The sequence below is a fragment of the Aristolochia californica genome, unplaced genomic scaffold (assembly GCF_029961685.1).
Source record: "Aristolochia californica isolate CCGP_79_NKW_82.1479 unplaced genomic scaffold, dmAriCali1.0.hap1 SCAF_9, whole genome shotgun sequence".
In the NCBI taxonomy this organism is placed as follows: Eukaryota; Viridiplantae; Streptophyta; class Magnoliopsida; order Piperales; family Aristolochiaceae; genus Aristolochia; species Aristolochia californica.
In genome coordinates, this window is record NW_027182290.1 from 21,007,211 (window position 1) to 22,160,643 (window position 1,153,433).

A 1,153,433-nucleotide genomic window follows, 5' to 3' on the forward strand; every position below is an offset into this window, starting at 1 on the left:
TCTCAAGTGAATGTGCGGTGGGATATTTACCCGAATCAAACAAGCCATTTTTTTGCCCATTTACAAAAAGCTGACTTAACGATCATAGATGATTGTAAAGTGATTTATCATGCGTAACCGGAAATATTTTTGTATGGAATGACTTATGGATTGTTAGTCAATCCTCAGTTAAAAATCCCAGCCTACCCCTTTTCTCGACGATTGCAAAACCTAATATATAAAAACTTAAAAGTGTTTAGAATCCCTAAAATTTACAAACACTTTTTGGAATCATTTCTCTCTACATTTGTGCATTGTGCATTTCCATTTAGATATATAATTTTTTCTTAATTCAAAACTTGAGTTTTAACTTTGCCCTTCATCTCGTAAACAAAAAAGAGATAAAAGGCAAAGAGATCACAACAAAAATGACAATTTTAGCGTTTATGTGTGGAAATTTAAGTAAAAAAAATTTATTCACACACCACAAATAAACAGAAAAGTTTTGTTATCCAAGTCTGGGAAATTCCACAAGTTCAACCCAAATAGCTTGGAAATTTATAAGAAAGTGATTTTTCTACTCATGTTTTAAAAAATGGATATGCATGCTTGAAACATGTTAAAGATGCAAATGACCTCTAGATCCAAACCTTTTGAAGAGAATAAAAAACGCTCATTAAATTCTCAAGTGAACGTATGGTGGGATATTTACCCGAGTCAAACAAGCCATTATTTTACCCATTTACAAAAAACTGACCAAATTATCATAGATGATTGTGAAGTGATTTATCATGCGTAACGGGCTATATTTTTGTAAGGAATGACATATGGATTGGGAGTCAATACTCATTTAAAAATAGCCCACCTCCCCCCGTTTCACGACGATTGCAAAACCTAATATATAAAAGCTAAGAAGAGTTTACAATCCCTAAATATTACAGACACTTTTTGGAATTATCTCTCTCTACATTTGTGCATTGTGCATTTCCATGTTAGATGTATACTTTTTTCTTAACTCAAAACTTGAGTTTTCACTTTTCCTTTCATCTTGTAAACAAAAAAGAGATAAAAGGAAAATTGATCACAATAAAATGAAAATTTTAGAGTTTATGTATGCAAAAAAATTTAAAGCAATAAAAAATTTAAGTAAAGAAAATTTATTCACACACCACAAATAAACACAAAGGTTTTGTTATCCAAGTTTAGGAAATTCCACTAGTTCAACTACAATAACTTGGAATTTTATAAGAATGGGATTTTTCTACACATATTTTAAAAAATGGATATGCATGCTTAAAACATGTTAAAGATGCAAATGACCTATAGATCAAAACCTTTTAAAGAGAATAACAAATGCTTATTAAATTCTCAAGCTAACGTTCCATGGGATATTTACCCGAGTCAAACAAGACATTATTTTGCCCATTTAATAAATAATGACCTAACGATCATAGATGATAGTCAAGTGATTTATCTTGCATAACGGGCAATATTTTTTTGGTAAGGAATCACTTATGGATTGGGTGTCAACACTCAATTAAAAATCCCCCATCTCCCCCTTTTCACGATGTTCACAAAACCTAATATATAAAAATTAGAAAGAGTTTACAATCCCCAAAAATTATAGACACTTTTGGAATTATCTCTCTCTACATTTGTGCATTGTGCAGTTCCATTTTAGATGTATACTTTTTCTTAAATCAAAACATGATTTTTCACTTTTCCCTTCCTCTCGTTAAAAAAAAGAAATAAAAGGCAAATAGATCACAACAAAAAGAAAATATTTGAGTTTCTTTGTGGAAAAAATTTAAAGCAATAGAAAATGTAAGTAAAGTAAATTTATTCGCACACCACAAATGAACAAAAAAGTTTTGTTATCCAAGTTTGGGAAATTCCACTAGTTCAACCCCAATAGCTTGGAATTTTATAAGAAAGTGATTTTTCTACACATGTTTTAAAAAATGTATATGCATGCTTGAAACATGTTAAAGATGCAAATGGCATATTGATCCAAACCTTTTAAAGAGAATAACAAACGCTCATTAATGTCTCAAGTGAACGTAGATGATATTTACCCCAGTCAAACAAGCCATTATTTTGCCCATTTATAAAAAGCTGACCTAAAGATCATAGATGATTGTAAAGTGATTTATGATGTGTAACAGGCTATATTTTTTGTAAGAAATGACTTATAGATTGGGAGTCAACACTCAGTTAAAAATCTGTCGCCTCCCCTTTTCATGATGATTGCAAACCCTAATATATAAAAACTTAAAAGAGTTTACAATCTCTAAAAATTATAGACATTTTTTGGAATTATATCTCTCTACATTTGTGCATTTTGCATTTCCATTTTAGATGTATAATTTTTTCTAAAATCAAAACTTGAATTTTCACTTTTCCCTTCATCTCGTAAAAAAAACAGAGATAAAAGTCAAATAGATCACTACAAAATGAAAATTTGAGAGTTTATGTATGGAAAAAATTTAAAGCAATAACAAATGTAAGTAAGAAAATTTATTCACACACCACAAACGAACACAAAATTTTTGTTATCCAAGTTTGGAAAAGGTCCACTAGTTCAACCCCTATTGAATAGAATTATTTAAGAGAGATTTTTCTACACATGTTTTTAAAAATGGATATGCATGCTTGAAATATTTTAAATGTACAAATGATCTATGGACCCAAACCTTTTAAAGAGAATGACAAACGCTAATTAAATTCTCAAGTGAACATGCAGTGGGATATTGACCCGAGTCAAACAAACCATTATTTTGCCCATTTACAAAAAGTTGACCTAACAATCATAGATGATTGTAAAGTGATTTATCATGTGTAACGGGCTATATTTTTGTAACTAATGACTTATGGATTGGGAATCAACACTTTGTTAAAAATCCCCCACTTCCCCCCTTTTCACGACTATTGCAAAACCTAATATATAAAAATTAAAAGAGTTTACAATCCCTAAAAATTACAGACACTTTTTGGAATTATTTCTCTCTATATTTGTGCATTGTACATTTCCATGTTTGATGTATACTTTTTTCTTATATCAAAACTTGAGTTTTCACTTTTCCCTTCATCTCGTAAACAAAAAAGAGATTAAAGGCAAATAGATCACAAAAAAATGAAAACTTTATAGTTTATGTATGAAAAAAATTAAAGCAATAACAAATTAATGTAAGAAAATTTATTCACACAGCACAAAAGTTTTGTTATCTAAGTTTGGGAAATTCCAACAGTTCCACCTCAATAACTTGGAATTTTATAAGAAAGAGATTTTTTTATACATATTTTAAAAAATGGATATGCATGCTTGAAACATGTTCAAGATGCAAATGACCTATGGATCCAAAACTTTTAAAGAGAATAACAAACACTTATTAAATTCTCAAGTGAACGTTCTGTGGGACATTTACTTGAGTCAAACAAGACTCGATTTTGCCCATTTACAGAATGGTGACCCAACGATCGTAGATGGTTCTAATGTGATTTATCAAGAGTAATGGGCTATATTTTTGTAATGAATGACTTATGGATTGGGAGTCAACACTCAGTTAAAAATCCCCCACCTCCCTCTTTTCATGACGTTTGAAAACCTCATATATAAAAATTAAAATGAGTTTACAATCCCAAAAAATTACAGACGCTTTTGGAGTTATCTCTTTCTATATTTGTGAATTGTGCATTTCCATTTTAGATGTATACTTTTTTCTTAAATCAAAACTTGAGTTTTCACTTTTCCCTTCATCTCGTAAACAAAAAAGATATAAAAGGCAAATAGATCACAACAAAATGAAAATTTTAGAGTTTATGTATGGGAAAAATTAAAGCAATAACAAATGTAAGTAAAGAAATTTTATTCACACACCTCAAATTAACACAAAAGTTTTGTTATCCAAGTTTGGGAAATTGCACTAGTTCAACCCCTATAGCTTGGAATTTTATAAGAAATAGATTTTTCTACACATGTTTTAAAAAATGGAAATGCATGCTTGAAATAGGTTAAATATGCAAATGACCTATGGATCCAAACCTTTTTAAGAGAATAAAAAACTGTTCATAAAATTCTCAAGTGAAGGTGGGATATTTACACGAGTCAAACAAGCCATTTTTTTGCCTATTTACAAAAAGCTGACCTAACGATAATAGATGATTGTAAATTGATTTATCTTGCGTAACCGACTAAATTTTTGAAAGGAATGACTTATAGATTGGGAGTCAACACTCAGTTAAAAATCCCCCGGCAACCCCTTTTCACGACGATTGCAAAACCAAATATATAAAAACTAAAAAGAGTTTAGAATCCCTAAAAATTACAGAAATTTTTTGGAATTATCTCTTTCTACTTTTGTTCATTGTGCACTTCCATTTTAGAGGTATAATTTTTTGTTAAATCAAAACTTGAATTTTCACTTTTCCCTTCATCTCATAAATAAAAAGGGATAAAAGTCAAATATATCACTACAAAATGAAAATTTGAGAGTTTATGTATGGAAAAAATTTAAAGCAATAACAAATGTAAGTAAAGAAAATTTATTCAGACACCACAAACAAACACAAAAGTTTTCTTATCCTAGTTTAGGAAATCCCACTAGTTCAACCCCTATAGCTTAGAATTTTTTAAGAGAGATTTTTCTACACATGTTTTAAAAAATGGATAAGAATGCTTGAAATATGTTAAATGTGCACATGACCTATGGACCCAAACATTTTCAAGAGAATAAAAAATGCCTATTAAATTCTCAAGTGAACGTGCGCAAGGATATTTACCCGAGTCAAACAAGCCATTATTTTGCCCATTTACAAAAAGTTGACCTAACGATCATAGATGATTGTAAAGTGATTTATCATGCGTAACGGGCTATATTTTTGTAAGGAATGACTTATGGATTGGGAGTCAACACTTAGTTAAAAATCCCCAGGCTACCCCTTTTCCCAACGATTGCAAAACCTAATATATAAAAACTAAAAAGAGTTTAGAATCCCTAAAAATCACAAACACTTTTTGGAATTATCTCTCTCTCCATTTGTGCATTGTGCATTTCCATTTTAGATGTGCACTTTTTTCTAAAATCAAAACTTGAGTTCTCACTTTTCCCGTCATCTCATAAATAAAAAAGAGATAAAAGGCAAATTGATCACAACAAAATGAAAATTTTAGAGTTTATGGATGGAAAAAATTTTAAGAAATAACAAATATAAGTATAGAAAATTTATTCACACACCACAAATAAACACAAAATTTTTGTTATCCAAGTTTGGGAAATTCCTCAAGTTCAACCCCAATAGCCTTGATATTTATAAGAAAGAGATTTTTCTACTCATATTATAAAAAATGGATATGCATTCTTGAAACATCTTAAAGATGCAAATGACCTAAGGATCCATATCTTTTGAAGAGAATAAAAATCGCTCATTAAATTCTAAAGTGAACATGTGGTGGGATATTTACGCGAGTCAAACAAGCCATTATTTTTTACCATTTACAAAAAGTTGACCAAACAGTCATATATGATTGTAAAGTTATTTATCATGTGTAACGGGCTATATTTTTTTTAGGAATGACATATGGATTGGGAGTCAACACTCATTTAAAAATCCCCCACCTCTCCCCTTTTCACAATATTTTCAAAACCTAATATTTAAAAACTAAAAAGTGTTTACAATCCCTCAAAATTACAGACACTTTTAGGAATTATTTCTCTTTGCATTTGTGAATTGGGCATTTCCTAGTTTGATGTATACTTTTTTTCTTATAGAAAAACTCGAGTTTTCACTTTTCCCTTCATCTCGTAAACAAAAAAGAGATAAAAGGCAAATAGATCACAACAAAATGAAAATTTTAGAGTTTATGTATGAAAAAATTTAACGCAATAACAAATTTAAGTAAAGAAATTTTATTCACACAACACAAGAGTTTTTTTATCCAAGTTTGGGAAATTTTAATAGTCAAACCCCAATAACTTGGAATTTTATAAGAAAAAGATTTTTATACACATATTTTAAAAAATGGATATGCATGCTTCAAACATGTTATAGATGCAAATGACCTACGGATCCAAACCTTCTAAAGAGAATAACAAACGCTTATTAGATTCTCAAATGAACGTTTTGTGGGATATTTACCCAAGTCAAACAAGACACGATTTTGCCCATTTACAAAAAGCTGATCCAACGTTCGTAGATGATTGTAAAGTGATTTATCATCAGTAATGGGCTAAATTTTTTTAAGGAATGACTTATGGATTGGGATTCAACACTCAGTTAAAAATCCCCACCTCCCCCTTTTCACTACGTTTGCAAATCCTAATATATAAAAATTAAAAAGAGTTTACAATGCCTAAAAATTACAGACACTTTTTGAAATTATTTCTCACTACATTTGTGCATTGTGCATTTTCATTTTAGATGTATACTTTTTTCTTAAATCAAAACTTGAGTTTTCACATTTCCCTTCATCTCATAAAAAAAAAGATATAAAAGGCAAATAGATCACAACAAAATAAAAATTTTAGAGTTTATGTACGGAAAAAATTTAAAGCAATAACAAATGTAAGTAACGAAATTTATTCATACACCACAAATTAACCCAAAAGTTTTGTGATCCAAGTTTGGGAAATTCCACTAGTTGAACCCCAATAGCTTGGAATTTTATAAGAAAGAGATTTTTCTACACATGTTTTAAAAAATGGAAATGGATGCTTGAAAGAGGTTAAATATGAAAATGACCTATGGATCCAAACATTTTTAAGAGAATAAAAAATGCTCATAAAATTTTCAATTGAAGGTGGGATATTTACCCGAGTCAAAAAAGCCTTTTTTTTGCCAATTTACAAAAACCTAACCTAACGATCATAGACGATTGTAAAGTGATTTATCATGCGTAACCGACTATATTTTTTGAAGGAATGACTTATGGATTGGGAGTCAACACTCAGTTAAAAATCCCCAGCCTACCCCTTTTCCCGACGATTGCAAAACCTTATATATAAAAACTAAAAAGAGTTTAGAATCCCTAAAAATTACAAACACTTTTTTTATATCATCTCTCTCTACATTTGTGCATTGTGCATTTCCAATTTTAGATGTATACTTTTTTCTTAAATCAAAACTTGAGTTCTCACTTTTCCCTTCTTCTCGTAAACAAAAAACATATAAAAGGCAAATATATCACAACAAAATGAAAATTTTAGAGTATACGTATGGAAAAAATTTAAAGCAATAACAAATGTAAGTAAGGAAAATTTATTCACACACTACAAATGAACGTAAACGTTTTGTTATCCAAGTTTGAGAAATTCCACTAGTTCAACCCCAATAGCTTGGAATTTTATAAGAAATAGATTTTTCTACACATGTTTTAAAAAATGGATATGCATGCTTGAAACATGTTAAAGATGCACATGACTTATGGATCCAAACCTTTTGAAGAGAATAACAAACGCTCATTAAATTCTCAAGTGAATGTGCGGTGGGATATTTACCCGAATCAAACAAGCCATTATTTTTCCCATTTACCAAAAAGCTGACCTAACGATCATAGCTGATTGTAAAGTGATTTATCATGTGTAAGGGGCTATATTTTTGTAAGGAATTACTTATGGATTGGGACTCAACACTTAATTAAAAATCCCCCGCCTCCCCCTTTTCCTGATGATTGCAAAATCTAATATATAAAAACTAAAAAGAGTTTACAATCCCTAAAAATTATAGACACTTTTTGGAATTATCTCTCTCTACATTTGTGCATTGTGCATTTCCTTTTTAGATGTATACTTTTTTCTTAAATCAAACTTGTGTTTTCACTTTTCCCTTCATCTCGTAAACAAAAAAGTGATAGAAGGCTAACAGATCACAACAAAATGAAGATTTTAGAGTTTATGTATGGAAAAATTTTAAAAAAATAACAAATGAAAGTAAAGGACATTTATTCACACACCACAAATGAACACAAAAGTTTTGTTATCCAAGTTTGGGAGATTCCACTAGTTCAACCCCAATAGGTTTGAATTTTATAAGAAAGGGATTTTCCTACACATGTTTTAAAAAATGTATGTGCATGCTTGAAACATGTTAAAATGCAAATGATCTATGGAGCCAAACCTTTTAAAGGGAATAAAAAATGCTCATTAAATTCTTAAGAGAACGTGCGGTGGGATTTTTTCCCGAGTCAAACAAGCCATTATTTTTCTCATTTACAAAAACCTTACCTAACGATTATAGATGATTGTAAAATGATTTATCATGTGTAACTGGCTATATGTTTTTATGGAATGACTTATGGTTGGGAGTCAACACTCAGTCAAAAATCCCCCGCCTCCACCATTTCCCGACGATAGCAAAACCTAATAGATAAAAACTAAAAAGAGTTTAAAACCCCTAAAAATTACAGACACTTTTGGAAATTATCTCTCTCTACATTTGTGCATTGTGCATTTCACATTTAGATGTATACTATTTTCTTAAATCAAAACTTGAGATTTCACTTTTCCCTTAATCTAGTAAACGAAAAAGATAAAAAAAGGCAAATAGATCAGAACAAAATGAAAATTTTAGAGTTTATGTATGGAAAAAATTTAAAGCAATAACAAATGTAAATAAATAAAATTTACTCACACACCACAAATGAACACAAAAGTTTTGTTATCCAAGTTTGGAAAATTCCACTAGTTCAACCCCAATAGCTTGGAATTTTATAAGAAAGAGATTTTTCTACACATGTTTTAAAGAATAGATATGCTTGAAACATGTAACCGATCCAAATGACTTATGGATCCAAACCTTTTAAAGAGAATAACAAACGCTCATTAAATTTTCAAGTGAACATGCGGTGGGATTATTACCCAAGTCAAACAAGCCATAATTTTGCCCATTTACAAAAAAGTTGACTTAAGGATCATAGATGATTGTAGAGTGATTTATCATGCGTAACGGGTTATATTTTTGTAAGGATTAACTTATGGATTGGGTGTCAACACTCAGCTAAAAATGCCCTGCCTCCCCCTTTTCTTGAGGATTGAAAAACCTAATATATAAAAACTAAAAAGTATTTACAATCCCTAAAAATTATCTCTCTCTACATTTGTGCGTTGTGCATTTCCATTTTAGATGTATACTTTTTTATTAAATCAAAACTTGAGTTTTCACTTTTCCAATCATCTCGTCAACAAAAAAGAGATAAAAGGCAAATAGATCACTACAAAATGAAAATTTTACAGTTTATGTATGGGCAAAATTTAAAGCAATAAAAAATTTAAGTAAAGAAATTTTATTCACACACCACAAATGAACACATAAGTTTTGTTATCCAAGTTTGGGAAATTCCACTAGTTCAACACCAGTAACTTGGAACTTTATATGAAAAAGATTTTTTCAACACATGTTTTAAAAAAATGGATATGCATGCTTGAAACATGTTAAAGATTTAAATGAGCTATGGATCAAAACCTTTTATTGAGAATAACAAACGCTCATTAAATTCACAAGTGAAAGTGCGGTGGGATATTTACTTGCGTCAAACAAGCTATTATTTTGCCCATTTACAAAAAGCTGACCTGACGATCAAAGAAGATTGTAGAGTGATTAATCATGCATAACAGGCAATATTTTTGCAAGGAAAGACTTATGGATTGGGAGTCAACACTCCGTTTAAAATCCCCTGCGTCACCCTTTTCCTATCGATTGCAAAACCTAATATATGAAAAACTAAAAAGAGTTTACAATCCCTAAAAATTACAGACACTTTTTGCAATTATCTCTCTCAACATTTGTGCATTGTGCATTTCCATTTTAGATGAATACTTTTTTCATAAATAAAAACTTGAGTTTTCACTTTTCCCTTCCTCTCATAAACAAAAAAGAGAACAAACGCAAATAGATCACAACAAAATGAAAATTTTAGAGATTTTGTATGGAAAAAATTTAAGCAATAAAAAATATAAGTAAAGAAAATTTATTCACACACCACAAATGAACACAAAAGTTTTGTTATCCAAGTTTTGGAAATTCCACTATTTTAACCCCAATAGCTCTGAATTTTATAAGAAAGAGATTTTTCTACACATGTTTTAAAAATGGTTATGCATGCTTGAAACATGTTAAAGATGCAAATGACCTATGGATCCAAACCTTTTAAAGAGAATAAAAAATGCTCATTAAATTCTCAAGTGAACGTGCAGTAGGATATTTACCGGAGTCCAACAAGCCATTATTTTGGCCGTTTACAAAATGCTGGCCTAACAATCATAGATGATTGTAGAGTGATTTGTGATGCATATCGAGCTATATTTTTGTGAGGAATAACGTATGGATTGGGAGTCAACACTCAGTTAAAAATCCCCCGCCTCCCTCTTTTCTCGACGATTGCATAACCTAATATATAAAAACTAAAAAGAGTTTATAATCCCTAAAAATTATAGACACCTTTTGGAATTATCTCTCTCCACATTTGTGCATTGTGCATTTCCATTTTAGATGTATACTTTTTTCTGAAATCAAAACTTGATTTTTCACTTTTCCCTTCATCTCGTTAACAAAAAAGAGATAAAAGGGAAATAGATCACAACAAAATGAAAATTTTAGAGTTTATGTATGGAAAAAATTTAAAGCAATAAAAAATGTATGTGAAGAAAATTTATGCACATACGATAAATGAACACAAAAGTTTTGTTATCCAATTTTTGGAAATTCCACTAGTTCAACCCCAATAGCTTGGAATTTTAAAGGAAAAAGATTTTTCTTCACTTGTTTTAAAAAATGGAGATGCATGCTTGAAACATGTTAAAGATGCGAATGACCTATGGATCCAAACCTTTTAAAGAGAATAAGAAACACTCATTAAATTCTCAAGTGAACGTGCGGTGGGATATTTACCCGAGTCAAACAAGGTATTATTTTGCCTATTGACAAAAAGCTGACCTAACGATCATAGATGATTGTTGAGTGATTTATCATGTGTAACGGGTTATATTTTTTCAAGGAATGACTTATGGATTGGGTGTCAACACTCAGTTAAAAATGCATCGCCTCCCCCTTTTCCCGAGGATTGCGAAACCTAATATATTAAAACTAAAAAGAGTTTACAATCCTTAAAATCTACAAACACTTTTTGGAATTATCTCTCTCTACATTTGTGAATTGTGCATTTCCATTTTAGATAAATAATTTTTAATAAATAAAAAATTGAATTTTCAATTTTTTCCATCATGTCGTAAACAAAAAAGAGATAAAAGGCTAATAGATCACTACAAAATGAAAATATTAGAGTTTATGTAAGGAGAAAATTTAAAGCAATAACAAATATAAGTAAAGAAAATTTATTCACACACCACAAATGAACACAAAAGTTTTGTTATGCAAGTTTGGGAAATTCCACTAGTTCAACCCCGGTAACTCTGAATTTTATAAGAAAAAGATTTTGCAACAAATGTTTTATAAAATGGATATGCATGCTTGAAACATATTAAAGATGAAAATGACCTATGGATCCAAACCTTTTATAGAGAATAACAAACGCTTATTAAATTCTCAAGTGAACGTGCGGTGGGATATTTACAAGAGTCCAACAAGCCATTATTTCGCCTATTTAAAAAAAGTTGACCTAACAATCATAGATGATTTTAAAGTGATTTACGATGTGTAAGGGGCTATATTTTTTTTAGGAATGACTTACCGATTGGGAGTCAACACTCATTTAAAAATCTCCAGCCTCCCCCTTTTCCCAACGATAGAAAAGCCTTGCATATGAAAACTAAAAAAAATTAAAATTCTTTAAAAATTACAGACACTTTTTGGAATTATCTCTCTCTACATCTATGCATTGTACATTTGAATTTTAGATGTATACTTGTTTTTTAAATCAAAACTTGAGTTTTCACTTTTCCCTTCATCTTCAACAAAAAAGAGATAAAAGGCAAATAGATCACAACAAAATGAAAATTTTAGAGTTTATGTATGGAAAAAATTTAAAGCAAAAACAAATGTAAGAAAAGAAAATTTATTCACTCACCACAAATGAACACAAAAGTTTTGTTATCATAGTTTTGGAAATTCCACTAGTTCAACCACAATAGCTTGGAATTTTATAAGAAAGAGATTTTTCTACACATGGTTTAAAAAATGGATATGCATGCTTGAAACATGTTAAAGATGCAAATATCACATGGATCCAAACCTTTTAAAAAGAATAACAAACACTCATTAAATTCTCAAGTGAACGTGCGGTGGGATATTTACCCAAGTCAAACAAGCCACTATTTTGGCAATTTACAAAAAGCTGACCTAATGACCATGGATGATTGTAGAGCGATTTATCATACTTAACGAGCCCTATTTTGTAATTAATGACTTATGGATTGGGAGTCAAAACATAGTTAAAAATCCCCCGCCTCCCCCTTTTCAAGATGATTGCAAAACCTAATATATAAAAACTAGAAAAGTTTACAATTCTTAAAAATTAGAGACACTTTTGGAATTATCTCTCTCTACATTTGTACCTTGTGCATTTCAATTTTAGAAGTATACATTTTTCTTAAATCAAAATTTTAGTTTTCCTTTTTCCTTTATCTCGTAAATGAAAAAGAGATAAAAGGCAAATAGATCACAACAAAATGAAAAGTTTTAGAATTTTTGTATGGAAAAAATTTAAAGAAATAATAAATGTAAGTAAAGAAAATTTATTCACAGATCTCAAATGAACACAAAAGTTTTGTTATCGATGTTTGGGAAATTGAACCCCAATAGCTAGGAATTTTATAAGAAAGAGATTTTTCCACACATGTTTTAAAAAATGGATATGTACGCTTGAAACATGTTAAAGATGCAAATGACCTATGGATCCAAAACTTTTAAAGAGAATAACAAATGCTAATTAAATTCTCAAGCGAATATGCAGTGGGATATTTACCCGTGTCAAAAGAGCCACTCTTTTGCCCATTTACTAAAAAGCTGACCTAAATATCATAGATGATTGTAGAGTGATTTATCATGCATAAGGAGCTATATTTTTGTAAGGAATGACCTATGGATTGGGAGTCAACACTAAGTTAAAAATCCCTCACCACACCCTTTTCCCGACCATTGCAAAACCTAATATATAAAAACTAAAAAGAGTTTACAATCCCTAAAATTTACAGACACCTTTTGGAATTATCTCTCTCTACAATTGTGCATTGTGCATTTCCATTTTAGCTATATACTTTTTTTGTTATATCAAAACTTGAGTTTTCACTTTTCCCTTCTTCTCGTAAACAAAAAAGAGATCAAATGCAAATAGATCGCAACAAAATAAAAATTTTATAGTTTATGTATGGAAAAAATTTAAAGCAATAACAAATGCAAGTAAAGAAAATTTATTCACTCACGATTAATGAACACAAAAGTTTTATTTTCCAAGTTTGGGAAATTCCACTAGTTTAACCCCAATAGCTTGGAATTTTATAAGAAAGAGATTTTTCTTCACATGTTATAAAACATGGAGACGCATGCTTGAAACATGTTAAATATGCAAATGACCTATGGATCCATACTTTTTAAAGAGAATAAGAAACGCTCATTAAATTCTCAAGTGAACGTGCTGTGGGATATTGCCCATTGACAAAAAGATGACCTAACGATCATAGATGATTGCATAGTGATTTATCATGCGTAATGGGCTATATTTTTGTAAGGAATGACTTATGGATTGAGTGTCAACACTCAGTTAAAAATTGTCCCGCCTCTCCCTTTTCCCAAGGATTTCAAAACCGAATATGTAAAAACTAAAAAGAGTTTACAATCCCTTAAAATTACAGACACTTTTTGGAATTATCTCACTCTATATTTTTGCATTGTGCATTTCCATTTAAGATTTATAGTTTTTAATTAAATCAAAACTTGATTTTTCACTTTTCCCATCATCTCGTAAACAAAAAAGAGATAAAAGGCAAATAAATCACTACAAAATCAAAATTTTAGAGTTTAAGTATGGAAAAAATTTAAAGCAATAAAAAATGTAAGTAAAGAAAATTTATTCACATGCCACAAAAGAACACAAAACATTCGGTATCCAAGTTTGGGAAATTCCACTAGTTCAACCCCAGTAACTTGGAATTTTATAAGAAAAAGTTTTTTCAACAAATGTTTTAAAAAATGGATATGCATGCTCGAAACATGTTAAAGATGCAAATGGCCTATGGATAAATACATTTTAAAGAGAATAAAAAATACTAATTGAATTCTGAAGTGAAAGTGTGATGGGATATTTACCTGAGTCAAATAAAGTATTATTTTGCCCATTTACAAAAAACTGATCTAGCGATCAAAGATGAATGTAGAGTGATTTATTATGCGTAACGGGCTATATTTTTGTAAGGAAAGACTTATGGATTCGGAGTCAACACTCAGTTCAAAATTCCCCGCCTCACCCTTCTCCCGACGATTGCAAAACCTAATATATAAAAAATAAAAAGAGTTTACAATCCCTAAAAATTACAGACACTTTTTGGAATTATCTCTCTCTGCATTTGTGCATTGTGCATTTCCATTTTACATGTATACTTTTTTCTTAATTCAAAACTTGAGTTTTCACTTTTTCTTTCATCTCATAAACAAAAAAAAAGATAAAAGGCAAAAAGATCACAACAAAATGAAAATTATAGAGTTTAAGTATGGGAAAAATTTAAAACTTTAAAAAATGTAAGTAAATAAAGTTAATTGATACACCACAAATGAACACAAAAGTTTTGTTATCTAAGTTTAGGAAATTCAACCCCAATAGCATGAAATTTTATTAGAAAGTGATTTTTCTACACATTTTTTTAAAAATGGATATGCATGCTTGAAACATGTTAAAGATGCAAATGACCTATTGATCCAAACCTTATAAAGAGAATAAAAAATGCTCATTAGATTGTCAAGTGAACATGCGATGGGATATTTATCCGAGTCAAACAAGCCAATATTTTTCCCATTTACGAAAAGCTGACCTAACGATCATAGATGATTGTAGAGTGATAATGATGCGTAATTGGCTATATTTTTGGAAAGAATGACTTATGGATTGGGAGTCAACACACAGTTAAAAATGCCCCGACTCCCCCTTTTCCCAACAATTACAAAACCAAAAAAGTAAAAAATAAAAAGAGGTTAAAGTCCCTTTATCTCGTAATCAAAACTTGAGTTTTCACTTTTCCCTTTATCTTGTAAACAAAAAAGGAATAAATGTCAGATAGATCACGACAAAATGAAAATTTTAGAGTTTATGTATTGAAAAATTTTAAAGCAATAACTAATGTAAGTAAAGAAAATTTATTTACACACCACAAATGAACAAAAAATTTTTATTTTCCAAGTTTGGGAAATTCCACTAGTTCAACCCCAATAGCTTGGAATTTTATAAGAAAGTGATTTTTATACACATGTTTTAAAAAATGTATATGCATACTTGAAACATGTTAAAGATACAAATGACCAATGGATCCAAACCTTTCAAAGAGAATAACAAACGCTCATTTAATTCTCAAGTGAACGCACGAAGGGATATTTACCCCGAGTCCAACAAGCCATTATTTTGCCCTTTTCCTAACAATTGCAAAACCTAATGTATAAAAACTAAAAAGATTTTACAATCCCTTAAAATTACTGGCACTTTTTGGAATTATTTCTCTCTACATTTGTGCGTTGTGCATTTCAATTTTAGATGTACACTTTGTTCATAAATCAATACTTAAGTTTTCACTTTTCCCTTCATCTCGTAAACAAAAAAAGATATAAAAGGCAAATGCATCACAACAAAATGAAAATATTAGAGTTTATGTATGGAAAAATTTTTAAGCAATAAAAAATATAAGTAAAGTAAATTTATTCACACACCACAAATGAACACAAAAGTTTTGTTATCAGAGTTTGGGAAATTCCACTAGTTCAACCCCAATAGCTTGGAATTTTATGAGAAAGAGATTTTTAAACACATGTTTTAAAAAATGGATATGCGTGCTTGAAACATATTAACGATGCAAATGACCTGTGGATCCAAACATTTTAAAGAGACTAACTTACGCTCATTAGATTCCAAGTGAACGTGTGGTGGGATATTTACCCGAGTCAAACAAGCCATTATTTTGCCCATTCAGAAAAAGGTAACCTAACGATCATAGATGATTGTATACTGATTTATCATACGTTATGGGATTTATTTTTTTAAGGAAGAAGTTATGGATTTGGAGTCAACACTCAGCTAATAAATCCCTCGCCTCCCCCTATTCCCGACAATGGAAAAACCTAATATATAAAAACTAAAAAAAGTTAACAATCCCTAAAAATTACAGTCACTTTTTGGAATTGTCTCTCTCTACATTTGTACATTGTGCATTTCCTTTTAGATGTATACTTTGTTCTTAAATCAAAACTTGAGTTTTCACTTTTCCCTTCATCTCGTAAACAAAAAAGAGATAAAAGGCAAATAGATCACAACAAAATGAAAATTTTAGAGTTTAAGTATGGAAAAAATTTAAAGCAAAAAAAAATTTAAGAAAGAAAATTTATTTACACACCACAAATGAACACAAAAGTTTTCTTATCCATATTTTGGAAATTCCACTAGTTCAACCCACATGTGTTAAAAAATGGATATGCGTGCTTGAAACATGTTTAAGATGCAAATGACCAATGGATCCAAACCTTTTAAAGAGAATAACAAACGGTCATTAAATTCTCAATTGAACGTGTGGAGGGATATTTACCCGTGTCCAAGGAGCCATTATTTTTCCCATCTACAAAAAGCGGATTGAACGATCATAGATGATTGTAGAGTGATTTATGATGTGTAAAGGGCTATGCTTTTGTAAGGAATGACTTTTGGATTGGGAGTCAACACTCATTTAAAAATTCCCCGCCTCCCCCTTTTCCCGACGACTGCAAAACCTAATATATGAAAACAAAATAGAGTTTAGAATCCCTAAAAATTACAGACACTTTTTGGAATTATCTCTCTCTACATTTGTGCCTTGTGCTTTTCCATTTTAGATGTATACTTGTTTCTTAAATCAAAACTTGATTTTGCCCTTTTGCCTTCATCTCGTAGTAAAAAAAGAGATATAAGGCAAATAGATCACAACAAAATGAAAATTTTAGAGTTTAAGTATGGACAAACTTTAAGAAATATCAAATTTAAGTAAAGAAAATTTATTCACACACCACAAATGAACACAAAAGTTTTGTTATCCAAGTTTGGGAAATTCCACTAGCTCAACCCAAATAGTTTGGAATTTTATAAGAAAGATATTTTCTACACATGTTTTAAAAAATAATATGCATGCTTGAAACTTTTTAAAGATGCAAATGACCTATGGATCCAAAACTTTTCAAGAGAATAACAAACGCTAATTAAATTCACAAGTAAATGTGCGGTGGGATATTTACCCGAGTCAAACAAGCCACTATTTTGCCCATTTACAAAAAAGCTGACCTAATAATCAAAGATGAATGTAGAGTGATTTATCATGCATAAAGAGCTATATTTTTGTAACTAATGACTTATGGATTGGGAGTCAACACTATTAAGTATCCCCCGCCTCCCTCTTTTCTCGACGATTGCAAAACCTAATATATAAAAACTAAATAGAGTTTAGAATCCCTAAAAATTACAGACACTTTTTGGAATTATCTCTCTCTACATTTGTGCCTTGCGCATTTTCATTTTAGATGTAAACTTGTTTCTTAAATCAAAACTTGCGTTTTCACTTTTTCCTTCATCTCGTAAACAAAAAAGAGATAAAAGGCAAAGATCACAACAAAACGAAAATTTTAGAGTTTACATATGGAAAAAATTTAAAGCAATAACAAATGTAAGTAAGGAAAATTTATTCACACACCACAAATTAACACAAAAGTTTTGTTATCCAAGTTTAGGAAATTCCATTTCTTCAATCCCAATAGCTTGAAATTTTATAACAAAGTGATTTTTTGACACATGTTTTAAAAAATGGATATTCATGATTGAAACATGTGAAAGATGCAAATGACCAATGGATCCAAACCTTTTAAAGAGAATAACAAACGCTCATTCAATTCTCAAGTGAACGTGCGGTGGGATATTTACCCGAGTCAAACAAGCCATTATTTTGCCCATTCACAAAAAGCTAACCTATTGATCATAGATAATTTTAGAGTTATTTATCCTGGGTAACGGGCTATAATTTTGTAAGGAATGACATATGGTTTGGGAGTCAACACTCTTTTAAAAATCCCTCGCCTCCCCCATTTCCCGATAATTGCAAAACCTAATATATAAAAACTAAAAAGAGTTTACAATCCCTAAGAATTACATGCACTTTTTGGAATTCTCTTTCTACATTTGTGCATTGTGCATTTCCATTTTAGATGTAAACTTTTTTATTAAATCAAAACTTGAGTTTTCACTTTTCCCTCCATCTCGTAAACAAAAAAGAGATAAAAGGCAAATAGATCACAGCAAAATGAAAATTTTAGAGTTTATGTTTGGAAAAAATTTAAAGAATTAACAAATGTAAGTGAAGAAAATTTATTCACACACCATAGATGAAGACAAAAGTTTTGTTATCCAAGTTTGGGAAATTCCACTAGTTCAACCCCAATAGCTTGGAATTTTATGAGAAAGAGATTTTTCTACACACGTTTTAAAAAATGGATATGTGTGCTTCAAACATGTTAAAGATGCAATTGGCCTATTGATTCAAACCTTTTAAAGAGAATAACAAAGGCTCATTAAAGTCTCAAATGAATGTGCAACGGGATATTTACCTGTGTCCAATAAGACATTATTTTGCCCATTTTGAAAAAGCGGATTGAACGGTCATAGATGATTGTAGAGTGATTTATGAGGAGTAACGGGATGTGTTTTTTTAAGGAATGTCTTCTGGATTGGGCGTCAATACTCATTTAAAAAATCCCCCGCCTCCCACTTTTCCCAACGATTGCAAAACCTAATATATAAAAACTAAAAACAGTTTAAAATCCCTAAAAATTACAGACACTTTTTGGAATTATCTCTCTCTACATTTGTGCATTATGCATTTCCATTTTAGATGTATACTTTTTTCTTAAATCAAAACTTGAGTTCTCACTTTTCCCTTCATCTCGTAAACAAAAAAGAGATAAAAGGCAAATAGGTCACAACAAAATGAAAATCTCAGAGTTTATGTATGGAAAAAAAATTAAAGAAATAACAATGTAAGTAAAGAAAAGTTTTTCATACACCACAAATGAACACAAATTTTTTTTATCCAAGTTTTGGAAATTCCACTAGATCTACCCAATTAGCTTGGAATGTTAGAAAGAGATTTTTCTACACATGTTTTTAAAAAATGATATCAATGCTTGAAACAAGTTAAAGATGCAAATGACCTATGGATCCAAACCTTTTAAAGAGAATACCAAACGCTCATTAAATTCTCAAGTGAACGTGCGATGGGATTTTTACCCATGTCCAATAAGACTTTTTTATGCCCATTTTTAAAAAGCGGATCTAACGATCATAGATGATTGTAGAGTGATTTATGATGGGTAATGGGCTGTGTTTTTCTGAGGAATTTCTTCTGGATTGGGAGTCAACACACATTTAAAAATCCCCCACCTCCCCCTTTTCCCGACAATTGCAAAACCTAATATATAAAAACTAAAAAAAATTCACAATCCCTAAAAATTACAGACACTTTTTAGAATTATCTCTCTCTACATTTGTGCATTGTGCATTTCCATTTTAGATGTATACCTTTTTCTTAAATCAAAACTTTAGTTTTCACTTTTCCCTTCATCTCGTAAACAAAAAAGAGATAAAAGGCAAATAGATCACAACAAAATGAAAATTTTAAATTTTAAATATGGAAAAAATTTAAAGAAATAACAATGTAAGTAAAGAAAATTTATTCATATACCACAAATGAACGCAAAAATTTTTTTATCCAAGTTTTGGAAATTCCACTTGATCTACCCAAATAGCTTGGAATGTTATAAGAAAGAGATTTTTCTACACATATTTTTAAAAATGGATATCAATGCTTGAAACATCTTAAAGATGCAAATGACCTACGGATCCAAAACTCTTAAAGAGAATAACAAACGCTAATTAAATTCTCAAGTGAACGTGCGGTGGGATATTTACCCGAGTCAGACATGCCACATTTTTTACCCTTTTACAAAAAAGCTTACCTAACGATCAAAGATGATTGTAAAGTGATTTATCATGGGTAAAGGGCTATATTTTTGTAAGTAATGACTTATGAATTTCTTAGTTAAAAGTCCCTCGCCTTCCCCTTTTCCCTCGCCTTCCCCTTTTCCCGACAATTACAAAACCTCATATATAAAAACTAAAAAAAGTTTATAATCCCTAAAAATTATAGGCACTTTTTGGAATTATCTCTCTCTACATTTCAGCATTGTGCATTTCCATTTTAGATGTATACTTTTTTCTTAAATCAAAACTTGAGTTTTCACTTGTCCCTTCATCTCGTAAACAAAAAATTGAGAAAAACCAAATAGATCATAACAAAATGAAATTTTAGAGTTTAAGTGTGGAAAAAATTTAAAGCAATAACAAATGTAAGTAAATAAAATTTATTAACACAAAAAAATGAACACAAAAAGTTTTGTTATCCAACTTTGGGAAATTCCACTAGTTCAACCAAAATAGCTTGGAAATTTGTGAGACAGATATTTTTTACGCATGTTTTAAAAAATGGATATGTGTGCTTGAAACTTGTTAAAGATGCAAATGACCTATGGATCCAAACCTTTTAAAGAGAATTTACAAACGCACATTAAATTCTCAAGTGAACATACGGTGGGATATTTACCAGAGTCCAACAAGCCATTATTGTGTCCATTTTCAAAAAGTGAACCAAACGATCATATATGATTGTAGAGTGATTTATGATGTGTAACGGGCTATATTTTTGTAAGGAATGACTTCTAGATTTGGAAATCAACACTCATTTAAAAATCCCCCGCCTCCCCCTTTTTTTCGACGATTGCAAAACCTAATAGATAAAAACAAAAAAGAGTTTAAAATCCCCAAAAATTACAACAAAATTTTGGAATTATCTCTCTCTACATTTGTGCATTGTGCATTTCCATTTTAGATGTATAATTGTTTCTTAAATCAAAACTTGAGTTTTCACTTTTTCCTTCATCTCGTAAATAAAAAAGAGATAAAAGGCAAATAGATTTCAACAAAATCAAAATTTTAGAGTTTATGTATGGAAAAATTAATAGCAATAACAAATGTAAGTCAAGAAAATTTATTCAGACACCACAAATGAACACAAAAGTTTTGTTATCCAAGTTTGGGAAATTCATCTAATTCAACCCTAATAGCTTGAAATTTTATGAGAAAAAGTTTTTTCTACACATGTTTTAAAAAATGGATATGCGTGCTTGAAACATGTTAAAGATACAAATGACCTATGGATCCAAACCTTTTAAAGAGAATGACAAACACTCCTTAAATTCTCAAGTGAACGTGCGGTGGGATATTTACCCATGTCGAACAAGCCATTTTTTGCCCATTTTCAAAAATCGGATCGAACGATCATAGATGATTGTAAAGTGATTTATGATGTGTAACGTGCTATGTTTTTGTAAGGAATGACTTCTGGATTGGAGTAAACACTCATTTAAAAATCCCCCACCTCCCCTTTTTCCTGACGATTGCAAAACCTAATATAATAAAACTAAAAACAGTTTATAATCTCTAAAAATTACAGACACTTTTTGGAATGATCTCTCTCTACATTGTGCATTGTTCATTTCCATTTTAGATGTTTACTTGTTTCTTAAATTAAAACTTGAGTTTTCATTTTTCCCTTAATCTCGTAAACAAAAAAGAGATAAAAGGCAAATAGATCACAACAAAATGAAAATTTCAGAATTTATGTATGGAAAAAATTAAAGCAATAACAAATGTAAGTAAAAAAAATTTATTCACACACCACAAATGAACACAAAAGTTTTGTTATCCAATTTTGGGAAATTCCACTAGTTCTATCCCAATAGCTTGGAATTTTATGAGAAAGATATTTTTCTACTCATATTTTAAAAACTGGATATGCGTGCTTGAAACTTGTTAAATATGCAAATGACCTATGGATCCAAACCTTTTAAAGAAAATAAGAAACGCTCATTAAATTCCCAAGTGAATATGCGGTGGGATATTTACCCATGTCCAACAAGCCATTATTTTGCCCATTTACAAAAAGTGGACCGAACGACATAGATGATTGTAGAGTGATTTATGATGCGTAACAGGCTATGTTTTTGTAAGGAACAACTTCTGACTGGGAATCAACACTCATTTAAAAATCCCCCGCCTCCCCCTTTTCCCAACGATTGCAAAACCTAATATATAAAAACTAAAAAGAGTTTACAATCCCAAAAAATTACAAACACTTTTTGGTATTATCTCTCTCTAAATTTTTGCATTGTGCATTTCCATTTTAGATGTATTCTTGTTTCTTAAATCAAAACTTGAGTTGTCACTTTTCCCTTCATCTCGTAAACAAAAAAGAGATAAAAGGCAGATAGATCACAACAAAATGAAAATTTTAGAGTTTATGTATGGAAAAAATTTAAGAAATAACAAATGTAAGTAAAGAAAATTTATTCACACACCACAAATGAACACAAAAGTTTTGTTATCCAAGTTTGGGAAATTCCACTAGATCCACCCAAATAGCTTGTAATTTTATAAGAAAGAGATTTTTCTACACATGTTTTAAAAAAAGGATATGCATGCTTGAAACATGCTAAATTTTCAAATGACCTATGGATCCAAAACTTTTAAAGAGAATAACAAACGCTAATTAAATTCTCAAGTGAACGTGCAGTGGGATATTTACTCGAGTCAAACAACCCACTATTTTGCCCATTTACAAAAAAGTTGACCTAACGATCATAGATGATTGTAGTGTGATTTATCATACATTAAAGGGCTATATTTTTGTAAGTAATGACTTATGGATTGGGAGTCAACACTCAGTTAAATATCCCCCGCTTCCTTCTTTTCGCGACGATTGCAAAACCTAATATATAAAAACTAAATAGAGTTTAGAATCCCTAAAAATTACAGACACTTTCTCGAATTATCTCTCTCTACTTTTGTGCCTTGTGCATTTCCATTTTAGATGTATACATGTTTCTTAAATCAAAACTTGAGTTTTCACTTTTCCCTTCATCTCGTAAACCAAAAAGAAATAAAAGGCAAATAGATCACAACAAAATGATAATTTTAGAGTTTACGTATAGAAAAAATTATATTCAATAGCAAATGTAAGTAAAGAAAATTATTTCACACACCACAAATGAACACAAAAGTTTTGTTATCCAAGTTTAGGAAATTCCACTAGTTCAACCCCAATAGCTTGAAATTTTATAAGAAAGTGATTTTTCTACACATGTTTTAAAAAAGGGATATGCATGCTTGAAACATATAAAGGATGCAAATGACCTATGGATCCAATCCTTTTAAAGAGAGTAACAAACGCTCATTCAATTCTCGACTGAATGTGCGGTGGGATATTTTCCCGAGTCAAACAGGCCATTATTTTGCCCATTCATGAAAAGCTGACCTATTGATCATAGATTATTTTAGAGTGATTGATCATTCGTTATGGGCTATATTTTTTAAGGAATTACTTATGGATTGGGAGTCAACACTCAGTAAAAAATCCCTTGCCTCCCCCTTTTCCCGACATTTGCAAAAGCTAATATATAAAAACTAAAAAGAGTTTACTATCCCTAAAAGTTACAGGCACTTTTTGGAATTATCTCTAGCTAAATTTGTGAATTGTGCATTTCCATTTTAGATGTAAACTTTTTTCTTAAATCTACACTTAAGTTTTCATTTTTTTGTTCATCTCGTAAACTAAAAAGTGATAAAAGGCAAATAGATCACAAAAAAATGAAAATTTTAGAGTTTATGTATGGAAAGAATTTAAAGCAACACAAATCTAAGTAAAGAAATTTTTTCAAGTTTTGTTATCCAAGTTTGAGAAATTCCACTAGTTCAAACCCAACAACTTGGAGTTTTAAGAGAAAGAGATTTTTCTACACATGTTTTAAAAAATGGATATAAGTGCTTGAAACATGTTAAACATGCAAATGACCTATGGATCCAAAACTTTTAAAGAGAATAAAAAATGCTCATTAAATTATTAAGTGAATGTGCGGTCGGATATTTACCTGAGTCCAACAAGCCATTATTGTGCCCATTTACAAAAAGCGGACTGAACGGTCATAGATGATTGCAGAGTGATTTATGATGCGTAATGGCCTATGTTTTTGTAAGAAATGACTTCTGGATTCGGAGTCAATACTCATTTAAAAATCCTCCGCCTCCTCCTTTTCCCGACGAATGCAAAACCTTAAATATAAAAACTAAAAAGAGTTTACAATCCCTAAAAATTACAGACACTCTTTGGAATTACCTCTCTCTACATTTGTGCATCGTGCATTTCCATTTTAGATGTATACTTGTTTCTTAAATCCAAACTTGAGTTTTCACTTTTCCTTAATCTCATAAACAAAAATGAAATAAAAGGCAAATTGTTCACAACAAAATGAAAATTTTAAAGTTTATGTATGGAAAAAATTTAACGCAATAACAAATGTAAGTAAAGAAAATTTATCCACACATGATAAATGAACACAAAAGTTTTGTTATACATGTTTGGGAAATTCCACTAGTTCAACCCCAACAGCTTGGAATTTTATAAGAAAGAGATTTTTCTTCACATGTTTTAAAAAATGGCTATGCATGCTTGAAACATGTTAAAGATGCAAATGACCTATGGATCCAAACCTTTTAAAGAGAATAACAAACGTTCATTAAATTCTCAAGTGAATGTGTGGTGGGATATTTACTCGAGTCAACAAGCCATTATTTTTCCCATTTACAAAAAGTTGACCTAACGATCAGAGATGATTGTAGTGTGATTTATCATGCGTAATGGGCTATAATTTTATAAGGAATGACTTGTGGATTGGGTGTCAACGCTCAGTTAAAAATCCCCCGCCTCCTCCTTTACCCGAGGATGGAAAAACCTAATATATAAAAACTAAAATGAGTGTTGAAACCCTAAAAATTACAAACACTTTTTGGAATTATCTTTCTCAATGTTTGTGCATTATGCATTTCCAATTTAGAAGTATACTTTTTTCTTAAATCAAAACTTGAGTTTTCACTTTTCTCTTCATCTCGTAAACAAAAAAGAGATAAAACGCAAATAGAACACAACAAAATGAAAATTATAGAGTTTACGTATGGAAAAAATTTAAAGCAATAACTAATGTAATTAAAGAAAATTTATTCACCCACCAAAAATGAACACAAAATTTTTTTTATCCAAGTTTAGGAAATTCCACTAGTTCAACCCCAATAGTTTGAAATTCTATAAGAAAGTAATTTTTCTACACATGTTTTAAAAAATGGATATGCATGCTTGAAACATGTAAAAGATTCAAATTACCTATTTATCCAAACCTTTTAAAGAGAATAAAAAACGCTCATTCAATTCTAGAGTGAACGTGTGGGGGGATATTTACCTGAGTCAAACAAGCCATTATTTTGCCCATTCACAAAAAGCTGACCTAACGATCATAGATGATTGTAGAGTCATTTATCTTGCGTAACGGGCTACATTTTTGTATAGAATAACTTATGGATTGGGAGTCAACACTCAATTAAAAATCCCTCGCCTCCCCCTTTTCCCGACAATTGCAAAACCTAATATATAAAAACTAAAAAGAGTTTATATTCCCAAAAAATTACAGGCACTTTTTAGAATTATCTATTTCTACATTTGTGCATTATGCATTTCCATTTTAGATGTATACTTTTTAATTAAATCAAAACTCGAATTTTCACTTTTCCGTTCATTTCGTAAGCAAAAAAGAGATAAAGGCAAATAGATCACAACAAAATGAAAATTTTAGAGTTTATGTATGGAAAAAATTTAAAGCAATAACAAATTTAAGTAAAGAAAATGTATTCACATACCACAAATGCACACAAAAGTTTTGTTAACCAAGTTTGGGAAATTCCCCAACTTCAACCCCTATAGCTTGGAAATTTATGAGAAAGAGATTTTTCTACACATGTTTTAAAAAATGGATATGCGTGCTTGAAACATGTTAAAGATGCAAATGACATATGGATCCAAACCTTTTAAAGAGAATATCAAACGCTCATTAAATTCTCAAGTGAACGTGCAGTGGGATATTTACCCAAGTCCAACAAGCCATTATTTTGTTCATTTTCAAAAAGTGGACCGAACGATCATAGATGAATTTAGAGTGATTTATGATGCGTAACGGGCTATATTTTTGTAAGGAATGACTTCTGGATTCGGAGTCAACACTCAGTTAAAAATCCCCCGCCTCCCCCTTTTCCCGACGCTTGTAAAACCAAATATATAAAAACAAAAAAGAGTTTACAATCCCTAAAAATTACAGACACATTTTGGAATTATCTCGCTCTATATTTGTGCATTTCCCTTTTAGATGTATACTTGTTTCTTAAATCAAAACTTGAGTTTTTACTTTTCCCTTAATCTTGTCAACAAAAAAGAGATAAAAGACAAATAGATCACAACAAAATGAAAATTTTAGATTTTATTGAATGGAAAAATTTTAAAGCAATAACAAATGTAAGTAAAGAAAATTTATTCACACACGATAAATGAACACAAAATTTTTGTTATCCAAGTTTGGAAAATTCCACTCGTTCAACCCCAATTGCCAGGAATTTTATAAGAAAGAGATTTTTCTTCACATGTTTAAAAAAAATGGAAATGCATGCTCTAAACATGATAAAGATGCAAATGATCATTGGATCCAAACCTTTTAAAGAGAATAACAAACATTCATTAAATTCTCAAGTGAACCTGCGATGGGATATTTACCCGAGTCAAACAAGCCATTATTTTGCCTATTTACAAAAAGCTAACCTAACGATCATAGATGATTGTAGTGTGATTTATCATGCGTAACGGGCTATAGTTTTTTAAGGAATCACTTATGGATTGGGTGACAACGCTCATTTAAAAATCCCTCGCCTCCCCCTCTTCTCGAAGATGGCAAAACCTACTATATAAAAACTAAAAAGGGTATAGAAACCCTAAAAATTACAGGCACTTTTGGAATTATCTCTCTCTACATTTGTACATTCTGTATTTCCATTTTAGATGTATTCTTTTTTCTTAAATCAAAACTTGAGTTTTCACTTTTCCATCTTCTCGTGAACAAAAAAGAGATAAAACGCAAAAAGATCACAACAAAATGAAACTTTTAGTGTTACGTATGGAAAAAAATTAAAGCAATAACAAATGTAAGTAAATAAAATTTATTCACACACCACATATGAACACAACATTTTTGTTATCCAAGTTTAGGAAATTCCACTAGTTCAACCCCAATAGCTTGAAATTTTATAAGAAAGTGATTTTTCTACACATGTTTTAAAAAATGGATATGCATGCTTGAAACATGTAAAAGATGCAAATGACCTATGGATCTAACCTCTTGAAGAGAATAAAAAACGCTCATTCAATTCTCAAATGAACCTGCGGAGGGATATTTACCCGAGTCAAAGAAGCATATAGTTTACCCATTCACAAAAAGTTGACCTAACGACCATAGATGATTGTACTGTAATTTATCAAGCATAACGGGTTATATTTTTGTACGGAATGACTTATGGATTGAGAGTCAACTCTCAGTTAAAAAACCCTCGCCGCCCCCTTTTCCCGACAACTGCAAAGCCTAATATATAAAAACTAAAAAGAGTTTACTATCCCTAAAATTTACATGAACTTTTTGGAATTATCTCTCTCTGCATTTGTGCATTTTGCATTTCCATTTTAGATGTATACTTTTTTCTTCAATCAAATCTTGAGTTTTTACTTTTCCCTTCATCTCATAAACCAAAAAGAGATAAAAGGCAAATAGGTCACAACAAACTGAAAATTTTAGAGTATATGTATGCAAAAAATTTAAAGCAACAACAAATGTAAGTAAAGAAAATTTATTCAAAACACCACATATGAACACAAAAGTTTTGTTTTCCAAGTTTGGGAAATTCCACTAGTTCAACCCCAATAGCTTGGAATTTTATGAGAAAGAGATTTTTCTACACATGTTTTAAAAAATAGATATGCATGCTTGAAATATTTAAAACTAGTAAATTACCTATGGATCCAAACCTTTTAAAGAGAATAAAAAAAGCTCCTTCAATTCTCAAGTGAACGTGCGGTGGGATATTTACCCGAGTCAAACAAGCCATTATTTTGCCCATTCCCATAAAGCTGACCAATTGATCATAGATGATTTTAGAGTGAGTTAATCATGAGTAACGGTTTATATTTTTGTAAGGAATGACTTATTGAATGGGAGTCAACACTCAGTTAAAAATTCCTCGCCTCCCCCTTTTCCTGACATTTGCAAAACATAATATATAAAAACTAAAAGGAGTTTACAATCCCTAAAAATTGTAGACACTTTTTGGAATTATCTCTCTCTACATTTTTGCATTGTGAATTTCCATTTTAGATGTATACTTTTTTATTAAATCAAAACTTGAGTTTTCACTTTTCCCTTCATCTCGTAAACAAAAAAGAGATAAAAGGCAAATAGATCACAACAAAATGCAAAATTTTAGAGTTTATGTATGGAAAAAATTTAAAGCAATAACAAATATAAGTAAATAAAATATATTCACAACCCACAAATGAACACAAAAGTTTTGTTATCCAAGTTTGGGAAATTCCACTAGTTCAATCCCAATAGCTCGGAATTTTATCAGAAAGAGATTTTTCTTAACATGTTTTAAAAAAATGGATATGCGTGCTTGTAACATGTTAAAGAAGCAAATAACCTATTGATCCAATCCATTTAAAGAGAATAAAAAATGCACATTAAATTCTCAAGTGAATGTGCGGTGGGATATTTACCCGAGTCCAACAAACCATTAGTCTGCCCATTTACAAAAAGTGGACCGAACGAGCATAGATGATTGTAGAGTGATTTATGATGCATAATGGAACGAGTTCTGGCATGGGAGTCAACTCTCAATTAAAAATCCCCCGCCTCCCCCTTTTCCCGACGATTGCAAAACCTAATATATAAAAACTAAAAAGAGTTTACAATCCCTAAAAATTATAGACACTTATTGGAATTATCTCTCTATACATTTGTGCATTGTGCATTTCAATTTTAGATGTATACTTTTTTCTTAAATCAAAACTTGAGTTTTCACTATTCCCTTAATCTCGTAAACAAAAAAGAGATAAAAGGCAAATTGATCATAACAAAATGAAAATTTTAGATTTAATGTATTGGAAAAAATTTAAAGCAATAAAAAATATAAGTAAAGAAAATTTATTGCACAATGCATAAATGAGCACAAAAGTCTTGTTATCCAAGTTTGGGAAATTCCACTAGTTCAATCCCAATAGCTTGGAATTTTAATCGAAAGCAATTTTTCTTCACATGTTTTAAAAAATGGATATGCATGCTTGAAACATGTTAAAGATGTAAATGACCTATGAATCCAAACCTTTTAAAGTGAATAACAAATGTTCATTAAATTCTCAAGTGAACATCCGTTGGGATATTTACCCGAGTCAAACAAGCCATTATTTTGCCCATTTACAAAAAGCTGACCTAACGATCATAGATGATTGTAGAGTGATTTATCATGCCTAATGGGCTATATTTTTGTAAGGGATGACTTATGGATTGGGTGTCAACGTTCAGTTAAAAATCCCTCACCTCCCCTTTTCCCGAGGGTGGCAAAACATAATATATAAATACTAAAAAGAGTTTAGAAACCCATAAAATTACAGACACTTTTTGGCATTCTCTCTGTCTAGATTTGTGCATTATGCATTTTCATTTTAGATGTATACTTTTTTCTTAAATGAAAAGTTGAGTTTTCACTTTTCGTTCATCTCGTAAACAAAAAAGAGATATAACGAAAAAAGATCACAACAAAATGAAAGTTTTAGAGTTTACGTATGGTAAAAAGCAATAACTAATGGAAGTAATGAAAATTTGTTTACACACCACAAATGAACACAACAGTTTTGTTATCCAAGTTTAGGAAATTCCACTAGTTCAACCCCTATAGCTTGAAATTTTAAAAGAAAGTGATTTTTCTACACATGTTTTAAAAAATGGATATGCATGCTTAAAATATGTAATAGAAGCAAATGACCTATGGATCTAAACCTTTTAAAGAGAATAAAAAACACTCATTCAATTCTCAAGTGAACGTGCGGTGGGATATTTACCTGAGTCAAACAAGCGACTATTTTGCCCATTTAAAAAAATCTGACCTAACGATCATAGATGATTTATCCAGTGTAATGGGAAATACTTTTTTAAGGAATGACTTATGGATTGGGAGTCAACAATAACTTAAAAATCCCCTGCCTCCCCTTTTTCCTGACCATTACAAAACCTAATATACAAAAAACTAAAAAGAGTTTACAATCCCTAAAAATTAAAGGCACCTTTTGGAATTATCTCTCTCTACATTTGTGCATTGTGCATTTCCATTTTAGATGTAAACAATTTTCTGAAATCAAAACTTCAGTTTTCATTTTTCCCTTAATCTAGTAAATAAAAAAGAGATAAAAGCAAATAGATCACAACAAAATAAAAAATTTAGAGTTTATGTATGGAAAAAATTTAATGAATTAACAAATATAAGTAAAGAAAATTTATTCGCACACCACAAATGAACACAGAAGTTTTGTTATCCAAGTTTGGGAAATTCCACTAGATCAACCCAAATATCTTTGAATTTTATAAGAAAGAGATTTTTCTACACAAGTTTTAAAAAAAGGATATGCATGCTCAAAACATGTTAAAGATGCAAATGACCTATGGATCCAAAACTTTTAAAGAGAATAACAAACGCTAATTAAATTCTCAAGTGAACGTGCGGTGGGATTTAGCCAGTGTAACGGGAAATACTTTTGTAAGGAATGACTTATGGATTGGGAGTCAACAATGACTTAAAAATCCTCTGCCTCCCCTTTTTCCAGACCATTGTAAAACCTAATATATAAAAACTAAAAAGAGTTTACAATCCCTAAAAATTAAAGGCACCTTTTGGAATTATCTCTCTCTACATTTGTGCATTGTGCATTTCCATTTTAGATGTAAACAATTTTCTGAAATCAAAACTTTAGTTTTCACTTTTCCCTTAATCTAGTAAACAAAAAAGAGATAAAACGCAAAAAGATCACAACAAAATAAAAATTTTAGAGTTTATGTATGGAAAAAATTTAATGAATTAACAAATGTACGTAAAGAAAATTTATTCACACACCACAAATGAACACAAAAGGTTTGTTATCCAAGTTTGGGAAATTCCACTAGATCAACCCAAATATCTTTGAATTTTATAAGAAAGAGATTTTGCTACACAAGTTTTAAAAAAAGGATATGCATGCTTGAAACATGTTAAAGATGCAAATGACCTATGGATCCAAAACTTTTAAAGAGAATAACAAACACTAATTAAATTCTCAAGTGAACGTGCGGTGGGATATTTACCCGATTCAAACAAGCCACTATTTTGCCCATTTACAAAAAAACTGAATTAATGATCAATGATGATTGTAAAATGATTTATCATGCGTAAAGGGCTATATTTTTGTAAGTAATGACTTATAGATTGGAAGTCAACACTCAGGTAAAAATACCTCACCTCTCCTTTTCCCGACAATGGCAAAACCTAATATATAAAAACTAAAAAGAGTTTACAATCCCTAAAAATTACAAGCACTTTTTGGAATTAACTCCCTCTACATTTGTGCATTGTGCATTTCCATTTTAGATGTATACTTTTTTCTTCAATCAAAACTTGAGTTTTCTCTTTTCCCTACATCTCGTAAACAAAAAATTGAAAAGGGAATAAAATTTCAACAAAATGAAAATTTTAAAGTTTATGTATGGAAAAAATTTCAAGTCATAACAAATGTAAGTAAAGAAAATTTATTCAGACACCACAAATGAACACAAAAGTTTTGTTATCCAACTTTGTGAAATTCATCTAATTCAACCCCCAATAGCTTGGAATTTTATGGGAAAGAGTGTTTTCTACACATGTTTTCAAAAATGGATATGCGTGCTTGAAACATGTTAAAGATGCAAATGCCCTATGGATTCAAACCTTTTAAAGAGAATAAAAAATGCTCATTAAATTCCCAAGTGAACGTGAAATGGGATATTTACCCGAGTCTAACAAGCCATTATTTTGCCCATTTTCAAAAAGCGGTCCTAACAATCATAGAAGATTGTAGAGTGATTTATGATGCGTAACGTGCTATGTTTTTGTAAGGAATGACTTTTAGATTGGAGTCAACACTCATTTTAAAGTCCCCCGCCTCCCCCATTTCTCCACGATTGTAAAAACTAATATATAAAAACAAAAAAGAGTTTACAATCCCTAAAAATTACATACACTTTTTGGAACGATATCTCTCTACAGTGTGCATTGTGCATTTCCATTTTAGATGTTTACTTGTTTCTTAAATCAAAACTTGAGTTTTCACTTTTCCCATACTCTCGTAAACAAAAAAGAGACAAAAGGCAAATAGATCACAACGAAATGAAAATTTTAGAGTTTATGTATGAAATTTTTTTTTATCAATAACAAATGCAAGTAAACAAAATTTATTCATACACGATAAATAAAAACAAAAGTATTGTTATCCAAGCCATTATTTTGCTCATTTACAAAAATCTGACCTAACGATCATAGATGGTTGTAGAGTGATTTATCATGCGTAATGGGCTATATTTTTGTAAGGAATGACTTATGAATTAGGTGTCAACGCTGAATTAAAAATCCCTCACCTTCCCCTTTTCCTGAGGATGACAAAACCTAATATGTAAAAAATAAAAAGAGTTTAGAATTCCTAAAAATTATAGACCCTTTTTTGAATTATCTCTCTTTACATTTGTGCATTGTGCATTTCCATTTATATGTATACTTTTTTCTAAAATCAAAACATGAGTTTTCACTTTTCCCTTCATCTGGCAGACAAAAAAGAGATAAAAGACAAATAGATCACAACAAAATGAAAATTTTTGAGTTTACATATGGAAAAAATTTAACACAATAACAAATGTAAGTAAAGAAAATTTATTCACACACCACAAATGAACACAAAATTTTTGTTATCCATGTTTAGAAAATTCCACTAGCTCAACCCCAATAGCTTGAAATTTTATACGAAAGTGAGTTTTGATCACATGTTTTAAAAAATGGATATGCATGTTTGAAACATATGAAAGATACAAATGACCTATGGATCCAGACCTTTTAAAGAGAATTACAAACGCTCATTCAATTCTCAAGTGAACAAGTGGTGGGATATTTACACACGTCAAACAAGCCAATATTTTACCCATTCTCAAAAAGCTGACCTAACGATCATAGATGATTGTATAGTGATTTGTCATGCGTAATGGGCTATATTTTTTGTAAGGAATGACTTAAGGATAGGGATTCAACACTCAATTAAAAATCCCTCGCCTCCCCCTATTCCCGACAATTGCAAAACAAAAAATATAAAAACTAAAAAGAGTTTACAATCCCTAAAAATTGCAGGCACATTTTTGGATTACCTCTTTCTACATTTGTGCATTATGCATTTCCATTTTAAATGTATACTTTTTTCTTAAATCAAAACTTGAGTTTTTACTTTTCCCTTCATCTCGTAAACAAAAAAGAGAGAAGGGAGGTAGATTTCAACAAAATTAAAATTTTAGAGTTTATAGATGAAAAAAATCTAAAGCAATAACAAATGTAAGTAAAGAAAATTTATTTACACACCACAAATGAACCCAAAAGTTTTTGTTATCCAAGTTTGGGAAATTCCATTAGTTCAACCCCAATAGCTTGGAATTTCATGAGAAAGAGATTTTTCTACACATGTTTTAAAAAATGGATATGTGGCTTGAAACATGTTAAAGATGCAAATGAACTATGGATCCAAACCTTTTAAAGAGATAATAAACGCTCATTAAATTCTCAAGTGAACGTGCAATGGGATATCTACCCATGTCCAAGAAGCCATTATTTTGCCTATTTTCAAAAAGTGGATTGCACGATCATAGATTATTGTAGAGTGATTTATGATGCATAACGCGCTATGTTTTTGTAAGGAATGTCTTCTGGATTGGGAGTCAATACTCATATTAAAATCCCCCGCCTCCCAATTTTCCCGACGATTGTAAAACCTAATATATAAAAACTAAAAAGAGTTTACAATCCCCAAAAATAATAGACACTTTTTGGAATAATCTCTCTCTTCATTTGTGCATTGTGCATTTCTATTTAAGATGTATACTTTTTTTTTAAATCAAAACAAGAGTTTTCACTTTTCCCTTCATCTTGTAAACAAAAAAGAGATAAAGGGCAAATAGATCAAACCAAAATGAAAATTTTAGAGTTTATGTATGGAAAAAATTTAAATAATTATCAAATGTAAGTAAAGAAAATTTATTCACACACCACAAATGAACACAAAAGTTTTGTTATCTAAGTTTGGGAAATTCCACTAGATCAACCCAAATATCTTTGAATTTTATAAGAAAGAGATTTTTCTACACATGTTTTAAAAAAAGGATATGCATGCTTGAATCATGTTAAAGATGCAAATGACGTCAGGATCCAAAACTTTTAAAGAGAATAACAAACGCTAATTAAAGTTTCAAGTGAACGTGTGATGGGATATTTACCCGAGTCAAACAAGCCACTATTTTACCTATTTACAAAAAAACTGACCTAATGCTCAGTAATGATTGTAGAGTGATTTATCATGCGTAAAGGGCTATATTTTTGTAAGTAATGACTTATAGATTGGGAGTCAACACTCTGTCAAAAATACCTCACCTCCCCTTTTCCTGACAATTGCTAAACCTAATATATAAAAACTAAAAAGAGTTTACACTGCCTAAAAATTATGGGCACTTTTCGGAATTATCTCCCTCTACATTTGTGCATTGTGCATTTCCATTTTAGATGTATACTTTTTTCTTAAATCAAAACATGAGTTTTCACTTTTCCCTACATCTCGTAAACAAAAAACTGAAAAGGGAAAAAAATTTCAACAAAATGAAAATTTTAAAGTTTATGTATGAAAAAAATTTCAAGCAATAACAAATGTAACTAAAGAAAATTTATTCAGACACCACAAATGAACACAAAAGTTTTATTATCCAACTTTGTGAAATTCATCTAATTCAACCCCCAATAGCTTGGAATTTTGTGGGAAAGAGTTTTTTTCTACAGATGTTTTGAAAAATGGATATGCGTGCTCGAAACTTGTTAAAGATGCAAATGACCTATGGATCCAAACCTTTTAAAGAGAATAACAAACACTCATTAAATCCCAAGTCAACGTGCGGTGGGATGTTTACCCGAGTCCAACAAGCCATTATTTTGCCCATTTTCAAAAAGCGGTCCTAACAATCATAGAAGATTGTAGAGTGATTTATGATGCGTAACGTGCTATGTTTTTGTAAGGAATGACTTTTAGATTGGAGTCAAGACTCATTTAAAAGTCCCCCGCCTCCCCCATTTCCCCACGATTGTAAAAACTAATATATAAAAACAAAAAAGAGTTTACAATCCCAAAAAATTACAGACACTTTTTGGAATGATATCTCTGTACATTGTGCATTATGCATTTCCATTTTAGATGTTTACTTGTTTCTTAAATCAAAACTTGAGTTTTCACTTTTCCCATACTCTCGTAAACAAAAAAAGAGATAAAAGGCAAATAGATCACAACAAAATGAAAATTTTAGAGTTTATGTATGGAATTTTTTTTATTAATAACAATTGTAAGTAAAGAAAATTTATTCATACACGATAAATGAAAACAAAACTATTGTTATCCAAGCCATTACTTTGCTCATTTACAAAAATCTGAACTAACGATCATAGATAATTGTAGAGTGATTTATTATGCGTAATGGGCTATATTTTTGAAAGGAAGGACTTATGAATTGGGTGTCAACGCTCAATTAAAAATCCCCCACCTCCCCCTTTTCCTGAGGATGACAAAACCTAATATATAAAAAATAAAAAGAGTTTAGAATTCCTAAAAATTATAGACCCTTTTTTGAATTATCTCTCTTTACATTTGTGCACTGTGCATTTCCATTTTATATGTGTACTTTTTTCTAAAATCAAAAAATGAGTTTTCTCTTTTCCCTTCATCTGGCAGACAAAAAAGAGATAAAGAACATTAGATCACAACAAAATGAAATTTTTTGAGTTTACATATGGAAAAAATTTAATGCTATAACAAATGTAAGTAAAGAAAATTTATTCACACACCACAAATGAACACAAAATTTTTGTTATCCATGTTTAGAAAATTCCACTAGTTCAACCCCAATAGCTTGAAATTTTATAAGAAAGTGAGTGTTCATCACATGTTTTATAAAATGGATATGCATGTTTGAAACATGTGAAAGATGCAAATGACGTATGGATCCAAACCTTTTAAAGAGAATTACAAACGCTCATTCAATTCTCAAGTGAACGTACGGTGGGATATTTACACAAGTCAAACAAGCCAATATTTTGCCCATTCTCAAAAAGCTGACCTAACGATCATAGATGATTGTATAGTGATTTGTCATGCGTAATGGGCTATATTTTTTTTAAGGAATCACTTAAGAATTGGGATTCAATACTCAATTAAACATCCCTCGTCTCCCCCTATTCCCGACAATTGCAAAACAAAATATATAAAAACTAAAAAGAGTTTACAATCCCTAAAAGTTGCAGGCACATTTTTGAATTATCTCTTTCTACATTTGTGCATTGTTCATTTCCATTTTAAATGTATAATTTTTTTTAAATAAAAACTAGAGTTTTTACTTTCCCCTTCATCTCGTAAACAAAAAAGAGAAAAGGGAAGTAGATTTCAACAAAATTAAAATTTTAGAGTTTATAGATGAAAAAAATCTAAAGCAATAACAAACGTAAGTAAAGAAAATTTATTTACACACCACAAATGAACCCAAAAGTTTTCGTTATCCAAGTTTGGCAAATTCCACTAGTTCAACCTCAATAGCTTGGAATTTCATGATAAAGAGATTTTTCTACACATGTTTTAAAAAATGGATATGTGGCTTGAAACATGTTAAAGATGCAAATGAAATATGGATCCAAACCTTTTAAAGATATAATAAATGCTCATTAAATTCTCAAGTGAACGTGCAATGGGATATCTAACCATGTCCAAGAAGCTATTATTTTGCCTATTTTCAAAAAGAGGATTCCACGATCATAGATTATTGTAGAGTGATTTATGTTGCATAACGGGCTCTGTTTTTGTAAGGAATGTCTTCTGGATTGGGAGTTACTACTCATATTAAAATCCCCCGCCTCCCCCTTTTCCCGACAATTGTAAAACCTAATATATAAAAACTAAAAAGAGTTTACAATCCCCAAAAATTAAAGACACTTTTTGGAATTATCTCTCTTCATTTGTGCATTATGCATTTCTATTTTAGATGTATACTTTTTTTTAAAATCAAAACTAGAGTTTTCACTTTTCCCTTCATCTCGTAAACAAAAAAGAGATAAAAGGCAAATAGATCACAACAAAATGAAAATTTTAGAGTTTATGTATGGAAAAAATTTAAATAAATAAAAACTGTGAGTAAAGAAAATTTATTCACACACCACAAATGAACACAAAAGTTTTGTTATCCAAGTTTGGGAAATTCCACTAGATCAACCCAAATATCTTTGAATTTTATAAGAAAGAGATTTTTCTACACATGTTTTAAAAAAAGGATATGCATGCTTGAAACATGTTAAAGATGCAAATGACCTCAGGATCCAAAACTTTTAAAGAGAATAAAAAATGCTAATTGAAGTTTCAAGTGAACGTGCGATGAGATATTTACCCGAGTCAAATAAGCCACAATTTTACCCATTTAAAAAACAACTGACCTAATGCTCAATAATGATTGTAGAGTGATTTATCATGCGTAAAGGGATATATTTTTTTAAGTAATGACTTATAGATTGGGAGTCAACACCCTGTCAAACATACCTCACCTCCCTTTTTCCTGACAATTGCAAAACCTAATATATAAAAACTAAAAAGAGTTTACACTCCCTAATAATTATAGGCACTTTTTGGAATTATCTCCCTCTACATTTGTGGATTGTGCATTTCCATTTTAGATGTATACTTTTTTCTTAAATCAAAACATGAGTTTTCACTTTTCCCTACATCTCGTAAACAAAAAACTGAAAAGGGAAAAATATTTCAACAAAATGAAAATTTTAAATTTTATGTATGGAAAAAATTTCAAGCAATAACAAATGTAAGTAAAGAAAATTTATTCAGACACCACAAATGAACACAAAAGTTTTGTTGTCCAACTTTGTGAAATTCATCTAATTCAACCCCCAATAGCTTGGAATTTTATGGGAAAGAGTTTTTTCTACACATGCTTTAAAAAATGGATATGCGTGCTCGAAACATGTTAAAGATGCAAATGACCTATGGATCCAAACCTTTTAAAGAGAATAAAAAACTCTCATTAAATTCCCAACTGAACGTGCGGTGGGATGTTTACCTGAGTCCAACAAGCCATTATTTTGCCCATTTTCAAAAAGCGGTCCTAACAATCATAGAAGATTGTAGAGTGATTTATGATGCGTAACGTGCTATGTTTTTGTAAGGAATGACTTTTAGATTGGAGTCAACACTCATTTAAAACTCCCCCGCTTCCCCCATTTCCCCGCGATTTTAAAAACTAATATATAAAAACAAAAAAGAGTTTACAATCCCTAAAAATTACAGACACTTTTTGGAATGATATCTCTCTACATTGTGCATTGTGCATTTCCATTTTAGATGTTTACTTGTTTCCTATATCAAAATATGAGTTTTCACTTTTCCCATACTCTCGTAAAAAAAAAAAGAGATAAAAGGCAAATAGATCACAACAAAATGAAAATTTTAGAGTTTATGTATGGAAATTTTTTTTATCAATAAAAAATGTAAGTAAAGAAAATTTATTCATACACGATAAATGAAAACAAAAGTATTGTTATCCAAGCCATTATTTTGCTCATTTACAAAAATCTGACCTAACGATCATACATGATTGTAGAGTGATTTATCATGCGTAATGGGCTATATTTATGTAAGGAATGACTTATTAATTGGGTGTACATGCTCAATTAAAAATCCCCCACCTCCCCCTTTTCCTGAGGATAACAAAACCTAATATATAAAAAATAAAAAGAGTTCAGAATTCCTAAAAATTATAGACCCTTTTTTGAATTATCTCTCTTTACATTTGTGCATTGTGCATTTCCATTTTATATGTATACTTTTTTCTAAAATCAAAACATGAGTTTTCTCTTTTTCCTTCATCTGGCAGACAAAAAAGAGATAAAAGACAAATAGATCACAACAAAATGAAAATTTTTGAGTTTACATATGGAAAATATTTAACGTAATAACAAATTTAAGTAAAGAAAATTTATTCACCACCACAAATGAACACAAAAATTTTGTTATCCATGTTTAGAAAATTCCACTAGTTCAACCCCAATAGCTTGAAATTTTATACGAAAGTGAGTTTTCATCACATGTTTTAAAAAATGGATATGCATGTTTGAAACATGTGAAAGATGCAAATGACCTATGGATCCATACCTTTTAAAGAGAATTACAAACGCTCATTCAATTCTCAAGTGAACGTACGGTGGGATATTTACACAAGTCAAACAAGCCAATATTTTGCCCATTCTAAAAAAGCAGACCTAACGATCATAGATGATTGTAAAGTGATTTGTCATGCGTAATGGACTATATTTTTTGTAAGGAATGACTTAAGGATTGGGATTCAACACTCAATTAAAAATCCCTCGCCTCCCCCTATTCCCGACAATTGCAAAACAAAATATATAAAAACTAAAAAGAGTTTGCAATCCCTAAAAATTGCAGGAACATTTTTGAATTATCTCTTTCTACATTTGTGCATTGTGCATTTCCATTTTAAATGTATACTTTTTTCTTAAATCAAAACTTGAGTTTTTACTTTTCCCTTCATCTCGTAAACAAAAAAGAGAAAAGGGAAGTAGATTTCAACAAAATTAAAATTTTAGAGTTTATAGATGAAAAAAATCTAAAGCATTAAAGAAATGTAAGTAAAGAAAATTTATTTACACACCACAAATGAACCCAAAAGTTTTCGTTATCCAAGTTTGGGAAATTCCACTAGTTCAACCCCAATAGCTTGGAATTTCATGAGAATGAGATTTTTCTACACATGTTTTACAAAATGGATATGTGGCTTGAAACATGTTAAAGATGCAAATGAACTATGGATCCAAACCTTTTAAAGAGATAATAAACGCTCATTAAATTCTCAAGTGAACGTGCAATGGGATATCTAACCATGTCCAAGAAGCCATTATTTTGCCTATTTTCAAAAAGTGGAATGCACGATCATAGATTATTGTAGAGTGATTTATGATGCATAACGGGCTATGTTTTCGTAAGGAATGTCTTCTTGATTGGGAGTCAATACTCATATTAAAATCCCCCGCCTCCCCCTTTTCTCGACGATTGCAAAACCTAATATATAAAAACTAAAAAGAGTTTACAATCCCCAAAAATTATAGACACTTTTTGGAATTATCTCTCTCTTCATTTGTGCATTGTGCATTTCTATTTTAGATGTATACTTTTTTTTTAAATCAAAACTAGAGTTTTCACTTTTCCCTTCATCTCGTAAACAAAAAAGAGATAAAAGGCAAATAGATCACAACAAAATGATAATTTTAGAGTTTAGGTATGGAAAAAATTTAAATAAATAACAAATGTAAGTAAATAAAATTTATTCACACACCACAAATGAACACAAAAGTTTTGTTATCCAAATTTGGGAAATTCCACTAGATCAACCCAAATAACTTTGAAATTTATAAGAAAGAGATTTTTCTACACATGTTTTAAAAAAAGGATATGCAAGCTTGAAACATGTTAAAGATGCAAATGACCTCAGGATCCAAAACTTTTAAAGAGAATAACAAACTCTAATTAAAGTTTCAAGTGAACGTGCGATGGGATATTTAACCGAGTCAAACAAGCCACTATTTTACCCATTTACAAAAAAATTGACCTAATGCTCAATAATGATTGTAGAGTGATTTATCATGCGTAAAGGGCTATATTTTTGTAAGTAATGACTTATAGATTGGGAGTCAACACCCTGTCAAAAATACCTCACCTCCCCTTTTCTTCACAATTGCAAAACCTAATATATAAAAACTAAAAAGAGTTTACACTCCCTAAAAAATATAGGCACTTTTTGTAATTATCTCCCTCTACATTTGTGCATTGTCCATTTCTATTTTAGATGTATACTTTTTTCTTCAATCAAAACATGAGTTTTCACTTTTCCCTAAATCTCGTAAACAAAAAAGTGAAAAGGGAAAATTTTTTTAACAAAATGAAAATTTTAAAGTTTATGTATGGAAAAAATTTTAAGCAATAACAAATGTAAGTAAAGAAAATTTATTCAGACACCACAAATGAACACAAAAGTTTTTTTATCCAACTTTGTGAAATTCATCTAATTCAACCCCCAATAGCTTGGAATTTTATGGGAATGAGTTTTTTCTACACATGTTTTAAAAAATGGATATGCGTGCTTGAAACATGTTAAAGATGCAAATGACCTATGGATCCAAACCTTTTAAAGAGAATAACAAACGCTCATTAAATTCCCAAGTGAACGTGCGGCGGGATATTTACCCGAGTCCAACAAGCCATTATTTTGCCCATTTTCAAAAAGCGGTCCTAACAATCATAGATGATTGTAGAGTGATTTATGATGCGTAACATGCTATGTTTTTGTAAGGAATGACTTTTAGATTGGAGTCAACACTCATTTAAAAGTCCCCCGCCTCCCCCATTTCCCCACGATTGTATAAACTAATATACAAAAATAAAGAAAGTGTTTACAATCTCTAAAAATTACAGACACTTTTTGGAATGATATCTCTCTACATTATGCATTATGTATTTCCATTTTAGATGTTTACTTGTTTCTTAAATCCAAACTTGAGTTTTCACTTTTCTCATACTCTCGTAAACAAAAAAGAGATAAAAGGCAAATAGATCACAACAAAATGAAAATTTTGGAGTTTATGTATGGAAATTTTTTTATCAATAACAAATGTAAGTAAAGAAAATTTATTCATTCACGACAAATGAAAACAAAAGTATTGTTATCGAAGCCATTATTTTGCTCATTTACAAAAATCTGACCTAACGATCATTGATGATTGTAGAGTGATTTATCATGCGTAATGGGCTATATTTTTGAAAGGAATGACTTATGAATTGGGTGTCAACGCTCAATTAAAAATCCCCCACCTCCCTCTTTTCCTGAGGATGACAAAACCTAATATATAAAAAATAAAAAGAGTTTAGAAGTCCTAAAAATTATAGACCCATTTTTGAATTATCTCTCTTTACATTTGTGCATTGTGCATTTCCATTTTATATGTATATTTTTTTCGAAAATCAAAACATGAGTTTTCACTTTTCCCTTCATCTAGCAGACAAAAATGAGATAAAAGAACATTAGATCACAACAAAATGAAAATTTTTGAGTTTACATATGGAAAAAATTTAACGCAATAACAAATGTAAGTAAAGAAAATTTATTCACACACCAAAAATGAACACAAAATTTTTGTTATCCATGTTTAGAAAATTCCATTAGTTCAACCCCAATAGCTTGAAATTTTATACGAAAGTGAGTTTTCATCACATGTTTTAAAAAATGGATATGCATGTTTGAAATATGTGAAATATGCAAATGACCTATGGATCTAGACCTTTTAAAGAGAATTAAAAACGTTCATTCAATTCTCAAGTGAACGTACGGTGGGATATTTACACAAGTCAAACAAGCCAATATTTTGCCCATTCTCAAAAACCAGACCTAACGACCATAGATGATTGTATAGTGATTCGTCATGAGTAATGGGCTATATTTTTTGTAAGGAATCACCTAAGGATTGGGATTTAACACTCAATTAAAAATCTCTCGCCTCCCCCTATTCCCGACAATTGCAAAACAAAATATATAAAAACTAAAAAGAGTTTACAATCCCTAAAAATTGCAGGCACATTTTTGAATTATCTCTTTCTACATTTGTGCATTGTGCATTTCCATTTTAAATGTATACTATTGTTTTAAATCAAAACTTGAGTTTTTACTTTTCCCTTCATCTCGTAAACAAAAAAGAGAAAAGGGAAGTAGATTGCAACAAAATTAAAATTTTAGAGTTTATAGATGAAAAAAATCTAAAGCAATAACTAATGTAAGTAAAGAAAATTTATTTACACACCACAGATGAACCCAAAATTTTTCGTTATCCAAGTTTGGGAAATTCCACTAGTTCAACCCCAATAGCTTGGAATTTCATGAGAAAGAGATTTTTCTACACATGTTTTAAAAAATGGATATGTGGCTTGAAACATGTTAAAGATGCAAATGAACTATGGATCCAAACCTTTTAAAGAGATAATAAACGCTCATTAAATTCTCAAGTGAACGTGCAATGGGATATCTAACCATGTCCAAGAAGCCATTATTTTTCCTATTTTCAAAAAGTGGATTGCACGATCATAGATTATTGTAGAGTGATTTCTGATGCATAACAGGCTATGTTTTTGTAGGGAATGTATTCTTGATTGGGAGTCAATACTCATATGAAAATCCCCCGCCTCCCCCTTTTCCCGACGATTGCAAAACCTAATATAAAAAAACTAAAAAGAGTTTACAATCCCCAAAAATTATAGGCACTTTTTGGAATTATCTCTCTCTTCACTTGTGCATTGTGCATTTCTATTTTAGATGTATAATTTTTTTTTAAATCAAAACTAGAGTTTTCACATTTCCCTTCATCTCGTAAACAAAAAAGAGATAAAAGGCAAATAGATCACAACAAAATGAAAATTTTAGAGTTTATGTATGGAAAAAATTTAAAAAAATAACAAATGTAAGTAAAGAAAATTTATTCACACACCACAAATGAACACAAAAGTTTTGTTATCCAAGTTTGGGAAATTCCACTAGATCAACCCAAATATCTTTGAATTTTAGAAGAAAGAGATTTTTCTACACATGTTTTAAAAAAAGGATATGCATGCTTGAAACATGTTAAAGATGGAAATGACCTCAGGATCCAAAAATTTTAAAGAGAATAACAATCGCTAATTAAAGTTTCAAGTGAACGTGCGATGGGATATTTACCCGAGTCAAACAAGCCACTATTTTACCCACTTACAAAAAAACTGACCTAATGCTCAATAATGATTGTAGAGTGATTTATCATGCATAAAGGGCTATATTTTTGTAAGTAATGACTTATAGATTCGGAGTCAACACCCTGTCTAAAATACCTCACCTCCTCTTTTCATGACAATTGCCAAACCTAATATATAAAAACTAAAACGAGTTTACACTCCCTAAAAATTATAGGCACTTTTTGGAATTATCTCCCTCTACATTTGTGCAATGTGCATTTCCATTTTAGATGTATACTTTTTCTTCAATCAAAACTTGAGTTTTCACTTTTCCCTACATCTCGTAAACAAAAAAGTGAAAAGGGAAAAAAATTTCAACAAAATGAAAATTTTAAAGTTTATGTATGGAAAAAATTTCAAGCAATTACAAATGTAAGTAAAGAAAATTTATTCAGACACCACAAATGAACACAAAAGTTTTGTTATCCAACTTTGTGAAATTCATCTAATTCAACTCCCAATAGCTTGGAATTTTATGGGAAAAAGTTTTTTCTACACATGTTTTAAAAAATGGATATGCGTGCTTGAAACATGTTAAAGATGCAAATGACCTATGGATCCAAACCTTTTAAAGAGAATAACAAACGCTCATTAAATTCCCAAGTGAACGTGCGGCGGGATATTTTCCCGAGTCCAACAAGCCATTATTTTGCCCATTTTCAAAAAGCGGTCCTAACAATCATAGATGATTGTAGAGTGATTTATGATGCGTAACGTGCTATGTTTTTGTAAGGAATGACTTTTAGATTGGAGTCAACACTCATTTAAAAGGCCCCCGCCTCCCCCATTTCCCCACGATTGTATAAACTAATATATAAAAACAAAAAAGAGTTTACAATCCCTAAAATTTACAGACACTTTTTGGAATGATATCTCTCTACATTGTGCATTATGCATTTCCATTTTAGATGTTTACTTGTTTATTAAATCAAAACTTGAGTTTTCACTTTTCCCATACTCTCGTAAACAAAAAAGAGATAAAAGGCAAATAGATCTCAAGAAAATGAAAATTTTAGAGTTTATTGATGGAAATTTTTTTTATCAATAACAAATTTAAGTGAAGAAAATTTATTCATACACTATAAATGAAAACAAAAGTATTGTTATCCAAGTCATTATTTTGCTCATTTACAAAAATCTGACCTAAGGATCATAGATGATTGTAGAGTGATTTATCATGCGTAATGGGCTATATTTTTGAAAGGAATGACTTATGAATTGGGTGACAACGCTCAATTAAAAATCCCCCACCTCCCCCTTTTCTTGAGGATGACAAAACCTAATATATAAAAAATAAAAAGAGTTTAGAATTCCTAAAAATTATAGACCTTTTCTGAATTATCTCTCTTTACATTTGTGCATTGTACGTTTCCATTTTATATGTATATTTTTTTCGAAAATCAAAACATGAGTTTTCACTTTTCCCTTCATCTGGCAGACAAAAACAGATAAAAGACAAATAGATCACAACAAAATGAAAATTTTTGAGTTTACATATGGAAAAAATTTAACGCAATAACAAATGTAAGTAAAGAAAATTTATTCACACACCACAAATGAACACAAAATTTTTGTTATCCATGTTTAGAAAATTCCACTAGTTCAACCCCAATAGCTTGAAATTTTATACGAAAGTGAGTTTTCTTCACATGTTTTAAAAAATGGATATGCATGTTTGAAACATGTGAAAGATGCAAATGACCTATGGATCTAGACCTGTTAAAGAGAATTACAAACGCTCATTCAATTCTCAAGTGAACGTACGGTGGGATATTTACACAAGTCAAACAAGCCAATATTTTGCCCATTCTAAAAAAGCAGACCTAACGACCATAGATGATTGTAAAGTGATTTGTCAAGCGTAATGGGCTATATTTTTTGTAAGGAATGACTTAAGCATTGGGATTCAACACTCAATTAAAAATCCCTCGCCTCCCCCTATTCCCGACAATTGCAAAACAAAATATATAAAAACTAAAAAGAGTTTACAATCCCTAAAAATTGCAGGCACATTTTTGAATTTTCTCTTTCTACATTTGTGCATTGTGCATTTCCATTTGAAATGTATACTTTTTTCTTTAATCAAAACTTGAGTTTTTACTTTTCCCTTCATCTCGTAAACAAAAAAGAGAAATGGGAAGTAGATTTGAACAAAATTAAAATTTTAGAGTTTATAGATGAAAAAAATCTAAAGCAATAACAAATGTAAGTAAAGAAAATTTATTTACACACCAAAAATGAACCAAAAAGTTTTCGTTATCCAAGTTTGGGAAATTCCACTAGTTCAACCCCAATAGCTTTGAATTTCATGGGAAAGATATTTTTCTACACATGTTTTAAAAAATGGATATGTGGCTTGAAACATGTTAAAGATGCAAATGAACTATGGATCCAAACCTTTTAAAGAGATAATAAACGCTCATTAAATTCTCAAGTGAACGTGCAATGGGATATCTACCCATGTCCAAGAAGCCATTATTTTGCTTTTTTTCAAAAAGTGGATTGCACGATCATAGATTGTAGAGTGATTTGTGATGCATAACGGGTTATGTTTTTGTAAGGAATGTCTTCTGGATTGGGAGTCAATACTCATTTTAAAATCCCCCGCCTCCCCCTTTTCCCGACGATTGTAAAACCTAATATATAAAAACTAAAAAGAGTTTACAATCCCCAAAAATTATAGACACTTTTTGGAATTATCTCTCTCTTCATTTGTGCATTGTGCATTTCTATTTTAGATGTATAATTTTTTTTTAAATCAAAACTAGAGTTTTCACTTTTCCCTTCATCTCGTAAACAAAAAAGAGATAAAAGGCAAATAGATCACAACAAAATGAAAATTTTAGAGTTTATTTATGGAAAAAATTTAAATAAATAAAAAATGTAGGTAAAGAAAATTTATTCACACACCACAAATGAACACAAAAGTTTTGTTATCCAAGTTTGGGAAATTCCACTAGATCAACCCTAATATCTTTAAATTTTTTATGAAAGAGATTTTTCTACTCATGTTTTAAAAAAAGGATATGCATGCTTGAAACATGTTAAAGATGCAAATGACCTCAGGATCCAAAACTTTTAAAGAGAATAACAAACGCTAATTAAAGTTTCAAGTGAACGTGCGATGGTTATTTACTCGAGTCAAACAAGCCACTATTTTATCCATTTACAAAAAAACTGACCTAATGCTCAATAATGATTGTAGAGTGATTTATCATGCGTAAAGGGCTATATTTTTGAAAGTCATAACTTATAGATTGGGAGTCAACACCCTGTCAAAAAATACCTCACCTCCCCTTTTCCTGACTATTGAAAAACCTAATATATAAAAACTAAAAAGAGTTTACACTCCCTAAAAATTATAGGCACTTTTTGGAATTATCTCCCTCTACATTTGTACATTGCACATTTCCATTTTAGATGTATACTTTTTCTTAAATCAAGACGTGAGTTTTCACTTTTCCCTACATCTCGTAAACAAAAAACTGAAAAGGGAAAAATATTTCAACAAAATGAAAATTTTAAAGTTTATGTATGGAAAAAATTTCAAGCAATAACAAATGTAAGTAAAGAAAATTTATTCAGACACCACAAATGAACACAAAAGTTTTGTTATCCAACTTTGTGAAATTCATCTAATTCAACCCCCAATAGCTTGGAATTTTATGGGAAAGAGTTATTTTCTACACATGTTTTAAAAAATGGATATGTGTGCTCGAAACATGTTAAAGATGCAAATGACCTATGGATCCAAACCTTTTAAAGAGAATAACAAACGCTCAATAAATTCCCAAGTGAACGTTCGGCGGGATATTTACCGAGTCCAACAAGCCATTATTTTGCCCATTTTCAAAAAGCGGTCCTAACAATCATAGAAGATTGTAGAGTGATTTATGATGCGTAACGTGCTATGTTTTTGTAAGGAATGACTTTTAGATTGGAGTCAACACTCATTTAAAACTCCCCCGCTTCCCCCATTTCCCCACAATTGTAAAAACAAATATATAAAAAGAAAAAAAGAGTTTACAATCCCTAAAAATTACAGACACTTTTTGGAATGATATCTCTCTACATTGTGCATTGTGCATTTCCATTTTAGATGTTTACTTGTTTCTTAAATCAAAACATGAGTTTTCACTTTTCCCATACTCTCGTAAACAAAAAAGAGATAAAAGGCAAATAGATCACAACAAAATGAAAATTTTAGTGTTTATGTATGGAATTTTTTTTATCAATAACAAATGTAGGTAAAGAAAATTTATTCATACACGATAAATGAAAACAAAAGTATTGTTATCCAAGCCATTATTTTGCTCATTTACAAAAATCTGACCTAACGATCAAAGCTGATTGTAGAGTGATTTATCATGCGTAAAGGGCTATATTTTTGTAAGGAATGACTTATCAATTGGGTGTCGACCCACAATTAAAAATCCCCCACCTCCCCCTTTTCCTGAGGATGACAAAACCTAATATATAAAAAATAAAAAGAGTTTAGAATTCCTAAAAATTATAGACCCTTTTTTGAATTATCTCTCTTTACATTTGTGCATTGTGCATTTCCATTTTATATGTATACATTTTTTTAAAATGAAAACATGAGTTTTCACTTTTCCCTTCATCTGGCAGACAAAAAAGAGATAAAAGACAAATAGATCACAACAAAATGAAAATTTTTGAGTTTACATATGGAAAAAATTTAACGCAATAACAAATGTAAGTAAAGAAAATTTATTAACACACCACAAATGAACACAAAATTTTTTTTATCCATGTTTAGAAAATTCCACTAGTTCAACCCCAATAGCTTGAAATTTTATACGAAAGTGAGTTTTCATCACATGTTTTAAAAAATGGATATGCATGTTTGAAACATGTGAAAGATGCAAATGACCTATGGATCCAGACCTTTTAAAGAGAATTACAAACGCTCATTCAATCCTCAAGTGAACGTACAGTGGGATATTTACACAAGTCAAACAAGCCAATATTTTGCCCATTCTCAAAAAGCAGACCTAACGACCATTGATGATTGTAAAGTGATTTGTCATGCGTAATGGGCTATATTTTTTGTAAGGAATGACTTAAGGATTGGGATTCAACACTCAATTAAAAATCCCTCGCCTCCCCCTATTGCCGACAATTGCAAACTAAAATATATAAAAACTAAAAAGAGTTTACAATCCCTAAAACTTTCAGGCACATTTTTGAATTATCTCTTTTTACATTTGTGCATTGTGCATTTCGATTTTAAATGTATAACTTTTTCTTAAATCAAAACTTGAGTTTTTACTTTTCCCTTCATCTCGTAAACAAAAAAGAGAAAAGGGAAGTAGATTTCAACAAAATTAAAATTTTAGAGTTTATAGATGAAAAAAGTCTAAAGCAATAACAAATTTAAGTAAAGAAAATTTATTTACACACCACAAATGAACCCAAAAGTTTTCGTTATCCAAGTTGGGAAAATTCCACTAGTTCAACCCCAATAGCTTGTAATTTCATGAGAAAGGGATTTTTCTACACATGTTTTAAAAAATAGATATGTGGCCTGAAACATGTTAAAGATGCAAATGAACTATGGATCCAAACCTTTTAAAGAGATAATAAACGCTCATTAACTTCTCAAGTGAACGTGCAATGGTATATCTACCCATGTCCAAGAAGCCATTATTTTGCCTTTTTTTAAAAAGCGGATTGCACGATCATAGATTGTAGAGTGATTTGTGATGCATAACGGGCTATGTTTTTGTAAGGAATGTCTTCTGGATTGGGAGTCAATACTCATATTAAAATCCCCGGCCTCCCCCTTTTCCTGACGATTACAAAACCTAATATAAAAAAACTAAAAAGAGTTTACAATCCCCAAAAATTATAGACACTTTTTGGAATTATCTCTCTCTTCATTTGTGCATTGTGCATTTCTATTTGAGATGTATACTTTTTTTTTTTAAATCAAAACTAGAGTTTTCACTTTTCCCTTCATCTCGTAAACAAAAAAGAGATAAAAGGCAAATAGATCACAACAAAATGAAAATTTTAGAGTTTATGTATGGAAAAAATTTAAATAAATAAAAAATGTAAGTAAAGAAAATTTATTCACACACCACAAATGAACACAATTTTTTTTATCCAAGTTTGGGAAATTCCACTAGATCGACCCAAATATCTTTGAATTTTATAAGAAAGAGATTTTTCTACACAATTTTTTAAAAAAGTATATGCATGCTTGAAACATGTTAAAGATGCAAATGACCTATGGATCCAAAAATTTTAAAGAGAATAACAAACGCTAATTAAATTCTTAAGTGAACGTGTGGTGGGATATTTACCCGATTCAAATAAGCCACTAGTTTGCCCATTTTCAAAAAAATTGAATTAACGATCAATGATGATTGTACAGTGGATTATGATGCGTAAAGGGCTATATTTTTGTAAGTAATGACTTATAGACTAGGAGTCTACAGTCATGTAAAAATACCTCGCCTCCCCTTCTCCCGATATTGCAAAACCTAATATATAAAAACTAAAAAAAGTTTACAATCTCTAAAAATTACAGGCACTTTTTGGAGTTATCTCCCTCTACATTTGTGCATTGTGCATTTCTATTTTAGATGTCTACTTTTTTCTTAAATCAAAACTTGAGTTTTCACTTTTCCCTTCATCTCGTAAACAAAAAAGAGAAAAGGGAAAAAGATTTCAATGCAGTGAAAATTTTAAAGTTTATATATGGAAAAAATATAAAGCAATAACAAATGTAAGTAAATAAAATTTATTCAGAAACCACAAATGAACACAAAAGTTTTGTTATCCAAGTTTGGGAAATTCATCTACTTCAACCCCAATAGCTTGGAATTTTGTGCGAAAGAGATTTTTCTACACATGTTTTAAAAAATGGATATCCGTGCTTGAAACATGTTAAATATTCAAATGACTTATGGATCCTAACCTTTTAAAGAGATAACAAACGCCCATTAAATTCTCAAGTGAACGTGCAATGGGATATTTACCCGTGTCAGAGAAGCCTTTATTTTGCCTATTTTCAAAAAGCGGATCACACGATCATAGATGATTGTAGAGTGATTTATGATGCGTAACGGGCTATGTTTAAGTAAGGAATGTGTTCTGGATTGGGAGTCAACACTCATATTAAAATCCCCCGTCTCCCCCTTTTCCCGATGATTGCAAAACCTAATATATAAAAAGTAAATAGAGTTTACAATCCCCAAAAATTACAGACACTTTTTGGAATTATCTCTCTCTACATTTGTGCATTGCAAATTTCCATTTTAGATCTATACTTTTTTCTTAAATCCAAACTAGAGTTTTCACTTTTCCCTTCATCTCGTAAACAAAAAAGAAATAAAAGGCAAATAGATCACAACAAAATGAAAATTTTAGAGTTTATGCATGGAAAAAATTTAAAGAAATAACAAATGTAAGTAAAGAAAATTTATTCACACACCACAAATGAACACAAAATTTTGTTATCCAAGTTTGGGAAATTCCACTTGATCCACCCAAATATCTTTGAATTTTATAAGAAAGAGATTTTTCTACACTTGTTTTGAAAACAGGATATGCATGCTTGAAACATGTTAAAGATGCAAATGACCTATGGATTAAAAACTTTTAAAGAGAATAAAAGAAGCTAATTAAATTCTCAAGTGAACGTGCGATGGGATATTTACCCGAGTCAAACAAGCCACTATTTTGCCCATTGACAAAAAAACTGACCTAACGCTCAATGATGATTGTAGAGTGATTTACCATGCGTAATGGGCTATATTTTTGTTGGTACTTATAGATTGGGAGTCAACACTCTGTCAAAAATACCTCACCTCCCCTTTTCCAGACAATTGCAAAACCTAATATATAAAACTAAAAAGATTTTACACTCCCTAAAAATTATAGCAACTTTTTGGAGTTATCTCCTTCTACATTTGTGTATTGTGCATTTCCATTTAAGATGTATACTTTTTTCTCAAATCAAAACTTGAGTTTTCACTTTTCCCTACATCTTGTAAACAAAAAAGTGAAAAGGGAAAAAAATTTCAACAAAATGAAAATTTTAAAGTTTATGTATGGAAAAAATTTCACGCAATAAAAAATGTAAGTAAAGAAAATTTATTCAGACACCACAAATGAACACAAAAGTTTTGTTATCCAACTTTGTGAAATTCATCGAATTCAACCCCAATAGCTTCGAATTTTATGGGAAAGAGTTTTTTCTACACATGTTTTAAAAAATGGATATGCGTGCTTGAAACATGTTAAAGAAGCAAATGACCTAAGGATATAAACCTTTTAAAGAGAACAAACGCTCATTAAATTCCCAAGTGAATGTGTGGTGGGATATTTACCCGAGTCCAACAAGCCATTATTTTGCCCATTTTCAAAAAGCGGTCCTAACAATCATAGAAGATTGTAGAGTGATTTATGATGCGTAACGTGCTATGTTTTTGTAAGGAATGACTTTTAGATTGGATTCAACACTCATTTAAAAATCCCCGGCCTCCCCCATTTCCCGACGATTGTAAAAACTAATATATAAAAACAAAAAAGAGTTTACAATCCCTAAAAATTACAGACACTTTTTGGAATGATATCTCTCTATATTGTGCATTGTGCGTTTCCATTTTAAATGTTTACTTGTTTCTTAAATCAAAACTTGAGTTTTCACTTTTCCCATAATCTCGTAAACAAAAAAGAGATAAAAGGCAAATAGATCACAACAAAATGAAAATTATAGAGTTTATGTATGGAAAAAATTTATAGCAATAACAAATGTAAGTAATGAAAATTTATTCATACACGATAAATGAACACAAAAGTATTGTTATCCAAGTTCGGGGAATTCCCCTAGTTCAACCCCCTCTAGCTTGGAATTTTATAAGAAATAGATTATTCTTCACATGTTTTAAAATATGGATGTGCATGCTTGAAACATGTTAAAAATGTAAATGACCTATGGATCCAAATATTTTAAAGAGAATAACAAAATTCATTAAATTCTCAAGTGAACGAGCGGTGGGATATTTACACGAGTCAAACAAGCCATTATTTTTCTCATTTACAAAAATCTGACCAAACGATCATAGATAAATGTAGAGCAATTTATCATGCGTAATGGGCTATATTTTTGTAAGGAATGACTTATGAATTGGGTGTCAACGCTCAGTTAAAAATCCCCCACCTTCCCCTTTTTCTGAGGATGACAAAACCTAAAATATAAAAAATAAAAAGAGTTTAGAATTCCTAAAAATTATAGACCCTTTTTTGAATTATCTTTCTTTACATTTGTGCATTGTGCATTTCCATTTTAGATGTATACTTTTTTCTAAAATCAAAACTTGAGTTTTCACTTTTCCCTTCATCTCGCAGACAAAAAAGAGATAAAAGGCAAACAGATCACAACAAAATGAAAATTTTTGAGTTTATATATGGAAAAAATTTAAACCAATAACAAATGTAAGTAAAGAAAATTTATTCACACACCACAAATGAACACAAAATTTTTTTTATCAAAGTTTAGGGAATTCCACTAGTTCAACCCCAATAGCTTTAAATTTATACGAAAGTGAGTTTTCATCACATGTTTTAAAAAAATGGATATGCATGTTTGAAACATGTAAAAGATGCAAAATGACCTATGGATCCAAACCTTTTAAGGAGAATTACAAACGCTCATTCAATTCTCAAGTGAACGTGTAGTGGATATTTACCCAAGTCAAACAAGCCATTATTTTCCCATTCTCAAAAACTGACCTAACGATCATAGATAATTGTATAGTGATTTGTCATGCGTAACGGGCTATATTTTTGCAAGGAATGACTTATGGATTGGGAGTCTACACTCAGTTAAAAATCCCTCGCCACCCCCTATTCCCAAAAATTGCAAAACAAAATATATAAAAACTAAAAAGAGTTTACAATCCCTAAAAATTACAGGCTATTTTTGGAATTATCTCTCTCTACATTTGTGCATTGTGCTTTTCCATTTTAGATGTATACTTTTTTCTTAAATCAAAACTTGAGTTTTCACTTTTCCCTTCATCTCGTAAACAAAAAAGAGAAAAGGGAAGTAGATTTTAACAAAATGAAAATTTTAGAGTTTATGTACGGAAAAATTTAAAGCAATAAAAAATGTAAGAAAAGAAAATTTATTCACACACCACAAATGAACACAAAAGTTTTTGTTATCCAAGTTTGGGAAATTCAACTAGTTCAACCCGAATAGCTTGGAATTTTATGAGAAAGAGATTTTTCTACACATGTTTTAAAAAATGGATATACGTGCTTGAAACTTGTTAAAGATGCAAATGACCTTTGGATCCATAGCTTTTAAAGACAGTAACAAACGCTCATTAAATTCTCAAGTGAACGTGCTGTTGGATATTTACCCGTGTCCAACAAGCCATTATTTTTGCCATTTACAAAAAGCGGATCGAACGGTCATAAATGATTGTAGAGTGATTTATGATGCGTAATGGGCTATGTTTTTGTAATGAATGACTTTTGGATTGGGAGTCAACACTCATTTAAAAATCCTCTGCCTCCCCCTTTTCCCAAAAATTACAAAACCTAATAACTAGAAACTAATAGGAGTTTACAATCGCAAAAAATTATAGAAACTTTTTGGAATTATCTCTCTATACATTTGTGCATTGCGCATTTCCATTTTAAGATGTATACTTGTTTCTTAAATCAACACTCGAGTTTTCACTTTTCCCTTCATCTCGTAAACAAAAAAGAGATAAAAGGCAAATCGATCATAACAAAAAGAAAATTTTAGAGTTTATGTATGGAAAAAAATTAAGAAATAACAAATGTAAGTAAAGAAAATTTATTCACACACCACAAATGAACACAAAAGTTTTGTTATCCAAGTTTGGGAAATTCCACTAGATCAACCCAAATAGCTTGTAATTTTATAATAAAGTGATTTTTCTACACATGTTTTAAAAAAATGATAAGCATGCTTGAAACATGTTGAAGATGCAAATGACCTATGGATCCAAAAAATTTAAAGAGAATAAAAAAAGCTAATTAAATTCTCAAGTGAACGTGCGGTGGGATATTTACCCGAGTCAAACAACCCACTATTTTGCCCATTTACAAAAAAGCAGACCTAACGATCAAAGATGATTGTAGAGTGATTTATCATGCATAAAGGGTTATATTTTTGTAAGTAATGACTCAGTTAAATATACCCCGCCTCCCCCTTTTCCTGAGAACTGCAAAACCTAATATATGAAAAATAAGAAGAGTTTAGAATCCCTAAAAATTACAAACACTTTTTTGAATTATCTCTCTCTACATTTGTGCCTTGTGCATTTCCATTTTAGATGTATACTTGTTTCTTCAATAAAAACTTGAGTTTTCACTTTTCCCTTCATCTCGTAAACAAAAAAGAGATAAAAATCAAAAGGAACACAACAAAATAAAAAATTTAGAGTTTACGTATGGAAATTTTTTTACGAAATAACAAATGTAAGGAAATAAAATTTATTCACATACGACTAATGAACACAAAAGTGATTTTATAACAAAGTGATTTTTTTACATGTGTTTTAAAAATGGATATGCATGCATCAAACATGTAAAAGAAGCAAATGACCTATGGATCCAAACCTTTTAAAGAGAAAAAAAAACGCTCATTCAATTCTCAAGTGAACGTGCGGTGGGATATTTACTCGAGTCAAACAAGCCATTATTTTGACGTTTCTCAAAAAGCTGACCTAACGATCATAGATGATTGTAGAGTGATTTATCATGCGTAATGGGCTATGTTTTTGTAAGGAATGACTTATGGAATGGGAGTCAACCCTCAGTTAAAAATCCCTCGCCTCCCCCTTTTCCCCACAATTGCAAAACCTAATATGTAAAAACTAAAAAGGGTTTACTTTCCCAAAAAATTACTAGCACTTTTCGGAATTTTTTTTCACACCACAAATGAACACAAAATTTTTGTTATCCAAGTTTGGGAAATTCCACTTGTTCAACCCCAACAGCTTGAAGTTTTATGAGAAAGAGATTTTTCTACAGATGTTTTAAAAAATGGATATGCGTGCTCAAAACATGTTAAAGATGCAAATGACCTATGGTTCCAAAAGATTTAAAGAGAATAACAAACACCCATTAAATTCTCTAGTGAACGTGCAGGGGGATATTTACCTGAGTCCAACAAGCCATTATTGTGTCCATTTACAAAAAACGGACTGAATGGCCATAGATGATTGTAGAGAGATTGATGATGTGTAAGGGGCTATATTTTTGTAAGGAATGACTTCTGGATTGGGAATCAGCACTCATTTAAAAATCCCCTGTCTCTCCCTTTTCCTGACGAATGCAAAACCTAAAATATAAAGACTAAAAAGAGTTTAAAATCCCTAAAAATTCCAGACACTTTTCGGAATTATCTCTCTCCACATTTGTGCATCGTGCATTTCCATTTTAGATGTATACTTGTTTCTTTAATCCAAACTTGAGTTTTCACTTTTCCCTTAATCTCGTAAACAAAAAAGACATAAAAGGCAAATTGATCACAACAAAATGAAAATTTTAGAGTTTATGTATAGAAAAATTTTAATGCAATAGCAAATGTAATTAAAGAAAATTGATTCACACACGAAAAATGAACACAAAAGTTTTGTGATCCAAGTTTGGGAAATTCCACTAGTTCAACCCCAATAGCTTGGAATTTTATAAGAAAGAGATTTTTCTTCACATGTTTTAAAAAATGGATATGCATGCTTGAAACATGTTTAAGATGCAAATGACCTATGGATCCAAACCTTTTAAAAAGAATAATAACCATTCATTAAATTCCCAAGTGAACGTGCCGTGCGATATTTACCCGAGTCAAACAAGCCATTATTTTGCCCATTAACAAAAAATTGAACTAACGATCATAGATGATTGTAGAGTGATTTATCATGCATAACGGGCTACATTTTTGTAGGAATGACTTGTGGATTGGGTGTCAATGATTAGTTAAAAATCCCCTACCTCCCCCTTTTAGCAAGGATGGCAAAACCTAATATATAAAAACTAAAAAGAGTGTGAAAATCCTAAAAATTACAGACACTTTTTGGAATTATCTCTCTACATTTCTACATTCTGCATTTCCATTTTAGATGTATACTTTTTTCTTAAATCAAAACTTGCGTTTTCACTTTTCTCTTCATCTCGTAAACAAAAAAGAGTTAAAACTCAAATAGAACACAACAAAATGAAAATTTTAGAGTTTACGTATGGAAAAAATTTAAAGCAATAACTAATGTATGTAAAGAAAATTTATTCACACACCAAAAATGAACCCAAAATTTTTGTTATCCAAGTTTAGGAAATTCGACTAGTTCAACCCCAACAAATTGAAATTCTATAAGAAAGTAAGTTTTCTACACATGTTTTAAAAAATGGATATGCATGCTTGAAACATGCAAAAGATGCAAATGAGCTATTGATCCAAACCTTTTAAAGAGAATAAAACGCGTTCATTCAATTCTCAAGTGAACATGAGGGGGGATATTTACCCGGGTCAAACAAGCCATTATTTTGCCCATTTACAAAAACTGACCTAAAGATCATAGATGATTGTCGAGTGATTTATCATGCATAACGGGCTATATTTTTGTATGGAATGACTTGGATTGGGAGTCAACACTCAATTAAAAATCCCTCGCCTCCTCCTTTTTTCTGAAAATTTCAAAACCTAATATATAAAAACTAAAAAGAGTTTACAATCCCTAAAAAATACAGGCACTTTTTAGAATTATCTTTTTCTACATTTTTGCTTTCTGCATTCCCATTTTAGATGTATACTTTTTATTAAATCAAAACTTGAGTTTTCACTTTTCCCTTCATCTAGTAAACAAAAAAGAGATAAAAGGCAAATAGATCACAATAAAATGAAGACAACAGCTTTGTTATCCAAGTTTAGGAAATTCCACTAGTTCAACCACAATATCTTGAAATTTTATGAGAAAGATATTTTTCTACACAAGTTTTAAAAAATGGATATGCGTGCTTATAAAATGTTAAAGATGCAAATGACCGATGGATCAAACCTTTTAAAGAGAATAACAAACGCTCATTAAATTCTCTAGTGAACGTGTAGTGGGATATTTACCTGAGTCCAACAAGCCATTATTTTGCTCATTTACAAAGAGAGGACTGAACGATCATAGATGAATTTTGAGTGATTTATGATGCGTAATGGGTTATGTTTTTGTAGGGAATGACTTCTGGATTGGGCGTCAACACTCATATAAAAATCCCCCAGCTCCCCCTTTTCCCAACGATTGCAAAACCTAATATATAAAAACTAAAAAGAGTTTACAATCCCAAAAAATTACAAACACTTTATGGAATTATCTCTCTCTACATTTGTGCATTGTGCATTTCTATTTTAGATGTATACTTGTTTCTTAAATAAAAACTTGAGTTTTCACTTTTCCCTTAATCTCGCAAACAAAAAAGAGATAAAAAGCAAATGGCTCACAACAAAATGAAAATTTTACACTTTATGAATGGAAAAACATTAAAGCAATAACAAATGTAAGTAAAGAAAATTTATTCACACACGATAAATGAACACAAAAGTTTTGTTATCCAAGTTTGGGAAATTCCACTAATTCAACCCTAATTGCTTGGAATTTTACAAGAAAGAGATTTTTCTTCACATGTTTTAAAAAATGGATATGCACGCTTGAAACTTGTTAAAGATGCAAATGACCTATGGATCCAAACCTTTTAAAGAGAATAAAAAACGTTCATTAAATTCTCAAGTGAACGTGCGGTGGGATATTTACCCGAGTCAAACCAACCATTATTTTGCCCATTTACAAAAAGCTGACCTAACGATCATAGATGATTGTAGAGTGATTTATCATGCGTAACGGGCTATATTTTTGTAGAGAATGACTTATGGATTGGGTGTCAATGCTCAGCTAACAATCCCACTCCTCCCCCTTCTTCTGAGGATGACAAAATCTAATATATAAAAACTAAAATGAGTTTGGAAACCGTAAAAATTAAAGACACTTTTGGAATTATCTCTCTACATTTGTGGATTCTGCATTTCCATTTTAGATGTATTTTTTTCTTAAATAAAAACTTGAGTTTTCGCTTTTCCATCATCTCGTAAACAAAAAAGAGATTAAACGCAAAAAGATCTCAACAAAATGAAAATTTAAGAGTTTACGTATGGAAAAAATTTAAAGCAATAACTAATGTGAGTAAAGAAAATTTATTCACACACCACAAATGAACACTACAATTTTGTTATCCAAGTTTAGGAAATTCCACTAGTTCAACCCCAATAGCTTGAAATTTTATAAGAAAGTAATTTTTCTACACATGTTTTAAAAAATGGATATGCATGCTTGAAACATGTAAAAGATGCAAATTATCTATGGATCTAAACCTTTTAAATAAAACAAAAAATGCTCATTAAATTCTCAAGTGAACATGCGGTGGGATATTTATCCGAGTCAAATATGCCACTATTTTTCCCATTTACAAAAAAGCTGACCTAACGATCAAAGATGATTGTAGTGTGATTTATCATGAATAAAGGGCTATATTTTTGTAGGTAATGACTTATGGATTGGGAGTCAACACTCAGTTAAATATCCCTGCCTCCCCCTTTTCCCGACGATTGCAAAACCTAATATATAAAAACTAAAGAGAGTTTAGAATCCCTGAAAATTATAGACACTTTTTAAAATTATCTCTTTCTTCATTTGTGCCTTGTGCATTTCCATTTTAGATGTATACTTGTTTCTTAAATCAAAACTTGAGTTATCACTTTCCCTTCGTCTCGTAAACAAAAAAGAGATAAAAGGCAAATAGATCACAACAAAATGAAAATTTTGGAGTTTACGTATGGAAAAAATTTAAAGCAATAAAAATGTAAGTAAAAAAAATTTATTCTCACACCACAAATGAACACAAAATTTTTGTTATCCAAGTTTAGGAAATTCCACTAGTTCAACCCCAATAGCTTGAACTTTTATATGAAAGTGATTTTTCTACACACATTTTAAATAATGGTTATGCATGCTTGAAACATGTAAAAGATGCAAATGAGCTATGGATCCAAATCTTTTAAAGAGAATAACAAACACTCATTCAATTTTTAAGTGAACAAGTGGTCGGATATTTACCCGAGTCGAACAAGCCATTATTTTGCCCATTCACATAAATCTGACCTATTGATCATAGATGATTTTAAAGTGATTTATCATGCGTAATGGTTTATATTTTTGTAAGGAATGACTTATGGATTGGGTGTCAACACTCAAGTAAATATTCCTCGCCTCCCCCTTTTCCTGATGATTGTAAAACCTAATATATAAACACTAAAAAAGTTTACTATCCCTAAAAATTATAGAAACTTTTTGGAATTATCTCTCTCTACATTTGTGCAGTGTGCATTTCCATTTTAGATGTAAACTTTTTTCTTAAATCAAAACTTGAGTTTTCACTTTTCCCTTCATCTCGTAAACTAAAAAGTGATAAAAGGCAAATAGATCACAACAAAATGAAAATTTTAGAGTTTAAGTATGGAAAAAATTTAAAGCAATAATAAATGTAACTAAAGAAAATTTTTTCACACACCACAAATGAACACAAAAGTTTTGTTATCCAAGTTTGGGAAATTCCACTAGTTCAACCCTAATAGCTTGGAATTTTATGAGAAAGATATTTTTCTGCACATATTTTAAAAAATGGATATGCGTGCTTGAAAAATGTTAAAGATACAAATGCCCTTTGGATCCAAACCTCTTAAAGAGAATAACAAACGCCCATTAAATTCTCAAGTGAACGTGCGGTGGGATATTTACCCAAGTCCAACAAGCCATTATTTTGCCCATTTACAAAAACCGGACTGAACGATCATAAATGATTGTAGAGTGATTTATGATGCGTAACATACTATGTTTTTGTAAGGAATGACTTTTGGATTGGGATTCAACACTCATTTAAAAATCCTCCACCTCCCCCTTTTGTCGACGATCGCAAAACCTAATATACAAAAACTAAAAAGAGATTACAATCCCAAAAAATTACAGACACTTTTCGGAATTCTCTCTCTCTTCATTTATGCATTGTGCATTTCCATTTTAGATGTATACTTGTTTCTTAAATAAAAACTTGAGTTTTCACTTTTCCCTTAATCTCGTTAACAAAAAAGAGATAAAAGGCAAATTGATCACAACAAAATGAATTTTTAGAGTTGATGTTTCGAAAAATTTTAAAGTAACAAGAAATGAAAGTAAAGAAAATTTATTCACACACAATAAATGAACACAAAAGTTTTGTTATCCAAGTTTGGGAAATTCCACTAGTTCAACCCCATTTAGCTTGGAATTTTATAAGAAAGAAATTTTTCTTCACATGTTTTACAAAATAGATATGCATGGTTGAAACATGTTCAAGATGCAAATGACCTATGGATCCAAACCTTTTAAAAAGAATAACAAACGTTCATTAAATTCTCAAGTGAATGTGCGGTGGGATATTTACCCAAGTCAAACAAGCCATTATTTTGCCCATTTACGAAAAGCTCTCCTAACAATCATACATGATTCTTGAGTGATTTATCATCCATAATGGGCTATATTTTTGTAAGGAATGACTTATGAATTTGGTGTCAACACTCAGTTAAATATCCCCCGCCTCCCCCGTTTCCCGAGGATGGCAAAACCTAATATATAAAAATTAAAAAGAGTTTAGAAACCCTAAAAATTACCAACACTTTTTGGAATTATCTCTCTCTACCTTTGTGCATTCTGCATTTCCATTTTAGATATATACTTTTTTCTTATATCAATACTTGAGTTTTCGCTTTTTCACCATCTCGTAAACAAAAAAGAGATAAAACGCAAATAGATCACAGGAAAATGAAAATTTTAGAGTTTATGTATGCAAAAAAATTTAAAGAAATAACCAATGTAAGTAAAGAAAATTTATTCACACACCACAAATGAACTCAAAATTTTTGTTATCCAAGTTTAGGAAATTCCACTTGTTTAACCCCAACAGCATGAAATTGTATAAGAAAGTAATTTTTCTACACAAGTTTTAAAAAATTGGATATGCATGCTTGAAACATGTAAAAGAAGCAAATGACCTATGGATCCAAACCTTTTAAAGAGAATAAAAAATGCTCATTCAATTCTCAAGTGAACGTGTGGTGGGATATTTACCCAAGTAAAAAAAACCATTATTTTGCCTATTCACAAAAAGCTGACCTAACGATCATAGATGATTGTAGTGTGATTTATCATGCGTAACAGGCTATATTTTTTTATGGAACGACCTAAGGAATTGGAGTCAACACTCAGTTGAAAATCCCTCACCTCCTCCTTTTCCTGACAATTTCAAAACCTAATATATAAAAACTAAAAGGAGTTTACAAATCCCTGAAAATTACTGGTACTTTTAGAAATTATCTCTCTCAAAATTTGTGCATTGTGCATTTCCATTTTAGATGTATACTTTTTTATGAAGTTGAAACACGAGTTTTCACTTTTCCCTTCATCTCGTAAACAAAAAAAAAAGATAAAACGCAAATAGATCACAACAAAATGAAAATTATAGAGTTTATGGATGGAAAAAAATTACCTCAATAACAAATGTAAGTAAAGAAAATTTATTCACACAACACAATGAGCACAAAAGTTTTGTTATCCAAGTTTGGGAAATTCGACAGTTCAATCCCAATAGCTTGGAATTTTATGAGAAAGAGATTTTTCTACACACGTTTTAAAAAATGGATATGCATGCTTGAAACATGTTAAAGATGCAAATGACCTATGGATCCAAACCTTTTAACGTGAATAACAAACGCTCATTAAATTCTCAAGTGAACGTGTAGTGGGATATTTAGCCGATTCCAACAAGCCATTATTTTACCCATTTACAAAAAGCTGACCTAACAATCATAGATGATTGTAGAGTGATATATCGTGCGTAATAGGCTATATATTTTTAAGGAATGACTAATGGATTGGGTGTCAACGCTTAGTTAAAAATTCCTTGCCTCCCCCTTTTCCTGAGGATGGCAAAACCTAATATGTAAAAACAAAAAAATAGTTTAGAAACCCAAAAAATTATAGACTCTTTTTGGAATTATCTCTCTCTACATTTGTACAATGTGCATTTCTATTTTAGATGTATACTTTTTTCTTAAATCAAAACTAGATTTTTCACGTTTCCCTTCATCTCGTAAACAAAAAAGAGATAAAAGGCAAATAGATCACAACAAATTGAAAATTTTAGAGTTTATGTATGGAAAAAATTTAATTCAATAACAAATGTAAGTAAAGAAAATTTATTCACACACTAGAATGAACACAGAAGTTTTGTTATCCAAGTTTGGGAAATTTGACTGGTTCAACCCCAATTGCTTGGAATTTTATGAGAAAGAAATTTTTCTACACATGTTTTAAAAAATTGATATGCGTGTTTGAAACATGTTAAAGATGCAAATGACCTATGGATCCAAACCTTTTAACGTGAATAACACACGCTCATTAAATTCAAAAGTGAACGTGCGATGGGATATTTACCTGAGTTCAACAAGCCATTATTTTGCGCATTTACAAAAAGCGGACTGAACAATCATAGATGATTGTAGAATGCTTTATGATGTGCAACGGGCAAAGTTTTTGTAAGGAATGACTTCTGGATTGGGAGTCAACACTCATTAAAAAATACCCTGCCTCCCCCTTTTCCCGACGATTGCAAAACCTAATATATAAAAACTAAAAAGAGTTTACAATCCCTAAAAATTACAGACACTTTTTGGAATTATCTCTCTCTACATTTATGCAGTGTGCATTTCCATTTTAGATGTATACTTGTTTCTTAAAACAAAACTTGAGTTTTCACTTTTCCCTGCATCGCGTAAACAAAAAAGAGATAAAAGGCAAATAGATCACAACAAAATGAAAATTTTAGAGTTTATGTATGGAAAAAATTTAATTCAATAACAAATGTAAGTAAGGAAAATTTATTCACACACTAGAATGAACACAAAAGTTTTGTTATCCAAGTTTGGGAAATTTGACTAGTTCAACCCCAATAGCTTGGAATTTTATAAGAAAGAGATTTTTCAACACATGTTTTAAAAAACTGATATGAGTGCTTGAAACATGTTCAACACACAAATGACTTATGGTTCCTAACATTTTAACATGAATAACAAATGGTCATTAAATTCTCAAGTGAACGTGCGGTGGGATATTTACTCGAGTCCAACAAGCCATTATTTTGCACATTTACAAAAAGCGGACCGAACGATCATAGATGATTGTAGAATGCTTTATGATGTGTAACGGGCAAAGTTTTTGTAAGGAATGACTTCAGGATTGGGAGTCAACCCTCATTTAAAAATCCCCTGGCTCCCCCTTTTCTCGATGTTTGCAAGACCTAATATACAAAAACTAAAAACAATTTACAATCTTTAAAAATTACAGAAACTTTTTGGAATTATCTCTCTCTACATTTATGCACTGTGCATTTCCATTTGAGATGTAAACCTTTTTCTTAAAACAAAACTTGAGTTTTCACTTTTCCCTTAATCTTGTAAACAAAAAAGAGATAAAAGGCAAATAGATCACAACAAAATGAAAATTTTACAGTTTATGTATTCAAAAAATTAAAAGCAATAAAAAATGTAAGTAAAGAAAATTTATGCACACACGATAAATGAACACAAAAGTTTTGTTATCCAAGTTTAGGAAATTCCACTAGCTCAACCCAATTGGTTGGAATTTTATAAGAAAGATATTTTTCTTCACTTGTTTTAAAAAATGGATATGGATGCTTGAAACATGTTAAAGATGAAAATGACCTATGGATCCAAACCATTTCAAGAGAATAACAAACGTTCATTAAATTATAAAGTGAATGTGCAGTGGGATATTTACCCGAGTCAGAAAAGCCATTATTTTGCCCATTTACAAAAAGCTGACCTAACGATCATTGATGATTGTACGGTAATATATCATGCGTAATGGGCTATATTTTTGTTAGGAATACCTAATGGATTGTGTCAACACTTAGTTAAAAATTCCTCGCCTCCCCCTTTTTCCAAGGTATAAAAACTAAAAACAGTTTAGAAACCCTAAAAGTTACAAACACTTTTTGGAATTATCTCTCTCTACATTTGTGCATTCTGCATTTTCATTTTAGATGTTAACTTTTTTCTTAAATCAAAACTTGATTTTTCATTTTTCCTTTAATCTCGCAAACAAAAAAGAGATTAAACGCAAAGAGATCACAACAAAATGATAATTTTAGAGTTTATGTAAGGAAAAAATTGACAGGAATAACTAATGTAAGTAAAGAAAATTTATTCACTCACCACAAATGAACACAACAGTTTCGTTATCCAAGTTTAGGAAATTTCACTAGTTCCACCCTAATAGCTTGAAATTTTATAAGTGATTTTTCTACACATGTTTTAAAAAATGGATATGCATGCTTGAAACTTGTAAAACATGCAAATAACCTATGGATCAAAACCTTGTAAAAAAAATAACAAACGCACATTCAATTCTCAAGTGAACGTGCAGTGGGATATTTACCCGAGTCAAACACGCCATTATTTTGCCTATTCCCAAAAAGCTGACTTAACGATCATAGATGATTGTAGTGTGATTTATCATGCGTAATTCACTATATTTTTGTAAGGAATGACTTATGGATTCGGAGTCAACACACAGTTAAAAATCCCTCACCTCCTCCTTTTCCTGACAATTGCAAAACCTAATATATAAAAACTAAAAGAAGTTTAAAATCCCTAAAAATTACTGGTACTTTTTGGAATTATCTCTCTCAAAATTTGTGCATTGCGCATTTCAATTTTAGATGTATACTTTTTTATTAAATTGAAACTTGAGTTTTCACTTTTCCCATCATCTTGTAAACAAAAAAGAGATCAAAAGCAAATAGATCACAACAAAATGAAAATTTTAGAGTTTATGTATGGAAAAAATTTACCTGAATAACAAATGTAAGTAAAGAATATTTATTCACACACCACAATGAACACAAAAGTACGAAAAAAATTTAAAGCAATAACAAATGTAAGTAAAAAAATTTATTCACACACGATAAATGAACACAAGAGTTTTGTAATCCAAGTTTGGGAAATTCCACTAGCTCAACCCCAATTGCTTGGAATTTTATAAGAAAGAGATTTTTCTTCACATGTTTTAAAAAATGGATATGGATGCTTGAAACATGTTAAAGATGAAAATAACCTATGGATCCAAACCTTTTAAAGAGAATAAAAAACGTTCATTAAATTCTCAAGTGAATGTGCGGTGGGATATTTACCCGAGTCAAACAAGCCATTATTTTGCCCATTTACAAAAAGCAGACTTAACAATCATAGATTACTATAGAGTGATAAATCACGCGTAATGGCCTATATTTTTGTAAGGAATGACTAATGGATAGGGTGTCAATGCTTAGTTAAAAATTCCTCACCTCCCGCTTTTCCCGAGGATGGCAAAACCTAATATATAAAAACAAAAAACAGTTTGGAAACCCTAATAATTATAGACACTTTTTGGAATTATCTCTCTCTACATTTGTCCATTACGCATTTCTATTTTACATGTATACTTTTTTCTTAATTCAAGACTAGAGTTTTCACTTTTCCCTTCATCTTGTAAACAAAAAAGAGATAAAAGGAAAATAGATCACAAAAAAATGAAAATTTTAGAGTTTATGTATGGAAAAAATTTAATTCAATAACAGCTAGAAGTAAAGAAAATTTATTCAGACACCAGAATGAACACAAAAGTTTTGTTATCCAAGTTTTGGAAATTTGACTACTTCAACCCCAATAGCTTGGAATTTTATGAGATAGAGATTTTTCTACACATGTTTTAAAAAATGGATATGCGTGCTTGACACATGTTAAAGATGCAAATGACATGTGGATCCTAACCTTTTAACGTGAATAACAAACGCTCATGAAATTCTCAAGTGAACGTTTGTGGGATATTTACCCGAGTCCAACAAGCCATTATTTTGTAGATTGCTTTATGATGCATAACGGGCAAAGTTTTTGTAAGGAATGACTTCAGGATTGGGAATCAACACTCATTTTAAAATCCCCCGCCTCCCATTTTTCCCGACGATTGTAAAACATAATATATAAAAACTGAAAAGAGTTTACGATATCTAAAAATTACAGACACTTTTTGGAATTATCTCTCTCTACATTTATGCATTGTCCATTTCTATTTTAGATGTATACTTGTTTCTTAAAACAAAACTTGAGTTTTCACTTTTCCTTTAATCTCGTAAACAAAAAAGATATAAAAGACAAATAGATCACAAAAAAATGAAAATTTTAAAGTTTATGTATGAAAAAAATCTAATGCAATAACAAATGTAAGTAAAGAAAATTTATTCAGACACGATAAATGAACACAAAAGTTTTGTTATCCAAGTTTGGGAAATTCCACTAGCTCAACCACAACTGCTTGAAATTTTATAAGAAAGAGATTTTTCTTCACATGTTTTAAAAAATGGATATGGATGCTTGAAACATGTTAAAGATGAAAATGACCTATGGATCCAAACCATTTAAAGAGAATAACAAACGTTCATTAAATTCTCAAGTGAACGTGCAGTGGGATATTTACTCAAATCAAACAAACCATCATTTTTCCCATTTACAAAAAGCTCACCTAACGATCACAGATGATTGTAGAGTGATATATCATGTGTAATGGACTATATTTTTGTAAGGAATGACTAATGGATTGGGTGTCAACGCTTAGTCAAAAATTCCTCGCCTCCCCCTGTTCCTGAGGATGGCAAAACCTAATATATAAAAACAAAAAACAGTTTAGAAACCCTAGAAATTACAGACACTTTTTGGAATTATCTCTCTCTACATTTGTGCATTGTGCATTTCTATTTTAGATGTATACTTTTTTCTTAAATCAAAACTAGAAAATTTCCCTTCATCTCATAAACAAAAAAGAGATAAAAGGCAAATAGATCACAACAAAATGAAAATTTAAGAGTTTATGTATGGAAAAAATTTAAAGCAATAACAAATGTAAGTAAATAAAATTTATTCACACACAATAAATGAACACAAAAGTTTTGTTATGCAAGTTTGGGAAATTCCACTAGCTCAACCCCAATTGCTTTTAATTTTATAAGAAAGAGATTTTTCTTCACATGTTTTAAAAAATGGATATGGATGCTTGAAACATGTTAAAGATGAAAATGACCTATGGATCCAAAAATTTTAAAGACAATAACAAACGTTCATTAAATTCTCAAGTGAACATGCGGTGGGATATTTACCCGAGTCAAACAAGCCATTATTTTTCTCATTTACAAAAAGCTGACCTAACGATCATAGATGATTGTAGACTGATATATCATGCGTAATGGGCTATATTTTTGTAAGGAATTACTAATGGATAGGGTGTCAACACTTAGTTAAAAATTCATCGCCTCCCCCTTTTCCCGAGGAAGGTAAAACCTAATATATAAAAACTAAAAACGGTTTAGAAACCCTAAAAATTACACACACTTTTTGGAATTATCTCTCTCTATATTTGTGCATTCTGCATTTCCATTTTAGATCTTAACTTTTTTCTTAAATCAAAACTTGAGTTTTCACTTTTCCCTTCATCTCGCAAACAAAAAAGAAATTAAATGCAAATAGATCACAACAAAATGATAATTTTAGAGTTTACGTAAGGAAAAAATTTAAAGGAATAACAAATGTAAGTAAAGAAAATTTATTCACTCACCACAAATGAACACAACAGTTTCGTTATCCAAGTTTAGGAAATTCCACTAGTTCAACCCCAATAGCTTGAAATTTTATATGAAAGTGATTTTTCTACACATGTTTTAAAAAATAGATATGCATGCTTGAAACATGTAAAATAGACAAATAACCTATGGATCAAAACCTTTAAAAAAATAAAAAACGCACATTCAATTCTCGAGTGAAAGTGCGGTGGGGTATTTACCCGTGTCAAACAAGCCATTATTTTGCCCATTCCCAAGAAGCTGACTTATCGATCATAGAAGATTGTAGTCGAATTTATCATGCGTAATGGGCTATATTTTTGTAAGGAATGGCTTATGGATTGGGAGTCAACACTCAGTTAAAAATCCCTCGTCTCCTCCTTTCCCGACAATTGCAAAACCTAATATATAAAATCTAAAAATTGTTTACAATCCCTAAATATTACAAGAACTTTTGGGAATTATCTCTCTCTACATTTGTGCATTTTTTATTTCAGTTTTAAATGTATACTTTTTTCTTAAATCAAAATTTGAGTTTTCACTTTTTCGTTTATCTTGTAAACAAAAAAGAGATAAAAGGCAAATAGATCACAACGAAATGAAAATTTATAGTTTAGTTATGGAAATAATTATAAGCAATAAGAAATGTAAGTAAAGAAAATTTATTCACAATCTACAAATGAACACAAAAGTTTTGTTATCCAAGTTTGGGAAATTCTACTTGTTCAACCCCAATAGCTTGAAATTTGATAAGAAAGTGATTTTTCTGCACATGTTTTAAAAAATGGATATGCATGCTTGAAATATGTAAAAGATGCAAATGACCTATGGATCCAAAGCTTTGAAAGAGAATAAAAAATGCTCATTCAATTCTCAAGTGAACGTGCGGTGGGATATTTACCTAAGTCAAATAAGCCATTACTTTGCCCATTCACAAAAAGTTGACCTAACAATCATAGATGATTTTAGAGTGATTTATCATGCGTAACGGGCTATATTTATGTAAGGAATGATTTATGGATTGGGAGTCAACACTCAGTTAAAAATCCCTCGCTTCTTCCTTTTCCTAAATTTTGCAAAACCTAATATATAAAAACTAAAAGGAGTTTCCAATCCCTAAAAATTACGTGCACTTTTTGGAATTATTTCTCTCTACATTTGTACATTGTGCATTTCCATTTTAGTTGTATACTCTTTTCAAAATCAAAGCTTGAGTTTTCACTTTTCCCTTCATCTCGTAAACAAAAAAGAGATAAAAGGAAAATAGATCACAACGAAATGAAAATTTTAGAGTTTATCAATGGAAAAAATTTAAAGCAATAAAAAATGTAAGTAAAGAAAATTTATTCACGCACCACAAATGAACACAAAAGATTTGTTATCCAAGTTTGGGAAATTCCACTAGTTCAACCCCAATAGCTTGAAATTTGATAAGAAAGTGATTTTTCTGCACATGTTCTAAAAAATGGATATGCATGCTTGAAATATGTAAAAGATGCAAATGACCTATGGATCCAAAGGTTTTAAAGAGAATAAAAAATGCTCATTCAATTCTCAAGTGAACGTGAGGTGGGATATTTACCTGAGTCAAATAAGCCATTAATTTGCCCATTCACAAAAAGTTGACCTAACGATCATAGATGATTGTAGAGTGATTTATCATGCGTAACGGGCTATATTTATGTAAGGAATGACTTATGGATTGGGAGTGAACACTCAGTTAAAAATCCCTCGCTTCTTCCTTTTCATGACTTTTGCAAAACCTAATATATAAAAACTAAAAAGAGTTTACAATCCCTAAAAATTACATGCACTTTTTGGAATTATCTCTCTCTACATTTGTACATTGTGCATTTCCATTTTAGTTGTATACTTTTTTCAAAATCAAAGCTTGAGTTTTCACTTTTCCCTTCATCTCCTAAACAAAAAAGAGATAAAAGGAAAATAGGTCACAACGAAATGAAAATTTTAGAGCTTATCAATGGAAAAATTTAAAGCAATAAAAAATGTAAGTAAAGAAAATTTATTCACGCGCCACAAATGAACACAAAAGATTTGTTATCCAAGTTTGGGAAATTCCACTAGTTCAACCCCAATAGCTTGGAATTTTATGAGAAAGAGATTTTTCTACACATGTTTTAAGAAATGGATATGTGTGCTCGAAACATGTTAAATATGCAAATGACCTATGGATTCAAACCTTTTAAAGAGAATAACAAACTCTCATTAAACTCTCAAGTGAACGTGCAGTGGGATATTTACCGACGCCAACAAGCAATTATTTCTCCCATTGACAAAAAGCTGACTAAACGATCATAAATGATTGAAGAGTGATTTATGATGCGTAATGGGCAATGTTTTGTAAGGAATGACTTCTCGATTGGGAGTCAACACTCATTTAAAAATCCCCCGTCTCTCCCTTTTCCCGACGATTGCAAAACCTAATATATAAAAACTAAAAAGAGTTTACAATCCCTAAAAATTATAGAGACTTTTTGGAATTATCTCTCTCTACATTTTTGCATTTTTCATTTCCATTTTAGATTTATACTTGTATCTTAAATCAAAACTTGAGTTTTCACTTTTCCCTTAATCTCGTAAAAAAAAAGAGATAAAAGGCAAACAGATCACAACAAAATAAAAATGTTAGAGTTTATGTATGGAAAAAAATTTAAAGCAATAACAAATGTAAGTAAACAAAATTTATTCACACAGAATAAATGAACACAAAAGTTTTTTTATCCAAGTTTGGGAAATTCCACTAGATCAACCCTAATAGCTTGGAATTCTTTTTAAAAAATGGATATGCATGATTGAAACATGTTAAAGATCAAAATGACCTATGGATCCAAACCTTTTAAAGAGAATAAAAAACGTTCATTAAATTCTCAAGTGAATGTGCGGTGCAATATTTACCCGAGTCAAACAAACCATTATTCTGCCCATTCACAAAAAGATGACCCAGCGATCTGAGATGATTGTAGAGAGATTTATCATGCGTAATGGGCTATACTTTTGTATGGAATTACTTATGGATTGGGTGTCAATGCTCAGTTAATAATCCCCCGCCTCCCCCTTTTCCCGAGGATGGCAAAACCTAATACATAAAAACTAAAAATAGTTTAGAAACCCTAAAAATTACAGACAGTTTTTGGAATTATCTCTCTCTACATTTGTGCATTCTACATTTCCATTTTAGATGTTTACTTTTTTCTTAAATCAAAACTTGAGTTTTCACTTTTCCCTTCATCTCGTAAACAAAAAAGAGATAAAACGCAAATAGATCACAACAAAATGAAAATTTTAGAGTTTACGTATGGAAAATATTTAAAGCAATAATTAATGTAAGGAAAGAAAATTTATTCACACACCACAAATGACCACTACAGTTTTGTTATCCAAGTTTAGGAAATTCCAGTAGTTCAACCCCAATAGCTTGACATTTTATAAGAAAGTGATTTTTTTACACATGTTTTAAAAAATTGATATGCATGCTTGAAACATGTAAAAGATGCAAATGACCAATGGATATAAATCTTTTAAATAAAATAACAAACGCTCATTCAATTCACATGTGAACGTGCGGTGGGATATTTACCCGAGTCAAACAAGCCATTATTTTGCCCATTCACAAAAAGTTGACCTAACGATCATAGATGATTGTAGTGTGATTTATCGTGCGTAACGGGCTATATTTTTGTATGGAATGACTTCTGGATTGGGAGTCAACACTATTTAAAAATCCGTCGCCTCCCCCTTTTTTTCCCGACGATTGCAATACCTAATATATAAAAACTAAAAAGAGTTTACAATCCCTAAAAATTACAGACCCTTTTGGAATTATTTCTCTCTACATTTGTGCATTTCCATTTTAGATGTATACTTGTTTCTTAAATCAAAACTTAAGTTTTCACTTTTCCCTTCATCTCGTAAACAAAAAAGGGATAAAAGGCAAATAGATCACAACAAAATGAAAATTTTAGAGTTTATGTATGGAAAATATTTAAGAAATAAAAAATGTAAGTAAAGAAAATTTATTCACACACCAAAAATTAGCACAAAGTTTTGTTATCCAAGTTTGGGAAATTTCACTAGATCAACCCAAATAACTTCAAATTTAATAGGAAGGAGATTTTTCAACACATGTTTTAAAAAAAGGATATGCATGCTTGAAACATGTTAAAGATGCAAATGACCTATGTATCCATAACTTTTAAAGAGAATAAAAAACCTTAATTAAATTCTCAAGTGAACGTGTGGTGGGATATTTTCCCGAGTCAAAAAAGCTAACCTAACGATGAAAGATGATTGTAGAGTGATTTATCATGCATAAAGGGCTATATTTTTGTAAGTAATGACTTATGGATTGGGAGTCAACACTCAGTTAAATATCCACCGCCTCCCCCTTTTCTAGACGATTGCAAAACCTAATATATAAAAAGTAAATAGAGTTTAGAATCCCTAAAAATTACCAAAACTTTTTTGAATTATCTCTCTCTACATTTGTGCCTTGTGCATTTCCATTTTAGATGTACACTAGTTTCTTAAATCAAAACTTGATTTTTCACTATTCCCCTCTTTTCGTAAACAAAAAAGAGATAAAAGGGAAATAGATCACAACAAAATGAAAATTTTAGAGTTTATGTATGAAATTTTTTTTAAGAAATAACTAATGTAAGTAAAGAAAATTTATTCACACACCACAAATGGACACAAAATTTTTGTTATCCAAGTATAGGAAATTCCACTAGTTGAACCCCAATAGCTTGAAATTTTATTAGAAAGTGATTTTTCTACACATGTTTTAAAAAATAGATAAGCATGCTTGAAACATGTAAAAGAAGCATATGACCTATGGATCCAAACCTTTTAAAGAGAATAACAAACGCTCATTCAATTCTCAATTGAACGTGTGGATGGATATTTACCCGAGTCAAACAAGCCAATTTTTTGCCCATTCATAAAAAGTTGTCCTATTGATCATAGATGATTTTAGAGTGATTTATCATGCGTAACGAGCTATATTTTAGTAAGGAATGACTTATGGATTGGGAGTCAACACTTAGTTAAAAATTCATCGCCTCCCCCTTTCCTCGACAATTGCAAAACCTAATATATAAAAACTAAAAAGAGTTTACTATCCCTAAAAATTACAGGCACTTTTTGGAATTATCACTCTCTACATTTGTGCATTGTGCATTTCCATTCTAGATGTAAACTTTTTCCTTATATAAATACTTGAGTTTTCACTTTTCCCTTCATCTCCTAAACTAAAAAGTGATAAATGGCAAAGAAATCACTACAAAATGAAAATTTAAGAGCTTTTGTATGGAAACAATTTAAAGCAATAAGAAATATAAGTAAAGAAATTTTTTTCACACTCCACAAATGAACACAAAAGTTTTGTTATCCAAGTTTGGAAAATTCCACTAGTTCAACCCCAATAGCTTGGAATTTTATGAGAAAGAGATTTTTCTACACATGTTTTAAAAAATGGATATGCGTGCTTGAAACATGTTAAAGATGCAAATGACCTACGGATCCAAACCTTTTAAAGAGAATAACAAACGCTCATTAAATTCTGAAGTGAACGTGTGGTGGGATATTTCCTCGAGTCCAACAAGCCATTATTTTGCCCATTAACAAAAGGAGACTGAACTATCATAGATGATTGTAGAGTGATTTATGATGCGTAATAGGCTATGTTTTTATAAGGAATTACTTCTGGATTGGGAGTCAACTGTCATTTGAAAATCCCTTGCCTCCCTCTTTTCCCAACGATTGCAAAACCTAATATATAAAAAATAAAAAGAGTTTACAATCCCTAAAAATTACAGACACTTTTTGGAATTATCTCTCTCTACATTTGTGCATTGTGCATTTCCATTTTAGATGTATACTCATTTCTTAAATCAAAACTTGACTTTTCACTTTTCCCTTCATCTCGTAAACAAAAAAGAGATAAACAAACGCAAGTAGTTCACAACAAAATGAAAATTTTAGAGTTTACGTATGGAAAATATTCCAAGTTTGGGAAATTCCACTAGTTCAACCCCAATAGCTTGGAATTTATAAGAAAGAGATTTTTCTTCATATGTTTTAAAAAATGGATATGCATGCTTGAAACATGTTCTAGATCCAAATCACCTATGGATCCAAACCTTTTAAAGAGAATAACAAACGTTCAATAAATTCTCAAGTGAACGTGCGAGTGAACGTGCGGTGGGATATTTACCCGAGTCAAATAGCAATTATTTTGCCCATTTACAAAAAGCTGACCTAACGATCATAGATGATTGTAGAGTTATTTATCATGGGTAATGGGCTATATTTTTGTAAGGAATGACTTATGGATTGGGTATCAACGCTTAGTTAAAAATCCCCCGCCTCCCCCATTTCCCGAGGATGGTAAAACCTAATATATAAAAACAAGAAAGGGTTTAGAAACCCTAAAAATTTTCACTTTTCCCTTCATCTCGTAAACAAAAAAGAGATAAAACACAATTAGATCACAACAAAATGAAAATTTTAGAGTTTACGTATGGAAAAAATTTAAAGCAATCACTAATGTAAGTAAAGAAAATTTATTGACACTGACAAATGAACGCAAAATTTTTGTTATCCAAGTTTAATAAATTCCACTAGTTCAACCCCAATAGCTTGAAATTGTATAAGAAAGTAATTTTTCTACACCTGTTTTAAAAAATGGATATGCATGTTTGAAACAAGTAAAAGATGCAAATGACCTATGGATCCAAACCTTTTAAAGAGAATATAAAACACTCATTCAATTCTCAAGTGAATGTGCGGTGGGACATTTACCCGAGTCAAACAAGACATTATTTTGCCCATTCACAAAAATTGACCTAACGATCATAGATGATTGTAGAGTGATTTATCATGCGTAACGGGCTATATTTTTGTATGGAATGACTTATGGATGGGGAGTCAACACTCAGTTAAAAATCCCTCGACTCCCCCTTTTCCCGACAATTACAAAACCTAATATATAAAAACTAAAAAGAGTTTACAATCCCTAAAAATTGCATGCACTTTTTTTAATTACCTCTCTCAACATTTGTGCATTGTTCATTTCCATTTTAGATGTATGCTTTTTTATTCAATCTAAACTTGAGCTTTCGCTTTTCCCTTCCTCTTGTAAACAAAAAACAGAGAAAAGGGAAATAGTTCTCATCAAAATGAAAATTTTAGAATTTACGTATGGAAAAAATTTAAAGGAATAACAAATGTAAGTAAGGAAAACTTATTCACACACCACAAATGAGCACGAAAGTTTTGTTATCCAAGTTTGGGAAATTCCACTAGTTCAACCCAACCAGCATGGAATTTTATGAGAAAGATATTTTTCTTCACATGTTTTAAAAAATAGATATGCGTGCTTGAAACATGTTAAAGATGCAAATGACCTATGGATGCAAACCTTTTAAAGAGAATAACAAACGCTCATTAAATTCTCAAGTGAACGTGCGGTGGGATATTTACCCGAGTCCAACAAGCCATTATTTTCCCCATTTAAAAAAAGCAGACCGAACGATCATAGATGATTGTAGAGTGATTTATGATGCGTTACGAGCTATGTTTTTGTAATGAATGACTTCTGGATTTGGAGTCCATACTGATTTAAAAATCCCCCGCCTCCCCCTTTTCCTGACGATTGTAAAACCTAATATATAAAAACAAAAAAGAGTTTACAATCCCTAAAAATTAGAGACACTATTTGGAATTATCTCTCTCTACATTTGTGCATTGTGCATTTCCATTTTAGATGTATACTTAAATCAACACTTGAGTTTTAACTGTTCCCTTCATCTCCTAAACAAAAAGGAGATAAAAGGCAAATTGATCTCAACAAAATGAAAATTTTAGAGTTTATGTATGAAAAATTTAAAGCAATAAAAAATGTAAGTAAAGAAAATTTATTCACACACGATAAATGAAGACAAAAGTTTTGTTATCCAAGTTTGGGAAATTCCACGAATTCAACCCTTATAGCATGGAATTTTATAAGAAAGAAATTTTTCTTCACATGTTTTAAATATTGGATATGCATGCTTGAAACATGTTAAAGATGAAAATGATGTATGGATCCAAACCTTTTAAAGAGAATAACAAATGTTCATCAAATTCTCTAGTGAACGTGCAGTGGGATATTTACCCGAGTCAAACAAGCCATTATTTTGCCAATTTACAAAAAGCTGACCTAACGATCATAGATGATTGTAGAGTGATTTATCACGTAATGGGCAATAATTTTGTAAGGAATGACTTATGGATTGGGTGTCAACACTCAATTAGAAATCCCTCGCGTCCCCCTTTTCCCGAGGATGGCAAAACCTAATATATAAAAAATAAAAAGAGTTTAGAAACCCAAAAAATTACAGACACTTTTTGGAATTATCTCTTTTTACATTTGTCCATTATGTATTTTCATTTTAGATACCTTTTTCTTAAATGAAAACTTGAGTTTTCACTTTCCTTCATCTAGTAAACAAAAAAGAGATAAAACGCAAAAAATACAACAAAATAAAAATCTTAGAGTTTACGTATAAGATGGAAAAAAATGAAAGCAATAACTAATGTAAGTAAAGAAAATTTATTCACACACCACAAATGAACACAACACTTTTTTTATCCAAGTTTAGGAAATTCCACTAGTTAGACCCTAATAGCTTGAAATTTTATAAGAAAGTGATTTTTCAACAGATGTTTTAAAAAATGGATATGTATGCTTGAAACATGTAAAAGATCCAAATGACTTATGGATCTAAACCATTTAAAGAGAATAAAAAATGATCGTTCAATTCTCAAGTGAACGTGTACTGGGATATTTACTCGAGTCAAACAAGCCAATATTTTGCCAATTCACAAAAAGCTTACCTAACGATCATAGATGATTGTAGAGTTATTTATCATGAGTGATGGGCTATATTTTTGTAAGGAATGACTTATGGATTGGGTATCAACGCTCAGTTAAAAATCCCCCGCCTCCCCCATTTCCCGAGGATGGTAAAACCTAATATATAAAAACAAGAAAGGGTTTAGAAACCCTAAAAATTTTCACTTTTCCCTTCATCTCGTAAACAAAAAAGAGATAAAACACAAGTAGATCACAACAAAATGAAAATTTTAGAGATTATGTATGAAAAAAATTTAAAGCAATAACTTATGTAAGTAACGAAAATTTATTCACACACCACAAATGAACACAACAGCTTTGTTATCCAAGTTTAGGAAATTCCACTAGTTCAACCCCATTAGCTTGAAATTTTATAAGAAAGTGATTTTTCTACACATGTTTAAAAAAATGGATATGCATGCTTGAAACAAGTAAAATATGCAAATTACCTATTGATCTAAACCTTTTAAAGAGAATAAAAAACACTCATTTAATTCTCAAGTGAACATGCGGTGGGATATTTACCCGAGTCAAACAAGCCAATATTTTGCCCTTTCAGAAAAAGTTGATCTAACGATCATAGATGATTGCAAAGTGATTTATCATGCGTAACGGGCTATATTTTTTGTAAGGAATGACTTATGGATTGGGAGTCAACACTCAGTTAAAAATCCCTCGCCTCCTCCTTTTCCCGAGGATAGCAAAACATAATTTATAAATACTAAAAAGAGCTTACAATCCCTAAAAATTACAGGCACTTTTTGGAATTATATCTCTCTAAATTTGTGCATTGTGCATTTCCTTTTTAGATGTCTACATTTTTCCTAAATCAAAACTTGAGTTTTCACTTTTCCCTTCATCTCGTAAACAAAAAAGAGTTAAATGGAAAAAGAACACAACAAAACGAAAAATTTAAGAGTTTACACATGGAAAAAATTTTAAGCAATAACTAATGTAAGTAAAAAAAATTTATTCACACACCACAAATGAACACAAAAGTTTTGTTATCCAAGTTTGGGAAATTCCACTAGTTCAACCCCAATAGCTTGGAATTTTATGAGAAAGATATTTTTCTACACAAGTTTTAAAAAATGGATATGCGTGCTCGAAACATGTTAAAGATGCAAATGACCGATGGATCCAACCTTTTAAATAGAATAACAAACGCTCATTAAATTCTCAAGTGAACGTGCGGTGGGATATTTTCCCAAGTCCAATAAGCCAATATTTTGCCCTTTTATAAAAAGCGGACCGAATGATCATAGATGATTATAGAGTGATTTATGATGTGTAACGGGCTATGTTTTTGTAAGGAATGACTTCTGGATTGGCAGTCAACACTCATTTAAAAATCTCCCGCTTCCCCCTTTTGCAGACAATTCCAAAACCTAATATATAGAAACTAAAAAGAGTTTACAATCCTTAAAAATTACAGACACTTATTGGAATTATCTCTCTCTACATTTGTGCATTGTGCATTTCCATTTTAGATGTATACTTGTTTTTTAAATCAAAACTTGAGTTTTCACTTTCCCTTAATCTCGTAAACAAAAAAGTGATAAAAGGCAAAAATATTACTACAAAATGAAACTTTTAGATTTTATGTATGGAAAAAAATTTAAAGCAATAACCAAAGCAAGTAAATAAAATTTATTCACACACGACAAATGAACACAAAAGTTTTGTTATCCAAGTTTGGGAAATTCCACGAGTTCAACCCCTATAGCTTGGAATTTTATAAGAAAGTGATTTTTCTTCACATGTTTTAAATATTGGATATGCATGCTTGAAACATGTTAAAGATTAAAATGATGTAGGGATGCAAAGCCTTTAAAGAGAATAACAAATGCTCATTAAATTCTCTAGTGAACGTGCGGTGGGACATTTACCTGAGTCAAAAAAGCCATTATTTTGCCCATTTACAAAAAGCTGACCTAACGATCATAGTTGATTGTAGAGTGATTTATCATGCTTAATTGGATATATTTTTGTATGAAATGACTTTTGGATTGGGTGTCAACGCTCAGTTAAAAATCCACTGCCCCCTTTTCCCATGGATGGCAAAACCAAATATATAAAAACTAAAAAGAGTTTAGAAACCCTTAAAATTACAAACACTTTTTGGAATTATCTCTCTCTACATTTGTGCATTCTCCATTTCCATTTTAGATGTAAACTTTTTCTTAAATCAAAACTTGCGTTTTCACTTTTCCCTTCATCTCATAGACAAAAAAGAGATGAAAGGCAAATAGATCACAACGAAATGAAAATTTTAGAGTTTGTGTATGGAAAAAATTTAAAGTAATAACAAATGTAACTGAAGAAAATTTATTCACACACCACAAATGAACTCAAAAGTTTTGTTATCCAAGTTTGGGAAATTCCACTAGTTCAACAACCCCAATAGCTTGGAATTTGATAAGAAAGAGATTTTTCTACACATGCTTTAAAAAATGGATATACATGCTTGAAACATGTTAACGATCAAAATGACCTATGGATCCAAACCTTTAAAAGAGAATAACAAACGTTCATTAAATTCTCATGTGAACGTGCAGTGGGATATTTACCCGAGTCCAACAAGCCATTATTGTGCCCATTTATAAAAAGCAGACCGAATGATTGTAGATGATTGTAGAGTGATTTATGATACGTAACAAGCTATGTTTTCGTACGGAATGACTTGTGGATTGGGAGTCAACCCTCATTTAAAAATCCCCCGCCTCCCCCTTTTCCCGACGATTGCAAAACCTAATATATAAAAAATAAAAAGAGTTTACAATCTCTAAAAATTGCAAACATGTTTTGGAATTGTCTCTCTCTACTTTTTGTGCATTGTGCATTTCCATTTTAGATGTATACTTGTTTCTTAAATCAAAACTTTGAGTTTTCTCTCTCCCTTCATCCCTTAAACAAAAAAGAGATAAAAGACAAATAGATCACAACAAAATGAAAATTCTAGAGTTTATGTTTGGAAAAACTTTAAAGCAATAACTAATGTAAGTAAAGAAAATTTATTCACACACGATAAATGAACTCAAAAGTTTTGATCTCCAAGTTTAGGAAATTCCACTAGTTCAACCCCAATAACTTGGAATTTTATAAGAAAGAGATTTTTCTTCACACGTTTGAAAAAATGGATATGCCTACTTGAAACATGTTAAAGAGGTAAATGAGCTATGGATCCAAACCTTTTTAAGAGAATAACAAAAACTCATTAAATTTTCAAGGGAACGTGCGGTGGGATATTTACAAGAGTCCAGAAAACCATTATTTTGCCCATTTACAAAAGGCTAACCTAACGAAAATAGATAATCGTAGAGTCATTTATGATGCGTAAGAGGCTATATTTTTTTAAGGAATGACTTATGGATTGGGAGTCAACACTCAGTTAAAAATCTCACGCCTCCCCCTTTTCCTAATGATTGCAAAACCTAATATATAAAAACTAAAAAGAGTTTACAATCCCTAAAAATTACAGACACTTTTTGGAATTATCTCTCTCTACATTTGTGCATTATAAATTTCCATTTTAGATGTATGATTTTTTCTTAAATCAAAACTTGAGTTTTAACTTTTCCGTTCATCTTGTAAACAAAAAAGAGATAAAAGGCAAATAGATCACAAGAAAATGAAAATTTTAGAGTTTATGTATGGAAAGAATTTTAAGCAATAACAAATGTAAGTAAAGAAAATTTATTCACACACCACAAATGAACACAAAAGTTTTGTTATCCAAGTTTGGAAATTCCACTAGCTCAACCCCAACAGCTTGGAATATTATGAGAAAGAGATTTTTCTACACATGTTTTTAAAAATAGATATGCGTGCTTGAAACATGTTAAAGATGCAAATGACCTATGGATCCAAACCTTTTAAAGAGAATAACAAACGCTCATTAAATTCTGAAGTGAACGTGTGGTGGGATATTTCCTCGAGTCCAACAAGCCATTATTTTGCCCATTAACAAAAGGAGACTGAACTATCATACATGACTATAGAGTGATTTATTATGCGTAACGAGCTATGTTTTTGTAAGGAACGACTTCTGGATTGGGAGTCAACACTCATTTAAAAATCCTCCGCCTCCCCCTTTTCCCACGATTGCAAAACCTAATATATAAAAACTAAAAAGAGTTTACAATTCCTAAAAATTAAAGACACTTTTGGAATTATCTCTCTCTACATTTGTGCATTGTGCATTTCCATTTTAGATGTATACTTGTTTCTTAAATCAAAACTTGAGTTTTCACTTTTCCCTGAATCTTGTGAAGAAAAAAAAGATAAAAGGCAAATAGATTACAATAAAATGAAAATTTTAGAGTTTATGTATGGAAAATATTTAAAGCAATAACAAATGTAAGTATAGAAAATTTATTCACATCCCGATAAATGAACTCAAAAGTTTTGTTATCCAAGTTTGGGAAAATCCAATAGTTCAACCCCAATAGCTTGGAATTTTATAAGAAAGAGATTTTTCTTCACATGTTTTAAAAAATGGATATGCATGCTTGAAACATGTTAAAAATGCAAATTACTTGTGGATCCAAACCTATTAACCTGAGTCAAACAAGCCATTATTTTGCCCATTTACAAACAGCTGACCTAACGATCATAGAAGATTGTAGAGTGATTTATCATGCGTAACGGGATATATTTTTGTAAGAAATGACTTTTGGATTAGGTGTCAATGCTCAGTTAAATATCCCTCCCCTCCCCCTTTTCCCGAGGATAGCAAAACCTAATATATAAAAACTAAAATGAGTTTAGAAATCCTAAAAATTACAGACACTTTTTGGAATTATGTCTCTCTACATTTTTGCATTGTGCATTTCCATTTTAGATGTATACTTTTTTCTTAAATCAAAAATTATGTTTTCTTTTTTCCCTTAATCACGTAAACAAAAAAGAGATAAAAGGCAAATAGATTACAACAAAATGAAAATTTTAGAGTTTATGTATAGAAAAATTTTAAAGCAATAACAAATGTATGTAAAGAAAATTTATTCACACCCGATAAATGAACACAAAAGTATTGTTATCCAAGTTTGGGAAAATCCAATAATTCATCCCCAATAGCTTGGAATTTTATAAGAAAGAGATTTTTCTTCACATGTTTTAAAAAATGGATATGCTTGCTTGAAAAATGTTAAAGATGCAAATTACCTATGGATCCTAACCTATTAAAGAGAATAACAAACGTTCATTAAATTCACAAGTGAACGTGCGTTTGGATATTTACCTGAGTCAAACAAGCCATTATTTTGCCCATTTACAAAAAGTTGACCTAACGATCATGACAGATTGTAGAGTGATTTATCATGCATAGTGGGCTATATTTTTTTAAGGAATGACTTACGGATTAGGTGTCAATGCTCAGTTAAAAATCCCTCGCCTCCCGCTTTTCCCAACGATTGCAAAACCTAATATATAAAAACTAAAAAGAATTTAGAAATCCTAAAAATTACAGACACTTTTTGGAATTGTCTCTCTCTACATTTGTGCATTCTACATTTCAATTTTATATGTATACTTTTTTCTTTAATCAAAATTTGTGTTTTCACTTTTCCTTCATCTCGTAAACAAAAAAGAGATAAAACGCAAAAAGACCACAACAAAACAAAAATTTTAGAGTTTTCGTAGGGAATAAATTTAAAGCAATAACTAATGTAAGTAAAGAAAATTTATTCACACACCACAAATGAACAGACAGTTTTGTTATCCAAGTTTAGGAAATTCCAATAGTTCAACCCCTATAGCAAGAAATTTTATAAGAAAGAGATTTTTCTACACATGTTTTAAAAAATGGATGTGCATGCTTGAACATGTTAAAGATGAAAATGACCTATGGATCCCAACCTATTAAAGAGAATAACACATGCTCATTAAATTGTGAAGTGAACGTGCGGTGGGATATTTAACCGAGTCAAACAAACCGTTATTTTTCCCACTAACAAATAGCTGACCACGATCATAGATGATTTTAAAGTGATTTATGATGCATAACGGCCTATAATTTTGTAAGGAATGACTTATGGGTTGGGAGTCAACACTCTGTTAAAAATCCTCCGCCTCCCCCTTTTCTCGACGATTGCAAAACCTGATATATAAAAACTAAAAAGAGTTTACAATTTGTGCATTGTGCATTGTACATTTCTATTTTAGATGTATACTCCTTTCTTAAATCAAAACTTGAGTTTTCACTTTTCCCTTCATCTCGTAAACAAAAAAGATATAAAAGGCAAATAGATCACAACAAAATGAAAATTCAAGAGTTTATGTATGGAAAAAATTTAAAACAATGACAAATGTAAGTAAAGAAAATTTATTCACACAAGATAAATGAACACAAAAGTTTTTTTACCCAAGTTTGGGAAATTCCACTAGTTCAATCCCAATAGCTTGGAATTTTATAAGAAAGAGATTTCTCTTCACAGGTTTGAAAAAATGGATATGCATGCTTGAAACATGTTATAGAGGCAAGTGACCTATGGATCCAAACCTTTTAAAGAGAATAACAAACGCTCATTAAATTCTCAAGTGAACGTGCGGTGGGATATTAACAAGAGTCCGACAAACCATTATTTTTCCCATTTACAAAAAGCTGACCTAACGATCATAAATGATTGTAGAATGATTATGATGCCTATGGGCCTATATTTTTGTAAGGAATGACTTATGGATTAGGAGTCAACACTCAATTAAAAATCCCATGCCTCCCCCTTTTCCTGACGATAGCAAAAACTAATATATAAAAACTAAAAAGAGTTTACAATCCCTAAAGATTATAGACACCTTTTGGGATTATCTCTCTCTCTATTTGTGCATTGTGCATTTCCATTTTAGATGTATACTTTTTTCTTAAATCAAAACTTGAGTTTTCACTTTTCCCTTCATCTCGTAAACAAAAAAGAGATAAAAGGCAAATAGATCACAACAAAATGAAAATTTTAGATTTTAAGTATGGAAAAAATTTAAAGCGATAGCAAATGTAAATAAAGAAAATTTATTCGCACTCCACAAATGAACATAAAAGTTTTGTTAACCAAGTTTGGGAAATTCCACTTCTTCAACCCCAATAGCTTGGAATTTTATAAGAAAAAGATTTTTCTTCACTTGTTTTAAAAAAGGGATAAGCATGCTTGAAACATGTTAAATATGCAAATTACCTATGGATCCAAACCTTTTAAAGAGAACAACAAACGCTCATTAAATTCTCAAGTAAACGTGTTGTGTGATATTTACCCGAATCAAAAAGGCCATTATTTTGCCCATTTACAAAAAGCGGACCTAACGATCATAGATGATTGTAAAGTGATTTATCATGTGTAACGGGCTATATTTTTGTGAGGAATGACTTATGGAATGGGCGTCAACACTTAGTGAAAAATCCCCTGCCTCCCTCTTTTCCCTGCGATAGTAAAACCTCATATATAAAAACTAAAAAGAGTTTACAATCCCTAAACATTATAGACACTTTTTGGAATTATCTCTTTCTACATTTGTGCATTGTGCATTTCTAGTTTAGATGTATACTTTTTTGTTAAATTAGATCTTGAGTTTTCACTTTTGCCTTCATCTCGAAAAAAAAAAAAGATAAAAGGCAAATAGACCGCAAGAAAATGAGAAATTTAGAGTTTATGTATTGAAAAAATTTAAAGCAATAAAAATGTGACTAAATAATATTTATTCACACACCACAAATTAACCCAAAAGTTTTGTTATCCAAGTTTGGGAAATTCCACTAGTTCAACCCCAATAGCTTGGAATTTTACAATAAAGAGATTTTTCTACACATGTTTTAAAAAATGGATATGCATGCTTAAAACATGATAAAGATGCAAATGACCTATGGATCCAAACCTTTTAAAGAGAATAACAATCGCTCATTAAATTCTTATGCGAACATGCAGTGGGATATTTACCCGAGTTAAAGAAGCCATTATTTTGCACATTTACAAAAAGTTGACCTAACGATCACCTATGATTTTAATGTGATTTATCATGCATAACCGGCAATATTTTTTTAGTAATGACTTATGGATACAGAGTCAACACTCAGTTAAATATCCCCCACCTCCCCCTTTTCCCGATGATTGAAAAAACTAGTATATAAAAACTAAAAAGAATTTACAATTCCTAAAAGATACAAACACTTTTTTAAATTATCTCTCTCTACATTTGTGCGTTGTGCATTTCCATTTTAGATGTATACTTTTTTCTTAAATAAAAACTTGAGTTTAGAACTATCCCTTCATAACGTAAAAAAAAAAGTGATAAAAGGGAAATAGATCACAACAAAATGAAAATTTTAGCATTTATGTATGGAAAAAATATAAAGCAATAACAAATTTAAGTAAAGAAAACTTATCCACACCACAAACGACCACAAAAGTTTTGTTATCCTAGTTTAGGAAATTCCACTAATTCAACCTCAATAGCATGTAGTTTTATAAGAAAGAGAGTTTTCTACACATGATTTAAAAAATGGATATGCATGCTTGAAACATGTTAAAGATGCAAATGACCTATGGATCCAAACCTTTTAAAGAGAATAACAAATTCTCATTAAATTCTCAAGTGAACGTGCGGTGGGATACTTACCCGAGTTAAATAAGCCATTAGTTTGCCCATTTACAAAAGAAGGACCGAACGATCATACAAGATTGTAAAGTGATTCATCATGCATAACAGGCTATTTTTTTTTAAGGAATGACTTATGGAGTGGGCATCAACATTCAGTTAAAAATCTCCCACCTCCTCTTTTCCCGACGATTGCAAAACCTAATATATAAAAACTAAAAAGTGTTTACAATCGCTAAAAATTACAGACCCATTTTGGAATTATTTCTCTCTACATTTGTGCATTGTGCATTTCTATTTTTTATGTATACTTTTTTCTTAAATCAAAACTTGAGTTTTCACTTTTCCCTTCATCTCGTAAACATAAAAAAAATAAAAGGCAAATAGACCACAAGAAAATGAAACTTTTAGAGTTTATGTATGGAAAAAAATTAAAGAAATAACAAATGTCAGTAAATAAAATTTATTCACACACCACAAATTAACGCACAATTTTTGTTATCCAAGTTTAGGAAATTCCACTAGTTCAACCCCAATAGCCTGGAATTTTATAAAAAAGAGATTTTTCTACAAATATTTTAAAATTGGATATGTATGCTTGAAACATGTTAAAGATGCAAATGACCTATGGATCCAAACCTTTTAAAGAGAATAACAAACGCTCATTAAATTCTCAAGTGAACGTGCGGTGGGATATTTACCCGAGTCAATCAAGCTATTATTTTGCACAATTACAAAAGCCGGACCTAACTATCATATATGATTGTAAAGTGATTAATCATGCATAACGGGCTATTTTTTTGTAAGGAATAACTTATGGAATTGGCGTCAACACTCAGTTAAAAATCCCCCACCTCCCTCTTTTCCCTACGATTGCAAAACCTAATATATAAAAACTAAAAAGAGTTTACAATCCCTAAAAATTACAAATACTCTTTGGAATTACCTCTGTCTACATTTGTCCATTGTGCATTTCTATTTTAGATGTATACTTTTTCTTAAATCAAAACATGAGTTTTCACATTTCGTTTCATCTCATAAACAAAAAAGAGATAAAAGGCAAATAGACCACAAGAAAATGAAAATTTTAGAGTTTATGTATGGAAAAAATTAAAGCAATAAGAAATGTAAGTAAAGAAAATTTATTCACACACCACAAATGAACACACAAGTTTAGTTATCATAGTTTGGGAAATTCCACTAGTTCAACCCCAATAGCCTGGAATTTTATAAGAAAGAGATTTTTCTACACATGTTTTAAAAAATGGATACACATGCTTGAAACAAGTTAAAGATGAAAATGACCAATGGATCCAAACCTTTTAAAGAGAATAACAATCGCTCATTAATTTTTCATGTGAACATGTGGTGGGATATTTACCCGAGTTAAAGAAGCCATTATTTTGCACATTTACAAAAAGTTGACCTAACGATCACCTATGATTGTAATGTGATTTATCATGCATAACCGGCAATATTTTTTTAGTAATGACTTATGGATAGAGAGTCAACACTCAGTTAAATATCCCCCACCTCCCCCTTTTCCCGATGATTGAAAAAACTAATATATAAAAACTAAAAAGAATTTACAATTCCTAAAAGATACAAACACTTTTTTAAATTATCTCTCTCTACATTTGTGCGTTGTGCATTTCCATTTTAGATGTATACTTTTTTCTTAAATAAAAACTTGAGTTCAGAACTATCCCTTCATCACGTAAAAAAAAAGAGATAAAAGGGAAATAGATCACAACAAAATGAAAATTTTAGCATTTATGTATGGAAAAAATATAAAGCAATAACAAATTTAAGTAAAGAAAACTTATCCACACCACAAACGACCACAAAAGTTTTGTTATCCTAGTTTAGGAAATTCCACTAGTTCAACCCCAATAGCATGTAGTTTTATAAGAAAGAGAGTTTTCTACACATGATTTAAAAAATGGATATGCATGCTTGAAACATGTTAAAGATGCAAATGACCTATGGATCCAAACCTTTTAAAGAGAATAACAAATTCTCATTAAATTCTCAAGTGCACGTGCGGTGGGATACTTACCCGAGTTAAATAAGCCATTAGTTTGCCCATTTACAAAAGAAGGACCGAACGATCATACAAGATTGTAAAGTGATTCATCATGCATAACAGGCTATTTTTTTTTAAGGAATGACTTATGGAGTGGGCATCAACATTCAGTTAAAAATCTCCCACCTCCCTCTTTTCCCGACGATTGCAAAACCTAATGTATAAAAACTAAAAAGTGTTTACAATCGCTAAAAATTACAGACCCATTTTTGAATTATCTCTCTCTACATTTGTGCATTGTGCATTTCTATTTTTTATGTACACTTTTTTCTTAAATCAAAACTTGAGTTTTTACTTTTCCCTTCATCTCGTAAACATAAAAAAAATAAAAGGCAAATAGACCACAAGAAAATGAAACTTTTAGAGTTTATGTATGGAAAAAAATTAAAGCAATAACAAATGTCAGTAAATAAAATTTATTCACACACCACAAATTAACGCACAAGTTTTGTTATCCAAGTTTAGGAAATTCCACTAGTTCAACCCCAATAGCCTGGAATTTTATAAAAAAGAAATTTTTCTACAAATATTTTAAAATTGGATATGTATGCTTGAAACATGTTAAAGATGCAAATGACCTATGGATCCAAACCTTTTAAAGAGAATAACAAACGCTCATTAAATTCTCAAGTGAACATGCGGTGGGATATTTACCCGAGTCAATCAAGCTATTATTTTGCACAATTACAAAAGCCGGACCTAACTATCATATATGATTGTAAAGTGATTAATCATGCATAACGGGCTATTTTTTTGTAAGGAATAACTTATGGAATGGGCGTCAACACTCAGTTAAAAATCCCCCACCTCCCTCTTTTCCCTACGATTGCAAAACCTAATATATAAAAACTAAAAAGAGTTTACAATCCCTAAAAATTACAAATACTTTTTGGAATTACCTCTGTCTACATTTGTCCATTGTGCATTTCTATTTTAGATGTATACTTTTTCTTTAATCAAAACATGAGTTTTCACATTTCGTTTCATCTCGTAAACAAAAAAGAGATAAAAGGCAAATAGACCACAAGAAAATGAAAATTTTAGAGTTTATGTATGGAAAAAATTAAAGCAATAAGAAATGTAAGTAAAGAAAATTTATTCACACACCACAAATGAACACACAAGTTTAGTTATCATAGTTTGGGAAATTCCACTTGTTCAACCCCAATAGCCTGGAATTTTATAAGAAAGAGATTTTTCTACACATGTTTTAAAAAATGGATACACATGCTTGAAACAAGTTAAAGATGAAAATGACCAATGGATCCAAACCTTTTAAAGAGAATAAAAATCACTCATTAATTTGTCATGTGAACATGTGGTGGGATATTTACCTGAGTTAAACTAGCTATTATTTTGCCCATTTACATAAAGCGGACCTAACGATCATAGATGATTGTAAAGTGATTTATCATGCGTAACGGGCTATATGTTTGCAAGGAATGACTTATGGAGTGGGCGTCAACTCTCTGTTAAAAATCCACCCGCTCCCTCTTTTCCCTACTATTGCAAAAATTAAAATATAAAAAGTAAAAAGAGTTTAGAATCCCAAAAAATTACAGACACTTTTTGACATTATCTCTCTCTACATTTGTGCACTGTGCATTTCTATTTTAGATGTATACTTTTTTCTTAAATCAAAACTTGAGTTTTCACTTTTCCCTTCGTCTCATAAACAAAAAAGAGAGAAAACGCAAATAGATCACAAGAAAAATAAAATTTTAGAGTTTATGTATTTAAAAAGTTTTAAGAAATAACAAATTCAAGTATAGAAAATTTATTCACACACTACAAATGACCTCAAAAGTTTTGTTATCTAAGTTTGGGAAATTCCAAAAGTTCAACCCCAATTGCTTGGAATTTTATAAGAAAGAGACTTTTCTACAGATGTTTTAAAAAATGGATATTCATGCTTGAAACATGTTAAAGATGCAAATGACCTATGATTCCAAACCTTTTAAAAAGATTAATAATCGCTCATTAAATTGTCATGTGAACGTGCGGAGGGATATTTACACAAGTCAAACAAGCCATTATTTTGCCCATTTAAAAAAAGTGGACCTAATGATCATATATGATTGTAAAGTGATTTATCATGCATAACGGGCAATATTTTTGTAAGGAATGACTTATGGAGTGTCCGTCAACACTCAGTTAAAAATCCCCCGCCTCCCCCTTTTCTCGACGATTGCAAAACCTAATATATAAAAACTAAAAAGAGTTTACAATCCCTTAAAATTACAGACACTTTTTGGAATTATCTCTCTCCACATTTGTGCATTGTACATTTCTTTTTTAGATGTAAACTTTTTTCTTAAATTAAAACTTGAGTTTTCACTTTTCCCTTCTTAACGTAAACAAAAAAGAGATAAAAGGTAAATAGATCACAAGAAAATGAAAATTTTAGAGTATATGTATTGACAAAATTTAAAGCAATAAAAAATATGACTAAATAATATTTATTCACATAAAAGTTTTGTTATCCAAGTCTTGGAAATTCCACTAGTTCAACCCCAATAGCTTGGAATTTTATAAGAAAGAGATTTTTCTACACATGTTTTAAAAAGTGGATATGCATGCTTGAATCATGTTAAAGATGCAAATGACCTATGGATCAAAATATTTTACAAAGAATAACAATCGCTCATTAAATTCTCTTGTGAACTTGCGGTGGGATATTTACACTAGTCAAACAAGCCATTATTTTCCACATTTACAAAAAGGTGTCCTAACGATCACAGATGATTGTAATATGATTTGTCATGGTTAATGGGTGTCCACACTCAGCTAAATATCCCCCCGCCTCCCCCTTTTCCTGATGTTTGCAAAACCTAATATATAAAAACTAAAAAGAGTTTACAATCCCTAAAAATTATTGACACTTTTTGAAATTATCTCTCTCCACATGTGTACACTGTGTATTTCCATTTTAGATGAATACTTTTTTCTTGAATCAAAACATGAGTTTTCAATTATCCCTTCATCTCGTCAACAAAAAAGAGATAAAAGGCAAATAGAGGACAACAAAATGAAAATTTTAGAGTTCATGTATAGAAAAAGTTTAAAGCAATAAAAAATGTAAGTAAAGAAAATTTATCCACACACAACAAATGACTACAAAAGTTTTGTTATCCAAGTTTGGGAAATTCCACTAGTTCAATCCCAATAGCTCGGAGTTTTATAAGAAAGAGAGTTTTCTACACATGTTCTTAAAAATGGATATGCATGCTTGAAACATGTTAAAGATGCAAATGACCTGTGGATCCAAATATTTTAAAGAGAATAACAAACGCTCATTAAATTATCAAGTGAACGTGCGGTGAGATATTTACTCGAGTAAAAAATGTCAATATTTTGCCCATTTACAAAAAGCGGACCTAACGATCATAGATGATTGAAAAGTGATTTATCATGCATAACGGGCTATTTTTTTGTGAGGAATGACTTATTGAGTGAGCATCAACAACACTCAGTTAAAAATCCCCCTACTCCCTCTTTTCCCGCCGATTGCAAAACCTAATATATTAAAACTAAAAAGAGTTTACAATCCCTAAAAATTACACATGTTTTAAATAATTGATATGCATGCTTGAAACATGTTAAAGTTTCAAATGACCTATGGATCCAAACCTTTTAAAGAGAATAACAAATGCTCATTAAATTCTCAAGTGAACGCGCAGTGGGATATTTACCCGAGTCAAACAAGCCGTTATTTTGCCCATTTACAAATAGGTGACCAAACAATCATAGATGAATGCAAAGTGATTTATCATGTGTAATGGGCTACATTTTTTTAAGGAATGAATTATGTATTAGGAGTCAAAACTCAGTTAAAAACCCCTCGCCTTCCCCTTTTCCCTACGATTGCAAAACCTAATATATAAAAACTAAAAGAAATTTACATTCCCTAAAAATTGCAGACACTTTTTGGAATTATCTTTCTCTACATTTGTGCATTGTGCATTTCCATTTTAGATGTATACTTTTTTCTGAAATCAAAACTTGAGTTTTCACTTTTCTTTCATCTCGTAGACAAAAAAGAGAAAAAAGGCAAATAGATCATAACAAAATGAAAATTTTAGAGTTTATGTATGGAAAAAATTTAAAGAAATAACGAATGTAAGTAAAGAAAATTTATTCACACACCACAAATGAACACAAAAATTTTGCTATCTAAGTTTGGGAAATTTCACTAATTCAACCCCAATAGCTTGGAATTTTTTAAGAAAGAGATTTTTCTACACATGTTTTAAAAAATGGATATGCATGCTAGAAACATGTTAAAGATGCAAATAACCTATGGATCCAAACCTTTTAAATTGAATAACAATCGCTCATTAAATTCTCAAGTGAACGTGTGGTGGGATATTTACCCGAGTCAAAGAAGCCGTTATTTTGCCCATTTACAAAAGGATGACCTAACGATCACAAATGATTGTAATGTGATTTATCAAGCATAACGGGCAATCTTTTTGTAAGTAATGGATTATAGATTGGGAATCAACACTCAATTAAATATCCCCCGCCTCCCCCTTTTCCCAAAGATTGCAAAACCTTATATATAAAAGCAAAAAAGAGTTTACCATCCCGAAAAATTACAGACAATTTTTGGAATTATCTCTCTATAAATTTGTGCATTGTGCACTTCAATTTTAGATGTATAATTTTTTCTTAAATCAAAACTTGAGTTTTCAATTATCCCTTCATCTCATAAACAAAAAAGAGATAACAGGCAAATAGATCACAATAAAATGAAAAGTGTAGAGTTTAAGTATGGAAAACATTTAAAGCATTAACAAATCTATGTAAAGAAAATTTATTCACACACCACAAATGACCACAACAGTTTTGTTATCCAAGTTTGGGAAATTGTACTAGTTCAACCCCCATAGCTTGGAATTTTATAAGAAAGAGAGTTATCAAGACATGTTTGAATAAATGGATATGCATGCTTGAAAAATGTTAAAGATGCAAATGACGTATGGATCCAAACCTTTTAAAGAGAATAACAAATGCTCATTAAATTCTCAAGTGAACGTGCTGTGGGATATTTACCCGAGTCAAACAAGCCATTATTTTGCCCATTTACAAAAAGCGGACCTAACGATCATAGATGATTGGAAAGTGATTTATCATGTGTAACGGGCTATATTTTTTTAAGGAATGACATATGGAGTGGGCATCAACACTCATTTAAAAATCCCCCGCCTCCCCATTTTTCCGGCGATTGCAAAAGTTAATATATAAAAACTTAAAAGAGTTTACATTCCCTAAAAATTATAGACATTTTTAGGAATTATCTCTCTCTACATTTGAGCATTACGAATTTTAATTTTAGATATGTACTTTTTTCTTAAATCAAAACTTGAGTTTTCACTTTTCCCTTTATTTTGTAAACAAAAAAGAGATAAAAGGCAATTAGATTACAAAAAAATGAAAATTTTAGATTTTATGTATGGAAAAAATTTAAAACAATAACAAATGTAAGTAAAGAAAATTTATTCACACACCACAAATGAACACAAAAGTTATGTTATCCAAGTTTGGGAAATTCCACTAGTTCAACCCCAATAGCTTGGAATTTTATTAGAAAGAGATTTATCTAAAAATGTTATAAAAAATGGATATGAATGCTTGAAACATGTTAAAGATTCAAATGACCTATGGATCCAAATATTTTAAAGAGAATAACAATCGATCATTAAATTCTCATGTGAACATGCGATGGGATATTTACCTGAGTCAAACAAGCTATTAATTTGCCCATTTACAAAAAAGATGACCTAACGATCACAAATGTTTGTAATGTGATTTGTCATGCATAACAAGCAACATTTTTTTAAGTAATGACTTATGGATTGGGAGTCAACACTCAGTTAAATATCCCCTCGCCTACCCCTTTTCCCGACGATTGCAAAACCTAATTTATAAAAACTATAAAGAGTTTGCAATCCCTAAAAATTACAGACACTTTTCTGAATTAACTTTCTCTACCTTTGTGCATTGTGCACTTCCGTTTTAGATGTATATTTTTTTCCTAAATAAAATCTTGAGTTTTCACTTTTACCATCAACTCATCAACAAAAAAGAGATAAAAGGCAAATAGATCACACCAAAATGAAAATTTTAGAGTTTATGTTTGGTAAAAATTTTAACCAATAACAAATGTAAGTAAAGAAAATTTATTCACACACCACAAATGAACACAAAAGTTTTGTTATCCTAGTTTGGGAAATTCTTAAAGAAAGAGATTTTTCTACACAAGTTTTAAAAAATGGATATGTATGCTTGAAACATGTTAAAGATGCAAATGACCTCTGGATCCAAACATTTTAAAGAGAATAACAATCGCTCAATAAATTCTCAACTGAACGTGCGGTGGGATATTTACCCTAGTCAAACAACCCTTTATTTTGCCCATTTACAAAAAGATGACCTAACGATCACAGATGATTGTAATGTGATTTGTCATGCGTAATGGGCTATATTTTTGTAAGTAATGACTTATGGATTGGGAGTCTACACTCAGTTAAATATCCCCCGCCTCATGTTTTTCCCGAAAATTGAAAAACCTAATATATAAAAACTAAAAAGAGTTTAAAATCCATAAAAGTGGAAGTCACTTTTTGGAATTATCTTTCTCTACATTTCTACATTGTGCATTTCTATTTTAGATGTATTCTTTTTTAATAAATCAAAACTTGAGTTTTCAATTATCCCTTCATCTCGTAAACAAAAAAGAGGTAAAACGCAAATACATCACAACAAAATGAAAATTTTAAAGTTTGTGTATGGAAACAATTTAATACAACAACAAATGTAAGTAAAGAAAATTTATTCACCCACCACAAATGACCACAAAAGTTTTGTTATCCAAGTTTGGGAAATTCCACTAGTTAAACCCCAATAGCTTGAAATTTTATAAGAAAGAGAGTTTTCCACACATGTTTTCAAAAATGGCTATGCATGCTTGAAACAAGTTACAGATCCAAATGACCTATGGATCCAAACCATTTAAAGAGAATAACAAACGCTCAATAAATTCTCAAGTGAACGTGCGGTGGGATGTTTACCCGAGTCGAACTAGCCATTATTTTGCCCATTTACAAAAAGTAGACCTAACAATTATAGATGATTCTAAACTGATTTATCCAGGGTAACGGGCTATATTTTTTTAAGGAGTGACTTATAGAATGGGAGTCAACACTCAGTTAAAAATCTCCCGCCTCCCCCTTTTCCTGACTATTGCAAAACCTAATATATAAAACTAAAAAGAGTTTACAATCCTTAAAAATTACAGAACCTTTTTGGAATTATCTCTCTCTACATTTGTGCATTGTGCATTTCCCTTTTAGATGTATACTTTTTTCTTAAATTGAAACTTGAGCTTTCACTTTTCCCTTCATCTCGTAAACAAAAAACAGATAAAAGGCAAATTGATTACTACAAAATGAAAATTTTAGAGCTTATGTTTGGATAAAATTTAAAGCAATAATAAATGTAACAAAGAAAATTTATTCATACATCACAAATGAACACAAAAGTTTTGTTATCCTAGTTTGGGAAATTCCACTAGTTCAACCCCAATTGCTTGGAATTTTATAAGAAAGAGATTTTTCTAAAAATGTTTTAAAAAATGGATATGCATGCTTGAAACATGTTAAACATGTAAATGACCTATGGATCCAAACCTTTTAAAAAGATTAAAAAACACTCATTAAATTCTCTAGTGATCGTGCAGTGGGATATTTACTTTAGTCAAACAAGCCATTATTTCGCCCATTTACAAAAAGCTGACCTAATGATCATAGATGATTGTAAAGTAATTTATCCTGCATAACGGGCAATATTTTTGTAAGGATTACTTATGGATTGGGAGTCACCACTCAGTTAAAAATCCCACACTTCCCCCTTTTCCCGACGATTGCAAAACCTTATATAGAAAATCTTAAAAGAGTTTACAATCCCAAAAAAATACTGAAAATTTTTAGCATTATTTCTCTCTACATTTGTGCACTGTGAATTTCCATTTTTGATATAATCTTTTTTCTTACATCAAAACTTGAGTTTTCACTTTTCCCTTCATCTAGTAAACAAAAAAGAGACAAAAGGCAAATAGATCACACCAAAATGAAAATTTTAGATTTTATGTATGGAAAAAAATTAAAGCAATAACAAATTTAAGTAAAGAAAATTTATTCACACACCACAAATGAACACAAAATTTTTGTTATCTAAGTTCGGGAAATTCCACTAGTTTAACCCCAATAGCTTAGAATTTTATATGAAATAGATTTTTCTACACATGTTTTAGAAAAAGGACATATATGCTTGAAACATGTTAAAGATGAAAATGATCTATGGATCCAAACCTTTTAGAGAGAATAACAGACGCTCATTGAATTCTCAAGTGAACGTGCGGTGCGATTTTTACCCGAGTCAAACAAACCATTATTTTTCCCATTTACAAAAAGCTGACCTAATGATCATAGATGATTCTAAAGTGATTTATCCAGTGTAATGGGCTATATTTTTTTAAGGGATGACTTATGGATTTAGAGTCACCACTCAGTTAAAAATCCCACGCCTCCCCCTTTTCCCGACGATTGCAAAACCTTATATATAAAATCTAAAGAGAGTTTACAATCGCAAAAAATTACAGAAAATTTTTGGAATTATTTCTCTCTACATTTGTGTACTGTGCATTTCCATTTTAGATATAATATTTTTTCCTAAATCAAAACTTGAGTTTTCACTTTTCCCTTCAACTCATAAACAAAAAAGAGATAAAACGCAAATAGATCACAACAAAATGAAAATTTTAGATTTTATGTATGGAAAAAATTTTAAGCAATAAAAAATTTAAGTAAATAAATTATATTCTTATACCACAAATGAACACAAAATTTTTGTTATCTAAGTTTTGGAAATTCCACTAGTTTAACCCCGATAGCTTAGAATTTTATAAGAAATAGATTTTCTACACATGTTTTAAAAAATGGACATGCATACTTGGAACATGTTAAAGATACAAATGACCTATGGATCCAAATCTTTTAAAGAGAATAACAAATGCTCATTGAATTCTCATGTGAACATGCAGTGAGATATTTATCCGAGTCAAAAAAATCATTCTTTTTCCCATTTAAAAAAAGTTTACCTAACAATCATAGATGATTCTAAAGTGATTTATCCAGCGTAACGGGCTATATTCTTGTAAGGAATGACATATGGATTGGGAGTCAACACTCTGTTTAAAATCTCGCGCCTCCTTGCAAAACCCAATATATAAAAACTAAAAAGAGTTTACAATCCCTAAAAATTACAAAAAAATTTTGGAATTATCTCTCTCTACAATTGTGCAGTGTGCATTTCCCTTTTAGATGTATAATTTTTTCTAAAATTGAAGCTTGAGTTTTCACTTTTCACTTCATCTAGTAAACAAAAAAGAGATAAAAGGCAAATAGATCACAACAAAATGAAAATTTTAGATTTTATATATGGAAAAAATTTAAAGAAATAACAAATCTAAGTAAAGAAAATTTATTCACACACCACGAATGAACACAAAATTTTTGTTATCTAAGTTTGGGAAATTCCACTAGTTTAACCCCAATAGCTTAGAATTTTATATGAAAAAGATTTTTCTACACATGTTTTAGAAAAAGGACATGTATGCTTGAAACATGTTAAAGATGCAAATGATATATGGATCCAAACCTTTTAAAGAGAATAACAAACGCTCATTGAATTCTCAAGTGAACATGCGGTGGGATTTTTACCCGAGTCAAACAAACCATTATTTTGCCCATTTACAAAAAGCTGACCTAACGATCATAGATGATTCTAAAGTGATTTATCCAGCATAATGGGCTATATTTTTTTTAAAGGATGACTTATGGATTTAGAGTCACCACTCAGTAAAAAATCCCACGCCTCCCCCTTTTCCCGACGATTGCAAAACGTTATATATAAAATCTAAAGAGAGTTTACAATCGCAAAAAATTACAGATAATTTTTGGAATTATTTCTCTCTACATTTGTGTACTGTGCATTTCCATTTTAGATATGATCTTTTTTCCTAAATCAAAACTTGAGTTTTCACTTTTCGCTTCATCTCATAAACAAAAAAGAGATAAAAGTCAAATAGATCACAACAAAAAGAAAATTTTAGATTTTATGTATGGAAAAAATTTTAAGCAATAAAAAATTTAAGTAAATAAATTTTATTCTTATACCACAAATGAACACAAAATTTTTGTTATCTAAGTTTTGGAAATTCCACTAGTTTAACCCCAATAGCTTAGAATTTTATAAGAAATAGATTTTCTACACATGTTTTAAAAAATGGACATGCATGCTTGAAACATGTTAAAGATGCAAATGACCTATGGATCCAAACCTTTTAAAGAGAATAACAAATGCTCATTGAATTCTCATGTGAACGTGCAGTGGGATATTTACTCGAGTCAAACAAATCATTATTTTTCCCATTTAAAAAAAGTTTACCTAACAATCATAGATGATTCTAAAGTGATTTATCCAGCGTAACGGGCTATATTCTTGTAAGGAATGACATATGGATTGGGAGTAAACACTCTGTTAAAAATCTCGCGCCTCCTTGCAAAACCTAATATATAAAAACTAAAAAGAGTTTACAATCCCTAAAAATTACAGAAAATTTTTGGAATTATCTCTCTCTACATTTGTGCATTGTTCATTTCCCTTTTAGATGTATAGTTTTTTCTAAAATCGAAGCTTGAGTTTTCACTTTTCCCTTCATCTCGTAAACAAAAAAGAGATAAAAGGCAAATAGATCACAACAAAATGAAAATTTTAGATTTTATGTATGGAAAATTTTTAAAGAAATAACAAATTTAAGTAAAGAAAATTTATTCACACACCACAAATGAACACAAAATTTTTGTTATCTAAGTTTGGGAAATTCCACTAGTTTAACCCCAATTGCTCAGAATTTTATATGAAATAGATTTTTCTACACATGTTTTAGAAAAAGGACATGTATGCTTGAAACATGTTAAAGATGCAAATGATCTATGGATCCAAACCTTTTAAAGAGAATAAAAAATGCTCATTGAATTCTCAAGTGAACGTGCGGTGGGATTTTTACCCGAGTCAAACAAACCATTATTTTGCCCATTTACAAAAAGCTGACCTAACGATCATAGATGATTCTAAAGTGATTTATCCAGCGTAATGGGCTTTAATGTTTTAAGGGATGACTTAAGGATTTAGAGTCACCACTCAGTTAAAAATCCCACACCTCCCCCTTTTCCCGCAATTGCAAAACCTTATATATAAAATCTAAAGAGAGTTTAGAATCGCACAAAATTACAGACAATTTTTAGAATTATTTCTCTCTACATTTGTGTATTGTGCATTTCCATTTTAGATATAATCTTTTTTCCTAAATCAAAACTTGAGTTTTCACTTTTCCCTTCATCTCATAAACAAAAAAGAGATAAAAGGCAAATAGATCACAACAAAATGAAAATTTTAGATTTTATGTATGGAAAAAATTTTAAGCAATAAAAAATTTAAGTAAATAAATTTTATTTTTATACCACAAATGAACACAAAATTTTTGTTATCTAAGTTTTGGAAATTCCACTAGTTTAACCCCAATAGCTTAGAATTTTATAAGAAATAGATTTTCTACACATGTTTTAAAAAATAGACATACATGCTTGAAACATGTTAAAGATGCAAATGACCTATGGATCCAAACCTTTTAAAGAGAATAACAAATGCTCATTGAATTCTCATGTGAACTTGCAGAGGGATATTTACCCGAGTCAAACAAATCATTATTTTTCCCATTTAAAAAAAGTTTACCTAACAATCATAGATGATTCTAAAGTGATTTATCCAGCGTAACGGGCTATATTCTTGTAAGGAATGACATATGGATTGGGAGTAAACACTCTGTTAAAAATCTCGCGCCTCCTTGCAAAACCCAATATATAAAAACTAAAAAGAGTTTACAATCCCTAAAAATTAAAAAAAAAATTTGGAATTATCTCTCTCTACATTTGTGCATTGTGCATTTCCCTTTTAGATGTATAGTTTTTTCTAAAATTGAAGCTTGAGTTTTCACTTTTCTCTTCATCTCGTAAACAAAAAACCGATAAAAGGCAAATAGATTACAACCACATGAAAATTTTAGAGCTTATGTTTGGAAAAAATTTAAAGCAATAACAAATTTAAGTAAAGAAAATTTATTCACACACCACAAATGAACACAAAAGTTTCGTCATCCAATTTTGGGAAATTCCACAAGTTTCACCCTAATAGCTTGGAATTTTATAAGAAAGAGATTGTACTATAGATGTTTTGAAAAATGGATATGTATGCTTGAAACATGTTAAAGATGGAAATGACCTTTGGATCCAAACCTTTTAAAAAGAATAACAAACACTCATTAAATTCTCTAGTGAATGTGCAGTGGGATATTTACCCGAGTCAAACAAGCCATTATTTCGCCCATTTACAAAAAGCTCACCTAACGATCATAGATGATTGTAAAGGGATTTATCCTGTGTAATGGGCTAAATTTTTTTAAGAAATTACTTATGGATTGAGAGTCACCACTCAGTTAAAAATCCCACAACTCCCCCTTTCCCAACGATTGCAAAACCTTATATATAAAATCTAAAAAGAGTTTACAATCCCAAAAAATTATAGACAATTTTTGAAATTATTTCTCTCTACATTTGTACACTGTGCATTTCCATTTTAGATATGTACTTTTTTCTTAAATCGAAACTTGAGTTTTCACTTTTCCCTTTATTTTGTAAACAAAAAAGATATAAAAGGCAAATAGATCACAACAAAATGAAAATTTTAAAGCTTTTGTTTGGAAAAAATTTAAAGCAATAACAAATGTAAGTAAAGAAAATTTATTCACACACCACAAATGAACACAAAATTTTTGTTATCCTAGTTTGGAAAATTCCACTAGTTCAACCCCAATAGCTTGGAATTTTATAAGAAAGAGATTTCTCTATAGATGTTTTTAAAAAATATATATGCATGCTTGAAACATGTTTAAGATGGAAATGACCTATGGATCCAAACCTTTTAAAAACAATAACAAACACTCATTAAATTCTCTAGTGAATGTGCAGTGGGATATTTACCCGAGTCAAACAAGCCATTATTTTGCCCATTTACAAAAAGCTTATCTAACAATCAAAGATGATTGTAAAGTGATTTATCCTGCGTAACACGCTATATTATTGTAAGGAATTACTTATGGATTGGGAGTCACCACTCAGTTAAAAATCCCACTCTTCCCCCTTTTCCCGACGATTGCAAAACCTTATATATAAACTTTAAAAAGAGTTTACAATCCCAAAAAATTACAGATAATTTTTGGAATTATTTCTCTATACATTTGTGCACTGTGCATTTCCATTTTAGATATAAACTTTTTCTTAAATCAAAACTTGAGTTTTCACTTTTCCCTTCATCTCATAAACAAAAAAGATATAAAAGGCACATAGATCACAACAAAATGAAAATTTTAGAGTTTATGTATGGAAAAAATTTAAAGCAATAACAAATGTAAGTAAAGAAAATTTATTCACACACCACAAATGAACACAAAATTTTTGTTATCTAAGTTTGGGAAATTCCACTAGTTTCACCCCAATAGCTTTGAATTTTATAAGAAATAGATTTTTCTACACATCTTTTAAAAAATGGAAATGCAAGCTTGAAACATGTTAAAGATGCAAATGACCTATGGATCCAAACTTTTTATAGAGAATAATAAACGCTCATTAAATTCTCAAGTGAACGTGTTGTGGGATATTTCCATTTTAGATGTTTTAAAAAATGGATATGCATGTTTGAAACATATTAAATATGCAAATGACCTATGGATCCAAAACTTTTAAAGAGAATAACAATCGCTGATGAAATTCTCAGGTGAACGTGCGGTGGGATATTTTCATTTGAGCATTGTGCATTTCCTTTTTAGATGTATACTTTTTTCTTAAATCAAAACTTGAATTTTAATTTTTCCCTTCTACTAGTAAACAAAAAAGAGATAAAAGGCAAATAGATCACAACAAAATGAAAAGTTTAAATTTTTGTATGGAAAAATTTATAGCAATAACGAAAGTAAGTAAAAAAAATTTATTTACACACCACAAATGAACTCAAGAGTTTTGTTATCCAAGTTTTGGAAATTCCACTTGTTCAACCCCAATAGCTTGGAATTTTATAAGAAAGGGATTTTTGTACACATGTTTTAAAAAATGGATATGCTTGCTTGAAACATGTTAAAGATGCAAATGACCTATGGATCCAAACCTTTTAAAGAGAATAACAATCGCTCATTAAACTCTCAGGTGAACGTGCCGTGGGATATTTACCCGAATCAAACAAACCATTATTTTGCCGATTTGAAAAAAGAAGACCTAACGATCACGGATGATTGTAATGTGATTTATCATGCGTAACGGGAAATATTTTTGTAAGTAATGATTTATGGATTGGGAGTATACACTCAGTTCAATATCCCCCGCCTGCCCCTTTTCCCGACGATTGCAAAACCTAATATATAAAAACTAAAAAGAGTTTACAATCCCTAAAAATTACAGACACTTTTTGGAATTATCTATTTGTACATTTCTGCATAGTGCATTTCCATTTTAGATGTATACATTTTTCTTAAATCAAAACTTATGTATTCAATTATCCCTTCATCTCATAAACATAAAAGAGATAAAAGGCAAATAGATCACAACAAAAAGAAAATTTTAGAGTTTATGTATGGAAAAAAATTAAAGCAATAACAAATGTCAGTAAAAAAAATTATTCAGACATCACAAATGACCACAAAAGTTTTGTTATCCAAGTTTGGGAAATTCCACTAGTTCAACCCCAATAACTTAGAATTTTATAAGAAAGAGAGTTTTCTACACACGTTTTAAAAAATGGATTTGTATGCTTGAAACATGTTAAAGATGCAAATGACCTATGGATCCAAACCTTTTAAAGACAAGAACAATGCTCATTAAATTCTTAAGTGAACGTGCGATGGGATATTTACCCGAGTCAAACAAGCCATTATTTTGCCCATTTACAAAAAGCGGTCCTAACAATCATAGATGATTGTAAAGTGATTGCAAGGAATGACTTATGGAGTGGGTGTCAACACTCAGTTAAAAATCCCCCGCCTCTCCCTTTTCTCGACGATTACAAAACCTAATATATAAAAACTAAAAATAGTTTACAATCCCTAAAATTTACAGACACTTTGTGGAATTATTTCTCTCCACATTTGTGCATTGTGCATTTTCTTTTTAAATGTATACTTTTTTCTTGAATCAAAACATGAGTTTTCACTTATCCATTCTTCTAGAAAAAAAAAAGAGATAAAAGGCAATTAGATCACGACAAAATGAAAATTTTAGAGTTGATGTTTAGAAAAAATTTAAAGAAATAAAAAATGTTAATAAATAAGATTTATTCACACACCACAAATTAACAAAAAAGTTTGTTATCCAAGTTTGAGAAATTCCACTAGTTCAACCCCAATAGCTCTGATTTTTATAAGAAAGAAATTTTTCTACACATGTTTTTAGAAATGGATATGCATGCTTAAAACATGTTAAATATGCAAATGATCTATGGATCCAAATCTTTTAAAGTGAATACTAAACGCTCATTAAATTCCCAAGTGAACGTGCGGTGGGATATTTACCCGAGTCAAACAAGCCATTATTTTGCCCATTTATAAAAAGCTGACCTAACGATCATAGATGATTGTAAAGTGATTTATCATGTGTAACGGGCAATATTTTTGTAAGGAATGACTTATGGATTAGGAGTCAACACACAGTTAAAAATATCCCGCCTCCCCCTTTTCCCCACGATTACAAAACCTAATATATAAAAACTAAAAAGAGTTTACAATCCCTAAAAGTTATTGACACTTTTTGGAATTATCTCTCTCTACGTTTGTTCATTGTGCATTTTCATATAGGATGTATACTTTTTTCTTGAATCAAAACATGAGTTTTTACTTTTCCATTCTTCTCGTAAACAAAAAAGAGATAAAAGGCAATTAGATCACGACAAAATGAAAATTTAGGAGTTCATGTTCGGAAAAAATTTAAAACAATAAAAAATGTAAGTAAAGAAAATTTATTCACACACCACAAATGAACACAAATGTTTTGTTATCCAAGTTTGGTAAATTCCACTAGTTCAACCCCAATAGCTTGAAATTTTATAAGAAAGAGATTTTACTGCACATGTTTTAAAAAAATGGATATGCATGACTGAAACATGTTAGAGATTCAAATGACCTACGGATCCAAACCTTTTAAATAAAATAACAAACACTCATTAAAATCTCAAGTGAAAGTGCAGTGGGATATTTAGCCGAGTCAAACAAGCCATTATTTTCCCCATTTACAAAAAATTGACATAACGATAATAGATGATTGTAAAGTGATTTATCATGTGTAACGGGCTATATTTTTTTAACGAATGACTTATGGATTGGGAGTCAACACTCAGTTAAAAATGCCCCACCTCCCCCTTTTCCAGAAGATTGCAAAAACTAATATAAAAAAATAAAAACATTTTACAATCCGTAAAATTACAGACACTTTTTAGAATTATCTCTCTCTACAATTGTGCATTGTGCATTTCCGTTTTAGATTTATACTTTTTACTTAAATCAAAACTTGAGTTTTCAATTTTCCCTTCATCTTGAAAAAAAAAAGAGATAAAAGGTAAATGGTATACAACAAAATGAAAAGTTTAGATTTTATGTATGGAAAAAAATTTAAGCAATAACAAATGTAAGTAAATAAAATTTTTTAACACACTTCAAATGAACACAAAAGTTTTGTTATCCAAGTTTAGGAAATTCCACTAGTTTATCGCCAATAACTTGGAATTTTATAAGAAAGAGATTTTTTTGCACATGTTTTAAAAAATGGGTATGCATGCATGAAACATGTTAAAGATGGAAATGACCAATGGATCCAAACCCATTAAAGAGAATAAAAAACGCTCATTAAATTATCAAGTGAATGTGCAGTGGGATATTTACCTGATTCAAACAAGCCATTATTTTGACCAATTACAAAAGGCTGACGTAACGATCATAGATGATTCTAAAGTAATTTATCATACGTAACAGGCTATATTTGTGCAAGGAAAGACTTATCGATTGGGAATCAACACTCAGTTAAAAATCCCCCGCCTCCGCCTTTTCCCGACGATTGCAAAACCTAATATATAAAAACTAAAAAGAGTTTACAATCCCTAAAAATTATAGACAATTTTTGTAATTATCTCTCTCTACATTTGTGCATTGTGAATTTCCATTTTAGATGTATACTTTTTTCTTAAATCAAAACTCGAGTTTTCACTTTTTCCTTCATATCGTAAACAAAAATAGATAAAAGACAAATGGATCACAACAAAATAAAAATTTTAGAGTTTGAGTATGGAAAAAATTTAAAGCAATAACAAATGTAAGTAAAAAAAATTAATTCACACACCACAAATGAACACAAAAGTTTTGTTAATCATGTTTGGGAAATTCCACTAGTTCAACCCCATTAGCTTTGAAGTTGATAAGAAAGAGATTTTTCTACACATGTTTCAAAAAGTGGATATGCATGCTTGAAACATGTTAAAGATGCAAATGACCTATGGATCCAAACCTTTTAAAGAGAATAACAAACACTCATTAAATTCACAAGTGAATGTGCGGTGGGATATTTACCTGAGTCAAACAAGCCATTATTTTGCCCATTTACAAAAATCTGACCTAACGATCATTGATGGTTGTAAAGTGATTTATCATGTGTAACAACTTTTATTTCTTTAAGGAATGACTTATGGCTTTGGAGTCAACTCTCAGTTAAAAATCTCCTGCCTCCCCCTTTTCCCAACGATTGCAAAACCTTATATATAAAAACTAAAACGAGTTTACAATCCCTAAAAATTACAGATAGTTTTTGGATATATCTCTCTTTACATTTGTGCATTGTGCATTTCCATTTTAGATGTATACTTTTTCCTTAAATCAAAATTTGAGTTTTCACTTTTCCCTTCATCTCGTAAACAAAAAAGAGGTAAAAGGCAAATGGATCACAACAAAATGAAAATTTTAGAATTTATGTATGGAAAAAAGTTTAAGCAATAAAAAATGTAAGTAAAGAAAATTTATTCACACACTAAAAATGAACACAAAAGTTTTGTTATCCAATTTTGGGAAATTCCACTAGTTCGACCCCAATAGCTTGGAATTTTATAAGAAAGTGATTTTTCTACACATGTTTTAAAAAATGGATATGCACACTTCAAACATGTTAGAGATGCAAATGACCTATGGATCCAAACCTTTTAAAGAGAACAACAAACACTTATTAAATTCTCAAGTGAACGTGCGGTGGGAGATTTACCTGAGTCAAACATGCCATTATTTTGCCCATTTACCAAAAGTTGACCTAACGATCCTAGATGATTGTAAAGTGATTTATCATGCATAACGGGCTATATTTTTTAAGGAATGACTTATGGATATGGAGTCAACACTCAGTTATAAATCCGCCGCCTCCCCATTTTCCCAAAGATTGCAAAACCCAATATATAAAAACTAAAAAGAGTTTACAATCCCTAAAAATTACAGACACTTTTTGGAATTATCTCTCTCTACATTTGTGCATTGTGCATTGTGCATTTCCATTTTAGATGTATACTCTTTTCTTAAATCAAAATTTGAGTTTTCACTTTTCCCTTCGTCTCGTAATAAAAAAAGAGATAAAAGGCAAATAGATCACAACAAAATGAAAATTTTAGATTTTATGTATGGAAAAATTTTAGAGCAATAAAAAAATGTAAGTAAATAAAATTTATTCACACCCCACAAATGAATAGAAAAAGTTTTGTCATTCAAGTTTGGGAAATTCCACTTGTTCAACCCCAATAGCTTGGATTTTTATAAGAAAGAAATATTTCTTCACATGTTTTAAAAAATGCATATGCATGCTTGAAACATGTTAAAGATGCAAATGACCTATGGATCCTAACCTTTTAAAGAGAATCACAAACTGTCATTAAATTCTCAATTGAACGTGCGGTGGGATATTTACCCGAGTCAAACAAGCCATTATTTTACCCATTTATAAAAAGCTGACCTAACAATCATAGATGATTGTAAAATGATTTATCATGCATAACGGGCTATATTTTTTTAAGGAATGACTTATAGAATGGGGGTCAACACTCAATTAAAAATCCCCCACTTTCACCTTTTCTCGACGAATGGAAAACCTAATATATAAAAACTAAAAAGAGTTTACAATCCCTAAAAATTACAGACACTTTCTAGAATTATCTCTCTCGACATTTGTGGAATGTCAATTTCTATTTGAGATTTATACTTTTTTCTTAAATCAAAACTTGAGTTTTTACTATTTCCCTTCATCTCATAAACAAAAAAGAGATAAAAGGCAAATGGATCACACAAAAAAGAAAATTTTAGAGTTAAAGTATGGAAATTTTTTTAAGAAATAACATATGTAAGTAAACCTAATTAATTCACACAGCACAAATGAACACAAAAGTTTGGTTATCCATGTTTGGGAAATTCCACTAGTTCAACCCCTATAGCTTTGAATTTGATAAGAAAGAGATTTTTCTACACATGTTTTAAAAAGTGGATATGCATGCTTGAAACATGTTCAAGATGAAAATGACCTATGGATCCAAACCTTTTAAAGATAATAAAAAACGCTCATTAAATTCTCAAATGAAGGTACGGTGGGATATTTACTTGCATCAAACAAGCCATTATTTTGCCCATTTACAAAAAGCTGACCTAACGATCGTTGATGATTGTAAAGTGATTTATCATGTGTAACAACCTATATTTTTGTAAGGAATGACTTATGGATTGGGTGTCAACACTACGTTAAAATCCTCGACCTCCCCCTTTTCCTGATGATTCTAAAACCTAATATATAAAAACTATAAAGAGTTCTTAATCCCTAAAAATTACAAAAACTTTTTGGAATTATGTCTTCCTACATTTGTGCATTGTGCATTTCCATTTAAGATGAATATTTTTTTCAAAAATCAAAACTTCTGTTTTCACTTTTCCCTTCATCTTGTAAACAAAAAAGAGATAAAAGGCAAATGGATTACTACAAAATGAAAATTTTAGAGTTGATGTATAGAAAAAATTCAATGCAATAACAAATGTAAGTAAAAAAAAAATTATTCACACACCACAAATGAACACAAAATTTTTGTTACCCAAGTTTGGGAAATTCCACTTGTTCAACCCACATAGCTTGGAAAAGTGATTTGTCTATACATGATTTAAAAAATGGATATCCATGCTAGAAACATGTTAAAGATGCAAATGACATATGGATCCAAACCTTTTAAAGAGAATAAAAAACACTCATTGAATTCACAACTGAATGTGCAGTAGGATATTTCCCAAGTCAAACAAGCCATTATTTTGCCCATTAACAAAAAGCTAACCGAACGACCATAGGTTATTGTAAGGTGATTTATCATGCGTGGCGGGCTATATTTTTGTCAGGAACGACTTATGGATTGGGAGTCAACAGTCAGTTAAAAATCCTAATCTATAAAAATTGAAAAGAGTTTATGATTGCAAAACCTAATATATAAAAACTGAAAAGAGTTTACAATCCCTAAAAATTAAAGACACTTTTTGAAATTATCTCTCTCTACATTTGAGCATTGTGCATTTCCATTTTAGATGTATACTTTTTTCTTAAATCAAAACTTGCGTTTTCACTTTTTTCTTTTTTCTCGTAAACAAAAAAGAGATAAAAGGTAAATAGATCACAGCAAAATGAAAATTTTAGAGTTTATGTATGGAAAAAATTTAAAGCAATAAAAAATGTAAGTAAAGGAAATTTATTCACACACCACAAATGAACACAAAAGTTTTGTTATCCAAGTTTGGGAAATTCCACTAGTTCAACCCCAATAGCTTGGAATTTTATAGGAAAGAGATTTGTCCTGACAATTTTTAAAAAATGGATATGCATGTTGAAACATGTTAGAGATGGAAATGACCTATGAATCCAAAACTTTTAAAGACAATAACAAACGCTCTTTAAATTCTCAAGTGAACGTGCGGTGGGATATTATCCGAGTCAAACAAGCCATTATTTTGCCAATTTACAAAAAGCTTACCTAACGATCATAAATGATTGTGAAGTGATTTATCATGCGTAACGGGCTATATTTTCGTAAGGAATGACTTCTGGATTGGGAGTCAACACTCAGTTTAAAATCCCCTACCTCCCCTTTTCTTGACGATTGCAAAAGCCTAATATATAAAAGCTAAAAAGAGTTTACAACCCCTAAAAATTACAAACACTTTTTGGAATTATCTCTCTCTACATTTGTGCATTGTGCATTTCCATTTTAGAAGTATATTTTTTCTTATATATAAACTTGAATTTTCACTTTTCCCTTCATCTTGAAAACAAAAAACAGATAAAAGGTAAATTGATCACAACAAACTGAAAATTTTACAGTTTCTATACGGAAAAAATTTTAAGCAATAACAAATGTAAGTAAAGAAAATTTATTCACGCACCACAAATGAACACAAAAGTTTTGTTATCCAAGTTTTGGATATTCCACTAGTTCAACCCCAATAGCTTGGAATTTTATAAGAAAGAGATTTTTCTTCACATGTTTTAAAAATGGATATGCATGCTTAAAGATGCAAATGACCTATGGATCCAAAAATTTGAAAGAGAATAACAAAGGCTCATTATATTCTCAAGTGAACTTGTAGTGTAATATTTACCGGAGTCAAACAAGCCATTATTTTACCCATTTAGAAAAAGTTGACCTAACGATCATAGATGATTGTAAAGTGAGTTATCATGCGTAACAGGCCTTGGTTTTGTATGGAATGACTTATGGATTAGGAATCAACACTCAGATAAATATCCTCTGCCTCCCTCTTTTCTTGTCGATTTCAAAACCTAATATATAAAAACTATAAATAGTTTACAATCCATAAAAATTACAGACACTTTTTTGAATTATCTCTCTATACATTTGTGCATTGTGCATTTCAATATTAGATGTATACTTTTTTCTAAAGTCAAAACTTGAGTTTTCAGTTGGCCCTTCATCTTGTAACCAAAAAAGAGATAAAAGACAAATGGATCACAACAAAATGAAAATTTAAGAGTTTATGTATGGAAAAAATTTGAAGCAATAACAAATGTAAGTAAAGAAAATTTATTCGCACACCACCAATGAACACAAAATTTTAGTTATCTAAGTTTGGGAAATTCCAGTAGTTCAACCCCAATAGCTTGGAATTTTATAAGAAAGAGATTTTTCTACCCATGTTTAAAAAAAAAAAATATGCATGCTTGAAACATGGTAAAGATGCAAATGACCTATGGATCCAAACCTTTAAAGAGAATCACAAACACTCATCAAATTGTCAAGAGAACCTTTAAACGACCATAGATGATTGTAAAGTGATTATTATGCCCATTTACAAAAAGCTGACCTAACGACCATAGATGATTGTAAAGTGATTTATCATGCGTAGAGGGTAATATTTTTTTAAGGAATGACTTCAATATTAGGAGTCAACACTCAGTTAAAAATCCCATGCCTCTCCCTTTTCCGGACTATTGCAAAACTTAATATAAAAAAACTAAAAAAAGTTTACAATCCCTAAAAATTACAAACACTCTTTGAAATTATCTCTCTCTACATTTGTACATTTGCATTTCCATTTTAGATTTATACTTTTGTCTTAAATCAAAACTTGAGTTTTCACGTTTCCTTTCATCTTGTAAACAAAAAAGAGATAAAACGCAAATACATCACAACAAAATGAAAATTTTAGAGTTTATGTATGGAAAAATTTTAAAGCAATAACAAATGTAAGTAAAGAAAATTTATTTAAACACCACAAATGAATACAAAAGTTTTGTCATCCAAGTTTTGGAAATTCCACTAGTTCAACCCCCATAGCTTGAAATTTTAGAAAAAAGATATTTTTCTACCCATGTTTTAAAAAATGGATATGCATGCTTGAAACATGTTAAAAATGCAAATGGCGTATGGATCCAAACCTTTTAATGAGAATAACAAACGCTCGTTAAATTCTCAAGTGAACGTGCGTGGGGATATTTACCTGAGTCAAGCAAGGCATTATTTTACCCATTTAAAAAAGCTGACCTAATGATCATAGATGATTTTAAAGTGATTTAACATGTGTAACGGGATATATTTTTGTACGGAATGACTTATGGCTTGGGAGTCAACACATAGTTAAAAATCCACCGCCTCCCCTTTTCCTGACAATTGCTAAACCTAATATAAAAAAACTAAATAGAGTTTTCAATCCCTAAAAATTACATAAACTTTTTGGAATTATCTCTCTCTACATTTGTGCATTGTGCATTACCATTTTATATGTATACTTTTTTCTTAAATCAAAATTTGAGTTTTCACTTTACGCTTTATCTCGTAAACAAAAGAGAGATAATTTAAAAGTTTATGTATAGAAAAAATTTTAAGCAATAACAAATGTAAGTAAAGAAAATTTATTCACACACCACAAATGATTACAAAAGTTTTTTTATCCAAGTTTGGGAAATTCCACAAGTTCAACCTCAATAGCTTGGAATTTTTTAAGAAAGAGATTTTTCTACACATGTTTTAAAAAATGTATATGCATGCTTGAAACTTGTTAAAGATGCAAATAACCTATGGATCCAAACAACACTCATTAAATTTTTAAGTGAACGTGCGGTGGGATATTTACCCTAGTCAAACAACCCATTATATTTCCCATTAAGAAAAAGCTGACCTAATGATCATAGATGATTGTAAAGTGATTTATTATGCGTAACGGGCTATTAGTTTGTAAGGAATAACTTATGGATTGGGAGTAACCACTCAGTTAAAAATCCCCTGCCTCCCCCTTTTCCTTCGATTGCAAAACCTAATATATAAAAAATAAAAAGAGTTTACAGTTCATAAAAATTATAGACATTTTTCGGAATTATCTCCCTATACATTTGTGCACTGTGCATTTCAATTTTAGATGTATACTTTTTTATTAAATAAAAATGTGAGTTTTCACATTTCCCTTCATCTCGTAAAGAAAAAGAGATTAAAGTGAAATAGATCACAACAAAATGAAAATTTAAGAGTTTATGTATGGAAAAAATTTAAAGCAATAACAAATGTAAGTAAAGAAAATTTATTCACACACCAAAAATGAACACAAAAGTTTTGTTATCCAAGTTTGGTAAATTCCACTAGTTCAACCCCAATAGCTTGAAATTTTAAAAGGAAGAGATTTTTCTACGCATGTTTTAAAAAATGGATATGCATGCTTGAAACATGTTCAAGATGCAATTGACCTATGGATCCAAACCTTTTAAAGAGAATAACAAACGCTCATTAAATTCTCAAGTGAACGTGCGACTGGATATTTACCCGAGTCAAACAATCCATTGTTTTGCCCATTTACCAAAATCTGACCTAACGATCATAGATGGTTGTAAAGTAACGGGATATATTTTTGTAAGGAATGACTTATGGATTGGGAATCAACATTCAGTTAAAAATCCCCCACCTCCCCCTATTCCTGACTATTGCAAAAGCCTAATATATAAAAACTAATAAGAGTTTCCATTTCCTAAAAATTACAGACACTTTTAGGAATTATTTCGGACTACATTTTTGCCTTGTGCATTTCCATTTTAGATGTATAATTTTTTCTTAAATCAAAACTTGAGTTTTAACTTTTCCCTTCATTTCAAAAATAAAAATGAGATAAAAGGCAAATAGATCACAACAAAATGAAATTTTGGAGTTTATGTATGGAAATAATTTTAAGTAATAACAAATGTATGTAAAGAAATTTTTTTCACTCATCACAAATAAACACAAAAGTTTCGTTATCCAAGTTTGGGAAATTCCACTACTTCAACCCCAATAGCTTGGAATTTTATAAAAAAAGATATTTGTACACATGTTTTAAAAAATGGATATGCGTGCTTGAAACATGTAAAAGATTCAAATGACCTATGGATCCAAACCTTTTGAAGTGAATAACAAACACTCATTAAATTCTCAAGTGAACGTGCGGTGGGATAACCCGAGTCTAACAAGCCATTATTTTGCCCATTTACAAAATGTTGACCTAACGATCATAGATGATTGTAAAGTGATTTTTGTAAGGAATGACTAATTGATTGGGAGTCATCAATTAGTATAAAATTCCCCGCCACCTCCTTTTCCCGACGATTGCAAAACATTATATATAAAAACTAAGAAGAGTTTACAATCCCTAAAAATTAAAGACACTTTTTGAAATTATCTCTCTCTACATTTGAGCATTGTGCATTTCCATTTTAGATGTATACTTTTTTCTTAAATCAAAACTTGAGTTTTCACTTTTTTCCTTTTTCTCGTAAACAAAAAAGAGATAAAAGGTAAATAGATCACAGCAAAATAAAAATTTTAGAGTTTATGAAAAAATTTAAAGCAATAAAAAATGTAAGTAAAGGAAATTTATTCACACACCACAAATGAACACAAAATTTTTGTTATCCAAGTTTGGGAAATTCCACTAGTTTAACCCCAATAGCTTGGAATTTTATAGGAAAGAGATTTGTCATGCGTAACGGGCTATATTTTCGTAAGGAATGACTTCTGGATTGGGAGTCAACACTCAGTTTAAAATCCCCTACCTCCCCTTTTCTCGACGATTGCAAAAGCCTAATATATAAAAGCTAAAAAGAGTTTACAACCCCTAAAAATTACAGACACTTTTTGGAATTATCTCTCTCTACATTTGTGCATTGTGCATTTCCATTTTAGAAGTATATTTTTTCTTATATATAAACTTGAATTTTCACTTTTCCCTTCATCTTGAAAACAAAAAAGAGATAAAAGACAAATTGATCACAACAAAATGAAAATTTTACAGTTTCTATACGGAAAAAAATTTAAGCAATAACAAATGTAAGTAAAGAAAATTTATTCACGCACCACAAATGAACACAAAAGTTTTGTTATCCAAGTTTGGGAAATTCCACTAGTTCAACCCCAAAAGCTTGGAATTTTATAAGAAAGAGATTTTTGTACACATGTTTTAAAAAATTGATATGCATGCTTGAAACATTTTAAAGATGCAAATGACCTATGGATCCAAACCTTTTAAAGAGAATAAGAAACGCACATAAAATTCTCAAGTGAACGTGCGGTGGGATATTTACCCGAGTCAAACAAGCCATTATTTTTCCCATTTACAAAAAGGTGACCTAACGATCATAGATGATTGTAAATAGATTTATCATGTGTAACGGGCTATATTTTTGTAAAGGAGGACTTATAGATTGGGAGTCAACACTCAGTTAAAAATCCCCCGCCTCCCCCTTTTCAAGACGATTGCAAAACCTAATATATAAAAACTAAAAAGATTTTACAATCCCTAAAAATGACAGACACATTTTGGAATTATCTCTCTCTACATTTGTGATTGATCATTTCCATTTTAGATGTATACTTTTATCATAAATCAAAACATGAGTTTTCACTTGTCCGTTCATCTCGAAAACAAAAAAGAGATAAAAGGGAAAAAGATCAGAAGAAAATGAAAAATTTTAGAGTTTATGTATGGAACAAATTTAAAGCAATAACTAATGTAAGTAAAGAAAATTTATTCACACACCACAAATGAACACAAAATTATTTTTTATCCAAGTTTGGGAAATTTCACTAGTTCAACCCCAATAGCTAGGTATTTTATAAGAAAGAGATTTTTGTGCACATGTTTTAAAAAATTGATATCCATGTCTGAAACATGTTAAAGATGCAAATGACCTATGGATCCAAACCTTTTAAAGAGATTAACAAACTCTCAATAAATTATGGAGTTAATGTGCAATGGGATAATTACCCGAGTCAAACAAGCCATTATTTTGCCGAATTAGAAAAAGATGACCTGATGATCATAGATAATTGTAAAGTGTTTAACTTGCATAATTGGCTATATTTTTGTAAGGAATGACTTATAGATTGAGAGTCAACACTCAGTTAAAAATCCCCGCCCTCCCACTTTTCCCGATGATTGCAAACCTAATGTATAAAAACTAAAAAGAGTTTACAATCCCTTAAAATTAAAGACACATTTTGGATTTATCTCTCTACATTTGTGCATTGTGAATTTCCATTTTAAATGTATACTTTTTTCTTAAATCAAAACTTGAGTTTTCACTTTTCCCTTCCTCTCGTAAACAAAATAGAGATAAAAGGCAAAAGGAAATGTAAGTAAAAAAAATTTATTCACACACCATAAATGAACACAAGTTTTTTTATCCAAGTTTGGGAAATTCAACTAGTTCAACCCCAATAGCTTGGAATTTTATAAGAGATTTTTCTACACATGTTTTAAAAAATGGAAATGCATGTTTGAAACATGTTAAAGATGCAAAAGACCTATGAATCCAATCCTTTTAAAGAGAATAACAAACACACATTAAATTCGCAAGTGAACGTGGGGTGGGATATTTACTCGAATCAAACAAGCCATTATTTTGCCCATTAACAAAAAGCTGACCTAACGATAATAGATGAGTGTAAAGTGATTTATCAAGTGTACAAGACTATATTTTTGTTAGGAATGACTTATGGATTGGGAGTCAATACTTAGTTAAAAGCCCCCCGCCTCCCCCTTCTCCCGATGATTGCAAAACCTAATATATAAAAACAGAAAAGGGTTTACAATCGCTAAAAATTACAGACACTTTTTAGAATTATATCTCTCTGCATTTGTGCATTGTGCATTTTCATTTTAGATGTACACTTTTTTCTTAAATCAAAATTTGATTTTTCACTTTTCCCTTCATCTCGTAAACAAAAAAGAGATAAAAGGCAAGTAGATCGCAGCAAAATAAAATTTTAGAGTTTATGTTTGGAAAAATTTAAAACAATAACAAATGTAAGTAAAGAAAATTTATTCACACACCACAAATGAACACAAAAGTTTTGTTATTCAAGTTTGGGAAATTACACTAGTGCAACCCTAGTAGCTTGGAATTTTATAAGAAAGAGATTTTTCTACACATGTTTTAAAAAGCGGATATGCATGCCTGAAACATGTTAAAGAAGCAAATGACCTATGGATCCAAAATTTTTAAAGAGAATAACAAACGATCATTAAATTCTGAAGTGAACGTGTGGTGAGATATTTACCCGAGTCAAACAAACCATTAGTTTGCCCATTAACAAAAAAACTGACCTAACGATCATAGGTGATTGTAAAATGATTTATCAAGCGTAACTGACTATATTTTTTTAAGGAATGACTTATGGATTGGGAGTAACCACTCAGTTAAAAATCCCCCGCCTGCCCCTTTTCCTGACTACTGCAAAACCTAATATATAAAAACTAAAAAGAGTTTACAATTCCTAAAAATTATAGACACATTTAAGAATTATCTCTCTCTACATTTGTGCATTGTGCATTTCCATTTTAGATGTACACTTTTTTCTTAAATCAAAGCTTGAGTTTTCACTTTTGCCGTGTTCTCGTAAACAAAAAAGAGATAAAAGGTAAATGGATCACAACAAAATAAAAAATTCAGAGTTTATATATGGAAAAAATTTAAAGCAATAATAAATGTAAGTAAATAAAATTTAATCACACACGCAAATGAACACAAAAGTGTTGTTGTCCAAGTTGGGGAAATTCAAATAGTTCAACCCCAATAGCTACAAATTTTATAAGAAAGAGATTTTTTTACACTTGTTTTAAAAAATGGATATGCATGGTCGAAACATGTTAAAGATTGCAAGTAACCTATGGATCCTAACCCTTTCAAGAGAATAACAAACGCTCATTAAATTCTCAAGTGAACATGTGGTGGGATATTTACCCAAGTCAAACAACCCATTATTTTGCCCATTTACAAAAAACCTGACCTAACCAACATAGATGATTATAAAGTGATTTATCTTCCTTAATCGGCATTATTTTTGTAAGGAATAACTTATTGATTGGGAGTCAGCACACTTAAAAATCCCCCGCTTGTCCCTTTTCCCGACGATTGTAAAACCTAATATATAAAAACTAAAAAGTGTTTCCCATCCCCAAAAATTATAGACACTTTTTGGAATTATCTCTATCAATATTTGTGCATTGTGTATTTACATTTTAGATGTATTCTTTTTTCATAAATCAAAACTTGAGTTTTCACTTTTCCTTTAATCTCGTAAACAAAAAAAGAGATAAAAGACAAATAGATCACACCAAAATGAATTTTTTAGATTTTATATCTGGAAAAAATTTAAAGCAATAACCAATGTAAGTAAAAAAAATTGATTCACACACCACAAATGAACACAACAGTTTTGTTATCCAAGTTTGCGAAATACCACTTGTTCAACCCCAATAGCTTGGAATTTAATAAGAAAGAGATTTTTCTACACATGTTTTCAAAAATGGATATGCATGCTTGAAACATATTAGAGATGCAAATGACCTATGGATCCAAACCTTTTAAAAAGAATAACAAACGTTCATTAAATTCTCAGGTCAACGTGGTGGGATATTTACCCAAGTCAAACAAGCCATTATTTTTCCCATTTACAAAGAGCTGACCTAACGATCATAGATGTTTCTAAAGTTATTTGTCATGCGTAATGGGCTATATTTTTTTAAGGAATGACTTATGGATTGGGAGTCAACACTCAGTTAAAAATCCCCTGCGTCCCCCTTTTCCCGACAAATGCGAAAGCCTAATTTTCTCTCTCTACATTTGTGCATTGTGTATTGTGCATTTCCATTTTAGATGTATACTTTTTTCTTAAATCAAAACTTGAGTTTTAACTTTTCCCCTCATCTCGTAAACAAAAAAGAGATAAAAGGCAAGTACATCTCAACAAATTGAAAATTTTAGAGTTTCTGTATGGAAAAAATTTAAAGTAATAACAAATGTAAGTAAAAAAATTTATTCATACACCACAAATGAACACAAAAGTTTTGTTATCCAAGTTTGAGAAATTCCACTAGTTCAACCCCAATAGCTTGGAATTTTATAAGAAAGAGATTTTTCTACACATGTTTTAAAAAATGGATATGCATGCTTGAAACATGTTAAAGATGCAAATAACCTATGGATCCAAACCTTTTAAAGAGAATAACAAACGCTCATGAAATTCTCAAGTGAACGTTTGTTAAAGAGAATAATACATCTTTTCATAAAGTAGCTCTGATACCAATTTTAAACAACAAAGACTTAACAGCCTAATACAACAGAACACAGGTGAAAGGGTACCTAAGGCTCTAAAAGCTCTGATACCAATTTTAAACAACAAAGACTAAACAGCCTAATACAATGGAACACAGGGTGAAAAGGTACCTTATGCTCTAAAAGCTCTAATATCACCATAACTACACAGTGACTACGGGCAGCGGAAAACAAGATGCAGGCAGCAGAAAACACTAAGATGACTCACACAATACTTTTCCTTCAGTCCTATTCATACATCCTATAATTTTACCATCATATTACTCCTGCTTCCTACCACATGTTACTGTTATTTACTCGTTTGTGTCTATTTTTAATTGCTATTTAAAAAGCCCAACATGACTTCTGCTGCTATTCAGAACTTCTTCAGGGCTTGACCCTATTCCAGTTGGCTTCCCACCACGTGGGCAATCCGTTTATACGGTCCTCACGGTGTCCAAAGGGCCTCAACCCATGCATGTTAACCGTTGCGGCTCCTTGGCTGCTTCAGCAGGGTATAGCACAACTCTGTTTCATTTTCTACCTCGAAGCGTAGCCGAATAAATCCAAGTCTCTAGCTTCTGTCCTACTTGGTACTATTTTGATACTATTTCTTTTGACGATTGAACAGTAAACATGAATAGTAACCATGAATAGTAAAAACGAGCTTTTGAACATTAACTCTTGAATAGTAAAAACAAACACTCTGGAGATTTTTATATATATATATATATATGCGGAAGATGATCAGTATAAACAAACATTATACGAATCAAAATATTGCAAACATGCGGAAAATTATAACAACATTGTTTCAAACAAAATAAAAAATAAAAACAACTAAATACATCCTTAAAAAAGGAAAATAAAAACTACATATCTACATAACTCTGGAAGTTACCGACCATGCTACCGGTCGGTTCCTTCTTTACTACTTAGCCATTACAGTTGTTTTGCACATACCGTGCTTTAATGAACTTGTCGGAGGATACTCATCGGAAATCGCCTTCTTCTTCTTCTTCGAATGTATTTTGGTGTGAATTTTTTCAGTGACTTCAACCTCTGGAAGAGCCTCGAATTTATAGGTGAAGAATTTTATTTTCTTCCTTTTTTACCCTTAAATGAAGGGTGTGTGTTTAAAGACAAAGGGTAACTTTTGTCTTTTTGGCTTTTCATTTTTTCCCTTGCATTATTACCTTTCGGCACCATAAGCAGGGGTAGAAATGACTTTTCTTCTTGTGACGTCATTATGCTGATGTACAGGAATCTTTTGTAGCCACCATTGTTGACTTTGTGTAGCCGCCTTTGATGACTTTTATAGCCGTTTTTGTTGACTTTAATAGCTGCCTTTGTTGATTTTGATTTTGTCTTTGGCCTTAATGACTACTGACTTGTTTGCTGACCTGGCTGTTGATTGTTCATTCGGACATCTGCCTTTCTGTGCACAATCTATAGGTGTGCTCTTTTGGAAATGTCTTCTGGGCCATCTTGCAGAAGCTTTCCTTTGTTGCTTTGCTAAAGGGGATATTTCCTCTGAGGAGTTTCTTCAGCGTTACTTCGAGACTGGTCTGTACAGGTATTGTAGTCTCTTTATAGCTCTTCGAGATGATCGTCAGTGGGATGGAGGTCTTGTAGACAAAGCTTTTCTTTTTTTGACTTAGCTGTTGTATGAGCTGTATCAGGTTCTTGAGCCCTTGGATACATCTGGTTGGCCAGACTGCTTGTTGGCATGGCTTGGCTTTTGGAACATGTCTGGGATTATATTCCTTTGTAGCGTCACCTTCTTTGATGCCTTCATGTGTCACGATAGAAATGCTTGGAAACATCTTATTGTCAGTAACAATCTCAGCAATAGAGGAAACTAAATTAATTCGAATTCCTTTATTCTTTGTTATGGAGATAAAACTTTTGCAAGCCTCCATAATCTCTTTTGGCATCTTTTTCAAAAACGATAAATCGGTGGAGTGAAGTACCATCTGCTTTATGAATCCATATGAATAAAGTAAGGATGCATATTTCGAGTCTATTTCATGACTCAACTTCACTTGATTCCAACTATTGCTAGACTCAATCGTGAAAAAGGGAGTGTTCATCCCTTTTCCAATTTGCTCATTCCATCTCTAAAATTGAGCAGTATGATCGGATTTGATCTTTGAACGAATGATGTCCACCTTTTGAGGGCGTAGCAAGGGTTCCTCAGACATGATGTCCAAAAGTTTCAAAGGTTGAATTTTCTTCAAAAACTCAAACTCATTAAAACTTGTTTTATTTGGTTTATTTAGGCTTTGCAACCGTGTAAACTCAGACAGGGTAACCAATTTGTCTTGAATGATTTCTCATTGCTAGACAAGTCCATTTCCATCAAAGATGGATCCGTTAAGACTTTCTTTTCAGCTCAAAACTGACAGGTAGAAGTCCCTGATTCCGATTTTGACGAAATTGTTAAGGTTTCCTTTCCAGATCTAGACTGGCAGGTAGAAATCCTTGATTCCCCTATCTTCAAAGAAGACGGGGTTGTGATTTCCTTCTCATGCCTAGCATGACCGATAGAAATCCTGGGTCGTCCTGTGCTTATTAAAACACTAAAGTTATCTGTCTGTTGAGTAGCTAACGTTGTAACTTCCTTTTCTCACGATGGAGATCCGGTAGAAGTCCCGAAGGAGCTTGGCATTCATGCCATTTAGTGAGTTCTTTTAACTCTTCGGTTAATTCCTTAACCTTGAGTTGTAGGAGATCTCCACTTAACCTGTAATGGGCACAATTCTCAGATATGTCTCCTCGTTCAGAGAGAACTAAAAGACTATCGAAGAGTGACTATTGGGTTGGGAGCAATACCGTGAGAGTGGCAATTGCTACCGCTAGGTCCGTCAGTGTGCTGCTGAGGGGATCCATTTTACCTGTCTGTAATACAAGAAAAATCTTCGAGTAAGAGTATCAGGTTATAAATAAGTTCTCCATTAAATGCATGATACAGTAGCAGAGAATTTTACTACGATAATAGTGGAATAAATCACCACGCTTGCTGCAGTGTTATATATCAGGAAAGCTAAAGCATAACCAAATATAAGAAATCTATCAGGCAAAGCTGGTGTCTAAAGAGTCAGACATATTTTCTAGATGAACTTCATATACTTCATCTTCTGACTGGATGTCATCATAATGGATAATTTCCAATCCATTTTCTTCGGCAAGTAGCATGTAAGTGTTATACTGACGTTTTTTCTCATCATTTGGACAATATTTAGCAAAATGTCCTTCTTTCTGGCATATCCAGCATTTGTATTTGCTTGGGGGTTTTCCCTGTGGGCAATATGGATTTGACCCTTTACTGGATGTGGTAGGGCCAGAACTTGTTCTTTTTCTAAAGTATCTCTTTCTGGGAGTATACCTAGTTGTAGAACTTTTTTGTATCCTAAATTTTTTCTGTTCAAATTTCTTAGGATATTTTCTTTGATTATGGAAGGTGGTTTTACAACCATAAGCTCCTACACTTTTGTTCTGGTTTGAACAACATAATGCTTGTTTGTGTGCCTTACTACTTTTCTTTTGTAGTTTTTGGGCTTTCCAGAGGTTTGCCAACATGTTTTGTGCAAACCCGTGTCTTCTTCCTAAAGTATCAAAGTTTAGGAAATTATCCATGGTTAAAGTACCAAGTTCTAGATTATTTTGCCAATATTTCGTAATGTAGTCTTTTTCAGCTACATGTGCAAAAGGTTCCGGCAATTTTGAGAAAAAGAATGACAGATAGGGTTTCTGATCATCTTTTTGCAATTTGTAGAAGTAGCTTGCAAATTCGCAATAATACTTTTCATAAAAACAAATGTTACAAATTTGTAACTTTTTTAATTTTTGTAGAGTTTCTAAATGTTTTCTTTGTTTAGTACTCTCATTGTAAGCTTCTAGGGTCGGATGTATTCCTATAAATTCTTTTGATATCTTAGCCACCAATCCTTTCAAGATATTGGCTATAGATATAGAGGTATTAGCTCATTTTTGGTCTTCGGGAAGGTTGTCCCACCAATGAGCTACATTACCCTGTAAAGCATGGGTAAAGAAATTAAATGTTGAATCTTTGTCCCAAGATTCATGCATATCTGCAGCATTGCTCATGCTTCTTTCCCATTCTTTAAGGACTTTTTCTCCATCCTTGGGGCAATCCAAGTTGAGATAAAATCCAAAAGGGTTTATGCTATCTATGGATTGATGTCCCTTAGTAGCATGTGATGGATCGACATTTGTGTATTTTTTCAAATACCTTTGTCCTCCCAAAGATATTTTGGAGTGGGAGAAACTTTCTCGTTCTTACGGTTGAACCGCAGTTCGGTTTCGAAAGTTATCTTGAAAGCTATCATCCATGTGGGTATCTCGTACCCTTGATATTTTTGCTTCATGTTGGTTACTACCGCAAAGCATTCTGAATCTTTTACTAAGATCATCTGCCTTTTTATCTTTAGCAGAGTAGTCTATTTTCTCTGTATTTTCTTCTACTACTTTATCAGATTCCCATGCCTCTGGGTCACTGTCTTGTTGCTCTTTTTGTTAACTAGAGGAAGGTTTTCCTCTTGAACATAATAAACCTATTGGCGACCGAAAGTATTATATTCCACGTAAACTTCATTATCGATAGAGGATGATGCGATCCTAAAGTCTGAAGGTTTGGGAACTTTTTTCCTAGGTGCAATGCAAGGTGTTGCAATGTATACTAGGTTTTTAAGCCATCCGGTAATGTCAGGAAGGCCTAATGGTAATGGAGTTTCCATATCCATTAAATAGAAAAACTCTATCATAGAGCTATTTCTTGAAGCTTCCTTTGAAGTCTTTTTATCATATACCGTTGTAGAATTTCCACCATTCAACCAGATATGCTTGATAGGCTATATCGGATTCATTTATTGGTCTGAGATTTTCTCTAGCTTGCCTATTTCGGTCTTTCATTGAGCGTACTAGATGAATTTGATCTAATAGTGTTTCTTTATAGATCTTTTTCACAAAGCTAGAAGGTTTAGCTTTTGTTTGATTTTCTTGATCTTGCATCGTAGTTTGTAGATGTGATCAGTATATCTTTCCCAAAAATAGTAATACCATACCATTGCTGGGATTGTGTTATCTTTTGGTTGAAGAGTATTTCTTTGGAGTAAGGGGAAGTTAAGGCCTGATCTTTTTAATTTTAAACGATCTAAAAGTTTCTTCTTATAGATCATTCTGGAGTCCAAGGTGTAAAAGGTGTTTTATACCTTGATGGACCTGGAGAACCTAGATGTTCTTTTGAACCTAGGTGTTAGTTTAATGCTACGACTTCCATTAAAATTTTTTGGATTTTATCTTATTTTAGATTATCTAAACTTTGTTTTAGTTATGTTAATTCTTTGAAGAAAACATGACTATTTCCATGGTCAATCTTTTCTAGAATATTTTCTAGGATGTTTTGACACTTTATTATTTCTCTATGTTTATGTTCGTCATAGAGGAAATCAACTTTTTGCTATAGATTGTCGACAACACTTTCTAACCTTGTAAGGATCTTTTAGTAAGATTCTAAGGTTTGGTTGGGATGAACGTAAATGTCAGTGTTTCCTACTAGTGGTCCTAAGGCTTTGTACGGGCTATGTGCCATCATCGATGTGAAGTGGAACACAGGCATTGGGCCTTGGGTTGCCTATTCCGTCGAAATGAGAACTGGTTGAGGCTCTACTTGTTGAGGTAGAGAGCCTATCGTGTTCGATGGAAAAGCTAGGTCTAGTGTTTGTGATCACTAGTTTTCCTTCTATCTCCTTTATGGTTTTACAGGAGAGAGGAAGGTGTCTGGGTGCCAAAGGTTGGACTACCCATTCTGTTGGCCATGTTAACTCTCTGGGGTCGAGTTCTTCTATGGTCAAGTTTTCAAAATAACCAATATTTTTGGCTAATTCTGCGAGTTTCTTTGAATCTTTAACTATAATCTTTCCGGTGTTGATTCCTCTGGCTACTATGCATATGAGTATGCGCATAACTCTTCTTCCTGGTTGAATTCCATTTTTTGACCAGTTGTCTGTGTAGATTTTTAGGGACAAGGTATCTTGGATGTGCTTGTCTTCTAAATCTATTTGTAGATTGGGCCAGGTTGTGAAGGAAATTGGACCTAATCCTAAATTGGCTCTAACTCCTCCGAGTAGGGCTTTTTCAAAATTATTCCTCACTATGTTATCTAAAATAGCTGCTATGAAGGGTAAATTTTGGTTTATTCATATTAAGGGATCTAATCCTATATGAACTAGTCCATAATGGACATATTTGAATTGTTTTAGCTTGGCTAAGTCTGATTCACTTAATAATCTGTAGCAAAAAGTACCGAAATTGGTATCTTGTATCTCTTTAGATAGTTCCTTATGGAAGACGAAGGATTTCTTTTGGAACTCAATCAAATATTTATTGTAGACTTTAGTTATCCTGGGGATACTTATTGTCCACTTTGTCCATCCTGCATGAGATTAGGATGTTCATCATATTCTCCCTGTGTTTAATGATGTACATGAACAATGTTTTGAAGAGAAGTACATTCTATTCCTATTTGCTCAAACATTTAGGAATTTTAGATGAGTTGATGTCTCTTCTAATTTTTGGAACATAAATTCAATCAGTCGTTCCAATTGATGCAAAGTGATGAAAGGAGAGATATTTTTTATAACAAGTTCTCTCAATTCCTCACTTTGAGTTAAGGCACAACTGTCTCGTATAAGACGATCTCTATATGTCCCTTGGTGATTTTTTATAGAGGCTATTTTTCAAATAACTTCCTATAATTCTTTTCTACATGGTTTGTTGTTAACCATTTTAGTTTTCACTTCTCGGATAAGTTCTAAGATTCTAGAGTGGTTTATTTCTTGATCTACATAGCTTTGTAGATCTGTAAGGAATCGTATTGTTCTTCAGTATTTCTTGTTTTAAGTACTTCAAGATGGGAATTAATTCTTCTCTTGAGTTTCTGTACTTGTTCATTAACGCCACTTTCTCTTCCTACGCATAGGAAGGCAATGTTTTCTGTGGTGTATTTCACCCAACATCTTTTCATAAAGAAGATGTGATGCATATCACCAACTAAATCCATTTTTAATATTGGATTATTCTTATCATGCCATTCAAGTGGATAGCCTATTATTGGACAAACTTGTGTGTGTCCAATTTTTAACACGGTGTCATAAGAAGGACCGTTGAGTTCATTCTGACCTACCAATTGAGGTCTTTGGTACATTAGTACATTTAAAGTATACCAATGTTGCATGGGATGTGACTGGGTTGGGTCCTAACTGTTTGGGAATATATACAACTAAATAGAAAGAATCCAAAGTTAAGTTTTAGTTCTATCGACACATAAAGGACCAAGTCCATTTTAAACAAGCCATTAACATTGGAGTATAACAAGCCACTAATTTGCCCATTTACAAAAACCTGACCTAACAATCATAGATGATTGTACAATGATTTATCATGCGTAACGGGCTATATTTTAGTAAGGAATGACTTATGGATTGGGAGTAACAACTCAATTAAAAATCCACCGCCTCCCCCTTTTCTCGACCATTGCAAAATCTAATAAATAAAAACTAAAAAGAGTTTACAATCCGTAAAAATAGACACTTTTTGGAAATATCTCTCTCTACATTTGTGCATTGTGCATTTCCATTTTATATGTATATTTTTTTCTTAATCAAAACTTGACTTTTCACTTTTCCCTTCATCTCGTAAACAAAAAAGAGATAAAAGGCAAATATATCACAACAAAATGAAAATTTTAAAGTTTATGTATCAAAAAAATTTAAAGCAATACCAAATGAAAGTAAAGAAAACTTATCCACACACCACAAATGAACACAAAAGTTTTGTTTGTCCGAGTTTGGGAAATTTCACTAGTTCAACCCCAATAGGTTGGAATTTTATAAGAAAGAGATTTTTCAACACATGTATTAAAAAATGGATATGCATGCACGTAACAAGTTAACGATGCAAATGACCAATGGATCCAAACCTTTTAAAGAGAATAACAAACGCTCATTAAATTCTCAAGTGAACGTGTAGTGGGATATTTACCCGAGTCAAACAAGCCATTATTTTACCCATTTACAAAAAGCTGACCTAACGATCATAGATGATTGTCAAGTGATTTATCATGCGTAACAGGCTATATTTTTGTAAGGAATAACTTATGCATTGGGAGTCAACACTCAGTTAAAAATCCCCTACCTCCCCCTTTTTCCAGACGATTGCAAAACCTAATATATAAAGACCAAAAAGAGTTTACAATACCTAAAAATTACAAACACTTTTAGGAATTATCTCTCTCTACATTTGTGCATTGTGCATTTCCATTTTAGATATATACATTTTTCTTAAATCAAAACTTGAGTTTTTACTTTTCCCTTCATCTCGTAAACAAAAAAGAGATAAAAGGCAAGTAGATCTCAACAAAATGAAATTTTTAGAGTTTATGTATGGAAAAAATTTAAATCAAAAACAAATGTCAGTAAAAAAAATTTATTTACACACCACAAATGAACAAAACAGTTTTGTTATCCAAGTTTGGGAAATTCCACTAGTTCAACCCCAATAGCTTGGAATTTTATAAGAAAGAGATTTTTCTACACCTGTTTTAAAAAATGGATATACATGTTTGAAACATGTTAAAGATGCAAATGACCTATGGATCACAACCTTTTAAAGAGAATTACAAACGCTCATTAAATTCTCAATTGAACGTCCGGTGGGATATTTACCTGAGTCAAACAAGCTATTATTCGATTGCAAAGCCTAATATATAAAAACTAAAAAAAGTTTACAATCCCTAAAAATTACATAAACCTTTTTGAATTATCTCTCTCTACATTTGTGCATAGTGCATTTGCATTTAAGATGTATACTTTTTTCTTAAATCAAAAGTTGAGTATTCACTTTTCGCTTCATCTTGTTAACAAAAAAGAGATAAAAGGCAAGTAGATCACAACAAAATGAAAATTTTAGAGTTTATGTCTGGAAAAAATTTAAAGCAATAAAAAATGTAAGTAAAGAAAATTTATTCACACACCACAAATGAACACAAAAGTTTTGTTATCCAAGTTTTGGAAATTCCACTAGTTTAACCCCAATAGCTTGAAATTTTATAACAAAGAGATTTTTCTACACATGTTTTAAAAAATTGGATATGCCTGCTTGAAACATGTTAGAGATGCAAATGACCTATGGATCCAAATCTTTTAAAGAGAATAACTAACGCTCATTAAATTCTCAAGTGAACGTGCGTTGAGATATTTACCCAAGTCAAACAAGCCATTATTTTGCCAATTTAGAAAAAGTTGACCTAACGATTGAGCATAGATGATTGTAAAGTGATTTATCATACGTAACAGGCTATATTTTTGTAAGGAATGATATATGGATTGGAAGTCAACACTCAATTAAAAATCCCCCACACCCCCCTTTTCCCGATGATTGACAAACCTAATATATAAAAACTAAAAAAAGTTTACAATCCCTAAAAATTACAGACACTTTTTGGAATTATCTCTCTCTTCATTTGTGCATTGTGCATTTCCATTTTAGATGTATTCTTTCTTCTTAAATCAAAAATTGAGTTTTCAGTTTTCCCTTCATCTCGTAAACAAAAAAGAAATAAAAGGCAAGTAGATCACAATAAAATGAAAATCTTAGAGTTTATGTATGGAAAAAATTTAAAGCAATAACAAATGTAAGTTAACAAAATTTATTCACACACCACAAATGAACAAAGAAGTTTTGTTTTCCAAGTTTGGAAACTTCCACTAGTTCAACCCCTAGAGCTTGGAATTTTATAAAAAAGAGAATTTTCTACACATGTTTTAAAAAATGGATATGCATGCTTGAAGCATTTTAAAGAAGCAAATGACCTATGGATCCAAACCTTTTAAAGAGAATATCAAACGCTCATTAAATTCTCAAGTGAACGTGCGGGGGGGATATTTTCCCAAGTCGAAACTTCCATTATGCCCATTTGAAAAAAGCTGACCTAACGATCATAGATGGTTGTAAAGTGATTATCATGCGTAACGGACTATATTTTTGTAAGGAATGACTTATGGATTGGGAGTCAACACTCAGTTAAAAATCCCCTGCCTCCTCCTTTTCCCGACGATTTCAAAAGGCTAATATATAAAAACTAGAAAGAGTTTACAATCCGTAAAAATTATTGACACTTTTGGGAATGATCTCTCTCTACATTTGTCCATTGTGCATTTCGATTTTAGATGTATACTTTTTTCTTAATTCAAAACTTCATTTTTCTCTTTTCCCTTCATCTCGTAAACAAAAAAAAGATAAAACGCAAATAGATTACAACAAAAAGAAAATTTTGGTGTTCATGTAAGGAAAAAATTCAAAGAAATAAAAAAATGTCTGTAAAAAAAATTTTGTTCACACACCACAAATGAACACAAAAGTTTTGTTATCCAAGTTTGGGAAATTCCACTAGTTTAACCCCAACAACTTGAAATTTTATAAGAAAGAGATTTTTCTATACATGTTTTAACAAATTGCATATGCATGCTTGAAACATGTTGCAGATGCAAATGACCCATGGATCCAAACCATTTCAAGAGAATAACAAATGCTCATTAAATTCTCAAGTGAACTTACGGATGGATATTTACTAGAGTCAAACAAGCCATTATTTTGCCAATTTATAAAAGTTTACCTAACGATCATTGATGATTATAAATTAATTTATCATGCGTAACGGGCTATATTTTTGTACAGAAGGATCTATGGATTGGGAGTAAACACTCAGTTAAAAATCCCCCCCCCCCCCCCTCCCCCTTTTCCTGACGATTGTAAAACCTAAAATATAAAAACTAAAAAGAGTTTACAATCTCAATAAATTACAGACACTTTTTGGAATTATCTCTCTCTTCATTTGTGCATTGTGCATTTCCATTTTAGATGTATACTTTTTTCTTAAATCAAAACTTCAATATTCACTTTTCCCTTCATCTCGGAAACAAAAAAGAAATAAAAGGCAAGTAGATCACAACAAAATGAAAATTTTAGAGTTTATGTATGGAAAAAAATTAAAGCAATAACAAATGTAAGTAAAAAAAATTTATTCACACACCACAAATGAACACACAAGTTTTTTTATCCAAGTTTGGAAAATTCCACTTGTTTAACTCCAAGAGCTTGGAATTTTATAAGAAAGAGAATTTTCTACGCATGTTTTAAAAAATGGATATGCATGCTTGAAGCATTTTAAAGATGCAAATGACCTATGGATCCAAAACTTTTAAAGAGAATAACAAACGCTCATTAAATTCTCAAGTGAACGTGCAAGGGGATATTTGCATGAGTCAAAACTGCCATTATTTTGTCCATTTACATAAAGCTAACCTAATGATCATAGATGATTGTAAAGTGATTTATCATGTGTAACGGGCTATATTTTTGTAAGGAATGACTTATGGATTGGGAGTCAACACGCAGTTAAAAATCCCCCGACTCTCCCTTTTCCCAACGACTGCAAAACCTAATATATAAAAACTAAAAAGAGTTTACAATCCCTAAAAATTACAAATACTTTCTGGAATTATCTCTCCCTACATTTGTGCATTGTGCATTTCCATTTTAGATGTATACTTTTTTCTTAAATCAAAACTTGAGTTTTCACTTTTCCCTTCATCTCGTAGACAAAACAGAGAATAGATGACAACGAAATGAAAATTTTAGAGTTTGTGTATGGAAACAATTTAAAGCAATAAAAAACGTAAGTCAAGAAAATTTATTCACACACCACAAATGAACACAAAACATGTTTTAAAAAATGGATATGCATGCTTGAAACATGTTAAAGATGCAAATCACCTATTGATCAAAACCTTTTAAAGAGAATAACAAACGCTCTTCAAATTCTCAAGTGAACGTGCAGTGAGATATTTACACTAGTCAAACAAGCCATTACTTTGGCCATTTACCAAAACCTGACCTAACGATCATAGATGATTGTAAAGTGATTTATCACACGTAATGGGCTATATTTTTGTAAGGAATGACTTATGGGTTGGGAGTCAAGGCTCAGTTAAAAATCCCCTGCCTCCCCCTTTTCCTGACGATTAGAAAACCTTATATATAAAAACTAAAAAGAGTTTACAATCCCTAAAAATTACAGACACTTTTTGGAATTATCTCTCTCTACATTTGTGCTTTGTGCATTTCCATTTAAGATGTATACTTTTTTCTTAAATCAAAACTATACACTTTTCCCTTCATCTCATAGACAAAAAAGTGATCAAAGGCAAATAGATCACAACGATATGAAATTTTTAGAGTTTATATATGGAAAAAATTTTAAGCAATAAGAAATGTAAGTAAAGAAAATTTATTCACAAACTGCAAATGAACTCAAAAGTTTTGTTATCCAAGTTTGGGAAATTCTACTAATTCAAACCCCCAATATCTTGGAATTTTATAAGAAAGATATTTTTCTTGACATGCTTTAAAAAATGGATATGCACACTTGAAACATGTTAAAGATGCAAATGACCTATGGATTCAAACCTTTTAAAGAGAATAACAAATGCTCACTAAATTCTCAAGTGAACGTGCGGTGGGATATTTACCCGAGTCAAACAAGCCATTATTTTGCCCATTTACAAAAAGCTGATCTAACGATCATAGATGATTGTAAAGTGATTTATCATGCGTAACTGGCTATATTTTTTTAAGAAATGACTTATGGGTTGGGAGTCAACACTCAGTAAAAAATCCTTTGCCTCCCCCTTTTCCCGACGATTGCAAAACCTTATATATAAAAACAAAAAAGAGTTTACAATCCCTAAAAATTATAGAGACTTTTTGGAATTATCTCTCTCTACATTTGTGCATCGTGCATTTCCATTTTAGAAGTGTACTTTTTTTCTTAAATAAAAACTTGAGTTTTCACTTTTCCCTTCATCTCGTAGACAAAAAAGATATGAAAGGCAAATAGATCACAACGAAATGAAAATTTTAGAGTTTATGTAAGGAAAAATTTTTAAGTAATAACAAATGTAAGTAAAGAAAATTTATTCACACACCACAAATGAACACAAAAGTTTTGTTATGCAAGTTTGGGAAATTCAACTAGTTCAACAACCCCAATAGCTTGGAATTTTATTAGAAAGAGATTTTTCTACTAATGCCTTAAAAAATGGGTATGCTTGAAACATGTTAAAGATGCAAATGACCTAAGGATCAGAACCTTTTAAAGAGAATAACAAACGCTCATTAAATTCTCATGTGAATGTGCAGTGGGATATTTACCCGAATCAAACAACCATTATTTTGCCAATTTACTAAAAGCTGACCAAACGATCATAGATGATTGTAAAGTGATCTATCATGCGTAACGGGCTATATTTTTGTAAGGAATGACTTATGGGTTGGGAGTCAACACTCAGTTAAAAATCCCCCTCCTCCCCCTTTTCCCGACGATTGCAAAACCTGATATATAAATACTAAAAAGAGTTTACAATCCCAAAAAATTACAGACACTTTTTGGAATTATCTCTCTAGACATTTTTGCATTATGAATTTTCATTTTTCATATATACTCTTAAATCAAAACTTGAGTTTTCACTTTTCCCTTCATCTCGTAGACAAAAAAGAGATGAAAGGGAAATAGATCACAACGAAATGAAATGAAACTTTTAGAGTTCATGAATGGAAAAAATTCAAAGGAATAACAAATGTAAGTAAACAAAATCTATTCACACACCACAAATGAACACAAAAGTTTTGTTATCCAAGTTTGGAAAATTCTGCTAGTTCAACAACCCCAATAGCTTGGAATTTGATAAGAAAGATATTTTTCTACACATGCTTTTAAAAAATGGACATGAATGCTTGAAACATGTTAAGATGCAAATGACCGATGGATCCAAACATTTTAAAGAGAATAACAAACGATCATAAATTTCCCAAGTGAACGTGCGGTGGGATATTTACCCGAGTCAAACAAGCCAATATTTATGCCACTAACAAAAAGCTGACCTAACGATCATAGACGATTGTAAATTGATTTATCATGCATAACTGGCTATATTTTTGTAAGGAATGCCTTATGGGTTGGGAGTCAACACTCAGTTAAAAATCCCCTGCCTCCCCCTTTTGCCGAAGATTGCGAAACCTAATATATAAAAACAAGAAAGAGATTACAATCCTTAAAAATTATAGACACTTTTTGGAATTATCTCTCTCTACATTTTTGCATTGTGCATTTCCATTTTAGATGTATACTTTTTTCTTAAATCAAAACATGAGTTTTCACTTTTCCCTTCATATCGTAGACAAAAAAGATATGAAAGGCAAATAGATCAGAACGAAATGAAAATTTTAGAGTTAATGTATGGAAAATATTTAAACCAATAACAAATTAAGTAAAGAAAATTTATTCATAGACTACAAATGAACACAAAAGTTTTGTTATCCATGTTTGGGAACTTCCACAAGTTCAACAAACCCAATAGGTTAGAATTTTATAAGAAAGAGATTTTTCTACACATGCTTTAAAAAATGGACATGCATGCTTGAAACATGTTAAAGATGCAAATGACCTATGGATCAAAACCTTTTAAACAGAATAACAAACACTCATTAAATTCTCAAGTGAATGTGTAGTGGGATATTTACCCGAGTCAAACAAGCCATTATTTGGCCCATTTACAAAAAACTGACCTAACAATCATAGATGATTGTGAAGTTACTTATCATGCGTAACGGTCTATATTTTTGTAAGGAAAAACTTATGGATTGGGAGTCAACACTCAGGTAAACCCCCCCCCCCCCCCCCCCCCCTCCCTTTCCCGACGATTGCAAAACCTGATATATAAAAACTAAAAAGCGTTTATAATCCCTAAAAATTACATAAACTTTTTGGAATTATCTCTCTCTAGGTTTTTGCATTGTGCATTTCCATTTTAGATGTAGACTTTTTTCTAAAATCAAAACTTGAGTTTTCACTTTTCCCACTATCTCATAGACAAAAAAGAGATAAAATGTAAATAGTTCAATTTGAAATGAAAATTTAACAATTTTTGTAAGGAAAAAATTAAATCAAGAACAAATGTAAGTAAAGAAAATTTATTCACACACGACAAATGAACACAAAAGTTTTGTTATCCATATTTGGAAAATTCCACTAGTTCAACAAACCCAATAACTTGGAATTTTAATAGAAAGAGATTTCTCTTCACATGCTTTAAAAAATGGATATGCATGCTTGAAACATGTTAAAGATGCAAATGACCTATGGATCCAAAACTTTTAAAGAGAATAACAAAAACTGATCAAATTCTCAAGTGAATGTGCGGTGAGATATTTTCCCGAGTCAAACAAGCCATTATTTTTCCCATTTACAAAAAGTTGACCTAACTATCATAGATGATTGTAAAGTGATTTATCAAGCGTAACGGGCTATATTTTTGTACGGAATGACTTATCGGTTGGGAGTCAACTCTCAGTTAAAAATCCCCCACCTCCCCTTTTTCCTGACAATTGCAAAACCTGATATATAAAAACTAAAATGAGTTTACAATCCCTAAAAATTATAGACACATTTTGGAAATATCACTCTCTACATTAGTGCATTGTGCATTTTCATTTTAGATGTATACTTTTTTCTAAAAACAAAACATGAGTTTTCATTTTTCCCTTCTTCACGTAGACAAAAAAGAGATGAAAGGCAAATCGTTTACTAGGAAATGAAAATTTTAGAGTTTATCTACGGCAAAAATTTAAAACAATAACAAAATGTAAGTAAATAAAATTTATTCACACACCACAAATGAACACAAAAGTTTTGTTTACCAAGTTTGGGAAATTCCACTAGTTCAACTACCCCAATAGCTTGGAATTTGATAAGAAAGAGATTTTTCTACACATGCTTTTAAAAAATGAATATGCATGCATGAAACATGTTAAAGGTGCAAATGACATATGGATCCAAACCTTTTAAAGAGAATAAAAAACGCTCATTAAATTCTCAAGTGAACGTGCGGTGGGATATTTGCCAGAGTTAAACATGCCTTTATTTTCCCATTTAAAAAAAGCTTACCTAACGTTCATTGAAGATTGTGATGTGATTTATCATGCGTAACGGGCTATATTTTTTTAAGGAATGACTTAGGGGTTGGGAATCAACACGCAGTTAAAAATCCCCTGCCTCCCCCATTTTTCGGCTAATGCAAAACTTGATAAATAAAAAATAAAAAGAGTTTACAATCCCTAAAAATTACTGACACTTTTTGGAATTATCTCTCTCTACATTTATGCATTGTGCATTTCCATTTTAGATGTACACTTTTTTCTTAAATCAAAACTTGAGTTTTCACTTTTCCCTTCATCTCGTAGACAAAAAAGACATGAAAGACAAATAGATCACAACGAAATGAAAATTTTAGAGTTTATGAATGGAAAAAATTTAAAGCAATAAAAAATGTAAGTAAAGAAAATTGATTCACAGACAACAAATGAACACAAAAGTTTTGTTATCCATGTTTGGGAAATTCCACTAGTTCAACAAACCCAATAGCTTGGAATTTTATAAGAAAAAGATTTTTCTACATAGTCTTTAAAAAATTGATATGCATGCTTGAAAAATGTTAAAGATACAACTGACCTATGGATCCCAAACCTTTTAAAGAGAATAACAAACACTCATTAAATTCTCAAGTGAATGTGCGATGGGATATTTACCCAAGTCAAACAAGCCATTATTTTGCCCATTTACAAAAAGCTAACCTAACAATCATAGATGATTGTAAAGTGATTTTTCAAGTGTAAAAGGGCTATATTTTTGTAAGTAATGACTGATGGGTTTGGAGTCAACACTCAGTTAAAAATTCCCCGCCAACACTTTTTTCCGATGATTGCAAAACCTGATATATAAAAACTAAAAAGAGTTTACAGTCCCTAATAATTACAGACACATTTTGGAAATATATCTCTCTACATTAGTGCATTGTGCATTTCAATTTTAGATGTATAGTTTTTTCTAAAATCAAAATTTGAGTTTTCACTTTCCCCTTCTTCTTGTTGACAATAAAGAGATGAATGGCAAATAGATCACAACGAAAATTAAATATTAGTATTTATGTATGGAAAAATTTAAATAAATAACAAATGTAAGTAAAGAAAATTTATTCACACACCACAAACGAACACAAAAGTTCTTTTATCCAAGTTTGGGAAATTCTTTTAGTTCAACAACCTCGATAGCTTGGAATTTTATAAGAAAGAGATTGTTCTACACATGCTTTAAAAAATGGATATGCATGCTTGAAACATGTTAAAGATGCAAATGACCTATGGATCCAAACCTTTTAAAGAGAATAACAAACGCTCATTAAATTCTCAAGTGAATGTGCTATGGGATATTTACTCGAGTCAAACAGCTATTATTTTGCCAATTTTAAAAAAGCCGACCAAACAATCATAGATCATTGTAGAGTGATTTATCAAGCGTAACGGGCTCTATTTTTGTAAGCAATGACTTATGGGTTGGGAGACAAGACTCAGTGAAAAATCTATTGCCTCCCCCTTTCCCAACGATTGCAAAACCTGATATATAAAAACTAAAATGAGTTTACAATCCCTAAAAGTTACAGACACTTTTTGGAATTATCTTTCTCTACATTTGTGCATTGGCATTTCCTTTTTAGATGTATACTTTTTTCTTAAATCATAACTTGAGTTTTCACTTTTCCTTTCATCTCGTAGACAAAAAAGAGATGAAAGGCAAATAGATCACAACGAAATGAAAATTTTAGAGTTTATCTATGGAAAAAATTTAAACCAATAACAAATGTAAGTAAAGAAAATTTATTTACACACCACAAATGAACACAAAAGTTTTATTTACCAAGTTTGGGAAATTCCACTAGTTCAACAACCCCAATAGCTTGGAATTTGATAAGAAAGAGATTTTTCTACACATGCTTTTAAAAAATGGATATGCATGCTTGAAACATGCTAAAGGTGCATATGACATATGGATCCAAACCTTTTAAAGAGAATAACAAACGCTCATTAAATTCTCAAGTGAATGTGCGGTGGGATATTTGCCAGAGTCAAACATGCCTTCATTTTGCCCATTTAAAAAAAGCTAACCTAACGTTCATTGAAGATTTTAATGTGATTTATAATGCGTAACGGGCTATATTTTTGTAAGGAATGACTTTGTGGTTGGGAATCAACACGCAGTTAAAAATCCCCCGCCTCCGTCTTTTTTCGACCAATGCAAAACCTGATAAATAAAAACTAAAAAGAGTTTACAATCCCTAAAAATTACTGACACTATCTCTCTCTACATTTGTGCAATGTGCATTTCCATTTAAGATGTACACTTTTTTATTAAATCAAAACTTGAGTTTTCACTTTTCCCTTCATCTCGTAGACAAAAAAGATATGAAAGGCAAATAGATCAAAACGAAATGAAAATTTTAGAGTTTATGAATGGAAAAAATTTAAAGCAATCAAAAATGTAAATAAAGAAAATTGATTCACAGACCACAAATGATCACAAAAGTTTTGTTATCCATGTTTGGGAAATTCCACTAGTTCATCAAACCCAATAGCTTGGAATTTTATAAGAAAAAGATTTTTCTACACAGTCTTCAAAAAATGGATATGCATGCTTGAAAAATGTTAAAGATGCAAATGACCTATGGATCCCAAACCTTTTAAAGAGAATAACAAACGCTCATTAAATTCTCAAGTGAATGTGCGATGGGATATTTACCCAAGTCAAACAAGCCATTATTTTGCCCATTTACAAAAAGCTGACCTAACGATCATAGATGATTGTAAAGTGATTTATCAAGTTTAAAAGAGCTATATTTTTGTAAGTAATGACTTATGGGTTGGGAGTCAACACTCAGTTAAAAATTCCCCGCCTCCCCTTTTTTTCGATGATTGCAAAACCTGATATATAAAAACTAAAAAGAGTTTACAATCCCTAAAAATTACAGAAAATTTTTTTAACTATCTCTCTCTATATTTGTGCATTGTGTATTTCCATTTTAGATGTATACTTTTTTCTTAAATCAAAACTTGAGTTTGCACTTTTCCCTTCATCTCGTAGACCAAAAAGAGATAAAAGGCAAATAGATTACAATGAAATGAAAATTTTAGAGTTTATTTATGGAAAAAATTTAAACCAATAACAAATGTAAGTAAAAAAAAATTATTCACACACCACAAATGAACACAAAAGTTTTATTATCTGAGTTTGGAAAATTCCACTAGTTCAACAACCCAATAGCTAGGAATTTTATAAGAAAGGGATTTTTCTACATATGCTTTAAAAATGGATATGAATGCTCTAAACATGTTAAAGATGAAAATGACCTATGGATCCAAACCTTTTAAAGAGAATAAGAAACGCTCATTAAATTCACAAGTGAATGTGCGGTGAGATATTTACTCGAGTCAAACACACCATTATTTTGCCCATTTAAAAAAAGAGAACCTAACGATCATAGAGGATTCTAAAGTGATTTATAATGCGTAACGGGCTATATTTTTATAAGGAATGACTTACGGATTGGTAGTCAACACACATTTAAAAACCTCCGCCTCCCCCTTTTTCCCGATAATAGCAAAACCCGATATATAAAAACTAAAAAGAGTTGACAATCCCTTAAAATTATATATAGTTTTTGGAATAATATCTCTCTACGTTTTTGCATTGTGCATTTACACTTTAGATGTATACATTTTTCTTAAATCAAAACTTGAGTTTTCACTTTTCCCTTCATCCTATAGACAAAAAAGAGATGAAAGGCAAATAGATCACAACGAAATGAAAATTTTAGAGCTTATGTGTGGAAAAAATATTAAGCAATAACAAATGTAATTAAAGAAAAATTATTGACGCACCAAAAATGAACAAAAAAGTTTTGTTATCCAAGTTTGGGAAATTCCACTAGTTCAACAACCCCAATAGCTTGGAATTTAATAAGAAAAAGATTTTTCTACACATGCTTTAAAAAATGGCTATGCATGCTTGAAACATGTTAAAGATGTAAATGACCTATGGATCTAAACCTTTTAAAGAGTAAAACAAACGCTCATTAAATTCTCAAGTGAACATGCTGTGGGATATTTACCCTAGTCATTATAGCCATTATTTTGCCCATTTAAAAAAAGCTGACCTAAAGATCATAGAAGATTGTACATTGATTTTTCATGCATAACGGGAAATATTTTTGGAAGGAATAACTTATGGATTGGGAGTCAACACGCAGTTAAAAATCCCCCGCCTCCCCCTTTTCCCGACGATTGCAAACCTAGTATATAAAAACTAAAAAGAGTTTACAACCTTTAAAAATTACAGACACTTTTTGGAGTTATCTCTCTCTGCATTTGTGCGTTGTGCATTTCCATTTTAGATGTATACTTTTTTCTTAAATCAGAACTTGAGTTTTCACTTTTTCCCTATTCTCGTAGACAAAAAAGAGATGAAACGCAAATAGATCACAACGAAATGAATATTTTATAGTTTAAGTATGAAAAAAATTCAATGCAATAACAAATGTAATTAAAGAAAATTTGTTCACACACCACAATTGAACACAAAAGTTTTGCTATCCAAGTTTGGGAAATTCCACTAGTTCAACAACCCCATTTGTTTGCAATTTGATAAGAAAGAGATTTTTCTACACATGCTTCAAAAAATGGATATGCATGCATGAAACTTGATTAAAAAATGACCTATGGATCCAAACCTTGTAAAGAGAATAAAAAATGGTCATTAAATTCTGAAGTGAACGTGCGGTGGGATATTTACCCGAGTCAAACAAGCCATTATTTTGTCCATTTACAAAAAGCTGACCTAACGATCATAGATGATTGTAAAGTGATTTATCACGCGTAACGGGCTATATTTTTGTAAGGAATGACTTATGGGTTGGGAGTCAACACTTAGTTAAAATCCCCTTGCCTCCCCCTTTTCCCGACGATTGTAAAACCTGATATATAAAAAATAGAAAGAGTTTCCAATCCCTAAAAATTGCAGAGACTTTTTGGAATTATCCCTCTCTACATTTGTGCATTGGCATTTCCATTTTATATGTATTCTTTTTTATTAAATCAAAACTTGGGTTTCACTTTTCCCTCCATCTCGTAAAAAAAGAAGAGATGAAAAGCAAATAGATCACAACGAAATGAATATTTTAGAGTTTATGTATAGAAAAAATTCAAAGAAATAATGAATGTCAGTAAAGAAAATTTATTCACACACCACAAATGAACACAAAAGTTTTGTTCTCCAAGTTTGGGAAATTCCACTAGTTAACCAATCCCAATAGCTTGGAATTTTATATGAAAGAAATTTTTCTACATGTGCTTTAAAACATGGATATGCATGCTTAAAACATGTTAAAGATGCCAATGATCTTTGGATCCAAACATTTTAAAGAGGATAACAAACACTCATTAAATTCTCAAGTTAACGTGCGGTAGGATATTTACCCGTGTCAAACAAGCCATTATTTTGCCCATTTACATAAAGTTGACCTAACAATCATATTTGATTGTAAAGTGATTTATCAAGCATAACAGGCTATATTTTTGTATCGAATGACTGATGGGTTGGAAGTCAACACTCAGTTAAAAATCCCCTTCCTCCCCCTTTTCTCGACGATTACAAAACCTGATATATAAAAAGAAAAAAGAGTTTAAATTCCCTAAAAATTACAGACACTTTTTGGAATTATCTGTCTCTACATTTGTGCATTATGCATTTCCATTTTAGATGTATACTTTTTCTTAAATCAAAACTTGAGTTTTCACTTATCCCTTCATCTCGTAGACAAAAAAGAGATGAACGTCAAACAGATCACTACAAAATCAAAATTTTAGAGTATATGTATGGAAAAAATTCAAAGCAATAACAAATGTAAGTAAAGAAAATTTATTCACACACCACAAATGAACACAAAAGTTTTGTTATCCAATTTTGGGAAATTCCATTAGTTCAACAACCCTAATAGTTTGGAGTTTTATAAGAAAGAGATTTTTCTACACATTCTTTAAAAATTGGATATGCATGCTTGAAACATGTTAAAGCTGCAAATGACCTATGGACCCAAACCTTTTAAAGAGAATAACAAACGGTCATTAAATTCTAAAGTGAACGTGCGGTGGGATATTGACCCGAGTCAAACAAGCCATTATTTTGCCCATTTACAAAAAGTAAACCTAACGATCACTGATGATTGTAAAGTGATTTATGATGCGTAACGTGCTATATTTTTGTAAGGAATGACTTATGGGTTGGGCGTCAACATTCAGTAAAAAATCCCTCGCCTCCCCCTATTTTCGACGATTGCAAAACCTTATATGTAAAAACTAAAAAGAGTTTACAACCTCTAAAAATTATAGACACTTTTTTTAATTATCACTCTTTACATTTGTGCATTATGAATTTCAATTTTAGATGTATACTTTTTTATTCAATCAATACTTGAGTTTTCACTTTTCCCTTATTCTCATAGACAAAAAGGACATGAAAGGCAAATAGATCACAACGAAATGAACATTTAAGAGTTTAAGTATAGAAAAAATTTAAAGCAATAACAAATGTAAGTAAAGAAAATTTATTCACACACCACAAATGAAAAAAAAATTTGTTATCAAATTTTGGGAAATTCCACTAGTTCAACAACCCCATTAGCTCGGAATTTATTAACAATTTTTTTTCTACACATGCTTCAAAAAATGGATATGCATGCTTGAAACATGTGAAAGATGCAAATGACCAATGGAACCAAACCTTTTATAGAGAATAGAAAACGCTCATTAAATTCTCATGTCAACGTGCGGTGGGATATTTACCCGATTCAAAGAAGCCATTATTTTTCCCATTAACAAAAAGCTAACCTAACGATCATAGATGATCATAAAGATTTATAAGGAATGACTTATGGGTTAGGAGTCAGCACTCAGTTAAAACTCCCTTGCCTTCCCCTTTTCCCGACAATTGCAAAACCTGATGTATAAAAACTAAAAAGAGGTTAAAATCCCTAAAAATTACAAACACTTTTTGGAATTATCTCTCTCTACATTTTTGCATTGTGCATTTCCATTTTAGATGTATACTTTTTTCTTAAATCAAAACTTGAGTTTTCACTTTTCCCTTCATCTCATAGACAAAAAAGAGATGAAAGGCGAATAGATCACAACGAAATGAAAATTTTAGAGTTTATGTATAGAAAAAATTTTAAGCAATAAAAAATGTAAGTAAAGAAAATTTATTCACACACCACAAATGAACACAAAAGTTTTTTTATCCAAGTTAGGGAAATTCCTCTAGTTCAACAACCCTAATTGCTAAGAATTTTATAAGAAAAAGATTTTTCTACACATGCTCTAAAAAATTGATATGCATGCTTGAAACATCTTCAAGATGCAAATGACCTATTGATCCAAACCTTTTAAAGAGAATAACAAACGCTTATTAAATTCTCAAGTGAACGTGCGGTGGGAGATTAACCTGAGTCAAACAAGCCATTATTTTGCCCTTTTATAAAAAGCCAACCTAACGATCATTGATGATTGTAAAGTTATTTATCTTGCGTAACGGGCTATATTTTTGTAAGGAATGATTTATAGGTTTGGAGTCAACACTCAGTTAAAAATCCCCCGCCTCCCCCTTTTCCCGACAATTGCAAAACCTAATATATAAAAACTGAAAAGAGTTAACAATCCCTAAATATTCCAGACACTTTTTGGAATTATCTCTCTCTACATTTTTCCATTGTGCATTTCCATTTTAGATGTACACTTTTTTCTTAAATCAAAACTTGAGTTTTCACTTTTTCCTTCAGCTCGTACACAAAAAAGAGATAAAAGGCAAATAGATCACAACGAAATGAAAGTTTTAGAGTTTATGTATGGAAAAATTTAAAGTAATAACAAATGTAAGTAAAGAAAATTTATTCACACACCACAAATGAACACAAAAGTTTTATTATCCAAGTTTTGGAAATTCCAAACCTTTGAAGGAGTATAACAAACGCTGATAAAATTTTGAAGTGAACGTGCAATGGGATATTTACCCGAGTCAAACAAGCCATTATTTTGCCCATTTAAAAAATGTTGTCTGAACGATCATAGATGATTGTACAATGATTTATCATGCGTAACCGGATATATTTTTGTAAGAAATTACTTATGGGTATGGAGACAATACTCAGTTAAAAATCCCCACCTACCCTTTTCCTGACTATTGCTATACCTGATATTTAAAAACTAAAAAGAGTTTTCGATCCCAAAAAATTATAGACACTTTTAGTAATTATCTCTCTCTATATTTGTGCGTTGTGCATTTCGATTTTAGAAGTATACTTTTTTCTTAAACCAAAACTTGAGTTTTCACTTTTCCCTTCATCTCGTAGACAAAAAAGAGATAAAAGGCAAATAGATCACAAAAAAATGAAAATTTTGGACTTTATGTGTGGAAAAAATTTAAAGCAATACGAAATGTAAGTAAAGAAATTTTATTCACACACCATAAATGAACAAAAAAGTTTTGTTATCCAAGTTTGGGAAATTCCACTAGTTCAACAACCCCAATAGCTTTGAATTTGATAAGAAAGAGATTTTTCTACAGATGCTTTTGAAAAATGGATAAGAATGCTTGAAACATGTTAAAGATGCAAACGACCTATGGCTCGAAATATTTTAAAGAGATTAACAAATGCTCATTAAATTCTCAAGTGAACGTTCTGTCGGATATTTACCCGAGTCAAACAAGCCACTATTTTTCCCATTTACAAAAAGCTAACGTAATGATCATAGATGATTTTAAATTTATTTATCTTGCATAATGGGCTATATTTTTGTAAGGAACGACTTATGGGTTGGGAGCCAACACTCAGTTAAAAATCGCGTGCCTCCCCCTTTTCTCGACGATTGCAAAATCTGATATGCAAAAACTAAAAAGAGTTTACAATCTCTAAAAATTACAAATACTTTTTAGAATTATATTGCTCTATATTTGTGCATTGTGAATTTCCATTTTAGATGTATACTTTTTTCTTAAATCATAACTTGAATTTTAACTTTTCCCTTCTTCTCGTAGACAAAAATTAGATAAAAGGAAAATAGATCACAACGAAATGAAATTTTGAGAGTTTATGTATGGAAAAAATTTAAAACAATAACAAATGTAAGTAAAGAAAATGAAAACAAAAATTTTGTTATCCAAGTTTGGGAAATTCCACTAGTTCAACAACCCCAATAGCTTGGAATTTGATAAGAAAGAGATTTTTTTACACATGCATTCAAAAATGGATATGCATACTTGAAACATGTTAAAGATGCAAATGACCGATGGATCCAAACCTTTTAAAGAGAATAACGAACCGCTCATTAAATTCTCAAATGAATGTGCGGAGGGATATTTACCCGAGTCAAACAAGTCAATATTTTTCCCATTTACAAAAAGCTGAGCTAACGATCAAAGATGATTGTAAAGTGATTTATCATGCGTAGTAGGCTATATGTTTTTAAGGAATGACTTATGGGTTGGGAGTCAATACTTAGTTAAAAATCCCCTACCTCCCCCTTTTCCCGACGATTGCAAAACCTGATATATAAAAACTAAAGAGAGTTTATGATCCCAAAAAATTATAGACAATTTTTGGAATTGTTTTTCTCTACTTTCGTCAATTGTGAATTTCCATTTTAAATGTATACTTTTTTCTTAAGTCAAAACTTGAGTTTTCATTTTTCCCTTAATCTTGTAGAAAAAAAAGAGATGAAAGGCAAATAGATCAAACCCAAATGAAAATTTTAGAGTTTATGTATGGATAAAATTTAAAGCAATAACAAATGTAAGTAAAGAAAATTTATCTACACACCACAAGTGAACACAAAAGTTTTGTTACCCACGTTTGGGAAATTCCACTAGTTCAACAACCCCAATAGCTTGGAATCTTATAAGAAAGAGATTTTTCTACACATGCTTTATAAAATGGATATGCATGCTTGAAACATGTTAAAGAATAACAAACGCTCATAAAATTCTCAAGTGATCGTGCTGTGGAATATTTACCTGAGTCAAACAAGCCATTATTTTTCCCATTTACAAAACGCCGACATAATGATCATAGATGATTGTAAAGTGATTTATTTGGCGTAACAGGCTAAATTTTTGTAAGGAATGACTTATGGGTTGGGAGTCAATACTCAGTTAAAAATCCTCAACCTCCCCTTTACCCATCGATTGCAAAACCTAATTTTTAAAAATTTAAAAGAGTTTACGATCCCAAAAAATTATAGACAATTTTTGGAATTGTCTCACTCTACATTTGTGCGTTATGCATTCCATTTTAGATGTTTACTTTTTTCTGAAATCAAAACTTGAGTTTTCACTTTTTCCTTCATCTCGTAGACCAAAAAGAGATGAAAGGCAAATAAAATAGAACACAATGAAAGGAAAATTTTATAGTTTGTGTATGAAAATAAATTTAAGCAAGAAAAAATATTAGTAAATAAAATTTATTCACGAACCACATATGAACACAAAAGTTTTGTTATCCAAGTTTGGGAAATTCCACAAGTTCAACAACCCCAACAACTTGGAATTTTATTAGAAAGATATTTTTCTACACATGCTTTATCAAATGGATATGCATGCTTGAAACATGTTAAAGATTCAAATGACCTATGGATCCAAACCTTTTAAACAGAATAACAACACCCATAAAATTCTCAAGTGAACGTGCGGTGGGATATTTACCCGAGTCAAACAAGCCATTATTTTGCCCATATACAAAAAGCTGACCTAAAAATCATAGATGATTGTAAAGTGATTTATCATATGTAACGGGCTATATTTTTTTAAGGGAAGACTGAAGGGTTGGGAGTCAACACTCATTTAAATATCCTTCGCCTCCCCCTTTTCCCGACAATTGCAAAACCTGATATATAAAAACTAAAAAACGTTTACAATCTCTATAAATTACAGACACTTTTTGGAATTATCTCTCTCTACATTTGTGCATTGTGCATTTCTATTTTAGATGTATACTCTTTTCTTAAATAAAAACTTGAGTTTTCGCTTTTCCCTTCATCTCGTAGACATAAAAGAGATAAACGGCAAATAGATCACAGCGAAATAAAAATTTTAGATTTTATGTATGGAAAAAATTTAATGCAATAACCAATGTAAGTAAAAAATATTTATTCACACACGACAAATGAACACAAAAGGTTTGTTATCCAAGTTTTGGAAATTCCACTAGTTCAACAACCCCAATAGCTTGGAATTTTATTAGAAAGAGATTTTTCTACACATGCTTTTAAAAAATGGATATGCATGCTTGAAACTTGTTAAAGATGCAAATGACCTATGGATCCAAAACTTTTAAATAGAATAACAAATGCTCAGTAAGTTGTCAGATGAACGTGCGGTGGGATATTTACTCGAGTCAAACAAGCCATTATTTTGCCCATTTACGAAAAGCTGAACTAATGACCATAGATGATTGTAAAGTGATTTATCTTGCATAATGGGCTATATTTTTTGTAACGAATGACTTATGGGTTGGGAGTCAACACTCTGTTAAAAATCCACCGCCTCCCGCTTTTCCCGACGAATGAAAAACCTGATATATAAAAAATAAAAAGAGTTTACAGTCCTTAAAAATTATAGATACTCATTGGAATTATCTCTCTCTACATTTGTGCATACTGCATTTTCATTTTAGATGTATAATTTATTATTAAATCAAAACTTCAATTTTCACTTTTCCCTTATTCTCGTTGACAAAAAAGTGATAAAAGGCAAATAGATTTAAACGAAATGAAAATTTTAGAGTTTATGTATGGAAAAAATTTGAATCAATAACAAACGTAAGAAAAGACAATACACTCACACACCACAAATGAGCCCAAAAGTTTTGTTATCTTGGTTTGGGAAATTCTACCAGTTCAACAACCCCAATAGCTTGGAATTTTATAAAAAAGAGATTTTTCTACACCTACTTTATAAAATGGATATGCATGCTTGAAACATGTTAAAGATGTAAATGACCTATGGATTCAAACCATTTACAGAGAATAAAAAACGCTCATTAAATTCTCATGTGAACATGCGGTTGGATAATTTACCCGAGTCAAACAAACCATTATTTTGCCCATTTACAAAAAACTCACCTAACGATCATAGATGATTGTAAAGTGATTTATCAAGAGTAATGGTCTATATTTTTTTAAGGAATGAATTATGGGTTGGGTGTCAACACTCAGTTAAAAATCCCCCGCTTCCTTCGTTTCCCGACAATTGCAAACTAGATATATAAAAACTAAAAAGGGTTTACAATCCCTATAATATACAGACACTTTTTAGATTTATGTCTCTCTACCTTTGTGCGTTGTGCATTTCCATTTTAGATATATATTTTTTTCTTAAATCAAAACATGAGTTTTCACTTTTCTCTTCATCTCGTAGACAAAAAAGAGATGAAAGGCAAATAGATCACAATGAAAAGAAAATTTTAGAGTTTAAGTATAGAAAATTTTTTAAACAATAACAAATGTAAGTAAAGAATATTTATTCACACACAACAAATGAACACAAAAGTTTTGATATCCAATTTTGGGAAATTCCACTAGTTCAACAAACTCAAAAGCATGGAATTTTATAAGAAAGATATTTTTCTACACATACTTTAAAAAAAGAATATGCATGCTTGAAACATGCTAAAGATGCAAATGTCCTATGGATCCAAACCTTTTAAAGAAAATAACAAACATTCATTAAATTCTCATGTGATTGTAAAGTGATTTATCATGCGTAACGGGCTATATTTTCTTAAGGAATGACTTATGGGTTGGATGTAAACAATCAGTTAAAAATCCCCCGTCATCCCGTTTCCCAACAATTGCAAAACATGATATATAAAAACTAAAAAGAGTTTACAATCCCTAAAATATACAGACACTTTTTTTATTTATATGTCTCTAAATTTGTGTGTTGTGCATTTCCATTTTAGATGTATACTTTTTTCTTAAATCAAAACTTGAGTTTTCACTTTCCCCTACATCTCGTAGTAAAAAATGAGATCAAAGGCAAATAGATCACAAAGAAATGAAAATTTTAAAGTTCATGTATGGAAAAAATTTTAAGCAATAAAAAATTTAAATAAAGAAAATTTATTCACACACCACAAATGAACACAAAAGTTTTGTTATCCAAGTTTGGGAAATTCCACTAGTTCAACAACTCCAATAGCTGGAATTGTATTAGAAAGAGATTTTTCTACACATGCTTTTAAAAAATGGATATGCATGCTTGAAACAAGTTAAAGATGCAAATGACCTATGCATCCAAACATTTTAATGAGAATAACAAACGCTCAATAAATTGTCAAGTGAACGTGCGGTGGGATTTTACCCGAGTCAAACAAACCATTATTTTGCCTATTTACAAAAAGCTAACCTAACGATCATAGATGATAGTAAAGTGATTTATCATGCGTAACGGGCTGTATTTTTTTAAGGAATGACTTATAGGTTGGGAGTCAACACTCAGTTAAAAATCACCCGCCTCCCCCTTTTCCCGATAATTGCGAAACCTGAAATATAAAAAATAAAAAGAAATTACAATACCTAAAAATTACACAAACTTTTCAGAATTATCTCTCTTTACATTAGTGCATTGTGCATTTCCATTTTAGATGTATACTTTTTTCTTAAATCAAAACTTGAGTTTTCACATTTCCCTTCATTTCGTAGACAAAAAAGAGACAAAAGGCAAATAGATCACTACGAAATTAAAATTTTAGAGTTTATGTATGGAAAAACTTTAAAGCACTAACAAATGTAAGTAAAGAAAATTTATTTACACACCACAAATGAACACAAAATGTTTGAAATCCAAGTTTGGGAAATTCCACTAGTTCAACAACCCCAATAGCTTGAAATTTTATAAGAAATAGATTTTTCTACTCACGCTTTAAAAAATGGATATGCATGCTTGAAACATGTTAAACATGCAAATGAGCTATGGATCCAAACCTTTTAAAGAGAATAACAAACGCTCATTAATATCTCAAGTGAACGTACGGTGGGGTATTTAGCCGAGTCAAACAAGCCATTATTTTGCCTATTTACAAAATGTTGACCTAACGATCATAGATGATCGCAAAGTGATTTATCACGCGTAACGGGCTATATTTTTGTGAGGAATGACATATGGGTTAGGTGTCAACACTCGGTTAAAAATCCCCACCTCTCCCTTTTCCAGACGATTGCAAAATAAGATATATAAAACCTAAAAAGAGTTTACAAACCCTAAAAATTATAGACACTTTTTGGAATTATATCTCTCTACATTTGTGCATTGTGCATTTCTATTTTAGATGTATACTTTTTTCTTAAATCAAAACTTGAGTTTTCTCTTTTCCCTTCATCTCATAGACAAAAAAGAGATAAAAGGCAAATAGATCAAAACGATATTAAAATTTTCGAGTTTATGTATGGAGAAAATTTAAAGCAATAATAAATATAACTAAATAAAATTTATTCACACACCACAAACGAACACAAAAGTTTTGCAATCCAAGTTTGGGAAATTCCACTAGTTCAAGAACCCCTATCGCTTGGAATTTTATAAGAAAGAGATTTTTTTACACATGCTTTAAAAAATGGATATCCATGCTTGAAACATGTAAAAGAAGCAAATGACCTATGGATCTAAACCTTTTAAAGAGAATAACAAACACTCATTAAATTCTCAAGTGAACGTGCGGTGAGATATTTACATGAGACAAACAAGCCATTATTTTGCCTATTTACATATAGCTGACCTAACGATCATACATGATTGTAAAGTGATTTATCATGCATAACGAGCTATTTTTTTGTAAGGAATGACTTATGGGTTGGGTGTCAACACTCAGTTAGAAATCCCCAACCTCCCCCTTTTCCCGACGATTGGAAAACCTTATATATAAAAACTAAAAAGATTTTACAATCCCTAAAAATTATAGAAACTTTTTTTAACTATCTCTCTCTATATTTGTGCATTGTGCATTTCCATTTTAGATGTATACTTTTTTCTTAAATCAAAACTTGAGTTTGCACTTTTCCCTTCATCTCGTAGACCAAAAAGAGATAAAAGGCAAATAGATTACAATGAAATGAAAATTTTAGAGTTTATGTATGAAAAAATTTTAAAGCAATAACAAATGTAAGTAAAGAAAATTTATTCACATACCACAAATGAACACAAAAGTTTTGTTATCCAAGTTTGGAAAATTCCACTAGTTCAACAACCCCAATAGCTTGGAATTTTATAAGAAAGAGATTTTTCAACACATGCTTTTAAAAAATGGATATGCACTCTTGAAACATGTTAAAGATGCAAATGACCTATGGATTAAAACCTTTTACATAGAATCACAAACACTCATTAAATTCTCAAGTGAACATACGTTGGGATATTTATCGGAGTCAAACAAACCATTTTTTTTGCCCATTAACAAAAATTTGACCTAACGATCATAGATGATTGTAAAGTGATTTATCACATGTAATAGGCTATAATTTCGTAAAGAATGACTTATGGGTTAGGTGTCAACACTCAGTTGAAAATCCACCGCCTCCCCCTTTTTCGAACGATTGCAAAACCTGATATATAAAAACTAAAAAGAGTTTACAATCCCTAAAAATTACTTACACTTTTGGAATTAAATCTATCTACATTTGTGCATTGTGCATTCAACTTTAGAGGTATACTTTTTTCTTAAATAAAAACTTGAGTTTTCACATTTCCCTTCTTCTCATAGAAAAAAAAGAGATAAAAAGCAAATAGATCACAATGAAATGAAACTTTTAGAGTTTATGTATGGAGAAAATTTAAAGCAATAACAAATGTAACAAAAGAATGTTTATTCACACACCACAAACGAACACAAAAGTTTTGTTATCCAAGTTTTGGAAATTCCACTAGTTCAAGAACCCCAATAGCTTGGAATTTTATAAGAAAGTGATTTTTTTACACATGCTTTAAAAAATGGATATCCATGCTTGAAACATGTTAAAGATGCAAATGACATATGGATCCAAACCTTTTAAAGAAAATAACAAACGCTCATTAAATTCTCAAATGAACGTGTGGTGGGACATTAACCCGAGATAAACAAGCCATTAATTTGCCCATTTACAAAAAGCTGACTTAACGATCAAAGATGAATGTAAAGTGATTTATCATGCATAACGGGCTATATTTTTGTAAGGAATGACTTAGGGCTTGGGTGTCAAGACTTAGTTAAAAATCCCTTGCCTCCCCTTTTCCCGACGATTGCAAAACCTTATATAAAAAAACTAAAAAGAGTTTACAATCCTTAAATATTACAGACACTTTTTTGTATTATCTCTCTCTACATTTGTGCATTGTGCATTTCCATTTTAGATGTATACATTTTTCTTAAATCAAAACTTGAGTTTTCACTTTTCCATTCATCTTGTAGACAAAAAAGAGATAAATGGCAAATAGATTACAACAAAATGAAAATTTTAGAGTTTGTGTATTGAAATAATTTAGTGCAATAACAAATTTAAGTAAAAAAAATTAATTCACACACCACAAATGAACACAAAAGTTTTGTTATCCAAGTTTTGGAAATTCCACTAGTTCAACAACCCCAATAGCTTGGAATTTTATAAGAAAGATATTCGTCTACACATGCTTTTAAAAAATGGATATGCATGCTTTAAACTTGTTAAAGATGAAAATGACATATGGATCCAAACCTTTTAAACAGAATCACAAACGCTCATTAAATTCTCAAGTGAACGTACAGTGGGATATTTACCCGAGTCAAACAAGCCATTATTTTGCCCATTTACAAAACGTTGACCTAACGATCATAGATGATTGTAAAGTGATTGATCATGCGTAATGGGCTATAATTTTTTAAGGAATGACATATGGGTTAGGTGTCAACACTTAGTTAAAAATCCCCCACCTCCCCCTTTTCTCAACGATTAAAAGACCAGATATATAAAAACAAAAAAGAGTTTACAATCCCAAAAAAGTAGAGATACTTTGTATAATTATCTCTCTTTACATTTTTACATTGTGCATTTCCATTCTAGATATATACCTTTTTCTTAAATCAAAACTTGAATTTTCACTTTTCCCTTCATCTCGTAGACAAAAAAGACATAAAAGGCAAATAGATCACTGCGAAATGAAAATTTTAGAGTTTATGTATGGAAAAAATATTAAAAAATAACAAATGTAAGTAAAGAAAATTTATTCACAAACCACAAATGAACAAAAAAAAAAATTTTATCCAAATTTGGGAAATTCCACTAGTTCAACAACCCCAATAGTTTGGAATTTTAAAAGAATTTTTTTTTCTACACATGCTTTTGAAAACGGATATGGTTGCTTGAAACATGGTCAAGATGCAAATGACCTATGGATCCAAAACTTTTAAAGAGAATAAAAAACGCTCATTAAATTCTCAAACGAACATGCAGAGGGATATTTACCCGAGTCAAGCAAGTCATAATTTTGACCATTTACAAAAAGCTGACTTAACGATCATAGATGATTGTAAAATGAATTATCATGCGTAACCGGCTATATTTTTTTAAGGAATGACTTATGGGTTAGGAGTCAACACTCAGTTAAAAATCCATCGCCTCCCCCTTTTCTTGATGATTGCAAAACATACTATATATAAACAAAAAAGAGTTTACAATTCCTAAAAAGTACAGACACATTTGTGCATTGTGCAATTCCATTTTTTATGTATACTTTTTTGTTAAATTGAAACTTGAGTTTTCACTTTTCCCTTCATCTCGTAGACGAAAAAGATATAAAAGGCAAACAGATCACAACGAAATGAAAATTTTAGAGTTTATGTATGGAAAAAATTTTAAGCAATAACAAATGTAAGAAAAGAAAATAAATTCACACACCACAAATGAACACAAATTTTTTTTTATCCAAGTTTGGGAAATTCCACTAGTTCAACAACCCCAATAGTTTGGAATTTTAATAGAGAGAGATTTTTCTACACATGCGTTAAAAAATGGAAATGACTGCTTGAAACATGTTAAAGATGCAAATGACCTATGGATCCAAACCTTTTAAAGAGAATAAAAAATTCTCATTAAATTCTCAAGTGAACGTGCGGTGGGATATTTTGTCGAGTCAAACAAGCCATTATTTTGCCCATTTACAAAAAGCTGACTTAACGATCATAGATGATTGTAAAGTGATTTATCATGCATAACGGGCAATATTTTTTAAGGAATGACTTGTGGGTTGGGAATCAACACTCAATTAAAAATCCCCCACCTCCCCTTTAAAAAATTGCAAAACCTGATATATAAAAACTAAAAAAATTTTACAATCCCTAAAAATTACAAACATTTTTTTGAATTATCACTCTCTACATTTGTGCATTGCGCCTTTCTATTTTAGATGTATATTTTTTTGTTAAATCAAAACTTGAGTTTTCACTTTTCCCTTCATCTCGTAGACAAAAAAAAGATGGAAGGCAAATAGATGACAACGAAATAAAAATTTTAGAGTTTATGTATAGAAACAATTTATGTAATAACAAATGTAAGCAAAGAAAATTTATTTCCACACCACAAATGAACACAAAAATTTTATTATCCAAGTTTGGGGAATGCCACTAGTTCAACAACCCCAATAGCTAGGAATTTTATATGAAAGAGATTTTTCTACACATGCCATAAAAAATGGATATGCATGCTTGAAATATGTTAAAGATGCAAATGACCAATGGATCCAAACCTTTTAAAGAGAATAAGAAACACTTATTATATCCTCAATTGAACGTGCGGTGGGATATTTACCCGAGTCAAACAAACCATTATTTTACCCATTTACAAAAATCTGACCTAAGTATCATAGATGATTGTATATTGATTTATCATGCGTAATGGGCTATATTTTTTAAAGGAAAAACTTATGGGTTGGGAGCCAACACTCAGTTAAAAATCTCCTGCCTCCACCTTTTCCCTACGATTGAAAAACCTGGTATATAAAAAATAAAAAGAGTTTACAATCCCTAAAAATTACAGGCACTTTTTGGAATTATCTCTCTCTAAATTTGTGCAATGTGAATTTCCATTTTAGATGTATACTTTTTTCTTAAAAAAAAACACGAGTTTTCACTTTTCCCTTCATCTCGTAGACAAAAAAGAGATGAAAGGCGAATAGATCACAATGAAATGATAATTTTAGAGTTTATGTATGGAAAATATTTAAAGCTAAAAAAAATGTTAGCAAAGAAAATTTATCCACATACCACAAATGAACACAAAAATATTGTTATCCAAGTTTGGGAAATTCCACTTGTTCAACAACCCTAATAGCTATGAATTTTATAGGAAAGAGATTTTTCAACAGGTGCTTTAAAAAATTGATATGCATGCTTGAAACATATTAAAGATGCAAATGACGTTTGGATCCAAACCTTTTAAAGAGAATGACAAACGCTCATTAAATTCTCAAGTGAACGTGCGGTGCGATATTTTCCCGACTCCAAGAAGCCATTATTTTGCCCATTTACAAAACACAGACATACTGATCATAGATGATTGTAAAGTGATTTATCATGCGTAACGGGCTGTATTTTTTTAAGGAATGACTTATGGGTTGGGGGTCAACATTTAGTTAAAAATCCCCCACCTCCCTCTTTTCCTGATGATTGCAAAACCTGATAAATAAAACCTAAAAAGAGTTTAAAATCCCTAAAAATTACAAACACTTTTTGGAATTTTTCCTCTCTACATTTGTGCATTGTGCATTTCCATTTTAGATGTATACTTTTTTGTTAAATCAAAACTTGAGTTTTAACTTTTCCCTCCATCTCGTAGACAAAAAAGAGATATAAGCCAAATAGATGACAATGAAATAAAAATTTTAGAGTTTATGTATGGAAAAAATTTAAAGCAATAACAAATAAAAGTAAAGAAAATTTATTCACACACCATAAATGAACACAAAAGTTTTTTTATCCAAGTTTGGGAAATTCCCCTAGTTCAACAACCCCAATAGCTTTGAATTTTATAAGAAAGAGATTTTTATACACATGCTTTCTAAAAAATGGATATGCATGCTTGAAACATGTAAAAGATGCAAATGGCTTATGGATCCAAAACCTTTTAAAGAGAATAACAAACGCTCATTAAATTCTCAAGTGAATGTGTGGTGGGATATTTACTCGAGTTAAACAAGCCATTATATTGTCCATTTACAAAAAGCTGACCTAACGATCATAGATGATTGTAAAGTGATTTATCATGCATAACGGGCTATATTTTTTTAAAGAATGACTTATGGGTTGGGTGTCAACATTCAGTTAAAAATCCCCCACCTCCCCCTTTTCCCGACGACTGCAAAACCCCATATATAAAAACTATAAATAGTTTACAATCCCTAAAAATTACAGACATTTTTTTGGAATTATTTCTCTACATTTGTGCATTGTGCGTTTCCTTTTTAGATTTATACCTTTTTCGTAAATCAAAACTTGATTTTTCACTTTTCCCTTCTTCTCTTAGACAAAAAAGAGATAAAAGGCAAATAGATCACAACGAAATGAAGAAAATTTAAAGTAATAACAAATGTAAGTAAAGAAAATTATTCACACACGACAAATGAACACAAACATTTTGTTATCCATGTTTGGGAAATTCAATTAGTTCAACAACCCCAATAACTTGGAATTTTATTAGAAAGAGATTTTTCTACACATGCTTTTAAAAAATGGATATGCATGCTTGAAACATGATAAAGATTGAAATGACCTACGGATTCAAAGCTTTTAAACAAAATCACAAACGCTCATTAAATTCTCAAGTAAACGTGCAGTGGTATATTTACCCGAGTCAAACAAGCCATTATTTTGCCCATTTACAAAAAACTGACCTAACGATCATAGATGATTGTAAAGTGATTTATCATGCGAAACGGGCTATATTTTTTTAAGGAATGACGTATGGTTTAGGTATCAATACTCAGTTAAGAATCCCCCGCCTCCCCCTTTTCCCGACAATTGCAAAACCTGATATATAAAAACTAAAAAGAGTTTACAATCCCTAAAAATTATAGACACTTTTTGGAATTATCTCTCTCTACATTTGTGCATTGTGCATTTCCATTTTAGATGTATACTTTTTTGTTAAATCAAAACTTGAGTTTTCACTTTTCCCTTCTTCTTGTAGACAAAGAAGAGATAAAAGTCCAAAAGATTACAACGAAATGAAAATATTAGAGTTATGTATGGAAAAAATTTAAAACAATTATAAATGTAAGTAAAGAAAATCTATTCACATAACACAAATGACCACAAAAGTTTTGTTATCCAAGTTTTGGAAATTCCACTAGTTCAACAACCCCAATAGCTTGGAATTTTATAAGAAAGAGATTTTTCTATACAACTTTTAAAAAACGGAAATGAATGCTTGAAACTTGTTAAATATGCAAAAGACCTACGGATCCAAACCGTTTAAAGAGAATAAAAAATGCTCATTAAATTCTTAAGTGAACGTGCGGTGGGATATTTACCCAAGTCAAACAAGCCATTATTTTTTCCATTGACAAAAAGATGACCTAACGATCATAGATGATTTTAAAGTGATTTATCATGTGTAACAGGCTATATTTTTTAAGGAAAGACTGATTGGTTGGAGCCAACACTCAGTTAAAAATCCCCCACCTACCCCTTTTCCCAATGATTGCAAAACCTGATGTATAAAAACTAAAAAGAGTTTACAATCCCTAAACATTACAGACACTTTTCTGAATTATCTCTCTCTACATTTGTGCATTGAGCATTTCCTTTTTAGATGTATACTGTTTTCTTAATCAAAACTTGAGTTTTCACTTTTCCTTCATCTCGTAGAAAAGAAAGTGATAACAGGCTAATAGATAACAACGAAATGAAAGTTTTACAGTTTATGTATGGAAAAAATCTTAAGCAATAAAAAATGTAAGTAAATAAAATTTATTCACACATGACAAATGAACAAAAAAGTTTTGTTATCCAAGTTTGGGAAATTCCACTAGTTCAAAAACCCCAATAGCTTAGAATTTTATTAGAAATAGATTTTTCGAGACAAGCTTTTAAAAAGGGGACATTCATGCTTGGAAGATGTTAAAGATGCAAATGACCTTTGGATCCAAATCTTTTAAAAAGATTGACAAATATACATTAAATTCTCAAGTGAACGTGCGGTAGGATATTTACCCGAGTCAAACTAGCCATTCTTTTGCCCTTTTACAAAAAACTGACATAATGATCATAGATGATTGTAAAGTGATTGATCAAGCATAAAGGCTATATTTTTGTAAGGAATTACTTATGGGTTTGGTTTCAACACACAATTAAAAATCCCCTGCCTACCCCTTTTTCGATGATTGTAAAACCTGATAAATAAAAACAAAAAAGAGTTTACAATCCCAAAAAATTACCGAAACTTTTTGGAATTATCTCTCTCCACATTTGTGCATTGTGCATTTCCATTTTAGATTAATACTTTTTTCTTAAATCAAAACTTGAGTTTTCACTTTTCCCTTCATCTCATAGACTAAAAAGAGATAAAAGTTAAATAGATCACTACAAAATGAAAATTTTAGAGTTTATGTATGGAAAAAATTTAAAGCAATAAAAAATGTAAGTAAAGAAAATTTTTTCACACACCACAAATGAACACAAAAGTTTTGTTATCCATGTTTGCGAAATTCCACTAGTTCAACAACCCAATAGCTTGGAATTTTATTAGAAAGAGATTTTTCTACACATGCTTTAGAAAATGGATATGCATGCTTGAAACATGTTAATGATGCAAATGACCTATGGATCCAAACCTTTCAACGCGAATAACAAACTCTCATTAAATTCTTAAGAGAACGTGCTGTGGGATATTTTCTCGAGTCAAACAAGCCACTATTTTTCCATTTACAAAAAGTTGACTTAACGATCATAGATGATTGTAAAGTGATTTATCATGCGTAATAGGCTATATAATTTTAAGGAATGACTTATGGGTTGGGAGTCAACACTTAGTTAAAAATCCCCTGCCTCCCCATTTTCCAAACGATTGTAAAACCTAATATATAAAAACTTAAAAGATTTTACAATCCCTTAAAATTACAGACATTTTTTGGAATTATCTCTCTCTACATTTGTGCATTGTGCCTTTCCATTTTAGATGTATATTTTTTTCTTAAATCAAAACTAGATTTTTAAGTTTTCCCTACATCTTGTAAACAAAAAAGAGAGAAGGAAAATAGATCAGAACGAAATGAAAATTTATGTTTGGAAAAAATTTAAAGCAATAAGAAATGCAAGTAAGAAAATTTACTCACACACCGCAAATGAACACAAAATTTTTGTTATCCAAGTTTGGGAAATTCCAATAGTTCAACAACCCCTATAGCTTGGAATTTTATAAGAAATAGATTTTTCTACACATGCTTTAAAAAATGGATATGCATGATTGAAACATGTTAAAGATGCAAATGACCTATGGATCCAAACCTTTTAAAATGAATAACAAACACTCAATAAATTCTCAAGTGAACGTTCGGTGGTATATTTACTCGAGTCAAACAAGCCATTATTTTTTCCATTTACTAAAAATTGACCTAACAATCATAGATGATTTTAAAGTGATTTATCATGCGTAAATGGCTATATTTTAGTAAGGAACGACTTATGGGGTTGGAGCCAACACTCAGTTAAAAATCCCCCGTTTCCCGACGTTTGCAAAACCTGATATATAAAAACTAAAAAAAGTTTACAATCCCAAAATAATTATATAAACTTTTTGGAATTATCTCGCTGTACATTTGTGCATTGAGCATTTATATTTGAGATGTATACTTTTTTCTTAAATCAAAACTTGAGTTTTCACTTTTCCCTTCATCTCGTAGAAAACATAAGATATAAAAGGCTAATAGATCACAACGAAATCAAAATTTTAGAGTTTATGTATGGAAAAAATTTAAACCAATAACAAATGTAAGTAAAGAAAATTTATGCACACACCTCAAATGAACACAAAAGTTTTGTTAACCAAGTTTCGAAAATTCCACTAGTTCACAACCCCAATAGCTTGGAATTTTATAAGAAAAAGATTTTTCTATACAATCATTTAAAAAGAGGACATGCATGCTTGAAACATGTTAAAGATGCAAATGACCTTCGGATCCAAACCTTTTAAAGAGATTAACAAACGCTCATTAAATTCTCAAGTGAACGTGCGGCGGGATATTTACCCGAGTCAAACGAGCAATTATTTTGCCCATTTACAAAAAGCTGACCTAACGATCATAGATGATTGTAAAGTAATTTATCATGCATAATGGCCATATTTTTGTAAGGAATGACTTGTGGGATTGTTTTCAACGCTCAGTTAACAATCCCCCGCCTCCCCCTTTTCCTGACAATTGCAAAACCTGATATATAAAAACTAAAAAGAGTTTACAATCCCTAAAAATTACAGAAATTTTTTGGAATTATCTCTCTCTACATTTGTGCATTGTGCATTTCCATTTAAATTGATACTTTTTTCTTAAATCAAAACTTGAGCTTTCACTTTTCCCTTCATCTCGTAGAAAAAAAAGAGATAAAAGGCAAATAGATCACAACGAAATGAAAATTTTAGAGTTTAAGTATGGAAAAAATTTTAAGCAATAGCAAATGTAAGTACAGAAAATTTATTCACACACCACAAATGAAAACAAAAGTTTTGTTATCCAAGTTTGGGAAATTCCACTAGTTCATCAACATCAATAGCTTGGAATTTTATAAGAAAGATATTTTTCTACACATGCTTTTAAAAAAGATATGCATGCTTGAAACATGTTAAAGATGCAAATGACCTATGGATCCAAATATTTTAAAGAGAATAACAAACGCTCATTAAATTCTGAAGTGACGAGCGGTGGGATATTTACCCGAGTAAAATAAGCCATTATTTTCCCCATTTACAAAATGCTGACATAATGATCATCGATGATTGTAGAGTGATTTATCATGGGTAATGGGGCTATATTTTTTTAAGGAATGACTTATGGGTCGGGAGTCAACAATCAATTAAAAATCCCCCACCACCCTCTTTTCCCGACGATTGCAAAACCTGATATATAATAACTAAAAAGAGTTTACAATCCCCAAAAATTAAAGAAACTTTTTGGAATTATCTCTCTCTAAATTTGTGCATTGTGTATTTTCATTTTAGAAATATAATTTTTTCTTATATCAAAACTTGAGTTTTCACTTTTCCCTTCATCTCGTCGGCAAAAATAGAGATAAAAATTAAATAGATCACAACGAAATGAAAATTTTAGAGTTTATGTATGGAAAAAAATTAAACCAGTACAAATGTAAGTGAAGAGATTTTATAAGAAAGAGGTTTTTCTACACATGCTTTTAAAAAAATGGATATGCATGCTTGAAACATGTTAAAGATGCGAATGACCTACGGATCCAAACTTTTTAAACAGAATCACAAACGCTCATTAAATTCTCAAGTGAACGTACGGTGGGATATTTACACGAGTCAAACAAGCCATTATTTTGCCCATTAACAAAAAGCTGACTTAACGATCATAGATGATTGTAAAGTGATTTATCATGCGTAAAGGGCTATATTTTTGTAAGGAATGACTTATGGGTTGGGTGTCAAAACTCAGTTAAAAATCCCCCGCCTCCCCTTTTTCCCGACAATTGTATAACCTGATATATAAATACTAAAAAGAGTTTACAATCCCTAAAAATTACAGACACTTTTTGGAATTATTTCTCTCTACATTTGTGCAATGTGCATTTACATTTTAGATGTATACTTTTTTCTTAAATCAAAATTTGAGTTTTCACTTTTTCCTTCATCTCATAGACGAAAATGAGATAAAAGGCAAATAGATCACAACAAAATGAAAATTTTAGAGTTTATGTATGGAAAAAAGTTAAAGCAATAAATTTTTAAGTAAAGAAAATTTATTCACACACCACAAATGAAAAAAAAAGTTTTGTTATCCAAGTTTGGAAAATTCTACTCGTTCAACAACCCCAATAGCTAGGAATTTTATAAGAAAGAGATTTTTCAACACATGCTTCTAAAAAATGGATATGCATGCTTGAAATGTGTGAAAGATGCAAATGACCTATGGATCCAAACCTTTTAAAGAGAATAACAAACGCTCATTAAATTCTGAAGTGACGAGTGGTGGGATATTTACCCGAGTCAAACTAGCCATTATTTTGCCCATTTACAAAAAGCTTACCTAACGATCATTGATGATTGTAAAGTGATTTATCATGCGCAACGGGCTATATTTTTGTAAGGAATGACTTATGGGTTGAAACTCAACATTTATTTAAAAATCCCCAACCTCCCCCTTTTCCAAAGGATTGCAAAACCACATATATAATACTAGAAAGAGTCTACAATCCATAAAAATAACAGACAGTTTTTGGAATTATCTCCCTCTACATTTGTGCATTGTGCATTTCCATTTTAGATGAATACTTTTTTCTTAAAAAAAAATTTCAGTTTTCACTTTTCCCTTCATCTCGTAGACAAAAAATTGATAAAAGGCAAATATATTACAATGAAATGAAAATTTTAGAGTTTATGTATGGAAAAAAAGTAAAGCAATAACAAACGTAAGTAAACAAAATTTACTCACACACCACAAATCAACACAAAATTTTTATTAACCAAGTTTTGGAAATTCCACTAGCTCAACAACCCCAATAGCTTGGAATTTTATAAGAAAGAGATTTTTCTGCACATGCGTTAAAAAATGGATATGCATGCTTGAAACAAGTTAAAGATGCAAATCACCTATGGATCCAAACCTTTTAAAGAGAATAACAAACACTCATTAAATTCTTAATTGAACGTGCTATGGGATATTTACCTGAGTCAAACATACCATTATTTTGCCCATTTACAAAAAGCTGACCTACCGATCATAGATGATTGTAAAGTCATTTATCATGCGTTACAGGCTATATGTTTGTGAGGAATTACATATGGGTTGGGAGTCAACACTCAGTTAAAAATCCCCTGCCATCCCCTTTTCCCGATGATTGCAAAACTAGATATAAAAACTAAAAAGAGTTGACAATCCCTAAAAATAATAGACACTTTTTGGAATTATCTCCCTCTACATTTGTGCATTGTGCATTTCCATTTTAGATGTATACTTTTTTCTTAAATCAAAACTTTTGTTTTCACTTTCCCTACATGTCGTAGACAAAAAAGTGATAAAAGGCAAATAGATCACCACGAAATGATAATTTTTGAGTTTATGTACGGAAAAAATTTAAAGCAATTACAAACGTAAGTAAAGAAAATTTATTCACACACCACAACTGAACACAAAAGTTTTTTTATCCAAGTTTGGGAAATTCCATTAGTTCAACAACCCCAATAGCTTGGAATTTTATAAGAAAGAGATTTTTCTACACATGCTTTTAAAAAATGGATATGCATACTTGAAACATGTTAAAGAAACAAATGACCTATGGATCCAAACCTTTTAAAGAGAATAACAAACGCTCACTAAATTATCAAGTGAACATGCAGTGGGATATTTACCTTAGTCAAAAGTGCCATTATTTTGCCCATTTACAAAAAGCTGACCAAACGATCATAGATGATTGTAAAGTTATTTACCATGCGTAATGGGCTATATTTTTGTAAGGAATGACTTATGGGTTGGGAGTCAACACTCAGTTTAAAATCACCTGCCTACCCCTTTTCCTACCGATTGCAAAATCTGATATATAAAAACTAAAAAGAGTTTACAATCTCTCAAAATTACAGACACTTTTTGGAATTATCTCGCTCAACATTTAAGCATTGTGCTTTTCCATTTGAGATGTATACTTTTTTCTTAAATCAAAACATGAGTTTTCATTTTTCCCTTCATCTCATAGACAAAAAAGAGATAAAAGGCAAATAAATCATAACGAAATGAAAATTTTAGAGTTTGTGTATGGAAAAGATTTAAAGAAATAAAAAATTTACATAAAGAAAATTTATTCACACACCACAAATTTTTTTATCCAAGTTTGGGAAATTCCACTAATTCAACAACCCCAAAAGCTTGGAATTTTTAAAGTAAGAGATTTTTCTTCACATGCTTTAAAAAATGGATATGCATGCTTGAAACATGTTAAAGATGAATGACCTATGGATCCATACCTTCAAAAGAGAATAAAAAACTCTCACTAAATTTTCAAGTGAACGTGCGGTGGGATATTTGCCCGAGTCAAACAAGCCATTATTTTGCCCATTTACAAAAAGCTGACCTAACGATCTTGGATGATTGTAAAGTGATTTATCATGCGTAATGGGCAATATTGTTGTAAGGAATGACTTATGGTTTGGGCGTCAACACTCGGTTAAAAATCCCCCGCCTCCCCCTTTTCATGACAAGTGCAAAACCTGATATATAAAAACTAAAAAGAGTATGCAATCCCTAAAAATTACAGACACTTTTTTGAATTATCTCTCTCTACATTATTGCATTGTGAATTTCCATTTTAGATGTATACTTTTTTCCTAAATAGAAATTTGAGTTTTCACTTTTACCTTCATCTCGTAGACAAAAAAGAGATAAAAGGCAAATAGATCACAGCGGAATGAAAATTTTAGAGTTTATGTATGGAAAAATTTTTAAGCAATTACAAAAGTAAGTAAGTAAAATTTATTCACACACCACAAATGAACACAAAAGTTTTGTTATCCAAGTTTCAAAAATTCCACTAGTTCAACAACTCCAATAGCTAGGAATTTTATAAGAAAGAGATTTTTCTACACATGCATTTAAAAAAGGGATATGCATGCTTGAAACATGTTAAAGATGCAAATGACCTATGGCTCCAAACCTTTTAAAGAGAAAGACAAATGCTGATTAAATTCTCAAGTGAACGTGTGGTGGGATCTTAACCCGAGTCTAACAAGCCATTATTTTTCCCATTTACAAAAAGCTGACTTAACGATCATAGATGATTGTAAAGTGATTTATCTTGCGTAACGTGCTATTATTTTGTAAGGAATCACATATAGGTTGGGCGTCAACACTCAGTTAAAAATCCCCCGCCTCCACCTTTTCTCGACGATTGCAAAACCTAATATATAATAACTAAAAACAGTTTACAATCTCTAAAAACGAAAGACACTTTTCAGAATTTTCTCTCTCTACATTTGTGCATTTCTGTTTTAGATATATACTATTTTTCTTTAACAAAACATGAATTTTCAATTTTCCCTTCGTTTCGGAGACAAAATAAAGATAAAAGGCAAATATATCACAATGAAATGAAAATTTTAGAGTTTATGTATGGAAAAATTTAAAGCAATTACAAAAGTAAGTAAAGAAAATTTATTCACACACCACAAATGAACCCAAAAATTTTTTTATCCAAATTTGGGAAATTCCACTAGTTCAACAACCCCAATAGCTTGGAATTTTATTAGAAAGAGATTTTTCTACACATGCTTTTAAAAAATGGATATGCCTGCTTGAAACATGTCAAAAATACAAATGACCTATGGATCCAAACCTTTTAAAGATAATAACAAACGCTCATTAAATTCTCAACTGAACGTGCGGTGGGATATTTACCCGAGTCAAAAGTGCCATTATTTTGCCCATTTACAAAAAGCTGACGAAACGATCATAGATGATTGTAAATTTATTTACAACATTTAATGGGCAATAGTTTTGTAAGGAATGACTTATACGTTGGGTGTCAACACTCAGTTAGAAATCCCCCGCCTCCCCCTTTTCCCGACGATTGCAAAACCTGATATATAAAAACTAAAAAGAGTTTAGAATCCATAAAAATAATAGACATTTTTTGGAATTATCTCTCTCCACATTTGAGCATTGTGTATTTCCAATTTAGATGTATACTTTTTTTTTAAATCAAAACTTGAGTTTTCACTTTTCCCTTCATTTCGTAGACAAAAAAGAGATAAAAGGCAAATAAATCACAACGAAATGAAAATTTTAGAGTTTATGTATGGAAAAAGTTTAAAGAAATAACAAATGAAAGTAAATAAAATTTATTCACACACCTCAAAAGTTTTTTTATCCAGGTTTTGGAAATTCCACTAATTCAACAACCCCAAAAGCTTCAAATTTTTAAAGAAAGAGATTTTTGTACGTATGCTTTAAAAAATAGATATGCATGCTTGAAACATGTTAAAGATGCAATGACCTATGGATCCATACCTTTAAAAGAGAAAAAGAAACGCTCATTAAATTTTCAAGTGAACGTGCAGTGGGATATTTGCCCGAGTCAAACAAGCCATTATTTTACCCATTTACAAAAAGCTGACCTAACGATCTTAGATGATTGTAAAGTTATTTATCAAGCGTAACGGGCAATATTTTTGTAAGGAATGACTTATGGTTTTGGCATCAACACTCAGTTAAAAATCCCCCGCCTCCCCCTTTTCCTGATGATTGCAAAACCTGATATATAAAAAGTAAAAAGTGTTTACAATCCCTAAAAATTATAGACACTCTTTGGAATTATCTCTCACTACATTTGTGCATTGTGCATTTTAATTTTAAATGTATACTTTTTTCTTCAATCAAAACATGAGTTTTCATTTTTCCCTTTATCTCGTTGACAAAAAAAAGATAAAAGGCAAATAGATAAAAATGAAATAAAAATTTTAGAGTTTATGTATGGAAATTTAAAGCAATAAAAAATGTAAGTAAAGAAAATTTATTCACACAACACAAATGAACACAAAAGTTATGTTATCCAAGTTTGGGAAATTCCACTAGTACTACAACCCCAATAGCTTGGAATTTTATTGGAATTTTATAAGAAAGAGATTTTTCTACATATGCTTTTAAAAAATGGATATGCTGTTAAGCACCTAGCCAATACGACCCAAAATATCGGCCTGTTAGGAGCGGAAGACATATGTACTTAACCCGAGACCATAACATCACACCCCACCTTCGCGAGCCGACGACCACAGCGGCGTAACGACACTGGCCCAACCCGGTGGCCTACTCTAGCGGCGGCCTACTCCTAGTGCCCCTTCGCAGTTCTCCAGGTCGCCCCATCGGCTAGGTCGCCCCTTCCAAACCTACCAGTAATTTTAATCCAGCCTTTGCGTGCCCCGGGACTCGAACTCGCGACGTGGGAGCCCGCACTGATACCAAATGCTAAGCACCTAGCCAATACTACCCAAAAAATCGGCCTGTTAGGAGCGGAAGACATAGGTACTTAACCCAGGACCATAACATATGCATGTTTGAAACATGTTAAAGATGCAAATGACCAATGGATCCAAACCTTTTAAAGAGAATTACAAACGCTCATTAAATTCTCAAGTGAATGTACGAGGTGGGATATTTACCAGAGTCAAACAAGCTATTATCTTACCCATTTAAAAAAAGCTAACCTAACAATCATAGATGATTGTAAAGTGATTTATCATGCATATTGGCTATATTTTTGTAAGGAATGACTTATGGGTTGGGTGTCAACACTCAGTTAGAAATCCCCCGTCTCCACCTTTTCCCGACGATTGCAAAACCTGATATATATAATAACTAAAGAGAGTTTACAATCTCTAAAAATAACAGACACTTTTCAGAATTTTCTCTCTCTACATTTGTGCATTGTGCATTTCTGTTTTAGATGTATACTTTTTTCTTTAATCAAAACTTGAGTTTCACTTTTCCTTTCATCTCGTAGACAAAATAGAGATAAAAGGCAAATCGATCACAATGAAATGAAAATTTTAGAGTTTATGTATGGAAAAAATTTAAACCAATAACAAATGTAAGTAAAGAAAATTTATTCTCACACCACGAATGAACACAAAAGTTTTGTTATCGAAGTTTGGGAAATTCCAGTAGTTCATCAACCCAATAGCTTTGATTTTTATAAGAAAGAGATTTTTCTACACATGCTTTAAAAAATGGATATGCATGTTTGAAACATGTTAAAGAAAAAAATGACCTATGGATCCAAACCTTTTAAAGAGAATAAAAAACGTTCATTAAATTTTCAAGTGAACATGCAGGGTGGGATATTTACCCAAGTCAAACAAGCCATTATTTTGTTATTTTATAAAAAGTAGACCTAGCGATCAAAGATGATTTTAAAGTGATTTATCATGCGTAGCAGGTTATACTTTTTTAAGGAATGACTTATGGGTTGGGTGTCAACACTATGTTTAAAATCCCCCGCCTCCCCCTTTTCCCGACGATAGAAAAACTTGATATATAAAAACTGAAAAGAGTTTACAATCCCTAAAAATTATAGACACTGTTTGGAATTATGACTCTCTACAATTGTGCATTGAGCATTTCGATTTTAATTGTATAATTTTTTCTTAAATCAAAACTTGAGTTTTCACTTTTCCCTTCATCTCGTAGACAAAAAGAGATAAAAGGCAAATAGATAACAACAAAATGAAAATTTTAGAGTTTATGTATGGAAAAAATGTAAAGCAATACAAAATTTAAGTAAATAAAATTTGTTCACACACCACAAATGAACATAAAAGTTTTATTATCCTAGTTTGGGAAATTTCACTAGTTCTACAACCCCAATAGCTTGGAATTTTATAAGAAAGAGATTTTTCTACATATGCTTTTAAAAAATGGATATGCATGCTTGAATATTGTTAAAGATAAAAAAGACCTATGGATCCAAACCATTTAAAGAGAATTACAAACACTTATTAAATTCTCGAGTGAACGTGCAGGGTGGGATATTTACCCGAGTCAAACAAGCTATTTTTTGCCCAATTAAAAAAAGTTGACCTAACGATCATTTATCATGCGTAACGGGCTATATTTTTGTAAGGAATGACTTATAGGTTGGGAGTCAACACTCAGTTAAAAATCCCCCGCCTCCCCCTTTTCGTGACGATTGCAAAACCTTATATAGAAAAGCTAAAAAGAGTTTACAATCCCTAAAAATTACAGGAACTTTTTGGAATTATCTCTCTATATATCTGTGCATTGTGCATTTCCACTTTATATGTATATATTTTGCTTAAACCAAAACTTGAGTTCTCACTTTTCCCTTCATCTCGTAGACAAAAAAGAGATAAAAGGCAAATAGACCACAACAAAATCAAAATTTTAGAGTTTATGTATGGGAAAATTTTAAAGCAAAAACAAATGTTAGTAAAGAAAAATTATTCAGACACCACAAATGAACACAAAAGTTTTGTTATCCAAGTTTGGAAAATTTCACTAGTTCAATAACCCCAATAGCTTGGAATTTTATAAGAAATAGATTTTTCTACACATGCTTTTAAAAAATGGATATGCATGCTTGAAACATGTTCAAGATGCAAATGACCTATGGATCCAAACCTTTTAAAGAGAATAACAAACTGACATTAAATTCTCAAGTGAATGTGCGGCGTGGGATATTTACCTGAGTCAAACAAGCCATTATTTTCTCCATTTACAAAAAGCTTACTTAACGATCATAGATGATTGTAATGTGATTTATCATGCGTAACAGGCTTTATTTTTTTAAGGAATGACTTTTGGGTTGGGAGTCAACACGCAATTAAAAATCCACCGCCACCTCCTTTTCCCAATGATTGTAAACCTAATAAATAAAAACTTAAAATAGTTTAGTATCCCTAAATATTACAGAATATTTTTGGAATTACCTCTCTCTACATTTGTGCATTACGCATTTCCATTTGACATGTATAATTTTTTCTATAATCAAAACTTGAGTTTTCACTTTTCCCTTCATCTCGTAAACAAAAAAGATATAAAAGGCAAATAGATCACAACGAAACGAAAAATTTTAGAGTTTATCTATGGAAAAAATTTAATCCAATAACAAATGTAAGTAAAGAGAATTTATGCACACACCACAAATAAAAACACAAAAGTTTTGCTATCGAAGTTTGGGAAATTCCACTAGTTCAACATCCCCAATAGCTTGGAATTTTATAAGAAAGAGATTTTTCTACACATGCCTTTAAAAAATGGATATGCATGCTTGAAACAAGTTAAAGATGCAAATCACCTATAAATCCAAACCTTTTAAAGAGAATAACAAACTATCATTAAATTCTCAAGTGAACGTGCAGCGTGCGATATTTACCCGAGTCAAACAATCCATTATTTTGCCCATATACAAAGAGTTGACTTAACGATCATAGATGATTCTAAAGTTATTTATCATGCGTAATGGGCAATATTTTTGTAAGGAATAACTTATGCGTTGGGAGTCAACACTCAATTAAAAATCCACAGCCTCCCCCTTTTCCTGATGATTGCAAAACCTGATTTATAAAAACTTAAAAGAGTTTACTATCCCTAAAAATTACAGACACTTTTTGGAATTATCTCTCTCAACATTGGTGAATTGTGCATTTCCATTTTACATGTATAATTTTTTCTTTAATCAAAACTTGAGTTTTCACTTTTCCTTTCATCTCATAGACAAAAAAGATATAAAAGGCAAATAGATCACAATGAAATGAAAATTTTAGAGTTTATGTATGGAAAAAATTTTAAGCAATAACAAATGTAAGTAAATAAAATTTATTCACACACGACAAATAAACACAAAAGTTTTGTTTTCCAAGTTTTAGAAATTCCACTAGTTCAACAACCCCAGTAGCTTGGAAATTTATAAGAAAGAGAATTTTCTACACATGCATTTAAAAAATGGATATGGATTCTTGAAACAAGTTAAAGATGCAAATGACCTATAGATCCAAACCTTTTAATGAGAATAACAAACACTAATTAAATTCTCAAGTGAACGTGTGGTGGGATATTTACCCGAGTCAAACAAGCCATTATTCTACCAATTTACAAAAAGCTGACTTAACAATCATAGATGATTGTAAAGTGATTTATCATGCGTAACGGTCTATATTTTTGTAAGAAATATCTTATGGGTTGGGACTCAACACTTAATTAAAAATCCACAGCCTCTCCCATTTCTCGACAATTGCAAAACCTGATATATAAAAACTAAAAAGAGTTTACTATCCCTAAAAATTATAGACACTATTTGGACTTATCTCTCTCCACATTTGTGCATTGTGCATTTCCATTTTTCATGTATAATTTTTTCTTTAACAAAACTTGAGTTTTCACTTTTCCCTTCATCTCGAAGACAAAAAAGATATAAAAGGCAAATAGATCACAACGAAATGAAAATTTTAGAGTTTATGTATAGAAAAAATTTTAAGCAATAAAAAATATAACTATATAAAATTTATTCACACACGGCAAATAAACACAAAAGTTTTGTGATCCAACTTTCAAAAATTCCATTAGTTCAACAACCCCAATAGCTTGGAAATTTGTAAGCAAATGATTTTTCTACACTTGCTTTTAAAAAATGGATATGGATTCTTGAAACATGTTAAGAATGAAAATGACCTGTGGATCCAAACCTTTTAAAGAGAATAAAAAATGCTCATTATATTCTCAAGTGAACGTGCGGTGGGATATTTACCCGAGTCAAACAAGCCATTATTTTTCCCTTTTACAAAAAGCTGAACAAACAATCATAGATGATTGTAAAGTGATTTATCTTGCGTACCGGGCTATTTTTTTTTTTGTAAGGAATGACTTATGGGTTGGGTGTCAACACTCAGTTAAAAATCGACCTCCTCTACCTTTTCTTGACGATTGCAAAACCTGATATATAATAACTAAAAAGAGTTTACAATCCCTAAAAATAACAAACACTTTTCAGAATATGCTGTCTCTACATTTGTGCATTGTGCATTTCTATTTTAGATGTATACTTTTTTCTTTAATCAAAACATGAGATTTCACTTTTCCCTTTATCTCGTAGACAAAAAAGATATAAAAGCCAAATAGATCACAATGAAATGAAAATTTTAGAGTTTATGTATGGAAAAAATTTAAAGCAATAACAAAAGTAAGTAAAGAAAATTTATTCACACTTCAAAAATGAACACAAAAGTTTTTTTATCCAAATTTGGAAAATTCCACTAGTTCAAAACTTCAATAGCTTGGAATTTTATAAGAAAGAGATTTTCTACACATGCTTTTAAAAAATGAATATGCATGCTTGAAACATGTTCAAGATGCAAACCACCTATGGATCCAAACCTTTTAAAGAGAATAACAAACACTCATTAAAATCTCAAGTGAACGTGGGGTGTGGGATGTTTACCCGAGTAAAACAATCCATTATTTTGCCCATTTACAAAAAGCTGACTTAACGATCACAGATGATTGTAAAGTTATTTATCAAGCGTAACGGGCCATATTTTTGTAAGGAATAACTTATGGGTTGGGAGTCAACACTCAATTAAAAATCCATAGCCTCCCCCTTTTCCCGAAGATTTCAAAACCTGATATATAAAAACTGAAAAGAGTTTACTTTCCCTAAAAATTTCAGACACTTTTTGGAATTATCTCTCCATACATTTGTGCATTGTACATTTCCATTTTACATGTATAATTTTTTCTTTAATCAAAACTTGAGTTTTCACCTTTCCCTTCATCTCGTAGACAAAAAAGATATAAAAGGCAAATAGATCACAATGAAATGAAAATTTTAGAGTTTATGTATGGAAAAAATTTTAAGCAATAACAAATGTAAGTAAATAAAATTTATTCACACACGACAAATAAACACAAATGTTTTGTTATCCAAGTTTTAGAAATTCCACTAGTTCAACAACCCAAATAGCTTGGAAATTTATAAGAAAGAGATTTTTTTACACATGCTTTTAAAAAATAAATATGGATTCTTGAAACATGTTAAAGATGCAAATGACCTATGGATCGAAACCATTTAAAGAGAATAACAAACACTCATTAAATTCTCAAGTGAACGTGCGGTGGGATATTTACCCGAGTCAAACAAGCCATTATTTTTCTCATTTACAAAAAGATGAATAAACAATCATAGATGATTGTAAAGTGATTTATCTTGCGTAACGGGCTATTTTTTAGCAAGGAATGACTTATGGGTTGGGTGTCAATACTTAGTTACAAATCCCCAGCCTCCACCTTTTCCCGATGATTGCAAAACCTGATATATAATAACTAAAAAGAGTTTACAATACCTAAAAATAACAAACACTTTTCAGAATTTGCAGTCTCCACATTTGTGCATTGTGCATTTCTATTTTATATGTAAACTTTTTTCTCTAATCAAAACTTGAGTTTTCACTTTTCCCTTCATCTTGTAGACAAAAAAGAGTTAAAAGGTAAATAGATCACAATGAAATGAAAATTTTAGAGTTTATGTATGGAAAAAATTTAAAGCAATAACAAAAGTAAGTAAAGAAAATTTATTCACACTCCACAAATGAACACAAAAGTTTTGTTATCCAAGTTTGGGAAATTCCACTAGATTAACAACCCCAATAGCTTGGAATTTTATAAGAAAGAGATTTTTCTACACATGCTTTTAAAAAATGGATATGGAATCTTGAAACAAGTTAAAGATGCAAATGATCTATGGATCCAAACCTTTTAAAGAGAATAACAAATGGTCATTAAATTCTCAAGTGAACGTGCGGTGGGATTTTACCCGAGTCAAAGAAGCCATTATTTTTTCCATTTACAAAAAGCTGACCTAACGATCATATATGATTGTAAAGTGATTTATCTTGCATAACGGGCTATTTTTTTTGTAAGGATTTACTTATGGGTTGGGTGTTAACACTCAGTTAAAAATACCCCGGTTCCACCTTTTCCTGACGATTGCAAAACCTGATATATAATAAATAAAAAAGTTTACAATCCCTAAAAATAACAAACAGTTTTAAAATTTGTTGTCTCTGCACTTGTGCATTGTGCATTTCTATCTTAGATGTATACTTTTTTCTTTAATAAAAACAATAGATTTCACTTTTCCCTTCATCTCGTAGACAAAAAAGAGATAAAAGGCAAATAGATCACAACGAAATGAAAAGTTTAGAGTTTATGTGTGGAAAAAATTTTAAGCAATAACAAAAGTAACTAAAAAACTTTATTCCACACCACAAATGAACACAAAAGTTTTGTTATCCAAGTTTGGGAAATTCCTCTAGTTCAACAACCCCAATAGCTTGGAATTTTATAAGAAAGAGATTTTTCTACACATGCTGTAAAAAATGGAAATGCATGCTTGAAACATGCTAAAGAAGCAAATGGCCAATGGATCAAAACCTTTTAAAGAGAATAACAAACGCTGATTAAATTCTCAAGTGAACACGCGGGGTGGGATATTTACCCGAGTCAAACAAGCCATTATTTTTCTAATTTAAAAAAAGCAGACTTAACGATCATAGATGATGTTAAAGTTATTTATCATGCGTAACAGGCTATACGTTTTTGAGGAATGACTTATGGGTTGGGTGTACACACTTAGTTAAAAATTCCCTGCCTCCCCCATTTCCCGATGATTACAAAACCTGATATATAAAAACTAAAAAGAGTATACTTACCCTAAAAATTATAGACACTTTTTGGAATTATCTCTCTATACATTTTTGCATTGCGCATTTCCATTTTAGATGTATACTTTTTTCTTAAATCAAAACATGAGTTTTCACATTTCCCTTAATCTCATAGACAAAATAGAGATAAAAGGCAAATAGATAACAATGAAACAAAAATTTTAGAGTTTATGTATTGAAAAAAATTAATGCAATAACAAATGTAAGTGAATAAAATTTATTCACACACCACAAATGAACACAAAAGTTTGGGCAATTCCACTAGTTCTACAACCCCAATAGCTTACAATTTTATAAGGAAGAGATTTTTCCACATATTCTTTTAAAAAAAGGATATGCATGCTTGAAACATGTTAAAGATTCAAATGACCTATGGATCCAAACCTTTTAAAGAGAATAGCAAACGATCATTAAATTCTCAAGTGAACGTGCGGCGTGGTTATTTACCCGAGTCAAACAAGCTATTATTTTGCCCATTTACAAAAAGTTGACCTAACGATCAAATATGATTGTAAAGTGATTTATCATGCGTAACGGGCTATATTTTTTTAAGGAATGACTTATGGTTTGGGTGTCAACACTCAGTTAAAAATTCCCCGCCACCCCCTTTTCGCGACGATTGCAAAACCAAATATAGAAAAACTAAAAAGAGTTTCCAATCCCTAAAAATTACAAAAACTTTTTGGAATTATCTCTCTCTATGTATGTGCATTTTGCATTTCCAATTTAGATGAATAATTTTTGCTTAAATCAAAACTTGAGTTTTCACTTTTCCCTTCTTCTCGTAGACCAAAAAGTGACAAAGGCAAATAGAGCACGACGAAATGAAAATTTTAGAGTTAATGTATGGTAAAAATTTAAAGCAATAACAAATGTTTGTAATGAAAATTTATTTACACACCAAAAATGAACACAAAAGTTTTGTTATCCAAGTTTGGAAAATTCAACAAGTTCAAAAACCCCAATATCTGGAAATTTTATAAGAAAGAGATTTTTCTACACATGCTTTTAAAAAATGGATATGCATGCTTGAAACATGTTAAAGATGCAAATGACTTATGGATCCAAACCTTTTAAAGAGAATAACAAACGCTCATTAAATTCTCAAGTGAACGTGCGGCGTGGGATATTTACCCTAGTCAAACAATCCATTATTTTGCCTATTAACAAAAAGCTGACTTAACGATCATAGATGATTGTAAAGTGATTTATCATGCATAACGGGCTATATTTTTGTAAGGAATGACTTATGGGTTGGGAGTCAAAACTCAATTAAAAATCCAAATTAAAAATCCATTGCTTCCCCCTTTTCCCGACGATTGCAAAACCTGATATATAAAAACTTAAAAGTGTTTACTATCCCTAAAAATTATAGACACTTTTTGGGATTATCTCTCTCTACCTTTGTGCATTGCGCATTTCCATTTGACATGTATAATTTTTTCTTTAATCAAAACCTGAGTTTTTACTTTTTCTTTCATCTCGTAGACAAAAAAGATCTAAAAGGCAAATAGATCACAATGAAATGAAAATTTTAGAGTTTCTGTATGGATAAAATTGTAACCAATAAAAAATGTAAGTAAATAAAATTTAATCACACACCACAAATGAACACAAAAGTTTTGTTATCCAAGTTTGGGAAATTCCACTAGTTCAACTACCCCAATAGCTTGGAATTTTATATGAAAGAGATTTTTCTACACATGCTTTTAAAAAATGGATATACATGCTTGAAACATGTTAAAGATTCAAAAGACCCTTGGATCCAAACCATTTAAAGAGAATAACAAATGCTCATTAAATTCTCAAGTGAACATGCGGTGGGATATTTACCTGAGTCAAACAAGCCATTATTTTTCCCATTTACAAAAAGCTGACCTAACGATCATAGATTATTGTAAAGTGATTTATCTTGCGTTACAGGCTAATTTTTTGTTAGGAATGACTTATGGGTAGGGTGTCAACACTCAGTTAAAAATCCCCCGCCTCCACCTTTTCCCGACAATTGCAAAACCTGATATATAAGAACTAAAAAGAGTTTACAATCCCTAAAAATAACAAAAACTTTTCAGAATTTGCTGTCTCTACATTTTTTAATTGTGAATTTCTATTTTAGATATATACTTTTTTCTTTAATCAAAACTTGAGTTTTCACTTTTCCCTTCATCTCGTAGACAAAAAAGAGATAAAAGGAAAATAGATCAGAACGAAATAAAATTTTGAGAGTTTATGTATGATAAAAGTTTAAAGAAATAAAAAAAGTAAGTTAAGAAAATTTATTCACACACCACAAATGAAAACAAAAGTTTTGTTATCCAAGTTTGGGAAATTCCACTAGTTCAACAACCCCAATAGCTTTGAATTTTTTAAGAAAGAGAGTTTTCTACACATGCTTTAAAAAATTGATATGCATGTTTGAAACATGTTAAAGAAGCAAATGAGCTATGGATCCAAACCTTTTAAAGAGAATAACAAATGCTCATTAAATTCTCAAGTGAACGTGCGGGGTGGGATATTTACCGGAGTCAAACAAGCCATTATTTTGCCAATTTACAAAAAGCAGACCTAACGATCATAGATGATTTTAATGTGAATTATCATGCGTAACGGGCTATAATTTTTTGAGGAATGACTTATGGGTTGGGATACAACACTCATTTAAAAATCCACCGCCGCCCCTTTTTCCCGACAATTGCAAAACCTGATATATAAAAACTTAAAAGAGTTTACTATCCCTAAAAATTACAGACACTTTTTGGAATTATTTCTTTCTACAATTGTGCATTGGGCATTTCCATTTTACATGTATAATTTTTTCTTTAATCAAAACTTGAGTTTTCACTTTTCCCTTCATGTCGTAGACAAAAAAGATATAAAAGGCAAATAGGTCACAATGAAATGAAATTTTAGAGTTGATGTACGGAAAATATTTAAAGCAATAACAAATGTAAGTAAAGAAAATTTATTCACACACCACAAATAGATCAAGTGAATGTACGGTGGGATATTTGCCCGAGTCAAACTAGCCTTTATTTTGCCCATTTACAAAAAGTTGACCTAATCATCATAGATGATTGTAAAGTGATTTATCATACGTAATGGGCAATATTTTTTTAAGGAATGACTTATGGGTTGGGAGTCAACACTCAGTTAAAAATTCCCCGCCTCCCCCTTTTCCCGACGTTTGTAAAACATGATATATAAAAACTAAAATGAGTTTACAATCCATAAAAATTACAGACTCTTTTGTGAATTATCTCACTCTACATTGTTGCATTGTGCAGTTCCATTTTAGATATATACTTTTTTCTTAAATCAAAACTTGAGTGTTCACTTTTCTCTTCATCTTGCAGACAAAAAAGTGATAAAAGGCAAATAGATCACATGGAAATGAAAATTTTAGAGTTTATGTATGGAAAAAAATTAAATAAAAAATAAATGTAAATAAGAAAAAAAAATTCACGCACCAAAAATGAACACAAAAGTTTTTTTATCGAAGTTTGGGAAATTCCACTAGTTCCACAACCACAATAGCTTGGAATTTTATAAAATAAGAGATTTTTCTACACATGCTTTTAAAAAATGGATATGCATGCTTGAAACATGTTAAAGATGCAAATGACCTATGGATCCAAATGTTTTATAGAGAATAAAAAACGCTTATTAAATTCTAAAGTGAACATGAGGGGTGGGATATTTACCCGAGTCAAACAATCCATTATTTTGCCCATTTAAAGAAAGCTGACTAAACGGTCATAGATGATTGTAAAGTGATTTATCATGCATAACGAGTTATATTTTTCAAAGGAATAACTTATGGGTTGGGAGATAACACTCAAGTAAAAATTCCCCACCTCCCCCTTTTCCTAACGATTGCAAAACTAGATATATAAAAACTAAAAAGAGTTTACAATCCCTTATAATTACAGACACTTTTTGGAATTATCCCTCTCTACATTTGTGCAATGTGCATTTCCATTTTAGATGTATAATTTTTTCCTAAATCAAAACTTGATTTTTCACTTGTCCCTTCATCTCGTAGACAAATAAGAGAAAAAAGACAAATAGATCACAACGAAATGAAAATTTTAGAGTTTATGTATGGAAAAAAATTTAAGCAATAAAAATTTCTAGTAAAGAAAATTTACTCACACACCACAAATGAACACAAAAGTTTTGTTATCCAAGTTTGGGAAATTGCACTAGTTCAACAACCCCAATAGCTTGGAATTTTATAAGAAAAAGATTTTTCTTCTCATGCTTTAAAAAATGGATATGCATACTTGAAACATGTTAAAGTTGCAAATGACATATGGACCCAAACCTTTTAAAGAGTATAAAAAACGCACATTAAATTCTCAAGTAAACATACGGTGGGATGTTAACCTGACTCAAACAAGCCATTATTTTGCCCATTTACAAAAAGCTGACCTAACGATCATAGCTGATTGTAAAGTGATATATCATACGTGACGGGCCACATTTTTGTAAGGAATGACTTTTGGGTTGGGTGTCAACACTCACCTAAAAATCCCCCGCCTACCCCTTTTCCTAACGATAGCAAAACCTGATATATAAAAACTAAAAAGAGTTTAAAATCCCTAAAAATTATCGACAATTTTTTGAATTATCTCTATCTAAATTTTTGCATTGTGCATTTCCATTTTAGATGTATACATTTTTCTCAAATCAAAACTTGAGTTTTCACTTTTCCCTTCATCTCGTAGACAAAAAAGAGATAAAAGGCAAATAGATCACTACGAAATGAAAATTTTAGAGTTTATGTATGGAAAAATTTTTAATCAATAACAAATGTAAGTAAAGAAAACTTATTCACACACTACAAATGAAGACAAAAAAATTTTTGTCCATGTTTAGGAAATTCCACTAGTTCAACAACCCCAATAGCTTGGAATTTTATAAGAAAGAGATTTTTCTACACGTGCTTTAAAAATTGGATATGCATGCTTGAAACTTGTTCAAGATGCAAACGACCTATGGATCCAAACATTTTAAAGAGAATAATAAACGCTCATTAAACTCTCATGTGCCCGTGCGGTGGGATATTTACCCGAGTACAACAAGCCATTATTTTGCCTATTTTCAAAAAGCTGACCTAACGATGATAGATGATTGCAAAGTGATTTATCATGTGTAACGGGATATATTTTTGTAAGGAATGACTTATGGGTTGGGAGTCAACACTCAGTTAAAAATCCCCCCCCCCCCCCTCCCCTTTTCCCGACGATTGCAAAACTTGATGTATAAAAACTAGAAAGAGTTTACATTCCCTAAAAATTATAGACACTTTTTGGAATTATCTCTCTCTACATTTGTGCATTGTGCATTTCTATTTTAGATGTATTCTTTTTTCTTAAATCAAAACTTGAGTTTTCAATTTTCCCTCAATCTCGTAGACAAAAAAGAGATGAAACACAAAAGGTCACAATGAAATGAAAATTTTAGAGTTTATGTATCAAAAAATTTAAATCAATAACAAATGTAACTAAAGAAAACTTATTCACACACTACAAATGAAGACAAAATTTTTGTTATCCAAGTTTTGGAAATTCCACTAGTTCCACAACCCCAATAGCTTGGAATTTTATAAGAAAGAGATTTTTCTACACATGCTTTAAAAAATGGATGTGCATGCTAGAAACATGTTAAAGATGCAAATGACCTGTGGATCCAAGCCTTTTAAAGAGAATAATAAATGCTCATTAAAATCTCAAGTGAACGTGCGGTGAGATTTACCCAAGTCAAACAAGCCATTATTTTGCCCATTTACAAAAAGCTGACCTAACGATCCTTGATGATTGTAAAGTGATTTACCATGAGTAACGGTTATATTTTTGTAAGGAACGACTTATGGGTTGGGAGTCAACACTCAGTTAAAAATCCCCCACCTCCCCCTTTTCCCGAGGATTGCAAGACCTAATATATAAAAAATAAAAAAAGTTTAAAATCCCTAAAAATTATAGACACTTTTATGAATTATCTCCCTCTATATTTTTGCATTGTGCATTTCCATTTTATATGTATACTCTTTTCTTAAATAAAAACTTGAGTTTTTACTTTTCCCTTCATCTCTTAGAAAAAAAAGAGATAAAAGGCAAATAGATCACAACGAAATGAAAATTATAGAATTTTTGTATGGAAGAAATTTAAAGCAATAACGAATGTAAGTAAAGGAAATTTATTCACACACAAAAAATGAACAAAAAAGTTTTGTTATCCAAGTTTGGGAAATTCCACTAGTTCAACAACCCCAATAGCTTGGAATTTTATAAGACAAAGATTTTTCTACACAAGCTTTTAAAAAGTGGACATGTATGTTTGAAACATGTTAAAGATACAAAAGACCTTTTGATCCAAACCTTTTAAAGAGAATAACAAACGCTCATTAAATTCTCACATGAACGTACGGTGTGATATTTACTCGAGTCAAACAATTCATTATTTTGCCCATTTAGAAAAAGCTGACCTAACGATCATAGATGATTGTAAAGTGATTTATCATACGTAAAGGGCAATATTTCTGTAAGGAATGAGATTTTTCCACACATATTTTAAAAAATGTATATGCATGCTTGAAACATGTTAAAGATTCAAATGACCTATGGATCCAAACCTTGTAAAGAGAATAAAAAATGTTCATTAAATTCTCAAGTGAACGTGCGGTGGGTTATTTACCCGTGTCAAACAAACCATTATTTTGCCAATTTACAAAAAGCTGATTTAACGATCATAGATGATTGTAAAGTGATTTAACATGTGTAACGGGCTATATTTTTGTATGGAATTACTTATGGGTTGGGAGTCAACACTCAGTTAAAAATCCCTCGCCTACCCCTTTTCCTGATGATTGGAAAACCTGATATATAAAAACTAAAAAGAGCTTACAATCCCTAAAAATTGCTGACTCTTTATGGAATTATCTTTCTCAACATTTGGGCATTGTGCATTTCCATTTTAGATGCATACTTTTTTCTTAAATCAAAACTTGAGCTTTCACTTTTCCCTTCATCTCGTAGACAAAAAATAGATGAAACGCAAATAGATCACAACGAAATGAAAAACTTAGGGTTTTTGCATGGAAAAATTTAAAGAATTAATAAATTTAAGCAAAGAAAATTTATTCACACTACACAAATGAACACAAAATTTATGTTATCCAAGTTTGGGAAATTCCACTAGTTCAACAACCCCTAGAGCTTGGAATTTTATAAGAAAGTGATTATTATACACATGCTTTAAAAAATGGATATGCATGCTTGAAACATGTTAAAGATGCAAATGACCTATGGATCCAAATCTTTTAAAGAGAATAACAAACGCTCATTAAATTCTCAAGTAAACGTGCGCTGGGATATTTACCCGACTTAAACAAGCCATTATTTTGCCCATTTACAAAAAGCTGACCTAACGATCATAGATGATAGTAAAGTGATTTATCATGCTTAACAGGCTATATTTTTGTAAGGAATAACTATTGGGTTGGGAGTCAACACTTAGTTAAAAATCCCTCATCTCCCCCTTTCCTGATGTTTTAAAAACTTGATATATAAAAACTAAAAAGAGTTTACAATCCTTAAAAATTATAGACGCTTTTTGGAATTATCTCTCTCTACATTTTGGCAATGTGCATTTCCATTTTAGATGTATACTTTTTTCTTAAATCAAAACTTGAGTTTTCACTTTTCCCTTCATCTCTTAGGCAAAAAATATAAAAAAGGCAAATAGATCACAACGAAATGAAAATTTTTGAGTTGATGTAGGGAAAAAATATATAGAAATAACAAATGTAAGTACAAAAAAATTTCTTCACACACCATAAATGAACACCAAAGTTTTGTTATCCAAGTTTAGTTTAACAACCCCAATAGCTTGGAATTTTATAAGAAAGAGTTTTTTCTACTAATGCTTTATAAAATGGATATGCATGCTTGAAACATGTTAAAGATGCAACTGACCTCTGGATCCAATCCTTTTAAAGATAATAATAAACGCTCATTAAATTCTCAAGAGAACGTGCGGTGGGATATTTACACGAGTCAAATAAGCCATTATTTTCCCATTTACGAAAAGCTGACCTAACGATCATAGATGATTTAAAATGATTTATCATGCATAACGGGCTATATTTTTGTAAGGAATGACTTATGGGTTGGGAGTCAACACTCAGTCAAAAATCCCCCGCCTCCCCCTTTTCCCGACGATTGCGAAACCTTATATATAAAAACTAAAAAGAATTTACAATCTGTAAAAATTACTGACACTTTTTGGAATTTCACTTTGTATATATTTGCGCATTGTGCATTTCCATTTTAGATGTATATGTTTTCTTAAATCAAAACTTGAGTTTTCACTTCTCCCTTCATCTCTTAGACAAAAATGATATAAATAGCTCACAACGAAATGAAAATTTTGGAGTTTATGGTTGGAAAAAATTTAAAGCAATAAATAATGTAAGTAAAGTAAATTTATTCACACACCACAAATGAAAAAAAAAGTTTTGTTTTCCAAGTTTGGGAAATTCAACTAGTTCAACAACCCCAAAAGCTTGGAATTTTATAAAAAATAGATTTTTCTACACATGCTCTAAAAAATGGATATGCATGCTTGAAACATGTTAAAGAGGAAAATGACCTATGGAACCAAACCTTTTAAAGAGAATAACAAACGCTCATTCAATTCTCAAGTGAACGTGTGGTGGGATATTTACCTGAGTCAACCAAGCCAATATTTTGCCCATTTACAAAAAGATGAGCAAACAATCATAGATGATTGTAAAGTGATTTATCATGCGTAACGGGCTATATTTTTGTAAGGAATGACTTATGGGGTTGGAGTCAACACTCAGATAAAAATCCATTGCCTCCTCCTTTTCCCGACGATTACAAAACCTTATATATAAAAACTAAAAAGAGTTTACAATCCCTAAAAATTACAGACACTTTTTGGAATTATCTCTCTCTGCATTTGTGCATTATGCATTTCCATTTTAGAAGTATACTTTTTTTCTTAAATCAAAACTTGAGTTTTCACTTTTCCCTTCCTCTCGTAGAGAAAAAAGAGATAAATCGATCACAACGAAATGAAAATTTTAAAGTTTATGTAACGAAAAAATTTAAAGCAATAAAAAATGTAAGTACAAAAAATTTATTCACACACCACAAATGAACACAAAAGTTTTGTTATCCAAGTTTGGGAAATTCCACTAGTTCAACAACCCCTATAGCTTGGAATTTTATAAGAAAAAGATTTTTCTACACATGCTTTAAAAAATGGATATGCAAGTTTGAAACATGTTAAAGATGCAAATGACTTATGGATCGAAAACTTTTAAAGAGAATAACAAGTGCTTATTAAATTCTAAAGTGAATGTGCGGTGGGATATTTACCCGAGTCGAACAAGCCATTATTTTGCCCTTATACAAAAAGCTGACATAGCGATCATAGATGATTGTAAAGTGATTTATTATGCATAACGGGCTATATTTTTGTATGGAATGACTTATAAGTTCAAAGTCAACACTCAGTTAAAAATCCCCCGCCTCCCCATTTTCCAGACAATTGCAAAACCTGACAGATAAAAACTCAAAAGAGTTTAACAACCCTTAAAATTACAGATACTTTTTGGAATTATCTCTCTCAACATTTGTGCACTGTGCATTTCATTTTTTGTTTGTATATTTTTCTTAAATCAAAACTTGAATTTTCACTTTTCCCTTAATCTCTTATACAAAAAAGAGATAAATAGATCACAACGAAATGAAAATTTTTGAGTTGATGTATGGAAAAAATTTAAAGCAATAACAAATGTAAGTAAAAAAAATTTATTCACACACCACAAATGAACAAAAAAGTTTTGTTATCCAAGTTTGGGAAATTTCACTAGTTCAACAACCCCAATAGTTTGGAATTTTTTAAGAAAGAAATTTTTCTACACATGCCTTAAAAAATGGATATGTGTGCTTGAAACATGTTAAAGATGTGAATGACCTATGGATCCAGTCCTTTTGAAGAGGATAACAAATGCTCATTAAATTCTAATGTGAACGTGCGATTAGATATTTACCCTAGTCAAACAAGCCATTATCTTGCCCTATTAGAAAAAGCTGACTTAAAGATAATTGATAATTGTAAAGTGATTTATCATGCGTAACGGGCGATATTTTTGTAAGGAATGATTTATGGGTTAGGAGTCCACACTTAGTTAAAAATCCCCCGTCTCCCCCTTTTCCTAACGATTACAAAAGCATATATATAAAAACTAAAAAGAGTTTACAATCCCTGAAACTTACAGACACTTTTTTGAATCATCTCTCTGTACATTTATCCCTTGTGCACTTCCATTTTTGGTGTATACTTTTTTCTTGAATCAAAACTTGAGTTTTCACTTTTCCCTTTATCTCGTAGACAAAAAAGAGAAAAAAGGCAAATAGATCACAACGAAATGAAAATTTTAAAGTTTATGTAAGGAAAAAATATAAAGCAATAACAAATGTAAGTACAGAAAATTTATTCACACACCATAAATGAGCACAAAAGTTTTGTTATCCAAGTTTGAGAAAATCCACTAGTTCAACAACCCCAATAGCTTGGAATTTCGTAGGAAAGAGATTTTTCTTCACATGCTTTAAATAATGGATATGTATGCTTGAAACATGTTAAAGATGCAAATGACCTATGGTTCCAAACCTTTTAAAGAGAATAACAAATGCTCATCAAATTCTCAATTGAACGTGCGGTGGTATATTTACCCGAGTCAAACAAGCCATTATTTATCCCAATTGCAAAAAGTTGACCAAACGATCATAGATGATTGTAAAGTGATTTATCATGAGGTACGGGCTATATTTTTGTAAGGAATGACTTATGGGTTCGGTGTCAACACACAATTAAAAATCACCCGCCTCCCCCTTTTCCCGACGATTGGAAAAAATGACAAATAAAAACTAAAAAGAGTTTACAATCCCTAAAAATTACAGTCATGTGCATTGTGCATTTCCATTTTAGATGTATACTTTTTTCTTAAACAGAAACTTGTGTTTTTACTTTTCCCTTCATCTCGTAGATAAAAAGGAGATAAAAGTCAAATAGATCACAATGAAATGAAAATTTTAGAGTTTATGTATGGAAAAAGTTTAAAGCAATAACAAATTCAAGTAATGAAAATTATTCACACACCACAAATGAACAAAAAAGTTTTGTTATCAAAGTTTGGAAAATTTCACTAGTTCAACAACCCCAATAGCTTGGAATTTTATAAGAAAGAGATTTTTCTAAACATGCCTTAAAATATGGATATGCATGCTTGAAACATGTTAAAGATGGAAATGACCTATGGATCCAAACTTTTTAAAGAGGATAACAAAGGCTCATTAAATTCTCATGTGGTAGGATAGTTACCCAAGTCAAACAAGCCATTACTTTGCCCAATTAGAAAAAGCTGACCTAATGATCATAGAAGATTTTAAAGTGATTTATCATGTGTAATGGGCTATATTTTTGTACGGAATGACTTTTGGGTTGGGAGTCAACACTCAGTTAAAAATCCCCCGCCTCCCCCTTTTCCCGACGATTGTAAAACCTGATATATAAAAACTAAAAAGAGTTTACAATCCCTAAAAATTACTGACATTTTTTGGAATTATCTCTCTCTAAATTTGCTCATTGTGTATTTCCATTTTAGATGTATACTTTTTTCTTAAATGAAAACTTGGGTTTTCACTTTTCCCTTTATCTCGTGGACAAAAGAGAGATAAAAGGCAAATAGATCACAATGAAATGAAAATTTTAAAGTTTATGTATGGAAAAAATTTTAAGGAATAAAAAATGTAAGTACATAAAATTTATTCACACACCACAAATGAACTCAAAAGATTTGTTATCCACATTTGGGAAATTCCACTAGTTCAACAACCCCTATAGCTTGGAATTTTGTAGGAAACAATTTTTTCAGCACATGCTTTAAAAAATGGATATGTAAGCTTGAAACATGTTAAAGAGGGAAATGACCTATGGATCCAAACCTTTTATAGAGCACAAGAAATGCGCATTAAATTCTCAAGTGAACGTGTGGTGGGATATTTACCCGAGTCTAACAAGCCATTATTTATCCCAATTGCAAAAAGTTGACCAAAAGATCATAGATGATTGTAAAGTGACTTATCATGTGTAACGGGCTATATTTTTGTAAGGAATGACTTATGGATTCAGTGTCAACACTCAGTTAAAAATCCACAGCCTCCCCCTTTTCCCGACGATTGCAAAACCTGATATATAAAAACTAAAAAGAGTTTACAATCCTTAAAAATTACCGACACTTTTTGGAATTATTTCTCTATACATTTGTGAATTTTCTTTCCATTTTAGATGTGTAGTTTTTTATTAAATAGAAATTTGTGTTTTTACTTTTCCCTTCATCTCGTTGACAAAAAAGAGATAAATAGATCACAATGAAATGAAAATTTTAGAGTTTATGTATGGAAAAAATTTTAAACAATAAAAAATGTAAGTAAAGAAAATTTATTCACACACCACAAACGAACACAAAAGTTTTATTATCCAAGTTTGGAAATTCCACTAGTTCAACAACCCAATAGCTTGGAATTTTATAATAAAGTGATTTTCCTACACATGATTTAAAAAATGGATATGCATGCTCTAAACATGTTAAAGATGCAAATGAACTATGGATCCAAACCTTTTAAAAAGAATAACAAACTCTCATTAAATTCTCAAGTGAAAGTGCGTTGCGATACTTACCCGAGTCAAACAAGCCTTTATTTTGCCCATTTAAAAAAATCTCACCTAACGATCATAGATAATTGTAAAGTGATTTACCATGCGTAACGGGCTATATTTTTGTGAGGAATTACTTAAGGGTTGGGAGTCAACACTCAGTTAAAAACCCCCCGCATTCCCCTTTTTCACGATGATTGCGAAACCCGATATCTAAAAACTAAAAAGAGTTTACAATCCCTAAAAAATACAGACATTTTTTGGAATTATCTCTCTCTAAATTTTATCATTGTGCATCGCCATTTTAGATGTATACTTTTTTCTTTAATCAAAACTTGAGTTTTCACTTTGCCCTTCATCTCGTAGACAAAAAAGACAAAAAAAGGCAAATAGATCACAACGAAATGAAAATTTTAAAGTTGATGTCAAAAACTTCAAAGAAATAAAAAATTTAAGTAAATAAAATTTATTCACACACCATAAATGAACACAAAAGTTTTGTTATCCAATTTTTGGAAATTCAACTAGTTCAACAACCCCAATTGCTTTGGAATTTAATAAGAAAGAGTTGTTTCTACACATTCTTTAAAAAATGGAAAATCATGCTTGAAACATGTTAAAGATGCAACTGACCTATGGATCTAAACCTCTTAAAGAGAATAACAAATGCTCATTAAATTCTCAAGTGAACGTGCGGTGGGATATTTACCCGACTCAAACAAGCCCAAAATTTTACCATTGACAAAAAGCTGACCTAATGATCATAGTTGATTGTAAAATGATTTCTCATGTGTAACGGGCTATATTTTTCTAAGGAATGACTTATGGGTTGGGAGTCAACACTTAGTTAAAAATCCAACGCCACCCCCTTTTCCCGACTATTGCAAAACCTGATATATGAAAACTAAAAAGAGTTTTCAATCCCTAAAAATTACAGACACTTTTTGGAATTAACTCTCTACAAATTTGTGCATTGGGCATTTCTATTTTAGATGTAATCTTTTTTCTTTAATCAAAACTTGAGTTTTCACTTTTCCCTACATCTCGTAGACAAAAAACAGATAAAAGGCAAATAGATCACATTGAAAAGAAAATTTTAGCGTTTATGTATGCAAAAAATTTAAAGCAATAACAAATGTAAGTAAATAAAATTCATTCACACACCGCAAATTATTGCAAATGTTTTTTTATCCAAGTACGGGAAATTCCACTAGTTCAACAACCCCTATAGCTTGGAATTTTATAAGAAATAGATTTTTCTACACATGCTTTAAAAAATGGATATGCATGCTTGAAATATGTTAAAGATGCAAATGACCTATGGATCCAAACCTTTTAAAGAGAATAACAAACGCTCATTAAATTATCAAGTGAACGTGCGGTGGGTTATTTACCTGAGTCAAACAAGCCATTATTTTTCCCTTTTACAAAAACCTGACCTAACAATCATAGAGTATTGTAAAGCGATTTATCATGCGTGACAGGCTATATTTTTGTAAGGAATGACTTACGGGTTGGATGTCAACACTCAGTTAAAAATCCCCCGACTCCCCCTTTCCCCGACTATTGCAAAACCTGATCTATAAACAAAAAAGGGTTTACAATCTCTAAAAATTACTGAATAATTTTTGGAATTATCTCTCTCCACATGTGTGCATTGTGCATTTCCATTTTAGATGTATACTATTTTCTTAAACTAAAACATGAGTTTTCACTTTTCCCTTCATCTTGTAGAAAAAAAAAAGAGAAATAGATTACAATAAAATGAAAATTTTAGAGTTGATGCATGGAAAAAATTTAAAGCAATAACAAATGTAAGTAAAAAAAAATTTTCACACACCACAAATAAACACAAAAGCTTTGTTATCCAAGTTTGGGAAATTCCACTCGTTCAACAACCCCAATAGCTTGGAATTTTATAAGAAAGAGATTTTTAAACAGATGCTCTAAAAAATGAATATACATGCTTGAAACATGTTAACGATGCAAATGACCTATGGATCCAAACCTTTTAAAGAGAATAACAAACGCGCATTCAATTCTCAAGTGAACATGCAGTGGGATATTTAGCCGAGTCAAACAAGCCATTATTTTGCCTATTTACAAAAAGCTGACTAACGATCATAGATGATTGTAAAGTGATTTATCATGCGTAACGGGCTATATTTTTGTGAGGAACGACTTACGGGTTGGGAGTCAACACTTAGTTGAAAATCCCCTGCCTCCCACTTTTCCCGACGATTGCAAAACCTGATATATAAAAAGTAAAAAGAGTTTACCATCCCTAATAATTACTAACACATTTTGGATTTTTTTCTCTCTACATGTGTGCATTGTGCATTTTTTTAGATGTATACTTTTGTCTTAAATCAAAACTTGAGTTTTCGCTTTTCCCTTCATCTCGTCAAAAAAAAAGAAATAGAAGGCAAATAGATCACAACGAAATGAAAATTTAAGAGTTTATGTATGGAAAAAATTTAAAGCAATAACAAATGTGAGTAAAGAAATTTTATTCACACACCACAAGACACAAAATTATCCAAGTTTGGGAAATTCCACTAGTTCAACAATTTCTACATATGCTTTAAAAAAAGGATATGTATGCTTGAAACATGTAAAAGATGCAAATGACCTATGGATCCAAACCTTTTAAAGAGAATTACAAACGCTCATTAAAATCTCAAGTGAATGTGTGGTGGGATATTTTCCCGAGTCAAACAAGCCAATATTTTTCCCATTCACAAAAAGTTGACCAAACAATCATTGATGATTGTAAAATGATTTATCATGAGTAATGGGCTATATTTTTCTAAGGAACGACTTAAGGGTTGGGAGTCAACACTCAGTTAAAAATTCCCTGCCTCCCCCTTTTTCCAAAGACTTAAAAACCTGATATATAAAAACTAAAAAGAGTTTACAATCCCTAAAAATTACAGAAACTTTTTTGAATTATCTCTCCCTACATTTGTGCATTATGCATTTCCATTTTAGATGTGTACTTTTTTTTTAAATCAAAACTTGAGTTTTCACTTTTCCCTTCATGTTGTAAACAAAAAAGAGATAAATCAATCACAACGAAATGAAAATTTTAAATTTTATGATGGAAAAAATTTAAAGAAATAAAAAATGTAAGTATAGAAAATTTATTCACACACCACTAATGAACACAAAAGTTTTGTTATCCAAGTTTGGGAAATTCCACTAGTTCAACAACCCCAATAGCTTGGAATTTTATAAGAAAGAGGTTTTTCTGCACAGGCTTTAAAAAATGGATATGCATGCTTGAAACATGTTAAAGATGCAAATGACTTATGGATCCAAACTTTTTAAAGAGACTAACAAACGCTCATTAAATTCTGAAGTGAACGTTCGGTGGGATATTTACCTGAGTTGAACAAGCCATTATTTTGCCATTTTACAAAAAGGTGACATAACGATCATAGATGATTGTAAAGTGATTTATTATGCATAACAAGCTATATTTTTGTATGGAATGACTAATAAGTTGAGAGTCAACACTCAGTTAAAAATCCCCCGCCTCCCCCTTTTCCAGACGATTGATAAACCTGATATATAAAAACTAAAAAGTGTTTACAATCCCAAAAAATTACAGAGACTTTTTGGAATTATCTCTCTGTACATTTTTTCATTGTCCTTTTCCATTTTAGATTCATACTTTTTTTGTTGAATCAAAACTTGAGTTTTCACTTTTCCTTTTATCTCATAAACAAAAAAGAAACAAATGGCAAATACATCATAACGAAATGAAAATTTTAAAGTTTACGTATGGAAAAAATTTAAAGCAATAACAAACGTAAGTACAGAAAATTTATTGACACATCACAAATAAACACAAAAGTTTTGTTATCCAAGTTTGGGAAATTCCACTAGTTCAACAACCCCAATAGCTTGGAATTTCGTAGGAAAGAGATTTTTCTGCAGATGTTTTAAGAAATGGATATGCATACTTGAAACATGTTAAAGATGCAAATGACCCATGGATCCAAACCTTTTAAAGAGAATAACAAACGCTGATTAAATTCTCAATTGAACGTGCGGTGGGATATTTACCCGAGTCAAACAAACCATTATTTATCCCAATGGCAAAAAGTTGACCAAACGATCATAGATGAATGTAAAGTGATTTATCATGTGTAAGGGGCTATATTTTTGTTAGGAATGACTTATGGGTTCCTTGTCAACATTCAGTTCAAAATCCCCCATTTTCTCGACGTTTGCAAAACTTGATATATAAAAACTAAAAAGAGTTTAAAATCCCTAAAAATTACAGACACTTTTTAGAATTATCTCTCTCTACATTTGTGCATTGTGCATTTCCATTTTAGATGTATACTTTTTTTCTTAAATAGAAACTTGTGTTTTTACTTTTCTCTTCAACTCGTAGACAAAAAGGAGATAAAAGTCAAAAGGATCACAACGAAATGAAAATTTTAGAGTTTATGTATGGAAAAATTTTAAAGCAATAACTAATGTAAGTAAAGAAAATTTATTCACACACAACAAATGAACAAAAAAAATTTGTTATCCAAGTTTGGGAAATTCCATTAGTTCAACAACCCCAATATCTTGGAATTTTATAAGAAAGATTTTTCTACACATGTCTTAAAAAATGGATATGCACGGTTGAAACATGTTAAAGATGCAAATGACCTATGGATCCAAACCTTTTAAAGAGGATAACAAACGCACTTAAAATTATCACGTGAACGTGCGGTCAGATAGTTACCCGAGTCAAACAAGCCATTATTTTGCCCATTTAGAAAAAGTTGACCTAACGATCCTAGTTGATTGTAAAGTGATTTATCATGCATAATGGGCTATATTTTTGTAAGGAATGACTTATGGGTTGGGAGTCAACACTTAGTTAAAAATCCTCCACCTCCCTGTTTTCCCGACGAATGCAAAACCTGATATATAAAAACTAAATAGAGTTTACAATCCCTAAAAAATTCAATCACTTTTTGGAATTATCTCTCTCTACATTTTTTCATTGTGCATTTCCATTTTTTATTTGTACTTTTCTTTGACTGAAAAGTTGAGTTTTCACTTTTCCCTTTACCTCGTAGACAAAAAAGAGATAAAAGGCAAATAGATCACAATGAAAGGAAAATTTTAAAGTTTACGTATGGAAAAAATTTAAAGGAATAACAAATGTAAGTACAGAAAATTTATTCACACACAATAATGAACACAAAAGTTTTGTTATCCAAGTTTGGGAAACTAGTTCAACAACCCCAATAGCTTGGACTTTCGTAGGAAAAAGATTTTTCTGCACATGCTTGAAAAAATAGATATGCATGCTTGAAACATGTTAAAGATGCAAATGACCTATGGATCCAAACCTTTTAATGAGAATAACAAATGCTCATTAAATTCTCAAGCGAACGTGCGGTGAGATCATTACCCGAGTCAAACAAGCCATTATTTATCCCAATTGCAAAAAGTTGACCAAACGAACATAGATGTTTGTAAAGTGATTTATCTTGTGTAATGGGCTATATTTTTGTAAGGAATGACTTATGGTTTCGGTGTCAACACTCAGTCAAAAATCCCCAGCCTCCCCCTTTTCCAGACAATTTCAAAACCTGATATATAAAAACTAAAAAGAGTTTCCAAAAAATTACAGACCCTTTTTGGAATTATCTCTCTCTACATTTGTACGTTGTGCATTTCCATTTTAGATGTATAGTTTTTTCTAAAATAGAAACTTGTGTTTTTACTTTTCCCTTCATCTCGTAGACAAAAAAGAGATAAATAGATCAAAACGAAATCAAAATTTTGGAGTTTATGTATGGAAAAAATTTAAAGCAATAACAAATGTAAGTAAAGTAAATTTATTCACACACCACTAATGAACACAAAAGTTTTGTTATCCAAGTGTGGGAAATTCCACTAGTTCAACAACCCCAATGGCTTAGAATTTGATAAAAAAGAGATTTTTCTACACATGCTTTAAAAAATGGATATTCATGCTTGAAACATGTTAAAGATGCAATTGATGAATGGATCCAAACCTTTTAAATAGAATAATAAATGCTCATTAAATTCTCAAGTGAACGTGCGGTGGGATATTTACGTGAGTCAAACAAGTCATTATTTTGCTCATTTACGAAAAGCTAACTTAACTATCATAAATGATTGTAAAGTGATTTAACTGGCATAACGGGCTATATTTTTGTAAGGAATGACTTATGGGTTGGGAGTCAACACTCAGTTAGAAATCCCCCGCCTCCCCCTTTTCCCGACGATTACAAAACCTGATATATAAAAACTAAAAAGAGTTTACAATCCCTAAAAATTACAGACACTTTTCGGAATTAACTATCTTTACAATTGTGCATTGTGCATTTACATTTTAGATGTATACGTTTTTCTTAAATCAAAACTTGAGTTTTAACTTTTTCCTTCATCTCGTAGACAAAAAAGATATAAAAGGAAAATAGATCACAATGAAATGAAAATTTTAGAGTTTATGTATGGAAAAAATTTAAAGCAATAAAAAATGTAAGTAAATAAAATTTATTCACACACCACAAACGAACACAAAATTTTTATTATCCAAGTTTGGGAAATTCCACTAGTTCAACAACCTAATAGATTGGAATTTTATAATAAAGTGATGTTTCTACACATGCTTTAAAAAATGGATATGCATGCTTGAAACATGTTAAAGATTCAAATGAACTATGGATCCATACCTTTTAAAGAGAATAAAAAACGCTCATTAAATTCTCATGTGAAAGTGTGGTGCGATATTTACCCGAGTCAAACAAGCCTTTATTTTGCCCATTTACAAAAAGCTGACCTAACGGTCATAGATGATGGTAAAGTGATTTATCATGCGTAACAAACTATATTTTTGTAAGGAATGACTTATGGGTTGGGAGTCAACACTAAGGTAAAAAAATCCCGCATCCCCCTTTTCCTGACGATTGCGAAACTTGATATATAAAAAGTAAAAAGAGTTTAGAATTCCTAAAAATTATAGACACTTTTTGGAGTTATCTCTCTCTACAGTTGTGCATTATGCATTTCCTTTTTAGATGTATACTTCTTTCTTAGATCAAAACTTGAGTTTTCACTTTTCCCTTCATCTCGTGGACAAAAAAAGGAAAAAAGGCAAATAGATCACAACAAAATGAAATTTTAGAGTTTATGTTAGCAAAAAATTCAAAGCAATAAAAAATGTAAGTAAAGAAAATTTATTCACACACCACGAATGAACACAAAAGTTTTGTTATCCAAGTTTGGGAAATTCAACTAGTTCAACAACCCCAATAACTTTGGAATTTTATAAGAAAGAGTTTTTTCTACACATTCTTTAAAAAATGGATATGTATGCTTGAAACATGTTAAAGATGCAACTGACCTATGGATCCAAACCTTTTAAAGAGAATAAAAAACGCTCATTAAATTCTCAAGTGAACGTGCGGTGGGATATTTACCCGAGTATAACAAGCCATTAATTTGACCATTGACAAAAAGCTGACCTAATAATCATAGATGATTGTAAAGTGATTTATCATGTGTAACGGGCTATATTTTTCTAAGCAATGACTTATGGGTTGGGAGTCAACACTCAATTAAATATCCACCGCCACCCCCTTTTCCCAACGATTGCAATACCTGATATATAAAAACTAAAAAGAGTTTACAATCCCTAAAAATTACAGACACTTTTTGATATTATCTCTCTCCAAATTTTTGCATTGTGCATTTCCTTTTTAGATGTAATCTTCTTTCTTTAATCAAAACTTGATTTTTCACTTTTCCTTTCACTCCTATAGAAATAAGAGATAGAAGGCTAACAGACCACAATGAAAAAATGGTTTTAGAGTTTATTTATGGAAAAAGTTTAAAGCAATAACAAATGTAAGTGAAGAAAATGTGTTCACACGCCGCAAATGATTACAAAAGTTTTGTTATCCAAGTTTGGGAAATTCCACTAGTTCAACAACCCCTATAGCTTGGAATTTTACAAGAAATAGATTTTTCTACAAATACTTTAAAAAATGGATATGCATGCTTGAAACATGTTAAAGATGCAAATGACCAATGGATCCAAACATTTTAAAGAGAAAAATAAACGCTCATTAAATTCTCAAGTGAACGTGCGATGGGATATTTACTCGAGTCAAACAAGCCATTATTTTGCCCGTTTACAAAAAAGTTGACCTAATGATCATAGATGATTGTAAAGTGATTTATCATGCGTAACGGGCTATATTTTGGTAAGGATTGGCTTATGGTTTGGATGTCAACACTCAGTTAAAAATCCCCCGCTTCCCCCTTTTCCCGACGATTGTAAAACCTGACATATAAAAACTATAAAGAGTTTTCAATCCCTAAAACTTATAGACACTTTATGAAATTATCTGTCTCTACATTTGTGTGTTGTGAATTTCCATTGTAGATGTATACTATTTGCTTAAATCAAAACTAGAGTTTTCACTTTTCCCTTCATGTCATAGAAAAAAAAGAGAAACATAGATCACGACGAAATAAAAATTTTAGAGTTTATGTATGGAAAACATTTACAGCAATAACAAATTTAAGTAAAGAAAATTTATTCACACACCAAAAATGAAAACAAAAGTTTTGTTATCCATGTTTGGGAAATTCCACTAGTTCAACAACCCCAATTGCTTGGAATTTTATAAGAAATAGATCTTTCTACACATGCTTTAAAAAATGGATATGCATGCTTGAAACATGTTAAAGATGCAAATGACCAATGGACCCAAAACTTTTAAAGAGAATAACAAACGCTCATTAAATTCTCAAGTGAACGTGCAGTGGGATATTTTCCCGAGACAAACAAGCCATTATTTTGCCCATTTAAAAAAATCTGACCTTACGATCATAGATGATTGTAAAGTGATTTGTCATGCGTAACAGGTTATAGTTTTGGAAGGAATGACTTATGAGTTGGGAGTCAACACTCAGTTAAAAATCCCCCGCGTCCCCCTTTTTCTGACAATTGAAAAACCTGATATATGAAAACTAAAAAGAGTTTAAAATACCTAAAAATTACAGACACTTTTTGGAATTATCTCTCTCTACATTTGTGCATTGTGCATTTCCATTTTTGATGTATACTATTTTCTTATATAGAAACTTGAATTTTTACTTTTCCCTTCATCTCGTAGACAAAAAAGAGATAAATACATTACAACGAAATGAAAATTTTAGAGTTTATGTATGGAAAAAAATTAAAGCAATAACAAATGTAAGTAAAGAAAATTTATTCACACACCACAAATGAACACAAAAGTTTTGTTATCAAAGTGTGGGAAATTCCACTAGTTCAACAACCCCAACAGCTTGGAATTTTATAAAAAAGAGATTTTTCTACACATGCTTTAAAAAATGGATATGCATGCTTGAAACATGTTAAAGATGCAAATGACCAATGGACCGAAACCTTTTAAAGAGAATAACAAACGCTCATTAAATTCTCAAGTTAACATGCAGTAGGATATTTTCCCGAGACAAGCAAGCTATTATTTTGCCCTTTTTCAAAAACCTGACCTAACGATCATCGATGATTGTAAAGTGATTTGTCATGCGTAATGGGTTATATTTTTGTAAGGAATGACTTACGAGTTGGGAGTCAACACTCAGTTAAAAATCCCCCGCCTCCCCCTTTTTTCTAACAATTAAAAAATCTGAGATATAAAAACTAAAAAGAGTTTAAAATCCCTAAAAATTACAGACACTTTTTGGAATTATCTCTTTTTACATTTGTGCATTGTGCATTTCCATTTTAGATGTATAATTTTTTTTTAAATAGAAACTTGAGTTTTTACTTTTCCCTTCATCTCGTAGACAAAAAAGAGATAAATAGATTACAACGAAATGAAAATTTTAGAGTTTACGTACAGAAAAAATTTAAAGCAATAACAAATGTAAGTAAAGAAAATTTATTCACACACCACAAATGAACACAAATGTTTTGTTATCCAACTGTGGGAAATTCCACTAGTTCAACAACCCCAATAGCTTGGAATTTTATAAAAAAAGAGATTTTTCTACACATGCTTTAAAAAGTGGAAATGCATGCTTGAAACATGTTAAAGATGCAATTGACCAATGGATCCAAACCTTTTTAAGAGAATAATAAACGCTCATTAAATTCTCAAGTGAACGTGCGGTGGGATATTTACCCGAGTCAAACAAGTCGTTATTTTACCCATTTACAAAAAGCTGACCTAACGATAATAGATGATTGTAAATTGATTTATAATTCGTAACGGGCTATATTTTTGTAAGGAATGCCTTATGGGTGGGGAGTCAACACTTAGTTAAAAATCCCCCGCCTCCCACTTTTCCTGACGATTAAAAAACCTGATATATAAAAACAAAAAAGAGGTTACAATTCAAAATAATTGCAGACACTTTTTGGAATTATCTCTCTCTACATTTGTGCATCCAGCATTTCCATTTTTTATGTATATTTTTTTATTCAATCAAAACTTGAGTTTTCACTTTTCCCTTCATCTCGTTGACAAAAAAGATATAAAAGGCAAATTGATCACAACGCAATGAAAAGTTTAGAGTTTATGTATGGATAAAATTTAAAGCAATAACAAATGTAAGTAAAGAAAATTTATTCACACACTACAAACGAACACAAAAGTTTTAGTATCCAAGTTTGGGAAATTCCAGTAGTTCAACAACCCCAATAGCTTGGAATTTTATAAGGAAGAGATTTTTCTACACATGCATTAAAAAATGGATATGAATGCTTGAAACATGTTAAAGATGCAAATGAACTATGGATCCAAACCTTTTAAAGAGAATAAAAAACGCTCATTAAATTCTCAAGTGAAAGTGTGGTGCGATATTTACACGAGTCAAACAAGCCTTTGTTTTGCCTATTTACAAATAGCTGACCTAACGATCATAGATGATTGTAAAGTGATTTATTATGCATAACGGGCTATGTTTTTGTAAGGAATGACTAATGGGTTGGGAGTCAACACTCAGTTAAAAATCCCCCGCGTCCCCCTTTTTCACGACGATTGCGAAACCGGATATATAAAAAATAAAAAGAGTTTACAATCCCTAAAAATTACAGACACTTTTTGGAATTATCTCTCTCTACATTTGTGCATTGTGCATTTCTATTTTAGATGTATACTTTTTTCTTAAATGAAAACTTGAGTTTTCACTTTTCCCATCATCTCGTAGACAAAGAAGAGAAAAAAGGCAAATAGATCACAACGAAATGAAAATTTAAGAATTTATGTATGGAAAAAATTTATAGCAATAACAAATGTATGTAAAGAAAATTTATTGACACACCCCAAATGAACACCAAAGTTTTGTTATCCTAGTTTGGGAAATTCGACTAGTTCATCAACCCCAATGTCTAGGAATTTTATCAGAAAGAGATTTTTTTACACATGCTTTTAAAAAATGGATATGCATACTTGAAACATATTAAAGATGCAAATGACCAATGGATCCAAACATTTTAAAGATAATAACAAACGCTCATTAAATTCTCATGTGAACTTGTGTTGGGATATTTACCCGAGAAACACAAACCTTTATTTTGCCCTTTTACAAAAATCTGACCTAACGATCATAGATGATTGTAAAGTGATTTATCATGCGTAGCGGGCTATATTTTTTTAAAGAATGATTTATGGGTTGGATGTCAACAGTCAGTTTCCCTACGATTGCAAAACCTGATATATAAAAACTAAAAAGAGTTTACAAAAAAATTACAGACACTTTTTGGAATTATCTCTCTCTACATTTGTGCATTGTACATTTCCATTTTAGATATAATCTTTTTAATTAAATCAAAACTTGAGTTTTCACTTTTCCCTTCATCTAAAAGACCAAAAAATGATAAAAAGTAAAAAGATCCCCAATGAAAAGAAAATTTATTACACACCACAAATGAAAAAAAAAAATTTGTTACCCAAGTTTGGGATATTCCACTAGAGTTCAACAACACCAATATCTTGGAATTTATAAGAAAGAGACTTTTCTACACATGCTTTAAAAAATGGATATGCATGCTAGAAACATATTAAAGATGCAAATGACCTATGGATCCAAACTTTTTAAAGAGAGTAACAAAAGTTCATTAAATTCTGAAGTGAACGTGTTGTGGGATATTTACCCGAGTCAAACAAGCCATTATTTTGCCCATTTACAAAAAGCTGACCTAACGATCATAGATGATTGTAAAGTGATTTGTCATACTTAACGGGCTATATTTTTCTTAGGAATGACTTATGGTTTGGCAGTCAATGCTCAGTTAAAAATCCCCCGCCTCCCCCTTTTCCCGACAATTGCAAAACCTGATATATAGAAACTAAAAAGAGTTTAAAATCCCTAAAAACTACAGTCACTTTTTGGAATTATCACTCTCTGCATTTGTGCATTGTGCGTTTCCATTTTAGATGTACACTTTTTTCTTAAATCAAAACTTAAGTTTTCACTTTTACCTTCATCTCGTAGACCAAAAAAGAGATAAAAGGCACATAGATCACAACGAAATGAAAATTTTAGAGTTTATGTATGGAAAAAAATTAAAGAAATAACAAATGTAAGTAAAGAAAATTTATTCACACATCGCAAATGAACACAATGGTTTCGTTATCCAAGTTTTGGAAATTCCACGAGTTCAACAACCCCAATAGCTTGGAATTTTATAAGAAATAGATTTTTCTACAAATGCTTTAAAAAATGGATATGCGTGCTTGAAACAAGCTAAAGATGCAAATGACCTATGGATCCAAACCTTTTTAAGAAAATAACAAACGCTCATTAAATTCTCAAGTGAATGTGCAATGGGATATTTACCCGAGTCAAACAAGCCATTATTTTGCCCATTTACCAAAAGCTGACCAAACAATCATAGATGATTGTAAAGTGATTTATCATGCGTAACGGGCTATATTTTTGTAAGGAATGACTTTTGGGTTGGATGTCAACACGCAATTAAAAATCCCCCGCCTCCCCCTTTTCTTGACTATTATAAAACCTGAAATATAAAAAAAAAGGGTTTACAATCCCTAAAAGTTACAGACACTTTTTGGAATTATATCTCTCTACATGTGTGCATTGTGCATTTCCATTTTATATGTATACTATTTTCTTAAATCAAAACTTGATTTTTCACTTTTCCCTTTATCTCGAAGAAAAAAAAGAGATAAATAGATCACAACAAAATGAAAATATTTGAGTTTATGTATAGAAAAAAAAATAAAGCAATAAAAAATGTAAGTAAAGAAAATTTATTCACACACCACAAATGAACACAAAAGTTTTGTTATCCATGTTTAGGAAATTCCACTAGTTCAACAACCCCAATAGCAAGGAATTTTATAAGAAAGAGATTTTTCTATACATGCTGTAAAAAATGGATATGCATGCTTGAAACATGTTAAAGATGCAAATGACCTATGTATACAAACCTTTTAAAGAGAATAACAAATGCTCATTAAATTCTCAAGTGAATGTGCGGTAGGAGATTTACCCTTGTTAAACAAGCCATTATTTTGCCCATTTACAAAAAGCTTACTCAACGATCATAGAAGATTGTAAAGTGATTTGTCATGCGTAACTTGCTATATTTTTGAAAGGAATGACTTAAGGGTTGGGAGTCAACACTCAGTTAAAAATCCCCCGCCTCCCCCTTTTCCCAACGATTGCAGAACCTGATATATAAAAACTAAAAAGAGTTTACAATCCCTGAAAATTACAGATATTTTTTGGTATTTTCTCTCTCTAAATTTGTGCATTGTGTTTTTCGATTTTAGATATATACTTTTTTCTTAAATCAAAACTTGAGTTTTCACTTTTCCCTTCTTCTCATAGATAAAAAAAAAGATAAAAGGCAAATAGATCACAACGAAATGAAAATTTTAGAGTTTATGTATGGAAAACATTTAAAGCAATAACAAATGTATGTAAAGAAAATTTATTCACACACCACAAATGAACACTAAAGTTTTGTTCTCCAAGTTTGCAAAATTCCACTAGTTCAACATCCCCAATAGCTTGAAATTTTAAAAGGATGAGATTTTTCTACACATGCTTTTAAAAAATGGATATGCATGCTTGAAAAGTGTTAAAGATGCAAATGACCTATGGATCCAAACCTTTTAAAGAGAATAACAAACACTCATTAAATTCTCAAGTGAATGTGTGGAGGGATATTTACCCGAGTCAAACAAGCCATTATTTTGCCCATTTACAAAAAGTTGACCTAACGATCATAGATGATTGTAAAGTTATTTGTCATGCGTAACAGGCTATAATTTTTTAAGGAATGACTTATGGGTTGGGGGTGTTAATTAAAAATCCCCCGCCTCTCCCATTTCCCGAGAATTACAAAACCTGATATATAAAAACTAAAAAGAGTTTACAATCCCTAAAAATTACATATACTTTTTGGAATTATCTCTCTCTACATATGTGCATTTTGCATTTCCATTTTATATATATACCTTTTGCTTAAATCAATACATTTGTTTTCACTTTTCCCTTCATCACGTATACAAAAAAGAGATAAAAGGCAAAATAGATCACAACAAAAAGAAAAATTTTGAGTATGTGTTTGGAAAAAATTTAAAGCAGTAACAAATGTAAGTAGAGAAAATTTATTCACACTCCACAAATGAACACAAAAGTTTTTTTTTTATCAAAGTTTGGGAAATTCCACTAGTTCAACCACCCCAATAATTTGGAATTTTATAAGAAACAAATTTTTCTACACATGCTTTTAAAAAATGGATATGGATGCCTCAAACATATTAAAGATGCAAACGACCTACGGATCCAAACCCTTTAAAGAGAATAACAAACGCTCTTTAAATTCTCAAGTGAATGTGCGGTGGGATATTTACCTGAGTCAAACAAGCCATTATTTTGCCCATTTACAAAAACTGACCTAATGGTCATAGATGATTGTAAAGTGATTTAACATTTGTAACGGGCTATGCTTTTGTAAGGAATGAGTTATGGGCTTAATGTCAACACTCAGTTAAAAATCCCACGCCTCCCCCTTTTCTCGATGATTGCAAAACCTGATATATAAAAACTAAAAAGAGTTTACAATCCCTAAAAATTGCAGACACTTTTTGGAATTATCTCTCTCTATATTTGTGCATTGTGCATATTTATATTAGATGTAATCATTTTTCTTAAATCAAAACTAGAGTTTTCACTTTTCCCTGCATGTCATAGACAAAAAAGAGATAAAAGGCAAATAGATCACAAAAAAATAAAAATTTTAGAGTTTACGTATAGAAAAAATTTAAAGCAATAACAAATGTAGGTAAAAAAAATTTATTCAGACACCACTAATGAACAGTAAAGTTTGGTTATCCAAGTTTGGGAAATTCCACTAGTTCAACAACCCCAATAGCTTGGAATTTTATAAGAAAAAGATTTTTCTACACATGCTTTAAAAAATGGATATGCATGCTTGATACATTTTAAACATGCAAATGACCTGTGGATCCAAACCTTGTAAAAAATGATAACAACCACTCATTAAATTCTCAAGTGAACATGTGGTGGGATATTTACCCGAGTCAAACATGCCATTATTTTTCCTATTTACAAAAAGCTGACCTAACGATCATAGATGATTGTAAAGTGATTTATCATGTGTAACGGGCTATATTTTTGTATGGAATAACTTATGGGTTGGATGTCAACACTCAGTTAAAAATACCCCGCCTCCTGCTTTTCCCGACAATTGCGAAACCTGATATATAAAAACAAAAAAGAGTTTACAATTCCTAAAAATTTCAAACACTTTTTGGAATTATCTTTCTCTACATTTGTGCAATGTCCATTTTCATTTTAGATGTATACTATTTTCTGTAATAAAAACTTGAGTTTTCACTTTTCCCATCATCTTGTAAAAAAAAAAAAGATAAATAGATCACTTTGAAATGAAAATTTTAGAGTTTATGTACGGAAAAAATTTAAAACAATAACAAATGTAAGTAAAGAAAATTTATTCACACCCACAAATGAACACAAAAATTTTGTTATCCAAGCTTGGGAAATTCCACTAGTTCAACAACCCCAATAGTTTCAAATTTTATAAGAAAGAGAAGTTTTTACACATGCTATAAAAAATGGATATGCATGCTTGAAACATGTTAAAGATGAAAATGACCTATGGATCCAAACCTTTTAAAGAGAATAACAAACGCTCATTAAATTCTCAAGTGAACGTGCTGTGGGATATTTACCCGAGTAAAACAAACCATTATTTTGCCCTTTTACAAAAAGCTGACCGAACGATCATAGATGATTGTAAAGTGATTAGTCATGCGTAACAGGCTATATTTTTGTAAGGAATGACATATGGGTTGGGGGTCAACACTCAATTAAAAATCCCCCGCCTCTCCCATTTCCCGAGAATTGAAAATCTGATATATAAAAACTAAAAAGAGTTTACAATCCCTAAAAATTATAGATACTTTTTGGAATTATCTCTCTCTACATTTGTGCATTGTGCATTTCCATTTTAGTTGTATACTTTTTTCTTAAATCAAAACTTGAGTTTTCACTTTTCCCTTCATCTCATAGATAAAAAAAGATAAAAGACAAATAGATCACAACAAAATGAAAATTTTAGAGTTTATTTATGGAAAAAATTTAAATCAATAACAAATTTAAGTAAAGAAAATTTATTCACACACCACAAATGAACTCAAAAGTTTTATTATCCAAGTTTGGGAAATTCCACTAGTCCAACAACCCCAATAGCTTGGAATTTTAAAAGAAAGAGATTTTTCTACACATGCTTGTAAAAAATGGCTATGCATTCTTGAAACATGTTAAAGATGCAAATGACCTATGGATCCAAACCTTTTAAAGAGAATAAAAAATGCTCATTAAATTCTCCAGTGAACGTGCAGTGGGATATTTACCCGAGTCAAATAACCATTATTTTGCCTATTTACAAAAAGCTTACCTAACGATCATACACGATTGTAAAATGATTTATCATGTGTAACATTCTATATGTTTTTAAGGAATGACTTATGGGATAGGAGTCAACACTCTGTTAAAAATCCCCGTCCTTCCCCTTTTCCCAACGATTGCAAAACCTTATATATAAAAATTTAAAAGAGTTTACAATCCTTAAAAATTACAAATACATTTTCGAATTATCTCTCTCTACGTATTTGCATTGTGCATTTCCATTTTAGATTTACACTTTTTGCTTAAATCAATACTTGAGTTTTCACTTTTCCCTTCATATTGTAGACAAAAAAGAGATAAAAGGCAAAAAAGATCACAACAAAATGAAAATTTAAGAGTTTATGTATGGAAAAAATTTAAAGAAATAACAAATGTAAGTAAAGAAAATTTATTCACAATCCACAAAGTGGGGGTTAGTCCACAATGAAATGGAATGAATTCCCCCCGCATTACCTAGGTAATCACAAATAAGGCGTTAGTGTAAAAAGACTTGAATTGAAGTGAGATTACACCATTTCATCTGCCCAGGGAAAAACGGAGGAAGGTTGTTTCCTACCTTTTTTACGAATCATCCACTTTCCTCACGCAACGCGCGTTGCTTCTTCCCCCCACCTGAAAGGAAAAAATTATCCTCATTACCTATTCTCCTCTCCCTCTCCCTCGGCCTTCGTCTCTCGACGATTTTTTTTGCCCCATTTCTTCTCCTCATCTTCGCTCTCTTTGCTTTCTCTCGTTTTCGCTCTCTGCCCGTTCGCCCCAACATCATTCATCCCGTCTCTCTCACTGTGCAATACCTAGGGTTTTTGCCATTGGGATCAGCGATTCGTGGGATTTTAGGGTTCTTATCGTGTCTATGATGCTTCGGAGAACAGATTGGGACAGGAACCTCATTGGCACAGAGCAAAGAAGGGACATTTGTTGCCGTGAGGTTGATCTTCACGCCATAACAGAATTTCGGGGCGATTTGGAAGGTCTCACAGCCGCCTGGAAAATCCAAAATCGAAGGTCTCAGAGCCGCAGGGCTCTTCGATGACGACAATGATGACGATGACGACGACGACGACTTATTATTTTTTATTTTTTTACTTTTTAAAATTTTATTCTAATAACACTTAATTAGTATATTAATATATAATAAACTTTAATCATGAATTATTTTAATTATAATAAACTTTAAACCACTGGATTTACATTTTGTGTTAATATATTATTAATTAATAATATGTAAATAAATATATTATGTTATTGATAAATTAATATATTTATTTATTTATTATGTATTTTTTGTATTAAAATAGTAATTTTTAATGTTAAAAACTATCTTAAGTCATTAAAAAATAATTTATTTATTTATTATATTCGTTTATGTTATTTTTAAAATTTTATTTATTTTAAATAATTTATTCTAGTCACACGTAATTAGTATATTAATTAAACCATTAGGTTTATTTATTATATTCTCTTATGTTATTTTTTAATCTTTTTATTAATTTTATATAATTTATTCTAGTCACACGTAATTATTGTTGTAATTTATAATAAATTATAATCATTAAGTAATATAATATAATTTTTCATTAATTAAGATATTAATATATTGTGGACTACACGTTAAATCACTTATAAGTGTAGTAATCACATTTATTTTGATTAATTATATGTTTTGGTATATGTTCTATTTAGTATATTATAAAAGGTTACTAATTCTCTTCTTTATATCATACTTTTCATTTGGGGGCACTAACACTGGAATTTTTTTTCCAGCCACTTGAACTCGTCTATACTAACACCGAAACATGAGTTGAAGTGAAAGCAATTCATCTCACTTCAATTCAATTTTCCACTTCATTTCCACTTCATTGTCGACTGACCCCCCCAAATGAACACAAAAATTTTTTATCCAAGTTTGGGAAATTCCACTAGTTCAACAACCCCAATAGATTGGAATTTTATAAAAAACAGATTTTTCTACACATGCTTTTAAAAAATGGATATGCAAGCTTGAAACATGTTAAAGATGCAAATGGCCTATGGATCCAAACCTTTTAATGAGAATAACAAACGCTCATTAAATTCTCAAGTGAACGTGCGGTGGGATATTTACCCGAGACAAACAAGCCATTATTTTTCCCATTTACAAAAAGCTGACCTAACGATCATAGATGATTGTAAAGTGATTTATCATGCGTAATAGGCTATATTTTTTTGTAAGGAATGACTTATGGGCTTGATGTCAACACTCAGTTAAAAATCTCCCACCTCCCCCTTTTCCCAATGATTGCAAAACCTAATATATAAAAATTAAAAAGAGTTTACAATCCCAAAAAATTACAGACACTTTTTGGAATTATCTCTCTCTACATTTGTGCATTGTGCATTTCCATTTTAGATGTAATCTATTTTCTTAAATCAAAACTAGAGTTATCACTTTTCCATGCATCTCGTAGACAAAAAACAGATAAAAGGAAAATAGACCACAACCAAATGAAAATTTTAGAGTTTATGTATTGAAAAAATTTAAAACAATAACAAATGCAAGGAAAGAAAATTTATTCAGACACCAGAAATGAACTCAACAGTTTTGTTATCCAAGTTTGGGAAATTCCAATAGTTCAACTACCCCAATTGCTTGGAATTATATAAGAAAGAGATTTTTCTACACATGTTTTAAAAAGTGGATATGCATGCTTGAATCATGTTAAAGATGAAATGACCTATGGATCCAAACTTTTTAAAGAGAATAACAAACGCTCATTAAATTCACAGGTGCACATGCGGTGGGATATTTACCAGAGTAAAACAAGCCATTATTTTGCCCATTTACAAAAAGCTGACCTAATTATCATAGATGATTGTAAAGTGATTTATCATGTGTAACGGGCTATATTTTTTTAAGGAATGACTTATAGGTTGAGAGTCAACCCTCAGTTAAAAATCCCTGCCTCCCCCTTTTCCCAACGATTGCAAAACTTGATATATAATAACAAAAAAGAGTTTAGAATCCCTAAAAATTACAGACACTTTTTGGAAATATCTCTCTCTACATTTGTGCAATGTGCATTTCCATTTTAGATGTATACTATTTTCTTAAATAAAAACTTGAGTTTTCACTTTTCCCTTCATCTCGTAAAAAAAAAAAAGATAAATAGATCACTTCGAAATGAAAATTTTAGAGTTTATGTACGAAAAAATTTAAAGCAATAACAAATGTAAGTAAAGAAAATTTATTCACACACCGCAAATGAACACAAAAGTTTTGTCATCTAAGTTTGGGAAATTCCTCTAGTTCAAAAACCCCAATAGTTTCGAATTTTATAAGAAAGAGATTTTTTTACACATGCTTTAAAAAATGGATATGCATGCTTGAAACATTTTAAAGATGCAAATGACCTATGGATCCAAACCTTTTAAAGAGAATAACAAATGCTCATTAAATTCTCAAGTGAACGTGTCGTGAGATATTTACCCGAATGAAACAAACCATTATTTTGCCCTTTTAAAAAAAGCTGACCAAACGATCATAGATGATCGTAAAGTGATTTGTCATGCGTAACGGGCTATATTTTTGTAAGGAATGACTTATGGGTTGGGAGTCAATACTCAGTCAAAAATCCCTCGCCTCCCCCATTTCCCGACGATTACAAAACCTGACATACAAAAACTACAAAGAGTTTACAATCCCAAAAAATTACAGATACTTTATGGAATTATCTCTCTCTACATTTGTGCATTGTGCATTTCCATTTTTGATGTATTCTTTTTTCTTAAATCAAAACTTGAGTTTTCACTTTTCCCTTCATCTCGTCAACAAAAAAGAGATAAAAGATAAATAGCTCAATATGAAATGAAAATTTTAGAGTTTATTATCGAAAAAATTTAAAGCGATAACAAATGTAAGTAAAGAAAATTTATTCACTCACCAAAAATGAACTCAGAGGTTTTGTTATCCAAGTTTGGGAAATTCCAATAGTTCAACAACCCCAATAGCTTGGAATTTTATAAGAAAGAGATTTTTCTACACATGCTTTAATAAATGGATATGCATACTTGAAACATGTTAAAGATGCTAATGACCAGATGCTAATGACCTATGGATCTAAACTTTTTAAAGAGAATAGCAAACGCTCATTAAATTCTCAAGCGAACGTGTGGTGGGATATTTACCCTAGTAAAACAAGCCATTATTTTGCCTATTAACAAAAAGCTGACCTAACGATCATAGATGATTGTAAAGTGATTTATTATTTGTAACGGGCTATATTTTTGTAAGGAATGACTTATGGGTTGGATGTCAACACTCAGTTAAAAATCCTTCGCCTCCCCCTTTTCCCGATGTATGCAAAACCTGATATATAAAAACAAAAAAGAGTTTACAAATCCCTAAAAATTCCATAAACTTTTTGGAATTATCTCTCTCTACATTTGTGCAATGTGCATTTCCATTTTAGAGATTTTGTCTGGAAAATATTTAAAGCAATAACAAATGTAAGTAAAGAAAATTTATTCACACACCACAAATGAACACAAAAGTTTTGTTATCCAAGTTATGGAAATTCCTCTAGTTCAACAACCCAAATAGCTTCGAATTTTATAAGAAAAAGATATTTTTACACATGCTTTAAAATATGGATGTGCATGCTTGAAACTTGTTAAAGATGCAAATGACCTATGGATCTAAACCTTTTAAAGACAATAACAAACGCTCATTAAATTCTCAAGTGTACATGACGTGGGATATTTACCCGAGTCAAACAAGCCATTATTTTGCCCTTTTACAAAAACCTAACCTAATGATCATTGATAATTGTAAAGTGATTTGTCAGGTGTAACGGGCTATATTTTTGTAAGGAATGACTTATGGGTTGGGAGTCAACACTTAGTTAAAAATTCCCCGCCTCCCCCATTTCTCGACGATTGCAAAACCTGATCTAAAAAAACTAAAAAGAGTTTAAAATTCCCAATAATTACTGATACTTTTTGGAATTATGTCTCTCTACTTTTGCGCATTGTGAATTTCCATTTTAGATGTATTTTTTTTTAAATCAAAACATGAGTTTTCACTTTTCCCTTAAACTCGTCGACAAAAAAGAGATTAAAGGCAAATAGATTACAAGGAAATAAAAATTTTAGAGGTTAAGTATTGAAAAATTTAAAGCAATAAAAAACATAATGAAAGAAAATTTATTCTCCGACAACAAATCATCTCAAAAGTTTTGTTATCCAAGTTAGGCAAATTCCAATAGTTCAACAACCCCAATTACTTGGAATTTTATAAGAAAGAGATTTTTCTACACATGCTTTAAAAAATGGATATGCATGCTTGAATCATGTTAAAGATGAAATGACCTATGGATCAAAACCTTTTAAAGAGAATAAAAAACGCACATTAAATTCTCAGGTGAAAGTGTAGTGGGATATTTACCTGAGTCAAACAAGATATTACTTTGCCCATTTACAAAAAGTTGAACTATCGATCATAGATGATTGTAAAGTGATTTATCATGCGTAACGGGCTATATTTTTGTAAGGAATAACATTATGGGTTGGGAGTCAACACTCAGTTAAAAATCCCCTGCCTCCCCCATTTCTAGATGATTGAAAAACCTGATCTACAAAAAAAAAAAAGAGTTTACACTACCTAAAAATTACAGACACTTTTGGGAATTATCTCTCTCTACATTTATGCAATGTGCATTTCCATTTTAGATGTATACTATTTTCTTAAATAAAAACTCGAGTTTTCACTTTTCCCTTCTTCTCGTAGAAAAAAAAAGAGATAAATAGATCACTTCGAAATGAAAATTTTAGAGTTTCTATACAAAAAATTTTAAAGTAATAAAAAATGTAAGTAAAGAAAATTTATTCACACACCACAAATGAACACAAAAGTTTTGTTATCTAAGTTTGAGAAATTCCACTAGTTCAACAACCCCAATAGCTTCTAATTTTATAAGAAAGAGATTTTTCTACACATGCTTTAAAAAATGGATATGCATGCTTCAAACATGTTAAAGATGCAAATGACCTATGGATCCAAACTTTTTAAATAGAATAACAAACGCTCATTAAATTCTCAAGTGAACGTGCCGTGGGATTTTTACCCGAGTCAAACAAGCCATTATTTTACCTTTTTTCAAAAATCTGACCAAACGATAATAGATGATTGTAAAGTGATTTGTCATGCGTAATGGGCTATATTTTTTTGAGGAATGACTTATGGGTTGGAAGTGAACACTCAGTTAAAAATCCCCTGCCTCCCCCTTTTCCCGACAATTGCGAAACCTGATATATAAAAACTAAAAAGAGTTTACAATCCCTAAAAATTACAGATACTTTTTGGAATTATCTATCTCTTCATTTGTGCATTGTGCATTTCCATTTTAGATGTATTCTTTTTTATTAAATTAAAACTTGAGTTTTCACTTTTCCCTTCATCTTGTCGACAAAAAAGATATAAAAGGCAAATAGATCACAACGAAATGAAAATTTTAGAGTTTATGTATTGAAAAAAAATTCAAGCAATAACAAATGTAAGGAAATAAAATTATTCACACACCACAAATGAACTTTAAAGTTTTGTTATCCAAGTTTGGGAAATTCCAACAGTTCAACAACCCCAATAGCTTTGAATTTTATAAGAAAGAGTTTTTTCTTCACATGCTTTAAAAAAAGGATATACATGCTTGAAAAGATGCAAATGACCTATGTATCCAAACCTTTTAAAGAGAATAACAAACGCTCACTAAATTTTCAAGTGAACATGCGGTGGGATATTTACCCGAGTCAAACAAACCATTATTTTGCCCATTTACAAAAAACTGACCTAACGATCATAGGTTATTGTAAAGTGATTTATCATGTGTAGCGGGCTATATCTTTATAAGGAATGACTTATGGGCTTGATGTCAACACTCAATTAAAATCCCCCGCCTCCCCCTTTTCCCGACAATTGCAAAAACTGATATATAAAAACAAAAAATAGTTTACAATCCCTAAAAATTATAGACAATTTTTGGGATTATCTCTTTCTACATTTGTGCATTGTGCATTTCCATTTTAGATCACAACGAAATGAAAGCTTTAGAGTTTTAGTATAGAAAAAATTTAAAGCAATAACAAATGTAAGTAAAGAAAATTTATTCACATGCCACAAATGAACACTAAAGTTTGGTTTTCCAAGTTTGGGAAATTCCACTAGTTCAACAACCCCAATAGCTTGGAATTTTATAAGAAAGATATTTTTCTACACATGCTTTAAAAATTGGATACGCATGCTTGAAACATGTTAAAGATGCAAATGACCTATGGTTCCAAACCTTTTAAAGAGAATAACAAACACTCATTAAATTCTCAAGTGAACATGTGGTGGGATATTTACCCGAGTCAAACAAGCCATTATATTAACCATTTACAATAAGCTGACCCAACGATCATAGATGATTGTAAAGTGATTTCTCAGGCGTAACAGGATATATTTTTTTATGGAATGACTTATAAGTTGGATGTTAACAGTCAGTCTAAAATCCGTTGCCTCCCTCTTTTCCCTTCGATTGCAAAACCTGATATATAAAAACTATAAAGAGTGTACATTCCCTAAAAATTACACACACTTTTGGAATTATACCTCTCTACATTTTTGCATTGTGCATTTTCATTATAGATATAATCTTTTTTGTTAAATCAAAACTTGAGTTTTCAATTTTCCCTTCATCTTGAACACAAAAAAGAGACAAAAGGCAAATAGATCACAACGAAAAGAAAATTTTAGAGTTTCATGTATGGAAAAATTTTAATGCAATAACAAACGTAAATAAAGAAAATTTATTCACACACCGCAAATGAACACAAAAGTTTTGTTAGCCAAGTTTAGGAAATTCCACTAGTTCAACAACCCCCATAGCTTGGAATTTTATAAGAAAGAGATTTTTCTACACATGCTTTAAAAAATGGATATGCATGCTTGAAACATGGTAAAGATGCAAATGACCTATGGATCCAAACCTTTTTAAGAGAATAACAAACACTCATTAAATTCTCAGTGAACGTGCGGTGGGATATTTACCTGAGTCAAACAAGCCATTATTTTGCCCATTAACAAAAAGCTGACCTAATGATCTTAGACGATTGTAAAGTGATTTATCATGCGTAACGAGCTATATTTTTGTGAAGAATGACTTATGGGTTGGGAGTCAACCCTTAGTTAAAAATCCCCCGCCTCCCCTTTTCCCGACAATTGCAAAACCTGATATATAAAAACAAAAAAGAGTTTACAATCCCAAAAAATTACAGACACATTTTGGAATTATCTCTCTCTAAATTTGTGCATTGTGAATTTCCATTTTAGATGTAATCTTTTTTCTTAAATCAAAACTTGAGTTTTCACTTTTCCCTTCATCTCGTAGACTAAAAAGAGATAAAAAGAAAATAGATCACAACAAAATGAAAATTTTAGAGTTAATGTATGGAAATAATTTATAGCAATAACAAATGTAAATAAAGAAAATTTATTCACACTCCACAAATGAACACAAAAGTTTTTACATCCAAGTTTGGGAAATTCCACTAGTTCAACAACCCCAATAGCTTGGAATTTTATAAGAAATAGATTTTTTTACACATGCTTTACAAAATGGATATGCATGCTTGATACCTGTTAAATATGCAAACGACCTATGGATCCAAACCTTTTAAAGAGAATAACAAATAGTCATTAAATTCTCAAGTGAACGTGCAGTGGGATATTCTCTCGAGTCAAACAAGCCATTATTTTGCCCATTAAAAAAAAGCTTACCTAACGATCATAAACAATTTTAAAGTGATTTATCATGCATAACGGGTTATATTATTGTAAGGAATGACATATGGATGGGAGTCAACACTCAGTTAAAAATCCCCCGCATCCACCTTTTCTCAACGATAGTGAAACCTAATATATAAAAACAAAAAAGAGTTTACAATCCCTAAAAATTACAGACTATTTTTTGAATTATCTCTCACTAGATTTGTGCTTTGTGCATTTCCATTTTAGATGTATACTTCTTTCTTAAATAAAAACTTGAGTTTTCACTTTTTCCTTCATCTCATAGACAAAAAAAAAGATAAAAGGCAACGGGCTATATATTCGTAAGGAATGACTTATGGGTTGGGAGTCAACACTCAGTTAAAAATCCCCCGAATCACCCTTTTCCCGACGATTGCAAAACCTGACATATAAAAAATAAAAAGAGTTTACAATCCCTAAAATTACAGATACTTTTTAGAATTATCTCTCTCTACATTTTTGCATTGTGCATTTCCATTTTAGATCAATACTTTTTTCTAAAATCAAAACTTGAGTTTTCACTGTTCTCTTCATCTCATTGACAAAAAAGAGAAAAAAGACAAATATATCAGAAGGAAATAAAAATTTTATAGCATATGTAATAACAAATAAAAAAAAGAAAATTTATTCACACACCACAAACGAACACAAAAGTTTTGTTATCCAGGTTTTGGAAATTCCACTAGTTCAACAACCCCACTAGCTTGGAAAAAATGAAATTTTTAGAGTTTATGTATGGAAAAAATTTAAGCAATAACAAATGTATGTAAATAAAATTTATTCACACACCACAAATGAACTCAAAATTGTGGGAATTTCCACTAATTCAATAACCCCAATAGCTTGGAATTTTATAAGAAAGATATTTTTCTACACATGCTTTAAAAAATGGATATGCATGCTTGAAACATGTTAAAGATGCAAATGACCTATGGATCCAAACCTTTTAAAGAGAATAAAAAATGCTCATTAAATTCTCAAGTGAACATGCGGCAGGATATTTACAAGAGTCAAACAAGCCATTATTTTGCCTATTTACAAAAAGTTGACCAAACGATCATAGATGATTGTAAAGTGATTTATCATGCGTAACGGACTATATTTTTGTAATGAATGACTTATGGGAAGGGAGTCAATACTTAGTTAAAAATCCCATGCCTCCCCCTTTTCCCGACTATTGCAAAACCAGATATATAAAAAATAAAAAGAGTTTAAAATCCCTAAAAATTATAGACAGATTTTTGAATTATCTCTATCTACATTTGTTCATTGTGCATTTCCATTTTAGATGTACACTGTTTTCTTAAATCAAAACTATAGTTTTCACTTTTCCCTTAATCTCCCAGACAAAAAAGAGATAAAAGGCAATTATATCACAAAAGAAATGAAAATTTTAGAGTTTGTGTATGGAAAAAATTTAAAGCAATAACAAATCTAAGTAAAGAAAATTTATTCACACACCACAAACGACCACAAAAGTTTTGTTATCAAAGTTTTAGAAATTCCAGTTGTTAAACAACCCAATAGCTTGGAGTTTTATAAGAAAAATATTTTTCTACACATGCTTTAAATAATGGATATGCATGCTTGAAACATGTTAATGATGCAAATGACCTATGGATCCAAATCTTTTAAAGATATGTTGAAAGATAAGCTCAAGCCCACATGGCCAATGAAGGCCTACATATCTAAGATTATTATAAGATGGGCCACACGACCAAGGAAGGCCCAAAAGATGGGCCCAAGCCCATAAGAATTAGGACCCACAATGATTACCATGAGCTGGCATCCTTATCACATCAGGATGGAGATCAAGAAGGACTCACAAAATGATCTTTATCTTAGGGTCACGACCAAGAAGAGTTTTAGTTTGAGTTATTTTTGTCTTTTATCAATATTGGGTTATTTAATTATGTTAGGACTTATCTTTAAGGGTTAGAGTTTTGGTGTAATTGGGACAAGGGTAGTTTTATTGTAATTGGACTCAACTACCTTCCTCTATTATAAGTAGAGGTTCATATACTCTGATTACAACAAGTTATTAAGGTCAATGAAGTATTTTACTTTTCCATAAATTCAACATGGTATCAGAACAGGTTCTGTGAGTTGACTTGGTCAACTCACGGAGGTAATGTGATCCTTTTCTCTAAACCCTAAACCCTAGGTCTAGGTTCGTAGTTATTTTATTTTTTCAATCCCTACACCTATAGTTTTCTTTGTGATTTTTACCTCTATACGTAGTTTTTCATATTGTAAGTTATATATTGATAGAATTTTATTTGAGTCTAATTTAAAAAGAAGAATGATTTGTTCCAAATGGAGTTATCGACAGAGAGATATCGATATTTCCATGAGCAAAGTTTAGTTTGCAAAAACGTTCGAACAGCAGCAGCAATCTTCAGATTCCGAGGTATTTTTTGCTATCAAGAGATAGACTTTATATGAAGAAATATATATCAAAATAAATATCTTTAATTCTATTATTTTACCTATTCAACCAATTTTTTATCTGAGATATCTACAAAGAGAAATCGATATTTGAAGCAAGAAAGGTCAGATTGAAAAAAAGGTCTGAATGGCAGCAGAAAGCCTCAACTTCCAAGGTATTTTAAGCTATCAAGAAAGAAACTTTATATGGATAATTATATATCAAGAGAAAGATATGTAAGTATATTTTCTTAAATATTCAACCAATGCTCGGTATGAATGTTTTATAATGAGATATTGATCTTGGAAGAGTCAATGGTCATTCTGACAAAACAGGAGAAACAGAACTTAGTTCGGCCAAATGACAGAGACAGAAAACTATCAGATTATTTATCTTCTTATAATTATATTTATAAAGAGAAGTTATACTTAGACTAAATTTATTTAATTCTACTTCCGAAAGGAAAAAATTTCATGTCAATCTGATCTATATTGAAAGATATATTCAAATTAGAAGAATCAAAGGTCATGTTGGTATTCTGTTGTATTGAAAAATCCGAATTTATGCCAATTGTTTTGCATCACTTTTTGAGTTGATCAGGAAAATATGTTGCTTCTCCCTGGTTTGAGGGCTTATTTATAAATCTCTCTTATTTGGGTTTATTGCTACATCTATGATATTTGGTTCAAGCTGGGATCATTGCCATTACCTCCCAGCTTGAGGGGGAGAAGTAGAACAAAAGCAAGAAAGAGGTATTTTATTCCTTATATTGTGGATAAGTTTATGTGACCAAAATATTCAATAAAGGGGGAGCATAAAAGATGAAGCTTGTGCATCAAAGAATAAATTTTTAGATCGGATTATTTCATGGGTTCTTTGACAAAGTTTACTATTTGGTTCGTGTTATATGTGTTGGAAGATGGTCATGTTATATTCTGATGCAGCTATTATGTATCTTTAGGGACATTATTATTGAATAAGAGGTGGCCTCATCTCATCATTTATTTTACCCCATAAAAAAGATCAAATTTTTTTTGTATTGGGAGTCCACGACGGAGGAACTTCATCCCCGTCAAAAAGATGAAAATTATTTGTGGTTGGAAGTCCATGATGGAGGAACTTCATCCCCCATCAAAAAGATGAAAATTATTTGTGGTTGGAAGTCCATGACGGTGGAACTTATGATTACATTTATGTTATCCCCCCCCCCCCCCCTGTAATGGCTTTTATGTCTCCTACCACTTGAGAGTTGTTGTCCTGTGGAGGGACACAGTGGTGGACACTTCAGAGCAATGCCGATAGACACACTACCGATAGCAGAGGAGTGTGCACTACATCAAGCATTAAGAGTGGAGTATGAAGCAATGGCTTACCGGCTAGGAGTGATTTTTACTCTCACTTATAATGCCGCAGGGCCTCATGGAAGGACGCAATAGCTTGAGGGGGAATGTTGGAAGATGAAGACATATTGGAAGATGTGCCATTTTATTAAAAAATATTTTATACATCAAGTTACAGCAAGTTGGGAGTTCATGTTGTTCTCTCACCCCCAGCTTGAGGGGGAATCTTTAAAGATAACTCAAGCCCACATGACCAAGGAAGGCCCACAAGATGGGCCCAAACCCGTAAGAATTAGGACCCACAAGATTACCATGAGCTGTCATCCTTATCACATCAGTTGGAAGATCAAGAAGGACTCACAAAAGTATCTTTATCTTAGGGTCATGACCAAGAAGAGTTTTAGTTTGAGTTATTTTTGTCATTTATCAATATTGAGTTATTTAATTATGTTAGGACTTATCTATAAGAGTTAGAGTTTGGGTGTAATTGGGACAAGGGTAGTTTTATTGTAATTGGACTCTACTACCATCCACTACTATAAATAGAGGTTCATGTACTCTAATTATACCAAATTATTGATGTCAAATAAGTATTTCACTTTTCCATAAATTCAACATGAGAATAACAAACGCTCATTAAATTCTATAGTGAACGTGCGATGGGATATTTACCCGAGTCAAACAAGCCATTGTTTTGCCCATTTACAAAAAGCTGACCTTACGATCATAGATGATTGTAAAGTGATTTATCATGCATAACGGGCTTTTTTGTAAGGAATGACTTATGGGTTGGGAGTCAACACTCAGTTAAAAATCCCCCGCCACCCCCTTTTCCCGACTATTGCAAAACCTGATATATAAAAACTAAGAAGAGTTTACAATCCCAAAAAGTTACATAAATTTTTTGGAATTATCTCTCTCTACATTTTTACATTGTGCATTTTCATTTTATATGTATACTTCTATCTTAAATCAAAACTTGAGTTTTCACTTTTCCCTTCATCTCGTAGACAAAAAAGAGATAAAACGAAAATAGATTACAACGAAATGAAAATTTTAGATTTTAAGTATGGAAAAATTTTTAAGCAATAACAAATGTAAGTAAAGAAAATTTATTCATACACCACAAACGAACACAAAAGTTTTGTTATCCAAGTTTGGGAAATTCCACTTGTTCAATAACCCCAATAGCATGGAATTTTATAAGAAAGAGATTTTTCAACGCATCCTTTAAAAAATGGATATGCATACTTGAAACATGTTAAAGATGCAAATGACCTATGGATCCAAACCATTTAAAGAGAATAACAAATGCTCATTCAATTCTAAAGTGAAAGTGTGGTGGGATATTTACCCGAGTCAAACACGCCATTACTTTGCCAATTTGCAAAAAGCTGACCTAACGATCATAGATGATTGTAAAGTGATTTATCATGTGTAACGGACTATATTTTTGTAAGGAATGACTTATGGGTTGGGAGTCAACACTGTGTTAAAAATCCCCCACCTCCTCCTTTTCCCGATGACAGCGAAACCTGATATATAAAAACTAAAAAAAGTTTAAAATCCCTTAAAATTATAGACACTTTTTGGAATTATATCTCTCTACATTTGTGCATTGTGCATTTCCATTTTGGATGTATACTTTTTTCTTAAATCAAAACTTGATTTTTCATTTTTCCCTTCATCTCGTAGACAAAAAAGAGATAAAAGGCAAATAGATCACAACGAAATAAAAATTTTAGAGTTTATGGAAAAAATTTAAAGCAATAACAAATGTAAGTAAAGAAAATTTATTCACACACCACAAATGAGCACAAAGGTTTTGTTATCCAAGTTTGGGAAATTCCACTAGTTCTGAAGAGATTTCACATGCTTTAAAAATTAGATATGCATGCTTGAAACATGTTAAAGATGCAAATGACCTATGGATCCAAAGGTTTTAAAGAGAAGAGAAAATGCTCATTAAATTCTCAAGTGAACGTGTGGTGAGATATTTACCCGAGTCAAACAAGCTGTTATTTTGCCCATTTACAAAAAAAGCTTACCGAACGATCATAGATGATTGTAAAGTGATTTATAATGCGTAATGGGCTATATTTTTGTTAGGAATGACCTATAGGTAAGGAGTCAACACTCAGTTAAAAATCCCCCGCCACCCCCTTTCCCAACGATTGCAAAACCTGACATATAAAAACTATTAGAAATTTTTCAATCCCTAAAAATTACAGACACTTTTTGGAATTATCTCTCTCTACATTTGTGCATTGTACATTTTCATTTTAGATGTATACTATTTTCTTAAATCAAAACTTGAGTTTTCACTTTTCCCTTCATTTTGTAGACAAAAAAGAGATTGAAGGCAAATAGATCACAACGAAATCAAATTTTTAGAGTTTATGTATTGAAAAAATTTAAAGCAATAATGAATGTAAGTAAAGAAAAAGTATTCACACACCACAAAGGAACACAAAAGTTTTTTTATCCAAGTTTCAAAAATTCCACGAGTTCAACAACCACAATAGCTTGGAATTTTATAAGAAAGAGATTTTTCTACACATGCTTTAAAAAATGGATAGGCATGCTTGAAACATGTTAAATGACCAATGGATCCAAACCATTTAATGTGAATAACGAACGCTCATTAAATTCTCAAGTGAACGTGCGGTGGGATATTTACCCGAGTCAAATAACCCATTATTTTGCCCATTTACAAAAAGCTGACCTAACGATCACTGTAAAGTGATTTATCATGTGTAACGGGCTATATTTTTTTAAGGAATGACTTATGGGTTGGGAGTCAATACTCAGTTAAAAATCCCCAGCCTCCCCCATTTCCCGACGATTGCAAAACCCGATATATAAAAATAAAAAAGATTTTACAATCGCTAAAAATTACAGACACTTTTCGGAATTATCTCTCTCTACATTTGTGCATTGTGCAATTCCATTTTAGATGTATACTTTTTCTTAAATCAAAACTTGAGTTTTCACTTGTCCCTTTATCTCGTAGACAAAAAAGAGATAAAAGGCAAATTGATCACAACGAAAAGAAAATTTTTGTGTTTATGTATGGAAAAAATTTAAAGAAAAAACAAATTTAAGTAAATAAAATTTACTCACACCACAAACGAACAAAAAAGTTTTGTTATCCATGTTTGGGAAATTCCACTAGTTCAACAACCCCAATAGCTTGGAATTTTATTAGAAAGAGATTTTTCTACACAAGTTTTAAAAAATGGATATGCATGCTTGAAACATGCTAAAGATGAAAATGACCTATCGATCCAAATATTTTCAAGAGAATAACAAACGCTCATTAAATTCCCAAGTGAACGTGTGGTGGGATATTTACCCGAGTCAAAAAAGACAGTATCTTGCCCATTTACAAAAAGCTGACCAAACGATCATTGATGATTGTAAAGTGATTTATGAAGCGAACGGGGTTTATTTTTGTAAGGAATGACTTATGCGTTGGAAGTCAACACTTAGTTTAAAATCCCCCGCCTTCCCCTTTTCCCGACAATTACAAACCTGATATTTAAAAACTAAAAAAAGATTACAATTCCTAAAAATTACGACACTTTTTGGAATTATCTCTCTACATTTGTGCAATGTGCATTTCCATTTTAGATGTATACCTTTTTCTCTAATCAAAACTTGAGTTTTCATTTTTCCTCTCATCTCATAGACAAAAAAGTGATAAAAGGCAAATAGATCACAACAAAATGAAATTTTTAGAGTTTATGTATGGAAAAAATTTAAAGCAATAAAAAATGTAAGTAAAGAAAATTTATTCACACAGCACAAGCAAACACAAAAGTTTTGTTATCCAAGTTTGGGAAATTCCACTAGTTCATCAACTCCAATAGCATTGAATTTTATAAGAAAGAAAATTTTCTACACATGTTTTAAAAAATGGATATGCATGCTTGAAACATGTTAATGATGCAAATGACCTATGGATCCGAAAATTTTAAAGAGAATAACAAACGCTCAATAAATTGTCAAGTGAACGTGCGGTGGGATATTTACCTGAGTCAAGCAAGCCATTATTTTGCCCATTTACAAAAACCTGACCTAACGATCATTGTAAAGTGATTTATCATGCGTAATGGGATATATTTTTGTAAGGAATGATTTATGGGTTAGGAGTCAACACTCAGTTAAAAATCCCCCACCTCCCCCTTTTCCCGACGATTTCAAAACCTGATATATAAAAACTAAAAAGAGTTTAAAATCCCTAGAAATTATAGACACTTTGTGGAATTATCGCTCTCTACATTTGTGCATTGTGTATTTCCATTTTAGATGTATCCTTTTTTCTTAAAACAAAACTTGATTTTTCACTTTTCCCCTCATCTCGTAGACAAAAAAGATATAAAGGCAAATAAATAACAACGAAATGAAAATTTTAGAGTTTATGTATAGAAAAAATTTAAAGCAATAAAGAATGTAAGTAAATATAATTTATTCACACACCACAAATGATCACAAAAGTTTAGTTTTCAGAGTTTGGGAAATTCCACTAGTTCAACAACCCCAATAGCTTGGAATTTTAAAAGAAAGAGATTTTTGTACACATGCTTTTAAAAAATGGATATGTATGCTTGAAACATGTTAATGATGCAAGTGAGTTATGGTTCCAAAACATTTAAAGAGAATAATCACCGCTCAATAAATTCTCAAGTGAATGTGCAGTGGGATATTTACCAGAGTAAAACCTGCAATTATTTTTCCCATTTACAAAAAGTTGACCTAACGATCATTGTAAAGTGATTTATCAAGCATAATGGACAATGTTGTTAAGGAATGACTTATGGGTTGGCAGTCAACACTCAGATAAAAATTGCCTGCCTCCCCTTTTCCCGATGATTGCAAAACCTAATATATAAAAACTAAAAAGAGTTTACAATCCTTAAAAATTAGAAACACTTTGTGGAATTATCTCTCTCTACCTTTGTGCATTGTGCACTTCCATTTTAGATGTATACTTTTTTCTTAAAAAAAAAATTGAGTTTTCACTTTGCCCCTCGTCTTATAGACAAATAAATATAAAAGGCAAATTGATCACAACGAAATGAAAATTTTAGAGTTTATGTATGAAAAAAATTTAAAGCAATAACAAATTCAACAACCCCAATAGCTTGGAATTTTAAAAGAAAGAAATTTTTCTACACATGCTTTAAAAAAATGGAAATGCATACTTGAAACATGTTAATGAAGCAAATGACCTATAGATCCAAAACTTTTAAAGAGAATAACAAACACTCAATAAATTCTCAAGTGAATGTGATGTGGGATATTTACCAGAGTAAAACCAACCATTATTTTGCCCATTTACAAAAATATGACCTAATGATCATTGTAAAATGATTTATCATGCGTAATGGGCTATATTTTTTTAAGGAATGACTTATGGTTGGGAGTCAACACTCAGTTAAAAATCCCCCGCCTCACCCTTTTCCCGACGATTGCAAAACTTGATATATAAAATCTAAAAAGAGTTTACAATCCCTAAAAATTACATACACTTTGTCTAATTATCGCGCTCTACATTTGTGCATTGCGCATTTCAATTTTAGATGTATATTTTTTCTTAAAAAAAAACCTGAGTTTTCATTTTTCCCTTCATCTCGTAGATAAAAAAGATATAAAAGGAAAATAGATCACAACGAAATGAAAATTTTAGAGTTTATGTATGGAAAAATTTTAAGCAATAATAAATGTAAATAAAGAAAATTTATTCACACACCACAAATGAACACAAAGTTTTGTTATCGAGTTTCGGAAATTCCACTTGTTCAAAACTCCAATAGCATGGAATTTTATAAGAAAGAGATTTTTCTACACATGGTTTAAAAAATGGATATGCATGCTTGAAACATGTTAATGATGCAAATGACGTCGGGATCCAAAACTTTTAAAGAGAATAACAAACGCTCAATATATTCTCAAGTGAATGTGCAGTGGGATATTTACCCGAGCCAAACAAGCCATTATTTTGCGCATTTATAAAAAGCTGACCAAACGATCATTGTAAAGTGATTTATCATGTGTAACAGGCTATATTTTTGTAAGGAATGACTTATGGGTTGGGAATCAACACTCAGTTAAAAATCCCCTGCCTCCCCCTTTTCAAGACGATTGCAAAACCTTTTATATAAAAACTAAAAAGAGTTTACAATCCCTAAAAATTACAGACACTTTGTGGAATTATCACTCTCTACATTTGTGCATTGTGCATTTCCATTTTAGATGTATACTTTTTTCTTAAAACAAAATTGGAGTTTTCACTTTTCCCTTCATCTCGTAGACAAAAAAGATATAAAAGGCAAATAGATCACAACGAAACGAAAATTTTAGAGTTTATGTAGGGAAAAAATTTAAAGCAACAAAAAATGTAAGTAATGATAATTTATTTACACCCACAAATGAACACAAAAGTTTTGTTATCCAAGTTTGGGAAATTCCGCTAGGTGAACAACCCCAATAGCTTGGAAATTTAAAAGAAAGATATTTTTCTACACATGCTTTAAGAAATAGATACATATGCTTGAAACATGTTAATGATGCAAATGACCTATGAATCCAAAACATTTAAAGAGAATAGCAAATGCTCAATAAATTCTCAAGTGAACGTGCGGTGGGATATTTACTAGAGTCAAACAATCCATTATTTTGCCCTTTTACAAAAAGTTGACCTAACGATCATTGTAAAGTGATTTATCATGCATAACGGGCTATATTTTTGTAAGGAATGACTTACGGGTTGGGAGTCAACACTCAGTTAAAAATCCCCTACCTCCCCCTTTTCCCAACAATTGCAAAACCTGATATATAAAAACTAAAAAGAGTTTACGATCCCTAAAAAGTATAGAAACTTTGTGAAATTATCGCTCTCTACATTTGTGCATTGCGCATTTCCATTTTAGATGTATATTTTTTTCTTAAAACAAAACTTCATTTTTCACTTTTCCCTTCTTCTCGTAGACAAAAAAAATATAAAAGGCAAATAGATCACAACGAAATGTAAATTTTAGAGTTTATGTATGGAAAAAATTTAAAGTAATAACAAATGAAAGTAAAGAAAATTTATTCACACACCACAAACGAACACAAAATTTTTGTGATCAAGTTTGGGAAATTCCACTAGTTCAACAACTCCAATAGCATCGAATTTTAAAAGAAAGAGATTTTTCTACACATGGTTTAAAAAAATGGATATGCAAGCTTGAAACATGTCAATGATGCAAATGACCAAACGTTCAATAAATTCTCAAGTGAACGTGCGGTGGGATATTTACCCGAGTCAAATAAGCCATTATTTTGCCCATTTACAAAAAGGTGACCTAACGATCATTGTAAATTGATATATCATGCGTAACGGGCTATATTTTTGTCTGAAATGACTTATGGGTTGGGAGTCAACACTCAATTAAAAATCCCCCGCCTCCCCCTTTTCCGAACGATTGCAAAACCTGATGTATAAAATCTAAAACGAGTTTACAATCCCTAAAAATTACGGACACTTTGGGGAATTTTATAAAAAAGATATTCGATTTTAGATGTATACTTTTTTCATAAAACAAAACTTGATTTTTCACTTCTCCCTTCATCTCATAGACAAAAAAGATATTAAAGGCAAATAGATCACAATGAAATAAAAAATTTAGAGTTTATGTATGGAAAAAATTTAAAACAAATACAAATGTAAGTAATGAAAATTTATTCACACACCAGAAACGAACACAAAAGTTTTATTATCCTAGTTTGGAAAATTCCACTAGTTCAACAACCCTAATTGCTTGGAATTTTATAAGAAATAGATTTCTCTACACATGCTTTAAAAAATGGTTACGCATGCTTGAAATATGTTGAAGATGCAAATGAACTATGGTTCCAAACCTTTTAAAGAGAGTAACAAACGCTAATTAAATTCTCAAAAGAACGTGCGGTGGGATATTTACCCTAATCAAACAAGCCATTATTTTGCCCATTTACAAAAAGCTGACCTAACGAACATAAATGATTATAAAGTGATTTATCATGCATAACGGGCTATATTTTTGTACGTAATGACTTATGGGTTGGAAGTCAACACTCAGTTAAAAATCCGCCCCCTCCCCCTTTTCTCGACGATTGCGAAACCCGATGTATAAAAACTAAAAAGATTTTACAATCCCTAAAAATTACAGTCACTTTTTGGAATTATCTCTCTCTACATTTGTGCATTGTGCTTTCCATTTTATATGTATACTTTTTTCTTAAATAAAAACTTGACTTTTCACTTTTTCCTTCATCTCATGGACAAAAAAGAGATAAAAGCCATATAGATCACAACGAAATGAAAATTTTAGATTTTATGGATGGAAAAAATTTAAAGCAATAACAAATTTAAGTAAACAAAATTTATTCACACACCACAAACGAACACAAAAGTTTTGATATCCAAGTTTGGGAAATTCCACTTCTTCAACAACCCCAATAGCTTGGAATTTTATAAGAAAGAGATTTCAAATGCTTTAAAAATTAGATATGCATTCTTGAAACTTGTTAAAGTTTCAAATGACCTACGGATACAAACCTTTTAAAGAGAATAACAAACGCTCATTAAATTCTCAAGTGAATGTGCGGTGGGATATTTACCCGAGTCAAACAAGCCATTTTTTTGCCCATTTACAAAAAGCTAACATAATGATCATAGATGATTGTAAAGTAATTGATCATGCGTAATGGGCTATATTTTTTAAGGATTGACCTATGGGTGTGGAGTCAACACTCAGTTAAAAATCCCCCTCCTCCCCATTTTACCGACGATTGAAAAATCTAATATATAAAAACTAAAAAGATTTTTCAATCCCTAAAAATTACAGAAACTTTTTGGAATTATCTCTCTCCACATTTGTGCATTGTGAATTTCTATTTTAGATGTATACTTTTTTCTTAAATCAAAACTTGAGTTTTCAATTTTCTATTCATCTTGTACACAAAAAAGAGATAGAAGGAAAATAGATCACAACGAAATTAAAATTTTAGATTTTATGTATGGAAAAGATTTAAAACAATAACAACTGTAAGTAAAGAAATTTTTTTCTCACACCACAAAGGAACACAAAAGTTTTGTTATCCAAGTTTGGGAACTTCCACGTGTTCAACAACCCCAATAGTTTGGAATTTTATAAGAAAGAGATTTTTCGACACATGCTTTAAAAAATGGATATGCATGCTTGAAACATGTTCAAGATGCAAATGACTTATGGATCCAAACCTTTTAAAGTGAATAACAAACGCTCATTAAATTCTCAAGTGTACGTGTGGTTGGATATTTACCCGAGTCAAACAAGCCATTATTTCTCCCATTTACAATAAGTTGACCTAACAATCATAGATGATTGTAAAGTGATTTATCATGCGTAACGGGCTATATGTTTTTAAGGAATGACTTATGGATTGGGAGTCACCTCTCAGTTAAAAATCCCTTGCCTCCCCCTTTCCCTGATGAGTGCAAGACCTGATATATAAATACTAAAGAGAGGTTACAATCCCTGAAAAGTATAGAGAATTTTTGGAATTATCTCTCTCTACATTTTTTCATTCTGCTTTTCCATTTTAGATGTATACTTTTTTCTTAAATCAAAACTTGAGTTTTCACTTTTCCCTTCTTCTCGTGGACAAAATAGAGATGAAAGGCAAATAGAACACAACGAAATGAAATTATTAGAGTTTGTGTAAGGAAAAAATTTTAAGCCATAAAAAATGTAATTAAAGAAAATTTATTCACACACCACAAACGAACACAAAAGTTTAGTTATCCAAGTTTGGGATATTCCACTGGTTCAACAGGCCCAAATAGCTTGGAATTTTATAAGAAAGAGATTTTTCTACACATGCATTAAAAATTGGATATGCATGCTTGAAATATGTTAAAGATGCAAAGGATCTATGGATCCAAAACTTTTAAGGAGAATAAAAAATACTTACTAAATTCGCAAGTGAAAGTGCGGCAGGATATTTACCCGAGTCAAACTAGCCATTATTTTTTCCATTTACAAAATGCTGACCTAACGATCATTGTAAAGTGAGTTATTATGCGTAATGGGCTATATTTTGGTAAGGAATGACTTATGGGTTCGGAGTCAACCCTCAGATAAAAATCCACCGCCTCCCCCTTTTCTCGACGATTGCAAAATCTGATATATAAAAACTAAAAAGATTTTTCAATCCCTAAAAATTACATAAACTTTTTGGAATTATCTCTCTCCACATTTGTGCATTGTGCATTTCCCTTTTAGATTTATACTTTTTTCTTAAATGAAAACTTGAGTTTTCAATTTTCCCTTCATCTCATCGACAGAAAAGAGATAGAAGGCAAATAGATCACAACGAAATAAAAATTTTAGAGTTTATGTATAGAAAAGATTTAAAGAAATAACAACTGTAAGTAAAGAAAAAATTTTCACACACCCCAAAGGAACACAAAAGTTTTGTTAGCCAAGTTTGGGAAATTCCACTAGTTCAACAACCCCAATAGCTTGGAATTTTATAAGAAAGAGAATTTTCTACACATGCTTTAAAAAATGGATATGCATGCTTAAAACATGTTAATGATTCAAATGACCTATGGATATAAACCTTTTAAAGATAATAACAAACGCTCATTAAATTCTCAAGTGAACATGTGGTGGGATATTTACCCGAGTAAAAGAAGCCATTATTTTGCCCATTTACAAAAATCTGACCTAAATATCATAGATGATTTTAAAGTGATTTATCATGAATAACAGGCTATTTTTTTTGTTAAGGAATGACTTATGGATTGGGAATCAACACTCAGTTAAAAATCCACCGCCTCCCCCTTTTCTCGACGATTGCAAAACCTAATATATAAGAACTAAAAATATTTTACAATCCCTAAAATTTATAGACACTTTTTGGAATTATCTTTCTCTACATTAGTGCATTGTGCATTTCCATTTTAGATGTACACTTTTTTCTTAAATCAAAACATGACTTTTCACTTTTTTCCTTGATCTCGTTGACAAAAAAGAGATAAAAGGCCAATAGATCACAACAAAATAAAAATTTGAGAGTTTATGTATCGAAAAAATTTAAAGGAATAACAAAATTAAGTAAAGTAAATTTATTCACCCACCACAAACAAACACAAAAATTTTTTTATCCAAGTTTTTGAAATTCTACTAGTTCAAGCACCCCAATAGCTTGGAATTTAATAAGAAAGAGATTTTTCAACACTTGCTTTAAAAAAATGATATGCATGCTAGAAACATGTTAAAGATGCAAATGACCTATGAATCTAAACCTTTTAAAGAGAATAACAAGCGCTTATTAAATTCTCAAGTGAACGTGCGGTGGGATATTTACCCGAGTCAAACAAACATTATTTTGCCCATTTACTAAAAGCTGACCTAATGATCATAGATAATTGTAAAATGATTTATCCTATGTAACAGGCTATATTTTTTTTAAGGAATGACTTACGGGTATGGAGTCAACACTCAGTTAAAAATCCCCCATCTTCCCCTTTTGGTGACGTTTACAAAACTTGATATATAAAAACTAAAAAGAGTTTACTATCCCTAAAAATTACTGACAGTTTTTGAAATTATCTCTCTCAACATTTGTGCATTGTGCATTTCCATTTTAGATGTTTACTTTTTTCTTAAAAGAAAACTTGAGTTTTCACTTTTCCCATCAACTTGTAGACCTATGGATCCATTCCTTTTAAAGAGAATAACAAATGCTCATTAAATTCTCAAGTGAACGTGCGGTGGGATATGTATCTGAGTCAAACAAGCCATTATTTTTCTCATTTTTAAAAGCTGACCTAACGGTCATAGATGATTGAAAAATGATTTATCATGCGTAACGGGCTATATTTTTGTAAGGAATGACTTATGGGTTGGGAATCAACACTCAGTTAAAAATCCCCTGTCTCCCCCTTTTCCAGACGATTAATAAACCTGAAAATAAAAACAAAAAAGAGTTTACGATCCTTGAAAATTACTGACACTTTTTGTAATTATCTCTCTCAACATTTTTTCATTGCACAATTCCATTTTAGATGTATACTTTTTTCTTAAATCAAAACTTGAGTTTTCACTTTTCCCTTCATCTCGTAGACAAAAAAGAGATAAAAGGCAAAGAGATCACAATGAAATGAAAATTTTAGATTTTATGTATGGAAAAAATTTAAAGAAATAACAAATGTAAGTAAAGAAAATTTATTCACACACCACAAACAAACACAAAAGTTTTGTTATCTAAGTTTGGGAAATTCCACTAGCTCAACAACCCCAATAACTTGGAATTTTATAAGAAAGAGATTTTTCTACACATGCTTTAAAAATGGATATGCATGCTTGAAAAATTTTAAAGATGAAAATGACCTATGGATCCAAAAAATTTCAAGAGAAAAAATAACGCTCAATAAATTGTCAAGTGAACGTGCGATGGAATATCTACCCGAGTTGAACAAACATTGATTTTGCCCATTTACAAAAAGCTGACCTAACGATCATAGATGATTCTAAAGTGATTAATCATGCGTAACGGGCTATATTTTTGTAAGGAATGACTTATGGATTGGGAGTCAACACTCGGTTAAAACTCCCCCGCCTCCCCCTTTTCCCAACGATTGCAAAACATGTTATATAGAAACTAAAAAGAGTTTACAATCCCTAATAATTACAGAAACTTTTTGGAATTATCTCTCTCTACATTTTTACATTGTGCATTTCTATTTTAGATGTATACTTTTTTCTTAAGTCAAAACTTGAGTTTTCACTTTTCCCTTCATCACGCAAACAAAAAAGAGATAAAAGGTAAATAGATCACAACGAAATGAAAATTTTAGAGTTTATGGGTGGACAAAATTTAAAGCAATATCAAATATAAGTAAAGAAAATTTATTCACACTCCACAAATGAACACAAAAATTTTGTTATCCAAGTTTGGGAAATTCCACTAGTTCAACAACCTGAAGAGCTTGGAATTTTATAAGAAATACATTTTACTACACATGCTTTAAAAAATGGATATGCATGCTAGAAACTTATTAAAGATGCAAACGACTTATGGATCCAAACCTTTTAAAGAGAATAACAAACGCTCATTAATTTCTCAAGTTAACGTGCGGTGGGATATTTACTCGAGTCAAACAAGCCATTATTTTGCCCATTTACGAAAAGCAGACCTAACTATCATAGATGATTGTAATGTGATTTATCTCGTTAAATGGTCTATATTTTTGCAAGGAATGACTTATGGATTGGGAGTCAACACTCAATTAAAAATCCCCCACCTCCCCCATTTCCCGACGGTTGTAAAACTTGATATATAAAAACTAAAGAGAGTTTACAATCCCTAAAAATTATAGACACTTTTTGGAATTATCTCTCTCTACATTTGTGCATTGTGCATTTCCATTTTAGATGTATACTTTTTTCTTAAATAAAAATATGAGTTATCACTTTTCCCTTCATCTCGTAGACAAAAAAAAGATAAAAGGCAAATAGATCACAATGAAATGAAAATTTTAGAGGTTATGTATGGACAAAATTTAAAGCAATAACAAATTTAAATAAAAAAAATTTATGTACACACCACAAACGAACACAAAAGTTTTGTTATCCAAGTTTGGGAAATTCCACTAGTTCAACAACCCCTATAGCTTGGAATTTTATAAGATAGTGATTTTTCTACACATACTTTAAAAAATGGATATGCATGCTTGAAACATGTTAAAGATGCAAACGACCTATGGATCCAAACCTTTTAAATAGAATGACAAACGCTCATTAATTTCTCAAGTGAACGTGCGGTGGGATATTTACTCGAGTCAAACAAGCCATTATCTTGCCCATTTACGAAAAGAAGACCTAACTTTCATAGATGATTGTAATGTGATTTATCTCGTTAAATGGTCTATATGTTTACAAGGAATGACTTATGGATTGGGAGTCAACACTCAGTTAAAAATCCCCCACCTCCCCCATTTCCCGACGGTTGCAAAACCTGATATATAAAAACTAAAGAGAGTTTACAATCCCTAAAAATTATAGACACTTTTTGGAATTATCTCTCTCTATATTTGTGCATTGTGCATTTCCATTATAGATGTATACTTTTTTATTAAATAAAAATATGAGTTTTCACTTCTTTCTTTATCTCGTCGACAAAAAAAAAGATAAAAGGCAAATAGATCTCAACAAAATAAATATTTTAGAGTTTATGTATGGAAAAAATCTAAAGCAGTAACAAATGTATGTAAAGAAAATTTATTTACACATCACAAACGAACACAAAAGTTTTGTTATCCAAGTTTGGAAAATTCCACTAGTTCAACAACCCTAATTGCTTGGAATTTTATAAGAAAGGGATTTTTCTACACATGCTTTAAAAAATGGATATTCATGCTTGAAACATGTTAAAGATGCAAATGACCTATGGATCCATTCATTTTAAAGAGAATAACAAACGCTCATTAATTTCTCAAGTGAACATGCGGTGGGATTTTTACCCGTGTTAAACAAGCCATTATTTTTTTCTTTTACAAAAAGTTGACCTAACGATCATAGATGATTGTAAAGTGATTTATCATTAGTAACGGGCAATATTTTTGTAAGGAATGATTTATGGGTTGGGGGTCAACACTCAGTTAAAAATCCCACTTCTCCCCCTTTTCCCGATGATTGCCAAACCTGATATATAAAAACTAAAAAGAGTTTAGAATCCCTAAAAATTATAGAAACTTTTTTGAATTATCCCTCTTTTCAATTGTTCATTGTGCATTTCCATTTTAGATGTATACTTTTTTCTTCAATCAAAACTTGAGATTTCACTTTTCCCTTCATCTCATAGACAAAAAAGTGATAAAAGGCAAATAGATCACAATGAAATGAAAATTTTAGAGGTTATGTATGGACAAAATTTAAAGCAATAACAAATTTAAATAAAAAAAATTTATGCACACACCACAAACGAACACAAAAGTTTTGTTAGCCAAGTTTGGGAAATTCCACTAGTTCAACAACCCCTATAGCTTGGAATTTTATAAGATAATGATTTTTCTACACATGCTTTAAAAAATGGATATGCAAGCTTGCAACATGTTAAAGATGCAAACGACCTATGGATCCAATCCTTTTAAAGAGAATAAAAAACGCTCATTAATTTCTCAAGTGAACGTGCAATGTGATATTTACCCGTGTCAAACAAGCCATTATTTTTTCCATTGACAAAAAGCTGACCTAACTATCATAGATGATTGTAAAGTGATTTATCATGCGTAACAGGCTATATTTTTGTAAGGAATGACTTATGGGTTGGGATTCAACACTTAGTTATAAATCCCCCGTCTCCTCCATTTCCTAACGATTGCAAAACCCTGTATATAAAAACAAATCCCTAAAAATTATAGACAAATTTTTTGGATTATCTCTTACTACATTTGTGCACTGTGCAAATACATTTTAGATGTATACATTTTTTTTAAATCAAAACTTGAGCTTTCACTTTCCCTTCATCTCATAAACAAAAAAGAGATAAAAGGCAAATAGATCACAACAAAATGAAAATTTTAGAGTTTACGTATAGAAAAAATTTTAAGCAACACCAAATGTAAGTAAAGAAAATTTATTCACAAACCACAAACGAACACAAAAGTTTTGTTATCCAAGTTTGGGAAATTCCACTAGTTCAACAACCCCATTAGCTTGGAATTTTATAAGAAAGAGATGTTTCTACACATGCTTTAAAAAATGGATATGCATGCTTGAAACATGTTAAAGATGAAAATGAACTATGGATCCAAACCTTTTAAAGAGAATAACAAACGCTCATTAAATTCTCAAGTGAACATGCAGAGATATTTACCCGAGTCAAACATGCCATTATTTTGCCCATTTACAAAAAGCTGACGTAAGGATCATAGATGATTGTAAAGTGATCTATCATGTGTAACGGGCTATATTTTTTTATGGAAAGACTTATGGGTTGGGAGTCTTCACTCAGTTAAAAATCCCCCACCTCCCCCTTTTCCCGATGATTGCAAAACCTGATATATAAAAACTAAAAAGAGTTTACAATCCCTAAAATTACAGACACTTGTTTGAACTATCTCTCTCTATATTTGTGCAATGTGCATTATGCATTTCCAGTTTAGATGTATACTTTTTTCTTAAATGAAAACTTGAGTTTTCACTTTTCCCTTCATCTTGTAGACAAAAAAGTGATAAAAGGCAAATAGATCACAACGAAATGAAAATTTTAGAGTTTATGAATGGAAAATATTTAAAGCAATAACAAATGTAAGTATAGAAAAAATTTTCAGACACCACAAACAAACTCAAAAGTTTTGTTATCCAAGTTTGGAAAATTCCACTAGTTCAACAACCCCAATAGCTTGGAATTTTATAAGAAAGTGATTTTTCTACACACGCTTTAAAATATGGATATGCATGCTTGAAACATGTTAAAGATGCAAGTGTCCTATGGATCCAAACCTTTTAAAGCGAATAGCAAATGCTCAATAATTTTTCAAGTGAACGTGCAGTGGGATATTTCCCCGAGTCAAACAAGCCAATATTTTGCCCATTTACAAAAAGCTGACCTGACTATCATAGATGATTGTAAAGTGATTTATCAAGCGTAACGGGCTATATTTTTTTAAGGAATGACTTATGGGTTGGGAGTCAACACTAAGTTAAAAATCCCCAGCGTCCCCCTCTTCCCGACGATTGCAAAACTTGATATATAAAAATTAAAAAGAGTTTACAATCCCTTAAAATTACAGACACTTTTTAGAATTATCTGTCTCTACATTTGTGCATTGTGCATTTCCATTTTAGACGTAAACATTTTTCTTAAATCAAAACATAAGTTTTCACTTTTTCCTTCATCTCGTAGACAAAAAAGAGATAAAAGGCAAATAGATCACAATGAAATGAAAATTTTAATGTTTATGTATGGAAAAATTTAAAACAATAACAAATGTAAGTAAAGAAATATTATTCACACACCACAAACGAATAAAAAAGTTTGTTTATCCAAGTTTGGGAAATTCCACTAGTTCAACAAGCCAATTAGGTTGGAATTTTTTAAGAAAGCGATATTTGTACACATGCTTTAAAAAATGGATATGCATGTTTGAAACTTTTTAAAGATGCAAATGAACTATGGATCGAAATGTTTTAAAGAGAATAAAAAATGCTCATTAAATTCTCAAGTGAACGTGCGGTGGGATATTTACCCGAGTCAAACAAGCCATTATTTTTACCATTTACAAAAAGCTGAACAAACAAGCATAGATGATTGTAAAGGAATAACGGGCTATATTTTTGTAAGGAATGACTTATGGGTTGGGAGTCAACACTCAGTTAAAAATCCTCCGCCTCCCCCTTTTCCCGACAATTGCAAAACCTGATATATAAAAATTAAAAAGAGTTTAGAATCCCAAAAAATTACAGACACTTTTTTGAATTATCTATCTCTACAATTTTTCAATGTGCATTTCCATTTTAAATGTATACTTTTTTCTTAAATCAAAACTTGATATTTAACTTTTCCCTTCACCTCGTAGACAAAAAAGAGATGAAAGGCAAATAGATCACAACGAAATGAAAATTTTAGAGTTTAAGTATGCAAAAAATTTGGAACAATAACAAATGTAAGTAAAGAAAATTTATTCCACAACACAAATGAACACAAATGTTTTATTATCCAGGTTTTGGAAATTCCACTAGTTCAACAGTCCCAATCGCTTGGAATTTCATAAGAAAGAGATTTTTCTACACCTGCTTTAAAAAATTGATATGCTTGCTTGAAACATGTTAAAGTTGTTAATGACCTATAGATCCAAAGCTTTTAAAGAGAATAACAAACGCTCATTAAATTCTCAAGTGAACGTGCAGTGGGATATTTACCCGAGTCAAACAAGCCATTATTTTGCCCGTTTACAAAAAGCTGACCTAACAATCATAGATGATTGTAAAGTGATTTATCATGCGTAACGGGCTATATTTTTGTAAGGAATGACTTCTGGATTGAGAGTCAACACTCAGTTAAAAACCCACCGCCTTCCCCTTTTCCCGATGATTGAAAAACTTGATATATAAAAACTAAAAAGAGTTTACAATCCCTAAAGATTACAGAAACTTTTTGGAATTATCTATCTCTACATTTGTACAATGTGCATTGTGCCTTGTGCTTTTCCAGTTTAGATGTATACTTTTTTCTTAAATGAAAACTTGAGTTTTCACTTTTCTCTTCATCTTGTAGACAAAAAAGAGATAACAGGCAAATAGATCACAAATAAATGAAAATTTTAGAGTTTATGTGTTATGGACTCTATAGCATCACGAGTTACCAACAGGCGTAGGAATTAATTAATGTGTTTTTCAATTCCCTTGTAATTGTCTTTGGTTTGGGTTGGTTTAGCATTTATTGGTTTGAACCATTGACCCAAGTGGTCTTTAGGGTTTTGGACGTCCTCCACCCTATTTAAGGGGACGGCTAGGGTAATGAAGATTATGAATTGAGTTCACTCTAGTTAACGTAATTTAGATAAACAGGTCAAGAGCTCCTTCAAGCTCTCTTCCGAATTTCCCCAATTCTCCTTTCCGAAATTCAATCCCCTTCAACCCCTCATTCCATCTCAACGTCAAGCAAGATAATGGAAGGAAGAGAAGAGAGGAGGGTGACAAGATCCATGGCTCGTGAGGATCCTAACAACGTGGTATCAGACAGTTCCACCCTCGGTGATTCCTCTTCTCCAGAGGACATACGTCAAGTCCTTTCAGACCTTCAACAACGATCCACTCTTCAAGGTACTGAAATTTCTCACATCAATACTACCTTACAAACTCTGGAATCATCTCTACAATCCATCCTACGACAACTTGCTGCACTTCAAGCACCAACGCCACCACCAGCAACCAATTTTTAACAACAACCAGTTCCCCACCACCAATTCATGCCACCACCAAATCCACCCTTGCGCCAACCAATGGGTTCAATGACCACTCACGCACAAGCACCATCAACGGTTCCCAGGTACTTTAAACTTAACTTTCCTACATATGATGGCTCTAAAGATCCTTTATAGTGGTTCACGAAATGTGAACAATTCTTTTATCATCAACAAACGGTGGAAATGGACAAGGTTACTTTGGCCGCCTACCACATGCTCGATGAAGCGCTCATGTGGTTCCATCACTACCGAAATGTCCATTCCATTCAGGATTGGCTGCACTTTAAACATGCTTGCCAGTTAAGGTTCAGACCTCCAGCTAGCAGCAACCCAGTGGGGGAATTGATCAACTACAAATAGACCAGCACGAGGTTTACCAAAAAACGTTCCAAGAAAGGTTGGCCAGAGCTAGTGAATTTGTTCCTCCTCACCTACATGTTCAGATTTTTAATGCTAGATTGACAGAGGCAGTCAGATTGGAAGTGGAATTACTGGGTCCAACAAATTTGGACTCTGCAATGAATTATGCCAGGGCTGTGGAGCACAAACAGAGAGTTCTAAAAGAGTCTTTACAAAGAAAACCATTTTGGCAAAACAGAACACAGGGTACTGCATTTGGTCCACGTTTTGGGTCCTCTGCCCCTAACCGAGCAGATCAGGCTACTCATGTTCCTCCACACTCTATGCCACGTAAATTTTTGACTAAACAGGAAATGGATGCTCGAAAGGCAAAGGGCCTATGTTTTAATTGTGACGAACAATTCCTGCCCGGACATACCTGTAAACGTTTATTCAGTATTGAATTATTGGAAGCAGATTCAGAAGAGCTTCTTGAAAATGAAATTGTTGAAGAGGTACAATAGGAAGCAGAGCTCTCCCTCCATGCCATGCATGGCCTGCGTAGTTCTAATACCATGCAGGTAAAGGCCAGGTTACATCATCTCATGCTACTTGCTTTAGTTGATTCGGGCAGCACACATAATTTTATCAGTGAACCAGCCGCGCAACAATTGGGCTTGGAAATTCAACAACAAAGGGGTCTCTCAGTTTCAGTGGCCAATGGGGCCAAAATTGCTAGCGTGGGGTTATGTGCTAACACCCCTTTCACCATTGAGGGGCATTCCTTTCAGGCAGATTTACTAGTCATTCCATTGGCTGGATTTGATTTGGTGCTCGGGGTCAAATGGCTCCAGTTATTAGGACCGATATTATTGGACTTTCAGGCTCGGACTATGACATTTTCAGCACCACAGGGCCAGATTACATTACAAGGCATTGTGGCACAGGTCCCTTACGCACTTCACACTTTGCACATTCAACACACGGGTGATGATCAGTTAGCTTCTTTACTTACAGCATTTGCGGATTTATTTAATGACCCTACAGGTCTACCACCAGTGCGTCATTGCGATCACCGCATTCGTTTAAAGTTGGGAACTGATCCAGTAGTGGTGCGGCCTTATCGTTACCCACATATCCAGAAAGATGAAATAGAACGACAGTGCATGCATATGCTCGCTCAGGGTGTGATCCAGCCCAGTCGATCTCCTTTCTCCTCACCAGTGTTACTTGTACGTAAAAAAGATAAATCTTTGAGATTTTGTGTCGACTATAGGCAACTAAACTTGCACACAGTTAAGGACAAGTTCCCCATTCCAGTTGTGGACGAGTTGCTGGATGAGTTACATGGTGCTACAATTTTTACCAAATTAGATTTGAAATCGGGCTATCATCAAATACGAGTTCACCAGGCAGATGTGGAGAAGACTGCCTTCCGCACACATCACGGTCATTTCGAGTTCCTCGTCATGCCCTTCGGTCTCTCCAATGCACCATCCACCTTTCAGGCCCTCATGAATGAGGTCTTTTCATCACTTCTGCGCCACTATGTGTTAGTCTTTTTTTATGACATTCTAGTCTACAGCAAAAATTGGGAAGAACATCTCCACCACCTCCACCAGGTATTTACCATTCTACGCTCTCATCATTTGGTTTTGAATCAATCAAAATGTGCTATGGGCACATCTGAGGTGGCATATTTGGGCCACGTCATATCAGCTGGGGGCGTGAAAGTTGACCAGAGTAAGATTCAGGCAGTTACAGATTGGCCGGTTCCCACCTCCACTACAGCATTAAAGGGCTTTTTGGGCTTAGCGGGATATTATAGAAAATTTATCCAATCTTATGGACAGATAGCCGCACCACTCAACAACCTGCTCAAAAAAAATGCCTTCCACTGGTCTTCTTCAGCAGAACAGGCATTTAACCTGTTAAAGGAGGCCTTAGCCTCAGCGCCAGTCCTACAATTACCAGATTTTGAGGCAGAATTTGTGGTGGAATGTGATGCCTCCGGGGGAGGTATAGGGGCAGTGTTACAACAATTGGGGCACCCCATTGCTTATTTCAGTCGTCAGTTGGGACAACACCACCATGAGTTAGCTGCATATGAGAGGGAATTGATTGGGTTAGCCAAGGCTGTCCAACATTGGCGACCGTATCTTTGGGGAAGACCGTTTCTCATTCGTACAGATCATTGCAGCCTCAAGTATCTTCTGGAACAGCGCCTCACCACATCCCCACAGCAGCATTGGTTAACTAAACTCATGGGCTTTGATTTTACGGTTCATTATAAGCCAGGTAGTTCGAATTTGGGGGCTGATGCCTTATCACGTCGGGATATTTCCACCACTCAAATTTATGCTATCAGTCACCCACGTGCACTGCTATTAGATTCTATTCGTGAGGAAGTAAATCAATATCCGGATCTTATGTCTTTATATCAGGATATTCAACAGGGAACACCTGCTCCTCATTGGACGATTCAGGATCGTCTCATTCTCTACAAAAATAGGATATTTTTACATAATACATCACCACTTCTTCACACCATCCTGTCCTCTATCCATGATAGCACACATGAGGGTCGACAGAAAAATTATTTCCGAATCAGTCGGGACTTTTACTGGAAGGGCATGAAGACCACAATTGCTGATTATGTCGCTGCTTGTCAGATTTGTCAAAGAAACAAGGCCGAATCCTTAAGTCCAGCTGGCCTACTGCAACCTCTGCAACTACCATCTCAAATCTGGTCTGATATTTCCATGGACTTCATTGTTGGAATTCCCATTTCATCAGGTAAATCGGTGATATTTGTCGTCGTTGATCGGTTTTCAAAATATGGGCACTTCCTTGCTTTGGCGCATCCATATACTACTGCTCAGGTCGCTCAATTATTTATGGACAACATTGTCAGATTACATGGAATTCCCTCATCCATTATCAGATACAGGGATGCAATTTTTACCAGTCTCTTTTGGAAGGAATTATTCAAATTACAGGGCACCCAATTGGCATTTTCGTCAGCCTATCACCCACAAACGGATGGACAAACAGAGGTTGTCAATCGCACTATTGAAATGTATCTTCGTTGTTTTGTGGGGGACGCACCTAGAAGATAGGTGAAATGGCTTTCATGGGCAGAATTTTGCTATAACACATCTTACCACACAGCACTGGGTACTACTCCCTTCAGGGTAGTTTATGGCAGAGATCCACCTCGTTTGTTACCATATGAACCGGGGGCATCCAAAGTCGTCACTTTGGACCAAGCATTAGCTGAACGAGATGCTATGCTCACTGAGGTACGTACACATCTGCAAGCGGCCCAACACTCTATGAAACACTTTTATGATAAGAAGCACCGGGAGGCATCTTATTGCCCTGGAGACTATGTGTGGTTAAAGCTTCAACACTACCGCCAGCTGTCCATGACTGCAGCCAAGCGCCATAAGCTGTCTCCAAAATATTATGGTCCATTTCCGATATTGGACCAAATTGGGCCCGTGGCATACCGTTTGCAGCTCCCACCGGAAGCAAAGATCCACAATGTATTTCACGTCTCCCAATTGAAGCCCTTCCAGGGTGACTCACCCCTACTACACACTCCACTGCCGCCACTACATGAGGGCAGAGTCCTTTCTATTCCAGCTCAGGTAATACAAGCACGCCACATTCAAGGGGATTGGGAAATTCTAGTCCAGTGGGCCGATGCCGATCCCAGTGACACCACATGGGAGCAGTTATCAACATTTCGACTTTTATATCCTTCCTTCGAGCTTGAGGACAAGCTCTTTCTCCAGGAGGGGGGTGATGTTATGGACTCTATAGCATCACGAGTTACCAACAGGCGTAGGAATTAATTAATGTGTTTTTCAATTCCCATGTAATTGTCTTTGGTTTGGGTTGGTTTAGCATTTATTGGTTTGAACCATTGACCCAAGTGGTCTTTAGGGTTTTGGACGTCCTCCACCCTATTTAAGGGGACGGCTAGGGTAATGAAGATTATGAATTGAGTTCACTCTAGTTAACGTAATTTAGATAAACAGGTCAAGAGCTCCTTCAAGCTCTCTTCCGAATTTCCCCAGTTCTCCTTTCCGAAATTCAATCCCCTTCAACCCCTCATTCCATCTCAACGTCAAGCAAGATAATGGAAGGAAGAGAAGAGAGGAGGGTGACAAGATCCATGGCTCGTGAGGATCCTAACATTATGTAAGGAAAAAATTTAAAGCAATAACAAATGTAAGTATAGAAAATTTATTCACACACCACAAACGAACACAAAAGTTTTGTTATCCAAGTTTGGGACATTCCACTAGTTCAACAACCCCATTAGCTTGGAATTTTATGAGAATGAGATTTTTCTACACATGCTTTAAATATTGGACAAACATGCTTGAAACATATTAAAGATTTAAATGTCCTATGGATCCAAACCTTTTAAAGAGAATAATAAACGCTCATCAATTCTCAAGTGAACATGCGGTGGGATATTTACCCGAGTCTAACAAGCCATTAATTTGCCCATTTATAAAAAGCTGACCTAACGATCATAGAAGATTGTTAGGTGATTTATCATGCGTAACGGGCAATATTTTTGTATGGAATTACTTATGGGTTGGGAGTCAACACTCAGTTAAAAATCCCCCGCCACCCCTTTTCCCCGTCGATTGCATAACCTGATATATAAAAACTAAAAAGAGTTTACAATCCCTAAAATTTACAGACCCTTTTTTCAATTACCTCTCTACATTTTTGCATTGTGCATTTCAATTTTATATGTATACTTTTTTCTTAAATCAAAACTTGAGTTTTCCCTTTTCCCTTCATCTCGAATACAAAAAAGAGATAAAAGACAAATAGATCACAACGAAATGAAAATTTATGAGTTTACCTTTGGAAAAAATTTAAAGCAATAACAAATATAAGTAAAGAAAATTTATTCGCACACCACAAATGAACACAAAAGTTTTGTTATCCAAGTTTTGGAAATTCCACTAGTTCAACAACCCCAATTGCTTGGAATTTTATAAGGAAGTGGTTTTTCTACACATGCTTTAAAAAATGAATATGCATGCTTGAAACATGTTAAAGATGCAAATGACCTATGGATCCAACCTTTTAAAGAGAAATAACAAATGCTCAATTAAGTCTCAAGTGAACGTGCAGTGGGATATTTACCCGAATCAAACAAGCCATTATTTTTCCCATTTACAAAAAGCAGACCTACCGATCATAGATGATTATAAAGTGATTTAGCTTGCGTAACGGGCTATATTTTTTTAAGGAATGATTTATGGATTGAGAGTCAAAACTCAGTTAAAAATCCACCGCGTCCCCCTTTTCTATTCGATTGCAAAATCTGATATATAAAAACTAAAAAGAGTTTACAATCCCTAAAAATTTCAAACAGTTTTTGGAATTATCTCTCTCTCCATTTTTGCATTGTGCATTTCCATTTCAGATGAATACTTTTTTCTTAAATCAAAACTTGGGGTTTTACTTTTCCCTTCATCTCTTAGAAAAAAAAGAGATAAAAGGAAGAAAATAGATCACAACGAAATGAAAATTTTAGAGTTTATGTATGGAAAAAGTTTAAAGTTACAAATGTAAGGAAAGAAAATTTTTTCACTCACCACAAATGAGCACAAAAGTTTTTTTATCCAAGTTTGGCAAATTCCACTAGTTCAGCAACCCCAATAGCTTGGATTTTTATAAGAAAGAGATTTTTCTACACATGCCGAAAAAAATGGATATGCATGCATGAAACATGTTAAAGATGAAAATAACCTATAGATCCAAACCTTTTAAAGAGAATAACAAATGCTCATTAAATTCTCAAGTGAACGAGCAGTGAGATATTTACCCAAGTCAAACAAGCCATTATTTTGCCCATTTTCAAAAGGCTCACGTAACGATCATAGATGATTGTAAAGTGATTTATCATGCGAAACGGGCTTTTTTTTAAAGGAATGACTTAGGGATTGGGAGTCAACACTCAGTTTTAAAATCCCCAGCCTCCCCTTTTCCCGATGATTGCAAAACCTGATATAAAAAAACTAAAAAGAGTTTACAATCCCTAAAAATTATAGAAACTTTTTAGAATTATCTCTCTCTACATTTGTGCATTGTGTATTTCCATTTTAGATGTTTAATTTTTTCTTAAATCAAAACTTGATTTTTCACTTTTCCCTTCATTTGGTAGAAAAAAAAGAGATAAAATGCAAGTAGATCACAAAGAAATGAAAATTTTAGAGTTTATGTATGGAGAAAATATAAAGCAATAACAAATGTAAGTAAAGAAAATTCATACGAACACAACAAATGAACACAAAAGTTTTGTTTTCCTAGTTTGGGAAATTCCACTAGTTCAACAACCCTAATAGCTTGGAATATTATAAGAAAAAAGATTTTTCTACACATGCTTTAAAAAATGTATAGGCATGCTTGAAACATGTTAAAGATGCAAATGACCAATGGATCTAAACCTTTTAAAGAGAATAACAAATGCTCATTAAATTCTGAAGTGAACGTGTATTGGGATATTTACCCGCGTCAAACAAACCATTATTTTTCCCATTAACAAAAAGCTGACTTAACGATCATAGATGAATGTAAAGTGATTTGCCATGCGGAATGGGCTATATTTCTTTAAGGAATGACTTATGGATAGGGAGTCAACACTCAGTTAAAAATCCCCCGCCTCCCCCTTTTCCCTATGATTGCAAATCCCGATATATAAAAACTGAAAAGAGTTTACAATCCCTAAAAATTATAGACACTTTTTGGAATTATCTCTCTCTACATTTGTGCATTGTGCATTTCCATTTTAGATGTATATTTTTTTCTTAAATCAAAACTTGAGTATTCACTTTTCCCTTCATCTCGTAGACAAAAAAGAGATAAAAGGCAAAAAGATCACAATGAAATGAAAATTTTAGAGTTTATGTATGGAAAAAATTTAAAGCAATAACAAATGTAAGTAAAGAAAATTTTTTACACACCACAAATGAACACAAAAGTTTTGTTATCCAAGTTTGGCAAATTCCACTAGTTCAACAACCCCAATATCTTGGAATTTTATAAGAGAGAGATTTTTCTACACATGCTATAAAAAACCGATGTGCATGTTTGAAACATGTTAAAGATGGAAATGACCTATGGAGCCAAAGATTTTAATGAGAATAACAAACACTCATTAAATTCTCAAGTGAACGTGCGGTCGGATATTTACCCGAGTCAAACAAGCCATTATTTTGTCCATTTATAAAAAGCTGACCTAACGATCATAGATCATGATAAAAGTGATTGATCAAGCGTAACGGGCTATATTTTTTTAAGGAATGACTTATGGATTGGGAGTCAACACTCAGTTAAAAATCCCCCGCCTCCCCCTTTTCCCCACAATTGCAAAACCTGATATATAAAATCTAAAACGAGTTTACAATCCCTAAAAATTATAGACACTTTTTGGAATGATCTCTCTATACATTTGAGCATTGTGCTTTTCCATTGTAGATGTATACTTTTTTCTTAATTCAAAACATAAGTTTTCACTTTTCCCGTCATCTTGTAGAATAAAAAGAGATAAAAGGCAAATAGTTCACAATGAAATTAAAATTTTAGAGTAGAAGTAAGGAACAAATTTAATGCAATAACAAATGTAATAAAATAAAATTTATTCACACACCACAAATGAACACAAAAGTTTTGTCATCCAAGTTTGAGAAATTCCACTAGTTCAACAACCCTAATAGATTGGAATATTATAAGAAAGAGATTTTTCTACACATGCTTTAAAAAATGACCTATGGATCCAAACCTTTTAAAGAGAATAACAAACGCTCATTAAATTCTCAAGTGAACGTGCGGTGGGATATTTACCCGAGTCAAACAAGCCATTATTTTGCCCATTTACAAAAAGCTGACCTAACGGTCATATATGATTGTAAAGCGATTTATCATGCGTTACTAGCTATATTTTTATGAGGAATGACTAATTTATTTGGAGTCAACTCTCAGTTAAAAATCCCTGCCTGACCCTTTTCCCAACGATTGCAAAACCTAATATATAAAAAAAAAGAGTTTACAATCCCTCAAAATTACTGACACTTTTTGGAAATATCTCTTCCTACATTTGTGCATTGTGCATTTCCATTTTAGATGTATACTTTTTTCCTAAATCAAAACTTGAGCTTTCACTTTATGTATGGAAAAAATTTAAAGCAATAACAAATGTATGTAAAGAAAATTTATTCGCACACCACAAATGAACACAAAAGTTTTGTTATCCAAGTTTAGGAAATTCTACTAGTTCAACAACCCCAATAGCTTGGAATTTTATAACGATGTGATTTTTGTACACATGCTTTAAAAAATAAATATGCATGCTTGAAACATGTTAAAGATGCAAATGACCTATGGATCTAAACCTTGTAAAGAGAATAACAAACGCTCATTATATTCTCAAGTGAACATGCAGTGGGATATTTACCCAAATCAAACAAGCCATTATTTTGCCCATTTACAAAAAGCAGACCTAACGATCATAGATGATTGTAAAGTGATTTCTCATCTGTAATGGGCTATATTTTCGTAAGGAATGATTTATGGATTGGGAGTCAACACTCAATTAAAAATCCACCGCGTCCCCCTTTTCTCAGCGATACCAAAATCTGATATATAAAAACTACATTTTTGCATTGTGCATTTCCATTTTAGATGTATACTTTTTTCTTAAATCAAAACTTGAGATTTCACTTTTCCCTTCATCTCGTAGACAAAAAAGAGGTAAAGGCAAATACATCACAATGAAATGAAAATTTCAGAGTTTAGGTATGGAAAAAATTTAAAGCAATTACAAATATAAGTAAAGAACTTTTTTTCACACACCACAAATGAACAAAAGTTTTTTATCCAAGTTTGGCAAATTCAACTTGATCAACAACCCCAATAGCTTGTAATTTTATAAGAGAGAGATATTTTTACAGAGGCTTTAAAAAATGGATATGCATGCTTGAAACATGTTAAAGATGAAAATAACCTATGGATCGAAACCTTTTCAAGATAATTACAAACGCTCATTAAATTCTCAAGTGAACGTGCGGCGGGATATTTACCCGAGTCAAACAAGCCATTATTTTGCCCATTTACAAAAAGCTGACCTAACGATCCTAGATGATGGTAAAGTGATTTACAATGTGTAACGGGCTATATTTTTATAAAGAATGACATATGGATTGGGAGTCAACACATAGTTAAAAATCCCTGCCTCCCACTTTTCTCGACGATAGAAAAACCTGATATATAAAAACTAAAAAGAGTTTCCAATCCCTAAAAATTACAAACACTTTTTGGTATTATCTCTCTCTACATTTGTGCATTGTGTATTTCCATTTTAGATGTATACTTTTTTTCTTAAATAAAAACTTGAGTTTTCACTTTTCCCTTCATCTAGTAGACAAAAAAGAGATAAAGGCAAATAGATCACAATGCATTGAAAATTTTATAGTTTATGTATGGAAAAAATCTAAAGCATTAAAAAATGTAAGTGAAGAAAATTTATTCACTCATCACAAATGAACACCAAAATTTTGTTATCCAAGTTTGGGAAATTTTACTAGTTCAACAACTCCAATAGCTTGGAATTTTATAAGAAAGCGATTTTTCCAGACATGCATTAAAAAAAGTGATAAGCATGCTTGAAACATGTTAAAGATGCAAATGACCTATGGATCCAAACCTTTTAAAGAGAATCCCAAACGCACATTAAATTCTCAAGTGAACGTGCGGTGGGATATTTACTCGAGTCCAACGATCCATTATTTTGCCCATTTACAAAAAGCTGACCTTATGATCATAGATGATTGTAAAGTAATTTATCATCCATAACGGGCTATATTTTTTTAAGGAATGACTTATGGATTGAGAGTCAACACTCAGTTAAAAATCCACCGCCTACCCCTTTTCCCGATGATTGGAAAACCAGATATATAAAAACTAAAAAGAGTTTACTATCCCTAAAAATTACAGACATTTTTTGGAATTATGTCTCTCTACATTTGTACATTGAAAATTTCCACTTTAGATGTATACTTTTTTTGTTAAATCAAAACTTGAGTTTTCACTTTTCCTTTCATCTTGTAGACAAAAAAGAGATAAAGGGCAAAAAAATCATAACTCAATGAAAATTTTAAAGTTTATGTATGGAAAAAATTTCAAGCAATAACAAATGTAAGTAAAGAAAAATTATTCACACACCACAAATGAACACAAAAGTTTTGTTATCCAAGTTTGGGAAATTCCACTAGTTCATCAACTCCATATAGCTTGGAATTTTATATGAAATAGATTTATCAACACATGCTTTAAAAAATGGATGTGCATGCTTGAAACATGTTCAACATGTAAATGACCTATGAATCCAAACCTTTTAAAGAGAATAACAAACGCTCATTAAATTCTCAAGTGAACGTGCGGTGGTATATTTACCCGAGTCAAGCATGGCATTATTTTGCCCATTTACAAAAAGCTGACATAACGATCATGGATGATTGTAAAGTGATTTATCATGCGTAATGGGCTATATTTTTTTAAGGCAGAATTATGGATTTGGAGTCAACACTCGGTGAAAAATTCCCCTCCTCCCCTTTTACCGACGACCACAAAACCTGATATATAAAAACTAAAAAGATTTTACAATCCCTAAAAATTGTAGACAATTTTTGGAATTACCTCTCTCTATATTTGTGCATTGTGCATTTCCATTTTAGATGTATACTTTTTTCTTAAATCAAAACTTGAGTTTTCACTTTTCCCTTCATCTAGTAGACAAAAAAGAGATAAAAGGCAAATAGATCACAACGCAATGAAAATTTTATAGTTTATGTATGGCAAAAATTTAAAGCATTAAAAATTTTAAGTGAAGAAAATTCATTCACGCACCACAAATGAACACAAAAATTTTGTTATCGAAATTTGGGAAATTCCACAAGTTCAACAACTCCAATAGCTGGGAATTTTATAAGAAAGTGATTTTTCTAGACATGCTTTAAAAAATGGATAAGCATGCTTGAAACATGTTAAAGATGCAAATGACCTATGGATCCAAACCTTTCAAATGGAATTCCAAACGCACATTAAATTCTCAAGAGAACGCGCGGTGGGATATTTGCCCGAGCCAAACGAGCCATTATTTTGCCCATTTACAAAAAGTTGACCTTACGATCATAGATGATTGTAAAGTGATTTATCATCCATAACGGGCTATATTTTTATAAGGAATGACTTATGGATTGAGAGTCAACACTCAGTTAAAAATCCGCCGCCTCCCCCTTTTCCCGACGATTGCAAAACCAGATATATAAATACTAAGAAGAGTTTACTTTGCCTAAAAATTACAGATATTTTTTTGAAATATCTCTCTCTACATTTGTGCATTGTAAATTTCCACTTTAGATGTATACTTTTTTTTTTAAATCAAAACTTGAGTTTTCACTTTTCCTTTCATCTTGTAGACAAAAAAGGAGATAAAGGGCAAATAGATCACAACTCAAAGAAAATTTTAGAATTTATGTATGGAAAAAAATTTAAAGCAACAACAAATGTAAGTAAATAAAATGTATTCACACACAACAAATGAACACAAAATTTTTGTTATCCAAAGTTTGGGAAATTCCACTAGTTCATCAACTCCATATAGATTGGAATTTTTTCAGAAATAGATTTTTCAACACATACTTTAAGAAATGATGTGCATGCTTGAAACATGTTAAAGATGTAAATGACCTATGAATCCAAACCTTTTAAAGAGAATAACAAACGTTCATTAAATTCTCAAGTGAACGTGCGGTGGGATATTTACTCGAGTCAAACAAGGCATTATTTTGCCCATTTACAAAAAGCTGACCTAACGATCATAGATGATTGTAAAGTGATTTATCATGCATAATGGGCTATATTTTTCTAAGGAATGAATTATGGATTGGGAGTCAGCACTCAGTTAAAAATCCCCCTCCTCCCCCTTTTCCCTACGGTTGCAAAACCTGATGTATGAAAACTAAAAAGATTTTACAATCCCTAAAAATTACAGACACATTTTGGAATTATCTCTCTCTACATTTGTGCATTGTGAATTTCAATTTTAGATGTAGACTTTTTTACTAAATAAAAACATGAGTTTTCACTTTTCCCTTCTTTTGGTAGACAAAAAAGAGAAAAAAGGCAAAAAGATCACAATGAAATGAAAATTTTAGAGTTTATGTACGGAAAAAATTAAAAACAATAACTACTGTAAGTAAATAAAATTTATTCCCACACCACAAATGAACACAAAAGTATTGTTATCCATGATCGGGTAATTCCACTAATTCAACAACCCCAATAGCTTGGAAATTTATAAGAAAGAGATTTTTCAACACATGCTATAAAAAATGGATATGCATACTTGAAACATCTTAAAGATGCAAATGACCTATGGATCCAAACCTTTTAAAGAGCATAAAAAACGCTCATTAAATTCTTAAGTGAAGGTTAGTGGGATATTTACTCATGTCAAACAAGCCATTATTTTGCCCATTTACAAAAAGCTGACCCAAACGATCATAGGTGATTGTAAAGTGATTTATGAAGCGTAACGGGCTATATTTTTGTAAGGAATGACTTATGGATGGGGAGTCAACACTCGGTTAAAAATCCCCCGCCTGACCCTTTTTCCCGATGAATGCAAAACCTGATGTATAAAAACTAAAAAGAGTTTAAAATCCCTAAAAATTGCAGACACTTTTTGAATTATCTCTCTCTACATTTGTGCAGTGTGCATTTCCATTTTAGAAGTTTACTTTTTACTTAAATATAAACTAGATTTTTCACTTTTTCCTTCATCTCGTAGTCAAAAAAGAGATAAAAGGCAAATAGATCGCAGCGAAATAAAATTTTTAGATTTTATTGAAGGAAAAAATTTAAAGCAATAAAATTGTAATTAATGAAAATTTATTCACACACCACAATTGCACACAAAATTTTTGTTAACCAAGTTTACGAAATTCCACTAGTTCAACAACCCCAATAGCTTGGAATTTTATAAGAAAGAGATTTTTCTACACATGCTTTAAAAAATGGATATGCATGCTTGAAACATGTTAAGGATGCAAATGACTTATGGATCCAAACCTTTTAAAGAGAATAAAAAACACTCATTAAATTCTTAAGTGAATGTGTGGTGGGATATTTACTCGAGTCAAACATGCCATAATTTTGCCCATTTACCAAAAGCTAACCTAACGATCAGAGATGATTCTAAAGTGATTTATCATGTGTAACGGGCTAAATTTTTGTAAGGAATGACTTATGGATTCAAACTTTTTAAAGAGAATAATAACAAACACTCATTAAATTCTTAAGTGAATGTGTGGTGGGATATTTACTCGAGTCAAACATGCCATAATTTTGCCCATTTACCAAAAGCTGACCTAAGGATCATAGATGATTCTAAAGTGATTTATCATGTGTAATGGGCTAAAGTTTTGTAAGGAATGACTTATGGATTCGAAGTCAACACTCAGTTAAAAATCCCCCGCCTCCCCCTTTTCCCAACAAATGCAAAACCTGATATTTTAAAACTAAAAAGAGTTTACAATCCCTAAAAATTACAGACACTTTTTGAATTATCTCTCTCCACATTTGTGCATTGTGCATTTCCATTTTAGATCTATACTTTTTTCTTAAATTAAAACTTGAGTTTTCACTTTTCCCTTCATCTTGTAGAAAAAACATAGATAAAAGGCAAAAAGATCACAACGATATAAAAATCTTAGAGTTTTTGAATGGAAAAAATTTAAAGAAATAAAAAATGTATGTAATGAAAATTTATTCACACACCACAAATGAACAAAAAAATTTTGTTATACAAGTTGGGGAAATTTCACTAGTTCAATAACCCCAATAGCTTGGAATTTTACAAGAAAGAAATTTTTATATACTTGGTTTAAAAAATAGATACGCATGCCTGAAACATGTTAAAGATGCAAATGACCTATGGATCCAAATCTTTTAAAGAGAATAATAAACGCTCATTAAATTCTCAAGTGAACGTGCGGTCGGATATTTTCCCGAGTCAAACAAACCTTTATTTTGCCCATTTACAAAAAGCTGACCTAATGATCATAGATGTTTGTAAAGTGATTGATCATGCGTTACGGGCTATATTTTTGTAAGGAATGACTTATGGATTGGGAATCAACACTCCGTTAAAAATCCCCCGCCTCCCCCTTTTCCTAATGATTGTAAAACCTAATATATAAAAACAGAAAAGAGTTTACTATCACTAAAAATTACAGACACTTTTTGAAATTATCTCTGTCTAAATTTGTTCATTGTGCATTTCCATTTTCGATGTATACTTTTTTCTTAAATCAAAACTTGAGTTTTAACTTTTCCCTTCATATCGTAGACAAAAAAGAGATAAAAGGCAAATAGATCACAACGACACGAAAATTTTAGAGTTTATGTATGGAAAAAATTTAAAGCAATAACAAATGTATATAAATAAAATTTATTCCCATACCACAAATGAACACAAAAGTATTGTTATCCATGTTCGGGAAATTCCACTAGTTCAACAACCCCAATAGCTTGGAATTTTATAAGAAAGATTTTTCAACACATGCTTTAAAAAATGGATATGCATGCTTCAAACATCTTAAAGATGCAAATGACCTATGGATCCAAACCTTATGAAGAGCATAACAAACGCTCATTAAATTATCAAGTGAAGGTGCAGTGGGATATTTACTCGAGTCAAACAAGCCATTATTTTTTACCCATTTACAAAAGCTGACCCTAATGATCATAGATGATTGTAAAGTGATTTATGATGCGTAACAGGCTATATTTTTGTAAGGATTGACTTATGGATTGGGATTCAACACTCGGTTAAAAATCCCCTGCCTCCCCCTTTTCCAGGCGATTGCAAAACCTGATATATAATAACTAAAAAGAGTTTAAAATTCCTAAAAATTGTAGACACTTTTTGGAATTATCTCTCTCTACATTTATGCATTGTGCATTTCCCTTTTACAACTATACTTTTTACTTAGATATACATTTTACTTAAACCAAAACTTGAGTTTTCACTTTTTCCTTCATCTCATAGGCAAAAAAGAGGTAAAAGGCAAATAGATAACAACGAAATAAAATTTTAGATTTTATGTATGGAAAAAATTTAAAACAATAAGAATGGTAAGTAAGGAAAATTTATTCATGCACCACAAATGCAGACAAAAGTTTTGTTAACCTTGTTTACGAAATTTCACTAGTTCAATGACCCCAATAGCTTGGAATTTTATAAGAAAGAGATTTTTCTACACATGCTTTAAAAAATGGATATGCATGCTTGAAACATGTTAAAGATGCAAATGACCTTTGGATCCAAACCTTTTAAAGAGAGTAAAAAATGCTCATTAAATTCTTAAGTGAATGTGCGGTGGGATATTTACCCGAGTCAAATATGCCATTATTTTCCCATTTACAAAAAGCTGACCTAACAATCATAGATGAATGTAAAGTGATTTATGATGCATAACGGGCTAATTTTTTGTAAGCAATAACTTATGGATTTGGAGTCAACACTCAATTAAAAATCCCCCGCCTCCCCCTTTTCCAACCGATTACAAAACCTAATATTTTAAAACTAAAAAGAGTTTACAATCTCTAAAAATTATAGACACTTTTTTGAATTATCTCTCTCTACATTTGTGCATTGTGCATTTCCTTTTTAGATCTATACTTTTTTATTAAATTAAAACTTGAGTTTTCACTTTTCCCTTCATCTTGTAGAAAAAAAAGAGATAAAAGGCAAAAAAATCACAATGAAATAAAAATTTTAGAGTTTATGTATGGAAGTTTTTTTAAGAAATAACAAATGTAAGTAAAGAAAATTTATTCACACACCACAAATGAACACAAAAGTTTTTTTATCCAAGTTCGGGATATTCCACTTGTTCAACAATCCCAATATCTTCGAATTTTATAAGAAATAGATTTTTCTATACTTGGTATAAAAAATCGATATGCATGCCTGAAACATGTTAAAGATGCAAATGACCTATATCCAAACCTTTTAAAGAGAATAATAAATGCTCATTAAATTCTCAAGTGAACGTGCGGTGGGATATTTACCAGAGTCAAATAAACCTTTATTTTGCCCATTTACAAAAAGCTGACATAACGTTCATAGAAGTTTGTAAAGTGATTGATTGTGCGTAATGGGCTATATTTTTGTAAGAAATGACTTATGGATTGGGAATCAACACTCAGTTAAAAATCCCCTGTCTCCCCCTTTTCCCGACGATTGCAAAACATGATATATAAAAACTTAAAAGAGTTTACAATCCCTAAAAATTACAGACACTTTTGCATTTATCTCTCTCTACATTTGTGCATTGTGCATTTCCATTTAGATGTATATTTTTTTCTAAAATCAAAACTTGAGTTTTCAATTTTCCCTTCATCTCGTAGACAAAAAAGGGATAAAAGGCAAATAGAACACAACGAAATAAAAATTTTACAGTTTAAGTATGGAAAAAATTTAAAGAAAAAACAAATGTAAGTGAAGAAAATTTATTACCACGCCACAAATGAACACAAAAGTTTTTTTATGGAAGTTTGGGAAATTCCACTAGTACAACAACCCTAATAGTTTGGAATTTTATTAGAAAAAGATTTTTCTACACATGCTTTAAAAGATGGGTGTGCATGCTTGAAACATGTTAAAAATGCAAATGACCTATGAATCCAAACCTTTTGAAGAGAATAACCAACGTTCATTAAATTAACAAGTGAACGTCCGGTGGGATATTTACCCGAATCAAACAAGGCATTATTTTGCCCATTTACCAAAAGCTGACCTAACGATCATATATGATTGTAAAGTGATTTATCAGGCGTATCGGGCTACATTTTTGTAAGGAATGACTTATGGATTGAGAGTCAACACTCAGCTAAAAATCCACCATCTCCCCCTTTTCCCGACGATTGCAAAACCAGATACCTAAAATTTAAAAAGAGTTTACAATCCCTAAAAATTACAGTCATTTTTTTGAAATTATCTCTCTCTACATTTCTGCATTGTACATTTCCACTCTAGATTTATGTTTTTTTTTTAAATCAAAGCTTGAGTTTCACTTTTCCTTTCCTCTTGTAGACAAAAAAGATAAAAGGCAAATAGATCACAACGCAACGAAAATTTTAGAGTTTATGTATGGCCAAAATTTAAAGCAATAACAACTGTAAGTAAAGAAAATTTATTCACACACCACAAACGAACATAAAATTTTGTTATCCAAGTTTGGGAAATTCCACTAGTTCAACAACCCCAATAGCTTTGAATTTTATAAGAAATAGATTTTTCTACACATGCTTTAAAAAATAGATATGCATGCTTGAAACATGTTAAAGATGCAAATGACCTATGGATCCAAACCTTTTAAAGAGAATAACAAACGCTCGTTAATTTCTCAAGTGAATCTGCGGGGGGATATTTACCCGAGTCAAACAAGCCATTATTTTGCGCATTCACAAAATTATGACCCTAACGATCATAGTTGATTGTAAAGTGATTTATGATGCATAACGGGCTATATTTTTGTAAGTAATAACTTATGGATTGGGAGTCAACACTCGGTTAAAAATTCCATCGCTCCACCTTTTCCCAACGATTGCAAAACCTGATATATAAAAACTAAAAAGATTTTACAATCCCTAAAAATTTTAGACACTTTTTATAATTATCTCTCTCTACATTTGTGCATTGTGGATTTCCATTTTAGATGTATACTTTTTTCTTAAATCAAAACTTGAGTTTTCACTTTTCCATTCATCTCATAGGCAAAAAAAGAGATAAAAGGCAAATAGATAACAACGAAACGAGAATTTTAGAGTTTATTTATGGAAAAAATTTAAAGCAAGAAATTTGTAAATAAAGAAAAATTATTCATTCACCACAAATGAACACAAAAGTTTTTTTATCCAAGTTTATGAAATTCCAGTAGTTCAACAACCCCAATAGCTTTGAATTTTATAAGAAAGAGATTGACCTACACATGCTTTAAAAAGTGGATATGCATGATTGAAACATGTTAAAGATGCAACTGACCTATGGATCCGAACCTTATAAAAAGAATAACAAAGGCTCATTAAATTCTCAAGTGAACGTGCAGTGGGATATTTACCTGAGTCAAACAAGGCAATATTTCACACGTTTACAAAAAGCTCACCTAACGATCATAGATGATTTTAAAGTGATTTATCATGCGTAACTGACAATATTTATTTAAGGAATGTCTTATGGATTGGGTGTCAAGACTCAGTTAAAAATCCACCACCTCCCCCTTTTCCCGACGATTGCAAAACAAGATATATAAAAACTAAAAAGACTTAACAATCCCTAAACATTACAGACACTTTTTGGAATTATCTCTCTCTTAATTTGTGCATTGTACATTGTGCATTTCCATTTATGATGTATACTTTTTTCTTAAAGCAAAACTTGAGTTTTAACTTTTCTCTTCATCTCATGTAAAAAAAAGACATAAAAGGAAAATATATCACAACGAAATAAAAATTTTAGAGTTTATGTATGGAAAACATTTAATGCAATAACAATTGTAAGTCAAGAAAATTTATTCACACACCACAAATGAACACGAAAGTTTTGTTATCCAAGTTTGGGAAATTCCACTAGTACAACAGCCCCAATAGCTTGGAATTTTATAAGAAAGAGATTTTTCTACACATGCTTTAAAAAATGGATATGCATGCATGAAACTTGTTCAAGATGCAAATGACCTATGGATCCAAACCTTTTAAAGAGAATAACAAAGGCTCATTAAATTCTCAAGTGAACGTGCGGTGGGATATTTAGCCGTGTCAAACAAGCCATTATTTTTCCCTTTTACAAAAAGCTAACTTAACGATCACAAATGATTGTAAAGTGATTTATCAAGTGTAACGGGCAATATTTTTGTAAGGAGTAACTTATGGATTGGGGAGTCAACACTCAGTTAAAAATCCCCCGCCTCCCCCTTTTCTAGACGATTGCAAAACCTGTTATATAAAAACTAAAAAGAGTTTACAATCCCTAAAAATTAAAGACACTTTTTGGAATTATCACACTCTACACTTGTGCATTATGCATTTAAATTTTAGAAGTATACTTTTTTCTTAAATTAAAACTTGAGTTTTCACTTTTCCCTTGATCTCGTTGACAAAAAAGCGATAGTAGGCAAATAGATCACAACAAAATGAAAATTTTAGAGTTTATGGATGGAAAGAATTTAAAGCAATAACAATTGTAAGTAGAGAAAATTTATTCACACAACAAATAAACACAAAATTTTTGTTATCCAAGTTTTGGAAATTCCACTAGTTCAACAACCCAAATGCTTGGAATTTTATAAGAAAGAGATTTTTCTAAAGATGGTTTAAAAAATAGATATGCATGCTTGAAACATGTTAAAGATGCAAATGACCTATGGATCCAAACATTTTAAAGGGAATAACAATCGCTCATTAAATTCTCAAGTAAATGTGTGGAGGGATATTTACTAGAGTCAAACAAGCCATTATTTTGCCCATTGACAAAAAGCTGACCTAACGACCATAGATGATAGTAAAGTGATTTATCATGCATAATCGGTTATGTATTTTTTAGGAATAACTTATTGATTGGGTGTTAACACTCAGTTAAAAATCCCCAGCCTCCCCCTTTTCCCGATGATTGCAAAACCTGATATATAAAAACTAAAAGGAGTTTTCAATTCCTAAATATTAGAGAAAATTTTTGGAATTATCTCTCTCTACATTTGTGCATTGTGCATTTACATTTTAGATGTATAATTTTTGCCTAAATTAAAACTTGAGTTTTGACTTTTCCCTTTTCTCGTAGATAAAAAAGAGATAAAAGGCCAATAGATCACGACGAAATGAAAATTTTAGCGTTTATGTATTGAAAAAATTTAAAGCAATAAAAAATGTAAGTAAAGAAATTTTTTTCACACACCATAAATGAACACAAAAGTTTTGTTATCCAAGTTTGGGAATTTTGACTCGTTCAACAACCCTAATAGCTTTGAATTTTATTAGAAAGAGATTTTTCTACACATGTTTTAAAAAATGGATAGGCATGCTTGAAACATGTTAAAGATGTAAATGACCTATGGATCCAAACCTTTTAAAGAAAATAAAAAAGGCTAATTAAATTCTCAAGTGAACGTGCGGTGGGATATTTACTTGAGTCAAACTAGCCATTATTTTGCCCATTTACAAAAAGCTGACCTAACGATCATAGATGCTTGTAAAGTGATTTATCATGCGTCTTGGGCTATATTTTTTTAAGGAATGACTTATGGATCGGTAGTCAACACTCAGTTTAAAATCCCCCGCCTCGCCCTTTTCCCAACGATTGCAAAACCTATTATATAAAAACTAAAAAGAGTTTACAATCCCTAAAAATTATAGACACTTTTTGGAATTATCTCTCTCTACATTTGTGCATTGTGAATTTTCATTTTAGATGTCTACTTTTTTCTTAAATTAAAACTTGAGTTTTCACTATTCCCATCATCTGGAAGACAAAAAAGATATAAATGGCAAATCGATAACAACGAAATGAAAATTTTAGAGTTTATGTATGGAAAAAATTTTAAGCAATAAAAAATGTAAGTAAATAAAATTTATTCACACACTACAAATGAACACAAAGTTTTCTTATCCAAGTTTGGGTAATTCCACTATTTCATCAACCTCAATAGCTTGGAATTTTGTAAGAAAGAGATTTTTCTACTCATGCTTTAAAAAATGGGTATGCATGTTTGAAACATATTAAAGATGCAAATGACCTTTGGATCCAAACCTTTTAAAGAGAATAACAAAAGCTCATTAAATTCTCAAGTGAACGTGCGGTGGGATATTTACCTGAGTCAAACAAGCCATTATTTTGCCCATTTACAAAAAGCTTACCTAACGACCATAGATGATTGTTAAGTGATTTATGATGCATAACGGGCTATATTTTTGTAAGGAATTAGTTATGGATTTGGAGTCAACACTCGGTAAAAAATCCTCCGCCTCCCCCTTCTCCCTATGATTGCAAAACCTGTTATATTAAAACTAAAAAGAGTTTACAATCCCTAAAAATTACCGACAATTTTTGGAATTATCTCCCTCTACATTTGTGCATTGTGCATTTCCATTTTAAAAGTATTCTTTTTTCTTAAATTTAAACTTGAGTTTTCACTTGTTCCTTCATCTTGTAGACAAAAAAGAGATAATACGCAAATAGATTACAACGAAATGAAAGTTTTAGAGTTTATGTATGGAAATAATTTAAAGCAATAACAATTTTAAGTAAAGAAAATTTATTCATACACCACAAATAAACACAAAAGTTTTGTTTTCCAAGTTTGGGAAATTCCACTAGTTCAACAACCTCAATTGCTTGGAATTTTATAAGAAAGAAATTTTTCTACTGATGCTTTAAAAAATGGATATGCATGTTTGAAACATGTTAAAGTTTCAAATGACCTATGGATCCAAATGTTCTAAAGAGAACAAAAAATGCTCATTAAATTCCCAAGTAAATGTTCGATGGGATATTTACCAGAGTCAAACAAGCCATTATTTTGTCCATTTACAAAAAATTGACCTAACGATCATAGATGATTGTAAAGTGATTCAGCATGTGTAACAAGCTATTTTTTTTAAGGAATGACTTATGGATTGGAAGTCAAAACTCAATTAAAAATCCCCCGCCACCCACTTTTCTGGACAAATGCAAAACCTGATATATAAAAATGATAAAGAGTTTACAATCCCTTAAAATTATAGATACTTTTATGAATAATCTCTCTCTACATTTGTGCATTGTGCATTTCCCTTTTAGATGTATACTTTTTTCTTAAATTAAAACTTGAGTTTTCACTTTTCCCATCATGTAGTACACAAAAAAGATATAAAAGGCAAATAGATCTCAACGAAATGAAAATTTTAGAGTTTATGTATGGAAAAAATTTAAAGCAATAACAAATGTTAGTAAAAAAAATTTATTCACACACCATAAATGAACACAAAAGTTTCATTATCCAAGTTTGGGAAATTCCACTAGTTCAACAACCCCAATAGCTTGAAATTTTTAAAGAAAGAGATTTTTCGACACATGCTTTTAAAAAATGGATATGCATGCTTGAAACATGTTAAAGATGCAAATGACCTATGGATCCAAACCTTTTAATGAGAATAACAAATGCTCATTAAATTCTCAAGTGAACGTGCGGTGGGACATTTACCTGAGTCAAACAAGCCATTATTTGGCCCATTTACAAAAGCTGACCTAACGATCATAGATGATTGTAAAGTGATTTATCATGCAAAATGGGCAAAATGTTTTTTAGGAATGAGTTATATATTGGGAGTCAATACTTAGGTAAAAATCCCCCGCCTCCCCCTTTTCCTGACGATTGCAAAACCTGATATATAAAAACTAAACAAGAGTTTACAATCCCTAAAAATTACAGACACTTTTTGGAATTATCTCTCTCTTCATTTGTGCATTGTGCATTTCCATTTTAGATGTATGCTTTTTTCTTAAATCAAAACTTGAGTTTTCACTTTTCCCTTCACCTCGTACGCAAAAAAGAGATAAAAGACAAATAGATCACAACAAAATGAAAATTTTAGAGTATATGAATGGAAAAAATTTAAATCAATAACAAATGTTAGAAAAAAATTTAATCACACACCACAAATGAACAAAAAAGTTTTGTTCTCCAAGTTTGGGAAATTTCACAAACTCAACAACCCCAATCGCATGGAATTTTATAAGAAAGAGATTTTTCTACACATGATTTGAAAATTGGATATGCATGCTTGAAACATGTTGAAGATGCAAATGACCTATGGATCCAAATCTTTTAAAGAGAATAACTAACGCTCATTAAATTCTCAAGTGAACGTGCGGTGGGATATTCACCCGAGTTAAACAAGCCATTATTATGCCCATTTACAAAAAGATGACCTAACGATCATAGATGATTGTAAAGTGATTTACCATGCGTAATGGGCTATATTTTTGTAGGGAATGACTTAAGGATTGAGAGTCAACACTCAGTTAAAAATCCCCTGCCTCCCTCTTTTCTAGACGATTACAAAACCTGATATATAAAAACAAAAAAGAGTTTACAATCCCTAAAAATTATTGAAACTTTTTGGAATTATCTCTCTCTAAATTTGTGCATTGTGCATTTCCATTTTAGATCTATACTTTTTTCTTAAATTAAAACTTGAGTTTTCACTATTCCCTTCATCACGTAGACAAAAAAGAGATAAAAGGTAAATAGATCACAACGAAATGAAAATTTTAGAGTTTAAGTATGGAAAAAAATTTAAAGCAATAACAAATGTAAGTAAAGAAAATTTATTCACAGACCAAGAAATAACACAAAAGTTTTGTTATCCAAGTTTGGGAAATTCCTCTAGTTCAACAACCCCAATAGCTTGGAATTTTATAAGAAAGAGAATTTTCTACACATGCTTTAAAAAATGGATATGCATGCTTGAAACATGTTAAAGATACAAATGACCTATGTATCCAAAACTTTTAAAGAGAATAATAAACGCTCATTAAATTATCATGTGAACGTGTGGTGGGATATTTACCCGAGTCAAACAAGCCATTATTTTGCCCATTTACAAAAACCTGACCTAACGATAATAGATAATGGTTAAGTCATTTATCATGCGTAACGGGCTATATTTTTTTAAGGAATGACTTATGGATTGGGTGTCAACACTCAGGTAAAACCCCCCGCCACACCCTTTTCCTGATGATTACAAAACCTGATATTTAAAAACTAAAAAGAGTTTACAATCCTTAAAAATTACTGACACTTTTTAGAATTATCTCTCTGTACATTTTTGCATTGTGCTTTTCCATTTTAGATGTATACTTTTTTCTTAAATCAAAACTTGAGTTTTCACTTTTCCCTTCATCTTGTACACAAAAAAGAGATAAAAGGCAAATAGATCACAACGAAATGAACATTTTAGAGTTTATGTATGGAAAATTTTTAAAGCAATAATAAAGGTAAGTAAAGAAATTTTTTTCACACACCACAAATGAACACAAAAAGTTTTGTTATCCAAGTTTGGGAAATTCCACTAGTTCAACAACCCCAATAACTAGGAATTTTACCTATGGATCCAAACCTTTGAAAGAGGATAACAAACGCTTATTAAATGCTCAAGTGAACGTGCGGTGGGATATTTACCTAAGTCAAACAAGCCATTATTTTTCCCATTTACAAAAAGCTGACCTAATGATCGTAGAGGATTGCAAAGGCATTTATCATGTGTAATGGGCTATATTTTTTTAAGGAATGACTTATGGATTGGGAGTCAACACTCAGGTAAAAATCCCCCGCGTCCCCCTTTTCTAAATGATGGCAAAACATGATATATAAAAACTAAAAAGAGTTTACAATCCCTAAAAATTGCAGCCACTTTTTTTATTATATCTCTCTACATTTGTACATAGTGCATTTCCATTTAGATGTACAACTTTTTCTTAAATCTAAACTTGAGTTTTCATTTTTCCCTTCATTTTTGACAAAAAAGAGATAAAAGGCAAATAGATCACAGCGAAATGAAAATTTTAGTGTTTATGTATGGAAAAATTTAAACCAATAACAAATGTAAGTAAAGGAAATTTATTCACACACCATAAATGAAACCAAAAGTTTTGTTATCCAAGTTTGGGAAATTCCACTAGTTCAACAACCCCAATAGCATGGAATTTTAGAAGAAATAGATTTTTCTACACATGCTTTAAAAAATAGATTTGCAAGCTTGAAACATGTTAAAGATGCAAATGACCTATGGATCCAAACCTTTTAAAGAGAATAACAAAAGCTCATTAAATTCTCAAGTGAACGTGTGGTGGGATATTTACCTGAGCAAACAAGCTATTATTTTGCCTAGACCTAACCATCATAGAGGATTGTAAAGTGATTTATCATCCGTAACATACAATAATTTTTTAGGGAATGACTTATGGATTGGGAGTCAATACTCAGTTAAAAATCCCCCGCCTCCCCCTATTCCGGACGATTGCAAAACCTCATACGTAAAAAATAAAAAGAGTTTACAATCCCTAAAAATTACAAACACTTTTTGGAATTATCTCTCTACATTTGTGCATTGTGCATTTCCATTTTAGAGATATTCTTTTTTCTTAAATTAAAACTTTAGTTTTCACTTTTTCCTTTATCTCGTAGACAAAAAAGTGATAAAAGGCAAAGAGATCACAACGAAATGAAAATTTTAGAGTTTATGTATGGAAAAAATTGAAAGCAATAACAAATGTATGTAAATAAAATTTATTCATAGACCACAAATGAACACAACATTTTTGTTATCCAAGTTTGGGAAATTCCACTAGTTTAAAAACCCCAATAGCTTGGAGTTTTATCAAAAAGAGATTTTTCTACACATGCTTTAAAAAAAGGATATGCATGCTTGAAACATGTTAATGATGCAAATGACCTATGGATCCAAACCTTTTAAAGAGAATAACAAACGCTCATTAAATTCTCAAGTGAACGTGCGGTGGGATATTTACCCGAGTCACACATGCCTTTATGTTGCCCATTTACTAAAAGTTGATTTAACGATCATAGAGGATTGTAAAGTGATTTATCATGCATAATAGGCTATATTATTTTAGGGAATGACTTATGGAATGGGAGTCAACACTCAGTTAAAAATGTCCCTCCTCCCCCTTTTCCTGACGAATGCAAAACCTGATATATAGAAATTAAAAAGAGTTTACAATCCCTAAAACTTACAAACATTTTTTCGAATTATCTCTATCAACATTTGTGCATTGTGCATTTCCAATTTAGATGTATACTTTTTTCTTAAATAAAAACGTGAGTTTTCACTTTTCCCTTGATCTCTTAGACAAGAAAGAGATAAAAGCCAAATGGATCACAACGAAATGAAAATTTTAGAGATTATGTATGGAAAAAAATTAAAGTAATAACAAATGGAAGTAATGAAAATTTATTCACACACGACAAATGAACACAACTTTTGTTATCCAAGTTTGGGAAATTCCACTAGTTCAACAACCCCAATAGCTTGGAATTCTATAAGAAAGAGATTTTTCTACACATGCTTTAAAAAATGAATATGTATGCTTGAAACATGTTAAATATGCAAATGACCTATGGATCCAAACCTTTTAAAGAGAATTACAAAGGCTCATTAAATTCTCAAGTGACTTTGCGGTGGGATATTTACCCGAGTCAAACAATCCATTATTTTGCCCATCTACAAAAGCTGCCCTAACGATCATAGACAATCGTAATGTGATTTATCATGTGTAACGGGCTTTATTTTTTTAATGAATGACTTATGGATTGGAAGTCAACACTCAGTTAAAAATCCCCCGCCTCCCCCTTTTCCCCTCAATTGCAAAACCTGATATATAAAAACATAAAAGAGTTTACAATCCCTAAAAATTATAGACACTTTTTGGAATTATATCTCTCTACATTTGTGCGTTGTGAATTTCCATTTTAGAAGTATAATTTTTTCTTAAATCAAACACTAGTTTTCCCTTCATCTCGTAGACAAAAAAGAGATAAAAGGCAGATAGATCACAACGAAAAGAAAATTTTAGAGTTTATGTATGGAAAAAATTTTAACCAATAACAAATGTAAGTAAAGAAAATTTATTCACATACCACAAATGAAACCAAAAGTTTTGTTATCCAAGTTTTGGAAATTCCACTAGTTCAACAACCCCAGTAGCATTGAATTTTATAAGGGAGAGATTTTTCTACACATGTTTTAAATAATGGATATGCATGCTTGAAACATGTTAAAGATTCAAATGACCTATGGATCCAAACCTTTTAAAGAGAATAAAAAACGCTCATAAAATTGTCAAGTGAACGTTCGGTGGGATATTTACTCGAGTCAAACAAGCCATTATTTTGCCCATTTACAAAAAGCTGACTTAACGATCATAGGGGATTTTAAAGTGATTTATCATGCTTAACGGGCTATATTTTTGTAGGGAATGACTTATGGTTTGGGAGTCAACACTCAGTTAAAAATCCCCCGCCTCCCCCTTTTTCGGACGATTGCAAAAGCTGATATATAAAAACTAAAAAGAGTTTACTTTCCCTAAAAATTACAGACACTTTTGGAATTATCTCTCTACATTTGTGCATTGTACATTTCCATTTCAGATGTATAATTTTTTCTTAAATTTAAACTTGAGTTTTCACTTTTCCCTTCATCTCGTAGAAAAAAAAGTGATAAAAGGCAAATAGATCACAATGAAATGAAAATTTTAGAGATTATGAATGGAAAAAATTTACAGCAATAACAAATGTAATAACAAATGTAATAACAAATGTAATTAAAGAATTTTTTTTCACACACCACAAATGAACACAAACTTTTTGTTATCCAAGTTTTGGAAATTCCACTAGTTCAACAACCCCAATAGCTTGGAATTTTATAAGAAAGATGTTTTTCTACACATGCTTTAAAAAAAGGATATGCATGCTTGAAACATGTTAATGATGCAAATGACCTATGGATCCAAACCTCTTAAAGAGAATAACAAACGCTCATTAAATTCTCAAGTGAATGTGCGGAGGGATATTTACCTGAGTCTAATAAGCCATTGCCCATTTACAAAAAGCTGACCTAACGATCATAGAGGATTGTAAAGTGATTTATGATGCGTAACGGGCTATATTTTTTTAGGGAATGACTTATGGAATGGGAGTCATTACTCAAGTAAAAATCCCCGCCTCCCCCTTTTCCCGATGATTGAAAAACTTGATATATAAAAACTAAAAAGAGTTTACAATTCCTAAAAAAATCATACACTTTTTTGAATTATCTCTCTCTACATTTCGGCATTGTACATTTCCATTTTATATGTATACTTTTCTCTTAAATTAAAACATGATTTTTCACGTTTGCCTTCATCTCTTCGACAAAAGAGAGATAAAAGGCAAATGGATCACAACAAAATGAAAATTTTAGAGATTATGTAAGGAAAAAATTTAAAGCAATAACAAAGGTAATTATTGAAAATTTATTCACCCACCACTAATGAACATAAAACTTTTGTTATCCAAGTTTGGGAAATTCCACTAGTTCAACAACCACAATAGCTTGGAATTCTATAAGAAAGTGATTTTTCTACACATGATTTAAAAATTGGATATGCATGCTTGAAACATTTTAAAGCTGCAAATGACCTATGGTTCCAAACCTTTTAAAGAGAATAATGAACGCTCATTAAATTGTCAAGTGAACTTGAGGTGGAATATATACCCAAGTCAAACAAGCCATTATTTTGCCCATTTACAAAAAGCTGACCTAACAATCATAGACGATGGTAAAGTGATTTATCAAGTGTAATGGGCTATATTTTTTTAATGAATGACTTATGGATTGGAAGTCAACACTCAGTTAAAAATCCCCAACCTCCTCCTTTTCCTGATGATTGCAATACCTGATATATAAAAACCAAAAAGAGTTTAAAATCCCTAAAAATTATTGACACTTTTTGGAATTATATCTCTCTACATTTGTGCATTGTGCATTTAAATTTTAGATGGATACATTTTTCTCAAATAAAAACTTGTGTTTTCACTTTTCCCTTCATTGCATAGACAAAAAAGAGATAAACGGCAAATAGATTACTATCAAATGAAAATTTTAGAGTTTATGTATGGAAAAAATTTAAAACAATAACAAATTTAAGAAAATAAAATTTATTCACTGACCACAAATGAACACAAATGTTTTGTTATCCAAGCTTGGGAAATTCCACTAGTTCATCAACCCCAATAGCTTGGAATTTTATAACAAAGAGATTTTTCTACACATGCTTTAAAAAATGGATATGCATGCTTGAAACATGTTAAAGATGCAAATGAACTATGGATCCAAACCTTTTAATGAGAATAACAAACGCTCATTAAATTCTCAAGTGAACGTGCGATGGGATATTTACCCAAGTCCAACAAGCCATTATTTTGCCCATTTACAAAAGGCTGACCTAATGATCAAAGATGATTGTAAAGGGATTTATCATCCGTAACAAGCTTTATTTTTGTAAGGACTGACTTATGTATTGGGAGTCAATTCTCAGCTAAAAATCCCCCGCCTCCCCCTTTTCCCGACTATTGCAAAACCTTGTATATAAAAACTAAAAAGAGTTTACAATCCCTAAAAATTATAGACATTTTTTTGAATTATCTCTCTCTATATTTGTGAACTGTAGATCTCCATTTTAGATGTATACTTTTTTCTTAAATCAGAACTTGAGTTTTCACTTTTCCATTCATCTCGTAGACAAAAAAGAGATGAAAGGAAAATAGATCACAACGAAATGAAAATTTTAGAGTTTATGTATGGAAAAAGTTATAAGCAATAACAAATGTAAGTAAAGGAAATTTATTCACTCACCACAAATGAACACAAAATTTTTGTTATCAAAGGTTGGGAAATTCCACTAGTTCACCAACCCTAATAGCTTGGAATTTTATAAGAAAGTGATTTTTCTACATGCTTTACAAAATGGATATGCATGTTTGAAACATGTTAAAGATGAAAATAACCTATGGATCCATACCTTTTAAAGAGAATAACAAACGCTCATTAAATTCTTAAGTGAACGTGTGGAGGGATATTTACCCGAGTCAAACAGCCATTATTTTGCTCATTTACAAAAAGCTGAAGTAATGATCATAGACGATTGTAAAGTGATTTATCATGCGTAACGGGATATATTTTTGTTAGGAATGACTTATGGATTGAGAGTCAAAACTCCGTTAAAAATCCCCAGCCTCCCCCATTTCCCGATGATTGCAAAACCAGATATATAAAAAATAAAAAGAGTTTACAATCCCAAAAAATTACAGACACTTTTTGGAATTATCTCTCTCTACATTTGTGTATTGTGCATTTCCATTTTAGATGTATACTTTTTTCTTAAATCTAAACTTGACTTTTCACTTTTCCCTTCATCTCGTAGACAAAAAAGAGATAAAAGGCAAATAGATCAGTATGAAATGAAAAATTTAGATTTTTTGTATGGAAAAAATTTAAAGCAATAACAAATATAAGTAAAGAATATTAATTCACACACCACAAGTGAACACAAAAGTTTTGTTCTCCAAGTTTGGGAAAGTCCACAAGTTCAACAGCCCCAATAGCTTGGAATTTTTAAAGAAAGAGATTTTTCTACACGTGCTTCAAATAATGGATATGCATGCTTGAAACATGTTTAAGATGCAAATTACCTAAGGATCCAAACCTTGTAATGAGAATAACAAACACTCATTAAATTCTCAAGAGAACATGCGGTGAGACATTTAACCGACTCAAACAAGCCATTATTTTGCCCATTAACAAAACGCTAACCTAATGATCATAAAGGATTGTAAAGTGATTTATCATGCATTACGGGCTATTATTTTTTAGGGAATGATTTATGGATTAGGAGTAAACACTCAGTTAAAATTCACCCGCCTCCTCCTTTTCCCGACGATCGCAAAACCTGATATATAAAAACTAAAAAGTGTTTACAATCCCTTAAAATTACTGACACTCTTTTGAATTATCTCTCTCTACATTTGTGCATTGTGTATTTCCTTTTTAGTTGAATACTTTTTTCTTAAATCAAAACTTAAGTTTTCACTTTTCCCTTTATCTCCTAGACAAAAAAGAGATAAAGGCTAAATGGATCGCAAAGAAATGAAAATTTTAGACAATGTGTATGGAAAAAATTTTAAGCAATAACGAATGTATGTAAAGAAGATTTTTTCACACACCACAAATGAACACAAAATTTTTGTTATCCAAGTTTGGGAACTTCTACTAGTTCAACAACCCAAATAGCTTAGAATTCAATAAGAAAGTGATTTTTCTACACATGCTTTAAAAAATTGATGTGCATGCTTGAAACATGTTAAAGATACAAATGACCTACGGATCCAAACCTTTTAAATAAAATAACAAACGGTCATTAAATTCCCAAGTGAACGTGTAGTGGGATATTTACCCGTGTCAAACAAGCCATTATTTTGCCCATTAACAAAAACTTCACCTAACGATCATAGATGATTGTAAAAAGTTTTATCATGTGTAACGGGCTATATTTGTTTCATGAATGACTTATGGATTGAGAGTCAACACTCAGTTAAAAATCCCATGCCACCCCATTTTCCCGACGTTTGCAAAATTTGAAATATAAAAAATAAAAAGAGTTCACAATCCTAAAAAAATTACAGACACTTTTTGGAATTATCTCTCTCTACATTTGTGCATTGAACATTTACATTTTAGAAGTATACTTTTTTCTAAAATCAAAACTTGAGTTTTCACTTTTCCCATCATCTCGTAGACAAAAAAGAGATAAAAGGCAAATAGATCACAACAAAATGAAAATTTTAGAGTTTATGTATGGAAAAAATTTGAAGCAATAACAAATTTAAGAAAATAAAATTTATTCACACACCACAAATGAACACAAAAGTTTTGTTATCCAAGTTTGGGAAATTCCACCAATTCAACAACCCATTGAGCTTGGAATTTTATAAGAAAGAGATTTTTCTACACATGCTTTAAAAAATAGATGTGCATGCTTGAAACTGGTTAAAGATGCAAATGACCTATGGATCCAAACCTTTTAAAGAGAATAACAAACGCTCATTAAATTCTCAAGTGAATGTGCAGCGGGATATTTGCCCGAGTCAAACAAGCCATTATTTTGCCCATTTACAAAAAGCTGACCTAACAATCATAGATGATTGTAAAGTGATTTATCATGCGTAACGAGCTATATTTTTTTAAGGAATGACTTATGGATTGCGAGTCAACACTCAGTTAAAAATCCCCCGCCTCCCCCTTTTTTCGACGATTGGAAAACCTGATATATAAATTGTAAAAAGCATTTACAATCCCTAAAATTTATAGACACTTTTAGGAATTATCTCTCTCTACATTTGTGCACTGTGCATTTCCATTTTAGATGTATACTTTTTTCTTAAATCAAAAATTGAGTTTTCACTTTTCCCTTCATGTCATAGACACAAAAAAAAAGATAAAAGGAAAATGGATCAAAACGAAATGAAAATTTTTGAGTTTATGAATTCGAAAAATTATAACCAATAACAAATGTAAGTACAGGAAATTTATTCACACACCACAAATGATCACAAAAGTTTTGTTATCCAAGTTTGAGAAAATCCACTGGTTCACCAACCCCAATAGCTTGGAATTTTATAAAATAGAGATTTTTCTACACGCTTGAAAGCATGGATATGCATGCTGGAAACATGTTAAAGATGCAAATAACCTATGGATCCAAACCTTTTAAAGAAAATAACAAACACTCATTAAATTCTTAAGTGAACGATTGGAGGGATATTTACCCGAGTCAAGCAGCTATTATTTTGCCCATTTGCAAAAAGCTGACCTAACGATCATAGACGATTGTTAAGAGATTTATCATGCGTAACGAGCTATATTTTTTTAAGGAATGACTTATGGATTGAGAGTCAACACTCCATTAAAAATCTCCAGCCTCCCCCTTTTTCTTATGATTGCAAAACCTGATGTACAAAAAATAAAAAGAGTTTACAATCCCTAAAAATTACAAACTCTTTTTGGAATTATCTCTCTCTACATTTGTGGATTGTGCATTTCTATTTTAGATGAATACTTTTTTCTTAAATCAAAACTTGACTATTCAATTTTCCCCTCATCTCATAGACAAAAAAGAGATAAAAGGTAAATAGATAACAATGAATTGAAAATTTTAGTTTTTTTGAGTGGAAAAATTTAAACAAATAACAAATGTAAGTAAAGAAAATTTATTCACACACCACAAGTGAACACAAAAATTTTGCTATGCAAGTTTGGGAAACTCCACAAGTTCAACAACCCAATAGCTTGGAATTTTAAAGAAAGAGATTTTTCTACACATGCTTTAAATAATGGATATGCATGCTTGTAACATGTTTAAGATGCAACTTACCTATGGTTCTAAACCTTTTAAAGAGAATAAAAAATGCTCATTAAATTCTCAAGTGATCGTGTGGTGGGATATTTACCCGAGTCATACAAGCCATTATTTTGCCCATTAACAAAAAGCTGACCTAACGATCATAGACGATTGTAAAGTGATTTATCTTGTGTAATAGGCTATATTTTTTTAAAGAATGACTTATGGATAGGGATTCAACACTCAGTTAAAAATCCCCCGCTTCCCCCTTTTCCCGACGATTGCAAAACCAGATAAATAAAAACTAAAAATAGTTTACAATCCCTTAATATTACAAACACTTTTTGGAACTACATCTCTCTATATTTTTGCATTGTGCATTTCCATTTTGGATGCATACATTTTCGTTAAAAAAAAACTTGAGTTTTCACTTTTCCCTTCATCTCGTAGACAAAAAAGAGATAAAAGGCAAATATATCACAATGAAATGAAAATTTTTGAGTTTATGTATGGAAAAAATTTAAAGCAATAATAAATTTAAGTAGAGAAAACTTATTCACACACCACAAATGAAAAAAAAAAATTTGTTATCCAAGTTTTAGAAATTCCACTAGTTCAACAACTCCAAGAGCTTGGACTTTCATAAGAAACAAATTTTTCTACACATGTTTTAAAAAATGGATATGCATGCTTGAACATGTTAAAGATGCAAATGACCTATGGATCCAAACCTTTTCAAGAGAATAACAAATGCTCATTAAATTTTCAAGTGAAGGTGCGGTGGGATATTTACCCGAGTCAAACATGCCATTATTTTTTCCTTTTACAAAAAGTTGACCTAACGATCATTGATCATTGGAATGTGATTTAGCATGTGTAACGCGCTATATTTTTGTAAGGAATGACTTATGGATTGGGAGTCAACACTTAGTTAAAAATCCCCCACCTCCCCCTTTTCCCGACGATTGCAAAACCTGATATATAAAAACTAAAATCAGTTTACAATCCCTAAAAATTACAGACACTTTTTGGAATTATTTCTCTCTACATTTTTGCAATGTCCATTTCCTTTTTAGATGTATACTTTTTTCTTAAATCGATACTTGAGTTTTTACTTTTCCCTTAATCTCGTAGACCAAAGAGAGATCAATGGCAAATAGATCACAACAAAATGAAAAATTTAGAGTTTATGTAAGAAAAATATTTAAAGAAATAACAAATTTAAGTAAAGAAAATTTATTCACACACCACAAATGAACACAAAAGTTTTGTTATCCTAGTTTGGGAAATTCCACTAGTTCAACAACCCCAATAGCTTGGAAGTTTATAAGAAAGAGATATTTCTACAGATGTTTTAAAAAATAGATATGCATGCTTGAAACATGTTAAAGATGCAAATGACCTATGGATCCAAACATTTGAAAGAGAATAACAAACGCTCATTAAATTATCAAGTGAACGTGTGGTGGGATATTTACCCGAGTCAAACAAGGTATTTGCCCATTTACAAAAAGGTGACCTAATGATCATAGATAATTGTAAAGTGATTTATTATGTGTAACGGGCTATATTTTTGTATGGAATGACTTATGGATTGAGAGTCAACACTCAGTTAGAAATCCCCTGCCTCCCCCTTTTTCCGACGATTGCAAAATCTGATATATGAAAACTAAAAAAAATTTACAATCCAAAAAAATTACAGAAATTTTTTGGAATTATCTTTCTCTACATTTGTGCGTTGTGCATTTCCATTTTAACGTATACTTTATTCTTAAATCATAACTTGAGTTTTCACTTTTCCCTTCAACTCGTAGACAAAAAAGAGATCAAAGGCAAGTAGTTCACAACGAAATGAAAATTTTAGAGTTTACGTATGGAAAATATTTCAAACAATAACAAATGAAAGTAAAAAAAATTTATTCACACACCACAAATGAACACAAATTTTTTGTATCCAAGTTTTGGAAATTCCACTAGTTCAACAACCCCAATAGCTTGGAATTTTATAAGAAATAGATTTTTCTACGTATGTTTTAAAAAATGGATATGCATGCTTGAAACACATTAAAGATGAAAATGACCTATGGATCTAAACCTTTTAAAGAGAATAACAAATGCTAATTCAATTCTCAAGTGAACGTACAGTTGGATATTTACCCAAGTCAAACAAGCCATTATTTTGCCCATTTACAAAAAGCTGACTGACCTAACGATCATAGACGATTGTAAAGTGATTTATCTTGTGTAATGGGCTATATTTTTTTAATGAATGGCTTATGGATTGGGAGTCAACACTCAGTTAAAAATCCCCCGCCTCCCCCTTTTCCCGACGATTGCAAAACCTGATATATAAAAACTAAAAAAAGTTTGCAATCCCTTAAAATTACAAACATGTTTTGGAATTATATCTCTCTTCATTTTTGCATTGTGCATTAAATTTTTAGATGCATTCTTTTTTGTTAAATCAAAACTTGAGTTTTCACTTTTCCCTTCATCTCGTAGACAAAAAAAAGATAAAAGGCAAATATATCACAATGAAATAAAAATTTTGGAGTTTATGTATGTAAAAAATTTAAAGTAATAATAAATTTAAGCTAAGAAAACTTATTCACACACCACAAATGAACACAAAAGTGTGGTTATCCAAGTTTTGGAAATTCCACCAGTTCAACGACTCAATAGCTTGAAATTTTTCAAGAAAGAGATTTTTGTACACATGTTTTAAAAAATGGATATGCATGCTTGAAACATGTGAAAGATGCAAATGACCTATGGATCCAAACCTTTTAAAGAGAATAACAAACGCTCATTAAATTCTCAAGTGAAGGTGCGGTGGGATATTTACCCGAGTCAAACAAGCCGTTATTTTTTCCTTTTACAAAAAGCTAACCTAACGATCATAGATCACTGGAATGTGATGTATCATGGGTAAAAGGCTATATTTTTTTAAGGAATGACTTATGAATTGGGAGTCAATACTTAGTTAAAAATCCCCTGCCTTCCCCTTTTCCCTACGATTGGTAAACCTGATATATGAAAACTAAAATCAGTTTACAATCCCTAAAAATTATAGACCCTTTTTGGAATTATCTCTCTCTACATTTGTGCATTGTGCATTTCCATTTTAGATGTATACTTTTTTCTTAAATCAAAACTTGAGTTTTCACTTTTCCTTTCATCTCGTAGACCAAAAAGAGATAAAAGGCAAATAGAACACGACAAAATGAAAATTTTAGAGTTTATGTATGGAAAAAAATTAAAGAAATAACAAATTTAAGTAAAGAAAATTTATTCACCGGGCACAAATAAACACAAAATTTTTGTTATCCTAGTTTCAGAAATTCCACTAGTCCAACAACCCCAATAGCTTGAAATTTTATAAGAAAGAGATTTTTCTACAATTGTTTTAAAAAATTGTTATGCATGCTTGAAACATGTTAAAAATGCAAATGACCTATGGATCCAAACCTTTGAAAGAGAATAACAAACTGTCATTAAATTATCAAGTGAACGTGTGGTGGGATATTTACCCGAGTCAAACAAGCTATTATTTTGGCCATTTACAAAAAGTTGACCTAACGATCATTAATGATTGTAAAGTGATTTATTATGTGTAATGGGCTATATTTTTCTAAGGAATGACTTATAGAATGTAAGCCAACACTCAATTAAAAATCCCCCGCCTCCCCCTTTTCCCAACGATTGCTATTGAATTTATTGAAATGTGAAATATTTCATTGACATCAATAACTTGTTGTAATTAGAGTACATGAACCTCTATTTATAATTGAGGAAGGATGTAGAGTCCTTATACAACTTATCATTAAATTCTAATTACATTACAACTCTAACTCTTCAATTTAAGTAAGTCTAATTTACGTAAGTCGTTCTAAACAACTAGAAGACTAACTTGAGTAGAACTAGGAGTCTTTCTTGATTTTCCAACTGATGTGATAAGGATGCCAGCTCATGGTAATGATTGTGGGTCCTACTTCTTATGGGCTTTGGCCCATCTTGTGGGCCTTCCTTGGTCATGTGGTCCATCTTATAATACTCTTCCTTGGTCTTATGGGCTTAGGCCCATCTTCTAATACACTTCAATATGTGAGTCTTCCTTGGTCATGTGGGCTTGGGCCCTGTCTTCCATCACACCCCCTCAAGCTAGGGGTGAGAGAACAACATGAACTCCCAGCTTGCTACAAATGATGTATAGAATAATTTTATTTTATTTTTATAAAATGGCACATCTTCGTATATGCCTTCATTTTTCAACATTCCCCTCTCGCTGTTGCGTCCTTCATTGAGGTCCTGCGGTATTATATAAGTGAGAGTAAAAATCACTCCTAGCCGGTAAGCCATTGCTTCATAATCCAGTCCTAATGCTGGATGTAGGCCACACTCCACTGCTATCGGTAGTGTGTCTATCGGCATTGCTCTAAAGTGTCCACCACCGTGTCCTTTCACAGGACAATGACTCTCAAGTTGTAGGAGTCATAAAAGCCATTACATTGGGGGGGGGGGGGGGGGGGGGGGGGGGGGGGGGGGGGGGGGGGAAGGGATAACATAGATGTAATAATAAGTTTCTCCATCATGGTTTCCTAACCGAGATATTTTTTGACAGGGTATCTTCTGTCATGGATTCCCAACCGTGATATTATTTTTTTTGACAGGGCCCATCATGGTTTCCAACCTTGATATTTTTTTATAGGGTATCCTCTATCATGGTTTCCTTACAGGTAAAATAAATGATGATATGAGGCCACCTCTTCTTCAATAATAATGTCCCCAAAGAGACATAATAGCAGCAACTGTATATAACACAACCATCTTCCAACACATATAACACAAACCAAATAATAAACTTTGTGCTCCCCTTTTCTTGAATATTTTGGTCACATAAACTTATTCACAACATATGAAATAAAATACCTCTTTCTTGTACTTCTTCTACTTCTCCCCCTCAAGTTGGGATGTAATGGCAGTGATCCCACCTTGAACCAAATATCATAGATGTATCAATAAGCCCAAATAAAAGAGATGTATAAATAAACATTCAAACCATGGATAAGTGAGTTTTCCTAATATATCAACTCAAAAAGTGACACAAAATAATTGGCATAAATTCGAATTTTTCAATATATAAGAATACCAGCATGACCTTTGATTCTTCCATTGCGAATATATCTTTAAATATAGATCAGATTGATATGAAATTTTCATCGTCTGAAACTAGACTTAAATATATTTCATCCATGTATAACTTCTCTTCATAAAATATAAATATCATAAGATAAATAATCTGATAGATTTCGGTCTCTGTCATCTGGCCGAACTAAGTACTGTTTGCAATCTGACCTACGCTCATTCAAATATCGATATCTCTCTGTCGATAACTCTAATTGGAACAAATCTTTATTCTTTGGAAATTAGACTCAAATATATTTCGTTAAATATGTATCTTGTAATATTAAAAAGCACATATAGAGTTAAAACTCTAAAATCAAACTATGGGTGTAGGGTCTGAAAAAAAATAACTACGAACCTAGACTTCGGGTTTAGGGTTTAGAGAAAGGATCACATTACCTCCGTGAGTGGACCAAGTCAACTCACAGAACCTGCTCTGATACCATGTTAAATTTATGGAAAAGTGAAATATTTCATTGACATCAATAACTTGTTGTAATCAAAGTACATGAATCTCTATTTATAATAGATGTTGAATTTATGGAAAAGTGAAATACTTCATTGACATCAATATCTTGTTGTAATTAGAGTACATGAACCTCTATTTATAGTAGAGGAGGATGTAGAGTGCTTATACAACTTATCTTTCAATCCTAATTACATTAAAACTCTAACTCTTCAATTTAAGTAAGTCTAATTTAAGTAAGTCTATCTAAACAACTAACTTGAGTTTCTTGATCTTCCAGCTGATGTGATAAGGATGCCAGCTCTTGGTAATCATTGTGGGTCCTACTTTTTATGGGCTTGGGCCCACCTTGTGGGCCTTCCTTGGTCACGTGGCCCATCTTATAATACTTATATATGTGGGCCTTCCTTGGTCTTATGGGCTTGGGCCCATCTTCTAACACACTTCAATATATGAGTCTTCCTTGGTCGTTTGCTCTTGGGCCCTGTCTTCCAACATTTCCTCTCAACCTGGGGGTGAGAGAACAACATGAACTTCCAGCTTGCTGCAAATGATGCATAGAATTTTTTTTTTTTTTTTTATAAAATGGCACATCTTCGAATATGCCTTCATCTTTCAACATTCCCCCTCATGATGTTGAGTCCTTCATTGAGGCCCTGCAGCATTACATAAGTGAGAGTAAAAATCACTCCTAGCCGGTAAGCCATTTCTTCATAATCCAGTCCTAATGCTGGATGTAGGGCACACTCCACTGCTATCGGTAGTGTGTCTATCGGCATTGCTCTGAAGTGTCCACCACCATGTTCCTCCACAGGACAATGATTCTCAAGTGGTAGGCATCATAAAAGCCATTACACGGGGGGGGATGGGGATAACATAGATGTAATAATAAGTTCCTCTGTCATGGTTTCCCAATCGTGATATTTTTTTACAGGGTCTATCATGGTCTCTCAACCGTGATATTTTTTGACAGGGTATTGTCATGTTTTCCCAACCATGATATTTGTTTTTTGATAGGGCCCATCATGGTTTCCCAACCGTGATATTTTTTGATGAGGTAAAATAAATGATGATATGAGGCCACCTCTTCTTCAATAATAATGTCCCCAAAGAGACATGATAGCAGCAATTGTATATAACACGACCATCTTCCAACACATATAAAACAAACCAAATAATAAACTTTGTAGAAGGACCCATGAAATAATCATAATCCGATATAAATATTTTTTCTTAGATGCACAAACTTCATCTTTTGTGCTCCCCTTTTCTTGAATATTTTGGTCACATAAACTTATTCACAACATATGAAATAAAATACCTCTTTCTTGTACTTCTTCTACTTCTCCCCCTCATGTTGGGAGGTAATGGCAGTGATCCCAGTTTGAACCAAATATCATAGATATAGAAATAAGCCCAAATAATAGAGATGTATAAATAAGCCATATAACCAGCGAGAAGTGACATATTTTTCTGATATATCAACTCAAACAGTGACGCAAAACAATTGGCTTAAATTCGGATTTTCAATGTAACAGAATACCAGCATGACCTTTGATTCTTCCAATGCGAATATATCTTTAAATATAGATCATATTGACATAAAATTTTCTTCTTCCTAAACTAGAATTAAATACCTTTCATCCAAGTATCATAAAATATAATTATCAGAAGATAAATAATTTGATAGGTTTCAGTCTTTGTCATCTGGCCAAACTAAACACTGTTTCTCCTGTTTTTCTAGAATGACCATTGACTCTTCAAAGATCAATATCTCCTTATAATAAAATCTTAACGAGAATTGGTTGAATAGGTAAGAAACTAGACTTATGTATATTTCTTTTCATATATATTTATCCATATAAAATCTCTTTCTTGATATCATAAAATACCTCAGAATTTGAAGATTTCTCCTGTAGCTCGAACCTCTATTCCATTCTAACCATTGCTGCTTCAAACATCGATTTATCTTTGTAGCTAACTCAGATAAAAAATTAGTTGAATAGGTAAAAGAATAGACTTACAGATATTTCTTTTAATATATATTTCTCCATATAAAGTCTAGTTCTTTATATCAAAAAAATAACTCAGAATCGAAAGATTGCTGCTGCTGCTCAAGCCTTTTTGCAATCTGACCTACGCTCATTCAAATATCGATATCTCTCTATAGATAACACTGATTGGAACAAATAGGCTTTCTTTGGAAATTATACTCAAATATCTTTCCATAAATATACAATTTGAAATATAAAAAACTATTTATAGAGGTAAAAAACACGAATCAAACTATCGGTGAAGACACAAAAAAAAAAAACTACAAACCTAGACTTAGGGTTTAGGGTTTAGAGAAAAGAATCACATTACCTCCGTGAGTTGACCAAATCAACTCACATAACCTGCTCTGATACCATGTTGAATTTATGGAGAAGTGAAATACTTCATTGACATCAATAACTTATTGTAATCAGAGTACATGAACCTCTATTTATAGTAGAGGAGGATGTAGAGTCCTTATACAACTTATCATTCAATCCTAATTACATTACAACTCTAAGTCTTCAATTTAAGTAAGTCGAATTTAAGTAAGTCTTTCTATACAACTAGAAGACAAACTTGAGTAGAGCTAGGTGTCCTTCTTTATCTTCCAACTGATGTGATAAGGATGCCAGCTCATGGTAATCATTGTGGGTCCTACTTCCTATGAGCTTGGGCTCATCTTGTGGGCCTTCCTTGGTCATGTGGCCCATCTTATAATACTCTTTTATATGTGGGCCTTCCTTGGTCTTATGGGCTTGGGCCCATCTTCTAATACACTTCAATATGTGAGTCTTCCTTGGTCATGTGGGCTTGGGCCCTGTCTCTTTCTTGATAACAAAAAATACCTCGGAATCTGAAGATTGCAGCTACTGCTCAATCCTTTTTTCCATCTGAACTATGCTCATTCAAATATTGATATCTCTCTTTAGAAAACTCCGATTGGAAAAAAATCATTCTTCTTTGGAAAGTAGACTAAAATATATTTTCGGCAGTATATATGTTGCAATATTAAAAACTATGTATAGAGGTAAAAATCTAAAATCAAACTATGGGTGTAAGGTCTAAAAAAAATAACTACGAACCTAGACTTGGGGTTTAGGGTTTAGAGAAAAGGATCACATTACCTCCATGAGTTGACCAAGTGAACTCACAGAACCTGCTCTAATACCATGTTGAATTTATGGAAAAGTGAAATACTTCATTGACATCAATAACTTGTTGTAATCAGAGAACATGAACCTCTATTTATTATAAAGGATGTAGAGTCCTTATACAAATTTTCATTCAATCCTAATTACATTACAACTCCAACTCTTCAATTTAAGTAAATCTATCTAAACAACTAGAAGACTAACTTGAATAGAACTAGGAGTCTTTTTGATCTTCCAACTGATGTGATAAGGATGCCAGCTCAAGGTAATCATTGTGGGTCCTACTTCTTATGGGCTTGGGACCATCTTGTGGGCCTTCCTTGGTCATGTGCCCATCTTATAATACTCTTATATATTTCGGCCTTCCTTGGTCGTATAAGCTTGGGCCCATCTTCTAATACACTTCAATATGTGAGTATTCCTTGGTCGTGTGGGTTTGGGCCCTATCTTCCAAGAATTGCAAAACCTGATATATAAAAACTAAAAAGAGTTTACAATCCCTAAATATTATAGATACTTTTTGGAATTATCTCTCTCTACATTTGTGCATTGTGCATTTCCATTTTGGATGTATATTTTTTTCTTAAATCAAAAGTTGAGTCTTCACTTTTCCCTTCATCTCGTAGACAAAAAAGAGATAAAAGGCAAAAGAGAACACAACAAAATGAAAATTGTAGAGTTTATGCATGGAAAAAATTTAAAGCAATAACAAATGTAAGTAAAGAATATTTATTCACACACTTCAAATGAACTCAAAATTTTGTTATCCAAGTTTTGGAAATTCCGCTTGTTCAACAATCCCAAAAGCATGGAATTATATAAGAAAGAGATTTTTTTACACACATTTTAAAAAATGGATATGCATATTTTAAACATGTTACATATGCAAATGACATATAGATCCAAGCCTTTTAAAGAGAATAACAAACGCTCATTAAATTTTGAAGTGACGTACATCGGGATATTTTACCGAGTCAAACAAACCATTATTTTGCCCATTTACAAAACGTTGACCTAACGATCATATATGATTGTAAAGTGATTTACAATGTATAACTGTCTATATTTTTGTAAGGAATGAGTTATGGATTCGGAGTCAACACTCAGTAAAAAATCCCATGCCTCCCTCTTTTCCCGACGATTGCAAAACCTGAAATATAAAAACTAAAAGGAGTTCACAATCCCTAAAAATTACAGACACTTTTTGGAATTATCTCTCTCTACATTAGTGCATTGTGCATTTAGATTTTAGATATATAATTTTTTCGTAAATAAAGACTTGAGATTTCAGTTTTCCCGTCATCTCGTAGACAAAAAAGAGATAAAAGGTAAATAGATCATAACGAAATGAAATTTTTTGAGTTTATGTATGGAAAAAATTTAAATCAATAACAAATGTAAGTAAATAAAATTTATTCACACACCACAAATGAACACAAAAGTTTTGTTATCCAAGTTTGGGAAATACCACTAGTTCAACAACCCCAATAGCTTGGAATTTTATAAGAAAGAAATTTTTCTACACATGTTTCAAGAAATGGATATGCATGCTTGAAACATTTTAAAGATGCAAATGACCTATGGATCCAAACCTTTTATAGAGAATAACAAACGCTCTATAAATTCTGAAGTGAATGTGCGGTGGGATATTTACCCGAGTCAAACAAGCCATTATTTTACCTATTTACAAAAGGTTGACCTAACGATCATAGACGATTGTAAAGTGATTTAACATGCGTAACAGGCTATATTTTTTGAGGAATAACTTATGGATTGGAAGCCAACATTCAATTAAAAATCCCCCGCCTCCCCCTTTTCCTGACGATTGTAAAACCAGATATATAAAAACTAAAAAAAGTGCACAATCCCTTACATGTACAGAAACTTTCAGAATTATCTCTCTCTACATTTGTGCATTATGCATTTCTATTTTAGATATATACTTTTTTTCTTAAATCAAAACTTGAGTTTTCACTTTTTCCTTCATTTTGTAGACAAAAAAAGAGATAAAAGGCAAATAGATCAAAATGAATGAAAATTTTAGAGTTTATGTATGGAAAAAATTTAAAGAAATAAAAAATGTAAATAAAGAAAATTTATTCACACACCACAAATGATCACAAAAGTTTTGTGATCCAAGTTTGGGAAATTCTTCTAGTTCAACAACCCCAATGACTTGGAATTTTATAAGAAATAGATTTTTCTACACATGTTTTAAAAATGTATTTGCATGCTTGAAACACGTTAAATATACAAATGACCTATGGATCCAAACCTTTTAAAGAGAAAAAAACACTCATTAAAATCTCAAGTGAACGTGCGGTGGGATATTTACTTGAGCCAAACAAGCCATTATTTTGCTCATTTACAAAGAGCAGACCGACCAATGATAGATTATTGTAAATTGATTTATCATGAGTAATGGGCTATATTTTTGTATGGAATGACTTATGGATTGGGAGTCAACACTCAGTTAAAAAACCTCCGCCTCCCCCTTTCCCCGACGATTGCAAAACCTGATATATAAAAACGAAAAACGGTTTACATTCCCTAAAAATTACAGACCCTTTTTGGAATAATCTCTCTCTACAATTGTGCATTGTGCATTTTCATTTCAGAAGTATATTTTTATCTTCAATTAAAACTTGAGTTTTCACTTTTTCCTTCATTTGTTAGACAAAAAAGAGATAACAGGCAAATAGATCACAACGAATTGAAAATTTTAGAGTTTATGTATGGAAAAAATAGAAAGCAATTACAAATGTAAGTAAAGAAATTTATTCACACACCAAAAATGAACACAAATGTTTTTTTATCCAGGTTTGGGAAATTCCACTTTTTCAGCAACCCCATTTGCATGGATTATTTTACACATGTTTTAAAAAAAGGATATGCAAGCTTGAAACATGTTAAAGATTCAATTGATCTATGGATCCAAACCTTTTAAACAAAATAACAAACGCTAAATAAATTCTCAAGTGAACTGTGGTGGGATATTTAACCGAGTCAAATAAGCCATTATTTTGCCCATTCAGAAAAAGCTGACCTAACGATCATATATGATTGTAAAGTGATTTATCTTACGTAACGGCCTATATTTTTCTAAGGAAGGACTTATGGATTGGGAGTCACCTTTCAGTTAAAAATTCCTCGCCTCCCCCTTTTCCCGACGATTGGAAAACCTGATATAAAAAAAAAGTTTACAATTCCTAAAAATTACAGACGCTTTTTGGAATTATCTGTCTCTAAATTTTTGCATTGTGCTTTTCCATTTTTTATGTATACTTTTTTCTTAAATCAAAATTGATTTTTCACTTTTCCCTTCTTCTCGTAGATAAAAAAGAGATAAAAGGCAAATAGATCAGAACGAAATGAAAATTTTAGAATTTATGTATGGAAAAAATTTAAAGAAATAACAAATGTAAGTAAATAAAATTTATTCACACACTAAAAATGAACACAAAAGTTTTTTTATCCATGTTTTTAAAATTCCACTAGTTCAACAACCCAAATGGTTTGGAATTTTAAAAGAAAGAGATTTTTCTACACATATTTAAAAAAATGGATATTCATGCTTGAAACGTGTTAAAGATGCAAATGACCTATGGATCCAAACCTTTTAAACAGAATAACAAACGCTCATTAATTTCTCAAGTGAATGTGCGGTTGGATTATTTCCCGAGTCAAACAAGCCAATATTTTGACTATTTAAAAAAGCTTACCTAACGATCGTAGACGATTGTAAAGTGATTTATCATGTGTAACGGGTTATATTTTTGTAAGGAATAACTTATGGATTGGGAGTCAAGACTCAGTTAAAAATCCCATGCCTCCCCTTTTTCCAAACGATTACAAAACCTGATATATAAAAACTAAAAAGTTAACAATCCCTAAAAATTACAGACACTTTTTGGAATTAACTCTCTCTACATTGGTGCATTGTGCATTTCTAGTTTTGATGTTTACGTTTTTCTTAAATCAAAACTTGAGTTTTCACTTTTCCCTTCATCTCATAGACAAAAAAGAGATAAAAGGCAAATAGATCACAATGACATGAAAATTTTAGAGTTTATGGAAAATATTTAAAAAAAAAACAAATGTAAGTAAAGAAAATTTATTCACACACCACAAATCAACACAAAGTTTTGTTGTCCAAGTTTTGCAAATTGAACTAGTTCAACAACCCCAACAGCTTGGAATTTTATGAGAAAGAGATTTATCTACACATGTTTTAAAAAATGGATATGCGTGCTTGCAACATGTTAAAGATGCAAATGACCTATGGATGAAAACCTTTTAAAGAGAATAACCAACGCTCATTAAATTCTCAAGTGAAAGTGCGGTGGGATATTTACCTGAGTCAAACAAGCCATTATTTTGCCCATTTACAAAAAACTGACGTAACGATCATGTATGATTGTAAATTGATTTATCATGCGTAACGGGCTATACTTTTCTAAGGAATGACATATGGATTGGGAGTCAACTCTCAGTTAAAAATCCCTCGCATCCCCCTTTTCCCGATGATTGCAAAACCTGATACATAAAAACTAAAAAGAGTTTAAAATCCCTAAGAATTACAAACACTTTTTGAAATTATCTCTCTACATTGGTGCATTGTGGATTTCTAGTTTAGATGTACAATATTTTCTTAAATCAAAAATTGAGTTTTCACTTTCCCTTCATCTCGTTGACAAAAAAGAGATAAAAGGCTAATAGATCACAACGAAATGAAAATTTTAGAGTTCATGTATGGAAAAAATTTAAAATAATAACAAATGTAACTAAAGAAAATTTATTCACATACCACAAAGGAACACAAATGTTTTGTTATCCAAGTTTTGGAAATTCCACTAGTCAAACAACCCCATTAGCTTGGAATTTTATAAGAAGGAGATTTTTCTTCACATGATTTAAAAAATGTATATGCATGCTTGAAACATGTTAAAGATGCAAATGACCTTTGGATTCAAACCTTTTAAAGAGAATAACAACCGCTCATTAAATTCTTAAGTGAAAGTGCGGTGGGATATTTACCCGAGTCAAACTAGCCATTATTTTGCTCATTCACAAAAAGCTAACCTGATAAATCATATTTGATTGTAAAGTGATTTATCATGCGTAACGGGCTATATTTTTATAAGGAATTACTTATGGATTGGGAGTCAACACTCTATTAAAAATCCCCCGTATCCCCCTTTTCCCGACGATTGCAAAACCTCTAATATAAAAATTAAAAAGAGTTTACAATTTTAGATGTATACTTTTTTCTTTAATCAAAACTCGAGTTTTTACTTTTCCCTTCATCTTGTAGACAAAAAAGAGAAAAAAGGCAAATAGATCCCAACAAAATGAAAATTTTAGAGTTTATGTACGGAAAAAATTTAAAGCAATATAAAATGTAAGTAAAGAAAATTTATTCACACACCACAAATGAACACAAAATTTTTTTTATCCAAGTTATGAAATTCCACTAGTTCAGCAACCTCAATAGCAAGGAATTTAATAAGAAAAATATTTTCCTACACATGTTTTAAAAAATGGATATGCAAGCTGGAAACATGTTAAAGATGCAAATGACCTATGGATCCAAACCGTTTAAAGAGAATAAAAAACGCTGATTAAATTCTCAAGTGAACGTGCGGTGGGATACTTACCCGAGTCGAACAAGCCATTATTTTACCCATTTACAAAATGCTAACCTAACAATCGTAGATGATTGTAAAGTAATTTATCATGTGTAATGGGCTATATTTTTGTAAGCAATGACTTATGGATTGGGAGTCAATACTTAGTTAAAAATCTCTCACCTCCCCCTTTTCCGAACGATTGCAAAACCTGAGATATAAAAACTAAAAAGACTTTACAATCCCTAAAAATTTCAGACAGTTTTTGAAATTATCTCTCTCTAATTTTGTGAATTGTGCATTTTCATTTTACATGTATACTTTTTTCTTAAAACAAAACTTGAGTTTTCACTTTTCCCTTCATCTCATAGACAAAAAAGAGATAAAACGCAAATAGATCATAACGAAATGAAAATTTTAGAGTTTATGTATGGAAAAAATTTAAAAAAATCAAATATTTAAGTAAAGAAAATTTATTCACACACTATAAATAAACACAAAAGTTTTGTAATCTAAGTTTGGGAAATTCTACTAGTACAACAACACCCCAATAGCTTGGAATTTTGTAAGAAAGAGATTTTTCTACACATGTTTTAAAAAATGGATATGCATGCTTGAAACATGTTAACAATGCAAATGACCTATGGATCCAAACCTTATAAAGAGAATAACAAATGCTCATAAAATTCTCTAGTGAACGTGTGGTGGGATATTTACCCGAGTCAAACAACCAATTATTTTGCCCATTTACGAAATACTGACCTAACAATCAGAGATGATTGTAAAGTGATTTATCATGTGTAACGGGCTATATTTTTGTAAGGAATGACTTATAGATTGGGAATAACCACTCAGTTAAAAATTCCTCCGCTTCCCACTTTTCCCGACGTTTGCAAAACCTGATATATAAAAACTAAAAGGAGTTTACAATCCCTAAACATTACTGAAAGTTTTTGGAATTATTTCTCTCTACATTTTTGCATTGTAAATTTCTATTTTAGATGTATACTTTTTTCTTAAATCAAAACTCGAGTTTTCACTTTTCCCTTCATCTTGTAGAATAAAAAGAGATGAAAGGCAAATAGATCACAACAAAATGATAATTTAAGAGTATATGTATGGAAAAAAATTTTAAAAAATAAAATTGCAAGTAAATAAAATTTATTCACACACCACAAATGAACACAAAAGTTTTGTTATCCAAGTTTGGGAAATTCCACTAGTTCAGCTACCCCTATTGCTTGGAATTTTATAAGAAAGAGATTTTTGAGCACATGTTTTAAAAAATGGATATGCATGATTGAAACATGTTAAAGGTGCAAATGACCTATGGATCCAAGCCTTTTAAAGAGAATAACAAACGCTCATTAAATTCTCAATTGAAAGTGTCGTGTTATATTTACCTGAGTCAAAGAAGCCATTATTTTGCCCATGTACAAAAAGCTGACCTAATGATCATAGACGATTGTAAAGTGATTTATCATGTGTAATGGACTATATTTTTTTAGGAAAGACTTTGGGATTGGTAGTCAACACTCAGTTAAAAATCCCCCGCCTTCCCTTTTCCCAACGATTGTTAAACCTGATATATAAAAACTAAAAAGAGTTTACAATCCCTAAAAATTACAAACACTATTTGGAAATATCTCTCTCTACATTTGTGCATTGTGCATTTCCATTTTAGATGTATACTTTTTTCTTAAATAAAAACTTGAGTTTTCTTTTCCCTTCATCTCGTAGACAAAAAACAGATAAAAGGCAAATAGATCACAACGAAATGAAATTTTTATAGTTTATGCTTGGAAAAAATTAAAAGCAATAACAAATGTAAGTAACGAAAATTTATTCACACTCCACAAGTGACACAAAATTTTTGTTATCCAAGTTTGGGAAATTCCACTAGTTCAACAACCCCAATAGCATGGAATTTTATAAGAAAGAGATTTTTCTACACAAGTTTTAAAAAATGGATATGCATGCTTGAAAAATGTTGAAGAAGCAAATGACCTTTGGATCCAAACCATTTATAGAGACTAAAAAACACTCATTAAATTCTCAAGTGCACATGCGGTGTGATATTTACCTGAGTTAAACAAGCCATTATTTTCCCCATTTACAAAAAGTTGACCTAACGATCATAGATGATTTTAAAGTGATGCGTAATGGACTTTATTTAAGTAAGGAATGACTTATGGATTGGGAGTCAACACTCAGTTAAAAATTCCCCGCCTCCCCTTTTTCCCGATGATTGCAAAACCGGATATATAAAAATAAAAAGAGTTTATAATCCCTAAAAACTACAACACTTTTTGGAATTATCTCTCTCTACAATTGTGCATTGTGCAATTCCATTTTAGATGTATACTTTTTTCTTAAATCAAAACTTGAGTTTTCACTTTTCCCTTCATCTCGTAGAAAAAAAAGATATAAAAGGTAAATAGATCACAACGAAATGAAAATTTTAGAGTTTATATATGGAAAAAATTTAAAGCAATATCAAATGTAAGTGAATAAAATTTATTCACACACTACAAATGAGCACAAAAGTTTTGTTATCCACGTTTGGGAAATTGCACTAGTTCAGAAACCCCAATAGCTTGGAATTTTATAAGAAAGAGATTTTTGTACACATGTTTTAAAAAATGGATATGCATGCTTGAAACATGTTAAAGCTGCAAATGTCCTATTGATCCAAACCTTTTAAAGAGAATAATAAATGCTCATTAAATTCTCAAGTGAACCTGTGGTGGGATATTTACCCAAGTCAAAAAAGCATTATTTTGCCCATTTACAAAAAGTTGACCTAATGATCAAAGATGATTTTAAAGTGATTTATCATGCGTAATGGTCTATATTCTTGTGCATTTCCATTTTAGATGTATACATTTTTCTTAAATATAAACTTGTATTTTCTTTTGCCTTCATCACATTGACAAAAAAGAGATAAAGTCAAATAGATCACAACAACGTGAAAATTTTAGAGTTTATTCATAGAAAAAATTAAAGCAATAAGAAATGTAAGTAAAGTAAATTTATTCACACACCACAAATGAACACTAAATTTTTGTTATCCAAGTTTGGGAAATTCCACTAGTTCAACAACGCCAATAGCGTCAAATTTTAAAAGAAAGTTATATTTCTACAAATGTTTTAAAAAATGGATATGCATGCTTGAAACAAGTTAAAGATGCAAATGACATATGGATCCAAACCTTTTAAAGAGAATAACAAACACTGATTAAATTCTCAAGTGAACATGTGGTGTGATATTTACCCGAGTCAAACAAGCCATTATTTTGCCCTATTTACAAAAATATGACCTAACAATCATAGATGATTGTAAAGTGATTTATCATGCGTAACGGACTATATTTTAGTAAGGAATGAATTATGGATTGGGAGTCAACACTCAGTTAAAAATCCCCTACCTCCCCCTTTTCCTGACGATTGCTAAACATAATATATAAAAACTAAAAAGAGTTTACAATCCCTAAAAAGTACAGACACTTTTTGGAATTATCTCTCTCTACATTTGTGAATTGTGCATTTCCATTTTAGATGTATACTTTTTTCTTGAATCAAAACTTGAGTTTTCACTTTTCCCTTCCTCTCGTAGACAAAAAAGAGATAAAAGGCAAAATAGATCACAACGAAAAGAAAATTTGAAAGTTTAAGTATGGAAAAAATTTAATGCATTAACAAATGTAAGTAAAGAAACTTTATTCACACAACATAAATGAACACAAAAGTTTTGTTATCCAAGTTTGGGAAATTCCACTTGTTCAACAACCCCAATAGCTTGGAATTTTATAAGAAAGAGATTTTTCTGCACATGTTTTAAAAAATGGATATGCATGTTTGAAACATGTAAAAGAAGCAAAAGACATAAGCATCCAAACCTTTTAAAGAGAATAAAAAACTCTCATTAAATTCTAAACTGAACATTTGGTTGGACATTTACCTTAGTCGAACAAGCCATTATTTTTCCCATTTAAAAAAAGTTGACTTAACAATCATAGATAATTGTAAAGTGATTTATCATGCATAACGGGCTATATTTATGTAAGGAATGACTTATTGATTGGGAGTCAACATTGAGTTAAAAATCCTCCGCCTCCGCCTTTTCCCAACGATTGCAAAACCTGATATATATAAAAACTAAAAAGAGTTTACAATCCCTATAAATTACAGACACTTTTTGGAATTATCTTACTCTAATTTTTTGCATTGTGCATTTCCATTTTAGATGTATACTTTTTTCTTAAATCAAAACTCGAGTTTTCACTTTTCCCTTCATCTTGTTGACAAAAATGAGATAAAAGGCAAATAGATCAAAATGAAATTAAAATTTAAGAATTTAGGTAAGGAAAAAATTTTAAGCAATATAAAATGTAAATAAAGAAAATTTATTCATACACCACAAATAAACACAAAAGTTTTGTTATCCATGTTTGGGAAATTCCACTAGTTCAACAACCCAAATAGTTTGGAATTTTAAACGAAAGAGATTTTTCTACACATGTTTTAAAAAATGGATATGCATGCTCGAAAAATGTTAAAGATGCAAATGACCTATGGATCCAAACCTTTTAAAGAGAATAACAAACGCTCATTAAATTCTCAAGTGAACGGGCGGTGGGATATTTACCCAAGTCAAACAAGCCATTATTTTGCCCATTTACAAAAAGTTGACCAAACGATCATAGATGATTGTAAAGTGATTTATCATGCGTAACGGGCTATATTTTTTTTATGACTGACATATGTATTGCGAGTCAACACTCAGTTAAAAAACCCCCACCTCCGCCTTATCCCAACGATTGCAAAACCATATATATAAAAACAAAAAAGAGTTTAGAATCCCTAAAAATTACAGACACATTTAGGAATTATCTCTCTCTACATTTTTGCATTGTGCATTTCCATTTTAGATGTCTACTTTTTTCTTAAATCAAAACTTGAGTTTTCACTTTTCCCTTCATCTTGTCGACAAAAAAGAGATAAAAGGAAAATAGATCACAATGAAATGAAAATTTTAGAGTTTCTGCATGGAAAAAATTTAAACCACTAACAAATTTAAGTAAAGAAAATTTATTCACACTCCACAAATGAACACAAAAATTTTGTTATCCAAGTTTGGGAAATTCCCCTAGTTCAACAACCCCAATAGTTTCGAATTTTATAAGAATGAGATTTCTGTACACTTGTTTTAAAAAATGGATATGCATGCTTGAAAAATGTTAAAGATGCAAATGACCTATGGATCGAAACCTTTTAAAGAGAATAAAAAATGCTCATTAAATTCTCAAGTGAATGTGCGGTGGGATATTTACCCACGTCAAACAATCCATTATTTTGCCCATTTACAAAAGGCTGACCTAATGATCATAGATGATTGTAAAGTGATTTATCATGGGTAACGGGCTATAGTTTTGTAAGGAATGACTTATGGATTGGGAGTCAACACTCAGTTAAAAATCCCCCGCCTCCCGCTTTCCCGACGATTGCAAAACCTGATATATAAAAACAAAAAAGTGTTTACAATCCCTAAAAATTACAGACACTTTTTGGAATTATCTCTCTCTACATTTGTCCATTGTGCATTTCCATTTTAGATGTATACTTTTTTCTTAAATCAAAACTTGAGTTTTCACTTTTCCCTTCATCACGTAGAAAAAAAAGAGATAAATGGCAAATAGATCACAACGAAATGAAAATTTTAGAGTTTAAGCATGGAAAAAATTTAAAGGAAAAATAAATGTAAGTAAAGAAAATTTATTCACACACGACAAACGAACACAAAAGTTTTGTTATCCAAGTTTGGGAAATTCCACTAGTTCAACAACCCCAACAGCTTAGAATTTTATAAGAATGAGATCTTTCAACAAATATTTTAAAAAATGGATATACTTGCTTCAAATGTGTTGAAGATGCAAATGACCTATGGATCCAAACTTTTTAAAGAGAGTAACAAACACTCATTAAATTCTCAATTGAATGTGCGCTGTCATACATACCCGAGTCAAACATGCCATTATTTTGCCCATTTAAAAAAAGCTGACCTAACGATCATGGATGATTTTAAAGTGATTTGTCATGCGTAACAGACTTTATTTTTGTAAGGAATGACTTATGGGTTGGTATTCAACACTCAATTAAAAATCCCCACATCCCCCTTTTCCCGACGATTGCAAAACTTGATATATAAAAACTAAAAAAAGTTTACAATCCCTATAAATTATAGACACTTTTTGGAATTATCTCTCTCTACATTTGTGCATTGTGCATCTCCATTTTAGAAGTATACTTTTTTCTTAAATCAATACTTGAGTTTTCACTTTTCCCTTCATCTTTTTGAGCAATAATGAGATAAAAGGCAAATAAATCACAACGAAATGAAAATTTAAGAATTTATGTATGGAAAAAATTTAAAGCAATATAAAATGTAATTAAATAAAATTTATTCACACACCACAAATGAACACAAAATTTTTGTTATCCATGCTTGGGAAATTCCACTAGTTCAACAACCCAAATCGTTTTGAATTTTAAAAGAAAGAGATTTTCCTACAAATATTTTAAAAAATGGATATGCATGCTTGAAACATATTAAAGAAGCAAATGACCTATGGATTCAAACCTTTTAAAGAGAATAACAAATGCTCATTAAATTCTCAAGTGAACGGGTGGTGGGATATTTACCCGAGTCAATCAAGCCATTAATTTGCCCATTTACAAAAACCTGGCCTAACGATCATAGATGATTGCGAAGTGATTTATCAAGCGTAATGGGCTATATTTTTGTAAGGACTTACTTATGGATTGAGAGTCAACACTCAATTAAAATAGCCCCGCCTCCGCCTTTTCTTGACGATTGCAAAACCTGATATATAAAAACTTAAAAGAGTTTACAATCCCTAAAAATTACATACACTTTTAGGAATTATCTCTCTCTACATTTGTTCATTATACATTTCCATTTTAGATGTATCCTTTTTTCTTAAATAAAAACTTGAGTTTTCTTTTCCCTTCATCTCATCGAAAAAAAAGAGATCAAAGGCAAATAGATCACAACGAAATGAAAATTTTAGAGTTTATGCATGGAAAAAATTTAAAGCAATAACAAATGTAAGTAAAGAAAAATTATCCACACTTCATAAATGAACACAAAAATTTTGTTATCCAAGTTTGGGAAATTCCACTAGTTCAACAACCCCAATTACTTGGAATTTTACAAGAAAGAGATTTTTCTACACATGTTTAAAAAAATGGAAATGCATGCTTGAAACATATTAAAGATCCAAATGACCTATGGATCCAAACCTTTTAAAAAGAATAACAAACGCTCATTAAATTCTCAAGTGAACGTGCGGTGTGATATTTACTTGAGTCAAACAAGCCATTATTTTGCCCATTTAAAAAAAGTTGAGCTAACGATCATAGATGATTGTAAAGTGATCTATCATGCGTAACGGACTATATTTTAGTAAGGAATGAATTATGGATTGGGAGTCAACACTCAGTTAAAAATTCCCTGCCTCCCCCTTTTCCCAACGATCAGAAAACTTGATATATAAAAACTTAAAAGAGTTTACAATCCCTAAAAATTACAGACATGGTTTTTGAATTATCTCTCCCTAAATTTGTGCATTGTGCATTTCCATTTTACATTTATACTTTTTTCTTAAATCAAAACTTGATTTTTCACTTTTCCCTTAATCTCGTAGAAAAAAAAGAGATAACAGACAAATAGATCATAACGAAATGAAAATTTTAGAGTTTATGTATGTAAAAAAAATTTATCCACTCACCACAAATGAACACAAAAGTTCAGTTATCCAAGTTTTGGAAATTCCACTAGTTCAGCAACCCCAATAGTTTGGAATTTGATAAGAAAGAGATTTTTCTACACATGTTTTAAAAAATGGATATGCTTGCTTGAAACATGTTAAAGATGCAAATGACCTATGGATCCAAACGCTTTAAAGAGAACGTGCGGTGGAATATTTACCTGAGTCAAACAAACCATTTTTTTGCCAATTTACAAAAAGCTGACCTAACAATCTTAGATGTTTGTAAAGTGATTTATCATGCGTAATAGGCTATTTTTGTAAGGAATGACTTATTGATAGGGAGTCAACACTCAGTTAAAAATCCCCCGGTAGCCCCTTTTCCCGATGAATGTAAAACCATATAAATAAAAACTAAAAAGAGTTTACAATCCCTAAAAATTACAGCCACATTTTAGAATTATCTCTCTCTACATTTTGCATTGTCCATTTCAATTTTAGATGTATACTTTTTTCTTAAATCAAAACTTGAGTTTTCACTTTTCTCTTCATATCGTAGACAAAAAAGAGATAAAAGGCAATTAGATCACAACGAAATGAAAATTTTAAAGTTTATGTATGGAAAAAATTTAAAGCAATAACAAATGTAGAAAAGAAAATTTATTCACATACCATAAATGAACACAAAATTTTTGTTATCCAAGTTCGGGAAATTCCACTAGTTCAGCAACCCCAATTGCTTGGAATTTTATAAGAAAATGATTTTTCTAAAAATGTTTTAAAAAATGGATATGCATGCGCCATACATGTTAAAGATGCAAATGACCTATAGATCCAAACCTTTTAAAGAGAATAACAAACACTCATTAAATTATCAAGTGATCCTGCGGTGGGATATTTACCCGAGTCAACAAGCCATTATTTTGCCATTTACAAAAAGCTGACCTAACGATCATAGATGATTTTAAAGTGATTTATCGTGCGTAACGGGCCATATTTTTGTAAGGAATGACTAATGGAGTGGGAGTCAACACTCTGTTAAAAATCCCCCACCTCCCCTTTTTCCCGACGATAGAAAAATCTGATATATAAAAACTAAAAAGAGTTTAGAATCCCTAAAAATTACATACACTTTTTGGAATTATCTCTCTCTACATTTTTGTAATGTGAATTTCCATTTTAGATGTATACTTTTTTCTTAAATCAAAACTCGAGTTTTCACTTTTCCCTTCATCTCGTAGACAAAATAGAGATAAAAGGCCAACAGATCACAACGATATGAAAATTTTAGAGTTTATGTATGGAAAAAATTTTAAGCATTAAAAAATTTAAGTAAAGAAAATCTATTCACACACCACAAATGAACACAAAAATTTTGTTATCCAAGTTTGGGAAATTCCACTACATCAACACCAATAGCTTGGAATTTTATAAGAAAGACATTTTTCTACACATATTTTAAAAATGGATATGCATGCATGAAACACGTTAAAGATGCAAATTACCTATTTATCCAAACCTTTTAAAGAGATTAACAAACGCTCATTAAATTCTCAAGTGAACTTGCGGTGGGTTATTTACCGAATTCAACAAGCCATTATTTTGCCCATTTATAAAAAGCTGACCAAACAATCGTAGATGATTGTAAAGTGATTTATCGTGCGTGTTGGGCTATATTTTTGTATGGTATTACTTATGGATTGGGAGTCAAGATTCAGTTAAAAATCCCCCGCTTCTCCCTTTTCGCGACGATTGCAAAACCTGATAAATAAAAACTAAAAAGAGTTTACAATCCCTAAAAATTACAGACAATTTTTGGAATTATCTCTCTCTAAATTTGTGCATTGTGTATTTCCATTTTAAAAGAATACTTTTTTCTTAAATCAAAACTTGAGCTTTCACTTTTCCCTTTATCTCGTAGACAAAAAAGAGATAAAAGGCAAATAGATTACAACAAAATGAAAATTTTAGAGTTTTTGTATGGAAAAAAATTAAAGCAATAACAAATGTAAGAAAAGAAACTTTATTCACACACCACAAATGAACACAAAAATTTTTTTATCCAAGTTTTGGAAATTCCACTGGTTCAACAACCCCAATAGCTTGGAATTTTATGAGGAAGTGATTTTTCTACACATAATTTAAAAAATGAATATGCATGCTCCAAACATGTTAAATATGCAAATGACCTACGGATCCAAACCTTTGAAAGAGAATAAAAAATGCTCATTAAATTCTCAAGTGAACGTGTAGTTGGATATTTTATCTGAGTCAAACAAGCCATTATTTTGCCCATTTACAAAAAGCTGACCTAACGATCATAGATGATTGTAAAGTGATTTATCAAGCGTAATGGGCTATATTTTTGTTAGGAATGACATTTGCATTGGGAGTCAACACTCAAGTAAAAATCCCCTGCCACGCGCTATTCACGACAATTGATAAAACTGATATATAAAAACTAAAAAGAGTTTACAATCCCCAAAAACTACTGACACTTTTCTAAAATTTCTCTCTCTACATTTTGCATTCTGCATTTCAATTGTAGATGTATAATTTTTTCTTAAATCAAAACTCGAGTTTTCACTTTTCCCTTCATCTTGTAGACAAAAAAGAGATAAAAGGCAATTAGATCACAACAAAATGAAAATTTTAGAGTTTATGTATGGAAAAAACTTAAAGAAATATAAAATGTAAGTAAATAAAATTTATTCACGCTCCACAAATGAACACAAAAGTTTTGTTATCCAAGTTTGGGAAATACCACTAATTCAGCAGCCCCAATAGCTTGGAATTTTATAAGAAAGTGAATTTTCTACACAAGTTTTAAAAAATGGATATGCATGCTTGAAACATGTTAAAGATAAAAATGACCTATAGATCCAAACCCCTTAAAGAGCATAACAAACGCTCATTAAATTCTCAAGTGAACGTGTGGTGGGATATTTATCCGAGTCAAACAAGCCATTATTTTGCCCCTTCACCAAAAGCTAACCTAACGATCATAGATGATTGTAAAGTGATATATCATGCGTAACGGCTTATATTTTTGTAAGGAATGACTTATGGATTGGGAGTCAACACTCAGTGAAAAATCCCATGCCTCCCTCTTTTCCCGACAACTACAAAACCAGATATATAAAAACTAAAAAAAGTTTACAGTACCTAAAAATTACAGACACATTTTCATATTATCTCTCACTTAATTTTTGCATTGTGCATTTCCATTTTAGATGTATACTTTTTTCTTAAATCAAAACTCGAGTTTTCACTTTTCCCTTTATCTCGTAGGCAATATAGAGATAAAAGGCAAATAGATCACAACGAAATGAAAATTTTAGAGTTTATGTATGGAAAAAATTTAAAGCAATAACAAATGTAAGTAAAGAAACTTTATTCACACACCACAAATGAACACAAAAGTTTTATTATCCAAGTTTGTAAAATTCCACTAGTTCAACAACCTCAATAGCTTGAAATTTTAAAAGGAAGAGATTTTTCAACACTTGTTTTAAAAAATGGAAATGCATGCTTGATACATTTTCAAGATGCAAATGACCTAAGGATCCAAACCTTTTAAAGAGAATAACAAAGGCATATTAAATTCTCAAGTGAACGTGTGGTAGGATATTTACCCGAGTCAAACAAGCCATTATTTTGCCCATTTACTAAAAGCTGACCTAACGATCTTAAATGATTGTAAAGTGATTTATAATGCGTAATGGGCTATTTTTGTAAGGAATGACTTATGGAGTGGGAGTCAACACTCTGTTAAAAATCCCCCACCTCCCCCTTTTCCCGATGATAGCAAAACCTGATATATAAAAACTAAAAAGAGTTTAGAATCCCTAAAAATTACAGACACTTTTTGGAATTATCTCTCTCTACATTTTTGCATTGTGCATTGCCATTTTAGATGTTTACTTTTTTCTAAATCAAAACTCGAGTTTTCGCTTTTCCCTTCATTTCGTAGACAAAAAAGAGATAAAAGGCAATTAGATCACAACAAAATGAAAATTTTAAAGTTTATGTAAGGAAAACATTTTAACCAATAACAAATGTAAGAAAAGAAAATTTATTCACACACCACAAATGAACACAAAAGTTTTGTTATCCAAGTTCGGGAAATTTCACTAGTTCAGCAACCCCAATAGCTTGGAAATTTATAAGAAAGAGATTTTTCTACACATGTTTTAAAAAATGGATATGCATCCTTGATACATGTTAAAGATGCAAATCACCTATAGATCCAAACCTTTTAAAGCGAATAATAAACGCTCATTAAATTCTCAAGTGATCTTGCGGTGGGATATTTACCCGAGTCAACAAGCCATTCTTTTGCCATTTACAAAAAGCTGACCTAATGATCATAGATAATTTTATAGTGATTTCTCTTGCATAACGGGCCATATTTTTGTAAGGAATGACTTATGGAGTGGGAGTCAACACTCTGTTAAAATCCCCCACCTCCCCTTTTTCCTGATGATAGCAAAACTTGATATATAAAAACTAAAGAGAGTTAACAATCCCCAAAACTTACAGACACGTTTTGGATTATATCTTTGTACATTTTTGCATTGTCCATTTCCATTTTAGATGTATACTTTTTTCTAAATCAAAACTCAAGTTTTCACTTTTTCCTTCATCTCGTAAACAAAAAAAAAAAAAAGATAAAAGGCAAATAGGTCACAACGAAATGAAAATTTTAGAGTTTATGTATGGAAAAGATTCAAAGCAATAACAAATGGAAGTAAAGAAATTTTATTCACACACCACAAATGAACACAAAAGTATTGTTATCCAAGTTTGGGAAATTCCACTAGTTCAGCAATCTCAATAGCATTGGATTTTATAAGAAAGTGATTTTTCCACACATCTTTTAAAAAATGGATATGCATGCTTGAAACATGTTAAAGATGCAAATGACCTACGGATCCAGATCTTTTAAAGAGAATAAAAAACGCTCATTAAATTCTCCAGTGAACGTGAGGTTGGATATTTACCCGATCTAAACAAGCCATTATTTTGCCCATTTACGAAAAGTTGACCTAACGATGATAGATGATTATAAATTGATTTATCATGCATAACAGGCTATATTTTTGTAAGGAATGACTTATGGGTATGGTGTCAACACTCAGTTAAAAATCCCCTGCCTCCCTCTTTTCCCGATGATTGCAAAACCTGAAATATAAAAACTAAAAAGAGTTTTAATCCCTAAAAATTATAGACCCTTTTTGGAAGTAACTCTCTCTACATTTGTGCATTGTCCAATCCCATTTTAGATGTATACTTTTTTTTAAATCAAAACTTGAGTTTTCACTTTTCCCACCATCTCGTTGAAAAAAAAGAGATAAATAGATCACAACGAAATGAATATTATAGAGTTTATGTATGGAGAAAATTTTAAGCAATAACAAATGTAAGTAAAGAAAATTTATTCACACAAAAAAATGAACACAAAAGTTTTGTTATTCAACAACCCCAATAGCTTGGAATTTTATTAGAAAGAGATTTTTCTACACATGCTTTTAAAAAATGGATATGCATGCTTGAAACATGTTAAAGATGCAAATGGCCTATGGATCCAAACCTTTTAAAGAGAATAACCAATGCTCATTAAATTCTCAAGTGAACGTGCGGTGGGATATTTAACCGTGTCAAACAAGCCATTATTTTTCCCATTTACAAAAAGTTGACCTAACGATCATAGATGATTGTAAAGTGATTTGTCATGTGTAACGGGCTATATTTTTGTAAGGAATGACTTATGGGTTGGGAGTCAACATCAGTTAAAAAACCTCTGCCTCCCTCTTTTCCCAACAAATGCAAAACCTGCTATATAAAAACTAAAAAGAATTTACAATCACTAAAAATTACTAAAACTTTTTGGAATTATCTCCCTCTACATTTGTGCATTGTGCATTTCCATTTTAAAGGTATAATTTTTTCTTAAATCAAAAGTTGAGTTTTCTCTTTTCCCTTCATATCGTAGACAAAAAAGAGAAAAAAGGCAAATAGATCACAACGAAATGAAAATTTTAGAGTTTATGTATGGAAAAAATTTAAAGCATTAACAAGTGTAAGTAAAGAAAATTTATTCACACACCACAAATGGACATAAAAGCTTTTTTATGCAAAGTTGTGGAAATTCCAATGGTTCGGCAACCCCAATAGCTTGGAGTTAAAGAGATTTTTCTATACATGTTTTAAACAATGGATATGCATGCTTGAAACATGTTAAAGATGCAAATGACCTACTGATCCAAACTTTTAAAGAGAATAATAAACGCTCATTAAATTCTCAAGTAAACTTGAGGTTAGATATTTACCTGAGTCAAACAAGCCTTTATTTTTCTCATTTAAAAAAAGCTGACCTAACGATGTTAGATGATCGTAAAGTGATTTATCTAGCGTAATAGGCTAATTTTTTTTAAGGAATGACTTCTGTGTCAACACTCAGTTAAAAATCCCCCGCCTCCCCCTTTTCCTGCCGATTGCAAAACTTGAAATATAAAAACTAAATAAGAGTTTACAATCCCTAAAAATTACATACCCTTTTTGGAATTAAGTCTCGCTACATTTTTTAACTGTGCAATTTCATTTTAGATGTATACTTTTTTTTTAAATCTAAACTTGAGTTTTCACTTTTCCCTTCATCTCGTAGAAAAAAAAAAGATAAATAGATGACAAAGATATGAAAATTTTAGAGTTTATGTATGGAAAAAATTTAAAGCAATAACACAATGTAAGTAAAGAAAATTTATTCACACACCACAGATGAATACAAAAGTTTTATTATCATAGTTTTGGAAATTCCACTTGTTCAGCAACCCTAAAAGCTTGGAATTTTATAAGAAAGTGATTTTTGTACACATGTTTTAAAAAATGGATATGCATGCTTGAAACATGTTAAAGATACAAATGACTTATGGATCCAAAGCTTTTAAAGAGAATAACAAATGCTCATTAAATTCCCAAGTGAACGTGTGGTGGGATATTTACCCGAGTCAAATAAGCCGTTATTTTTCCCATTTACAAAAAGATTTCCTAACGATCATAGATAATTTTAAAGTGATTTATCAAGAGAAATGGGCTATATTTTTGTAAGGAATGACATATGGATTGGGAGTCAACACTCAGTTAAAAATCCCCCGCCTCCCGCTTTTCCCGACGATTGCAAAACATCATATATAAAAACTAAAAAGAGTTTACAATCCCTAAAAATTACAGAGAAATTTTGGTATTATCTCTCTCTACATTTGTGCATTTTATATTACCATTTTATATGTATACTTTTCTCTTAAATCAAAACTTGATTTTTAACTTTTTCTTTCATCTCGTAGACAAAAAATAGAGAAAAGACAAAAAGATCACAACGAAATCAAAATTTTAGAGTTTATGCATGGAAAAACTTTAAAGCAATAACAAATGTAAGTAAAGAAAATTTCTTCACTCACTACAAATGAACACAGAGTTTTGTTATCCAAGTTTGGGAAATTCCACTAGTTCAACAACCCCAATAGCTTTGAATTTTATTAGAAAGAGATTTTTCTACACAAGTTTTAAAACATGGATATGCACGCTTGCAACATGTTAAAGATGCAAATGACCTATGGATTCACACCTTTCAAAGTGAATAAAAAACGCTCATTAAATTCTCAAGTGAATGTGTGGTGGGATTTTTACACGAGTCAAACAAACCATTATTTTGCCCATTTAGAGAATGCTGACCTAACGATCATAGATGATTGCAAAGAGATTTATCATGCATAACGGGCTATATTTTTGTAAGGAATGACTTATGGATTGGGAAACAACACTCAGTTAAAAATCCCCTCCCTCCCCCTTTTCCTGACAATTGCAAAACCTATTATATAAAAATTAAAATGAGTTGACAATCCCTAAAAATTACAAACACTTTTTGGAATTATCTCTTTCTACATTTATGGTTTGTGCTTTTCCATTTTAAAAGTATACTTTTTTCTTAAATCGAAACTTGAGTTTTCACTTTTCCCTTCATATCGTAGACAAAAAAAAAGTGATAAAAGGTAAATTGATCACAACGAAATGACAATTTAAGAGTTTATGTATGGAAAAAATTAAAAGCAATAAAAAATGTAAGTAAAGAAAATTTATTCACGCACCAAAAAAGAACACAAAAGTTTTGTTATGCCAAGTTTGGGAAATTCCCCTGGTTCAGCAATCCCAATAGCTTGGAATTTTATAAGAAAGAGATTTTTCTACACTTGTTTTAAAAAATGGATATGTATGCCTGAAACATGTTAATGTTGAAAATGACCTACGGATCCAAACCTTTTAAAGAGAATAACAAATGCTCATTAAATTCTCAAGTGAACGTTAGGTTGGATATTTACCCAAGTCAAACAAGCCATTATTTTGCCCATTTACAAAAAGCTGACCTAACGATCTTAGAATATTTTAAAGTGATTTATCATACGTAACGGGCTATATTTTTGTAAGGAATGACTTATGGATTGGGAGTCAACAGTCAGTTAAAAATCCCCCGCCTTGCCCTTTTGACAACGATTGCAAAACCAGATATATAAAAACTAAAAAGAGTTTACAATCCCTAAAAATTACAGACATTTTTGCTTTTTGCATTTCCATTTTTGTATATTTTTTTCTTAAATCAGAACTCAAGTTTTCACTTTCCCTTCTTCTTCAAGTCAAAAAAGACATAAAAGGCAAATAGACCACAATGAAATTAAAATTTTAGAGTTCATGTATGGAAAAAATTTAAAGAAATATAAAATTTAAGTTAAGAAAATTTATTCACACACCACAAATGAACACAAAAGCTTTTTTAACCAAGTTTGGGAAATTCCACTATTTCAGCAACTCCAATAGCTTGGAATTTTATAAGAAAGAGATTTTTCTATACATGTTTTTAAAAATGGATATGCATGGTTGATACATGTTAAAGATGCAAATGACCTATGGATACAAACCTTTTAAAGAGAATAACAAACGCTCATTAAATTTTCAAGCGAACGTGCGGTGGGATATTTACCTTAGTCAAACAAGCCATTATTTTGCCCATTTACAAAAAGCCGACCTAACGATCATAGATGATTGTAAAGTGATTTATCATGCGTAACAGGCTATATTTTTGTAAGAAATGACTTGTGGATTGTAAGTCAACACTCAGTTAGAAATCTTCCGCCTCCTCCATTTCCCAACGATTGAAAAACATGATTTATAGAAACTAAAAATAGTTTATAATCCCTAAACATTACAGACACTTTTTGGAATTATCTCTCTCTACATTCGTGCATTGTGCACTTCCATTTAAGATGTATTCTTTTCTCTTAAATCTAAAATTGAGTTTTCTCTTTTCCATTCATCTCGTAGACAAAAAAGAAATAAAAGGTAAATATATCACAACTAAATGAAAATTTTAGAGTTTATGTGTGGTAAAAATATAAAAGCAATAACAAATTTAAGTAAAGAAAATATATTCACCCAATATTCTACTAGTTCGGCAACCCCAATAGCTTGGAATTTTATAAGAAAGACATTTTTCTATACATGTTTTAAAAAATGGATATGCATGCTTGAAACATGTTAAAGATGCAAATGACCAATGGATCGAAACCTTTTAAAGAGAATAAAAAACGCTCATTAAATTCTCAAGTGAACGTGCGGTTGGATATTTACCAAAGTCAAACAAGTCATTATTTTGCCCATTTTTACAAAAAGATAACCTAACGATCATAGTTGATTGTAAAGTTATTTATCATGCGTAACAAACTATTTTTGTAAAGAATGACTTTTGGACTGGGAGACAACACTCAGTTAAAATCCCACCTCTCCCTTTTCCCTACGAATGTAAAACCTGATATAGAAAAAATAAAAAGAGTTTACAATCCCTACAAATTATAGACACTTTTTTGAATTATCTCTCTCTTTATTTTTGCAATGTGCATTTCCATTTTAAATGTATACTTTTTTCTTATATCAAAACTCGAGATTTCACTTTTCCCTTCATCTCGTAGACAAAATAGAGATAAAAGGCAAATAGATCACAACGATATGAAAATTTAAGAGTTTATGTATGGAAAAAATTTAAAGCAATAACAAATGTATGTAAAGAAAATGGATTCACACACCAAAAATGAACACAAAAGTTTTGTTATCCAAGTTTGGGAAATTCCTCTAGTTCATCAACCCCAATAGCTTCGAATTTTATAAAAAAGAGATTTTTCTACACATATTTTAAAAAATGGATATGAATGTTTGAAACATGTTAAAGATGCAAATGACCTATGGATCCAAATCTTTTAAAGAGATTAAAAAATGCTCATTAAATTCTCAAGTGAACTTGCGGTGGGATATTTACCCGAGTCAACAAGCTATTATTTTCCTATTTAAAAAAAGCTGACCTAACAATCATAGATGATTGTAAGGTGATTTATCGTGCGTGCTAGGCTATATTTTTGTATGGAATCACTTATGGATTGGGAGCCAACACTCAGGTAAAAATCCTCCACCTCCCCTTTTTCCCTACGATTGCAAACCTGATAAATACAAACTAAAAAGAGTTTACAATCCCAAAAAATTACAGACAATTTTTGGAATTATCTTTCTCTACATTTGTGCATTGTGCATTTCCATTTTAAAAATATACTTTTCTCTTAAATCAAAACATGAGTTTTCACTTTTCCCTTCCTCTTGTAGACAAAAAAAGAGATAAAAGGCAAATAGATCACAACGAAATGAAACTTTTAGAGTTTATGTATGGAAAAAATTTAAAGCATTAACAAATGTAAGTAAAGAAAATTTATTCACACACCACAAATGAACACAAAAGTTTTTTTATCCAAGTTTGGGAAATTCCACTAGTTCAGCAACCCCAATAGCTTGGAATTTTATAAGAAAGAGATTTTTCTGCACATGTTTTAAAAAATTGATATGCATGCTTGATACATGTTGAAGATGCAAATGACCAATGGATCCAAACCTCTTGAAGTGAATAAAAAACTCTCATTAAATTCTCAAGTGAACTTGTGGTGGGATATTTACCCGACTCAACAAGCCTTTATTTTGCCCATTTACAAAAAGCTGACCTAACGATCATAGATAATTGTAAAGTGATTTATCATGCGTAACGTGCAATATTTTTGTAAGGAATGACTTATGGATTGGGAGTCAACACTCTGTTAAAAATTCCCCACCTCCCCCTTTTCCCAACGATTGCTAAACGTGATATAAAAAAACTAAAAAGAGTTTACAATGCCTAGAAATTACAGACACTTTTTGGAATTATCTCTCTCTACTTTTTTGCATTGTGCATTTCGATTTTAGATGTGTACTTTTTTCTTAAATCAAAACTCGAGTTTTCACTTTTTCCTTCATCTCGTAGACAAAAAAGGGATAGAAAGCAAAAAGATCACAACGAAATGAAAATTTTAGATTTTATGTATGAAAAAATTTAAAGCAATAAAAAATGTAAGTAAATAAATTTTATTGGCACACCACAAATGAACACAAGTTTTTTTATCCAAGTTTGGGAAATTCCACTAGTTCAGCAACCTCAATAGCTTGTAATTTTATAAGAAAGAGATTTTTCTACACATGTTTTAAAAAATAGAAATGCATGCTTAAAACATGTTCAAGATGCAAAAGGCCTATGGATCCAAATGTTTGAAAGAGAATAACAAATGCTCATTAAATTCTCAAGTGAACGTACAGTTGGATATTTACCCATGTCAAACAAGCCATTATTTTGCCCATTTACAAAACATTGAACTAACGACCATTGACTATTGTAAAATTATTTATCACTCGTAATGGGCTGTATTTTTGTAAGGAATGACTTATGGATTGGGAGTCAACACTCAGGTAAAAATCCCCCGCCTTGCCCCTTTCCCGACGATTGCAAAACCTGATACATAAAAACTAAAAGGAGTTTACAACCCAAAAATTACATATAGTTGTTGGAATTATCTCTCTCTACATTTTTGCATTGTCCATTTCTATTTTAGATGTATACTTTTTTCTTAAATCAAAACTCGAGTTTTCACTTTTCCCTTCATCTTGTAGACAAAAAAGAGATAAAAGGCAATTAGATCACAACAAAAGGAAAATTTTAGAGTTTTTGTATGGAAAAATTTTAAAGAAATATAAAATGTATGTAAATAAAATTTATTCACCCACCACAAATGAACACAAATGTTTTGTCGTCAAAGTTTGGGAAATTCCACTAATTCAGTGGCACCAATAGCTTGGAATTTTATAAGAAAGAGATTTTTTTTATACATGTTTTAAAAAATGGATATGCATGCTTGAAACATATAAAGCTGCAAATGACCTATGGATCCAAACCCTTTATAGAGAATAACAAACGCTCATTAAATTCGCAAGTGAATGTGCGGTGCAATATTTACCCGAGTCAAACAAATCATTATTTTGCCCATTTACAAAAAGCTAACCTAACGATCAAAGATGATTGTAAAGTGATTTATCATGCATGATGGCTCATATTTTTTTAAGGAATGACTTATGGAATGGGAGTCAACACTCAGTTAAAAATCCCCCACCTCCCTCTTTTCCCAACGATTGCAAAACCTGATATATAAAAACTAAAACGAGTTTACAGTCCCTAAAAATTACAGACACTTTTTTGAATTATCTCTCTCTACATTTGTGCATTGTGTATTTCTGTTTTACATTTATAGATTTTTCTTTAATCAAAACATGAGTTTTCAGTTTTCCCTTCATCTCGTTGACAAAAAAGAGATAAAAGGCAAATAGATCACAACGAAATGAAAATTTTAGAGTTTATGTATGTAAAAAATTTAAAACAATTACATATGTATGTAAAGAAAATTTATCCACACACCACAAATGAACACAAAAGTTTGTTATCCAAGTTCTGGAAATTCCACTAGTTCAGCAACCCCAATAGCTCGGAATTTTATAAGAAAGAGATTTTTCTACACATGTTTTAAAAAATGGATATGCATGCTTGAAACTTGTTAAAGATTCAAATGGCCTATGGATCCAAACCTTTTAAAGAGAATAAAAAACTCTCATTAAATTCTCAAATGAAGGTGCGGTGGGATTTTTACCTGAGTCAAACAAGCATTTATTTTGCCCAATTAGAAAAAGCTGACCTAACGATCTTAAATGATTGTAAACTGATTTATCATGCACAACAGGCTATTGTTGTTAGGAATGACTTATGGATTGGGAGTCAACACTCAATTAGAATTCCTACACCTCCCGCTTTTCCCGACGATTGTTAAACCATATAAATAAAATGTAAAAAGAGTTTACAACCCCTAAAAATTACAGACACATTTTGGAATTATTTCTCTCTACATTTTGCATTGTGCATTTCCATTTTAGATGTATACTTTTTTCTTAAATCAAAACTCGAGTATTCACTTTTTCGTTCATTTCGTAGACAAAAAAGAGATAAAAAAAGGCAAATAGATCACAACGAAATGAAAATTTTAGACTTTATGTATGTAAAATAATTAAAGCAATAACAAATGTAAGTAAAGAAAATTTATTCACACACCACACATGAACACAAAAGTTTTGTTACCCATGTTTGGGAAATTCCACTAGTTCAGCAACCCCAATAACTTGGAATTTTATAAGAAAGTGATTTTTCTACACATGTTTTAAAAAAAAGAATATGCATGCTTGAAACATGTTAAAGATGCAAATGACCATTTGAACAAAACCTTTTAAAGAGAATAAAAAACACTCATTAAATTCTCAAGTGAACTTGCGGTGGGATATTTACCCGAGTCAAACAACCCATTATTTTTCCCATTTACAAAAAGCTGACGTAACGATCATAGATGATTGTAAAGTGATTTATCATGGGTAACGGGCTATTTTTGTAAGGAATGACTTATGGATTAGGAGTCAACACTCAGTTAAAATCCCCCCCCTCCTCCGCATTTTTCCGATGATTGTAAAACCTGATACATAAAAACTAAAAAGAGTTTACAATCTTAAAAATTATAGAAACTTTTTGGAATTATCTCTCTCTATATTTTTCATTGTGCATTTACATATTATATGTATACTTTTTTCTTAAATCAAAACTCGAGTTTTCACTTTTCCCTTCTTCTCGTATACAAAAAAGAGACAAAAAGCAAATAGATCACAACGAAATGAAAATTTTGTAGTTAATGTATGAAAAATTTTAAAGCAATAAAAAATGTAAATACAAAACTTTTTTATTCACGCACCACAAATGAACACAAAAATTTTGTTATCCAAGTTTGGGAAATTCTACTAGTTCAGCTACCCCAATAGCTTGGAATTTTAAAAGAAAGAGATTTTTCTACACATGTTTTTAAAAATGGATATGCATGTTTGAAACATGTTAAAAATGCAAATGACCTATGGATCCAAACCTTTTAAAAAGAATAACAAACACATTAAATTCTCAAGTGAACTTGTTGTGGGATATTTACCCAAGTCAACAAGCCATTATTTTGCCTATTTACAAAAAGTTGACCTAACGATCATAGATGATTGTAGAGTGATTTATCATGCGTAACGGGCCATATGTTTGTAAGGAATGACTTATGGATTGGGAGTCAACACTGAGTTAAAATTCCCCCACCTCCCCCTTTTCCTGCAGTTGCAAAACATTATATTTTAAAACTAAAAAGAGTTTACAAACCCTAAAAATGACAGACACTTTTTGTAGTTATCTCTTTCTACATTTTTGCATTGTGCATTTCCATTTTAGATGTATACTTTTTTCTTAAATCAAAACACGAGTTTTCACTTTTCCCTTCATCTCGTAGACAAAAAAGAGATAAAAGGCAAATAGATCACAACTAAATGAAAATTTTTGAGTTTAAATATGGAAAAAATTAAAAGCAATAACAAATGTAAGTATAGAAAATTTATTCACTCACCACAAATAAACACAAAAGTTATGTTATCCAAGTTTGAGAAATTCCACTAGTTGAGCAACCCCAATAGATTGGAATTTTATAAGAAAGTGATTTTTCTACACATGTTTAAAAACAAGGAAATAAATGCAAGAAACATGTTAAAGATTCAAATGACCTATGGATCCAAACCTTTTAAGGATAATAACAAACTCTCATTAAATTCTCAAGTGAACGTGTAGTGGGATATTTACCCGAGTCAAACAAGCCATTATTTTGCCCATGTAATAAAAGCTTACCTAACGATCATATATGATTGTAAAGTGATTTATCATGCATAATTGCCTATATTTTTGAAAGGAATGACTTATGGATTGGGAGTCAACACTCAGTTGAAAATCCCCTGCCTCCCCCTTTTCTCGGCGATTGCAAAACCTAATATATAAAAACTAAAAAGAGTTTACAATCCCTAAAAATGACAGACACATTTTGGAATTTTCTTCCTCTTCATTTGTGCATTGTGCATTTCCTTTTTCAATGTATACTTTTTCGTAAATCAAAACTTGAGTTTTCACTTTTCCCTTCATCTCGTAGACAAAAAAGAGATAAAAGGCAAATAGATCACAATGAAATGAAAGTTTTAGAGTTTATGTATGGAAAAAATTTAAAGCAATAAAAAATGTAATTAAATAAAATTTATCCAAGTTTGGGAAATTCTACTAGTTCTTCAACCCCAACAGCTTAGAATTTTAAAAGAATGAGATTTTTCTACACTTGTTTTAAAAAAAGGATATGCAAGCTTGAAACATGTTAAAAATGCAAATCAAATATGGATCCAAACATTTTAAAGAGAATAACAAACGTTCATTAAATTCTCATGTCAACGTGTGATGGGATATTTACCCGAGTCTAACTAGCCCTTATTTTGCCCATATACAAAAGCTGATCTCGATCATAGATGATTGTAAAGTGATTTATGATGATGAACGGGCAATATTTTTGTAAGGAATGACTTATGGATTGGGAGTCAACACTCAGTTAAAAATCCCCTACCTCCCCCTTTTCTAAACGAATGCAAAACGTGCTATATAAAAACTAAAAAGAGTTTACAATCCCTAAAAATAATAGACACTTTTAGGAATTATCTCTCTTCACATTTGTGCATTGTGCGTTTCAATTTTAGATGTATACTTTTTTCTTAAATCAAAACTTGACTTTTCACTTTTCCCTTCATCTCGTAGACAAAAAAAGAGATAAAAGGCAAATAGATCACAATGAAATGAAAATTTTAGAATTTAGGCATGAAAAAATTAAAAGCAATAACAAATGTAAGTAAAGGAAACTTTTTCGCACACGACAAATGAACACAAAAGTTTTGTTATCCAAGTTTGGGAAATTCCACTAGTTCAGCAACCCCCACAGCTTTGAATTTTATAAGAAAGAGATTTTTCTACACAAATTTTAAAAAATTGATATGGATGCTTGAAACATGTTAAAGATGCAAATGACCTATGGATCCAAACCTTGTTAAGAGAATAAAAAACGCTCATTAAATTCTCAACTAAACGTGCAGTCGGATATTTGCCCGAGTCAAACAAGCCATTATTTTGCCCATTTATAAAAAGCTGACCTAACGATCGTAGATGATAGTAACGTGATTTATCATGCGTAACGGGAAATATTTTTGTAAGGTTTGACGTTTGGATTGGGAGTCAACACTCAGTTAAAAATCCCCCACCTCCCCCTTTTCCCGACGATTGCAAAACCCGATATATAAAAACTAAAAGAGTTTAAAATCCCTAAAAGTTACAGACACTTTTTTGAATTATCTCTCTCAACGTTTTTGCATTGTGCATTTCAATTTTAGATGTATACTATTTCCTCAAATCAAAACTTGAGTTTTCACTTTTCCCTTCATCTCGTAGACAAAAAATAGATAAAAGGCAAATAGATCACAACGAAATGAAAATTTTAAAATTTATGCTTGGAAAAAATTAAAAGAAATAAAAAATTTAAGTAAAGAAATTTATTCACACACCACGAATGAACACAAAAGTTTTGTCATCCAAGTTACTAAAATTCCACTAGTTCTGCAACCCCAATAGCTTGGAATTTTATATGAAAGAGATTTTTCTACACATGTTTTAAAAAATGGATATGCATGCTTGAAACATGTTAAAGATGCAAATGACCTATGGATCCAAACCTTTTAAAGAGAATAACAAACGCTCATTAAATTCTCAAGTGAACGTGCGGTGGCATATTTACCCGAGTGAAACATGCCATTATTTTGCCTATTTTCATAAAGGTGACCTAACAATCATAGATGATTGTAAAGTGATTTATCATGAGTAACAAACAATATTTTTGTAAAGAATGACTTATGGAATGGGAGTCAACACTCAGTTAAAAATCCCCTGCCTCCCCCTTTTTCCCGGCGACTGCATAACCTGATATATAAAAACTAAAAAGAGTTTACAATCCCTAAAAATGAGGTTTTGCAATCGTCGGGAAAAGGGGGAGGGGGGATTTTTCACTGAGTGTTGACTCCAAATCCTTAAGCATTCCAACTAAAAATATAGTCCGTTATGCATGATAAATCACTTTACAATCATCTATAATCGTTAGGTCAATTTTTGGTAAATGGGCAAAATAATGGGTTCTTTGACTCAGGTAATTATCACACCGCACGTTGACAAAAGAATTTAATGAGGGTTTTTTATTCTCTTCAAAAGGTTTGGATCCATAGGTCATTTCCATCATTAACATATTTTAAGCATGCATATCCATTTTTTAAAACATGTGTAGAAAAATCTCTTTCTTATAAAATTCCTAGCTATAGGGTTTGCTGAACTAGTGGAATTTCCCAAACTTGGATAACAAAACTTTTGTGTTCATTTCTGGTGTGTGAAAAATTTTTATTTTTTTACATTTTTTATTGCTTTCAATTTTTTCCATACATAAACTCTAAAATTTACATTTCGTTGTGATCTATTTGCCTCTAATCACCTTTTATTTTAAAAGATGAAAGGAAAAGTGAAAACTCGAGTTTTGATTTAACAAAAAAGTATAGATCTAAAATGGAAATGTACAATGTAAAAATGTGGAGAGTGATGATTCCTAAAAGTGTTTGTAATTTTTAGGGATTGGAAAATCTTTTTAGGGATTGGAAAATCTTTTTAGTTTTTATATATTAGGTTTTGCAATCATCGGGAAAAGGAGGAGGCAGGGGATTTTTAACTAAGTGTTGAGTCCCAATCCCTATATCATTCCTTACAAGAATATAGCAAGTTATGCATGATAAATCACTTTACAATCAACTATGATCGTTAGGTCAGCTTTTTGTAAATGGGCAAAATAATGGCTCGTTTGACTCGGGTAAATATCCCACCACACATTCACTTGAGAATTTAATGAGCGTTTGTTATTCTCTTTAAATGGTTTGGATCCATAGGTCATTTGCATCTTTAACATGTTCAAGCATGCATATCCATTTTTTAAAACATGTGTAGAAAAATCACTTTCTTATAAAATTCCAAGCAATTGGGTTGTTGAACTAGTGGAATTTCACAAACTTGGATAACAAAACTTTTGTGTTCATTTGTGGTGTGTGAATAAATTTTCTTTACGTACATTTTTTATTGCTTTAATTTTTTTCCAAGCATAAACTCTAAAATTTTGATTTCGTTGTGATCTATTTGCCTTTTATCTCTTTTTTTTTTCTACGAGATGAAAGGAAAAGTGCAAACTCGAGTTTTGATTTAAGAAAAAAGTATACATCTTAATTGGAAATGCACAATGCAAAAATGTAAAGTGACAACTCCAAAAGTGTCTGTAATTTTTAGCGATTGTAGACTCTTTTTAGTTTTTGTGTATCAGGTTTCCAAGTCGTCGGGAAAACAGGGAAGCGGGGGATTTTTAACTGAGTGTTGACTCCCATTCCATAAGTCATTCTTTAAAAAAATATAGCCCGTTACGCATGATAAATCACTTTAAAATAATCTATGATCGTTAGGTATGCATTATGTAAATGGGCAAAATAACGGCTTGTTTCACTTGGGTAAACATCCCACTGCACGTTCACTTGAGAATTTAATGAGCGTTTGTTATTCTCTTTAAAAGGTTTGGATCCATAGGTCATTTACATCTTTAACATGTTTCGATCTTCCATATCCATTTTTTAAAACATGTGTAGAAAAATCTCTTTCTAATAAAATTCCAAGCTATTGGGGTTGCTGAACTAGTGGACTTTCCCAAACTTGGATAACAAAACTTTTGTATTAATTTGTGGTGTGTGAATAAATTTTCTTTACAGACATTTTTGATTGCTTTTAATTTTTTCCATGCATAAACTCTAAAAGTTTCATTTCGTTGTGATCTATTTGCCTTTTATCTCTTTTTTGTCTACTAGATGAAGGGAAAAGTGAAAACTCAAGTTTTATTTAAGAAAAAAATATACATCTAAAATTGAAATGCACAATGCACAAATATAGAGAGAGATAATTCCCAAAAGTGTCTGTAATTTTTTGGGATTGTAAACTCTTTTTAGGTTTTACATATCAGGTTTCACAATCGTCGGGAAAAGGGGGTGGTGGGGGATTTTTAATTGAGTGTTGACTCCCAATCCATATGTCAAACCTTAGAAAAATATTGCCCGTTACGTATGATAATTGACTTTTCTATCATCTAAGATCTTTAGATCAGCTTTTTGAAAATGGGAAAAATAATGGCATGTTTGACTCGGGTAAATATCCCATCGCATGTTCACTTGCGAATTTATTAAGCATTTGTTATTCTCTTTAAAAGGTTTGGATCCATAGGTCAATTGCATCTTTAACATGTTTCAAGCAAGCATAGCCATTTTTTAAAACATGTGAAGAAAAATCTTTTTCTTCTAAAATTCCAAGCTATTGGGTTGTTGAACTAGTGGAATTTCCCAAACTTGGATAACAAAACTTTCGTGTTTATTTGTGGTGTGTGAAAAAATTTTCTTTACTTACATTTGTTATTGCTTATGATTTTTTCCATGCATAAACTCTAAAATTTTCATTTCGTTGTGATCTATTTGCCTTTTATCTCTTTTTTGTCTACGAGATGAAGGGAAAAGTGAAAAGTCAAGTTTTGATTTAAGAAAAAAGTATACATCTAAAATTGAAACGCACAATGCTCAAATGTAGAGAGAGAGAATTCCAAAAAGTGTGTGTTTTTTTTAGGGATTATAAACTCTTCTTAGTTTTTATATAGCAGGTTTTGCGATCTTCGAGAAAAGGGGGAGGCAAGGGATTTTTAACTTAGTGTTGACTCCCAATCCATAAGTCATTCCTGACAAAAATATGGCCCGTTCCGCATGATAAATCACTTAACAATCATGTATGATCGTTAGGTAAGCTTTTTGTATATGGGCAAAATAAGGGCTTCTTATATTCGAGTAAATATCCCACCACACGTTGACATGATAATTTAAATTGTGTTTGTTACTCTCTTTAAAAGGTTTTGATCCATATGTCATTTACATATTTAACATGTTTCAAGCATGTATATCCATTTTTTAAAACATGTGTAGAAAAATATTTCTTATAAAATTCCAAGTTGTTGGGATGCTGAACTAGTGGAATTTCCCAAACTTGGATAACAAAACTTTTGTGTTCATTTTTAGTGTGTGAATAAATTTTATTGACTTAAATTTTTTATTGTTTTAAATTTTTTCCTAACATAAACGGAAAAATTTTCATTTCGTTGTGATCTATTTGCCTTTTATCTCTTTTTTGTCTACGAGATGAAGGGAAAAGTGAAAACTCGAGTTTTGATTTAAGAAAAAAGTATACATCTAAAATGGAAATGCACCATGCAAAAATGTACAGAGTGATAATTCCAAAAAGTGTCCGTGATTTTTAGGGATTGTAAACTCTTTTTAGTTTTTATATATCAGGTTTTGCAATCGTCGAGAAAAGGGGGCGACGGGGGATATTTAACTAAGTGTTGACTCCCATTCCATAAATCTTTCCTTACAAAAATAAAGCTTGTTACGCATGATAAATTATTTTACTATCATCTATGATCGTTAGGTCAGCTTTTTGTAAATGGGCAAAATAATCTCTTATTAGACTCGGGTAAATATCCCACCGCACGTTCACTTGACAATTTAATGAGTGTTTGTTATTCTCTTTAAAAGGTTTGGATCCATATGTCATTTGAATCTTTAACATGTTTCAAGCATGCATATCTATTTTTTTATAACATGTGTAGAAAAATTTATTTCTTATAAAATTCCAAGCAATTGGAGTTGCTGAACTAGTGGAATTTCCAAAACATGGATAACAAAACTTTTGTGTTCATTTGTGGTGTGTGAAAAATTTTTCTTTACTTACATTTGTTATTGCTTTTAATTTTTTTCCATGCATAAACTCTAAAATTTTCATTTCATTGTGATCTATTTACCTTTTATCTATTTTTTTGTCTACGAGATGAAGGGAAAAGTCAAAACTCAAGTTTTGATTTAAGAAAAAAGTTTACATCTAAAATTGAAATGCACAGTGCAAAAATGTAGAGAGAGATAATTCCAAAAAGTGTCTATTATTTTTAGCGATTGTAAACTCTTTTTAGTTTTGATATAGCTGATTTTGCAATCGTTGAGAAAAGGGGAAGGCAGGGGATTTTTAAATGAGTGTTGACTCCCAATCCATAAGTCATTCCTAACAAAAATATTGCTCATTCTGCATGATAAGTCACTTTACAATCATCTATGATCGTTAGGTCTTCTTTTTGTACATGGGCCAAATAAGGGTTTTTAGACTCGGGTAAATATCCCACCGCACGTTGACCTGAGAATTTAATGAGCATTTGTTATGCTATTTAAAAGGTTTGGATCCATATGTCATTTGCATATTTAACATGTTTCAAGCATGCATATCCATTTTTTAAAACATGTGTAGGAAAATCTCTTTCTTATAAAATTCCAAGCTGTTGGGGTTTCTGAACTAGTGGAATTTACCAAACTTGGATAACAAAACTTTTGTCTTCATTTGTGGTGTGCAAATAAATTTTCTTTACTAACATTTGTTATTGCTTTCAATATTTTCCATACATAAACTCTAAAATTTTCATTTTGTTGTGATCTATTTGCCTTTTATCTCTTTTTTGTCTACGAGTTGAAGGGAAAAGTGAAAACTCAAGTTTTTCTCTACACATTTTTAAAAAATAGATATGCATGCTTGGAACATGTTAAAGATGCAAATGACCTATGGATCCAAACCTTTTAAAGAGAATATCAAACGCTCAGTAAATTCTCAAGTGAACGTGCAGTGGGATATTTACCCGAGTCCAACAAGCCATTATTTTGTCCATTTACAAAAAGCTTACCTAACGATCATAGATGATTGTAAAGTGATTTATCATGTGTAACGGGCTATATTTTTTTTAGGAACGACTTTTGGATTGGGAATTAACACTCAGTTAAAAATTCCCTCACCGCTTCCTCTTCCCAACGATTGCAAAACAGGATATTTAAAAACTACAAAGAGTTTAAAATCACGGACAATTAGAGTCACATTTTGGAATTATCTCTCTCTACATTTGTGCATTGTGCATTACCATTTTAGTTTTAGATTTTTTTCTTAAATCAAAATTAGAGCTTTCACTTTTCCCTTCATCTCCTAGAAAAAACAGATAAAAGGCAAATAGATCACAACAAAATGAAAATTTCAGAGTTTATGCATGGAAAAAATTTAAAGCAATAACAAATGTAAGTAAAGAAAATTTATTCACACACCGCAAATGAAGACAAAAGTTTTTTTTATTCAAGTTCGGGAAATTCCACTAGTTCAACAACCCTAATAGCTTTGAATTTTATAAGAAAGAGATTTTTCTACACATGTTTTAAAAAATGCATATGCATGCTTGAAACATGTTAAAGATGCAAATGACCTATGGATCCAAACCTTTTAAAGAGAATAACTAACGCTCATTAAATTCTCAACTGAACGTGCGGTGGGTTTTTTACCCAAGTCAAACAAGGCATTATTTTGCCCATTGACAAAAAGCTGACCTAACGATCATAGATGTTTGTAAAGTGATTTATCATACGTAACGGGAGACATGTTTTTAAGAAATGACTTATGGATTGGGAATCAACATTCAGTTAAAAATCCCCCTGCCTTCCCCATTTCTCGATGATTGAAAAACTTGATATATAAAAACTTAAAAGAGTTTAAAATCCCTAAAAATTATAGTCACTTTTGAAATTATCACTCTCTAAATTTGTACATTGTGCATTTCCATTTTAGATTTTTACTTCTTTCTTAAATAAAAATTGAGTTTTCACTTTTCCCTTCATCTCGTTGACAAAAAAGAGATAAAAGACAAATAGATCACAACGAAATCAAAATTTTAGATTTTATGATTGGAAATTTTTTTAGCAATAAAAAATGTAAGTAAAGAAAAATTATTCACACAGCACAAATGAACACAAAAGTTTTGTTATCCATGTTTGGAAAATTCCACTAGTTCAACAACCCCAATAGCTTGGAATTTTATAAGAAAGAGATTTTTCTTCACATCTTTTAAAAAATGGATATGCATGTTTGAAACATGTTAAATATGCAAATGACCTAAGGATCCAAACCTTTTCAAGAGAATAACAAACCCTCATTAAATTCTCTAGTGAACATACGATGGGATATTTACATGAGTCAAATAAGTCATTATTTTGCCCATTTACAAAAAGCTGACCTAACGATCATAGATGATTGTTAAGTGATTTATCATGTGTAAAGGGCTATACTTTTTTTAGGAATGACTTATGGATTGGGAGTGAACACTCAGTTAAAAATCCCCCACCTCCCCCCTTTTCCCGACGATTGTAAAACCTAATATATTAAAACTAAAAAGAGTTTCCAATCGCTAAAAAGTGCAAACACTTTTTTGAATCATCTCTCTCTATGTTTGTGTTTTTGTGAATTTCCATTTTTGATGTATACATTTTTCTAAAATAAAAACTTGAGTTTTCACTTTTGCCTTCTTCTCGTAAAAATAAAAAGAGATAAAAGGCAAATAGATCACAACGAAATTAAAATTTTAGACTTTTTGAATGGAAAAAATTTAAAGCGATAACAAATGTAAGTAAAGAAAAACTATTCACACATCACAGATGAACACAAAAGTTTTGTTATCCTTTTTTGGGAAATTCCATTAGTTCAACAACCCCAAAAGCTTGGAATTTTATAAGAAAGAGATTTTTCTACACACGTTTTAAAAAATGGATATGCATGCTTGGAACATGTTAAAGAGGCAAATGACATATGGATCCAAACCTTTTATAGAGAATAACAAACGCTCATTAAATTCTCAAGTGAACGTGCAGTGGGATATTTACCCGAGTCAAACAACCTATTATTTTGCCAATTTACAAAAAGCAGACCTAAGGATTATAGATGTTTGTAAAGTGATTTATCATGCGTAATGGGCTATATTTTTTTAAGGAATGACTTATGGATTGGCAGTTAACACTCAGTTAAAAATCCCCCTGCCTCCCCCTTTTCTCGACGATTACAAAACCTGATATATAAAAACTAAAACGAATTTAAAATCCCTTCAAATCACAGAAAATTTTTGGAATTATCTCTCTCTACATTTGTGCATTGTGCATTTCCATTTTAGATATATACTTTTTTCTTAATTAAAAACTTGAGTTTTCACTTTTCCCATCTTCTCGTAGACAAAAAAGAGATAAAAGGCAAATAGATCACAACGAAATGAAAATTTTAGAGTTTATACATGAAAAAATTGAAAGCAATAACAAATGTAAGTAAAAAAAAATTATTCGCACACCGCAAATGAACACAAAAGTTTTGTTATCCAAGTTTGGTAAATTCCACTAGTTCAACAACCCCAATAGCATGGAATTTTATCAGAAAGAGATTTTTCTACACATGTTTTAAAAAATGAATATGCATGCTTGAAACATGTTAAAGATGCAAATGACCTATCGATCCAATCCTTTTACAAAGCATAACAAACGCTCATTAAATTCTCTAGTGAACGTGCGGTAGGATATTTACATGATCAAACAAACCATTATTTTGCTCATTTACAAAAGTTGACCTAACGATCATAGATGATTGTAAAGTGATTTATCATGTGTAATAGGCTATATGTTTTTAAGGAATGACTTATGGATTGGGAGTCAACACTTAGTTAAAAATCCTCCCGCCTTCCCCATTTTCCGACGATTGCAAAACATGATATATAAAAACTTAAAAGAGTTTAATATCCCTAAAAATTACAGTCACTTTTTGGAATTATCTCTCTCTACATTTGTGAATTTTGCATTTCCATTTTAGATGTTTACTTTTTCCTTCAATAAAAACATGTGTTTCACTTTTCCCTTCATCTCGTAGACAAAAAAGAGATAAAAGGCAAATATATCACAACGAAATGAAAATTTTAGTGTTTATGCAAGGAAAAAATTTGAAGCAATAACAAAAGTAAGGAAAGAAAAATTATTCACACACCACAAATGAACACAAAAGTTTTGTTATCCATGTTTTGGAAATTTCACTAGTTCAACAACGGCAATAGCTTGGAATTTTATAAGAAAGTCATTTTTCAACACATGTTTTAAAAAAAGGATATGCATGCTTGAAACATGTTAAAGATGCAAATGACCTATGGATCGAAACCTTTAAAGAAAATTACAAATGCTCATTAAATTCTCAAGTGAACGTGCGGTGGGATATTTAACCGAGCCAATATTTTGCCCATTTACAAAAAGCTTACCTAACAATCATAGATGATTGTAAAGTAATTTATCATGAATATGGGTTATATTTTTTTAAGGAATGACTTATGGATTGGGAGTCAACACTCAGTTAAAAATCCCCCCACTGCCTCCTTTTCCCGACGATTGCAAAATAGGATATATAAAAACTAAAAAGAGTTTAAAATCACTAAAAATTATAGTCACTTTTTGGAATTATCTCTCTCTAAATTTGTGCATTGTGCATCACCATTTTAGTGGTATACTTTTTTATTAAATCAAAACTTGAGTTTTCACTTTTCCCTTCATTTCGTAGACAAAAAAGTGATAAAAGGCAAATAGATCACAACGAAATGAAAATTTTAGAGTTTATGCATTGAAAAAATTTAAAACAATAACAAATGTATGTAAAAAAAATTTATTCACACACCACAAATGAACACAAAATTTTTTTTCTCAAAGTTCGGGAAATTCCAATAGTTCAACTTATTAGAAAGAAATTTTTCTACACATGTTTTAAAAAATAGATATGCATGACCTAAACTTGTTAAAGATGCAAATGAATTATGGATCCAAACCATTTAAGGAGAATAACAAACGCTCATTAAATTCTCAAGTGAAAGTGTGGTGGGATGAAATACCCTAGTCAAATTAGCCATTATTTTGCCCATTCACAAAAAAGCAGATCTTACAATCATAGATGATTGTAAAGTGATTAATCATGCGTAACGGGCTATAATTTTTTAAGGAATGACTTATGAATTGGGAGTAATCACTTAGTAAAAAATCGCCCCACCTCCTCCTTTTCCCGAAGATTCCAAAACCAGATATGTAAAAACTAAAAAGAGTTTAAAATCCCTAAAAATTACAGACACTTTTTGGAATTGTCTCTCTCTACATTTGTGTATTGTGCATTTCCATTTTAGATGTATACATTTTTATTATATCAAAACTTAAGTTTTCACTTTTCCATTCATCTAGTTGACAAAAAAGTGATTAAAGGAAAATAGATCACAACGAAATGAAAATTTTAGAGTTTATGAATGGAAAAAATTTAAAGCAATAAAAAATATAAGTAAAGAAAATTTATTCACACACCACAAATGAACACAAATATTTTGTTATCCAAGTTTCAAAAATTCCACTAGTTCAACAACCCCAATTGTTTGGAATTTTATAGTAAAGAGATTTTTCTACACATGTTTTAAAAAATGGATGTGCATGCTTGAAACATGTTAAAGATGCAAATGACCGATGGATCCAATCCTTTTAATGAGAATAAAAAACTCTCATTAAATTGTCAAGTGAACGTGCGGTGGTATTTTTACCTGAGTCAAGCAAGCCATTATTTTGCCCATTTACAAAAAGCTGACCTATCAATCATAGATGATTTTAAAGTGATTTACCATATGTAAAGGGCTATATATTTTTAAGGAATGACTTATGTATTGGGAGTCAACACTCAGTTAAAAATCACCCCACCTTCCTTTTTCCCCAAAGATTCCAAAACCAGACATGCAAAACTAAAAAGAGTTTAAAATCCCAAAAAATTACAGACCTTTTTGGAATTGTCTCTCTCTACATTTGTGCATTGTGCATTTCCATTTTAGATGTATACTTTTTTCTAATATCAAAAATTAAGTTTTCACTTTTCTCTTCATCTCGTTGACAAAAAAGAGATAAAAGGCAAATAGATCACAACGAAATGAAAATTTTAGAGTTTATGCATGGAAAAAATATAAAGCAATAACAAATGTAAGTAAAGAAAAATTATCCACACAACACAAATGAACACAAAAGTTTTGTTATCCATGTTTGGGAAATTCCACTAGTTCAAAAACCCCAATAGTTTGGAATTTTATATAAAATAGATTTTTCTACACGTATTAAAAAATTGATTTGCATACTTGAAATATGTTAAAGATGCAAATGACCTTTGGATCCAAACCTTTTAAGGAGAATAACAAACATTGATTAAATTCTTAAGTGAACAAGCTCTGGGATATTTATCTGAGTCAAACAAGCCATTGCCTTGCCCATTTACAAAAAGTTGACCTAACGATCATAGATGATTGTGAAGTGATTTATCACGGGCTATATTTTTGTAAGGAATGACTTATGGATTGAGAGTCAACACTCAATTAAAAACCCCCCAGCCTGCCCTTTTTCTCGAGATTCCAAAACCTGATATATGAAAACTAAAAAGAGCGTAAAAACCCTAAGCATTACAGACACTTTTTGGAATCATCTCTCTCTACCTTTGTGCATTGTGAATTTCCATTTTAGATGTATACTTTTTTCTTAAATCAAGACTTTAGTTTTATCTTTCCCTCTTAGACAAAAAAGAGATAAAAGACAAAAAGACCACAACGAAATGAAAATTTTAGAGTTTATGCATGAAAAAAATTTAAAGCAATAACAAATGTAAGTAAAGAAAATTTATTCACACACCACAAATGAACACAAAAGTTTTGTTATGCAAGGTTGGAAAATTCCACTAGTTCAACAACCCCAATATCTTGGAATTTAATAAGAAAATGATTTTTCTACACATGTTTTAAAAAATGGATATGCATGCTTGAAACATGTTAAAATGCAAATAACCTATGGATCCAAACCTTTTCAAGTGAATAACAAACGCCCATTAAATTCTCAAGTGAACGTGCTGTGGGATATTTAGTTGAGTCAAACAAGTCATTATTTTCCCATTTAAAAAGAGCTGACCTCACGATCATAGATACTTATAAAGTGATTTATCATGCGTAACGGGCTATATTTTGACTTATGGATTGGGAGTCAACACTCAGTTAAAAATCCCCCACCTCCCCCATTTTTCGACGATTGAAAAACCTTATATATAAAACTAAAAAGAGTTTAAAATCCCTAAAAATTACAAACACTTTTTTGGAATTATCTCTCTCTACATTTGTGCATTGTGCATTTAGATTTTAGATGTATTCTTTTTTCTTAAATCAAAACTTCAGTTTTCACTTTTCCCTTCATCTCGTAGACAAAAAAGAGATAAAAGGCAAATAGATCACCACGAAATGATAATTTTAGAGTTTATGCATGGAAAAAATTTAAATCAATAACAAATGTAAGTAATGAAAATTCATTCACACACCACAAATGAACACAAAAATTTTGTTATCCAAGTTTGGGAAATTCCACTAGTTCAACATCCCCAATAGCATAGAATTTTATAAGATAGTGATTTTCTACACGTGTTAAAAAATTGATATGCATGCTTGAATTATGTTCAAATGCAAAAGACCTATGGTTCCAAAACTTTAAAAGTGAATAACAAACCCTCATTAAATTCTCAAGTGAACGTACGGTGGGATATTTACCCGAGTTAAACAAGCCATTATTTTGCCTATTTACAAAAAGTTGACCTAAAGATTATAGATGATTGTAAAGTGATTTGTCATGCGAAACGGGCTACATTTTAGTAAGGAATGACTTATGGAATGGGAGTCAACACTCAATTAAAAATCCCCCTGCCTCCCCCTTTTCTCGACGATTGCAAAACCTGATATAAAAAAAAAAAGGGTTTCAAATCCCTAAAAATTACAATAACTTTTTGGAATTATCTCTCTCTATGCTAGTGCATTGTGCATTTCCATTTTAATGTATACTTTTTTCTTAATTCAAAACCTGAATTTTTACTTTTCCCTTCATCTCGTAGACAAAAAAGAGAAAAAAGGCTAATAGATCACAACGAAATGAAAATTTTAGAGTTTATGCATGGAAAAAATTTAAAGCCATAAAAAATTTATGTAAAGAAAAATTATTCACACAACAAAAATGAAAACAAAAGTTTTGTTATCCAAGTTTGGCAAATTCCACTAGTTCAACAGCCCCAATAGCGAGGAATTTTAAATGAAAGAGATTTTTCTACACATGTTTTAAAAAATGGATATGCATGCTTAAAACATGTTAGAGATGCAAATGACCTATGGATCCAAACTTTTAAAGAGAATAACAAACACTCATTAAATTCTCAAGTGAACGTGCGGTGGGATTACCCGAGTCAAACAAGCCATTATGTTGCCCATTAACAAAAAGCTGACCTAACGATCATAGATGATTGTAAAGTGATTTATCATGCATAACGGCTATATTTTTATAACGAATGACTTATGGGTTGGGCGTCAACACTCAGTTAAAAATACCCCGCCTCCCCCTTTTCCCGATGATTGCAAAACCTGTTATATAAAAACTAAAAAGAGTTTACAATCCCTAAAAATTATAGAAACTTTATGGAATTATCTCTCTCTACATTTTTGCATTGTGCATTTCCATTTTAGATGTATACTTTTTTCTTAAATCAAAACTTGATTTTTCACTTTTCCCTTCATCTCGTAGACAAAAAAGAGATAAAAGGCAAATAGATCACAATGAAATGAAAATTTTAGAGTTTATGCATAGAAAAAATTAAAAGCTATAAAAAATTTATGTAAAGAAAATTTATTCACACACCACAAATGAACTCAAAAGTTTTGTTATCCAAGTTTGGGAAATTCCACTAGTTCAACAACCACAATGGCTTGAAATTTTATAAGAAAGAGATTTTTCTACACAGGTTTTCAAAAATAGAAATGCATGCTTGAAACATGTAAAATATGCAAATGACCTATGGATCCAAAGCTTCTAAATAGAATAACAAACGCTCATTAAATTCTCAAGTGAACATGCGGTGGGTAATTTCCCGAGTCAAACAAGCAATTATTTTGCCCATACACAAAAAGCTGACCTACCGATCATAGATGATTATAAAGTGATTTATCATACGTAACGGGCTATATTTTTGTAAGGAATGACTTATGGATTGGGAGTCAACACTCAGTTGAAAATTCCCCGCCTCCCCCTTTTCCCGACAATTGCAAAACCATATATATAAAAACTAAAATGAGTTTTAAATTCCTAAAAATTACAGACACTTTTTGAAATAATCTCTCTCTACATTTGAGCGTTGTGCATTTCCATTTTTGAAGAATACTTTTTTCTTAAATAAAAACTTGAGTTATTACTTTTCCCTTCATCTAGTAGTCAAAAAAGAGATAAAAGGCGAATAGATCACAGTGAAATGAAAATTTTAGAGCTTATCCATGGAAAAAATTTAAAGCAAGAAAAAATGTAAGTAAAGAAAAATTATTAACACACCACGAATAAACACAAAAGTTTTTTTATCCAAGTTTGGAAAATTCCACTAGTTCATCAACCCTAATAGCTCGGAATTTTATAAGAAAGAGATTTCTCTACACTTGTTTTAAAAAATGGTATGCATGCTTGACACATGTTAAAGATGTAAATTACCTATGGATCCAAACCTTTTAAAGAGAATAACAAACGTTCATTAAATTCTCAAGTGAACGTGCGGTGGGATATTTACCCAAGTCAAACAAGCCCTTATTTTGCCAATTTAAAAAAAGCTGACCTAAGGATCATAGATGACTGTAAAGTGATTTATTATGTGTAATGGGCTATATATTTATAAGGAATGACTTATGGATTGAGAGTCTACACTCGGTTAAAAATCCCCCCACTTCCCCCTTTTCCCGACGATTGCAAAACCTGATATATAAAAACTAAAAAGAGTTTAAAATCCCTAAAATATACAGAAACTTTTTGGAATTCTCTCTGTATACATTTGTGCAATGTGCATTTCCATTTTTTATGTATACTTTTTTATTAAATCAATACTTGAGTTTTCCATTTTCCCTTCATCTCGTAGTAAAAAAGGAGATAAAAGGCAAATAGATCACAACGAAACGAAATTTCAGAGTTTATGCATGGAAAAAATTTAAAGCAATAAAAAATGTAAGTAAAGAAAATTTATTCACACACGAAAAATGAACTCAAAAGTTTTGTTATCAAAGTTTTGGAAATTCCACTAGTTCAACAACCCCAATAGCTTGGAATTTTATAAGAAAGAGATTTTTCTACACATGTTTTAAAAAATAAAAATGCATGCTTGAAACATGTTAAAGATGCAAATGACCTACGGATCCAAACCTTTTAAAGAGAATAACAAACACTCATTAAATTCTCAAGTGAATGTGCAGTGGGATATTAACCAGAGTCAAACAAGCCATTATTTTGACCATTTACAAAAAGCTGACCTACCGATCATAGATGATTGTAAAGTGATTTATCAAGCATACCTGGCTATATTTTTCTAAGGAATGGCTTATGGACAGGGAGTCAATACTCAGATAAAAATTCACCACCTCCCCCTTTTCCTGACGATTGCAAATCCTGATATACAAAAACTAAAAAGAGTTTACAATCCGTAAAAATTGCAGACACTTTTTGGAATTATCTCTCTCTCCATTTGTGCATTGTGCATTTCCATTTTATATTTATACTTTTTTCTTAAATCAAAACTTGATTTTTCACTTTTCCCTTAATCTCGTAGACAAAAAAGAGATCAAAGGTAAATAGATTACAAGGAAATGAAAATTTTATAGTTAATGCATGGAAAATTTTAAATCAATAACAAATGTAAGTAAATAAAATTTATTCACACAACCCAAATAAACGCAAAATTTTTTAATCCAAGTTTGCGAAATTCCACTAGTTCAACAGCCCCAATTGCTTGGTATTTTATAAGAAAGATATTTTTCTACACATGTTTTAAAAAATGGATACGCATGTTTGAAACATGTTAAAGATGCAATTGACCTATGGATCCAAACTTTTTAAAGACAATAACAAACACTCATTAAATTCTCAAGTGAACGTGCGGTGGGATATTTACGCGAGTCAAACAAGCCATTATTTTGCCCATTTAATAAAAGCTGACCTAATGATCATATATGATTGTAAAGTGATTTATCATACATAACGGGCTATATTTTTTTTGTAAGAAATGACTTATGGATTGGGAGGCAACACTCAATTAAAAATCCCCCCGCCTCCCCCTTTTCCCGCCTATTGCAAAACCTGATATATAAAAACTGAAAAGAGTTTAGAATCCTTAAAAATTATAGACACTTTTTGGAATAATCTCTCTCTATATTTATGCATTGTTTATTTCCATTTTAGAAGTATACTGATTTCTTAAATCAAAACGTGAGTTTTCACTTTTCCCTTCATCTGGTAGACAAAAAAGAGATAAAAGGCAAAAAGATCACAACGAAATGAAAATTTTAGAGTTTACCCATGGAAAAAATTTAAATAAATAAAAAATTTAAGTAAAGAAAAATTATTCACACAATGGAAATTAACACAAAAGTTTGGTTAACCAAGTTTGGGAAATTCCACTAGTTCAACAACCCCAATAGCTTGGAATTTTATAAGAAAGAAAGTTTTCTAGACTTGTTTTAAAAAATGGTATGCATGCTTGAAACATGTTAAAGATGCAAATGACCTATGGATCCAAACTTTTTAAATAGAATAACAAACGCTCATTAGATTCTCAAGTGAACGTACGGTAGGATATTTACCCGAGTCAAACAGGCCATTATTTTGCCCATTTACAAAAAGCTGACCTAATGATCATAGATGATTGTAAAGTGTTTTATTTTGTGTAACGGGGCTATATTTTTGTAAGGAATGACATATGGATAGGGAGTCAACACTCAGTTAAAAATCCCCCAGCCTCCCCTTTTCATGACGAATACAAAACCTGATATATAAAAACTAAAAAGAGTTTAAAATCCCAAAAATTACAGACGCTTTTTGGAATTATCTCTCTGTACATTTGTGCATTGTGAATTTCCATTTTAGATGCATACTTTTTTCTCATATCAAAACTTGAGTTTTCACTTTTCCCTACGTCTCGTAGACAAAAAAGAGATAAAAGGCATATAGATCACAAATAAAGGAAAATTTTAGAGTTTATTCATGGAAAAAATTTAAAGCAATTACAAATGTAAGTAATGAAAATTTATTCACACAACACAAATGAACACAAAATTTTTGTTATCCAAGTTTTGGAAATTCCACTTGTTGAACGATCCCAATTGCTTGGAATTTTATAAAAAAAGTGATTTTTCTACAAATGGTTTAAAAAATGAAAATGTATGCTTGAAAAATGTTAAAGATGCAAATAACCTTTGGATCCAAACCTTTTAAAAACAATTACAAATGCTCATTAAATTCTCAAGTAAACGTTCGGTGGGATATTTACCCGAATCAAACAACCCATTCTTTTGACCATTTACAAAATGTTTTCCTAACGATCATAGATGATTGTAAAGTGATTTATCATGCGTAATTGGATATATTTTTTTAAGGCATGATTTATGGATTGGCAGTCAACACTCAGTTAAAAATTCCCTGCCTCACCCTTTTCCCGACGATTGTAAAAGCTGATAAATACAAACTAAAAAGAGTTTACAATCCCTAAAAATTAAAAACACTTTTAGAAATTATCTCTCTCTAAATTTGTGCATTGTGCATTTGTATTTTTGATGTATACTTTTTCTTAAATCAAAACTTGAGTTTTCACTTTTTCATTCATCTCATAGACAAAAAAAAAGAGATAAAAGGCAAATAGATCTCAACGAAATGAAATTTTTAGAGTTTTTGCATTGAAAAAGTTTAAAGCAATAAAAAATTCAAGTAAATAAAATTTATTCTCTCACCACAAATGAACACAAAAATTTTGTTATCCAAGTTTAGGAAATTCCACTAGTTCAGCAACCCCTATAGCATGGAATTTTATTAGAAACGGATTTTTTTACACTTGATTTAAAAATGGATATGCATTCTTGAAACATGTTAAAGATGCAAATGACCTATGGATCCAAACCTTTTAAAGAGAATAAAAAATGCTCAATAAATGCTCAAGTGCACGTGCGGTGGGATATTTACCCGAGTCAAAAGAGCCATTATTTTTCCCTTTTACAAAAAGCTGACCTAACGATCATAGATGATTGTAAACTGATTTATCATGAGTTACGGGCTCTATTTATTTAAGGAATGACTTATGGATTGGGAGTCTACACTCAGTTAAAAATCCCCCGCCTCCCCCTTTTCCAGACGAATGGAAAACCAGATATATAAAAACTAAAATGAGTTTACATCCCTTAAAATTATAGACACTTTTTGGCATTATCTTTCTCTACATTTTTGAATTGTGCATTTCAATTTTTGAAGTATAATTTTTTATTAAATCAAAACTTGAGTTTTCACTGTTCCCTTCATCTCGTAGACAAAAAAGAGATAAAAGGTAATTAGATCACAACGCAATGAAACTTTTAGAGTTTATGCATGGTAAAAATTTAATGCAATAAAAAATGCATAATGCAAAAATGTAGAGAAAGATAATTCCAAAATGTTTCTATAATTTTTAGGGATTGTAAATTCTTTTTAGTTTTTTTATATCTGATTTTCCAATCGTTGGAAAAAGAGGGAGGCGGGGGATTTTAAACTGAGTGTAGACACCCAATCCATAAGTCATTCCTTACAAAAATAGAGCCCGTTACGCATGATAAATCACTTTACAATCATCTATGATCGTTAGGTCAGCTTTTTTTAAATGGGAAAAAAATGGCTCTTTTGACTCGGGTAAATATCCCACCGCATGTTCACTTGACCATTTAATGAGCATTTGTTGTTCTCTTTAAAAGGATTGGATCCATGGGTCATTTTCATCTTTAACATGTTTCAAGCATGCATACCCATTTTTTAAAACATGTGTAGAAAAATCTCTTTCTAATAAAATTCCAAGCTATTGGGGTTGTTGAACTAGTGGAATTTCCCAAACTTGGATAACAAAACTTTTATGTTCAGTTGCTGTGTGTGAATAATTTTTCTTTACTCACCTTTGTTATTGTATTAAATTTTTTTGATGCATAAACTTTAAAAGTTTCATTTCCTTGTGATCTATTTGCCTTTTATATCTTTTTTGTCGACAAGATGAAGGGAACAGTGAAAGCTCAAGTTTTGATTTAAGAAAAGATTATACCCCAAAAATTGAAATGCACAATTCAAAAATCTAGAGAAAGACAGTTCCAAAAAATTTCTGTAATTTTTAGGGATTTTAAACTCTTTTTAGTTTTTATATTTCTGATTTTCCAATCGTCGAGAAAATGGGAGGCGGGGAATTTTTAACTAAGTGTAGACTCCCAATCCATAAGTCATTCCTTACAAAAAATAGAGCCCGTTACGCACGATAAATCATTTTACAATCTTCTATGATCGTTAGGTCAGCTTTTTGTAAATGGAAAAAATAATGGCTCTTTTGACTCGGGTAAATACTCCACCGCACGTTCACTTGATCATTTAATGAGCATTTGCTATTATCTTTAAAAGGATTGGATCCGTAGGTCATTTTCATCTTTAACATGTTTCAAGCATGCATATCCAATTTTTCGAACATGTGTAGATATATCTCTTTCTAATGAAATTCCATGCTATTAGGGTTGTTGAACTAGTGGAATTTCCAAAATTTGTACAACAAAACTTTTGTGTTCATTTGCAGTGTGTGAGTAATTTTTCTTTACTTACATTTCTTATTGCTTTAAATTTTTTCCATGCATAAACTCTAAAATTTTCATTACGTTGTGATCTATTTGCCCTTTATCTTTTTTTTGTCTACGAGATGAAGGATAAAAGTGAAAACTCATGTTTTGATTTAAGAAAAAAGTATACATCTAAAATGGAAATGAACAATGCAAAAATGTAGAGAAAGATAATTCCAAAAAGTTTCTGTAATTTTTAGGGATTGTGAACTCTTTTTAGTTTTTATATATCTGGTTTTCCAATCGTTGGGAAAATGGGGAGGCGGGGGATTTTTAACTGAGTGTAGACTCCCAATCCATAAGTCATTCCTTACAAAAATAGAGCCCGTTACGCATGATAAATCACTTTACAATCATCTAGGATCGTTAGGTCAGATTTTTGTAAATGGGAAAAATAATGGCACTTTTGACTAGGGTCAATATCCCACCGCATGTTCACTTGATCATTTAATGAGCATTTTCTATTCTCTTTATAAGGGTTGGATCCATAGGTCATTTGCCTCTTTAACATGTTTGAAGCATGCATATCAATTTTTTCAAACATGTGTAGAAAAATCTCTTTCTAATAAAATTCCATGCTACTGGGGTTGTTGAACTAGTGGAATTTCCAAAACTTGGATAACAAAACTTTTGTGTACATTTGCGGTGTGTGAATACTTTTTCTTTAATAACATTTGTTATTGCATTAAATTTTTACCATGCATAAACTCTAAAAGTTTCATTGCGTTGTAATCTAATTACCTTTTATCTCTTTTTTGTCTACGAGATGAAGGGAACAGTGAAAACTCAAGTTTTGATTTAATAAAAAATTATACTTCAAAAATTGAAATGCACAATTCAAAAATGTAGAGAAAGATAATGCCAAAAAGTGTCTATAATTTTAAGGGATGTAAACTCATTTTAGTTTTTATATATCTGGTTTTCCATTCGTCGGGAAAAGGGGGAGGCAGGGGATTTTTAACTGAGTGTAGACTCCCAATCCATAAGTCATTCCTTAAATAAATAGAGCCCGTAACTCATGATAAATCAGTTTACAATCATCTATGATCGTTAGGTCAGCTTTTTGTAAAAGGGAAAAATAATGGCTCTTTTGACTCGGGTAAATATCCCACCGCACGTGCACTTGAGCATTTATTGAGCATTTTTTATTCTCTTTAAAAGGTTTGGATCCATAGGTCATTTGCATCTTTAACATGTTTCAAGAATGCATATCCATTTTTAAATCAAGTGTAAAAAAATCCGTTTCTAATAAAATTCCATGCTATAGGGGTTGCTGAACTAGTGGAATTTCCTAAACTTGGATAACAAAATTTTTGTGTTCATTTGTGGTGAGAGAATAAATTTTATTTACTTGAATTTGTTATTGCTTTAAACTTTTTCAATGCAAAAACTCTAAAAATTTCATTTCGTTGAGATCTATTTGCCTTTTATCTCTTTTTTTTTGTCTATGAGATGAATGAAAAAGTGAAAACTCAAGTTTTGATTTAAGAAAAAGTATACATCAAAAATACAAATGCACAATGAACAAATTTAGAGAGAGATAATTTCTAAAAGTGTTTTTAATTTTTAGGGATTGTAAACTCTTTTTAGTTTGTATTTATCAGCTTTTACAATCGTCGGGAAAAGGGTGAGGCAGGGAATTTTTAACTGAGTGTTGACTGCCAATCCATAAATCATGCCTTAAAAAAATATATCCAATTACGCATGATAAATCACTTTACAATCATCTATGATCGTTAGGAAAACATTTTGTAAATGGTCAAAAGAATGGGTTGTTTGATTCGGGTAAATATCCCACCGAACGTTTACTTGAGAATTTAATGAGCATTTGTAATTGTTTTTAAAAGGTTTGGATCCAAAGGTTATTTGCATCTTTAACATTTTTCAAGCATACATTTTCATTTTTTAAACCATTTGTAGAAAAATCACTTTTTTTATAAAATTCCAAGCAATTGGGATCGTTCAACAAGTGGAATTTCCAAAACTTGGATAACAAAAATTTTGTGTTCATTTGTGTTGTGTGAATAAATTTTCATTACTTACATTTGTAATTGCTTTAAATTTTTTCCATGAATAAACTCTAAAATTTTCCTTTATTTGTGATCTATATGCCTTTTATCTCTTTTTTGTCTACGAGACGTAGGGAAAAGTGAAAACTCAAGTTTTGATATGAGAAAAAAGTATGCATCTAAAATGGAAATTCACAATGCACAAATGTACAGAGAGATAATTCCAAAAGGCGTCTGTAATTTTTGGGAAAATTCCACTAGTTCAACAACCCCAGTAGCATGGAATTTTATTAGAAAGAGATTTTTCTGCACATGTTTGAAAAAATTGATATGCATGCTTCAAACATGTTAAAGAGGCAAATGACCTATGGATCCAACCCTTATAAAGAGAATAGAAAATGCTCATTAAATGATCAAGTGAACATGCGGTGGGATATTGACCCTAGTCAAAAGTGCCATTATTTTTGCCATTTACAAAAATCTGACCTAACGATCCTAGATGATTGTAAAGTGATTTATCATGCGTAACGGGCTCTATTTTTGTAAGGAATGACTTATGGATTGGGAGTCTACACTCAGTTAAAAATCCCCCGCCTCCCCATTTTCCCAACGATTGGAAAACCAGATATATAAAAACTAAAAAGAGTTCACAATCCCTAAAAATTACAGAAACTTTTTGGAATTATCTTTCTCTACATTTTTGCATTGTTCATTTCCATTTTAGATGTATACTTTTTTCTTAAATCAAAACATGAGTTTTCACTTTTATCCTTCATCTCGTAGACAAAAAAAAGATAAAGGGCAAATAGATCACAACGTAATGAAAATTTTAGAGTTTATGCATGGAAAAAATTTAAAGCAATAAGAAATGTAAGTAAAGAAAAATTACTCACACACTGCAAATGAACACAAAAGTTTTGTTGTACAAATTTTGGAAATTCCACTAGTTCAACAACCCTAATAGCATGGAATTTCATTAGAAAGAGATATATCTACACATGTTCGAAAAATTGGATATGCATGCTTGAAACATGTTAAAGATGAAAATGACCTACGGATCCAATCCTTTTAAAGATAATAGCAAATGCTCATTAAATGATCAAGTGAACGTGCGGTGGAGTATTTACCCGAGTCAAAAGAGCCATTATTTTTTCCATTTACAAAAAGCTGACCTAACGATCATAGAAGATTGTAAAATGATTTATCGTGCGTAATGGGCTCTATTTTTTGTAAGGAATGACTTATGGATTGGGAGTCTACACTTAGTTAAAAATTCCCCGCCTCCCATTTTCTCGACGATTGGAAAATCAGAAATATAAAAACTAAAAAGAGTTTAAAATCCCTAAAAATTACAGAAATTTTTTGGAACTGTCTTTCTCTTGATTTTTGAATTGTGCATTTCAATTTTTGGGGTATAATCTTTTCTTAAATCAAAACTTGAGCTTTCACTGTTCCCTTCATCTTGTCGACAAAAAAGATATAAAAGGCAAATAGATCACAAGGAAATGAAACTTTTAAAGTTTATGCATCAAAAAAATTTAATACAATAACAAAGGTGAGTAAAGAAAAATTATTCACACACAGCAACTGAACATAAAAGTTTTGTTATCCAAGTTTGGGAAATTCCACTAGTTCAACAACCCCAATAGCTTGGAATTTTATTAGAAAGAGATTTTTCTACACATGTTTTAAAAAATGGGTATGCATGCTTGAAACATGTTAAAGATGAAAATGACCCATGGATCCAATCCTTTTAAAGAGAACAACAAATGCTCATTAAATGGTCAAGTGAACATGCGGTGGGATATTTACCCGAGTCAAAAGAGCCATTTTTTTCCCATTTAAAAAAAGCTGACCTAACGATCATAGATGATTGTAAAGTGATTTATCATGCGTAACGGGCTCTATTTTTGTAAGGAATGACTTATGGATTGGGTGTCTACACTCAGTTTAAAATCCCCCGCCTCCCTCTTTTTCCAACGATTGGAAAATCAGATATAAAAAAACTAAAAAGAATTTACAATCCCTAAAAATTATAGAAACATTTTGGAATTATCTTTCTCTACATTTTTGCATTATGCATTTAAATTTTCTATGTATAATTTTTTATTAAATCAAAACTTGAATTTTCACTGTTCGACAAAAAAGAGATAAAAGGAAAGTAGATCACAATGAAATGAAAATTTTAGAGTTTATGAATGGAAAACATTTAAAGCAATAACAAATGTTAGAAAAGAAAAATTATTCACACACCACAAATGAACACAAAAATTTTGTTATCCAAGTTTGGGAAATTCCACCAGTTCAACTACCCAATTTAGCTAGGAATTTTATACGAAAGAGATTTTTCTACACATGTTTTAAAAAATGGATATACTTGTTTGAAACATGTTAAAGATGCAAATGAATCATGGATCCAAACCTTTTAAAGAGAATATCAAATGCTCATTAAATTTTCAAGTCAACGTGAGGTGGGATATTTACTCGAGTTAAACAAGCCATTATTTTGCTCATTTACAAAAAGCTGACCTAACAATCATAGAAGATTGTAAAGTGATTTATCAGGTGTAACGGGCTATATTTTTGTAAGGAATGACTTATGGATTGGGAGTCAACACTCTGTTATAGATCCCCCTGGGTCCCCCTTTTCCCGACGATTGCAAAACCTAATATACAAAAACTAAAAAAGAGTTTAAAATCCCTAAAAATTATGGACAATTTTTGGAATTATCTTTATCTACATTTGTGTATTGTGCATTTCAATTTTCTATGTATAATTTTTTCTTAAATCAAAACTTGATTTTTCACTTTTCCCTTCATCACGTAGACAAAAAAAAAGATAAAAAGCGAAGACATCACAATGAAATGAAAATCTAAGATTTTATGCATGGAAAAAATTTAATGTAATAACAAATTTAAGTAAAGAAAAATTATTCACACACCGCAAATAAACAAAAAATTTTTGTTATCCAAGTTGGAAAATTCCACTAGTTCAACAATCCCAATAGCTTGGAATTTTATAAGTGATTTTTCTTCACATGTTTTTAAAAATGGATATGCATGTTTGAAACATGTTAAAGATTCAAATGACCTATGGATCCAAACCTTTTAAAGAGAATAAAAAATGCTCATTAAATTTTCAAGTGAACGTGTTGTGGGATATTTTTTTAAGGAATGACATGTGGGTTGAGAGTCAACACTCAGTTAAAAATCCCCCCGCCTACCCTTTTTCGCGACGATTGCAAAACCTGATATATAAAAACTAAAAAGAGTTTAAAATCCCTAAACATACACTTTTTTGAATTATCTCTCTCAACTTTTGTGCATTGTGCATTTCCATTTTAGAAGTATACTTTTTTGTTGAATCAAAACTTGAGTTTTCACTTTTCCCATCATTTTATGGACAAAAAAGAGATAAAAGGCAAATAGATCACAACCAAATCAAAATTTAAGATTTTATATATGGAAAAAATTTTAAGCAATAACAAATGTAACTAAAGAAAATTTATTCATACACCACAAATGAACTCAAAATTATTGTTATCCAAGTTTGGGAAATTCCACTAGTTTAACAACCCTAACAGCTTGTAATTTTATAAGAAAGAGATTTTTCTACACACATTTTAGAAAATATAAATGCATGCTTGAAACATGTTGAAGATGCAAATGACCTATGGATCCAAAACAAATGCTCATTAAATTCTCAAGTGAGCACTCGGTGGGATATTTACCCGAGTAAAAAAAGCCATTATTTTGCCCATTTACAAAAAGCTGACCTAACGATCATAGATGATTGTAAAGTGATTTATCATGCGTAATGGGCTAAATTTTTGTAAGGAATGACTTATGGATTGGGAGTCAACACTAAGTTAAAAATCCCCCTCCTCCCCCTTTTCCCGACGATTGCAAAACCTGATATATAAAAGCTAAAAAGAATTTACAATCCCTAAAAATTATAGACACTTTTTGGAATTATCTCTCTCTACATTTGTGCATTGTGCATCTCCATTTTAGATGTATAATTTTTTCTTAAATCAAAACTAAAAGTTTTAACTTTTCCCATCATCTCGTAGACAAAAAAGAAATAAAAGGCAAATAGATCACAACAAAATGAAAGTTTCAGAGTTGATGCTTGGAAAACATTTAAAGCAATAACAAATGTAAGTAAATAAAAAAATTTCACACACCACAAATGAACTCAAAAGTTTTGTTATCCAAGTTTGGGAAATTCCACTAGTTCAACAACCCCAATAGCTTGGAATTTTAAAAGAAAAGGATTTTTCTACAGATGTTTTAAAAAATGGATCAGCATGCTTGAAACATGTGAAAGATGCAAATGACCTAAGGATCCAAACCTTTTAAAGATAATAAGAAACATTCATTAAATTCTCAAGTGAACGTGCGGTGGGATATTTACCTGAGTCAAACAAGCCATTATTTTGCTCATTTACAAAAAGCTGACCTAACAATCATAGATGATTGTAAAGTGATTTATCATGCATAATGGGTTATATTTTTGTAAGGAATGACTTATGAATTGGGAGTCAACACTCAATTAAAAATCCCCTGCCTTCCCCTTTATGTGACTATTGCAAGACCTGATATATAAAAACTTAAAAGAGTTTACTATCCCTAAAAATTACAGACACTTTTTGGAATTATCTCTCTCTACATTTGTGCATTGTGCATTTCCATTTTAGATGTATACTTTTTCTTAAATCTAAACTTTAGTTTTTACTTTTTCCTTCATCTCGTAGAAAAAAAGAGATAAAAGGCAAATAGATCTCAACGAAATGAAAGTTTTAGAGTTTATGCTTGGAAAAAATTTATTCACACCCCACAATTGAACTCACAAGTTTTGTTATCCAAGTATGGGAAACTTCACTAGTTCAACAACCCCAATAGCTTGGAATTTAATAAGAAAGAGATTTTTCAACACATGTTTTAAAAAATGGAAATGCATGCTTGAAACATGTTGAAGATGCAAATGACCTGTGGATCCAAACCTTTTATAGAGAATAACAAACGCTCATTAAATTCTCAAGTGAACGTGCGGTGGGATATTTAATTTACCAAAGTCAAACAAGCCATTATTTTGCCCATTTACAAAAAGCTGACCAAAGGATCATAGATGATTATAAAGTGATTTATTATGTGTAACGGGCTACATTCTTGTAATGAATGACTTATGGATTAGGAGTCAACTCTGAGTTAAAAATTGCCCCGCCTCCTCCTTTTCCAAACGATTGCAAAACCTGACATATAAAAACTAAAAAGAGTTTAAAATCATTAAAAATTACAGACACTTGTTTGAATTATATCTCTCTACATTTGTGCATTGTGCATTTCCATTTTAGATGTATACTTTTTTCTTAAATCAAAATTTGAGTTTTCACTTTTCCCTTCTTCTCGTAGACAAGAAAGAGATAAAAGGCAAATAGATCACAATGAAATGAAAATTTTAGAGTTTATGCATGGAAAAAATTTAATGCAATAACAAATATAAGTAAAGAAAAATTATTCACACACCGCAAATGAACACAAAAGTTTTGTTATCCAAGTTTGGGAAATTCCACTAGGTCAACAACCCCAATAGCTTGGAATTTTCTAAGAAAGAGATTTTTCTACATATGTTTTAAAAAATGGATATGGATGTTTGAAACAAGTTAAAGGCGAAAATGACCTATGGATCGAATCCTTTTAAAGCGAATAACAAACGCTCATTAAATTCTCAAGTGAACGTGCGGTAGGATATTTACTTGAGTCAAACAAGCCAATATTTTGCCTATTTACAAAAAGCTGACCTAACGAACAAAGATGATTGTAAAGTGATTAATTATGCGTAACATGCTATATTTTTGTAAGGAATGACATATGGGTTGCCCTTTTCACGACGATTGCAAAATCTGATATATAAAAACTAAAAAGAGTTTAAAACCCCTAACAATTACAGTGACATTTTGGAATTATCTCTCTCTACATTTGTGCATTTTGCATTTCCATTTTAGATGTAAACTTTTTTCTTAAATCAAAACTTGAGTTTTCACTTTTCCCTTCATCTTGTAGACAAAAAAGAGATAAAAGGCAAATAGATCATAATGAAATGAAATTTTTAGAGTTTATGCATGGAAAAAATTCAAAGGAACAACAAATGTAAGTAAAGAAAATTTATTCGTACACTACAAATGAACACAAAAGTTTTGTTATCCAAGTTTGGGAAATTCTACTAGTTCAACATCCCCAATAGCTTGGAATTTTATAAGAAAAAGATTTTTCTATACATGTTTTAAAAAATGGATATGCATGTTTGAAACATGTTAAAGATGCAAATGACCTATGATCCAAACCTTTTAAAGAGAATAATCTCTTGCTCATTAAATTGTCAAGTGAACGTGCGGTGGGATATTTACCCGAGTCAAATATGCCATTATTTTGCCCATTTACATAAGCTGACCTAAGGATTATAGATGATTGTAAAGTGATTTATCATACGTAACAGGATATATTTTTGTTAGGAATGACTTATGGATTGGGAGTCAACACTCAGTTAAAAATCTCCCGCCTCCCCCTATTCCCGACGATTGCAAAACAAGATATATAAAAAGTAAAAAGAGTTTACAATCCCTAAAAACTACAGTCACTTTTTCGAATTATCTCTCTCTATATTTATGAATTGTGCATTTCCATTATAAATGTATACTTTTTTTCTCAAATAAAAACTTGAGTTTTCACTTTTCCCTTCATCTTGAAGTGAAAAAAGAGATAAAAGGCAAATAGATCACAATGAAATGAAAGTTTTAGAGTTTATGCATGGAAAAAATTCAAATCAATAACAAATGTAAGTAAAGAAAATTTATTCACACACCACAAATGAACACAAAAGTTTTGTTATCCAAGTTTGGGAAATTCCACTAGTTCAACAACCCCAATAGCTTGGAATTTTAAAAGAAAAAGATTTTTCTGCAAATGTTTTTAAAAATGGATCAGCATGCTTGAAACATGTTAAAGATGCAAATGACCTAAGGATCCAAACCTTTTAAAGAGAATAACAAACATTTATTAAATTCTCAAGTGAACGTGCGGTGGGATATTTACCCGAGTCAAACAAGCCATTATTTTGCCCATTTACAAAAAGCTAACCTAACGATCATAGATGATTGTAAAGTGATTTATTATGCATAACGGGCTATATTTTTGTAAGGAATTACTTATGAATTGGGAGTCAATACTCAATTAAAAATCCCCTACCTTTCCCTTTACGTGACTATTGCAAGACCTGATATATAAAAACTTAAAAGAGTTTACTATCCCTAAAAATTACAGAAACTTATTGGAATTATCTCTCTCTACATTTGTGCATTGTGCATTTCCATTTTAGTTGTATACTTTTTTTCTTAAATCAAAACTTTAGTTTTATCTTTCCCTTCACCTCGTAGACAAAAAAGAGATAAAAGGTAAGTAGATCACAATGAAATGAAAATTTTAGAGTTTATGCATTGAAAAAATTTAAAGCAATAACAAATTAAAGTAAAGAAAATTTATGCACACACCACAAATGAACACAAAAGTTTTGTTATCCAAGTTTGGGAAATTCCACCAGTTCAAGAATCCCATTTGCTTGGAATTATATAAGAAAGTGATTTTTCTACGCATGTTTTAAAAAATGGATATGCATGCTTGAAACATGTTAAAATGCAAATTACCTATTGATCCAAACATTTTAAAGTGAATAAAAAACTCTCATTAAATTCTCAAGTGAACGTGCAGTGGGATATTTATCCGAGTCAAACATGCTAGTATTTTGCCCATTTACAAAAATCTGACCTAGTGATAATGGATGATTGTAATGTGATTTATCATGTGTAACGGGCTATATTTTTTTAAGGAATGACTTATGGATTGGGAGTCAACACTCAGGTAAAAATCCCCTCGCCACCCCCTTTTCCCAACGATTGCAAATCCTTATATCTAAAAACTAAAAAGAGTTTGAAATCCCTAAAAATTACAGACACTTTTTGGAATTATGTCTCTCTACATTTGTGCATTGTGCATTTCCATTTTAGATGTATATTTTTTTATTAAATCAAAACTTGAGTTTTAACTTTTCCCTTCATCGCGTAGACAAAAAAGAGATAAAAAGCAAATAGATCTCAACGAAATGAAAATTTTAGACTTTATGCAAGGAAAAAAAATTTAGAAATAACATATGTAAGTAAAGAAAATTTATTCACCCAACACAAATGAACACAAAAGTTTAGTTATCCAAGTTTGGGAAATTCCGCTAGTTCAACATCCCCAATAGCTTGGATTTTTTTGACAAAGAGATTTTTCTATAAATGTTTTACAAAATGGATATGGATGCTTGAAACATGTTAAATATGCAAATGACCTAAGGATCCAAACCCTTTAAACAGAATAATCTCTCGCTCATTAAATTGTCAAGTGAACGTGCGGTGGTATATTTACTCGTGTCAAACAAACATTATTTTGTGCATTTACAAAAAGCTGACCTAACAATCATAGATGATTGTAAAGTGATTTATCTTGCGCAACGAGATATATTTTTGTAAGGAATGACTTATGGATTGGGAGTTCACAATTCCTAAAAATTAAAAACTAAAAAGAGTTCACAATTCCTAAAAATTACAGACACCTTTTGGAATTAACTCATCGTACATTTGTGCGTTGTGCATTTCCATTTAAGAGGTATACTTTTTTTTAATCTAAACTTGAGTTTTCACTTTTCCCTTCATCTCGTCGAAAAAAAAGAGATAAAAGGCAAATAGATCACAACGAAATGAAATTTTAGTGTTTATGCATAGAAAATATTTAAAGGAATAACAAATTTAAGTAAAGAAAATTTATTCATACACCACAAATGAACATAAAAGTTTTGTTATCTAAGTTTGGGAAATTCCACTAGTTCAACAACCCCAATTGCTGGGAGTTTTTTAAGAAAGAGATTTTTCTACACATTTTAAAAAAAAATGATATGCATGCTTGGAACTTGTTAAAGATGTAAATGACCTTTGGATCCAATCCTTTTATGGAGAATAACAAACGCTCATTAAATTCTCAAGTGAACGTGCAGTGGGATATTTATCTGAGTCAAACAAGCCATTATTTTGCCTATTTACAAAAAGTTGACCTCACGATCATAGATGATTGTAAAGTGATTTATCATACGTAATGGGCTATATTTTTCTAATGAATGACTTATGGATTGGGAGTCAACAGTCAGTTCAAAATCCCCCGCCTCCCCCTTTTCTAGTCGATTGCAAAACTTGATATATAAAAACTAAAAAGAGTTTAAAATCCCTAAAAATTACAGACACGTTTTGGAATTTTCTCTCACTACATTTGAGCATTGTGCATTTCCATTGTAGATGTATAAATTTTTCAAAAATCAAAACAAGAGTTTTCACTTTTCCCTTCATCTCGTTGACAAAAAAGAGATAAATGGCAAATAGAACACAATGAAATGAAAATTTCAGAGTTTATGCATGGAAAAAATTTAAAGCAAAAAAAATGTAAGTAAAGAAAAATTATTCGCACACCACAGATGAACACAAAAGTTTTGTAATCCAAGTTCGGGAAATTCCACTAGTGCAACAACCCCAATAGCTTGGAATTTTATAAGAAAGAGATTTTCTACTTATGTTTTAAAAAATAGATATGCATGCTTGAAACATGTTAAAGAGGCAAATGACCTATGGATCCAAGCCTTTTAAAGAGAATAACAAACGCTCATTAAATTCTCAAGTTAACGGGCGGTGGGATATTTACCCAAGTCAAACAAGCCATTATTTTACCCATTTACAAAAAGCTGACCTAAGGATCATAGATGATTTTAAAGTGATTTATTATGTGTAACGGGCTATATTTTTGTAAGGAATGACATATGATTTCGGAGTCAACACTCAGTTTAAAATGCCCCCACCGCCCCCCATTTCTTCACGATTGTAAAACCTAATATATAAAAACTAAAAATAGTTTACATTCCCAAAAAAATACAGTCACTTTTTGGAATTATCTCTGTCTACATTTGTGCATTGTGTATTGTGCATTTCCTTTTTATATGTATACTTTTTTCTTAAATCAAAACTTTAACATTTGTGCATTGTGCATTTCAATTTTAGATGTATACTTTTTTCTTAAATCAAAACTTGAGTTTTCACTTGTCCCTTCATCTCATAGACAAAAAAGAGATAAAAAGAAAATAGATCAAAACGAATGAAAATTTTAGAGTTTATACATGGATAAAATTTAATGCAATAACAAATACAAGTAAATAAAAAATATTCACACACCGAAAATGAACACAAAAATTTTGTTATCCAAGTTTTTGAAATTCCACTAGTTGAACAACTCCAATAGCTTTGAATTTTATAAGAAAGAGATTTTTCTACACATGTTTTAAAAAAAAGATATGCATGTTTGAAACATTTTAAAGACGAATGTGACTTATGGATCCAAACCTTTTAAAGAGAATAACAAACTCTCCTTAAATTCTCATGTGAACGTGAGGTGGGATATTTACCCGAGTCAAACAAGCCATTATTTTGCCCATTTACAAAAAGCTAACCTAACGATCATAAATGATTGTAAAGTGATTTATCATTCATAACGGGCTATATTTTTGTAAGGAAGGACTTATGGATTGGGAGTCAAATCTCAGTTAAAAATACCCCCACCTCCCCATTTTCCCGACGATTACAAAACCTGATATATAAAAACTAAAAAGAGTTTAAAATCCCTAAAAATTACAGACAGTTTTTGGAAATATCTCTCTATACATTTGTGCATTGTGCATTTCCATTTTAGATGTTTACTTTTTTTTTTAAATAAAAACTTGAGTTTTCACTTTTCCCTTCATCTTGTAGACAAAAAAGAGATAAAAGGTAAATAGATCACAATGAAATGAAGTTTTAGAGTTTATGCATGGAAAAAATTCAAAACAATAACAAATGTAACTAAAGAAAATTTATTCACACACCACAAATGAACACAAAAGTTTGGTTATCCAAGTTTGGGAAATTCCACTAGTTCAACAACCCCAATAGCTTGGAATTTAATAAGATATAGATTTTTCTACTCACATTTTAAAAAAGGGATATGCATGCTTGAAACATGTTAAAGTTTCAAATGACCTATGGATCCAAACCTTTTAAAGAAAATAACAAATGCTCATTAAATTCTAAAGTGAACGTGCGTGGGATATTTACTCGAGTCAAACAAGCCTTTATTTTGCCCATTTACAAAAAGCTGACCTAACGATCAGAGATGATTGTAAAGTGATTTATCATGCGTAATGGAGCTATATTTTTGTAAGGAATGATTTATGGATTGAGAGTTTACAGTCAGTTAAAATTCCCTCCGCCTCTCCCTTTTCCCAACGATTGCAAGACCTGATATATAAAAACTATAAAGAGTTTAAAATCCCTAAAAATTATAGAAAATTTTTGGAATTATCTCTCTCTATATTTGTACATTTTACATTTAATTTTAGATGTATACTTTTTTCTTAAATAAAAACTTTAGTTTTATCTTTCCCTTCATCTCGTATACAAAAAAGAGATCAAAGGCAAATAGATCACAACGTAATGAAAAAAATTTAAAGCAATAACAAATTTAAGTAAAGAAAATTTATTCACACACCGCAAATGAACATAAAAGTTTATTATCCAAGTTTGGAAAATTCCACTAGTTCAACAACCCCAATTGCTTGGAATTTTATCAAAAAGCTATTTTTCTACACATGTTTTAAAAAATGGATATGCATGCTTGAAACATGTTAAAATGCAAATGACCTATGGATCCAAACCTTTTAAAGTGAATAACAAACGCTAATTAAATTCTCAAGTGAACGTGCGATGGGATATTTACCCGACTCAAATAAGCCATTATTTTGCCTCTTTAACAAAAATATGAACTAACGATAATGGATGATTGTAAAGTGATTTATCATACGTACAGGCTATATTTTTCTAAGGAATGACCGATGGATTGGGAGTCAACACTCAGTTAAAAATCCCCCCGCCACCCCCATTTCCCAACGTTTGCAAAAAGTGATATATAAAAACTAAAAGGATTTTAAAATCCCTAAAAATTACAGACCCTTTTTGGAATTATGTCCCTTTATATTTGCGCATTGTGCATTTCCATTTTAGATGTATATTTTTTTATTAAATCAAAACTTGAGTTTTAACTTTTCCCTTCATCATATAGACAAAAAAGAGATAAAAGGCAAATAGATCACAACAGAATGAAAATTTTAGAGTTTATGCATGGAAAAAAATTATAGCAATAACAAATGTAAGTAAAGAAAATTTATTTACACACCACAAATGAACACAAAAGTTTAGTTATCCAAGTTTGGGAAATTCTACTAGTTCAACATCCCCAAATGCTTGGAATTTTATAAGATTTTCTATACATATTTTGAAAAATGGATATGCATGCTTGAAACATGTTAAAGATGCAAATGACCTATGGATCCAAACCTTTTGAAGAGAATAATCTCTCGCTCATTAAATTGTCAAGTGAACGTGCGGTGGGATATTTACCCGAGTCAAACCAGCTATTATTTTGCCCATTTACAAAAAGCTGACCTAAGGATCATAGATGATTGTAAAGTGATTTATCGTGCGTAACGGGCCATATTTTTGTAAGGAATGACTTTTGGGTTGGGATTCAACACTCAGTTAAAATTCCCTCGCCTCCCCTTTGCCTACAATTGCAAAACCTGATATATAAAAACTAAAAAGAGGTTTAAATCCTTAAAAAATATAGAAACTTTTTGGAAATATCTCTCTCTATAATTTTGCATTGTGCATTTCCATTTTAGAAGTATACTTTTTCTTAAATCAAAACTTGAGTTTTAACTTTTGCCATCATCTCGTAGAAAAAAATGAGATAAAAGGCAAATAGATCGCAACGAAATGAAAATTTTAGAGTTAATGCATGGAAAAAATTTAAAGCAATTACAAATGTAAGTAAATAAAATTTATACACACCCCACAAATGAACACAAAAGTTTTGTCATCCAAGTTTGAGAAATTCCACTAGTTCAACAACCGCAAGAGCTTGGAATTTTATAAGAGAGTGATTTTTCTACACATGTTTTAAAAAATGGATATGCATGCTTGAAACATGTTAAAGATGCAAATGACCTATGGATCATAACCTTTTAAAGAGAATAACAATCGGTCATTAAATTCTCAAGTGAACGTGCGGTGAGATATTTACCCGAGTCAAACAAGCCATTATTTTGCCCATTTATGAAAAGCTGACCTAAGGAACATAGATGATTGTAAAGTGATTTATTATGTGTAATGGGTTATATTTTCTAAGGATTGACTTATGGATTGGGAGTCAACACTCAGTTAAAAATCCCTCGCCTCCCCCTTTTCGCGACGATTGCCAAACCTGATATATAAAAGCTGAAAAGAGTTTACCCTTCCTAAAAAATACAGACACGTTTTCTAATTATCTCTCTCTACATTTGAGCATTGTGTATTTCCATTTTAGATGTATACTTTTTTCTTAACTCCAAACTTGAGTTTTCTCTTTTCCCTTCATCTCGTAGACAAAAAAGAGATAAAAGGCAAATAGATCACAATGAACTGAAAATTTTAGAGTTTATGCATTGAAAAAATTGAAAGAAATAACAAATGTAAGTAAATAAAATTTATGCACACACCACAAATGAACACCAAAGTTCTGTTATCCAAGTTTTGGAAATTCCACTAGTTCGACAACACCAATTGCTAGGAATTTTATAAGAAAGATAATTTTCTACACATTTTTTAAAAAATGGATATGCATGCTTGAAACATGATAAAGATGCCAATGACCTTTGGATCCAATCCTTTTATTGAGAATAACAAACGCTTATTAAATTCGCAAGTGAACATGCGGTGGGATATTTACCTGAGTCAAACAAACCATTATTTTGGCCATTTAAAAAAAGCTGACCTAACTATCATAGATGATTGTAAAGTGATTTATCATGCATCACGGGCTATATTTTTGTAATGAATGATTTATGGATTGGGAGTCAACACTCAGTTAAAAATCCCCCGCCTCCACCTTTTCGCTTTGATTGCAAAACCTGATATATAAAAACTAAAAAGAGTTTACAATCCCTAAAAATTATAGACACTTTTTGGAATTATCTCTCTCTAAATTTATGCATCGTGAATTTCCATTGTAGATGTATACTTTTATCTTAAATCAAAACTTGAGTTTTCACTTTTCCCTTCATCTCATAGACAATAAAAGACAAATAGATCACAACGAAATAAAAATTTAAGACTTTATGCATGGAAAAAATTTAAAGCAATAACAAATGTAAGTAAAGAAAAATTATTCAAACACCTCAAATGAACACAAAAGTTTTGTTATCCAAGTTTGGGAAATTCCAGTAATTCAACAACCTCGATAGCTTGGAATTTTATAAGAAAGGGATTCTTCTGCACGTTTTTAAAAAAATGGATATGCATGCTCGAAACATGTGAAAGATGAAAATGACCTATGGATCCAAACCTTTTAAAGAGATTAACAAACGGTCATTAAATTCTCAAGTGAACGTGCGGTGGGATATTTACCGGAATCAAACTACCCATTATTTTGCCAATTTACTAAAAGCTTACCTAAGGCACATAGATGATTGTAAAGTGATTTATTATGTGTAACGGGCTATATTTTTCTAAGGAATGACTTATGGATTGGGAGTCAACACTCAGTTAAAAATCCCCCCGCCTCCCCCTTTTCTTGACGATTACAAAACCTAATATATAAAAACTAAAAAAAATTAACAATCCCTAAAACATACAATCACCTTTTGGAATTATATCTCTCTACATTTGTGCATTGTGCATCCATTTGATATGTATACTTTTTTTTTAAATGAAAACATGAGTTTTAACTTTTCCCATCATCTCGTAGAAAAAAAAGAGATAAAAGGCAAATAGATCATAACGGAATGAGAATTTTAGAGTTAATACATGGAAAAAATATAATGCAATAACAAATGTAAGTAAATAAAATTTATTCACACCCCTCAAATGAACACAAAGGTTTTTTATCCATGTTTGGCAAATTCCTCTAATTCAACAACCGCAACAGCTTGGAATTTTATAAGAAAGATTTTCCTACACATGTTTTAAAAAATGGATATGCATGCTTGAAACATGTTAAAGATGCAAATGACCTATGTAATCAAACATTTTAAAGAGAATAACAAACGCTCATTAAATTCTCAAGTGAATGTGCTATGGGATATTTACCCGAGTCAAACAAACCATTATTTTGCCCATTTACAAAAAGCTGACCTAACGATGATAGATGAATGTAAAGTGATTTGTCACGGACTATATTTTTGTAAGGAATGACATATGGATTGGGTGTCAACACTCAGTTAAAAATCCCTCGCCTCCCTCTTTTCCCGACGGTTGCAAAACCAGATATGTAAAAATTAAAAAGAGTTTACAATCCCTAAAAATTACAGACACTTTTTCTAATTATCTCTCTCTACAATTAAGCATTGTGCATTTCCATTTTAGATGTATACTTTTTTCTTAAATTAAAACTTGAGTTTTCTCTTTTCCCTTCATCTCGTAGACAAAAAAGAGATAAAAGGCAAATAGATCTCAATGAAATGAAAATTTTAGAGTTTATGCATGGAAAAAATTTAAAGCAATAACAAATGTAAGTAAAGAAAATTTATTCACACACCACAACTGAACACCAAAGTTTTGTTGTCCAAGTTTGGGAAATTCCACTAGTTGAACAACCCCCATAGCTTGGAATTTTACAAGAAAGAGATTTTTCTACACATGTTTTAAAAAATGGACATGCATGCTTGAAACATGTTAAAGATCCAAATGACCAATGGATCCAAACCTTTCAAAGAGAATAACAAACACATTAAATTCTCAAGTGAACTACGGTGGCCTATTTACCCGAGTCGAACAAGCAATAATTTGTCCATCTAAAAAAATCTAACCTAACGATCATAGATGATTGTAAAGTGATTCATCATGAGTAACGGGCTATAATTTTGTAAGGAATGATTTATGGATTGGGAGTCAACACTCAGTTAAAAATCCCACGCCTCCCCTTTTTTCCCAATGAATGCAAAACATGTTATTTAAAAACTAAAAGAGTTTAAAATCCCTAAAAACTATAGAAACTTTTTGAAATTATCTCTCTATACATTTGTGCATTGTGCATTTCCATTTTAGATGTATACTTTTTTCTTAAATCAAAACTTGCGTTTTCACTTTTCCCTTCGTCTCATAGAAAGAAAAGAGATCAAAGGCAAATAGTTCACAAAGAAAAGAAAATTTTAGAGTTTATGCATAGAAAAACTTTATAGCAATAAAAAATTTAAGTAAAGCACAAATAAACACAAAATTTTGGGAAATTCCACAAGTTCAACAACCCCAATTGCTAGGAATTTCATATGAAAGAGATTTTTCTACACAGTTTTTAAAAAATGGATATGCATGTTTGAAACATATAAAGATGCAAATAAGCTTTGGATCCAATCCTTTTATGTAGAATAACAAACGCTCATTAAATTCTCATGTGAACGTGCGGTGGGATATTTACCCGAGTCAAACAAGCCATTATTTTGCCCATTTAAAAAAAGCTAACCTAAAGGTTATAGATGATTGTAAAGTGATTTATCTTGAGTAACGGGCTATATTTTTCTAAGGAAAGACTTATGGATTGGGAGTCAACACTTAGTTAAAAATCCCCCGCCTCCCCCTTTTCCCGTCTATTGCAAAACATGATATATAAAAACTAAAAAGAGTTTACAATCCCTAAAAATTATAGACACTTTTTGGATTTATCTCTCTCTACATTTGTGCATTGTGTATTACCATTATAGATGTATACTTTTTTCTTAAATCAATACTAGAGTTTTCACTTTTCCTTTCATCTCGTAGACAAAAAAGAGATAAAAGGCAAATAGTTCACAACGAAATGAAAATTTTAGAGTTTATGCATGGAAAAAATTTAAAGCAATAACAAATGGAACACCAAAGTTTTGTTATCCAAGTTTTGGAAATTCCACTAGTTCAACAACCCCAATAGCTTGGAATTTTATACGAAAGAGATTTTTTTACACATGTTTTAAAAAATGGATATGCATGATTGAAACATAGTAAAGATGTAAAGGACCTATGGATCCAAACCTTTTAAAGAGAATAACAAACACTCATTAAATTCTAAAGTGAACATGCGGTGGGATATTTACTTGAGTCAAACAAGCCATTATTTTGCCCATTTACAAAAAGCTGACCTATGGATCATAGATGATTGTCAAGTGATTTATTATGTGTAACAGAATATATTTTTTTAAGGAATGACTTATGGATTTGGAGTCAACACTCAGTTAAAAATCCCCCCGTCGACCCCTTTTCCCGATGATTGCAAAACATGATATATAAAAACTAAAAAGAGTTTACAATCCCTAAAAAATATAGTCACTTTTTGGAAATATCTCTCTCTACATTTGTGCAATTTGCATTTCCATTTTATATGTATATTTTTTTCTTAAATCAAAACTTGAGCATTAACTTTTCCCATTATCTCGTAGAAAAAAAGAGATAAAAGGCAAATAGATCGCAACGAAATGAAAATTTTAGAGTTAATGCATGGAAAAATTTGAAAGCAATAACAAATTTAAGTAAATAAATTTATTCACACCCACAAATGAACACAAAAGTTTTGTTAGCCAAGTTTTGGATATTCCACTAGTTCAACAACAGAAATAGCTTGGAATTTTATAAGAAAGAGATTTTTCTACACATGTTTTAAAAAATGGATATGCATGCTTGAAATATGTTAAAGATGCAAATGACCTATGGATCCAAACCTTTCAAAGAGAATAACAAACGCTTGGGATATTTACTCGAGTCAAACAACCCATTATTTTGCCCATTTACAAAAAGCTGACCTAACGATCATAGATGATTGTAAAGTGATTTGTCATACGTAACGGGCTATATTGTTTTAAGGAATGAATTACGGATTGGGAATCAACACTCACTTAAAAATCCCCCGTCTCCCCCTTTTCTCGACAATTGCAAAACCTAATATATAAAAACTAAAAAAGTTTACAATCCCTAAAAGTTACAGACGCTTTTTCTAATTATCTCTCTCTACATTTGAGCATTTTACATTTCCATTTTTTATGTATATTTTTTTCTTAAATCAAAATTTGAGTTTTCACTTTTCCCTTCATCTCATAGACGAAAAAGAGATAGAAGGCAAATAGATCACAACCAAATGAAAATTTTAGAGTTTATGCATGGAAATAACAAATGTAAGTAAAGAAAATTTATTCACACACCACAAATGAACACCAAAGTTTTGTTATCCAAGTTTTGGATATTCCGCTAGTTCAACAACCCCAATAGCTTGGAATTTTAAAAGAAAGAGATTTTTCTACACATGTTTTAAAAAATACATATGCATGCTTGAAACATGTTAAAGATGCAAATGACCTAAGGATCCAAACCTTTCAAAGAGAATAACAAACATTCTTTAAATTCTCAAGTGAACGTGTGTTGGCATATTTACTCGAGTCAAAGAAGCCTTTATTTAGCCCATGTACAGAAAACTGACCTAACTATCATAGAAGATTGTAAAGTGTGATTTATCATGCATAACGGGCTATATTTTTTTAAAGAATTACTTATGGATTGGGAGTCAACACTCAATCAAAAATCCCCTGCCATCCCCTTTTCATGACGATTGCAAAACCTGATATATAAAAACTAAAAATAGTTTAAAATCCCTAAAAATTACAAACACTTTTTGGAATTATCTCTCTCTACATTTGTGCATTTTGCATTTCCATTTTATATGTATATTTTTTTCTTAAATAAAAACTTGAGGTTTTATGTTTCCCTTCATCTCGTAGACAAGAAAGAGATAAAACGCAAATAGATCACAACGAAATAAATTTTTTTTATTTTATGCATGGAATTTTTTTTAAAAATAACACATGTAAGTAAAGAAAATTTATTCATACACCACAAATGAACTCAAAAGTTTTGTTATCCAAGTTTGGGATATTCTACTAGTTCAATAATCCCAATAGATTCAAATTTAATAAGAAAGAGATTTTTCTACACATGTTTTAAGAAATATAAATGCATGTTTGAAACATGTTAAAGATGCAAATGACCTATGGATCCAAACCTTCTAAAGAGAATGACAAACGCTCATTTAATTCTCAAGTGACCATGCAGTGGGATATTTACCCGAGTCAAACAGTCCATTATTTTGCCTATATACAAAAAGTTGACCTATCGATCATAAATGATTGCAAAGTGATTTATCATGCATAAAGGGCTATATTTTTGTAAGGAATGACTTATGGATTGGGAGTCAACACAATTAAAAATCCCATGCCTCCCCCTTTTCCCGACATTAGCAAAACTTGATATATAAAAACAAAAAAGATTTTAGAATCCCAAAAATTATAGATATTTTTTGGAATTATCTCTCTCTACATTTGTGCATTGTGCATTTCCATTTTAGTCGTACACTATTTTCTTAAATCAAAACTTGTGTTTTTACTTTTCCCTTCATCTCGTAGACAAAAAAGGGAAAGAAGGCAAATAGATTACAACGAAATGAAAGTTTTAGAGTTTATACTTGGAAAAATTTTAACGCAATAACAAATGTAAGTAAAGAAAATTTATTCACACACCACAAATGAACACAAAAGTTTTGTTATCCATGTTTTGGAAATTCCACTAGTTCAACAACCCCAATAGCTTGGAATTTTAAAAGAAAGAGATTTTCTACTCATGTTTAAAAAAATGGATATGCATGCTTGAAACATGTTAAAGAGGCAAATGACCTATGGCTCCAAAATTTTAAAGAGAATAATAAACGTTCAATAAATTCTCAAGTGAATGTACGGTGGGATATTTACCCGAGTCAAACAAGCCATTATTTTGCCCATTTACAAAAAGCTGACCTAACAATCATAGAAGATTGTAAAGTGATTTATCATGCATAATGGGTTATATTTTTTTAAGGAATGACTTATGGATTTGGTGTCAACACTCAATTAAAAATCCCTCGTCATCCCCTTTTCATGGCAATTGCAAAACCTAATATATAAAAACTAAAATGTGTTTACAATCCCTAAAAATTACAGACACTTTTGGAATTATCTCTCTCTACATTTGTGCATTGTGCATTTCCATTTTAGATGTATACTTTTTTCTTAAATCAAAACTTTAGCTTTTACTTTTTCCTTCATCTCGAAGGCAAATAGATCACAACGAAATGAAAGTTTAAGAGTTGATACTTGGAAAAAATTTAAAGCAATAACAAATGTAAGTAGAAAAAATTTATTCACACACCACAAATGTACTCAAAGCTTTTTTTATCCAAGTTTTGGAAATTCCGCTAGTTCAAAAAACCCAATAGCTTGGAATTTAATAAGATATAGATTTTTTAAGACATGTTTTAAAAAATGGAAATGCATGCTTGAAACATGTTAAAGATGCAAATGACCTATGGATCCAAACCTTTTAAAGAGAATAAAAAACTCTCATTAAATTCTCAAGTGAACGTGCGGCGGGATATTTTATTTACCCGAGTCAAACAAGCCATTATTTTGCCCATTTAAAAAAAGCTGACCTAAGGATCATTGATGATTGTAAAGTGATTTATTATGTGTAACGGGCTACATTTTTGTAAGGAATGACTTATGGATTGGGAGTCAACACTCATTTAAAAATCCACCCGCCTCCCCCTTTTCCCGAGGATTGCAAAACCAGATATATAAAATCTAAAAAGAGTTTAAAATCATTAAAAATTATAGACACTTTTTGGAATTATTTCTCTCTACATTTGTGCATTGTGCATTTTCATTTTAGATGTAAATTTTTTGCTTAAATCAAGACTTGAGTTTTCACTTTTCCCTTCAACTCGTAGACAAAAAAGAGATAAAAGGCAAATAGATCACTTCGAAATAAAAAATTTACAATTTAACCATGGAAAAAATTTAAAGCAATAACCAATGTAATTAAAGAAAAATTATTCACACACCGCAAATGAACACATAAGTTTTGTTATCCAAGTTTGGGTAATTCCACTAGTTCAACAACCCCAATAGCTTGGAATTTTAAGAAAGAGATTTTTCTACACAAGTTTTAAAAAATGGATATGCATGCTAGAAACGAGTTAAAGAAGCAAATGATATATGGATCCAAACCTTTTAAAGAGAATATCAAACGCTCATTAAATTCTCAAGTGAACGTGCGGTGGGATATTTACCCGAGTCAAACAAGCCATTATTGTGCCCATTTACAAAAGGCAGACCTAACGATCAAAGATGTTTGTAAAGTGATTAATTATTTTTCAAGGGTGATATATTTGTAAGGAATGACAAATGGGTTGGAAGTCAACACTCAGTTGAAAATCCCCCCGCCTCCCCCGTTTCACGACGATTGCAAAACCTGATATATAAAAACTAAAAAGAGTTTAAAATCAATAAAAATTACATTGACTTTTCAGAATTCTCTCTTTCTACATTTTTTCATTGTGCATTTCCATTTTTGATGTATACTTTCTTCATAAATCAAAACTTAAATTTTCACTTTTCCCTTCATCTCGTAGACAAAAAATAGATAAAAAGAAAATAGATCACAATTAAATGAAAGTTTTAGATTTTATGCATGGAAAAAATTGAAAGCAATAACAAATGTAAGTAAAGATAATTTATTCACACATAACAAAAGAACACTAAAGTTTTGCTATCCAAGTTTGGGAAGTTCCACTAATTCAACAACCCCAATAGCTTGGAATTTTATAAGAAATAGATTTTTCTACACATGTTTTAAAAAATGGATATGCATGCTTGAAACATGTTAAAGATGCAAATGACCTATGGATCCAAACCTTTTAAAGAGAATAAAAAATGCTCATTAAATTCTCAAGTGAACATATGGTGAGATATTTACCCGAGTCAAACAAGCCATTATTTTGCCCATTTACAAAAAGCTGACCTAACGATCATAGATGATTGTAAAATAATTTATCATCTGTAACAGGCTATATTTTTGTACAGAATTACTTATGGATTCGGAGTCAACACTCACTTAAAATTCCCTCCGGCTCCCACTTTTCCCGACGATTGTAAAACCAGATATGTAAAAACTAAAAAGAGTTTAAAATCCCTTAAAATTACAGACACTTTCTGGAATTATCTCTTTCAACATTTTTACATTGTGCATTTCCTTTTTAGATTTATACTTTTTTCTTAAATCAAAACTTGAGTTTTAACTTTTCCCTTCATCTTGTAGACAAAAAAGAGATAAAAGGCAAATAGATCACAATGAAATGAAAGATTTAGAGTTTATGCATGGAAAAAATTCAAAGCAATAACCAATGTAAGTAAAGAAAATTTATTCACATACCAAAAATGAACACAATATTTTTGTTATCCAAGTTTGGGAAATTCCACTAGTTCAACAACCCCAATAGCTTGGAATTTTATAGGAAATAGATTTTTCTACACATGTTTTAAAAAATGGATATGCATGCTTGAAACATATTAAAGATGAAAATGAACTATGCATCCAAACCTTTTAAAGAGAATAAAAAACGCTCATTAAATTCTCAAGTGAACGTGCGGTGGGATATTTACCCGAGTCAAACAAGCCATTATTTTGCCCATTTACAAAAAGCTGACCTAACGATCATAGATGATTGTAAAATTATTTATCATGTGTAACAGGCTTTATTTTTTGTAAGAAATGACATATGGATTGGGAGTCAACACACAGTTAAAATTCCCTCCGCCTCCCCCTTTTCCCGGCTATTGCAAAACCAGATATGTAAAAACTAAAAAGAGTTTAAAATCCCTAAAAATTACAGAGACCTTTTGGAATTGTCTCTCTCAACATTTGTGCATTGTACATTCCCATTTTAGATGTATACTTTTTTCTTAAATAAAAACTTGAGTTTTCACTTTTCCCTTCATCTTGTAGACAAAAAAGGGATAAAAGGCAAATAGACCACAATGAAATGAAAGTTTTAGAGTTTATGCATGGAAAAAATTCAAAGCAATAACAAATGTAAGAAAAGAAAATTTATTCACACACCACAAATGAACACAAAATTTTTGTTATCCAAGTTTGGGAAATTCCACTAGTTCAACAACCCCAATAACTTGGAATTTTACAAGAAATAGATTTTTCTACACATGTTTTAAAAAATGGATATGCATGCCTGAAACATGTTAAAGATGCAAATGACCTATGGATCTCTTTAAATGACCTACGCAAATGACCACCCCCTTTAAATATTTTCCATGCATAAACTCTAAAATTTTCATTTCATTATGATCTATTTACCTTTTATCTCTTTTTTGTCTACGAGAAGAAGGGAAAGATAAAACTAAAGTTTTTATTTAAGCATAAAGTATACATCTAAAATGGAATTGTAAAAATAATAACAAATGCTCAATATATTCTAAAGTGAACGTGCGGTGGGCTATTTACCCGAGTCAAACAAGCTATTATTTTGCCCATTTACAAAAAGCTAACCTAACGATCATAGATGATTGTAAAGTGATTTATCATGCGTAACAGCCTATACTTTTGTTATGAATGACTTATGGATTGGGAGTTAACACTCAGTTAAAATTCCCTCCACCTCCCCCTTTTCCCGACGATTTCAAAACCTTATATATAAAAACTAAAAAGAGTTTAAAATCCCTAAAAATTATTGACACTTTTAGGAATTATCTCTCTCTACATTTGTGCATTGTACATTTCCATTTTAGATGTATACTTTATGCTTAAATAAAAACTTTAGTTTTATCTTTCCCTTCTTCTCGTAGACAAAAAAGAGATAAAAGGTAAATAGATCATAATGAAATGAAAATTTAGAGTTTATGCATGCAAAATATTTATTCACACACCACAAATGAACACAAAAGTTTTGTGACCCAAGTTTGGGAAATTCCACTAGTTCAACAACCTCAACAGCATGGATATGCATGTTTTAAGAAAGTGATTTTTTTACACATGTTTTAAAAAATGGATATGCATGCTTGAAACATGTTAAAATGCAAATGACCTATGGATCCAAAATTTTTAAAGTGAATAACAAACGCTCAATAAATTTTCAAGTGAACGTGCGGTTGGATATTTATATGAGTCAAACAAGCCATTATTTTGCCCATTTACAAAAATCTGACCTAACGATAATAGATGGTTGTAATGTGATTTATCATGCGTAACGGGCTATATTTTTGTAAGGAATGACTTATGGATTGGGAGTCAACACTCAGTTAAAATTCCCTATGCCTCCCTCTTTTCCTGATGATTGCAAAACCAGATATGTAAAAAATAAAAAGAGTTCAAAATCCCTAAAAATTACATACACTTTTTTGAATTATGTCTCTCTACATTTGTGCATTGTGCATTTCCATTTTAGATGTATATTTTTTTCTTAAATCAAAACTTGTGTTTTCTCTTTTCCCTTCATCTTGTAGACAAAAAAGATATAAAAGGAAAATAGATCACAACGAAATGAAACTTTTAGAGTTTACGCATGGAAAAAATTTAAAGCAATAAAGAAAAATTATTCACACACCACAAATGAACACAAAAGTTTTGTTATTCAAGTTTGGGAAATTCTACTAGTTCAACAACCCCAATTGCATGGAATTCTATGAGAAGTGATTTTTCTATACATGTTTTAAAAAATGGATATGCATGCTTGAAACATGTTAAAATTCAAATGACCTATGGATCCAAACTTTTAATAGTGAATAACAAACGCTCATTAAATTCTCAAGTGAACGTGCGGTGGGATATTTACCCGAGTCAAACAAGTCATTATTTTGCCCATTTACAACAATCTGACCTAATGATAATAGATGATTGTAATGTGATTTATCATGCGTAACGGACTATTCTCTTTCTTATAAAATTCAAAGCTATTGGGGTTGTCGAACTAGTGAAATTTCCCAAACTTGGATAACAAAACTTTTGACAGTTAAATTTTCCTTTCTTAAATTTGTTATTGCTTTAAATTTTTTCCATACATAAGCTCTAAAATTTTCAGTTCGTTGTGATCTTTTTTCCTTTTATCTCTTTTTCGTCTACGAGATGAAGGGAAAAGTGAAAACTCAAGTTTTGATTTAACAAAAAAGTTTACAAAAAAATAAAATTGCAAAATGCAAAAATGTAGAGAGAGATAATTCCAAAAAGTTTCTGTAATTTTTTGGGATTTTAAACTATTTTTAGTTTTTATATATCAGGTTTTGGCATCGTCAGGAAAAAGGGAAGATGTGGGATTTTTAACTGAGTGTTGACTCCCAATCCGTAAGTCATTCCATACAAATATATGGCATGTTATACATGATAAATCACATTACAATCATGTATGATCGTTAGGTCAGCTTGATGTAAATGGGCAAAATAATGGCTGGTTTGACTCGGCTAAATATACTAGCGCCAGTTCACTTGAGAATTTATTGAGCGTTTGTTATTCTCTTTAAAAGGTTTGGATCCATAGGTCGTTTGCATTTGTAACATGTTTCGAGCATGCATATCTATTTTTTAAAGCATGTGTAGAAAAATCTCTTTCTTATAAAATTCCAAGCTATTGGGGTTGAACTAGTGGAATTTCCAAAACTTGGATTACAAAACTTTTCTGTTCATTGGTGGTTTGTAAATAAATTTTCTTTACTTAAATTTTTTATTTCTTTAAAGTTCTTCCATACGTAAACTCTAAAATTTTTATTTCACCGTGATCTTTTTGCCTTTTATCTTTTTTTATCTACGAGATGAAGGAAGAAAATTAAAACTCAAGTGTTGATTTAAGAAAAAAGTATACATAAAAAATGGAAATGCACAATGCAAAAATGTAGAGAGAAATAATTCCAAAAAGTGTCTTTATTTTTTAGGGATTGTAAACTCTTTTTAATTTTTATATATCAGGTTTCGCCATCGTCGGGAAAAGGGGGTGGCGGTGGATTTTTAAATGTGTATTGACTCTCAATCTATAAGTCATTCCTTACAAAAATATACCCCGTTACACATGATAAATCACTTGAGAATAATCTATGATCGTTAGGTCAGCTTTTTGAAAATGGGAAAAACAATGGCTTGTTTGAGTAGGGTAAATATCCCATCGCGCGTTCACTTGAGAATTTAATGAGTGTTTGTTATTATCTTTAAAATTTTTTTATCCATAGGTGTTTTACATCTTTAACATGTTTCAAGCATGCATATCCATTTTTTTAAAATGTGTAGAAAAGTCTCTTTCTTATAAAATTGCAAGTTGTTGATCTAGTAGAATTTCCAAAACTTGGATAACAAAACTTTTGTGTTCATTTGTGGTGTGTGAATAAATTTTCTTTTCTTAAATTTGTTATTTCTTTAAATTTTTTCCATACATAAACTCTAAAATTTTCATTTCGTTGTGATCTATTTGCCTTTTATCTCTTTTTTGTCTACGAGATGAAGGGAAAAGTGAAAATTGAAGTTTTGATTTAAAAAAAAAGTTTACATCTAAAATGGAAATGAATAATGCAAAAATTTATAGAGAGATAATTCCAAAAAGTGTCTATAATTGTTTTGGATTGTAAACTCATTTTAGTTTTTATATATCAGGTTTGGCATCATCGGGAAAAGGGGAAAGCGGGGCATTTTTAACTGTGTGTTAACTCCCAATCCATAAGTTATTTCATACAAATATATAGCATGTTATGCATGATAAATAAGTTTACAATCATGTATGATCGTTAGGTCAGCTTGATTTAAATGGGCAAAATAATGGCTGGTTTGACTCGTCTAAATATCCCATCGCAAGTTCACTTGAGAATTTAATGAGAGTTTGTTATTCTTTTCAAAAGGTTTGGATCCATAGGTTGTTTGCATCTTTAACATGTTTCAAGCATGCATATTCATTTTTTAAAGCATGTGTAGAAAAATCTCTAACTTATAAAAATTCCAAGCTATTGGGGTTGAACTAGTGGAATTTCCAAAACTTGGATAATAAAACTTTTCTGTTCATTGGTGGTTTGTGAATAAATTTTCTTTACTTACATTTGTTATTTCTTTAAAGTTCTTCCATACATAAACTCTACAATTTTCATTTCATTGTGATCTTTTTGCCTTTTATCTCTTTTTTGTCTACGAGATGAAGGAAAAAATTAAAACTCAAGTGTTGATTTAAGAAAAAAGTATACATCAAAAATGGAAATTCACAATGCACAAATGTAGAGAGAGATAATTCCGAAAAGTGTCTATAATTTTTAGGGATTGTAAACTCTTTTAAATTTTTATATATCAGGTTTCGACATCATCGGCAAAAGGGGGAGGCGGGGGATTTTTAACTGAGTGTTGACTCCCAATCTATAAGTCATTCCTTCCAAAAATATAGCCCAATACTCATGATAAATCACTTGAGGATAATCTATGATCGTTAGGTCAGCTTTTTGAAATTGGTCTAAATAATGGCTTGTTTGACTTGGGTAAATATCCCACCGCACGTTCACTTGAGAATTTAATGACCGTTTGATATTATTTTTAAAAAGTTTGGATCCATAGGTCTTTTGCATCTTTAACATGTTTCAAGCATGCATATCCATTTTTTAAAACATGTGTAGAAAAGTCTATTTCTTATAAAATTCCAACTTATTGGAGTTGTTGATCTAGTAGAATTTCCAAAACTTGGATAACAAAACTTTTGTGTTCATTTGTGGTGTGTGATTAAATTTTCTTTACATACATCTTTTATTGCTTTAATTTTTTTCCATGCACAAACTCTAAAATTTTCATTTCGTTGTGATCTATTTACCTTTTATCTCTTTTTTGTCTACGAGATGAAGGGAAAAGTGAAAACTCAAGTTTTGATTTAAGAAAAAAATATACATCTAAAATGGAAATGTACAATGCACAAACGCAGAGAGAGATAATTCAAAAAAGTGTCTGTAATTTTTAGGGGTTGTAAACTCTTTTTAATTTTTATATATATCATGTTTAGCCAAAGTCAGGAAAAGGGGGAGGCAGAGGATTTTTAGCTGAGTGTTGACTCCCAATCTATAAGTCATTCCTTACAAAAATATAGCCCGTTATGCATGATAAATCGCTTGAAAATAATGTATGATCATTAGGTCAGCTTTTTGAAAATGGGCAAAATAATGGCTTGTTTGACTAGGGTAAATATCCCACCGCGCATTCACTTGAGAATTTAATGAGATTTTTGTATTATCTTTAAAAGTTTTGGATCCATAGGTCTTTTGCATCTTTAACATGTTTCAAGAAAATAAATCCATTTTTTAAAAAATTGTGTAGAAAAGTCTCTTTCTTATAAAATTCCAAGCTATTGGGGTTGTTGATCTAGTAGAATTTCCAAAACTTGGATAACAAAACTTTTGTGTTCATTTGTGTTGTGTGAATAGATTTTATTTACTAACATTTGTTAATGCTTAAAATTTTTTCCATATATAAACTCTAAAATTTTCATTTCGTTGTGATCTTTTTGCCTTTTATCTCTTTTTTGTCTACGAGATTAAGGAAAAAGTGAAAACTCAAGTTTTGATTTAATTCCAAAAAGTGTCTTTAATTTTTATGGATAGTAAAATCATTTTAGTTTTTATTTATTAGATTTTGCCATCGTCAGGTAAAGGGGGAGGCGAGGGATTTTAAACTGAGTGTTGACTCTCAATCCATAAGTCATTCCTTACAAAAATATAGCCCATTACACATGATAAATCACCTTACAATCATCTATGATCGTTAGGTCAGGTTTTTGTAAATGGACAAAATAATGGCTTCTTTGACTCGGATAAATATCCCATCGCATGTTCACTTGTGAATTTAATGAGCTTTTGGATCCATAGGTCATTTGTATCTTTAACATGTATCAAGCATGCATATCCATTTTTTAAAACGTGTGAAGAAAAATCTCTTTCATATAAAATTCCAAGCTATGGGGTTGTTGAACTAGTGGAATTTCCCAAACTCTAATAATAAAACTTTTGTGTTCATTTGTGGTGGGTGAATAAATTTTCTTTACTTAATTTTTTTTTTTTGCTTTAAATATTTTTAATAATTAAACTCCAAAATTTTAATTTCGTTGTGATCAATTTGCCTTTTATCTCTTTTTTGTCTACGAGATGAAGGGAAAAGTGAAAACTCAAGTTTTAATTTAAGAAAAATGTATAGATCTAAAATGTAATGCACAATGCACAAAAGTAGAGAAACATAATTCCAAAAAGTGTCTATAAATTTAAGTAATTGTAAACTCTTTTTAGTTTTTATATATTAGGCTTTGTAATCGACGGGAAAAAGGGGAGGCGAGGGATTTTTAACTAAGTGTTGACTCCCAATCCACAAGTCATTCCATACAAAAATATAGCCCATTACGAATGATAAATTACTTTACAATCAAATATGATCTTTAGGTTAGCTTTTTGTAAATGGAACAAATAATGGCTAGTTTGACTCGGGTAAATATCCCACCGCACGTTATCTTTAAAAGGTTTGGATCCATAGGTCATTTGCATCTTTAACATGTTTCAAGCATGCATATCCATTTTTTAAAACAAGTGTAGAAAAATCTCTTTTTTATAAAATTCCAAGCAATTGGGGTTGTTGATCCAGTGGAATTTCCCAAAGTTGGATAACAAAAATTTTGTCTTCATTTGTGGTGTGTGAATAAATTTTATTTACCTACATTTGTAATTGCTTTAAATGTTTCCATACATAAAATCTAAAATTTTCATTTCGTTGTGATCAATTTACCGTTATTGTCTACGAGATGATGGGAAAAGTGAAAACTCAAGTTTTGATTTAAGAAAAAAGTATAAATATAAAAAGGAAATGCACAATACACAAATGTAGAGAGAGATAATTTCAAAAATTTTCTGTAATTTTTAGGGATTGTAAACTCTTTTTAGTTTTTATATATCAGGTTTTGCTATCGTTGGGAAAAGGGGGGAGGTGGGGGATTTTCAACTAAGTGTTGAATCCCTATGCATAAGTCATTCCTTACAAAAATATAGCCCGTTATGGAAAATAAATCATTTTAAAATCATCTATGGTTGTGAGGTCAGCTTTTTGTAAATGGGCAAAATAATGGCTTTTTTGGGTCAGGTAAATATCACACTGCACGTTCACTTTAGAATTTAATGAGCATTTTTTATTCTCTTTAAAAGGTTTGGATCCATAGGTCATTTGAATCTATAACATGTTTCAAGCATGCACATCCATATTTTAAAACATGTGTAGAAAAATCCCTTTCTTATAAAGTTCAAAGCTACTGGGGTTGTTGAACTAGTGGAATTTCCCAAACTTGGATAAAAAAAATTTTGAGTTCATTTGTGGTCTGTGAATAAATTTTCTTTACTTATATTTTTTTTCTTTAAATATTTTCCATACATCAACTCTAAATTTTTGGTTTCGTTGTGAGCTATTTGCCTTTTATCTCTTTTTTTTCTACGATATGAAGGGAAAGGTGAAAACTCTAGTTTTGATTTAAGAAAAAAGTATACATCTAAACAGGAAATGCACAATGCACAAATGTAGAGAGAGATAATTCCAAAAAGTGTCTGTAATTTTTAGGGATTGAAACATTTTTTAGTTTTTATAAATCAGGTTTTGCAATCATTGGGAAAAGGGGGAGGCGGGGGATTTTTAACTGACTGTTGACTCCCAATCCATAAGTTACAAAAATATGCCCCAAAAGCACAATAATTCATTTTAAAATCATCTATGATTGTGAGGTCAGCTTTTTGTAAATGTGCAAAATAACGGCCTGTTTGAGTCAGGTCAATAACCCACCGCACGTTCACATGAGAATTTAATGAGCGTCTATTATTCTCTTTGAAAAGTTTGAATCCATAGGTCTTTTGCATCTTTAACATGTTTCAAGCATGCATATCCATTTTTTAAAACATGGGTAGAAAAATCTCTTTCAAATAAAATTCTAAGCTATTGGTGTAGTTGAATTAGTGGAATTTCTCAAACTTGGATAAAAAACTTTTGGGTTCATTTGTTGTGTGTTAATAAATTTTCTTTACTTATATTTTTAATTGCTTTAAATTATTTCCATACATAAACTCTAAAATTTTCATTTCGTTGTGATCTATTTGCCTTTTATCTCTTTTTTGTCTACGAGATGAAGAGAAAAGTGAAAACTCAAGTTTTGATTTAAGAAAAAAGAATACATCTAAAAGGGAAATGCACAATGCAAAAATGTAGAGAGAGATAATTCCAAAAAGTGTATGTAATTTTTAGAGATTGTAAACTCTTTTTAGTTTTTATATATCAGGTTTAGCAATCGTTGGGAAAAGCATGAGGCGAGGAATTTTTAACTGAGTGTTGACTCCCAATCCATAAGTCATTCCGTACAAATATATAGCCCGTTACACATGATAAATAACTTTACATTCCTCTATGATCGTTAGGTCAGCTTTTTGTAAATGGGCGTTTGACTTGGGTAAATATCCCACTGCACGTTCAATAGAGAATTTAATGAGCGTTTGTTATTCCTTAGGTCATTTGCATCTTTAACATGTTTCAAGTATGCATATCCATTTTTTAAAACATGTTTAGAAAAATCTCTTTCATATAAAATTTCAAGCTATTGGGGTTGTTGAACTAGTGGAATTTCCCAAACTTGGATAACAAAACTTTTGTGTTCATTTGTGGTGAGTGAATAAATTTTCTTTTCTTACATTTGTTATTGCATTAAATTTTTTTCGTACATCAACTCTAAAATTTTCATTTTGTTGTGATCTATTTGCCTTTTATCTTTTTTTTTGTCTATGAGATGAAGGAAAAAGTGAAAGCTCAAGTTATATTTAAGAAAAAAGTATACATCTAAAATGGAAACGCACAATGTACAAAAGTAGAGAGCGATAATTCCAAAAAGTGTCTGTAATTCTTCGGGATTGTAAACTCTTTTTAGTTTTTAATATCTTTTTTCTCTATCCTCGAGAAAAGGGGGAGGCGGGGGATTTTTAACTGTGTGTGGACACCCAATCCATAATTCATTCCTTACAAAAATTTAGCCCCTTACGCATCATAAATCACTTTACAATCATCTATGATCGTTAGGTTAGCTTTTTTTTAAAAGGGCAAAATAATGGCTTGTTTGACTCGGGCAAATATCCCACGGCACGTTCATTTGAGAATTTAATAAGCGTTTGTTATTCTCTTTAAAAGTTTTGGATCCATAAGTCATTTGCATCTTTAACATGTTTCATGCATGCATATCCATTTTTTAAAACATGTGTTGCAAAATCTCTTTCTTTAAAAATTCCAAGCTATTGGGGTTGTTGAACTAGTAGAATTTCCAAAACTTGGATAAAAAAAATTTTGTTTTCATTTGTCATGTGTGAATAAATTTTCTTTCCTTTCATTTGTAATTCCATTAAATTTTTTCCATACATAAACTCTAAAATTTTCATTTCGTTGTGATCTATTTGCCATTTACCTCTTTTTTGTCTACGAGATGAAGGAAAAAATGAAAACTCAAGTTTTGATTTAAGAATAAAGTATACATCTAAAAGGGAAATCCACATAGCACAAATGTAGAGAAAGATTATTCCTAAAAGTGTCTGTAATTTTTAGGGATTGTAAACTCTTTCTAGTTTTTATATATCAGGTTTTGCTATCATCGGAAAAAGGGGGAGGCGGGGGATTTTTATCTGAGTGTTGACTTCTTATCCATAAGTCATTTGTTACAAAAATATACCCGTTACACATGGTAAATCACTTTACAATCATCTATGATAGTTAGGTCAGCCTTTTGTAAATGGGAAAAATAATGGCTTGTTTGACTCGGGAAAATATCCCACCGCACGTTCACTTGAGAATTTAATGAGTGTTTGCTATTCCTAAGGTCATTTTCATGTTTAACATGTTTCAAGCATGCATATCCATTTTTTAATACATGTGTAGAAAAATCTCTTTCTTATAAAATTCCAAGCAATTGGGGTTTTTGAATTAGTGGAATTTCCCTAACATGGATAACAAAACTTTAGCGTTCATTTGTGGTGTGTGAATAACTTTTCTTTACTTATATATTTTTTTGCTTTAAATTTTTTCCATACATAAACTCTAAAATTTTCATTTCGTTGTGAGTTATTTGCCTTTTATCTCTTTTTTTTCTACGATATGAAGGGAAAAGTAAAAAAATCTAGTATTGATTTAAGAAAAAATTATACATGTAAAATGGAAATGCACAATGCACAAATGTAGAGAGATAATTTCAAAAATTGTTTGTAATTTTTAGGGATTGAAACTATTTTTAGTTTTTATATATCAGGTTTTGCTACATGGGGAAAAGGGGGAGGCGAGGGATTTTTAATTGAGTGTTGACTCCGAATCCATAAGTCATTCCTTAAAAAAATATAGCCCGTTACACATGATAAATCACTTTACAATCATCTATGACATTTAGGTCAGGTTTTTGTTAATGGGTAAAATAATGGCTTGTTTGACTTGGGTAAATATCCCACTACATATTCACTTAAGAATTTAATGAGCATTTGTTCTTTTCTTTAAAATGTTTGTATCCATAGGTCATTTGCATTTTTAACATGTTTCAAGCATGCATCTCTATCTTTAAAAACATGTGTAGAAAAATATTTTTCTTATAAAATTCCAAGCTATTGGGGTTGTTGAACTAGTGGAATTTCCCATACTTGGAAAACAAAACTTTTGTGTTCATTTGTGGTGCGTGAATAAATTTTCTTTACATACATTTGTTATTGCTTTAAATTTTTTCCAAAAATAAACTCTAAAATTTTCATTTCGTTGTGATCTATCTGCCTTTTATCTCTTTTTTGTCTTCGAGATGAACGGAAAAGTGAAAACTCAAGTTTTGATTTAAAAAAAAAGTATACATCTAAAATGGAAACGCAAAATGCATAAATGTAGAGGGTGATAATTCCAAAAAGTGTCTGTAACTTTTAGGGATTGTAAACTCTTTTTAGTTTCTATATATCTTGTTTTCCAATCGCCAGGAAAAGGGGGAGACACGGGATTCTTAACTTTGTTGACACCCAATCCATATGTCATTCCTTACAAAAATATAGCCCATTACGCATGATAAATGACTTCACAATCATCTATGATGGTAAAGTCAGCTTTTTGTAAATGGGCAAAATAATAGCTTGTTTGACTCGGGTAAATATCCCACCGCACTTTCACTTGAGAATTTAATAAGCGTTTGTTATTCTCTTTAAAAGGTTTGGATGCATAGGTCATTTGCATCTTTAACCTGTTCCAAGCATGCATATCCATTTTATAAAATATGTGTAGAAAAAGCTCTTTGTTATAAAATTCCAAGCTATTGGGGTTGTTGAACTAGTGGAATTTCCCAAAGTTGGATAACAAAACTTTTGTATTCATTTGTGGTGTGTGAATAAATTTTCTTTACTTACATTTGTTATTGCTTTAAATTTTTTCCATACTTAAACTCTAAAATTTTTATTTCATTGTGATCTATTTGCCTTTTATCTCTTTTTTGTCTACGAGATGAAGGGAAAAGTGAAAACTCAAGTTTTGATTTATGAAAAAAGTATAGATCTAAAATGGAAATGCACAATGCATTAATGTAGAAAGAGATAATTGAAAAAAGTGTCTGTACTTTTTAGGGATAGTAAACTCTTTTTAGTTTTTATATATCAGGTTTTGCAATCGTCGGGAAAAGGGGAGGCAAGGGATTTTTAACTGAGTGTCGACCCCCAATCCATAAGTCATGCCTTACAAAAATATAGCCCGTTATGTAAGATAAATTACTTTACAATCTTCTATGATCGTTAGGTCAGGGTTTTGTTAATGGGCAAAGTATTGACTTGTTGGAATCGGGTAAATATCCCACCGCACGTTCACTTGAGAATTTAATGAGCGTTTGTTATTCTCTTTACAAGGTTTGGATCCATAGGTCATTTGCATCTTTAACATGTTTCAAGCATGCATATCCATATTTGAAAACATGTGTAGAAAAATCTCTTTCTTATAAAATTCCAAACTATAGGGGTTGAACAAGTGGAATTTCCCAAACTTGGATAACAAAACTTTTGTGTTCATTTGTGGTTTGTGAATAAATTTTCTTTACTTACATTTGTTATTGGTTTAAATTTTTTCCATACGTAAACTCTAAAATTTTCATTTCGTTGTGATCTATTTGCCTTTTATCTCTTTTTTATCTACTAGATGAAGGGAAAAGTGAAAACTAAAGTTTTGATTTAAAAAAATTATACATCTAAAATGGAAATGCACAATGCACAAATGTAGAGAGAGTTATTTTAAAAAAGTTTCTGTAATTTTGAGGTATGGAAAAATCGTTTTAGTTTTAAAATATGAGGTTTTGCAATAGTCCAAAAAAGGGGGAGACGGGGGATTTTTAACTGAGTGTAGGCTCCTAACCCATAACTCATTCCTTGAAAAAATATAGCCCGTTACATATGATAAATCACTTTACAATATTCAATGATCAATAGGTCAGGTTTTATTTAATGGGCAAAATAATGGCTTGTTTGACTCATGTAAATATCCCACCGCACATTCACTTGAGAATTTAATAAGCGTTTGTTATTCTCTTCAAAAGGTTTGGATCCATAGGTCATTTGTATCTTTAACATGTTTCAAGCATGCATATCCATTTTTTAAAACATGTGTAGAAAAATCTCTTTCTCTTAAAATTCCAAGCTGTAGGGGTTGAACAAGTGGAATTTCCAAAACTTGGATAACAAAACTTTTGTGTTCATTTCTGGTATGTGAATAAATTTTCTTCACCTACATTTGTTATTGCTTTAAATTTTTTCCATACATAAACGCTAAAATTTTCATTTCGTTGTGATATCCTTTTTGTCTACGAGTTGAAGGGAAAAGTGAAAACTCATGTTTTGAATTAAGAAAGGAGTATCCATCTAAAATGGAAATGCACAATGCACAAATGTAGAGTGAGATAATTCCAAAAAGTTTCCCTAATTTTTAGGTATTGTAAACTCCTTTTAATTTTTATATATCAGGTTTTGCAATCATCGGGAAAAGGGGGAGGTGGGGGATTTTAATTAAGTGTTGACTCCCAATCCATAAGTCATTTCGTACAAAAATATAGCCCGTTACACATGGTAAATAAATTTTCAATCGTCTATGATCGTTAGGTCAGCTTTTTGTAAATGAGCAAAATAATGGCTTGTTAGACTCGGGTAAATATCCCACCTCACATTCACTTGAGAATTTAATGAGTGTTTGTTATTCTCTTTAAAAGGTTTGGATCCATAGGTCATTTGAATCTTTAACATGTTTCAAACATGCATATACATTTTTTAAAACATGTGTGGAAAAATCTCTTTCTTATAAAATTCCAAGTTAATAGGGTTGTTGAACTAGTGGAATTTCCCAAACATGGATAACAAAACTTTTGTGTTCATTTGTGGTGTGTCAATAAATTTTCTTTTCTTACATACGGTTTTGCTTTAAATTTTTTCCATAAATAAACTCTAAAATTTTCATTTTGTTGTGATCTATTTGCCTTTTATCTCTTTTTCGTCTACGAGATGAACGGAAAAGTCTAAACTCAAATTTTGATTAAGAAAAAAGTATACATCTAAAATAGAAATGCACAATGCACAAATGTAGAGAGAGATAATTCCAAAAAGTGTTTTTAATTTTTAAGGATTGTAAACTCTATTTAATTTTTATATATTAGGTTATACAATCGTCGGGAAAAAAGGGGAGTTAGGGGATTTTTAACTGAGTGTTGACTCCCAATCCAAAAGTAATTTCGTAAAAAATTATAGCCCGTTATGCATGATAAATCTCTTTACAATCATCTATGATCGTTAGGTGAGCTTTTTGAAAAGGGCAAAATAATGGCTTGTTGTACACTGGTAAATATCCCACCGCACGTTCACTTGAGAATTTAATGAGCGTTTAAAGTTATTCTATTTGAAAGGTTTAGATCAATAGGTCATTTGCATCTTTAACATGTTTCAACCATGCATATCAATTTTTTAAAACACGTGTACAAAAATCTATTTCTTATAAAATTCCAAGCTATTGGGGTTGTTGAACCAGTGGAAATTCTTCAACTTGGATAACAAAAATTTTATGTTCATTTGTGGTGTGTTAATAAATTTTCTTTACTAAAATATGTTATTGCTTTAAATTTTTTCCATACATAAACTCTAAATTTTCATTTCGTTGTGATCTATTTGCCTTTTATCTCTTTTTTGTCTACGAGATTAAGGGAAAAGTGAAAATAGAAGTTTTGATTTAAGAAAAAATTTTACATTTAAATTTGAAATGCACATTGCACAAATGTAGAGAGAGATAATTCCAAAAAGTGTCAGTAATTTTTAGGGATTGTAAACTCTTTTTAGTTTTTATATATCAGGTTTTGCCTCCGACGGGAAAAGGGGGAGGCAGGGGATTTTTAACTGAGAGTTGATTCCCAATCAATAAGTCATCCCATAAAGAATTATAGCCCATTAAGCATGATAAATCTCTTCACAATCATCTATGATCGTTAGGTCAGCTTTTTGAAAATGGGAAAAATAATGGCTTGTTCGACTCGGGTAAATATCCCACCGCACGTTCACTTGAGAATTTAATGAGCGAATGTTATTCTCTTTAAAAAGCTTGGATCAATAGGTCATTTGCATCTTTAACATGTTTCAAGCATTCATCTCTTTCGTTTAAAATTCCAAGCTATTGGGGTTGTTGAACTAGTGGTAAATTCCTAAACTTTTGTGTTTATTTGTGGTGTGTTAATAAATTTTCTTTCCTTACATTTGTTATTGCTTTAAATTTTTTCCATACATAAACGCTAAAATTTTCATTTCGTTGTGATCTTTTTGCTTTTTGTCTCTTTTTTGTCTACGAGATGAAGGGAAAAGTGAAAACTCAAGTTTTTATTTAAGAAAAAAGTATACATCTAAAATGGAAATGCTCAATGCAAAAATTTAGAGAGAGATAATTCCAAAGAGATTCAGTAATTTTTAGGGATTGTAAACTCTTTTTAGTTTTTATATATCAGGTTTTGCCATCATCGGGAAAAGGGGGAGACGAGGGATTTTTAACTAAGTGTAGACTCCCAATCCATAAGTCATTCCTTACAAAAAATTACCATGTTACGCATGATAAATCACTTTACAATCATCTCTGATCGTTAGGTCAGTTTTTTGTAAATGGGCAAACTTATGGCTTGTTTGACTCGGGTAAATATCCCACCGCATGTTCACTTGAAAATTTAACGAGCGTTAATTATTCTCTTTAAAAGAATTGGATCCATAGGTCATTTTAATCTTTAACATGTTTCAAGCATGCATATCCATTTTTTAAAACATGTGTAGAAAAATCTCTTTCTTTTAAAATTCCAACCTATTGGGGTTGTTGAACTAGTCGAATTTCCCAAACTTAATAACAAAACTTTATTGTTCATTTGTGGTGTGTGAATAAATTTTATTTACTTACATTTGTTATTGCTTTAAATTATTTCCAGAAATAAACTCTAAAATTTTCATTTCATTGTGATCTATTTGCCTTTAATCTCTTTTTTGTCTACGAGATGAAGGGAAAAGTGAAAACTCAAGTTTTGTTATAAGAAAAGAGTATACTTCTAAAATGGAAATGCAAAATGTCCAAATGTAGAGGAAGATAATTCCAAAAAGTGACAGTAAATTTTAGGGATTGTAAACTCTTTTTAAATTTTATATATCAGGGTTTGCAATCTTCGGGAAAAGGGGGAGATGGGGGATTTTTAACTTCATTGACTCCCAATCCATAAATCATTCCTTACAAAAATATAGCCCGTTACGCATGATAAATCCCTTTAAAATCATCTATGATGTTTAGGTCAGTTTTTTGTAACTGGGCAAAATAATAGATTGTTTGACTCGGGTAAATATCCCACCACTCTTTCACTTGAGAATTTAATGAGTATTTGTTATTCTTTTTAAAAGGTTTGGATCCATAGGTGATTTGCATCTTTAACATGTTTCAAGCATGCATATCCATTTTATAAAACATGTGTAGAAAAATCTCTTTCTTATAAAATTCCAAGCTATGGGGTTGAACTACTGGAATTTCCATACTTGGATAACAAAATTTTGCCTTCATTTGTGGTGTATGAACAAATTTTATTTACTTACATTTGTTATTGCTTTAAATTCTTTCCATACATAAACTTTGAATTTTTTTTTTTACGTTGCGAACTATTTGCCTTTTATCTCTTTTTTGTCTACGAGATGAAGGGAAAAGTGAAAACTCAAGTTTTGATTTATGAAAAAAGTATATAAAAGGTAAATTCACAAAGCACAAATGTAAAGAGAGATAATTCCAAAAAGAGTCTATAATTTTTAGGGATTGTAAACACTATTTAGTTTTTATATATTAGGTTTTGCAATCGTCGGGAAAAGGGGGTGGCGGGGGATTTTTAACTGAGTGTTGACTCCCAATCCGTAAATCATCTATGATCATCAGGTCAGGTTTTTGTTAATGGGCAAAATAATGGCTGGTTTGACTCGGATAAATATCCAACAACACATTCACTTAAGAATTTAATGAGCGTTTGATATTCTCTTTAAAAGGTTTGAATCCGTAGGTCCTTTGTATCTTTAACATGATTCAAACATGCATATCCATTTTTTAAAACTTGTGTAGAAAAATCTCTTTCTTATAAAATTCTAAGGTATTGGGGTTGAACTAGAGGAATTTCCCAAACTTGGATAACAAAAATTTTGTGTTCATATGTGGTATGTGAATAAATTTTTTTTACTTACATTTGTTATTGGTTTAAATTTTTCCATACATAAACTCTAAAATTTTCATTTTGTTGTGATCTATTTGCCTTTTATCTCTTTTTGGTCTACGAGATGAAGGGAAAAGTGAAAACTGAAGTTTAAATTTAAGAAACTAGTATGCAATAGAAATACACAATTCATGTAGAGAGAGATAATTCCAAAAAGTGTCCCTAATTTTTAGGTATTGTAAACACTTTTTCCTTTTTATATTTCAGGTTTTGCAATCATCGAGAAATGGGGGAGGCGCGGGGATTGAGTGTTGAATCCCAATCCATAAGTCATTTCATACAAAAATATAGCCCATTACACTTGACAAATCATTTTACAATCAACTATGATCGTTACGTCAGCTTTTTGTAAATGGTCGAAATAATGGCTTGTTTGACTCGGGTAAATATCCCATAGCACGTTCACTTGAGAATTTAATCAGCGTTTATTATTCTCTTTAAAAGCTTTAGATCCATAGGTCATTTGCATCTTTAACATGTTTCAAGCATGCATATCCATTTTTTTTAAAACAAGTGTACAAAAATCTCTTTCTTATAAAATTCCAAGGTTGAACTAATGGAATTTCACAAACTTGGATAACAAAATTTTTTTGTTCATTTGTGGTGTAAGAATAAATTTTATTTACGTCCATTTGTTGTAGCTTAAAATTTTTTCCATACATAACCAGTAAAAATTTCATTTCGTTGTGATCTATTTACCTTTTATCTCTTTTTTGTCGACGAGATGAAGGGAAAAGTTAAAACTCAAGTTTTGATTTAAGAAAGAAGTATACATCTAAAATGGAAATGCACAATGTAAAAATGTAGAGAGAGATAATTCCACAAATTGTCTATAATTTTTAGGGATTTTAAACTCTTTTTAGTTTTTATATGTCAAGTTTTGCAATAGTTGGGAAAAGGGGGAGATGGGGGATTTTTAACTGAGTGTGACTCCCAATCCAAAAATCATTCCTTAGAAAAATGTAGCCCGTTACGCATGATAAATCACTTTACAATCATCTATGATCGTTAGGTCAACTTTTTGTAAATGGGAAAAATAATGGCTTGTTTGACTCGGGTAAATATCCCACCGCACGTTCACTTGAGAATTTAATGAGCGTTTGTTATTCTCTTTTAAAGGTTTGGATCCATAGTTCATTTGCAACTTTAACATGTTTCAAGCATGCAAATCCATTTTTTAAAACATGTGTAGAAAAATATCTTTCTTATAAAATTCCAAGCAATAGGGTTGAACTACTGGAATTTCCCAAACATGGATAACAAACTTTTGTGTTCATTTGTGGTGTGTGAATAAATTTTCTTTACTTACATTTGTTATTCCTTTAAATTTTTTTCATACGTAAAGTCTAAAATTTTCATTTCGTTGTGATCTATTTCGCTTTTATCTCTTTTTTGTCTACGAGATGAAGCGAAAAGTGAAAACTCATGTTTAGATTTAAGAAAAAAGTATATATCTAAAACAGAAATGCACAATGCACAAATGTAAAGAGTGATAATTCCAAAAAGTGTCTTTGATTTTTAGGGATTGTAAACTCTTTTTAGTTTTTATATATTAGGTTTTGCAATCGTTCGGAAAAGGTGTAGTCGAGGGATTTTTGAGAGAGTGTTGACTCTCAATCCATAAATCATTCCTTACAAAAATATAGCCAGTTATGCATGATAAATCACTTTACAATCATCTATGATGGTTAAGTAAGCTTTTTGTGAATAGACAAAATAATGGCTTGTTTGACTCGGGCAAATATCCCATTGCACGTTGACTAGAGAATTTAATGAGCGTTTTTTATTCTCTTTAAAAGGTTTGGATTCATTGGTCATTTGCATCTTTAACATGTTTCAGGCATGCATATCCATTTTTTAAAACATGTGTTGAAAAATCTATTTCTTAAAAAATTTCAACCTATTGGGGTTGAATAGGTGCAATTCCCCAAACTTGGATAGAAAAACTTTTGTGTTCATTTATGGTATGTGAATAAATTTTTTCCATACATAAAATCTAAAATTTTAATTTCTCTATGATCTATTTGCCTTTTTTCTCTTTTTTGTCTACGAGTGGAAGGGAAAAGTGAAAACTCAAGTTTTTTTTTAAGAAAATAGTATCCATCAAAAATGGAAATGCAAAATGCACAAATGAAGAGAGAGATAATTCCAAATAGTGTCCCTAATTTTTAGGTATTGTAAACTCTTTTTAGTTTTTATATATCAGGTTTTGCAATCATCGAGAAAAGTGGGAGGCGCCGGGATTTTTACTTGAGTGTTGACTCTCAATCCATGAGATATTCCTAAAAAAAATATAGCCCATTACACATGATAAATCGCTTTACAATCATCTATGATCGTTAGGTCAGCTTTTTGTGAAAGGGAAAAATAATGGCTTGTTTGACTTGGGTAAATATCCCACAGCACGTTCACTTGAGAATTAAATGAGCATTTGTTATTCTGTTTAAAAGGTTTGGATCCATAGGTCATTTGCATCTTTAACATGTTCCGAGCATGCATATCCATTTTTTAAAACATGTGCAGAAAAAACACTTTCTTATAAAATTCCTAGGTATTGAGGTTGAACTAGAGGAATTTCGCAAACTTGGATAACAAAACTTTTGTGTGCATTTGTGGTTTGTGAATAAATTTTCTTTACTTACATTTGTTATTGCTAAATTTTTTTTCGATATATAAACTCTAAAATTTTCATTTTGTTGAGATCTATTTGCCTTTTATCTCTTTTTTGTCTACGAGATGAAAGGAAAAGTGAAAACTCCAGTTTTGATTTAAGAGAAAAGTTTACATCTAAAATGGAAATGCACAATGCACAAATGTAGAGAGAGATATTTCCAAAAATTGTCTGTAATTTTTAGGGATTGTAAACTCTTTTTAGTTTTTATGTATAAGGTTTTGCAATCGTCAGGAAAAGGGGGAGGCGGGGGATTCTAAATTGAATGTTGACTACGAATCCTTAAGTCTTTCCTTACAAAAATATAGCCCGTTAAGCATGATAAATTACATTACAATCTTCTATGATCATTAGGTCAGATTTTTGTAAATGGGCAAAATAATGGGTTGTTTTACTCGGGTAAATATTCCACCGCACGTTCACTTGAGAATTTAATGAGCGTTTGTTATTCTCTTTAAAAAGGTTAGGATCCATAGGTTATTTACATATTTAACATGTTTCAAGCATGCATATCCATTGTTTAAAACATGTGTAGAAAAATCTCTTTCTTGTCAAGTTCCAAGCTATTGGGGTTGTTGAACTAGCGGAATTTCTCGAACACGGGTAACAAAACTTTTTGTTCATTTTTGGTGTGTTAATAAATTTTATACTTAAATTTGTTATTGGTTTAATTTTTTTCCATACACAAACTCTAAAATTTTCATTTCGTTGTGATCTATTTGCCTTTTATCTCTTTTTTGTCAACGAGAAGAAGGGAAAAGTGAAAACTCAAGTTTTGATTTAAGAAAAAAGTATACATCGACAACGGAAATGTAAAATGCACAAATGTAGGGAGAGATAATTCAAAAAAGTATCAGTAATTTTTTGGGATTCTAAGCTCTTCTTAGTTTTTATATATTTGGTTTTGCATCGTCGAGAAAAGGGGGAGGCGGTGGATTTTTAACTGAGTGTTGACTCCCAATCCATAAGTCATTCCTTACAAAAATGCAGTCCCATTATGCATGAGAAATCACTTTACAATCATCTACGATATTTAGGTCAGCTTTTTTTAAATGGGTAAAATAATGGCTTGTTTGACTTAGGTAAATATCCCACCGCACGTTCGCGTGAGAATTTAATGAGTGTTTGTTATTCTCTTTAAAATTTTTGGATCCATAGGTCATTTGCATCGTTAACATGTTTCAAACATGCATCTCCATCTTTTAAAGCATGTGTAGAAAAATTTGTTTCTAATAAAATTCCATGCTATTGGGATTGTTGAACTAGTGGAATTTCCCAAACTTGGACAACAAAAATTTTGTGTTCATTTGTGATGTGTGAATAAATTTTTTATACTTACATTTTTTTTTGCTTTAAAATTTTTCCATACATAAACTCTAAAATATTAATTTCGTTGTCATCTATTTGCCTTTTATCTCTTTTTTTTCTACGAGATGAAGGGAAAGGTGAAAACTCAAGTTTTGATTTAAGAAAAAAGTATACATCTAAAATGGAAATGCACAATTCAAAAATGTAGAAAGATATAATCCCAAAAAGTGTCTGTAATTTTTAAGGATTGTAAACTCTTTTTAGTTTTTATATATCAGGTTTTGCCATCATCGGGAAAAGGGGTAGGCGGGGCATTTTTAACTGAGTGTTAACTCCTAATCCATAAGTCAATACTTACAAAAATATAGCCCGTTATGCAAGATAAATAATTTTAAAGTCCATATCTGATCGTCAGATCAGCTTTTTGTAAAAGTACAAAATAATGACTTCTTTGACTCGGGTAAATATCCCACCGCACGTTCACTTGAGAATTTAATGAGCATTTGTTTTTCTCTTTAAAAGGTTTGGATCCATAGGTCATTTTCATCGTTAACATGATTCATGCATTCATATCCATTTGTTACAACATGTGTAGAAAAATCTCTTTCTCATAAAATTCCAAGCTGGTTGTTGAACTAGTGGAATTTCCCAAACTTGCATAACAAAACTTTTGTGTTGATTTATGGTGTGTGAATAAATTTTCTTTACTTAAATTTTTATTGCTTTAAATTTTCCAAAACATTATACATCTAAAATGGAAATACACAATGCACAAATGTAGAAAGAAATAATTTCAAAAAGTGTTTGTAATTTTTAAGGATTCTAAAATATTTTTAGTTTTTATATATAACAGGTTTTGCTACCGTCAGGAAAAGGGGGAGGCGGGTGATTTTTATCTAAGTGTTGACTCCCAATCCATATGTCATCATTCCTTACCAAAATATAGCCCGTTACGCATGATAAATTACTTTACAATCATCTACAATCGTTAGATTAGCTTATTGTAAATGGGCAAAATAATGTCTTGTTTGACTCAAGTAAATATCCCACTGCACATTCACATGAGAATTTAATGAGCAATTGTTATTCTCTTTAAAAGGTTTGGATCCATAGGTTATTTGTATCTTTAACATGTTTCAAGCATAAATATCCATTTTTTAAAGCATGTGTAGAAAAATATCTTTCTTATAAAATTCCAAGCTATTGGGGTTGTTGAACTAGTGGAATTTCCCAAACTTGGATAACAAAACTTTTGTGTTCATTTGTGGTGTGTGAATAAATTTTCTAAACTTATATTTTTTATTGCTTTACAATTTTTCCATCCATCAACTCCAAAGTTTTCATTTCGTTGTGATCTATTTGCCTTTTATCTCTTTTTTATCTACGAGATGAAGGGAAAGGTAAAAACTCAAGTTTTTATTTAATAAAAAAATATACATCTTAAATGGAAATGCAACATGCAAAAATGTAGAGAGAGATAATTCCAAAAAGTGTCTGTAGTTTTTAGGGATTGTAAACTCTTTTTTGTTTTTATATATCTGGTTTTGCCATCGTTGGGAAAAGGAGGAAGCGAGGGATTTTTAACTGAGTGTAGACACCCAATCCATAAGTTATTCTTTACAAAAATATATCCCGTTACGCATGATATATCACTTTACAATCATATATGATCGTTATGTCAGATTTTTGTAAATGGGTAAAATAATAACTTGTTTGACTCGGGTAAATATCCCACCGCATGTTCACTATAATGAACGTTTGTAATTCTATTTAAAAGGTTTGGATCCACAGGTCATGTGCATCTTTAATATGTTTCAAGCATGCATATCCATTTTTTAAAACATGTGTAGAAAAATCTCATTCTTATAAATTCCAACCTATTGGGGTTGTTGAACTAGTGGAATTTCCCAAACTTGATAACAAAACTTTTGTATTAATTTGTGGTGTGTGAATAAATTTGATTTACTTACACTTTTTATTGCTTTAAATTTTTTCCAAAAATAAACTCTAAAATTTTTATTTTGTTGTGATCTATTTGCCTTTTATCTCTTTTTTGTCTACAAGATGAATGGAAAAGTGAAAACTCAAGTTTTGATTTAAAAAAAAACTATGCATCTAAAATGGAAACACAAAATGCATAAATGTAGAGGGAGATAATTCCAAAAAGTGTCTGTAACTTTTAGGGATTTTAAACTCTTTTTAGTTTTTATATATCAGGTGTTGCCATCATCGGGAAAAGGGGGAGGCAGAGGATTTTTAACTAAGTGTAGACTCCCTATCCATAAGTCATTCTTTACAAAAATATATCCCATTACGTATGATAAATCACTTTACAATCATATATGATCATTAGGTCAGATTTTTATAAATGGGTAAAATAATGGCTTGTTTGACTCAGGTAAATATCCCACCGCATGTTCACTAGAAAATTTAATGAGTGTTTGTTATTCTATTTAAAATGTTTGGATCCATAGGTAATTTGCACCTTTAGCATGTTTCAAGCATGCATATCCATTTTTTAAAACATGTGTAGAAAAATCTCATTCTTATAAAATTCCAACCTATTGGAGTTGTTGAACTAGTGGAATTTCCCAAACTTGATAACATAAATTTTGTGTTCATTTTTGGTGTGTGAATAAATTTGATTTACTTACACTTTTTATAGCTTTAAATTTTTTATAAAAATAAACTCTAAAATTTTTATTTTGTTGTGATCTATTTGCCTTTTATCTCTTTTTTGTCTACGAGATGAAGGGAAAGTGAAAACTCAAGTTTTGATTTAAAAAAAAAGTATACATCTACAATGGAAACACAAAATGCACAAATGTAGAGAGTGATAATTCCAAAAACTGTCTATAATTTTCGGGATTATAAACTCTTTTTAGTTTTTATATATTAGGTTTTGCAATCGTTTGGAAAAGGGGTAGTCGAGGGATTTTTGACTGCGTGTTGACACCCATTCCATGAGTCATTCCTTACGAAAATATATCCCATTACGCATGATAAATTACTTTACAATCATCTATGATCGTTAGGTCAACTTTTTGTAAATGGGCAAAATAATGGCTTGTTTGACTCGGGTAAATATCCCACCACATGTTGACTAGAGAATTTAATGAGTGTTTTTTATGCTCTTTAAAAGGTTTGGATCCATAGGTCATTTGCATCTTTAACATGTTTCAAGCATGCATATCCATTTTTTAAAACATGTGTAGAAAAATCTCTTTCTTCAAAAATTCCAAGCAATTGGGGTTGAACTTGTGGAATTTACCAAACATGGATAACAAAACTTTTGTGTTCATTTGCGATCTGTGAATAAATTTTCTTTACTTACTTTTGTTATTGCTTTAAATTTTTTCCATACATAAATTCTAAAATTATTATTTCGTTGTGATCTATTTGCCTTTTATATCTTTTTTTGTCTACGAGTTGAAGGGAAAAGTGAAAAGTCAAGTTTTTATTTAAGAAAATAGTATCCATCTAAAATGGAAATGCACAATGCACAAATGAAGAGAGAAAATTCCAAAAAGTGTCCCTAATTTTTAGGTATTGCAAACTCTTTTTAGTTTATATATATCAGGTTTTGCAATCATTGGGAAAAGGGGGAGGCGCTGGGATTTTTACTTGAGTGTTGACTCCCAATCCATGAGACATTCCTTACAAAAATATAGCCCATTACGCATGATAAATCACTTTACAATCATCTATGATAGTTAGGTCAGCTTTTTGTAAATGGGCAAAATAATGGCCTGTTTTACTCGGGTAAATATCCCACTGCACGTTCACTTGAGAATTTAATGAGCGTTTGTTATTCTCTTTAAAAGGTTTGGATGCATAGGTCATTTTAATCTTTAACAAGTTCCAAGAATTCATATCTATTTTTTAAAACATGTGTAGAAAAATTTCTTTCTTATCAAATTCCAAGCTATTGGGGTTGTTGAACTAGTGCAATTTCCCGAACTTGGATAACAAAACTTTTTGTTCATTTGTGGTGTGTAAATAATTTTTTTTACTTATATTTGTTATTTTTTTAAATTTTTTCCATACATAAACTCTAAAATTTTCATTTTGTTGTGATCTATTTGCCTTTTATCACTTTTTTGTCAACAAGATGAAAGGAAAAGTGAAAACTCGAGTTTTTATTTAAGAAAAATGTATACTTCTAACATTAAAATGCACAATGTACAAATGTGGAGAGATAATTCCAAAAAGTGTCCCTAATTTTAAGGTATTGTAAACTCTTTTTAGTTTTTATATATAAGGTTTTGTAATCCTCAGGAAAAGGGGGAGGCGAGGGATTTTTAACTGAGTGTTGACTCCCAATCTATAAGTCATTCCGTACAAAAATATTGCCCGTGACACATGATAAATCACTTTACAGTCATGTATGATTGTTAGGTCAACTTTTTATAAATGGGCAAAATAATGGCTTGTTTGACTCGGGTAAATATTCCACCGCACTTTCACTTGAGAATTTAATGAGAGTTTTTTATTCTCGTTAAAAGGTTTGGATCCATAGGTCATTTGCATGTTTAACATTTTCAAGCATGCATATCATTTTTTAAAACATGTGTAGAAAAATCTCTTTCTGATAAAATTCCAAGTTATTGGGGTTGTTGAATTAGTGGAATTTCCCAAACTTGGATAACAAAAATTTTGTATTCATTTGTTGTGTGTTAATATATTTTCTTTACTTACATACATTTTTGCTTTAAATTTTTTCCATAAATAAATTCTAAAATTTTCATTTCGTTGTGATCTATATGCCTTTTATCTCTTTTTTGTCTAAGAGATGAATGGAAAATATATCAGGTTTTGCAATTGTCATGAAAAGGGGGAGGCGGGGGATTTTTAACTGAGTGCTAACTCCCAATCCATAAGTCATTCCTTAAAAAAATATAGCCTGTTATGCATGATAAATCACTTTACATTCATTAATGATCGTTAGGTCAGCTTTTTGTAAAAGGGCAAAATAATGACTTCATTGACTTGGGTATAAGCCCACCGCACGTTCACACTAGAATTTAATGAGCGTTTGTAATTCTCTTTAAAAGGTTTGGAAGCATAGGTCATATGCATGTTTAACATGTTTCAAGCATGCATATCCATTTTTTAAAACATGTGTGGAAAAATATCTTTCTTATAAAATTCCAAGCTATTGGGTTATTGAACTAGTGGAGTTTTCAAAACTTGGATAACAAAACTTTTGTGTTCATTTGTGGTGTCTGAATAAATTTTCTTTACTTACATTTGTTATTGCTTAAAATTTTTTCCATCTTAAACACTTAAAATTTCATTTTGTTGTGATCTATTCGGCTTTTATCTCTTTTTTGTCTACGAAATGAAGGGAAAAGTGAAAACTCAAGTTTTGATTTAAGAAAAAGTATACATTTAAAATGGAAATGCACAATGCGCAAATGTAGAGAGAGATAATTCCAAAAAGTGTCTGTAATTTTTGCAGATTATAAACTCTTGTCAGTATTTATATATCAGGTTTTACAATAGTCGAGAAAAGGGGGAGGCAGGGGATTTTTAACTGAGTGTTGACTCCCAATCCAAAAGACATTTCATACAAAAATATAATCCGTTACACAAGATAAATCACTTTACAATCACCTATGATTGTTAGGTCAGGTTTTTGTAAATGGGCAAAATAATGGCTTGTTTGACTTGGGTAAATATCCCACTGGACGTTCACTTGAGAATTTAAAGTGAGTTTGTTATTCTCTTTAAAATGTTTGGATGCATTGGTCATTTGCATCTTTAACATTTTTGAAGCATGTATATCCATTTTTTAAAACAGGTTTTGAAAAATCTCTTTCTTACAAATTTCCAAGCTATAAGGGTTGTTGAACTAGTGGAATTTGCCAAACTTGGATAACAAAATTTTTTTGTTCATTTGTGGTGTGTTAAAAAATTTTCTTTACTTACATACGTTTTTGCTTTAATTTTTTCCATAAATAAACTCTAAAAGTTTCATTTCATTGTGATCTATTTGCCTTTTATCTCTTTTTTGTCTACGAGATGAGGGGAAAAGTGAAAACTCAAGTTTTGATTTAAGAAAAAAATTTATACATCTAATATGGACATGCACAATGCACAAATGTAGAGAGAGATAATTCCAAAAAGTGTTTGTTATTTTTAGGGATTGTAAACTATTTTTAGTTTTTAAATATCACGTTTTGCAATCGTCGGGAAAAGGGGGAGGCATCGGATTTTTCACTGAGTGTTGACTCCCAAACCATAAGTCATTATGTAATAAAATATTGCCTGTTATGCATAATAAATCTCTTTACAATCATCTATGATCGTTAGGTAAGTTTTTTGAAAATGGGCAAAATAATGGCTTGTTTGACTCGGATAAATATTCCACCGCACATTCACTTGAGAATTTAATGAGTGTTTGTTATTCTCTTTAAAATGTTTGGATCAATAGGTCATTTTGCATCTTTAACAAGTTTCAAGCATGCATATCCATTTTTTAAAACATATGTAGAAAAATCTCTTTCAGCTAAAATTCCAAGCTATTGGGGTTGTTGAACTAGTGGAAATTCCTAAACTTGGATAACAAAACTTTTGTGTTCATTTGTTGTGTTTATAAATTTTCTTTACTTACATTTGTTATTGTTTTAAATTTTTTCCATACACAAACTGTAAAATTTGTTTTTCGTTGTGATCTATTTGCCTTTTATCTCTTTTTTGTCTACGAGATGAAGGGAAAAGTGAAAACAAAAGTTTTGATTTAAGAAAAAAGTATCCATCTAAAATGGAAATGCACAATGCACAAATGTAGAGAGAGATAATTCAAAAAAGTGTCTGTAATGTTTAGGGATTGTGAAATCTTTTCAGTTTTTGTATATTAGGTTTTGCAATCGTCAAGAAAAGGGGGAGGCGGGGGACTTTTACTTGAGTGTTCACTCCCAATCCATGAGACATTCCTTAAAAAAATATAGCCGTTACGCGTGATAAATCACTTTAAAATCATCTATGATCATTAGGTCAGCTTTTTGTGAATGCGCAAAACAATGGCTTGTTTGACTCGGGTAAATATCCTACCACACGTTCACTGGAAAATTTATGAGCGTTTGTTATTCTCTTTAAAAGGTTTTGATCCATAGGTCATTTGCATCTTTAACATGTTTCAAGAATGCATATCCATTTTTTCAAACAACTGTAGAAAAATAGCTTTCTTATAAAATTCCTAGTTATTGGGTTTGTTGAGCTAGTGGAATTTCCCAAACTTGCATAACAAAACTTTTTTATTCATTTGTAGTGTGTTAATAAATTTCATTTAGTTACATTTTTTATTGCTTTAAATTTTTTCCATACATAAACTCTAAAATTTTCATTTCGTTGTGATCTATTTACCTTTTATCTTTTTTTTTTGTCTACGGGATGAAGGGAAAAGTGAAAACTCAAGTTTTTATTTAAGAAAAATGTATACATCTAAAATGGAAATGCACAATGAACAAATGTAGAGAGAGATAATTCATAAATTTTTTCGTAATTTTTAGGGATTGTAAACCCTTTTAATTTTTTATATATCAGGTTTTGCAATCTTCGAGAAAAGGAGGAGGCAGGGGATTTTTAACTGAATGTTAACTCCCAATCCATAAGTCATTCCTTACAAAAATATAGACCGTTATGCATGATAAATCACTTCACAATCATCTATGATCATTAGGTCATCTTTTTGTAAATGGGCAAAATAATGGCTTGTTTGACTCGGGTAAATATCCCACCTCAAGTTCACTTGACAATTTAATGAGCGTTTGTTATTCTCTTTAAATGGTTTGGATCCATAGGTCTTTTGCATCTTTAACATGTTTCAAGCATGCAGATCAATTTTTTAAAGCATGTGTAGAAAAATCTATTTCTTATAAAATTCCATGCTATTAGGGTTTTTGAAATAGTGGAATTTCCCAAACTTGGATAAGAAAAATTTTGTGTTCATTTGTGGCGTGTGAATAAATTTTATTTACTTAAATTTTCTATTGCATTAAATTTTTTCCATACATAAACTCTAAAATTTTCATTTCGTTGTGATCTATTTGCCTTTTATCTCTTTTTTGTCTACAAAATGATGAGAAAAGTGCAAACTCAAGTTTTGATTTAAGAAAAAAGTATACTGCTAAAATGGAAATCCACAATGTACAAATTTAGAGAGAGATAATTCCTAAAAGTTCCTATAATTTTTAGGGATAGAAAAACCCTTTTTACTTTTTATATATCAGGTTTTGCAATCGTCGAGAAAAGGGGGAGGCGGGGGATTTTCAATTGAGTCTTGATACCCAATCCATAAGTCATTCCTTAAAAAATTATTGCCTATTATGCTTGATAAATGACTTTACAATAAACCATGGTCGTTAGGTCAGCTTTTTGTAAATGGGCAAAATAATGGCTTTCTTGACTCTGGAAAATAACCCACCACACGTTCACTTAAAAATTTAATGAGCGTTTGTTATTTTCTTTACAAGGTTTGGATCCATAGGTCATTTGCATCTTTAACATGTTTCAAGCATGCATATCCATTTTTTGAAACATGAGTAGACAAATCTCTTTCTTATAAAAATCCAAGCAATTGGGGTTGTTGAACTAGTGAAATTTCCAAAACATGGATAACAAAACTTTTGTGTTTATTTGTGGAGTGTGAATAAATTTTCTTTACTTACATTTGTTATTTCTTTAAATTTCTTCCATACATAAACTCTAAAATTTCCATTTCGTTGTGATGTACTTGCCTTTCATCTTTTTTTGATCTACGAGATGAAGGGAAAAGTCAAAACTCAAGTTTTTATTTAAGCAAAAAGTATACATCTAAAATGGAAATGCACAATGCACAAATTTAGAGAGAGATAATTCCAAAAAGAGTTTGTAAATTTTAAGGATTTTAAACTCTTTTTAGTTTTTATATATAAGGTTTTGCAATCATCGAGAAAAGGGGGAGGCAGGGAATTTTTAACTAAGTGTTGACTCCAAATCCTTAAGTCTTTCCTTACAAAAATATAGCCTGTACGCATGATAAATCATTCTACAATCATACATGATCGTTAGGTCAGATTTTTTTAAATGGGCAAAATAATGGCTAGTTTTACTCGGTTTAATATCCCACCGCACGTTCACTTGAGTTTAATGAGCGTTTGTTATTCTTTTTAAAAGGTTTGGATCCATAGGTCATTTGTATCTTTAACAAGTTTCAAGCATGCATAACCATTTTCTAAAACACGGGTAGAAAAATCTCTTTCTTATAAAATTCCAAGCTATTGGTGTTGTTGAAATAGTGGAATTTCCCAAACTTGGATAAAAGAACTTATGAGTTCATTTGTCGTGTGTTAATAAATTTTCTTTACTTACATTTACTATTGCTTTAATTTTTTTCCTTACTTAAACTCTAAAATTTTCATTTCATTGTGATCTATTTGCTTTTTATCTCTTTTTTGTCTACGAGATGAAGGGAAATGTGAAAACTCAATTTTTGATTTAAGAAAAAAGTATACATCTAAAAATGAAATGCACAATGCATAAATGTAGAGAGATATAATTCCTAAAAGTGTCGGTAATTTTTAGGGATTGTAAAATCTTTTTAGTTTTTATATATCAAGTTTTGCAATCGTTGGGAAAAGGGGGAGGCAGGGGATTTTTAATTGAGTGTTGACTCCCAATCCTTAAGTCATTCCTTTAAAAAATATAGACCATTACGCATGGTAAATAACTTTACACTCATCTATGATCGTTAAGTCAGCTTTTTGTAAATGGGCAAAATAATGGCTTGTTTGACTTGGGTAAATATCCCACTGTACGTTCACTTGATAGTTTAATGAGCGTTTATTATTCTCTTTAAAAGGTTTGGATCCATAGGTCATATGAATCTTTAACATGTTTCAAGCATGAATATCCATTTTTTAAAACATGTGTAGAAAAATCTCATTCTTATAAAATTCCAAGCAATTTGGGTTGAACTAGTGGAATTTCCCATACTTGGATAATTATACTTTTGTGTTCATTTGTGGTGTGTAATAAAATTTTGTTTACTTACATTTGTTATTGTTTTAAATTTTTTCCATACATAAACTATAAAATTTTCATTTTGTTGTTATCTATTTGCCTTTTATCGTTTTTTATCTACGAGATGAAGGGAAAAGTGAAAACTCAAGTTTTGATTTAAAAAAAAAGTATACATCTAAAACGGAAATGCACAATGAACAAATGTACAGAGAGATAATTCTAAAAGGTGTCTGTAATTTTTATGGATTTTAACTCTTTTTAGGTTTTATTTATCAGGTTTTGCAATCGTCGAGAAAAGGGGTAGGCAGGGGAATTTCAACTGAGTGTTGACTCCAAATCCATAAGTCATTCCTGAAAAAAATATAGCCCATTACGCATGATAAATCACTTTACAATCATCTATTGTCGTTAAGGTGAACTTTTTTTAAATGGGCAAAATAATGGTTTGATTGACTCGGGTAAACATCCCACCGCACGTTCACTTGAGAATTTAATGAGTGTTTTTTATTCTATTTAAATGGTTTGGATCCATAGATCATTTGCATCTTTATCATGTTTCAAGAATGCATATCCATTTTTTAAAACATGTGTAGAAATATCTATTTCTTATAAAATTCCAAGCTATTGTGGTTGTTGAACTAGTGAAATTTCAAAAACTTGGATAACTAAACTTTTGAGTTCATTTGTGGTGTGCGAATAAATTTTCTTTGCTTACATATGTTATTGTTTTAAAGTTTTCCATAAATAAAATATTCATTTCATTGTGATCTATTTGCCATTCATCTTTTTTTTTTCTACGATATGAAGGGAAAAGTGAAAACTCAAGTTTTGATTTCAGAAAAAAGTATACATCTAAAATGGAAATACACCATGCACAAATGTAGAGAGAGATAACTCCAAAAAGTGTCTCAAATTTTTAGGCATTGTAAACTTTTTTTATTTTTTATATATCAGGTTCTGCTATTTTTTGTATATCAGGTTCTGCAATCATCGGGAAAAGGGGGAGGCGGGGATTTTTAACTCAGTGTTGACTCTGAATCCACAAATAATTCCTTACAAAAATATAGACCGTTACGCAAAATAAATCATTGTACAATCATTTATGATCGTTAGGTCAGCTTTTTGTAGATGGGCAAAATAATGGTTGTTTGACTTGGGTAAAATATCCCACCGCACGTTCATTTGAGAATTTAATGAGCATTTTTTATTCTCTTTAAAAGGTTTGGATCCATAGGTCATTTGTATCTTTAACAAGTTTCAAGCATGCATATCCATTTTTTAAAACATGTGTAGAAAAATCTTTCTTATAAAATTTCAAGCTATTGGTGTTGTTGAACTAGTGGAATTTCCCAAACATGGATAACAAAACTTTTGTGTTCATTTGTGGTGTCTTAATAAATTTTCTTTACTTACATTTATTATTGCTTTAAATTCTCCATACATAAACTCTAACATTTTCATTTCGTTGTGATCTATTCGCGTTTTATCTCTTTTTTGTCTACGAGATAAAGAGAAAAGTGAAAACTCAAGTTTTGAATGAAGAAAGAAGTATACATCTAAAAAGGAAAGGCACAATGCACAAATGTAGAGAGATAATTCCAAAAAGTGTCTGTAATTTTTAGGGATTGTAAACTTTTTTTAGTTTTTATAAATCAGGATTTTCAATCGTCGGGAGAAGGGGGAGGCGGGGGATTTTTAATTGAGTGTTGACTCCTTATCCATAAGTCATTCCTTAAAACAATATAGACCGTTACGCATGATAAATCACTTTCACATCATTAATGATCTTTAGGTCAGTTTTTTGTAAATGGGCAAAATAATGGCTTGTTTGACTGGGGTAAAAATCCCACTGCACGTTTACTTGAGAACTTAATGAGCGTTTGTTATTCTCTTTAAAAGGTTTGGATCCATAGGTCATTTGCATCTTCAACAAGTTTCAAGCATGCATATCCATTTTTTAAAACATGTGTAGAAAAATCTCTTTCTTATAAAATTACAAGCAATTGGGGTTGAACTAGTGGAATTTCCAAAACTTGGATAACAAAACTTTTGTGTTCATTTGTGGTGTGTAGATAAATTTTATTTACTTACATTTGTTATTTTTTTAAAAAATTTCATTTTTTTTGTTAGCTTCTTGCCTTTGATCTCTATTTTGTCTACGAGATGAAGGGAAAAGTGAAAACTCATGTTTTGATTTTAGAAAAAAGTATACATCTAAAATGGAAATGCACTATGCAAAAATGTAGAGAGAGATAATTCCAAAAAGTGCATGTAATTTTTAAGGATTATAAACTCTTTTTAGTTTTTATATATAAGGTTTTGCAATCATCGAGAAAAGGGGTAGGCGGGGGATTTTCAACTGAGTGTTGACTCCCAATCCATAAGTCATTCCTTACAAAAATATAGCCCATTACACATTTTAAATCAATTTATAATCATCTATGGTCGTTAGGTCAGCTTTTTGTAAATGGGCAAAATAAAGGCTTGTTTTACTCGGGTAAACATACCACCGCACGTTCACTTGAGAATTTAATGAGGATTTGTTATTTTATTTAAAAGTTTTGGATCCAAAGGTCCTATTGCATCTTTAACATGTTTCAATCATGTGTATCCATTTTTTAAAACATGTGTAGAAAAATCTATTTCTTATAAAATTCCTTGTTGTAGGGTGTTTTAACTAGTGGAATTTCCCATACTTGGATAACAAAAATTTAGTGTTCATTTGTGGTGTTTTAATAAATTTTTTTTACTTACATTTTTTATTTCACTAAATTTTTTCCATAGAAAAACTTTAAAATTTTTATTTCGTTGTGATCTATTTGCCTTTGATGTCTTTTTTGTCGACTAGATGAAGGGAAAAGTGAAAACTCAAGTTTTGATATAAGAAAAAAGGGATAATTCCAAAAAAAATCTGTATTTTTTAGGGATTGTAAACTCTTTTTAGCTTTTATATATCGGGTTTTGCAATCGTCGGGAAAAGGAGGAGGGGGGATTTTCAACTGAGTGTTGACTCCCAATCCAAAAGTCATTCTTTTCAAAAATATAGCCGGGGGGGGGGGGGGGGGGGGGGGGATTTTCAACTGAGTGTTGACTCCCAATCCAAAAGTCATTCTTTTCAAAAATATAGCCCGTTATGCATGATAAATCACTTTACAATCACCCATGGTCGTAAGGTCAGCTTTTTGTCAATGGGCAAAATAATGGCTTGTTTGACTCGGGTAAATATACCACCTCACGTTCACTTGAGAATTTAATGAGTGTTTGTTATTCTCTTTAAAAGGTTTGGATCCATAGGTCATTTTCATATTTAACCTGTTTCAAGAATGCATATGCATTTTTTAAAACATGTGTTGAAAAATCTATTTCTTAGAAAATTCCATGCTATTGGGGTGTTTGAACTAGTGGAATTTCCCAAACTTGGATAACAAAACTTTTGTGTTCATTTGTGATGTGTGAATAAGTTTTCTTTACTTACATTTGTTATTGCTTTAAATTTTTTCCATACATAAACTTTAAAATTTTCATTTCGTTGTGATCTATTTGCCTTTTATCTCTTTTTTGTCGATGAAATGAAGGGAAAAGTGAAAACTCAAGTTTTGATTTAAGAAAAAAGTATACATCTAAGACGGATATTCACAATGCACAAATGTAGAGAGAGATAATTCCAAAAAGTGTTTGTAGTTTTTAGGGATTGTAAACTCTTTTTAGTTTTTATATATCAGGTTTTGCAATCATCGGCAAAAAGGGGGAGGCGGGGGCTTTTAACATGAATGTTGTCTCCCAATTCATAAGTCATTCTGAACAAAAATATAGCCTTTTATGCATGATAAATCACTTTACAATCACCTATGATCGTTAGGTCAACTTTTTGTAACTGGGCAAAATAACGGCTCTTTTGACATGGATAAATATCCCACCACACGTTCACATGAAAATTTAATGAGCGTTTGTTATTCTCTTTAAAAGTTTTGGATCCATAAATCATTTTCATCTTTAACATGTTTCAATCATGCATATCCATTTTTTAAAACATGTGTAGAAAAATCTTTCTTATAAAATCCGTAGCTATTGGGGTTGAATTAGTCAAATTTCCTAAACTTGGATAACAAAACTATTGTATTCATTTGTGGTGTCTTAATAAAATTTATTTTATTACATTTGTTATTTTTTTAATTGTTTTTCATACATGAACTCTAAATTTTTTTTTTCGTTGTGATCTATTTGCGTTGTATCTGTTTTTTGCCTACGAGATGAAGGGAAAAGTACTCATGTTTTGATTAAAGAAGAGAGTATACATCTAAAACGGAAATGCACAATGCACAAATGTAGATAGAGATAATTCCAAAAAGTGTCGTTATTTTTTTGGGATTGTAAACTCTTTTAATTTTTTATAGATCAGGTTTTGCAATCGTTGGGAAAAGGGGGAGGTGGGGGATTTTTAACTGAATGTTGACTCCCAATCCATAAGCCATTCCTTAAAAAAATACAGGCCGTTACTCATGATAAATCACTTTACAATCATCTATGATCGTTCGGTCAGCTTTTTGTAAGTGGGCAAAATAATGGCTTGTATGACTCGGCCAAATATCCCACCGCATGTTCTCTTGAGAAATTAATGATCATTTGTTATTCTCTTTAAAAAGTTTGGTTCCATAGGTCATTTGCATCTTTAACATGTTTCAAGCAGGCGTATCCATTTTTTAAAACATGTGTAGAAAAATCTCTTTCTTATAAAATTCCTAGCTAGTGAGGTTGAACAAGTTGCATTTCCTAAACTTGGATAACAAAACTTTTGTGTTCATTTGTGGTCTGTGAATAAATTTTTTTACTTACATTTGTTATTGTTTTAAGTTTTTCCAATACGTAAACTCTAAACTTTCATTTTGTTGTGATCTATGTGCCTTTTATCTCTTTTTTGTCTATGAGATGACGGGAAAAGTGAAAACTCAAATTTTGATTTAATAAAAAAGTAAAGATCTAAAAAGGAAATGCACAATGCACAAATATAGAGAGAGATAATTCCAAAAAGTGTCTGTAATTTTCAGGGATTGTAAACACTTATTAGTTTTTATATATCAGGTTTTGCAATCGTCGGAAAAAGGGGGAGGCGGGGGATTTTCAATATAGTGGTGACTCCCAATCCATATTTCATTCCTTACAAAAATATAGCCCATTACACATGATAAATCACTTTACAATCATATATGATCGTTAGGTCAACATTTTGTAAATGGGCAAAATAATGGCTTGTTTGTCTCAGGTAAAAATCCCACCACATGTTCACTTGAAAATTTAATGAGCGTTTGTTATTCTCTTTAAAAGGTTTGGATCCATAGGCCGTTTGAATGTTTAACATGTTTCAAGAATACATATCCAATTTTTCAAACATGTGTGGAAAAATCTCTTTCTTATAAAATTCCAAGCTATTGGGGTTGTTGAACTAGTGGAATTTCCCAAACTTGGATAACAAAACTTTTGTGTTCATTTTTAGTGTGTGAATAAATTTTCTTTAGTTACATTTGCTATTGCTTTAAATATTTTCCATACATAAACTCTAAAATTTTCATTTCGTTGTGGTCTATTTGTCTTTTATCTATTTTTTTACTATGAGATGAAGGGAAAAGTGAAAACTCCTGTTTTTATTTAAGAAAAAAGTAAGCATCAAAAATTGAAATGCACACAAATGTAGAGAGAGATAATTCCTAAAAGTGTCTATAACTTTTAGGGATTGTAAACTCTTTTAATTTTTTATATATCAGGTTTTGCATTCATCGGAAAAAGGGCGAGGCAGGGGATTTTTAATTGAATGTTGACTCCTAATCCATAAGTCATTGTTTGAAAAAATATAGGTCATTGCGCATGATAAATCACTTTACAATCCTCAATGATCGTTCAGTCAGCTTTTTGTAAATCGTGAAAATAATGGCTTGTTTGACTAGGGTAAATATCCCACCGCACTTTCACTTGAGAATATAATGAGCATTTGTTATTCTCTTTAAAAGGTTTGCAGCCATAGGTCATTTGCATCTTTAACATGTTTCAAGCATACATATCCATTTTTTAAAACATGTGTAGAAAATTCTCTTTCTTATAAAATTCCTAGCTATTGTGGTTGAACTAGTGGAATTTCTTAAACTTGGATAAAAAAACTTTTATGTTCATTTGTGGTGTGTGAATAAATTTTATCATGTTTCATTTGTTATTGTTTTAAATTTTTTCCATACATAAACTTTAAAATTTTCAATTTGTCGTGATCTATTTGCCTTTTATTTCTTTTTTGTCTACGAGATGAAGGGAAAAATGAAAACTCAAGTTTAGATTTAAGATAAAAGTATACATCAAAAACGAAATTGCACAATGCACAAATATAGAGAGAGATAATTCCAAAAAATGTTTGTAATTCTAAGGCATTGTAATTTCTTTTTAGTTTTTATATATCAGGTTTTGCAATCGTCGTGAAAAGGGGGAGGCGGTGGATTTTCAACTGATTGTTGACTCCCAAACCATAATTCATTCCTTAAAAAAATATAGGCCGTTACGCATTATAAATCACTTTACAATCATCTATGGTCCTTAGGTCAGATTTTTTGTAAAAAGGTAAAATAATGGCTTGTTTGACTCGGGTAAATATCCCACCGCACGTTCACTTGAGAATTTAATGAGCGTTTGTTATTCTCCTTAAAAGGTTTGGATCTAGAGGTCTTTTGCATCTTTAAAATCTTTCAAGTATGCATATCCATTTTTTAAAACATGAGTAGAAAAATCTATTTCTTGTAAAATTCCATGCAATTGGGGTGTTTGAACTAGTGGAATTTCCCAAACTTGGATAACAAAAATTTTGTGTTCATCTGTGGTGTGTGAATAAATTTTCTTTACTTACATTTTTTATTTCTTTTAATTTTTTCCATACATAAATTCTAAAATTTTCATTTCGTTATGATATATTTGCCTTTTATCTTTTTTATGTCGACAAGATGAAGGGAAAAGTGAAAACTCATGTTTTTATTTAAGAAAAAAGTATAGATCGAAAATTGAAATGCACAAAGCACAAATGTAGAGAGAGATAATCCCAAAAAGTATCTGTAATTTTTAGGGATTGTAAACTCTTTTAGCTTTTATATATCAAGTTTTGCAATTGGGGGAAAAAGGGGAAGCGGGGGATTTTTAACTGAGTGTTGACTCCCAATCCATAAGTCATTCGTTACGAAAATATAGCCCGTTACACACGATAAATCAATTTACAATCATCTATGATCGTTAGGTCTGCTTTTTGTAAATGGGAAAAATAATGGCTTGTTTGAATCAGGTAAATATCCCACCGCACGTTTACTTGAGAATTTAATGAGCGTTTGTTATTCCCTTTAAAATGTTTGGATCCATAGGTCATTTGTATCTTTAACATGTTTCAAGTATGGTTATCCATTTTTTAAAAACTGTGTAGAGAAATCTTTTTCTTAAAAAATTCCAAGCAATTGGGGTGTTTGAACTAGTGGAATTTCCAAAAGTTGGATAACAAAACTTTTATGTTCATTTGTGGTGTGTGAATAAATTTTCTTTACATACATTTGTTATTGCTTTAAATTTTTTCCATACATAAAATCTAAAATTTTCATTTCGTTGTGACCTTTTTGCCTTTTATCTCTTTTATGTCGACGAGATGAAGGGAAAAGTTAAAACTCAAGTTTTGATTTAAGAAAAAAGTGTACATCTAAAATGGAAATGCACAATGTAAAAAGCTAGATAGAGATAATTCCAAAAAGTTTCTGTAATTTTTAGGGATTGTAAACTCTTTTTAGTTTTTATTTATCAGGTTTTGTAATCATCGGGAAAAGGGGGAGGCAGGGGATTTTCAGCTGAGTGTTGACTCCCAATCCATTTGTCTTTAAAAATATAGCTCATTACGCATGATAAATCACTTTTCAATCAACCATGGTTGTTAGGTTAGGTTTTTTTTAAATGGGCAAAATAATGGTGTGTTTGACTCGAGTAAATACAAGTTCCCTTGAAAATTTAATTAGCATTTGTTATTCTCTTTAAAAGGTTTGGATCCATAGGTGATTTCCATCTTTAACATGTTTCAAACATGCATATCCATTTTTTAAGCATGAGTAGAAAAATCTCTTTCTTATAAAATTCCAAGCTATTAGGGTTGTTGAACTAGTAAAATATCCCAAACTTGGATAACAAAACTTTTGTGTTCATTCTTAGTGGGTTAATAAATTTTATTTACTTACATTTGTTATTGCTTTAAATTTTTTCCTAACATAAACTATAAAATTTTCATTTCGTTGTGATCTACTTGCCTTTTATCTTTTTTTTGTCTACGAGATGAAGGGAAAAGTGAAAACTCAAATTTTTATTGAAGAAAAAAGTAAACATCTAAAATGGAAATTCACAAAGCACAAATGTATAGAGAGATAATTCCAAAAAGTGTCGGTAATTTTTTGGGACTGTAAACTCTTTTAATTTTTCATATATCAGGTTTTGCAATCATTGGGAAAAGGGGGAGGCGGGGGATTTTTAACTGAATGTTGACTCCCAATCCATAAGTCATCCCTTAAAAAAATACAGGCCGTTATGCATGATAAATCACTTTACAATCATCTATGATCGTTCGGTCAACTTTTTGTAAATGGGTAAAATAATGGCATTTTTTACTCGGGTAAATATCCCATCGGAAGTTCACTTGAGAATTTAATGAGCGTTTGTTATTCTCTTTAAAAGTTTTGCATCCATATCTCATTTGCATCTTTAACATGTTTTAAGCATGCATATCCATTTTTTCAAGACATTTGTAGAAAAATCACTTTCTTATAAAATTCCAAGCTATTGGGTTGTTGAACTGGTGGAATTTACCAAACTTGGATAAGAAAACTTTTGTGTTTATTTTTTGTGTGTGAGTAAATTTTCTTGACTTTCATTTGTTATTGCTTTGAAATTTTTCCAAACATAAACTCAAAAAATTTTCATTTCGTTGTGATCTATTTACCTTTTATCTCTTCTTTGTCGACGAGAAGAAGGGAAAAATGAAAAATCAAGTTTTTATTTAAGAAAAAAGTATACATATAAAATGGATATGCACAATGTAAAAATATAAAGACCGATAATTCCAAAAAGTGTTTGAAATTTTTAGGGATTGTAAACTCTTTTTAGCATTTATATATCAGGTTTTGCAATCGTCGGGAAAAGGGGGAGGTGGGGGATATTAACTGAGTATTGACTCCGAATCTATAAGTCATTCCTAAAAAAAATATAGCCCGTTATGCATGATAAATCACTTTACAATCATCTATGATAGTTAGGTCAGCTTTTTGTGTATGGGCAAAATGATGGCTTGTTTGACTCGGGTAAATATCCCACCGTACGTTCACTTGAGAATTTAATGAGCGTTTGTTATTCTCTTTAAAAGGTTTGGATCCATAGATCATTTGCTTCTTCAACATGTTTCAAGCATGCATATCCATATTTTAAAACATGTGTAGAAAAATCTCTTTCTTATAAAATTCGTGGTGTGTGAATAAATTTTCTTTACTTACATTTGTGATTGCTTTAAATTTTTTCCATACATAAACTTTAAAATTTTCATTTCCTTGTGATCTATTTGCCTTTTATCTCTTTTTTGTCTGCGAGATGAAGGGAAAAGTGAAAAATCAAGTTTTGAATTAAGAAAAAATTTTACATCTAAAATGGAAATGAACAATGCACAAATTTAGAGAGAGATAACTCCAAAAAGTGTCTGTAATTTTTAGGTATAGTAAACTACTTTTAGTTTTTATATATCAGGTTTAGCAATCGTCGAGAAAAGGGGGAGGTGGGGGATTTTTAACTGAGTGTTGACTCCCAATCCTTAAGTCCTTCCTTGCAAATATATAGCCCGTTATGCATGATAAATCACTTTACAATCACCAATGACCGTTAGGTCAGCTTTTTGTAAATGGGCAAAATAATGGATTGTTTGACTCGGGTAAATATCCCACCGCACGTGCACTTGAGAATTTAATGAGCGTTTGTTATTCTCTTTAAAAGGTTTGGATCCATTGGTCATTTACATCTTTAACATGTTTCAAGCATGCATATCCATTTTTTAAAACATGTGTAGAAAAATCTCTTTCTTATAAAATTCAAGGCTATTGGGGTTGTTGAACTCTTTTTAGTTTGGGAAATTCCACAAGTTAAACCCCAATAGCTTGGAATTTTATAAGAAACAAATTTTTCTACACATGTTTTCAAAAATGGATATGCATGCTAGAAACATGTTAGAGATGCAAATGACTTATAAATCCAAACCTTTTAAAAAGAATAACAAACGCTCAATAAATTCTCAAGTGAACGTGTGGTGGGATATTTACCCGAGTCAAACATGCCATTATTTTCTCCATTTAGAAAAAGATGACCTGACGATCATAGATGACTGTAAAGTGATTTATCATGCCTATCGGGCTTTATTTTTTTAAGGAATGACTTATCGATTGGGAGTCAACACTCAGTTAAAAATCCCTCCCCTCCCCCTTTTCCTGATGATTGCAAAACCTAATATATAAAAACTAAAAAGAGTTTACAATCCCTAAAATTACAAACACTTTTATGAATTATCTTGCTCTACACTTGTTCATTCTGCATTTCAATTTTAGATGTATACATTTTTTCTTAAATCAAAACTAGAGTATTCACTTTTCCCTTCATCTCGTAGACAAAAAAGAGATAAAAGACAAATAGATCACAACGAAATGAAAATTTAAAAGTGTATGGAAAAAATTTTAAGCAATAAAAAATGTAAGTAAATAAAATTTATTCACACACCACAAATGAATACAAAAGTTTTGTTATCCAAGTTTGGGAAATTCCTCTAGTTCAACCCCAATAGATTGGATGTTTATAAGAAAGAAAATTTTTCTACACATGTTTTTAAAAATGGATACGCATGCTTGAAACATGTTAAAGATGCAAATGACCTATGGATCCAAACCTTTTAAAGAGAATAACAAATGCTCATTACATTGTCACGTGAACGTGTGGTGGGATATTTACCCGAGTCAAACAAGTCAATATTTGCCCACTTACAAAAAGCTGACCTAACGATCGTAGAGGAGAGTAAAGTGATTTCTCATGCATAACAGGCTATATTTTTATAAGGAATGACTTATGGATTGGGAGTCAACACTTAGTTAAAAATCCCCCTCCTCTCCCTTTTCCCAACGATTGCAAAACCCAATATATAAAAACTAAAAAGAGTTTACAATCCCTAAAAATTACAGACACTTTTTGGAATTATCTCACTCTGCATTTGTGCATTGTGCATTTCCATTTTAAATGTGTACTTTTTTCTTATATCAAAACTTGAGTTTTCACTTTTCCCTTAATCTCGTAGACAAAAAAGAGATAAAAGGAAAATTGATCACAACTAAATGAAAATTTAAGATTTTATGAATGGGAAAAATTTACAGAAATAACAAATGTAAGTAAAGAAAATTTATTCACACACCACAAATGAACACAAAAGTTTTGTTATCCAAGTTTGGGAAATTCCACTAGTTCAAACCCTATAGCGTGGAATTTTAAAAGAAATATTTTTCTACACATGTTTTAAAAAATGGATATGCATGCTTGAAACATGTTAAAGATGCAAATGACCCATGGATCCAAACTTTTCAAACAAAATAACAAATGCTCATTAAATTCTCAAGTGAACGTGCGGTGGGATATTCACCCAAGTCAAACCATCCATTAATTTGCCCATTTATAAAGATCTGACTTAAAGATCGTAGATGATTGTAAAGTGATTTATCATGCGTAACGGGCTATATTTTTGTAACGAATAATTTATGGATTCGGAGTCAACAATCAATTAAAAATCCCCCGCCTCCCCTTTTCCCGACAATTGCAAAACCTTATATAAAAACTAAAAAGAGTTTACAATCCAGAAAAATTAAAGACACTTTCTTTAATTATCTCTCTCTACATTTGTGCATTGTGCATTTCCATTTTAGATGTATACTTTTTTCTTAAATCAAAACTTGAGTTTTCACTTTTCCCTTCAACTCGTAGACAAAAAAGAGTTAAAGGCAAATATATCACAACGAAATAAAAAATTTAGAGTTTATGTATGGAAAAAATTTTAAGCAATAACAAATATAAGTAAAGAAAATTTATTCACACACCACAAATGATCACAAAATTTTTGTTATCCAAGTTTGGTAAATTCCACAAGTTCGACCCCAATAGCTTGGAATTTCATAAGAAAGAGATTTTTCTATACATTTATTAAAAAATGGATATGCATGCTTGAAACATGTTAAAGATTTAAATGACTTATGGATCCAAACATTTTAAAGAGAAAAACAAACGGTCATTAAATTCTCAAGTGAACGTGCAGTAGGATATTTACCTGAGTCAAACAAGCCATTATTTTGCTTTTAACAAAAATTTGTCCTAATTATCATAGATGATTGTATAGTGATTTATCATCCGTAATGGGCTATATCTTTGTAAGGAATGACTTATGGATTGGGAGTCAACACTCAGATAAAAATCCCCCGCCTCCCCCTTTTACCTACGATTGGAAAACCTAATATATGAAAACAAAAAAGAGTTTACAATCTCTAAAAATTACCAACACTTTTTGGAATTATCTCTCTCTACACTTGAGTTTTCACTTTTCCCTTCATCTCGTAGACACAAAAAGAGATATAAGGCAAATAATCACAACGAAATGAAAATTTTAGAGTTTATGTATGGAAAAAATATAAAGCACTAACAATTGTAAGGAAAGAAAAATTTTCACACACCACAAATGAACACAAAAGTTTTGTTATCCAAGTTTGGGAAATTCCACAAGTTCAAACCCAATATCTTGGAATTTTATAAGAAAGATATTTTTCTACCCATGTTTTAAAAAATGGATATGAATGCTTGAAACATGTTAAAGATGAAAATGACATCTGGATCCAAACCTTTTAAAGAGAATAACAAACGCCCATTAAATTCTAAGGCGAACGTGCGGTGGGATATTTACCCTAGTCAAACAAGCCATTATTTTGCCCATTTGCAAAAACATGACCTAACGATCGTAGATGATTGTAAAGTGATTTATCATGCGTAATGGGCTATATTTTTGTAAGGAATGATTTATGGATTGGGAGTCAACACCCAGTTAAAAATCCCCTGCTTGCCCCTTTTCCCGACGATTGCAAAACCTTCTGTATAAAAACTAAAAAGAGTTTAAAATCCCAAAAAATAATATAAAATTTTTGGAATTATCTTGCTCTACACTTGTGCATTGTGCATTTCCAATTTAGATGCATACTTTTTTTCTTAAATCAAAACATGAGTTTTCAATTTTCCCTTCATCCGGTGGACAAAATAGAGATAAAAGGCAAATAGATCACATTGAAATGAAAATTTTAGAGTTTATGTGTGGAAAAAATTTAAAGCAATCACAAATGTATGTAAAGAAAATTTATTCACACACCAAAAATGAACACAAAAGTTTTGTTATCCAAGTTTGGGAAATTCCATTAGTTCAACCCCAATAGCTTAGAATTTTATAAGAAAGAGATTTTTCTACAAATATTTTAAAAAATGGATATGTATGCTTGAAACATGTTAAAGATGCAAATGACCTATGGCTCCAAACCTTGTAAAGAGAAAAACTACTGCTCATTAAATTCTCAATTGAATGTGCGGTGGGATATTTACCCGAGTCAAACAAGCCATTATGCTACCCATTTACAAAAAGCAGACCTAACAATCATAGATCATTGCAAAGTGATTTATCTTGTATAACGAGCTATATTTTTGTATGGAATGACTTATGGATTGGGAGTCAACACTTAGTTAAAAATCCCCCGCCTCCCCCTTTTCCCGATGTTTGCAAAACCTAATATATAATAACTAAACAGAGTTTAAAATCCCTAAAAATTACTGACACTTTTAGGAATTTTCTCGCTCTACTTTTTGCATTGTGCATTTCCATTTTAGATGAATACTTTTTTCTTAAATCAAAACTTGAGTTTTCACTTTTCCCTTCATCTCGTAGACAAAAAAGAGATAAAAGGCAAATAGATCACAACGAAATGAAAATTTTAGAGTTTATGTATGGAAAAAATTTAAAGCAATCACAAATGTATGTAAAGAAAATTTATTCACACACCAAAAATGAACACAAAAGTTTTGTTATCCATGTTTGGGAAATTCCATTAGTTCAACCCCAATAACATAGAATTTTATAAGAAAGAGATTTTTCTACACATGTTTTAAAAAATGGATATGCATGCTTGAAACATGTTAAATATGCAAATGACCTATGGATCCAAACCTTTTAAAGAGAATAAAAACCGCTTGTTAAATTCTCAAGTGAACGTGCAGTGGGATATTTACCCGAGTCAAACAAGCCAATATTTTGCCCATTTAAAAAAACCTGACCTAACGATCATAAATGATTGTAAAGTGATTTATCATGCGTAACGGGCTATATTTTTGTAAGGAATGACTTATAGATATGGAGTCAACACTCTGGTAAAAATCTCCCTCCTCCCCCTTTTCCAAACGATTGCAAACCTTATGTATAAAAACTAAAAAAAGTTTACAATCCCTAAAATTTAAATACACTTTTTGGAATTATCTCGCTATACACTTGTGCATTGTAAATTTCCAATTTAGATGTATACTTTTTTTCTTAAATCAAAACTTGAATTTTCACTTTTCCCTTCATCTCGTAGACAAAAAAGAGATAATAGGCAAATAGATCAAAACGAAATGAAAATTTTAGAGTTTATGTCTGAAAAAATTTTAAAGCAACAACAAATGTAAGTAAAGAAATTTGTTCACACATCAAAATCAAGGTAAATCAAGAGTTTTATCCAAGAGTGGGAAATTCCACTAGTTTAACCCCAATAGCTTGGAATTTTATAAGAAAGAGATTTTTCTACACATGTTTTAAAAAATGCATAAGGATGCTTGAAAAATGTTAGAGATGCAAATGACCTATGGATCCTAACCTTTTAAAGAGAATAACAAACGCTCATTAAATACTCAAGTGAACGTGCAGTGGGATATTTACCCGAGTCAAACAAGTCATTATTTTGCCTATTCACAAAAAGCTGACCTAACGATCATAGATGATTGTAAAGTGATTTATCATACGTAACGGGCTATATTTTTTTAAGGAATGACTTATGGATTGGGAGTCAACACTCAGATAAAAATCCCCTACCTCCCCCTTTTCTCAACGATTGCAAAAACTAATATATAAAAACTAAAAAGTGGTTACAATCCCAAAAAAATACATACACTTTTTGGAATTATCTCGCTCTACATTTCTGCATTGTGTATTTCCATTTTAGATGTATACTTTTTCTTAAATCAAAACTTGAGTTTTCACTTTTTCCATCATCTTGTAGACAAACAAGAGATAAAGGCAAATAGATCATAACGAAAAGAAAATTTTATGGAAAAATTTTAAAGCAATAAAAAATGTAAGTAGAGAAAATTTATTTTCACACCACTAATCAACACAAAAGTTTTCTTATCCAAGAGTGGGAAATTCCACTAGTTTAACCCCAATAGCTTTGAATTTTATAAGAAAGAAAGTTTTCTACACATGTTTTAAAAATGGCTATGCATGCTTGAAACATGTTAAACATGCAAATGACCAATGGATCCAAACCTTTTAAAGAGAATAACAACTGCTCGTTAATTTCTCAAGTGAACGTGCAGTGGGATATTTACTCGAGTCAAACAAGCTAATATTTTACCCATTTAAAAAAAGCTGACATAACGATCATAGATGATTGTAAAGTGATTTATCATGTGTGACGGGCTATATTTTTGTAAGGAATGACTTTTTTTTCATACATAAACTCTAAAATTTTCATTTCGTTGTGATCTATTTGCCTTTTATCTCTTTTCCGTCAACAAGATGAAGGGAAAAGTGAAAAGTCAAGTTTTGATTTAAGAAAAAAGTTTACATCTAAAATGGAAGTGTAGAAAGCACAAATTTAGAACGAGTTAATTCCAAAAAGTGACTGTTATTTTTAGGGATTGTAATCTCTTTTTAGTTTTGATATTTTAGGTTTTGTAATCGTCGGGAAAAGGGGGAGGCGGGGGATTTTTAACTGAGTGTTGACACCCAATCCATAAGTCATCCCTTAAAAAAATATAGCCCGTTACGTATGATAAATCACTTTACAATCATATATGATCATTAGGTCAGCTTTTTGTAAATGGGCAAAATAATGGCTTGTTTGACTAGGGTAAATATCCCACCGCACGTTCGCTTGAGAATTTAATGGGCGTTTGTTATTCTCTTTAAAAGTTTGGATCCACATGTCATTTGCATCTTTAACATATTTTAAGTATTCATATCCATTTTTTAAAACATGTGTAGAAAATTCTCTTTCTTATAAAATTACAAGCTATTGGGGTTGTTGGACTAGTGGAATTTCCAAAACTTGGCTAACAAAACTTTTGTGTTCATTTGTGGTGCGTGAATAAATTTTTTTTTTTTACATTTTTTATTGCTTTAAATTTTTTCCGTACATAAACTGTAAAAGTTTCATTTCGTTGTGATCTATTTGCCTTTAATCTCTTTTTTGTCTACGAGATGAAGCGAAAAGTGAAAACTCAAGTTTTGATTGAAGCAATAAAAAATGTAAGTAGAGAAAATTTATTCACACACCATAAATGAACAAAAAAGTTTTGTTATCTAAGTTTGGGAAATTCCACTAGTTCAACCCCAATAGCTCGGAATTTTATAAAATAGAAACTTTTCTACACATGAAATAGATTTTTCTACACATGTTTTAAAAAATGGATATGCATGCTTTAAACATGTTAAATATGCAACTAACATATGGTTCCAAACCTTTTAAAGAGAATAACAAACGCTCATTAAATTCTCAAGTGCATGTGTGGTGGGATATTTACCCGAGTCAAACAAACCATTATTTTTCCGATTTAAAACAAGCTGACATAACGTTCATATATAAATTGTAAATTGATTTATCATACGTAACGGACAATATTTTTTTAAAGAATGACTTTTGGATTGGGAGTCAATACTCAGTTAAAAATCCCCCCTACCCTTTTCCTGATGTTTGGAAAACCAAATATATAAAAACTAAAAAATGTTTAATATCCCTAAAATTTGCAAACAATTTGTTAAATTATCTCACTCTACATTTTTCATTTTTGCATTGTGCATTTCCATTTTAGATGTATAGTTTTTTCTTAAATCAAAACTTGAGTTTTAACTTTTCCCTTCATCTCGTACAGAAAAAAGAGATAGAAGGCAAATAGATCACAACGGAATGAAAATTTTAGAGTTTATGTATAGAAAACATTTAAAGCAATAACAAATGTAAGAAATAAAAATTTTTCGCACATCAGAAATGAACACAAAAGTTTAGTTATCCGAGTTTTGGAAATTCCACTAGTTCAACCCCAATAGCTTAGAATTTTATAAGAAAGAGATTTTTCTACACATGTTTTAAAAATTAGATATGAATGGTTAAACATGTTAAAGATGCAAAAGTCCCATGGATCCAAACCTTGCAAAGAGAATAACAAACATTCATTAAATTCTCAAGTGAACGTGTGGTTGGATATTTACCCGAGTCAAACATGCCATTATGTTGCCCTATTACAAAAAGCTAACCTAACAATCAAAGATGATTGTAAAGAGATTTATCAAGTGTAACGGGCTATATTTTTTTATGGAATGACTTATGGATTGGGTGTCAATACTCAGTTAAAAATCCCCTGCTTCCCTCTTTTCTGGACTTTTGAAAAACCTAATATATAATAACTAAAAAGAGTTTACAATAAATTACTGACACTTTTAGGAATTATCTCTCTCTATATTTGAGCGTTGTGCATTTCCATTTTAGATGTATACTTTTTTCTTAAATCAAAACTTGAGTTTTCACTTTTCCCTTCATCTCGTAGACAAAAAAGAGATAAATGGCAAATAGATCACAACAAAATGAAAATTTTAGAGTTTATGTATGGAAAAATTTTAAAGCAATAACAAATGTAATTAAAGAAAATTTATTCACACACCACAAATGAGCACAAAAGTTTTGTTATTCAAGTTTGGGAAATTCCACTAGTTCAACTCTAATAGCTTTGAATTTTATAAGAAAGAGATTTTTCTACACATGAAATAGATTTTTATAGACATGTTTTAAAAAATGGATATGCATGCTTTAAAAATGTTAAAGATGCAACTGACCTATGGTTCCAAACCTTTTAAAGAGAATAACAAATGCTCATTAAATTCTCAAGTGAATGTGCGGTGGGATATTTACCCGAGTCAAAGAAACCAATATTTTACCCTTTTAAAAAAAGCTACCATAACGATCATAGATAATTGTAAATTGATTTATCATATGTAATGGACTATATTTATGTAAGGAATGACTTTTGGATTGGGAGTCAATACTCAGTTAAAAATCCACCCCTCCCGCTTTTCCCGACGTTTGGAAAACCTTATATATAAAAACTAAAAAAAATTTAACATCCCTAAAATTTAAAGACAATTTTTTGAATTATCTCGCTCAAAATTTTTGCATTGTGCATTTCCATTTTAGATGTATACTTTGTTTTTAAATCAAAACTAGAGTTTCCAATTTTCCCTTCATCTCGTACAAAAAAAAGAGATAGAAGGCAAATAGATCACAATGAAATCAAAATTTTAGAGTTTATGTAGGGAAAACATTTAAAGCAATAACAAATGTAAGAAAATAAAATTTATTTGCACACCACAAATGAACACAAAAGTTTTGTTATCCAAGTTTGAGAATTTCCACTAGTTCAACCCCAATTGTTTAGAATTTTATAAGAAAGAGATTTTTCTACACATGTTTTAAAAAATGGATATGCATGCTTGAAACATGTAAAATATGCAAATGACTTATGGATCCTAACCTTTTCAGGAGAATAACAAATGCTCAATAAATTCTCATGTGATCGTGCGGTGGGATATTTACCCGAGTCAAACAAGCCATTATTTTGCCCATTTATAAAAAGCTGACATAAAGATCATAGATGTTTATAAAGTGATTTAGCATGCATAGCTGGCTATATTTTTGTAAGGAATGACTTATGGATTTGGAGTCAACACTCAGTTATAATTCCCCTGCCTCCCCCATTTCCCGACGATTGCAAAACCTAATATATAAAAACTACAAAGAGTTTACAATCCCTAAAAATTACAGACACTTTTTGGAATTAACTCCATCTACATTTGTGCACTGTGCATTTCCATTTTAGATGTATACTTTTTTCTTAAATCAAAACTTAAGTTTTCACTTTTCCCTTCATCTCGTAGAAAAAAAAAGAGATAGGAGGCAAATAGATCACAACGTAATGGAAATTTTAGAGTTTAAGTATGCAAAAAATTTAAAGCAATAACGAATGTAAGTAAAGAAAATTTATTCACACACCACAAATGAACACAAAATTTTTTAAAAAGTTTGGGAAATTCTACTAGTTCAACCCCAATAGTTGGAAATTTTATAAGAAAGAGACTTTTCTTCTGATGTTTTAAAAAATGGATATGCATGCTTGAAACATTTTAAAGAAGCAAATGACCTATGGATCCAAACCTTGTAAAGACAATAACAAACGCTCATTAAGTTCTCATGTGAACGTGCAGTGAGATATTACCCAAGTCAAACAAGCCATTATTTTGCCCATTTACAAAAAGATAACCTAACAATCATAGATGAATGTAAAATGATTTATCATGCATAACAGGCTATATTTTTGTATGGAATGACTTAGGGATTGGCAGTCAACACTCAGTTGAAAATCCCCCCCCTCCCCCTTTTCCCAATGATTGCAAAACCTAATATATAAAAACTAAAAAAGAGTTTACAATCCCAAAAAATTACAGACACTTTTTGAAATTATCTCGCTATACAATTTTGCATTGTGCATTTCAATTTTAGATGTATACTTTTTTCTTAAATCAAAACTTGAGTTTTCACTTTTCCCTTCATCTGGTAGACCAAAAAGAGATAATAGACAAATAGATCACAACGAAAAGTAAATTTTAGAGTTTATGTATCAAAATTTTTTTAAGAAATAACAAATGTAAGTATAGAAAATTTATTCACCCACTACAAATGAACACAAAAGTTTTGTTATCCAAGTTTGGGAAATACCACTAGTTCAACCCCAATAATTTGGAATTTTATCAAAAAGAGATTTGTCTACACATGTTTTAAAAAATGGATATGCATGCTTGAAACTAGTTAAGGATGAAAATGACCTATGGATCCAAACCTTTTAAAGAGAATAACAAACGCTCATTAAATTCTAAAGTTAACGTGTAGTGGGATAATTACATGAGTCAATCAAGCCATTATTTCGTCTATTTACAAAAAGCTGACCTAATGATCATAGTTGATTGTAAAGTGATTTATCATGTGTAACGAGCTTTATTTTTGTAAGGAATGACTTATGGATTGGGAGTCAACACTCAGATAAAAATCCACCGCCTCCCAGTTTTCCCAACGATTGCAAAACCTAATATATAAAAACTCAAAAGAGTTTACAATCCCTAAAAATTATAGACACTTTTTGGAATTATCTAGCTCTACAATTGTGCATTGTGCATTTCAATTTTAGATGTATAATTTTTTTCTTAAATCAAAACCTGAGTTTTCACTTTTCCCTTCATCTCGTTGACAAAAAAGAGATAAAAGACAAATAGATCACAACGAAGTGAAAATTTAAGAGTTTAAGTATGGAAAAAATTTAAACCAATAACAAATGTAAGTAACTAAAATTTATTCACACACCACAAATGAATCCAAAAGTTTTGTTATCCAAGTTTGGGAAATTCCACTAGTTCATCCCCAATAGCTTGGAATTTGATAAGAAAGAAATTTTTTTTACGCATTTTTAAAAAAATGGATATGCATGTTTGAAACATGTGAAAGATGCAAATGACCTATGGATCCAAACATTTTAAAGAGAATAACTAACTCATTAAATTCTCAACCGAACGTATTGTGAGAAATTTACCCGAGTCAAACTAGCCATTATTTTGCCCATTTGCAAAAAGCTGACCTAACAATCATAGATGATTGTAAAGTGATTTATCATGCTTAACGGGCTATATTTTTGTAACGAATGACATATGGATTGGGAGACAACACTCAGTTAAAAATCCCCCGCCTCCCACTTTTATGATGATTGTAAAACCTGAAATATAAAAACAAAAAAGAGTTTAAAGTCCCTAAAAATTATAGACACTTTTTGGAATTATCTCTCTCTACATTTGTGCATTGTCCATTTCCATTTTAGATGTATACTTTTTTCTTAAATCAAAACTTGAGTTTTCACTTTTCCCTTCATCTCGTAAACAAAAAAGAGATAAAAGGCAAATAGGTCACAACGAAATGAAAATTTTAGAGTTTATGTATGGAAAAAATATAAAGCAATAACAAATGTAAGTAAAGAAAATTTAATCACACACCACAAATGAACACAAAATTTTGTTATCCAAGTTTGGAAAATTCAACTAATTCATCCCAAATAGCTTGGAATTTTATAAGAAAGAGATTTTTCTACACATGTTTTAAAAAATGGATATGCATGCTTGAAACATGTTAAAAATGCAAATGTCCTATGGATCCTAACCTTTTAATGAGAATAACAAACACTCATTAAATTCTCAAGTGAACGTGCACTGGGATATTTACCCGAGTCAAACAAGCCATTATTTTGCCCATTTACAAAATGTTGACCTAACGATTATAGATGATTGTAAAGTGACTTATCATGTGTATATATGGTTGTATTTTTTAAAGAATGCATAGGGATTAGGAGTCAACACTCACTTAAAAATCCCCTGCCTCACCCTTTTCCCGACGATTGCAAAACCTAATATGTAAAAACTAAAATGTGTTGACAATCGCTCAAAATTAAAGGCACTTTTGTGAATTATCTCTCTCAACATTTGTGCATTGTGCATTGTGCATTTCCATTTTCGATGTGAACTTTTTTCTTCATTCAAAACATTTTTTTCACTTTTCCCTTCATCTCATAAACAAAAAGGAGATAGAAGGCAAATAGGTCACAACAAAATGAAAATTTTAGAGTTTATGTATGGAAAAAAATTAAAGCAATAACAAATTTAAGTAAAGAAAATTTATTCACACACCAAAAATGAACACAAAACTTTTGTGATCCAAATTTGGGAAATTCCACTAGTTCAACCCTAATAGCTTGGAATTTTAAAAGAATGAGATTTTTCTACACATGTTTTAAAAAATGGATATGCATGCTGAAACATATTAAGGATGCAAATGACCTATGGATCCAAACCTTTTAAAGAGAATAACAAACACTCATTAAATTCTCACGTCAACGTGCGGTGGGAGATTTACCTGAGTTAAACAAGCCATTATTTTGCCAATTTGCAAAAAGCTTAACTAACGATCATAGACTATTTTAAAGTGATTTATCATGTGTAACAGACTACTTTTTTTTAGGAATGACTTATGGATTGGGAGTCAACACTCAATTAAAAATCCCCTGCCTCCCCCTTTTCCCTACCATTGCAAAACCTAATATATAAAAACTAGAAAGATTTTACAATCCTTAAAAATTACAGACACTTTTTTTAATTATCTCTCTCTACATTTGTGCATTGTGCATACCGATATTAGATGTATACATTTTTCTTAAATTAAAACTTGAGTTCTCACTTTTCCCATCATTTCGTAGACAAAAAAGAGATAAAAGGCAAATAGATCACAACGAAATGAAAATTTTAGAGTTTATGTATGGAAAAAATTTAATTCAATAACAAATGTAAGTAAATAAAATTTATTCACACACCACAAATGAACACAAAATTTTTGTTATCCAAGTTTGGGAAATTCCACTAGTTCAACCCCAATAGCTTGGAATTTTGAAAGAAAGAGATTTTTCTACACATGTTTTAAAAAATGGATATGCATGCTTGAAACATGTGAAAGATGCAAATGACCTATGGACCCAAACCTTTTGAAGAGAATAAAAAACGCTCACTAAATTCTCAAGTGAACGTGTAGTGCGAAATTTACCCGAGTCAAACAAGCCATTATTTTTCCCATTTAAAAAAAGCTGACATTACGATCATAGATGATTGTAAAGTGATTTATCATCCATAATGGGATATATTTTTGTAAGGAATGACTTATGGATTGGGAGTCAACACACAGTTAAAAATCCCCCGTCTCCCCCTTTTCCTGATGATGGCTATATCAATATATAAAAACTGAAAAGAGTTTACAATCCCTTAAAATTATAGACACTTTTTTGAATTATCTCGCTCTACATTTTTGCATTGTGCATTTCCATTTTAGATGTATACTTTTTTTTTTAAAACAAAACTTGAGTTTTCACTTTTCCCTTCATCTCGTACACAAAAAAGACATAAAAGGCAAATAGATCACAACGAAATGAAAATTTTAGAGTTTATGTATGGAAAAAAATTAAAGCAATAAAAAATGTAAGTAAAGAAAATTTATTCACACACCACAAATGAACACAAAAGTTTTGTTATCCAAGTTTGGGAAATTCCCCTAGTTCAACCCCAATAGTTGGGAATTTTGTAAGAAAGAGATTTTTCTACACATGTTTTAAAAAATGGATATGCATGCTAGAAACATGTTAAAGATGCAAAGGACCTGTGGATCCAAACTTTTTAAAGAGAATAACAAACGCTCATTAAATTCTCAAGTGAACGTGTGGTGGGATATTTACCCGAGTCAAACAAGCCGTTATTTTGCCCATTTTAAAAAAGCTTACGTAACTGTCATAGATGATTGTAAAGTGATTTATCATGTGTAACGGGCTATATTTTTGTAATGAATGACTTATGGATTTGGAGTCAACACTCAGTTAAAAATCCCCCGCCTCTCCCTTTTTCCAACGATTGTAAAACCTAATATATAAAAACTAAAAAGAATTTACAAACCCTAAAAATTTAAGACAATTTTTGGAATAATGTCGCTCTATATTTGTGCATTGTGCATTTCCATTTTAGATGTATACTTTTTTATTAAATCAAAAAGGAGTTTTCACTTTTCCCTTCATATCAAAGAAAAAAAAGAGATAAGAGGCAAATAGATCACAACGTAATTAAAATTCTAGTGTTTATGTATGGAAAAAATTGAAAGCGATAACAAATGTAAGTAAAGACAATTTATTCACACACCACAAATGTACACAAAAGTTTTTTAATCCAAGTTTGGGAAATTTTACAAGAAATAGGTTTTTCTTCACATGTTTTACAAAATGGATATGCATGCTCAAAACATTTTAAAGATGCAAATGACCTATGAATCCAAATCTTTTAGAGAGAATTACAAACGCTCATTAAATTCTCAATTGAACATGCAATTGGATAGTTACCCGACTCAAACAAGCCATTAATTTGCCCATTTACAAAAAGTTGACCTAACGATCATAGATGATTGTAAAGTGATTTATCATGCGCAACGGGCTATATTTTTGTGAGGAATGACTTATGGATTGGGAGTCAACACTCAGTTAAAAATCCCCCACCTCCCCCTTTTTCCGATGATTGCAAAACCTAATATATAAAAACTAAAAATATTTTACAATCTCTAAAAATTATAGACACATTTTTGAATTATCTCGCTCTACATTTGTGCATTGTGCATTTCAATTTTAGATGTATACTTTTTTCTTCAATCAAAACATGAGTTTTCACTTTTCCATTCATCTCGTAGACAAAAAAGAGATAAATGGCAAATAGATCACAACGAAATGAAAATTTTAGAGTTTATGTATTGAAAAAATTTAAAGCAATAACAAATGTAAGTAAATAAAATTTATTCACACACCACAAATGAACACAAAAGTTTTGTTATCCAAGTTTGGTAAATTCCATTAGTTCAAACCCAATAGCTATGAATGTTAATAAGAAAGAGATTTTTCTACATATCTCTTAAAAAGTGGATATGTATGCTTGAAACATGTTAAAGATGCAAATGACCTGTGGATCTAAACCTTTTAAAGAGAATAACAAATGCTCATTAAATTCTCAAGTGAACGTGCGGTGGGATATTTACCCGAGTCAAACAAGCCATTATTTTGCCCATTTACAAATAGCTGACCTAACGATCATAGATGATTGTAAAGTAATTTATCATGTGTAATGGGCTACATTTTTGTAAGGAATGACTTATGAATTGAGAGTCAACACTCAGTTAAGAATCCCACGGCTCCCCTTTTTCCCGACAATGGCTATATCAATATATAAAAATTAAAAAAAGTTTACAATCCTTTAAAATTATAGACACATTTTTGAATTTTCTCGCTCTAAATTTTTGCATTGTGGATTTCAATTTTAGATGTATACTTTTTTTAAAAAACAAAACTTGAGTTTTCACTTTTCCCTTCATCTTGTAGACAAAAAAGACATAAAAGGCAAATAGATCACAACGAAATGAAAATTTTAGAGTTTATGTAAGGAAACAATTTAAAGCAATAAAAAATGCAAGTAAAGAAAATTAATTCACACACCACAAATGAACACAAAAGTTTTGTTATCCAAGTTTTGGAAATTCCCCTAGTTCAACCCCAATAGTTGGGAATTTTGTAAGAAAGAGATTTTTCTACACATGTTTTAAAAAATGGATATGCATGCTTAAAAAAAGTTAAAGATGCAAAGGACCTGTGGATCCAAACTTTTTAAAGAGAATAACAAACGCTCATTAAATTCTCAAGTGAACGTGTGGTGGGATATTTACTGGAGTCAAACAAGCCGTTATTCTGCCCATTTAAAAAAAGTTGATGTAACTGTCATACAGGATTGTAAAGTGATTTATTATGTCTAACGGGCTATATTTCATATGGAATGACTTCTGGATTCGGAGTCAACACTCAGTCAAAAATCCCCCTACCTCTCTCTTTTTCTAACGATTGCAAAACCTAATATATTTAAACAAAAAAGAATTTACAAACCCTAAAAATTTAAGACAGTTTTTGGAATAATCTCGCACTACATTTGTGCATTGTTCATTTCCATTTTAGATGTATAATTTTTCTTAAATCAAAACATGAGTTTTCACTTTTCCCTTCATCTCATAGACAAATAGGAGATAAGAGGCAAATAGATCCCAATGTAATGAAAATTCTAGAGTTTATGTATGGAAAAATTTGAAAGTGATAACAAATGTAAGTAAAGAAAATTTATTCAAATACCACAAATGAACACAAAAGTTTTGTTATCCAAGTTTGGGAAATTCTACAAGTTCAAACACCCAAAAAGCATGGAATTTTATAAGATAGAGATATTTTTACACACGTTTTAAACAATGGATATACATGCTTGAAACATTTTAAAGATGCAAATGACCGATGGATCCAAACCTTTTAAAGAGAATTACAAACGCTCATTAAATTCTCAAGTGAACGTGCAGTTGGATATTTACCCGAGTCAAACAAGCCAGTATTTTGCCCATTTACAAAAACCTGACCTAACGATCACAGATGATTGCAAAGTGATTTATCATGCATAATGGGCTATGTTTTTTTAAACAATGACTTATAGATTGGGAGTCAACACTCAGTTAAAAATCCCCCACCTCCCCCTTTTCCCGACTATTACAAAACCTAATATATAAAAACTAAAAAGATTTTACAATCTCTAAAAATTACAGACACTTTTTTGAATTATCTCGCTCTACATTTTTGCATTGTGCAGTTCAATTTTAGATGTATACTTTTTTCTTAAATCAAAACTTGAGTTTTCCCTTTTCCCTTCACTCGTAGACAAAAAAGAGATAAATGGCAAATAGATCACAACGAAACTAAAATTTTAGAGTTTATGTATGGAAAATATTTTAGGAAATAAAAAATTTAAGAAAAAAATATTTATTCACACACCACAAATGAACACAAAAGTTTTGTCATCCAAGTTTGGGAAATTCCACTAGTTCAACCCCAATAACTGGGAGAATATAAGATAGAGATTTTTCTGCACATGTTTTAAAAAATGAACATGCATGTTTGAAACATGTTAAAGATTCAAATGACCTATGAATATAAAAATTTTAAAGAGAATAACAAACGCTCATTAAATTCTCAAGTGAACGTGCGGTGGGATATTTACCCGAGTCAAACAAGCCATTATTTTGCCCATTTAAAAAAAGGTAACCTAAATATCATAGATGATTGTAAAGTGATTTATCATACGTAATGGGCTATACTTTTGTGAGGAAGTACTTATGGATTGGGAGTCAACACTCAGTTAAAAATCCCCCACCTCCCCTTATTTCGACGATTGAAAAACCTAATATATAAAAACTAAAAAGAGTTTACAATCTATAATAATTACAGACACTTTTTGGAATTATCTCGCTCTACATTTGTGCATTGTGCATTTCCATGTTAGATATATACTTTTTTCTTAAATCAAAACTTGAGTTTTCACTTTTCCCTTTATCTTGTAGACAAAAAAGAGATAAAAGGCAAAGAGATTACAACGAAATGAAAATTTTAGAGTTTATGTATGGAGAAAATTTAAAGCAATAAAAATGTAAGCAATGAAAATTTATTCACACACCACAAATGAACTCAAAAGTTTTGTTATCCAAGTTTGAGAAATTCCACTAGTTCAACCTCAATTGCTTGAAATTTTATAAGAATGATTTTTCTACAGATGTTTTAGAAAATGGATATGCGTGCTCTAAACATGATGAAGATGAAAATGACCTACGGATCGAAACCTTTTAAAGAGAAAAACAAACGCTCATTAAATTCTCAAGTGAGTGTGCGGTGGGATATTTACCCGAGTCAAACAAGCCATTTTTTTGCCCATTTACAAAAAGTTGACCTAACGATCATAGATAATTGTAAACTGACTTATCATGTGTAATGGGCTATATTTTTTTAAGGAATGATTTATGGATTGGAAGTCAACACTAGGTTAAAAATCCCCTGCCTCCCCCATTTCCTGATGATTGCAAAACCTAATATCTGAAAATTTAAAATAGTTTAAAATTCCTAAAAATTACAGTTTCTTATTGGAATCATCTCGTTCTACATTTGTGCATTGTGCATTTCCTTTTTAGATGTAAACTTTTTTTCTTAAATAAAAACATAGTGTTTTCACTTTTCCCTTCATCTCGTAAACAAACAAGAGATAAATGGCAAACAGATCACAAAAAAATCAAAATTTTAGAGTTTACGTATGGAAAAAATTTAAAGCAATAAGAAATTTAAGTAAAGAAAATTTATTCACGCACCACAAATGAACACAAAAGTTTTGTTATCCATGATTGGGAAATTCCACTAGTTCAACCCCAGTAGCTTGTAATTTTATAAGAAATAGATTTTTCTGTACATGTTTTAAAAAATGGATATGCATGCATGAAACATGGTAAAGATACGAATGACCTCAGGATCCTCACATTTTAAAAAGAATAACAAATGCTCATTAAATTCTCAAGTGAACGTGCGGTGGGATATTTACCTGAGTCAAACAAGACATTATTTATCCCATTTAAAAAAAACTAACATAACGATCATAGATGATGGTAAAGTGATTTATCATGCGTAACGGGATATATTTATGTAAGGAATGACATATGGATTGGGAGTCAACACTTAATTAAAAATCCCCGCCTTCCCCTTTTCGCGACGATTGCGAAACCAAATATATCAAAACTAAAATGAGTTTACATTCCCTAAAAATTACTGTCACTTTTTGGAATTATCTCCTTCTACAATTGTGCAATGTGCATTTCCATTTTAGATGTATACTTTTTTCTTCATTCAAAACTTGAGTTTTCAGTTTTTCCTTCATCTCGTAAACAAAAAAGAGATAAAAGGCAAATAGGTCACAATGAAATGAAAAATTTAAGAGTATATGTATCGAAAAAATTTAAAGCAATAACAAATGTAAGTAAAGAAAATTTATTCACACACAAAAAATGAACACAAAAGTTTTGAGATCCAAGTTTTGGAAATTCCACTAGTTCAACCCCAATAGCTTGGAATTTTATAAGAATGAGATTTTTCTACATATGTTTTAAAAAATTGATATGCATGCTTGAAACATGTTGAAGATGCAAACTACCTATGGATCCAAACCTTTAAAAGAGAATAACAAACGCTCATTAAATTCTTATGCGAACATGCGGTCAGAGATTTACCAGTCAAACGAGCCATTATTTTGCCAATTTGCAAAAAGCTGACATAAAGATCATAGATTATTTTGAAGTAATTAATCATGCGTAAGGGGCTATTTTTTTTAAGGAATGACTTATGGATTGGGAGTCAATACACAATTAAAAATCCCTCTCCTCCCCCTTTTCCCGATGTTTGCAAAACCTAATATATAAAAATCCTTTGCCTCCCCCTTTTCCCGACGTTTGCAAACCCTAATATATAAAAACTAAAAAGATTTTACAATCCCTAAAAATTACAGACACTTTTTGGAATTATCTTGCTCTACATTTTTAAATTATACATTTTCATTTTAGTTGTATACTTTTTTCTTAAATCAAAACTTGAGTTTTCACTTTTCCCTTCATCTCGTAGACAAAAAAGAGATAAAAGGAAAATGGATCACAACGAAATGAAAATTTTAGAGTTTATGTATGGAAAAAATTTAAAGCAATAACAAATGTAAGTAAAGAAAATTTATTCACACACCATAAATGAACACATTTATTTCACTTTACTTTATTTAGTAATAATCAATTAAACCTCCTTAACCCTAGAATATTATATAGAATAGGACCATTAAACTTTAATACTGGATTATTCAGACATTATAGAGAAATCCAAATCAACTGTGTAGGACAAGATTCTATTAATATTAACTTAATAGAAAAATAGGCTTTTAGAGAAATTAAGAAATTATATACTTTAATTCATTTAGGATTAATTGCAATAGGAGTTAAAGGATTAGGACGAAAACATCTAGGAACCAGGACTTTAGTTAGCATCTATGATGATATATGGGCAGATCCTAAAAAGGCAATGTTAGGAATCACCGAAGTAGATATGAATCAGAATGGAGGAATATTTTATTGCTCCCCAGATTTCGTTATTGGGTTACAAGATTTTAGAAAATATATTAAAATAGGTATTCGAACAAAAGGATATGAATCCTTTTTAGGAAACAATCTTTTGTTATGTATAGGATTTTTAAGAAGATGTACTTGTTCCAGTACTACTAGGTTCAAGGTTAAAATAGATGATGTAGTTAATTTAATAGGAAATAAAGGAATAAATTTAATTAAACCTATTAAATATTTCCAAAATATTTTTGCAGGATTAGAATGGAATCTTAAATTTTGAGAACAAAAAGTAATCAGTCCTGAAGAAAGTCATGTATACAGATACAAAAGGTAATATAAACGTTAGATTTAATAGCTATGAACAAAAGAATACAGAAGACACAGAATCAATTTCTAGTGAAAATTATGACTTAGTCAATATAGAATTAGAAACATATGAGATAATATATCCTAAAGAACTAGAATTAAAATTATCAGAAAGGGAACTTCTTCATCTTGAAGAAGATCGGATAAAAAAATAGAAAAATAAAAGAAGAAGAGTACCTATACTATGATAATGAAGCTAATATTAGAATAGAAAAAATGTCCTTAGAACCAAAAGAAGATGAAAAAATAGAAAGAGAAGAAACCTTAACTATTAAAGAATATATGGATGAAGAAAGTTCTAACACTATTCCCAGAAATAGATATACTACTTACCCAAGAACTCCTCCTAGGGAAGTATATTACTCAGGTAATATGCCAAGGATTCCTTAGAGTGACCCAGTGACTTTTGATCGTAAGATACATCCTAAAGGAAAAAGAAAAGAAATAGAAAGACCTATAAAATTCCAAGAAATGGGCGAAGGAAAAATTCTTAATCTTTCAGCCCATGATCCTCAAGAATGGACGACTGTATTAGATCTCTAGAAAAACCAAGTTGTCTCAGACTATATCCAGAACTTTCAATCCCAAGATGTAGAAGAAATGTATAGATATTTAGAAACATTTTTAGGCGAAAGCATAAAAGCTTTATGGGAAAGTTATAAAAGAGGTAATCCAGAAGAATTTGGTCATTTAATGAGTCTACGATCTAACCCATATAATTTTGTTAATAAAGTTTACCAATTAGTAACAGGAGATGATCCTAATCTAGGATTTGTTACATTAAAAAAAGATGCAGTAGTTTATTTAGAACAACTTAGTTTACATAACTACAAATATGTGAAGAAATTTCTTCAAGATTACTTCTATTATACCTGTATTTCAGGAAATGCCTTCAACAAAGATTTAGGTACAAAATTGTTTAGAAAATTACCAGGAGTTTTCGAGAAAGAAATTTATGATAAATGGAAAAACTTAGAAATAGCAAATCCTACAACAGTTTATTCAATAGGACAAAGAAAAAAAATTATTATGACTATCCTCCAAGAAAAATGTACAAACATCCAAATACAAAGACAACTTAAAGGAGATGACTTTGGGTTCTGTAAACAGCTATACACCACCCAAGCTTATGGTTTAAAAGACTCAGGACAAAAAACCAAGAAAACATAAGAGATATTTCAAAAAAGGATATTTTATCCAAAGAGGAAAAAGTAGAAACCTTATTTAAACAAAGATAGACATGTTAGAAGGTTTAATCCAAAAAGACCCTAAAAGAATAAACTGTCTTGCTATATTTGTGGTCAAACCGAACATTTTGCTAATACTTGTCCCAAAAGACAAAATATTAACTCTAGAAGATCTACCCTTGTAGAGAATGTACAACACGACCTTATAGAACTCGACGAATATATGTCAGATACAAAATCCATTTATAGCATTGTAAGTATACAAAATGCTCCTCCAAACTCTTCAGATTCAGATGAAGACTTAGTCCTAGACATAGAAGAAAATCTTGACCTTATGGATACAACTTCAGAATGTACACAAACATGATCTTGAAATACTGGGTTAGACAGAAACCCTTATTTTAAGTGTGCCTAGTATCCCAGTAAGAAATAGAGAGCCAAGTGCAATCAGTGTTTCTTAGAACTTGTAGACCAGACTATCCATAATAGGATACATAACACATAGCTAGATAACATGGCCAGAAAAATAGAAAACTGCGAAGCAGATTACTCTCCTAAAACATAGATTAGATACAATAGAAAAAGATTCCTAGATGGTACTTGTAACCCATATACCACCGATTTTGATGAAGGTAAGATCCAATTTTTTACAAATTACTCCACCTTTTCTGGATCTTATTCTTTACCATTGACATGGGTTAGAGACCTCAAACTAAAAGTAGACTTTATTTTAGGCCTTAATTCCATCTTACATAATAATGGTTCCCATACTATTTACTGAGACTATTTACAATTCCACAAGAACTCTAGTACTATTCCAGTCCAAACCACTTATTCTCCTACTCTCACCTCTTCAGTAGAGCGTGGTGGTCCCCTAGTAGCCAAAGAAAAAGAAGAAAAATAAACCACTAGTTGTCAATGCCCAATTACAGGAAGTTGCTAGCAAACTAACAATCCTACTAATTTAGCATTAGAACAACAATTAGATAATAATATTGTTAAACTAGATAATAAATTATAATACTACTCATAAATAGATGAAGCCTTCACAGAAGTCCCTATCCAACAATCTCAGACTTTTCCTGAAGCAATAGTACATACAAACCTATTCCAAGTTTCAGTCCAACCTGAGCCATACATACAACCACTACCAAGTCCTCAGGATTACCCAAAAGAGATAATAGGAGAAGATGAAGATATGGATGATTGGATAAAATGAATGATAGACTTAGATTACACATTCCTAGATACAGAGAAACTTTATTTAGAAATAATTAATGTTCACCACAAAGATAAACATCACTTACAGCATATTATAGACAAATTAGACCAATTAGAATATTTTGGAGAAAATTCCTTGAAGCATTGGGAAAATAATCATATACAGTGTAGATTAGAATTATTAAAACCTAACTATATTGTCAAAACAGCCAATATAGAAGCTACTAATCTAGACAAGGAAGATTTTAAGCTTCATATCAATGAATTGTTAAATCTAGGAATTATTAGAAAATCTATAAGTCCTCATAGATCAGCAGCTTTTATAGTCAGAAAACATAGTGAACAAAAAAAAGGAAAATCTAGAATGGTTATTAATTATAAAAGGTTAAATGATAATACTGTCACATATAGTTATAATATACACGATAAGTCTCAATTAATTAATAGGATTCAAGATAAAAGAATATTTAGCAAGTTTGATTGTAAAATAGGATTTTGGCAGGTCAAAATGCACCTTGATAGTATAGAATGGACAACATTCACATGTCCATAAGGACATTTTGAATGGCTAGTCATGCCCTTTGGTTTAAAAAATGCTCTTGTTATTTTCCAAAGGAAAATTGATAATATATTTAAGAAATATGACACATTTGTCCTAGTCTACATATATGACATCTTAGTGTTTAGTAAAAATATTGAAGAACATATAGGTCATTTACAATTAGTATTAGCTACCTTTATGCAAGAAGGAATTATTATTAGTAAAACAAATATTGAATTATTCAAAGAATATATAAAATTCTTAGGAGTAAATATAGGACAAGGACAAATAGAATTACAAGAACATATTTCTAAGAAGATATTAGAAATGCCAGACTATTTATCCGATACAAAACAGCTTCAAAGATTTTTAGGATTAGTTAATTATACCAGACCTTTTATAAAAGATATAGGAAAAATCATTGGCCCATTATATGGAAAAACCTCTCCTACTGGCCAAAAGTTTTTTAACCAAGAAGATAAGAATTTGGTCAAAAAAGTTAAAGAGAAAATCTAAACCTTGCCAAAATTACAAATGCCTTTAGATTCTGCTTATCTCATAATAGAAACCAACAACAGTAACTTAGGATGGGAAGGTGTTCTTATTGCCAAACCTCACAAGTATAGTGAAAAAGAACAAGAAAAAATTTGTAGTTATGCTAGTGGAAAATTTTAGGAAAAAGGAAATATGAGTAGCATAGATTCTGAGATACTAGCTGTAATCTATTCTTTAGAATCATTTAGATTATTTATCATTAACATATTTATCATTAACAAACAAGAATTTACACTAAGAACAGACTGCGAAGCAATTGTAAAATACTTTCAAAGAAGCAAAGAAAAAAAAATAAGCAGAAGAAGGTGGTTAAATCTTGTAGATATTATTACTGGAAATGGATATAAAATTGAATTTGAACATATTAAAGGTAAAAACAATAGTCTTGCAGATACTCTTAGTAGAAGGTTTTTAAACTCAAAACTTATGGTTAATTGAAGAGATGGATTTTCAAGACCAAGGCTCTTCCAGACCTTCTTCTTCCAAATTTAATAATTATGGACAAGAATTTATTAGTTTTGGTAATCAGAAATTAGTAGTTTTCCCTAAATTTAATATTACATTTAAGACTTTACCAAATATTTCTGTTACAAAAGAAGAACAATGTTTGTTAGACAATTTATGGCTTTCGTATCAGAGAATTCCAAAAGACCAGAAATAGTTTTTAGCTAGTATTAATAGGCTTTCAAAATATTTTTCTCAGAAAAAGAAAAGTTTTAATTTCTATGTAGTCTTCCAAGGTCACACTCTAGGTGTCTTTCATTCCTGGACAGAAGTCGTAGAAAGTATCCTAAACTTCAAAATACCTATTTACAAAGGCTTTAATAATTTACAAGAAGCATTGGAAGCAGCCAAGTTAACTATTGGCACCAATTACTACATAGCCCCTAACTTGAGACATGTGAGAGAAGACCAAGTGTCCTATGGCGTGGCTAAGGACAATAAAAGAATTATTTTTTGTGATCATTGTGATACTTTAGCATGAAATTTTCAATGGCTGAATGAAAAAAGAAGACTCCTAGAAGAGAAAAATGATTTCCAAAAAGAATATATCAAGACAATGGAAGAAGAAAATAGAAGACTCAAGGCCAAGGTAACATGTACTATTTGTACCTAGATCCATACGAGTGAAGGGTTTTCACTAGCTAGTCCGGCTCAAATGGCAGCTGGTAAAGACAAATCAAGTCCATTGATGGTAGGACATTTTGCCAAAAATGTCAGAAAAAAAGAAGAAAGACAAACAACAGACTGACTCTAAACAATACACAGATCCAGAAGAAATCAAGAAGATGATGAAAGACTATTTTCAAGAATATCGAAAAGAACAAGGTCATGAGAAGAACAATTCAGAAAGTTCCAGTAAGACTGGATCCACAGGAACTGGTACCAAGACTCTTCAATGTTACTCCTAAGAAGAAGACGAAGACTTTGATTACGACTCAGAAGCCATCCATAATTTGACGACACTTGATGGCAAATATAGAGTATTAATTAGAAAAGACATAAGAGACAGGATAGAAAAGAGACTGGATAGAAAAGACTTGATGGCAAATAAAGACCAATAATAATAGAGACCACAAAGAAAAGAGCAAAAAAAAAAAAAAAAAAAAATCCTCAGCATCCCCATTTTTTTAATGATGGCAAAACCTGATATATAAAAACTAAAAAGAGTTTAAAATCCCTAAAAATTACAGATACTTTCTGGAATTATCTCTCCCAACATTTGTACATTGTGCATTTCCATTTTAGAAGTACACTTTTTTGTTAAATCAAAACTTGTGTTTTCACTTTTTCCTTCTTCTCATAGACAAAAAAGAGATAAAAGGCAAATAGATCACAACGAAATGAAAATTTTAATTTTGATGTATAGAAAAAATTTAACGCAAATAACAGATGTAAGTAAATAAAATTTATTCATAGAAGACAAATAAACACAAAAGTTTTGTTATCCAAGTTAGGGAAATTCCACTAGTTTAACCCAATAGCTTGGAATTTTATAAGAAAGAGATTTTTGTACACATGTTTTAAAAAATGGATATGCATGCTTGAAACATGTTAAAGACGCAAATGACCTATAGATCCAAACCTTTTAAAGAGAATAACAAACACTCATTAATTTTTCAAGTGAACGTGAGGTGGGATATTTACATCAGTCAAACTAGCCATTATTTTGCCCATTTACAAAACGTTGACCTAATGATCATTGATGACTATAAAGTGATTTATCATGAGTAACAGGCTGTATTTTTGTATGGAATGACTTATGGATAGGGAGTCAACACTCTTTTAAAAATCCCTCGCCTCCCCCTTTTCCCGACGATTAAAAAACCTGATACATAAAAACTAAAAAGAGTTTACAATCCCTTAAAACTGCAGTCACTTTTTGGAATTATCTTTCTCTAAATTTGCGCATTGCGCATTTCCATTTTAGATGTATTCTTTTTTCTTAAATCAAAAATTGAGTTTTCACTTTTCCCTTAATCTTTTAGAAAAAAAGAGATAAAAGGCAAATAGATCACAACGAAATGAAAATTTTAGAGTTTATGTATGGAAAAACTTTAAAACATTAACAAATGTAAGTAAAGAAAATTTATTTACACACCACAAATGAACACAAAAGATTTGTTATCCAAGTTTGGGAAATTCCACTAGTTCAACCCCAATAGCTTGGAATTTTATATGAAAGAGATTTTTCTACACTTATTTTAAAAAATAGATATGCATGCTTGAAACATGCGAAAGATGAAAATGAACTATGGATCCAAACCTTTTCAAGACAATAACAAACGCTCATTAAACTCTCAAGAGAACCTGCGGTGGGATATTTACCCGAGACAAACAAGCCATTATTTTGCCCTTTCACTAAAATCTGACCTATAGACCATATATGATTGTAAAGTGATTTATCATGCATAATGGGCTATATTTTTTTAAGGAATGACTTATGGATTGGGAGTCAAAACTCAATTGAAAATCCCCCGCCTTCCCCTTTTCTCGACGATTGCAAAACCTGATATATAAAAACTAAAAAGAGTTTACAATCCATAAAAATTACTGAAACTTTTTGGAATTATCTCTCTCTACATTTTTGCATTGTGTATTTTCATTTTAGAAGTATACTTTTTTCTTAAATCAAAACTTGAGTTGTCACTTTCCCCTTCGTTTCATAGACAAAAAAGAGATAAAAGGAAAATATATCACAACAAAATGAAAATTTTATAGTTTATGTGTGGAAAAAAATTAAAGCAATAACAAATGTAAGTAAAGAAAATTTATTCACATACCACAAATGAACACAAAAGTTTAGTTATCGAATTTTGGGAAATTCCACTAGTTCAACCCCAATTGCTTGGAATTTTATATGAAAGAGAATTTTCCACTCTTGTTTTAAAAAATGGATATGCATGCTTGAAACATGTTAAAAATGCAAATGACCTATGGATCCAAACCTTTTTAAAGAGAGTAACAAACGCTCGTTAAATTATCAAGGGAACGTGTGGTGGGATATTTACCTAAGTCAAACAAGCCATTATTTTGCCCATTTACAAAACGTTGATCTAACGATCATTGATGATTGTAAAGTGATTTATCGTGCGTAACAGGCTGTATATTTGTATGGAATGACTTATGGATTCGGAGTCAACACTCTGTTAAAAATCTTTCGCCTCCCCCTTTTCCTCACGATTAAAAAACCTGATATATAAAAACTATACAGACACTTTTTGGAATTATGTCTCTCTACATTTGTGCATTGTGCATTTCCTTTTTAGATGTATACTGTTTTCTTAAATCAAAACTTGAGTTTTCAATTTTCCCTTCATCTCGTAGCCAAAAAAGAGATAAATGGCAAATAGATCAGAATGAAATGAAAATTTTAGAGTTTATGTATGGAAAAAATTTTAAAAATAACAAATGTAATTAAAGAAAATTTATTCACACACCACAAATGAACACAAAAGATTTGTTATCCAAGTTCAGGAAATTCCTCTAGTTCAACCCCAATAGCTTGGAATTTTAGATTAAAGAGATTTTTCTACACTTGTTTTAAAAAATGGATATGCATGCTTGAAACATGTAAAAGATGTAAATGGCCTATGGATCCAAACCTTTTAAAGTGAATAACAAACGCTCATTAAACTCTCATGTGAACCTTCGGTGGGATATTTACTCGAGACAGATAAGCCATTATTTTGCCCTTTTACAAAAAGCTGACCTAACGACCATAGATGATTGTAAAGTGATTTACCATGCGTATTGGGCTCTATTTTTTTTAAGGAATGACTTATGGATTGGGAGTCAAAACTCAATTGAAAATCCCCCGCCTTCCCCTTTTCCAGACGATTGCAAAACCTGATGTATAAAAACTAAAAAGAGTTTACAATCCCAAAAAATTATAGACACTTTTTGGAATTATCTCTCTCTACATTTGTGCATTGTGTACTTTCATTTTAAAAGTATAATTTTTTCTTAATCAAAACTTGAGTTTTCACTTTTCCCTTCATCTCGTAGACAAAAAAGAGATAAAAAGAAAATAGATCACAACAAAACGAAAATTTTATAGTTTATGTGTGGAAAAAAATAAAGCAATAAAAAATGTAAGTAAAGAAAATTTATTGACACACCACAAATGAACACAAAAGTTTAGTTATCGAAGTTTGGGAAATTACACTAGATCAACCCAAATAGCTTGGAATTTTATATAAAAGAGGATTTTCTACTCTTGTTTTAAAAAATGGATATGCATCCTTAAAATATGTTAAAGATGCAAATGACCTATGCATCCAAACCTTTCAAAGAGAATAACAAACGCTCATTAAATTCTGAAGTGAACGTGTGTAGGGATATTTAGCCGAGTCAAACATGCCATTATTTGTCCCATTTACAAAAAGCTTACCTAACGATCATAGATGATTGTAAAGTGATTTATCATGTGTAAAGGGCTATATTTTTGAAAGTAATGACTTATGGATTGGGAGTCAACACTCAGGTAAAAATCCCTCGCCTCCCCCTTTTCCCGACGATTGCAAAACCTGATATATAAAAAGTAAAAAGAGTTTACAATCCCTAAAAATTACTCACACATTTTGGAATTATCTTTCTCTACATTTGAGCATTGTTCATTTCTATTTTAGATCTATACTTTTTTCTTAAATCAAAACTTTAGTTGTCAGTATTCCCTTCATCTTATAGAGAAAAAAGAGTGAAAAGACAAATAGAACACAACGAAATTAAAATTTTAGAGTTTATGAATGGAAAAAATTTAAAGCAATAACAAATGTAAGTAAATAATATTTATTCACACACCACAAATGAACACAAAAGTTTTTTTATCTAAGTTTGGGAAATTCCACTAGTTCAACAACCCCAATAGCTTGGAATTTTATAAGAAAGAGATTTTTCTACTCATGTTTAAAAAAATGGACATCCATGCTTGAAACATGTTAAAGATGCAAATGACCCATGGATCCAAAGCTTTTAAAAAGAATAACAAACGCTCATTAAATTATGTAGTGAACGTACGTTGGGATATTCACCTGAGTCAAACCAGCCATTATTTTGCCCATTTACACAAAGTTGACCTAACGATCATTGATGATTGTAAAGTGATTTATCATGTGTAACAGGCTTTACTTTTGTAAGGAATAACTTATTGATTGGGCGTCAACACTCAGTTAAAAATCCCCCGCCTCACCCTTTTCCCGACGATTGCAAAACTTGATATATAAAAACTAAAAGAGTTTACAATCCCTTAAAATTATAGACACTTTTAGGAATTATCTCTCTCTACATTAGTATATTGTGCATTTCCATTTTAGATGTATACTTTTTTCTTAAATCAAAGCTTGAGTTTTCACTTTTCACTTCATCTCGTAGACAAAAAAGAGATAAACAACAAATAGATCACAACGAAATGAAAATTTTAGAGTTTATGTATGGAAAAATTTAAACCAATAACAAATTTAAGTAAAAAAAATTTATCCGCACACCACAAATGAACACAAAAATTTTTTTATACAAGTTTTGAAAATTCCACTACTTTAACAACCCCAATAGCTTGGAATTTTATAAGAAAGAGTTTTTTCATCACATTTTTTAAAAAATGGATATGCATGCTTGAAACAAGTTAAACATGCAAATGCCATTGGATCTAAACCTTTTAAAGAGAATAACAAACACTCATTAAATTCTCATGTGAACGTGTGGTGGGACTTTTACCCAAGTCAAACAAACCAATATTTTGCCCATTTACAAAAAGCTGACCTAACGATCATAGATTATTGTAAAATGATTTATCTTGCATAACGGGCAATAACTTATGGATTGGGAGTCAACACTAAGTTAAAAATTCCCCGCCTCCCCCTTTCCCTGATGATTTCAAAACCTGATATATAAAAACTAAAAAGAGTTTACAATCCCTAATAATTATAGACACTTTTTCGAACTATCTCTCTCTACATTTGTGCATTGTGCATTTCCGTTTTATATGTATACTTTTTTCTTAAATAAAAACTTCAGTTTTCACTTTTCCCTTCATCTTATAGACAAAAAAGAGATAAAATGCAAATAGGTCACAACGAAATGAAAATTTTAGAGTTTATGTATGGAAAAAATTTAAAGCAATAACAAATTTAAGTAAGAAAAATTTATTAACACACAACAAATAAACAAAAAAGTTTTGTTATCCAAGTTTGAGAAATTCTACTAGTTCAACAACCCCAATAGCTTGGAATTTTATAAGAAAAAGATTTTTCTACACAGGTTTTAAAAATTGGATATGCATGCTTGAAACATGTTAAAGATGCAAATGACCTATGGATCCAAACCTTTTATAGAGATTAACAAACGCTCATTAAACTCTCAAGTGAACTTGAGGTGGGATATTTACCCGAGCCAAACAAGCCATTATTTTGCCCATTTACAAAAAGTTGACCTAACGATCATAGATGATTGTAAACGATTTATCTTGCGTAACGGGTTATATTTTTTTAGGGAGTGACTAATGGATTGGGAGTCAACACTAAGTTAAAAATCCCCCGCCTCCCGCTTTTCCCGATGAATTCAAAACCTGATATATAAAAACTAAAAAGAGTTTACAATTCCTACCAATTATAGACACTTTTTGGAACTATATCTCTCTACGTTTGTGCATTGTGCATTTCCATTATAGATGTATTCTTTTTTCTTAAATCCAAACTTGAAGATTCACTTTTCCTTTCATCTTGTAGACAAAAAAGAGATAAAAAGGCAAATAGATCACAACGAAATTAAAATTTTGGAGTTTATGTATGGAAATAATTTTAAACAATAAAAAATGTAAGTAAAGAAAATTTATTCACTCACTACAAATGAACACAAAAGTTTTGTTATCCAAGTTTGGGAAATTCCACTAGTTGAACAACCCCAATAGCTTGGAATTTTATGAGAAAGAAATTTTTCTACACATTTTTTAAAAAAATTGATGTGCATGTTGGAAACAAATTAAAGTTGCAAATGACCTATGGATCCAAATCTTTTAAAGATAATAATAAACTCTCATTAAATTCTCAAGTAAACATGTGGTGGGATGTTTACCCGAGTCAAACAAGCCATTATTTTGCCCTTTTACAAAAAACTGACGTAACCACCATAGATGATTGTAAAGTGATTTATCATGCATAAAAGGCTATATTTTTGTAAGGAATAACTTATGGATTGGGAGCCAACACTCAGTTAAAAATCCCTCACCACCCCTTTTCTCAACGATTGCAAAACCTGATGTATAAAAAGTAAAAAGAGTTTACTTTCCCTAAAAATTATTGACACTTTTTGAAATTATCATTCTCAACATTTGTGCATTGTGCATTTCCATTTCCATTTTAAATGCATATTTTTTTCTAAAATCACAACTCGAGTTTTCACTTTTCACTTCATCTTGTAGACAAAAAAGAGATAAAAGGCAAATAGATCACAACGAAATGAAAATTTTAGAGTTGATGTATGGAAAAAAAATTAAAGAAATAAATAATTTAAGTAAAGAAAATTTATTAACACACCTCAAATGAACACAAATGTTTTGTTATCCAAGTTTGGGAAATTCGACAAGTTCAACAACCCCAATAGCTTGGAATTTTATGAGAAAGAGATTTATCTACACAATTTTGAAAAAATGGATATGCATGCTTGAAACATATTAAAGATGGAAATGACCTATGGATCCAAACCTTTTAAAGGAAATAACAAACATTCATTAAGTTCTCAAGTGAACGTGTGGGGGGATATTTACCCGAGTCAAACAAGCCATTATTTTGCCCATTTACAAAAAGCTGACCTAATGACCATAGATGATTGTAAAGTGATTTATCTTCCGTAACGGGCTATATTTTTGTAAGGAATGACTTAGTGATTAGGAGTCAACCCTCAGGTTAAAATCCCCTGCCTCCCCCTTTTCTCGACGATTGGAAAACCTGATATATAAAAACTGAAAAGATTTTATAATCCCTAAAAATTACAGACACTTTTGGAATTATCTCTCTCAAAATTTTTGCATTTTAGATTTATTTTTTAGATGTATACTTTTTTCTTAAATCAAAACTTGAGTTTTCACTTTTCCCTTCATCTCGTACAAAAAAAGAGATAAAGGCAAATAGATCACAACAAAATGAAAATTTTAAAGTTTACGTAAGGAAAAAATTTAAAGCATTAAAAAATTTAAGTAAATAAAATTTATTAACTCACCACAAATGAACACAAAAATTTTGTTATCCATGTTTGGAAAATTCCACTAGTTCAACAACCACAATAGGTTGGAATTTTATAAGAAAAATATTTTTCTACACATGTTTTAAAAAATGGGTATGAATGTTAGAAACATGTTAAAGAAGAACATGACCTTTTGATCCAAACCTTTTAAAGAGAATAACAAACGCTCAATAAATTTTCAAGTGAACGTATGGTGGGATATTTACCCGAGTCAAATAAGCCATTATTTTGCCCATTTACAAAAAGCTGACCTAACGATCACAGATGATTATAACGTGATTTATCATGTTTAATAGCCTATATTTTTGGAAGGAATCACTGATGGATTGGGAGTCAACACTAAGTTAAAAATCCCCCACCTCCCTCTTTTCCCGACGATTGCAAAATCCGAAATATAAAATCTAAAAAGAGTTTACAATCCCTAAAAATTACAGACACTTTTAGGATTATCTCTCTCTAAATGAGTGCATTGTGCATTTCCATTTTAAATGTAAACTTTTTTCTTAAATCAAAACTGGCGTTTTCACTTTTCCCTTCATCTTGTAGACAAAAAACTGGTAAAAGACAAATAGAATACAATGAAATGAAATTTTTTGAGTTTATGTATGGAAAAAATTTTAAGCATTAACAAATGTATCTAAACAAAATTTATTAACACACCACAAATGAACACAAAATTTTTCTTATCCAACTTTGGGAAATTCCACTAGTTCAACAACCCCAATTGCTTGGTATTTTATAAGAAAGAGATTTTTCTACACATGTTTTAAAAAATGGATATGCATGCCTGAAACATGTTAAAGATGCAAATGATCCATGGATCCAAACCTTTTATAGAGAATAACAAACGCTCATTAAACTCTTAAGTGAATGTGCGGTAGGATATTTACCTGAGTCAAACACGCCATTACTTTGCCCATTTACAAAAAGTTGACCTAACGATCATAGATGATTGTAAAGTGATTTAGCATGCGTAACGGACTATATTTTTGTAAGGAAAGACTTATGGATTGGAAGTCAACACTCTATTAAAAATCCCCCGCCTCCCTCTTTTCCCATCGATTAAAAAAACTTATGTATAAAAACTATAAAGAGTTTACAATCCCTTAAAATTACTCACACTTTTTGGAATTATCTCTCTCTACATTTGTGCACTGTGCATTTCTATTTTAGATGTATACTTTTTACTTAAATCAAAACTTGAGTTTTCTCTTTTCCCTTCATCTCATAGACAAAAAAGAGATAAAAAGCAAATAGATCACAACGAAATGAAAATTATAGAGTTTATGTATTGAAAAAATTTAAAGAAATAACAAATATAATTAAAAGAAATTATTCACACACTACAAAAGAACACAAAAGTATTGTTATCCAAGTTTCGAAAATTCCTCTAGTTCAACTCCCATAGCTTGGAATTTTATAAGAAAGAGATTTTTATGCACATGTTTTAAAAAATGGTTATGCATGCTTGAAACATGTTAAAGATGCAAATGACCCATGGATCCAAACCTTTTAAAGAGAATAACTAATACTCACTAAATTTTCAAGTGAACGTGCGGTGGAATATTTACCCGAGTCGAACAAACCTTTATTTTGCCCAATTACAAATAGTTGACCTAACGATCATAGATGATTGTAAAGTAATTTATCATGCATAACAGCTATATTTTTCTAAGGAATGACTTAAGGATTGGAAGTCAACACTCAGTTAAATATCCCTCGCCTCTCCCTTTTCCTAACAATTGCAAAACCTGATATATAAAAATTAAAAAGAGTTTACAATCCCAAACAATTATAGACACTTTTTTGAATTATCTCTTTCTAAATTTGTACATTGTGCATTTCCAATTTAGATGTATACTTTTTTCTTAAATAAAAACTTGAGTTTTCACTTTTCCCTTCATCTCGTATACAAAAAAGAGATAAAAGGCAAATAGATCACAACGAAATGAAACTTTTAGAGTTTATGTATGGAATTTTTTTTCAAAAATAACAAATTTAATTAAATAAAATTTAATTACACACCACAAATGAACACAAAAGATTTGTTATCAATGTTTGGGAAATTCCACTAGTTCAACCCCAATAGCTTGGAATTTTATATGAAAGAGATTTTTCTACTCTTGTTTTAAAAAATGGATATGCATGCTTGAAACATGTGAAAGGTTCAAATGACCTATAGATCCAAAACTTTTAAAGAGAATAACAAACACTCATTAAACTCTGAAGTGAACCTGCGGTGGGATATTTACCCGAGACAAACAAGCCATTATTTTACCCTTTTAGAAAAAGTAGACCTAACGACCATAGATGATTGTAAAGTGATTGATCATGTGTAACGGGTTATATTTTTTTAAAGAATGACTTAAGGATTGGGAGTCCACACTCAGTTGAAAATCCCCCGCCTCCCCTATTCCCGACGATTGCAAAACTGATATATAAAAACAAAAAAGAGGTTACAATACCTAAAAATTACAGACATTTTTCTGAATTATCTCTCTCTACATTTGTGCATTGTGCATTTCCATTTTAGAAGTATACTTTTTTCTTAAATCAAAACTTGAGTTTTCACTTTTCCCTTTATCTCGTAGACAAAAAAGAGACAAAAGGAAAATAGATAACAACAAAATGAAAATTTTATAGTTGATGTATGGAAAAAATTTTAAGAAATAACAAATGAAAGTAAAGAAAATTTATTCACCACAAATGAACGCAAAAGTTTAGTTATCGAAGTTTGGGAAATTCCACTAATTCAACCCCAATAGCTTGGAATTTTATATGAAAGAGATTTTTATACTCTTGTTTTAAAAAATGGATATGCATGCTTCAAACATGTTAAAGATGCAAATTACCAATGCATGCAAACCTTTTAAAGAGAATAACAAATGCTCATTAAATTCTCATGTGAACGTGTGGAGTGATATTTACCCGAGTCAAACATGCCTTTATCTCGCCCATTTACAAAAAGTTTACCTAACGATCATAGATGATTGTAAAGTGATTTGTCATGATTAACGGGCTATATTTTTTTAGGGAATGACTAAGGTAAAAAATCCCCCGCCTCCCCCTTTTCCCAACGATTGCAAAATCTGATATATAAAAACTAAAAAGAGTTTACAATCCCTAAAAATTACAGACACTTTTTGGATATATCTCTCTCTATATTTGTGCATTGTGCATTTCTATTTTAGATGTATACTTTTTTCTGAAATCAAAACTTAAGTTTCAACTTTTCCCTTCATCTTGTAGAGAAAAAAGAGATAAAAGGCAAATAGATCATAACAAAATTAAAATTTTAGAGTTTATGAATGAAAAATATTTAAAGCAATAACAAATGTAAGTATAGAAAATTTATTCACACACCACAAATAAACACAAAAGTTTTGTTATCCAAGTTTGGGAAATTCCACAAGTTCAACAACCCAATAGCTTGGAATTTTATAAGAAAGAGATTTTTCTACACATGTTTAAAAAAATGGATATGCATGCTTGAAAGATGTTAAAGATGCAAATGACCTATGGATCCAAACCTTTTAAAGAGAATAACAATTGCTCAATAAATTCTCAAGTGAACGTGTGTTGTGATATTTGCCTGAGTCAAACAAGCCATTATTTTGCCCATTTACAAAAAGTTGACCTAACGATCACAGATGATTGTAAAGTGGTTTATCATGCCTAATGGCCTATATTTCTGTAAGGAAAGACGTATGGATTGGGAGTCAACACTCATTTAAATATCCCCTGTCTGCCCCTATTCCCGACGATTGCAAAACCTGATATATAAAAACTAAAAAGATTTTACAATCCCTAAAAATTACAGACACTTTTTGGATTTATGTCGCTCTACATTCATACATTGTGAATTTTCATTTTAGATGTATACCTTTTTCTTAAATAAAAACTTGTGTTTTCCCTTTTCCCTTCATCTTGTAGACAAAAAAGAGATAAAAGGTAAATAGATAACAACGAAATGTAAATTTTAGAGTTGAAGTATAGAAAAAATTTAAAACAATAACAAATTTAAGTAAAGAAAATTTATTCACACACATTAAATGAACACAAAATTTTTTTTATCCAAGTTTGGGAAATTCCACTAGTTCAAACCCAATAGCTTTGAATTTTATATGAAAGAGATTTTTCTACACAGGTTTTAAAAAATGGATATGCATGCATGAAACATTTTAAAGATGTAAATGATCTATGGAACAAAACCTTTTAAAGAGAATAACAAACACTCATTAAATTCTCAAGTAAACATGCGGTGGGATATTTTACCGTGTCAAACAATCGGTTATTTTGCCCATTTATAAAAAACTGACTTAACGATCATAGATGATTGTAAAGTGATTTATCACACATAACGGGTTATATTTTTTTGTAAGGAATGACTTATGGAGACGGAGTCAACACTCAGCTACAAATCCCCCACATCCCCCTTTCCCTGTTGAATGCAAAACCTAATATTTAAAACTAAAAAGATTTTACAATCCCTAAAAATTAGAGAAACTTTTGGAATTATCTCTCTACATTTTTGCATTGTGCATTTCCATTTTAGATTTATACTTTTTTCTTAAATCAAAACTTGAGTTTTCACTTTTCCCTTCATCTCGTAGAGAAAAAAAAGTTAAAAGGCAAATAGATCACAACAAAATGAAAATTTTAGAGTTTATGTATGGAAAAAATTTAAAGCAACAACAAATGTAAGTAAATAAAATTTATTAACACACCAAAAATGAACACAAAAAATTTGTTATCTAAGTTAGGGAAATTCCACTAGTTCAACAACCCCAATTGCATGGAATTTTATAAGAAAGAGATTTTTCTACACATGTTTTAAGTAATAGATATATATGCTAGAATCATGTAAAAGATGAAAATGACCTATTGATGCAAAACTTTTAAAGAGAATAACTAACGCTCATTAAACTCTCAAGTGAACATGCGGTGGGATATTTACCCGAGTCAAAGAAGCCATTATTTTGCCCATTGACAAAAAACTAACCTAACGATCATATATGATTGTAAAGTGATTTATCATGCAAAATGGACAATATATTTTTAAGGAATGACTTATGGATTGGGAGTCAACACTCAACTAAAAATCCCCCGCCTCTCCCTTTTCCCAATGATTGCAAAACCTGATATATAAAAACTAAAAAGAGTTTACAATCCCTAAAAATTACAGACACTTTTTGGAATTATCACTCTCTACATTTATGCATTGTACATTTCCATTTTAGATATATACTTTTTTCTTAAATCAAACTTGAATTTTCAATTTTACCTTCTTCTCGTAGAAAAAAATGAGATAAAAAGCAAATCGATCACAACGAAATGAAACTTTTAGTGTTTATATATGGAAAAAATTTAATGCAATAAAAAATTTATTAACACACCACAAATGAACACAAAGGTTTTGTTATCCAAGTTTAGGAAATTCCACTAGATCAACAACACCAATAGCTTGGAAATTTATAGGAAGGAGATTTTTCTACACATGTTTTCAAAAAAGGAAATGCATGCTTGTAACATGTTAAATATGAAAATGACCTATGGATCAAAACAATTTAAACAAAATAACAAATACTCATTAAATTATCTTGTGAACGTGTGGAGGGATATTTACCCGAGTCAAACAAGCAATTATTTTGCCAATTTATAAAAAGTTGACCTAACGATCACATATGATTGTAAAGTGATTTATCATGCATAATGGGCAATGTTTTTTTAAACAATGACTTATGGATTGGGTGTCAACACTCAGTTAAATATCCCCCACCTCCCCCTTTTCCTGACGATCGCAAAACCTAATATATAAAAACTAAAAAGAGTTTACAATCCCTAAAAATTATAGACACTTTTGGAGTTATCTTTCTCTACATTTGTGCATTGTGCATTTCCATTTGAGATGTATAATTTTTTCTTAAATAGAAACTTGAGTTTTCACTTTTCTCTACATCTCGTAGACAAAAAAGATATAAAAGGCAAAAAGATCACAACGAAATCAAAATTTTAGAGTTTATGGATGGAAAAAATTTAAAGCAATAAAAAATTTAATAAAATAAAATTTATTAACACACCACAAATGAACACGAATGTTTTGTTATCCAATTTTGGGAAATTCCACTAGTTCAACAACCCCAATAGCTTGGAATTTTGTAAGAAAGAGATTTTTCTACACATGTTTTAAAAAATGGATGTGAATACTTGAAACATGTTAAAGAAGCATATGACCAATGGATCCAAACCTTTTAAAGAGAATAATAAACGCTCATTAAATTCTCAAGTGAACATGCAGTGTGATATTTACCCAAGTCAAACAAGCCATTATTTTGATCATTTACAAAAAATTGACCTAACGATCAGAGATGATTGTAAAGTGATTTATCATGTGTAATGGGCTATATTTTTGTAAGGAATGACTTATGGATTGGGAGTCAACACTAAGTTCAATATCCCCCACCCGCCCTTTTCCCGATGATTGCAAAACCTAATATATAACAACTAAAAGAGTTTATAATCCCTAAAAATCACATACACTTTTTGGAATTATATCTCTGTACATTTGTGCATTGTGCATTTCCATTTTAGATGTATACTTTTTTCTTAAATAAAAACTAGAGTTTTCACTTTTCCCATCATCTCGTAGACAAAAAAGAGATAAAAGGCAAATAATTCACAACGAAATGAAAATTTTAGAGTTTATGTATGGAAAAAATTTAAAACAATAACAAAAGTAAGTAAAGAAAATTTATTTACACACCTCAATAGAACACAAAAGTTTTGTTATCCAAGTTTGGGAAATTCCACTAGTTCAACCCCAATAGCTTGAAATGTTATAAGAAAGAGATTTTTTTACACACGTTTTAAAACATCAATGTGCATGCCTGAAACATGTTAAAGATGCAAATGACCTATGGATCCAAATATTTTAAAGAGAATAACAAATGCTCATTAAATTCTCAAGTGAACGTAGGTTGGGATATTTACCCGAGTCAAATAAGCCATTATTTTGCCCATTTACAAAAAGCTGACCCATCGATCATAAATATTGTTAAAGTGATTTATCATGCGTAACGGGCTATATTTTTTTAAGGAATAACTTATGGATTGGGAGCCAACACTCAGTTAAAAATTCCCCACTTCCCCTCTTTCCCTACTATTGCAAAACTTGAGATATAAAAAATAAAATGATTTTACAATACTTAAAAATTACAGACACTATTTGGAATTATCACTCTCTATATTTTTGCATTGTGCATTTCCATTTTAGATGTATACTTTTTTCTTAAATAAAAAATTGAGTTTTCACTTTACTTTCATCTCATTGACAAAAAAAACATAATAGGCAAATAGATCACAACAAAATGAAAATTAAAGAGGTTATGTATGGAAAAAATTTAAAGCAATAACAAATGTAACTAAAGAAAATTTATTCACACATGAACACAAAAGTTTTGTTATCCAAGTTTGGGAAATTCCACTAGTTCAACAACCTCAATAGCTTGGAATTTTATAAGAAAGAGATTTTTCTACACATGCCTTAAAAAATTGATATGCATGCTTGAAACATGTTAAAGATGCAAATGTCCTATGGATATAAACCTTTTAAAGAGAATAACAAACAGACATTAAATTCTCAACTGAACGTGCAGTGGGATATTTACCCGAGTCAAACAAGCCATTATATTGCCCATTTACGAAAAGTTGACCTAACGATTATATATGATTGTAAAGTGATTTATCATGCGTAACAGGCTATATATTTGTAAGGAAAGACTTAAGGATTGGGAGTCAACACTCAGTTAAAAATCCCCCGCCTCCCCCTTTTCTCCACGATTGCAAAACCTTATATATAAAAACTAAAAAGAGTTTACAATACCTAAAAATTACAGGCACTTTTAGGAATTATCTCTCTCTATATTTGTGCATTGTGCATTTCCATTTTAGATGTTTTCTTTTTGCTTAAATCAAAACTTGAGTTTTCACTTTTCCCTTCATCTCGTAGACAAAAAAAGAGATAAAAGGCAAATAGATCACAAGGAAATGAAAATTTTAAAGTTTATGTATGGAAAATATTTAAAGCAATCACAAATGTAAGAAAAAAAAATTTATTCACACACGATAAATGAACACAAAAGTTTGTTATCCAAGTTTGGGAAATCCACTAGTTCAACCCCAATCGCTTGGAATTTTATAAGAAAGAGATTTTTCTACACATATTTTAAAATATTGATATGCATGCTTGAAACATGTTAAATATGCAAATGATCTATGGATCCACACATTTTAAGGAGAATAACAAACGCTCATTAAATTCTCAAGTGAACGTGCGGTGGGATATTTACCTGAGTCAAATAAGCCATTGCTTTGTCCATTTACAATCTCTAAAAAATACAGCACTTTTGGAATTATCTCTCTCTACATTTGTGCATTGTGCATTTCTTTTTTAGATATATACTTTTTTCTTCAATCAAAACTAGAGTCTTCACTTTTCCCTTCATCTAGCAGACAAAAAAGAGATAAAAGGCAAATAGATCACAACGAACTAAAAATTTTAGAGTTTATGTATGGAAAAAATTTAAAGCAATAAAAAATTTAAGTGAAGAAAATTTATTCACACACCACAAAATGAACACAAAATTTTTGTTATCCAAGATTGAAAAATTCCTCTAGTTCAACCCCAATAGCTTGGAATTTTATAAGAAAGAGATTTTTCTACACATGTTTTAAAAAATGGATATGCATGCTTGAAACATGTTAAAGATGCAAATGACCTATGGATCCACACATTTTATAGAGAATAACAAACGCTCATTAAATTTTCAAGTGAACGTGCGGTGGGATATTTCCCCGAGTCAAGCAAGCTATTATTTTGCCCTTTTACCAAAAGCTGACCTAACAATCATAGATGATCATAAAGTGATTGATTATGCGTAAGGGGCTATATTTTTGTAAGGAATGAGTTATGGATTGGAGTCGACACTTAGTTAAAAATCCCCCGCCTCCCTTTTTCCCAACGATTGCAAAACCTGAAATATAAAAACTAAATAGAGTTTACAATCCCTAAAAATTATAGAATCTTTTGGGAATTATATTCTCCACATTTTTGCATTGTGCATTTCAATTTTAGATGTATACTTCTTTCTTAAATAAAAACTTGAGTTTACATTTTTCCCTTCATCTCGTAGACAAAAAAGAGATAAATGGCAAATAGATAACAACGAAATGAAAACTTTAGAGTTTATGTATGGAAAAAATTTAAAGCAATAACATATGTAAGTAAAGAAAAATTATTAACACACCACAAATGAACACAAACTATTATTATCTAACTTCGGGAAACTCCACTTGTTCGACAACACCAATAGAGTGGAATTTAATAAGAAAGAGATTTTTCTACACATGTATTTAAAAATGGATATGCATGCTTGAAACATGTTAAAGATTCAAATGACCTAATGGATCCAAACCTTTTAAAGAGAATAACAAACGCTCATTAAGTTCTCAAGTGAACGTGCTGTGGGATATTTACTCGAGTTTAACAAGCCATAATTTTTTCAATTTACAAAAAGCTGACCTAATGATCATAGATGATTGGAAAGTGATTTATCATGCGTAACGGGCTATATTTTTGTAAGGAATGACTGATGGATTGGGTGTCAACACTTAGTTAAAAATCCCCCGCCTCCACATTTTCCCGACGATTGGAAAACCCGATATATAAAAACTAAAAAATGTTTACAATCCCTAAAAATTACAGACACTTTATGGAATTATCTCTCTCTACATTGGAGCATTGTGCATTTCCATTTTAGATGTATATTTTTTTCTTAAATCAACACATGAGTTTTCACTTTCCCTTCATCTCATAGACAAAAAATAGATAAAAGGCAAACAGATCACAACGAAATGAAAATTTTAGATTATGTATGGAAAATATTTAAAGCAATAACAAATGTAAGTAAAGAAAATTTATTCACACGCATCAAATGAACACAGAAGTTTTGTAATCCATGTTTGCGAAATTCCTCTAGTACCACCCCAATAGTTGGAATTTAATAAAAAAGTGATTTTTCTACACATCTTTTAAAAAATGGATATCCATGCTTGAAACATGTTAAAAATGCAAGTGACCTATGGATGCAAACCTTTTAAATATAATAACAAACGCTCATTAAATTCTCAAGTACACGTGTAGTGGGATATTTACTCGAGTCAAACAAGCCATTATTTTGCCCATTTACAAAAAGCTGACCTAACGATCATAGGTGATTGTAAAGTGATTTATCATGCGTAACGGGCTATATATTTTCAAGGAAGGACATAAGGATTGGGAGTCAAAACTCAGTTAAAAATCCTCCACCTCCCCCTTTTCTCGACGATATATAAAAACCTGATATATAAAAACTAAAAAGAGTTTATAATCCCTAAAAATTACAGACTCTTTTAGGAATTATCTTTCTCTAAATTTTTGAATTGTGTATTTCCATTTTAGATGTATTATTTTTTCTTAAATAAAAACTTGAGATTTCACTTTTTCCTTCATCTCGTAGACAAAAAAGGGATAAAAGGCAAAAAAAATCATAACAAAATGAAAATTTTAGAGTTTATGTATGGAAAAAATTTAAAGCAATAACAAATGTAATTAATGAAAATTTATTAACACACCACAAATGAACACAAAATTTTTGTTATCCAACTTCGGGAAATTATACTTGTTCAACAACTCCAATAGCTTGGAAATTTATAAGAAAGAGATTTTTCTACACATGTTTTAAAAAAAAGAATATGCATGCTTGAAACATGTTAAAGATGCAAATAACCTTTGGATCCAAACCTTTTAAAGAGAATAACAAGCGCTCATTAAATTCTCAAGTGCACATGCGGTGGGATATTTACCTGAGTCAAACAATCCATTATTTTGCCCATTTACAAAAAGCTGACCTAACGATCATAGGTGATTGTAAAGTGATTTATCATGCATAACAGGCTATATATTTGCAAGGAAGGACTTAAGGATTGGGAGTCAACACTCAGTTAAAAATCCCCCACCTCCCCCTTTTCTCGATGATTGCTAAACTTGATATATAAAAACTAAAAGGAGTTTACAATACCTAAAAATTATAGACACTTTTTTAGAGTTATCTCTCTCTATATTTGTGCATTGTGCTTTTCTATTTTAGATGTATACTTTTTTCTTAATTCAAAACTTGAGTTTTCACTTTTCCCTTCATCTCGTAGACAAAAAAGAGAGAAAAGGCAAATAGATCACAAGGAAATGAAAATTTTAAAGTTTATGTATGGAAAAAATTTAAAGCAATCACAAATGAAAGTAAAGAAAATTTATTCACACACCACAAATGAACACAAAAGTTTGTTATCCAAGTTTGGGAAATTCCACTTGTATAACCCCAATCACTTGGAATTTTATAAGAAAGAGATTTTTATACACATGTTTTAAAATATGGATATGCATGCTTGAAACATGTTGAAGATGCAAATGATCTATGGATCCAAAACTTTTAAAGAGAATAACAAACGCTCATTAAATTCTCAAGTGAACGTGCGGTGGGATATTTACCCGAGTCAAACAAGCCATTATTTTGCCCATACACAAAAAGCTGACCTAACTATCATAGATGATTGTAAAGTGATTTATCATGCATAACGGGCTATATTTTTTTTAGGAATGACTTATAGATTCGGAGTCAACACTCAGTTAATATCCCCCGCCTTCCCCTTTTCCTGACGATTGTAAAACCTAATATCTAAATGTTAAAAGGAGTTTACAATCTCTAAAAATTTCGGACACTTTTTGGAATTATCTATCTTTATATTTTTACATTGTGCATTTCCATTTTATATGTATACTTTTTTCTTAAATCAAAACTTGATTTTTCATTTTCCCCTCTTCTCATCGACAAAAAAGAGATAAAAGGTAAATAGATCACAACGAAATGAAAATTTTTGAGTTTATGTTTGGAAAAATTTTAAAGCAATAACAAATATAAGTAAAGAAAATTTACTCACACACAAAAAATAAACACAAAAGTTTTCTTATCCATGTTTGGTAAATTCCACCAGTTCAACAACCCCAATAGCTTGGAATTTTATAAGAAAGTGATTTTTCTACACATGGCTTAAAAAATGGATATGCATGCTTAAAACATGTTAAAGATGCAAATGACATATGGATGCAAAACGTTTAAAGAGAATAAAGAACGCTCATTAAATTCTCAAGTGAACTTCTAGTGGGATATTTACCCGAGTAAAAAAGTCATTATTTTGCCCATTTACAAAAAGCTGACCGAACGATCATAGATGATTGTAAAGTGATTTATCATGTGTAACGGCCTGTATTTTTTTAAGGAATGACTTATGGATTGTAACTCAACATTCAGTTCAAAATCCCCCGCCTCCCCCTTTTCCCAACGATTGCAAAACCTGATATATAAAAAATTAAAAAAGTTTACAGTCCCAAAAAATTACTAACACTTTTTGGAATTATCTCTCTATACATTTGTGCTTTGTGCATTTCCATTTTAGATGTTTACTTTTTTCTTAAATAAAAATTTGAGTTTTCACTTTTCCCTTCATCTCATAGACAAAAAAAAAAAAGATAGAAGGCAAATAGATCACAACGAAATGAAAATTTTAGAGTTTATGTTAGGAAAAAAATTTAAAGCAATAACAAATCTAAGTAAAGAAAATTTATTAACCCACTACAAATGAACACAAAAGTTTTGTTATCCAATTTTGGGAAATTTCACTAGTTCAACAACCCCAATAGCTTTGAATTTTATAAGAAAGAGATTTTTCTACACATGTTTGAAAAAATGGATATGCATGTTTGAAACAGGTTAAAGATGGAAATCACCTATGGATCCAAACCTTTTAAAGAGAATAACAAATGCTAATTAAATTTTCAAGTGAACTTGTGGTGGGATATTTACTCGAGTCAAACACGCCATTATTTTGCCATTTAGAAAAACCTGACCTAACGACCATGGTTGATTGCAAAGTGATTTATCATGCGTAATGAGCTATATTTTTTAAGGAAAGACATATGGATTGGGAGTCAACACTCAGTTGAAAATCCCCCGCCTCCCCCTTTTCCCGATGATTACAAAACCTGATATATAAAATCTAAAAAGAGTTTACAATCCCTAAAAATTACAGAAACTTTTTGGAATTATCTCTCTCTACCTTTGTACATTGTGAATTTCCATTACAAATGTAAGTAAAGAAAATTTATTCACACACCACAAATGAACATAAAAGTTTTGTTATCCAACTTTTGGAAATTCCACTAGTTCAAACACCCCAATTGCTTGGAATTTTTTAAGAAATATATTTCTCTACACAGTTTTTAAAAAATGGATAACCATACTTGAAACATGTTAAAGATACAATTGACCTATGGATCCAAATTTTTTAAAGAGAATAACAAACGCTCATTAAATTCTCAAGTAAACGTGCGGTGGGATATTTACCCGAGTTAAACAAGCCATTATTTTTCCCATCTACAAAAAGCAGACCTAATGATCATAGATGATTGTAAATTGATTTATCATGCGTAACGGGCTATATTTTCGTAATGAATGACTTATGGATTGGGAGTCAACACTCAGTTAAAAATCCCTCGCCTCCCTCTTTTCCCACAATTGCGAAACCTGACATATAAAAGCTAAAAGAGTTTACATTCTCTAAAAATTATAGATACTTTTTGTAATTATCTCTCTCTACATTTGTGCTTTGTGCATTTCAATTTTTGATGTATACTTTTTTCTTAAATAAAAACATGAGTTTTCACTTTTCCCTTCATCATGTCGACAAAAAAGAGATAAAAGGCAAATATATCATAACGAAATGAAAATTTTAGAATTTATGTATGGAAAAAATTAAAAGAAATAAAAAATGTATGTAAAGAAAATTTATTCACACACCACAAATGAACACAAAATTTTTTTTATCCAAGTTTGGGAAATTGCACTAGTTCAAACACCCCAATTGCAAGGAATTTTACAAGAAATAGATTTTTCTACACATGTTTTAAAAAATAGATATGCATACTTGAAAGATGTTAAAGATGTAAAAGACCTATAGATCCAAACCTTTTAAGGATAATAACAAACGCCGATTAAATTCTCAAGTGAACGTGCTGTGGGACATTTACCTGAGTCAAACAAGCCATTATTTTGTCTTTTTATGAAAATCTGACTAAGGACCATAGATGATTGTAAAGTGATTTATAATGCGTAACGACCTATATTTTTATAAGGAATGAGTTATGGTTTGGGAGTCAACACTCAGTTAAAAATCCACCGCCTCCCCCTTTCCATGACGATTGCAAAACCTGATATATAAAAACTAAAAAGAGTTTACAATGCCTTAGAATTATAGACACTTTTTGGAATTATCTCTCTCTATATTTGTGCATTGTGCAATTCCGTTTTATATGTATACTTTTTTCTTAAATCTAAACTTGAGTTTTCATTTTTCCCTTCATCTCGTAGACAAAAAAGAAATAAAAGGCAAATAGGTCACGAAAAATTGAAAAATTTAAAGTTTATGTATGGAAAAAATTTAAAACAAATGAAAGATGATAAAATTTATTCACACACCACAAATGAACAAAAAAGTTTTTTTATCCAAGTTTAATAAATTCCACTAGTTCAACCCCAATAGCTAGGAATTTTATAAGAACGATAATTTTCTACACATGTTTTAAAAAATGGATATGTATGCTTGAAACATCTTAAAGATGCAAATGACCTATGGCTGCAAACCTTTTAAAGAGAATAACAAATGCTCCTTATATTCTCAAGTGAAAGTGCGGTGGGATATTTACCCTAGTCAAACAAGCCATTATTTTTACAATTTACAAAAAGCTAACTGAACGATCATTGAGGATTGAAAGTGTTTGGGAGTCAACATTCAATTAAAAATCCCTCGCCTCCCCCTTTTCCCGACGAATGCAAAACCTGATATATAAAAAATTAAAAGACTTTACAATCCCTCAAAGTTACAGTCACTTTTTGGAATTATCTCTCTCTACATTTGTGCTTTGTGCATTTCAATTTTTTATGCTTACTTTTTTCTTAAATAAAAATAGGAGTTTTCACTTTTCCCTTCATCTCGTAGTCAAAAAAGAGATAAAAGGCAAATAGATCACAACGAAATGAAAATTTTAGAGTTTATGTATGGAAAACATTTAAAGCAATAAAAAATGTAACTAAAGAAAATTTATTCACACACTAAAAATGAACACAAAAGTTTTGTTATCCAAGTTTGGGAAATTCCACTAGTTCAACAACCCCAATAGCTTGGAATTTTATAAGAAAGAGATTTTTCCACACATGTTTGAAAAATTGGATATACATGCTTGAAACATGTTAAACATTCAAACGGCCTATGGATCCAAACCTTTTAAAGAGAATAACAAACGCTCATTAAATTTTCAAGTGAACGTGTGGTGGGATTTTTACCTGAGACAAACAAGCCATTATTTTGCCCATTTACAAAAAGCTGACCTAACGATCATAGATGATTGTAAAGTAATTTATCATGTGTAATGGGCTATATTTTTTTAAGGAATGACATTTGGATTGGGAGTCACCACTCAGTTGAAAATCCCCCGCCTCCCCCTTTTCTCGACGATTGCAAAACCTGATATATAAAAACTAAAAAGTGTTTACAATCCCTAAAAATTACAAATACTTTTTGGAATTATCTCTCACTACATTTTTGCATTGTGCATTTCCTTTTTAGATCTTTACTTTTTTCTTAAATCAAAACTTGTGTTTTCATTTTTCCCATCATCTCATAGACAAAAAAGAGATAAAAGGCACATAGATCACAATGAAATGAAAATTTTAGAGTTTACGTATTTGAAAAACTTAAAACAATAACAAATGTAAGAAAAAAAATTTATTCATAGACCACAAATGAACACAAAAGTTTTGATATCCATGTTTAAGAAATTCAACTTGCTCAACCCCACTATCAAAGAATTTTATAAGAAAGAGATTTTTCTACACATGTTTTAAAAAATGGATATGCCTGCTTGAAACATGTTAAAGATACAAATGACCTATGGATCCAAACTTTTTAAAGAGAATAACAAACGATCATTAAATTCTCAAGAGAAAGTGCGGTGGGATATTTTCCCGAGTCAAACAAGCTATTATTTTGCCCACTTACAAAAAGCTAATCGAACAATCATAGATGATTCTAAAGTGATTTATCATGTGTAACGACCTGTATTTTTTTAAGGAATGGCTTATGGATTGGGAGTCAACATTCAGTTAAAAATCCCCCGCCTCCCCCTTTTCCCGACGATTGCAAAACCAGATATATAAAAAATTAAAAGAGTTTACAATCCCAAAAAAATATCGACACTTTTTGGAATTATCTCTCTCTACATTTGTGCATTGTGCATTTCCATTTTAGATGTATACTCTCTTCTTTAATCAAAACATGAGTTTTCACTTTTCCCTTCATCTCGTAGACAAAAAAGAGATAGAACACAAATAGATCACAACGAAAAATGAAATTTAGAGTTCATTATGAAAAAAATTTTAAAAAATAAAAAATGTAATAAAATAAATTTTATTAAGACACCAAAAATGAATACAGTAGTTTTGTTATCCAAGTTTAGGAAATTCAACGAGTTCAACCCCAATAGCTACGAATTTTATAAGAAAGAGATTTTTCTACACATGTTTTAAAAAATGGATATGCATGATTGAAACATGTTAAAGATGCAAATGATTTATGGATCCAAAATTTTTAAAGAGAATAACAAACGCTCATTAAATTTTTATGTGAATGTGTGGTGGGATATTTATCCATGCCAAAAGAGCCATTATTTTGCCCAGTTACAAAAAGCTGACCTAACGATCATAGGTGATTGTAAAGTGATTTATCATGCGTAAAATACTATATTTTTGTTCAGAATGACTTATGAATTGGGAGACAACACTCAGGTTAAAAGCTCCCGCCTCCCCCTTTTTGCCGACGATTGCAAAACCTGATATATAAAAACTAAAAAGAGTTTACAATCCCTAAAAATTACAGAAATTTTTTGGAATTATCTCTCTCTACATTTTTGCATTGTGAATATCCGTCTTAGATGTATACTTTTTTCATAAATCAAAACTTGAGTTTTCACTTTTCCCTTCATTTCATCGACAAAAAAGTGATAAAAGGCAAATAGATCACAATGAAATGAAAATTTTAGAGTTTATGTATGGAAAAAATTTAAAGCAATAACAAATGTAAGTAAATAAAACTTATTCACACATAAAAAATTAACACAAAAGTTTTGTTATCCAAGTTTGGGAAATTCCACTAGTTCAAACACCCCAATAGCATGGAATTTTCAAAGAAATAGATTTTTCAACACATGTTTTAAAAAATGCATATGCATGCTTGAAACAAGTTAAATATGCAAATGACCTATGGATCCAAACCTTTTAAAGAGAATAAAAAACACTCATTAAATTCTCAAGTGAACGTGCGGTGGTATATTTACCCGAGTAACACAAGCCATTATTTTGCCCATTGACAAAAAGCTGACCTTACGACCATGGGTGATTGTAAAGTGATTTATCATGTATAACGGGCTATATTTTTGAAAAGAATGACTTATGGATTGGGAGTCAACACTCAGTTGAAAATCCCCCACCTCCTCCTTTTCCCGACGATTGCAAAACCTGATATATAAAAGCTAAAAAGAGTTTACAATCCCTAAAAATTACAGATTTTTTTTGGAATTATCTCTTTCTACATTTGTACATTGTGCATTTCACTTTTATATGGATACTTTTTTCTTATATAAAAACTTGAGTTTTCACTTTTCCCTTCATCTAGTCAACAAAAAAGAGATAAAAGGCAAATAGATCACAACGAAATAAAAATTTTAGAGTTTTTGTATGGAAAAAAATTTAATGAAATAAAAAATGTAAGTAAAAAATATTTATTCACACACCACAAATGAACCCTAAATTTTTGTTATCCAAGTTTGAGAAATTCCACTAGTTAAAACACTCCTAAAACATGGAATTTTATAAGAAATAGATTTTCTACACATGTTTTAAAAAATGGATACACATGCTTGAAACATGTTAAAGATGAAATAGACCTTTGGATCCAAACCTTTTAAATAAAATAACAAACCCTCATTAAATTCTCAAGTGAACGTGCGGTGGTATGTTTACCCGAGTAAAACAAGCCATTATTTTGCCCATTTACAAAAAGCTAACCTAACGACCATAGATGATTGTAAATTGATTTAACATGTGTAACGGGCTATATTTTTGTAAGGAATGACTTATGGATTGGGAGTCAACACTCAGTTGAAAATCCCCCGCCTACCCCTTTTCCTGATGATTGCAAAACCTGATATACAAAAACTAAAAAGAGTTTACAATCCCTAAAAATTACATGAACTTTTTGGAATTATCTCTCTTTACATTTTTGCATTGTGCATATCCATTTTGGATGTATACTTTTTTCTAAAATCAAAACATGAGTTTTCACTTTTCCCTTCATCTCGTAGACAAAATAGAGATCAAAGGCAAGTAGAAAACAAAAAAATGAAAATTTTTGAGTTTATGTATGGAAATTTTTTTAAAAATAACAAATGTAAGTAAATAAAATTTATTTACACACCACAAATGAACACAAAAGTTTTGTTATCCAAGTTTTGGAAATTCCACTAGTTCAACCCCAATTGCTTGTAATTTTATAAGAAAGAGATTTTTCTACACATGTTTTAAAAAATGGATATGCATGTTTGAAACTTGTTGAAGATGCAAATAACGTATGGATCCAAACCTTTTAAAGAGAATAACAAACGCTCATTAAATTTTCAAGTAAACGTGTGGTGGGATTTTTACCCAAGTCAAACAAGCCATTATTTTGCCCATTTACAAAAATCTGACCTAAAGATCATTAATGATGTTAAAGTGATGTATCATGCGTAATGGTCTATATTTTTTTAAGGAATGACTTATGGATAAGGAGTCAACACTCAATTAAAAATTCCCCACCTCCCCCTTCTCCCGATGATTGAAAATCCTAATTTATAAAAACTAAAAAAAGTTTACAATCCCTAAAAATTACAGACACTTTTTGGAATTATCTCTCTCTACATTTGTGCATTGTGCCTTTCCTTTTTAGATGTATACTTCTTTCTTCAATCAAAACTTGAGTTTTCACTTTTCCCTTTATCTCGTAGACAAAAAAGAGATAAAAAGCAAATAGATCACAACGAAATGAAAATGTTAGAGTTTATGTATGGAAAATTTAAAGCAATAACAAATTTAAGTAAAGAAAATTTATTAACACACCACAAATGAACACAAAAGTTTTGTTATCCATGTTTAGGAAATTCCACTAGTTCAACAACACCAATAGCTTGGAATTTTATAAGAAAAAGATTTTTCTACACATGTTTTAAAAAATGGATATGCATGCTTGAAACTTGTTAAAGATACAAATGACCTATGGATCCAAACCTTTTAAAGAGAATAACAAACGCTCATTAAATTCTCAAGTGAACGTGCGGTGGGATATTTTACCATTATTCTGCCCATTTACAAAAAGCTGACCTAACGATCATAGATGATTGTACAATGATTTATCTTGCATAACGGTCTATATTTTTGTAAGGAATTATTTGTGGATTGGGAGTCAACACTCAGTTAAAAATCCCTGCCTCCCCCTTTTCCCGACGATTGCAGAAACTGATATACAAAAAATAAAAAGAGTTTACAGTGCCTAAAAATTTGAGACACTTTTTGGAGTTATCTCTCTGTACATTTGTGCATGGTGTATTTTCATTTTAGATGTATACTTTTTTCTGAAATCAAAACTTGAGTTTTCAATGTTCCCTTCGTCTCGCAGAAAAAAAAGAGATGAATGGCAAATAGATCACAATGAAATGAATAGTTTATTTATGGAAAAACATTAAAACAATAACATATGTAAGTAAAGAAAATTTATTCACACACCACAAATGAACACAAAAGTTTAGTTATCCAAATTTTTGAAATTTCACTAGTTCAACAACCACAATAGCTTGGAATTTTATAAGAAATAGATTTTGCTACACATGTTGTAAAAATGGATATGCATGCTTGAAACATGATAAATATGCAAATGATCTATGGATCCAAACCATTTAAATAGAATGACCAACACTCATTAAATTCTCAAGTGAACATGCAGTGGGATGTTTACCCGAGTCAAACAAACCATTATTTTGCCCATTTAAAAAAGTTCACCTAATGACAATAGATGATTGTAAAGTGATTTATCATGCGTAACGACCTATATTTTTTTCAGGAATGACTTATGGATTGGGAGTCCATACTCAGTTGAAAATCCCATGCCTACCCCTTTTCTCGACGATTGCAAAACCTGATAAATAAAAACTAAAAAGAGTTAAAATCTTTAAAAATTACAAAAAAAATTTGGAATTATCTCTCTCTACATTTTTTCATTGTGCATTTTCGTTTTAGATGTATACATTTTTTTTAAATCAAAACGTGAGTTTTCACTTTTCCCTTCATCTCGTAGATAAAAAAGCGATAAAAGGCAAATACATAACAAGAAAAAGAAAATTTTATAGTTTATGTATGGAAAAAATTTTAAACAATAACAAATGTAAGTAAACAAAATTTGTTTACACACCACAAATGAACACAAAAGTGTGGTTATCCAAGTATGGGAAATTGCACTAGTTCAACCCCAATTGCATGGAATTTTATAAGAATGAGATTTTTCTACACATGTTTTAAAAAATGGATATTCATGCTTGAAACATGTTAAAGATGCATATGACCTATGGATCCAAACCTTTTAAAGAGAATAATAAACGCCTCATTAAACTATCAAGTGAACGTACAGTGGGATATTTACCCAAGTCAAACAAGCCATTATTTTGCCCATTTACAAAAAGCTAACTTAAGGATCATAGATGATTGTAAAGTTATTTATCATGCATAACGGTCTATATTTTTGTAAGGAATGACTTATGGATTGGGAGTCAACACTCAACTAAAAATGAGCACAAAAGTTTTGTTATCCAAGTTTAGGAATTTCCACTAGTTCAACAACCCCAATAGCTTGGAATTTTAGTAGAAAGAGATTTTTCTACACATGTTTTAAAAAATTGATATGCATGCTTGAAACTTGTTAAAGATGCAAAATGACCTATTGATCCAAACATTTTAAAGAGAATAACAAAAACTCATTAAATTCTCAAGTAATTGTGCGGTGGGATATTTATTCGAGCCAAAAAACTTACTTAACGATCATAGATGATTGTAAAGAGATTTATTATGCATAACGGGCAATATTATATTACGGAATGACTTATGGTTTGGGAGTCAACACTCAGTTAAAAATCCCCTGTCTCCCCCTTTTCCCGACGATTGCAAAACGTGATATTTAAAAACTAAAAATAGTTTACAATCTCTAAAAATTACAAACACTTTTTGGAATTATCTCTCTCTACATTTGTGCATTGTACATGTCCATATTAGATGTATAAATTTTTTTCTTAAATCAAAACATGAGTTTTCACTTTTCTCTTCATCTCGTAGACAAAAAAGAGATAAAAGGCAAATAGATCACAATGAAATGAAACTTTTAGAGTTTATTTATGGAAAAAATTTAAAGCAAAAACGTATGTAAGAAAAGAAAATTTATTAACACACCACAAATGAACACAAAAGTTTTGTTATCCAAGTTTGGCAAATTCCACTAGTTCAACAACCCTTATAGCTTGAAATTTTGTAAGAAAGAGATTTTTCAAAACATGTTTTAAAAAAATAGATATGTAGGCTTCAAAAATGTTAAAGATGCAAATGAACTATGGATCCAAACATTTTAAAGAGAATAACAAACTCACTTTAAATTCTCAAGTGAACGTGCAGTGGGATATTTACCCGAGTCAAACAAGCCATTATTTTGCCCATTTACAAAAAGCTGACCTAACGATCATAGATGATTGTAATGTGATTTATCTTGTGTAACGGATTTTATTTTTGTATGAAATGTCTTTTGGATTGGGAGTCAACACTCAGTTAAAAATCCCCTGCCTCCCCCTTTTCCTGACGATTGTAAAACCTGATATATAAAAACTAAAAAGAGTTTATAATCTGTAAAAATTACAGACACTTTTTGGAATTATCTCTCTCAACATTTGCGCATTGTGCATTTCCATTTTAGATGTATACTTTTTTCTTAAATCAAAACTTGAGTTTTCACTTTTCCCGTCATCTCGTAGACAAAAAAGAGATAAAAGGCAAATAGATCACAACAAAATGAAATTTTTAGTGTTTATGTAAGGAAAAAATTTAAAGAAATAACAAATGTAAGTAAAGAAAATTTCTTCAGACACCACAAATGAACACAAAAGTTTTTTTATCCAAGTTTGGAAAACTCCACTAGTTCAATAACCCAATAGCTTGGAATTTTATAAGAAAGATATTTTTCCACACATGTTTTAAAAAATGGATATGCATGCATGAAACATGTTAAACATGCAAATGACCTATGCTTCCAAACCTTTTAAAGAGGAATTACAAACACTCATTAAATTCTAATGTGAACATGCGGTGGGATTATACCCAAGTCAATGAAGCCATTATTTTGCCCTTTTACAAAAAGTTGACCTAACGATCATTAATGAATGTAAAGTGATTTATCATGCATAAAAGGCTATATTATTTTAAAGAATGACTTATGGATTGGGAGTCAACACTCAGTTAAAAATCCCCTGCCTCCCCCTTTTCACGACGATTGCAAAACCTGATATATTTTCCCTTCATGTCGTAGACAAGAAAGAGATAAAAGGCAAATAGATCACAACGAAATGAAAATTTTAGAGTTTATTTATGGAAAAATTTAAAGCAAAAATGTATGTAAGTAAAGAAAATTTATAAACACACAACAAATGAATACAAAATTTTTGTTATCCAAGTTTGGGAAATTCCACTAATTCAACAATACCAATAGCTTGGAATTTTATAAGAAAGAGATTTTTCTACACATGTTTTAAAAAATGATATGCATGCTTGAAAATGTTAAACATGCAAACGACCTATGGATCCAAAACTTTTAACGAGAATAAAAAACTCTCATTAAATTCTCAATTGAACGTGCGGTGGGATATTTACCCGAGTCAGACAAGCCATTATTTTGCCCATTTATAAAAAGTTGACCTAACGATCATACATGACAGTAAAGTGATTTATCATGTGTCACGGGCAATATTTTTGTGCGGAATGACTTATGGATTGGGAGTCAACACTCAGTTAAAAATCCCCAGCCTCCCCCTTTTCCAGAGGATTGCAAAACCTTATATATAAAACTAAAAAGAGTTTACAATACTTTAAAATTTGGGACACTTTTAGGAATTATCTTTCTCCACATTTTTACATTGTGCATTTTAATTTTATAAGTATACAATTTTCTTAAATAAAAACTTGAGTTTTCACTTTTCCTTTCATATCGTAGACAAAAAAGTGAAAAAAGGCAAATAGATCACAAAAAAAATGTAAATTTTAGAGTTTATGTATGGAAAAAATTTAAAACAATAACAAAAGTAAAGAAAATTTATTAACACACCACAAATGGACAAAAAATTTTGTTATCCAAGTTCGGGAAATTCCACAAGTTCAACCCCAATAGCTTGGAATTTTAGAAGAAAGAGATTTTTCTACACATGTTTTAAAAAATGGATATGCATGCTTGAAACATGTTAAAGATGCAAATGACCTATGGATCCAAACCTTTTAAAGAGCATAAAAAACACTCATTAAATTCTCTAGTCAACATGTGGTGGGATATTTACCCGAGTCAAACAAGCCATTATTTTGCCCATTTACAAAAAGCTGACCAAACGATCATAGATGAGTAAAGTAATTTATCATGCGTAACGGGCTATATTTTTGTAAGGAATGACTTATGGAATGGGAGTCAACACGCAGTCGAAAATCCCTCGACTACCCTTTTTCCAAACAATTGCAAAACCTACTATATAAAAACTAAAAAGAGTTTACAATCCCTAAAAATTACAGATACTTTTTTGAATTATCACTCTCTACAATTGTGCATTTTGTGTTTCCATTGTAGATGTATACTTTTTTTTTTAAATCAAAACTTGAGTTTACACTTTTCCCTTCATCTTGTAGACAAAAAAGAGATAAAAGGCAAATAGATCACAACGAAATAAAAATTTTAGAGTTTATTTTTGGAAAAAAATTAAAGCTATAAAAAGTGTAAGTAAATCAAATTTATTCACACACCAAAAATGAACACAAAACTTTTGTTATCAAGTTTGGGAAATTCCACAAGTTCATCAACTCCAATAGGTTGGAATTTTATAAGAATGAGATTTTTCTACACATGTTTTAAAAAATGGATATGCATGCTTGAAACATGCTAAAGATGCATATGACCTATGGATCCAAAACTTTTAAATAGAATAACAAACGCTCATTAAATTTTCTAGTGAACATGTGGTGGGATATTTACCCGAGTCAAACAAGCCATTATTTTACCCATTTACAAAAATCTGACCTAACGATCATATATGATTGTAAAGTGATTTATCATACGTAATGGGATATATTTTTGTAATGAATGACTTATGGATAGGGAGTCTACACTTAGTTAAAAATCCTCTGCCTCCCCCTTTTCCCGATGGTGGCAAAACCTAATATATAAAAAATAAAAAGTGTTTAAAATCCCTAAAAGTTGCAGACACTTTTTGGAATTATCTCCCTCTACATTTATGCATTTTTCATTTCCATTTTAGATGTATAGCTTTTTTTTAAATCAAAACTTGAGTTTTCACTTTTCCATTCATCTAGTAGACAAAAAATAGAAAAGGCAAATAGATCACAACGAAATAAAACTTTTAGAGTTTATTTTTGGAAAAAATTTAAAGCAATAAAAAGTGTAAGTAAATCAAATTTTTTCACACACCAAAAATGAACACAAAAGTTTTGTTATCAAGTTTGGGAAATTCCACTAGTTCAACAACCCCAATAGGTTGGAATTTTATAAGAATGAGATTTTTCTACACATGTTTTAAAAAATGGATATGCATGCTTGAAATATGTTAAAGATGCAAATGACCTATGGATCCAAACCTTTTAAATAGAATAACAAACGTTCATTAAATTTTCTAGTGAACATGTGGTGGGATATTTACCCGAGTCAAACAAGTCATTATTTTACCCATTTACAAAAATTTGACCAAACGATCATATATGATTGGAAAGTGATATATCATGCGTAATGGGATATATTTTTGTAAAGAATGACTAATGGGTTGGGTGTCTACACTCATTTAAAAATCCCCCGCTTCCTCCTTTTCCCAACGATGGCAAAGCCAGATATATAAAAACAAAAAAGAGTTTACAATCCCTAAAAATGACAGACACTTTTTGGAATTATCTCTCTCTACATTTGTGCATGTTCAATTTCCATTTTAGATGCATATTTTTTTCTTAAATCAAAACTTCAGTTTTCACCTTTCCCTTCATCTCGGAGATAAAAAAGAGATAAAAGGCAAATAGATCACAACGAAATGAAAACTTTGGAGTTGATGGATGGAAAAATTTTAAAGCAATAAAAAATATAATATAGCAAATTTATTCACACACCACAAATGAACACAAAAGTTTTGTTATCCAAGTTTGGGAATTCCACTAGTTCAACAACCCCAATAGCTTGGAATTTTATAAGAAAGAGATTTTTCTACACATGCTTTTAAAAATGGATATTTATGCTTGAAACATGTTAAAGATACAAATAACCTATGGATCCAAACCTTTTAAAGAGAATAAAAAATGCTCATTAAATTCTCAAGTGAATGTGCGGTGGGATATTTACTTGAGTCAAACAAGCCATTATTTTGCCCTTTTACAAAAAGCTGATCTAACGATCGTAGATGATTGTAAAGTAATTTATCATGCGTAACGGGCTATATTTTGGTAAGGAATGATGACATATGGATTGGGAGTTAACACTCAATTAAAAATGCCCCCGCCTCCCCCTTTTTCCGACGATGGCAAAACCAGATATATAAAAACTAAAAAGAGTTTACAATCCTTAAAAATTACATAAACTTTTTGGAATTATATCTTTCTACATTTGTGAATTGCACTTTTCCATTTTAGATGTATACTTTTTTCTTAAATCAAAACTTGAGTTTTCACCTTTCCCTTCATCTTGTAGAAAAAAAAAAGAGAAAAAAGGCTAATAGATGACAACGAAATGAAAATTTTAGAGTTTATGTATGGAAAATTTTTAAAGCAAAAAAAAAAATGTACGTATAGAAAATTTATTCACACATCACAAATGAACACAAAAGTTTTGTTGTCCAAGTTTGGGAAATTCCACTAGTTCAACAACCCCAATAGCATGGAATTTTATTAGAAACAAATTTTTTTACACATGTTTTAAAAAATGGATATGCATGTTTGAAACATGTTAATGATGCAAATGACCTATGGATCCAAACATTTTAAAGAGAATAAAAAAAACTCATTAAATTCTCACGTGAACGTGCGGTGGGATATTTACCAGAGTCAAACAAGCCATTATTTTACCCATTTACAAAAAGCTGATCTAAATATCGTAGATGATTGTAAAGTGATTTCTCATGCATAATGGGACTGTATTTTTGTAAGGAATGACTTATGGATTGGGAGTCAACACTCAGTTAAAAATCCACCGCTTGCCCCTTTTCTCGACGATGGCAAAACCAGATATATAAAAACTAAGAAAAGTTTAGAATCCCTAAAAATTACTGACACTTTTTTGAATTACCTCTCTCTACATTTTTGCACTGTACATTTCCATTGTAGATGTATACTTTTTTCTTAAATCAAAACTTGATTTTTCATTTTTCCCTTCATCTCGTTGACAAAAAAAAGATAAAAGGCAAATAGATCACAACGAAATGAAAATTTTTGAGTTTGTGTATGGAAAAAAATTAAACCAATAATAAATGTAAGTAAAGAAAATTTATTAATACACCAAAAATGAAAAAAAAGTTTTGTTCGGGAAATTCCACTAGTTCAACAACCCCAATAGCTTGGAATTTGACAAGAAAGAGATTTTTTTACACATGTTTTAAAAAATGGATATGCATGCTTTAAATATGTTAAAGATGCAAATAACCTATGGATCCAAACATTTTAAAGAGAATAAAAAACGCTCATTAAATTCTCAAGTGAATGTGCGGTGGGATATTTACCCGAGTAAAAAAGCCATTATTTTGCCCATTTACAAAAAGCTGACCTAACGATCATAGAAGATTGTAAAGTAATTTATCATGCATAACGGGCTATATTATTGTAAGGAATGACTTAAGGATTCGTAGTCAACATTCAATTAAAAATCCCCCGCCTCCCCCTTTTCCCGACGATTGCAAAACCTTATACATAAAAACTAAAAAGAGTTTACAATCCCTAAAAATTACAGACAGTTTTTGGAAATATCTCTCTCTACATTTGTGCATTGTGCATTTCCATTTTAGATGTATACTTTTCTCTTCAATCAAAACTTGAGTTTTCAACTTTCCCTTCATCTCGTAGACAAAAAAGAGATAAAAGGCAAATAGATCTCAGCGAAATGAAAATTTTAGAGTTTATGTATCGAAAAAATTTAAAGCAAGAACAAATGTGAGTAAAGAAAATTTATTCACACACCACAAATGAACACAAAAGTTTTGTAATCCAAGTTTGCGAAATTCCTCGAGTTCAACCTCAATACCTTGGAATTTTATAAGAAAGAGTTTTTTCTACACATGTTTTAAAAAATGGATATGCATGCTTGGAACATGTTAAAGATGCAAATGACCTATGGATCCAAACCCTTTAAAGAGAATGACAAATGCTCATTTAATTCTCAAGTGAACGTGCTATGGGATATTTACCAGAGTCAAACAAGCCATTATTTTTCCCTTTTACAAAAAGCTGACCTAACAATCATATATGATTGTAAAGTGATTTATCATACGTAATGGGCTATATTTTTTTAGGAATGTCTCATGGATTGAGAGTCAACACTCAAGTAAAAATCCCAGTGCCTCCCACTTTTCCCGTTGATTGCAAAACCTGATATATAAAAACTAAAAAGAGTTTACAATACCTAAAAATTAGGGACACAATTAGGAATTTTCTCTCTCTTCATTTGTGCATTTTGCTTTTCCATTTTAGATGGATACTATTTTCTTAAATAAAAGCTTGAGTTTTCACTTTTCCCTTCAACTCGTAGACGAAAAAGAGAAAAAAGGCAAATAGATCACAGCAAAATTAAAATTTTAGAGTTTATGTACGGAAAAAATTTATTCACATACCACAAATGAACACAAAAGTTTTTCTATCTAAGTTTGGGCAAATGCACCTGTTCAACCCCAATAGGTTGAAATTTTTTAAGAAATAGATTTTTCAACACATGTTTTAAAAAGTGGATATGCATGCTTGAAACATGTTAAAGATGCAAATGACCTATGAATCCAAACCTTTTAAAGAGAATAAAAAACGCTCATTAAATTCTCTAGTCAACGTGCGGTGGGATATTTTCCCGAGTCAAAGAAGCCATTATTTTGTCCATTTACAAAAAGCTGACTTAACTATCATAGATGATTGTAAAGTGATTTATCATGCATAACTGGTTATATTTTTGTAAGGAATGATTTATGGATTGGGAATCAACACTCACTCAAAAATCCCTCGACTACCTCTTTTCCGAACGATTGCAAAACTAATATATAAAAACTCAAAAGGGTTTACAATCCCTAAAAATTACAGACACTTTTTGGAATTATCACTCTCTACATTTGTACATTGTGCATTTCCATTTTAGATGTATACTTTTTTCTTAAATCAAAACTTGAGTTTTCACTTTTCGCTTCATCTCGTAGACAAAAAAGAAATAAAAGCGAAATAGATCACAATGAAATGAAAATTTTAGATTTTATGTATGAAAAAAAATTAAAGCAATAACAAATGTAAGTAAAGAAAATTTATTCACAGACCACAAATGAACACAAAAGTTTGTTATCCAAGTTTGGGAAATTCCAGTACTTCAACCCTATCGCTTGGAATTTTATAAGAAAGATATTTTTCTACACATGTTTTAAAAAAATGGATTTGCATGCTTGAAACATGTTAAAGTTGCAAATGATCTATGGATCCAAACCTTTAAAAGAGAATAACAAATGCTCATTAAATTCTCAAGTGAACGTGCGGTGGGATATTTACCCAAGTCAAACAAGCCATTATTTTGCCCATTTAAAAAAAGTTGACCTAACAATCATAGATGATTGTAAAGTGATTTATCATGCATAACGGGCTACATTTTTCTAAGGAATGACTTTTGGGTTGGAAGTCAACACTCAGTTAAAAATCCCCTGTCTCCCCCTTTTCCCAACGATTGCAAAACTTGATATGTAAAAACTAAAAAGAGTTTAAAATCCCTAAAAATTATAGACACTTTGTGGAATTATCGCTCTCTACATTTTTACATTGTGCATTTCCATTTTAGATGTATACTTTTTTCTTAAATCAAAACTTGAGTTTTCACTTTTCCCTTCATCTCGTCGACAAAAAAGAGATAAAAGGCAAATAGATCACAACGAAGTGAAATTTTTAGTGTTTATGTATGGAAAATTTTAAGCAACAAAAAATGGACGTAAATAAAATTTATTCTCACACCACAAATGAACAAAAAAATGTTGTTATCCAAGTTTGTGAAATTCCACTAGTTCAACCTTGGAATTTTATAAGAAAGAGATTTTTGTACACTTGTTTTAAAAAAATGGATATGCATGCTTGAAACATGTTAAAGATGCAAATGACCTATGGATCTAAAGATTTTAAAGAGAATAACAAACGCTCATTAAATTCTCAAGTGAATGTACTATGGGATATTTACCCGAGTCAAACAAGCCATTATTTCGCCCATTTACAAAAAGCTGACCTAACGATCATAGTTGATTGTAAAATGATTTGTCAAGTGTAACGGGCTATATTTTTGTATGAAATGACTTATGGATTGGGATTCAACACTCAAATAAAAATCCCCGCGCCTCCCTTATTTCCCGATGATTGCAAAACCTGATATATAAAAAGGAAAAATAGTTTACAATACCTAAAAATTAGGGACACTTTTTGGAATTATCTCTCTCAACATGAATAGTGTATTTCTATTGCATACTAGTTTCTTAAATGTAAACTTCAATTTTCACTTTTCCCTTCATCTCGTAGACCAAAAAGAGATAAAAGGCAAATAGATCACAACGAAATAAAAATTTTAGAGTTTATGTATGGAAAAAATTTAAAGCAATAAAAAATGTAAGTAAAGAAAATGTATTCACATACCACATATGAACACAAAAGTTTTGTTATCCAAGTTTGGGAAATTCCTCTTGTTCAACCCCAATACCTTAGAATTTTATAAGAAAGAGATTTTTCTACACATGTTTTAAAAAATGGATATGCATGTTTGAAACATGTTAAAGATGCAAAGGACCTATGGATCCAAACCTTTTAAAGAGAATAACAAACGCACATTAAATTCTCAAGTGAACGTGCGATTGGATATTTATCCGAGTCAAACAAGCCATTATTTTGCCCATTAACAAAAACCTGATCTGACGATCATAGATGATTTTAAAGTTAATTATCATAGGTAAGGAATGACTTACGGATTGAGAGTCAACACCTATTGATCCAAGCTTTTTAAAGAGAATAACAATCGCTCATTAAATTCTCAAGTGAACGTGCGGTGAGATATTTACCAGAGTCAAACAAGCCATTATTTTTCCCATTTTCAAAAAGCAGACCTAACGATCATCTATGATTGTGAAGAGATTTATCATGCATAATGGGCTATAATTCTTTATGGGATGACTTATTGATTGGTCGTCAACACGCAGTTAAAAATCCCCTACCTCCCCCTTTTCCCGTCAGGGGCAAAAGGTGATATATAAAAACTAAAAAGAGTTTACAATCCCTACAAATTACTGACACTTTTTGGAATTATCTCTCTCTACATTTGTGCAATGTGCATTTCAATTTTAAATGTAAATTTTTTTCTTAAATCAAAACTTCTAATTTCACTTTTCCCTTAATCTCGTAGACAAAAAAGAGATAAAAGTCAAATAGATCACAATGAAATGAAAATTTAGATGTATGGAAAAAATTTAAGGCAATAACATATTTTAGTAAAGAAAATTTCTTAACAGACCACAAATGAACACAAAAGTTTTGTTATCCAAGTTGAAGAATTTCCACTAGTTCAACAACCCCAATAGCTTGGAATTTTATAAGAAATAGATTTTTCTACACATGTTTTAAAAACTGGATATGCATGGTTGAAACATGTTAAAGATGCAAATCACCTATTGATCTAAACCTTTTAAATAACAAACGCTCATTAAATTCTCAAGTGAACGCACGGTGGGATATTTACCCGAGTACAACAAGCCATTATTTTGCCCTTTACAAAAAGCTCACCTAACGATCATAGATGATTGTAAAGTAATTTATCATGCATAACAGGCTATAATTTTTTACGAAATGACTTTTGGAATGTGAGTCAACACTAAGTTAAAATTCCCCTACCTCCCCCTTTTTCCTTACAATTGTATAACCTAATATATAAAAATTAAATAGAGTTTACAATCCCTAAAAATTAAAAACACTTTTTGGAATTATCTCTCTCTAAATTTGTGCATTGGGCATTTCTATTTTAGATGTATACTTTTTTCTTAATCAAAACTTGAGTTTAGACTTTTCCCTTCATCTCGTAGACAAACAAGTGATAAAATGCAAATAGATCACAACGAAATGAAAATTTTAGAGTTTATTTATGGAAAAAATTTAAAGCAAAACCGTATGTAAGTAAAGAAAATTTATTGACACACCACAAATGAACACAAAAGTTTTGTTATCCATGTTTGGGAAATTCCACTAGTTCAACAACCCCATTAGCTTGGAATTTTTTAAGAAAGAGATTTTTCCACACATGTTTTAAAAAATGTATATGCATGCTTGAAACATGTTAAAGATTCAAATGACCTATGGATCCAAACCTTTTAAAGATAATAACAAACACTCATTAAATTCTCAAGTGAATGTGCGGCGGGATATTTACCTGAGTCTAACAAGCCATTATTTTGCTCATTTACAAAAAGTTGACCTAACGATCATAGATGATTGAAAAGTGATTTACCATGTGTAACGGGCTATATTTTTGTACGAAATGACTTGTGGATTGGGAGTCAACACTCAATTAAAATCCCCGCACCTCCCCTTTTTCCCGATGATTGCAAAACCTGATATATAAAAATTAAAAGAAGTTTACAATACCTAAAAATTAGGGACACTTTTTGGAATTATCTCTCTCAACATTTGTGCATTGTGCATTTCCATTTTAGATGGATACTCCTTTCTTAAATCAAAACATGAGTTTTCACTTATCCCTTCAACTCGTAGACAAAAAAGATATCACAACGAAATGAAAATTTTAGCGTTTATGTATGGAAAAAATTTAAAGCAATAACAAATGTAGGTAAAGAAAATTTATTCACATACCAGAAATGAACACAAAAGTTTTGTTATCCAAGTTTGGGAAATTGCACTTGTTCAACCCCTATAGCTTGGAATTTTATGAGAAAGAGATTTTTCTACAAATGTTTTAAAAAATGGATATGCATGTTTGAAACATGTTAAAGATGCAAATGACCTATGGATCCAAACCTTTTAAAGAGAATAACAAACGCTCATCAAATTCTCAAGTGAATGTGCGGTGGGATATTTACATGAGTCAAACAAGCCATTATTTTGCCCATTAAATAAAACCTGACCTAATGATCATTGAAGATTGTAAAGTGATTTATCATATGTAATGGGCTATATTTTTTCAAGGAATGAGTTATGGGTTAGGAGTCGACACTCAGTTAAAAATCCCCCGTCTCCCCCTTTTTCGGACGATTGCAAAACCTCATATTTTAAAACTAAAACGATTTTACTATCCCTAAAAATTACAGACACTTTTTTCAAATATCTCTCTCTACATTTTTGCATTGTGCATTTCCATTTTAGATGTATACTTTTTTTTTAAATCAAAACTTGAGTTTTCACTTTTCCCTTTATCTAGTAGATAAAAAAGAGATAAAAGGCAAATAGATCACAACAAAATGAAAATTTTAGAGTTTATGTATAGAAAAAATTTAAACCAATAAAAAATGTAAGTAAAGAAAATTTATTCACAAACCACAAATGAACACAAAAATTTAGTTATCCAAGTTTGGGAAATTCCACTTGTTCAACCCCTATAGTTTGGAATTTTATAAGAAAGAGATTTTTCTACACATGTTTTCAAATATGGATATGCATGCTTGAAACATGTTAAAGATGCAAATGACCTATGGATCCAAACCTTTTAAAGAGAATAATAAACGCTCATTAAATTCTCAAGTGAACATGCGGTGGGATATTTACCCGAGTCCAACAAGTCATTACTATGCCCATTAACAAAATCCTGACCTAACGATCATAGAAGATTGTAAAGTAATTTATCTTACGTAACAGGCTATATTTTTGTAAGACATGACTTATGGATTGGGAGTCGACACTCAATTAAAAATCCCCCGCCTCCCCCTTTTCCCAACGATTGCAAAATCTGATATATAAAAACTGAAAAGAGTTTACTATCCCTAAAAAGTACAGACACTTTTTTCAATTATCTCTCTCTACATTTATGCATTGTGAATTTCCATTTTAGTTTTATATTTTTTTCATAAATCAAAAGTTGAGTTTTCACTTTTCCCTTCATCTCGTAGACAAAAAAGAGATAAAAGGCAAATAGATCACAACGAAATAAAAATTTTAGAGTTTATGTATGGAAAAAATTTAAAGCAATAACAAATGTAAGTAAAGAAAATTTATTCACACACCACAAATGAACACAAAAGTTTTGTTATCCAACTTTGGGAAATTCCACTAGTTCAACAACCCCAATAGCTTCATATTTTTTAACAATGAGATTTTTCTACTCATGTTTTATAAAATGGATATGCATGCTTGAAACATGTTAAAGATGCAAATGACCTATGGATCCAAACCTTTTAAAGAAAATAACAAATGCTCATTAAATTCTCAAGTGAAAGTGCGGTGGGATATTTACCCGAGTCAAACAAGCTATTATTTTGCCCATTTACTAAAAGCTGACTTTACCATCATAGATGATTGTGAAGTTATTTATCATGCGTAATGGGCTATATTTTTGTAAGGAATGACTTATGGATTGGGTGTCAACAAAGTTAAAAATCCCGTGTCTCCCCCTTTTCCCGACGATTGCAAAACAAGATATATAAAAACTAAAAAGAGTTTACAATACCTAAAAGTTACAGACACTTTTTGGAATTATCTCCCTCTATATTTATGCATTTTGCGTTTCCATTTTAGATGTATACTTTTTTTTTAAATCAAAACTTGAGTTTTCACTTTTCCGTTCATCTCGAAGACAAAAAAGAGATAAAAGGCAAATAGATCACAACGAAATGAAAATTTTAGAGTTTATTTTTGGAAAAAAAATTTAAAACAATAACAAATTTAAGTAAAGAAAATTTATTCACACACCGCAAATGAACAGAAAAGTTTTGTTATTCAAGTATGGGAAATTCCACTAGTTCAACAACCCCAATAGCTTCGAAATTTATATGAAAGATATTTTTCTACACATGTTTTTAAAGATGGAGATGCATGCTTGAAACATGTTAAAAATGCAAATGACCTATGGATACAAACATTTTAAATAAAAGAACAAATGCTCATTAAATTCTTAAGTGAATATGCAGTGGGATATTTACCCAAGTCAAACAAGTCATTATTTTACCCGTTTATTTTACCTATTTACAAAAAGCTGACCAAAATGTCATAGATGATTGTAAAGTGATTTATCATGTGTAATAGGCTATATTTTTGTAAGGAATGACTTATGGATTCGGAGTCAACACTCAGTTAAAATTCCCCCGCCTCTCCCTTTTCCCCATGTAGCAAAACCTGATATATAAAAACTAAAAATAGTTTCAATCCCTAAAAATTACAGACACTTTTTGGTATTATCTCTCTCTACATTTGTGTATTGTGCATTTCCATTTTACATGTATATTTTTTCTTAAATCAATACTAGAGTTTTCACTTTTCCCTTCATATCGTAGAAAAAAAAGAGATAAAAGGCAAATAGCTCACAACGAAATGAAAATTTTAGAGTTTATTTAAGGAAAAAATTTAAAGCAAAAACAAATGTATTGAAAGAAAATTTATGCACACACCACAAATGAACACAAAAGTTTTGTTATCAAAGTTTGGGAAATTCCACTAGTTCAACAACCCCAATAGCTTTGAACTTTATAAGAAAGAGATTTTTCTACACATGTTTTAAAAGATGGATGTACATGCTTGAAACATGTTAAAGTTGCAAATGACATATGGATCCAAACCTTTTAATGAGAATAACAAACGCTCGTTGAATGCACAGGCGAAGGTGCGGTGGGGTATTTACCCGAGTCAAACAAGCCATTATTTTTCTCATTTACAAAAAGTGGACCTAATGATCATAGATGTTTGTAAAGTGATTTATCATGCGTAACGGGCTATATTTTTGTAAGGAATGACTTATGGATTGTGAGGTTACACTCAATTAAAAATCCCCTGCCTCTCCCTTTTCCTGATGATGCAAAAACCAGATGTATAAAAACTAAAAAGAGTTTACAATCCCCAAAAATTTTAGACACGTTTTGGAATTAACTCTCTCAACATTTGTGCATTTTGCATTTCCATTTTAGATGTATACATTTTTCTTAAATCAAAAGTTGAGTTTTCACCTTTCCCATCTTTTCGTAGACAAAAAAGTGAAAAAAGCCAAATAGATCACAACGAAATGAAAATTTTAGAGCTTATGTATGGAAAAAATTTAAAGAAATAACAAATGTAAGTAAAGCAAATTTATTCACACATCACAAATAAACCCAAAAGTTTTGTTATCCAAGTTTGGCAAATTCCACTAGTTCAACAACCCCAATAGCCTGGAAGTTTATAAGAAAGAGATTTTTCTACACATGTTTAAAAAATGGATATGCATGCTTGAAACTTGTTAAAGATGCAAATAACCTGTGGATCAAACCTTTTAAAGAGAATAACAAACGCCCATTAAATTTTCAAGTGAACGTGCGGTGGGATATTTATCTGAGTCAAACAAGCCATTCTTTTGATAATTTACAAAAAGCTGACCTAAAGATCATAGCTGATTGTAAAGTGATTTATCATGCGTAACGGGCTAAAATTTTGTAAGGAAAGACTTATGGATTGGGAGTCGACACTCAGTTAAAAATCCATCCCCCCCTCCCCCATTTCTCGACGATGGCAAAACCAGATATTTAAAAACTAAAAAGAGTTTACAATGCCTAAAAATTACAAACACTTTTTGGAACTATCGCTCTCTACATTTGTGCATTGTGCATTTCCATTTTAGTTGTATACTTTTTTCTTATATCAAAACTTGAGTTTTCACTTTTCCCTTCATCTCGTAGACAAAAAAGAGATAAAAGGCAAATAGATCACAACAAAATGAAAATTTGAGAGTTTATGTATGGAAAAAATTTAAGGAAATAACAAATGTAAGTAAAGAAAATTTATTCACACACCACAAATGAACGCTAAAGTTTTGTTATCCATGTACGGGAAATTCCACTAGTTCAACAACCCCAATTGCTTGGAATTTTATAAGAAAGAGATTTTTCTGCACAGGTATTAAAAAATGGATATGCATGCTTGAAACATGTTTAACATGAAAAAGACCTAAGGAATAGCAAACACTCATTAAATTCTCAAGTGAACGTGCGGTGGGATATTTACCCGAGTCAAACAAGCCATTTTTTTCCCATTTACAAAAGGCTGACCTAACGATCATAGATGATTGTAAAGTGATTTACCATGTGTAATGGGTATATTTTTGTAATGAATTACTTATGGTTAAGAAGTCAACACTCAGATAAAAATCCCCCGCCTCCCCCTTTTCCGACGAAGGCAAAACCTGATATATAAAAACTAAAAAGAATTTACAATCCCTAAAAATTACAAACACTTTTTGGAATTATCTTTCTCTACATTTGTGCTATGTGGATTTCCCTTTTAGATGTATACTTTATTCTTAAATCAAAACTTGAGTTTTCACTTGTCCCTTCATCTCGTAGACAAAAAAGAGGTAAATGGCAAATAGATCACAACGAAATGAAAATTTTAGAGTTTGTGTATGGAAAAAATTTAATGGAATTACAAATGAAAGGAAAGAAAATTTATTCACACACGACAAATAAACACAAAATTTTTTTTATCCAAGTTTGGGAAATTCCACTAGTTCAACAACCCCAATAGCTTGGAATTTTTAAAGAAAGAGATTTTTCAACACATGTTTTAAAAAATGGATATGCATGCTTGAAACATGTTAAAGATGCAAATGACTTATGGATCCAAACCTCTTAAAGAGAATAGCAAACGCTTATTAAATTCTCAAGTAAACTGCGGTGGGATATTTGCCCGAGTCAAACAAGCCATTATTTTTCCCATTTAAAAAAAGCTAACCTAACGATCATAGATGATTGGAAAATGATTTATCATGCGTAAGGGGCTAAATTTTTGTAAGGAATGAATTATGGATTGGGAGTCCACACTCAGTTAAAAATCCCCCGCCTCCCCTTTCCTCGATGATAGAGAAACCAGATATTAAAAACTAAAAAGAGTTTACAATCCCTAAGAATTACAGACACTTTTTGGAATTATCGCTCTCTATATTTTTACATTGTGCATTTCCATTTTAGATGTATACTTTTTTCTTAAATATAACTTGAGCTTTCATTTTTCCTTCAGCTCGTAGAAAAAAAAGAGATAAAAGGCAAATAGATCACAAAAAAATAAAAATTTTAGAGTTGATGTACGAAAAAAATTTAATTCAACAACAAATGTAAATAAATAAAATTTATTCACACACCACAAATGAACACAAAAGTTTTGTTATCCAAGTTTGGGAAATTCGACTAGTTCAACAACCCCAATAGCTTGGAATTTTATATGAAAGAGATTTTTCTATACATGTTTTAAAAAATGGATATGCATACTTGAAACATGTTAAAGATGCAAATGACCTAAGGAATAACAAACGCTCATTAAATTCTCAAGTGAACGTGCGGTGGGATATTTACCTGAGTCAAACAACCCATTATTTTGCCCATTTAGAAAAAGCTGACCTAACGATCATAGATGAATGTAAAGTTATTTATCATGCGTAACGTGCTATATATTTGTACGGAATGACTTATGGATTGGGAGTCAACACTCAGTTAAAATTCTTTGCCTCATTCTTTTCCCGACGATTGCTAAACCTGATATATAAAAACTAAAAAGAGTTTACAATCTCTAAAAATTACAGACACTTTTTGGAATTATCTCTCTCTTAATTTTTGCATTGTGCATTTCCCTTTTAGATGTATACTTTTTCCTTAAATCAAAACTTGAGTTTCACTTTTCTCTTCATCTCGTAGACAAAAAAGAGATAAAAACCAAATAGATCACAACGAAATGAAAATTTTAGAGTTTATGTATGGAAAAAATTTAAAGCAATTAAAATGTAAGTAAAGAAAATTTATTCACACACAACAAATGAACCCAAAAGTTTTGTTATCCAAGTTTGAGAAATTCCACTAATTCAACTACACCAATAGCTTAGCATTTTATTTGAAAGAGATTTTTCTACCCATGTTTTAAAAAATGGATATGGATGCTTGAAACATGTTAAAGATGCAAAAGACCTATGGATTCAAACCTTTTAAAGAGAATAATAGATGCTCATTAAATTCTCAAGTGAATGTGCGGTAAGTTATTTACCCGACTAAACAAGCCGTTATTTTGCCAATTTACAAAAAGCTGACCTCACAATCATAGATGATTTTAAAATAAATTATTTTGTATATCGGGCTATATTTTTGTAAGGAATGAATTATGGATTGGGAGTCAACACTCAGTTAAAAATCCCCCACCTCCCCCTTTTCCCAACGATAGCAAAACCTGATATATAAAAACTAAAAGAGTTTACAACCCCTAAAAATTATAGAAACTTTTTGGAATTATTTCTCTCTACATTTGTTTATTGTGCATTTCCATTTTAGATTTATACTTTTTTCTTAAATCAAAACTTGAGTTTTCACTTTTCCCATCATCTCGTAGACAAAAAAGAGAATAACGGTAAATAGATCACAACGAAATGAAAATTTTAGATTTTATGTATGGAAAACATTTAAAGCAATTACAAATGTAGGTAAATAAAATTTATTCAAACACAACAAATGAAGACAAAAAAATTTTTATCCAACTTTGGGAAATTCCACTAGATCATCAACCCCAATTGCTTTTGAATTTTATAAGAAAAGAGATTTTTCTACACATGTTTTAAAAAAGGATATGCTTGCTTGAAACATGTTAAAGATGCAAATAACCTATGGATCCAAACCTTTTAAAGAGAATAACAAACGCTCATTAAATTCTCTAAGTGAACGTGCGATGGGATATTTACCCAAGTCAAACAAGCCATTATTTGTCCCATTGAGAAAAAGCTGACCTAGAGATCATATTTGATTGTAAAGTAATTTATCATGCATAACGGGCTATATTTTTGTATGGAATGATTTGTGGATTGGGAGTCAACACTTATTTAAAAATCCCCCGCCTCCCTTTTTTCCCTTCGATTACAAAGCCTAATATATAAAAGCTAAAAAGAGTTTACAATCCCTAAAATTTACAGACACTTCTTGGAATTATGTTTCTCTACTTTTGTGCATTGTGCATTCCATTTTAGATCTATACATTTTTCTTAAATCAAAACTTGAGTTTTCACTTTTCCCTTCACTTTTCCCACTGCACTTTTCCCTTCAACGAAATTAAAATTTTGGAGTTTAGTTATGGAAAATATTTAAAGAAAAAAAAATTAAGTAAAGAAAATTTATTCACCCACCACAAATGAACACAAAAGTTTTGTTATTAGAGTTTCGGAAATTCCACTAGTTTAACAACCCCAATAGCTTGGAATTTTATATGAAAGAGATTTTTCTACACATGTTTTAAAAAATGGATTTGCATGCTTGAAACATGTTAAAGATACAAGTGACCTAAGGAATAACAAACACTCATTAAATTCTCAAGTGAACGTGCGGTGGGATATTTATCCGAGTCAAACATGCTATTATTTTGCCCATTTACAAAAAAACTTACGTAACGAGCATAGATGATTGTAAAGTGATTTATCATGCGTAACGGGCAATATTTTTGCAAGGAATGACTTATGGATTGGGAGTCAACATTCGGTTAAAAACTCACCGCCTCCTTCATTTCCAGAAGATTGCAAAACCTGATATATAAAAACTAAAAAGAGTTTACAATCCTTAAAAATTACAGACACAAGAAAATTTATTCACACACAAAAAATGAACACAAAAGTTTTGTTATCCAAGTTAAGGAAATTCCACTAGTTCAACAACCCCAATAGCTTGGAATTTTATAAGAAAGAGATTTTTCTCCACATGTTTTAAAAAATGGATATGCATGCTTGAAAGATGTTAAAGATGCAAATGACCTTTGGATCCAAACCTTTTAAAAAGAATAAAAAACGCTCATTAAATTGTCAAGTGAACATGCGGTGGGATATTTACCCGAGTCAAACAAGCCAATATTTTGCCCATTTACAAAAATCTTACCTAACGATCATAGATGATTGTAAAGTTATTTATCATGCATAACAGGATATATTTTTTGTAAGGAATGACTTATGGATTGGGAGTCAACACTCAGTTAAACATCCCCCGCCTCCCCCTTTTCTTGACGTTGGCAAAACCTGATATATATAAACTAAAAAGAGTTTACAATCTCTAAAAATTATAGACACTCTTTGGAATTATCGCTCTCTAAATTTGTGCATTGTGCATTTCCATTTATAATGTATACTTTTTTCTTAAATCAAAACTTGAGTTTTCACTTTTCCCTTCATCTCGTAGACAAAAAAGAGATAAAAGGCAAATAGATCACAACGAAATAAAAATTTCAGAGTTTATGTATGGAAAAAATTTTAAGCAATAAAAAATGTAAGTAAAGAAAAATTATTCAGACACAACAAATGAACACAAAAGTTTTGTTATCCAAGTTTGGGAATTTCAAGTAGTTCGACAACCTCAATAGCTTGGAATATTATAAGAAAGATATTTTTCTACACATGTTGTAAAAAATGGGTATGCATGCTTGACCATTTTAAAGATGCAAATGACCTATGGATCCAAACCTTTAAAGAGAATAACAAGCACTCATTAAATTCTCAACTGATCGTGCGGTGGGATATTTACCCGAGTCAAACAAGCCAATATTTTGCCCATTTACACGAAGCTGACCTAACGATCATAGATGATTTTAAAATAATTTATTATGCATAACTGGCTAAATTTTTATAAGGAATGACTTATACATTGGGATTCAACACTCAGTTAAAAATCTCCCACCTCCCCCTTTTCCCAACGATGGCAAAACCTGATATATAAAAACTAAAAAGAGTTTACAACCCCTAAAAATTACTGAAAATTTTTGGAATTATCTCTCTCTACATTTGTGTATTATGCATTTCCATTTTAGATGTATACTTTTTTCTTAGATCAAAACTTGAGTTTTCACTTTTCCCTTCGTCTCGTAGACAAAAAAGAGATAAAAGACAAATAGATCACAACGAAATGAAAATTTTAGAGTTTGTTTATGGAAAAAATTTAAAGATATAACAAATGTAAGTAAATAAAATTTATTCACACACCACAAAATGAACACAAAATTTTTGTTATCCATGTTTAGAAAATTCTACTAGTTCAACAACCCCAATTGCTTTGGATTTTATAAGAAATAGATTTTTCTACACTTGTTTTAAAGAATGGATATGCATGCTTGAAAAAATTTAAAGATGCAAATGGCCAGTGGTTCCAAACCTATTCAAGAGAATAAAAACGCTCATTAAATTCTCAAGTGAACGTGCGGTGGGATATTTACCTGAGTCAAACAAGCCATTATTTTGCCCATTTACAGAAAGCTGACTTTACGATCATAGATGATTGTAAAGTGATTTATCATGCGTAACGGGCTATATTTTTGTAAGGAATGACTTATAGATTGGGAGTGAACACTCAATTAAAAATCCCCCTTTTCCCTTTTCCTGATGATGGCAAAACCTAATATATAAAAACTAAAAAGAGTTTACAATCCCTAAAAATTATAGAAACTTTTTGGAATTACCTCTCTCTACATTTGTGCTTTGTGCATTTTCATTTTAGATGTATACTTTTTTTTCAAATCAAAACTTGAGTTTTCACTATTCCCTTCATCTCGTAGACAAAAAAGAGATAAAAGGCAAATAGATCACAACGAAATGAAAATTTTAGAGTTTATGTAAGGAAATAATTTAAAGCAATAACAAATGTAAGTAAAGAAAATTTATTCACACACCACAAATAAACACAAAATTTTTGTTATCCAAGTTTAGGAAAATCCACAAGTTCAATACCCCAGTAGCTTGGAATTTTATAAGAAAGAGATTTTTCTACACATGTTTTAAAAAATGGATATGCATGCTTGAACCATGTTAAAGATGCAAATGACCTATGGATCCAAACCTTTTAAAGAGAATAATAAACGCTCATTAAATTCTCAAGTGAACGTGTTGTGGGATATTTACTTGAGTCAAACAAGCCATTATTTTGCCCATTTACAAAAAGCTGACCTAACGATCATAGATGATTGTAAAGTGATTTATCATATGTAACAAGCTTTATTTTTTTAAAGGAATGACTTATGGATTGTGAGTCAACACTCAGTTAAAAATCCCCCGCCTCCCCCTTTCCTCGACGATGGGAAAACCTGATATATAAAAACAAAAAAAAATTTTCAATCCTTAAAAGTTATAGAAATTTTTTGGAATTATCTCTCTCTACATTTGTGCATTGTGCATTTCAATTTTATATGTATAATTTTTTCTTAAATCAAAACTTGAGTTTTCACTTTTCCTTTCATATCGCAGACGAAAAAGAGATTACAGGCAAATAGATCTCAACTAAATGAAAATTTTAGAGTTGATGTACGGAAAACATTTAAAGCCATAACAAAGGTAAGTAAAGAAAATTTATTCACACTCCACAAATGAACACAAAAGTTTTGTTATCCATGTTTGGGAAATTCCACTAGCTCTACAACCCATCTAGGTTGGAATTTTATTAGAAAGAGATTTTTCTCCACACGTTTTAAAAATGGATATGCATGCTTGAAACATGTTAAAGATGAAAAAGACGTATGGATCGAAATCTTTTGAAGAGAATAACAAACGCTCATTAAATTCTCAAGGGAACGTGCGATGAGATATTTTCCCGAGTCAAACAAGCCATTATTTTGCCCATTTATAAAAAGCAAACCTAACGATCATAGATGATTGTAAAGTGATTTATCATGCGTAACAGGCTATATTTTTGCAAGGAATGACTTATGGGTTGGGGTTCAACACTCCGTTAAAAATCCCCTGCCTCCTCCTTTTCCCGACGATGGCAAAACCAGATATATAAAAATAAAAGAGTTTACAATCTCTAAAAATTGCAAACACTTTTTTGAATTATCTCTCTCTACATTTGTGAATTGTGCATTTCCACTTAGATGTTTACTTTTTTCTTATATCAAAGCTTGATTTTTCTCTTTTTCCTTCATCTCATAGACAAAAAAGAGATAAAAGGCAAATAGATGACAACGAAATGAAAATTTCAGAGTTTATGAATGGAAAAAATTAAAAGCAAAAACAAATGTAAGTAAAAAAAATTTATTCACTCACTACAAATGAACACAAAATTTTTGTTATCCAAGTTTGGGAAATTCCACTAGTTCAACAACACCAATAGCTTAGAATTTTATAAGAAAGAGATTTTTCTACATCGGTTTTAAAAAATGGAAATGTATGCTTGAAACATGTAAAATATGCAAATGACCTATGGATCCAAACCTTTTAAAGAGAATAACAAACCGATCATTAAATTCTCAAGTGAACGTGCGGTGGGATATTTAACCGAGTCAAACAAGCCATTATTTTGCCCATTTACAAAAAGCTGACCTAAAGATCATCGATGATTGTAAAGTGATTTATCATGTGTAACAGGCCATATTTTTGTAAGTAATGACTTATGGGTTGGGATTCAACACTCAGTTAAAATTTCCCCGCCTCCCCCTTTTTTCGACGATTGCAAAACCTGATATATAAAAACTAAAAAGAGTTTACAATCCCTAAAGTTTACAGAAACTTTTTTGAAATATCTCTCTCTATATTTTTGCATTGTACATTTCCATTTTAGATGTATACTTTTTTCTTAAATCAAAACTTGAGTTTTCACTTTTCCCTTCATCTCGTATACAAAAAAGAGAATAAATGACAAAAAAATGAAAATTTTAGAGTTTTTGTATGAAAACAATTTAAATCAATAACAAATGTAAGTAAATAAAATTTATTCACAAACCAAAAATGCACACAAAACTTTTGTTATCCAAGTTTGGGAAATTCCACTAGTTCAACAACACCAATAGCTTAGAATTTTATAAGAAAGATATTTTTCTGCACATGTTTTAAAAAATGGATATGCATGCTTGAAACATGTTAAATATGCATATGACCTATAGATCCAAACCTTTTAAAGAGAATAATAAACTCTTATTAAATTCTCAAGTGAACATGCAGTGGGATATTTACCCGAGTCAAACAAGTCATTATTTTGCCCATTTACAAAATGTTGACCTAACGATCGTAGATGATTGTAAAATGATTTATCATGAGTAACGGGCTATAGTTTTTCTAAGCCATGACTTATGGATTGTGAGTCAACACAGTAAACAAGCCCCAACCTCCCCTTTTTCCCGAAGAAGGAAAACCTGATGTATAAAAACTAAAAAGAGTTTCCAATCCCTAAAAATTACATACACTTTTTGGAATTATCTCTCTCTACTTTTGTGCATTGTGCATTTCCATTTTAGACGTATACTTTTTTCTTAAATCAAAATTTGAGTTTTCACTTTTCCCTTCATCTCGTAGAAAAAAATGAGATGAAAGGCAAATAGATCACAACGAAATGAAAATCTTACAGTTTATGTAAAGAAAAAATTTAAAGGAATAACAAATGTAAGTAAAGAAAATTTATTCACACACCGCAAATGAACACAAAAGTTTTTTTTTCCAAGTTTTGGAAATTCCACTAGTTCAACAACACCAATAGGTTGGAATTTTATAAGGAAGAGATTTTTCTACACGTTTTAAAAAATGGATACGCACGCTTGAAACATGTTAAAGATGCATATGACCTATGGATCCAAACCTTTTAAAGAGAACAATAAACGCTCATTAAACTCTCAAGTGAACGTGCAATGGGATATTTACCTAAGTCAAACAAGCCATTATTTTGCCCATTTACAAAAAGCTGACCTAACGATCATAGATGATTGTAAACTGATTTATCATGCGTAACAGGCTATAATTTTTGTAATTAATGAGTTATGGATTGGGAGTCAACAATCAATTAAAAATCCCCCTCCTCCCCCTTTTCCCGACGATGGAAAAACTTGATATATAAAAACTAAAAATAGTTTACAATCCCAAAAAATTATAGACACTTTTTGGAATTATCTCTCTCTACAGTTGTGCATTGAGCATTTCCATTTTAGATATATACTTTTTTTTCTGAAATCAAAACTTGAGTTTTTACCTTTCCCTTCATCTCGTAGAAAAAAAATGAGATAAAAGGCAAATAGATCACAACGAAATTAAAATCTTACAGTTTATGTATAGAAAAAACTTAAAGAAATAACAAATGTAAGTAAAGAAATTTTTTTCACACACCTCAAATGAACACAACAGTTTTGTAATCCATGTTTGGGTAACTCCACTACTTCAGCAAGCCCAATAGCTTGGAATTTAATAAGAAAGAGGTTTTTCTAAACCTGATTTAAAAATTGATATGCATGCTTGAACCATGTTACAGATTCAAATGACCTATGGATCCAAGCCTTTTAAAGATAATAGAAAAATTCTCATTAAATTCTCACGTGAACATGAGGTGGGATATTTACCTGAGTCAAACAAGCTATTATTTTGCCCATTTACAAAAAGTTGACCTAACGATCATAGATGATTGTAAATTTATTAATCATCTGTAACTGGCTATATTTTTTTTAAGGAATGACTTATGATTGGGAGTCAACACTCAATTAAAAATCCCTCGCCTCCCCCTTTTCCCGACGATTGCAAAACCTGATATATAAAAACTAAAAAGAGTTTACTATCCCTAAAAATTACAGACACTTTTTGAAATTATCTCTCTCTACATTTGTGCATTGTGCTTTTCCATTTTAGTTGTATATTTTTTCTGAAATCAAAACTTGAGTTTTCATTTTTCCCTTCATCTCGTAGACAAAAAAAAAGATAAAAAGCAAATAGTTCACAACGAAATGAAAATTTTACTGTTTATGTAAGGAAAAAATTAAAACCCAAAAAAAATGTAAGTAAAGAAAATTGATTCACACACCACAAATGAACACCAAAGTTTTGTTATCCAAGTTTTGGAAATTCCACTAGTTCAACAACCCCAATAGCTTGGAATTTTATAAGAAAGAGATTTTTGTACACATGTTTCAAAAAATGAATATGCATGCTTGAAACATGTTAAAGATGCAAATGACATATGGATCCAAACTTTTTAAAGAGAATAAAAAATACTCATTAAATTCTAAAGTGAACGTGCGGTGGTATATTTACCCGAGTCAAACAAGCCATTATTTTGCCCATTTACAAAAAGCTGATCGAAGGATCATAGGTGATTGTAAAGTGATTTATCATGCTTAACGGGCTATATTTTTTTAAGGAATGACTTATGAATTGGGAGTCAACACTCATTAAAAATCCCCCGCCTCCCCTTTTTCTCGACAATGGCAGAACCTGATATATACAAATTAAAAAGAGTTTACAATCCCTTAAAATTACAAACACTTTTTGGAATTATCTCTCTGTACATTTGTGCATTGTGCATTTCCATTGTAGATGTATACTTTTTTCTTAAATCAAAACTTGAGTTTTCTCTTTCACCTTCATCTTGTAGACAAAAAAGAGATAAAAGGCATATAGATCACAACGAAATGAAAATTTTAGATTTTACGTATGGAAAAAATTTAAAGCAATAATAAATGTAAGTAAAGAAATTTTTCACACACCACTAATGAAAGCAAAAGTTTTGTTATCCAAGTTTGGGAAATTCCACTAGTTCAACAACCCCAATAGCTTGAAATTTTATAAGAAAGAGACTTTTATACACATGTTTTAAAAAATGGATATGGATGCTTGAACATGTTAATGGTGCAAATGACCTATTGATCCAAACCCTTTAAAGAGAATAACAAACGCTCTTTAAATTCTCATGTGAACGTGCGGTGGAATATTTACCCGAGTCAAACAAGCCATTATTTGCCCATTTACAAAAACCTGACCTAACGATCATAGATGATTGCAAAGAGATTTATCATGTTTAATGGGCTATATTTTTGTAAGGAATGACTTATGGATTGGGAGTCAACACTCAGTTACAAATCCCCCACCTTCCCCTTTTCCCGATGATGGCAAAACTTGATATTTAAAAAATAAACAGAGTTTACAATCCTTTAAAATTATAGACACTTTTTGTAATTATCTCTCTACATTTGTGCATTGTGGATTTCCATTTTAGATGTATTCTTTTTTCTTAAATCAAAACTTGAGTTTTCACTTTTTCCCTTCTTCTCGTAGATAAAAAAGAGATAAAAGGCAAATAAATCACAACGAAATGAAAATTTTACAGTCTATGTATGGATAGCATATAAAGCAATAAAAAATGTAAGTAAAGAAAATTTATTTACACACCACAAATGAACACAAAACTTTTGTTATCCATGTTTGGGACATTCCACTAGTTCAACAATCCCAATAGCTTGGAATTGAATAAGAAAGAGATTTTTCTACACATGTTTTAAAAAATGGATATGCATGCTTGAAACATGTTAAGGATGCAAATGACCTATGGATCCAAACCTTTTAAAGACAATAACAAACGCTCATTAAATTCTCAAGTGAACATGCGGTGGGATATTAACCCAAGTCAAGCAACCCATTATTTTGCCATTTAAAAAAAGCTAACTTAACTATCATAGTTAATTGTAAAGCAATTTATCATGCGTAACGGGCTTTATTTTTGTAAGGAATCACATATGGATAGGGAGTCCGCACGCAGTTAAAAATCCCTCGCATACCCCTATTCCCGACAATGGAAAAACCTGATATTTAAAAACTAAAAAGAGTTTACAATCCCTAAAAATTACAGACACTTTTTGGAATTATCTCTTTCTACATTTGTGCATTGTGCATTTCCATTTTAGATGTATACTTGTTTCTTAAATCAAAACTTGATTTTTCACTTTTTCCTTCATCTCGTAGACAAAAAAGAGATAAAAGGCAAATAGATCACAACGAAATAAAAATTTTAAAGTTTATGTATGAAAAAAATTTAAAGCAATAACAAATGTAAGTAAATAAAATTTATTCACACACCACAAATGAACACAAAAGTTTTGTTATCCATGTAAGGGAAATTCCTCTACTTCAACCCCCATAGCTTGGAATTTTATAAGAAAGATATTTTTCTACACATGTTTCAAAAAATGGATATGCATGCTTGAAACATGTTAAAGATTCAAATGAACTATGGATCCAAACCTTTTAAAGATAATAAAAAACGTTCATTAAATTCTGAAGTGAACGTGCGGTGGGATACTTACCCGAGTCAAACAAGCCATTATTTTGCCCATTTACAAAAAGTTGACCTAACGGTCATAGATAAATATATAGTTATTTATCATGCGTATCGGGCTATATTTTTGTAAGTAATGAGTTATGGATTGGGAGACAACAATCAATTAAAAATCCCCCGCCTCCCCCTTTTCCCAATGATAGCAAAACCGCATACATAAAAACTAAAAAGAGTTTACAATCCCTAAAAATTACAGACACTTTTTTGAATTATCTCTTTGTATATTTGTGCATTGTGCATTTCCATTTTAGACATATACTATTTTCATAAACCAAAATTTGAGTTTTCACTTTTCCCTTCATCTCGTAGACAAAAAAGACATAAAAGGCAAATAGTTCACCACAAAATGAAAATTTTAAAGTTTATGTATGGAAAAAATTTAAAGCAATAAAAAATGTAAGAAAATAAAATTTATTCACAAGCTACAAATGAACACAAAAGTTTTAGTATCCATGTCTGGGAAATTCAACTAGTTCAACAACCCCAATATCTTCGAATTTAATTAGAAAGAGATTTTTCTACACATGCTTTAAAAAATGGATATGCATGCTTGAAACATGTTAAAGATGCAAATGACTATGGATCCAAACCTTTTAAGGAGAATAAAAAACTCTCATCAAATTCTCAAGTGAACGTTCGGTGGGATATTTACACGAGTCAAACAAGCCATTACTTTGCCCATTTACAAAAAGCTGACCAAACGAACATAGATGATTGTAAAGTAATTTTTCATGCGTAACGGGCTATATGTTTGTAAGTAATGAGTTATGAATTGGGAGTCAACAATATATTAAAAATCCCCCGCCTCCCCCTTTTCCTGACAATGGCAAAACCTGATATATAAAAACTATAAAGAGTTTACAATCCCAAAAAATTACGGACACTTTTTGGAATTATCTCTCTCTACATTTGTGCATTGTGCATTTCCATTTTAGATATATACTTTTTTCTTAAATCAAAACTTGAGTTTTCACCTTTCCCTTCATCTTGTAGACAAAAAAGAGATAAAAGGCAAATAGATCACAATGAAATGAAAATTTTAGTGTTTATGTATGGAAACAATTTAAAGCAATAACAAATGTAAGTAAAGAAAATTTATTAACACACCACAATTGAACACAAAAGTTTTGTTATCTAAGTTTTGGAAATTCCACTAGTTCAAGAACCCCAATAACTTGGAATTTTATAAGAAAGAGGTTTTTCTTCACACGTTTTAAAAAATGGATATGCATGCTTGATACATGTTAAAGATATAAATGACCTATGGATCCAAACGCTCATTAAATTCACAAGTGAACATGCGGTGGGATATTTTGTCCATTGACAAAAACCTGACCTAACGATCACAGATGATTGTAAAGTGATTTATCATGTGTAACAGGCTATATTTTTTTAAGGAATGACTTATGGATTGGGAGTCAACACTCAGTTTAAAATCCCTCGCCTCCCCCTTTTCCCGACGATGCCAAAATCTGATAAAAAAAACTAAAAATATTTTACTATCCATAAAAATTAAAGACACTTTTTGGAATTAAATCAAAACTTGAGTTTTCACTTTTCCCTTAATCTCGTAGACAAAAAAGAGATTAAAGGCAAAAAGATCTCAACGAAATGAAAATTTTAGAGTTTACATATGGAAAATATTTTAAGCATTAACAAATGTAAGTAAATAAAATTTATGCACACACCACAAATGAACACAAAAGTTTTGTTATCCAAGTTTTGGAAATTCTACTAGATCAACAACCTCAATAGCTTGGAATTTTATAAGAAAGAGACTTTTCTACACATATTTTAAAAAAATGGATTTCGTTTCTTGAAACATGTTAAAGATGGAAAAGACCTATGGATTCAAAAATTTTAAAGATAATAACAAACGCTTATTAAATTCTCAAGTGAACGCGCGGTGGGATATTTACCCTAGTCAAACAAGCCATTATTTTACCCATATTGAAAAAGCTGTCCTAATGATCATACATTAATTTCAAGTGATTTATCATGCGTAACGGGCTATATTTTTGTAAGGAATAACTTATAGATTGGGAGTCAACACTCAGTTAAAAATCCTCTGCCTCCCCCTTTTCCTAACGTTGGCTAAACCTGATATATATAAAAATTAAAAAGAGTTTACAACCCCTAAAAATTACAGACACTTTTTTGAATTATCTCTCTCTGTGTTTGTGCATTGTACATTTCCATTTTAGATGTATACTTTTTTCTTAAATCAAAACTTGAGTTTTCATTTTTCCCTTCATCTCGTAGACAAAAAAGAGAAAAAAGGCAAATTGATCACAACGAAATGAAAATTTTAGGGTTTATGCATAGAAAAAATTTAAAGCAATAAAAATTGTATGTAAAGAAAATTTATTCCCACACCACAAATGAACACAAAAGTTTTGTTATCCAAGTTTTGGAAATTCTACTAGATCAACAACTCTAATAGCTTGGAATTTTATAAGAAAGAGACTTTTCTACACATGTTTTAAAAAATGGAAATGCATGCTTGAAACATGTTAAAGATGCAAAAGACCTATGGATCCAAACCTTTTAAAAATAATAACAAACGCTCATTAAATTCTCAAGTGAACGTGCGGTGGGATATTTACCCTAGTCAAACAGGCCATTATTTAGGCCAATTTCAAAAAGTTGAGGTAATGATCATAGATTATTCTCAAGTAATTTATCATGATTATTGGGCTATATTTTTGGAAGGAATGACTTATAAATTGGGAGTCAACACTCAGTTAAAAATCCCCCGCCTCCCCCTTTTCCCGATGATGTCGAAACCTGATATATAAAAATTAAAAAGAGTTTACAATCCCTAAAAATTACAGACACTTTTCGGAATTATCTCTCTCTACATTTGTGCATTGTGCATTTCCATTTTTGATGTATACTTTTTTCTTAATCGACACTTGAGTTTTAATTTTTTCCTTCATCTCGTAGACAAAAAAAAGATAAAAGGCAAAAAGATCACAATGAAATGAAAATTGTAGAGTTTATGTATGGAAGAACTTTAAAGAAATAACAAATGTAAGTAAATAAAATTTATTCACAAACCACCAATGAATAGAAAAGTTTTACTATCCAAGTTTTGGAAATTCCACTAGTTCAACCCTCATAGTTTGGAATTTTATAAGAAATTTTTTTTTCTACACATGCTTTAAAAAATGAATATGCATGCTTGAAACATGTTAAAGATGCAAACGACCTATGGATCCAAACCTTTTGAAGAGAATAACAAACTCTCATTAACTTCTCAAGTGAACTTGAGGTGGGATATTTAGAGGAGTCAAACCAGCCATTATTTTGCCCATTTAAATCAAGCTGACCTAACGATCATACATGATTGTAAACTGATTTATCATGCATAACATGCTATATATTTTTATGGAATAACTTATGGATTGGGAGTCAACACACAGTTAAAAATCCCCTGCTTTCCCCTTTTCCCGATGACGCCAAAACTTGATATATAAAAACTAAAATGAGTTTACAATCCAAAAAAATTACAGACAATTTTTGGAATTATCTCTCTCTACATTTGTGCATTCTGCATTTCCATTTTAGATGTAAACTTTGTTGTTAAATCAAAACCTCAGTTTTCACTTTTCCCTTCATCTCGTAGACAAAAAAGAGATAAATAGCAAATAGATCACAACGAAATGAAAATTTTAAAGTTTATGTATGGAAAAAATTTAAAGAAATAAAAAATTTAAGAAAATAAAATTTATTCACACACCACAAATGAACACAAAAGTTTTGTTATCCAAGTTTTGGAAATTCTACTAGATCAACAACCCCAACAACTTGGAATTTTATAAGAAAGAGACTTTTCAAGACATTTTTAAAAAATGGATATGCATGCTTGAAACATGTTAAAGATGTAAAAGACCTATGGATAAAAAACTTTTAAAGATAATAACAAACACTCATTAAATTCTTAAGTGAACCCGTGATGGGATATTTACCCTACTTAAACAAGGCATTATTTTTCCCATTTTCAAAAAGCTGACCTAAAGATCATAGATTATTGTCAACTGATTTATCATGCATAACGGGGTATTTTTTGTAAGGAATGACTTATAGATTGGGAGTCAATACACAGTTAAAAATCCACCGCCACCCCCTTTTCCCGACGATGGCGAAACCTGATATATAAAAATTAAAAAGATTTTACAATACCTAAAAACTAAAGACACTTTTTGGAATTATTTCTCTCTACATTTTTTCATTGTGCATTTCCATTTTTTATGTATATTTTTTTTCTTAAATCAACACTTGGGTTTTAATCTTTTCCTTCATCTCATAGATAAAAAAGAGATAAAAGGCAAAAAGATCACGGTGAAATAAAAATTTTAGAGTTTATGTATGCAAGAAATTTAAAGAAATAACAAATGTATGTAAAGAAAATTTATTTAAAAACCACCAATGAACAGAAAAGTTTTGTAATCCAAGTTTTCGAAATTCCACTATTTCAACCCCAATAGCTTGGAATTTTATAAGAAAAAGATTTTTCTACACATGCTTTAAAAACTAGATATGCATGCTCAAAACATGTTAAAGATGCAAACGACCTATGGATCCAAACCTTTTAAAGAAAATAACAAACGCTCATTAAATTCTCAAGTGAACTGGCGTTGGGATATTTAGCCGAGTCAACCAGCCATTATTTTGCCCATTTACATCAAGCTGACCTAACGATCATACATGATTGTAATGTGATTTATCATGTATAACATGCCATATATTTGTATGGAATGACTTATGGATTGGGAGTCAACACTCAGTTAAAAATCCCTCATCTTCCCCTTTTCCTGACGATGCCAAAACATGATATATAAAAACTAAAAAGAGTTTAAAATCCCAAAACATTATAGACACATTTTGGAATTATCTCTCTCTACATTTGTGCAATTTGCATTTTCATTTTTGATGTAAACTTTTTTGTTAAATAAAAACTTGAGTTTTCACTTTTTCCTTCATCTCGTAGACAAAAAAGAGATAAAAGGCAAATAGATCACAAAGAACTGAAAATTTTAGAGCTTATGTATGGAAAAAAAATTAAAGCAATAACAAATTTATGAAAAGAAAATTTAACTGTCAAAAGTTTTGTTATCCAAGTTTGGAAAATTTCACTAGTTCGACAACCCCAATAGCTTTGAATTTTATAAGAAAGAGACTTTTGTACACATGTTTAAAAAAATAGATATGCATGCTTGTAACATGTTAAAGAAGCAAATGACCTATGGATCCAAATGTTTTAAAGATAATAACAAACTCTCATTAAATTCTCAAGAGGACATTCGGTGGGATATTTACCCGAGTCAAACAAGCCATTATTTTGCTCATTTACAAATAGCTAACCTAACGATCATAAATGATTTTAAAGTGATTTATCATGCATAACGGGCTATATTTTTGTAAAGAATGACTTATAGATTGGGAGTCAACACTCAACTAAAAATCCTCCGCCTCCCCCTTTTCCCAATGTTGGCAAAACCTGATATATATAAAAATTAAAAAGAGTTTACAACCCCTAAAAATTATAGACAATTTTTTGAATTATCTCTCTCTGCATTTGTGCATTGTACATTTTCATTTTAGATGTATACTTTTTTCTTAAATCAAAACTTGTGTTTTCACTTTACCCTTCATCGCGTAGACAAAAAAGAGATACAAGGCAAATAGATCACAACGAAATGAAAATTTTAGAGTTTATGCATGGGAAAAATTTTAAGAAATTAAAAATCTAAGTAAAGAAAATTTATTCACACACCACAAATGAAAAAAAAAAGTTTTGTTATCCAAGTTTTGGAAATTCTACTAGATCAACAACTCCAATAGCTTGGAATTTTATAAGAAAGAGACTTTTCCACACATGTTTTAAAAAATGGATATGCATGCTTGAAACATGTTAAAGATGCAAAATACCTATGGATCCAAAACTTTTAAAGATAATAACAAACGCTCATTAAATTCTCAAGTAAACGTGAGGTGGGATATTTACCCTAGTGAAACAAGCCATTATTTAGCCCAATTTCAAAAAGCTGACCTAACGATCATAGATTATTCTCAAGTGATTTATCATGAGTAATGGGCTATATTTTTGTAAGGAATGACTTACAGATTGGGAGTCAACACTCAGTTAAAAATCCCCCGCCTCCCCCTTTTCCCGGTGATGTCGAAACCTGATATATAAAAATTAAAAAGAGTTTACAATCCCTAAAAATTATAGACACATTTCAGAATTATCTCTCTCTAAATTTTTGCATTGTGCATTTCCATTTTTTATGTATACTTTTTTCTTAAATCAACACTTGAGTTTTAATTTTTTCCTTCATTTCGTAGACAAAAAAGAGATAAAAGGCAAAAAGATCACAATGAAATAAAAATTTTAGAGTTTATGTATGGAAGAACTTTAAAGAAATAACAAATGTAAGTAAAGAAAATTTATTCACAAACCACCAATGAACAAAAATGTTTTGTTATCCAAGTTTTGAAAATTCCACTAGTTCATCCCAATAGCTTGGAATTTTATAAGAAATAAATTTTTGTACACATGCTTTAAAAAATGTATAGGCATGCTTGTAACATGTTAAAAATTCAAACGGCCTATGGATCCAAACCTTTTAAAGAGAATAACAAACGCTCATTAAATTCTCAAGTGAACTTGTGGTGGGATATTTACCCGAGTCAAACCAGCCTTTATTTTGCCCATTTACATCAAGTTGACCCAACAATCATACATGATTGTAAAGTTATTTATCATGCATAAGAGTATGGAATGACTTATGGATTGGGAGTTAACACTCAGTTAAAAATCCAAAACTTGGATAACAAAATTTTTGTGTTCATTTGTGGTGTGTGAATAAATGTTCTTTACTTACATTTGTTATTGCTTTAAATTTTTTGCATACATAAACTCTAAAATTTTCATTTCATTGTGATCTATTTGCATTTTATCTTTTTTTTATAAACGATGAAGGGAAAAGTGAAAATTCATGTTTTCAATTAAGAAAAAAGTATACATCTAAAAAGGAAATGCAAAATGAACAAATGTGTAGGGAGATAATTCCAAAAAGTGTCTGTAATTTTTAAGGATTTAAACTCTTTATAGTTTTTATATATCAGGTTTTGCAATCGTCTGGATAAGGGGCAGGGGATAATTAACTGAGTGTTGACTCCCAATTCATAAGTCATTACTTACAAAAAAATAGCCCGTTACACATGATATATCACTTTACAATCATCTATGATCGTTAGGTCAGCTTTTTGTAAATGGGGAAAATTGTCGCTTATTTGACTCGGGTAAATATCCCACCGCACGTTCACTTGAGAATTTAATGAGCATTTGTTATTCTCTTTAAAAGGTTTGGATCCATAGGTCTTTTGCATCTTTAACATGTTTCAGGAATGCATATCCATTTTTTAAAACATGTGTAGAAAAATCTCTTTCTTTTCAAATACCAAGCTATTGGGGTTGAATTAGAGAAATTTTCCAAACTTGGATAACAAAACTTTTGGGTTCATTTGTGGTGTGTGAATAAATTTTCTTTACTTACATTTTTTATTGCTTTAAATTTTTTCCTTACATAAACTCTAAAATTTTCATTTCGTTGTGATCTATTTGCCTTTTATCTCTTTTTTTCTACGAGATGAAGGGAAAAGTGAAAACTCATGTTTTGATTTAAGGAAAAAGTATATAGCTAAAATGGACATGCAAAATGCACAAATGTAGAGAGTGATAATTCCAAAAAGTATCTGTAATTTTTAGGGATTGTAAGCTCTTTTTAGTTTTTATATATCAGGTTTTCCAATCATCAGGAAATGGGGGAGGTGAGGGATTTTCAACTGAGTGTTGACTCCCAATCCATAAGTCATTCCTTACAAAAATATAGCTCATTACGCAAGATAAATCACTTTACAATCATCTATGATCGTTAGGTCAGATTTTTTTTAAATGGGCAAAATAATGTCTTGTTTGACTCGGGTAAATATCCTACCACACGTTCACTTGAGAATTTAATGAGCGTTTGTTATTCTCTTTAAAAGGCTTGGATCCATAAGTCAGTTTATTCTTTAACTTGTTTCAAGCATTCATATCCATTTTTTAAAACATGTGTAGAAAAATCTCTTTCCTATAAAATTCCATGCTATTGGGGTTGAACTAGTGGAATTTCCCAAATTTGGATAACAAAACTATTGTGCTCATTTGTGGTGTGTGAATAAATTTTATTTACTTACATTTTGTATTGTTTTAAATTTTTTATAAACATAAACTCTAAAATTTTCATTTCGTTGTGATCTATTTGCCTTTTATCTCTTTTATGTCTACGAGATGAAGGGAAAAGTGAAAACTCAAGTTTTGATTTAAGAAAAAGGTATAGATCTAAAAAGGAAATTAACAATGCACAAATATAGACGGAGATAATTCCAAAATGTTTCTATAATTTTAAAGGATTTGTAAACACTTTAAAGTTTTTATATATAAGGTTTTGCAATCGTTTAAAAAAAGGGGAGGCTGGGGCTTTTACTGTGTTGACTCCCAATCCATAAGTCATTCCTTAAAAAAATATAGCCTATTAAACATGATACATCACTTTATAATCATCTATGATCGTTAGGTCAGCATTTTGAAATGGGCAAAATAATGGCTTGTTTGACTCGGGTAAATATCCCATGGCACGTCACTTGAGAATTTATGGAGTTTTAGTTGTTCTCTTTAAAAGGTTTTGATCCATAGGTCATTTGCATTTTTAACATGTTTCAAGCATGGATATCGTTTTTTTAAAACATGTGTAGAAAAATCTCTTTCTTATAAAATTCAAAACTGTTGGGGTTGAAAAAGAGGAATTTCCCAAACTTTGATAAGAAAACTTTTGTGTTCATTTGTGGAGTGTGAATAAATTTTATTTACTTACATTTGTTATTGAATTAAACTTTTTCCATACATAAACTCTAAAATTTTCATTTCGTTGTGTTCTATTTGCATTTTATCTCTTTTTTTGTAACGAGATGAAGGGAAAAGAGAAAACTCAAGTTGTAATTTAAGAAAAAGTATACATCTAAAATAGAAATGCACAATGCACAAATTTAGAGAGACATAATTTCTAAGAGTGTCTGTAATTTTTAGGGATATTGTTTTTATATGTCTGGTTTTGCAATCGTCGAGAAAAGAGGGAGGCAGGGGATATGTAACTGAGTGTTGACACCCAATCCATAAGTCATTTGTTACAAAAATATAACTAGTTACGCATGATAAATCACTTTACAATCATCTATGATTGTTAGGTTAGGTTTTTGTAAATGGGCAAAATAAGGGCTTGTTTGACTCGGGTAAATATCCCACCGCACTTTCACTTGAGATTTTAATGAATATTTTTAATTATCTTTAAAAGGTTTGGATCCATAAGTCATTCCTTACAAAAATATAACCCGTTACGTATGATAAATCACTTTACAATCATCCATGATCTTTAGGTCAGTTTTTTCTAAATGGGCAAAATAATGGCTTGTTTGACTCGGGTAAATATCCCACAACACGTTCACTTGAGAATTTAATGAGCTTTTGTTATTTTATTTAAAAGGTTTGGATCCATTGGTCATTTGCATCTTTAACATGTTTCAAGCATGCATATCAAATTTTTGAAACATGTGTAGAAAAATATCTTTCTTATAAAATTCCAAGCTATTGGGGTTGAACTAGACGAATTTCCGAAACTTGGACAACAAAACTTTTGTGTTCATTTGTGGTGTGTGAATAAATTTTTTTTCCTTACATTTGTTATTTCTTTAATTTTTTTCCATACATAAACTCTAAAATTTTCATTTCGTTGTGTTCTATTTGCCTTTTATCTCTTTTTTCTCTACAAGATGAAGACAAAAGTGAAAACTCAAGTTTTGACTTAAGAAAAAAGTATACATCTAAAATTAAAATGCAGAATGCAAAAATGTAGTGGGTGATAATTCCAAAAATATTCTAAAATTTTTAGGGATAGTAAACTCTTTTTAGTTTTTATTTATCAGGTTTTGCAATCGTCAGGAAAAGGGGGAGGCGGGGGATTTTCAACTGTGTAGACTCCCAATCTATAAGTCATTCCTTAAAAAAATATAGCCGGTTATGCATGATAAATCACTTGCCAATCATATATGATCCTTAGGTCAGCTTCTTTAAATGGGAAAAATAACAGCATGTTTGACTCGAGTAAATATCCAACTGCACGTTCACTTGAGAATTTAATCAACCTTTGTAATTATTTTTAAAAGGTTTGGATCAATAGGTCATTTGCATCTTTAACATGTTTCAAGCATGCATATCCTTTTTTTAAAACATGTGTAGAAAAATCTCTTTCCTTTAAAAATCCAAGCTATTGGGGTTGAACGAGAGGAATTTCCCAAACTTGGATAACAAAAATTTTGTGTTCATTTGTGGTGTGTGAATAAAATTTCGTTACTGACATTGGTTATTTCTTTAAATTTTTTCCATACATAAACTCTAAAATTTTCATTTTGTTGTCATCTATTGTCCTTTTATCTCATTTTTTTCTACGAGATGAAAGGAAAAGTAAAAACTCAAGTTTTGATTTAAGAAAAAAGTATACATCTAAAATGGAAATGCACAATGCACAAATGTAGAGAGAGATAATTCCAAAAAGTGTCTTTAATTTTTAGGGATTGTAAACTCTTTTTAGGTTTTATATATCAGGTTTTGCAATCGTGGGGAAAAGAGGGAGGTGGGGAATTTTTAACTGAGTGTTATCTCCCAATCCATAAGTCATTCCTTACAAAAAAATTTCCCGTTATACATGATAAATCACTTTACAATCATCTATGATTGTTATGTCAATTGTTTGTAAATGGGAAAAATAATGGCTTGTTTGACTCGGGTAAATATCCCACCACATGTTCACTTGAGAATTTATAGAGCATTTGTTATTCTCTTTAAAAGGGTTGGATCCATAGGTCATTTGCATCTTGAACATGTTTTAAGCATGCAAATCCATTTTTTAAAACATGTGTAGAAAAATCTCTTTCATTTAAAATTCTAAGCTATTGGGGTTGAACTAGAGGAATTTCCAAAACTTGGGTAACAAAACTTTTGTGTTCATTTGTGGTGTGTGAATAAATTTTCTTTACATACATTTGTTATTGATTTAAATTTTTCAATTCATAAACTCTAAAATTTTCAATTCGTTGTGATCTATTTGCCTTTTATCTCTTTTTAGTCTACGTGATGAAGGGAAAAATGCTAATTCAAGTTTTGTTTTAAGAAAAAAGTATATATCTAAAAAGGAAATACACGATGCACAAATGTAGAGGGAGATAATTCCAAAAAGTGCCTATAATTTTAAGGGATTTTAAACTCATTTTAGTTTCTAGATATCAGGTTTTTCAATCGTTGGGAAAAGGGGGAGGCGGGGGATTTTTTAATGTGTTGACTCCCAATCCATAAGTCATTCGTTAAAAAAATATAGCCTGTTACGCATGATAAATCACTTTACAATCATCTATGATCATTAGGTTAGCTTTTTGTAAATGGCAAAAATAAAGGCTTGTTTGACTCGGGTAAATATCCCACCGCATGATCACTTGGGAATTTAATGAACGTTTATAAATATCTTTAAAAGGTTTTGATTCATAGGTTATTTGCATCTTTAAAATGTTTCAAGCATGCATATCCATTTTTTAAAACATGTGTAGAAAAATATCTTGTTATAAAATTCCAAGCAATTGGGGTTGAACTAGAGGAATTTTCCAAACATCGATAACAAAACTTTTGTGTTCATTTGTGGTGTGTGAATAAATTTTTTTTACTTACTTTTGTGATTGCTTTAAATTTTTTCCATGCATAAACTCCAAAATTTTCATTATGTTGTGTTCTATTTGTCTATGAGATGAATGGAAAAGTGAAAACTCAAGTTTTGATTTAAGAAAATAGTATACATCTAAAATTGAAATGCACAATGCAAAAATGAAGAACGAGATATTTCCAAAAAAATTTCCTAATTATAAGGGATTCTAAATTCTTTTTTTGGTTTTTATACATCGGGTTATGCAATCGTCGCGAAAAGGAGGAAGCGGGGGATTGAGTATTGACTCCCAATCCATAAGTCATTCCTTACAAACATATAGCCCGTTACGCATGATAAATCACTTTACATTCATCGATGATCGTAAGGTCAGCTTTTTGTAAATAGGAAAAATAATGGCGTGTTTGACTCGGGTAAATATCCCACTGCACGTTCACTTGAGAATTTAATGACCGTTTGTTATTCTATTTATAAGGTTTGGATAAATAGGTCATTTGCATCTTTAACATGTTTCAAGCATGCATATCCATTTTTTAAAACATGTGTAGAAAAATCTCTTTCTTATAAAATTCCAAGCTATTGGGGTTGAACTAGTGGAATTTCCCCAACTTTGATAACAAAACTTTTGTGTTCATTTGTAGTGTGTGAATAAATTTTATTTACTTACATTTTTTATTGCATTAAATTTTTTCCATACATAAACTCTAAAATTTTCATTTCGTTGTGATCTATTTGCCTTTTATCTCTTTTTTGTCTACGAGATGAAAAGAAAAATGAAAACTCAAGTTTTGATTTAAGAAAAAAGTATACATCTAAAATGAAAATGCACAATGCACAGATGTGGAGGGAGATAATTCAAAAAAGTGTCTATAATTTTTAGGGGTTGTAAACTCTTTATAATTTTTATATAATAGGTTTTGCAACTGTTGGGAAAAAGGGGAGGAGGAGGATTTTTAACTGTGTTGACTCCCAATCAATAAGTCATTCCTTACAAATATTTAGCTTGTTACGCATGATAAATCACTTTACAATCATCTATGATCGTTAGGTTAGCTTTTTGTAAATGGGCAAAATTATGGCTTGTTTGACTCGGCTAAATAGCCCACCGCACGTTCACTTGAGAATTTATAGAGTGTTTGTCATTCTCTTTAAAAGGTTTGGATCCATAGGTCATTTGCATCTTTAACATGTTTCAAGTCTGCATATCCATTTTTTAAAACATGTGTAGAAAAATCTCTTTCTTATAAAATTCCAAGCTATTAGGGTAGAACTAGAGGAATTTCCCAAATTTGGATAACAAAATTTTTGTGTTCGTTTGTGCTGTGTGGATAAATTTTCTTTTCTTACATTTGTTATTGCTATAAATTTTTTCCATACAAAAACTATAAAATTTTCATTTCGTTGTGATCTATTTGAATTTTATCTCTTTTTTGTAAACGTGATGAAGGGAAAAGTGAAAAATCATGTTTTCATTTAATAAAAAAGAAAACATCTAAAATGGAAATGCTAAATGCACAAATGTGGAGAGAGATAATTCCAAAAAGTGTCTATAATTTTTAGGGATTGTAAACTCTTTTTAGTTTTTATACATCAGGTTTTGCAATCGTTGGGAAAAGGGGGAGGCGGGGGATAATTAATTGAGGGTTGACTCCCACTCAATAAGTCCTTACTTACAAAAATATAGCCCGTTACGCAAGATAAATCACTTTACAATCATCAATGATCATTAGATCTGCTTTTTGTAAATGGGGAAAATTATGGCTTATTTGACTCAGGTGAATATCCAACCGCAAATTCACTTGAGAATTTAATGTGCGTTTGTTATTCTCTTTAAAGGTTTGGATCCATAGGTCTTTTGCATCTTTAACATGTTTCAAGCATGCATACCCATTTTTTAAAACATGTGCAGAAAAATCTCTGTCTTATAAAATTCCAAGCTATTGGGGTTGAACTAGAGGAATTTCCCAAACTTGGATAACAAAAATTTTGTGTTCATTTGTGGTGTGTGAATAAATTTTATTTACTTACATTTTTTATTGCTTTAAATTTTTTCCATACATAAACTCTAAAATTTTTATTTCGTAGTGATCTATTTGCTTTTTATCTCTTTTTTGTCTATGAGATGAAGGGAAAAGTTAAAAATCAAGTTTTGATTTAAGAAAAAAGTATACATCTAAAATGGAAATGCACCATGCACAAATGTAGAGAGTGATAATTCCAAAAAGTATCTATAATTTTTGGGGATTGTAAACTCTTTTTAGTTTTTATATATCAGGTTTTCCAATTGTCGGGAAATGATGGAGGCGGGGGATTTTTAACTGAGTGTTGACTCCCTATTCATAAGTCATTCCTTAAAAAAATATAGCCCATTACACAAGATAAATCACTTTACAATCATTTATGATTGATAGGTCAGCTTTTGTAAATGGGAAAAATAACAGCTTGTTTGGCTCGAGTAAATATCCAACTGCACATTCACCTGAGAATTTAATCAACCTTTGTAATTATTTTTAAAAGGTTTGGATCTATAGGTCTTTTGCATCTTTAACATGTTTCAAGCATGCATATCCATTTTTTAAAACATATGTAGAAAAATTTCTTTCCTTTAAAAATCCAAGCTATTGGGGTTGAACGAGAGGAATTTCCCAAACTTGGATAACAAAAATTTAGTGTTCATTTGTGGTGTGTGAATAAAATTTCGTTACTGAAATTTGTTATTGCTTTAAATTTTTTCCATACATAAACTCTAAAATTTTCATTTCATTGTCATCTATTGTCCTTTTATCTCATTTTTTTTCTACGAGATGAAAGGAAAAGTGAAAACTCAAGTTTTGATTTAAGAAAAAAGTATACATCTAAAATGGAAATGCACAATGCACAAATGTAGAGAGAGATAATTCCAAAAAGTGTCTTTAATTTTTAGGGATTGTAATCTCTTTTTTGGTTTTATATATCAGGTTTTGCAATCGTGGGGAAAAGAGGGAGGTGGGGGATTTTTAACTAAGTGTTATCTCCCAATCCATAAGCCCTTCCATCCAATAATATTTCCCGTTACCCTTGATAAATAACTTTACAATCATCTATGATCGTTGGGTTAGCTTTTGTAAATGGGCAAAATAAGGGCTTGTTTGACTCGGGTAAATATCCCACCGCACGTTCACTTGAGAATTTAATGAGCTTCTGCTATTCTATTTAAAAGGTTTGGATCCATAGGTCATTTGCATCTTTAACATGTTTCAAGCATGCATATCAATTTTTTAAACACATGTGTAGAAAAATATCTTTCTTATAAAATTCCATGCTATTGGGGTTGAACTAGTGGAATTTCCCAAACTTGGACAACAAAACTTTTGAGTTCATTTGTGGTGTGTGAATAAATTCTATTTACTTACATTTCAAATAACTTTAAATTTTTTCCATACATAAACTCTAAAATTTTCATTTCGTTGTGATCTATTTGCCTTTTATCTCTTTTTTGTCTACAAGAAGAAGGAAAAAGTGAGAAGTCAAGTTTTGATTTAAGAAAATAGTATACATCTAAAATGGATATGCACAAAGCAAAAATGTAGAGGGAGATAAATAAAAAAAGTGTCTATAATTTTTAGGAATTTTAAACTCTTTTAAGTTATTATATATTAGGTTTTTGCAATCATTGGGGAAAAGGGGAGGCGGGGGATTTTTAACTGTGTTGACTCCCAATCCATAAGTCATTCCTTACAAAAACATTTCCCGTTATGCATGATAATCACTTTACAATCATCTATGATCATTATTTCAGCTTTTTGTAAATGGGAAAAATAATGGCTTGTTTGGCTGGGGTAAATATCCCACCGCACGTTCACTTGAGAATTTATAGAGCATTTGTTATTCTCTTTAAAAGGGTTGGATCCATAGGTCATTTGCATCTTGAACATGTTTCAAGCATGCAAATCCATTTTTTAAAAAATGTGTAGAAAAATCTCTTTCATATAAAATTCTAAGCTATTGGGGTTGAACTAGAGGAATTTCCAAAACTTGGGTAAAAAAAGTTTTGTGTTCATTTGTGGTGTGTGAATAAATTTTCTTTACATACATTTGTTATTACTTTAATTTTTTTACTAACATAAACTCTAAAACTTTCATTTCGTTGTGATCTATTTGCCTTTTATCTCTTTTCTTTTTACGAGATGATGGGAAAAGTGAAACCTCAAGTTTTGATTTAGGAAAAAAGTATACATTTAAAATGGAAATTCACAATGCACAATTGTAGAGAGAGATAATTCCAAAAAGTATCTGTAATTTTTTTGGATTCTAAACTCTTTTTAGTTTTTATATATCAAGTTTTGCAATCGTCGGGAAAAGGGGGAGGCGGGGGATTTTTAACTGAGTATTAAATCCCAATCCATAAGTCCTTCGTTACAAAAATATAACCCATTATGCAAGATAAATCACTTTAAAATCATCTATGATCGTTAGGTCAGCTTTTCTTAAATGGGCAAAATAATGTCTTGTTCGACTCGTGTAAATATCCCACCGCACGTTCACTTGAGAATTTAATGACCATTTTTTATTCTCTTTAAAAGGTTTGGATCTATAAATCAGTTGATTCTTTAACATCTTTCAAGCATGCATATCCATTTTTTCAAACATGTGTAGAAAAATCTTTTTCTTATAAAATTCCAAGCAATTGGGGTTGAACTAGTCGAATTTCCCAAACTAGGATAACAAAACTTTTGTGTTCATTTGTGGTGTGTGAATAAATTTTCTTTACTTAAATTTGTTATTGATTTAAATTTTTTCCACTCATAAACTCTAAAATTTTCAATTGGTTGTGATCTATTTGCCTTTTACCTCTTTTTAGTCTACGTGATGAAGGGAAAATTGCTAATTCAAGTTTTTTTTAAGAAAAAAGTATACATCTAAAAAGGAAATGCACAATGCAAAAATTTAGAGGGAGATAATTCCAAAAAGTGTCTATAATTTTAAGGGATTTTAAACTCATTTAAGTTTCTAGATATCAGGTTTTTCATTCGTCAGGAAAAGGGGGAGGCGGGGAATTTTTTACTGTGTTGACTCCCAATCCATAAGTCATTCGTTACAAAAACATAGCCTGTTACGCATGATAAATCACTTTACAATCATCTATGATCATTAGGTTAGCTTTTTATAGATGGCAAAAATAAAGGTTTGTTTGACTCGGGTAAATATCCCACCGCACGATCACTTGGGAATTTAATGAACGTTTGTGAATATATTTAAAAGGTTTGGATCCATAGGTTATTTTCATCTTTAAAATGTTTTAAGCATGCATATCCATTTTTTAAAACATGTCTAGAAAAATATCTTCTTATAAAATTCCAAGCTATTGGGGTTGAACTAGAGGAATTTTCCAAAAATCGATAACAAAACTTTTGTGTTCATTTGTGGTGTGTGAATAAATTTTCTTTAGTTACTTTTGTGATTGCTTTAAATTTTTTCCATACATAAACTCCAAAATTTTCATTTTGTTGTGATCTATTTGCCCTTTATCTCTTTTTTGTCTATGAGATGAAGGGAAAAGTGAAAACTCAAGTTTTGATTTAAGAAAATAGTATACATCTCAAATTGAAATACACAATGCACAAATGTAGAGCGAGATAATTCCAAAAAGCTTTCCTAATTTTGAGGGATTGTAAATTCTTTTTTGTTTTTATATATCAGGTTTTGCAATCGTCGCGAAAAGGAGGAAGCGGGGGATTGAGTATTGACTCCCAATCCATAAGTCATTCCTTACAAACATATAGCCCGTTACGCATGATAAATCACTTTACATTCATCTATGATCGTTAGGTCAGATTTTTGTAAATGGGCAAAATAATGGCTTGTTTGACTCGGGTAAATATCCCTCTGCACTTTCACTTGAGAATTTAATGACCTTTTCTTATTGTATTTATAAGGTTTGGATCCATAGGTCATTTGCATCTTTAACATGTTTCAAGCATGCATATCCATTTTTTAAAACATGTGTAGAAAAATCTCTTTCTTGTAAAATTCCAAGCTATTGGGGTTGAACTAGTGGAATTTCCCCAACTTTGATAACAAAAATTTTGTGTTCATTTGTAGTGTGTGAATAAATTTTATTTATTTACATTTTTTATTGCATTAAATTTTTTCCATACATAAACTCTAAAATTTTCATTTCGTTGTGATCTATTTGCCTTTTATCTCTTTTTTGTCTACGAGATGAAAAGAAAAATGAAAACTCAAGTTTTGATTTAAGAAAAAAGTATACATCTAAAATGAAAATGCACAATGCACAGATGAAGAGGGAGATAATTCAAAAAAGTGTCTATAATTTTAAGGGGTTGTAAACTCTTTATAATTTTTATATATCAGGTTTTGCAACTATTGGGAAAAAGGGGAGGTGGAGGATTTTTAACTGTGTTGACTCCCAATCAATAAGTCATTCCTTACAAATATTTAGCCCGTTACGCATGATAAATCACTTTACAATCATCTATGATCATTAGGTTAGCTTTTTGTAAATGGGCAAAATAATGGCTTGTTTGACTCGGGTAAATAGCCCACTGCACGTTCACTTGAGAATTTATAGAGTGTTTGTCATTCTCTTTAAAAGGTTTGGATCCATAGGTCATTTGCATCTTTAACATGTTTCAAGCATGCATATCCATTTTTTAAAACATGTGTAGAAAAATCTCTTTCTTATAAATTTCCAAGCTATTGGGGTAGAACTAGAGGAATTTCCCAAATTTGGATAACAAAATTTTTGTGTTCATTTGAGCTGTGTGAATAAATTTTATTTTCTTACATTCGTTATTGCTATAAATTTTTTCCATACAAAAACTATAAAATTTTCATTTCGTTGTGATCTATTTGAATTTTATCTCTTTTTTGTAAACGTGATGAAGGGAAAAGTGAAAAATCATGTTTTCATTTAATAAAAAAGAATAATTCTAAAATGGAAATACTAAATGCACAAATGTGGAGAGAGATAATTGCAAAACGTGTCTATAATTTATAGGGATTGTAAACTCTTTTTTGTTTTTATACATCATGTTTTGCAATCGTTGGGAAAAGGGGAGGCGGGGGATAATTAATTGAGGGTTGACTCCCACTCAATAAGTCCTTACTTACAAAAATATTGCCCGTTACGGAAGATAAATCACTTTAAAATCATCTATGATCGTTAGATCAGCTTTTTGTAAATGGGGAAAATTATGGCTTATTTGACATGGGTGAATATCCAACCGCACATTCACTTGAGAATTTAATGTGCGTCTGTTATTCTCTTTAAAATGTTTGGATCCATAGGTCTTTTGCATCTTTAACATGTTTCAAGTATGCATATCCATTTTTTAAAATTATGTGCAGAAAAATCTCTTTCTTATAAAATTCCAAGCTTTTGGGGTTGAACTAGAGGAATTTCCCAAACTTCGATAACAAAACTTTTGTGTTCATTTGTGGTGTGTGAATAAATATTCTTTACTTACATTTTTTATTGCTTTCAATTTTTTCCATACATAAACTCTAAAATTTTCATTTCGTAGTGATCTATTTGCTTTTTATATCTTTTTTGTCTATGAGATGAAGGGAAAAGTAAAAACTCAAGTTTTGATTTAAGAAAAAAGTATACATCTAAAATGGAAATGCACCATGCACAAATGTAGAGAGTGATAATTCCAAAAAGTATCTATAATTTTTGGGGATTGTAAACTCTTTTTAGTTTTTATATATCACGTTTTCCAATTGTCAGGAAATGAGGGAGGCGGGGGATTTTTAACTGAGTGTTGACTCCCTATTCATAAGTCATTCCTTACAAAAATATAGCCCATTACGTAAGATAAATCACTTTACAATCATCTATGATCGTTTGGTCGGCTTTTTTTAAATGGGCAAAATAATGTCTTGTTTGACTCGGGTAAATATCCCACTGCACGTTCATTTGCAAATTTAATGAGCATTTTTTATTCTCTTTAAAATGTTTGGATCCATAATTCAGTTGATTCTTTAACTTGTTTCAAGCATGCATATCCATTTATGTGTCAAAAAATGTCTTTCTTATAAAATTCCATGCTATTGGGGTTGAACTAGTTGAATTTCCCAAATTTGGATAACAAAACTTTTGTGTTCATTTATGGTGTGTGAATAAATTTTCTTTACTTACATTTGTTATTGCTTTAAATTTTTTTCCATACATAAAATCTAAAAATTTTATTTCGTTGTGATCTATTTGCCTTTTATCTCTTTTTTGTCTATGAGATGAAGGGAAAAGTGAAAACTCAAGTTTTGATTAAAGAAAAAAGTATATGTCTAAAAAGGAATTTAACAATGCACAAATGTAGAAGGAGATAATCCCAAAAAGTGTCTATAATTTTAAGGGATTGTAAAGACTTTTAAGTTTTTTTATATTAGGTTTTGCAATAGTTGGGAAAAGGGGGAGGCGGGGTCTTTTTTACTGTTGACTCCCAATCCATAAGTGATTCCTTACAAAAATATAGTCTATTAAACATGATAAATCACATTACAATCATCTCTGATCGTTAGGTCAGCTTTTTGTAAATGGGCAAAATAATGGCTTGTTTGACTCGGGTAAATATCCCACAGCACGTTCACTTGAGAATTTATAGAGTGTTTGTTATTCTCTTTAAAAGGTTTGGATCCATAGGTCATTTGCATCTTTAACATGTTTCAAGCATGGATATCCATTTTTTTAAACATGTGTAGAAAAATCTCTTTCTTATAAAATTCCAAACTATATGGGTTGAACAAGAGGAATTTCCCAAACTTGGATAAGAAAACTTTTGTGTTCAGTTGTGGAGTGTGAATAAATTTTATTTACTTACATTTGTTATTGAATTAAACTTTTTCTGTACATAAACTCTAAAAATTTCATATCATTGTGATTTATTTTCATTTTATCTCTTTTTTTTTAAACAAGATTAAGGGAAAAGTGAAAACTCAAGCTGTGATTTAAGAAAAAAGTATACATCTAAAATGGAAATGCACAATGCACAAATGTAGAGAGAGATAATTCCAAAACGTGTCTGTAATTTTTAGAGTTTGTAAACTCTTTTTAGTTTTTATATATCAGGTTTTGCAATCGTCAGGAAAAGAGGGAGGCGAGGGATACTTAACTAAGTGTTGACACCCAATCCATAAGTCATTCATTACAAAAATATAGCACGTTACACATGATAAATCACTTTACAATCATCTATGATCGTTAGGTTAGGTTTTTTTAAATGGAAAAAATAAGGGCTTGTTTGACTCGGGTAAATATCCCACCGCACGTTCACTTGAGAATTAAATGAACATTTTTAATTATCTTTAAAAATTTTGGATCCATAGGTCATTTGCATCTTTAACATGTTTCAAGCATGCATATCCATTTTTTGAAACATGTGTAGAAAAATATCTTTCTTATAAAATTCCAAGCTATTGGGGTTGAACTATAGGAATTTCCCTAACATGGATAAGAAAACTTTTTTGTTCATTTGTGGTGGGTGAATAAATTTTCTTTACTTAGATTTGTTATTGCTTCAAATTTTTTCCTTACATAAACTCTAAAATTTTCATTTCAATGTATTCTATTTGCCTTTTATCTCTTTTTTCTCTTCGAGATGAAGGGAAAAGTGAAAACTCAAGTTTTGATATATGAAAAAAAGTATAAATCTAAAATAAAAATGTAGAATGGAAAAATGCAGAGGGTGATAATTCCAAAAATACTCTACAGTTTTTAGGGATTGTAAACTCTTTTTAGTTTTTATTTATCAGGTTTTGCAATCGTCGGGAAAAGGGGGAGGCGAGGGATTTTTTACTGTGTAGACTCCCAATTCATAGATCATTCCTTAAAAAAATATAGCCGGTTATGCATGATAAATCACTTTAGAATCATCTGTGATCGTTAGGTCAGATTTTTGTAAATGGGCAAAATAACAACTTGTTTGACTCGAGTAAATATCCCACCACACATTATCTTCTGAATTTAATGAACGTTTGTAACTATTTTTATAAGGTTTGGATCCAAAGGTCATTTGCATCTTTAACAGTTTTCAAGCATGCATATCCATTTTTTAAAACATGTGTAGAAAAATCTCTTTCTAATAATATTTCAAGCTATTAGGGTTGAATGAGAGGAATCTCCCATACTTGGATAACCAAAATTTTATGTTCATTTGAGGTGTGTGAATAAAATTTTGTTACTTACATTTGTTATTGTTTTAAATTTTTTCCATACATAAACAATAAAAATTTCGTTTTGTTGGGATCTATTTGACTTTTATCTCTTTTTTATCTACGTGATGAAGGGAAAAGTGAAAACTCAAGTTTTTATTTAAGAAAAAAGTATATATCTAAAATGGAAATGCACAATGCACAAATGTAGAGAGAGATAATTCCAAAATGTTTCTGTAATTTTTAGGGATTGTAAACTATTTTTTGTTTTTATATATCTGGTTTTGCAATCGTCTAGAAAAGGGGGAAGTGGGGGGATTTTTAGCCGAATGTTGACTTCCAATCCATAAGTCATTCCTTACAAAAATATAGCCCGTTAAACAAGATAAATCACTTTACAATCATCTATGATCATTAGGTCAGCTTTTTGTAAATGGGAAAAATAATTGCTTGTTTCATTCGGGTAAATATCCAGCCGCACGTTGACTTGAGAATTTAATGAGAATTTGTTATTATCTTTAAATGGTTTGGATCCATAGGTCATTTTTTTTAACATGTTTCAAACTTGCATATCCATTTTTAAAACATGTGTTGAAAAATCACTTTCTTAAAAAATTCGAAGCTATTGGGGTTGTTGAACAAGTGGAATTTCCCAAACTTGCAAAACAAAACTTTTGTGTGCATTTGTGGCGTGTGAATCAATTTTTTTTACTTACATTTCTTATTGATTTAAATTTTTTCCATGCATAAACTCTAAAATTTTCATTTGGTTGTGATCTATTTGCCTTTTATCTCATTTTTGTCTACGAGATGAAGGGAAAAGTGAAAATTCAAGTTTTGATTTAATAAAAAAGTATACATCTAAAATGGAAATGCACAATGCACAAATGTAGAGAGAGATAAGTCACAAAAGTGTCTGTAATTTTTTGGGATTTTAAACTATTTTTAGTTTTTATATATCTGGTTTTGCAATCGTTTGGAAAGGGGGAGGTGGGGGGATTTAGGGTTTGATCCATAGTTCATTTGGATTTTTAACATGTTTCAAGCATGCATATCCATTTTTTAAAACATGTGTTGAAAAATCTCTTTCTTATAAAATTCGAAGCTATTGGGGTTGTTGAACAAGTGGAATTTCCAGAACTTGGATAACAAAATTTTTGTGTTTATTTGTGATGTGTGAATAAATTTTCTTTACTTACATTTCTTACTGTTTAAAATTTTTTCCATGTATTAACTCTAAAATTTTTTTTTGTTGTGATCTATTTGCCTTTTATCTCTTTTTTGTCTACGAGATGAAGGCAAATGTGAAAAATCAAGTTTTGATTTAAGAAGAAAGTATACAACTAAATTGGAAATGTACAATGCACAAATGCAGAGAGAAATAATTCCAAAAAGTGTCTGTATTTTTTAGGGATTGTAAAATATTTTCAGTTTTTATATATCAGATTTTGCAATCATTGAGAAAAGGGGGAGAATTGACTCCCAATCCATAAGACATTTCTTACAAAAAAAGCCTGTTATGCATGATAAACCACTTTACAATCATCTATGATCGTTAGGTTAGCTTTTCGTATGTGGGCAAAATAATGGCTTATTAGACTCGTGTAAATATCCCATCGCACGTTCACTTGAGAATTTAATGAGCGTTTGTTATTCTTTTTATAAGGTTGGATCCATGGGTCATTTGCATCTTTAACATGTTTCAAGCATGTATATCCATTTTTTAAAACATGTGTAGAAAAATCTCTTTCTTATAAAATTCCTAGCTATTGGGGTTGTTGAACTACTAAAATTTCCCAAACTTTGATAACAAAAATTTTGTGTTCATTTGTGGTGTGCGAGTAAATTTTCTTTACTTACATTTGTTATTTCTTTAAATTTTTTCCATGCATAAACTCTAAAATTTTCATTTTGTTGTGATCTATTTGCCTTTTATCTATTTTTTGTCTACCAGATGAAGGAAAAAGCGAAAACTCAAATTTTGTTTCAAGAGAAAAAAATACAACTAAAATGGAATTGCAAAATGCACAAATTTAGAGAGAGAAATTCCAAGAAGTCTCTATAATTTTCAGGGATTTTAAACACTTTTTAGTTTTTATATATCAGGTTTTGCAATCGTTTTGAAAAGGGGGAGGCGGGGGGATGTTTAACTAAGTGTTGACTCCCAACCCATAAGTCATTCCGTACAAAAAATATAGCCTGTTACGCATATTAAATCACTTTACAATCATCTATGATCGTTAGGTCAGCTTTTTTTAAATGGCCAAAATAATGGCTTGTTTGACTCGGGTAAATATCCCATCGCACGCTCACTGGGGAATTTAATGAGCGTTTGTTATTCTCATTATAAGGTTTGGATCCATAGGTCATTTGCATCTTTAACGTGTCTCAAGCATGCATATCCTTTTTTTAAAACATGTGTAGAAAAATCTCTTTATTATAAAATTCCAAGCAATTGGGGTTGTTGAACTATTGGAATTTCCCAAACTTGGATAAGAAAACTTTTGTGTTCATTTGTCCTGTGTGAATAAATTTTCTTTACTTACATTTGTTATTGCTTTGAATTTTTTCCATGTATAAACTCTCAAAATTTCATTTCGTTGTGATCTATTTGCCTTTTATCTCTTTTTTGTCTATGAGATGATGAAAAAAGTGAAAACTCAAGTTTTGATTTAAGAAAAAACTATCGATATAAAATGGGAATGCACAATGCACAAATGTAGAGAGACATAATTCCAAAAAGTGTCAGTAATTTTTAAGTGTTGTAAACTCTTTTTAGTTTTTATATATCAAGTTTTGCAATCGTCGGGAAAAGGGGGAGTTGGGGGATTTTTAATTGAGTGTTGACTCCCAATCCATAAGACAATCCTTACAAAAATATAGCCTGCTACGCATGATAAATCACTTTACAATCATCTATGATTGTTAGGTCAGCTTTTCGTAAATGGGAAAAATAATTGCTTGTTTGACTCGGGTAAATATCTCATCGCACGTTGACTTGAGAATTTAATGAGTATTTTTTATTCTCTTTAAAAGGTTTTGATCCATAGTTCATTTGAATTTTTAACATGTTTCAAGCATGCATATCCATTTTTTAAAACATGTGTTGAAAAATCTCTTTCTTATAAAATTCGAAGCTATTGGGGTTGTTGAACAAGTGGAATTTCCAGAACTTGGATAACAAAATTTTTGTGTTCATTTGTGATGTGTGAATAAATTTTCTTTACTTACATTTCTTATTGTTTAAAATTTTTTCCATGCATTAACTCTAAAATTTTTATTTTGTTCTGATCTATTTGCCTTTAATCTCTTTTTTGTCTACGAGATGAAGGCAAATGTGAAAAATCAAGTTTTGATATAAGAAGAAAGTATACAACTAAATTGGAAATGTAAATTGCACAAATGTAGAGAGAAATAATTCCCAAAAGTGTCTGTATTTTTTAGGGATTGTAAAATCTTTTCAGTTTTTATCTATCAGATTTTGCAATCGTCGAGAAAAGGGGGAGAATTGACTCCCAATCCATAAGTCATTCCTTACAAAAAAAAAGCCCCTTACACATGATAAACCACTTTACAATCATCTATGATCGTTAGGTTAGCTTTTCGTAAGTGGGCAAAATAATGGCTTATTAGACTCGTGTAAATATCCCACCGCATGTTCACTTGAGAATTTAATTCTCGTTTCTTATTCTCTTTATAAGGTTTGGATCCATAGGTCATTTGCATCTTTAACATGTTTCAAGCATGCATATCCATTTTTTAAAACATGAGTAGAAAAATCTCTTTCTTATAAAATTCCAAGCTATTGGGGTTGTTGAACTACTGAAATTTCCCAAACTTCGATGACAAAAATTTTGTGTTCATTTGTGGTGTGTGAGTAAATTTTCTTTACTTACATTTGTTATTTCTTTAATTTTTTTCCATGCATAAACTCTAAAATTTTCATTTCGTTGTGATCTATTTGCCTTTTATCTATTTTTTGTCTACCAGATGAAGGGAAAAGCGAAAATTCTTTTTAGCTTTTATATATCAGGTTTTGCAATCGTTTTGAAAAGGGAGAGGCGGGGGGATTTTTAACTGAGTGATGACTCCCAATCCATAAGTCATTTCGTACAAAAATATAGCCTATTACGCATATTAAATCACTTTACAATCATCTATGATCGTTAGGTCAGCTTTTTGTAAATGGGCAAAATAATGGCTTGTTTGACTCGGGTAAATATCCCACCGCATGCTCACTTGAGAATATAATGAGTGTTTGTTATTCTCTTTATAAGGTTTGGATCCATAGGTCATTTGCATCTTTAACATGTCTCAAGCATGCATATCCATTTTTTAAAACATCTGTAGAAAAATCTCTTTCTTATAAAATTCCAAGCAATTGGGGTTGTTGAACTAGTGGAATTTCCCAAGCTTGGATAAGAAAACTTTTGTCTTCATTTGTCCTGTGTGAATAAATTTTCTTTACTTACATTTGTTATTGATTTGAATTTTTTCCATGTATAAACTCTTAAAATTTCATTTCGTTGTGATCTATTTGCCTTTTATCTCTTTTTTGTCTATGAGATGATGGGAAAAGTGAAAACTCAAGTTTTGATTTAAGAAAAAAGTATCGATATAAAATGGGAATGCACAATGCACACATGTAGAGAGACATAATTCCAAAAAGTGTTAGTAATTTTTAAGTATTGTAAACTCTTTTTAGTTTTATATATCAACTTTTGCAATCGTCGAGAAAAGGGGGAGGCGGGGGATTTTTAATTGAGTGTTGACTACCAATCCATAAGTCATTCCTTCAAAAAATATAGCCCGTTACGCATGATAAATCTCTTTACAATCATCTATGATCTTTAGGTCATCTTTTTGTAAATGAGCAACATGATGGCTTGTTTGTCTTGGGTAAATATCCCACCGCACGTTCACTTGAAAATTTAATGAGCGTTTATTATTCTCTTTAAAAGGTTTGAATCCATAGGTCATTTGCATCTTTAACATGTTTCAAGCATGCATATCCATTTTTTAAAACATGTGTAGAAAAATCTCTATCTTATAAAATTCCAAGTTATTGGGGTTGTTGAACTTGTGGAATATCCCAAACTTGGATAACAAAAATTTTGTGTTCATTTGTGGTGTGTGAATAAATTTTCTTTATTTAGATTTGTTGTTGCTTTAAATTTTTTCCTATCATAAAATCTAAAATTTTCATTTCAATTTAATCTATTTGCCTTTTATCTTTTTTTTTTATTACGAGATGAAGGGAAAAGTGAACTCAAGTTTTTATTTAAGAAAAAAGTATTCATATAAAATGGATATGCACAATGAACAAATGTAGAGAAAGATAATTCAAAAAAGTGTCTGTAATTTTTAGGGATTTTAAACTCGTTTTTGTTTTTATGTATCAGGTTTTGCAATCATCGTGAAAAGGGGCAAGCGGTGGGATTTTTAACTACCTGTTGACTCCCAACCCGTAAGTCATTCCTTACAAACATATAGCCCGTTACGCATAATAATTCACTTTGCAATCATCTATGATCGTTAGGTCAACTTTTTGTAAATGGGCAAAATAATGACTTGTTTGACTCAGGTAAATATCCCACTGGACGTTCAGTTGAGAATTTAATGAGCGTTTGTTATTCTCATTAAATGGTATGGATCCATAGGTCATTTGCATCTTTAATATGTTTTATGTATAGTATCCATTTTTTAAAACATGTGTAGAAAAATCTCTTTCTTATAAAATTCCAAGCTTTTGGGGTTATTGAACTAGTAGAATTTCCCAAACTTGGATAATAAAACTTTTGTGTTCGTTTGTGGTGAGTGAATAATTTTAATTTACTTACATTTTTTATTTCTTTAAAGTTTTTCCATGCATAAACTCTAAAATTTTTATTTTGTTGTGATTTATTTGCCTTTTTTCTCTTTTTTGTCTACGAGATGAAGCGAAAAGTGAAAACACAAGTTTTGATTTAAGAAAAATGTATACTTCTATAATAGAAATGCACAATGCACAAATGTAGAGAGAGATAATTCCAAAAGGTGTCTGTAATTTTTAGGGATTTAAACTCTTTTTAGTTTTTATATATTAGGTTTTACAATCGTCGGGAAAAGAGGGAGACAAGGGGGATTTTTAACAGAGTGTTGACTCCCAATCCATAAGTAATTCCTTAAAAAAATATAGCCCATTACGCATGATAAATCACTTTACAATCATCTATGATCGTTAGGTCAGCTTTTTGTAAAAGGCTAAAATAATGGCTTGTTTGACTCGGGTAAATATCCCACCGCATGTTCACTTCAGAACTTAATGAGCTTTTGTTATTCTCTTTGAAAGGTTTGGATCCATAGGTCATTTGCATCTTTAACATGTTTCAAGCATGCATATCCATTTTTTAAAACATGTGTAAAAAAATATCTTTCTTATAAAAGTCAAAGCTATTGGGTTGGTTGAACTAGTGGAATTTCCCAAACTTGCATAACAAAACTTTTGTGTTCACTTGTGGTGTGTGAATAAGTTTTCTATACTTACATTTGTTGTTGCTTTAATTTTTTCCAAGCTTAAACTCTAAATCTTTCATTTCGTTGTTATTTATTTGCTATTTATCTCTATTTTTTTCAACGAGATGAAGGGAAAAGTGCAATCTCAAGTTTTGATTTAAGAAAAAAGTATACATCTTAAATGGAAATGCACAATCCACAAATGTAGAGAGAGATAATTCCAAAAAGTGTCTATAATTTTTAGGGATTGTAAACTCTTTTTAGTTTTTATATATTTGGTTTTGCATTTGTCGGGAAAAGGGGGAGGCGGGAGAATTTTAACTGAGTCTTGACTCCCAATCCATAAGTCATTCCTTAAAAAAATATAGCCCGTTATGCATGATAAATCACTTTATAATCACTGATGATCGTTAGGTCAACTTTTTGTAAATGGGCAAAATAATGATTTTTTTGACTCGGGTAAATATCCCACCGCATGCTCACTTGAGAATGTAATGAGTGTTTGTTATTCTCTTTAAAAGGTTTGGATCCATTGGTTATTTTCCACTTTAACATGTTTTAAGCATGCATATCCATTTTTTAAAACATGTGTAGAAAAATCCCTATCTTATAAAATTCCAAGCAATTGGAGTTGTTGAACTAGTGGAATTTCCAAAACTTTGATAACATAATTTTTGTGTTCATTTGTGGTGTGTGAATAAATTATGTTTAATTACATTTGATATTGCTTTAAATTTTTTCAATGCATAAACTATAAAAAATTTATTTCGTTGTGATATATTTGCCTATTATCTCTTTTTTGTCTACGAGATGAAGGGAGGCGAGGAATTTTTAACTGAGTGTTGACTCCCAATCCATAAGTCTTTCCTTAAGAAAATATAGCTCGTTACGCATGATAAATCACTTTACAATCATCTATGATAGTTAGGTCAGGTTTTTGTAAATGGGCAAAGTAATGGCTTGTTTGACTCGAGTAAATATCCCACTGCACGTTCACTAGAGAATTTAATGAGCGTTTGTTATTCTATTTAAAAGGTTTGGATCCATAGGTCATTTGCATCTTTAACATGTTTCAATCATGCATATCCATTTTTTAAAACATGTGAAGAAAAATCTCTTTCTTTTAAAATTCCAAGCTATTGGGGTTGTTGAACAAGTGGAATTTGCCAAACTTGGCTAAAAAAATTTTTTTGTTCATTTGCGGTGTGTGAATTAATTTTCTTTACTTACATTTTTTATTCTTTTAAATTTTTTCCCTGCATAAACTCTAAAATTTTCATTTCGTTGTGATCTATTTGCCTTTAATCTTTTTTTTTATTACGAGATGAAGGGAAAAGTGAACTCAAGTTTTGATTTAAGAAAAAAGTATACTTCTAAAATAGAAATGCACAATGCACTAATGAAGAGAGAGATAATTCCAAAAAGTGTCTATAATTTTTGGGGATTTTAACTGAGTGTTGACTCCCAATACAAAAACATTTCTTAAAAAAATATAGCTCATTACGCATGATAAATCACTTTACAATCATCTACGATCGTTAGGTCAGCTTTTAGTAAATGGGTAAAATAATGGCTTGTTGGACTCCATTTTTTTAAACATGTGTAGAAAAATCTCTTTCGTTTAAAATTCCAAGCTATTAGGGTTGTTGAACAAGTGGAATTTTCCAAACTTGGATAACAAAACTTTTGTGTTCATTTGCTGTGTGTGAATAATTTTTCTTTACTTACATTTTTTATCGCATTAAATTTTTTCCAAGCATAAACTCTAAAATTTTCATTTCGTTGTGATCCATTTGCCTTTTATCTCTTTTGTTTCTATGAGATGAAGGGAAAAGTGAAAATTCAAGTTTTTATTTAAGAAAAAATAATACATCAAAAATAGAAATGCATAATGCACAAATGTAGAGAGAGATAACTCCAACAAGTGTCTATAGTTTTTAGGGATTGAATACTATTTTTAGTTTTTTTATATAAGGCTTTGCAATCGTCAGGAAAAGGGGGCGGCATGGGATTTTTAACTGAGTGTAGACTCCCAAAACATAAGTAACCATAAAAAAATATAGCCCGTTACCAATGATAAATCACTTTACAATCTTCTATAATCGTTAGGTCAGCTTTTTGTATATGGGAAAAATAATGGCTTGTTTGACTCGGGTAAATATCCCACCGCACGTTCACTTGAGAATTTAATGAGCATTTTTTTTTCTTTAAAAGGTTTGGATCGATAGGTCATTTGCATCTTTAACATGTTTCAAGCATGCATATCCATTTTTTAAAACATGTGTAGAAAAATCTCTTTCTTATTTGAACTGGTGGAATTTCCCAAACCTGGATAACAAAACTTTTGTGTTCATTTGTGGTGTGTGAATCAATTTTCTTTACTAACATTTGGTATTGCTTTAAATTTTTTCCAAGCATAAACTCTAAAACATTCATTTCTTTGTGATCTTTTTTGCCTTTTATCACTTTTTTGTCAACGAAATGAAGGGAAAAGTGAAAACTCAAGTTTTGATTTAAGAAAAAATTATACATCTAAAATTAAAATGCAAAATGCACAAATGTAGAGAGTGATAATTCCAAAAAGTGTCTGTAATTTTTAGGGATTGAATTTATATATAAGGTTTTCCAATCGTCAGGAAAAGGAAGAGGCAGGGGTTTTTTAATTGAGTGTAGACTCCCAAAACGTAAGTAACCATACAAAATATAGCCCTTTACGTATGATAAATCACTTTACAATCACCTATAATCGTTAGGTCAGCTTTTTGTATATGGGAAAAATAATAGCTTGTTTGACTCGAGTAAATATTCCACCACACGTTCACTAGAGAATTTAATGAGCATTTGGTATTCTCTTTAAAAGGTTTGGATCCATAGGTCATTTGCATCTTTAACATGTTTCAAGCATGCATATCCATGTTTTAAAACATGTGAAGAAAAATCTCTTTCTTATAAATCTCCAAGCTATTGGAGTTGTTGAACAAGTGGAATTTCCCAAACTTGGATAACAAAATTTTTTTGTTCATTTGTCATTTGAGAATAAATTTTCTTTTCTTACATTTGTTATTACTTTAAATTTTTTCGATCCATAAACTCTAAAATTTTCATTTCGTTGTGATCTATTTGCCTTTTATCTCTTTTTTTTCTACGAGATGATGAGAAAAGTGAAAAGTCAAGCTTTGATTTAAGAAAAAAGTATACATCTAAAATGGAAATGCACAAAGCACAAATGTAGAGAGAAATAATTTCAAAAAGAGTCTATAATTTTTAGGGGTTGTAAACTCTTTTTAGTTTTTATATATCAGGTTTTGCAACCATTGCAAAAAGGGGGAGGCGGGGAATTTTTTAACTTAGTGTTGCCTCCCTATCCATAAGTTATTCCTTACAAAAATATAGCCCATTACGCATGATAAATCACTTTACAATCATCAATGATCGTTAGGTCAGTTTTTTTTAAATGGGCAAAATAATGGCTTGTTTGACTCGAGTAAATATCCGACCGCACGTTCACTTGAGAGTTTAACAAACATTTGTAATTCTTTTTAAAAGATTTGGATCCATAGGTCATTTGCATCTTTAACATGTTTCAAACAATCGTAACCATTTTTTAAAACTTGTGTAGAAAAATCTTTTTCTTATAAAATTCCAAGCAATTCGAGTTGGTTAATTAGTGGCATTTCCTAAATATGGATAACAAAAATTTTGTGTTCATTTGCGGTGTGTGAATAATTTTTCTTTACTTTCATTTTTAATTGCATTAAATATTTTCCATGCATAAACTCTAAAATTTTCATTTCGTTATGATCTATTTGCCTTTTATCTCATTTTTGTCTACGAGATGAAGGGAAAAGTGAATTCTCAAGTTTTGATTTAAGAAAAAATTATACATCAAAAATTGAAATGCACAATGCCCAAATGTAGAGAGAGATAATTCCAAAAAATTTCTGTAATTTTTAGGGATTTTAAACTCTTTTTAGTTTTTATATATCAGGTTTTGCAATCGTCAGGAAAAGGGGGAGACGGGGGGATTTTTAACTGAGTGTTGACTCCCAATCCATAAGTCATTCCTTACAAAAATATAGCCCGTTACGCTTGATAAATCACTTTACAATCATCTACGATTGTTAGGTCAGGTTTTTGTAAATGGGCAAAATAATGGCTTGGTTGACTTGAGTAAATATCCCACCGCACGTTCCCTTGAGAATTTAATGAGCGTTTGTTATTCTCTTAAAAAGGTTTGGATCCATAGGTCATTTGCATCTTTAAATGTTTCAAACATGCATATCCATTTTTAAAAACTTGTGAAGAAAAATCTCTTTCTTATTAAATTCCAAGCTATTGGGGTTGTTGAACTGGTGGAATTTACCCAACTTGGATAACAAAACTTTTATGTTCATTTTTGGTGTGTGAATAATTTTTCTTTACTTAAATTTGTTATTGCATTAAATTTTTTCCAAGCATAAATTTTAAAATTTTCATTTCGTTGTGCTCTATTTGCCTTTTATCTCCTTTTTGTTTATGAGATGAAGGGAAAAGTGAATACTCAAGTTTTGACTTAAGAAAAAATTATACATCAAAAATTGAAATGCACAATGCACAAATGTAGAGAGAGATAATTCCAAAAAGTGTCTATAATTTTTAGGGATTTTAAACTCTTTTTAGTTTTTATATGTCAGGTTTTGGAATCGTCGAGAAAAGGGGGGGCAGGGGGATTTTTAACTAAGTGTTGACTCCCAATCCATAAGTCATTCCTTACAAAAATATAGCCCGTTATGCATGATAAATCACTTTACAATCATCTGTGATAGTTAGGTCAGCTTTTTGTAAATGGGCAAAATAATGGCTTTTTTTACTCGGGTAAATATCCACCGGAAGTTCACTTGAGAATTTAGTGAGCGTTTGTTATTCTCTTTAAAAATTTTGCATTCATATGTCATTTGCATCTTTAACATGTTTTAAGCATGCATATCCATTTTTTAAGACATGTGTAGAAAAATCACTTTCTTATAAAATTCCAAGCTATTGGGGTTCTTGAACTGGTGGAATTTACCAAACTTGGATAAGAAAACTTTTATGTTTATTTTTGGTGTGTGAATCAATTTTCTTTACTTACATTTGTTAATGCTTTAAATTTTTTTCATGCATAAACTCTAAAACTTTCATTTCGTTGTGATCTATTTGCCCTTTATCTCTTTTTTGTCAACGAGATGAAGGGAAAAGTGAAAACTTAAGTTTTTATTTATTAAAACAGTATACAACTAAAATGAAAATGGACAATGCAAAAATGTAGAGAGAGATAATTCCAAAAAATATCGGTAATTTTTAGAGATTGTAAACTCATTTTAGTTTATTTATATCAAGTTCTGCAATCGTCGGGAAAAGGGGGAGGCGGGGGATTTTTCACTGAGTGTTAACTTCCAATCCATAAGCCATTCTTTACAAAAATATAGCCCGTTACGCTTGATAAACCACTTTACAATCATCTATGATCGTTAGGTCAGATTTTTGTAAATGGGAAAAATAATGGTTTGTTTAACTCAGGTAAATATCCCACCGCACATTCATTTGAGAATTTAATGAGCATTTGTTATTCTCTTTAAAAGGTTCCGATCCATAGGTTATTTACATCTTTTACTTGTTTCCAACATGCATATCCATTTTTGAAAACATGTGTAGAAAAATCTCTTTCTTATAAAATTCCAAGCTATTGGGGTTGTTGAACTAGTGGAATTTCTTATATCCATTTTTTGCAAACATGTGTAGAACAATCTCTTTCTTGTAACATTCAAAGCTATTGGGGTTGTTGAACTAGTAGAATTACCTAAACTTGGATAAAAAACCTTTTGTGTTCATTTGCGGTGTGTGAATAATTTTTCTTTACTTTCATTTGTTATTGCATTAAATTTTTTCCTTGTATAAACTCTAAAATTTTCATTTCATTGTGATTTATTTGCCTTTTATCTTTTTTTTTTCTACGAGATGAAGGGAAAAGTGAAAAGTCAAGTATTGATTTAAGAAAAAAGTCTACATCTAAAATGGAAATGCACAATGCAAAAATCTAGAGTGAGATAATTCCAATAAAGTGTTTGTAATTTTTTGGGATTATAAACTCTTTTTAGTTTTTATATATCAGGTTTTGCAATCGTCGGGAACTGGGGAGGCGGGGGATTTTTAATTGAATTTTGACTCCCAATCCATAAGTCAATCCTGACATCAAGATAGCCCATTTTGCATGATAAATTACTTTACAATCATCTATGATCGTTAGGTCAGCTTTTTGTAAATGGGCAAAATAATGGCTTGTTTGACGCGGGTAAATATCCCACCGCACGTTCACTTGAGAATTTAATGAGCGTTTGTAATTCTCTTTAAAACATGTGGATCCATAGGTCATTTGCATCTTTAACATGTTTCAAGCATGCATACCAATTTTTTAAAACATGTGTAGAAAAATCTCTTTCTTATAAAATTCCAAGCTAATGGGGTTGTTGAACTATTGGAATTTCCAAAACTTGGATAACAAAACTTTTGTGTTAATTTGTGGTGTGTGAATAAATTTTTTTTACTTACCTTAGTTATTACTTAAAATTTTTTCCATGTATAAACTCTTAAATTTTCATTTCGTTGTGATCTATTTGGCTTTTATCTCTTTCTTTACTACGAGATGAAGGGAAAAGTGAAAACTCAAGTTTTAATTTCAGAAAAAAGTATACATCTAGAATGGAAATGCACAATTCACAAATGAAGAGAGAGATAATACCAAAAAGTGTCTATAATTTTTAGGGATTGTGAACACTTTTTAGTTTTAATATCTTAGGTTTTGCAATCGTCAGGAAAAGGGGGAGGCGGGTGATTTTTAACAAAGTGCTGACTCCCAATCCATAAGTCATTACTTAAAAAAATAAAGTTCATTATGCATAATAAATCACTTTATAATCATCGATGACCGTTAGGTCAGCTTTTTGTAAATGGGCAAAATAACGGCTTGGTTGACTCGGGTAAATATCCCACCGCATGTTCACTTGAGAATTTAATGAGCGTTTGTTATTCTCTTTAAAAGGTTTGGATCCATAGGTCATTTGCATCTTTAACATGTTTCAAGCATGCATATCCATTTTTTAAAACATGTGTAGAAAAATCTCTTTCTTATAAAATTCTAAGCTATTGGGGTTGTTGAACTAGTGGAATTTCCAAAACTTGAATAACAAAACTTTTGTCTTCATTTGTGGTGTGTGAATAAATTTTCTTTACCAACATTTGTTATTGCTTTAAATTTTTTCCACGCACAAACTCTGAAATTTTCATTTCGTTGTGATCTATTTGTCTTTTATCTCTTTTTATGTCTGCGAGATGAAGGGAAAAGTGATAACTCAAGTTTTTATTTAAGAAAAAAGTACAGATCTAAAATGGAAATGCACAAAGCACAAATTTGGAGAGAGATAATTCCAAAATGTGTGTGTAATTTTTAAGGATTGTAAACTTTTTTTAGTTTTTATATATCAGGTTATGCAACTGTCTTGAAAAGGAGGGATACGGGGGATTTTTGACTGAGAGTTGACTCCCAATCCATAAGTAATTCCTTACAAAAGTATAGCCCGTTACGCATGATAAATCAATTAACAATCATCTATGATCGTTAGGTCAACTTTTTGCAAATGAACAAAATAATGGCTTGTTTGACTTGGGTAAATATCCAACCGCACATTCACTTGAGAATTTAATGAGCGTTTGTTATTCTCTTTAAATAGTATGGATATATAGGTCATTTGACACATTAACATGTTTCAAGCATGCATATCCATTTTTTAAAACATGCGTAGAAAAATATCTTTCATATAAATTTTCAAGCTGTTGGGGTTGTTGAACTAGTGGAATTTTCCAAACTTGGATAACAAAAAATTTGTGTTAATTTATGGTGTGTAATAAATTTTCTTTACTTACATTTAATTTTTCTTTAAATTTTTTCCATACATTAACTCAAAAATTTCACTTCGTTGCGATCTATTTGCCTTTTGCCTCTTTTTTGTCTACGAGATGAAGGGAAAACTGAAAAATCAAGTTTTGATTTAAGAAAAAAGTATACATCTAAAATGGAAATGCACAATGCACAAATTTAGAGAGAGATAATTCCAAAAAGTGTCTATAATTATTAGGGATTGTAAACTCTTTTTAGTTTTATATATCAAGTTTTGCAATCGTCGGGAAAAAGGGGAGGCAGGGGATTTTTAACTGAGTGTTGACTCCCAATCCATAAGTCATTCCTTACAAAAATATAGCCCGTTATGTAAGATAAATCACTTTATAATCATTGATGATCGTTAGGTCAGCTTTTTTTAAATGGGCAAAATAATGGCTTGTTTGACTCGGGTAAATATCCCACCGTGCGTTCACATGAGAATTTAATGAGCGTTTGTTATTCTCTTTAAAAGGTTTGGATCGATAGGTCATTTGCATCTTTAACATTTTTCAAGCATGCATATCCATATTTTCAAACCTGTGTATAGTATTCTCTTTCTTATAAAATTCCAAGCTATTGGGGTTGTTGATATAGTGGAATTTCCCTAACTTGAATAACAAAACTTTTGTGTTCATTTTTGGTGTGTGAATAAAGTTTCTTTACTTCGATTTGTTATTGCTTTAAATTTTTTCCTTGCATAAACTCTAAAATTTTCATTTTGTTGAAATCGACTTGCCTTTTTCCTCTTTTTTGTCGACGAGATGAAGGGAAAAGTGCAAACTCAAGTTTTGATTTAAGAAAAAAGTATACATCTAAAACGGAAATGCACAATGCACAAATGGAGAGAGAGATAATTCTAAAATATGGCTGTAATTTTTAGCGATTGTATACTCTTTTTAGTTTTTATATATCACGTTTTTCAATCGTCGGGAAATGGGGGATGCGGGGGATTTTTAATTGAGTGTTGACTCCCACTCCATAAGTCATTCTTGAGAAAAATATAGCCCGTTATGCATGATATATCACTTTACAATCATCTATGATCGTTTGGTCAGCTTTTTTTAAATGGGAAAAATAATGGTTTGTTTGACACAGGTAAATATCCCACCACACGTTCACTTGAGAATTTAATGAGCATTTGCTATTCTCTTTAAAAGGTTTGATCCATAGGTCATTTGCATCTTTAACATGTTTCAAGCATGCATATCCATTTTTTAAAACATATGTAGAAAAATATCTTTCTTATAAAATTCCTAGCTATTGGGGTTGTTGAACTAGTGGAATTTCCTAAACTTGGATAACAAAACTTCTTTGTTAATTTATGTTGTGTGAATAAATTTTCTTTACTTACATTCGTTATTTCTATAAATTTTTTCTATGCATAAAATTAAAAATATTCATTTCGTTGTGATCTATTTGCCTTTTATCTCTTTTTTGTATATGAGATGAAGGGAAAAGTGAAAAATCAAGTTTTGATTTAAGAAAAAATTATACATCAAAAATGGAAATGCACAATGCACAAATGTAGAGAGAGATAATTCCAAAAAGTATCTATAATTTTTAGGGATTGTAAAAACTTTTAAGTTTTAAATATCAGGTTTTGCTATCGTCGAAAAAAGGGAGAAGTGGGGGATTTTTAACTGACTATTGACTCCCAATCCATAAGTCATTCCTTACAAAAATATAGCCCGTTACGCATGATAAATCTCTTTACAATCATCTATGATCGTTAGGTTAGATTTTTGTCAATGGACAAAATTATGGCTTGTTTGACTCGGGTAAATATGCCACTGCAGTTAACTTGAGAATTTAATGAGCGTTTGTTATTCTCTTTAAAAGGTTTGGATCCATAGGCCATTTGCATCTTTAACATGTTTCAAGCATGCATATGCATTTTTTAAAACATGTGTAGAAATATCTCTTTCTTATAAAATTCCAAGTTGTTGGGGTGGTTGAACTAGTGGAATTTGCCAAACTTGGTTAACAAAACTTTTGTGTTCATATGTGGTGTTTGAATAAATTATCTTTCCTTACAATTATTATTGCTTAAAATATTTTCCATGCATAAACTCTATAAGTTTCATTTTGTTGCGATCTATTTGCCTTTTATCTCTTTTTTGTTTACGAGATGATGGGAAAAGTGAAAACTCAAGTTTTGAAACCAGAAAAATGTATACATCTAAAATGGAAATGCACAATGAAAAAATGTAGAGAGAGATAATTCCAAAAAGTGTCCATAATTTTTATTTATTGTAAACTCTTTTTTGTTTTTAAGTATCAGGTTCTGCAATCGTTGGGAAAAGGGTGAGGTGGGGGATTTTTAACTGAGTGTTGACACCCAATCCAAAGGTCATTCGTTACAAAAATATAGCATGTTACCCATTATAAATTACTTTACAATCATCTATAATCGTTAGGTCAAATTTTGTCTAAATGGGAAAAATAATGGCTTGTTCGACTCGAGTAAATATCCCACCGCATGTTTACTTCAGAATTTAATGAGCGTTTGTTATTCTCTTTAAAAGGTTTGGATCCAAAGGTCATTTGCATCTTTAACCTGTTTCAAACATGCATATCCATTTCTAAAACATATGTAGAAAAATCTCTTTTTTATTAAATTCCAAGCTATTGGGGTTGTTGAATTAGTGGAATTTTCCAAACTTGGATAACAACACTTTAGTGTTCATTTGTGGTGTGTGAATAAATTTTCTTTACTTACATTTGTAATTTATTAAAAATTTTTCTATGCATAAACTTTAAAATTATAATTTCGTTGTGATCTATTTGCCTTTTATCTCCTTTTTGTATACGAGATGGAGGGAAAAGTGAAAACTCAAGTTTTGGTTAAGGAAAAAAGTATACATCTAAAATGGAAATGCATAATACACAAATGTAGAGAGATAATTCAAAAAAGTGTCTTAAATTTTTAGGGAAAAGGGGGAAGCAGGGGATTTTTAATATATCAGGTTTTGCAATCATCGGGAAAAGGGAGAGGTGGGGGATTTTTAACTGAGTGTTGACTCCCAATCCATAAGTCATTCCTTACAAAAATATTGCCCTATACGCATGATAAATCACTTTACAATCATCTACGATCGCTAGGTCTGCTTTTTGTAAATGGGAAAAATAATGGCTTGTTTGACTCGAGTAAATATACCACCGCACATTCACTTGAAAATTTAATGAGCGTTTGTTATTCTCTTTAAATGGTTTGGATCCATAGGTCACTTGCATCTTTAACATATTTCAAGCATGCATAGCCATTTTTTATAGCATGAGTAGAAAAATCTCTTTCTTATAAAATTCCAAGCTGTTGGGGTAGTTGAACTGGTGGAATTTCCAAAACTTGGGTAACAAAAATTTTGTGTTCAATTGTGGTGTGTGAATCAATTTTCTTCACTTACATTTTTTATAGCTATAATTTTTTTTTCATGCATGAACTTTAAAAATTCATTTCGTAATGATCTATTTGCCTTTATCTCTTTTTTGTCTACGAGATTAAGGGAAAAGTGAAAACTCAAGTTTTAATTTAAAAAAAAGTATACATCTAAAACAGAAATGCACAATGCAATAATGTAGAGAGAGATAATCCCAAAAAGTGTCTGTAATTTTTAGGGAATGTAAACTCTTTTTAGTTTTTATATATCAGGTTTTGCAATCGTCTGGAAAAAGGGGAGGCGGGGGATTTTTAACTGAGTGTTGACTCCCAATCCATAACTCATTCCTAACAAAAATATAGCCCATTACGCATGATAAATCACTTTACAATCTATGATCGTTAGGTCAGCTTTTTGTAAATGGGCAAAATTGTGGCTTGTTTTACTTGGGTAAATATCCCACCGCACGTTCACTTGAAAATTTAAAGAATGTTTGTTATTATTTTTAAAAGGTTTGGATCCATAGGTGATTTGCATCTTTAACACTTTTCAAGCATGCATATCCATTTTTTAAAACATGTGTAGAAATATCTCTTTCTTATAAAATTCCAAGCTATTGGAGTTGTTGAACTAGTGGAATTTCCCAAACTTGGTTAACAAAACTTTTGTGTTCATATGTGGTGTGTTAATAAATTTTCTTTACTAACATTTATTATTGCTTTAAATATTTTCCATGCATAAACTCTAAGAGTTTCATTTTGTTGTGATCTACTTGCCTTTTATCTCTTTTTTGTCTACGACTTAAAGGGAAAAGTGAAAACTCAAGTTTTTATTTCAGGAAAATGTATACATCTAAAATGGAAATGCACAATGAAAAAATGTAGAGTGAGATAATTCAGAAAAGTGTCGGTAATTTTTAGGAATTGTAAACTCTTTTTAGATTTTATATATCAAGGTTTGCAATCGTCGGGAAAAGGGGGAGGTGGGGGATTTTTAATTGAGTGTTAATTCCCAATACATAGGTCATTCCTTAAAAAAATATAGTCTGTTACCCATTATAAATCACTTTACAATGATCTATGATCGTGAGGTCAGCTTTTTTGTAAATGGGCAAAATCATGGCTTGTTTGACTCGAGTAAATATCCCACCGCACGTTCACTTGAGAATTTAATGAGCGTTTTTTATCCACTTTAAAAAGTTTGGATCCATAGGTCATTTGAAAATTAACATGTTTCAAGCATGCTTATCCTTTTTTTAAAACATGTCTAGAAAAATCACTTTTTTATAAAATTCCAAGCTGTTGGGTTTTTTTAAATATACCACCGCACATTCACTTGAAAATTTAATGAGCGTTTGTTATTCTCTTTAAATGGTTTGGATCCATAGGTCTTTTGAATCTTTAACATGTTTCAAGCATGCATATTCAATTTTTAAAACTTGCGTAGAAAAATCTCTTTCTTAAAAAATTCCAAGCTATTGGGGTAGTTGAACTAGTGGAATTTTGAAAACTAGGATAAGAAAAATTTTGTGTTCCTTTGTGGTGTGTGAATACTTACATTTTTTATTGTTTTAAATTTTTTTCATGCATAAACTTTAAAAATTCATTTTGTAGTGATCTATTTGCCTTTTATATCTTTTTTCTCTACGAGATGAAGGGAAAAGTGAAAACTCAATTTTTCATTTAAAAAAAAAAAGTATTCATCTAAAACGGAAATGCACAATGCACAAATATAGAGAGAGATAATCCCAAAAAGTGTTTATAATTTTTAGGGAATGTCAACTCTTTTTAGTTTTGATATATCTGGTTTTGCAAACGTTGGGAAAAGGGGGAGGCGGGGGATTTTTAACTGAGTGTTGACTCCCAATCCTTAAGTCATTCCAAAAAAAAATATAGCCTGTTACGCATGATAAATCACTTTACAATCATATATGATCGTTAGATCAGCTTTTTGTAAATGGCCAAAATTATGGCTTGTTTGACTCGGGTAAATATCCCACCACAAGTTCACTTGAAAATTTAATGAACGTTTGTTACTCTTTTTAAAAGGTTTGGATCCATAGGTCATTTTCATCTTTATCATGTTTCAAGCATGCATATCCATTTTTGAAAACATGTGTAGAAAAATCTCTTTCTTATAAAATTCCAAGCTATTGGGGTTGTTGAACTAGTGGAATTTCCCAAATATGGATAACAACACTTTTTTTTTCATTTGTGGTGTTTAAATAAATTTTCTTTACATACATTTGTTATTTCTTTAAATTTTTTGTATGCATCAACTCTAAATATTTCATTTCGTGGTTATCTATTTGCCTTTTATATCTTTTTTGTCTACGAGATGAAGGGAAAAGCAAAAACTCAAGTTTTCATTTAAAAAAAAAGTATACATCTAAAATGGAAATTCACAATGCACAAATGTAGAGAGAGATAATCCCAAAAAGTGTCTGTAATTTTTAGAGAATGTAAACTCTTTTTAGTTTTTATATATCAGGTGTTGCAATCGTCTGGAAAAAAGGGAGGCGGGGGATTTTTAACTGAGTGTTGACTCAAACTCAATAAGTCATTCTTTACAAAAATATAGCCCATTAGGCATGATAAATCAAATTACAATCATCTATGATCGTTAGGTCAGCTTTATGTAAATGGGAAAAATAATGGCTTGTTTGACTCTGGTAAATATCACATCGCACGTCACTTGAGAATTTAATGAGCGTTTGTTATTCTCTTTAAAAGGTTTGGATCCAAAGGCCATTTGCATCTTTAACATTTTTCAAGCATGCATATCCATTTTTGAAAACATGTTTAGAAAAATCTCTTTCCAATAAAATTGCAAGCTGTTGGGGTTGTTGAACTAGTGGAATTTCCCAAACTTGGATAAAATTTTTTTTTTTTTCATTTGTGGTGTGTGAATATTTTTTATTTACTTACATTCATTATTTATTTAAATTTTTTCTATGCAGAAACTTTAAAATTTTCATTTCGTTGTGATCTATTTGCCTTTTATCTCTTTTTTGTCTACGAGATGAAGGAAAAAGTGAAAGCTCAAGTTTTGATTTAAAATAAAAGTATACATCTAAAATGGAAATGCACAATGCACAAATGTAGAGAGAGATAATTCCAAAAATTGTCTATAATTTTTAGGGATCGTAAACACTTTTGAGTTTTACTATATCAGTTTGTGCAATCGTCGGAAAAAAGAGGGAGGCGGGGGATTTTTAACAAACTGTTGACTCCCAATCCATAAGTCATTCCTTACAAAAATATAGCCCGTTACGCATGATAAATCACTTTACAATCATCTATGATCGTTAGTTTACTTTTTGTAAATGGACAAAAATTACGGCTTTTTTGACTCTGTTAAATATGGCACCGCAATTAACTTGAGAATTTAATGAGCGTTTGTTATTCCACTAGTCCATAGGTCATTTGCATCTTTAACATGTTTCAAGCATGCATATCCACTTTTTAAAACATGTGTAGAAAATTCTCTTTCTTATAAAATTCCAAGCTACTAGGGTTGTTGAACTAGTGGAATTTCTCAATGTTGGTTAACAAAACTTTTGTGTTCATATGTCGTATGTGAATAAATTTTCTTTACTTAAATTTATTATTGCTTTAAATTTTTTCCATGCATAAACTCTAAGAGTTTCTTTGTTTTTTTTTATCTATTTGCCTTTCATGTCTTTTTTGTCTACGAGATGATGGGAAAAGTGAAAAATCAAGTTTTAATTTCAGAAAAATGTATACGTCTAAAATGTAAATGAATAATGAACAATTCTAGTGAGAGATAATTCCAAAAAGTGTCAGTAATTTTTAGGGATTGTAAACTCATTTTAGTTTTTTAAATACCTGGTTTTGCAATAGTCGGGAAAAGGGGGAGGTGGGGGATTTTAATCTGAGTGTTGACTCCCAATCCATAGGTCATTACAAAAATATAGCCTGTTACCCATTATAAATCACTTTACAATCATCTATGATAGTTTGGTCAGCTTTTTTTAAAATGGGCAAAATAATGGCTTGTTTGACTCGAGTAAATATCCCACCGCATGTTAACTTGAGAATTTAATGAGCGCTTGTTATTCTCTTTTAAAGGTTTGGATCCACAGATCATTTGCATCTTTATCATGTTTCAAGCTTGCATATCCATTTTTTAAAACATGTGTAGAAAAATCTCTTTCCTATAAAATTCAAAGCTATTGGGGTAGTTTTACTAGTGGAATTTCCCAAACTTGGATAACAAATTATTTTTTTTTCATTTGTGGTGTGTGAATCAATTTTCTTTACGTACATTTTTTATTGATTTAAATTTTTTTCATGCATAAGCTCTAAAAATTCATTTTGTTGTGGTCTATTTGTCTTCTATCTCTTTTTTGTCTATGAGATGAAGGGAAAAGTGAAAACTCAAGTTTTTATTTAAAAAGAAAGTATACATCAAAAAAAGAAATGCACAATGCACAAATGTAGAGAGAGATAATCCCAAAAAGTGTCTGTAATTTTTAGGGAATATAAACTCTTTTTAGTTTTTATATATCAGGTTTTGCAATCGTCGGGAAAGGGGGGAGGCGAAGCATTTTTAACTGAGTGTTGACTCCCAAACCTTAAGTCATTCTTAAAACAATATAGCCCATTACACATGATAAATCTCTTTACAATCATCTATGATCGTTAGGTCAGCTTTTTGTAAATGGCCAAAATTATGGCATGTTTAACTTGGGTAAATATCCCACAACACGTTCACTTGAAAATTTAATGAACGTTTGTTATTCTTGTTAAAAGGTTTGGATCCATCGGTCATTTGCATTTTTAACATGTTTCAAGCATGCATATCATTTTTTGAAAACATGTGTAGAAAAATCTTTTTCTAATAAAATTCGAAGCTATTGGGGTTGTTGAACTAGTGGAATTTCCCAAACTTGGATAACAAAATTTTTGTTTTCATTTGTGGTGTGTGAATAAAGTTTTGTTACTTACAGTCGTTATTTCTTTAGATTTTTTGTATGCATAAATTTTAAAATTTTCATTTCATTGTTATCTATTTGCCCTTTATCTCTTTTTTGTCTACGGGATAAAGGGAAAAGTGAAAACTCAAGTTTTGATTTCAGAAAAATGTATACTTCTAAAATGGAAATGCACAATGAACAAATGTAGAGAGAGATAATACCAAAAAGTGTCGGTAATTTTTAGGGATTGTAAACTCTTTTTAGTTTTTATATATCAGCTTTTGCAATCGTCGGGAAAAGGGGGAGGTGGGGGATTTTTAACTGAGTGTTGACACCCGATCCATATGTCATTCATTACAAAAATATTGCTCGTGACCCATTATAAATCACTTTACAATCATCTATGATCGTCAGGTTAGCTTTTTTGTAAATGGGCAAAATAATGGCTTGTTTGACTCGAGTAAATATCCCACCACACATTCACTTGAGAATTTAATGAGGGTTTGTTATTCTCTTTAAAAGGTTTGGATCCAAAGGTCATTTGCATCTTTATAATGTTTCAAGCATGCATATCCATTTTTTAAAACATGGGTAGAAAAATCTCTTTGTTATAAAATTCCAAGCTATTGGGATTATAGAACTAGTGGAATTTCCCAAACTTGGATAACAAAAGTTTTGTGTTCATTTGTGGTGTGTGAATAAATTTTCATTACTTACATTTGTTATTGCTTTAAATTTTTTCCCTGCATAAACTCTAAATTGTTCATTTCTTTGTGATCTATTTGCCTTTTATTTATTTTGTATACGAGATGAAGGGAAAACTGAAAACTAGTGTTTTGATTTAAGAAAAAAGTATACATCTAAAATGGAAATGCACAATGCAGAAAAGTAGAGAGAGATAATTCCAAAAAGTGCCTGTAATTTTTAGGGATTGTAAACTCTTTTTAGTTTTAATATATCAGGTTTTGCAATCGTCGGGAAAAGGGGGAGGCGGGGGATTTTTAACTGAGTGTTGACTCGCAATCCATAAGTCATTCCTTAAAAAAATATAGCCTGTTATGCTTGATAAATCACTTTACAATCATCAATGATCGTTAGGTCAACTTTTTTTAAATGGGCAAAATTATGGCATGTTTGACTCAGGTAAGTATCCGCACGTTCACTCGAGAATTTAATGAGCGTTTGTTATTTTCTTTAAAAAAAATTGGATCTGTAGGTCATTTTCATCTTTAACATGTTCCAAGCAGGCATATACATTTTTTAAAGCTTGTGTAGAAAAATCTCTTTCTTATAAAATTCCAAGCTATTCGAGTTGCTCAACTAGTGGAATTTCCAAAACTTGGATAACAAAACTTTTGTGTTTATTTGTGGTGTGCGAAAAAAATTTCTTTACTTACAATTGTTATTTCTTTAAATTTTTTCATGCATAAACTCTAAAATTTTTATTTCGTTGTGATTTATTTGCCTTTTTATCTCTTTTTTGTCTACGAGATGAAGGGAAAAGTGAAAAATAAAATTTTGATTTAAGGAAAAAGTATACATCTAAAATGGAAATGCACATTGCACAAATGTAGATAGAGTTACTTCCAAAAAGTGTCAGTAATTTTTAGGGATTGTAAACTCTTTTTAGTTATAATATATCAAGTTTTGCTCTCATCGAGAAAAAAGAGGGGGGGGGGGGGGATTGTTTACTGAGTGTGGACTCCTAGTCCATAAGTCATTCCTTACAAAAATATAGCCCATTATGCATGATTACTCACTTTACAATCGTCTATGATCATTATGTCAGCTTTTTGTAAATGGGCAAAATAATGGCTTGTTTGACTCGGGTAAATATCCCACTGCACATTCACTTGAGAATTTACTAAACATTTGTTATTCACTTTAAAAAGTTTGGATCCATGGGTCATTTGCATTCTAACAAGTTTCAAGCATGCATATCCATTTTTTAAAAGATGCGTAGAAAAATCACTTTCTTATAAAATTCCAGGCTATTGGGGTTGTTGAACTAATGGAATTTCCCAAACTTGGATAACAAAACTTTTGTGTTCATTTGTGGTGTGTGTATAATTTTTCTTTACTTACATTTGTTATTGCTTTAAATTTTTTCCATGCATAAACTCTGAAAGTTTCATTTCGTTGTGATCTATTTGCCTTTTATCTCTTTTTTGTCTACGAGATGAAGCGAAAAGAGAAAACTCAAGTTTTGGTTTAAGAAAAAAGTATACATCTAAAATGGAAATGCACAATGTACAAATGTAGAGTGACATAATTGAAAAGAATGTCATTAATTTTTTGAGACTTCGAACTCTTTTTAATTTTTACATATTTGGTTTTGCAATCGTCAGGAAAAGGGGGAGGCGGAGGGAATTTTAATTGAGTGTTGACTCCCAATCCTTAAGTCACTCCATACAAAAATATAGCCCGTTGCGCATGATAAATCACTTTACAATCATCTATGATCGTTAGGTTAGCTTTTTGTAAATGGGCAAAATAATGGCTTGTTTGATTCGGGTAAATATCCCACCGTACGTTCAATTGAGAATTTAATGTGCATTTGTTATTCTCTTTAAAAGGATTGGATCCATCGGTCATTTGCATCTTTAACATGTTTCAAGTATGCATATTCATTTTTTAAAAGAGGTGTAGAAAAATCTATTTCTGATAAAATTCCAGGCTAGGTTGTTGAACTAGTGGAATTTCCCAAACATGGATAACAAAAGTTTGTGTTCATTTGTGGTGAATAAATTTTCTTTACTTACATTTGTTATTGCTTTAAATTTTTCCATACAAAACTCTAAAATTTTCATTTCATCGCGATCTATTTCCCTTTTATCTCTTTTTTGTCTACGAGATGAAGGGAAAAGTGAAAACTCTAGTTTTTATTTAAGAAAAAAGTTAACATCTAAAATGGAAATGCACAATGCACAAATGTATAGAGAGATAATTCCAAAAGGTGTCTATAATTTTTAGGCATTGTAAACACTTTTTAGTTTTAATATATCAGGTTTTGCAATCGTCGAAAAAAAGGGGAGGCGGGGGATTTTTAACTGACTATTGACTCCTTACAAAAATATAGCCCTTTACATGGGATAAATCACTTTACAGTCATCTATGATTGTTAGGTTAGCTTTTTTTAAATGGACAAAATTATGACTTGTTTGACTCGGGTAAATATGCCACCGCAGTTAACTTGAGAATTTAATAAGCGTTTGTTATTCTCTTTAAATGGTTTGGATCCATAGGTCATTTGCATCTTTAACATGTTTCAAGCATGCATATCCATTTTTTAAAACATGTGTAGAAAAATCTGTTTCTTATAAATATCCAAACACTTGGGGTTGTTGAACTAGTGGAATTTCCAGAACTTGGTTAACAAAAGTTTTGTGTTCATATGTGGTGTGTGAATAAATTTTCTTTACTTACATTTATTATTGCTTTAAATTTTTTCCATGCATAAACTCTAAGAGTTTAATTTTGTTGTGATCTACTTGCCTTTTATCTCTTTCTTGTCTAAGAGATGTGGGGAAAAGTGAAAACTCAAGTGTTGATTTCAGAAAAATATATACATCTAAAATGGAAATGCACAATGAACAAATGTAGAGAGAGATAATTAAAAAAAGTGTTGGTAATTTTTAGGGATTTGTAAACTCTTTTTAGTTTTTATATATAAGGTTTTGCAATCGTCGGGAAGAGGTGGAGGTGGGGGATTTTTAACTGAGTGTTGACTCCCAATCCATAGGTCATTCGTTACAAAAATATAGCCCGTTACCCATTATAAATTACTTTACAATCATCTATGATCGTTAGGTTAGCCTTTTTGTAAATGGGCAAAATAATGGCTTGTCTGACTCGAATAAATATCCTACCGCACGTTCACTTGAGAATTTGATGAGCGTTTGTTATTCTCTTTAAAAGTTTTGGATCCAAAGGTCATTTGCATCTTTCACATGTTTCAAGCATGCATATCCATTTTTTAAAACATGGGTAGAAAAATCTCTTTGTTACAAATTTCCAAGCTACTGGTATTATAGAACTTGTGAAATTTTCCAAACTTGGATAACAAAACTTTTTTGTTCATTTGTGGCATATGAATAAATTTCCTTTACTTACATTTGTTCTTGCTTTAAAATTTTTCCATGCATAAACTCTAAATTTTTCATTTTGATGTGATCTATTTTCCTTTTATCTCTTTTGTATACGAGATGAAGGGAAAACTGAAAACTCAAGTTTTCATTTAAGAAAAAATTATACATCTAAAATGGAAATGCACAATGCAGAAAAGTAGAGAGAGATAATTCCAAAAAATTCCTGTAATTTTTAGGGATTGTAAACTCTTTTTAGTTTTAATATATCAGGTTTTGCAATCGTCGAGAAAAGGGGGAGGCGGGGGATTTTTAACTGAGTGTTGACTCCCAATCCATAAGTCATTCCTTAAAAAATATACCCTGTTACGCATGATATATCACTTTACAATCATCTATGATCGTTAGGTCAGCTTTTTGTAAATGGGCAAAATTATGGCATATTTGTCTCGGGTAAGTATCCCACTGCATGTTCACTTGAGAATTTAATGAGCATTTGTTATTTTCTTTAAAAAAATTGGATCTATAGCTCATTTTCATCTTTTAACATGTTCCAAGCATGCATATACATTTTTAAAACATGTGTAGAAAAATATCTTTCTTATAAAATTCCATGTTATTCGGGTTGTTCCACAAGTGGAATTTCCCAAACTAGGATAACAAAACTTTTGTGTTCATTTGTGGTGTGAGAATAAATTTTCTTTACTTACAATCGTTATTTCTTAAAAATTTTCCATGCATAAACTCTAAAATTTTTATTTCGTTGTGATTTATTTGCCTTTTATCTCTTTTTTGTCTACGAGATGAAGGGAAAAGTCAAAAATAAAGTTTTCATTTAAGAAAAAGTATACATCTAAAATGGAAATGCACATTGCATTAATGTAGAGAGAGATACTTCCAAAAAGTGTCTGTAATTTTTATTGATTGTAAACTCTTTTTAGTTATAATATATCAAGTTTTCTAGTGGCCGAGAAAAAGGGGGGGGGGGGGGGGGGGTGTTGATTTTTAACTGAGTGTTGATTCCGAGTCCATCAGTCATTCCTTACAAAAACATAGCCCGTTATCCATGATAACTCACTTTACAATCATCTATGATCATTATGTCAGCTTTTTGGAAATGGGCAAAATAATGGCTTGTTTGACTTGGGTAAATATCCAACCGCATGGTCACTTGAGAATTTGATGAGTGTAGAAAAATCTTCTTTCTTATAAAATTCCAAGCTATTGGGGTTGTTGAACTAGTGGAATTTCCCAAACTTGGATAACAAAACTTTTGTGTTCAGTTGTGGTGTGTGAATAAATTTTCTTTACTTACATTTGTTATTGCTGTAAATTTTTTTCGTACATAAACTCTAAAATTTTCATTTCGTTGTGATCTATTTGCCTTTTATCTCTTTTTTGTCTCCACGATGAAGGGAAAAGTTAAAACTCAAGTTTTGATTTAAGAAAAAAGTATACATCTAAAATGGAAATGCATCATGCACAAATGTAGAGAGTAATAATTCCAAAAAGTACCTGTAATTTTTAGGGACTTTAAACTCTTTTTAGTTTTTATATATCTTGCAATCGTTCGGGAAAAGGGGGTGGTGCTGGGATTTTTAACAGAGTGTTGAGACCCATTCCATAAGTCATTCCTTACAAAAATATCGTTCGTTACGCATGATAAATCACATTACAATCATCTATTATCGTTACGTCAAATTTTTGTAAATGGGCAAAATAATGACTTGTTTGACTTGGGTAAATATCCCACCGCACGTTCACTTGAGAAATTTAATGAGCGTTTGTTATTCACTTTAAAATTTTTTGATCCATAGGTCATTTGCATTTTAACATGTTTCAAGCATGCATATCCATTTTTTAAAACATGTATAGAAAAATCACTTTGTTATAAAATTCCATGCTATTGGGGTTGTTGAACTAGTAGAATTTCCCAAACTTGGATAACAAAACTTTTGTGTTCATTTGTGGTGTGTGAATAATTTTTCTTTACTTACATTTGTTATTGCTTTAAACTTTTTCCATGTGTAAACTCTAAAAGTTTCATTTCGTTGTGATCTATTTGCCTTTTATCTCTTTTTTGTCTACGAGATGAAGGGAAAAGAGAAAACACAAGTTTTGATTTAAGAAAAAAGTGTACATTTAAAATGGAAATGCACAATGAACAAATGTAGAGAGACATAATTCAAAAAAGTGTGTGTAATTTTTATGGATTTTGAACTCTTTTTATTTTTTACATATCTGGTTTTGCAATCATCAGGAAAAGGCGGAGACAGAGGGAATTTTAACTGAATGTTGACTCCCAATCCATAAGTCACACCTTACAAAAATAGAGACCGTTATGCATGATAAATCACTTTACAATCATCTATGATCGTTAGGTTAGCTTTTTGTAAATGGACAAAATAATGTCTTGTTTGATTTGGGTAAATATCCTACCGTACGTTCAATTGAGAATTTAATGTGAATTTGTTATTCTCTTTAAAAGGTTTGGATCCATAGGTCATTTGCATCTTTAACATTTTTCAAGCATGCATATCCATTTTTTAAAACATGTGAAGAAAAATCTATTTCTTGTAAAATTTCAAGCTATTGGGGTTGTTGAACTAGTAGAATTTTGCAAACTTGGATACCAAAACTTTGTGTTCATTTGTGGTATGTGAATAAATTTTCTTTACTTACATTTGTTCTTGCTTTAAATTTTTCCATAAAAAATTCTAAAATTTTCATTTCATCGCGATCTTTTTGCCTTTTATCTCTTTTTTGTTTACAAGATGAAGGGAAAAGTGAAAAGTCAAGTTTTGAATAAAGAAAAAAGTATACATCTAAAATGGAAGTGACCATCTCAATCGTCGGGAAATGGGGGAGGCAGGGGATTTTTTACTGAGTGTTGACTCCCAATCCACAAGTTATTATTTACCAAAATATTGCCCGTTACAGATAATAAATCACATTACAATCATCTACGATCGTTAGGTCAGCCTTTTGAAAATGGGCAAGATAATGGCTTGTTTGACTCGGATAAATATCCCACCGCACGTTCACTTGAGAATTTAATGAGCGTTTTCTATTCTCTGTAAAATGTTTGGATCCATAGGTCATTTACATCTTTAACATGTTTCAAGCATGCATATCCATTTTTTAAAACATGTGTAGAAAAATCTCTTTCTTATAAAATTCAGAGCTATTGGGGTTGTTGAACTAGTGGAATTTCCTAAACTTGGATTACAAAACTTTTGTGTTCATTTGTGGTGTTTGAATAAATTTTCTTTATTTACATTTGTTATTGCTTTAAATTTTTTTCATGCATAAACTCAAAAGTTTTCATTTCGTTGTGAGCTATTTGCCCTTTATCTCTTTTTTGTCTACAAGATGAAGGAAAAAGTGAAAACTCAAGTTTTGATTTAAAAAAAAAAGTATACTTCTAAAATGGGAATGCACAATGCACAAATGTAGAGATAGATAATTCCAAAAAGTGACTGTAATTTTTAGGGATTTTAAACTCTTTTTTGTTTTTATATATCATCTTTTGCAATCGTCAGGAAAAGGGGAAGGCGGGGTAATTTTTAACTGAGTCTTGACTCCCAATCAATAAGTCATTCCCTACAAAAATGTAGCCCGTTACGCATGATAAATAACTTCACAATCATCTATGGTAGTTAGGTCAGCTTTTTGTAAATAGCCAAAATAATGGCTTGTTTGACTCGGGTAAATATACCACCGCAAGTTCACTTGAGAATTTAATGAGTGTTGTTATTCTCTTTAAAACGTTTGGATCCATAGGTCATTTGCATCTATAACATGTTTTAAGCATGCATATCCTTTTTTTAAAACATGTGTAGAAAAATCACTTTCTTATTAAATTCCAAGCTATTGGGATTGTTGAACTAGTGGAATTTCCCAAACTTGGATAACAAAACTTTTGTGTTCATTTGTGGGGTGCGAATAAATTTTCTTTACTTACATTTGTTATTGCATTAAATTTATTGCTTTAAATTTTTTCCATGCATAAACTCTTAAATTTTCATTTCCTATTGATCTATTTACCTTTTATCTCTTTGATGTCTACGAGATGAAGGGAAATGTGAAAACTCAAGTTTTGATTTAAGAAAAAAGTATACATCTAAAATGGAAATGTACAATGCACAAATGTAGAGAGACATAATTCCAAAAACTGTCTATAATTTTTAGGGATTTTGAACTCTTTTTAGTTTTATATCATGTTTTGCAATCGTCGGGAAAAGGGGGAGTCGGGGGGGTTTTTAACTTAGTGTTGACTCCCAATCCATAAGTCATTTTGTAAAAAAATATATCCCATTATGCATGATGAATCACTTTACAATCATCTGTGACCGTTAGGTCAGGTTTTTTTAAATGGGTAAAATAATGGCTTACTTGACTCGGGTAAGTATCCCACAGCACGTTCACTTGACAATTTAATGAGCGAGAAATTATTCTCTTTTAAATAATTGGATCCAAAGGTGATTTGCATCTTTAACATGTTCCAAACATGCATATCCATTTTTTAAAACATGTGTAGAAAAATCTCTTTCTTATAAAATTCCAAGCTATTGGGGTTGTTGAACTAGTGGAATTTCCCAAACTTGGATAACAAAACTTTTGTGTTCATTTTTGGCATGTGAATAAATTTTCTTTACTTATATTTGTTAGTGTTGTAAATTTTTTCCATGCATAAATTCTAAAATTTTCATTTCGTTGTGATCTATTTGCCTTTTATCTCTTTTTTCACGATGAAGGGAAAAGTTAAAACTCAAGTTTTGATTTAATAAAAAATTATACATCTAAAATGGAAATTCACAATGCACAAATGTAGAGAGACATAATTTAAAAAAGTGTCTGTAATTTTAGAGATTTTAAACCCTTTTTAGTTTTTATATCATGTTTTACAATTGTCCGAAAAAGGGGGAGTCGGGGAGATTTTGAATTTAGTGTTAACTCCCAATCCATAGGTCATTCCTTACAAAAAATTATCCCGTTACACATGATAAATCACTTTACAATCATCTATGATCGTTAGGTCAGCTTTTTTTAAATGGGCAAAATAATGGCTTGTTTGACTCGAGTAAATATCCCATAGCACGTTCACTTGACAATTTAATGAGCGAGAGATTATTCTCATTAAAAGGTTTGGATCCATTGGTCATTTGCATCTATAACATGTTTCAAGCATGCATATCGTTTTTTTTTAAACATGTGTAGAAAAATCTCTTTCTTATAAAATTCCATGATATTGGGGTTGTTGAACTAGTGGAATTTCCCAATCTTGGATAACAAAACTTTTGTGTTCATTAGTCGTGTGTGAATAATTTTTTTTTACTGACATTCATTATTGTTGTAAATTTTTTCCATGCATAAACTATAAAATTTTCATTTCGTTGTGATCTATTTGCCTTTAATCTCTTTTTTGTCTACGCGATGTAGGGAAAAGTTAAAACTGAAGTTTTGATTTAGGAAAAAAGTATACATCTAAAATGGAAATGCACAATGCACAAATGTAGAGAGAGATAATTCCAAAAAGTGTCTGTAATTTTTAGAGATTTTAAACTCTTTTTATTATTTATATATCAGGTTTTGCAATCGTTGGGAAAAGGGGGTGGCAGGGGCATTATTAACTGAGTGTTGTCTCCCAATCCATAAGTCATTCCTTACAAAAATATAGCCCGTTACGCATGATAAATCACATTACAAGCATCTATTATCATTAGGTCAGATTTTTGTAAATGGGCACAATAATGGCTTGTTTGACTCAGATAAATATCCAACCGCACGTTCACTTGAGAATTTATTGAGCGTTTGTTATTCACTTTAAAAAGTTTGGATCCATAGGTCATTTGTATTTTAACATGTTTCAAGCATGCATATCCATTTTTTAAAACATGTGTAAAAAAATCACTTTTTTATAAAATTCCATGCTATTGGGGTTGTTGAACTAGTGGAATTTCCCAAACTTGGGTCACAAAACTTTTGTGTTCATTTCTGGTGTGTGAATAAATTTTCTAGACTTACATTTGTTATTTCTTTAAATATTTTCCATGCATAAACTCTTAAATTTTCATTTCATTGTGATCTATTTACCTTTTATCTCTTTTTTCTCTACGAGATGAGGGGAAAGATAAAACTAATGTTTTTATTTAAGCATAAAGTATACATCTAAAATGAAAATGTAGAATGCACAAATGTAGAGAGAGATAATTCCAAAAAGTGTCAATAATTTTGGGGGATTTTAAACTCTTGTTAGTTTTTATATATAAGGTTTTGCAATCGTCGGGAAAAGGGGGAGGCGGAGGGAATTTTAACTAAGTATTGACTCCCAATCCATAAGTCAATCCTAACAAAAGTATAGGCCGTTACGTATGATAAATCACTTTACAATCATCTATGATCGTTAGGTTAGCTTTTTGTAAATGGGCAAAATAATGGCTTGTTTGACTCGGGTAAATATCCCACCGCACGTTCACTTTAGAATTTAATGAGCGTTTGTTATTATCTTTAAATGGCTTGGATCCATAGGTCATTTGCATCTTTAACATGTTTCAGGCATGCATATCCATTTTTTAAAACGTGTGTAGAAAAATCTATTTCTTGTAAAATTCCAAGTTATTGGGGTTGTTGAACTAGTGGAATTTCCCAAACTTGGATAACAAAAATTTTGTGTTCATTTGTGGTGTGTGAATAAATTTTCTTTTCTTACATTGGTTATTGGTTTGAATTTTTTCCATGCATAAACTCTAAAACATTCATTTCATTGTGGTCTATTTGCCTTTTATCCCTTTTTTGTCTACAAGATGAAGGGAAAAGTGAAAACTCAAGTTTTGATTTAAGAAAAAAGTAAACATCTAAAATGGGAATGCACAATGCACAAATGTTGAGAGAGACAATTCCAAAAAGTCTCTATAATTTTTAGGGATTTTAAACTCTTTTTAGTTTTTACATATCTGGTTTTGCAATCGCCGGGAAAAGGGGGAGGTGGAGGGAATTTTAACTGTGTGTTGACTCCCAATCCACATGTCATTTCTTACAAAAAAATAAAGCCTATTACTCATGATAAATTATTTTACAATCATCTTTGATCGTTAGGTCAGCTTTTTGTAAATGGGCAAAATAATGGCTTGTTTGACTAGGGTAAATATCCCACCGCACGTTCACTTGAGAATTTAATGAGCGTTTGTTATTCTCTTTAAAAGGTTTGGATGCATAGGTCATTTTCATCTTTAATATGTTTCAAGCATGCATATCCATTTTTTAAAACATGTGCAGAAAAATCTATTTCCTATAAAATTCCAAGCTATTGGGGTTGTTGAACTAGTGGAATTTCCCAAACTTGGATAACAAAAATTTTGTGTTCGTTTTTGGTGTGTGAATAAATTTTCTTTACTTACATTTATTATTGTTTTGAATTTTTTGTATGCATAAACTCTAAATCTTTCATTCCATTGTGATCTATTTGCCTTTTATCTCTTTTTTGTCTACAAGATGAAGGGAACAGTTAAAACTCATGTTTTGATTTAAGAAAAAAGTATAAATATAAAATGGAAATGCACAAAGTACAAATGTTGAGAGAGATAATTCCATAAAGTGTCTGTAATTTTAAGGGATTTTAAACTCTTTTTAGCTTTTACATATCTGGTTTTGCAATCGTTGGGGAAAGTGGGAGGCAGAGGGAATTTTAAGTGCGTGCTGACTCCGAATCCATAAGTAATTCCGTACAAAAATATAGCCTGTTACGGATGATAAAATATTTTAAAATCATCTATGATCGTTAGGTCAGCTTTTTGCAAATGGGCAAAATAATGGCTTGTTTGACTCGGGTAAATATCCCACTATATGTTCACTTGAGAATTTAATGAGCATTTGTTATTCTCTTTAAAAGGTTTGGATCCATAGGTCATTTGCATCTTTAACATGTTTCCAGCATGCATATCCATTTTTTAAAACATGTGTAGAAAAATCTATTTCTTATAAAATTCCAAGCTATTGGGGTTGTTGAACAAGTGGAACTTCCCAAACTTGGATAGCAAAACTTTAGTGTTCTTTTTTTATGTGTGAATAAATTTTCTTTACTTACATTTGTTATTTCTTTCAATTTTTTCCATGCATAAAATCGAAAACTTTCATTTCATTGTGATCTATTTGCCTTTTATCTATTTTTTGTCTACGAGATGAAGGGAAAAGTGAAAAGTTAAGTTTTGATTTATGAAAAAAGTATACATCAAAAATGAAAATGCACAAAGCAAAAATGTAGAAAGAGAGAATTCAGAAAAGTCAATGTAATTTTTATTGATTTTAAACTCTTTTTAGTTTTTATATATCAAGTTTTGCAATCGTCGTGAAAAGGAGGAGGCGGGGGGATTTTTAACTAAGTGTTGAATCCCAACCCATATGTCATTCCTTACAAAAATATCGCCCTTGAAAAATAATTAATCACTTTACAATCATCTTTGACCGTTAGGTCTGCTTTTTGTAAATGGGCATAATAATGGCTTGTTTGACTCGAGTAAATATCCCACCGCACGTTCACTTGAGAATTTAATGAGCGTTTGATATTCTCTTTAAAAGGTTTGGATCCATAAATCATTTGCTTCTTTAACTCATTTCAAGCATCCATATCCATTTTTTAAAACTTGTGTAGAAAAATCTCTTTCTTAAAATTCCAAGCTATTGGGGTTGTTGAACTAGTAAAATTACCCAAACTTTGATAACAAAAATTTTGTGTTCATTTGCGGTGTGTGAATAATTTTTCTTTACTTACATTTGTTATTGCTTTAAATTTTTTCCATGGTTAAACTCTAAAATTTTTATTTCGATGTGATCTATTTGCCTTTTATCTCTTTTTGGTCTACGAGTTGAAGGGAAAAGTGAAAACTCAAGTCTTGATTTAAGAAAAAAGTATACATCTAAAATGGAAATACACAATGCACAAATGTAGAGAGAAATAATTCCAAAAAGTGTCTATAATTTTTAATGATTTTAAACTCTGTTTAGATTTTATATATATCTGGTTTTTCAATCGTCAGGAAAAGGGGGAGGTGGGCGGATTATTAAATGAGTGTTGACTCCAAATCCATAAGTCATTCCTTACAAAAATGTAGCCCGTTACACATAATAAATCACTTTACAATCATCTATGATCCTTAGGTCAGCTTTTTGTAAATGGCCAAAATAATGGCTTGTTTGACTCGGGTAAATTAAATATCCCGTCGCACCTTCACTTGAGAATTTAATGAGCTTTTGTTATTCTCTTTAAAAGGTTTGGATCCATAGGTCATTTCATCTTTAACATGTTTCAAGCATGCATTTCCATTTTTTAAAACATGTCTTGAAAAATCTCTTTCTTATAAAATTCCAAGCTATTGGGGTTTTTGAACTAGTGGAATTTCCAAAACTTGGATAAAAAAAGTTTTGAGTACATTTGTGGTGTGTGAATAAATTTTTTTTACTTACATTTGTTATTGCTTTAAATTTTTTCCAAGTATCAACTCTGAAACTTTCATTTCGTTGTGATCTATTTGCCTTTTATCTCTTATTTGTCTACGAGATGAAGTGAAAAGTAAAAACTAAAGTTTTGATTTAAGAAAAAAGTATACATCTAAAATGGAAATGCACAATGCACAAATGTAGAGAGAGATAATTCCAAAGATGTTTGTAATTTTTAGGGATTGTAAACACATTTTAGTTTTTATATATTAGGTTTTACAATCGTCATGAAAAGGGGAAGACGGGGGATTTTTAATTGAGTGTTGACACCAAATCCATAAGTCATTCCTTAAAAAAATATAGCCCGTTATGCATGACAAATCACTTTACAATCTTCTATGATTGTTAGGTCAGCTTTTTGTACATGGGCAAAATAATGGCTTGCTTGACTCGAGTAAATATCCCACCGTATGTTCACTTGAGAATTTAATGAAGGTTTATTATTCTCTTTAAAATTTTGGATCCATAGGTCATTTGCATCTTTAACATGTTTCAAGCATGCATATCCATTTTTTAAAACCTGAGTTGAAAATCTCCTTCTTTTAAAATTCCAAGCTACTGAGGTTGTTGAACTAGTTGAATTTCCAAAACATGGATAACAAAACTTTTATGTTCATTTGTGGTGTGTTAATAAATTTTCTTTACTTACATTTTTTATTTCTTTAAATTTTTTCCAAGTATAAACTCTAAAACTTTCATTTCGTTGTGATTTATTTGCCTTTTATCCCTTTTTTGTGTACGAGATGAAGGGAAAAGTAAAAACACAAGTTTTGATTTAAGAAAATAGTATACGTCTAAAATGGAAATGCACAATGCACATATGTTGAGAGAGATAAATCCAAAAAATATCTATAATTTTTGGGATTCTAAACTCTTTTTAGTTTTTATATATCAAGTTTTGCTAGTGTCGGGAAAAGGGGGAGGCATGAGATTTTTAACTTTGCTGACTCCCAATCCATAAGTCATTCCTTACAAAAATATAGCCCGTTACGCGTGATAAATCACTTTGCAATCATTTATGATCGATAGGTCACCTTTTTGTATATGGGAAAAATAATGGATTGTTTGACTCGGGTAAATATCCCACTGCATGGTCACTTGAGAATTTAATGAGCATTTGTCATTCTCTTTAAAAGGTTTGGATCCATAGGTCATTTGCATCTTTAACATGTTTCAAGCATGCATTTATATTTCTTAAAACATGTGTAGAAAAATCTCTTTCTTATAAAATTTGAACCTATTAGGATTGTTGAACTAGTAGAATTTCCAAAACTTGGATAACAAAACTTTTGAGTTCATTTGTGGTGTGTGAATAAATTTTCTTTACTCACATGTATTATTTTTTAAAAAAATTTCCATGCATAAAATAAAAAAATTTCTTTTCGTTGTGATCTATTTGCATTTTATCACTTTTTTTGTCTACAAGATGAAGGGAAAAGTAAAAAACACAAGTTTTTATTTAAGAAAAAAATATACATCTTAAATGGAAATGCAAAATGCACAAATGTAGAGAGAGATAATTCCAAAAAGTGTTTGTAATTTTTAGGGATTTTAAACTGTTTTTAGTTTTTATATATCAGGTTTTGCAATTACCACGAAAAGGGGAAGTCGAGGGATTTTTAATTGAGTGATGACTCCCAATCCGTAAGTAATTCATTAAAAAAATATAACCCGTTTTGAATGATAAATCACACTTTACAATCTTCTATGATAGTTAGGTCAGCTTTCTTCTGTACATGGGCTAAATAAAGGCTTCTTTGACTCGGGTAAATATGCCAACACACGTTCACTTGAGAATTTAATGAATGTTTGTTATTCTCTTTGAAAGGTTTGGATCCATAGGTCATTTGCATATTTAATATGTTTCAAGCATGCATATGCATTTTTTAAAACATGTTTAGAAAAATCTCTTTCTTTTAAAATTCCAAGCTATTGGGGTTGTTCAACTAGTGGAATTTCCCAAACTTGGATAACAAAACTTTGGTGTTCGTTTGTGGTGTGTGAATAAATTTTCTTTACTTAAATTTGTTATTGATTAAAATTTTTTCCATGCATAAACTCTAAAATTTTCATTTGGTTGTGATCTATTTGCCTTTTATCTCTTTTTCGTCTATGAGATGAAGGGAAAAGTGAAAACTCAAGTTTTGATTTAAAAAAAAGTATACATAAAAAATGGAAATGCAAAATGCTCAAATGTTGAGAGAGATAATTAGAAAAAGTGTCTGTAATTTTTAGGGATTGTAAACTTTTTTAGTTTTTATATATTAGGTTTTACAATCGTCTGGAAAAGGGGGAGACGGGGGATTTTTAAGTGTGTGTTGATTCCCAATCCGTAAGTCATTCCTTAAAAAAATATAGCCCCTTACGTATGACAAATCACTTTACAATCATCTATGATCGTTAGGCCAGTTTTTTGTAAATGGGCAAAATAATGGCTTGTTTGCCTCGGGTAAATATCCCACCGCACGTTCACTTGAGAATTTAATGAGCGTTTGTTATTCTCTTTGAAAGGTTTGGATCCATAGGTCATTTGCATCTTTAACATATTTCAAGCATGCATATCCATTTTTTAAAACATGTGTAGAAAAATCTCTTTCTTATAAAATTCCAAGCTATTTCGGTTGTTGAACTAGTGGAATATCCAAAACTTGGCTGACAAAACTTTTGTGTTCATTTGTGGGGAATGAATAAATTTATTTACTTAAATTTGTTATTGCTTAAAAATTTTTCCATGCATTAACTCTAAAATTTTCATTTCATTGCGATCTATTTGCCTTTTATCACTTTTTTTTCTACGAGATGATGGGAAAAATTAATACTCAAGTTTTGATTTAAGAAAAAAGTATACATATAAAATGGAAATGCACATTGCACAAATGTAGAGAGATATATTTCCAAAAAGTGACTGTATTTTTTAGGGATTGTAAACTCCTTTTAGTTTTTATATATCAGGTTTTGCAATCATCGGGAAAAGGGGGCGGACGGGGGGGATTTTTAACTGAGTGTTGACTCCAAATCTATAAGTCATTCCTTACAAAAATATATTCTGTTACACATAATAAATCACTTGACAATCATCTATGATCCTTAGGTCAGCTTTTTGTAAATGGGCAAAATAATGGCTTGTTTGACTCAGGTAAATATCCCACCGCATGTTCACTTGAGAATTTAATGAGTGTTTGTTATTCTCTTTAAAAGGTTTGGATCCATAGGTCATTTGCATCTTTACTATGTTTCAATCATGCATATCCATTTTTTAAAACATGTGTAAAAAAATCTCTTTCGTATAAAATTCCAAGCTATTGGGGTTGTTGAACTAGTGGAATTTCCCAAACTTGGAAAACAAAACTTTGGTGTTCCATTTGTTATTGCTTAAAATTTTTTCCATGCACAAACTCTAAAATTTTCATTTCATTGTGAACTATTTGTTTTTTATCTCTTTTTTGTCTACGAGATGAAGGGAAAAGTGAAAACTCAAGTATTGATTAAAGAAAAAAGTATATATCTATTAGAGAGAGATAATTCCAAAAAGTGTCTGTAATTTTTAGGGATTGTAAACTCTTTTTACTTTTTATATATCATGTTTTGCAATTGACGGGAAAAGGGGGACGCTGGGGATTTTTAACTGAGTGTTGACTCCCAATCCATAAGTCTTTCCTTAGAAAAATATAGCCCGTTACTCAAGATAAATCACTTTACAATCATTTATAATCGTTAGGTTAGCTTTTTTTAAATGGGAAAATAATGGCTTGTTTGACTCAGGTAAATATCCCCCCGCACGTTCACATGAAAATTTAATGAGCGTTTTTTATTCTCTATAAAAGGATTGGATCCAAAGCTCATTTGCATCTTTAAAATGTTTCAAGCATGCATATCCATTTTTTAAAAACTATGTAGAAAAATCTCTTTCATATGAAATTCCTAGCAATTGGGGTTGGTGAACTAGTGGAATTTCCCAAACTTGGATAATAAAACTTGTGTTCATTTGAGCTTTACTTGAATTTGTTATTGCTATAAATTTTTTCTATGCATAAACTCTAAAATTTTGTTTTCGTTGTGATCTATTTGCCTTTGATCTCTTTTAATTTTACGAGACGAAGGGAAAAGTGAAAACGCAAGTTTTGATTTAAGAAAAAAGTATACATCTAAAATAGAAATGCACAATGCACAAATGTAGAGAGAGATAATTCCAAAAAGTGTCTGTAGTTTTTAGGAATTTTAAACTCTTTTTAGCTTTTAAATAACATGTCTCACAATCGTTGGGAAAAAGGGGAGGCATGGGATTTTTAACTGAGTGTTGACTCCCAATCCATAAATCATTCCATACAAAATTATAGCCTGTTACTCATGATAAATCACTTTACAATCATCTATGATCGTTAGGTTAGATTTTTGTAGATGGACAAAATTATTGCTTGTTCGATTCGGGTAAATAGGCCACCGTAGTTCACTTGAGAATATAATGAGTGTTTGTTATTCCCTTTAAAGGGTTTGGATCCATTGGTCATTTGCATCTTTAACATGTTTTAAGCATGCATGTCCATTTTTTAAAACATGTGTAGAAAAATCTCTTTCTTGTAAAATTCCAAGCTATGGAGGTTGTTCAACTAGTTGAATTTCCCAAACTTGGATAACAAAACTTTGATGTTCAGTTGTGGTGTGTGAATAAATTTTCTTTTCTTACATTTGTTATTGCTTTAAATTTTTTCCATGCATAAACTCTAAAATTTTCATTTCGTTGAGATCTATTTGCCTTTTATCTCTTTTTTGTCTACGAGATGAAGGGAAAAGAGAAACCTCAAGTTTTGATTCAGAAAAAAGTATACATCTAAAATGGAAATGCACAATGCTTAAATGTAAAGAGAGATAATTAGAAAAAGTGTCTGTAATTTTTAGGGATTGTAAACTCTTTTTAATTTTTATATATCTGGTTTTACAACCGTCGGGAAAAGAGGGAGGCGAGGGATTTTTAACTAAGTGTTGACACCCAATCCATAAGTCATTCCTTACAAAAATATAGCCCGTCATGCATGACAAATCACTTTACATTCATCTATCATCGTTAGGTCAGCTTTTTGTAAATGGGCAAAATAATGGCTTGTTTGACTCGGGTAAATATCCCACCGCACATTCACTTGAGAATTTAATAAGCGTTTGTTATTCTCTTTAAAAGGTTTGGATACATAGGTCATTTGCATCTTTAACATGTTTCAAGCATGCATATCCATTTTTTAAAACATGTGTAGGAAAATCTCTTTCTTATAAAATTCCAAGCTATTGCGGTTGTTGAACTAGAGGAATTTGCCAAACTTGGATAACAAAACTTTGTGTTCATTTGAGAGGTGTCAATAAATTTTATTTACTTACATTTTTTATTGCATTATATTTTTTCCATGTGTTAACTCTAAAATTTTCATTTCGTTGCGATCTATTTGCCTTTTATCTCATTTTTTTCTACGAGATGATGGGAAAAGTTAAAACTCATGTTTTGATTTAAGAAAAAAGTATACATATAAAATGGAAATGCAGAATGCACAAGTGTAGAGAGATATAATTTCGAAAGGTGACTGTATGTTTTAGGGATTTTTAATTTTTTTTAGTTTTTATATATTAGGTTTTGTAATCGTCGGGAAAAGGGGGAGGTGGGGGGATTTTTAACTGAGTGTTGACTCCCAATCCATAAGTCATTCCTTAGAAAAATATAGCCCGTTACACATAAGAAATCACTTTACAATCATCTATGTGCCTTAGGTCAGCTTTTTGTAAATAGGCAAAATAATGGGTAGTTTGACTCCGGTAAATATCCCACCGCACGTTCACTTGAGAATTGAATGACCGTTTTATATTCTCTTTAAAAGGTTTGGATCCATAGGTCATTTGCATCTTTCACATGTTTCGAGCATGCATATCCATTTTTTAAAAAATGTGTAGAAAAATCTCTTTCTTATAAAATTCCAAGCTATCGAGGTTGTTGAATTACTGGAATTTCCCAAACTTGGATAACAAAACTTTTGTGTTCATTTGAGGTGTTTGAATAATTTTTATTTACTTACATTTGTTATTGTTTTAAATTTTTTCCACGCATAAAGTCTTAAATTTTCATTTCGTTGTGATCTATTTGTCTTTTATCTCTTTTTTGTCTATGAGATGAAGGGAAAAGTGAAAACTCAAATTTTGATTTAAGATAAAAGTATACATCGACAATGGAAATTCACAATGCACAAACGTAGAGAGAGATAATTCCAAAATGTGTCTGTAATTTTTAGGGATTGTAAACTCTTTTTAGTTTTTATATATCAGGTTTTGCAATCGAAGCAAAAAGGGGGAGGCGAGGAATTTTTAACTGAGTGTTGACTCCCAATCCATAAGTCATTCATTACAAAAATATAGCCCATGATGCATGATAAATCACTTTACAATCATCTATGATAGTTAGGTCAACTTTTTTTAAATGGCCAAGATAATGGCTTGTTTGACTTGAGTAAATATCCCACTACACGTTCACTTGCGAATTTAATGAGTGTTTGTTATTCTAAATAAAAGGATTGGATCCAAAGGTCATTTGCATCTTTAACATGTTTCAAGAATGCATATCCATTTTTAAAAAATGAGTAGAAAAATATCTTTCTTATAAAATTCCTAGCAATTGGGGTTATCGAACTAGTGGAAGTTCCCAAACTTTGATAATAAAACTTTGGTGTTCATTTGTGGTGTGTGGATAAATTTATTTACTTACATTTTTTTTCTTTCAATTTTTTCCATGCATAAACTCTAAAATTTTCATTTCATTGTGATCTATTTGCATTTTATCTCTTTTTTGTCTACGAGATGAAGGGAAAAGTGAAAACTCAAGTTTTGATTTAAGAAAAAAGTATACCTCTAAAATGGAAATGCACAGTGCTCAAATGTAGAGAGAGATAATTAGAAAACGTGTCTGTATTTTTTAGGAATTGTAAACTCTTTTCAGATTTTATATATCAGGTTTGGCAATCGTCGCGAAAAGGGGGAGGCGAGGGATTTTTAATTGAGTGTTGACTCCCAATCCATAAGTCAATCCTTAGAAAATATAGCCCATTGCACATAATAAATCACTTTAAAATCATCTATGTTCCTTAGGTCAGCTTTTCATCAATGAGCAAAATAATGGCTTGTTTGACTCGGGTAAATATCCCACCGCACGTTCACTTGAGAATTTGATGACCGATTGTTATTCTCTTTAAAAGGTTTGGATCCATAGGTCATTTGCATCTTTAACATGTTTCAAGCATGCATATCCATTTTTTAAAACATGTGTAGAAAAATCTTTTTCTTATAAAATTCCAAGCTATTGCGGTTGTTGAACTAGTGAATTTCTCAAATTTGGACAACAAAACTTTTGTGTTCATTTGTGGGGTGTGTATAAATTTTATTTACACAAATTTGTAATTGCTTTAAATTTTTTCCATGCATTAACTCTAAAATTTTCATTTCATTGCGATCTATTTGCCTTTTATCTCTTTTTTTTCTACGAGATGATGGGAAAAGTTAAAACTCAAGTTTTGATTTAAGAAAAAAGTATATTTATAAAATGGAAATGCACAATGCACAAATGTAGAGAGACATAATTCCAAAACGTGACTTTATATTTTAGGGTTTGTAAACTATTTTTAGGTTTTACATATCATGTTTTGTAATCGTCGGGGGATTTTTAACTGAGTGTTGACTCCCAAATCATAAGTCATTCCTTACAAAAATATAGCCCGTTACACATGATAAATCACTTTACAATCATCTATGATAGTTAGGTCAGCTTTTTGTAAATGGGCAAAATAATGGCTTATTTGACTCGGGCAAATATCCCACCGCACGTTGACTTGAGAATTTAATAAGTGTTTGTTATTCTATTTAAAAGGTTTGGATCCATAGGTCATTTGCATCTTTAACATGTTTCAAACATGCTTATCCATTTTTTAAAACATGTGTAGAAAAATCTCTTTCTTATAAAATTCCAAGCTATTGGGTTTGTTGAACTAGTGGAATTTCCCAATCTTGGATAACAATACTTTTGTGTTCTTTAGTGGTGTATGAATAAATTTTCTTTACTTACATTTATTTTTACTTTAAATTTTTTCCATGCATACATTCTCAAATCTTCATTTCGTTGTGATCTATTTGCCTTTTATCTCTTTTTTGTCTACGAGATGAAGGAAAAAGTGAAAACTCAAGTTGTGATTTAAAAAAAAAGTATACATCTAAAATAGAAATGGACAATGCACAAATGTAGAGAGACATAATTCCAAAAAGTATCTGTAATTTTTAGGGATTTTAAACTCTTTTTGTTTTTATATATCATGTTTTGCAATCATCGGGAAAACGGAGAGTCGAAGGGATTTTGAACTTAGTGTTGACTCCCAATCCATAAGTCATTCCTTACATAAATATATCCCGTTATGCATGATAAATAACTTTACAATAATCTATGATCCTTAGGTCAGCTTTTTGTAAATGGGCAAAATAATAGCTGGTTTGACTCGGGTAAATATCCCACCGCATGTTCACTTGACAATTTAATGAGCGAGAGATTATTCTCTTCAAAAGGTTTGGATCCATAGGTCATTTGCATCTTTAACATGTTTCAAGCATGCATATCCATTTTTCAAAACATGTATAGAAAAATCTCTTTCTTATAAAATTCCAAGCAATTGGGGATGTTGAACTAGTAGAATTTCCCAAACTTGGATAACTAAACTTTTGTGTTCATTTGTGGTGTGTGAATAAATTTTATTTACTTACATTTGTTATTGCTATAATTTTTTTCCATGCATAAACTCTAAAATTTTCATTTCTTTGTGATCTATTTGCCTTTTATTTCTTTTTTGCCTATGCGATGAAAGGAAAAGTGAATTCTCAAGTTTTGATTTAAGAAAAAATTATACATCGAAAATTGACATGCACGATGCCCAAATGTAGAAAGAGATAATTCCAAAAATTGTCTATAATTTTTAGGGATTTTAAACTCTTTTTAGTTTTTATATATCAGGTTTTGCAATCGTCAGGAAAAGGGGAGGTGGGGGGATTTTTAACTGAGTGTTGACTCCCAATCCATAAGTCATTCCTTACAAAAATATAGCCCGTTACACATGATAAATCACTTTAAAATCATCTACGATTGTTTTTGTAAATGGGCAAATTAATGACTTGTTTTACTTGAGTAAATATCCCACCGCACGTTCACTTGAGAATTTAATTAACGTTTGTTATTCACTTTAAAAGGTTTGGATCCATAGGTCATTTGCATTTTAACATGTTTCAAGCATGCATATCCATTTTTTAAAACATGTGTAGAAAAATCACTTTTTGATAAAATTCAAAGGAATTGGGGTTGTTGAACTAGTGGAATTTCCCAAACTTGGATAACAAACTTTTGTGTTCATTTGCGGTGTGTGAATAAATTTTATTTACTTAAATTTGTTATTTCTTTAATTTTGTTTCATTTCATTATGATCTATTTGCCTTTTATCTCTTTTTTGTATACGAGATGAAGGGAAAGATAAAACTAAAGTTTTTATTTAAGAAAAAACTATACATCTAAAATGAAATGAAAAATGCACAAATATAGAGAGAGATAATTCCAAAAAGTGTCTATAATTTTTAGGGATTTTAAACTCTTTTTAGTTTTTATATATCAGGTTTTGCAATTGTCAGGAAAAGGGGGAGGCAGAGGGAATTTTAACTGAGTGTTAACTCCCAATCCGTAAGTCATTCCTTACAAAAATATAGCCCATTACGCATGATAAATCACTTTACAATCATCTCTGGTCGTTAGGTCAGATTTTTGCAAATGGCAAAATAATGGCTTCTTTGACTCGGGTAAATATCCCACGCACGCTCACTTGAGAATTTAATGAGCGTTTGTTATTCTCTTTAAAAGGTTTGGATCCATAGGTCATTTGCAACTTTAACATTTTTTAGAATGTGTGTAGAAAAATCTATATCGTATAAAATTCCAAGCTATTGGGGTTGTTGAAGTAGTGGAATTTCCCAAACTTGGATAACCAAACTTTTTTGTTCATATGTGGTGTGTGAATAAATTTTCTTTAGTTACATTTGTTATTGTTTTGAATTTTTTCCATGCATAAACTCTAAAACTTTCATTTCATTGTGATCTATTTGCCTTTTATCTCTTTTTTGTCTACAAGATGATGGGAAAAGTGAAAACTCAAGTTTTTATTTGAGAAAAAAGTAAACATCTAAAATGGAAATGCACAATGCACAAATGTATAGAGAGATATTTCCAAAAAATTTCTGTAATTTTTAGTTATTTTAAACTCTTTTTAGTTTTTATATATCAGGTTTTGTAATCATTAGGAAAAGGGGGAGGTGGGGGTATTTTTAACTGAGTGTTGATTCCCAATCCATAAGTCCTTCCTTACAAAAATATAACCCGTTACACATGATAAATCACTTTACAATCATCTATGATCGTTAGGTCAGCTTTTTGTAAATGGGCAAAATAATGGCTTGTTTGACTCGGGTAAATATCCCACCGCATGTTCACATGAGAATTTAAGGAGAGTTTGTTATTCTCTTTAAAAGGTTTGGATCCATAGGTCACTTTCGTCTTTAAAATATTTCAAACATGCATATCTATTTTTTAAAACATGTGTAGAAAAATCTCTTTCTTATAAAATTCCAAGCAATTAGGGTTGTTAAACTAGTGGAATTTCAAAAACTTGGATAACAAAACTTTTGTGTTCATTTTCAGTGTGTGTTTTTCTTTACTTATATTTTTTATTGCATTAAATTTTTTCCATGCATAAACTCAACAATTTTCATTCGTTGTGATCTATTTGCTTTTTATCTCTTTTTTGTCTACGAGATGAAGGGAAAAGTGAAAACTCAAGTTTTGATTTAAGAAAAATGTATACAACTAAAATTGAAATGCACAATGCACAAATGTTGAGAGAGATAATTTCAAAAAGTGTCTGTAATTTTTAATGATTTTAAACTCTTTTTAGTTTTTATATATCAGGTTTTACAATCGTCGGGAAAAGAGGGAGGCGGGGGGATTTTTAACTGAGGGTTGACTCCCAATCCATAAGTCATTCCTTACAGAAATGTAGCCCATTACACATAATAAATCACTTTAGAATCTTGTATGATTGTTAGGTCAGCTTTTTGTAAATGGGCAAAATAATGGCTTGTTTGACTCGGGTAAATTAAATATCCCACCGCACGTTCACTTGAGAATTTAATATGTGTTGGTTATTCTCTTTATAAGGTTTGGATCGATAGGTCATTTTAATCTTTAACATGTTTCAAGCATGCTTTTCCATTTTTTAAAACATGTGTTGAAAAATCTCTTTCTTACAAAATTCCAAGCTATTGGGGTTGTTGAACTTGTGGAATTTCAAAAATGTGGATAACAAAACTTTTGAGGTCATTTATGTTGTGTGAATAAACTTTCTTTACTTACATTTGTTATTGGTTTAAATTTTTTTCCAAGCATAAACTTTAAAACTTTTATTTCGCAGTGATCTATTTGCCTTTTATCCATTTTTTTCTACGAGATGAAGGGAAAGGTAAAAACTAAAGTTTTGATTTAAGAAAAAAGTATACATCTAAAATGGAAATGCACAATGCACAAATGTAGAAAGAGATAATTACAAAAAGTGACTGTATTTTTTTGGGAATGTAAACTCTTTTTAGTTTTTATATATTAGGTTTTACAATCGTGAGGAAAAGGGGGAGGCGGGGACATTTTAAACTGAGTGTTGACTCCCAATCCATAAGTCATTCCTTACAAAAATATAGCCCGTTACACATAATAAATCACTTTAAAATCATCTATGATCCTTTGGTCAGCTTTTTGTAAATGGGCAAAATAATGACTTGTTTGACTCGGGGTAAATATCCCAGTGGCCGTTAACTTGAGAATTTAATGAGCGTTTGTTATTCTCTTTAAAAGGTTTGGATCCATGGGTCATTTGCCTCTTTAACATGTTTCAAGCATGCATATTTATTTTTTAAAACATAAGTAGATAAATTTCTATCTTATAAAATTCCAAGCTATTGGGGTTGTTGCACTAGTGGAATTTCCCGAACTGGGATTACAAAACTTTTGTGTTCAATTGTGGTGTGTGAGTAATTTTTCTTTACTTACATTTTTTTTGCTTTAAATTTTTTCCATGCATAAACTCTGAAATTTTCATTTCATTGTGTTCTATTTGCCATTTATCTCTTTTTTGTCTACGAGATGAAGGGAAAAGTGGAAACTCTTGTTTTGATTTCTGAAAAATGTATACATCTATAATGGAAATGCACAATGCTCAAATGTAATGAGTGATAATTCCAAAAAGTGTCCGTAGTTTTTAGGGATTTTCAACTCTTTTTAGTTTTTATATATCAAGTTTTGCAATCGACGAGAAAAGGGGGAGGCAGGGGATTTTGAACTGAATGTCAACTCCCAATCCATAAGTCATTCATTAGAAAAATATAGCCCATTACGTATGATAAATCACTTTACAATCATCTATGATCATGAGGTCAACTTTTTGTAAATAGGCAAAATAATACCTTGTATGACTCGGATAAATATCCCACTGCACGTTCACTTGAGAATTTAATGAGCGTTTGTTATTCACTATAAAATGATTGGATCCAAAGGTCATTTGTATCTTTAACATGTTCCAAGCATGCATATCCATTTATTAAAAAATGTGTAGAGAAATCTCTTTCTTAAAAAACTCCTAGCAATTGGGGTTGTTGAACTAGTGGAATTTCCCAAACTTGGATAACAAAACTTTTGAGTTCATTTGTGGTGTATGAATAAATTTTCTTTACTTAAATTTGTTATTGCTTTAAATATTTTCTACGCATAAACACTAAAATTTTCATTTCGCTGTGATCTATTTGCCTTTTATCTCTTTTTTTTCGACGAGATGAAGGGAAAAGTGAAAACTCAAGTTTAGATTAAAAAAACGTATACATCTTAAATGGAAATGCACAATGCACAAATGTACGGTGAGTTAATTCCAAAAGGTGTTTGTAATTTTTAGGGATTGTGAACTCTTTTTAGTTTTTATATATCATGTTTTGCAATCGTTGGGAAAAGGGGGAGGCACGAGATTTTTAACTGAGTGTTGACTCCCATCCCATAAGTCATTCCTTACAAAAATATAGCCCGTTACTCATGATAAATCACTTTACAATTATCTACGATCGTTAGGTCAACTTTTTGTAAATGGGCAAAATAATGGCTTGTTTGACTCGGGTAAATATGCCAATACACGTTCACTTGAGAATTTAATGAGCGTTTGTTATTCTCTTTAGATCCATACGTCATTTGCATCTTTAACATGTTTCAAGCATGCTTATTTAGGGATTTTTTAAAACATGTGTAGAAAAATCTTTCTAGTAAAATTCCAAACTATTAGGGTTGTACAACTAGTGGAATTTCCCAAACTTGGATAACAAAACTTTGGTGTTCATTTGTGGTGTGTGAATAAATTTTCTTTACATACATTTGTTAATGCTTTAAATTTTTTCCCTGCATAAACTCTAAAATTTTCGTTTCGTTGTGACCTATTTGCCTTTTATCTCTTTTTTGTTTACGAGATGAAGGGAAAAGTGAAAACTCAAGTTTTGATTTAAAAAAAAAAGTATATATCTAAAATAGAAATTCACAATTCTCAAATGTAGAGAGATATAATTAGAAAAATTGTCTATAATTTTTAGGGATTGTAAACTCTTTTTAGTTTTTATATATCAGGTTTTGCAATCGCTGGGAAAAGGGGGAGGCGGGGGATTTTTAACTGAGTGTTGACTCCCAATCCAGAAGTCATTCCTTAAAAAAAATATAGCCCGTTACGCATGACAAATCACTTTACAATCAACTATGATCGTTACGTTAGCATTTTGTAAATGGGCAAAATAATTGTTTGTTTGACTCGGGTAAATATCCCACCGCACGTTCACGTGAGAATTTAATACAAATTTGTTATTCTCTTTAAAAGGTTTTGATCCATAGGTCATTTGTATCTTTAACATGTTTCAATCATGCATATCCATTTTTTAAAACACGTGTAGACAAATCTCATTCTTAAAAAATTCCAAGCTACTGAGGTTGTTGAACTAGTGGAATTTCCCAATCTTGGATAACAATACTTTTGTGATCTTTTGTGGTGTTTGAATAAATTTTCTTTACTTACATTTATTTTTTATTTAATTTTTTTCAGGCATTAACTCTGAAATTTTCATTTAGTTGTGATCTATTTGCCTTTTATCTCTTTTTTGTCTACGAGATGAAGGGACAAGTGAAAACTCAAGTTTTTATTTAAGAAAAAAGTATACATCTAAATTGGAAATGCACATTGCACAAATGTAGAGAGACATAATTCCAAAAAGTTTCTGTAATATTTAGGGATTTTAAACTCTTTTTCATTTTTATATATCATGTTTTGCAATCGTCGGGAAAAGGGGGAGTCAGGGGGATTTTGAACTTAGTGTTGACTCCCAATCCATAAGTCATTCCATACAAAAATATATCTTGTTACGCATAATAAATCACTTTACAATCATCTATGATCGTTAGGTTAGCTTTTTGTAAGTGGGCAAAATAATGCTTATTTGACACTGGTAAATATACCACCGCACGTTCACTTGACAATTTAATGAGCGAGAGATTATTCTGTTTAAAGGGTTTGGATCCTTAGGTCATTTGCATATTTAACATGTTTCTAGCATGCATATCTATTTTGAAAAACATTTATAGAAAAATCTCTTTCTCAAAAAAATCCAAGCTATTGGGGATGTTGAACTAGTGGAATTTCCCAAACTTGGATAACTAAACTTTTGTGTTCATTTGTGGTGGGTGAATAAATTTTCTTTACTTATGTTTTTTATTTCTTAAAATTTTTTCCTTTCTTAAAGTCTAAAATTTTCATTTCGTTGAGATATATTTGCTTTTTATCTCTTTTTTTGTCTACGCGATGAAGGGAAAAGTTAAAACTCAAGTTTTGATTTAATCAAAAAGTATACATCTAAATAGGAAATACACAATGCACAAATGTTGAGAGACATAATTCCAAAAAGTGTCTATAATTTTTAGGGATTTCAAACTCTTTTTAGTTTTTATATATAAGGATTTGCAATCTTTGGGAAAAGGGGGTGGCGTGGGGATTTTTAACTGAGTGTTGACTCCCAATCCATAAGTCATTCCTTAAAAAAATATAGCCCGTTACACATGATAAATCACATTACAATCATCCATTATCATTAGGTCATATTTTTGTAAATGGGCAAAATACTGGCTTGTTTGACTCAAATAAATATCCCACTGCACGTTCACTTGAGAATTTAATGAGAGTTTTGTATTCACTTTAAAATGTTTGGATCAATAGGTAATTTGCATTTTAACATGTTTCAAGCATGCATGTCCATTTTTTAAAACATGCGTAGAAAAATCACTTTCTTATGTAATTCCAACCTAATGGGGTTGTTGAACTAGTGGAATTTTCCAAACTTGGATAACAAAACTTTTGTGTTCATTTGTGGTGTGTGAATAAATTTTCTTTACTTTCATTTGTTACTTCTTTAAAAATTTTCAATGCATAAACTCTAAAATTTTCATTTCGTTGTGATCTATCTGCCTTTTATCTCTTTTTTGTCTACGAGGTGAAGGGAAAAGATAAAATTAAAGTTTTGATTGAAGAAAAAAGTATACATCTAAAATGGAAATGCACAATGCACAAATGTAGAGAGAGATAATTCCAAAAAGTGTCTGTAATTTTAAGGGATAGTAAACTCTTTTAAGTTTTTATATATCAGGTCTTGCAATAGTCACGTAAAGGGGAAGGCAAGGGGATTTTTAATTGAGTGTTGACTCCCAATTCATAAGTCATTCCTTACAAAAATATAGCCCATTATGCATGATAAATCACTTTACAATCATCTATGATCGTTAGGTCAGCTTTTTGTAAATGGACAAAATAATGGCTTTTTTGACTCGGGTAAATATCCCACCGCACATTCACTTGAGAATTTAATGAATGTTTTTTATTCTCTTTAAAAGGTTTGGATCCTTAGGTCATTTGCATCTTTAACATGTTTCAAGCATGCTGATCCATTTTTTAAAACATCTGCAGAAAAAAAATTTTCTTTTAAAATTCCAAGCTATTGGGGTTGTTGAACTAGTGGAATTTCCCAAACTTGGATAAAAAAACATTTGTGTTCATTTGTGGTGTGTTAATAAATTTTCTTTACTTACATTTGTTATTGATTTGAATTTTTTCCATGCATAAACTCTAAAACTTTCATTTCATTGTGATCTATTTGCCTTTTATCTCTTTTTTCTCTACAAGATGAAGGGAAAAGTGAAAACTCAAGTTTTGATTTAAGAAAAAAGTTTACATCTAAAATGGAAAAGCAAAATGCACAAATGTAGAGAGAGATAATTCCAAAATGTCACTGTAATTTTTAGGGGTTTTAAACTCTTTTTAGTTTTTATATATCTTGTTTTGCAATCGTCGTGAAAAGGGCAACCCATATACCATTCCTTACAAAAATATAGCCGGTTATGCATAACTAATCACTTTACAATCATCTTTGTTTGTTAGGTCAGCTCTTTGTAAATAGGCAAAATATTGGCTTGTTTGACTCGGGTAAATATCCTACCACACTTTCACTTGAGAGTTTAATGAGCGTTTGTCATTCTCTTTAAAAGGATTGGATCCATAGGTCGTTTTCGTCTTTAGCTTGTTTCAAACATGCATATCCATTTTTTAAAACAAATGTAGAAAAATCTTTTTCTTATAAAATTCCGAGCTATTGGGGTTGTTGAACTAGTGGAATTTCCCAAACTTGGATAACAAAACTTTTGTGTTCATTTGCGGTGTGTGAATAATTTTTATTTACTTATATTTTTATTGCATTAAATTTTTTCCATGCATAAACTCTAAAATTTTCATTTCGTTGTGATCTATTTGCCTTTTATCTCTTTTTTGTCTACGAGAAGAAGGGAAAAGTGAAAACTCAAGTTTTGATTTAAGAAAAAAGTTTACATCTAAAATTGAAATGCACAATGCACAAATGTAGAGAGATATAATTCAAATAAGTGTCAATAATTTTTAATGATTTTAAACTCTTTTTAGTTTTTATAAGTCAGGTTTTGCAATTGTCGGGAAAAGGGGGAGGCGGCGCAATTTTTAACTGAGAGTTGACTCCTAATCCATAAGTCATTCATTACAAAAATGTAGCCCGTTACACATAATAAATCACTTTATAATCAACTATGATCCTTAGGTCAGTTTTTTGTTAATGGGCAAAATAATGGCTTGTTTGACTCGGGTAAATTAAATATCCCACTGCACGTTCAGTTGAGAATTTAATGAGCGTTTGTTATTGTCTTTAAAAGGTTTGGATCCACAGGTCATTTGCATCTTTAACATGTTTCAAGCATGCATTTCCATTTTTTAAAACATGTGTTGAAAAATTTCTTTCTTATTAAATTCCAAGCTATTGGGGTTGTTGAACTAGTGAAGTTTCCCATACTTGGATAAAAAAACTTGTGAGTTCATTTGTGGTGTGTGAATAAATTTTTTCAAAGCATAAAATCTAAAACTTTCATTTTGTTGAGATCTATTTGCCTTTTATCTTTTTTTTTTTTCTATGAGATGAAGGGAAAAGTAAAAACTAAAGTTTTGATTTAAGAAAAAAGTATAAATCTAAAATGGAATTGCACAATGCACAAATATAGAGAGAGATAATTCCAAAAAATGTCTATAATTTTTAGGGATAGTAATCTCTTTTAAGTTTTTATATATCAAGTCCTGCAATCGTCACGTAAAGGGGAAGGCAGGGGATTTTTAATTGAGTATTGACTCCCAATTCATAAGTCATTCCTTACAAAAATATAGCATGTTATGCATAATAAATCACTTTACAATCATCTATGATCGTTAGGTCAGCTTTTTGTAAATGGGCAAAATAATGGCTTGTTTAACTCGGGTAAATATCCTACCGCACGTTCACTTGAGAATTTAATGAATGTTTGTTATTCTCTTTAAAATGTTTGGATCGTTAGGTCACTTGCATCTTTAACATGTTTCAAGCATGCTGATCCATTTTTTAAAACATCTGCAGAAAAATCTTTTTCTTTTAAAATTCCAAGCTATTGGGGTTGCTGAACTAGTGGAATTTCCCAAACTTGGATAACCAAACTTTTGAGTTCATTTGTGGTGTGTGAAAATTTTTTATTTACATACATTTGTTATTGCTTTAAATGTTTTCCAAGCATCAACTCTAAAACTTTCATTTTGTTGTGATCTATTTTTCTTTTATTTCTTTTTTGTCTACGAGATGATGGAAAAGTTAAAACTCAAGTTTTGATTTAAGAAAAAAATTTACGTCTAAAATGGAGATGCACAATGCACAAATGTAGAGAGAGATAATTCCAAAATGTGTTTGTAATTTTTAGGGATTCTAAATTATTTTTAGCTTTTATATATCAGGTTTTGCAATCGTCGAGAAATGGGGGAGGAGGGGGATTTTTAACTTAGTGTTGACTCCCAATCCATAAGTCATTCCTTACAAAAATATAGCCCGTTACGCATGATAAATCACTTTACAATCATCTATGATCGTTAGGTCAGCTTTTTGTAAATGGGCAAAATAATGGCTTTTTTGACTCGGGTAAATATCCCACCGCATGTTCACTTGAGAATTTAATGAGCGTTTGTTTTGGATCCATAGGTCATTTGCATGTTCAACATGTTTCAAGCATGCATTTATATTTTTTAAAACGTGTTTAGAAAAATCTCTTTCTTATAAAATTACAAGCTATTAGGGTTGTTAAACTACTGGAATTTCCCAAACTTGGATAACAATGCTTTTGTTTTTATTTGCGTTGTGTGAATAATTTTTCTTTACTTAAATTTGTTATTACATTAAATTTTTTCCATGTTTAAAATCTTAGATTTTCATTTCATTGTGATCTCTTTGCTTTTTATCTCTTTTTTGTCTACGTGATGAAGGGAAAAGTGAAAACTCAAGTTTTGATTTAAGAAAAAAATATACATAAAAAATTGAAATGCACAGTACACAAATGTAGAGAGATAATTCCAAAAACTGTCTATAATTTTTAGGGATTTTAAAATCTTTTTTAGTTTTTGTATATAAGGTTTTGCAATCGTCGGGAAAAGGGGGACCCAGGGGGATTTTTAATAGAGTGTTGACTCCCAATCCATAAGTCATTCCTTACAAAAATATAGCCCATTACACTTGATAAATCACTTTACAATCATCTATGATCGTTAGGTCAGCTTTTTTTAAATGAGCAAAATAATGCCTTGTTTGACTCGAGTAAATATCCCATCGCACATTGACTTGAGAATTTAATGAGCGTTTGTTATTCTCTTTAAAAGGTTTGGATCCATGAGTCGTTTCCATCTTTAACATGTTTCAAACAAGTATATCCATTTTTTAAAACAAGTGTAGAAAAATCTCTTTCATATAAAATTCCTAGCTAATTGGGTAGTTGAACTGGTGGAATTTCCCAAACTTGGATAACAAATTTTTGTGTTCATTTGTGGTGTGTGAATAATTTTCTTTTCAAACATTTATTATTGGTTTAAATGTTTTCCATGCATAAACTCTAAAAGTTTCATTTCGTTGTGATCTACTTTCCTTTTATCTCTTTTTTGTCTATGAGATGAAGGGAACAGTGAAAACTCAAATTTTAATTTAGTAAAAAGTTATATATAGAAAATTGAAATGCACAATGAAAAAATGTAGAGAATGATAATTCCAAAAAGTTTCTGTAATTTTTAGGGATGGTAAATTCTTTTTAGTTTTTTTATATCTAATTTTCCAATCGTTGGAAAATGAGGGAGGCGGGGGGTTTTAAACTGAATGTAGACACCCAATCCATAAGTCATTCCTTACAAAAATAGAGCCCGTTACGCATGATAAATCACTTTACAATCAAATATGATCGTTAGGTCAGTTTTTTTTAAATGGGAAAAATAATGGCTTTTCTGACTCGGGTAAATATCCCACTGCATGTTCAGTTGACCATTTAATGAGCATTTGTTGTTCTCTTTAAAAGGATTGGATCCATAGGTCATTTTCAACTTTAACATGTTTCAAGCATGCATATCCATTTTTTAAAACATGTGTAGAAAATCTCTTTCTAATAAAACTCCAAGCTATTGGGGTTGTTGAACTAGTGGAATTTCCCAAACTTGGATAACAAAACTTTTGTGTTCATTTGCGGTGTGTGAATAATTTTTCTTTACTCACCTTTGTTATTGTATTAAATTTTTTCGATGCATAAACTCTAAAAGTTTCATTTCCTTGTGATCTATTTCCCTTTTATATCTTTTTTGTCGACAAGATGAAGGGAACAGTGAAAACTCAAGTTTTGATTTAAGAAAAAATTATACCCCAAAAATTAAACTAAGTGTAGACTCCCAATCCATAAGTCATTCATTACAAAAAATAGAACCCGTTACGCATGATAAATCACTTTACAATCTTCTATGATCGTTAGGTCAGCTTTTTGTAAATGGGAAAAACAATAGCTCTTTTGACTCGGGTAAATATTCCACCGCACGTTCACTTGATCATTTAATGAGCATTTTCTATTATCTTTAAAAGGATTGGATCCGTAGGTCATTTTCATCTTTACCATGTTTTAAGCATGCATATCCAATTTTTCAAACATGTGTAGATATATCTCTTTCTAATCAAATTCCATGCTATTAGGGTTGTTGAACTAGTGGAATTTCCAAAATTTGGACAACAAAACTTTTGTGTTCATTTGCAGTGTGTGAGTAATTTTTCTTTACTTAAATTTCTTATTGCTTTAAATTTTTTCCATGCATAAACTCTAAAATTTTCATTACGTTGTGATCTATTTGCCTTTTATCTCTTTTTTGTCTACGAGATGAAGGGAAAAGTGAAAACTCAAGTTTTGATTTAAGAAAAAAGTAAACATCTAAAATGGAAATGAACAATGCAAAAATGTAGAGAAAGATAATTCCAAAAAGTTTTCGTAATTTTTAGGGATTGTAAACACTTTTTAGTTTTTATATATCTGGTTTTCCAATCGTCGGGAAAATGCTGAGTGTAGATTGCCAATCCATAAGTCATTCCTTACAAAAATAGAGCCCGTTATGCATGATAAATCACTTTACAATCATCTATGATCTTTAGGTCAGCTTTTTGTAAATGGGAAAAATAATGGCTCTTTTGATTAGGGTAAATATCCCACTACACGTTCACTTGATCATTTAATGAGCATTTTCTATTCTCTTTAAAAGGATTGGATCCATAGGTCATTTGCATCTTTAACATGTTTCAAGCATGCATATCCATTTTTTCAAACATGTGTAGAAAAATCACTTTCTAATAAAATTCCATGCTACTGGGGTTGTTGAACTAGTGGAATTTCCAAAACTTGGATAACAAAACTTTTGTGTACATTTGCGGTGTGTGAATACTTTTTCTTTAATAACATTTTTTATTGCATTAAATTTTTACCATGCATAAACTCTAAAAGTTTCATTTCGTTGTGATCCATTTACCTTTTATCTCTTTTTTGTCTACGAGATGGAGGGAACAGTGAAAACTCCAAGTTTTCATTTAAGAAAAAATTATACTTCAAGCATTGAAATGCACAATGCAAAAATGTAGAAAAAGATAATGCCAAAAAGTGTATGTAATTTTTAGGGAATGTAAACTCTTTTTAGTTTTTATATATTTGGTTTTCCATTCGTCCGGAAAAGGGGGAGGTGGGGGATTTTTAACTGAGTGTAGACTCCCAATCCATAAGTCATTCCTTAAATAAATAGAGCCCATAATGCATGATAAATCATTTTACAATCATCTATGATCGTTAGGTCAACTTTTTGTAAATGGGAAAAATAATGGCTCTTTTGACTCAGATAAATATCCCACCGCACGTTCACTTGATCATTTAATGAGCATTTGTTATTCTCTTTAAAAGGTTTGGATCCATAGGTCATTTGCATCTTTAACATGTTTCAAGAATGCATATCCATTTTTTAAAACAAGTGTAAAAAAATCTGTTCCTAATAAAATTCCATGCTATAGGGGTTGTTGAACTAGTGGAATTTCCCAAACTTGGATAACAAAAATTTTGTGTTCATTTGTGGTGAGAGAATAAATTTTATTTACTTTCATTTGTTATTGCTTTAAATTTTTTCAATGTAAAAACTCTAAAATTTTCATTTCGTTGTGATCTATTTGCCTTTTATCTCTTTTTTGTCTATGAGATGAACGGAAAAGTGAAAACTCAAGTTTTGATTTAAGAAAAAAGTATACATCTAAAATGGAAATGCACAATGCACAAATGCAGAGAGAGATAATTTCAAAAAGTGTTTGTAATTTTTAGGAATTGTGAACTCTTTTTAGTTTTTATTTATCAGGTTTTGCAATCGTCGGGAAAAGGGGGAGCAGGGAATTTTTAACTGAGTGATGACTGCCAATCCATAAGTCAAGCTTACAAAAATATATCCAGTTACACATGATAAATCACTTTACAATCATCTATGATCGTTAGGTTAACTTTTTGTAAATGGGCAAAAGAATGGGTTGTTTGACTCGGGTAAATATCCCACCGCACGTTTACTTGAGAATTTAATGAGTATTTGTAATTGTTTTTAAAAGGTTTGGATCCTAAGGTTATTTGCAACTTTAACATTTTTCAAGCATACATTTTCATTTTTTAAACCATTTGTAGAAAAATCACTTTTTTATAAAATTCCAAGCAATTGGGGTCATTCAACAAGTGGAATTTCCAAAACTTGGATAACAAAAATTTTGTGTTCATTTGTGTTGTATGAATAAATTTTCATTACTTACATTTGCAATTACTTAAAATTTTTTCCATGCATAAACTCTAAAATTTTCATTAATTTTGATCTATATGCCTTTTATTTCTTTTTTGTCTACGAGACGTAGGGAAAAGTGAAAACTCATGTTTTGATATGAGAAAAAAGTATACATCTAAAATGAAAATGCACAATGCACAAATGTACAGAGAGATAATTCCAAAAAGCGTATGTAATTTTTTGGAATTTTAAACTCTTTTTAGTTTTTATATATCAGGTTTTGTGATCGTCATGAAATGGGGAGGCGGGGGGATTTTTAACTAAGTGTTGACTCCCTATCCATATGTCATTCCTTACAAAAATATAGCCCCATTGCGCATAATAAATCACTTTACAATCATCTATGATCGTTAGCGTAGCCTTTTGTAAAAGGGAAAAATAATGGCTTGTTTGACTCGGGTAAATATCCTACCGCACGTTCACTTGAGAATTTAATGAGTGTTTGTTATGGTTTTTAAAAATTTTGGATCCAAAGGTCATTTGCATCTTTAACATGTTTCAAACATGTACACCATTTTTTAAAACAAGTGTAGAAAACTCTCTTTCTTATAAAATTCCAAGCTATTGGGGTTGTTGAACTAGTGGAATTTCCCAAACTTGGTTAACAAAACTTTTGTATTCGTTTCCAATGTGTGAATAAATTTTCTTTACTTACATTTGTTATTGCTTTAAATTTTTTCCATGGATAAACTCTAAAATTTTTATTTCGTTGTGATCTTTTTGCCCTTTATCACTTTTTTGTCTACGAGATGAAGGGAAAAGTGAAATCTCAAGTTTTTATTTAAGAAAAAAGTATAATTCTAAAATGGAAATAAACAATGCTCAAATGTAGAGAGATATTATTCCAAAAAGTGTCTGTAATTTTTAGGGATTCTAAACTCTTTTTAGTTTTTATATATCAGGTTTTACAATCGGCGGGAAAAGGGGGAGGCGGGGGGATTTTTAATTGAGTGTTGCCTCCCAATCCATAAGTCATTTCTTACATAAAAATATAGTCCGTTACCTATGATAAATAACTTTACAATCATATATGATCATTAGGTCAGCTTTTATTAAATGGGCAAAATAATGGCTTGTTTGTCTCGCGTAAATATCCCACCGAACGTTCACTTGAGAATTTAATGAGCGTTTGTTATTGTCTTTAAAAGGTTTGGATCCATAGTTCAATTGCATCTTTAACATGTTTCAAAGATGCATATCCATTTTTTAAAACATGTGTAGAAAAATCTCTTTCTTATAAAATACAAAGCAATTGGGGCTGTTGAACTAGTGGAATTTCACAAACTTGGATAAAAAATTTTTGTGTTTATTTGTGGTGTGTGAATAAATTTTATTTACTTACATTTTTTATTGATTTAAATTTTTCCATGTATTAACTATAAAATTTTCATTTCGTTGTGATCTATTTACCTTTGATCTCTTTTTTGTCTACGAGATCAAGGGAAAAGTGAAAACTCAAGTTTTGATTTAAGAAAAAAGTATACATATAAAATGGAAATGCACAATGCACAAATGGAGAGAGAGATAATTCCAAAAAGTGTCTATAATTTTTAGAGATTGTAAACTCTTTTTAGTTTTTATATATCAGGATTTGCAATCTTCGGGAAAAAGGGGAGGCGGTGAATTTTTATCTCAGTATTGACTCCCAGTCCATAAGTCATTCCTTAGAAAAATATAGCCAGGTACGCTTGATAAATCACTTTACAATCATCTATGATCGTTAGGTCAGCTTTTTGTAAATGGTCAAAATAATGGCTTGTTTGACTCTGGTTAATATCCCACCACACGTTCACTAGAGAATTTAATGAGTGTTTGTTATTCTCTTTAAAAGGTTTGGATCCGTAGGTCATTTGCATCTTTAACATTTTTTAAAACATGTGTAGAAAAATCTCTTTCTTATAAAATTCCAAGCTATTTGGGTTGTTGAACTAGTGGAATTTCCCAAACTTTGATAACAAAACTTTTGAGTTCATTTGTCATGTGTGAATAAATTTTCTTTACTTACATTTTTTGTTGCTTTAAATTTTTTCCATGCATAAACTCTGAAATTTCGTTTCGTTGTGATCTATTTGCCTTTTATCTCCTTTTTTACTACGAGATGAAGGAAAAATGGAAAAATCAAGTATTGATTTAATAAAAAAAGTATACATCTAAATTGGAAATGCACATTGCACAAATGTATAGAGAGAGAATTCCAAAATGTGTCCATAATTTTTCAGAATTTTAAACTCTTTTTAATTTTTATACATCAGGTTTTGTAATCGTAGGGAAATGGAGGAGGCGGGGGGATTTTTAACTGAGTGTTGACTCCCAATCCATAAGTCATTCTTTACAAATATATAGCCCATTACACATAATACATCACTTTACACTCATCTATGATCCTTAGGTCAGCTTTTTGTAAATTGGCAAAATAAGGGCTTGTTTGACTTGGGTAAATATCCCACCGCACCTTCACTTGAGAATTTAATGAAAGTTTGTTATTCTCTTAAAAAGGTTTGGATCCATAGGTAATTTACATCTTTAACATGTTTCAAGCATGCATACCATTTTTTAAAACAAGTGTAGAGAAATCTCTTTCTTATAAAATTCCAAGCTATTGGGGTTGATGAACTAGTGGAATTTCCCAAACTTGGATAGCAAAACTTTTGTGTTTATTCGTGGTGTGTTAATAATTTTTCTTTACTTACATTTTTTCTTGTTTTAAATTTTTTCCATGGATAAACTCTAAAATTTTCATTTCGCTGTGATCTATTTGCCATTTATCTCTTTTTTGACTACGAGATGAAGGGAAAAGTGATAACTCAAGTTTTTATTTAAGAAAAGAGTATTCTTCAAAAATGGAAATGCACAACGCACAAATGTAGAGAGAGATTGTTCCAAAAAGTGTATGTAATTTTTAGGCATTTAAAACTCATTTTAGTTTATATATATATGGTTTTGCTATTGTCGGGAAAAGGGGGAGGCGGGGAATTTTTAACTGAGTGTTGACTCCCAATCCACAAGTCATTCGTTACAAAAATATAGCCCGTTACGTATGATAAATCACTTTACAATCATCTATGATCGGTAGGTCAGCTTTTTGTGTATGGGCAAAATAATTGCTTGCTGACTCGGGAAATTACCCACCGCACATTCACTTGAGAATTTAATGAGCATTTGTTATTCTATTTAAAATTTTTGGATCCATAGGTCATTTGCATCTTTAACATGTTTCAAGCATGCATACCATTTTTTAAAACAAGTGTAGAAAACTCTCATTCTTATAAAATTCCAAGCTATTGGGGTTGTTGAACTAGTGGAATTCCCAAACTTGGTTAACAAAACTTTTGTGTTCATTTCCAGTGTGTGAATAATTTTTCTTTACTTAAAATTGTTATTGCTTTTAACTTGGTTAACTCTAAAATTTTCATTTCGTTGTGATCTTTTTGCCTTTTATTTCTTTTTTGTCTACGAGATGAAGGGAAAAGTGAAAACTCAAGTTTTGATTTAAGAAAAAAGTTTAATTCTAAAATGGAAATACACAATGCAAAAATATAGAGATATATATTATTCCAAAAAGTGTCTATAATTTTTAGGGATTTTAAACTCTTTTTAGTTTTTATATATCTGGTTTTGCAATCGGCGGGAAAAGGGGGAGGCGGGGGGATTTTTAACTGAGTGTTGCCTTCCAATCCATAAGTCATTTCTTACAAAAAATAAAACCCGTTACGCATGATAAATCACATTACAATGATCTATGATAGTGAGGTCAGCTTTTATTAAATGGGCAAAATAATGGCTTGTTTGACTCGGGTAAATATCCCACCGTACGTTCAGTTCAGAATTTAATGAGCGTTTTTTATTGTCTTTAAAAGGTTTGGATCCATAGGTCATTTGCATCTTTAAAATGTTTCAAAGATGCATAACCATTTTTTAAAACATGTGTAGAAAAATCTCTTTTTTTATAAAATACCAAGCAATTGGAGCTGTTGAACTAGTGGAATTTCACAAACTTGGATAAAAAAATTGTGAGTTTATTTGTGGTGTGTGAATAAATTTTCTTTACTTACATTTGTTATTGATTTAAATTTTTCCATGCATTAACTATAAAATTTTCATTTCGTGGTGATCTATTTACCTTTTATCTCTTTTTTGTCTGTGAGATCAAGGTAAAAGTGAAAACTCAAGTTTTGATTTAAGAAAAAAGTATACAAATAAAATGGAAATGCACAATGCACAAATGGAGAGAGAGATAATTCCAAAAAGTGTCTGTAATTTTTAGGGATTGTAAACTCTTTTTAGTTTTTATATATCAGGATTTACAATCGTCGGGAAAAGGGGGAGGCGGTGAATTTTTATTTGAGTATTGACTCCCAATCCATAAGTCATTCCTCAGAAAAATATAGCCAGGTACGCATGATAAATCACGTTACAATCATCTATGATCGTTAGGTAAGATTTTTGTAAATTGTCAAAATAATGGCTTTTTTGACTCTGGTTAATATCCCACCGCACGTTCACTTGAGAATTTAGTGAGCGTTTTCTATTCTCTTTAAAAGTTTTGGATCCGTAGGTCATTTGCATCTTTAACATGTTTCAAGCATGCATTCTCATTTTTTAAAACATGTGTAGAAAAATCTCTTTCTTATAAAATTCCAAGCTATTGGGTTTGTTGAACTAGTGGAATTTCCAAAACTTTGATAACAAAACTTTTGATTTCATTTGCTGTGTGTGAATAAATATTTTATTGCTTTAATTTTTTTCCATGCATAAACTCTAAAATTTCGTTTCGTTCTGATATATTTGGCTTTTATCTCCTTTTTGACTATGAGAAGAAGGGAAAATGGAAAACTCAAGTTTTGATTTAAGAAAAAAGTATACATCTAAAATGGAAATGCACATTGCAAAAATGTATAGAGAGAGAATTCCAAAATGTGTCCATAATTTTTAGGGATTTTAAACTCCTTTTAATTTTTATATATCAGGTTTTGCAATCGTCGGGAAATGGAGGAGGCGGGGGGAATTTTAACTGTTGAACTAGTGGAATTTCCCAAACTTGGATAACAAAACTTTTGTGTTCATTTGTGGTGTGCGAATAATTTTTTTACTTACATTTGTTATTACTTTCAATTTTTTCATGTATAAACTCTAAAATTTTTATTTCGTTGTGATCTATTTGCCTTTTATCTCTTTTTTGTCTACGAGATGATGGGAAAAGTGAAAACTCAAGTTTTTAATTAAGAAAAAAGTATATATCTAAAATTGAAATGCACAATGCACAAATGAAGAGAGAGATAATTCCAAAAATTTTCTGTAATTTGAAGGGATTTTAAATTCGTTTTAGTTTTTATATATCAGGATTTGTAATCGTCGAGAAAAGGGAGAGGCGGGGGGATTTTTAACTGAGTGTTGACTCCCAATCCATAAGTCATTTCTTAAAAAAATATAGCCCAATACGCATGATAAATCACTTTACAATCATATATTATCCTTAGGTAAGCTTTTATAAATGGGCAAAATAATAGCTTGTTTGACTCAAGTAAATATCCCACCGCACGTTCACTTGAGAATTTAATGAGTGTTTGTTATTCTCTATAAAAGGTTTGGATCCATATGTAATTTGCATCTTTAACATGTTCCAAACATGCATATCCATTTTTTAAAATGTGTGTAGAAAAATCTCTTTCTTATAAAATTCCAAGTTTTTGGGGTTGTTGAACTAGTGGAATTTTCCAAACAAGGATAACAAAACTTTTTTATTCATCTGTGATGTGTGAATAAATTTTCTTTACTTACATTTGTTATTGGTTAAAATTTTTTCCATTCAAAAACACTAAAATTTTAATTTCGTTGTGATCTATTTGCCTTTTATCTCTTTTTATTTTTACGAGAAGAAGGGAAAAGTGAAAATTCAAGTTTTTATTTTAGAAAAAAAGTATACATCTAAAATGGAAATGCACAAAGCACAAACGTAGAGAGAGATAATTCCAAAAAGTGTCTATACTTTTTAGCGATTGGAAACTCTTTTTAGTTTTAATATATCAGGTTTTACAATCGTCGAAAAAAAGGGGGAAGTGGGGGATTTTTAACTGAGTGTTGACTCCCATTCCATAAGTCATTCCTAAAAAAAATATAGCCCTTTACACATGATAAATAACTTAACAATCATCTATGATCGTTAGGTCAGCTTTTTGCAAATGGGCAATATAATGACTTGTTTGACTCATGTAAATATCCCACCGCATGTTCATCTGAGAATTTAATGAGCGTTTGTTATTCCCTTTAAAAGGTTTGGATCCGTAGGTTTTTTGCATATTTAACATGTTTCAAACATGCATATCCATTTTTTAAGATGTGCAGAAAAATCTTTTTCTTATAAAATTCCAAGCTATTGGGGTTGTTGAACTAGTGGAATTTTCCTAACTTGGATAACAAAACTTTTGTGTTCATTTGTGCTGTGTGAATAATTTTTATTTACTTACATTTTTTATTGCAAAAATATTTTCTAATCATAAACTCTAAAATTTTGATTTCGTTGTGATCTATTTGCCTTTTATCTCTTTCTTGTCAACGAGGTGAAGGGAAAAGTGAAAACTCAAGTTTTATCTAAGAAAGAATTAAAAATCTAAAATGGAAATGCACAATGCACAAATGTAGAGAGTGATCATTTCAAAAAGTGACTATAATTTTTAGGGATTTTAAACTCTTTTAAGTTTTTATATATCAAGTTTTGCAATTGTCAAGAAATGGGCAAGGCGGGAGGATTTTTAACTGAGTGTTGACTCCCAATCCATAAGTCATTTCTTAAAAACATGTATCCCATTATGTATGATAAATCACTTAACAAACATCTATGATCATTTGGTCAGCTTCTTGTCAATGGGCAAAATAATGCCTTGTTTGACATGGGTAAAAATCCCACCGCACGTTCACTTGAGAATTTAATGAGCGTTTGTTATTCTCTTTAAAAGGTTTGGCTCCATAGGTCATTTACATCATTAACATGTTTCAAGCATGCATATCCATTTTTTAAAACATGTGTAGAAAAATCTCTTTCTTATAAAATTCCAAGCTATTAGGGTTGTTGAACTAGTGGAATTTCCCGAATTTGAATAACAAAACATTTTTCTTCATTTGCGGTGTGTGAATAAATTTTCTTTACTTACATTTGTTATTACTTTAAATTTTTTCCATGCATAAACTCTGAAATTTTCATTTTGTTGTGATCTATTTGCCTTTTATCTGTTTTTGTCAAGGAAATGAAGGAAAAAATGAAAGCTCAAGTTTTGATTAAATAAAAAAGTGTAAAACTAAAATGGTAATTCACAATGCACAAATATAGAGAGAGATAATTCCAAAAAGTGACTGTAATTGATTGTGATTTTAAACTCTTTGTAGTTTTTGAATATCCTGTTTAATAATCGTCGGGAAAGGAGGCGGTGAGGGAATTTTTAACTGAGTGTTAACTCCCAATCCATAAGTCATTCCTAAATAAAATATAGCCCGTTATGCATGATAAATCACTTTACAATCATCAATGATCGTTAGGTAAGCTTTTTGTAAATGGGCAAAATAATGGCTTGTTTGACTCGGGTAAATAACCCACTACACATTCACTTGAGAATTTACTTAGTATTTGTTATTCTCTTTAAAAGGTTTGGATCCATAGGTCATTTGCATCTTTAACATGTTCCAAGCATGCATATCCATTTTTTAAAAATGTGTAGAGAAATCACTTCCTTATAAAATTCCAAGCTATTGGGATTGTTGAACTAGTGGAATTTCCCAAACTTGAAAACAAAACTTTTGTGTTCATTTGTGGTTTGTAAATAGTTTTTCTTTACTTACATTTGTTATTGCTTTAAATATTTTCCATGCATAAACTTTAAAATTTTAATTTCGTTGTGATCTAATTGCCTTTTATCTCTTTTTTGTCTACGAGATGAAGGGAAAAGTGCAAACTCAAGTTTTGATTTAAGAAAAAATTATACATTTAAAATGGAAATCCACAATGCACAAATGCAGAGAGAAATAATTCAAAAAAGTGTCTGCAGTTTTTAGGGACTGTAAACTCTTTTTAGTTTTCATATATCAGGTTTTGCAATCGTCGGGAAAAGGGGGAGGTGGGGGATTTTAAACTGAGTGTTGACTCCCAATCCATAAGTCATTCCATACAAAAATATAGCCCGTTATGGATGATAAATCAACTTACAATCATCTATGATCGGTAGGTCAACTTTTTGTAAATGGGCAAGATAATGGCTTGTTTGACTCGGGTAAATATCCAACCACATGTTCACTTGAGAATTTAATGAGCGTTTGTTATACACTTTAAAAGGTTTGGATCCCTAGGTCATTTTCATCTTTAACATGTTTCAAGCATGCTTATCCATCTTTTAAAACACGTGTAGAAATATCTCTTTCTTATAAAATTCCCAGCTATTGGGGTTGTTGAACAAGTGGAATTTCCAAAACTTGGATAGCGAAACTTTTGTGTTCATTTGTGGTGTGTGAATAATTTTTCTTTCCTTACATTTGTTATTGATTTAAATTTTTTCCATGCATAAACTCTAAACTTTTCATTTGTTGAGATCTATTTGCCTTTTATGTATTTTTTGTCTACGAGATGAAGGGAAAAGTGCAAACTCAAGTTTTGATTTAAGAAAAAATTATACATTTAAAATGGAAATGCACAATGCACAAATGTGGAGAGAGATAATTCCAAAAAGTGTCTGTAGCTTTTAGGGACTGTAAACTCTTTTTGGTTTTCATATATCATGTTTTACAATCGTCGGGAAATGGGGAGGCGGGGGATTTTTAACTGAGTGTTGACTCCCAATTCATAAGTCATTCCATACAAAAATATAGCCCATTATGGATGATAAATCAATTTACAATAATCTATGACTGTTAGGTCAACGTTTTGTAAAGGGCAAGATAATGGCTTGTTTGACTCGAGTAAATATCCCACCACACGTTCACTTGATAATTTAATGAGCATTTGTTATACTCTTTAAAAGGTTTGGATCCCTAGGTCATTTGCATCTTTAACATGTTTCAAGCATGCATATCCATTTTTTAAAACATGTGTACAAAAATCTCTTTCTTATAAAATTCCCAGCTATTAGGGATGTTGAACTAGTGGAATTTCCAAAACTTGGATAACAAAACTTTTGTGTTCTTTTGTGCTGTGTGAATAATTTTTCTTTCCTTACATTTTTTATTGCTTTAAATTTTTTCCATGCATAAATTCCAAACTTTTCATTTCCTTGTGATCTATTTGCCTTTTATCTATTTTTTGTCGGAAATGAAGAGAAAAGTGCAAACTCAAATTTTGATTTAAGAAAAAAGTATACATCTAAAATGGAAATGCACAATGCACAAATGTAGAGAGAGATAATTCCAAAAAGTGGCTGTAATTTTTAGGGATTTTAAACTCTTTTTAGTTTTTATATATCATGTTTTGCAATCATCGGGAAAAGGGGGAGGCGGGGGGATTTTTAACTGATTGTTGACTCCCAATGCATAAGTCATTCCCTACAAAATATAGCCCGTTACGCATGATAAATCACGTTACAATCATCTTTGATTGTTAGATCAGCTTTTTGTAAATGGGCAAAATAATGGCTTGTTTGACTCGGGTAAATATTCCTCCGCACGTTCACATGAGAATTTAATGAGCGTTTGTTATTCTCTATAAATGGTTTGGATCCATATGTCATTTGCATCTTTAACATGTTCCAAGGATGCATATCCATTTTTTAAAACGTGTGTAGAAAAATCTCTTTCTTATAAAATTCCAAGCTTTTGGGGTTGTTGAAAATAGTGGAATTTCCCAAACTAGGATAACAAAACTTTTGTGTTCATCTGTGATGTGTGAATAAATTTTAGTTACTTACATTTGTTATTGCTTTAAATTTTTTCCATTCTTAAAATCTTAAATTTTAATTTCGTTGTAATCTATTTGCCTTTTATGTCGTTTTTGTTTACGAGATGAAGGGAAAAGTGAAAACTCAAGTTTTGATTTAAGAAAAAATATACATCTAAAATGGAAATGGACAAAGAACAAACGTAGAGAGAGATAATTCCCAAAAGTGTCAGTAATTTTTAGCGATTGGAAACTCTTTTTGGTTTTAATATATCAGGTTTTACAATCGTCGGGAAAAGGGGGGAAGCGGGGGATTTTTAACTGAGTGTTGACTCCCAATCCATAAGTCATTCCTAACAAAAATATAGCCCGTTACGCATGATAAATCACTTTACAATCATCTATGATTTTTAGGTCAGCTTTTTGTAAATGAGAAAAATAATGACTTGTTTGACTCATGTAAATATCCCACCACACGTTCACTTAAAAATTTAATGAGCTTTTGTTATGCTCTTTAAAAGGTTTGGATCCATAGGTCATTTGCATCTTTAACATGTTTCAAAAATGCATATCCATTTTTTAAAAGATGTGTAGAAAAATCTCTTTCTTATAAAATTCCAAGCTATTGGGGTTGTTGAACGAGTGGAATTTTCCAAACTCGGATAACAAAACTTTTGTGCTCATTTGTGGTGTGTGAATAATTTTTCTTTACTTACATTTGTTATTGCTTTAAATTTTTTCCAATCATAAACTCTAAAATTTTCATTTCATTGTGATCTATTTGCCTTTTATCTCTTTTTTGTCAACAAGATGAAGGAAAAGTGAAAACTCAAGTTTTTATTTAAGAAAAAAGTAAACTTCTAAAATGGAAATGCACAATGCACACATATAGAGAGAGATAATGCCAAAAGGTGACTGTAATTTTTAGGGATTTTAAACTCTTTTAAGTTTTTATATATCATGTTTTGCAATCGTAGGGAAAAGGGAAGGCGGAGGGATTTTTAACTGAGTGTTGACCCCCAATCCATAAGTCATTCCTTAAAATCATATAGCCCATTACACATGATAAATCACTTTACAATCATCTATGATCATTGGGTCAGCTTTTTGTAAATGGGCAAAATAATGCCTTGTTTGACTCCGGTAAAAATCCCACCGCATGTTCACTTGAGAATTTAATGGGCATTTGTTATGCTCTTTAAAAGGTTTGTATCCATAGGTCAATTGCATCTTTAACATGTTTCAAGCATGCATATTCATTTTTTAAAACATGTGTAGAAAAATCTCATTCTTTTAAAATTCATAGCTATAGGGGTTGTTGAACTAGTGGAATTTGCCAAACTTGGATAACAAAACTTTTGTTTTCATTTTTGTTGTGTGAATATTTTTTCTTTACATACATTTGTTTAGGCCATAAATTTTTTCCATGCATAAACTTTAAAATTTTCATTTCGTTGTGATCACCTTTTATCTCATTTTTGTCTACGAGATGAAGGGAAAAGTAAAAACCCTGGTTTTGAATTAAGAAAAAGTATACATCTAAAATTGAAATGTACAATGCACAAATGTAGAGAGAGATAATTCCGAAAAGTGAGTGTAATTTTTAGGGATTTGAAACTCTTTTTTTTAAATATCTGGTTTTTCAATCGTCGGGAAAAGGGGGAGGCGGGGGGATTTTTAATTGAGTGTTAACTCCCAATCCATAAGTCATTCCTTACTAAAATGTAGCCCGTTTCGCATGATAAATCACTTTACGATTATCTATAATCTTTAGGTCAGCTTTTTGTAAATGGGCAAAATAATGGCTTGTTTGACTCGTGTAAATATCCCACTGCACGTTCACTTGAGAATTTGATGAGCGTTTGTTATTCTCTTTAAAAGGTTTGGATCCATAACTCATTTTCATTTTAACGTAATTCAAGCATGCATAACCATTTTTTAAAACATGTGTAGAAAAAATACTTTCTGATAAAATTCTATGCTTTTGTGGATGTTGAACTAGTGGAATTTCCCAAACTTGGAACACAAAATTTTTGTGTTCATTTGTGGTCATTTGTGGTGTGTGAATAAATTTTCATTACTTACATTTGTTATAGCTTTAAATTTTTTCCATGCATAAACTCTAAAATGATCATTTCGTTGTGATCTATTTGCCTTTTATCTCTTTTTTGTCTACGAGATGAAGGGACAAGTGAAAACTAAAGTTATGATTTAAGAAAAAAGAATACATCTAATATTGAAATGCACAATGCACAAATGTAGAGGGAGATAATTCCAAAAAGTGTCTTTAATTTTTAAGGATTTTAAACTCTTTTTAGTTTTTATATATAAGGTATTGCAATCGTCGGGAAATGGGGGAGGCCAGGGAATTTTTAACTGAGTGTTGACTACCAATCTATAAGTCAAAATATAGCACGTTATGCATGATAAATCACTTTATAATCATCTATGATCGTCAGGTCAGCTCTTTGTAAATGGGCAAAATAATGGCTTGTCTGAATCAGATAAATATCCTCGCGCTTATTCACTTAAGAATTTAATGAGCGTTTTTTATTCTCCTTAAAAGGTTTGGATCCATAGGTCATTTGCATCTTTAACATATTTCAAGCATGCAAATCCATTTTTAGAAACATGTGTAGAAAAATCTCTTTCTTATAAAATTCCAAACTATTGGGGTTTTTGAACTAGTGGAATTTCCCAAACATGGATAACAAAACTTTTATGTTCATTTGTGTTGTGTGAATATTTTTTCTTTACTTACAGTTGTTATTGCTTTAAATTTTTTCCATGCATAAACACTAAAGTTTTCATTTCGTTGTGATCTATTTGCCTTTTATCTCTTTTTTGTCAACGAGACCAAGGGAAAAGTCAAAACTTAATTTTTGATATAAGAAAAAAGTATACATCTAAAATTGTAATGCATAATGCACAAATGTAGAGAGAGACAATTCCAAAAAGTGTCTGTAATTTTTGGGGATTTTAAACTCTTTTTAGTTTTTACATATATGATTTTGGAATCTTCGGGAGAAGGGGGAGGTGGGGGGATTTTTAACTGAGTGTTGACTCCCAATCCATAAGCCCTTCCTTAAAAAAATATAGCCCGTTATGCATGATAAATCACTTTACAATCATCTATGATCAATAGGTCAGCTTTTTGTAAATGGGCAAAATAATGGCTTGTTTGACTCGGGTAAATATCCCACTGCCGTTTACTTAAAAATTTAATGAGCATTTTTTATTCGCTTTAAAAGGTTTGGATCCATAGGTTATTTGCATCTTTAACATGTTTCAAGCATGCATATCCATTTTTTAAAACATGTGTAGAAAAATCTTTTTCCTATAAAATTCCAAGCTATTGGGGTTGTTGAAGTAGCGGAATTTCCAAAAGTTGGATCACAAAACTTTTGGGTTCATTTGTGATGTGTGAATAAATTTTATTTACTAACATTTGTTATTGCCTTAAATTTTTTCCATGCATAAACTCTAAAATTTTCATTTCGTTGTGATCTATTTGCCTTTTATCTCTTTTTTGTCAACAAGATGAAGGGAAAAGTGAAAATTTAAGTTTTGATATAAGAAAAAAGTATACATCTATAATGGAAATGCACAATGAAAAAATGTAGAGAGAGACAATTCCAAAAAGAGTCTGTAATTTTTAGGGATTTTAAACTCTTTTTAGTTTTTACATATCTGGTTTTGGAATCTTCGTGAAAAGGAGTCGGTGGGGGGATTTTTTACTGAGTGTTGACTCCCAATCCTTAAGTCATTCCTTAAAATAGTATAGACCGTTACGCATGATAAATCACTTTACAAATATGAATGTAAGATTTTCTTTTTTGTGAATTGGAAAAATAATGGCTAATTTGACTAGGGTATTTCATCCCACCACACTTTCACTTGAGAATTTAACTAGCGTTTGTTATTCTCTTTAAAAGGTTTGGATCCATAGGTCATTTTCATCATTAACTAGTTTCAAGCATGCATATCCATTTTTTAAAACATGTGTAGAAAAATCTCTTTTTTATAAAATTCCAAGCTATTAGGGTTGTTGAACTAGTGGAATTTCCCGAACTTGAATAACAAAACTTTTGTGTTTATTTGCGGTGTGTGAATAAATTTTATTTACTTACATTTGTTATTGCTTTAAATTTTTTCCATGCATAAACTCTGAAATTTTCATTTTGTTGTGATCTATTTGCCTTTTATCTGTTTTTGTCAAGGAGATGAAGGAAAAAGTGAAAGCTCAAATTTTCATTTAAGAAAAAAGTATAAAACTAAAATGGTAATGCACAATGTACAAACGAAGAGAGAGATAATTCCAAAAAGTGACTGTAATTGTTTGTGATTTTAAACTCTTTGTAGTTTTTAAATATCCTATTTTGCAATCGTCGGGAAAAGGAGGCGGTGAGGGAATTTTTAACTGAGTGTTAACTCCCAATCCATAAGTCATTCCTAAAAAAAATATAGCCCGTTACGCTTGATAAATCACTTTACAATGATCTATGATCGTTAGGTAAGCTTTTTGTAAATGGGCAAAATAATGGTTTGTTTGACTCGGGTAAATATCCCACTGCACGTTCACTTGAGAATTTACTGAGCGTTTTTTATTCTCTTTAAAAGGTATGGATCCATAGGTCATTTGAATCTTTAACATGTTCCAAGCATGCATTTCCTTTTTTTTAAAATGTGTAGAGAAATCACTTTCTTATAAAATTCCAAGCTATTGGGGTTGTTGAACTAGTGGAATTTCCCAAACTTGAAAACAAAACTTTTGTGTTCATTTGTGGTGTGTGAATAGTTTTTATTTACTTACATTTGTTATTTCTTTAAATTTTTTCCATGCGTAAGCTTTAAAATTTTAATTTCGTTGTGATCTATTTGCCTTTTATCTCTTTTTTGTCTACGAGGTGAAGGGAAAAGTGCAAACTCAAGTTTTGATTTAAGAAAAAATTATACATTTAAAATGGAAATCCACAATGCACAAATGTAGAGAGAGATATTTCAAAAAAGTGTCTGTAGTTTTTAGGGACTGTAAACTCTTTTTAGTTTTCATATATCAGGTTTTGAGATCGTCGGGAAATGGGGGAGGCGGGGGATTTTAAACTGAGTGTTGACTCCCAATCCATAAGTCATTCCATACAAAAATATAGCCCGTTATGGATGATAAATCAATTTACATTCATCTATGATCGTTAGGTCAACTTTTTGTAAATGGGCAAGATAATGGCTTGTTTGACTCTGGTAAATATCCCACTGCACGTTCACTTGAGAATTTAATGAGCGTTTGTTATACTCTTTAAAAGGTTTGGATCCCTAGGTCATTTGCATCTTTAACATGTTTCAAGCATGCATATCGTTTTTTTAAAACATGTTTACAAAAATCTCTTTCTTATAAAATTCCTAGCTATTGGGGTTGTTGAACAATTGGAATTTCCAAAACTTGGATAACAAAACTTTTGTGTTCTTTTGTGGTGTGTAAATAATTTTTCTTTCCTTACATTTGTTATTGATTTAAATGTTTTCCATGCATAAACTCTAAACTTTTCATTTCGTTGTGATCTATTTGCCATTTATCTCTTTTTTGTCTACGAGATGAAGGGAAAAGTGCAAATCCAAGTTTTGATTTAAGAAAAAATTATACATTTAAAATGGAAATGCAAAATGCACAAATGTAGAGAGAGATAATTCCAAAAAGTGTCTGTAGCTTTTAGGGACTGGAAACTCTTTTTAGTTTTCATATATCACGTTTTGCAATCGTCGGGAAATAGGGGAGGCGGGGGATTTTTAACTGCGTGTTGACTCCCAATCCATAAGTCATTCCATACAAAAATATAGCCCGTTATGGATGATAAATAAATTTACATATATGATCGTTAGGCCAACTTTTTGTAAATGGGCAAGATAATGGCTTGTTTGACTCAGGTAAATATCACACCGCACGTTCACTTGAGAATTTAATGAGCATTTGTTATACTCTTTAAAAGGTTTAGATCCCTAGGTCATTTGCATCTTTAACATGTTTCAAGCATGCATATCCATTTTTTAAAACATGTGTAGAAAAATCTATTTCTTATAAAATTCCCAGCTATTAGGGTTGTTGAACTAGTGGAATTTCCAGAACATGGATAACAAAAATTTTGTGTTCATTTGTGGTGTGTGAATAATTTTTCTTTCCTTACATTTGTTATTGCTTTAAATTTTTTCCATGCATAAATTCTAAACTTTTCATTTCGTTGTGATCTCTTTGCCTTTTATCTTTTTTTTTGTCAGAATTGAACAGAAAAGTGCAAACTCAAGTTTTGATTTTAGAAAAAAAGTATACACCTAAAATGGAAATGCACAATGCACATATGTAGAGAGACATAATTCCAAAAAGTGACTGTAATTTTTTGTGATTTTAAACTCTTTTTAGTTTTAATATATCAAGTTTCACAATCATCGGAAAAAGGGGGAGGTGGGGGGATTTTTAACTGAATGTTGACTCCCAATGCATAAGTCATTTTTTTAAAAATATAGCCCGTTACGCATAATAAATCACTTTACAATCATCTTTGATTGTTGAGTCAGTTTTTTGTAAATGGGCAAAATAATTGGTTGTTTGACTCGGGCAAATATCCCACCGCATGTTCACTTGAGAATTTAATGAGCATTTGTTATTCTCTATAAATGGTTTGGATCCATATGTCATTTGCATCTTTAACATGTTCCAAGGATGCATATCCATTTTTTAAAACGTGTGTAGAAAAATCTCTTTCTTATAAAATTCCAAGCTTTTGGGGTTGTTGAAACTTGTGGAATTTCCCAAACTAGGATAACAAGACTTTTGTGTTCATCTGTGATGTATGAATAAATTTTATTTACTTACATTTTTTATTGCTTTAATTTTTTTCCATACATAAACTCCAAAATTTTAATTTCATTGTGATCTATTTGCCTTTTATCTCTTTTTTGTTTACGAGATGAAGGAAAAAGTGGGAACTCAAGTTTTGATTTAAGAAAAAAGTATACAACTAAAATGGAAATACACAAAGCACAAACGTAGAGAGAGAAAATTCCAAAAAGCGTCTGTAATTTATAGCGATTGGAAACTCTTTTTAGTTTTAATATATCAGGTTTTACAATCGTCGGGAAAAGGGGGAGGCGGGGGATTTTTAACTGACTGTTGACTCCCAATCTATAAGTCATTCCTAACAAAAATATAGCCCGTTACGCATGATAAATCACTTTACAATCATCTATGATCGTTAGGTCAGCTTATTGTAAATGGGCAAAATAATGGTTTGTTTGACTCATGTAAATATCCCACCACATGTTCACTTGAGAATTTAATGAGCGTTTGTTATTCTCTTTAAAAGGTTTGGATTCATAGGTCATTTGCATCTTTAACAAGTTTCAAACATGCACATCCATTTTTTAAAAGATGTGTAGAAAAATCTCTTTCTTATAAAATTTCAAGCTATTGTGGTTGTTGAACTAGTGGAAATTTCCAAACCTGGATAACAAAATTTTTGTGTTCATTTGTGGTGAGTGAATAGTTTTTCTTTACATACATTTGTTATTGCTTTAAATTTTTTCCATGCATATACTATAAAATTTTCATTTCGTTGTGATCTATTTGCCTTTTGTCTCCTTTTTGTCTGCGAGATGAAGGGAAAAGTGAAAACTCAAGTTTTTATTTAAGAAAAAAGTATACATCTAAAATTGAAATGCACAACGTACAAATTTAGAGATAGATAATTCCAAAAAGTGACTGTAATTTTTAGGGATTTTAAACTCTTTTAAGTTTTTATATATCACGTTTTGCAATCGTCGGGAAATGGGGAAAGCAGGGGGATTTTTAACTAAGTGTTGACTCCCAATCAATAAGTTATTCCTTACAAAAATATAGCCTGTTACACATGATAAATCACTTTACAATCATCTATGATCGTTAGATCAGCATTTTGTAATTGGGCAAAATAATGGCTTGTTTGACTCGGGTAAATATCCCACCACACGTTCACTTGGGAATGTAATGAGCGTTTTTTATTCTCTTTAGAAGGTTTGGATCCATAGGTCATTTGAATCTTTAACATGTTTCAAGCATGCATATCCATTTTTTAAAGCATGTCTAGAAAAATCTCTTTCTTATAAAATTCCAAGTATTTGGGGATGTTGAACTAGTGGAATTTCCCAAACTTGGAAAACAAACCTTTTGTGTTCATTTGTGGTGTGTGTATAAATTTTATTTACTTAAATTTTTTATTGTTTTAAATTTTTTCCAAACATAAACTCAAAAATTTTCATTTCGTTGTGATCTATTTGCCTTTTATCTCTTTTTTGTCTACAAGATGAAGGTAAAAGTGAAAACTCGAGTTTTGATTTATGAAAAAAGTATACATATAAAATGGAAATGCACAATGCAAAAATGTAGAGAGTGATAAGTATGAAAAGTATCTGTAATTTTTAGGGATTGTAAACTCTTTTTAGTTTTTATATATCAGGTTTTGCAGTCGTTGAAAAAAGGGGGAGGCGAGGGATTTTTAACTGAGTGTTGACTCCGATTCCATAAGTCATTCCTTACAAAAATATAGCCCGTTACGCATGATAAATCACTTTATAATCATCTATGATCGTTACATCAGCTTTTTGTAAATGGGTAAAATAATATCTTGTTTGACTCGGGTAAATATCCCACCGCTCGTTCACTTGAGAATTTAATAAGTGTTTGTTGTTCTCTTTAAAAGGTTTGGATCCATAGGTCATTCGCAACTTTAACATGTTTCAAAGCATGCATATGTGTAGAAAAATCTCTTTCTTATTGAATTCCAAGCTTTTGGGGTGGTTCAACTAGTGGAATTTCCCAAACTTGGATAACTAAACTTTTGTAAATTGGTAAAATAATATCTTGTTTGACTCGGGTAAATATCCCACCGCTCGTTCACTTGAGAATTTAATGAGCGTTTGTTATTCTCTTTAAAAGGTTTGGATCCATAGTTCATTCGCAACTTTAACATGTTTCAAAGCATGCATATGTGTAGAAAAATCTCTTTCTCATTAAATTCCAAGCTTTTGGGGTGGTTCAACTAGTGGAATTTCCCAAACTTGGATAACTAAACTTTTGTGTGCATTTGTGGTGTGTGAAAAAAATTTCTTTACTAACATTTATTATTGCTTTAAGTTTTTTTGGGTACATAAACTCTAAAATTTTCATTTCTTTGTGATCTATTTGCCATTTATCTCTTTTTTGTCTATGAGATGAAGGGAAAAGTGAAAACTCAAGTTTTGATTTAAGAAAAAAGTATACATTTAAAATTAATATGCACAATGCACAAATGTAGAGAGAGATAATTCCTAAAAGTGTCAGTTATATTTAGGAATTGTAAACTCTTTTTAGTTTTTATATAGCACGTTTGCATTTGTTTAGAAAATGGGGAGGCAGGGGATTTTTAACTGAGTGTTGACTCCCAATCTATAAGTCATTCCTTACTAAAATATTGTTCGTTACGCATGATAAATCACTTTACAATCATCAATGATCGTTAGGTCAGCTTTTTGTAAATGGGCAAAATAATGGCATATTTGACAAGAGGGAAAAAGTGAAAACTCAAGTTTTGATTTAATAAAAAAGTATACATTTTAAATGGAAATGCACAATGCACAAATGTGGAGAGAGATAATTCCAAAAAGTGTCTGTAATTTTTAAAGATTGTAAACTCTTTTTAATTTTTATATCTCAGGTTTTACAATCGTCGGGAAAAGGGGGAGGCTGGGGATTTTTAAATGAGTGTTGACTCCCAATCCATAAGTCATTCCTTACTAAAATATAGCTCGTTACGCATGATAAATCACTTTACAATCATCTATGATCGTTTGGTCAGCTTTTTGTAAATGGGCAAAATAATGTCTTATTTGACTCAGGTATTTCATCCGATCGCACTTTCACTTGAGAATTTAATGAACGTTCTTTATTCTATTTAAAAGGTTTGGATCCATAGGTCATTTGCATCTTTAACACGTTTCAAGCATGCATATCCATTTTTTAAAACATGTGTAGAAAAATTTCTTTCTTATAAAACTCCAAGCTATTGGGGTTGTTGAACTAGTGGAATTTCCCAAACTTGGATAACAATACTTTTGTGTTCATTTGTGGTGTGTGAATAAATTTTCTTTACTTGCATTTGTTATTGCTTTAAATTTTTCCATGCATAAACTCTAAAATTTTCATCTCGTTGTGATCTATTTGCCTTTTATCTTTTTTTTTTTGTCTACGACAAGGGAAAAGTGAAAACTCAAGTTTTGATTTACGAAAAAATTATACATCTTAAAAGAAATGCTCAATGCACAAATGTAGAGAGAGATAATTCCAAAAAGTGTCTGTAATTTTTAGGGATTATAAACTATTTTTAGTTTTTATATATCATGTTTTACAATCGTCAGGAAAAGGTGGAGGCGGGGGACTTTTAACTGAGTGTTGACTCCCAATCCACAAGTCATTCCTTACAAAAATAATGCCGGTTACGCATGATAAATCACTTTACAATCATCTATCATTGTTAGGTCAGCTTTTTGTAAATGGGCAAAATAATGGCTTGTAATCTCTTTCATATAAACTTCCAAGCTATTGGGGTTGTTGAACTAGTGGAATTTCCAAACTTGGAGAACAAAAATATTATGTTTATTTGTGGTGTGTGAATAAATTTTCTTTACTAACATTTTTTATTGCTTGAAATTTTTTTTGATACATAAACTCTAAAATTTTCATTTCGTTGTGCTCTATTTGCCTCTTATCTCTTTCTTGTTTACGAGATGAAGGGAAAAGTGAAAACTCAAGTTTTGATTTACGTAAAAAGTATACATCTAAAATGGAAATGCACAATGCAAAAATGTAGAGAGAGATAATTCCAAAAAGTGTTTGAAATTTTTAGGTATTGTAAACTCTTTTTAATTTTTATATATCAGGTTTTACAATCGTCAGGAAAAAGTGGAGGTGGGGGATTTTTAACTGAGTGTTGACGCCCAATCCATAAGTCATTCCTCACAAAAATATAGCTCGTTACGCATGATAAATCACTTTACAATCATCTATGATCGTTAGGTCATCTTTTTGTGAATGGGCAAAATAATGGTTTGTTTGACTCATGTAAATATCCCACCGCATGTTCACTAGAGAATTTAAAGAGCGTTTGTTATTCTCTTTTAAAGTTTTGGATCCATAGTTCATTTGCTTCTTTAACACATTTCATGCATGCATATCCATTTTTTAAAACATGTCTAGAAAAATCCCTTTCTTATAAAATTCAAAGCTATTAGGGTTGTTGAACTAATAGAATTTCCTAAACTTGGATAACAAAATTTTTGGTGTTCATTTCTGGTGTGTGAATAAATTTCGTTACTTACATTTGTTATTGTTTTAAATTTTTTCAATGCATAAACTCTAAAGCTTTCATTTCATTGTGATCTATTTGCCTTTTATCTCTTTTTTGTCTACGAGATGAAGGAAAAAGTGAAAAATCAAGTTTTGATTTTTAAAAAACAGGATACATCTAAAATGGAAATACACAATGCACAAATGTAGAGAGCGGCAATTTCAAAATGTATCTGTAATTTTAAGGGATTGTAAACTCTTTTTAGTTTTTATTTATCAGGTTTTGCAATCATCGGGAAAAGGGGGAGGCAGAGGATTTTTAACTGAGTGTTGACTCCCAATCCATATGTCGTTCCTTACAAAAATATAGCTAGTTACGGATGATAAATCACTATACAATCATCTATGATCGTTAGGTCAGCTCTTTGCAAAGGGGCAAAATAATTGCTTATTTGACTCGGGTATTTCATTCCACCGCACTTTCACTTGAGAATTAAATGAGCGTTTGTTATTCTCTTGAAAATGTTTGGATTGGTAGGCCATTGCATCTTTAACATGTTTCAAGCATGCATATCCATTTTTTAAAACATGTGTAGAAAAATCTCTTTCTTATAAAATTCCAAGCTATTGGGGTTGTTGAACTAGTGGAATTTCCCAATCTTGCGTAACTAAATTTTTGTGTTCATTTGTGGTGTGTGAATAAATTTTCTTTACTAACATTTGTTATTGCTTTAAATTTTTTCCATGCATAAACTTTAAAATTTTCATTTCATTGTGATCTATTTGTCTTTTATCTCTTTTTTGCCTACAAGATCAAGGGAAAAGTGAGAACTCAAGTTTTGATTTAAGAAAAAGTATACTTCCAAAATGGAAATGCACAATGTACAAATGTAGAGAGACATAATTCCAAAAAGTTTCAGTAATTTTAATGGATTTTAAACTCTTTTTAGTTTTTATATATCAGGTTTTGTAATTGTCGGGAAAAGGGGGAGGCGGAGGATTTTTAACTTAGTTTTGACTCCCAATCCATCAGTCATTCCTTACAAAAATATAGCATATTACACTTGATAAATCACTTTACAATCATCTATGATCGTTAGGTCAGCTTTTTGTAAATGGGCAAAATAATGGCTTGTTTGACAAGGGATTTCATCCCACCGCGCTTTCACTTCAGAATTTAATGAGCGTTTCTTATTCTCTTTAAAAGGTTTGGATCCATAGGTCATTTGCATCTTTAACATGTTTCAAGCATGCATATCCATTTTTTTAAAACAAGTGAAGAAAAATCTCTTTCTTAAAAAATTGCAAGCTATAGAGGTTGTTGACCTAGTGAAATTTCCCAAACTTGGATAACAAAACTTTTGTGCTTTTGTGTACATTCGTGGTCTATGAATAAATTTTCTTTGCTTACATTTGTTATTGATCTAAATTATTTCCATGCATAAAATCTAAATTTTCATTTCGTTGTGATCTATTTGCCATTTATCTCTTTTTTGTCTTCGAGATGAATGGAAAAGTGAAAACTCAAGTTTATATTTAAGAAAAAAGGACACATCTAAAATGGAAATGCACAATGTACAAATGTAGAGAGAGATAATTCCAAAAAGCCTCTGTAGTTTTTAGGGATTATAAACTCTTTTTAGTTTTTATATATCAGGTTTTGCAATCGTCGAGAAAAGGGGAGGCGGGGGATTTTTAACTCAGTGTTGACTCCCAATCCATAAGTCATTCCTTACAAAAATATACCCATTACACATGATAAATCAGTTTACAATCATCTATGATCGTTAGGTCCGCTTTTTGTAAATGGGCAAAATAATGGCTTTTGAGACTCGGGTAAATATCCCACCGCACGTTCACTTGAGAATATAATGAGCGTTAGTTATTCTAATTAAAAGGTTTGGATCCATTAGTTATTTCATCTTTAATATGTTTGAAGCATGAATATCCATTTTTTAAAACATGTGTAGAAAAATCACTTTCTTGTAAAATTCCAAGCAATTGGAGTTGTTGAATTAGTGGAATTTCCCTAACTAGGATAAAAAAAAACTTTTGTGTTCAATTTGTGGTGTGTGAATAAATTTTCATTACTTACATTTGTTATTGCTTTAAATTTTTTCCATGCATAAACTCTAAAATTTTCATTTCGTTGTGATCTATTTGCCTTTTATCTCTTTTTTGTCTACGAGATGAAGGGAATAGTGAAAACTCAAGTTTTGATTTAATAAAAAAGTATACATCTAAAATAGAAATGCACAATGCACAAACGAAGAGAGAGATAATTCAAAAAAGTTTCTGTAATTTTTAGCGATTATAAAATCTTTGAAGTTTTTATATATCAGTTTTTGTAATCGTCGGGAAACGGGGGAAGCGGGGGATTTTTAATTGAGTGTTGAATCTCAATCCATAAGTCATTCCTTACAATAATACAGCCTATTAAAAATGATAAATTAGTTTACAATCATCTATGATAGCTAGGTCAACTTTTTGTAAATGGGCAAAATAATGGCTTCTTTGACACGGGTAAATATCTCACCGCACGTTTACTTGAGAATTTAATGAGTGTTTGTGGGATCCTTAGGTTATTTGAATCTTTAACATGTTTCAAGCATGAAAATCGTTTTTTTAAAACATTTGTAAAAAAATCACTTTCTTATAAAATTCCAAGCTAATGGAGTTGTTGAATTAGTGGAATTTCCCTAACTTGGGTAACAAAACTTTTGTGTTCATTTGTGGTGTATGAATAAATTTTCTTAACTTACATTTGTTATTGCTTTAATTTTTTTCCATGTATAACCTCTAAAATATTCATTTCGTTGTGATCTATTTGCCTTTTATCTCTTTTTTGTCTACGAGATGAAGAGCAAATTGAAAACTCAAGTTTTGATTTATGAAAAAATTTTACATCTAAAAATGAAATGAACAATGCACAAATGTAGAGAGATATAATTCAAAAAAGTGTTTGTAATTTTTTTGGATTGTAAACTCTTTTTAGTTTTTATATATCAGGTTTTGCAATAGTCGGGAAAAGGGGGAGGCGGGAGATTGTTAACTAAGTGTTGACTCACAATCCATAAGTCATTCCTTACAAAAATATAGCCCATTACGCATGATAAATCACTTTCAATCATCTATGACTGTTAGGTCAGCTTTTTGTAAATGGGCAAAATTATGGCTTGTTTGACTCGGGTTTCACTTTCACTTGAAAATTTAATGAGCGTTTGTTATTCACTTTAAAAGGTTAGGATCCATAGGTCATTTGAAACTTTAACATGTTTCAAGCATACATATCCATTTTTTAAAACATGTCTAGAAAAATCTCTTTCTTATAAAATTCCAAACAATTGGGATCGCTGAACCAGGGGAATTTCCCGAACTTGGCATAACAAAACTTTTGTGTTCTTTTTTGGTGTGTGAATAAATTTTATTTAGTTAAATTTTTATTATTTTAAATTTTTTCCAAACATAAACTCAAAAATTTTCATTTCGTTGTGATTTATTTGCCTTTTATCTCTTTTTTTTCTACGAGATGAAGGGAAAAGTGAAAACTCGATTTTTTATTTAAGAAAAAAGTATACATCTAAAATGGAAAAGCACAATGCAAAAATCTAGAGAGTGATAATTCCAAAAAGTGTCGGTAATTTTTAGAGATTGTAAACTCTTTTTAGTTTTTATATATCAGGTTTTGCAATCGTCGAGAAAAGGGGGTGGCGGGGGATATTTAACTGAGTGTTGACTCCCTTTCCATTAGTCATTCCTTACAAAAATATAACCCGTTACGCATGATAAATCACTTTACTATCATCTACGATTGTTACATTAGCTTTTTGTAAATGGGAAAAATAATGGCTTGTTGGACTGGAGTAAATATCCCGCCGCATGTTCACTGGACAATCTAATGAGAGTTTGTTACTATCTTTAAAAGGTTTGGATCCATAGGTCATTTTCTTATTTAAATTGTTTCAAGCATGCATATCTGTTTTTTATAACATGTGTAGAAAAATTTCTATCTTATAAAATTCCAAGCTATTGGAGTTGCTGAACTAGTGGAATTTCCCAAACTTGGATAACAAAACTTTTGTGTTCATTTGTGGTGTGTGAAAAATTTTTATTTACTTAAATTTGTTATTGTTTTTTATTTTTCCTTGCATAAACTCTAAAATTTTCATTTTGTAGTGATCTATTTGCCTTTTATCTCTTTTTTGTCTACGAGATGAAGGAAAAAGTCAAAATTCAAGTTTTGATTTAAGAAAAAAGTATCCATCTAAAATTAAAAAGCAAAGTGCACAAATGTAGAGAGAGATAATTCCAAAAAATTTCTATTATTTTTAGGGATTGTAAACTCTTTTTAGTTTTGATATAGCTGGTTTTGCAATTGTCGAGAAAAGGGGAAGGCAGGGGATTTTTAAATGAGTGTTGACTCCCAATCCATAAGTCATTCCTTACAAAAATATTGCCAGTTACGCATGATAAATCACTTTACAATCATATAAGATCCTTAGGTAAGCTTTTATTAAATGGGCAAAATAATGGCGTGTTTGACTCGGGTAAATATCCCACCGCACGTTCACATGAGAGTTTAATGAGCGTTTGTTATTCTCTTTAAATGGTTTGGATCCATAGGTCATTTGAATCTTTAACTTGTTTCAAGCATTTATTTCCTTTTTTTTAAACATGTGTAGAAAAATCACTTTCTTATAAAATTCCAAGCTATTGGGGTTGCTGAACTAGTGGAATTTCCCAAACTTGGATAACATACCATTTGTGTTCATTTGTGGTGTGTGAATAAATATTCTTTACTTACATTTGTTATTGCTTTTAATTTTTTCCATTTTTAAACTCTAAAATTTTCGTTTCGTTGTGATCTATTTGCCTTTTATCTCTTTTTTGTCTACGAGATGAAGGGAAAAGTGAAAACTCGTGTTTTGATTTAAGAAGAAAGTATACATCTAAAATGGAAATGCACAATGCAAAAATGTAAAAAGAGATAATTCCAAAAGGTGTTTGTAATTTTTAGGGATTGCAAACTCTTTTTAGTTTTTATTTAAAGTTTTGCGATCGTCAGGACAAGGGGGAGGTGGGGGATTTTTAACTCTGTATTGACTCCCAATCCATAAGTCATTCCATACAAAAATATGGCCCATTACGCATGATAATTCACTTTACAATCATCTATGATCGTTAGGTCAACTTTTTGTAAATGGACAAAATAATGGCTTGTTGACTCGAGTAAATATCCCACTGCAAGTTTACTTGAGAATTTAATGAGTGTTTTTTATTCTCTTTAAAAGGTTTGGATCCATAAGTCATTTGCATCTTTAACATGTTTCAAGCATGCATACCCATTTTTAAAAACATGTGTAGAAAAATATCTTTCTTATAAAATTCCAAGCTATTGGGGTTGCTGAACTAGTAGAATTTTCCAAACTTGGATAACAAAAATTTTGTGTTCATTTGTGGTGTGTGAATAAATTTTATTTACTTATATTTTTATTGGTTTAAATTTTTTGCATACATAAACTACAAAATTTTCATTTCGCTGTGATCTATTTGCTTTTTATCTCTTTTTTGTCAACGAGAAGAAGGGAAAAATGAAAACCCGAGTTTTGATTTAAGAAAAAAGTTCACATATAATATGGAAATGTTCAATGAAAAATTTAGAGAGAGATAATTCCAAAAGGTGTCTATAATTTTTAGGAATGTAAACTCCTTTTAGTTTTTATGTATCAGGTTTTACAATAGTTGGGAAAATGGGGAGGGGGGTGGATTTTAACTGAGTGTTGACTTCTAATCCAAAAGTCATTCCATAAAAAAATAGCCCGTTACCCATGATAAATTACTTTACAATCATCTATGATCGTTACATCAGTTTTTTGTAAATGGGCAAAATAATGGGTTTTTTTACTCGGGTAAATATCCCACCGCAAGGTCACTTGAGAATTTAATGAGTGTTTGTTATTCTCTTTAAAAGGTTTTTTTCAATTGGTCATTTGCATCTTTAACATGTTTCAAGCATGCATATCTATTTTTTTAAAACAAGTGTAGAAAAATCACTTTCTTATAAAATTCCAAGTTATTGGGGTTGCAGAACTAGTAGAATTTCCCAAACTTGGGTAACAAAAATTTTGTGTTCATGTGTGGTGTGTGAATAAATTTTCTTTACTTACATTTGTTATTGCTTTAAATTTTTTCTATACATAAACTCTAAAATTTTCATTTCGTTGTGATCTATTTGCCTTTTTTTTCTACGAGATGAAGGGAAAAGAGAAAACTAGAGGTTTGATTTAAGAAAAAAGAATGCATCTAAAATGGAAATGAACAATGCACAAATATAGAGAGAAATAATTCTAAAAAGTGCCTGTAATTTTTAGCGATTGTAAATTCTTTTTACTTTTATATATTAGGTTTCGTAATCGTCAGGAAATGGGGGAGGCGGGGGATTTTTAAATGAGTGTTGACTCCCAATCCACAAATCTTTCCTTAAAAAAATATAGCCCGTTACGCATGATAAATCACTTTACAATCATCTATGATCGTTAGGTCAGCTTTTTGTAAATGGGCAAAATAAAGGCTTGTTTGACTCAGCTAAAAATCCCACTGCACATTTACTTTAGAATTTAATGGCCATTTGTTATTCTCTTTAAAAGGTGTGGATCCATAGGTTATTTGCATCTTTTACATATTTCAAGCATGCATATCCATTGTTTAAAACATATGTAGAAAAATCACTTTCTTATAAAATTCCAAGCTATTGGGGTTGCGGAACTAGTGGAATTTCCCAAACTTGGATAACAAAACTTTTGTGTTCATTTGTGGAGTGTGGATAAATTTTCTTTACTTACATTTGTTAATGCTTTAAATTTTTTCCATACTAAAACTCTACAATTTTCATTTCATTGTGATCTATTTGCCTTTGATCTCTTTTTTGTCTACGAGATGAAGGGAAAAGTGAAAATTCAAGTTTTGATTTAAGAAAAAAGTTTAAAACTTAAATGGAAATGCACAATGCCCAAATGTAGAGAGAGATAATTCCAAAAAGTGACTGTAATTTTTAGGGATTGCAAATTCTTTTTAGTTTTTATATATCAAGTTTCGCAATCGACGTGAAAAGGGGGAGGCGGGGGATTTTTAAATGAGTGTTGACTCCCAATCCACAAGTCATTCCTCAAAAAAATATAGCCAGTTATGCATGATAAATCACTATACAACCATCTATGATCATTAGGTCAGCTTTTTGTGAATGGGCAAAATAATGGCTTGTTTGACACGGGTAAAAATCCCACCGCATGTTTACTTGAGAATTTAGTGACCGTTTGTTATTCTCTTTAAAAGGTGTGGATCCAGAGGTTATTTTCATCTTTACCATATTTCAAGCATGCATATCCATTTTTTAAAACATGTGTAGAAAAATCTCATTCTTATAAAATTCCATGCAATCGGTTTGCTGAACTAGTGGAATTTCCCAAACTTAGATAACAAAACTTTTGTGTTCATTTGTGGTGTGTGAATAAATTTTCTTTACTTACATTTGTTATTGCTTTAAATTTTTTCCATACATATACTCTTAAATGGAAATTCACAATGCACAAATGTAGAGAAAGAAAATTCCATAAAGTGTCAATAATTTTTAGGCTTGTAAACTCTTTTTTGTTTTTATGTATCAGGTTTTACAATCGTTGGGAAAAGGGGGGAGGGGGGGGGGGGGGGGGGGGGGGGGGGGGGGGGAGGAGGATTTTTAACTGAGTGTTAACTCCTAATCAATAAGTCATTCATTAAAAAAATAGAGTCCGTTACGCTAGGTAAAATATTTTACAATCATCTATGATCGGTAGGTCAGATTTTAGAAAATCCGCAAAATAATGGCTTGTTTGACTCAGGTGAATATCCCACCGCACGTTCACTTGAGAATTTATTGACCATTTATTATTCTCTTTAAAAGGTTTTGATCCATAAATCATATGCATCTTTAACTTGTTTCAAACATGCATATCTATTTTTTAAAACATGTGCAGAGAAATCTCTTTCTTATAAAATTCCAAGCTATTGGGGTTGTTGAACTAGTGGAGTTTGCCCAACTTGGCTAACAAAACTTTTGTGTCATTTGTGATGTGTGAATAAATATTCTTTACTTATAGTTTTTATTGCTTTAATTTTTTTCCATGCATAAACTCCAAAATTTTCATTTTGTTGTGAACTATTTGCCTTTTATATCTTTTTTGTCTACGAGATGAAAAGAAAAATGAAAACTCAAGTTTTGATTTAAGAAAAAAGTATACATCTAAAATGGAAATGCACAATGCACAAATGTAGAGAGAGATAATTCCAAAAAGTGTCTATAATTTTTAGGGATTGTAAACTCTTTTTTGTTTTTCTATATCAGGTTTGGCCATCGTCGGGAAAAGGGGGAGGCGGGGGATTTTTAACTGAGTGTTGACTCCCAATCCATAAGTCATTCCTTACTAAAATATAGCCCGTTATGTATGATAAATCACTTTACAATCATCAATGATCTTTAGGTCAGTTTTTTGTAATTGGGCAAAATAATCGCTCGTTTGACTCGAGTAAATTTCCCACCGGATGTTGACATGAGAATTTAATGAGCGTTGTTTATTCTCTTTAAAAGGTTTGGATCCATAGTTCATTTGCATCTTTAACAAATTTCAAGCATGCATATCCATTTTTTAAAACTTGTATAGAAAAATCTATTTCTTATAAAATTCCAAGCTATTGTGTTTGCTGAACTTGTGGAATTTACCAAACTTGGATAACAATACTTCTGTGTTCATTTGTGGTGTGTGAATAAATTTTCTTTACTTACATTTGTTATTGTTTTAAATTTTTTCCATACTTAAACTCTAAAATTTTCATTTCGTTGTCGTCTTTTTGCCATCTATCACTTTTTTGTCTATGAGATGTAGGAAAAAGTGAAAACTTTAGTTTTGATTTAAGGAAAAAGTATACATCTAAAATGGAAATGCACAATGCAAAAATGTAGAGAGTGATAATTTTTATGGTTTGTTAACTTTTTTTAGTTTTTATATATCAGATTTTGCAATCGTGGGGAAAAGAGGGAGGTGGGGGATTTTTAACTGAGTGTTGACTCCCAATCCATAAGTCATTCTTAAAAAAAATAAAGCCCGTTACGCATGATAAATCTCTTTACAATCATCTATGATCGTTAGGTCAGCTTTTGGTAAATGGGCAAAATATTGGCTTGTTTGACTCGAGTAAGTATCCCACCGCACGTTCACTTGAGAATTGAATGAGCGATTGTTATTCTCTTTAAAAAGTTTGGATCCATAGGTCATTTGCATCTTTAACATGTTTCAAGCATGCATATCCATTTTTTAAAACAAGTGTAGAAATCTCTTTCTTATAAAATTCCAAGCTTTTGGGGTTGCTGAACTAGTGGAATTTTCCACACTTGGATAGCAAAACTTTTGTATTCATTTGTTGTGTCCGAATAAATTTTCTTTACTTACATTTGTTATTGCTTTAAATTTTTTCCATACATAAACTCTAAAATTTTCATTTCATTGCGATATGTTTGCCTTTTATCTCTTTTTTGTCTATGAGATGAAGGGAAAAGTGAAAACTCAAGTTTTGATTTAAGAAAAAAGTATACATCTAAAATGGAAATGCACAATTGACAAATGAAGAGAGAGATAATTCCAAAAAGTGTCTATAAATTTTTGGGATTGTAAACTCTTTTTAGTTTTTATGTATCTGGTTTTGTAATCGTCGGGAAAAGGGGGAGGCAAGGGATTTTTAACTGAGTGTTGACTCCCAATTGAAAAGTCATTTCTTACAAAAATATAGCCCCTTACGCATGATAAATCACTTTGCAATCATATATGATCGTTAGGTAAGATTTTATTAAATTGGAAAAATAATGGATTGTTTGACTCAGGTAAATATCCCACCGCACATTCACTTGAGAATTTAATGAGCGATTGTTATTATCTTTAAAAGGTTTGGATCCTTAGGTCATTTGCATCTTGAACATGTTTCAAGAATGCATTTGCATTTTTTAAAACCTGTGTAGAAAAATCTCTTTCTTATAAAATCCAAGCTATTGGGGTTGAACTAGTGGAATTTCCTAAACTTGGATAACAAAACTTTTGTGTTCATTTGTGGTGTGTGAATAAATTTTCTTTACTTACATTTGTGATTGCTTTAAATTTTTTCCATACACAAACTCTAAAATTTTTATTTCATTGTGATCTATTTGCCTTTTATCTCTCTTTTGTTTATGAGATGAAGGGAAAAGTGAAAACTCAAGTTTTAATTTAAGAAAAAAGTATACATCTAAAATGGAAATTCACAATGCACAAATGAAGAGAGCGATAATTCCAAAAAAATTAAGTGAATTTTTGGGATTTTAAACAATTTTCAGTTTTTATATATTAGGTTTTGCAATCGTCGGTAAAAGGGGGAGGCGGGGGATTTTTAACTGAGTGTTGACTCCCAATCCATAATTCGTTCCATACAAAAATATAGCCCATTATGCATGATAAATAACTTTACAATCATCTATGATCATTAGGTTTGCTTTTTGTAAATGGGCAAAATAATGTCTTATTCGACTCAGGTAAATATCCCACCTCACGTTCACTTGAGAATTTAATGAGCGTTTTTTATTCGCTTTAAAAGGTTTGGATCCATTGGTCATTTGCATCTTTAACATGTTTCAAGAGGCATATCCATTTTTTAAAACATGTGTAGAAAAATCTCTTTCATATAAAATTCCAAGCAATTGGGGTTAAATAGTGAAATTTCCCAAACTCGGATAACAAAACTTTTGTGTTCATTTGTGGTGTGTGAATAAATTTTCTTTACTTACATTTGTTACAACTTTAAATTTTTTCCATACATCAACTCTAAAATTTTCATTTCATTGTTATCTATTTGGCTTTTACCTTTTTAAGTGTCTGTAATTTTTTTAATTGTAAACTCTCTTTAGTTTTTATATATTAGATTTTGCAATCGCCAAGAAAAGGGGGAGGTGGAGGAATTTTAACTGAGTGTTGAATCCCAATCCATAAGTCATTCATTACAAAAATATAGCCCGTTACGTATGATAAATCACTTTACAATCATATATGATCGTTAGGTCAACTATTTGTAAATGGAAAAAAAAATGGTTGGTTGGACTCAGGTAAATATCCCACCGCACGTTTACTTGAGTATTGAATGAGCATTTTTATTCTCTTTAAAAGGTTTAAATCTATAGGTCATTTGCATCTTGAACATGTTTCAAGCCTGAATATCCATTTTTTTAAAACAAGTGTAGAAAAATCTCTTTCTTATAAAATTCCACAATAATGGGGATGAAATATTGGAATTTCAAAAACTAGGGTACCAAATCTTTTGTGTTAATTTGTGGTGTGTGAATAATTTTTCTTCACTTACATTTATTTTTGTTTTAAATTTTTTCCATACATAAACTCTAAAATTTTCATTTCGTTGTGATCTATTTGCCTTTTATCTCTTTTTTGTTTACGAGATGAAGGGAAAAGTGAAAACTCAAGTTTTGATTTAAGAAAAAAGTATACATCTAAAATGGAGAGAGAGATAATTCCAAAAAGTGTCTGTACTTTTTAGGTATTGTAAACTCTTTTTAGTTTTTATATATTAGGTTTTGCAATCGTCAGGAAAAGGGGGAAGCGGGGGACTTTTAAGTGAGTGTTGGCTCCCAATCCATAAATCATTCCTTAAAAAAATTTAGCCAATTACACAACATAAATAATTTTACAATCATCTATGTTCGTTAGGTCAGCTTTTTGTAAATGGGCAATATAATCGTTGTTTTCCTCGGGAAAGTACCCCACCGCCCCTTCAATTGAGAATTTAATTATCATTTGTTATTCACTTTAAAAGGTTTGGATCCATAGGTCATTTGGATCTATAAAATGTTTCAAGAATGCATATCCATTTTTGAAAACATTTGTAGAAAAATCTCTTTCTTATAAAATTTCAAGCAATTGGGGTTGAACTAGTGAATTTCCCAAACTTGGATAACCAAACTTTTGTGTTCATTTGTGGTGTGTGAAAAATTTTTTTTACTTATATTTGTTATTGCTTAAAATTTTTTCCATACATAAACTCTAAAATTTTCATTTCGTTGTGATCTATTTGCCTTTTCTCTCTTTTTTGTTTACGAGATGAAGGGACCAGTGAAAACTCAACTTTTGATTTAAGAAAAAAGTATACATCTAAAATGGAAACGCACAATACACAAATGTAGAGCGATAATTCAAAAAAGTGTCTGTAATTTTTATGGATTGTAAACTCTTTTTAATTTTTATATATTAAGTTTTTTAATCGTCGAAATAAGGAGGAGTCATGGGATTTCTAATTGATTGTTGACTCCCAATACATAAGTCATTCCTTACCAAAATATAGCCCGTTACGCATGATAAATCACTTTACAATCAAATATGATCGTTAGGTCAGTTTTTTGTAAATGGGCAAAATAATGGCTTGTTTGACTCAAGTAAATATCCTAAAGCTCATTCACTTGAGAATTTAATGAGCGTTCATTATTCTCTTTTGGATCCATTGGTCATTTGAATTTTTAACATGTTTCAAGCATGCATGTCCTTTTTTTAACATGTGTAGAAAAATATTTTCCTTTTAAAATTCCAAGCTATTGGGGTTGAACTAGTGGAATTTCCCAAACTTGGATAACAAAACTTTTGTGTTCATTTGTGGTGTGTGAATAAATTTTCTTTACTAACATTTGTTATTGCTTTAAATTTTTTCCATACTTAAAATTTAAAATTTTCATTTCGTTGTAATCTATTCTCCTTTTATCTTTTTAAGTGTCTGTAATTTTTTGGGATTGTAAAATCTTTTTAATTTTTATATATTAAATTTTTCAATCGTCGGGAAAAAGGGGAGACGGAGGATTTTTAACTGAGTGTTGACTCCCAATACATAAGTCATTCCTTAAAAAAGTATAGCCCGTTACGCATGGTAAATCATTTTACAATCATCTATGATTGTTAGGTCAGCTATTTGTAAATGGACAAAGTAATGGCTGGTTTGGCTCGGGTAAATATCCCACCGCACGTTAACTTGAGAATTGAATGAGCGTTTGTTATTCTCTTTAAAAGGTTTGCATCTATAGGTCATTTGCATCTTTAACATGTTTCAAACATGAATATCCATTTTTTAAAACATGTGTAGAAAAATTTCTTTCATATAAAATTCCAAGATATTGGGGTTGAAATACTGGAATTTCACAAACTTGGGTAGCAAAACTTTTGTGTTAATTTGTGGTGTGTGAATAAATTTTCTTCTCTTACATTTGTTTTTACTTTAAACTTTTTTCATCCATAAAATCTAAAATTTTCATTTTCTAATGATCTTTTTGCCTTTTATCTCTTTTTTGGTTACGAGATGAAGGGAAAAGTGAAAACTCAAGTTTTGATTTAAGAAAATAGTATACATCTAAAATGCAGAGAGAGATAATTCCAAAAATAGTCTGTAATTTTTAGGTATTGTAAAATCTTTTTAGGTTTTATATATTTGGTTTTGCGATCATTGGGAAATGGAGGAGGCGGGGCATTTTTAACTGAGTGTTGACTCCCAATCCATAAATCACTCTGGAAAAAAATATAGCCAATTACGCATGATAAATAATTTCACAATCATCTATGATCGTTAGGTCAGCTTTTTGTAAATGGGCAATATAATGGCTTATTTGTCTCGGGAAAGTATCCCGCCACACGTTCAATTGAGAATTTAATTAGCGTTTTTTATTCACTTTTAAAGGTTTGGATCCATAGCTCAATTGCATCTTTAACATGTTTCAAGAATGCATATCCATTTTTTAAAACATGTGTAGAAAATTCGCTTTCTTATAAAATTTCGAGTTATTGGGGTTGAACTAGTGGAATTTCCCAAACTTGGATAATAAAACTTTTGTGTTCATTTGTGGTGTGTGAATAAATTTTCTTTACTTACATTTGTTATTGATTTAAATTTTTTTCATTAATAAACTCTAAAATTTTCATTTTGTTTAGATCTATTTGCCATTTATCTCTTTTTTGTTTATGAGACGAAGGGAAAAGTGAAAAATCAAATTTTGATTTAAGGAAAAAGTATACATCTAAAATTGAAATGCGAAATGCATAAATGCAGAGAGAGATAATTACAAAAAGTGTCTGTAATTTTTAGGGATTGTAAACTCTTGTTAGTTTTTATATATTAGGTTTGCAAATCGTCAGGAAAAGGGGGAGGCAGGGAATTTTTAACTAAGTCTTGACTCACAATCAGTAATTCATTCCTTACCAAAATATAGCCCGTTACGCATGATAAATCACTCTACAATCATTTATGATCGTTAGGTCAGATTTTTGTAAATGGGCATAATAATGGCTTGTTTGACTCGGGTAAATATCCCATTGCAGGTTCACTTGAGAATTTAATGAACTCTTTTTATTCTCTTTAAAAGGTTTGGATCCATAGGTGATTTGCATCGTTAACATGTTTCAAGCATGTATATTCATTTTTTAAAACATGTGTAGAAAAATCTCTATCTTATAAAACTACAAGCAATTGGGGTTGAACTAGTGGAATTTCCCAAACTTGGGTAACAAAACTTTTGTGTTGATTTGTGGTGTGTTAACAAATTTTCTTACTTACATTTGGTACTGCTTTGAATTTTTTCCATACATAAACTTTAAAAGTTTCATTTCGTTCTGATCTATTTACCCATTATCTCTTTTTTGTTTACGACATGGAGGGAAAAGTGAAAACTCAAGTCATGATTTAAGAAAAAATTATATCTATAAAATGGAAACACATAATGCACAAATGTAGAGAGAGATAATCCAGAAAAGTGTCTCTAATGTTTAGGGTTGTAAACTCTTTTTAGTTTTTATATATTTGGTTTTGAAATCATCTAGAAAATGGGGAGGCAGGGATTTTTAATTGAGTGTTGACTCCCAATCCATAAGTCATTCCTTTAAAAAATATAGCCCGTAACGCATGATAAATGTCTTTACAATCATCTATGATTGTTAGGTTAGCTTTTTCTAAGTAGGCAAAACAATGGCTTGTTTGAATCAGGTAAATATCCCACCGCACGTGCACTTGAGAATTTAATGAGCATTTCTTATTCTTTTTAAAAGGTTTGGATCCATAGGTAATTTGCATCTTGAACATGTTTCAAGCAAACCTATCCATTTTTTCAAACATGTGTTGAAAAATCTCTTTCTTATAAAATTCCAAGCTATTGGGGTTGAACTAATGGAATTTCCCAAACTTGGATAACAAAACTTTTGTGTTCATTTGTGGTGTGTGAAGAAATTTTTTTATTTACTTTTGTTATTGCTTTAAATTGTTTCCAAACATAAACCCTAAAATTTGTATTTCGTTGTGATCAATTTGCCTATTATCCCTTTTTTGTTTACGAGATGAAGGGAAAAGTGAAAACTCAAGTTTTTATTTAAGAAGAAAGTATATATCTAAAATGGAAACATACAATGCAAAAATGTAGAGAGATAATTCCAAAAAGTTACTGTAATTTTTAGGGATTGTAAACTTTTTTTAGTTTTTATATATTAGGTTTTGTAATCATCGAAAAAAGGGGGAGGCATGGGATTTATAACTCATTTTTGACTCCCAATACATAAGTCATTCCTTACAAAAATATAGCCCGTTACGCATGATTAATCCCTTTACAATCATCTATGATCGTTAGGTCAGATTTTTGTAAATGGGCAAAATAATGGCTTGTTTGACTCGGGTAAATATCCCACCGTTTGAGAATTTAATGAGAGTTTGTTATTCTCATTAAAAGGTTTGGATGCATAGGTCATTTTCATGTTTAACATGTTTCAAGCATGCATATCCATTTTTTAAAACATGTGTAAAAAAATGTCTTTCTTACAAAATTCCAAGCTATTGTGGTTGAACTAGTGGAATTTTACAAACTTGGATAACAAAACTTTGGTGTTCATTTGTGGTGTGTGAACAAATTTTCTTTACTTATATTTTCTATTGCTTTCAATTTTTTCCATGCATAAACTCTAAAATTTTCATTTCATTGTGATCTATTTTCCTTTTATCTCTTATTTGTTTACAAGATGAAGGGAAAAGTGAAAACTCAAGTTATGATTTCAGAAAAAAAATATATATCTAAAATGGAAACGTACCATGCACAAAGGTCGAGAGAGATAATTTCAAAAAGTGTCTATAATTTTTAGGGATTGTAAACTCTTTTTAGTCATTAATTATTAGGCTTTTCAAACGTCGGGAAAAAGGGGAGGCGGTGGATTTTTAACTGAGTGTTTACTCCCAATCCATAAATCATTTGCTTACAAAAATATAGCCAGTCACACATGATAAATAATTTTACAATCATCTATGAACGTTAGGTCTGCTTTTTGTAAATGGGCAACATAATGGCTTGTTTGTCTCGGGAAAGTATTCCACCTCACATTCAATTGAGAATTTAATGAGCATTTGTTATTCAATTTAAAAGGTTTGGATCCATTGGTCATTTGCATCTATAACATGTTTCAAGAATGCATATCCATTGTTTAAAACATGCATAGAAAAATCTCTTTCTTATAAAATTAAAACTTATTGGGTTTGAAGTAGTGGTATTTCCCAAACTTGGACAACAAAACTTTTGTGTTCATTTGTGGTGTGTGAATAAATTTTATTTACTTACATTTGTTATTTCTTTAAATTTTTTCCATTAATAAACTCTAAAATTTTCATTTTTTAGAGATCTATTTGCCTTTTATTTCTTTTTTGTTTGTGAGATGAAGGGAAAAGTGAAAACTCAGGTTTTGAATTAAAAAAAAGTATACATTTAAAATAGAAACGCACACTGCACAAATGTAGAGAGAGATAAATCCAAAAACTGTCTATAATTTTTAGGGATTGTAAACTCTTTTTAGTATTTATATATTAGGTTTGGCAATAGTCGTAAAAAGGGGGAGGCGGGGAATTTTTAACTTAGTGTTGACTCACAATCCATAATTCATTCCTTACCAAAATAAAGCCTGTTACACATAATAAATCATTCTACAATCATCTATGATCATTAGGTCAGCTTTTTGTAAATGGGCAAAATAATGGCTTGTTTGACTCTGGTAAATATTTCACCACAGGTTCACTTGAGAATTTAATGAACATTTTTTCATTCTCTTTAAAAGGTTTGGATCCATAGGTCATTTGCATCTTTAACATGTTTCCAGCATGCATATTCATTTTTTAAAACATGTGTAGAAAAAGCTATTTCTTAAAAAACTCCAAGACATTGGGGTTGAATTAGTGGAATTTCCCAAACTTGGATAACAAAACTTTTGTGTTCATTTGTGGTGTGTGAATAAATTTTCTTAGTTACATTTGTTATTGCTTAAAAGTTTTTCCATACATAAACTCTAAAATTTTTATTTCGTTGTGATCTATTTGCCTTTAACTCTTTTTTGTCTACGAGATGAAGGGAAAAGTGAAAACTCAAGTTTTAATTGAATAAAAAAGTATACATCTAAAATGGAAATGCACAATGCACAAATGTAGAGGGAGATAATTACAAAAAATATCTTTAATTTTTCGGGATTGTAAACTCTTTTTAGTTTTTATATATTCAGTTTTGCAATCGTCGGAAAAAGGGGGAGGCGAAGGATTTTCAACAGAGTGTTGAATCCCAATGCATAAGTCATTCCTTACAAAAAAAATAGCCTGTTACGCATGATAAATCACTTTACAATTATCTATGATCGTTAGGTCAGCTTTTTCTAAATGGCAAAATAATGGTTTTTTTGACTCGGGTAAATATCCCACCGCATGTTCACTTGAGAATTTAATGAGCCTTTGTTATTCTCTTTAAAAGGTTTGGATCCATAGGTCATTTTCATCTTTAACATGTGTCAAGCATGCATATCTATTTTTAAAAACATGTGTAGAAAAATCTCTTACTCAAAAAATTCGAAGCTCTTGGGGTTGAACTAGTAGAATTTTCCAAACTTGGAAAACAAAAATTTTGTGATCATTTGTGGTGTGGAGATAAATTTTTTTGCTTACATTTTTTTTTCTTTAAAGTTTTTCCCTTCATAAACTCTAAAATTTTCATTTCGTTGTGATCTTTTTCCCTTTCATATCTTTTTTGTTTACAAGATGAAGGGAAAAGTGAAAACTCAAGTTTTGATTTAAATAAAAACTACAAATTTTAACTGGAAATGCACAATTCACAAATTTAGAGTGATATAATTCCAAAAAGTGTTTGAAATTTTTAGGGATTGTAAACTCTTTTTAATTTTTATATATTAGGTTTTGCAATCGTCTCCAAAAGGGGGAGGTGGGAGATTTTTAACTGAGTGTTGACACCCAATCAATAAGTAATCCCTTAAAAAATATAGCCCATTACGCATGATAAATCACTTTTCAATCACCTATGATTGTTAGGTTAGCTTTCTATAAATGGGCAAAATAATTGCATGCTTGACGCGGGTAAATATCCCACCGCACGTTCACTTCGTAATTTAATGTGTGTTTATTATTCTCTTTAAAAGGTTTGCATGCATATGTCTTTTGCATCTTTAAAACATTTCAAGCATGCATATCCAGTTTTTAAAACATGTGTAGTAAAATCTCTTTCTTATAAATTCCAAGCTATTGGGGTTGAACTCATGGAATTTCACAAACTTGGATAACAAAACTTTTTTGTTCGTTTGTTGTGTGTGAATAAATTTTTTTTATTCACATTAGTTATTAATTTAAATTTTTTCCATACATAAACTGTAAAATTTTGATTTCATTAAGATCTATTTGCCTTTTATATCTTTTTTTTTTAGGAGATGAAGGGAAAAGTGAAAACTCAAATTTTGATTTAAAAAAAAAAGTATACATCTAAAATGGAAAGGCACAATGCACAAAAGTAGAGAGAGATATTACCAAAAAATGTCTGTAATTTTTAGGGATTGTAAACTCTTTTTACTTTTTATTTATTAGGTTATTCAAACGACGGGAAAAGGGGGAGGCGGGGGATTTTTAACTAAGTGTTTACTCCCAATCTATAAGTCATTCCTTAAATAAATATACCCGTTACGTATGATAAATCACTTTACAATCATCTACGATCATTAGGTCAACTTTTTATAAATGGGCAAAATAATGGCGTGTTTGACTCGGGTAAATATCCCACTGAACGTTCACTTGACAATTTAATAAGTGTTTGTTATTCACTTTGAAAGGTTTGGATTCATAGGTCATTTGCATCTTGAACATGTTGCAAACATGCATATCCATTTTTGAAAACATGTGTAGAAAAATCTCTTTCTTATAAAATTCAAAACTATTGGGGTTGAACTAATGGAATTTCCCAAACTTCGATAACAAAACTTTTGTGTTCATTTTTGGTGTGTGAATAAATTTTTTTACTTACATTTTTTATTTCTTTAAAATGTTTCCATACATAAACTCTAAAATTTTCATTGTTGTGTTCAATTTGCCTTTTATCTCTTTTTTGTTTACGAGATGAAAGGAAAAGTGAAAACTCAAGTTTTGATTTAACAAAAAAGTATATATCTAAAATGGAAACGCACAATGCACCAATGTAGAGAGATAATTCCAAAAAGTGACTGTAATTTTTAGGGATTGTCAACTCTTTTTAGTTTTTATATATTAGGTTTTGTAATCATCGAAAAAAGGAGGTCGCAAGGGATTTTTAACTGAGTGTTGACTCCCAATAAATAAGTCATTCCTTACAAAAATATAACCCATTATGCATGATAAATTAATTTACAATCATGTATGATCGTTAGGTCAGTTTTTTTTAAATGGGTAAAATAATGGCTTGTTTGACTCGGGTAGATATCCCACCGCACGTTAACTTGAGAATTTAATGAGCATTCATTATTCTCTTTAAAAGGTTTGGATCCATAGGTCATTTTCATGTTTAACATGTTTCGAGCATGCATATCCATTTTTTAAAGCATGTGTAGAAAAATCTCTTGCTTATGAAATTCCAAGCTATCGGGGTTGAACTAGTGGAATTTCCCAAACTTTGATAACAAAACTTTTGTGTTCATTTGTGGTGTGTGAATAAATTTTCTTTCCTTGCATTTGTTATTGCTTTAAATGTTTTCGATACATAAACTCTAAAATTTTCATTTCGTTGTGATCTATTTGCCTTTTATCACTTTTTTGTTTACGAGATGAAGGAAAAAGTGAAAACTCAAGTTTTGATTTAAGAAAAAAGTATACATCTAAAATGGAATTGCACAATGTAGAAAAGAAGAGAGAGATAATTCCAAAAACTGTTTGTAAATTTAAGAGATTGTAAACTATTTTTAGTTTTTATGTATTAGGTTTTGCAATCGTTAGGAAAAGGGGGACGCGGAGGATTTTTAACTGAGTCTTGACTCCCAATCCATAAGTCATTCCTTAAAAAAATATAGCCTGTTACGCATGATAAATCCCTTTACAATCATCTCTGATCGTTACATCATGTTTTTGTAAATTGGCAAAATAATGGCTTGTTTGACTTGGGTAAATATCCCACCGCACGTTCAATTGAGAATTTAATGAGCGTTTTTTATTCTCTTTAAAAGTTTTGGATCCATTGGTCATTTGCATGTTTAACATGTTTCAAGCATGCATATCCATTTTTTAATACATGTGTAGAAAAATCTATTTCTTAAAAAACTCCAAGCTATTGATGTTGAACTAGTGGAATTTCCCAAACTTGGATAACAAAACTTGTATTCATTTCTGATGTGTGAATAAATTTTCTTTACTTATATTTGTTAATGCTTAAAATTTTTTCCATACATAAACTCTAAAATTTTCATTTTGTTGTGATCTATTTGGCTTTTATCTCTTTTTTGTTTACGAGATGAAGGTAAAAGTGAAAACTCAAATTCTGATTTAAGAAAAATGTATACATCTAAAATGGAAACGCACAATGCACAAATGTAGAGAGAGATAATTCTTAAAAGTGTCTATAATTTTTATGGATTGTGAACTCTTTTTAGTTTTTAAATATTAGGTTTTGCAATAGTTGAGAAAAGGCGGAGGCGGGCGATTTTTAATTGATTGTTGACTACCAATCTATAAGTCATATCTTACAAAAATATAGCCCATTACGCTTGATAAATCACTTTACAATCATCTATGATCGTTAGGTCAGCTTTTTATAAATGTGCAAAATAATGACTTGTTGGAATCGGAAAAATATCCCAGCGCACGTTCACTTGAGAATTTAATGAGTGTTCGTTATTCTCTTTAAAAGTTTGGATCCATAGGTTATTTGCATCTTTAACATTTTTCAAGCATGCATAGCCATTTTTTAAAATAAGTGTAGAAAACTCTCTTTCTTAGAAAATTCCAAGCAATTGGGGTTGAACACATGGAATTTCCTAAACTAGGATAACAAAACTTTTGTGTTCATTTTTGGTGTGTGAATAAAATTTTTTTACTTGCATTTGTTATTTCATTAATTTTTTTCATACATAAACCCTTAAATTTTAATTTCGTTGTGATCTATTTACCTTTTGTTTCTTTTTTGTTTACGAGATGAAGGGGAAAGTGAAAACTCATGTTTTGATTTAAGGAAAAAGTAAACATCTAAAATGGAAACACACAATGCACAAATGTAGAGAGAGATAATTCCAAAAAGGGTCTGTAATTTTTAGGGATTGTAAACTCTTTTTAGTTTTTATTTATTAGGTTTTTCAAATGTCCAGAAAAGAGGGAGGCGGGGGATTTTTAACTGAGTCTTTACTCCCAATCCATAAGTCATTCCTTAAAAAATATAGCCCATTACGCATGATAAATCACTTTACAGTCATCAACGATCGTTAGGTCAGCTTTTTATAAATGGGCAAAATAAAGGCTTGTTTGACTCGGGTAAATATCCCATCGAACGTTCACTTGAGAATTTAATGAGCGTCTGTTATTCTCTATAAAAGGTTTGGATCCATAGGTCATTTGCATCTTGAACATGTTTATAGCATGCATATCCCTTTTTTAAAATATGTGTAGAAAAATATCTTGCTTATAAAATTAAAAGCTATTGGGGTTGAACTAGTGGAATTTCCCAAACTTTGATAACAAAACTTTTGTGTTCATTTGTCGTGTGTGAATAAATGTTTTAACATACATTTTGTATTTCTTTAAATATTTTCCATACATAAATTCTAAAATTTTCATTTCATTGTGATCAATTTGCCTTTCATCTCTTTTTTGTTTACGAGATAATGGGAACAGTTAAAACTCAGGTTTTGATTTAAAAAAAAAGTATACATCTAAAATGGAAACGCACAATGCACAAATGTAGAGAGATAATTCCAAAAAGTGACTGTAATTTTTAGGGATTGTAAACTCTTTTTACTTTTTATGGATTAGGTTTTGTAATCGTCAGAAAAAATGGTTGCAGGGGATTTTTAACTGAGTGTTGACTCCCAATACATAAGTTATTCCTTAAAAAAATATAGCCCTTTATGCATGATAAAACACTTTACCATCATATATGCTCGTTAGGTAAGTTTTTTGTAAAAGGGCAAAATAATCGCTTGTTTGACTCGGGTAAATATCCTACCGCACGTTCACTTGAGAATTTGTTGAGCGTTCAATATTCTCTTTAAAAGGTTTGGATCCATAGGTCATTTGCATCTTTAACTTGTTTCAAGCATGCATATCCTTTTTTTAAAACATGTGTAAAAGAATCTCTTGCTTATAAAATTCCAAGCAATTGGGGTTGAACTAGTGGAATTTCCCAAACTTGGATAACAAAACTTTTGTGTTTATTTATGGTGTGTCAATAAATTTTCTTTCCTTACATTTTTTTTTGCTTTAAATTTTTTCCATACATAAACTCTTAAGTTTTCATTTCGTGTTGATCTATTAGCTTTTGATCACTTTTTTGTTTATGAGTTGAAGGAAAAAGTGAAAACTCAAGTTTTGATTTAAGAAAAAAGTATACATCTAAAACGGAAAGACACAATGCAGAAATGTAGGGAGAGATAATTCCAAAAAGTTTCTATAAATTTTAGGGATTGTGAACTCTTTTTAGTTTTTATATATTAGGTTTTGCAATCATCGGGAAAAAGGGGAGGCGGAGGATTTTTAACTGAGTCTTGCTCCCTATCCATAAGTCATTCCTTAAAAAAATATAGCCCATTATGCATGATAAATCCCTTTACAATCATCTATGATCGTTAAGTCAGCTTTTTGTAAGTGGGAAAAATAATGGCTTGTTTGACTCGGGTAAATATCCCACAACACATTCACTAGAGAATTAATGAGAGTTTGTTATTCTCTTTAATAGGTTTGGATCCATAGGTCATTTGCATGTTTAACATGTTTCAAGCACACATATCCATTTTTTTAAAAATGTGTAGAAAAATCTCTTTCTTATAAAACTCCATGCTATTGGGGTTGAACTAGAGGAATTTTCCAAACTTGGATAACAAAACTTGTTTTCATTTGTGGTGTGTGAATAAATTTTCTTTACTTACATTTGTTTTTCTTTAAATTTTTTCCACACATCAACTCTACAATTTTCATTTAGTTGTGATCTATTTGCCTTTTATCTCTTTTTTGTTTACGAGATGAAGGGAAAAGTGAAAACTCAAATTTTGATTAAAGAAAAATGTATACATCTAAAATGGAAACACACAATGCACAGATGTAGAGAGAGATAATTCCAAAAGTGCTTGTAAATTATAGGGATTGTGAACTCTTTTTAGTTTTTATATATTAGGTTTTGCAATCGTCGGGAAAAGGGGGAGGCGGGGGCATGATAAATAATTTTACAATCATCTATGATCGTTAGGTTAGCTTTTTGTAAATGGGAAAAATAATGGCTTGTTTGTCTCGGGAAACTATCCCACCGCACGTTCAATTGAGAATTTAATGAGCATTTGTTATTCACTTTAAAAGGTTTGGATCCATAGGTCATTTGCATCTTTAACATGTTTCAAGAATGCATATCCATTTTTTAAAACATGTGTAGAAAAATCTCTTTCTTATAAAATTCCAAGTTATTGGGGTTGAACTAGTGGAATTTCCCAAACTCGGATAAAAAAACTTTTGGGTTCATTTGTGGTGTGTGAATAAATTTTCTTTACATACATTTGTTATTGCTTTAAAATTTTTTCCATCAATAAACTGTAAAAATTTCATTTTGTTGAGCTCAATTTGCCTTTTATCTCTTTTTTTTTACAAGATAAAGAAAAAAGTGAAATTTCAAGTTTTGATTTAAGAAAAAAGTATACATCTAAAATAGAAATGCACAATGCAAAAATGTAGAGAGAGATAATTCCAAAAATTGTCTATAATTTTTAGGGATTGTAAACTCTTTTTAGTTTTTATCTATTAGGTTTGGCAATCGTCAGACATTAGGGAAGGCGGAGAATTTTTAACTGAGTGTTGATTCCCAATCCATAATTCATTCCTTACCAAAATATAGCCCGTTACGCATGATAAATCATTCTACAATCATCTATGATCATTAGGTCAGCTTTTTCTAAATGGGCAAAATAATCGCTTGTTTCACTTGGGTAAATATCCCACCGCAAGCTCACTTGAGAATTTAATGAAAGTTTTTTATCTCTTTAAAAGGTTTGGATCCATAAATCATTTGAATCTTTAACATGTTCAACCATACGTATCCATTTTTAAAACATGTGTAGAAAAATCTCTTTCTTAGAAAACTCTGTGCAATTGGGGTTGAACTAGTGGAATTTCCCAAACTTGGACAACAAAACTTTTGTGTTCATTTGTGGAGTGTGAGCAAATTTTCCTTACTTAAATTTTTTATTGCTTTAAATTATTTTCATGCATAAAGTCTAAAATTTTTATTTTGTTGTGATCTTTTTTCCGTTTATCTCTTTTTTGTTAACGAGATGAAGGGAAAAGTGAAAACTCAAGTTATGATTTAAGAAAAAAGTACACATCTAAAAAGGAAACACACAACGCAAAAATATAGAGAGAGATAATTCCAAAAAGTGTTTGTAATTTTTAGGCATTGTAAACTCTTTTTAGTTTTTATGTATTAGGTTTTGCAATCGTTAGGAAAAGGGGGAGGCATGGGACTTTTAACTGAGTGTTGACACCCAATCCATGAATGATTCCTTACAAAAATATAGCCAGTTATGCATGATAAATAATTTTACAATCATCTATGATCGTTAGGTCAGCTTTTTGTAAATGGGCAAAATAATGGCTTGTTTGTCTTGGGAAAGTATCCCACCGCAAGTTCAATTGAGAATTTAATGAGCGTTTGTCACTTTATAAGGTTTGGATCCATAGGTCATTTGCATCGTTAACATGTTTCAAGAATGCATATCCTTTTTTTAAAAAAATTGTAGAAAAATCTCTTTCTTAAAAAATTCCATGTTATTGGGGTTGAACTAGTGGAATTTTCCTAACTTGGATAACAAAAGTTTTGTGTTCATTTGTGGTGTGTGAATAAATTTTCTTTACTTACATTTGTTATTGATTTAAAATTTTTCCATCCATAAACTCTAAAATTTTCATTTCGTTGTGATCTATTTGCCTTTTTTTATCTCTTTTTTATCTACGAAATGAAGGGAAAAGTGAAAACTCGAGTTTTGATTTAAGAAAACAGTATACATCTAAAATGGAAATGGACAATGCAATATGTAGAGAGAGATAATTCCAAAATGTGTCTGTAATTTTTAGGGATTGTAAACTCTTTTTAGATTTTATTTATATGGTTTTACAATCGTCGGGAAATGGGGGAGGCATAGGATTTCTAACTGAGTGTTGACTCCCAATCCATACGTCATTCGTTGCAAAAATAGCCCGTTACGTATGATAAATCAGTTTACAATCATTTATGATCGTTAGGTCAGCTTTTTCTAAATGGGCAAAATAAATGCTTGTTTGACTCGAGTAAAAATCCCACCGTACGTTCATTTGAGAATTTAATGAGATTTTGTTATTCTCTTTAGAAGGTTTGGATCCATAGCTCATTTGCATCTTTGACATGTTTCAAGCATGCATATCCATTTTTTAAAACATGTGTAGAAAAATCTCTTTCTTATCAAATTCCAAGCTATTGGGGTTGTTGAACTAGTGGAATTTCTAGAACTTGGATAACAAAACTTTTGTGTTCCTTTGTGGTGTGTGGATAGATTTTAATTTCATACATATGTTATTGCTTTAAATTTTTTCGATACATAAACTCTAAAATGTTCATTTCGTTGTGATCTATTTGCCTTTTATCTCTTTTTTGTCAACGAGATGAAGGGAAAAGTGAAAACTCAAGTTTTGATTAAAAAAAAAATTACAAATGTAAAATGGAAATGCACAATGCACAAATGGAGAGAGAGATAATTCAAAAAAGTGTTTGTAATTTTTAGGGACTGTAAAATTTTTTATTTTTCATTTATCAGATTTTGCAATCGTCGGGAAAAGGAGGGGATTTTTAACTGGGTGTTGACTCCCAATCCATAAGTCATTCCTTACAAAAATATAAGTCATTACGCATGATAAATCACTTTACAATCATTTATTATCGTTAGGTTAGCTTTTTGTAAATGGGCAAAATAATGATTTGTTTGACTCGGGTAAATATCCCACCGCACGTTCACTTGCGAATTTAATGAGCGTTTGTTATTCTCTTCAAAGGGTTTGGATCCATAGGTCATTTGCAGCTTTAACATGTTTCAAGCATCCATATCCTTTTTTTAAAACATGTGTAAAAAAATCTCTTTCTTATAAAATTCCAAGCTATTGGTGCTGTTGAATTAGTGGAATTTCCCAAACTTGGATGACAAAACATTTTTGTTCATTTGTGGTGTGTGAATAAATTTTATATTTCTTTAAATTTTTTCCATACATAAACTCGAAAATTTTCATTTTCTGGTGATCTAATTGCGTTTTATCTCTTTTTTGTCCACAAGATGATGGGAAAACTGAAAACTTGAGTTTTTATTTAAGAAAAAAGTATACATCTAAAATGGAACTGGACAAAGCAAAAATGTAGAGACAGATAATTCCAACAAGTGTATGTAATTTTTAGGGATTGTAAACTCTTTTTAGTTTTTATGTATCAGGTTTTGCAATCATTTGCATCTTTAACATGTATCAAGCATGCATATCCATTTTTTAAAACATGTGTAGAAAAATCTCTTTCTTATAAAATTCCAAGCTATTGGGGTTGCTTAACTAGTCGAATTTCCAAAACTTGGATAATAAAAATTTTGTGTTCATTTGTGGTGTGTGAATAAATTTTCTTTACTTACATTTGTTGTTGCTTTAAAGTTTTTTCATACATAAACTCTAAAATTTTCATTTTGTTATGATCTATTTGCCTTATATCTCTTTTTTTTTACAAGATGAAGGGATAAGTGAAAAATCCCATTTTGATTTAAGAAAAAAGTATACAACTAAAATGGAAATGCAAAATGCAAAAATGTAGGGCGAGATAATTCCAAAAAGTGTCAATAATGTTTAGGGAATGTAAAAATTTTTTCATTTTTATATATTAGGTTTTACAATCGTCGAGAAAAGAGGGAGGTGGGGGATTTTTACCTGAGTGTTGACTCCCAATTCATTAGTCATTCCTTAAAAAATACAGCTGGTAACGCATGATAAATCACTTTACAACCACCAATGATCCTTAGGTCAGCTTTTTGTATATGGGTAAAATAATGGCTTGTTTGACTCGGGTAAATATCCCACAGCACGTTCACTTGAGAATTTAATAAGCATTTGTTAATCTCTTTAAAAGGTTTTGATCCATAGGTCATTTGCATCTTTAACATGTTTCAAGCATGCATATGTTTTTTTATAATATGGGTAGAAAAATCTCTTTCTTATAAAATTCCAAGCGATTGGAATTGAACTAGTGGAATTTCTCAAACTTGGATAACAAAACTTTTGTGTTCATTTGTGGTGTGTGAATAAATTTTATTTACTTATACTTGTTATTGCTTTAAATTTTTTCCGTACATAAACTCTAAATTTTTTATTTCGTTAGGATGTATTTCCTTTTATCTCTTTTGTGTTAACGAGATGAAAGGAAAAGTTAAAACTGAAGTTTTGATTTAAGAAAAAAGTATACATCTAAAATGGAAATGCACAATGCACAAATGTAGAGAGAGATAATTCAGAAAAGCGTCTGTAATTTTTAGGCATTGTAAACTCTTTCTAGTTTTTATATATTAAGTTTTGCAATCATCCAGAAAAGGGGGAGGCCGGGGATTTTTAACTGAGCGTTGACTCCATTCCATAATTCATTCCTTACAAAAATATGGCTTGTTATGCATGATAAATCACTTTACAATCATCTATGATTGCTAGGTCAACTTTTTTTAAATGGGCAAAATAATGGCTAGTTTTACTCGAGGTAAATATCCCACCACACGTTCACTTGAGAATTTAATGAGCATTTGTTATTCTCTTTAAAAGGTTTGGATCCATAGGTCATTTGCATCTTTAACATGTTTCAAGCATGCATATCTATTTTTTAAAAGATGTGTAGAAAAATCTCTTTCTTATAAAATTCCAAGCTATTGGGGTTGAACTAGTGCAATTTCCCAAACTTGGACAACAAAACTTCTGTACACTTTTGTGGTGTGTGAATAAATTTTCTTTAATTATATTTCTTATTGATTAAAATTTTTTCCATACATAAACTCTAAAATTTTCATTTCGTTGTCATCTATTTGCCTTTTATCTCTTTCTTATTTACGAGATGAAGGGCAAGGTGAAAACTCAAGTTTTGATTTAGGAAAAAATTATACATCTGAAATGGAAATACACAATGCTCAAATTTAGAGAGAGATAATTCCAAAAAGTGTCTGTAATTTTTAGTGGTAGTATACTATTTTTAGTTTTTATATATTAGGTATTGCAATCGTCGGGAAAAGGGGAAGGCGTGGGAATTTTAACTGACTGTTCACTACCATTCCATAAGTCATTCTTCAAACTAATATAGCCTATTACAGATGATAAATCCCTTTACAATCATCTATGATCGTTTGGTCAGCTTTTTGTAAATGGGCAAAATAATGGCTTGTTTGACTCGGGTAAATATCCCTTCGCTTGTTCAATTGAGAATTTAACGAGCGTTTTTTATTCTCTTTAAAAGGCTTGGATCCATAGGTCATTTGCATCTCTAACATGTTTGAAGCAAGTATATCCACTTTTTAAAACATGTGGAGAAAAATTCTTTCGTATAAAATTCTAGGGGGTTGAACTAGTGGAATTTCCCAAACTTGGACAACAAAACTTTTGTGTTCATTTGTGGTGTGTGAATAAATTTTCTTTACTTACATTTGTTATTGCTTTAAATATTTTTCATACATAAACTCTAAAACTTTCATTTCGTCGTGATCTATTTGCCTTTTATCTCTTTTTTGTTTACGAGATGAAGGGAACTATGAAAACTCCCATTTTGATTTAAGAAAAAAGTATACATCTAAAATGGAAATGTACAATGCACAAATGTAGAGAGACATAATTCCAAAAAGTGTTTATAATGTTTAGGTATTGTGAACTTTTTTTAATTTTTATATATTAGGTTTTGCAATAGTCGGGAAAAGAGGGAGGTGGGGGGTTTTTACCTGAGTGTTGACTCCCAATCGACAAGTCATTCCTTTAAAAATACAACCGGTTACACATGCTAAATCACTTTACAATCATCTATGATCGTTAGGTCAGCTTTTTGTATATGGGCAAAATAATGGTTGTTTGACTCGGCTAAATATCCCATCGCACATTCACTTTAGAATTTAATAGGCGTTCGTTATTCTCTTTAAAAGGTTTTGATCCATATGTCATTTGCGTCTTTAACATGTTTCAAGCATGCATATATTTTTTTAAAATATGTGTAAAAAAATCTCTTTCATATAAAATTCCCAGCTATTGGGATTGAACTAGTGGAATTTCCCAAACTTGGATAACAAAACTTTTGTGTTCATTTGTAGTGTGTGAGTATATTTTCTTTACCTATATTTGTTATTGCTTTAAATTTTTTCCATACATAAACTCTTAAATTTTTATTTCGTTGTGATCTATTTGCCTTTTATCTCTTTTGTGTTAACGAAATGAAGGGAAAAGTGAAAACTGAAGTTTTGATTTAATAAAAAAGTATATATCTAAAATGGAAATGCACAATGCACAAATGTAGAGAGAGATAATTCAGAAAATTTTCAATAATTTTTAAGGATAGTAGACTCTTTTTAATTTTTATATATTGGGTTTTGCAATCATTGAGAAAAGGGGGAAGCCGGGGATTTTTAACTGAGTGTTGACACCCAATCCATAATTCATTCCTTTCAAAAATATAGTCCGTTACGCATGAAAAATCACATTACAATCATCTACGATCCTTATGGCAACTTTTTTTAAATGGGCAAAATAATGGCTTGTTTTTCTCGAGGTAAATATCCCACCGCAGGTTAACTAGAGAATTTAATGAGCGTTTGTTATTCTCTTTAAAAGGTTTGGATCCATAGGTCATTTCCATCTTTAACATGTTTCAAGCATGCATTTCCATTTTTTAAAACATGTGTAGAAAAATCTCTTTCTTTTAAAATTCAAAGCTATTGGGGTTTAACTAGTGCAATTTCCCAAACTTAGATAACAAAACTTTTGTGTTGATTTATGGAGTGTGAATAAATTTTCTTGACTTACATTAGTTATTGCTGTCAATTTTTTTCATACATAAACTCTAAAATTTTCATTTCGTTGTGATCTATTTGTCTTTTATCTCTTTCTTCTTTACGAGATGAAGGGCAAGGTGAAAACTCAAGTTTTGATTTAAGAAAAAAGTATACATCTAAAATGGAAATGCACAATGCTCAAATTTAGAGAGAGATAATTCCAAAAAGTGTCTGTAATTCTTAGGGCTTGTATACTATTTTTAGTTTTTATATATTAGGTTTTGCAATTGTCGGGAAAAGGGGGAGGCTGGGGATTTTTAAATGAGTGTTGACTCCCAATCCATAAGTCATCCTTTAAAATAATATAGCCTGTTACGCATCATAAATCACTTTACAATCATCTATGATCGTTAGGTCAGCTTTTTGTAAATGTGCAAAATAATGACTTGTTTGACTCGGGTAAATATACCACCACACGTTCACTTGAGAATTTAATGAGCGTTTCTTATTCTCTTTAAAAGGTTTGGATCCATAGGTAATTTGTATCTTTAACGTGTTTTAGGCATGCATATCCTTTTTTTAAAACATGTGTAGAAAACTCTCTTTCTTATAAATTCCAATCTGTTGGGGTTGACGTAGTGGAATTTCCCAAACTTGGATAACAAAAATATTTTCTTCATTTGTGGTGTGTGAATGAATTTTCTTTAAATACATTTTTTTTTGCTTTAATTTTTTTCCATACATAAACTCTAAAATTTTCATTTCATTGTGATCTATTTGCCTTTTATCTCTTATTTATTTACAAGATGAAGGGAAAAGTGAAAACTCAAGTTTTGATTTAAGAAAAAAGTACACATCTAAAATGGAAATGTACTATGAACAAATGTAGAGAGAGATAATTTTAGAACGTGTTTGTAACGTTTAGGGATTGTTAACTCATTTTAGTTTTTAAATATTAGGTTTTGTAGTTATGGGGAAAAGGGGGAGGCGGGGGATTTTTAACTGAGTGTTGACTCCGAATCCATAAGTCATTCCTTACAAAAAAATAGCCGGTTACGCATGATAAATCACTTTACAATCATCTATAATCGTTAGATCAACTTTTTGTAAATGGGCAAAATAGTGGCTTGTTTGACTCGGGTAAATATCCCACCACACGTTCACTTGAGAGTTTAATGAGCGTTTGTTATTCTCTTTAAAAGGATTGGATCCATAGGTCATTTGCATCTTTAACATGTTTCCAACATGGATATCCATTTTTTAAAACATGTGTAGAAAAATCATTTTTTTACAAAATTCCAAGCTGTTGGGGTTGAACTAGTGAAATTTTCCAAATTTGGATATCAAAACTTTTGGGTTCATTTTTGGTGTGTGAATAAATTTTCTTGACTTACATTTTTAATTGATTTAAATTTTTTCCATACATAAACTCTAAAATTTTCATTTCGTTGTGATCTATTTTCCTTTTATCTCTTTTTTTTTTCAAAATGAAGGGAAAATTGAAAACTTCCATTTTGATTTAAGAAAAAACTATACAGGTAAAATGGAAATGTACTATGCACAAATATAGAGAGAGATAATTCCAAAACGTGTCTATAATGTTTAGGGATTGTAAGATTGTTTTAATTTTTATATATTAGGTTTTGCAATCGTCAGGAAAAGGGGGAGGTGGGGAATTTTTAACTAAGTGTTGACTCCCAATCATTGAGTCATTCCTTAAAAAAATACAGTCATTTACGCATTATAATTCACTTTACAATCATCTATGATTGTTAGGTCAACTTTTTTTATATGGGCAAAATAATGGTTTGTTTGACTCGGGTAAATATCCCTTCACACGTTCACTTGAGAATTTAAAGAGTGCTTGTTATTCTCATTAAAAGGTTTGGATCCATAGGTCATTTGCATCTTTAACATGTTTCAAGCATGCATAACTTTTTTTTAAAATATGTGTAGAAAAATCTCTTTCTTATAAAATTCCAAGCAATTGAGGTTGAACTAGTGGAATTTCCCAAACTTGGATAACAAAACTTTTGTGTTTATTTGTGGTGTGTGAATAAATTTTCTTTACTTATATTTTTTATTGCTTGAAATTTTTGCCATTATATACTCTAAAATCTTTATTTCGTTGTGATCAATTTGCCTTTTTTCTCTTTTGTGTTAACAAAAAGAAGGGAAAAGTGAAAACTGAAGTTTTTATTTAACAAAAAAGTATACATCTAAAATGGAAATACACAATGTACAAATGTAGAGAGAGATAATTCAGAAAAGTCCCTGTAATTTTTAGAGATTGTAAACTCTTTTTAGTTTTTATATATTAGGGTTTGCAATCATCGAGAAAAGGAGGAGGCCGGGGATTTTTAACTGAGTGTTGACTCCCAATCCATAATTCATTCCTTACAAAAATATAGATCGTTACTCTAAATAAATCACTTTACAATCATCTATGATCGTTATGGCAGATTTTTTTAAATGGGTGAAATAATGGCTTTTTTTAGTCGGGTAAATATCCCACTGCACGTTCACTTGAGAATTTAATGAGTGTTTGTTATTCTCTTTAAAAGGTTTGGATCCATAGGTTATTTGCATCTTTTACATGTTTCAAGCATGCATATCCATTTTTTAAAACATGTGTAGAAAAATCTCTTTCTTATAAAATTCCAAGCAATTGGGGTTGAACTAGTGCAATTTCCCAAACTTGGATAAAAAAATATTTTTGTTCATTTGTGGTGTGTGAATAAATTTTCTTTACTTACATTTGTTATTGCTTTAAATTTTTTTCATACATAAACTCAAAAATTTTCATTTCGTTGTGATCTTTTTGCCTTTTATCTCTTTCATGTTTACGAGATGAAGGGAAATGTGAAAACTCAAGATTTGATTTAAGAAAAAAGTTTTCATCTAAAATGGAAATGTACAATGCACAAATGTAGAGATAGATAATTCCAAAAAGTGTCTCTAATTTTTAGGGATAGTAAACTCTTTTTAGTTTTTATATAATAGGTTTTGCAATCGTCGAGAAAAGGGGGAGGCGGGGGATTTTTAACTGAATGTTGACTCCAATCCATATGTCATTCCTTACAAAAATAAAGTCTGTTATGCATGGTAAATCACTTTAAAATCATCTATGATCGTTAGGTGAGCTTTTGTAAATGGGTGAAATAATGGATTGTTTGACTCGGGTAAATATCCCACCGCAAGTTCACTTGAGAATTTAGTGGGCATATGTTATTCTCTTTAAAAGGTTTGGATTCATAGGTCATTTGCCACTTTAACATGTTTCAAGCATGCATATCCATTTTTTAAAACATGTGTAGAAAACTCTCTTTCTAATAAATTTCCAAGCTATTAGGGTTGAACAAGTGGAATTTCCCAAACTTGGATAATTAAAATTTTGTGTTCATTTTTGGTGTGTGAATAAATTTTCTTTACTTGCCTTTGTTATTGCTTAAAATTTTTTCCATAGATAAACTCTAAAATTTTCATTTCGCTGTTTTCTATTTTCCATTTATCTCTTTTTTGTTTACGAGATGAAGGCAAAAGTGAAAACTCAAGTTTTTATCTAAGAAAAAAGTATACATCTAAAATGGAAACACACAATGCACAAATGTAGAGAGAGAAAATTCCAAAAAGTTTCTGTAATTTTTAGGGATTTTAAAATATTTTTTATTTTTATTTATTGGGCTTTTCAATCGTCGGGAAAAAGGGGAGGTGGTAGATTTTTAACTGAGTGTTGACTCTCAATCCATAATTCATTCCTGAAAAAAATATAGCATGTTAGGCATGATAAATCACTTTAAAATAATCTATGATCATTAGGGCAGCTTTTTTTAAATAGGGAAATAATGACTTGTTTTACTCGGGTAAATATCCCACCGCACGTTCACTTGAGAATTTAATGAGTGTTTGTTATTCTCTTTAAATGGTTTGGATCCATAGGTCATTTGCATCTTTAACATGTTTCAAACTTGCATTTCCATTTTTTAAAGCATGTGTAGAAAAATCTCATTCTTATAAAATTCCAAGCTATTGTGGTTGAACTAGTGGAATTTCCAAAACATGGATATCAAAACTTTTGTATTCATTTGTGGTGTGTGAATAAATTTTCTTTACTTACATTTGTTATTTCTTTAAATTTTTTCCATACATAAAACTTATAAATTTTCATTTCGTTATGATCTATTTGCCTTTTATCTCTTTTTTGTTTATGAGATAAAGGGAAAAGTGAAAACTCAAGTTTTGGTTTAAGAAAAAAGTATACATCTAAAATGGAAATTAACAATGCCCAAATGTAGAGAGAGATAATTCAGAGAAGTGTCTATAATTTTTAGGGATTTTAAAATCTTTTTAGTTTTTATATATTAGGTTTTGCAATAATCGGGAAAATGGGGAGGCGGGGGATTTTTAACTGAGTGTTGACCCCCAATCCATAAGCCATTTCTTAAAAAAATATTGCCCATTACGCATGATAAATCACTTTACAATCATCTATGATCGTTAGGTCGGCTTTTTGTAAATGGGAAAAATAATAGCTTTTTTGACTCAGCCAAATGTCCAACCGCACATTCACTTGAGAATTTAATGAGCGTTTGTTATTCTCTTTAAAAGGTTTGGATCCAGAGGTCATTTGCGTCTTTAACATGTTTCAAGCATGCATATCCATTTTTTAAAACATGTGTACAAAAATCTCTTTCTTATAAAATTCCAAGATGTTGGGGTAGAACAAGTGGAATTTCCCAAACTTGGGTAACAAAAATTTTGTGTTCATTTGTGGTGTGTGAATAAATTTTCATTACTTACATTTTTTATTGCTTTAAAGGTTTTCCCTACATAAACACTAAAATTTTCATTTCGTTATGATCTATTTGCCTTTTATCTCTTTTTTGTTTACGAGATAAAGGGAAAAAGTGAAAACTCAAGTTTTGATTTAATAAAAAAGTATACATCTTAAATGGAAATGCACAATGCACAAATTTAGAGAGATATAATTCGTAAAAGTGTTTGTAATTTTTAGGGATTGTAAACTCGGTTTAGTTTTTATATCTTAGGTTTCTCAATTGTCTGCAAAAGTGGGAGGCGGGGGATTTTTAACTGAGTGTTGACTCCCAATCCATAAGTCATTCCTATAAAAAATGTAGCCCGTTAAGCAAGATAAATCACTTTACATTCATCTATGATAATTTGGTCACCTTTTTTTAAATGGGCAAAATAATGGGTTGTTTGACAGGGTAAATATCCCACCATACGTTCACTTGAAATTTTAATCAGCGTTTGTTTATTCTCTTTAAAGGGTTTGGATGTATAGGTCTTTTGCATCTTTGACATGTTTCAACCATGCATATCCTTTTTTTAAAACTTGTGGAGAAAAATCTATTTCGTATAAAATTCCAAGCTATTGGGGTTGAACTAGTGGAATTTCCCAAACTTGAATAACAAAACTTTTGTGTTTGCTTGTGGTGCATGAATAAATTTTTTTTATTTACATTAGTTATTAATTTAAATTTTTTCCATACATAAACTCTAAAATTTTCATTTCGTTGTGATCTATTTGCCTTTTATCACTTTTTTGTTTAGGAGATGAAGGGAAAAGTGAAAACTCATGTTTTGATTTAAGAAAAAAGTATACATCTAAAATGGAAATACACAATGCACAAATGAAGCGAGAGATAATTCCAAAAAGTTTTGGTAAATTTTTTGGATAGTAAACACTTTTTAGTTTTTATATATTAGGTTTTGCATTCGTCAGGAAAAGGGGGAGGTAGGGGATTTTTAACTGAGTGTTAACTCCCATTCCATAATTCATTCCGTACAAAAATATAGCCCGTTACGCATGATAAATAACTTTACAATCATCTATGATTGTCAGGTTTGGTTTTATTAAATGGGCAAATAATGGCTAGTTTTACTCGGGTAAATATCCCACTGCACGTTCACTTGAGAATTTAATAAGCATTTGTTATTCTCTTTAAAAGGTTTGGATCCATAGGTCATTTGCATCATTAACATGATTCAAGCTTGCATATCCATTTTTTAAAACATGTGTAGAAAAATCTCTTTCTTATAAAATTCCAAGCAATTGGGGTTTAACTAGTGGAATTTCCCAAACTTGGATAACAAAACTTTTGTGTTCATTTGTGGAGTGTGAATAAATTTTCTTAACATACATTTGTTATTGCTTTAAATTTTCTCCATACATGAACACTAAAATTTTCATTTCGTTGTTATCTATTTGCCTTTTATCTTTTTAAGTGTCTGTAATTTTTTGTGATTGTAAACTCTCTTTATTTTTTATATATTAGATTTTGCAATCGTCAGTAAAAGGGGAGGTGGAGGATTTGTAACTGAGTGTTGACTCCCAATCTATAAGTCATTCATTACAAAAATATAACCCGTTACGCATGATAAATCACTTTACAATCATATATGATCGTTAGGTCAACTATTTGTAAATGGACAAAATAATGGCTGGTTTGACTCGGGTAAATATCCCACCGCACGTTTACTTGATAATTGAATGAGCGTTTGTTATTCTCTTTAAATGGTTTAGATCTATGGGTCATTTGCATCTTGAACATGTTTCAAGCATGAATATCCATTTTTTAAAACATGTGTAGAAAAATCTCTTTCATATGACATTCCAAGATAATGGGGTTGAAATACTAGAATTTCACAAACTTGAGTAAATAAACTTTTGTGTTAATTTGTGGTGTGTGAATAAATTTTCTTCACTTACATTTGTTTTTGCTTTAAATTTTTTCCATACATAAACTCTAAAATTTTCATTTCGTAGTGATCTATTTGCGATTTATCTCTTTTTGGTTTACGAGATGAAGGGAAAAGTGAAAACTCAAGTTTTGATTTAATAAAAAAGAATACATCTAAAATGGAGAGAGAGATAACTCCAAAAAGTGTTTGTAATTTTCAGGTATTGTAAACTTTTTTTAGTTTTTATGTATTAGGTTTTGCAATTGTCAGGAAAAGGGGGAGGTGGGGGATTTTTAACTGAGTGTTAACTCCCAATCCATAAATCATTCCTTACAAAATATATAGCCAGTTACGCATGATAAATAATTTTACAATCATCTATGTTCGATACGTTAGCTTTTTGTAAATGGGCAAAATAATGTCTTGTTTGTCACAGGAAAGTATCCCACCGTACGTTCAATTGAGAATTTAATGAGCGTTTGTTATTCACTTTAAAAGGTTTGGAACCATAGGTCATTTACATCTTTAACATGTTTCAAGCCTGCATATCCATTTTTTTAAACATGTGTAGAAAAATCTCTTTCTGATAAAAATCCTATCGATTGGGGTTGTTGAACTAGTGGATTTTTCCAAACTTGGATAACAAAACTTTTTTGTTCATTTATGGTGTGTGAATAAATTTTATTTACTTACATTTGTTATTATTTTAAATGTTTTCCATACATAAACTCTAAAATTTTCATTTCGTTGTGATATATTTTCCTTTTAACTCTTTTTTGTTTTGCGAGATGAAGGCAAAACTGAAAACTCAAGTTTTGGTTTTAGAAAAAAGTATACATCTAAAATGGAAACGCACAATGCACAAAGGTAAAGAGATAATTCCAAAAAATGTCTGTAATTTTTAGGGATTGTAAACTCTTTTTAGTTTTTATATATTAGGTTTTCTAATCGTCGGAAAAAGGGGGAGGTAGGGATTTCTAACTGAGTATTGACTCCCAATACATAAGTCATTCCTTACCAAAATATAGCCCATTACGCATGATAAATCACTTTACAATCATATATGATCGTTAGGTCTGCTTTTTGTAAATGGGCAAAATAATGGCTTGTTTGACTCAAGTAAATATCCTACAACACATTCAATTGAGAATTTAATGAGCGTTCATTATTCGCTTTAGAAGGTTTGGAGCCATAGGTCATTTGAAACTTTAACATGTTTCAAGCATGCATATCCTTTTTTAAAACATATGCAGAAAAATCTCTTCCATATAAAATTCGAAACTATTGGGATTGAACTTGTGGAATATCGCAAATTTGGATAACAAAACTTTTGTGTTCATTTGTGGTGTGTGAATAAATTTTCTTTCCTTACATTTGTTATTGCTTTAAATTTTTTCCAACCATAAACTCTAAAATTTTAATTTCATTGTGATCTATTTGCCTTTTATCACTTTTTTGTTTAGGAGATGAAGGGAAAATTGAAAACTCAAGTTTTTATTTAAGAAAAAATTATACATCTATAATGGAAATGCACAATGCACAAATGAAAAGAGAGATAATTCCAAAAGATGTTAGTAAATTTTTGGAATTTTAAACAATTTAAAGTTTTTATATATTAGGTTTTGCAATCGTTGGGAAAAGGGGGAGGCGGGTGTTTTTCACTGAGTGGTTACTCCCAATCCATAATTCATTTCGTAAAAAAATATAGCCCGTTATGCATGATAAATAACTTTAAAATCATCTATGATCGCTAGGTCTGTTTTTTGTAAATGGGCAAAATAATGGCTTGTTTGACTCAAGTAACTATCCCACCACACGTTCACTTGAGAATTTAATGAGTTTTTGTTATTCTCTTTAAAAGGTTTCGATACATAGGTCATTTGCATCTTTAACATGTTTCAAGCATACATGTCCATTTTTTAAAACATGTGTAGAAAAATCTCTTTCTTATAAAATTCCAAGAAATTGGGGTTTAACTAGTGGAATTTCCCAAACTTAGATAACAAAACTTTTGTATTCATTTGTGGTGTGTGAATAAATTTTTTACTTACATTTCTTATTGCTTTAAATTTTTTCCATAATAAACTCTAAAATTTTCATTTCGTTGTTATCTATTAGCCTTTTATCTTTTTAATTGTCTGTAATTTTTTGTGATTGTAAACTCTTTTTAGTTTTTATATATTAGATTTTTCAATCGTCGGGAAAGGGGGAGGCGGAGGATTTTTAACTGAGTGTTGTCTCCCAATCCATAATTCATTCCTTACAAAAATATAGCCGGTTACGCATGATAAATCACTTTACAATTATCTATGATTGTTAGGTAAGCTATTTGTAAATGGATAAAATAATGGCTGGTTTGGCTCGAGTAAATATCCCACCGCAAGTTAACTTTAAAATTGAATGAGCGTTTGTTATTCTCTTTAAAAGGTTTGGATCTATAGGTCATTTGCATCTTGAACATGTTTCAAGCATGAATATCCATTTTTTAAAACATGTGTAGAAAAATCTTTTTCTTATAAAATTCCAAGATATTAGGGTTCAAATACAGGAATTTCACAAACTTGGGTAACAAAACTTTTGTGTTAATTTTTTGGGTGTGAATAAATTTTCTTCTCTTACATTTTTTTTTGCTTTAAATTTTTTCCATACATAAACTCTAAAATTTTCATTTTGTAGTAATCTATTTGCCTTTTATCTCTTTTTTGTTGACGAGATGAAGGGAAAAGTGAAAACTCAAGTTTTTATTTAAGACCAAAGTATACCTCTAAAATGGACACAAAGATAATTCAAAAAAGTGTCTGTAATTTTTAGGTATTGTAAACTCTTTTAAGGTTTTATATATTAGGTTTTGCAATTGTTGGGAAAAGGGGGAGGCGGGGCATTTTTAACTGAGTGTTGACTCCCAATCCATAAATCTTTCCTTACAAAATATAGCCAGTTAAGCATGATAAATAATTTTACAATCATCTATGATCATTAGGTCAGCTTTCTGTAATAGGACAAAATAATGGCTTGTTTTTCTCGGGAAAGTACCCCATCGCACGTTCAATTTCAATTGAGAATTTAATGAGCGTTTGTTATTCACTTTAAAAGGTTTCGATCCATAGGTTGATTGCATCTTTAACATGTTTCAAGAATGCGTATCCATTTTTAAAACAAGTGTAGAAAAATCTCTATCTTATAAAATTCCAAGTTAGTGGGTTTGAACGAGTGGAATTTCCCAAAAATGGATAACAAAACTTTTGTGTTCATTTGTGGTGTGTGAATAAATTTTATTTACTTACATTTGTTATTGCTTTAAATTTTTTCCATTAATAAACTCTAAAATTTTCTTTTCGTTTAGATCTATTTGCCTTTTATCTCTTTTTTGTTTATGAGATGAAGAGAAAAGTGAACATTCAAATTTTGATATAAGAAAAAAGTATACATCTAAAGTAGAAATGCACAATGCACAAATGTAGAGAGAGATAATTCCAAAAAGTGTCTGTAATTTTTAGGGATTGTAAACTCTTTTTAGTTTTTATATATTAGGTTTCGCAATAGTCGGGAAAAGGGGGAGGGGGGGAATTTTTAACTGGGTGTTGACTGACAATGCATAATTCATTCCTTACCAAAATATAGCCCGTTACGCATGATTAATCACTCTACAATCATCTATGATCGTTAGGTCTGTTTTTTGAAAATAGGCATAATAATGGCTTGTTTGACTCGGGAAAATATCCCACTACAGGTTAACTTGAGAATTTAATGAACTCTTTTTATTCGTTTTAAAAGGTTTGGATCCATAGGTCATTTGGATCTTTAAGATGTTTCAAGCTTGCATATCTATTTTTTAAAACATGTGTGGAAAAATCTCTTTCTTATAAAACTCCAAGCAATTGGGGTTGAACTAGTGGAATTTCCCAACCTTGGATAACAAAACCTTTGTGTTGATTTGTGGTGTTTGAATAAATTTTCTTTACTTAAATTTATTATTTCTTTAAATTTTTTTCATACATAAACTCTAAAATTTTCATTTTGTTGTGATCTATTTGCTTTTTATCTCATTTTTGTTTACGAGATGAAGGGAAAAGTGAAAACTCCCATTTTGATTTAAGAAAAAAGTATATATCTAAAATTGAAATTTACAATGCACAAATGTAGAGAGTGATAAATCCATAAAGTGTCTTTAATGTTTAGGGATTGTAAAATTTTTTCAATTTTTAAATATTAGGTTTTGCAATCATCGGGAAAAGGGGAGGAGGGGATTTTTAACTAAGTGTTGACACCCTATCGACAAGTCATTCCTTCAAAAATACAGCTGGTTATGTATGATAATTCACTTTACAATCATCTATGATCGTTAGGTCAACTTTTTGTAAATGAGCAAAATAATGGCTTGTTTGACTCAGGTATATATCCCACCGCATGTTCACTTGAGAATTTAATGGGCGTTTGTTATTCTCTTTAAAAGGTTTGGATCCGTTGGTCTTTTGCATCTTTAACATGTTTCAAGCATGCATATCCATTTTTTAAAACATGTGCACAAAAATATCTTTTTAATAAAATTCCGAGCTATTGGGGTTGATCTAGTGGAATTTCCAAAACTTGGATAATAAAACTTTTGTGTTCATTTTTGGTGTGTGAATAAATTTTCTTTACTTGCCTTTGTTACTTCTTTGAACTTTTTCTATACATAAACTCTAAAATTTTTATTTCGTTGTGATCTATTTGCCTTTTATCTCTTTTATGTTTACGAGAAGAAGGGAAAAGGGAAAACTCAAGTTTTGATCTAAGAAAAAAGTATACATAAAAAATGGAAACGCACAATGCACTAATATTGAGAGAGATAATTCCAAAAAGTGTCGGTAATTTTTAGGGATTGTAAACACTTTTTAGTTTTTACTATTAGTTTTTTCAATCATCTGGAAATGGGGGAGGTGGTCGATTCTTAACTGAGAGTTCACACCCAATCCATAATTCATTCCATAAAAAAATTTAGCCTGTTACGCATGATAAATCACTTTACAATCATCTATGATCGTTAGGGCAACTTTTTTTAACTGGTTAAATAATGGCTTGTTATACTCGGGTAAATATCCAATTGCACGTTCTCTTGAGAATTTAATGAGCGGTTTTTATTCTCTTTCAAAGGTTTGGATCCATAGGTCATTTGCATCTTTAACATGTTTCAAGCATGCATATCCATTTTTTAAAACATGTGTAGAAAAATCTCTTTCATATAAAATTCCAAGTTATTGGGGTTGAACTAGTAGAATTTCCAAAACCTGGATGTCAAAACTTTTTGGTTCATTTGTGGTGTGTGAATACATTTTCTTTAAATACAATTCTTATTGCATTAATTTTTTTCCATACATAAACTCTAAAATTTTCATTTTGTTGTGATCTATTTGCTTTTTATATCTTTTTTGTTTACGAGATAAAGGGAAAAGTAAAATCTCTAGTTTTGATTTAAGAAAAAAGTATACATATAAAATGGAAATGCGTAGTGCACAAATATAGAGAGAGATAATTTCAAAAAGTGTCTGTAATTTTTAGGGATTGTAAACTCATTTTTAGGGATTTTTAATTGAGTGTTGACTCTGAATCCATAAGTCATTTCTTACAAAAATATAGCCCATAACGCATGATAAATCACTTTAAAACCATCTATAAACGTTAGGTCAGCTTTTTGTAAATGGGCAAAATAATGGCTCTTTTTACTCGGGTAAATATCCCACCGCACGTTCACTTGAGAATTTAAAGAGCTTTTTTTATTCTCTTTAAAAGGTTTCGATCCATAGGTCATTTGCATTTTTAACATGTTTCAAGCATGCATATCCATTTTTTTAAAACATGTGTAGAAAAATATGTTTCTTACAAAATTCCAGGCTATTGGGGTTGAAGTAGTGGAATTTCCCAAACTTGGATAACAAAACTTTTTTTTTCATTTGTGGTGTGTGAATAAATTTTCTTTACTTACATTTGTTATTGCTTTAATTTTTTTCCATACAGAAACTCTAAAATTTTCTTTTCGTTGTGATCTATTTGCCTTTTATCTCTTTTTTGTTTATGAGATGAAGGAAAAAGTGAAAACTCAAGTTTTGATTTAAGAAAAAAGTATACATCTAAAAACAAAATGCACAATGCAAAAATGTAGAGAGTGAATTCCAAAAAGTGTCTGTAATTTATAGGGATTATATACTATTTTAAGTGTTTATATATTAGGTTTTGCAATCGTCTGGAAAAGGAGGAGGCGGGGGATTTTTAACTGACTCTTGACTACCAATCCTTAAGTCATTCCTTAAAAAAATATAGCCCGTTATGCATGTTAAATCGATTTACAATCATCTATGATTGTTAGGTCAGCTTTTTGTAAATGGACATAATAACGGCTTGTTTGACTCGGGCAAATATCCGACCGCACGTTCACTTGAAAATTTATTGGGCCTTTGTTATTCTCTTTAAAAAGTTTGGATCCATACGTCATTTGAATCTTTAACATGTTTTATGCATGCATATCCATTTTTTAAATCATGTGTAGAAAATTCTCTTTCTTATAAAATTCCAAGCTATTGGGATTGAACTAGTGGAATTTCCCAAACATGGATTACAAAAATCTTTTGCATTCATATGTGGTGTGTGAATAAATTTTCTTTACAAACATTTGTTATTGCTTTAAATTTTTTTCATACATAAACTCTAAAATTTTCATTTCGTTGTGATCTATTTGCCTTTTATCTCTTTTTTGTGTATGTGATGAAGGATAAAGTGAAACCTCAAGTTTATATTTAAGAAAAAAGTATACATTTAAAATGGAAACGCACAACGCACAAATGTAAAGAGAGATAATTTATAAAAGTGTCTTTTATTTTTAGGGATTGTAAAATCTTTTTAGTTTTTATATATTTGGTTTTGCAATCATCTGGAAAAGGAGGAGGCGGGGAATTTTTAACTGAGTTTTGACTCCCAATCCATAATTCATTCCTTACTAAAATATAGCCCATTACACATGATAAATCACTTTACAATCATCTATGATTTTTATGTTAGCTTTTCATAAATAGGCAAAATAATGGCTTGTTTGACTCGGGTAAATATCTTACCGCACGTTCACTTCAAAATTTAATGAGCATTTGTTATTCTCTTTAATAGGTTTGGATCCATAGGAAATTTTCATCTTTAACATGTTTCAAGCTTGCATATCCATTTTTAAAACATGTGTAGAAAAATCTCTATCTTATAAAATTCCAAGCAATTGGGGTTGAACTTGTGGAATTTCCCAAACTTAGAGAACAAAACTTTTGTGTTCATTTGTGGTGTGTGAATAAATTTTATTTACTTACATTTGAAATTGCTTTAAATTTTTTCCATTCATAAACTCTAAAAATTTTAATACGTTGAGATCTATTTGCCATTTATTTCTTTTTTGATTACGAGATGAAGGGAAACGTGAAAACTCAAGTTTTGATTTAAGAAAAAAGTACACATCTAAAATGGAATCGATCCATGCACAAATGTAGAGTGAGATAATTTCAAAAAGTGTCTGTAATTTTTAACGATTGTAAACTCTTTTTTGTTTTTATATATTAGGTTTAGCAATTGTCGGAAAAAGGGGGAGATGGGAGATTTTTAACTGAGTGTTGACTCCCAATCCATAAGTCATTCCATACAAAAATATAGCCGTTAAACATGATAAATCACTTTACAATCATTTACGATCGTTAGGTCAGCTTTTTGTAAATGGGTGAAATAATGGCATGTTTGACTTGGGTAAATATTCACCGCATGTTCACTTGAGTATTTAATGGGCGTTTGTTATTCTCTTTAAAAGGTTTGGATCCATAGGACTTTTGCATCTTTAAAATGTTTCAAGCATGCATATCCATTTTTTAAAACATGTGTAGAAAAATCTCTTTCTTATAAAATTCCAAGCTATTGGGGTTAAACTAGTGGAATTTCCAAAACTTGGATAACAAAACTTTTGTGTTCATTTATGGTGTGTGAATAAATTTTCTTTATGTACATTTGTTATTGCTTTAAATTTTTTCCATACATAAACTCTAAAATTTTCATTTCGTTGTGATCTAATTGCCTTTTATCTCTTTTTTGTTTATGAGTTGAAGGGAAAAGTGAAAACTCCATTTTAGATTTAAGAAAAAAGTATACATCTAAAATGGAAATGCGCAATGCTGAAATGTAGAGAGAGATAATTCCAAAGTGTTTGTAATTTTTAGGGTTTGTAAACTTTTTTTAGTTTTTATATATTAGGTTTCGTAGTCGTCGGGAAAAAGGGGGGGCGGGAGATTTTTAACTGAGTGTAGACTCCCAATCCATAAGTCATTCCTTAAAAACAATATTGCTGGTTACGCATGATAAATCACTTTACAATCATCTATGATTGTTAGGTTAGCTTTTTGTAAATGGGAAAAATAATGGCTTTTTTAACTCAAGTAAATGTCCCATCGCGTTCACTTGAGAATTTAATGAGCGTTTGTTATTCTCTTAAAAGTTTGGATCCAGTGGCCATTTGGGTCTTTAACATGCTTCAAGCATGCATATCAATTTTTTAAAATATGTGTAAAAAAATCTCTTTCTTACAAAATTCCAAGCTATTGGAGTTGAACTAGAGGAATTTCTCAAACTTGGATAACAAAACTTTTGTGTTCATTTGTGGTGTGTGAATAAATTTTATTTACTTATATTTTTATTGCATTAAATTTTTTCCACACATCAACTTTAAATTTATTATTTCGTTGTGATCTATTCGCCTTTAATCTTTTTTTTGTTTTCGAGATGAAGGGAAAGGTGAAAACTGAAGTTTTGATTTGAGAAAAAAGTATACATCTAAAACGGAAATGTGCAATGCACGAATGTAGAGAAAGATAATTCCAAAAAGTGTCTGTAATTTTTAGGGATTGTAAACTCTTTTTATTTTTATATATTTTGTTTTCCAATCGTCGAGAAAAAGGGGAGGTGGGGGATTTTTAACTGAGTGTTGACTCCAAATCCATTAGTCATTCCTTAAAAAACATAGCCCGTTAAGCATTATAAATAACTTTACAATCATCTACGATCTTTAGGTCAGCTTTTTGTAAATGGGCAAAATAATGACTTGTTTGACTTGGGTAAATATTCCACCGCAAGTTCACTTGAGAATTTAATGAGTGTTTGTTATTCTCTTTAAAAGGTTTGGATCCATAAGTCATTAGTATCTTTAACATGTTTCAAGCATGCATATCCATTTTTTGAAACATGTGTAGAAAAATGAATTTCTTATAAAATTCCAAGCTATTGGGGTTGAACAAATGGAATTTCCCAAACTTGGATAACAAAACTTTTGTGTTCATTTGTGGTGTGTGAATAAATTTTCATTACTTACATTTGTTATTGCTTTAAAGTTTATCCCTACATAAACTCTAAAATTTTCATTTTGTGGTGATCTATTTGCCTTTTATCTCTTTTTTCTTTACGAGATGAAGGGAAAAGTGAAAACTCAAGTTTTTATTTAAGGAAAATGCATACATCTTAAATAAAAAGTCACAATGCACAAATGTAGAGAGATAAAACTCTTTTTAGTTTTTATATATTAGGTTTTGCGATCATCTGCAATAGGGGGAGGGGGGGATTTTTAACTGAGTGTTGACTCCCAATCCATAAGTCATTCCTTACAAAAATATATCCCGTTACACAAGATAAATCACTTTACATTCATCTATTATCAATAGGTCAACTTTTTTTTAAATGGGCAAAATTATGGCTCTTTTGACACGGGTAAATATTCCACCGTACGTTCACTTTAAATTTTAATCAGCGTTTTTTATTCTCTTTAAAAGGTTTGGATGTATAGGTCTTTTGCACATTTAAAATGTTTCAAGCATGCATATCCATTTTTTAAAACTTGTGACAGAAAAATCTATTTCGTATAAAATTCCAAGCTATTGGGGTTAAACTAGTGGAATTTCCCAAACTTGGATAAAAAAACCTTTTTGTTCGTTTGTGGTGTGCGAATAAAATTTTTTTATTCACATTAGTTATTAATTTAAATTTTTTCCTTACATAAACTTTAAAAATTTGATTTCGTTATGATCTATTTGCCTTTTATATCTTTTTTGTTTACGAGATGAAGTAAAAAGTGAAAACTCAAGTTTTAATTTAAGAAAAAAGTATACATCTAAAATGAAAATGCACAATACACAAATATAGTGAGAGATAATTCCAAAAGTGTCTGTAATTTTTAGGGATTGTAAATTCTTTTACATTTGTATACATTAGGTTTTGCAATTGTCGGGAAAAGGGGAAGGTCGGGGATTTTTAACTGAGTGTAGACTCCCAATCCAAAAGTCATTCCTTAAAAAATATAGCCCATTACGCATGACTAATCACTTTACAATCATCTATGATCGTTAGGTCAGCTTTTGGTAAATGGGCAAAATAATGGCTTGTTTGACTCGGGAAAATATCCCACTGCACGTTCACTCTAAAATTTAATGAGCGTTTGTTATTATCTTTATAAGTTTTGGATCCATAGGTCATTTCCATCTTTCACATAATTCAAGCATGCATATCCATTTTAAAAAACATGTGTTGAAAAATCTCTTTCTTATAAAATTCCAAGCTATTGGGGTTGAACTAGTGGAATTTCCAAAACTTGGATAACAAAACTTTTGTGTTCATTTGTGGTGTGTGAATAAATTTTCTTTACTTACATTTGTGATTGATTTGAATTTTTTCCATACACAAACTCTAAAATTTTCATTTCGTTGTGATCTATTTGCCTTTTATCTCTCTTTTGTTTACGAGATGAAGGGAAAAGTGAAAACTCAAGTTTTAATTTAAGAAAAAAAGTATACATCTAAAATAGAAATGCACAATGCACAAATGAAGAGAGAGATAATTCCAAAAATTGTTAGTAAATTTTAGGGATTTTAAACACTTTTTCATTTTTTATAAATTAGGTTTTGCAATTGTCGGTAAAAGGGGGAGGCGGGGGATTTTTAACTGAGTGTTGACTCCCAATCCATAATTCATTCCATACAAAAATATAGCTCGTTATGCATGATAAATAACTTTACAATCATCTATGATCGTTAGGTCTGCTTTTTGTAAATGGGCAAAATAATGCCTTGTTCGACTCGGGTAAATATCCCACCGCACATTCACTTGAGAATTTAATGAGCATTTTTATTCTCTTTAAAAGGTTTGGATCCATTGGTCATCTGCATCTTTAACATGTTTCAAGCATGCATATGCATTTTTTAAAACATGTGTAGAAAAATCTCTTTCTTATAAAATTCCAAGCAATTGGGGTTTAACTAGTGGAATTTCCCAAACTCAGATAACAAAACTTTTGTGTTCATTTGTGGTATGTGAATAAATTTTCTTTACTTACATTTGTTTCTGATTTAAATTTTTTCCATACATAAATTCTAAAATTTTCATTTCATTCTAATCTATTTGGCTTTTATGTTTTTAAGTGTCTGTAATTTTTTTAATTGTAAACTGAGTGTTGAATCCCAATCCATAAGTCATTCATTACAAAAATATAGCCCGTTACACATGATAAATCACTTTACAATCATATATGATCGTTAGGTCAACTATTTGTAAATGGAAAAAAAAATGGTTGGTTGGACTCGGGTAAATATCCCACCGCACGTTTACTTGAAAATTGAATGACCGTTGTTATTCTCTTTAAAAGGTTTGGATTTATAGGTCATTTGCAACTTGAACAAGTTTCAAGCCTGAATATCCATTTTTTTTAAAACATGTGTAGAAAAATCTTTTTCTTATAAAATTCCAAGATTATGGGGTTGAAATATTGGAATTTCACAAACTAGGGTAACAAAACTTTTGTGTTAATTTGTGGTGTGTGAATTAATTTTCTTCACTTACATTTGTTTTTGTTTTAAATTTTTTCCACACATAAACTCTAAAATTTTCATTTCGTTATGATCTATTTGTCTTTTATCTCTCTTTTGTTTACGAGATGAAGGGAAAAGTGAAAACTCAAGTTTTGATTTAAGAAAAAAATATACATCTAAAATGGACAGAGAGATAATTCCAAAAAGTGTCTGTAATTTTTAGGTATTGTAAACTCTTTTTAGTTTTTATATATTAGGTTTTGCAATCGTCGGGAAAAAGGGGAAGCAGGGGATTTTTAAGTGAGTGTTGGCTCTCAATCCATAAATCATTCCTGACAAAAATTTAACCAATTACGCAAGATAAATTATTTTACAATCATCTATGTTCGTTAGGTCAGCTTTTTGTAAATGGGAAAAATAATTGCTTATTTTCCTCGGGAATGTACCCCACTACACGTTCAATTGAGAATTTAATTAGCGTTTGTTATTCACTTTAAAAGGTTTGGATCCATAGGTCATTTGGATCTTTAAAATGTTTCAAGAATGCAAATCCATTTTTTAAAACATGTGTAGAAAAATCTCTTTCTTATAAAATTCCAAGCTATTGGGGTTGAACTAGTTAATTTCCCAAACTTGGATAACAAAACTTTTGTGTTCATTTGTGGTGTGTGAATTTTTTTTTTTACTTACATTTGTTATTGCTTAAATTTTTTCCATACATAAACTCTAAAATTTTCATTTTGTTGTGATCTATTTGCCTTTTATCTCTTTTTTGTTAACGAGATGAAGGGACCAGTGAAAACTCAAGTTTTGATTTAAGAAAAAAGTATACATCTAAAATGGAAACGCAAAACGCAAAGTGTCTGTAATTTTTATGGATTGTCAACTCTTTTTAGTTTTTATATATTAGGTTTTCTAAGAGTCGAAATAAGGGGGAGGCAGGGGATTTCTAATTGACTGTTGACTCCCAAATCATAAGTCATTCCTTACCAAAATATAGCCCGTTACGCATGATAAATCACTTTACAATCATATATGTTCGTTAGGTCAGCTTTTTGTAAATGGGCAAAATAATAGCTTGTTTGACTTAAGTAAATATCCTATAGCACATTCACTTGAGAATTTAATGAGCGTTCATTATTCTCTTTAAAAGGTTTGGATCCATAAGTCGTTTGAATTTTTAACATGTTTCAAGCATGCATATCATTTTTTTAACACATGTGTAGAAAAATCTCTTCCTTTTAAAATTCCAAGCTAGTGGGGTTGAACTAGTGGAATTTCCCAAACTTGGATAACAAAACTTTTGTGTTCATTTGTGGTGTGTGAATAAATTTTCTTTACTAACATTTGTTATTGCTTAAAATTTTTTCCATACATAAACTCTAAAATTTTCATTTCGTTGTAATCTATTCTCCTTTTATCTTTTTAAGTGTTTGTAATTTTTTGTGATTGTAAAATCTTTTTAATTTTTATATATTAGATTTTTCAATCGTCGGGAAAAAGGGGAGGCGGAGGATTTTTAACTGAGTGTTGCCTTCCAATATATAAGTCATTCCTTACAAAAATATAGCCCGTTACGCATGATAAATCATTTTACAATCATCTATGATCGTTCGGTCAACTATTTGTAAATGGACAAAGTAATGGCTGGTTTGAGTTGGGTTAATATCCCACCGCACGTTAACTTGAGAATTGAATGAGCTTTTGTTATTCTCTTTAAAAGGTTTGCATCTATAGGTCATTTGCATATTTAACATGTTTCAAGCATGAATATCCATTTTTTAAAACATGTGTAGAAAAATCTCTTTCTTATAAAATTCCAAGATATTGGGGTTGAAATAATGGAATTTCACAATCTTGGGTAACTAAAATTTTGTGTTAATTTGTGGTGTGTGAATAAATTTTCTTCTCTTACATTTGTTTTTACTTTAAATTTTTTCCATCCATAAACTCTAAAATTTTCATTTTCTAATGTTCTTTTTGCCTTTTATCTCTTTTTTGGTTACGAGATGAAGGGAAAAGTGAAAACTCAAGTTTTGATTTAAGAAAATAGTATACATCTAAAATGGAGAGAGAGATAATTCCAAAACTTTTCTGTAATTTTTAGGTATTGTAAACTCTTTATAGTTTTTATATATTTGGTTTTGCTATCGTCGGGAAATGGGGGAGGCAGGGCAATTTTAACTGAGTGTTGACTCCCAATCCATAAATCACTCCGTACAAAAATATAGCCAATTACACATGATAAAAAATTTTACAATCATCTATGATCGTTAGGTCAGCTTTTTGTAAATGGGCAATATAATGGCTTATTTGTCTCGGGAAAGTATCCTGCCACACGTTCAATTGAGAATTTAATGAGCATTTTTTATTCACTTTTAAAGGTTTGGATCCATAGGTCAATTGCATCTTTAACATGTTTCAAGAATGCATATCCATTTTTTAAAAACATGTGTAGAAAAATCTCTTTCTTATAAAATTCCAAGTTATTGGAGTTGAACTAGTGGAATTACCCAAACTTGGATAATAAAACTTTTGTGTTAATTTGTGGTGTGTGAATAAATTTTCTTTACTTAGATTTGTCATTGCTTTAAATTTTTTTCAATAATAAACTCTAAAATTTTCATTTCGTTTAGATCTATTTGCCTTTTATCTCTTTTTTGATTATGAGATGAAGGGAAAAGTGAAAACTCAAATTTTGATTTAAGAAAAAAGTATATATCTAAAATAGCAACACACAATGCACAAATGTGGAGAGAGATAATTCCAAAAAGTCTCTGTAATTTTTAAGGATTGTAAACTCTTTTTAGTTCATATATATTAGGTTTGGCAATCGTCGGGAAAAGGGGGAGGCGGGGAATTTTTAACTGAGTGTTGACTCACAATCAGTAATTTATTCCTTACCAAAATATAGCCCGTTACGCATGATAAATCACTCTACAATCATCTATGATCGTTAGGTCAGATTTTTGTAAATGGGCATAATAATAGCTTTTTTGACTCGGGTAAATAACCCATTGCAGGTTCACTTGAGAATTTAATGAACTCTTTTTATTCTCTTTAAAAGGTTTGGATCCATAGGTCATTTGCATCGTTAACATGTTTCAAGCATGTATATGCATTTTTAAAAAATGTGTAGAAAAATCTCTTTCTTATAAAACTCCAAGCAATTGGGGTTGAACTAGTGGAATTTCCCAAACTTGGATAACAAAACTTTTGTGTTGATTTGTGGTGTGTTAAAAAATTTTCTTACTTACATTTGGTACTGCTTTAAATTTTTTCCATACATAAACTCTAAAAGTTTCATTTCGTTGTGATCTATTTACCCATTATCTCTTTTTTGTTTACGACATTGAGGAAAAAGTGAAAAATCAAGTCATGATTTAAGAAAAAATTATATATATAAAATGGAAGCACATAATGCACAAATGTAGAGAGAGATAATCCAAAAAAGTGTATGAAATTTTTAGGGTTGTAAACTCTTTTTAGTTTTTATATATTAGGTTTTGAAATCATCTAGAAAAGGGGGAGGCAGGGATTTTTAACTGAGTGTTGACTCCCAATCCATAAGTCATTCCTTTAAAAAATATAGCCCGTAATGCATGATAAATCCCTTTACAATCATCTATGATCGTTAGGTTTGGTTTTTCTAAGTAGGCAAAATAATGGCTTGTTTGAATCAGGTAAATATCCACTGCACGTTTACTTGAGAATTTAATGAGCATTTCTTATTATTTTTAAAAGGTTTGGATCCATAGGTCATTTGCATCTTGAACATGTTTCAAGCAAACCTATCCATTTTTTGAAACATGTGTTGAAAAATCTCTTTCTTATAAAATTCCAAGCTATTGGGGTTGAACTAATGGAATTTCCCAAACTTGGATAACAAAACTTTTGTGTTCATTTGTGGTGTGTGAAGAAATTTTTTTTATTTACATTTGTTATTGCTTTAAATTGTTTCCAAACATAAAACCTAAAATTTGTATTTCGTTGTGATCAATTTGCCTACTATCCCTTTTTTTTTTACGAGATGAAGGAAAAAGTGAAAACTCAAGTTTTGATTTAAGAAGAAAGTATACATATAAAATGGAAACATACAATGCAAAATTGTAGAGAGATAATTCCAAAAAGTTACTGTAATTTTTAGGGATTGTAAACTTTTTTTAGTTTTTATATATTAGGTTTTGTAATCATCGGAAAAAGGGGGAGGCAGGGGATTTATAACTTAGTTTTGACTACCAATACATAAGTCATTCCTTACAAAAATATAGCCCGTTACGCATGATTAATCCCTTTACAATCATCTATGATCGTTAGGTCAGATTTTTTTAAATGGGCAAAATAATGACTTGTTTGACTCGGGTAAGTATCCCACCGCTTGAGAATTTAATGAGAGTTTGTTATTCTCATTAAAAGGTTTGGATGCATAGGTCATTTTCATGTTTAACATGTTTCAAGTATGCATATCCATTTTTTAAAACATGTGTAAAGAAATATCTTTCTTATAAAATTCCAAGCTATTGGGTTGAACTAGTGGAATTTTACAAACTTGGATTACAAAACTTTGGTGTTCATTTGTGGTGTGTGAACAAATTTTTTTTACTTACATTTTCTATTGCTTTAAATTTTTTCCATGCATAAACTCTAAAATTTTCATTTCATTGTGAACTATTTTCCTTTTATCTTTTATTTTTTTTACGAGATGAAGGGAAAAGTGAAAACTCAAGTTTTGATTTCAAAAAAACAAGTATATATCTAAAATGGAAACGCACCAAGCACAAAGGTCGAGAGAGATAATTTCAAAAAGTGACTATAATTTTTAGGGATTGTAAACTCTTTTTAGTAATTATTTATTAGGTTTTTCAAACGTCGGGAAAAAGGGGAGGCGGTGGATTTTTAACTCAATGTTTACTCCCAATCCATAAATCATTCCTTACAAAAATATAGCCAGTCACACATGATAAATAATTTTACAATCATCTATGATCGTTAGGTCTGCTTTTTGTAAATGGGCAACATAATGGCTTGTTTGTCTCGAGAAAGTATCCCACCGCACGTTCAATTGAGAATTTAATGAGCATTTGTTATTCACTTTAAAAGGTTTGGATCCATTGGTCATTTGCATCTATAACATGTTTCAAGAATGCATATCCATTGTTTAAAACATGCATAGAAAAATTTCTTTCTTATAAAATTAAAATTTATTGGGTTTGAACTAGTGGTATTTCCCAAACTTGGACAACAAAACATTTGTGTTCATTTGTGGTCTGTGAATAAAGTTTATTTACTTACATTTGTTATTTTTTTAAATTGTTTCCATTAAAAACTCTAAAATTTTCTTTTTGTTGAGATCTATTTGCCTTTTATTTCTTTTTTGTTTGCGAGATGAAGGGAAAAGTGAAAACTCAAGTTTTGAATTAAAAAAAAAGTATACATTTAAAAAAGAAACGCACACTGCACAAATGTAGAGAGAGATAATTCCAAAAATGGTCTATAATTTTTAGGGATTGTAAACTCTTTTTAGTTTTTATATATTAGGTTTGGCAATCGTCGAGAAAAGGGGGAGGCGGGGAATTTTTAACTTAGTGTTGACTCACAATCCATAATTCATTCCTTACCAAAATAAAGTCTGATACACATAATAAATCATTCTACAATCATCTATGATCGTTAGGTCAGCTTTTTGTAAATGGGCAAAATAATGGCTTGTTTGACTCTGGTAAATATCTCACCACAGGTTCACTTGAGAATTTAATGAATGTTTTTTCATTCTCTTTAAAATGTTTGAATCCATAGTTTGTTTGCATCTTTAACTTGTTTCAAGCATGCATATTCATTTTTTAAAACATGTGTAGAAAAAGCTCTTTCTTATAAAACTCCATGCAATTGGGGTTGAATTAGTGGAATTTCCCAAACTTGGATTACAAAACTTTTGTGTTCATTTGTGGTGTGTGAATAAATTTTCTTAGTTACATTTGTTATTGCTTAAAATTTTTTCCATACATAAACTCTAAAATTGTTATTTCGTTGTGATCTATTTGCCTTTAACTCTTTTTTGTCTACGAGATGAAGGGAAAAGTGAAAACTCAAGTTTTGATTTAATAAAAAAGTATACATCCAAAATGGAAAATGCACAATGAACAAATATAGAGGGAGATAATTACAAAAATTTTCTTTAATTTTTTGGGATTGTAAACTCTTTTTAGTTTTTATATATTCGGTTTTGCAATCGTCGGAAAAAGAGGGAGGCAGAGGATTTTCAATAGAGTGTTGAATCCCAATGCATAAGTCATTCCTTACAAAAAAATTAGCCCGTTACGCATGATAAATCACTTTACAATCATCTATGATCGTTAGGTCAGCTTTTTCTAAATGGGCAAAATAATCGCTTTTTTTACTCGGGTAAATATGCCACCACACGTTCACTTGAGAATTTAATGAGCCTTTGTTATTCTCTTTAAAAGGTTTGGATCCATAGGTCATTTGCATCTTTAACATGTTTCAAGCATGCATATCCATTTTTAAAAACATTTGTATAAAAATCTCTTACTCAAAAAATACGAAGCTCTTGGGGTTGAACTAGTGGAATTTCCCAAACTTGGAAAACAAAACTTTTGTGATCATTTGTGGTGTGTAAATAAATATTTTTGCTAAATTTTTTTTTCTTTAAAGTTTTTCCCTACATAAACTCAAAAATTTTCATTTCGTTGTGATCTTTTTCCCTTTTATCTCTTTTTTGTTTACGAGATGAAGGGAAAGGTGAAAACTCAAGTTTTTATTTAAATAAAAATTATAAATTTTAACTGGAAATGCATAATTCAAAAATGTAGAGAGATATAATTCCAAAAAGTGTTTGTAATTTTTAGGGATTGTAAACTCTTTTTAGTTTTTATATATTAGGTTTTGCAATCGTCTCCTAAAGGGGGAGGTGGGGGATTTTTAACTGAGTGTTGACACCCAATCAATAATTAATCCCTTAAAAAAATATAGCCCATTACGCATGATAAATCACTTTTCAATCACCTATGATCGTTAGGTCAGCTTTCTGTAAATGGGCAAAATAATTGCATGCTTGATGCGGGTAAATATCCCACTGCACGTTCACTTCTGAATTTAATATGCGTTTATTATTCTCTTTAAAATGTTTGCATGCATAGGTCTTTTGCATCTTTAACATGTTTCAAGCATGCATATCCATTTTTTAAAACATGTGTAGTAAAATCTCTTTCTTATAAATTCCAAGCTATTGGGGTTGAACTCGTGGAATTTAACAAACTTGGATAACAAAAGTTTTATGTTCGTTTGTGGTGTGTGAATGAATTTTTTTTATTCACATTAGTTATTAATTTATTTTTTTCCAAGCATATACTCTAAAATTTTAATGTCATTATGATCTATTTGCCTTTTATATATTTTTTGTTTAGGAGATGGAGGGAAAAGTGAAAACTCAAGTTTTGATTTAAGAAAAAAGTATACATCTAAAATAGAAAGGCACAATGCACAAATGTAGAGAGAGATAATACCAAAAAATGTCTATAATTTTTAGGGATTGTAAACTCTTTTTATTTTTTATTTATTCAGTTTTTCAGACGACGGGAAAAGGGGGAGGCGGGGGATTTTTAACTAAGTGTTTACTCCCAATCTATAAGTCATTCCTTAAATAAATATAGCCCGTTACGTATGATAAATCACTTTATAATCATCTATGATTATTAGGTCAACTTTTTATAAATGGGCAAAATAATGGCGTATTTGACTCGGGTAAATATCCCACTGAACGTTCGCTTAACAAGATGAAGGGCTTGTTTGACTCGAGTAAATATCCCACTGCACGTTCAGTTGAGAATTTAATGAGCGTTTTTTATTCTCTTTAAAAGGTTTGGATCCATAGGTCATTTGCATGTTTAACATGTTTCAAGCATGCATATCCATTTTTTAAAACATGTGTAGAAAAATCTATTTCTTAAAAAACTCCAAGCTATTGATGTTGAACTAGTGGAATTTCCCAAACTTGGATAACAAAACTTGTGTTCATTTCTGGTGTGTGAATAAATTTTCTTTATTACATTTGTTAATGCTTTAAATTTTTTCCATACATAAACTCTAAAATTTTCATTTCGTTGTGATCTATTTGGCTTTTATCTCTTTTTTGTTTACGAGATGAAGGTAAAAGTGAAAACTCAAATTCTGATTTAAGAAAAATGTATACATCTAAAATGGAAACGCACAATGCACAAATGTAGAGAGAGATAAATCTAAAAAGTGTCTGTAATTTTTATGGATTGTAAACTCTTTTTAGTTTTTAAATATTAGGTTTTGCAATCGTCGGGAAAAGGCGGAGGTGGGCGATTTTTAACAGATTGTTGACTCCCAATCCATAAATCATTCCTTGTAAAAATAGATTAAGTTACATATGATAAATAATTTTACAATCATCTACGATCGTTAGGTCAGTTTTTTGTAAATGGGCAAAATAATGGCTTGTTTGTCTCGGGAAAGTATCCCACCGCACGTTTAATTGAGAATTTAATGAGCTTTTGTTATTAACTTTATAAGGTTTGGATCCATAGGTCATTTGCATCTTTAACATGTTTCAAGAATGCATATCCATTTTTTAAAACATGTGAGGAAAAATCTCTTTCTTATAAAATTCCAAGTTATTGGGGTTAAACAAGTGTAATTTCCCTAACTTGGATAACAAAACTTTTGTGTTCATTTGTGGTGTGTGAATAAATTTTCTTTACTTATATTTGTTACTGCTTTAAATTTTTTATTTTAATAAACTATAAAATTATCATTTTTTTTAGATCTATTTGCCTTTTAGCTCTTTTTTGTTTATGAGATGAAGGGAAAAGTGAAAACTCAAGTTTTGATTTAAGAAAAAAGTATACATCTAAAATAGAAACGCACATTGCAGAAATGTAGTGAGAGATAATTCCAATAAGTGTCAGTAATTTTTAGGGATTGTAAACTCTTTTTAGATTTTATATATTAGGTTTGGCTATCGTAGGGAAAAGGAGGCGGGAAATTTTTAATTGAGTATTGACTCACAATCCATAATTCATTCCTTACCAAACTAGAGCCCGTTACACATGATACAATACTCTACAATCATCTATTACCGTTAGATCAACTTTTTGTAAATTGGCAAAATAATGGCATGTTTGACAACGTAAATATCCCACCGCAGGGTCACTTAAGAATTTAATGAACGTTTTTTATTCTCTTTAAAAGGTTTGGATCCATAGGTCATTTGAATCTTTAACATTTTTCAAGCACGTATATCCTTTTTAAAACATGTGTAGAAAAATCTCTATCTTATAAAACTCCAAGCAATTGGGGTTGAACTTGTGGAATTTCCTAAACTTGGATAACAAAACTTTTGTGTTCATTTGTTGTGTGTGCACAAATTTTCTTTACTTACATTTGTTAATGCTTTAAATTTTTTCCATACATCATCTCTAAAATTTGCATTTTGTTTTGATCTATTTGCCTTTTATCTCTTTTGTGTTTACGAGATGAAGGGAAAAGTAAAAACTCAAGTTTTGATTTAAGAAAAAGGTATACATTAAAATGGAAATCCACAATGCAGAAATGAAGAGAGAGATAATTCCAAAACTTGTCTGTAAATGTCAGAGATTGTAAACTCTTTTTAGTTTTTAAATATTAGGTTTTGCAATTCTCAAGAAAAGGGGGAGGCGGAGAATTTTTAACTGAATGTTAACTCCCAATACATAAGTCATTCCTTACAAAATATAGCCCGTTAGGCATGATAAATCACTTCACAATCATCTATGATCGTTAGATCAACTTTTTGTAAATGGGCAAAATAATGGCTTGTTTGACTCTGGTAAATATCCCACCGCACGTTCACTTGAGAATTTAATAAGCATTTTTTATTCTCTTTAAAAGGTTTGGATCCATAGGTCATTTGCATATTTAACATGTTTCGAGCATGCATATCCATTTTTTAAAACATCTGTAGAAAAATCTCTTTCTTTTAAAATTCCACGCTATTGGGGTTTAACTAGTGGAATTTTCCAAACTTGGATAAAAAAACTTTTGTGTTCATTTGTGGTGTGTGAATAAATTTTCTTCAATTACATTTGTTATTGCTTTAAATATTTTCCATAAATAAACTCTAAAATTTTTATTTCGTTGTGATCTATTTGCCTTTTATCTCTTTAATTTTCTGTAATTTTAAGGGATTTAAAACTCTTTTAAGTTTTTATATATTAGGTTTTGCAATCATCGTGAAAATGGGGAGGCGAAGGATTTTTAACTGAATGTTGAGTCCAAATCCATAAGTCATTCTTTTAAAAAATATAGCCCATTATGCAAGATAAATCACATTACAATCACCTATGCTCGTTAGGTCAGCTGTTTGTAAATTGGCAAAATAATGGCTTGTTTTACTCAGGTAAATATCCCACCACAAGTTCACTTCAGAATTTAATGAGCGTTTGTTATTCTCTTTAAAAGTTTTGGATCCATAGGTCATTTGCATGTTTAACATGTTTCAAGCATGCATATCAATTTTTTAAAACATGTGTAGAAAAATCTCTTTCTTATAAAACTCCAAGCTATTGGGGTTGAACTAGTGGAATTTCCCAAACTAGGATAACAAAACTCTTAAGAAAAAAGCATACATCTAAAATAGAAATGCACAATGGACAAATGCAGAGAGAGATAATTCTAAAAAGTGTCTGTAATTTTTAGGGTTTGTAAACTCATTTTAGTTTTTATTTATTAGGTTTTTAAAACGTCGGAAAAAGGGGGAGGTGAGGGATTTTTAACTGAGTGTTTACACCCAATCCTTATGTCATTCCATAAAAAAATATTGCCTGTTACATTACAATCACCTACGATTGTTTGGTCAGCTTTTTATAAATGGGCAAAATAATGACTTGTTTGACTCGGGTAAATATCCCATCGAACGTTCACTTGAGAATTTAATTAGCGTTTGTTATTCCCTTTAAAAGGTTAGGATTCATGGGTCATTTGGATCTTCAAAATGTTTCAAGCATGCATATCCATTTTTTAAAACATGTGTAGAAAAATCTCTTTCTTATAAAATTCCATGCTATTGGAATTGAACTAGTGGCATTTCCAAAACTGGGATAACAAAATTTTTGTGTTCATTTGTGGTGTGTGAATAAATGTTTTTACTTGCATTTGTCATTGCTTTAAATTGTTTCCAAAATAAACTCTAAAATTTTCATTTCGTTGTGATCAATTTGCCTTTTATCTCTGTTTTGTTTACGAGATGATGGGAAAAGTGAAAACTCAAATTTTTATTTAAGAAAAAAGTATACCTCTAAAATGGAAACGCACAATGCACAAATGTAGAGAGATAATTCCAAAAAGTGACTGCAATTTTTAGGGATTGTAAACTCTTTTCAGTTTTTATATATAAAGTTTTGTAATCGTTGGAAAGAGGGGGAGGCAGGGGATTTTTAACTGAGTGTTGACTGCCAATACATAAGTCATTCCATAAAATAATATAGCCCGTTATGCATGATAAATCACTTTACAATCATAAATGATCGTTAGGTCAGCTTTTGGTAAATAGGCAAAATAATGGCTTGTTTGACTTGGGTAAATATCCCACCGCACGTTCACTTGAGAATTTAATGAGCGTTCATTATTCTCTTTAAAAGATTTGGATCCAGAGGTCATTTGCATCTTTAACTTGATTCAAGCATGCATATCCATTTTTTAAAACATGTGTAGAAAAATCTCTTTCTTATAAAATTCCAAACTATTGAGGTTTAACTAGTGGAATTTTCCTAACTCTAATAACAAAACTTTTGTGTTCACTTGTGGTGTGTGAATAAATTTTCTCTACTAATATTTGTTATTGCTTAAAATTTTTTTCATTCATAAACTCTAAAATTTTCATTTTGTTGAGACCTATTTGTCTTTAATCTCTTTTTCATTTACGAGATGATGGGAAAAGTGAAAACTCAAGTTTTTATTTAAGAAAAAAGTATCCATCTAAAATGGAAATTCACAATGCACAAATGTAGTGAGAGATAATTCCAAAAAGAGTCTGTAATTTTTAGGTATTGTAAACTCTTTTTAGTTTTTACATATTTGGTTTTGCAGTCATCGGGAAAAGGGGGAGGCTGGGGATTTTTAACTAAGTGTTGACTTCCAATCAATATGTCATTCCTGACAAAATTATAGCCCGTAACACATAATAAATCACTTTAAAATCGTTTTTGATAGTTAGGTCAAATTTTTGTAAATGGGCAAAATAATGGCTTGTTTGACTCCCGTAAATAACCCACCCCACGTTCACTTGAGAATTTAATGAGCGTTTGTTATTCTCTTTAAAAGGTTTGGATCCAAAAGTCATTTGCATCTTTAACATGTTTCAAGCATGCGTATTCCTTTTTTAAAACATGTATAGAAAAATCACTTTCTTATAAAACTTCCAAGCTATAGGGGTTAAACAAGTGGAATTTCCAAAACTTGGATAACAAAACTTCTGTGTTCATTTGTGGTGTGTGAATAAATTTTCTTTACTTACATTTGTTATTTCTTTAAATTTTTTCCACACATAAACTTTAAAATTTTCATTTTGTTGTGACCTATATGCCTTTTATCTTTTTTTTTATGAGATGATGGGAAAAGTGAAAATTCAAGTTTTTATTTAAGAAAAAAGTATACATCTAAGATGGAAATGAACAATGCACAAATGTAGAGAGAGATAATTCATAAAAGTGTCTACAATTTTTAGGTATTGTAAACTCTTTTTAATTTTTTTTATTAGGTTTTGCAATCGTGGCGAAATGGGGGAAGTAGGGGATTTTTAACTGAGTGTTGACTCCCAATATATAAGTTATTCCTTACAAAAATAAAGCCAGTTACGCATTATAAATCACTTTATAATCATCTATGATCGTTAGGTCAGCTTTTTGTAAATGGGCAAAATAATGTCTTGCTTGACTCGGGTAAATATCCCACCGCACATTCACTTGAGAATTTAATGAGCATTTGTTGTTCTCTTTAAATGGTTTGGATCCATCGGTCATTTGAATTTTTAACATGTTTCAAGCATGCATATCCATTTTCTAAAACATGTGTAGAAAAATCTCTTTCTAATAAAATTTCAAGCAATTGGGGTTGAACTAGTGGAATTTCACAAACATGCATAACCAAACTTTTTTGTTCATTTGTGGTGTGTGAATAATTAATCATTACTTATATTTGTTATTGCTTTAAATTTTTTCCATACATAAACTCTCAAATTTTCATTTTGTTGTGACTTATTTGCCGTTTATCTCTTTTTTGTTTACGACATGAAGGGAAAAGTGGAATCTCAAGTTTTGATTTAAGAAAAAAGTATACATCTAAAATGAAAATGCACAATGCACAAATGTAGAGAGAGATAATTCCAAAAAGTGGCTTTTTAGGGATTGTAAACTCTTTTTAGATTTTATATATTAGGTTTTGTAATCGTTGGGAAAAGGGGGGGGGGGATTGGGTGGATTTTTACTAAGTGTTTACTCCCAATCCATAAGTCATATCTTAAAAAAATATAGCCTGTTACACATGACAAATCACTTTACAATCATCTATGATCGTTAGGTCAGCTTTCTATAAATGGGCAAAATAATGGCTTGTTTGACTAGGGTAAATATCCCTCCACACATTCACTTGAGAATTTAATGAACGTTTGTTATTCTCTTTAAAAGGTTTGGATCCATAGATACTTTGCATCTTGAACATGTTTCAAGGATGCATATCTATTTTTTAAAACATGTGTAGAAAATTCTCTTTCTTATAAAATTCCAAGCTATTGAACTAGAGGAATTTCCCAAACTTGGTTAACAAAATTTTTGTGTTCATTTGTGGTGTGTGAATAAATTATCTTTACTAATATTTTTTATTTCTTTAAATTGTTTCAATACATAAACTCTAAAATTTTAATTTTGGTTTGATCAATTTGCCTTTTATCTCTTTTTTCTTTACGAGATGAAGGGAAAAGTGAAAACTCAAGTTTTGATATAAGAAAAAAATATACATCTAAAATGGAAACGCACAATGCACAAATGTAGAGAGATAATTCCAAAAAGTGACTATAATTTTTAGGGATTGTAAACTCTTTTTTTTTTTATATATAAGGTTTTGTAATTGACGGAAAAAGGGGGAGGCAGGGGATTTTGAACTGAGTGTTGACTCCGAATACATAAGTCATTCCTTACAAAAATATAGCCCATTACGAATTATAAATCACTTTACAATTATATATGATCGTTAGGTCAGCTTTTTTTAAATGGGCAAAATAAAGGTTTGTTTGACTCAGGAAAATATCCCACTGCACATTCACTTGAGAATTTAATGTGTTCATTATTCTCTTTAAAATTTTTGGATCCATAGGTCATTTGAATCTTTAACATGTTTCAAGCATGCATATCTATTTTTTAAAACATGTGTAGAACAATCTCTTTCTTATAAAATTCCAAGCTATTGGTGTTGAACTAGTAGAATTTCCCAAATTTGGATAACAAAACTTTGGTGTTCATTTGTGTGTGTGAATAAATTTTATTTACATACATTTGTTATTGCTTTAAATTTTTTGCATACATAAACTGTAAAATTTTTCATTTCGTTGTGAGCAATTGTCATTTTATCTCTTTTCTGTTTACAAGTTGAAGGGAAAAGTAAAATATCAAGTTTTGATTGAAGAAAAAAGTATACAACTAAAACTGAAATGCACAATGCACAAATGAAGAGAGAGATAATTCCAAAAAATTTCTGTACTTTTTAGGGAATGTAAACTCTTTTTAGTTTTTATATATTAGGTTTTGCTATCGTCGGGAAAAGGGGGAGGTGGAGGATTTTTAACTAAGTGTTGACTCCTAATCCATAATTCATTCCTTACAAAAATATTGCCCGTTATTCATGATAAATCACTTTACACTCATCAATGATCAGTAGATCTGCTTTTTGTAAATGGGCAAAATAATGGCTTGTTTGATTTGGGTAAATATCCCTCCTCATAGTCACTTGAGAATTTAATGAGCGTTTTTTATTCTCTTTAAAAAGTTTGGATCCATTGGTCCTTTGCATCTTTAACATGTTTCAAGCATGCAAATCCATTTTTTAAAACATGTGTAGAAAAATCTCTTTCTTATAAAATTTCAAGCTAATGGTATTGAACTAGTGGAATTTCGCAAACTTGGATAACAAAACTTTTGTGTTCATTTGTGGTGTGTGAATAAATTTTCTTTACTTACATTTGTTATTGCTTTAAAATTTTTGTATACAAAAACTCCGAAATTTTCATTTTGTTGTGACCTATTGTGCTTTAATCTCTTTTTTGCTTACGAGTTGAAGGGAAATGTAAAAACTCAAGTTTTAATTGAACAAAAATGTGTACATCTAAAATGGATATGAACAATGCACAAATGTAGAGAGAGATAATTCCAAAAAGTGTCAGTAATTTTTTGGGATTATAAACTCTCTTTAGTTTTTATATATTAGGTTTTGCTATCGTCGGGAAAAAGGGGAAGTTGAGGATTTTTAACTGAGTGTTGACTCCCAATCCACAAGTCATTCCATAAAAAAATATAGCCCGATATGCATGATAAATCAATTTACAATCATCAATGATCGGTAGATCAACTTTTTTTATATGGATAAAATAATGGCTTCTTTGACTAGGATAAATATCCCACCACTCGTTCACTTGAGAATTTAATGAGTGTTTGTTATTCTCTTTAAAAGGTTTGGATCCATAGGTCATTTGAATCTTTAATATGGTTCTTGCATGCATATCCATTTTTTAAAACATGTGTAGAAAAATCTCTTTCTGATAAAATTCCTAGCTATTAGAGTTGAACTAGTTGAATTTCCAAAACTTGGATAACAAAATTTTTGTGTTCATTTGTGGTGTGTAAATAAATTTTATCTACTTACATTTGTTATTGCTTTAAATTTTTTTCCGTACATAAATTCTAAAATTTTCTTTACGTTGTGACCTATTTGCCTTTTACATCTTTCTTGTTTACGAGATAAAGGGAAAAGTGAAAACTCAAGTTTTTATTGAAGAAAAAAGTATACATCTAAAATGAAAAAGCACAATGCACTAATATAGAGAGTTAGAGTTCCTAAAAGTTTTTGTAATTTTTAGGGATTGTAGACTAGGGTAAATATCCCACCGCACGTTCACTTGAGAATTTAATGAGCGATTGTTATTCTCTTTAAAAGGTTTGGATCCATAGGTCAGTTGCATCTTCAACATGTTTCAAGCATACATATCCATTTTTTAAAACCTATGTATAAAAATCTCTTTCTTATAAATTTCCACGCTATTGGGGTTGAACTAGAGGAATTTCCCAAACTTGGATAGCAAAAATTTTGTGTTCATTTGTGATGCGTGAATAAATTTTCTTTACTTACATTTATTATTGCTTTAAATTTTTTCCATACATCAACTCTAAAATTATAATTTTGATGTGATCTATTTGACTTTTATCTCTTTTTTTGCCTACGAGATGAAGGGAAAAGTGAAAACTCAAGTTATGATTTAAGAAAAAAGTATACATCTAAAATGGAAATGCACAATGCACAAATGTAGAGAGAGATAATTCCAAAAAGTGTCTGTAATTCTTAGGATTTGTAAACTCTTTTTAGTTTTTATATATCATGTTTTGCAATCGTCGGGAAAAGGGGGAGGCGGGGGATTTTTAAATGAGTGTTGACACCCAATCCATAAGTCATTCCTTAAAAAAATATATCCCATTACGGAAGATAAATCACTTTACAATCATATATGATCGTTAAGTCAGCTTTTTGTAAATGGGAAAATTAATGGCTTGTTTGATTCTGGTAAATATCCCACCGCACGTTCACTTGAGAATTTAATGAGCATTTGTTATTCTCTTTAAAAGGTTTGTATCCTTAGGTCATTTGCATCTTTAACATGTTTCAAGCATGCATATCCAATATTGAAAACATGTGTAGAAAAATCTCTTGCTTATAAAATTCCAAGCTATTCGGGTTGAACTAGTGGAATTTCCCAAACTTGGATAACAAAACTTTTGTGTTCATTTGTAGTGTGTGAATAAATTTCCTTTCCTTACATTTGTTAATTTTTTAAATTTTTTTCATACATAAACTCTAAAATTTTCATTTCTATTTGATGTGTTTGCCTTTTATGACTTTTTTGTTTACAAGATGAAGGGAAAAGTGAAAAGTCAAGTTTTTATTTAAGAAAAAAGTACGCATGTAAAATGGAAATGCACAATGCAGAAATGAAGAGAGAGATAATTCCAAAAAGTTCTTGTAAATTTAAGATATTGTAAACTATTTTTAGTTTTTATATTTTAGGTTTTGGAATCGTCAGGAAAAGGGGGAGGCGGGAGATTTTTAACTGAGTATTGACTCGCAATCCATAAGTCATTCCAAACTAAAATATAGCCCATTACGCATGATAAATCACTTTACAATCATCTATGATCGTTAATTTAGTTTTTTGTAAATGGGCAAAATAATAGCATGTTTGACTTGAGTAAATATCCCACCGCACGTTCACTTGAGAATTTAATGAGCGTTTGTTATTCTCTTTAAAAGGTTTGGATCCATAGGTCATTTGAATCTTTAACATGTTTTGAGCATGCATATCCATTTTTTAAAACATGTGTAGAAAAATCACTTTTTTATAAAATTCCAAGCTATTGGGGTTTAACTAGTGGAATTTCTCAAACTTGGTTAACAAAATTTTTTTTTTCATTTTTGGTGTGTGAATAAATTTTCTTTACTTACATTTGTTATTGCTTTAAATTTTTTCCAAACATAAACTCTAAATTTTTTATTTCGTTGTGATATATTTTCCTTTTATCTCTTTAAGTATCTGTAATTTTTAGGTATTGTAAAAATTTTTTGGCTTTTATATATTAGGTTTTGCAATCATCGGGAAAAAAGGGGAGGCGGAGGATTTTTAACTGAGTCTTCACTCCCAATCGATAAATCATTTCTTAAAATAATATAGCCCGTTAAGCATGATAAATCCCTTTACAATTATCTATGATCGTTAGATCAACTTTTTGTAAATAGGTAAAATAATGCCTTGTTTGACTTAGGTAAATATCCCACCGCACGTTCACTTGAGAATTTAATGAGCGTTTGTTATTCTCTTTAAAAGGTTTGGATCCATAGGTCATTTGCATGTTTAAAATGTTTCAAACATGCATATCCATTTTTTAAAACATGTGTAGAAAAATCTCTTTCTTAAAAAACTCCAAGCTATTGGGGTTGAATTAGTGGAATTTCCCAAACTTGGACAACAAAACTTGTGTTCATTTCTGGTGTGTGAATAAATTTTCTTTATTTACATTTGTTATTTCTTTAATTTTTTTCCATATATAAACTCTAAAATTTTCATTTCGTTGTGATATATTTGCCTTTTATCTCTTTTTTGTTTATGAGATGAAGGTAAACGTGAAAACTCAAATTCTGATTTAAGAAAAATGTATACATCTAAAATGGAAAAGCACAATGCACAAGTATAGAGAGAGATAATTCCAAAAAGTGTCTGTAAATTTTCTGGATTGTAAACTCTTTTTTGTTTTTAAATATTAGGTTTTGAACATCGGGAAATGGCGGAGGCCGGCGATTTTTAACTGAGTGTTGACTCCCAGTCCGTAAATCATTCCTTGCAAAAATATAGCCAATTACACATGATAAATAATTTTACAATCATCTATTATCGTTAGGTCAACTTTTTGTAAATGGGCAAAATAATGGCTTGTTTGTCTCGGGAAAGTATCCCACCGCACGTTCAATTGAGAATTTAATGAGCTTTTGTTATTCACTTTGTAAGGTTTGGATCCATAGGTCTTTTGCATCTTTAACATGTTTCAAGAATGCATGTCCATTTTTTAAAACATGTGAAGAAAAATCTCTTACTTATAAAATTCCAAGTTATTGGGGTCAAACAAGTGTAATTTCTCTAACTTGGATAACAAAACTTTTGTGTTCATTTGTGGTGTGTGAATAAATTTTCTTTACTTACATTTGCTATTGCTTAAAATTTTTTCTATTAATAAACTGAAAAATTTTCATCTAGTTCATATGTATTTGCCTTTTATCGTTTTTTTGTTTACGAGATGAAGGGAAAAGTGCAAACTCAAGTTTTGATTTAAGAAAAAAGTTTACAACTAAAATAGAAATGCACATTTCACAAATTTAGTGAGAGATAGTTCCAAAAAGTGTCTGTAATGTTTAGGGATTGTCAAGTCTTTTTAGTTTTTATATATTAGGTTTGGCCATTGTCGGGAAAAGGGGGAGGCAGGGAATTTATAATTGAGTGTTGACTCACAATCCATAATTCATTCCTTACCAAACTAGATTCTGTTACGCATGATAAAATACTCTACAATCATCTATGATCGTTAGGTCAGCTTTTTGTAAATGGGCAAAATAATGACTTGTTTGACTTGGGTAAATATCCCACTGCAGGTTCACTTAAGAATTTAATGAACGTTTTTTATTCTCTTTAAAAGGTTTTGATCCTTAGGTCCTTTAAATCTTTCACATGTTTTGAGCATGCATATCCATTTTTTAAAACATGTGTGGAAAAATCTCTTTCTTAAAAAACTCCAAGCAATTGGGGTTGAACAAGTGGAATTTCCTAAACTTGGAAAGCAAAACTTTTGTGCTCATTTGTTGTGTGTGAACAAATTTTTTTTACTTAAATTTGTTATTGCTTTAAATTTTTTCCATATATAATCTCTAAAATGTTCATATCATTGTGAGCTATTTGCCTTTTATCTCTTTTTTGTTTACTAGATGAAGGGAAAAGTGAAAACTGAAGTTTTGATTTAAGAAAAAAGTATACATCTAAAATGGAAATGCACAATGCAGAAATAAAGAGAGTGATAATTCCAAAAAGTGTCTGTAAATTTTAGAGATTGTAAACTAGTTTTAGTTTTTAAATATTAGGTGTTGCAATTGTCTGGAAAGGTGGAGGCGGGGGATTTTTAACTGAGTGTTGACTCCCAATCCCTAAGTCATTCCTTAAAAAATATAGCCCATTATGCAAGATAAATCACTTTACAATCATCTATGATCGTTAGATCAACTTTTTTTAAATGGGAAAAATAATGGCTTGTTTGACTCTGGTAAATATCCCAATGCACGTTCACTTGAGAATTTAATGAGCGTTTTCTATTCTCTTTAAAAGGTTTGGATCCATAGGTCATTTGCATATTTAACATGTTTTGAGCATGCATATCTATTTTTAAAACATGTGTAGAAAAATCTCTTTCTTTTAAAATTCCATGCTATTGGGGATTAACTAGTGGAATTTCCCAAACTTAGATAAGAAAACTTTTGTGTTCATTTGTGGTGTGCGAATAAATTTTCTCTACTTACATTTGTTATTGCTTTAAATTTTTTCCATAAATAAACTCTAAAAATTTTATTTCTTTGTGATCTATTTGCCTTTTATCACTTTAAGTTTCTGTAATTTTTAGGGATTGTAAACTCTTTTAAGTTTTTATATATTTGGTTTTGCAATCATCACGAAAATGGGGAGGCGGGGGATTTTTAACTGAGTGTTGACTCCCAATCCATAAGTCATTCTTTAAAAAATATAGCCCGTTACACATGATAAATCACATTATATTCATCTATGTTCCTTAGGCCAGCTGTTTGTAAATTGGCAAAATAATGGCTTGTTTGACTCGGGTAAATATCCCACCACACATTCACTTCAGAATTTAAGGAGCGTTTGTTATTCTCTTTAAATTTTTTGGATCCATAGTTCATTAGCATGTTTAACTTGTTTCAATCATGCATATCAATTTTTTAAAACATGTGTAGAAAAATTTCTTTCTTATAAAACTCCAAGTTATTGGGGTTGAATTAGTGGAATTTCCCAAACTTGGATAACAAATTTTTGTGTTCTTTTGTGGTGTGTGAATAAATTTTCCTTACTTACATTAGTTATTAATTTGAATTTTTTCCATACATTAACTCTAAAATTTTCATTTCGTTGTGATCTATTTGCCTTTTATATTTTTTTTGTTTACGAGATGAAGGGAAAAGTGAAAACTCCAATTTTGATTTAAGAAAAAAGTATACATCTAAAATGGAAATGCACATTGCACAAATATAGAGAGTGATAATTCCAAAAAGTGTCTGTAATTTTTAGGGATTGTAAATTCTTTTTAGTTTTTATATATTAGGTTTTGCAATAGTCGGGAAAAGGGGGAGGCGGGAGATTTTTAACTGAGTGTTGACTACCAATCCATAAGTCATTCCTTACAAAAGTGTAGCCCATTACGCTTGATAAATCACTTTACAATCATCTATGATCGTTAGGTCAGCTTTTGTAATTGGGCAAAATAATGGCTTGTTTGACTCAGGAAAATATCCCACCAAACGTTCACTTGAGAATTTAATAAGCGTTTGTTATTCTCTTTAAAAGGTTTGGATCCATAGGTTTTTTGCATCTTTAACATTTTGCAAGCATGCATAGCCATTTTTTAAAATATGTGTAGAAAACTCTCTTTCTTAGAAAATTCCAAGCAATTGGGGTTGAACAAGTGGAATTTCCCAAACTAGAATAACTAAACTTTTGTGTTCCTTTTTGGTGTGTGAATAAATTTTCTTTACTTACATTTGTTATTGCATTAAATGTTTTTCATACATAAACACTAAAATTTTAATTTCGTTGTGATCTATTTGCCTTTTGTTTCTTTTTTGTTTTCGAAATGAAGGGAAAGGTGAAAACTCAAGTTTTAATTTAAGAAAAAAGTATACGTCTAAAATGGAAATTCACAATGCAAAAATGTAGAGAGAGATAATTCCAAAAAGTTTCTGTAATTTTTAGGGATTGTAAAATCTTTTTAGATTTTATTTATTGGGATTTTCAAACGTCGGGAAAAGGGAGAGGCGAGGGATTTTTAACTGAGTGTTTACTCCCAATCGATAAGTCATTCCTCAAAAACTTATAGCCAGTTTGTTATTCTCTTTAAAAGGTTTGGATCCATAGGTAAATTGCATCTTGAACATGTTTCAAGCTTGCATATCAATTTTTTAAAATATGAGTAGAAAAATCTCTTGCATATAAAATTCAAAGCTAATGGGGTTGAACTAGTGGAATTTCCCAAACTTGGTTAACAAAATTTTTGTGTTCATTTGTCGTGTGTGAATAAATTGTTTTACTTAAATTTTTTATTTCTTTAAATTTTTTCCATACATAAACACTAAAATTTTAATTTCGTTGTGATGTATTTGCCTTTTGTTTCTTTTTTGTTTACAAGATGAAAGGAGAAGTGAAAAATCAAGTTTTGATTTATGAAAAAAGTATACTTCTAAAATGGAAACGCACAACGCACAAATGTAGAGAGATAATTCCAAAAAGTGACTGTACTTTTTAAGGATTGTAAACTCTTTTTAGTTTTTATATATTAGGTTTTGTAATCATCGGAAAAAGGTGTGGCATGGGATTTTAAACTGAGTGTTGACTCCCAATACATAAGTCATTTCTTTAAAAACTATAGCACATTACGCGTCATAAAATACTTTACAATCATATATGATCTTTAGATCAATTATTTTCAAATGGGCAAAATATGCGCTTGTTTGACTCGGGTAAATATCCCACCGCTTGTTCACTTGAGAATGTGATGAGAATTTATTATTCTTTTTAAAAGGTTTGGATCCATAGGTCATTTGCATCTTTAACTTGTTTCAAGCATGCATATCCATGTTTTAAAACATGTGTAAAAAAATATCTTTCTTATAAAATTCCAAGCTATTGGGGTTGAACTAGTGGAATTTCCCAAACTTGGATAACAAAACTTTGTGTTCATTTGTGGTGTGTCAATAAATTTTATTTCCTTACATTTGTTATTGCTTTAAATTTTTTCCATACATAGACTCTTAAATTTTCATTTCGTTGTGATCTATTTCCTTTGATCACTTTTTTGTTTATAAGATGAAGGGAAAAGTGAAAACTCAAGTTTTGATTTAAGAAAAAAGTATACATCTAAAATGGAAATGCACAATGCAGAAATGTAGAGAGGGATAATTCCAAAAAGTGTCTGTAAATTTTTGGGATTGTGAACTCTTTTTAGTTTTTATATATTAGGTTTTTCAATCATCGGGAAAAGGGGGAGGCGAAGGATTTTTAACTGAGTCTTGACTCCCAATCCATAAGTCATTCCTTAAAAAATATTGCCCGCTACGCATGATAAATCCCTTTACAATCATCTATGATCGTTAAGTGAGCTTTTTGTAAACTGGCAAAATAATGGCTTGTTTGACTCGGGTAAATATCCCACCGCATGTTCACTTGAAAATTTAATGAGTGTTTGTTATTCTCTTTAATAGGTTTGGATCTATAGGTCATTTGCATGTATAAAATGTTTCAAGCATGCATATCCATTTTTTAAAACATGGGTAGAAAAATCTCTTTCGTATAAAAATCCAAGATATTGGGGTTGAACTAGTGGAATTTCCCAAACTTGGATAACAAAAATTGTGTTCATTTGTGGTGTGTGAATAAATTTTCTTTACGTACATTTGTTTTGCTTTTAAGTTTTTTCCATACATCAACTCTAAAATTTTCATTTAGTTGTGATCTATTTGCCTTTTATCTCTTTTTTGTTTACGAGATGAAGGGAAAAGTAAAAACTCAAATTTTGATTTAAGAAAAATGTATACATCTAAAATGGAAACGCACAATGCACAAATGTAGAGAGAGATAATTCAGAAAAGTATTAATAAATTTTAGGGATTGTGAAGTCTTTTATTTTTTATATATTAGGTTTTTCAATTGTCGGGAAAAGGGGGAGGCGGGGGATTTTTAACTGAGTGTTGACTCCAAATCCATAAATCATTCCTTAAAAAAATATAACTAGTTACACATGATAAATAATTTTACTATCATCTATGAACGTTAGCTCAGCTTTTTGTTAATGGGAAAAATAATGGCTTGTTTGTCTCGGGAAAGTACCCCACCGCACATTCAATTGAGAATATAATTAGCGTTTTTTGTTCACTTTAAAAGGTTTGGATCCATAGGTCATTTTCATCTTTAACATGTTTCAAGAATGCATATCCATTTTTTTAAACATGTGTAGAAAAATCTCTTTCTTATAAAATTTCAAATTATTGGGGTTGAACTAGTGGAATTTCCCAAACTCGGATAACAAAAGTTTTGTGTTCATTTGTGGTGTGTAAATAAATTTTCTTTACTTACATTTGTTATTGCTTTAAATTTTTTTCAATCAATAAACTGTAAAATTTTCATGTTGTTGAGATCAATTTGCCTTTTATCTCTTTTTTTTTATACGAGATGAAGCAAAAAGTGAAAACTCAAGTTTATATTTAAGAAAAAAGTAGACATCTAAAATAGACACGCACAATTCAAAAATGTTGAGAGAGATAATTCCAAAAATTGTCTGTAATTTTTAGGGATTGTAAACTTGTTTTAATTTTTATATATTAGGTTTGGCAATCGTCGGGCAAAGGGGGAGGCGGAGAATTTTTAACTGAGTGTTGATTCCCAATCCATAATTCATTCCTTACCAAAATATAGCCCGTTACACATGATAAATCACTCTACAATCATCTATGATCGTTAGGTCAGCTTTTTCTAAATGGGCAAAATAATGGCCTGTTTGACTTGGGTAAATATCCCACCGCAAGTTCACTTGAGAATTTAATGAACGTTTTTTATTCTATTTAAAAGGTTTGGATCCATAAGTGATTTCAATCTTCAACATATTTCAACCATGCATATCCATTTTATAAAACATGTGTAGAAAAATCTCTTTCTTATAAAACTCCAAGAAATTGCAATTAAACTGGTGGAATTTCCCAAACTTGGATAACAAAACATTTGTGTTCATTTGTGGAGTGTGAACAAGTTTTCTTTACTTACATTTTTTATTGCTTTAAATTTTTTCCATGTATAAACTCTAAAATTTTCATTTCGTTGTGATATTTTTTCCTTTTATCTCTTTTCTTTTAACGAGATTAAGGGAAAAGTGAAAAGTCATGTTTTGATTTAAGAAAAAAGTATACATCTAAAATGGAAATGCACAATGCACAAATGTATAGAGAGATAATTCCAAAAACTGCCTATAATTTCTTGGGATTGTAAACTCTTTTTTGTTTTTAGTTTTTATATATTAGGTTTTGCAATCGTTGGGAAAAGGGGGAGGCAGGGAATTTTTAACTGACTATTGACTCCCAATCCATAAATCATTCCTTACAAAAATATTGCCAGTTATGCATGATAAATAATTTTGTAATCATCTATGATCGTTAGGTCAGCTTTTTGTAAATGGGCAAAATAATGGCTTGTTTGTCTTGGGAAAGTATCCTACAACAAGTTCAATTCAGAATGTAATGAGCGTTTGTTATTCACTTTACAAGGTTTGGATCCATAGGTCATTTGCATCATTAACATGTTTCAAGAATGCATATCCATTTTTTAAAACATGTGTAGAAAAATCACTTTCTTAAAAAATTTCATGTTATTGGGGTTGAACTAGTGGAATTTCCAAAATTTGGATAACAAAAGTTTTGTGTTCATTTGTGGTGTGTGAATAAATTTTCTTTAATTACATTTGTTACTGATTTAAATTTTTTCCATTAATAAACTTCAAAATTTTCATTTCATTGAGATCTATTTGCCTTTTATCTCTTTTTTGTTTACAAGATGCAGGGAAAACTTAAAACTCAAGTTTTGATTTAGGAAAAAAATTTACATCTAAAATAGAAACGTACAATGAACAAATGTAGAGAGAGATAATTCCAAAAAGTGTCTGTAATTTTTAGGGATTATAAACTCTTTTTAGTTTTTATATATTAGGTTTGGCAATGGTTGGGAAAAGTCGGAGTCAAGAAATTTTTAACTAAGTGTTGACTCACTATCCATAATTCATTCCTTACCAAAATATAGCCTATTACGCATGATAAATCACTCTACAATCATCTATGATCGTTACGCCAGCTTTTTGTAAATGGGAAAAATAATGGCTTGTTTGACTCGGGTACATATCCCATAGTAGGTTCACATGAGAATTTAATGAACGTTTTTTTATTTTCTTTAAAGATTTTGGATCGATAGGTCATTTGCATCTTTAACATGTTTCAAGCATGCATATCCATTTTTTAAAACATGTGTAGAAAAATCTCTTTCTTATAAAATTCCAAGCTATTGGGGTTAAACTAGTGGAATTTCCCAAGCTTGGCTAACAAAACTTTTGTGTTCATTTGTGGTGTGTGAACAAAATTTCTTTACTGACATTTTTTATTGCTTAAAATTTTTTCCCTACATAAACTCTAAAATTTTCATTTCTTTGTGATCTATTTGCCTTTTATCTCTTTTTTGTTTACCACATGAAGGGAAAAGTGAAACTCAAGTTTTGATTTTAGAAAAAAAGTATACATCTAAAATGGAAACGAACAATGCATAAATGTCGAGAGAGATAATTCCAAAAATTGTTTGTAATTTTAAGTGATTGTAAACTCTTTTTATTTTTTATTTAGAAGATTTTTCAAACGTCGAGAAAAGGGGGAGGCGGGGAATTTTTAACTAAGTGTTTAACCCCAATCAATAAGTCATTCCTTAAAAAAATATAGCCCGTTACAAATGATAAATCACTTTACAATCATCTAATATCGTTAGGTCAAGTTTTTATAAATGGGCAAAATAATGGCTTGTTTGACTCGGGTAAATATCCCACCGAACGTTCACTTGAGAATTTAATGAGCATTTGTTATTCTCTTTAAAAGGTATGGATCCATAAGTCATTTGCATCTTGATCATGTTTCAAGCATACATATCCATTTTTTAGAACATGTGTAGAAAAATCTCTTTCTTAAAATTCAGAGCTAATGAGGTTTAACTAGACGAATTTCCCAAACTTGGATAACAAAACTTTTGTGTCCATTTGTGATGTGTGATCAATTTTCCTTTTTTCTCTTTTTTGTTTACGAGATAAAGGGAAAAGTGAAAACTCAAGTTTTGATTTAAGAAAAAAATATACATCTAAAATGGAAACGGACAATGCACAAATGTACAGAGATAATTCCAAAAAGTGATAGTAATTTTTAGGGATTAGAAACTCTTTTTACTTTTTATATATTAGGTTTTGTAATAGTCAGAAAAAGGGGGAGGCAGTGGATTTTTAACTGAGTGTTGACTCCCAATACATAAGTCATTCCTTGCAAAAATATAACCCGTTACGCATGATAAATCACTTTACAATTATATAAGATCGTTAGGTCAGCTTTTTTAAATGGGCAAAATAATTGCTTGTTTGACTCGGGTAAATATCCCACCGCACGTTCATTTGAGAATTTAATGAGCATTCATTATTCTCTATAAAAGGTTTGGATCCATAGGTCATATGCATCTTTCACATGTTTCAAGCATGCATATCCATTTTTTAAAACATATGTAGAAAAATCTCTTTATTATAAAATTCCAAGCTACTAGAGTTGAACTAGTGGCATTTCCCAAACTTGGAGAACAAAACTTTTGTGTTCATTTGTGGTGTGTGAATAAATGTTTTTACTTAAATTTGTTATTGCTTTAAATTGTTTCCATGCATAAACTCTAAAATTTTCATTTCAATGTGATCAATTTGCCTTTTATGTCTTTTTTGTTTACGAGATGACAGGAAAAGTGAAAACTCAAATTTTGATTTAAGAAAAAATTATACAACTAAAATGGAAACACACAATGCACAAATGGAGAGAGAGAATTCCAGAAAGTGACTGTAATTTTTTGGGATTGTAAACTCTTTTCAGTTTTGATGTATAAAGTTTTGTAATCGTTGGAAAAAAGGGGAGTCATGCGATTTTTAACTGAGTGTTGACTGCCAATACATAAGTCATTCCTTAAAAAGGTATATCCCGTTATGCATGATAAATCACTTTACATATATGATCATTAGGGCAGCTTTTTGTAAATGGGCAAAATAAAGGCTTGTTTGACTCGGGTAAATATCCCACCGCACGTTCACTTGAGAATTTAATGAGCGTTCATTATTCTCTTTAAAAGTTTTGAATCCATAGGTCATTTGCATTTTTAACTTGTTTCAAGCATGCATATCCATTTTTTAAAACATGTGTAGAAAAATCTCTTTCTTATAAAATTCCAAGCTATTGAGGTTTAACGAGTGGAATTTCCCTAACTCTGATAACAAAACTTTTGTGTTCATTTGTGGTGTGTGAATAAATTCTCTACTAACATTTTTTATTGTGTAAAATTTTTTGTATTCATAAACTCTAAAATTTTCATTTCGTTGTGACCTATTTGCCTTTTATCTCTTTTTCGTCTACGAGATGAGGGGAAAAGTAAAAACACAAGCTTAGATTTAAGAAAAAAGTACACACCTAAAATGGAAATGCAAAATGCACAAATTTAGAGATAAATAATTCAAAAAAGTGTCTATAATTTTTAGGGATTGTAAACTCTTTTTAGTTTTTATATATCAGGTTTTGCAATCCTCGAGAAAAGGGAGAGGCGGGTGATTTTTAACTGACTGTTGACTCCCAACCCATAAGTCATTCCTTAAAAAAATATTGCCCATTACGCATGATAAATCACTTTACAATTATCTAGTATTGTTAGGTCAGTTTTTTTTAAATGGGCAAAATAATGGCTTTTTTGACTCGGGTAAATATCCCACCACATGTTCACTTGAGAATTTAATGAGCGTTTGTTATTCTCTTTAAAAGGTTTGGATACATAGGTCATTTGCATCTTTAACATGTTTCAAGGATGCTTATTCCTTTTTTAAAACATGTGTAGAAAAATCACTTTCTAATAAAATTCCAAGCTATTGGGATTAAACAAGTGGAAGTTCCTAAACTTGGATAACAAAACTTTTGTGTTCATTTTTGGTGTGTGAATAAATTATCTTTACCTACATTTGTTATTTCTTTAAATTTTTTCCACACATAAACTCTAAAATTTTAATTTCGGTTTGATCAATTTGCCTTTTATCTCTCTTTTCTTTATGAGATGAAGGGAAAAGTGAAAACTCAAGTTTTGATATAAGAAAAAAATATACATCTAAAATGGAAACTCACAATTCACAAATGTAGAGAGATAATTCCAAAAAGTGACTGTAATTTTTAGGATTTGTAAATTCTTTTTAGTTTTAATATATTAGGTTTTGTAATCGATGGATAAAGGGGGAGGCAGGGGATTTTGAATTGAGTGTTGACTCCTAGTACCTAAGTCATTCCTTAAAAAAATATAGCCCGTTACGAATTATAAATCACTTTACAATTATATATAATCGTTAGGTCAGCTTTTTTTAAATGGGCAAAATAAAGGTTTGTTTGACTTGGGTAAATATCCCACCGCACGTTCACTTGAGAATTTAATGAGTGTTCATTATTCTCTATAAAGGTTTGGATCCATAAGTCATTTGCATCTTTAACATGTTTCAAGCATGCATATCCATTTTTTAAAACTTGTGTAGAATAATCTCTTTCTTATAAAATTCTAAGCTATTGGTGTTGAACTAGTGGAATTTCCCAAATTTGGATAACAAAACTTTTGTGTTCATTTGTGTGTGTGAATAAATTTTATTTACTTACATTTTTTATTTCTTTAAATTTTTTGCATACATAAACTCCAAAATTTTCATTTCATTGTGACCTATTGTCCTTTTATCTCTTTTTTGTTTACGAGTTGAAGGGAAAAGTAAAAACTCAAGTTTTGTTTGAAGAAAAAAGTCTACATCTAAAACTGAAATGTACAATGTACAAATATAGAGAGAGATAATTCCAAAAAGTGTTTGAAATTTTTAGGGATTGTAAACTCTTTTTAGTTTTTATATATTAGGTTTTGCTATCATCGGGAAAAGGGGGAGGTGGAGGATTTTTAACTTAGTGTTGACTCCCAATCCATAAGTCATTCCTTTCAAAAATATAGCCATTTATTCATGATAAATCACTTTATAATCATCAATGATCAGTAGAACAACTTTTTGTAAAAGGGCAAAATAATTACTTGTTTCATTCGGGTAAATATCCCTCCTCACAGTCACTTGAGAATTTAATGAGATTTTGTTATTCTCCTTAAAAGGTTTTGATCCATAGGTAATTTGCATCTTCGACATGTTTCATGCATGCATATCCATTTTTTAAAACATTTGTACAAAAATCTCTTTCTTATTAAATTCCAAGCTAATGGTGTTGAACTAGTGGAATTTCCCAAACTTGGATAACAAAACTTTTGTGTTCATTTGTGGTATGTGAATACATTTTCTTTACTTACATTTGTTATTGCTTTAAATTTTTTGTATACAAAAACTCTAAAATTTTCATTTCGTTGTGACCTATTGTCCTTTAATCTCTTTTTTGTTTACGAGTTGAAGGGAAAAGTACTCAAGTTTTGATTGAAGAAAAATGAGTACATCTAAAATGGAAATGCACAATGCACAAATGTGTAGAGAGATAATTCCAAAAAAATTTAGTAATTTTTAGTGATTGTAAAATCTTTTTAGTTTTTATTTATTATTTTTTGCTATCGTCGGCAAAAGGGGGAGGTGGAGGATTTTTAACTTAGTGTCGACTCCCAATCCATAAGTCATTACTTAAAAAAAATATAGCCCGTTCTGCATGATAAATCACTTTACAATCATCAATGATGAGTAGCTCAGCTTTTTTTAAATGGGTAAAATAATAGCTTCTTTGACTCGGATAAATATCCCATGACTCGTGCACTTGAAAATTTAATGAGCGTTTGTTATTCTCTTCAAAAATTTTGGATCCATAGGTCATTTGAATCTTTAACATGTTTCAAGCATGCTTATCCATTTTTTAAAACATTTGTACAAAAATCTCTTTCTTATAAAATTCCAAGCTATTGGGGTTGAACTAGTGGAATTTCCAAAACTTGGATAACAAAACTTTTGTGTTCATTTGTAGTGTGTGAATAAATTTTCTCTACTTACATTTGTTATTGGTTTAAAATTTTTTCATACATAAACTCTAAAATTTTTATTTCGTTGTCACCTATTTCCATTTTATCTCTTTTTTGTTTACGAGATGATGGGAAAAGTGAAAACTCAAGTTTTGATTTAAGAAAAAAGTATACTTCTAAAATGGCAATGCACAATGCAAAAATGTTGAGAGAGATAATTCCAAAAAGAGTCTGTAATTTTTAGGGATTGTAAACTCTTTTTATTTCTTATATTAGGTTTTGCAGTCTTCGGGAAAAGGAAGAGGCGGGGAATTTTTAATTGAGTGTTGACTCCCAATCCATAAGTCATTCCTTACAAAAAATATAGACCGTTACATATGATAAATCACTTTACAATCATCTATGATCGTTAGGTCAGCTTTTTGTAAATGGGCAAAATAATGGCTTGTTTGACTCGGGTAAATATCCCACCACACGTTCACTGTAGAATTTAATGGGTGTCTGTTATTCCCATTAAAAGGTTTGGGTCCATAAGTCATTTTCATCTTTAACATGTTTCATGCATGCATATCCATTTTTTAAAACATGTGTAGAAAAATATCTTTCTTATAAAATTCCAAGCTATTAGGGTTGAACCAGTGGAATTTCCCAAACTTGGATAACAAAACTTTTGTGTTCATTTGTGGTGTGTGAATAAATTTTCTTTACTTACATTTTTTGTTGCTTCAAATTTTTTCCGTACATAAACTTTCAAATTTTCATTTCGTTGTGACCTATTTACCTTTAATCTCTTTGTTGTTTACGAGATGAAGGGAAAAGTGAAATCTCAAGTTTTGATTTAAGAAAAAAGTATACATCTAAAATGAAAAAGCACAATGCACAAATCTGGTGAGAGATAATTCCAAAAAGTGTCTGTAATTTTTAGGGATTATGAACTCTTGTTAGTTTCTATATATTGGTTTTGCAATCGTCGGGAAATGGGGGAGGCGAGGGATTTTTAACGGAGTGTTGGCTCCCAATCCATAAGTCATTCCTTACAAAAATATAGCCTGTTACGCTTGATAAATCACTTTACAATCATCTATGATCGTTAGGTCAGCTTTTTATAAATGGGCAAAATAATGACTTATTTGACTCGGGTAAATATCCTACCACAGGTTCATTTGAGAATTTGATAAGTGTTTGTTATTTTCTTTAAAGGGTTTTCATACATAGGTCATTTTCATCTTTAACATGTTTAAAGTTTGCATATCCATTTTTTAAAACATGTGTAGAAAATATCTTTCTTATAAAATTCCAAGATATTGGGGCTGAAAAAGTAGAATTTCCCGAACTTGGATAACAAAACTTTTGTGTTCATTTGTGGTGTGTGAATAAATTTTTTTTTACTTACATTTGTTATTGCTTTAAATTTTTTCCACACATAAACTCTAAAATTCACATTTCGTTCTGACTTATTTGCCACCTATGTCATTTTTGTTTACGAGATGAAGGGAAAAGTTAAAACTCAAGTTTTGATTTAAGAAAAAGTTTACATCTGAAATGGAAATGCACAATGCACAAATATAGAATGAGTTAATTCCAACAATTGTCTATAATTTTTTGGTATTGTAAACTCTTTGTAGTTTTTATATATTAGGTTTTGTAATCGTCCGGAAAAGGGGTAGGCAGGGGATTTTTAACTGAGTGTTGACTCTCAATTGAGAACTCTTTCCTTACAAAAATATAGCCCGTTACGCATGTTAAATCACTTTACAATCACATATGATCGTTAGGTCAGTTTTTTTTAAATGGGCAAAATAATGGCTTATTTGACTCAGGTAAATATCCCACCGCACGTTCACTTGAGAGTTTAATGAGCGTTTGTTATTCTCTTTAAATGGTTTGGATTCATAGGCTATTTACATCTTTTACATGTTTGAAGCATGCATATCCATTTTTTAAAACATGTGTAAAAAAATCTCGTTCTTTTAAAATTCCAAGTTATTGGGGTTGTAATAGTGGAATTTCCCAAACTTGGATAACAAAACTTTAGTGTTCATTTGTGGTGTATGAATAAATTTCTTTTCTTACATTTGTTATTGCTTTAAATTTTTTCCATACATAAACTCTAAAATTTTCATTTTGTGGCCATCTTTTTGCCTTTTATCTCATTTTTGTTTACAAGATGAAGGGAAAAGCTAAAACTCAAGTTTTGATTTAAGAAAAAAGTATGCATCTAACATGGAAATGCACAATGCACAAATTTAAAGAGAGATAATTCCAAAAAGTTTCTGTAATGTTAAAGGATTGTAAACTCTTTTCAGTTTTTATATATTAGGTTTTGCAATCGACGGGAAAAGGGGGAGGTGGGGATTTTTAACTGAGAGTTGGCTTCCAATCCATAAGTCATTCCCTACAAAAATATAGACTGTTACGCATGATAAATCATTTTACTATCATCTATGATGGTTAGGTCAACTTTTTGTAAATGGGCAACATGATAGCTTGTTTGACTCGGGTAAATATCCCACTGCACGTTCACATGAGAATTTAATGATAAATTTAGAGAGAGATAATTCCAAAAAGTGTCTGTAATTTTTTGGGATTATAAACTTTTTTTAGTTTTTATATATTAGGTTTTTCAATCGTCGGGAAATGTGGGAGGCTAGAGATTTTTATCTGAGTGTTGACTCCCAATCCGTATGTCATTCCTTGCAAAAATATAGCCCGTAATGTATGATTGTTAGGTCATCTTTTACTAAATGGGTAAAATAATGGCTTATTTGACTTGGGTAAATATCCCACCGCACATTCACTTGAGAATTTAATGAGCGTTTGTTACTCTCTTTAAAAGGTTTGGATCCAGAGGTCATTTGAATCTTTAACATGTTTCAAGCATGCATATCCATTTTTTAAAACAAGTGTAGAAAAATCTCTTTCTTATAAAATTCCAAGCTATTGGGGTTGAACTAGTGGAATTTCCCAAACTTGGATAACAAAATTTTGTGTTCATTTGTGGTGTGTGAATACATTTTCTTTACTTACATTTGTTATTTCTTTAAATATTTTTCATACATAAACTCTAAAATTTTCATTTCGTTGTGTGCTATTTTCTTTTTATCTCTTTTTTGTTTACGAGAAGAAGGAAAAAGTGAAAACTCAAGTTATGGTATAAGAAAAAAGTGTACATCTAAAATGGAAACGCACAATGCTCAAATGTAGAGAGAGATAATTCCAAAAATTGTCTGTAATAGTAATCCTAGTTTTAAATGCAATTTGTACCCCAACAATAAAAATTGGGTAAAAAGTAATTTATTTTTGTAGAAGCTTGTATACCTAGCCTAAAGATTTTAGGTATAACATCTGGCTTGTTTGACTCGGGTAAATATCCCATCGCATGTTCACTCTAGAATTTAATCAGCGTTTGTTATTCTCTTTAAATAATTTGGAACCATAGGTCATTTCCATCTTTAACATGTTTCGAGCATGCATATCCATTTTTTAAAACATCCTATAAAATTCCAAGCTATTGGGGTTGAACTTGTGGAATTTCACAAACTTGAATAACAATACTTTTGTGTTCATTTGTGGTGTGTGAATAAATTTTCTTTACTGCCATTTGTTATTGCTTTAAATTTCTTCCATACATAAACTCTAAAATTTTCATTTCGTTGTGACCTATTTGCCATTTCTCTTTTTTGTTTACGAGATGAAGGGAAAAGTGAAAACTCAAGTTTTGATTTAAGAAAAAAGTATGCATCTAAAATAGAAATGCACAATGCACAAATGTAGAGATAGATAATTCGACAAAGTGTCAATAATTTTAGGGATTGTAAACTCTTTTTAGTTTTTATATATTAGGTTTTGCAATCATCGGAAAAAGGGGGAGGCGGGGGATTTTTAACTGAGTGTTGACTCCCAATCCATAAGTCATTCCGTACAAAAATATTGACCGTTACGCATGATTAATCACTTTACAATCATCTATGATCGTTAGGTCAACTATTTGTAAATGGGCAAAATCATGGTTTTTTTTACTCGGGTAAATATCCCACTGCACGTTTACTTGAGAATTTAATGAGCATTTGTTATTATCTTTAAAAGGTTTGGATCCTTAGTCATTTGCATCTTTAACTTGTTTCAAGCATGCATATCCATTTTTTAAAACATGTGTAGAAAAATCACTTTCCTATAAAATTCCAAGCTATTGGGGAGTAACAAGTGGAATTTCCCAAACTTGGAGAACAAAACTTTTGTGTTCATTTGTGGTGTGTGAATAAATTTTCTTTACTTACACTTGTTATTGCTTAAAAAATTTTCCACACATAAACTCTAAAATTTTCATTTCATTGTGACCTCTATGCCTTTTATCTCTTTTTTGTTTACTAGATGAAGGGAAAAGTGAAATCTCAAGTTTTGATTTAAGAAAAAAGTAAACATCTAAAATTGAGATAAAAAATGCACAAATGTAGCGACAGAATTTTGCAAAAAGTGTCTATAATTTTTAGGGATTGTAAACTGTTTTTTGTTTTTATATATTAGGTTGTTCAATTGTCGGGAACTGGTGAAGGCGGGGGATTCTTAACTGAGTGTTGACTGCCTATCCATAAGTCATTCCTTACAAAAATATAGCCCGTTACGCATGATAAATAAGTTTACAATCATCTATGATCGTTAGGTCAGCTTTTTCTAAATGGGTAAAATAATAGCTTGTTTGACTCAGGTAAATATCCCACTGCACGTTCACTTGAGAATTTAACAAACGTTTGTTATTCTCTTTAAAAGGTTTGGATACATAGGTCATTCGCATCTTTAACATGTTTCAAGCATGCATATCCATTTTTTAAAACATCTGTAGAATAATTTCTTTCTTATAAAATTCCAAGCTATTGGGGTTGAACTGGTGGAATTTTCCAAACTTGAATAACAATACTTTTGTGCTCATTTGTGGTGTGTGAATAAAGTTTTTCTACTTACATTTGTTATCGCTGAAATTTTTTCCATATGTAAACTCTAAAATTTTCATTTCGTTGTGATCTATTTGCCTTTTATTACTTTTTTGTTTACGAGATGGAGGGAAAAGTGAAAACTCAAGTTTTTATTTAAGAAAAAAATTATACATCTAAAATTGAAATGCACAATGTACAAATGTAAAGAGAGATAATTCCTAAAAGTGTTTGAAATTTTTAGGGATTGTAAACTCTATTTAGTTTTTATATATTAGGTTTTGCAATTTTCGGGAAAAGGGGGGGGGGGGGGGGGGGGGGATTTTTAACTGAGTGTTGACTCCATATCCAGAAGTCATTCCTTACAAAAATATAGCCCGTTACGCATGATAAATCACTTTACAATCATTTATGATCGTTAGGTTAGCTTTTTATAAATGGGGAAAATAATGGCTTTTTTTACTCGGGTAAATATCTCACCGCATGTTCACTTGAGAATTTATTGAGCGCCTGTTATTCACTTTAAAAGGTTTGGATCCATAGGTAATTTGCATCATTAACATGTTTCAAGCATGCATATCCATTTTTTAAAACATTTGTAGAAAATTCTCTTTCTTATAAAATTCCAAGCTATTGGGGTTGAAATAGTGCAATTTCCCAAACTTGGATAACAAAACTTTTGTGTTCATTTGTGGTGTTTGAATAAATTTTCTTTACTTACATTTGTTATTGCTTTAAATTTTTCCATACATAAACTCTAAAATTTTCATTTCATTGTGACCTATTTGCCTTTAATCTCCTTTTTGTTTACGAGATGAAGGAAAAAGTGAAAGCTCAACTTTTTATATAAGAAAAACGTATACATCTAAAATGGAAATGCACAATTCACAAATTTAGAGAGAGATAATTCCAAATAGTGTCAGTAATTTTTAGGGATTGTAAACTCTTTCTAGTTTTATATCTTAGGTTTGCAATCATAGGGAAAAGGGGGAGGAGGGGGATTTTTAATTGAGTTTTGACTCCAAATCCATAAGTCAATTCTTACAAAAATATAGCCCATTACGCATGATAAATCACTTTACAATCATCTATGATCGTCAGGTCAGCTTTTTGTAAATGGGCAAAATAAGGGCTTACTTGGGTAAATATCCCATCGCACGTTCACTTGAGAATTTAGTGAGCGTTTGTTTGTCTCTTTAAAACGTTTAGATTCATAGGTCATTTACATATTTGACATGGTTCAAGCATGCTTATCAATATTTCAAAACATGTGTAGAAAAATCTCTTTCTTATAAAATCCCAAGCTATTGGGGTTGAACTAGTGGAATTTCCCAAACTTGGATAACAAAACTTTTGTGTTCATTTGTGGTGAGTGAATAAAATTCTCTTTACTTATATTTGTTATTGTTTAAATTATTTCCATTCATAAACTCTAAAATTTTCATTTCGTTGCGATCTATTTGTCTTTTATCTTTTTTTAGTTTACAAGATGAAGGGAAAAGTGAAAATTCAAGTTTTGATTTAAGAAAAAAGTATGCATCTAAAATGGAAATGCAGAATGCACAAATATAGAGAGAGATAATTCCAAAAGTGTCTGTAATTTTTAGGGACTATAATCTCTTTTTAGTTTTTATATATTAGGTTTTGCTTACGTTAGGAAAAGACGGGGGCGGGGGATTTTTAACTGAGGGTTGACTCCCAATCCATAAGTTATTCCATATAAAAATATAGCCCGTTACGCATGATTAGTTACTTTACAATCATCTATGATCGTTAGGACAACTTTTTGTAAATGAGTAAAATAATGGCTTGTTTGACTCGGGTAAATATCCCACTGCACGTTCACTTGAGAATTTAGTGAGTGTTTGTTTGTCTCTATAAAAGGTTTGAATCCATAGGTCATTTGCATCTTTAACATGGTTCAAGCATGCATATCCATTTTTTAAAAATGTGTAGAAATATCTCTTTCTTATAAAATTCCAAGCTATTGGGGTTGAACTAGTGGAATTTCCAAATATTGGATAACAAAACTTTTGTGTTCTTCTTGTGGTGTATGAATAAATTTTATTTACTTATATTTTTTATTTTAAAATTTTTTTCCATTCATAAACTCTAAAATTTTCATTTCGTTGCGATCTATATGCCTTTTATCTCTTTTTTGTTTTCGAGATGAAGGGACAAGTGAAAACTCAAGTTTTGATTTAAGAATAAAGTATGCATCTAAAATAGAAATGCACAATGCACAAATGTACAGAGAGATAACTCCAAAAAGTGTCTGTAATTTTTAGGGATTGAAAACTCTTTTTAGTCTTTATATATTTGTTTTTGCAATCATCGAGTAAAGGGGGAGGCGGGGGATTTTTGACCGAGTGTTGACTCCCAATCCATAAGTCATTCATTACAAAAATATAGCCCGTTATGCATGATAAATCAATTTAAAATCATCTATAATCTTTCGGTTAGCTTTTTCTAAATGGGAAAAATAATGGCTTGTTTGACTCGGGGAAATATCCCACCGCATGTTCACTTGAGAATTTAAAGCATTTGTTATTCTTTTTAAAGGGTTTGGATCCATAGGTCATTTGCATCTTTAACATGTTTCCAGCATGCATATTCCTTTTTTAAAACATGTGTAGAAAAATCTCTTTCTAATAAAATTCTAAGCAATTGGGGTTGAACTAGTGGAATTTCCCAAACTTGGATAACAAAACTTTTGTGTTCATTTGTGGTGTGTGAATAAATCTTCTTAACTTACATTTGTTATTGCTTTAAATTTTTTCCATACATAAACTCTAAAATTTTCATTTCATTGTGACCTATTTGCCTTTTATCTCTTTTTTGTTACCGAGATGAAGGGAAAATTGAAAACTCAAGTTTTGATTTAAGAAAAAATTATCTATCTAAAATGGAAATGCACAGTGCAAAAATGTAGAGAGAGATATTTGCAAAAAGTGTCTGTAATTTTTAGGGATTCTAAACTCTTTTTAGTTTTTGTATATTAGGTTTTACAATCGTTGGGAAAAGGGGGTTGCAGGGGATTTTTACCTGTGTGTTGACTCCCATTCCATAAGTCATTTCTGAAAAAAAAATATAGCCTGTTATGCATGATAAATCGCTTTACAAGCATCTATGATCGTTAGGTCAACTTTTTGTAAATGGCCAAAATAATGGCTTATTTGACTCGGGTAAATATCCGACAAAATGCTCACTTGAGAATTTAATGAGCGTTTGTTATTCTCTTGAAAAGGTTTGGATCCTTAGGTCATTTGCATCTTTAACATGTTTCAAGCATGCATATCCATTTTTTAAAACATGTGTAGAAAAATCTCTTTCTTATAAAATTCCATGCTATAGGGGTTGAACTAAAGGAATTTCTCAAACTTGGATAACAAAACTTTTGTGTTCATTTGTGGTGTATGAATAAATTTTCTTTACTTACATTTGTTATTGCTTTAAATTTTGTCCATTCATAAACTCTAAAATTTTCATTTCATTGTGATCTATTTTGCCTTTTATCACTTTTTTGTTTGCCAGATAAAGGGAAAAGTGAAAACTCAAGTTTTGATTTAAGAAAAAAGTATGCATCTAAAATGGAAATGCACAATGCACAAATGTAGTGAGAGATAATTCTGAAAGGTGTCTATAATTTTTAGGGATTGTAAAATCTTTTTAGTTTTTATTTATTAGGTTATACAATCGTCGAGAAAATGGGAGGCAGGGGATTTTTAACTGAGCGTTGAGTGTCAATCCATAAGTCATTCCTTACCAAAATATAGCCCGTTATGCATGATTAATCACTTTACAATCATGTATGATCGTTAGGTCAACTTTTTGTAAAAGGGTAAAATAATGGCTTGTTTGAGTCGGGTAAATATCCCACCGCACGTTCACTAGAGAATTTCATGAGCATTTTCTATTCTCTTTAAAAGGTTTGGATCCATAGGTCATTTGCATATTTAACATGTTTCAAGCATGCATATCCTTTTTTTAAAACATGTGTAGAAAAATATCTTTCTTATAAAATTATAAGCTATTGGGGTTGTTGAACTAGTGGAGTCTCCAAAACTTGGATAACAAAACTTTTGTGTTCATTTGTGTTGTGTGAATAAATTTTATTTTCTTACATGCGTTATTGTTTTAAACTTTTTCAATACATAAACTCTAAAATCTTCATTTCGTTGTGACCTATTTGCCTTTTATCTCTTTTTTGTTTATGAGCTGAATGGAAAAGTAAAAACTCAAGTTTTGATATAAGAAAAAAGTATATATCTAAAATGGAAATGCACAATGCAAAAATGTAGAGAGGGATAATTCCAAAAAGTGTCTGTAATTTTTAGGGATTTTAAACACTTTTTACTTTTTATATATTAGATTTTGCAATCATCGGGAAAAGGGGGAGGCGGGGGATTTTTAACTGAGTGTTGACTCCCAATCCATAAGTCATTCCTTAAAAAAATATAGCTCGTTACGCTTGATTAATAACTTTACAATCATCTATGATTGTTAGGTCAGCTTTTTGTAAATGGGCAAAATCATGGTTTGTTTGAGTCGGGTAAATATCCCACCGCATGTTCGTTTGAGAATTAAATGAGCATTTGTCATTCGCTTTTAAAGGTTTGGATCCATAGGTCATTTGCATCTTTAAAATGTTTCAAGCATGCATATCCATTTTTTAAAACATGTGTAAAAAATCTCTATCCTATAAAATTCCCAGCTATTGGGATTGAACGAGTGGAATTTCCCAAACTTGAAAAACAATACTTTTGTGTTAATTTGTGGTGTGTGAATAAATTTTTTTACTTACATTTGTTATCGCTAAATTTTTTTCCTTACATAAACTCTAAAATTTTCATTTCGGTGTGATCTATTTGCCTTTTATCTCTTTTTTGTTTATGAGAAGAAGGGAAAAGTTAAAACTCAAGTTTTTATTTAAGAAAAAAGTATACATCTAAAATGGAAATGCACATTGTACAAATGTAGACAGAGATAATTCCTAAAAGTCTCTGTAATTTTTAGGGATTGTAAACTCTTTTTAGTTTTTATATATTAGGTTTTGCAATCGTCGAAAAAAGGGGAAGGCAGGGGATTTTTAACAGAGTGTTGACTCCCAATCCATAAGCATTCTTTAAAAAAATATAGCCAATTATGCATGATTAATTACTTTACAATCATCTATGATCGTTAGGTAAATTTTTTGTAAATGGGCAAAATAATGGCTTGTATGATATAGGTAAATTACCCACCGAACGTTCACTTGAGAATTTAATGAGCGTTTTTTATTCTATTTAAAATGTTTGGATCCATAGGTCATTTGCATCTTGAACATGTTTGAAGCATGCGTATCCATTTTTTAAAACATGTGTAGAAAAATCTCTTTCTTATAAAATTCCAAGCTATTGGGGTTGAACTAGTGGAATTTCTCAAACTTGGATAACAAAACTTTTGTGGTTATTTCTGGTGTGAATAAATTTTATTTACTTAAATTTTTTATTGCTTTAAATTTTTTCCACACATAAACTCTGAAATTTTCATTTCGTTGTGACGTATTTTCTTTTTTTCTCTTTTTTTTTTACGAGATGATGGGAAAAGTGAAAACTCATGTTTTGATAAAAGAAAAAAGTATACTGCTAAAATGGAAATGATCAATTCACAAATGTAGAGAGAGATAATTCCAAAAAGTGTCTATAATTTTTAGGGATTGTAAACTGTTTTTAGTTTTTATATATTAGGTTTTGCAATCGTCGGGAAAAGGGGGAGGCTAGGATTTTTACATCAGTGTTGACTCTCAATTCATAAGTCATTCCTTACAAAAATGTAGCCCGTTACGCCTGATAAATCACATTAAAATCATCTATGATCGTTAGGTCAGCTTTTTATAAATGGGCAAAATAATGGCTTGTTTGACTCATATCCCACCGCACGTTCACTTGACAACTTATTGAGCGTTTTTGATTCTCTTTAAAAGGTTTAGATCCATAGGTCATTTGCATCTTTAACATGTTTCAAGCATGCATATTCATTTTTTTAAACGTGTGTAGAAAAATCTATTTCTAATAAAATTCCAAGCAAATGCGGTTGAACTAGCGGAATTACCCAAACTTTGATAACGTAACTCTTGTCGTCCTTTGTGGTGTGTGAATAAATTTTCTTTACTTAAATTTGTCATTGTTTTAAATTTTTTCCATACATAAACTCCAAAATTTTCATTTCGTTGTGACCTATTTGCCTTTTTCTCTTTTTTGTTTTCGAGATGAAGGGAAAAGTGAAAACTCAAGTTTTGATAAAAGAAAAAAGTGAACTGCAAAAATGGAAATGATCAATTCACAAATGTAGAGAGAGATAATTCCAAAAAGTGTCTATAATTTTTAGGGATTGTAAACTCTTTTCAGTTTTTATATATTAGGTTTTGCTATCGTCAGGACAAGGGGGAGGCAGGGGATTTCTATCTGAGTGTTGACTCCCAATCCACAACTCATTCCTAACAAAAATATAGCCCGTTACGCTTGATAAATCACTTTACAATCATCTATGATCGTTATGTCAGCTTTTTGTAAATGGGCAAAATAATGGCTTGTTGGACTCAGGTAAATATCGCACTGCACGTTGACTTGAGAATTTAATGAGCATTTGTTAGTCGCTTTAAAAGGTTTCGGATCCAAAGGTCATTTGCATCTTTAACATGTTCCAAGCATGCATATCCATTTTTTCAAACATGTGTAACAAAATCTCTTTCTTATTAAACTCCTTGCTATTGGGGATGATCTAGTGGAATTTCCCAAACTTGGATAGCAAAACTTTTGTGTTCATTTGTAGTGTGTGAATAAGTTTTCTTTACTTACATTTGTTATTGCTTTAAATTTTTTCCATTCATAAACTCTATAATTTTTGTTTCGTTGTCATCTATTTGCCTTTTATCTCTTTTTTGTTTACGAGATGAAGGGAAAAGTGAAAACTCAAGTTTTGATTTAAGAAAAAAGTAACCATCTAAAATGGAAATGCACAATGCACAAATGTAGAGAGAGATAATTCCAAAAAGTGTGTGTAATTTTTAGGAATTGTAAACTCTTTTTAGTTTTTATATATTAGGTTTTGCAATCGTCAGGAAAAGGGGGAGGCGGGTGATTTTTATCTAAGTGTTGACTCCCACTCTATATGTAATTCCTTACATTTATATAGCCCGTTTAGCATGACTAATCACTTTACAAACTTCTATGATCGTTAGGTCTGCTTTTTGTAAATGGGTAAAATAATGGCTTGTTTGACTTGGGAAAATATCCCACCGCACGTCACTTGAGAATTTAATGAGCGTTTGTTATTCTCTGAAAAAGGTTTGGATCCATATGTCATTTTCATCTTTAACATGTTTCAAGCATCCATATCAATTTTTAAAATTATATGTACGAAAATATGTTTCTTATAAAATTCTATGCTATTGGGGTTGAACTAGTGGAATTTCTCAAACTTGGATAACAAAAATTTTGTATTCATTTGTGGTGTGTGAATAAATTTTCTTTACTTACATTTGTTATTTCTTTAAATTTTTTCCACATATAAAATCTAAAATTTTCATTTCGTTGTGACCTATTTGTTTTTTTTTCTCTTTTTTGTATACGAGATGAAGGGAAAAGTGAAAACTCAAGTTTTGATTCAATAAAAAAGTATACATCTAAAATGGAAATGCACAATGCACAAATGTAGAGAGAGATAATAACAAAAAATGTCTGTAATTTTAAGGGATTGTACACTCTTTTTATTTTTTATATATTAGATTTTGCAATCGTCGGGAAAAGGGAGAGGTGGGGGATTTTTACATGAGTGTTGACTCTCAATCTTCTATGATCGTTAGGTCAGATTTTTATAAATGGGAAAAATAATGGCTTGTTTGACTCAGGTAAATATCCCACCGCACGTTCAATTTAGAACTTATTGAGCGTTTATTATTCTCTTCAAAATGTTTGGATCCGTAGGTCATTTGCAACTTTAACATGTTTCAAGCATGCATATCCATTTTTTTAACGTGTGTAGAAAAATCTCTTTCTAATAGAATCCCAAGAAATTGCAGTTGAACTAATGGAATTTCCCAAACTTGGATAATAAAACTATTTTGGTCCTTTGTGGTGTGTGAATAAATTTTCTTTACTTACATTTATCATTGTTTTAAAATTTTTCCATACATAAACTCTAAAATTTTCATTTCGTTGTGACCTATTTGCCTTTTTTATCTTTTTTGTTTATGAGATGAAGGGAAAAGTGAAAACTCAAGTTTGGATAAAAGAAAAAAGTATACTGCTAAAATGGAAAAGATCAATTCACAAATGTAGAGAGAGATAATTCCAAAAAGTGTTTGTAATTTTTAGGGATTGTAAACTCTTTTTAGTTTTTCTATAAGAGGTTTTGCAATCGTCAGGACAAGAGGGAGGCGGGGGATTTCTAACTTAGTGTTGACTCCAAATCCACAACTCATTCCTAACAAAAATATAGCCCGTTACGCAGGATAAATCACTTTACAATCATCTATGATCGTTATGTCAGCTTTTTGTAATGGGTAAAATAATGGCTTGTTCGACTTGGGTACATATCCCACCACACGTTCACTTGAGAATTTAATGACCATTTCTTAGTCTCTTTAAAAAGTTTCGGATCCAAAGGTCATTTGCATCTTTAACATGTTTCAAGCATGCATATCCATTTTTTTAAACATGTGTAGAAAAATCTCTTTCTTATTAAACTCCTTGCTATTGGGGATGATCTAGTGGAATTTCCCAAACTTGGATAACAAAACTTTTGTGTTCATTTGTATTGTTTGAATAATTTTTCTTTACTTACATTTGTTATTGCTTTAAATTTTTTCCATTCATAAACTCTATAATTTTTGTTTCGTTGTCATCTATTTGCCTTTTATCTCTTTTTTGTTTACGAGATGAAGGGAAAAGTGAAAACTCAAGTTTTGATTTAAGAAAAAAGTAAACATCTAAAATGGAAATGCACAATGCATAAATGTAGAGAAAGATAATTCCAAAAAGTGTGTGTAATTTTTAGGAATTGTAAACTCTTTTTAGTTTTTATATATTTGGTTTTGCAATCATCGGGAAAAGGAGGAGGCGGATGATTTTTAACTAAGTGTTGACTCCCAATCTATATGTAATTCCTTACATTTATATAGCCCGTTTAGCATGACTAATCACTTTACAAACTTCTATGATCGTTATGTCTGCTTTTTGTAAATGGGTAAAATAATGGCTTGTTTGACTTGGGAAAATATCCCACCGCACGTTCACTTGAGAATTTAATGAGCGTTTGTTATTCTCTGTAAAAGGTTTGGATCCATATGTCATTTGCATCTTTAACCTTTTTCAAGCATGCATTTTTTGAAACATGTGTAGAAAAATCACTTTCCTATAAAATTCCAAGCAATTGGGGTTGAAGTAATGGAATTTCCCAAACTTGAATAACAAAACGTTTGTGTTCATTTATGGTGAGTGAATAAATTTTCTTTACTTACATTTGTTATTGCTTTAAATTCTTTCCACACATAAACTCTAAAATTTTCATTTCGTTGTGACCTATTTACCTTTTATCTCTATTTTTTTTTACGAGATGAAGGGAAAAGTGAAAACTCAAGTTTTGATTTAAAAAAAATTATACATCTAAAATGGAAATACACATTGCACAAATGTAGAGAGAGATAATTCCAAAACGTATCTGTAATTTTTTGGGATTTTAAGCTCTTTTTAATTTTTGTATATTTGGTTTTGCATTCGTCAAGTAAAGGAGTAGGCGGGGGATTTTTGACAGAGTGTTGACTCCCAATCCATAAGTCCATAAGTAATTTCTTACAAAAATATAGCTTGTTACGCCTGATATATCACTTTAAAATCATCTATGATAATTAAGTCAACTTTTTCTAAATGGGCAAAATAAAGGCTTGTTTGACTCCGGTAAAGATCCCACCGCACGTTCACTTGAGAATTTAATGAGCGTTTGTTATTCTCTTCAAAAGGTTTGGATCCATAGGTCATATGCATCTTTAACATGTTTCAAGCATGCATATCCCTTTTTTAAAACATGAGTAGAAAATTTTTTTTCTAATAAATATCCAAGCAATTGGGGTTGTACTAGTGGAATTTCCAAAACTTGGATAACAAAAATTTTGTGTTCATTTGTGGTGTGTGAATAAATTTTCTTTACTTACATTTGTTATTGCTTTAACTTTTTTCCATACATAAACTCAAAAATTTTCATTTCTCTGTAACCTATTTGTGTTTTATCTATTTTTTGTTTACGAGATGAAGGGAAAAGTGAAAGCTCAAGTTTTTATTTAAGAAAAAAGTAAACATCTAAAATGGAAATGCACAATTCACAAATTTAGAGAGATAATTCCAAAAAAGTGTCTGTAATTTTTAGGGATTGTAAAGTCTTTTTAGTTTTATATATTAGGTTTTGCAATCGTTTGGAAAAGGGGGATGAGAGGGATTTTTAACTGAGTTTTGACTTCCAATCCATAAGTCATTTCTTACAAAAATATAGCCCGTGACGCATGATAAATAACTTTACAATCATCTATGATCATTAGGTTAGCTTTTTGTAAATGGGCAAAATAATGGTTTGTTAGACTCGGGTAAATATCCCACCGCACGTTCACTTTAGAATTTAATGAGAGTTTGTTATTCTCTTTCAAAGGTTTGGATCCATAGGTCATTTGCATCTGTAACATGCTTCAAGCATTCATATCCATTTTTTAAAACATGTGTAGAAAAATCTCTTTCTTATAAAATTCCAAACTAATGGGGTTGAACTAGTGGAATTTCCCAAAGTTGGATAACAAAACTTTTGTGTTCATTTGTGGTGTGTGAATAAATTTTTTTTACTTACATTTTTTGTTGTTTTAAATTTTTTCCATTCATAAACTCTAAAATTTTCATTTCTTTGTCATCTATTTGCCTTTTACCTTTTTTTGTTTACGAGATGAAGGAAAAAGTGGAAACTAAAGTTTTGATTTAAGAAAAAAGTATACATCTAAAATTGAAATGCACAATGCACAAATGTAGAGAGAGATAATTCCAAAAAGTGGCTGTAATTTTTAGGGATTGTAAACTCTTTTTAGTTTTTATATATTAGGTTTTGCAATCGTCGGGAAAAGGTGGAGGCGGGATATTTTTAACTGAATGTTGACTCCCAATCCATGAGTCAATCCTTACAAAAATATAACCTGTTATGCATGATTTATCACTTTACAATCATCTATGATCGTTTGGTCAGCTTTTTGTTAATGGCCAAAATAATGGCATGTTTGACTTGGGTAAATATCCCACCACACGTTCTCTTAAGAATTTAATTAGCGTTTTTTATTCTCTTTAAAAGGTTTGGATCCGTAGGTCATTTGCATCTTTAACATGTTTCAAACATGCATATCCATTTTTTAAAACATGTGTAGAAAAATCTCTTTCCTATAAAATTCAAAGCTATTGGGGTTGAAGTACTGGAATTTCCAAAACTTTGGGTAAAGAAACTTTCGTGTTCATTTGTTGCTTGTGAATACATTTTCTTTCCTTACATTCATTATTGCTTTAAATTTTTTCCCCACATCAACTCTAAATTTTCATTTTGTTGTGAGCTATTTGCCATTTATCTCTTTTTTGTTAACGAGATGAATGGAAAAGTGAAATCTCAAGTTTTGATTTCAGAAAAAAGTATACATCTAAAATGGAAATGCACAATGCACAAATGTAGAGAGAGGTAATTCCAAAAGTATTTGTAATTTTTTTGGATTGTAAACTCTTTTTAGTTTTTATATATTAAGTTTTGCAATCGTTGGGTAAAGGGGAAGGCGGGGCACTTAAACATAGTGTTGACTCCCAATCCATAAGTCCATAAGTGATTCCTTACATAAATATAGCCCATTACGCATAATAAATCTCTTTACAATCATCTATGATCTTTAGGTCAGCTTTTTCAAAATGGGAAAAATAATGGCTTGTTTGGTCAGGTAAATATCCACCGCACATTCACATGAGAATTTAATGAGCGTTTGTTATTCTCTTTAAAAGGTTTGGATCCATAGCTCATTTGCATCTTTAACATGTTTCAAGCATGTATATCCATTTTTTAAAACATGTGTAGAAAAATCTCTTTCGAATAAAATTCCAAGCAATTGGGGTTGAACTAGTGGAAATTCCAAAACTTGGATAACATTACTTTTTGTGTTCATTCTTTACTTACATTTATTATTGATTAAAAATTTTCCCATACATAAACTCTAAAATTTTAATTTCGTATTGACCTTTTTGCCTTTTATCTCTTTTTTGTTTACAAGATGAAGGGAAAAGTGAAAACTTAAGTTTTCATTTAAGAAAAAAGTATATATCTAAAATGGAAATGCAAAATTCACAATTGAAAAGTTTGATAATTCCAATTAGTGTCTTTAGTTTTTAGGGATATTAAAATCTTTTTAGTTTTTATATATAAGGTTTTGCAATTGTCGGGAAAAGAGGGAGGCAGAGGATTTTTAACTGAGTGTTGACTCCCAATCCATAAGTCATTCCTTACAAAAATATAGCATGTTACGTATGATAAATCACTTTACAATAATCTATTATCGTTAGGTTATCTTTTGGTAAATGGACAAAATAATGGCTTGTTTGACTCAAGTAAATATCTCACCGCATGTTCACTTGAGAATTTAATGAGCATTTGTTATTCTCTTTAAAAGGTTTGGATCCATAGGTCATTTGCATCTTTAATATTTTTCAAGCATGGATATCAATTTTTTAAAACATGTGTACAAAAATCTCTTTCTTATAAAATTCCAAGCTATTGGGGTTGAACTAGTGGAATTTCCCAAACTTGAATAACAAAACTTTTGTGTTCATGTGTGGTGTTTGCATAAATTTTGTTTACTTGCATTTGTTATTTCTTTAAATTTTTTCCATTCATAAACTCTAAAAGTTCATTTCGTTGCGATCTATTTGCCTATTACCTCTTTTTTGTTTACAAGATGAAGGAAAAAGTGAAAACTAAAGTTTTGATTTAAGAAAAAAGTATACATCTAAAATGGAAATGCACATTGCCCAAATGTAGAGAGAGATAATTCCAAACAGTGTCTATAATTTCTAGGGATTGTAAACTCTTTTTAGTTTTTATATATTAGGTTTGGCAATCATTGGGAAAAGGGGGAGGCGGGGCATTTCTATCTGAGTGTTGAATCCCAATGCATAAGTAATTCCTTACAAAAAATATAGTCCGTTACGCATGATAAAGCACATTACATCATATATGATCGTTTGGTCAGCTTCTTGTAAATGGGCAAAATAATGGCTTATTTGACTCGGGTAAATATCCCGCCGCACGTTCAATTGAGAATTTAATGAGCGTTTGTTATTCTCCTTAAAAGGTTTGGATCCATAGGTCATTTTCATCTTTAACATATTTGAAGCATGCAAATTCATTTTCTAAAACATGTGTAGAAATATCTCTTTCTTACAAAATTCGAAGCTATTGGTGCTGAACTAGTGGAATTTTCCAAACTTGGATAACAAAACTTTTGTGTTCATTTGTGGAGTGTGATTAAATTTTCTTTACTTACATTTGTTATTGTTTTAAATTTTTTCTACGCATAAACTCTAAATTTTTTATTTCGTAGTGACCTTTTTTCCTGTTGTCTCTTTTTAGTTGACGAGATGAATGGAAAAGTGAAAACTCAAGTTTGATTTAAGAGAAAAGTATTGATCTAAAAAGTAAATGCACAAAGCATTATAAAGAGTGATAATTCCAAAAAGTGTCTGTAATTTTTAAGGATTGTAAACTCTTTTTTTTTTATATATTAGGTTTTGTAATCATCGGGAAAAGGGGGAGGCGGAGATTTTTATCTGAGTGTTGACTCCCAATCCATAAGTTATTCCTAACAAAAATTTAGCCCTTTACTCATGATAAATCAGTTTACAATGGGCAAAATAATGGCTTGTTTGACATGGGTAAATATCCCATCGGACATTCACTTCAATATTTAATGAGCGTTTGTTATTCTCTTTAAAAGGTTTGGATCCATAGGTCATTTGCATCTTTAATATGTTTCAAACATGCATAGCCATTTTTTAAAACATGGGTAGAAAAATCTCTTGTAATAAAATTCCAAGCTATTGGGGTAGAAGTAGTGCAATTTCCCAAACTTGGATAACAATACTTATAAATTTTCTTTACGTACATTTTTTATTGCTTTAAATTTTTCCTTACATAAAATCTAAAATTTCTATTTCGTTGTGATCTATTTGCCTTTTGTCTCTTTTTTGTTTACGAGATGAAGGCAAAAGCGAAAACTCAAGTTTTGGTTTAAGAAAAAAGTATACATCTAAAATGGAAATGCACAATGCACAAATGTAGAGAGAGACAATTCCCAAAAGTGTCTGTAATTTTTTGGGATTGTAAACTCTTTTTAGTTTTTATATATTAGACTTTGCATTTATCGGGAAAAGGGGGAGGGGGATTTTAATTTGAGTGTTGACACCCAATCCATAAGTCATTCCTTACAAAAATATAACCCATTACACATGATAAATAACTTTACAATCATCTATGATCATTAGGTCAGGTTTTTGTAAATGGGTAAAATAATGGCTTGTTTGACTCGGCTAAATATCCCACCGCACATTCACGTGAGAATTTAAAGAGCATTTTTTATTCTTTTTAAAAGGTTTGGATCCATAGGTCATTTGCATCATTAACATCTTTCAAGCATGCATATCCATTTTTTAAAACATATGTAGAAAAATCGTTTTCTTATAAAATTCCAAGCTATTGGGGTTGAACTAGTGGAATTTTCCAAACTTAGATAACAAAAATTTTGTTCATTTGTGGCGTGTGAATAATTTTTATTTACTTATATTTTGTTTTAGCATTTAATTTTTTCCATACATAAACTCTTAAATTGTCATTTCGTTGTGATCTATTTTACTTTTATCTCTTTTTTTGGCTACAAGATGAAGGGCAAAGTGAAAACTCAATTTTTTATTTAAGAAAAAAATATACATCTAAAATGAAAATGCAGAAGTCACAAATGTATAAAGAGATTATTCCAAAAAGTGTCTGTAATTTTTAACGATTATAAACTCTTTTTAGTTTTTATATATTTGGTTTTGCAATTGTCAGGAAAAGGAAAAGGAGGGGGATTTTTAACAGAGTGTTGACTCCCAATCCACAAGTCATTCCTTACAAAAATATAGCCCGTTAAGCATGATAAATCACTTTAATTTCATCTATGATCGTTAGGTCATCTTTTTGTAAATGGGCAAAATAATGGCTTGTTTGACTCGGTTAAATAACCCTCCGCATGTTCACTTGAGAATTTAATGAGCGTTTGTTATTCTCTTTAAGAGGTTCTGATCCATAGGACATTTGAATCTTTAACATGTTTCAAGCATGCATATCCATTTTTTAAAACATGTGTAGAAAAATATCATTCTTATAAAATTCCAAGCTATTGGGGCTGAACTAGTGGAATTTCCCAAACTTGGATAACAAAACTTTTATGTTCATTGTGGTGTGTGAATAAATTTTCATTAATTATAATTGTTATTTCTTTAAACTTTTTCCCTTCGTAAACTCTAAAATTTTCATTTCGTTGCGATCTATTTGCCTTTTATCTCTTTTTTGTTTTCGAAATGAAGGTAAAAGTGAAAACTCAAGTTTTGATTTAAGAAAAAAGTATGCATCTAAAATGGAAATGCAAAATGAAAAAATGTAGAGATAGATAATTCCAAAATGTGTCTGAAATTTTTAAGGATTGTAAACTGTTTTTAGTTTTTATATATCAGGTTTTGTAATTGTCAGGAAAAGGGAGAGGGGGGGATTTTTAACAGAGTGTTGACTCCCAATCCATAAGACATTCATTAAAAAAATATAGCCCTTTATGCATGATAAATCACTTTAAAATCCTCTATGATCGTTAGGTCAACTTTTTTTAAATGGGCAAAATAATGGCTTGTTTGACTCAGGTAAATATCCTAATGAACGTGCACTTGAGAATTTAATGAGCGTTTGTTATTCTTTTTAAAAGGTTTGGATCCAAAGGTCATTTTCATCTTTAACATGTTTCAAGCATGCATATTCCTTTTTTAAAACATGTGTAGAAAAATCTCTTTCTAATAAAATTCCAAGCAATTGCTGTTGAACTAGTGGAATTTTCCACACTTGGATAACAAAACTTGTGTTCATTTGTGGTGTATGAATAAATCTTCTTAACTTACATTTGTTATTGCTTTAAATTTTTTCCATACATAAACTTTACAATTTTCATTTCGTTGTGACCTATTTGCCTTTTATCTCTTTTTTGTTTATGAGATGAAGGGAAAAGTGAAAACTCATGTTTGGATTTAAGAAAAAAGTATAGATTTAAAATTAAAACGTACAATGCAAAAATGTAGGGAGAGAAAATTCCAAAAAGTGTCAGTAATTTTTTGGGATTGTAAACTCTTTTTATTTTTTATATATTAGGTTTTACAATCATCGTGAAAAGAGGAATGCGGGGGATTTTTACCAGAGTGTTGAGACCCAATCCATAAGTCATTCCTTAGAAAAATATAGCCCGCTACGCAAGATAAATCTCTTTACAATCATCTATGATCGTTAGGTCAGCTTTTCATAAATGGCCAAAATAATGGTTTGTTTGACTCGGGTAAATATCCTACCGAACGTTCACTTGAAAATTTAATGAGCGTTTGTTATTCTCTTTAAAATGTTTGGATCCATAGGTCATTTGCATCTTTAACAAGTTTAAAGCATGCATATCCATTTTTAAAAAAATGTGTAGAAAAATCTCTTTCTTATAAAATTCCATGCTATTGGGGTTGAACTAGTGGAATTTCTCAAACTTGGATAACAAAACTTTTGTGTTCATTTGTGTTGTGTGAATAAATTTTCTTTACTTACATTTGTTATTGCTTTAAATTTTTCCATACATAAAATCTAAAATTTCCATTTCGTTGTGACCTATTTGCCTTTTATCTCTTTTTGGTTTATGAGATGAAGGGAAAAGTGCAAACTCAAGTTTTGATTTAAGAAAAAAGTATATATCTATAATGGAAATGTACAATGCACAAATATAGAGAGAGATAATTCCAAAAAGTGACTGTAAAGTGTTGACTTCCAATCTACAAGTCATTGCTTACAAAAATATAGCCCATTACGCATGATAAATCACTTGACACTCAACTATGATCATTAGGTCAGCTTTTTGTAAATGGGCAAAATAATGGCTTGGTTGACTCGGGTAAATATCCCACTGCACATTCACTTGAACATTTAACCAGCTTTTGTTATTCACTTTAAAAGGTTAGGATCCATAGGTCATTTGCATCATTAACATGCTTCAAACATGCATATCCATTTTTCAAAACATATGTAGACAAATCTCTTTCTTATAAAATTCCAAGCTGTTGGAGTTGATCTAGTGGAATTTCCCAAACTTGGATAACAAAACTTTTGTGTTCATTTGTGGTGTGTGAATAAATTTTCTTTACTTACATTTGTTTTAGCATTAAATTTTTTCCATATATAAACTCTTAAATTTTCTTTTTGTTGTGATCTATTTTCCTTTTCTCTTTTTTTGTCTACGAGATGAAGGAAAAAGTGAAAACTCAAGTTTTGATTTATGAAAAAAATATACACCTAAAATGAAAAGGCACAATGCACAAATGTATAGGGAGATAATTCCAAAAAGTGTCTGTAATTTTAAAGGATTGTAAAATCTTTTTAATTTTTATATAGTAGGTTTTGCAATCGTCGGGAAAAGGGGGAGGCGGGGGATTTTTAATTGAGGGTTGACTCCCAATCCATAAGTCATTCCTTACAAAAATATAGACCGTTACACATGACAAATCATTTTACAATAAACTATGATCCTTAGGTCAGCTTTTTGTAAATAGGCAAAATAATGGCTTGTTGGACTCGGGTAAATAGCCCACCACACGTTCACTTGAGAATTTAATGAGCATTTGCTATTCTCTTTAAGCGGTTCTGATCCATAGGTCATATGCATCTTTAACATGTTTCAAGCATGTATATCCATTTTTTAAAATATGTGTAGAAAAATCTCTTTCTTATAAAATTCCAAGCTATTGGCTTTGAACTAGTGAAATTTCCCAAACTTGGATAACAAAACGTTTGTGTTTATTTGTGGTGTGAAAATAAATTTTCTTTGCTTACATTTTTTATTGCTTTAAATTTTTTCCATACATAAACTTTTAAATTTTCATTTCGTTGTAATCTGTTTGCCTTTTATCTCTTTTTTGCTTTCGAGATGAAGGGAAAAGTGAAAACTCAAGTTTTGATTTAAGAAAAAATTATAGATCTAAGATGGAAAGGCACCATGCACATATGTAGAGAGAGAAAATTCCAAAAAGTGTGTGTAATTTTTAGGGATGGTAAACTCTTTTTAGTTTATATATATTAGGTTTTGCAATCATCGGCAAAAGGGGGAGGCAACGAATTTTTAACTGAGTGTTGACTCCCAATCCATAAGTCATTCCTTACAAAAATATAGCCCATTACGTGTGACAAATCACTTTACAGTCATCTATGATCATTAGGTCAACTTTTTGTAAATGTGCAAAATAATGGTTTGTTTGACTCGGGTAAATATCCACCCGCACACTCAGTTAAGAATTTAAAGAGCGTTTGTTAGTCTCTTTAAAAGTTTTGGATCCATAGGGCATTTGTATCTTTAACATCTTTCAAGCATGCATATCCATTTTTTAAAACATGTGTGGAAAAATGTCTTTCTTATAAAATTCCAAGCTATTGGGTTTGAACTAGTGGAATTTCCCAAATTTGGATAACAAAACTTTTGTGTTCATTTGTGGTGTGTGAATAAATTTTCTTTACTTACATTTGTTATTGCATTAAATTTTTTCCATACATAAACTCTAAAATTTTTATTTCGTTGTGATCTATTTGTCTTTTATCTCTTTTTTGTCTATGAGATAAAGGGAAAAGTGAAAACTCAAGTTTTGATTTTAAAAAAAAAAGTATCCATCTAGGATTGAATGCACAATGAGCAAATGTAGAGAGAAATAATTCCAAAAAGTGTCTGTAATTTCTAGCGATTGTCAATTCTTTTTTGTTTTTATATATTAGGTTTTGCAATCATAGAGAAAAGGGGGAGGTAGGGGATTTTTAACTGAGTGTTGACTCCCAAACCATAAGTCATTGCTTATAAAAATATAGCCCATTACGCAGGGTAAATCACTTTACAATCAGCTATGATCATTAAGTCAGCTTTTTTTAAATGGGCAAAATAATGGCTTGTTTGACTCGGGTAAATATCCCACTGAACCTTCACTTGAGAATTTAACGAGCGTTTGTTATTCTCTTTAAAAGTTTTGGATCCATATGTCATTTGCATCGTTAACAAGTTTCAAGTATGCATATCCATTTTTAAAACATATGTAGAAAAATCTCTTTCTTATAAAATTCCAAGCTATTGGAGTTGAACTAGTGGAATTTCTCAAACTTGGATAACAAAACTTTTGTGTTCATTTGTGGTGTGTGAACAAATTTTCTTTACTTACATTTGTTTTAGCATTAATTTTTTTCCATACCTATTTTCCTTTTCTCTTTTTTTGTCTACGAGATGAAGGGAAAAATGAAAATTAAAGTTTTGATTTAAGAAAAAATATACTCCTAAAATGAAAATGTACAATGCAAAAATGTATAGAGAGATAATTCCAAAAAGTTTTTTTAATTTTAAAGGATTGTAAACTCTTTTTAGTTTTTATATAGTAGGTTTTGCAATCGTTGTGAAAAAGGGGAGGCGGGGGATTTTTAACTGAGGGTTGACTCCCAATCCATAAGTCCTTCCTTAAAAAAATATAGCCCGTTACACATGACAAATCACTTTACAATCATCTATGATCCTTATATCAGCTTTTTTGTAAATGGGCAAAATAATGGCTTGTTTGACTCGGGTAAATAGCCCACCACACGTTCACTTGAGAATTAAATGAGCGTTTTTTATTCTCTGTAAGAGGTTCTGATCCATAGGTCATATGCATCTTTAACATGTTTCAAGAATTTATATCCATTTTTTTTAAAATATGTGTAGAAAATTCTCTTTCTTATAAAATTCCAAGCTAGTGGTGTTGAACTAGTGGAGTTTCCCAAACTTGGATAACAAAACTTCTTTGTTCATTTGTGGTGTGTGAATAAATTTTCTTTATTTGAATTTGTTATTGTATTAAAGTTTTTCCATACATAAACGTTTAAATTTTCATTTCGTTGTAATCTGTTTGCCTTTTATCTCTTTTTTGCTTTCGAGATGAAGGGAAAAGTGAAAACTCAAGTTTTGATTTAAGGAAAGAGTATACATCTAAAATAGAAATTCACCATGCACATATGTTGAAAAAGATAATTCCAAAAAGTGTGTCTAAATTTTAGGGATGGTAAACTCGTTTTGGTTTTTATATATTAGGTTTTGCAATCGTCGGCAAAAGGGGGAGGCAGTGGATTTGTAACTGATTGTTGACTCCCAATCCATAAGTCATTCCTTACAAAAATATAGCCCATTACGTATGACAAATCACTTGACAATCATCTATGATCGTTAGGTCAACTTTTTGTAAATGGGCAAAATAATGGTTTCTTTGACTCGGGTAAATATCCACCTGCATGTTCGCTTGAGAATTTAAAGAGCGTTTGTTAGTCTCTTTAAAAGGTTTGGATCCATAGGTCATTTGCATCTCTAACATGTTTCAAGCAAGCATATCCTTTTTTTAAAACATGTGTAGAAAAATGTCTTTCTTATAAAATTCCAAGCTATTGGGTTTGAACTAGTGGAATTCCCAAACTTGGATAATAAAACTTTTGTGTTCATTTGTGGTGTGTGAATAAATTTTCTTTACTTACATTTGTTATTGCATTAAATTTTTTCCATACATAAACTGTAAAATTTTTATTTCGTTGTGTCTATTTGCCTTTTATCTCTTTTTTGTCTACAAGATGATGGGAAAAGTGAAAACTCAAGTTTTGATTTAAAAAAAAAGTATACATCAAAGGTTGAAATGCACAACGCGCAAATGTAGAGAGAAATAATTCCAAAAAGTGTCTGTAATTTCTAGGGATTATCAACTCTTTTTTGTTTTTATATATTTGGTTTTGCAATCGTTGGGAAAAGGGGGAGGTAGGGGATTTTTAACTAAGTGTTGACTTTCCATCCATAACTCATTGCTTACAAAAATATAGCCCATAACACATGAAAAATCAGTTTACAAACAGCTATGATCATTAGGTCAGGTTTTTGTAAATTGGCAAAATAATGGCTTGTTTGACTGGGGAAATATCCCACCGCACATTCGCTTGAGAATTTAACGAGCGTTTGTTATTCACTTTAAAAGGTTTGGATCCTTAGTTCATTTGAATCATTAACAAGTTTCAAGCATGCTTATCCATTTTTTAAAACATATGTAGAAAAATCTCTTTCTTATAAAATTTCAAGCTATTGGAGTTGAACTAGTAGAATTTCCAAAATTTGGATAACAAAACTTTTGTGTTCATTTGTGGTGTGTGAATAAATTTTCTTTACTTACATTTGTTTTAGCATTAAATTTTTTTCGTATATAAACTCTTAAATTTTCATTTTGTTGTGATCTATTTTCCTTTTCTTTCTTTTTTCTACGAGATGAAGGGAAAAGTGAAAACTCAAGTTTTGATTTAAGAAAAAAATATACACCTACAATGAAAATGCACAATGCAAAAATGTATAAAGAAATAATTCCAAAAAGTTTTTGTAATTTTAAAGGATTGTAAACTCTTTTTAGTTTTTATATTGTAGGTTTTGCAATCGTTGGGAAAAGGGGGGGGGGGGGGGGGGATTTTTAACTGAGGGTTGACTACCAATCCATAAGTCCTTCCTTAAAAAAATATAGCCCGTTACACATGACAACTCACTTTACAATCATCTTTGATCTTTAGGTCAGCTTTTTGTAAATGGGCAAAAAAATCTCTTATTTGACTAGGGTAAATAGCCCACCGCACGTTCACTTGAGAATTTAATCAGCGTTTGTTATTCTCTTTAAGAGGTTTTCATCCATAGGTCATATGCATCTTTAAGATGTTTCAAGAATTTATATACATTTTTTTCAAATCTGTGTAGAAAAATCTCTTTCTTATAAAATTCCAAGCTAGTGGTGTTGAACTAGTGGAATTTCCAAAACTTGGCTAACAAAACTTTTGTGTTCATTTGTGGTGTCTGAATAAATTTTCTTTACTTACTTTTTTTATTTATTTAAATTTTTTCCGTACATAAACTTTTAAATTTTCATTTTTTTGTAATCTGTTTGCCTTTTATCTCTTTTTTGCTTTTGAGATGAAGGAAAAAGTGAAAACTCAAGTTTTGATTTAAGAAAAATGTATAGATCTAAAATGGAAATGCACCATGCAGATATGTAGAGAGAGATAACTCCAAAAAGTGTGTTTAATTTTTAGGAATGGTAAACTCTTTTTAGTTTTTATATATTAGGTTTTGTAATCGTTGGGAAAAGGGGGAGGCAGCGGATATTTTACTGAGTGTTGACTCCCAATCTATAAGTCATTCCTAATAAAAATATAGCCCATTACATATGACAAATCACTTTACAATCATCTATGATCGTTAGATCAACTTTTTGTAAATGGGAAAAATAATGGTTTGTTTGACTCGGGTAAATATCCACCCGCACGTTCACTTGAGAATTTAAAGAGCGTTTGTTAGTCTCTTTAAAAGGTTTGGATCCATAGGTCATTTGCATCTTTAACATGTTTCAAGCATGCATATCCATTTTTTAAAGCATGTGTAGAAAAATGCCTTTCTTATAAAATTCCAAGCTATTGGGCCTGAACTAGTGGAATTTCCCAAACTTGGATAACAAAACTTTTGTGTTCATTTGTGGTGTGTGAATAAAATTTCTTTATTTACATTTGTTATTGCATTAAATTTTTTCCATACATAAACTCTAAAATTTTTATTACGTTGTAATCTAATTGCCTTTTATCTCTTTTTGGTCTACGAGATGAAGGGAAAAGTTTAAATTTTTCCATATATAAACTCTAAAATTTTTATTTTGTTGCGATCTATTTGCCTTTTATCTCTTTTTTGTCTACGAGATGAAGGGAAAAGTGAAAACTCAAGTTTTTATTTAGAAAAAAAGTATACATCAAAGATTGAAATGCACAATGCGCAAATGTAGAGAGAAATAATTCCAAAAAGTGTCTGTAATTTCTAGGGATTGTCAACTCTTTTTTGTTTTTATATATTAGGTTTTGCAATCGTCGAGAAAAGGGGGAGGTAGGGGATTTTTAACTGAGTGTTGACTCCCAATCCATAAGTTATTGCTTACAAAAATATAGCCCATTACGCATGATAAATCACTTTACAATCAGCTATGATTATTAGGTCCGCTTTTTCCAATTGGGCAAAATAATGATTTGTTTGACTCGGGTAAATATCCCATCGCACATTCACTTGAGAATTTAACGAGCGTTTGTTATTCACTTTAAAAGGTTTGGATCCATAGGTCATTTGCATCATGCACATGTTTCAAGCATGCATATCCATTTTTTAAAACATATGTAGAAAAATCTCTTTCTTATAAAATTCCAAGCTATTGGACTTGAAATAGTGGAATTTTCGAAACTTGGATAAGAAAAATTTTGTGTTCATTTTTGGTGTGTGAATAAATTTTCTTTACTTACATTTATTTTAGCATTAAATTTTTCCATACATAAACTCTTAAATTTTCATTTTGTTGTGATCTATTTTCTCTTTCTCTTTTTTTGTCTACGAGATGAAGGGAAAAGTGAAAACTCAAGTTTTGATTTAAGAAAAAAATATACACCTAAAATGAAAATGCAAAATGCACAAATGTATAGAGAGATAATTCCAAATTGTTTTTGTAATTTTAAAGGATTGTAAACTCTTTTTAGTTTTTATATAGTAGGTTTTACAATCGTCGGGAAAAGGGGGAGGCGGGGGATTTTTAACTGAGGGTTGACTCCCTATCCATAAGTCATTCCTTAAAAAAATATAGCCAATTACACATGACAAATCACTTTACAATCATCTATGATCCTTAGGTCAGCATTTTGTAAATGGGCAAAATAATGGCTTGTTTGACTCGGGTAAATAGCCCACCGCAAGTTCACTTGAGAATTTAATCAGCATTTGTTATTCTCTTTAAGAGGTTCTGATCCATAGGTCATATGCATCTTTAACATGTTTCAAGCATTTATATCCATTTTTTTAAAATATGTGTAGACAAATCTCTTTCTTATAAAATTCCAAGCTAGTGGTGTTGAACTTGTGGAATTTCCCAAACTTGGATAACAAAACTTTTGTGTTCATTTGTGGTGTGAATAAATTTTCATTACTTATATTTTTTATTTCTTTAAAATATTTTCATACTTAAACTTTTAAATTTTCATTTCATTGTAATCTGTTTGCATTTTATCTCTTTTTTGCTTTCGAGATGAAGGGAAAAGTGAAAACTCAAGTTCTTATTTAAGAAAAATGTATAGATGTAAAATGGAAATGCACCATGCACATATATAGAGAGAGATAATTCCAAAAAGTGTGTGTAATTTTTAGGCATGGTAAGCTCTTTTTAGTTTTATATATTCGGTTTTGTAAATGTCGGGAAAAGGGGGAGGCATGGGATTTTTAACTGAGTGTTGACTCCCAATCCATAAGTTATTCTTTACAAAAATATAGCCCGTTACATATGACAAATCACTTTACAATCATCTACGATCGTTAGATCAACTTTTTGTAAATGGGCAAAATAATGGCTTATTTGACACGGGTAAATATCCACCCGCACGTTCACTTGAGAATTTAAACAATATTTGTTATTCTCTTTAAAAGGTTTCGTTGCATAGGTCATTTGCATCTTTAACTTTTTTCAAGCATGCATATCCATTTTTTAAAACAAGTGTAGAAAAATCTCTTTCTTATAAAATTCCAAGCTATTGAGGTTGAACTAGTGGAATTCCCCAGACTTGGATAACAAAACTTGTGCTCATTTGTGGTGTGTGAATAAATTTTCTTTACTTACATTTGTTTTTGTTTTAAATTTTTTCCATACATAAACACTATAATTTTCATTTCGTTGTGACCTATTTGCCTATTATCTCTTTTTTCTTGTTCGAGATGCAGGGAAAAGTGAAATCTCAAATTTTTATAAAAAAAAAAGTGTACATCTAAAATGGAAATGCACAATGCACAAATGTAGAGAGAGATCATTCCAAAAACTATCTTTAATTTTTAGGGATTGTAAAATCTTTTTAGTTTTTTGATATTAGGTTTTGCAATCATCAGGAAAAGGGGGAGGCGAGGGATTTTTAACTGAGTGTTGGCTCCCAATCCATAAGTCAGTCTTTACAAAAATATAGTCTGTTACGTATGATAAATCACTCTACAATCATCTATAATTTTTAGGTCAGCTTTTTGTCTATGGGAAAAATAATGGCTTATTTGACTCAGGTAAATTTCCCAGCGCACGTTCACTTGAGAATTTAATGAGCGTTTGTTATTCTCTTTAAAAGGTTTGGATCCATAGGTCATTTGCATCTTTAACATGTTTCAAGAATGCATATCCATTTTTTAAAACATGTGTAGAAAATCTCTTTCTTATAAAATTCCATGCTATTGGGGTTGAACTAGTGGCATTTCCCAAACTTGGATCACAAAACTTTTGTGTTCATTTTTCGTGTGTTAATAAATTTTCTTTACTTACATTTGTTATTTCTTTAAATTTTTTCCATCCATAAATTCTAAAATTTTCATTTCGTTGTAATTAATTTGCCTTTTATCACTTTTTTGTCTCCGATATGAAGGGAAAAGTTAAAACTCAAGTTTTAATTTAAGAAAAAAGTATACATCTAAAATAGGAATGCACAATGCACAAATGTAGAGCAAAATAATTCCAAAAATTGTCTGTAATTTTTAGGGATTGTAAAATTTTTTTAGTTTTTATATATTAGGTTTTGCAATATTCGGGAAATGGGGGATGCGGGCGATTTTAACTGAGTGTTGACTCCCAATCATTAAGTCATTCCTTAGAATAATATAGCCTGTTACGGATGATAAATTACTTTACAATCATCTATGATCGTTAGATAAGCTTTTTGTAAACGGGCAAAATAATGGCTTGTTAAACTCAGGTTAATATCCCACCGCACGTTCACTTGACAAGTTAATGAGCGTTTGTTATTCTCTTTAAAATATTTGGATCCATAGGTCAGTTGCATCTTTAACATGTTTCAAGCATGCGTATCAATCTTTTAAAACATGTGTAGAAAAATCTCTTTCTTATAAAATTCCAAGCTATTGGGGTTGATGAACTACTGGAATTTCCCAAACTTAGATAACAAAACTTTTGTGTTCATTTGTGGTGCGTGAATAAATTTTCTTTACTTAAATTTTTTATTGCTTTAAATTTTTTTCCAAACCTAAACTCTAAAATTTTCATTTCATTCTGATGTATTTGCCTTTTATCTCTTTTTGCCTAAGAGATGAAGGGAAAAGTGAAAACTCATGTTTTGATTTACCAATAAATGTATACATCTAAAATGGAAAAGCACAATGCACTAATATAGAGAGAGATAATTCTAAAAAGTATCTGTATTTTTTAGGGAATGTAAACTCTTTTTAGTTTTTATATATTAGCTTTTGCAATTGTTGGGAAAAGGGTGAGGCGAAGGATTTTTAACTTAGTATTGACTCCCAATCCATAAGTCATTCCTTACAAAAATACAGTCCGTTATACCTAATAACTCACTTTACAATCATCTATGATCGTTAGGTCAATTTTTTGTAAATGGGCAAAATACTGACTTTTTTTACTCGGGTACATATCCAACTGCATGTTCACTTGAGAATTTAATGAGCGTTTGTTATTTTCTTTACAATATTTGGATCCATAGGTCATTTGAATCTTTAACATGTTTCAAGCATGCATATCCATATTTTAAAACATGTGTAGAAAAATCTCTTTCTTATAAAATTCCAAGCTATGGGGGCTAACTAGTGGAATTTCCCAAATTTGGATAAGAAAAATTTTGTGTTGATTTGTGGTGTGTGAATAAATTTTCTTTACTTACACTTGATATTGCTTTAAATTTTTGCTATACATAAACTCAAAAAGTTTCATTTCGTTGAGATCAATTTGCCTTTTATCTCTTTTTTGTCTCCGATATGAAGGGAAAAGTGAACACTCAAGTTTTGATTTAACAAAAAAGTATACATCTAAAATAGAAATGCACAATGCACAAATGTTGAGAGAGATAATACAAAAAAGTGTCTATAATTGTTAGGGATTGTAAACTCTTTTTAGTTTTTATTTATTAGGATTTGTAAACGTCGAGACAAGGGGGATGCGGGGGATTTTTAACTGAGTGTTGACTCCCAATCCTTAAGTTATTCCATACAAAAATATAGCCCGTTGCGCATGATAAATCACTTTACAATAATTAATTATCATTAGGTCTGCGTTTTTGTAAATAGGAAAAATAATTGCTTGTTTGACTCGGGTAAATATCCCACCGCACATTCACTTAAGAATTTAATGAGTGTTTGTTATTCTCTTTAAAAGGTTTGGATCCATTGGTCATTTGCATCTTTAACATGTTTCAAGCATGCATATCCATTTTTTAAAACATGTGTAGAAAAACCTCATTCTTATAAAATTCCAAGTGATTGGGATTGAACTAGTGGAATTTCCCAAATTTGGATAACAAAACTTTTGTGTTCATTTGTGGTGTTTGAATAATTTTTCTTTTCTTACATTTGTTATTTCTTTAAATTTTTTCTATACATAAACTTTAAAATTTTCATTTCGTTGTGATCTATTTGGCTTTTATCTCTTTTTTGTCTCCGATATGAAGGGAAAAGTGAAAACTCAAGTTTTGATTTAAGAGAAAAGTATACTTCTAAAATAGAAAAGCACAATACACAAATGTACAGTGAGATAATTCCAAAAAGTGTCTGTAATTTTTAGGGATTGTAAACTCTTTTAGTTTTTATATGTTTGGTTTTGCAATCGTGTGGAAAAGGGGGATACAGGGGATTTTTAACTGAGTGTTGACTCCCAATCCAGAATCATTCCTTACAGAAATATTGCCCGTTACACTTGATAAATCACTTTACAATCATCTATAATTGTTAGGTCAGTTTTTTTGTAAATGGGCAAAATAATGGCTTGTTTGACTCGGGTACATATCCCACCGCACGTTCACTTCAGAATTTAATGAGCGTTTGTTATTCTCTTTAAAAGCTTTTGATCCATAGGTCATTTGCATCTTGAACATGTTTCAAGCTTGCATATCCATTTTTTAAAACATGTGTAGAAAATTATCTTTCATATAAAATTCCAAGCTATTGGGGTTGATGAACTAATGGAATTTCCCAAACTTGGATAACAAAACTTTTTTATTCATTTGTCGTGTGTGAATAAATTTTCTTTACAAACATTTGTTATTGCTTTAAATATTTTCCATACCTAAACTCTAAAATTTTGATTTCGTTGTGATGTGTTTGCCTCTTATTTCTTTTTTGTCTATGAGAAGAAGGGAAAAGTGAAAACTCAAGTTTTGATTTAAGAAAAAGTATACATCTAAACTGGAAATGCAGAATGCAAAAATGTAGAGATAGATAATTCTAAAATGTGTCTGTAATTTTTTGGGATTGTAAACACTTTTTATTTTTTATATATTAGGTGTTGCAATTGTCAAGAAAAGGGGGAGGCGGGATTTTTAACTAAGTGTTGACTCCCAATCCTTAAGTTATTACTAACAAAAATATTTCCCTTTACGCATGATAAATCACTTTACAATCATCTATGATCGTTAGGTTATCTTTTTATCAATGGGAAAAGTAATTGCTTGTTTGACTCGGGTAAATATCCCACCGTACGTTACTTGAGAATTTAATGAGCGTTTGTTATGCTCTTTAAAAGGTTTGGATCCATTTGCATCTTTAACATGTTTCAAGCATGCATATCCATTTTTCTAAACATTTGTAAAAAAAAAAAATCTTTCTTATAAGATTCCAAGCTATTGGGGTTGAACTTGTGGAATTTCGCAAACTTGGATAAAAAAACTTTTGTGTTCATTTGTGGCATGTGAATAAATTTTCTTTACTTAAATTTGTTATTTCTTAAAATTTTTTCCATACATAGACTCTAAAACTTTCATTTCGTTGTGATCTATTCGCCTTTTATCTCTTTTTTGTCTCCGATATAAAGGGAAAGGTGAAAATTCAATTTTTTATTTAAGAAAAAAGTATACATCTAAAATAGAAATGCACAATGCACAAATTTAGAGCGAGATAATTCTAAAAAGTGTCAGTAATTTTTAGGGATTGTAAACTATTTTAGTTTTTATATATTAGGTTTTGAAATCGTTAGGAAAAGGAGGAAGCGGGGGATTTTAAACTGAGTGTTGACTCCTAATCCATAAGCAATTCCTTACTAAAATATAGCCCGTTATGCATGATAAATCACTTTACCATCATCTATGATCATTAGGTTTGCTTTTTGTAAAAGGGAAAAATAATGGCTTGTTTGACTCGGGTAAATATCCACCGCACGCTCACTTGAGAATTTAATGAGCGTTTTTTATTCTCTTTAAAAGGTTTGGATCCAAAGGTCATTTGCATCTTTAACATGTTTCACTTTTCCCTTCATCTCGTTAAAAAAAAAAAGATAAAAGGAAAAAATATCACAACAAAATGAAACTTTTAGAGTTTATACATGGAAAAAATTTAAAGCAATAAAAATGTAAGTAAAGAAAATTTTTTCACACTCCACAAATGAACACAAATACTTTGTTATCCAAGTTTGGGAAATTCCACCAATTCAATTGCAATTTCTTGGAGTTTTATAAGAAAGAGATTTTTCTAGACATGTTTTAAAAAATGGATATGCATGGTTGAAACATGTTAAAGATTGAAATCACTTATGGATCCAAACCTTTTAAATAGAATAAAAAACGTTCCTTAAATTCTCAAGTGAACTTGCGGTGGGATATTTACCCGAGTCAATCAGGCCATTATTTTGCCCATTTAGAAAAAGCTGACCTAACGATCATAGATGATTGTAGAGTGATTTATCATATGTAACGGGCTATATTTTGGTAAGGAATGAATTATGGATTGCGAATCAACACTCAGTTAAAAATTCTCCGCCTCCCCCTTTGCCCGACGATTGCCAAACCTAATATATAAAAACTAAAAAGAGTTTACAATCCCTAAAAATTACAGATAATTTTTGGAATTATCTCTCTCAACATTTTTAAATTGTGTGTTTCTATTTTAGATGTATACTTTTTTCTTAAATCAAAACTTGAGTTTTCACTTTTCGCTTCATCTCGTATAAAAAAAAGAGATAAAAGGCAAATTGATCTCATCAAAATGAAAATTTTACAGTTTATTGATTGAAAAAAATTTAAAGCAATAACAAATGTAAGTAAAGAAAATTTATTTACACACCACAAATGAAGACAACTTTTGTTTTCTGAGTTTGGGAAATTCCACTAGTTCAACCCCAATAACTTGGAATTTTATAAGAAAGATATTTTTCTACACATGTTTAAAAAAATGGATATGCATTCTTGAAACATGTTAAAGATGAAAATGACCTATGGATCCAAACCTTTTAAAGTGAACAACAAACGCTAATTAAATTCTCAATTGAATGTACAGTGGGGTACTTTCCCGAGACAAACAAGCCATTGTTTATGGAAAAAGTTGATCTAACGTTCACAGATGATAGTAAAATTATTTATCATGAGTAACTGGCTATATTTTTGTAAGGAATGATTTATGGATTTGGAGTCAACACTCAGTTAAAAATCCCCTGCCTCCCCCTTTTCCCGACAATTGCAAAACCTAATATATAAAAAATAAAAAGACTTCACAATATCTAAAATGTACTGACTCTTTTCTGAATTATCTCTCTCTACATTTGTGCATTGTGAGTTTCTATTTTAGATGTATACATTTTTCTGAAATAAAAATTTGAGTTTTCACTTTTCCCTTCATCTCATAAACAAAAAAGAGATAAAAGGCAAATAGATCACAACTAAATGAAAATTTTAGAGTTCATGTATGGAAAAAATTTTAAAGCAAAACAAATGTAAGTAAAGAAAATTTATTCACACACCACAAATGAACAAAATTTTTGTTATCCAAGTTTGGGAAATTCCACTAGTTCAACCCCAATATCTTAGAGTTTTATACGAAAGAGATTTTTCTACCCATGTTTTAAAAAATGGATATGCATGCTTGAAATATTTTATACATGCAAATGACCTATGGATCCAAACCTATTAAAGAGAATAACAAACGCTCATTAAATTCTCAAGTGAACGTGCGGTGGGATATTTACCCGAGTCAAACATGCCATTATTTTGCCAGTTTACAAAAAGCTCACTTAACGATCATAGATGATTGTAAAGGGATTTATCATGCGTAACGGGCAATATTTTTTAAGGAATGACTTATGGATTGGGAGTCAAGACTCAGTTAAAAATCCTCGGCCTCCCCCTTTTCCCAATGATTGAAAAAACTAATATATAAAAACTAAAAAGAGTTCACAATCCCAAAAATTTACAGACACTTTTTGGAATTATCTCTCTCTACATTTTTGCATTGTGCATTTCCATTTTAGATGTATACTTTTTTCTTAAATTAAAACTTGAGTTTTCACTTTTCCCTTCATCTCATAAACAAAAAAAGTGATCGAAGGCAAATAGATCACAACGAAATCAAAATTCAAGAGTCTATGTATGGAAAAAATTTAAAGCAATAACAAATGTATGGAAAGAAAATTTATTGACACACCAAAAATGAACACAAAAGTTTTGTTATCCAAGTTTGGGAAATTCCACTAGTTCAACCCCAAAAGCTTGGAATTTTATAAGAAAGATATTTTTTTACACATGTTTTAAAACATGGATATGCATGCTTGAAACAAGTTAAAGATGCAAATGGCCTATGGATCCAAACCTTTTAAAAAGAATAATAAATTCTCATCACATTCTCAAGTGAACGTGCGGTGGTTATTTACCCGAGTCAAACATGCGAATATTTGGCCCATTTGAAAAAAACATACCTAAAGATCATATATGATTGTAAAGTGTTTTATGATGCGTAATGTGCTATATTCTTTAAAGGAATGACTTATTTATTGGGAGTCAACACTTAGTTAAAAATCCCATGCCACACCTTTTTCCGATGATTACAAAACCTAATATATAAAAACTAAAAAGAGTTTACAATCCCTAAAAAGTACAATCACTTTTAGGAATTATCTCTCTAAATTTGTGCATTGTGCGTTTCCACTTTAGAAGTATACTTTTTTCATAAATAAAAACTTGAGTTTTCACTTTTCCCTTCATCTTGTAAACAAAAAAGAAACAAAAGGCAAATACATCACAACGAAATTAAAATTTTAGTGTTTATGTATGGAAAAAATTTAAAGAAATAACAAATGTAAGTAAAAAAATTTATTCACACACCACAAATGAACACAAAAATTTTGTTATCCAAGTTTGGGAAATTCCACTAGTTCAACCCCATTAGCTTTGAATTTTATATGCAAGATATTTTTCTACAAATATTTTAAAAAATGGATATGCAAGCTTTAAACATGTTCAAGATGCAAAAGACCTATGGACCCAAACCTTTTAAAGAAAATAACAAATGGACAATAGGTCACAACGAAATGAAAATTTTACAGTTTATGTATGCAAAAAATTTAAAGCAATAACAAATGTAAGTAAATATAATTTATTCACACACACAAATGAACACAAAAGTTTTGTTTTCCAAATTTGGAAAATTCCACTAGTTCAACACCTATAGCTTGGAATTTTATAAGAAAGAGATTATTCTACACATGTTTTAAAAAATGGATATGCATGCTTGAAACATGTTAAAGATTCAAATTACCTATGGATCCAAAACTATTAAAGAGAATAATGAACTCTCATTAAATTCTCAAGTGAACATGCGGTGGGATATTTACCCAAGTCAAACAAACCTTTATTTTGCCCATTTAAAAAAAGCTGACCTAACGATCATATCTAATTGTAAAGTGATTTATAATTCGTAATGAGCTATATTTTTGTAAGGAATGACTTATGTATTGGGAGTCAACACTCAGTTCAAAAGCCCCTACCTCCCCCTTTTTCCGTCAATTACAAAACCTAATATATAAAAACAAAAAGAGTTTACAATCCCTAAAAATTACAGTCACTTTTGGAATTATCTCTCTACATTTGTGCATTGTGCGTTTCCATTTTAGATGTATATTTTTTTCTTATATCAAAACTTGAGTTTACACTTTTCCTTTCATCTCGTAAAGAAAAAAGAGATAAGAGGCAAATTGATCAAACCAAAATTAAAATTTTAGAGTTTATGTATTGAAACAATTTAAAGAAATAAAAAAGTCAGTAAAGATAATTTATTCACACACCACAAATGAACATAAAACTTGTGTTAACCAAGTTTGGGAAATTCCTCTAGTTAAACCCCAATAGCTTGGAATTTTATAAGAAAGAGAATTTTCTACACATGTTTTAAAAAATAGATATGCATTCTTGAAACATGTTCCAGATGCAAAGGATCTATGGATCCAAACCTTTTAAAGAGAATAACAAACGCTCATTAAATTCTCAAGTGAACGTATGGAGGGATATTTACCCTAGTCAAACAAGCCATTATTTTGCCTATTTATAAAAAGCTGACCTAACGATAATAGATGATTGTAAAGTGATTTGTCATGCTTAACGTGCAATATTTTTTTAAGAAATGACTTATCAATTGGGAGTGAAGACTCAGTTAAAAATCTTCAGCCTCCCCTTTTTCCCGATGATGCAAAACCTAATATATAAAAGCTAAAAAAATTTTACAATACCTAAAAATTATAGACACTTAAAGAGATAAAAGGTAAATAGATCACTGCGAAATAAAATTTTTAGAGTTTATGTATGGAAAAAATTTAAAGCAATAACAAATGTAAGTAAAGAAAATTTATTCACACACCAAAAATGAACACAAAAATTTTGTTAACCGAGTTTGGGAAATTCTACTAGTTAAACCCCAATAGCTTGGAATTTTATAAGAAAGTGATTTTTCTACACATGTTTTAAAAAATGGATATGCATGCTCGAAACATGTTAAAGATGCAAATGACCTATGGATCCAAACCTTTTAAAGAGAATAACAAACGCTCATTAAATTCTCAAGTGAACGTGCGGTGGGATATTTACTCAAGTCAAACATGCTATTATTTTGCCCATTTACAAAAAGCTAACCTAACGATCATAGATGATTTTAAAGTGATTTATCATGCGTAATGAGCTATATTTTTTTAAGGAATGACTTATGGATTGGGAGTCAATACTCAGTTAAAAATCTCCCGCCTCCCCCTTTTCCTGATGATTCCAAAACCTAATATATAAAAACTAAAAATAGTTTACAATCTCTTAAATTTACAAACACTTTTTGGAATTATCTCTCTCTTCATTTCTGCATTGTGCATTTCAATTTTAGATGCGTACTTTTTTCTTAAATAAAAACTTGAGTTTTCACTTTTCCCTTCATCTCGTAAACAAAAAAGTGATAAAAGGCAAATAGATCAAACCGAAATGAAAATTTTAGAGTTTATGTATGAAAAAAAACAATAAAAAATGTAAGGAAAGAAAATTTATTCACACACCACAAAAGAACACAAAAGTTTTGTTATCCAAGTTTGGGAAATTCCACCAGTTCAACCCGAATAGCTTGGAATTTTGGAAGCAAGAGATTTTTCTTCACATGTTTTCAATATTGGATATGCATGCTTGAAACATGTTAAAGATGCAAATGACCTATGGATACAAACCTTTTAAAGAGAATAACAAATGCTCATTAAATTCTTAAGTGGACGTGCTGTGAGATATTTACCAGAATCAAACAAGCCATTATTTTTCCCATTTACAAAAAGCTAACCTAACGATCATATATGATTGTAAAGTGATTTATCTTCCGTAATGGGCTAGTTTTTTTAAGGAATGACTTATGGATTGGGTATCAACACTCATTTAAAAATCCCCCGCCTCCCCCTTTTCTTGACGATTGCAAAACATGATATATAAAAACTAAAAAGAGTTTACAAATCCTAAGAATTACAGACACTTTTTGGAATTATCTCTCTCTACATCTGTGCATTGTGCATTTCCATTTTAGATGTATACTTTTTTCTTAAATTAAAACTTGAGTTTTCACTTTTCCCTTCATCTCATAGGCAAAATAGAGATTAAAGTCAATTAGATTACATCAAAATTATAATTTTAGAATTGATGTATGAAAAAAATTTAAAGCAATAATAAATGTAAGTAAAGAAAATTTATTCACACATCACAAATGAACACAAAAGTTTTGGTATCCAAGTTTTTGAAATTCCTCTAGTTGAACCCCAATAGCGTGGAAATTTATAAGAAAGAGATTTTTATACACAGGTTTTAAAAAATGGATATGCATGCTTGAAACAAGTTGAAGATGCAACTGACCTATGGATCCAAACCTTTTAAAGAGAATAACAAACGCTCATTAAATTCTCAAGTGAACGTACGGTGGGATATTTACCCGAGTCGAACAAGCCATTATTTTTCCCATTTACAAAAAGCTGACCTAACGATCATTGGTGATTGTAAAGAAATTTATCAAGCATAACGGGTTATAATTTTGTTAGGAATGACTAATGGAATGGGAGTCAACACTCAGTTAAATATCCTCCGCCTCCCACTTTTCCCCACTATTGCAAAACCTGATATATAAAAACTAAATAAAGTTTACAATCCCTAAAAATTACAGACACTTTTTGGAATTATCTGTCTCTATATTTGTGCATTTTTCATTTCTATTTCAGTTGTATACTTTTTTCTTAAATCAAAACTTGAGTTTTCACTTTTACCATCATCTTGTATACAAAAAAGAGATAAAAGGCAAAAGGTCACAACGAAATGAAAATTTTAGAGTTTATGTATAGAAAAAAAATTTAAGCATTAACAAATGTAAGTAGAGAAAATTTAGTCACACACCACAAAAGAACACAAAATTTTTGTTATCCAAGTTTGGAAAATTCCACTTGTTCAACCCCAATAGCTTGGAATTTTATAAGAATGAGATTTTTCTACATATGTTTTTAAAAATAGATTTGCTTACTTGAAACATGTTAAAGATGCAAATGACCTATGGATCCAAAACTTTTAAAGAGAATAATAATCGCTCATTAAATTCTCAAGTGAACGTGCGGTGGGTTATTTACCCTAGTCTAAAATCCCTAAAAATTACAGAAGCTTTTAGGAACTCTAACTCTCTACATTAGTGCATTGTGCTTTTCCATTTTAGATGGATACTTTTTTCTTCAATGAAAACTTGAGTTTTCACTTTTCCCTTTATCTCGTAAACAAGAAAGATGTAAAAGGCAAATAGGTCACAATGAAAAGAAAATTTTAGAGTTTATGTACGGAAAAAATTTAAAGCAATAACAAATGTAAGTAGAGAAAATTTATTTTCACACCACAAATGAACACAAAAGTTTTGTTATCCAAGTTTTTGAAAATCCACTAGTTCAACTCTAATAGCTTGGAATTTTATCAGCAAGAGATTTTTCTACACATGTTTTAAAAAATGGATATGCATGCATGAAACATATTAAAGATTCAAATGACCTATGGATCCAAACCTTTTAAAGAGAATAACAAACGCTCATTAAATTCTCAAGTGAACGAGTGGTGGGATATTTATCCTAGTCAAAGAAGCCATTATTTTACCCATTTAAAAAAAGTTGATCTACCGATCATTGATGATTGTAAAGTGATTTAGCATGCATATCGGGTTATATTTTTTTATGGAATTACTTGTGGATTGGGAGTCAACACTCAGTTAAAAATCCTCAACTTCCCCCTTTTCCCGACGATAGTAAAACCTAATATATAAAAACTAAAAAGAGTTTACAATCCCAAAAAATTACTGCCAATTTTTGGAATTATCTCTCTCTACATTTGTGCATTGTTCATTTCCAGTTTAGATGTACACATTTTTCTACAATTAAAACTTGAGTTTTTACATTTCCCTTCAACTTGTAAACAAAAAAGAGATTAAAGCACAATAGGTCACAACGAAATGAAAATTTTAGAGTTTTTGTATACAAAAATTTTAAAGCAATAACAAATGTAAGTAAAGAAAATTTATTCACACACCACAAATTAACACAAAAGTTTTGTGATCCAAGTTTGGGAAATTCCACTAGTCCAACACCATTAGCTTGGAATTTTATAAGAAAGAGATTTTTCTACACATGTTTTAAAAAATGGATATGCATGCTTGAAACATGTTAAAGATACAAAGGACCTATGGATCCAAACCTTTTAAAGAGAATAAAAAACGCTCATTAAATTCTCAAGTAATTGTGAGGAGGGATATTTACCCGAATCAAACAACCCATTATTTTGCCCATTTACAAAAAGCTGATGTACTGATCATTGATGAGTGTAAAGTGATTTATCATGAATAACCGGCTATATTTTTTTAAGGAATGACTTAAGGATTGGGAGTCAACACTTACTTAAAAATCCTCCACCTCCCCCTTTTCCCGACGATAGCAAAACCTAATATATAAAAACTAAAAAGAGTTTACAATCCATAAAAATTACATAAACTTTTTGGAATTATCTCTCTCTTCATTTGTGCATTGTGCATTTCAGTTTTAGATGTACACTTTTTTCTTCAATCAAAACTTGAGTTTTTACTTTTCCCTTCAACTTGTAAACAGAAAAGAGATAAAAGGACAATAGGTCACAACGAAATAAAAATTTTACAGTTTATGTATGCAAAAAATTTAAAGTAATAACAAATATAAGTAAATAAAATTTATTCACACACACAAATGAACACAAAAGTTTTGTTATCCAAATTTGGGAAATTCCACTAGTTCAACACCAATAGCTTGGAATTTTATAAGAAAAAGATAATTGTACACATGTTTTAAAAAATGGATATGCATGCTTGAAACATGTTAAAGATTCAAATGATCTATGGATCCAAAACTTTTAAAGAGAATAATGAACTCTCATTAAATTCTCAAGTGAACATGCGGTGGGATATTTACCCGAGTCAAACAAACCTTTATTTTGCCCATTTAAAAAAAGTTGACCTAACGATCATATATAATTGTAAAGTGATTTATAATTCGTAATGGCATATATTTTTGTAAGGAATGACTTATGTATTGGGAGTCAACACTCAGTTCAAAAGCCCCTGCCTCCCCCTTTTTCCGTCAATTACAAAACCTAATATATAAAAACAAAAAGAGTTTACAATCCCTAAAAATTACAGTCACTTTTTGGAATTATTTCTCTACATTTGTGCATTTTGCGTTTCCATTTTAGATGTATATTTTTTTCTTATATCAAAACTTGAGTTTACACTTTTCCTTTCATCTCGTAAAGAAAAAAGAGATAAGAGGCAAATTGAGCAAACAAAAATTAAAATTTTAGAGTTTATGTATTGAAACAATTTAAAGAAGTAAAAAAGTCAGTAAAGACAATTTATTCACACAACACAAATGAACACAAAAGTTTTGTTAACCAAGTTTGTGAAATTCCTCTAGTTAAACCCCAATAGCTTGGAATTTTATAAGAAAGAGAATTTTCTACACATGTTTTAAAAAATTGATATGCATCCTTGAAACATGTTCCAGATGCAAAGGATCTATGGATCCAAACCTTTTAAAGAGAATAACAAACTCTCATTAAATTCACAAGTGAACGTGTGGAGGGATATGTATCCTAGTCAAACAAGCCATTATTTTGCCCATTTATAAAAAGCTGACCTAACGATCATAGATGATTGCAAAGTGATTTGTCATGTGTAACGGGCTAAATTAGTCAATACTCAGTTAAAAATCCCCCCCACCTCCCCCTTTTCCCGTCGATTGCAAAACCTAATATAAAAAATCTAAAAAGTGTTTACAATCCCTAAACAGCCACTTTTTGGAATTATCTCTCTCTACATTTGTGCATTGTGCATTTTCATTTTAGATGTATACTTTTTTCTTAAATCAAAACCTGAGATTCCACTTTTCCCTTCATGTCGTAAATAAAAAAGAGATAAAAGGTAAATAGGACACAACAAAATGAAAATTTGAGAGTTTATGTATGGAAAAAATTTAAAGCAATAACAAATGTAAGTAAAGATTATTATTCACACCCTACAAATGAACAAAAAATTTTGGTTATGCATGCTTGGGAAATTCCACTAGTTCAACCCCAATAGCTTGAAATTTTATTGGAAAGAGATTTTTCTACCCATGTTTTAGAAAATGGATATGCATGCTTGACACATGTTAAAGATTCAAATTACCGATGGATCCAAATCATTTAAAGAGAACAACAAACGCTCATTAAATTCTCAAGTGAATGTGCGGTGGGATATTTACCCGAGTCAAGCAAGACATTATTTTGCCCATTTACAAAAAGCTGACCTAACGATCAGAGATGATTGTAAAGTGATTTATAATGCGTAACTAGCTTTATTTTTGCAAGGAATGACTTATATATTGGGAGTCAACACTCAGTTAAAAATCCCCTACTTCCCCCATTTCCCCACGATTGCAAAACCTAATAAAAAAAATTAAAAAGAGTTTACAATACCTAAAAATTGAAGACACTTTTATGAATTATCTCTCGCTACATTTGTGCATTGTTCATTTCCATTTTAGATGTATACTTTTTTCTTAAATAAAAACTTGAGTTTTCACTTTTCCCATCATCTCGTAAACAAAAAAGAGATAAAAGGCATATAGGTCACAACAAAATGAAAATTTTAAAGTTTATGTGTGGAAAAAATTTAAAACAATAACAAATGTAGGTAAAGAAAATTTATTCACACACCACAAATGAACACAAAAGTTTTGTTATCCAAGTTTGGGAAATTCCACTTGTTTAACCCCAATAGCTTGGAATTTTATAAGAAAGTGATTTTTCTATACATGTTTTAAAAAAGGAATACGCATGCTTGAAACATATTAAAGATGCAAATGAATTTTGGATCCAAACCTTTTAAAGAGAATAACAAATGCTCATTAAATTCTCAAGTGAACGTGCGGTGGGTTATTTACGGGAGTCAAACAAGCCATTATTTTGCCCATTTACAAAAAGTTGACCTAACTATTAAAAACGATTTTAAAGTGATTTATCATGTGTAACGGGCTATAATTTTGTCAGGAATGACATATGGATTGGGAGTCAACACTCAGTTAAAAATCGCCAGCCTCCCCTTTTTCTGGATGACTGCAAAACCTAACATATAAAAACTAAAAAGAGTTTACAATACCTAAAAATTACAGACACTTTTTGGAATTATCTCTCACTACATTTGTGCATTGTGAATTTCCATTTTAGATGGATACATTTTTCTTAAATCAAAACTTGAGTTTTCACTTTTCCCATCATCTCGTAAATGAAAAAGAGATTAATGACAAATAGGTTTCAACAAAATGAAAATTTTAGAGTTTATGAATGGAAAATATTTTAAGCAATAACAAATATTAGTAGAGAAAATTTATTCACACACCACAAATGAACACAAAATTTTTGTCATGAGAGTTAGGGAAATTCCACTAGTTAAACCTCAATAGTTTGGAATTTTATAAGAAAGAGATTTTTCTACACATGTTTTAAAAAATGGATAGGCATGCTTGAATCAAGTTAAAGATGCAAATGACTTATGGATCCAAACCTTTTAAAGAGAATAATGAACGCTCATTAAATTCTCAAGTGAACGTGCAGTGGGATACTTACCCAAGTCAAACAAGCCATTATTTTGCCTATTTACAAAAAGCTGACCTAACAATCATTTATGATTGTAAAGTGATTTATCATGCATAACGGGCTATATATTTTTACGGAATGATTTATGTATTGGCAGTTAACACTCAGTTAAAAATCCCCTGCCTCCTCCTCTTTCCAATGATTACAAAACTTTATATATAAAAACTAAAAAGAGTTTACAATCCCTAAAAATTGCAGTCACTTTTTGGAATTATCAATCTACATTTGTGCATTGTGCGTTTCCATTTTAGAGGTATAATTTTTTCTTAAATAAAAATTTGATTTTTCACTTTTTCCACCATCTCGTAAACAAAACAGAGATAAAAGGAAAATTGATCACAACGAAATGAAAATTTTAGAGTTTATGTTTGGAAAAAATTTAAAACAATAAAAAATGCAAGTAAAACCATTTATTCACACACCACAAATGAACACAAAAGTTTTGTTATCCCAGTTTGGGAAATGCCACTAGTTCAATTCCAATAGCCTGGAATTTTATAAGAAAGAGATTTTTCTACACATGTTTTAAAAAATGGATATGCATGCTTGAAACATGTTGAAGATGCAAATGACCTATGGATCCAAACCATTTAAAGAGAATAACAAACGCTAATTAAATTCTCAAGTGAACGTTCGGTGGGATATTTACCCGAGTCAAACAAGCCATTATTTTGCCTATTTATAAAAAGCTGACCAAACGATCGTAGATGATTGTAATGTAACGGGCAATATTTTTTTATGGAATGACATAAGGATTGGGTGTAAACACTCAGTTAAAAATCCCCCGCCTCCCCCTTTTCCCGATGTTTTAAAAACCTAATAAATAAAAACTAAAATGAGTTTACAAACCCTAAAAATTACATACACTTTTTAGAAATGTCTCTCTCTAAATTTGTCCATTGTGCATTTCTATTTTAGATGTATACTTTTTTCTTCAATCAAAATTTGAGTTTTCACTTTTCCCTTCATCTCGTAAACAAAAAAGTGATAAAAGGCAAACTGATCACAACGTAATGAAAATTTTAGAGTTTATGTATGAAAAAAATTAAAGCAATAACAAATGTAAGAAAAGAAAATTTATTCACACACCACAAATGAACACAAAAGTTTTGTTATCCAAGTTTGAGAAATTCCACTAGTTCAACTCCAATTGCTTGAAGTTTTATGAACAAGAGATTTCTCTACACGTGTTTTAAAAAATGGATATGCGTGCTTGAAACATGTTAAAGATGCAAATGACCTATGGATCCAAACCTTTTAAAGAGAATAATGAATGCTCATAAAATTCTCAAATTAACGTGCGCTAGGAGATTTACCCGAGTCAAACAAGCCATTATTTTCCCCTTTTAAAAAAAGCTTACCTAACGATCATATATAATTGTAAAGTGATTTATCATGCGTAATGGGTAATATTTCTGTAAGGATGGACTTATGTATTGGGAGTCAACAATCAGTTAAAAATCCCCTGCTTCCCCCTTTTTCCGACGATTACAAAACCTAATATATAAAAACTAAAAAGAGTTTACAATCCCTAAAAGTATAGTCACTTTTTGGAATTATCTCTCTACATTTGTGCATTGTGCGTTTCCATTTTAGATGAATATTTTTTTCTTAAATCAAAACTTGAGTTTTCACTTTTTCTTTTATCTCGTCAACAAAAAAGAGATAAAAGGCAAATTGATCACAACGAAATAAAATTTTTAGAGTTTATGTATGGAAACATTTTAAACCAATAATAAATTTAAGTAAAAAAATTTATTCACACACCACAAATGAACACAAAAGTTTTGTTATCCAAGTTTGGGAAATTCCTCTAGTTAACCCCCATTAGCTTGGAATTTTAAGAAAGAGATTTTTCTACACATGTTTTAAAAAATGGATATGTATGCTTGAAACATGATCAAGATGCAAATGACCTGTGGATCCATACCTTTTAAAGAGAATAAATAACGCTCATTAAATTCTCAAGTGAACGTTCGGTGGGATATTTACCCGAGTCAAACAAGCCATTATTTTGCCCATTTATAAAAAGCTGACCTTACGATCGTAGATGATTGTAAAGTGATTTATCATTCGTAACGGGCTATATTTGTTTTAGGAATGACTTATTGATTGGGATTAAACACTCAGTTAAAAATCCCCCGCCTCCCCTTTTCCCGACTTTTGAAAAACCTTATAAATGAAAACTAAATAGAGTTTACAATCCCTTAAAATTACAAAAAAAATTTGAATTTATCTCTCTCAGCATTTGCGCATTGCGCGTTTCCATTTTAGATGCATACTTTTTTCTGAAATAAAAACTTGAGTTTCACTTTTCCCTTCATGTCATAAACAAAAAAGAGATAAAAGGCAAATAGATCACAACAAAATGAAAATTTTAGAGTTTATGTATGGAAAAAATTTAAAGCAATAAAAAATGTTGGTAAAGAAAAATTGTTCACACACCACAAATGAACACAAAAGTTTTGTTATCCAAGTTTAGGAAATTCGACTAGTTCAACCCCAATAGCTAGAAATTTTATAAGAAAGAGATTTTTCTACACATGTTTTAAAAAATGGATATGCATGCTTGAAACATGTTAAAGATGTAAATGACCTATGGGTCCAAACTTTTAAAAGAGAATAAAAAACGTTCATTAAATTCTCAAGTGAACCTACTGTGGGATATTTACCCGAGTCAAAGAAGCCATTATTTTGTCCATTTACAAAAAGCTAACCAAACGATCATAGATGATTGTAGAGTGATTTATCATGCGTAACGGGCTATATTTTGGTAAGGCATGAATTATGGATAGTGAGTCAACACTTAGGTAAAAATTCCTTGCCTCCGCCTTTTCTTGACAATTGCAAAACCTAATATATAAAAACTAAAAAGAGTTCACATTACCTAAAACTTACAGACACTTTTTGGAATTATCTCTCGTTGCATTTGTTCATTGTGCATTTCTATTTTAGATGTATACTTTTTTCTTAAATCAAAACTTGAGTTTTCAGTTTTCCCTTCATCTCGTAAACGAAAAAGAGATAAAAGGAAAATAGATCTCAGCGAAATGAAAATTTTGGAGTTTATTAATGGACAAAATTTAAATCAATAACAAATGTAACTAAAGAAAATTTATTCACACACCACAAATGAACACAAAACTTTTGTTATCCAAGTTTGGGAAATTCCACTAGTTCAACCCCAATAACATGGAATTTTTTAAGAAAGAGATTTTTCTACAAATGTTTTAAAAATGGATATGCACTCTTGAAACATGTTAACGATGGAAATGACCTATGGATCCAAACCTTATAAAGTGACAAATGCTCATTAAATTCTCAATTAAACTTGCGGTGGGATACGTTCCCAAGACAAACAAGCCATTATTTTGCCCATTTACAAAAATTTGACCTAATGATCATAGATGATTGTAAAATTATTTATCTTGCGTAACTGGCTATATTTTTGCAAGGAATGATTCATGGATTGGGTGTCAACACATAGTTAAAAATCCCATGCCTCCCCCTTTTCCCAACGATTGCAAAACCTAATACATAAAAACTAAAAAGAGTTTACAATTCCTAAAAATTACAGACACTTTTTGGAATTATCACTCTCTATATTTTTACATTGTGTGTTTCCTTTTTAGATGTGTACTTTTTTCTTAAATCATAACTTGAGTTTTCACTATTCCCTTCATCTCGTTAACAAAAAAGAGATAAAAGGAAAAAAGATCACATTAAAATGAAAATTTTAGAGTTTATGGATGAAAATAATTTAAAAGCAATAAAAAATGTCAGTAAAGAAAATTTGCTCACACTCCACAAATGAACACAAAAGTTTTGTTGTCCAAGTTTGGGAAATTCCACCAGTTCAACCCCAATTGTTCAGGGTTTTCTAAGAAAGAGATTTTTCTACACATGTTTTAAAAATGGTTATGCATGGTTGAACATGTTAAAGATTCAAATGACTTATGGATCCAAACCTTTTAAAGAGATAAAACACTTTCATTAAATTCTCAAGTGAACTTGCGGTGGGATATTTACCCGGTGGGATATTTACCCAAGTCAAACAAGCCATTATTTTGCCCATTTAGAAAAAGCTGACCTAACGATCATAGATGATTGTAGAGTGATTTATCATGTGTAACGGGCTATATTTTGGTAAGGAATGAATTATGGATTGGGAATCAACACTCAATTAAAAATTCTCCGCCTCCCCCATTGCCTGACGATTGCCAAACCTAATATATACAAACTAAAAAGAGTTTACAATCCCTAAAAATTATAGACAATTTTTGGAATTATCTCTCTCTACATTTTTGCATTGTGCGTTTCTATTTTAGATGTATACTTTTTTCTTAAATCAAAACTTGAATTTTCACTTTTCCCTTTATCTCGTATAAAAAAAAGAGATAAATGGCAAATTGAGCTCAACAAAATGAAATTTTTACAGTTTATTGATGGAAAATATTTTAAAGCAATAACAAATATATGTAAAGAAAATTTATTCACACACCACAAATGAACCCAAAAGTTTTGTTATCTGAGTTTGGGAAATTCCACTAGTTCAACCCCAATAACTTGAAATTTTATAAGAAAGAGATTTTTCTACACATGTTTTAAAAAATGGATATGCATTCTTGAAACATGTTAAAGATGCAAATGACCTATGGATCCAAACCTTTTAAAGTGAATAACAAATGCGCATTAAATTCTCTATTGAACGTGCGGTGGGATACTTTCCCGAGACAAACAAGCCATTATTTTTCCCATTTACAAAAAGCTGACCTAATGATCATAGATGATTGTAAAATTAATTATCATGTGTAAGTGCTATATTTTTGTAAGGAATGATTTATGGATTGGGAGTCAACACCCAGTTAAAAATCCCCCGCTTCCCCCTTTTCCCAACGATTGCCAAACCTAATATATAAAAACTAAAAAGAGTTCACAATCCCTAAAATTTATAGACACTTTTTGGAATTATCTCTCTCTACATTTGTGCATTGTGTGTTTCCATTTTAGATGTATACATTTTTCTTTAATCAAAATTTGAGTTTTCACTTTTCCCTTCATCTCGTAAACAAAAAAGAGATAAAAGGCAAATAGATCACAACTAAATGAAAATGTTAGAGTTGATGTACGGAAAAAATTTAAAGCAAAAAAAATGTAAGTAAAGAAAATTTATTCACACACCACAAATGAAAACAAGTTTTGTTATCCAAGTTTTGGGAAATTCCTTTAGTTCAACCCCAATAGCATGGAGTTTTATAAGAAAGAGATTTTTCTACACATTTTTTAAAAATGGATATGCGTGCTTGAAACATGTTAAACATGCAAATGACCTATGGATCCAAACCTATTAAAGAGAATAACATACGCTCATTAGTTCTCAAGTGAACGTGCTGTGGGATATTTACCCGAGTCAAACAAGCCATTATTTTGCCCACTTATAAAAAGCTGACTTAACGATCATAGATGATTGTAAAGGGATTTATCATGTGTAACGGGCTACATTTTTTTAAGCAATGACTTATGTATTGGGAGTCATGACTTAGTTAAAAATCCTCCGCCTCCCCCTTTTCCCGATGATTGCAAAACCTAATATATAAAAACTAAAAAGAGTTCACAATCCATAAAATTTATAGAAACTTTTTGGAATTATCTCTCCCTACATTTCTGCATTTTGCCTTTCTATTTTAGATGTATACTTTTTTCTTAAATCAAAACTTGAGTTTTCACTTTTTCCTTCATCTCATCAACAAAAAAGTGATCAAAAGCAAATAGATCACAATGAAATAAAAATTTAAGAGTTTATGTATGGAAAAAATTTAAAGCAATAACAAATGTAAGGAAAGAAAATTTATTGACACCCACAAATGAACACAAAAGTTTTGTTATCCAAGTTTGGGAAATTCCACAAGTTCAACCCCAATTGCTTGGAATTTTATAAGCAAGAGATTTTTTACACATGTTTTAAAAAATGGATATGCATGCTTGAAACAAGTTAAAGATGCAAATGACCTATGGATCCAAACCTTTTAAAGAGAATATTGAACGCTCATCAAATTCTCAAGTGAATGTGCGGTGGGATATTTATTCGAGTCAAACAAGCGATTATTTTGCCCTTTTACAAAAAACTTACTTAACGATCATATATGATGGTAAAGTGTTTTATCATGCATAACGGGCTATATTTTTGTAAGGAATAACTTATGTATTGGGAGTCAACACTCAGTTAAAAATCCCCTGCAACCCCCTTTTTTCTGACGATTACAAAACCTAATCCATAAAAACTAAAAAGAGTTTACAATCCCTAAAAATTACAGTAACTTTTTGGAATTATCTATCTACATTTGTGCATTGTGCGTTTCCATTTTAGATGTATGCTTTTTTAAAAAAAATCAAAACTTCAGTGTTAACTGTTCCCATTATCTCGTAAACAAAAAAGAGATGAAAGGCAAATTGATCACAACAAAATGAAAATTTTTGAGTTTATGTATGGAAAATATTGAAAGAAATAACAAATGTATGTAAAAACATTTATTCACACACAACAAATGAACACAAAAGTTTTGTTATCAAAGTTTGGGAAATTCCACTAGTTCAACCCCAATAGCTTTTAATTTTATAAGCAAGATACTTTTCTACACGTATTTTAAAAAAGGGATATGCATGCTAGAAACGTGTTTAAGATGCAAATGACCTATGGATCCAAACCTTTTATAGAGAATAACAGACGCTCATTAAATTCTCAAGTTAACGTTCGATGGGATATTTACCCGAGTCAAACAAGCCTTTATTTTGCCCATTTATAAAAAGTTGACCTAACGATCGTTGATGATTGTAAAGTGATTTATCATGCATAACGGGCTATATGTTTTTCAGGAATGACTTATGGATTGGGAGTAAACACTCAGTTAAAAATTCCTCGCCTCCCCCTTTTCCGGACTTTTGAAAAACCTAATAAATAAAAACTAAAAAGAGTTTACTATCCCTAAAAATTATAGACACTTTTTGGAATTATCTCTCTCTACATTTGTGCATTGTGTGTTTCCATTTTAGATGTATACTTTTTTCTTAAATCAAAACATGAGTTTTCACTTTTCCCTTCATCTCGTAAACAAAAAAGAAACAAAAGGCAAATAGATCACAACAAAATTAAAATTTAAGGGTTTATGTATGAAAAAAATTAATGCAATAACAAATGCAAGCAAAAAATATTTATTAACACACCAAAAATGAACACAAAAGTTTTGTTATCCTAGTTTGGGAAATTCCATTTATTCAACCCCAATTGCTTGGAATTTTCTAAGAAAGTGAGTTTTCTACACTTATTTTAAAAAATGGCTATGCATGCTTGAAAAATGTTAAAGATGCAAATAACCTATGGATCCAAACCATTTAAAGGGAATAAAAAACGCTCATTAAATTCTCAAGTGAACGTGCGGTGGGATATTTTTTCGATTCAAACAAGTCATTATTTTGCACATTTATAAAAAGCTGACCTAACGATCATAGATGATTGTAAAGTGATTTATCAAGTGTAATGGGCTATATTTTTGTTAGGAATGACTTATGGATTGGTAGTCAACACTCAGTTAAAAATCCCCAGCCTCCTGCTTTTCCCGATGATTGCAAAACCTAATATATAAAAACTAAAAAGAATTTAAAATCCCTAAAAATTACAAACACTTTTTGGAATTATCACTCTCTATATTTGTGCATTGTGCATTTCCATTTTAGATGTATGGATCCAAAATTTTTAAAGAGAATAAAAAACGCTCATTAAATTCTGAAGTGAACTTGTGTTGGGCTATTTACGAGTCAAACAAGCCATTATTTTGCCAATTTACAAACAGCTGACCTAACAAACATAGGTGATTGTAATGTGATTTATCTTGCGTAATGGGCTATATTTTTTTAAAGAATGACTTATGGATAGGGAGTCAACATTTAGTTAAAAATCCTTCGCCTCCCCAATTTCACGATGTTTGCAAAACCTAATATATAAAAACTTAAAAGAGTTAAATCCCTTAAAATTACATAAACTTAAAGAGATAAAAGGCAAATAGATCATAAAAAAATAAAAATTGTAGAGTTTATTTATGGAAAATATTTAAAGCAATAAAAAATGTAAGTCAAGAAAATTTATTAGCACACCACAAATGAACACAAAAGTTTTCTTATCCAAGTTTGGAAAATTCCACTAGTTAAACGCCAATAGCATGGAATTTCAAAAGAAAGAGATTTTTCTACACATGTTTTAAAAAATGAATATGCATGCTCGAAACATGTTAAATATGCAATGACCTATGGATCCAAACCTTTTAAAGAGAATAACAAATGCTTATTAAATTCTCAAGTGAACGTGCGGTGAGATATTTACCAAAGTCAAACAAGCCATTATTTTGCCCATTTACAAAAAATTGATCTAACGATCATAGATGATTGTAAAGTGATTTATCATGCCTAACTGGCTATATTTTTGTAAGGAATGACTTATGTATTGGGTGTCAAGACTCAGTTAAAAATCCCATGCGACCTCCTTTTTTCGATGATTACAAAACCTAATATATAAAAACTAAAAAGAGTTTACAATCCCTAAAAATTACAGTCACTTTTTGGAATTATCTCTCTACATTTGTGCATTGTGTGTTTCCATTTTAGATGTATACTTTTTTGTTAAATCAAAACATGAGTTTTAACTTTTCCCTTCATCTCGTACACAAAAAAAAGATAAAAGGCAAATTGAACACAACGAAATGAAAATTTTAGAGTTATGTATGGAAACATTTTAAAGCAATAAAAAATTTAAGTAAAAAAATTTATTAACACACCACAAATGAACACAAAAGTTTTGTTATCGAAGTTTGGGAAATTCCATTAGTTCAACCTTTATAGCTTGGAATTTTATAAGAAAGAGATTTTTCTTCACATGTTTTAAAAAATGGAAATGCATTCTTGAAAAATGTTAAAGATGCAAATGACCTATGGATCCAAACCTTATAAAGTGAATAACAAACACTCATTAAATTCTCAATTAAATGTGCGGTGGGATACTTACCCGAGACAAACAAACCATTATTTTGCCCATTTATAAAAAGCTGACCTAACGACCGTAGATGATTGTAAAATTGTTTATCATCTATAACTTGCTATATTTTTGCAAGGAATGATTTATGGATTGGGAGTCAACAATCAGTTAAAAATCGCCCGCCTCCGCCTTTTCCTGACAATTGCAAAACCTAATATTTAAAAACTAAAAAGAGTTTACAATCCATAAAAATTACAGACACTTTTTTGAATTATTTCTCTCTACATTTGTGCATTGTACGTTTCCATTTTAGATGTATACATTTTTCTTAAATCAGAATTTGAGTTTTCACTTTTACCTTCATCTCGTAAACAAAAAAGAGATAAAAGCCAAATAGATCACAACGAAATGAAAATTTTAGAGTTTATGTATGGAAAAAATTTAAAGCATTAACAAATGTAAGTAAAGAAAATTTATTCACACACCAGAAATGAACACAAGTTTTGTTATCCAAGTTTGGGAAATTCCACTAGTTCAACATCAATAGCTTGGAGTTTTTTAAGAAATAGATTTTTCTACACATGTTTTAAAAAATGGATATGCATGCTTGAAACATATTAAACATGCAAATGACCTATGGATCCAAACCTTTTAAAGAGAATAAAAAACGTTCATTAAATTCTCAAGTGAACGTGTGGTAGGATATTTACCCGAGTCAAACAAGCCATTATTTTGCCAATTTACAAAAAATTGATGTAATGATCATAGATGATTGTAAAGGGATTTATCATGCGTAACGAGCTATATTTTTTTAAGGAATGACTTATGGATTGGGAGTCAAGACTCAGTTAAAAATCCCATGCGACCTCCTTTTTCCGACGATTACAAAACCTAATATATAAAAACTAAAAAGAGTTTACAATCCCTAAAAATTATAGTCACTTTTTGGAATTATCTCTTTACATTTGTGCATTGTGCGTTTCCCTTTTAGATGTATAATTTTTTGTTAAATCAAAACTTGAGTTTTCACTTTTCCCTTCATCTCGTAAACAAAAAAGAGATAAAAGGCAAATTGAACACAACGAAATGAAAATTTTAGAGTTTATGTATGGAAACATTTTAAAGTAATAAAAAATGTAAGTAAAAAAATTTATTCACACACCACAAAAGAACACAAAAGTTTTGTTATCGAAGTTTGGGAAATTCCATTAGTTCAATCTCTATAGCTTTGAATTTTATAAGAAAGAGATTTTTCTACACATGTTTTCAAAAATGGATATGCATGCTTGAAACATGTTCAAGATGCAAATGACCTATGAATCCAAACCTTTTAAAGTGAATAAAAAACACTTATTAAATTGTCAAGTGAATGTTCAGTTGGATATTTACCCAAGTCAAACAAGACATTATTTTGCCCATTTATAAAAAGCTGACCTAATGATCGTAGATGATTGTAAAGTGATTTATCATACGTAACAGGCTATATTTATTTAAGGAATGACTTATAGATTGGGAGTAAACACTTAGTTAAAAATCCCCCGCCTCCCCCTTTTCCCGTCGTTTGAAAAACCTAATAAATAAAAACTAAAAAGAGTTTACAATCCCTAAAAATTCCAGACATTTTTTGGTATTATCTCTCTCTACATTTGTTCATTGTGCTTTTCTATTTTAGATGTATGCTTTTTTCTTAAATCAAAACTTGAGTTTTCACTTTCCCCTTCATCTCCTAAACAAAAAATATATAAAAGGCAAATAGATCATAATGTAATCAAAATTTTAGAGTTTATGTATGGAAAAAATTTAAATTAATAACTAATGTGAATAAAAAAAATTTATTCACACACCCCAAACGAACAAAAAAGTTTTGTTATCCAAGTTTGTGAAATTCCACGAGTTCAACCCCAATAGCTTGGAATTTATAAGAAAGAGATTTTACTACACATGTTTTAAAAAATGGATATGCATGCTTGAAACATGTTAAAGATGCAAAAGACCTATGCATGCAAACCTTTTAAAGAGAATAATAAACACACATTAAATTCAGAAGTGAACGTGCGGTGGGATATTTAACCGCATCAAGCATGCAATTACTTTGCCCATTTATAGCAAGTTGACCTAACGATCATAGGTGATTGAAAAGTGATTTATCATGCGTAATGGGCTATATTTTTTAAGGGATTACTTATTGATTGGGTGTCAACACTCAGTTAAAAATCCCCCACCTCCCCCTTTTGGAGACGATTGCAAAACCTAATATATAAAAACTAAAAAGAGTTTACAATCCCTAAAAATTAAAAACACTTTTTGGAATTATATCTCTCTACATTTGTGGATTGTGCATTTCCAGTTAAAATTTATAGTTTTTATTTAAATCAAAACATGAGTTTTCACTTTTCCTTTCATCTCGTAAACAAAAAAGAGCTAAAAGGGAAAATGATCACAACGAAATGAAAATTTTAGAGTTTATGTAGGGAAAAAATTTAAAGAAAAAAATGTAAGGAAAAAAATTTATTTACACACCACAAATGATCACAAAAGTTTTATTTTTCAAGTTTGGGAAATTCCACTAGTTCAACCCCAAGAGCTTCGAATTTTTTGAGTAAGAGATTTTTCTACACATGTTTTTAAAAATGGATATGCATGCTTTAAACATGTTAAAGATGCAAATGACCTATGGATCCAAACCTTTTAAAGAGAATAACAAAGACTCATTAAATTCTCAAGTGAACGTGCGATGGGATATTTACCCGAGTAAAAAAAACCATTATTTTGCCCATTTAGAGAAAGCTGACCTAACGATCATAGATGGTAAAGTGATTTATCATGCGTAAGGGGCTATTTTTTTGTAAGGAATGACTTATGCATTGGGATTCAACACTCTGTTGAAAATCCTCCGCCTCCCCCTTTTTTCGACAATTGCAAAACCGAATATATAAAAACTAAAAAGAGTTTACAATCCCGAAAAATTAAAGACACTTTTTGTAATTATGACCCTCTACATTTGTGCATTGTGCATTTCCATTTTAGATGTATACTTTTTTATTAAATCAAAACTTGAGTTTTCAGTTTTCCCTTTATCTCGTAGACAAAAAAGAGTTAAAGCCAAATAGATCACAACGAAATAAAAAATTTAGAGTTTATGTATGGAAAAAATTTTAAGCAATAACAAATGTAACTAAGAAAATTTATTCACACACCACAAATGAACACAAAATTTTTGTTATCCAAGTTTGGGAAATTCCACTAATTCAAGCCCAATTGCTTAGAGTTTTATAAGAAAGAGCTTTTTCTACACATGTTTTAAAAAATGAATATGCATGCTTGAAACATGTTAAAGATGCAAATAACCTATGGATCCAAACCTTTTAAAGAGAATGAAAAAACGTTCATTAAATTCTCAAGTGAACCTGCAGTGAGATATTTACCAGAGTCAAACAAGCCATTATTTTGCCCATTTACAAAAAGTTGACATAACGATCATAGATGATTGTAGAATGATTTATTATGTGTAACAGGCTTTATTTTCGTAAGGAAAGAATTATGGATTGTGAGTCAAAACTAAGTTAAAAATTCCCCGCCTCCCCCTTTTTTCGACGATTGCCAAACCTAATATATAAAAACTAAAAAGAGTTTACAATCCCTAAAAATTATAGACAGTTTTTGGAATTATTTCTCTCTACATTTGTGCAGTGTGTGTTTTTATTTTAAATGTATACTTTTTTTTTAATTCAAAAATTGAGTTCTCACTTTTCCCTTCATCTCGCAAACAAAAAAGAAATAAAAGGCAAATAGATCTCAACAAAATGAAAATTTTAGAGTTTATTAATGGAAAATTTTTAAAGAAATAAAAAATGTAAGTAAATAAAATTTATTCACACACCACAACAAAGGAACACAAAAGTTTTGTTGTCCAAGTTTGGGAAATACCACTAGTTCAAACCCAATAACTTTTAATTTTATAAGAAAGAGATTTTTCTACGCATGTTTTAAACAATGGATATGCACTCTTGAAACATGTTATAGATGCAAATGACCAATGGATCCAAACCTTTTAAAGTGAATAACAAATGCTCATTAAATTCTCAATTGAACGTGCGGTGGGATATTTACCCGAGTCAAACAAGCCATTATTTTGCCCATTTACAAAAATCTGACCTAACGATCATAGATGATTGTAAAGGGATTAATCATGCATAACGGGCTATATTTTTGTAAGGAACGACTTATGTATTGGGAGTCAAAACTGAGTTATAAATCCCCTGCCTCCCTCTTTTTCCGATGATTACAAAACCTAATATATAAAAATTAAAAAAAGTTTACAATCCCTAAAAATTACAGTAACTTTTTGGAATTATCTCTCTACATTTTTGCATTGTATGTTTCCATTTTAGATGTATACTTTTTTCTTAAATCAAAACTTGAGTTTTCACATTTCCCTTCATCTCGTAAACAAAAAAGGGATAACAGGCAAATTGATCACAACAAAATACAAATTTTAGGGTTTATGTTTGGAAACAATTTAAAGCAATAAAAAATGTAAATAAAAAAATATCTTCACACACCACAAATGAACACAAAAGTTTTGTTATCCAAGTTTGGGAAATTTCATTAGTTCAACCCCAATAGCATGAAATTTTATAAGAAAGAGATTTTCAACACATGTTTCAAAAAATGGATAGGTTTGCTTGAAACATGTTCAAGATGCAAATGACCTATGGATCCAAACCTTTTAAAAAGAATAAGAAATGGTCATTAAATTCTCAAGTGAACGTTCGGTGGGATATTTACCTGATTCAAACAAGCCATTGTTTTGCCTACTTAGAAAAAGCAAACCTAAAGATCATAGATGATTGTAAAGGGATTTATCATGCGTTACAGGGTATATTTTTTAAAGGAATGACTTATGGATTGGGAGTCAACAGTCAGTTAAAAATCCCTGCCTCCCCCTTTTCTAGATGATTTCAAAACCTAATATATAAAAACTAAAAAGAGTTTACAACCCTAAAACTTACAGACACTTTTCTGGATTATCTCTTTCTACATTCGTGTATTATGTGTTTCCATTTTATATATATAATTTTTTATTAAATCATGACTTGAGTTTTCACTTTTCCCTCCATGTCGTAAACAAAAAAGAGATAATGGGTAAATAGATCAGAACGAAATGAAACTTTTAGAGTTTATGTATGGAAAAAATTTAAAGCAGTACCAAATGTAAGTAAGAAAATTTGTTAACACACCACAAATCAACACATAAGTTTTGTTATCCGAGTTTGGGAAATTCCATTAGTTCAACCCCAATTGCTTGGAGTTTTATAAGAAAGAGATTTTTCTACACATGTTTTAAAAAATGAATATACATGCTTGAAACATGTTAACGATGCAAATGACCTTTGGATCCAAACCTTTTAAAGAGAATAAAAAGAGTTCATTAAATTTTCAAGTGAACCTGCAATGGGATATTTACCCGAGTCAAACAAGCCATTATTATGCCCATTTAAAAAAATCTGACCTAACGATCATAGATGATTGTAGAGTGATTTATCATGCGTAACGGGCTATATTTTGGTAAGGAATGAATTACTGATTGTCAGTCAATACTCAGTTAAAAATTCCCCGCCTCCCCCTTTTCCCGATGATTGCCAAACCTAATATATAAAAACTAAAAAGAGTTTACAATCCATAAAAATTACAGAAACTTTTTGGAATTATCTCTCTCTACATTTGTGCATTGTGCGTTTCTATTTTAGATGTATACTTTTTTCTTAAATCAAAATTTGAGTTTTCCCTTTTCCCTTCATCTCATAAACAAAAAAGAGATAAAAGGCAAATAGATCTAAACGAAATGAAAATTTTAGAGTTTATTAATGAAAAAAATTTAAAGCAATAACAAATGTAAGTAAATAAAATTTATTCACACACCACAAATGAACACAAAAGTTTTATTATCCAAGTTTGGAAAATTCCACTAGTTCAACCCCAATAACTCAGAATTTTATAAGAAGGAGATTTTTCTACACATGTTTTAAAAAATGGATATGCATTCTTGAAACATGTTAAAGATGCAATTGACCTATCGATCGAAACCTTTTAAAGTGAATAAAAAACACTCATTAAATTCTCAATTGAACGCGTGGCGGGACACTTTCCCGAGACAAATAAGCCATTATATTGCCCATTTACAAAAAGCTGACCTAACGATCATAAATGATTGTAAAATTATTTAGCATGCGTAATTGGCTATATTTTTGTCCGGAGTGATATATGGATTTGGAGTCACCACTAAGTTAAAAATGCCCCACCTCCCCCATTTCCCGACGATAGCAAAACCAAATATATAAAAACTAAAAAGAGTTTACAATACCTAAAAATTACAGACAATTTTTGGAATTATCTCTCTCTCCATTTTAGATGTATACTAGTTTCTTAAATCAAAACTTGAACTTTCACTTTTCCCTTCATCTCGTAATCAAAAAAGAGATCAAAGGCAAAAAGATCATTAGAAAATGAAAATTTTAGAGTTTATGGATGGAAAAAATTTAAAGCAAAAACAAATGTAAGAGAAGAAAATTTATTCACACACCACAAATTGACACAAAAGTTTTGTTACCCAAGTTTGTGAAATTCCAGTATTTCAACCCCAATATCTTGGAATTTTATAAGAAAGAGATTTTTCTACACATGTTTTAAAAAATGGATATTCATGCTTGAAACATGTTAAAGATGTAAATGACCTATAGATGCAAACCTTTTAAAGAGAATAACAAACGCTCATTCAATTCTCAAGTTAACGTGGGTGGGATATTTACCCGAGTCAAACCAGCCATTACTTTGTCCATTTACAAATAGCTGACCTAATGATCATGGATGATTATAAAGTGATTTATCATGCGTAACGGGCTATATTTTTGTAAGGAATGGCTTATGTATTGGGAGTCAACACTCAGTCAAAAATCCTCCGCCTCCCCTTTTTCCCGATGATTGAAAAATCTAATATATAAAAATTAAAAAGATTTTACAATCACAAAAAAAATTACAGACACTTAAAAAGATAAAAGGAGAATAGATTACAACGAAATGAAAATTTTAGAGTTTATGTAAGGAAAAAATTTAAAGCAATAACAAATGTTAGTAAAGAAAATTTATTCACACACCACAAATGAACACAAAAGTTTTGTTATCCAAGTTTGGGAAATTCCACTAGTTCAACCCCAATAGCTTGGAATTTTAAAAGGAAGAGATTTTTCTACACATGTGTTAAAAAAAGGATATGCATGCTTGAAACATGTTAAAAATTCAAATGACCTATGGATCCAAGCCTTTTAAAGAGAATAATGAACGCTCATTAAATTCCCAAGTGAATGTGTTGTAGGATATTTACTTGAGTCAAACGAGCCATTATTGTTCCCATTTACAAAAAACTTCCCTAGCGATCATATATGATTGTAAAGTGATTTATCATGTGTAACGGGCTACATTTTGGTAAGGAATGACTTATGTATTGGGAATCAATAGTCAATTAGAAATCCCCTGCCTCCCCCTTATTTCGACGATTAGAAAACCTAATATATAAAAACTAAAAAGAGTTTACAATCCATAAAAATTACAGACACTTTTTTGAATTATCGCTCTACATTTGTGCATTGTGCATTTCCATTTTAGATGTATACTTTTTTCTTAAATCAAAACTTGAGTTTTCCCTTTTCCCTTCATCTCATAAACAAAAAAGAGATAAAAGGCAAATAGATCTAAACGAAATAAAAATTTTAGAGTTTATTAATGAAAAATATTTAAAGCAATAACAAATGTAAGTAAAGAAAATTTATTCACACACCACAAATGAACACAAAAGTTTTATTATCCAAGTTTAGAAAATTCCACTAGTTCAACCCCAATAACTCGGAATTTTATAAGAAAGAGACTTTTCTACACATATTTTAAAAAATGGATATGCATTCTTGAAACATGTTAGAGATGCAATTGACCTATGGATCAAAACCTTTTAAAGTGAATAACAAACGCGAATTAAATTCTCAATTGAATGTGCGGTGGGGTACTTTCCCGAGGAAAACAAGCGATTATTTTGCTCATTTACAAAAAGCTGACCTAACGAACATAGATGATTGTGAAATTATTTATCTTGAGTAACTGGCTAAATTTTTGTAAGGAATGATTTATGGATTGGGAGCCAACACTCAGTTAAAAATCTCCCGCCTCCCCCTTTTCTTGACGATTGCAAAACCTAATATATAAAAACTAAAAAGAGTTTACAATACCTAAAAATTACAGACACTTTTTGGAATTATCACTCTCTCCATTTTAGATGTATACTTTTTTCTTAAATCAAAAATTGAGTTTTCACTTTTCCCTTCATCTCGTAAACAAAAAAGAGATAAAAGGCAAATAAATCACAACGAAATGAAAATTTTAGATTTTATGTATGGAAAAGATTTAAAGCAAAAACAAATGTAAGTGAAGAAAATTTATTCACACACCACAAATTAACACAAAAGTTTTGTTACACTAGTTTGTGAAATTCCAATATTTCAACCCCATTATTGTGGAATTTTATAAGAAGAGATTTTTCTACCCATGTTTTAAAAAAATGGATATTCAGGCTTGAAACATGTTCAAGATGCAAATGACCTATAGATCCAAACCTTTTAAAGAGAATAACAACGCTCATTCGATTCTCATGTAACCGTGCGGTGGGATATTTACCCGAGTCCAACCAGCCATTTTTTTCCATTTACAAATAGTTGACCTAACGATCATATATGATTGTAAAGTGATTTATCATGCGTAACGAGCTATATTTTTGTAATGAATGACTTATGGATTGGGAGTCAACACTCAGTTAAAATTCCTTCGCTCCCCCTTTTCCCGACAATTACAAAATCTAATATATAAAAAATAAAAAGATTTTACAATTAAAAAACTTACAGACACTTAAAAAGATAAATGCCAAATAGATAACAATGAAATGAAAATTTTAGAGTTTGTGTATGGAAAAAATTTAAAGCAGTAACAAATGTAAGTAAAGAAAATTTATTCACACACTACAAACGAACACAAAAGTTTTGTTATCCGAGTTTGGGAAATTCCACTAATTAAACCCCAATTGCTTGGAATTATATAAGAAAGAGATTTTTCTACACATGTTTTAAAATATGGATATGCATGCTTAAAACATGTTAAAAATAAAAATGACCAATGGATCCAAACCTTTTAAAGAGAATAAAAAACGCTTATTAAATTCTCATGTGAACGTGAGGTGGGATATTTACCCGATACGAACAAGACATTATTTTGCCCATTTACAAAAAGCACACCTAACGATCATAGATGATTTTAAAGTTATTTATCATGCATAACGGGCTATATTTTTGTACGGAATGAATTATGGATTGGGAGTCAACACTCAGATAAAAATCCCCCGCCTCCCCCTTTTACCGACGATTGCAAAACCTAATATATAAAAACTGAAAAGTGTTTAAAATCCCTAAAATTTTTTTTTTTTTTTTGGAATGATCTCTCTCTTCATTTGTGCATTGTGCATTTCCATTTTAGATGTATACTTTTTTCTTAAATTAAAACTTGAGTTTTCACTTTTCCCTTCATCTCGTAAACAAAAGAGAGATAAGAGGCAAATAGATCACAACGAAATGAAAATTTTAGAGTTTGTGTATGGAAAAAATTTAAAGCAATCACAAATGTAAGTAAAGAAAATTTATTCACACACCACAAATGAACACAAAATTTTTTTTATCCATGTTTGGGAAATTCCACTAGTTCAACCCCAATAGCTTGGAATTTTATAAGAAAGAGATTTTTCAACACATGTTTTAAAAATGGATATGCATGCTTGAATTATGTGAAAGACGGAAATGACCTATGGATCCAAACCTTTTAAAGATAATAACAAACACTCATTAAATTTTAGAGTGAACGTGTGGTGGGATATTTTTCCGAGTCAAACAAGCCATTATTTTGCCCATTTAAAAAAAAGTTGACCTATCGATAATAGATGAATGTAAAGTATATCTTGCGTAACGGGCTATATTTTTGTAAGGAATGACTTATGGATTGGGAGTCAACACTCAGTTAAAATTCCCCCCCTCGCCCTATTGCAGATGATCGCGAAACCTAATATATAAAAACTAAAAAGAGTTATGTCTCTCTACATTTATGCATTGTGACTTTTTATTTAAGATGTATGCTTTTTCCATAAATCAAAACTTGATTTTTCACTTTTCCCTTCATCTCATAAAGAAAAAAGAGATAAAAGGCAAATAGATCACCACGAAATGAAAATTTTAGAGTTTATGTAGGGATAAACTTTAAACCAATAACAAATGTAAGTAATGAAAATTTATTCACACACCACAAATGAACACAAAAGTTTTGTTATCCAAGTTTGGGAAATTCCATTTGTTCAACCCCAATAGCTTGAAATTTTATAAGAAAGAGATTTTTCAACACATGTTTTAAAAAATGGATATACATGCTTGAAACATGTTAAAGATACTAATGACCTATAGATCCAAACCTTTTAAAGAGAATAACAAACGCTCATTAAATTTTCAAGTGAACGTGCGGTGGATTATTTACCCAAGTCAAACAAGCCATTATTTTGCCCATTTAGAAAAAGCTAGCCTAACCATCATAGATGATTGTAAAGTGATTTATTAGGCGTAACGGGCTATATTTTTGTAAGGAATGACTTATGAATTGGGAGTCAACACTCAGTTAAATATCCTCAACCTCCCCCTTTTCCCGACAATTGCCAAACCAAATATGTAAAAACAAAAAAGATTTTACAATCCCTAAAAATTACAGACACTTTTTGGAATTATCTCTCTCTACATTTGTGCATTGTGCAATTCCATTTTAGATATATACTTTTTTCTTAAATCAAAACTTGAGTTTTCACTTTTCCCTTCATCTCGTAAACAAAAAAAGAGATAAAAGGCAAATAGATCACAAAGAATGAAAATTTTAGAGTTTATGTATGGAAAACATTTAAAGCAATAAAAATTGTAAGTAAAGAAAATTTATTCACACGCCACAAATGAACATAAAAGTTTTGTTTTCCAAATTTGGGAAATTCTACTAGTTCAACCCCAATAGCTTGGAATTTTATTTGAAAGAGATTTTTCTACAAATGTTTTGAAAAATGGATAAGCATGCGTGAAACATGTTCAAGATGCAAAAGTCCTATGGATCATAACCTGTTAAAGAGAATAAAAAATGGTCAAACAAGCCATTATTTTGCCCATTTACCTGAGTCAAACTAGCCATTATTTTGCCCATTTACAAAAAGCTGACCTAACGATTGTAGATGATTGTAAAGTTATTTATAATGCTTAACGGGCAATATTTTTTAAGGAATAACTATGGATTTGGAGTCAACACTCAATTAAAAATCCCCCACCTCCCATTTTTCTCGACGATTGGAAAACAAAATATAGAAAAATAAAATGAGTTTACGATCCCTAAAAATTACAGACACGTTTTGGAATTATCTTTCTCTACATTTGTGCATTGTGCATTTCCATTTTAGATGTATACTTTTTTCTCAAATCAAAACTTTAGTTTTCACCTTTCCCTTCATCTCGAATACAAAAAGCAGATTAAAGGCAAATACATCACAACGAAATGATAAATTTAGAGTTGATGTATAGAAAAATTTTAAAGCAATAAAAAATATAAGTAAATAAAATTTATTCACACACCACAAATAAACACAAAAGTTTTGTTATCCATGTTTAAGAAATTCCACTAGTTCAACTCCAATAGCTTGGAATTTTGTAAGAAAGAGATTTTTCTACACATATTTTAAAAAATCGATATGCATGCTTGAAGCAAGTTAAAGACGCAAATGACCTCTAGATCCAAACTTTTAAGAGAATAACAAACGCTCATTAATTCTCAAGTGAACGTGCGATGGGACATTTACTTGAGTAAAAAAAACCATTATTTTTCCCATTTACAAAAAGCTGACCTAACGATCATTGATGATTGTAAAGTGATTTATCATGCGTAACCAGCAATATTGTTTTTTAAGGAATGACTTATGGATTAGGAGTCAACACTCAGTTAAAAATCCCCCGCCTCCCACTTTTCCCGACGATTGTAAAACCTAATATATAAAAACTAAAAAAAGTTTACAAACCCTGAAAATTACAAACACTTTTTGGAATTATCTCTCTCTACATTTCTGCATTGCGCATTTCTATTTTAGATGTATACTTTTTTCTTAAATGGAGTTTTCACTTTTCCCTTCAACTCATAAACAAAAAAGAGATAAAAGGCAATTAGATCACAATGAAATGAAAATTTTAGAGTTTATGTATGGAAAAAATTTAAAGAAATAACAAATGTACATAAAGAAAATTTATTCACACGCCACAAATGAACACAAAAGTTTTGTTATCCAAAGTTTGGGAAATTCCACTAGTTCAACCCCAATAGCTTGGAATTTTATAAGAAAGAGATTTTTCTACACATGTTTTAAAAAATGGATATGCATGCTAGAAACATTTTAAAGATGCAAAAGGCCTATGGATCCAAACCTTTTAAAGAGAATAACAAACACCCATTAAATACTCAAGTGAACATGCAGTGAATATTTACCCAAGTCAAACATGCCATTATTTCGCCCATTTACAAAAAGTTGACCTAACGATCGTAAATGATTGTAAAGTGATTTATCATGTTTAACGGGCTATATTTTTGTATGGAATGACTTATGGATTGGGAGTCAACACGCAGTTAAAAATCCCCCATCTCCCCCTTTTCCCGATGATTGCTAAACCTAATATATTAAAAAACAAAGTTTATAATCGTTAAACATTACAGACACTTTTTGAAATTATCTCACTCTACATTTGTCATGGAGCGATTCCATTTTAGATGTGTACTTTTTTCTTAAATCAAAACTTGAGTTTTCACGTTTTCCTTCATCTCATAATAAAAACATAAATAAAGGGCAAATAGATCTCAACGAATTAAAAAAATTCGAGTTTATGAATGGAAAAAATTTAAAGCAATTACAAATGTAAGTAAAGAAAATTTATTCACACACCACAAATGAACACAAAAGTTTTGTTATGTAAGTTTGGGAAATTCCACAAGTTCAACCCCAATTGCTTGGAATTTTATAAGATAGAGATTTTTCTACATATGTTTTAAAAAATGGATATGCAAGCTCGAAACATGTTAAAGATAAAAATTACCTATGGATCCAAACCTATTAAAGAGAATAACAAATGCTCATTAAATTTTGAAGTGAATGTGTGGAAAGCTAACCTAACAATCATAGATGATTGTAAAGTGATTTATCATGTGTAATGGGCTATATTTTTGTAAGAAATGAATTATGGATTGGGAGTCAACACTCAGTTAAAAATCCCCCACCTCCTCCTTTTCTAGATGATTGCAAAACCAAATATATAAAAACCAAAAAGATTTTACAATCCCTAAAAATAAAAGACACTTTTCTGAATTATCTCTCTCTACTTTTGTGCGTTGTGCATTTCCATTTTAGATGTATACTTTTTTCTTAAATATAAACTTGATTTTTCACTTTATCCTTCATCACATAAACAAAAAAAGAGATAAAAGGCAAATAGATCACTACGAAATGAAAATTTTAGATTTTATGTATGAAAAAAATTTAAAGCAATAACAAATGGATGTAAAGAAAATTTATTCACACACCACATATGTACACAAAAGTTTTTTAATCCATGTTTGGGAAATTCCACTAGTTCAATCGCAATAGCTTGGAATTTTATAAGAAAGAGAATTTTCTACACAGGATTTAAAAAATGGATATGCATGCATGAAACATATTAAAGATTCAAATGACGTATGGATCCAAACTTTTTAAAGAGAATAACAAACGCCAATTAAATTTTCAAGTGAACGTGTGGTGGGATATTTACCCGAATCAAACAAGCCGTTATTATGTCCATTTACAAAAAGCTGACCTAACAATCAAAGATGATTGTAAATCGATTTAACATGCGTAACGGGCTATATTTTTGTAAGGAATGACTTATAGATTGGTAGTCAAGACTCAGTTAAAAATCCCCCACCTCCCCCTTTTCCTGATGATTGCAAAACCTAATATATAAAAATTTAAAATAGTATATAATCCCTAAAAATTACAGACACTTTTTGGAATTCACTCTCTAAATTTTTGCATTGTGCATTTCGTTTTTATATGTATACTTTTTTCTTAAATCAAAACTTGAGTTTTCACTTTTCCCTTCATCTCGTAAACAAAAAAGAGATAAAAGGCAAATAGATCACAACGAAAAGAAAATTTTAGAGTTTATGTATGGAAAAAATTTAAAGCAATAACAAATGTAATTAAAGAAAATTTATTCACACCCCACAAATTAAAACAAAAGTTTTGTTATGCAAGTTTTAAAAAATGGATATGCATGCTTGAAGAATGTTAAAGATTTAAATGACCTATGGAGTAAACCTTTTAAAGAGAATAACAAACGCTCATTCAATTCTGAAGTGAATGTGCAAAGGGATATTTACCCAAGTAAAACAAGCCATTATTTTTCCCATTTACTAAAAGCTGACATAACGATCATAGATGATTGTAAAGTGATTTATCATGCATAACGAGCTATATGTTTTTAAGCAATGACTTATGGATTGGGAGTCAACACTCAGTTAAAAATTCCCCGCCACCCCTTTTTTCCTGATTATTGCAAAACCAAATATATATAAACAAAAAAGATTTTAAAATCCATTAAAATTATATACACTTTTCTTAATTATCTCTCTCTACATTTGTGCATTGTGCGTTTCTAATTTAGAAGTATACTTTTTTCTAAAATTAAAATTTGAGTTTTCTCTTTTCCCTTCTTCTCCTAAACAAAAAAGAGATAAAAGGGAAATAGATCACAACGAAATGAAAATTTTAGAGTTTATGTATGGAAAATATTTAAAGCAATATCAAATGTAAGTAAAAAAAATTTAGTCGCACACCATAAATGAACATAAAAGTTTTGTTTTCCAAGTTTGGGAAATTCCACTAGTTCAACTGCAATAGCCTGGAATTTTGTAAGAAACATATTTTTCTACACAATGTTTAAAAAAATGGATATGCATGCTTGAAACATGTTAAAAATGCAAATGACCTATGGATCGAAACCTTTTAAAGAGAATAAAAAACGCTCTTTAAATTCTCAAGTGAACGTGCAGTGGGATATTTACCTGAGTCAAACAAGCCATTATTTTGCCCATTTACAAAAAACTGACCTAACGTTTATAGATGATTTTAAAGTGATTTATCATGCGTTATGGTCTATATTTTTGTAAGAAATGACTTATGGATTCAGAGTCAACACTCAATTAAAAATCCCCCACCTCCCCCTTTTCTCGATGATTCCAAAACCTAAATATATAATAAATAAAATGAGTTTACAATCCCTAAAAATTACAGACACTTTTCGAAATTATCTGTCTCTATATTTTTGGAATACGCATTTCCATTTTAGATGTATACTTTTTTCTTAAATCAAAACTTGAGTTTTTACTTTTCCCTTTATATCGTAAACAAAAAAGATATAAAACGCAAACAGATCACAACAAAATGAAAATTTTAGAGTTTATCTATAGAAAAAATTAAAGCAATAAGAAATGTATTTAAAGAAAATGTATTCACACACCACAAATGAACACAAAAGTTTTGTTATCCAACTTTGGGAAATTCTACTAGTTCAACCCCAATAGCTTGGAATTTTATATGAAAGAGATTTTTCTACACATGTTTTAAAAAATGGATATGCATGCTTGAAACATGTTAAAGATGCAAATAACCTATGGATCTGAACCTTTGAAAGAGAATAAAAACCGCTCATTAAATTCTCAAGAGAACGTGCAGTTGGATATTTACCTGAGTATAACAAGCCATTATTTAACCCATTTAAAAAAAGCTGCCTAACGATCATAGATGATTGTAAAGTGATTTATCATGCGTAACAAGCTAAATTTTTTTATGGAATGAATTATGATTGGGTGTGAACACTCAGTTAAGAATCCACCGCCTCCCCCATTTCCAGACGATTGAAAAACTAATATGTAAAAACTAAAAAGATTTTACAATCCCTAAAAATTACCGACACTTTTTGGAATTATCTCTCTCAACATTAGTGCATTGTGCGTTTCCATTTTTTAAGTATACTTTTTTCTTAGATAAAAACTTGAGTTTTCCTTTTTCCCTTCTTCTTGTAAACATAAAAGTGATAAAAGGCAAACAGATCACAACGAAATGAAAATTTTAGAGTTTATGTAGGGAAAACATTTAAAGAAATAACAAAGGCAAGTAAAGAAAATTTATTCACACACCAAAAATGAACACAAAAGTTTTATTATCCAAGTTTTGGAAATTCCACTAGATCAACCCCAATAGCTTGGAATTTTATTAAAAAGATATTTTTCTACACATGTTTTAAAAAATGGATATGCATGCTTGAAACATGTTAAAGATGAAAATGACCTATGGATCCAAACCTTTTATAGAGAATAACAAATGCCCATTAAATTCTCAAGTGAGCATACGGTGGGATATATACCTGAGTCAAACAAGCCATTATTTTGCTCATTTAAAAAAAGCTGACCTAACAATCATAGATGATTGTAAAGTGAATTATCATACGTAACCGGCTGTATTTTTGAAGGAATGACTTGTCGATAGGGTGTCAACACTTAGTTAAAAATCCCCACCTCCCCTTTTCCTGACAATTGCAAAACCTAATATTTAAAATTTGAAAAACTTTTACAATCCCTACACATTATAGAGACTTTATTGATTTATCTCTCTCTACATTTGTGCATTGCAAATTTCCATTTTAGATGCATACTTTTTTCTTAAATCAAAATGGGAGTTTTCACTTTTCCCTTCATCTCGTAAACAAAAATGAGATAAAAGGCAAATAGATCACAACAAAATGAAAATTTTAGAGTTTATGTAAGAAAAATAAATTAAGAAATAATAAATGTAAGTAAAGAAAATTTATTCAAGCACCACAAATCAACACAAAAGTTTTGTCATCCAAGTTTGGGAAATTCCACTAGTTCAACCCCAATTGCTTCGAGTTTTATAAGAAAGAGATTTTTCTACACATGTTTTAAAAAATAGATATGCATGCTTGAAACATATTAAAGATCCAAATGACCTATGGATCCAAACCTTTTAAAGCGAATAAAAAGAGTTCATTAAATTCTCAAGTTAACCTGCAGTGGGATATTTTCTCGAGTCAAACAAGCCATTATTATGCCTATTTACAAAAAATTGACCTTACTTTCATAGATGATTGTAGAGTGATTAATCATGTGTAACGGGCTATATTTTGGTAAGGAATGAATTATGCATTGTGAGTCAACACTCAGTTAAAATTTCCCGCCTCCCCTTTTCCCGACTATTGCGAAACCTAATATATAAAAACTAAAAAGAGTTTACAATCCCTAAAAATTACAGACACTTTTTGGAATTATCTCTCTCTACATTTGTGCATTCTGCATTTGTACTTTAAATGTATACTTTTTTCTTAAATCAAAATTTGAATGTTCACTTTTCCCTTCATATCATAAACAAAAAAGAGATAAAAGGCAAATAGATCTAAACGAAAAGAAAATTTTAGAGTTTTTTAATGGAAAAAATTTAAAGCAATAACAAATGTAAGTAAAGAAAATTTATTCACACACCACAAATGAACACAAAAGTTTTGTTATCCAAGTTTGGGAAATTCCACTCGTTCAACCCCAATAACTTGGAATTTTATAAGATAGAGATTTTTCTACACTTGTTTTAAAAAATGGATATGCATTCTTGAAACATGTTAAGAATGCAATCGACCTATGCATCGAAACCTTTTAAGGTGAATAACAAACGCTCATTAAATTCTCAATTGAACGTGCGGTGGGATACTTTCCCAAGACAAACAAGCCTTTATTTTGCCCATTTATAGAAAGCTGACCTAATGATCATAGATGATTGTAAGGAAATATTTTTATGGATTGGGTGTCAACACTCAGTTAAAAATGCCCCGCCTCCTTCTTTTCCCAACAATTGCAAAACCTAATATATAAAAACTTAAAAGAGTTTACAATACCTAAAAATTACAAACACTTTTTTGAATTATCTCTCTGTCCATTTTAGATGTATACTTTGGTCTTAAATAAAAACTTGAGTTTTCACTTTTCCCTTCATCTCGTCAACAAAAAAAAGATAAAAGGCAAATAGATTACTACGAAATGAAAATTTCAGAGTTTATGTATGGAAAAACTTTAAAGCAAAAACAAATGTAAGAGAAGAAAATTTATTCACTCCCAAAAAATTAACACAAAAGTTTTGTTACACAAGTTTGTGAAATTCTAGTATTTCAACCCCAATATCTTTGAATTTAATGAGAAAGAGATTTTTCTACACATGTTTTAAAAAATGGATATTCATGCTTGAAACATGTTCAAGATGCAAATGACCTATAGATCCAAACCTTTTAAAGAGAATAACAAACGCTCATTCAATTTTAAAGTTAACGTGCGGTGGGATATCTGCCCGAGTCAAACCAGCCATTATTTTGTCCATTTACAAATAGCTGACCTAACAATCATAGATGATTGTAAAGTGATTTATCATACGTAACGGGCTATATTTTTGTTAGGAATGAATTATGGATTGGGAGACAACACTCAGTTAAAAATCCTCCGCCTCCCCCTTTTCCCGACGATTAAAAAATCTATTATATTAAAACTAAAAAGAGTTTACAATCACAAAAAATTACAGACAATTAAAAAGATAAAAGGCAAAGATAACAACGAAATGAAAATTTTAGAGTTTATGTATGGAACAAATTTAAAACAATAAGAAATGTAAGTAAAAAAAATTTATTTACACACCACAAATGAACACAAAAGTTTTGTTATCTAAGTTTGGGAAATTCCACTAGTTAAACCCCAATTTCATGGAATTTTATAAGAAAGATATTTTTCTACACAAGTTTTAAAAAATGGATATGCATGCTTGAAACATGTTAAAGATGCAAATGACCAATGGATCGAAACCTTTTAAAGAGAATAACAAACGCTCATTAAATTCTCAAGTGAACATGTGATGGGATAGTTACCGAGTCAAACAAGCCATTATTTTTCCCATTTACAAAAAACAGGCCTAGCGATCATAGATGATTTTAAAGTTATTTATCATGCATAACGGGCTATATTTTTTTACGGAATGAATTATGGATTGGGAGTCAACACTCAGAGAAAAATCACCCGCCTCCCCCTTTTCCCAACGATTGCAAAACCTAATATATAAAAACTTAAAAGTGTTCACAATCCCTAAAATTTACTAACATCTTTTGGAATTATCTCGCTTTTCATTTGTGCATTGTGCATTTCCATTTTAGATGTATAATTTTTTCTTAAATCAAAACTTGAGTTTCAAATTTTCCCTTCATCTCCTAAAAAAAAAGTGATAAAAGAAAAATAGATCACAATGAAATTAAAATTTAGAGTTTATGTGTGGAAAAAATTTAAAGCAATAAAAAATGTAAGGAACGAAAATTTATTCACACACCACAAATGAACACAAAAGTTTTGTTTTCCAAATTTGCGAAATTCCACAAGTTCAAACCCAATAGTTTGGAATTTTATATGGAAGAAATTTTTCTACACATGTTTTAAAAAAGGATATGCATGCTTGAAACATGTTAAAGTTTCAAATGACCTATGGATCCAAACCATCTAAAGCGAATAATGAACGCTCATTAAATTCTCAATTGAATGTGCTATCGGATATTTACTTGAGTCAAACAAGCCATTATTTTGCCCATTTACAAAAAGCAGACCTAATGATCATATATGATTGAAAAGTGATTTATCATGTGTAACGGGCTATATTTTGGTAAGGAATGACTTATGTATTGGGAGTCAATACTCAGTTAGAAATCCCTGCCTCCCCCTTTTTTTGGCGATTAGAAAACCTAATATATAAAAACTAAAAAGAGTTTACAATCCCTAAAAATTATAGACACTTTTTGGAATTATCTCTTTACATTTGTGCATTGTGCGTTTCCATTTTAGATATACTTTTTTTCTTAAACCAAAACTTGAGTTTTCAGTTTTGCCTTCATCTCGCAAAACAAAAAAGAGTTAAAAGGCAAATAGATCACAACGAAATGAAAATTTTAGAGTTTATGAATGGAAAATATTTAAAGCAATAAAAAATGTAAGTAAATAAATTTTATTCACACACCATAAATGAACAAAAAAGTTTTGTTAGCCAAGTTTGGAAAAATTCACTAGTTCAACAACCCCAATCGATAGGATTTTTATCAGAAAGAAATTTTTCTACACATGTTTAAAAAAATGGATATGCATGCTGGAAACATGTTAAAGATGCAAATGACCTATGGTTCCAAACCTTTTAAAGTGAATAACAAACGCTCATTAAATTCTCAATTGAACATACGGTGGGATACTTTCCTGTGACAAACAAGCCATTATTTTGCCCATTTACAAAAAGCTAACGTATCGAACATAGATGTTTGTAAAATTATTTATCATGCGTAACTGGCTATAATTTTGTAAGGAATGATTTGTGGATTGGGAGTTAACACTCAGTTAAAAATCCCCCGCCTCCCCCTTTTCATGACGATTACAAAACCTAATAAATAAAAACTAAAAAGATTTTACAATACCTAAAAATTACAAACACTTTTTGGAGTTATCTCTCCCTCCATTTTAGATGTATTCTTTTTTATTAAATCAAAACTTGACTTTTAACTTTTCCCTTCATCTCGTAAACAAAAAAAGATAAATCGCAAATAGATCACTACAAAATGAAAATTTTAGAGTTTATGTATGGAAAAAATTTAAAGTAAAAAAAAAATGTAAGTGAAGAAAATTTATTCACACACCACAAATTAACACAAAAGTTTTGTTACTCAAGTTTGTCAAATTCTAGTATTTCAACCCCATTATCTTGGAATGTTATACGAAAGAGATTTTTCTACACATGTTTTAAAAAATGGATATTCATGCTTGAAACATGTTCAAGATGCAAATGACCTATAGATCCGAACCTTTTAAAGAGAATAACAAACGCTCATTCAATTATCAAGTAAACGTGCGGTGGCATATTTACCCGAGTCAAACCAGCCATTATTTTGTCCATTTACTAATAGCTAACCTAACGATCATATATGATTGTAAAGTAATTTATCATGCATAACGGGTTATATTTTTGTAATGAATGACTTATAGATTGGGAGTCAACACTCTGTTAAAAATCCTCCGCCTCCCCTTTTTCCCGATGATTGCAAAATCTAATATATAAAAAATAAAGAGAGTTTACAATCACAAAAAATTACAGACACTTAAAAAGATAAAAGGCAAATAGATAACAACGAAATGAAAATTTTAGAGTTTATGTATGGAAAAATTTTAAAACAATAACAAATGTATGTTAAGAAAATTTATTCACACACCACAAATGAACACAAAAGTTTTGTTATCCAAGTTTGGGAAATTCCACTAGTAAAACCCCAATTGCTTGGAATTTTATAAGAAAGAGATTTTTCTACACATGTTTTAAAAAATGGATATGCAAGCTTGAATCATGTTAATGATGCAAATGACCTATGGATCCAAACCTTTTAAAGAGAATAACAAACTCTCATTAAATTCTCGAGTCAACGTGCGGTGGGATATTTACCCGAATCAAACAAGCCATTATTTTGCCCATTTACAAAAAGCAAACCGACGATCATAGATGATTGTAAAGTTATTTATCATGCATAATGGGCTATATTTTTTTACGGAATGAATTATGGAATGGGAGTCAACTCTTAGTTAAAAATCCCCCGCCTCCCCCTTTTCCTAACGAATGCAAATCCTAATATATAAAAACTAAAAAATATTTACTATCCCTAAAATTTACTAACACTTTTTGGAATTATCTCTCACTTCATTTGTGCATTGTGTATTTCCATTTTAGATGTATACTTTTTTCTTAAATCAAAACTTGAGTTTTCACTTTTCCCTTCATCTCCTAAACAAAAAAGTGATAAAAGGCAAATAGATCACAACGAAATGAAAATTTTAGAGTTTATGTATGGAAAAAATTTAAATTAATAACTAATGTAAATAAAGAAAATTTATTCACGCACCACAAGCAAACACAAAAGATTTGTTATTCAAGTTTGGGAAATTTCACTAGTTCAACCCCAATAGCTTGGAATTTTATACGAAATAGATTTTTCTCCACAAGTTTTAAAAAATGGATATGCATGGTTGAAACATGTCAAAGATGCAAAAGACCTATACATCCAAACCTTTTAAAGAGAATAACAAACGCTGATTAAAATTTCAAGAGAACGTACGGTGGGATATTTACCCCTGTCAAACAACCCATTATTTTGCCATTTAAAAAAAGGTGACCAAACTATCATAGATGATTGTAAAGTGATTTATCTTGCATAACGGGCTATATTTTTATAGGAATGACTTATGGATTGCGAGTCAACACTCAATTAAAAATCCCCTGCCTCCCACATTTGCATACGATTGAGAAACCTAAGATATAAAAACTAAAGCGAGTTTACAATCCCTAAAAATTACAAACACTTTTATGAATTATATTTCTCTAAATTTATGCATTGTGCATTTCCATTTAAGATGCATAATTTTTTCTTAAATCAAAACTTGAGTTTTAACTTTTCCCTTCATCTCATAAACAAAAAGAGATAAAAGGCAAATAGATCACAATGAAATGAAAATTTTAGAGTTTATGTAGGGAAAACTTTAAAGCAATAAAAAATGTAAGTAATGAAAATTTATTCACACACCACAGATGAACACAAAAGTTTTGTTACCTAAGTTTGGGAAATTCCACTTGTTCTACCCCAACAACTTGGAATTTTATAAGAAAGAGATTTTTGTACACATGTTTTAAAAAATAGATATGCATGCTTGAAACATGTTAAAGACACAAATGATCTCTGGATCCAAACCTTTTAAAGAGAATAACAAACGCTCATTAAATTCTCAAGTGAACGTGCGGTGGGACATTTGACTGAGTCAAAAAAGCTATTGTTTTTTTCATTTACAAAAAGCCGACCTAACGATCATAGATGATTCTAAAGTGATTTATCATGCGTAACGGGCAATATTTTTTTAAGGAATGGCTTATGGATTGGGGGTCAACACTCAGTTAAATATCCCCTACCTCCCCCTTTTCCCGATTATTCAAAACCTAATATATAAAAATTAAAAAGATTTTAAAATCCCTAAAAATTACAGACACTTCTCTGAATTATCTCTCTCTACATTTGGGCATTGTTAATTTCCATTTTAGATGTATACTTTTTTCCTAAAGCAAAACTTGAGTTTTCACTTTTCCCTTTATCTCATAAACAAAAAAAAGATAAAAGGCAAATAGAACACAACGAAATGAAAATTTATAAGTTTATGTATGGAAAAAATTTAAAGCAATAACAAATGTAAGTAGAGAAAATTTATTCACACACCACAAATGAATACAAAAGTTTTGATATCCAAGTTTTGGAAATTCCACTAGTTTAACCCCAATAGCTTGGAAATTTATAAGAAAGAGATTTTTCTACACATACTTTAAAAAATGGAAATGCAAGTTTGAAACATGTTAAAGATGCAAATGACCTATGGATCCAAACCTTTTAAAGAGAATAACAAGCACTCATTAAATTCTCAAGTGAACGTGCGGTGGGATATTTACCCGAGTAAAACAAGACATTATTTTGCCCATTTAAAAAAAGCTGCCATAATGATCATAGATTATTTTAAAATGATTTATCATGCCTAACATGCTATATTTTTTTCAGGAATGAATTATGGATTGGGAGTCAACACTTAGTTTAAAATCTACCACCTCCCCCTTTTCTTGACGATTGAAAAACCTAATAAATAAAAATAAAAAAGATTTTAAAATCCCTAAAAATTACAGACACTTTTTGGAATTATCTCTCTCTATATTTGTGCATTGTGCATTTCCATTTTAGATGTATACTTTTTTCTTAGATAAAAACTTGAGTTTTCACTTTTGCCTTCATCTCGTAAACAAAAAAGAGATAAATGGCAAATAGAAACCAACAAAATGAAAATTTTAGAGTTTATCTATGGAAAAAATTTTAAGCAATAACAAAGGCAAGTAAAGAAAATTTATTCACACACCAAAAATGAACACAAAATTTTTATTATCCAAGTTTGGGAAATTCCACTTGTTCAACTCCAATAGCTTGGAAATTTAGTAGAAAGAGAGTTTTCTACACATGTTTTAAAAAATGGATATGCATGCTTGAAACAGGTTAAAGAGGCAAATGACCTATGGATCCAAACCTTTTAAAGAGAATAACAAACTCCCACTAAATTCTCAAGTGAACTTGCGGTGGGATATTTACCTGAGTCAAACAATCCATTATTTCGCCCATTTACAAAAAGCTCACCTAACGATCATAGATGATTGTAAAGTGATTTACCATGCATAACGGACTTTATCTCTACATTTGTGCATTGTACATTTCCATTTTAGATGAAATTTTTTTTCTTAAATCAAATCTTGAGTTTTCACATATCCCTTCATCTCGTAAACATGAAAGAGATAAAAGGCAAAAAGTTCACAATGAAATGAAAATTTTTGAGTTTATGTATGAAAAAAATTTAAAGCAATAAAAAATGGAAGTAAAAAAAATTTATTCACACACCACAAATGAACAAAACTATTTTTTTATCCAAGTTTGGGAAATGGCACTAGTTCAACCCCAATTGCTTGGAATTTTATAAAATAGATATTTTTCTACACATGTTTTAAAAAATGGATATGCATGCTTGAAACATGTAAACGATGCAAATAACCTATGGATCCAAACCTTTTAAAGAGAATAAAAAACACTCATTAAATTCTCAAGTGAACGTGCAGTGGGATATTTACCCAAGTAAAAAAAGCCATTATTTCACCCATTTAAAAAAACCTGCCCTAACAATCATAGATTAATGTAAAGTGATTTATCATGAGTAACGATCTATATTTTTGTAAGGAATGAATTATGGATTGGGAGTCAACACTTAGTTAAAAATCCTCGGCCTCCTCCTGTTCTCGATGATTGCAAACCTTAATATATAAAAACTAAAAGAGTTTACAATTCCTAAAAATTACAGACACTTTTTTGAATTATCTCTCTCTACATTTGTGCATTGTGCATTTCCATTTTAGATGTATACTTTTTTCTTAAATCAAAATTTCAGTTTTCACTTTTCCCTTCTTCTCGTTAACACAAAAGAGATAAAAGGCAAATAGATCACAATGAAATAAAGATTTTAGAGTATATAATGGAAAAAATTTAAAGCAATAAAAAATATAAGTAAAGAAAATTTATTCACACACCACAAATGAACACAAAAGTTTTGTTATCCAAGTTTGGGAAATTCCACTAGTTCAACCTCAATTGCTTGGAATTTTATAAGAAAGAGATTTTTCTACACATATTTTTAAAAAAAGATATGCATGCTTGAAACATGTTAAAGATGCAAATGACCTATGGATCCAAACCTTTTTAATGAGAATAACAAACACTCTTTAAATTCTCAAGTGAACGTGTGAAGGGATATTTTCCCGAGTCAAGCAAACCATTATTTTTCCCATATAAAAAAAGTTGACCTAACAATCATAGATGATTGTAAAGTGAATTATCATGCGTAAATGACTGTATTTTTTTAAGGAATGACTTAACGATTGTGAGTCAACACTTAGCTAAAAATTCCCCACCTCCCCCTTTTCCCGACGATTGCAAAACCTAATATATAAAAATTAAAACAATTTTACAATCCCTAAACATTATAGACACTTTTTGGAATTTTCTCTGTACATTTGTGCATAGTACATTTCCATTTTACCTGTATAGTTTTTTCTTAAATCAAAATAGGAGTTTTCACTTTTCCCTTCATCTCGAAAAAAAAAAGAGATAAAAGGAAAATAGATCACAACGAAATGAAAATTTTAGAGTTTATGTATGAAAAAAATTTAAATCAATAAAAAATGTAAGTAAATAAATTTTATTCACACACCACAAATTAACACAAAATGTTTTATATCCAAATTTGGAAAATTCAGCTAGTTCAACCCCAATAGCTTGGAATTTTGTAAAAAAATGATTTTTTTACACATGTTTTAAAAAATTGATATCCATGCTGGAAACATGTTAAAGATGCAAATGACCTATGGATCCAATCCTTTTATAGAGAATAACAAACGCTCATTAAATTCTCAAGTGAACGTGAGGTGGGATATTTACCCGAGTCAAACAAGCCATTCTTTTGCCCATTTACAAAAAGCTGATCTAACGATTATAGATGATTGTAAAGTGATGTATCATGCATAACTGGCTATATTTTTGTAAGGAATGACTTATAGATTCGGAGTCAACACTTAGTTAAAAATCCCCCGCCTGCCCCTTTTCCCTACGATTGCAAAACCTAATATTTAAAAACTAAAATGAATTAACAATCCCTAAACATTACAAACACGTTTTGGAATTATCTCTCTCTACATTTGTGCATTGTGCATTTCCATTTTAGATGTGTACTTTTTTCTTAAATCAAAACTAGAGTTTTCACTTTTCCCCTCATCTTGTAAATAAATAAGAGATAAAAGGCAAATAGATCACAACGAAATCAAAATTTTAGAGTTCATGTATGGGAAAAAATTAAAGCAATAACAAATGTATTTAAAGAAAATATTTTTCACACACCACAAATGAAGAAAATATTTTTGTTATCCAAGTTTGGGAAATTCCACTACTTCAACTCCAATAGATTGGAATTTTATAAGAAAGAAATTTTTCTACACAAGTTTTAAAAAATGGATATGCATGTTTGAAACATGTTAAAGATGAAAATGACCTAGGGATGAAAACCTTTTAAAGAGAATAACAAACGCTCATTAAATTCTCAAGTGAACTTGCGGTGGGATATTTACCCGAGTAAAACAAGCCATTATTTTACCCATTAAAAAAAAGTTGCCCTGATGATCATAGATTATTGTAAAGTGATTTATCATGCATAACAAACGATATTTTTTTGAGGAATGAATTATGGATTGGGAGTCAACACTCAGTTAAAAATTCACCGCCTCCCCCTTTTCCCGACGATTGAAAAATCTAATATATAAAAACTAAAAGAGTTTACAATCCTTAAAAATTAATGACATTCTTTGGAATTATCTCTCTCTACATTTCTACATTGTTCGTTTCCATTTTAGATGTATACTTTTTTCTTAGATCAAAACTTGAGTTTTCACTTTTCCCTTCATCTCGTAAACAAAAAAGAGATAAAAGGTAAAAAGATGACAACAAAATGAAAATTTTAGAGTTTATGTATGGAAAAAATTTAAAGTAATAACAAAGGCAAGGAAAGAAAATTTATTCACACATCAAAAATGACCACAAAAGTTTTATTATCCAAGTTTTGGAAATTCCACTTGTTCAATACCAATAGCTTGGAATTTATTAGAAAGAGATTTTTCTAGTCATGTTTTAAAAATGGATATGCATGCTTGAAAAAATTAAAGATGCAAAAGACCTATATATCCAAACTTTTTAAAGATAATAACGAACGCCCATTAAATTCTCAAGTGAACGTGTGGTCAAATATTTACCCGAGTCAAACATGCCATTATTTCCCCCATTTACAAAAAGCTGACCTAACGATCATAGATGAATGTAAAGTGATTTATCATGCGTAACGGGCTATATTTTTTTATGGAATGACTTATGGATTTGGGGTCAACACTCAGTTAAAAATCCCACGCCTCCCCTTTTTCCTGATGGTTGCAAAACCTAATATATAAAAACTAAAAAGATTTTACATTCTCTAAAAATTACAGACACTTTTCTGAATTGTCTCTCTCTACATTTGGCCATTGTTCTTCTTAAATCAAAACTTGAGTGTTCAGTTTTCCCTTCATCTCATAAACAAAAAAGAGAAAAAAGGCAAAAAGATCACAACGAAATGAAAATTTAAGAGATTATGTATTGAAAAAGTTTAAAGTAATAAAATATGTAATTAAATAAAATTTATTCACACACCACAAATGAACACAAAATTTTTGATATCCAAGTTTGGGAAATTCCACTAGTTCAACCCCTATAGCTTTGAATTTTGTAAGAAACATATTTTTCTACACATGTTTTAAAAAATGGATATGCATGCATGAAACATGTTAAAGAAGCAAATGACCTATCGATCCAAATATTTGAAAGAGAATAACAAACGCTCATTAAATTCTCAAGTGAACGTGCGGTGGGATATTTACCCGAGTAAAAAAACCATTATTTTGCCATTGACAAAAAGCTGACCTAACGATTATAGTTGATTGTAATGTGATTTAGCATGCATAACAGGCTATATTTTTGTAAGGGATGACTTATGGATTCGGAGTCAACACTCAGTTAAAAATACCCCGCCTCCCCCTTTTTCCATCGATTGCAAAACCTAATATATAAAAAAAAAATTAACAATCCCTAAAAATTATAGACACTTTTTGGAATTATCTCTCTGTACATTTGTGCATTGTGCATTTCCATTTTAGATATATATTTTTTTCTTAAATCAAAAATTGAGTTTTCACTTTTCCCTTCATCTCGTAAATAAAAAAGAGATAAAAGGTAAATAGATCACAACGAAATGAAAATTTTAGAGTTTATGTAAGGAAAAAACTTAAGCAATAACAAATGTATTTAAAGAAAATTTATTCACACACCACAAATGAACACAAAAGTTTTTTTATCCATGTTTAGGAAATTTCACTAGTTCAACCCCAATAGCTTCGAATTTTATTAAAAAGAGATTTTTCTACACATGTTTCAAAAAATAGATATGCATGTTTGAAACATGTTAAAGATGCAAATGACCTATGGATCCAAACCTTTTAAAGAGAATAAAAAATGCTCATTAAATTCTCAAGTCAACATGCGGTGGGATATTTATCCGAGTAAAACAAGCCATTATTTTGCCCATTTAAAAAATTCTGCCCTAACGATTAGAGATGATTGTAAAGTGATTTATCATGCGTAACAGGCTATATTTTTTTAAGGAATGAATTGTGGATTGGGAGTCAACACTCAATTAAAAATCCACCCCCTCCCACTTTTCCCAACGATTGAAAAATTGAATATATAAAAACTAAAAAAAGTTTACAATCCCTAAAAATTAAAGACACTTTTTGGAATTATCTCTTTCTACATTTGTGCATTGTGCATTTTCATTTTAGATGTATACTTTTTTCTTAGATAAAAACTTGAGTTTTCACTTTTCCCTTCATCTCGTAAACAAAAAAGAGATAAAATGCAAATAGATCACAACGAAATGAAAATTTTAGAGTTTATGTATGGAAAAAATTTAAAGCAATAACAAAGGCAAGTAAAGAAAATTTATTCACACACCAAATATGAACACAAAAGTTTTATTATTCAAGTTTGGGAAATTCCACTTGTTCAACCCCAATAGCTTGGAACTTTATTAGAAAGAGATTTTTCTACACATGTTTTAAAAAATGGATATCCATGCTTGAAACATGTTAAATATGAAAAATACCAATGGATCCAAAATTTTTAAAGAGAATAACAAACACCCATTAAATTCTATTAACGTGCGGTGGGATATTTAACCTAGTCAAACAAGCCATTATTTCGCCCATTTACAAAAATCTGACCTAACAATCATAGATGATTGTAAAGTGATTTATCTTGCATAACGGGCCATATTTTTTTAAGGAATGACTTATGGATTGGAGTCAAGACTCAGTTCAAAATCCCCCCCCCCCCCCCCCCCCCCCTTTTCCCGACGATTGCAAAACCTAATATATAAAAACTAAAAAGAGATTACTACCCCTAAAAATTAGAGACACTTTTTGAAATTATCCGTCTCTTCATTTGTGAATTGTGCGTTTCCATTTTACATGTATACTATTTTCTTAAATCAAAACTTGAGTTTTCACTTTACCCTTCATATCGTAAACCAAAACGAGATAAAAAGCAAATAGATAGTAACGAAATGAAAATTTTAAAGTTTATGTATAGAAAAAATTTAAAGCAAACAAATGTAAGTGAAGAAAATTTATTCACACACCAGAAATGAACACAAAAGTTTTGTTATCCAAGTTTGGGAAAATCCACTACTTCAACCCCAATAGCTTAGAATTTTATAACAAAGAGAGTTTTCTACACATGTTTTAAAAAAAGGATATGCATGCCTGAAACCTGTTAAAGATGCAAATTACCTATGGATCCAAACCTTTTAAAGAGAATAAGAAACGCTCATTAAATTCTCTAGTGAACATGCGGTGGTATATTTACCCGAGTCAAACAAGCCATTATTTTTCACATTTACAAAAAGCTGACCTAACGATCATAGATGATTGTAAAGTGATTTATCATGCGTAACAGGCTATATTATTTTAAAGAATGACTTATGGATTGGGAGTCAACACTCATTTAAAAATCCCCCGCCTCCCCCTTTTCCCGACAATTGCAAAACCTAATATATAAAAACTAAAAATAGTATACAACCCCTAAGAATTACAGACACTTTTTGGAATTATCTCTCTTTAAATTTGAGCATTGTGAATTTCCATTTTAGATGTATATTTTTTTCTTAAATCAAAACTTGAGTTTTCACCTTGCCCTTCATCTCGTAAAGAAGAAAGAGATAAAAGACAAATAGATCACAATGAAATGAAAATTTTAGAGTTTACGTATGAAAAAAATTTACACCAATAACTAATGTAAGTAAAGAAAGTTTATTCACACACCACAAATCAACACAAAAGTTTTGTTATCTAAGTTTGGGAAATTGCACTAGTTAAATCCCAATAGCTTTGAATTTTAAAATAAAGAGATTTTTCTACACATGTTTTAAAAAATGGAAATGCATGCTTGAAACATGTTAAAGATGCAAATGACATATGGATCCAAACCTTTTAAAGAGAATAATAAACGCTCATTAAATTCTCTAGTGAACCTGTGGTGGGATATTAACCTCTAGAAAAACAAGCCATTATTTTGCACATTTAAAAAAAGTTGCCATAAGGATCGTAGATGATTTTAATGTGATTTTTCATGCGTAACGGACTATATTTTTGTAAGGAATGAATTATGGATTGGGTGTCAACACTCAGCTAAAAATCCCCGGCTGCCCCCTTTTCTCAATGATTGCAAAACCCAATATATAAAAATTAAAAAGAGTCTACAATCCTTAAAAATTATAGAAACTTTTTTGAATTATCTCTCTCTACATTTGTGCATTGTGCATTTCCATTTTAGATGTATACTTTTTTATTAAATCAAAACTTCAGTTTTCACTTTTCCCTTCATCTCGTTAACACAAAAGAGATAAAAAGGCAAATAGATCACAACGAAATAAAAATTTAAGAGTTTATGTATGGAAAAAATATATAGCAATAACAAATATAGGTAAAGAAAATTTATTCACACACCACAAATGATCACAAAAGTTTTGTTATCCAAGTTTGGGCAATTCCACTAGTTCAATCCCAATAGCTTGGAATTTTATATGAAAGAGAATTTTTCTACACATATTTTTAAAAAAGGATATGCATGCTTGAAACATGTTAAAGACACAAATGACCTATGGATCAAAACCTTTTAAAGGGAATAACGAATGCATATTAAATTCTAAAGTGAACGTGCGGTGGCATATTTACCCGAGTCAAACAACCATTATTTTGCCCATATACAAAAAGCTGACCTAACAATCATAGATGATTGTAAAGTGATTTATCATGTGTAACCGGTTGTATTTTTAAAGGAATGACTTGTCGATTGGGAGTCAACACTCAGGTAAAAATCCCCCACCTCCCTCTTTTCCCGACGATTGCAAAACCTAATATATAAAAATTAAAAAAAATTCACATTCCCTAAACATTATAAACACTTTTTGGAATTATCCCTCTCTACATTTGTGCATTGTATATTTCCATTTTAGATGTATACTTTTTTCTTAAATCAAAATGGGAGTTTTCACAGTTCCCTTCATCTCGTAAACAAAAAAGAGATAAAAGGCAAACAAATCACGACGAAATGAAAATTTTAGAGTTTATGTATGAAAAATATTTAAAGCAATAACAAATGTAAGTAAAGATAATTTATTCACACACCACAAATGAACACCAAAGTTTTGTTGTCCAAGTTTGGGAAATTCCACTAGTTCAACCCCAATATCCTGGAATTTTATAAGAAAGAGATTTTTCTCCACATGTTTTAAAAAGTGGATATGCTTGCTTCAAACAAGTTAGAGATGCAAATGACCTATGGATCCAAGCCTTTTAAAGTGAATAACAAACGCTCATTAAATTCTCAAGTGAACGAGTGAAGAGATATTTACCCGAGTCAAACTAGCCATTATTTTGCCCATTTACAAAAAGTTGACCAAACGATCATAGATGATTGTAAAGGGATTTATCATATGTAGCAAGCTATATTATTTTAAAGAATGACTTATGGATTGGTAGTCAAACACTCAGTTAAAAATCCCCCGACTTCCCCTAATATATAAAACAAATAACAGTATACAACCACTAAAAATTATAGACACTTTTTGGAATTATCTCTCTCTAAATTTGAGCATTGTGCATTTCCATTTCAGATGTATAATTTTTTCTAAATCAAAACTTCAGTTTGCACCTTCCCTTCATCTCGTAAATAAGAAAGAGATAAAAGGCAAATAGATGACAACGAAATGAAAATTTTAGAGTTTATGGAAAAAATTTTAAGCAATAAGAAATATAAGTAAAAAAAATTTATTCACACACCACAAATGAGTACAGAAGTTTTGTTGTACAAGTTTGGGAAATTGCACTAGTTCAACCCCAATAGCTTGGAATTTTATAAGAAAGAGATTTTTCTACACATCTTTTAAAAAATAGATATGCTTGCTTGAAACACATTAACGATGCAAATGACCAATGAATCCAAACCTTTTAAAGAAATAAAAAATGCTCATTAAATTCTCAAGTGAACGTGCGGTGGGATATTTACCTCGAGTAAAACTAGCCATTATTTTGCCCATTTAAAAAAAGCTGACTTAACAATTGTAGATGATTGTAAAGTGATTTATCATGCATAGCGGGCTATATTTTTTTAAGGAATGAATTATGGAATGGAGTCAACGCTCAGTTAAAAATCCCAGGCCTCCCCCTTTTCTCGATGATTGCAAAACTTAATATATAAAAACTAGAAAGAGTTTACAATGCCTAAAACTTATAGACGCTTTTCTGAATTATCTCTCTCTACATTTGTGCATACTTTTTTCTTAAATCAAAACTTCAGTTTTAAATTTTCCTTTCATCTCGTTAACACAAAAGAGATAAAAGGAAATACATCACAACGAAATAAAAATTTTAGAGTTTATATACGGAAAAAATTTAAAGCAATAACAAGTATAAGTAAAAAAAATTTATTCGCACACCACAAATGAACACAAAAGTTTTGTTATCCAAGTTTGGAAAATTCCACTAGTTCAATCCCAATCGCTTCTAATTTTATAAGAAAGAAATTTTTCTACCCATATTATGAAACAAATATGCATGCTTGAAACATGTTAAAGATGCAAATGACCTATGGATCAAAACCTTTTAAAGAGATTAACAAATGCTTATTAAATTCTCAAGTGAACGTGTTCTGGTATATTTACCCGAGTCAAACAAGCCATTAATTTACCCATATACAAAAAGTTGACCTAAGGATCATAGGTGGTTGTAAAGTGATTTATCATGCGTTATCAGCAGTATTTCTTAAGGAATGACTTATCGATTGGGAGTCAACACTCTGGTAAAAATCCCCCACCTCCCTCTTTTCCCGACGATTGCAAAACCTAATATATAAAAATGAAAATGTTTACATTCCCTAAAAATTATTGACACTTTTTGGAGTTATCTCTCCCTATATTTGTGCATTTTACATTTCCATTTTAGATGTATACTTTTTTCTTAAATCAAAATGGGAGTTTTCACTTATCCCTTCATCTCGTAAAAAAAAAAGAGATATAAGGCAAATATATCATAACGAAATCAAAATTTTAGAGTTTATGTATGAAAAAACTTTAAAGCAACAACAAATGTAAGTAAATAAAATTTATTCACACACCGCAAATGAACACAAAATTTTTGTTATCCAAGTTTGGAAATTCCACAAGTTCTACCCCAATAGCTTGGAATTTTACAAGAAAGAGATTTTTCTACACATGTTTTAAAAAATGGATATGCATGCTTCAAACATGTTAAAGATGCGAAAGACCTATGGATCCAAACCTTTTAAAGAGAATAACAAACGCTCGTTAAATTCTCTAGTGAACGTGCGGTTGGATATTTAACGAGTCAAACAAGCTATTATTTTGGTCATTTACAAAAAGCTGACCTAATGATCATATACGATTGTAATGTGATTTATCATGCGTAATGGGCTATATTTTTGTAAGGAATGACTAATGGATTGGGGATCAACACTTAGTTAAAAATCCCCCACCTCCCCCTTTTCCTGATGATTGCAAAACCTAATATATAAAAACTAGAAAGATTTTACAATCCCTAAAACTTACAGACCCTTTTCTAACTTATCTCTTTCTACATTTGTGCAATGTTCATTTCCATTTTAGATGTATACGTTTTTCTTAAATCAAAACTTGAGTTTTCACTTTTCCCTTCATCTCATAAACAAAAAAGAGATAAAAGGCAAATAGATCACAAAGAAATGAAAATTTTAGAGTTTATGTATGGAAAAAATTTAAAGCTATATCAAATGTAAGTAAAGACAATTTATTCACACACCACAAATGAACACAAAAGTTTTGTTATCCAAGTTTGGGAAATTCCTCTAGTTCAACCCCAATAGCTTGGAATTTTGTACGAAACAGATTTTTCTACACATGTTTTAAAAAATTGATATACATGCTTGTAACATGTTAAAGATGCAAATGACCTATGGATCCAAACCTTTTAAAGAGAATAACAAACGCTCATTAAATTCACAAGTGAACAGCAGTGGGATATTTACCTCAGTGAAATAAGCTATTATTTTGCCCATTTACAAAAAGTTGACCAAATGATTATAGATGATTGTAAAGTTATTTATCATGCGTAACGGGCTATATTTTTGTAAGGAATGACTTATGGATTCGGAGTCAACACCCAGTTAAAAATCCCACTTCTCCCATTCTCCCGACGATTGTAAAACCTAATATATAAAAACTAAAATGAGTTTGCAGTCCCTAAAAATTGCATACACTTTTTGAAATTATCTCTCTCTACATTTTTGCTTAATGCATTACCATTTTAGATGTATAATTTTTTCTTAAATCAAAACTTGAGTTTTCAGTATTCCCTTCATCTCCTAAGAGAAAAAGATATAAAAGGCAAATAGATCACAATGAAATGAAAATTTTGGAGTTTATGCATGGAAAAAAATTAAAGCTATAACAAATGTATTTAAAGAAAAAAATTTCACACACCACAAATGAACACTAAAGTTTTCTTATCCAAGTTTTGGAAATTCCACTAGTTTAACCCCAATAGCTTGGAATTTTATAAGAAAGAGATTTTTCTACACGTGTTTTAAAAAATGGATATGCCTGTTTGAAACATGTTAAAGATGCAAATGACCTATGGATCCAAACCTTTTAAAGAGAATAACATACGCTCATTAAATTCTCAAGTGAACGTGTGGTAGGATATTTACCCGAGTAAAACTAGCTATTATTTTGCCCATTTAAAAAAAGCTGCCCTAATGATCATAGATGATTGTAAAGTGATTTATCATGCGTAACTGGCCATATTTTTTTAAGGAATGAATTATGGATTGGGAGTCAACACTCATTAAAAATCCACCACCTCCCCCTTTTCCCGATGATTGAAAAACCTAATATATAAAAAAAAACGATTTTACAATCCCTAAAAAATACAAATACTTTTTGGAATTATCCCTCTCTATATTTGTGCATTGTGCGTTTCTATTTTAGATGTATACTTTTTTCTTAAATCAAAACTTGAGTTTTCACTTTTCCCTTCACCTCGTAAAAAAAAAAAAGAGATAAAAGGCAAATAGAACACAACGAAATGAAAATTTTAGAGTTTATGTATGGAAAATATTTAAAGCAATAATAAAGGCAAGTAAATAAAATTTATTCACACACCAAAAATGAACACAAGTTTTATTATCCAAGTTTTCGAAATTCCACTTGTTCAACCCTAATAGCTTGGAAATTGTTATGCATGCTTGTACCATGTTAAAGATGCAAAAGCCCGATGGATCCAAACCTTTAAAAAGAATAATTAACGCCCATTAAATTCTCTGAACGTGCGGTGGGATATTTACCCAAGTCAAACATGTCATTATTTCGCCCATTTACCAAAAGCTGACCTAACGATCATAGATGATTGTAAAGTGATTTATCATGCAAAACGGGCTATATTTTTGTAAGGAATGACTTATGGATTGGGAGTCAACACTCAATTAAAAATCCCCCTCCTCCCCCTTTTCCCGACGATTGGAAAACCTAATATATAAAAAGTAAAACCAGTATACAACCCCTAATAATTACTTACAAATTTTTGAATTATCTCTCTCTAAATTAGAGCATTGTGCATTTCCATTTTAGATGTATACTTTTTTCTTAAATCAAAACTTGAGTTTTCACCTTGCCCTTCATCTCGTAAACAAGAAAGAGATAAAAGGCAAATAGATCAATACCAAATAAAAAATTTAGAGTTTATGTATGGAAAAAATTTAAAGCAATAACAAATATAAGTATAGAAAATTTATTCACACACCACAAATGAAGACAAAAGTTTTGTTATCCAAGTTTTGGAAATTGCACTAGTTCAACCCCAATAGCTTGGAATTTTATAAGAAAGAGATTTTTCTACACATGTTTTAAAAAATTGATATGCATGCTTGAAATATGTTAAAGATGCAAAGGACTTATGGATCCAAACCTTTTAAAAAGAATAACAAACGCTCATTAAATTCTCAAGTGATCGTGCGGTGGGATATTTACCTCGAGTAAAATAACCCATTATTTTGCCCATTTTGAAAAAGCTACCCTAACGATCGTAGATGATTGTAAAGTGATTTATCATGCGTAACGGGCTACATTTTTGTTAGAAATGAATTTTGGATTGGGAGTCAAAACTCAGTTAAAAATTCCCGGCCTCCCCCTTTTCTCGATGATTGCAAAACCTAATATATAAAAACTAAAAAGAGTTTTCAATCCCTAAAAATTACAAAGACTTTTTCTGAATTATCTCTCTCTACATATGTGCATTGTGCATTTCCATTTTAGATCTATAGTTTTTTCTTAAATCAAAACTTCAATTTTCACTTTTCCGTTCATCTTCTTAACACGAAAGAGATAAAAGGCAAATAGATCACAAAGAAATAAAAATTGTAGAGTTTGTGTTTGGAAAAAATTTAAATCAATAACTAATATAAGTAAAGTAAAATTTAATCACACACCACAAATGAACAGAAAAGTTTTGTTATCCAAGTTCGGGAAATTCCTCTAGTTCAATCCCAATAGCATGGAATTTTATAAGAAAGAGATTTTTCCACTCATATTTAAAAAAAAAAAGATATGCATGCTTGAAACATGTTAAAGACGGAAATGACCAATGGATCAAAGCCTTATAAAAAGAATAGCAAACGCTTATTAAATTCTAAAGTAAACGTGCGGTGGGATATTTACCCGAGTCAAACAAGCCATTATTTTGCCCATATAAAAAAAGCATACATAACGATCATAGATGTTTGTAAAGTGATTTATCATGTGTAACGGGCTATATATTTGTAAGGAATGACTTATAGATTGGGGGTAAACACAATTAAAAATCCCCTGCCTCCCCCTTTTCCCAACGACTGTAAAACCTAATATATAAAAACTAAAAAGATTTTACAATCCTTAAAAAATAAAGACACTTTTCTGCATTATCTCTCTCTACATTTGTGCGTTGTTCATTTCCATTTTAGATGTATACTTTTTTCTTAAATCAAAACTTGAGTTTTCACTTTTCCCTTCTTCTTGTAAACAAAAAAGGGATAAAAGGCAAATAGATCACAAAAAAATGAAAATTTTAGAGTTTATGTATGTAAAAATTTTAAAGAAATAACAAATGTAATTAAAGAAAAAGTTTTGTTATCCAAATTTTCGGAAATTCCACTTGTTCAACCCCAATAGGTTGGAATTTTATAAGAAAGAGATTTTTCTTCACATGTTTTTGAAAATAGATATGCCTGCCTGAAACATGTAAAAGATGCAAATTACCTAAGGATCCAAACCTTTTAAAGAGAATAACAAAGGCTCATTAAATTCTCAAGTGAATGTGCAGTGGTATATTTACCCGAGTCAAACAAGCCATTATTTTGCCCATTAACAAAAAGTTGACCTAGCGATTATAGATGATTGTCAAGTGATTTATCATGCTTAACGGGCTATATTTTTGTTTGGAATGACATATGGATTCAGAGTCAACACTCGGTTAAAAATCCCCCGCCTCCCCCTTTTCCGGACGATTGCAAAACCTAATATATAAAAAATAAAAAGAGTTTACAATCCCTAAAAGTTACAAACACTTTGTGGAATTATCTCTCTCTACATTTGCGCATTGTGCGTTTCCATTTTAGATGTATACATTTTTTCTTTGATCAAAACTTGAGTTTTCACTTTTCCCTTCATCTCGTAAACAAAAAAGAGATAAAAGGCAAATAGATGAAACCAAAATGAAAATTTTAGAGTTTATGTATGGAAAAAATTTAAAGCAATAACAAAGAAAAGTAAAGAAAATTTATTCACACACTAAAAATGAACACAAAAGTTTTATTATCCAAGTTTGGGAAATTCCACTTGTTAAACCCCAATAGCTTGGAATTTTATTAGAAAGAGATTTTTCTACACATGTTTTAAAAAATAGATATGCATGCTTGAAACATGTTAAAGATGAAAATGACCTATGGATCCAAACCTTTTATAGAGAATAACAAATGCCCATTAAATTCTCAAGTGAACGTGCAGTCGGATATTTACCCGAGTCAAACAAGCCATTATTTTTCCCTTTTACAAAAAACTGACCTAACGATAATAGATGATTGTAAAGTGATTTATCATGCGTTACGGGCTATATTTTTGTAAGGAATGACTTATGGATTGGGAGTCAACACTCAGTTAAAAATCTCCCACCTCCCCCTTTTCCGGATGATTGCAAAACCTAATATATAAAAAACTAAACAGATTTTACAATCCCTAAAAATTACAGACACTTTTCTGAATTATCTCTCACTACATTTGTGCATTGTTCATTTCCATTTTAGATGTATACTTTCTTCTTAAATCAAAACTTCAGTTTTCACTTTTCCCTTATTCTCATATAGAAAAAAAAAAAGATAAAAGGCAAATAGATCACAACGAAATGAAAATTTTAGAGTTTATGTACGGAAAAAGTTTAAAGCAATAAAATATGTAAGTAAATAAAATTTATTCACACACCACAAATGAACACAAAAGTATTGAGATCCAAGTTTTTGAAATTCCACTAGTTCAACCCCAATAGCTTTGAATTTTGTAAGAAACAAATTTTTCTACACATGTTTAAAAAAATGGATATGCATGCTTGAAACATGTTAAAGATGCAAATGACCTATGGATCCAAACCTTTTAAAGAGAATCACAAACGCTCATTAAATTCTCAAGTGAACGTGCGGTGGGATATTTACCCGAGTCAAACAAGCCATTATTTTGGCCTTTACAAAAAGCTGACCTAACAATTGTAGATAATTGTAATGTGATTTATCATGCGTAACGGGCTATATTTTTTTAAGGAATGACTTATGGATACGGAGTCAACACTCAGTTAAAAATCACCTGCCTCCCCCTTTTCCCGACGATTGCAAAACCAATATATAAAAACTAAAATGAGTTAACAATCCCTAAAAATTACAGATACTTTTTGGAATTATCTCTCTCTACATTTGTGCATTGTGCATTTCCACTTTAGATGTATACTTTTTTCTAAAATCAAAACTTGACTTTTCACTTTTCCCTCCATCTTATAAATAAAAAAGAGATAAAAGGCAAATATATCTCAACAAAATGAAAATTTTAGAGTTTATGTAAGAAAAAAACATTAAAGAAATAAAAAATGTATTTAAAGAAAATTTATTCACACACCACAAAAGAACACAAAAGTTTTGTTATCGAAGTTTGGGAAATTCCACTAGTTCAACCCAAATAGCTTCGAATTTTATAAGAAAGAGAATTTTTTACACATGTTTTAAAAAATGGATATGCATGTTTGAAACATGTTAAAGATGCAAATGACCTATGGATCCAAACCTTTTAAAGAGAATAAAAAGCGTTCATTAAATTCTCTAGTCAACGTGCGGTGGTATATTTACCCAAGTCAAACAAGCCAATATTTTACACATTTACAAAAAGTTGACCTAACGATCATAAATGATTGTAAAGTGATTTCTCATGCGTAACATGCTATATTATTTTAAATAATGACTTATGGATTGGGAGTCAACACTCAGTTAAAAATCCCCCACCTCCCCCTTTTCTCGACGATTATAAAATGTAATATATAAAAAGTAAAAATAGTATACAACCCCTAAAAATTACATAAACATTTTTCAATTATCTCTCTCTAAATTAGAGCATTGCGCATTTTCATTTTAGATGTATACTTTTTTATTAAATCAAAACTTGAGTTTTCACCTTGCCCTTCATTGCGTAAACAAGAAAGAGATAAAAGGCAAAAAGATACAACAAAATAAAAATTTTATAGTTTATGTATGAAAAAAATTTAAAGAAATAACAAATATAAGTATAGAAAATTTATTCACACACCACAAATGAACACGAAAGTTTTGTTATCCAAGTTTGGGAAATTGCACTAGTTCTACCCCAATAGCTTGGAATTTTATAAGAAACAGATTTTTCTACACATGTTTTAAAAAATGAATATGCATGCTTAAAACATGTTAAAGAGGCAAAGGACCTATGGATCCAAACCTTTTAAAGAGAATAACAAACGCTCATTAAATTCTCAAGTGAACATGCGGTGGGATATTTACCTCGAGTAAAATAGGCCATTATTTTGCCCATTTTAAAAAAGTTGCCCTAACGATCTTAGATGATTGTAAAGTGATTTATCATGCGTAATGAGCTACAGTTTTTTAAGGAATGAATTTGGATTCGGAGTCAACACTCAGTTAAAACCCCCCGACCTCCCCCTTTTCTCGATGATTGCAAAACCTAATATATAAAAACTAAAAAGAGTTTACAATCCCTAAAAATTGCAAAGACTTTTTCTGAATTATCTCTCTCTACATTTGTGCATTGTGCATTTCCATTTTAGATGTATATTTTTTTCTTACATCAAAACTTCTGTTTTCACTTTTCCTTTCATCTCGTTAACACGAAAGAGATAAAAGGCAAATAGATCACAATGAAATAAAAAATTTAGAGTCTATGTATGGAAAAAATTTAAGTCAATAACAAATATAAGTGAAGTAAAATTTAATCACACACCAAAAATGAACACAAAAGTTTTGTTATCCAAGTTTGGGAAATTCCACTAGTTCAATCCCAATAGCTTGGAATTTTATAAGAAAGAGATTTTTCTACACATATTTTAAAAAAAACAATATGCATGCTTGAAACATGTTAAAGACGCAAATGACCTATGGATCAAAACCTTATAAAGAGAATAACAAACGCTTATTAAATTCTCAAGTGAACTTGCGGTAGGATATTTACCCTAGTCAAACAAGCCATTATTTTGCCCATATTCAAAAAGCTAACCTAACGATCATAGATGATTGTAAAGTGATTTATCATGCATAACCGGCTGTACATTTTAAGGAATGACTTATCGATTGGGAGTCAACAATCAAGTAGAAATCCCCCACTTCCCTCTTTTCCCGATGATTGCAAAACCAAATATATAAAAATTAAAAAACGTTTACAATCCTTAAACATTATAGGCACTTTTTAGAATTTCCCTCTCTGCAATTGTGCATTGTACATTTCCATTTTAGATGTATACTTTTTTCTTAAATCAAAATGGGAGTTTTCACTTTTCCCTTCATCTCGCAAACAAAAAGGAGATCGAAGGCAAATAGATCACAACGAAAAGAAAATCTCAGAGTTTATGTATGAAAAAACTTTAAAGCAATAAAAAATGTAACTAAAGAAAATTTATTCACACACCACAAATGAACACAAAAGTTTTGTTGTCCAAGTTTGGGAAATTCCATTACTTCAACCCCAATAGCTTGGAATTTTATAAGAAAGAGATTATTCTACACATGTTTTAAAAAATGGATATGCCTGCTTCAAACATGTTAAAGATGCAAATGACCTATAAATCCAAACCTTTTAACGAGAATAACTAACACTCGTTAAATTCTCAAGTAACTTGCTGTGGGATATTGACCCGAGTCAAACAAGCCATTATTTTGCCCATATAAAAAAAGCTGACCTGACGATCGTGGATGATGGTAAAGTGATTTATCAAGTGTAACGGGCTATACATTTGTAACGAATGACTTATCGATTGGGGGTCAACACTCAGTTAAAAATCCCCCGCCTCCCCTTTTTCCCAACAATTGCAAAACCTAATATATAAAAACTAAAAAGATTTTACAATCCCTAAAAAATACAGACACTTTTCTGAATTATCTCTCTCTACATTTGTGCATCGTTCATTTTCATTTTAGATATACACTTTTTTCTTAAATCAAAACTTAAGTTTTCACTTTTCCCTTCATCTCGTAAACAAAAAAGAGATAAAAGGCAAATAGATCACATAGAAATGAAAAAAATTTAAAGAAATAAAAAATGTAAGTAAAGAAAATTTATTCACACACCCCAAATGAACAAAAAAGTTTTTTATCCATGTTCAAATTCCACTAGTTCCATCCCAATAGCTTGGAATTTTATAAGAAAGAGATTTTTCTTTTCATGTTTTAAAAAATAGATATGCATGCCTGAAACATGTTAAAGATGCAAATTACCTAAGGATCGAAACCTTTTAGAGAGAATAACAAATGCCAATTAAATTCTCAAGTGAACGTGCGGTGGTATATTTACCCGAGTCAAACAAGCCATTATTTTGCCCATTTACAAAAAGCTGACCTAACGATTATAGATGATTATAAAGTGATTTATCATGCGTAACGGGCTATATTTTTTCGTGGAATGACTTATGGATTCGGAGTCAACACTCAGTTAAAAATCCCCCGCCTCCCTCTTTTCCCGATGATTGCAAAACCTAATATATAAAAACTAAAAAGAGTTTACAATCCCTAAAAATTACAGACACTTTTCTAAATTACCTCTCTCTACAATTGTGCATTGTGCATTTCCATTTTAGATGTATACTTTTTCCTTAAATCAAAACTTGAATTTTCACTTTTCCCTTCATCTCGTAAACAAAAAAATTGATAAAAGGGAAATAGATCACAACGAAATGAAAATTTTAGAGTTTCTGTATGGAAAAAATTTAAAGCAATAACAAATGCAAGTAGAGAAAATTTATTCACACACCACAAATTAACACAAAAGTTTTGTTATCCAAGTTTTGGAAATTCCACTAGTTCAACCCCAATAGCTTGGAATTTTATAAGAAAGAACTTATCTACACATGTTTTAAAAAATGGATATGCATGTTTGAAATTTGTTAAAGATGCAAATGACTTATGGATCCAAATCTTTTAAAGAGAATAAAAAACGCTTATTAAATTCTAAAGTGAACGTGCAGTCAGATATTTACCCGAGTCAAATAAGCCATTATTTTCCCATTTAAAAAAAGCTGCCCTAAGGATCATAGATGGTTGTCAAGTAATTTATCAAGTGTAATGGGCTATATTTTTGTAAAGAATGAATTATGGATTGGGGGTCAACACTCAGTTAAAAATCCGTCACCTCCCCCACTTTCCCGATGATTGCCAAACCTAATATATAAAAACTAAAAAGATTTTACAATCCCTAAAAATTACTAACACTTTTCTGAATTATCACTCTCTACATTTGTGCATTGTTCATTTCCATTTTAGATGTATACTTTTTTCTTAAATCAAAACTTGAGTTTTCACTTTTACCTTCATCTCATAAACAATAAAGAGATAAAAGGCAAATAGATCACAAAGAAATGAAAATTTTAGAGTTTATGTATGTAAAAAATTTAAAGCAAAAACAAATGTAAGTAAAGAAAATTTATTCACACCCACAAATGAACACAAAAGTTTTGTTATCCAAGTTTGGGAAATTCCACTAGTTCAACCCCATTAAGTTGAAATTTTATAAGAAAGAAATTTTTCTAGACATCTATTAAAAAATGTATATGCATGCTTGGAACATGTTAAAGATTCAAATGACCTATGGATCCAAACTTTTTAAAGAGATTAACAAACACTCATTAAATTCTCAAGTAAATGTGCAGTGGGATATTTACCCGAGTCATACAAACCATTATTTTGCCTATTTACAAAAAGCTGACCTAACGATCATAGATGATTCTAATGTGATTTATCATGCGTAATAGACTATATTTTTGTATGGAATGACTTATGGATTGGGATTCAACACTCAGTTCAAAATCCCCAGCCTCCCCCTTTTCCCGATGATTGGAAAACCTAATATATAAAAACTAAAAAGAGTTTACCATCCCCAAAAATTGCAAAGACTTTTCTGAATTATCTCTATCTACAAATGTTCATTGTGCGTTTCCCTTTTAGATGTATACTTTTTTCTTATATCAAAACTTCTGGTTACACTTTTCCCTTCATCTCGTAAACAAAAAAGAGATAAAAGGCAAATAGATCACAACGAAATGATAATTTTAGACTTAATGTATGGAAAAACTTTAAAGCAATAACAAATGTAAGTAAAGAAAATTTATTCACACACCACAAATGAACACAAAAGTTTTGTTATCCAAGTTTGGGAAATTCCACTAGTTCAACCCCAATAGCTTGGAAATTTATAAGAAAGAGATTTTTCTACACATGTTTTAAAAAATGGATATGCATGCTTGAAACATGCTAAAGATGCAAAAGACCGATGGATCCAAACCTTTTAAAGAGAATAACAAATGCTCATTAAATTCTAAAGAGAACGTGCGTTGGGATATATACCCGAGTCATGCAAGCAATTATTTTGCCCATTTACAAAAAGTTGACCTACCTATCATAATGATTGTAAAGTGATTTATCATGCATAACGGGAAATATTTTTGTAAAGAATGAATTTTGGATTGGGACTTAAAACTCAGTTAAAAATCCCCCTCCTCCCCTTTTTCCCGTCGAAGAATTTACAATCCAAAAAAATTACAGACACCTTTTAGAATTATCTCTCATTACATTTGTGCATTGTACACTTCCATTTTAGATGTATACTTTTATCCTAATTCAAAACATGAGTTTTCACTATACCCTTCAACTCGTTAACAAAAAAGAGATAAAATGCAAATTGATCACAGCGAAATGACAAACACTCATTAAATTCTCATTTGAACGTGCAGTGGGACTTAACGATCATAAATGATTCTAAAGTGATTTATCATGCATAAAGGAATTCAACACTCAGTTAAAAATCCCCCGCCTCTCCCTTTTCCTAACGATTGCTAAACCTAGAATATAAAAACTAAAAAGAGTTTACAATCCCTAAAAATTACAGACACTTTTTGGAATTATCTCTCTTTACATTTGTGCATTGTACATTTCCATTTTAGATGTATACTTTTTTCTTAAATCAAAACTTGAGTTTTCACTTTTCTCTTCATCTCGTAAAGAAAAAAGAGACAAAAGGCAAATTGATCAGAGTGAAATGAAAATTTTAGAGTTTATGTATGGAAAAAATTTAAGGCAATAACAAATGTAAGTAAAGAAAATTTATTCACACTCCACAAATGAACACAAAAGTTTTGTTATCCTAGTTTGGGAAATTCCACTAGTTCAACCCCAATAGCATGGAATTTTATAAGAAAGAGATTTTTCTACACATGTTTAAAAAATTGGATATGCATGCTTGAAACATGTTAAAGATGCAAATGACCTATGGATCCAAACCTTTTAAAGAGAATAACAAATTCTCATTAAATTCTCAAGTGAACGTACGGTGGGATTTTTACCCGAGTCAAACAAGCCATTATTTTGCCCATTTCAAAAAAGCTGACCTAACGATCTGTTATGCACGGAATAACTTTATTATTTTAGTTGTTTTATTTAATTTACTTTATTTTATTATCAGTTTGAGGTCATTGGGGTATTTTTGGAATTATTTATTCAAAGGGATATTTGGAAAAAAATTTCTTAGGGATATTTTTGTAATATTTTATTAAACCCTAAAAGGGTGAACCTTATTTATGGGGTAAGACTAATGCGAAGGACAAGCATTGAAAATTAGGTTAAGTCTAGTCTAAACAGGCTTAGAGTTCTCCTCAACGAGCTCTAGGGTTTTCAAGTTTTCTTTTGGCTTGATCTTCATCTTTTTCTACGATTCCTTGTGTTAGATTTGGGACCGTAACAACTGGTATCTGAGCAGGAACACAATGGGTTATTCATTTTCCCCAAAAGGATGGATTATTCTAGACGAGGTATACGATTTAATGGAAAAAGTATGCAAAGATATGGGAGAAATACGCGCATCGTATGAATCTTCCATTGAAATTGCTGCAATTGAAGTTTCTACAATTAAGAGGGATCTCGCTGCCACAGTCGCTCGAGACGCTGGCTCAGACAGGCAGGAGAAGCAAACAATCAGGGACCTCTCTGTATCTCCGGCGGTGGCAAACTCCGAATTTTGGGATTCAGAAATTCTGAAAACGGAAGGGTATACAGCACACCCTTCGTCGGAAAATCCAAGATGGAGTTTGGCATCAAATCCTTTGCCAATGGATGCCATACGTCTTTCCGAAATGCAAATGCAGGGAAATCCAAAGCCGAACAGTGGGAAGGTAATACAAATCCGAACAGGGGAAATTCTGAAATCGTCGGCACTGGACGGATTTGGGGGCGACCTCAATTCCGAAATTGGGGACAAGGGAAATCTCCGAGCAAGAATGTCATGCGCAAAATCCCGAGTAGGGCAATGGGACCCAGAAATTCCAAACTCAAATCACTTTGGCTCACGGCAAGCAAATCTTTCGACGACTGTTCTGACTAGGAAACAAGCAGCAAAGCCCCAAAGGACTGCCCTTCACCACCGGACACTGAGGAGGTTCCGTCGGCGCCGTCGAAAACATGTCCGGTGGGATGTGACTTCCGGCCACAACCTCCCACTCGCAATCCACTTCTCGTCAGACCAGAGCATAGCCAAGTTCCAAATTGAGGGGGTAAGTGTCTCAGAAATTTCTTTTTTGAGGGGCTTTGTTTTTCTGTGGATGAGCATAGTACCTATGCGGCTGTGAATCTTCAAATTGCAGATGTGGCATTTAATTTTCTGGATCCCCTGTATGTTGTTCGGCCACGAACTTCACTTTCAAAATTTTGGCCTGGTGAGTTTCTGTTTCAGGAAGCAGCGAAACACATCCAGCATCGTTTTGGCTACCTTACGGCTGGTGTGTATGACTTTCAAGCAGGATTTTTTTGGGGATGTTGGGAAGGATAGATGTGCTGTAAGGAGCTAAAGGGCTGGCAATTTTAATAGTTGCAGCAGCAGGAGTGGTTCCTACCTACAAAATGGGTACCAGTTTGGTGGTTGGTCGAAGGTCGGATGGGTCTTTGTCTGCACCATCTGCCATTCTGTCACTTGCCTTAGGGTCTATATCGGTACAATCTAATTCTAGTGATGACATGGATCTGCCATTCTGTCACTTGCCTTAGGGTCTATATCGGTACAATCTAATTCTAGTGATGAGATGGATAATCCAGCAAATTGTAATTTCTCTGTAGAGTATCCTTTTTGTCCACATGATGATATTTCCCCTGTGAAAGGTTCAAGTCAATTTGCTAATCAAGAGAATCATCAGGACAAAATTGATTTGGATTCAGAACCACAATTTGCATCCAAAGCTCAAGCAGGTTATGAAACAGATTTTGGTCATGAGAACAGTAGTTCTACTCACAGAGAAAAATCTGGCCTAGAAGAACAGTTCACTGTCCAGGATGAAGGACCCTCTCATCTTGGACGAAAAAAGGTTGTCACTGAAGACCGTTGCTCTGAGGAGGGTCTTGTTTCTGGAACGAAAGTGGATAAAAAAAGAGTAGTTTTTTACAAGAAAGAGGATTACAGAGAAGACCATTTTGTGCAGACTGAGAGAGATGAAGTGAGTTGCAATCACAAGGAATTGGTGACAAGATACTTTGAAATCAACTTCCCCATCATCTCGGGGCAAGCAGAGAGGTTGAGTCAGCAGTTCCAGTAGATGATGATGAATCAAATGAAGATGAAGCACGTGCATATTAATCAGAGGAGGAAGAAGTAAAAGAGGACGATGGTGAGAAAAAGCCAACGAAAAAAAAGGGCAGGGAACAACTTATGACTGGGACGTCATGAATGATGTGAAGGCCATATGGCTGCGCAATTCCAAAGAGGTTACTGCTGCAGCGTACTACAAATTTTACCATTCTTCTGCAAAGGACTTTGGTGATGAAATGCCAATGGCTTGGAGTCACTGCACTGCTGAAGCTGTCCTGTTTGTTCCTCCTCAGGCTTCACCTGATTTGTATGAGAGTTACTACAATACCAACAAAGCCAATTTGAAGTTGTATGTGCGAGTCTGCCTCTCAGATGAATTTGATGAGCTTCTTCCAAAATATTTAAGCTTTTTGAAAGGGTTGGAATCAATTATTGGGCATGACATAATAGTCAGATTCTGCCATGCCAGGAACGCTGGGGAAGTACTGCGTGTCTTTAAGGAGATGGCCAAACAGCAGGGGATGAAACAGGAGGCAGCTGCTGGTTTTGCAGCCCTTAAGTTCTTCCACAACTTGTGGTATGCTGCTGCTTTGACAGTGCAGAAATGGACTCAACCAACCATAATAGAACCCAGAAAACTTAGTGATCCTTCGCTAGGCCAGTAACATAACCATGTGTATTGGAAGTATGGTAGTTTTCACTATTGTTCCAGTGCAATCCACTGCATTCCTGGATTGTACAACACTGTTTTGACACTGCAGAAAACAGTCCTACCACTTGCAGGAACTCTTATATGGGCAGGTGCTGAAGTTGGTCACTTTGGGATTGGCATGATGTAACATGACATAGTCAAGCTTTTTGACAGTTTGGACCATTATGAGGATGACCATGAAGAACTGAATGTGACTGCCTTACAAATTGGGTGCCCTATGAAGGACACAAAGTACCCAAAGGAATGTGCTGATACAGTTATCACTGCTCTTGGAATTGATAATCAGAACATGGAAAAATGGATGGGCGACGCAGATGCTGCTGCTCCTGATGGACATTCCGTCTCAGCTTGTCAGGAGGCTGAGGGCAGTAATGGCCGATGTCTAGCTGGATTCAGGATGTGTGGGGGTGTGCACATGTTCTTGATAGGGACGAAAGGTTTCACAAAGGTACAACCGGGAATTGGTGGATCTTGACATAGCAGGCGACCTCACTGTTGTTGACATCATGCTTAGTGTTACAGCCATGATACTTTCATGGAGTATCCGGGGCAATTGGCTGAACATGGACTGGGTCCAAAGCATGAGGTTATCAGGGATACGCAGTTTTTTTTTTTTTTTTTTGCCACTGCAGCATATTCTGTGGCAGGTCCCCCAAAGGCTGTTAATGTTGAATCAGTAGTTACCAGTTTGGCGCAAGTAACCATGCTACTTGTTTTTTTTCTTCCATATTGAGGTATGCAAAAACAAGGGCTATTGCAAAACCTAATATATAAAAACTAAAATGAGTTCACAATCCCTAAAAATTACAGACACCTTTTGGAATTATTTCTCTATACATTTGTGCATTGTGCCTTTCCATTTTAGATGTATACTTTTTTCTTAAATCAAAACTTGAGTTTTCACATTTCCCTTCAACTCGTAACCAAAAAAGAGATAAAAGGCAAATAGATCACAATGAAATGAAAATTTTAGACTTTATGTATGGAAAAAATTTAAAGGAATAACAAAAGTTAGTTAAGAAAATTTTTTTCACACGCCACAAATGAACACAAAAGTTTTGTTATCCAAGTTTAGGAAATTCCACTAGTTCAACCCCAATAGCTTGGAATTTTATAAGAAAGAGATTTTTCTATACATGTTTTAAAAAATGGATATGCATGCTTGAAACATGTTAATGATGCAAATGACCTATGGATCCAAACTTTTTAAAGAGAATAACAAACACTAATTAAATTCTCAAGTGAACCTGCGGTGGGATATTTACCCGAGTCAAACAAGCCATTATTTTTCCCATTTACAAAAAGCTGACCTAACGATCATAGATAATTAATTTTAAAGTGATTTATCATGCGTAACGGGCTATATTTTTGTAAAGAATGACTTATGGATTGGGATTCAACACTCAGTTAAAAAACCCTCGCATCCCCCTTTTCCCGATGATTGTAAAACCTAATATATAAAAACTAAAACCAGTTTAAAATCCCTAAAAATTACCGAAACTTTTTGGAGTTATCTCTATCCACATTTGTGCATTGTGCATTTTCATTTTAGATATATACTTTATTCTTAAATCAAAACCTGAGTTTTCACATTTCCCTTCATCGTGTAAACTAAAAAGTGATAAAAGGCAAATAGAACACAACGAAATGAAAATTTTAGAATTTATGTATGGAAAAAATTTAAAGCAATAACAAATGTAAGTAAAGAAAATTTATTCACACACCAAAAATGAACACAAAATTTTTGTTATCCAAGTTTGGGAAATTCCACTAATTCAACCCCAATTACTTGAAATTTTATAAGAAAGAGATATTTCAACACATGTTTTAAAAAATGTATATGCATGCTTGAAATATGTTAAAGATGAAAATAACCTATGGATACAAACCTTTTAAAGAGAATAATAAACACATTAAATTCTCAGGTGAACATGTGGTGGGATATTTAACCGCGTCAAACAAGCCATTATTTTGCCCATTTACAAAAAGATAACCTAACGATCTTAGATGATTCTAAAGTGATTTATCATGCATACGGGCTATATTTTTGTAAAGAATGAATTATGGATTGGGATTTAACACTCAGTTGAAAATCCCCCGTCTCCCCCTTTTCCCAATGATTGAAAAACCGAATATATAAAAACTAAAAAGACTTTACAATCCCTAAAAATTACAAACACTTTTCTAAATTATCTCTCTCCACAAATGTGCATTATGCATTTCCATTTTAATTGTATACTTTTTTATTAAATCGAAACTTGAGTTTTCACTTTTCCTTTATCTCGTAAACAAAAAAGAGATAAAAGGCGAATAGATCACAACGAAATGAAAATTTTAGAGTTTATGTATGGAAAAAATTTTAAGCAATAAAAAATGTAAGTAAAGAAAATTTATTCACACACCACAAATGATCACAAAAGTTTTGTAATCCAAGTTTGGGAAATTCCACTAGTTCAACCCCAATAGTTCAGAATTTTATATACAAGAGATTTTTCTGCACATGTTTTAAAAAATGGATATGCATGCTTCAAACATGTTAAAGATTCAAATGACCTATGGATCCAAACCTTTTAAAGAGAATAACAAACGCTCATTAAAATCTCAAGTGAACGAGCTGTGGGATATTTACCCGAGTCAAGCAAGCCATTCTTTTGCCCATTTACCAAAAGCTAACCTAACGATCATAGATGATTGTAAAGTGATTTACCATGCGAAATGGTCTATATTTTTTTAAGGAATGACTTATGGATTTGGAGTCAGCCCACAGTTAAAAATCCCCCGCCTCCGCCTTTTCCTGACGATTGCAAAACCTAATATATATAAACTAAAAATAGTTTACAATCCCTAAAAATTACTGACACTTTTTGAATTATCTCTCTCTAAAATTGTTAATTGTGCATTTCATTTTTAGATGTATACTTTTTTCTTAAATCAAAACTTGATTTTTTACTTTTGCTTTCATCTCGTAAACAAAAAAGAGATACAAGGCAAGTAGATCACAACGAAATGAAAAATTTAGAGTTTATGAATGGAAAAAATTTAAATTTATATCAAATGTAAGTAAAGAAAATTTATTCACACACCACAAATGAACACAAAATTTATATTATCCAAGTTTGGGAAATTTTATAAGAAAGAGATTTTTCTACACATGTTTTAAAAAATAGATATGCATGCCTAAAACATGTTAAAGATGCAAATGACCTATTGATCCAAACCTTTTAAAGATAATAACAAACGCTCATTAAATTCTCAAGTGAACGTGCGGTGGGATATTTACACGAGTCAAACAAGCCATTATTTTCCACATTTACAAAAAGCTGACCTAACGATCATAGATGATTGTAAAGTGATATATCAAGCGTAACAGGCTACATTTTTTTAAGGAATTACTTATGGATTGGGAGTCAACACTCAATTAAAAATCCCCCATCCCACCCTTTTCCAGACGATTTTAAAATCTAATATATAAAAAATAAAAACAGTTTACAATCCCTAAAAATTACAGACACTTTTTGGAATTATCTCTCTCTAAATTTGTGCATTGTGGATTTCATTTTTAGATGTATAATTTTTTCTTAAATCAAAACTTGATTTTTCACTTTTCCATTAATCGCGTAAACAAAAAAGAGATAAAAGGCAAATAGATCACAACAAAATAAAATTTTTAGCTTTTAAGTATGGAAAAAATTTAAAGCAATAACAAATGTAAGTAAAGAAATTTATTCACACACCACAAATGAACACAAAAGTTTTGTTATCCGAGTTTAGGAAATTCCACTAGGTCAACCCTAATAGCTTGGAATTTTATAAGAAAGAGATTTTCTACACTTGTATCAAAAAATGGATTTGCATGCTTCAAACATGTTAAAGATGCGAACGACCTATGGATCCAAACATTTTAAAGAGAATAAAAACGCTCATTAAATTCTTAAGTGAACGTGAGGTGGGATAATTACTTGAGTCAAACAAGCCATTATTTTGCCCATTTACAAAAAGCTGACCTAACGATCGTAAAAGATTGTAAAGTGATTGATCATGCGTAACGGGCTATATTTTTGTAAGAAATGACTTATGGATTGGGGGTCAACACTCAGTTAAAAATCCCCTGCCTCCCCCTATTCCCGATGATCGCAAAACATAATATATAAAAACTAAAAAAAGTGCGTTCATAATTATCTCTCTCTACATTTGTGCTTTTTACGTTTCCATTTTAGATGTATAGTTTTTTCTTAAATCAAACTTGACTTTTCACTTTTCCTTTCATCTTGTAAACAAAAAAGAGATAAAAGGGAAATAGATCACAATGAAATGAAAATTTTAGAGTTTATATATGGAAAAAATTTAAAACAATAACAAATGCAAGTAAATTTTTTTTTCACACACCACAAATGAACGCAAAAGTTTTATTATCCAAGTTTGGGAAATTCCACATGTTCAACCGCAATAGGAACGAATTTTATGAGAAAGAGATTTTCTACACTTGTTTTAAAAAATGGATATGCATGCTTGAAAAGTGTTAAAGATGCAAAGACCTACGGATCCAAACCTTTTACATAGAATAACAAATGCTCATTAAATTCTCATGTGCACGTGCGATGGGATATATACCCGAGTCAAACAAGCCATTATTTTACCCATTTACAAAAAGTTGACCTAACGATCATAGATGATTGTAAACTGATTTATCATGCGTAATGGGCTATATTTTTTTTGTAAGGAATGACTTATGGATTAGGAGTCAACACTCAGTTAAAAATCACCTGCCTCCACCTTTTGCCGACGATTGCAAAACCTAATATAAAAAAGCAAATAAGACTTTACAATCCCTAAAAATTACAGACACTTTTTGGAATTATCTCTCTCTACAATTGTGCATTGTGCGTTGCCATTTTAGATGTATATTTTTTTCTTAAATCAAAACTAGAGTTTTCACTTTTCCCTTCATCTCATTAACAAAAAAAAGATTAAAAGCAAATAGATCAAAACGAAATGAAATTTTTAGAGATTATGTTTGGAAAAAATTTAAAGCAATAACAAATTTAATTAAATAAAATTTATTCACACACCACGACGACCAAAAAAGTTTTTTTATACAAGTTTGGGAAATTCCACTAGTTCAACCCCAATTGTTTGGAATTTTATAAGAAAAACATTTTTCTACACATGTTTTAAAAAATGGATGTGCATGCTCGAAACATGATAAAGATGCAAATGACCTATGGATCCGAACCTTTTAAAGAGAATAACAAACGCACATTAAATTCTTAAGTGAACTTGTGGTAGCATATTTACCCGAGTGAAACAAACCATTATTTTGCCCATTTACAAAAAATTGACATAACGATCAAAGGTGATTGTAAAGTGGTTTATCAGGCGTAACGGGTTATTTTTTGGTATGGGATGACTTATGGATTCAGAGTCAACACCCAGTTAAAAATCCCCCGCCTCCCCCTTTTCCCAACGATTTCTAAACCTATTAAATAAAAATTAAAAAGAGTTTACAACCACTAAAAATTTCAGGCACTTTTTGGAATTATCTCTCTCTACATTTGTGCATTGTGATTTTCCATTTTAGAAGTAAACTTTTTTCTTAAATCAAAACTGGAGTTTTCACGTTTCCCTTCATCTCATAAACAAAAAAGAGATAAAAGACAAATAGATCACAACAAAAGGAAAATTTTAGATTTTATGTATGGAAAAAATTTAAAGCAATAACAAATGTAAGTAAAGAAAATTTATTCACACACCACAAATGAACACAAAAGTTTTGTTATCCAAGTTTGGGAAATTCCACTAAATCAACCCCAATAGTTCTGAATTTTATAAGAAAGAGATTTTTCTACACATGTTTTAAAAAATGGATATGCATGCTTGAAACATGTTAAAGATTCAAATGACCTATGGATCCAAACCTTTTAAAGAGAATAAAAAAATTCTCAATAAATTCTCAGGTGAACGTGCGGTGGGATATTTGCCCGAGTCAAACCAGCCATTATTTTGCCCATTTACAAAAAACTGACCTAACGATCATAAATGATTGTAAAATGATTTATCATACGTAACGGGCTATATTTTTTTAAGGATTGACATATGCATTGGGATTCAACACTCAGTTAAAAATCCCACGCCTCCCCCTTTACCCGATTATTGCAAAACCTAATATATAAAACCTAAAACGATTTTACAATCCCTAAAAATAACTGACACTTTTCTGAATTTTCTCCCTCTACATTTGTGCATTGTGCGTTTCCATTTTAGATATATACTTTTTTCTTAAGTCAAAACTTGAGTTTTCACTTTTACCTTCATCTCGTAAACAAAAAAGAGATAAAAGGAAAATAGATCACAACGAAATGAAAAAATTAGAGTTTATGTATGGAAAAAATTTCAAGAAATAACAAATGTAAATAAAGAAAATTTATTCACACACCACAAATGAACTCAAAAGTTTTGTTATCTAAGTTTGGGAAATTTCACTACTTCAACCCCAATAGCTTGGAATTTTATAAGAAAGAGATTTTTGTACACATGTTTTAAAAAATGGATATGCATGCTTCAAATTTGTTAAAGATGCAAATGACCTATGGATCCAGACCTCTTAAAGAGAATAAAAAAACACTCAATAAATTCTCATGTGAACGTGGGGTGGGATATTTACTCGAGTCAAACATGCCATTATTTTGCCCATTTACAAAAAAGATGACCTAATGATCATAGATGATTGTAAAACGATTTATCATGCATAGCGGGTTATATTTTTGTAACGAATGACTTATGGCTTCGGAGTCAACACTCAGTAAAAAATCCACCCCTCCTCTTTTCCCAACGATTGCAAAACCTAATTTATAATAACTAAATAGAGTTTACAATCCCTTAAAATTACAGATACAGTTTGGAATTATCTCTCTCTATATTTGTGCATTGTACGTTTCCATTTTAGGTGTATACTTTTTTCTTAAATCAAAACATTAGTTTTCACTTCTCCCTTCATCTCGAACCAAAAAAGAGATAAATGGCAAAGAGATCACAATGAAATGAAAATTTTAGAGTTTATGTATGAAAAAAATTTCAAGCAATAACAAATGTAAGTAAAGAAAATTTATTCACACACCACAAATGAACACAAAATTTTTGTTATCCAAGTTTGGGAAATTCCACTTGTTCAACCCCAATAGCTTTGAATTTTATAACAAAGAGATTTTTCTACATGTTTTAAAAAATGGATATGCATGCTTCAAACTTGTTTAATATGCAAATGACCTATGGATCCAAACCTTTTAAAGAGAATTCCAAACTCTAATTAAATTCTCAAGCGAACGTGTGGTGGGATATTTACACGAGTCAAAAAGGGCATTCTTTTCCCCATTTACAAAAAGCTAACCTAACGATCATAGATGATTATAAAGTGATTTATCATGCGTAGTCGGCTATATTTTTTTAAGAAATGACTTATGGATTGGGGGTCAATACTCAGTTAAAAATCCCCCGCCTCCCCCTTTTCTTGATGATTGCGAAACCTAATATATAAAAACTAAAACGAGTTTACAATCCCGAAAAATAATTGACACTTTTTGGAATTATCTCTCTCGAAATTTTGTTCATTATACACTTCCATTTTAGTTGTATACTTTTTTCATAAATCAAAACTTGAGTTTTCACTTTTCCGTTCATCTCATAAACAAAAAAGAGATAAAAGGCAAATAGACTGCAACGAAATAAAAAATTTAGAGTTTATGAATGGAAAAAATTTAAAGCAATAAAAAATGTAACTAAAGAAAATTTATTCACACACCACAAATGAACACAAAAGTTTTGTTATCAGAGTTTGGGAATTCCACTAGTTCCAATAGCTTAGAATTTTATAAGAAAAAAATTTATCTACACATATTTTAAAAAATGGTTATACATGCTTCAAACATGTTAAATATGCAAATGACCTATGGATCCAAACCTTTTAAAGAGAATTATGAAGTCTCATTAAATTCTCAAGTGAACGTACAGTGGGATATTTACCCGAGTCAAAAAGGGCATTCTTTTCCCCATTTACAAAAAGCTAACCTATCGATCATAGAAGATTGTAAAGTGGTTTATCATGCGTAGTCGGCTGTATTTTTGTAAGGAATGACTTATGGATTGGGAGTTAACATTCAGTTAAAAATCGCCCCCCCCCCCCCCCTTTTCCCGATGATTGCAAAACCTAATATATAAAAACTAAAACGTGATTACAATCCGTAAAAATAATAGACATTTTTTTGGAATTATCTCTCTGTACATTTGTGCATTGTGCATTTTCATTTTAGATGTATACTTTTTTTATAAATCAAAACTTGAGTTTTCACTTTTCCCTTTATCTCGTAAGCAAAAAAGAGATAAAAGGCAAATAGATCACAATGAAATAAAATTTTTAGAGTTTATGTATGGAAAAAATTTAAAGCAAAAACAAATATCACTAAAGAAAATTTATTCACACACCACAAATGAACACAAAATTTTGTTATCAAAAAGATATTTTTCTACACATGTTTTAAAAAATGGATAAGCATGATTCAAACACGTTAATGATGCAAATGACCTTTGGATCCAAACCTTTTTAAAAGAATAACAACGCTCATTAAATTCTCAAGTGGAAGTGCGGTGGGATATTTACTAGAGTCAAACAATCCATTATTTTGCCCATTTATAAAAAAGCTGACCTCACGATCATAGATGATTGTAAAGTGATTTACCAAACGTAACAGGCTATATTTTCGAAAGGAATGACTTATGGATTCGGAGTCAACACTTAGTTAAAAACCCCCCGCTTCCCCCTTTTCCTGACTATTGTAAAACATTATATATAAAAACTAAAAAGAGTTTACAATCCCCAAAAATAACAGACACTTTTTGGAGTTATCTCTCTCTACATTTGTGCATTGTGCCTTTTCATTTCAGATGTAAACTTTTTTCTTAAATAAAAACTTGAGTTTTCACGTTTCCCTTCATCTCTTAACTAAAAAAGAGATAAAATGACAAATAGATCACAACGAAATGAAAATTTTAGAGTTTATGCATGGAAAAAAATTACGAGTAACAAATGTAAGTAAAGAAAATTTTTTCACACACCGGAGATGAACTCAAAAGTATTGTTATTCAAGTTTGGTAAATTCCACTAGTTCAACCCCAATAGCTTGGAATTTTATGAGAAAGAGATTTTTCTACACATGTTTTAAAAAATAGATATGCATGCTTGAAACATGTTAAAGATGTAAATGACCTATGGATCCAAACCTTTTAAAGAGAATAAAAAACACTCATTAAATTCTCAGGTGAACGTGCTATGGGATATTTACCCGAGTCAAACAAGCCATTATTTTGCCCATTTACAAAAGATGAACTAACGATCATAGATAATTCTTAAGTGATTTATCATGCGTAACGGGCTATATTTTTGTAAGGAAGGATGTATGGATTCAGATTCAACATTAAGTTAAAAATTCCCCGCCTTCCCCTTTTCTCGATGATTGCAAAACCTAATATATAAAAACTAATAGGAGTTTACAAACCCTAAAAATTACCGACACTTTTTGGAACTATCTCTCTCTACATTTGTGCATTGTGCCTTTCCATTTTAGATGTATACTTTTTTCTTAAATCATAACTTGAGTTCAAACTTTTCCCTTCATCTCGTAAACAAAAAAGAGATAAAAGGCAAATAGAACACAATGAAATGAAAATTTTAGAGTTTATGTATGGAAAACATTTAGAGCAATAAAAAATGTAAGTAAAGAAAATTTATTCACACACCACAAATGAACACAAAAGTTTTGTTATGCATGTTTTGGAAATTCCACTAGTTCAACCCAAATAACTTGAAATTTTATAAGAAAGAGATTTTTCTACACATGTTTTAAAAAATGTATCTGCATGCTTGAAACATGTTAAAGATGCAAATGACCTATGGATCGAAACCTTTTAAAGAGAATAACAAACTCTCTTTAAATTCTCAGGTGAATGTTCAATGGGCTATTTGCCCGTGTCAAACAAGCCATTATTTTGCCAATTTACAAACAGTTGACCTAACGAGCGTAGATGATTCTAAAGTGATTTTTCATGCGTAACAAGCAATATTTTTTTAAGGAATGACTTATGGATTGGAATTCAACACTCAGTTCCAAATCCCCCGCCTCCCCCTTTTCCCGATGATTGCAAAACCTAACATATAAAAACTAAAACGAGTTTACAATCCCTAAAAATTACAGACACTTTTCCAAAATATATATTTTTTCATTTGTGCATTGTGAGTTTCTATTTTAGATGTATTCTATTTTCTCAAATCAAAACTTGAGTTTTCGCTTTCCCCTTCATCTCATAAACAAAAAAGAGATAAAAGTCAAATAGATCACAACGAAATGATAATTTTAGAATTTATGTATAGAAAAAGTAAAAGGCAATAAAAGATGTAAGTAAAGAAAATTTATTCACACACCAGAAATGAACACAAAAGTTTCGTTATCCAAGTTTGGGAAAATCCACTACTTCACCCAATAGCTCAGAATTTTATAAGAAAGCGAGTTTTCTACACCTGTTTTAAAAAATGGGTATGCATGCTTGAAACATGTTAAAGATGCAAATTGCCTATGGATCCAAACCATTTAAAGAGAATAACAGACGCTCATTAAATGCTCAAGTGAACGTGTGGTGGGATATTTACCTGAGTCAAAGAAGCCATTATTTTGTCCATTTAAAAAAAGTTGACCTAACGATCATAGATGATTGTAAAGTGATTTATCATGCGTAACGGGCTATATTTTTTAAATGAATGACTTATGGATTGGGAGTCAACACTCAGTTCCAAATCCCCCGCCTCCCCCTTTTCCCGATGATTGCAAAACCTAACATATAAAAACTAAAACGAGTTTAGAATCCCTAAAAATTACAGACACTTTTCCAAAATATATATTTCTTCATTTGTGCATTGTGAGTTTCTATTTTAGATGTATTCTATTTTCTCAAATCAAAACTTGAGTTTTCGCTTTCCCCTTCATCTCATAAACAAAAAAGAGATAAAAGTCAAATAGATCACAACGAAATGATAATTTTAGAATTTATGTATAGAAAAAGTAAAAGGCAATAAAAGATGTAAGTAACGAAAATTTATTCACACACCAGAAATGAACACAAAAGTTTCGTTATCCAAGTTTGGGAAAATCCACTACTTCACCCAATAGCTCAGAATTTTATAAGAAAGCGAGTTTTCTACACCTGTTTTAAAAAATGGGTATGCATGCTTGAAACATGTTAAAGGTGCAAATTGCCTATGGATCCAAACCATTTAAAGAGAATAACAGACGCTCATTAAATGCTCAAGTGAACGTGTGGTGGGATATTTACCTGAGTCAAAGAAGCCATTATTTTGTCCATTTAAAAAAAGTTGACCTAACGATCATAGATGATTGTAAAGTGATTTATCATGCGTAACGGGCTATATTTTTTAAATGAATGACTTATGGATTGGGAGTCAACACTCAGTTAAAAATCCCCCGCCTCCCCCTTTTCCGGACGATTGTAAAACCTAATAGATAAGAACTAAAAAGAATTTACAATCTCTAAAAATTATAAACACTTTTTGGATTTATCTCTCTCTATATTTTTGCACTATGCATTTTCATTTTAGATGTATACTTTTTTTTTAAATCCAAACTTGAGTTTTCACATTTCCCTTCATCTCGTAAATAAAAAATAGATAAAAGGTAAATATCTCACAACGAAATGAAAATTTTAGAGTTTATGTATGGAAAAAATTAAAAGTAATAACAAATATAAGTAAAGAAATTTATTCACACACCACAAATGAACCCAAAAGTTTTGTTATCCAAGTTTGGCAAATTCCACTAGTTCAACCCCATTAGCTTGTAATTTTATAAGAAAGAGATTTTTCAATAGATGTTTTAAAAAATGGATATGCATGCTTGAAACATGTTAAAGTTACAAATGACCTATGTATCCAAACCTTTTAAAGAGAATAACAAACGCTCATTAAATTCTCAATTGAATGTGCGGTGGGATATTTACCCGAGTCAAACAAGCCATTATTTTGCCCATTTAAAAAAAGCTGACCTAACGATCATAGATGATTGTAAAGTGAATTATCATGTGTAACAGCCTACATTTTTGGAACGAAAGTCTTATGGATTGGGAGTCAACACCAATTTAAAAATCCCCCGCCCCCCCCCCCCCCCCCCCCCCCCCTCCCCTTTTCCCGATGATTGCAAAACCTAATATATAAAAACTAAAAAGAGTTTAGAATCCCTAAATATTACAGACACTTTTTGGAATTATCACTCCCGATATTTGTGCACTGTGCGTTTCCATTTTAGATGTATAATTTTTTCTTAAATCAAAACTTGAGTTTTAACTTTTCTCTTCATCTTGTAAACAAAAAAAAGATAAAAGGCTAATAGATCACAACAAAATGAAAATTTTAGAGTTTGTGTATAGAAAAAATTTAAAGCAATAAAAAATATCAGTAAAGGAAATTTATTCACTCACCACAAATGAACACAAAAGTTTCGTTATCCAAGTTTGGAAAATTCCACTACTTCAACCCCAATAGCATGGAATTTTATAAGAAAGAGATTTTTCTACACATATTTTAAAAAATGGATATGCAAGCGTCAAATTTTTTAAAGATGCAAATGACCTATGGATCCAAACATTTTAAAGAGAATAAGAAACGCTGATTAAATTCTCTAGCGAACGTGCGGTGGGATATTTACTCGAGTCAAACAAGCCATTATTTTTCCCATTTACAAAAAGCTGACCTAACGGTCATAGATGATTGTAAAGTGATTTATCATGCATAACGGGCTATATTTTTGTAACGAATGACTTATGGATTCGGAGTCAACATTCAGTAAAAAATCTCCCGCCTCCCTCTTTTCCCAACGATTTGAAAACCTAATATATAATAACTAAAAAGAGTTTACAATCCCTAAAAATTACAGACACTTTTTGGAATTATCTCTCTCTATATTTGTGCATTGTACGTTTCCATTTTAGATGTATACTTTTTTCTTAAATAGAAACCTTAGTTTTCACTTTTTCCTTCATCTCGTAATCAGAAAAGAGATCAAAGGCAAATAGATCACAACGAAATGAAAATTTTAAAGTTTATATATGGAAAAAATTTCAAACAATAACAAATGTAAGTAAAGAAAATTTATTCACGCACCACAAATGAACAAAAAAGTTTTGTTATCCAAGTTTGAAAAATTCCACTTGTTCAACCCCAATTGCTTCAAATTTTATTAGAAAGAGATTTTTCTACACATGTTTTAAAAAACGGATATGCACGCTTGAAACATGATAAAGATGCAAATGACCTATGGATCCAAACCTTTTAAAGAGAATAACAAACGCACATTAAATTCTCAAGTGAACATGCAGTGGGATATTTACCCGAGTCAAACAAACCATTATTTTGCCCATTTACAAAAAGTTGACGTAACGATCATATATGATTGTAACGTGATTTATCATGCATAACGGGCTATTTTTTTGTATGGAATGACTTATGGATTCGGAGTCAACACCCAATTAAAATTCCCCCACCTCCTCCTTTTCCCAACAATTTCTAAACCTAATAAATAAAAATTAAAAAGAGTTTACAACCACTAAAAATTTCAAACACTTTTTGGAATTATCTCTCTCTACATTTATGCATTGTGATTTTCCATTTTAGAAGTAAACTTTTTTCTTAAATAAAAACTTGAGTTTTCACGTTTCCCTTCTTCTCATAAACAAAAATGAGATAAAAGGCAAATGGCTCACAATGAAATGAAAATTTTAGATATTATGTATAGAAAAAAATTATAGCAATAACAAATGTAAGTAAAGAAAATTTATTCACACACCACAAATGAAGACAAAAGTTTTGTTATCCAAGTTTGGAAAATTCCACTAGATCAACCCCAATAGCTCTGAATTTTATAAGAAAGAGATTTTTCTACACACATTTAAAAAAATGGATATGCATGTTTGATACATGTTAAAGATTCAAATGACCTATGGATCCAAACCTTTTAAAGAGAATAAAAAACGCTCAATAAATTCTCAGGTGAACGTGCGGTGGGATATTTACCCGAGACAAACAAGCCATTATTTTGCCCATTTACAAAAACCTGACCTAACGATCATAGATGATCGTAAAATGATTTATCATGCGTAATGGGCTATATTTTTGTAAGGAATGACTTATGGATTGGGATTCAACACTCAGTTAAAAATCCCCCGCCTCCCCCTTTACCTGATGATTTCAAAACCTAATATATAAAACCTAAAAAGAGTTTAAAATCCCTAAAAATCACTGACACTTTTCTGAATTTTATCTCTCTACATTTGTGCATTGAGAGTTTCCATTTTAGATGTATAATTTTTTCTCAAGTCAAAATTTGAGTTTTAACTTTTACCTTCATCTGGAAAACAAAAAAGCGATAAAAGGCATATAGATCACAACGAAATGAAAATTTTAGAGTTTATGTATGGAAAAAATTTTAAGCAATAACAAATGTAAGTAAAGAAAATTTATTTACACACCACAAATGAACACAAAAGTTTTGTTATCCAAGTTTTGGAAATTCCACTAGTTCAACCCCAATAGCTTGGAATTTTATAAGAAAAATATTTTTCTACAGATGTTATAAAAAATGGATATGCATGCTTCAAACATGTTAAATATGCAAATGACCAATGAATCCAAACCTTTTAAAGATAATTATAAACTCTCATTAAGTTCTCAAGTGAACGTGCGGTGGGATATTTACTCGAGTCAAAAAGGGCATTATTTTCCCATTTAAAAAAAGCTAACTTAATGATCATATATGATTTTAAATTGATTTATCATGCGTAGCCTGCTATATTTTTTTAAGGAATTACTTAGGGATTGGTAGTCAACACTCAGTTAAAAATCCCCCGCCTCCCCCTTTGCCCGATGATTGCAAAATCTAATATATAAAAACAAAAACGAGTTTACAATCCCTAAAAATAATAGACACTTTTTGGAATTATCTCTGTACATTTTGTGCATTGTGCATTTCATTTTTAGATTTAAACTTTTTCATCAATAAAAACTTGAGTTTTCATGTTTCCCTTCATCTCGTAAACAAAAAAGAGATAAAAGGCAAATAGAACACGACGAAATAAAAAATTTAGAATTTATGTATGGAAAATATTTAAAGCAATAAAAAATGTAACTAATGAAAATTTATTCACACACCACAAATGAACACAAAAGTTTTGTTATCTAAGTTTGGGAAATTCCACTAATTCAACCCCAAAAGCTCTGAATTTTATTAGAAAGATATTTTTTTGCACATGTTTTAAAAAATGGATATGCATGTCTCAATCATGTTAAATATGAAAATGACCTATGGATTCAAACCCAAACTCTCATTAAATTCTCAAGTGAACGTGTTGTGGGATATTTATCCGAGTCAAAAAGGGCATTCTTTTCCCCATTTACAAAAAGCTAACCTAATGATCATAGATGATTGTAAAGTGATTTATCATGCATAGCCGGCTATATTTTTTTAAAGAATGACTTATGGATTGGGAGTCAATACTTAGTTAAAAATCCCCGCCACCCCCTTTTCCCGATGATTGCAAAACCTTATATTTTAAGACTAAAACGAGTTTACAATCCCTAAAAATAATAGACACTTTTAGAAATTATTTCTATCTACATTTGTGCATTGTGCATTTCCATTTTAGATGTATACTTGTTTCATAAGTCAAAACTTGATTTTTTACTTTTCCCTTCATCTCGTAAACAAAAAAGAGATAAAAGGCAATCAAATCTCAACGAAATAAAAATTATAGAGTTTATGTATGGAAAAAATTTAAAGCAATAATAAATGTAACTAAAGAAAATTTATTCACATACCACAAATGAACACAAAAGTTTTGTCATCCATATTTTGGAAATTCCACTAGTTCAACCCCAATAGCTTGGATTTTTATAAGAAAGAGATTTTTCTACACATGTTTTAAAAAATGGATATGCATGCTTCAATCATGTTAAAGATGCAAATGACCTTTGGATCCAAACCTTTTTAAGAGAATAATAAACGCACATTAAATTCTCAAGTGAACGCGCGGTGGGATATTTACCCGAGTCAAACTAGCCTTTATTTTGCCCATTTATGAAAAAGCTGACCTAACGATCATAGATGATTATAAAGTGATTTATCATGCGTAACGGGCTATATTTTTGAAAGGAATGCCTTGTGGATTCGTAGTCAACACTCAGTTAAAAATCCCCCGCCTCCCTCTTTTCAGACTATTGCAAAACCTTATATATACAAATTAAAAAGAGTTTACAATCCCTAAAAATTATAGACACTTTTTAGAATTATCTCTCTCTACATTTGTGCATTGCGCCTTTCCATTGCAGATGTATACTTTTTTCTTAAATCAAAACTTGATTTTTCACATTTCCCTTCATCTTGTAACTAAAAAAGAGATAAATGGCAAATAGATCACAACGAAATGAAAATTTTAGTGTTTATGTATGGAAAAAATTTAAATCAATAACAAATGGAAGTAAGGAAAATTATTTCACACACCGCAAGTGAACAAGAAAGTTTTGTAATCCAAGTTTGGTAAATTCCACTAGTTCAACCCCAATAGCTAGAAATTTTATGAGAAAGAGATTTTTCTTCAGATTTTAAAAAAAATAGATATGCATGCTTCAAACATGTTAAAGATGCAAATGACCTATGGATCCAAACCTTTTAAAGAGAATAAAAAAAAACTCATTAAATTCTCAGTTGAACGTGCGGTGGGATATTTACCCGAGTCAAACAAGCCATTATTTTGCTCATTTACAAAAAGATGACCTAACGTTCATAGATAATTTGTAAGTGATTTATCATGCGTAATGGGCTATATTTTTTCAAGGAATGACGTATGGATTGGTATTCAACACTCAGTTAAAAATCCCCTGCCTCCCCCTTTTCCCGATGATTGAAAAACCTAATATATAAAAACTAATAGGAGTTCACAATCCCTAAAAATTACGGATACTTTTTGGAATTATCTCTCTCTACATTTGTGCATTGTGCCTTTCCATTTTAGATGTTTACTTTTTCTTAAATCAAAATTTGAGTTCAAACGTTTCCCTTCATCTCGTAAACAAAAAAGAGAGAAAAAGCAAATAGAACATAACAAAATGAAAATTTTAGAGAAATAACAAATGTAAGTAAAGAAAATTTATTCACACACCAGAAATGAGCACAAAAGTTTTGTTATGCATGTTTAGGAAATTCCACTAGCTCAACCCCAATAACTTGAAATTTTATAAGAAAGAGATTTTTCTACACATGTTTTAAAAAATGTATCTACATGCTTGAAACATGTTAATGATGCAAATGACCTACGGATCCAAACATTTTAAAGAGAATAACAAATGCTCATTAAATTCTCAGGTGAACATGTAGTGGGATATTTGCACGAGTCAAACAAGCCATTATTTTGCCTATTTACAAAAAGCTGACCTAACGATCCTAGATGTCATGCGTAACGAGCTATATTTTTGTAAGGAATGTCTTATGGATTGGGAGTCAACACTCATTTAAAAATATTCCCCGAATCCCCCTTTTTCTGACTATTGCAAAACCTTATATATAAAAATTAAAAAGAGTTTACAATCCCTAAGAATTATAGACAATTTTTGAAATTATCTCTTTCTACATTTGTGCATTGTGCCTTTCCATTTCAGATGTATACTTTTTTCTTAAATCAAAACTTGATTTTTCACTTTTCCCTTCATCTTGTAACTAAAAAAGAGATAAATTGACAAATAGATCACAACGAAATGAAAATTTTAGTGTTTTTGTATGGAAAAAATTTAAGGCAATAACAAATGTAAGTAAAGAAAAAATTTTCACACACCGCAAATGAACACAAAATTTTTGTTGTCCAAGTTTGGTTAATTCCACTATTTCAACCCCAATAGCTAGGAATTTTATGAGAAAGAGATTTTTCTACACAGTTTTTAAAAAATGGATGTGCATGCTTCAAACATGTTAAAGATGCAAATGACCTATGGATCCAAACCTTTTAAAGAGAATAAAAAACACTCAATAAATTCTCAGGTGAACTGCAGTGGGATATTTACCCGAGTCAAACAAGCCATTATTTTTCCCATTTACAAAAAGATGACCTTACGATCATAGATAATTCTTAAGAGATTTATCATGCGTAACGGGCCACAATTTTTTAAGGAAGGACGTACGGATTGGGATTCAACACTAAGTTAAAAATCCCCCGCCTCCCCCTTGTCCCGGTCATTGCAAAACCTAATGTATTATAACTAGTAGGAGTTTACAATCCCTAAAAATTATCCACACTTTTTGGAATTTTCTCTCTCTACATTTCTGCATTGTGCCTTTCCATTTTAGATGTATACTTTTTTATTAAATCGAAACTTGAGTTCAAATGTTTCCCTTCATCTCGTAAACAAAAAAGAGATAAAAGGCAAATAGAACACAACGAAAAGAAAATTTTAATGTTTATCTATGGAAAATATTTAGAGAAATAACAAATGTAAGTAAAGAAAATTTATTCACACACCACAAATGAACACAAAAGTTTTGTTATGCATGTTTGGGAAATTCCACTAGTTCAACCCCAATCACCTGAAATTTTCTAAGAAAGAGATTTTTCTAGACATGTTTTAAAAAATGTATATGCATTCGTGAAACATGTTAAAGATGCAAATGACCTATGAATCCAAACTTTTTAAAGAGAATAATGAACAGTCATTAAATTCTCAGGTGAACGTGTAGTGGGATATTTGCCCGAGTCAAACAAGCCATTATTTTGCCTATTTACAAAAAGATGACCTAATGATCGTAGATGATTCTAAAGTGATTTTTCATGCATAACAGACAATATTTTTGTACGGAATGACTTATGGATTGGGATTCAACACTCAACTCCAAATCCCCTGCCTCCTCCTTTCTCGTCGATTGCAAAACCTAACATATAAAAACTTAAACGAGTTTACAATCCCTAAAAATTAATGACACTTTTCCGAATTATATCTTTCTTCATTAGTGCATAGTGCGTTTCCATTTTAGATGTATACTATTTTCTCAAATCAAAACTTGAGCTTTCCCTTTTTCCTTCATCTTGTAAACAAAAAAGAGATAAAAGGCAAATACATCACAACAAAATGAAAATTTTAGAGTTTATGTGTAAAAAAATAAAAAGCAATAAAAAATGTAAGTAAAGAAAATTTATTCACACACCAGAAATGAACTCAAAACTTTTGTCATCCAAGTTTGGGAAAATCCACTACTTCAACCCCAATAGCTTAGAATTTTATAAGAAAGAGAGTTTTCTACACATGTTTTAAAAATTGGATATGCAGGCTTGAAACATGTTAAAAATGCAAATTACCTATGGATCCAAACTATTTAGAGAGAATAACAAACGCTCATTAAATGCTCAAGTGAACGTGCGGTGGGATATTCACCCGAGTCAAACAAGCCATTATTTTACCCATTTACAAAAAGTTGACCTAACGATCATAGATGATTGTAAAATGATTTATCATGCGTAACGGGCTATATTTTTGTAATGAATGACTTATGGATTGAGAGTCAACACTCTGTTAAAAATCCCCCGCCTCCCCCTTTCCAGAGGATTGCAAAACCTAGATAAAAACTAGAAAGAATTTACAATCCCTAAAAATTACAGACACTTTTTGGAGTTATTTCTCTCTACATTTCTGCATTGTGCATTTCCATTTTAGATGTATACTTTTTTCTTAAATCAAAACTTGAGTTTTCACCTTTCCCTTCATCTCGTAAACAAAAAATAGATAAAATGCAAATAGCTCATAACGTAATGAAACATTTAGAGTTTATGTATGGAAAAAATTTAAAGTAATAACAAATATAAGTAAAGAAAATTTATTCACACACCACAAATGACCCCAATAGTTTGTAATTTTTTAAGAAAGAGATTTTTCTATAGATGTTTCAAAAAATGGATATGCATGCTTGAAACATGTTAAAGTTCCAAATGACCTATGGATCCAAAACTTTTAAAGAGAATAACAAACGCTCATTAAATTCTCAATTGAACGTGAGGTGGGATATTTACCCGAGTCAAACAAGCCATTATTTTGCCCATTTACAAAAAGCTGACCTAACGATCATAGATGATTGAAAAGTGATTTATCATGTGTAACGGGCTACATTTTTCGATGGAAAGTCTTATGGATTGGGGGTCAACACTTAGATAAAAATCCCCGCCTCCCCCTTCACCCGATGATTGCAAAACCTTATATATAAAAACTAAAATGAGTTTATAAACCCTAAAAATTACATAAACTTTTCTGAATTGTCTCTCTGTTAATTTGTGCATTGCACGTTTCCATTTTAGATGTATACTTTTTTCTTAAATCAAAACTTGAGTTTTCACTTTTCCCTTCATCTCGTAAACAAAAAAGAGATAAAAGGCAAATAGAGCACAACGGAATGAAATTTTAGAGTTTATGTATAGAAAATATTTAAAGAAATAAAAAATGTAAGAAAAGAAAATTTATTCACACTCAACAAAGGATCACAAAAGTTTTGTTATCCAAGTATGGGAAATTCCACTAGTTCAACCCGAATAGCTTGTAATTTTATGAGAAAGAGATTTTGCTACAGATGTTTTAAAAAATGGATATGCATGCTAGAAACATGTTAAAGATGCAAATGACCTATGGATCCAAACCATTTAAAGAGAATAACAAACACTCATTAATTTCTCAAGTGAACGTGCTGTGAGATTTTTACCTGAGTCCAACAAGCCATTATTTTGCCCATTTACAAAAAGCTGACATAACGATCATAGATGGTTGTAAAGTGATTTATTTTGCGTAACGAGCTATATTTTTGTAAGGAATGTCTTATGGATTGGAAGTCAACACTCATTTAAAAATCCCCTGCCTCCCCCTTTTCTCGATGATTGCAAAACCTAATACATAAAAACTATAAAGAGTTTACAATCCCTAAAATTTACAGACACTTTTTGGAATTATCTCTCCTGATATTTGTCCATTGTGCGTTTCCATTTTAGATGTATACTTTTTTCTTAAATAAAAACTTGGGTTTTCACTTTTCCCTTCATCTCGTAAACAAAAAAGACATAAAATGCAAATAGATCACAACAAAATGAAATTTTAAGAGTTTATATTTGGAAAAAATCTAAAGCAAAAACAAATGTAAGTAAAGAAAATTTATTCACTCACCACAAATGTTATCCAAGTTTTGGAAATTCCACTACTTCAACCCCAATAGCATGGAATTTTATAAGAAAGAGATTTTTCTACACATGTTTTAAAAAATGGATATGCATGCTTCAAATTTTTTAAAGATGCAAATGATCTATGGATCCAAACCTTTTAAAGAGAATAAGAAACGCCGATTAAATTCTATAGCGAACGTGCGGTGGGATATTTACTCGGGTCAAACAAGTCATTATTTTGCCCATTTACAAAAGGCTGACCTAATGATCATAGATGACTGTATAGTGATTTATCATGCGTAACAAGCTATATTTTTGTAACAAATGACTTGTGGTTACGGAGTCAACACTCAGTAAAAAATCCCTCGTCTCCCTCTTTTCCCAACGATTGCAAAACCTAATATATAATAACTAAAAAGAGTTTACAATCCCTAAAAATTATAGACACTTTTTGGAGTTATCTCTCTCTATATTTGTGCATTGTGCGTTTCCATTTTAGATGTATACTTTTTTCTTAAATCAAAACCTGAATTTTCACTATTCCATTCATCTCGTAAACAAACAAGATATCAAAGGCAATTAGATCACAATGAAATGAAAATTTTAAAGTTTATGTATGGAAAAAATTTTGAACAATAACAAATGTAAGTAAAGAAAATTTATTCACGCACCACAAATAAACACAAAAGTTTTGTTATCCAAGTTTGGGAAATTCCACTTGTTCAACCCCAATAGTTTGGAATTTTATAAGAAAGAGATTTTTCTAAACATACTTTCAAAAATGGATATGCACGCTTGAAACATGATAAAGACACAAATGACCTATGGATCCAAACCTTTTAAAGAGAATAACAAATGCACATTAAATTCTCCAGTGAACGTGCGGCGGGATATTTACCCGAGTCAAACAAATCATTATTTTTCCCATTTACAAAAAGCGTAATGATCATAGATGATTGTAAAGTGATTTATCATGCGTAACGGGCTATTTTTTTCTATGGAATGACTTATGGATTCGGAGTCAACTCCCAGTTAAAAATCCCGCTCTTCCCCCTTTTCCCGAGGATTGCAAAACCTAATAAATAAACTTAAAAAGTGTTTACAACCACTAAATATTTCAGACACTTTTTGGAATTATCCCTCTCTACATTTGTGCATTGTGATTTTCCATTTTAGAAGTAAACTTTTTTCATAAATCAAAACTTGAGTTTTCACGTTTGCCTTCATCTCATAAACAAAAATGAGAGAAAAGGCAAATAGATCACAACGAAATGAAAATTTTAGATTTTATGTATGGAAAAAATTTACAGCAATAAAAAATGTAAGTAAAGAAAATTTTTTGACACACCACAAATGAACACAAAAGTTTTGTTATTCAAGTTTGGGAAATTCCACTAGATCAACCCAAATAGCTCTGAATTTTATAAGAAAGAGATTTTTCTACACTTATTTTTAAAAATGATATGTATGCTTCAAACATGTTAAATATGCAAATGACCTATGGATCCAAACCTTTTAAAGAGAATTACAAGCTCTCATTAAATTCTCAAGTGACGTGCAGTGGGATATCTTCACCAGTGAAAAAGGGCATTCTTTTCCCCATTTACAAAAAGCTAACCTAACCATAGATGATTGTAAAGTGATTTATCATGCGTAGCCGGCTATAATTTTTTAAGGAATGACTTATGGATTGGGAGTCAACACTCAGTTAAAATTTCCCCGCCTCCCCCTTTTGCCGATGATTGCAAAACCTAATATATAAAAAACTAAAACGAGTTTACAATCCCTAAAAATAATAGATACTTTTTGGAATTATCTCTCTATACATTTGTGCATTATGCATTTCCATTTTAGATTTATACTTTTTTCATAAATAAAAACTTGAATTTTCACTTTTCCTTTCATCTCGTAAACAAAAAAGAGATAAAAGGCAAATAGAACACAACAAAATTAAAATTTTATAGTTTATGTATGGAAAATTTTTAAAACAATAACAAATGTAACTAATGAAAATTTATTCACAAACCACAAATGAACACAAAATTTTTGTTATCCATGTTTGGGAAATTCCACTATTTCAACCCCAATAGCTTGGAATTTTATAAGAAAAATATTTTTCTACACATGTTTTAAAAAATGGATATGCATGCTTCAAACATGTTAAAGATGCAAATGACCTTTGGATCCAAACCTTTTTAAGAGAATAACAAACACACATTAAATTCTCAAGTGAACGAGTAGTGGGATATTTACCCGAGTCAAACAAACAATTATCTTGCCCATTTACAAAAAAGTTGACCTAACGATCATAGATGATTGTAAAGTGATCTATCATGTGTAACGGGCTATATTTTTGAAAGGAATGACTTATGGGTTCGGAGTCAACACTCAGTTAAAAATCCCCTGCCTCCCCCTTTTTCAGACAATTGCAAAACTATATATATAAAAATTAAAAAGAGTTTACAATCCCTAAAAATAATAGTCACTTTTATAAATTATCTCTTTCTACATTTATGCATTTGTACATTTCCATTTTAGATGTATACTTTTTTCATAAATCAAAACTTGAGTTTTCACTTTTCCCTTCATCTCATAAACAAAAAAGAGGTAAAAGGCAAATAGATGACAACGAAATAAAAATTGTATAGTTTATGTATGGAAAAAATTTAAAGCAATAACAAATGTAACTAAGGAAAATTTATTCACACACCACAAATGAACACAAAACTTTTGTTATCCAAGTTTGGGAAATTCCACTAGTTCAACCCCAATAGCTTGGATTTTTATAAGAAAAAGATTTTTCTACACATGTTTTAAAAAATGGATATGCATGCTTCAAACATGTTAAAGAAGCAAATGACCTTTGGATCCAAACCTTTTTAAGAGAATAACAAATGCACATTAAATTTCTCAAGTGAACGTGCGGTGGGATATTTACCCGAGTCAAACAAGCAATTATTTTGCCCATTTATAAAAAAGCTGACCTAACGATCATAGATGATTGTAAAGTGATTTATCATGTGTAACGGGCTATATTTTTGAAAGGAAGGACTTATGGATTCACAGTCAACACTCAGTTAAAAATCCCCTGCCTCCCCCTTTTCCCGACTATTGCAAAACCATATATATAAAAATTAAAAAGACTTTAAAATTCCTAAAAATTACAAACACTTTTTGGAATTATCTCTCTCTACATTTTTGCATTGTGCCTTTCCATTTCAGATGTATACTTTTTTCTTAAATCAAAACTTGAGTTTTCACGTTTCCCTTCATCTCATAACTAAAAAAGAAATAAAATGGCAAATAGATCACAACGAAATAAAATTTTAGTGTTTCTGTATGGAAAAATGTAAACCAATAAAAAATGTAAGTAAAGAAAATTTATTCACACACCGCAAATGAACCTAAAAGTTTTGTTATCTAAGTTTGGTAAATTCCACTAGTTTAACCCCAATAGCTAGGAATTTTATGAGAAAGAGATATTTCTACACATGTTTTAAAAAATGGATATGCAAGCTTGAAACATGTTAAAGATGCAAATGACCTATGGATCCAAACATTTTAAAGAGGATAAAAAACACTCATTAAATTCTCAGGTGAATGTGCGGTGGGATATTTACTCGAGTCAAACAAGCCATTATTTTGCCCATTTAAAAAAAGATGACCTAACGATCATAAATAATTTGTAAGTGATTTATCATGCATAATGGGCTATATTTTTGCAAGGAATGACGTATGGATTGGGATTCAAAACTCAGTTAAAAATCCCCCGCCTCCCCCTTTTCCCGATGATTGCAAAACCAAAAATATAAAAACTAAAAGGAGTTCACAATCCCTAAAATTTACCATCACTTTTTGGAATTATCTCTCTCTACATTCGTGCATTGTGCCTTTCCATTTCAGATGTATAATTTTTTCTTAAATCAAAACTTGAGTTTTCACTTTTCCCTTTATCTCGTAACTAAAAAAGAGTAAAAAGGCAAATAGATCACAACGAAATGAAAATTTTTGTTTTTATGTATGGAAAAAATTTAAAGCAATAAAAAATTTAAGTAAAGAAATTTTTTTTCACACACTGCAAATGAACACAAAAGTTTTGTTATCCAAGTTTGGTAAATTCCACTAGTTCAACCCCAATAGCTAAGAATTTTATGAGAAAGAGATTTTTCTACACATGTTTTAAAAAATGAATATGCATGCTTGAAACATGTTAAAGATGCAAATGACCTATGGATCCAAACCTTTTAAAGAGGATAAAAAACACTCATTAAATTCTCAGGTGAACGTGCAGTGGGATATTTGCCCCGGTCAAACAAGCCATTATTTTGCCCATTTACAGAAAGTTTACCTAACGATCATAGATGATTCTAAAGTGATTTATCATGTGTAACGGGCAATATTTTGTTAGGAATGACTTATGGAAACGTTTTAACACACAATATATAAACACAAAAGTTTTGTTATCCAAGTTTGGGAAATTCCACTAGTTCAACCCCAATAGCTTGGAATTTTTACGAAAGTGATTTGTCCTCACATGTTTTAAAAAATGGATATGCATGCTTGAAACATGTTAAAGATGCAAATGACCTATGGATCCAAACCTTTTATAGAGAATAATAATGCTCATTAAATTATCAAGTGAATGTGCGGTGGGATATTTACCGGAGTCAAACAAGCCATTCTTTTGCCCATTTACAAAAAGCAGACCTAACGATCTTGGATCATTGTAAAGTGATTTACCATACGAAACGGGCTATATTTTTTTAAGGAATGACTGATGGATTGGGAGTCAACACTCAGTTAAAAATCCCCTGCCTCCCCCTTACCCCGACGATTGCAAAACCTTATATATAAAAACTAACAAAACGTTTACAAGCCCTAAAAATTACAGACACTTTTTGGAATTATCTCTCTCTACATTTGTGCATCATGCATTTCCATTTTAGATGTATACTTTTTTCCTAAATGAAAATTTGAGTTAGATCACAACGAAGTGAAAATTTTAGAGTTTCTGTATGGAAAAAAATTAAAGCTATATCAAATGTAAGAAAACAAAATTTATTCTCACACCACAAATGCACACAAAATTTTTGTTATCCATGTTTTGGAAATTCCACTAGTTCAACCCCAATAGTTTGGAATACTATAAGAAAGAGATTTTTCTACAGATGTTTTAAAAAATAGATATGCATACCTGAAACTTGTTAAAGATGCAAATGACCTACGGATCCAAACCTTTTAAAGAGAATCAAAAACGTTCATTAAATTCTCAAGTGAACGTTCAGTGGGATATTTACCCGAGCCAAATAAGCCATTATTTTGCACATTTACAAAAAGTTGACCTAGCAATCATAGATGATTGTAAAGTGATTTATCATGCAACAAACTATATTTTTTTAAGAAATGACTTATAGATTGGAAGTCAACACTCAGTCAAAAAGCCCACTCCTCCCCCTTTTTCCGACGTTTTAAAAACCTAATATATAAAAACTAAAAAAAGTTTACAATCCCTAAAAATTATAGGCACTTTTTGGAATTATCTCTCTCTAAATTTGTGCATTGTGCATTTCATTTTTAGATGTATATTTTTTTCTTAAATCAAAACACTATTTTTCAGTTTTCCCTTCATCTTGTAAACAAAAAAGATATAAAAAGCAAATAGATTACAACGAAATAAAAATTTTAGATTTTACATATGGAAAAAATATAAAGACATAACAAATGTAAGTTAAGAAAATTTATTCACACACCACAAATGAACACAAAAGTTTTTTTATCCAAATTTGGGAAATTCCACTAGTTATACCCCAATAGCTTGTAATTTTATAAGAAAGATAATTTTCTACACATGTTTCAAAAAATGGATATGCATGCTTCAAGCATGTTAAAGATGTTAATGACCTATAGATCCAAAAATTTTTAAGAGAATAACAAACGTTCACTAAATTCTCAAGTGAACGTGTGGTGGGATATTTACCCGAGTCAATTAAGCCATTATTTTTGCCCTTTACAAAAAGCTGACCTAACGATCAAAGATGATTGTAAAGTGATTTATCATGCGTAACGGGCTATATTTTTGTAAGGAATGACTTATGAATTGATAGTCAACACTCAGTTAAAAATTCCTTGCCTCCCCCTTTTCTTGATGATTGCAAAACATAATATATAAAAATAATAAAGAGTTCACAATCCCTAAAAATTACAGACACTTTTCTGAATTATCTCTCTCTACGTTAGTGCATTGTGCGTTTCTATTTTAGATGTATACTTTTTTCTTAAATCAAAACTTGAGTTTTCACTTTTCCCTTCATTTCGAAAAAGAAAAAGAGATAAAAGGGAAATAGGTCACAATGAAATGAAAATTTTAGAGTTTATGTATGGAAAAATTTTAAAGCAATAACAAATGCAAGTAAAGAAAATTTAATCACACACCACAAATGAACACAAAATTTTTGTTATCCAAGTTTGGGAAATTCCACTAGTTCAACCTCCACAACTTGTAATTTATAAGAAAGAGATTTTTCTATAGATATTTTAAAAAATGGATATGCATGCTTGAAACATGTTAAAGTTGCAAATGACCTATGGATACCAACCTTTTAAAGAGAATAACAAACGCTCATTAAATTCTGAATTCAACGTGCGATGGGATATTTACCCGAGTGAAACAAGCCATTATTTTGCCCATTTTCAAAAAGTTGACCTAAAGATCATAGATGATTGTAAAGTGATTTATCATGTATAATGGGCTAAATTTTTTGAAGGAAAGTCTTAAGGATTGGGAGTCAACACTTAGATAAAAATCCCTCGCCTCCCCTTTTTCCCGATGATTGCATAACCTAATATATAAAAACTAATAAGAATTTATAATCCCTTAAAATTATCGATAATTTTTGGAATTCTCTCTCTACATTTGTGCAATGTGCATTTCCATTTTAGATTCATACTTTTTTCTGAAATCAGAACTTGGGTTCAAACGTTTCCCTTCATCTAGTAAACAAAAAAGAGATAAATGAAAAATAGAACACAACGAAATGAAAATTTTAGAGTTTATGTATGGAAAAAATTTAGAGCAATAACAAATGTAAGTAAAGAAAATTTATTCACACACCACAAATGAACACAAAATTTTTGTTATGCATATTTGGGAAATTCCACTAGTTCAACCCCAATAACTTGAAATTTTATAAGAAAGAGATTTTTCTAAACATGTTTTAAAAAATGTATCTGCATGTTTGAAACATGTTAAAGATGCAAATGAACTATGGATCCAAACCTTTTACAGAGAATAACAAACACTCATTAAATTCTCAGATGAACGTGCGGTGGGATTTTTGCCAGAGTCAAACAAGCCATTATTTTGCCCATTTACAAAAAGTTGACCTAACGATCCTAGATGATTCTAAAGTGATTTACCATGTGTAATGGGTAATATTTTTGTAAGGAATGACTTATGGATTGGGATTCAACACTCAGTTCCAAATCCCCCACCTCCCCCTTTTCCTGATGATTGCAAAAAAAAATATATAAAATCTTAAAAGAGTTTACAATCCCTAAAAATTACAGACACTTTTCTTAATTATCTATCTCTACAAATGTGCATTGTGCGTTTCCATTTTAGATGTATATTTTTTTCTTAAATCAAAACTTGAGTTTTCACTTTTCCATTCATCTCGTAAACAAAAAAGAGATAAAAGGCAAATAGATCACAACAAAATGAAAATTTTAAAGTTTATGTATGGAAAAATTTTTAAGGAATAACAAATGTAAGTAAAGAAAATTTTTCACACACCAAATATAAACACAAAAGTTTTTTTATCCAAGTTTGAGAAATTCCACTAGTTCAACCCCAATAGCTCGGAATTTTATACGAAAGTGATTTTTCTACATGTTTCAAAAAATGGATATTCATGCTTCAAACATGTTAAAGATGCAAATGACCTATGGATCCAAACCTTTTAAAGAGAATAACAAATGCTCATTAAATTTTCAAGTGAACGTACGGTGGGATTTTTACCCGAGTCAAACAAGCCATTCTTTTGCCCATTTACAAAAAGCAGACCTAATATTTAAGATCATAGATGATTGTAAAGTGATTTACCATGCGAAACGGGCTATATTTTTTTAAGGAATGACTGATGGATTGGAAGTCAATACTCAGTTAGAAATCCCTCGTCTCCCCCTTTTCCCGACGATTGCAAAACCTAATATAAAAAAACTAACAAAACGTTTACAAGACCAAAAAATTACGGACACTTTTTTGAATTATCTCCTTCTCTACATTTGTGCATCGTGCATTTCCATTTTAGATGTATACTTTTTTCTTAAATCAAAATTTGAGTTAGATCAAAACGAAATGAAAATTTTAGAGTTAATGTAAGGAAAATATTTAAAGCTATATCAAATGTAAGAAAACAAAATTTATTCTCACACCACAAATGCACACAAAATTTTTGTTATCCAAGTTTGGGAAATTCAACTAGTTCAACACCAATAGCTTGGAATTTTATAAGAAAGAAATTTTTCTATTCATGTCTTAAAAAATGGATATGCATGCCTGAAACACGTTAAAGAGGCACATATCATATGGTGCCAAACGTTTTAAAACGTTCATTAAATTCTCAAGTGAACATGCCCTGGGATATTTACCCGAGTCAAACAAGCCATTATTTTGCACATTTACAAAAAGTTGTCCTAACGATCATAGGTGATTGTAAAGTGTTTTATCATATGCAACAGACTATATTTTTTAAGGAATGACTTATGGATTGGGATTCAACACTCAATGAAAAAGCCCCCTCCTCCCCTTTTTTTCGACGATTGAAAAACCTAATATATAAAAACTAAAAACAGTTGACAATCCCTAAAAACTACAGGCACTTTTTGGAATTATCTTTCTCTAAATTTGTGCATTGTGTATTTCATTTTTAGATGTATACCTTTTTCTTAAATCAAAACACTATTTTTCACTTTTCCCTTCATCTCGTAAACAAAAAGGATATAAAAGGCAAATAGATCACAATGAAATAAAAATTTTAGATTTTACGTATGGAAAAAAATATAAAGAAATAACAAATGTAAGTAAATAAAATTTATTCACACACCACAAATGAACACAAAAGTTTTTTTACCCAAGTTTGGGAAATTCCACTAGTTCAACCCCAATAGCTTGGAAATTTAAAAGAAAAAGAATTTTCTACACATGTTTCAAAAAATGGATATGCATGCTTCAAACATGTTAAAGATGTGAATGACCTATAGATCCAAAATTTTTATAGAGAATAATTAACGCTCATTATATTTTCAAGTGAACGTACGGTGGGATATTTACACGAGTCAAACAAGCCATTATTTTGCTATTTACAAAAAGCTGACCTAACGATCATAGATGATTGTACAGTGATTTATCATGCATAAGGGCTATATTTTTGTGAGGAATGACTTATGGATTGGGAGTCAACTCTCAAATAAAAATCCCCTGCCTCCCCCTTTTCCCGATGATTGCGAAACATAATATGTAAAAACTAAAAAGAGTTTACAATCCCTAAAAATTAAAGACACTTTTCTGAATTATCTCTCTACATTTATGCATTGTGCATTTTTATTTTAGATGTATACTTTTTTCTCAAATAGAAACTTGAGTTTTCACATTTCCCTTCATCTCGTAAACAAAAAAGAGATAAAAAGGAAATAGGTCAGGATGAAATGAAAATTTTAGAGTTTATGTATGGAAAAAATTTAAAGCAATAACAAATGCAAGTAAATAAAATTTATTCACACACCACAAATGAACACAAAAGTTTTGTTATCGAAGTTTGGGAAATTCCACTTGTTCAACCCCAATAGCTTCGAACTTTATAAGAAAGAGATTTTTCTACACTTGTTTTAAAAAATGGATATGCATGCTTGAAATAGATTATAGATGCAAAAGACCTATGGATCCAAACCTTTTATAGAAAATTACAAAAGCTCATTAAATTCTAGTGTGCACGTGTAGTGGGATATATTCCCGAGTCAAACAGGCCAATATTTTGCCCATTTACAAAAAACTGACCTAAAAATAATAGATGATTATAAAGTGATTTATCATGCGTAACGGACTATATTTTTGTAAGGAATGACTTATATATTGGGAGTCAACACTCAGTTAAAAATCACCCGCCTCCCCTTTTCATTGACGATTGCAAAACCTAATATATAAAAACTAAAAAGAGTTTACCATCCCTAAAAATAACAAACACTTTTCTGAATTATCTCTCTCTATATTTGTGCATTGTACGTTTCCATTTTAGATGTATATTTTTTTCCTAAATCAAAACTTGATTTATCACTTTTCTCTTCATCTCGTAAACAAAAAAGAGATAAAAGGCAAATAGATCAAAACGAAATCAAAATTTTAGAGTTTATGTATGGAAAAAAATTAAAGCACTAAAAAATGTAAATAAGTAAAATTAATTCACACACCACAAATGAACACAAAAGTTATGTTATCCAAGTTTGGTAAATTCCACTAGTTCAACCCCAACAACTTTGAATTTTAAAAGAAAGAGATTTTTTTACACATGTTTTAAAAAATGGGTATGCATGCTTGAAACATGTTAAAGACGCAAATTCCTATGGATCCAAACCATTTAAAGAGAATAACAAACGCTCATTAAATGCTCAAGAGAACGTGCGGTGGGATATTGACGAGACATTTACCCGTGTCAAACAAGCTATTTTTTTCCCATTTAAAAAAAGTTGACCTAACGATCATAGATGGTTGTAAGGTGATTTCTCATGTGTAACAGGTAATATTTTTGTCAGGAATGACTTATGGATTGGGAGTCAACACTCAGTTAAAATTCCCCCGCCTCCCCCTTTTCCTGACGATTGCAAAACCTAATATATAAAAACTAAAAAGAGTTTACAATCTCAAAAAATTACTGACACTTTTTGGAGTTATCTCTCTCTACATTTCTTCGCTATGCATTTCCATTTTAGATGCATACTTTTTTCTTAAATAAAAGCTTGAGTTTTCACATTTCCCTTCATCTCGTAGTCAAAAAAGAGATGAAAGGCAAATAGATAAAATGAAATGAAAATTTTAGAGTTTGTGTATGCAAAAAATTTAAAGCAAAAACAAATGTAAGTAAAGAAAATTTATTTAGACACCACAAATCAACCCCAAAGTTTTGTTATCCATGTTTGGGAAATTCCACTAGTTCAACCCCAAAAGCTTGTAATTTTATAAGAAAGAGATTTTTCTATAGATGTTTTAATAAATGGATATGCATGCTTGAAACATGTTAAAGTTTCAAATGTCCTATGGATCCAAACCTTATAAAGAGAATAACAAACGCTCATTAAATTCTCAATTGAACGTGCGGTGGGATATTTACCCGAGTCAAACAAGCCAATAATTTGCCCATTTACAAAAAGCTGACCTAACGATCATAGATGATTGTAAAGTGATTTATCATGTGTAACGGGCTACATTTTTGGAAGGGAAGTCTTATGGATTGGGAGTCAATACTCAGATAAAAATCCCTCGCCTCCCCCTTTTCCCAATGATTGCAAAACCTTATATATAAAAACTAAAAAGAGTTTACAATCCCTAAAAATTACTTACACTTTTCTGAATTATCTCTCTTCCTTTGTGCATTGTGCGTTTCCATTTTAGATGTATACTTTTTTCTTAAATCAAAACTTGAGTTTTCACTTTTCCCTTCATCTCGTAAACAAAAAAGAGATAAAAGGCAAATAGATCACAACGAAATGAAGATTTTAGAGTTTATGTACAAAAAAAATTTAAAGCAATAACAAATGTAAGTAAAGAAAATTTATTCACCCACCACAAATGAACACAAAAGTTTTTGTATCCAAGTTTTGGAAATTCCACTTGTTCAACAACAATAGCTTGGAATTTTATAAGAAAGAGATTTCTCTACACATATTTTAAAAAATGAATATGCATGCTTCAAATTTGTTAACGATGCAAATGACGTATGGATCCAAACATTTTAAAGAGAATAAGAAACACTCATTAAATTCTCTAGTGAAAGTGCAGAGGGATATTTACCTGAGTCAAACAAGCCATTATTTTGCCCATTTTCAAAAAGCAGACCTAACGATCATAGATGAATGTAAAGTGGTATCTCATGCGTAACGAGCTATATTTTTGTAATGAATGACTTATGGATTGGGAGTCAACACTTAGTTAAAAATTCCCTGCCTCCCCCTTTTCCCAATGATTGCAAAACCAAATATATAAAAATTAAAAAGAGTTTACTAACCCTAAAAATTACAAACACTTTTCTGAATTATCTCTCTCTACATTTGTGCATTGTGCATTTCCATTTTAGATGTATATTTTTTTCCTAAATCAAAACTTCAGTTTTCACATTTACCTTCATCTCATAAAAAAAAAGAGAAAATAGGCAAATAGATCACAACGAAATAAAAATTTTATAGTTTTTTTATGGAAAAAATTTAAAGCAATAAAAAATGTAAGTAAAGAAAATTTATTCACACACCACGAACGAACACAAAATTTTTGTTATCCATGTTTGGGAAATTCCACAAATTCAACCCTAATAATAGCTTGGAATTTTTTAAGGAAAAGATTTTTCTACACTTCTTTTAAAAAAAAGACTATGCAAGCTTCAAACGTGTTAAATATGCAAATTACCTATGGATCCAAACCTATTAAAGAGAATTACAAACTCTCATTAAATTCTTAAGTGAACGTGCGGTGGGATATTTACCCAGTGAAACAAGCCATTATTTTCCACATTTACAAAACGCTGACCTAACGATCATAGATTATTGTAAAGTGATTTATCATGCATAACGGGCTATATTTTTTTTAAGGAATGACTTATGAATTGGGAGTCCAAACTCGATTAAATATCCCTCTCGTCCCCCTTTTCCCGACGATTGGAAAACTTAATATATAAAAACTAAAAAAATTTTACAATCCCTAAAAATTACAGACACTTTTTGAAAATATCTCTATCAAAATTTTTACATTGTGCATTTCCATTTTAGATTTTATACTTTTTTATTAAATCAAAACTTGAATTTTCACTTTTCCCTTCATCTCGTAAACAAAAAATGATAAAAGGAAAATAGATCACAATGAAATGAAAATTTTAGAGTTTATGTATGGAAAAAATTTATTCAGACACCACAAATGAACACAAAAGTTTTGTTATCCAAGTTTTGGAAATTCCACTTGTTCAACCCCAACAGCTTGGAAATTTATTAGAAAGAGATTTTTCTACACATGTTTTAAAAAATGGATATGCATGGTTGAAACATGTTAAAGAGGCAAAAGACCTATGGATCCAATCCTTTTAAAGAGAATAACAAATGCTTATTAAATTCTCAAGTGAACGTGCGGTGGGACATATAGCCGAGGTAAAAAAGGCAAAAGCCCATTTAAAAAAAGCTGACCTAACGACCATAGAAGATTGTAAAGTGATTTATTATGCGTAAAGGGCTATTTTTTTTGTAAGGAATGACTTATGGTTTTGAAGTCAACACTTAGTTTAAAATCCCCCGCCTCCCCCTTTTCCCGACGATTGTAAAACCTAATATATAAAAACTGAAAAGAGTTTACAATCCCTAAAAATTACATACACTTTTTGGAATTATCTCTCCCTAAATTTGTGCATTTTGCTTTTATATTTTAGATGTATAGTTTTTTATTAAATCAAAATTTGACTTTTCCCTTAATCTCGTAAACAAAAAACAGATAAAAGGCAATTAGATCACAACGAAATGAAAATTTTATAGTTTATGTATGGAAAAAGTTTAAAACAATAACAAATGTTAGTAAAGAAAATTTATTCACACACCACAAATGAACACAAAAGTTTTGTTATGCAAGTGTGCAAAATTCTACTTCTTCAACACCAATAGCTTGGAATTTTATAAGAAAGAGATTTTTTTACACATGTTTTAAAAAATGGATACGCATGCTTTGAACATGTTAAAGATGCAAATGACCTATGGATCCAAACCTTTTAAAGAGAACAAGAAACTTTCATTAAATTCTCTAGTGAACGTGCTGTGGGATATTTACCCGAGTCAAACAAGCCATTATTTTACGCATTTACAAAAAGTTGACCGAATGATCATAGATGATTGTAAAGTGATTTATTATGCGTAACGGGCCATATTTTGTAAGGAATGACTTATGGATTCAGAGTCATCACTTAGTTAAATATCCGCCACCTCCCCCTTTTCCCGATGATTGCAAAACCAAATATATAATAACTAAAAAGAGTTTACAATCCCAAAAATTATAGACACTTTTTGGAATTATCTCGCACTACATTTGTGCAATGTGCGATTCCATTTTAGATGTATACTTTTTTCATCAATCAAAACTTGAGTTTTCACTTTTTCATTCATCTTGTAAACAAAAAAGAGATAAAAGGCAAATAGATCACAACGAAATTAAAATTTTAGAGTTTATGTATGGAAAACATTTAAAGCAATAACAAATGTAAGTAAATCCCCCGCCTCCCCCTTTTCCCGATGATTGCAAAACCTAATGTATAAAAACCAAAACGAGTTTACAAACCCTAAAAATTACAAACACTTTTTCGAATTATCTCTTTCTTCATTTGTCCATTGTGCGTTTCCATTTTAGATGTATACTATTTTCTTAAATCAAAACTTGAGTTTTCACTTTTCCCTTCATCTCGTAAACAAAAAAGAGATAAAAGGCAAATAGATCACAACGAAATGAAAATTTTAGAGTTTATGTATAAAAAAAATTTAAAGCAATAAAAATGTAAGTAAAGAAAATTTATTCACACACAAGAATGAACACACAAGTTTCGTTATCCAAGTTTGGGAAAATCCACTACTTCAACCCCAATATCTTAGAGTTTTATAAGAAAGAGATTTTTCTACACATGTTTTAAAAAATGGATAAGCATGCTTCAATTTTCGTAAAGATGCAAATGACTAATGGATCTAAACCTTTTAATGAGAATAAGAAACGCTCATTAAATTCTCTAGTGAACATGCGGTGGGATATTTGCCTGAGTCAAACATGCCATTATTTTGCCCTTTTAGAAAAGGCTGACCTAACGATCATAGATGATTCTAAAGTGATTTATCATGCGTAATGGGCAATAATTTTGTAAGGAATGACTTATGGATTTAGAGTCATCACTCAGTTAAAAATCCCCCGCCTCCCCCTTTTACCTACGATTGCAAAACCAAATATATAATAAATAAAAATAGTTTACAATCCCAAAAAAGTAAAGACACTTTTTGGAATTATGTCTCACTACATTTGTGCAATGTGCGATTCCATTTTAGATGTATACTTTTTTCATAAATTAAAACTTGAGTTTTTAGTTTTCCCTTCATCTCGTAAACAAAAAAGAGATAAAAAGCAAATAGATCACAACGAAATGAAAATTTTAGAGTTTATGTATGGAAACAATTTAAAGCAATAACAAATGTAAGTAAAGAAAATTTATTCATGCACCACAAATGAACACAAAAGTTTTGTTATCTAAGTTTTGGAAATTCCACTTGTTCAACCCCAATAGCTTGGAATTTTATAAGAATGAGATTTTTCTACATATGTTTTAAAAAATGGATATGCATTCTTGAAACATGATAAAGATGCAAATGACCTATGGATCCAAACCTTTTAAAGAGAATAACAAACGCTCATTAAATTCTCAAGTGAACGTGTGGTGGGATATTTACCCGAGTCAAACAAGCAATTATTTTGCCCATTTACAAAAAGCTGACCTAACGATCATAGATGATTGTAAAATGATTTATCATACGTAATGGGCTATTTTTTTTGTAAGGAATGACTTATGGATTCGGAGTCAACACTCAGTTAAAAATCCCTGCCTTCCCTTTATCCCGACGATTGCAAAAGCTTTTATATAAAAAGTAAAAGGAATTTACAATCCCTAAAAATTATAGGCACTTTTTGGAATTATCTCTCTCTACATTTGTGCATTGTGCGTTTCCATTTTAGATGTATACTTTTTTTTTAAATAAAAACTTGATATTTCACTTTTCCCTTCATCTCATATACATAAAAGAGATAAATGGCAAATAGATCACAACAAAATGAAAATTTTAGAGTTTATTTATGGAAAAAATTTAAAGCAATTACAAATTTAAGTAAAGAAAATTTATTCACATACCACAAATGAACACAAAAGTTTTGTTATCCAAGTTTGGGAAATTCTACTAGTTCAACTCCAAAAGCTTGGAATTTCATAAAAAAAGATATGCATTCTTGAAACATGTTAAAGATGCCAGTGACCTATGGATCCAAACCTTTTAAAGAGAATAACAAATGCACATTGAATTCTCAAGTGAACGTGCGGTGGCATATTTACCAGAGTCAAATAAGCCATTATTTTGCCCATTTACAAAAAGCTGACCTAATGGTCATAGACGATTGTAAAGTGATTCATCATGCGTAACGGGCTATATTTTTTTAAGGAATGACTTATGGGTTGGGAGTCAACACTCAGTTAAAAATCCCCCACCTCCCCATTTTTCCCGACTATTAAAAAAATTAATATAAAAAATAAAAGAGTTTACAATCCCTAAAAATTATAGACACTTTTGTGAATTATCTCTCTCGATATTTGTGCATTGTGCATTTCCTTTTTAGATGTATACTTTTTTCTGAAACCAAAACTTGAGTTTTCACTTTTTCCTTCATCTCGTAAACAAAAACTAAATAAAAGGCAAATAGATCACAATGAAATGAACATTTTAGATTTTATGTATGGAAAAAAATTTAAACAATAACAAAAGTAAAGAAAATTTATTCACACAACACAAATGAACACAAAATTTTTGTTATCCAGGTTTGGGAAATTCAACTAGTTCAACCTCTATAGCATGGAATTTTATAAGAAAGAGATTTTTCTACACATGTTTTAAAAAATGGATATGCATGCTTGAAACATATTAAATCTGCAAATGACCTATGGATCCAAAGCCTTTAAAGAGAATAAAAAAACTCATTAAATTCTCTAGTGAACGTGCTATGGGATATTTACTCGAGTCAAACAAGCTATTATTTTGCCCAATTACAAAAAGTTGACCTAACGATCACATATGATTGTAAAGTGATTTATCATACGTAACAGGCCATATTTTTGTCAGGAATAATTGATGGATTGGGAGTGAACACTCAGTTAAAAATACCACACCTCCCCTTTTCCTGATGATGGAAAAATCTGATATATAAAAACTAAAAAGAGTTTACAATCCCTAAAAATTACAGACACCTTTTGGAATTATCTCTCTCTACATTTGTGCATTATGCATTTCCATTTTAGATGCATACTTTTTCTCAAATCTAAACTTGAGTTTTCACTTTTCCCTTCATCTCGTAAACAAAAAAGAGATAAAAGGCAAATAGATCACAACGAAATGAAAATTTTAGAGTTTATGTATGTAAAAAATTTAAAGCAATAACATATGTAAGTAAAGAAAATTTATTCACACACCACAAATGAAAAAAAAAGTTTTTTTATCCAAGTTTGGGAAATTCCACTAATTCACCTCCAATAGCTTGGAATTTCATAAGAAAGAGATTTTTCTACACATGTTTTTAAAAATGGATATGCATGCTTCAAAAATGTTCAAGATGCAAATGACCTATGGATCCAAACCTTTCAAAGAGAATAACAAACGCTCATTAAATTCTCATGTGAACGTGCGGTGGGATATTTACCTAAGTCAAACAACCCATTATTTTGCCCATTTACAAAAAGCTAACCTAACGATCATAGATTATTATAACATGATTTATCATGCGTAACGGGCTATATTTTTGTAAGGAATTACTTATGGATTCGGAGTCAACACTCAGTTAAAAATCCCACGCCTCCCCCTTTTCCCGATGATTACAAAACCTAATATATAAAAACTAAAAAGACTTTATAATCCTTAAAAATTATAGAATTTTTTTGGAATTATCTCTCACTACGTTTGTGCAATGTGTGATTCCATTTTAGATGTAAACTTTTTTCTTAAATCAAAACTTGTGTTTTCACTTTTCTGTTCATCTTGTAAACAAAAAAGAAATAAAAGGAAAATAGATGACAACGAAATGAAAATTTTAGAGTTTATGTATGGAAAACATTTAAAGCAATAACAAATGTAAGTAAATAAAATTTATTCACACACAAAAAATCAACTCAAAAGTTTTGTTATCCAAGTTCGGTAAATTCCACTACTTCAAGCCTAATAGCTTGGAATTTGATAAGAAAGAGATTTTTCTACACATGTTTTAAAAAATGGATATGTATTCTTGAAACTTGTTAAAGATTCAAATGACCTATGGATCCAAACCTTTTAAAGAGAATAAAAAACACTCTTTAAATTCTTAAGTGAACGTGCGGTGGGATATTTACCCGTGTCAAACAAGCCATTATTTTGCCCATTTACAAAAAGCTGACCTAACGATCAAAGATGATTGTAAAGTGATTGATCATGCGTAACGGGCTATTTTTATAAGGAATGTCTTATGGATTGGGATTCAACACTCAGTTAAAAATTCCCCGCCTCCCCCTTTTCCCGATGATTGCAATACCTAATATATAAAACCTAAATAGACTTTTCAAACCTTAAAAATTACAGATACATTTTGGAATTATCTCTCTCTTCATTTGTGCATTGTGCGTTTCCATTTTAGATGTATAATTTTTTCTTCAATCAAAACTTGTGTTTTCACTTTTCCCTTCATCTCGTAAACAAAAAAGAGATAAAAGGCAAATAGATCTCAACAAAATAACAATTTTAGAGTTGTTGTATAGAAAACATTTAAAGCAATAACGAATGTAAGTAAAGAAAATTTATTCACGCACCACAAATGAACACTAAAGTTTTGTTATCCAAGTTTGGGAAATTCCACTACTTTAACCCCAATAGCTTAGAATTTTATAAGAAAGAGATTTTTCTACACATGTTTTAAAGAATGGATATGCACACTTGAAACATGATAAAGATGCAAATGACCTATGGATCCAAACCTATTAAAGAGAATAACAAATGCTCATTAAATTCTCAAGTGAACGTGCGGTGGGATATTTACTTGAGTAAAACAAGCAATTATTTTGCCCACTTACAAAAAGGTGACCTAACGATCATATATGATTGTAAAGTGATTTATCATGTGTAACGGGCTATATTTTTTTAAGGAAGGACTTATGGATTGGGAGTCAACACTTTAGTTAAAATCCCCCACCTTCCCCTTTTCCCCACGATTGCAAAAACTAATATATAAAAACTAAAAAGAGTTTACAATCACTAAAAATTATAGACACTTTTTGGAATTATCTCAATCTACATTTGTGCATTGTGCATTTCCATTTTAGATGTATAATTTTTTCTTAAATCTAGACTTTGAGTTTTCAGTTTTCCCTTCATCTCGTACAAAAAAAAGATATAAAAGGAAAATAGATCACAACGAAAGGAAACTTTTAGAGTTTATGTGTGGAAAAAATTTAAAACAATAACAAATGTAAGTAAAAAAAATTTATTAACACACCACAAATGAACAGAAAAGCGTTGTTATCCAAGTTTGAGAAATTCCACTAGTTCAACCCCTATATCTTGAAATTTTGTAAGAAAGAGATTTTTTTACACTTGTTTTAAAAGATGGATATGCTTGCTTGAAACATGATAAAGAGGCAAATGACCTATGATTCCAAACCTTTTAAAGAGAATAACAAAAGCTCATTAAATTCTCAAGTGAACTTGCGGTGGGATGTTTACCCTAGACAAACAAGCCATTATTTTACCCATTTCCAAAAAGATGACCTAACGATCATAGATGATTGTAAAGTGATTTATCATGCATAACGGGCTATATTTTTGTAAGGAATGACTTATCGATTGGGAGTCAACACTCAGTTAAAAATCCCTCACCCCCCCGTTTCTCGATGATTGAAAAACCTAATATGTAAAAACTAAAAAGTTTTTATAATCTCTAACAATTACAGACATTTTTTGTTATTATCTCTATCTACATTTGTATATTCTACATTTCCATTTAAGATGTATACTTTTATCTTAAATCTAAACTTGAGTTTTCACTTTTCCCTTCAACTCGTAAACAAAAAAGAGATAAAAGGAAAAAAAAAACAACAAAATGAAAATTTTAGAGTTTATGTATGGAAAAAATTTGAGGAAATAACAAATGTAAGTAAAGAAAATTTATTCACACACCACAAATGAACACAAAATTTTTGTTATTCAAGTTTGGGAAATTCCACTAGTTCAACCCCAATAGCTTGGAATTTTATAAGAAAGGGATTTTTCTACACATGTTTTAAAAAATGGATATGCATGCCTCAAACATGTTCACGATGCAAATGACTTATGGATCCAAACCTTTTAAAGAGGATAACAATGGCTCATGAAATTCTCAAGTGAACATGTTGTGGGAAATTTACCCGAGTCAAACAAGCTATTATTTTGCCCATTTACAAAAAAGTTGACCTAACGATTATAGATGATTTTAAAGTGATTTATCATGTGTAAAGGGCTGTATTTTTGTAGGGAATGAATTATGGATTGGGACTCAAGACTCAGTTTAAAATCCCCTACCTCTTCATTTTCCCGACCATTGGAAAACCTTATATATAAAAACTAAAAAGAGTTTACAATCCCTAAAAATTACAGGAACTTTTGCAAATTATCTCTCTCTACTTTTGTGCATTGTGCGTTTTCATTTTAGATCTATACTTTTTTCTTAAATCAAAACTTGAGTTTTCACTTTTCCCTTTTTCTCGGAAACAAAAAAGAGATAAAAGCAAATAGATCACAACGAAATGAAAATTTTAGAGTTTAAGTATGGAAAAAATTTAAAGCAATAACAAGTGTAAGTAAAGAAAATTTATTCACACACCACAAATAAACACAAAAGTTTTTCCATCTAAGTTTTGGAAATTCCACTAGTTCAACACCAATTTTTTGGAATTTTATATGAAAGAGATTTTTCTACACATGTTTTAAAAAATGGATATACGTTCTTCAAACATGTTAAAGATGCAAGTGACCTATTTATCTAAACCTTTTAAAGAGAATAACAAATGCTCATTAAATTGTCAAGTGAACGTACGGTGGCATATTTACCTGAGTCAAGCAACCAATTATTTTGCCCATTTACAAAAAACTGACCTAACAATCATAGATGATTATAAAGTGATTTATCATGTGTAACTGGCTATATTTTTTACAGGAATGATATATGGATTGGGAGTCAACACTCAGTTAAAAATCCTCTCCTCCCCCTTTAACTGCGATTGCAAAACCTAATAAATAAAAACTAAAAAGCGTTTACAATCCCTAAAAATGACAGACACTTTTTGAGATTACCTATCTCTACATTTGTGCATTTTGAATTTCCATTTTAGTTGTATACTTTTTTTCTTAAATCAAAACTTGAGTTTTCACTTTTTCCATCATCGTAAACAAAAAAGAGATAAAAGGCAAATAGAACATTACGAAATGAAAATTTTAAAGTTTATGTATGGAAAAAATTTAAATCAATAACAAATGTAAGGAATGACTTATGGATTGGGAGTCAACACTCAATTAAAAATCCCCCGCCTCCCCCTTTTTCCAACGATTGAAAAATAAAATATATAAAAACTAAAAATAGTTTACAATCCCTAGGAATCATCTCTCTCTGCATTTGTGCATTGTGTGATTTCATTTTAGATGTAAACCTTTTTCTTAAGGCAAACTTGAGTTTTCACTTTTCCCTTCATCTCCTAAACCAAAAAGAGATAAATGGCAAATAGATCACAACGAAATGAAAATTTTAGAGTTTATGTATGGAAAAAATTTAAAGCAATAACAAATGCTAGTAAAGAAAATTTATTCACATACCACAAATGAACACAAAAGTTTTGTTATCGAAGTTTAGGAAATTCTACTTGTTCAACTCCAATACTTTGGAATTTTATAATAATGGATATGCATTCTTGAAACATGTGAAAGATGCAATAGACCTATGGATCAAAACCTTTTAAAGATAATAACAAACACTCATTAAATTCTCAAAGGAACATGTAGTGGATACTTCCCGAGTCAAACAAGCCATTATTTTTCCATTTACAAAAAGCTGACCTAATGATCGTAGATGATTGTAAAGTGATTTATAATACGCAACAGGCTATATTTTTTTAGGGAATGACTTATGGATTAGGAGTCAACACTCAGTTAAAAATCCCCCGCCCCACCCTTTTCCCGACGATTGGAAACCCTAATATATAAAAACTAAAAATCTTTTACAATCCCTAAAAATTACAGACACTTTTTGAAATTACCTATCTCTATATTTGTGCATTTTGCATTTCTGTTTTAGATGTATACTTTTTTTCTTAAATCAAAATTTGAGTTTTCACTTTTTTCTTCATCGTAAATAAAAAAGAGATAAAAGGCAAATAGAACATTACGAAATGAAAGTTTTAGAGTTTATGCATGGAAAAAATTTAAATCAATAACAAATGTAAGGAATGACTTATGGATTGGGAGTCAACACTCAGTTAAAAATCCCCCGCCTCCCTCTTTTTCCGACGATTGCAAAACCAAACATATAAAAACTAAAAAGAGTTTACAATCCCTATAAATTACAAACACTTTTTGGAATTATCACTCTATGCATTTGTGCATTGGATGATTCCATTTTAGATGTAAACCTTTTTCTTAAAGCAAACCTTGAGTTTTCACTTTTCCCTTCATCTCGTAAACCAAAAAGAGATAAATGGCAAATAGATCACAATGAAATGAAAATTTTAGAGTTTATGTATGGAAAAAATTTAAAGAAATAACAAGTGCAAGTAAGGAAAATTTATTCACATACCACAAATGAACACAAAAGTTTTGTTATCGAAGTTTGGGAAATTCTACTTGTTCAACTCCAATACTTTGGAATTTTATAAAAATGGATATGCATTCTTGAAACATGTGAAAGATGCAAAAGACCTATGGATCAAAACCTTTTAAAGATAATAACAAACGCTCATTAAATTCTCAAAGAACGTGCGGTGGGATACTTACCCGAGTCAAACAAGCCATTATTTTGGCCATTTTAAAAATGTTGACCTAATGATCATAGATGATAGAAAAGTAATTTATCATGCATAACGGGCTATATTTTTGTGAGGAATGATTTATTGATTGGTAGTCAACACTTAGTTAAAAATCCGCCGCCTCCCCCTTTTCCCTACGATTGAAAATCCTAATATATAAAAACTAAAAAGAGTTTACAATCCCTAAAAATTATTGACACTTTTTGGAATTATCTATGTCGACATTTGTGCCTTGTATGTTTCCTTTTTAGATGTATACTTTTTTCTTAAATCAAAACTTCAATTTTCACTTTTCCCTTCATCTCGTAAACAAAAAAGAGATAAAAGGAAAATAGATCACAATGAATTGAAAATTTTATAGTTTATGTATGGAAAAAATTTAAAGCAATCACAAATGTATGCAAAGAAAATTTATTCACATACTACAAATGAACACAAAAGTATTGCCATCCAAGTTTGGGAAATTCCACTAGCTCAACCCCAATCGCTAGGAAGTTTATAAGAAAGAGATTTTTCTACACATGTTTTAAAAAATGGATTTGAGTGCTTCAAACATGTTAAGGATGCAAATGACCTATGGCTCCAAACCTTTTAAAGAGAATAAAAAAAGATCATTTAATTCTCAAATGAACGTGCGGTGGGATATTTACTTGAGTAAAACAACCCATTATTTTGCCCATTTAAAAAATGTAGACCTAACGATCATAGATGATTGTAAAGTGATTTATCAAGTGTAAAGGGCTATATTTTTTTAAGGAATGACTTATTGATTGGGAGTCAACACTCAGTTAAAAATCTCCTAAACAAAAAACATATAAAAGGCAAATAGATCACAACGAAATGAAAATTTTAGAGTCTATGTATGGAAAACATTTAAAGCAATAACAAACGTAAGTAAAGAAAATTTATTCACACGCTACAAATGATCACAAAAGTTTTGTTATCCAAGTTCGAGAAATATCACTAGTGCAGCTCCTATAGCTTGGAATTTTTTAAGAAAGAGATTTTTCTACCCATGTTTTAAAAAATCGATATGCATGCTTGAAACATGTTAAATATGCAAATGACCAATGGATCCAAACCTTTTAAATAGAATAAAAAATGCTTATTTCATTCTCAAGTGAACGTGTGGTGGGATATTTACCCTAGTCAAACATGCCATTATTTTGCCCATTTACAAAATGCTGATCTAACGATCATAGATGATTGTAAATTGATTTATCATGAATAACGGGCTATATTTTTGTAAGAAATGACTCTTGGATTGGGAGTCATCACTCAGTTAAAAATCCCCCCTCTCCCCCTTTTCCAACAAATTGCAAAACGTAATATATAAAAACTAACATAAGAAAGAATGTAGACACTTTTTGGAATTATCTCTCTCTACATTTGTGAGTTGTGCATTTTCAATTTAGATGTATACTTTTTTCTTAAATCAAAACTTGAGTTTTCATTTTTCCCTTCATCTCGCAAACAAAAAACAGATAAATGGCATATTGATCACAACGAAATGAAATTTTAAAGTTTATGTAAGGAAAAAATTTTAATTAATAACAAATGTAAGTAAAAAAAATTTATTCACACACGAAAAACGAACACAAAAGTTTTGTTATCCAAAATTGGGAAATTCGACTAGTTCAGCCCCATTAGTTTGGAATTTTATAAGAAAGCGATATTTTTACACATATTATAAAAAATGGATATTAATGCTAGAAACATGTTAAAGATGCAAATGACCTATGGATCCAAACCTTTTAAAGAGAATAACAAACGATCATTAAATTCTCAAGTGAACGTGCGGTGGGATGTTTACCCGACTCAAACAAGCCATTATTTTGCCCATTTACAAAAAGCTGACCAAATGATCATAGGTGATTGTAAAGTGATTTATCATGCGTAACGGGATATATTTTTGACAGGAATGACTTATGGATTGGGAGTTAACACTTCGTTAAAAATCCCCCACCTCCCCCTTTTCCCGACGATTGCAAAACCTAATATATAAAAACTAAAAAGTGTTTACAGTACCTAAAAATTATTGACACTTTTGGAATTATCTCTCTCTAAATTTGTGCATTGTGCGATTCCATTTTAGATAAATACATTTTTCTTAAATCAAAACTTGAGTTTTCACTTTTCCCTTCATCTTGTAAACAAAAAAGAGATTAAAGGCAAATAGATCACAACGAAATGCAAATTTTAGAGTTTATGTATGGAAAAAATTTAAAGAAATAACAAATTTTAATAAAGAAAATTTATTCACACACCACAAATGAACACAAAAGTTTTGTTATCCAAGTTTGGTAAATGGCACTAGCTCAACCACAATTGCTTGAAATTTTATAAGAAAGAGATTTCTCTAAACATGTTTTAAAAAATGGATATACGTGCTTGAAACATGCTAAATATGCAAATTCCACTAGTTCAACCCCTATAGCTAAGAATTTTATAAGAAAGAGATTTTTCTACACATGTTTTAAAAATTGATTCATGCTTGAAAACTCCTAAAGATGCAAATGACCTATGGATCCAAATCTTTTAAAGAGAATAACAAGCGCTCATAAAATTCTCAAGTGAACGTGCAATAGGATATTTACTCGAGATAAACCAGCCATTATTTTGCCCTTTAACAAAAAGCTGACCTAACAATCATGGATGATTGTAAAGTGATTTATCATGCGTAACAGGCTATATTTTTGTAAGGAATGACTTATGGATTGGGAGTCAACACTCAGTTAAAAATCCCCCGCCTCCCCCTTTTCCCGACGATTGCAAAACCTAATATATAAAAACTAAAAAGAGTTTACAATCCCTAAAAACTACAAACGCTTTTTGGAATTATCTCTCTCTACATTTGTGCATTGTGCATTTCAATTTTAGATGTATACTTTTTTCTTAAATCTAAACTTGAGTTTTCACTTTTCCTTTCATCTCGTAAACAAAAAAGAGATAAAATGCAAATAGATAACAACGAAATATAAATTTTAGAGTTTATGTATGGAAAAAATTTTAATCAATAACAAATGTGGGTAAAGAAAATTTATTCACACACCACAAATAAATACAAAAGTTTTGTTATCCAAGTTTGGGAAATTCCACTAGTTCAACCCCAATAGGTGGGAATTTTATAAGAAAGAGATTTTTCTACAAATGTTTTAAAAAATGGATATCCGTGCTTCAAACATGTTCAAGATGCAAATGACCTATGGATCGAAACCTTTTAAAGAGAATAACAAATGCTCATTAAATTTTCAAGTGAATGTGCGGTGGGATATTTAATCGAGTCAAACAAGCCATTATTTTGCCCATTTAAAAAAAGTTGACCTAACTATAATAGATGATAGTAAAGTGATTTATTAGGTGTAATGGGCTATATTTTTGTAGAATAAATTATGGATTGGGAGTCGACACTCAGTTAAAAATCCTCTGCCTTCCCCTTTTCCCAACGATTGCAAAACCTTATATATAAAAACTAAAAAGAGTTTACAATCCCTAAAAATTATAAGAACTTTTTGGTATTATCTCTCTCTCCATTTGTCCATTGTGCGTCTCCTTTTTAGATGTATACATTTTTATTAAATCAAAATTTGAGTTTTTACTTTTCCCTTCATCTTGTAAGCAAAAAAGAGATAAAAGGCAAATAGATCACAACGAAATCAAAATTTTAGAGTTTATGTATGGAAAAAATTTAAAGCAATAAAAAATTTAAGAAAAAAAATTTATTCACATACCATAAATGAACACAAAAGTTTTATTGTCGAATTTGGGAAATTCTACTTGTTCAACTCCAATAATTTGGAATTTTGTTAAAATGGATATGCATTCTTGAAACATGTTAAAGATGCAAAACACCTATGGATTTAAACCTTTTAAAGATAATAACAAACACTCATTAAATTCTCAAGGGAACGTGCGGTGGTATACTTACCCGAGTCAAACAAGCCATTATTTTGCCCATTTACAAAAAACAGACTTGACAATCATAGATGATAGAAAAGTGATTTATCATGCGCAATAGGCTATATTTTTGTAAGGAATGATTTATTGATTGGGAGTCAACACTAAGTTAAAAATCCCCTGCCTCCCCCTTTTTTCAACGATTGAATAACCTAATATATAAAAACTAAAAAGAGTTTAAAATCCCTAAAAATTACAGACACTTTTTGGTATTATCTCTCTCAACATTTCTGCATTGTGCATTTCCTTTTTTGATGTATACTTTTTCCTTAAATCAAAACTTGAGTTTTCATTTTTCCCTTCATCTCGTATAAATAAAGAGATAAAACGCAAATAGATCACAACGAATTGAAAATTTTAGAGTTTATGTATGGAAAAAATTTAAAGCAACAACAAATGTATGTAAAGAAATTTTTTTCACACACCACAAATGAACACAAAAGTTTTGCCATCCAGTTTGGGAAATTCCACTAGTTCAACCCTAATCGCCAGGAATTTTATAAGAAAGAGAATTTTTTACACATGTTTTAAAAAATGGATTTGCGTGCTTCAAACATGTTAAAGATGCAAATGACCTATGGATCCAAATCTTTTAAAGAGAAAAAAAATGCTCATTAAATTTTCAAGTGAACGTGCAGTGCGATATTTACATGAGTAAAACAACCCATTATTTTGCCCATTTATAAAATACAGACCTAATGATCATCGATGATTCTAAAGTGATTTATCATGCATAACGAGCTATATTTTTGTAAGGAATGACTTATGGATTAGGAGTCAACACTCAGTTAAAAATCCCCTGCCTCCCCCATTTCCTGACGATCGCAAAACCTAATATATAAAAACTAAAAAGAATTTACAATCCCTAAAAATTACAAAAATTTTTTGGAATTATCTCTACATTTGTGCAATGTGCGATTCCATTTTAGATGTTGACTTTTTTCTTAAATCAAAACTTGAGTTTTCACTTTTCCCTGCATCTCGTAAACAAAAAAGAGATAAGAGGTAAATAGATCACAACAAAATGAAAATTTTAGAGTTTATGTATAGAAAATATTTAAAGCTATAATAAATGTAAGAAATAAAATTTATTCAAACGCCACAAATGCACACAAAATTTTTGTTATCTAAGTTTGGGAAATTCCACAAGTTCAACCCAATTGCTTGGAATTTTATTAGAAAGAGATTTTTCTACACTTGTTCTAAAAAATGGATATGCATGCTTGAAATATGTTAAAGATGCAAATCACCTATGGATCCAAACCTTTTAAAGAGAATAACAAAGGCTCATTAAATTCTCAAGTGAACGTGCGGTGGGATATTTACCTGAGTCAAAAAAGCCATTATTTTGCCCATTTACAAAAAGTTGACCTAACGATCATAGATGATTGTAAAGTGATTTATCATGCATAACGGGCAATATTTTTTTAAGGAATGACTTAAGGATTGGGAGTCAATATTCAGTTAAAAATCCCCCCCCCCCCCCCCTTTTCCTGACGATTGCAAAACCTAATATATAAAAACTAAAAAGTGTTTACAATCCCTAAAAATTCCAAGCACTTTATGGAATTATCTCTCTACATTTGTGCATTATGCATTTTCATTTTAGCTGTATACTTTTTTTTTAAATTAAAACTTGCGTTTTCAGTTTATCCTTCATCTCGTAAACAAAAAACAGATAAAACACAAATAGATCACAACAAAATAAAACTTTTAGAATTAATGTATAGAAAAAAATTAAAGAAATTACAAATGTAAGTAAATAAAACTTATTCACACACCACAAATGAACACAAAAAATTTTTTATCCAAGTTTGGGAAATTCCACTAGTTCAACCCCAATAGCTTGGAATTTTATAAGAAAGAGATTTTTCTACGCATGTTTTAAAAAATGGATATACATGTTTGAAACATGTTAAAGATTCAAATGACCTATGGATCCAAACTTTTTAAAGAGAATAACAAACGCGCATTAAATTCTCAAGTGAACGTGCGGTCGGATATTTAATCGAGTCATACAAACCATTATCTTTCCCATTTACAAAAAGTTGTCCTAAGGATTGTAGATGATTGTAAATTGATTAATCATGCATAACCGACTATATTTTTTTATGGAATGACTTATGGATTGGGAGTCAACACTCAGTTAAAAATCCCCAACCTCCCCCTTTTCCCGACGATTACAAAACCTAATATATAAAAACTAAAAAGAGTTTATAATCCAAAAAAATTACAGACACTTTTTGGAATTATCTCTCTCTACATTTTTGCATTGTGCATTTCCCTTTTATATGTATACTTTTTTATTATATCTAAACCTTGAGTTTTCTCTTTTCCCTTCATCTCGTAAATAAAAAAGAGATAAAAGGCAAATAGATCACAACAAAATGAAAATTTTAGAGTTTATGTATGGAAAAATTTAAATTAATAAGAAATGTAAGTAAAGGAAATTTATTCACACACCACAAATGAACACAAAATTTTTGGTATCCAAGTTTAGAAAATTTCACTAGTTCAACCCCAATAGCTTGGAATTTTATAAGTAGGAGATTTTTCTATGCATGTTTTAAAAAATGGATATACATGCTTGAAACATGTTAAAGATTCAAATGACCTATGCATTCAAACTTTTTAAAGAGAATAACAAACGCTCATTAAATTCTCAAGTGAACGTGCGGTGGGATATTTACCCAAGTCGAACAAGCCATTATTTTGCCCATTTAAAAAAAGCTGACCTAACGATCATAGATGATTGTAAAGTGATTTATCATGCATAACAGGCTATATTTTTGTAACGAATGACTTCTGGATTGCGAGTTAAAAATCCCCCACCTCCCCCTTTTCGTGACGATTGCAAAACGTAATATATAAAAACTAAAAAGAGTTTACAATTCCTTAAAACTGCAGACACATTTTGGAATTATCTCTCTCTACATTTGTGCATCGTGCATTTCCATTTGAGATGTATAATTTTTTTTTAAATTAAAACTTGAGTTTTCACTTTTCCCTTCATCTCGTAAACAAAAAAGAGATAAAAGGCAAATAGATCAGAAAAAAATGAAAATTTTAGAGTTTATGTTTGGAAAAAATTTAAATTAATAAAAATTGTAAGTAAAGAAAATTTGTTAACACACCACAAACAAACGAAAAATTTTTGTTATCCAAGTTTGAGAAATTCCACTAGTTCAATCCCAATAGTTTGGAATTTTATAAGAAAGAGATGTTTCTACACATGTTTTAAAAAATGGATATGCATGCTTGAAAAATGTTAGAGATACAAATTACCTATGGATCGAAACCTTACAAAGAGAATAACAAACACTCATTAAATTGTGATGTGAACGTGCGGTGGGATATTTACCCTAGTCAAACGAGCCATTATTTCTCCCCTTCACAAATAGCTGACCTAACGATCATAGGTGATTGTAAAGTGATTTATCATGCGTCACAAGATATATATTTGACGGGAATGACTTATGGATTGGGAGTCAACACTCAGTTAAAAATCCCCCGCCTCCCCCTTTTCCCTATGATTGCAAAACCTAATAAATAAAAACTAAAAAGAGTTTACAATAACAAAAATTTACAGACACTTTTTGGAATTATCTCTCTCTGCATTTGTACATTGTGCGATTCCATTTTAGATGTATACTTTTTTCTTAAATCAAAACTTGAGTTTTCACTTTTCCCTTCATCTCGTAAACAAAAAAGAGATAAAAGGCAAATAGATCACATCGAAATCAAAATATTAGAGTTTATGTCTGGAAAAAATTTAAAGCAATAACAAATTTTAGTAAGGAAATTTATTCACACCCCACAAATGAACACAAAAGTTTTGTTATCCAAGTTTGGGAAATTCTATTAGTTCAATCCGAATAGCTTGGAATTTTATAAGAAAGAGAATTTTCTAAACATGTTTTAAAAAATAGATATGCTTGCTTGAAACATGTTAAATATGCAAATGACCTATGGATCAAAACCTTTTAAAGAGAATAACAAGTGCTCGGTCAATTCTCAAGCTAACGTGCGATGGGATATTTACCCGAGACAAACCAGCCATTATTTTGCCCATTTACCAAAAGCTGACCTAACGATGGTTGATGATTGTAAAGTGATTTATCATGCATAAAGGGCAATATTTTTTTAGGAAATGACTTATGGATTGGTAGTCTACACTCAGTTAAAATTCCCCCGCCTCCCCCTTTTCTCGACGATTGCAAAACCTAATATATAAAAAATAGAAAAAGTTTACAATCCCTAAAAATTACAGACACTTTTTGGAATTATCTCTCTCTACATTTGTGCATTGTTCATTTCCATTTAAGATGTATACTTTTTTCTTAAATCTAAACTTGAGTTTTCACTTTTCCCTTCATCTCGTAAACAAAAAAGAGATAAAAGGCAAATAGATCACAATGAAATGAAAATTTTGGAGTTTATGTATGGAAAAATTTTAAGCCATAATAAATGTAAGTAATGAAAATTTATTCACACAACACAAATGAAGACAATAGTTTTGTTATCCTAGTTTGGAAAATTCCACTAGTTCAACCCCAATAGGTTGGAATTTTATAAGAAAGATATTTTTCTACAATTGTTTTAAAAAATGGATATGCATGCTTGAAACATGTTAAAGATGCAAAAGACCTATGGTTCCAAACCTTTTAAAGAGAATAAAAAATGCTCATTCAATTCTCAGATGAACTGCGGTGGGATATTTTCCAGAATAAAAAAAGACATTATTTTTCCCATTTACAAAAAGCTGACCAAACGATCAGATGATTTTGAAGTGTTTTATCATGCGTAACGGGCTATATTTTTGTAAGGAATGACTTATGGATTGGGCTTCAACATTCAGTTAAAAATCCCCCACGTCGCCCTTTTCCTGATGTTTGCAAAACCTAATATATAACAACTAAAAAGTGTTTACAATCCCTAAAAATTACAATCACTTTATGGAATTATATCTCTACATTTGTGCATTGTGCATTTCCATTTTAGATGTATAGTTTTTTCTTAAATTAAAACTTGAGTTTTCACTTTTCCCTTCATGTTGTAAACAAAAAAGAGATAAAAAGCAAATTGATCAAAATGAAATAAAAATTTTAGAGTTTATGTATGGAAAAAAATTAAAGCAATAAAAAATGTAAGTAAAGAAACTTTATTCACACACCAAAAATGAACATAAAAGTTTTGTTATCCAAATTTGGCAAATTCCACTAGATCGACTCCAATTCCTTGGAATTTGATAAGAAAGAGATTTTTCTGCACATGTTTTAAAAAATGGATATGCATGCTTGAAACATGTTAAAGATGCAAATGACCTTTGGATCCTAACCTTTTAAAGAGAATAACAAGCGCTCATTAAATTCTCAAGTGAACGTGCGGTGGGATATTTACTCGAGTCAAACAAGCCATTATTTTGCCCATTTACAAAAAGTTGTCAAAACGATCATAGTTGATTGTAAAGTGATTTATCATGCTTAACCGGCTAAAGTTTTTTTAAAGAATGACTTATGGATTGGGAGTCAACACTCAGTTAAAATCCCCTGCCTCCTCTTTTCCCGACGATTGCAAAACGTAATATATAAAAACTAAAAAGAGTTTACAATCAATAAAAATTCATACACTTTTTGGAATGATCTCTCTCTACATTTGTGCATTGTGCATTTCAATTTTAGATGTATACTTTTTTCTTAAATCAAAACTTGAGTTTTCCCTTTTCCCTTCATCTCGTAAACAAAAAATAGATAAAAGGGAAATAGATCACAACAAAATTAAAAATTTAGAGTTTATGTATAGAAAAAATTTAAATTAATAACAAATGTAAGTAAGGAAAATTTATTCACACACCACAAACAAACACAACAGTTTTGTTATGCAAGTTCTGGAAATTCCACTAGTTAACCCCAATAGCTTGGAATTTTATCAGATGTTTTTTTGACATGTTTTAAAAAATGGATATGCATGCTTGAAACATGTTAAAAATGCAAATGACCTATGGATCAAAACATTTTAAAGAGAATAATAAACGCTCATTTAATTCACAATTGAACGTGCGGTGGGATATTTACCCAAGTCTAACAGGCCATTATTTTGCCCATTTACAAAAAACTAACGTAACAATCATACATGATTGTAAAGTGATTTACATGCGTAACTGGCAATATTTTGTTAAGGAAATTCTTATGGATTGGGAGTCAATATTCAGTTAAAAATCCCCCACCTCCCGCTATTCCCAACAATTGGAAATCCTAATATATAAAAACTAAAAAGAGTTTAAAATCCCTTAAAATTACAGACATTTTTTGGAATTACCTCTCCCTACATTTGTGCATTTTGCATTTCCATTTTAGCAGTATACTTTTTTCTTAAATCAAAACTTGATTTTTCACTTTTCCTTTCATAGTAAACAAAAAAGAGATAAATGGCAAATAAATCATTACGAAATGAAAATTTTAGAGTTTATGTATGGAAAAAATTTAAAGCAATAACAAATGTAAGTAAAGAAAATTTATTCACACACCAAAAATGAACACAAAATTTTCTTATCCAAGTTTGGGAAATTCCACTAGTTCAACCCCTATAGCTTGAAATTTTTTTAGAAAGAAATTTTTCTTCACATGTTTTAAAAAATGGATATGCATGCTTGAAACATGTTAAAGATGCAAATGACCTATGGATCCAAACTTTTTAAAGAGAATATCAAACGCTCATTAAATTTTGAAGTGAACGTACTGTGGGATATTTACCCAAGTCAAATAAGCCATTATTTTGCTCATTTACAAAAAGCTGACCTAACGATTATAGATGATTGTAAAGTGATTTATCATGCATAACGGCCTATATTTTTGTAAGGAATGCCATTTGGATTGGGAGTCAACATTCAGTTAACAATCCCCCGCCTCCCCCTTTTCCCGATGTTTACAAAACCATATATACAAAGACTAAAAAGAGTTTAGAATCCCCAAAAATTACTAATAATTTTTGTTATTATCTCACTTCATTTGTGCATTGTGCATTTCCATTTTAGATGTATACTTTTTTCTTAAATCAAAACTTCAGTTTCCACTTTTCCCTTCATCTCGTAAACAAAAAAGAGATAAAAGGCAAATAGATTACAATGAAATAAAAAATTTAGAGTTTATGTATGGAAAAAAATTAAAACAATCACAAATGTAAGTAAAGAAAATTTATTCACACACCACAAATAAACGCAAAAGTTTTGTTCTCCAAGTTTGGGAAATTCCACAAGTTTAACCCCTATAGCTTAGAATTTTACATGAAAGAGATTTTTCTACACATGTTTTAAAAAATGGATATGCATACTTGGAACATGTTAAAGATGCAAATGACTTATGGATCCAAACCTTTTAAAGAGAGTAACAAGTACTTAATAAATTCTCAAGTGAATGTGCGGTGGGATATTTACTCGAGACAAACCTGCCATTATTTTGCCCGTTGACAACAGGCTGACCTAATAATATAGATGATTGTAAAGTGATTTATCTTGCGTAACGGGCTATATTTTTGTAAGGAATGACTTATGGATTGGGAAAAGAAAATTTTAGAGTTTGTGTTTGGAAAAAAATTAAAGCAATAACAATAAGTAAAGAAAATTTATTCACACACCACAAATGAACACAAAATTTTTGTTATCCAAGTTATGGAAATTCCACTAGTTCAACCCCTATAGCATTCAATTTTATAAGAAAGATATTTTTCTACACATGTTTTAAAAAATGGATATGCGTGTTTGAAACATGTTAAAGATGCAAATGACCTATGGATCCAAACATTTTAAAGATAATAACAAACGCTCATTAAATTCTCATGTGAACTTGTGGTAGGATATTTATCGGAGATAAACCTGCCATTATTTTGCCTGTTGACAACAAACTGACCTAATGATCATAGATGATTGTAAAGGGAATTATCATGCGTAACGGGCTATATTTTTGTAAGGAATGACTTATGGATTGTGAGTCAACACTCAGTTAAAAATCCCCTGCCTCGCTCTTTTCCCGACGATTATAAAACCTAATATATAAAAACTAAAAAGAGTTTACAATCCCTACAAATTACAGAAACTTTTTGGAATTATCTCTCTCTACATTTGTGCATTGTGCATTTCCACTTCAGATGTATAATTTTTTCTTAAAGCTAAACTTGAGTTTTCACTTTTCTCTTCATCTCGTAAACAAAAAAGAGATAAAAGGTAAATAGATCACAACAAAATGAAAATTTTACAGTTTTTTATGGAAAAAATTAAATTAATAACAAATTTAAGTAAAGAAAATTTATTCACACACCACAAACGAACACAAAAGTTTTGTTATCCAAGTTTGGGAAATTCCACTAGTTCAACCCCAATAACATGGAATTTTATAAGAAAGAAATGTTTCTTCACATGTTTTAAAAAGTGGATATGCATGCTTGAAACATGTTAAAGATGGAAATGACCTATGGATCCAAACCTTTTAAAGAGAATAACAAATGCTTATTAAATTCTCAAGTGAACGTGCCGTGGGATATTTAATCGAGTCAAACAAGCCATTATTTTGCCCATTTACAAAAAGCTGACCTAATGAACGTACATGATTGTAATGTGATTTATCATGCGTAATGGGCTATACTTTTTTTAGGAATTACTTATGAATTGGGAATCAACACTCAGTTAAAAATCCCTCGCCTCCAACTTTTCCTTACGATTGGAAACCCTAATATATAAAAACTAAAAAGAATTTACAATCCTTAAAAATTACAAACGGTTTTTGGAATTACCTCTCTAAACATTTGTGCTTTTTGGATTTCGATTGTAGCTGTATACTTTTTTCTTAAATCAAAACTTGATTTTTCACTTTACCCTTCGTCGTAAACAAAAAAGAGATAAAAGCCACATAGATGATTACGAAATGAAAATTTTAGAGTTTATGAATGGAAAAATTTAAAGAAATAACAAATGTAGTAATTAAAATTTATTCACACACAAAAAATGAACACAAAAGTTTTGTTATCCAAGTTTGGGAAATTCTACTAGTTCAACCCCTTTAACTTAGAATTTTATTAGAAAGAGATTTCTCTACACATGTTTTAAAAAATGGATATGCATGCTTTAAACATGATAAAGATGCAAATGACCTATGGATCCAAACTTTTTCAAGAGAATAACAAACGCTAATTAAATTCTGAAGTGACGTGCGGTGGGATATTTACCCGAGTCAAACGAGCCATTATTTTGCCCATTTACAAAAAGCTGACCTAGCGATCATAGATGATTGTAAAGTAATTTATCATGCGTAACATGTTATATTTTTGTAAGGCATACTTATGGATTGGGAGTCGAAATTCAGTTAAAAATCCCTCGCTTCCCCCTTTTCCCGACGATTGCAAAACCTAATATATAAAAACAAAAAAGAGTTTACAATCCCTAAAAATTTCAAAAAAAATTCGGTAATATCTCTCTACATTTTGCATTGTGCATTTCCATTTTAGATGTACACTTTTTTCTTAAATCAAAACTTGAGTTTTCACTTTTCCCTTCTTCTCATAAACAAAAAAGAGATAAAAGGCAAATAGATCACAACAAAATGAAAATTTTAGAGTTTATGTATGGAGAAAAATTGAAGAAAATGTACAAAAAAATTTTGTTATCCAAAATTGGGAGTCAAATGTAAGTAAATAAAATTTATTCACACACCACAAATGAACACAAAATTTTTTTTATCCAAGTTTGGGAAATTCCACTAGCTCAATCCCTATAGCTTAGAATTTTATAAGAAAGAGATTTTTCTACACATGTTTTAAAAAAAGGATATGCATGCTTGAAACATATTAAAGATGCAAATGACCTATGGATCCAAATATTTTAAGGAGAATAACAAATGCTCATTAAATTCTCATGTGAAGTGGGGTGGGATATTTACACGAGACAAACCTGCCATTATTTTGCCCATTTACAAAAAGTTGACCTAATGATCTTAGATGATTGCAAAGTGATTTATCATGCGTAATGAGCTATATTTTGTAAGGAATGACTTTTGGATTGGGAGTCAACACTCAGTTAAAAATCCCCTGCCTACCCCTTTTCCCGACGATTGCAAAACCTATTATATAAAAACTAAAGAGAGTTCACAATCCCTAAAAATTACAGACACTTTTGGAATTACCTCCCTCCGCATTTGTGGATTTTGCATTTCCATTTTAGTAGTATACTTTTTTCTCAAATCAAAACTTGATTTTTCACTTTACCTTTCATTGTAAGCAAAAAAGAGATAAAAGGCAAATAGATCGTTACGAAATGAAAATTTTAGTGTTTATGTATGGAAAAAATTTAAAGCAATAACAAATGTACGTAAAGAAAATATATTCACACACCAAAAATGAGCAGAAAAGTTTTGTTATCCAAGTTTGGGAAATTCCACTAGTTCAACCCCAATAGATTGGAATTTTTAGAAAGAAAATTTTCTACATGTGTTTTACAAAATGGATATACATGCTTGAAACATGTTAAAGATGCAAATGACCTATGGATCCAAACTTTTTAAAGAGAATAACAAACGCTCATTAAATTCTGAAGTGAATGTGTGGTAGGATATTTACCCGAGTCATACAAGCCATTATTTTGCCCATTTAGAAAAAGTTGACCTAGCGATAAGAGATGATTGTAAAGTGATTTAACATGCGTAATATGCTATATTTTTGAAAGGAATGACCTATGGATTGGGAGTCAACATTCAGTTTAAAATCCCTTGCGTCCCACTTTTCCTGAAGATTGCAAAACCTAAGATATAAAAACTAAAAAGAGTTTACAATCCCTAAAAATTACTAACAATTTTTGGTATTATCTCTCTGCATTTGTGCATTGTTCATTTCCATTTTAGATAAATACTTTTTTCTGAAAGCAAAACTTGAGTTTTCTCTTTTCCCTTCTTGTCGTAAACAAAAAAGAGATAAAAGGCAAATAGATCACAACGAAATGAAAATTTTAGAGTTTATGTATGGAAAAAAATTAAAGCAATAACAATAAGTAAAGAAAATTTATTCATACACCACAAATGAACACAAAATTCTTGTTATCCAAGTTTGGGAAATTCCACTAGTTCAACCCCTATAGCTTGGAATTTTATAAGAAAGAGATTTTTCTACACATGTTTTAAAAAATGGATATGCATGCTTGAAACATGTTAAAGATGGAAATGACCTATGGATCTAAACCTTTTAACGAGAATAAAAACGCTCATTAAATTCTCATGTGAACGTGCGGTGGGATATTTACCCGAGACAAACCTGCCATTATTTTGCCCATTGACAACAAGCTGGCCTAATGAGCAAATATGATTGTAAAGTGATTTATCATGCCTAACGGGCAATATTTTTGTAAGGAATGACTTATGGATTGGGAGTCAACACTCAGTTAAAAATCCCCTGCTTCACCTACTTCCCGATGATTGCAAAAACTAATATATAAAAACTAAAAAGAGTTTAAAATCCTTAAAAATTTTAGACACTTTTTGGAATTATTTATCTCTACATTTTTGCATTGTACATTTCCTTTTTAGATGTATAATTTTTTCTTCAATCTAAACTTGAGTTTTCACTTTTCCTTTCATCCCGTAAACAAAAAAGAGATAAAAGGCAAATACATCACAACGAAATGAAAAATTTACGGTTTGTGTATAGAAAATTTTTTATTAATAACAAATGTAAGTAAAGAAAATTTATTCACACACCACAAACGAACACAAAAGTTTTGTTATCCACGTTTTGGAAATTCCACTAGTTCAACCCCAATAGCTTGGAATTTTATAAAAAAGAGATGTTTCTTCACATGTTTTAAAAAATGAATATGCATGCTTGAAACATGTTAAAGATGTAAATGACCTATGGATCCAAACCTTTTAAAGAGAATAAAAAACGCTCATTAAATTCTCAAGTGAACATGCCGTGGGATATTTACCCGAGTCAAACAAGCCATTATTTTGCCCGTTTAAAAAAAGCTGACCTAACGAACGTACATGATTGTTAAGTGATTTATCATGCGTGACAGGCTGTATTTTTTTTATGAAATGACTAAGGGATTGTAGTCAACACTCAGTTAAAAATCCCCTGCCTCCTACTTTTCTCCACGATTGGAAACCCTAATATATAAAAAATAAATAGAGTTTACAATCCTTAAAAATTACAGACACTTTTTTGAATTACCTCTCTCAACATTTTTGCTTTTTGCATTTCCATTTTAACTTTATACTTTTTTCTTAAATCAAAACTTGATTTTTCACTTTACGCTTCATTGTAAACAAAAAAGAGATAAAAGGAAAATAAATGATTACGAAATGAAAATTTTAGAGTTTATGTATGGAAAAATTTAAAGCAATAACAAATGTAGTAAAGAAAATTTATTCACACACAAAAAATGAACACAAAAGTTTTGTTATCAGAGTTTGGGAAATTCCACTAGTTCAGCCCCTATAGCTTGGAATTTTATTAGAAAGAGATTTTTCTACACTTGTTTTACAAAATGGATATGCATGCTTGAAACATGTTAAAGATGCAAATGACCTATGGATCCAAACGTTTTCAAGAGAATAACAAACGCTAATTAAATTCTGAAGTGATGTGAGGTGGGATATTTACCCGAGTCAAACTAGCCATTATTTTGCCCATTTACGAAAAGCTGTCCTAACGAACATAGATAATTGTAAAGTGATTTATCATGCATAACGTGCTATATTTTCGGAAGGAATGACTTAAGGATTGGGAATCAAAATTCAGTTAAAAATTCCCCACCTCCCCTTTTTCCCGACGAATGCAAAACCTAATATAAAAAAACGAAAAAGAGTTTACAATGCCTAAAAATTACTAAACATTTTTGGTATTATCTCTCTACATTTTTGCATTGTGCATTTCCATTTTAGATGTACACTTTTTTCTTAAATCAAAACTTTAGTTTTTACTTTTCCCTTCATCTCGTAAACAAAAAAGAGACAAAAGACAAATAGATCACAACGAAATGAAAAATTTAGAGTTTATTTATAGAAAAAAAAATTAAAGCAATAACAAATATAAGTAAAGAAAATTCATTCACACACCACAAATGAACACAAAATTTTTGTTATCCAAGTTTGGGAAATTCCACTAGGTCAATGCCTATAGCTTGGAATTTTATAAGAAAGAGATTTTTCTACACATGTTTTAAAAAATGGATATGCATGCTTGAAACATGTTAAAGATGCAAATGACCTGTGGATCCAAATCTTTTAGAGAGAGTAACAAACGCTCATTAAATTGTCATATGAACTGGGGTGGGATGTTTACACGAGACAAACCTGCCATTATTTAGCCTATTTAAAAAAAGCTAAGCCTAATGATCATAGATAATTGTAAAGTGATTTATTATGTGTAATGGGCTATATTTTGTAAGGAATGACTTATGGATTGGGAGTCAACATTCTGTTAAAAATCCCCCGCCTCCCCCTTTTCCCGACGATTGCAAAACCTAATATATAAAAACTAAAAAGAGTTTAAAATTCCTAAAAATTACAGACACTTCTTGGAATTATCTCTCTCTAAATTTGTGGATTGTGCATTTCCATTTTTTATGTATACTTTTTTCTTAAATCAAAACTTGAGTTTTCACTTTTCCCTTCATCTCATAAAGAAAAAAGAGATAAAAGGCAAATAGATCACAACAAAATAAAAATTTTAGAGTTTATGTATGGAAAAAATTAAAGCAATAACAATAAGTAAAGAAAATTTATTCACACACCACAAATGAACAAAAAATTTTTGTTATCCAAGTTTGAGAAATTCCACTAGTTCAACCCCTATAGCTTGGAATTTTATAAGAAAGAGATTTTTCTACACACGTTAAGGACGCAAATGACCTATGGATCCAAACCTTTTAAAGAGATTAACAAACGCTCATTAAATTCTCATGTGAACGTGTGGTCGAATATTTAATTGAGACAAACCTGCCATTATTTTGCCCGATGACAACAAGCTGACTAAGTGATCATAGATGATTGTAAAGTGATTTATCATGCGTAACGGGCTATATTTTTGTAAGGAATGACTTAAGGATTGGGAGTCAACACTTTGTTAAAAATCCCCCGCCTGCCCCTTTTCACGACGATTGTAAAACCTAATATATAAAAACAAAAATAGTTTTCAATCCCTAAAAATTACAGGCACTTTTTCGGAATTATCTCTCTAAACATTGTGCATTGTACATTTTCATTTAAGATGTATAATTTTTTCTTAAATCTAAACAGGAGTTTTCACTTTTCCCTACATCTCATAAAGAAAAAAGAGATAAAAGTCAAATAGATCACAACGAAATGAAAATTTTATAGTTTGTGTATGGAAAAAATTTTAATTAATCACAAATGTAAGTATAGAAAATTTATTCACACACCACAAACGAACACAAAAATTTTGTTCTCCAAGTTTGGCAAATTCCACTAGTTCAACCCCAATAGCATGGAATTTTATAAGAAAGAGATGTTTCTGCATAAGTTTTAAAAAATGGATATGTAGGCTTAAAATATGTTAAAGATGCAAATGACCTATGGATCCAAACCTTTTCAAGAAAATAACAAACGCTCATTTAATTCTCAAGTGAACGTGCGGTGGGATATTTACCCGAGTCAAACAATCCATTATTTTGCCTATTTACAAAAAGTTGACCTAACGAACGTACATGATTGTAAAATGATTTATCATGCGTAATGGGCTATATTTTTTTAAGGAATGACTTATGGATTGGGAGTCAACACTCAGTTAAAACCCCCGCCTCCTACTTTTCCCGACGATTGGAAACCCTAATATAAAAAAACTAAAAAAGTGTTTACAATCCTCAAAAATTACATACACTTTTTGGAATTACCTCTCTAAAAATTTGTTCATTTTGCATTTCCGTTTTAGCTGTATACTTTTTTCTTAAATCAAAACTTGATTTTTCACTTTACCCTTCATCGTAAACAAAAACGAGATAAATGGCAAATAGATGATTATAAAATGAACATTTTAGAGTTTATGTATGGAAAAATTTAAAGCAATAAAAAATGTAGTAAATAAAATTTATTCACACACAAAAAATGAACACAAAAGTTTTGTTATCCATGTTTGGGAAATTCTACTAGTTCAACCCCTATAGCTTGGAATTTTATTAGAGAAAGATTTTTCTACACATGTTTTACAAAATGGGTGTGCATGCTTGAAACATGTTAAATATGCAAATGACCTATGGATCCAAAAAATTTCAAGAGAATAACAAATGCTAATTAAATTCTGAAGTGACATGCGATGGGATATTTACCCGAGTAAAACGAGCCATTATTTTGCCCATTTACAAAAAGTTGCCTAACGATCGTAGATGATTGTAAAATTATTTATCATGCATAACGGGCTATATGTTTTAAAGGAATGACTTATGGATTGGGTGTTCACACTTAGTTAAAAATCCCCCGCCTACCCCTTTTCTTGACGACTGCAAAACCAAATATATAAAAACTAAAACGAGTTTACAATCTGTAAAAATTATAGACACTTTTTGGAATTTCCTCTCTCTACATTTGTGCATTTTGCATTTACGTTTTAGCTCTATACTTTTTTCTTAAATCAAAACTTGAGTTTTCACTTTTCCCTTCATCTTGTAAAGAAAAGAGAGATAAAGGGCAAATAGATCACAATGAAATGAAAATTTTTGAGTTTATGTATGGAAAAAATTTAAAGCAATAAAAAATGTAAGTTAAGAAAATTTATTCACACACCACTGATGAACACAAAAGTTTTATTATCCAAGTTTCGAAAATTCCACTAGTTCAACCCCAATAGCTTGGAATTTTATAAGAAAGAGATTTTTCTACACATGTTTTAAAAAATGGATATGCATGCTTGAAACATGTTAAAGATGCAAATGACCTATCGATCCAAACCTTTTAAAGAGAATAAAAAACGCTCATTAAATTCTCAAGTGAATGTGCGGTGGGTTATTTACCCGAGTTAAATAGCCATTATTTTTCCCATTTACAAAAATCAGACCTAACGATGATAGATGATTGTAAAGTGATTTATCATGTGTAACGGGCTATATTTTTGTAAGGAATGATTTATGGATTGGGAGTCAACACTCAGTTAAAAATCCCCCGCCTCCCCCTTTTCCAGACGAATGCAAAACCTAATATTTGAAAACTAAAAAGAGTTTCCAATCCCTAAAAATTACAGGCTCTTTTTGGAATTCTCTCTCTACATTTGTGCATTGTGCATTTCTATTTTAGATGTATACTTTTTTCCTAAATCTAAACTTGAGTTTTCACATTTCTCTTCATTTCGTAAACAAAAAAGAGATAAAAGGGAAATAGATCACAACGAAATGAAAATTTTAGAGTTTATGTATGGAAAAAATTTTAAGCAATAGAAAATGTTAGTAAAGAAAATTATTCACACACACCAAATGAACACAAAAGTTTTGTTATCCAAGTTGTGGAATTTCCATTAGTTCAACCCCAATAGCATGGAATTTTAAAAGATAGAGATTTTTCTAAACTTTTTTTAAAAAAATAGATTTGCATGCTTGAAAGATGTTAAATATGCAAATGACTTGTGGATCCAAACCTTTCAAAGAGAATAACAAGCGCTCATTAAATTCTCATGATAACGTGCAGTGGGATATTTACCCGACTCAAACAAGCCATTATTTTGCCCATTTACAAAAAGCAGACCTAACGATCGTAGATGATTGTAAAGTGATTTATCATATGTAATGGGCTATATTTTTTTAAGGAATGATTTATGGATTGGGAGTCGACACTCAGTTAAAAATCCCCCGCCTCCCCCTTTTCCCGATGATTGGAAACATGTGATATATAAAAACTAAAAAGAGTTTACAATCCCTAAAATTACAGACACTTTTTGGAATTTTCTCTCTACAATTGTGCATTGTGCATTTCCATTTTAGATGTATACTTTTTTCTTAAATCAAAACTTGAGCTTTCACCTTTCCCTTCATCTCGTAAACAAAAAAGAGATAAAAGGAAAATAGATCAAAATGAAATGAAAATTTTATATTTTATGTATGGAAAAAATTTTAAATTAATAACAAATGTAAGTAAAGAAAATTTATTCACACACCACAAACTAACACAGAAGTTTTGTTATCCAAGTTTTGGAAATTTCACTAGTTCTACCCCAAAAGCTTGGAATTTTATAGGAAATATATTTTTCTACACATGTTTTAAAAAATGGATATGCATGCTTGAAACATGTTAACGATGCAAATGACCTATGAATCCAAACCTTATAAAGAGAATAACAAACGCTCATTAAATTCTCAAGGGAACGTGCGGTGGGATATTTACCTAAGTCAAACAAGACATTATTTTGCCCATTTACAAAAAGCTTACCTAACAATCAGAGGTGATTGTAAAGTGATTTATCACGTGTAACGGGATTTTTTTTTTCAAGAATGACTTATGGATTGGGAGTCAACACACAGTTAAAATTCCCCCGCCTCCCCCTTTTCCCGATGATTCCAAAACTTAATATATAAAAACTCAAAAGAGTTTAAAATGCCCAAAAATTACAGACACTTTTTGGAATTATTTCTCTCTACATTTGTGCATTGTGTAATTCCATTTTAGATGTATATTTTTTCCTGAAATCAAAACTTGAATTTTCACTTTTCCCTTCATCTCGTAAATAAAAAATAGATAAAAGGCAAAAAGATCACAATGAAATGAAAATTTTTGAGTTTATGTATGGAAAAAATTTAAAGCAATAAGAAATGAAAGTGAAGAAAATTTATTCACACACCACAAATGAACATAAAAGTTATGTGATCCAAGTTTGGGTAATTCCACTAGTTCAACCCCAATAGCTAGGAATTTTATAAGAAAGAGATTTTTCTAAACATGTTTTAAAAAATGGATATGCACGCTTGAAATATGTTAAAGATACAAATGACCTATGGATCCAAACCTTTTAAAGAGAATAACAAACGCTCATTAAACTCTGAAGTGAACGTGCGGTGGGATATTTACCCGATTCAAACAAGCCATTATTTTGCCCATTTACAAAAAGCTGACCTAACGACTGTAGATGATTGTAAAGTGATTTATCATGTGTAATGGGCTATATTTTTTTAAGTAATGACTTATGGATTGGGAGTCAACACTCAGTTAAAAATCCCCCGCAATTGGAAACATGTGATATATAAAAACTAAAAAGAGTTTACAATCCCTAAAAATTACAGACACTTTTTGGAATTATATCTCTACAATTTTGCATTGTGCATTTCCATTGTAGATGTATACTTTTTTCTTAAATCAAAACTTGAGCTTTCACCTTTCCATTCATCTCGTAAACAAAAAAGAGATAAAAGGAAAATAGATCAAAATGAAATGAAAATTTTAGATTTTATGTATGGAAAAAAGTTTAAATTAATAACAAATGTAAGTAAAGAAAATTTATTCACACACCACAAACTAACACAGAAGTTTTGTTATCCAAGTTTTGGAAATTTCACTAGTTCTACCCCAAAAGCTTGGAATTTTATAGGAAATATATTTTTCTACACATGTTTTAAAAAATGGATATGCATGCTTGAAACATGTTAACGATGCAAATGACCTATGGATCCAAACCTTATAAAGAGAATAACAAACGCTCATTAAATTCTCAAGGGAACGTGCGGTGGGATATTTACCTAAGTCAAACAAAACATTATTTTGCCCATTTACAAAAAGCTTACCTAACAATCAGAGGTGATTGTAAAGTGATTTATCATGTGTAACGGGATATTTTTTTTTCAAGAATGACTTATGGATTGGGAGTCAACACACAGTTAAAATTCCCCCGCCTCCCCCTTTTCCCGACGATTCCAAAACTTAATATATAAAAACTCAAAAGAGTTTAAAATGCCTAAAAATTACAGACACTTTTTGGAATTATTTCTCTCTACATTTGTGCATTGTGTAATTCCATTTTAGATGTATACTTTTTCCTGAAATCAAAACTTGAATTTTCACTTTTCCCTTAATCTCGTAAATAAAAAATAGATAAAAGGCAAAAAGATCACAATGAAATGAAAATTTTTGAGTTTATGTATGGAAAAAATTTAAAGCAATATGAAATGAAAGTGAAGAAAATTTATTCACACCCCACAAATGAACATAAAAGTTACGTGATCCAAGTTTCTGTAATTCCACTAGTTCAACCCCAATAGCTAGGAATTTTATAAGAAAGAGATTTTTCTAAACATGCTTTAAAAAATGGATATGCACGCTTGAAATATGTTAAAGATACAAAGGACCTATGGATCCAAACCTTTTAAAGAGAATAACAAACACTCATTAAACTCTCAAGTGAACGTGCGGTGGGATATTTACCCGACTCAAACAAGCCATTATTTTGCCCATTTACAAAAAGCTGACCTAACGATCGTAGATGATTGTAAATTGATTTATCATGCGTAACGGGCTATATTTTTTTAAGGAATGACTTATGGATTGGGTGTTAACACTTAGTTAGAAATCCCCCGCCTCTCCCTTTTCTCGATGACTGCAAAACCTAATATATAAAAACTAAAACGAGTTTACAATCTTTAAAAATTATTGACACTTTTTGGACTTACCTCTCTCTACATTCGTGCATTTTGCATTTTACGTTTTAGCTGTATACTTTTTACTTAAATCAAAACGTGAGTTTTCCCTTTTCTCTTCATCGTTAACAAAAAACAGATAAAAGGTAAATAGATCATTACAAAATCAAAATTTCAGGGTTTATGTATGGAAACAATTTAAAGCAATAACAAATTTAAGTAAAGAAAATTTATTCACACACCACTAATGAACACAAAATTTTTGTTATGCAAGTTTGGGAAATTTCACTAGTACAACCCAATAGCTTGGAATTTTTTAAGAAAGAGATTTTTCAACTCAAGTTTTTAAATAAGGATATGCATGTGTGAAACATGTTAAAGTTGCAAATGCCTATGGATCCAAACCTTTTAGAGAGAATAACAAACACTCATTAAATTCTCAAGTGAACGTGCAATGGGATATTTACCCGAGTCAAACAAGCCATTATTTTGCCTAATTACAAAAAGCTGACCTAACGATCATAGATGATTTTAAAGTGATTTATCATGTGTAACGGGCTACATTTTTGTAAGAAATGACTTATGGATTGGGTGTCAACATTCAGTTAAAAAACCTTGCCTCCCCCTTTTCCCGAAGATTCCAAAACCAAATATATAAAAACTAAAAAGATTTTATAATCCCCAAAAATTACAAACACTTTTTTGAATTATCTCTCTACAGTTGTGCATTGTGTTTCCATTTTAGATGTATACTTTTTTCTTAAATCAAAACTTGACTTTTCACTTTTCCCTTCATCTCGTAAACAAAAAAGAGATAAAAGGCAAATAGATCACAACGAAATAAAATTTTTAGAGTTGATGAATGGAAAAAAATTAAAGCAATAACAAATGTTAGTAAAGAAAATTTATTCACACACCACTAATGAACACAAGAGTTTGGTTATCCAAGTTCAATGCCTTGAGCTTGGAATTTTAGAAGAAAGAGATTTTTGTACACATGTTTTAAAAAATGGATATGCATGCTTAAAACATGTTAAAGTTGCAAATGACCGAAGGATCCAAACCTTTTAAAGAGAATAACAAATGCTCATTAAATTCTCAAGTGAACGTGCGGTGGGATATTTACCCGAGTCAAACAAGCCATTATTTTTCCCATTTACAAAAAGCTGACCTAACGATCATAGATGATTGTAAAGTGATTTATCATGGGTAAATGGCTATTTTTTTTAAGGAATAACTTATGGATTGACAGTCAACACTCAGTTAAAAATCCAACGCCTCCCCCTTTTCCCGACGATTGGAAACACGTAATATATATAAACTAAAAAGAATTTACAATCCCTAAAAATTATAGACACTTTTTGGAATTATCTCTCACTACATTTGTGCTTTGTGTATTTCCATTTTAGATATATACTTTTTTCTTAAATCTAAACTTGAGTTTTCACTTTTCTCTTCATCTTGTAAACAAAGCAAGATAAAAGGCAAATAGATCACAATGAAATGAAAATTTTTGAGTTTATGTATGGAAAAAATTTAAAGCAATAACAAATGTAAGTAAATAAAATTTAATGCACACACCACAAATGAACACAAAATTTTTGTTATCCATGTTTCGGAAATTCCACTAGTTCGACCCCAATAGCTTGGAATTTTATAAGAAAGAGATTTTTCTACACATGTTTTAAAAAATGGATATGCATGCTTGAAAAATTTTAAAGATGCAAATGACCTATCAATCCAAACCTTTTAAAGAGAATAAAAAACGCTCATTAAATTCTCAAGTGAACATGCGGTGGGTTATTTACCCGAGTCAAACAACTAAAAAAAGTACACCAAACTATCATAGATGATTGTAATTTATCATGCGTAATGGGCTATATTTTTGTAAGGAATGACTTATGGATTGGGAGTCAACTTTCAGTTAAATACCCCCGCCACCCCTTTTTCCTGACGATTGCAAAACCTAATATAAAAACTAAAAATAGTTGAAAACCCCTAAAATTTTCAAACACTTGATGGAATAATCTCTCTCTACATTTGGGCATAGTGTAATTCCATTTTAGATGTATACTTTTTTCTGAAATCAAAATTTGAGTTTTCACTTTTCCCTTCATCTCGTAAAAACAAAATGATAAAAGGAAAATAGATCACAATGAAATGAAAATTTTAGAGTTTATGTATGAAATAAATTTAAAGAAATAACAAATTTAAGTAAATAAAATATATTCACATACCAAAAATGTAAGTAAAGAAAATTTATTCACACACCACAAATGAACACAAAAGTTTTGTTATCCAAGTTTGGGAAATTCCACTAGTTAATCCCAATAGCTTGGAATTTTATAAGAAAGAGATTTTTCTACACATATTTTTAAAAAGTGATATGCATGCTTCACACAGGTTAATGATCCAAACGACCAATGGATCCAAACGTTTTAAAGAGACTAACAAACTCTCAATAAATTCTCAAGTGAACATGCGGTAGGATATTTACTCAAGTCAAACAAGCCATTATTTTGATCATTTACAAAAAGCGGACATAACGATCGTAGATGATTTTAAAGTGATTTATCATGCGTAACGGGCTATATTTGTGTAAGGAATGACCTATGGAATGGGAGTCAACACTCGGTTAAAAATCCCCCGCCACCCCCTTTTCCCGTCCATTACAAAACCTAAAATATAAAAACTAAAAATAGTTTACAATCCCTAAAACTTACAGACACTTTTTGGAATTATCTCACTCTACATTTCTGCATTGTGCATTTCCATTTTAGATGTATACTTTTTTCTTAAATCAAAACATGAGTTTCCACTTTTTCCTTCATCTCGTGAACAAAAAAGTGATAAAAGGCAAATAGATCACATCAAAATGAAAAGTTTAGAGTGTATGTATGGAAACAATTTTAAGCAAAAAAAAAGTGTAAGTCAAGATAATTTATTCACACACCACAAATGAACACAAAAGTTTTGTTATCCAAGTTTGGGATATTCCACTAGTTCTACCACCATAGCTTGGAATTTTATTAGAAAAAGAATTTTATACACATGATTTAAAAAATGGATATGCATTCTTGAAACATGATAAAGATGCAAATGACCTATGGATCCAAACCTTTTAAAGAGAAAAACAAACACTCATTAATTCTCAAGTGAACGTGCGGTGGGATCTTTACCCGAGTCAAACAAGCCATTATTTTGCCCATTTGCAAAAAGCTGACCTAGCGATCATTAATGAATGTAAAGTGATTTATCAAGCATAAAGGGCTCTATATTTTTTAAGGAATGACTTATGGATTGGGAGTCAACACTCAGTTAAAAATCCCTCACCTCCCTCTTTTCCTACCGATTGCAAAACCTAATATATAAAAACTAAAAAGAGTTTACACTCCCTAAAAATTACAGAAATTTTTTGGAATTATCTCTCTCTAAAATTGTGCATTTTGCATTTCCATTTGAGGTATACTTTTTTCTTAAATCCAAACTTGATTTTTAACTTTTCCCTTCATCTCAGAAACAAAAAAGAGATAAAAGACAAATAGATAACAACGAAATAAAAATTTTAGAGTTTATGTATCGAAAAAATTTAAAGAATTAACAAATGTAAGTAAAGAAAATTTATTCACACACCACAAATGAACACAAAAGTTAAGTTATCCAAGTTACGGAAATTCCACAAGTTCAACCTCAATATCTTGGAATTTTATAAGAAAGAGACTTTTCTACACATATTTTAAAACATTGATCTGCATTCTTGAAACATGTTAAAGATGCACATGACCTATCGATCCAAACCTTTTAAAGAGAATAACAAACGCTCATCAAATTCTCAAGTGAACATGCGGTGGGATATTTACTCGAGTCAACAAGCCATTATTTTGACCATTTACAAATAGCTGACCTAACAATCATGATGGTTGTAAAGTGATTTATCATGCATAACGGGTTATATTTTTGTAAGGATTGAGTTATGGATTGGTAGTCAACACTCGATTAAAAATCCCCCGCCTTCCCCTTTTCCCAACGATTGCAAAACCTATTGTACAAAAACTAAAAAGAGTTTACATTCCCTAATAATTATAGACACTTTTTGGAATTATCTCTCTCTACATTTGTGCATTGTGTATTTCCATTTTAGATGTGAACTTTTTTCTTAAATCAAAACTTGACTTTTCACTTTTCCCTTCATCTTGTAAACAAAAAAGAGATAAAAGGCAAATGATCATAACGAAATAAAAATTTTAGAGTTTATCTATGGAAAATTTTTAAAGCAATAAGAAATGTAAGTAAAGAAAATTTATTCACACACCACAAATGAACACAAAAGTTTAGTTATCCAAGTTACATAAATTCCACTAGTTCAACACCAATAGCTTGGAATTTTATAAGAAAGAGAATTTTCTACACATCTTTTAAAAATTTGATATGCGTTCTTGAAACATGTTAAAGATGCACTGACCTATCGATCCAAACCTTTTAAAGAGAATAACAAACGCTCATCAAAGATTCAAGTGAACGTGCGGTGGGATACTTTCCCGAGTCAAACAAGCCATTAATTTGCACATTTAAAAAAAGTTGACCTAACGATCATATATGAATGTAAATTGATTTACCATGCTTATCGGGCTAAATTTTTTTTAACCAATGACTTATGGATTGGGAGTCAACACTCAGTTAAAAATACCCCCGCCCCCTTTTTCCGACGATTGCAAAACCTATTATACAAAAACTAAAAAGAGTTTACATTCCCTAATAATTACAGACACTTTTTGGAATTATCTCTCTCTACATGTTTGCATGTGTATTTCCATTTTAGATGTGTACTTTTTTTTAAAATCAAAACTTGACATTTCACTTTTCCCTTCATCTTGTAAACAAAAAAGAGATAAAAAGGCAAATAGATCATAACGAAATAAAAATTCTAGAGTTTATGTGTGGAAAAAATTTAAAGCAATAACAAATGTAGGTAAAGAAAATTTATTCACACACCACAAATGAACACAAAAGTTTAGTTATCCATGTTAAGGAAATTCCACTATTTCAACCCAATTAGGTTGGAATTTTATAAGAAAGAGACTTTTCTACACATCTTTTAAAAATTTGATATTCATTCTTGGAACATTTTAAAGATGCACATGACCTATTGATCCAAACCTTTTAAAGAGAATAACAAACGCTCATCAAAGATTAAAGTGAACGTGCGGTGGGATATTTACCTGAGTCAAACAAGCCATTATTTTTCACATTTACAAAAAGCTGACCTAACGATCATATATGATTGTAAAGTGATTTACCATGCTTAACGGGCTAAATTTTTTTAAGCAATGACTTATGGATTTGGAGTCAACGCTCGGATAAAAATACCACCCCCTCCCCCTTTTCCTGACGATTGCAAAACCTAATATATAAAAAATAAAAAAATTTTACAATCCCTAAAAATTACATAAATTTTTTGGAATTATCTCTCTCTACATTTGTGCATTGTGTATTTCCATTTTAGATGTGTACTTTTGTCTTAAATCAAAACTTGACTTTTCACATTTCCCTTCATCTTGTAAACAAAAAAGAGATAAAAAGCAAATAGATGAAAATGAAATGAAAATTTGAGTAAAGAAAATTTGTTCACAGACCACAAATGAACACAAAAGTTTGGTTAACCAAGTTTGGGAAATTCCACGAGTTCAACCCCAATTGCTTGGAATTTTATAAGAAGGAGATTTTTCTACATATCTTTTAAAAAATGGATATGTATGCTTCAAACATGTTAAATATGCAAATGACCGATGGATCCAAACCTTTTAAAGAGAATAAAAAACGCTCATTAAATTCTTAAGTGAACGTGTAGTGATATTTACCCAAGTCAAACAAGCCATTATTTTGCCCATTTACAAAAAGTTGACCTAACGATCACAGATGATTGTAAAATGATTTAACATGTGTAATGGGTTACATTTTTTTGTAAATAATGACTTATGGATTGAGAGTCAACACTTAGGTAAAAATACCCCGCCTTCCCCTTTTCCTGACGTTTGCAAAATCTAATATATAAAAACTAAAATTTTTTACAATCCCTAATAATTACAAACACTTTTTGGAATTATCTCTCACTAAATTTGTGCATTCTACATTTTCATTTTAGTTGTATACTTTTTTCTTAAATCAAAACTTGAGTTTTCACTTTTCCCTTCATCTCGTAAACAAAAAAAAAAAAAGGCAAATAGATCACATCAAAATGAAAATTTTAGAGTTTATGTGTGGAAAAAATTTTAAGCAATAACAAATGTATGTAAATAAAATTGATTCACACACCACAAATGAACACATAAGTTTTGTTATCCAAGTTTGGGAAATTCCACTAGTTCAACCCCAATAGCTTGGAATTTTATAAGAAAGAGATTTTTTTATACATGTTTTAAAAAATGGATATGCATGCTTGAAAGATGTTAAAGATGCAAATGACCTATGGATCCAAACCATTTAAAGAGAATAACAAACACTCATTAAATTCTTAACTGAACGTGCGGTGGGAAATTTACCTGAGTCAAACAAACCATTATTTTGCCCATTTACAAATACCTCACCTAATGATCGTAAATGATTGTAAAGTGATTAATCATATGTAACCGGCTATATTTTTTAAGGAATAACTTATGGATTTGGAGTCAACACTTAGTTAAAAATCCCCCACGTTCTCCTTTTCCCGACGATAACAAAACCTAATATATAAAAATTAAAAAGAGTTTACAATCCCTAAAACTTATAGACACTTTTTGGAATTATCTCTCTAGATTTGTGCATTGTGCATTTTCCATTTTATATGTATATGTTTTTCTTAAATCAAAACTTGAGTTTTCACTTTCCCCTTCATCTCGTAATCAAAAAACAGATAAAAGGCAAATAGATCACAACAAAATGAAAATTTTAGAGTTTATATATGGAAAAATTTTTAAGCAATAACAAATGTAAGTAAAGAAAATTTATTCACACACTACAAATGAACAGAAATATTTTGTTATCCAAGTTTGCGAAATTCCACTAGTCCATTGACTAGTTTGCTCTGATTCCGTCACATAGTTATGTTATACATATTCTAACCAGGGTTTTCTGATTCGGTCTCAACTCGGATACATGAAAATCCAAGTTAAATCAGGACTCGCCAGTTAAATGACGGAACTTTGGGCAAGTTGGAAAGGATTCAGTCAGAACAAAGCTGTGTTCGTCCCTTCAACCCGATTTGCCCAGTAGGGAAGAATCCAATCAACTCGCCGACTCCCAAATCCATGATTCCAACGTTACTAGGAATAAATTATAGTTAAATCGGACCGGTTCGTTTTTTCCCTCGACTGTCAATAGCGGGTGGTGACCTTCACTCCCCAATAGCTTGGAATTTTATAATAAAGAGATTTTTCTACACATGTTTTAAAAAATGGATATGCATGCTTCAAACATGTTAAAGATGCAAACGACCTATGGATTCAAACATTTTAAAAAGAATAACAAACTCTCATTAAATTCTCAAGTGAACGTGCGGTGGGATATTGACCCAAGTCAAACAAGCCATTATTTTTCCCACTTACAAAAAGCTGACCTAACGATCGTAGATGATTTTAAAGTGATTTATCATGCGTAACAGGCTTTATTTTTTTAGGAACTGCTTATGGATTGGGAGTGAACACTCAGTTAAAAATCCCATGGCTCCCCCTTTTCCCGACGATTGCAAAACCTTATATATAAAAACTAAAATGAGTTAACAATCCCTAAAAATTACAGAGATTTTTTGGAATCATCTCTCTCTACATTTGTGCATTGTGCATTTCCATTTTAGATGTATACCTTTTTCTTAAATCTAAACTTAATTTTTCACTTTTCCCTTCATTTCCTAAACAAAAAAGAGAAAAAAGGCAAATAGATCACAACGAAATGAAAATTTTAGAGTTGATGTATGAAAATAATATAAAGCTGTAAAAAAATGTATGTAAAGAAAATTCATTAACACACCACAAATGAACACAAAAGTTTTGTTATCCAAGTTTGGGAAATTCCATTTCAACCCCAATAGCTTGGAATTTTATAAGAAAGAGATTTTTCTATACAAGTTTTAAAAAATGGATATGCATGCTTGAAACATGTTAAAGATGCAAATGACCTACGATTCCAAACCTTTTAAAGAGAATAACAAACACTCATTAAATTCTCAAGTGAATGTGCAATAGGATGTTTACCCGAGACAAACAAGCTATTATTTTGCCCATTAAGAAAAAGCTGATCTAACGATCATAAGTGATTGTAAAGTGATTTATCTTGCGTAAAGGGCTATATTTTTTTATGGAATGACTTATGGATTGGGAGTCAACACTCAGTTAAAAATTCCCCGCCTCCCCCTTTTCCCGACAATTGCAAAACCTACTATATAAAAACTAAAAAGAGTTTATAATCCCTCAAAAATACAGACAATTTTTGGAATTATCTCTCTCTACAATTGTATATTGTGCATTTCCATTTTAGATGTATATTTTTTTCTTAAATCTAAAGAAATGAAAATTTAAAGCATTAACAATTGTAAGTAAAGAAAATTTATTCACACCCCACAAATGAACACAAAAGTTTAGTTATCGAAGTTTCGGAAATTCCACTAGTTCAACCCCAATAGCTTGGAATTTTATTAGAAAGAGATTTTTCTACACATCTTTTAAAAAATAGATATGCATGCTTCAAACATGTTAAAGATGTTGTTGAATTTGTTTGTATCGACTAGGCCAATCCTTGTTTAAGATCCATGTGGATGCTTTACTAATAGGTTCGAGCCTTTTAGCTCACTGGTTTCAATAGATGCAAATGACCTATCGAATCAAACCTTTTAAAGAGAATAACAAACGCTCATTAAATTCTCAAGTCAACGTGCGGTGGGATATTTACTCGAGTCAAACAAGCGATTATTTTGAGCATTTACATAAAGCTGACCTAACGATCACAGATGATTGTAAAGTTATTTATCATGCGTAACGGGCTATATTTTTGTAAGGAATGACTTATGGATTGGGAGCCAACACTCAATTAAAAATTCCCTGTCTCCCCCTTTTCCCGACTATTGAAAAACTTTTTATACAAAAACTAAAAAGAGTTTACAATCCCTAATAACTATAGACACTTTTTGGAATTACCTCTCTCTACATTTGTTATTGTATATTTCCATTTTATATGTATACTTTTTTCTTAAATCTAAATTTGAGTTTCACTTTTCTCTTCATTTCGTAAACAAAAAAAGGGATAAACGGCAAATAGATCACAACGAAATGAAAATTTTAGAGTTGATGTATGGAAAAAATTTAAAGCAGTAACAAATGTTAAGTAAAGAAAATTTATTGATACACCACAAATGAAAACAAAAGTTTTGTAATCCAAGTTTGGGAAATTCCACTAGTTCAACCCCAATAGCTTGGAATTTTATAAGAAAGAGATTTTTCTAGACATGTTTTAAAAAATGGATATGCTTGTTTGAAACATTTTAAAGATGCAAATGACCAATGATTCTAAACCTTTTAAAGAGAATAACAAACACTCATTAAATTCTCAAGTGAACGTGTAGTGGGATGTTTACCAGAGACAATTAAGCCATTATTTTGCCCATTTACAAAAAGCTGACCTAATGATCATAAATGATTGTAAAAGGATTTATCATGCGTAACGGGCTATACTTTTGTAAGGAATGACTTATGGATTGGGAGTCAACACTCAGTTAAAAATCCCCCACCTCCCCCTTTTCCCGACGATTGCAAAACCTAATATATAAAAATTAAAAAGAGTTTACAATCCCTAAAAATTACAGATACTTTTTGGAATTATTTCTCTCTACAATTGTGTATTGTGCATTTCCTTTTTAGATGTATAGTTTTTTATTAAATATAAACTTGAGTTTTAACTTTTACCTTCATCTTGTAAACAAAAAAGAGATAAAAGGCAAATAGATCACAACGAAATAAAAATTTTAGATTTTATGTATGGAAAAAATTTAAAGCAATAAAAAATGTAAGTAAATAAATTTTATTAACACACCATAAATGAACACAAAAGTTTAGTTATCCATGTTTCAGAAATTCCACTAGTTCAACCCAATAGCTTGGAATTTTATGTGAAAGAGATTTTTCTACACCTTTTAAAAAATAGATATCCATGCTTGAAACATGTTAAATATGCAAATGACCTATGGACCCAATCGTTTTAAAGAGAATAACAAACGTTCATTAAATTCTCAAGTGAATGTGCAGTGGGATATTTACTCGAGTGAAATAAGCCATTAATTTGCCCACTTAAAAAAAACTGACCTAATGATCATAGATAATTGTAAAGTGATTTATCATGCATAACCGACTATATTTTTTTAAAGAATGACTTTTGGCTTGGTTGTCAACATTCAGTTAAAAGTACGCTGCCTCGCCCTTTTCCCGATGATTGCAAAACCTAATATATAAAAACCAGAAAGAGTTTACAGTCCAAAAAAATTACTGACACTTTTTGGAAGTATCTCTCTCTACATTTGTGCATTATGCATTTCCATTTTAGATGTATACTTTTTTCTTAAATCAAAACTTGAGTTTTCACTTTTCCCTTCATCTCGTAAACAAAAAAGAGATAAAAGTCAAATAGTCCACAAAGAAATGAAAATTTTAGAGTTTATGTATGGAAAAAATTTAAAGAAATAAAAAATGTAAGTAAATAAAATTTATTCACACACAACAAATGAACACAAAAGTTTATTTATCAAAATTTGGGAAATTCCACTAGTTCAACCTAAATAGCTTGGAATTTTATATGAAAGAGATTTTTCTACACATGTTTTAAAAAGTGGATATGCGTGCTTGAAACATGTTAAAGTTGCAAATGACTAATGGATCCAAACCTTTTAAAGAGTACAACCAACGCTCATTAAATTCTCAAGTGGACGTGCGGTCGGATATTTGCCTGAGTCAAACATGCCATGATTTTGGCACATTTACAAAAAGCTGACCCAAAGATCATATATGATTGTAAAGTGATTTACCATGCTTAACGGGCTATATTTTTTCAAGGAATGACTTAGGGATTGGGAGTCAACACTCAGTTAAAAATACCCCTCCCCCTCCCCCTTTTCCTGACGATTGCAAAACCTAATATATAAAAACTAAAAAATAGTTCACAATCCCTAAAAATAACAGACTCTTTTTGGAATTATTTCTCTCTACATTTGTGCTTTGTGAATTTCCATTTTAGATGTATACTTTTTTCTTAAATAAAAACTTGAGTTTTCACTCTTCCCTTCATCTCGTAAACCAAAATGAGATAGAAGGCAAATAGATCACAACGAAATGAAAATTTAATAGTTTATGTATGGAAAAAATTTAAAGCAATAACAAATTTATGTAAAGAAAATTTGTTCACACACCACAAATGAACACAAAATTTTTGTTACCCAAGTTTGGGAAATTCCAATAGTTGAACCCCAATTACTTGGAATTTTATAAGAAGGAAATTTTTCTACACATATTTTAAAAAAATGGATATGCATGCTTGAAACATGTTAAAGATTCAAATGACCTATGGATCTAAACCTTTTAAAGAGAATATAAAATGTTCATGAAATTCTCAAGTGAACTTGCGGTGATATTTACCCGAGTCAAACAAGCCATTATTTTGCCCATTTACAAAAAAGTTAACCTAATGATCATAGATGATTGTAAAGTGATTCATCATGCGAAACAAGCTATATTTTTTTAAGGAATGACTTGTGGATTGGGAGTCAACACTCAGTTAAAAATCCCTGCCTCACCCTTATCCCGACTATTGCAAAACCTAATATATAAAAACTAAAAAAGTTTACAATACCTAAAAATTACAAACACTTTCAGGAATTATCTCTCTCAACATTAGTGCATTGTGCATTTCTATTTTAGATGTATACTTTTTTCTTAAATCAAAACTTCAGTTTTCACTTTTCCCTTCATCTCTTAAACAAAAAAGAGATAAAAGGCAAATAGATCACAACAAAATGAAAATTTTGGAGTTTATGTCTGAAAAAAATTTAAGAAAATTTATCCACACACCACAAATGAACACAAAAGTTTTGTTATCCAAGTTCGGGAAATTCCTCTTTTTCAACCCCAATAGATTGGAATTTTATAAGATAGAGATTTTTCTACACATGTTTTAAAAAATGGATATGCATACTTGAAACATGGTTAAGACGCAAATGACCTATGGATCCTTACCTTTTAAGGAGAATAAAAAATGCTCATGAAATTCTCAAGTGAACGTGCAGTGGAATATTTACCTGAGATAAACTAGCCATTATTTTGCCCATTCACAAAAACCTGGCCTAACGATCATAGATGATTGTAAAGTGATTTATCAGGCGTAACCGCTATATTTTTTTAGGAATGACATATGGATTGGGAGTCAACACTCTGTTAAAAATCCCCCGCCTCCCCCGGTTCCTGACGATTGCAAAACCTAATATATATAAACTAAAAAATTTTAAAATCCCTAAAAATTACAGAAACTTTTTGGAATTATCTCTCTCTACATTTTGCATTGTTCATTTCCATTTTAGATGTATACTTTTTTCTTAAATCAAAACTTGAGTTTTCACTTTTCCCTTCGTCTTGTTAAAAAAAAAGAGATAAATGGCAAATAGATCACAACGTAATGAAAACATTAGAGTTTATGTACACAAAAAATTTTAAGCAATAACAAATGTTAGTCAGGAAAATTTATTCACACACCACAAATGAACACGAAAGTTTTGTTATCCAAGTATGGGAAATTCCACTAGTTCAACCCCAATAATTTGGAATTTTGAAAGAAATAGATTTTTCTACACATGTTTTAAAAAACGGATATGCATGCTTGAAACATATTAAAGATGCAAATGACCCATGGATCCAAACCTTTTAAAGAGAATAACAAACACACATTAAATTCTCAAATGAACGAGCGGTGGGATATTTACCCGAGCAAAACAAGTCATTATTTTTCCCTTTTCTAACGATAATAGATGATTGTAAAGTGATGTATCATGCGTAACGGGCTATAATTTTGTAAGGTATGACTAATGGATTGGGGGTCATCACTCAGTGAAAAATCCCTGCCTCCCCCTTTTTCGGACGATTGCAAAACCTAATATATAAAAACTAAAAAGAGCTTAATTTTCGTAAAAATTATAGACAATTTTTGAAATTATCTCTCTCTACATTTTTTCATTGTGGATTGCCATTTTAGATGTATACTTTTTTCTTAAATAAAAACTTGAGTTTTCACTTTTCTCTTCATCTTGTAAAAAAAAACGAGATAAAGGCAAATAGCTCACAAAGAAATGAAAATTTTGGATTTTATGTCTGAAAAAAATTTAAAGCAATAACTAATGTAAGTAAACAAAATTTACTCACACACCACAAATGAACACAAAAGTTTTATTATCCAAGTTTGGGAAATTCCATTTGTTCAAACCCAATAGCTTGGAATTTTATAAGAAAGAGATTTTTACACATGTTTTCAAAAATGGATATGCATGCCTGAAACATGTTAAAGATGCAAATGACCTATGGATCCAAACCTTTTAAAGAGAATAACAAAAACTCATTAAATTCTCAACTGAATGTGCGGTGGGATATTTACCCGAGTCAAACAAACCATTATTTTGCCCATTTACAAAAAGTTGGCCTAACGATCATAGATGATTGTAAGGTTTTTTATCATGTGTAACGGGGTACATTTTAGTAAGGAATGGCTTATGGATTGGGAATCAACACTCAGTTAAAAATCCCCTGCCTCTCCCTTTTCCCGATGATTGCAGAACCTAAAATATAAAAACTAAAAAAAGTTTACAATCCCTAAAAATTACAGACATTAAATTCTCAAGTGAACGTGCGGTGGGAAATTTACCCAAGTCAAACAAGCCATTATTTTGGCTATTTACAAAAAGCTGACCTAATGATCATAGATGATTGTAAAGTGATTTACCATGCGTAACGGTCTATATTTTTGTATGGAATGACTTATGGATTGGGAGTCAACACTCAATTAAAAAGCCCTTGCCTCGCCCTTTTCCCGACCATTGCAAAATCGATTATATAGAAACTAAAAAGAGTTTATAATCCCTAATAACTACAGATACTTTTTGGAATTAACTCTCTCTACATTTTCTCATCATATATTTCCATTTTAGATGTATACTTTTTTTCTTAAATCAAAACTTGAGTTTTCACTTTTCCCTTCATTGTAAACAAAAAACAGATAAAAGACAAATAGATCATTCGAAATAAAAATATTAGAGTTTATGTATGGAAAAATTTTAAGGAAATATCAAATGTAAGTAAAGAAAATTTATTCACACACGACAAATGAACACCAAAATTTTGTTATCCAAGTTTGGGAAATTCCACTAGTTCAACCCCATTATCTTGGAATTTATAAGAAAGATTTTCCTACACATATTTTAAAAAAAGGATATGCATGCTTGAAACATGTTAAAGATGCAAATGACCTATGGATCCAAACCTTTTAAACATAATAACAAACGTTCATTAAATTTTCAAGTGAACGTGCGGTGGGATATTTACTCGAGTGAAACAAGCCATTATTTTGCCCATTTAGAAAAAGCTGACCTAACGATCATAGATGATTCTAAACTGATTTATCATGCGTAACCGGCTATTTTTTTTAAAGAATGACTTTTGGATGGGGAGTCAATACTCAGTTAAAAATACCTTGCCTCCCCCTTTTCCCGATGATTGCAAAACCTAATATATAAAAACTAAAAAGAGTTTACAATCCCAAAAAATTACTGACACTTTTTGGAAGTATCTCTCTCTACATTTGTGCATTGTGCATTTCCATTTTAGATGTATACTTTTTCTTAAATCAAAACTTGAGTTTTCACTTTTCCCTTCATCTCGTAAACAAAAAAGAGATAAAAGGCAAATAGATCACAAAGAAATGAAAATTTTAGAGTTTATGTACGGAAAAAATTTAAAGCAATAAAAACTGTAAGTAAAGAAAATTTATTCACACACCACAAATGAACTCTAAGGTTTATTTATCCAAATTTTGGAAATTCCAGAAGTTCAATCTTAATAGCTTGGAATTTTATATGAAAGATATTTTTCTACACATGTTTTAAAAAATGGATATGCATGCTTGAAACATGTTAAAGATACAAATGACCTATGGATCCAAACCTTTTAAAGAGCGTGCAATGGGATATTTACCCGAGTCAAACAAGCCATTATTTTTCACATTTACAAAAAGTTGACCTAACGATCATATATGATTGTAAAGTGAATTTACATGCTTAACGGGCTATATTTTTTTAAGGAATGACTAATGGATTGGGAGTCAACACAGATAAAAATACCCCCCCCCCCCCCCCCCCCCCCCCCCCCCCCCCCCTTTTCCTGACGATTGCAAAACAAAATATAAAAAAAATAAAAATAGTTTACAATCCCTAAATATAACATACTCTTTTTGGAATTATCTCTCTCTACATTTGTGCATTGTGGATTTCCATTTTAGAAGTATACTTTTTTCTTAAATCAAAACTTGAGTTTTCACTTTCCCCTTCATCTCGTAATCAAAAAAGAGATAAAAGGCAAATAGATCACAATGAAATGAAAATTTAATAGTTTAATAATGGAAAAAAATTAAAGCAATAACAAATTTATTTAAAGAAAATTTATTCACACACCACAAATGAACACAAAAGTTTTATATCCAAGTTTGGAAAATTCCAATAGTTCAACCCCAATTGCATGCAATTTTATCAGAAGGAGATTTTTCTACACATCTTTTAAACAATGGATATGCATGCTTGAAACAAGTTAAAGATGCAAATGACCTATGGATCCAAACCTTTTAAAGAGAACAAAAAACGCTCATTAAATTCTCAAGTGAACGTGCGATGATATTTACCCCAATCAAACAAGCCATTATTTTGCCCATTTAAAAAAAGTTGACCTAACGATCATAGATGATTGTAAAGTGATATATCATGCGAAACCGGCTATTTTGTTTTAAGGAATGACTGATGGATTGGGAGTCAACACTAAGTTAAAAATCCCCCGCTTCACCCTTTTCCCGATGATTGAAAAACCTAATATATAAAAACTAAATAAGTTTACAATCCCTAAAAATTACAAACACTTTCTGGAATTATCTCTCTCTACATTTGTGCATTGTGCATTTCCTTTTTAGATGTATACTTTTTTCTTAAATCAAAACTTCAGTTTTCACTTTTCCCTTCATCTCTTAAACAAAATAGAGATAAAAGGCAAATAGATCACAACGAAATGAAAATTTTAGAGTTTATGTGAGGAAAAAATTTAAAGAAATAACAAGTGTAAGTAAATAAAATTTATCCACACACCACAAATGAACACAAAAATTTTGTTATCGAAGTTTGGGAAATTCCTTTTGTTCAACCCCAAAAGATTGGAATTTTAGAAGAAAGAGATTTTTCTACACATGTTTTAAAAAATGGATATGCATGCCTGAAACATGTGAAAGACGCAAATGACCTATGGATCCATACCTTTTCAAGAGAATAACAAACGCTCATTAAATTTTCAAGTGAACGTGCAATGAGAAAAAACCATTATTTTGCCCATTTACAAAAAGCTGACCAAACAATCATAGATGATTGTAAAGTGATTTATCATACGTATCCGCTATATTTTTTTAAGGAATGACTTATGGATAGGGAGTCAACACACGGTTAAAAATCCTTCGCCTCCCCTTTTTTTCGATGACTGCAAAACCTACCCTATAAAAACTAAAAAATTTTACAATCCCTAAAAATTATAGAAATTTTTTGGAATTATCTCTCTCTACATTTGTTCATTGTGTATTTCCATTTTAGATATATACTTTTTTCTTAAATCAAAAGTTGAGTTTTCACTTTTCCCTTCATCTCGTAAACAACAAGGAGATAAATGGCAAATAGATCACAATGAAATGAAAACTTTAGAGGTTATGGACGGAAAATAATTTGACAAATAACAAAAGTAACTAAAGAAAATTTATTCAACACCACAAATGAACACGAAAGTTTGTTATCCAAGTTTGGGAAAACCACTAGTTCAACCCAAATAACTTGGAATTATATAAGAAAGAGATTTTTCTACACATGTTTTAAAAAATGGATATGCATGCTTGAAACAAATTAAAATCGGAAGTGACCTATGGATCAAAACCTTTTAAAGAGAACAACAAATGCTCATTAAATTCTCAAGTGAATGTGTAGAGGGATATTTACCTGAGTCAAACAAGCCAATATTTTGCCCATTTATAGAAAGCTGACCTAACGATTATTGATGATTGTAAAGTGATTTATCATGCGTAACCAGCTTTATTTTTTTAAGGAATGACTTATGGATTGGGAGTCAACACTCAGTTAAAAATCCCCCGCCTCCCCCAGTTCCCGACGATTGCAAAACCTAATATATAAAAACTAAAAATAGTTTACAATCCCTAAAAATTACATACACATTTGGAATTATCTCTCCCTACATTTGTGCATTGAGCTTTTATATTTTAGATGTATAGTTTTTTATTAAATCAAAACTTGAGTTTTCACTTTTCCCTTCATCTCGTAAACAAAAAAGAGATAAAAGGCTAATAGATCACAACGAAATAAAAATTTTAGAGTTTATGTATGGAAAAAGTTTAAAGCAATAACAAATGTTAGTAAGGAAAATTTATTCACACACCACAAATGAACACAAAAGTTTTGTTATCTAAGTTTTGGAAATTGCACAAGTTCAACCCCAATAGCTTGAAATTTTGAAAGAAAGAGATTTTTCTACACATGTTTTAAAAAACGGATATGCATGCTTGAAACATGTTCAAGATGAAAATGACCTATGGATCCAAACCTTTTAAAGAGAATAAAAACGCTCATTAAATTCTCAAATGAACAAGCGGTGGGATATTTACCCGAGTCAAACAAGTCATTATTTTTCCCTTTTACAAAAAGTTGACCTAACGATAATAGATGATTGTAAAGTGATGTATCATGCGTAACGGGCTATATTTTTGTAAGGAATGACTTATGGATGGGGGTCAACACTCAGTGAAAAATCCCCTACCTCCCCCTTTTCTGGACGATTGCAAAACCTAATACATAAAAACTAAAAAGAGCTTAATTTCCCTAAAACTTACAGATAATTTTGGAATTATCTCTCTCCACGTTTTTGCATTGTGGATTTCCATTTTAGATGTATACTTTTTTTTTAAATAAAAAATTGAGTTTTCACTTTTCCCTTCATCTCGTAAAAAAAAAGAGATAAAGGCAAATAGATCACAACGAAATAAAAATTTTAGAGTTTATGAATGGAAAAAATTTAAAGCAATGACCAATGTAAGTAAAAAAAATTTACTCATACACCACAAATAAACTCAAAAGTTTTGTCATCCAAGTTTGGGAAATTATTGCTTCGAATTTTATAAGAAAGAGATTTTTTACACATGTTTTCAAAAATGGATATGCATGTTTGAAACTTGTTAAAGATGCAAATGACCTATAGATCCAAATGTTTTAAAGAGAATAAAAAATTTTCATTGAATTCTCAACTGAACGTGCGGTGGGATATTTACACGAGTCAAACAAGCCATTATTTTTCCCATTTACATAAAACTGACGTAACGATCATAGATGATTGTAAAGTGATTTGTCATGCATAACGGGCTATATTTTTGTAAGGAATGACTTATGGATTGGGAGTCCACACTCAGTTAAAAATCCCCCGCCTCTCCCTTTTTGGCGAAGATTGCAAAACCTAAAATATAAAAACTAAAAAAAGTTTAAAATCCCTAAAAATTATAGACCCTTTTTGGAATTATCTCTCTCTACATTTGTGCATTGTGCATTTCCATTTTAGATGTATACTTTTTTCTTAAATCAAAACTTGAGTTTTTACTTTTCCCTTCATCTCGAAAAAAAAAAAAGAGATAAAATGCAAATAGACCACAACGAAATGAAAACTTTACAGTTTATCTATGGAAAAAAAAATTTCACACACCACAAATGAACACAAAATTTTTGTTATCCAAGTTTTGGAAACTCTACTAGTTCAACCCCAATAGATTGGTATTTTATAAGAAAAAAAAATTTTACACATGTTTTGAAAAATGGATATGCATACCTGAAACATGTTAAACACGCAAATGACCTATGGATCCATACCTATTAAAGAGAATAACAAACGCTCATTAAATTCTCAAGTGAACGTGCGGTGGGATATTTACCCGAGTCAAATAAGACATTATTTTGCCCATTTACAAAAAGTTGGCCTAACGATCAGTGATGATTGTAAAGTGATTTATCACGCATCACCGGCTTTATTTTTTTGTAACGAATGACTTATGGATTGGGAGTCAACACTCAGTTAAAAATCCCCTGCCTCCCCCTTTTCCCAACGATTGCAAAACCTAATATATAAAAACTAAAAAAAGTTTACAATCCCAAAAAATTACAGATACTTTTTGGGATTATCTCTCTCTACATTTGTGCATTGTGCATTTCCATTTTAGATGAATACTTTTTTCTTAAATCAAAACTTGAATTAGCACTTTTTCCTTCATCTCATAAACAAAAAAGAGATAAATGGCAAATAGATCACAACGAAATGAAAAATTTTAGAGTTTATGTAAGGAAAAGATTTTAAGCATTAACAAATGTAACTAAAGAAAATTTATTAACACACCACAAATGAACACAAAAGTTTTTTTATCCAAGTTTGGGAAATTCCACTACTTCAACCCAAATAGCTTAGAATTTTATAAGAAAGAGATTTTTTTACACATGTTTTAAAAAATGGATATGCATGCTTGAAACATGCTAAAGACGCAAATGACCTTTGGATCCAAACCTTTTAAAGAGTATAACAAACGCTCATTAAATTCTCAAGTGAATGTGCGGTGAGATATTTACCCGAGTCAAACAAACCATTATTTTGCCCATTTACAGAAAGCTGAACTCGATGATTGTGAAGATATTTATCATGCGTAACCGTCTATATTTTTTTGAGGAATGACTTATGGGTTGGGAATCAACACTTAGTTAAAAATCCACAACCTCCTCCTTTTCCCAACGATTGCAAAACCTAATATATTAAAACTAAAAACAGTTTACAATCCCTAAAAATTACAGACACTTTTTGGAATTATCTCTCTCTACATTTGTGCTTAGTGCATTTCCATTTTAGATATATAGTTTTTTCTAAAATCAAAACTAGAGTTTTCTCCTTTCCCTTCATCTCGTAAACAAAAAAGAGATAAAAGGCAAATAGATCACAACGAAATGAAAATTTTAGAGTTTATCTATGGAAAAAAATTAAATCAATAACAAATGTAAGTACAGAAAATTTATCCACACACGCCAAATGAACACAAAAGATTTGTTATCCAAGTTTTGGAAATTCCACTTGTTCGACCCTATAGATTGGAATTTTAAAAGAAAGATATTTTTCTACACATTTTTAAAAAAATGGATATGCATGCCTGAAACATGTTAAAGATGCAAATGACCTATGGATCTATACCTTTTATAAAGAATAACAAACGCTCATTAAATTCTCAAGTGAACATGCGGTGGGAAATTTGCATGAGTCAAACAAGTCATTATTTTGCCCATTTACAAAAATCTGACCTAACTTTCGTAAACGATTGTAAAATGATTTATCATGCGTAACGGGCTATATTCTTTTAAGGAATGAATTTTGGATTGGGAGTAACCACCCAAATAAAAATCCCCCGCCTCCCCCTTTTCCTGTAGATCACAAAACCTAATATATAAAAACTAAAAATGTTTACAATCCTTAAAAATTACAGACACTTTTATGAATTATCTCTCTCTACATTTGTGCATTGTGCATTTCCATTTTAGATGTATACTTTTTTCTTAAATCAAAACTTGAGTTTTCACTTTTCTCTTCATCTCGTAAACAAAAAAAAAGATAAATGGCAAAAAAGATCACAACGAAATGAAAATTTTAGAGTTGATGTACGAAAAAAGTTTTAAGCAATAACACAAGTAACTATAGAAAATTTATTCACACACCGCAAATGAACACAAAAGTTTTGTTATCCAAGTTTGGGAAATTCCACTAGTTCAACCATTTAGCTTGGAATTTTAAAAGAAAAAGATTTTTCTACACATGTTTTAAAAAATGGATATGCATGCTTGAAACATGTTAAAGAAGCAAATGACCTATGGATCCAAACCGTTTAAAGATAATATCAAATGCTCATTATATTCTCAAGTGAACGTGCGGTGGGATATTTACCTGAGTCAAACTAGCCATTATTTTGCCCATTTACAGAAAGTTGATTTAACGATTATAGATGATTGTAAAGTGATTTATCATACGAAACTGGCTATATTTTTTTTAAGGAGTGACTTATGGATTGGGAGTCAACACTCAGTCAAAAATCCTCCGCCTCCCCCTTTTCCCTACGATTGCAAAACCTAATATATAAAAACTAAAAACAGTTTACAATCCATAAAAATTACTGACACTTTTTGGAATTATCTCTCTGTACATTTGTGCATTGAGCTTTTATATTTTAGATGCATAGTTTTTTGTTAAATCAAAACTTGAGTTTTCACTTTTTTCTTCATCTTGTAAACAAAAAAGGGATAAAAGGCAAACAGATCACAACGAAATGAAAATTTTAGAGTTTGTGTATGGAAAAAATTTAGAGCAGTAACAAATGTAAGTAAAGAAAATTTATTAAACTACCACAAATGAACACCAAAGTTTTGTTATCCAAGTTTGGGAAATTCCACTAGTTCAACCCAAATAGCTTGGAAAGTTATAGGAAAGAGATTTTTCTACACATGTTTTAAAATATGGATATGCATGCTTGAAACATTTGGAAGATGCAAATGACCAATGATTCCAAGTCTTTTAAAGAGAATAACAAACGCTCATTAAATTCTCAAGAGAACGTGCATTGGGATATTTACCCGAGTCAAACAAGCCATTATTTTGGCCATTAAATGATTGTAAGGAGATTTATCATGTGTAACGGGCTATATTTTTTTAAGCAACGTGTTATGGATTGGGAGTCAACACTCAATTAAAAATCCCCTGCCTCCCCCTTTTCCCGACGATTGCAAAACCTATTATATAAAAAATAATAAGAGTTTCCTATCCCTAATAACTACAGTCACTTTTTGGAATTACCTCTCTCTACATTTTTTAATTGTATATTTCCATTTTAGATGTATACTTTTTTCTTAAATCGAGACTTGAGCTTTCACTTTTCCCTTCATCGTAAACAAAAAAGAGCTAAAAGGAAAATAGATCATTTTGAAATAAAAATATTAGAGTTTATGTATGGTAAAAATTTAAAGAAATAACAAATGTAAATAAAGAGAATTTATTCACACACCACAAAAGAGCAATAAGGTTTTGTAATCCAAGTTTGGGAAATATCACTAGTTCAAACTCTATAGCTTTGAATTTTTTAAGAAAGAGATTTTTCTACACATGTTTTAAAAAATGGATATGCATGCTTGAAACTTGTTAAAGATGCAAATGACCTGTGGATCCAAACCAATTAAAGAGAATAACAAACGCCCAATAAATTCTCAAGTGAACGTGCGGTGGTATATTTACCCGAGACAAATCAACCATTATTTTGCCCATTTACAAATGGCTGACCTAACGATCATAGATGATTGTAAAGTGATTTATCATGCGTCACGAGCTATATTTTTTATAGGAATGACTTATGGATTGGGAGTCAATCCTTAAAAATTACTGACACTTTTTGAAATTATGTCTCTCAATATTTGTGCATTGTGGATTTCCATTTAAGATGTATTCTTTTTTCTGAAATCTAAACTTGAGTTTTCACATTTCCCTCTATCTTGTTAACGAAAAACAGATAAAAGGCAAATAGATCACAACGAAATGAAAATTTTACTGTTTATGTATGGAAAAAATTTCAAGCAAATATAAATGTAAGTAAAGAAATTTTTTTAACACACCACAAATGAACACAAAAGTTTTGTTATCCATGTTTGGGAAATTCCACAAATTCAACCCCAATAGCTTGGAATTTTATAATAAAAGTGATTTTTCTAAACATGTTTTAGAAAATAAATTTGCATGTTTGAAACATGTTAAAGCTGCAGATGACCTATGATTCCAAATCTTTTAAAGAGATTACAAACGCTCATTAAATTCTCAAATGAACGTGCAGCGGGATGTTTACCCGAGACAAACAAGCCATTATTTTATCCATTTTCAAAATGCTAACAAAACTATCATAGATGATTGTAAAGTAATTTATCATGCGTAACAGGCTATATTTTTTTAAGGAATGACTTATGGATTGGGAGTCAACACTCATTTAAAAATCCCCTGCCTCCGCCTTTTCCCGAAAATTGCAAAATCTAATATATAAAAACTAAAAAGAGTTTACAATCCCTAAAAATTACAGACACTTTTCGGAAATATGTCTCTCTACATTTGTGCATTGTGCATTTCCATTTTAGATATATTCTTTTTTCCTAAATCTAAACTTGAATTTTCACATTTCCCTTCATCTCGTAAACAAAAATGAGATAAAAGGCAAATAGATCACTACGAAATGAAAATTTTACAGTTTATGTATGGAAAAAATTTAAAGCAATAACAAATGTAAGTAAAGAAAAATGTATATGTATGCTTGAAACAAGTTAAAGATTCAAATGACTAGTGAATCCAAACCTTTTAAAGAGAATAACAAACGCTCATTAACTTCTGAAGTGAACGTACTGTGTGATATTTACCCGAGTCAAACAATCCATTATTTTGCTCATTTACAAAAAGCTGACCCAACCACCATAGATAATTGTAAAGTGATTTATCATGCGTAACGGGCTATATTTTTGTAAGGAATAACTTATGGAGTGGGAGTCAACATTCAATTAAAAATCCCCCGCCTACCCCTTTTCCCAACGATTTCAAATCCTTATAAATAAAAACTAAAAAGAGTTTGCAATCCCTAAAAATCACTGACACTTTTTAGAATTATCTCTCTCTACATTTGAGCAGTGTGCATTTCCATTTTAGATGTATACTTTTTTCTTAAATCAAAACTTGAGTTTTCACTTTTCCCTTCATCTCGTAAACAAAAAAAAGATAAAAGGCAAATAGATCACCACGAAAAAAATATTGCAGAGTTTATGTATGGAAAAAATTTTAAGCATAAAAAAATGTAAGTAATGAAAATTTATTCACACTCCACAAATGAACACAAAAGTTTTGTTATCCAAGTTTGGGAAATTCCCTTAGTTCAACCCCAATTGCTTGGAATTTTAAAGATAGAGATTTTTTTGCACATGCTTTAAACAATGGAAATGCTTGCTTGAAATATGTAAAAGACGCAAATGACCTATGGATCCATACCTATTAAAGACAATAAAAAACGCTCAATAAATTCTCTAGTGAATGTGCGGTGGGATATTTACCCGAGCCAAACAAGCCATTATTTTGCCCATATACAAAAAGCTGACCTAAGGATCAGAGATGATTGTACAGTGATTTATCATGCGTAACCGACTATATTTTTTAAGGAATAACTTATGGATTGGGAGTCAACACTCAGGTAAAAATCCCCCGCCACCCCCTTTTCCCGACGATTGAAAAACCTAATATTTAAATACTAAAAAAATTTTACAATCCCTAAAAATTACAGACACATTTTGGAATTATCTCTCTCTACATTTATGCAATGTTCATTTCCATTTTACATGTATACCTTTTTCTTAAATCAAAACATGAGTTTGCACTTTTTCCTTCTTCTCGTAAACAAAAAAAGATAAGTGGCAAATATATCACAATGAAATGAAAATTTTAGAGTTTATGTACTAAAAAGATTTTAAGCAATAAAAAATGTAACTAAAGAAAATTTATTCACACACCACAAATTAACACAAAAGTTTTGTTATCCAAGTTTGGGAAATTCCACTAGTTCAACCCCAATAGCTTGGAATTTTATAAGAAAGAGATTTTTCTACACATGTTTGAAAAAATGGATTTGCATGCTTGAAACACGTTAAAGATGCAAATGACCTATGGATCCAAACCTTTTAAAAATAATAACAAATGCTCCTTAAATTCTGAAGTGAACATGCGGTGGGATATTTACCTGAATCAAACAAGCCATTATTTTGCCCATTTACCAAAAGCTGACCTAACGATCAAAGATGATTGTAAAGTGATTTATCATGTGTAACTGGCTATATTTTTGTAAAGAATGACTTATGTATTGGGAGTCAACACTCAGTTAAAAATCTCCCGCCACCCCCGTTTCCCGACGAAAGCAAAAGCTAATATGTAAAAACTAAAAAGTGTTTAAAATCCCTAAAAATTATAGACACTTTTTGGAATTACCTCTCTCTACATTTGTGCATTTTGCATTTCTGATTTAGATGTATACTTTTTTCTTAAATCAAAACTTGAGTTTTCACTTTTTCCTTCATCTCGTAAACAAAAAAGACATAAAAGGCAAATAGAAAACAATGAAATGAAAATTTTAGCATTTATGTATGGAATACATTTTAACCAATAAAAAATCTAAGTAAAGAAAATCTATTAACACACCACAAATGAAGAAAAAACTTTTTTTATCCAAGTTTGGGAAATTCCTCTAGTTCAACCCCAATAGCTTGGAATTTTATCAGAAAGAGATTTTTCTACACATATTTTAAAAAATGGATATGCATGCTTGAAACAAGTTAAAGATGCAAATGACCTATGGATTCAAACCTTTTTAAAAGAATAACAAACGCTCAATAAATTCTCAAGTTAACATGCGGGGGGGATATTTACCTGATTCAAACAAGCCATTATTTTGCCAATTTACAAAAAGGAATGCTAACGATCAAAGATGATTGTAAAGTGATTTATCATGTGTCACAGGCTATATTTTTTTAAGGAATGACTTATGGATATGGAGTGAACACTCAGTTAAAAATCCCCCGCCTCCCCCTTTTCTTGACGGTTGTCAAACCTAATATATAAAACTTTAAAAGAGTTTACAATCCCTAAAAATTACAGACACTTTTTGGAATTATCTCTCTCTACATTTGTGCATTGAGCATTTCCAATTTAGAAGAATAGTTTTTTCTTAAATCAAAACTTGAATTTCACTTTTCCCTTCATATCGTAAAAAAAAAAGTGATAAAAGGCAAATAGATCACAACGAAATGAAAATTTTAGAGTTTATGTATGGAAAAAATTTAAAGCAATAACAAATGTAAGTAAAGAAAATTTATTCACATACCACAAATGAACACAAAAGTTTTGTTATCCAAGTTTGGGAAATTCCGCTAGTTCAACCCCAATAGCTTGGTATTTTATAAGAAAGAGATTTTTATACACATGTTTTAAAAAATGGATATGCATGCTTGAAACATGTTAAAGATGAAAATGACCTATAATTCCAAACCTTTTAAAGAGAATAACAAACGCTCATTAAATTCTAAAGAGAACATGCTTTGGGATATTTACCCGAGTCAAACAAGCCATTAATTTGCCCATTTACAAAAAACTGACCTAACAATCATAGATGATTTTAAAGTGATTTATCACGTGTAACAGGCTATATATTTAAAGGAATAACTTATGGATTGGGAGTCAACACTAAGTTAAAAATCCCCCGACCCCCATTTCCTGATGATTGAAAAACCTAATATATAAAAACTAAAAAGATTTTACAATCCCTAAAAATTACAGACACCTTTTAGAATTATCTCTCTCTAAATTTTTGTATTTTGCATTTCCATTTTAGATGTATACATTTTTCTTAAATCAAAACTTGAGTTTTCACTTTTCCCTTCATCTCGTACAAAAAACAAAAAAGAGATAAAAGGCAAATAGATCACAACGAAATGAAAATTTTAGAGTTTATGTATGGAAAAAATTTAAAGCTATAATAAATGAAAGTAAATAAAATTTATTCACGCACCGAAAATGTACACAAATATCTTTTTATCCAAGTTTGAGAAATTCTACTAGTTCAACCCCAATAGCTTGGAATTTTATAAGAAAGGGATTTTTCTACACATCTTTTAAAAAATGGATATGCATGCTTGAAACATGTTATAGATGCAAATGACCTATGAAACCAAACCTTTTAAAGAGAATAACAAATGGTCATTAAATTCTCAAGTGAACGTGCGGTGGGATATTTACCCGAGTGAAACAAGCCATTATTTTGCCCATTTACCAAAAGCTGACCTAACAATCATAAATGATTGTAAAGTGATTTATCATGTGTAACAGACTATATTTTAGTAAGGAACGATTGATGGAGTGGGAGTCAACACTTTGTTCAAAATTCCCTGCCTCCCCATTTTTTGGTCGTTCGCAAAAAAAAAATATATAAAAATTAAATAGAGTTTACAATCCATAAAAATTACAGACACTTTTTTGAATTATCCCTCTCTGCATTTGTGCATTGTACATTTCCATTTTATATGTATACTTTTTTCTTCAATCAAATCTTGAGTTTTCACTTTTCCCTTCATCTCGTAATAAAAAAAGAGATAAAAGGCAAATAGATCACAACGAAATGAAAATTTTAGAGTTTATGTATAGAAAAAATTTTAGGCAATAAAAAATGAATTTAAAGAAAATTTATTCAAACACCACAAATGAACACAAATATTTTGTTATCCAAGTTTGGGAAATTCCACAAGTTAAACCCCAATAGCTTGGAATTTTATACGAAAGAGATTTTTCTACACATGTTTTAAAAAATGGATATACATTCTTGAAACATGTTAAAGATGCAAATGACCTATGCACCCAAAGCTTTTAAAGAGAATAGCAAATGCTCATTAAATTCTCAAGTGAACGTGCGGTGGGATATTTACCCGAGTACAACAAACCATTATTTTGCCCATTTACAAAAAGTTGACCTAACGATCATAGATGATTGTAAAGTGATTTATCATGCGTAACGGGCTATATTTTTGTTAGGAATAACTTATGTATTGGGAGTCAACACTCAGTTAAAAATCCCCAGCCTCCCCCTTTTCCCGACGATTACAAAACCTAATTTATAAAAACTAAAAAGAGTTTACAATCCCTAAAAATTATAGATACATTTAGGTGTTATCACTCTCCACATTTGTGCATTGTGCATTGTGCATTTCCATTTTAGACGTATACTTTTTTCTTAAATCAAAACTTAAATTTTCACTTTTCCCTTCACCTCGTAAACAAAAAAGAGATAAAAGGCAAATAGATGACACTGAAATCAGAATTTCAGAATTTATGTATGGAAAAAATTTAAAGCAATAACAAATGTAAGTAAATAAAAATTATTCACACACCAAAAATGAACACAAAAGTTTTGCTATCCAAGTTTCGAAAATACCACTAGTTCAACCCGAATAGGTTGGAATTTTATAAGAAAGAATTTTTTTTACACATGTTTTAAAAAATAGATTTGCATGCTTGAAACATGTTAAAAATGCAAATGACCTATGGATCCAAACCTTTTAAAGAGAATAACAAACGCTCATTAAATTCTAAAGTGAACGTATGGTGCGATATTTACCCGAGTCAAACAAGCTATTATTTTGCCCATTTACAAAAAGCTGACCCAACGATCATAGATGATTGTAAAGTGATTTATCATGCGCATCGGGCTATATTTTTTTATGGAATGTCTGAAGGAATGGGAGTCAACACTCAGTTAATAATCCCATGCCTCCCCCATTTCCCGACGATTGCAAAACTAATATATAAAAACTAAAAAAAGTTTACAATCCCTAAAAATTACAGATACTTTTTGGAGTTATATCTCTCTAAATTTTCGCATTGTGAATTTCCATTTTAGACGAATACATTTTTCTTAAATCAAAACTTGAGTTTTTACTTTTCCCTTCATCTCGTAGACAAAAAAAGAATAAAAGGCAAATAGATCACAACAAAACGTAAATTTTAGATTTTATGTATGGATAAAATTCAAAGCAATAACAAATGTAAGTAAATATAATTTATTCAAGTACCACAAATGAACACAAAAGTTTTGTTATCCAAGTTTGGGAAATTCCACTAGTTCAACCCCAATAGCTTGGAATTTTATAAGAAAGAGATTTTTCTACACATGTTTTAAAAAATTGATATGCATGCTTGAAACTTGTTAAAGATGCAAATGACCTATGGATTAATACCTTTTAAAGGGAATAACTAACGCTCATTAAATTCTCAAGTGAACTTGCGGTGGGATATTTACCCGAGTCAAACAAACCAAAATTTTGCCCATTTACAAAAAGCTGACCTAATGATCATAGATGATTGTAAAGTGATTTGTTATGTGTAACGGGCTATATTTTTGTAAGGAATGACTGATGGATTAGAAGTCAACACTCAGTAAAAAATCCCCTGCCTCCCCCATTTCCCAACGATTGCAAAACCTAATATATAAAAACTAAAAAGAGTTTATAATCACTAAAAACTTACGGTCACTTTTTGGAATTATCTCTCTCTACATTTGTGCATTTTGCATTTCCATTTTTGATTTATAATTTTTTCTTAAATCAAAACTTGAGTTTTCACTATTCCTTTCATCTCGTAAATAAAAAAGAGATAAAATGAATGTAGATCACAAAGAAATGAAAATTTTAGAGTTTATCTATGGAAAAAATTTCAGGCAATAAGAAATATAAGTAAAGTAAACTTATTCACACTCCACAAATGAACCCAAAAGTTTTGTTATCCAAGTATGGGAAATTCCACTAGTTATACCCCAATAGCTTGTAATTTTATAAGAAAGAGATTTTTCCACACCTGTTTTAAAAAATGGATTTGTAAGCTTGAAACATGTTAAAGATGCAAATGACCTATGGATCCAAACCTTTTAAAGAGAATAACAATTGCTCATTAAATTCTCACGTGAACATGTGGTGGGATCACGCCATTATTTTGCCCATTTACAAAAAAGGTGACCTAACGATCATAGATGATTGTAAAGTGATTTATCTTGCATAACAGGCTATATTTTTGTAAGGAATGACTTATGGATTGGTAGTCAACACTCAGTTAAAAATCCACCACCTTCCCCTTATCCCGACGATTGCCAAACAAAATATATACAAACTAAAAAGAGTTTACAATCCTTAAAATTTACAGACAGTTTTTGGAATTATATCTCTCTATATTTGTGCATTGTGCATTTCCATTTTAGATGTATAATTTTTTTTAAAGCAAAACTTGAGTTTTCACTTTTCCCTTCATCTCGTAAACAAAAAAGAGATAAAAGGCAAATAGATCACAAAAAAATGAAAGTTTGAGAGTTTATGTATGGAAAAAATTTAAAGCAATAACAAATGAAAGTAAAGAAAATGTATTCACACACCACAAATTAACACAAAAGTTTTGTTATCCTAGTTTGGGAAATTCCACATGTTCAACCCCAATAGCTTGGAATTTTATAAGAAAGATATTTTTCTACACATGTTTTAAAAAATGGATTTGCATGCTTGAAACATGTTAAAGATGCAAATGACCTATGGATCCAAACCTTTTAAAGAGAATAACAAACGCTCATTAAATTCTCAAGTGAACGTGTGGTGGGATATTTACCCGAGTCAAACAAGCAATTATTTTGCCCCTTTACAAAAAGGTGACCTAACGATCATAGATGATTGTAAAGTGATATTTTCATGCATGACGGCTACATTTTTTTCAGGAATGACTTATGGATTAGGAGTCAACACACAGTTAAAAATCCCTCGCTTCCCCCTTTTCCCGACGATTTGAAAACCTAATAAATAAAAACTTAAACGAGCTTACTATCCCTAAAAATTACATATACTTTTTGGAGTTATCCATCTCTACATTTGTGCGTTGAGCATTTCCATTTTACACGTATACTTTTTTCTTAATTCAAAGCTTGTGTTTTCACTTTTCCCTCCATCACGTAGACAACCAAGAGATAAAAGGCAAACAGATCACAACGAAATAAAAATTTTAGAGTTTATGTATGGAAAAAAATTCAAACCAATAAAAAAGGTAAGTAAATAAAATTTATTCACACACCACAAATGAATGTGCGAGTCAAACAAGCCACTATTTTGTCCATTTACAAAAAATCTGACCTAACGATCAAAGCTGATTGTAGAGTGATTTATCATGCATAAAGGGTTATATTTTTGTAAGTAATGACTTATGGATTGGGAGTCAACTCTCAGTTAAAAATCCTCCGCCTGCCCCTTTTCCCGACTATTGAAAAACCTAATATATAAAAACTAAAAAGATTTTACAATCCCTAAAAATTACAGACACCTTTTGGAATTATCTCTCTCTAAATTTTTGCATGGTGCATTTCCTTTTTAGATGTATACATTCTTCTTAAATCAAAACTTGAGTTTTCACTTTTCCCTTCATCTCGTACAAAAAAAAAAGAGAAGAAAGGCAAATAGTTCACAACGAAATAAAAATTTTAAAGTATATGTGTGAAAAAAATTTAAATCAATAACAAATGCAAGTAAAGAAAATTTATTCACACACAAAAAATGTACACAAAAGTTTTGTTATCCAAGTTTGAGAAATTCCACTAGTTCAACCCAATAGCTTGGAATTTTAGAAGAAAGATATTTTTCTACACATGTTTTAAAAAATTGATATGCATGCTTGAAACATGTTAAAGATGCAAACGGCCTATAGACCCATTATTTTTCCCATTTATCAAAAGCTGACCTAACGATCATAGATGAATGTAAAGTGATTTTTCATGCATAACGGACAACATTTTTGTAAGGAAGGATTGATGGATTGGGAGTCAACACTCAGTTAAAAATTCCCCGCCTCCCATTTTTCCTGACGTTTGCAAAACCAAATATATAAAAACTAAAACAAGTTTACAATCCATAAAAATTACAGACACTTTTTTGAATTATCTCTCTCTACATTTTTGCATTGTGCATTTCCATTTTAAATGTATACTTTTTTCTTCAATCAAAACTTGAGTTTTCCCTTTTCCCTTCAGCTCATAATAAAAAAAGAGGTAAAAGGCAAATAGATCACAACGAAATGAAAATTTTAGAGTTTATGTATGGAAACAATTTTAGGCAATAACAAATGAATGTAAAGAAAATTTATTCACACACCACAAATGAACACAAAAATTTTGTTATCCAAGTTTGGGAAATTCCACAAGTTCAACCCCAATAGCTAGGAATTTTATAAGAAAGAGATTTTTCTACAAATATTTTTAAAAAAAGATATGCATGTTGACACATGTTAAAGATGCAAATGACCTATGGATCCAAACCTTTTAAAGAGAATAACAAACGCTCATTAAATTCTCAAGTGAAAGTGCGGTGGGATATTTACCCGAGTCAAACACGCCATTATTTTGCCCATTTACAAAAAGCAGACCTAACGATCATAGATGATTGTAAAGTGATTAATCATTTGTATCGGGCTATAGTTTTGTAAGGACTGACTTATGGATTGGGAGTTGACACTCTGTTAAAAATCCCCCGCATCCCCCTTTTCCCAAAGATTGCAAAACCTATTATATGAAAACTAAAAAGAGTTTACAATCCCTAAAAATTACAGACACTTTTTGGAATTATCTCTCACTACATTTGTGCATTGTGCATTTCCATTTTAGATGTAAACTTTTTTCTTAAATCAAAACTTGAGTTTCCACTTTTCCCTTCATCTCGTAAACAAAAAAGATCACATCGAAATGAAAATTTTAGAGTTTATGTTTGGAAAAAATTTAAAGCAATAACCTATCTAAGTAAAGAAAATTTACTCACACACTACAAATGAACACAAAGGTTTTTTTTCCAAGTTTTGGAAATTGCACTAGTTCAAACCCAATAGCTTGGAATTTTACAAGAAAGCGATTTTTCTACACATGCTTTAAAAAATGTTTATGCATGTTTGAAACATGTTAAAGATGCCCCCTTTTCCCGACGATTGCAAAACCTAATCTATGAAATATTAAAATAATTTACAATCCCTAAAAATTACAGACACTTTTTGGATTTATCTCTCACTTCATTTGTGCATTGTGCATTTCCATTTTAGATGTATACTTTTTTCTTAAATCAAAACTTGAATTTTCACTTTTCCTTCATCTCATAAACAAAAAAGAGATAAAAGGCAAATAGATCACAACGAAATGAAAATTTTATTGTTTATGTAAGGAAAAAATTTAAAGCAATAACAATTGTAAGTAAAAAAATTTATTCACACACCACAAATGAACACAAAATTTTAGTTATCCAAGTTTGGGAAATTCCACTAGTTCAACCCCTATAGCTTGGAATTTAACAAGAAAGAGATTTTCTTACACATGTTTTAAAATATGTTTATGCATGCTTGAAACATGTTAAAGATGAAAATGACCTATGGATCCAAACCTTTTAAGGAGAATAACAAACGGTCATTAAATTCTCAAGTGAACGTGCGGTGGGATATTTACTCGAGTCAAACAAGCCATTCTTTTGCCCATTTACAAAAAAATTACCTAATGATAAAAAATGATTATAAAGTGATTTATCATGCGTAACGGGCTATATTTTTGTAAGGAATGACTTATGGATTGGGAGTCAACACTTAGTTAAAAATTTCAGGCCTCCCCCTTTTCCCGATGATTTCAAAAACAAATATATAACAAGTAAAAAAGACTTTACACTCCATAAAAATTACTGACATTTTTTGGAATTATCGCTGTATACATTTGTGCATTGTGTATTTCCATTTTAGATGCATACTTTTTTCTTAAATCAAATTTTGAGTTTTCTCTTTTCCCTTCATCTCGTATACAAAAAGAGATCAATGGCAAATAGGTAACAACGAAATGAAAATTTTAGAGTTTATGTATGGAAAAAAAATTTTAAAAATAACAAATGTAAGTAAAAAAAATTTATTTCCACACCACAAATGAAAACAAAAGTTTTGATATCCAAGTTTGGGAAAGTCCACTTGTTCAACTCCAATAGCTTGGATTTTTATAAATAAGAGATTTTTCTACACATGTTTTAAAAAATGGATATGCATGCTTGAAACATGTTAAATATTCAAATGACCTATGGATCCAAACCTTTTAAAGAGAATAACAAACGCTCGTTAAATTCTCCAGTGAACGTGCGGTGGGATATTTACCCAAGCAAACAAGACATTATTTTGCCCATTTACAAAAAGATGACCTAACGATCATAGATGATTGTAAAGTGATTTCTCATGCATAACGTGCTATATTTTTTTAAGGAATGACATATAGATTGGGAGTTAACACTCAGTTAAAAATCCCCCACCTCCCCCTTTTCCCGACGATTGCAAAACCATATATATAGAAACTAAAAAAACTTTATAATCGTTTAATATTACTGAAACTTATTGGAATTATCTCTCTCTAAATTTGTGCATTGTGCTTTTCCATTTTAGATGTATACTTTTTTCTGAAATGGCAAATAGATCACAAGGAATTGAAAATTATAGAGTTTATGTGAGAAATTTTTTTTAAGCAATAACAAATGTAAGTAAAGAAAAGTTATGCACACACCACAAATGAAAACAAAAGTTTTTTTGTCCAAATTTGGGAAATCCACAAGTTCAACAAAAATAGCTTCGAATTTGATAAGAAAGAGATTTTTCTACACATGTTTTAAAAAATTGATATGCATGCTTGAAACATGTTAAAGACGCAAATTACATATGGATCCAAACCATTTAAAGTGAATAACAAACGCTCACTAAATTCTCAAGAGAACGTGCGGTAGGATATTTACCCGAGTCAAACAAGCCATTATTTTGCCCATTTATAGAAAGCTGACCTAACGATCATAGATGACTGTAAAGATATTTATCATGTGTAACCGACTATATTTTTTTTAAGGAATGACTTATGGATTGGGAGTCAACACTCAGTTTACAATCCCTAAACATTACAGACACTTTTTAGAATTATTTATCATTGTGCATTTCCATTTTAGATCTTTAGTTTTTTCTTAAATCAAAACTTGAGTTTTCACTTTTCCCTTCATCTCGTAAACAAAAAAGAGATAAACGGTAAATAGATCACAATGAAATGAAAATTTTAGAGTTTATGTATGGAAAAAATTTAATGCAATAAAAAATCTAAGTAAAGAAAATTTATTCACACACCACAAATAAACACAAAAGTTTTATTATCCATGTTTTGGAAATTCCACTAGTTCTACCCCAACAGCTTCGAATTTTATAAGGAAATTTTTTTTCTACACATGTTTCAAAAATTGGATATGTATGCTTGAAACTTGTTAAAGATGCAAATGATCTATGGATCCAAACCTTTTAAAGAGAATAACAAACGCTCATTAAATTCTCAAGTGAACGTTCGGTGGGATATTTACCCGAATCAAACAAGCCATTATTTTTCCCATTTACCAAAAGCTGACCTAACGATCAAAGATGATGGTAAAGTGATTTATCATGCATAACGAGCTATATGTTTGTAAGGAATGACTTATGGGTTGGGCATCAACACTCAATTAAAAATCCCCCCCCCCCCCCCCCCCTTTTCCCAACAATTGCCAAACCTGTTATTTTAAAACTAAAAAGAGTTTACAATCCCTGAAAATAACAGACACTTTTTGTAATTATCTCTCTCTACATTTTTGCATTGTGCATTTCCATTTTAGATCTTTACTTTTTTTTTTAAATCAAAACTTGAGTTTCACTTTTCCCTTCATCTCGTACAAAAAAAAAGAGATAAAAGGAAAATAGATCACAACGAAATGAAAATTTTAGAGTTAATGCATAGAAAAAATTTTAAGCAATGACAAATGTGAGTAAAGAAAATTTATTCAGCCACCACAAATGAACACAAATTGTTTTTTATCCAAGTTTGGGAAATTCCACAAGTTCAACAACCCCAATTGCTTAGAATTTTATAAGAAATAGATTTTTCTACACATGTTTTGAAAAATGGATATGCATGTTTGAAACATGTTAAAAATGGATCCAAACCTTTTAAAGAGAATAACGAACGCTCATTAAATTCTCAAGTGAACGTGCGGTGGGATATTTACCCGAGTCAAACCGGCCATTATTTTGCCCATTTAATAAAAGCTGACCTAACGATCATAGATGATCGTAAAGTGATTTATTATGCGTAACGGGCCATATTTTTAAAGGAATGACTTATGGATTGGGAGTTAAGACTCAGTTAAAAATCCCCCTGCCTCCCCCTTTTCCCGACGATTGCAAAACCTGGTATATAAAAACTAAAAAGAGTTTAAAATCCCTAAAATATACAAACAGTTTTTGGAATTCTCTCTCTATACATTTGTGCAATGTGCATTTCCATTTTAGTTGTATACTTTTTTCTTAAATGGAAACTTGAGTTTTCACTTTTCCCTTCATCTCGTAGACAAAAAGAGATAAAAGGCAAATAGATCACAACGAAATTAAAATTTTAGAGTTTATGCATGGAAAAAATTTAAACCTATACCAAATGTAAGTAAAGAAAATTTATTAACACACCACAAATGAACTCAAAAGTTCGAAGTTTGGGAAATTCCACTAGTTCAACAACCCCAATAGCTTGGAATTTTATAAGAAAGAGATTTTCTACACAGGTTTTAAAAAAAGGAAATGTATGCTTGAAACATGTTAAAGATGCAAATGACCTATGGATCCAAACCTTTTAAAGAGAATAACAAACGCTCATAAAATTCTCAAGTGAACGTGCGGTGAGATATTTACCCAAGTCGAACGAGCCATTATTTGCCCATTTACAAAAAGCTGACCTAACGATCAAAGATGATTGTAAAGTGATTTATCATGCGTAACGGGCTATATTTTTTTAAGGAATGACTATGGATTGGGAGTGAACACTAGGTTAAAAATTCCCCGTTTTCCCCTTTTCCCGATGATTGCAAAACCATATATATAAAAACTAAAATGAGTTTTAAAACCCTAAAAATTACAGAGATTTTTTGGAATAATCTCTCTATACATTTGTGCATTGAGCATTTCCTTTTTTGAAAAAAACTTTTTTCTTAAATAAAAACTTGAGTTATCACTTTTCCCTTAATCTCGTAGACAAAAAAGAGATAAAAGGCAAATAGATCACAACGAAATGAAAATTTAAGAGTTTATCCATGGAAAAAATTAATGCAATAACAAATGTAAGTAAACAAAAATTATTAACACACCACAAATGAACCCAAAAGTTTTGTTATCCAAGTTTGGGAAATTCCACTAGTTCAACAACCCCAATAGCTAAGAATTTTATAAAAAAGAGATTTATGTACACATGTTTTAAAAAATGGTATGCATGCTTGAAACATTTTAAAGATGTAAATTACCTATGGATCCAAACCTTTTATAGAGAATAACAAATGTTCATTAAATTCTCAAGTGAACATGCGGTGGGATATTTACCTGAGTCAAACAAGCTATTATTTTGCCCATTTACAAAATGTTGACCTAACGATCACAGATGATTGTAAGTGATTTATTATGTGCAACGGGCTATATATTTGTAAGGAATGACTTATGGATTGGGTGTCAACACTCTGTTAAAAATTGCCCCGCCTCCTCCATCTCCCGACGATTGCAAAACCTGATATATAAAAATTAAAAAGAGTTTAAAATCCCTAAAATTTACGAACACATTTTGGAATTATCTCTCTCTACATTTTTGCAATGTGCATTTCCATTTTAGATGTATAATTTTTTCTTAAATCAAAACTTGAGTTTTCCATTCTCCCTTCTTCTCGTAGTAAAAAAGGAGATAAAAGGCAAATAGATCACAACGGAATGAAATTTTAGAATTTATGCATGGAAAAAATTTAAAGCAATAACAAATGTAAGTAAAAATTTATTCACACACCACAAATGAACTCAAAAGTTTTGTTATCAAAGTTTGGGAAATTCCACTAGTTCAACAACCCCAATAGATTAGAATTTTATAAGAAAGAGATTTTTTTGCACATGTTTTAAAAAATGAAAATGCATGCTTGAAACATGTTAAAGATGAAAATGACCTACGGATCCAAACCTTTTAAAGAAAATAACAAACGCTCATTAAATTCTCAAGTGAACGTGCGGTGGGATATTTACCAGAGTCAAACAAGCCATTTTTTTGACCATTTACAAAAAGTTGACGTAACGATCATAGATGATTGTAAAGTAATTTATCATGCGTACCTGGATATATTTTCTTAAGGAATGACTTATGGATTGGGAGTCAATACTCAGATAAAAATTCCCCACCTCCCCCTTTTCCCGACGGTTGCAAATCCTGATATATAAAACCTAAAAAGAGTTTACAATCCCTAAAAAATACAAACACTTTTTGGAATTATCTCTCTCTCCATTTGTGCATTGTGCATTTCCATTTTATATGTATACTTGTTTCTTAAATAAAAACTTGGGTTTTCCCTTTTCCTTTGATCTCGTAAACAAAAAAGAGATAAAAGGTAAATAGATCACAACGAAATGAAAATTTTATAGTTAATGCATGGAAAAAATTTATATCAATGACAAATGTAAGTAAAGAAAATTTATTCACACACCACAAATAAACACAAAACTTTTTTATCCAAGTTTGCGAAATTCCACTAGTTCAACAGCCCCAATTGCTTGGTATTTTATAAGAAAGAGATTTTTCTACACATACTTTAAAAAAAGGATATGCATGTTTGAAACATGTTCAAGATGCAAATGACCTATGGATCCAAACCTTTTATAGAGAATAACTAAAGCTCATTAAATTCTCAAGTGAACATGCGGTGGGATATTTACCCGAGTCAAACAAGCCATTATTTTGCCCATTTAATAAAGGCAGACCTAACGATCATAGATGAATGTTAAGTGATTTATCATTCGTAACGGGCCATATTTTTTGTAAGGAATAACTTATGGATTGGGAGTGAACACTCAGTTGAAAATCCCCCTGCCTCCCCCTTTTCCCGCCGATTGCAAAACCTGATATATAGAAACTAAAAAGAGTTTAAAATCCCTAAAAATTACAGACACTTTTTGGAGTAATCTCTCTCGACAGTTGTGCACTCTGTATTTCCATTTGAGAAATATACTTTTTTCTTGAATCAAAACATCAGTTTTCACTTTGCCCTTCATCTCGTAGACAAAGAAGAGATGAAAGGCAAAAAGATCACAACGAAATAAAAATTTTAGTGTTTATGCATGGAAAAAATTTAAAGCAATAACAAATGTAAGTAAAGAAAAATTATTCACACACTGGAAATCAACACAAAAGTTTTTTTAACCATGTTTGGGAAATTCCACTAGCTCAACAACCCGAATTGCTTGGAATTTTATAAGAAAGAGATTTTTCTACACTTATTTTAAAAAATGGTATGCATGCTTGAAACATGTTAAAGATGCAAATGACTTATGGATCCAAAACTTTTAAATTGAATAAAAAATGCTCATTAAATTCTCAAGTGAACGTGCGGTGGGATATTTACCCGAGTCAAACAAGCCATTATTTTGCCCATTTAATAAAAGCTGACCTAACAATCATAGATGATTGTAAAGTGATTTATCATGCATAACGGGCTATATTTTTTGTAAGAAATGATTTATGGATTGGGAGGCAACACTCAGTTAAAAATCCCTTGCCTCCCACTTTTCCCAATGATTGCAAAACCTGATATATAAAAACTAAGAAGGGTTTAAAATCCCTAAAAATTATAGACACTTTTTGGAATAATGTCTCTCTACATTTGTGCATTGTGTATTTCCATTTTAGAAGTATACTTTTTTCTTAAATCAAAACTTGAGTTTTCACTTTTCCCTTCATCTCGTAGACAAAAAAGAGATAAAAGGCAAAAAGATCACAACGAAATGAAAATTTTACAGTTTATCCATGGAAAAAATTTAAAGCAATAACAAATGTAAGTAAAGAAAAATTATTCAGACACTGCAAATGAACACAAAAGTTTTGATAACCAAGTTTGGGAAATTCCACTAGTTCAACAACCCATATAACATGGAATTTTATAAGAAAGATTTTTCTACACAACTTTTGAAAAATGGATATGCATGTTAAAGATGCAAACAACCTATGGATCCAATCTTTTTAAAGAGAATAACACTCATTAAATTCTCAAGTGAACGTGCGGTGGGATATTTACCCAAGTCAAACAAGCTATTATTTTGCCCATTTACAAAAAGCTGACCTAAGGATCATAGATGATTGTAAAGTGATTTATTATGCATAACGGAGCTATATTTTTGTAAGGAATGACATATGGAAAGGGAATCAACACTCAGTTAAAAATCCCCCCGCCTCCCCTTTTTCATGACGATCACATAACCCGATATATAAAAACTATAAAAAGTTTAAAATCCCAAAAAATTACAGACACTTTTTGGAATTATCTCTCTCTACATTTGTGCATTGTGCATTTCCATTTTAGATGTATACTTTTTTCTTATATAAAAACATGAGTTTTCACTTTTCCCTACATCTCGTAGACAAAAAAGAGATAAAAGGCATACAGATCACAAATAAATGAAAATTTTAGAATTTATGCATGGAAAAATTTAAAGCAATAACAAATGTAAGTAATGAAAATTTATTCACACAACACAAATGAACACAAATTTTTCTTATCCAAGTTTTGGAATTTCCACTTGTTGAACGACCCCAATTGATTGGAATTTTATAAAAAACAGATTTTTCTACACATGTTTTAAAAAATGAAAATGTATGCTTGAAACATGTTAAAGATGCAAATAACCTTTGGATCCAAACCTTTTAAAAAGAATTTCAAATTCTCATTAAATTCTCAAGTAAACGTGCTGCCGGATATTTACCCGAGTCAAAGAAGCCATTATTTTGCCCATTTACAAAAAGCTGATCTAACGATCATAGATCATTGTAAAGTGATTTATCATGCGTAACGGGATATATTTTTGTAAGGAATGACTTATGGATTGGCAGTCAACAATCAGTTAAAAATTCCCTGCCTCCCCATTTTCCAGACGATTGCAAAACCTGATATATAAACACTAAAAAGAGTTTACAAGCCCTAAAAATTATAGACACTTTTTGAAATTATCTCTCTCTACATTTGTGCATTGTGCATTTCCATTTTAGATGTATACTTTTCTCTTAAATCAAAACTTGAGTTTTCACTTTTTCGTTCATCTCGTAGACAAAAAAGAGATAAAAGGCAAATAGATCACAACGAAATGAAAATTTTAGAGTTTTTGTATGGAAAAAATTTAAAGCAATAACAAATGTAAGTAAAGAAAATTTATTCACACACCAAAAATGAACAAAAAAATTTCGTTATCCAAGTTTTGGAAATTTCACTAGTTCAACATTCCCAATTGCTTGGAATTATAGAAGAAAGTGATTTTTCTACTCATATTTTAAAAAATGGATCTGCATGTTTGAAACATGTTAAAATGCAAATTACCTATTGATCCAATCATTTTAAAGAAAATAAAAAACTCTCATTAAATTCTCAAGTGAACGTGCGGTGGGATATTTACCCGAGTCAAACAAGCCAGTATTTTGCCCATTAACAAAAATCTGACCTAATGATAATAGATGAATGTAATGTGATTTATCATGCGTAACAGGCTACATTTTTTTAAAGAATGACTTATGGATTGGGTGACAACACTCCCTTTTCCCAACAATTCCAAATCTTTATATATAAAAACTAAAAAGAGTTTAAAATACCTAAAAATTACAGACACTTTTTGGAATTATGTCTCTCTACATTTGTGCATTGTGCATTTCCATTTTAGATGTATAATTTTTTATTAAATCAAAACTTGAGTTTTAACTTTTCCCTTCATCGCATAAACAAAAAAAAGATAAAAGGCAAATACATCACAACGAAATGAAAATTTTAGAACTTAAGCAAGGAAAAAATTTAAAGAAATAACAAATGTAAGTAAAGAAAATTTATTCACACACCACAAATAAACAAAAAAGTTTAGTTATCCAAGTTTGGGAAATTCCACTAGTTCAACATCCCCAATAGCTTGGAATTTTATGAGAAAGAGATTTTTATATACATGTTTTACAAAATGGATATGCATGCTTGAAACATGTTAAAGATGCAAATGACCTAAGGATCCGAACACTTTAAAGAGAATAATCTCTCACTCATAAAATTGTCAAGTGAACGTGTGGTGGGATATTTACCCGTATTAAACAAGCCATTATTTTGCCCATTTACAAAAAGCTGACCTAACGATCATAGATGATTGTAAAGTAATTTATCATGCGTAACGAGATATATCTTTTTAAGGAATGACTTTTGGATTGGGAGTCAACACTAAGTTCAAAATCCCCCACGACTCCCCCTTTTCCCCACGTTTGCAAAACAAGATTTATAAAAACTAAAAATAGTTTAAAATCCCTAAATATTATAGGCACTTTTTGGAATTATGTCTCTCTACATTTGAGCATTTTGCATTTCCATTTTAGATCAAAACTTATGTTTTCACTTTTCCCTTCATCTCGTAGACAAAAAAGAGATAAAAGGCAAATAGATCACAACGAAATGAACATTTTAGAGTTAATGCATGGAAAAAATTTAAAGCAAAAATAAATGTAAGAAAAAAAAATTTATTCACACACCACAAAAGAACACAAAAGTATTGTTATCCAAGGTTGGGAAATTCCACTAGTTCAACAACCCCAATAGCTTGGAATTTTTTAAGAAAGAGATTTGTCTACACGTGTTTTAAAAAATGGATATGCATGCTTGAAACATGTTAAAGATGCAAATGACCTATGGATCCAAACCTTTTAAAGAGAATAACAAACGCCCATTAAATTCTCAAGTGAAAGTGCGGTAGGATATTTACACGAGTCAAACAAGCCATTATTTTGCCCATTTACAAAAAGCTGACCTAACGATAATAGATGATTGTAAAGTGATTTATCATGCGTAGAGGGCTCTATTTGTGTAAGGAATGACTTATGGATTGGGAGTCAACACTCAGTTAAAAATCTCTCGCCTCCACCTTTTCCCGACGATTGCAAAAAAAGATATTTAAAAACTAAAAAAGAGTTTACAATCCCTAAAAAATGCAGTCACTTTTTATAATTATCTCTCTCTACATTAGTGCATTGTACATTTCCATTATAAACGTATACTTTTTTGTTAAATAAAAAACTTGAGTTTTAACTTTTCCCATCATCTTGTAGAAAAAAATGAGATAAAAAGTAAAAAGATCGCAACGAAATGAAAACTTTAGAGTTAATGCATGGAAAAAATTTAAAGCAAAAACAAATGTAAGTAAATAAAATTTACTCACACCCCACAAATGAACACAAAAGTTTTTTTATCCAAGTTTGGAAAATTCCACTAGTTCAACAACCACAATAGCTTGGAATTTTATAAGAAAGAGATTTTTCTACACAAGTTTTAAAAAATGGATATGCATGCTTGAAACATGTTAAAGATGCAAATGACCTAAGGATCCAAACCTTTTAAAGAGAATAACAAACGCTCATTAAATTCTCAAGTGAACGTGTGGTGGGATATTTACCCAAGTCAAACAAGCCATTATTTTGCCCATTTACAAAAAGCTGACCTAACGATAATAGATGATTGTATAGTGATTTATCATGCGGAACGGGCTATATTTTTTTAAGGAATGACTTATGGATTGGGAGTCAACACTCAATTAAAAATCGCTCGCCTCAACCTTTTCCCGACGATTGCAAAACAAGATATATAAAAACTAAAAAGAGTTTACAATCCCAAAAAAATAGAGTCACTTTTTTGAATTATCTCGCTCCACATTTATGCATTGTGCATTTCCATTATAGATGTATACTTTTTTCTTTTATCAAAACTTGAGTTTTAACTTTTCCAATCATCTCGTAGAAAAAAATGAGATAAAAAGCAAAAAGATCGCAACAAAATGAAAATTTTAAAGTTAATGCATGGAAAAAATTTCAAGCAATAACAAATGTAAGTAAATAAAATTTATTCACAGCCCACTAATGAACACAAAAGTTTTGTTATCCAAGTTTGGAAAATTCCAATAGTTCAACAACCGCAATAGCTTGGAATTTTTAAAGAAAGATATTTCTGTACACATGTTTTAAAAAATGGATATTCTTGATTGAAACTTTTTAAGGATGCAAATGACCTATGGATCAAAATCTTTTAAAGAGAATAACAAACACTCATTTAATTCTCATGTGAACGTGCGGTGCGATATTTACCCGAGTCAAACAAGTCATTATTTTGCCCATTTACAAAAAAGCTGACGTAACGATCATCGATGATTGTTAAGTGATTTGTCAAGCGTAACGGGCTATATTTTTATAAGGAATAGCTTATGCATTGGGAGTCAACACGTTAAAAATCCCTCGCCTCCCCCTTTTCTCTGCGATTGCAAAACCTAATATATAAAAACAAAAAAGAGTTTACAATCCCTAAAAATTATAGACACATTTTCTAATTATCTCTCTCTACATTTGAGCATTGTGCATTTCCTTTTTAGATGTATACATTTTTATTAAATCAAAACTTGAGTGTTCACTTTTCCCTTCATCTCGTAGACAAAAAAGAGATAAACGGCAAATAGATCACAACGAAATCAAAATTTTAGAGTTTATGCATGGAAAAAATTTAAAGCAATAACAAATGTAAGTAAAGAAAATTTATTCACACACCACAAATGAACACCAAAGTTTTGTTATCCAAGTTTGGGAAATTCCACTAGTTGAACAACCCCAATAGCTTGGAATTTTACTAGAAAGAGATTTTTCTACACATGTTTTAAAAAATCCCTAAATAAGCATGCTTGAAACATGTTAAAGATGCAAATGACGTATGGATCCAAGTCTTTTAAAGAGAATAACAAACGCTCATTAAATTCTCAAGTGAACGTGTATTGGCATATTTACCCGAGTCAAACAAGCCATTATTTTGCCCATTTACAAAAAGCTGACCTAACGATCGTAGATGATTGTAAAGTGATTTATCATGAGTAACGGGCTACATTTTTATAAGGAATGACTTATGGGTTGGGAATCAACACTCAGTTAAAAATCCCCCGCCTCCCCCTTTTCCCGATGATTGCAAAACATGATATATAAAAATTAAAAGAGTTTACAATCCCCAAAAATTATAGACACCTTTTGGAATTATCTCAACCTACATTTGTGCATTGCGCATTTCCATTTAAGATGTATACATTTTTCTGAAATCAAACAAGAGTTTTCACTTTTTCCTTCATCTCTTCGACAAAAAAGAGATAAATGGGAAATAGAACACAACGAAATGAAAATTTTAGAGTTTATGCACGGAAAAAATTTAAAGCAAAACAAATGTAAGTAAATAAAAATTATTCACACACCAAAAATGAACACAAACGTCTTGTAATCCAAGTTCGGGAAATTCCACTAGTGCAATAACCCCAATCGCTTGGAATTTTATAAGAAAGAGATTTTTCTTCTCATGTTTTAAAAAATAGGTATGCATGCTTCAAACATGTTGAGATCAAAATGACCTATGGATCCAAACCTATTAAAGAGAATAACAAACGCTCATTAAATTCTCAAGTAAACTGGCGGTGGGATATTTACCAGAGTCAAACAAGCCATTACTTTGCCCATTTACAAAAAAGCTGACCTAAGGATCATAGATGATTTTAAAGTGATTTATTATGTGTAACGGGCTTTATTTTTGTAAGGAATGACATATGGATTGGGAGTCAACACTCAGTTTAAAAGCCCCCCCCCCCCCCCCCCCCCCTCCCTCTTTTCCCGACGATTGCAAAACTAGCTATATAAAAACTAAAACGAGTTTACAATCCCAAAAAAATACAGTCATTTTTTGGAATTATCTCTCTCTAAATTTGTGCATTGTGCATTTCCATTTTAGATGTATACTTCTTTCTTAAATCAAAACTTTAGTTTTTACTTTTCCCTTCATCTCGTAGTCAAAATAGAGATAAAAGGCAAATAGATCACAATGAAATGAAAGTTTTAGAGTTTATGCTTGGAAAAAATTTAAACCAATAACAAATGTAAGTAAAGAAAATTTATTCACTCACCACAAATGAACTCAAAAGTTTTGTTATCCAAGTTTGGGAAATTCCACTATTTCAACAACCTCAGCTTGGAATTTTATATGAAAGAGATTTTTCAAAACATGTTTTAAAAAATGGAAATGCGTGCTTGAAACATGTTAAAGATTCAAATGACCTATGGATCCAAACCTTTTAAAAATAATAACAAACGCCCATTAATTCTCAAGTGAACGTGAGGTGGGATATTTAATTTACCCGAGTCCAACAAGCCATTATTTTGCCCATTTACAAAAAGCTGACCTAAGGATTATACATGATTGTAAAGTGATTTATTATGTGTAACGGGCTACATTTTTGTAAGGAATGACTTATGGATTGGGAATCGACACTCAGTAAAAAATCACCCTGTCTCCCCCTTTTCCTGACGATTGTAAAACCTGATATATAATACAAAAAAGAGTTTAAAATCATTAAAAATTAAAGACACTTTTTGAAATTATCTCTCTCTACATTTGTGCATTGTGCATTTCAATTTTAGATGTATAGTTTTTTCTTCAATCAAAACTTGATTTTTCACTTTTCCCTTCATCTCGTAGACAAAAAAGAGATAAAAGGCAAATAGTTCACAAGGAAATGAAAATTTTAGAGTTTATGAATGGAAAAAATTTAATGCAATAACAAATATAAGTAGAGAAAAATTATTCACAAACCGGAAATGAACACAAAAGTTTTGTTATCCAAGTTTTGGAATTTCCACTAGTTCAACAACCCCAATAGATTGGAATTTTATAAGAAAGAGATTTTTCTACACATTTTTAAAAAATGGATATGCATGTTTGAAACATGTTAAAGACGAAAATGACCTATGGATCCAAATATTTTAAAGAGAATAACAAACGCTCATTAAATTCTCAAGTGAACGTGCGGTGGGATTTTTACCTGAGTCAAACAAGGCATTATTTTGCCCATTTACAAAAAGCTGACCTAAGGATCATAGATGATTGTAAAGTGATTTATCATCCATAATGGGATATATTTTTGTAAGGAATGACTTATGGATTAGAGGTCAACACTAAGTTCAAAATCACTCCGGCTCTCCCTTTTCCCGATGATTGCAAAACATGATATATAAAAACTAAAAAGAGTTTAAAATCCCTAAAAATTACAGACACTTTGGAATTATGTCTCTCTACATTTGTGCATTGTCCATTTCCATTTTAGATGTATACTTTTTTATTAAATCAAAACTTGAGTTTTGACTTTTTCCTTCATCTCGTAGACAAAAAAGAGATTAAAGGCAAATAGATCACAACGAAATGAAAATTTTAGAGTGTATGCATGGAAAAAATTGAAAGTAAAAATAAATGTAAGTAAAGAAAATTTATACATACACCACTAAAGAATACAAAAGTATTGTTATCCAAGATTGGGAAATTCCACTAGTTCAACAACCCCAATTGCTTCGAATTTTATAAGAAAGAGATTTTTCTACACATGTTTTAAAAAAATGGATATGCATGGTTGAAACATGTTAAAGATGCAAATGAGCTATAGAACCCAACCTTTTAAAGACAATAACAATTGCTCATTAAATTCTCAAGTGAACGTGCGGTAGGATATTTACCCGAGTCAAACAAGCCATTATTTTGCCCATTTACAAAAAGCTGACCTAACGATTATAGATGATTGTAAAGTGATTGATCATGCGTAACGGGCTATATTTTTGTAAGGAATGACTTATGAATTGGGAGTCAACACTCAGTTAAAAATCCCCCACCTTCCCCTTTTCCCGACAATTGCAAAACATGATATGTAAAAACTAAAAAAAGTTTACAATCCCTAAAATATATAGTCAGTTTTTGGAATTATGTCTCTCAACATTTGTGCATTGTGCATTTCCATTTTAGATGTATACTTTTTTCTTAAAACAAAACTTGAGTTTTAACTTTTCCCATCATCTCATAGAAAAAAAAGAGATAAAAGGTAAATAGATCGCAACGAAATGAAAATTTTAGAGTTATTGCATGGAAAAAATTTAAAGTAATTACAAAATTAAGTAAATAAAATTTATACACACCCCAAAAATGAACACAAAAGTTTTGTTATCCAAGTTTGAGAAATTCCACTAGTTCAACAACCGCAATAGCTTGGAATTTTATAAGAAAGAGATTTTTCTACACATGTTAAAGATGCAAATGACCTATGGATTCAAACCTTTTAAAGAGAATAACAAACGGACATTAAATTCTCAAGTGAACGTGCGGTGGGATATTTACCCAAGTCAAACAAGCCATTATTTTGCCCATTTACAAAAAGCTGACCTAAGGAATATAGATGATTGTAAAGAGATTTATTATGTGTTACGGGCTATATTTTTCTAAGGATTGACTAATGGATTGGGAGTCAACACTTAGTTAAAAATCCCTCACCTCCCCCTTTTCCCGACGATTGTAAAACCTGATATATAAAATCTAAAAACAGTTTACAATCCCTAAAAAATACAGACACATTTTCTAATTATCTCTCTCTACATTTGAGCATTGTGCATTTCCATTTTAGATGTATACTTTTTTCTTAAATTGAAACTTGAGTTTTCACTTTTCCCTTCATCTCGTAGACGAAAAAGAGATAAAAGGCAAATAGATCACAATGAAATGAAAATTTTAGAGTTTAAGCATGGAAAAAATTGAAAGAAATAAAAAATGTAAGTAAAGAAAATTTATTCACACACCACAAATGAACACCAAAGTTTTGTTATCCAAGTTTGGGAAATTCCACTAGTTCGACAACCCCAATTGCTAGGAATTTCATAAAAAAGATATTTTTCTACACATTTTTTTAAAAAATGGAAATGCATGCTTGAAACATGTTAAAGATGTTAATGACCTTTGGATCCAATCCTTTTATGTAGAATAACAAATGCTCATTAAATTCTCAAGTGAACGTGCGGTGGGATTTTTACCTGAGTCAAACAAGCTACTATTTTGCCCATTAACAAAAGGCTGACGTAGCGATCATAGATGATTGTAAAGTGATTTATCATGCGTAATGGCCTATATTTTTGTAAGGAATGACTTATGCATTGGGAGTCAACACTTAGTTAAAAATCCCCCGCCTCCCCCTTTTCTCGTTGATTGTAAAACCTGATATATAAAAATAAAAAGAGTTTCGGAATTATAGACATTTTTTGGAATTATTTCTCTCTACATTTGTGCATTGTGCATTTCCATTGTTTATGTATAATTTTTTTTTAAATCTGAACTTGATTTTTCACTTTTCCCTTCATCTCGTAGACAAAAAAGAGATAAAAGGAAAATAGATCACAATGAAATGAAATTTTTTGAGTTTATGCATGGAAAAAATTTAAGGCAATAACAAATGTAAGTAAAGAAAATTTATTCAAACACCACAAATGAACACAAAAGTTTTTTTATCCAAGTTTGGGAAATTCCACTAGTTCAACAACCCAAATAGCTTGGAATTTTATAAGAAAAATATTTTTCTACACTTGTTTTAAAAAAAGGATATGCATACTTGAAACATTTTAAAGCCGTAAATGACCTATGGATCCAAACATTTTAAAGAGAATAACAAACGCTCATTAAATTCTCAAGTTAACGTATGGTGGGATATTTACCCGTGTCAAACAAGCCATTATCTTGTCCATTAACAAAAGGCTGACCTAACGGTCGTTGATGATTGTAAAGTGATTTATCATCTATAACGGGCAATATTTTTGTAAGTCGACTTATGGATTGGGAGTCAACACTCAGTTAAAAATCCCCAGCCTCCCCCATTTCCCGACGATTGAAAAACCTGATATATAAAATCTAAAAAGAGTTTACAATCCCTAAAAATTACAGACACTTTCTGGAATTATCTCTCTCTTCATTTGTGCAGTGTGCATTTGCATTTTAGATGTATACTTTTTTCTTAAATCAAAACTTGATTGTTAACTTTTCCCATCATCTCGTAGAAAAAAAGGAGATAAAAGGAAAATAGATTGCAATGAAATGAAAATTTTAGAGTTTTGTATAGAAAAATTTAAAGTAATAACAAATGTAAGTAAAAAACATTTATTCACATACCAACAATGAACATAAAGTTTTTTTATCCAAGTTTGGGAAATTCCACTTGTCCAACAACCCCAATAGCTTGGAATTTTAAAAGAAATAGATTTTCTACACATGTTTTAAAAAATGGATATACATGCTTGAAACATGTTAAAGATGCAAATGAGCTATGGATCCAAATATTTTAAAGAGAATAACAAATACACATTAAATTCTCAAGTGAACATACGGTGGGATATTTACCCGAATCAAACAAACCATTATTTTGCTCATTTACAAAAAGCTGACCTAACGATCATAGGTGATTGTAAAGTGATTTCTCATGCGTAACGGGCTATATTTTTGTAAGGAGTGACTGATGGATTTGGAGTCCACACTCAGTTAAAATGCCCTTCGCCTCCCCCTTTTCTCGAAGATTGGAAAACCAGATATGTAAAAACAAAAAAGAGTTCAAAATCCCTAAAAATTACAGACACTTTTTTGAATTATATTTCTCTACATTTGTGCATTGTGCATTTCCATTTTAGATGTATACTTTTTTCTTAAATCAAAACTTGTGTTTTGTCCTTTCCCTTTATCTCGTAGACAAAAAAGCGATAAAAGGAAAATAGATCACAACGAAATGAAACTTTCAAAGTTTACGCACGGAAAAAATTTAATGCAATAACAAATTTAAGTAAAGAAAAATTATTCACACACAACAGATGAACACAAAAGTTTTGTTATCCAAGTTTGGGAAATTCCACTAGTTCAACAACCCTAATAGCATGGAATTTCATAAGAAAGTGATTTTTATACACATGTTTTAAAAAATGGATATGCATGCTTGAAACATGTTAAAGATGCAAATGACCTATGAATCCAAACCTTTTAAAGAGAATAACAAACGCTCATTAAATTCTCAAGTGAACGAGTGGTGGGATATTTACCTGAGTCAAACAAACCATTATTTTGCCCATTTACAAAAAGTTGACCTAACGATCATAGATGATTGTAAAGTGATTTATCATGCGTATAGGGCTACATTTTTTTAAGGAATGACTTATGGATTGGGAGTCCACACTTAGTTAAAAATTACCTTGCCTCCCCCTTTTCCCCGAACGATTGTAAAACCTGATATATAAAAACTCAAAAGAGTTTAAAGTCCCCAAAAGTTACAGACACTTTTTGGAATTATTACTCTCTACATTTGTGCATTATGCATTTCTATTTTAGATGTATACTTTTTTTTTAAATCAAAACTTGATTTTTAACGTTTCCCTTCATCGCGGAGACAAAAAAGAGATAAAAGGCTAATAGATCACCACGAAATGAAAATTTTAGAGTTTATGCATGGAAAAAATTTACAGCAACAACAAATGTAAGGAAATAAAATTTATTCACACACCACAAATGAACACAAAAGTTTTGTTATCCAAGTTTGGGAAATTCCACTAGTTCAACAACTCCAATAGCTTGGAATTTTATAAGGAAGAGATATTTCCACACATGTTTTAAAAAATGGATATGCATGCTCGAAACAAGTTAGAGATGCAAATGACCTATGGATCCAAACCTTTTAAAGAGAATAATCTCTAGCTTATTAAATTGTCAAGTGAACATGTTGTGGGATATTTACCCGAGTCAAATAAGCCATTATTTTGCCCATTTAAAAAAAGATAACCTAACAATAGCAGATGATTGTAAAGTGATTTATCATGCTTAATGGGATATATTTTTTTAAGGAATGACTTATGGATTTGGAGTCAACACCAAGTTCAAAATCTCTTGGACTCCCCATTTTCCCGACGATTGCAAAACAAGATATATTAAAACTAAAAAGAGTTTAAAATCCCTGAAAATTACAGACACTTTTTGGAATTATGTGTCTTTACATTTGTGCATTGTGCATTTCCATTTTAGATGTATACTTTTTCTTAAATCAAAACTTGAGTTTTCACTTTTCCCTTCATCTCGTAGACATAAAAGAGATAAAAGACAAATAGATCAATATGAAATGAAAATTTTAGAGTTTTGTATGGAGAAATTTAAAGCAATAACAAATGTAAGTAAAGAAAATTTATTCACATACCACAAATGAACATAAAGTTTTGTTATCCAAGTTTGGCAAATTCCACTTGTTCAACAACCCCAATAGCTTGGAATTCAATAAGAAAGAGATTTTTCTACACATGTTTTAAAAAATGGATATGTATGCTTTAAACATGTTAAAGATGCAAATGACCTATGGATACAAACCTTTTAAAAAGAATAACAAACGCTCATTAAATTCTCAAGTGAACGTGCGGTGGGATATTTACCCGAGCCAAACAAGCCATTATCTTGCCCATTTTAAAAAAGCTAAGCTAACGATCATAGATGATTGTCAAGTGATTTATCATCCGTAACGGGCTATATTTTTTTAAGGAATGACTTATGGATTGGGAGTCAACACTCAGTTAAAAATCCCCCGCCTCCCCTTTTCCCGACGATTGTAAAACATGATATATAAAAAACTAAAAAGAGTTTAAAATCCCAAAAAATTACGGTCACTTTTCAGAATTTTCTCTCTCTACATTTGTGCATTGTGCATTACAATTTTAGTAATATACTTTTTTCTTAAATCAAAACTTGAGTTTTCACTCCCTTCATCTCGTAGGCAAAAAAGAGATAAAAGGCAAATAGATCACAACGAAATGAAAATTTAAGAGTTTATGCATGGAAAAAATTTTAAGCAATAAAAAATGTAAGTAAAGAAAATTTATGCACACACCACAAATAAACACAAAAGTTTTGTTATCCAAGTATGGGAAATTCCACTAGTTCAACAACCCCAATAGCTTGGAATTTAATAAGAAAGTGATTTTTCTACACATGTTTTAAAAAATGGATATGCATGCTTGAAACATGTTAAAGATGCAAATGACCTATGAATCCAAACCTTTTAAAGAGAATAACAAACGCTCATTAAATTCTCAAGTGAACGAGTGGTGGGATATTTACCCGAGTCAAACAAGCCATTATTTTGCCTATTTACAAAAAGTTGACCCAACGATCATAGATGATTGTAAAGTGATTTATCATGCGTATAGGGCTACATTTTTGTAAGGAATGACTTATGGATTGGGAGTCCACACTTAGTTAAAAATTACCTTGCCTCCCCCTTATCTCTCTCTTCATTTGTGCAATATGCATTTCTATTTTAGATATAAACTTTTTTCTTAAATCAAAACGTGATTTTTCACTTTTCCCTTCATCTCGTAGACAAAAAAGAGATAACAGGCAAATTTAAAGCAATAACAAATGTCAGTAAAAAAAATTTATTCACATACCACAAATGAACACAAAATTTTGTTATCCAAGTTTGGGAAATTCCACTTGTTAAAAAACCCCAATCACTTGGAATTTTATAAGAAATAGATTTTTCTACACATGTTTTAAAAAATGGATATGCATGCTGGAAACATGTTAAAGATGGAAATGACCTATGGATCCAAACCTTTTAAAGAGAATAAAAAGTGCACATAAAATTCTCAAGTAAACGTATGGTGGGATATTTACCCGAATCAAACAAGCCATTATTTTGCCCATTTACAAAAAGCTGACCTAATGATCATAGATGATTGTAAAGTGATTTATCATCCATAACGGGCAATATTTTGGTAAGAAATGACTTATGGATTGGGAGCCAACACTCGGTTAAAAATCCCCCACCTCCCCCTTTTCCCCATGATTGCAAAACCAGATATGTAAAAACTAAAAAGAGTTCAAAATCCCTAAAAATTACAGACACTTTTTTGAATTATGTCTCTCTGCATTTGTGCGTTGTGCATTTTCATTTTAGATGTATACTTTTTGCTTAAATCAAAACTTGAGTTTTCTCTTTTCCCTTCATCTTGTAGACAAAAAAGAGATGAAGGGCAAATAGATCACAATGAAATGAAACTTTCAAAGTTTATGCATGGAAAAAATTTAAAGCAATAACAAATGTAAATAAAGAAAAATTATTCACACACCACAAATGAACACAAAAGTTTTGTTATCCAAGTTTGGGAAATTCCACTAGTTCAACAACCCCAATAGCTTGGAATTTTTTAAGAAAGTGATTTTTCTACACATGTTTTAAAAAATGGATATGCATGTTTAATACATGTTAAAATGCAAATGACCTATGGATCAAAACTTTTTAAAGTGAATATCAAACGCTCATTAAATTCTCAAGTGAATGTGCGGCTGGATCCGAGTCAAACAAGCCATTATTTTTCCCATTTACAAAAATCTGACCTAACGATAATAGCAGATTGTAATGTGATTTATTATACGTAATGGAGTATATTTTTGTAAGGAATGACTTATGGATTGGGTGTCAACACTTAGTTTAAAATCCCCCCGCCACCCCCTTTTCTCGTACGATTGCAAAACCTGATATATAAAAACTAAAAAGAGTTTAAAATCCCTAAAAATTACAGACAATTTTTGAAATTATTATTCTCTACATTTTTGCATTGGGCATTTCCATTTTATATGTATACTTTTTTCTTAAATCAAAACTTGAGTTTTAACTTTTCCCTTCATCGCATAGACAAAAAAGAGATAAAAGGCAAATAGATCACAACGAAATGAAAATTTTAGAGTTTATGCACGGAAAAAATTTACAGCAATAACAAATGTAAGTAAATAAAATTTATTCACTCACCACAAATGAACACAAAAGTTTTGTTGTCCAAGTTTGGGAAATTCCATTAGTTCAACAACCACAATAGCTTGGAATTTTATAAGAAAGAAATTTTTCTACACATGTTTTAAAAAATGGATATGCATGCTTGAAACATTTTAAAGATGCAAAAGACCTATGTATCCAAACTTTTTAAAGATAATAATCTCTCACTTATTAAATTTTCAAGTGAACGTGCGGTGGGATATTACCCGATTCAAACAAGCCATTATTTACCCCTTATACAAAAAGCTGACCTAATGATCATAGATGATTGTAAAGTGATTTTTCATACGTAATGGGATATATTTTTGTGAGGAATGACTTATGGATGGGGAGTCAACACTAAGTTAAAAATCCCCCTTAACTCCACCTTTTCCCGAGGATTGCAAAACATGATATATAAAAACTAAAAAGAGTTTAAAATCTCTAAAAATTATAGACACTTTTTGGAATTATGTGTCTCTACATTTGTGCATTGTGCATTTCCATTTTAAATGTATACTCTTTTCTTAAATCAAAACATGAGTTTTCACTTTTCCCCTTATCTCGTAGACCAAAAAGAGGTAAAAGGCAAATTGATCACAACGAAATGAAAATTTTAGAGATTAAGGAGGGAAAAAATTTAAAGCAATAACAAATGTAAATAAAGAAAATTTATTCACACACCACAAAAGAACACAAAAGCATTGTTATCCAAGATGGGGAAATTCCACTAGTTCAACAACCCCAATAGCTTGGAATTTTATAAGAAAAAGATTTTTCTACACATGCTTTAAAAAATGGATATGCATGTTTGAAACATTATAAAGATGGAAATGACCTATGGATCCAAACCTTTTAAAGAGAATAATCTCTCGGTCATTAAATTCTCAAGTGAACATGCTATGGGATATTTACTTGAGTCAAACAAGCCATTATTTTGCCCATTTACAAAAAGCTGACATAACGATCACAGATGATTGTAAAGTGATTTATCATGCGTAACGGGCTATATTTTTGTAATGAATGACTTATGGATTGGGAGTCAACTCTCAGTTAAAAATACCCCGCCTCTCCCTTTTCTCGGCGACTGCAAAACCTGATATATTAAAACTTAAAACAGTTTACAATCCCTAAAAATTATAGACACTTTTTGGAAGTATCTCTCTCAACATTTGTGCATTGTGCATTTCCATTTTAGATGTATACTTTTTTCTTAAATCAAAATATTAGTTTTCACTTTTGCCTTCATCTTGTAGACAAAAAAGAGATAAAAGGCAAATAAATCACAATGTAATAAAATTTTTGAGTTTATGCAAGGAAAAAATTTAAAGAAATAACAAATGTAAGTAAATAAAATTTATTCAAACACCACAAATGAATACAAAAGTTTGGTTATCCAAGTTTGGAAAATTCCACTAGTTCAACAACCCAAATAGCTTGGAATTTTATAAGAAAGAGATTTTTCTACACATGTTTTAAAAAATGTAAATGCATGCTTGGAACATGTTAAAGATGCAAATGACCAATGTATCCAAATTTTTTAAAGAGAATAACAAACGCTCATTAAATTCTCAAGTCAACGTGTGGAGGAAAACTTACCCGAGCCAAAAAAGCTAAAATTTTGCCATTTACAAAAAGCTGACCTAACGATCGTAGATCATTGTAAAGTGATCGATCATGCATAATAGGCTATATTTTTTTAAGGAATGGCATATGGATTGGGATTCAACACTCAGTTAAAAATCTCTCGTCTCCCCATTTTCCCGACGATTGCAAAACCGGATATATTAAAACTAAAAAAAGTTTACAATTTCTAAAAATTACTAACACATTTTGGAATTATCTCTCTCTACTTTTGTGCATTGTGCATTTCCATTTTAGATGTATACTTTTTTCTTAAATCAAAACTTTAGTTTTCACTTTTCCCTTCTTCTTGTAGACAAAAAAGAGATAAAAAGCAAATAAATCACAATGAAATGAATATTTCAGAGTTTATGCATGGAAAAAATTTAAACAAATAAAAAATGTAAGTAAAGAAAATTTATTCACACACCAAAAATAAACACAAAAGTTTTGTTATCCAAGTTTTGGAAATTCCACTAGTTCAACAACCTCAATAGCTTAGAATTTTATAAGAAAGAGATTTTTCAACACATCTTTTAAAAAATGGATATGCATGCTTGAAACATGTTAAAGATGCAAATGACCTTTGGATCCAAACTTTTAAAGAGAATAATCTCTCGCACATTAAATTCTCATGTGAACTTGCAGTGGGATACTTACCCGAGTCAAACATGCCATAATTTTGCCCATTTACAAAAAGCTGACCTAACGATCATAGATGCTTGTCAAGTGATTTATCATATGTAACAGGCTATATTTGTTTAAGGAATGACTTATGGATTGGGAGTCAACACTCAGTTAAAAATTCCCGCCTCCCCCTTTTCCAACGTTGTAAAACCTGATATATTAAAACTAAAAAGAGTTTACAATCCCTAAAATTACAGACACTTTTTGGAATTATCTCTCTCTCTACTTTTGTGCATTAAGCATTTCCAATTTAGATGTATAATTTTTCTTAAATCAAAACTCTCTTATACAAAAAAGAGATAAAAGGCAAATAGATCAATACGAAATGAAAAATTTAGTGTTTATGCATGGAAAAAATTTAAAGCAATAAAAAATGTAAGTAAAGAAAATTTATTCGCTCACCACAAATGAACACAAAAGTTTGGGAAATTCCACTAGTTCTATATTCCCAATAGCTTGGAATTTTATAACAAAGAGATTTTTCTACCCATGTTTTAAAAAATGGAAATGCATGCTTGAAATATTTTAAAGATGCAAATGACCTTTGGATCAAAACCTTTTAAAGAGAATAATAAACACTCATTAAATTCTCAAGTGAACGTGCGGTAGGATATTTACTCGAGTCAAACAAGCAATTATTTTGCCCATTTACAAAAAAGCTGACCTAACAATCATAGATGATTGTAAAGTGATTTATAGTGGGTAATGGGCTATATTTTTGTAACGAATGACCTCTGGATTGGGAGTCAACAGTCAATTAAAAATCCCCCGCCTCCCCCTTTTTTCTACGATTGCAAAACCTGATATATAAAAACTAAAAGAGTTTACAATCCCTAAAAATTACTAACACCTTTTTGAATTATCTCTCTATACATTTTTGCATTGTACATTTCCATTTTAGATGTATACTTTTTTCTTAAATCAAAACTTGAGTTTTCACTTTTCCCTTCATCTCGTATACAAAAATGAGATAAAAGGCAAATAAATCACAACGAAATGAAAATTTTAAAGTTTATGCATAGAAAAATTTAAAGAAATAACGAATGTAAGTAAAGAAAATTAATTCACACACCAAAAATGAAAACAAAAGTTTTGTTATTCAAGTTTGGGAAATTCCACTAGTTCATCAACCCCAATAGCTTGGAATTTTATAAGAAAGAGATTTTTCTAAACAAGTTTTCCAAAATGGATATGCATGCTTGAAACAAGTTAAAGATGCAAATGACCTTTGGATCCAAACCTTTTCAAAAGAATAACAAATGCTCATTAAATTTTCAAGTGAACGTGCGGTGGGATAATTACCCGAGTCAAACAAGCCATAATTTTGCCCATTTACAAAAAGCTAACCTAACGATCATAGATGATTGTAAAGTGATTTATCATGCATAATGGTCTTAATTTTTGGAAGGAATGACTTATGGTTTGGGAGTCAACAGTCACTTAAAAATGCCCCACCTCCCCCTTTTTCCGACGATTGCAAAACCTGATATATTAAAACGAAAAACAGTTTCCAATTCCTAAAAAATAAAGAAAGTTTTTGGAATTATCTCTCTCTACATTTGTGCATTGTGCATTTCCATTTTATCTGTATACTTTTTTCTAAAATAAAAACTTGAGTTTTCACTTTTCCCTTTATCTCGTAGACAAAAAAGAGATTAAAGGCAAATAGATAACAACGAAATGAAAATTTTAAAGTTTATGCATAGAAAAAATTTAAAGAAATAACGAATGTAAGTAAAGAAAATTTATTCACACACAACAAATGAAAAAAAAAGTTTTGTTATCCAAGTTTGGGAAATTCCACTATTTTAACAACACCAATAGCTTGGAATTTTATAAGAAAGAGATTTTTCTACACATGTTTTAAAAAATGGATATGCATGCTTAAAACATGTTAAAGATGCAAATGACCTATGGATCTAAACCTATTAAAAAGAATAATAAATGTTCATTAGATTTTCAAGTGAACGTGCGGTGGGATATTTACACGAGTCAAACAAGCCATAATTTTGGCCATTTACAAAAAGCTGACCTAACGATCATAGATGATTGTAAAGAGATTTATCATATGTAACGAGCTATATTTTTGTATGGAATGACTTATGGATTGGGAGTCAACACTCAGTTAAAATTCACCTACCTCCCCCCTTTCCCGACGATTGCAAAACCTGATATATAAAACTAAAAAGAGTTTACATTCCTTAAAAGTTACAGACACTTTTTTGGATTATCTCTCTCTACATTTGTACATTGTGCATTTTCGTTTTCTATGTCTACTTTTTTTTAAAATGAAAACTTGAGTTTTCACTTTTGCTTTCATCTGGTAAACAAAAAAGAGATAAAAGGCAAATAGATCACTACGAAATGAATTTTTAGAGTTTATGCATGAAAAAAATTTAAAGCAATAAAAAATATAAGTAAAGAAAATTGATTTACACACCACAAATGAACACAAAATTTTTGTTATCCAAGTTTGGGAAATTCCACTAGTTCAAATACCCCAATAGCTTGGAATTTTATAAGAAATAGATTTTTCTACACGTGTTTTAAAAAGTGGATATGCAACCTTCAAACATGTTAAAGATGCAAATGACCTATGAATCCAAACATTTTAAAGAGAATAACAAACACTCATTAAATTCTCATGTGAACATGTGGTGAGATATTTACTTCAGTCAAACAAGCCATTATTTTGCCCATTTACAAAAAAGCTGACCTAACGATCATAGATGATTGTAAAGTAATTTATAATGGGTAACGGGCTATGACCTATGGATTGGGAGTCAACACTAAGTTAAAAATCCTCCACTTCCCCCTTTTCCCGACGATTTCAAAACCAGATATTTAAAAACTAAAAAGAGTTTACAATCCCTTAAAATTACCGACACTTTTGGAATTATCTCTCTCTACATTTGTTCATTGTTCATTTACATTTTAGATGTATACATTTTTCTGAAATCAAAACTTGAGTTTTCACTTTTTCCATCATCTCGTAGACAAAAAAGAGATAAAAGGCAAATAGATCACAACAACATGAAACTCTTAGAGTTTATGCATGGAAAAAATTTGAAGCAATAATAAATGTAAGTAAAGAAAATTTATTCACACACCACTTATGAACACAAAAATTTTGTTAACCAAGTTTGGGAAATTGCACTAGTTCAACAACCCCAGTAGCTTGAAGTTTTATAAGAAAGAGATTTTTCTACACATGTTTTAAAAAATGGATATGCATGCTGGAAACATATTAAAGATGCAAATGACTGATGGATCCAAACCTTTTAAAGAGAATAAAAAACGCTCATTAAATTCTCAAGTTAACTGCGGCGACATTTTTACCTGAGTCAAACAAACCATAATTTTGTCCATTTACATAAAGCTAACCTAATGATCATAGATGATTGTAAAGTGATTTATCAATGCATAACAGGCTACATTTTTTGTTAGGAATGACTTATGGATTGGGAGTCAACAGTCAGTTAAAATTCCCCCGCCTCCCCCTTTTTTCATACGATTGCAAAACCTTCTATATTAAAACTAAAAAGTGTTTACAATCCCTAAAAATTATAGACACTTTTTGGAATTATCTCTCTCTACATTTGTGCATTGTGCATTTCCATTTTAGATGTATACTTTTATCTTAAATCAAAACTTGAGTTTTCACTTTTCCTTTCTTCTCGTAGATAGAAAAGAGATAAAAGGCAAATAGATCACAACGAAATGAAAATTTTAAAGTTTATGAATAGAAAAAATTTAAAGAAATAACGAATGTAAGTAAAGAAAATTTATTCCCACACCACAAATGAAAACAAAAGTTTTGTTATCCAAATTTGGGAAATTCCACTTGTTCAACAACCCCAATAGATTGGAATTTTATAAGAAAGAGATTTTTCTAAACATGTTTAAAAAAATGGATATCCATGCTTGAAACATGTTAAAGATGCAAATGCCCTTTGGATCCAAACCATTGAAAGAGAATAACTAACGCTCATTAAATTCTCAAGTGAACGTGCGGTGGGATATTACCCGAGTCAAACAAGCCATTATTTTGCCCATTTCCAAAACACTGACCTAACGATCATAGATGATTGAAAAGTGATTTATCATGCGTAACAGGCTATATTTTTGTTAGGAATGACTTATGGATTGGGAGTCAATACTCAGTTAAAACTCCCCCACCTCCCCCTTTTCCAGACGTTTGCGAAACCTGATATATAAAAACTAAAAAGAGTTTACATTCCCTAAAAATTATAGACTCTTTTTGGGACTATCTCTCTCTGCATTTGTGCATAGTGCATTTCCGTTAGAGAGGTATACTTTTTTTTTAAATGAAAATTTGAGTTTTCACTTTTTCCTTCATCTCGTAGACAAAAAAGATATAAGAGGCAAATAGATCATTACGAAATTAATTTTTAGAGTATATGCATGAAAAAAATTTTAAAAAAAATGTAAGGAAAGAAAATTGATTCACCCACGAGAAATGTACACAAAATTTTTTTTATCCAAGTTTCGGAAATTCCACTAGTTCAACTACCCCAATATCTTGGAATTTTATATGAAAGAGATTTTTCTACACATGTTTTAAAAAATGGATATGCATGCTTGAAACATGTTATAGATGAAAATGACCTATGGATCCAAACCATTTATAGAGAATAACAAATGCTCATTAAATTTTCAAGGGAATGTGCGGTGGTATATTTAATAGAGTCAAACAATCCATTATTTTTCCCATTTACAAAAAGCTGACCTAACGATCATATATGATTGTAAAGTATTTTGTCAATTGTAACGGGCAATATTTTTGTAAGGAATGACTCTTGGATTGGGAGTCAACACTCAGTTAAAAATCCACGCCTCCCCCTTTTCCCTTAAAAATACAGATACTTTTTGGAATTATCTCTCTCTACATTTGTGCATTGTGCATTTCCATTTTAGATGTATACTTTTTTCCTAAACCAAAACATGAGTTTTTACTTTTCCCTTCATCTCGTCGACAAAAAAGAGATAAAAGGAAAATAGATCACAACGAAATGAAAATTTTATAGTTTATGTATGTAAAAGATTTAAATAAATAACAAAAGTAAAGAAAATTTATTGACACACCACAAATGAACACTAAAGTGTTGTTATCCAAGTTTGGGAAATTTCACTAGTTCAACAACCTCAACCGCTTGGAATTTTATAAGAAACTGATTTTTCTACACATGTTTTAAAAAATGGATATGCATGCTCGAAACATGTTAAAATGCAAATGACCTATGGATCCAAACTTTTTAGAGTGAATAACAAACGCTCATTAAATTCTCAAGTGAACGTGCGGTGGGATATTTACTCGAGTCAAACAAGCCATGATTTTGCCCGTTTACAAAACAGCTGACCTAATGATGATAGATGATTGTAAAGTGATTTATAATGGGTAACGGGCTATATTTTTGTAAGGAATGACCTATGGATTAGGAGTCAACACTCAGTTAAAAATTCCCCACCTCCCCCTTTTCCCGACGATTGCAAAACCTGATATATAAAAACTAAAAAGAGTTTACAATCCCTAAAAATTACCGACACTTTTTGGAATTATCTCATTGTACATTTGTTCATTGTGCATTTCCGTTTTAGGTGTAAAATTTTTTTTTAAATGAAAACTTGACTTTTCACTTTTCCCTTCATCTCATAGACAAAAAAGAGATAAAAGGCAAATAAATAGATCACTGTGAAATGAATTTTTAGAGTTTATGTGTGAAAAAAATTTATAGCAATAAAAAATGTAAGAAAAGAAAATTGATTCACACACCGCAAATGAACACAAAAGTTTTGTTATTCAAGTTTGGGAAATTCTACTAGTTCAACAACCCAAATAGCTTGGAATGATATAAGAAAGAGATTTTTCTACACATGTTTGCAAAAAATGGATATAAGAAATTCCACTAGTTCAACAACCCCAATAGCTTGGAATTTTATACGAAAGAGATTTTTCTATACATGTTTTCAAAAATGGATATGCATGCTGGAAACATGTAAAAGATGTAAATGACCTATGGATCGAAACCTTTTAAAGAGAATAACAAATGCTCATTCAATTCCCAAGTGAACGTGCGGTGGGATATTTACCTGAGTTAAACAAACCATTATTTTTCCCATTTACAAAAAGCTGACCTAATGATCATAGATGATTTTAAAGTGATTTATCATGCGTAACGGGCTATATTTTTGTAAAGAATGACTTATGGATTGGGAGCAACCACTCAGTTAAAAATCTCTCGCCTCCCCCTTTTCCCGACGATTGCAAAACCTAATATACAAAAACTAAAAAGAGTTTACAATCTCAAAAAATTACCAACACTTTTTGGAATTATATCTCTCTACATTTGTGCATTGTCCATTTCCATTTTAGTTGTATAATTTTTTATTAAATAAAAACTTAAGTTTTCACTTTTCTCCTCATCTCGTTGACAAAAAAGAGATAAAAGACGAATAGATCACAACGAAATGAAAGTTTTAGAGTTGATGCATGGAAAAAATTTAAAGCATTAAAAAATGTAAGTAAAGAAAATTGATTCACACACCGCCAATGAACACAAAAGTTTTCTTCTACAAGTTTGGTAAATTCCACCAGTTCAACAACCCCAATAGCTTGGAATTTTATAAGAAAGAGATTTTTCTACACATGTCTTAAAAAAAGGATATGCATGCTTAAAACATGTTAAAGATGCAAATGACATATGGATCCAAACCTTTTAAAGAGAATAACAAACGCTCATAAATTCTCAAGTGAACTTCCGGTGGGATATTTGCTCGAGTAAAAAAAGCCATTATTTTGCCCATTTACAAAAAGCTGACCTAATGATCATAGATGATTGTAAAGTGATTTATCATGCGTAACGGGCTATATTTTTGTAAGGAATGACTTATGGATTGGGAGTCAACACTCAGTTAAAAATCTCCCCGCCTCCCCCTTTTCACGACGATTGCAAAACCTAATACATAAAAACTAAAAAGAGTTTAAAATCCCTAAAAATTACAAACACTTTTTGGAATTATCTCTCTCTACATTTGTGCATTGTGCATTTCAATTTTTGATGTATAATATTTTCTTAAGTCAAAACTTGAGTATTCACTTTTCCCTTCATCTAGTAAACAAAAAAAGATAAAAGGCAAATAGAGCACAACGAAATGAAAAATTTAGAGTTTATACATGGAAAAAAATTAATGCAATAAAAAATATAAGTAAAGAAAAATTATTCACACACCACAAATGAACATATAAGTTTTGTTATCCAAGTTTGGGAAATTCCACTAGTTCAACTACTCCAACAACTTGAAATTTTATAAGAAAGAGATTTTTCTACACATGTTTTAAAAAATTGATATTCATGTTTGAAACATGTTAAAGATGAAAATGACCTATGGATCCAAACCTTTTAAAAAGAATAAAAAATGCTCATTAAATTTTCAAATGAACGTCCGGTGGGATATTTACCCGAGTGAAACAAGCCATTATTTTGCCCATTTTCAAAAAGCTGATCTAACCATCATGGAGGAATGTAAAGTGATTTATCATGCGTAACGGGCTATATTTTTTTATGGAATGGCATATGGATTGGGTTTCAAGATTCAGTTAAAAATACCCCATCCTCTCCCTTTTCCCGACGATTGCATTATCTGATATTTAAAAACTAAAAAGAGCTTAAATCTCTATCATTTTAGTTCTATGCTTTTTTCTTAAATCAAAACTTGATTTTTCAGTTTTCCCTTCATCTTGTAGACAAAAAAGAGTTAAAAGCCAAATAAATCACAACGAAATGAAACTTTTAGAGTTTAGGCATGGAAAAAATTTAAAGAAATAACAAATGTAAGTAAAGAAAATTGATTCAAACACCACAAATGAACACAAAATTTTTGTTATCCAAGTTTGGTAAATTCCACCAGTTCAACAACCCCAATAGCTTGGAATTTAATAAGAAAGAGATTTTTCTACACATGTTTTAAAAAATGGATATGCATATTTGAAACATGTTAAAGATGCAAATGACCTAAGGATCCAAGCTTTTTAAAGAGAATAACAAACGGTTATTAAATGCTCAAGTGAACATGTGCTGGGATATTTACTCGAATCAAACAAGCCATTATTTTGCCCGTTTACAAAAACCTAACCTAATGATCATAGATGATTGTAAAGTGATTTACCATGCATAACGGGTTATATTTTTGTAAGGAATGACTTATGGATTGGGAGTCAACACTCAGGGAAAAATCCCCCCGCCTCCCCCTTTTCCCGACTATTGCAAAACCTGATATATAAAAACTTGACTATTTCAAGTCTCCCATGTCTCCCCCTTTTCCCGACGATTGCAAACCCTGATATATAAAAACTAAAAAGAGTTTAAAATCCCTAAAAATTATAGACACTTTTTGGAATTATCTCTCTACATTTGTGCATTGTGCATTTCAATTTTAGAAGTATACATTTTTCATAAATCAAAACTTGAGTTTTCACTTTTCCCTTCATCTCATCGGCAAAAAAGAGATAAAAGGCAAGTAGATCGTAATGAAATTAAAATTTTATAGTTTATGCATAGAAAAAATTTAAAGCAATAAAAAATGTAAGTAAATAAAAATTATTCACACATCAAATGAACACAAAAGTTTTGTTATCCAAGTTTGGCAAATTCCACTAGTTCAACAACCCCAGTAGCTTGGAATTTTATAATAAAGTGATTTTTCTACACATGTTTTAAAAAATGGATATGCATGCTTGAAACATGTTAAAAATGCAAATGACCTATGGATCCAAACATTTTAAAGATAATAACATATGCTCATTAAATTCTCAAGTGAACCTACGGTGGGATATTTACCCGAGTCAAATAAGCCATTATTTTTCCCATTTACATAAAACCTTACCTAATGATCATAGATGATTGTATAGTGATTTTCATGCATAATGGGTTATATATTTGTAAGGAATGACTTATTTATTAGGAGTCAACAATCAGTTAAAAATCCCTCGCCTCCCCTTTTCCCGACGAACGCAAAACCTGATATATAAAAACTAAAAAGAGTTTACAATCTCTAACAATTAGAGACACTTTTTGGAATTATCTCTCTCTATATTTGTGCATTGTGCATTTCCATTATAGTTTTATACTTTTTTCTTAAATCAAAACATGAGTTTTCACTTTTCCCTTCATCTCGTAGACAAAAAAGAGATAAAAGGCAAATAGATAAAAAAGAAATGAAAGTTTTCGAGTTTATGCATAGAAAAAATTTAATTCAATAACAAATGTAACTAAAGAAAAATTATTCGCACACTGAAAAATGAACACAAAAGTATTGTTATCCTAGTTTGGGAAATTCCACTAGTTCAACAACCCCAATAGCTTGGAATTTTATCAGAAAGAGAAATTTTTATACATGTTTTAAAAAATGGATATGCATGCTTGACACATGTTAAAGATGAAAATGACCTATGGATCCAAACCTTTTAAAGAGAATAAGAAACACTCATTAAGTTCTCAAGTGAACGTGCAGTGGGATATTTACCCGAGTCAAACAAGCCATTATTTTGGCTTTTTACAAAAAGCTGACCTAACGATCATAGATGAATGTAAAGTGATTTATCAAGAGTAACGGGCTAAATTTTTTTAATGAATTACTTATGGATTGGGAGTCAACACTCAGTTAAAAACCCCCCATGTCTCCCCCTTTTCCCGACGATTGCAACCCTGATATATAAAAACTAAAAAGAGTTTAAAATTCCTAAAAATTGTAGAAACTTTTTGGAATTATCTCTCTACATTTGTGCATTGTGCATTTCAATTTTAGAAGTATACATTTTTCTTAAATCAAAACATGAGTTTTCACTTTTCCCTTCATCTCGTCGACAAAAAAGAGATAAAAGACAAGTAGATCGCAACGAAATTAAAATTTTATAGTTTATACATAGAAAAAATTTAAAGCAATAACAAATGTAAGTAAATAAAAATTATTCACACATCAAATGAACACAAAAGTTTTGTTATCCAAGTTTGGAAAATTCCACTAGTTCAACAACCCCAGTAGCTTGGAATTTTATAAGAAAGTGATTTTTCTACACATGTTTTAAAAAATGGATATGCATGCTTGAAACATGTTAAAGATGCAAATGACCTCTGGATCCAAACATTTTAAAGATAATAACATATGCTCATTAAATTCTCAAGTGAACCTGCGGTGGGATATTTACCCGAGTCAAATAAGCCATTATTTTTCCCATTTACATAAAAGCTTACCTAATGATCATAGATGGTTGTATAGTGATTTTCATGCATAACGGGTTATATATTTTTAAGGAATGACTTATGGATTGGGAGTCAACAATCAGTTAAAAATCCCTCGCCACCCCTTTTCCCGACGAACGCAAAACCTGATATATAAAAACTAAAAAGTGTTTACAATCTCTAACAATTAGAGACACTTTTTGGAATTATCTCTCTCTATATTTGTGCATTGTGCATTTCCATAATAGTTGTATACTTTTTTCTTAAATCAAAACTTGAGTTTTCACTTTTCCCTTCATCTCGTAGACCAAAAAGAGATAAAAGGCAAATAGATAAAAAAGAAATGAAAATTTTCGAGTTTATGCATAGAAAAAATTTAATTCAATAACAATTGTAACTAAAGAAAAATTATTCGCACACTGAAAATAAACACAAAAGTTTTGTTATCCAAGTTTGGGAAATTCCACTAGTTCAACAACCCCAATAGCTTGGAATTTTATAAGAAAGAGAATTTTCTCCATATGTTTTAAAAAATGGATATGCATGCTTGACACATGTTAAAGATGAAAATAACCCATGGATCCAAACCTTTTAAAGAGAATAAGAAACGCTCATTAAGTTCTCAAGTGAACGTGCGGTGGGATATTTACTCGAGTCAAACAAGCCATTATTTTGGCCTTTTACAAAAAGTTGACCTAACGATCATAGATGATTGTAAAGTGATTTATCATGAGTAACGGGCTAAATTTTTTTAATGAATTACGTATGGATTGGGAGTCAACACTCAGTTAAAAATCCCCCATGTCTCCCCCTTTTCCCGACGATTGCAAACTCTGATATATAAAAACTAAAAATAGTTTAAAATCCCTAAAAATTTTAGACACTTTTTGGAATTATCTCTCTACATTTGTTCATTGTGCATTTCAATTTTAGAAGTATACATTTTTCTTAAATCAAAACTTGAGTTTTCACTTTTCCCTTCATCTCGTCAACAAAAAAGAGATAAAAGGCAAGTAGATCGCAACGAAATTAAAATTTTATAGTTTATGCATAGAAAAAATTTAAACCAATAACAAATGTAAGTAAATAAAAATTATTCACACATTAAATGAACACAAAAGTTTTGTTATCCAAGTTTGGCAAATTCCACTAGTTCAACAACCTTAGTGGCTTGGAATTTTATAAGAAAGTGATTTTTCTACACATGTTTTAAAAAATGGATATGCATGCTTGAAACATGTTAAAGATGAAAATGACCTATGGATCCAAACATTTTAAAGATACTGACATATGCTCATTAAATTCTCAAATGAACGTGCGGTGGGATATTTAACCCAGTCAAATAAGTCATTATTTTGCCCATTTACAAAATGCTGACCTAATGATCATAGATGATTGTAAAGTGATTTATTATGCATAATGGGCTATATTTTTTTAAGGAATGAATTATGGATTGGCAGTCAACACTTAGTTAAAAATCCCCCCGCCTCCCCCTTTTCTCGACGACTACAAAATCTGATATATAAAAACTAAAAAGATTTTAAAATCCCTTAAAATTATAGACACTCTTTGGAATTATCTCTCTATAGATTTGTGCATTGTGCATTTCAATTTTAGGTGTATACTTTTTTATTAAATCAAAAATTTCAGTTTTCACTTTTCCCTACTTCTCGTAAACAAAAAAGAGATAAAAGGCAAATAGATCACAAAGAAATGAAAATTTTGGAGTTTATGCATGGAAAAAATTTAAAACAATAACTAATTTAAGTAAAGAAATTTTATTCACACACCACAAATGAACACAAAATTTTTGTTATACATGTTTGGTTAATTCCACTAGTTCAATAACCCCAATAGCTTGGAATTCTTAAAGAAAGTGTTTTTTCTACACATGTTTTAAATAAGGGATAGGCATGCACTAAACATGTTAAAGATGCAAATGACCTACGGATCCCAACCTTTTAAAAAGAATAACAAACGCTCATTAAATTCTCAGGTGAACGTGCTGTGGGATATTTACCCGAGTCAAACAAGCCATTATTTTGCCCATTGACAAAAAGCTGACCTAACGATCATAGATGAATGTAAAGTGATTTATCATGCGTAATGAGTTTTATTTCTGTAAGGAATTACTTTTGGATAGGGAGTCAACACTCAGTTAAAAATTCCCCGCCTCCCCCTTTTCCCAACGATTGCAAAACCCGATATATAAAAACTTAAAAGAGTTTACAATCCCTAAAAATTATAGCAACTTTTAGGAATTATCTCTCTCTACATTTGTGCATTGTGCATTCCATTTTAGATGTTTACTTTTTTCTTAAATCAAAACTTGAGTTTTCACTTTTCCCTTCATCTCGTAGACCAAAGAGAGATAAAAGGTGAATAGATCACAACGAAATGAAAATTTTATAGTTTATGCATGAAAAAAATTTGAAGCAATAACAAATATAAGTAAAGAAAATTTATTCTCCCACCACAAATGAACAAAAAAATTTTGTTATCAAAGTTTGTGAAATTCCACTAGCTCAACAACACCAATAGCTTGGAATTTTATAAGAAAAAGATTTTTCTACACATGTTTTAAAAAATGTATGTTCATGTTTGAAACATGTTAAAGATGAAAATGACCTATGGATCCAAACCTTTTAAATAGAATAACAAATGCTCATTAAATTATCAAGTGAACATGCGATGGGATAATTACTCGAGTCACACAAGCCAATATTTTGCCTATTTACAAAAATTTGATCTCACGATCGTAGATATTTGTAAAGTGATTTATCATGCATAATGGGCTATATTTTTTTAAGGAATGACTTATGGATTGGGAGTCAACACTCAGTTAAAAATACCTCTACCTCCCCTTTTCCAGATGATTGCAAAACGTGATATATAAAAACTAAAAAGAGTTTAAAATCCCTAAAAATTACAGACACTTTTTGGAATTATCTCTCTCTACATTTTTATATTGTGAATTTCTATTTTAGAAGTACACTTTTTTCTTAAATCAAAACTTGAGTTTTCACTTTTCTCTTCATCTCGTTGACAAAAAAGATATACAAGGCAAATAGATCATAATAAAATGAAAATTTTAGAGTTTATGCATGGGAAAAATTTAAAGCAATAACAAATGTAACTAAATAAAAATTATTAACACAGCAAATGAAAACAAAATTTTTTTTATCAAAGTTTGGGAAATTCCACTAGTTCAACAACCCCAATAGCTAGGAATTTAAAGAGATTTTTCTACTCATGTTTTAAAAAATGGATATGCATGCTTGAAAGATGTTAAAGATGGAAATGACCTATGGATCCAAACCATTTAAAGAGAATAACAAACGGTCATTAAATTCTCAAATGAACGTCTGGTGGCATATTTACCAGAGTCAAACAAGCCATTATTTTGCCCATTTACAAAAAGCTGACATAACGATCATAGATGATTGTAAAGTGATTTATTATGCTTAACGGGCTATATTTTTGTAATTAATGACTTATGGATTGAGAGACAACAGTCAGTTAAAAATCCCCCCGCGACCCCTTTTTCACGACGATTGCAAAACCTGATATATAAAAACTAAAAAGAGTTTAAAATCCCTAAAAATTACAGACACCTTTTTGAATTATCTCTCTCTAAATTTGGGCATTGTGCATTTCCATTTTAGAAGTATACTTTTTTCTAAAATAAAAACCGGACTTCACTTTTCCCTTCATCTCGTATTAAAAAAAAAAAGATAGAATGCAAACAGATCACAAAAAAATGAAAATTTTAGAGTTTATGCATGGAAAAATTTTAAAGCAATAACAAATGTAAGTAAATAAAATTTATTCACCCACCACAAATGAAGACAAATTTTTTTTTATCCAAGTTTTGGAAATTCAACTAGTTCAACAATCCCAATAGCTTGGAATTTTATTAGAAAGAGATTTTTCTACACATGTTTTAAAAAATGGATATGCATGCTTGAAACATGTTAATGATGCAAATGACCTATGGATCCAAATCTTTTAAAGAGAGTAAGAAACGCTCATTAAATTCTCAAGTGAACGTGCGGTGGGATATTTACCCGAGTCAAACAAGCCATTATCTTGCCCATTTACAAAAAGCTGACCTAACAATCATAGATGATTGTAAAGTGATTTATCATGAGTAACAAGCCTTATTTTTGTAAGGAAGGACTTATGGATTGGGAATCAACATTCAATTAAATATCCCCAACCTCTCCCTTTTACCAACGATTGGAAAACCTGATATATAAAAACTAAAAATAGTTTACAAAATTATAGACACTTTTTAGAATTATCTCTCTTTACATTTGAGCATTTTGCATTTCCATTCAAGATGTATAGTTTTTTCTTAAATTAAAACTTGAGTTTTCACTTTCCCCTTCATCTCGCAGACAAAAACAAGATAAAAGGCAAATAGATCACAACGAAATGAAATTTTTAGAGTTTATGCTTGGAAAAAATTTAAAGCAATAACAAATGTAAGTAAAGAAAATTTATTCACACACCACATATGAACACAATTTTTTTTATCCAATTTTTGGAAATTCCACTTATTCAACAACCCCAATAGCTTGGAATTTTAAAAGAAAGAGATTTTTCTACACATGTTTTAAAAAATGGTTATGCATGCTTGAAACTTGTTAAAGATTCAAACGACCAATGGATCCAAACCTTTTAAAGAGAATAACAAATGCTCATTAAATTCCCAAGTGAACATGTGGTGGGATATTTACCCGAGTCAAACAACCCATTAATTTTCCCATTTACAAATAACTGACCTAACGATCATAGATGATTGTAACGTGATTTATCATGTGTAATGGGCTATATTTTTGTAAGGAATGACTAATGAATTGGGAGTCAATAATCAGTTAAAAATACCCCAGCCTCCTCCTTTTCCCGACGATTGTAAAACCTGATACATAAAAAATAAAAAGAGTTTAAAATCCTTAAAAATTACAGACACTTTTTGAAATTATCTCTCTCTATGTTTATGCATTGTGCATTTCCATTTTAGATGTATAATTTTTTCTTAAATCATAATTTGAGTTTTCACTTTTCCCATCATCTTGAAGCAAAAAAGAGATAAAAGGAAAATAAATCACAACGAAATGAAAATTTTAGAGTTTATGCAAGGAAAAAATTTAAAGCAGTAATGAATGTAAGTAAAGAATAATTATTCACAGACCGCAAATGAACACAAAAGTTTTGGAAATTCCACTAGTTCAACAACCCCAATAGCTTGGAATTTTATAAGAACGAAATTTTTCTACACATGTTTTAAAAAATGGATATGCATGCTTGAAACATGTTAAAGATGCAAATGACCTATGGATTCATACCATTTAAAGAGAAAAACAAACGCTCTTTAAATTCTCAAGTGAACATGCGGTGGGATATTTACCAGAGTCAAACAAGCCATTATTGTGCCCAATTACAAAAAGCTAACCTAACGATCATAGATGGTTGCAAAGTGATTTATTATGTTTAATGGGCTATATTTTTACAAGGAATTACTTATGGATTGGGAGTCAACACTCAGTTAAAAATCCTTCTGTGTCCCCCTTTTCACGACGATTGCAAAACCTGATATATTAAAACTAAAAAAGAGTTTAAAATCCCCAAAAATAACAGACATTTTTTGAATTATCTCTATCTACATTTTAGATGTATACTTTTTTCTTAAATCAAAACTTGAGTTCACTTTTCCCTTCATCTTGTTATAAAAAAACGATAAAAGGCAAATAGATCACAACGAAATGAAAATTTTAGAGTTTGTCCATGGAAAAAATTTAAAGCAATAAAAAATGTATATAAAGAAAATTTATTCACATACCACAAATGAACGCAAAATTTTTGTTATCCAAGTTTGGGAAATTCCACTAGTTCAACAACCCTAATAGCATGGAATTTTATAAGAAAGAGATTTTTCTTCACATGTTCTAAAAAATGGATATGCATGCTTGAAACATGTTAAAGATGCAAATGACTTATCGATCCAAACCTTTTAAAGAGAATAACAATCGCTCATTTACCCGAGTCAAACAAGCCATTATTTTGCCCATTTACAAAAAGCTGACCTAACGATCATAAATGATTGTAAAGTGATTTATTATGCGTAATGGGCTATATTTTTTTAAGGAATGACTTATGGATTGGGAGTCAACACTCAGTTAAAATTTCCTCGCCTCCCCCTTTTCCCGACGATTGCAAAACCTGATATATAAAAATTAAAAAGAGTTTACAATCAGTAAAAAATATAGACACTTGCTGGAATTATCTATCTTTACATTTGTCCATTGTGCATTTCCATTTGAGATGAATACTTTTTTCTTAACTCAAAACTTGAGTTTTTACTTTTCCCTTCATCTCGTAGACAAAAAAGAGACAAAAGGCAAAAAGATCACAACGAAATGAAAATTTTAGAGTTTATGCATGGAAAAAATTTAAAGCAATAACAAATGTAAGTAAAGAAAATTTATTCAAACACCACAAATGAACACAAAATTTCGTTATCAAAGTTTGGGAAATTCCACTAGTTCAACAACCCCAATTGCTTGGAATTTTATAAGAAAGGGATTTTTCTACACAAGTTCTAAAAAATTGATATGCATGCTTAAAACATGTTAAAGAGGCAAATGAACTATGGATCCAAACCTTTTAAAGAGAATAAAAAACGCTTATTAAATTCTCAAGTGAACGATATTTACCCGAGTAGAAGAAGCAATTATTTTGACCATTTTCAAAAAGCTGACCTAACGGTCATAGATGATTGTAAATTTTTTTTTCATGCGTAATGGGAAATATTTTTGTAAGGAATGACTTATGGATTGGGAGTCAACACTTAGTTAAAAATCCACTGCCTCCCCCTCTTCCCGACGATTGCAAAACCAAATATATAAAAACTAAAAAGAGTTTACAATGCCTAAAAAATTACAAACACTTTTTGGAATTAAATCTCTCTACATTTGTGGATTGTGCATATCCATTTAAGATATATACTTTTTTCTTAAATCAAAACTTGAGATTTCACTTTTCCCTTCATCTCATTGAAAAAAATAGAGTTAAAAAGCAAATAAATCACAACGAAATGAAAGTTTAAGAGTTTATGCATGGAAAAAAATCAAAGCAACAACAAATGTAAGTAAAGAAAATTTATTTACACACCACAAATGAACACAAAAGTTTTGTCATCCAAGTTTGGGAAATTCCACTTATTCAACGACCCCAATAACTTGAAATTTTATAAGAAAGAGATTTTTCTACACATGTTTTAAAAAATGGATATGCATTCTTCAAACATGTTAAGGATGCAAATTCCCTATGGATCCAAACCTTTTAAAGAGAATAACAAACGCTCATTAAGTTCTAAAGTGAACGTGCGGTGGGATATTTACCTGAGTCAAACAAGCCATTATTTTGGCCCTTTACAAAAAGCTGACCTAACGATCAGGGATGATTGTAAATTGATTTATCATGTGTAACAAGTTATATTTTTGCAAGGAATGAATTGGGAGTCAACACTCAGTTAAAAATCCACCTGTCTCCCCCTTTTCCCGACAATTCTCAAACCTGATATATAAAAAATAAAAAGAGTTTAGAATCCCTAAAATTACAGACACTTTTTGAAATTCTTTCTCTCTACATTTTTTGCATTATACATTTCCATTTTAGAAGTATACATTTTTCTTAAATCAAAACTTGACTTTTCACTTTTCCCTTCATCTCGTAGACAAAAAAAAGATAAACGACAAGTAGATCACAACGAAATGAAATATTTAGAGTTAATGCATGGAAAAAATTTAAAACAATAACATATGTACGTAAAGAAAAATTATTCACAGATCGACAATGAACACAAAAGTTTTGCTATCCAAGTTTGGCAAATTCCACTAGTTCAACAACCCCTTTAGCTTGGAATTTTATAAGAAAGAAATTTTTCTACACATGTTTTAAAAAATGGATATGCATGGTTGAAACATATTAAAGATGAAAATGACCTATGGATCCAAACCTTTTAAAGTGAATAACAAACGCTCATTAAATTCTCAAGTGCACGTGCGGTGGGATATTTACTCGAGTCAAACATGCCATTATTTTACCTATTTACAAATAGCTTACCTAATAATCATAGATGATTGTAAAGTGATTTATTATACATAGTAGGCTATATTTTTTTAAGGAATGACTAACGAATTGGGAGTCAACACTCAGTTAAAAATCTCCTCCTCTCCCTTTCTACGACTATTGCAAAACCTGATATATAAAAACTAAAAAGAGTTTAAAATCCCTAAAAACTATAGACACTTTTTGGAATTATGTCTCTGTACATTTGTGCATAGAGCACTTCCATTTTACTTGTAAACTTTTTTCTTACATCAAAAGTTGAGTTTTCACTTTTCCCTACATCTCGTAGACAAAAAAGAGAAAAAAGGCAAATAGATCACAAAGAAATGAAATTTTTTGAGTTTATGCATGGAAAAAACCAATAACAAAGGTAAGTAAAGAAAATTTATTCACATACCAGTAATGAATACAAAAATTTTGTTATCCAAGTTTTGGAAATTCCACAAGTTCAACAACCCCAATAGCTTGGAATTTTATATGAAAGAGATTTTTCTACACATGTTTTAAAAAATGGATATGCATGATTGAAACATGTTAAAGATTCAAATGACCTATGGATCCAAATTTTTTAAAGATAATAACAAATGCACATTAAATTCTCAAGTGAACGTGCGGTGGGATATTTACCCGAGTCAAACAAGCCATTATTTTTCCCATTTACAAAAAGCAGGCCTAACAATCATAGATGATTGTAAAGTGATTTATCATGCGTAACGGGCTATATACCTGTAAGGAATGACTTATGGATTGGGAGTATACACACAGTTAAAAATCTCCTGCCTCCCCCTCTTCCCGACTATTGCAAAACCTGATATATAAAAACAAAAAAGAGTTTACAATCTCTAAAAATTATAGACACTTTTTGGAATTATCTCTATCTAAATTTGTGCATTGTGCATTTCCATTTTAGTTGTATACTTTTTTCTTAAATCAAAACTTGAATTTTCACTTTTCCCTTAATCTCGTAGACCAAAAAGAGATAAAAGGCAAATAGATCACAACGAAATTAAAATTTTAGAGTTTATCCTTAGAAAAAATTTAAAGAAATAACAAATGTAAGTAAAGAAAAATTATTCACACACCGCAAATGAACTCAAAAGTTTTGTTATCCAAGTTTGGGAAATTCCACTAGTTCAACAACCCAAATAGCTTTGAATTTTATAAGAAAGCGATTTTCTACACATGTTTTAAAAAATGGTTGTTGCATGCTTGAAACATATTGAAGATACAAATGACCTATGGATCCAAAACTTTTAAGAGAATAACAAACGCTCATTAATTTCTCAAGTGAACGTGCAGTGGGATATTTACCCGAGTCAAACAATCCTTTATTTTGCCCATTACAAAAAGCCGACCTAACGATCATAGATGTTTGTAAAGTTATTTATCATGCATAATGGGCTATATTTTTTATAAGGAATGACCTATGGATTGGGAGTCAACACTCAGTTAAAATATCCCGACAATTGCAAAACCATATATATAAAAATGAATAAGAGTTTACAATCCCTAAAAATTATAAACACTTTTTGGAATTATCTATTTTTACATTTGTGCATTGTGCATTTCAATTTTAGATGTATACTTTTTTCTTAAATCAAAACTTGAGTTTTCACTTTTCCGTTCATCTCGTAAACAAAAAAGAGATAAAAGAAAATTAGATCACAACGAACTGAAAATTTTAAAGTTTATGCCTGGAAAAAATTTAAAGAAATAACAAATTTGAGTAAATAAAATTTATTCACACACCACAAATGAACACACAATTATTGTTATCGAAGTTTGGAAAATTCCACTAGTTCAACAACCCCAATAGCTTGGAATATTATAAGAAAGAGATTTTTCTACACCAGTTTTAAAAAATGGATATGCATGCTTGAAACATGTTAAAGATGCAAATGACCAATGGATCCAAACCTTTTAAAGATAATAACAAACGCTCATCAAATTCCCAAGTGAACGTGCATAGGAAAATTTACCCAAGTCAAAAGAGCCATTATTTTGCCCATTTACAAAAAGCTAAGCTAACCATCATAGATGATTGTAACGTTTTCTATCATGCGCAATGGGCTATATTTTTTTTAAGAAATGACTAATGGATGGGGAGTCAACACTCAGTTAAATATTCCCCCTGTCTCACCCTTTTCCCGACGATAGCAAAACCTGATATATAAAACAAAAAGGTGTTTAAAATCCCTAAAAATTACAGACACTTTTTAGAATTATCTCTGTCTACATTTGTGCATTATGCATTGCCATTTTAGATGTATAGTTTTTTCTTAAATCAAAACTTGAGTTTTCTCTTTTCCCTTCATCTCGTAGACAAAAAAGAGATAAAAGGCAAATAGATCACATTGAAATGAAAATTTTAGAGTTTATGCATGGAAAAAATTTAAAGAAATAACAAATGTAAGTAAAGAAAAATTATTCACACACAACAAATGAACGCAAAAGTTTTGTTATCCAAGTTTGGGAAATTCCACAAGTTCAACAACCCCAATAGCTTAGAATTTTATAAGGAAGAGATTTTTCTACCCATGTTTTAAAAAAGGGATATGCATGCTTGAAACATGTTAAAGATGCAAATGACCTATGGATCCAAACCTTTTAAAGAGAGTAATCTCTATCTCATTAAATTGTCAAGTCAACGTGCAGTGGGATATTTACCCGAGTCAAACAAGCCATTATTTCGACCATTTAGAAAAAGTTGATCTAACAATCATAGATTATTGTAAAGTTATTTATCATACGTAACGAGCTATATTTTTTTAAGGAATGACTTATAGATTGGGAGTCAACACTCAGTGAAAAATTCCCCACCTCCCCCTTTTCCCGATGATTGCAAAACCTGATATGTAAAAACTAAAAAGAGTTTACAATCCCTAAAAATATACAGACACTTTTTGGAATTATCTCTCTCTAAATTTGTGCATTGTGCATTTCCATTTTAGAAGTATACCTTTTTCTTAAATCAAAACTTGAGTTTTCACTTTTCCCTTGATCTCGTAGACAAAAAAGAGATAAAAGGCAAATAGATCATAGCGAAATGAAAATTTTAGTGTTAATGCATGGAAAAAATTTAAAACAATAACAAATGTAAGTAAAGAAGATTGATTCGCACATGAACACAAAACATTTTTTATTCATTTTTTGGAAATTCCACTAGTTCAACAACCCCAATTGCTTGGAATTTTATAAGAAAGAGATTTTTCTACACATGTTTTAAAAAGTGGATATGCATGTTTGAAACACATTAAAGATGCAAATAACCTATGGATCCAAACCTTTTAAAGGTAATAACAAATGCTCAATAAATTCTCAAGTGAACGTGAGGTGGGCTATTTTCCCGAGTCAAACAAGCCATTATTTTGCCCATTTAATAAAAGTTGTCCTAACGATCACAACTGATTGAAAAGTGATTTATCATGCATAACAGGCTATATTTTTTGTAAGGAATGACTTATGGATTGGTAGTCAACACTCAGTTAAAAATCCCCCCGCCTCCCCCAATTCCTGACGATTGCAAAACCTGATATATAAAAACTAAAGAGAGTTTAAATTCCCTAAAAATTATAGACACTTATTGGATTTATCTCTCTCTACATTTGTGCATTGTGCATTTCCATTTTAGAAGTACAATTTTTTCTTAAATCAAATCTTGAGTTTTCACTTTTCCCTTAATCTCGTAGACCAAAAAGAGATAAAAGGCAAATAGATCACAACGAAATTAAAATTTTAGAGTTTGTCCATGGAAAAAATTTAAATAAATAACAAATGTAAGTAAAGAAAAATTATTCACACAACGCAAATGAACACAAAAGTTTTGTTATCAATGTTTGGGAAATTCCACTAATTCAACAACCCCAATAACTTGAAATTTTATAGGAAAGAGATTTTTCGACACTTGTTTTAAAAAATGGTATGCATGCTTGAAAAATGTTAAAGATGCAAATGACCTATGGATCCAAACCTTTTAAAGAGAATAACAACACTCATTGAATTCTCAAGTGAAAGTGCGGTGGGATATTTACTCGAGTCAAACAAACCATTATTTTGCCAATTTACAAAAAGCTGACCTCAAGATCATTGCTGATTGTAAAGCGATTTATTTTGGGTAATGGACTATATTTTTGTAAGGAATGACTTATGGATTGGGAGTCAACACTCAGTTAAAAATCCCTCCTCCTCCCCCTTTTCCCGACGATTGCAAAACCAGATATATAAAAACTAAAAAGATTTTGAAATCTCTAGAAATTACAGACACTTTTGGGAATTATCTCTCTCTACATTTGTGCATTATGCATTTCCATATTATATGTATCCTTTTTTCTTAAATCAAAACTTGAGTTTTCACTTTGCCCTTCATCTCATAGACAAAAAAAGAGATTAAAGGCAAATTGATCACAACGAAATGAAAATTTTAAAGTTTATGCTTTGGAAAAAGAAAAGAAAATTTATTCACACACCACAAATGAACTCAAAATTTTTCTTATCCTAGTTTGGGAAATTCCACTAGTTCAACAACCCTAATAGCTTGGAATTTTATAAGAAAGAGATTTTTATACACATGTTTTAAAAAATGGAAATGCATGCGTGAAACATGTTAAAGATACAAATGACCTATGGATCCAAACCTTATAAAGAGAATAACAAACGCTCATTAAATTCTCAAGTGAATGTGAGGTAGGATCTTTACCCGAGTCAAACAAGCCATTAGTTTGCCCATTTACAAAACTCTGACCTAACTATCACAGATGATTGTAAAATGATTTATCATGCGTACCAAACTATATTTTTGTAAGGAATGACTTATGGATTGGGAGTCAACACTCAGTTAAAAATCCTCCGCCACCCCCTTTTCCAGATGATTGCAAAATCTGATATATAAAAACTAAAAAGAGTTTACAATCCCTAAAAATTACTGATACTTTTTTGAATTATCACTCTCTACATTTGTGCATTTTGAATTTCTATTTTAGATGTATACTTTTTTCTTAATCAAAACTTGAGTGTTTACTTTTCCCTTCATCTCGTCGAAAAAAATGTGATAAAAGGCAAATAGATCAAAACGAAATGAAACTTTTAGAGTTTATGCTTTGAAAAATTTAAAGCAATAAAAAATATAAGTAAAGAAAATTTATTCACACACCACAAATGAACACAAAAGTTTTCGTATCCAAGTTTGGTAAATTCCACAAGTTAAACAACCCCAATTGCTTGAAATTTTATAAGAAAGAGATTTTTCTACACATGTTTTAAAAAATGCATATGCAAACTTGAAACATGTTAAAGAAGCAAATGACCTATGGATCCAAACATTTTAAAGAGAATAACAAAAGTTCATTAAATTCTAGGGTGAATGTGCGGTGGGATATTTACCCGAGTCAAACAAGCCATTATTTTGCCCATTTAAAAAAAGCTAACCTAACGATCATAGATGATTGTAAAGTTATTTATCATGCGTAACAAACTATATTTTTGGAAGGAATGACTGATGGATTGGGAGTCAATAGTCAATTCAAAATCCCCCGCCTCCCCCTTTTCCCGATGATTACAAAACTTTATATATAAAAACTAAAAAGAGTTTACAATCCTTAAAAATTACTGAAGCTTTTTGGAATTATCTCTCTCTACATTTGTGCATTTTCCATTCCCATTTTATATGGATACTTTTTTCTTAAATCAAAACTTGAGTTTTCCCTTTTCCCTTCATCTCGCAGATAAAAATGAGATAAAAGGCAAATAGATCACAACAAAATGAAATTTTAAGAGTTTATGCATGGAAAAAATTTAAATCAATAACAAATGTAAGTAAAGAAAATTTATTCACACACCACAAATGAACACAAAAGTTTTCTTATCCAAGTTTTGGAAATTCCACTATTTCAACAACCCCAATTGCTTGGAATTTTATAAGAAAGAGATTTTTCTACACATGTTTTAAAAAATGGATATGCATGCTTAAAACATGTTAAAGATGCAAATGACCAATGGATCCAAACCTTTTATAGAGAGTAACAAACGCTCATTAAATTCTCAAGTGAACGTGCGGTGGGATATTTACCTGAGTCAAACTAGCCATTATTTTTCCCATTGAGAAAAAGTTGATGTAACGATCATTGATGAATGTAAAGTAATTTATCATGTGTAAGGGGCTATATTTTTGTAAAGAATGACTTATGGAATGGGAGTCAACACTCAGTTAAAAATTCCCCACCTCCCCCTTTTCCCGACAATTGCAAAACCTGATATATAAAAACTAAAAATAGTTTACAATCCCTAAAAATTACAGACACTTTTTGTAATTATCTTTCTCTACATTTGTGCATTGTGCATTTCCATTTTGGATGTATACTTTTTTCTTAAATCAAAACTTGAGTGTTTACTTTTCCCTTCATCTCGTAGGCAAAAATGAGATAAAAGGCAAATAGGTCACAATGAAATGAAAGTTTTAGAGTTTATGCTTGGAAAAATTTAAAGCAATAACAAATGTAAGTAAAGAAAATTTATTCACACACCACAAATGAACACAAAATTTTTGTTACCCAAGTTTTGGGAATTCCTCTAGTTCAACCCTAATAGCTTAGAATTTTATACGAAAGATTTTTTCTACACATGTTTTAAAAAATGGATATACCTGCTCTAAACATGTTAAAGATGCAAATGATACGTGGTTCAAAGCCTTTTAAAGAGAATAAACGTTCATTAAATTCTCAAGTGACCGTCTCGTGGGATATTTACCCAAGTCAAACAAGTCATTATTTTGCCCATTTACAAAAAGCTGACCTAGTGATCATAAATGATTGTATAGTGATTTACCATGCCTAACGGGCTATATTTGTGTAAGGAATGACTTATGGATTGGGAGTCAACACAGTTAAAAATACCCCCACCTGCCCCTTTTCCCGACGATTGCAAAACCTGATACATAAAAACTAAAAACAGTTTACAATCCCTAAAAATTAAAGACACTTTTTGTAATTATCTCTCTCTACATTTGTGCCTTGTACATTTCCATTTTGGATGTATACTTATTTCTTAAATCAAAACTTGAGTGTTTACTTTTCCCTTCATCTCGTAGGCAAAAATGAGATAATAGGCAAATAGATCACAATGAAATGAAAGTTTTAGAGTTTATGCTTGGAAAAATTTAAATCAAAAACAAATGTAAGTAAAGAAAAATTATTCACACGCCACAAATGAATACAAAAGTTTTGTTACCCAAGTTTTGGAAATTCCTCTAGTTCAACCCTAATTGATTCGAATTTTATAAGAAAGATATTTTTCTACACATGTTTTGAAAAATGGATATGCATGCTCTAAACATGTTAAAGATGCAAATGACCTATGGTTCCAAACCTTTTAAAGAGAATAACAAACGCTCATTAAATTCTCAAGTGAATGTCATGTGGGATATTTACCCAAGTCAAACAAGCAATTATTTTGCCCATTTTCAAAAAGTTGACCTAGCGATCATAGATGATTGTAAAGTGATTTACCATGCCTAACAGGCTATATTTTTGTAAGGAATGACTTATGGATTGGGAGTCAATACTCAGTTAAAAATACCCCCACCTGCCCCTTTTCCTGACGATTGCAAAACATGATATATAAAAACTAAAAACAGTTTACAATTCCTAAAAATTACTGTCACTTTTTGTAATTATCTCTCTCTAAATTTGTGCATTGTGCATTTCTATTTTAGAAGTTTACTTTTTTCTTAAATCAAAAAATGATTTTTCACTTTTCCCTTCATCTCGCAGACAAAATAGAGATAAAAGGTAATTAGATCCCAACGAAATGAAAATTTTACAGTTGATGCATGGAAAGAATTGAAAGCAATAAAAAGTGTAAGTAAAGAAAAATTATTCACACACCATTAATTAACACAAAATTTTTGTTATCCAAGTTTGGGAAATTCGACTATTGGCTTGAAATTTTAAGAAACAGATTTTTCTACACATGTTTTAAAAAATTAATATGCATGCTTGAAACATATTAAAGATGCAAATGACCTATGGATCTAAACCTTATAAAGAGAATAATAAAATCTCATTAAATTCTCAAGTGAACGTGCGATGGGATATTTACCTGAGTCAAACAAGCCATTATTTTGCCCATTTACAAAAAGCTGACCTAACGATCATAGATGATTGTAAAGTGATTTAATATGCGTAAAGGGCTATATTTTTGTAAGGAATGACTTATGGGTTGGTAGTCAACACTCAGTTACAAATCCCCCCGCCTCCCCCTTTTCACAATGATTTCAAAACCTCATATAAAAATTTCTCGCTCTAAATTTGTGCATTGTGCATTTCCATTTTAGTTGTATTTTTTTCTCTTAAATCAAAACTTGAGTTTTCGCTATTCCCTTCATCTGGTAGACAAAAAAGTGATAAAAGGCAAATAGATCACAACGAAATGAAAATTTTAGAGTTTATGTATGGAAAATGTTTTAAGAAATAGCAAATGCAAGAAAAGAAAATTTATTCACACACCACAAATGAACACAAAAACTTTGTTATCGAAGTTTGGGAGATTCCAGTAGTTCAACAACCCCAATAGCTTGGAATTTTATAAGAAAGAGATTTTTCTACACATGTTATAAAAAATGGATATGCATGCTTGAAACATGTTAAATATGCAAATGACCTACGGATCCAAACCTTTTAAAGAGAATAACAAACGTTCATTAAATTCTGAAGTGAACGTGCGGTGGGACATTTACACGTGTCAAACAAGCCATTATTTTGCCCACTTACGAAAAGCTGACCTAACGATCATAGATGATTGTAAAGTGATTTATCATGCGTAATGGGCTTCTTTTTGTAAGGAATGACTTATGGATTGGGAGTCAACACTCAATTAAAAATTCCCTGTCTCCTCCTTATCTCGACGATTGTAAAATCTGATATATAAAAACTAAAAAATATTTTACAATCGCTAAAAAATACAGACACTTTTTGGAATTATCTTTCTCTACATTTGTGCATTGTACATTTCCATTTTAGATGTATACTTTTTTCTTAAATCAAAACTTGATTTTTCACATTTCCCTTCATCTCGTAGACAAAAAAGAGATAAAAGGCAAATAGATCACAAAAAATTGAAAATTTTAGAGTTAATGCATGGAAAAAATTTTAAACAATAACAAATGTAAGTAAAGAAAATTTATTCACACATCACAAATGAACACAAAAATTTTGTTACCCAAGTTTGGGAAATTCCACTTGTTCAAGTTAATGCATGCTTGAAACAAGTTAAAGAATCAACTAACTTATGGATCCAAACCTTTTAAAGAGAATAACAAACGGTCATTAAATTCTCAAGTGAACGTGCAGTGGGATAGTTTTCCGAGTCAAAACAACATTATTTTGCCCATTTAAAAAGAGCTGACCTAATAATCATAGATGATTGTAAAGTGATTTATCTTGGGTAATGGGCTATACTTTTGTAAGGAATGACTTATGGATTTGGAGTCGACACTCAGTTAAAATTCCTCCGCCACCATCATTTCCCGACGATTGGAAAACCTGATATATAAAAACTAAAAAGAGTTTAAAATCCCTAAAAATTAAAGATACTTTTTGGAATTATAACACTCTACATTTGTGCATTGTGCATTTTCATTTTAGATGTATACTTTTTTCTTAAATCAAAACTTGAGTTTTCACTTTTCCCTTCATCTCGTAAACAAAAAAGAGATAAAAGGCAAATAGATCACAATGAAATGAAAATTTTAAAGTTTATGTACGAAAAAAATTTAAAGCAATAACAAATGTATGTAAAGAAAATTTATTCACACACCACAAATGAACACAAAATTTTTGTTATCCAAGTTTGGGAAATTCCCAAGTTCAACAACTCCAAGTTTGGGAAATTCCAAACCATTTAAAGAAAATAACAAATGCTCATTAAATTCTCAAGTGAATGTGCGGTTGGATATTCACCCGAGTCAAATAAGGCATAATTTTCCCCATTTACTAAAAGCTGACCTAACGATCATAGATGATTGTAAAGTGATTTATCATGCGTAACGGGCTATATTTTTGTAAGTAATGACTTATGGAGTGGGAGTTAACACTCAATCAATTATCCCCCGCCTCCCCCTTTTCCCAACGATTACAAAACTTGATATATAAAACCTAAAAAGAGTTTAAAATCCCTAAAAATTACAGAAACTTTTTGGAATTATCTCTCTCCACATTTGTGCATTTCCATTTTAGATATATACTTTTTTCTTAAATGAAAACATGAGTTTTCACTTTTCCCTTCATCTCGTTTACAAAAAAGAGATAAAATGCAAATAGATCACAACGAAATGAAAATTTTAGAGTTTATGTATGGAAAAAATTTTAAGCAATAATAAATGTAAGAAAAGAAAATTTATTCACACACCACAAATGACAACAAAATTTTTGTTATCCAAGTTTGGGAAATTCCTCTAGTTCTACCCCAATAGCTTGGAATTTTATAAGAAAGAGATTTTTCTACACATGTTTTAAAAAATGGATATACATGCCTGAAACACGTTAAAGATGCAAATGACCTATGGATCCAAACCTTTTAAAGAGAATGACAAACGCTCTATAAATTCTCAAGTGAACGTGTGGTGGGATATTTACCCGAGTCAAACAAGCCATTATTTTTCCCATTTACAAAAAGTTGACCCAACGATCATAGATGATTGTAAAGTAATTTATCATTAGTAATGGGCTAAAATTTTGTAAGGAATGACTTTTGGATTGGGAGTCAACACAGTTAAAAATCCCCCACCTCCCCTTTTCCCCAATGCTTGCAAAACCTGATATATAAAAACTATAAAGAGTTTACAATCCCTAAAAATTATAGACACTTTTTTGAATTATCTCCCTCTACATTTGTGCATTGTGCATTTTCATTTTAGATGTATACTTTTTTCTTATATCATAACTTGAGTTTTCATTTTTCTCTTCATCTCGTAGACAAAAAAGAGATAAAAGGCATATAGATCACAACGAAATGAAAATTTAGAGTTTATGTATGGAAAAAATTAAATGCAATAAAAAATGTAAGTAAAAAAATTTATTCACACACTACAAATGAACACAAAAGTTTTGTTATCCAAGTTGGGAAAATTCCACTAGTTCAACCCCAATAGCATGGAATTTTATAAGAAAGAGATTTTTCTATTCATGTTTTAAAAAATGGATATGCATGCTTGAAACATGTTAAAGATGCAAATGACCTTTGGATCCAAACCTTATAAATAGAATAACAAAAGGTCATTAAATTCTCCAGTGAACGTGTGGTGGGATATTTACCCGAGTCAAACAAGCCATTATTTTGCCCATTTACAAAAAGCTGACCTAACAATCATAGAAGATTGTAAAGTGATTTATCATGCGTAACGGGCTATATTTTTGTAAGGAATGACTTATGGATTGGGAGTCAACACTCAGTTAACAATCCCCCGCCTCCTCCTTTTCTCTACGATTACAAAACCTGATATATAAAAACGAAAAATAGTTTACAATCCCTTAAAATTATTAACACTTTTTGGAATTATCTCTCTCTACATTTATTCATTGTGAATTTAAATTTTAGATCTATACTATTTTCTTAAATCAAAACTTCAGTTTTCACTTTTCCCTTCACCTCGTAGAAAAAAAAGAGATAAAAGGCAAATAGATCACAGCAAAATGAAAATTTTAGAGTTTATGTATGGAAAAAATTTAAAGCAATAAAAAAAAATGTAAGTAAATAAAATTTATTCACACACCACAAATGAACACAAAAGTTTTGTTACCCAAGTTTTCGAAATTCCTCTAGTTCAACAACCCCAATAGCTTTGAATTTTTTAAGAAAGAGATTTTTCTACACATGTTTTAAAAAATGGATATGCATGCTTGAAACATGTTAAAGATGCAAATGAACTATGGATCCAAACCTTTTAAAGAGAATAAAAAATGCTCTATAAATTCTCAAGTGAACGTGTGGTGGGATATTTCCTCGAGTCAAACAAGCCATTATTTTGCCCATTTACAAAAAGCTAGCGTAACGATCACAGTTGATTGTAAAGTTATTTTTCATGCGTAATGGGCTAAATTTTTTTAAGGAATGACTTATGGATTTGGAGTCAACACAATTAAAAATTCATCACCCCCCTTTTCCTCGACGATTGCAAAACCTGATATATAATAACTTAAAAGTGTTTACAATCCCTAAAAAGTATAGACACTTTTTTGAATTATCTCCCTCTAAATTTGAGCATTGTGCATATCCATTTTAGATGTATAATATTTTCTTAAATCAAAACTTGAGTTTTCACTTTTTCCTTCATCTTGTAGACAAAAAAGAGATAAAAGGAAAAATAGATCACAACGTAATGAAAATTTTAGAGTTTACGTGTGGAAAAAATTTAAAGAAATAAAATTATAAGTAAATAGAATGTATTCACACACCACAAATGAACTGAAAAGTTTTGTTGTCCAAGTTTGGGAAATTCCACTAGTTCAACCCCAATAGCTTAGAATTTTATAAGAAAGATATTTTTCTACACGTGTTTAAAAAATGGATATGCATGCTTGAAACATGTTAAAGATGCAAATGACCTATGGATCCAAACCTTTTAAATAGAATAACAAAAGCTCATTAAATTCTTAAATGAACGTGCGGTGCGATATTTACTCGAGTCAAAAAAGCCATTATTTTGCCCATTTACAAAAAGCAGACCTAACGATCATAGTTGATTGTAAAGTGATTTATCATGGGTAACGGGTTATATTTTTGTACGGAATGAGTTATGGATTGCGAGACAACGCTCAGTTAAAAATCCTCCACCTCCCCCTTTTCCCGATGATTGCAAAACCTGATATATAAAAACTAAAAAGAGTTTACAATCCCTAAAAATTAAAGACACTTTTTGGAATTATCTCTCTCTACATTTGTGCATTGTGCATTGTGCATTTCCATTTTAGACGTATACTTTTTTCTTAAATCAAAACTTGAGTTTTCACTTTTCCTTTCATCTCGTAGAAAAAAATGAGATAAAAGGACAATAGATCAGAACGAAATGAAAATTTTAGAGTTTATGTATGGAAAAAATTTAAAGCAATAAAAAATGTAAGCGAAAATTTTTTATTCACACACCACAAATGAACACAAAATTTTTGTTATCCAAGTTTGGGAAATTCCTCTCGTTCAACCCCAATAGCTTGGATTTTTATAAGAAAGAATTTTTTCTACACATGTTTTAAAAAATGGATATGCATGCTTGAAACATTTTAAAGATGCAAATGACCTATGGATCCAAACATTTTAAAAATAATTACAAACGTTCATTAAATTCTCAAGTGAACGTGCAGTTGGATATTTACTCGAGTCAAACAAGTCGTTATTTTGACCATTTACAAAAAGCTGACCTAATGATCATAGATGATTGTCAAGTGATTTATCATGCGTAACCAGCTATATTTTGTTAAGAAATGACTTATGGATTGGGAGTCTACACAGTTAAAAAACCCCCACCTCCCCCTTTTCCCGATGATTGGAAAACCTGATAAATAAAAACTAAAAAGAGTTTACAATCCCTAAAAATTGTAGAGTATTTTTGGAATTATCACCCACTACATTTTTGCATTCTGAATTTTAATTTTAGATGTATACCTTTTTCTTAAATCAAAACCTATGGATCCACACCTTTTAAAGAAAACAACAAACACTCTATAAATTCTCAAGTGACGTGTCGTGGGATATTTACCCGAGTCAAACAAGACATTATTTTGCCCATTGCAAAATGCTGACCTAATGATCATAGATGATTGTAAAGTGATTTATCATGTTTATCAGGCTATATTTTAGTAAGGAATGACATATGGGTTGGGAGTCAACACAGTAAAATAGCCTCTGCCTCTCCTTTTTTACGACAATTGCAAAACCTGATATATAAAAACTTTTAAGTGTTTACTATCCTTTAAAATTATAGAAACTTTTTGGAATTATCTCCGTCTATATTTGTGCATTGTTAATTTCCTTTTTAGATCTATACTTTTTTCTTAAATCAAAACTTAATTGTTCACTCGTGGACAAAAAAGAAATAAAAGGCAAATAGATCACAATGAAATGAAAATTTTAGAGTTTATGTATGGAAAAATTTTAATGCAATAAAAAATGTAAGTAAAGTAAATTTATGGACACACCACAAATGAACACAATAGTTTTGTTTTCCAAATTTGGGAAGTTCCACTAGTTCAACCCCAATAGCATGGAATTTTATAAGAAAGAGATTTTTCTACACATATTTTAAAAAATGGATATGAATGCTTGAAACAAGTTAAAGAATCAACTGACTTATGGATCCAAACCTTTTAAAGAGAATAACAAATGCTCATTAAATTCTCAAGTGAACGTGCGGTAGGATATTTACCTGAGTCAAACAAGACATTATTTTGCCCATTTAAAAAAATCTGACCAAACGATCATAGATGATTGTAAAGTGATTTATCTTGCGTTATGGGCTATATTTTTGTAAGGAATGACTTATGGATTGGGAGTCAACACTCAGTTAAAAATCCCCTGCCTCCCCCATTTCCCGATGATTGGAAAACCTGATATATAAAAACTAAACAGAGTTTATAATCCCTAAAAATTACAGATACTTTTTGGAATTATCTCTCTCTAAATTTTTCATTGTTCATTTCCATTTTAGATATATACTTTTTTCTTAAATCAAAACTTGAGTTTTAACTTTTTCCTTCATCTCGTAGAAAACAAGAGATAAAAGGCAAATAGATCACAACGAAATGAAAATTTAAGAGTTTATGTAAGGAAAAAATATAAAGAAATTACATATGTAAGTAAAGAAAATTTATTCACACACAACAAATGAACACAAAAGTTTTTTTATCCAAGTTTGGGAAATTCCTCTAGTTCAACCCCAATAGCTTGGAATTTGAAAAGAAAGAGATTTTTCTACACATGTTTTAAAAAATGGATATGCATGCTTGAAACATGTTAAAGATTCAAAAGACCTATGGATCCGAACCTTTTAAAGAGAATAACAAACGCTCATTAAATTCTCAAGTGAACGTGTGTTGGGATATTTACCCGAGTCAAATAAGCCACAATTTTCCCCATTTACAAAATGCTGACCTAACGATCATAGATGATTGTAAAGTGATTTATCATGCATAACGAGCTATATTTTTGCAAGTAATGACTTATGGATTGGGAGTCTACACTCAGTTAATTATCCCCAGCCCCTTTTCCCGACAATTGCAAAACCTGATATATAAAAACTAAAAAGAGTTTACAATCCCTAAAATTTACAGACACTTTTTGGAATTATCTCTCTCCACATTTTTGTATTTTTCATTTCCTTTTTAGATGTATACTTTTTTCTTAAATGAAAACATGAGTTTTCACTTTTCCCTTCATTTCGTTTACAAAAAAGAGATAAAATGCAAATAGATCACAACGAAATGAAAATTTTAGAGTTTATGTATGGAAAAATTTAAAGCATTAACAACTGTAAGTAAAAAAAAATTTATTCACACACCACAAATGAACATAAAAATTTTGTTATCCAAGTTTGGGAAATTCCTCTAATTCAACCCCAATAGCTTGGAATTTTATAAGAAAGAGATTTTTTTACACATGTTTTGAAAAAGGGATATGCATGCTTGAAACATGTTAAATATGAAAATGACCTATAGATCCAAACCATTTAAAGAGAATGGCGATTGCCCTATAAATTTTCAAGTGAGCGTGCGGTGGGATATTTACCCGAGTCAAACAAGCCATTATTTTGCCAATTTACAAAAAGCCGACCTAACAATTATAGATGATGGTGGAGTGATTTATTATGCATAACGGGCTAAATTTTTTTAAGGAATGACTGATGGATTGGGAGTCAACACAGTTAAAAATCCCCCACCTCCCCTTTTTCCCAACGATTGCAAAACCTGATATATAGAGATTATAAGGAGTTTACAATCCCTAAAAATTATAGACACTTTTTTGAATTATCTCCCTCTACATTTGTGCATTGTGCATTTTAATTTTAGATGTATACTTTTTTCTTAAATCAAAACTTTACTTTTAATTTCTGTCTTCATCTCGTAGACAAAAAAGAGATAAAAGGCAAATAGATCACAACGAAATGAAAATTTTAAAGTTTATGTATGGAAAAATTTTTAAACAATAACAAATATAAGTAAATGAAATTTATCCACACACCACAAATGAACACAAAAGTTTTGTTATCCAAGTTGGGGAAATTCCACTAGTTCAACCAATAGCTTGGAATTTTATAAGAAAGAGATTTTTCTACACATGTTTTAAAAAATGGATATGCATGCTTGAAACATGTTCAAGTTGCAAATGACCTATGGATCCAAACCATATAAATAGAATAACAAAAGGTTATTAAATTCTCAAGTGAACGTGCGGTGGGATATTTGCCCGAGTCAAACAAGCCATTATTTTTCACATTTACAAAAAGCTGACCTAACGATCATAGATGATTATAAAGTGATTTATCATGCGTAACGGGCTATATTTTTCTAAGGAATGACTTATGGATTGGGAGTCAACACTCAGTTAACACTCCCCTGCCTCCTCCTTTTCTCGACGATTGCAAAACCTGATATAAAACAACGTCAAAGTGTTTACAATTCCTTAAAATTAGGAACACTTTTTGGAATTATCTCTCTATACATTTGTGCATTGTGTATTTCAATTTTAGATGTATACTATTTTCATAAATCAAAACTTGAGTTTTCACTTTTCCCTTCTTCTCGTAGACAAAAAAGAGATAAAAGGCAAGTAGATCAAAATGAAATGAAAATTTTAGAGTTTATGTATGGAAATAATTTAAAGCAATAATAAATGTAAGGAAATAAAATTTATTCACACACCAAAAATTAACTCAAAAGTTTTGTTATCAAAGTTTGGAAAATTCCACTAGTTTGGTGTTCATTTGTAGTGTGTGAATAAATTTTCTTTTCTTACATTTGTATTGCTTTAATTTTTTTTCCAAACATAAACTCTAAAATTTTCATTTCGTTGTGATCTATTTACCTTTTATCTCTTTTTTGTCTATGAGATGAAGGGAATGGTGAAAACTCATGTTTTGATTTAAGAAAAAAGTATATATCTAAAATGGAAATGCAGAATTTTCAAATGTAGAGAGAGATAATTCTAAAAAGTGTCTATGATTTTTATGGATTTTAAACTCTTTTTAGTTTTTATATATTAGGTTTGCCATCGTCGAAAAAAGGGGGAGCCGGAGGATTTTTAACTGAGTGTTGACTCCCAATCCATAAGTCATTCCTTACAAAAATATAGCCCGTTACGTATTATGAATTACTCTACCATCATCTATGATCATTAGGTCTAATTTTTTTAAATGGAAAAAATAATGGCTTGTTTGACTTGGGTAAATATCCCACCACACGTTAACTTGAGTATTTAATGAGTGTTTGTTATTCTCTTTAAAAAGTTTGGATCCAAAGGTCATTTGCATCTTTAACAAGTTTGAAGCATGCATATCCATTTTTTAATACATGTGTAGAAAAATCTCTTTCTTATAAAATTTCAAGCTATTGGGGTTGTTGAACTAGTGGAATTTCCAAAACTTGGATAAGAAAACTTTTGTGTTAATTTGTGGTGTGTGAATAAGTTTTCATTAATTAAATTTGTTATTCCTTTAAATTTTTTCCGTACATGAGCTCCAAAATTTTCATTTCATTGTGATATATTTTCCTTTTATCTCTTTTTTGTCTACGAGATGAAGGGAAAGGTGAAAACTCAAGTTTTGATTTCAGAAAAAGTATACATCTAAAATGGAAATGCCCAATGCATAGATGTAGAGAGATATAATTCCAAAAAGTGTCTGTAATTTTTAGGAATGAAAACTCTTTTTAGTTTTCATATATCAGGTTTTGCCATTGTTGGGAAAAAGGGGTGGCGGGGGATTTTTAGGTGAGTGTTAACTTCCAATCCATAAATCATTCCTTAAAAAAAATTTAGCCTGTTAAGCATGATAAATCACTTTACAATTATCTATGATTGTTAGGTCAGGTTTTTGTAAATGGGTAAAATAATGGCTTGTTTGACTCGGGTAAATATCCCATCGCATGTTCACTTGTGAATTTAATTTGTATTTTTTATTCTCTTTAAAAGGTTTTTATACGTATGTCATTTCCATCTTTAACATGTTTCAAGCATACACATCAATCTTTTAAAAAAAGTGTGGAAAAATCTCTTTCTTATAAAATTCAAAGCTATTGAGGTTGTTAAACTAGTGGAATTTCCCAAACATGGATAGCAAAACTTTTGAGTTCATTTGTGGTGTGTGAATAAATTTTCTTTACTTACATTTGTTATTACTTAAAATTTTTTCCCTACAAAACTTTAAAATTTTCATTTTGTTGTGATCTATTTGCCTTTTATCTCTTATTTGTCTACAAGATGAAGGAAAAAGTGAAAACTAAAGTTTTGATTTAAGAAAAAAGTATGCATCTAAAATGGAAATGCACAATGCACCAATGTAGAGAGAGATAATTCCAATAAGTATCTATAATTTTTTGGGATTATAAACTCTTTTTAGTTTTTATATATCAAGTTTTGCCATATCGTGAAAAAGGGGAGTCGGGGGATTTTTAACTGAGTATTGACTCCCAATCCAAAAGTCATTCCGTACAAAAATAAAGCCCATTATGCATGATAAATCACTTTAAAATGACCTATGATCGTTAGGTCAGCTTTTTGTAGATGGGCAAAATAATGGCTTGTTTGACTTGGTTAAATATCCCACCGCACGTTCACTTGAGAATTTAATGAGCATTTGTTATTATCTTTAAAAGGTTTAGATCTATAGGTCATTTTTTTCTTTAACATGTTTCAAGCATGCATATCCATTTTTTAAAACATGTGTAGAAAAATCTCTTTCTTATAAAATTCCAAGCTATTGAAGTTGTTGAATTAGTGGAATTTCCCAAACTTGGATAACAAAAATTTTGGGTTCATTTGTGGTGTGTGAATAATTTTTTTTTTACTTACATTTTTTATTGTTTAAAATTTTTACCAAACATAAGCTCTAAAATTTTCATTTCGTTGTGATATATTTGCCTTTTATCCATTTTTTGTCTACGAGATAAAGGGAAAAGTGAAAACTCATGTTTTGATTTAAGAAAAAAGTCTACATCTAAAATGGAAATGAACAATGCTCAAATTTAGAGAGAGATAATTCCAAAAAATGTCTGTAAATTTTAGGGATGTAAACACTTTTTAGTTTTTATTTATCCAGTTTTGCAATCGTCGGTAAAAGGGGGATGTGGGGGATTTTTAACTGAGTGTTGTCTCCCAATCCATTAGTCATTCCTTACAAAAATATAGCCCATGATGTATCATAAATTACTTTACAATCATCTATGATCGTTAGGTAAGCTTTTTGTAAATGGGCAAAATAATGGCTTGTTTGTCTCTAGTAAATATCCCACCGCACATTCACTTGAGAATTTAATGAGCGTTTGTTATTCTCTTTAAAAGGTTTGGATCCATAGGTCATTTGAATCTTTAACATATTTCATGCATGCATATCATTTTTTAAAACATGTGTAGAAATATCTCTTTCTTATAAAATTGCAAGCTATGGGGGGTGGGGGGTTGAACTACTGGAATTTCCCAAACATGGATACCAAAACTTTTCGGTTCATTTGTGGTGTGTGAATAATTGTTTTTACTTACATTTTTTATTGCTTAAAATTTTTACCATATATAAACCTTAAAATTTTCATTTCGTTGTGATCTATTTGCCTTTTATCTCTTTTTTGTCTATGAGATGAAGGGAAAAGTGAAAACTCAAGTTTTGATTTAAGAAAAAAGTATACATCTAAAAAGGAAATGTACAATACACAAATGTAGAAGGGGGGGGGGGGGGTGTGGGTTGAACTACTGGAATTTCCCAAACTTGGATAACAAAAATTTTTGATTCATTTGTGGTGTGTGAATAATTGTTTTTACTTACATTTTTTATTGCTTAAAATTTTTACCATATATAAACTTTAAAATTTTCATTTCATTGTGATCTATTTGCCTTTTATCTCTTTTTTGTCTACGAGATGAAGGGAAAAGTGAAAACTCAAGTTTCGATTTAAGAAAAAAGTATACATCTAAAAAGGAAATGTACAATACACAAATGTAGAGAGAGATAATTCAAAAAAGTGTCTGTAATTTTTAGGGGTTGTAACTCTTTTTAATTTTTAAATATATCAGGTTTTGCCATCGTCGGGAAAAGGGGGAGGCGATGATTTTTAACTGAGTGTTGACTTCCAATCTATAAATCATTCCTTACAAAAATATTGCCCATTACGCATGATAAATCACTTTACAATCATCTATGATCCTTAGGTCAGCTATTTGTAAATGGGAAAAATAATGGCTTGTTCGACTAGGGTAAATTTCCCACCGAACGTCCTCTTGAGAGTTTAATGAGCGTTTGTTATTATCTTTAAAATGTTTGGATCCATACATAATTTTCATCTTTAACATGTTACAAGCATGCATATCCATTTTTTAAAACATGTGTAGAGAAGTCTATTTCTTATAAAATTTAAAGCTATTGGGGTTGTCGAACTAGTGGAATTTCCCAAACATGGATAACAAAACTTTTGTGTTCATTTGTGGTGTGTGAATAAATTTTCTTTTCTTAAATTTGTTATTGCTTTAAAAATTTTCCATACATAAACTCTAAAATTTTCATTTCGTTGTGATCTATTTGCCTTTTATCTCTTTTATGTCTACGAGATGAAGGGAAAAGTGAAAACTCAAGTTTTGATTTAACAAAAAACTTTACACCTGAAATGGAAATGCTAAATGCACAAATGTAGATATAGATAATTCCAAAAAGTGTCTGTAATTTTTTGGGATTGTAAACTCTTTTTAGTTTTTATATATCAGGTTTTGGCATCATCGGGAAAAGGGGAAGGCGGGGGATTTTTAACTGAGTGTTGATTCCCAATCCATAAGTCTTTCCATACTAATATATAGCCTGTTATGCATGATAAATCACTTTACAAGCATGTATGATCATTGGGTGAACTTGATGTAAATGGGCAAAATAAAGACTGGTTTGACTCGGGTAAATATCCCACCGCAAGTTCACTTGAGAATTTAATGAGCATTTTTTATTCTCTTTAAAAGGTTTGGATCCATAGGTCGTTTGAATCTTTAAGATGTTTCAAGCATGCATATCCATTTTTTAAAGCATGTGTAGAAAAATCTTTTTCTTATAAAATTCCTAGCTATTGGGGTTGAACTAGTGGAATTTCCAAAACTTGGATAACAAAACTTTTCTGTTCATTGGTGGTTAGTGAATTAATTTTCTTTACTTAAATTTGTTATTACTTTAAAGTTCTTCCATACATAAACTCTAAAATTTTCATTTCGTTGTGATCCTTTTGCCTTTTATCACTATTTTGTCTACGAGATGAAGGAAAAAATTAAAACTCGAGTGTTGATTGAAGAAAAAAGTATACATCAAAAATGGAAATGCAAAATGCACAAATGTAGAGAGAGATAATTCCAAAAAGAGTGTGTACTTTTTAGGGATTTTAAACTCTTTTTAATTTTTATATATCAGGTTTCGACATTGTCGGGAAAAGGGGGAGGTGGGGGATTTTTAACTGGGTGTTGACTTCCAATCTATAAGTCATTCCTTACAAAAATATAGCCCATTAATCATGTAAATCACTTGAGAATAATCAATGATCGATAGGTCAGCTTTTTGAAAATGGGCTAAATAATGGCTTGTTTGACTAGGGTAAATATCCCACCGCACGTTCACTTGAGAATTTAATTAGCGTTTGTTATTATCTTTAAAAGTTTTGCATCCATAGGTCCTTTGCATCTTTAACATGTTTCAAGCATGCATATCCATTTTTTAAAACATGTGTAGAAAAGTCTTTCTTATAAAATTCCAAGCTATTGGAGTTGGTGATCTAGCAGAATTTCCAAAACTTGGATAACAAAACTTTTGTGTTCATTTGTGGTGTGTGAATAAATTTTCTTTACTTACATTTTTTATTGCTTTAAATTTTTTCCATGCATAAACTCTAGAATTTTCATTTCATTTTGATCCTTTTGCCTTTTATCTGTTTTTTGTCTACGAGATGAAGGGAAAAGTGAAAACTCAAGTTTTGATTTAAGAAAAAAGTATACATCTAAAATGGAAATATACAATGCACAAATACAGAGAGAGATAATTCAAAAAATTTTCTGTAATTTGTAGGGGTTGGAAACTCTTTTTAATTTTTATATATATCAGGTTTTGCCATCGTCGGGAAAAGGGGGAGGCGGAGGATTTTTAACTGAGTGTTGACTCCCAATCTATAAGTCATTGCTTACAAAAATATAGCCCGTTATGCATGTTAAATCACTTTACAATCATCTATGATCGTTAGGTCAGCTATTTGTAAATGAGCAAAATAATGGCTTGTTTGACTCGGGTAAATATCCCGCCAAATGTCCTCTTGAGAATTTAATGAGCATTTGCTATTATCTTTAAAACGTTTGGATCCATAGGTCATTGCCAACTTTAACATGTTACAAGCATGCATATCCATTTTTTAAAACTTGTGTAAAAAAGTCTATTTCTTATAAAAATCAAAGCTATTGGGGTTGTCGAACTAGTGAAATTTCCCAAACTTGGATAACCAAACTTTTGAAAGTTAAATTTTTTTTTCTTAAATTTGCTATTGCTGTAAATTTTTTGCATACATAAGCTCTAAAATTTTCATTTCGTTGTGATCTATTTGCCTTTTATCTCTATTTACTCAAGTATTGATTTAACAAAAAAGTTTACATCAAAAATGGAAATGCAAATTGCACAAATGTAGAGGGAGATAATTCCAAAAAGTGTCTGTAGTTTTTTGGGATTTAAACTCTTTTTAGTTTTTATATATCAGGTTTTGGCATCATCGGGAAAAGGGGAAGGCGGGGGATTTTTAACTGAGTGTTGACTCCCAATCAATAAGTCGTTCCATAAAAATGTATAGAATGTTATGCATGATAAATCACTTTACAATCATGTATGATCGTTAGGTATGCATAGGTCATTTGCAGCTTTAACATGTTTCAAGCACGCATATCCATTTTTTAAAGCATGTGCAGAAAAATCTTTCTTATAAAATTCCAAGCTATTGGGGTTGAACTAGTGGAATTTCCAAAACTTGGATAACAAAAATTTTCTGTTCATTGGTGGTTTGTGAATAAATATTCTTTACTTAAATTTGTTATTTTTTTAATGTTCTTCCATACATAAACTCTAAAATTGTCATTTCATTGTGATCTTTTTGCTTTTTATCTCTTTTTTGTCTACGAGATGAAGGAAAAAATTAAAACTCAAGTGTTGATTTAAGAAAAAAGTATACATAAATAATGGAAATGCACAATGCACAAATGTAGAGAGAGATAATTCCAAAAAGTGTCTGTAATTTTTAGGGATTGTAAACTTTTTTTAATTTTTATATATCAGGTTTCGACATCGTCGGGAAATGGGGGAAGCGGGGGATTTTTAACTGAGTGTTGACTCCCAATCTATAAGTCCTTCCTTACAAAAATATAGCCCATTACTCTTGATAAATCACTTGAAAATAATCTATGATCGTTTGGTCAGCTTTTTGAAAATGGGCTAAATAATGACTTGTTTAACTAGGGTAAATATCCCACCGCACGTTCACTTGAGAATTTAATGAGCGTTTGTTATTATCTTTAAAACTTTTGGATCCATAGGTCTTTTGCATCTTTAACATGTTTCAAGCATGCATATCCATTTTTTAAAAATGTGTAGAAAAGTCCCTTTCGTATAAAATTCCAAGCTATTGGAGTTGGTGATCTAGTAGAATTTCCAAAACTTGGATAACAAAACTTTTGTGTTCATTTGTGGTGTGTGAATAAATTTTCTGTACTTACATTTTTTAGTGCTTTAAATTTTTTCCATGCATAAACTCTAAAATTTTTATTTTGTTGTGATATATTTGCCTTTTATCTCTTTTTTGTCTACGAGATGAAGGGAAAAGTGAAAACTCAAGTTTTGATTTAAGAAAAAAGTATACATCTAAAATGGAAATGTACAATGCACAAATGCAGAGAGAGATAATTAGAAAAAGTGTCTGTAATTTTTAGGGGTTGTAAACTCTTTTTAATTTTTATATATATCAGGTTTTGCCATCGTCGGGTAAAGGGGGAGGCGGAGGATTTTTAACTGAGTATTGATTCCCAATCTATAAGTCATTCCTTACAAAAATATAGCCCGTTACATATGATAAATCACTCTACAACCATCTATAAATGTTAGGTTAGCTATTTGTAAATGACCAAAATAATGGCTTGTTTGACTCAGGTAAATATCCCACTGAACGTCCTCTTGAGAATTTAATGAGCATTTGTTATTATCTTTAAAATGTTTGGATCCATAGGTCACTTGCATCTTTAACACGTTACAAGCATGCATATCCACTTTTTAAAACATGGGTAGAAAAGTCTCTTTCTTATCAAATTCAAAGCTATTGGGGTTGTCAAACTAGTGAAATTTCCAAAACTTGGATAACAAAACTTTTCACAGTTAAATTTTCTTTTCTTAAATTTGTTATTGCTTTAAATTTTTTCAATACATAAGCTCTAAAATTTTCATTTCGTTGTGATCTTTTTGCCATTTATCTCTTTTTTGTCTACGAGATGAAGGGAAAAATGAAAACTCAAGTTTTGATTTAACAAAAAAGTTTACATAAAAATTGGAAATTCAAAATGCACAAATGTAGAGAGAGATAATTCGAAAAAGTTTCTGTAATTTTTTAAGATTTTAAACTCTTTTTAGTTTTTATATATCAGGTTTTGGCATTGTTGGAAAAAGGGGAAGGCGGGGAATTTTTAACTGAGTGTTGACTGCCAATCCATAAGTCATTCCATATAAATATATAGCATGTTATGCATGATAAATCACTTTACAATCATGTATGATCGTTTGGTCAACTTGGTGTAAATGGGTAAAATAATAGCTGGTTTGACTCGGCTAAATATCCCACCGCAAGTTCACTTGAGAATTTAATGAGCGCTAATTATTCTCTTTAAAAGGTTTGGATCCATAGGTCGTTTGCATCTTTAAAATGTTTCAAGCATGCATATCCATTTTTTAAAGCATGTATAGAAAAATCTCTTTCTTATAAAATTCCTAGCTATTGGGGTTGAACTAGTGAAATTTCCAAAACTTGGATAACAAAACTTTTTTGTTCACTGGTGGTTTGTGAACAAATTTTCTTTACTTACATTTGTTATTTCCTTAAATTTCTTCCATACATTAACTCTAAAATTCTCGTTTCATTGTGGTCTTTTTGCTTTTTATCTCTTTTCTGCCAACGAGATGAAGGAAAGACATTAAAACTCAAGTGTTGATTTAAGAAAAGAGTATACATAAAAAATGGAAATGCAGAATGCAAAAAGGTAGAGAGAGATAATTCCAAAAAGTGTTTGTAATTTTTAGGGATTGTAAACTCTTTTTAATTTTTATATATCAGGTTTCGCCATCGTCGGGAAAAGGGGGAGGCGGGGGATTTTTAACTGAGTATTGACTTTGAAACTATTAGTCATTTCTTAAAAAAATATAGCCCGTTACGCATGATAAATCACTTGAGAATAATCTATGATCGTAAGGTCAGCTTTTTGAAAATGGGCAAAATAATGGCTTGTTTGACTAGGGTAAATATCCCACCACGCGTTCACTTGAAAATTTAATGAGTGTTTGTTATTATCTTTAAAAGTTTTGGATCCATAGGTCTTTTGCAGCTTTAACATGTTTCAAGCATACATATCCATTTTTTTTAAAAATGTATACAAAAGTCTCTTTCTTATAAAATTCCAAGTATTAGAGCTGTTGATCTAGTCGAATTTCCAAAACTTGGATAACAAAACTTTTGTGTTCATTTGTGGTGTGTGAATAAATTTTATTTTCTTAAATTTGTTATTGCTTTCAATTTTTTCCTTACATAAAATCTAAAATTTTCATTTCGTTGTGATCTATTTGCCTTTTATCTCTTTTTTGTCTACGAGATGAAGGGAAAAGTGAAAACTCAAGTTTTGTTTTAACAAAAAAGTTTACATCTAAAATGGAAATGCAAAATGCACAAATGTAGAGAGAGATAATTCCAATAAGTGTCTCTAATTCTTTGGGATGGTAAACTCTTTTTAGTTTTTATATATCGGGTTTTGGCATCATCGGGAAATGGGGAAAGCCAGGGATTTTTAACTGAGTGTTGACTCCCAATCAATAAGTTATTCCATATAAATATATAGCATGATATGCATGATAAATCAGTTTACAATCATGTATGATCGTTAGTTCAGCTTGATGTAAATGGGCAAAATAATTGCTGGTTTGACTCGGTTACATATCCCACCACAAGTTCACTTGAGAATTTAATGAGCATTTTTTATTCTCTTTAAAAAGTTTGGATCCATAGGTCATTTGCTTCTTTAACATGTTTCAAGCATACATATCCATTTTTTAAAGGATGTGTAGAAAAATCTCTTTTTTATAACATTCCAAGCTATTGGAGTTGAACTAGTGGAATTTCTAAAACTTGGATAACAAAACTTTTCTCTTCATTGGTGGTTTGTGAATAAATTTTCTTTACTTAAATTTGTTATTTCTTTAAACTTCTTCCATACATAAAATCTAAAATTTTCATTTCATTGTGATCTTTTTGCATTTTATCTCTTTTTTGCTTACGAGATGAAGGAAAAAAAATTAAAACTCAATTGTTGATTTAAGAAAAGAGTATACATAAAAAATGGAAATGCACAATGTAAAAAAGTAGAGAGAGATAATTTCAAAAATTTTATGTAATTTTTAGGGATTGTAAACTCTTTTTAATTTTTATATATCAGGTTTCGCCATCATCGGGAAAAGGGGGAGGCGGGCGATTTTTAACTGAGTATTGACTTTGAAACTATAAGTCATTCCTTACAAAAATATAGCCCGTTACACAAGATAAATAACTTGAGAATAATCTATGATCGTAAGGTCAGCTTTTTGAAAATGGGCAAAATAATGGCTTGTTTGACTAGGGTAAATATCCCACTACGCGTTCACTTGAGAATTTAATGAGTGTTTTCTATTATCTTTAAAAGTTTTGGATCCATAGGTCTTTTGCATCTTTAACATGTTTCAAGCATACATATCCGTTTTTTAAAAAATGTGTAAAAAAGTCGCTTTCTTATAAATTCCAAGCAATTGGAGTTGTTGATCTAGTCGAATTTCCAAAACTTGGATAACAGAACTTTTGTTTTCATTTGTGGTGTGTGAATAAATTTTCTTTTCTTAAATTTGTTATTGCTTTCAATTTTTTCGATACATAAACTCCAAAATTTTCATTTCGTTGTAATCTATTTGCCTTTTATCTCTTTTTTGTCTACGAGATGAAAAGAAAAGTGAAACTCAAGTTTTGTTTTAACAAAAAACTTTACATCTAAAATGGAAATACAAAATGCACAAATGTAGAGAGAGATAATTCCAATAAGTGTCTCTAATTCTTTGGGATGGTAAACTCTTTTTAGTTTTTATATATTGGGTTTTGGCATCGTTGGGAAAAGGGGAGAGCCGGGGATTTTAAACTGAGTGTTGACCCCCATTCAATAAGTTATTCCATACAAATATTTAGCATGTTATGCATGATAAATCAGTTTACAATCATGTATGATCGTTAGTTCAGCTTGATGTAAATGGGCAAAATAATGGCTGGTTTGACTTGGCTAAATATCCCACCGCAAGTTCACTTGAGAATTTAATGAGCGTTTATTATTCTCTTTACAAGGTTTGGATCCATAGGTCATTTGTATCTTTAACATGTTTCAAGCAAGCATATCCATTTTTTAAAGGATGTGTTGAAAAATCTCTTTCTTATAACATTCCAAACTATTGGGGTTGAACTAGTGGAATTTCTAAAACTTGGATAACAAAACTTTTCTTTTCATTGGTGGTTAGTGAATAAATTTGCTTTACTTAAATTTGTTATTTCTTTAAAGTTCTTCCATACATAAACTCTAAAATTTTCATTACACTGTGATCTTTTTGCCTTTTATCTCTTTTTTGTCTACGAGATGAAGCAAAAAATTAAAACTCAAATGTTGATTTAAGAAAAAACGTAGACATAAAAAATGGAAATGCACAATGCACAAATGTAGAGAGAGATAATTCAAAAAAGTTTCTGTAATTTTTTGGGATTGTAAACTCTTTTTAACTTTTATATATCAGGTTTCGCCATCGTCGGAAAAAGGGGGAGGACGGGGATTTTTAACTGAGTATTGACTCTCAATCTATAAGTCATTCCTTAAAAAAATATAGCCCGTTACACATGATAAATCACTTGAAAATAATGTATGATCATTAGGTCAGCTTTTTGAAAATGGGCAAAATAATGGCTTGTTTGACTAGGGTAAATATCCCACTGCGCGTTCACTTGAGAATTTAATGAGCGTTAGTTATTATCTTTAAAAGTTTTGGATCCATAGGTCTTTTGCATCTTTAACATGTTTCAAGCATGCATATCCATTTTTTTAAAAATGTGTAGAAAAGTCTCTTTCTTATAAAATTCCAAGCTATTGGGGTTGTTGATCTAGTTGAATTTCCAAAACTTGGACAAGAAAATTTTTGTGTTCATTTGTTGTGGGTGAATAAATATTAGTTACATACATTTGTTATTGCTTTTAATTTTTTCCACATATAAACTCTAAAATTTTCATTTCGTTGTGATCTATTTGCCTTTTATCTCTTTTTTGTCTACGAGATTAAGGGAAAAGTGAAAACTCAAATTTTGATTTAATTCCAAAAAGTGTCTTTAATTTTTAGGGATAGTAAATTCATTTTAGTTTTTATTTATCAGGTTTTGCCATCGTTGGGAAAAGGGGGAGGCAGGGGATTTTTAACTGAGAGTTGACTCCCAATCCATAAGTCATTCCTTACAAAAATATAGCCCGTTACGCATTATAAATCACTTTACAATCATTCATGATTGTTAGGTCAGCTTTTTGTAAATGGGCAAAATAATGGCTTCTTTGACTCGGGTAAATATCCCACTGCATGTTCACTTGTGAATTTAATGAGTGTTTGTTATTCTCTTTTAAAGGTTTGGATCCATAGGTCATTTGTATCTTTAAGATGTATCAAGCATGCATATCTATTTTTTAAAAAGTGTGAAGAAAAATCTCTTTCTTATAAAATTCCAAGCTATTGGGGTTGTTGAACTAGTGAAATTTCCCAAACTTGGATAACAAAACTTTTGTGTTCATTTGTGGTGTGTTAATAAAATTTCTTTACATACATTTGTTATTGCTTTAAATTTTTTCCATACATAAACTCTAAAATTTTCATTTCGTTGTGATCTATTCGCCTTTTTTCTCGTTTTTTGTCTACGAGATGAAGGGAAAGATGAAAACTCAAGTTTTTATTTGAGAAAAAAGTATATATCTAAAATTGAAATGCACAATGCACAAATGTAGAGAGAGATAATTCCAAAAATTGTTTGTAAATTTTAGGAATTGTAAACTCTTTGTAGTTTTTATATATCAGGTTTTGCCATCATCGGGAAAAGGGGGAGGCGGAGTATTTTTAATTGATTGTTGACTCCCAATTCATAACTCATTACTTAGGAAAATATAGCCCGTTACACATGACAAATTATTTTACAATCATCTATGTTCTTTCGGTCAGCTTTTGTAATTGGGCAAACTAATGGCTTGTTTGACTCGGGTAAATATCCCACCGCACGTTCACTTGAGAATTTGATGAGAGTGTGTTATTCTCTTTAAAAGGTATGGATCCATAGGTCATTTCCATCTTTAACATGTTTCAAGCATGCATATCCATTTTTTAAAGCATGTGTAGAAAAATCTCGTTCTAATTAAATTCCAAGATATTGGGGTTGTTGAACTAGTGGAATTTCCCAGACTTGGATAACAAAACTTTTGTGTTCATTTGTGGCTTGTGAATAAATTTTATTTTCTTACATTTTTTATTGCTTTAAATTTTTTCCATACGTAAACTCTAAAATTTTCATTTCGTTGTGAACTATTTGCCTTTTATGTCTTTTTTGTCTACGAGATGAAGGGAAAAGTGAAAACTAAAGTTTTGATTAATGAAAAAAGTGCAAATCTAAAATGGAAATTCACAATGCAAAAATATATAGAGAGATAATTAAAAAAAGGGTCTGTAATTTTTAGGGATTGTAAACACTTTTTAGTTTTTATATATTAGGTTTTGCCATTGTCGAGAAAAGGGGGAGGCGGAGAATTTTTTAATGAATGTTGATTCCCAATCCATAACTCATTACTTACAAAAATATAGCCTGTTACGCATGATAAATCACTATACATTCATCTATGATCGTTAGGTCAGATTTTTGTAAATGGGCAAAATAATGGCTTGTTTGACTCGGGTAAATATCCCACCGCATGTTCACTTGAGAATTTAATGAGCGTTTGTTATTCTCTTTAAAAGGTTTGGATCCATACCTCATTTGCCTCTTTACAATGTTTCAAGCATGCATATCCATCTTTTAAAACATGTGTACAAAAATCTCTTTCTGATAAAATTCCAAGCTATTGGGGTTGTTGAACTAGTGGAATTTCCCAAACTTGGATAAGAAAAATTTTGTGTTCATTTGTAGTTTGTGAATAAATTTTATTTACTTACATTTTTTAGTGCTTAAAATTTTTTCTATACATAAACTCTAAAAATTTCATTGCGTGGTGAACTATTTGCCTTTTATGTCTTTTTTGTCTATGAGATGAAGGGAAAAGTGAAAACTCGTGTTTTGATTTATGAAAAAAGTATACATCTAAAATGGAAATGCACAATGCACAAATATACAGAGAGATAATTCAAAAAAAGTTCTATAATTTTTAGGGATTGTAAACTCTTTTTAGTTTTTATATATCAGGTTTTGCCATCGTCGGGAAAAGGGGGAGGCGGGGGATTTTTAATTGATTGTTGACTCCCAATCCATAACTCATTGCTTAAAAAAATATAGCCCGTTATGCATGATAAATCACTCTATATTCATCTATGACTGTTAGGTCAGCTTTTTGTAAATGGGCAAAAATAATGGCTTGTTTGACTCGGGTAAATATCCCATCGCACGTTCACTTCAGAATTTAATGAACGTTTTTAATTATCTTGAAAAGGTTATGGTCCATAGGTCATTTGAATCTTTTAAATGTTTCAAGCATGCATATCCATTTTTTGAAACATGTGTAGAAAAATATCTTTCTTATAAAATTCCAAGCTATTGGGGTTGAACTAGAGGAATTTCCTTAACATGGATAACAAAAATTTTGTCTTCATTTGTCGTGTGTGAATAAATTTTCTTCACTTTCATTTGTTATTGCATTAAATTTTTTCCATACATAAACTCTAAAATTTTCATTTTGTTGTGATCTATTTGCCTTTCATTTCTTTTTGGTCTACGAGATGAAGGGAAAAGTGAAAACTCAAGTTTTGATTTAAGAAAAAAGTATACATCTAAAATGGAAATGCACAATGCACAAATTTAGAGAGAGAAAATTCCAAAAAGTGTCTGTAATTTTTAGGGATTGTAAACTCTTTTTAGTTTTTAAATATCAGGTTTTTCCATTGTCGGGAAAAGGGGTAAGTAATGGCTTGTTTGACTCGGGTAAATATACCACCGCACGTTCACTTCAGAATTTAATGAGTTTTTGTTATTCTCTTTAAAAGGTTTGGATCCATAGGTCATTTGTATCTATAACATGTTTCAAGCATGCATATCCATTTTTTAAAACATGTGTAGAAAAATCTCTTTCTTATAAAATTCCAAGCTATTGGGGTTGCTGAACTAGTGAAATTTCCAAAACTTGGATAACTAAACTTTGATGTTCATTTTTTGTGTGTGAATAAATTTTCTTTACTTACATTTTTTATTGCTTTTAATTTTTTCCATACATAAACTGTAAAATTTTCATTTCGTTGTGAACTATTTGCCTTTTTTTTTTTTTTTTGTCTACGAGATGAAGGGAAAAGTGAAAACTCAAGTTTTGATTTAAGATAAAAGTATACATCTAAAATGGAAAAGCACAATGCACAGATGTTGAGAGAGATGATTCCAAAAAGTATCTATAATTTTTAGGGATTGTAAACTCTTTTTAGTTTTTATATATCAGGTTTTCCCATTGTCGGGAAAAGGGGTAGGCGGGGGATTTCTAACTGAGTGTTGACTCCCAATCCATAAGTCATTCCCTAGAAAAATATAGCCTGTACTCCTGATAAATCATTTTACAATCATCTATGATCGTTAGGTCAGCTTTTTGTAAATGGCTAAAATAATGGCTTGTTTGACGCGGGTAAATATCCCACAGCATGTTCACTTGAGAATTTAATGAGTGCTTATTATTCTCTTTAAAGGGTTTGGATCTGTAGGTCATATGCATATTTAACATGTTTCAAGCATGCATATCCATTTTTTAAAACATGTGCAGAAAAATCTCTTTCTTATAAAATTCTAACTTATTGGTGTTGTTGAACTAGTGGAATTTCCCAAACTTGGATAACAAAACTTTTGTGTTCATTTGTAGTGTGTGAATAAATTTTTTCCATTCATGAACTCTGAAATTTTCATTTCGTCGTGATCTATTTGCCTTTTATCTCTTTTTTGTCTATGAGAGGAAGGGAAAAGAGAAAACTCAAGTTTTGATTTAAGAAAAAAGTAAACATCTAAGAAGAAATGCACAATGCACAAATGTAGAGAGAGATAATTCCAAAAGGTGTATTTTTAGAGATTGTAAACTCTTTTTAGTTTTTATATATATGGTTTTTCCATCATTGGGAAATGGGGGAGGTGGGGGATTTTTAACTCAGTGTTGAATCCCAACCCATAAGTCACTTTACAATCATCTATGATCGTTAGGTCTGCTTTTTGTAAATGGTAAAAATAATGGCGTGTTTGACTCAGGTAAATATCCCACCGCACGTTCCCTTGAGAATTTAATGAGCGTTTGTTATTCTCTTTAAAATATTTGAATGCATAGGTCATTTGCAACTTTAACATGTTTCAAGCATGCATATCAATTTTTAAAATGTGTGTAGAAAAATGTCTTTCTTATAAAATTCCAACCTATATGGGTTTTAGAACTAGTGGAATTTCCCAAAGATGGATAACAAAACTTTTGTGTTCATTTATGGAGTGTGAATAAATTTTCTTTACTTACATTTGTTATTGCTTTAAATTTTTTCCATACATCAACTCTAAAATTTTCATTTAGTTGTGATCTATTTGCCTGTTATCTCTTTTTTGTCTGCGAGATGAAAGGAAATGTGAAAACTCAAGTTTTGATTTAAGAAAAAAGTATACATCTAAAATGGAAATGCACAATGCACAAATGTAGAGAGAGATAATTCCAAAAAGTATCTATAATTTTTAAGGATTGTAAACTCTTTTTAGTTTTTAAAATTTCAGGTTTTGCCATTGTCGAGGAAAGGGGGAAGCGGGGGATTTTTAACTGAGTGTTGACTCACAATCCATAAGTCATTCCTTTAAAAAATATAGCCTGGTACGCATGATAAATCACTTTACAATCATCTATGATCGTTAGGTCAGCTTTTTGAAAATGGGCAAAATAATGGCTTGTTTGACTCAAGTAAATATCCCACCGCAGGTTCACTAGAGATTTGAATGAGCGTTTATTATTCTCTTTAAAAGGTTTGGATCCATTGGTCATTTGTATCTTTAACATTGTTCAAGCATGCATATCCATGTTTTAAAACATGTGCAGAAAAATCTTTTTCTTATAAAATTCCAATCTACTGGGTTGTTGAACTAGTAGATTTTCCTAAACTTGGATAACAAAACTTTTGTGTTCATTTGAGGTGTGTCAATAAATTTTCTTTACTTACTTTTTTTATTGCTTAAAATTTTTTCCATACATAAACTCTAATATATTTCATTTCATTGTGATCTATTTGCCTTTTATCTCTTTTTTGTCTACGAGATGAAGGGAATAGTGAAAACTCAAGTTTTGATTTAAAATAAAAGTGTACATCTAAAAAGGAAATCCACAATGCACAAATGTTGAGAGAGGTAATTCCAAAAAGTGTCTTCAATTTTTAGGTATATTAAACTCTTTTTAGTTTTTATATGTTAAGTTTTGCCATCATCGGGAAACGGGAAAAGGGGGATTTTTAACTGAGTGTTCACTCCCAATCTATAAGTCATTCCTTAAACAAATATAGCCCGTTACGCATGATAAATCACTTTACAATCATCTATGATCGTTAGGTCAGCTTTTTGTATGGGCAAAATAATGGCTTGTTTCACTCGAGTAAATATCCCACTGCACGTTCACTTATGAGCATTTTTTATTCTCTTTAATAGGTTTGGATCCATGGGCCATTTGTATCTTTAACATTTTTCAAGCATGCATATCCATTTTTTAAAACAAGTGTAGAAAAATCTATTTCTTATAAAATTCCAAGCTATTGGGGTTGTTGAACTAGTGGAATTTTATAAACATGGATAATAAAACTTTTGTGTTCATTTCAGATGTGTGAATAAATTTTATTTACTTACATTTGTTATTGCTTTAAAATTTTTCCATCCATAAACTCCAAAAATTTTATTTCGTTGTGATCTATTTGCCTTTTATCTCTTTTTTATCTACGAGATGAAGGGAAAGGTGAAAACTCAAATTTTGGTTGAAGAAAAAAATATATATCTAAAATGGAAATGCAACATGCAAAAATGAAGAGAGAGATAATTTCAAAAAGTGTCTGTAATTTTTAGGGATCGTAAACTCTTTTTTGTTTTTATATATCAAGTTTTCCCATCGTTGGGAAAAGGAGGAAGCGGGATACTTTTAACTGAGTGTAGACTCCCAATCCATAAGTCATTCTTTACAAAAATATATCCTGTTACGCATGATAAATCACTTTACAATCATATATGATCGTTAGGTCAGATTTTTGTAAATGGGTAAAATAATGGCTTGTTTGACTCGGGTAAATATCCCACCGCATGTTCACTAGAAAATTTAATGAGCGTTTGTTATTCTATTTAAAACGTTTGGATCCATATGTCATTTGAATCTTTAACATGTTTCAAGCATGCGTATCCATTTTTTAAAACATGTGTAGAAAAATCTCGTTCTTATAAAATTTCAACCTATTGGGGTTGTTGAACTAGTGGATTTCCCTAACTTGATAACAAAATTTTTGTGTTCATTTTTGGTGTGTGAAAAAATTTGATTTACTTACACTTGTTATTGCTATAAATTTTTTCCAAAAATTAACTAAAATTTTTTTATTTTGTTGTGATCGATTTGCCTTTTATTTTTATTTTTGTCTACGAGATGAAGGGAAAAGTGAAAAGTCAAGTTTTGATTTTAAAAAAAAAGTATACATCTAAAATGGAAACGCAAAATGGATAAATGTTGTGGGAGATAATTCCCAAAAGTGTCTGTAACTTTTAGGGATTGTAAACTCTTTTTAGTTTTTATATATCTTGTTTTGCAATCGTCAGGAAAAGGGGGAGACAGGGGATTTTTAACTTTGTTGACTCCCAATCCATAAGTCAGTCCTTACAAAAATATAGCCCATTATGCACGATAAATCTCTTTACAATCTTCTATGATCATTCGGTTAGGTTTTTGTTAATGTGCACAATAATGACTTGTTAACTCGGGTAAATATCCCACCGCACGTTCACTTGAGAATTTAATGAATGTTTGTTATTCTCTTTAAAAGGTTTGGATCCATAAGTCATTTGCATCTTTAACATGTTTCAAGCATGCATATTCATATTTGAAAACGTGTGTAGAAAAATCTCTTTCTTATAAAATTCCAAGCTATAGGGGTTGAACAAGTGGAATTTGCCAAACTTGGATAACAAAAATTTTGTGTTCATTTGTGGTATGTGAATAAATTTTCTTTACTTACATTTGTTATTGGTTTAAATTTTTTCCATACATAAACTCTAAAATTTTCATTTCGTTGTGATCAATTTGCCTTTTATCTATTTTTTGTCTACGAGATGAAGCGAAAAGTGAAAACTCAAGTTTTGATTTAAGAAAAAAGTATACATCTAAAATGGAAATGCACAATAAACAAATGTAGAGAGTGTTAATTCCAAAAAGTGTCTGTAATTTTTAGGGATTGTAAACTCTTTTTAGCTTTTATATATTAGGTTTTGCAATCGTTCGAAAAAGGGGTAATCAAGGGATTTTCGACTGAATGTTGACTCCCAACAATAAATCATTCCTTAAAAAAATATAGTCCGTTATGTATGATAAATCACTTTACAATCATCTATGATCGTCAGGTCAGCTTTTTGTAAATGGGAAAAATAATGGCTTGTTTGACTCGGGCAAATATCCCATCGCACATTGACTAGAGAATTTAATGAACATTTTTTATTCTCTTTAAAAGGTTTGGATCCATAGGTCATTTGCATCTTTAACATGTTTCAAGCATGCATACCCATTTTTTAAAACATCTGTTGAAAAATCCTTTTCTTATAAAATTCCAAGCTATTGGGGTTGAACAGGTGCAATTTCCCGAACTTGGATAACAAAACTTTTGTGTACATTTGTGGTATGTGAATAAATTTTCTTTACTTACTTTTGTTATTGCTTTAAATTTTTTCCACACATAAACTCTAAAATTTTAATTTCGTTGTGATCTATTTGCCTTTTTTCTCTTTTTTGTCTACGAGCTGAAGGGAAAAGTGAAAACTCAAGTTTTTATTTAAGAAAATAGTATCCATCTAAAGTGGAAATGCACAATGCACAAATGATGAGAGAGATAATTCCAAAATGTGTCCCTAATTATTAGGTATTGAAATCTCTTTTTAGGTTTTATATATGTGGTTTTGCAATCATCGGGAAAAGGGGGAGGCGCTGGGATTTTTACTTGAGTGTTGACTCCCAATCCATGAGACATTCCTTACAAAAATATAGCCCATTACGCATGATAAATTACTTTACAATCGTTAGGTTAGCTTTTAGTGAAAGGGAAAAATAATGGCATGTTTGACTCGGGTAAATATTCCACAACATGTTCACTTGAGAATTTAATGAGTGTTTATTATTCTCTTTAAAAGGTTTGGATCCATAGGTCATTTGCCTCTTTAACATGTTTCAATCATGCATATCCGTTTTTTAAAACATGTGTAAAAAAATCTCTTTCTTATATAATTCGAAGCTATAGGGGTTGAACAAGTGGAATTTCCAAAACTTGGATAACTAAACTTTTGTGTTCATTTGTGGTATGTGAATAAATTTTCTTTACCAACATTTGTTTTTGATTTAAATTTTTTCCATACATAAACTCTAAAATTTTCATTTCGTTGTGATCTCTTTGCCTTTTATCTCTTTTTTGTCTACGAGTTGAAGGGAAAAGTGAAAACTCATGTTTTGATTTAAGAAAGGAGTATCCTTTTAAAATGGAAATGCATAATGCACAACTATAAAGAGAGATAATTCCAAAAAGTGTCCCTAATTTTTAGGTATTGTAAACTCTTTTTAATTTTTATAAATCAGGTTTTGCAATCATCGGGAAAAGGGGGAGGTGCGGGGATTTTTACTTGAGTGTTGACTCCCAATCCATGAGACATTCCTTAAAAAAATATAGCTTGTTATGCCTGATAAATCACTTTAAAATCATCTATGATCCTTAGGTCAGCTTTTTGTAAAATGGCAAAATAATGGCTTGTTTGACTCGGGTAAATATCCCACAGCATGTTCACTTGAGAATTTAATGAGCGTTTGTTATTCTCTTTAAAATGTTTAGCTCCATGGGTCATTTGCATCTTTAACAAGATCCAAGCATGCATATCCACTTTTTAAAACATGTGTAGAAAAATCTCTTCCTTATAAAATTCTGAAGTATTGGGGTTGAACTAGTGGAATTTCCCAAACTTGAATAAAAATACTTTTGTGTTCATTTGTGGTGTGTGAATAAATTTTCTTTACTAACATTTGTTATAGCTTTAAATTTTTTCCATACATAAACATTAAAAATTCCATTTCGTTGTGATCTATTTGCCTTTTATCTCTTTTTTGTCTACGAGATGAAGGGAAAAGTGAAAACTCAATTTTTGTTTGAATAAAAAAGTATACCTCTAAAATGGAAATGCACAATGCACCAATTTAGAGAGAGATAATTCCCAAAAGTGTCTGTAATTTTTAGGGATTGCAAACACTTTTTAGTTTTCATATATCAGGTTTTTGTAATCATAAGGAAAAGGGGGAGGCGGGGGTTTTTTATTTGAGTGTTGACTCCCAATCAATAAGTCATTGCGTACAAAAATATAGCCCATTACACATGATAAATCACTTTATAATCATCAATGATCGTTAGGTCAACTTTTTGTAAATGAGCAAAATAATGGCTTGTTAGACTTGAGAAAATATCCCACCGCACATTCACCTGAGAATTTAATGAGTGTTAGTTATTATCTTTGAAAGGTTTGGATCCATAGGTCATTTGAATCTTGAACATGTTTCAAGGATGCATATACAATTTTGAAAACATATGTAGAAAAATCTCTTTCTTATAAAATTCCAAGCTATTGGTGTTGTTGAACGAGTGGAATTTCCTAAACTTGGAGAACAAAACTTTTGTGTTCAATTGTGGTGTGTCAATAAATTTTCTTTACTTATATACGTTTTTTTTTAAAAAAAATTTCCATAAATAAACTCTAAAATTTACTTTTCGTTGTGATCTATTTTCCTTTATCTCTTTTTTGTCTACGAGATGAAGGGAAAACTGAAAACTCAATTTTTGATTAAGAAAAAAGTATACATCTAAAATGGAAATGCACAATGCACAAATGTAGAGAGAGATAATTTCAAAAGTGTTTTTAATTTTTAGGAATTGTAAACTCTTTTTAGTTTTTATATATCAGGTTATGCAATCGTCGGGAAAAAGGGGGACGCAGAGGATTTTTAACTGAGTGTTGACTCCTAATCCAAAAGTCATTTCCTAAAAAATTATAGCCCGTTATGCATGATAAATCTCTTTACAATCATTTATGATCGTTACAGGAGCTTTTTGTAAACGGGAAAAATAATGGCTTGTTGTACTCGGGTAAATATCCCACCGCACGTTCACTTGAGAATTTAATGAGCGTTTGTTATTCCCTGTAAAAGGTTTGGATCAATAGGTCACTTGCCTCTTTAACCTGTTTCAAGCATGCATATCCATTTTTTAAAACATGTGTAGAAAAATCTCTTTCTTATAATATTCCAAGCTATTGGGGTTGTTGAACTAGTGGATATTCCTAAACTTGGATAACAAAACTTTTGTGTTCATTTGTGGTGTGTTAATAAATTTTCATTACTAAAATATGTTATTGCTTTAAATATTTTTCCATCCATAAACTCTAAAATTTTCATTTCATTGTGATCTATTTGCCTTTTATCTCTTTTTTGTCTACGAGATGAAGGGAAAAGTGAAAATAGAAGTTTTGATCTAAGAAAAAAAGTATACATTAAAATGGAAATGCACAATGCACAAATTTAGAGAGAGATAATTACAAAAACTATCAGTAGTTTTTAGAGATTTTAAACTCTTTTTATTTTTTATATATCAGTTTTTGCCACCGTCGGGAAAAAGAGGAGGCAGGGGATTTGTAACTGAGTGTTGACTCCCAATCAATAAGTCATCCCATAAAGAATTATTGCCCGTTATGCGTAATAAATCTCTTTAAAATCATTTATGATAGTTAGGTCAGCTTTTTGAAAATGGGCAAAATAATAGCTTGTTTGATTTACGTAAATATCCCACCGCACGTTCACTTGAGAATTTAATGAGCGTTTATTATTCTCTTTAAAAGGCTTGGATCAATAGGTCATTTTCATCTTTAATATGTTTCAGGCATTCATATCCATTTTTAAAACATATGTAGAAAAATATCTTTCTTTTAAAATTCCAAGCTATTGGGGTTGTTGAACTAGTGGTAAATTCCTAATCTTGGATAACAAAACTTTTGTGTTCATTTGTCGTGTGTTAATAAATTTTCTTTCCTTACATTTGTTATTGCTTTAAATTTTTTCCATACATAAACACTAAAATTTTCATTTCGTTGTGATCTATTTGCCTTTTATCTCTTTTTTGTCTATGAGATAAAGGGAAAAGTGAAATCTCAAGTTTTGATTTAAGAAAAAAGTGTACATCTAAAATGGAAATGCTCAATGCACAATTGTAGAGAGAGATAATTCCAAAAATAGTCAATAATTTTTAGGGATTGTAAACTCTTTTTAGTTTTTATATATCAGGTTTTGCCATCATCAGGAAAAGGGGGAGGCGGGGGATTTTTAACTGAGTGTAGACTCCCAATCCATAAGTCATTCCTTACAAAAATGTATCCTGTTACGCATGATCAATCAATTTACAACCATATCAGATTGTTAGATCAGCTTTTTGTAAATGGGTAAAATAATGGTTTGTTTGACTCGGGTAAATATCTCACCGCATGTTCACTTGAAAATTTAACGAAATTTTGTTATTCACTTTAAAAGGTTTGGATCCGTAGGTCATTTTCATCTTTAACATGTTTCATGCATGCATATCCATTTTTTAAAACATGTGTAGAAAAATCTCTTTCTTATAAAATTCAGACCTATTGGGGTTGTTGAACTAGTGGAATTTCCCAAAATTAATAACAAAACTTTATTGTTCATTTTTGGTGTGTGAATAAATTTGATTTACTTACATTTGTTATTTCTTTAAATTTTTTCCATAAATAAACTTTAAAATTTTCATTTCATTGTGATCTATTTGCCTTTAATCTCTTTTTTGTTTATGAGATGAAGGGAAAAGTAAAAACTCAAGTTTTGTTATAAGAAAAATGTTTACATCTAAAATGGAAATGCAAAATGCACAAATGTAGAGGGAGATAATTCCAAAGAGTGTCTGTAAATTTGGGGATTGTAAACTCTTTTTAGTTTTTATATATCAGGGTTTGCAATCTTCGGGAAAAGGGGGAGACGGGGGATTTTTAACTTCGTTGACTCCCAATCCGTAAGTCATTCCTTACAAAAATATAACCCGTTACGCATGATAAATCACTTAGTTGGATAACAAAACTTTTGTCTTCATTTTTGGCGTATGAATAAATTTTCTTTTCTTACATTTGTTATTGCTTTAAATTCTTTCCATACATAAACTCTGAAAATTTCATTTCGTTGTGATCTATTTGCCTTTTATCTCTTTTTTGTCTACGAGATGAAGGGAAAAGTGAAAACTCAAGTTTTGATTTATGAAAAAAGTATATAAAAGGGAAATTCACAATGCACAAATTTAAAGAGAGATAATTCCAAAAAGAGTCTATAATTTAGGGATTGTAAACACTTTTTAGTTTTTATATATCAGTTTTTCAATCGTCGGGAAAAGGGGGAGGGCGGGGGATTTTTGACTGAGTGTTGACTCCCAATCCGTAACTCATTCCTTAAAAAAATATAGTCCATTACGTATGATCAATCACTTTACAATCATCAATAATCGTTAGGTCAGGTTTTTGTTAATGGGCAAAATAATGGCTTGTTTGACTTGGGTAAATATCTAACCACACTGTCACTTGATATTTTAACGAGCGTTTATTATTCTCTTTAAAAGTATACATCTAAATTGGAAATGCACAATGCACAAATTCAGAGAGAGATAATTCCAAAAAGTGTCAGTAATTTTTAGTGATTGTAAACTCTTTTTAGTTTTTATATATTAGGTTTTGCCACCGTCGGGAAAAGGGGGAGGCAGGGGATTTTTAACTGAGTGTTGACTCCAAATCCATAACTCATCCCGTAAAGAATTATAGCTCATTACACATGATAAATCTCTTTAGAATCATCTATGATCGTTAGGTCACCTTTTTTTAAATGGGAGAAATAATGGCTTGTTTGACTCGGGTAAATATCCCACCGCACGTTCACTTGAGAATTTAATGAGCATTTTTTATACTCTTTTAAAGGTTTTGATCCATAGGTCATTCGCATCTTTAACATGTTTCAAGCATGCATATCCATTTTTTAAAACATGTGTAGAAAAATCTCTTTCTTATAAAATTCCAAGCTAAAGGGGTTGAACAAGTGGAATTTCCCAAACTTGTATAACAAAACTTTTGTGTTCAATTGTGGTATGTGAATAAATTTTCTTTACTTACATTTTTTATTGCTTTAAATTTCTTTCATACATAAACTCTAAAATTTTCATTTTGTTGTGGTCTATTTGCCTTTTATCTCTTTTTTGACTACAAGTTGAAGGGAAAATTGAAAACTCAAGTTTTATTTTAAGAAAAAAGTATACATCTAAAATAGAAATGGACAAGGCACATATGTAGAGAGATAGTTCCAAAAAGTGTCCATAAATTTTAGGTATTGTAAACTCTTTTTCATTTTTATATATCAGATTTTACAATCATTGGGAAAAGGGGGAGGCGCGGGGATTTTTATTTGAATGTTGATTCTCAATCCATAAGTCATTTTGTACAAAAATATAGCCCATTACACATGACAAATCACTTTACAATCAACTATGATCGTTAGGTCAGCTTTTTGTAAATGGGCAAAATAATGGCTTGTTTGACTCGAGTAAATATCCCATAGCACATTCACTTGAGAATTTAATAAGCGTTTGTTATTCTCTTTAAAATCTTTGGATCCATAGGTCATTTGCATCTTTAACATGTTTCAAGCATGCATATCCATTTTTTTAAAACAAGTGTTCAAAAATCTCTTTCTTACAAAATTCCAAAGTATTGGGGTTGAACTAGTGGAGTTTCACGAACTTGGATAACAAAACTTTTGTGTTCATTTGTAGTGTGTGAATAAATTTTCTTTACGACCATTTGTTATTGCTTAAAATATTTTCCATACATAAACACTAAAAATTTCATTTCTTTGTGATCTATTTGCCTTTTATCTCTTTTTTTGTCGACGAGATGAAGGGAAAGTGAAAACTCAAGTTTTGATTTAAGAAAAAAGTATACATCTAAAATGGAAATTCTCAATGTACAAATGTAGAGAGTTATAATTCCAAAAAGTGTCTTTAATTTGTAGGGATTTTAAACTCTTTTTATTTCTTATATATCATGCTTTGCAATCATTGGGAAAAGGAGGAGGCGGGGGCTTTTTAACTAAGTGTTGACTCCCAATCCATAACTCATTTCTTTCAAAAATATAGCCTGTTACGCATGATAAATCACTTTACAACCATCTATGATCATTAGGTTAGTTTTTTGTCAATTGGCAAAATAATGGCTTGTTTGACTCGGGTAAACCCCCCTCCACACATTCACTTGAGAATTTAATGAGCGTTTGTTATTCTCTTTAAAAGGTTTGGATCCATAGATCATTTGCATCTTTAACATGTTTCAAGCATGCATATCCATTTTTTAAAACATGTGTAGAAAAATCTCTTTCTTATAAAATTCCAAGTGATAGGGGTTGAACTAGTGGAATTTCCCAAACTTGGAAAACAAACTTTTGTGTTCATTTGTGGTGTGTGAATAAATTTTCTTTACTTACATTTGTTAATACTTTAAATTTTTTTCATACATAAAACATACATTTATGTATGAGATGAAGTGAAAAGTTTTGATTTAAGAAAAAAGTATACATTTAAAATGGAAATGCATAATGCACAAATGTAGAGAGTGATAATTCCAAAAAGTGTCTATAATTTTTAGGGATTGTAAACTCTTTTTAGTTTTTATATATTAGGTTTTGCAATCGTTTGGAAAAGGTGTAGTTGAGGGATTTTCGACTGAGTGTTGACTCCCAATCCATAAGTCATTCTGTACGAAAATATAACCCGTTACACATGATAGATCACTTTACAATCATCAATGATCGTTAGGTTAGCTTTTTGTAAATGGGCAAAATAATGGCTTGTTTGACTCGGGTAAATATCCCACCGCACGTTGACTAGAGAATTTAATGAGCATTTTTTATTCTTTTTTAATGGTTTGGATCCATAGGTCATTTGCATCTTTAACATGTTTCAAGCATGCATATCCATTTTTTAAAACATGTGTTGAAAAATCTATTTCTTAAAAAATTCCAGGCTATTGGGGTTGAATAGGTGGAATTTCCCAAACTTGGATAACAAAACTTTTGTGTTCATTTCTGGTATGTGAATAAATTTTATTTACTTTATTTTGTTATTGCTTTAAATTTTTTCCATACATAAACTCTAAAATTTTAATTTCATTGTGATCTATTTGCCTTTTATTTCTATTTTGTCTACGAGTTGAAGGGAAAAGTGAAAACTCAAGTTTTTTTTAAGAAAATAGTATCCATCTAAAATAGAAATGCACAATGCAAAAATGAAGAGAGAGATAATTCCAAAAAGTGTCGCTAATTTTTAGGTATTGTAAACTCTTTGTAGTTTTTATATGTCAAGTTTTGCAAACATTGGGAAAAGTGGGAGGCGTTGGGATTTTCACTTGAGTGTTAACTCCCAATCCATGAGACATTCCTTACAAAAATATAGCCCGTTACGCATGATAATTCGCTTTACAATCATCTATGATCGTTAGGTCAGCATTTTGTAAATGGGCAAAATAATGGCTTGTTTTACTCGGGTAAATATCCCACTGCACGTTCACTTGAGAATTTAATGAGCGTTTGTTATTCTCTTTAAAAGGTTTGGAACCAAAGATCATTTGAATATTTAACAAGTTTCAAACATGCATATCCATTTTTTAAAACATGTGTAGAAAAATCTCTTTCTTATCGAATTCTAATCTATTGGGGTAGTTGAACTAGTGGAATTTCCCGAACTTGGATAACAAAACTTTTTGTTCTTTTGTGGTGTGTTAATAAAATTTTTTTACTTACAGTTGTTATTGTTTTAAATTTTTTCCATACATAAACTCTAATATTTTTATTTTTTTGTGATCTATTTGCCTTTTATCTCTTTTTTGTCAACGAGATGAAAGGAAAAGTGAAAACTCAAGTTTTGATTTAAGAAAAATGTATACATCTAAAATTAAAATGCACAATGTACAAAAGTAAAGAGAGATAATTCCAAAAATTGTCCCTAATTTTTAGGTTTTGTAAACTCTTTTTAATTTTTATATATAAGGTTTTGCAATCCTCTGGAAAAGGGGGAGGTGGGGGATTTTAAACTGAGTGTTGACTCCCAATCCATAAGTCATTCCGTAAAAAAAAATAGCCTGTGACATATGATAAATCATTTTACAATCATCTATGATCGTTTGGTCAACTTTTTATAAATGGGCAAAATAATGGCTTGTTTGACTCGGGTAAATATCCCACCGCACGTTCACTTGAGAATTTAATGAGAGTTTTTTATTCTCTTTAAAAGGTTTGGATCCATAGGTTATTTGCATGTTTAACATTTTCAAGCATGCATATCCTTTTTTAAAACATGTGTAGAAAAATCTCTTTCTTATAAAATTCCAAGCTATTGGGGTTGTTGAACTAGTGGAATTTCCCAAACTTGGATAACAAAACTTTTGTATTCATTTGTGGTATGTTAATAAATTTTTTTTACTTACATACGTTTTAGCTTTAAATTTTTTCCATAAATAAACTCTAAAAATTTCATTTCGTTGTGTTCTATTTGCCTTTTAACTCTTTTTCGTCTACGAGATAAAGGAAAAATATATCAGGTTTTCCAATCGTCATGAAAAGGGGGTGGCGGGAGATTTTTAACTAAGTGTTGACTCCCATTCCATAAGTCATTCCTTACAAAAATATAGCCTGTTACGCATGATAAATCACTTTATATTCATCAATGATGGTTAGGTCAGCTTTTTGTAAAAGGGCAAAATAATGGCTTGTTTGACTTGGGTGTAATCCCACCACACGTTCACACTAGAATTTATTGAGTGTTTGTTATTATCTTTTAAAAGGTTTGGAAGCATAGGTCATTTGCATGTTTAACATGTTTCAAGCATGCATATCCATTTTTTAAAACATGTTTAGAAAAATATCTTTCTTATAAAATTCCAAGTTATTGGGGTTGAACTAGTGGAATTTCCCAAACTTGGATAACAAAACTTTTGTGTTCATTTGTGGTGTGTGGATAAATTTTCTTTACTTACATTTGTTATTGCTTTAAATTTTTTCCTTACATAAACACTAAAAATTTCATTTCGTTGTGATCTATTTGCCTTTTATCTCTTTTTTGTCTATGAGATGAAGGGAAAAGTGAAAACTCAAGTTTTGATTTAAGAAAAAAGTATTCATCTAAAATGGAAATGCACAATGCACAAATGTAGAGAGAGATAATTCCAAAAATTGACTATAATTTTTACGGATTGTAAACTCTTTTTAGTTTTTATATATAAGGTTTTGCAATCGTCAGGAAAAGGAGGTGGCGGGGGATTTTTAAGTGAGTGTTGACTCCCAATCCATAAGTCATTCCATACAAAAATATAGCCTATTACCCATGATAAATCACTTTGCAGTCATCTATGATCGTTAGGTCAGCTTTTTGTAAATAGGCAAAATAATGGCTTGTTTGACTCGAATAAATATCCCACCACATGTTCACTTGAGAATTTAATGACCGTTTGTTGTTATCTTTAAAAGGTTTGGATCCATAGGTCATTTGCATCTTTAACATGTTTCAAGCATGCATTTCCATTTTTTAAAACATGTGGAGAAAAATCTATTTCTTATAAAATTCCAAGCTAATGAAGTTGTTGAAGTTGTGGAAATTCCTAAACATGGATAACAAAACTTTTGTGTTCATTTTTTGTGTGTTAATAAATTTTCTTTACTAACATTTTTTATTGCATTACATTTTTTCCATACATAAACTCTAAAATTTTCATTTCGTTGTGATCAATTTGTCTTTTATATCTTTTTTGTCAACGAGAAGAAGGGAAAAGTGAAAACTCAAGTTTTGATTTAAGAGAAAAGTATACATCTAAAATTAAAATGCACAATGTACAAATGTAGAGAAAGACAATTCCAAAAAGTGTCTGTAATTTTTAGGGACTATATACTCTTTTAAGCTTTTATATATCAGGTTTTGCAATCGTCAGGAAAAGAGGGAGGCGGGGGATTTTTAACTGAGTTTTGACACCCAATCCATAAGTCATTCCCTAAAAAAAATAGCCCGTTATGGATGATAAATTACTTTTCAATCAACAATGATCGTTAGGTATGCTTTTGGTAAATGGGCAAAATAATGCCTTGTTTGACTCGGGTGAATATCCCACCGCACGTTCACTTGAGAATTTATTGAGTGTTTGTTATTCTCTTTAAAAGGTTTGGATCCATAGGTCATTTGCATCTTTAACATGTTTCAAGCATGCATATCCATTTTTTAAAACATGTGTTGAAAAATCTATTTCTTATAAAATTCCATGCTATTGGGGTGTTTGAACTAGTGGAATTTCCAAAACTTTGATGTTCATTTGTGGCGTTGGATAAATTTTTTTTATTTACATTTGTTATTGATTTCAATTTTTTCCATACATAAACACTAAAAAGTTCCTTTCGTTGTGATCTATTTGCATTTGATCTCTTTTTTGTCATCGAGATGAAGGGAAAAGTGAAAACTCAAGTGTTGATTTAATAAAAAAGTATACATCTAAAATGGAAATGCAAAATGTACAAATTTAGAGAGAGATAATTCCAAAAAGTGTCTGTAATTTTAAGGGATTGTAAACTCTTTTGAGTTTTTATATATCATGTTTTGCAATGGTGGGGAAAAGGGGGACGCGGGGGATTTTTACTTGAGTGTTGACTCCCAATTCATATGTCATTCCTTACAAAAATATAGTCCGTTACGCATGATAAATCACTTTAAAATTATCTATGATCGTTAGGTCAGCTTTTCGTAAATGGGCAAAATAATGGCTTGTTTGACTCGGGTAAATATCCTACCACCTGTTCACTCTAGAATTTAATGCGCATTTGTTATTCTCTTGAAAAGGTTTGAATCCATAGATAATTTGCATCTTTAACATGTTTCAAGCATGCATATCCATTTTTTAAAACATGTGTAGAAAAATCTCTTTCTAATAAAATTTCAAGCGATTATGGTTGAGCTAGTGGAATTTTCCAAACTTGGATAACAAACTTTTGTGTTCATTTGTGATGTGTGAATAAATTTTCTTAACTTACATTTGTTATTCCTTAAAAATTTTTCCATATGTAAACTCTAAAATTTTCATTTCATTGTGATCTATTTGCCATTTATCTCTTATTTGTCTACGAGATGAAGGGAAAAGTGAAAACTCAAGTTTTGATTTAAGAAAAAAGTATACATCTCAAATGGAAATGCACAATGCACAAATGTAAAGCGAGATAATTCCAAGAAGTGTGTAATTTTTAGGGATTGTAAAATCTTTTTTGTTTTTATATATAAGGTTTTGAATTCGTCGAGGAAAGGGGGAGGCAGGGGATTTTTAACTGAGAGTTGACTCCGAATCCATAAGTCATTTCTTAAAAAAATATAGCCCGTTACTAATGATAAATCACTTTCCAATCTTATATGATCGTTTGGTTAGCTTTTTGTAAATGGGCAAAATAATGGCTTGTTTTACTCAGGTAAATATCCCACCGCATGTTCACTTGAAATATTAATGAGAATTTTTTATTCTCTTTAACAGGTTTGGATCCAAAGGTCATTTGAATCTTTAACATGTGTAGAAAAATCTCTTTCTATTAAAATTCCATGCTATTGGTTTTGTTGAACTAGTGGAATTTACCGAACTTGGATAACAAAACTTTTGTGTTCATTTGTGGTGTGTTAATAGATTTTCTTTACTTACATTTGTTTTTGCTTTAAAATTTTTCCATAAATAAACTCTAAAATTTTCATTTCGTTGTTATCTATTTGCCAGTTATCTCATTTTTGTCTACAAGATGAAGGGAAAAGTCAAAACCCAAGTTTTTATTTAAGAAAAAGTATACATCTAAAATGGAAATTCACAATGCACAAATATAGAGAAAGGTAATTCCGAAAAGTGTCATTAATTTTTAGGGATTGTAAACTTTTTAGTGTTTATATATCAGGTTTTGCCATCATCAGGAAAGGGGGGGGGCGGGGGGGGGGGGGGGGGGGGGGGGGGGGGGGGGGGGAGGATTTTAAATTGATTGTTGACTCCCAATACAAGAGACATTCATGACAAAAATATAGCTCGTTACGCATGATAAATCAATTTACAATCATCTATGATCGTTAGGTCAGCTTTTTGTAAAAGGGCAAAATAATGGCTTGTCTGACTCGAGTAAATATCCCACAGCACGTTTACTTGAGAATTTAATGAGTGTTTGTTATTCTCTTTAAAAGGTTTGGGTCCATAGGTCATTTGCATCTTTAACATGTTCCAAGAATGCTTATCCATTTTTTAAAACATGAGTAGAAAAATCTCTTTCTTATAAAATTCCAAGGTATTGGGGTTGAACTAGTGGAATTTCCCAAACTTGGATAACAAAACTTTGGTGTACATTTGTGGTGTGTGAATAAATTTTATTTACTTACATTTGTTATTGCATTAAATATTTTCCATTCATAAACACTAAAAATTTCATTTTGTTGTGATCTAATTGCCTTTTATCTCTTTTTTGTCTACGAGATGAAGGGAAAAGTGAAAACTCAAGTTTTGATTGAAGAAAAAATTATACATCTAAAATGGAAATGCACAATGCAAAAATTTAGAGAGAGATAATTCCAAAAAGTGTATGTAATTTTTCGGGATTGTAAACTCTTTTTAGTTTTTATATATCAGGTTTCGCAATTGTCGAGAAAAGGGTTAGGCGGGTGATTTTTAATTGAGTGTTGACTCCAAATCCATAAGTCATTCTTTAAAAAAATATAGCCCATTACGCATGATAAATCACTTTATAATTATCTATGATCGTTAGGTCAACTTTTTGTAAATGGGCGAAATAATGGCTTGTTTGACTCGAGTAAATATCCCACCGCACTTTTACTTGAGAATTTAATGAGCGTCTGTTATTCTCTTTAAAAGGGTTGGATCCATTGGTCATTTGCATCTTAAACATGTTTGAAGCATGCATATCCATTTTTTAAAATATGTGTAGAAAAATCTCTTTCTTATAAAATTCAAAGCTATTGGGATTGTTGAACTTGTGGAAATTCCTAAACTTGGATAACAAAACTTTTCTGTTCATTTGTGGTGTGTTAATAAATTTTATTTACTTACATTTTTTATTGCATTAAATTTTTTCCATTCATAAACTCTAAAATTTTCATTTCGTTGTGATATATTTGCCTTTTATCTCTTTTTTGTCGATGAGATGAAGGGAAAAGTGAAATCTCAAATTTTGATTTAAGGAAAAAGTATACATCTAAAATTAAAATGCACAATGTACAAATGTAGAGAGAGATAATTCCAAAAAGTGTTTGTAATTTTTAGGGATTTTACACTCTTTTTAGCTTTTATTTATCAGGTTTCACAATCGTCGGGAAAAGGGGGAGGCGAGGGATTTTTAACTAAGTGTTGACTCCCAATCCATTAGTCATTCCTTACAAAAATGTAGCCAGTTACGCTTGATAAATCACTTTACAATCATCTATGATCATTAGGTCAGGTTTTTGTAAATGGGCAAAATAATGGCTGGTTTGACACGGGTAAATATCCCACCGCACATTCACTTGAGAATTTATTGAGCGTTTGTTATTCTCTTTAAAAAGTTTGGATCCATAGGTCATTTGCATCTTTAACATGTTTCAAGCATTCTTCCCATTTTTTTAAACATGTGTTGAAAATTTTATTTCTTATAAAATTCCATGCTATTGGGGTGTTTGAACTAGTGGAATTTCCCAAGCTTGGATAACAAAACTTTTGTGTTCATTTGTGGTATGGAATAAATTTTCTTTACTTACATTTGTTATTGCTTTAAATTTTCATTTCTTTGTGATCTATTTGCCTTTTATCTCTCTTTTGTCTTCGAGTTGAAGGGAACAATGAAAACTCAAGTTTTGATTTTAAAAAATTGTATTTATCTAAAATGAAAATGCACAATGCACAAATGCAGAGAGAGATAATTCCAAAAAGTGTCCCAAATTTTTAGTTATTGTAAACTCTTTTTAGTTTTTTATATATCAGGTTTTGTAATCATCAGGAAAAGGGCAAGGTGTGGGGATTTTTACATGATTGTTGACTCCCAATCCAGGAGACATTCGTTACAAAAAAATAGCCTGTTATGCATGATAAATCATTTTACAATCATCTATGATTGTTCGGCCAGCTTTTGGTCAAAGGGCAAAATAATGGCTTGTTTGACTAGGGTAAATATCCCACAACACGTTTACTTGAGAATTTAATGAGAGTTTGTTATTCTCTTTAAAATGTTTGGATCCTAAGGTCATTTGCATCTTTAACATGTTCCATGCACGCATATCCATTTTTTAAAACATGTGTACAAAAATCTCTTTCTTATAAAATTCAAAGGTATTGGGGTTGAACTAGTGGAATTTCCCAAACTTGGATAACAAAACTTTTGTGTTCATTTGTGGTGTGTGAATAAATTTTCTTTACTAACATTTTTTATTGCTTTAAATTTTTTCAATACATAAACACTAAAAATTTCATTTCAATGTGATCTATTTGCTTTATATCTCTTTTTTGTCTATGAGATGAAGGGAAAATTATTTTGATTTAATAAAAATGTATACATCTAAAATGCAAATGCAAAATACACAAATGTAGAGAGAGATAATTAAAAAATGTGTCTGTAATTTTAAGGGATTGTAAAATCTTTTTAGTTTTTATATATCATATTTTGCAATGGTCAGGAAAAGGGGGAGGTGAGGGATTTTTAACTGAGTGTTGACTCCCAATTCATAAGTCATTCCTTACAAAAAAAAATAGCCCGTTACGCAAGATAAATCACTTTACAATCATCTATGATCGTTAGGTGAGCTTTTTGTAAATGGGCAAAATAATGGCTTGTTTGACTCAGGTAAATATCCCACCGCACGTTCACTTCAGAATTTAATGAGCGTTTGTTATTCTCTTCAAAAGGTTTGGATCCGTAGATCATTTGCATCTTTAACTTTTTTCAAGCATGCATATCCATTTTTTTAAACCATGTGTAGAGAAATCTCTTTCTAATAAAATTCCAAGTGATTGGGGTTGAACTAGTGGATTTTCCCAAACTAGGATATCAAAATTTTGTGTTTGTTTGGGATGTGTGAATAAATTTTCTTTACTTACATGTGTTATTGCTTTAAATTTTCTCCATACATAAACTCTAAAAGTTTCATTTCTTTGTGATCTATTTGCCTTTTATCTCTTTTTTGTCTACGAGATGAACGGAAAAGTGAAAATTCAAGTTTTGATTTAATAAAAAAGTATACATCTAAAATGGAAATGCACAATGCACAAATTTAGAGATAGATAATTCCTAAAAGTGTTTGTAACTGTTAGTATTGAAAACTCTTTTTAGTTTTATATATAAGGTTTTGCAATCGTCGGGAATAGGGGGAGGAAGGGGATTTGCAACTGAGTGTTGACTCCCAATCCATATGTCATTCCTTACAAAAATATAACCCGTTACGCATGATGAATCACTTTACAATCAACCATGGTCGTTAGGTTAGTTTTTTGTAATCGGGTAAAGTAAAGGTTTGTTTGACTCATGTAAATATCCCACCACACGTTGACTTTAAAATTTAATGAGCGTTTCTTATTCTCTTTAAAAGGTTTGGATCCATAGGTCATTTGCATTTTTAACATGTTTCAAGCATGTATTTCCATTTTTTAAAACATGAGTAGAAAAATCTCTTCCTATAAAATTCCAAGCAATTGGGGTTGAACTAGTGGAATTTCCATAACTTGGATAACAAAACTTTTGTGTTCATTTGTGGAGTGTAAATTAATTTTCTTCACTTACTTTTGTTATTGTTTTAAATTTTTTCCATACATAAGCTCTAACATTTTCATTTTGTTGTTATCTATTTTCCTTTTATCTCTATTTTGTCAACAAGATGAAGGGAAAACTGAAAACTGAAATTTTGATTTAAGAAAAAAAGTATACATCTAAAATGGAAATGCACAATACAAAAATGTAGAGAGAGATAATTCCAAAAAGTGTATGTAATTTTTAGGTATTGTAAACTCTTTTTAGTTTTTATAAATCAGGTTTTTGAAACGTCATGAAAAGGGGGAGGCAGGGGATTTTTAACTCAGTGTTGACTCCCAATCCATAAGTCTTTCCTTAAGAAAATATAGCCCATTACGCATGATAAATCACTTTTAACATCATCAATGATCGTTAGGTCAACTTTTTGTAAATGTACAAAATAATGGCTTATTTGACTCGAATAAATATCCCACTGCACGTTTACTTGAGAATTTAATGAGCATTTTCTATTCTCTTTAAAAGGTTTGGATCCATAGGTCATTTGCAAATTTAACATGTTTCAAGCATGCATATCCAGTTTTTAAAACATGTGTAGAAAAATCTCTTTCTTATAAAATACCAAGCAATTGGGGTTGAACAAGTGGAATTTCCCATACTTGGATAACAAAACATTTTTGTTCATTTGTGGTGTGTGAATAAATTTTCTTTATTATATTTGTTATTGCTTTAAATTTTTTCCATACATAAACTCTAAAATTTTCATTTCGTTGTGATCTATTTGCCTTTTATCTCTTTTTTGTCTACGAGAAGAAGGGAAAAGTGAAAACTAAAGTTTTGATTGAAGAAAAAATTATACATCTAAATGCACAATGCAAAAATTTAGAGAGAGATAATTCCAAAAAGTGTATGTAATTTTTCAGGATTGTAAACTCTTTTTAGTTTTTATATATCAGGTTTCACAATTGTCGAGAAAAGGGTTAGGCGGGTGATTTTTAATTGAGTGTTGACTCCAAATCCATAAGTCATTCTTTACAAAAATATAGCCCATTACGCATGATAAATCACTTTATCTATGATCGTTAGGTCAACTTTTTGTAAATGGGCGAAATAATGGCTTGTTTGACTCGAGTAAATATCCCACCGCACTTTTACTTGAGAATTTAATGAGCATCTGTTATTCTCCTTAAAATTTTTGGATCCGTAGGTCATTTGCATCTTTAACAAGTTTCAAGCATTTCATATCCATTTTTTGAAAAATGTGTAGAAAAATCTCTTTCTTATAAAATTCAGAGCTATTGGGGTTGTTGAACTAGTGGAATTTGCCAAACTTGGACAACAAAACTTTTGTACTCATTTGTGATGTTATAATTAATTTTGTTTACTTACATTTTTTTTTGCTTTAAATTTTTTCCATACATAAACTCTAAAATTTTCATTTCGATGTTATCTATTTGCTTTTATCTCTTTTTTGTCTATGAGATGAAGGGAAAAGTGAAAACTCAAGTTTTGATGTAAGAAAAAAGTATACATCTAAAATGGAACTGCAAAATGCACAAATTTTGAGAGAAATAATTCCAAAAAGTGTCTGTAATTTTTAGGGATTGTAAACTCTTTTTGGTTTTTATATATCAGGTTTTGCAATCATCGGGAAAAGGGGTAGGCGGGGGATTTTCAACTAAATGTAGACTCCCAATCCATAAGTCATTCCTTACAAAAATATAGCTCGTTACACAAGATAATTCACTTTACAATCATCCATGGTCGTTAGGTCAGCTATTTTGTAAATAGGCAAAATAATGGTTTGTTTGATTCGAGTAAATATCCTACCACACGTTGACTTGAAAATTTAATGAGCGTTTGTTATTCTCTTTAAAAGGTTTTGATCCATAGGTCATTTGCATCTTTAACATGTTTCAAGAATGCATATCCATTTTTTCAAACAACTGTAGAAAAATATGTATCTTATAAAATTCCAAGCTGTTGGGGTTGTTGAAATAGTGGAATTTCCCAAACTTGCATAACAAAATTTTGTTTTCATTTGTAGTGTGTTAATAAATTTTATTTACTTACATTTGTTATTGCTTTAAATTTTTTCCATACATAAACTCTAAAATTTTCATTTCGTTGTGATTTATTTGCCTTTTATCTTTTTTTTTGTCTACAGGATGAAGGGAAATGTAAAAACTCAAGTGTTTATTTAAGAAATATGTATACATCTAAAGTGAAAATGCACAATGAAGAAATGTAGAGAGAGATAATTCATAAATTTGTTTGTAATTTTTAGGGATTGTAAACTCTTTTAATTATTTATATATCAGGTTTTGCAATCTTCGGGAAAAGGAGGAGGCAGGGGAATTTTAACTGAATGTTGACTCCCAATCCATAAGTCATTCCTTACAAAAATATAGACCGTTATGAATGATAAATCACTTTACAATCATCTATGATCGTTCGGTCAGCTTTTTGTAAATGGGCAAAATATTGGCTTGTTAGACTCGGGTAAATATCCCACCTCAAGTTCAATGAGCGTTTGTTATTCTCTTTAAATGGTTTGGATGCATAGGTCTTTTGCATCTTTAACATGTTTCAAGCATGCATATCCATTTTTTAAAACGTGAAGAAAATCTATTTCTTATAAAATTCCATGCTATTAGCGTGTTTGAAATAGTGGAATTTCCCAAACTTGGATAAGAAAATTTTTTTGTTCATTTGTGGTGTGTGAATAAATTTTATTTACTTAAATTTTCTATTGCATTAAATTTTTTCCATACATAAACTCTAAAATTTTCATTTCGTTGTGATCTATTTGCCTTTTATCTCTTTTTGTCGACTAATGAAAGGAAAAAAGAAAACTCAAGTTTTGATCTAAGAAAAAGGTATCCATCTAAAATGGAAATGCACAATGTAAAAATGTAGAGAGAAATAATTCCAAAAAAATTCTGTAATTTTTTGGGATTGTAAACTCTTTTTAGCTTTTATATATCAGGTTTTGCAATCGTCGGGAAAAGGAGGAGGTGGGGGATTTTTAACTGAGTGTGACTCCCAATCCATAAGTCATTCCTTTAAAAAATATAGCCTGTTACACATGATAAATCACTTTTCAATCACCCATGGTCGCATGGTCAGCTTTTTGTAAATGGGCAAAATAAAGGCTTGTTTGACTCAGGTAAATATCCCACCACACGATCACTTGAAAATTTAATGAGCGTTTGTTATTCTCTTTAAAAGGTTTGGATCCATAGGTCATATGCATATTTAACCAGTTTCAAGAATGCATATCCATTTTTTAAAACATGTGTTGAAAAATCTATTTCTTAGAAAATTTCATGCTATTGGGGTCTTTGAACTAGTGGAATTTCCCGAACTTGGATAACAAAACTTTTGTGTTCATTTGTGGTGTGTGAATAAGTTTTATTTACTTACATTTATTATTTCTTTAAATTTTTTCCATACATAAACTCTAAAATTTTCATTTCGTTGTGATCTATTTGCCTTTTATCTCTTTTTTGTCGATGAAATGAAGGGAAAAGTGAAAACTCAAGTTTTGATTTAAGAAAAAAGTATACATCTAAGATGGATATGCACAATGCACAAATGTAGAGAGAGAAAATTTCAAAAAGTGTCTGTAATTTTTAGGGATTGTAAACTCTTTTTAGTTTTTATATATCAGGTTTTGCAATCATCGGCAAAAAGGGAGAGGCGGGGGCTTTTAACCTGAGTGTTGTCTCCCAATTCATAACTCATTCCTTACAAAAAATATAGCCTGTTACACATGATAAATTACTTTGCAATCATCTATGATCGTTAGGTCAATTTTTTGTAACTAGGCAAAATAATGGCTCTTTTGACACAGATAAATATCCCACCACAAGTTCACAAGAAAATTTAATGAGTGTTTGTTATTCTCTTTAAAAGGTTTGCATCCATAGGTCATTTGCATCATTAGCATGTTTCAATCATGCATATCCATTTTTTAACATGAGTAGAAAAATCTCTTTCTTATAAAATTCGTAGCTATTGGGGTTGAACTAGTGGAATTTCCTAAACTTTGACAACAAAACTATTGTATTCATTTTTGGTGTGTGAATAAAATTTAATTTCTTACATTTGTTATTGTTTTAAATTTTTTCCATACATGAACTCTAAAATTTTCATTTCGTTCTGATCTAGTTGCGTTTTATCTCTTTCTTGTCTACGAGATGAAGGGAAAAGTGAAAACTCAAGTTTTGATTTAAGAAGAGAGTATACATCTAAAACAGAAATGCACAATGCACAAATGTAGAGAGAGATAGTTCCAAAAAGTGTCGTTAATTTTTTGGGATTGTAAACTCTTTTAATTTTTTATATATCAGGTTTTTCTATCGTCGGGAAAAGGGGGAGGCGGGGGATTTTTAACTGAATGTTGACTCCCAATCCATAAGTCATTCCTTAAAAAAATACAGGCCGTTACGCATGATAAATCACTTTACAATTATCTATGTTCGTTCGGTCAACTTTTTGTAAGTGGGCAAATTAATGGCTTGTTTGACTCGGGCAAATATCCCACCGCACGTTCACTTGAGAATTTAATGATCGTTTGTTATTCTCTTTAAAATTTTTGGATGCATAGGTCATTTGCATCTTTAACATGTTTCAAGCATGCATATCCATTTTTTAAATCATGTGTAGAAAAATCTCTTTCTTATAAAATTCCTAGCTATTGGGGTAGAACAAGTTGAATTTCCGAAACTATGATAACAAAACTTTTGTGTTCATTTGTGGTCTATGAATAAATTTTATTTTCTTACATTTGTTATTTTTTAAGTTTTTCCCATACGTAAACTCTAAAATTTTTATTTCGTTGAGATCTATTTGCCTTTTATCTCTTTTTTGTCTACAAGATGAAGGGAAAAGTGAAAATTCAAGTTTTGATTTAAGAAAAAAAGTATACATCTAAAATAGAAATGCACAATGCACAAATGTAGAGAGAGATAATTCCAAAAAGTGTCAGTAATTTTAAGGGATTGTAAACTCTTTATAGTTTATATATATAAGGTTTTTTAATCGTGGGAAAAGGGGGAGGTGGGGGATTTTTAATAGAGTGTTGACTTCCAATCCATAAGTCTTTCCTTACTAAAATATAGTCCGTTACGTATGATAAATCACTTTACAATCATCTATGATCGTTAGGTCAGCTTTTTGTAAATTGGCAAATGAACAATCATCTATGATCGTTAGGTCAGCTCTTTATAGTTCACACACCACAAATGAACACAAAAGTTTTTTTATCCATGTTTTGGAAATTCCACTAGTTCAACCCCTATCGCTTGGAATTTTTACACATGTTTTAAAAAATGGATATGCATGCATGAAACTTGTTAAAGATACAAATGACCTATGGAACCAAACCTTTTAAAGATAATAACAAACGCTCATTAAATTCTCAAGTGAACATACAGTGTGATATTTACCCGAGTCAAACAAGCCATTATTTTGCCCATTTAAAAAAAGCTGACCTAATGATCATAGATGATTGTAAAGTGATTTATCATGCGTAAAGGGCTATATTTTTGTAAGGAATTACTTATGGATTGGGAGTCAACACTCAGTTAAAAATCCCCCGCCTCCCCCATTTCCCGACGATTGCAAAACCTAATATATAAAAACTAAAAAGAGTTTACAATCCCTAAAAATTAAAGACACTTTTTGGAATTATCTCTCTCTACTTTTGTTCATTGTGCATTTACATTTTAGATGTATACGTTTTTATTAAATCAAAACTTGAGTTTTCACTTTTCCCTTCTTGTCTTAGACATAAAAGAGATAAAAGGCAAATACATCACAACAAAATGAAAATTTTAGAGATTAGGTATGGTAAAAATTTAAAGCTATAACAAAAGTAAGTAAAGAAAATTTATTCACACACCACAAATAAAGACAAAAGTTTAATTATCCAAGTTTGGGAAATTCCACTAGTTCATCAACCCCAATAGCTTGGAATTTTATAAGAAAGAGATTTTCTACACATGTTTTAAAACATGGATATGCATGCTTGAAAAATGTTAGAGATGCAAATGACCTGTGGATCCAAACCTTTTAAAGAGAATAACAAACGCTCATTAAATTATGAAGTAACGTGCGGTGGGATATTTACCCAAGTCAAACAAGCAGTTATTTTTCCCATTTACAAAAAGTTGACCTAACGATCATTCATGATAGTAAAGTGATTTATCATGCACAACAGGCTATATTTTTCTAAGGATTGAATTATGGATTGGGAGTCAACACTCAGTTGAAAATCCCTCGCCTCCCCCATTTCCCAATGATTAAAAAACCTAATATATAAAAACTATAAAGAGTTTACAATCCCTAAAAATTACAAACACTTTTTGGAATTATCTCTCTCTACATTTGTGCATTGTCCATTTCAATTTTAACAGTATACTTTTTTCTTAAATCAAAACTTGAGTTTTCTCTTTTCCCTTCATCTCGTAAACAAAATAGAGATAAAAGGCAAATAGGTATCAACAAAATGAAAATTTTAGAGTTTGGGTATGGAAAAAAATTTAAAGCAATAGCAAATGTAAGTAAAGAAAATTTATTCACACACCACAAATGAACACAAATGTTTTGTTATCCATGTTTGGGAAACTCAACTAGTTCATCAACCCCAATAGCTTGGAATTTTATAAGAAAGCGATTTTTCTACCCATGTTTTAATAAATGAATATACATGTTTGAAACATGTTAAAGATGCAAATGACCTATGGATGCAAACCTTTTAAAGAGAATAACAAACGCTTATTAAATTCTCAAGTGAATGTGTCGTGGGATATTTACCCGAGTCAAACAAGCCATTATTTTGCCCATTTATAAAAAGTTGACCTGACAATCATAGATGATTGTAAAGTGATTTGTTATGTGTAAATGGCTATATTTTTGTTAGGAATAACTTATGGATTGGGAGTCAACACTCAGAAAAAAATCCATGCCTCCCCCTTTTGCCGACGATTGCAAAACCTAATATATAAAAACTAAAAAGAGTTTACAATCCCTAAAAATTTCTGCAAATTCTAGAATTATCTCTCTCTACATTTGTGCATTAAGCATTTCCATTTTAGATGTATACTTTTTTCTTAAATGAAAACTTGACTTTTCACTTTTCCCTTCATCTCGTAGAAGAAAAAGAGATAAAAGGCAAATACATCACAACGAATTAAAAATTTTAGAATTTTGGTATGAAAAAAGTTTAAAGCAATAAAAAATGTAAGTAAATAAAATTTATTCACACACCACAAATGAACGCCAAAGTTTTGTTTTCCTAGTTTGGGGAATTCCACTAGTTCTTCAATCCCAATAGCTTGGAATTTTATAAGAAAGAGATTTTTCTACACATGCTTAAAAAACTGGATATGCCTGCTTGAAACATGTTAAATATGCAAATGACCTATGGATCCAAACCTTTTAAAGAGAATAAAAACGCTCATTAAATTCTCAAGTGAACGAGCGGTGAGATATTTACCAGTGTCGAAAAAGCCATTATTTTGCACTTTTACAAAAAGCTGACCTAACGATCATAGATGATTGTAAAGTGATTTATCATGCGTAACGGCTATATTTTTGTAAGGAATGACTTATGGATTAGGAGTCAACACTCAGTTAAAAATCCCCCGCTTCCCCATTTTTCCAACGATTGCAAAACCTAATATATAAAAACTAAAATATTTTACAATCCCTAAAATTACTGACCCTTTTTGGAATTATCTCGCTCTACATTTGTGCATTGTGCATTTTTATTTTAGATGTATTCATTTTTCTTAAATCAAAACTTGAGTTTCACTTTTCCCTTCATATCGGAGACAAAAAAAGAGATAAAAGGCAAATAGATCACAACGCAATGAAAATTTTAAAGTTTATGTATGGAAAAAATTTAAAGAAATAACAAATGTAAGTAAATAAAATTTATTCACACACCACAAATGAACACAAAAGTTTTTTTATCCAAGTTTGGGAAATTCCACTAGTTCAACCCCAATCGCTTGGAATTTTTTAAGAAAGAGATTTTTCTACACATGTTTTAAAAACTGGATATGCATGCTTGAAACTTGTTAAAGATACAAATGACCTATGGAACCAAACATTTTAAAGATAATAACAAACGCTCATTAAATTCTCAAGTGAATGTATAGTGTGATATTTACCCGAGTCAAACAAGCCATTATTTTGCCCATTTAAAAAAAGCTGACCTAATGATCATAGATGATTGTAAAGTGATTTATCATGCGTAACGGGCTATACTTTTGTAAGGAATTACATATGGATTGGGAGTCAACACTCGGTTAAAATTCCCCTGCCTCCCCCGTTTCCCGACGATTGCAAAACCTAATATATAAAAACTAAAAAGAGTTTACAATCCCAAAAAATTAAAGACACTTTTTGGAATTATCTCTCTCTACTTTTGTGTATTGTGGAGTTCCATTTTAGATGTATACTTTTTTATTAAATCAAAACTTGAGTTTTCACTTTTCCCTTCTTCTCTTAGACATAAAAGAGATAAAAGGCAAATACATCACAATGAAATGAAAATTTTAGAGTTTAGGTATGTTAAAAATTTAAAGCTATAACAAAAGTAAGTAAAGAAAATTCATTCACACGCCACAAATAGAGACAAAAGTTTAGTTATCCAAGTTTGGGAAATTCCACTAGTTCATCAACCCCAATAGCTTGGAATTTTATAAGAAAGAGATTTTCTACACATGTTTTAAAACATGGATATGCATACTTGAAAAATGTTAGAGATGCAAATGACCTGTGGACCTAACGATCATTCATGATAGTAAAGTGATTTATCATGCACAACAGGCTATATTTTTCTAAGGAATGACTTATGGATTGGGAGTCAACACTCAGTTGAAAATCCCTCGCCTCCCCCATTTCCCAACGATTACAAAACCTAATATATAAAGACTAAAAAGAGTTTACAATCCCTAAAAATTACAGACACTTTTTGGAATTATCTCTCTCTACATTTGTGCATTGTCCATTTCAATTTTAACAGTATACTTTTTTCTTAAATCAAAACTTGAGTTTTCTCTTTTCCCTTCATCTCGTAAACAAAAAAGAGATAAAAGGCAAATAGGTCACAACAAAATGGAAATTTTAGAGTTTATGTATTAAAAAAATTTAAAGCAATAACAAATATAAGTAAAGAAAATTTATACACACACCACAAATGAACACAAAAGTTTTGTAATCCATGTTTAGGAAATTGCACTTGTTCAACCCCAATAACTTGGAATTTTATAAGAAAGAAATTTTTCTACCCATGTTTTAAAAAATGGATATGCATGTTTGAAACATGTTAAAGATGCAATTGACCTATGGATCCAAACCTTTTAAAGAGAATAACAAACATTCATTAAATTCTCAAGTGAATGTGCAGTGGGATATTTTCCTGAGTCAAACAAACCATTATTTACCCATTTACAAAAAGCTGACCTAATGATCATATATGATTGTAATGTAATTTATCCTGAGTAAAGGGCTATATTTTTGTTAGGAATAATTTATGGATTGGGAGTCAATACTCAGATAAAAATCCCCGCCTCCCCCTTTTCCTGACGATTGCAAAACCTAATATATAAAAACTTAAAAGAATTTACAATCCCTAAAAATTACAGACACTTTTTGGAATTATCTCTCTCTACATTTGTGCATTGTGCATTTCCATTTTAGATGTATACGTTTTTCTTAAATCAAAACTTGAGTTTTCACTTTTCCCTTAATCTCGTAAACAAAAAAGAGATCAAAGGCAAATATTGGTCACAACGAAATGAAAATTTTAGTGTTTAGTTATGGAAAAAATTTAAAGCAATAAAAAATGTAAGTAAATAAAATTTATTCGCACACCACAAATAAACACTAAAGTTTTGTCATCCAAGTTTGGAAAATTCCACTAGTTCTTCAACCCCAATAGCTTGGAATTTTATAAGAAAGAGATTTTTCTACACGTGTTTTAAAAAATGGATATGCACGCTTGAAACATGTTAAAGAAGTAAATGATCTCTGGATCCAAACCTTTTAAAGAGAATAACAAACGCTAATTAAATCTAAAGTAACGTGCCATGGTATATTTACCCAAATCAAAAAATAAATTATTTTTCCCATTTAAAAAAAGCTGACCTAACGATCATTGATGATTGTAAAGTTATTTATCATGCGCAACGGGCTATATTTTTTTAAGGAATGACTTATGGATTGGGAGTTAACACTCAGTTAAAAATCCCCCTCTTCCCCCTTTTCCCGATGATTGCAAAACCTAATATATTAAAACTAAAAAGAGTTTCCAATCCCTAAAAATTACAGAAAATTTTGTGAATTATCTGTCTCTACATTTGTGCATTGTGTATTTTAATTTTAGATGTATACTTTTTTCTCAAATAAAAACTTTAGTTTTATCTTTCCCTTCATCTAGTAGACAAAAAAGAGATAAGAGGAAAATACATCACAATGAAATGAAAATTTTAGAGTTTAGGTATGGAAAATATTTAAAGCAATAACAAATGTAAATAAAGAAAATTTATTCACACACAACAAATGAATACAAAAGTTTTGTTATCGAAGTTGGGAAATTGCACTAGTTCAACCCCAATAGCTTTGAATTTTATTAGGAAGAGATTTTTCTAACCATGTTTTAAAAAATGGATATGCATGTTTGAAACATGTTAAAGATGCAATTGACCTATGGATCCAAACCTTTTAAAGAGAATAAAAAACACTCATTAAATCTCAAGTGAATGTGCAGTGGAATATTTACCAGAGTCAAACGAGCCATTATTTTGCCCATTTACAAAAAGCTAACATAACGATCATAGATGATTGTAAAGTGATTTATCATGTGTAAAGGGCTAAATTTTTGTTAGTAATAACTTATGGATAGGGAGTCAACACTCAGATAAAAATCCCCGCCTCCCCCTTTTCCCGAAGGTTCCACAACATAATATATAAAAAATAAAGAGAGTTTACAATCCCTAAAAATTACCAACACTTTTTGGAATTATCTCTCTCTACATTTGTGCATTATGCATTTACATTTTAGTTGTATACTTTTTTCTTAAATATAAACTTGAGTTTTCACTTTTCCTTTCATAAAAGGCAAATACATCACAACGAAATGAAAATTTTAGAGTTCAGGTATAGAAAAAATTGAAAGCAATAAAATATGTTAGTAAAGAAAATTTATTCACATGCTACAAATGAACACAAATTTTTGTTTCCAAGTTTTAGAAATTCCACTAGTTCATCAACCCCAATAGCTTGGAATTTTATAAGAAAAAGATTTTTCTACACATGTTTTAAAAAATGGATATGCATGTTTGAAACATGTTAAAGATGCAAATGACCTATGGTTCCAAACCTTTTAAAGAGAATAAAAAATGCACATTAAATTCTCAAGTGAATGTACGGTGGGATATTTACCAGAGTCAAACAAGCCATTATTTTACCCATTTACAAAAAGGTGACCTAATGATCATAGATGATTGTAAAGTCATTTATCATGTGTAATGGGCTATATTTTTATAAGGAATGACTAATGGATTGGGAGTCAACACTCAGTTAAAAATCCCCCGCTTCCCCCTTTTCCCGACGATTGCAAAACCTAATATTTAAAAACAAAAATAGTTTACAATCCATAAAAATTACAGACACTTTTTGGAATTATCTCGCTCTACATTTGTGCATTGTACATTTCTATTTTAGATGAATACTTGTTTCTTAAATCTAAACTTGAGTTTTCACTTTTCCCTTCATATCGAAGACAAAAAAGAGATAAAAGGCAAATAGATCTCAACAAAATGAAAATTTTAGAGTTCATGTATGGAAAAAATTTAAAGAAATAAAAATATAAGTAAAGAAAATTTATTCACACACCACAAATGAACACAAAATTTTTTTTACCCAAGTTTGGGAAATTCCACTAGCTCAACCCCAAATACTAGGAATTTTATAAGAAAGAAATTTTTCTACACATGTATTAAAAAATGGATATACATGCTTAAAACATGTTAAAGATGCAAATGACCTATGAACCCAAGCCTTTTAAAGAGAATAACAAACGCTCATTAAATTCTCAAGTAACTTGTGGTGGGATATTTAACCAAGTCAAACAAGCAATTATTTTTCCCATTTACAAAAAGCTGACCTAATGATCATAGATTATTGTAAAGTGATTTATCATGCGTAAATGGCTATATTTTTTTTAGGAATAACTTATGGATTGGAAGTCAACACTCAGTTAAAAATCTCCCACCTCCCCTTTTCTCGACAATTGCAAAACCTTATATGTAAAAACTAAAATGAGCTTACAATCCCTAAAAATTAAGAAAACTTTTTGGAATTATCTCTCTCTACATTTGTGAATTTTTCATTTCAATTTTAGATGTATACTTTTTTCATAAATGAAAACTTGAGTTTTCACTTTTCCCTTCATCACGTAAACAAAAAAGAGACAAAAGGCAAATAGGTCACAACGAAATGAAAATTTTAGAGTTTATGTAAGGAAAAAATTTGAAGCAAAAAAAAAATATTAGAAAAGAAATTTTATTCACTCACCACAAATGAACACAAAAGTTTTGTAATCCAAGTTTGGTAAATTCCACTAGTTCAACCCCAATAGCGTGGAATTTTAAAAGAAAGAGATTTTTCTACACATATTTTAAAAAATGGATATGCATGCTTGAAACAAGTTAAAGATGCAAATGATCTATGGATCTAAACCTTTTAAAGAGAATAGCAAACGCTCATTAAATTCTCAAGTGAATGTGCGGTGGGATATTTACCCGAGTGAAACAAGCCATTATTTTGCCCATTTACAAAAAGCTGACCTAATGATCATAGATGATTGTAAAGTGATTTATCATGCATAATGGGCTATATTTTTGTAAGGAATGACTTATGGATTGGGAGTCAACACTCAGTTAAAAATCCCCCGCCTCCCCCTTTTTTCGACGATAGTAAAAGCTAATATATAAAAACTAAAAAGAGTTTACAATCCCTTACAGAAAATTTTTGGAATTATCTCGCTCAACATTTATGCATTGTGCATTTCAATTTTAGAAGAATACTTTTTTCTTAAATCAAAACTTGAGTTGTCACTTTTCCCTTCATCTCGTAGACAAAAAAGAGATAAAAGGCAAATAGATCACAACAAAATGAAAATTTTAGAGTTTAGGTATGGAAAAAATTTAAAGAAATAACAAATTTAAGTAAATAAAATTTATTCACACACCACAGATGAACACAAAAGTTTTGTTATCCAAGTTTGGGAAATTCCACTAGTTCAACAATCCCAATTGCTAGGAATTTTACAAGAAAGAGATTTTTCTACACATGTTTTAAAAAAGGGATATGCATGCTTGATACAATTTAAAGATGCAAATGACCAATAGATCCAAAGCTTTTATAGAGAAAAAGTAAACGCTCATTAAATTTTCAACTGACTGTGCGGTGGGATATTTACCAGAGAAAAAATATCCAGGTGTTTTACCTAAAATCTTTAGGCAAGGTATACACTGGGGAACCAATTGCTTTTAAAAACAGGGATTACTCTCAAGGGTTGTTTTCCATGACCAAGTATGTTGGCATTCTAAATAGACATCCATATGTTCACCAGATGGTTCAGTTGTAGGGTCAATAATTAGTTCGTCATCAGAATCTGATTGTTCTTGTAAAAGATTTTCCATATTTTGTCCATTTACAAAAAGTTGACCTAAAGATCATAGATGATTGTAAAGTGATTTATCATGCATAACAGAGGATATTTTTGAAAGGAATGACATATGGATTGGGAGTCAACACACAGTCAAAAATCCCATGTCTCCCCCTTTTCCCGACGATTGCAAAACCTAATATATAAAAACTAAAAAGAGTTTACAATCCCTAAAAATTACAGACACTTTTTGGAAGTATTTCTCTCTACATTTGTGCATTGTGCATTTCCATTTTAGATGTATTCTTTTTTCTTAAATCAAAACTTGAGTTTTCATTTTTCCCTTCATCTCGTAAACAAAAAAGAGATAAAAGGCAAATAGGTCACAACGAACTGAAAATTTAAGAATTTATGTATGGATTAAATTTAAAGCAATAACAAATGTAAGTAAAGAAAATTTATTCACACACCACAAATAAGCACAAGTTTTGTTATCCAAGTGTGGGAAATTCCACCTGTTCATCCCTAATAGCTTGAAATTTAATCAGAAAGAGATTTTTCTACACATGATTTAAAAAATGGATATGCATGCTTGAAACATGTTAAAGATGCAAATGACCTAAGGATCCAAAACTTTTAAAAATAATAACAAACGCATATTACATTCTCAAATGAACGTGTGGTGGGAAATTTACCCGAGTCAAACAAGCCATTATTTTACCAACTTAGAAAAAGTTGACCTAACGATCATAGATAATTGTAAAGTGATTTATCATTTGCAACGGGCTATAGTTTTGTAAGGAATGACTTATTGATTGGAGTCAACACTTAGTTAAAAATCCCCCGCCTCCCCCTTTTCAAGACAATAGCAAAACCTAATATATACAAACACTTTTTGGAATTATCTCTTTTTTACATTTGTGCATTGTGCATTCCCATTTTAGATGTATACTTTTTTCTTAAATCAAAACTTGAGTTTTCACTTTTCCCTTCATTTAGTAGACAAAAAAGAGATCAAAGGCAAATACATCACAACGAAATGAAAATTTTGAGTTTAGGTATGGCTAAAATTTAAAGAAATAAAAAATTTTAGTAAAGAAAATTTATTCACACACCACAAAAGAACACAAAATTTATTTTTTATCCAAGTTTGGGAAATTAAACTAGTTTATCAACCCTAATAGCTTGAAATTTTATAAGAAAGAGATTTTTCTACACATGTTTTAAAAAATGGATATGCACGGTTAAAACATGTTAAAGATGCAAATGACCTATGGATCCAAACCTTTTAAAGAGATTAACAAACACGTATTAAATTCTCAAGTGAATGTGCGGTGGGATATTTACCCGAGTCAAACAAGCCATTATTTTGCCAACTTACAAAAAGCAGACAAAACGATCATAGATGATTGTAAAGTGATTTATCATATGATATGGCCTATATTTTTTTAAGGAATAACATATTGATTGGGAGTCAACACTCAGTTAAAAATCCTCTGCCTCCTCCTTTTCAAGACAATTGCAAAACCTAATATATAAAAACTAAAATGAGTTTACCATCCCTAAAAATTACAGACACTTTTTGGAATTATCTCTCTCTACAATTGTGCATTGTGCATTTCCATTTTAGATGAATAATTTTTTCTTAAATCAAAACTTGAGTTTTCACTTTTCCCTTCATCTCTTAGACAAAAAAGAGATAAAAGGCAAATACATCACAACGAAATGAAAATTTTAGAGTTTAGTATGGAAAACATTTAAAGCCATAACAAATGTAAGTAAAGAAAATTTATACACACATAAAAAATGAACACAAAACTTTTGTTATCCAAGTTTGGGAAATTTCTCTAGTTCATCAACCCCAATAGCTTGAAATTTTATAAGAAAGAGATTTTTCTACACTTGTTTTAAAAAATGGATATGCATGCTTTAAACATGTTAAAGATACAAATGACCTATGGATCCCAAACTTTTAAACAGAATAACAAACGCTCATTAAATTCTTAAGTGAATGTGAGGTGGGATATTTACCCGAGTCAAATAAGCCATTATTTTGCCCATTTACAAAAATTGGACCTAATGATAATAGAAGATTGTAAAGTGATTTATCATGCACAACATGCTATATTTTAGTAAGGAATGACTTATGGATTGGGAGTCAACACTCCTTCCCCTTTTCCCGATAGTTGCAAAACCTAATATATAAAACTAAAAAGAGTTTACAATCCCTAAAAACTATAGACACTTTTTGGACATATGTCGCTTAAATTTTGTGAATTGTGCATTTCTATTTCAGATGTATACTTTTATCTTAAATCAAAACTTGAGTTTTCACTTTTCCCTTCATATCGGAGTCAAAAAAGAGATAAAAGGCACATATATCACAACGAAATGAAAATTTTAGAGTTTATGTATGGAAAAAGTTTAAAGAAATAACAAATGTAAGTAAAGACAATTTATTCACACACCACAAATGAACACAAAAGTTTTGTTATCCAAGTTTGGGAAATTCCACTAGTTCTTAGAATTTTATATGAAAGAGATTTTTCTACACATGTTATAAAAAATGGATATGCATTCTTGAAACATGTTAAAGAGGCAAATGACCTACGGATCCCAAACTTTTAAACAGAATAACAAACGCTCATTAAATTCTTAAGTGAATGTGAAGTGGGATATTTACCCGAGTCAAACAAGCCATTATTTTGCCCATTTACAAAAATTGGACCTAATGATCATAGATGATTGTAAAGTGATCTATCATGCACAACATGCTATATTTTGGTAAGGAATGACTTATGGATTGGGAGTCAACACTCCTTCCCCTTTTCCCGATAGTTGCAAAACCTAATATATAAAACTAAAAAGAGTTTACAATCCCTAAAAACTACAGACACTTTTTGGACATATGTCGCTTAAATTTTGTGCATTATGCATTTCTATTTCAGATGTATACTTTTATCTTAAATCAAAACTTGAGTTTTCACTTTTCCCTTCATATCGGAGTCAAAAAAGAGATAAAACGCACATATATCACAACGAAATGAAAATTTTAGAGTTTATGTATGGAAAAAGTATAAAGAAATAACAAATGTAAGTAAAGACAATTTATTCACACACCACAAATGAACACAAAAGTTTTGTTATCCAATTTTTGGAAATTCCACTAGTTCTTAGAATTTTATATGAAAGAGATTTTTCTACACATGTTATAAAAAATGGATATGCATTCTTGAAACATGTTAAAGAGGCAAATGACCTATGGATCCCAAACTTTTAAACAGAATAACAAACGCTCATTAAATTCTTAAGTGAATGTGAGGTGGGATATTTACCCGAGTCAAACAAGCCATTATTTTGCCCATTTACAAAAATTGGACCTAATGATCATAGAAGATTGTAAAGTGATTTATCATGCACAACATGCTATATTTTAGTAAGGAATGACTTATGGATTGGGAGTCAACACTCCTTCCCCTTTTCCCGATAGTTGCAAAACCTAATATATAAAACTAAAAAGAGTTTACAATCCCTAAAAACTACAGACACTTTTTGGACATATGTCGCTTAAATTTTGTGCGTTGTGAATTTCTATTTCAGATGTATACTTTTATCTTAAATCAAAACTTGAGTTTTCACTTTTCCCTTCATATCGGAGTCAAAAAAGAGATAAAAGGCACATATATCACAACGAAATGAAAATTTTAGAGTTTATGTATGGAAAAAGTTTAAAGAAATAACAAATGTAAGTAAAGACAATTTATTCACACACCACAAATGAACACAAAAGTTTTGTTATCCAAGTTTGGGAAATTCCACTAGTTCTTAGAATTTTATATGAAAGAGATTTTTCTACACATGTTATAAAAAATGAATATGCATTCTTGAAACATGTTAAAGAGGCAAATGACCTACGGATCCCAAACTTTTAAACAGAATAACAAACGCTCATTAAATTCTTAAGTGAATGTGAGGTGGGATATTTACCCGAGTCAAACAAGCCATTATTTTGCCCATTTACAAAAATTGGACCTAATGATCATAGAAGATTGTAATGTGATTTATCATGCACAACATGCTATATTTTAGTAAGGAATGACTTATGGATTGGGAGTCAACACTCCTTCCCCTTTTCCCGATAGTTGCAAAACCTAATATATAAAACTAAAAAGAGTTTACAATCCCTAAAAACTATAGACACTTTTTGGACATATGTCGCTTAAATTTTGTGCATTGTGCATTTTTATTTCAGATGTATACTTTTATCTTAAATCAAAACTTGAGTTTTCACTTTTCCCTTCATATCGGAGTCAAAAAAGAGATAAAAGGCACATATATCACAACGAAATGAAAATTTTAGAGTTTATGTATGGAAAAAGTTTAAAGAAATAACAAATGTAAGTAAAGACAATTTATTCACACACCACAAATGAACACAAAATTTTTTTTATCCAAGTTTGGGAAATTCCACTAGTTCTTAGAATTTTATATGAAAGAGATTTTTCTACACATGTTATAAAAAATGGATATGCATTCTTGAAACATGTTAAAGAGGCAAATGACCTACGGATCCCAAACTTTTAAACAGAATAACAAACGCTCATTAAATTCTTAAGTGAATGTGAGGTGGGATATTTACCCTAGTCAAACAAGCCATTATTTTGCCCATTTACAAAAATTGGACCTAATGATCATAGAAGATTGTAAAGTGATTTATCATGCACAACATGCTATATTTTAGTAAGGAATGACTTATGGATTGGGAGTCAACACTCCTTCCCCTTTTCCCGATAGTTGCAAAACCTAATATATAAAACTAAAAAGAGTTTACAATCCCTAAAAACTACAGACACTTTTTGGACATATGTCGCTTAAATTTTGTGCATTGTGCATTTCTATTTCAAATGTATACTTTTATCTTAAATCAAAACTTGAGTTTTCACTTTTCCCTTCATATCGGAGTCAAAAAAGAGATAAAAGGCACATATATCACAACGAAATGAAAATTTTAGAGTTTATGTATGGAAAAAAGTTTAAAGAAATAACAAATGTAAGTAAAGACAATTTATTCACACACCACAAATGAACACAAAAGTTTTGTTATCCAAGTTTGGGAAATTCCACTAGTTCTTAGAATTTTATATGAAAGAGATTTTTCTACACATGTTATAAAAAATGGATATGCATGCTTGAAACATGTTAAAGGGGCAAATGACCTACAGAATTATTTTTCCCATAGACAAAAAGCTGACCTAAAGATCATTGATGATTGTAAAGTGATTTATTATGAGCAACGGGCTATATTTTGTAAGGAATCACTTATGGATTGAGATTCAACACTCAGTTAAAAATCCCCTCCTCCCCCTTTTCCCGAAGATTGCAAAACCTAATATATAAACACAAAAAGGAGTTTACAATCCCTAAAAAATATAGACACTTTTTGGAATTCTCCCTTTACATTTGTGCATTGTACATTTGCATTTTAGATGTATACTTTTTCTTAAATCAAAACTTGAGTTTTCACTTTTCTCTTCATCTCGTAAACAAAAAAGCGATAAAAGGCAAATAGGTCACAACGAAATGGAAATTTTAGAATTTATGTATGGAAAATTTTTAAATCAATAAAAAATGTAAGTAAAGAAAATTTATAGACACATAAAAAATGAACCCAAAAGTTTTGTTATCCAAGTTTGTAAAATTGCATTAGTTCAACCCCAATAGCTTGGAATTTTATTAGAAAGTGATTTTTCTACCCATGTTTGAATAAATGTATATGCATGTTTGAAACATGTTAAAGATGCAAATGACCTATGGATCCAAACCTTTTAATGAGAATAACAAACGCTCATTAAATTCTCAAGTGAATGTGCGGTGGGATATTTACCTGAGTCAAACAAGCCATTATTTTTCCCATTTACAAAAAGCGGACCTGAGAATCATAGATGATTGTAAAGTGATTTTTCATGTGTAAAGGGCTATATTTTTTTTTGGAAGAACTTATGGATTGGGAGTCAACACTCAGATAAAAATTCCCGCCTCCCCCATTTGCTGACAATTGCGAAACCTATTATATAAAAACAAAAAAGAGTTTACAATCCCTAAAAATTACTGCCACTTTTTGGAATTATCTCCCTCTACATTTGTGCATTGTGCATTTCCATTTTAGATGTATACTTTTTTCTTAAATGAAAACTTGAGCTTTCACTTTTCCCTTCATCTCATAGACCAAAAAGAGATAAAAGGCAACTACATCACAACGAATGGAAAATTTTAGAGTTTTGGCATGACAAAAATTTAAAGAAATAAAAAATGTAACAAACGAAAATTTATTCACACTCCAGAAATAAGTGCCAAAATTTTGTTATCCAAGTTAGGGAAATTCCACTAGTTCATTAACCCCAATAGTTTGGAAATTTATAAGAAAAAGATTTTTCTAAACATGTTTTAAAAAATGGATATGCATGTTTGAAATATGTTAAAGATGCAAATGACCTATGGATCCAAACCTTTTAAAGAGACTAAAAAACTCTCATTAAATTCTCTAGAGAACATGCGATGGGATATTTACCTGAGTCAAACAAGATATTATTTTGCCCATTTACAAACAGTTGACCTAACGATCATAGATGATTGTAAAGTGATTTATCATGTGTAACTGGCTATATTTTTGTGTGGAATGACTTATGGATTAGGAGTCAACACTCAGTTAAAAATCCCCTGCTTCCCCCTTTTCCTGACGTTTTCAAAACCTAATATATAAAAACTAAAAGAGTTTACAATCCCTAAAAATTACTGACACTTTTTAGAATTATCTCGCTCTACATTTGTGCATTGTGCATTTCTATTTTAGATGTATACTTTTTTCTTAAATAAAAACTTGAGTTTCCACTTTTCCCTTCATATCGAAGACAAAAAAGAGGTAAAAGGCGAATAGATCACAAAGAAATGAAAATTTTAGAGTTTATGTATGGAAAAAATTTAAAGAAATAACAAATGTAAGTAAAAAAAACTTATTCACACACCACAAATGAACACACAAGGTTTTTTATCCAAGTTTGGGAAATTCCACTAGTTCAACCCCAATAGCTTGGAATTTTATAAGAAAGAGATTTTTCTACAAATGTTCAAAAAAGGGATATGCATGCTTAAAACATGTTAAAGATGCAAATGACGTATGTATCCAAACTTTTTAAAGAGAATAACAAAAGCTCATTAAATTCTCAAGTAACGTACGGTGGATATTTACCCGAGTCAAATAAGCAATTACTTTTTCCATTTACAAAAAGCTGACCTAACGATCATAGATGATTGTAAAGTGTTTTATCATGCGTAAAGGGCAATATTTTTGTTAGGAATAACTTAAGGATTGGGAGTCAACACTCAGTTAAAAATCCCCGCCTCCCCCTTTTCCTAACGATTGCAACACCTAATATATAAAAAATAAAAAAAGTTTACAATCCCAAAAAATTACAGACACGTTTTAGAATTATCTCTCTCTACATTTGTGCATTGTGCATTTCCATTTTAGATGTATACTTTTTTCTTAAATCAAAACTTGAGTTTTACTTTTCCCTTCTTCTCCTAGACAAAAAAGAAATAAAAGGCAAACACATCATAATGAAAAAAAAAATTTAGAACTTAGGCATGGAAAAAATTTAAAGCAATAACAAATGTTTGTAAAGAAAATTTATTCACACACGACAAATGAACAAAAAAGTTTTGTTATCCATGTTTGGGAAATTCCACTAGTTCATCAACCCCAATAGCTTGGAATTTTATAAGAAAGATAATTTTCTACACATGTTTTAAAAAATGGATATGCAAGCTTGAAACATGTTCAAGATGCAAATGACCTATGGATCCAAAGCTTTTAAAGAGAATAACAAATGTTCATTAAATTCTCAAGTGAACGTGTGGTGGGATATTTACCCGAGTCAAACAAGCCATTATTTTGCCCATTTACAAAAAGTTGACCTAACAATTATAGATGATTGTAAAGTGATTTATCAAGAGTAACAGGCAATATTTTTGTAAGGAATGACTTCTGGATTGGGAGTCAACACTCAGTTAAAAATCCCCCGCATCCCCCTTTTTCTAGACGATTGCAAAACCAAATATATAAAAACTAAAAGAGTTTACAATCCCTAAAAATTACATACACTTTTTGGAATTATCTCCCTATACAATTGTGCATTGTGCATTTCTATTTTAATTGTATACTTTTCTCTTAAATCAAAACTTTAGTTTTCACTTTTCCCATCAAATCGGAGACAAAAAAGAAGTAAAAGGCAAATAGATCACAATGAAATGAAAATTTTAGAGTTTATGTATAGAAAAAATTTAAAGAAATAACAAATGTAAGAAAAGAAAAATTATACACACACCACAAATGAACACAAAAGTTTTGTTATCCAAGTTTGGAAAATTTCACTAGTTCAACCCCAATCACTTGGAATTTTATAAGAAAGAGGTTTTTCTACACATGTTTTAAAAAATGGATATACATGCTTGAAACATGTTAAAGATGCAAATGACCAATGGATCCAAACCTTTTAAATAGAATAACGAACACTCATTAAATTCTTAAGTGAATGTGTGGTGGGATATTTACCCGTGTCTAACAAGCAATTATTTTTCCCATATACAAAAAGCAGACCTAACGATCATTGATGATTTTAAAGTGATTTATCAAGCAAGCTATATTTTTGTATGGAATAACTAAAGGATTGGGAGTGAACACTCAGTTAAAAATCCCTCGCATCCCCTTTTCCCATCGTTTTCAAAATCTAATATATAAAACTAAAAAAAGTTTACAATCCCTTACAATTATAGACATTTATTTGAATTATCTCCCTCTACATTTGTTCATTGTGCATTTTTATTTTAGATGTATACTTTTTTTCTTAAATCTAAACTTGAGTTTTCACTTTTCCCTTCATATCGGAGACAAAAAAGAGATAAAAGGCAAATTGATCTCAACGAAATGAAACTTTTTGAGTTTACGTATAGAAAAAATTTAAAGCAATATCAAATGTAAGTGGAGAAAATTTATTCACACACTACAAATGAACACAAAAATTTTGTTATCGGAGTTTGGGAAATTCCACTAGTTAGCCCCCTAAGCTAGGAATTTTATAAGAAAGAGATTTTTCTACACATGTTTTAAAAAATGGATATGCAGGCTTGGAACATGTTAAATATTCAAATGACCTATGGATCCAAACCTTTTAAAAAGAATAAAAAACGCTCATTAAATTCTCAAGAGAACGTCCAGTTGGATATTTACCCAAATCAAACAAGTCATTATTTTGCCCATTTACAAAAAGTTGACCTAACGATCATAGATGATTGTAATGTGATTTATCAGGTGTAACGGGCTGTATTTTTGTAAGGAATGATTTATGGATTGGAAGTCAATACTCAGTTAAAAATCCCCCGCCTCCCCCTTTTCCCAACGATTGCAAAACCTAATATATAAAAACTTAGAAAAGTTTACAATCCCTAAAAATAACAGATACATTTTGGAATTATCTCTCTCTACATTTGTGCATTGTGCTTTTCCATTTTAGATGTATACATTTATTGGTAAATCAAAACTTGAGTTTTGACTTTTCCCTTCATCTCTTAGGCAAAAAGAGATAAAACGCAAATACATCACAAAGAAACGAAAATTTTAGAGTTTAGGTATGGAAAAAATTTTAAGCAATAAAAAATGTAAGTAAATAAAATTTATTCACACACCACAAATGAACACAAAAGTTTTGTTATCGAAGTTTGGGAAATTCCACTACTTAGCCCCCTTAGCTGGGAATTTTATAGGAAAGAGATTTTTCTACACATGTTTTAAAAAATGGATTTGCATGCTTGAAACATGTTAATGATGCAAATGACCTATGGATCCAAACCTTTCAAAGAGAATAACAAACGCTCGTTAGGTTCTCAAGTGAATGTGTGGTGGGATATTTACCCAAGTCAAACAAGCCATTATTTTACCCACTTACAAAAACCTGACCTAATGATCATAGATGACTGTAAAGTGATTTATCATGCGTAACGGGCTATATTTTTGTAAGGAATGACTTATGGATTGGGAGTCAACGCTCAAATAAAAATCCCCGCCTCCCCCTTTTCCCGATGAATACAAAGCCTAATATATAAAAACTAAAAAGAGTTTACAATCCCTAAAAATTACAGACACTTTTTGGAATTATCTCTCTCTACATTTTTACATTGTACATTTCCATTTTAGATGTATAATTTTTTCTTAAACCAAAACTTGAGTTTTCACTTTTCCCTTCAGCTCGTGAACAAAAAAGAGATAAAAGGCAAATAGGTCACAATGAAATGGAATTTTTAGATTTTATGTAAGGAAAAATTTAAAGCAATAACAAATGTAAGTAAAGAAAATTTATACACACACCAATAATGAACACAAAAGTTTTGTTATCCATGTTTGGGAAATTGCACTACCTCAACCCCAATAGCTTGGAATTTTATTAGAAAGATATTTTTCTACCCATGTTTTAAAAAATGGATATGCATGTTTGAAACATGTTAAAGATGCAAATGACCTATGGATCCAAACCTTTTAAAGAGAATAACAAACGCTCATTAAATTCTGAAGTGAACGCGCGATGGAATATTTGCCCGAGTCAAACAAGCCATTATTTTGCCCATTTACAAAAACTTACCTAATGATCATAGATGATTGTAAAGTGATTTATCATGCGTAAAGGGCTAAATTTTTGTTAGGAATAATTTATGGATTTGGAATCAACACTCAGATAAAAATCCTTGCCTCTCCCTTTTCCCGATGATTACAAATCCTAATATATAAAAACAAAAAAGAGTTTATAATCCCTAAAAATTACAGACACTTTTTGGAATTATCTCTCTCTTTATAATGAATTGTGCATTTACTTTTTAGATCTATAATTTTTTCTTAAATCAAACATGAGTTTTCACTTTTCCATTCTTCTCGTCAACAAAAAAGAGACAACAAGAAAAAAGGTCACTGCGAAATGAAAAATTTAGAGTTTATGCAAAGAAAAAATTTAAAGCAATAACAAATGTAAGTAAATAAAATTTAATATCACACCACAAATGAACACAAAATTTTTGTTATCCAAGTTTGGGAAATTCCACTAGTACAACACCAATAGCTTCAAATTTTGTAAGAAAGCGATTTTTCTACACATGTTTTAGAAAATGGATTTGCATGTTTGAAACATGTTAAAGATGCAAATGACCTATTGATCCAAACCTTTTTAAGGAGAATAAAAAACGCTCATTAAATTCTCAATTGAACATGCAGCGGGATATTTACCTGAGTCAAACAAGCCATTATTTTGTCCATTTACAAAAAGCTGACCTAACGATCATAGATGATTGTAAAGTTCTTTATCATGCATACCGAACTATATTTTTTTGTAAGGAATGACTTATGGATTGGGATTCAACACTCAGATAAAAATCCCCCACCTCCCCCTTTTCCCAACGATTGCAAAACCTAATATATAAAAACTAAAAAGAGTTTACAATCCCTAAAAATTACAGACACTTTTTGGAATTATCTCTCTCTACATTGGTGCATTGTGCATTTCCTTTTTAGATGTATACTTTTTTGTTAAATCAAAACTTTAGTTTTCACTTTTTCCATCATCTTGTAAACAAAAAAGAGGTAAAAGGCAAATAGATCACAATGAAATGAAACTTTTAGAGTTTATCAATGGAAAAAATTTAAAGCAATAACAAATGTAAGTAAAGAAAATTTATGCACACACCACAAATTAACACAAAGGTTTTATTATCCAAGTTTGGGAAATTCCACTAGTTAAACCTAAATAGCTTGGAATTTTATAAGAAAGAGATTTTTGTACATATGTTTTAAAAAATGGATATCCATGTTTGAAACATGTTAAAGATGCAAATGATCTGTGGATCCAAACCTTTTAAAGAGAGTAACAAACGCTCATTAAATTCTCAAGTGCGGTGGGATATTTGCCCAAGTCAAACAAGCCATTATTTTCCCCATTTACAAAAAGCTAACCTAACGATAATAGATGATTGTAAAGTGATTTATCATACGTAACATTCTATATTTTTGTAAGGAATGACTTATGGATTGGTAGTCAACACTCAGTTAAAAATCCCATGCCTCCCCCTTTTCCCGACGATTGCAAAACCTAATATATAAAAACTAAAAAGAGTTTAATATCCCTAAAAACTAAAGACACTAATTGGAGTTATCACACTCTAAAATTGTGAATTTTGCATTACCATTTTAGATACATACTTTTTTCTTATATAAAAACTTAAGTTTTCTCTTTTCCCTTCATCTTGTAAACAAAAAAGAGATAAAAGGCAAATAGGTCTATACGAAATGAAAATTTTAGAGTTTATGTGAGGGAAAAGTTTAAATCAATAACAAATGTAAGTAAAGAAAATATATTCACACTCCACAAATGAACACAAAAGTTTTGTTATCCAAGTTTTGGAATTGCCACTAGTTCAACCCCAATAATTTGGAATTTTATCAGAAAGAGAATTTTCTACACATATTTTAAAAAATGGATATGCATGCTTGAAACATGTTAAAGATGCAAATGACCTATGGATCCAAACCTTTCAAAGAGAATAACAAACGCTCTTTAAATTCTCAAGTGAACGTGCAGTGGGATAGTTACCCGAGTCAAACAAACCATTATTTTGCCCATTTACAAAAAGTAGACCTAATGATCATAGATGATTGAAAAATGATTTATCATGCATAACGGGCTATATTTTTGTAATAAATGACTTATGGATTGGAATTCAAAACTCAGTTAAAAATCCCCCTCATCCCCCTTTTCCCGACCATTGCAAAACCTAATATATAAAACTAAAAAGAGTTTACAATCGCTAAAAATTACAGACACTTTTTGGAACTATCTCTCTCTAAATTTGTGAATTGTGCATTTCCATTTTAGATGTATACTTTTTTCTTAAATCAAAACTTGAGCTTTCACTTTTCCCTTCATCTCGTAAACAAAAAAAAAAAAAGATAAAAGGCAAATAGGTCACAGCGAAATAAAAATTTTTAAGTTTATGTATAGAAAAAATTTAAAGCAATAACAAATTTAAGTAACAAAAATTTATTGACACACCACAAATGAACACAAATTTTTTGTTATCCAAGTTTGGGAAATTCCACTAGTACCACCACAATTGCTTGGAATTTTATTAGAAAAAGATTTTTCTACACATGTTTTAAAAAATGGATATGCATGTTTGAAACATGTTAAACATGCAATTGACCTATGGATCCAAACCTTTTGAAGAGAATAACAAATGCGCATTAAATTCTCTAGTGAGCGTGCGTTGGGATCTTTACGCGAGTCAAACAAGCCATTATTTTGCCCATTTGGAAAAAGTTAACCTAATGATCATAAATGATTTTAAAGTGATTTATCATGCGTAATGAGCTATATTTTTGCAATGAATGACTTATGGACTTATGGATTGGGAGTCAACACTCTATTAAAAATCCCCCGCCTCCCCCTTTATCAGATGATTGCAAAACCTAATTTACAAAAATTAAAAAGAGCTTACAATCCCTAAAAAATACTGATACATTTTGGAATTGTCTCTCTCTACATTTGTGCAATGTGCATTTCCATTTTAGATATATACAATTTCTTTTAAATCAAAACTTGAGTTTTCACTTTTCCCTTCATCTCGTAAAAAAAAAAAAAGAGATAAAAGGCAAATAGGTCACAACGAAATGAAAATTTTAGAGTTTACGTGTGGAAAAATTTTAAAGCAATAACAAAAGTAAGTAAAGATAATTTATTCACTCACCACAAATGAACACAAACGTTTTGTTATTCAAGTTTGGAAAATTCCACTAGTTCAATCCCAATAGCTTGGAATTTTATAGGAAAGTGATTTTTCTTCACATATTATAAAAAATGGATATGCATGCTTGAAACAGGTTAAAGATGCAAATGACAAATGGATCCAAACCTTTTACAGAGAATAAAAAACGCTCATTAAATTCTCAAGTGAATGTGCGGTGGGATATTTTCCCGAGTCAAGCAAGCCATTATTTTACCCATTTAAAAAAAGCAGACCTAACGATCATAGAAGTTTTTAAAGTGATTAGTCATGATAAATGGGCTATATAAATGTATTGAATGACATATAGATTTGGAGTCAACACTTAGTTAAAAATCACCCGCCTCCCCCATTTCCCGACGATTGCAAAACCTAATATATAAAGACTAAAAAGAGTTTACAATCCCTAAAAATTAAAGACACTTTTAGGAATTATCTCTCTCTACATTTTTGCATTTGCATTTCTATTTTAGATGTTTACTTTTTTCTTAAATAAAAAACTTGAGTTTTCACTTTTCCCTTCATCTTGTAAACAAAAAAGAGATAAAAGGCAAATAGATCACAACGAAAGGAAAATTATAGAGTTTATGAATGGAAAAATTTTAAAGCAATAACAAATGTAAGTAAAGAAAACTTATTCGCACACAAATGAATACAAAAGTTTTGTTATCCAAGTTTTGGAAATTCCACTCGATCATTCCCAATAGCAAGGAGTTTTATATGAAAGAGATTTTTCTACACATGTTTGAAAAAATGGATATGCATGCTTGAAACATGTTAAAGATGCAAATGACCTTTGGATCCGAAACCTTTTAAAGAGACTAACAAATGCTCATTAAATTCTCAAGTGAACGTGCGGTGGGATATTTACCTGAGTCAAACAAGCCATTATTTTGCCCATTTATAAAAAGCTGACGTAACGATCATAGAAGATTTTAATGTGTTAATCATGCATAACGGGCTATATTTTTGTAAGGAATGACTTATGGATTGAAAGACAACACTTATGTAAAAATCCTTCGCCTCCCCCTTTTCTCGACGATTGCAAAACCTAATATATAAAAAAAAGAGTTTACAATCCCTTAAAATTACAGACACTTTTTGTTTATATCTCTCTCTACATTTGTGCATTTCCATCTTAAATGTATACTTTTTTATTAAATCAAAACTTGAGTTTTCACTTTTCCCATCATCTAGTAAATAAAAAAGAGAAAAAAAGAAAATAGGTCACAACGAAATGAAAATTTTAGAATTTATGTGTGGAAAAAATTTAACGCAATAAAAAATGTAAGTAAAGAAAATTTATTCACACACCACAAATGAACACAAAAGTTTTGTTATCCAAGTTTGAGAAATTCCACTAGTTCAACCCCAATAGCATGGAATTTTATAAGAAAGAGATTTTGTACATATGTTTTAAAAAATGGATATGGATGCTTGAAACATGTTAAAGATGCAAATGCATTTGGATACAAACCTTTTACAGAGAATAACAAATGCTCATTAAATTCTCAAGTGAACGTGCAGTGGGATATTTTCCCTAGTCAAACAAGCCATGATTTTACCCATTTACAAAAACAGACCTAACGATCATAGAAGTTTGTAAAGTGATTAGTCATGCTAAACGTTCTATATAAATGTAAGGAATGACATATGGATTGGGAGTCAACACTTAGTTAAACTAATATATAAAAACTAAAAAGAGTTTACAATCCCTAAAAATTACAGACACTTTTTAGAATTATCTCTCACTACATTTGTGCATAGTGCATTTCCATTTTAGATTTTCACTTTTTTCTTAAATCAAAACTTGATTTTTCAGTTTTCCCTTCATCTCGTAAACAAAAAAGAGATAAAAGACAAATAGATGAGAACGAAATGAAAATTATAGAGTTTATTAAGGGAAAAAATTTAAACCAATTAAAAATGTGAGTTAGGAAAACTTATTCACACACCACAAATGAACACAAAAGTTTTGTTATCCAAATTACGGAAATTCCACTAGATCAACCCCAATAGCTTGGAATTTTATAAGAAAGAGAATTTTCTACACATGTTTGGAAAAATGGATATGCATGCTTGAAACATGTTAAAGATGCAAATGACCTATGGATCCATTGAAGAGACTATCAATTGCTCATTAAATTCTCAAATGAACGTGCGGTGGGATATTTACCCGAGTCAAACAAGCCATTATTTTGCCCATTTACAAAAAGCTGACCTAACGATCATAGATGATAGTAAAGTAATTTATCATGCATAACGGGCTATATTTTTGTAAGGAATGACTTATGTATTGGGAGACAACACTCAGTTAAAAATCCCCTTCATCCCTCTTTTCCTCACGATTGCAAAACTTAATATATAAAACTAAAAAAAGTTTACAATCCCTAAAAATTACATACTCTTTTTGGAAATTGTACATTTCCATTTTAAGTGTATACTTTTTTCTTAAATCAAAAGTTGATTTTTCACTTTTACCTTCATCTCATAAAAGAAAAAGAGATAAAAGGCAAATAGACGACAACGAAATGAAAATTATAGAGTTTATGAGTGGAAAAAATTTAAAGCAATAACAAATGTAAGTAAAGAAAACTTATTCACACACCACAAATGAACACAAAAGTTTTGTTATCCAAGTTTTGGAAATTCCACTAGTTCAACAAACCCAATAGCTTGGAATTTGATAAGAAAGAGATTTTTCTACACATGTTTAAAAAAATGGATATGCATGCTTGAAACAAGTTAAAGATGCAAATGATCTATGGATCCAAACCTTTTAAACAGAATAACAAACACTCATTAAATTCTCAAGTGAATGTGCGGTGGGATATTTAACCGAGTAAAACAAACCATTATTTTGCCCATTTACAAAAAGCTAACCTAATGATCATAGATGATTGTAAAGTTATTTATCATGCGTAACGGGTTATAATTTTCTAAGGAATGACTTATGGATTGGGAGTCAACACTCAGTTAAAAATCCTCTACCTCCCCCTTTTCAAGATGATTGCAAGACCTAATATATAAAAACTAAAATGAGTTTAACATCCCTAAAAATTACAGACACTTTTTGGAATTATCTTTCTCTACATTTGTGCATTGTGCATTTCCATTTTAGATGAATACTTTTTTCTTAAATCAAAACTTAAGTTTTCACTTTTCCCTTCATCTCTTAGACAAAAAAGAGATAAAAGGCAAATACATCACAACGAAATGAAAATTTTAGAGTTTAGTATGGAAAAAATTTAAAGCAAAAACAAATGTAAGTAAAGAAAATTTATGCACACACCACAAATGAACACAAAACTTTTGTTATCCAAGTTTGGGAAATACCTCTAGTTCATCAACCCCAATAGCTTGGAATTTTATAAGAAAGAGATTTTTCTACACATGTTTTAAAAAATGGATATGCGTGCTTGAAAAGCGTTAAAGATACAAATGACCAATGGATCCCAAACTTTTAAAAAGAATAACAAACGCTCATTAAATTCTTAAGTGAATGTGAGGTGGGATATTCACCCAAGTCAAACAAGCCATTATTTTGCCCATTTACAATAATTTGACCGAATGATCATAGATGATTGTAAGGTGATTTATCATGCCCAATAGGCTATATTTTAGTAAGGAATGACTTATAGATTGGGAGTCAACACTCAGTTAAAAATCCCCCGCCTCCCCCTTTTCCCGAAGATTGCAAAACCTAATATATAAAACTAAAAAGAGTTTACAATCCCTAAAAACTACAAACACTTTTTGGACATATGTCGCTCAAAATTTGTGCATTGTGCATTTCTATTTCAGATGTATACTTTTATCTTAAATCAAAACATGAGTTTTCACTTTTCCCTTCATATCGGAGTCAAAAAAGAGATAAAAGACAAATATATCACAACGAAATGAAAATTTTAGAGTTTATATATGGAAAAAGTTTAAAGAAATAACAAATGTAAGAAAAGACAATTTATTCACACACCAAAAATGAACACAAAAGTTTTGTTATCCAAGTTTGGGAAATTCCACTAGTTCTTAAAAATTTATATGAAAGAGATTTTTCTACACATGTTATAAAAAATGGATATGCATGCTTGAAACATGTTAAAGAGGCAAATTACCTATGGATCCAAACCTTTTAAAGTGAACAAGAAACGCTCATTAAATTCTCAAAAAACGTGCGGTAGGATATTTACCTGAGTCAAACAAGCAATTATTTTTCCCATAGACAAAAAGCTGACCTAAAGATCAGTGATGATTTTAAAGTGATTTATTATGAGCAACGGGTTAGGAATCACTTCTGGATTGGGATTCAACACTTAGTTAAAAATCCCTCCTCCCCCTTTTCCCGACAATTGCAAAACCTAATATATAAAAACAAAAAGGAATTTACAATCCCTAAAAATTATAGACACTTTTTGGAATTATCTCCCTTTATATTTGTGCATTGTACATTTTCATTTTAGATGTATACTTTTTCTTAAATCAAAACTTGAGTTTTCACTTTTCCCTTCATCTCGTAAACAAAAAAGAGATAAAAGGCAAATAGCTCACAACAGAATGGAAATTTTAGAATTTATGTAAGGAAAAATTTTAAAGCAATAAAAAATGTAAGTAAATTTGCATTAGTTCAACCCCAATAGCTTGGAATTTTATTAGAAAGAGATTTTTCTACCCATGTTTGCATAAATGTATATGCATGTTTGAAACATGTTAAAGATGCAAAGGACCTATGGATCCAAACCTTTTAAAGAGAATAACAAACGTTCATTAAATTCTCAAGTGAATATGCGGTGGGATATTTACCCGAGTCAAACAAGCCATTATTTTTTCCATTTACAAAAAGCAGACCTGACAATCATAGATGATTGTAAAGTGATTTTTCATGTGTAAAGGGCTATATTTTTGTTTGGAATAACTTATGGATTGGGAGTCAACACTCAGATAAAAATTCCCGCCTCCCCCATTTGCCGACAATTGTAAAACCTATTATATAAAAACTAAAAAGAGTTTACAATCCCTTAAAATTACTGCCACTTTTTGGAATTATCTCTCTCTACATTTGTGCATTGTGCCTTTCCATTTTAGATGTATATTTTTTTCTTAATTGAAAACTTGAGTTTTCACTTTTCCCTTCATCTCATAGACCAAAAAGAGATAAAAGGCAATTACATCTCAACGAATGGAAAATTATAGAGTTTTGGCATGAAAAAAATTTAAAGAAATAAAAAATGTAAGAAAACAAAATTTATTCACACTCTATAAATAAAGGCCAAAATTTTGTTATCCAAGTTAGGGAAATTCAACTAGTTGATTAACCCCAATAGTTTGGAATTTTATAAGAAAGAGATTTTTCTACACATGTTTTAAAAAATTGATATGCATGCTTGAAACATGGTAAAGATGCAAATGACCTATGGATCCAAACCTTTTAAAGAGACTAAAAAACTCTCATTTAATTCTCTAGTGAATGTGCAATGGGATATTTTCCCGAGTCAAACAAACCATGATTTTACCCATTTACAAAAAGCAGACCTAATGATCATAGAAGTTTGTAAAGCGATTAGTCACGCTAAACGGGCTATATAAATGTAAGGAATGACATATAGATTGGGAGGCAACACTTAGTTAAAAATCACCTGCATCCCCCTTTTCCCAACAATTGCAAAACCTAATAAATAAAAAATAAAAAGAGTTTACAATCCCTAAAAATTACATACACTGTTTGGAATTATCTCTCACTACATTTTTGCATAGTGCCTTTCCATTTTAGATTTTCACTTTTTTCTTAAATCAAAACTTGATTTTTCACTTTTCCCTTCATCTCGTAAACAAAAAAGAGATAAAAGACAAATAGATGAGAACGAAATGAAAATTATAGAGTTTATGAAGGGAAAAAATTTAAACCAATAAAAAATATAAGTTAAGAAAACTTATTCACACACCACAAATGAACACAAAAGTTTTGTTAGCCAAGTTATGGAAATTCTACTAGATCAACCCCAATAGCTTGGAATTTTATGAGAAAGAGAATTTTCTACACATGTTTGAAACATGTTAAAGATCCAAATGACCTATGGATCCATTCCTTTTGAAGAGACTATTGTTCATTAAATTCTCAAGTGAACATGCGGTGGGATATTTACCCGAGTCAAACAAGCCATTGTTTTGCCCATTTACAAAAAGCTGACCTAACGATCATAGATGATTGTAAAGTGATTTATCATGCGTAATGGGCTATAGTTTTGTAAGGAATGACTTATGTATTGGGAGTCAACACTCAGTTAAAAATCCCCTTCATCCCTCTTGTCCCCATGATTGCAAAACTTAATATATAAAACTAGAAAGAGTTTACAATCCCTAAAAATTACATACTCTTTTTGGAAATTGTACATTTCCATTTTAGATGTATACTTTTTTCTTAAATCAAAATTTGAGTTTTCACTTTTCCCTTCATCTCGTAAATAAAAATAGATAAAAGACAAATAGATGACAACGAAATGAAAATTATGGAGTTTATGAGTGGAAAAATTTTTAAGTAATAACAAATGTAAGTAAAGAAAACTTATTCACACACCACAAATGAACACAAAAGTTTTGTTATCCAAGTTTGGGAAATTCCACTAGATCATCCCAAATAGCAAGGAGTTTTATAAGAAAGAGATTTTTCTACACATGCTTGAAAAAATGGATATGCATGCTTGAAACATGTTAAAGATGCAAATGACATTTGGATCCGAAACCTTTTAAAGAGACTAACAAATGCTCATTAAATTCTCAAGTGAACGTGTGGTGGGATATTTACCTGAGTCAAACAAGCCATTATTTTGCCCATTTACAAAAAGTTGACATAACGATCATAGATGATCGTAAGTGATTTATCATGCGTAACGGGCTATATTTTTCTTAGGAATGAGTTGTGGATTGGGAGTCAACACTCAGTTAGAAATCCCCCGTCTCCCCCTTGACCTGACGATTGCAAAACCTAATATATAAAAACTAAAACGATTTTACAATCCCTAAAAATTATAGAAACTTTTTGGAATTATCTCTCTCTACATTTGTGAGTTGATCATTTCCATTTTAGCAGTATACTTTTTTCTTTTATCAAAACTTGAGTTTTCACTTTTCCCTTCATCTCGTAAACAAAAAAGAGATAAAAGGCAAATAGGTCACTACGAAATGAAAATATTAGAGTTTATGAACGAAAAAAATTTAAAACAATGACAAATGTAAGTAAAGAAAATTTTTTCACACACCACAAAGGACCACAATAGTTATGTTATCCAAATTTTGGAAATTCCACTAGTTCAACCGCAATTGCTCGAAATTTTATTAGAATGAGATTTTTCTACACACATTTAAAAAAATGGATATGCATGCTTGAAACATGTTAAAGATGCAAATGACCTATGGATCCAAACCTTTTAAAGAGAAAAACAAACGCTCAATAAGGTCTCAGGTGAACGTGTGGAGGGATATTTACCAGAGTCAAACAAGCCATTATTTTTGCCCATTTATAAAAAGCTGACCTAGCCATCACAGATGATTTTAATGTGATTTATCCAACATAACGGGCTATATTTTTGTAAGGAATGACTTATGGATTGAGAGTCAACACTCATGTAAAAATCCCCCGCCTCCCCCTTTTCCCGACGATTGGAAAACCTAATATATAAAAAATAAAAAGAGTTTACAATCCCTTTAAATTACAGACACTTTTTGTTATTATCTCTATCTACATTTGTGCATTGTGCATTTCCAACTTAGATGTATACTTTTTTATTAAATCAAAACTTGAGTTTTCACTTTTCCCTTCATCTCGTAAAAAAAAAAAGAGAAAAAAAGCAAATAGGTCACAATGAAATGAAAATTTTAGAGTTTATGTGAGGAAAAAATTTAAAGCAATAACAAATGTAAGTAAAGAAAATTTATTCACACACCACAAATGAACACAAAAGTTTTTTTATCCAAGTTTTAGAAATTGCACTAGTTCAACCCCAATAGCAAGGAATTTTATAAGAAACAGATATTTCTACACATGTTTTAAAAAATGGATATGCATTCTTGAAACATGTTAAAGATGCTAATAACATATGGATCCAAACCTTTTAAAGAGAACAACAAACGCTCCTTAAATTCTCAAGTGAACATGCGGTGGGATATTTACCCGAGTCAAACAAGCCATTATTTTACCCATTTAGAAAAAGCGGACCTAACGATCATAGATGATTGTAAAGTGATTTATCAAGCGTAACAGGCTATATTTTTTAAGGAATGACTTATGGATTAGGAGTCAACACTGAGTTTAAAATCCCTCGCCTCCTCGCTTTCGGTCGATTGCAAAATCTAATATATAAAAACTAAAAACAGCTTACAATCCCTAAAAATTACTGACACTTTTTGAAAAAATCTCTCACAATATTTGTGCATTGTGCTTCTCCATTTTTGTTGTATACTTTTTTCTTAAATCAAAACTTGTGTTTTCACTTTTCCCTTCATCTCGTACACAAAAAAGAGATAAAAGGCAAATAGGTCAAAATGAAATGAACTTTTTAGAGTTTATGTGTGGAAAAAATTTAAGGCAATAAAAAATGTAAGTAAAGAAAATTTATTCACACACCACAAATGAACACAAAAGTTTTCTTATCCAAGTTTGGGAAATTCCACTGGATACCCCCCAATAGCTTGGAATTTTATTGGAAAGAGATTTTTTGCACATGTTTTAAAAAATTGATATGCATGCTTGAAACATGTTAAAGATGCAAATGACCTATGGATCCAAACTATTTAAAGAGAATAACAAAAGCTTATTAAATTCTAGAGTGAACGTGCGATAGGATATTTTCCCGAGTCAATCAAGCCAGATGTTATACCTAAAATCACCTAAAATCTTTAGGTTGGGTATACATGTTTCTACAAAAATAAATTACTTTTTACTCTATTTTTCTTGTTGGGGTACAAATTTCATTTAAAACAGGGATTACTATTATAGACAATTTTTGGAATTATCTCTCTACATTTGAGCGTTGTGCGTTTCCATTTTAGATGTATACTTTTTTCTTACATTAAAACTTGAGTTTTCACTTTTCCCTTCTTCTCGTAAACAAAAAAGAGATAAAAAAGCAAATAGCACACAACGAAATGAAAATTTTAGAGTTTATGTATGAAAAAAATTTAAAGCAATAACAAATGTTAGTAAAGAAGATTTATTCACACACCACAAATGAACACAAAAGTTTTCTTATCCAAGTTTAGGAAATTTCACTAGTTGAACCCTAATTGCTTGGAATTTTATTAGAATGAGATTTTTCTACACATTTTTTAAAAAAGGAATATGCATGCTTGAAACATGTTAAAGATGCAAATGACCTATGGATCCAAACTTTTTAAAAAGAATAATAAACACTCATTAAATTCTCACGTGAACGTGCGGTGGGATCTTTACCCGAGTCATACAAGCCATTATTTTAACCTTTTACAAATAGTTGACCTAACGATCATACATGATTGTAAAGTGATTAATCATGCGTAACGGGCTATATTTTTGTAAGGAATGATTTAAGGATTGAGAGTGAACACTGTTAAAAATCCCCCACCACCCCCTTTACCGGACGGTTGCTAAACATAATATATAAAAGCTAAAAAGAGTTTACAATCTCTAAAAATTGCAGATACTTTTTGGAATTATCTATCTCTACATTTGTGCATTGTGCATTTCCATTTTAGATGTATACTTTTTTCTTAAATAAAAACTTGAGTTTTCACTTTTCCCTTCATCTCATAAACAAAAAAAAGATAAAAGGCAAATAGGTCACAATGAAATGAAAATTTTAGAGTTTATGTGTGGAAGAAATTTAAAGAAATAACAAATGTAAGTAAAGAAAATTTATTCACACACCACAAATGAACACAAAAGTTTTGTTATTCAAGTTTGTGAAATTCCAATTGTTCAACCCCAATAGCTTGGAATTTTATACGATGTTTTAAAAAATCAATATGCATGCTCAAAACATGTTAAAGATGGAAATGACCTATGGATCCAAACTATTTAAAGAGAACAACAAAAGCTCATTAAATTCTAGAGTGAACGTGCGGTAGGATATTTACCCGAGTCAAACAAGCCAGATGTTATACCTAAAATCTTTAGGCTGGGTATACAAGTTTCTACAAAAATAAATTACTTTTTACTCTATTTTTCTTGCTGGGGTACAAATTGCATTTAAAACAGGGATTACTATTATAGACAATTTTTGGAATTATCTCTCTCTACATTTGAGTGTTGTGCGTTTCCATTTTAGATGTATACTTTTTTCTTACATTAAAACTTGAGTTTTCACTTTTCCCTTCTTCTCGTAAACAAAAAAGAGATAAAAAGCAAATAGCTCACAACAAAATGAAAATTTTAAAGTTTATGTATGAACAAAATTTAAAGCAATAACAAATGTAAGTAAAAAAAATTTATTCACACACCACAAATGAACACAAAATTTTGTTATCCAAGTTTGGAAAATTCCACTAGTTCAACCCCTATAGCATGGAATTTTATAAGAAAGAGATTTTTCTACACTTTTTTTTAAAAAATGGATATGCATGCTTGAAACATGTTAAAGATGCAAATGACCTATGGATCTAAACCTTTTAAAGAGAATAACAAACACTCATTAAATTCTTAAGCGAATGTGCGGTGGGATATTTACCCGAGTAAAAAAAGCCATTATTTTACCCATTTAGTAAAATCTGACCTAACAATCATAGATGATTGTAAAGTGATTTATCATACGTTACGTGCTATATTTTTTTAAGGAATGACTTACGGATTGGGAGTCAACACTCAAATAAAAATCCCCAACCTCCCTCATTTCCCGACGATTGAAAAACCTAATATATAAAAAAAGGTTTTACAATCCCTAAAAATTACAGACACTTTTTGGAATTATATCTCTCTAAATTTGTGCATTGTACGTTTCCTTTTGAGATGTATTTTTTTTCTTATAGAAAAACTTGAGTTTTCACTTTTGCCTTCATCTGGTAAACAAAAAAGAGATAAAAGGCAAATAGGACACAACAAAATGAAAATTTTATGGTTTACGTATGGAAAAAATTTGAAGAAATAACAAATGTAAGTTAAGAAAATTTATTCGCACACCACAAATGAACACAAAAGTTTTGTTATCCATGTTTGGGAAATTCCACTAGTTCAACCCCAATAGATTAGAATTTTAAAAGATAGAGATTTTTCTACCCATGTATTAAAAAATGGATATGCATGCTTGAAACATATTAAAGATTCAAATGACCTATGAATCCAAACCTTTTAAAGAGAATAACAAACGCTCATTAAATTCTCAAGTGAACATGCGGTGGGATATTTACCCGAGTCAAACAAGCTATCATTTTGCCCATTTAGAAAAAGCTCACCTAACTATCATAGATGATAGAAAGTGACTTATCATGCGTAACAGTCTATATTTTGTAAGGAAAAAATTCCCCCGCCTACCCCTTTTCCGGACGATTGCAAAACCTAATATATAAAAACTAAAAAGAGTTTACAATCCCAAAAAATTAGAGACAATTGTTGGAATTATCTCTCTCTACATATGTGCATTGTGCATTACCATTTGAGATGTAAACTATTTTCTTAAATCAAAACTTGAGTTTTCACTTTTCCCTTCATCTCGTAAACAAAAAAGAGATAAAAGGCAAATAGATCGCAACGAAATGAATTTTTGGAGTTTATGAATGGAAAAAATTTAAAGCAATAACAAATATAAGTAAAGAAAATTTATTCTCACAACGCAAATGAACACAAAAGTTTGGTTATCCAAGTATTGGAAATTCCACTAGTTCAACAACCCCAATAGCTTGGAATTTGATAAGAAAGAGATTTTTCTACACACGCTTTAAAAAATGGATATGCATGCTTGAAACATGTTCAAGATGCAAATGACCTATGGATCCAAACCTTTTAAAGGGAATAAAAAACGCTCATTAAATTCTCAGGTGAATATGCGGTGGGATATTTAGCCGATTCAAATAAGGCATTATTTTGCCCACTTACAAAAAGTTGTCCTAACGATCATAGATGATAGTAAAGTGATTTATCATGCATAATTGGCTTTATTTTTTTAATGAATGACTTATAGATTGGGAGTCAACACTTAGTTAAAAATCCCTTGCCTGCCCCTTTTCCCGATGATTGCAAAACCAATTATATAAAAACTGAAAAGAGTTTACAATCCCTAAAAATTATAGACATTTTTTGAAATTATCTCTCTAAATTTGTGCATTGTGCATTTCCATTTTAGATGTATACTTTTTTCTTAAATCAAATCTTCAGTTATCACTTTTCCCATCATCTTGTAAACAAACAAGAGGTAAAGGCAAATAGGTCACAAAGAAATGAAAATTTTAGAGTTTATGTGTGGAAAAAATTTAAAGTAATAAAAAATGTAATTAAAGAAAATTTATTCACACACCACAAATGAACACAAAAGTTTTGTTATCAAAGTTTGGGAAATTCCACTAGTTCAACCCCAATAGCTTGGAATTTTTTAAGAAAGAGATTTTTCTACACATTTTTCAAAAAATGGATATGCATGCTTAAAACATTTTAAAGATGCAAATGACCTATGGATCCAAACATTTTATAGAGAATAACAAACGCTCCTAAATTCACAAGTGAACGTGCGTGGGATATTTACCCGAGTGAAACAAGCCATTATTTTGCCCATTTACAAAAAACTGACCTAACGATCATAGATGTTTGTAAAGTGATTTATCATGCGTAACGGGCTATACTTTTATATGGAATGACTTATGGATTGGGAGTCAACACTCTGTTAAAAATCCACTGCCTCCCCCTTTTCCCGAAGATTTCCAAACCTAATATATAAAAACTAAAAAGAGTTTACAACCCCAAAAAATTATAGACACTTTTTCGAATTATCTCTCTCTACATTTGTGCATTGTGCATTTCCATTTTAGATGTATACTTTTTTTGTAAATAAAAACTTGAGTTTTCACTTTTCCCTTCATCTAAGAGACTAAAAAGTGATAAAAGGCAAATTGATCACAACAAAATGAAAATTTTAGAGTTTATGTTTGGAAAACATTTATAACAACTTATAAAGAAAATTTATTCACACACCACAAATGAACACAAAAGTGTTGTTATCCATGTTTGAGAAATTCCACTAGCACAACCCCAATAGCTTGAAATTTTATAAGAAAGAGATTTGTCTACACATGTTTAAAAAAATGGATATGCATGATTCAAACATGTTAAATATGCAAATGAGCTATGAATCCAAACCTTTTAAAGAGAATAACAAACACTTATTAAATTCTCAAGTGAATGTGCGGTGTGATATTTACCCAAGTCAAGTAAGACATTATTTTGCCCACTTATAAAAAGTTGCCCTAACGATCATAGATGATTGTGAAGTGATTTATCATGTGTAATGGGCTATATTTTTTTAAGCAATGACATAAGGATTGGGAGTCAACACTCATTTAAAAATCCCCCGCCTTCCCCTTTTCCCGATGATTGCAAAAACTGATATATAAAAACTAAAAAGAGTTTACAATCCCTAAGAATTAGAGACACTTTTTGAAATTATCTCTCTCTACATTTGTGCATTGTGCATTTCTATTTTAGATGTATACTTTTTTCTTAAATCAAAACTTGAGTTTTTACTTTTCCCTTCATCTCGTAGACAAATAAGAGATAAAAGTCAAATAGAGCACAACGAAATTATAATTTTAGAGTTTATGTATGGAAAAAATTTAAAGCAATAACAAATATAAGTAAAGAAAATTTATTCACACATCACAAATGAACACAAAATTTTTGCTATCCAAGTTTGGGAAATTCCTCAAGTTCAACCCACCCCAATAGCGTGGAAATTTATAAGAAAGAGATTTTTATACACATGTTTTAAAAAATGCATATGCATGCTTGAAACATGTTAAAGATGCAACTGACCTATGGATCTAATCCTTTTAAAGAGAATAACAAACACTCAATAAATTCTCAAGTGAACGTACGGTGGGATATTTACCCGAGTCGAACAAGCCATTATTTTGCCCATTTACAAGGAGTTGACCTAACAATCATTGATGATTGTAAAGAAATTTATCATACGTAACGGGTTATATTTTTGTAAGGAATGACTAATGGAATGGGTGTCGACACTCAGTTAAATATCCCCCGCCTCCTACTTTTCCCCATGATTGCAAAACCTGATATATAAAAACTAAAATGAGTTTACAATACCTAAAAGTTACAGACACTTTTTGGAATTATCTGTCTCTATATTTGTGCATTTTAAATTTCCATTTTAGATGTATACTTTTTTCTTAAATCAAAACTTGAGTTTTCACTTTTACCATCATCTCGTAAAAAAAAAAAGAGATAAAAGGCAAAAGGTCACAACAAAATGAAAATTTTAGAGTTTATGTATGGAAAAAAATTTAAGAATTAACAAATGTAAGTAGAGAAAGTTTACTCACACACCACCAAAGAACACAAAAGTTTTGTTATCCAAGTTTGGGAAATTCCACTAGTTCAACCCCAATAGCTTGAAATTTTATAAGAATGAGATTTTTCTACATATGTTCTAAAAAATAGATATGCTTACTTAAAACATATTAAAGATGCAAATGACCTATGGATCCAAACCATTTAAAGAGAATAACAATCTCTCATTAAATTTTCAAGTGAACCTGCGGTGGGATATTTACCCTAGTCTACAATCCCTAAAAATTACAGAAACTTGTAGGAACTATATCTCTCTACATTAAAGCATTGTGCATTTCCATTTTAGATGTATACTTTTTTCATCAATCAAAACTTGAGTTTTCACTTTTCCCTTTATCTCGTAAACAAGAAAGATATAAAAGGCAAATAGGTCACAACGAAAAGAAAATTTTAGACTTTATATAAGGAAAATATTTTAAGCAATAACAAATGCAAGTAGAGAAAATTTATTTACACACCACAAATGAACACAAAAGTTTTGTTATCCAAGTTTGGGAAATTCCACTAGTTCAACCATAATAGCTTGGAATTTTATAAGAAAGAGATCTTTCAACACATGTTTTAAAAAATGGATATGCATGCATGAAACATGTTAAAGATGCAAAGGACCTAAGGACCCAAACCTTTTAATGGGCATACCAAACACACATTAAATTCTACAGTGAAAGTGTGGTGGGATATTTACCCGAGTCAAACAAGCCATTATTTTGCCCATTTACCAAAGCTGACCTAATGATCATAGATGATTGTAAAGTGATATGTCATGTGTAACGGGCTATATTTTTTTAAGGAATGACTTATGGATTGGGAGTCAACACTCAGTTAAAAATCCCCCGCCTCTCCCTTTTCCCGACGATTTCAAAACCTAATATATAAAAATTAAAAAGAGTTTACAATCCCTAAAAATTACAGACACTTTTTGGAATTATCTCCCTCTACATTTGCGCATTGTGCATTGCCATTTTAGATGTATACTTTTTTCTTAAATCAAAACTTGAGTTTTCACTTTTCCAATCATCTCGTAAACAAAAAAGAGATAAAACGCAAATAGGTCACAATGAAATGAAAATTTTAGAGTTTATGTATGAAAAAATGTTAAACCAATAACAAAAGTAAGTAGAGAAAATTTATTCACACACTACAAATGAACACAAAAGTTTTGTTATCCAAGTTTGGGAAATTCCACTAGTTCAACCCCAATAGCTTGGAATTTTATAAGGAAGAGATTTTTCTACACATGTTTTAAAAAATGGATATGCATGCTGGAAACATGTTAAAGATTCAAATGACCTATGGATCCAAATTTTTCAAAGAGAATAACAAACGTTCATTAAATTCTCAAGTGAATGAGTGGTGGGATATTTATCCGAGTCAAAGAAGCCATTATTTTACCCATTTAAAAAAAGTTGATCTACCGATCATTGATGATTGTAAAGTGATTTATCATGCATAACAGGCTATATTTTTGTAAGGAATGACTTATGGATTGGGAGTTAACACTAAGTTAAAATTCCTCCACCTCCCCCTTTTCCCGACGATAGCAAAACCTAATACATAAAAACTAAAAAGAGTTTACAATCCCTAAAAATTACAGACACTTTTTGGAATTATCTCTCTCTGCATTTGTGCATTGTGCATTTCAGTTTTAGATGTACATTTTTTTCTTCAATCAAAACTTGAGTTTTTACTTTTCCCTTCATCTCGTAAATAAAAAAGAGATAAAAGGACAATAGGTCACAACGAAATGAAAAGTTTAGAGTTTATGTATGCAAAATATTTAAAGCAATAACAAGTGTAGGTAAATAAAATTTATTCATACACACAAATGAACACAAAAGTTTTGTTATCCAAATTTGGGAAATTCCACTAGTACAACACCAATTGCTTGGAATTTTATAAGAAAGAGATTATTCTACACATGTTTTAAAAAATGGATATGCATGCTTGAAACATGTTAAAGATGCAAATGACCTATGGATCCAAACCTTTTAAAGAGAATAATGAACGCTAATTAAATTCTCAAGTGAACGTGCGGTGGGATATTTACCCGAATCAAACAAACCTTTATTTTGCCTATTTAGAAAAAGCTGACCTAACTTTCATATATAATTGTAAAGTGATATATAATTCATAACGGGCTATATTTTGGTAACGAATGACTTATGCACTAGGAGTCAACACTCAGTTCAAAATCCCCTGCCTCCCCCTTTTTTCGTTGATTACAAAACCTAATATAGAAAAACTAAAAAGAGTTTACAATCCCTAAAAATTACAGTCACTTATTGGAATTATCACTCTACATTTGTGTATTGTGCGTTTCCATTTTAGATGTATATTTTTTTCTTATATCAAAACTTGAGTTTTAACTTTTCCCTTCATCTCGTAAACAAAAAAGAGAGAAAAGGCAAATTGATCAAACCGAAATTAACATTTTAGAGTTTATGTGTGAACAAAATTTAAAGCAATAAAAAGTTTAAGTAAAGATAATTTATTCACACACGACAAATGAACACAAAAGATTTGTTATCCAAGTTTGAAAAATTCCACTTGTTTAACCCCAATAGCTTGGAATTTATAAGAAAGAGATTTTTCTACACATGTTCTAAAAAAGGAATATGCATGCTTGAAACATGTTAAAGATGCAAATGACCTATGGATCAAAACTTTTTAAAGAGAATGACAAACGCTTATTAAATTCTCAAGTTAACGTGCGGTGGGATATTTACCCGAGTAAAAAAAGGCATTATTTTGCCCATTTACAAAAAGCTGACCTAACGATACTAGATGATTGTAAAGGCTATATTTTTGTAAGGAATGATTTATGGATTGGGAGTCAACACTCAGTTAAAAATCCCCTACCTCTGCCTTTTCCCGACGATTGCTAAACATAATATATATAAAGAAAAAGTTCGTAATCCCTAAAATTCACTGTCACTTTTTGGAATTATCTCTCTCTACATTTGTGCATTGTGCGTTTCCATTTTAGATGTATACATTTTTATTAAATCAAAATTTGAGTTTTCCCTTTTCCCTTCATCTTGTAAACAAAAAAGAGATAAAAGGCAAATAGATCACAACTAAATGAAAATTTTAGAGTTGATATATGGAAAAAATTTAAAGCAAAACAAATGTAAGAAATGAAAATTTATTCACACACCACAAATGAACACAAGTTTTGTTATCCAAGTTTGGGAAATTCCACTAGTTCAACCCCAATAGCTTCGAGTTTTATACGAAAGAGATTTTTGTACACATGTTTTAAAAAATGGATATGCATGCTTGAAACATTTTATATATGCAAATGACCTATGGATCCAAACCTATTAAAAAGATTAACAAACGCTCATTAAATTCTCAAGTGAACGTGCGGTGGGATATTTACCCGAGTCAAACAAGCCATTATTTTTCCAATTTACAAAAAGCTGACTTAACGATCATAGATGATTTTAAAGGGATTTATCATGCGTAACGGGCAATATTTTTTTAAGGAATGACTTATGGATTGGGAGTCAAGACTCAGTTAAAAATCCTCTGCCTCCCCCTTTTCCCGGTGATTGCAAAACCTAATATATAAAAACTAAAAAGAGTTCACAATCCCTAAAATTTATAGACACTTTTTGGAATTTTCTCTCTCTACATTTCTACATTGTGCATTTCCATTTTAGATGTATACTTTTTTCTTAAATCAAAACTTGAGTTTTCACTTTTCCCTTCTTCTCATAAACAAAAAAAGTGATCAAAGGCAAATAGATCACAACGAAATGAAAATTTAAGAGTTTATGCATGGAAAAAATTTAAAGCAGTAACAAATGTAAGGAAAGAAAATTTATTGACACACCACAAATGAACACAAAAGTTTTGTTATCCAAATTTGGGAAATTCCACTAGTTCAACCCCAATAGCTTGGAATTTTATAAGAAAGAGATTTTTTTACACATGTTTTAAAACATGGATATGCATGCTTTAAAGAAGTTAAAGATGCAAATGACCTATGGATCCAAACCTTTAAAAGAGAATAATAAATTCTCACGACATTCTCAAGTGAACGTGCGGTGGGATATTTACCTGAGTCAAACAACGATTATTTTGCCCATTTGAAAAAAATGACCTAACGATCATTTATGATTGTAAAGTGTTTTATGTTGCATAACAGGCTATATTTTTGAAAGGAATGACTTATGTATTGCGAGTCAACACTCAGTTAAAAATCCCATGCACGCCCTTTTTTCGACGATTACAAAACCTAATGTATAAAAACTAAAAAGAGTTCACAATCCTTAAAAATTACAATCACTTTTTGGAATTATTTCTATACATTTGTGCAGTGTGCGTTTCCATTTTAGATGTTTACTTTTTTCATAAATCAAAACTTGAGTTTTCACTTTTTCCATCATCTCATAAACAAAAAGGAAACAAAAGGTAAATACATCACAACGAAATTAAAATTTTAGTGTTTATGTACGGAAATAATTTAAAGAAATAACAAATGTAAGTAAGAAAAATTATTTACACACACAAATGAACACAAAAGTTTTGTTATCCAAGTTTGGGAAATTCCACTAGTTCAACCCCATTAGCTTTGAATTTTATACGCAAGAGATTTTTGTACACATATTTTAAAAAATGGATATGCAAGCTTGAAACATGTTCAAGATGCAAATCACATATGGATCCAAACCTTTTAAAGAGAATAACAACTGTTCATTAAATTCTCAAGTGAACGTTCGGTGGGATATTTACCCGAGTCAAACAAGCCTTTATTTTGCCCATTTATAAAAATCTGACCTAACGATCGTAGATGAATGTAAAGTGATTTATCATACGTAATGGGCTATATGTTTTTAAGGAATGACTTATCGATTGGGAATAAACACTCAATTAAAAATCCCCCGCCTCTCCCTTTTCCCGACGTTTGAAAATCATAAAAAATAAAAACTAAAAAGAGTTTACAATCCCTAAAAATTACAGACACTTTTTGGAATTATCTCTCTCTACATTTGTGCATTGTGCGTTTCGATTTTAGATGTATACTTTTTTCTTAAATCAAAACTTGAGTTTTCACTTTTCCCTTCATCTCGTAAACAAAAAAGAAACAAAAGGCAAATAGATCACAACGAAATTAAAATTTTAGTGTTTGTGTATGAAAAACATTTAATGCAATAAAAAATGCAAGTAAAGAAAATTTATTCACACACCAAAAATGAACACAAAAGTTTTGTTATCATAGTTTGGGAAATTCCACTTGTCCAACCCCAATTGCTTGGAATTTTCTAAGAAAAAGAGTTTTCTATACATATTTTAAAAAATGGTTATGCATGCTTGAAAAATGTTAAAGATGCAAAAAACCTATGGATCCAGACCTTTTAAAGAGAATAACAAACGCTCAATAAATTCTCAAGTGAACATTCGGTAGGGTATTTTCCTGAGTTAAACAAGCCATTATTTTGCCCATTTACAAAAAGCTGACCAAACGATCATAGATGATTGTAAAGAGATTTATCAAGCATAATGGGCTATATTTTTTGTAAGTAATGACTTATGGGTTGGTAGTCAACACAGTTAAAAATCCCCCACCTCCCCCTTTTCTCGACGATTGCAAAACCTAATATATAAAAACTAAAAGGAATTTACAATCCCTAAAAATTACAGATACTTTTTGGAATTATCTCTCTATATTTGTGCATTGTGCATTTCCATTTTAGATGTACTCATTTTTCTTCAATTAAAACTTGAGTTTTTACATTTTCCTTCAACTCGTAAATAAAAAAGAGATTAAAGGACAATAGGTCACAACGAAATGAAAATTTTAGAGTTTTTTATACAAAAAATTTAAAGCAATAAAAAATGTAAGTAAAGACAACATTTATTCACACACCACAAATGAACACAAAATTTTTGTTATCCAAGTTTGGGAAATTCCACTAGTTCAACACCATTAGCTTGGAATTTTATAAGAAAGAGATTTTTCTACACATGTTTTAAAAAATGGATATGCATGAATGAAACATGTTAAATATTCAAAGGACCTATGGACCCAAACCTTTTAATGGGAATAATAATCGCTCATTAAATTCTACTGTGAACGTATGGTGGGATATTTACCCGAGTCAAACAAGCCATTATTTTGCCCATTTACAAAAAGTTGATCTAACAATCATAGATGATTGTAATGTGATTTATCATGTGTAATGGGCTATATTTTTTTAAGGTGGGAGTCAACACTCAGTAAAAAATCCCTCGCCTCTCCCTTTTCCCGATGATTGTAAAACCTAATATATAAAAATTAAAAAGAGTTTACAATCCCTAAAAATTGCAGACACTTTTTGGAATTATCTCTCTCTACATTTGTGAATTGTGCATTGCCATTTTAGATGTATACTTTGTTCTTAAATTAAAACTTGAGTTTTCACTTTTCCCATCATCTCGTAAACAAAAAAGAGATAAAACGCAAATAGGTCACAACGAAATGAAAATTTTAGAGTTTATGAATGAAAAAATTTTAAAGCAATAACAAATGTGAGTAGAGAAAATTTATTCACACACTACAAATGAACACAAAAGTTTTGTTATCCAAGTTTGGGAAATACCACAATAGCTTGGAATTTTATAACAAAGAGATTTTTGTACACATGTTTTAAAAAATGGATATGCATGTTTGAAACATGTTAAAGATTCAAATGACCTATGGATTCAAACTTTTTAAAGAGAATAACAAACGCTCATTAAATTCTAAAGTGAACGAGTGGGAGGATATTTATCCGAGTCAAACAAGCCATTATTTTTCCTATTTAAAAAAAGTTGATCTACTGATCATTGATGATTGTAAAGTGATTTATCATGCATAACGGGCTATATTTTCGTATGGAATGACTTATGGATATGGAGTCAACACTCAGTTAAAAATCCTCCACTTCCCCCTTTTCCCGACGATAGCAAAACCTAATATATAAAAACTAAAAAGAGTTTACAATCCCTAAAAATTATTGACACTTTTTAGAATTATCTCTCTCTATATTTGTGCATTGTGCATTTCCATTTTAGATGTACTCATTTTTCTTCAATTAAAACTTGAGTTTTTACATTTTCCTTCAACTCGTAAATAAAAAAGAGATTAAAGGACAATAGGTCACAACGAAATGAAAATTTTAGAGTTTTTTATACAAAATATTTAAAGCAATAAAAAATGTAAGTAAAGACAACATTTATTCACACACCACAAATGAACACAAAATTTTTGTTATCCAAGTTTGGGAAATTCCACTAGTTCAACACCATTAGCTTGGAATTTTATAAGAAAGAGATTTTTCTACACATGTTTTAAAAAATGGATATGCATGCTTGAAACATGTTAAAGATGCAAAGGACCTATGGATCCAATCCTTTTAAAGAGGATAACAAATGCTCATTAAATTCTCAAGTGACTATGAGGAAGGAGATTTACCCGAATCAAATGAGCCATTATTTTGCCCATTTACAAAAAGCTAATCTACTGATCATTGATGATTGTAAAGTGATTTATCATGAATAAGGGGCTATATTTTTGTAAGGAATTACTTATGGATTGGGAGTCAACACTTAGTTAAAAATCCTCCACCTCCCCCTTTTCCCGAAGATAGAAAAACTAAATATATAAAAAATAAAAAGATTTTACAATCCCTAAAAATTACAGACACTTTTTGGAATTATCTCCCTCTACATTTGTGCATTGTGCATTTCAGTTTTAGATGTACACTTTTTTCTTCAACCAAAACTTGAGTTTTTACTTTTCCCTTCAACTCGTAAACAGAAAAGAGATAAAAGGACTATAGGTCACAACGAAATGAAAATTTTAGAGTTTATGTATGTAAAAACTTTAAAGCAATAATAAATGTAAGTAAATAAAATTTATTCACACACACAAATGAACACAAAAGTTTTGTTATCCAAATTTGGGAAATTCCACTAGTTCAACACCAATAGCTTGGAATTTTATAAGAAAGAGATTATTCTACACATGTTTTTAAAAATGGATATGCATGCTTGAAACATGTTAAAGATGCAAATGACCTATGGATCCAAACCTTTTTAAGAGAATAATGAACGCACATTAAATTCTCATGTGAACGTGCGGTGGGAAATTTACCCGAGTCAAACAAACCTTTATTTTGCCCATTTAAAAAAAGCTTACCTAACGATCATATATAATTGTAAAGTGATTTATAATTCGTAACGGACTATATTTTTTCAAGGAATGACTTATGTATTGGGAGTCAACACACAGTTCAAAATCCCCTACCTCCCCTTTTTCCGTCGATTACGAAACCTAATATATAAAAATTATAAAGATTTTACAATCCCTAAAAATTACAGTCGCTTTATGGAATTGTCTCTCTAAATTTGTGCATTGTGCGTTTCCATTTTAGATGTATATTTTTTTCTTATATCAAAACTTGAGTTTTCACTTTTCCCTTCATCTCGTAAACAAAAAAGAGATAAAAGGCAAATTGATCAAACCGAAATTAAAATTTTAGAGTTTATATATAGAAACAATGTAAAGAAATAAAGAATGTAAGTAAAGATAATTTATTCACACACCACAAAATAACACAAAAGTTTTGTTTACCAACTTTTGGAAATTCCTCTAGTTAAACCCCAATAGGTTGGAATTTTATAAGAAAGAAAATTTTCTACAGATGTTTTAAAAACTGGATGTGCATATTTGAAACATTTTCAAGATGCAAAGGATCTATGGATCCAAACCTTTTAAAGAGAATAACAAACGCTCATTAAATTCTCAAGTGAATGTGTGGAGGGATATTTACCCGAGTCAAACAAACCATTATTTTGCCCATTTATAAAAAGCTGACCTAACGATCATAGATGATTTTAAAGTGATTTGTCATGTGTAACGGGCGATATTTTGGTAAGGAATGACTTATGGATCGGGAGTCAACACTCAGTTAAAAATCCCCCCGCCTCCCCCTTTTCCCGATGATTGCAAAACCTAATATATAAAATCTAAAAAGAGTTTACAATCCATAAAAAGAAACTTTTTGGAATTACCTCTCTCTACATTTGTCCATTGTGCATTTTCATTTTAGATGTATACTTCTTTCTTAAATCAAAACTTGAGATTCCACTTTTCCCTTCATGTCGTAAACAAAAAAGAGATAAAAGGTAAATAGGTCACAACAAAATGAAAATTTGAGAGTTTATGTATGGAATAAATTTAAAGCAATAAAAAAAGTTAGTAAAGATTAATTATTCACACACCACAAATGAACAAAAAAGTTTGGTTATGCATGTTTGGGAAATTCCAGTAGTTCAACATAGCTTGAAATTTTATTAGAAAGAGATTTTTCTACACATGTTTTAGAAAATGGATATGCATGCTTGAAACATGATAAAGATTCAAATGACCTATGGATCCAAAACATTTAAAGAGAACAACAAATGCTCATTAAATTCTCAAGTGAATGTGCGGTGCGAAATTTACCCGAGTCAAGAAGACATTATTTTGCACATTTACAAAAAGCTGACCTAACGATCAGAGATGACTGTAAGTGATTTATAATGCGTAATGGGCTTTATTTTTGTAAGGAATGAGTTATATATTGGGAGTCAACACTCAGTTAAAAAACCCCTACCTCCCCCATTTCCCCACGATTGCAAAACCTAATATATAAAAATTAAAAAGAGTTTACAATACCTAAAAATTACAAACACTTTTATGAATTATCTCTCTCTACATTTGTGCATTGTTCAATTCCATTTAAGATGTATACTTTTTTCTTAAATAAAAACTTGAGTTTTCACTTTTCCCATCATCTCGTAAAAAAAAAGATATAAAAGGCAAATAGGTCACGACAAAATGAAAATTTTAGAGTTTATGTGTGGAAAAAATTTAAAGCAATAACAAATGTAAGTAAAGAAAATTTATTCACTCACCACAAATGAACACAAAAGTTTTGTTATCCAAGTTTGGGAAATTCCACTTGTTTAACCCCAATAGCTTGAAATTTTATAAGAAAGTGATTTTTCTACACTTGTTTTAAAAAAGGAATATGCATGCTTGAAACATGTTAAAGATGCAAATGACTTATGGATCCAAACCTTTTAAAGAGAATAACAAACGCTCATTAAATTCTCAAGTGAACGTGCGGTGGGTTATTTACAGAAATCAAACAAGCCATTATTATGCCCATTTTCAAAAAGCTGACCTAACTATCATAGATGATTGTAAAGTGTTTTATCATGTGTAACGGGCTATAATTTTGTCAGGAATGACATATGGATTGTGAGTCAACACTCAATTAAAAATCCCCAGCCTCCCCCTTTTCCCGACAATTGCAAAACCTAATATATAAAAACTAAAAAGAGTTTACAATCCCTAAAAATTACAGACACTTTTTGGAATTATCTCTCACTATATTTGTGCATTTTGAATTTCCATTTTAGATGGATACTTTTTTCTTAAATCAAAACTTCAGTTTTCACTTTTCCCATCATCTTGTAAATGAAAAAAAGATTAAAGGCAAATAGATCATAACGAAATGAAAATTTTAGAGTTTATGAATGGAAAATTTTTTTAGCAATAACAAATATTAGTAGAGAAAATTTATTCACACACAACAAATGAACACAAAAGTTTTGTTCTCAGAGTTAGGGAAAGTCCACTAGTTAAACCTCAATAGTTTGGAATTTTATAAGAAAGAGATTTTCTACCCATGTTTTAAAAAATGGATATGCATGCTTAAATCAAGTTAAAGATGCAAATGACCTATGGATCCAAACTTTTTAAAGAGAATAATGAACGCTCATTAAATTCTCAAGTGAACGTGCGGTGGGATATTTACCCGAGTCAAACAAGCCAATATTTTGCCCATTTACAAAAAGTTGACCTAATGATCATATATGATTGTAAAGTGATTTATCAGGCATAACGGGCTTTATTTTTTTAAGGAATGACTTATGTATTGGCATTCAACACTCAATTAAAAATCCTCTACCTCCCCCTCTTTCCAACAATTACAAAACTTTATATATAAAAATTGAAAATAGTTTACAATTCCTAAAAATTAAAGTCAGTTTTTGGAATTATCTCTCTACATTTGTGCATTGTGCATTTCCATTTTAGAGGCATACTTTTTCTTAAATCAAAATTTGAGTTTTCACTTTTCCCATCATCTCGTAAACAAAAAAGATATAAAAGGTTAAAAATTGATCACAACAAAATGAAAATTTTAAAGTTTATGAATGGAAACAATTTAAATCAATAACAAATGTAAGTAAAAATATTTATTCACACACCACAAATGAACACAAAAGTTTTGTTATCCATGTTTTGGAAAAGCCACTAGTTCAATTCCAATAGCATGGAATTTTATAAGAAAGAGATTTTTCTACACGTGTTAGAAAATGGATATGCATGCTTGAAACATATTGAAGAGGCAAATGACCTATGGATCCAAACCTTTTAAAGAGAATAACAAACGCTCATTAAATTCTCAAGTGAATGTTCTGTGGGATATTTACCAGAGTCAAACAAGCCATTATTTTGCCCATTTATAAAAAGCTGACCAAATGGTCATAGATGATTGCAAAGTGATTTATCTTGCTTAATGGGCAATATTTTTTTATGGAATGACTTATGGATTGGGTGTAAAGACTCAGTACAAAATCCCCCGCCTCCCCCTTTTCCCGACGTTTTAAAAACCTAATAAATAAAAACTAAAATAAGTTTACAATCCCTAAAAATTACAGACACTTTTTAGAATAATCTCTCTCTACATTTTTCCATTGTGCATTTCCATTTTAGATGTATACTTTTCTCTTAAATCAAAATTCGAGTTTACATTTTTCCCTTCATCTCGTAAACAAAAAAGTAATAAAAGGCAAATAGATCACAATGTATTGAAAATTTTAGAGTTAATGTATGGAAAAAATTTAAAGCAATAACAAATGTAAGAAAAGAAAATTTATTCACACTCCACAAATGAACACAAAAGTTTTGTTATCCAAGTTTGGGAAATTCCACTAGTTCAACCCCAATTGCTTGGAGTTTTATAAGTGAGAGATTTCTCTACACATTTTTGAAAAATGGATACGCATGTTTGAAACATGTTAAAGATGCAAATGACCTATGGATCCAAACCTTTTAAAGAGAATAAAGAATTATCATTAAATTCTCAAATGAACGTGCGGTGGGATATTTACCCGAGTCAAACAAGCCATTATTTTGCCCATTTAAAAAAAGCTGACCTAACGATCATATATAATTGTAAAGTGATTTATCATGAGTAACGGGCTATATTTTTGTAAGGAATGACTTAGGTATTGGGAGTCAACACTCAGTTAAAAATCCCCTGCTTCCCCCTTTTTCTGTCGATGACAAAACCTAATATATAAAAACTAAACCGAGTTTACAATCCCTAAAAATTGTAGTCACTTTTTGGAATTATCTCTCTACATTTGTGCATTGTGCGTTTCCATTTTAGATGTGTATTTTTTTCTTAAATCAAAACTTATGTTTTGACTTTTCCCTTTATCTCATCAACAAAAAAGAGATAAAAGGCAAATTGATCACAACGAAATGAAAATTTTAGAGTTTATGTATGGAAATATTTTAAACCAATAATAAATTTAAGTAAAAAAAATTTATTCACACACCACAAATGAACACAAAAGTTTTGTTATCCAAGTTTGGGAAATTCCTCTAGTTAAACCCCATTAGCTCTGAATTTTAAGAAAGAGATTTTTCTACACATGTTTTAAAAAATGGATATGTATGCTTGAAACACGTTCAAGATGCAAATCACATATGGATCCATACCTTTTAAAGAGAATAACAAACGCTCATTAAATTCTCAAGTGAACGTTCGGTGGGATATTTATCCGAGTCAAACAAGCGATTATTTTGCCCTTTTATAAATAGCTGACCTAACAATCGTAGATGATTGTAAAGTGATTTATCATTTGTAACGGCCTATATTTTTTTAAGGAATGACTTGTTGATTGGCATTAAACACTCAGTTAAAAATCCCTCGCCTCCTCCTTTTCCCGACGTTTGAAAAACCTTATAAATAAAAACTAAAAATATTTTACAATCCCTTAAAATTACAGAAAATCTTTGAAATTATCTCTCTCGACATTTTTGCATTATGCGTTTCCATTTTAGATGTGTACTTTTTTTTGAAATCAAAACTTGAGTTTCACTTTGCCCTTCATGTCGAAAACAAAAAAGAGATAAAAGCCAAATAGATCACAACGAAATGAAAATTCAAGAGTTTATGTATGGAAAAAAATTTCAGCATTAAAAAATGTCGGTAAAGAAAATTTGTTCACACACCACAAATGAACACAAAAGTTTTATTATCCAAGTTTGGGAAATTCCACTAGTTCAACCCCAATAGCTTGGAATTTTATCAGAAAGAGATTTTTTTACACGTTTTAAAAAATGGATATGCATGCTTGAAACATGTTAAAGACGCAAATGCCCTATGGATCCAAACTTTTTAAAGAGAATAAAATTTTTTTATTAAATTCTCAAGTGAACCTACTGTGGGATATTTACCCGAGTCAAACAAGCCATTATTTTGCCCATTTACAAAAAGTTGACCTAACGATCATAGATGATTATCCAGTGATTTATCATGTGTAACGGGCTATATTTTGGTAAGGAATGCATTATGGATAGTGAGTCAACACTTAGTTAAAAATTTCATGCCTCCGCCTTTTCCCGACGATTGCCAAACCTAATATATATAAACTAAAAAGAGTTTACAATCCCTAAAACCTACAAACACTTTTTGGAATTATCTCTCTCTACATTTGTTCATTGTGTGTTTCTATTTTAGATGTATACTTTTTTCTTAAATCAAAACTTGAGTTTTTAGTTTTCCCTTCATCTCGTAAACGAAAAAGAGATAAAAGGCAAATAGATCTCAATGAAATGAAAATTTTGGAGTTTCTTAATGGAAAAAATTTAAATAAATAATGAATGTAACTAAAGAAAATTTATTCACACACCACAAATGAACACAAAACTTTTGTTATCGAAGTTTGGAAAATTCCACTAGTTCAACTCCAATAACATGGAATGTTTTTAATAAAGAGATTTTTCTACACATGTTTTAAAAAATGGATATGCATTCTTGAAACATGTTAAAGATGCAAATGACCTATGGATCCAAACCTTATAAAGTGAATAAAAAATTCTCATTAAATTCTCAATTGAACTTGCGATGGGATCCTTTTCCTAGACAAACAAGTCATTATTTTGCCCATTTACAAAAAGTTGACCTAACGATCATAGATGATTGTAAAATTATTTATCATGCATAATTGGCTATATTTTTGTAAGGAATGATTTATGGATTGGGAGTCAACACTCAGTTAAAAATCTCTTGCCTCCTCCTTTTCCCGATCAATGCAAAACCTAATACATAAAAACTAAAAAGAGTTTACAATGCCCAAAAATTACAGACACTTTTTGGAATTATCTCTCTCTACATTTTTGCATTGTGCGTTTCCATTTTAGATGTGTACTTTTTTCTTAAATCAAAACTTGAGTTTTCACTTTTTCCTTCATCACGTTAACAAAAAAGAGATAAAAGGAAAAAAGATCGCAACGAAATGAAAATTTTAGATTTTAAGCATGAAAAAATTTAAAGCAATGAAAAATTTAAGTAAAGAAAATTTGTTCACACTCCACAAATGAATACAAAACTTTTTTTATCCAAATTTGGGAAATTCCACCAGTTCAACCCCAATTGCTTGGAGTTTTATAAGAAAGAGATTTTTCTACACATGTTTTAAAAAATGGATATGCATGGTTGAACATGTTAAAGATTCAAATGGCATATGGATCCAAACCTTTTAAAGAGATAAAAAATATTCATTAAATTTTCAAGTGAACTTGCGGTGTGATATTTACCCGAGTCAAACAAACTATTATTTTGCCCATTTAGAAAAAACTGACCTAACGATCATCGATGATTGTAGAGTGATTTATGATGCGTAACAGGCTATATTTTGGTAAGGAATGAATTATGGGTTGGGAATCAACACTCAGTTAAAAATTCTCTGCCTCCCCCTTTGCCCAATGATTGCCAAACTTAATATATAAAAACTAAAAAAAGCTTACAATCCCTAAAAATTTCAGAATTTTTTTGGAATTATCACTCTCTACATTTTTACATTGTGCATTTCTATTTTAGATGTATACTTTTTTCTTAAATCAAAACTTGAATTTTCACTTTTCCCTTTATCTAGTATAAAAAAAAAGATAAAAGGCAAATTGATGTCAACAAAACTAAAATTTTACAGTTTATTGATGGAAAAAAATTTAAAGAAATAACAAATGTAAGTAAAGAAAATTTATTCACACACCACAAATGAACACAAAAGTTTTGTTATCCGAGTTTGGGAAATTCCACTAGTTCAACAACCCCAATAGCTTGGAGTTTTTTAAGAAAGAGATTTTTCTACACATGTTTAAAAAAATGGATATACATGCTTGAAAAATGTTAAACATGCAAATGACCAATGGATCCAAACCTCTTAAAGAGAATAACAAACACTCATTAAATTATGAAGTGAACTTGCGGTGGGATATTTACCCGAGTCAAACAAGCCCTTATTTTGCCAATTTACAAAAAGTTGACGTAACGATCATGATGATTGTAAAGGGATTTATCATGCATAACGGGCTATATTTTTTTAAGGAATGACTTATGGATTGGGAGTTAAGACTCTGTTAAAAATCCTCCGCCTCCCCTTTTTCCCGGTGATTGTAAAACCAAATATATAAAAGCTAAAAAGAGTTTACAATACCTAAAAATTATCGACAATTAAAAAGATAAAAGGCAAATAGATCACAACGAAATAAAAATTTTAGAATTTATGTATGGAAAATTTTTTAAGTAATAACAAATGTAAGTAAATAAAATTTATTCACACACCACAAATGAACTCAAAAGTTTTGTTAACCGAGTTGGGGAAATTACACTAGTTAAACCCAATAGTTTGGAATTTTATAAGAAAGAGATTTTTCTACATGCTAAAGATGCAAATGACCTATGGATCCAAACCTTTTAAATAGAATAACAAACGCTCATTAAATTCTCAAGTGAACATGCGGTGGGATATTTACCCGAGTCAAACATGTCATTAATTTGCCCATTTACAAAAAGCAAACCTAACGATCATAGATGATCGTAAACTGATTTATCATGTGTAATGAGCTATATTTTTTTAAGGAATGGCTTATAGATTGGGAGTCAATACTCAGTTAAAAATCCCCCGCCTCCCTCTTTTCCTGACGATTGCAAAACCTAATATATAAAAACTAAAAATAGTTTACAATCTCATAAATTTACAAACACTTTTTGGAATTATCTCTCTTCTTTTTTGCATTGTGCATTTCCATTTTAGATGTATACTTTTTTCTTAAATCAAAACTTGAGTTTTCACTTTTCCCTTCATCTCGTAAACAAAAAAGTGATAAAAGGCAAATAGATCACAACAAAATGAAAATTTTAGAGTTTAAGTATGGAAAAAATTTAAAGCAATAACAAATGTAAGGGAAAAAATTTATTCACACACCACAAATGAACACAAAAGTTTTATTATCCAAATTTGGGAAATTCCACTAGTTCAACCCCAATAGCTTCGAATTTTATAAGCAAGAGATTTTTCTACACATGTTTTAAAAAATGGATATGCATGCTTGAAACATGTTAAAGATGCAAATGACCTATGGATCCAAACCTTTTAAACAGAATAATGAACGCTCATTAAATTGTCAAGTGAACGTGCGGTGGGATATTTACCCGAGTCAAACAAGCCATTATTTTGCCCATTTACAAAAAGCTGACCTAACTATCATACATGATTCTAAAGTAATTTATCATGTATAACGGGCTATATTTTTGTAAGGAATGACTTATTTATAGGGAGTCAACACTCAGTTCAAAATCCCCTACGACCTCCTTTTTTCGACGACTACAAAACCTAATATATAAAAACTAAAAAGAGCTTACAATCCGTAAAAATTATAGTCACTTTTTGGAAATATCTCTCTTCATTTATGCATTGTGCGTTTCCATTTTAGATGTATACTTTTTTTCTTAAATCAAAACTTGAGTTTTCACTTTTCCCTTCATCTCGTAAACAAAAAAGTGATAAAAGGCAAATTGATCACAACAAAATGAAAATTTTAGAGTTTATATATGGGAAAATTTTAAAGCAATAAAAAATATAAGTAAAAAAATTTATTCACACCCCACAAATGAACACAAAAATTTTGTTATCCTAGTTTGGGAAATTCCATTAGTTCAACCCCAATAGCTTTGAATTTTATAAGAAAGAGACTTTTCTACACATGTTTTCAAAAATGGATATGCATGCTTGAAACATGTTCAAGATGCAAATGACCTATGGATCCAAACCTTTTAAACAGAATAATGAACGCTCATTAAATTGTCAAGTGAACGTGCGGTGGGATATTTACCCGAGTCAAACAAGCCATTATTTTGCCCATTTACAAAAAGCTGACCTAACTATCATACATGATTCTAAAGTAATTTATCATGCATAACGAGCTATATTTTTGTAAGGAATGACTTATTTATAGGGAGTCAACACTCAGTTAAAAATCCCCTACGACCTCCTTTTTTCGACGACTACAAAACCTAATATATAAAAACTAAAAAGAGCTTACAATCCGTAAAAATTATAGTCACTTTTTGGAAATATCTCTCTTCATTTATGCATTGTGCGTTTCCATTTTAGATGTATACTTTTTTTCTTAAATCAAAACTTGAGTTTTCACTTTTCCCTTCATCTCGTAAACAAAAAAGTGATAAAAGGCAAATTGATCACAACAAAATGAAAATTTTAGAGTTTATATATGGGAAAATTTTAAAGCAATAAAAAATATAAGTAAAAAAATTTATTCACACCCCACAAATGAACACAAAAATTTTGTTATCCTAGTTTGGGAAATTTCATTAGTTCAACCCCAATAGCTTTGAATTTTATAAGAAAGAGACTTTTCTACACATGTTTTCAAAAATGGATATGCATGCTTGAAACATGTTCAAGATGCAAATGACCTATGGATCCAAACCTTTTAAAGAGAATAACAAACACTTATTAAATTGTCAAGTGAACGTTCTGTTAAGAACCTAGCCAATACTACCCAAAAGACTGACCTGTTATGAACGGAAGGCATAGGTACTTAACCGAGGACCGTAACAGTACGCCGCCCTTCCCCGAGCCGACGACCGCGGAGGCTACCACAACAGAGCAACCGGAGCCGGGTCGAACCCGGGTCAGTCCAGGCGTGTGACCACCCGCATCCACCTTGGGGGCGCCGGGATTCGAAGTCGGGACGCAGCGCTAGCTCTGATACCAAATGTTAAGCACCTAGCCAATACTACCCAAAAGACCGGCCTGTTAGGAGCGGAAGGCATAGGTACTTAACCCAGGACCCTAACAGTACCCCACCCTTCCCCTAGCAGACGACCGTGGAGGCTACCACAACAGAGCAACCAATTGGAGGGTTCAGGACCGTGCATTATCTCCTTATGCCAGGACATCCAGCAGGGGACAGCGACAAACAATTGGAGGGTTCAGGACAATCTCGTCCTCTACAAAAACAGAATTTTTCTACACTACACACCCCCTCTGATTAACAGCATTTTAGCCTCCTTCCATGACAGTACACATGAGGGTCGACAAAAAACATATTTCCGGATTAGTAGGGAATTTTATTGGAGGGGCATGAAGAGCTGTATAGCTGATATGTGGCGGCTTGTTAGACTTGTTAACTGAATAAAGCTGAAACATTAAGTCCAGCTGGGTTGCTCCAACCACTTCAGCTTCCATCACAGGTCTGGTCTGATATTTCTATGGACTTCATAGATGGACTTCCCTCTTCGTCGGGTAAATCTGTTATCCTTGTAGTGGTGGATCATTTCTCTAAGTATGGGCATTTCATTCCTCTGGCGTATCCTTACACTGCAACTCAGGTCGTTCAACTTTTTATGTATAACATTGTCCGCTTACATGGGATGCCTAATTCAATTACCAGTGATAGGGATGCAATCTTTACAAGTACCTTCTGGAAAGAACTCCTCAAGTTACAGGGCACAACGTTAGCCTTTTCTTCAGCCTACCATCCGCAGACTGATGGTCAGACAGAGGTCGTCAATAGAACCATTGAAATGTATCTCCGCTGTTTTGTGGGGGACTCACCTAAGAGGTGGGTTAAGTGGCTCGCCTGGGCTGAGTTCTATTACAACACCTCCTACCACAGCGCACTCGGCACAACCCCATTCAAGATGGTATATGGTAGAGAACCTCCCCGTCTTTTAGCCTATGAACCAGGGGCCTCTAAAGTCGCCACTTTGGACCAAGCCTTAGCTAAAAGAGACACATTCATCACTAAGGTGCGTACTCATCTATAGGAGGTACAACATTCTATGAAAAAATATTATGACAAGAAGCACCGGGAAGTCTTCTTTTCTCCTGGAGATTATGTTTGATTGCGTCTCCAACACTACAGGCAGCTATCGTTGACAGCGTCCAAACGTCACAAGCTCTCTCCTAAATATTATGGTCCCTTTCAGGTGATGGACCGCATTGGGACAGTGGCCTACAGATTGCAGCGTTCGCCAGAGGCCATAATTCACAACGTCATTCATGTCTCACAATTAAAGTCCTTCCAAGGTGATTCACCTTTACTGCACACCCCGCTACCCCCACTTCATGAGGGACGTGTACTTTCTACCCCAGCACAGGTATTACAAACTCGCCGTATTTAGGGTGATTGGGAGATCTTAGTGCAATGGGTAGATGCTGACCCCAGTGACACGACATGGGAGCCGTTAAAGTGTTTCGCACCCTCTACCCATACTTTGACCTTGAGGACAAGCTCTTTCTCCACCGGGGGAGGGGGGGGGGGGGGTGATGTTATGGACTCCATAGCATCATGAGTTATCCATAGGCATAGGAATTAAATTATGTCAATTTACTTTTCATGTAATTTCAATTCGGTTTGGTTTACTTTATTTGGTTTGGTTTACTTTGGGTTGGTTTAGTGTAATGTGGCGTGAACCACTTGACCTATGGGTCATCTTTGTATTTTCGTCCTCAACCCTATTTAGGGGGATGTGAAGGAGAAGAGAGGCAAGTATTGAGAAAATTATATTTTACAGGTCAGATTCTCCCTCAGAGGTCTAGGTCGGATTCTTCCTTTGAGGTCCAAGGTTGAGCTTCCTCCAAAGCTCCTTCGTTCTAATTGAGTTCCACCATTACTCGTTCAAGAAACAAGCATTCTCTTCCAACATCAAGATCATCCATGGAGGGCAGAGAGGAAAGAAGGGTGACTCGATCCATGGCAAGGGAAGAACCTAACATAAAGATGCAAATGGCCTATGGATCCAAACCTTTTAAAGAGAATAAAAAAATTCATTAAATTCGAAAGTGAACCTATGGTGGGATATTTACCAGAGTCAAACAAGCCATTATTTTGCTCATTTACAAAAATTTGACCTAATGATCATAGATGATTGTAGAGTGATTTATTATGTGTAACAGGCTTTATTTTGGTAAGGAATGAATTATGGATTGTGATTCAACACTCAGTTAAAAATTCCCCGCCTTCCCCTTTTTTCGACGATTGCCAAACGTAATATATAAAAACTAAAAAGAGTTTAAAATCCCTAAAAATTATAGACATTTTTTGGAATTATCTCTCTCTGCATTTGTGCATTGTGCGTTTCTATTTTAGATGTGTACTTTTTTCTTAAATCAAAACTAGGGTTTTCACTTTTCCCTTCATCTCGCAAACAAAAAAGAAATAAAAGGTAAATAGATCTCAACAAAATGAAAATTTTAGATTTTATTAATGGAAAAAATTTAAAGCAATAACAAATGTAAGTAAATAAAATTTATTCACACGCCACAAATGAACACAAAAGTTTTGTTGACCAAGTTTGGGAAATTCCACTAGTTCAACCCCAATAACTTGGAATTTTAAAAGAAAGAGATTTTTCTACACATGTTTTAAACAATGGATATGCATTCTTGAAACATGTTATAGATGCAAATGACCAATGGATCCAAACTTTTTAAAGTGAATAACAAATGCTCATTAAATTCTCAATTGAACGTACGGTGGGATACTTTCCCGAGACAAACAAGTCATTCTTTTGCCCATTTACAAAAAGCAGACCTAAAGATCATAGATGATTGTAAAATTATTTATCATATGTGACTAGCTATATTTTTGTAAGGAATGATTTATGGATTGGGAGTAAACACTCAGTTAAAAATCCACCGCCTCCCCCTTTTTCCAACGTTTGAAAAACCTAATAAATAAAAACTAAAAAGAGTTTACAATCCCTAAAAATTATAGACACTTTTTGGAATTATCTCTCTCAACATTTGTGCATGGTGCATTTCCATTTTAGATATATATTTTTTTTCTGAAATGAAAACTTGAGTTTTCACTTTTTCCTCCATCTCATAAAAAAATAAGAGATAAAAGGCAAATAGATCACAATGATATGAAAATTTTAGAGTTTATGCATGGAAAAAATTTAAAGCAATAAAAAATGTAAGTAAAGAAAATTTGTTCACACACCACAAATGAACACCAAAGTTTTGTTATCCAAGTTTGTAAAATTCCACTAGTTCAACCCCAATAGCTTGGAATTTTATAAGAATAGAGATTTTCTTACACATGTTTTAAAAAATGGATATGCATGCTTGAAACATGTTAAACATGCAAATGACCTATGCATCCAAACCTTTTAATGAGAATAACAAACTCTCATTAAATTCTCATGTGGTGGGATATTTACCCGAGTCAAACAAGCCATTATTATGCCCATTTACGAAAAGCAGACCTAGCGATCATAGATGATTGTAAAGTGATTTATCATGCATAACGGGCTATATTTTGGTAAGGAATGACTTATGGATTGGGAGTGAACACTCAATGAAAAATCCCCCGCCCCCTTTTCCCGACCATTGCAAAACCTAATATATAAAAACTAAAAAGAGTTTACAATCTCTAAAATTTACAAACACTTTATGGAATTATCTCTCTCTTCATTTCTGCATTGTGCATTTCCATTTTAGATGTACACCTTTTTCTTAAATCAAAACTTGAGTGTTCACAACGAAAAAGTGATAAAAGTTTTCATTTTTCCCTTCATCTCGTAAACAAAAAAGTGATAAACGGCAAATAGATCACAACGAAATAAAAATTTCAGAGTTTATGTATGCAAAAAATTTACAACAATAACAAATGTAATGAGAGAAAATTTATTCACACACCACAAATGAATACCAAAGTTTTGTTATCCCAGTTTTGGAAATTCCACTAGTTCAACCCCAATAGCTTGGAATTTTATAAGCAAGAGATTTTTGTAGACATGTTTTAAAAAAATGGATATGTATGCTTGAAAAATGTTAAAGATACAAATGACCTATGGATCCAAATCTTTTAAAGAGAGTAATGAACACTCATTAAATTCTCAAGTGAAAGTGCAGTGGGATATTTACCTGAGTCAAACAAGCCATTATTTTGCCCATTTACAAAAAGCAGACCTAACGATCATATATGATTGTAAAGGGATTAATCATGCGTAACCGGATATATTTTTGTTAGAAATGACATATGTATTGGGAGTCAACACTCAATTAAAAATCCCCTGCCTCCCCCTATTTCTGATGATTACAAAACCTAATATATAAAAACTAAAAAAAGTTTACAATCCCTAAAAATTACAGTCACTTTTTGGAATTATCTCTCTACATTTGTGCCTTGTACGTTTCCATTATAGATGTATCCTTTCTTCTTAAATCAAAACTTGAGTTTTCACTTTTCCCTTCATCTTTTAAAAAAAAAAGAGATAAAAGGCAAATTGATCACAAAGAAATACAAATTTTAGATTTTATGTATGGAAACAATTTAAAGCAATAACAAATGAAAATAAAAAAATTTATTCACACACCACAAATGAACACAAAAGTTTTGTTATCCAAGTTTGGGAAATTCCACTAGTTCAACCCCAATAGCTAGGAATTTTATAAGAAAGAGATTTTTCTACGCATGTTTTAAAAAATGGATAGGCTTGCTTGAAACATGTTCAAGATGCAAATGACCTTTGGATCCAAACCTTTTAAAGAGAATAACAAATGCTCATTAAATTCTCAAGTGAACGTGCAGTGGGATATTTACCCGAGTCAAACAAGCCATTGTTTTGCCTATTTAGAAAAAGCTAACCTAACAATCATAGATGATTGTAAAGGGATTCATCATGGGTTACGGGCTATATTTTTTTAAGGAATGACTTATGGATTGGGAGTCAACACTCAGTAAAAACTCCACCACCTCCCCCTTTTCTAGATGATTTCAAAACCTTTAATATAAAAACTAAAAAGAGTTTACAATCCCTAAAAATTACAATCACATCTCTGGATTATCTCTCTCTACATTTGTGCATTATGGGTTTCCATTTTAGATATATAATTTTTTCTTAAATTAAGACTTGAATTTTCACTTTTTCGTCCATGTCGTAAACAAAAATGAGATAATAGGTAAATGGATAAAAAAAATGAAACTTTTAGAGTTTATGTATGGAAAAAATTTAGAGCAGTAGCAAATGTAAGTAAAGAAAATTTGTTCACACACCACAAATGAACACAAAAGTTATGTTATCCAAGTTTGGGAAATTCCACTAGTTCAATCCCAATTGCTTGGAGTTTTATAAGAAAGAGATTTTTCTACACATGTTTTAAAAAATGAATATGCATGCTTGAAACATGTTAAAGATGCAAATGACCTATGGATCCAAACCTTTTAAAGAGAATAAAATGAGTTCATTAAATTCTCAAGTGAACCTGCAGTGGGATATTTACCCGAGTCAAAAAAGCCATTATTATGCCCATTTACAAAAAGCTGACCTAACGAACATAGATGATTGTAGAGTGATTTATCATGCGTAACGGGCTATATTTTGGTAACGATGAATTATGATTGTGAGTCAACACTCAGTTAAAAATTCCCCGCCTCTCCCTTTTCTCGACGATTGACAAACCTAATATATAAAAACTAAAAAAAGTTTACAATCCCTAAAAGTTACAGACACTTTTTGGAATTATCTCTCTCTACATTTGTGCATTGTGCGTTTCTATTTTAAATGTATACTTTTTTCTTAAATCAAAATTTGAGTTTTCACTTTTCCCTTCATCTCATAGACAAACAAGAGATAAAAGGCAAATAGATCTAAACGAAATGAAAATTTTAGCATTTATTAATGAAAAAAATTTAAAGCAATAAAAAATGTAAGTAAAGAAAATTTATTCACACACCACAAATGAACTCAAAAGTTTTATTATCCAAGTTTGGGAAATTCACTAGTTCAACCCCAATAACTTAGAATTTTATAAGAAAGAGATTTTTTTACACATGTTTTAAAAATTGGATATGCATTCTTGAAACATGTTAAAGATGCTATTGACCTATGGATCCAAACCTTTAAAAGTAAATAACAAACGCTCATTAAATTCGCAATTGAACGTGTGGCAGGATACTTTCCTGAGACAAATAAGCCATTATTTTTCCCATTTACAAAAAGCTGACCTAACGATCATAGATGATTGTAAAATTATTTATCATGCGTAACTGGCTATATTATTGTAAGGAGTGATTTATGGATTGGGGGTCAACACTCAGTTAAAAATGCCCCACCTCCCCCTTTTCCCGATGATAGCAAAACCAAATATATAAAAACTAAAAATTTTGGAATTATCTCTCTCTCCATTTTAGATGTATACTATTTTCTTAAATCAAAACTTGAGTTTTCACTTTTCTCTTCATCTCGTAAACAAAAAAGAGATAAAAGGCAAAAAGATCACTAAGAAATGAAAATTTTAGAGTTTATGTATGGAAAAAATTTAAAGTAAAAAAAAATGTAAGAGAAGCAAATTTATTCACACACCACAAATTAACACAAAAGTTTTGTTACCCAATTTTGTGAAATTCCAGTATTTCAACCCCAATATCTTGGAAATTTATAAGAAAGAGATTTTTCTACACATGTTTTAAAAAAAGGATATTCATGCTTGAAGCATGTTAAATATGCAAATGACCTATAGATCCAAACCTTTTAAAGAGAATAACAAATGCTCATTCAATTCTCAAGTTAACGTGCGGTGGGATATTTACCCGAGTCAAACCACCCATTATTTTGTCCATTTACAAATAGCTGACCTAATGATCATAGATGATTGTAAAGTGATTTATCATGCGTAACAGGCTATATTTTTTCAAGGAATGACTTATGGATTGGGAGTCAACACTCAGTTAAAAATCCCCCGCCTCCCCCTTTTCCCGACGATTGAAAAATCTAATATATAAAAATTAAAAAGAGTTTACAATCACAAAAAATTACAGATACTTAAACGAAATAAAAATTCTAGAGTTTATGTAGAGAAAAAATTTAAAGCAATAACAAATTTTAGTAAAGAAAATTTATTCACACACCACAAATGAACACAAAAGTTTTGTTATCCCAGTTTGGGAAATTCCACTAGTTCAACCCCAATAGCTTGGAATTTTAAAGGGAAGAGATTTTTCTACACATGTTTAAAAAAAGGATATGCATGTTTGAAACATGTTAAAGATTCAAATGACCTATGGATCCAAACCTCTTAAAGAGAATTATGAACGCTCATTAAATTCTCAAGTGAATGGGCTGTAGGATATTTACTTGAGCCAAACAAGCCATTATTTTGCCCATTTACAAAAAGCTAACCTCATATGTGATTATAAAGTGATTTGTCATGCGTAACAGGCTATATTTTGGTAAGGAATGACTTATGTATTGGGAGTCAACACTCAGTTAGAAATCCCCTGCCTCCCCCTTTTTTTGACGATTTAAAAACCAAATATATTAAAACTAAAAATATTTTACAATCCAAAACAATTACAGACACTTTTTGGAATTATCTCTCTACATTTGTGCATTGTATGTTTCCATTTTAGATGTATACTTTTTTCTTAAATCAAAACTTGAGTTTTCACTTTTCCCTTCATCTCGTAAACAAAAAAGAGATAAAAGGCAAATAGATCACAACGAAATGAAAATTATAGAGTTTATGTATGGAAAAAATTTTAAGCAATAACAAATGTAAGTAAAGAAATTTTTTTCACACACCACAAATGAACACAAAAGTTTTGTTATCCAAGTTTGGGAAATTCCACTAGTTCAACCCAATAACTTGGAATTTTATAAGAAAGAGATTTTTCTACACATGTTTAAAAAATGGATATGCATTCTTAAAACATGTTAAAGATGCAAATGACCTATGGATCCAAACCTTTTAAAGTGAATAACAAACACTCATTAAATTTTCAATTGAACGTGCGGTGAGGTACTTTCTCGAGGAAAACAAGCGATTATTTTTTTCATTTACAAAAAGCTAACCTAACGAACATAGATGATTGTAAAATTATTTATCTTGTGTAACTGGCTAAATGTTTGTAAGGAATAATTTATGGATTAGGAGTCAACACTCAGTTAAAAAATCCCCCGCCTCCCCCTTTTCCCAAAGATTGCAAAACTTAATATATAAAAACCAAAAAGAGTTTATAATATCTAAAAATTACAGAAACTTTTTTGAATTATCTCTCTCTCCATTTTAGATGTATACTTTTTTCTTAAATCAAAACTTGAGTTTTCACTTTTCACTTCATTTCGTGAACAAAAAAGAGATACAAGTCAAATAGATCACAACAAAATCAAAATTTTAGAGTCTATGTATGGAAAAATTTTAAAGCAAAAACAAACGTAAGTGAAGAAAATTTATTCACACACCACAAATTAACACAAAAGTTTTGTTACCCTAGTTTGTGAAATTCCAGTATTTCAACCCCATTATCGTGAAATTTTATTAGAAAGAGATTTTTCTACACATGTTTTAAAAAATAGATATTCATGCTTGAAACATGTTGTAGATTCAAATGACCTATAGATCCAAACCTTTTAAAGAGAATAACAACGCTCATTCAATTCTCAAGTAAACGAGCGGTGGGATATTTACCCAAGTCAAACCAGCCATTATTTTATCCATTTAAAATACCTGACCTAACGATCATATATGATTGTAAAGTGATTTATCATGCGTAACGGGTTATAGTTTTGTAATGAATGACTTATGGATTGGGAGTTAACACTCAGTTAAAAATCCTCCGCCTCCCCCTTTTCCTGACGATTGCAAAATCTAATATATAAAAACTAAAGAGTGTTTACAATTACAAAAAATTATAGACACTTAAAAAGATAAAAGGCAAATAGATAACAACGAAATGAAAATTTTAGAGTTTATGTATGGAAAAAATTTAAAGAAGTAACAAATGTAAGTAAAGAAAATTTATTCACACACCACAAATGAACACAAAAATTTTGTTATCCAAGTTTGAGAAATTCCACTAGTTAAACCCCATTATCGTGGAATTTTATAAGAAAGAGATTTTTCTACACATATTTTAGAAAATGGATATACATGCTTGAAACATGTTAAAAATGCAAATGACCAATCGATCCAAACCATTTAAAGAAAATAAAAAACGCTCATTAAATTCTCAAGTGAACGTGCGGTGGAATATTTAACCGAGTCAAACAAGACATTATTTTCCTATTTACAAAAAGCAGACCTAACAAACATAGATGATTGCAAAGTTATTTATCATGCGTAACGGGCTATATTTTTGTACGGAATGAATTATGGATTGGGAGTCAACACTCAGTTAAAAATCCCCTACCTCCCCCTTTTACTGATGATTGCAAACCCACTATATAAAAACTAAAAAGTATTTAAAATCCCTAAAATTTACTAACATTTTTTGGAATTATCTCTCTCTTCATTTGTGCATTCTGCATTTCCATTTTAGATGTATATTTTTTTCTCAAATCAAAACTTGAGTTTTCACTTTTCCCTACATCTCGTAAACAAAAGAGAGATAAAAGGCAAATAGATCACGACGAAATGAAAAATTTAGAGTTTGTGTATGAAAAAAATTTAAAGCAATCACAATTTTAAGTAAAGAAAATTTATTCACACACCACAAATGAACACAAAAGTTTTGTTATCCAAGTTTGGGAAATTCCACTAGTTAAACCCCGACTGCTTGGAATTTTATAAGAAAGAGATTTTTCTACGCATGTTTTAAAAAATTGATATGCATGCTTGAAAAATGTTAAAGATGAAAATGACCAATGGATCCAAACCTTTTAAAGAGAATAAAAAACACTCATTAAATTCTAAAGTGAACATGCGGTGGGATATTTACCCGAGTCAAACAAGACATTATTTTGCCCATTTACAAAAACCAGACCTAACGATCATAGATGATTGTAAAGTTATTTATCATGCATAATGGGCTATATTTTTGTACGGAATGAATTATGGATTGGGAGTCAACACAATTAAAAATCCCCCGCCTCCCTCTTTTACCGACAATTGAAAAACCTAATATAAAGAAACTAAAAAGTGTTTAAAATCCCTAAAATTTACTAAAATGTTTTGGAATTATCTCTTTCTTCATTTATGCATTCTGTATTTCCATTTTAGATGTATACACTTTTTTTAAATCAAAACTTGAGTTTTCACTTTTCTCTTCATCTCGTAAACAAAAGAGAGATAAAAGACAAATAGATCACAACGAAATGAAAATTTTAGAGTTTGTGAATGGAAAAAATTTAAAGCAATCACAAATGTAAGTAAAGAAAATTTATTCACACACCACAAATGAACACAAAAGTTTTGTTATCCAAGTTTGGGAAATTCCACTAGTTCAACCCCAATAGCTTGGAATTTTATAAGAAAGAGATTTTTCAACACATGTTTCAAAAAATGGATATGCATGCTTGAATTATGTGAAAGATGAAATGACCTATGGATACAAACTTTTTAAAGAGAAAAACAAACGCTCATTAAATTCTCAAGTAAACGTGCGGTGGGATATTTTCCCAAGTCAAACAAGCCATTATTTTGCCCATTTACAAAAAGTTGACCTAACGATCATAGATGGTTGTAAAGTGATTAATCATGCGTAATGGGTAATATTTTTGTAAGGAATGACTTATGGATTGGGAGTCTACACTCAGTTAAAAATCCTCGGCCTCCCCCTTTTCCCGACGATCTCAAAACCTAATATATACAAACTAAAAAGAATTTACACTCCCTAAAAATTACAGACACTTTTGGAATTATCTCTCGCTATATTTGTGCATTGTGCATTTCCATTTTAGATGTATACTTTTTTCTTAAATCAAAACTTGAGTTTTCACTTTTCCCTTCATCTCGTAAACAAAAAAGATATAAAAGGCAAATAGATCATAACAAAATCAAAATTTTAGAGTTTATGTATGGAAAAAATTTAAATTAATAACTGATGTGAATAAAAAAATTTATTCACACACCACAAACGAACAAAAAAAAATTTTTTATCCAAGTTTGGGAAATTCCACTAGTTCAACCCCAATAGCTTGGAATTTTATACGAAATAGATTTGTCTACACAAGTTTTAAAAAATGGATATGCATGCTTGAAACATGTTAAATATGAAAAAGACCTATACATCCAAACTTTTTAAAGAGAATAACAAACGCTGGTTAAATTTTAAAGTGAACGTACGGTGGGATATTTACCCGTGTCGAACAAGCCATAATTTTTCCCATTTAAAAAAAGCTAACTTAACGATAATAGATGAATGTAAAGTGAGTTATCTTGCGTTATTTTTGTAGGGAATGACTTATGGATTGGGAGTCAACACTCAGTTAAAAATCCCCCGCCTCCCCCTTTTGCAGACGATTGCAAAACCTAATATATAAAAACTAAAAAGAGTTTACAATCCCTAAAACTTACAAACACTTTTATGAATTATATCTCTCTACATTTGTGCATTGTGAATTTTTATTTAAGATGCATACTTTTTTCTTAAATCAAAACTTGAGTTTTCACTTTTCCCTTCATCTTGTAAAGAAAAAAGAGATAAAAGGCAAATAGATCACAACGAAATAAAAATTTTAGAGTTTATGTAGGGATAAACTTTAAAGCAATAACAAATGTAAGTAATGAAAATTTATTCACACACCACAAATGAACACAAAAGTTTTGTAATCGAAGTTTGGGAAATTCCATTTGTTCAACCCCAATAGCTTGAAATTTTATAAGAAAGAGATTTTTCTACACATGTTTTAAAAAATGGATATGCATGCTCGAAACATGTTAAAGATGCAAATGACCTATGGATCCAAACATTTTAAAGAGAATAACAAACGCTCATTAAATTCTCAAGTGAATGTGCGATGGAATATTTACCCGAGTCAAACAAGCCTTTATTTTGCCCATTTACAAAAAACTGACCTAACCATCATAGATGATTGTAAAGTGATTTATTAGGCGTAACATGCTATATTTTTGTAAGAAATTACTTATGGATTAGGAGTCAACACTCAGTTAAAAAACCTCAGCCTCCCCCTTTTCCCGACGATTGCAAAACCAAATATATAAAAACAAAAAAAAGTTTACAATCCCTAAAAATTACAGACACTTTTATGAATTATCTCTCTCTACATTTGCGCATTGTGCAATTCCATTTTAGATATATACTTTTTTCTTAAATCAAAACTTGAGTTTTCACTTTTCCCTTCATCTCGTAAACAAAAAAGAGATAAAAGGCAAATAGATCATAACGAAATGAAAATTTTAGAGTTTATATATGGAAAACATTTAAAGCAATAACAATTGTAATTTAAGAAAATTTATTCACGCACCACAAATGAACACAAAAGTTTTGTTTTCCAAGTTTGGGACATTCTACTAGTTCAACCCCAATAGCTTGAAATTTTATTAGAAAGAGATTTTTCTACAAATATTTTAAAAAATGGATATGCATGCGTAAAACATGTTCAAGATGCAAAAGACCTATGGATCATAACCTTTTAAAGAGAATAAAAAACGCTCATTAAATTCTCAAGTGAATGTGCAGTGGGATATTTACCTGATTCAAACAAGCCATTATTTTGCCAATTTACAAAAAGTTGACCTAACGATCGTAGATGACTGTAAAGTGATTTATAATGCGTAATGGGCTATATTTTTTATGGAATGACTTATGGATTGGGAGTCAACACTCAGTTAAAAATCCCCCACCTCCTCTTTTTCCCGACATTTGCAAAACCAAATATATAAAAATAAAAAGAGTTTACAATCCCTAAAAATTACTGACACTTTTTGGAATTATCTCTCTCTACATTTGTGCATTGTACATTTCTGTTTTAGATGTATACTATTTTCTAAAATCAAAACTTTAGTTTTCACTTTTCCCTTCATCTCGAAAACAAAAAACAGATTAATGGCAAATAGATCACAACAAAATAATAAATTTAGAGTTGATGTATGGAAAAAATTTAAAGCAATAACAAATATAACGAAAGAAAATTTATTCACACACCACAAATGAACACAAAAGTTTTGTTATCCAAGTTTGGGAAATTCCACTAGTCCAATAGCTTGGAATTTTGTAAGAAAGAGATTTTTCTACACATATTTTAAAAAATGGATATGCATACTTGAAGCATGTTAAAAATGCAAATGACCTCTGGATCCAAACCTTTTAAAGAAAATAACAAACGCTCATTAAATTCTCAAGTGAACGTGCGGTGGGACATTTACCTGAGTCAAAAAAGCCATTATTTTTCCCATTTACAAAAAGCAGAGCTAACGATCATGGATGATTGTAAAGTGATTTATCTTGAGTAACCAGCAATATTATTTTTAAGGAATGACTTATGGATTGGGAGTCAACACTCAGTTAAAAATTCCCCGCCTCCCCCTTTTCCCGGCTATTGCGAAACATAATATATAAAAACTAAAAAAAGTTTACAAACCCTAAAATAACAAACACTTTTTGGAATTATCTCTCTCTACATCTCTACATTGTGCATTTCCATTTTAGATGTATACTTTTTGCTTAAATCTAAAATTGAGTTTTCATTTTTTTTTCAACTCAGAAACATAAAAGAGATAAAAGGCAAATAGATCACAACGAAATTAAAATTTTAGAGTTTATGTATGGAAAAAATTTAAAGAAATAAAAAATGTACATAAATAAAATTTATTCACACACCACAAATGAACACAAAAGTTTTGTTAGCCATGTTTGGGAAATTCCACTAGTTCAACCCCAATAGCTTGGAATTTTATAAGAAAGAGATTTTTCTACACATGTTTTAAAAAATGGATATGCATGTTTGAAACATTTTAAAGATGCAAAAGACCTATGGATCCAAAACTTTTGAAGAGAATAACAAACGCCCATTAAATACTCAAGTGAACATGCGGTGAATATTTACCCAAGTCAAACATGCCATTATTCGCCCATTTACAAAAAGCTGACCTAACGATCATAGATGATTGTAAAGTGATTTATCATATTTAATGGGCTATATTTTTGTAAGGAATGACTTATGGATTAGGAGTCAACACTCAGTTATAAATTTTACTTTCTATATTTGATTTTTCTTTATATATTTCATTTTACTCTCTAATTTTCATCTTTCTTTCTATATTTCATATTTGTTTTCTATATTTCTTCTTTTCTTATATATTTCATTTTAAATTCTATGTTACATCTTACTTTCTATATTTCATTTTTCTTTCTATATTTTATTTTACTTTCTTTATTTCGTCTTTCTTTATATATTTCGACTTTCTATCTATTTTTCATCTTTTTTTCTAAATTTCAACTTTCCTTCTATTTTTCATTTTACTCTCAATATTTCATCTTTCTTTATATTTTTAATTTTCCTTTAAGTATTTCATCTTTCTTTCTATATTTCATTTTACTTTCTATTGTTCATCTTTCTTTCTATATTTCTTTTTACTTTCTTTATTTCATTTTGCTTTCTATATATAGTCTTTCTTTCTATATTTTATTTATTTTTTATAGTTCACCTTTCTTTCTATTTTTAATTTTACTTTCTATATTTCATCTTTCTTTCTATATTTCATTTTACTTTCTATATTTCTTCTTTCTTTCTATATTTCATTTAATTTTCTATATTTCATCTTTCTTTCTATATTTCATTTTTCTTTCAATATTTCATCTTTCTTTCTATATTTCATTTTTCTTTCAATATTTCATCTTTCTTTCTATATTTCATTTTTCTTTCTATATTTCATCATTCGTTCCATATTTCATTTTTCTTTCTACATTTCATTTTACTTTCTATATTTCATCTCTCTTTCTTTATTTCATTTTACTTTCTATATTTTAATTTTCTTTCAATATTTCATTTTACTTTCTACATTTCACCTTTCTTTCTATATTTCATTTTACTTTCTATATTTCATATTTCTTTACTCATTTTATTTTACTTTCTATATTTCATCTTTGTTTCTATATTTAATTTTACTTTCTATATTTCTTTTTTTATCTATATTTCATTTTACTTTCTATATTCCATCTTTGTTTATATATTTCATTTTTCTTAATAGAAAGAAAGACGAAATATAGAAATAAAGGTAAAATATAGAAAAACATCGAGATATAGAAAGAAAGACGAAATATTCAAAGAAAGACAAAATATACAACAAAAGGAAAATATAGAAAGAAAGACAAAATACAGAAAGTAAGATGAAATATAGAAAGAAAAGGAGAAATACAGAAAGGAAAGCTGAATTATAGAAAGAAAGACGATCTATAGAAAGAAAGTAAATATAGAAATAAAGGCAAAAAACATAATGAAAAGGCAAAATATAGAACGAAAGATGAAATATGGAAATCTTTCCTTCTTCTTCTATTTTTTTCTCCTTTCTTTATATATTTTGTCTTTCTTTCTTTCTTCTTTCTTTATTTTTTTCTATGTTTCTTTGTCTTATCTTCTATCTTTTTTTCTTTTTTTCTGTCTTTCTTTCTTTGTTTCTTCTTTATTTCTTTCTTCTTTCTTTCATAATTCTTCCTTCATGTTTCTTACTTTATATCTTTCTTAATTTTTCGTTCTTTCTTCATCTTTCTTTATATTTCTTTCTTTCTTTCTTGTTTCTTTCTCTCTTGATTCTTTCTTTATATTGTGAAGAAGGAAGATTGACAGAAGGCAAGTAAAAGGTGAAACAGGCAGAGAATAACTTTAAATTTATTCACAATATTATTCACAATATCATAAAAGTACTTACAATAAACGCCAAATAAGAAAAGCACACGAGTAGGCAACCTTGAAGACAAAGGGGAAGGTTTTTTCCAGTGATGCCTTGTCTAAAGAAACTAACTCCTTATATAGACGGAGTGAATTAATGTGGATTTGAACATATTTGAAATCCACCACTAAAACAAAAAGTAACCTCTATGATTGAGGTGGTGAGTCAATATCTCTATAATTGAGATGCTTGGATGAGTCATCATCTTTATCTTTATCATTCTTTTGATCTCCCTGATTGAGATTGGAAAGAGACATTTGATGGGCTTGGTCCCAAAGCATCTTTTGCTGACGAAGAGCCTTTACTCTTATCCGATGCAGGCGGCTACTGGCGGCATCCCATGAGTGAGACTTTATGGAAAATGGCCAACCAAATATACTATAGGAGCCTTGATTGATGTGACAAATAGGCCAGTTGTGGGCCGGAGGATAAGATTTCCTCTATAGCTTTTGGACGGACTTGGCCGACGAATCTGGAACAGATTTATCTGTCATAGTCATATCCTGCAAAATTATTTCTTTTTAGATGTTGCCTTGAATGCTTGCAACATAAGATTAATATATTCTTCCGGATCCTCATCAGGTGGCTGACTATCCGGTAAAGAGTCTTGAGCATTATCATCTTGCTCAGTGCTATTGTAATCAATATCTTCATCATCTTCAGCAATAGAAGGTTCAGATACGGACATGTTGTCGTCTGCTGGATGGTGAGAAGAAGTGCCTTCATTGCACTGAGTGACCATAGAATCCTTCATTGATTCTAATAATTTTTGCATAATATCCTTTTCCGAGATATTCGGAATCAAACTCTTCAATTGAGTTTTAAAACTTGCAAATAAATTTTCAGAGTCATAATGGACTTCTGGGATGCGATGCAATCCAAGATTGTTTTAATTCTGTATGATAGCAGACTTAATTTCTGCAACTTTGGTATCAATATTGGGAAAATTTTTCCACCATCGAACATGAAAAGTTCGTAATAATACTGGTAGGCTTTTATCATTAAAGCCTGTAGTACAATCCCATCTCCAAATCCATGGTAAAGAAAATACCATAAAGAAGATAAGACTGTCCCAATTCTTTCGTGGTTTTTCATAACCCAGAGCTTTAAGCTCAGGACTGGATTGAGTCCATTTACTAAAACAAGCCTTAATGGGCTCAGGTAATATTGAAATGGGTGGCCCAAATTTGATCCACCATGCAAATACCCAACTAGGTAGAGGTAATGACCTCTGAAAAACATTCTTTTCCCATTGGAAAAACCATGAATGCCTATGGGAAGGATTTTGGTAATAAAAGGTATTATACCAAGAATCCATATAATCCCAATAATTAAATTCCTTATCATTAGGAAGATTAGCTGCTTTAGCCAAATCAAATTTTCCCCAAGTTGAGGGATGCATGAATCTTTGTATTGTACATTTACTGTACGCTCTTGGGCTATCCCATTTAGCCACATTTGTCAGTGTATGATGCACTGATATAGAATTTAGATGAACCAAAATAGATTCAAAGGAATACCATCGTTTTCCTGCACGGATGGGACAGTAGGCTTCTCCAAGCCATTTCTGTAACATCTCCCAGGAATCCAATGTACCCTCAAGATCCTCTTTATTGAGGAGTAGAATGATCTCCGTATCCGGAAGAGTAATATACTCTGGTTCTACTTCAAGTGTCTCTATATATGACACTGGGGCTTTGCCCTTCTTGTCTGAGGAATTTCCTCTTTCTGGATTCTTTCAGCCTCGGCCTCTTGATTGTTGATTTCCAAGTCCTCTCATTGGGAGTGGATTTCCCCTTGTGGGGTTATACATGATTTTGACCCTGGAGAAATTCACGGGTTAGAAAATCAGGTAAGGAGTTCAATTCTCCTTTGATATGTTCTATATCAAAATCAAAGGCGCTTAATTCCGCCTGCCATCTGGCAAAGATTTGTTTGGAAGTAAGATTCTTCACATCCTTCTTAAGAATCGATTTGGCTGTTGAACAATCAACTCTTAAAAGGAATTTTTGATTTAATAAATCATCCTGAAATTTATGAATGTACTTAATTATTGCCAATAGTTTTTGTTTAACAGTGGAATAATTAAGCTGTGCATCATGCCAATTTCCAGAGGTAAATCGAACAAGTTCTTCTTTACCAGAGGGATTTCTTTGTTTTAAGATACCACCATAGCCTATATGGGAAGCATCAGTCTCTACTACCTTCGGATAAGAAGGATTAGTGAGGTTAAGACAAGGAAGTTGTTTAACCTTACTCTTGATTAGTTGGACTGCCTGGGTATGGTTGGTAGTCCAAGGCTCAGGATTCTTTCTGAGTCTTTTGTGCAATATTGCAGAATCTTGTGCAAGATGAGGATAATAATCTGCAATATAATTGAGACTTCCTAGAAATCTCTGAAGTTGAGTTTTCTCCAGTAATTCATCCGGGAACTTAGAGGCAAACTCAATGCTTCTATCAATGGGAACTATTTTTCCCTTGTGAATATTGTGACCTAAAAATCTAACAGAGGTCTGAAACAATTTCATTTTCGGTGCCGATATCACCAACCCATGTTTTCTAATAACTGATGTGAAAACATGTAAATGCTTAAAATGAGCATCAATAGATTCTGAATAGACAATTATATCATCAATATAAACAATGGTAAATTCAGAATAAGGAGCAAATATATCATTCATGATATTTTGAAATTCAGATGGAGCATTTTTCAAACCGAAAGGCATAACATTCCATTCAAAGTGACCAAACGGGACAGTGAATGCAGTTTTATATTTATCCTTTTCATTAATTTGAATTTGCCAATATCCAGATTTCAAATCAAATTTGGAAAAAATTTTAGCAGAAAACAATCTGTCTAATAAATCTTTCTTTCTTCCTCTCTTCTTCTTTCTAACTTGTTTATTTTCATTTTTCTTCCTAATATGTTTTTCTTTTTCTTTTTTTATTTCTTTCTTATTCTTTCTATCTGTCTTTTTCTCTTTCTATATTTTGTCTTTCTTTTGTTTTTTTCTCACTTTCTTATTTTTCTTTCTTTCTTTCTTTCTTTCTTTTTGTTTCTTTCTTCTTTATTTCTTAGTTTCTTTCATGTTTATATCTTTCCTTCTTTTTTCTTTCTTTGTTGTTTTTTCTTTCTAGTCTCTTTCTATCTTTCCTTCTTGTTTCTTTCTTTCTAGTTTCTTTCTATCTTGTTTCTTTTTTTGTTTCTTTCTTATTCTTTCTATCTATCTTTCTTTCTTCTTTCAATCCTTCTACTCTCTTTTTATCTTTCATTCTTGTTTCTATCTTTCTTTCTTGATTCTGTCTTTTTCCATCTTTCATTTTTTCTTTTTTCTTTTTTTCATTCTTTTTTTCTTTCGTTTTGTCTTCTTTCTTTATTTCTTCCTCTCTTCTTCTCTTTCTTGTTTATTTTCATCTTTCTTTCTATCTTGTTTCTTGCTTTTTTGTTTTTTTGTTTTTTTCCCATTCTTTTTTTCTATCTTTCTTTATTTCTCTCTATTTTTTCTCTTTCTTTTTTTTTCTTATTTTTCTTTTTTCTTTAATCCTTATTTCTTTCTTTAATTCTTTAACCTTTGTTATTTCCTTCTTCTTCTTCTTCTTCTTCTTCTTCTTCTTTCTTTCTTTCTTTCTTTCTTTCTCTCTTCTTCTTTCTTACTTGTTTATTTTCATTTTTCTTCCTAATATGTTTTTCTTTTTCTTTTTTTTATTTCTTTCTTATTCTTTCTATCTGTCTTTCTCTCTTTCTATATTTTATCTTTCTTTTGTTTTTTTCTCAGTTTCTTATTTTTCTTTCTTTCTTTCTTTCTTTTTGTTTCTTTCTTCTTTCTTTCTTAGTTTCTTTCATGTTTATATCTTTCCTTCTTTTTTCTTTCTTTGTTGTTTTTTCTTTCTAGTCTCTTTCTATCTTTCCTTCTTGTTTCTTTCTTTCTAGTTTCTTTCTGTCTTGTTTCTTTTTTTGTTTCTTTCTTAGTCTTTCTATCTATCTTTCTTTGTTCTTTCAATCCTTCTACTCTCTTTTTTCTTTCATTCTTGTTTCTATCTTTCTTTCTTGATTTTGTCTTTTTCCATCTTTCTTTTTTTTCTTTTTTCTTTCTTTCATTCTTTTTTTCTTTCGTTTTGTCTTCTTTCTTTCTTTCTTCCTCTCTTCTTCTCTTTCTTGTTTATTTTCATCTTTCTTTCTATCTTGTTTCTTGCTTTTTTTTCTTTTTTTTCTCATTCTTTTTTTCTATCTTTCTTTATTTCTCTCTATCTTTTATCTTTCTTTTTTTATTTCTTATTTTTCTTTTTTCTTTAATCCTTATTTCTTTCTTTAATTTTTTAACCTTTGTTATTTCCTTCTTCTTCCTCTTCTTCTTCTACTACTACTACAGCAACTACTAGAACTACTACTACAACTACTACTACTACTACTACTACTACTACTACTACTACTACTACTACTACTACTACTACTACTACTACTACTACTACTACTTTCTTGATTCTTTCTTTATTTCAAATAGGTTTTTTATTAACTTCTCCTAGGATTCCTTGATTATCAATGGCTTTGATTGGCATAATTTTCTCCAAAAATGGAGTGCCTAATGTGAATTGTTGAGTCATATCCTTAACCACCAGAAAATCTGTAGTTATGCAATGATCATTAGTGCAGATAGAGGCATTGTTTAATTTATATTTTATTTTCATTTTCTTGCCATTTGCAATGGCCAAAGATTGGGTGGTTTTTTCAAAATATTGGGTTGGAATTAACCCTTCTTGGATGCAGTTTAGATCTACTCTACTATAGATCAGAGCTATCAAACGGGTATGGCAAAGTTTTGGTCGATTACCAAATTAATTTTGGTAAGCCACTTTTGATGAGTGATTTTTGTAATTTGATTGAGAAAACTATCATCTATCTTTTCTCTGTTTTTTCAATTTGTTTTTCAAGATTTTTATATAAAGATTTTAATTCTTTTAATTGAAGCTTGATATCTTTAATTTCTCCATGTAAAACATTTAGAGAGATGGGTTGTTTTGAAGAAGTAGATTCTTCATAACGATTCACACCTTGAATATTCATTGAATTTTTTTCAAGATATTATTTTATTAAATATCTTTTCTTCGAAGGATCTTCCTCTTGATCAATGTTCTCTAGCAATATGTGCAGATTAGATATTAGAACATTAATGTGATGCATTTTTGCCACAGATTGGAGGTGAGAACAACTACAACTGTGGTATTTTTCTGATTGACTAGAGGAATCATTAGAAAAATCATCCCATGAATTAGAATTTAAAAGAATTTTAGCTAACTGAAGTCTTAGTCCTTCATCAATTTCAAGTTGGTTATTTTTCTACTTCGTTTTGCATCTATTGGAATAGTGGCCTAATTTACCACATTTATAACGGACAATTTTCTTTTTGTCTGGAAAATTCCTTCTAGGAGGTGGATTCATTTTAATGAGGAATCATCCTTACAAGATACTTTTTCTTCCACCTCTGGTAGGCATGACGTTTGGCCTACATCAGAGTATTTGGATAACGATGGTAAAGTGACTCGGTATGGAGCCTTTTCCTTGAAATTGATTACCACGTCACCATCTGTGGATTGAATAACTTGATCAATATCCAAATTTATCAGGAGTCTTGGAGGAACAACCTGAGGAATTGTCCAATTAGCTGGGAAATGAATTTCCTCCCAATTGATCATGCGAGGACTGGCAACATTTGCACTCATTAGATCGATTTCGATCAATATTGTCTTACCTTGATTTGGTAAGTGAAGTACCTTAGGGGCTAAGGTATTCATTATTTTGAAATGAATCCTAGCAATTACTGCTATGGTTTCAGTTCCTGGAATAAAATTGTATCCCTGTGTTAGAATCCTCAATTAGAGGGCTTCTAATAGATTCCTATCTATTAAAGATAGGGTGAGGTTTGGATGGACATTAAAATAAATTGGTCCCCTGCTGAGACTAGTTTCCACAATACCCATCAAATAGGGTTTCCAATTCAAACAACTTCTATCATGGAGGATGGCTTGCAAGCAGGTATTCGTCCCTAATAATGTTAGGGTTTTAAATGCAATTTGTATGCATCCAATATGCATATATTTCTTTTCGGTAGCTGCAAGATACTTATTTAAATCTGTTAACTATATTAATTTAAGAGTTGAATCTTGGTTTTCAAGATTAATTGTTTGTTCCATGGTTTTAATTCCATGGTACAAGAAAAGGGTGAAAGTCTCTTTTTTGTAGATTGAAGTGGGTTTGATGGACGGGATTGTCCAATCTTTCAATTGTTGTTGAACTTTATATTCAAGCAAAGATGCAATTTTAATTGATCCAGTATGCCTGCTACGGGATGCCATTTTTAACAATTTAATAATTAAAACAAAATTAAACTAAAACTAAACTAAAAGTAAGAGTTGTAAAAGAACAACAGAAAGGGGAATATCCTAGTATGAAGTAAAAATATTATAAACTTATTATATGGTAATCATGAACAAAGTAAACTATTTTCATAATATCATAATCAATTTACTGTTCATCATCTTCTTGTGCAGATACACGTCTGTCAACTATTTAAGAGTATAACGGCCCTTCACGCCTTCTCCTACAACATGGCCTGACTCAATACAACTTGGGTGACGTCCCATATCTTATACAAGAACGAAGATGAATAATAAAATTCATATAAAATTAAGAAGTAAGTATTACTCTCCCGATAATTAAAATATAAGAAATTTATAATATTGTACTTCACACCCGGATATTCACTATTTAGCCTTCCATGGCTCTGAAACAAAATACAGCGGGAGAAGGAGAAGGAGATTAATAGAAGGCAATAATAAAAAAGAAAGGGAAGAAAATAATTTCAAACTATATTCACAATATCATAAAAGTACTTACAATAAACTGCAAACAAGCTAAGCAAACAACAAGGCAACCTTGAGTACAATTGAGAACTCTGATGTTCAAGTGAAGTGTTAAAAAAATAAGCTAACTCCTTATATAGAAGGAGAGCAATATAGTGGATTCTATTCAATTTTGAAATCCACCACTGAGAAAGAGATAAACCTCAATGATTGAGGTGGTTGAGACAAGACACCTCCATTATTGAGGTTAGGCTGAGAGTTGCCTCTATTATTGAGGTTTGAAAGAGACCTTTGATGTGCTTGGGCCCAGAGAATCTTTCTTTTCTTCAATGCATTAATCCGAATACAAGTAAGGCGACTACTTTCTCCGGTCCAATGATGTGACTTGATGGAAAATGGCTGACCAAAGACACTATAGGTGCCTGGATTGATGTGACAAATAGGCCAACTGTGGGTCGGAGGATAAGATATCCACTGTTGATTTTGGATGGACTCTACCGACGAATCTTGATGTGGTTCTGACATATCTTCAGTTATCCTATAAAGAAAAAAGTTTATTTCTTTTCTGACTTTGATTCAAGGAGATGAATCATAGTCTCCATATAATTCACCATCGTGGGTTCGTCATGAATAGGCTGGCTATCCGGTAGTGAACCAATATGATCTTCATCATCATCTTCAATACTGTCATCAGTAGTAGATGGTTCTGATACTAACATATTGTCTTCTGCAGGTCGGGAGGAAGACGGTGTGCTCTCATTGCACAAATCAAGAATAGAACCCTTTATTGATTCTAAGAGTTTCTTCATTAACTCTACTTCCAAAATATTTGGGTATTTAACTCTTTATTGAGTCTTAAAAGTATTGAATAAATTCTTGGGGGTCATAATGGACCTCCTACACTTTTTGTAATCCAAGGGCGTTCTCATTTGTGAGAATAGCAGACTTAATTTCTGCAATTTTGTGATCAATATTGGGGAAATTCTTCCACCATCGAACATGGAAAGTTTGAAGTAAAATTGGGAGGCCTTCTTCATTAAAGCCTGATGTGCAGTCCCATATCCATATCCATGGTATAGAAAATAACATGAAGAAGATAAATAGTTCTACATCATTGGGTATTCTACCCAGAGCTTTTAGCCCAAGACTAGTTTTAGTCCATAAATTAAATTGAACCTTCATCAGCTCAGGTAAGATAGCCATGGGCGGCCAAACTTTGATCCACCAGTTGAACACCCAATTAGGTAAAGGTAATGACCTTTTGTAGACATCCTTACTCCACTGAAAGAACCAGGAATGTCGATGTGAGCGATTCAGGTAATAAAAAGTATTAGACCATGCATCAATATAATCCCAATAATTGAATTCCTTATCATTAGGAAGGGCTATGGATTTAGTCAGATCAAATTTTCCCCATATCGAAGGATGCATAAAATTTTGAATCGTACATTTACTGTACACTCGTGAGCTATCCCATTTAGCCACAATGGACAGTGTATGATGCATTGCTATGGAATTCAGATGAACCAATATGGATTCAAATGAATACCACTATTTTCTGACACAGATGGAACAATAGGCTTCTCCAAGCCATTTCTGTAACATCTCCCAAGAATCCAGGGTACCATCCAACTCCTCTTTATTGAGGATCAAAATTATTTCCTGATCAGGAAGAGTAATATACTCTGGTTCAGATTCGAGTGTCTCTTTATAAGATACAGGGGCTTTGCCCTTATTGTTGGAGGAATTTCCTCTTCCTTGATTCTTTCGGCCTTGGCCTCAGGATGTAGAACCACTTCCTCTTATTGAGAGTGGGTTACCCCTACCGGAGTTAACCATGATTTGAACCCTAAAGAAATTCATGGGTTAGAAAATCACGTAAGGAGTTTAATTCTCCTTTGATATGTTCAATATCAAAATCAAATGCGCTTAATTCCGCCTACCATCTGGCAAAGATTTGTTTGGAAATAAGATTCTTTACATCCTTTTTAAGAATTGATTTAGCAGTAGAGCAATCAACTCTTAAAAGAAATTTCTGATTTAATAAATCATCTTAAACTTATGAATGCACTTAATTATTGCAAGAATTTCTTGTTTCACAGTTGAATAATTAATCTGTGCATCATGCCAATTACCAGAGGTAAATCTAAAAAGTTCTTCTTAACCAGTTGGATTAACTTGTTTTAATATGCCACCATAACCGATATGGGAGGCATTAGTCTCTACAACCTTCTGATACGAAGGATTAGTCAGGTTTAAACAGGGAAGTTGTCAAACCTTCCTTTTAATGACTTGGACTGCTTGAGTATGTTTAGGAGTCCATGGCTCAGGATGTTTTCTCAGTCTTTTGTGGAATATTGCTGAGTCTTGAGCAAGATTTAGATAGTAATCAGCAATATAATTGAGACTTCATAGAAATCTCTGAAGTTGAGTTTTTTCCAATAATTCATCTGGAAATTTGGAAGCAAACTCAATACTTTGATCAATGGGAACTATTTTTCCCTTGTAAATATTATGACCTAATAATTTAACAGTGGTCTGAAACAATTTCATTTTAGGTGCAGATAGAATCTTTGCCAGATGGCAGGCGGAATTAAGCGCCTTTGATTTTGATATTGAATATATTAAAGGAGAATTAAACTCCTTACCTGATTTTCTAACCCATGAATTTCTTTAGGGTTCAAATCATGGTTAACCCCAGTAGGGGTAACCAACTCCCAATAAGAGGAAGTCGTTCTACATCCAGAGGTCGAGGCTGAATGAATCAAGGAAAAGGAAATTCCTCCAACAATAAGGGCAAAACCCTTGTGTTTTATAAAGAGACACTTGAATTTGAACCAGAGTATTAATTTCCAGATTAGGAAATAATTTTGATCCTCAATAAAGAGGAGTTGGATGGTACCCTGGATTCTTGGGAGATGTTACAGAAATGGCTTGGAGAAGCCTACTGTCCCATCCGTGAAGGAAAACAGTGGTATTTGTAGAATTTAGGATCTCATGAAAAGAACTTTAGATCAACAAGAAAGAAGAAGAAGAAGAAGAGAGAAGGAGAAGAAAAGAAGAAGAACGTGGAAGGAGAGAGTTTGGATTAAGGAAGAAGAGGGTTGCGTCAAAAATAAAAATGTGGGCTGAACGAATTTGTGGAAAGAGAGAAGAGTGATTCAATGCCCTACCTCTTAGACAATGCCTTTATTTATAGTTTTAAAATGCCCTTAGGGCTACAACTTGATAAAACAAAAGACATAAAAGGAACACATATTTACACTTCTATGCCATCTTTATGAAAAGTACCATATTTTACACATATGCCACTCCTTTGACATGTGGGCTTCTTGTCTTGAGCTCGTGGGCTTGAGACCATCTTCCAACACTCCCCCTCAAGCTGGAGGAGAAAAGAAATCATAAATACCCAGCTTGCCACATATAAACGATAGGATTTTAGATGTAACGAGTTTAGTGAGAATATTAGCTACTTGCTCTTGAGATGACACATGTTTGAGAGAGATTATCCCTGCTTGAAACTTCTCCTGTATAAAATGACAATCCAGCTCAATATGTTTAGTTCTTTCATGAAAAATTGGATTTGAAGTGATATGAATGGCTGTTTGATTATCACAATGTAGATTCATGGACCCCTTTTTATAAAAACCTAGTTCGGTAAGAAGGGTCCTGATCCATAAAAGTTCACTAACGGTATAGGCCATAGCTCTGTATTCTACTTCGGCGCTAGATCTTGCAACCACATTTTGCTTCTTACTTTTCCATGTAACCAAGTTTCCCCCAACCAGAGTACAATATCCTGATGTAGATTTTCTATCATCAGGAGATCCAGCCCAATCTGCATCTGAGAAGCCTTCTATGTTGAAGTGCCCATGTTTTTTATACAACATTCCTCTTCCTGAAGCTCCTTTTAGATAATGTAATATTCTCTCTAAAGCCTTCCAGTGGGTAATTTGTGGTTTGTCCATGAATTGACTCACCACACTTACAACATATGATATGTCTGGCCTAGTTACCGTGAGATAAATCAGTTTCCCACGAGTCTTTGATATTTGCCAATATCAATATCTTCTTCATTTGTGGCACATAATTTTACATTCGTATCCATAGGTGTGTCAACTGGTCTACAACCCTTCATTCTTGTTTCTTCAAGGAGATCCAAGACATATTTCCTTTGAGACAATATTATCCAATGTTTGGATTGAAGAACTTCTATACCCAAAAAATATTTAAGCATACAAAGGTCTTTAGTCTTGAATTCCTGAGATATCATCTGCTTCACCTCTTGTATGCTCAAAGCATCATCACCGGTTAAAATAATATCATCCACGTATACGGCCAATAATATTTTCCCTTTGACCGTATCTTTATAATATACGGAATGATCAACTGAGCACCGATGAAAACCAAACCGTCGGAGTGTTTGACTAAATTTATCAAACCAATCCCGAGGGGACTGGTTAAGCCCATATAAAGACTTTTTTAACCGGCATACTGACTCCCCCTCAACCACATAACCAGGTGGTTGAACCATATAAATTTCCTCACTGATATCACCATTTAAAAAAGCATGTTTAACATCCAACTGATAGACGGGCCATGAGGAGTTAGCAGCAATAAATAGATGATGCGTACCGAATTCAATTTTGCAACAGGAGAGAAGGTCTCCTCATAATCTATCCCATAGCACTGCGTATAGCCCTTAGCAACCAGTCGAGCTTTAAGATGAGCAACTGATCCATCCGGATTATGTTTCATCGAAAAAACCCATCGACAACCAACCGGTCTTTTACCTTCGGGAGTGATGTTAAGTACCAAGTTTGGTTTTTGTATAAGGCATGCATTTCTTCATCCATAGCCGCCTTCCATCCTGGATGTCTCAGAGCCTTCTGATATGATTGCTGAATGGAAGTAGAAGAAAGGGACGCAAGAAACTGAAAACACTCGGAAAACAAGCGATGGTGAGACATAAAATTTGAGATAGGATGCGAAGTAGTACAGGAGCGATGTTCTTTTCTTAAAGCAATAGGTCGAGTATCAAATTCAGGCCCATACATAGGAGGAGAAGGACTTACCTCGGGTGGATCCGACAACTCCACAGGTGAAGGTACGACCGGTGCATCAGGGGATGGATCCACTTCAAGATTGAACGGCACAAGCGGACAAGGAGTAGTAGAAGGACAAGTCCATCCTAGAGGAGCATCATGGGAGGAGTAGAAGGGAGTGTCCTCAAAGAAAGTCACATCCCAATAGATAAACATCCTCCAAAGGGTAGGATTGTAACAGACATAACCTTTATGGGTGCGAGAGTATCCCAAAAAATGCACTTCATAGACCGAGGATCAAGTTTATTTTTATGTGGAGATATAACATGAACAAAACACGTACATCCAAACACTTTCAAAGGAAGAGAAAAATGATCTTCACCATTAAATAACACAGAGTAAGGAGTTTTATGATGAAGGACTGATGAAGGTAACCTATTAATGAGAAAACATGTTGTAAGTATAGCATGAGGCCAATAGAGAAAGGGTACCTTCATGGAGTAGAGGAGGCCCCAAGCAACTTCAAGAAGATGACGATTATTCCTTTCAGCAACACCATTTTGTTGAGGAGTATAGGCACATGATGTTTGATGAATAAGCCCATTACTCTCACAAAATGATTTGAAGTCATGAGACATGTATTCCTTAGCATTATCAGATCTAAGGGTTTGAATTTTCTTCCCAAATTGTGTCAAGACCATTGCATGAAAATTTTTAAACAAAAGAAGAATTTCGGAACTCTCTTTAAATAGATATAACCAAGTCACTCGAGTAAAATCATCAACAAAAATGAAGAAATATTTAACTTGGGAAATATTTGAGACACATAAAGGGCCCCATACATCAGAATGTATTAGCTCAAATGGAGCAGTACTTGTAGTTGTAAGACGAGGAGAATATGTACTCCTGACATGTTTACTTAATTGACAAACCTCACAACTGAAATTAGAAAGTCCCTTTAAAGATGGAACCAAAGAATGAAGAGAAGGTGTATACGGATGACCAAGTCGGTTGTGCCAAAGTTGGGCTTCAGATGTAGTGGACGATAATGCAGCTAATGGTGGAAGAGTGAAGTAGTACAAACCCCCCTTTTCATGGCCGCCACCAATCACCCACTTCGTAGTGAGATCCTAAAAGACACAAGAAGATGGTGAGAAGGTGATAGAGCAATTTAATTATTTGGTCAATTGGCTAACCGAGAGCAAATTTAAAGGAAATTGAGGAACAAACAAAACATCTAGAAGGGGAATAGATGAAGTAAGAGAGGAGGAACCTTTGCCAAGGACCTTGGTTTTGGTACCATCAGCAATAGTAACGAATTTATGAGGATAATAAGGAGAAAAGGACTACAACAAGTGTTTGTTACCTGATAGATGTTCGGAGGCCACAGAGTCGATGATCCAAGAAGAAGAGGAAGAAGAGGAAGAAAGCATACCAGAGGCAATAGTAGTGACAGTAGTAGATGATGAGGGAATAGAGGATTCCATGAAGGACTTCATTTTCTGAAATGCAGCATAGTCCTCAACCGTAAGAGTCACATTTTCGGATGATAATTCAGCCTTATCTTCATTTTTCTCAACGTTAACCGAGACTGGGTTAGCTGTGGCCCAATCAGGCTTGCCATGAAGTTTCCAGCATGATGCCACAAGGTGGTTCTGACGGCCACAATAAGTGCAAAGTTGAGGCTCAGTACGGAAAGAATTCTGACCCGTTCTACCACCTCTATTTTCAGCCCCTCTCATAGTTCAACCCCTTCTCATATTTCTGCCCCGTCTTTGGGATGAGAAAGATGTTCCCCGATTGCCAGAGAACATCGCTGATGGAGCATCAATAGGAGAAGGAGGAGATGGATCCGGTATCCGAAGTAATGTAGCACTAATATCATCGAATGATGGAAGAGCAGAAGAACTTAGAAGCTGAGTTTTGGCCACCTCAAGGTATGGTTTAATATTCGATAAGCAAATGGCTACTGCCAAAGCTTCTCTTTGTCATTCTTGAAAGACAATATCAGTGGAATACGACTGAGCTAGTTTCCATTCTTGAAGAAGACCTCGAAACCGTGCTAAAAAATCATGTATATTATCTCCATGTTTCGTATGCAGCATGTTTTGTAATGCATCATATATTTTTTGTAATGAAGCAGTGCTTGAGTAAAGCTTGGCACAAGTGTCCCATATGTTCTTGGCGGTTTCCAAGTTGACCACATTGTTGGCCACCTGCTCTTCCATGCTATTAATGAGCCAACTTATCACCATGTTATCATCCTTAACCCACTAATGGTAGGACGCATCTTCTTCATCAATCGGAGGAGGAAAGTTAACAACGTGGCTCAAGAGGACACAAGTAATAAGAACCCTCCGAACCGATTGTGACCAGCTCATGTAATTGGAGAGACCTCTAAGTGGAATTGTTGTAATACGGAGTATATCACTCTTATTACTATTGTATCCAATCTCCATGATGAGGCAAGTAAAATATGGAGGTCAAGGGAAAAGGTCTTCTTCAAAGAACAATTACTCAATGTAATTTGAAGAACACGTAGACCAAATCAATCACCAACAAAAGAGAACAAGAGCCAATTTCTTTCACAAGGGCAAGCACAAAATTATCAAAAAATTTGCGCCTTTAGAAAGTGATAATAACATCCAGCCATCACTAAACTTCTCTTGTATTCATAAGAACAAAGAGAAGAAAGTAGATGCAACTGATTAGGCCTTAATCCAAACTCCAACACAAACGAGCAATAGACAAAAATTTAGAGAAGATTTAACGACAAACCAAAACACTTGGAAGAGATTTATCTTCAACTCATGGGAGACTTCAACGTAAAAAAAAATTCAATTGTTGAAGTTAAAAAAACGGAACTACAAAGGGTAAATGACTGCTAGAATTTCATCAAACATATAATGGGCACCCAACAACATAACACAAACCCATGAGCAACCTTAAGTAGGAGAAGATACAACAACATGTGTTGGAATTCTACCTCAAATGAGATGGATCCAAATTAAAAAAAGGTAAATGAATTTCACCCATCAATCTTAATAAGATGCAAACAGCAAATGATCTTGAACACTCTTGTAATTGATTTACAAGGAGTCAAGATTATAACATCAATTTAGTCACAAAAATAAATCTTTACAACATGTAAAGATTTATCTTGACTTGATGTGACTCAAAATTCAAGAAGTAAAGACAAACAGTAAAAAAGAGTATGTAAATAAGAAAAGGAAACAAAAAAAACGTAAATAAGAAGAGTATGAACTTATCTCTTCATGGCTGAACTCTTTTTACAACTTCTTGAACAGATTTCATAATAACTTCATGAAGAGATCCTAAACTCCTTGCTTTGATACCATGTAGAATTTAGGATCTCATGAAAAGAACTTTAGGTCAACAAGAAAGAAGAAGAAGAAGAAGAGAGAAGGAGAAGAAAAGAAGAAGAACGTGGAAGGAGAGAGTTTGGATTAAGGAAGAAGAGGGTTGCGTCAAAAAGAAAAATGCGGGCTGGACGAATTTGTGGAAAGTAGGAGAGTGCTTCAATGCCCTACCTCTTAGCCAATGCCTTTATTTATAGTTTTACAAAGCCCTTAGGGCTACAACTTGATAAAACAAAAGACATAAAAGGAACACATATTTACACTTCTATGCCATCTTTATGAAAAGTACCATATTTTACACATATGCCACTCTTTTGACGTGTGGGCTTCTAGTCTTGAGCTCATGGGCTTGAGCCCATCTTCCAATAGTATTCATTTGAATCCATATTGCTTCATCCACGACCAACTCAGTGTAGGGCATTAATTAGACTCCACAACTTAACATTTCTTTCTTTTTTTTTGTCTTTCTTTCTTATTTTTCTTTCTTTCTTATTTGTGTCTTTCTTTCTTATTTTTCTTTATTTCTTTCTTTTGTCTTTATTTCTTCCATAATTTTTCCTTTCTCGTTTCTTGCTTTATATCTTTTTTTTTCTTTCTTTCTTCATCTTTCTTTCTTTCTTGTTTCTTTTTTTTTCTTTCTTTCATTTTTCTATCTTTATTTCCCTCTTACTTGTTTCTTCCTTAATTCTTTGTTTCTTCTTTCTTTCTTTTTGCCTTCTTTCTTTCTTCCTTTCTTGTTTTATTTTTTTCTTTCATTCTTACTTTTTCTTTCTGACTTGTTTTATTTCTTTCTTTTATTCTTTCTTTCTAAATTATTTATTTATTTATTTCTTCTTTCTATGTTTCTCTTTTTTATCTTCTATCTTTCTTTCTCGTTTGTGTCTTTCTTTCTTTCATAATTCTTCCTTATTTGTTTCTTTCTTTATATGTTTCTTATTTTTTTCTTTCTTTCTTTTTTTGTTTCTTTATTGCTTTTTTCTTTCTTGATTCTTTTTTTCTTCTTTCATTTTTTTTATTTCTTTCTTTCTGACACATTAATTATTTATCGAGTAAATTTTAGATTTCCTTTTTACAAAGTTCTAATTTTTTTTTTTATTTTGACTATGTCGTGCCTAAGTCAAAAAATTTCTTTCTTCAAATGCTTCAATGTAGGGTAAAGTAACAATATGTTTTTTTCATTCTTTCTTCTTCTTTCTTTTTTTCTCAATTTTATCAAAGACACTGTATTTGGTATCAGAGCCATGGAAGGAGAAGGAAGATTAACAAAAGGCAATAATAAACAAGAAAGGGAAGAGAATAATTTCAAACTATATTCACATTATCATCAAAGGACTTACAATAAACTGCAAACAAACTAAGCAAACAATAAGGCAACCTTGAGTACAATTGAGAACTCAGATGTTTCAAGTGATGCCTTAACAAAATAAGCTAACTCCTTACATAGAAGGAAAGCAATATATTGGATTCTATACAATTTTGAAATCCACCACTAAGAAATAGATAAACCTCTATGATTGAGGCGGCTGAGACGACACACCTCCATTATTGAGGTTAGGCTGAGAGTTGCCTCCATTATTTAAGTTTGAAAGAGACCTCTGATGGGCTTGGGCCCAGAGAATCATTCTTTTCTTCAATGCATTAATCTGGACACAAGTAAGGCAGGTACTTTCTACAGTCCATTGATGTGACTTAATGAAAAATGGCTGACCAAAGACATAGTATTTGGTATCAAAGCCATGGAAGGAGAAATTAAAATAGGGTGAGGTTTCTTTAAAGATAGGGTGAGGTTTGGATGGACATTAAAATAAATTGGTCCCCTACTGAGACTAGTTTCCACAATACCCATCAAAGACGGTTTCCAATCCAAACATCTTCCATCACGGAGGATGGTCTGCAAGCAGGTATTCATCCCTAATAATGTTAGGGGTTTAAATGAAATTTGTATGCATCCAATATGTATATATTTCTTTTCGGTATCTACAAGATACTTATTTAAATATGTTAACTCTAATAATTTAAGAGTTGAATCTTGGTTTTCAAGATTAATTGTTTGTTCCATAGTTTTAATTCTCATGGTACTAGAAAGGGTGAAAGTCCCTTTTTTTGTAGATTGAAGTGGGTTTGATGGACGGGATTGTCCAATCATTCAATTGTTGTTGAACTTTATATTCAACCAAAGATGCATTTTTAATTGATCCAGTATGCCTGCTTCAGGATGCCATTTTTAACAAATTAAAAATTAAAACAAAATTAGACTAAAACTAAACTAAAACTAAGAGTTGTAAAAGAACAATAGAAAGGGGAATGTCCTAGTATGAACAAAAAATATTATAAACTTATTATATGGTAATCATGAAAAAAGTAAACTATTTTCATAATATATCATAATCAGTTTACTGTTCATCATCTTCTTTTGCAGATACACGTCTATGAACGATTTCAGAGTATAGCGGCCTTTCACACCTTCTTCGGCAACACGACCTAACTCAATGTGACTTTGGTGATGTTTCATATCATAAACAAGAACGAAGATGAATAATAAAATTCTTTTAACATTAAGAAGTAAGTTTTACTTTCCTGATGATTAAAATATAAAAAATTTATAATATCCTACTTCACACCCGGATATTCACTATTTAGCCTTCCATTGCTCTGATACCAAATAGTATGAAGTAAAAATATTATAAATTTTTTATATTTTAATCATCAGGAGAGTAAAACTTGCTTCTTAATGTTATAAGAATTTTATTTTTCTTATGATTCCTCTAGTTCCATTGTTGTTTAGTTCGACTTTGTGAAATGACTTGAGAGGTGTTGGGTGATTTTTTTAAAATACTGGGTTGGAATTAACCCTTCTTGGATGCAATTTAGGTCTGCTCCACTATCAATCAGAGCTATCAAATGGGGTATGACAAAGTTCTAGTCGATTACCAAATTAATTTTGGAATGCCAATTTTGATGAGTGACTTTGGTAATTTGATTGAGAAAGCTATCATCATATCTTTTCTCTAGTTTTTCAAAAATTTTCATGCTTTTTATATAAATATTTTAATTCTTTTAATTCAAGCTTGATATCTTTAATTTCTCTATGTAACACATTTAGAGAGATGGGTTGTTTTGAAGAAGTAGATTCTTCATAAAGATTCACAATTTCTTTCAAAGAATATGGTTTTACACCTTGACTATTCGTTGAAGTTTTTTCAAGATATTCTTTTATTAAATATCTTTCTTTAGAGGATCTTCCTCTTGGTCAATGTTCTCTAGCAATATGTGCTGATCAGATGTTAAAAAATTAATCTGATGCATTTTTGCATTATAAACCACTCAATGATTGTTTGAAATGGATTAGGTATCCAATTCCAAACAAAAAAGATTTATTAGACAGATTGTTTTTTGCTACAATATTTTCTAAATTTGATTTGAAATCTGGATATTGGCAAATTCAAATAAATGAAAAGGATAAATATAGAACTGCATTCACTGTCCCTTTTGGTCATTTTGAATGGAATGTTATGCCTTTTGGTTTGAAGAATTTTCCATCTAAATATCAGAATATCTTGAATGATATTTTTTCTCCTTATTCTGAATTTACTATTGTTTATATTGATGATATCTTAGTTTATTTAGACTCTATTGATGCTCATTTTAAGAATTTTAAATGTGTTCAAAACAGTCATTCGAAAACATGGGTTGGTGATATCTACACCTAAAATGAAGTTGTTTCATACCTCTAATAGATTTTTAGGTCATAATATTCATAAGGGAAAAATAGCTCCCATAGATCGAAGTATTGAGATTCTTTCTTTCTTTTAATGTCCATCCAAACCTCACCCCATAGTTCCCATAGCCTCTAGTTCCATTTTAGTTTCTTTCTTTATTTCTAGTTTCTTTCTTTATTTCTTCCTTTCTTTCTATTTTTCTTTTTTTATCTTTTGTCTTTGTTTCTTATTTTTGTTAACAAGAAAAAAAGACACAAGAAAGATCAAATAAAAAGACGAACATAGAAAGAAATAAGAAATAAGAAAAGAAGAAGAAAAAAAGAATCACGATAGAAACAAACAAATAAACAAATCATAAAGAAAGAGTAAGAAAAAAAGAAAAAACGAAATAGAAAGGAAGACAAAAATAAAAAGGACAAATATAAAGAAAGAAGAATGAAAGAAAGAAAGAAAAAAGAAAAAGAAATGAAAGAAGAAAAAAAATTATCAAGAAAGAAAAAAAAAGAATCAAGAAATAAAGAAAAAGAAAGATTAAAGAAAAAGAAAGAAAAATAAGAAAGAAAGAAATAAATGAAAGACAAAAGATAGAAAGAAAGAAAGATAGGAAGGCCCACAAGATGAGCCCAAGCCCATAAGAAGTCACGTCAAAGAAGAGTTTTAGTTTGATTTATGTTTGTCTTTTATCTATATTGAGCTATTTAATTATATTAGGACTTATCTTTAAGTGTTAGAGTTTGGGTGTAATTGGGACAAGGGTAGTTTTATTGTAATTGGACTCTATTACCTTCCTCTATTATAAATAGAGGTTCGTGTACTCTGATCACAATAAGTTATTGATGTAAATGAAGTATTTCACTTTTTCATAAATTCAACATGGTATTAGAGCAGGTTTTGTGAGTTGACTTGAGGTAATGTGATCCTTTTCTCTAAACCCTAAACCCTAAGTCTAGGTTCGTAGTTATTATTTTTGTCTCAGTGCCCATAGTTTTATTTGCATTTTTTTACCTCTATACGGAGTTTTTCATATTTCAAATTATATATTGACGAAAATATATTTGAGTCTACTTTCGAACGAAAAATGATATGTTCTAATCGGAGTTATATATAGAGAGATGTCGATATTTGAATGAGCAAATGTCAGATTGTAAAAATGTTCGAACAACAGCAACAATTTTTAGGTATTTCGAGGTATCGGTAAGTCTATTCTTTTACCTATTCAACCAATTTTTTTATCTGAGTTATCTACAAAGAGAAATCAATATTTGAAGTAGCAAAGGTCAAATTGAAAAAGAAGTTACTTCCAAGGTATTTTATGCTATCAAGAAAGAGACCTTATATGGAGGATTATATATCAAAAGAAAGATATGTAAGTATAGTTTCTTACCTATTCAACCAATTCTAGGTATGACTTTTTTAATTGTTCTTGGAAGAGTTGATGGTCATTCTGGAAAAAAAGGAGAAACAATACTTAGTTCGGCCAGATGGCAGAGACCGAAATCTATCAGATTATTTATCTTCTAATAATTATATTTTAAGAAGAGAAGTTATACTTGGATGAAAGGTATTTAAGTCTACTTTCATAATGATGAAATTTCATGTTAATATGATCTATATTTAAATAAATATTCGCATTGGAAGAATCAAGGTCATGTTGGTATTCTATTACATTGAAAATCTGTATTTAAGCTAATTGTTTTGTGTCACTTTTTGAGTTGATATATCAGGAAAATATCTCACTTCTCCCTGGTTTGAGGGCTTATTTATACATCTCTGTTATTTGGGCCTATTGCTACATCTATGATATTTGGTTCAAGCTGAGATCACTGCCATTAACTCCTAGCTTGAGGGGGAGAAGTACAAGAAGTACAAGAAAGAGGTATTTTATTTCATATGTTGTGAATAAGTTTATGTGACCAAAATATTCAAGAAAGGGGGAACACAAAAGATGAAGCTTGGGCATCTTAGAAGAAAATTTTATATCGGATTATTTAATGGGTTCTTTTACAAAGTTTATTATTTGGTTCATGTTATATGTGTTGGAAGATGGTCGTGTTATATACAACTGCTACTATTATGTCTCTTTGGGGACATTATTATTGAAGAAGAGGTGGCCTCATATCATCATTTATTTTACCCCATAAAAAATATCACGGTTGGGAAACCATGATGGAGGATAACCTATAAAAAAATATCACGGTTGGGAAACCATAATGGGCCCTATCATAAAAAAAAAATCACGGTTGGGAAACTTTGACGAAGGATACCTTGTAAAAAAATATCATGGTTGGGAAACCATGATAGGCCTTGTCCAAAAAAAATATCACAGTTGGGAAATCATGACGGAGGAAGTTATTATTACATCTATGTTATCCCCCCCCCCCCCCCCCCCCCCTTTGTAATAGCTTTTATGATTCCTACCACTTGAGAGTCATTGTCCTGTGGAGGGAGACAATGGTGGACACTACAAAGCAATGCCGATAGAAGATGGAGTGTGCCCTACATCCAACATTTGGATTGGAGTATGGTGCAATGGTTTACCGAATAGGAATAATTTTTACTCTCACTTATATTATGCCAGCAGGGCCTAATGGAAGGACGCAACAGCGTGAGGGGGAGTATTGGAAGATGAAGGCATATTGGAAGATATGACATTTTATACAAAAATATTTTATACATCATTTACAGCAAACTGGGAGTACATGTTGTTCTCTGACCCCCAGCTTGAGGGGGAGTGTTGGAAGATAAGCTCAAGCCCACACGACCAAGGAAGACCCACATATCTAAGATTATTATAAGATGGGTCACACGACCAAGGAAGACCCACAAGATGGGCTCAAGCCCATAAAAAGTAGGACAAGGTCCACTGGGACCGGCACACAGACTCTGCAATGCTACTCACAAGAAGAAGACGAAGATTATGATTATGACTCAGAAGCCATCCACAACTTGACCACCTTGGATGTCAAATAAGATTCTCCACTAGAAAAGAGACTGGATAGAAAAGACTAAAAGGTAGATAAGATTCTCCACTAGAAAAGAGACTGGATAGAAAAGACTAAAAAAAAAAAAAAGTTGGTCTAATTGGTCTAATTTTTCAATGATTTGTTGTAAATGATGTTTATCTTTACGGTTAATGTTGATTATTTCTAAATAAATTTTTTCTGTGTCTAAAAAGGAATAGTCTAAGTCAATCATTCTTTCAATCCATTCATCAAAATCTTCATTTTATTCCATAATTTCTTCCGGATATTCCTGGGGACTAAGGATGGGCTATATATAGGGTTCAGGTTGGATTGATACTTGAACTAGTTCTATGTGTTGTACAGCTTCTGGGAAAGTCTGTGTTTGTTGTATAGGGAGTTCTGTTAGATTGTCATCTATTTCTTCATAGCATAATAATATATTGTCTAATTTTACAATGGTATTGTCTATTTGGTTTTCTAAAGCTAAAATGGTGGAATTATTATTTTTACAGCTTCCTGGAATCTTACATGGGCAACTACTTTCTGTTGATTCTAATTCTATGGGGCCACCACGCTCCATTGAAAAAGGAACAGTGGGTGAATAGGTGGTCTGGACAGGAATTGTGCTTGAATTTTTGTGAAAGTGTAAATAGTCTCGGGATATGGTAAGAGAACCATAGTTATGAAGGATAAAATTAAGTCCTAGAATAAAGTCTACTTTAAGTTTGAGATCTCTAACCCAAGTCAAAGGTAAAGGATAAGAGCCAGAAAAGGTGGAACAATTGGTAAAAAACTGGATCTTGCCTTCATCGAAATATGTAGTATATGGGTTATAAGAACCATCTACCTGTTGGCTAAACACCTGTTTGGTGGTTTTCTTAAGGAACTGAGGAGGAACGAGGTGTCTATGGATAATACATTTGTTACAACCAGAATCTACTAGAGCATATAAAACTAAGGATTGTTTGTTGGGGAAAATAATCTTAGCTCGAACAAGAATACTAGAAAAAAATTTATCTTGGTTACATACGTAGGAGGTTTCTGGTTCATCTAATCCTACGATGATACCATCATAAGAGTCTTTTTATATTGTGTCTAGTCTATGTTTGAGTAAGGTTATTTCTGCTTCACAATTTTCTATTTTTCTAGCCATAATTTCTAATTTAGTATTATAGAACTTATTATGATGAGGAGATTCTACAGGTTCAATGCCTAAAAGTTTTAAGCATGGACTACAAGCTTCAAGGAAACATTGAGTACATTTGGCCCTTTGTTTCTTACTAGGATACCAAGCACATTTAAAGCAAGGATTGCTATCTAAGCCAGTATTCCAGGACCACGTATGGGTACACTCAGTCACTGTATCCATAAGGTCAAGATTTTCTTCCATATCTAAATCTAAGATGAGATCTTCATCAGAATCTGAAGTTTCTAGAGAAGCATTTGGGATGCTTACAATACTATATATAGATTCTGTATCTGACATATATTCAACTACTTCTATAAGGTCTTGTTGGACATTTTCTACAAGGGTAGACCGTCTAGAATTACTATTCTGCCTTTTGGGACAAGTATTGGCTAAGTGTTCAGTCTGACCGCATATATAACAAGAAAGTTTATTCTTATAGGTTCTCTTGGGGTTAAATCTTCTAACATGTCTATCTTTATTGAGGTAAGGTCTTCTACTTTTAGATCTTCGTATAAAATATCCTTTCTTAAAATATCTTTTATTCCTTCTAGGCATTCGTCTTGAATATTTTAAGCCGTAAGCTTGAGTAGTATATATCTGTTTGCAGAATCCAAAATCATCTCCCTTAAGTTGCCTCTGGATTTGGATGTCTGTACATTTTTCTTGAAGTATTGTCATAATGAATTTGGTTCTTTGTCCTATGGAATATACTGAAGTAGGATTAGATGTTTCTATATTTTGCCATTTATCATATATTTCTTTTCCTAAGGCTCCAGGTAATTTTCTTAATAGTTTCATTCCTAAATCTTTGTTAAAGGCATTTCCTAAGATACAGGTGTAATAAAAGTAGTCTTGTAGGAATTTTTTAACATATTTATAATTATGTAAACTAAGTTGTTCTAGGTAAACTATAGCATCTTTCTGTAGAGTTATAAAACCTAAATTAGGGTGTCATCGCCTGTTACTAACTGATAAACTTTGTTAACAAAATTATAAGGGTTGGATCCTAAGCCCATTAGATGAAGCCCATTAGATGAAGCCCATTAGATGGCCAAATTCTTCTGGATTACTTCTTTTATAGCTTTCCCATAAGGCTTTTACGCTTTCTCCTAGAAATGTTTCTAAATACCTATACATTTCTTCTACATCTTGGGATGAAAAGTTTTGTATCTGATACTACCTGGTTTTTCCAAAGGTCTAGCATAGTTGTCCATTCTTGAGGGTCGTGTGTTGAGAGGTTAAGAGTTTTTCCTTTACCCTTTTCTTGGAAAGTTATTGGTCTTTCTATTTATTTTCTTTTGCCCTTTGGATGTATTTTCCTATCAAAAGTTATATGTTCACTGTAAGGAACTCTAGGCATATTACCTGAGTAGTATACTTCTCTGGGTGGAGCTCTTGGATAAGTAGAATAACTACGTCCAGGAATATTAGTGGAACTTTCTTCATCCATATATTCTTTGATGCTTAATGTTTCTTCTTCTTTAGGTTCTAGAGGCATTTTTCCTATTCTAATGTTCATTTCTCTATCATAGTATAAGTATTCTTCTTCCTTTATCCTCTTATTTTTTATCAGATTTTCTTCCAAGTGAAGAAGTTCTCTTTCTACTAGTTTTAATTCCAATTCTTTAGGATATATTATTTCATCTACGTCTGATTCAATATTAATTAAATCATAGTTCTCACTAGATATGGATTCAGTGTCTTCTGTATTTTTCTGTTCATAACTATTAAATCTAATGTTTATGTTACCTTTTGTATCTGTGTACATAATACTTTCTTCAGGGTAGATTATTTTTTCTTCACAAAATTTAAGATTCCATTCTAGTCCTGCTAGGATGTCTGGTGAATATTTAATAGGCTTAAGTAATTTAATTCCTTTGTTTGCTATCAGATTTATTACATCATCTATTTTAACTTTGAACTTGGTTGTACTGGAACAAGTACATCTTCCTAGGAAACCAATACATAATAAAAGATTATTTCCTACAAAGGATTCATATCCTTTTGTCTGAATACCTATTTTAATGTATTTTTAAAAATCTTGTAACCCAATAAGGAAGTCTGGGGAGCAATAAAATATTCCTCCATTCTGGTTCATGTCTACTTCTGTAATTCCTAACATAGCCTTCATAGGATCGGCCCATCTATCATCATAGATGCTTAGTAAAGTCTTAGTTCCTAGATGTTTTCGTCCTAATCCTTTTACTCCTATTACTATTAATCCTAAATGAATTAAAGTATATAATTTCCTAATTAAGCTTGTTCTGCTATTAGGTTAATATTGACCGAGTCTTGTCCTACACAACTAACCTGGATTTCTCTATAGTGTCTGAATAATCCTGTATTAAAGGTTAAAGGCCCTGTTCTATATAATTTCTATGGATTAAGAAGATTTAATTGGTTATTGTTGAATAGGGTAATATCTTGGTGTATATCTATTATTTCGTCTAATTGTATATCTCTATGGTCTACACTTCTTCTACTAGTGATTATGTCTATTATATTTAGGTTTCTAGAGGAACTTCCTATTTCGGAGGTGTATCCTTCACCTCGCTGTGAAATAGCCATGGTTTTTTTAGTTTGGACTACCTTGGGTTGGTCTATTTTAACAGCTTTCAATTTTTGGGTTATTAAGTCTATTTCTTTATCAATATTATGTTGAGTGCCTTTACTAGTTTTTAGATAATCTAATTTTCAGAGAGTCTGTCTGTTTTTCCTTTTAAAGTTCTTAATTCTTCTTGTAATTTATTTAATATAATTTCTATATCTACTATTTTATTTTGGAGATTATTTCCCAAGCTTATTATACGATCTGTTATACTATTCAGTTGAGAGTTACTTCCGTGTAAACTATGTTCTTCACTATTGAAATGGCACTTAAGAGAACTAGGTCCTATGAGCTTAAGGTCAAATCTTGATGGAATTCTTAAATCTAAATATTCTATTTTCTTAAAAGGTTCCAGGTCTTATGGCTCTGATACTAATTTGGAGGGGGTACTACTTTAATCTAGAGTATTTAAAGGTGAATTATTTGGGGTTCTTCTAGTTATCTATCTTCTAGGTATAAATATTTGCCTAGGAGTCTCTACAAATCTTTTGTATGAATATAAAGATAAGGTAAAGCAAATAAAGCTAAAAATTACTAGATTACAGAAGACTATTGTTAAAGCAATAAAGATAAAAATCATATATCAAAGGTTCTTTCTATAATTCTGACTATAATGTTAAGGAGTAAGAATATATCAGAGGCTAAAAGATTATCTATCTGTTCTGGAAGATATATAAAATATCCAAATAATTCTAATGCTAGTATTGCTAAAAACAATATGTAGCTAAAAGTCCCTATGATAATTCAAAGTTTTTTCTTAGAGCTTTATATAATAATACTAGGTATAAGTAATATATAGGTAATATTTGCAACACAAATCTTAAAATTTTTTTTATTATCTTATTGACTAGCCAATATACATAAAAAGGTACAACGGAGTTGTGACAACCGGGAGCAACACTTGGCTCAACTGAGGCAAAGGCGTTTGTCAGGGCGTAGCCCTTACCCAATAGTTCTAGCCTAATATACCTTTCTGTACTAATAAACTCTTATATCAAACACACTCTTAACACACAATAAAAGCTGTAAGGACTAAACCAACAAGTACAATTCCTAGAGTTACAAACAGCACAAGCACAAAAACTAGTAAAGAAAAATTAACAAGAGAAAACCAAAAACCAGCATGAGAAAACATGTAAGAGATGTAATTCCCAAGGGGTTTTACTTTAGATCAAAGCTTTTTAAATCCTTATGCTTCCCCCTTCAAGTATAGGGAACCCAAGACACAGTGAGGTGTGAAGTGTCCTAGCCTTAACCTTCTGCCACGGGCTCCCACTTGAAGTCCCAAGAAAAAGAAGCCCTGAAACCGCCTTGGGTATAAACTGGCATGACAAGGGACGCATGGACCATGAAGCATCAAAGGACTACCACAATGCTTTTACTCTGTGCTTGGGATTAACCCCTGGTTAGAGGAGGACGGTACGGATTTAAACAAGCAAAGATCTAAAGTTTCCCCTTAGGGAAGGTCCGAAAACTAAAAGAAAATAACGAAAGTGGTGGTATTTGGGTTTGATCAGAGAAAGAAGGAGCGGAGAGAACTCATTGTTGAAGCACAAGGGATACTCTGGAATTCACTCTTTCATTCATCAAAATCTTCATTTTCTTCCATAATTTCTTCCGGATATTCCTGGGGACTAAGGATGGGCTGTATATAGGGTTTAGGTTGGATTGATACTTGAACTAGTCCTGTGTGTTGTACAGCTTCTGGGAAAGTATGTGTTTGTTGTATAGGGAGTTCTGTTAGATTGTCATCTATTACTTCATAGCATAATAATTTATTGACTAATTTTACAATGGTATTGTCTATTTGGTTTTCTAAAGCTAAAATGGTGGGATTATTATTTTTACAGCTTCCTGGAATCTTACATGGGCAACTACTTTCTGTTGATTCTAATTCTATGGGGCCACCACGCTCCGCTGAAAAAGGAACAGTGGGTGAATAGGTGGTCTGGACAGGAATTGTGCTTGAATTTTTGTGAAAGTGTAAATAGTCTCGGGATATGTAAGAGAACCATTGTTATGAAGGATAAAATTAAGTCCTAGAATAATGTCTACTTTAAGTTTGAGATCTCTAACCCAAGTCAAAAGTAAAGGATAAAAGCCAGAAAAGGTGGAACAGTTGGTAAAAAACTGGATCTTGCCTTCATCGAAATATGTAGTATATGGGTTATAAGAACCATCTACCTGTTGGCTAAACACCTGTTTGGTAGTTTTCTTAAGGAACTGAGGAGGAACGAGGCATCTATGGATAATACATTTGGTACAACCAGAATCTACTAGAGCATCTAAAACTAAGGATTGTTTGTTGGGGAAAATAATCTTAGCTCGAACAAGAATACTAGAAAAAAATTTATCTTGGTTACATACGTAGGAGGTTTCTGGTTCTTCTAATCCAACGGTGATACCATCATAAGAGTCTTTTTCTATTGTGTCTAGTCTATGTTTGAGTAAGGTTATTTCTACTTCACAATTTTCTATTTTTCTAGCCATAATTTCTAATTTAGTATTATAGACCTTATAATGATTAGGAGATTCTACAGGTTCAATGCCTAAAAGTTTTAAGCGTGGACTACAAGCTTCAAGGAAACATTGAGTACATTTGGCCCTTTGTTTCTTACTAGGGTACCAAGCACATTTAAAGCAAGGATTGCTATCTAAGCCAGTATTCCAGGACCATGTATGGGTACACTCAGTCACTGTATCCATAAGGTCAAGATTTTCTTCTATATCTAAATCTAAGATGAGATCTTCATCAAAATCTGAAGTTTCTAGAGAAGCATTTGGGATGCTTACAATACTATATATAGATTCTGTATCTGACATATATTCATCTACTTCTATAAGGTCTTGTTGGACATTTTCTACAAGGGTAGACAGTCTAGAATTAATATTCTGCCTTTTGAAAGAAGTAAAGAAAGTAGAAAGAAAATGAAGTAATGAAAGAAAGAAACAAGAAGAAATAAATAAAGAAACAAGGCACATTAAAAGAAATAAGAAAAAAAAAAGAAGAAGAAAGAAAGAAAGAATCAAGATAGAAACAAACAAACAAGAAATGAAGAAAGAAAGAATCAGGATTAAAGAAGAAACAAACAAACAAACAAACAAGAAAGAAAGAAGGAAAGAAGAAAAAAGAAAGAAGGAAGAAGGAATTAAGAAGTAAGAGAGAAAGAAGGAAGGAAGAAGTAAATAAAGTAGAAAGAAAATGAAGTAATGAGAGAAAGAAATAAGAAGAAATAAATAAAGAAACAAGGCACATTAAAAGAAATAAGAAAGAAAAAAAGAAGAAGAAAGAAAGAAAGAATCAAGATAGAAGCAAACAAACAAGAAATGAAGAAAGAAAGAATCAGAATTAAAGAAGAAACAAACAAACAAACAAACAAGAAAGAAAGAAGGAAAGAAGAAAAAAGAAAGAAGGAAGAAGGAAGTAAGACATAAGAGAGAAAGAAGGAAGGAAGGAAGAAAGAAAGAAACTAGAAAGAAAGAAACAAGTAATAAAGATAGAAGGAGAAAGAAAGAACGAAACAAGAAAGAAAGAAAGAAAGACAAAATATAGAAAGAAAGAAGAAAAAAGAATGGATGAAGAAGGAAAAAACAGGAAGCAAGAAGAAAGATAGATAAAAAGAATAAAGAAAAAAATAATATTAGAAAGGAAGAAAGAAAGAATGAAACAAAGAAACAAGAAAGAATGAATGAATGAATGAGGAAAGACAAAAACAAGAAAAAAATATAAAAAGGTACATGGAAAGAAATAAGAAATAAGAAAAGACGAAGAAAGAAAGAATCATGATAGAAACAAACTAACAAACAAGTCAAAAAGAAAGAGTACGAAAGATAGAAGAAAGAAAGAAAGAAGACAAAAAGGAAGAAAAAAGAATGAAAGAAAGAAAAAAAGAAAAGAAGAAAAAAGAAAGAATCAAGAAAGGAAAAGGAAGAAAGAAACAAGAAAGAAATATAAAGAAATAAATAAAAAAGTAAGAAAGATATGGAGCAAGAAACAAGAAAGGAAGAATAATGAAAGAAAGAAAGAAAGAAAAATGAGAAAGTGAGAGGAAAAAGAGAATTAGGGTAGAAAGAAACAAGCAACTCAGAAAGAAAGAGTTAGAAAGAAAGAAGAAAGAAATAAAGAAAGAACAAATGAAACAAGAAAGGAAGATAGAAAGAGAAAAAAAAAAGAAAGAAACAAGAAACAAAGTGTCAAGGAAGAATAAATAAATAAATAAATAAAGATATAAGAATGAAAGAAAGAAAAAAAGAAAGAATCAAAAGAGAAAAAACCAAGAAAGAAATAAGAAAGAGAAGAAAGAAAGAAGAAAGAAAGAAAGAATTCTTAAAGAAAGAAAGAAATAAAGAAAAATAAGAAAGAAAGAAAAAAAGAAAAGAAAGACAAAAGATAGAAAGAAAGATAGATAGGAAGAAGAAAGAAAGAAGAAAGATAGATAGATAGAAGGAATAAGAAACAAAGAAAAAGGGAAACAAAAAAAGCAAGAAACTAGTTAGAATGAAAGAAAAGAGAGGAAGAAAGAACAAAACAAGAAGAAAGGAATAAACAAAGAAAAAAGAAAAATGAAAGAAGAAAAAAAGAAAGAAATTAGAAAGAATGGAAAATTTGGAAGAATAAAAAAAGAAACAGGGAAAAACAAAAGAAACAAAAACAAAGACAGAAATAAACAAAAAGAACAAAAGAAGAAGGAAGAAATAAAGAAAGAAGAAATAAAATTAAGGAAAGAAAGAAAGAAAGAAAGAAAGAAAGAAAGTAACAATAAATAAAAAAGAAAGAAAGAAACAAGAAGGAATAAATAAAGAAATAAGGCACATTGAAAGAAATAAGAAAGAAGAAAAGAAGAAGAAAGAAAGAATCAAGATAGAAACAAACAAAAAAGAAAGAATCAGAATGAAAGAAGACAGAAAGAAGGATAGAAGAAAAAAGAAAGAAGGAAGAAGGAAGTAAGAAGTAAGAGAGAAAGAAGGAAAGAAGAAATAAATAAAGAAAGAAACAAGAAAGAAAGAAAGTACAAAAAAATAAAGAAAGAAAGAAAGAAAGAGAAGATAGAAAGAAAGAAGACATAAAGAAAGAAAGAAACGGAATAGGAAAGAAGAACAAAATACAAAGAATAAGAAAGTAAGAAAGTAAGAAAGAAAGAAAGAAGAAAAGAAGAAAAAAGAAAGAAGGAAGAAGGAAGTAAGAAGTAAGAGAGAAAGAAGGAAGGAAGAAGTAAATAAAGTAGAAAGAAAATGAAGTAATGAAAGAAAGAAACAAGAAGAAATAAATAAAGAAACAAGGCACATTAAAAGAAATAAGAAAGAAAAAAAGAAGAAGAAAGAAAGAAAGAATCAGAATTAAAGAAGAAACAAGCAAACAAACAAACAAGAAAGAAAGAAGGAAAGAAGAAAAAAGAAAGAAGGAAGAAGGAAGTAAGACATAAGAGAGAAAGAAGGAAGGAAGGAAGAAAGAAAGAAACTAGAAAGAAAGAAACAAGTAATAAAGATAGAAGGAGAAAGAAAGAACGAAACAAGAAAGAAAGAAAGAAAGACAAAATATAGAAAGAAAGACAAAATATAGAAAGAAAGAAAGAAAGAAACTAGAAAGAAAGAAACAAGTAATAAAGATAGAAGGAGAAAGAAAGAATGAAACAAGAAAGAAAGAAAGAAAGACAAAATATAGAAAGAAAGAAGAAAAAAGAATGGATGAAGAAGGAAAAAAGAGGAAGCCAGAAGAAAGATAGATAAAAAGAATAAAGAAAAAAATAATATTAGAAAGGAAGAAAGAAAGAATGAAACAAAGAAACAAGAAAGAATGAATGAATGAATGAGGAAAGACAAAAACAAGAAAAAAAAAATATAAAAAGGTACATGGAAAGAAATAAGAAATAAGAAAAGAAGAAGAAAGAAAGAATCATGATAGAAACAAACTAACAAACAAGTCAAAAAGAAAGAGTACAAAAGATAGAAGAAAGAAAGAAAGAAAGAAAGAAAGAAAGAAGACAAAAAGAAAGAAAAAAGAATGAAAGAAAGAAAAAAAGAAAAGAAGAAAAAAGAAAGAATCAAGAAAGGAAAAGGAAAAAAGAAACAAGAAATAAAGATAAAGAAATAAATAAATAAATAAAAAAGATATGGAGCAAGAAACAAGAAAGGAAGAATAATGAAAGAAGAAAGAAAGAAAAATGAGAAAGTGAGAGGAAAAAGAGAATTAGGGTAGAAAGAAACAAGCAACTCAGAAAGAAAGAGTTAGAAAGAAAGAAGAAAGAAATAAAGAAAGAACAAATGAAACAAGAAAGGAAGATAGAAAGAGAAAAAAAAAAAAAAAGAAACAAGAAACAAAGTGTCAAGGAAGAATAAATAAATAAATAAATAAAGAGATAAGAATGAAAGAAAGAAAAAAAAAAGAATCAAAAGAGAAAAAACCAAGAAAGAAATAAGAAAGAGAAGAAAGAAAGAAAGAAAGAAAAATAAGAAAGAAAGAAAAAAAGAAAAGAAAGACAAAAGATAGAAAGAAAGATAGATAGAAAGAAGAAAGATAGATAGAGAGAAGGAATAAGAAACAAAGAAAAAGGGAAACAAAAAAAGCAAGAAACTAGTTACAATGAAAGAAAAAGAGAGGAAGAAAGAACAAAACAAGAAGAAAGGAATAAACAAAGAAAAAAGAAAAATGAAAGAAGAAAAAAAGAAAGAAATTAGAAAGAATGGAAATTTTGGAAGAATAAAAAAAGAAACAGGGAAAAACAAAAGAAACAAAAACAAAGACAGAAATAAACAAAAAGAACAAAAGAAGAAGGAAGAAATAAAGAAAGAAGAAATAAAATTAAGGAAAGAAAGAAAGAAAGTAACAATAAATAAAAAAAGAAAGAAAGAAACAAGAAGGAATAAATAAAGAAATAAGGCACTTTGAAAGAAATAAGAAAGAAGAAAAGAAGAAGAAAGAAAGAATCAAGATAGAAACAAACAAAAAAGAAAGAATCAGAATGAAAGAAGACAGAAAGAAGGATAGAAGAAAAAAGAAAGAAGGAAGAAGGAAGTAAGAAGTAAGAGAGAAAGAAGGAAAGAAGAAATAAAGAAAGAAAGAAACAAGAAAGAAAGAAAGTACAAAAAAATAAAGAAAGAAAGAAAGAAAGAGAAGATAGAAAGAAAGAAGACATAAAGAAAGAAATAAACGGAATAGGAAAGAAGAACAAAATACAAAGAATAAGAAAGAAAGAAAGAAAGAAAGAAAGAAAGAAAAGAGGAAATATAGAAAGAAAAGGGGAAAATATAGAAAGAACAGGTAAAATATGGAAATGAATACGAAAAATAGAAAGAAAGTGGAAATATAGAAAGAAAGGCGAAATACATAAAGAAAGAGGAAATATAGAAAGAAAGGAAAAATATAGAAAGAAAAGGAAACATATAAAAAGAAAGGCGAAATATAGAAAGAATGACGAAATAGAGTAAGAAAGACGAAATAGAGAAAAATGAAATATAGAAAGAAAATGTGAAAAATTTAAAGAAAAATGAACTTTAGAAATAATGACGAAATAGATAAGGAAAGCTCAAATATAGTAAGAAAGACAAAAAATAGAAAGAAAAAATAAATATAGAAAGAAAAGTGAAATATAGAAAGAAAATGTGAAGTATAAAATGAAAGACAAAATATAAAAAGAAAGATAGAAATATAAAAAGAATGAAGAAATATAGAAAGAAAGACAAACTACAAAAAGAAAGGCGAAATATAAAAAAAGAAAAATATCGAAAGAAAAGGCAAAATATAGAAAGAAAAGGCGAAATACAAAAAAATGACGAAACATAGAAAAAAAAAGTAAAATATAGAAAGACAAGGAAAAATATAGAAATAAAATGTGAAATATAGAAACAAAAGGCAAAATATAGAAAAAAGGTGAAATATCGAAAGCATGTGAAATATAGAAATAAATACGAAATATAGAAAGAAATGGTGAAATATATGAAGAAAAGGTAAAATATAGAAGAGAAGGTGAAATATAGAAAGAAGAGATGAAATATAGAAAGAAAAAATAAAATATAGAAAAAAAGGCAAAATATAGAAAGAAAGACGAAATATACAAAGAAAGACGAAATATACAAAGAAAGACAAAAATAGAAAAAAGAAAAAAAATAAAAATAAATGCGAACTATAGAAAGAAATGTGAAATATAGAAAGAAATGGCGAAACATAGACAGAAAGAAGAAACAAAGAAAGAAAAAGCAAAATTTAGAAAGAAAAGCTGAAATAAAAATAAAAAAGGTGAAATATAGAAATAAAAGTGGAAATATAGAAATAAAGGGTGAAATATAGAAAGAAAAGGTGTAATATAAAAGGATAAGGGGAAATATAGAAAGAAAGATGAAACATAAAAAGAAAAAGCAAAATATAGAAAGAAAAGGTGAAATATTGAAAGAAAATGAGAAATAAAGAAGAAAAGGCAAAAGACTGAAAGAAAAGGCGAAATATAGAAAGTAAAGGTGAAATATCGAAAGACAAGTGAAATATTGAAAGAAAGACAAAATATAGAAAGAAATGGTAAAATATATCAAGAAAAGGCGAAATATTGAAATAGAATGTGAAATATAGAAAGAAAAGGTGAAATATTGAAATAAAAGGTTAAATATGGAAAGAAAAGCTTAATATAGAAAAGGCAAAAAATAGAAAGTAAGATGAATTTTTGAATGAAAGACGAAATATAGAAAAAAAACATGAAATATAGAAAGAAAGGTGAAATACAGAAAAAAAAAAAGGTGAAATGTTGAAAAAAAAAGGTGAAACATAGAAAGAAAAATGAAATATAGAAAAAAAGGCAATATATAGAAAGAAAGGTGAAATACAAAAAAAAAGGTGAAATGTAGATTCTATATTTCGTCTTTTCTTTCTATATTGCCACTTTTCTTTCTATATTTCGCCTTTCCTTTCTTTATTTCACCTTTTCTTTCTAAATTTCGTTCTTTCTTTCTTTGTTTTGTCTTTATTTCTATGTTTCACCTTTTTTTTTTCAACATTTCACCTTTTCTTTTCTATATTTCACCTTTCATTCTTTATATTGTTTTTCTTTTTATATTTCATCTTTCTTTCTATATTTCGAGTTTTTTCTATATTTTGTCATTCATTCAATAATTCGTCTTACTTTCTATTTTTTGCCTTTTCTTTCTATATTCCACCTTTCTTTCCATATTTAACCTTTTATTTCAATATTTCACCTTTTCTTTCTATATTCCACCTTTCTTTCCATATTTAACCTTTTATTTCAATATTTCACCTTTTCTTTCTATATTCCACCTTTCTTTCCATATTTAACCTTTTATTTCAATATTTCACCTTTTCTTTCTATATTTTTTGCCTTTTCTTTCTATTTTTCGCCTTTTCTTTCTATATTCCACCTTTCTTTCCATATTTAACCTTTTAATTCAATATTTTACCTTTTCTTTCTATATTTTACCTTTTATTTCAATATTTTGCCTTTTCTTGATATATTTCACTATTTCTTTCTATATTTCATCTTTTTTTCTATATTTCGCTTGTCTTTCAATCTTTTGCCTTTACTTTCTATATTTCGCCTTTTCTTTCAGTTTTTTGCCTTTTCTTTCTTTATTTCTCATGTTCTTTCAATATTTCACCTTTTATTTTTATATTTTGCTTTTTCTTTCTATGTTTCGTCTTTCTTTCTATATTTCGCCTTATCCTTTTATATTACACCTTTTTTTCTATATTTCACCCTTTATTTCTATATTTCCACTTTTATTTCTATATTTCCCTAGATTCATGACTAGTCTTTTTATGAGATTATCGTTTAGGATATCTCCTACTCTGGTGAGAATAGGGATCCTATCTCCTGGAAGTGGAGACTTTGTTTTTACCTTTCCATTGATTGGAAAGTGGTTGTTCTGTGTTACAGGCAAACTGTTCACAAAATTCTCCAAGCTCTCTTTTCCTAGTAAGATTTTGTTTCTTGGGCTGCGTTTGGAGTTTCAAATCATTACATAAGGCCAATCCTTCTTGAATAATAGCACTGGTGAGAAGGCCATATGTATACTGATGGTAGTTGATAATTCCTACCTCATTACTTAATCTATTTCTTACTTTGGTTGCAAAAAGAGTAGGTAATCCATCAATGAATTTTGATTCCCAATATTCATTATTGGCATCTGGACTTTGCATAACCTTAGCAATGAAGACATCTTTATACCATCTAAATTGGCTAAGAGTTCGACCTCTAAGATTCTACAATATCTCTCTTACCGTATCTGTTTGGGATGTCAAATTACCTACAAAATGATGTAGGATATAGGAAATCAAGGTATAAACTGCATCATAGTTGCCTTGGAAGGCTTGACCAGATTCAATTTTGATAAGCTTTTTAGAATTATAAATTTCCTGTTGTTGTTCGTGGGTGAGAAAATATAAGTTAAATAATTCCTTTATCTGCACTAATGATCAGTGCATAACTACAGATTTTCTGTTAGTTAAAGATATGACTCAACATGTCATATCAGGCACTCCAATTTTGGAAAAAATTATGCCAATCAAAGGCATTGATAAACAAGGAATCCTTGGAGAGATTAATAATAAACCTATTTATTTCTCTTTCATATCTCAACCTCAAGTTAGTTTTATCAATGAGATTTCTGAACTGAGACATGTTAAAGAACATCAAATTAGTTTCCTACATAAAGAAATTCAATTCTTAACTTTGGAACAACAACTAGAAACTACAAGCATTGAAGATAAAATTAAAAATCTTCATAAATTATTTTCTCAAGAAATTTGTGGTGATATATACCTACAACATTTTGGGATCGACGTAAATATATTGTGTCTCTACCTGATATTGATGGGTTCAATGAAAGGACCATTCCCACCAAAGCTAGGCCTAGCCAAATGAAACATACTTTTCTAGACCTATGCAAGAAAGAAATCCAAAATCTATTAGATAAGAAATTAATTAGAAAATTTTACTCCCTATGGAGTTGTACTGCTTTTTATGTCAATAAAAATACAGAGAAGGAACGAGGTGTTCCTCGATTAGTGGTTAATTATAAATCACTTAATGATTGTTTGAAATGGATCAAGTATCCAATTCCAAACAAAAAAGATTATTAGATAGATTGTTTTCTGCAAAAATCTTTTCTAAATTCGATTTAAAATCTGGATATTGGCAAATTCAAATCCATGAAAAGGATAAATATAAAACTGCATTCACTGCCCCTTTTGGTCATTTTGAATGGAATGTTATGCCTTTTGGTTTGAAAAATGCTCCATCTGAATATCAAAATATCATGAATGATATTTTTGCTCTTTATTTTGAATTTACCATTGTTTATATTGATGATATGTTAGTGTATTCAAAATCTATTGATGCTCATTTTAAGCATTTCTTTCTTATTTTTTTTCTTTCTTTCTTATTTTGCTTTTTTGTATTTCTTACATCATTCTTCCTTTCTAGTTTCTTGCTTTATATCTTTCTTATTTTTTTCTTTGTTTCTTCATCATTCTTTCTTTCTTTCTTTGTTACTTTCTTGATTCTTTCCTTTTTCTTCTTTCGTTTTTTTTATTTTTTATTTCTTTCTTTCATTCCTCTTTCTTTGTTTTGGTCTTCTTTGTTTTTGTTTTCTTTCCTTCCTTCTTCCTTTCTTTCTTCTTTCTTTCTTTCTCTTTCTTTCAGACTTGTTTATTTATTTGTTTCTAGCGTGATTCTTTCTTTCTTCTCATTTTCATATTTCTTATTTCTTTCTATGTTCCTTTTTTCATTTGTTTATTCTTGTTTCTTTCGTTCTTTATTAAATTTTTTTCTTTCTTTCTAGGTTATTTCTTTCATTCCTTCTAGTTTTTTTATTTCTTGATTATTTCTTTATCTGTCTTTCATTTTTTCTTTCTTTCTTCTTTATATCTTTATTTTTTCTTTCTTTCTTTCTTTCTTTCTTCTTTCTATCATTATTTCTTTTTTATTTCTTTTTTATTCTTTCTTTCTTTATTTCTTCTTTCTTTCTTTCTCTCTTATTTCTTACTTCCATCTTCCTTCTTTCATTTTTCATCTTTCCTTCTTTCTTTCTTGTTTGTTTGTTTGTTTGTTTCATTTTTCGTCCTCATTCATTCTTTCTTTCTTTCTTTTTTGTATAACTTGATTCTTTCTTTCTTCTTGTTTTCTTCTTTCACAATTCTTTCATAGTTCCCTATTTCTTTATTTATTTCTTCTTTTTTATTTTTTCTTTCTTTCATTCTTCTTTCATTGCTTCTTCGTTCTATCTTTCATTCTTTTTTGTTTTTTCTTTCATTATTTATATTTCTTTTGTTCTTTTTCCCTATTTGTTTATTCATTTCTTCAACTTTCTTTCATTGTTTCTAATTTCTTTCTTTCTTCTTTTTTCTTTCTTCCTTTCTTTCTTCTTTCTTTCTTTCTTTCCTTATTTCTTCCTTCCTTTCTTTCTTCTTTCTTTCTTCTTTCTTTCTTTCTTTCTTTCTTTCCTTATTTCTTCCTTCCCTTCTTCTTTATTTCTTTATTTCTTTCTTTCTTTCTTTCTTTCTTTCTTTCTTCTTTCTCTTTGTCTTCTTTCTTGCTTTCTTCTTTCTATCTTTATTTCTTGTTTCTTTCTTTATTTATTTCCTTTGCCTTTCTTTCTCTCTTATTTCGTAATTCCTTCTTCCATCTTTCTTTTTTCTTTTTTCCTTCTTTCTTTCTTGATTTTTTCTGTATTTCTTTCTTCTTTTGTTTTGATTCTTTCTTTCTTTATTTCTTCTTTCTTATTTCTTTCAATGTGCCTTATTTCTTTATTTATTCCTTCTTCTTACTTTCTTTCTTTCTTTCTGTCTCTTTCTTCTTTCTTTATTTATTTCTTCTTGTTTACTTTCTTACTTCTTATTTTTTTTCGTTTCCTTCTTAGTTTCTTTATGTATTTCTTTCATTTATTCTTTTTTTTTCTTTCTATGTTTCTTTGTGTTATCTTTTGTCTTTCTTTCTTGTTTCTATCTTTCTTTCTTTCATAATTCTTCCTTTTTTGCTTCTTACTTTATATCTTTCATATTTTCTTCTTCCTTTCTTCATATTTCTTTATTTCTTACTCTTTCGTTCTAAATTTTTTGTTTGTTTGTTTCTATCATGATTATTTCGTTCTTCATCTTTTCTTATTTCTTGTTTCTTTCTATGTGCTTTTTTTTATTTTTTTTTATTTTTTTATTTCTTTCTTTATTTCTTTCTTTCTTATTTTTTTTCTTTCCTCATTCATTCTTTCTTTTTTTCTTGTTTCTTTCTTACATTCTTTTTGTTTCTTTCCTTTATGTTTCTTTCTTTATCTTTGTTTTTCTTTCTTTCCTTCTTCTCTCTTAATTCATACTTCCTTCTTACTTCTTTTTGCTTCCTTTCTTTCCTTCTTCTTCTTCCATTCTTCTTTCTTTCTATATTTCGTCTTTCTTTCTTTCTTTCTTTCTTTCTTATTCTTTTTATTTCACTTTTTTTTTGTCTTCTTTCTTTCTTTATTACATTCTTATTTTATATATTTATTTATGGTTTCTTTATTTCTTGTTTCTTTCTTTTCTTTATTCTTCTTTCCTTCTTTCCTTTTTCTGATTTCCTTCTTTCTTTCTAGTTTATTTGTTTGTTGCTTTCTTTATTTCTTGTTTGTTTATTTCTATCTAGATTATTTGTTTGTTGCTTTCTTTATTTCTTGTTTGTTTATTTCTATCTAGATTATTCTTTCTTATTCTTTTCTTCTTTCAGATTTCTTTGGATGTTCCTTATTTCTTTATTCATTCCTTTTTCTTTCTTTCTTTCTTCTTTCTTCTTTCTTTCAATTTCTTTCTTCATTCTTTCTTTATTTCTTCTTTATCTCTTTCGTTCTTTTTTTCTTTCATTGTTTATGTTTCTTTCTTTCTTCGTTTCTTCAACTTTCTTTAATTCTTTCTAATTTATTTCTTTTTTATTCTTATTTCATTCTTTTTTATTTTCTTCTTTCTTTCTTTCTTTCTTTCTTGCTTCTTTCTTTTTGTCTTATTTCTTTCTTTATTTATTTTTTCTTTCTTTCTTTCTTTCTTGTTTCTATCTTTTTTTCTTGTTTCTTTCTTTCATGTTTCTTTCTTTCTTTATTTCTTCTTCCTTATTATAACATTACGAACTAAGTTAACTCTCCTGATGATTAAGATATAAAAAATTTATAAATAGTTCACTTCATACCTGGATATTCAAGAATTAGCCTTCCATGGCTCTGATACCAATTACAGCGGGAAGAAGGAAGATTGATAGAAGGCAAGTAAAAGCAGAAACAGGCAGAGAATAACTTTAACTTCTACTAATTATTCACAATATCATAAAAGTACTTACAATAAACTCCAAGCACTAAAAACACAAGAGTAGGCAACCTTGAAGACAAAGGGGAAGGTTTTTCAAGTGATGCCTTCTAAAGAAACTAACTCCTTATATAGAAGGAGTGAACTAATGTGGATTTGAATCATATTTGAAATCCACCACTAATACAAAAAGTAACCTCTATGATTGAGGTGATGAGTCATGATCTCTATAATTGAGATTCTTGGATGATTCAGCATCTTGATTATCTTCATCTTTATCATCCACTTTATCTCCATGATGGGGATTGGAAAGAGACATTTGATGGGCTTTGTCCCAAAGCATCTTTTGTTGACGAAGAGCCTTAACTCTTATCCGATGCATGCGGCTACTGGCGGCATCCCATGAGTGAGACTTTATGGAAAATGGCCGACCAAATATACTGTAGGAGCCTTGATTGATGTGACAAATAGGCCAGCTGTGGGCCGGAGGATAAGATTTCCTCTGAAGCTTTTGGACGGACTTGGCCGACGAATCTGGAACAGATTGATCTGTCATAGTCATATCCTGCAAAATTATTTCTTTTTAGATGTTGCCTTGAATGCTTGCAACATAAGATTAATATATTCTTCCGGATCCTCATCAGGTGGCTGACTATCCGGTAAAAAGTCTTGAGCATTATCATCCTGCTCTGTGCTATTATAATCAATATCTTCATCATCTTCAGCAGCAGAGGGTTCTGAGACAGACATGTTGTTGTCTGCTGGGTGGTGAGAAGAAGTGCCTTCATTGCACTGAGTAACCATAGAATCTTTCATTGATTCTAATAATTTGTGCATAATATCTTTTTCCGAGATATTCGGAATTAAACTCTTTAATTGAGTTTTAAAACTGGCAAATAAATTGGCGGAGTCATAATGGACTTCCGGGATGCGATGCAATCCAAGATTGTTTTCATTTTGTATGATAGCAGACTTAATTTCTGCAACTTTGGTATCAATATGGGGGAAATTTTTCCACCATCGAACATGAAATGTTCGTAATAATACTGGTAGGCTTTTATCATTAAAGCCCGTAGTACAATCCCATCTCCAAATCCATGGTAGAGAAAATACCATAAAGAAGATAAGACTGTCCCAATGCTTTGGGGGTTTTTCATAACCCAGAGCTTTAAGCTCAGGACTGGATTGAGTCCATTTACTAAAACAAGCCTTAATGGGCTCAGGTAATATTGAAATGGGTGGCCCAAATTTGATCCACCATGCAAATACCCAACTGGGTAGAGGTAATGACCTCTGAAAGACATTCTTTTCCCATTGGAAAAACCAGGAATGCCTATGGGAAGGATTTTGGTAATAAAAGGTATTATACCATGAATCCATATAGTCCCAATAATTAAATTCCTTATCATTAGGAAGATTAGCTGCTTTAGCCAAATCAAATTTTCCCCATGTTGAGGGATGCATAAATCTTTGTATTGTACATTTACTGTACGCTCTTGGGCTATCCCATTTAGCCACATTTGTCAGTGTATGATGCACTGATATAGAATTCAGATGAACCAAAATAGATTCAAAGGAATACCATCGTTTTCCTGCACGGATGGGACAGTAGGCTTCTCCAAGCCATTTCTGTAACATCTCCCAGGAATCCAATGTACCCTCAAGATCCTCTTTATTGAGGAGTAGAATTGTTTCCGTCTCCGGAAGAGTAATATACTCTGGTTCTACTTCAAGTGTCTCTTTATATGACACTGGGGCTTTGCCCTTCTTGTCTGAGGAATTTCCTCTTTCTGGATTCTTTCGGCCTCGGCCTCTTGATTGTTGGTTCCCACGTCCTCTCATTGGGAGTGGATTGCCCCTTGCGGGGTTATACATGATTTTGACCCTGGAGAAATTCACGGGTTAGAAAATCAGGTAAGGAGTTCAATTCTCCTTTGATATGTTCTATATCAAAATCAAAGGCGCTTAATTCCGCCTGCCATCTGGCAAAGATTTGTTTGGAAGTAAGATTCTTCACGTCCTTCTTAAGAATCGATTTGGCGGCTGAACAATCAACTCTTAAAAGGAATTTTTGATTTAATAAATCATCCTGGAATTTATGTATGCACTTAATTATTGCCAATATTTCTTATTTTACAGTGGAATAATTAAGTTGTGCATCATGCCAATTTCCAGAGGTAAATCGAACAAGTTCTTCTTTACCTGATGGATTTCTTTGTTTCAAAATGCCACCATAGCCTATATGGGAGGCATCTGTCTCTACAACCTTCGGATAAGAAGGATTAGTGAGGTTAAGACAAGGGAGTTGTTTAACCTTACTCTTAATTAGTTGGACTGCCTGGGTATGATTGGGAGTCCAGGGCTCAGGATTCTTTCTGAGTCTTTTATGTAATATTGCAGAATCTTGTGCAAGATGAGGATAATAATCTGCAATATAATTGAGACTTCCTAGAAATCTCTGCAGTTGAGTTTTCTCCAATAGTTCATCTGGAAACTTAGAGGCAAACTCAATGCTTCGATCAATGGGAATTATTTTTCCCTTGTGAATATTGTGACCTAAAAATCTAACAGAGGTCTGGAACAATTTCATTTTCAGTGCCGATATCACCAACCCATGTTTTCGAATAACTGATTTGAAAACATGTAAATGCTTAAAATGAGCATCAATAGATTCTGAATAAACAAGTATATCATCAATATAAACAATGGTAAATTCAGAATAAGGAGCAAATATATCATTCATAATATTTTGAAATTCAGATGGAGCATTTTTCAAAACAAAAGGCATAACATTCCATTCAAAGTGACCAAAAGGGACAGTGAATGCAGTTTTATATTTATCCTTTTCATTAATTTGAATTTGCCAGTAACCTGATTTCAAATCAAATTTGGAAAAGATTTTAGCAGAAAATAATCTGTCTAATAAATCTTTTTTATTTGGGATGGGGTATCTAATCCATCGCAAACAATCATTAAGTGGTTTATAATTCACCACTAATCTTGGAACACCTCGTTCCTTTTCTGCATTTTTATTGACATAAAAAGCAGTACAACTCCATGGGGAGTAAGATTTTTTATTAAATTTTTATCCAACAAATTTTGGATTTCCTTTTTGCAGAGGTCTAGTAAAGCATGTTTCATTTGACTAGGCCTAGCTTTGGTGGGAATGGTTCTTTCATTGAACCCATCAATATATGGTAAAGACACAATATATTTATGTCGATCCCAAAAAGCTGTAGGAATTTCACTACAAATTTCTTGGGTTAATAGTTTCTGAAGAGAACTAATTTTCTCTTTGATAGCTAGAGTTTCCAATTGTTGTTCAAGGGTTAACAACTGTAATTCTTTGTGCAGGAAACTCAGATGATGTTCTTTAACATTTCTCAATTCAGAGATCTCATTGATGAAACTAATTTGTGGAGGAGATTTGAATGAGAAATAAATAGGTTTATTATTAACCTGTCCATGTATGCCATGGTTGTCTATGCCTTTAATGGGCATAATTTTCTCTAAAAATGGAGTTCCTAATATGACCTGTTGCGTCATATTTTTTACTAATAAAAAGTCAGTAATAATGCACTGATTATTAGTGCAAATGGAGGCATTGTTTAATTTATAGTTAATCTTCATTTTGTCTCCATTGGCATTGGCCAAAGTTTGAGTTGTTTTCTCAAAATATTGGGTTGGAATCAACCCTTCCTGGATGCAGTTTAAGTCTGCTCCACTATCAATCAGAGCTGTTAGTTTAGGAATAACAAAGTTCTGATCAATAACTAAATTAATTATAGTATGCCATCTTTGATGGATGACTTTGGTAATTTGATTCAGAAAAGAAGCATCTGATGTCTTTTCTGGAGGCAAATTGTTTTGTTCATATTTTTGTTCAAGCTTTTTATACAAAGATTTTAATTCTTTTAATTCATGCTTGATTTCTTTAATTTCTCCTTGTAATGAGGAGATGGATATTGGTTGTTTTGAAGCGGTGTTTGCTTCATAACGACCAATAATTTCTTTCAAAGAATAGGGTTTTACTCCTGGGATAGGAGGATTACTCTTTGAAGTACTTTGAATTTGATCGAGATATTCTTTAATTAAATATCTCTTGGTTTGAGGATCTTCCTCTTGATCAATGTTCTCTATCATGCTGCGTTGCAGGGATGTCAGAACATTAATTTGATGCATTTGAGCTACAGATTGGAGATGAGAACAACTACAATCTGGATCTTCTGATTGACTGGATGAGGCATAATCAATATCATCTCCAGAATCAGAATTTAAGAGAATTTTTGCTAACTGGATTCTTAATCCTTCATCAATTTGGAGTTGGTTTAATTTCTCTTTGGTTTTGCATCTATTGGAATAGTGGCCTAATTTACCACATTTATAACAGACAATTTTCTTTTTGTCTGGAGGAGTCCTTCGAGGAGGAGGTCTCCGAGGGGGAGGTCGCCTAGGTTCGGGACGAGTCTTGTGATGAGACTGTCTTTTGGGATATCTCCTACTCTGATGAGAGTAGGGTTCTCTCTTCGGATGAGAGACTTTCCCTTTACCCTTCCTTTGATGAGAAGGTTGGGGTCCTGTGTCACAAGCAAATTGTTCACAGAATTCCCCAAGCTCACGCTTACCAAAAATATTCTGTTGTTTAAGCTGAGCTTGAAGCTTTAAATCATTACATAGGGCCATTCCTTCTTGAATAATAGCACTGGTAAGGAGGCCATATGTATATTGGTGGTAGTTGATTGCACCACCTTCATTTCCTATTCGCTTTCTGACCTTGTTTGCAAAAAGCGGAGGTAAGCCATCAATATATTTGGCTTTCCAATATTCATTATTGGCATCATTTCTTTGCATCACTCTAGAGAGGAAAACATCTTTATACCATCTAAAATGGCTAAGTGTTTTACACCGTAAGTTTTGCAATGTCTCTCTTCCCTTATCTGTTTGGGAAGTTAGTCTGCCAATAAAATGATGAACAATACAGGAGATTAAGGTATAAACTGCATCGTCCTCGCCAAGGTATGCGGGACCAGATTCAGTTTTAATGACCTTTTTGGAATTATAAATTTCCTGGTGTTGTTCATGGGTGAGGAGATTATCCCACCAACCTTTGAGGATTCCTGAGAACCCAGCAGTTATCATTTCTGCTATTCCTTGATCGGAATTTTTATGTTGTCTACAGATGGTTGCATACATTAACATCCGTTGACAATGTTCCATTATCTGATATTCAGATAAGCCATCTATACTCCATTCATAGATGGTTCTTCCATCATAGGATTTTTGATCTAGATACAAATTTTCTTCATACAATAGGTCCTGAGGGGTAGGCCTATGGTAGTATCTTTTGAGTTCTAGATCCCATTTCCGAGTAGATGATTTTTGATAATCCAATTTTTGGATACTCGGTTGATCTTGAATCATTTCCTGAAGAATTTCTTCAGTCTGAGTGATATTGGTTAAACCCAATTCATGTAGATCTGGAGTTTGACCTATATCAGAATCAGAGTATGCTGAAGGAGTTAAATCTTCAGAATTATTTTGTGATAAAGAACCTTCTTGCGATTCTTCATCCTGTGAATGGTCAACTTCCAAAACATGTAGAATTGGTAAATGTTTTTGGATATGTTGACTTACCACATTAGCCGATGTTTCGGGCTTCTTCTGGGCTTGTTTAATCTGCTCTTCCGAGAGATTTAATTTGCCAAGCCGTAATAACAATTCTTCTACCACCTCAGAATTGTTATCTAATTTAAAGTTCCTAATTGGAACCAGGGGTTTGATGAGTGGTTTATCATTCATCAACAATGGTAATTTGCGAGAAGATAAGTCATAAGGATTTTGACATACCTTTTCGGTGACATCTTTCTCCAATAAATCTTCCATACGTGTCAGCTGTTGGCCGATCGTTTGAAGATTTAAATTGGTGAAGTTGTTTTGTCTTCTGATTTGACCCATTGGGTTTAGGGTCACTTCAGGGTTGACAAAAGCAACTGCTTCAACAAATTCAGGAGATTTTCCTGAGGGACTTGCAAATTCAAGTTTAATGGGATCAGTAGGAGGATGTATTGATCTGATATTGATGCCAGACATAAGATGCCATTCTTTCGTTAGGGTAGAAAGAGATGGAGCATGGGAAGAAGAAACTAAGGGTCGTTTCCCTGCCTTCTTGAGTCTGGTTTGCATGAACCAATCTACAAAGGACATAATAACCTTATTTGTTTCCAAATAAAGATAAAAGTCATTTGAAAATTCCATGCGTTCTGCGGCCCCATAGGTGTCAAAAAACCAATTTTTGAAACCTAGATTATTGGGGTGAAAGAATTCAGCTTTAATAGCTGCTCTATCCACCACAAATGGTGGTGGGTCGGGGTTACTCTGGTAAGGTGTAAAAATCATAATTACAGAGTAAAACCAGTCATTTCACTGGGAGTGGGAGAAGTGCGATCATGCTCCCTTTCTCGGTAGACCCCATGAGGTACCTGGGTGTCTGATAGTTGGATTCCTTTTAATGAGGAATCATCCTTTATAGATTGTTTTTCATCCAATTCCTGTAGGCGTGAAGATGGACCTACATCTGAATATCTGGATGACGTGGGTGGTAAAGAGACTCGGTAGGGAGTCTTATCTTTGAAATTGATTACCACATCGCCATCAGTTGATTGGATGACATGATCAATATCCTGATTAATCAGGAGCCGTGGAGGAACAGCCTGAGGAATAGTCCAGTTGGCTGGGAAATGAATTTCCTCCCAATTGATCATTCTTGGAGTGGCAATATTAGCACTCATGAGATCGGTCTCGATCAAAACAGTCTTACCTTGATCTGGTAAGTGTAATACCTTAGGGACTAAGGTATTCATAATTTTGAAATGAATCCTTGCTATAACAGCAATGGTTTCAGTTCCAGGAATAAAATTGTATCCCTGTGTTAGAATCCTTAATTGTACAGATTCTAACAAATTCCTATCTGTTAATGATAGGGTAAGGTTTGGATGGACATTAAAGTAAACAGGTCCCCGACTGAGACTTGTTTCCACAATACCCATTAATGAGGGTTTCCAGTCCAAACAACGACCAGTGCTATTATTCAAGAAGGAATGGCCCTATGTACAATGGCCTCCTTACCAGTGCTATTATTCATTTACTGTTCATCATCTTCTTGATCAGATACACGTCTGTCAACGATTTAAGAGTATAGCGGCCCTTTCACGCCTACGCCTATCCACGGCAACGGCAACACGGGCATACCTCAACGCGACTTGGGTGACGTCCCATATCATAACAAGAATGACGATGAATAGTAAACTATTATAACATTACGAACTAAGTTAACTCTCCTGATTATTAAGATATAAAAAATTTATAAATAGTTCACTTCATACTTGGATATTCAAGAATTAGCCTTCCATGGCTCTGATACCAATTATGATATTAGGAATCAAAGTTTGCTTTGTTCATGATTCTCATATAATAAGTTTATAATATGTTTACTTCATACTCGGATATTCCCCCTTCTGGTTCTCTTTTACCACTCTTAGTTGTAGTGTAATTTAGTTTGCTTTTTATTTTCTGTCATTGTTTTTACAATTTGTTTTAAATATGGCATCCAGTAGTAGGAGTACTGGATCAGTTAAGAATGCATCTCTGGTTGAATATAAAGTTCAACAACAATTGAATGATTGGACAATTTCGTCCATAAAACCCACATCAATATACAAGAAAGGAACTTCCACCCTTTCTAGTACCATGGGAATTAAAACCATGGAGCAAACAATCAATCTTGAAAATCAAGATTCAACTCTAAAATTATTAGAGTTAACAGATCTCAATAAGTATCTCGCCGATACTGAGAAGAAGTATATGCATATTGGATGCATACAGATTGCGTTCAAACCCTTGACCTTTCTAGGGATGAACACATGTCTGCAGGCCATACTTAGAGATGGTCGATGTTTGGATTGGAAACCCTCATTAATGGGTATAGTGGAAACAAGTCTCAGTAGGGGACCTGTTTACTTTAATGTCCATCCAAATCTTACCCTATCATTAACATATAGGAATTTGTTAGAATCTGTACAATTAAGGATTCTAACACAGGGATACAATTTTATTCCTGGAACTGAAACCATTGCTGTTATAGCAAGGATTCATTTCAAAATTATGAATACCTTAGTCCCTAAGGTATTACACTTACCAGATCAAGGTAAGACTATTTTGATCGAGACCGATCTCATGAGTGCTAATATTGCCACTCCAAGAATGATCAAATGGGAGGAAATTCATTTCCCAGCCAACTGGACTATTCCTCAGGTTGTTCCTCCACGGCTCCTGATTAATCAGGATATTGATCATGTCATCCAATCAACTGATGGCGATGTGGTAATCAATTTCAAAGATAAGACTCCCTACCGAGTCTCTTTACCACCCACGTCATCCAGATATTCAGATGTAGGTCCATCTTCACGCCTACAGGAATTGGATGAAAAACAATCTATAAAGGATGATTCCTCATTAAAAGGAATCCAACTATCAGACACCCAGGTACCTCATGGGGTCTACCGAGAAAGGGAGCATGATCGCACTTCTCCCACTCCCAGTGAAATGACTGGTTTTACTCTGTAATTATGATTTTTACACCTTACCAGAGTAACCCCGACCCACCACCATTTGTGGTGGATAGAGCAGCTATTAAAGCTGAATTCTTTCACCCCAATAATCTAGGTTTCAAAAATTGGTTTTTTGACACCTATGGGGCCGCAGAACGCATGGAATTTTCAAATGACTTTTATCTTTATTTGGAAACAAATAAGGTTATTATGTCCTTTGTAGATTGGTTCATGCAAACCAGACTCAAGAAGGCAGGGAAACGACCCTTAGTTTCTTCTTCCCATGCTCCATCTCTTTCTACCCTAACGAAAGAATGGCATCTTATGTCTGGCATCAATATCAGATCAATACATCCTCCTACTGATCCCATTAAACTTGAATTTGCAAGTCCCTCAGGAAAATCTCCTGAATTTGTTGAAGCAGTTGCTTTTGTCAACCCTGAAGTGACCCTAAACCCAATGGGTCAAATCAGAAGACAAAACAACTTCACCAATTTAAATCTTCAAACGATCGGCCAACAGCTGACACGTATGGAAGATTTATTGGAGAAAGATGTCACCCAAGTCGCGTTGAGGTATGCCCGTGTTGCCGTTGCCGTGGATAGGCGTAGGCGTGAAAGGGCCGCTATACTCTTAAATCGTTGACAGACGTGTATCTGATCAAGAAGATGATGAACAGTAAATGAATTATGATATTAGGAATCAAAGTTGATCAGAAGAAGAAAGAAAGAATCATGATAGAAATTGACAAATAAACAAGACAGGAAGAAACAATAAGAAATAAAGAAGACAAAAAGAAAAAAATAAAGAAAGAAACATGAAAGAAAGAAAAAGAAAGAATGAAAGAAACAAACAAGAAAGAAAGAATGAATGAATGAAGAGGGAAAAAAAACAAGGAAGAAAATATAAAAAGGGCAAATAGAAAAAAAAGAGAAAAAAGAAAAAAAGAAAAAAGAATCAAGATAGAAACAAACAAACAAATAAGTCAGAAAGAAAGAGTAAGAAAGAAAGAAGAAAGAAAGAAGAAAGAAAGAAGAAAGAAATAAGAAATGAAACAAAAAGGAAGAAAAAAAGAAATAAGACAAAGAGAAAGAAAGAATAAAAAAATAAAGCAGCAATAAAAGACTAAAGAAAGATATTAATTAGAGAGAAAGATATATAGAAAGATAATGAAAGGAACTTAAAAATAATAAAAAAATCAAGAAACAAGATACATAGAAAGATGAAAATAAACAAGAAAGAAAAAAGAAAAGAGGAAGAAAGAAAGAAATAAGACAAAGAAAGAAAAGCAGAAGAAGAAAATGAAAGAAGAAGAAGGAAAGAATCAAGAAAGAAAGAAGAAAGAAAGAAACAAGATAGATTAAAGAAAGAAAGATAGAAATGAGGATTAAACAAAGAAGAAAGAAAAAAAATAAGAAAAAAACAAAAAAACCAAACAAAGACAAAAGATTAAGAAAGCAATAAAAAAGATTAAAAAAAGGAAGAAACATGATAGAAAGAAAGAAGAAGAGAGGAAGAAAGAAAGAAAGAAAGAAGAAGAAAGGAAGAAAGAAACAAAAAATAAGAAAAAGAGAAGAAAAAGAAAGAAATTAGAAACATTGAAAGAAAGTTGAAGAAATGAAGAAAGAAACAGGAAAAAAGTACGAAAGCAACAGGGAAAAAAGTACGAGTGAAACTTAAAAAATGAAAGGAAGAAACAAAAAAGAGAGAAAGAGAGAAAGAAGAAATAAAGAAAGAATAAAGAAAAATAAAAAAATAAATCAAGAAATTAGAAAGAAAGAAACATGAAGGAATAAATAAATAAATAAGGCACATTGAAAGAAATAAAAAAGAGGAAAAGAAGAAGAAAGAAAAGAATCAAGATAGAAATAAACAAACAAGAAATAAAGAAAGAAATAATTAAAATCTAAGAAGAGAAAAACATACAAACAAACAAGAAAGAAAGAAGGAATGAACAAAAAAGAAAGAATGAAGAAGGAAGTAAGAAATAAGAGAGAAATAAGGAAAAAAAAGAAAAAATAAAGAAACACGAAATATTCTTTGTTTCTCTTTTTCTTAATTCATTTATTATTTATTTATTCTTTCTTTTTCTTACTTTTTTATTTGGTTCTTGTTCTTTCTTGCTCTTAATTCCTTCTTTCTACTTTCTTTCCTTTCCTTCTTTTTTGATTTCTTTTTTCCTTTATTTCTTCTTTTTCATTCTTGTTTCTTTATTTCTATCTTTCTTTTTGTTTTTCTTTCTTTCTTTCTTCTTTGTTTGTTTCTTTTTTTTCTTTCTTTTTCTTTTTATTCACCATTCTTTCCTTCTTTGACTTCCTTGTTTTTCCTTTCTTTTTTCTTCCATCCTTTATTTCTCTTCATCTTTCTTACCCTCTCCTTCTTTTTCTTTTTTATTTATTTTTTATTTTCTTCTTTTTTCGTTCTTTCTGAAGAACTAATTTTCTCTTTGATAGCCATAGTTTCCAACTGCTGTTCAAGAGTTAAAAATTGCATTTCTTTATGCAGGAAACTAAGGTGATGTTCCTTGACATTTCTCAATTCTGAAATCTCATTTATAAAACTAATTTGAGGTGGAGATTTGAAAGAGAAATATATAGGTTTATTATTAACCTCACCAATTATTCCATGGTTGTCAATGCCTTTAATTGGCATAATTTTTTTCCAAAAAGGGAGTGCCTAAAATGACCTGTTGAGTCATATTTTTGACTAACAAAAAGTAAGTAAGAATGCACTGATCATTAGTGCATATGGAGGCATTATTTAATTTATACTTAGTTTTCATTTTTTCTCCATTGGCATTGGCCAATGTTTGAGTGGTTTTCTCAAAGTATTGGGTTGGAATTAACCCTTCCTGGATGCAGTTCAAATTTGCTCCACTATCAATCAAAGCTGTCAATTTGGGAATGATAAAGTTCTGATCAATAACCAAATTAATGACAGTATGCCATCTTTGATGGATGACTTTGGTGATTTATTTAAGAAAAGGATCCTCAGATTTTTTTCTTTTAGGCAAACCAGTTTGTTCACATTTTTTTTTCAAGCTTTTTATAATGGGATTTTAATTCTTTTAATTCAAGCTTGATTTCATTAATTTCTCCTTGTAATGAGGAGATGGATATGGGTTGTTTTGAAGAATTAGATTCTTCATAACGCCCAATAAATTCCTTCAAAGAATAAGGTTTGACTCCTTGAATGGGAGGTATCTTTGAAGTGCTTTGAATTTGTTCAAGATATTATTTAATTAAATATCTTTTAGTAAGAGGATCTTCCTCTTGATCAATATTCTTAAGCATAATTTGTTCTTCAAAAGTAAGAACATTAATCTGATGCATTGGTGCCACAGAATGTAAGTGTGACCAACTACAATCTTGGACTGCTTCGGATTGACTAGATGATGATGAGTCATATTGAATATCATCCCTTGAATCAGAATTTAAGAGATTTTTTGCCAATTGAAGTCTTAATCCTTCTTCAATATTCAATTGGTTAAGTTTCTCTTTTGTTTTGCATCTGTTGGAATAGTGGCCTAATTTACCACATTTATAACAGACAATTTTCTTTTTGTCTGGAGGATTCCTTCTAGGAGGTGGTCATTGACGAGGAGGAGGTCTCCTAGGTTCCTAATGAGTCTTATGATGACACTATCGTTTTGGATATCTCCAACTCTGGTGTGAATAGGGTTCCTGTCTCTTAGAATGAGAGACTTTACCTTTTCCCTTCCTTTGAGTGGAAGGTGGTGGTCCTGTGTCACAAGTAAATTGTTCACAGAATTCACCAAGCTCACGCTTACCAATAAGATTTTGTTTTTTAAGCTGAGCTTGAAGCTTTAAGTCATTACATAGGGTCAATCCTTCTTGGATGATAGCACTGGTAAGGAGACCATATGTATATTGATGGTAGTTTATAATTCCCACCTCATTACCTAACCTTTTTATTACCTTGATGGCAAAAAGAGTTGGTAATCCAACAATGAATTTAGCTTTCCAATATTCATTATTGGCATCTGGTCTTTGCATCACCTTAGTGAGGAAAACATCTTTATACCAGCGAAACTGGCAAGGTGTTCTACATCTAAGATTTTCCAAAACCTCTCTTTCCTTATCTAATTGGGAAGTCAAATTTCCAATGAAATGATGAACAATACAAGAAATCAAGGTATAAACTGGATCATCTTCACCTAGATAGGTTGGCCAGATTTAGTTTTGATAACATTCTTTGAATTATAAATTTCTTGATGTTGTTCAGGGGTTAGGATATTATCCCACCAACCTTTGAGGGTTCCTGAACACCCTGCAGTAAGCATTTCTACAATTCCTTGATCGGAATTTTTATGCTGCCGACAGATTGTACAATACATAAGCATGCGGCGACAATGTTTCAATATCTGATATTCAGATAATCCATCTATATTCCATTCTTAAATGGATTTGCCATCATAAGCTTTTTGATCTAAATACACATTCTCTTCATACATTAGGTCCTGAGGTGTAGGCCTATGGTAATAGAGTTTGTCAGGTAGATCCCATTTCCGAGTAGACTTTTTCTCAAAATCCAATTTTTGTATACTCGGGTCTTGAAGCATTTCTTGAAGAATTGCTTCAGCTTGATTGACATTGGTTAAACCTAAATCCTGGAGATTAGAGTGTTGACCAATATAAGAATCAGAATATGCTGAAGGTTAAATCTTCAACATTTGTGGATGAATAATCCTCTTCATCCGGATGAGATTCTAACATTTGAATACTTTTTAGAATCTCCTCAGCTTTTGCTTCTTTGGTTTATTTTAGTTTATCTTCAGAAAGATTCAATTTTCCTTGCCTAAATAATAATTCATCAACAACTTCAGAATTATTATCCAATTTAAAGTTCCTAATAGGAACGGGTGGTTTGATGAGCGGTTTATTGTTCATCAATAAAGGTAATCTGTGAGAAGATAAGTCATAAGGATTTTGACAATATTTTTCTGGATTACCTTTCTCCAATAAATCTTCAATACGAATTAGTTGTTGGCCAATTGTTGTGAGATTTAAATTGGTAAAAAATTTTTGTCTCTTGATTTGACCCATAGGATTTAGATTGGCTTCAGGATTGACAAAAGCAACTGTTTCAACATAATCAGGTGATTTCCCTGAGGAGCTTGGAAATTCAAGCTTTATCGGATCAGTGGGAGGATGTACTGATATGATTGTTGAGCCAGATTGAAGCTGCCATACTTTCGTTATGGTAGAAAAAGTGGAATCTGTGGAAGAAACTAATGGTCATTTCTGTGCGTGCTTCAATCAAAATCGCATGAACCAATCAACAAAAGACATAATAACCTAATTTGTTTCCAAATAAAGATAAAAGTCCATTGAGAATTCCATGCATTCGGCTTCCCCATAGGTTTCATAAAACCATCTTTTGAAACCTAAATTATTGGGGTGAAAGAACTCAGCTTTAATGGCTGCTCTATCCACCACAAATGGTGGTGGATCGTGGTCAATCTGTGTGGGTGTAAAAATCATAATCACATATTGAAACCAGTCGTTTCACTGGGAGTGGGAGAAGTTCGCTCATGCTCCCTTACGGTATAGACACCATGAGGAATTTGGGTGTCTGATAGGTGGATTACTTTTAATGAGGAATCATCCTTAAAGGATTGTTTTTCATCCACCTCTTGTAGGCGTGAGGTTTGGCCTACATCAGAGAACCTGGATGATGGTGGTAAAGAGACTCGGTAGGGAGTCTTAGGTTTAAAATTAATAACCAAGTCTCCATCTGTGGATTGAAGAACTTGATCAATATCCTGATTAATCAGGAGTCTGGGGGGAACAACCTGGGGAATGGTCCAGTTAGTTTGGAAATGAATTTCCTCTCAATTGATCATTCTTGGAGTGGAAACATTTGCACTCATGAGATCTGTCTTGATTAAGACTATCTTACCCTGATCTGGTAAGTGTAATACCTTAGGGACTAAGGTATTCATAATTTTGAAATGAATCCTTGCAATAACTGCAATAGTTTCAATTCCAGGAATGAAATTTTATCTTTGTGTTAGAATCCTCAACTGAAGTGATTCTAACAAATTCCTATCTGTTAAAGATAGGGTGAGGTTTGTATGGACATTAAAATAAATGGGTCCCCTACTGAGACACGTTTCCACTATACCCATTAATGTGGGTTTCCAATCCAAACAACGACTATCTCAATGAATGGCCTGTAAACAAGTGTTCATCCCTAATAAGGTCAAGGGTTTGAACGCAATCTGTATGCATCCAATATGCATGTATTTTTTCTCAATATCGGCCAAATTCTTTTTGAGATCTGTTAACTCTAATAATTTTAGAGTGGAATCTTGATTTTCAAGATTAATGGTTTGTTCCATGGTTTTAATTCCCATAGTATTAGAAAGGGTGAAAGTTCCTTTCTTGTAAATTGAAGTTGGTTTAATGGACGTAATTGTCCAATCATATAATTGTTTTTGAACTTTATATTCAACCAAAGAAGCATTTTTAACTGATTCAGTAATCCTACTACTGGATGCCATGTTTTTAACAAATTAAAAATTAAAAAGACAATTGAAAACACAATTAAGTAAACTAAAACTAAACTAAATTACACTTCAACTAAGAGTGGTAAAAGAGAACCAGAAGGAGGAATATCCTAGTATGAAGTAAACATATTATAAACTGATTATATGGTAATCATGAACGAAGTAAAATGTTATTCATAATATCATAATTAATTTACTGTTCATCATCTTCTTGATCCGATACCCGTCTGTCAATGACTTATGAGTATAGAGGCCTTCAATGCCTATCCTCGGCAACACGGCCTTGACTCAACGCAACTTGGGTGACGTCCTATATCATAAGAAGAACGAAGATCAATAGTAAAATCATTATAACATTGCGAAGTAAGTTAACTCCCCTGATGATTAAGATATAAAAAATTTATAATATTTTACTACATACCTGGATATTCAAGGTTTAGCCTTCCATGGCTTAAACAGAAGGAAAATAAACCTAAAAAGGGCCGAATAACTTTAAACTCTTACTATCTTATTCACAATATCATAAATACTTACAATAAAACTTCAGGTAATGTAAACACACAAGCAAGCAACCTTGAAGACAAAGGAGAAAGCTCCAGATAACAAGTGATGCCTTTACAAACTAAAACAAATCCTTATATAGAAGGAGGAAACCAAAGTGGATTATAAAAATTTTGAAATCCACCATTAAGAAAGAGATAAACCTCTATGATTGAGGCGGCTGAGCTGAGTCATCTCTATTATTGAGATTGCTTTAAATGTTGTCTCCATAATTGAGATGATCCTGACTTTGTTGTCCATTATCTCCATGATTGAAATGTGAAAGAGACCTTTGATGGGCTTGATCCCAAAGAATCTTTCTTTTTCGGAGAGCTTTAACTCTTATCCGATGAAGGCGGCTACATTCGGCATCCCATGGTTGTGACTTTCTAAAGAGAACTAATTTTCTCTTTGATAGCCATAGTTTTCGGCTGCTGTTCAAGAGTTAAAAATTGCATTTATTTATGCAGGAAACTAAGGTGATGTTCCTTGACATTTCTCAATTCTAAAATATCATTTATAAAACTAATTTGAGGTGGAGATTTGAAAGAAAAATATATAGGTTTATTATTAACTTCACCAAGTATTCCATGGTTGTCAATGCCTTTAATTGGCATAATTTTTTCCAAAAAGGGAGTGCCTAATTTGACCTGTTGAGTCATATTTTTTACTAACAAAAAGTCAGAAAGAATGCACTGATCATTAGTGCATATGAAGGCTTTATTTAATTTATACTTAATTTTCATTATTTCTCCATTGGCATTGGCCAATGTTTGAGTGGTTTTCTCAAAGTATTGAGTTAGAATTAACCCTTCCTGGATGCAGTTTAAATATGCTCCACTATCAATCAGAGCTATCAATTTGGGAATGACAAAGTTCTGATCAATAACCAAATTAATGACAGTATGCCATCTTTGATGGATGACTTTGGTGATTTGTTTAAGAAAAGGATCCTGAGATTTCTTTTCTTTAGGCAAACCAATTTGTTCACATTTTTGTTCAAGCTTTTTATAAAGGGATTTTAATTCTTTTAATTCAAGCTTGATTTCATTAATTTCTCCTTGTAATGAGGAGATGGATACAGGTTTTTTTGAAGAATAAGATTCTTCATAACGCCCAATAATTTCCTTCAAAGAATAAGGTTTGTCTCCTTGAATGGGAGGTATCTTTGAAGTACTTTGAATTTGTTCAAGATATTATTTACTTAAATATCTTTTGGTAAGAGGATCTTCCTCTTGATCAATGTTCTTAAGCATAATTTGTTGTTCAGAAGTAAGAACATTAATCTAATGCATTTGTGCCACAGATTGTAAGTGTGAACAACTACAATCTTGGACTGCTTCTGATTGACTAGATGATGATGAGTCATATTGAATATCATCCCCTGAATCAGAATTTAAGGGAATTTTTGCCAATTGAAGTCTTAATCCTTCATCAATATTCAATTGGTTAAGTTTCTCTTTTGTTTTGCATCTGTTGGAATAGTGGCCTATTTTACGACATTTATAACAGACAATTTTCTTTTTGTCTAGAGAATTCCTTCTAGGAGGTGGTCTCTGACGAGGAGGTCTCCTAGGTTCCTGACGAGTCTTATGATGAGACTGTCATTTTGGATATCTCCAACTCTGGTGTGAATAGGGTTACTGTCTCTTAGAATGAAAGACTTTACCTTTTCCCTTCCATTCAGTGGAAAGTGGTGGTCCTGTGTCACATGAAAATTGTTCACAGAATTCACCAATCTCACACTTACCAGTAAGATTTTATTTTTTAAGCTGAGATTGAAGGTTTAAATCATTACATAGGGTCAGTCCTTCTTGGATGATAGCACTGGTAAGGAGACCATATGTATATTGATGGTAGTTTATAATTCCTACCTCATTACCTAACCTTTTTCCTTCCTTGTTGGCGAAAAGAGTTGCTAATCCATCAATGAATTTAGCTTTCCAATATTCATTATTGGCATCTGGTCTTTGCATCACCTTAGTGAGGAAAACATCTTTATACCAGCGAAAGTAGCTAAGTGTTCTACATCTAAGATTTTGCAAAAGCTCTCTTCCCTTATTGGATTGGGAAGTCAAATTTCCAATGAAATGATGAACAATACATGAAATCAAGGCATAAACTGCATCATCCTCACCAAGATAGGCTTGGCCAGATTCAGTTTTGATAACCTTGTTTGAATTATAAATTTCATGATGTTGTTCAGTGGTTAGGATATTATCCCACCAACCTATGAGGGTTCCTGAACACCCAGCAGTAAGCATTTCTGCAATTCCTTGATCGGAATTTTTATGATGTCGATAGATTGTACAATACATAAGCATCTGGCGACAATGTTCCAATATCTGATATTCAGATAATCCATCTATATTCCATTCATAAATGGATTTGCCATATTAAGCTTTTTTAATTTAAATACACATTCTCTTCATACAATAGGTCCTAAGGTGTAGGCCTATGGTAATAGAGTTTGTTAGGTAGATCCCATTTTCGAGTAGACTTTTTCTCATAATCCAATTTTTGTATACTTGGGTGTTGAATCATTTCCTGAAGAAGTGCTTCAGTCTGATTGACATTGGGTAGACCTAAATCCTGGAGATTAGAGTGTTGACCAATATCAGAATCAGAGTATGCTGAAGGAGTTAAATCTTCAACATTTGTGGATGAATGATCCTCTTCATCCGGATAAGATTCTAACATTTTAATACTTTTCAGAATCTCCTCAGCTTTTGCTTCTTTGGCTTGTTTTAGTTGATCTTCAGAAAGATTCAATTTTCCAAGCCTAAATAATAATTCATCAACAACTTCAGAATTATTATCCAATTTAAAGTTCCTAATAGGAATGGGTGGTTTGATGAGCGATTTATTGTTCATCAATAAAGGTAATTTGCGAGAAGATAAGTCATAAAGATTTTGACAATATTTCTCTGGATTACCTTTCTCCAATAAATCTTCAATACGAATTAGATTTTGGCCAATTGTTTTGAGATTTAAATTGGTAAAAAAAATTTGTCTCTTGATTTGACCCATAGGATTTAGATTGGCTTTAGGATTGCCAAAAGAAATTGCTTCAACATAATCAGGTGATTTTCCTGAGGAGCAGGGAAATTCAAGCTTCATCGGATCAGTGGGCGGATGTACTGATCTGATTGTTGTGCCAGATTGAAGCTGCCACACTTTTGTTAGCGTAGAAAGAGTGGAATCTGTGGAAGAAACTAATGGTGGTGTCTCTGCATGCTTCAATCTAAATCGCATGAACCAATCACAAAAGACATAATAACCTTATTTTTTTCCAAATAAAGAAAAAAGTCTGTTGAGAATTCCATGTGTTTGGCTTCCCCATAGGTTTCACAAAACTATCTTTTGAAACCTAAATTATTGGGGTGAAAAATTCAGCTTTAATGGCTGCTCTATCCACCACAAATGGTGGTGGATGGTGGTCAATCTATGTGGGTGTAAAAATCGTAATCACATATTGAAACCAGTCATTTCACTGGGAGTGGGAGAATTTCGTTCATGCTCCCTTTCGGTATAGACACCACGACGAATTTGGGTGTCTGATAGGTGGATTCCTTTTAATGAGGAATCATCCTTAAAGGATTGTTTTTCATCCACCTCTTGTAGGCGTGAGGTTTGGCTTACATCAGAGAACTTGGATGACGATAGTAAAGAGACTCGGTAGGGAGTCTTAGGTTTAAAATGAATAACCACGTCTCCATCTTTCGATTGAAGAACTTGATCAATATCCTAATTAATCAGGAGTCTGGGGGGAACATCCTGGGGAATGGTCCAGTTAGCTGGGAAATGAATTTCCTCCCAATTGATCATTCTCGGAGAGGCAACATTTGCACTCATGAGATCTGTCTCGATTAAGACTATCTTACCCTGATCTGGTAAGTGTAATACCTTAGGGACTAAGGTATTCATAATTTTGAAATGAATCCTTGCAATAACTGCAATAGTTTCAATTCCAAGAATGAAATTATATCCCTGTGTTAGAATCCTCAACAAGAGTGAGTTTAAAAAATTCTTATCTGTTAAAGATAGGGTGAGGTTTGGATGGACATTAAAATAAACGAGTCTCCTAGTGAGACTTGTTTCCACTATACCCATTAAGGAGGGTTTCCAATCCAAACAGTGACCATCTCGAAGAATGGCCTGTAAACATGTGTTATCCCCTATAAGGTCAAGGGTTTGAACACAATTTGTATGCATCCAATATGCATGTAATTTTTCTCAGTATTGGCCAGATACTTATTGAGATCTATTAACTCTAATAATTTTAGAGTGGAATCTTGATTTTCAAGATTAATGGTTTGTTCCATGGTTTTAATTCCCATGGTACTAGAAAGGGTGAAAGTTCATTTCTTGTAAATTGAAGTTGGTTTAATGGACGAAATTGTCCAATCATTTAATTATTGTTTAACTTTATATTCAACCAGAGAAGCATTTTTAACTGATCCAGTAATCCTACTACTGGATGCCATGTTTTTAACGAATTAAAAATTAAAAAACAAAATTTAAAACACAATTAAGTAAACTAAATTACACTTCAACTAAGAGTGGTAAAAGAGAACCAGAAGGAGGACTATCATAGTATGAAGAAAACATATTATAAATTGATTATATGGTAATCATGAATGAAGTAAACTGTTATTCATAATATCATAATTAATTTACTATTCAACATCTTCTTGATCTGATACACGTCTGTCAACGACTTATGAGTATAGCGACCTTCAACGCCTATCCCCGACAACACGGCCTTGACTCAATGCGACTTGGGTGACATCCCATATCATAACAAGAACGAAGATGAATAATAAAATCATTATAGTATTGCGATGTAAGTTAACTCCCCTGATGATTAAGATATAAAAAATTTATAATATTTTACTCCGTACCTGGATATTCAAGGTTTAGCGTTTCATGGCACTGATACCAAATACAACGGAAAAATAAACAGAAGGTAAATAAACCTAAAAAGGGCCAAATAACTTTATTATAAACACTTACAATAAAACTTCAGGTAATGTAAACACGCAAGCAGGCAACCTTGAAGACAAAGGAGAAAGCTCCGGATAACAAGATATGCCTTAACAAACTAAAATAAATCCTTATATAGGAGGAAACTAATGTGGATTTTAAAAATTTTGAAATCCACCACTAAGAAAGAGATTAAACTCTATGATTGAGGTGGCTGAGCTGAGTCATCTCTATTATTGAGATTGCTTTGAATGTTGTCTCCATAATTGAGATGATCTTGACTTTGTAATCCATTATCTCCATGATTGAGATGTGAAAGAGACCTTGATGGGCTTGATCCCAAAAAATATTTCTTTGTCGGAGAGCTTTAACTCTTATCAAATGAAGGTGGCTACATTCGGCATCTCATGGTTGTGAATTTATGGAAAATGGCTTACCAAAGATATTGCAGGTGCCTTGATTGATGTGACAAATAGGCCAGCTGTGGGCCGGAGGATAAGATTTCCTCTGTTGCTTTTGGATGAACTTGGCCAACGAATCTTCAATTGATGTGTCTGTCATAGTCATATCCTAAAACATATTATTTGCATTTAGATTTTGCTTCAAAGATACGAAACATGACAACAATATATTTATCATCTTCCAGAGGTTGATTATCTGGTAATGACTCATTAGCATTATGATCATGCTCTTTTGTATTTTCATCTTCTTCGGCAGCAGATGGTTCGGAGATAGACATATTGTCTTCTGCTGGGTGAGAGGAAGTGCCTTCATTGCATTGAGTAACCAGAGAATCCTTCATTGATTCCAGTAATTTTTTCATTATATCTTTTTCAAAAAATTTTGGATAAATACTCCTTAATTGAGTTTTGAATGTGCCAAATAAATTGGTGGTGTCATAATGGACTTCCAGTATTTTATGTAACCCAAGATTATTCTCATTCTAGATAATAATAGACGTAATTTCTGGAACTTTAGTATCAATAATGGGGAAATTTTTCCACCAACTAACATAAAAAGTTCGTAATAATATTGGAAGGCCTTTATCATTAAAGCCTGTAGTGTAATCCCATCTCCATATCCATGGTATCGAAAAAACCATAAAGAAGATGAAGACATCATTATGATGAGGGAGTTTTTGATACCCCAGACCTTTCAGCTCAGGACTGGTTTTAGTCCATTTTGTAAAATGAACCTTAATGGGTTCTGGTAAGATATCAAGGGGTGGCCCAAATTTGTTCCACTATGCATATACCCAACTGGGTAGAGGTAATGACCTCTTGTAGACATTCTTTTCCCACTGGAAAAACCAGAAATGTCGATGGGAGGGATTTTGGTAATAAAAGGTATTACACCAAGAATCCATATAATCCCAATAATTAAAATCCATATCATTAGGAAGATTGGCCGCTTTAGCCAAATCAAACTTTCCCCATGTGGAGGGAGGCATGAATCTTTGAATACATTTACTATACGATCTTGGGCTATACCATTTAGCCACATTTGCTAGCTGCAATTGAATTGAGATGAACTAAAATAGATTCAAATGAATACCATCATTTTCCTACACAAATGGGACAGTAGGCTTCTCCAAGACATTTATGTAACATCTCCCACGAAACCAAGGTACCATCTAAGTCCTTTTTATTGAGGATCAAAATTGTGTCCTTTTGAGGAGGAGTAATATACTCTGGTTTTGCTTCAAGTGTCTCTTTATACGACACTGGGGCCTTACCCTTCTTGTTTGAGGAATATCCTCTATCTTGATTTTTGCGGCCTTGGCCTCTGGATTGATTTCCACGTCCTCTGATTGGGAGTGGGTTGCCCCTTCCGGGGTTATACATGATTTTGACCCTAGAGAAATTCACGGGTTAGAAAATCAGGTAGGAAGTTTAATTCTCCTTTGATATGTTCAATATCAAAATCAAAGGCGCTTAATTCCACCTGCCATCTGGCAAAGATTTGTTTGGAAGTAAGATTCTTCACATCGTTCTTAAGAATTGATTTGGCAGCAGAACAATCAACTCTTAAAAGAAATTTTTGATTTAATAAATCATCTTGAAATTTATGAATGCACTTAATTATTGCCAAAATTTCTTGTTTCACAGTGGAATAATTATTCTGTGTATCATGCCAGTTACCAGAGGTAAATCTTAAAAATTCTTCTTTACCTGTTGCGTTAACTTGTTTTAATATGCCACCATAGCCTATATGGGGGGCATCTGTCTATACAACCTTTAGATAAGAAGGATTAGTCAGGTTAAGATTTACTTTTGATTAATTGGATTGCCTGAGTATGTTTAGGAGTCCAAGGCTAAGGATTCTTTCTGAGTCTTTTTATGCAATATTGCTGAATCTTGTGCAAGATGAGGATAATAATCAACAATATAATTGAGACTTCCTAGAAATCTCTAAAGTTGAGTTTTCTCCAATAAATCATTAGGAAATTTGAAAGCAAACTCAATACTTCGTGCAATGGGAACTATTTTTCCCTTGTGAATATTGTGACCTAAGAATCTAACAGAGGTCTAAAACAATTTCATTTTCGGTGCCGATATCACCAACCCATGTTTTCTAATAACTGTTTTGAAAATATTTAAATGCTTAAAACAAGCATCAATAGATTCTGACTAAACAAGGATATCATCAATATAAACAATGGTAAATTCAGAATAAGAAGCAATGATATCATTCATGATATTCTGAAATTTAGATGGAGCATTTTTCAAACCAAAAGGCATAACATTCCATTCAAAGTGACCAAAAGGGACAGTGAAAGCAGTCATATATTTATCCTTTTCATTGATTTGAATTTGCCAATATCCAGTTTTCAAAACAAATTTGGAAAATATTTTATCAAAAAACAATATGTCAAATAAATCTTTTTTGTATGGGATAGGATAGTGAATCTTTCTTAAACAATCATTGAGTGGTTTATAATTAACCACTAATCTGGGAACATGTGGTTCCTTCTCTGCATTTTTATAGACATAAAAAGCAGTACAACTCCATGGGGAGTAAGATTTTCTAATTAATTTCTTTTCCAAAAGAGTTTGGATTTCCTTTTTGCATAGGTCCAGTAAAGCATGTTTCATTTGACTAGGCCTTGATTTTTTAGGAATGGTTCTTTCATTGAACCCATCAATATATGGTAAAGACAAAATATATTTATGCCTTTAATCTCTTTACCACCGTCATCTAGGTTCTTTGATGTAGGCCAAACTTCACGCCTACAAGAGGTGGATGAAAAAATCCTTTAAGGATGATTCCTCATTAAAAGGAATCCACCTATCAGACACCCAAATTCCTCATGGTGTCTATACCAAAAGGGAGCATGAGCGAACTTCTCCCACTCCCAGTGAAATGACTGGTTTCAATCTGTGATTATGATTTTTACACCCACAAAGAGACCACGATCCACCACCATTTGTTGTGGATAGAGCAGCCATTAAAGCTGAATTCTTTCAGCCCAATAATTTAGGTTTCAAAAGATAGTTTTATGAAACCTATGGGGAAGCAAATAAGGTTATTATGTCTTTTGTTGATTGGTTCATGCGATTTAGATTGAAGCACGCGGAGAAACGACCATTAGTTTCGTCCACTGATTCCACTCTTTCTACCCTAACGAAAGAATGGTTGCTTCAATCTGGCACAACAATTAGATCAGTACATCCTCCCACTAATCCGATAAAGCTTGAGTTTCCAAGCTCCTCAGGAAAATCACCTGATTATGTTGAAGCAGTTGCTTTTGTCAATCTTGAAGCCAATCTAAATCCTACGGGTCAAATTAGGAGACAAAACAATTTTACCAATTTAAATCTCAAAACAATTGGCCAACAACTAATTCGTATTGAAGATTTATGGGAGAAAGGTAATCCAGAGAAATATTGTCAAAATCCTTATGACTTATCTTCTCAAAAATTACCTTTATTGATTAACAATAAACCGCTCATCAAACCACCCGTTCCTTTTAGGAACTTTAAATTGGATAATAATTCTGAAGTTGTTGATGAATTATTATTTAGGCTTGGAAAATTGAATCTTTCTGAAGATCAATTAAAACAACCCAAAGAAGCAAAAGCTGCGGAGATTCTGAAAAGTATTAAAATGTTAGAATCTCATCTGGATGAAGAGGATTATTCATTAACAAATGTTGAAGATTTAACTCCTTTAGCATATTCTGATTCTGATATTGGTCAACACTCTAATCTCCAGGATTTAGGTTTAACCAATGTCAATCAGACTGAAGCAATTCTTCAGGAAATGATTCAAGACCCGAGTATAGAAAAATTGGATTATGAGAAAAATTCTACTCGGAAATGGGATCTACCTTACAAACTCTATTACCATAGGCGTACACCTCAGGCCCTATTGTTTGAAGAGAATGAGTATTTAGATCAAAAAGCTTATGATGGAAAATTCATTTATGAATAGAATATAGATGGATTAATTGATTATCAAATATTGGAACATTGTCGCTGCATGCTTATGTATTGTACAATCTATCGGCAACATAAAAATTCCAATAAAAGAATTATAGAAATGCTTACTATAGGGTTTTCTAGAACCCTCAAAGGTTGGTGGGATAATATCCTAACCTTGAACAACATCACGAAATTTATAATTCAAAGAAGGTAATCAAAATTGTGTCCTTTTCAGGAAGGGTAATATACTCTGGTTCTGCTTCAAGTGTCTCTTTATACGACACTAGGGCCAGCCCTTCTTCTCTGAGGAATTTCTTCTATCTTGATTTTTGCGGCCTCGGCCTCTGGATTGATTTCCACGTCCTCTGATTGGGAGTGGGTTGCCCCTTCTGGGGTTATACATGATTTTGACCCTGAAGAAATTCACGGGTTAGAAAATCAGGAAAGGAGTTTAATTCTCCTTTGATATGTTCAACTTCAAAATCAAAGGCGCTTAATTCCGCTTGCCATCTGGCAAAAAATTGTTTGGAAGTAAGATTCTTCACATCCTTCTTAAGAAATGATTTGGCAGCAGAACAATCAACTCTTAAAAAAAATTTCTGATTTAATAAATCATCTTGAAATTTATGAATGCACTTAATTATTGCCTTACAGTGGAATAATTAATCTGTACATCATGCCAGTTACCAGAGGTAAATCTTACAAGTTCTTCTTTACCTACTGGGTTAACTTGTTTTAATATGCCACCATAGCCTATATGAGTGTTATGGTCCCTAGCCATGGATCTAGTAACTCGTCGAGTTGAATATGAATCCAGCACTATTTGAAGGTTTCTTATCATGTTTTTGTGAAAAGAACTCTCTTATATTTCTTCTTTCACATTAGGATTGAAAAGGATTTTGCTTTTCTCAATTATAGATGCAACCAACAAGTTAAAGGATTGTTTAAGCACTCAGATATGAATCCCCTCTTTTATGATTCAAGACAAGAGGGTTTTACTTGCTGTAACGACTCAAGACAACCCCTTTCCCTTTACTGAATTCATTCCGCTTGAAAAGGAGTTTCCTTTTCTTAATTATGAACAAACCCAGCTAGTCAAGGAAGCTCCTTGAGGCCCCAATGTGGGATCCCCATTCTTATGGCTCACGTCAAGGTAGGCTTTTTCAATTTCATGCAGCACTGGTTCCTTACGTAAAAGAGAAACATAAATCTAATCTCAATGCTTGGAATTCCTTACATAAAAGAGAAACATAAATCTAATCTCAATGCTTGGAATAAGATTAGCAAATACCTCTGGACGTAAACACCCAACCAGCAACAAGAACTCGTCCTCCTTCCTGGGTAGACTCACATCAAGACCTCTCCTTTTTTGGAATTTTTGTGAAAGAGATGATCTTCTCTTGCAGCTCAGAAGAGAAAGGTAATTCGTCTTCCTTTTCCTTCCAAGATCTCCCCAAAGACTCCCCAATGGATGCAGCAAACCCCCAAGAGAGTTCAAGCCCAGAACCCTAGAATAGAGAGCCTAGAATGAACCTAAATTACCGTAGTTTATGCTAATTCCGAACTTGCTTTATTTCTCCATCCTTACCCCTTAAATAGGGTAATTAACATCAACATAGGTTAGGGTTATAAAACCCAATTCTACCCTACCTTTAAGTCTTATTACAAATCAATAAAATTCGAAATTAAAAGCAACATAAATAATAAAAGTAAAGTAGATGACTTATTGTTATTGAGTCCATAACATCTGCCCCCCCTTGGAGATCGAGCTGGTCCTCAAGCTCGGAAGCTGGGTAGACCTAGTGGAAGTTTTCGAGCTGCTCCCGTTCTACGTAGTTATGGCCGATTGCTGCCCAGTAATGGCATGCAGGGAGATGTTCGGTGGTTCTTCCTCTATCATATCCTTTGTCACCTCAATATCCTGATCTTCAACCTTATCGATAAAAAATAATCTTTTGCACTGATGCCCAACCCGATATGGTTCATCACAGTTGTAACACAGATTCTTAGCCCGCCGTTCAGCCATCTCAGCACTTGTCAATTTTTTTATATAAGAAGGTGTAGGATGACTAGATCTCGGATCCCCAGTTAAAGAATACCCGGGTTTTTTCTCAGAGGAATGCGCTCCCCCGACCATGGAGGTTGTCTGTGTTGTGCTTGCTGTCACAGTTCTAAAGCACGAGCTATATTCATAGCGTTGGATAAGTCAACAGATGCATAGAGCTCCACCTCAAGCTTTAAGGCCTCAGTCAGTCCTACTGTAAACAACGCAACTTGCTGATCCACTTGTACCATACTACTAGCTTGTGCTAATTTTTCTTGGAACAATTTTTGATATTGCTCCACGGCCCTAGTTTGGCGTAGTAAAACCAAATCTCCCAAAGGGTTATTGTAAGCCGGAGGACTAAAACGGAGAGAACAGAGTCGCTTAAATTCATCCCAATCTACCACATCGCTATCAACCTCAACTAGCTGGTACCAAAGTTGTGCTTCCCCTAGTAAGTGGAAAACAGCTACGTTGACTCGGTCATAGGTTGGGACTCGTTGATGGCTAAAATTCTTTTTGCATCGATACAACCATATCAAAGGGTCTTCTGACCCATTATAAGTAGGGAATTCAATTTTAGTATACCTCGAAACAGTGTCTCCCCCCTGGTAGAAGTGTCCCCCTGGAATGAGGGGTCCTTTTTGTCCCGAGAAACTCGTGTGTCTAGTAAACTCATCTCCCCCTCTGATCTGCGAATGGTCTCCCGGAATTGGGTTCTTGCCAGTGCTCAGACCAGTCTCCATGCTATCCATCCTTCCTTTCAAGGTTTCCAAACTGAGAGTGAACTTCTCCTCCAATGCAGAAAATTTCTTGGCAGTAGTTAGACCACTCTCCATGCTATCCATCCTTCCCTTCAAGGTCTCCATATCGATATCAATTTTTGAGAACCTCTCTAGGACAGTATCAAATTTTCTTTCAAGCAATTCAAAGTATTCATTGGTGCTTCTCTCTGCCGAGTTACCCTACTCTAATACCAAGTTGTTATGGTCCCTAGCCATGGATCTAGTAACTCAGCAAGTTGAATATGAATCCAACACTATTTGAGGGTTTCTTATCACGTTTTTGTGAAAAGAACTCTCTCATACTTCTCCTTTCACGTTAGGATTGAAAAGGATTTTGCTTTTCTCAATTATAGATGCAACCAGCAAGTTAAAGAACTGTTTAGGCACTCAGATATGAAACCCCTCTTTTATGATTCAAGACAAGAGGGTTTTACTTGCTGTAATGACTCAAGACAACCCCTTTCCCTTTACTGAATTCATTCCCCTTGAAAAGGAGTTTCCCTTTCTTAATTATGAACGAACCCAACTAGTCAAGGAAGCTCCTTGAGGCCCCAATGTGGGATCCCCTTTCGTATGGCTCACGTCAAGGTAGGGTTTCCAATTTCATGCAGCACTGGTTCCTTACCTAAAAGAGAAACATAAATCTAATCTCAATGCTTAGAATAAGATTAGCAAATACCTCTGGACGTCAACACCCAACCAGCAACAAGAACTCGTCCTCCTTCCTAGGTAGACTCACGTCAAGACCTCTCCTTTTTTGAAATTTTCATGAAAGAGATGATCTTCTCTTGCAGCTCGGAAGAGAAAGGTAATTCGTCTTCCTTTTTCTTCCAAGATCTCCTCAAAGACTCCCCAATGGATGCAACAAACCCCTAAGAGAGTTTAAGCCAAGAACTCTAGAATAGAGAGCCTAGAAAGAACCTAAATTACCCTAGTTTATGCTAATTCGGAACTTGCTTTATTTCTCCATCCTTACCCCTTAAATAGGGTAATTAACATCAACATATGTTAGGGTTATAAAACCCAATTCTACCCCTACCTTTAAGTCTTATTACAAATCAATAAAATTCGAAATTAAAAGCAACATAAATAATAAAAGTAAAGTAGATGACTCAGTGTTATTCAGTCCATAGCAATGGGAGGCATCTGTCTCTACAACCTTCGGATAAGAAGGATTATTCAGGTTAAGACAAGGGAGTTGTTTAACCTTACTTTTGATTAATTGGATTGCCTGAGTATGTTTAGGAGTCCAAGGCTCAAGATTCTTTCTGAGTCTTTTATACAATATTGCTGAATCTTGTGTAAGATGAGGATAATAATCAGCAATATAATTGAGACTTCCTAAAAATCTCTGAAGTTGAGTTTTCTCCAATAATTCATTAGGAAATTTGGAAGCAAACTCAATACTTCGTGCAATGGGAACTATTTTTCCCTTGTGAATATTGTGACCTAAGAATCTAACAAAGGTCTGAAACAATTTCATTTTCGGTGCTGATATCACCAACCCATGTTTTCTAATAACTGTTTTGAAAACATTTAAATGCTTAAAATGAGCATCAATAGATTCTGAATAAACAAGGATATCATTAATATAAACAATGGTAAATTCAGAATAAGAAGCAAAGATATCATTCATGATATTCTGAAATTCAGATGGAGCATTTTTCAAACCATAAGGCATAACATTCCATTCAAAGTGACCAAAAGGGACAGTGAATGCAGTCTTATATTTATCCTTTTCATTGATTTGAATTTGCCAATATCCAGATTTCAAATCAAATTTGGAAAAGATTTTAGCAGAAAACAATCTACCTAATAAATCTTTTTTGTTTGGGATAGGATAGCGAATCCATCTCAGACAATCATTGAGTGGTTCATAATTAACCACTAATCTGGGAACACCTCGTTCCTTCTCTGTATTTTTATTGACATAAAAAGTAGTACAACTCCATGGGGAGTAAGATTTTCTAATTAATATCTTTTCCAAAAGAGTTTGGATTTCCTTTTTGCATAAGTCCAGTAAAGCATGTTTCATTTGACTAAGCTTTGCTTTTGTAGGAATGGTTCTTTCATTGAACCCATCAATATATGCTAAAGACACAATATATTTATGTCGATCCCAAAAAGTTGTAGGAATGTCACTACAAATTCTTGGGTAAATACTTTCTGAAGAGAACTAATTTTCTCTTTAATAACCATAGTTTCCAGCTGCTGTTTAAGAGTTAAAATTTTTTTTTCTTTTTGCAGGAAACTAAGGTGATGTTCCTTGACATTTCTCAATTCTGAAATCTCAGTTATAAAAAAAATTTGAGGTAGAGATTTGAAAGAGAAATATATAGGTTTATTGTTAACCTCACGAAGTATTCCATGGTTGTCAATGCCTTTAATTGGCATAATTTTTTCAAAAAAGGGAGTGCCTAAGATGACCTGTTGAGTCATATTCTTGACTAACAAAAAGTTAGTAAGAATGCATTGATCATTAGTGCATATGGAGGCATTATTTAATTTATACTTAATTTTCATTTTTTCTCCATTGGCATTGGCCAATGTTTGAGTGGTTTTCTCAAAGTATTGGCTTGGAATTGACCGTTCTATGATGCAGTTTAAATCTGCTCCAGTATCAATCAGAGCTATCAATTTGGGAATGACAAAATTCTAATCAATAACCAAATTAATGACAGTATGCCATCTTTGATGGATGACTTTGGTGATTTTATTAAGAAAAGGATCCTCAGATTTCTTTTCTTTAGGCAAACCAGTTTGTTCACATTTTTTATCAAGATTTTTATAAAGGGATTTAATTCTTTTAATTCAAGCTTGATTTCATTAATTTCTCCTTGTAATGAGGAGATGGATATGGGTTTTTTGAAGAATTAGATTATTCATAACGCCCAATAATTTCCATCAAAGAATAAGGTTTGACTCCTTGAATGGGAGGTATCTTTGAAGTACTTTGAATTTTTTCAAGATATTCTTTAATTAAATATCTTTTGGTAAGAGGATCTTCCTCTTGATCAATGTTCTTAAACATAATTTTTTTATCAGAAGTAAGGACATTAATCTGATGCATTTGTGCCACAGATTGTAAGTGTGAACAGGTACCATCTTGGACTGCCTCTAATTGACTATATGATGATGAGTCATATTTAATATCATCCCCTGTATCAGAATTTAAGAGAATTTTGGCCAATTGAAGTCTTAATCCTTCATCAATATTCAATTGGTTAAGTTTCTCTTTTGTTTTTCATCTGTTAGAATAGTGGCCTAATTTACCACACTTATAACAGACATTTTTCTTTTTGTCTAGAGGATTCCTTCTAGGAGTTGGTCTCTGACGAGGAGGTCTCCTAGGTTCCAGACGAGTCTTATGATGAGACTGTCGTTTTGGATATCTCCTACTTTGGTGTGAATAATGTTCCTGTTTCTTAGAATGAGAGACTTTACCTTTTCCCTTCCTTTGAGTGGAAGGTGATGGTCCTATGTCACAAGCAAATTGTTCACAGAATTCACCAAGCTCACGCTTACTAGTAAGATTTTGTTTTTTAAGCTAAGCTTGAAGCTTTAAATCATTACATAGGGTCAATCCTTCATGGATGATAGCACTGGTAAGGAGACATAATGTATATTGATGGTAGTTTATAATTCCTACCTCATTACCTAACGTTTTTCTTACCTTGTTGGCAAATAGAGTCAGTAATCCATCAATGAATTTAGCTTTCCAATAATCATTATTGGCATCTGGTCTTTGCATCACCTTAGTGAAGAAAACATCTTTATACCAGCGAAACTGGCTAAGTGTTCTACATCTAAGATTTTTCAAAACCTCTGTTCCCATATCTGATTGAGAAGTCAAATTTCCAATGAAATGATGAACAATACAGGAAATCAAAGTATAAACTACATCGTCCTCACCTAGATAGGCTTGGCTAGATTAAGTTTTGATAACCTTCTTTGAATTATAAATTTCCTGATGTTGTTCAGGGGTTAGGATATTATCCCACCAACCTTTGAGGGTTCCAAAAAACCCTGCAGTAAGCATTTCTACAATTCCTTGATCTAAATTTTTATGCTACCGACAGATTGTACAATACATAAGCATGCGGTGACAATGTTCCAATATCTGATATTTAGATAATCCATCTATATTCTATTCATAAATGGATTTGCCATCATAAGCTTTTTGATCTAAATACACATTTTCTTCATACTATTGGTCCTGAGGTGTAGGCCTATGGTAATAGAGTTTGTTAGGTAGATCCCGTTTCCGAGTAGACTTTTTCTCATAATCCAATTTTTGTGTACTCGGGTCTTGAATCATTTCCTGAAGAATTGCTTCGCTCTGATTGACATTCGTTAAACCTAAATCCAAGAGATTAGAGTATTGACCAATATCAGAATCAGAATATGCTGAAGGAGTTAAAGCTTCAACATTTGTGGATGAATAATCCTCATCATCCGGATGAGATTCTAACATTTGACTACATTTCAGAATCTCAACAGCTTTTGCTTCTTTGGCTTATTTTAGTTGATCATCAGAAAGATTCAATTTTCCAAGCCTAAATAAAAATTCATCAACAACTTCAGAATTATTATCCAATTTAAAGTTCCAAATAGGAACGGGTGGTTTGATGAGTGATTTATTGTTCATCAATAAAGGTAATTTGCAAGAAGATAAGTCATAAGAATTTTGACAATATTTCTCTGGATTACCTTTCTCCAATAAATCTTCAATACGAATTAGCTGTTGCAATTGTTTTGAGATTTAAATTGGTAAAAAAAATTTGTCTCCTTATTTGACCCATAGGTTTTAGATTGGCTTCAGGATTGACAAAAGCAACTGCATCAACATAATCAGGTGATTTTTCTGAGGAGCTTGGAAATTCAAGCTTTATCGGATCAGTGGGAGGATGTACTGATATGATTGTTGTGCCAGATTGAAGCTGCCATTCTTTTGTTAGGGTAGAAAGAGTGGAATCTATGGAAGAAACAAATGGTCGTTTCTCCGCGTGCTTCAATCTAAATCGCTTGAACCAATCAACAAAAGACATAATAACCTTATTTCTTTCCAAATAAAGATAAAAGTGCGTTGAGAATTCCATGCGTTCGGCTTCCCCATAGGTTTCATAAAACCATCTTTTGAAACCTAAATTATTGGGGTGAAAGAATTCAGCTTTAATGGCTGCTCTGTCCACCACAAATGGTTGTGGATCGTGGTCAATTTGTGTGGGTGTAAAAATCATAATCACATATTGAAACCAGTCATTTCACTGGGAGTGGGAGAAGTTCACTCATGCTCCCTTTTGGTATAGACACCATGAGCAATTTGGGTGTCTGATAGATGGATTCCTTTTAATGAGGAATCATCCTTAAAGGATTGTTTTTCATCCACCTCTGGTAGGCGTGAGGTTTGGCCTACATCAGAGAACCTGGATGACGGTGGTAAAGAGACTCGGTAGGGAGTCTTCGGTTTAAAATTAATAACCATGTCTCCATCTATGGATTGAAGAACTTGATCAATATCTTGATTAATCAGGAGTCTGGGGGGAACAGCCTATGGAATGGTCCAGTTAGCTGGGAAATGAATTTCCTCCCAATCGATCATTCTTGGAGTGGCAACATTTGCACTCATGAGATCTGTCTCGATTAAGACTGTCTTACCCTTATCTGGTAAGTGTAATACCTTAGGGACTAAGGTATTCATAATTTTGAAATGAATCCTTGCAATAACTGTAATAGTTTCAGTTCCAAGAATGAAATTATATCCCTGTGTTAGAATCCTCAACTGGAGTGATTTTAACAAACTCCTATATGTTAAAGATAGGGTGAGGTTTGGATGGACATTAAAATAAATGGGTCCCCTATTGAGACTCGTTTCCACTATACCCATTAATGAGGGTTTCTAATCCAAACAACGACAATCTCGAAGAATGGCCTGTAAACATGTGTTCATCCCTAATAAGGTCAAGGGTTTGAACGCAATCTGTATCCATCCAATATGCATATATTTTTTCTCAGTATCGGCCAGATACTTATTGAGATCTGTTAACTCTAATAATTTAAGAGTGGAATCTTGATTTTCAAGATTAATGGTTTGTTCCATGGTTTTTATTCCCATGGTACTTGAAAGGGTGAAAGTTCCTTTCTTGTAAATTAAAGTTGGTTTAATGGACGGAATTGTCTAATCATTTAATTGTTGTTGAACTTTATATTCAGCCAAAGAAGCATTTTTAACTGATCCAGTAATCCTACTACTGTATGCCATGTTTTTAACAAATTAAAAATTAAAATTCAAAATTTAAAACACAATTAAGTAAACTTTTGTTAAAAATTAAAATTCAAAATTTAAAACACAATTAAGTAAACTAAAAGTAAACTAAATTACACTTCAACTAAGAGTGGTAAAAGAGAACCAAAAGGTGGAATATCCTAGTATGAAGTAAACATATTATAAACTGATTATATGGTAATCATGAACGAAATAAACTGTTATTCATAATATCATAATTAATTTACCATTCATCATCTTCTTGATCCGATACACGTCTGTCAACGAATTATGAGTATAGCGGTTCAACGCCTATCCCCGGCAACACGACCTTGAATCAACGTGACTTGGGTGACGTTGAAATGATTTGAAATGATTTGTTTCTTCTTTCCTTCTTTCTCTCTTAATTTTAACTTCCTACTTCATCTTTCTTTTTTTTCTATCTTCTTTCGTTACTATTTTTTTGTTTCTATCTTTCTTCTTTCATTCTAATTCTTTCTTTCTTTATTTCTTGCTTACTTATTTCTCTCTTAATTTATTTTTTCTTCTGATTTTCTTCTTTATTATTTCTTTCTATGTACATGATTTCCTCATTCATTCCTTCTAGTTTCTTTCTTTCTTTCTTTCATTCTCTTTCTTCTTTCTTTATTTCTTCATTTTCTCTTTCGTTCTATATTGTTTGTTTCTTTCATTGTTTATGTTTCTTTCATTCTTTCTTCATTTCTTTAACATTCTTTCATTCTTTCTTTATTTATTTAACATTCTTTCATTCTTTCTAATTTCTTTATGTGTTTCTTCTTTTTTCTTTCTTTCATTCTTCCTTTCTTCTTTCTTTCTTTCTTTCATTTTTATTTCTTTTTTCTTTGTTTTTTTCTTTCATTTTTCTATATTTATTTCTTGTTTCTTTCTTCTTATTTCTATGTTGTTCCTCTTTCTTCTTCTTTCCTTTTCTTATTTATTTCAATATGCTTAGTTTCTTTATGTATTCCTTCTTGTTACTTTCTTTCATGTTTCTTTCTTTCTTTCTTGTTTCTTTTTTTCTTTGTTCTCTCTTTCGTTCTTTTTTCCTTGTTTCTTTCTTCATTTATTCAACTTTCTTTCATTATTTCGATTTTTTTCTTTCTTTCTCATTTTTTCCATGTTCCTTGCTTTCTTCTTCTTTCTTTCATTCTTTCTGTCTTCTTTCTTTCTTTATTTCTTTTTGTTTCTTTCTTCTTTCTATCTTTATTTCTTGTTTCTTTCTTTATTCTTTCTTTCTTCTTCTTTTTGTCTTTCTTATTTCTTTCATTGTGGCTGATTTCTTTATTAATTCTTTCTTGTTTCTTTCTTTCTTATTTCTTTCTTTTTTTCTTTTTATTTCTTCTTTCTTTCTTTGTTTGTTCTCTCTTTTGTTCTTATTTCTTTCTTTCTTTCATCGTATATGTTTCTTTCATTTTTTTTCCCTGTTTTTTTCTTCATTTCTTCAACTTTCTTTCATTCTTTCTTTTTTCTTATTTCTTTTTTTCTTTCTTCCTTTCTTCTTCTTCCTTTCTTTTTTCCTCTCTTCTTATTTATTTCTTGTTTATTTTCATCTTTCTTTCTTTTTTTTGTTGTTTTTTCTTTTATTTTTATTTCTTTTCTTAATCTTTCTAGAAAGAATCAAGAAAGAAAAAAAGCAAGAAAGAAACAAGAAAGAAAGAAAAAATAGGAAAGATATAAAGCAAGAAAAAAAAGAATAATTATGGAAGAAATAAAGAAAGAAAGAAAGAAAGAGGGAAGAAAGAAGAAACAAAATAAGAAAGAAAGATAGAATCAAGAAAGAAGATAAACCAGAGAAACAGAGAAAGAAGAAATAACGAAAGAAAGAAACAACTAAGAAATAAAGAGAAAAACAAGAAACAAAAAAAAAAAAAAGCAAGAAAGAAGATAGAAATAAAGTTGAAAATAAACAAGAAATGAGAGAAAGAAAGAAAGAAAAAAGAAAGAATGAAAGAAAGTTGAAGAAATGAAGAAAGAAGAAAGAAAAAGAAGGAAAGAACGGAACCCACAAAAAAGAAACAAGAAAGAATAAATAAAGAAATATGGCACATTGAAAGAAACAAGAAACAAACAAAAAACAAGAAGGAATAAGTAAAGAATGGAAAATTAGAGGGGGTACTACTTAATCTGGAGTATTCAAAGATCTGTAGCCTTTGTCTTTTGGGTATTAAAATTTGTCTTGGGGTTTCTACAAATCTTCTATAGGAATATAATGATAAAGTAAAACAGACAAAACTAAATATGCAGAGATTAGAGATAACTATTACTAAAGCTATAAAAAAAATATCATGCGTCTAAGATTCTAACTATAATATAGGCAGTTAAAAATATATAAGAGTCTAAAATGTATACTAATTGTTCTAGAAGGAAGACAAAGTACCCAAATAACTTTAAGACTACTATTCCTAAGAAAATGATGCTAAAATAAGTTCCTATAGTTTAAATCTTCTTCCCTAATACAAGGCGTTATAAAACAGGGCAAAGTAGAAATAGAAAATAAGTAAGAAAAGTAGGACTATTCTAGAAAATTGTTTAATTAAGTTATATACAAGCCAAATAAACATAAAAGTAAGGTACATTGGCGTTGTGGCTTCCGGGAGTGACGCTTGGCTCAGCAGAGGCGCCTATCAGGTCTTAGCCCTCACCCATAAGTTTCCAGCCTGATATATCTTTTTTTTTTTTTAACAAACTATAAAAGTTGTAAGGGTAAGGCTAGCAAAAAGCACACCTACTATAATTAGAAGTATAAGCATAGCAGGATTCAAAACAGTAAATGGAAAGGGCAGAAAACACTTTGTAAAACTTCTAGAAGGAATCTCCAAAAATAGTTATTGTTTAGATCTTTATCTGGTTTCCCACAGGTATTAGACACTCAAGACACACAGAGGTGTGTGGTTCCCTAGCATATAGCTTCAGCCACGGGCTCTGTCTATGTTACGAAATAAAAAAGAAGCCCTAACATCTCTGTGGACAACAACAAGCATAACTTTTGAACTCTGGACCGTGCAATTTCAGAGGGTTACACAATATTTTTTCTAAGTGCTTGAGATAGATCCGATGTAAGGGAAAACCATTACAGATTTCAACAGTAAGTTTAAGGAGTTTCCTTTGGGAAGACCCCTAAACTGTAGAAATTAAAGGAAAAGAAAAGACTTACTTTGAAATAGAGTTGTTCGTAATTATGATCAGGTTTGGAAAGAGGAAGAGGGAGTCATGGGTGTGAAGAACAAGGAGGAGCTAAAATTATCTTTTCTAATAAGCAATCTCTTACCTTAGATGCTTTAGTAGACTCTGGTTGTACTAAGTGTATTATCCATAGGCGATTAGTCTATATATAGCATAGTTAGTATACCCAATGCTTCTTTAGACTCTTCAGAATCAGATGAAGACCTAATCCTACTTGCAGAAGAAAACCATGACCTAATGGCTACTTCTGAATGTACACATACATGGTTTTGGTATACAGGATTAGACAGTAACCCTTGTTTTATATGTGCCTGGTATCCTAGTAAGAAAAATAGAGCCAAATGTAATCTATGTTTTTTAGAAGCTTGCATACCTTGTCTTAAGCTCTTAGGAATAGAACCAGTAGATAACACTATCCACAAAAGATTACATAATACTAAACTAGAAATCATGGCCAAAAAAATTACCTTTCCTAATAAGCATTCTCTTACCTTAGATGCTTTAGTAGACTCTGGTTGTACTAAGTGTATTATCCATAGGCGATTAGTCTATATGTAGCATAGTTAGTATACCCAATGCTTCTTTAGACTCTTTAGAATCAGATGAAGACCTAATCCTAGATGCAGAAGAAAACCATGACCTAATGGATACCACTTCTGAATGTACACATACATGGTCTTGGTATACATGATTAGACAGTAACCCTTGTTTTAAATGTGCTTGGTATCCTAGTAAGAAAAATAGAGCCAAATGTAATCTATGTTTTTTAGAAGCTTGCATACCTTGTCTTAAGCTCTTAGGAATAGAACCAGTAGACAACACTATCCACAACAGATTACATAATACTAAAGTAGAAATCATGGCCAAAAAATCTTAATATTTTAGCCTTAATGGATCTCTTACAATTTTCTGAAATTATCTCCAATTCCACAAGAACTCTAGTACTATTCCAGTCCACACCCTTTATTCTCCTACTCTAATCACTTCAGCAGAGTGTGGTGGTCCCCTAGAAAACACAGAATAAAAAACCAACACTACTTTTCAATGTAAAATTCCAGGTAGTTGTAAAAAATTAAGCAAAATCAATAATCCTACTATCCTGGCTCTAGAACAACAAATAGACAAAAATATAGTAAAACTAGATAGTAAAATGTTATGTTACTTTCTTTCTTTCTAGCTTCTTTCTATCTTCGATTTCTTGTTTCTTTCTTTCTTTACTTCTTCTTTCCTTCTTTCTCCCTTAATTCTAACTTCCTTCTTCCATCTTTCTTTTTTTCTTTCTTCTTTCGTTACTGTTTGTTTGCTTCTGTCTTTCTTCTTCTTTCATTCTAATTCTTTCTTTCTTTATTTCTTGCTTTCTTATTTTTGTCTTAATTTTTTATTTCTTCTTATTTTCTTCTTTATTATTTCTTTCTATGTGCATGATTTCCTTATTCATTCCTTCTAGTTTCTTTCCTTCTTCTTTCTTTCTTACTTTCTTTCTTCTTTCTTTCTTCTTTCTTTATTTCTTTGTTTTCTCTTCCATTCTATTTTGTTTGTTTGTTTCATTGTTTATGTTTCTTTCATTCTTTCTTCCCTATTTCTTTCTTCTTTTCTTTAACTTTCTTTCATTCTTTCTAATTTCTTTAGAATCAATGAAGGGTTCTATTCTTGATTTGTGTGATGAGAGCACGCCGTCTTCCTCCCGACCTGTAGAAGACAATATGTCAGTATCAAAACCATTTGCTGGTGAAGACATTATTGAAGATGAGGATGAAGATCATGATGGTTCACTACCGGAAAGCCAGCCAATTGATGACGAACCCACGATGGTGGATTATATGGAGACTATGATTCATCTCCTTGAATCAAAGTCTAAAAAGAAATAAATTTTATTCTTTGTACGATTTCTGAGCATATGTCAGAATCACAACAGCAAGATTTGTCAGCAAAGTCAGTCCAAAATCAATAGAGGAAATCTTATCCTCCGGCCCACAGCTGGCCTATTTGTCACATCAATCCAGGCACCTACAGTATCTTTGGTCGGCCATTGTCCATCAAGTCACATCAATGGCTCCAGCAAGTAGCGGCATTAGTTGTGTCAGGATCAATTCATTAAAAAAAAGAAAGATTCTCTAGGACCAAGCCCATCAAAGGTCTCTTTCAAACGTCGATAATGGAGAAAATTCTCAGCCGAACCTCAATAATGGAGGTGTCTCATCTTAGCCACCTCAATCATAGAGGCTTATCTTTTCCTTAGTGGTGTATTTCAAATTGTATAAAATCCCCCTTAGTTTTCTCCTTCTATATAAGGAGTTAACTTAGTTTGTTAAGGCATCACTTGAACATCAGAGTTCACAATTGTACTCAAGGTTGCCTTGTTGCTTGCTTAGCATGTTTGCAGTTTATTATAAGTACATTTATGATATTGTGAATATAGTTTGAAATTAGTCTCTGCCCTTTCTTTTTTATTATTGCCTTCTGTCTCTTCCTTCTGCCACTTGCTATCAGATCCATGGAAGGCTAAATAGTGAATATCCGGGGTATGAAGTAGGATATTATAAATTTTTTATATTTTAATCATCGGGGGGAGTAACCTTATGTCTTAATGTTCTAATAATTTTATAATTCATCTTCTTTCCTGTATAAGATATAGGACGTCACCCAAGTCATGTTGAGTAAGGCCGTGTTGCCGAGGATGGCGTGAAAGGTCATTTTACTTCTAAATCATTGATAGACTTGTATCTGCACAAGAACATGATGAACAGTAAACTGATTATGATATATGACAAATAGTTTACATCATTCATAATTACCATATAAACAATGAAAGAAAAAAAAGGACGAAAGAGAGAATGAAGAAATAAAGAAATAAACGGGGAAAAAAAGGAAGAAATAAAAAAAGAACAAAAAAGAGAACGAAGAAATAAAGAAAGAAAAAAGAAAAAAACTAGAAGAAATAAATAAAGAAATAAGGCACATTCAAAGAAATAAGAAAGAAGAAAAGAAGAAGGAAGGAAAGAACAAATTAGAATGAAAGAAGAGAAAAGAGAGAAGGAAAAAGGAAGTAAGAAATAAGAGAGAAAGAAAAAAAAAGAGAAATAAAGAAAGAAAGACACAAGAAATAAAGATATAAAGAGGAAAAGAAAGAAAGAAAGAAAACAAAAAGAAATAATACAAACAGAATGAAAGAAAGAAACAAGAAAGAAAAAAATAAAGATGACATATAGAAAGAAAGAAGAAAATAATAGAAGAAAATGAAAGTAAGGAAGCAAAAAGAAAGACAGATAGAAACAAGAAAGAAAAAATAATGAAATTAGAAAGGAAGAAAGAAAGACAAAGATAAAGAAAGAAACATGAATGAAAGAAACAAAAAAGAATGAAAGAAAGAAACAAGAAAGAAATAATAAAGAAAGAAAAAAACAAAAATGAAAAAGAGAAAGAGGAAAGAACAAATAAAAAGGTACATATAAAGAAAAAAGAAATAATAAAAAAAGAAGAAAGAAAGAATCATGATAGAAATTGACAAATAAACAAGACAAAAAGAAACAATAAGAATGAAAGAAGACAAAAAGAAAAAAATGATAGAAGAAATATGAAAGAAAGAAAAAGAAAGAATGAAAGAAACAAACAAGAAAGAAAGAATGAATGAATGAAGAGGGAAAAAAACAAGGAAGAAAAAATAAAATGGGCAGATAGAAAAAAAAGAGAAAAAAGAAAAAAGAATCAAGATAGAAACAAAAAAACAAATAAGTCAGAAAGAAAGAGTAAGAAAGAAATAAGAAATGAAACAAAAAGGAAGAAACAAAGAAAGAAGACTAAGTGAAAGAAAGAATAAAATAATAAAGCAGCAATAAAAGACTAAAGAAAGAAAGAAATAAAAAAAGATAGAGAGAAGAGAGAAAGATATATAGAGAGAATATGAAAGAAACTTAAAAATAAAAAAAATCAAGAAACAAGATGCATAGAAAGATGAAAATAAACAAGAAAGAAAAAAGAAGAGGAAGAAAGAAAGAAATAAGACAGAAAGAAAAGCAGAAGAAGAAAACGATAGAAGAAAAAGGAAAGAATCAAGAAAGAAACAAGAAAGATTAAAGAAAGAAAGATAGAAATAAGGATTAAACAAAGAAGAAAGAAATAAAAAACCAAATAAAGACAAAAGATTAAGAAAGCAATAAAAAAAGATTAAAAAAAGGAAGAAACATGATAGAAAGAAAGATGAAAATAAACAAGAAAGAAAGAAGAAGAGAGGAAGAAAGAAAGAAAGAAAGAAGAAGAAAGGAAGAAAGTAAAATAAGAAAGAAATAAAAAACCAAACAAAGACAAAATATTAAGAAAACAATAAAAAAAAGATTAAAAAAAGGAAGAAACATGATAGAAAGAAAGATGAAAATAAACAAGAAAGAAAGAAGAAGAGAGAAAGAAAGAAAGAAAGAAAGAAGAAGAAAGGAAGAAAGAAAAAAAATAAGAAAGAGAGAAGAAAAATAAAGAAATTAGAAACAATGAAAGAAAGTTGAAGAAATGAAGAAAGAAACAAGGAAAAAAGTATGAAAGCAATAAGGGAAAAAGTATGAGTGAAACATAAAAAATGAAAGGAAGAAACAAAAAAGAGAGTAAGAGAGAAGAAGAAATAAAGAAAGAGTAAAGAAAAAAAATAAAGCAAGAAACTAGAAAGAAAGAAACATGAAGGAATAAATAAATAAGGCACATTGAAAGAAATAAAAAAGAGGAAAAGAAGAAGAAAGAAAAGAATCAAGATAGAAATAAACAAACAAGAAATAAAGAAAGAAATAATTAAAATGAAAGATGAGTGAAACATACAAACAAACAAGAAAGAAAGAACGAACGAACAAAAAAGAAAGAATGAAGAAGGAAGTAAGAAATAAGAGAGAAAGAAGGAAAAAAAGAAAGAAATAAAGAAAGAAGAAATATTCTTTGTTTCTTTGTTTCTCTTTTTTTTTTCATTCATTTATTAGTTATTTATTCTTTCTTTATCTTACTTTTTTATTTGGTTCTTGTTCTTTCTTGCACTTTATTCCTTCTTTCTACTTTCGTTCCTTTCCTTCTTAATAAATGGGTATTGTGGAAACGAGTCTTAGTAGGGGACTCATTTAATGGGTATTGTAGAAATGAGTATTAGTAGGAGACCTATTTATTTTAATGTCCATCCAAACCTCACCCTATCTTTAACAGATAGGAATCTGTTGGAATCTCTCCAGTTGAGGATTCTAACATAGGGATATAATTTCATTCCTGGAACTAAAACCATTGCAGTTATTGCAAGGATTCATTTCAAAATTATGAATACCTTAGTCCCTAAGGTCTTACACTTACCATATAAGGGTAAGATAGTATTTATCGAGATTAATCTCTTGAGTGCAAATGTTGCCACTCCACGCATGATCAATTGGGAGGAAATTCATTTCCTTGCCAACTGGACCACTCCCCAGGTTGTTCCTCCAAGACTCCTGATTAATCAGGATATTGATCAAGTTTTTCAATCCACCAATGGAGACGTGGTTATTAATTTTAAACCTAAGCCTCCCTACCGAGTCTCTTTACCACCATCATCCAGATTCTCGGATGTAGGCCAGACCTCTTGCCTACAAGAAGTAGATGATCAACAATCCTGTAAGGAATCCACATATCAGAAACCCAAATCCCTCATGGTATCTATACCGAAAGGGAGCATGAGCGAACTTCTTCCACTCCCAGTGAAATGACTGGTTTCAATCTGTGATTATGATTTTTACACCTCAATAGATTGACCAAGATCCACCCCCTTTTGTGGTGGATAGAGCAGCCATTAAAGCTGAATTCTTTCACCCCAACAATCTTGGTTTCAAAAGATGGTTTTATGAAACCTATGGGAAAGCACAATGCATGGAATTTTCAAAATATTTTTATCTATATTTGGAAACAGATAAGGTAATTATGTCTTTTGTTGATTGGTTTATGCATTTTAGATTGAAGCAATCGGAGAAACGGCCATTAGTTTCTTCAACAGATTCCACTCTTTCTACCTTAACGAAAGAATGGCAGCTTCAATCGGGCATCACCATCCGATCAATTCATCCTCCAACTGATCCGTTCAAGCTTGAATTTCCAAGCCCCTCAGGTAAATCACCTGATTATGTTGAGGTAATTGCTTTTGTCAATCCTGAAGCCACCTCAAATCCCATGGCGCAAATCAGGAGACAAAACAATTTTACCAATTTAAATCTCAAAACAATTGGTCAACAATTAATTCATATTGAAAATTTATTGGATAAAGGTAATCCTGAGAAATATTGTCAGAATCCTTATGACTTATCTTCTCGAAAATTGCCTTTACTTAGGGACAATAAACCCCTTATCAAACCACCCGTTCCCATTAGGAACTTTAAATTGGATAATAGTTCCAAAGTTATTGATGAATTCTTATCTAGGCTTGGTAGACTGAATCTTTCTGATGATTAGTTGAAAAAAGCCAAAGAAGCAAAAGTTGTTGAGATTCTTCAAAGTATTCAGATCCTTGAATCTCAGGATATTGAAGAGGATTCTTCATCTCAAAATACTGAGGATTTAACTCCTTCAGCATATTCTGATTTTGATATTGGTCAAAACTCTAATATCAAAGATTTATGTTTAACCAATGTCACTCAGACTGAAGAAATTCTTTAGGAAATGATACAAGACCCGAGTATTTAAAAATTAGATTATGCTAAACAATCTACTAAGCATTGGGATCTAAGTCACAAACTCTATTATCATAGGCCTACACCTCAGGACCTATTGTATGAAGAGAATGTTTATTTAGATCAAAAAGCTTATGACGGCAAATCCATTTATGAATGGAATATAGATGGATTATCTGAATATTAGACATTAGAACATTGTCGCCGCATGCTTATGTATTGTACAATATGTCGGCAATATAAGAATTTCGATCAAGGAATTGTAGAAATACTTATTGCAGGGTTTTCTGGAGCCCTCAAAGGCTGGTGGGATAATATCCTAACCCTGAACAAAATCAGGAAATTTATAATTCCAAAAAGGTAATTAAAACCGAATCTGGCCAAGCCTATTTAGGTGAGGACGATGTAATTTATACCTTAATTTCCTGTATTGTTCATCATTTTATTGGCAATTTGACTTCCCAATCTGATAAGGGAAGAGAGGTTTTGCAAAATCTTAGATGTAGAACACTTCGCCAGTTTCGCTGGTATAAAGATGTTTTCCTCACTAAGGTTATGCAACGACCAGATGCTAATAATGAATATTGGAAAGCTAAATTCATTGATTGATTACCAACTCTTTTTGCCAACAAGGTACGAAAAAGGTTAGGTAATGAGGTAGGAATTATAAACTATCATCAATATACATATGGTCTCCTTACCAGTGATATCCTCCTAGAAGGACTGACCTTATGTAATGATTTAAAACTTCAACCTCAGCTAAAGAAACAAAATCTTACTAGAAAGCGTGAGCTTGGTGAATTCTGTGAACAATTTGCTTGTGACACATAACCACCACCTTCCAAATAAAGGAAGGGCAAAGGTAAAGTCTCTCATTCACAGAGACAAGAACCCTATTCACACCAGAGTAGGAGTTCGAAGAGACAGGAACCCTATTCACACCTGAGTAGGAAATATCCAAAACGACCGTCTCATCATAAGACTCATCGTGAACCTAGGAGACCTCCTCATCCAAGACCACCTCCTAGAAGGACTCCTCCAGACAAAAAGAAAATTGTCTGTTATAAATGTGGTAAATTAGGCCAATATTCGAATAGATGCAAAACAAAAGAGAAACTTAACCAATTGAATATAGATAAAGGATTGAGACTTCAATTGGCCAAAATTCTCTTAAATTCTGATTCAGGGGATGATATAAATTACGACTCATCATTCAGTCAATCAGAAGATCAAGATTGTAGTTGTTCACACCTGCAATCTATGGCACAAATGCATCAGATTAATGTTCTTACTAATGAACAACTTGTTATGCTTAAGAACATTGATCAAGAGGAAGATCCTCTTACCAAAAGATATTTAATTAAAGAATATCTTGAAAAAATTCAAAGTAATTCAAAGACACCTTCAATTCAAGGGGTTAACCTTTATTCTTTGAAGGAAATTATTGGTAGTTATGAAGAATCCAACTCTTCAAAACAACCAGTATCCATCTCCTGATTACAAGGAGAAATTAAAAAAATCAAGATTGAATTAAAAGAATTAAAATCGTTGTATAAAAAGCTTGAACAAAAATGTGAAAAAAAAGGTTTGTATCAAGAAAATAAATTTGAGGATCCTTTTCTTAATCAAATCACCAAAGTCATCCCTCAAGGATGCCATACTGTTATTAATTTGGTTATTGATCAGACTTTTGTCATCCCTAAACTGACAACTCTGATTGATAGTGGAGCAGATTTAAACTGCATCCAGGAAGGGTTAATTCCAACCTAGTACTTTGAGAAAACTACTCGAAGGCTAGCCAATGCTAATGGAGAAAAAATGAAAATTAAATATAAATTAAACAATGCCTCCATATGCACTAATGATTAGTGCATCATTACAGATTTTTTGTTAGTAAAAAATATGACTCAACAGGTTATATTAGGCACTCCTTTTCCTGAGAAAATTATGCCAATTAAAGGCATTGACAATCATGGAATCCTTGGAGAGGTTAATAACAAACCTATATATTTCTCTTTCAAATCTGCACCTCAAATTAGTTTTATCAATGAGATTTCAGAATTGAGAAATGTCAAGGAACATCACCTTAGTTTCCTATATAAAGAAATTCATTTTTAACTATGTAGCAGCAGCTGGAAACTACGGCTATGAAAGAGAAAATTATTTCTCTTCAGAAAGTATTTTCCCAAGAAATTTGTAGTGACATTCCTACAGTTTTTTGGGATAGACATAAATATATTGTGTCTTTACCATATTTTGATGGGTTCAATGAAAGAACCATTTCGACAAAAGTAAGGCCTAGTCAAATGAAACATGACTTACTAGACCTTCGCAAAAAGGAAATCCAAAATCTATTGGATAAGAAATTAATTAGAAAATCTTACTCCCCATGGATTTGTACTGCTTTTTACTAGGAACGAGGTGTTCCTAGATTAGTGGTTAATTATAAAACACTCAATGATTGTTTAAGATGGATTCGATATCCAATTCCCAACAAAAAAGATTTATTAGACAGATTATTTTCTACCAAAATCTTTTCCAAATTTGATTTGAAATCTGGATATTGGCAAATTCAAATCAACGAAAAGGATAAATAAAGATTGCATTCACAGTTCCTTTTGGTCATTTTGAATGGAATGTTATGCCTTTTGGTTTGAAAAATGCACCATCTGAATTTCAGAATATCATGAATGATATATTTGCTCCTTATTCTGAATTTACAATTGTTTATATTGATGATATCCTTGTGTATTCAGACTCCATTGATGCTCATTTTAAGCATTTAAATGTTTTCAAAACAGTTATTAGAAAACATGGGCTAGTCATATCGGCACCAAAAATGAAATTCTTTAAGACCTCTGTTAAATTCTTAGGTCACAATATTCACAAGGGAAAAATAGTTCCCATTGCAAGAAGTATTGAGTTTGCTTCCAAATTTCCTGATGAATTATTGGAGAAAATTCAACTTCAGAGATTTTTAGGAAGTCTCAATTATATTGCTGAATATTATCCTAACCATGCTCAAGACTCAGCAATATTGCACAAAAGACTCAGAAGGAATCCTGAGCCATGGACTCCTAAACATACTCAAGCAGTCTAACTCATAAAGAGTAAGGTATGACAACTCCCTTGTCTTAACCTAACCAATCCTTCTTATCCGAAGGTGGTAGAGACAGATGCCTCCCATATAGGTTATGGTGGCATATTAAAACAAATTATTCCAGCTGATAAAGAAGAACTTGTTAGATTTACTTCTGGTAGCTCGCATGATGCACAAATTAATTATTCCACTGTTAAACAAGAAATTTTGGTAATAATTAAGTGCATTCATAAATTTCAAGATGATCTCTTAAATCAGAAATTTCTTTTAAGAGTTGATTGTTCTGTTGCGAAATCAATTCTGAAGAAAGATGTGAAGAATCTTACTTCCAAACAAATCTTTGCCAGATGGCAGGCGGAATTAAGCGCCTTTGATTTTGATATTGAACATATCAAAGGAGAATTAAACTCCTTACCTGATTTTCTAACCCCGGGAATTTTTTCAGGGTACAAATCATGTATAACCTCGAAAGGGGCAACCCACTCCCAATCAGAGGAAGTGGAAGTAAATCAAGAGGCCGAGGCCGCAAAAATCAAGAACGAGGAAATTCCTCCGAGAAGAAGGGCAAAGCCCCAGTGTCATATAAAGAGACAAATAAACAAGATAATAACTTTAAACTCTTACTTATCTTATTCACAACATCATAAAATACTTACAATAAACTCAAAGTACTGCAAACACACAAGCATGCAACCTTGAATACAAAGGAGAAAGCTCCAAAAACAAGTGATGCCTAAACAAAATAAAACAACTCCTTATATAGAAGGAGGAAACTAAAGTGGATTCTAAAAAATTTGAAATCCACCACAAATAATGAGATAAACCTCTATAATTGAGGCAACTAAGCTGAGTCATCTCTATTATTTAGATTGCTTTGAATGTTATCTTCATAATTGAGTTGATCTTGACTTTGTTGTCCGCTATCTCCATGATTGAGATTTGAAAGAGACTTTTGATGGGCTTGATCCCAAAGAATCTTTCTTTGTCTGAAAGCTTTAACTCTAATCCGATGAAGGCGGATACATTCGGCATCCCATGATTGTGATTTTATGGAAAATGGCCGACCAAAGATACTGTAGGTACCTTGATTGATATGACAAATAGGCCAGTTATGGGCCGGAGGATAAGATTTCCTCTGTTGCTTTTGGACGGACTTGGCCGATGAATCTTGAATAGATGTGTCTATCATAGTCATATCCATAAACAAATTATTTGCATTTAGATTTTGCTTCAAAGATACAAAACATAGCAATAATGTATTCGTCATCTTCCAGAGTTGATTGTCTGGTAATGATGCATGATCATTATGATCATACTCTTCTGTATTTGCTTCTTCTTCTTCTTCTTCTTCTTCTTCTTCTTCTTCTTCTTTGGCAGCAGATGATTCTAAGATAGAGATGTTGTCTTCTGTTGGTTGAGAGGATGTGCCTTCATTGCACTGAGTAATCATAGAATCCTTCAGTGATTCAAGTAATTTTTTCATGATATCTTTCTCTGACATATTCAGATAAATACTCCTTAATTGAGTTTTAAAAGTGCCAAATAAATTGGTGGAGTCATAATGGACTTCCAGGATTTTATGCAATCCAATAGCATTCTCATTTTGGAGAATAGCAGACTTAATTTCTGCAACTTTGTTATCAATATTGGGAAAATTTTTCCACCAACGAATATGAAAAGTCCGTAATAATATTGGAAGGACTTTATCTATAAAGCCTATAGTGAAATCCCATCTCCAAATCCTTGGTATAAAAAAAACATAAAGAAGATGAAGACATCACCATGATCAGGGAGTTGTTTAAACCCCAGAGCTTTAAGCTCAGGATTGAATTTAGTCCATTTTGTAAAAAGAACTTTAATGGGTTCTGGTAATATATCAAGAAGTGGCCCAAATTTGATCCACCATGCATATACCCAACTGGGTAGAGGTAATGACCTCTTGTAGACATCCTTTTCCCACTGGAAAAACTAGGAATGTCTATGGGAGGGATTTTGGTAATAAAAAGTATTATACCAAGAATCCATATAGTCCCAGTAATTGAATTCCTTATCATTAGGAAGATTAGCTACTTTAGCCAAATCAAAATTTTCCCATGTTGAGGGATGCATGAATTTTGAATCGTACATTTACTGTACGCTCTTGGGCTATCCCATTTAGCCACATTTGCAAGTGTATGATGCACTGCAAGTGAATTTAGATGAACCAAAATAGATTCAAATGAATACCATCGTTTTAATGCACGGATGGGACAGTAGGCTTCTCCAAGCCATTTCTGTAACATATCCCAGGAATCCAAGGTACCATCTAAGTCCTCTTTATTGAGGATCAAAATTGTATCCGTTGTAGGAAGAGTAATATACTCTGGTTCTGCTTCTAGTGTCTCTTTATACGACACTGGGGCTTCGCCCTTCTTGCCTGAGGAATTTCTTCGATCTTGATTTTTGCTGCCTCGGCCTCGGGATTGATTTCCACGTCCTCTGATTGGGAGTGGGTTGCCCTTGCAGGGGTTATACATGATTTTTACCTTGAAGAAATTCACAGGTTAGAAAATCAGGTAAGGAGTTTACTTATCCTTTAATATGTTCAATATCAAAATCAAAGACGCTTAATTCCGCCTGTCATCTCTCAAAGATTTGTCTGGAAGTAAGATTCTTCACATCCTTCTTAAGAATTGATTTGCAGCAGAACAATCAACTCTTAAAATAAATTTCTGATTTAATAAATCATCTTGAAATTTATGAATGCACTTAATTATTGCAAAAAATTCATGTTTCACAGTGGAATAATTAATCTGTGCAGCATGCCAATTACCAGAGGTAAATCTCATAAGTTCTTCTTGACCTGATGGGTTAACTTGTTTCAAAATGCCACCATAACCTAGATGAGAGGCATTAGTTTCTACAACCTTCGGATAAGAAGGGGTCAGGTTAAGACTAGGGAGTTGTCTAACCTTACTCTCTATGAGTTGGACTGCCTGAGTGTGTTTAGGAGTCCACGACTCAGGATTCTTTCTGAGTCTTTTGTGCAATATTGATGAGTCTTGTGCAAGATGGGGATAATAATCAGCAATATAATTGAGACTTCCTAGAAATCTCTGAAGTTGAGTTTTTTCCAATAATTCATCTGGAAATTTGGAAGCAAACTCAAAACTTCTAGCAATGAGAACTATTTGTCCCTTGTGAATATTGTGACCTAAAAATCTAACAGAGGTCTGAAACAATTTCTTTTTTGGTGCTGATATCACCAACCTATGTTTTCGAATAACTATTTTGAAAACATTTAATTGCTTAAAATGAGCATCTATAGATTATGAATAAACAAGGATATCATCAATATAAACAATTGTAAATTAAGAATAAGGAGCAAATATATCATTCATGATATTCTGAAATTCAGATGGTGCATTTTTCAAACCAAAAGGCATAACATTCCATTCAAAGTGACCAAAAGGGATAGTTGATGCAGTCTTATATTTATCCTTTTCATTGATTTAAATTTGCCAATATCCAGATTTCAAATCAAAATTTGAAAAGATTTTAGCAGAAAACAATCTGTCTAATAAATTATTTTCTTTGGGGGATAGGATATCGAATCCATCTCAAACAATCATTGAGTGGTTTATAATTAACCACGAATCTAGGAACAACTCGTTCCTTTTCTGCATTTTTATTGACATAAAAAGCAATACAACTCCATGGGGAGTAAGATTTTCTAATTAATTTTTTATCCAATATATTTTAGATTTCCTTTTTGCATAGGTCTAGTAAAGCAAGTTTCATTTGACTAGGCCTTGCTTTTGTTGGAATGGTTCTTTCATTGAACCCATCAATATATGGTAAAGACACAATATATTTATGTCGATCCCAAAAAGTTGTAGGTATGTCAAGACAATTTTTTTGGGAAAATATTTTTTGAAGAGAACTGATTTTCTCTTTAATCTCTGTGGTTTCCAGCTATTGTTCAAGAGTTAAAAATTGAATTTTTTTGTGCAGGAAACTCAGATGATGTTCTTTAACAATTCTCAATTCCGAAATCTCATTGATAAAACTGATTTGAGGTGGAGATTTGAAAGAGAAATATATAGGTTTTTTATTAACCTCTCCAAGAATTCCATGGTTGTCAATGCCTTTAATTGGCATAATTTTCTCTAGAAAAGGAGTGCCTAAGATAACATGTTGAGTCATATTTTTGACTAACAGAAAATCTGTAATGATGCACTGATCATTAGTGCAGATGGAGGCATTGTTTAATTTATACTTAATTTTCATTTTCTCTCCATTGGCATTGGCCAATGTTTGAGTGGTTTTCTCAAAGTATTGGGTTGGAATTAACCCTTCCTGGATGCAGTTTAAATCTGCTCCACTATCAATCAGAGCTGTCAATTTTGGTATGACAAGGTTCTGATCAATAACCAAATTAATAACAGTATGCCATATTTGATGGATGACTTTGGTGATTTGATTAAGAAAAGGATCCTCAGATTTCTTTTCTTGATACAAATCTTTTTGTTCACATTTTTGTTCAAGATTTTTATACAAGAATTTTAATTCTTTTAATTCAAGCTTGATTTCTTTAATCTCTCCTTGTAATGAGGAGATGGATATTGGTTGTTTTGAAGAATTAGATTTTTCACAACGACCAATAATTTCCTTCAAAGAATAAGGTTTGACTCCCTGAATGAGAGGTATCTTTGAAGAGGTTTGAAGTTGTTCAAGATATTCTTTAATTATATATCTTTTGGTCAGAGGATCTTCCTCATGATCAATGTTCTTAAGCATAAGTTGTTGTTCATTGATCAGAACATTAATCCGATGCATTTGTGCCACATATTGTAAATGTGAACAACTACAATCATGGTCTTCTTTTGATTGACTGGATGATACATAATCAATATCATCCTCTGAATCAGAATTTAAGAGAATTTTTGCCTATTCAAGTCTTAATCCTTCGTCAATTTGTAATTGATTTAATTTCTCTTTTGTTTTGCATCTATTTGAATAGTGGCCTAATTTACCACATTTATAACAGACAATTTCTTTTTGTCTAGAGGATTCCTTCTAGGAGGTGGTCTCAAATGAGGAGGTCTCCTAGGTTCATGATGAGTCTTATGATGAGATTGTTGTTTTGGATATTTCCTACTCTGGTGTGAATAGAGTTCCGGTCTGTTCGAGTTCCTACTCTTGTGTGAATAGGGTTCCTGTCTCTACAAATGAGAGACTTTACCTTTGCCCTTCCTTTAATTGGAAGGTGGTGGTCCTGTATCACAAGAAAATTGTTCACAGAATTCACCAAGCTCACGCTTTCTAGTAAGATTTTGTTTCTTCAGTTGAGCTTGAAGTTTTAAATCATTACATAAGGTTAGTCCTTCTTGTATGATAGAACTGGTAAGGAGACCATATGTATATTGATGGTAGTTTATAATTCCTACCTCATTACCTAACCTTTTTCGTACCTTTGTGGGAAAAAGAGTTGGTAATCCATCAATGAATTTAGCTTTCCAATATTCATTATTGGCATCTGGTCGTTGCATAACCTTAGTAAGGAAAACATCTTTATACCAACGAAACTAGCTAAGTGTTCTACATCTAAGATTTTGCAAAACCTCTCTTCCCTTATCAGATTGGGAAGTCAAATTGCCAATAAAATGATGAACAATACAGGAAATTAAGGTATAAATTGCATCGTCCTCACCTAAATAGGCTTGGTCAGATTCAGTTTTAACTACCTTTTTGGAATTATAAATTTTCTGTTGTTGTTCAGAAGGGGTTAGGATATTATTCCACCAGCCTTTGAGGGCTCTAGAAAACCCTGCAGTAAGTATTTCTGCAATTCCTTGATCGGAATTCTTATGTTGTCGATATATTGTACAATACATAAGCATGCGGCGATAATGTTCTAATATCTGATATCCAGATAATCCATCTATATTCCATTCATAAATGGATTTTCCGTCATAAGCTTTTTTATCTAAATACACATTCTCTTCATACAATAGGTCCCGAGGTGTAGGCCTATGATAATAGAGTTTGTGACTTAGATCCCAACGTTGAGTAGATTGTTTTGCATAATCTAATTTCTGCATACTTAGGTCTTGTATCATTTCTTGAAGAATTTCTTCAATCTGAGTGACATTGGTTAAACCTAAATCTTTGAGATTAGAGTTTTGACCAATATCAGAATCAGAATATGCTGAAGGAGTTAAATCCTCAGTATTTTGAGATGAAAAATCCTCTTCAATATCCTGATATTCAAGGATCTGAATACTTTGAAGAATCTCAACAGCTTTTGCTTCTTTGCTTTTTTCAACCGAACTTCAGAAAGATTCAGTCTACCAAGCCTAGATAATAATTCATCAATAACTTCGAAATTATTATCCAATTTAAAGTTCCTAATGGCAACAGGTGGTTTGATAAGGGATAAGGGTTTTATTGTCCCTAGGTAGAGGTAATTTTCGAGAAGATAACTAATAAGGATTCTGACAATATTTCTCAGAATTACCTTTATCCAATAAATCTTCAATACGAATTAGTTGTTGACCAATTGTTTTGAGATTTAAATTGGTAAAATTGTTTTGTCTCCTGATTTGCGCCATGGGATTTGAGGTAGCTTCAGGATTGAAAAAATCAACTGCCTCAACATAATCAGGTGATTTACCTGAGGGGCTTGGAAATTCAAGCTTTAACGGATCAGTTGGAGGATGAACTGATCGGATGGTGATGCCCGATTGAAGCTGCCATTCTTTCGTTAAGGTAGAAAGAGTGGAATCTGTTCAAGAAACTAATGGTCGTTTCTCCATTTGTTTCAATCTAAAATGCATCAACCAATCAACAAAAGACATAATTACCTTATTTGTTTCCAAATATAGATAAAAATCGTTTGAAAATTCCATGCGTTGTGCTTCCCCATAGGTTTCATAAACCCATCTTTGAAACCAAGATTGTTGGGGTGAAAGAATTCAGCTTTAATGGCTGCTCTATCCACCACAAAAGGGGGTGGATCCTGGTCAATCTATTGAGGTGTAAAAATCATAATCACATATTGAAACCAATCATTTCACTGGGAGTGGGAGAAGTTCGCTCATGCTCCCTTTCAGTATAGACACCATGAGGGATTTGGGTGTCTGATATGTGGATTCCTTACAGGATTGTTGATCATCTACTTCTTGTAGGTGGGAGGTCTGGCCTACATCCGAGAATCTGGATGACGGTGGTAAAGAGACTCGGTAGGGAGTCTTAGGTTTAAATTAATTACCACATCTCCATCGATGGATTGAAGAACTTGATCAATATCCTGATTAATCAGGAGTCTTGGAGGAACAGCCTGGGGAATGGTCCAGTTGGCAGGGAAATGAATTTCCTCCCAATTGATCATGCGTGGAGTGGCAACATTTGCACTCATGAGATCAGTCTTGATTAATACTATCTTACCCTGATCTGGTAAGTGTAATACCTTAAGGACTAAGGTATTCATAATTTTTAAATGAATCCTTGCAATAACTGCAATGGTTTCAATTCCAAGAATGAAATTATATCCCTGTGTTAGAATCCTCAACTGGAGGATTTCTAACAGATTCCTATTTGTTAAAGATAGGGTGAGGTTTGGATGGACATTAAAATAAACGGGTCCCCTACTAAGTCTCGTTTCCACAATACCCATTAATGAGGGTTTCCAATCCAAACATCTACCATCACGAAGGATGGCTTGTAAACATGTATTCATCCCTAATAATGTCAAGGGTTTGAACGCAATTTGTATGCATCCAATATGCATATATTTTTTTCTCAGTATCTACAAGATACTTATTGAGATCTGTTAACTCTAATAATTTCAGAGTTGAATCTTGAGTTTCAAGATTAATTGTTTGTTCCGTGGTTTTAATTCCCATGGTACTAGAAAGGGTGAAAGTTCCTTTCTTGTATATTGATGTTGATTTAATGGATGAGATTGTCCAATCATTTAATTGTTGTTGAACTTTATATTCAACAAGAGAAGCATTCTTTATTGATCCAGTAATCCTACTACCGGATGCCATTGTTTGAAAAAAATTAAAATTTAAAACAATTTAAACTAAAATGAAAGTAAACTAAATTACACTACACTACAATTAGAGTGGTAAAAGATATCCAGAAGGAGGAATATCCTTGTATGAAGTAAACATATTATAAATTGATTATATCGAAATCATGAACGAAGAAAACTATTATTCATAATATCATAATTAATTCATTGTTCATCATCTTCTTGATCAGATACACGTCTGTCAACGATTTAAGAGTATTGTGGCCTTCAATGCCTACCTCGGCAACACGGCCTAACTCAACGCGACTTGGGTGACCTCCCATATCTTAACAAGAACGAAGATGAATAGTAAAATCATTATAACATTGCTAAGTAAGTTAACTCTCCTGATGATTAAGAAAGAAAAAGGAATGAAATTAGAAGGGAAGAAAGAAAGAAAAAGATAAAGAAAGAAACATGAATGAAAGAAACAGAAAGAATGAAAGAAAGAAAGAAGAAAGAAAGAATGAATGAATGAAGAAAGAAAAAAACAACAATGAAAGAGAGAAAGAGGAAAGAACAAATAAAAAGGTATATAGAAAGAAAAAAGAAATAAGAAAAAAAAGAAAGAAAGAAAGAATCATGATAGAAATTGACAAATAAACAAGAAAGAAAGAAGACAAAAAGAAAAAAATAAAGAAAGAAACAAGAAAGAAAGAAAAATAAAGAATGAAAGAAACAAACAAGAAAGAATTAATGAATGAATGAAAGAAGAGGGAAAAAACAAGGAAGAAAAAATAAAAAGGGCATATAGAAAAAAAAAGAGAAAAAAAAATGAATCAAGATAGAAACAAAAAAACAAACAAATAAGTCAGAAAGAAAGAGCAAGAAAGAAAGAAGAAAGAAATAAGAAATGAAAAAAAAGGAAGAAACAAAGAATGAAGACAAAGAGAAAGAACGAATAAAAAAAATAAAGAAGCAATAAAAGACTAAAGAATGAAAGAAATAAAGAAAGATAGAAAGAAGAGAGAAAGATATATAGAAAGAATATGAAAGGAACTTAAAAATAATAAAAAAATCAAGAAACAAGATACATAGAAAGATGAAAATAAACAAGAAAGAAAAAACAAGAGAGGAAGAAAGAAAGAAATAAGACAAAGAAAGAAAAGCAAAAGAAGAAAATGATAGAAGAAAAAGGAAAGAATCAAGAAAGAAAGAAGCAAGAAAGATTAAAGAAAGAAAGATAGAAATAAGGATTAAACAAAGAAGAAAGAAATAAATAAAAATAAGAAAGAAGGAAAAAACCAAACAAAGACAAAAGATTAAGAAATCAATAAAAAAAGTTTAAAAAAGGAAGAACACATGATAGAAAGAAAGATGAAAATAAACAAGAAAGAAAGAAGAAGAGAGGAAGAAAGAAAGAAAGAAAGAAAGAAATAGACAGGAAGAAAGAAACAAAAAAATAAGAAAGAGAGAAGAAAAAGAAAGAAATTAGAAACAATGAAAGAAAGTTGAAGAAATGAAGAAAGAAATGGGAAAAAAGTACAAACGCAACAGGGGAAAAAGTACGAGTGAAACATAGAAAATGAAAGGAAGAAACAAAAAAGAGAGAAAGAGAGAAAGAAGAAATAAAAAAACAATAAAGAAAAATAAAAAAATAAAGCAAGAAACTAGAAAGAAAGAAACGTTGAAGGAATAAAAAAAGAAATAAGGCACATTGAAAGAAATTAAAAAGAGGAAAAGAAGAAGAAAGAAAAGAATCAAGATAGAAATAAACAAACAAGAAATAAATAAAAAATAATTAAAATTAAAGAAGAGTGAAACATACAAAAAAAAAAAAAAGAAGGAATGAACAAAAAAGAAAGAATGAAGAAGGAAGTAAGAAACAAGAGAGAAAGAAGGAAAAAAAGAAAGCAATATAGAAACAAGAAATATTCTTTGTTTCTTTGTTTTTCTTTTTTTTCATTCATTTATTATTTATTTATTCTTTATTTTTCTTACTTTTTTATTTGGTTCTTGTTCTTTCTTGCTCTTAATTCCTTCTTTCTACTTTCTTTCCTTTCCTTCTTTTTTTATTTCTTTTTTCCTTTATTTCTTCATTTTCATTCTTGTTTTTTTTCTTGATTCTTTCTTTCTTTCTTTCCTTTTGTTTTTCTTTCTTTCTTTCTTCTTTGTTTGTTTCTTTTTTTTCTTTCTTTTTCTTTTTCTTCGTCATTCTTTCTTTCTTTGACTTCCTTGTTTTTCCTTTCTTTTTTCTTCCATCCTTTACTTCTCTTCATCTTTCTTACCCTCTCCTTATTTTTCTTTTTGATTTATTTCTTCTTTTATTCTTTTTTCGTTCTTCCTTATTTCTTTCTTATTTTCTTATTTTCTTCTTTTCGTCTTTGTTTCTATCTTTCTTTCTTTTTCATTTTTTTTCTTTCTTATTCTTTTCACTTCCTTTTTCCTTTTTTCCTTTATTTCTATGTTCTTTCTTTATCTCTTCTTTCATTCTTTATTTCCTTTTTCTTTCTTTCTTTCTTTCTTCTTTCTATCTTCGATTTCTTGTTTCTTTCTTTCTTTACTTCTTCTTTCCATATTTCTCTCTTAATTCTAACTTCCTTCTTCCATCTTTCTTTTTTTCTATCTTCTTTCGTTACTGTTTGTTTGTTTCTTTCTTCTTTCATTCTAATTCTTTCTTTCTTTATTCTTGCTTTCTTATTTCTGTCTTAATTTTTTATTTCTTCTTATTTTCTTCTTTATTATTTCTTTCTATGTACATGATTTCCTTATTCGTTCCTTCTAGTTTCTTTCTTTCTTCTTTCTTTCTTTCTTTCTTTCTCTTTCTTCTTTCTTCTTTCTTTATTTCTTCGTTTTCTCTTTCGTTCTATTTTGTTTGGTTCTTTCATTGTTTATGTTTCTTTCATTCTTTCTAATTTCTTTATGTCATTCTTCTTTTTTCTTTCTTTCTTTCTTCCTTTCTTCTTTCTTTCTTTCTTTCATTTTTCTATCTTTATTTCTTGTTTCTTTCTTCTTATTTCTATGTTGCTCCTCTTTCTTCTTCTTTCCTTCTTTCTTATTTATTTCAATTTGCTTAATTTCTTTATGTATTCCTTCTTGTTACTTTCTTTCATGTTTCTTTCTTTCTTTCTCTCTTTTTTTCTTGTTTCTTTTTTTCTTTGTTCTCTCTTTCGTTCTTTTTTCCTTGTTTCTTTCTTCACTTATTCAACTTTCTTTCATTATTTTGATTTTTTTCTTTCTTTCTTATTTTTTCCATATTCCTTGCTTTCTTCTTCTTTCTTTCATTCTTTCTGTCTTCTTTCTTTCTTTATTTCTTTTTGTTTCTTATTTTCTTTCTTCTTTCTATCTTTATTTCTTGTTTCTTTCTTTATTCTTTCTTTCTTCTTCTTTTCTTCTTTCTTATTTCTTTCTATCTGGCTGATTTCTTTATTAATTCCTTCTTGTTTCTATCTTTCTTCTTTATTTCTTTCTTTCTTCATTTCTTTAACTTTCTTTCATTCTTTCTAATTTCTTTACGTCATTCTTCTTTATTCTTTCTTTCTTTCTTCCTTTCTTCTTTCTTTCTTTCTTTCATTTTTCTATCTTTATTTCTTGTTTCTTTCTTCTTATTTATATGTTGCTCCTCTTTCTTCTTCTTTCCTTTTCTTATTTATTTCAATATGCTTAGTTTCTTTATGTATTCCTTCTTGTTACTTTCTTTCATGTTTCTTTCTTTCTTTCTTTCTTTCTTTCTTTCTTTCTTGTTTCTTTTTTTCTTTGTTCTCTCTTTCGTTCTTTTTTCCTTGTTTCTTTCTTCATTTATTCAACTTTCTTTCATTATTTCGATTTTTTTCTTTCTTTCTTATTTTTTCCATATTCCTTGCTTTCTTCTTCTTTCTTTCATTCTTTCTATCTTCTTTCTTTCTTTCTTTCTTTTTGTTTCTTTCTTCTTTCTATCTTTATTTCTTGTTTCTTTCTCTATTCTTTCTTTCTTCTTCTTTTCATCTTTCTTATTTCTTTCAATGTGGCTGATTTCTTTATTAATTCTTTCTTGTTTTTTTCTTTCTTCTTTCTTTCTTTCTTTCTTTTTCTTTCTTCTTTCTTTCTTTATTTGTTCTCTCTTTCGTTCTTATTTGTTTCTTTCTTTCATTGTATATGTTTCTTTCATTATTTTTTCCTTGTTTCTTTCTTCATTTCTTCAACTTTCTTTCATTCTTTCTTTTTTCTTATTTCTTTCTTATTTTTTTCTTTCTTCCTTTCTTCTTCTTCCTTTCTTTTTTCCTCTCTTCTTATTTATTTCTTGTTTATTTTCATCTTTCTTTCTATTTTTTTGTTGCTTTTTTCTTTTATTTTATTTTATTTTTCTTATTCTTTCTAGAAAGAATCAAGAAAAAAAAAGATTGGATTGAGTCCATTTTACAAAATGAACCTTAATTGGTTTTGGTAAGATTGAAATGGGTGGCCCAAATTTGTTCCACCATGCAAATACCCAACTAGGTAGAGGTAATGACCTCTGATAGACATTCTTTTCCCACTGGAAAAACCAGGAATGTCTATGGGAGGAATTTGGCAATAAAAGGTATTTTACCAAGAATCTATATAGTCCCAATAATTGAATTCCTTATCATTAGGAAGATTAGCTGTACATGAATCTTTGAATCATACATTTACCTGATGTTGAGGGATACATGAATCTTTGAATCATACATTTACTGTACGCTCTTGGGCTATCCCATTTAGCCACATTAGACAGTGTATGATGCACTACTATAGAATTTAAATGAACCAAAATAGATTCAAATGAATACCATCATTTTCCTGCACGAATAGGATAGTAGGCTTCTCCAAGCCATTTATGTAACATCTCCCAGGGATCCAAGGTACCATCCAAGTCCTCTTTATTGATGATCAAAATTGTATCCCTTTTCAGAAGAGTAATATACTCTGGTTCGGCTTCAAGTGTCTCTTTATACGACATTGAGGCTTTGCCCTTCTTCTGAGAGGAATTTCCTCGATCATGATTTTTGCGGCCTCGGCCTCTAGATTGATTTTCACGTCCTCTGATTGGGAGTGGATTGCCCCTTCCGGGGTTATACATGATTTTGACCCTGGAGAAATTCATAGGTTAGAAAATCAAGTAAGGAGTTTAATTCTCCTTGGATATGTTCAATATCAAAATCGAAGGCGCTTAATTCCGCCTGCCATTTGGCAAAGATTTGTTTGGAAGTAAGATTCTTCACATCCTTCTTAAGAATTGATTTTGCCGCAAAATAATCAACTCTTAAAAGAAATTTTTGATTTAATAAATCATCTTGAAAATTATGAATGCACTTAATTATTGCCAAAATTTCCTATTTAACAATGGAATAATTAATTTGTGCATCATGCCAGTTACCAGAGGTAAATCGAACAAGTTCTTCTTTACCAGTGGGGTAAATTTGTTTTAATATGCCACCATAGCCGATATGGGAGGCATCTGTCTCTACCACCTTCAGATAAGAAGGGTTAGTGAGGTTAAGACAAGGGAGTTGTTTAACCTTACTTTTAATTAATTGGACTGCATGAGTATGTTTAGGAGTCCATAGCTCAGGATTTTTTCTGAGTCGTTTATGCAATATTGCGGAATCTTGTGCAAGATGAGGATAATAGTCCGCAATATAATTGAGACTTCCTAGAAATCTCTGAAGTTGAGTTTTCTCCAGTAATTCATCAGGAAACTTGGAAGCAAACTCAATAATTCTATCAATGGGAACTATTTTTCCCTTATGAATATTGTGACCTAAAAATCTAACAGAGGTCTGAAACAATTTCATTTTCGGTGCTGATATTACCAACCCATGTTTTCTAATAACTGTTTTGGAAACATGTAAATGCTTAAAATGAGCATCAATAGATTCTGAATAAACAAGGATATCATCAATATAAACAATTTTAAACTCAGAATAAGGAACAAATATATCATTCATGATATTCTGAAATTCAAATGGAGCATTTTTCAAACCAAAAGGAATAACATTCCATTCAAATTGACCAACAGGGACAGTGAATGTAGTCTTATATTTATCCTTTTCATTAATTTGAATTTGCCAATATCCATATTTCAAATCAAATTTAGAAAAGATTTTAGTAGAAAACAATCTGTCTAATATTTTTTTTTTTGTTTGAGATAGGGTATCGAATCCATCGCAAACAATCATTGAGTGGTTTATAATTAACCACTAATCTAGGAACACCTCGTTCCTTCTCTGCATTTTTATTGACATAAAAAGCAATACAACTCCATGGGGAGTAAGATTTCCTAATTAATTTCTTATCCAAGAGATTTTGGATTTCCTTTTTGCAAAGATCTAGTAAGGCATGTTTCATTTTTCTAGGCCTGACTTTTGTAGGAATGGTTCTTTCATTGAACCCATCAATATATGGTAAAAACACAATATATTTATGTCTATCCCAAAAAGTTGTAGGAATGTCACTACAAATTTCTTGGGAAAATACTTTCTGTAGAGAACTAATTTTCTCTTTGATCTCTATAGTTTCCAGCTGTTGTTCAAGAGTTAAAAATTGAATTTCTTTATGCAGGAAACTAAGATGATGTTCTTTAACATTTCTCAATTCTGAAATCTCATTGATGAAACTGATTTGAGGTGGAGATTTGAAAGAGAAATATATAGGTTTATTATTAACCTGTCCAAGAATTCCATGGTTATCAATGCCTTTAATGGGCATAACTTTCTCCAAAACAGGAGTACTTAATATGACTTGTTGAGTCATATTTTTTACTAACAAAAAGTCTGTAATAATGCACTGATTATTAGTGCATATGGAGGCATTGTTTAATTTATATTTAATTTTCATTTTGTCTCCATTGGCATTGGCCAATGTTTGAGTAGTTTTCTCAAAGCATTGGGTTGGAATCAACCCTTCCTGGATGCAGTTTAAGTTTGCTCCACTATCAATCAGAGTTGTCAGTTTAAGAATGACAAAGTTCTTATCAATAACCAAATTTATAATAGTATGCCATCTTTGATGGATGACTTTGGTGATTTGATTAAGAAAAGAATCATCAGATTTCTTTTCGTGATGCAAACCTTTTTGTTCATATTTTTGTTCAAGCTTTTTATATAACGATTTTAATTCCTTTAATTCAAGCTTGATTTCTTTAATTTCTCCTTGTAATGAGGAGATGGATACTGGTTGTTTAGAAGAATTGGTTTCTTCATAACGACCATTAATTTCCTTCAAAGAATAAGGTTTAACTCCTTGGATGGGAGGTATCTTTGAAGTACTTTAAATTTGTTCAAGATATTCTTTGATTATATATCTTTTGGTTTGAGGATCTTCCTCTTGATCAATGGTCTTAAGCATATTTTGTTGATCATTAGTAAGAACATTAATCTGATGCATTTGTGCCACAGATTGTAGATGAGAACAGCCACAATCTTGGTCTTCTTCTGATCTACTGGATGAGGCATAATCAATATCATCCCCAAAATCAGAATTTAAGAGAATTTTAGCCAACTAGATTCTCAATCCTTCATCTATTTGAAGTTGGTTAAGTTTCTCTTTGGTTTTGCATCTATTCGAATAGTGGCCTAATTTATCACATTTGTAACAGACAATTTTCTTTTTTTCTGGAGGATTTCGTCTATGAGGTGGTCTCTGACGAGGAGTAGGTCTCTGATGAGGAGGTCTCCTAGGTTCCTGACGAGTCTTTTGATGATACTGTCTTTTTGGATATCTTCTACTCGGGTGTGAGTAGGGTTCCTGTCTCCTAGAATGAGAGACTTTACCTTTTCCCTTCCTTTGATTGGAAGGTGGTGGTCCTGTGTCACAAGCAAATTGTTCACAGAATTCACCAAGCTCATGTTTTCCAGTAAGATTTTGCTTCTTCAGCTGAGCTTGAAGCTTTAAATCATTACATAAGGTCAATCCTTCTTGGATGATAGCACTGGTAAGGAGACCATATGTTTATTGATGGTAGTTTATAATTCCTACCTCATTACCTAACCTTTTTCTTAACTTACTGGCAAAAAGAGTTGGTAAGCCATCAATAAATTTAGCTTTCCAATATTCATTAATGGCATCTTGTCTTTGCATAACCTTAGTGAGGAAAACATCCTTATACCATCTAAAATGGCTAATTTTTAGGGATTGTTAACTATTTTGGTTTTTATATATTAGGTTTTGCAATCATCGGTAAAGGGGGAGGCGGGGGATGTTTAACTAAGTGTTAACTCCCAATCCAAAAGTCATTTCTAACAAAAATATAGCCCGTTACACATGATTGATCGATCAATCACTTTACATTGATCTATGATTGTTTGGTCAGCTATTTGTAAATGGCTTGTTTGGCTCAGGTAGATTTACCACCGCACGTCCACTTGAGAATTTAATGAGCATTTGTTGTTCTCTTTAAAATTTTTGGATCCTTTTGTCATTTTCATCTTTAACATGTTTCAAGCGTGCATATCCATATTTAAAACATCTTAGGATCAATTAGAAATCTATTTCATATAAAACTCCAAGCTATTTGGGGTTGTGTTAGTGAAATTTTCCAAACATGGATAACAAAACCTTTGTGATCATTTGTGGTGTGTGAATAATTTTTTTTACTTACATTTATAATTGTTTTTATTTTTTTTCCATAGATAAACTCTAAATTTTTATTTCGTTGCGATCTATTGGCCAAATCTTTTTGTATATGAGAAAAACAGAAAATGAAAACTCAAGTTTGGATTTAAAAACAAAAATTGACATCTAAAATGGAAATGCACAAATGTAGAGAGAGAAAATTCAAAAAAGTCTCCCTAATTTTTTGGTATTGTAAGCTCATTTAGTTTTTATATATTAGGTTTTGCAATCATCGAAGGGGTGGCGGGGAATTTTTAACTGAGTGTTGACTCCCAATCCCTAAGTCATTTCTTACAAAAAGATACCCCATTACGCATGATTGATTGATCAATCACTTTACAATGATCTATGATTGTTAGGTCAGCTTTTTTTAAATGGCCAAAAAATGGCTTGTTTGGCTCGGGTAAATACGCCACTGTACGTTCACTTGAAAATTTAATGAGCATTTGTTGTTCTCTTTAAAAATTTTGGATCCTTTGGTTATTTGCATATTTAACATGTTTTAAGCCTGCATATCCATATTTTCAACATGTTAGGATCAATTAGAAATCTCTTTCTTATAAAATTCCAAGTTTTTAGGGGTTGTAATAGTGGAATTTACAAAACATGGATAACAAAACTTTAGTGTTCATTTGTGGTGTGTGAAAAAAATTTATTTACTCACATTTATTATTGTTTTTAAATTTTCCCATACATAAACTCTAAAATTTCTATGTTTTGTGATATATTTATCTTTTTGTTTATGAGAAAAAACGGAAAGTGAAAACTCAAGTTTGGATTTGAAAACAAAATTTAAAATCTAAAATGGAAATGCACAAATGTAGAGAGATAATTTTAAAAAGTCTATGTAATTTTAAGGGATTGTAAACTCTTTTAGTTTTTAGATATTTTATTTTGAAATCATCGAAAAAGGGGGAGGCAGGGAATTTTTAAGTGAGTGTTGACTCCCAATACCTAAGTCATTTCTTACAAAAATATAGCCCATTATGTATATTCATCGATCAATCACTATACAATGATCTATGATTGTTAGGTCAGATTTTTTTAAATGGGCAAAAAATGGCTTGTTTGGCTTGGGTAAATATGCCACCGCACGTTCACTTGAGAATTTAATGAGCCCCTTTAAAATTTATTTATCATTTGGTCATTTGCATCTTTAACATGTTTCAAGCATGCATATCTATATTTAAAACATGTTAGGATCAATTAGAAATATCTTTCTTATAAAATTCCAAGCTATTAGGGGTTCTACTAGTGGAATTTCCCAAACATGGATAACAAAACTTTTGTGTTCATTTGTTGTGTGTGAATAAATTTTCTTTAATTACATTTATTATTATTTTAAATTTTTTCCATACATAAACTCTAAAATTTTTATTTTGTTGTGATCTATTTGCCTTATTTTTTTGTTTACAAGAAAAATTGAATGTGAAAACTCAAGTTTGGATTTAAAAAAAAAATTGACATCTAATATGAAAATGCATCAATGGAGAGAGAAAATTCCAAAAAGTCTGTAATTTTTAGGGATTGTAAACTCTTTTAGTTTTTATATATTTGGTTTTTGCAATCATTGAAAAAGGGGGAGGCGTGGAATTTTTAAGTGAGTGATGACTCACAGTCAATAAGTCATTTCTTACAAAAATATAGCCCATTATGCATGATTGATCTATCAATCACTTTACAATGATCTAGGATTGCTTGGTCAACTTTTTGTAAATGGGCAAAAAATGGCTTGCTTGGCTCGGGTAAATATCCTACTCCACGTTCACTTGAGAATTTAATTAGCATTTTTTTCTTTAAATTTTTTTTATCCTGAGCTCATTTGCATCATTAACATGTTTCAAGCTTGCATTTCAATATTTAAAACATGTTAGGATCAATTAGAAACCCCTTTCTTATAAAATTCCAAGCTATTAGGGGTTGTCCTAGTGGAGTTTCCCAAACATGGATAAAAAAACTTTGGTGTTCATTTTTGGTGAGTGAATAAATTGTCTTTATTTACATTTATTATTGTTTTTTATTTTTTCCATACATAAACTCAAAAATTTTCATTTTTTGTTGATCTGCTTGCCTTATCTTTTTGTTTACAAGAAAAAGAGAAAGTGAAAACTCATGTTTTGGATTTAAAAAAATTACATCTAAAATGGAAATGCACAATTGTAGAGGGAGTTAATTTGAAAAAAGTCTCTGTAATTTTTAGGGATTGTAAGGTCTTTTAGTTTTTATTTATTAGGTTTTGAAAACATCGGAAAAGGGGGAGGTGGCAGATGATTAACTAAGTGTTGACTCCCAATCAATAAGTCATTTCTTAAAAAAATATGGCCCATGACAAATGATTGATCGATCAAACACTTTACAATGATCTATGATTGTTAGGTCAGCTTTTAGTAAATGGGCAAAAAATGGCTTGTTTAGCTCGGGTAAATATTCCATCGCACGTTTACCCGAGAATTTAATGAGAATTTATTGGTCTTTTTAAAAGTTTTGATCCTTAGGCCATTTGCATCTTTACCATTTTTCAAGCATGCTGTTATGGACTCAATAGCACACCGACTCACTCAGATGAGGACAAACATTACTCATCGAGTCACCTACTTTTACTTTCATTATTTATGTTGCTTTTAGTTTCAATTTTCATTGATGATGTAATAAGGCCTGGACGTAGGGGTATAGTGGGGATTTATAACCCTAAACTATCATGATGTGAAATACCCTATTTAAGGGGTAAGGAAGGAGAAATAAAGAAAGTTTAAAATTAGATTAAATTAGGGTAAATAGGTTCTCTTGCTGAGCTCCCTGCCTATGGTTCTTGGTGAGAACTTGCACTGTTTGGTTGCTGAGTTCATTGGGTTATCTGAGGTGATCGTGAGAGGAAGGAGACAAGGGTTAAGCACCCTATTCTAAGAAGAAGGAGGTTCTTACCTCTTCCACGGAAATTCTAGAAGGGGAGAAGGGTTGGCGTGAGTCAACTAGGAAGGAGGACGAATTCTGGTTGCTGGACTGGTGTTTATGTCAATAGGTAATTCTAAATCTTTTGCTCCAAGTATCGAAGATTAGAATTCTGTTTTCTTTTTATGTAAGGGACCAGTAGTGCATGGTAGAGGAAACCCTACTCTTGACGTGAGTCCTAAGAAAGGGGTTTCTCACGTTGAGGCCTTAAGGAGCTCATTGATTCTCTGGTTTCATTCATAATTAAAAAAAGGAAACTCCTTTTCAAGGAAAACAAATTCAGCAAAGAGAAAAGATTGTTCTTGGCTCATTACAGTGATTAAACCCTCTTAACGTGCTGGATTCATCAATACCTCGTCGAGTTACTAGATCCATGGCTAGGGACCATAACACATGCACATCCATATTTAAAACAGGGTAGGATCAATTAGAAATCTCTTTCTTATAAAATTCCAAGCTATTAGGGGTTGTACTAATGGAATTTTCCAAACATGGATAACAAAACTTTTGCGTTCCTTTGTAGTGTGTGAATAAATTTTCTTGACTTACAGTTATTTATGTTTTTAATTTTTTTCATACATAAACTCTAAAATTTTATTTTGTTGTGATCTATATGCCTTGTCATTTTGTTTACATGAAAACGGAAAGTGAAAACTCAAGTTTGGATTTAAAAATAAAAATAAACAACTAAATGGGAATACAAAAATGTAGAGAGAGATAAATAGAAAAAGTCTCTGTAATTTAAGGGGATTGTAAAATCTTTTAGTTTTTATATATTAGGTTTTTCAATCATCAAAAAAGGGGGAGGTGGGGGATTTTTTACTGAGTATTGACTCCCAATCCATAAGTAATTTCTTACAAAAATATAGCCCATTATGCATGATTTATCGATCTATCACTTTACAGTGATTGTTAGGTCAGCATTTTGTAAATGGGCGAAAAATGGTTTGTTTGGTTCGGGTAAACATGCCACCGCACGTTCATTTGAAAATTTTATGAGCATTTGTTGTTCTCTTTAAAAGTTTTGGATCCTTTGGTCATTTGCATCTTTAACATGTTTAAAACATGCATATCCATATTTAAAACATCTTATGATCAATTAGAAATATCTTTCTTATATATTTCCAAGCTATTAGGTGTTGTACCAGTAGAATTTTCCAAACTTGGATAACAAAACTTTTGAGTTCATTTGTGTGTGTGAATAAATTTTCTTTACTTACATTTTTTTTTTTTTTATTTCGTCCACATAAAAACACTAAAATTTTCATTTTGTTGTGAACTATTTGCGTTATATGTTTCTTTACGAGAAAAAGGGAAAGTGAAAACTCAAGATTGGATTTAAAAAAAAAATACATCTAAAATGGAAATTCACAAATGTAGAGAGAGATAATTTCAAAAAGTCATTTTAATTTTTAGGGATTTTAAACTCTTTTAGGTTTTATATATTAGGTTTTGCAATTATTGGAAAAAGGGGAGGCGGGGGATTTTTAATTGAGTGTTGACTCCGAATCCATAAGTCATTTCTTACAAAAATATAGACTGTTACACATGATTGATCGATCAATCAATTTAAATTGATCTATGATTGTTATGTCAACTAGTTGTAAGTGGGTAAAAAAAGGTTTGATTGGCTGTGGTAAATATGCCACCGCACGTTCACTTGAGAAGTTCATGAGCATTTGTTGTACCCTTTAAAATTTATTGATCCTTTGGTCATTTTTATCTTTAACATGTTTCAGGCATGCATATCCATATTTAAATATGTTAGGATCAATTAGAAATATCTTTCTTATAAAATTCATAGCTATTAGGGGTTGTACTAGAGGAATTTCCCAATCATGAATAACAAAACTTTTGTGTGCATTTTTGGTGTGTGAATAAATTTTTATTACTTACATTTATTATTATTTTTAATTTTTTCTATACATAAACTCTAAATTTTTTATTTTTTTTGGGATCTATTTGCCTTATCTTTTTGTTTACGAGAAAAACTAAATGTGAAAACTCAAGTTTGGATTTAAAAACAAAAATTGACATCTAATATGAAATGGACAAATGGAGAGAGAAAAATCCAAAAAGTCTTTAATTTTTAGGGATTGTAAACTCTTTTATTTTTTATATATTTGGTTTTTGCAATCATCATAAAAGGGGGAGGTGGGGGTTTTTTTAGTGAGTTTTGACTCCCAGTCAATAAGTCATTTGTTACAAAAATATAGCCCGCTATGCATGATTGATCGATCAATAACTTTACAATGATCTAGGATTACTTGGTCAGCTTTATGTAAATGGGCAAAAAATGGCTTGCTTGGCTAGGGTAAATATCATACTCCACGTTCAATTAAAAAGTTAATTAGCATTTTTTTCTTTACAAGTTTTGGATCCTGAGGTCATTTGCATCAGTAACATGTTTCAAGCTTGCATTTCCCTATTTAAAACATGTTAGGATGAATTAGAAATCACTTTCTTATAAAATTCCAGGCTATTATAGGTTGTCTTTGTGGAGTTTCCCAAACATGTATAAAATAACTTTAGTGTTCATTTGTGGTGAGTGAATAAATTTTCTTTACTTACATTTATTATTTTTTTTTTAATATTTTCCATACATAAACTCAAAATTTTTCATTTTGTTTGCCTTATCTTTTTGTTTACGAGAAAAATGGAAAGTGAAAACTCATGTTTGGATTTAAATAATAAATTGACATATAAAATGGAAATGCACAAATGGAGAGAAAGATAATTCGAAAAAGTCTATGTAATTTTTAGGGATTGTAAGCTCGTTTAGTTTTTATATATTAGGTTTTGCAATCATTGGAAAAGGGGGAGGCGGGGGATTTTTAACTAAGTGTTGACTCCCTATCAATAAGTCATTTCTTACAAAAAAATATAGCCCATTATGCATGGTTGATCGATCAAACAATTTACAATGATATATGATTGTTAGGTCAACTTTTAATAAATGGGTAAAAAATGGCTTTTTTAGCTCGGGTAAATATTCCACCGCACATTCACTTGAGAATTTAATGAGAATTTATTGTTCTTTTTTAAAGTTTTAATCCTAAAGTCATTTGCATCTTTAACATTTTTCAAGCATGCATTCCCCATATTTAAAACAGGGTATGATCAATTAGAAATTTCTTTCTTATAAAATTCCAAGTTATTAGGGGTTGTACTAGTGGAATTTTCCAAACATGGATAACAAAACTTTTGTGTTCATTTGTTGTGTGTGAATAAATTTTCCTTACTTAAATTTATTTATTTTTAAAATTTTTTCCATACATAAACTCTAAAATTTTTATTTTGTTGTGATCTATTTGCCTTATCTTTTTGTTTTCAAGAAAAAGGGAAAGTGAAAACTAAAGTTTGGATTTAAAAAAAAATAAACATCTAAAATGGGAATGCACAAATGTAGAGATAGATAAATAGAAAAAGTCTCTGTAATTTAAGAGGATTGTAAACTCTTTTAGTTTTTATGTATTAGGTTTTGCAATCATCGAAAAAGGGGGAGGCAGGGGATTTTTAACTGAGTGTTGACTTCCAATCTATAAGTAATTTCTTAAAAAAATATAGCCCGTTACGCATGATTTATCGATCAATCACTTTACAATGATCTATGATTGTTAGGTTAGCTTTTTGTAAATGGGAAAAAAGTGGCTTGTTTGGCTCGGGGAAATATGCCACCGAACGTTCACTTGAGAATTTAATAAGCATTTGTTCTTCTCTTTAAAAATTTTGGGTCCTTTGGTCATTTGCATCTTTAACATGTTTAAAGCATGCATATCCATATTTAAAACATGTTATGATCAATTAGAAATATTTTTCTCACAATTTCCAAGCTATTAGGTGTTGTACTAGTGGAATTTTCCAAACTTCGAAAACAAAACTTTTGAGCTCATCTATGGCGTGTGAATAAATTTTCTTTAATTATATTGGTTTTTTTTTTAATTTTCTCCACATAAAAACTCTAAAATTTTCATTTTGTTGTGAACTATTTGCGTTATATGTTTCTTAACGAGAAAAATGGAAAATTAAAACACAAGCTTGGATTTAAAAAAATATAAATCTAAAATGGAAATGCACAAATATAGAGAGAGACAATTCCAAAAAGGCTCTTTAATTTTTAGAGATTTTAAACTATTTTAGGTTTTATATATTAGGTTAAGCAATTGTTGAAAAAGGGGGAGGAGGGGGATTTTTAATTGAGTGTTGACAATAAATCTATAAGTCATTTCTTAAAAAAATAGCCTGTTAAATATGATTGATCGATCAATCAATTTACATTGATCTATGATTTTTAGGTCAGGTAGTTGTAAGTAGGTAAAAAATGGCTTGTTTTGGCTGGGGTAAATATGCCACCGCACGTTCACTTGAGAATTTAATGAACATTTGTTACCCTTTAAAATTAATGGATCCTTTGGTCATTTGCATCTTTAACATGTTTCAAGCATGCATATTCATATTTAAAACATGTTAGGATCAATTAAAAATATCTTTCTTATAAAATTCCATGCTACTAGGGATTGTACTAGTAGAATTTCCCAAACATGGATAACAAAACTTTTGTGTTCATTTGTGGTGTCTGAATAAATTTTCTTTATTTATATTTATAAAATTTTTTAATTTTTATATACATAAACTCTAAATTTATTATTTTGTTGTGATCTATTTGCCTTATCTTTTTTTTTACAAGAAAAAATGAATGTGAAAACTCAAGTTTGGATTTAAAAACAAAAATTGTCATCTAATATGGAAATGCACAAATGGAAGGAGAAAAAATTCCAAAAAGTGTATAATTTTTCGGGATTGTACACTCTTTTAGTTTTTATATATTAAGTTTTTGTAATCATCAGAAAAGGGGGAAGCGAGGGGTTTTTAAGTGAGTGTTGACTCCCAATCAATAAGTCATTTCTTAAAAAAATATAGCCCATTATGGATGATTGATCGATCAATCACTTTACAATGGTCTAGGATTGCTAGGTTAGCTTTTTTTAAATGGGCAAAAAATGGTTTGCTTTGCTCGGGTAAATATCCTACTCCACGTTCAATTGAAAAATTAATTAGCATTTTTTTTCTTTAAAAGTTTTGGATCATGAGGTCATTTGCATCATTAACATGTTTTAAGCTTGCATTTCCATATTTAAAACATGTTAGGATGAATTAGAAATCTCTTTCTTATAAAATTCCAAGCTATTAGGGGTTGTCCTAGTGGAGTTTCCCAAACATGGATAAAAAACCTTTGGTGTTCATTTTTGGTGTGTGAATAAATTTTCTTTACTTACATTTATTATTGTTTTAAATTTTTTCCATACATAAACTCAAAAATTTTCATTTTGTGTTGATCTACTTGCCTTATCTTTTTTTTAAAAGCAAAAGGGAAAGTGAAAATTCATGTTTGGATTTAAAAACAAAAATTGACATCTAAAATGGAAATGCACAAATGTAGAGTGAGATAATTCAAAAAAGGGGGAGATTTTTAACTGAGTGTTGACTCCCAATCAATAAGTCATTTCTTACAAAAATATAGCCCGTTACGCATGATTAATCGATCAAACACTTTACAACGATCTATGATTGTTAGGTCAGCTTTTAGTAAATGGGCAAAAAATGGCTTGTTTAGCTTGCGTAAATATTCCACCGAACGTTCACTTGAGAATTTAATGAGAATTTATTGTTCTTTTTAAAAGTTTTTATCTTTAGGTCATTTGTATCTTTTACAGTTTTCAAGCATGCACATCCATATTTAAAATTGGGTAGGATCAATTAAAAATCTCTTTCTTATAAAATTCCAAGCTATTAGGGGTTGTACTAGTGGAATTTTCCAAATATGCATAACAAAACTTTTGTGTTCATTTGTGGTGTGTGAATAAATTTTTTTTACTTACATTTCTTTATTTTTTTAATTTTTTCCTTACATAAACTCTAAAAATTTTATTTTTTTGTGATCTATATGCCTTATATTTTGTTTACAAGAAAAAGGGAAAGTTAAAACTCAAGTTTGCATTTAAAAGAAAAAATAAACATCAAAAATGGAAATGCACAAATATAGAGAGAGATAAATAGAAAAAGTCTCTGTAATTTAAGAGGATTGTAAACTCTGTTAGTTTTTATATATTAGGTTTTGCAACCATTGAAAAAGGGGAGGCGTAGGATTTTTAACTGAGAGTTGACTCCCTATCTATATGTAATGTCTTACAAAAATATAGCTTGTTACGCATGATATATCGATCAATCACTTTATAAATATATGCATGCTTGAAACATGTTAAAGATGAAAATGACCAAAAGATCCAAAAATTTAAAAGAGAACAAAAAAGGATCATTACATGATAAATTGAACATGCGAAGGCATATTTATCTGAGCCAAACAAGCAATTTTTTTCCCATTTAAAAAAAGCTAACCTAACAATTATCGATCATTCTAAAGTGATTGATTGATAAATCATGCATAACGAGCTATATTTTTTTAAGAAATAACTAATGGATTGGGAGTCAACACTCAGTCAAAAATCCCCCACCTCTCCCTTTTCCGATCATCGTAAAACCTAATATATAAAAACCAAAAGAGTTTACAATCCCTAAAAATTATAGAGACTTTTTCGAATTACCTCACTCTTCATTTATGCAATTCCATTTTAGATGTCAATTTTTTTTAAATCCAAAATTGAGTTTTCACTGTCAATTTTTTTTAAATCCAAAATTGAGTTTTCACTGTCCATTTTTCTTGTAAACAAAAAGATAATGCAAATAGATCATAATAAAATGAAAATCTATGAGTTTATGTACGAAAAAATTAAAAACAATAATAAATTTAAGTAAAAAAAAATATTCACACACCACAAATGAGCAACAAAGTTTTTATATCCATGTTTGCGAAATTTCACTAGTACAACCCCTAATAGCATGGAATTTTATAAGAAAGAGATTTCTATTTGGTCTTAACATATTTTAAATATGGATATTCATGCTTAAACTTATTAAAGATGAAACTGACCTATGGATCCAAAACTTTTAAAGAGAACAACAAATGCTCATTAAATTCTCAAGTGAATGTGCAGTTGGATATTTACCCGATCCCAACAAGCCATTTTTACCTATTTACAAGAAGCTGACCTAACAATCATCGATCATTGTAAACTAAATGATCGATCAATAATGCCTAACGGGCTATATTTTTGTATGAAATGACTTATTGCTTGGGAGTCAAAACTCAGTTAAAATTCCCCTCCCCCCTCTCCTCTCCCTCTTTTCCGATGATTGAAAAACCTAATATATAAAAACTAAAAGAGATTATTATCCCTAAAAATTATAGAAATTTTTTTGAATTATCTCTCTCTACTTCTGTGCAATTCTATTTTAGATGTCAATTTTTTTTTTTAAATTCAAACTTGAGTTTTCACTTTCCGATATTTTGTAAACAAAAAGATAAGTCAAATACATCACAACAAACTGAAAATTTTAGAGTTTATGAATGGAAAATTTTAAAAACAATAATAAATTTAAGTAAAGAAAATTTATTTACACACCACAAATGAACACAAAAGTTTTGTTATCCATGTTTAGGAAATTCCACTAGTAGTTGCTCTAATAGCTATAAATTTTATAAGAAAGAGATTTCTAATTGATCCTTACATAGTTTAAATATATGCATGCTTGAAACTTATTAAAGCTGCAAGTGACCAAAGGATCCAAAACTTTTAAGAAGAATAACAAATGCTCATTAAATTCTAAAGTGAACGTGTGGTTGCATATTTACTCGAGCCAAAAAAAGTCATTTTTTACCCATTTACAAATAGCTGACCTAACAATCATATATCAATGTCAAGTGATAGATCGATCAATCATGCGTAACAGGCTATATTTTTGTATAAAATGATTTATGGATTGGGAGTCAACAATCAGTTAAAAATCCCCCGCCTCCCCCTTTTCTAATGATTCCAAAACCTCAATTATAAAAAACCAAAAGAGTATACAATCCCTAAAAATTAGAGAGACTTCTTGGAATTATGTCTCTCTACATTTGTGCTTTTCCATTTTAGATGTCAATTTTTAAAAAAATTCAAACTTGAGTTTTCACTTTCCCTTTTTCTAGTAAACAAAAAGATAAGGCAAATAGATCACAATAAAATGAAAATTTTAAAGTTTATGTATGGAAAAAATTAAAAACAATAATAAATGTAAGTAATGAAAATTTATTCACACACCACAAATCAACATCAAAGTTTTGTTATCCATGTTTGAGAAATTTCACTAGTCCAACCCCTAATAGCTTGGAATTTTATAAGAAAGAGATTTCTAATTGATCCTAACACGTTTTAAATATGGAAATTCATACTTGAAGCATATTAAAGATGCAAATGACCTAAGGATCCAAAACTTTTTAATGACAACAAAAAATGTTCATTAAATTCACAAGTGAACATGCGGTGGGATATTTACCCCAGCCAAATAAGTCATTTTTTGCCAATTTAAAAAAAAACTAACCAAACAATTATAGATCATTTTAAAGTGATCGATCGATCAATCAAGCGTAACGAGCTATATTTTTGTAAGAAATGAGATATTGACTGGTTGTCAACACTCAGTTAAAAATCCCCCGACTCCCCCTTTTCTGATGATTGGAAAAATAAATATATAAAAACTAAAAGTGCTTACAATCCTAAAAATTACAAAGGCTTTTAGGAATTATCTCTCTCAACATTTGTGCATTTCTATTTTAGATGTACATTTTTTTTTAAATCCAAACTTCAGTTTTGGTATCCATGTTTGGGAAATTCCACTAGTAGTTGCCCTAATAGCTTTAAATTTTATAAGAAAGAGATTTTTAACTGATCCTAACATGGTTTAAATATCTATCTATCTATCTATCTATCTATCTATCTATCTATATATATATATATATATATATATATATATATATATATGCTCGAAACATGTTAAAGATGCAAATGACCATAGGATCCAAACTTTTAAGAAGAACAACAAATGCTCATTAAACAACAAAGATGCAAATGACCCAAGGATCCAAAAACTGCCCATTTACACATAGTTGACCTAACAATCATAGATCAATGTAAAGTGATTGATCGATCGATCATGCATAACAGGCTATATTTTTGTATGAAATGACTTATGAATTGGGAGTCAACACTCAGTTAAAAATCCCCCGCCTCCCCCTTTTTCTAATGATTGCAAAATGTCAATTATAAAAACCAAAAGAGTTTACAATCCCAAAAAATTATAGAGACTTTTTGGAAGTAGCTCTCTCTACATTTGTGGATTTCCATTTTTAGATGTCAATTTTTGTTTTCAAATACAAACTTGAGTTTTCACTCTCCTTTTTCTTGTAAACAGCAAGATAAGGCAAATATGCCAGAATAAAATAAATATTTTAGATTTTATGTATGGAAAAAATTAAAAACAATAATAAATGCAAGTAAAGAAATTTATTCACACCCGAGAAATGAACACCAAAGTTTTGTTATCCATGTTTGCGAAATTTCACTAGTACAACCAATAATAGCCAAGAATTATATGAGAAAGAGATTTCTAATTCATCCTAACATGTTTTAAATATGGATATGCATGCATGAAACATGTTGAAGATACAAATGACTTAAGAACCCAAAACATTCAAAGAGTACAAAAAATACTCATTATATTCTCATGTGAAAGTGCGGTGGGATATTTACCCGAACCAAATAAGCCATTTTTTCCCATTTATTAAACCCTAAACCATAAAAAAAATGCACTAACAAGGTCTTATTGCTGTAGAAAGTAATTTATTTTAGCAAAAATTGCCTAACCGCAAACTTTTCCTAGAAAGAATTTTCAGCTAGAAAACTATTTCTATGAGGCACTTATAGTCACTGGAGACTTATTTTTACTTGAAATACTTTTGCAACATTTCTTGGAAAATTCACTAACAAGGTCTTATAGTTGTAGAAAGTAATTTGTTTTAGCAAAAATTTCCTTACCACAAAATTTTCTAGGTAAGAAATTTCTACTAGAAAAGTTTTTTCCAGGAAACATGAGGCACTAATGGTCCCAAAGATATATTTTTACTAGAAATAATTTTCCAACGTTTCCTAAAAAAATGCATTAACACGACTCTATAATTGTACAAAGTAATTTGTTTCAACATAATGTGCCTTACCACAAAATTTTCTACTAGAAAAATGTTTACAGGAAACATGAGGTAGACATGGTCCATGAAGACATATTTTTACAAGAAATACATTTCCAATGTTTCCTGAAAAAATATTGTAATGGACTTGTAGTTGTACAAAGTAATTTTTTTTAGGAAAAAATGCCCCACCGCAAAATTTTCCTCCTAAGAAGTTTCAGCTAAAAATTATTTCTAGGAAACATGAGGCACTAATGGTCCCTAGAGATGTACTTTTAAAATAGAAATAATTATCCAACGTTTAGCAAAAATGCACTAACAAGGCCTTATAGTTGTAAAAAGTAATTTGTTTCAGGAAAAAATGCCTCACCACAAAATTTTCTTGGTAAAAAGTTTGAGCTAGAAAAGTGTTTCCGGGAAACATATGGCACAAATGGTCTCTGGAGATGCAATTTTAGTAGAAATAATTTTTCAATGTTTTCTTAAAGAAATGCACTAACAAGGCCTTATAGGTGTAGAAAGTAATTTGTTTAAGAAAAAAAATGCCTCACCATAACATTTTCCTTAAAAGAATTTTCAACTAGAAAAGTGTTTCCAGAAAACCTATAGCCCTAATGGTCCCAGGAGATGTATTTTTACTAGAAATAATTTTCCAACATTTCCTAAAAATAATACACTAACTAGACCTTATAGTTGTAGAAAGTATTTTGTTTCAGAAAAAAATTGCCTTACCAAGAAAATTTCATGGTAAGAATTTTCAACAAGAAAAGTGTTTCTACGAAACTTGCGACACAAATGGTCCCAAGAAACGTATTTTTACTAGAAATATTTTTCCAATGTTTCCCAAAAAAATGTTGTAACATGGCTTTCAAGTTGCCTTAATGTTCCACTTTCTACAAAGTAATTTTTTAAACCAAAATTGCCTTACCAAAAAAAATTCCTTGTAAGAATTGTCAGTTAAGAAAGTGATTCCAAAAAACTTGAGGCCTTAATGCTCCCTAGAGATGTATTTTTACTAGAAATACTTTTGCAATGTTTCAAGAAGCAGTGCACTAAGAAGACCTTATAGTTGTTGAAAGTAATTTTCTTAACAAAAAATTATTTACCACAATTATCTTGGTAAGAATTTTCAGTAAAGAAAGTATTTCCTGGAAACATGAGGCACTAACGGTGGTCCCTGAAGACGTATTTTTACTAGAAATACTTTTCCAACATTTTCAAAAAAATTGCACTAGCAAGGCCTGATAGTTGTAGAAAGTAATTATTTTAGTTAAAAGTTTCCTTAGGACAATTTTCTTGGTAAGAATTTTTAGGTAGAAAATCGTTCCCACGAAAATGAGGTAGTAATGGTCCTTGGAGATGTATGTGTACAAGTAATATTTTTCGAACTTTTCTTGAAAAATGCATTATCAAAATGCCTAATAGTTGTAGAAAGTAATTTATTTCAAAACAATTTGCTTTACCACAAAATTTTCCAAGAAATAATTTTTTGCAAGAAAATTGTTTCTAGGAAATGTGAGGCACTAATGTTTACTGGAGACATATTTATACTGGAAATACTTCTCCAAAGTTTCTTGAAAAAATTTCACAAACATGACCATGTAGTCGTAGAAAGTAATTTGTTTAAGCAAAAATTGTCTTACCACAAAATTTTTCTCATAAGAATTTTTCAACTAAAAAAAGTGTTTCCAAAAAACATGAAGCACTAATGGTCTCTCGGAGTCAAATTTTAACTAGAAATACTTTTCTAATGTTCCTAGAAAAAAATGTACTAACAAGGGCATATAGTTGTAGAAAGTAATTATTTTCAACAAAACTTGTCTTACTAAAAACTTTTCCAGGTAAGAATTTTCAACAAGAAAAGTATTCCCAGGAAACGTGAGGCACTAATGGTCCATGGAAACATATTTTTTATTGAAATACTTTTTCAAAATTTCCTTAAAAAAATACACTAACAAGGCCTTATAGTTGAAGAAAGTATTTTTTTTAGCAAAAATTGCCTTTCTACAAAATTTTCCTGGTACGAATTTTAACATAAAAAGTATTCCCAGTAAACATGAGGCACTAATGGTACCTAGAGACATATTTTTTCCAGAAATATTTTTCCAACGTTTCCTAAAAAAGTGTACTAACACGGCCTTATAGGTGTAGAAAGTAATTTGTTTTAGCAAAAAATGTTTTACTTCTAAATTTTCCTGGTAAGAAATTTCAGCAAGAAAAGTCTTCTAGGAAACTTGAGGCACTAATGGTCCTTGAAGATGAATTTTTACTAGTAATATTTTTTTGAAAATTTCCTAAAAAATGCACCAATAACCCCTCAAAGTTTTAGAAACTAATTTGCTTCAGCAATTAATGCCTTACCACAAATTTTTCCTGGTAAGAATTTTTATCTTGAAATATTTTTCAAGGAAACATAAGGCACTAATTGTCCTTAGAGACGTACTTTTACCAAAAATAATTTTCCAATGCATCTTGAAAAAAGGCAGTCACAATGCCATATAGTCATAGAAAGCAATTTGTTTCAGCAAAATATGACTCAACTCAAAATTTTCATGGTAAACATTTTCAGCTAGAAAAGTCTTTCCAGGAAACTTGAGGCACGAATGGTCCATGGTGATGCATTTTTACTAGAAATAATTTTCCAAAATTTCCTAAAAAACACTAATAAGGCCTGATAAGTGTAGAAAGTAATTTGTTTCAACAACAATTTGCTGACCATAAAAATTTCTAGGTAAGAATTTTCAGCTAGAAAAGTGTTTCTAGGAAACAAGAGGCACTAATGGTCCCTAGAGACGTATTTTTACAATAAATACTTTTCCAACATTTCTTGAAAAAAATACACTAACAAGGCCTTATAGTTGTAGAGAGTAATTTGTTTCAAAAACATTGCCTTACCAAGAAATTTTTATGGTAAGAATTGTCAGCGACACAAATGGTCCCAAGAGACGTATTTTTACTAAAAATATTTTTGCAATGTTTCTTAAAAAATGCAATAACATGGCTTTAATGTTGTATCAAGTAATTTGTTTTAGCAAAAATTGCATTACCAAAAAAATTTCCTTGTATGAATTGTCAACTAAGAAAGTGTTTCCCGGAAACATGAGCCATTATTGGTCCATGAAGA

At 30.9% G+C, this 1,153,433-nt stretch overlaps 1 protein-coding gene across 1 annotated transcript; it reads right to left on the reverse strand.

The window, feature by feature from the left end:
• Positions 1-1,100,740: 1,100,740 nt before the first annotated feature.
• On the reverse strand, positions 1,100,741-1,101,490 carry LOC137940651 (uncharacterized). Its single transcript, XM_068785802.1, has 2 exons — positions 1,101,358-1,101,490; positions 1,100,741-1,101,261 (listed from the first exon to the last, which is right to left on the reverse strand). Exons 1-2 carry the CDS (start codon positions 1,101,488-1,101,490, stop codon positions 1,100,741-1,100,743), a joined length of 654 nt encoding a protein of 217 aa, XP_068641903.1.
• Positions 1,101,491-1,153,433: the final 51,943 nt, after the last annotated feature.

Excerpts from the sequence above, each read along its gene's own strand:
- LOC137940651 (XM_068785802.1), bottom strand. The coding sequence starts at position 1,101,490 with ATGGAGACCTTGAAGGGAAGGATGGATAGCATGGAGAGTGGTCTAACT. Across the intron at positions 1,101,262-1,101,357 it reads GATGGATAGCATGGAGACTG|GACCCCTCATTCCAGGGGGA; the intron begins GTCTGAGCACTG and ends CGGGACAAAAAG.